Below are 1,049,311 nucleotides of genomic sequence, written 5' to 3'. Positions count from 1 at the left end.
ATGTATCTATTAAGCCAGATATGGCCATGATTTCTAAGGTCTTTAAGCCAAGAAGAGGGAAAGAGAAAGAATAAGATATATAATTAAATAAATACTAATTTAAAAAGTAAAATACAAAACTTAAATAATCGCACAAACTAAATAAATTCCATGGAGACGCCTAGTACCTGGTACATCCTTGTTAATAATGACTGCATTTAGAAAAAATCTCGTTTTTTGCATTTTTTCAATGCTATCATGGAACACTACAGTTCTCTACTAATTAAAGTTGAGAGAAATTTATTTTTTAAAAGCTTATTTGTTTTGTATTGCTTATTTGTTTATACTAAAGATGGCAATCGTGTAGCATACACTATTGTTCGTTGCCGTTCATCTGAAATGACGTGAACTCGAAGGACGATAGCCCAAAACCATGAGAATGAACGATTGCTGGATTTAGTTTAGTGAGAGCTGTAACGTGTGTCGGAAGTGTCTCGAGAGTAGCATAGTGTCGCGTTAGTATCACTTGCAACAATTTTCACTAGTACCAAGAAAACTAGCTGCTATTACTTTATTGATTGCGTGCAAAACCATCCTGCAGCCAGGCTTAATCATCGTTTAGTGGTGCAAACGGATACAACGCGAATGTCTATTGATCGCTATTGAAGTTATCAAATAATTGGTGATACTTTTATTTTTATGGCTTTTTTTATGCTTTCCATTCCTCCTTTGCTGCTGCATGCTGGTGAAAAAGTTCCTCCTCTCTGTGAAAAATCCATACCATACCCATGCCTTCCATGGCTGTAAAAGGTACCGAAAATGGGAGAGTTTGTCCTTTCTTCATCCTTACGTGTTCGGTGCTGCGGAGATACTCGGAGCTTTTTGGTTCGTGTTTTTTCTCGTTCGTGATATTTGATAATATTAGTGGTTTGATTTGGTGCGTATGCACGCAACTAAAGAGAGAAAATCAAGCTCGAGTTTTGCTTCGCCGTGTTTACTATGTACTACACACCCTATGAAAGCGCCGCCAGGCAAAGAGAGTTCGTTCAAACGGGAATGGCGATGAAAAAATGAGAAATGTTAGAGACGCGTACTAAAAATAGGGATATTGGAAAAGTTGGAGAGCCATACCGAATGTGGCAGGAGCGCAAGCTTCTGCCAATAATCAGTAACAGTTTGAACAGAGCCACTGTAGCTACTACGGTTGTGTGAGTATAGACACGAGAAAAGGAGCTGTAAAACAGAGCCACGGACACTCGTGCAAAACGAGATTACTGAGCAGCATGACGACATTTTTTGGGAAAATGTTATACTGAGAGCCACCTTTAAAGAGAAGTTTTCCCAACGGCGATTCTCTCCGGCTGAAAATCCTGACATGAAATAACGTTGCGTATTGCAGTGTAAAACTCTAGTGAAGAACGGGCTAGGCAAGACATCATTCCAGTTGACCATGGATAATCCCCCACATAGAATTAGTATTTCAATGGGCTAAAAATATTACAAGCTGCATTAAACCGAAAAGTTAAAAGTGTTTGACCGAATCTAGTGTTTGTGCACAACACACGAAATCGTAGATCAAATCGTGCGTTTACCATTGAAAGCGTTTTTTTTGTTGCAGTATTTTATTCATACGAGCTCCAGCACAGGTTTAGTTGGTTTTCATTATTGAAAGTATTTTTTTTTGTTTTCTGGAAAAGCATATCGCTCTTTATTTTCAACACGAAAATGCTGCGTAACGGTAGCATTGAGGAAAGGTTTCAGCTATCCTATCGATGAACAAATTGCTCAATGCGGCTGTAATATATTCGTATATTTTGTATAGTTCAATGGACAAAGGACGTGTGGTGAAGAAAGCTTAAAACACAAAGTGAATCCGATGTATGACATCACAATCGGATCCAGTGGTTCACACGATTAACGATTGAATCATAATGTTTCATGTATGCTCACAGCACCACCTTTGAAGAAATTATTCATGAAGCAGCAGCACCTATTGCGAATAGAGCAGCAAAAAAAAAGATGCATGGTGTTTAAATATGTGTACGTCTTCACGCTTATTGCAAGTTTAGTATTTAAAATCGTGTGCTACACGGTGGGTTTATCCCCACTTGCCAATCAGCTGCTGCACCCATTTACGGCATTGCAAACCTATTTTGTGTTCCTCTTTTTTGTTGCTTTAATTAATCCAACAACTGCCACAGGAGCTTGTCATGCTTTTTAAAATGATCAATGTGCGGTTAAAAGTGTGTGAAAAGTTTCAACACCATCAAAGTGTGATGGAAAGAAAGTGTCTAATGGCATAGTGTGTGCGAGAGTGTGTGTGTGTGTGCGCGTGATTTTTAATTTAATTTGTTTCCTGGCAGATCTCTGATCCATTAAACAAAAGCAAAATTTAATGCAAGTGTTCAGAGGCGAGCAACTAGATGCGGTAGTGTATGTGTGCGTGTGTGTGTGAGTGCCGCGTGCTGTTGTACATATAAAGTAAAAAGGTGGCCGAATAAATGCGTGAATCAATAGTTGGAAACGGCATGTTCAATACCATCGATTCGGTGAATTTTTTTTGATTGATATGTGGAGTAACATTTCCCATCGCTAAACGAGAAAGCCATAAGTGTTGTTGTATTGCCCGGAAAAAAATTGCTTAGTATTCCGACCATATTTATCACCGCTATTATCCGAAGCAGCAACTAGAAGAAAGACGACAGTGATAGCAGCAGCAGCAGCAGCAGCAATGCAAACTCAGCAGTAGCAACATTATTAGCATTACGATCAGCAGCACAAAGGCGTCAGAGGAATCGAATTAGTTCGGGCGCAACTATATAACCGCAGCAGCTGCAGCAAGCTTTTACAAATCAAAAAGCTTTTGATTGATACCGCTTTGCGCTACGAAAGAATTATATTACCGTGTTTTTGGAAAAAGCAGGCCAATTTCAAGGGTAATTGTTAAGTATAAGCGAAATTATTTACATATGTATCGTATATCCATTAACAACAATTGTGCTTTGTTTTGTGAATAGGAGGATACATTTTTGTATTGATTTTTTTTGTTCCTTTGTCTGTCAAGAACCTTTTTTCATGAGTGGTTTTTTTTATCTGTTTATGAAAACGGCTAGGCGCTGTTCAGTGGAAAAAAGTGTTTGCTTTAGTTATAGTTTACTGCCATACGAATATGTGCGACTGTTGCGAATTGTAAAATATTGTGGAAATGCTTACAAAGACGATTTTTTTACTTTTCTTCTACGAAAGTTATCGATTTTCTTTCGCCCGGAGAGTCATTTTATTCATTTCGACTACACTTCTAAGCTTCTGTTCGTTCTATGTATTGTACTTGCTTCCGATTTGGGTTCGGTTTGAAGTGCGACAGTCTATCGTTGATAGTAGTAGTACCATGCTGTTTTCCGGGAGTATGTGTTAGTCGGATACCAGAAACTCCATTTATACCGAAAAGCTCATCAGGACATGTGTCCTTATTGTTGGCAAGGTGGAGCTTTTTCGGATCCCTCTTGCGTTTTCGGTTTCCTCTCGAATGTGATTGCTGCTGTGGTATGCTAGCATGCGGTTGTGAGTCACACGAGCGCACGTTTTTTCATTGAATATTACATACGTTTCTCCCTTGCTTCATCCACATTGTCCCTTCGAACCTTGCGTTGGACCGTGAAGGGTCAGTGAGTTTTTCTTTCTATACAGTCCCAGTCCTATGCGGTATGCTCAACTGTCTGTTCCGTGTATTCCGTTATGCAGATCATTTCAGTATTTTGTACCACTTTTAGCATTTAAAAAAAGGAATGAACAAACAACAAGCAATGCATGAAATGCAGTATAAAATGCTCTTGACATTGTATTTGCCTGCCAAAATTGTACGAGTTGAGCTTTGCTGCAATTTATTTAATTGCCGAAAAATATATTATGTGGTTTGTAGTGTCACTACAGTTATCAGACTTGCAAACTCAATGCGATTATTTGTTAGCAATTGGTTACAAGAAGTTGGCATGCCAGCGATACTTAAAAAATAAATGCCTGTCATGATACACGCATCTGTGCCGCATGTTAGCTTCCGTACTCATATGCTTTCATGTGTCGCCGTTCATGTAACGTACTGTGCACTACAACTATTCAATAACACGCTAGTGGAAAGTAGCAATGACTGAAAAGAATAAATTAAAAAAAGAGAATAGAAAAAGGAACTTAAATAGACGCGATTAAGGACACGAGCATGTGATATCGATTTTAGTTGGCGCCTCTGAGGGCAGACATCAAACTGCAACAGAGCTGGTGCCACTATCTTGGACCATAGGTCATAAAATACCTAACTATGAAATGAATGAAACTAAAGGAGAAACTGTCTTTCATAGCCCGAGAGAGAGAGAGAGAAGAGAGAAGAGAAAGTTTGGTATCTAACCAACAGGACAGCCTAGAGAAATTACATTGAAGCCAGAGAAAATTGCGAAGATCGTTTCGGGTAAATGAATGTTGACTCGCGCAGCTATGGCATGTAAAGCACTGCAATCCACATAAGTAGTACTACAAGAAAGCTATAGAGCGGCACAACTTCCTGCTCAGAGAGCTCCTAGGAAGTGAATAGAGCAGAAACGCATCTTCGTAAAAAAACAGTTGCAAAAGGTACTGCAACCGGCATGGATGAACATAGCAGAAGTCTGGCAGCAATTTTTGGGATATAAAATTTTATTAATTTAATTAATAAAGAATTTGAACCAACCGGCGCTTCAACTGATTGGCCTAAGCTTAGAGCTCTCGCATAATTTTACATGAAAAGCGAATATATTTATTTTTGTGCGGTACCACAAACAAACAACTAACAATGAAATGTAACGTTTAGTAATATTGAGAATTTAGTATTTGATTGCATTTATACGCTTCTATGAAATCGAACGCAAAGTTTTATACGGAGATAAAAATATTAAAAAATACATTGTGGAAGGCTTAATAAGTTTGGTTGATATTAAAGTATAAACATAGCTGGTGGTATATATTATACATCATACATTTTTTATACTAATATGTTTTAAATTCGCGGGACTATTCCATAATACCCATCATTGAGATTCTGCTTCTATGAGACTCGATGTGCAGCATACCAAAACGTTATGTACGGAATAGTCGATTTTTGATAGGCCGTTACAAGTGCTTAAACATTTAATCTTCAAATACTTAATACACTTAAACACTTAAACACTTAAAAACACTAAAACACTTCAAAGTTTGAATCGATTAAACTTCATATTTATTGATAGTTTTAAATGTTCTCACATAACTGGTCCACTAATGCAATCGATCGTGTGAACCAATTTCCAGATCCAGATAGTATGTTTCTTCACGGATTATTGTGAGATCATTACGATATAGACATTGGTGGTGTTTTTTTCTTGTACTTCAACATATTTTATATTCCCATTATATTCACAGTTCAACACAGTAGTTCCAAGCAGTTGCGATAAAGAGTAATTACGAGTACTGGTTAGGCTGTAATTTTGTACTTTACAATAACAGTAACAGTGAAACTGTACAAAAAGGGGACTAATTGGTATTCCTGATTCATGATGTCCTTCTCGCGCTATACTCAACTGCTATATTATAAGTTAAGTAACAGATAGACAGGTCAGGATATAATCAAGATCAAGACATGACTTGCCATGGTCAATAATATAGTACAGTTACAGCTAATAATAGCAATAGAAGAAAGAGTAAGGTACCAACAACAGTTCAACAATTCTTCAAGAATCGTTATGTTCGTCACTTAAGTCTCTATTAAATGAATTGGCTCATTTTGAATAACTCTAGCATTAGCTGTATAATATTTTTATTTTGAAATTTATGTTATATGTAAATGACGTATGTAAAGTTCTCCGAGATTGAAACTGGAGAGAATGAAACTGGAGAGCCTCATATTAAAGAATGCCTGTTGCTGTTGAGATTACAGCCGCTAGAAGAATGGCAAAAAATTTCACAGACATAATACTAAAATTTAAACAGACAAAATACTAGAACCAATTGATCCACCATTACTATTTCACAACATCAATTTCTCACTACCTCGTTGAACATTTCCACTAAAAAGCAAGCTATACGAGATTATTCTAAATAATAGAAACTTTAAAAATACGTTGATAGTGAATTTGACACAGTACAAATAAGAAATGTTTGCAACATTATGCTCTCGTGAAACCTACGTGGGAGACAGAAAATTATTAAAAATAAAAAAAGATAAACAATTTATCTTGTGCACTCATAAGTGTCTCATCTCGTCAGAACCCCTTTAAATGCTAGTGGGTATAACGTAGTTTCAGTACCTTATAATTCAGTTGTTAGTACTTAAATATATGACTATAAATGGTATAACCATACAGAATTCTAAATCTTTACTGTTTGAATTCAAATAAAAACACGTTTCTATGTATTTCAAACATTTAACCAACTGTTATTGTGTTAACAAAGGGATTTTAACAATAATTACATATTTTTCTGAAAATGATAAATGGTTTGTTAACTTTATAGGGTCTTTGATTTTATTCCTGGTGCATATCTGCGCAATAAAAATATTAATATTAAAAATAATTAAATAAAAAAACGCAATATACAATATTAAGTATCAATCTACTAGATACCAAAAACTAGTAGATACCTAAAGTACGTTATACCATTTAGTGTCAGTAGTAAATTCATGTTTTCATGTTCATGTTTCATGATCATGTTTCATGTTCAATTCATGTTTTCTTTAGATGCAGTCAAAATGAATTTTTAGGTTATTTCTGTGTATGAAACCTATGACGTGTTACAGTTATTTTCCGTTATACATGATTCTCTCTATGCTAAAATATTTGTATATTTAGACAAACCAAGCAAATGATGCTATAATATGAATTAATGGAAAGGTCTATTTCCTTATTAGATCATATTACTTACAAATCCCTTCTTGCTATCCAATATGATTTACAGTCCAAAACTCTTGAACGAGTCTTTCACAATTTTATCTAAAGCTACTAAACTTTATTACAGCTCATGCTTAGGGAATTACTTTCAATCAGCAAAATGTAATAAGAAATATCCTTTTCTTATTTTTTGTATTTCATACAGATCCAAGCTAGCTGAAGCAAGGGCCATAAAATTTGAACTATGAAACAATCTTGAAAGGTTTTTTAGTTACATTCAGGTCACCAACTGAATGGTGTAATAAAACTGCAATCTACATGTGTATATAGATTTCGTTTCTATACTGCGATTCAAGATGTTTTCCTTTTAATTTATTTAGAAAACAATCCATGTTGGTTTATGTATGAACGATGAAATTGTGTCGTTGCATTTAAATAATTGAATGTACATTTCTTCATTCCCATTTCCAATCCATGTCTCAGACATTTTTTTTATTCGTGCTACGACTTATTGCTTACCAACATTTGTGACTTAAAATAGGATGCAATTCAAATTGGTAGGCGGGATTGGAGACAATTATTTCTCCGAACCGAAAAATGTACATTATATTACGGGTGTAAGCGGCCAATTTGTCTTATACTAATAATTGTAAAAGTAAATCGAAGTCAGTGACTTATTAACCTAGTGTTAGTGAGAAATTTAAAGGAAATACAAATGTCAATTGTGTACAGTTCTTGGTTTCGTACCAAGTCGTAATTGTGAGCTTTTAGAATAATTGTAATGTTTTCATGGTTTAAAACTATAAATTACAGTCTTTCATTTTGTTAAACGGGCTTATTTATATGTAATACCATTAAGCCTTTTAGGGAAAATTATAGGACAAATGTTTAGCCTGACATACAGGTGAATTAGATATTCGCTTAACACTTTCTTATGAACGGGATGTTTATAGTTTTTTAAATAAGGTCAGTGTAAATGTAAACAAATAATTTGTGAACAATTAATCTGCGAGTAAGAAGTATGAAACAAGCAAGCGAGTGAGTAGCATTGAAGTACTGGAAAGGTGATTAATTGCAATGGAAATTACATATTTTCCATCAGACATCAGACTAGTAGTAAATGCAAGAAAAGATAGTCTGTAACTAGCATGAGTTTTGTAGTCTGGTTACGTATTTATGTTTATGCTCTGCGCATGCGCAGTGCGTATGTTTTTGAAGTTTGTGTTTCTGTGTGTATCTAGTTAGCAATGAATAATGTAGCATACCATTGCTCTTTCCATTATTATGAAATCTTTGTTATTATACTTTTAGCAGCAGTTTTATTTCTTGAGCTTACCCTGTTGTCATGAACCTTCAAATTTAATGTAATAAATGTAATAATCATTAATGATTTGTTCTCATGATTTGATATCATTAATGATTTGATGATTATTTCTTTTATTTCTTATCGATCTTAAACAAACAAAGTTTAACATTTCGATTTTAATTTATTTTTGTCATTTAACATGATCTAACCACTAAAATTCTACGATCGAAAGTTTGTGGCATAGTTTTTAAAACATATTTATTTTTGATGTTGTAAAAATGGCAATTAAAACCTAGAGGTGATTATCATTTGTGTTCTTTTGTTTACCTGTTGGTATGCTTTATTGTGTTTACCGTTATTTTGACTTTAACTTTAAATTTAGCTTCATGCTTTTTACGATCGGTTGTCCTTAGCATAAGTAATTCAATGCGCATGTTTGGCCTGACGTCATGCTACAGAGATTGAAAATATTGCGGAATATGTCGCCTTGGAAACAAATGACCGTATCATACGTAAAGTTGACTCATTGGTTCGGTTTGCTTTAATTTTTATAATCATGCATAGACGAACCCTGGTGCATGGCCTCATTTTTATTTTACGGAGTGGCGACACTTTCAGTTCATCTGTTAACCTATACAGGACAGGTTGAAATCCATCGATGGGTTATAAAATTAGCTTATAATAGTTAGAGCACGTTTATATAAAATTAGATTCATAGGATGATGCGAGAGTTTTTGTGAATAGATGGAACAATTGTCATTCACATACATATATATCATTTCATATACTAAAACTAAAACTAGTCATCTAATTTTCTATCTAATAGTAGGTGTTTTTTCTGGAATTAGGAACGTGATGACCGAGAATGTTTCCTTCTGTGACCAAATGCAAAAATAAAAAATAAAAAATTGATATAGTTTTTAAGCTACGGAAGAAATAATAAAGAATAAAGACGAAAATTTAACGATCAGCAAATAATTGCGGAAACCTTCGCAAAGTAATCAAACGGTAAAAAAATCTATTGCAACACGTTTTCGAAATAGAAGAAACAATTTAATAATATTTAATCGTATATCAATCCTTTTCACTATCTTACTGTACAGTGTGCGAAAAGTAAATACGTCCAGAAAATCCAGCCACGACACTATGGTTTATCGGTTTTGATTACTTTTGAACCGCGCAGTACGTTTAGGATTTTGTTATGACACATACCATCCATGTGTCTTCTCAATGTGGTTGTTGTTTTTTGATTTTTGATTGTATGTGGTTTTTTTTAAAGATGCACACATTTCTTTAATTACTACCATGTTGAAGATATTTATTGTTTTGCTTTTTCATTTTTAGCGTTAATATTTTAGCGTTAATATTTACCAAAAAAAGAAGAAATAAATACTTGAAAACACTTATTGGGAAGTCGAAACAGTAAATGTCGAAATTCTTCTTATAGGTTTTTTTGTAAATGTTTTCCTTGCTGTGTAAAAATTCATACGATAGCATAAGCTGAAACATGATCACCTTCATGAAGAATAAACATTAAACAAATGCAAATTGGGAAAGTGACTAAATTAGTCCAAAAACCATGACATACTTCAAATTACATATGAACATCTAATTATGTAAATAAACTGAATTGACTCCTTCTTCTTCTTCTTTTGTGGCACTACAATCTCAAGAGGTCTGGGCCTGTCATTTCCTTGAGGCTTTATTTGAGGCTTTCCTTGAGTCTTTAATTACTTATAGCAGAATAGTAAGTCCTAAGCACGGGCGTACTGTCCGGATGGGATTTGATTCCCGATCCTGTCCATTAGAGAGCAGCGACGCTATCATCTCTACCTCTGAAGAATATTTCAATATTTCTTCTTACTGATTTTGATGAAGCTTTTCGGCAATCTATTCGATTCTACTATATTTCCGCTTGTTTTTGATCATAACAACTAGCTATTTGGTAATATGTGAATGATATTACACTATAATACAATTATCTAATCTAATATGTGAATATGTGTGAAGGAAAAACAATAAATTTGAAGGATTTAACAATATTTGTTCAAATAATATACAATTCACTAAGATGGCACTCTCCTGCTACATGTAAGAGACACTAAAAGTATAATGGACACTCTCTTTCATTTCAATGCAGGTTATAACTAGCAGTTTTACACAGCATCGATACCAAAGCCAACCATGACTGTTTATCCATACTGAGGAATAAGATCCAGCTACGGGTAAATGAATGTCAAAGAAAGGCCTCCAAGCTTGTACAGACACGACGAAGAAATAAGAAAAAGTACGATGAGTACGATGAATATAACGACAATCTAGCATTGTTTAACTATGAGCTTAAAGGTGTTGGTTTCTGTTTTAAATAACCTCGATAAAGCAAAGGATTATTGTTAGCATTGTTAGAGAGCTTAATTCTTCTTTCAGTTTAAACATAATTTAACCGTAAAGTTTATTATTGGATTGGCACCAATTGCAAGATCAACGTGCAATCTGAAATGGGATAGCATATAGTGCATGTATTTTGTCTGTATTTTATTCGAAATATTCATATGATAGAAATGAAAAAAAAATCAAATTTTTTATTTTTTAAATTAAACGTATTTACCAACGGGTCATGGATATCGGTCATGGAAGCGTTCATCAATCGATTTGAGAAATTTGTAATTTTTTATCTTTGTAAATTGTAATTTGCAAATTTTGATTTTAGATCTTGATCTTTGATCTTTTAACCTCTTGAATATGTGTAATCTTTTATTTATTGTTTCTGGGAGTAATTAAACCTTATACTCCTCATTGTTTTGCAATATAATGTAAACTGTTGAATTACGATGTGGATAAATGGCATACATTTCATGATCACGAGAATCTAATTTGTGTTACTACATATTCGATAAACTATTTTGCTGAGTCTTTAAATCATAGTTCATATTTCGTTTTCTTCTCTTTACAGACATTTCCCGATGAAATAAATGCGTCATTATCATTACAATGGCGCCGTATATATAACTGTGATCTGTGGAAAGAAATTCATGAGCCCCATGTAAGTACATCTCGATTGAACATTAAAAAAATGGCAGAAAATCGATTACTGCAAATCGTTTATATATGAATAAAAATGAACATTTTACATTATTGCAAAAGAAAAGCACCATATTCGGCTAAACCGTATTACTATTTTTAGGCCTTGGACATCAGAGGCTCTCATTGTTGGCCATATAGACAATGACCGAAGACTCCGATTCGATATCTGAGGAAGAACGTAGTTTGTTCCGTCCTTTCACTCGTGAATCATTACAAGCTATTGAAGCACGTATTGCAGATGAAGAAGCCAAACAGCGAGAATTGGAAAGAAAGCGAGCCGAGGGGGAGGTAAATACTGTTTCCCGGTTATGAGCATAATAGAACCTGCTGTGCTTTGATATCGCTTCAAGCTATCCTTCATTCATTTCCCTATACCTGAGAACAACTGTCATATTAGCCATCACTTGTTGCTCCACTACTTGTATTTCTAAAGTTGGTCCTATTGCTTTTAGGAACTATAACTTTCCTTTAAGTCGTATTCATACTGGAAAAAATGGTTCACTTTCTACAATAAGCGTTAATGTTGTATTATGTTTTTGTTTTCTTTTCCGCGCCTTCCATCTTATAGTACTATTTAATTCCCTCTGGAAACATTTCTTATGTATACCATTCAATGAATTGTATTTGTTTGATTTTGCAAGAATGTTTTTATGACTATAATTGTGTACATAACATACCACACTTTCAAGTCTGTAACTTGTAAAATATATGTTTATATGCTAAACATGTTATTATCGATATGTATCTTTTCTTTACGTATAACAATAGAGTAATGTTTTTATGTTTTGATATATTTTACATTGATTGGTTATTTTACTATTCATATACATAACATGGGAAACACGGAAATGTCCAAATAACTTATCAGAATTCATATCGTCAAATTACTCCTTTGCATAACGGGCAACCTAGTGTTGTTCGAAACCACAAATATCATATCGAAAGTAAACGGTTGTTGTGACTCACTCAATGTATGATGAGTTTGATTAATGTTTGTCTTTTATTTTGAAAATGTATTGCATATCAATGTGGCGCAAGAATTTTTAGGCCTGGAATTCTCTAGTAATTTGTTTCGTTGAAATTCATCAAATTTCTTGGAAACAGTTCTTGATATCATAACAAATTATTTTGAAAAAGTATCTCGACTTTCTGCTGATCTGGTACCGATAGAATCTTTAAAATGCATGAATGATTTTTTGTTGTTACGTATTATTTTGTGCTAATGGAGGATATTGTAAACTCATGATAAGCCATCGCTCGGTATAGAAGTTCATTAGAAGATATAGCTGAAACTCCATAGATATTATGTTTACAAACTGAGCTCAGTCTTGTGTTGATGTTACTACCGAACTGTAATCTAAATATATCATATAGTTGATAGCATTCGTGTTTAGTAATGGTGGAGCACACAACCTGTTCGGTTAAATCATATTGGTACATTTGATATAGTCACATGGAAATTCATCTTCTCATGCATCGAACCATATTGAGACAATTCTTCATGCAGTCTAATGAAAAGTTGCTTATGGGCTTGTAATGCACATTCTTATCAATCAAATCGAAAACAAAATTGAAAAATTGTTACAATCGGCAATAATTACGTATAACTCATAAAATATAACCCGCAAATATGTAATAACTTGGATTCCAAAAGATTTGCACGGCAAACCAATGCGCTAATACGGTGCCTCATGTTTCGTTCACGTTGAACTACACTAACACGTCAGCAATTCGCAAACAACATTAAATCCATTATCACTGCAAATGCGCTACCTTAAAACAAAACGTAGAGGTCAACGCTAGTAAATGATTTTATTAACATTTTAATACATACCACCTCCTTTACAGAGTGATTTTGGTCGGAAGAAAAAGAAAAAAGAAGTAAGATTCTAATTTCAACTATTCAGCAAGCAAAAGCATTTAATTTAATCTATATATATACATAATTTGAAAAAAATATATATAGATATAAAAATTATATATATACAAAGTTTATTTACGTTTTATAATAGTATTTTGTTATATATTTTAGCATTTCACATTTAGTACTGAAGAGTATATCAGTTGCAAGATTGGCTGCGATTCATTTGGAAAATTGCATCACACAATTCATTACACAACGTGTGAAAATCATGGCTTCTATCGAAATGTGTGCTTTTTATAGCTTCGATGCGTTGTATATTACATTTGTTGAATATTTTATTGCTGCTAGAACAAAACACAGCTTATGTTGTACAATTTAAAGTGTATAACTATTACCTATAAATTACCAATAAATAAAAATGGCACTAATGTCACGGTTGTCATATAAAAAATGCTCAATACACAAAATTACTTAACTAGTGCTGGAAATGGATTCATGCAATGTCTATGTTTGTATATTACAAAGTAATTGTGAACGGCATTTCACATCATATGCAGTTAATTTGTGTATAATGTAACCGTGTACATTTTTGAATTACCGTGACTTATTTGAATCTGATTTATATTAAAATGTGTTTAATTTTCCTGTTGCTTAAATGTGCTTATATGTTTTGTGTGTTTAATATGAAAGCTATCTATGGTTTATTTTGAATTGTGTTTAGAACTAATTGAAGTTTTATTAGTTTATTCTTTGTTCAAATAGATAACTTAGACGACTTTTCATATTGCACTTTTCTTATCCTATTTTTCTCTCTCTTTAATAATCTTTAACAATAATAATTCTAGTGTAGGCTAACAAATTATGTTTTTTGAAAAAAGTTTAAAATATGTAATCAATTATTTCTTCTAGCTATTCAATGTAAATATAACATGCTTTACGCATGAATTAATTTGTAAGTTAATCTTTGAGAACTTATAAGAGATAAGGTCAATAACTGAAAGTGTACAATGAAGTGTAATGCGGAGTAAGGTGGAACTTAGCACTATACTTTGCCATCATATAGCATATGCAACAGTATAGGGGAGCTACAATTAGGAAAATGTGTAAACATCATTTTGCAGAATTATAAGATAGATAGCCAAAACAGACGACAATTCTGGTAATATGTCTAGTGGTACAACTCGTCTGAATGATGATGTAATAAATAGGTAAATTAGTTTATTTGTTCTGGGAATTAAACGTGCTACGATATGAGCCAGTTAGAGCTAGCCGCTTGTGATATCGATCTTCATCCAAACGCGCGTTTGAACACACGAAGCCAATATAAGCCTGGTTGAAGGCTTGGCTGGTCACTCGGAGAAAATGATTGCATAATGATACACATTTGCCCATAAGGTTAGTGTTAGGTACGTTTACGACTGTGTGTATCCAAAAAGTGTATCACAACACAATATAAACATACTTTTTTTGCGAAAATTAACAAACCTTATTGATAGGTAAATAAACTAATTATGTGATTCTAGTACAAAATAATAGCAACTGATATTAGTCTGTCGCTTAGCGACATAATTCGGGCTGAATTATTTCTAATGTACATAACATTTTACTGCAAGGACGCATTTTTTAACTTTCTATTAACTTTTCATTTAAATTTTTGCAACAGTTTTGTCAGCATTGCACAAATCTGTTACAACATCATTGCTTGTTTTCTAAGAACTGTAAATGAAATTTCTGTTGCATGTTTGATGTTTCAATATATTCAAAATATTTTAATTTAAAAAGGTAATGCTTTATGAAGTTGCAGAGTATTGAGTGTTACAACTTACAGGCACTTATCTTATATACAAAATCAGCATATACGTAATACTAACTAGTTTTATATGTTTTTCTTCCTACCTTTCTTTTCATTTTTTACTTATCATCGGTAAAAAATTCTAACATTTGAATGGCGTGACTCACGATTATATACGTGACTTCAAAATACTCTTATGCAAATTGCTGGATGCGACCATCGTACAATTATAAATTTGCAGATACGCTACGATGACGAGGATGAGGATGAAGGTCCCCAACCGGACCCTACACTTGAACAGGGTGTACCTGTCCCAGTTCGAATGCAGGGCAATTTCCCTCCGGAGTTGGCCTCCACGCCTCTCGAGGATATTGACGGTTTTTATTCGAATCAAAGGGTAGGTAGCTAATATCTCATATCACTTTCATTAACGACGGTATTCTATTTGCAATAATATGACGATGTATATTTGTTACTTTCAAGTGTATTACACTTTAGAGAAATTTGTTTCACGAGTTATGCAAATTTTTGCAATTTAATAATCTTCCAGAGTGAAAAATAATTACACAATATTGCTTGGTTAAACCGAATAAAAGTACAATTGTAAATTTGTCCCAAATGAATACCGATCGCAATAATGAATTTTAAGATGTAATTCACCATTGTCTTAAACAACATAATGTTTTCTTTCCTTCTTTACAGACATTCGTAGTTGTTAGTAAAGGAAAAGACATTTTTCGTTTCTCCGCCACCAACGCATTATACGTACTTGATCCGTTTAACCCTATACGTCGCGTAGCTATTTATATTTTAGTACATCCACTGTTTTCACTTTTTATAATAACGACCATTCTTGTTAATTGTATATTGATGATTATGCCTACCACGCCGACAGTCGAATCTACCGAGTAAGTATTGATATGTTGCACTGGATGTAAATAACTGTACATCATTAGTATCCTTTATTTAACTATACCTAGAAATTGTATTGCCCTTATCTAATGTTTCATGATCAAAATTTCCAGGGACAATCTGATTTCGATTGTTCGAAGCATTGAAGTAATATTTACGAGTTTATAATCTTACTCAATATTTGTGGATGTGACGATAACTTCTTCCCTTCTCCAACTGCATTTTTGTTTTTACTAAACCAGTCCTTCAATTATTTTCTCAGTACATAACATTACTATGAATACTATTTAGCCTGTACTAATGTGCTGCACCAATAGCAATTTTATGGTTACAGGTAGTCAAAATAATTTCAAATTTCATGTTTTAGAAATGAGTAGATCTAAAACGGACCTTGCTGATATTTTCTTTGTTGTACTATTCAACTTTTTTTTGTGTGTCCCGAGTTTGTTTTAGACCTTGACACGAGAAAACTAAAAAAAATATTGTTTTTAGTTTTATGTTGTTTCGCTGGGATATATACTTATACTTATATCGTTAGAATATAGAATTAGTTGAGTTGAAAACCGATGTTATAACATATAATGTAACATCTAGCGATGTTTAGATTCTACACACACTTAGCTATTTTGTACAGGGATTACTTGTAATAATGGTAATTTTGTTTTATGGATTAAGAAATTTGAACATTATTGTTGCCTCAGAAAATGGTGTACAGTAGAAACCTTTCGATAAACAAAAATAGAACTCGAAACTCGCTTCAATGCGTATCTTGGGCATATCTTACCTTATGATGCGGTTCTAATAAATAATAAGTTTCTGCGCAGAAATTTGCCTATTTAAGTTTGTTGCTTTGCGTAAAAAGTAAAAGAAGTTTTACCGTCAAACTAAATGCTTACCTTGTTCAATTTCTTGAACTTTGATAATCTAACTAAATTCGAAAGTTCAAAAGTAAAATATATTTAAAAAAAATTCCATACATTTTCATCACATAATTCGCTCTAGCCTACCATATTTGGAAATATTAATCATGATATATGTATCAACAAATTAATTCGAAATTTAAAGCCCTGTGATTAAGAATTCATCTCCAATTTCGTTAAATCAAAATTGTTGTATGAGAGAAACCTTTGTATTGTAACCAACATTTCACAGATCGTACCATCACATTCTTCTCATACGAATCTGCTTTAATTATCGTCGTTTGCCATGTTTGCTATTGAAACTGAAAAAATACCCCTATTTCTTGTCTTGTGCTACTATCCACTACTACAGGGTGATATTCACCGGCATCTACACGTTCGAATCAGCTGTAAAAGTGATGGCGCGAGGTTTCATATTACAACCGTTTACTTATCTTAGAGATGCATGGAATTGGTTGGACTTCGTAGTAATAGCATTAGCGTGAGTTACAAAATATATTAGTCAACGGGTAAAAATAGAAACTAGCAAATAATAGGTGCCACCTGGTATCAAACCAACGTGGAAGTGTCGAGGAATGGATATATATTTGTTCTTTATTGGAAATCCGATTATTTTTACTTCTACATAAAATATATAACACTTCCACGGTGGAATAATAAAGTTTTACTTTGTCCCAAGTTTAGAAATTTAACTAGTGCATAGTATGTAGAACGTTCATTCCATTACTAGGTGTACTTCATTACACGCATATCTGTATTGGGGATTAGGACCGTTTGGCGAGTGAAATAAAAAAAAATTGGAATTGGAACAGTTTCTAAATTAAAAATAATGAAATAGTTGATTTGTGACAAATCACATTCAAATACAATCAATTTTTCAAAATTCAAGAACACAATGATCAACTTATTTCATGACCATTTTTCGAACCAGCTTAAATCAATCAATCAAAACTTTACAAACAACAGAGAAAAATCAAACTATTTATTTACTATTTTGAGGAACAATCAGTAGTTTTCCTGATTTGATATTAGACTGTTCACTAATAACTGTTTATTTCAATGTTTTCATTAAACGCTCTTCTCAATGTTTTATCAACACCATAGATATGTAACTATGGGTATAGATCTGGGTAATCTCGCTGCGTTGAGAACATTCAGGGTATTACGAGCTCTCAAAACAGTAGCCATCGTTCCGGGTGAGTATGAAGAATATATTTAGATCGATTATAGCTGCAATGCGCTCCTTGTGAAAGTATTAGACATATTATTTAACCTACACACACGTACCTTAAAACACATATATTTGTCAAAGAAAATACAAGAAAACCTTACAGTTTCATATATAAGAAGCAGAGTATTGAAATTGCAAATAAGAGCTTTTGTAAACGTTAAATACAACTGTTTGCTATTAATTACAGTTTTGTTGGACTAGCTATATTAGTTAAATATGTGTGTACAGAAACAAGAAATCAATTGCTAAAACCGTAAAAACGTTACTTGCTTACCGCTTCGATATTGATTTTACTACATACAATTAATACGCACTTGCTTACTTTGCAGGTTTAAAAACCATCGTCGGAGCTGTCATAGAATCCGTAAAGAATCTCAGAGATGTGATAATTTTAACAATGTTTTCGTTATCCGTGTTTGCTTTAATGGGTCTACAAATCTACATGGGAGTGCTAACACAAAAATGCATAAAAGAGTTCCCAATGGACGGTTCATGGGGTAATCTCACACATGAAAACTGGGAGCTGTTCAACAGCAATGAGAGTTAGTATCAATTCGATTAATATTACTGGTTATATCTCTGGTAACAACGTGCAATTCAAAATCAAATCCATTATTTTTGTAGCGAATTGGTTCTATTCCATTAGCGGTGACATTCCACTTTGTGGTAACTCATCTGGAGCTGGGTAAGTAAACATGGCTCTGCATTAGTACACAGTATTTGTGTGGTAGTAAGTTGAAAAGTAAACTTATATTCGACATAATTAATAATTTCTTCGTGTCTCGTTTTAGGCAATGTGATGAAGGTTACATTTGTTTACAAGGTTACGGCATAAATCCAAATTACGGGTATACAAGTTTTGATACATTCGGATGGGCATTCTTGTCTGCCTTTCGTCTAATGACTCAAGATTATTGGGAGAATTTATATCAACTGGTTGGTATCAATAAGTCACTAATAGGAGAAGTAAAATTTTGTTACTATTTTTTTTTATTTTTACTAATGTTTTCATTTATATTTCATAAATTTGTTCAAACGAGAAATTAAAAAAAATGTTCGCATGTATAATCAATGATTTTTGTTTTTTACTTGTTTAATTACGGATTAAAGCCTTATGTTCAATAGATTTGTTGTTGATAACAAAGCCATTTCTTATTTGTTTTTTTTTTCTTTTTTATTGCAACAAACATACAAACATTTGGTTGTTGCTCCGTAGAGTATGAAATATGAAAAGTTAACATTAGTAATCAGTTGTAATGATACAAAAAAATGATGAATTAAATTTTTCGTAAGGATACTCATAGCGTTGTATGTTTAGTTGTCTAATATTTTCATCCTTGTTCCTATTCAGTAGTAATTATTGTTTCATGTAATATTTAGAATTTTGTTCTATATTTTCTACTGTTATGCTTGTATAATTCAACTCCACCTTATTCAAACCTCCAATCCTTTTCTTCGATGGTGTGCAAAACAGGTGTTACGATCAGCTGGACCGTGGCACATGCTCTTCTTCATTGTGATTATCTTCTTGGGTTCGTTTTACCTTGTAAATTTAATCTTGGCCATTGTAGCCATGTCGTACGACGAACTCCAGAAGAAGGCCGAAGAGGAAGAGGCCGCCGAGGAAGAAGCACTTCGGGTGAGAACATTACCTCTAAGAAGAAAATGAACGTAAACTGCGTATGTTACGTAAATGTAACAATACGTTCCTTTTAGGCAATACGGTTTGGCCGGTGCTTTTTAGTTAAAAACAAAACAAAAAACAAAAACAAATACGTTCCTTTTCATTCTGAACTTGTTCGTTGTATTGATGTCAATTTCGTTCATTTTTGGTGTAGTATCTATCATTCGTGTTCATATTATGATTCTGAAACAATGCCAACCACATAAATAATGAAAATTATTAGAAATTTTCCTTTGGATAGCGAAAGATAAAGACAATTGTTTTGAAAAACTCCAAATTTCTTTATGGAAAAGTGGTTGAAACTTTTAATCCTCGTTGTAATTCATGTGACATTTGTATTATAAACAAGCTATACCATATCAGTAATTAGTAATGATAAAAAAATACATACAAACGACTAGCATCACATAATTTAACAATTGTGCAAATATTGTGTGTGTGTGTTGTATTATGTGCAAATATCCGTTAAAATAGATGATCGGAATTTGCAATTGTAAAAAGTTTTCGTACCGTTACTAATTTGTGTATTTTATTTTTACACGTGGGTTAAAAACATCGGCGTGTAACATACGTGTAACCTGCACTGATACAACAAACACAGGAAGCAGAAGAAGCTGCAGCAGCAAAAGCGGCAAAGCTGGAAGCACAACAAGCAGCTGCAGCAGCGGCAGCCAATCCAGAGATCGCTAAAAGCCCATCGGATTTCTCTTGTCACAGCTATGAGTTGTTTGTCGGACAAGAGAAGGGCAACGACGATAACAATAAGGAGAAGATGTCCATCAGAAGCGAAGGATTGGAGTCGGTGAGCGAAATCACAAGAACAACCGCACCAACAGCTACTGCAGCTGGCACTGCAAAAGCCCGTAAAGTGAGCGCGGTAAGTATGTTACCGCTATGTTGCACAGTCACTAAACTCGTTCTTCAAACTATTACTACTACTACTATTACTACTACTACTATTTCTACTATTACTGTTATATTTATGGAACTATCGGGATCTGTTAAGATCAAGATACACTCAAGATACCTGATCACTACATCTCTTCCTTCATCACTCAATTCATTTGCGATCTATGCGACACAGTTAACGGCACATCATTTTCAAGTTTAATTTTATTATTCAGCTCTTTTCTTGAGTGTTCCAAAATAGTCAGCTTTTTTATTTACTCACAGTTCGTCATTCGATGCGTTCTATACACAATATTGATAGAACAAATGAAATATGTGTTAAACTTAATTATTGCTGCATAAAAAAATGTGTTTTTCTTCATATTATGTTTTATCAGTCTGCTGTAGTTACACTTTGCATTTTACTAGGTTCAACAAATTATTCTTATATCAATGCACACATAAAACACCTATACACATACACATACATCACAGAACATCGTTTACAATGATCCTCTCTATTGTATCCTCTACGGGTAGATTTGAAATAGTGTGAACTTCTCCGGTCGTTGTCGTAACACTCAACTCAAATATGCCAGCTTCTTGTCGAATATGTATTGCATTGTTTTAAATAGCAAGTATCTTCTTTAGTGAATCATTGACATGTTTAGAGTCAAGTGCGATGAACTTACGTAGCAAATGCAAAGCAAGATTGTACTGTTTTACATTTCCATGTGCAACAGTTCTTTCATGGAAGCAAGCAAGCATGCACATGTCAATGTCTGCAAAACATACAACATAATTTTGGTATATTTATTTCGTTTTACTACTAAAGGTGTTATGTATCTCTTAAATATACGTATATTAAAAGCTAGGCGTCTTGTTTAGTAAAGAAACGACACTTGAACATTCACTCCACAATACACATTTGTTGGGATTCGAATGACTGTTTAAACAGTCTGTTGATGGTCCAGATAGCAAAATAATTTATGTGGTAAACTGATACATATCGAAAAAATAGCTTCTCGTTTATCGTGTTTATGGTTGAAGTTGCATTATTTCACAAATGTTCTCAATATTCAATCATTTGGATAAAAATTATTGATATTTAATGATTTAGTATTCGATACTTATTACTAGTTTTGAAAAAATAGCTTTTCTGTAGGGTGCATTTAAAACTATCTTAAATGGCTTTTTCTATTTTCCTATTCTAATGAATATAAGACAACATTCACAGTGAGGCACTAATAATTCCTGGTTGTAATATCATGCATTCACATATACGTGCTCCAGTATTCATAATTGGTTTTTTCATTTTCAACTGTTATGCTCATCTGTCAACCATACAAATCCACCGGTAACTCGTTTACACACAACCCTTGTACACGTTACATACATACAACATCCAACGAACATTACTATAATGTTGAAATACCTCAACTACAACCGACCACTGGGTCAGGGGGTCGCTACTATCCAAAAGGTAGGTTAATGGCTTTAGTTTTTTTGTTATAGGTTTTTTTTCATTTGCATCGTTATGTTTCGAGCGCGTCTGTCTTGATAAATAAAGGTTTTTGAAGAATAAACGAAACAGTTCTCTGTTCTGCTTTACTGCAATGTAAATTATGTAATGTTTGACTACTTTAATGCCAGAATTAACGGAGTATTCTATCAACATCATTCCAGTTTTGTACCGAATACGAATAAAGACTAGATATATTTTACTTAATTTCTTTCAAATAATTTCTAACAGCGTTTATCTAAATTGTCATTAATTTATTGTACGATGAAGCATTTTGAGGACAACCAGCAAATTGATATATTTTAATTTGCGTAGCTTTTCATATGGCTGTAAATAGCATGCTTGATTTATAGTAGTTTTATAACAATGCAGGTTTTTCTTTTGCGTTTTGACTTAACTTTCGATTTTAGCTCTATAATACACTTATTTAAATATACTGTTCATGTAGCTTCGGTAGTGAAAAGTCCCACCAATTTAATATTTTGAAACACAATTGATGCATATGTATAATTTTAAAACTTTTTTTATTTTAAGTTTTATTTATTCAATGATCACGAAAACACATATTGACTTATAGCAAACATATTCATACAACTTTATCTGGAAGGTTGATACGCAATTGAGTCAAATAACAGTCTTTAGCACATGATTGAATCATCGTTTTTGTTAAAGAATGGTATACAATGTACAATGTCTATGATTCAGTTTATAATATCTAAAACTCTAAAATACTAAACACTAAAAACTAAAATAATATTGTTACATCTAGGGGATATTTTTCATACATATACGGACTTGGATGTTTCAACAATATTACAAACTATTGTAAAAAAAACATACAAAATGCCACTAGTTCCTTTATTAGTGCAGTGCAGTGAAAAATGTTATTCTCAGACAAATGCAATCCTTGCAAATAACTTGCAACAGTAACACACTAACCAAATAAAACCTGTTACTTTTTAGGCTTCACTTTCATTACCCGGTTCACCATTTAATCTTCGTAGAGGATCTAGAGGATCACATCAGGTACAATCAAGTCGAAAAATGCACTGCCCCATATTTACTTTTTTGTTCCTTGTTGTCTTTTTCCCCATTTGTTTGTTATACACTACTATCTAACGATTGAATAGCATTTTATAGCATTTAAACAAAAAAAGGAAATTTTTATTTCTATATTTGAATAGTGCTTGTCCCAAACAAACGATAATTTGTTTCAAATAGTTTTCCGAATAGATTTCTTTTATTTCGTTTTGCTCCTCCTGCCTCCTCCCATTTAATACTCATACAATCTTTATCGAGTTTTCAATATTTTCTTTGTCTTTCTCTTTTCTCTCTGTGTTTTATTTTTTCGTCATGCACTAATTTAACATATTGGTTATCCCCATACTACTATCTTCCCGGCATAAACATACATGATTTACCGAAACCAACCTCATCTCAACACACTGTGATACACTGTTACAAACATTGGCATTAAATTATTTCCTGCTCCTGGTCAATCCTTTTTTCCATACATTTATTCCATAATTATCTTTCGAAATCCATTGCTTCCGTGGCGGACTTCATCAACCTGTGTGACCTATGCATCTGGCCAACATCATGGAATAATCTTCAGTTCACGATACGTAACGGTAGAGGACGTTTCGTTGGTGTACCTGGTAGCGATAGAAAACCATTGGTACTCTCAACATATCTTGATGCACAAGAACATTTGCCATATGCCGATGATTCCAACGCGGTAACGCCGATGTCGGAGGAAAATGGTGCAATCATCGTTCCAGTATACTATGCTAATTTAGGTACACTATAAAATATATTACTCCTTCAAATTCATAAGACATTGCTCCCTCCATATTATCTCTCTTTATCTCTCTCTCTCTCATTCTTCCGCTCTCTCATATTTTTCACATTTTAATTAACCATCATCAACTAGTAACTATTGTTGGTCGACTATTGTCGACCATCAGTTTTACTTCTTACCGACAGTAGTTTTACGTCATACTGAGTTAAAATATACATACTAACTGTTTATTTCTCTTTATTGTAGCAGTAGAATGGTTTCTCATCAGTAAATGCATAATGTGTTTAGAGAAGGATTGCCATACTATTTTCTTACATTTTTAGTTGACATAAAGCATTGCCAACAAATGTCACACAGTACTGTTAGCGCATCACAATAAAGGGTCATGTATTTTTAACATTAACAAAAGAAAAAACGAATACTAATGAGAGCGGCAGATCAAACATTCTAAGAGAGATATACACATACATAATTGGGCAATTGGGATTGGAATTGGTATAGGAAAATATTTTTATAGTGTCCAGAATACTAATTATATGTTCTAACTCGATTGTGTAGCGGTAAATGCTGAGTTCCAAATTGTACAATTGATCGAAGAATGGTTGGATTTAAGAACAAAAAAAATGCAATATCTAAACGAAAGCGTGCATACACCGTTCTAATACACGACCGAGCAAGATGATAGCTTTGGCAGTGCAACGTACAACATTCCTAGTTTGAAATACGTAGTACATTATTTATTGAAGCACAAATAACAGAAAATGCATTTTCATTCAGAAAATGAACAGTATTAAATGATACATGTAATTTGCAATTTTCAACATAAGCTTTTCACATTATAGTGAACGTTTACAAACTTGTTTATTATATTCGATTACGATTCAGTTCATCTATTGTCATATTTATTATCATGCATTTTTGGTTGCAAAAAAATCCATGTACGCACAATCGCTTTCACGCATAATAACTAACAACTAAACTTAAACTAATTAACAAATTTTTGTTCTATCGGTATCAATCAATTGTTGCTGTTGGAATGTATGTGGATCCCAACAGGTTCAAGGCATTCGTCGTATACTTCACACCAATCGCGTATTTCCTACACATCTCATGGTGATCTGCTCGGTGGCATGACGAAGGAGAGCCGTCTGCGTAATCGATCTGCGCGTAACACTAACCATTCAATTGTGCCCCCTCCGAACGCGACTAATCTATCTTACGCCGACACAAACCACAAAGGACAGCGAGATTTTGTAAGCTAATCAATCGGTAGCTTCGATTGCATAATTTAAATTAACTTCACGTGTTTCTCCTTGCAGGACATGACACAGGACTGTACGGATGATGCTGGCAAAATAAAACACAACGACAATCCTTTCATAGAACCTGCTCAAACCCAAACCGTGGTAGATATGAAAGGTAAGCAAAGGATCCGTATAAATGTGTGCAGAAAGAAGCAAAAGGTAAAAGTATGTTAATAATTTTTTTATCTATTTTAGACGTGATGGTGTTGAACGACATTATTGAGCAAGCTGCTGGTCGGCACAGTAGAGCTAGTGATCATGGAGGTAATGTCGAAAGCATTATGGTTGTATATTGGTCATAAAAATATGCAATGTACATTGTATTCACGATGATTTTGCATTGTATTTCTGTCATACATTATTGTGTACCATCTTTCTTCTCGATTTTTGTGTTCTTTTAACTAAATTTGCTTATATTTTTCGTGTTCACTTTGGCTAACAAACGTTTCGTTTTGAAACAATTGATTGTCCAACGGGAAGCGAATCATATAATTTGACTGCAAAATTTTAAGATCAAGTTTTTTTTCTGTTAATGTACTCGATGTGATTCACATAAGTTCGTTTGAAATCTCTATTGGCGCACGGTATTTTGAAAATTTTGTGAATGTATGTGAATGTGAATATTTCAATTTTTTCGACGATATTTTTGGAACTGCGTACCTCGCGGTTTGCTTGTCTTTCAAATAATCCTTAACGTTTATGGGATTTCCAAAGCGGATCAGTGATATGTAACGGTTTCCAGGACATTGGATTATGAGTGCCAATGGACATTGTACCGATTAGTTTGGAAATGACCATATAGTAAAGTATAAAAAAGCGTGAAATTATTTGGCAAAAAACTTCAGAATTATAACGTTAGCTATCATGCGGAGTATTCAAGTGTTTTGACTAAATGTAGTATTATATGTATCGGATTTGTTGTGCTAGATCATTTTTAATTCTTGACGTTAACTGTATGCAGTTTATAGAAGACCACAAATTGAATATACGAATCTTATTTTTAAATGGTCATTATGCGATATTAACAACATTGGTTGATGGCAAAATTGTATTGAAATACAGTATTTGGTTTTTGTAATAAAAACACGTGGAAGTGATATTTTATTGTCTGTTTTTACATTTGCTAGTCTTCGTTTGTGTCGTCATTTCTAACGATAAGAACCAATTTTGTAGATACATAAATGTTCCATTCCACTCACCTACTTCCTTTTTATGTCTTATTTTAGTTATGTATTATGACATCATTTTGTGTGCAAAAAAGCAAAACAAAAAAAAAACAAAACCATCTTGATACATACTAATCACTGTGTATTTAATCTGTTGCTAGCGTTAAAACTCCTAGTTGACTCCACTTTCTTGTGTTTTATTTATCTTTTTTGGAGCGATAATGAGATTTCTTTCCGTATGAATAATGCCTTCCATGGTAATGAATATCAAACGAAGTATGAAGTAAGAACCTAATCGTTAACATAAGTCAGAAGAGCTTATAAACATAAGACATCATTCCATAGGAGTATTTCACCAGTAGTCTTTGCACAGTTTCATTGTTCTAGTTTAGAAAGTAGTTCTATGATGTGTTTAGACATTTGTATAATACTTTCGTATGACTTATTATGTATTCGTGTTTCGTCTGTTTGATTTAACCTTATACTCTGAGTAGCAGAGTATCTCACGTAGAGCTTCAAATGATGTTAGCGAAATTGAATTTTATTGGATTGCACTAGAATGTAAAAGCGACTGGTATTACGTCTCCAGATTAAATTAATGCATCAGTACAATTATGTTTTTGTTATGTTTCTCATAAATTTTAACATGTGTTTATGTATCAGTTTGTATTTGAGTTTTATTTACAATAACCTCACCAAGAATCATGAACGTCTATAAAATTCAATGGTGAAGAGCTAGCCGAATAAATGTACAAAACATTTCGTAAGCTAGTGAAATGGATTGATCATTGCATTTTTACATCTTTAATGAATCAGACGAGCCTTTTAGCTTACGTTTACTTCCGAACTAAAGGCTTACATTGAAATTATCTATTCTCGTATTCCTCTATATAACATTTCAACCATGCATCAACAGTTCATGCGCACACTGTTCGAAACACATATTTTAAAATGATCATGCAAGAAGCTTTTGTAAGTCACCAAATGGACTACGCAGTTGAATGAGTAAATTTTATTGTGCAAAAATGCAAGTGTGAGCAGCTGAACTTTTTGGCTTATTTCGTATCGATCTGCACTAGCATCTAAGCGAATAATAGATACAACGTATTCGTGCAGGGTAGACGGTTTTGCTTTTACTGACCGAAATTAATAAAACATTTCACTGACTGATACATACAGGATACACACAATGCAGTTTGAAAAATCTTTCTAAGCAAAGTAGCAATTCATTAGCCAACAACCAGCTTACGCTTGACATGGAACAAGATCTTAGTGAAATGCGCTATGTAGCTGAATGCTTATCATTTCTGAATTTTATGCGAAATGGTGTAAGACTGGAACAATGTTATGGATGGAGAGCATTTTGCTTCTTACTTCTCAAACATGAAATTGTAATAATAAAATGTCAGAAGGATTTTTTGTTTCCTAGTACAATGTTCAGCAGTATGGAAATAAAAACAATAATTTCATAACAAACATGAAATGTAGCCAAAAAAAAATTGGTCATTGTTCCAGTCTCTTATCGATAAAATTCATAGCTAGCAATACATTCATATCTAATCAGCGTAATAGAATATTTTGAGACGTCTGCAGCAGAATACAAAGGTCATATTTCATGCTTGCTACTAGCTAGAACACTTATAGCAAAATAGAACATATTTTATGTGGGGAAAGTTGCAATAGCAAGCTCACCACATAAAATAAGCATTAAAGGCACATTCTATCGGCTAAAAGGATTTTCAATCTCGCAACATTCATAAAGCCAGTTAAAATTTGCTGCACTTACAAGTGAATTAAAAGTATACAACAAAAAAGACAAATACAACACAAATGGAAGTGAGTCAAAACCTTTCGCACTAATGCTCGCCTACGATGTTCAGTCTCTGTTTATTACTTCCCCACAGAGGACGACGACGAGGACGGGCCAACGTTCAAGGATAAAGCGATCGAGTTCCTGATGAAGATGATCGACATTTTCTGCGTCTGGGACTGTTGTTGGGTTTGGCTTAAATTTCAGGAAGGTGTTGCTTTTATTGTGTTCGACCCATTTGTGGAGCTATTCATTACGCTCTGCATTGTAGTAAATACGTTATTCATGGCGTTAGATCATCATGATATGGATCCCGATATGGAAAAGGCTCTGAAGAGTGGCAACTACGTAAGTTTCAAACAATTTTAATGAATACGCGTTTTGATTGATTTTTCAATGCAATTTAGTTGAATTATTTGTGTCAAAATGGGATAGCTTGACTTCATTCGAGGGATCATTCGTCTAAATTTCTGTTTAATGCGTTTTTTGATTCCAGTTCTTCACAGCAACGTTTGCTATCGAAGCAACAATGAAGCTTATTGCCATGAGCCCCAAATACTACTTTCAAGAGGGTTGGAATATCTTCGATTTTATTATTGTAGCACTGTCCCTACTAGAGTTGGGGCTTGAGGGTGTTCAAGGATTGTCAGTATTACGTTCATTCCGTTTGGTAAGTATTGGTCAGGGATGAGTCTTTGTACAGCTTTTGGGCAAACGGTCAATCAATACCACGCCAAGTCTTAATGGCGATAAAATGTATAATGCTGTTTCAATTCCATCGTATTAAATGTACATCACTTTGTAGCAGTGTTCAACAAATACAGCGCGGAAAACATTCAATTCTACCTGTGGACAAAGTCGCTATGTTCATTTGAATGTTCCGACTCATCTATGACTCGTTCGGTTATTTGCGTTCTATATTGTGTATTCTGAAATATTGATACGCTTGCAATTACAGCTAAGAGTGTTCAAACTGGCAAAATCCTGGCCTACATTAAATCTTCTTATTTCCATCATGGGCCGAACAGTTGGTGCCCTTGGCAATTTGACCTTCGTCTTATGCATCATCATTTTCATCTTCGCCGTGATGGGGATGCAACTTTTTGGCAAGAACTACACAGGTAGTGTGAGAAATGCCAACATGTGCTTGGGAGATTGGATATTTGGTTCAAGATCCTCGCTACACTTCTTAACTACTACATTTTCTCACTCTCTCTCTCTCTCTATCTCTCTCTATGTCTCTATTCCTCTCCGCTATATGCTGAACAATCGTTCAACAATGCATTTAGAGCTATTTTTTCTGTTTTTAATTTACCGTATAAAATCTAATCTATAATGAACTTTCTGACCTGCTACCGCTCTGTTCTTATTCTTACCAGACTTTCCAGCTCATGAGCTCACATTCAGTAAGCTGATTCATAAGCAAGCTTTTATTCATTACACATTTAAATCAAGATATCCAAAATTATAATGTGGACTCAACTAACAATATTTAATTTAGCTAATTTAACAAAGAACCGTTTGCTGAATGTGTAGCTTTTGCTAGCGCGAGGTCTGTTAAGGGTTTTCCACTAAATCTCTTTCCCTCGGTTAAGTATTGAACGCTGCGACATTTTTCTCTCAACTCTGCATACCTGTTATTAGCTGCTAGGCACTGATAAACTCTATTTTAGTATGAACACATCGGCATTAGCAGCATTAGCTATTTTGCAACAAGCGTACTAGAATTGCCAATATCGCGCTTATCTATGAAGTAGATAAAAGATCTTACGATGTAGTCGAAGACGAAGGGAATGGATCTATACGAATACTTGCATAAGCCATAGAAGTATTCGATTGCAATTAGTGGATGTATTTAGATGAAACAGCATGGTAGGGTTTACCACTGTACTGGATAAATACAATAATAAAAAAAAATACTACTCTCCCATGATCCCTAACACGAAGGAACATCACTGAAAGGAATATTGACTTGTTCTGATAGTTATAAGAAAACATACGGTTGATGAAAAAAATGCTTTCTATTACTTGCCAATTTTCTCTACTATCTCTCTTTTTCTCTCTTTCTTCTTTTTCATGGTTCTTTTCTTTCTCACATTAATCGTATGTAATTTATACACTTCTTGCGAAAAAATTAAAAAAAATGCAACAAACACATATACCATAACATGCATCAACAACATCGCTATCGTACGCATACTCAAAACCATTTCGCATTAAAAACTGTACAAATTAAAACTCATTTTATTTTGCGATCTGACGCATCATCATCTACCACAATAAAAACCTAAAACTTACGTTACACGCAAATCATTTGAAACAAAAAAAACAACAGCTTCGAGTCTTTAAGCTCGCCAAATCCTGGCCAACGCTGAATTTACTCATTTCCATCATGGGCAGAACGATGGGAGCGTTAGGTAATCTGACGTTCGTGCTCTGCATTATCATCTTCATCTTTGCCGTGATGGGAATGCAGCTGTTCGGAAAGAACTATGTCGGTAAGTAGCTAGCTCTGCAATGGCGCAAAACACTTTGTGATTGAAAGCATCGTACAAGACAACCATAAATCACAGCGGAAAAAACAAGGCAATCGTTACGTGCGCAAAATTCGTTCACTCCGAACCATTTTGTATAAATGTACACATTACACTACATACTAGTGAGATTTGGCAAGAGCATGGAAAATAGTTGATTGTGAATGGTATTTTCAACGGTGGCCAGTGCTTACCACTTCCATAGTACATAATAGTACAATAGCTGAAGGGTGCTTTTGCTATGCTTTTGCAAAATAATAGTTCTAATGTAGTTCAATGAAGCCCCTCAAATGGTTGTACATTCGTAAAAAGACTAGAAACATAATTCGAAAGACTAGAGATGAAACAATGAATAAGACTGAAGGTAGAGTATTTAGCGTACAATATCCATTGTTTCTTAAACATATTGCTTTATGTTCAAATATGCGCCTTGCAAATCAATTACAATTTATAACTTTTTATCATTTGTAAGAAAATCTATGACTGCTAATGTGTCACCTAAATTATTTACAATTGTGTCGTTATTTGTTATCTGATCACTAAACACAAAGGTTTAAGGTCGATGCATCCGTATAAATTTGTGTAAAACTACAATAATTTCATTTGAGTGCCAGAGACTTCAACGATCGTATTTAAATCAGTCGCTATTTTCTTGCATTTGGTATTTTGTTCTGATTTACAGCGAACATGTACTAGACTGTTCAATGTCCGCTGGTTACTGTCTTGCATACCATTGTTTGCTAAACAAAACAAAATAACAACAAATTAAACGACAAGCTTTTAGAACAACAAGAGCTCTAGAAACAGCTTACAAATGCCTCGATAATCTGCAATCTGCTAGCTTCTCCACGCGGATTATTTGTAAATCAAGTGCTTTCACATTTTTCTTAGAGTGCTGGTGAACGCCTAATCCTAATCGCGCATCGTTCGTATTTTTCTTCAATTCTATTCGAAATAAATTCTTCCAGATAATGTGCATCTGTTCCCAGACCAAGATCTGCCAAGATGGAATTTTACCGATTTCATGCATTCCTTTATGATTGTGTTCCGTGTGCTGTGCGGTGAATGGATCGAATCCATGTGGGACTGTATGCTTGTTGGCGATGTGTCATGCATACCATTTTTCCTGGCTACGGTAGTAATAGGAAATTTAGTCGTAAGTAACCTAGCATTTGCATAGTCGTGAGTGTTCACCCATAGTTCACCAATGACTCTATTTTGCAGGTTCTTAATCTTTTCTTAGCTTTGCTTTTGTCAAATTTCGGTTCTTCATCCCTGTCCGCACCAACGGCAGACAACGAGACCAACAAGATCGCTGAAGCGTTTAACAGAATATCACGCTTTTCTAATTGGATCAAGGCGAACATAGCAAATGCACTCAAGTTTGTGAAAAACAAATTAACGAGTCAAATAGCATCGGTGCAACCTACAGGTAAGCAAATACACCTTGCTTTGTAATAGGAAGAAGGTTACTATCCACTTACACTACCGCTACTAATATTAGCGCTAGTGTGCGATCAAACTTAAGTTTATTTTGTATTGCCCACCGTAGTGTAGATAGTTTCCAACCAGAATCCCACCAAAGGTTGCTGATTTGTGATAATTTCGGGGTTGTTTGACATCAATGTGCTATCGGATGCAATGAGTGAAGCGATCGATACATCTTTTGTAATTGGTTTAGATATAAAACGTATGACATTAAAGTTTAACAAAACTTAATAAACTGAATGTTACATTTCTATCTTAAAATTTACATAGTAGGTGCGCAACTTAATTTCCGTTTATTTGCAAATTTGTAACTATCCGAGCAAACGTAAAGTTTCTGGTAAACTAGACCTACAAACTTTTAAGATATCTAATTAATACAAATACCCAGTGATACGTTTAGCGGAAATCGCACATCGTAAATATTATGCAGCATATTTAACCGTAGCAGTTATATGTTTTCTGTTACGAGTAACACCAACTCGTAATAGTATCGTTAACTTCAAAATGCAGTGTTTTCCAAACATCCTGCCATCCTATTACCGTCATCAAAAAAGATCGAATTTCGAGATTTACGCAAGGTTTTAAAAATAGGCAGCTGGTTCACCATTTAATCTAAAAATGCATGAATTAAAAAAAAAGCAGGATAGTAGTTGCGCATCTACAATGTAATATAATATAATATAATATAAGAAACTTGCTTGAATTGGTGTGGCACAATCAGTGTCCAAAATTTAAAACCATGTCAAATATTCCCCGAAAGTGTGTTTCGTTTAGTGTTAGCAATTTTCCATTTGATTAGCATCGTTAAAAGTGGATTTTATCCTTCTACCGAAAGTAGTAATAGAGCTGTATACTATCTGTTGCTAGTTTGGTAGTAATTCATCATGTATTGTTAATACGTTTGTGTGTTATGAAGAAAAAAAAACTAAAAAAAGACGTAAAACCGAAAATTTTTCGAGCATATGTGTATCGTTGGTTAGTGTCTCGCTTAAGGTAATTCGATGTTTGATTGTGTCCTTGTAATATTACAAAATAGCTTCGGAATATTTGAAGCATTTTATAGAGAAAGATAATTATCTATTATGATTTTGAGTACACTACAACTTTTAAATAGCATGATAACGCAATTATTAAAAAAAAAATAAATAAACTTCCTACCCACTCACTCTTAAACAACATTGTTTTAAAAGAGAAAAAGAGTTTTAAAAAAGCAGTTTGCAATTTACTAAAGATATTATTAATTTGCGAACGTTTTGTCAGTCGTGTCAAAGCTACTTTCGCGGAATAGCTTGTAATCTTACCCTGTTTAACGGAGCAAGTTAAGCTAACTACTACCTATAGTACTACTAAGCTTTCTCATTCTTGTTGGTTGCACCAACAGTGACAGTGGCTATTAAGGATATAGCTCCAATTCCATTTGATTTATGAATAATTCTGGAATTTAAAGCTGTTTGATTTGAGGGAACATTAATTTACATACATAATAACGCAGGTTTTGATCGTGTTGATATTTTTACGCAAAATACCAATACCTACTACTTTCGATGATTTGTACAGTAAACTGTAAATGTATTGTTCGTGTTGTGTTTACCTACTGTTCTTCCCCAAAATAGTATGTGTTTTGCCACGCTTGTATTTTCTTTCCTGATTGTGGTACTTTCCTGATGATAGTAGACATCGTTGTCGTTGTCGTTGTTTGCATTGAAAAAGGTTGTTTGCATTTCTTTGTTGTATTTTGATGAAATGTCTATGTGTGTATGTGTGTGTGTGTGTGCTCTGATATTTAAAATATCCGTGTACCAACAAGCGATTCTTAATTCAAGTGTATCAATTTTTTCTCTCGATTTATCTACTTCTATATTATAAATGTTCCTATGCTAACTGCACATTGAAACAAACTGCGTAAAATGGAATACTATGCCATATGCCATTTGTGAAACTTCCGATGTTCTTCTCTTGCTCGACTTATTTTGGATTCCACCGATTGGAAATTATATTATACCAATGGTAATTTATTCCATTTGAAATCATAACGAAAACATAATATGGTACCACCGTATGAATATGTGAAAATTATGCACAACCGTCCATATGGAAACTGAATCATGACACACAAACAAACAAATATACAAACAAACAAAAAACACATGCATTAGGCAAAGGAGTATGTCCATGTATATCTGCAGAACATGGTGAAAATGAGCTGGAACTTACTCCAGATGACATACTGGCTGATGGGCTGCTGAAGAAAGGCATCAAGGAACACAACCAGCTGGAAGTAGCAATAGGAGATGGAATGGAATTTACCATTCACGGTGATCTGAAGAACAAGGCAAAGAAAAACAAGCAGATCATGAACAACTCAAAGGTACGTACTTCTTTCTATCGATACTTTCGCACTTTCGCATCCATTCATAGATTCTGTTTAGTATGGGTTTGAGATTTCCGTTTTGTCATATTGTTCATCAAAACTTCCTCACAGTTTACCCATTTCATTTTAACCACTACGGCACATGAACTCATTTTGTCTGCATCCTGACAGTTTTTATACACACACTCATTCACTTTACTACAAAAAAAACTTTAGCTGCTAAGCAAAACATTAATCTCATTATGTGTGTATTATGTCTTGATAATTAGGTGATAGGCAATTCTATTAGTAATCATCAAGATAATAAATTAGAACATGAACTGAATCATAGAGGCGTGTCCTTGCAGGACGATGATACTGCCAGTATCAAATCTTATGGCAGTCACAAAAATCGCCCATTCAAGGACGAAAGCCACAAAGGCAGCGCCGAAACGATGGAGGGCGAAGAAAAACGTGATGCCAGCAAGGAGGATTTAGGAATTGACGAAGGTATGTACCGACGTTCCCAGTGCGAATGAAAAGTCCTTCTTTCACACACTACAAATGTTCTGTTCACTTGTCCAGAGCTCGATGACGAAGGCGAAGGCGAAGAAGGTCCGCTAGATGGTGAGCTTATTATTCACGCCGAGGAGGATGAAGTGATCGAAGATTCACCGGCGGACTGCTGCCCGGATAATTGCTATAAAAAGTTCCCAGTGCTCGCTGGAGACGATGATGCTCCGTTTTGGCAGGGCTGGGCAAACCTACGTCTCAAAACGTTCCAGCTGATTGAGAACAAGTACTTCGAGACTGCTGTAATTACTATGATTTTGCTTAGTAGCTTAGCATTGGTAAGTGTGTCACGAGCAATTGACGATCGGACTTCCTGCTCTTCCAACGATTGATGAGATTAATTCCTCTGACTTTGCGTTTGATATGATCGTTTGTTCTGCTTCTTTCTGCAACCCTACAGGCTCTCGAAGATGTACATCTTCCACAACGCCCAATCCTGCAAGATATCCTTTATTATATGGACCGAATATTCACAGTGATATTTTTTTTAGAGATGTTAATCAAATGGTTAGCTTTAGGTTTTAAAGTATACTTTACGAATGCTTGGTGTTGGCTTGATTTTATTATCGTAATGGTGAGTATAATCGTCCTGTGCGTCGTGAAAACCATTGACTGGACCCTCATATAATTCTGTTATCTCCATATCATAATACATAGCAAAACAATCATAGTTAACAATAATTACTTTAGCCATAGTTTCTCACACAATCACACAAACAGCAATAGAGGGAAAACAATTACCTAAGCAAATTAGTCTTGTAACATATTAACCAATTATATATAATTAAGATAAGTAAACACACAATGTGTGATATATGTGTATCGGTTAAATTAAGATGATTGCGTTTAGTGCATCTTCCTGCTAATTATCTTTCGTTGATTTCCGTTTCATTGCGTATCTTTTCCTTCGTTCAATGATTTTTTCCCCTTAGCTATCGCTGATAAACCTTGCCGCTATCTGGGTGGGAGCGGCCGATATTCCAGCGTTCCGTTCGATGCGTACACTGCGCGCCTTACGCCCGCTTCGTGCCGTATCACGTTGGGAGGGTATGAGAGTAAGTACCAAGGCACTTGGTTCACTTGCGTACATTTTGATTGCTAAAGAGGCACTCTACCTCTCTGGGCTTTGATGGTGTACCACTTTGTGCAGTGACATTGTTCGTGGAAGCTATCTTGTTCTTCCTTCAATCTCCTACATTCTAACTGACGAAACACGACTGTTATCTACTATTTCTTCCTTGTAGTCTTCTCTATGTTTGTATAGACGTGTGCTGTATTTCTTCAAAAAGTTTGTCCAAAGAACCAATCTGTCAATCTATCTATCTTTTGTTCGCGTTGCTGGTTTATATGCGTTTAAGCAAAACGTTTAACGCAGCTTACAGTCTACAATGTGTAATATTCGATGTTTAGTATAACGGAACACTTTCTGTAACGGATTCTTCTTAAGTGTGAAAATGTACAACTTTCTAACATTTGTAAAACGTTCATGCAGAATCAGTGCGCCATAATTGTTTGCGTTTCTGACGAAAACGTTAATATAAACCCTAAATGATGTGGAACGTTTGAGAAACACTGTAAATGACAAACAACCAAACAAATTGATTATTTTTCGTTATAAAATAACCCATTTCCATTTCTATTTACCTGTACTTCTTCCGTTTTAGTATCCAGTATTTATGTTGCAAGAAATACCTCTATTGTTAGTCGTTGATAGACATTTGAGAAAAAAAAACAAAAGAACGTTTGCAAAAGCTTAGCATTGTATATCCTTTTTAATGAACTGAAAAATGTGAAATTTAATCGAAGCACATCATATTGTTTCAACATTTACACTCACAAATGATTTGTTTTGTACAGCATAATTTCAAACTTATAAAACAATATGAAAAGACGGCACTAATTACTGGTTTTACGATTTTATTTATGGCATAGTGAAAGGAAAAGATTGATTACCATCCTTTGGATTTTGAAACAGATGTTGTAACCATTTGTGTACAACAACGTAACAATTATTAATAAATACCAAGTTACTACCACAAATATCAAACATGATCAGCTAAGAGCAAACCTAGCAATACTACCGAGCCTAGTAAGGGCTTATGAAAATGTTGAAAATCACGCAGTCTGAGGTCGCAGTTGTAAATACATATGGATTGACTATAGATAAACCGATACAAGGAATGACATGTTGAATGTTGTGCGTGATGATCATGATCTAAGACACAAACAAAAACTCAATCTTCCTTCATAAACTTTGTGGTTAGACAAGATTAAATTGAAAGCAAACAAAATGACTTTTCGTGCCTTTTAGACGCTGCCGTACGTGTTATACATGTAGCTGATGCAAAACAGTCGCTTTAGTATGTGTCGATGTCAATTTTATGTATTGTGTACGTTCTTTTACTTATAATGGTTGTTTTCTTTCTTTTTCGTTGAACTTACGTTAATTTGCAAATACTTACAGTGACTTTAACTTAAACAGATGCCCATTCACTGGCGTTAAGTAATGATATCGTACGGTTAAATACAACTTTGATATTGTTGTTCACTATTTTAAATAAATATTACACAGTTTTGCTTAAGAAGTAACTCGGCCAATGAAAATTAGTCAATGTTTAGCTCCAGTGACGGAGCAAATCAATGCCAATTTAAATAAGAAATCGTTATGGAGTATTTGTACACTCTAACAAGCAACGTTTTCATCATTATTGATTGTTCATTGTTTGTTTTTATTATTATTACACAATTAAAACAACATGAATTTTATCAATACATTTAAAAATGATTATTTCATTGCGTTAACAAATTACATACACACTAAATACCTAGGAAGCGTCATTACAATTATGTTTATCAGTTTGAATGCAAATTAGAAATAAGAAAACAAAATTTCTTTACTTCACATGTTCTCGACACAATAATTCAATAACAAACACATAAAAAAAGAGTAGCTCAATCATATGGAGACAACAAAAGTTACGGGCGGTTACAGTTCAATTTTACGATCATCAACCATTAAATACTCACTCGATTTGACCCATGCTTTTCCTAGGTATCATTAATAAACTTCGTTGCTTCACTTTGTGGAGCGGGTGGTATTCAAGCATTCAAAACCATGCGAACTCTTAGAGCCCTGAGACCGCTACGTGCCATGTCCCGTATGCAGGGAATGAGGGTACGTAACTTCAAAGTATTTACTTTACTCTAATTAGTTTCGAAACCAAAAGCATCAAATAGAGCAAAACAGTCATTTTACATATCGATTTGCACTACTTACATTTGGTTTTAAGCATCAAACCAGTACGAAAACATCATCAACAACCAATCGCGCTATCCTTATACTACTCTTTCTAGATTATTCTTACATGGTGTTAGTTATTTTTGAATCATAACAACTGAAGTAGACTATGTTACTATAAATCAGATTCTATATACGTATATATACTTAGTTATATTTTTAGAGCTCTTTATGGCCATTACTTCATCACGCTGCATCTGAATATTTCATGAGTAGGAGTATTGTGATTGCGCTTACCAGTATTGTTTGCATTATCAACTGTTGCCTCATTTGATTACAGTTTTTTTTTGTAACACTGTCACACTTGCGGAATGATATGTGTTTTGCTTGTGTATCAAATGCGCTAAGTGTACTTTGGTGTCATAGCTATGCAGTACACATCATGTATATACAAACATAAACGTAGTATTTTAGATGGTTGTAGAACACGCAATATTGTAATAAAAGTGGAAAAAAATTGTTAGACCAGATTGGGTGTGAATTATATCATTAGCTTAAAATTTTCTGTAAAAATATTTCTCTTAGTACAATTTTTGTTTGCAACTGTATTCTCAAATACTATACACATCAGCTCATCAGCTAATAATGTTTTATGAAATGTGTTGCCTTTATGTTTCAATTTTTTCAATTGCCAAACAGTTTTGTTTGCGTTTAAGATTCTTTGTTTTTATGCTTTCCAACAGTTCGTTACCAACAGAACTGTTTTTTATGAGTTTTAAAATGGTAACTAACTGTGTGGTAATTGAAAAAATTGAAACTTTGTACCGCTTTATAAATAGATGTTCATGGCTGTATTGCGCTTATTCTGTTCACTGCATGGTCAACAAAGCTGGGCTATTCCCTTTTTCAAATGAAACGATCTAAGAATCATAGCAAGAGATTGGTTCGTTTACACGAATTTTATTAATGTTTTATTCTCTTTATTGTTTGAATCAACTGTACAATTGAATCAATCGTACGTGTATGTATAGGTCGTCGTGAATGCATTGGTTCAAGCTATACCGTCCATCTTCAACGTGCTGCTGGTTTGTTTGATATTCTGGCTGATATTTGCTATTATGGGAGTGCAATTATTTGCTGGAAAATACTTCAAGGTATTGCGACTGCTGTACTTCATCCCCATTAGAACAATATTCTCATGCTAATCCATTTGGTTTCGTTTCTTCGTATGATAGTGTGTGGATAAAAATAAAACAACATTACCTCACGAAATTATTCCGGATGTAAATGCGTGCAAAGCCGAAAATTATACATGGGAAAACTCACCGATGAACTTCGATCACGTCGGTAAAGCGTATTTGTGTCTATTTCAAGTAGCGACATTCAAAGGATGGATACAAATCATGAACGATGCCATTGATTCCCGTGACGTATGTGCTGTAGAGAGGTCGTTTTTTCTTTGTAAATGAGCTAATCCCATCGTTTGCTGTTACTTTACAGGTCGGCAAACAGCCTATACGGGAAACAAACATCTACATGTATCTGTACTTTGTGTTCTTCATTATCTTCGGATCGTTCTTCACACTGAATCTCTTCATCGGTGTGATTATTGATAACTTCAATGAACAGAAAAAGAAAGCCGGAGGATCACTGGAAATGTTCATGACGGAAGATCAGAAAAAGTACTACAATGCCATGAAGAAGATGGGATCGAAGAAACCACTCAAGGCAATCCCTCGACCAAGGGTAAGCAGTAAAGTACATGCTGCATTCCACGACGTAACACACTAATTCGCTCCATTTCATTACAGTGGCGCCCGCAAGCAATAGTGTTCGAAATAGTGACGAATAAAAAGTTCGACATGATCATCATGTTGTTCATCGGCTTCAATATGTTAACCATGACGCTGGATCACTACAAACAATCAGAAACGTTTAGCGCGGTGCTAGACTACTTGAATATGATATTCATCTGCATTTTCAGCAGTGAATGTTTGATGAAGATCTTCGCCCTACGATACCATTACTTTATCGAACCGTGGAATCTGTTTGATTTCGTTGTGGTCATTCTTTCCATTTTAGGTAAGTGCGGTCATTCACTAGTTTTTGCTACCTTCCTCGATGCGATGTTTTAATTACTCCGTATCGTCTCGTTGTGTTTTTACCCATACCAGGTCTTGTCTTAAGTGATCTTATTGAGAAATATTTTGTATCTCCAACGCTTCTGCGAGTCGTGCGAGTTGCAAAAGTGGGCCGTGTACTGCGTTTGGTGAAGGGTGCCAAGGGTATACGGACGTTGCTGTTTGCGTTAGCTATGTCGCTGCCTGCACTTTTTAACATCTGTCTGCTACTGTTTTTGGTGATGTTCATTTTTGCCATTTTTGGGATGTCATTCTTCATGCACGTCAAGGATAAGAGTGGCTTGGATGATGTGTACAACTTTAAAACCTTCGGCCAGAGTATGATCTTGCTGTTTCAGGTTAGACACTGTTTGCAAATATGCTCGTGAAAAAAAAAAACACACACACACACCTCATTCCCCCCTATATGTTCGGTATTTACACATTCCAGATGTCCACCTCAGCCGGTTGGGATGGTGTGCTAGATGGTATTATCAACGAAGAAGACTGTCTACCACCGGACAATGATAAAGGCTACCCGGGAAATTGTGGCTCATCAACGATCGGCATAACGTACCTATTGGCGTATCTAGTAATAAGTTTTCTTATCGTCATCAACATGTACATCGCTGTTATTCTCGAAAACTATTCCCAAGCAACGGAAGACGTGCAGGAGGGCTTGACGGACGACGACTACGATATGTACTACGAAATATGGCAACAGTTTGATCCGGACGGTACACAATACGTTCGGTACGATCAACTATCAGACTTTCTGGACGTGCTGGAACCGCCCCTCCAGATACATAAACCGAACCGTTACAAAATTATTTCGATGGATATTCCTATCTGCCGTGGCGATATGATGTTCTGTGTCGATATCCTGGACGCACTGACGAAAGACTTTTTCGCTCGGAAAGGAAATCCTATCGAAGAGACGGCAGAGTTGGGTGAGGTACAACAGCGTCCGGACGAAGTGGGTTACGAACCGGTGTCGTCCACGCTCTGGAGGCAACGCGAAGAATACTGTGCCCGTCTGATACAACACGCATGGAAACGCTACAAGCAGCGTCATGGCGGTGGAACTGACGGTTCCACCGGAGACGATCTTGAAATAGATGCCTGTGATAACGGAAACGATGGTGGCAATGGCAATGATAACGACGGTAGCGGTGGAGCTGCAATAGGTAGTGGAGACAATGGTAGCCAGATCGCCGGTGGCAGCATAGGCGGTGGCGTTGGCACCCCTGGTAGTGGTAAAAGTAAAGGAATTCTCGGCGGTTCTCAGGCGAACATAGGTGTAGTGGATCATAGTCTATCATCAAAGGAATCACCGGATAGTAACGGCGATCCTCAAGGCCGCCAGACGGCCGTTCTGGTGGAGAGTGACGGATTCGTGACGAAAAACGGTCACCGCGTCGTCATACACTCACGATCTCCCAGCATAACATCGCGAACGGCGGATGTCTGAGCCAGGTCTCGCCCCCCTCTCTCGGATTCAGATTCCGAAGCACGGCAGAAATAATAAATTCAAATAACATGGAATGTAAGATTGAAGTACACAACTAACATCGACAAATTCTCTCAAAAACACACGCAAGCTATCTTATGTACATGTACATATAGTCGTCAATCGAAAGACGCTACATCAAACTCCTCAATCAACAGAACAGTACAGAAGGATAATCGTAAGGAAATCAGAAGAGGTTGTTTTGCTGGTGCTGATAAGACTCTGGCACATTCAGTCAGGCAGTGGCCGTATCCTACTAATATAAACAGCGAATCTATCACAGGCACTAAATGAACAGGAAAAAAACGATCAAACAAGCCTTGGTATTGAAAGGTACATGTGTTCTTACATGGCGCATCGTAAGATTCATCACAGTGAAGAGCATTATGCTGAAACCGAACATACACCCAAACAAAAAAAAAACCAATCGTCATCGTTTATAGCAAACTCGAGATCGTATAACTAATTAATATAACTAATTTATTTTTTTAATTTTATCTAACCTTACGAATCTCCATGCCTAAACTTCGTGCTATTGTTTATACGTGTTTGTTTTAATATGGTTTAATTGTAATGCTTTTAATTACTCTCAATATCAGTATGCAGAACTAGCAACTGCATACTTTTTTTAAATTATGCTTCTATAAATTTTTATTTGTATTAACATAAGTTGTTCGGAAAGTAGTATAAGTACTTGAATTGACTGTTTCTGTAAGCTGCTTGCAAATTCAGTTTTAGTATTTTTTTCCATTTGTTTGTTTGAATACAAAACGACGGCAAATAAGAGAATCTCCGAATACGATCAACTCGAAATTTAACAAAAGAACAACCCCCTCCCTTTTTGCTTAATCACCTCATTTAAGTCGATTCAATTAAATCATAAAAAAACACAACGAGAAATACGGAAATGGCAAAAAACAGTAACGACATGAACTGTGGTTCTTTACCATTAACTGTCGATAATTGTTGATATACTTTTCATTTTTCAATGATCCAACGTCTCCTGAATGACGTTGAATCTACGTAAAGCGATAATGACGATGATGATGATGTTTTTTTTTCTAAGTCCGATTTTTTTGTTGTTCAATTACATGACTCCGTTGAACATACTAACAGGGCTATTATGAAACGCAAACATCTTTTCAAACGTCACACAAAGTTGCCTTTCGTATTATGACTTTCCGTTTGGCTCTCCGTTTGGCACATCAGACGTTTCAAAAATCAATGATAACTTGATGACAAACGGAAAGTAAAAAATTTGCATTACCTGTGCCAAACGGAAACCCCGTTAGAGAGAAAATTTTCCGTCAGCCGAAAGCAACGGAAAGTACAATTTTCTTGAGAATTGATTATTAAAAAGTGAATACGGAGGTGTCCACTTCTTTTGTAACTCATTATTCACACGAAATACAACAGTGGTGATGAGATTTGCGACTTCAAAACTCAAATTTTGTTAAAAAATCATACAGTTGCTTCTCTCGACGAACTGCTATTTTGAATTTTGTTTATGGTTTTCATCTTGACAGATTGATTGATCCAAGAAAAAAGTCGATGAAGCTTTCATAAACTCCAACGAGCAACCATAATGCAAATTTGCTTTCCGTTTGAATTGTGACTTTCCGTTTGTGAAATTTCCGTTTGCGTTTCATAATAGCCCTGTAAATCAAAGAAATTTCAACGCGTGTGTTTAAGCGTGTGAGAATGGCACGAAATGCTCTGAATGTGTAAAAAAAAATCCATGCAAAGCTAACCACAGAAAGGCCTGTGTGTGCTGCGTGTATTGTATTCATAGGTTAAAATGCTTGAACATTTGCAAGTAATCCAAGGCATACAGAGGATATTTCGGTGAGGACACACGTAGATACGATGAAGATATCCTTTAGCACAAGAGCACTAATTCTACAAGTATGCATGGATCCTGACAGTATTTATCAGTAAAACCTCTGCTACGTTATTCTTGCAACATGAACAAAAAAGGAAACAAAACAAAACTGCAAAGCGTACACTGAAATTGATCAGCATCCACAACTTACCATGGAAAACGCTACTTTACTAAAAACGTCAAACTAAATCTGTCAGCCACTAGCAAAGCAAAACCAAGCTTGGCCAATTTCATTACTAATATGTTTCTGCGTGCAATCAAAAAGCCATCAACAAAGAGGAATGAGAGATATAAATGATTTTGAAAAATGTTATAACAAAACAGCATAATCATTTGTATCGAAGTGCAAACAAAACACTAACAAAAATCAAATGCGAGGGGTCGGGGCGAGCCTTTAAATATAACGATAAAAAAACTTATTGAATTTAATAATAAGAAAATAAAATATACACACACGCTTACACACTAAACAAACAAAAAAAACACAATGACACAGGATCACCGATTCATAATCAAAAACCAAAAAAAAAGAGAGGAAAAACATTTCCAGTTCAAACACATACACACACACACACATGCAACGTACTAGAAATGCTTTTTAACATAAACGAATATTGCCAGCAATTTGAATATATGATGCTAGAGATCGCTGGCAGTAATGCGAAAATAGGTAAATTAAAGAAAAAAGAAACAACAAAAACCAGAAGTAAGAAAACTAGCTATAGTTTCAAAAGGCGAATTTCTTGCACATTTAGCGTATTACAAGGGTGAGGGTGTCTAAAAACGTTTTTGTTAAAAAAAAAGTCCTTTCAGTCAGTTTTGCGCCGGAAACTATTAATGTAGTATGTAAAAGGTTCGAAGTATTAAGAAGTGCTTCATATAACTGAAACGCTAACGAGTATCAAAGAAAACAGACAACAAATGTTAAAAACAAAACAAACAAAAAAATCTAGTGATGATCGGATCGACGAACGAGATGAAAACTAGAATAGAAGGCATCATAGAGACAGTAAAAGCTAATCAAAAATGGCTTAAATATCAATCATGTTCAGAACACAGAACGCTCTCTGGAAAACGAGAGGAAAAGAGAGGGCTCAAAACAAAAGAGCAGAAAAATGGAAGAAACATGCAAATTAACTGCAACAGAACAATTGATAAGCTTGATAAAAACAGTGGTCTATGCACGCGCGTATGCACCAATACACACACAAACCAAAAAAAAAGAAGAAATGGAAAGGATAAAAGTGTGGCAAACATTGCTATATCTTTAAAGAAAAAACGAACGTTTCTTTATAGGTTCCCTTTTTACCGATTGCTTCATAAAGAATGCTTTTGTGATATTAAATAAAAACTAAAACATACAAAAAAAAACAAACAACATAACAAAACAAAAATAACAAATGCTTTTGGCGGTGTCGTTTCCGACTAGGGTTCAGTATAACATAGAAGGACATAGCGGCAAGAGGGAGAAGAGGAACTGGATCTGTCGTTACCTTTTTTCTCCCCACTACACAACGCGCCGATGTAAAATATGAATCAGCAACAATATTAGGTTAGGGGTTTGGCAGCGGTGGGGCACATGTTCGGATGTGTGGAGGTGTTAACTCTGATCCATGTATTGACTATGTAGCCTAAGCCAGTTTTAAAACATTGGAAATCGCTCCACATTCTATCAACAGTCCACAAATTCACATGTAACTTGATACGTTTGTAAAAAACAAAACAAAAATGCGTATGGATCACTGCCACATACATGCATTCGCTCACTTTTACCAGTACCTATGAACGCTTTTCTCGCCCCCCCTTTTTCCCATAAAGCCAATCTCATTCGAATGTAGCGATAACACTTTAGTTTTAACATACTACAAACATTACCTTAATTTTTTCCTTACACATTTTCTTAGTAAACACATCTAGAAATGGCAACAGAAAACACAAAATACGCTCACTACATTGTGACCTATGACCTATACTGGTAAACGTTACAATGTTTCAACCGTTCTACTAAATGTGTAATGTGTTCCTTCACACACTCACTCACAAACACACAACCCACATACACACACACACACACACGCACGCATACTTTGATATCGGGTATTATTATGCTTTTACTTCATACTTATCGTAAACAATGTTTGAAAACAATGCAATGCTTACAAAAAACGAAAACAAACGGATAAATCTTGTAGATAGGTAGCACAACGCTCATTACAAATTGAAGGTTGGTGAGTTGCATCCATAGTAATACTTCATCCAGCACGTTAATTTTTACTTCCTAATATCGAGTAAATGTAATGAGAGGCGCCCACCAACACAGGTACTGCAAAACATGGGTCACAAAACAAAACAAAACAAATATATATACCAAAGATTTAAAATCAACCTCTTACAGTTCGTGCAAATTTAATGGTATGGCAAAGGGCAGGAAAGACAACAACAAACACACATATACGATTACTTTTACAACTGTTTTCGCTAAAAAAAGAAGTCATAAATGGTATAGGCAAACATCAGCTATTTAAATTTCAACATCGTCTAACGTATATGCAACATACACGCTCAAACGCAAGCATATAAAAACACATACAAAGAGACATACATACAACGGACACAACTCGTTGTTACACGAAGAATAATTTTATCCATCACACTAAAACATTACTAGCAAAAATCGTATTGCAAACTGGATGTTGCTTTCCACTAATGAAAGAGAAATAGAATGAATCGTTAAACATGTGTTTTTTTGGTTTCGTTCGTCTACCACCGTTGAAAACATTCGTTATAGCAACTTTTGTAGCAAGTATACCTACATAGTAAATGAGAACGAAGTTTTGGTTTGCCATTTGCTCTGCTAATTGATTAAACCCTTGCATACCGTTGTTTATACTGAATACAGTGTGGAAGGAAGAGGAAGATGAATTAACAGCCATTCATGTACAACCCCATCTCTCATGTGTTGAATGAAAATGTTCGCTTGAAGCGGTGGAGATAATCTCATACAAAATAAAAACAAAAAAACAAAACTATAGTATGATGAGAACGGGGGGAAACATCATCAAGTAGAGATGCAACTATTGCAAAAAAAAAACACAGACACAATACTTAGGGCGCATATATTGCTTGTGAAGATATTAAAAACAAAAAATGGAGTGATGAAACGTAGATCAAGCCAGTTTAGCTAGTGCCGATTAAAACGTGCAAACGTGTTTTTTGCGTACCCAGATGCGCTTGCTGTCCATTTGCTAATTGTCTATTTGCTAGCGTTAGTGCCAGCACAACATGCGTACATGGTCGTGCTTTTTCGTCATACATGCATTCATCCACTTGTCCGTCTTGCCAGCGCATTAGTATTCGAATGTCCGTACAACAATGCAGTATAAAAACACGTAAAATAACTCGTTTCCCGAAGGCGAGTACGAAACAGAACAGGGGAGATATAGATAGAACACAATGAGCAACCGTATGGGGATACTTACGCTACTTACGGTGTGTATCTTTAAATTTAACTAAATTAACTCAAATTGGCATGCCAGCGTAGAGACAGGAAGAGAAACAAAGGGAGAAGGAGAGAGTACCCCCAAAAAAAAACGAAACAAAAGAATGTTAAAGTCTATAAATATGAAAAAGAAAATTCACGCACTTAAGCAATGCACACATTTGAGTAAGTAAAGCATGAGCGTGAGCTGAAGCGAGCTAGCAATGAACCACGCCAAAAACTACAGTAATGTTTTCCTATCAACCGATGGGTGAATTATACTTTCTAAGATAGGAATAGCGGAAAACAAATGGACAGAAAGATGCCAGTAAACACAGTAAACGACACCAGTGAAAGGCGCGCTTTTGCAGCTCTGTACTAATTCACCTTTAATAATTCAGGTTTAAGTGTAGCGAGAACAGAACGCATAGCTGCATGCGCATGGCTTCTAGAACGTACGGCATCCAAAGGCAATAAAAAAAAACAAAAAAAAAAATATCGCAGCGCTCAAAAATGGGGAGAAAAACAACTAAGCTAAGGCGGAAAAAAATAATACAACCATATTAAAGACGCCCACAAACACACACACAACACAGAAATAATGTATTGAGGAAGGAAAGTTCCTCCCATGTCCAAAAAATAAACAACAATTTCAGTGCCTTTTTCAAAAATAAGTGTGCAAGAAAACCAAAAAAAAAAACAATGAAATTCCCAAAAGTTGAACACATGCTGCTGAACGCGCGTTTCGAATGATCACCACATTTGAAATGACGCAAGCCGGTCGATTTGAATCGAACGGACGACGGACAAGTAATCGCTTAGATCGAATAGAGCAAATGCAAGGCAAGTTTATTCGCTACCATGAAAAACATAACAACTCTCCAGTCAAAGAAACATAGTATGGAGAAATTTTAAATCGTGCATAGATCCACACAGATAGTAGTGGCAGCATATTTGAAACAACAAACAACAAAAAAGGCAAAACTTATATTAGGAATCTGTATAAATGATTCGTAGCATGCAAGAGCAAGAGTAACAAACATGAAGTATTTGTATTAACTAAAAAGTCTCCTTATCCGGTGCAAGTCGTGATGGATTGTTTTATTTTTATCTACACTTATCGTGCATCACAATTCGGCAAACGAATGCGATACGAAACCAGAAAACCAAAGAAGTACACTACAATTTTGTTTATCCTTCATGGTTTATATGTTTAGCTGTGTTTTCATGACTTCCACCATTGCTTTCCTAAGCACATGTTCGACCTTTTAATATAAGGATTTTTGTTCTTCGTTTCGTATGGTTTCCGGTATCATTTGTACCATATTGTACATTGCACCGCTTACAACAAAAAACCCAATCGGGATGTTCGTTCAAATCTCGATTGAGTTTCAAACAACAGCCCTAACGCTGGGCAACATTTTGCATGCCAGTTTTCCATGTTTTCATTTAGCCAAAAAAAAAGGTAGCGAGCATTCGTCATTAAAGTATTAAACAAGCCGTTCCAACCGAGATAATTTGCTAAGCAATCGCCACGGTTAGGAGCTACCCAGGTATAACATGACTTCGTCCATTACGGTCCGTGGATACGCAACGCAACGTAATTCTTTCTAGCTGTAGCACACCTTGGAAGGAATTGTATCTGCTTACGCCAGATGGATGCTAACAGCTGCGGCAGCTTCAAAACAGCTTCAAAGCATTATTGAAAATTAAAGCTTTGCTGATAGAGGGTAACCAAATTTGACGAAGTAATTAACAAGATGATAATCTACTCAATCGAACTCGACCAAGTTCACTCGATCTAACCATATAATGTACAATCAAGAGGAAACAGTGAACGCCACTTCAAGCGAACATTTATTGCAGGATGGAAGCAAACACAGGCACCCGTGTTGTTGTAAATTAGCCGATTGAATGCAATCGAACGATACACTAGAGGCGCGTAAAAGGACACACATGCAAAAAGGGGCAATGAATTGCCGGAAGGGAAATAAGAAAGAAAAGAAAATATAATAAGAGAAGAAGAAAACAAACCATACGCTGTATCGAAAGTTAAGTGACAAAACAAAAACAACAGAACAAAAAACAAACAAAAAAAGAACGAAAACGAAAGCACGAGAAGCGATAGAATGACCCGCAGCAACCAGGAGCGGCAGTGGAAGTAAGATAGAATTCATTCAAAAGATGCAACATTTCAAAATAACGCCGAAAGCCGAAAGCCGAACCGATTTTTGGGTTTTTTTGTTTTGGTTTTGTTTTCTTCTGTAGCGATAAAAACGATAAAACAAATTAGCAGCGAATCAGAGTACTTTTACAAGTAGCACCCCGGGAACCAACCAAAAGCAAAAGAACAGTTAGTAAAAAGCCCAGTTATAACTGACCGTACCATATATACTTAGATATATTTCTCAAAGAGCATCTACATTTGTTTGTTTGGTGGTAAGAGGATGGGCTTTTGGCTCAACTGTTATCGGCGTGTACATTTTCTTACATTACGAGTGCAGACAACCAACTAAAACAGTACACCCACACATACACACACATACAAAACACACACATACAGTTCTAGCAATCGCTTGAAAAGAACCAAAATGCGCTGCTCTTATTCATCACACTATTGCTACAATGTTACTCAGCCTGATTTCGATGCAAACCAGTCCATTAATTGCTTTATCACTCGAACAGCAGATCGCAATCGTCGTACGAGTCCATGCAAGGTGCATCTATAAATGCAGCTACAGTTACAACGGATAATAGGACAAGAATCAGATGATACACAGCTACTTCCCCAGCTGTTGCTATTAATACTTGGTTCTACCTAAACACTCTAAACACTGGTGGTAATAGTTTTTGCAATGTGTCCAACATTGCTTTCATCGTTCACTCCCGTATTGAAATCTTTTGTGCAAGTTCCGCACTGGCGGAACTTACTTAAAATACTAAGTAGCGCCGGATGTTGTGAAGCTCACTCAGTTTTTTTTAGTTGTTTTTATTGTGTTTTTATTGTCAAATATGAAACTTCAATTAGTTGCTAGAAATGGGTTTTCAAGTGTTCAGCAAACTTACTACAGCTGATTGCTACTGATGTAGCGGTACAGAATATTTCGTGAACTATTTTTTCTACTATCTAGTGCAAACTGTGTAACTGTGTGTAACACGTATGTATGAGAGTGGGTGTGTGTGTATGTATGGTTGTGTGTGGGTGTATGCCAGTAAAGAATAATCTGCTAACGTTGGGGCGTAGGGGCGTATTGTGTAAATGGTTTATATTTTTCTTTGTACTTTTGGCTGGAGATGTTTAAAAGTATACTGCATTCCCCACTTCTAAACATATCACAGTGAAAAGCAATGTCCCTTTTTCTTACATGAGAAAAGTTCTTAGAAATATCATTTTAGTAGACGCTGGTACTTACAAGGCAAGCAAGCACAAGACTGGTTGAAAAATGTTCACGAAACTGTTCTGTGCGGTCAAATTCTGTGTCTTCCCGATAGGATTTGGCCCACACAGCCGAAAGTGTCGCAAACCAAAGGTAAAAAGCAATTGCATTAAAGTTGAGTACAGCCATTTTATGTTACCATTACCTGCTTAATAAGTGATTTTTTTATACAATTTAAACGAAAAGAACTCATGATACCAGCAATCGGAAGCCAACATTCTGATGTAGTACATCAAACACTTTGGGTTGCGCTGAATTGTTTCTTTCGCTCGGTTGATGTTACACTTGTAAAGAATATTATCAAAACTCGACCAACAACTACAACTATTAAAAAAAAACAACAACAAAACATTAACATTATTGCACCTAAAGATTGCAAACAAATTCACCAAACAAATCGTTCAACATCCAACATCTTTGCCAACGAAATTAAGCTTCACTGGTCTACTGGTCTACGCTGGCAATTGTACTTCACATATTAATGTGACACAAATTACGTTCACGTTCATTGCCGATTTAAAAAAAGAAACAACATTCTGATTAATTTTGCCTATTTTTCAATGGTCAAAGCTAGCATAAAAATCAGAGCTAATGGCAATATTTGCTAAACCTAACAATATAAAACAAACATACACACAAAGGAACAAACAAAACAAATTCCTTATACACAAAACACTGAACAATATGTACTACCACACAAATCATAAATGTGCAAACATTTTTGGGAAAATAAGTAAGGCAAAAATGACCGCTAATGGAAAACGACGATGCAAAATGCATGAGCGAAGAAACAACAAACAAAAAGATTATAGATTTATTATTCATTATGATTATTGTAAAAGAAAAAAATTGTTGAAGTTTGTACAAATAAAATAAATGATAAAATATAGAACTTGACTGCTTTAGAAATTGTGTTCGGATTGGCTTAATTCAACGGTTCGGAAAATCGAAACAAAATGATGATACATGGTTTTTATCGTACTGTTTTAGTTGTTATTTTAATACTTGAATTCAACGGACCATCATAAGTGTTTTAATAATTTCTTTTCTACATTTAGTTATACATTTAACTAGTAATAGACCGCACTACACGTATACAATTAAGCAACACAGAGCGTGACAAGTCCAGCTCAAAACAATCACAAAAGGCGTTGAATTCACGGCACATACCAAGCAACGGATCAGAGAACGGATCTCGTCGAATAGAGATCTAGCATGGGGCGATCTGTATCAAAGTGTCACAGTATGTACTTCGTGAAGCTTTCCGTTTATTCCTATTTTGTTATGGTTTGGTAGTAGTGATTTGATCTGTAGTATACTGCAAAGTCGATTGATTCCAGTAGATGAAGTTAGACCTTAACTTTGGTTCTGAATATGATATTATCTATTCTGCAGATGAGTTTATTTAAATCTGTTTTTTTTATTCCAGGTAAGACGGCCTGGCCGTATTGATAGATTTAAATCTGTTGAAGATATGAAATTCTCGGAATAGCTGCAGTAATTGCAGGGTGCGGCCTACTCCGGGACACTGGAATGGGAAGGACAGGCGATAAGGCTGGTGCCTTGGACAAGCCGAACTGATCCAACTTTGGGAAGGAGGGAAAGAGGGAATATTGGTCGTTGAACAATCCGAATCGACCGAACTTTGGGGAGAAAGTTGGAAGGAAACCAGATAAAACAGCAAGATTTAAATCCCCCGGACAACGCCGGTGAATATCTGAAGTTTGCTACCTGCCAGGGACTCACAACAGATTCACAGGCTGAGCTTTTCATGGATATGCAAAATGAATTTCTGACTCCGAAATCAATTGAAGTTAAATCCTGTTTCTTTATTGAAAGGCTGGGTCTTCCCATTAGCCATAGCGCTTGGTAATGGTAGCGATGTAAAAGAATTTGATTTTGGTAGGCCCTTTAAATTAGCTATTGCCTTTTTTAAAGTTTCGAGGCTTTTAGCCAGAACACGGCACCTAGTATTTTCATTGTCTAACTCGTAGGCATCTTCTCCTTACTCCTACCATTTTGCCTAACTTGCATGTCGAATAGTAATTTCCAAGTTTAGTTGAAACGATGGTGCGTCTAGCTTTCCACGGGAGGCTCCGTTCTCGCAAGTGTATAAAATCATAACTATTTTCTCATTTCGCAGGGGACCACATTTGCTTTCCCGCTTAGGGCCCCGAGAAGCGTAAATCCGCCACAGGAAATAGGTAGTGCGAATAGTCGTGTAGTTGCAGAAAGCGAAGTTTATAAATCGAAGGATATGAAGCCGATGGCAATGTAAACATAGTGTTATGAGTAATGATCGTACACTCCCTCTCCTGAACTTACGCAAAGAAGCAGTTCTTATCGTCATCTGTGCTTCCCACACAAACATGTTCATAATGCTCAGGTCTAAGAACATTCCACAAATTCTCAACCTTCACATCCGGCCGGAAACCGATCACTCCTTTCCTGAATAGATTAATAAATGCCCAAAGATTATTTATCAAATCGCTTCCGAAATGTCTCCCTGTAGCAAGGACTGACGTCAGTGATGTCAAACTCATTTTGGCTCGCGGGCCGGTTGCAAACAAAAATTATCTTCCGGGCCAAGGTAAGTCGGAAGGGGAGGGAGAAGTTGCTAGGAAATAAAATTCAACAGTTGTATGGACTTCAAGAGAGATTTAAGAGCGTGTTACTTAAATGTAAACGAGTACACACACAACATATACAAATTATTTCTCAATTTTCCAAGCTAAATCTCACCCAAGCCAGGTATAATGATGTTCTCGTTCTTCCTTCGCGGGCCAGATTCAAAGACCTCATGACAACAATTACCGATTTTCTTCTATTTCGATCAGCATTAGGTTTGATTACGTTTTCTAGCACGAATAGCCAGAGCTCGAGTGAAATTGTTGCTCGGCAAAGATACATCGATTGAAGTTTTGAACTAGGCAGTATACAAAGCATTGATTTTGCTGTAAAATGTTGACGGATGAACAGTAAACAGATTGGTAAACAGTGAAAAAGACCTAACCAAAACATTTAAACTCTTGTTTTATCAAATTTTTAATCTCGTTCGTTTGTGATTTAAGCAAAATGTCGGCTCCTTCCGTTAAAAGATATAGGAGAGATTCTGAAAAAAGCGACGATGAGGAAGAAAACGGTAAATACGTCCCTTATGTACCGGTGCGGGAAAGAAAGAAGCAGCAGCTGCTTAAGATGGGTCGAATCGTTCAGCTAACTGCGGAAGCATCTGCGGTCGGAAAATCGTCCAGCGAAAACGAACACGAAGAGGAAAGCACGGAGGAATCTTGGGGCAGGAAATTCAACATAAGTCTGCTGGACCAACATACCGAGCTTAAGAAGATAGCGGAGGCTAAGAAAATTAGCGCCGTTGAGAAGCAGCTGAAGGAGGAGGAGAAAATTCTTGAAAGTGTTGCCGAAAAGAAAGCGCTTATGGGTGTGGCTGAGTTAGCTAAAGGTATACAATATGAAGATCCCATTAAAACCAGCTGGACTCCGCCAAGATACATCCTAGCCAAGCCAGACTCCCGTCACGAGAAGATTCGCGAAAAGCTTCGCATATTAACGGAGGGCGACAACGTACCACCACCATTACTTACTTTTCGCGAAATGAAGCTACCTAAAGCAGTGCTGGCAGCATTAGCGAAACGAAATATTAAAAAACCTTCTCCAATTCAAGTGCAAGGAATACCGGCCGTGCTAGCTGGACGAGACTTGATCGGAATCGCTTTCACTGGTTCCGGAAAAACGTTGGTGTTTGTATTGCCGATAATTATGTTCTGTTTGGAGCAGGAACTACGGCTACCCTTCATAAAACGGGAAGGTCCATATGGATTAATTATTTGTCCATCACGGGAGCTGGCGAAACAAACGCACGACATTATCCAATACTATTGCCGGCACCTGCAGGAAGCGGGTATGCCGGAAATTCGTACCGTACTTGCAATTGGAGGAGTTCCGGTTAATGATGCCATCGCGATCATTCAACAAGGGGCACATATCATGGTAGCTACTCCGGGTCGTCTGATGGACATGCTGGATAAGAAATTAGTCAATCTCGACGTGTGTCGCTACTTGTGCATGGATGAAGCTGATCGCATGATTGATATGGGCTTTGAGGAGGACGTACGTACAATATTTTCCTATTTCAAGGGACAACGTCAGACTTTACTGTTTTCTGCTACAATGCCGAAAAAGATTCAGAACTTTGCCAAATCTGCTCTTGTAAAACCGGTCACCATAAACGTCGGCCGGGCTGGTGCGGCTTCCATGAACGTTACACAGGATGTGGAATATGTGAAACAAGAGGCAAAGGTGGTGTACCTATTAGAATGTCTGCAGAAAACATCACCACCGGTGTTAATATTCGCTGAGAAAAAGCAGGACGTCGATGCGATTCACGAATATTTGTTACTAAAGGGCGTAGAAGCTGTGGCTATCCACGGCGGTAAGGATCAAGAGGAGCGGTATCGTTCGGTCGAATCGTTCAGAAATCAAGAAAAAGATGTCCTGGTCGCCACTGACGTCGCATCCAAGGGGTTGGATTTTCCTGACGTGCAACATGTAATAAATTATGATATGCCGGACGATATCGAGAACTATGTGCATCGCATCGGTCGTACGGGAAGATCCGGATCGAAAGGTTTAGCGACAACTTTTATCAACAAGGCAACGGAACAGTTTGTGCTGCTAGATTTGAAACATCTTCTGATCGAGGCTAAACAAAAAGTACCTCCGTTTTTGGGTGAACTTTGCTCAGAGACAGAGAAATATGCCGATCTGGGTGATGGTTGCAGTTACTGTGGTGGTTTAGGACATCGTATCACTGAGTGTCCCAAACTTGAAGCTGTACAAAGTAAGCAAGCTTCGAACATTGGTCGTAGGGATTATTTGTCGAATACGGCCGCTGATTATTAAAGTAAGTTGATAGCAGTTGTAGTATTAATATGTAGAGCTACCAACATTTAGTCGTGTACAATAAATTTAATATGGAATAAATATGACAAATGTGTTAATAAAGTTAACGATATTAACAATATGTACCATCATTTTATTACTTGAAAACATATTTTCTTAAGCTATTCAGTACTTCAATACATTTATTGAAGACAATTATTCAAGTTAAAAATTAGTACATTGCAACATTCTAATTGTTTATTGTATATTCCACTTTTGAAAAAAAACACGGAAGATTTGCTTATTCTAGGAATTATTGTAAATTAACAGCTATTTTAAATTGAATTTACAAAATTCGAAGTACGAAAAACCGAAATGTCAATCCAAAATGTCAAATCTGTAGAAAATGGTGAGCTTTGACCAGGGCTTCTGCAATCGTTTTGGTCAAAGTTGACATTTGCAATTTTCTTCGCCCGTGTTGTGATTGCAAGTGCAAAAGAAACTTCTGCGGTCGTCGAATCAAATCAAAATGAAGCTGCTAAACAATGTGCTGCTGAAACGCACGTCCACATACTTGGTCGGAATTGCGGGATGTGTATTTTTCTTCGAGCGCGGCTTCGATATGATTACCGATGTGGTGTTCGAATCCCATAACAAAGGGGTAAGTGCTCAATGCAGCATCGTTACCAACGAGGCGCGTTTATTATGTAATGCATACTGATCCTTTTTTGTTTCTCTTTACAGAAATTGTGGCAAGACATCAAGCACAAGTACGAGCAGTAAGGATTGAAAACTACATTACAATGAAACAGCTTATCGTTTATTGATGTAATAAACCGTAGCTCACTAAACCACCATGTAATTCTGTGTTGTGTTACTCTGTCACTTCCCATGGTTTTTCTGGTCTTTCCATATCCCACGAGTACGTTGGACGTATGCGTTCTGGTTCTTGTAATCGAATACCACTCTCTTCTACAGCACGAAGAAATGCGTCCACCTTTATACTGGTTGTTGGTTTCAGATCACATCGCATTTCGGTAAGTCCGGCGTCCAGACAGCGTGATGCGAAGGCTTTACCCAGCGTACTGTACGCTGTAAAGTCATTCCCTTTGTAAAGGTGGCGCTTTAAAGCCCATTCCGTAGTGCTACATTCGACTACGGTACCGTTTTCAAAATGCACCAATTTGGCTGTAACGTATTTGTTGCTTGCATTCAATTCCAACCTACAAACATTATCCTTCGATCAGTCCGGTTAGATCAATCAAAATGCAATCATAACATACCTGTGCCAAAAGTTTCGAACGGGTCTTTCCAGATGATAGCCGTCTGTTTTGTATGCCAATCGCAAACGTTCGAGATTTCTAGGGTTTCTGTTCACTACGTACAACGTTCCCTCTGCGATTTGATTTGTTTGGCGAATTTTGGAAAGAATTTTCTTTGCGCTCGCCGCCATGGTTCAGTCAGTTGTTCCTTTGGGATGTGTTTGCTGCAAATGACATTAACGAAATCAAAGAAACAAAAGTTTGAATCCAAGATTGAATTCTCGACTTCTTGCGAGTTGTTTCCGTCTAGCCACGGTTCGTCTGTAGACGATATGAAGATCGCTTGTTTTTGAAAATTTTGTAAATACCTAGTTTCCAATTATTTTTCTAAGAAATTACTAACATTACTTTTTTCTGCCAATTGTTTGACAAATGTGGTTAACTTATCCGTAATTTGATCTACGTATTTACACGCCTTGTACTATTCAATATACGTGCACAATTCGGATCCATTTTTCATAAACAAATGAATAGCAACTGAACTGAACAGTTGCAGTACCTTGAGTTGGCTTGTACCCAATGTACCGATGAACAAATAACATAAGAAATTATAAAATTAGTCAAGAAAAAGCTTGTTTCGCATTCGGTTAAAACAATTCTCTGCAACACACAACCCCGTTCAGTAGTATGAAGCATGATTCCTTGTATCGATAAGAATAGTGACATTATTTTTATTATTACCATTCATGCAAAAGTATTATCGTAGGTTTGATAGACTTTTATAATTCCAGGCTCATTACACAGTAAACGAATAAACGCTTCATATTTTATGTACCGGTTTAAGACCCAGAATATCGAAACATTTTCCCAGTACTCTCGATGTGGCCTCGCACAGTAAAATCCTGGATGCATAAACCTTCACGATTTCACCTGTTAAATACAGACCAATAATTAGTACAATCTCTGACACCGAATTCGGTTATTAATCAACCGAACGATCCTTACCTTGCTTGTTCTTTTCAATACAGTAGCAATTGTCATAAAATTCGCTAAACGTGGTGCAAACTTCATACACAAACTCGCACAGACAATGCAGCGAAAGATTTTTCATGATAACTAATACAACATCGGTAAATCGGAGCAAAACCTTGGCAAGCTTCCATTCTTTCTCGTGTTCCAGTTTGAGTTCCGTGCTTTCGATCACCTTTTGAATATTGTTTGCAAAGTCTCCTCCACAGTTTCGGGCGATAGAGCGAATGCGAGTGTAGGCATACAGCAAATAAACGGCAGTATTACCTTTGTCTTCCAGCATCTGTAAGATCAAATACATGCGATTGAAGTGGATCTTATAGAATAACGCACTGCTTAATATATTACCTTGTCGAAGGAAAACACATATTCGTTGTTACGGTTGTGGGACAGGTCCGCATATTTGATGCATCCGTACGCAACCGATTGTTGTGCGGCAATCAGCTCGTCCTCTGTGAGCACTAAGTTACGTTCTTTTTGTAGCAGCTTATCCATTGCTCGTTTCAGTCCCTCGTCCAACAGTTCTGCCAGCTTAACCGTATCGCCAGATCGGGTCTTAAATTTTTTACCATCTTCGCCAAGCACAACACCAAAACCAACGTGGTCCACACGATGTTTACTCTCGTCCAAGATTTTTGCCCGTTTTGCACAGGAAAAGATGATCTGGAAGTGAGTTGCTTGTCCGGCATCAGTTACATAAACGAGCCAATCTGCCTTTTCCTCATGCAAACGTTGTTTGATGGCTGCCATATCGGAAGTATCATACGTAAATCCACCGTCCGATTTGACGATAGTTAATGGAATTCCAGCACGCCCTTCACCCCACATAATGAGACGACCTTCGTCTTCCTCGAGAAATCCGCTTTGCTTTAGTTCGTCCACGACTTCTTTCATGCGACTTTGATAAAACGATTCACCACGTTCGATCAGCTTTACATCCAACCGATTATAGATGGTTTGGAACTCTTTGCGTGATACATCGCATATGAGGTTCCACGCTTTTAAGTAGCTTGCCTCTCCACTCTGAAGTTTGACTACACACTCATAAGCACGCTTCTTAAACACCTCGTCGCTATCAAACCGAACCTTGGACTCTTTGTAAAATGCTTGCAAATCACTTATCGGTGGTGAAACGGTTTGAAAGTTCGGAAATCGATCTTGCAGGTGTGCAATTAACATGCCGAACTGTGTTCCCCAGTCACCGATGTGGTTTATGCGCAATACATCATGGCCAACAAATTCCAGGAAACGACAAATCGAATCACCAATTATGGTCGAACGTAAATGGCCAACATGCATTTCTTTCGCCACATTGGGCGACGAGAAGTCTACCACCACACGTTTCTTTTCCATTGACGGTGCCCGAATTCCTTCCTTCAAGATGCTCATAATACGTTGTTCGCCATATGACCTGTCCAGGGTTAAAACAAAATAGGCGTGAAATGTTGGAATTAAATACAGTGACTGTAAAAATATACCTAGAAAGGAAAATGTTCACATAACCCGCTCCAGCAACCTCTAATTTTTCAACGCAAGCAATTGGGCTTTTCAATTCATCGATAAGCTTTTGGGCAACTTCGCGTGGTGATATTTTAACCGATTGTTGCTTCAGAAGTTGCACAATCTGCATGGCGCTATTGCACTGATAATCGCCAAACTTCGGTGAAGTGGAAATAGTTACCACTGCCGCAACTGATATTCCGGAGAATGCTTTACGAATCGCATCGGAGAAAATTCGTTGAAGTTCGCCGAGGATTGATTCGCTAGGTGGCGAGGAAGATTCGCTGGATCCGCTTTCCTTGGCGATTGCCTGAAAAGTGTATAAAATTTTATTCATTGGACAACATTTCCTTGAGCCTCGAAAGTTGACATCCTATATCTTAATCTTTACCGATTGTAAAATCTCCAACCGGTGTTTCAACCTTGTGTTTTCTTGCATCAGATTTTTAAGCTCAGCGCTATCCTCGTCCAACCCTTCGCCATTTCGAGTGTTGGCTATTTCCGATTGCAGAAGATGAATTTCTTTTTCCATATTCCTGATGCACTTGGTAGCGTTATCAAAATCAGCCATTCTAATGTACACTGTTTTGTTAAACACTTCACAGTAGAAATTTGATTCCTCAGTCTCTGTTTATGTACGACGTCCGCAAAACGTGCAAACCGCAAACGACGTACACGACGATATAAGACAATTGTCAAACTTCGGTTGGGTGAAATGTCATCATAATGCCGACTCCCAGTGAAAATGCTCACACAATCAAAAAGATCACAACAAAAGTTCCGTCATGTGGGAGCTCACCCACTAGAACAGTCGAACAAAAATATGCTACGTGAATGAGTTTATTAAAACAATATTTCTGCTCTTTATTCTTGTTTGTATATTGCACAACGTCATCAGTAGTGCACCGACAGGTGTTTTACAGTGAAATCACTTTTTACTAATGTGTTTAATGAAGTGTTTAATAATGAATCTTTTTTTATAGTAGAAAACGCAAATTTGTCGTTTATTTAAAATTTGAACTTGTTTATGGGCTGAAATAAATCGTTAGCTGAAATAAGAAATTCAGAATATATTCAAAATAAGAACAACGTTTATATTTGTGTTCTTTTAATAATCTTACCAGCAGAATCGTAACGAGTAATTATAACTAAACGACCCTATTCCCTATTCTTGTTAAGCTGTGGCAGACATTTCAACGAGAAAAACAACAAAAGTATATGTGTGTATATATGTGCGTGTGTTTGGCCGGATATATCAAGCCAATAAAATGTTTTGAGTCCAACCGTCCTTCTTTCTTCTTGGCTTTATCGACCTATTAGGTTAGACCTGCCCTAACCGTACAAAGGAACAGTACAGATGAGATGCGATCACTAGCCTTCGATGTTCGCTTCGAAACTAAACATTTTTGAGTAAGTTTAATTGCGTTGAATTGAGCTACACTGTATGTTTTCATTTCGGTTTAGACGACACATCTTGGGACAGGACAGGTACCAAACCTATTCGGATTGTTTCCCCGTAGCAAGTAATTGACCTACATGATGAAATTTAAATCCAATAGCCAGAAATGACACACATGATCTTAATATATCGTATAATATATCGTAATATATATCACCACAAAGAAGTTGAGAGATTTATTGTATCGACACATGAATCTAGATAAACATTCAACTGGACGTCGTATCTGAGTTCAAAATTCAGCATCAGCACCAATAAAAGTAAAAATAAACATAGTCGAGTGACCGAAAAATGACGAGCAACTTAATCATCACGTGCTGAACTAGCTTGTGGCCCATTCTCCTTCTCTAATTCGTGCTTACAAATATCACCAAAGATTGTCCGTAGCACCATCTTTGAAAATGAAACATTGACGCCCTCCAACAGTACTGTCTAATATTCGATGTTGTAAAGCACTACTGGACTTATCAGTCCCTAGATAGTAGAAGTATTGTGTTGATGGTATTGATGGTACTAGTAAAAATCCATAGTATTCCAAGCTACGGTCGTACCAAGAGAGCAGAACTCATCAACTACTAGGAGATCGCAACTGATAGTTGGTTTTCCAGGCGATCAGAGCCTCTAGCAAGGATGTACTTTGTCTTCGTTGCATTGATATTCAATTCAACCCCTTTTTGATCTACAATCCAGCCTAATCTTTTTGGCGACTGTACGCTTTGGACACTGCTTGTTGCTGGATATACTTCTACAACAGTTCAGGAACATTGTGGAACAAGTGACTATAGTGTCTTATAAATAAGAATAAATATTTTATTCCTCAAAGAAAACATCTTCCGGGGGCCACGTACCACCGGACCGGTGTATGTGACAATGGCTTCGATAAGTCTTGATAGTGCTTAGCTGTTTCCAAAACACAAAACAAATTAAAAATAAACGTTTTCTGTTTAGGATGTACTTCAACAACGTTCCAACTTTGATCTCAAAACACTATTACTGTCGCAGACGACAATGTAGGCCTAACGTCGTGTTGCTAGGTCAAAAATCAATTAAGTTATACCAGCTAATTATGCGTCAGATGCCAGCAATGCGCGCTGGTCAATAATTTTAAGAATAGGAACACATCGACGCGCGCTGGAACTATGAGGAAAACATAGAAAAATGTGCTAACCGACCATGATCAGCAGTTGTTAGTTGTATGTATTCGATTCTATCTTTCTCTTTCTCCTCTAAGGTCATGCCGGTCATTTCTGGCTTACTAGACTTGTTTGTACTGCGTTGCCAGATAGTCAGTCCTTGCAAGAGAAGGACAGTCCGGATGGGATTTGATCCCCGGTCCTATCGTGTGGAACTGGTCTCGATATGGTCTCGATTCTATTTGTCAAGAACCAGTAACAGTGCCCGCATAATGAATTTTTCGTTTGGTGAGCGTAACTCAAATACTGGACCGGATGAAATTCGTTGTAAGGTGGTGGTTGACTATAATTCCACATCGCGTATTGTAAAGCTACTTTAAACTAATACGAAAAGCCACAGTCAGTTTGACATCGATGTGGTGCAACTTTGACTAATATATGGTACGCATATTATTGTTTCCTTTTTAAACGTTTCCAAAATTCGTTTCAAACGACTGAAAAATGGGATAAAAACCAGTTCTTAAAATGATAAAATATTTTTATACATTTCCTGTTCATCATCCTGTTTTTTGCGTTCACTAGTTGATTATTTTTAATATTATCATATTGTATTACAAACGATACACATTACACATATTACAAAACGATAATATTCAATTTCAGTTCATTCTAGCGTTCGGTAATATTTATGCCATAGATTCATAAAGTATTAACTATCAAATATCAAGCAATAGAAGACTCTACTTTATAACAATTTGAAGATCCAAAGGATCGCCTTACTTGACATAGTAGTGAGTATGTCTAAATTTTGAGCCTAAGTTTTAAGTATGCTTAATGTACGATAGCTGATATGCGATGTATTAAGTCAAGGATGCTGCCAAGTCGACCTTTCGATTGCTTCTAATCCTTTTATTTTACCGTAACCTGCTGCCAACCGTTGCACTAATGTTATTTCTTCACTCTAGTGTGCGTAATTTCATGGCTTCGTAATTTAGGCGTCAACACCTAATGAGAAAGTATAATTAAGAGTTCAATTCGTCCGAAAAAACACATCTTCGTATACTATCAATACCATTAGATACTATTAGATTTTGGGAAAATAGAAATAGAATAAATTAAAAACACTACTTCATCAAACGTACTTATGTATCACGCACTAAAGCAAAAACTTACAAAATAATTATTACCGCTTGAATAAAAAATACAGACTTAGATTTAAAAAAGACTTTTAAATGCAGGCAGGTTTCACAGGATGTATGAATTGTTGTGAGCAAACATTCACCTCTTGTATTATTTTACGGTAAGTATTTCTAAACACTTGCAAAGAAAGTTAATTTGTTTTCAGACAGACACTACATTCACGCAAAGTAACATCGGAACATTTATGCAAATTCTAATTTAAATTTATTGTCACCGCTTGAATAAAAAAAATATGTTTCGGACAATCGATATGGCTGAAGTGCTTCCCCTCGTTGTGTACGAAAATCGTCCGAAGGAAATAAAAAGATACGAACAAATTGTTATTGATGGGACAAACACAGATTTATTGAGATGGCATTAACCGAATTTACTCTACCTTACTGAGCAGTTCAGGAAAATTGATAGTTCGCCAAGTTAGGTAACTGCCAGGTTTCTGAATATATTCTAATACATTTTTAAGTGGCAAAGATACTTGACCAGGTAAACCACCATTAAACTTAAAGTTATTTATGTTATGTAGTAGTATCGTCGTCATAGTAGTAGTGCATAACTATGTTACGTTGAAAATAACACACTAGTTAGTCACAGTTGATGTTATTGTGATTTAAATAGTTTCTTTAAAAATCGTTTTATAAATCCTATTGTAGTAATGTAATACTAAGAACATGTATACGTGTAACTCAAATCACTCTTTCGGTGCTTTCGATATGTTTAATTTGCTTCTCTCTTATTGAACTTCCTTCAGTTACCATTTACTACCATCAAGCAGCTTGCGATACATGGCCATTTCTTTTGCTGAGAGTATGGATTGGCTTATGCCTCTCAGTGTTTATTTTTCATCTGCACGCAGTCTGCCTGATTGGCAGACGATACGTATATTAAGCTGATTCGTTTCCGGTGCGCTGTTGAATTTCTTGTGCAGGGATTCTGCCGACAGCATAATCAATGTTGACTTTTATCGGAATATCGGACCAATTGCCCTAGAGGGTCGACTTAGTCAGTGAAACTTCAACTAATTGACTTCATAGTCAAATACAATTGTGCAAACGAATATCAATGAGGCAAGAAATAATCAACGGACATCAACGGAAACCAAATGACTTGGTGACTACCCACGTATTTCTAAGATTGTCTGATAAGATGTAGTTTATCTACTACTCGAAAAATAATGGTAAAAGAGAAGAAAAACGATATCGCATACAGCAAAATAAACTGTTTATAGTGTTTATAGTGATAAAAAATGGACAGTCCGGTGGTGTATGTGATAAATGGCGACGGTTTCACACGACAGAACCGAGTTTCAAATCCCATCTGTATGGTCCCTCCGTAGTAAGAACTGACTATCCGGTGACGTGGTAAAATAAGTTTAATAAGCCAGAAATGGCCGCCATGACCTTTCAGGGTCGTTAAGGAAACAAGAGTGAGAGAGAGAGAGAGAGAGAGAGAGAGAGAGAGAGAGAGAGTTTAATGGTTATGAACTAATCTAAATATAACAAATTAGCTTTTTAACCAATGTCGTAATTTATGAAAATAAACCTAGTGACAACTGTCGGGCATTTTCGCATAATAGATTTCATGGCACTTTTTATACTTCGTGCTCTTTCTGATATGAAGCTTTCTGAAGGTAGCTAAAGACGGACACTGTGGGAAAGATGGATACCTTTTATTTGGTAATTTGGTTACTACTTATATTCAGTTTTGTTGCGTCTTAAAGTACCAAGCACTCCTGGTGGAAAGCGATTATTATAACAACAAGAACAATTGTATTTTAAAAAAATATACACCAAAGTGGGAAAGACGGACACTTTGTTGAAGGGAATAATAGACACAGAATTTGTTATCAATTTTTGGTTAATAGATACCAACAATTTACATTCGCAAGTCCAAGGAAATTCCTTACACGACACTGCATAGACACCTCAAGAATCCCAATATTTTTCCAAGGTTTTTGCCAATTGCTCCTATTTTTATTAAAACCCAAGAAGAGGAACTAGTGCAACATCATTTAGACTTAGAAAAGAGGTTCTATGGGATTACTATGAATCGACGTTCGAAAGCTGGCGTATGAATTGGCGGAAAAAATGGCTTGCAGACTACATTTAACAAATCAACTGAACAGAAAATTGCTGGTGACGTAAAGAGAAATTCTAAGTTAACAGTTCGCATTTGAAATCGAAGCACAATACATTATGTTAAAACATACTCATCTTCTTCTCCAAGTTTAGCAGGCATGCCATTGACCAGCGTCACGTCGCAGATGATGGTGGATGAAAACTCTGAGGGCCTTCGTCAAGAAGATGATCTCCTAGTGCTAGAGATGACTTTGGGGTGGATGAAAATTCTGACGGCCTTCGTCAAGAAGATGATCTACTAGTGCTAGAGAGGACTTTGGGGACTAACTCCTATCCAGTTCTATGTATTAGTCAATGCAGATCCTGACATACGAAGGACGTCATTGATTAGAGTGGATGTTTATCAAAGGATCAGGCAGCAGGTGGAAAAACGGTTTGAAGATAAATGAGACAAAACTTTCTTTTAAAAAATATAAAATTCGAAAAAAAAACAGATAATTCCATCTATGTTGGGTCAGTACCGATGCTGGCTGCCGATGAAACTTTTCCACGACAATAGAATTTGGAACTATGCCTCCTCCTTCTTGGCTTAACGACCTCTAAGGTCACGCCGACCATTTCTAGCTTACTAGATTTGTTTTATCACATAACTGGATAATCAGTTCTTAATCTGGAACTATATAGAACCTATATAAATCTAATACGCATACACGCCTCTGGGATTCGTTGTTTAAACCCGACGAAACCATCTTAGTCGTGTTCGAGAGGAAAGTTCTCATAATGGCTAAAAAAATCCCCAGTTGATAAATACCAACGGTTCGATCACCTGAAAGCATGGGATCACGGACAAATGGACAGACCAGTGTAAATCCGAAGCCGAATTGAAGCCCAGGGTCATTGAATATTCACGGAGAGAAAATGCTATCAGCGGCCTTACCTTAATTACATCCTTACGCTAAAAGTAGTGAATTTTGAAACTCTCAATCAAAGTTGTAAAAATCTACGGTAGCGTTAAAGAATCAATTCCCATTACGATCATGTTGTGCTGGCCATGTTAGTAGAATGGTACCGGACGACCGAGCGCATCATGACCGTAAAGATTTCCGCAAGGACAAAAGTGGCGTTTTAGGTCCAAACTGAGGTGGAATGATGGCGTTGATGCGTACGCCAATAATGCCAGAAAAATAGGTAGCTGATGACGGCGCTTATAGCAACGAATAGTTAAGTAATAAAGATGTACTTATAGTTTGCATTGCATCGGCACATATTTCGATCGTGTTTTGTATACATGAGACTGCTTGTAGGATTTTATTGGTGGTTCACATTATGTTAGTATGTATTTTATGAATGTTCTTCATAATTTATCCACCCTTGAACTCCGCTGTTCAGAAGAATATGTGGTATCGTATTTTTTGAGAGATACATGGCTCAGTATTGTTAGAAGCTCTGGTGTTCCGCAGTAAATCGGAATCGCTGCAATCTGATGAAATGGTTGAACGAATAGAAATGATACCGTACAATCCTCTGTAAAGAAAAAGACATATGAGAGGTCGTTATCATATATTTATTTATAACTAATGATTACGGCTTCGACCGTATTGTCAGTTGGTTTGGTGCGATGTTCATGACGGTACTATTGCTTAGTTTGGTGGTGGTATGTTCACAACAGTGATCTGGCCTTTCGATTTATCCTCGAAGATGACTGTTTCCTCAACGGCTTGGTTAAGGCACTACAAAAAACATATATAGACGGATACAACACAACGGATAACAATAGGTGCAGGAGGAAGGGGAAGGAGGAAAAATTGGTATAGGATTCAAAGGATAAGACCATTGTCCCTGGCGAAGCGGAAGACAGGCCTCATGTACTTCAGGTCCCTGCAAGCCAAAACATCTCGGATCGGTGTATTCGGCTGTCTGCCGATGGCCTCAACTGCGCTTATCACAGAGTTTCGTCTGAGCCAGATTAATACGCTGTAGATGTGCATCCAGAGCGAAATGATTCGACATGAGTCGAGACATCATCCGAATGAATGCACGATCTACAGAGAGCCCACCGAACCAAGGCCGCATGGACACTTGCGGAGAGATCGAGAAAAGGAATCGCCCGAGTTCATCCGCCTCCCACATGCTCTGCCAGCGAGACAAGAAAAGTTGCTGTGGAAAGCGAAGGAACTCTTGGGCCAAGATTGGTCGGTCATAAAATGCGCCTTCTTTGACGCCTGCTTTGGTCAGTGAGTCTGCCTTCTCATTGCCGGGTATTCCACAATGAGAAGGGACCCAAATTAGCGAGATTCTGAACGCCTTGTCGAACATTGAGCCAAGCAGTTCAATGATTTTGGTATGGTATGGTAATCCTGACTCTTAATAGCCTTTGGGGATCGCAGTGATTCAATAGCACTAAGGCTATCTGTAAAAATGAAAAACTGATCCGGAGGACTTGCTGCTATCAGTAATAGTGCGTAAAAGATTGCGGCTAGCTCTGCGGTGTAAACACTACACGGCTAACGCAATTTGTAGAAAGCTTCGGTGGACTCGCTAAAGGCACTGAAGCCTGTGCCCTCCTCAGAGGATGATTCATCAGTGTAGTACTGGCTTATTTGGTCTAAATGGCCATACTTGTTCATGAAAATGCCCGTAATTACCCTCGGTTTAATGCCTGTGGAGCGCTAGGATGCATTTGTAGGGTAACAAAATCTTGGTAAATCTTCAAGATTTTGCTCTTAGAATCTGTCTCTAGAAGCATGTTATCAAATGTTAAGTATATTTCATGTAGATGTATCATATTCAACTCCTATTCTGTGACGTCCTGGATATATAAGGAATAGAAATAGATAAGGAAGGAGAATCGGTCGCTCAACATAGTTATGACGGCCTATTCTTACAGAAGCATAAGGTGCCTTGTGCACCGGTTCGGTCACGCTACCTTAGGTACACATATAGCCTATTTAAAACTTAGGATTTTTTATTTTTTGAAACTAACTGCTGCAGCAGGTTAAAATCATTTAAGCTGCTTACACCTGCAACATGCTGATGCAAATCGGACAGTACCCAGAGCGTGGTGCTTCCAGCTTAACTGGTCTTCCCTTCTGGAAGGTGGGTCCCTATGAAGGTTCTCCTCTCGGTTATCAACAAAAAAGCAGTTGTAGTGCTTAGATGGAGATTAAATACGTACGTAAGTGAATAGATAAGGCAAATTACTCTTATTGCACATGAGGGAATATGTGATCTTGTAAGTTACTTCACATTCTATTAAAATCGAATGGATATTTTGTGCTCATCTCACATATTCTTGTTGTACACATATGATTGTTATATTTAATAAATAGTTTTGATTACTTTATAAACGTTCTACATGCTTAGAAGACTATTGTTTGTAATGAAAGAATTTTTGGTCATTGTGACCAAATTGTGAACCAATTGTGAATTAATAATATAATATAATAAATAGTTACCCTGTTCTAATAGTTAGTTAATAGTGACAGTTACCAAGTTCCCCCACCCCTTCTCCAGTTTCCGTCAGGTTAGTACAGCTGTTATGCAAAAAACGAAAAAAAACCTATTATTGCTGATAAAGTGATGCTATTTCGGTCGATAAACTTTCGTAGTATCTTTCTGCATTCTCATTTTCGCGATTTAAATGCATTTTATGTGCAATAATCATGAAAATCTAAACATTGGGTTTGTTCCTGTTTTCGGCATAAATGTTCCAGACTCGATTGATTGGACGAAATCGAACATTTTTTAACACTCACTGAAAATTGCTAAATCTGAGAAAAAATTGATATAGATGCAGCGAAACTTCGTCTTTGGAGATTATCTATCTATAATATCTATTAAAATTGCGTTTGGGCTCTTTTTATAACGCATTTATGTATAATTTGACTTTAATTACACACCTGCCGAAAATAGGTACACTGCCGAAAACTTTAGCACTTACCCTATATGTTTAATTTTTGCATAGTAAATGTTTATGACCAGACCAGACCTAAACTGATTTACTATCTGTAACGTTAGTGCTTACCATAGAAGATTCGGTCTACATTAGCTGTAAACTAAACTACAGTACAGTACAACTAACGCATGACTTTGAGATTACATGAGGCCTCGCTATTTTTTTCGTCTGTCAGGTAAACCTACTAACGGAATACATTTTTACTGTCCAATTTCACGATTTCAGTCACAAAAAGTCATGTGTGCGAAGTTTACCGTTCTCATGATATTTCCATGCGGTTCTCGTTCCTTTGACATCATCTCGCATAACAAGTGCCCTTTCACCTTGATTGTGTGAAGGATATCTTGAATTTTTTATGCCATCTCGTGGAAGATCGTGGCGTTTAACGATTCATTTCTTAGCGTGCAAGGGTCGTGACCGGTGACGAGCGGGTTTACCTTTCTTTCTAATCTTCTCTACCGCACTTTCCGTGTGATTGGTCCGGCCCGGTGACACAGCTTACCGACATGGAAAATGATAAAACGATTGTCTCTGATGGAAGAATAATGCTTTTATGACTTACAGAGCATGTTTCATTCATGATCTTTTTATGAGCGCTTCCAGCGTGATGGCAGTGGCGCACCGAGTTTGTCGTGCATGATGTACTCAATCAGAGAAAAACCTGGGCAAAACTCAAGAAGCCCAAGTCTTTTTTCGGTACTGTAGTTGGTTGTAATTAATAATATATTTGTCACCAACGCTGTAAGTAGCCACAGCACGCAGCCTTGGTTGAACGAAAAATGGAAAACTGTTTCCTGATTTAGAAGTATCATCAGAATAGTATGTGAATTTTTGTTTTAAATTAATAACATTCTTGTTCATAATGTGCAGATAGTAGATTCGATGAAATATCATTAGTAGAAAGTTTATTCAAGATAAAAATGGTTTGTACATTGATTTGAAACCAATTTCCGCTGAATGCAAAACCAAGTGACTGAAAATACAAAAAAAAATCGATTCAAAATCAGTGTTATCACAGTGGGATCCGCTTCAAGCTGCTAGGTACGAAGTAGTAGAATAATGATTTTTAGCTTCTGGAAAGGACTTTTACACTCAGAGCACGTACACAAACGGCCAAAATTTGAGACGACACGTACGCGATGGCAGCATACAACATACTGGTCGAGGTAAATGCCTGAACCAGTCAAAAAGGCTGCTGCGCCAGAAACGGAGCCATTGAAACATGCCATGCCGTTCGGTTGTGTCGGGGAACGGAAATGCGTTACCATCGGCAGATGGGTTGAGAACGGGAAGCGTGATGGTATTAGATGATGGCAGCGACGTTAATATTTTGCGGCAGCGGCAGGTTGTAAACGCAGCGATGGAAGTGTTTCAGATGCTACAAACGTTTTCTAGCGCACAGATAATGAATTCAAGTCACACGATCTCGGCAGAACAATAAGACATAATCAAGTTTCGCTAGCAGCACTGGTCAGTAGCGGAGGCGTTGGAGGTGAAAAGTGGCCCTGTGCGATCGGGCAGGAATCGATGAAATCACGCATGGCCGTTGCTGGTGATAGAAAGGCGTGACCGAAATTTTGTACAACGCACGTATTTACGGATGTCAAAGGAAAGAAAGTGACTTTTACAAAGTCGGTACTAAGATACGTAACCAAACTTTAAGAATTGAATAATAGTTTCTACATAGCTTAGAAATCCAAAAAGCATAAAACCCTGATCTTTTTTATTGTTTTAAAACTAGTTTATTAAATACTCAAAAGTGTAAGAATTTAGGGGTTTCTTAGGGGATATAGCAATAAATACAACAAAGTTCACTTCTACGTTCGTCTTGTGCAACGTTCGTAAGATATTTCTCACAAGTACAATACATACATCTTGGTCTGAATGGTGGCGTATTGTTTTGATATCTTCTGATTATGCTATAAAAAAATAAAGACGACTTCAAATTGGTACCAACTATACTTGTGCCACATTCGTTGTGGAGAGGAATTGGATTTGTGAGCAAGAGCAAAAGACACCTGTACAAAATAATTACAGACTTGATGGGAAATTTGCACGAAATAACTATAATTAACGATCGAAATCATGCGAATACTATCATACGAATCATCGGTACCGAATCAATAATCATTGAAATTATTGATGCTCAGCATGATTTGGTTCATCCTTTCGTTTGTCCTCAATTCGTTTGAGGTAATCCAATAGAAAAAAAACAATTTCCGATTTGCGTGAATTTCATAAAATAATGAAAATAATTGTAAAACCATGCCAACAAAAAGTGGCGATATTACCTAAAAAAAATTTAAATTATTAAATAAATGGTTAGCTCATGCACCGTGTCAAGCAGTTATCAAGCAGTAGTAATATATTTTCCACATCGAATATACTTTAAACGTGAAGAAATTCTTCCTTGGATGAGAAGACGTGCAACTGTTATCAATACAAAAAAGAGATAGTAAAAAACTATATAGTATTTTGGGCTTTATGCCTGCTGCTGTTCGTTGGAATCCAATAAAAAAAAACTTTGCCCGAACTAACAATTCGCAATTCAACAACATTTAGTACGCCAGTACGGTACTTTTTGCATCAAAGAAACGTGTAATTTGAGCAATTCAATTTTGTTTTCTCCTCTGTCCTTGCTATTCGGTGCCCAGTGTTACCGAGGTAGGAATGGAATGGTCAAAAACGTGGCACCATAATTTCGCGCGTGTACGTGATTGGCGTAAGCAAAAGGGGGGGAAAAATAACCGTAGCTTTACTGGAAGGTGCACATGCTTGTGTGCAGGCTTAGTTAAAAATATATTGTACGTAATATAAAAATTTTGAGACTGCACAAAAACAAAACAATTGAATAATAAATAAGTAAATTTGATTATAAATTATGTAAATTATTCTTCATATAGCATTATAAAAGCAAAAATTGCTCAAACCATTTTAAAACGCTATTAATTGATTGAAACGATGACATCAATCTGCACCCGTTACCGAGCTCCAAATGCGTAGTGTCCGCCTAAATACTCTTTGGAGCTTCTTCATAAACTCGGCCCCTTCTTACAACCCTTTAAAAAAATTAATAGTTTTATTATGCACTCATTTCCAACCATTCCGATGGGATTAAAGCACTACGGTTAGATAGGCAGTATCTGCTTAAGATGCAGCCTCCGACTACACGACTTCGTCCTAAGGAATATCTTTCAATTAGTTCGTTTATTGAAAGTCCCTTTTCCAAAGGGTTGCAGCTAAGAAGCTGACAGTGTGCGGCGTAGAACCTCCGTTAAGGAGCTAACTACTCCCACAAGAATTATTTTCCGCACACCTTTCATGACCGTGCGAGACGACTTACCTCGGGTACCATCGGTGACATATGCATACGAGATAACCAACGCTTTAAAGTCGACCGTAGATGGGACGAATCGAGCTCTTCCATTATTGTTTTTGTTTCCATTAATTTGGGCTAGGTGTGGCAAGTGGATTGTCCCAAAATGTGGTTTTGTGACGGTAATTAAAACACTGATCTTATCCTGTAGGAATTCGCTGGTTTTTACGAACCGAGCGGTACAAACATTTATGTATATATATTTCATACATTCAGAGAGATATCACAGAATTAGTCCTTATCTTACAGTACATTTAGCCTCTGCCACTTACGTTCCTCGCTAGCAATAACCCAACGTAGTCAGTTAGATATGGGGTTTAGGTTAAGGATTCCACACATCCCACACTGGAAGGGACAGTCGTCGGCCTCGTGCAGCTTGAAATGGGTACGCAACTCCTTCTCCTCCCGGAAAGATTTGCTACAGATAACACATTTGTACCGACATCGTCCCTTTTCACGCACACTTTCCTCGGCACCGTGCAGCTCTCGCCGGTGGGCCACCAAGGTATCGGGCCGTTCAAAGACGCAGCCACATATATCGCAAGCGAGAGTTTTTGACGCACTAGCACTATCACCGTCTCGTGCCGCCACCACCACTGTACGGCGGGCACATGCGTGAGATTTGTGATGGAAGGTGAGATGACTCAGTTTGCTGAACTGTTTCCCACACTCCGCGCAGTGGTGTTGAGCTTCGTCCCGATGGATTTGTGTGTGCCGCTGGAACGAGTTCTTGTACGCGAAGGTGCGACCGCACTGGCCACAGCAGTACTTCTTCTCCTTGGTGTGCGTCATCAGGTGATCCTGATAGTGGGATTTGAAGCGAAACGTTTTCGAACAGGTCGTACACTGGTACGCGTGGTTTCCCGTGTGCAGTTTCTGGTGCGCCTTGAGGTTACAAGATTGTGTGAAGGATTTGCCACATTCGTCGCACTTGAAGGGCCGTAATCCGATGTGCACTTTTTCGTGCTTCTTGAAAGCAAACTTCGATTTGAACGCTTTCTTACACACCGGACACTCGTAGTCCCGCTGCTCCTTGTGCAATTCCCGGTGGACCGTTAGAGCACTGCCCTGGACGAACGTTTTGTAGCAAATGTCACAGCGGAACGGACGTTCGCCCGTATGGATGCGAAGATGCTGTCGTAGGTTAGATCGTAGTTTAAACGTTTTTTCACACACGCCACATTTGTTGCAGTTCTGGCCCGGATGCTTAGTAGCGTGGTGCTCCCGGAGGTGTTTTTTCATCGTAAATCGTTCGTCACAGATTTCACACTGGTAGCTTTTCGATTTGTTTTTTTCCTGTTTCCGTACATACTCTTTCGTTGGTAGAAGTTCGACAGATTTCAGTGCATTCAACGTGTCAGTGTTGGCACTTGCTTGATCATCGCTCGAATCTTCCGTATTGCTCAAACCTATTCCTTCGTCAAAACTGGAAGATGAATCTTCTAACACTATTTCACTACTGATAGGAACATATTCCGTTGCATTTATTTCGCAATCAAACACCTGACGATCATCGTTGCACTCCGATAAGCTGTCTTCCCGTCTGATTTGCAGAAAATTCGGATCCCTCGGGTGCTGTTAAGAAATGTGTGGATAAGTTGAATATTTCACATTTTAATTAGGCCTATTTATTAAACACAAACTTTCTCGGGCTATTTTACTTACCAATTTCCCTGAATTGTTTAGCAGCAGCAGATCGTCCTTCATGATATGTTGCATCAGTTTTTCCTGTGTTGCGTTTTTCAACATCGTTTCTGGTGGCATTGCTGCAATCGATTCGACATCCTCCTCGCTTTCCATTTCACTGAGAGAAACGGTCACATACTCCAGGGAGGAAAATTGTACTGCAGGTGTGTACTCGACCGTGTGCGGAACGTACACAATGACGAGCCTAAGTGGAGGAAAAATGATTAGCAAATTATGATTCGTAATATAACTGCTACAAATAGTAGAAAGTGATACAAAATATCTAAAAGTTGCATTTAATTATTTAAATACATTAAAAAACTGACGTTAGTTGTTATTCTTTGTGTTCTTTATGTTGATTGTTTAATGTTTTTTTAATATACCGAGCCACAGTAAATTAGTTAAGTAAACTAGCTTATTACAGACTCATTTTTTAATGATATTTTAGCAAATAGATTAATCTTCTTCTTGGCTTAACGACCTTACAGGTCACGCCGGCCATTTCTGGCTTACTAGACTTATTTTACCACGTAGCCGGATAGTCAGTCCTTGCTACGGGGGAACGGTCCGGATGGGATTTGAACCCGGTCCGGTCGTGTGGACTGGCGCCGTTTATCACATGCACCACCGGACCGCCCAAATAGATTAATGTAGATATTGAATTCTTACAATGTTCCTATTTTGTAGTTTCCATTATATCTTATAGAATCTTCGAAAGCCTTCCTTCCATAGCAGACATTTGTGAATCGCTTACGTATTTAGTCTAATCTGATAGTTTCAAAATTACGTACTATTCAATCTTATATGCAATTGTAGTGCCTATTTGCTTCACAACCCTAAAACGAATTGATAAACGAGGCATCATGATAAACAAAGTTATCGTTCTGTAAATGTTATATGTTGGTGTTTCAGTTTTGGAATATAATTACACTTTTAGTGCTTGAGGTATTTTTTTGGTTAGAACGGCCTGGCCGTATCAAGACTTATTTTACCACGTATAATGAACAAAGGTAGATAAGTTAATGTCTATTTAGGGGTTTAAAAAACCGAAATGATCGACCGCCATGTCGCTCATTTCTCTTCAAAAAAAAATAAACCATTCGGAATTGTTGGACAATATGTTTAGAAGACAATCATGTTTTGAACTTTTACCTTTATATCTTATGACAACGAAAAAAAAATTCGCTTAAAAAACTAGCCTTAATATATAATCCTATTTCATTCTACACTTTTAATGTTATTAGTGAAAAAAATAATTTTAGTAATCGCTCGCTGGAAAATATTTGTATAGTTTTGAAAAGCTGTATTATCATAGTCATGGGTACTGCTTTAAAGACGTAAACTTATCCTTTGTTACCGTTTTACTAAAACGCAACACGTTACTCGTTACATCATGCCGGCCGGTGTCACATATTGCAACACCGTTCACCATTTATCCCCCATCGTCAGATAATTAACCATCCCTGAATCCGAATCTGCCGTTATTTGTGAACTATTTTTTCCCCTTTCAATCGTTTTGGGGGTGACAATAATAGTTCTACATTCATTTTCCTCATTCGTTCCGAATGGTTCCGGGAAGCATTTTTCATCTTTCTGCAGAAAATGATTTATGGTCACCAAGAGTGCCGTTTATACGCGTTCCTTTGCGAATGAGACATAATTTACTGCTGTCAATATGGCATTAGACGCATGACATTGGACTTCTTGCTGGACGTGAAGCAGCTAGCATATCGGATTCTACGCAAGAAACGAAAAACGACACCGGTATGTGTACTTCATCTTGGACGCTCAGGGGCAGCGGGCCACTGTCACTGTAGCACGAGACATAGCTCAATCGGTGCTTTTTCAGCGCGTCTGAGGAGGGTTGTCGCACTACGGTATAATTTGTTTTGCTCAAATATTCGTTAACAAATACCAACATGCTGTTTATTGCGAAGGTGCAAAGGGCGAAAGAAACGTTGGGAAGGAATAAAAAAAAAAACACAGGACGAAAAAAACTGGTCAGAAACAAATTGTCTTTTTAACGCACTTAAGCTTCCCTTTTTGTCCTTTACATTCGGCATGCTGAGCATCTAAGAAGTGTTGAATCGTCGGTTACTTGCCACTACCATTTCGCGGATTAATTAATCGACCTTAGAATGGGTAAAGGTGTTGGGGGTTGGACGAAAAGCAAAAAAACTCAGAAACACGCACAAAATAAAACAAAACGAATCGACCGCGGCAAACGTTAAAAATTTACGCATTTTCATTAAAACGCTGCTTGTGAGGCGTGCGGCTGTAAAAATGTAAATTAGATTACATCGCAGCTCAAGAACCAAATTCCGCACGTAAACCAAAAACCCATTTCGTTGTTCAATCTTTGAAGGGGTGGCGAGAGGGAGGACGATTTGTAGAGGAAATGACAATAGTACTTGGACCGGGAAAGAATTTACCTTTTGCTCTTCAAAGTATATTTTGTAACACGTAACTGGTCTGATCCGATCGGAATGTATCAGAGGATCAAACAAAAAAGAAAAAAAGGTTACTGCTTCTTCCCTTTGCAGTCTATTGCACACCGGAATGTAGGTAATGCATTCAAATTGACATTACTATTTCTTTAGGTTTTCTTTTTTTTCTCCCTCTGCTACATTTTAGTCACGTGACCGAAATCAACTTGATTACTCGTGGATTCAATGAAGGAAATCAATCGGTATCATTTCACGATACCAGATCCAGGGACACGGTGGAGCATCTGCAAAACGATTGCTGCTGAAACATCGATACACACTGTACGTAATAGGCTACGACTATTGGGGTAATGACTACGCACTTCGACGGCCTGTTTTACATTTATTGTTGCACTGCAAAAAACCCAAACGTTTGCAACATCACTCTTTCCGCGTGCTGCTCGCTCACATTTTCCCAAACGCTCTACCCCATAAACGGTTTTCGAACTTTGCGCTAAGGGTAACATATGCAAAATAAACGAATATTAACTTGGGATTACAATAATTTTCTTCAATTGTGAGGAATAACTCCAACCCCTCCCCATCCTGCCTGTACACGGTGAAACACTTGTTAACAATGTTCTTCCAAACGACCAGACCGTTAACAAATTCAGCTTATCGCACGCGATAGAAACGGCAACTTTTGGGGCAACTCGAAAATGGGGTGCAACATCGGCTGCTAGATCATTTTTCTCTAGAAACTTTTTTTCCTTGGTCACAGTTTGTGCGTTTTTTTATTCTTCTACTCAAGCTTCTCGCAAGAATGGCAATCACTTCGCACCGACTGCGTAATGCTATTCGCGCGTTTTATTGCGCTAGATGGTTAAAAAAGAGTGAAACAATTTATGCTCGAAATAGTTCACAGATGCTTGCCGTGTACAAAAGGAATACAAAAAAAAACGCATCGTTTCTTTTTCTCTTGATTGCCTAAATAAACTGCCTTCTTTTGTAAGGGTGCTTCAACCTGCAACTGGGGAACACTTCCTATTTAAACGATGTAAAGCCAAAGGGTCGGACATCTTCTCCATACGTGTAATCGATTTAGAGTGACTGATTTGAATGTGACTAATGCGTCTGTATCAATTGTGCATCAGTCGTGTACGAGCGACAAGATGCCTGCTTCCGTTTGGGTTGACTTAACAAATATTAAATTTATGGTTGTTTGGAAGACACATGTACATAAGACAATAACGTTCGCGTTCAATCGTCTACGGGCGTAAGCAGTGCCGCATGCAGGAGTAATGTTGATGTTCCTACACACATTTCCTTGTTCTCGATTTGCTGGTATGATTGGATTTGAAATTAGCATATTTTTGCAAAACATTTTTATACTGTACTTCTCTTTTTTCTTGTGTTTTTAAATTGGCCATGTGTTTAACGGGTTGGAAGGAAAATTAAATTAGCATTTTTAATTTTCTGTAACGGACAGCAAGGAGACACTGTTGAGATTTTTCTTTAAATAATCAAAAGCAATGTAAATTTACTGTCTAGGTACATTTTAGAACATAGAAAACATTTTTTGCATTTCAGTGTATCGTTTTTTTTGTAATACTTCGAACTAACTTGTTTTTTTTCTTAGAGGTTTTATCCATAAAATCTGTTTCTACTAACTGAAACTAACTTATGAAAATGAGACTAATGTTTGGGCCCTTCTATTTCTGAGTTTTCTTAACTTCTAATTAGTCGCAGCGGGATAGTCCAAAGGATAATTTTTTTATTTTTTGTTTTCATTTCAAGCGTTTTGTTTGCAAAACAAACTTTTTAATAATATTCTATGAGTTTACCATAAATACTGTATAGAGGACTTAGACATTTAATAGGTGGTTTTGTTTACAAATACATCACATTTAATTGAAGCAAAATTGCATGATCCCTTTTGTTGCCCAAGGTATCACGGTACAGGTCTCTTAGTCTTAAAGAATTTTTTAATAGAGGCATAAAAGGCAATGACTTCAAGTAATCAAATAAATAAATAAATAAACATATATAAACAAAAACGGGGGCGGCCCGATGGTGCATGTGATAAATGGCGCCAGTCCACACGGCCGGACCGGGTTCAAAATCCCATCCGGACCGTCCCCCCGTAGCAAGGACTGACTATCCGGTTACGTGGTAAAAATAAGTCTAGTAAGCCAGAAATGGCCGGCGTGACCTGTAAGATCGTTAAAGCCAAGAAGAGAAACAAAAACTAAAAAAAAGCTTTTACACGACAGGATGATTGTTGATGTTTGAAATAGAGACACTTAGTTGTAATAAAACCATTGCAAAGTTTAATACCATAACATGAACTTAATTAAAAGCAGAATCGCACCGCATGTGTTCAGTAATATGGATAATAGTGCTGTCAATAGAACTACTCTTTTCTATTATTTTATTCTTATTAGTTCTAGTAACTAATAAGACTCAAAGATTTAAATATTACACATATTTTTGATAACCTACAAACATTCATAACGTAATTAAATGTAACCCTCTTATCACGCACATCTAGCCGATTCCAATCACCAACGCTAATATCAATTGTAATGAAGAAATAATTCCTACCTATTACTACGATGCTGCTTACCTGCATAAATAGCAATCCCATAAAATTGTCTCATTAATTTCTGTGCATGGGAAATGCCTTTGCAAGGGATTAATGCAACAAATGAAAGAGCGTGCTTAGCGCGCGTACAGGCTCTAAGTGACCTGGTGCAGTAAACGATGTTATGTGTTTTAGCAATGAAGGGTGCCACCTTTAGCCGAAAACGCCCCACATCTGTGGCCGAATCATTGTGCTGTATCGGTGTGTGGTATTTATTCGAGATTCCCTTATACCCGTGCATACCGTATACATGCAGTAGTAAGTAACCTGTTAGCAGCCCTGTTCCAACGGGTCGTGGCGAAAAATGGCTCACTCTTCGCTCATAACGTAATTACGGGAGTGGTATTACACAAATTGAGCATTTATGAAAATGAGCTTCACTTTTGGTTTGGTTGTTGGGGGGGTTTTATTTCCATGAATAGAGGGAGAATACATGGCACAAAATGGAACGTCGTATGGGTAGAAGCCGAGCGGAAGCTGTGGACCATGAATCGATTGTGTTTACGACGGAATGTCAAAGATTTCGTTAATGTCCGTGGTAAACCGTTGATGGGGAAAAAGTTTAGCGTTTCTCTCGGTACCCTGCACGTGTTTGGTTGTAGAAGCAAGCGTGAAGAAGCAATATGTAAGGGGTAGCGTTCTGCGGTCGCCCTCCTTGACAGGACATGAGAAGCCAATGTTCCAATCATAGCTGTATTGTAAATTGTACCATTGAACCGACCAAATAAACCGCCACAAGCTAACAATCAGTGATGGATTATTGAGCATAAAATAGGAATAAAGTTGCTCCTCTGCAACAAACGATGGGGAAGTGAAAGTGATGCGACGAGAATTGTCAGTTCATTCTTATTATTAAAACTGTCACCCACAGCAATATTGACGTTAGGGTTCGAAGCATCGATCATAATGAGAAGAAGAACGTTCAATATAAAGGCAATGATTTTGACCAATGTTATTCACGGTTAGTTGGATCGAGAAATCACTTACAGTTTGAGACGTGCTGCCAGTGTATCTGAACCAAACAGTAAATTCTAACAAGCTGCCGGGTGTAATAGGTGTTGAATTATTTTTAACGTAATTCTTCATCGCATTACATTGTTCGTATGTTTTTTTTTTACATCAACAACTAGGTATGTGAAAAACGGAAAACAATTCGATTCCCTGACAAAAGTTTACACTACATGCAATCCAATACGGCTCTGGTCGTAACGATGACTATATAGCATTACGATCATCAATTTTTCTTACATACAAAAAAAACCTGATTGCTTCGGGTTAACCGCATCATACAAACTTTCCTTCCTGTACCTTATGTATTGTAGTACTCGATTTTAAATTCCTGCGTTTTGTAGCGTTTTTTGTCATTTGCAGTTCAGCTTCTGGTGCATGCTGTGGCATGTCGTCTGGCGACTGACGTTATCGTGTGTTCTTTTTTTAAGTTCTCAATGCGCGCTATATTGCGCAAAACCTGTTGTTCGCTGACAGGCCAGACCGCCGCAAACGATCGCAACCAGACACGAAAATTGTGCTGTTCTTTTGCCGGTTTGCCCGATGATTGCTTGTACTGCGAAAATCTGTTCGATTCTTGTCTCGATATTCTTCATTTGATATTTCGTGATTGATTTCTGTAAAATCAATTATGTGCCGATTTAGCCAAAAACAGCACATTGTTTGCCTGCTAAAGTTTGCGAACGAATGATCATCACCACACGTCAAAGGGTGTTTGCGTTTTGTGTATAATTTTGAATTGTAATTATTGGCATATTTTTGAACGTGTCTCGTGATTTTTACTGTATAATTAAATATGGTATAGAGCTTTCGCTTAAGTTCGACGTTTATTAGGTTGTTTTTTTTAAACAGACAAATAATATTTTATTGAATCAAAATAGTTGAACCAAAACAGTTTTTCACTCAAACTTACGAATTCATTTTAGTAGCCCGATTTTTTTTTTTGCTGCGTGTATTCCCAAAAGCTCTGACTCTGAACGCTACTTTATTGAACGTTGAATGGTATTCACTGCACTCCAATAATCATAATATTGATAGATGTCTTGATTTTTAAACACTTCTTTCTTTTCCCGATAAGGAACTCGTAATTTTCACTACACAATTTTCATCACACAATTTGTCACTTTGCTACAAAATTGCATTCATATTCATGACATCAAAATAATTATGCTTTTTATTTTCCTCTCACACAAGAAACACTCTCAAAGTAAATGTACACTTGTAATGTTTGTAAAAACGATTCACTTTTCACTTCCATCCGGTTAGCACTATCAGCAACTCATACAGCACGCACATCCGCTGGCAACAGCGACCAGTGCCAGACTGGTCTTCATTGTTTATGCAGCACATGCCGCCACCGTATTCCGTACAATACCCGATTTTTCTTTCCCATTGCATTGCCCGATGCAAGATGCGTAAGAACGTGGAGCCACGCTACGGAAATGAGACGACGAGCTTCTATCTGGTCAACACCAGTTCCGCGGTAGATGAATAAGCGAGAAAAGCAATACATATTGGGAGGAACGTCTCACGGGAGACAACAGGGCGCATGTGCGGTATTTCTTGCTTTTTGCTGCATCCACTACAAATACGGCACCGACAGCGGAACAGGTAGAATGTTAAATACATACTTTTTGTTCGAACAGGAATTCCTTCACTGTATAGGAGATCTCATTTCAAGTTATGTGCAAGCGGTGCAAGGCAGCGCGAACATTATGGAAGTTTTTACGGAAAATTTATGTAAAAATATAAATTTACAAAAAAAATGTTTATTGACTAAATGGAATGTATATTTATCTTCGATTAAAATTATATGCTCTAATGGAATTATGTCCACTCTTTCGCCATTTAACGCTTCTTGAACACGAATTTTCAGCAAAAAAAGTAATAGTGAATGCAAATTTATATATTCGAATAATACGGGCGTGCAAGTTACAAGTGTACGAACTACGATTTCCCCAACTGTAAACATTTTACTGTGCAGCGGCTTCAACCAATCAGGGCATAGCAAACGAAGGGAAGTGTGATTCCGCTGCAGCCAATCAGAGCGATTGTTTCGGGTGAAGCAGCAAAAAACGGTTAGCAATAAGCATACGACAAGAATTTTTAAAATGTTTTGAATGGTACTTTAAATTGCAGTTTAATTTGTTCTCGTCGAAAATTTTTACTATAAAAAATGTCAATAAATGTTAAATGAGCAAAGCATATTTCGAATAAACATACACTTTCAAAATTACTTCAGAATTGTTGAAACAGATAGAAAATTTACTACATATCAGCTATTCTTCATTTAAAATCATATAGCTATAATTTATTTACCTCACAAATGTGTTTTTTTACAAATGTGAAGTAGGTATGTCAAATCCGAGCAATTTCATCGGATTTAGATGAGCTTGTAACGGGTTGTAACATTATAATATTAGATGAAAAAGTAAGTGCCATTAAGTAAACAAATCTATTAAAAGAAAAGCAAATCAGTTTCTTCGTATGTAGCATAGTTACCTTTTTGTGGCTTTCTTTGACTTTATTTATCCGTAACAGGATAGTCAGTTCTACGTACGAGAGTAAAGCTGTAGTAAGTAGCTGTTTAGGCAAGGTACTCGAAAAACTGATAGAATGCCGATTAGCTACTCGATACAGAAAAAGCGTTTGATTCCATTTGGCACCATGGACTTATATATAAACTCGTCAAATTAAACATCCCAGGATATTTAATTAATGTAATAGATTGATTTATTTCTAACCGGCATAACAAAATACTTATAGCTAATTCAACATCAAACATCGGCAGGCGTACCGCAAGTTAGCGTCTTGTAACCATTGTTAATCAACATATGTGCATACCTCCGATATTCCAATCATGAGAAAGTGCGAACAATATCTTTACGCTGATGATGTAGCATTATCTTCATCAGCAAAAAACCCAAATAAGGTGATCAAAACACTAAATACGGCTCTTAAAAAATATTTCAAATACTGCTAGAAATGGAAACTTAAACTTAACGGATCTGAATCTGAAGCCATTTTCTTTACCCGCTACACTAGCTCTCGTAAACTGCCTAGGGGAAAAAAAAAATTAACGGAAACAAAATTGCATGGAGAGTAGCCTTATTTCTAAATAAAAGATTGACGTATTAACCGCGAATAGAAAATATAACTATTAAATGCGAAAAAATATTCCGTATCTTGTACTGCTTCCTTAACAGGAAATTGAAACTAGACTTCAGCAACAAATTGCTATTTTACCAATCATTAGTTCGCCCAATCATAACGTATGCATCACCCGTCTGGTCAAGCTGGGCATTAACACACAAATTAAAAATACAGCGATCGCAAAACAAATTTCCGAAAACTATTCTTAAAGTTTCCCCTTGGTACAAAACGTCCTCACTGCACTCAGAATGTAACTTACCCATGATAGATGCCAAGTGCCTTACCAGCACATTAGAAATACTAAGAGAACTGGACTCTTAAGTTTTTAGGTTATAAGTGTGCCGCCCAAACAATTTTAAGTGTCTGTTTAGGTTAAGTGCTAGATGTAAGGATAAGATAGACAAGTAGATTAAGTTTTTTTTGCCAACCGTTTTTGTAGTCCAATTAATTTTTCCCTTATTTACACATCTAAACACACACCATCGTAAAAATTCACACCAGCCAAGTAGCTAAAAAGGAAATACAGTAATGAGGAGAGAACTAGAATTCGTACCCATTAATTATTAAGTACAGAACCACTAATATAAGTCTAAATATGTAAAAAATGAAAATAAACGTAACTAACTAAAAAAAAGTGTTTCGGGTTGAATGACAGCTATTTGTTTTTTGCATAGGTATGCTACGTTTCAATTGTGGAATAATGCTCGAATTACTGACAAAACAATTTCCTCTCAGGTGCAGGTAAATTTGTTTATCGATCCGGCCGGTCGAAATCGCCATCTTTCGATATACAGCAGGGGACAGGCATTTAATATGACGTAGCTCATCATTTGCGCGATAATTTTTAAATATTATAAATTTTACATATAAGGCTAATATGATCAAAACAACACTTTTAACATGCCTTGGGAAACATCCCGAACTGGTGAGAATGTTGAGCATGTTTAACTTTGACATACGGCTGTTATTATTTTCATACTAAGTCTGGTACGGGTTTATTTAGAAGAATTTCTTCTTCTTTTATGTCATTAAGTACAATCTCAAAAGGTATTGGGCCTACCATTTCTGCCTTTCGATACCGATGTTTTTAATGTTGTCACCAAAGCAGAAATTATCGCCCGGATTTTTGTAATCTGGACGTATTCTTCCCTCAGAAAGTATAAGAATTATAGGAGATTTTTTTCAATTAAAAATATAATAAACAATTTTCTCTACGTCGCTAATATTAATGTGGTTCTTAGTAAAAAAAATACCGGTCTGCCGTTTCTATAACAGAAACAAACATTCTTGTCGTTAATATATGTATGTTAGTGCCTCCGAGAAACATGATCCGGCACTGAGTTTATCATATTGGTGGTACAGATAAAACATCTCGTCCACATTGTTTTGCTACATAGGCGGGGTCCTAGGCGTACGTGTGGGGCCCTAAGCGGGAAAGCAAACGGGGACCCTGCGAAATGCTTGCATTGAGAAAATAGTTCTGATTTTATTACTTTCTTGTATTAACCAACATCGATTGGACAGAACTGACAATACGCACGCATGCATTGTGCCGTTCTTGGAGAGTCAAATTGTACCAATTCGCATGTTTGGCAATTGTTGCCGTCGATTCCATATTGTTTTATGATTTCAATGATTATCAATTACTTTACATAAGTGGAACAAATATTCAATAACATTCTTAATTAATCTATCCAAAAAGGTTTCATGAAAATGATAGTACATCTTGTTGCCAAACACATGTTCGCAGTATATCGTGTGAGTGTAAAACAAGGCAAAATCTAGTGTTCTGATAAAAAAGAACTTTGCAAGTTGATTTGGTAAAATAATCTAACGGTTTGAGTTTTGTCACAAAAAAAAAAAAAACAAAATAATATGTATAAGGTCTTCTTGCATTATTCATTCATTCATTCATTATTCATTCATTCATTATTCATAATAGTTGCGAATATGTCATGACTGCGAAAAGCTTTCATATTTCGTCATATATTTTCGGAAATTACGAACTAATGACGAATCTATTGGCGAACTCACCATACCTTTCATTTGGTATAAAGTTCACATCGAGTGGAAAGTGGAACACGAATAAAAAAGAAGCTCTCGGAAATCGGATAACGGGTACGTTACCAAACAGCGGTCCATAGGGCCTCATGTAAAACGATTTATTGGTTGAAATAGTGTTCTGGAATGAGTCAGGCGTGGACCATGAGAAATGGTGCAATGAGTGTAATATGAGAAAGTAATACGCATTTTCTCATTACATCTTACGCTCTAAAATGCTTGATAATGACTCAAGAGAGTTTTTTTAAAAAGCTCCTTCATTCACTTAAATAGTACATCCTATATAAGAAACATTGTGCCTCAGCGACACGATACATGTACATTCTAGCTTAGTTCAACAATTTAAGTAATATCCTGTATATACAAAAGCTTTGTCCGAACATTTAAGAATGAAATATTGCTGCAAGATTACGGAATACACTCTACCTGCTCAGCGATAACTTGCAGCATGGTGTAGAACGAATAACTGTGTTATCTAGATTTGACACGGCAGCCAAATAAGTTTGTCACACCATTAGAACGGGGAGTTTTTGTACGGATGGTTGGTGGAAATCAAACGAAGCGAGTTTCAAACCAGGTAGCTTTCTATCCGAAGGTAAATGAATACATCGTATAATTTAATCATAAAAGTGCAGCGCCACTGAAAACATGCAACATCCTTATCAGAAGGTCCCCGATCAACCAGTTGTCCGTTGACTTTGCTCATCCCTTTTCACGTCTTCACGCTCGTTTACAATTTATCTTTTGGTCGTAAATTTCCACCGTCCAACCTAGCGGCTCAGCGGATGCGAGACCTGCTTCACGTCCGTATTCCAGCGAATTCATAAAAATGTCACAAATATGAAGAAGCGATATGCCGTCAGGTAGAGCATAAACCGCTCATAATTCACCGTCTTGTCGTGGTGTCTTTGGGAGTTTCTTCACTTCTCTTCTGTTTTTTTTTCTGGCATCGTAATTTCATTTGAACTGTTTCTTGTCCCAAGAGTGACTCACAAACCATGATTGTTGTTGAGCCGAAAGCTGAAGAGGTAAGGACGTAAGATAATCATGTTGCCTTGAAGATGCAAATTATTTTTATTTTGATTTGGTTTTATAATAACACAATGTTTCTTCTTTTCCGACTAAAACCAATGAATCTAGTGGAGGGCTAAGCTTACGCCACAAAATTGTCTTTTTAAATTGTGCTAATATTTACCAACAAACAAATACAACTTCATGCCATTCATGATCTCTGCTTTCAAAACTGGCTGACACAAACAGCTTTTACTTTTGCTTGTCTCCGTTGTGTTGGATGACATATTTTATCATCACAATCCTCATCCTCTCGTTGGATTTGAAGGACAAAAATCGTGAGGACAGGGCGAACACTCCGGGAAACCGACCCTCACGGTGTGTAAATATGAAGGGTGTTCAACGAAGTGTTTTGCTTCTGTGAAACAATGAACAGGGACGAACGATGCTCTGCCCAGAGTCTCGGTGGCGTGAGATGAAATGCGTAAGAAAGGATCAACCCGGCAGCGAGTGTATCGTAATTGCCGTACATTTACAGATGATTAATTAACCGAGTTTTTGCATAAATAAACGTATCACTATCTGATTAGAGGGAACCGATCTACACTGGGTAGTAGGGAAGTAGGACATACCAAGATGATTAAATATGTAAGCTAAGACAATTATACTGTTGTTTGGAAAATAGGTTCAATCATTAGCCCTAAACGGGTGTGCTAATTTTGGGCTAATCGAATCACATTAATTTTATTAGTGAGGAAGGCTGGAGGGTTCCGCGATTAAGTTTAATTATCTTCAGAGAAGTATCTCAGGCAAATGACAAATAAATTTAGAAATAGCATGAAAAGAGCTGGGTTAGTAGAGTTGAAACCGTTACCATTCACAAGATTTCAATGATCTCCTCACAGTACACAGGAAAGCCAAGTTTACCTATGGCAACTGAATGAATGCAATAGGTGTAAGAGAAAGAAAGAATAAGAGGGAGGGAAAAAGAGAGAGAGAGAGAGAGAGAGATATACAAAGAGAGAAAATGCTGGATGTCAGTTAAGTTTTTATAAGATACTAAATCATTGAACAATACACTTCGTTATCAATTTATTGCTTGATTGTTGTTAAAGGTACACCTTCATCTGGTTGGTGAACTTCCTTGGCGCATCCTGTTTCATCGTACCATGTGGTACAATTGTTCGCATGAACGCCAATCATTGATTCCATCCTATAGATCATACATAAACATTTATGGTTTGTTTTATTTACCTTCGGGGGTTTGCCTCAGCATTTATTAATCCCTTACGAAGTGCCGACCCATTGGTTGACCGGTGACCAACTCCCTAGTGGTTTTGTCGTAAAGCAAACGGTCCGCAAGAGATCAGAGAACGTCGACCGGAAAAATGGTTTAGGTCAATACCGCCACAACCCCATTCCGAGTGGTGTTGGTGGTGAGATTCGAAGGTCGAAGTATATATGAATTAGAGCATGGTCAATTTAAGCTATTTGCTTACCATCTTAAGCTGCAACGTGAGTTCCGGAATTGGTTTGGTTGAGAATGGTTTACCTCTAGATGCGGGGCATTAGAGAAAGTAAAATCAAATTTTTAAACACTACATATTTTAGTACAATAAGAAGTTGTTTCATTGCACAATAAATCGTTTGTAAAATATTCTTAAAAAGGATGAACATTTATTATTACCATGGTTCACAAATGCTATCATCCGTTCATTATTCACTTTTGTTCTCTTTCTCTCTCTCTCTCTCTTTCTCTCTCTCTCTCTCTCTCTTTTTGATATATATTTTATTGAGCGTAATTTAGATTTAGCGAGGGTAGGTAATCCGTTGATCAATGTCTTACTCGGGGAATGCTTACGATAAAAATATGCTAATTTCTTTTCCTTCTTCCTGGTGCCATTTTTACTCTAGTTATGAGTTATCTTAAGACTTCAATAAGTTTCATACGCTCCGATGAAACGCAATAAAAGAGTAAAATTAAAGCATTTTTTTTTACTCATGTTTGTCTGCAGAAAACTAAATCTAAGGACAAATATTTAATGTTCGTCTAACGTTCGTTTTATTGTTCATAATTCGTAGAATCATGTTTGGTGAATTACTAAAATTACTAAATTAAAAATTGTATAATAAAACAAAACTGACGACGACAAGGATATTAAAAAATCTTGTTGTTACGCAGTAATTTACAAAATGAATTAATGAAAACATAGGTAAATGTTTAATGCTCAAAAAAACTATCTATAACAAAACAAAAGTCCATCGAAATACCAAACAAGGCTTTTCCTTATAGTTAATGTACCAGAATATTGTAACGGTATTCGAGGGATAGTAGTAGTACACACTCATCGATGTTACTACTAGGTAACTCCAAATCATTTCATGGGAAGCGTATTCGCGTGCCCAACGAGAATGTGCTTGTTTCGAGCTAATATGCAAATGAGTTGTTGGTGACAGAACTTAAAATAAATGCGACCTTGTCTACTCTATTTAACACCGCCACCGACATGATAACAGCATTAAGATTGTTTTGCACCATCTCAAGAAGCCACGCGTCGTCGTCATACGTACATTGATACTGCAAGATAAGTGCGAATTGAGAAATGAAGTGACTTCCTTTTTGCAGAGCGGAAATCAATGTAAATGTATTCATAAATCTTTCAAAATTTTGGTCGGAAAATCTTACGCCTTCTTACGTTAAGAGCGTAGTTGCCCTTGAGCTAAACGTAATTTGCATATTCATTGAAAGGTACAAAGATACATGCTGCCTAGAAGTTCTTTTATCCAATCACCTTGGGCTTGCACGGTGCACGGTGTCAATCGCTGCCGATAATGACAAACATTGGGAAAGTAGGTACACATAAAATTGGATATTACAGTGGTGAAGGTAAGATTTTCTATGAATTTATATAATCTTATTAAAAACAAAACCCGGTTTTTGATTAGATGAAAGCAAACTGTCGAAGTATGTTCAGCAAAGGCAACGGAAAAGGTTACGCCTATCCACATCATATTTTAAAACCACGTCCTGGAAAAACTAGAACCTAGGTTTAGAATAAGGTTATAATTCTTATCGTCAGAAGCATTTGTTAAAAATATTTTGTATGCCCTAAGCTTTGATGTTCTTGAATTTTTTTTCGGAACACAATAGTTATAGAGGAATTTTTTCCTGCTACAAGCACTTCTATTTCTGTTACCAATTGTCTGTAAAGTGTTGATTAAAATGCGATTGCATTGTATTGACCATCTGAAAGTAGCTATTTTAAAAACTTGGAGGAAGTGCAATTATTCTTATTTAATAATATGTCAAATGGGATTAGAGCAATTTTGGATTTGCGTTAAACGTGGATGTATAATTATTATGCCGGTCATGCCAGCCATTTCTGGCTTACTAGGCTTTTTTTAGTCTAGACGGGATAGTCATTCCATGCTACGGAGTAACGGTCAAGATAGGATTTGATACCTGGTACTGCCGTGTGAAACCAGCACCATTTATCACATGCACCATTCTAAACGGCAGAGTATGTGAAATGTACAAAACTACCAGTACTCGGGGTCAAAGTTATGTAAGCTTCAATATGTAGGTATCAACATTATCGGATGGTTTTCTTCGACTGTTTGCGCCTTTAACCGATGCTCAAACTGCTCATTTTTAAGGTTGTTACTGGGGTATTCTTTAGAGAACTTATTTTTGGACCAAAATCTAGATCAGTGTGTCTTCACAACGTCAAAGACAAAGAAAGTCTTCAAAAAAACATTACAAATGTTATACATCTTAAGCTATCTAGCTATAACAAAGTGATGTTTAACTCACAGATTGCAAGCTTAAACTAAATTTGTTCATTAATAATTCTTACACCTAAACCTAGCAATCCTTATCTATTTAAGTAACTCTACTATATGCGTTACATTTCGTGCTGGGTGTCAGCACTATGAGATAAAGAGAAATGTTGAGTATAAATCAGCTAGACATTCAATTATTTCTTCCATTCTTGACTGATTTGTGCCAGGACACGATTATTAGACAGAATGATAGAACCTAACTAGAAGAGAATTTGACATTTGCAATTGAAAAAATTTTTTAAGGAAGTATGTAAAAATTAGAAGCACTTTATAAATGATTTATATTGTCTCTCAAGAACTTTCAGGCATCGTATATGACTGAGCATATAATCCTCATCAGCAACAATCACAATCAGTAACATTTTAAACGTATCATTCTTAAAGAGCCGAATAAGAGAGCATATTATTTTTATCATACCAGTTACTGTAGAGTATGTACGGCTGTTTTAGCCCTTTCACTACAATGAAGCATATTGCTTTCTATCATGAGTGAAGTGCAATAACCTTAGTAAGGGTATAGTGCTGTTTTCAGAACATTACAGTGTGGATTAAACTCATAAATTCATACAAGTATGTGACTAAGCGGATTAGAGCAGTGCAAATTGAAGTGATGTAGGCTTTCTTTTGAAAAAAAACGCAATTCAGTGAAAAGGTTTTGTCCATTATCGAAAAAATTCTTTACAGCTTCGGATAAGACTGATTTATTGCGGAAACAAAAGTTTAAAGAGTTTACTAATTTATTTTAAGGTTTCAAGCCCCAGCATACGTACGTATGAAAACCCTTTTTGGTGTTTTTGAAAGAAAGTAATAGCATATTGTTATTGAATAACATTGAAGCCAGTGTCGTAAAGTTTTTGATGTTCTACAAAGAAAGGCCAAAATAACCTTTGGCACTTAGCCCTGCACAAAACAGTCCGAAAGGTATATTCGACTCCCTCAAGGGACGGTACACGCCGGGTTGTGGACGATGTTGAACAAAATCCCCTTCAATAGAATTGTGCGGACGTTGGGCAAATCGGCAGTGCATATCTTAATTTTGACACTGTGCGGAAATGCGATTCTACGTCTACTGTTGCTGGTGGATGGTGAGATAAAATGTGTACGGGCAACACAATTGCTCAGAATACAAATGTTATTTCAATTGTATTGATTTGACGAAAATTGTTCCGAATTGGACAAGTGCGACCCAGGTCGTGTCAATATAAGTGAAATAAATAATTCATTAGACTGATAATCCTGCTGACCTATCCCTGACCCGAAACGGACTATTTTCCGTACTGGTTGGTGCAAAAAGGACCGGTCATCATCCTCTTTTTTTCTCCAAAAACTATCCTCTTTGCCGTTGCCCCGATTGCATTTGTTTCCGCTTCGAGAGCAAAACCTCCAACATACAGATAAGAACTTCCGCACTGTCGTTGATTGCTGATCAAATTCCATTCTTTGCAATCGTCAAGAAGAAACGGACAAGCCAGCTGTCGATGTTTTGTGTGAAGAAATAATACAATTTATCGCATCTAGATACCCAACGCCATTTCAGATGCTATTTAACCGTTCTAGGATCAGGCAATATCTAACACACGGAGAAGAATAATAATCCTCTATCATCGATCTGTACAATGTTTTTGGGATGATGCTAACCACAGCATTATTTTAACCTTTAAATACAAACATTGACTTTTTTGTCTTTTTGGACCGTTTCCATCGATCGGTTACAAAACCTCCCACTTAACAAGCCTAATCTGGGTTGAATGATTTTTGAATTTGTTTCGTGACTTTGCAACTTCGGTCTTATGTTTTTTTTTTGCTTTTCTTGTTCGTTATCGGGCAGTACAACTTAATATACAGCTCATGTTTTCATACCCGTTCAAACATTATTGCATGATTCTAGTACATCTTAACATTTTTGCTTAATAGTAGTAAAAGTAGAAATGCAAGCGTAATCCCGGAAATGTATTGGTAATATGCAGATCAATTGTTGTCGTAGAAGAAATAGTTTCATCAATCGCATATTTTGAGTTTTATTTTTCGTTTTCCAAGTTCGTCTGAATCCTGAGATCGCCTGAATCGATTTCCTACTTAGTGGTTGATCTTGAAAAAATCGATCTTAAAATGTGTGGAGATTACCACAATTTAATTAAATTCAAAATATATCTTTAAATCGCAATTCAAAAATCCTGCATTTCGGTGCAAGTACCTTTTTTTTGCTCTTCCTTCCTGTTACTAACAGATCCTTTCCACATGATCTACGCATTTGTTTTATAAGGCACTCTCGCCTACTCTGTCATTTTAGTGGATACTGCCGGATTGTATTGTTTTGCTAGCCTTGTTCGCAACAATGACCATTTCACAGCAGTATAACGGTATCTGAATCGGTGTAGTATGCGACAACCATTTGAAGTAATTACTCATGAAATTCTTCGAAATTCGATTCGGCTTTGGCCAACGGGTTTAAACAACCAAGGAAATTTTACGCATTCGGACATACGGGGCTAAACGGTGGTGAATACGATAACCGTGGCTGGTTTAACCGGGTATCAAATCCTTTCCGGTCCGACTCCCAACAAAGGATTGACTATACCGTAACATGCTAAACCTAAGACTAGTAATCTAGAAATGGCCGGCTTTGTACTTTGAATGAGTAAGATCACACCAACCCACTTGAAAGTAGTTGATAGTTCTTATTTTAACATTGAAAAAATTTCAAATTATCCTTTTTTGTTCTCAATTATTGTTACCAAACATAATTTCAGTTATAATTGAATTCATGTATGTTTTTAACGGGGTTATGTTCCGTGTAGCAGTGTATCTGTGAATGATGGAAAAAAGTAATTTCAACAGGATTAGATCAACCCACCACATAATCTCCCTTCCAATACTTCTAAATTGTATCTCTCACCCCGTTCGAATGCTGTATGCAAATTTATGTAAATATATAGCATAAACCCTTTCTTCCAATGTTTGACGAACAATTTGAATAACACTAGCTTAATTACCTAGATCTGTGTGTATAGCATCTCGTTAAATTGATTGCCGCCTCATAGTATTACTTGTCAGAACAATCAGAAGCACACGCTGAACAATCCAGCCATACTACAGATACAATTGTAAAATAAGGAATGTTTGAACCAAATTAACATTTTGGTAAAGTACGTACCTGATTACCCGTCAATTACAGTGAGTTGGTTGGTTAAGTTGAAATTGATTTAATTGGCTTGAAATCAAAGCAAATTATTGATTCATTACAAACATGTGAATAACAACCTTCTTCTGTTCGATGGTTTAAAGACAAGGATGGAAGGCATGATTGCCATATCAATTTATTTAGATATATGTTTGGTTTGTTATTATTACTATTTATTATCCTCATTCTGTAGTTAGTGCCTCTGGATATTTCTTAAGGTACAACATGTAAAAAATATTTCAGCGATTTTATAATAATAATAATAATAGCCATAACATGTTTATATTCCGGAAAATTTAAACATAATGTATACGCGTACATACATAATGTATGTATGCGTTTATGTATACGCAAATATGGATTCAGAACCCAACCGGATAAAACGAAACACTTTTGTATAACGTCTATGCATAAACAGCCTGTCAGTCAACAGCTCTCAATGTGTTTAATGCAACGTTTGCCATCCCACGGCCATGTCACTATTGTGTTGAGACAAAAATTAGCTTTAGTTAGTCTTTTCAGTGCTCGTCGTCCATATCCGCAGGCGGTGTCAAATATTAACACCCTCAAATTACATTTCTAACTGTGTTCAACTTCCCATGCGATTGTACTCTATTTATAAATTTCACGGACAATCGACTATATATATGTCCCGCGGCATGTAAAATTATGCCCAAAAATAACTCAATTTCCTTCATCGTCCCATGACGCAGGTCAAGGCCTATAATATTTCAAGTAGCTGGAAGACTTTACGCTCATCGGAATTGTTCCTTCTTATTCTAATTATGTTGATAAGTATTCTAATGACGATCAATGCAAATATAAAATACAATTTCCTCTAATAATATTGAATACCCAAGAATTGAATTGAATACGCAAGAATAGTTTCGATTATGTCACAAACAGTTATTTAATAGTTGTGAAATATTTGTTTCAGGGAATATACACTCACGAGGTTGAAAAATAAATCTTTTTTCGAAAAATAAGTAATTCTTTAAAAGAAAAATTTCATTGTAAATTGAATGGCGAGTATATTTGAATGTATACCCATTCGGGGGCGGCTCGGTGGAGCATGTGACAAACGGCGCCAGTCCACACGGCCGGACCGGGTTCAAATCCCATCCGGACCGTCCCCCCGTAGCAAGGACTGACTATCCGGCTACGTGGTAAAATAAGTCTAGTAAGCCAGAAATGGCCGGCGTGACCTGTAAGGTCGTTAAGCCAAGAAGAAGAAGAAGACCCATTCGGACAAGCCTGTATATCTCTACTTAATTTAATTTAATATCTTTTCAATCAATGAACCGTGTCTTTTATGCACATTACAACAACATTCCACCTTACGCTGGACTTGCAAATGGTGTGTGAAGATTTGTTGATCTGTTTGTTTGATAACTTTTAATATTTAATTCTGCCCGATTTTTCATCTATGGATAAGTACCATTGGTTCCGTCAAACCATTCAATATTGCTACGCTAAAACTTAACTCACAACGTGGATTGTGCAAATGGCGTGGATTTCATTTTCAAATTTAAACTGCAGTAAAATTGTAATACCATGGGAACATTATGTTAGTCAAATGTTTAAAAAGCTATAAAATATGTCTACATTTTTCAGCAGATCAACCTACCTTACTTACTTCGCGGGGCAACCCTCTTGTCCTTAGAGAATTTTCCTTGATTTGTACAATATTTCATACAAACCGCGAAATAAGATGAGTTATGGGGACACATTCGAAATTTATTGTTTTATTGCAATCGATCAGATGGCACCGCCGTTGTATCTTGTACATTCTAACACCAACTAAGCATGAAAAAAAAACACGAAATTTTCACCATTCGTAGCGTGCAAAAGTGCAAAATATTGCGTTCTTGAATATTCAAAATCTGATTCCATTGCGGTGGGAATGTAAAATTTCCACATCAAACGGAAGCGGAACCCTACCGTTCCTTCGCAAAGAATACGACTTGTTGCACTGAGAAAGGAAATTTTGAAATATTCCTCCCTCCCAACGTACGGTAGCACAATCGTTGCCAGGAATTGATGTTGGCATATGCCCCTTAAAATGCTCACAGAACGACATCATCGATCCCCTCGTCCAGCGGTAACAACACAAAAAAAATGTGTAGAGGATTCAAGAAATATATTCAGCATTTGCCAGCTAACATGAAAAAGTATTTATTGACAATACGTTGAGGAATTTACAACGTCATGTTTAATGGTTGATTATTGATCATTTGCACGGTTGGAATAGTGAACAGGACTGGCGTACAATAAACCATACGATTGTTCACTGTGTACAATGGGTGTGGAATTTTTCATTTAAAAGTCTACAACTAGACTATTTTCCAGGCGGACGGACTAGATTTTGCATCCGTAAAAATCTGCTTTAGCTTTAAATAAAGACATGGGAAGAGGAGTAATAATCCATCAGAAATATGTAAGCATCCAATTCTGAGTAACATTTAGTCATTTTGTCTGCTTATATTAACTACTTCTTTTAGCAAATTGTAACTTCAAAAATTACTATTTAATGTACAGTGTCCTAAATGCAATCCTACAAATTAAACACATTATTCGTGCAATAAATTCATAGAAAATAAAATACCTAAAATAAAATATCATTTCCTATATATTGGCAAAACATTGAAAAAAGTCTTGTATCAGCCGCATAGATTTTGGCATTAGTGTTGTTTCAATAAAGGATATGGAATATTGTCAATTTCTCCTAGCAAATGAATCTTTTTTTCATCATAAATGCCTGATTCACCAATACATACCTTTATTTCAAAACAACAATGCAACTTATTACAATCACTCTCTTTTTTGACAAACAATCATTTGTGATTGTTCAACACTGTACGGTAAAAACCATTTGAAACTTTTTTTTTGATCGGCATAAGCATTAGCGATACTACCGTCTTGTAGCTTGTATTTTATGCCTCATGTTTTTATGATGTTAATATTACCATGACTTATTCTACAATTTCGATATTTTCATAAAGTTTTATGTTGTTGTGTATTGTGATTCAAGAACAATTCAATAAATGGGTTTTCTGCTTTCTGCTGGGGTTTGATTGTCAATAAAGTTTATTAATTCGATAAAGGGCCATTTCACTAACCGGGGTTAATGAAATGTCCAGCATATGTTGAAATAGTCCTGTACCGGATTGAAAAATGTTGTCAATACCTGAGGCTAGGAAATTATTTTTGGTATTTTTTTTATGAAGTATTGTATAGGGGTTGAATGAACGAAATTATAAAATTGTAAACATTAACTCTTTAAAAAGTCACAAAAAAGCATACAATTAGTGAAATTTCTAGGAATACCTTGGAGCCCAACGTGCTCTCTAAAAAATTATTTACTATGTTTGCCATTGAATCTTTTCCTTTGAAGTAGTACTTACTACCCAGTGAATCACTAGCTGTTTTACCTTGGTTCGCGAAGAAACATACCGATCCGTAGCCATTCATCTTTTGTCATTCAATTGTAAAGTAAAAGTAGTAGTATCGCATATTTCAAACATGCCACATTCCTTCGAACCTGAATATTTACCAGCTCGCAACGTGAAAGACGCATATATTGCAAGGTCACAGCGTGAAATTGGATGCAAATCGACTTGTCCGGATAATAAATGGTCAGTTTTACGTATGGTATGCCTACCGGTCGCATACTTTCCATCAAGACGATGCCACTGCAATGGCATGTAACATACTGCCTGAAACGTATTATCTCCATGCAGGAAGAAAAAAAGGAAACTTACAACCGAACCCGAATGCTTCATTTATCACAGGTTTATCTTAACGCAGCGTGCAAAAATTTATTCACAACACGCAACAAATATACCGTCCGATATGTATTTTGACTTTTGCTTCCCGAGAAAACTCATCAATTATTTGCTGCTTTTCACCCCAAGAATCCAGAATTTCCCAAACCGGGAGCTACTTTCATGCATTTCTTTTTCCCACCCGGGTTTCGTTTCTTGCCACTTTCGTCCGTCGGAACCCATTTCCGCTTGCAGTGCCAGTTTTGTCAGAATGTAGGACAAAATATGGGAAAACATTTATTGAACTTGTTTAGATTTTGCGATGATAACCCCCGTTCTACGCGTGTGTGTGTGTTTGTGGCGTATCCTTGCGTTTGGCCGGGTTTCGGTGGGTTTATGCGCTAGCTGATTGGAGGCGTCTTCCCACAAGGTGTGCACCGTCTGTCTTTTACAGCACTTGACACGACCAACATATGGCACATTACAGCATTAGAGCTGCTATTATCAGTGCGGTTTGAAACGGCTTCCAGCAGCTGCCCTGCGGACTTTTGCAAGCAAAAAGGGATGGTGTTTGAGACTTTTGCTTTTAAAATTCGATTTTGACCATAAATAAAAGGGACCCAGATTGTACCAATTAAAGTTTAATCCGGTAGTGAGCGAGCAGCTTAAGCAGAGGGTTTTTTCAAGAGATTCGCTATTTCCCCTTTTATTAGCCAGTAAAGGTAATGATGCATGTTCTCATATGTTGTGTAGAGGGTTCGTACGTGACGGCAGAATTATTGTGCAAGCGTTATTGATATATGTATACGCAGGCGAAAGCGTAGAATCAATATTTACTGCTAAGCATGTCGTTTTCTTTGAAACAAATGTTTAATTTCTAACATTCACACCGAATTGTATGATATAAAATTTCTAAAATACACCTTTTCTTTTTTTCCTTGTGGTTTCCTTTTGTTGTTTTAGCATATGTCAAGTTTTCCTTTTAGAAAAACATTTTAGAAATTAAAAATTGAAACGAAAGTTCTTTGATGTTTTCCCCTTTTTTCTTAGTTCATCACGCATAATCAATACCAGTTTATTGTTGGTACGAAACACGTCGAATTAATTTAAAGCTTATTTTAAAAAGAACACCAAAGACAAAAAAACACAAGATCCTGCAAGGATAAAACGAATCTGTCATTTTTTTTTTATTCTTTCGTTCTTTCTCAGCCCGCACTTGAACAATTTACACTCCTCGGTCATTGCAGTCAAGTGCGACAGTTTGAAGCCTTTGGAAGAAAATGTTTCCCCTGGTGAAAGGACAAATCATCATAAATTATTGGATTTGAACCCTCGGTTTCGGGAGCACGTGCTTAAAAGTGAAAGAAAATTCTAACACCCTGCCCTTTCGAAGGGCTCGTCTACTTTACTTGGCAAGACTCTGGCCAGACAAAAAGTGCAAAGGAGAGAAGTACAAAAAAAAACACGAGACAATGGCCAAAAATACGGACGGGAAGCGTAAAAAGAAAAATTCCTCCATAATTTCACGTCACAGCCCTTACCAGCTGGCTTTCTGGCAAAGGTCGCTACGGAAGAAGGGTGACACTGTCGGCTTTTCCCTCGGTCATATCGACATGCTAGTAAATTATGTATCATTCGTTCACACAAAATGACACTCTCGGCAATCGTAAATCATCTACGGCGCTAAGCATAACCCCTCGCATTGGATGTATCGTCATAAGCCATTCCCTTGTACGGTGACCCTTGGCCGAAAAAATATCCACCGCTAGCTGCCGTATTTCCGCATAGCAGGTTAATTACCGAGGGCCGGACATCGTCCCTAGCTGTTGGAATTTATCTCTCACTCTCTGTCTCTCTCTTTCTCCCATGTCAGGGAGGACGATTATGATGTACGAGAAACGTGTTGCTTGCATTTCAGTTCTTTCCGGGGAGTGATTTTCCCCAATTCGCTTAAACATGTTCTCTTCATCGTTTATCATAAATTGAAGATAAACGTTTTAAAATAAGATGGTGTTTCTTTTAAATTTCGAAATGCGACTTGAGCAATAGGGCGTTTTTGAATTTAAACTATTTGCAAAACCATTCCTTTTTATGTATAGTGGTGTGATTATATTCTGTATGATATTTAAACATATTTTGAAGTTTGAAATTTCGGATGTATGAATAAAAAATGCAAATCTACATGTTTACATTTTATCGAAACAAATATCATACACTTTTTGCTAGTTTGAACTCCAATGCTTATTGCTGGTGCTTACTAACAATGAGTTGATAAGGATGCTGTATGGGTATGAATTTTATTACCACAATAGATAGGGTTCGAAAGATAACCACAACTTTTACCACAAATTCTAACGCAAATTGTGGTGGAACAGCACAATTTATGATCGCAACATAAATTACTTGTTTAGGTGGCTTATTCTTATTGGAATGGTACAGGTACTTAAAGTGGATTGTAATAGTACTAATAGGTAGTGGTAGTAATAGAACCCTCACTTTCATTTGATTGAAATTATCTAACGATTTTCCACCTTTTCACAGCAGCGCAACGTGTCTCCTAACGGTTAATCGTTTTTCTAACGTACCGCCTAATTGTTTTACAAGTTATAAGTTAAGTAATGAAAACAACAGTTCTAAGAATGATAATAGTTTTGAGACTATTTTTTATAATCCTGTTAATGTAATTTGAACTCATTATTTGTATCAATCTATGTACTATCATACGCTATTTCATTAGTCGATTTAATGTTTTTGAATTTTATAAGCTTACCCGGCATACCTAGCTTTGCCCTTAAACATCCGTTTTGTTATTAAAGTTTTCTAGCAAACATTTTGGGTGTTCAATCTTGATTCGCCTAGCCAAAGGACACCTAGCGAAACGAAATGTAGCGGTACACCTATTCTCATACCGAACAAAATTTCATATAAATCGGTGCAGCCGTTTCGGAGGAGTTTGCACACTAACACCGCGACACGAGAATTTTATACATATTTAGATAGATTATTACATGACCAGGAGTAGTTCACAGTGAACACCAATGCTTTCTAATATACTGTAGCTGAAACCATAATAAGTTGTCTACCAAGTCATTTAAAGTTTTTAATGAAATAACTTTCGACTAAACGACTTTTATATGGCTCTACATACTGGAGCGTCTAACAACAGTGACAGCCAAAACACTAGATGCATTTCGATTTCAAGAACTCCATTTATGACCCTGTAGGTCACGCACAGAAGTAGCGAAAAGTGCTGAGACGAATTATCCTGTAATGCTGACTACTCAGCCGAAGATCGTAAAACGAAGCAGCTATATGCATTAACGTGCGAAATGAAAATCCACCCAAGACAGCAGTGGTCTGGTTGTTTGTTGGTAGCTTCGCTCTTCTCCACTCCATAAATGACTGAATTCATTCCGGTACAAGTGCCCCGGATAGAAAGAAGCAATAGCCATAACAATAAATGATGCTGGAATAGGAAAGCAACAAGAAATAGATCTTAAATCGAGCCTTTTTTCCTTTTTGGGTGCTCCTGGCCCTATCAAATCGGCAGGCGCTAAGCTTGAGCATACAGCATACATTCGAGGGATCACAGGGCACACTAAGATGGGATTCGTTCAATGGATTCGTTCCAATCGGCCGGTCGATTAGTCGTCACCCTTCTCGATTGTGGATAGAAAAATCGAACCATCGAACCGACGTTGACCAGCGGTCACCGGACGGAAATAACTGTGGGATTAATAAAGGCTAAAGGAATATTCCCTGAGGTAAATAAAACAAACCATAAATGTTTATGTATGATATATAGAAATGGAATCGAAAGAAACGCCTTCCGTGAACGTGTTTTCTAACAACACGACTTACCTGCAATAAGCTTTCTTAAACCGTACGGAACAATTCCAATTCCTAGTCCCACCCTCCGTCTCTTTCTCTCTCCCAGATCCAGCATAGAAATACATATATTTAGGAACAATTTTATGATCACTGATCTAAAATATGGTTCGATAAAATTACGTTACTATTTCGCTTAGATTGGATTTACAATTATTTGCATGAATTATTTCAAAGTAAACATTAATTTTTCATCCACCACTTGCGACAGTAAATGATAGTAATCAATGTACTTTTTGAATTACTTTTCAAATACCTTCAGTAGCTCCGAACTCTGTACATGTTGGTATACAGAAAGAAACTAACACAAACGTTAAACATATCCTACTTGTTGAAACTGCACTCCGCAGTTCGACGCCACGTTGAAGGTAATGTGTAAAATGTAATTTTCCCACAGCACATTTACTTTCATCGGTGCACGGTCCAGCTTCGCTACAACATCTCGATATGGCCTTAAGGCATTTTTAGAGGGGAAAAAACTCCCCCATTGTATGATTCGTTGATTCGATTATCACCCCCTAGTGCTCGCGAAAAATATGCTTCACATTGACTAATCCCACCCCACATACTAAAAAAAACACGTTGTTAGGAAACGAATAAAGAGCAGCACATTAGCCTCACATTGTGGCCGGTTCAAGCAATGGTTGAATGCGAATAAAAATGATTTTAATTTAATCAATGTTCACGCTTTAAGAAATTTGATGCTCTTGGGGACACTTCTCCATATGACCGTATACGTACTAAACCAGACAGTTGCGGTGAAAGAGCGTGGACAAATTATGGATTCATTGTGGCTAACATAACATAGTTTGAAGTCCTTAGAATTTGGTGCATCATTGAAATCACGATGTGTTTCAAAAATGCCTGTACTAATCACGATTGTTGTCACATGTTGCATATTTCTTGCAACACGTGCAATTCAATTCAATTTTAACTCTACTCTACTCTTTGTTGACTTCAAGAACCATTTTGGCAAACATATTTTACCGCATATTGCTATACACTGTACAGAAGGAACACAATTTCTGGAATTCTATATACACCTAAAATTAAATTATAATCATTAAACGTATTTTCCACCAGGATTTTTTTTTTTTTTTGTAAAGTTTGATGTTTGGAACACTTGTTCCCAAACGTTCTTTGGATGTTGAATCGCCCTTGCTGTTCCTTGCTGCCGGTTTTTTATGCGTAGCGTGAGGTACATGATCATAGTACTTATAGAAAATGCAGAACGTAGTGTTGTTTCATAGTACCTCATACTGCTACTGAAAACCTTCGTTGGAGCGTTGGAGAAAATAATTAGACATGACCATTGACATGACCATTTAAAGAGCACGCCAAACCAGGGCTACGATGACTAACAACTCTGCATTTTCCTATTCAACTCCTGTTCGGTTTGCGGTTTGGCTTGGAAGATTGGTAAGCTAACTCAGGATGTACTTAAGGGTTTGAGCGCAGGAGTAACCATACGACTACGGAAACCATTAGAAATTTTCGGGACGTATTCAACGATAACCCTGCTACGGTACCGCACTCTGTGTGTGTGTGCACTCTGCAAAGCTCCGGAGCCTTAATGCAATTGCATGACGTCCTAGCCACACTGAACATGGAACTCACAGCTCTACTGGTGACTCAACTAATAATACCGAATCCGGTGATTAGAGAGTGATGCGCATAACAGACATGACATCTACTGGACACCACCACAAGGTCGGAACGGGTTTCGCCGTAGTTCTCCGCCTGAAATTCGAGTTTATCGTGATAGTTCACTTATCACGATATCAGATTAGTTTTAGTTTTACGAATCGAAATCAACACCAACTAAGTCCTATCTACACTTTTTCGAAAAAAAATCTAATCTCTTGGGCAGTAAACCCTACAGGCTTAGAGAGCCATATCTTTGAAAGGTTGCCCATTTTCTATTCTGCGCAAAGTATTGGCGATTGCCATAAGGTATGAGGCAAGTATTGGCAGGCCTCAGCTACTAACTAAGTCAGCTACTAACCAGAGGTCCTCTGGTGAGTGGTTCAACATTTTGATGTTTTATTTAACGATTAGTTCAACTAGCAGCTACCACGTCGGAAAAACTCCAGATCTTACTGAATCGACGATCGATATCGGGCAATGCAGTAGCGGCATAGAACGCAGGCCTCATAGATCTAGTCAGCTACTAAGCAGATATTATCTCGTGAAGGGTTCAACATTTTGATGCTTTATCAAATGTCTCCATGTCCTAGCATGTCTCCATAGCTTACTAGGTACTAGCACTTAGCATTCAAGAAACCCGGAAATCAATCTGTCGACTTAAGAATAACAAGGTAACCGCAGCATAGCAGTCGAATTGCTTCTAGAATAGAGGTGCAGCACTAGAATATGAAATTAATCAAATTATTTTTAATTCGATGTCTTCCGCCCTAGATTCCCTAGATCTTCCACCACCAACAATATACTTTCTGTCGCATCAGAGAGACGATATCCTTTTATCTAATCAAGGGTCAGCTCCCTCCTTCCCCACTAACACCATATCTTAAGCCGTTTTCTTTCACATTGATCGACTTCCTCGATCCACTGGTATAGTCCAGGGGTCGGCAAAGTCCGGCCCGCGGGCCAAATCCGGCCTGCTAGACGATTTGATTTGGCTCGCAAGAAACCCTATTTCCACATGTTTCAAGATTGATTGAAAATATTTGGCCCGCAGTTTCAGGTTCATTTTTACTGTCTGGCCCTTTTGGTGAAAACTCTGCCGATCCCTGGTATAGTCAATCGATGACTTGTAACTGGAATCTTGGTACCAGGTACCTCATAGACAATTAGTCATTGAATAAATTTAGGAGACCCCTACTGCACCTGCTACTCGCCTACTCCAAACAACGCAGTCGATGGAAGGGGAGGGGAGGGGGGCTGCTCAGGGAAATACCGCTAGCCAAAACACAGTCGCAAACCTGTGCATATGGTTTTTAGAGAAAAACAAAACATTGATAATGCTGGGGCCTCGGCTGTCCATGTCATTCCTTGGAAAACGCTCGTTCTCGGTTTAAAGGGGCCCCAGGCTGCTCTGTAAGATTAAGCGAGAGGGTCTACAAATTCACAACCTCATCACCGCCTTTGTGCGCCAAACCACCGCCGAACCCGGATGGAAAAAAAAAATCGCATTCTCGTGATCTTGGGGCCCGGCTATCCATTTGATTCTTAGGAAAACGTTCGTTCAGGGTTTTAAAGGGGCCTCTAGTGTTCGAGTTCGAGCAGGTAGTCGATGGGGGAGAGGGGGTGGACTTCTGCTCGGGCTCCATTACGTATGGAATGCTCTGTCGTCTTTCGGGGCCCCTCCAACGACGCGGCCCTAGGCAGCCGCCTACTCCGCCCACCGCTAGATCCGCTACTGGATACGAAACTCTGGGACAAACAAATATCCAATACAATTTAAATCAGGTACTGGGTTATAAAAAACTATTTTTAATTTTTTTTCTCTCTTCTTGGCTTTTAACGACCTTACAGGTCACGCCGGTCATTTCTGGCTTACTAGACTTATTTAACCAAGTAGTCGGATAGTCAGTCCTTGCTACGGGGGAACGGTCCGAATGGGATTTGAACCCGGTCCTGCCGTGTGGACTGGGGCCGTTTATCAAATGCACCACCAGGACGTCCTAGTTTGATTTAATTTTTTTAATTTTTTAAATTACGAAAAACGATATTTTATTTTCAATAAATCCTTCCGTGGCGACGACAAAAGCAGGTCAAGTACAACAACAACAGTATAGATATGTAATTGAGAAACATTAAGAATATCCCACTGCACAGATGACACACAAACAGCTCGTGTAATACAATTAAGAAGTTTACATTTTAAAATGAAACAGAACAGATTGGGACAGATTTGTAATGCAAACAAAAAAAAAGTAATTTCATCATAAATGGTGTGTTTTATTCATTTGCCAAACCTTTTTAATTATTTTCAACGTACAATTCAAATTTCTGTAACATATCAACTGTCTCTGTGCGGCACATGTTTAGTTTTAACCCGATGGCTATAAACACATCTTTGTTGTTTTTATCTGCTGTCAACGAACATATGCTCTGTTGACAGTTCTGCACACAGAAAAAAAAGAATCTGTATTTATTTATTGTGCTGCGATTTTTCCAGTGAATTCATTTAAAGTCCAAACCAATGATCAATGTTATCTTCTATATTAACAGCCGGTTGTCTATCTCGGGGTTTTAATCGCCTAAAACTATTATCCGATACCAACCATGTGGAAAAGTTAGCTAATTTTCATCCTGTCGCGTCTTCAAAAACTGCGAACTGCCTCTATTCAACGATTGTCGGCGCGGACCGTTGGGAGGATGGCCTGCCCTCGGAATTCAGTAACACCCCACCGAAAGATGCACGAGTTGTCATTTGTGGAGGTGGTATCATGGGTGCTGCAGTAGCGCATCAATTAGCACAAAGAGGATGGGGCCAGCACACGGTTCTGATTGAAAGGGGACGAATTGGTGAAGGCAACCCGTTACATTTTAGCGGATTACTTGGCGAGTTAAAACCGACCCATTCCCAAGTGCTGCTTGCTCAAACTTCACTGGAATTAATACGGGATTTACATGCCAAAGGTCTTCCAACAGGATGGAAACAAACGGGATCGTTAAATCTAGCACGTACACGCGACCGCATGACGATGTTCCGTCGTATGAAATCGCAAAGCGTGTAAGTAGAACTTGACAAAAATGATGAGTGGCATAATGAAATGTTATTTTTCCATTTAAGGGCTTGGAATGTAGAGTGTGAAATTGTAACACCAGAAAAATGCAAAGAACTATGTCCATTAATAGACATTGGCGATGTAGTAGGTGGACTATGGATTCCCAACGATGGTGTCGGAAATCCTAATGCATTTTGTCACAGTTTGGTACAAGAATCTCTAGAAAAAGGCCTTACGGTTGCGGAAAACTGTTCAGTCACTAGAGTAATACAAAAAGATGGACGAATTAAAGCTGTCGAAACGAGTAAAGGAACGGTGGAATGTGTGTACTTTGTGAATTGTGCTGGATTCTGGGCCCGACAAGTAGGACAAATGTCTGAACCATACGTCAAAGTACCACTGCATGCGGCTGAACATTACTATCTTCATACCAAACCAATACCGGAGCTTGGTGAAAAATTTCCCGTTGTGCGTGACTTGGACGGACATATTTACTTCCGTGAAAATGACGGCTGTCTTCTGGCCGGTGGTTTTGAGGCAAAGGCCAAACCTGCGTATGAAGATGGCGAAATACCTATTTCAACGGCTGAACGAAAACTTCTACCAGATTGGGATCATTTTCATCCCTTGCTAGAGGAGCTCTTGCGTCGTTGCCCGTCACTAAAAGATGTGGCATTAGAAAGGCTTTCCAACTGTCCGGAAGCTTTTTCACCGGACTGTAAGTGGATTATTGGTGAAGCTCCAGAGGTTTGTGATTGTTTTTTCGTAAAATGCGTGTACGCACGTTAATATGTTCATTGTTTACAGATACAAAATTACCTGGTAGCTGCTGGTATGAAAACTGTTGGCATGTCTGCCGCTGGTGGTGTAGGTCGTGCAATAGCAGATATAATAACGCAAGGTGATTATATGAGTATGAATTTAATGGTTGCAAGTATGTTAATCGAAAGGTTTGATAACCTTCTTTTGAATAGTCTAAATTTATTGAAACAGAAATATTTTGTCTATATTTTTCATGTCGTGTATAACATACATTTCATGAACATGTATAATATGTTCATGTTCAATATTATAATATTTTTTTTATATACGTCGTGTAAAGATTTTCTCAAAATGAAAAAGTGTGTTTCATATTTTTTTATTCATGTAGAACGGCCTGGTCGTATTGTTATGTGTTTTATAGTTAATGATTGAAATATTATGCAAAGTAATATTGGTACTGATTTCAGTAATAAAATATAAACCCCTGCTTGGTTTCAGGTTATTCGACGGTAGATCTACACGAGCTTGATATATCCCGGTTTTTGGGCTTGCATAACAATCGAAAGTTCCTACGTGATCGTGTCCGCGAGGTTCCTGGATTGCATTACGATCTCAACTATCCCTTTCATGAATTTCGAACCGGCCGTAACCTACGAATGTCGCCAATTTTTCCGGCACTAAAAGAAGCCGGAGCTGTCTTCAGTCAGGTGATGGGCTACGAACGACCGGCGTGGTTTGATAAGAAAAATGCTACCGATGAAAAGGGCAGTCCAAAATTTCGTATTGCCACGACCAATGGCTTCGGTAAACCTCATTGGTTCGACCATGTACAGAGCGAGTACGAAAATTGCCGTGAAAGGATCGGAATGAGTGATTACAGCACGTTTACAAAGATCGATCTATGGTCCAAAGGAAATGAAGTGGTCGATTTGTTGCAGTATCTGTGTTCGAACGATGTGGATCAACCGGTTGGATCAATAATTCACACTGGTATGCACAACCGTCACGGTGGCTATGAGAACGATTGTTCATTAGCACGATTGTCGGAGAACCAGTAAGTATTTTACATATGTCTATCAAATATGTAAATCATTCATTTTCGTTCAATTTAAATTGGTAATACGTTATTAAATGTAAAACTGTTGATGATTGATTAGTCTATGCATTGTAAATTTTATATGTGCTTTGTAAAGAGCAAAAATTCCTTGCCTCACACGATTATTCGCACATAGTGTGTTGCAACCCGATTCAATTAAAATATGTTCTTTACTCCCAATCAGTTACATGATGATTGCACCGACGGTACAACAAGCACGATGCAAAGCTTGGATTGAACGACATCTGCCTCCTGGCGGACGGGTCAGTGTGTCAGATGTTACGTCGATGTACACCGCAATATGTATCATGGGACCATTCACACGCATCATGCTTTCTGAGCTCACGGATACAGACTTATCGCCCAAAAGTTTTCCGTTTTTCACTTGCAAGGTTGGTTATTCAAATTTTAACAAGTTTGTTTATACGTATAACTTAATCGATAATGGGTATCTTTTCTTCTAATAGGAGTTAGATGTTGGTCTGGCAAATGGAATTAGGGCATTGAACCTGACGCACACCGGAGAGCTCGGTTACGTGCTGTACATACCCAACGAATTTGCATTACACGTGTACACGAAGCTCATGGAAGCAGGTCAAAAGTATGGAATACGGCACTGTGGCTACTACGCTATGAGAACACTACGTGTAGAAAAGTTTTTTGCATTTTGGGGTCAGGATTTGGACACATTCACTACTCCATTAGAATGTGGACGAATGTGGCGCGTTAAGTTTGATGTAAGTACATTAATATTATGTGTGAATGAACAAGTGGCACTGTGCAAACATATCTTTTCATCTCTGTATCTTTATAGAAAAATGTTGATTTTATCGGAAAAGAAGCGTTGCTGCAACAAAGAGATAAAGGCGTGGAACGGATGTACATACAATTGCTGATCAACGATCACGATCCAGATCTCGATCTGTGGAGCTGGGGTGGTGAGCCGATATATCGCGATGGTCTATACTGTGGACAAACAACCACCACAGCCTATGGATTCACATTCAAAAAACAGGTACATGACGAACAGTTCATATGGAAAATGGTATAATATTAATATTCTTTCGTACGCCACAGATCTGCCTTGGTTTCGTTAAACACTTACAACCAAATGGACGGGCGCTTCCAGTAACGAATGATTATGTGTTAAGTGGAGATTACGAGGTGGAAATAGCCGGTATTCGTTATCCCGCAAAAGCTAACCTACACTCTCCCAACTTACCCACCAAGTACCCTGATCAGGAACGGGAAGCGTATAAAGCTACGCGCGATAAAGCGGACGAGTCGAACCTTTTGGCGTATCGGCCGAATAAGTAGTCATTTGCCAGACGAATTATGTTTTATTGTTGAGCATTTTTTCTTTGTTCGAATACTAATGAATTTTAGTGTAAAATAACGTTTTGATTGTTACTGAGTAGTGTTGAAATAAAGGGTTTTATTTATGCCATTTTAAATTGTATTCCCAGATATTATTTTCGAATCGAATCCATCCTAATTTAGCTTTATTGTAGCACTGATCAAGATTAATTTTCCTTTAAATGTTAGACGTTATTCATCGAACAGCTTATAAAACACTTGCAAATAAACAGCCATGAATGAATTGTAAAAAATTCAAATTTTAAAGAATTATTACCAGAATTATTCGAAGTCTACACTATGACTCTTCATTATTAATCAGTGGATGCCTCGAACTATATTTCTGAATACGAACTAGCTGAGCAGTTATCGAAATAGATATTCTAACGATGGCAAAGGACTGAAAAATATCATTTCTGGGACATGTTTTGAGGATAATGGAATGTTGTCTTTCTATGTAGTTGCTGTTTAACGAGTGTGAGTAACATTGACACAAGAGCCCGTTTGTTGGATCTATTGGAACTGAAGTTGCTTGATAGCGTTGGCTTAATTGGTGCACTACACATGCCCCAATATATGATGCACATGCCTTCAATGATATGATGGATTAAAAGTGAATATTTCAGTAAATAATGGTTCTTGTTCAATTTTTCAACAGATTCAATCTGATCCTTCCGATATGAAGTGAAATTTTCAACATTTAACTGGAAGCTTTAGAAGCTTATGCTTCTTCTCACATGAGTGCAAGGAAGATGGATAAGTTAATAAATCGAATCAAGTTCTGCCAGTAATAATTTTTGCTTCATGTACGGAAATCACCAGCATGAATTAATATGCATTTATAATACGTTGAAGTGTTTTACCCTAATCATTTCCACGATTCCATCAGCTGAAATCCGTACCTCAATGTCCTTAACGCATTCCATTAACATGTCCGCTTCTGCTATAATTACCATCACCGAACTCAAAGCGAAAGGCAATGCTACCTGCGGTTTTGATTGACGGCTCTATTATGAATTAAACGTTCAATTCTCACAATCAACCTAATCCCCTTGTCATTGGACCACTCGCAAAAGCTCGAGTGAGGTATCCAAACAGGACAGCTGTCCCCATAGGGTTAAAGCAACAAGCATGCAGATTACCATTTCAGTACGATTCCTCTAGCAAGCCCCATGGCATGGACACACAAATGGTGGAAGGCAAATGCTTTCCTGGTGGCATCAACACTGCGAGTTCTAGTCGGTGTACAGCCAGTTATTTTTGCCGAGCCAGCTTCATCATCGAACCGTGGCTGCAACAAGGAGGGAAGGTCTCTTCGCATCGGGGAACGATGGAGAAGAATTTCCAATTTCGCAACTGCAACCGAAGGTACTGCCCGTGGGCTTTTTACGATGATGGTCGTGCTACTATCGTCATGCGTCGGTTTCGGCACTTATTGGCATTGGTCTGATGAAATGGCTTTGACAAATGACATAATTGCATCGTCCAATTGCCACAACCAGAACTGTGCTAAATCAAAGCGGGCGCTCCGCATGGAAGTGATCGGTGGATTCGCATTGCCGCTGCTAGTGACCGTTTGCATTTATCTTTACCGCTGGAATAATCGAGCGATGATTCGGAGCCTGAATCGCAATTTCAAAACTATCTACCACAGTCAGCAAAACAGTCGGGATGACCAATGGGAAGGAGGTAGTGGCTGGGAGCAATACGGGCGGCTAGCCACCAAGCAGGTGTTTGAAGTGATGGCCTTGGGGGTTCTGTGGGTAAATCTCAAGCCCTTCAGTCACATAAAACACGACGGTGATACCAGGGATTATCATGTTGGCAAATTAATTTCATCGATGGTATCCATGCTTCCGGCCATCGTCTGCCTGCTGGTGTCAATCGAAATGGGCATTAATTTTTCATTATTGGCCCGCAGATTAAGCGCCTTAAATTTGTCCCTTGATTGTTTGGTCCATTGCATTTCAGTCAACGATTATATGAAGAGAGTTAATCATGAAGCTAATGCGGTGCAAGCACAGTACATGCAAGGAATCAATAACAGTTTATCGTGTAATACAAATAATAAGCGTAGTTATTTACGCAATCTAATTATACAGTTCGATGAAATCGGTCAATTTACGGTAGATATGATACAGTTTTATGCTCCAATGTTGTTACATATTATTGGAATGCATTTCGTACTCTTCACAATGCAGGTAAGATGCAGGCAAACATAATCATACTTTTTTACTTTTATAACAATTAAAGCTAAACTTTTTAATTGCATTTTGTGTTGCTAACACTGTTGGTTTTATTTAACATTTTTGCTGATTACTAGTTTGTTCATATATTTGCTTATTTGCATATCTTGCTTTTGATAGGGCAACTTTATCCTTTTTTATAATTTATAGTTTAAGTGTGCGCCATTTTCATTCGTTTAACAAATTTGTGTGACAATTTGTAGGTACGAAATAGATTTCATTTTACAGAAAGAACAACGACAATGCATGTTTAATCTGTTTAAACTGATGGTAAATTTTTTCGATGTTTGGAGTAATCTAAACAAAAACTGGAATATGTTTTAACCTCAAGCGCAAATTTCTTTATCTTGAAATAAACCGAAAGCTTTGGATCATATCTTATATAATTGTTTCCTTTTCTTAAAAAACATTTAATTTGAAAAAGAAGAAAGACTTTGTCACAATTTACAGGACAGAAATTTGTCTATTAGGTCATTATGCAACAATCTTACCTTAGTGTAATGGTATTAAAATAATTTTATATATATTTTAAGGCCATTGTGTAATTGAATCCGTCTCAGCCGCCTTGTAAGTTATTCTGTTTTGTTACATTGCGAAAGATCAATTTATTATACTAAAAAAATCAATACTTCTCTTATTATTTTCACAATCTCCATTAAAATATCTTATACTGTTTCCGTTGTACGTCGTTGTGTCTTTTTACATCTTATTTCATTTCATTTTTACATCATTCAAAACACGATACGTTCATTAAAAAATTGTAGTTGCTTTGTAATTATTGAGGCATTACCGAAATTACAAACAAATAACTGTAAAGATTAATAAAACAAGGTTCATACTAAAACATTCATTTTTATTTACCCGTTCCTACATTTTTTATCCATAACTACAATTCCACTAGCTGTTTTTGTGCTATCGGCAAATGTCGCGTACAACGAGCGATTCGGTGAACATTAATCAAATCGGTCAAACGCTATTACCCATGCTATCAGCCATTGCCAGTGCAGGACAGATTATGTTTCTCGTTGATATAGCGGCAGATTTCAATCGAAAAGTAAGTTAAATAAATTATCCAGAGCATTTTGTAACGATACAGTGACGTCTGGTATAAACTCTTAGCTCGACGATCATACAGTAACCGTTTTGGGACGTTTATCTGCAGCCGCCCATCGTAAGGATAGAAACATAATACATAAAACATATGACTCCAAGGAATTGGATAAATGTGTAAGCATTTGCCGCAGATAGAACAGAGATAAACCGTGATTTAATTTTCTTTTCCAATTTGTATAGATTACAACATTGTCTTTGATTGTGAACAGAATCCGTGATGAAACAAATTTGTACGGATACTTCGATTTAGACCGTAGTCTCGTTATGACGGTAAGCATTTGACACCAGTTTACGTTGACTTCAGGTATTGTACATCTCCCGCATTGTATTTGCCGTTCCAGATTATTGCTTCGACATGCTCATATTTAATCGTTTTAATTCAAGTGCTGTAAATTAAATACAATATCTCCAAACAACACATTGAGGATAAACATACAGTCGGTATGTTCGAAAAACATCCGAAGCATTCTGATTATGCTGCAGGAATATATGATTGAAAATTTAAAGTGAAGGCACATCGTAAACATTATTATTTACGGCATTGTCAATCATAAAAATAAAGCTAAAATTCTTGCAGGATTTTCTAGTTCCTACAAAAGCAGGAATTGTGATCTTGCCTAGGGTTGGGAGATTCTCGATATTTATCATACGAAAAAAAAATCCACATTGTTTATTAGCTATTATTGAAGGAATCGTGCTTATAACAATCATTTCTTGCATATTTAAATTAAACTTCAGTCAATACCTTTACAGCGAGAACGATCGAGGTTAAATGAAGTGAGTATGCTTTCCGATATTAATAGTATATTGAATATCCGATCAGTTTATTAGTATACTTTTTTTGAATTTCATTAAGCTATTTAACAAGTTAATGCACTTTGACTCGTCAAAAGAGAGATGACCTTATTAACATATACTATTGTAGATATCCAAAAATTGGTAACTATACTCAAAGCAACAGCAAACTATTTTACAGCTACTCCGATAATTTTATTTGCATTAGTAGTACGATAAAGCCTAGCGTCGATCCCACTATCTGTAACAGTTTAAAAATAAGCATTAGCATTTATTGACCGTTATACATCAAGTTAGTTATCCATCAAGTTCGTTACGTGCCACTTCTACTAACCTTAAATAAAAGAGAATTATTCAACGATATCACATGCGAAATATCAATCGATGAGATTTTGGGCATCATATGCATTGTCACTATTTCGTGCTATCATTGCGTGTAAATATAAAATTAAATAAAAATCTTCAAGTATGCTGCAAGATCTTGTGAAAAATGTAATATACATATTACCAATCTACCATAGTTGACCCCAGTCTGATCTGCTGATGGGATGCTCTGACAGATACTGCTGGCAAAGTGAATTTGCTATAAATAATAATAGTAAATGTTCAGCTATAAAGTATACGCCACTTTCTTTTGGCAATATTTCAATATTCGAATTAGCCTTGTATTCTTTAAAGGAAACTATTCATACCCTTTGATGAAATTTGTTAAATCCATAAATCATGGAATGGATGTTGGTACAACGAAGTAACAGCTTCAGGCTGCTGTGAAGCAATATTGTTCCCTCCAGTGCATGGCTGTGACGTATTGCATCGTGTACCTCCTTCAATCCAACGAACAGCTCATAACTCTGTCAAATCATTTAAATTACACGTTTGGTTTTACATCCATGGCATTCACGCAAATATTTCAATCAACAATCAAAACATACGAACATCGGAAACCGTTCCAAAAAAGTGATAAAACAACACAAACGCTATGACCGCATTCTGCAGGTCGATGGTTGCAACAACTAAGCAATTCAATTCGGCATCGTCTCGAACTATTTGAATGACTCGATCATAGTCATGACGCTGATTCAGTTTCAACATTTTGCTACTTAGATTTTGGTACAAACTGCGCTTGACATGGTCAACAGATAGCATGTAAAGTTCCAGCGCACGAACAAACGTGCAAAGTATGAACGATGAATAAAAAAAGGAAAATCTGTAGCTCACCGAGTGCAACGGATCGATCAACCATTGTTCAGGAATTGCATCGGTTACGATCGAGGCAAGCAGAAGCTGAAACAATACGATTATTGCCAGTCTGATTAGCCATCGACTCGCTACAGTTCGTGCAAAGTTCGTATGAGCTTCATTTTCCGACAGGATTCTTTCACTAATGTCGATTGTTTTGTTCAATAACTTCATTGTCGGCGCACGATGATGCAACAATACGAAATATGCTAAGAGAGCACAGCACCACTCAAGCAACAGCTCCAGCAGTGATATCCATTTGGTCAGGTCCAAACTATTAAGATCGTAGATTACAGCTAATAAAGGTGGTACTCCTGACAGAAACACCAGTACAGCGGAAACGAATGTTACTGTTATTCGAGTTACTGTTTGAGTGAATCGATATTTGTTGTCACAAAAAGACAATTCGACAGGTATGTACGGTAATGCGCAATATTGCACTATTTTAAGGACCCGCAGACCCATGTTGCACTTTCCATATGTAATCGTATACTGAATGGTACGTTGTGGTTGCCTCGGAAAGTAGAAACATTCTGAACTATTCAATTCAAACTTTTAATTGAATAGTCATTGCCAATTACCCTAATCGGATCGTTAATAGAACATGTGATTGAAGCATAATTGTATTACATTAAAGCAATTGCAATCGTTTCATTGTATTTTATCGTAAAACTACAATGATTATTATAACACAAACAATGACAAATGTTCACTCACATTCAACTACGCAACTATTCTGCTATGAGATACTCAAGTCCCAGGTAACTAAATCATTGAGCAAAATTGCCGGCTAAATCTGGCTAATATTGTAGGGTCAATCCATAGGGATGAATAATTAAAAAATCAATATGAGGGAAAACCTTTGAAAATTAGAAAACGAGAACGGGCGATATATTTTTTTTTTGTTTTATTATAACTTGTGTTATAGTTGGTGATATAGCGTCACAACTTAGACCTACTAAGGCATATCTGTCCATAGTTTTAGAATATTTTTTTTACTATACGTTTGTCCGATGTCTTATTCATGACGTGACTAGCCCATGACAGGAGAGCTCCATTCGCGCTTTCTAATTTGGTTGAGTTTCTGTGCTAAGAAGACAAACATTTCTTGTCGTTTTTATTGTGATAACAGTCTTTGTGACAAGCAAACTGGATCTTGATGAACGATTGCGACTTTTTGTTCTTCTAAATAACGAACTGTGACCTGGTTTATCATGTATGACCGTTATGAAATACAAATAAACCTCCAAGAAAAAAATCACTCGGGAAATAAACTGCTAATAAAACGGAATAGTATATTATTCATTTATTTATTTATTTATCGACGGACCTCAGTAGATAGTGCTGGTAACAACATGTTAACATTTTATTTTTAACATTATTACATAGTCATATTATTTTTAACATTATTACATAGAGGGGCGGCCCGGTGGTGCATGTGATAAACGGCGCCAGTCCACACGACCGGACCGGGTTCAAATCCCATCCGGATCGTCCCCCCGTAGCAAGGACTGACTATCCGGCTACGTGGTAAAAATAAGTCTAGTAAGCCAGAAATGGCCGGCGTGACCTGTAAGGTCGTTAAAGCCAAGAAGAGAGACATAGTCCTTAACCTATGTATGTATAAAGACGTTTTGCTAAAGTTCTTTGACCGCCAGCGACTTGTTGGATAAATGTGAATAAATAAATTAATTAATTAATTAATTGACACAAAACAGACTGTGACACTAACGGATTAAGCTATTGCACGAAAGAGGTTGATACGTTTCGTTAAATCCACCACCAGTCAACACATACGAATCGGCGGATCATTAGAGCCGAAGGATGTCCGCGACTTTGCAATTTCTAACATCACCTAAAATCCGAGCGTCCTGGCTGGTACGTAGAAATACACCGACGAAAGCAGCAATGGACAGTCGATGAATCCAGTGAAGCAGGCTACCACACGATGCTTGCGTACTCCATCAGCGAATACATTAACGAGCAATACAGCGTCTTAATACAAATATAGATCTCACAACAATGAACAGTCTCAATGCCAGAACATTCTTTGCTATGTGAAACCCTCAATGATCCTGTTCCTAAAAGTCTTGGTACTGATTTTATAGTTAAAATGGATTGCATACTAGCTGAATCGTCGCATCATTACACCCATCGGTATATTTGCACCATATCGCGTAAATGTCCAACTAGACTCCTGGAGCACTTTTTGTCGTGTTTCCAACGGGTGCATTTTCAAAAGCAATAGACGCATAATGAAGTGTGGAGGTAAAGTACCGATGTAAGATGAGCCTGTAAAACCAGGATATAAAGGATATCTGTGTGGAGGTGTAATACACAGGACATTATTCCCTCGAAGGATTCTCCATCACTTCAACAACACTGACTTTGACTGACTGAAATAGGGATCAATACAACTCAGTAATACTGGTTCAATTTTTGTCCTTAAACGTACATAAACGTTAAAAGCAGTTAAGCTACATGAAAGCATTACTGCACTAACTCGCGCTATGTTGCGATGCATATTTTGCATATGCTAAAACCCTCTGAGGAAAATTAATCTGATCTATCCGATACTTCTTTTAATAACAATAATTATATGGAAAACTATTTTTATGATTCCGGGCATGCTTTAGTGTTAATTAGCTCTATTCTTGGGTTGACGACCTGTAAAGTCATACTGATTATTTCTAGGCTCAGTAGACTTATTTTTACCACGTAGCTGGATAGTCAGCTCATTGGGGACGCTCCGTATAGGATTTAATACACGGTAATATCGTTTGGAACCGGCGCCGTTTATAACATACACCACCGGGCTGTCCCTGATGTGCTGTTTAGCTTTATAATAATAGAGTAAAATTCAAACAGTACCTTACAAATGCTTCAAACATTCAATTTGTCTTGAACACACGTTACACGATCGTATGCACTGTACAAGCATTATGTCGACGGACAAACAATCGTGTTGATATTTTCGGTCATCAAAACACACGCGACTGGGTCAGTGAAAAACTCTCAAGAGAACTAATGAAAACAGCTGCGTTGGGAGTTTTCTCACTTGGTGAATTTCAAACTCAATATTCCACACCAATACTAAAACTCCTCCTCAGAGTCTGTCCCGATCTCACTAAACCTGCTGTACACAACAGATCATCCTATATTCGGTCCGACAGCTAGAAAAAAGTAAATCGAATGTGTTCGATGTGCTGAGAAAACTCATTGCCAACCGTCTTCTACTCGTTACGGGACGCAACACATGTCCATCGGTGTCTTATGGGAATATACGTGCCCGAATGTGTTATAACGATCGTACGCGTCAGCTAGGAATATTTTCATAACACGAGGCGTATAATTCACAGCGTTCAGTGTACTGTTTGCTATTAGAGCGATTGGTGTGAGCCCCTACTGTGACATATTACTTTTAAGAAGATTCGCTTTTTGATTTGTAAAATAGTGCGGATTTAGCAAAATTTCATGGTAAATTGAATACAAATCGTACTGGTGTGTTCGTACTTCCACTGAAGAATCCAAAATCGTCTTATGCGTGATTTGGTGAAGCAAAAATACTTTGCACAATATGCGTCAAGTGAGAAATGGCTACGATTCGTGAGAGAATGTGAGCTGGAAGAGCAGGCAACAGTGTTGCCGGTATTGTGATTCTGTCAGTGTATTGGAAACATGCGCCAGAAATTACAGCATGCCCTAAGTAGTTTACACAAGTAGGGTTAGAAATTATGAAGTGAATTATACGCTATGTACCACAAATTATTCCCCTCTTTGTCTACACGTGTCTTGTATGCAGTGTTGTGATAATAAAGTTTCCGTCATAAGCTTCCCTACGCAAGAACTAATGTCTACATTAATGTCTACGTCCAAAAATAAGTTTTTTTTGTGATTAAAAATGTGTGTCAAACCGTAGATGTCTTGAAATCAATTTTGAAGTGAATATTTAATAACCCGAAACAGGTCGACACACAAAAAAAATCAAAAATTATCGAATGACAAACTAGCAAAATTATATGGCAGAATACTATTTCTAACATAATTGAGATCTTTTTTAAATATTAAGCTTAAGAGTTTGTTTAATTGATTGATAGTTAATGATTTTACTCGTTTTTCCGTCTAAAGTGTTCCATTTTATCAAAAGGGTTTTTTTTTAATTCTCGAAGGACGACGGGTCAGACCTAATGTTTCCGTATAGATTAAAGTGAAAACATTTGTATTAAAACCCATCACAAAACTTCTAAGCAAAATGTCCTCAAGACGCTCGGCACCTCCACCGATGCAACAACTGCAACCGCAAATGTCTATATCCTATGGCGAACCAGAAAAAAAGCAACGAAGCAAGTGCATGTCTTTCGTGTGTTGTATGTGGAAGGTGTTTACATGCATTTTTTCGCATGTCACTCTCGTCGCAACGGTAGTTGCATACTGTTTTTTGGGTGCATTTACATTTGAACATTTGGAGGCGGAAAATGAACGAAATGTGAGTAAAAATACTAACCCATTTTGATCATTCCATACCACTTTCTGCGCATCATCTAAACTGATATTTATTATATATTATTATATAAATAATGTTATAAATTTGTACCATGAATTAGTTTTTTGGATATTTAATTCAAATTCGCAAATGAGAATGTAACACAATACAACTTTAGATAAATTTTATATTTGCAAATTTACTAGTTTCAACATGCATTACAACATGCATGCACAATTTTAAAACATTGCCTACGAACTGAAATTTTAGTAATTTTTGATTACTAAAGTTATGCTTGGAAATAAAAGGATAGTGTACATAATGTCCAGAATGACACAATATTGTCCAGATGTAGTATATAATTCAATTATATCTGCGAGGAAGCTCTCCGAAAGATACTTCCTAGACTGGTGTTGTACCGTTGGGCAGTGGCGGATCAAGCTTCTGCTACATATACTTAAATCAGCAAGGTTCATTTTGCCTTGGTCCACTATACCTGATCGTTATTTAATGCACGACGCACTCCTCCTCCGCGACTCATAACTATGTATATCCATCAGTGCCGCTCAGCATCGACCATCGATGCAGGCGTTCAGGTCTATACAATTTATACGGATATCAATCCAGTGGATGTCCCATACGGACATACACAGTGTTCCGGATTCGTTGTTGCTCACCAAGCGTCATGCTCTTGATCTTGCGGGCCAAATGTTGAACATGATGCGGCTACCTCAGCGACCGTTCGTATTGTATGACAACACAATGCTTGTTCAGGAGTACCACAAGGAAGGAAACTTGGTCGGTTACCTGCTTTACGCGGACCGAGGAAAACCAGCTGCGTCTTCAGAATGTCCTGTGTGCGCTCCAGTCCTGATGTTATACAAATGTTATGGAGATTTGTGTCGAGAACTGTGTTGTCCTTCCTTTCGTCAGGAAGCGTACACTTACATCATAAACGGTACTGGCCTTGACCGGAAAAGCTGTGTCATAGATCTTTAAGTGTTTGACGATACGTTGAACTTCCATGACCAGCTGAAGCACATCGTGGCTAAGGGCAATCAACTAGCTGACATTGTTATAAAGGTTTCACGCGATCTAACCGACCCGGGCGCTTAAAACTTTGTTGAATGCATGTTATCTTTATTTGTAACAATCGCCCAAATTTACACGGTTTTTACTGGGTTGCTGGAGTGTCCACTCTGGGGCTGGAATGTATGACGGACGCTGCGCTTTACTTGGCCTGGCGTCGCTGTAACATGGGAATTGTAGCTACTTGACTACCGGATCAACTCGCCAGTGGTGCTCTTTGCAATTTACATTTATGCCGCAGCAAGATCGTTCTGTGACAGATTATCACTTGACATAGGCGAATGGCGTACTTGTGTTGGCGCATCTGATCCGTTCCTTGTTATGTGCCGTGAACGTCATTTGTGACCGGTTTGAACCGGTGAATAAATAATAAGTAACAAAGTATAGTACTCAACTTCCCCAAAACGGCTTGAAGTCCACACGGACACATTAGTAATCAATTAACGAGCCCATACACCTTGAGGAATTGCAATCCACTTGCGCTGCCATTGCTGGAACGGCATCTCCCTTTCTATTGCGCTTTTTTATTTTGAAATCGCTCCAGGTAAAAGAAGGATACAGACAGACGAGGTTTAATAGGGAGGATCAATCTCTTCATTTCAGTGCTGGAAGATAATTTCTACGTCAAATGATCAAAGGTTGTAAACCAAGGAGAAGGCATTTTAAGTGGTAAGAAGGATTGGTATGATAGGCTTGCAGCGAGCCTGGTCACCTTAAATATGAAACCTGACAAGCGGCCTATGTCTTCACTGTTTAGAAGACACTAAACAGAATATCTATATATAGATATTATTCAGGTTGGTTTCCGAAATTCAGAAAAGTCAATTACCCTTCGCAGCAACATATTCCACAGAAAGACGAAAATTTAGTTTATCGTCGAGTAACACGATTGAAATAGGTGCAGAAATTGGGTATGGTGTGTTCTGAATGCATTTCACTCTTCGTCAAACCAACTCTTCCTTAGTTTGGTAGCCCAACAATAGACCGCATAAGTATAATCCGGCATGTTTTTAAATTAAACATTCAAATAATTTGTTTGTCATAACGTGATTACGTATAGCTTTTCAGAAATAAATAGAGAGTCAATTCCCCTACATGCCTTCCTATAACACAGTGTGGTAACACAATTGAAGCAACAACTTCTGCGTGATGTAATGCATCTTCCCATAGTGCTACAAACACAATAGATTTCTCACAATGACCAACGAAATGGCCACGGTTTGGACTCGTGGCTATCGGCCTCGATGGTTGCATTGTAAAAAGTCCAATAAACTTACGACGATTTCGTAATACTATGCCGTCCTTCAAATTACATTTGGCGAAAGACTAAAACTTAATTCCCATAACAAATCATGTACATGAATGGAAAGCACTTTCATAACGCATTCTCAAATATGCAATGAAGAAAATAATGTTAAATTTTGTTTGAAATATTTAATGTTACTCTAACAGTTTATATAATTTATACAAAAACACAATGAAAAAGACAAAACCAAAATCCGGGAATCAAGAAAAGTTATTTTTAAAAGATAATTTAACATACTTATCAGTATATTAAATTTATTTTATTTTCATATAATGTTATGTTATGTTAACATATTATCTTATCCAAAAAAATACCTGTCTAGGTACACTGTGTTACAATTGTCGATTATAACTAATTCGTTTGTATGGTTTTCAGGTCAAAAAAGGGATCAGCTCTATTCGGGTCAACTTAACGGATGCTATCTGGAAAATGACCAACGATAGACCAGTTTTGCATCAGCAAAATTGGACCTCTGCTGCCATAATGCATCTTCAGGTTTGTTGTGATACAATTAATAAAACTTTTGCTGTATGCTGGAAAACTGGATTCAAAACAATACTATAAAGCATTCATGAATCGAATATGGAAAAAAATTATTTTACAAAATACACCATCAGTCCGCCAACTTTATATCATCTATGCTAGGGTTGGCGCTGACCAAAACAAATATTTTATTTTTTTTTTATTAAAAAATTTAACAAAAATGATTATACTCTTGAAAAATTACATTCGCTTCATGCTTCTACTTACCGATTTCTCATTTACATTCTTTCTGAAACTACAGTCTTTCGAGAAAGAAATACTCACTGCCATGAAGAAGGATGGTTGGGACGGCAACGAGGACGTGGATCAAATTCAATGGACATTTTTTGGAGCTCTGTTTTATTCCATCATCGTCATAACAACAATCGGTAAGTAATAATGTCTGCGTAGGAAAGCTATCAATAAAACAAAACAAAAAAACACAAGCGCTTTGGACTTTTGCTACAACAAAATACAACGAACAACTTCATCAAACAATCTCTGCAATACAATCCCAGCGGCGCTAAAGTGGTGCTTCAGGTTGCTCTTCTAGATCGATTTCTTTTCCACCTTCTTGGTTGCTTGACGAGTTTGGTCGAACTGTGGACCAAATTGAGAACCACCCGGGAATGAACCGAATGGTCTGGGCCCTATCGCACCTGGACCGAACGGTTGGGGAAAGTAGCCTCCCGAGGGATAGCCGCCGGGCGAAAAGAACCCACCACCAGGATGTCCATTGAATGGTGGATTTCCGAAACCTCCACCATAGGGATGCTGTCCATTCCCACCGGGATAGTATCCGTGCCCGCCGTACGGAAACCGGTTATAGGGACGTCCGATGATACCGGTTGGGCCTCCGGGGCCCACGAGAATTCCATTACCACCTGCTCCATGCCCCAGACCGCCGTATCCGCCCCCGAACTGCTGTTGACCGGGATAGTATCCACCGCCCAGTGCGTTTCCACCATGAAATGGGAAACCACCCACACCATGGTTAATTCCGTACGGGTTCGGTCCAAACTGCCCGTTAATAAGTCCCCCACCTCCAAACTTTTGATTGAATCTGGTAATTTGAAAAATGCGTGCAACAAAAGGAAAGAAACACGTAAACATACAACAGTTTGTTATTCTGAAGTTTTAACCTTATTAGCGTTTATCTGCATTCCTTACCCAAAATCATTGGGTTGATTTCCTTCGCCAAATTCGCCGGAAAAATCATCATTCTGGGGTCTCGAGAATGATGGTCGTTTGGTGGTAGTTTCTTTCACTTCATATCGACTTTGTCTGAAATTGGTATAACATTGTTATAGCTGAAAAATTAATCACTCACTACCACGAGCGTTACAAGCTGCAAAGGTTTGTTCTTTTGACTATCATACGATCCAAAGAATTGTTACATTTTTAACAAAAACAATGATTTAAACCTTGGTTGTAAATGCAAAGCTTCACAACGACTCTGGAATTAAGTGTCTCTTATTGCACAACGTCAATGACGATAAATGTCCTACTTACCGTTCTGAAAATGAATTTCTTTTGCCATTAGAAGTTGCTCCTGTTGATCCTGCACCCTGAAACTCTAATACATCGCTTCGTACGTTAAATCGGTCAGCATTGCCTTTTACATCGTTGTTTCGTTCGCTATCTCCACCACCTGACCAAGACCATCGCTCTTGGGCAGTTGCCGTGAAGAATATGGTGAATAGCACCAACGGCCGTATGAAATCTATATCAAAGTATAACAAACAAATCTCTCTTATACTATTGCACCTTTTCTTATCCACCACAGCCACACATCCTAAAGACGATTTTACGGATAAGGGACAACATTATTAACAATACTTACGCGTTACGATCATTGTAGAAGTTCAACCAACTTTACTAGACTGGTGTGCAGAATTTTATTGATGGAAATCCGTCGGTAGAGAAATCTATATTCGTTCTTCGTTTTCTAAGCAAACTTGAGAACAAAAATATTTTTCTTTATTCAGTGAGAGCAAGAGGTCGGCAATTGTTTTATTTTAGCAAGTCTTGCAAAACAACGGAAAAAAAGATGAATACAAGTGGATGGCGCAAAAAATTCAATTAATAAATCAATGTATGATTAATAATTAATGTATGAATTATTTGATTTTGATTTATTTTGATTTAAACCTCTCGCCATAAAAACAGTCAACCAACATTGAATAAACATAATATAAAACATGGGTATAAAAAATTTCTTTGTTCAAAACACAACAGCAATTCATGTTCAACGTACAAACAGTTGTATTAAGTTTCAGTAACGGTAATTAATAAACCATCAAATTCAAAGTTTTGTGCATAACGCCCAACGAAACAGCACGAAAATTTATTTGTGTGACAGTATTTGTAACTGAAACAAATTACTGGAAGTAAATTTGAGCAGCGGCGAATACAGCTTCCAGGAGGCCCTAAGTGAAATGGTAGTTTGGGCCTGTTGAAACTGTATCTAAGCACTAAGTTGTGCTGTTGCTTTTTTCAGTCTCAAAGTTGCCAAGAGGAGGTTCATGGACAAATTTAAAACAAACACTTTAGTTGCTGATTTCTAAAGTGCCGGAGGATGGGAGTAGCATTTCTTTGGAGGTCCCAGTAGCTACTTTTAGGTCTCTAAAATGAGCTGGGGATGGAGGGTAGCCGTGAAACAATTTCTAACAATTACATGCAGGGTTGCTTATTTTCAAATTACTGGCCGGGGGCTGAATGTGTATTTGAAGGCCTCAGACTAACAAGCTTGAGGGCCTCTGGAATTAGAAAGGGTTCTTTGATGGGCATTGCGCTCATTTTGGGGCGGGGGAGTTTCACAGACAACATTTCACAGGATCCCCAACCGGCCCTCTCTGCCCATAGCTTAATCCGCCACTGGTTATAGCGCATAAAGGAAGACTCTAGAATATATCAACTATGTTATGCATACAGTTTCTAATTTGTCACACTCGCGGATTGGGGTTGAGTTTAAGTATAATGTATTTTAATGTCGCTATTTTTTACTTGACACAGCTGTAGCTTTGATTCGAATCGTAGTAATAATCAAAAGTGTATTGCATTGATCTACGATGAAGTTTGTGCTTCTAAAGGAGTGAGATTATTTTTTTTTTCTTTTTATTGTCAATAATTCATTTGTGGTATGAATGAATTAATATCACCAAAAGGATAAAAGAACTGTTATTCTTTCACTTCCCTAATTTCATAACACACATAACGAGCTTCACACACATTTTAATACTACAACTTTGTCTCACAATAGCAGTAACCTAAAAACCCATATTGTTTGCATTTGTTATGTCAATCTTATTATTTTCCTTTTGCTAGACAATTTTCAACAGTTTGCCAATTTCACGACGCGTATTTTTCTTGAAAAAAGACACATAAAACGTATACAACCTATCGAAATTTACACATTGATTAACAAAATGGAAAGTTTTTTAAATGAATCGTTACAACTTTGCTGTTCCAAATTAACAAATTCCGTAAAACAATAAACTAAAGTTTGTCATTCACTTGCACACGATTCTTTAATGCAGGATGATGATCCACACTGTATAAATTATCACAATTTTACATACAAATAAGTTTTTAATGCGTTAGCAAATATCCACTACATTATGCACTGTGTTCCGCACTTAATTGGTTTAATTGAATCAAGTTGATCGCCTATATCAAATGTTGCTTATCCAACATACAACGTAACTGAACGCAAACAGAAGAGTACAAGTACACTGCTTTCTTCACCTTCACCTTAATTCCCATGCTAGGAGTATTCGGTTATGTCCAGCGAACGATCCGATGACAGTCGTGGCTGTCGCTCTACTAAACTACCGATTTTAAAAGTTTACAATTCTTATACCAAAAACTCATTCATAGCACCCCTTCCCCTTCTCCTTCGAATGCAAACAGACAGATACTACTATTACTACCACTCGTGACGCTATTCATCTAGGCAGTACGGTTTGTAAGCTCTTCATTGTCTGAGTTTACACGATGGCTTAAAGCTTCAGTCATCAACTTCACGCACTCTTTCGGTCCAAGTTCATGTAAATTTGTGAAGCCCCGCATCGTCTCCACTCCGGATCCGGTGACACGAAACAAAAGATTCCATGAAACGCATCACGCTGTCACGCCGGTCACTTGCAAGAGAAAGGAAACTGTCACACGATGGCGTGAATGCCAAACTAAATACAACAAAATCTCAAAGCAAACAAAAAGACAACTTCCAGCAGCCAATCAACGGCCGTCATCTTCTGCAGCCGGTGCATTTAAAGACACTTGGCTTTTCGCCGGCTTTGTCTGCTTCCCCCATGTGAAAATTCCCAGTAAACAAAACATGAGTTTTCAGTAGCAGGATGTTGCATAATTCACTGTAAAGATTCCGACTGGACACCTTGCAAATTGGGTAGATTTTTTTTTATTTTAAACCTACCATTGTATATATTTTTACTTCAAGAAAAAAAATGATTGTTAGACTACATGCAATTCAAACAAATAGTAAAATGAATCAATGCATGGCAAAAGATAGAAATTAGAAAATCTTTTTGTTTGTTTTGTCTTTTATTGGTTTATTTGATAGCCTATTAATAGACTTAATAATGATTAGCCTTTTACTATTTTTTCGAAAATTACAATTTCTTTAAACATTACATTACATTTGGTTGGCATCCATATAAGCATATTGTTTAATTATTTGTCATATGAGTTTATGAGATTATGCATATGAGTTTTGTTACATTTGTTTGTATGCATTTAACCACAGTTTACTAGAAAAAGTACTTAAGTAAATATAAACTGTTCTAATCTACTAAAATTTGCTAACACACATACTTGGTCAATGTGTATGCTGATTTTTCCTCCAATACCACCGATGCTGTATGATGCTGTGTCAGTAGTTATGAATGAAGCATTTGCTGCAACCTGTTTTGTAGCTGTGTTCGCAGTCTGCAGAGACATCCGGATGTAGGTGAAGGTCGACATTGCCAAATACGGTTTCACACCCACGGCAGCTGGATGAATGCATGACTCTGCTGGTGGTGCTTTAAACATTTGCCTGTTGGTGTGCAAAGACACTTCACTTCCTGTGGACCGTGCCTGAGTCTTTGTGACGCGTTTTCAAGTTCGTTCGTTAGGAATTTTTGTTTTCTACATGCTTCATTGCCGTCTGCTTTTGACCAAAAACCGGACGTTCTGTTTATACGCATAATACAAAGGTGGATGCTTTTATCTTCTAGCTCATATTCTCTGATTTGGTCCGTGTTTACCGAAACGATTACAATCAAGTGCTTTGCTTATCAACGAATTAAATTACTCATGCTGTTTGAGTGAAGTGAATTGAGTGAAGAATATCTGAAGCTTCTTTGAAAAATCCAAAAAGGCTGAAAACTCAAAACTTTTGTACAATTATACACTTTCGTAGTAAGAACGTACTAAATATATGAAGATAATGTACCGTACAACATACACAACTCTATCATGCAAGACAAGCTTAATTAACAATTAAATATTAACTACAAATAAAATGAATTGCACCACCAAACTAAGTGAAGATCCCATAGCACTGACTGAAGGTTACCAGTGAGTGCTAAAAGTAACTTTATATATTTTTCCTGTTCCATTTTTTATAATAATACGCGCTAGACGACTCACGGAGACACAAAGAACAATGATTTTGCAACAGTGCGGAAATTGTCAATGACATTATACAGCAATCGTTGGGCTTTACTGCTATAGCCTTACCAGAGAAAATCCTTCAACTTTCAGCCAGATGGTTACTTCCCCATTCATTACTTTTTTTATATAAACTCTTCATAAATAAACGCGCGGTAGATGATACAAACATATACACGCAGAAATCACATGTCTTGCAATGCTACATACTATGTTAAGTTTTATGAATCATCAAACGTAATAGAAAGATAGGATACATACTGGCAAACTAATAGAAACTCCAGTTCTAAACCCGTTTCATACAAATTGCAACTGCATCTCGCATGCATTTTTTAATAATTAAACCAAACGAGTTACATGCATGAAAGCTGAAGCATTGGTTTAACTTAATTACAATGTTTCCTTTTTTGGGTCTCCTGGTACTGTATCTACCAGTGTTAATTGCTGCACCATTAGTGAATCGGATTTTGCATTTCCGTTTGCTTCTCATTCATACATTTATAGGCCGGGGGGTTTTCAACGTCCTCTTTCTTTCGATACTGATGCTCTGTTTTGGAGCAAAGGTGTAAATTTTCGCACTAATTTAGTGCAAAAAAACTATAACAGTAAGCAGTTGTGTATGGTTCACAATTTCACAGTCACACATTTCATAACGAAGCTTGCAAGACATTGTCATTGCATTAATGGCACTAAAGAGGCGGAATTTCCTTGACTAAAACGAGAAGCCATCCGCACAGCAATTATAACTTGATGATCTTCCACGTGAAGCATATTCACACCGATTTCTATCATTAGTCTTTTAGGCGTAACGAAAAGAAGCTTGAGGTGTTGAAGCGTAATATTTGGTTGAAAGAAACATAATTTTATGTGGATTTTGCAACGTTAAATGAAGTGTTAACATGTTACATTTTCCCTTTTGCTATTCGCTATATACGTTGCCTTGTTATATAATAACTGCTAATCATACAATTTACAATTATCATTAAGAAAGATAATTGTATTACCATTTTTTGGCACATGGGATGTTGTGCAAACAAACTCCAAACCTGGAAATATACAGCTCAGGCACGAGCAAACGCCTGAAAGCTGTTAACAAAAAACATCTTTCAATTACTGCTACTATTTGCTATAAAAGCTTGCGTCATTACTTCATCCAACATTCAAGGTGTTGGGTCTTCTAAATGTCTCGCAGAAATTTCAAATAACAACATGATGTTCTTCTACTATCCACTCTTATGTTCTTAAGGTATTGGTTTTACATTGATTCAATACTTTGACTTTGGCATGATCTGCTGTAATACCCTGACCTTCCATCTATACTGTATGGGATATTGGGCATATACAGAAATTTTTCACCAGAATTATAATTCTTCAAGTCTTTGGTAATTTTTCGACTCAATATGACTACTATATCTGAACTCCCTGAAAGATCATTCTTCTTATGCCTAATCTTTATCCATGCTCTCATACCTACTAGCTTTTTATTTACACCGTCCGCTCCACTCTTAGACTTTCGCATTCTCTCCCTTTGAACTTCTACTCTCGTTCCTTCAGCTTTTTAATTATCCCTATTATGTGCATTAAAGAATGATTCTTCCAAGGTTTTGATTTAAACGTATCCTTGTTCTCCTCTAACCTTCTCCACAAGCTTTCAATTGAAAACAGACAACATAATTTTGTCTAGCAATTAATAATTCCATTATTGTAGCAATTGGTCATAAAAATTAGCATTTTTAAATCATTATTTTTACTGTGCTGGATACAGCCACAGTTTAAGCGATTTCAAAACTATTATACCAACGCATCAAATGATCAATGACATTTAAATATATTACACCTCTTACACCACGTGTATTTTATTTCCTTCAATTTACTTAGGTTACGGTCACATTGCTCCAAAAACGTATATGGGAAAAATATCAACTATCTTCTATGCTATTCTGGGCATTCCACTTATGCTGCTATGTTTATCCAACATTGGTGATATCATGGCTAGTTCCTTTAGGTAAACCATCTCACGATTGATAAAATGAAAGAGTGTAAAACGGGACGATATCTTTTAATAACATATTTTACATCTCCATCTCTCAGATTTCTCTATTGGCGCGTATGTTGCTACGTCTGTACAAGAGAACCTAAACGATCCAATTCTAGACGCAGCCGAAGTAGTCGTGGTACGGTAAGACAAGGGTAAGTACTTCGTAAGTCTATTCATTTCCACAATTTCTTAAATATTTTGAAACTATCTACAATAGAGATTACAATGTGTTTTAAAAACAGGTTTGATAATAACATCAATGCTTCCTTTTAACCCCATTTTATTGTTAATTGTTATTGTTGTTCCCTACTTGCATTTGGTAACGACTGGGACTTTGGATTTTTTTTATTTTTCCTGAATAATCAAGCTTTCAGGCGCTTACTGGTATCTCTATGTGAATGGTGGGATGCCTTATGTGTAGTCTTATATGAATGATTCTGATTAATATTGTGACTTGCGAATAGAATGTCTCCCAGTTTTCATACGTGCTTTCAGTATATATCGACATCTAACAAGAAAATCAATTGTGTAAAAAATGATATATTTAACAATAATTGAAAGGTCTACAAAAATAGTCTACAAAAATTCAAGCCTAAATGTATAATGTATGTGAAACATAATTGAAATTATTTTGTGACCTTAGAAACTTTTGTGTTGTTTATGGCATACGTCAACCTTGATGGTTAATTTTGATGGAAATTTATAATTTAAAATATAATAATTACTAAAAATTCACGTGATATGTGATAAGCGGAGCCGCTCCACACGACAGGACGGGGTTTCAAATCCCATCCGGACCGTCACCTCTTTGCAAGGACTGACTATCCTGCTACGTGGTAAAATAAGTCTTAATACGGCCAGGTCGTTCCAATCAAATAAAAAAAACATTCAAGTAACTGCATAGTTTCGAACCACGCGTGGAAAGGAAGGCAATCGTCCTATTACCTCTCATCGATTTTTTTTTCAATTAATATCTTAAACCTTATTTAGGAGGGTTCAGAAACTTTTCATCATTGTGATACCGTAGATCAAGTAATAAAAAATATCGCCATGTCTCTATTTTTGGTCCACCGTATAGTTCAGTTGGAAGTGGATTAAGGGTTTCGTATCTCGAGACGTTTTGTGTGTGTGTGTGTTCACAATTATTTCCGGCTTATGAATCTTTCCCTATGAATCTATGAATATCTCCCCAATTCTCCATGGAACACTGATTGAAAGCTATTTTAAACTCTGCAATATGCTTTCTACAGCCAATAGTTTAATAACTCACATTTAAATGGTACATACTCCGTATTTTAAGAATTAATAAGGACATACACATAACCAAGCATGTCTATTTTTTCACGCGGCTCTATAGAAGAAGCTCTGTACGATCTGGACAAGCAGCGGGAACGAATTTAAGACGTTCAGTGCGAAATTCACAACGTTCTGCAGATTCAGGATTCGACCCATACTATGAACCGGGCCTCTCTCATTCATATTCGGATACAGATTGTAGGTAGGCACTAGTGTGTTTTACCGTTGTGTACAGTGTTATTTAATTTTTTAGTAAAAACAGCGGATATTACATTACAGCTTAATGATCATTACCCCATTCCGACAGATACAATGCAGCCATGGATGATCCATACTATCCAGACAACGATCGGGGTATGCGACAACAAGCTAAATATGATAACTCGAACCCCAACAATTCTGGAGGCATGCGACCACAAATTAGAGGTCCACCTAATTCCGATGCATTCATGAACGAAGAATATATGGCAGGATCGCCACAAGTGAAACGACCTCCGGGTGGACATTCCCGTGCCGAATCGATAGGTCTTGATCAGTCGCAACGTTCACTGCAAAAACCTAGACAGAATGATGGACAGTACCGAAAACAGCAAGGTTCGTTACGTTACTTTCTTCATCCTTTATCTACATGCTCTATTAAACCCTCTACGAACAAAAAACTGGAAAAACACAACAAAAAAATATAAATATTTGTTTTAAAAACCGCTCACAGTTTTGATCCTCCATCATACCTTTACAACATTTATTTATTTCATTTCAACAGGAATGCGAGCACAATCGCTAGATCGTCGCATGTTTCGGCAGGACTCACAGATGATAGACATGGATGATGATTCACCATGTAAAACGCCAATACTATGCAATAAATATGCGCTCGACGACGTTGACGACCAAGACGGAAGACCGACGAGGCCTAATCCGCGCAGTCAATCGATGCCACGTCAGACCGGTCGGTACGGTGACCGTTTGATGCCCGACCGGATGCCCTACTACACGGAGGACAACGAGATGGCAGAAAATATGCATACCGTGCGCAAATCCGCTCCTCAGAGACGTCGCGAACCACGTCCCGGTTAGTGAATGTGCTGCCTCGTAGCAAGCGTGCCATAGATTGGCAACCTTCCCTAGACCACCAACATGCCACAAGACGATGATAAATGACGCTTTCATACGATTCTAGTCTGTGAACCACAGTCGCCGCGCTCCGTTTAGCACACATTGGTCAAAGCAAAGGGCAGAATTTTCTAAATTAATGAACGTGGTTCATCTTCTCCGCGTGGGTGAATGCAGCATGTGAATTATTTCCTAAGGATCAGCAGTTCTTCTAACTTTTAGAATTCACTGTGCATCAGTTACTAGTTTGAAACTGATTATTTGTCTATATATATACAAACTTCCATCCTTATTTCCTGTTGCCTGTTTCATGCGCCGTGCAGCATATGGTGCTCTAAGATTCATCATAAGTGTCACTCACACGAAAAGTAACATTTTATGCTCAGCTTTTTTCCTCACACATTTCATGCCATCAGCTTTGCAGCAGACCATAGTTTGGCGCCACCATTCCATCCCCGATTGCCACTTACCTGGCTACCCTTTGCATTTTTACACTCAATGCCAGCTGTTGACCACGAGCCAACACAACTTTATGATAGCCGTCTGAAGAAAGATCTGCTGCCCAAAATGAAACATAAACGAACATCCTCAAAAAAGCAAAAACCCACAAACATCAAACTGCCTCTACGCGTGGGTCATAATTTACCGTTAATTATATGTTTTTAATTAAAACTCTTTCTTTCTCTTTTCCCTCCCTGTACCGTTTTACACACACTTCGAATACAGTGCCAGCGCCATCGCCACGCATAATGTCACCGATGGGATTCGCAGTTCATCGTCAAGCCCGTCATTTACAGAATGTGATCGATGATAACTCGCTCTACGATGACGAATGGGACATCCACAGCGGCGAGCTGCCACCATCCTCCATCGTTCGCCCAGTACCGATCTGGTTGTGCGTTTTTCTAGTCGTTAGTTACATCATTGCCGGCGCATTTATGTTCTCAGAATGGGAAGAGTGGAGTTTTCTCGATTCCGCATACTTTTGTTTCATCACCCTCACTACTATCGGTAAGTCAGTGTTTTTTTCTTCTATTTTCACCCTGAGGTTATAAGTGGTTCTTGTACACCAAGACAGAATAAGGAAATTTGCTTAATAAAAGGTGCTCTAATTTCACATTTGGCCAATTTGAAATTTGCCGTATAAATTAATGAAGTTTGCTTAGGTTTTAGGTCAATATAAACAGCCATCGTCGCTAATATAGAGTATCTTGAACTATTGTGATATTTAACTACTGTCAAATCTTTCCTTGGATCTTTTAGGGTCTCTCATTCATTTTAGTTCGTTAAACGATTACAATTACAACTTTTAAAGTATCGTTTAACTTGTTTCAAACCATTTGTAAGAAAGGTTTGTGATATTAGGTGGAAGAAAAAGAAATCCGTTATTTTTCAACTGTAGTAGATGGCTGTTCTGAGTGATCGTTTTCTAGTAAGGTCATATTTAGTACTAAATCAGTGTTACAATTTTTACTTATTTTAATTTTTTTTAATTCAATTTATTTTAAATATAATTTTAGAATTCATGCAAAAATAACGAACAATTTATTTAATAAGGATTCTCAAGTTTAAATGAACTGTTAAAAAAATAAGCTTAAACTTACAAGTATAGAAACAGGTAAATGGTTGGACAAGCAGACAAGCAAGAGAAGCAGGAACATTGAACAAAGAATGTTCCAACCGTATAAAATTAATTGTATGCGATCTTATTACTTTTTTTATTTTTATTTTTATGAAGTTAAACCTTTCACTAGTTTCTATTTCTACATCGAACCTTTAAATAATTTTTCCCTTTCTTAGAGTTTGCATGTACACCGAAGGGAGTTGTGTAATCCAGCAATCTGACAAAAACTAACTAGCAGTTAAAACACAATAAAATTACCTCGGGACTGATACAAAGTACTTGTTAGGGCATAAAAAACTGAAGGAAATTTTCTAACAAAAAGCGCTAGCAAATCAGAAAATGGCTCAGCAGATCGATACGCCAAGAAGATAAATATTTACCCTTAGTGTACAGTAGAATAAAGCGACCTTCAACATTGAAATTCAAAGGTTCAAGCAAATATGTGATAAAATAATGTTTTAGTTGAAAATTAGAATGTTCAAAGCAGTTGAATGACGTTGTTTGTTAATATTAAATTATATACCAGTATTTTTTTGCTTATCCCACTCTCTTTGCAGGTTTTGGTGACTTTGTTCCGGCACAAGGCGTTAAAAATGATTCCGAAATTTCAATAGCACTCTGCTCGCTCTATCTTCTCTTCGGTATTGCACTCTTGGCTATGAGCTTCAATCTCGTACAGGAAGAAGTGATCTCAAACGTCAAAAGCGTTGCGCGCCGTCTTGGCATACTCAAGGAAGAAGAAATGGATGATTAGGTTACACCAGGTGCTTCATGTTTAACCAACTTTATAAGATCTATACATAGCTAGCATACCCCTTGTCATAGCAGCGATACTCGTAGGATACTGGCCGGAATAGTTTTAACCGTCATCTTATTCAAAGGTTTCAAAGGACTTAAAATACAATCAAATAATAAGTAATTTGTGTCAGTTTTTTTAATCATAATTTTTAAGAAAAACTGGTTTTGAACAGCAGTTTAAATAACATTGTACGAAGTGGAAAATACAAACATTTGTTTTACTTTATTTTGTTGATTTTTCAGGTATTTTATAATGTACCACTTTTTATTTGCTTTTAATTTTCTATTACTTTTCCGCTATCTACTTTATAAATCGAAATAAAATAAAGTTGAAACAATGTTAAAATATCATGAATCTTTGATTAAACCCTGTGTGTAACAACATGTTTTAGTTTGCGACACCTTTAATTTATGTTTTCGCTCATTATTACTTATATACTTTATTCAGCGTATTTGGCATCTGTTATTGTTTCAAATCATTTAGTTAACATATAAAGTTTCGTTATCGATTGGAATACGCTTATTGCGTTTTTGGGCGGCTATTATCAATCGCGTTTATTTTCACGCTCATCATGTTTCGTACTTCGCAACCAAACATTTGCTGATGACACGTATCCCATTTTCAATTTTGACATCCTATCAACCGTACGTTACCATTTTGGCTGCCCTGTCCCACCTTCATCAGCCACGCTCTGATTCTATAATTTGCATTCCACTCGGTTCCAAAACACAACGGGCACGCCTTTCATCCTGCTACTACTATCTTCTGGCTCATATGTGGTAGATCGATCGTGATCGAAAAAATTTTTCTAGTTTCCGTCATCATCATCATCATCATCATCATCACCATTTTATCAGAGCAATAGGTGCCAAAAATGTGCCGACTCTCACGTGCGTCTAATAACATTCGCATACCGACGACAATCTCTTGTGACGAACATATTGTCCTGCACTATTGCTACTCATTGCTTGTCAGTCACATTCGGATTCTGCTGGTAATGCTTAATTCGTGCGGTGTTCCGAATGTATGTGCAAGGTCTGATATTTTTAGATTGTCTTCGTGCAAATGCGGCGTGCGTCGTGTGAGTTTGGCCCGTTTGTTTTTTTACTACGCGTGTCACAAAATCTATGTCGCCAGCAGCACATGACAAAACACTACCGCAATGCCAACATGGAAACGTGTACACAATTGAAACGTTAAAGTCTCCACAAGTGTTTCTAGCATTACTCACTCTCGGAACATACTAGCGGTTCATATTTCGTGTCTGTCCTATACAACAGTGATATATTTTTTTGCTGTTTTGTTTAAAATCAATATTCTCAATTAATATTTAGATCAATCAAGCTAAAGTTCCAAATCCATCTTCTCAAACATATTAAATCCATTAGCCAGGATTTGATATCTTTCAGTCATTCATTGCAATTCCATATTCTACACATATACATTTTTATTATGTACCTAGTGTTTGGGATTTGGATTGTATGAATTTATTAAATTGTTTAATAGTGGCTTCTTCCCACCCTGTTTATAAACTTTTATCAGATATATGCGGTGTGACATTAAAACGTCGAATTTTATCGTAAAGACAACAAAATTCGCTTCGCGAGTTGGACATGTTGTAGAAGTAGAAGAAATATGTATACATATCTATCATTAGCAATACAACAAATGATTTATTTTTAAACAATTATATAGAAAAAAGTGACCTTAAGTTAAAATTTCACTATGTACATTTTTTCTTAAAATGGTTTAATCATAAATAGATTCACTACATCTACGTTTTTACACAGCACTATCGGAACAGTAAACTTTTCATAACGCACATCTGCTTTACATTATGGATCGACTGTCATTCAAAATATCAAATTTCACGGGGCTCATCGACATTACTGCCATCGTACCAGCGGACTAACGTGCAACCGCAAATGACACCGATGGCAAACGCATTCGCTTCACTAAGCCAAGCTGAGTACTTTTGAGGTGTCATAAATTTTCCTCAGCGACTATCTTAGACGACAACATCCAAATATCTCACAATGACGAATTGTTATTTACGGAAAAGTCTACCCAGGTAAACCGTGGCCAAAGGCAATAGGTACATTGCCTTCTGTAAAAACCGAACAGAAATACTCGGATCGCATGGGAGAAATGAACCCCCATTTTCGTTGTTTTTTCGTTTGTTTAATTATTTTTTGTCAAAGGACATGGCTTCAGCGGGGAGACACTTTTGGCCATCATCCATCGGACACGTTCGTTATTCTTTTTCACGTGAATAAACAGCACGAAGAGCCGTCGTTCTTTATGGTTTTATGGATGTTAGGTGTCGTTCCTGGGTTTTGGTTTTGTCTGTAGTATTTTACCACTCCTGTTTAAGAAGTTTTAATAATTACTGCTATAACATACAAGGAGTGGTCACATAGCCGGTGATGTTTGTAATAAGCTTCGCCGATTCCACAAGACAGGACCGGGTATCAAATCACATCCGGACGATCCGGCTAAGTGGTAAAAATAAGTCCAGTAAGCCAGAGATGACCGGTATGATCCTAGAGGTCGTTAAGTCGTTAAGGTCGTAAAGAGTCTATCTCTCTCTTTACATACTAACTTGAAATCAGACTTACATACATATTAAATAACTTCTGAAGATTATTTTTTCACAAATTCCAACTAAAACATTTAAATTAAACTTAATGTATTCCATTCCGGAAGACATATACGAAACGGATGCTAATGAGTTACTATTATCATCCATTAAATTCTAAATGGAAAAATAAAATAAATAACTTTACTTAAGTTTTTTTAAGATTAAAATTGTTTTACCATTAATTGTAGGACCGGTACAAAAATCTCTTTCAGATCATCCCCTATATCAACGATTGAGAATTCGGTTAGGTGGTAAAAATAAGCCTAGATTATAGCCTACGAATAAAAAGTAAAACGTTTATGCGAAGAACCTGTTTAAAAGTTATTTTCCGAGGGCTATGAAATTATCTTCAAATAAAAATATCTTGCATCTTCTTATTCTTTTACTTCATGGCGCAACAATCTAGTAGATCTGTGGGCTTGTGCCATTTCTAGACTTCCATTTACAATGTAACTAGATAGTTAGTACGTACTACGGAGTGAACGCTCCGAATGAGAATTGTTACCGGTCCTGTCGTGTAAACCCGCCGCCGCTACCAACTACACTATTGGACCGAATATTTTTTATACATGATCAATTACAAGTTAAAGGAAAACAAAAGACTTGCTACTAGCTATACCTTTTCTGATCTTACCATTAAAATAACACCGCAAAACCCAGCAATAACAAAACATTTAGGAAATGCAATGAAACAGAAGTCACGTGGTAAGTTCAACTATACATTGAATAATCAATAAAATATTCACCTGATTCTACAAAACTATCTTATTCGTTTTTGTTGTTTTACTTTTTTCTTTTCTTGGTTCAACATTCAAGGTAATCTTGTATTCCTTCTGTCGAATCCTCATTACGGTTGTTTCTGAGCAACAATTTTATATAGTATATAAACTTCAATCTTCCGGTGCATTATTTCAGCCGTATAATGTAGATTGTTGCAGCAAATATCAAAACCTTACAGCATACAGTGCTGCTATTCAACATATACACACATTCATTTATTACTGTCGTCGTAGTTGTCGTCGTCGTAACACTGCTTTTTCGGACGGCAGGAATTATATTCTTGTCTCCAAAGGATGGGCAGCAGATCAAGAGGGGAGAAAAATATGTTCTATTTTCATACCAGACAGCGTCAAACGTAAACACATAACGCAACGGCATCGGTCGTCGTGGTTTTAGCAGTACCTACCACCTATGTTTCTCCTCGCAATTTGCTTCTCCTGCCAACCGGTGAGAAGAAGGGAACACGACCTGTGTGAAAACGTTAACATACCGGTTTGCTGCAGTCACTACAATCATTCAATTTATTCGCATACAGAAAACGGCCTTTGCATAAAGGTTTCACGTTTGCAAAATCAAGCCACTACCGCCGTGAAGATAATTGAACATGACAAGTTTCTATGCAATTCTCTGCGGAGGACGAACCAAACAGCAATGGGTTTGAGACATTTATCAAGCAGCGAGAACGACACCACTCCGTGCGGGAGATGATCTTGATCGAACGTGTCATGTTTATTTTTGGACACTATTGCACGATACCACCCAACGACGACAGGAATCTCCGTGTTGGAAAACCGTGTCATTCGACTGAAAACGGATCGAACGCCGATTCGAAACTAAATTACGTGTAAAATCAATAAATCGGTCTACGATTCGGAGCCACTAGCGCGATATGAAGGAATGATTCATATTGACGAATAATTTCTCTCACGAAACCTGTTAAAAACGGTTGCATCTTGTGCGCTATCGAGGCTGTGAGAGTGAGCGAACGATAACGATCGTTCGCTCTGATGTCAAGCATAGGAAAATGAATATTCACCATTTTCGCTGCAGTGATCTCTGAACGAAAGATCGCACCACCACTACCATTTCATATGTACGACAGTCGAAACCTTCGCTCCGATTCACACACAGCTGCAGATCACCGTACTGTTTTGTAGTCAGGTCCGTGTATCACGCAACGTTATGGTTCTCTGCCCGCGGCTACGGGAAATATCTGGGAAAAGAATACGCGTATCGACAAAATAAAATCCTACTCATCTAACGCATGTAGTGGTTTCCACATTTTCTAGAGCTCTAGTCAGCTACCAGAGAGTTCGCTGCTCTGGTGCGATCATTGCTTTCACAGGCCAGTTTCGATGAAAAATTCGCGTAGTGAAGATCATGTTCCGATCATAAAGAAATCCATCACCCACAATGTGCGGAAAATCTGTATGTGCGTACTTCGCATTCGCTTCGTAACCTCGTGAGCAGCTTCGAGATCACTGGCGTTATTACGGTAGAGTCAAGTGAAATGTTGTGTTGCAATATGTACTATGGCTGGAAATTCCGAAATTTACCATAAACGAAACTTTGTTAATGATGCGAACGTTCGTGCTCATCTCAATATTCCCCGTTACAAAGTCACGTAAATGTAATCGCTTGGTACATGAACATTCTGAAGTGTTTTTATAGCCGTGCACCACAAGCTACATTCAGCATTTCCTTGCTGAATGCCTGAAAAATATTGATGTGGTTTTCAATGAGTGCAAATTACAACAATCGACTTGAATCTATTCATGCACAGTCTGTTGGCTATAAATATAAGTACGACCGACAATCTCTATCGCTAGCCTAGTTTGTCAGTGAATAAAACACAGGAACAGTTACAGTTTGGATCAAACAAGATCGGCATTAATAGCTCCCCGGTCAAAGGATTTCAAAACAAAGTGTGATACGATCAGTGCAAAGTGTGTTGCGCCATAAAATCCCATCATGAGCTGAGATTGTAGTTGCTTGAAACAAACAACTTAACTTATATATGCATGTGTGTATATATATACATATATATATGAATATATAATTTTCAAGTACTACAATGCTCGGTCTCAATGTCACAGTTATGAAGGCTACATTACGGATTACAATAGAATATCACATTAAGAAGTATTAGCTACATATGTTCTTAACGTTAATTGGTGTTCTAATGGTTTTTTTAGAATTGTATTGTTCTACAGTTTTCGGAGTTGCTAAAATCAATACACTATCAATGATGGGTCTATGATAAGCTATGTAACGTATGTTGTGTGCTACATTAAAAAAAGTGATGGATTTCAGCGGTTTTGCTGCTGTCACAAAGAGTCAGCCGTATCATAATTCCAACTATCTTAAACCACACCGGATATCTGAAAAATTGTAATCTTTATCAACATCCCGTGGCAGTGGTGGATTATAGAGAACATTACTCAAACATAATTTAAGGAAAGCAAACATCTCAACTTCTTCGTACCATGGAACGAAAGCGTTCAATAAGACGTCGTCAAAAGCCACCATTTGCTGAACGAGCGAAGGATCATTGCCGAAATTTCACGGCATTTATGTTCAGCAATGTGGGAATTATATTCCTCGTAGTGTTGTATATGATAGCAGGTAAGCCCCCCATTGTAAGATGCCTATGTAACTAAATTTTTGTAAATAAATGTAGAATTTTTCTACCTTTCTTGAGAAATTGCAAGTTGAAATCGATTTGCTCTAAAGCTGGTTCAACGTACTTACAATATTTTCCATTTGATATCAAAATTATTTGTAAATATAAACACACACACACACACACATAAATATACCGATTTATACACATAATTACTAAATGTCAACTTACTTACTTACTTACTTATCTTACGCTACAACCACTTCGCGGTATTGCCTTGCTGACGGAGTCCTCTAAACCGCTCACAGTCGAGCACGTTCGAATTCCAATCCAATATTCCTGCCTTTCCGACAAACGTGTCAACGTCATCATTCCATCTTAGTTTGGGGTTGGGGAATTAATTGAAGAATAAATGTAATACAAGCTAAAATTAATAAATGTGAAAAATGGAGGTTTTAAACATTTGTTTTCTTTTCTAGCAAAGTAGATTTTTTCTGTGTTTTACATATATTGTTACGTATTGGGAATCAATGGAAAGGACAAAATTTTCATTAATTCCCGTTGAATAGTATTTGAAGGGTAGGAAGGGCGTTTCCACACGACAAGACCGGGATTAAAATCACATCTGGTCCATCCCCTCTGAGGTCGTTAAGCCAAGACGATATGGAGAAAGTTTCTAAAACTTGTTTGAGGAAAATCTGAATAAATGCCTTTTTGTTTACTCAGAACTAGAACAGACAAAAAAATTGGAATTAAATTTTGTGTTCAAACGTGTTAATTATGCATGTTGACTAAAGTTCTGCAAAAATGCTCGTTTTTTACTAATTTTATGCTAGCGCTTAAATGGTTGAAGATTGTAATATCCTTGAATAGTATACTTTACTGACATTGATCTGCTAAACAGTTAAAATTTGTTACTTAATAATAAATGAATGGGTTTATATAATTTTAGGCAACGTTCATTTCATTTGAATTATCGTACAGAAAATGTATGTATGGAACAATGGAACAATGAACATATCTAGACGTCCATGAGTTACATTGACTTTAGTTTAGTATCTACATATAATAATGCAAATATTTTACACAGAAAAATAATATGTGTGCTTATTTGTTCTGCGTTATCCCACTATCATGCCTCCTCTGTGCATGTGGACGACATTTAAAAACTTTGTGAGCAAGTCTCTCCTGATGCCATTCGAATGATATGACTGGTGCCATTCGAATGACATGAGCCTGGCGGGTCAAATTCGTTGTACGATAGTAAGCTCGTCGTACAGCTCGATATACACATAGGTACATACTCGATATAAGCGGATTCGTTCAGTAACGTTTTATATCGAATATCGTGGAATATCTGTTATAAAATTCGTATTGCAAAAATATTTGTCTTTTGCAGTACAAAAAATAAAACGGTGCGCTCTTTCACACCAAATTAAAAATTATTCTTTTGATGCATTTTTTTTAATTAAATACCAATCTGTTTAATTTTATGTCATATGTGTCTTTCTTTAGATAGTTTAACTTTTCATTTTATGCTTCTTGAAGCCTGAAACATTACATTAGCTCATAATCTAAGCCAAGACTATTGTTAACTAAGTAGTTTGAGGAAATCTAAATAAATGGAATCGATATGAAATCTAAAAAGTCAAACAAATATTCCATACCAAACAAGAATACAAAACGCAAAATTTATAAAATCTTTATTTCCAAATTGTCAAACATCGTAATTAATTTTTAATCACATTGTAGAAAACACTTAATTTTGTGGAAGTGTTTACACTTGGCGTGCTGTCCGATGGCACGCGATTCCATATCAATTTTGGGCGATTCGCTATCGTATTGGGTGTTTCTATACCGATGGACGCGTATTTCATATTCCCTTGGGCCATTCCTTAAAGTGGGCCCCCGCACCCTATGCAAATGTCCCTGTAATTACTTACTTAGTAATAGAAAGTTTAAAAAATGTAAATTTCGTATAAAATTCATTCTATACTTCAGTAATTCCGAATTACGTAACATGTCGTATATATTGCGTATTAAGAGATTGTATATTTGAATGTTACAAAGAATTAGGAGTAAAATCTAATATTTTTATGTTTTTCCGACAATTTCCACAAAAATTTACCTCTTTTCAAATTAACTTTAATTTATACTCATTTTTATAGTAATAACAAAAACCGTATTTTGGTTATTTTTAAAATACTCAGGTATTACTTCTTTCAGCAAATATTATGCACTATAAAATTGCTTATCTCGAATCCGCTTATGCTGAAGTATTTGTTCCAACGCAGCGTATCGCAACGCAATGCGTGATCAATTTTTGTTTTTGATTGTTTTTTGCATTGGTGCTAGGAAAGATGGCACGAAAAAAACTACGATATGTTCTCATTATGGTTTACAGTTCTGAGAAGTGTTTGAAAGCGCGCGAAAAATGTTGCAAAACTCAGGTGTCAAAATGTGCAAAATGAACGACAGCTATTTTATATCGCGATACTAAACAAAAATGTACATGGAAGAGCAGTGCAATCAGTTCAAACTCGAAGCACACACAAAAGGCGAACCTTAACCTCAATTGGGGGTACAAGGGAGGACTATACAACATGCTATAGCACATAGGCTTATTCTCTTTTACTATGAAGCTATGTTCTATCTCATCCACTTTGTAATATACCTCCTAGCTATCTTCTAATGTTTCCTTCGTAGCTCCTTCTTTAGTACCAATTTTATGAAACTAATAAGCCTAATAAGAGACTAATAATAGACTAATAAGAGTTTACAAAAAGATGTCAAATTTGTGACAAGATGAAGTTTTTTTTAATTTTTTTGTTTGGATAAAGGCCTGGAAAACTGTCAAGTTGACGCAATGTTTGATGTTTAGTCAAAACTTAAATAAATTTCAACATATGTAAAATAAATCATTTCAAAGGTGATGAAATCGTTGGAAAAGAATTGATATAGGTATTCACTATTTGATCAATCTGCCATGTGACAAAATATAATCAATGAATATTTCCTTTGATCAAAGTGTAAAAACGTGCGCACGTCCACGGAAAAAGTTTTTTTTTGTCAATTGAGAAATTAGTAACATTTTTGTCAGCTCTCGTGGCCCAGCACCTATATAGAAGGAAATATTTTTTCGTAAAAGAATAAACAAAAAAAAAATAACCTCTGACAATTATTAAAATATTCGGTACGTAACGTATTCTTAATTGAAAACTTCACAACAAAACAAAACTAAGAGATAAACAAAAACACGCATAAACACATTGGATTTTATAGCCCAAAAGCATTAAGAGTTTCAATTCAGACGACATTCGCATTCAACACTGTTTAAAAATATATTTACTTCTTCTAAAAACTAAAATTTACTAAATTTAATGGTTATCAAGCGCCACAACACACAACGCTTGTTAAAACAAACCAAACATTCTCGTATTATGTTGGTTGTTAGTAATATTATAGTAATAGTATAGTCCTATAGCATTGTATACTGACACGTCCTGTTATTGACGATGATCTTTTTCCTCCATTGCATAGATTTTTTTTATGGTAGTGAGTGAGCAATTCCTCACTTTAATTCTCATCACCCTCTGAAAGCTCAATGCAAAGAAAACAAACAAAGCAAGAGAATACTTACCAGCATTATTACTCTATACACTTACTGGTATACGTACTGGCGAAGTATGTACTTTTTTTTAGTTTACAACGTTGTGAAACGAAGCAATATTAAGGGATTAGTATAACGTAAAAAGTATCTTATGTTAATGAATAAAAATGATTCGTGTTAATAACTACAACTTAAAACAACACATACGATCTGGTTCATGTACATAAACATATCTTCTATGCAACTGGGTTGCAATTGAAACAACCCAGAACTGTTGAAAAAATGCACATCATTCTCAAATGCGGAAGCTAGAATTTAACCTCATCTATTATGTACATTTCAATTACAGGTGCGTTCATGTTCATCGCGATAGAGGGCAATGAAGCACTGGAAAGGTTTGCTCAAATACCGTTTAAGAGGAACGAAACTGCTATGAGACTGTGGCAAATATCTTGCTGTGAAGTGAATGTGTTCAACAAAAGTGTCTTCGAGGAGAAGTAAGTAATGTAACTTGTTTTTTTTTTGGGTTGCTTCCTTCCCTTTTTGACTTGTTTTCTCCGGCTTCAAAGCATCTTCTTCAAGCTTCCCGACGATTGAATGAAGGGATGTCTGTTGATTGCAGACGACTATATGACGTTGATTCTAAACGGCTTCAAAGCCCGATGTAAGACGAGCACTGACTGTACTCTATGGGGTTACTGGGTTGTTTTATTTGTCTCTTTTGTCGATCCCACAATATCCCAAAGATAAGCAAACACTGGTCACGTTACACAATACATAGCACCACGCACTACGACCGCAATAACATAGACAGTATACAAATCCATCAACAAAATACTCCAAGAGATGCTTTTGTCCAGCAATAGTGCATAAAAATATGTGATTTCGTTCCTCTTTCGTTTTAGAGTAGGAAATGAGATACGTGCTTATCAAGAAAAAATAGTGCTCTGGGCACGGCGAGGTTGGCAGGGCAGCGACATCACACTGGAGAGTGAAACTCAATGGAGTTTTTCTGGAGCATTTCTTTACTCGCTAACAGTGATTACTACCATAGGTAAACAAAATACGTTCTTTGCATAATGTTCACTGTTCATTGTACATGATTCAAACATTTTACTACTTTACTTACCAGCTAGGGCATCCAAACAAGTCTAAAACATTATGTGAATAAATTATCATTCATATTTCTTTTAACCACAAATTGAATAAGTATGATTTTGCATTTGGATTATGATCAAAATTTTGCATCATAGATTGTAGTTATAATATTTTAATTTAACAGAAAAACTTATAACTTCAATAAAACTACCAACAAGCCGTATCATGTCGTAAGTTCCTAAAATATTCAGTATCACAAAACAGAGATTCTCAAATTGTATTGTACAATGTAATATACTAATAATTCCTTTTACTTGCAACTTTTTTTTTGCTCGGTTAGAACGGCCTGGTCGTATCAAGACTTATTTTACCACGTAGCAGGATAGTCAGTCCATGCTACGGGGGGACGGTCCGGATGGGATTTGAACTCGGTCCTGAAGTGTGGACGGGCGCCGTTTATCATATGCACCACCGGGCCGCCACCCCGGGTTACTTGCAACTTAACCATTAAACATTAAAAATTAGGTAAAAAAAATTACATAAACAAATTCAGCGCTATTAGTCAGGTTTTAATGACTGCTTGCTCATTAACGGAAATGTTTTAGCTAACCATTTAATTGCAATTTGGAATTTTCGAACCAGTGATAGAGTACTAGAACTTTGTTTTAGTAAGTAAGTTTTTTTATGTATACAACTCCAACGATAAGTTGAGGAAAACGCCAATTTATATGGGGTTCGGTTCTTTGTACTATTAATATGTGATCCTATGACCAATTAAATGAAATCCTTTGAATACACAAACAAATTTTCACGTCTTACTGCTTACGCTTCTTTCAGGATACGGTAATATCGTTCCTCGTACCGAATGGGGGAAAATAGCAACGATATTTTATACTATAATCGGGATGCCTTTGTTTCTGCTCTACCTCTCCAACATTGGTAAGACCGATATCAAATTCATATATATACACACAGTTAAGTAGACAATTATTGTAACATTTGCCTAATTAATGTTTTTCTTTACCAGGTGATATTTTGGCTAAATCATTTAAATGGATATATGCAAAGTTTTGTCTATGCCGTGTATGTCCTGGTGTCGCCAGAAGGAGGGCAATGCGAGCAAGACGAAGAGCACGTACGGAAGAGCGAGACTACTCAGTGAGTAAAAATATTCCATACAGGTAGCAAATCTCCTTTGTAGAATTACACTTGTTGCTAAAATGGTGTAAGGTGGAACTAATAATGTTATTAACATGCTGTCTATAGTATACCACATAACTTCATTTAAGTTTCAAGATAATTTGGTAAGATAATTTAGTAAACAAGAGCAGCATCTTTAAAGAAAAATGAAATGTTGCATTAAAAATTTAATTTTCAAAAATTTTGCAATACTTTAACCTACATAATATTTGTTTGTTTCAACAAGATATATTCCACGTGCAGTTTACTCTTCATACATTTTTGTATATCCTATGAGCAGATTTTTGCTTATTATTTTATGTCTTTTTTAATTTCTTAATCCCATGCCACATCCCAAAATGCTATTCCATGTTATTAACGTACAACGGCACAACATGTAATCACTGGTTTGGTGATACTAACGCAGTCGGAAATGGGTGATAATGGATTTGACAATAATACCATCACGACGTCCAATGTTGATGAAGAAATTGAGGAAGAAATCACTGCCGAGACGAATACCGTCACCGTTCCAATAACGATTTGTATTATGATAATGATAGGGTAAGTAAAAGAAATCAGCTGTCTATTATAGCGTGAATGCAACTGCACATTCCACGTAATGGTCGATATATCGTACTCGAAACGATGTTGTGATCGTATCATCCTTGCAGGTACATATTTTTTGGAGCTAGTCTTTTTGCCGATTGGGAAAGCTGGGACTTACTTGACGGCAGCTATTTCTGTTTTATCTCACTAAGCAGCATAGGTTTCGGTGATATCGTTCCTGGTGCATCGGTAAGCCGTTTGTTTTAAGTAGCAATAAGCAACATTTTAACTACTGGCTAAAGAAACTTCCTTAACACGATATGTCTATTGCAGATAAACTAATGTTTTGTTTGTTATTTATTTTTATCTTACAGCTACAAACCAAAGGTGATACCAAAATGGAAATCAGTTTCATTCTTTGTGCGGTTTACTTACTGCTCGGTATGGCGTTGATTGCAATGTGCTTCAATTTAATGCAGGTGGGTTACGGCGCTTGCGATTGCAGCTGAAGCTAAGGATAGTAATCCGCGAAATTTTTGGTCACACTTTTCTACAGGAACAAGTCATCTACAAAATACGGTCACTTAAAAAGTGTGTCAGGGGTTGCTTCCATTGTGCTAAAGCGGTGCCAGTACCAGTCGACGAGCCTGAAAGCTAGATCATTAATGAACGATCTACCGATTTTACCGACTATCGAAACAATAAACTATTCTGCAAGCTATCAAAGACATAATATATGACGATAAACAGTGCCCAGTTAAGACACGTTTGAGTAACAGTGCTATAATTAATTTACTGATTGCTTTTATTATGTAAAGCATAGGTATACGCCACATCCATACATTCCATTACCTTGCCAAAAAAAATCAATAAATCCGTAGACGTATGTCTACGTTCATGACAATCCTTATAAACAACAGGTAGTTTTATCAGTGTTTATCATCGAACTTGCCTTCAATCAACTAAGGATATTGGATAGATTGAGATCCTGTGATTGTGGTATTGATCCAATTGAAATAAGCAGCTACTCGTGTGTATAATCCAGGCAAACTTGAACCACACCCAATTCCAGTCGATATAACTCCTATCAAATATTCATCATCGTTCTGCCTAACTTGTAATGGTCCGCCAGAATCTCCTTGACACGCATCAACATATGAATAAACTTTCTCTACTAACGCTCCCTGTGCACAATACTGTTCATCGACTATTCCATCGCCGAGTGTATTGCCCAATATCCGATTCACTTTCCGATATTCTTCTCCGCACTTATTCTTCGGTACCGTCCGCACGGTCGCATACATCAGATGTTGCGATTCCTTATAATCTAGAACATAAAATGCATATTAAAAAGGATAAATCATTAATTGTATTGCCATTAGCTTTCCCACGATAATGTAAACATTTTCTATAAACAAATAAACGTACCTTCATCTCGACCCCATCCGGCAATAATCAGATCTTCCGTCTCTGGTAAATCATCCATTCTGGCATATGGACAAATTGGAAGTACGTGATCATTAAACTTTATATTGCTATTTAGCTCTACCAGGGCAATGTCGTGATATTTTGACGGTTTCTTGTACTCTGGGTGTGAAATGAAGTTCTGTAACGTAATTTGTAAATATTATCAGTATCACTTTGAAAGTTTCATCTGCAAAACTGTTTTACCTTTACAGTTATTTGTTGTTCACATATCAGTGGTTCAGTACAGCCAACTCCCGCAATGTCCGCCGTTTGAACACAATGAGCGGCGGATAGTAGAAAATTCACCGATATGATACTTGCACTGCATCTCCAAACAATTCCATCTTTATTTTCCCCCAACCGGGCAAGGTGAGGAAACATTCCTGGTTCCGCTTCAGTGCCGTGCGTGATATGAGTATTTTTACGAGTTTTACAAAAATCCAGAAAAGGTTGACAGCAATAAACTTTGTGGAACGCATTACGTTGGCACGCAGAAGTATGATCGTGATAGCGCAACGAATATAAAAAAGCCGGATCACATAATTCTACATTCATGCACTTTCCACTGTCCAATACGGGTGTACGACAACTTTTTCCTTCCGGAAATATTTCTTTATTGGGTCTTTTTACTACACCAAAAACGTTGCAAATATACAACATTTGCATCAGCACAAGTACGCGAACCACAACCATATTGCTCCAATGCTTTTGCTCTACTATTGCAAACCGATTTCGTATGGTGCTAATACACACACGCATGCTTCGGTTTTTGTTTTTGATAACCCTGGTTTCATGAGTTATCAGTAAACTCTTCAGTTAAGTTGCTTTATTGCTCCTGTGGTGGAATACGCATCTGGGGTGTGGTGGTACGCCATTTGACGCGACTGTAGTCTATTCAATGTTAATTCATACGATGCCCGCAGTGTAAAGGTGGACTATAACGGACGCTACACGTTACTTGGGCTGCAGTCGCTGAAACAACGGAATTGTTTTTTGTTTGCTTAAAGCGTAGAGATTGTACGACTGCTTGACTATTGGATCCGATCTTTGTTATGCGTTAAGAAATTATATCCGGTTTGTGATCGTTCCGTACCGGAAATGTCGTGTTCCGGGATTGTAAATTGCATTTGTGCTGCGCTGTCCGTTAACTGTTAAATGTAAAACTTTGTTATTTGTTAACAGAAATTCTTGTAAATAGCTTCAAGAGTGTAAGATATGTTCCATTGGCTAATCCATTTAGGTGGTACACAACAAACCACCATTACACTTGGTGTATTACACAATGTACTCATTTTACTTGGTTTACGCGTTCATCAAAATCAAGTTTACATGTATTGAAAATGTTTTTGTTATACGATAACATAACATTTCATTTTAATAAAGGACTATCCAACGGATACATCCTTCCCATGGACATGGAATATAGTCCTTTTTCAACAGTTAACACATTCCATCTTGTATAGCTTTATTGTTTCATAATGTTACATTCTTCTAAAAAATGTAAACAATAGTTTAAAAATTAACTAGTAATCAGTTTACGTTTCATTTCATTAAATTACTTAATTTTGCCATTGGTGAAATCCTAACGGTGTAATAAAAGTAATGTACTGTGGTGCGAGCCACTCTGTAGATTATAGCGTAACAAAGGTATGTATGTATTAGTATTAGATTTAAGTAATAGGTACAATAGTACGTACGATCGCACATCGCTCTCCCTTAGCTCATCACCAGGGTTCTGGCCACGTCGGGTCCGTTACACTGTTCCCGACATTCCCGACTATAACCCGATAAAAAGGAGACTGTAATGAAGTGTGCGAACGTGCCCTCCCAGCAAGCTACAGAGCTGTAAGTAAACGCTACGTAAGTAAAGCTCCGTAAGTAAACGTATGAGCGTACCCGAACCGTGAGCATACCCAAGAAGTATCAAACGTCCGCGAGAACCCCGCAGTTAAGTGTGCAAGCGTGTGAGTGGATCGAAATCACCTCTGCAAGGACAACGCTTCGATGTGCTCTGATAACACACCGTGCTGAAGTTCGTTTTGTTTTTCACCGGAAACAAAGCGATCACCGTGTTTCCGCCATCGCTAGAGAATCCCCATGATTCCGCCATCGGTAGAGAGTCACCATGAATCCGCCATTGCAGTCGCCCCACGAGGAGTCATGTACGCCATCACAAAGACGCCAGCGGAAAAGTCCTGTCCGCCATTGCTTTTAAGCCAAACTGACGCCATCAACCAAGTCATGTGGTAGTAGGAAGAAATCATCACGGCGACAATACTAGCAGCGATGACAGTACTATCGAGAGACAACAAACCGAGAGTGATACAAGCAGAGACAGCAGTAATACCAACGGCAGTGAAACAGTGACACAAATACGATCAGCGGCAGCAATAATAGCAGCAACAGCAGTTCTGCCAGCAATACTAACAGCGGTAACGCCACGTGCAGAAGCATGAAATATCCAGCGTCAGCAGCAGATGAACCGATAGCATTTGTAACACCAGCAGTGGCGAAGCAGTTCCAACACAAACAGCAGCGACAGAAACGGCGACAGCAACGGCAGAGGCTGCGTGGTAGCAGCAGCTAAAGAAAAAAAAGGTATGACCCGATCAGATCAGGTGAGTGAGCGTGGGTGTGCTTGTAAAATATGAAAAAAAATGTAAATCGTCATGCGCCAAGTTAAAGATTAGGAAATGTTGTGTGTGCGTTAACTATCATGTGTGCCAGTGCGGTAACGTAAAGCAAGCGTAATAACCGAAAAATGGAAAACCAAGATAATCTCGTCAAAAGAAATCCTTTCATAAGTTTCATTCTCCTTATAACTTTTACAATTTATTCCATGAATTTATTAATTGCGTGTTGTAATTTTTTTTTATTTGATCATTTTTGCTTTATACATTTTAATATCCATCATATAATATACATCAGGGGCGGCCCGGTGGTGCATGTGAAAAACGGCGCCCGTCCACACGGCAGGGACCGGGTTCAAATCCCATCCGGACCGTCTCCCCGTAGCATGGACTGACTATCCTGCTACGTGGTAAAATAAGTCTTGATACGGCCAGGCCGTTCTAACCAAGCAAAAAAAAATATATATATATATATATAATATACATCAATAATTGATACTATATATTTATGTATACTACAATAGACAAAATCGTGGATACTTCGGAAACCGCCCTTGGAATCGTCCACAAAACAGAAGTGCAAATAATTCCGATAGGAATTTTTATCAATCACGTCCAACTAGATCATTTTCAAACAGAAGAGGACGTCGACCATTCAGATCCAGGCCATACCACAACTCATACAATTCTCGATCAGGATACCAACGTGGACCCCAATCTGCAAATAACACCAACCATAATATAAATTTGGCTGATACTAACAACTCAGAAAATAATCCAACACCAGATAACTCAATTGTTTTTTTGGATATTCAAAATTTATTTTGCTGATTTAACAACAAATAATAGCGTTGAAGTCCCTATTACTATTTTTGGTAAAACTTTCGATCTGATTATTGATACAGGAGCAACATGTTGTATCTTCAACAAAGAGTACCTACCAAAAAATATACACATAAATGATTCAAAAATTCTTATAATGGTCTTAGTGGAAACACTCATTTAAATATTTCTTTTTCATCACAAGACTTTCCCATTATATTTCACATTATAAATACTCTTCCATCACATGTTGTAGGATTAATGGGATCATTTTTTTTACAAGATCATGGAGCAACTATGAAATATATAGTAAAGAAGGAAAATTAAATTTCATTTCATTGAATAATCATAATTCTTATATTATACAACCAAGAACAGAGACTATAGTATATAATTACGTATTATGTAATATTATACGGCTCAGTGCGACGGTTGAGCTCGACCTCTTTCTTCGTTAGCTCTTGTGCGAACACGTTGTTCATATTATCAAAGGTTAAATTGTTAGTTTTTTGGTTAGGTTTAGTTTAGGTTAGATGTAGAATAAGTTTAGTGTTTAATAAATATAATTATATGTTGCTTCAACGTTTACCGATACTTGTGTGGTACTAAACGAAGCAATCGAACCAAATTTATTTATAGCTAATACGATGGCAAATCCTTATAACGGTGCAATACCTGTTCGCATCGCAAACTTTCAAAACCGTCTATTCAATTTAAAACCCCTAAAACCTACGATTGCACCGGCCAGGAATTATTCTATTATTACAATAAATGCAGCTAAACGTAATTGCGCTCATGCTAATCAGTTACTAACCGAATTAGATTTATCCCATCTCTCAGAAAGTTGTAAAATTTCTATTTTAAAAATAAGTGTAAAATATAATGATATGTTTTGTCTTAAAAACGATAAACTAAGTTCAACTCATATCTATGAAGCAACTTTAAAAGCTCGCGACTACACTTTTCCTTGTATTCAAAACAATATAAACTACCTTATGCGAAAAGAGCTCAATTGAATAATGAAATCTCAAAAATGTTGGAAAATAATATAATCGAGGAAGCTAGTTCCGAATGGAACAGTCTAGTCTTATTAGTACTCAAGAAATCCTCAACCGATCAAAAGAAATGGAAACTCGTGATAGATTACAGAAAAGTAAATACAGTTTTGATGAAGATGATAAATTTCCACTCCCCAACATAGATGAAGTAATTGATTCCTTATCAGGTTCCAAATATTTTTCTCATTTAGACCTTTCTCAAGGATATTATCAGTTTCAACTAAAGAAGATAGACCAATTACTGCTTTCACTACGCCTACCGCCAATACCAAATAACTAAATTACCTATTGGTCCAAAAACAAGTCCATCTATATTTTCGCGCATGATGACTGTTGCGTTATCAGGTCTTAACCTTGGAACGTGCTTAGTGTATCTCGATAATATTATCGTCTTTGGCAAAACAATGGAAGAACACCATAAAAATCTAATCAGTGTTTTTGAGAGACTAAGAAACGTTAACTTATGACTCAATCCCAGCAAGTGTCATTTTTTGAAACAAGATTTAATATTTCTAGGACATTACATCTCAGCCGAAGGAGTTAATATCGATCCTCAGAAGGTACAATGTATTCAAAATTGGCCGATACCTACAACTGTAGAGGAGGTCAAACGTTTCGTTGCTTTTGCAAATTACTGTCGTAAACACATTAAGAATTTTGCAGAGATTTGTATGCCTTTGAATTACTTAACAAGGAAAAACATTCCATTTAAATGTAAAAATGGAAAATGTAATAGTCAAATATGGAGTGTCAGAAAGGATTTGTACCGACCGAGGAACTGAATTCATGTCATCATTGTTCACAGAAGTCTGTAAATTACTACGAATAGAAAAACTCAGCTCAACTGCTTATCATCACGAAACTATAGGAGCATTAGAAAATTCGCACAAAATGTTAGGAAACTACTTGAGAATATTTAGCAACAATAATTCTTTAGACTGGAATCAATGGGTCAAATTCTAGGAGTTTGCATATAACAACACAGTGCATACTTCAACTAATCATACACCATTCTATCTCGTCTATGGTAGACAAGCAATTGTACCGTCATACATGAGAAGAATAAGAATTGGTTTTGAGTAACAGTTCACTTTTATTCGGCCCGAAGTTCACGATGGATGGCTTAACACTGTTCTCTCGCGTCCTGCTGATTGTCTTTTTTAACTGCCATCAGGACGCCAGTACAGGGTGTTTACAAAATATAATATTTCCTTTTACATATTATTACTTTTTTTTAATTCTTTACATACAAACGAATCGAAACAGTCAAGAATCCAATAGGATTTAGACAATTATGTAACTCTTTTAAAAGCGAAACTTTGCGTTGTACATAATGTCGCTAGACAGAGAATAATGAAATGTAAAACGAACAGTAAAACGTTCTATGATAAAAAATGTAAATTTAAAGACATAAATCGAGGAGATCAAGTTTTGATTCGTAACGAAACCGCAATCAAATTAGATATGCAAAACAGAAGTCCATACGAAATAGTAAAATGCGAAGATGAAAATGTAATAGTCAAGATTAATAACAAAAATGATATAATACACCAAAATAGGACAAAATGATACGAAAAACAAACAAAAAAAGGTTAAGCGTGTGGTGCGAGCCACCCTGTAGATTATAGCATAATTGAGATATACATGTATTAGTATTAGATTTTAGTACTAGGTTAGTAAACAATAGTACGTACGATCGCACATCGCTCTCTCTTAGCTCACCACCAGGGTTCTGGTCACGTCGGGTCCGTTGCCGGCGAAATATGAAATAAAGTTACGTTATACGAACATAACAGTACTGTATTGTGCTGCTCACGGTCCAATGTTCCCATACCGATGACCTATGTGAACAATGATAAGACTACAATGACGTGTTTGTACTATATGTGTCTTAGGAGTAACTCTAGATACGGGAATGAACTTCAGTAAGTTAACCGCTGAAACAAATTTGTTGTACTTGGTTTTGTTTTACCGTAGAGTTTAGCGACCTAATATTAATAAAAACATATTTAGTAAGCCTGTCGAAATCTGTCCTGGAGAACAAATATTTAGTATGGTGCGGTAAACCAACTGATTCCTAAATCGATTCCTAAATTCCTCTCGCGATGTGTGGCGAAGAAAGCTAGCTGCGGGAACGTTAGCTAGAAAGAACTCGACCTGATGGTTTAGAGAAAGAGCTAGAGTAGAGAAGCGGCCGTTATAACCTAAGTGCGTAAACCACATGGATAGGATTCCAAAGTAAAAAGGTGCGAGATACCTAAAAATCTCAAATTCTCCCAACCTTTCATCCCCTCCTTCTTCCTCTTTTCTCTATCCATCTTCCCATCAGAGGCGAAAGTGACCCCCGTGGTCCAAAACCTCTTTAAACCTTTAACAACAACAACATGGATAGGAGCTGACTTAGGAAAAAGCTTTTTTAAACTCGGAAGCCAACGCGGAAGGTACGAAAAGAAAAACAAATCTTTGATTATCTAAAAATTCAAAGAGGTATTTCAAAGCCTTGTTGTTTTTTTTACTGTGGTAAGCGCCACACGATGGGTTCAGTGTTTTAATAAATTACCCAACTAACAGCTAGAGAGTTTACTAACAGATGATATTATGCTACTGCAACTTAGCATCGAAGAAACGCGAAAGACAATTCATCAGATCAAGAATAACAAGGCACAAGACATCGAAGGCATATTAGCCGAATTAATTAAAAACGAAGGTGCAGCACTAGAACAAGAAATTTATCAAATTATTCCCTAGATATGGGATAGTGAATCGATGTCTTGGCATCTTGACAGAATCTTGGCATCACCTATCCCATATACAAGAAGTTAAACAAGCTAGAGTACAACAATAAAGGGAGTATTATCGTCCCTGATAATACTAGATAGACTTATCCCACAGTCACAGTGGGTTCCAAAACGGAAAATCAACAACTGACGAGATCTTCACCATGCTGCAAATCTTGGAGAAGATGACGAAGCAATATTTCTATACCTTCCATTTCTTCATAAATGTCAATATGAAGCCGCATATGATAACATAACCAGGGTAAAACTGCTGGACTCAATCTGCAAAACTGCAGGTAAAAACAAAATTTATGGTGGCACCACCAGCGCCCCTGCTAACAAATCCTGGCTTGCACAGGGCCAACGTCAGCACTTTTGGAGTCATTCAAAACTTCACCTATTTTGGCTCATATGTAAACACCGACAACAGAAAGGCCGGGTTAAGAGATTGGCAGACGACGGAGCTCTAACGTGAGCGGTTGATAGGGCTCCTGCAGCAGGACGACTACAACAACTTACTAAATAATTAAACAAACGAGAATTTTATGAACAGCACTTAGACAATGCTAGAAGATGGTTTGTTAGGGAGACGCATTCACTGAACGATTTAATAAGAAAGAAAATTTTAACTTGGTCAGCATAACAGAGGAAAGCGTCTGATGGATGGATAGTATTGAGATCATTAGCAAAAAGTCCAAATAATAGAACACAAATAATAACACACGGAAGTACCGACATTGTTTCGCACGAAGGGCCCACGGCTTCGGACCAAAGGTCGAATCAGACCATTTTCTAGTTATGGTTAAGTTACGCCAGAAACTGTGCGTAGCCAATAAACTGCGCTATCAGGCCACCCTAAAAGATAAATATCGATCGGTTGAGGCAAGCTGATATGACGGGGGACTTCGTGACCACGCTTGATGAAGCGATAAAGGAGGACACCACCTTGAGGCGATATCCCTCAATGACCATTGGTGTATGATGGAGCAAGCCATCAGCAGCACGACCGACCGAACAATTGGCTGCGTAACGCTCAACCAGAGGGAGGAATAGTTTGATGATTCCTCCTGTGCAGGAGAGCACTATCCGAGAAGAATGCAGCCTGTATGCTCCTGCGCGAGACCACGCAGAACGTGTAAAATTATAGACGATGTATGCACTGATGTCCCAGTCGAGCTAAACTCATAAGTTCTACAGGATGTTGAATGTGTCACTAAGCGGTTTTACTCCCATGATCGCTATGTGCCACAACAACAACGAGAATTAAGATATCCTGTCGGACGAGCAAGAGGTGATCGACAGGTGGAAGTGCTACTTCGATAGGCACCTGAACGGAGCAGATGCAGGAGAGACTGAACCAGGTACAGGAAGCAGAGCAGAACAGTATTATGTCAGCCAGCAGGATGACGAAGTGCCCCCGCCATCCTTGGACGAAGTCATCAGTGCCATCAAACAGCTGAAATGCAACAAGGCAGCTGGCGGCGATGTTCTGGTGGCAGAGCTGTTCAAGATGAGCCCGGATAGGCTTGCCGCGATTATGCATCGGCTGATCATAAGGATTTGGAACCAGGAAGAACTACCGGGATAGTGGAAAGTGGATGTCATACACCCAATGTACAAAAAGGGCAACAGGCTAAACTGTGCTAATTTCCTGAAGGCCCTGAAGGCTGCCTACAAGATCCTGTCCCAAATGCTCTTCTGCAGACTTGCGCTCCTTGCTACAGATTTCGTCGGAAGCTACCAAGCTGGATTTGCAGGAGGCAAATTGACCGCCGACCAAATCTTTAGTCTACGGCAGATCCTCCAGAAGTGCCTAAAGCACCAAATCTTCACACATCACATGTTCATTGACTCCAAAACGGCCTACGACACCATAGATCGGACCGAACTATGGAACATCATGCAGCAGTACGGATTCGCAGGAAAGCTAGTAGGGTCACTATCGACGGGGTTGCAGTGCAAGGTGAGAGTGTCAAACATGCTGTCGGAATCGTTGGAATCTCGTCACATCTCTCTGTAAGGTGTCATGCGAAACACAGGTTTCGACACCTACGGAACGATTTTTACCCGTTCTCGCGAGGCCGATAGGATTGCATTGAGGACCAATGCGACGAAGTCGCAAATGTGCCTGCTTGCCGTAGGCTCTGATCGCGATAGAACCCGACTCGGAAGCAGAGTATCAGTTGACGGCGACGATCTCGAGGTGGTAGAGGAGTTCTGCTACCTAAGTACGACCGTAACTTCGGACAGCAACATGAACAGCGAAATCCAAAGGCGCATTGTTCGGGGAAATCGTACTTACTACGGGCTCCACAAACTCCTGCGATCCAGAAGGCTCCAGCAACACACAAAATTCACGATATATCGCACACTGATACGTCCGGTAGTGCTCTACGGGTACGAGTCCTGGACTATGCTAACAGAAGATAACAATGCACTAGCCATTTTGGAACGGCGAGCCATTATGATAGTTTAGGCACGTGTTCACAAAGCGTTAGAACGAAAAAAGAGTAGAGCGGAGACGCGTTTGAAACAAGGGCTCATACTATACAGGCCTACATACTATGTATGTGCTGTATATAGTAACGGCGATAGCATCAGACGCATACCTAAAAACCCGTAAATTGTGTATCGAGGTATCATACCGGTTTCTACGACGTACTCTTCTATATTCCTTCCTCAGATTCTGTAGAGGTCTTTCTATTCGACCTGCTCTTCTAAATTCCTTCCTCAGATTCTGTAGAGGTCTTTCTATCCGACCTGCTCTTCAAAAGTCCTTCCTCAGATTCTGTACAGATGTTTCTATACGAATCTATGGTAGTTAGATTATGATTTCGCAACTGCAGCGTCCACTGATAATCCGTCATCCAGGAACGACCGGTCAGTTTGTTGGATGATATGATATGATATGTTAGGGATGGAAATTGCGAATTCTAGATGATGATCGACGAGTCGAGTGAGAGGCATAGGCTCATCATTAAACATTTGCTGCTACAGCATTCGCGGAGATAATGCGGTCGGGCTAACGATCTCGGACATTTCATTTGCCATTTCATTTGCCATTGCACAGAAATGGTAGATGCTAGCCGAAACATGTTAACGATAATTAAGATTGCCAATCGCTTCGGGACCATTGCGCTGCGAGCTTTTGCTGTATACCCACTATTTGCATACATAACATATACTTAACCCGTAGAAAGGTTTAAAGCTTTTTCAAAGGAATCCACTCTTGCATTTTGCACGTTATTGTCTTGAAACCTATAAATTTGAGTGATCCTCCCAACGGCATATTTCTTCGAAGATAAGTTATCTACCTTCACGAGTACTATCTTGCCTTTGTCTACGTTAGCCCGTTTATGCACCGATTTCGTATGCGGTTATAGTCCTGGCTAGTATTCGTTTCCAAATCTTCTTCCAAATCTTCTGGATCTGTTAACATTGGTGTGAGTGGTCATGAGTTTAAGTAAGCTTTAATTCGATTTGGATGATTAGAGTATATTGTGCCAATTGTTTATTTCAAATTGTTAACGAATACAAACAGTCCGACCGAGATGGATACAAATCATCTCAGAGCTTGCGCTGTTTCTCCATAGAGGGCGGTAATGTCGTGTAAAGGATCCCGAAGGAACCCGAAGCAGCGTTGGAGCGATGACCGGTGAGATGGGTTGACGACCGGGCGACTTGTTTGATCACAACGCGTCGCGGCAACACAAGTGATTTTTTATCACCGCTACGAACAAAGACTGTTAAAAGAAATTGTGCCGCGTTCGCGTTTGAAAGTCTCTTTGAAACAAAGGCACCTGTTGCGAAGACCCAAAACAAATCTTATCTAAATATTGTGGTTGCTGCTTCAATAAACTTACAAAATTTGGTAATCGCGGGGGATGAATTTAAATTCGATTCCTTATTGATAGGCGATACCGGTGTTCAGGAATAATGATGATTAAGTGAACTTTCCCGCTGTCCAATCACCCATTATCCCGAAATGTAGCTATATGTGCCGATGGTACCCGTTTGGATTTCTTTGTTACGGATTAGGCGTTATTGAATTTGAGGTCTGCGAAAAATAATAGCAGTTTAGAAGCGGCACCGTATGGAAACAGTTGCAATGCAGAAGCGAAGCGAACAGGACGTCTAAGAGAAAATAAAAAAAACAAGTTTCACAACGTAGGGTCTCTGTTTTCCCACCTACTATTTTACAACCAGTACCATTACATAAAGAGGATTGTAAGTGGGTGTTTTGGGACCAGGATTCTGATATCCGAAAATCTGTCCGATACGAAGGATGCCAGCACCCAGTACGGGAACAAGTGTCTTTAGGCTGGACTTAGGCTTCACTGTTCCATTTCGTTTTATGCTAGCAATTTATTCAGCAACGGTTTCCGACTGTAATATTTCCGCTTGATTTCGACTTGTTGTTCGTGAATTAACAACTTTCCTTTTCGAGAAAGGCTATTAATTTCAACAACTCAAAAGGAAATTCATACAACTATTGTTAATGGTCATCATTACAATACGCTCTTCAAGTTTTTTGGCACGAAACAAAACATTCGGAAGATAAGTTAGCTCGATGATACCAGGTTTTGTAATACTTCAATTGTCCAGGACACGTTTCCCTTGAAATTTTTCTCTCCAGCCACATGAAACCACCTATTCTTGTCTGTCACGTGCTGAATCTTCGATACGCTATTAGTCATGGAAGGCTTCTATCGACAAAGATTCCCAGATGTTCAATGCAACATAATTGTTGAATCTAATCAAAATGTGCTTTTCATTTTGTGCTTTGTGCTGTTCTACAGTTTCTGTCACAAATGTATATATTTAGTAATCAGGCGTTAGAATCTTGGTAAGTTTGCTTGTTTCTGTCTCTTACCATTTTCAATAGATTTAATGGTTGACTCTTCCTTTCTAAGGCTTCTTCTTCTTCTTGGCTTAACGACCTTACAGGCCACGCCGGCCATTTCTGGCTTACTAGACTTATTTTACCACGTAGCCGGATAGTCAGTCCTTGCTACGGGGGGACGGTCCGGATGGGATCCTTTCTAAGGCTAGTGCTACTTAATTAGGGTTATTAGGGTTATTTTAATATTGTTATTTTGGTTAGTGATAGGATTATATTTAAGTTAAAGATTGTGGACTGTTAGCGAAAAAAGTAGACGAGGAATTAAATTGGCGATCGTTGGGTTTCGTTTCTATTACAATACTAATTTATTCTTAACTTCTATCTTAATTCTATTCCTAACCCGATACGCACTCGGGATCGCTCGTGAGCGGCGTCTATCCTTTCTGCTTGACTCCTTCAGTTCGATGCTCAATCCTCAATCCTTAACATCCTTAACAGTTCCTTTGGCTTGAAGATTTTGTATGGTTCCATCTCCGAAATATTATGAAAAATCCGACACACCGAATGGTGATCCTGTGTTCAGATGATACATATTTTCTCGATCACCTTCATGGTTGCACATGTCTGTTTCCATTTTTGCCTTCCAGGGTTGCCTGAGGCAGTGTACGTAACTCTAACACACGCTGCTTCAAAAATGTTGTATACGGCAATCAGGGTTGCCTGCCCTTGGACCCGAAGCAGTGAGTGCCGCTCTTAGGAGACAGTGATCGGTCTCCTAGTGATGCGTGCTAGATGGTCAGGGTGTGGGTCTTGTCTCGTCCTAGCCAGCAACCTAGCCGATCGTTATTGTATCGTCATTACCTTACTTTTTTCTGTATTTTAATTTAATAAACTAAGATTTTTTAAAAGAGCAAAAGATCCAACAGTGGCGACGAGGATTTTAATCTTGTTTTAACGTACAGACCATACGTGCATACGACAAATAATAATGCATAGTAACGAAGAAATTACTCAGCAGACAAGGAACGGTGGTGAAGGACCGCCATCGCGCAGCAGCCATCGAGGAAGCGTCGGTCGACCAGAATCTGAATTTGGTTGGATTCATGAACTTTTCAAACAACAGCAAATTACGATGCAGGAGCAACAACAAACTTTTATGAAACAGCAGGAAAAGTTCATATCAGAAATTTGGCAAACAGCACGCTGCAAGGATCCCGTGAATGTGGAACAGATTAGTGATGTGCTGGCGGGCCAGATCAAAGACTTTCGTTTCAATCCTGAAGAGAGTGTCACTTTCACAGGATGGTTTTCACGATATGAAGACCTTTTTGAGAAGGATGCGCATAAACTGGAAGACGATGGGAAGGTGCGATTGCCGCTGAGGAAGCTTGGTTTACCCGAGCACGAACGATACACGAGCTATGTGCATGATGCCCAGTAAGCCTAAGGATTTCAATTTTGCCGAGACGGTGAGTAAGTTGAAATCGCTTTTTGGTCCCCGTGAGTCGGAGGTGAGCAAACGGTTTAAGTGTCTTCAACTGCAAAAGACAAAGCTGGAGGAATATGTGGCATTTAGCTGCCGAGTAAATAAAAGTGTGGTGGAATCCGAACTCGCGGTGTTAACGGAAGAACAACTGAAGTGTTTTTTATTCGTGTGCGGGTTAAAGGACGATAGCGACGCCGAAGTAAGATTGCGATTGCTTAAGCAGATTAGAGGAAACGGATCAATCACATTGCCCCAGTTAGTCGAGGAATGTCAACAGATTGTTGATTTAAAGGGAGCCACCGTAATGATCGAGGGCGAGAACAAGGAGGTAAACGTCGTGAAAGACGGGAAACGAGAGCGAATTGCTCAAAAGTGGCAAAATAACCGCGTGGAACAAGGAGCACAGCGTAAAGCCAGTATACCCGTGATAAAGTGTTGGCTTTGCGGGGAACGACATTATGCTCGGAAGTGTGCTTATGGCGGTTACAGGTGCAAGCAATGTTACAAGTATGGCCACAAGGAAGGTCATTGTACTGTAGCCGAACGCTATAAGAAATCAAAATCGTATGGTAAAGTATCGAACGGTTGTAGTTAATAGGGTCATGAGCAAAGGCAAAAGTCATGTGAGCGTGATGCTAAATGGCGAATCCGTAAAGATGATGGTGGACACTGGTGCAGATATTTCAATAATTTCGAGAGACCAATGGCGAAAAATCGGCGAACCGCCATTGCGTCCACCATCCGTGAAAGCAAAGACGGCGTCGGGTAACACACTGTGTGTCATAGGTGAATTTTGTGCACAGTTAACTTTGAAGCAACAAACGGAAAATTGTGTAGTGCGAGTCACTGAAGAACAATTAATGTTGCTAGGTGCAGATATGATGGATGTTTTCGGGTTGTGGGATGTACCGCTGGCGTCGGTGCGTAATAGTGTGTGTGTAGCAACCCAGAGCATGGAGTCTATTAGAAAGGAGTTCGAAGGCCTATTTTCCCATGATTTGGGACATTGCAAGAAGGCGAAAGTGAGGATGGAGCTGAAAGAAGATGCTGTTCCCGTATTTCGGCCAAAACGACCAGTTTCTTCTGCGATGCGCCCGGCAATAGCAGAAGAATTAGATCGGCTGGAAAAAGTGCGCAAGGCTAATGGGAGTATACGCATATGTGGAGAATACTCCACAAGGTTAAATAATGCCCTCCAGCACCACCAGTACCCGTTTCCGTTGCCGGAAGAGATTTTCTCAACGTTGGCGAATTCATCGATGTTCAGTCAGATAGACCTCACCGATGCCTTTCTTCAGGTCGAAGTGGAACAAGAGTGCAGAGAACTGCTAACAGTAAACACACATCGAGGATTGTATGCCTACAATCGACTGCCGCCGGGGGTGAAGGTTGCACCAGGTGCCTTTCAGCAGTTAATGGAGACCATGCTGGCTGGACTAAAGGACGTTGCAGTGTATCTGAACGATATAGTCATCGGCGGAGCTGATGAACACACCCACTTGATGAACCTTCGTGCAGTGCTAGCGAAGCTGCGGGAGTATGGATTCAAAATCAGACCAGAGAAGTGTAATTTTATGCAAAAACAGATTAAATATCTTGGTCACATTTTAGATTGCGAAGGTCAACGCCCGGATCCCTCTAAGATAGAAGCGATCGTGAATATGCCCACACCGAAGAATCCATCCGAGGTACGTTCATTCTTAGGGGCGATAAACTATTACGAGAAGTTTGTGCCCCAGATGAGGAATCTGCGTTATCCGCTGGATGACTTGCTTAAGAAAGACGGACATTGGCAATGGAGTCCGGAATGTCAACAAGCCTTCGAAACGTTTAAGCGGATACTGAGTTCAGATCTTCTGTTGACATACTACGATCCGAGGAAGCCGAATATTGTAGCGGCCGATGCATCATCAGTGGGTATAGGAGCCACGATTAGCCACAAAATGTCGAACGGAACTATAAAAATAATTCAGCATGCATCCTGCGCCCTAACAAAAACGGAAATGGGTTACAGCCAACCAGATCGCGAAGGATTGGCGCTAATATATGCGGTTACTAAGTTCCACCGAATGATTTTCGGACGACGATTTACATTGCAAACCGATCTTCCACCCTTGCTGCGAATTTTTGCCTCGCGAATGAGAATACCAGTTTATACGGCGTGTCATGGAGCGTGACCACATGACGTCATGGGCTTAAACCATAGTTCATGAGTGCCGTGAGTGACAACTAAAACTAGAATAAAAAGGCTGCGCGATCAGCGATGGGGACATTAACGTTCCACAGTCGGCACAACAAACATTTCTTGTAACTTAACATGGCGATCCTGCCAGGAGCCCGATCGTAAGAAAGTGGATATAAGAGTCAAGAAAAGTGCAAGTACAAAAGCAGTTTTATTACACAGTGCACGGGTGTGAAGTAGGAAAAAGAAACCTAAATGGAAAGGCAGCTAAATCGCCCTAAACGCTATGCATTATCCCTGCTCCATTAGTGTAGTGCGGAAAACATAAACTGCATGATCATGCTCGAATAAATGCTGATCCGACTAGCATAAAAATCAGTGCAGTGGAACTAAAATCTTGGTTATGATGATCATGGACAAACGCTGAAACGACTAGAATAATAACCTGAACATCACGCTATAAAGTAAACCAATGAAATCAGGGTAGTGCAACTAAAATCTTGCTCGTAATGTTGCGTGAACAAATGCTGAAGCGACCAGAAAAATAACCCGAAGCTTACGCCTTGAAGCAAACGAACCGAATCAGTGCAGTGGGGGTACGGTGCAACAATATTCCTGTTTGTTCCTGAGAAAAAAAAATACTCCAACAACAACAACAACACACAAATTCGACGAGACAATACGAAGTACCGTCTTTTCAACGTCACGGATGCGGTATAGTTCCTGGAAAGGCGTCATAACCAGCCTGCTCTGTTTCAACAACGACTAGCTTTGATACAACGAGACAACGACAACGCCGAAACGAAGCTGCGCAGCTGGATGAAAAAAGTAAGCCGTAGCGCTGTGGACGAGCGGAAGAGCACGGTCAGCGGAAGAAAAAGGAAAACTGTACAAAGTAGGGTGAGTACAGAGTTGGTGTGCAGGACGGGTATAAGTTCTTGGGAATTGTTAAGGCAGGCTAGGGAAACCAAAAACTTACCTAAAAAAGATCCAATCATGGCGACACAAAAACTAGATCTAAATTTAGGAGTAAAAATCATAAAGCCATATGATGGCAACGCAAAACATCTGGCTAGCTATATTGAAAGTGTCGAACTATTCAAGGAATATTCTGAAGGCGTGGACGAAAGTCATTTTTTGAAATTTTTGCGGACCACGTTAACAGGCGTAGCCCACGGAGTTATTACTCCGGCAAAGACAGTTGAGGAAGCGCTTCAGCTATTGAAGGAAAAATTCGCGGTAAAAATGACACCTTTGGCGGTAGAACGCGAAATGGAAACAAAAAAACAAGGGAAGCGTGATATCTCAGAATATGGATCAGAAATAGAAGCTTTGTCAGCCAAATTAGCAGCAGCCCATGTTACTGCTGGGAATTTCACTTCGGAAGGTGCAGCAAAGACAATTGTAGAGACAACAACAATTAGGGCTTTCATTGGGGGATTGGCCGATCCAACTACAAAATTTTTTCTAAAAGCTCGAAATCCACCCACTTTGAGTAAGGCCATTTCCGATGCTTTGGAGTGTTCCACCGAATTCCAGAGTAAAGATGAAAACCACGAAGCAATGTGGCATAATCAAGTAAATTGGAATAGAAGACCATTTCTGCGAAGTCGAAGTGGGTATCGAAGACCGCTTGGCTATCAATACCAAAGAGGGAATTATAGAGGGAACGCTCGGACATTCCGTGGAAATCCGTCGTATATGTCTAATGAGCAAAACCCAAGCACCACAAAGCAGCACGAAAATTTTTCAGCTGATAATGGTGAAACAGACGAAATGGAAGACGTAAATGTGTTGGACTTATTTCGTTGACTTTGATATCGTTAGAACAGTAAAAATATTTGGCTACCTTTTTTCAAGAAAACTCCAATTTATTGTAGATAGCGGAGCATCGTGCTGTATTATTGCTCGCCGTTGTGTCCCTAACAATGTATATATAAATCCTCATACAAACTTTATTGTAAGAGGCCTTAATGGTAATTCCCATGCGATAGGATGGATCGATACAAAAATAACAATTGATAATGTTAATTACCCTATTCAGTTTCATCTATTAAACGATTTACCTAACGATATAACCGGATTGATTGGAACTAACTTCTTATTGGAATTTAAAGCTAAAGTTGATTTTTCTACTATGAATATTTCGTTTACTCCACCAAATTATTTTAACAATTTGCATATACCATCAAGAACTGAATTAATTACTTACATTGATACAGAAGCTACAGAAATGTGCGTAGTAATAAGTGAACAAATATCGAATCATGTTTTTGTTGCTAATAGTATTGCGAAACCTCTAAACGGAAAGTTACCGGTAAAGGTAATCAACTTCTCCAATAAACCAGCTTGCATAAATAATTTTCAGCCAACAGTTCAGCCCGCTGAGAAATATAATATAATAGAATTTAAACCACAGGAAATCAATTCAGAACGTGGCAAACAGCTTCTCCGAGAATTAAAATTGTCTCATCTAGCGGAGAATGAAAAACAAACGATTTCAAAAATTTGCTTGAAATACAACGATGTATTTTGTCTCAGTACGGACACACTTAAGGCATCTAGTTGCCTTGAAGCCTCTATAAAAACAAAACCTAACATGGCACCAAGCTATTCAAAACAGTATCGGTTACCATACTATCAGAAAAGTGAAACTGAAAGGCAAGTAAAGAAAATGTTAAAGGAAAACATAATTGAACCCGCACAATCCGAATGGAATAGCCCTATTCTCCTGGTGCCTAAAAAATCGTCAAATGATAAGAAAAAATGGCGGCTAGTAGTGGATTATCGGAAAGTTAATTCTGTCATCCAAGACGACAAATTTCCACTACCCAATATTGAAGAGGTAATTGACGCGTTGGCCGGTGCTAAATATTTTTCACACCTCGATCTGTCCCAGGGCTATTATCAAGTCCAGCTCAAAAAGGAAGATCGACCGATCACAGCATTTACCACAGCAACAGGTCAATTCCAAATGACAAGGTTGCCTATGGGATTAAAAATTAGCCCATCAACTTTTTCACGGCTAATGACAATTGCCTTATCAGGACTAAATCAAGAAAGATGTTTGGTTTACCTTGATGACATTATTGTTTTTGGGAAAAGCATTCATGAGCACAATCAGAATCTAATTGCTACCTTTACTAGATTGCAGTCCGTTAATCTCAAATTGAACCCTGAGAAATGCCATTTTTTGAAAAAAGAGTTAGTTTATCTGGGACATTATATTTCTAATGAAGGTATAAAACCTGACCCAGCAAAAGTTGATTCTATTAAAAATTGGCCAGTACCCACCAACGCAGACCAAGTAAAGAGATTTATTGCTTTTGCCAATTATTATAGAAAGCACATTCCCAACTTTGCTAAAACTTGTATGCCGCTTAACGTGCTCACTAGGAAAAATGTTCCTTTCGAATGGACTAAAGAGTGTGAGAAATCATTCAATTCACTTAAAATCCAATTTATGAATCCACCTCTTTTAGACTTTCCAGATTTTAGCGAAAGTAACCGATTTGTGTTACATACTGACGCGTCAGGAAGAGCCATTGGAGCGGTTTTGCAAAACAGCAATGGGAAACCCATAGCTTTTGCTAGCAGGGCTCTCAATAAGGCGGAATTAAATTATGGCACTATCGAAAAAGAATTACTGGCAATAGTGTGGGCGACGAAACATTTTCGACCTTACCTGTTTGGCAAAGCATTCGATATTTTCACTGACCATAGACCGTTGGTTTATTTATTTACTATGACTGATCCATCAAGCAGACTCACGAAATTTCGCCTCGCGTTGGAGGAGTTTGATTTCGTGATTCAGTATACCAAAGGAGCGGATAATGTGGTGGCTGATGCGCTTTCTCGAATGTCAAGTGACGAACTCAAAGGTCTCAACCATAATGTCATACTAGCCTCAACAAGATCCAAAACCATTAAGAGCCATGATAACAATTCCATAAAGAACATACCTATGTCTGGCGTGCCTGCACCCAAAACTGTATTTGTGGAGCTTGTAATTTGTCCTGAGATTAAAGAAGTTAAAACAACAGTTGAACAAATAAAAATCCCTCTAACACAAAGTATTATTCATCTACGGAGAATATTACAAGATATCTTAAACTTTAAAAAACAATTAGGGAAAGAGGTGATACTAGTAATGAGGAAAAATGATCACAAAACAAAAAATCTCCTTGAAAATATTAAACTGCTCAACATGAAGAATTTACCCAAAATAATAGTCATTGGAAAGGATATCAAAATTATAAAGGAAGATGAAAAAGAATTAAAAATATTAATAATGAACGATCATCATATCCTCCCTACAGCAGGACATGCAGGAATAAATAGGATGCTAAACACTATAAAGCAACGATACACTTGGAAGGGCATTGATTCAGATGTGCGAAACATGGTAAAACATTGTAAGGAGTGTCAGGTTAATAAAAAAATTGTCGAACCTAAAGTCCCTTTACAAATAACGTCAACTGCTAGCGAACCAATGCAAAAAATATATTTAGATCTAGTAGGGCCACTCGTAAAAGCGGAAGGGTATGAGTACATATTAACGACACAATGTGATCTCACGAAATTCATGACAGCGACAGCTATCACGGATAAGAAAACAGAAACGGTAGCAAAAGCGTTCACAAACAGTGTTCTACTTAAATATGGGATACCAGAGAGCATTTGCACGGATAGAGGGACTGAGTTCATGTCAAAGTTATTCGAAGAACTATGCAAATGTCTTCATATAAGAAAACTGAATTCCACCGCATACCACCACGAAAGCATAGGAGCTTTAGAGAACTCACACAAGATGTTAGGCAATTTTCTAAGGATCTATTGCAAGGGTAACCCACTAGCATGGAAGGAGTGGATTCAATTTTATGAATTCGCGTACAATAATACCGTACACTCAGCAACGGGATATACCCCATTCTTTCTCATGTATGGAAGAATACCTAACATACCGTCACATTATCTGAACGACCAAAAGCGGGAAATGCATTACGATTTCGACAACTATGTGAAGACTCTGCAAGCGAAATTGATAATCTCACACAAAGAGGTTAGAGACAGGCTTATAAATAATAAGCATAATGTGAAATTCAAATACGATCAATCTTGTAAAATTAAAACATTAGAGCCAGGAAGTTTATGTTTACTAAAAAATGAAACAGCCAATAAGTTAGGTCAACAATTCTCAGGACCCTTTACTGTTGTAAGAGATTGTGATCCAAACGTGGAATTAAAGATAGGAAGAACAACTGAACTGGTACATAAAAATAGAACTAAGAAATTTTGTAAATGAAAAAAAAAAAAAAAAATTTGATAGGGCGTGTCATGGAGCGTGACCACATGACGTCATGGGCTTAAACCATAGTTCATGAGTGCCGTGAGTGACAACTAAAACTAGAATAAAAAGGCTGCGCGATCAGCGATGGGGACATTAACGTTCCACAGTCGGCACAACAAACATTTCTTGTAACTTAACAGGCGAATAGATTGCAACGTTGGGCTTTAACACTGCTGATGTACGATTTTAAAATTGAATATGTGTCAACGGAGAAGTTCGGAAATGCCGACGTACTGTCTCGCTTGATAGCGAACCATCAGAAACCGGATCCGGAATACGTGATTGCGAGTGTCGAAACAGAAAGGGATGTGCGGGCCGTGATAGGCAGTATAACGCAAATAATGCCACTGACGTTTGGAGAAGTCTTGCGTGAAACTAACAAAGACCCTTTACTAAGAGAGGTACGAGACTTTGTGCTACACGGTTGGACAAAGAAGAAGGTAGAAAAGTTAGAGCTGCGAATATAATCCACTGGAGTGGGATTCACTCGAAGACGCGATATTTTTTAGAAGTTTTAAAGGAGACTGAAACGCGGATACGACCGTTCTTGTTGCGTTGTAACTTGTAAGTGCCTTTATTAAAATTTTCGTTTCTTATATACTAAAAATTAGTTGTGAGAAATGGAGGTAAGAGTGAGATGGGTAATTAGAAAGAGATAGTTTCCTTTTGGATAACGTTGTCCTAGATGCCTTATCCTGGCATATGTTTACATGAGTTCTGGGTAGGCATTCTAAGGCTGTACCAATATCTCACACGCATTTCGGTACATGTGGTATCACTTAAGTTGTGTACCCTTGTCTCGTTTTACTTTCCTCGGTTATAGTTTGACCGTATGCAGTTATGCTGCCTTTGCTTATTGCCGGGTAATATGTTTTTTTGTCAAGTGCTTCGTCCTTTTTGGACGTTTTATGATATTGCCTGAAACTATGATCATGTTACGTAACGTATGAAGTGGTGTAGCATGCTAATGCTAAACAGTTATCATCAATTTATCAAATCAGCAAAACCAAGACAGTACACAGGTCAGTGTCCATTACGCAACAACCAGACACAAATAAAATAATTAAAGCATGAATGTTGACCAATGAACGCAAGTAACCCATCACATAGCCAAGAACACAATATCAGCAGATTCCGCAGTTTTAATCGAGCGCGCGACAACAGACGCGAACACCTTTAGCGCCAACATGAAAACATATCAGCGCACGCTTCCAGCGTATGATGCAATGCAATGCAATATGATACCAATAAAAAACATGTACAGACAAGCTCATGCGAAAGCGCAAGTTCGGACAGGTAGCGCGGCAGTGTAACCGGACACAATTGTTTTCGACAAGAACCTTTAGTTCTTGTCTTCATACAGAGAGGTTATTATACGCAAATTTGTCAATTCAACATATTCATCAACCCAAGAAAAAACTTGTAGACGACTTGACCCAAATTGTAAATACTGAATAGAACAAATAACATAACAAAACCCAAATACCAATGTAATGAATAAAGCTGCCTCCGTTCCGATGAGAATCAGTTGATGGTCTATGATGGACATCAATGAAACTATAACCTGAGTTCGTTTGTCTTTACGCCGTTTCGGCGATTCATATCCCTTCCGTATATTACATGACGACCGATTACGTATATTACAGTGGGTAAGGATTTGGGATCTTTTTATGTTAACGTTGCATATGGTCCTTGAGATGCATCGGTATGTAATTGCGCTTACGTTTTCTCATAGAACATTATTTTGACCTGAAAGCTGAGATTACACACATGGCTTTTCTAGGATGTCAACATGTTAATGTTGGTAGAACATTATTTGACCTGAAAGCTGAGATTAACCACATGTCTTTTCTAGGATGTTAATACGTTTATATTGCGTAGCTATTTCAAATTCCCTTTCTTACGATAGTTCGAATTCTCACGCGTACGCTTTGAATTTTGTCGCATACGTAACAGTAGATATGAACCTAAGTTGGCCAGGCGATCCCGCGTAGCGTCCTGTTTATTTAGAACGGCGTACCATTCTTTATTCATTTTCCTTCTCGAACCTATTGCCTGTGCTACGTTCGTCTTGATCGACGTCGAGTCTAATCTATGGCTTGTAATTCTCTTAAATGATCATATAATAGTTTGAAATGTATTTGAAAAACGTGAATTAGAACGATTGACTGTTGCGTTCACAACAGCGAAACTTCCAAGTCAGAAGCGAGTCCTTGTCCACAGTAAACGGATGTTTACTTTTTGGTGAGAGGTTAGTGATTCCTGGACCTCAGAGGAAGAAATGCTTGCAGCAGTTACATGACGGTCATCCTGGCATGGATAAAATGAAGGCGCTTGCTAGAAGTTATGTATATTGGCCCGGAATAGACCGTGATGTCGAGGAAAATGTCCGAAGATGCCAACAATGTGCAGCAGTTGCTAAGACACCAGTTCATAGTAATTCAATCTCATTGCCAGAATCAACTGCTCCGTGGCAGCGAGTACATGTGGACTACGCTGGCCCTATCGACGGAACGTATTATTTGCTTATAATTGATTCGTTCTCTAAATGGCCGGAGATAGTGGCGACTACAACGATGACATCAAACGCAACCATTAAGATACTACGGGGTCTGTTCAGTCGTTTTGGAATGCCGAATGTATTAGTGAGCGACAATGGGTTGCAGTTTACCAGTGCGGATTTTGAAATGTTTTGTACAACCAACGGGATTGAGCATCTGCGCACGGCCCCCTACCATCCGCAGTCAAACGGACAGGCGGAAAGATTTGTAGATACGTTTAAGCGAGCGTTGAGGAAAATGGAGGAGGAAGGTAGGACAGAACAAGAAGCTTTAGATATCTTCCAAATGACATATCGTAGTACGCCACACAAGCAGTTGGATAGGAAACAATCTCCTGCGGAGTTGATGTTTGGTCGTAGAATGCGTACGTGTATGGAACTTTTGCGATCACCGATCAAATTAGGCAGATGTGCGAAAGACAGTAAATGCTTAAGGGAATACCAACAAAATGATAAAGTGTACGCGAAGCAATATTTACGTAATAAGTGGAAGTGGGTTCCCGGCACAGTAAAGAAACGATTAGGTACGGTGATGTATGAGATCATAACGGAAGGTAACCGATGGTTACGCGTTCATATTAACTAGCTGCGAACGCGAGTTCCTGATGATAGCCCGAGAAAGCCGAATGAAACGAATCGTTCGTTTCACATGTTGGACGTGTTGCTGGACGCTTGGGGCATAAATATAGATGGAGTAACACCAAACAGAAAAGAGACCGTCGAACGCAACACACAGGTAGCTGGATCACCTAAACTGGTATCGCTGTCGACGTCCTCAGTTTCATCATCTCCATCGTCGTCATCAGATTATTTATCATCGCCGTCCTCAACAGAACAACGATCGGCAATATCTCCAGGGTTTGCCACAGCCGACAGCGGATCGTCGACGCCGGTACAGCCTCTACGTCGTTCTACGAGGATTCGTAGACCGCCTCAGTGGATTAAGCCATACCGCCGATATTGAAAGGGGGAGATGTTGTATACGGCAATCAGGGTTGCCTGCCCCTGGACCCGAAGCAGTGAGTGCCGCTCTTAGGAGACAGTGATCGGTCTCCTAGTGATGCGTGCTAGATGGTCAGGGTGTGGGTCTTGTCTCGTCCTAGCCAGCAACCTAGCCGGTCGTTATTGTATCGTCATTACCTTGTACTGTTGTGTGTATTTTAATTTAATAAACTAAGATTTGTTAAAAGAGCAAAAGATCCAACAAAAAACTTTAATATTTCGTTATATTCAGCTAATGGCACACTTTGATGATGCGTTTCCTAGTATTTCCTTGCAGAACACTCCAGCCACTTGTATCGACACCAATTTTTTAAACCATTTTGATGGCTTGCTCGAAACCATTCAGCAACATGGTGAGATTTCTCAAAGTTTTCCCGCTTTGCCAAGGGCATTGCAAAAAGTTCCTCTAACTAGCGTCGCACTAATATCTTCTTTTTGTCGTATCGGCTCTCAAGCATCTACGGCTCATACGCATGGTTTCCAACGCTTCAATCAATTGAGCTTCTTGGACACGCGCATGAGATAGATGAATTTATCAATCTCTTATAAACTTGGTGCTAGTCAATCATGCTCACAAACGTTCACCAATTTGATTTGGGACGTGGCACTTCTAATAATTGCCTTACGTTAAGAGATGCTCACAAAGCCATTTCACTCCTTTTTAACACCATTGATAACTCAAAACGACGCTGCACAAAACGGTTGTCTTAAAACAGTTGTCAAATTATCGATAACTAGACGACTTTCGAAGGACCGATTTTAGCTGAGGGAAATCTTCTTCTTCTTTTCTGACGTCGCGTAGACATGACCTGGTCGCCAATCCGTTTCCAAGGAAACTCGGTCCAGGGCTGCAGTCCTCCATCCACGGCTGCATCCGATCTCCGACAGGTTTGACTCCACCTGATCCAGCCAAGCAAAGTCCAGGACTCGTACCCGTAGAGGGCTACCGGACGTATCAGTGTGCGATATATCGTGAATTTTGTATGTTGGTGGAGCCTTCTGGATCGCAGGAGTTTGTGGAGCCCGTAGTAGGCACGATACCCCTGAACAATGCGCCTTCGGATTTCGCTGCTCATGTTGTTGTCCGAAGTTAAGATCGTACAAAGGTAGCAGATGTCGACTGGCTTTCAATATTCCTTAAAATTTGTGTCAGTTACTGTTTACTATAGCAGTTTAAGAGTAGGTTTAAGTTTTTGTGATAAGACCATTATGCTCGGCCAATCACTTAAATTTATAATAAACAATACACCATTTATTATGACCAATTTATTATAACACGTAGTAGAACCAACTACCTTCACAGGATATGCTTATTACAGATCAACTAATGTTTTGTTTGTTGGTTTTTTTTATCCTACAGCTACAAATTAAAGGTGATAGCCAAATGGAAATCACTTTCAACTTATTACCTTTCTTTTCAATCACCTAAGGATATTGGATAGATTGAGATCCTGTGATTGTGGTATTGATCCAATTGAAATAAGCAGCTACACGCATGTATAATCCAGGCAAACTTGAACCACACCCAATTCCGGAAATTATAATTCCTATCAAATATTCATTATCGTTCTGCCTAACTTGTAATGGCCCGCCAGAATCTCCGTCACACCCGTCGATATGTTCATCATCTATCACTAACTTTCCCTGTGCACAGTACAGTTCATCGGTTATTCCATTAGGGAACGAGAAGCCTAACGAGTGATTATAGTTCCTATATGTTTTTTTGCATTCATCCTTTGGCAATGTCCGCACGATCGCATACATCAGATTTCCTGGAAGGTTACCATCTAGAACATAAAATGCATATTAAAGATGATCAATCATACAATTAGCCGTTAGGGATGACACTGTCCCCACAATAATATAAACATTTTCTATAAAAAAATTAGCTAAATACGTACCCTGGTCATAGCCCCATCCAGCAATAAGTAAATCTTGCGATTCAGGTAAATCATCCATTCCGACATATGGACAAATTGGAAGTACGTGATCATTAAACTTTATATGGCTATGCAGCTCCACCAAGGCAATGTCGTGATATTTTAATAAATTCCTATACTCTGGGTGTGAAATGAAGTTCTGTAACAAATTACATATTATCAGTGTCACTTCGAAAGTTTCATCTGCAAACTGTTTTACCTTTACATTTATTTGTTGTTCACATATCAGTGGTTCAGTACAGCCAACTCCCGCAATGTCCGCCGTTGGTTTACAATGAGCGGCGGATAGTAGAAAATTCACCGATATGATATTTGCACTGCATCTCCAAACAGTTCCATCTTGTGTATTTTCCGCCAACCGGGCAAGGTGAGGAAACATTCCTGGTTTCGCTTCAGTGCCGTGCGTGATTTGCTTGTAAGTACGGGTTTTACAAAAATCCAGAAAAGGCTGGCAACAAAAAACTGTGTGGAACGCATTTCGTTGGCACGCGGAAGTATGATCTTGATAGGGCAACGAATATAAAAAAGCCGGGTCACATAATTCTACATCCATGCACTTTCCATCGTCTATAAAGGGCGTACGACAACTTTTTCCTTCCAAATACATATGTGAGTCGGGTCTGTTTGCCGTATAACCAAAATTGTTGCAAATTAACAATACTATCATCACCACAAGTACGCGCACCTCACCCATGTTACTCGAATGCTTGTGAACTACTATTGCAAAACTAAGTTCAATGTTGCGCATACATACGTGCATGCACGCATGATAACCCTGGATTGATGAGTTATCAGTAAACCATTATTACGCTTGGTGCTTGATCATAATCCCATTGCACATTGGGAATTCAACTTTAATAAGCGGCAACCAAATACAATTATTATGTCCATGTGTACGATGGCGATATGGCGATCTTCCAATACAACCCCAAACAACCCATCATATGACTGCAGCAAACTCGTAGACTCTGTAGTAGTCTAACTCTTCCAGTGCGTAGCACTTAACCAAATAATTGTAATATGCATATATTAATCATAATATTTTTGGTTAGTCTACAACACTGAACCAAAGAAGTGTGCGCTTGCCATGTCTGCTTATCGACATATATCCCTCCCTAATGGAGATTATAAGCTTCTGTCCAGGATTACACCGTTTCTCGAGCTAGTTGGGATCAACCTCCGCTGAATTGGGATCACCATCAAGCGATTTGGGATTTTTCGCAGCGGATTTGGGATCTCGTGCTGCCGAAATGGGATAGCTCTCATGTTGTTGGGATCATCTTCACTTGAAATGGTCACTTTCTCATTCAAAATGGGCTAGTTTGACAGCGCGTCAAACTATGCTTATGCCGATGACATCTCCGTGGTGACTACCTTTCAAAAAAATCGAGCGGATCAGAGCGGCTATAGATGCTTTCGGTTTATGCTCCGGTTCTACACTCAAATTTGGAAAAACAAAAGCACTTAACGCTGGACATGTCAAGACACACAACACCATCACTACTCCTTAGTTGAAGACAGTAGAAAGGTTGCGAATGCATGGCATCCTTTTTACAAATAATGTTCGTGAAGCGGTGGGGCACAACTGAGAAATTGTCATCAACCAATTCCGACGTCTGGTCTTGCTTCATCGCATGAGGGATCTAAACCTCATGCAGAAGATAACCCTCCTGAATGGTTTTCTTCTGGCCAAGCTATGGTATGTGGCTTCTGTATGCGATACCAGAGTCAAAGGTTCAGCCAAGATGTCCCTTACTATTGGCTCATTCCTGTGACAAGAAACCGGAGGCATACGTGTGCCACTGAACCACCTAGCCTTAAACCGTGGGGGACTTCTTCTTCTTCTTCTTCTTGGCTTAACGACCTTACAGGTCACGCCGGCCATTTCTGGCTTACTAGACTTATTTTACCACGTAGCCGGATAGTCAGTCCTTGCTACGGGGGGACGGTCCGTGGGGGACTAAACCTCCATATTCCGGCTATCGCCACGCAGGCGCTGCTAACCAGCAGGTATGTCGCTGCCTGTCGAAGGCCAACAGATGCGCTGGAAACCCTCCCAACATAACATCCATTTCATCGACGTATCCATGTCTTAGAAAGGTTGTCATGCAACTAGCATACATCCCAGACACAATTCCCAACATTACCACCCGAGCACTTCGTCGGATATTAGATGAGTGGCTTCCTGACTCGAAGATAGAGCAGGAATTCCCAAAAATATACTGGCAACTAGTTTGGGCCAATATCAGCCGAGGATCATCTGCTTGGAGCACAGAGTTCTCCCAGGTGGATACACCGGAACACAAATTTACGTTGTCATCGGTCTGGAATACTCTGCTGCAAGCAATCCACAACATCGATCCCACCCTTACTCCTTCATGCCTGTCCCTCCGCTTCCTTATTCTATCGAATATTAGTAAAGGTAAGTGGATTCATATCCTACGTTTATTTGCAAACTACATCATCCACATTGTTGGAAGCAATAATGATGTGATAGGTGAAAACGTCCTTAAATGTTCATTGTAACCTGTTTTTTCTACCTTTTTCTATTGTATGGTAGTACATACAGGGTTTTTCTATTCAGTTTAGACTAGCCGCATACTTTTTCCTGCTGTGAGCATTTGATTTTTGACGCGGGTAGGCAAACAAACAGGCTGCTTGCTAAAAATCAAGTGCGCCGAGTAGGAAAAAGTATGCGGCTAGTCTAAACTGAATAGAAAAACCCTGTAAATTTATTTCTCGTTTTTTACTTTTAATAAAATATTTTATAAAAAAAACCTTACAACTTCTACATCAAACCCGGCTTTTGATTCAAACATCGAACGGGTAGTGTCCCTCACTTCCCGCATGTATTAACCAGCCGATGTGGGTGTTTAAAGCCACAGAGTGTAAATAAGCAAGATAGGTTTACGTCTACAATGATTATTATGCTAATTAAGAAGAAGATACTATGAACAACAGTAACATAACCACGCTTGATGCGAGATGATAAACTGTTTAAGTGTTTGTCAACCATATATTTTAGTTGAATTATGAACTCCTATGATTTGGAGAACTTTGAACTAATATTACCAAACAAATCTCCCTACTCATAGACAATTCGTATTCTGAAGCACTTTTTAAAACAAAAAATGTGGAGCATCTTAAAATGAGCAGCATGTGGAATCATAAAAACCCTCTCTGTTAACAATCGCTTGCTGTAAAGAGGCATGCGCATAAGAAGTTAGTGTCCGTTTCCACTTGTACCCTAGTTTTCTCAATGAAGCCTAGCAACATTTTTCCCTGGGACTCGGAGAGTGTATTGGAACATTTATTCAACATTAGGCATATTCCCATGCAAGCATACTCTTCACTGAGAAGCTCTCAATAATACAGCAGTTGGAGTGAATCTCCAGTGTCTGCAGCCTCCGTTCTCTTCTGTGTGGCATGGTTAGTAATACGCGAGACTCCAGTGTGTGGGAACAACGGTTTTCGTTCTATCTGCAGAAATAACATTTGACATACCTCCTTCGGGTCAGGTACACCCGACAGCATCCTGATCCTAAATGTAAACGTCACTAGTCACCGTCGATAGTTAGTGGTGGTATTGGTGCAAAATGGTGTCATTTGTGATTAAAGCGTTAGTTGAACAAATGCATGTGGTCGAATAATCGTTTGCATAGCAAAGCGAACCAAATTGCTGAGCTATCGTTTCGTGTGAAGGTGTGTAATAAGGCGTGCAAATCTGTCGCCACTCCACTATTGTGAATGTTCCATTTTGGCCTTTTAGTAATGTTTCAAGTATGTACATCACCAAAAAAAGTTATCGTGAATGCATTGCAGCGCCGTAATCTACTGAAAATCTCGCCAAATGGCACCTTCTCAAATGAAATGAAGCACCAACTGTTACGTGCATGGATGTGATAAAGCGTTAAATGATCCGTGAAAGGGTGAAACAATTTCCCTGTCCGTATACTACCGTGTGTTCGTGAGTCGCAACATTAACCGAGGTGGGTGTGGGCTTTAGTTAGGTTTATGGTTCTACAAGCCATCACTACCTATCAAGTACTGCAAGCTGTAACGAAACGTGTGTATGTGTGTTAAGCCTAATGCCTATAAGTGTAAACCGAGTTAAGCAATTCCATTAGCAACGGGTAATGTAAAATGCATTATTAAAATCTCAACAAACGCATATTCTATGTGTATGCGCAAGGTGTGGCTTTTCCAGAAATAGCACAAGTGATATGAAAATGAAATGATTTCAATTTGATTATTAGCGAATAGTGTACGGGAAAATAAAATCGATGAAATTTCATATTACCAGTGCGGGTGGCTAAATGTGAGATAAAACCGGGCAACATTTGGAACGCAGCATTGTAAAGAAAGAAGTGGAAATACCTCTCACAATATACGTGCTGCCCCATTTTACTCAACGTTTATTATCCTACGCGCAAGGAAGCCTTCACACCTCTCTCTCTCTCTCCCTCTCTCTCTCTCTTTCTCTCTCTTTCTTTTGCTCTCTTAGCAACTTCGATCTCTTTGCAAAACTATTCTGCTCAAATCAGAAACCCAATTTCCACAAAACCAAAATCGGATTATGCTACACGTCCCTGTTGTTGCCAACGTGGGAAGTTTGAGAGATTTGCCAGATATTTGCTATGTATGGTGTGTTTGTAAAGAGACAATAGATCACAAAGAACCTACCGTTAACCTATCGCCATCGAAAGGAAGCACAAGTTACAGAAGCCATACGGATTAGCTGTAGTGTGGGTATGTTACGTTCGTAAATGGTTTATTATTCGCTTACTACAAGCTCAATATTTTTAAAAAGTCTGTGATATTTTATTTATAAGTACAATTTCAATATGTACCAATGTCGAACATTTTATTGCTTCTTTCAACAACCATTATCATTTTTCACTTGTCATGTATATGTATGACTGCTATCGATAGCCGGAATATCGGTTCGTCTTATAAGTTGTGAATGTTACTTACCAGAGGAAACGATAGTTTGTATGCAAGACACTTTACTTTCATAAACCCGAGAAAAGCAATTAATTTGGAAAAACTGTTTCTTCGCGGCCACTTTGCTTTCACACTCTGTCATTTTTCTTTCACAAAAACAACATTTTTCAATAAACGAATTCACACAATAAACAACTTCCTGAGAAATGAACATCACTTTTTGGCACCAAAAAAAAAAACACTTTTTGCACAAAGGAAGGAATAAATTTATTCTATTTATGATTCATTATTACGACATTTAGCCGTATTGTCAGCCTCAAAATGCTGAAATATACAATTATCACAAGGCATTTCCTCGATCTCTTGGCAATACTTGCCTGATCGCGGGCATATTTTTTCCACAAATTTAATGAACAAATTTTATAAACTAGCCGAAGCTAGCACGGTGGTAACGAAAGAAAAAAACAAATACCACACGTTTCTGGCATGTTTTATGACCAACTTCATTGCCAAAATGCACTGCACAACACAATTGCAACTAAATTTGTAAGCTTCCGCGCATCGTACACACACTGATTGTGAATTTGCTTACTTGCACATTCGTCCAATCTGGCGCTAACGTAAATTAAAATGCGCCATCCACAATGATGACTTTAACATTGGAATAAGAACGCAAGAATGTACGGAAAAAATCTTTGTATCGGTTAACCACGATCACCACGACATAGTTAGACCCGAAACTGACCCGAAACTGCTCACTCATTAAATTCCAAAAGAGTTAATAACGATGCAAACACACTACCTAACTACTCCTTCTTCTATCTTTTAATTGTTCTTTTTTAATTTTATTTAAAATTACTTTTATTTAAAATTACTTTTCTAATTTCATTGTATATTTTACTGTGTTGCCTAATCGTTTTTCATCAGATGGGTTTAAAATGCAATGAGAGATGAAAACATTTTCTGCCTCTTTACTTTTACACAGTGGCATTCTTCTTTCACTTGCACACTTTACGCTTTAGTGTATAACACCACACAAAACACCACACTCTATCGAAATAAACAAATGGTGAAAACGAACAAGTATACGCTGGCAACAATTTGTAGACGTGCAAAACAAAATCTTCACTGTTCAACATCTCATCAACACACGAATTGATAAGCTAACTATTTCTTGTATGGAAAGGACATCACTTTTTGGGACCAAAAAACAACACTCGCCAAATTTTCTATGTACCGAAAGCATTTTTTTCATAACTCAAACGTATTGCTGTCCGATCGCTACTGATCACAATTTCTCCTTATCTCATTATCATTATCTCTATACACACCTATACAACTATAATTGGTGAAGCGGTCGCCCGATGCTTTCACACACACTTCGCTCCTTCTTGAGAGACGAATAAAAAAACAAATCAACAACAACTCTTCGCTCCTCTCGATCAAATCCGTTCTTACATTTGTGGCATGACAAATGTAGGCATATAAACACTTTTTAATAACACAAATCACAACACTGTTTGGCAAAAAGCACTGCACAACAAAATCTTCTCATTTGCAAGCATAGTACACACACTGACTGCAAATTTGCTCCCCTGACGTTAGTTCCGGCACTGATACTACTCCGCCTACCATTAGATCTGCAACTGTTATTAGTACATTACCACCATCACATATATTAGAATCACATTAACCTCATAAGACAGTATTAACAACATAGAACCTGTATAGAACACAGCTGTATTAGTGCTTCTATTATATATGGTAGATTTGTTAAAATAAAAAAAAACAGATGTAGGACTATCCAATGCTTGTAACGAACTGATTACGCTTACACATTTTGCGATTGTGTCGCTGCATTTCAAGAGGATTAAACCAATTGTGTGACGCCAACAATTGCTGACGAATATTATAATAATACTCGGACCGACGATTGGACACAAGTTGCGATTTCACGTGTTCAAACCATAATATATGTAACTGTATATTCATCTAGCCAATCAAACATATTAAACATTTCTGATACTTTACAATAATTCAGATTTTTTTTAACATTTCATACTGAATTTAAGTTGTAGTCTATTCCCGACTTACGCGGCACTCGAGTTATGCGAATTCGAGAAAAGCAAATTAAAAAATTGACCATTTATGAAGTTCTTTCATATCATATCTTAATTATCTACGTAATTTTAAAACTGACTATACATAAATAAAAACCCTAGCCGAAAAGTGTTAAAAGAGTTGTAAAAAATGATACTTAATATAGTAACTGCATACTTTGTGGCGTAATTGACACATTATTGTCTTTAATGTTATTCATTTTTTATACATACTAAAACAAAATCTATACTATACTAAATCAAAATAGCAGCATGAGTATATGTATGCATCAACTCCATGTTTATGATCGTATATTTGAAAGCTGTGAAGAACTACGATTAATCGTTTTCTATCCCAACTGTACAAGTATTTATGTAGTATGTTTGTTTGATTTTCTAATCGAGCTACATGAGACTAGAGTGGCTGCCAGCTAGACACGATTAAAAGAGACGATTTTTACTGTTCTTCGACAAGAAAAAGTGACCATCAGTATCTTCCGGCTAGTCATCAAACGCTTTAGAAGCTCCCTGGTTTAACGAGGTCTTTAACATTCTCAACAATTCGCTTGTGTTTAGCTTCTTACCCGGAAAGGAACAAATGCTTCCCGTGATTTCCCGTTTACGAGAGGATTTATCTTGATCGGCTACAGGGCTGGGTTTCAGAGCTAGACATCATTCGACTGGATCAATTTGATCCCAACCAGATCCCTTAACCGTTCACCAACTGCTAACGTGTAGACGTGGTGTGGAATGCAACAAGACCGATTCAAAGATCGCTGTTGCTCTGTTGAATGACGAAAAGGTGTTTGAAAATACATGGCACGAACAATTTGCACGATTTGCACTAAGAAGCAAAGTATGGCTTGCACTTCCACAGCAAGTATGGCTTGTTTTATTCAACACTACCACTGTTCTAGCGGATATTCCTCAAGGGAGCCTTCGAGCTCCTTTATTATACGTTTTGAACACGACAGATCCTGGGGATGGCCGGGTGTTTCTCCTCACAGATAAACGCGATAATCCATCGGAGTAAAGTGAAATTTAAAAACAGATTGCAAAGATGCTCTTCGAAGACACGTTGCGGACTGTAAGATCAAGATAATCATCGTCATCATCTAAAAAGGGCGCTCATTCCTCCAATTAGCTCTGGAATTATGGTTGCTTGTCCGGTGATCCTCTTCTATTAAATATCCAGGTCTTAAGTTAGACAACAACATGCTTTACCAGGGACAAACAGAAGTCACTTTAGAAATGGACTTCTCGCTAATTCAGAGCTTTTCCCAGACCTGATTCAGAATTAGATTAGCTCGTAATTTAAATAAATTCAAGCAATACGACCTAGCAATTCCTAATGATAAAAAATATATAATAACTAGCATCCTAACCGCACAGGAATACTGTCAATGCCAACACAAACAGTTTATACTAACGTCAACATTCGCCATCTGCTATCCTTCAAAGCGGTTTTGACAGAAAGGCTAAAAATCAGAATTAAACATGTTCTATTCGGATTTCAATTTTAAACTGCTAAATAATGCTGATTAGTTTTAACAGTTTCAACATCTCTCTGTTCTTGTCTTAACGACCTTAGAGGTCACGCCAGCCATTTGTGGCTAAACTAGATTTGTTTTACCACCTAGCCGGATAGTCAGTTCTTGTACGGTCCGAATGGGATTTGATATGCGGTTGTGCCGTGTGGAACAGGCGCCGTTTAACGGATACACCACCGGGCTGCAATTAAAAACCTGATCATTAAAACTAAATCAGTTCAAATCATAGTGTAAAAGTAATGTTAAGTGAGTTTTAATGTTTATTTACAGCATCAATCGATGACAAATGTTGATAGTATAAGAACTTTTTTGCAAAGTTGCAATAAAACCGATTTGATTGGGTACAAATGTGCTAAAAGTTTAATAAAACATGTGTATGACCAAAAAGTACAGGATGTTTCTTGGGTTTAAAAATTGGTCAGTCTAAACAAACATAAAATATAAATCCTTCAGGCCAAAAATGTTTTAAACTATTTAATGTATTTAACGAAACCAAAAACAAATAGAAGCAATATGTTTGACATCACATATACTTTACGTACCAGCAGATAAAAAACTTCTCTCAATGGTGTCAACTTTTGATTTATGCAGTGCCTCACAAACTAAATATCCCTACGGAATTTGTGTAATTTGACAGTGATGGAAGAATGGTAAAAGCATATAAATACTTTCTGTCCCTTCCCCATTCAGTCAGTTGCACCATTAAGCTTGAAACCGGATGATTTCTGATCAATACTTACAAGTTATGGTATTTAGTTTTTTTTAACAATGTTTCAATGTTTTAAACATTATATCTTCAATATATATAAAATTCCCGCGCTGTAGTGTTTGTTACCAAACTCCTTCGAAACGGTCGCACCGATTTGTATGATCTTTTTGCGGTAAGTTTGGTAGTTATGGCAATAGATGTTAAAGTGCTTGTCGTACCGCTAGATGATTTGTGGCCACTGCTCTTCGTTCTTTTCCATTTTGATGATATGTTGTGTATTGTGATTATCCGACCCGGTGGTTCATGTGGTCCTACAAGACAAAACGGAGTATCAAATCACATCCGGAACTTACTGCGTACGCAGTAAACACCTAAAAGCACTCATGTATTTTTGTATTAAATTATCGCAACACCTTTTTTTTATTCAGATAGAACGGCCTGGCCGTAGTGATGTCACACATTTGAATCGTTAAAAAAACCTCTCAGAGGTTATATAGGTACAGCAGAAACACTTTTCCTGAGATTTAACATTTAATTCTCATTTAAATTTTCTCCTAACAGCCACCTGTTTGACCACCTGCGTCTTTAGAATGCACTAAGTACGTTCCAGTCCTGGTGCTGTACGAATGGTTTGGAGATTTGCTTTGAGAAGTGCGTTGTCGTTTTATTCGCCAGGAAGCGTAATCCCCTAATTTACACGTACACCATAAACGGCACTGTCCTTGATCGGAAAAGCTGTGTCAGAGATCTTCGAGTGCTCCTTGACGATTGCCTTGCGTTGTTGGAGTGTCCAGGTGGACTATGATGGACGCTGCGCGTCACTTGGCCTGGTGTTGCTGAAACAGTGGAATTGTAACCCCCAAATACTTTTCGTCGCAGGACTACCTAACTATCGGATCGATTCGCCGGAGCTGCTCTCTGCGGTTTATATTTACGCCATAACAAGATCACTCCATGCTAGATCACTACTTGACCTAGGAGAATGTCGTACTCGCAATATCGTTTCATTTGTGATCGATTTGAACTGGACTGGCGTTCCTGATTTTTTTACGTATAGTGCGACCTATTCATTCCAATTATCACAGTGGGTGTCTTATAACTCACAGTTTCAAAATGCAAGATTGCAATGCACGCAATTCTAATATGTTCACACGCACGTTTCATTGTAATATGTTCTCTGGCGAGTCTGGTATCTTGAACTACAACACATATTTACATACATGCGATTAAAATTTATTGATGATTTCATGAATTTTAAATTAAAGGTCGGAAATAATATTCGAATCAAAACCCCAAGAGGCCTGGTCTTTCAGGGTTTCTTTGACGACTTGGATTTGATCCACGATCCTGTTGTATAGATACCGGTGCCGCTACTATCTCTACCACACGTAGAGAGACACGGGACAAGACAAACATCACGACACGAGAAATTTATCTGTACATAGATATTTGGTATTGAATATTGTTTAAATTATATACATACATATTTATTGCTTTTTCAAACTTTTTGAAACTTTTTGAAAGGCTATTATGATTTAATCGAGCTACATATACGTCGCTGAAAAAAATAGAAAAAAAAACATATCTTAATCTAGGAAAATCGTAAACTAAAACGGAATTACGGAAAACGGAAACGGAGAAAAACCTAAATGTGGATGATGATATTGCGAAATCGAAATGCTCCACGTTCAAATTAATGATACGGGACATTGAGTTTTCAGGATTATTTTGACCGAATTGTATGTTATTTCGAATTAATTATAGAAGCTCGCGGTGTCGAGATGCAGGTTTGGATACATGTACAATGCGCTTTTCTAAAAAAATATGTGGCATCATTTGCAGCATTCAGGAATCGTGTTATAATGGAAAACTTGACGCCTCCTTCTTCTAGTAGTTAGCGTCTCTAAGCATAATAAAAAACAAGATTGTTTTTTTCTTACATGGCCAAATAGTCAGTCCTTTCTACCAGCTTTACTAATATGGACTTCCGAGCAATATGGAATAAAAATATTTTTTTATTTTTTGTTTTTGTTTTATGATTAGAAATTTCGTCACAGCACATTATGAAAATGAGTAACTAGATAAGTTATGCTTATGGAATTTACTGCTAAAAAGTTACAGAAAAATAGCCGACAAAAGTTAGTGACAAAAAACGGTATTTCACATATTTTTTTCTTTTATTCATAAAGAACGGGTTGACCGTATTGCTGGTATTTAACATTGTATTAAGATTTAAAAAATAGCACACATTAATTATGACATATTTCCTTCTCCATTTAGGGTTCATGGAAATGCACTGTGTATAACGCAGCGTTACAGTTCAACGTATCATATGCATACGTGACTAAGATTTGCTAACCCGACGAACACATTAACATAAGAAAATCAGAGTCTCTGGACGCCATACACTCCACTCTCAGTATGAACACCAAACCACCACTTCAAGTTCCCAACTTTATTGGTAGTGGTTCAACATCTCGTCCACAAAGCCCATCACTGTGTTTCTCCACTACATCGTCGAAGGTAGATAAAAATGAACCTGTTACCCTGTGTGGCTGTCAGCAAGCACCAAAATCTCAATGCGCCTCTGCTCTAGGTATAGTATCATGCCACTTTCCAAGTCCAAAGGCATACTACGCAACACTATTATGCTCACGTTATTCTTCCGGAATTGTTCTTACAGGAGTACTCATACTGGTTCTAGCCTATACAGCTCTTGGATCAGTACTTTTTGTCACGCTGGAAGGAGATGGTGAAGATGGCGATATCATTGAGACATCTGTGGCGGCATCCAAACCATATCCTAGGCATGATCTAGTTAGTGCAGAAATGCGCCTTAAGTAAGTATCGAATTCCTATTAGAAAACTTCAAGCGATACGTTACAGAAGTATCATAACATACATATAACACGTACGATTTCTACGTAATCAATTCTCTTCGCCTCCAGGACTGTCGATCGATTGTGGTCCATTACTGAGGATTTAAACATACTCTATAAAGAGAACTGGACTCGTTTAGCTGCTCAAGAAATATTACACTTTCAGGTAATTACATTTACTCGATGCGAAATGAGAACTGATGAATATCCAGAACTTAAAAGCCGCAGAAGAACGACATAAAAACACACTAATCATCAGAAAACTGTCGTACGTCCCTTTTTTTTACATAGCTAATCAGTATTGTACCTCTCGTATCATTCTTAGGACACGATAATACGGGCAGTACGTGCATCTCGTACACAACAGGTGACCAATGTACAGCAAAACACACGGCCCTACAAGTGGACATTTGCTTCCGCTTTCCTGTATTCGTTAACATTGATAACAACAATAGGTAAGTATTGGTCCATTTCATTATGCAACGTTGTTCAATTATAAGATACCATAGTACCTATAATGCATCGTTTCATGAATATCAGATTTAAAGGTGACTAAGGATATTTAGCAGGAATATCAACCCTTTTTAGTAATTTTGCTGTAATGACTTCTTTTTGAGGAATAAATTTTTCATGATTTCATTTTACATAATAAACCCAATGTATGGTTTCGATGATTTACTTTCTCAAAGTGAGTAAACAGTAGTAAACACCACTAAACACTAGCGTGTAGAAATAACTAATAAACAAAATAATACTTTTGAATGCCCATAGTTTCAACTGAACGATTAATGTTCATGTGTTAAAACCTCAAAGGAACTCTAAAGTCGTACTCACAATGTGTCACCGGACGATGAAACCCGTTGATATTACCACAGAACCGCTAGGCCACTATCTCTCGAATTAGTTTCGAATATATAAACTAAACTAAAAATATGAGCCTTTTTAGTACTTGGCTAAGCGACCCAATTATGGCTATAGTACCAATTCTAAATTCACCACAGGCTTCTAAATCACAAATAGCATCACTTTTTATTGTCCACGAATTACTTTTAAAACAAAACAAAAATCTCTATGTTGGTGACGTATTATAGCCATAATTGGGTCGCTTACCCTAAGTATATTTTGACTAGTGATGAACCATGAATCATGTGCAAAGTATGATAAAAGCATAATCTGCACATTGTCCTGTGTCCATTGATAAAAGAAAAGCATTATAACATATGCATAATTTCCATATGCCTATATTATTTTATTTTGTTACAATGATACATTGTGCGATTAGCAGATACCGGAATTGAACCGGAAACCGTTATGAGTGGGGATTGAAAGATACGATTTCAGCTGGGATTTACTTTCGTCGTAATTTTTAATACTCTTGGACTGTTGTAGGTTTTAGCGGCATTTCCCCACGGACACAGTGGGGACGTGTAGCAGCACTGATTTATGCGCTTTTCGGAATACCCATCATACTGCTGTACCTTTCGGCGATCGGCGAAGGTCTATCGAGTGGTATGCGCTGTCTTTTTCGTCGTCTACGACCAAACCGTTCCTCTTCTGGGAGCACCAACAACAGCAACAGCAGCAATTCAAGCATTGGCAGTGTCAGCGTTCCCATGAGCAGTAAAGCAACGGTGGCCGAGATGCACAAACGGTCGCAGCAACCGAGCTACCATCAAACCTGGAACCACGGTGGCACTACCATTCACGATCCCTGTGCATACGCCCTCAACGCACACGGGTTGCGTGGCGGAATGGCGACAAGCAGCAAACTGCACTCCCAATCCGTAGTACCAATATCGGTCTGCATTATGATACTGATCTGCTACATTACACTAGGGGCGGTGCTGTTCCATAAGCTGCAACCTTGGGGAGTTTTGGAGAGCCTGTACTTTTGTTTCACTTCCCTCGGTACCATCGGGTTCGGCGATCTGATGCCGAAGGGAACCGTTGCACAATATGCCGCATCAGCATACATCATTATCGGTATGGCCGTCGTAGCGATGTGCTTCAGTCTCATCCAAACGGAACTTATTATCTGGCTGAAGAAGTTTACTATCCCCGAATCGCTACCCACATCTACCGAGGATGTTGCCCTGGTCTCGGTCGCAATGACACCGATAAAATCCTGACAACGGCCAAATGATCTCATTCCCAACGAGTACAACTCACTTCCGCGCCGTTCTAGCGCGTTTCATCGCAATACTCCAGCGCGGCGTTCCACCGGCATCATGGAGAATCACATGGAATATTTCGTACCTCGAAGCGTTAGCGAATTCAATCTGTCTGGCGTAGGCGATCTAGCGCTTCCTCCGGCTAAACGCAATCTGGTGACACAGCACGCAGCCAGCTCGACCATGCTTGCCGCACCAAAGCCACGCGAAAAGATGGTCACATTCGAGGACGAATCCAAATTTTTGCATGGCATGCCTACCACACCGAGAAAACCGACCCTGACCAACGATGTGTTCATGTGACGTGACGGTTCCCGTAATGGTGAAACGCCTACACCGAACCAGTATCCAAATGATGTGATCAAGGTTTGATAGGACTGGAGCACCTTCGCACTGAAAGCTTCCGGTGTGTTTCGCCAATAAATTTCCTACTGTTGACTTCGTATCAGTGACAGCGTGTGTAATATATATACATATAAGCTCAACCAATGACTAGTGAATTATGAATCACAACATGTGTATAGCGAAGGTGGAAGAAAAGTTTTAATAATCGGTATCAATAAAACCATGTTTTATGAGCTTCACTTTCTCTTCTCGCTCTCAACGAACAACCTTCATAACAAACTGTCAAATGTCCCAAGTGAAGCAATCACCCCCAATCATCCATCACCTCATCTAATACATTACAAATGAATGGATGTAGCTATTAAGCCAGTTTATCGGTTTGGTCAAAATCGTGCCAACTATTACGTACGATTTAGGTAGCAAATAAGTGAGTGAGATTAAAGCAACAATTTCCACGAATAGCGACATCGATGAAGTGCTCAAAAACATTGGAGCATAGAAATGTCGAATTGAGTTTAACTGTTACTATCGTCGATCAAAATTGTACATATTATTCTGTTGTAACATTGTGAGGCCAATAAAAACCAAAAATACATTAGACAGAAAGCGAAATACTCCAACGATAGTCTTTGCATGAGTATTTTCTGAATTCAGGATATCTTGCATTCTAAAGTGTATTTATTACTCTTGCTGCCCATCTTCTTCTTCTTGCCTTAACGACCGCTAAGTTCATACCGGCCATTTCTGGCTAACTAGACTTATTTTTACCATGTAGCTGGATAGTGAGTCCTTGCTACAATATCACTTCTATCTTTAATAGCACATATCACCTGTTCGATTTTGCCGTTAGTTTGCCCTAGTTTAAATCAAACTCTAAGTGCCTAATTTAGATAATAAGCATAATAATTTGGGCGGCCCGGTGGTGCATGTGATAAACGGCGCCAGTCCACATGGCCGGACCAGTTTCAAATCCTATCCGGACCGTTCCCCCGTAGCAAGGACTGACTATCCGGCTACGTGATAAAAATAAGTCTAGTAATCCAGAAATGGCCGGCGTGACCTGTAAGATCGTTAAAGCCAAGAAGAAGAAGAAGCATAATAATAATATAGTATATTTTATCCTCTGGTACCAAGCCAAGAGAACTCAAATCAAGACGACATTAAAATCTTCTTTCCTAAGCGATTGTGTTCGTCTCATAGCTTTCTCTAAATGGTGATGGTCGAATCCAATTTTACAGTGCCCAAATAAATGCTACGTAATCTTCTCGCGTTCTCATAATCCTTTGTTGTATAACTATACTCTTTTGTAGCCTCCAAACCGGACCGAATATGTTGAAAATTAGAGTGTTTATATCTACTCTAGGATCGAGTCGTTCATACAGCATATTTGTTATTTATTTGTTTGCTACTAATTTAGTTGAATTCAACGGACCATATGTTACCACCTAAAAGCGTTTTTTTGTTCATTTTTTTTAATTTTTTACATTAATTACATTATTCACGTTACATTTATGTTACAGTGTTTTACATTAAACAAATAATAGACCGCACTACACGTACACAATTCAGGAACGCAGAGCGCGTCAAGTTCGATTCAAAACGATTGCAAACGGCGTAGAATTCACGGCACATAGAAAGTAACGGATTAGAGGCGCCAAAACGAGTATGACACTCTCCTACGTCAAGTAGTGATCTAGCATGGAGTGATCTTGTTATGGCGTAAATGTAAACCGCAGAGAGCAGCTCCGGCGAATCGATCCGATAGTTAGGTAGTCCTGCGACGAAAAGTATTTGCGGGTTACAATTTCACTGTTTCAGCAACTCCAGGCCAAGTGACGCGCAGAGTCCATCATAGTCCATCACCTGGACACTCCAACAACGCAAGGCAATCGTCAAGAAGCCCTACTAGATCTCTGATAAGTTTTTCCGGTCAAGGACAGTACCGTTTAATGCAAATAAAGGGATTACGCTTTTTGGCGAAACTCTCCAAACCATTCGTACACCACCAGGACTGGAACGCAATCAGGGCATTCTAAAGACGCAGTTGGTGTTCCTGGTTGCTTATCGGAAGGTATAATTTCGCGTTATCCTTGTAAAATAGATCGCTACCAGGATGAAGCACACGTGTGACTTCCATTTTGGAAAATCACGAAGCGAAGCAGACCAAGGTTGCCTCTGGAAGCGTTGTTACGATAATAAGAGTTGTCCCCATTTGGCCCAGAAGACCAAGAACCTGAACCTTGGCGAGCAGCAACGAAAGCGGAACATTGTCAAATGCTGCCTTTATGTCCGTATAATGCGCATCGGCTTGCGCAAGGTCTGCATCGATGATCCTATGGCAGAGCGTGAGAAACTTATCCAGCTTAGAATTTAGAATCCAATTTAGAAGCATTAGATTTTTTTGATCTTGGGGCTCAGGCTATCCATCTAGTCTTCGAGTTCGAGCAGGCAGTCAATGGGGGGGGGGTGGTGGACTTCTGCTCGGGCTCCTTTACGTATGAATTGTTCTGTCGTCTTTCGGGGCCCCTCCAAGCGACGGGGCCCTAGGCGGTCGCCTACTCCGCCCACCGTTAGATCCGCTACTGGACCAGAGGTCTCGTCGCACTCATGCCCAAATATCCTTCATTGATGCATTTCTTCTCAATACATTTGATGATCCCACATTGCTTTCCTCCGTCAAGTTTCATGTTCCTTGCTATCGTCTTCGCCCTTGCCCTCTCCCCTTTGTATTGCAATAAGGCGTACGGCTATGCGTGAAATTGATCCCCTTCTTCGAGGCGTACACTCTGTCAATTTCTCGTCAAAACTCTTTGATTTTTCTCTCTCACTCTCGCTCTCATAATTTCGCCTTCGTCTTCTCACATCCTTCCTTCTGTTCCTTTCCTTCCTTGTGCTTTTTAACAAGCATCCGGTCTTTAAATTAGTAAGTCTGACTTTATATTATACTAGATTTTGATGAAAAAGGAAATATGATATAATGTTGTCAGGTTCAGGACTCAGGTTACACCATCTTCACGCAAGACAAAATAACGCCATCTGTCGAGCACTAGCGGATACATGTGTACGCTCACAAATATTACACCTTATACTGTGGTTATCGAACATTCCTTACGAATAATCCTTATATACTATGGTTTTCTTAAATTTTCGTTCCTTTACTGTTTGCTCTTGTAACTATGATCGTACCATGTTTACTGCCTTATACTTTGCAGTTTTTTGTTGTCTTATATATCTTCCGCATTATCTGGATTCTTTTATTGTTTCATGTACGCCTAATTCCTTTTTTTCATTCCAACATTTATTTCGTCTTTCGAGTTTTTCGTGTTTCACGACATGGCATCAATTATACAACTAATATTTATTCTTATTCTTATAACTTGATTCAAATAATCAATACGGCCAGGCCGTCCTACCTGAATAAAAAAAACTCGATTCAAATATCAAGCGAGGGATTGCTTCTTTACTCTCAATTACCACCTGGTAGGCTACAACTTATAATCTGCAGTCTTTCCAGTAATAGGAGTGCACTTTACACGAATTTCGTATAGGAAGGCACATCTTTAGTTCTTCAGCTTTGTCTCAGTACGAAAAGTAATGATAATCCTTTGATTAGAGACATTTTAGTCATTTAATTAGTCAATTGTCGAAAATTTGTTTTGACGAATGGTTTCTTTATGTGAGTTATTAACTAGATAACTTATTTTTAAAAGAAAATATTAACTTTTATCTTACCATTGCTTAGCTTAACGAATTGTTTAACTGGTGAATACAAAAACTTAGCAATATCTCTATAAAAAGTACCAGAACAAAATGTGAAGAACTGCACACTCAGGTCAACACTTTTCGTTTCTTTCCAGAAGAATGATAAATATTTACATCAAAATGCATAACACGACTTTTTTTTAATTGTTTCAGATTCGTTCAAGTAAGTTTCAATTACATTTAGATTATATTTGTGAAATTTACTAGTCAACATGGGTATTTACTTTCAGTGGTTCATCCTTGGTGTAAGAGATTCATAGTTGGTGTGTTGATTCAGTGATGGATTTAACTAGTAGGTGGAGTACGTGGCCGCCTAGGGCCCGTCGATCACGGGGGGCCGAAAACAAAAGTGTTTGAGAATGTTAGTATTAGAATGAATGAATGGTGGATACGTTGGAACACTCGCCAATACATTGATGCAGCATTCGTAGCTGCGTAGTGTTTTTGGTGTATCGAAGAGTGGCAGTTTAGGCGTAAAAAAATGACTCCGCAACGGTCGGCACTTTTGAAATCAGTTCACCGGTTAGTAATTTCGCCCTCCGCCATCGGTTGTGGTGGACCAATGAAAAATAAAGCTCCCTCATGTAAGTTTGTCGAGATGCGATCATCTTTCGTTTTGGGGCCCCAACTACGCTTCAGGTTTGCAAGGAGCTTGGATCCACCACTAATCAATAGATTAAATTACACGTTGGTCCAATACAAGCTGAAAGATTCTGCAGTGCTAAGCTGTATTTTGCTCTAACAGAAGGAAGAATTTCATATCCGACGTTATTCATTTGGTACAAATCTTTGGCAATATCGTAAGCTTCAACGAAATTCTGCAATTAAACAAACATTCTTAATACGGAGCCGTAAATCATTGTGTTTGTTATAGTCTTACCTCATTATCTTTGAATTCGCAATAAATAAAATTCAAGTCTTGTGCTAGCTGACGAACGCAGTTGAAAGTATTGTTCCAGGCATCTTGGCAGTGGCAGGCTGCATCTACAGTGCACAATTGAAGTCTATCCTGTGCGGACCATGGACACTGTGGATTATACGTTTCCAGTGTTCCTTCACCCCAGTATTCGATTAAAATTTGTCGTTCAATTACATCTTCCGGTTCGCTGTTCAGTGGCAATGGTCGACCATCTATAGCGGAAGGAAGATCCACATTGGCTAGTCGAAGTATGGTTGGCACGATGTCTATTAATGCGACCGCCGAATGTTGCACAGTTTTGGGACGGATTGAAGGGCCTCTCACAAATAAGGGAACCCTTATATCTGTCTCATACGGTTGTCGTTTATCGTATGCCTGAGAGAATTGTCCTAGAAGGTAATGAAACCAGTACGGTTAATGAAGACCATTATTGTGTTCAGAAAACTTTAGATATGCAAATTTACCTAAATGGAAACCATTGTCGGACGTGTAGAAAATAAAAGTTTTTTCTAGCAATTTCTTTTCCTCCAGAACGGTAACAATGTTTTCTACCATATCATCAACTGCCATCAGCGTTTGCCATCTTTTGCGGTAAATAGAGTCGATTTCATCCAATAACTCCAACGGTAAGGTGGACGGTTCCATAGTTAAAAGCCAATGTTTTTCTATTGTTTAAAGGAACAATTAAAAGTCTTTATGGAATGTGCAAATCATTGTGTTACTGAATAGGTTATATTACGCAATGGGCTGGATGATATGTTAAAATTTGGTGTTCGAACTGCCTTGGCATTAGGGAACAGATTTTGGTGTCTCTTCGCTGGGGTAAACGGTTCGTGCGGAGCAGGGGGTGCAATCATAGCCAAAAAAGGTCGTTCCGCATTCGCTTTTTGCAGAAAACTCATAGCCTTAGAACTCTAAAACAGTAAAACGGAATGTATTTAGGTATTAAAACTTTCAACGCTTTTGGATGCGCTGCATCAAACGACTCACCAGGTAATCAGTAAAATATTCATTAGAATAATTAGTCCGCTTGCCATTTTCGGTGATGGTGAAGTTATAGTATCGCGAATTTCCATGCAAGCCGTACCAGTCAGACCATCCCGGTGGAATAGTCTCCGAAAAGTATTCATTTAGATACTTCCCAGCGAAAAAGGTGTCATACCCAGCATTAGACAACAAAGCAGGGAGCGCAACCGGTTCAATTGTTTTCTGCCAAAACGGTCCATAGCATCCACCGGACAGGGAATTATTGAATGCTTTATGATTGTGAGCATATTTTCCCGTCAGAATTGAACTTCGTGAGGGACAGCAAATTGGGGATGTTGTAAACTACATAGAGGTCAACAAACATATAAAGACGTGTAAACAATAACACTTGTATTTCACAAAACAAATAACTTACGGCATTGGCAAAGGTTATTCCTTCATTAGCGATGTGGCTAAGAGTCTTTACCATCGGTGTCTAAAAGACAGGTAACAAGGGTTGGTTTGTTTTCATTTATGTTTAATCGCCATACGAAATAATACCTACCATACCGTGCAGCATTATATCTTGATCATCGGTAAGTATAATCACGAAATTATATTCACTCTTTGGAGCATCTGCTCTAATCCGCGAAGAACCACAACCCACAACCAACAAGAAGCATACAAGCTTGTAATACGCCATTATACAACAAGGATTTATTGTTAAAGTATTGTTACACTAATGTTCAATTGTCGTCCTCTAATGGGCCACTGATGGCATTAATTCCAGGCCGACGCATTCCTGAGCAAATCGCACACCAACGATGAACAGTGACGCGCTTTTCACAAGAGCCCTAAACAGGATAAACAAAACTCATGAGACATGTACAATACAAACAAGTGACAAATGCAACGAGCCGCCCGTTGCATGCATGCATACCATTTATACTCATCGTAGTATATATTTTTGAAGAATCCGACGAATCCCGAAGATTTTTGAACCATTTTGATACGATTCGCACTGAATCTGCTTCGTTTAAATCAGATTACCTAAATCGATTATCTCTAATTTGCACGCAATTCCCTTTTCGGCGCGTGGTAATGTTTGCTGCGATTAATTTCTATGACATTTTATGAACAGCCGACAAATGTCAGACAACAATGATTCATCGCATTTTGCTGCATAGGCGATACATTTTGCTGCATGGTTTACTTCCAATCATATGTATGCATTTTCGTATCTTGCGCTACCTCATTTACCGACGGATTATTGCGTGATAACGACAACCCACAGAAAATTATCCTCTATTAATATGAAGTTTTATTTCATTTCACACTACTATATACACCCTTTATTCTAACATGCTTACGAAAGCAATGCTTATTATGATTTCAAATTCAGCTGTAACAGCTTTTCTTTAATGATACCCTCTACATTTAGCATATATTTCAGACGAATTATCGTCTCTTTGGCGCCTTCCATGTCATTGGACTCGAATCGTCGTACAAGATTTGAATGAAGCTCATCGACTTCTACTGATAATTTTGATGCTATTTTCTGCAGCTCTTCCGTAGTTTGTGCGTCTTCCACAGATTCATTTACATCCATCATGTTAAAGAGAAATTCTTTATCAATGGAAGTATTTTCTTCCGATATGGTTACACCGCTTAGCGCAAGTAAATACTTGCCTCTTTCAATCGATTTTGAAAGAGTCCTATAAGCTTTGTTAACTAAAGAGCTCCATTCCAACGCGATCGCTTTTTCTTGTTCTGATTTCTGAGCAAACTTGTCCGGATGTATCATACTTTGAATATGACGATAATTCTGCACAAGTGTCGTGGAATCTATCTTAAATTCCTTGTTCACTTTTAACAATTTGAAGAAATCCTACAACGATAACTATGCTTGATAACGAAATTTTATAAGCCAAAAGCAAACATTTTACTCACTTGTTCCTTCGATGTTGCGCGTATTGTCCCACAGGAGCCACAGAAAAACATATTGGAGACTTCGGAACTGCTACATTTCCAGCACCGGTCCACTGCAGCGGCAATAGCTCGGCGGTGTATTGTTGACATCTGCAACCATTTTTCCAATCCTTTTTTGAAATGCGTTATTATCAACATTGCTTCCTGAAATTTAAAGCCACTTTAAATTATCGATACTACTGAAACATGTCTCTGAAATATTTGCGATGCAAATTACAATTATGATTTCCACTTACAATTCACCGTGTTTTTATAAAAATCAACAATACATTTTTGTAACTATTTCACATACCGGCAGGTTATCCACTTCGAGCTATTTGACAACTACAGGTCCAACATCATAAATCACGCTGAGATTTCGCCAAGACAATTATGAACAAATATTTCTTGGACGATTCGGACAAAAATTCGTTCAGTAAAGATTGTGAGCTTTTGTTTTTTTAAACCACGCAGTATTTGGCATAAATGATAGCTTCATTAGATGGTATATTAACAACATCATTTCAATAATTTACATCAACAGACGAAGCAAAATGTTCGACAATTGTACACAGAATAGTGAAAAGCGATATTGTTGTTTTAACAAGTTTTCAATATGTTTTGCTCTACATATTACCAATTTCGCAGTCATATTTATGAAAGTCATAATTGTACAGAAAATAAATATTTCATTGCACGAAATAATAACATGAGTAGGTATGCCGATTTTTTGCCCTGACAAGAAGAAGAACTTTGACATAATTCGCTAGCGTTCCATCTGCTGCATTCGAGGAACCTTGATACAACCGCACATTGTCGGGCGTCTCATATTGACGGATGTCACAAGTTTGTTTGGGCGCAAATTTCGGCTGTATCAAACTGCTTCGATTTTATCTACAAAAGTTCCGTAAAAAGATCTTAAGTCATTGGTTTGGACAACACATTTTCTTGTTATAACACCAGTTCATTCGGTATATTCATATTATATACTGGTCGCGCTTGCTTCGTTGTACTCAGAAGCAAACGTTTCAAACCCAGCAATCGCAGCAGGCTTCTAGCGTCGACAATTGCAATTGCAGTGCTACTTTTCTCGTACATCTCTGAAAGACATCGGATCTTGAATCTCAGATTCTGTTTTTGTCACGGACAGCAGCGTTGTGGTATTTTGCTGAAATCAGTTCACAATTGACGCCATCTTTCTACAGGCAATGAGTAACAAAAAGCTGAAACCCGAGGAACCGGTTGAAGAAGTAAATGAGTTTTCTGTGGAAAAAATTTTGGACAGCAGAGTCGTCAACGGAAAGGTAAAGTAATTATGAAACCTTCGTTTGAGTGATATATCAGCAGTAAGCATTTTCAATTCATGTGCAGGTAGAATATTTTCTAAAGTGGAAAGGTTACTCATCGGAAGAAAACACCTGGGAACCTGAAGAAAATCTCGATTGCGACGATCTAATCCAAGCTTTCAAGGAATCCCGAAAGAAGAAAGAAGGTAGGTGAATCTTAAAAGTATAAACAGACCTATTATGTATAACGACCACTCCTTTCTCGCCATCCACAGCTAAAGAAGAAAGTTCTGGAAGGAAGAGCAAACTGAAGGAAGCGTCGGAAGAATCGAAGATAGTTCCAGCTAAACGAAAAGCTACTGGAGAAAAGAAAATGGGATTTGAACGGGGTTTGGTCCCGGAAGAGATCATCGGTAAGTTATTAGTTTTCCTGCTATTACTGCTATTCTGTAATTGTATCTTTTAGTACAATTTTTGTTTTAGTTCGATTTTGTTTCTTGTATAAATTTGGTTATTTTAAATGAAGGTTTTGGGTAAATTAAAAAAAGGAGCAATGAGTTTTATTTGTAAAACCTATGTTCCGTTCTCTTGTATGCTGGGGAACAACATACGTACTGATGTCCAACGAACCAGCATGATTTTGTGACAATATAATCATCGATCCTTTTCCTACTTATCCATATAGAAGGCTTGCATCAGAAAAGTAGTACATTGTTCTTAGAAGGTATTAATCTACTGCAGTTCTCTGTGCAGCCGCATTATGACGAGAGCTGAAGTGTCACGATTATAATTGTGGCTTCTTGACCTATTTTGTGGCAATATTTTGTTCATGATTAGGTGGGTTCAGTTGATATCTGGTATATTTTGAGGAAATCTATCTATCTATCTATCTTCTATATATATAAAATTCTCGTGTCGCGGTGTTAGTGTGCAAACTCCTCCGAAACGGCTGAACCGATTTGTATGAAATTTTCGCTGAACGTTCGTTAGGTATGAGAATAGGTTTACCGCTACTTTTCGTTTCGCTAGGTGGCCTCTGGCCAATATTATGAGTTCTTTTCTGATTTTCATACGGTAGTTATCAAGTAGGCATAGCCATTTTTTCAACACGAATAATGTTGAACACTAAAAACACAAAAAAGTTCTAACGAATAAATCAATCAGAGTAGGTACACATGACGATTTATTTGTGCAATTTTATTCATTAAAGCGTAAAGTGGGTGATAAATAAGTAAAAAGCAAGTGTGTGAATAATTCTCTCTCTCTCTCTTCTTGGCTTTAACGACCTTACAGGTCATGTGGCCATTTCTGGCTTACTAGACTTATTTTTACCACGTAGCGGGATAGTCAGTCCTTGCTACGGGGGGACGGTCCGGATGAGATTTGAACCCGGTCCTGCGTGGGGACCGGCGCCGTTTATCACATGCACCATTGGCGGTGGATAATTGAAAAATGCTGTTTAGTAATTTGCGGCTCGGTGGTATATGTGGAATCGGCGCCTTACACGGAAGAACCTGGTATTAAATCCCAATCGTCTAGAAAGCTAGAAATGCCTCCTGAAGTAGCAAAAAAGAAGAAGAAGAGCCACAAAAAAGAAGAAAAATGGTTTTGATTGGGAGTATCATTTGGATTAAGAATGGCAATAATTTAAGAATTTTCAATTAATCAAAGATATTCTCTAATCGCTACTCTTAATAATACCACACGGGTTAACTAGCTTACCCGGCAAACGGCTAGGTTTGCCGGGTAAGCTAGTTTTTTATAGAAATTTAAACGGTACAACTTTTTGTAAATAGTTTAATCCTCTTCTTATTCTTGGCTTAACAATTTTACAGGTTACGCCGCCCATTTCTGGCTTACTAGACTTAGAGTACCACGTAGCTGGATAATTAATTAGTTTAATATAACTCATAAATAAGTGCTTGTAATAGAGAACACTCGGACCAACTGTGTTATTAGCAAAGCTTGATTACATCTTCCCGTGTATGCTAGGCTGGATATACGAAAACAGAATAATTCAGAAAAGAACAATTCAAGTCGCGTATTAGACGATTAGTTCCTATTCTTATGTTCAAATTATCCTATCCAGATTCTAACATCTCTTCCAAATTTCATCCTGATCGTACAAACGTATACGCAGGACTCTTTATAAGCGAGTAAATATGCTAAAGTTAAGCATCCAAAAATGGTAAGCTAATACCGAGAACGTGTTGCCATAATGAAGAACTAAGACCCCGTAATGAGAATTATGTGATACACATCCATGGGTCAGTAAAGTTAAGGATATGGGGTATGTTAATAGGACAATCAATGTATACTTTTTGTTCATTTAAATGCAGGAAAGTAGTTCAAGGACAATAATAACAGCCCTAAAACATAACATTCCGCTGGTTACATGCACAAAAAAATCTTCGTCTTCAAGGGTTTTGACATTTGAGTGATAAAAGGATCATTGCTCATTCATAGAATTTGCGATCGTTGGTAACTTATTGTTCACTTTACCAAGTATTAATCTTAGTAACCCCATATCAGTGTGGTGGTTTTCCCGCATAGATGCGTCAAGTCAAGTCAACAGCCATGTAGCGGTGATGTGTAACCGTAGTGGAATCGTGTATCCACTCCGATTCCGCGTATGAAAAATTGATTCCGACTCCGACCAAAAACCAAAATTGACGGATGAGTCCGGATGGGTACAGATGACCAACAGGTGTATCCAACGTTTCGTTTTAACTCACTCGCACGTTTTCGTTAAAACTCACTCATTTACTATTTTTGCATTCGACTTAGCGTAAAAACTCATGAGTGAGTAAGTAAAGAAAGAGCCGTTAAAACTCCCCGTGATAAATGGGTAGGTGAACAGGTATAAAATCTCATCCAGATCCTCCCTCTGAGCAAAAACTGAATATCCGGTTACGTGATGAAAAGTCTAGTAAGCCAGTAATGGTCTGCATGACCTTAGATTTCTCTAAGCCAAGAAGTATTGATTTGCGCTCCGGAGTGCACCCACGGCTCCGGAGCCGTTTTCGCATTGACGGTTCCGGAGCACATTCCACACCCACTCCTCCATAGTCTGTTCTGAATCAAAGGCTCCTGAACCTGCACCACAATCTTGTCCGAATTAACGGCGTCGGAGCCGACTTCAAACTAATTTCCCAGGGAACATATTGTCAAAATTATGTAGTATACTTGTAAAATTTTTGATAAATCTTCTAGGCAAATCAACATGCTTTTTCGCTTTGGAAGCACGGATTGTTGGTTAGGCAGGGCGAGAAAGCACGTTGAATTGGCTAGTCAATTATGAACCAAACAACATCACAATGAACCTGTCAATTATACCGTCGGTATCATCGATAGTAATGGGTCAAGTAGCTTTTTCGAATGAACGTAGCAAACTGCTCTTGCGAATTGCGCTCTATAAAGCGCATTGGACGTTATGCAAATAGCGCTCAAAAGAGCGACCTGCGCGCTGTTCATATCGCCATTAAAACTGCGATCGATATGCTCTTTTGAGCGGTAATTACACAGCGATCAGAACGCTCTTTGGAGCACTATTTGCACATTTCTCAGCACGCTATTTAGAATAATGATGGGTCATACGATTCATTTCATGGCTTGACCCGGAGTCGGGAGCAGTAAAATCGGAATCGACTCCTACCTGTGGGTATAGCGGGTTCGCGCCGACCAGTACATATAAGTAGGTTCAGTAGTTCCGATCCGAACTCGTTGCACTCACGGGTCGGAGTAGCGTATGGTAGCTTGCACCTACCAAAATCGTTGCGCTTGCTGGACCTACTTGTATATACGAGCCGACCCGAACTCTTTCGGGTCGCTTATGGATGGCTCCGATCCGGTAGGTTCGGTTCGACCGGCCTATCAATAATTTAGAGCGCTAAATGCATAGCGCTCTAAGCGCTTAAAAGAATTTAAATAAGACGCGCTCAGTTAAGTATGCGGAGCGATTGAAGTAGCTCTTTCGCTCACGACCCAATACTAATTGTAATTATGGCGGATTGTTAAAACAATTACATTTTTAATTGAGTTGTCATAGTTCACAGTATTGTTTGAAAATTAGAGTCCACACTTGCAATGAATCATACACAATCAAGCTCTTTCAATTATTATAAGATTGAATATAATCAATAATAACTATTGATAACTATTTATACTCCAAGATGTAAAGTATCAAGAATATGTCGCAGAGCAGAACATTTTTTAAATTTATTTAATATTTTAACATTATTTTAACATAGCATATTAATCTAGCAAAATAGCTGAATTTCACTCAGTTATAGCATGCCGCCACAGTCAGAGACAGAGGATAAAAGGAGTTACAGAGGCATGGTAAAACCGAGAGCAATTGAGCTATTTTGCCCGCAGGGACCTTTAAAATAATGCATTTCAATTTGTAGCTAAAGCTTATATTACGCTCTGCTGTTTTCGTAGGTGCAACCGATGACCATGGAAAGCTGATGTTTTTAATGAAATGGAAGAACGCAGCGAATGCCGACTTAGTACCCGCTGAGCAAGCAAACGTTAAATGCCCGCAAATTGTGATTAAATTTTATGAATCCAGGCTAACATGGCAGTCGCCCGAATCAAGAGCCGAGACGCGAGTGGACTAGGATTTAAAGTGCTCATAATTTATGTTTCATAACTTACCACTTTCAGTTTTAACATACTACCTGTTTTAATCAGTTATACTTTTCCATAGTACTCCAAAATTTTCATGGTCAGCCAATCATTTCTAATTACAATGCTTTATAGAATATTTCCAAAACACCCGGCAATTCTTTGACATCCCGAACATCACAACAATAATTTCGTGACACGTGGGATAGATAAGAAGGTTTTTCCATCTATGTAAACGAAAAACGAGAATGAATGTAATTAGTGTATAATAAAGATTCTGTCCTCATTAAATCCTATAATCTCTTTCAACAGCTACAACAAGCTTGTTGTACTTTACTGGTTGAAATTACTTTATTGAATGAATCTCAATATGAGTTAATGTGCAATTTATAGGTTACTCCTATAAATAGGAGTATCCCTTACTTATAGGGATTTATGTGCTGGTGCTGGCTCTTAATTTTCTGTTCTTCTTTTTCTGAAGATGTCCTTTGTTGGTCGTGATAGAACGATGAATACGATGCAAGCAAAAAGGAAGATCTACCTGTTCGACGAAACGAATTTTGTCAACTGGAGTTTCCGGGTAGCAGTGCATTTGGATTCATTGACGCCAGATTTCCGTGAGATTGACTCTCATTCTGCAGAGGTCAAGCAGCTGAAAGCAAAGGAACTTGCGATCTTGCTGATAAAAATATCACAGATTCTCGCTCGGAATATGTAAAACAGAAGCCGTATGCGTTGGATGTTTGGAAGGCTTTGCAGAATGCATTTGCACGAAAAGTAATTTCTGGACAATTTTTGATGTTAAAGAAATTCAAAGCTGTCAAAGAACAACGGAGGAGCATTTGTTGCTGTTCGATAAAACGGTTCGGGAGCTGGAATCAGCCGGCGTAAGGAGGAATGAGAGACTCATCCATTTTCTTGCAGTCCCTGCAGACGGATGCTATTGAAATCTCTTTCTATTCTACTATAGCCGTATATAAGTTTTTAAGCCGTTGATATTGTAAAACAAGCGTAAATTCACTCCAATCATCAGCTTTTGTTGCGAGCTTGGCTAGCAACCTAGTCCGGATATCTGCGTCCTTTGAAGATCGAAGTCCAGAGAAAATCTAACTTTTAAATTGGTCTGCGGAATCCTGGCCAAATTAGAATTCTTCGCAGTGCTTGTTTACTATTCCTGCAAATGTGACGAAATCGTCCGCTTCATTTTTCACGAGTTGGAAACATTCATATCGCTTGTTGAAAAGTGATATCCGCGTGCTGAAAAAATCTTTTAATTTCTGCACGATTTCCTCGAACGATTTTGTGTACGACCCTAACGGTGATGTTTAAAGGGTACACAATTTACGTACCGATCGAACGCATTTACACTGAGACTTCTCAAAAGTACTTTTTACTTTTGCGGCATCGTTCAATTTCGCACCATTCTTCAAGAAAAAATCCTCATATTTTCTGTACCATCAATCGAAAAACTCCCCGTTATCCGGATCGTAGTCGAATTCCTTTATGTTTGATGAGAGGGATTCGATGATCAATACGGGATTTCGTGAATGTATGTTTGTACTGGATTCTTCTTGAATGCCGAATCTTTCCAATAAGTTCATCAGCCTTGCGTTCTGCTCCATAATTTGCTGATTTTGTCGTGCAACCTGCTGCATGATATCATTCTCACCGGGTAGTGCCATTGTTCGAACAATTTCTTCTAGTACGCTGGATTCGTTTTTCCTCGTCGCCAAATGTTATACTTCATTTGTTGAAGTTAGTTTATTATTATTATTTTTTATTATTTATTTTTAGTTTATTCAATGAATCCTAACTGAGGTGATGTGCAATATATGTATAGCTTCCTCAGATGTATTTTCAAAGGATACTATCATATGATACTGGATACAATATAAGTTACTATGATACTGTGCTGAATACAACAATTGGTTTGTTGCAAAAGGAACAAAAGCGATAAACTTAACGTTATGTTAACCGGAACGGCCAGAAAGTCAAAAAGTCTACTGAAATTACTTTCTAAACTAGTGATGAGCGGAATGATGTTTTGCTCGGAACCGATTCCAGAGTGCTCTAAAATTTACGAAATCGATTCCGGATAGTAGGTTCGGAATTGGTTCCAAGATCGAAACCGAAATTGGTTCCGGAACTAGAAACGATTCCGCTGTTTGAGTGCCCATCACTAATCCAAACCCAACAATTTCAAAATAGTGCTTTAGCTTAAAAAACGAATAAGGAACGCATACTTCATACATGGTATAATATAATATCATAGTGCAAAATGGATTATATTACAGAGTTGAAATAACGATAACCTTTGAGAGTGACAAATTGTATGATCTTTCGCCACGTCATTTTATATTTTCGTCAACAAAATCACCAATCGTTGGAACTGTGCGTAACCAAGGAAACAAGCGACGGCTAAACAGCCAAACATATGAACTAGTTACGTGACGCTAACTTTTAGGTGAAACTATAACAAACATTTTGCTTCACAATATTCATGGAAGACGTGAATAATAACTCTTCCGTGCGATCCTACCCTGATCGTCCAGCGTCTAGAAGAGGTTTGGGACCTAGCACCAATTTATTAGCCTCAGCCAACTCTGCCACTTCGACAACACCAAGCCCTGTTGCTATCATACGACCCGGAACTGCAATGAAGTGAGTCGTTCGTGTTTGATCCTGTTTGCTTGAAGTATATCTAAAACTGATAACATTTATATACCGTATTACGCACTTTAAAGACCTCCTTCTGCCTTGCGAAGTGGAACTGCGAGTAGACTCCTGGCACATAATGGAGTTCCCATTAGTTCTTCAACATCTCAACGCATTGGGACAGCTTTGGGAAATGCTGGGAACGTAAGATTTTATGTTTATTTTATTACCGAGCAATTTAGTTATAACATATTTAATCTTTTTGTTAAAAGACATGAAAGGTTGAAAAATAATGCTCTCCAATTAATTGCAGAGAATGGCTGAACGACCGATAACACAACATGGCATTAGCGGTTTGTCCACATCTTATGGACGCCTGGGAACTGCTGCTAGTAGTAATCGTCAAATCAAAGATAAGCGATACTGGCATGCGGTATTGCAAAGCAAACTTCAAGAAATCAATCAAGAAACAAGCAAACTTTTGAAAGAGAAGAAGTTCCTGGATCGTGAACGATCTGCCCGGAAGCTTTATGAAAAACGAGTGAAAGAGGCTGCAAAGGAATTAACAAACCTACAATCTACCTTAACGTCTATGAATTTAGCTTTGGACAACTGTACCTCGGGTATGACAAGGCAGCACCTTTTGAACGAAACTGTAGCATTGCGGGAACGAAACGAACATATTCAGGAACAATTGGAGCTGATTTTCAAACAACGACAACAGAAAGACAACGATAATAAGGATCTTGAACGAGAAACGGATAAGGAAAAAAATAAAGTGATTGAAATGATCAACTCACTACCAGAGGAAGATCAGCACAAGTATCGGGAGTATCAAACTCTATCGGAAAACCTTCGTAAACAGAACGCCATCTACCACACCCAGATCAGTGAGATGGAGAAACAAAAGGAAAGATTGAATACTATGATTATGAATTCGCAAACCCGCTCCGAAGCGCATCGCCTTAAATCAAAGCTGAAAGAATTGCTCAACAAAAGGAATGCTTTGCGTGAGGAAGAAAATAATCGTCTTTCACCAGCGCAGGAACGCGAAAAGCTAATTAATGATGTCCGCTCCAACAACCAGGCGCTTGCCAGCATTGGCAAACAGTTGAAAATTGTTGAAGATCAATTGTTTGAAAAAAAAGAGACCCTTCAGCAGATAGACCAGGATCTTGAAGAAGGTAACTCTGAGCGACACGTAAAGTACAAGGAACTTAAAAAGCGAGATGAAGTAATGTCGGCATTCATGGACAGCTTTAAAAGTAATATGAACCAGGAACAACAAAGTAAGATAGTAATGCTCTTCTACTTACAGGTGCATCAATAGAACAAATCTATTTCTTTTGTTTGCTATTTTAGGCATAGATACTTTGAAAAACCAAATCACATATGCTATTGAACAAATTACGCTGCAAGGAATTAACATGAAAGCGATCGGGGGTGACAAGCTGGATGGCAATGGCTTTAATTCTAAGAACGACCTCAATTCCCACTCTGGATTGATGAAAGAGTATAAAAAACTCGGCATACAACTAAAGCAACTTCAAATATTGGAAAAGCGCACAATGCAACAAGTTAATTCTCTGAGGCAAGAGGAAACAGACGCACTTCAAAACATTCAAAAGTACGCTAACTTAGAAATACCACGTGCGGATGCAATTGTAAAGATGAACGATCTAACTTCAATATTACAAGAAATGGAAGATAAAAAGCGTGTCACAGAGAATGTGGTCGATGAGGCGCGAAATAGAAACCATGAGATAAAAGTCAGTCTCAAAAGTAACGATACGTACCGACAAATATCTCATCTCGAAGATAAGTTGGTCGATTTAATGAAAGAAAATAAAATATTTCAGGAAGCGGTCAACCAAATGCAACAGGTACACGGTGCTAAAATCCTTCGCTCATACAAAACAACTCAGTTGAATTAATGCTTTCATGTTTCGTTTTAGGAAAATAACTATACCAAAACGCGTATGGAAGTACATGAGATGGTTCACGAACATAACACACTATTGAGTAGTGAGTTAGAAAATATATCCGTTTGATATAGGAGCAGGATCCATATTGCACCATTATACAACATACATATTTTTGTTAAGTAACCAACGGAACCGTAATCGATTTGTAGGCATTTTTTATTGTTTAAAATACTGAAAGGAAAATAATAGAAAACAATTATCTGTAGGGCTATATTGATTTCGCAGAGGTAAATATCGCATTCAAACTAATCAGCAACGAGCATCCCAATAGCAAGGTCTATGTGTGTGTGTGTCTCTCTCTGTCTATGGCACAAATTGTTCTAGTATACTCTCTTCTATATAATATTTGTCTATTTGGAGAATATAATTTAATCAAAGTAATAATTTTTGCGTGACACTATTGTGATTTTTTCTACTTTTTCCGATGCATCTCAATAGAACATATGGTGACCAGCCAAATCTTCGTCGTCCACACTATCCGGATGGGATTTGATACCCAGCCTTGCCGTGTGGAACCGGTGCCGTTTAACACATCCACCACCGGGTCGCCCCTGTTCTACATAAATATTATTACATACATATTTTCACTGGGATCATGTTCATGACAGTTCAAAGAACATCGTGCGATGTTTTATTTCCAAAAGCTCCGAAGTGCGATGACTTTTCCCGAACTTTGACAGCTAATGGTTCAGTCCGTCAAGCTAGACGTGTGCGTGCGATTGAAAACTACAAAAATTGTGGAAAAAGTGAGTTTTTCTCATAATATTGTACCGCTAATTCACATTACGTTTTCTCTGAATTGTGCCTTATGTGTTCAACGAGTGTATCAAATACGGCTAATGATACATTCCCTTCATCTGTACCCATCAGTGTCGTGCGTGGCAGCTGCCTTAAGCGCCCTATGAACGAAGTTTCCTAACCTATAAAATATCCATTCTTGTCTTGATATCACTCCTATTTGTAAAACGTTTTGCTATTTCATCACATTTTATTGTTAACAAGAAAAGGTTCATATGAAATAAGTTAATGTTCGGGTGTAATTTTCACCTATTCATAGTCAAACTCCAGCTGGTGTTACGATGTCTCGTTTCTTCGCCGGTGGTTCGGATTCCGATTCCGATAGCTCCTCTGATAGTGAGCCAGTTCTTCGTCAGCAAGTAGCTCAGTTCACGGTAAGCTATTTTTTATCACCGTATGGAAGCTGGCGTGTCGTAAATGTGTTGTAAGGATTTATTAAATATATTCATTTCAATATTCTTTTTTGTGTATACAGTTCAGTGATGAGGAAGAGGACGTCAAGCGCGTTGTTCGGTCTAAGAAGGAGAAGCGCTATGAGGATCTGTCGAATATCATTAAAAGCATCCGCAACCATAAGAAGATCAAGGATATGTCAAGTGTATTGACCAGCTTTGAGGAGTTCATGCGCGCTTATACGAAGGCTTTGCCGGTGGTAATGAAGGAAGAACATGGAGTAACGCCTCGCATTGTTGTACGCGCGCTTGCCGAATTAGAAGACTTCGTTAATGAGAGCTGGGATGACAAAGACAGCCGCAAGAACCTGTCTAAAAACAACAACAAAGCGCTGGGTACGCTACGGCAGAAGTTCCGCAAGTACATCAAAGATTTTGAATCCGATATGAAGCGCTTCCGTGCCGCACCCGAAGAGTTTGCTGAAGAGGAAGACGATGATGAACGCGAAGAGGAGAAAGGATCGGACGATGAGCAGGAGAAGGTAGTGGTGCAACCGGATTTACCGAAAACGGTATCTTTCAAGAAGGAACCAGAGAAGTTCAAGCCCGTAAAACCTGCCGATGATTCGGATTCGTCTGACTGGGGCAGTGATTCCGACTCGGACAGCACTTCTTCGGATGAGGACGCAAAGTATACGAGCATTCGTGACCGGTTCTTGAAGAAACCCGAAAAGGGTACGGATGAGCAGACTACCGCTCCTTCCGGTGCTACCGGAGATGAAGCCTTCAAAAAAGAAAAAAAGAAAAAAACTGGTGAAGCGCTGAAGAAAAAGAAACCTAAGCAGGACGAAATGTTTGATGAGAACGAAGAGGAAGAAGAAGGATGGAAGGTGGTTAACGGAACACGGTCTGGTGCCTCGGAGCAACCGAAAATGTTTGCGAAGGACGCTGAAATTGACACAAAGCTGGTAGTAAACAAGCTGAACGAGGTGATGGCTGCTCGTGGCAAGAAACGAACTGATCGAAAGATGCAAATCGAATTCCTGCGAGAGTTGCGTACCGTGGCTGAGACGAATAACCTTGGTCCGGCAGTAGCGGCCAAGATTCGATTCAACATCGTTTCAGCAATCTTCGATTACAACCCAAAAGTGTCCGGTGCGATGAAACTAGAGCACTGGAGCAAATTGTTGGAAGAAATTCTGGAATTGCTGAAGTTGCTACTAGCGCACGAAGATGTACATCTGTCGGAGTCAATCTTGGATGAGCACGAGGAATATGACACGGCTCCGTTCAAGATTCGCGGCTGCATGTTGACGGCTGTTGAGCGTTTGGATGATGAGTTTATCAAACTGCTGAAGGAGTGCGACCCGCACAGTAATGAATACGTTGATCGCCTTAAGGACGAGGTACCAGTCACGAACATTATTGAGCAGGTCGTAACTTACGTAGAGCGGCTAGGAAATGAGATGGAAATCTGTCGCATCTATCTGCGCAAGATCGATCATTTGTACTACAAATTTGATCCAAACGTTTTGAAAAAGCGAAAGGGACAGTTGCCTCCCAATACCGTCACTTCGGTCGAAGATATGGATAAACTTTGCCGTTACATTTACGCCAAGGATCAGACAGATCGGTTACGTACGCGAGCCATCCTGTCACACATCTTCCATCACGCGTTGCACGATAACTGGTTCCAAGCACGTGATCTGGTGCTCATGTCACACCTTCAAGAAACGATCCATCATTCCGATCCCGCTACCCAGATTCTCTACAACCGAATGATGGCAAATCTAGGGTTGTGTGCTTTCCGCCACGGTAACATTAAAGATGCCCATCTTTGTTTGGTTGATTTGATGATGACGGGTAAGCCGAAGGAACTCCTCGCACAAGGGCTGGTGCCACAACGTCAGCACGAACGCTCGCTAGAGCAGGAGAAAATCGAAAAACAGCGCCAAATGCCGTTCCACATGCACATTAATCTGGAATTGCTTGAATGCGTGTATCTAGTATCGGCAATGCTGCTCGAGATACCGTACATGGCTGCACACGAGTTCGATGCACGCCGCCGCATGATAAGTAAAACATTCTACCAGCAACTCAGATCATCCGAACGACAGTCTTTGGTCGGACCACCGGAATCGATGCGCGAACACGTGGTTGCTGCTGCGAAAGCAATGCGACACGGTGATTGGAACGCTTGTGCCACCTTCATCGTGAACAAGAAGATGAACGTTAAAGTGTGGGATCTGTTTTACGAAGCAAATCGTGTGCGCGAGATGATGGTCAAGTTCATCAAGGAAGAATCACTGCGCACATATCTCTTCACATACTCGAACGTTTTCGCATCGATCAGCGTACCGCACTTAGCGGACATGTTCAAGCTGCCGAAAAGCAAAGTCCATTCGCTGATCAGCAAGATGATCATTAACGAGGAGCTAATGGCGTCACTTGACGATCCGACCGAAACGATCGTGATGCACCGCTCTGAACCATCGCGTCTGCAGGCTCTTTCGATGCAACTGGCCGATAAAGTGACCAACCTGGTAGATGCGAACGAGCGTATCTTTGAAATGAAGCAAGGTAACTTCTTCCAGCGTGGTGGAAACCAAGGATACAATCGAGATCGCCAGAACTATCGCAACCAGAATCAAAATCAAAACTGGAACAACAATCGCCGTCAGGATAATCGAAATCGTGGCAACCGCGGTAATCAAAATCGTGGCGAGGGACGTGAACAGCGTGATCACCATCGTGATCACCATCGTGAGCAGCGTGAACATCGAGAGCACCAACGGGAATTCAGAGAACAGCGCGAACAGATGCGCAACGTCGAATATCAGAACAAAGCCGAGTAATTCTTTAGCGATTTGCGCTGCGTGGCGTTGGCTAAACTATCATTCTGGCCGTAGCACAATTTTTCAAGCAGTCAATAATATCTTGGTGCAGTAAACTAATATCAGAAATTTTGCAAACCCAAATTTGCATGGAATCGTTAAAAGTACGGATGATTGTACTGTTGGAAAACAAGTCATTTTTCCGCTTTTTTAACATTCTAGGTTCTAGGAGGGCAGTATTCTATCGATTACATACTATGCAGAAAACGTTCATAAAATTACAGCTCCGAAGAAAACCCGGTTTATTATTCACAGAATTGAAAATTATACCCCCAATAAATGAGCGATACATGATTGCTATGCGTTGCGGACCAGCAACCAAAGTGTTGTGCTGCATCTGCAAACGTATAGCACGTTGTCTCGTAAACGGAGCAAAACGCCGACTGAATGCCGCATGATGTTCAGGAAAGAAAAATACGACCATGAAGAAACGGTTGAAAATAAGTGGAACAATAGGTAAGTGAAAAAATTACTTTGTTTTGTTTCTTTTTTGTATTTAAAACATGTTTTGCGCAGGCCGGATCCGGCCAGCGAGTTCTTTCAATTCGGCTTGCGAAGGAAGAACGAGAACATCGATAATTATTTAGCTTGGGTGTGGTTTAGCTTGGAAAATTGAGGAATAATTTGTATATGTTGTATGAACACTCTTTTACACTTAAGTAACACGTTATTGAATCCCTCTTGAAGTCGAAATAACTGTTGAATTTTATTTCCTTCCGATTTATCTTGGCCCGCAAGATAATATGAGCTTGTAGCTTGTTATCAGTTGAAAAAAAAACAAATTGGCAAACAAAGCAAATTTATTAGGCAGGCAATATTCTTTGTTTTATTTTCTTTATGATACTAGTTAATCTTCTAGATGGACGATTTACATAGTTTCACATTGTTATTGGTGGGGTTTTTGAGACTATAACAGTCAAACTTAATTAAGGTTTAATTGCAAATTGAAGTATAAATTGTGTGGTGCCAACTTTTATTGGATGCTGTGGTAGTTTGTCTTGGTATGGCAATGGTTCATTAACTGTAATATAGATAATAATAATGTTAATCAAATAAGTTATCAGGAATGTTAGGACATATGTATGTGTACAGTTCATTGCTAATATGTTTGTCATTATCATTTGTGGCGTGGCTTTTTAGTTACTATGCTATGCTATGCTATGCTTCATTAACGCCTTGCTGCTACTCCTTTCCTCTTCCGCGAAATTACAGCATGTTCTCGAAAGACATCTTCGTTTCAGTTGCTGTGGGATGGTTTTTTGTTTTTTTTTTTCATTTTTTAGTATCATGATGGACCCTACGTTTGGCTTTTGTTGCTTTATGTGTTTTTCTCCGTTCATCGGTGTACTGCATATTATATATTATGCGTTAGGTTAGGTCCAAATAAGCAGTAGTTCAAATTAGTTTGCATATAGAAATGGCAAAATATATGTTTAATTTCAAAATCAACAACCGAGCAGTGTGTTAATGCCATTTACCCCTTTTCCAAAAATTCGGGAAATGTACTAACATGCGAAACAGTTGCATTTCACACACTATTTGAGCAGCGTCCCATTATTATATAAATTATATTGTCTTTAGCATGCCACTACAGTTACATTGGTTAACACTACAGATTTTGTTGATTACGTGCTAGCAGATCCAAATGAGAGCATGGAATGATAGATGGCTATCGAACGCGCTTCCACTGTTTCTTTCTACTTTGTCCCCAACTATTTGTGCCGATTTAGTGTGCATTCAGTGAAACGTTCACTTAGTTCAAACAATTTTTTACGCAGTTCAATACACCGTTGTTTTTTCGTTCAATTACTTGGTTTGCAACAAATCGTTGTTCCCTTTTGTCTGATCACTGTTTCTTAAGCTACATCCTTTTCTCAATCACGCCTTACTTTGAGTATGATCCGTACATCTTGTGTCGCGTTGCACCTTGCTTCCATGTTTATTTATGCTTTAATTATTGTCAATTTGGAGCGCATCACTTGCTGGTGCTATTTGGGCAATAACTCACATTATTAAACATGCGTTTATGTCAACTTTTTTGAAAAAAAATGCAAAAGCGCTCATCCGTTCACATGGTAGGAGACCATACAAGCACGGTGGTCATACGTTCCTCCTTTGCCCTATGCTTGTCTCTATGGTGGTTCGGCATTTGCAATGTACGTATGTATATATTTTATGACTGTATATGTATATGTGTATATATTCATTTACGGTTTTTGTATATAGATATTTATGTATATTTTGTATAATTGTTTGTATACGCTTATATCTTGATCTAACCGTCTAGCTATTGCAAGATGGTACTTCATACCGTAGCTATCATAGCTTCCCTCTTCTTTACTCATTAACGGATGGTCCACAATTTATTTTATCCTCTCTCTTTCTCATCCGTACCATGCATGTATCCGGAGAGAAAGCTGTTACTTTTCAGGTTCTTCGTCCCGTTGGCGTTTATCTTTGTATTTAACTATACCTTGTAGTGTTGGCTTGTATTCTACTAAAATTGCAATCAACTTGAGCAAAAAAAAACCACGCATCTAACTGTTGAGCAATTATAGCAATGCCTAAAAATATGGAGCAGTACGTGCTAAACATATTTGTATTTCGGTCGGGGTTCGCACACGCTTTTTCGACCTTCTAAAACCTGCACAATGAGAGGTGGCAAACGAAACGTACATTGTGTTAGATAAATTGAAACACTGTTCATCATGAGGATGTATAGCGTTGTGCACATTTAATCATGAATAAAGCTTGCTGCCCTCTTGTCTCTACTGTAAGAAATATTGCAGGATTTGTCCGTTCCGGTGTGCTGCAACTTGCTAGCTGCCGTAACTTCTCTTTCTAAATGTGTTGCCTTCATTTTATTGCTGTTGTTATCGCCGGCGTTAAAGTTTGCTGTGGTCGCTTATTGCTTACTATCCTTTTCGTATTGGTTGATGAAGCAAAACGATATTTATAGCTTCTTGTACCAGTAGAGATAATGTTCTCCATCTTCTACTAACAGCTCATCAACTCCTGCAAAGAGCCAAATCGTTATTTAACACTTAAAGAAATTAGATTTATTTTTATTTTAAAAAAATAAAGCCAGAATCATCTTACCTAGCGGAGCTATTAATTGATTTCCTGGAGGATTTTTTGTATCCGGTCTTTCGGGTAAGCGATAAAGCAGCCAAAAGTGATAGCTGTAAGCAGAATATATACAATGCTCTATCACTGGCACTGTTAATAACGTTTAAAGTAGTACATACCTTTTCGGTTCTTCCTTCATTCCAGCCAGAGTATGGACATAGTGTCCGTTGGGCCATTCACGTGCTTCAAAGGAAAATCTGGAAGGAATATTAGCGCCAATTAATATTATTCTAGTTCAAATTAGTATCATATCAGTACCTTGGATCAATTTCTGCCGCTTGTTTCATGGCTCGGAAAAATGTAGTATTTTTCGGTGAAGTCAAATCGAGGAAATACTCTTCCGTTTCGTTCGTACCCACCCATAGGGTGTAGGTGTATGAAACATTTCTTGGTTCCATTTCTTCTATGGGCGATATACCGAGACCAACCGGTGCTGCTAGCTTGGGCTCTCCATTTTCGGATGGTTCGTTGGATTCACGCATCACATGGTCACATTGAAGAGCACGAACCGCTCCCAATCCTCGCCAACCGAGAGCAAGAACAATATCGGCCGTTAATCCAATGCCAATGCTAGGATCCTGTAAATCGAAATAATAATGATTGGTGCTAAAATTAGCAGCATTCGATTCGTTTTACTAACCTGTCCATCTTGCAAAGGTTCCTCTGTCCAGCCCCCGTCGGTACGTTGCTTTGCCAGTAGCCACTCAGACGCGGCAGTACGATTCCATTTGCCGGCTGGATCTGGTTCCAAATCTTGCAGGGCTTGCATAGCTAGCGCCGTGCTTCGAAGTGATCCAAAGCTACCCTGCGGTCCTTGCAAGCTGGCTAAACCACGAGCTGGACGGCGGACAAAGTGCTGCAAATGACGATGTCGATGATCGGTTACGATGCAGCGCAGGGCCAGTAATACCATGGCGATCGTGTCTGCAACAGAAAAACAAATCCATAATTCGCTAGACATTCTCATTACGGTTATCTTTCTTAATTCAATAATTATCAGAATCATCAAACCAGATCCTCGACATATGTGTAAACAACATGTTACATACCGACATCATTAACTTCACCGCTAGCTATATCCAACAGACGTCGTATCTGACGCTTTCGCACATGTGTTGCAGAACTGCATATGGCAAGTGCGGTCAAAGCGAATTCATATTCCTGCCCCTGATCATGCTCGTGATGTTCCAGAGCGGCCACCAAATCGTGGCCGTAAAAATGACGCGCATCCTTACAGAGGCCTCCCATAGCCAAGATATACTTGGCAATGTGATCCGTGTGAGGTAGCTTGGCCGTGGCATGATGCCGATCAAGCATCGTCAATACCTCAATGTCCATCTGCTTGATGGACAGCAAATTTTCCAGATCCGATACCGCCTGTATAGGGTTATCATTGTCCGATGGATCGCGGGCTCCGGACAGTTCTTTGGCCAGAATCACCATGTGCGTATCATTCCCCCAACTATAGTCGGGTAATCGTTTCTCCCTCAACCAGCACAGGGCCCGCTGTATGCCAACACTTTCAACCTGGTTAGGTCCTCCAGGACCAAGCTGCTTTTCCTCGATTTGCGTAACGTCCACGGGCATGCTGTCGATTAAATCTGGACGTACCGATGTTTGAGTTGTTGGAGCAAAGGAAACAGATGAGTTTGATATGTACAGCGGCGAAACTGGCGACGGTTGTGAAGGTATAATATCGCTAGTCGGGGTAGCGTATAACCCTACGACGGTAGCACTTGGTTGGGCAATCGTATAAGAACCCGTTTGTTCCGTAGGTAGAGTATTCAGCTGTGCAGTCGAGGTTGTATACACCTGATACTGATGCTGTTGAGTCGTATGTATTAGACCGGCCGTTGTGTTGACTGTATCGGGGATGCTTTGCATAGTTGGTGGTACGATGGAGGTGACATTTTCACCAACAACAGGAACACCGATTTTGAACAACAGGAACACCGTACTTAGTGCTGTTACAATTTGAATTCGATGTTCCATTTCGTGTCTGGATATGAGAAAGTGATTAGTTTTGATTAGTTTGTTTAAAAAAATAATTGTGTAAATTTTAAGAAACTGTCTAAGAAACTACAAAGCCGAAGAAGCATTGAAAAATTGCTGTAATCTAAGCAGTAACCTAAAAACTCTAAACTGACGATCAAATTAATCATGCTAAATAACCCTTACTGATATTTGCATCGAAAACGCGATCCACCGCACACTTCTCTGACATTGTTTGATGGTGATTCAGATAATCGGCTGAAACTGAATACCGCCAAGCTAGATGTATTGTATTACTAAGCTAATATAAAACAGATATACCAATCAGCAACGTATTGCTTCAAAGTAGAAGTTTGATTTAGTTTTAACAATTACAAATTCAATTGTTTCTATTATATGTGTATTTCTAACAATGATTATTTATAATGATACAATATTTCAATTTTTGATCGATTTGTTTTGAAACGTATATAGTTTTTTAGTAGTTATAATTGAAAAATACCTGAATACACTCAAACCTCCACTGGGATTCTATGCAGGAGGAAACGATAAGCATGCAAACAAATTCGGCAGACATTGACAGTGCTAGAGCAACGTAGACACGGTGACGCGGCCTAGACACCAATGCACACATTTAGTCATGTTATGGAGGCATGCTGTATGAGGTTGGCAAAATCAATACTCGCCAAGGGTGGCTTGTAAAATGATTCATCCTTTGCAATCAATGCGTGGAAAGTATCAGTGACCAGAGAGAATGCAAAGTTCGCAGACAAGGGAGCAAGGTAGAAAAAAAGAAGCCATTCATCGATTCTGGTCAACAAATCGCAAGAACTACTACAGCTATAGACATGGAATTTCACAATAATAATTCGTTTGGTAATAAACGAAGCAGTACAGTAATATTTGAAATATTTGAAAAAATTGGCTTATTAATAGTAACATTAGTTTCAATTGAGATTATATTACAACACGCTCTTACACACACTCTTCCAAGAATTGATTCTTAAAAATAAGAAACAAATAACGTAATATTGCCGGTAGGAATGATTTCCGTGACATAACAAAATAATTACTTTTTACTATTTTAAGTTCAGAAAAAGAAAACAATATACTACTTGTACAATGTACTACTTTTGTAGATGTGAGGGTTTTATATTTTAATTATGCGAACAACTACAAATTAGGTTGAAAAAAATCCTCTTGATAAAATGTTGGTGCCTATTGAATTCAAAGTAAAGTGCATTATTGTAGATTCATTTGCGACTGGTTTAGCGCGTTAAAACATGTACCACCACCTTTAAATCAAAACAATACATTCATCCAAAACTTTACGCATTCGCTAATTACCGACCGACTGATGGGCGTATGCTCCAGTCTATCTTCTAATATATGTGTGTGTCTGTTTGTGTGTGTTTTTAAAATTTGATGTTGCTTACCTTTGGAATATGATACCTTTAACGAATGGTGTTATAGAGGGTTTAGATTGAACAGCACATTATTTTTCCTTCACTAGTGTATTACGTCCACTAAGACGATAGTTTCACAAAGCCGAATTTCGCAAACAGTTTTACACAAATTATTCACTATAGCTTTGTGATGCAAATTGTAGATACCGATTGCATCCGTACGGCGAGGCTAAGAGGAAGCTTCAATACAAGGATATACACCTTCGTACCGTAAGACTACGGCTGCGAATCCATCTACCACAATTCAGCAAACGTTTTGTCGATTTGATTCCACCACCAATCTTACTAAACAATAGAGCAAATAACACAGATAATGGTGCTTCCGTTGGTGTAGGAAGTAGATACTAAACACACCCCAGTTTAGCAGAGTGCGAAAGCTTAAGGCAGAAAAGGTACAAAAAGTACTGTATTGCTTCGACAGATGGATGACATGCGCATTGCTCATTGAAACATTCTATGTTGGCAGCAGTATCTGTACGCAAAATGTTGATAATTGTGCGTCTTTTTGAAATATTTTGTTATTTTGCTGGTGTTGTTTTCAATTGTCAATTTTTGAATTATTTTCAAATTCTGCGTCGTATAAAATTTATAATGATTTAAAAAAACTCTTGCAATTGTATGGTAGTGTATGGCCTAGGTGTTTAGCTTAATTTAATTCAAAGTTATTTCAGCTAAGCTATCCATTAAGCAATGCCAATAGTAATGCTCGTGTTATAAAAAAAAACTTAGTAAATTTCGTAACAATTTCCTAATTAAATATTATATATAAAGTTTCAATATTTCGTTGTTCAGCACAATAATTATACGAATGCAGAAAGCAATTTCAAGAATAACTACTGTTCAATGCAGGAAACATAGAAATACAGCAATGTGTTTTAATTTTACAATAGCACCTAGTTAGTAAACGTAATTGTGCATTTTATTCAACGTTTTGTCGTTTAAACTTTATTTGAAATATTGCGAGAAGAACAAACTGAACAGTGGTATGTTGCTGATGTTGTATTTCTTGTTTGCTCTCGTGAAAAACTCCGGAAATGAAAAATACACAGTACTGGATAACAAACTCTAGACTCTGATGATAAAACGTTTCCTCCATTTTTCCTCACGTGGGTGAGCTGGATCAATTATTTAAAAGCTCTTTCACAACTCTTCACACCTATGATGAGCTAGGCCACCTGATAACGGATAACGAGTTACACCTTCTCTAATCCAGTGCAAACAGTTTGATTTAAAACCTGAACACGCCGGTTTGTGGGAAAGAACAGGTTGGGAAAAATAATCAACAACATGTACACTACTCTTGACTCAACTGCAAACCTATAAAAGGGGCTCTCTCAGATTTACAACGTATCATAGTGTACGGAAGAACGACTCCGATTTTCAGTTCCCACTTGGAGTTTTCGTGATCATGGAGATATCGGAACCAACTAAAGTAGTATTTTACGTTAGTCGTATATTTGGTCTTGCTCCTTACGTAGTTAAACGTATGTCTAATGGCCAAATAGTGGAAATCAAGCGGAACGTGTTACTGATCATTTACAGTGTGTGCCTTGTGTTTTGTTTAGGTAGAACACTCACATTATTCGTGAGCTACGCAGAGCTACTTTAATAATACAATTCTCCACATAACTTTGCTTTTCATTGCAATTGAACTCAATCCGTAAGCTGGCCTCACATACAAAGGAATATTTTTCGACGTTACTTCCAAAAAGCCAATACGGTAAGCGTCACTTTTTATGTGTGTGTGTGTGTTGTCCCATAATCTATAAAACAATAAAAATGTTAAAAAGCTTCGTTCTTAGAATGAAAACGGCAACATCGAAGGTCGTTACTATTTTGGACGTATCGGTAGTCGTCTCTGCTTGCATTTGTGGTACACTTAGTGGAATATGGGGACTGCATTTTGTGCGTGAGCTTAACCGACGCCTGATCGAGGTAAGGTGAATGTCATTGATAATAATTCTTTCATTGTTGATTAAAAAGTTAATCACTATTTTTGATTACTTTGCCAACGTGCTTCAAACTATTCCTCGAGGCTGATGAGATACTATCTTTGTATGTGAAAGAGTGTAACCGGAGCCTAAGGCAAAGGCGGAAAGGAATTCTCATGCTGGGTCTAGTCTGTTTCATCATCACTGGAGCACTTTGTAAGATTATTTTTGCAAGATGCTGACTTCACAGTAAATATGCAATCATGTTTTGCTAACATTTCACACCTAGCTCTGGATATATGGGTTTGGTATCGAATTGCTGACAAAATAAAGAAAGAAAACAGCAATTCAAGTAAGTCTCTTATTTCTTTCTAATATGGATGGATAACTGCTAACTTAAGCTGTTTCTTTTCAAGTATAGGTGCAAACGTGCTAGGTTACTTTCCATTTTACTGTCTGTACTACATACTGATGATGTTCCATGTACTGTTTGCTCAAGCAGCACTAGGGATTGGGAACCGATACCGCCATTTGAATGTGGCGCTGTATGAAATGTTTCCCGAATGTAATATCCTGATCCTATTTCTGCCACTTTTACTGCATTGCCTACACATTTATGGCCACCATTTCTTAACAGTTTACAGGACGCCCCACATCGAAATTTCATCCATCTCGTCCATCAATCTAGATCCGGAGAAAAATGTTTCAATCGATATTGATATAAGAAAATGTGTTGCCAACGTGACACATGGTAAGTATTTGATGCAAGTCGTATATTGCGTAGTATTGGTATGTGAAAAAATATAATTTAATGTGTCCTTAGGATTTCAAAGAAAACGGAACCCTACATCGAAGAAAATAATAGAAGATCTGGCCGAAATACATGCTTCTCTTTCATATTGCATAGTTCTCGTCTCAAAGTAAGCACTATGGCTTGATCATTTGCTACCGATATCCCGATCACTTATTACTTGCATTGTTTATCCATAAGGACGTTTGGAATTGCTTTGCTGGCCGTACTAGGCTCCTGTCTGTTGCATCTGGTGGCTACATCTTACTTTTTAATGGTGGAGTTGGTTGGAGACAAGGTTGTTTTTTTGCAAGATTTATGCTCGTATTAGAGATTCATTTTTTGTTTTTATTGTTTCCTTCAGGATGCAGTTTTCGCATGGATCCAGGCACTATGGCTGTTTATACATATTTTTCGATTTCTGCTTACAATTGAACCTTGTCACATAACGAACGTCGAGGTGCGTATTACAAACATTAGGAGAAAACGATTATGTCCATAATTCAACCATTTCAGTCAAATCGTACCATTACTATCATAAGTAATTTGAGAAGGTCATGCAAGGATGTCGAACTGATTGAAAGTGTATGTTAATACTTCAACTTACATTATCGTGTTACATTCCTGTTTTGCGTGTTTAAACATTTTGCTTTATTCTCTCTACAGATCAACATGTTTTGGCAACAGCTAGTAGCAAGTAATTTTTCTTTTACTGCATGTGGCCTATGCACAATAGACAGACGAATTATTACTTCGGTTTGTTTCCCATATGTGTATGTTTCTTCACAAACAGCCTTAAAGCAAATTATATTTCATTTTTCAGTATTGCGGAGCAATTGCCACTTATTTGGTAATTTTAATACAATTTAAAGAAGCAGATGACAATTTCGGGAAATTATCACATTAGGAAATTCAAAACTATCAACCGGTGATCACTAAATATGCCATGATTTTATATGGTCCAAAAACTACATAAATTAAAACTACATTTAGTGATATGCGGCAAAGCTGCATATACTAAGGAGGCGGATTGGTCAAAAAGAAGGGACAGACGAGAGCATGGAGAAGGTAGACTGAGAGACTGCATTATGGAATTCAAACGACATGTAATTGTAAAGACGCTTGCCAGAGGCAAGATTACCAAAAATCATATAGCTTCATATAGCAAGCTTAAAAAACATTTGCTCTCACTCGGTACGACTATTGAAGATTTTAGACAAAGGGGAACAGAACACTGAGCTCCAGAGAGCCAGAGAGTAAGAAAGAGTTTCGAAGCATGCAGGGTCAGCAAAATCACTGGTCACTTGTTTAAAAATTTAAAGGCTTTTGTGGGTCTTGCTTACAACGGAGTTAATTTAGCGACCGGAAGTGAGGTAATCGTCAAGGAACATAACCAGGTCCTTAATATCGTAAACAAGGTAGACTTGAAGTTGGCCGAACGAATAATGATATGGATATTACAATAGAAAAGTGCAGGAAAATTAAATAAAGTTACGCTAATAAGAAAGAATGTACATGTTAACGAAACACAAACAAGTGTATCGCCTGAATAATTTTTGAAAACATCATAGATATTAGACGACCAGGTTAGGCAAATTATCGTGTCAAAACAGTACTACCTAATATGGATAGAAATATGAAAGCTTTTCGTCGTATCAACAGACCCATTTATGTTAATGTACTCTCAATGTTCACGCACGTTTCATCCATGTATTTTGGTTTATACCGACTATTGCTAAAAAGTGTAAGTAAAAAAAATGGAGAACTATTGACTTCTTTGGAGTAAATCTTTATAGACGCTTTTTTAAACGTTTTTCTTTCTTCGAGAAAAAAACTGTAACTTCGTCTTACGACGTTTCCAGTGGAGAAGCTATGAGTATAACCATGAATATGCTATTACTAAAATAGTACATCGGGCTTTTCTGTTCTACGTTTGTAGAAATAATTGGTAATAATAATTCGTAACTACAGAATAATTTATTCAAAGAAATGTAATAAATGTAGACATTATATACGTTTTGGTTTCCAATTGCACTGCTTGTTTACGAAGCAAATCATCTGCCTTAGATTTCTTCATCCGACGACACACAAGGAGAGTTGCCGTTCGACATACACATTTGCAAACGTTCCAGTAAATCTGTTGCGACCGGTGCAAAATCTTCCCAAAAGTTGTCCGGTTCCTTTCCTTCGAACAAACTTTCCTCATCTGTAATGGATAATGGCACATTTATTACAAACAAATGCGGAATGATTTGTTTCATGTAACATAATTTGTTGTGAAACATGTGTATCTTGCTTACCTAACCCTTCAGCTAAGTCACCACAAATTAAGTCAATTTCCGTTTGTCCCAAAGTTGTCAAGATGTCTGTTGTATCTATCAAATAGTTCCATATAGCTTGGCATGCAATTCCAGCCATAATCCAATCCCGGTTACTAACACCCTTCTGTAGCAAACGTCTCAGTATGATGGGTCCATCAATTTCACGAAATGGAACCCTGCTCGACCAATCGCCAAGCATGTTCACCAAAACGCCGCAAGACGTCACCATTAGCTCGTCGTGCTTTGATGTTAAACATCTCTTCAGAATCTTCATTCCATTTTCCTCGCAGAACGTTTGACGTATCGTAGTGTTGCGAGTCATGTTGCCAAGCACACGGGCCACTTCCGAACGGGCAGGGTTATGATCGCTGTTCAGAATGACACACAATATCCCGCAGATATCCTTCATACGTTCCCCGATGCTTCCAGGATGCATGTGTCCTGTTCCTTCTGAATCGGCAGGGTCATAGTAGTACGATAGATTATGCAATGCACCCAACGTTGCAAACAGCAGTTCCTCCAGTTCTGTTGTCTGCATAAAAAAGACATTAGCAAAAATTGCAGTGATCTATTTGTTATACACTGTTTCAGAACTCTCCTGCAACATACCTTAGCATCCTTCACCTTCAATAGAATGTTCAAAAGAATTTCACCCAATGGTGACCGTTTGCTCATCCCGTAGCCAACATCGCCGTTCACACACATGTTTGCTACAATTCGAATTAACTTTGTCAAAACCTGCACGATCGAGTCGCCCATTTGATTCCTCATTGTGAAGCTCTTGTTTGCATAGTATTCCAATGTGGCTAATAATGCCTCACATGACACATCACAGCAGTAGAATTGGATACGCGCTGTGTCCCAGCGGGACATAACATTGCCCAGAATGTATCCCAAACGGTTACATGTGGCCAAACCTTTCTCCACCGTTTGACAAGTTTGCGTGATTGATCCAAGCAATATGCCCAAACGTGAAGCGGCAACAGCCAATCGTTCGCAACATTCTGCTCGTTCCGAAAGAACGCTCAGAGTACGAATTATGTTTGCTTGCACTTCAGGCTCTTTGATGCACATCTCGGCGGCGCGTACTAACAATGGTACAGCTTGTTCGATTTGTGCTATATCTTGATTTTCGTCCTCTTTAAGCGTCATATGATTTGTTCCCGAGTGATGTTGATCAGATAGCGGACAAACGCGCGAACCAACGATAGAACAATTTCCTGCTAATGTGCGCAATGCACCCGAGAGCTGAAACAGTGCGTGCAATGGTGATCCTGACAGTTGGTTGGTGGATGCTATTTCGTTGATCATTTTCAAATGTAACACCATCAGTTGGCATAATCCTTGTTTAGCCAATCGAACAGCTAACGATCGCTGCGGTAAGTTATCACCGACTTCGGTACCATTAATCGTCGCAGTATTGTTGGAACCGTTTGACGAACCAGTTAGAAATCTTACTGCGCCGTAACCATATATGCATGCCTCTGAATCGTCAATGGGCGACGCACGTCCAAGTCCATCAACTAGTAGTTCTGTAAGGAAAAAGAAAGGCATATAACATTGTTCATTCCAAAATCACACACATCACGTTGGAACACGCATACGTACCAGGCACATCACTGTCGACGAATAAATTATCGTTATTTTCATTACGAGCTATTTTGAACACAAGCTTACATGCACCAGTTAGGTTGCTTCCAGTGACATTCATCTAAAGTGAGAAACAAATTGTTGACAATTTTTGCATAAAACACTCTTCATAGTAAACAATACTATACAACTTACTGCCAAAACTATGCTAGCCACCAATAGCAAAATCTTCGACGATGCGGCTTCGACCAATCCATACAATGCTCCTAATACGGCACCACGCCAGCTGCCCTTAGAATCCTTCACTCTTACGTGTAGCTCGTGTAATATCTGTGAAATAAGTCAGCGTCACGTATATACGAACCATGCGAACTAAAACATGAAAAGGATTTACATACCGCACTTAAATGTGCCACTGTACTTTCATCGCATTCTTTTAATCCTGAATATGCTTTCAACATCTCCAGCAAAGATTCCGTTGATGATTGCAGAAGCAAATCATTACTTCTTCTGAGCAGCTTCGTTTGATCTTCAAGCGCATTCTATGGACAGTGCAAAGAATAAATACCGAAATTGGATTTAGAATTTTTGGATTCATGTAAAAGCTATTTTAGCACACTTACCTTACGATCGGATGGTACGGTGATTGAAATAGCTGTCGGTAATTTTTCATCAAACGATTGTACCTGACGCCTTTTCAAGGGATGATTCTTCACAATACTATTTACTGTGCTATGTGTTTGTGAAGATTCCACTGATTTCTTCAACTGCTTTAATGATTTGCCGTCCTGGATATCATAGTCGGTAACTAAGCAAGATAATATAAATTTTCACTAACAATTAGTACATAACGAAGTGTCATTGGAATTGGTTTACTGAAGGAATATTTTTAGAGTGGCGGACCAAGCTCCTTGGAGGCTCTAAGCGAAATGGTAGTTGATGCCTCAAAACTAAAGATGGTCACATCGTCGACAAATTAAAATGAGGGAGGTTTATTTTGCATTGATCCACTATGACCAATGGCGGTTGGCATAACTAAACGGTGAACTGATCTCATAAGTGCTGACCGGAGAGCTCTTGGCGTTCGTTCTAGTATGTAAATGTTCGGGTATAGAAACTTTGCATTGATCTGTATCTACGACTGATCTGTATCTACGACTGATGATCTGGTATCTGAAATCAATTCTCACTACGAAGACTTTGCCACCCGAAACATCAAGTAACACTACCAGATGCTCCTTCTATGTAGTAATACCGCACAAATATGGATATGGTTCCGAAGCCTCTCTAAGGATAATATAGTGCTCTCCGTACCCTGCTCCGACCCAATACGTCTACGGCGTACAGAAACGTGACAAATCTCTCAAGGAGATGGAGAATGGAGCAAGCTATCAGCAGCGCGGCCGATCGAACGATGGGAACGATCGATAACCAGAGGAATTAATGGTTTATTGATGTGTGCCGGTGAGCGCTATTCCTGAAAACCGCAGCGCGTACCTTTATGCTCCAACAACTATAGACGACTGAAAAAGCATCAGAGCCGACTCTTCCAGGACAAGAAGCGCCGCTTCGATGAGTCGGTTGAGCAATTGACGCAGGAGCTATTCCAGGCGGCTGAAATTCTCATGTCGCGTAGAGGGAGATATCCTGTTGGACGAGCGAGAGATGATCGACAGGTGGAAATGCGACAAACACGTGAGTGGAGAAGATGCAGGAGATACCGAACCAGGTGCAGAAAGCAGGGGAGAGCAATACTACGAAAGCCAGCATGATGATGACGAAGTGCCCCGTCATTCTTAGACGAACTCATCAGTGCCATCACTCAGTGTATAAAAAGGGAGACAGCGTAGATTCTGCTATCTTCCAAGCCATTACAGTCTTCACTGCTGCCTGTAAGATTCTGTCCCAAATAATCTTCTGCAGAGTGGGGTCACTTTCCACACATTTTGTCGGAAGCTACCAAGCTGTATTTGTTGGAGGCAAATCGACGATCGACCAAATCTTTACTCCAAGATAGATACTTCAAAAGTACCGGGAGTACTATGTACATCCCTGAGCACCAATTCTTCATTGCCAATAAAACAGACTACCATACCATAGATCGCACAGAACTATGGAACACCATGCAGCTGTCGGAATTATTCGAACCTCACCGGGGTTTGAGGCAAGTAGAGGCGTTTAGAGAAGGAGAATGAACCACGAGGTAACTGTGTTGTTCGGCATTCTGACGTGATGAGGATGTCAAACTAATGCCCCACCAGGAAGATGTTCGTCAGCAACCCGTTTGGCACGAGATGTCGAGAGCTAACTGCTTTGTTCGGCGGTACAGACATTCTGACGTGATAAGGATGTCCAACTGATGCCCACCAGGAGGATGTTCGTCAGCAATCCGTTTGGCACGAGACGTCGAGCACAGCGATTGGATACCTGGTCATATCTTCGCGACGTGCTCAACCCTGAGCAGAACAAGAAGAGAAAGAGAACACCAAGAGAACTTAGCCTCCCATTTTTCGCTTTCCTTGAGCTTTCCATTTCCCCTTTCACGATATTCAGTTCTAGGCACGGGTGTACTGTGTTGATGGGATTTGATATACGCTCCTGTAGTGTAGTGTAGCCACCGTTACTATCTACACCACCAGGCCCACAGTCTTTAAAACACATTGCACCAAAGCTATCACGTGGGGGTCAGACCAGATCTGACGGATATGATGACGAACATAGACAAGCAGTCGATTGATTCCAAAACCACCAATACCACTATTAACAGTTAACAGGATAAAACTGTACAATATAATGAGTTATATTTTATACCCGGTCAAGTTTGTGCAACACTTATTAAAATAACCTGGATAAACGTCATCTGCTCGGCAATTGTCATATTATCATATTTTTATTGCGAGACCACTCGCAATACGTATCATGACGGATAGATGTTTAAAGCTCCAGTAATAACATCAAAGCTCCGAGATAAAGACTTCTGGCCACTACAAAGATGTGTGCGATGACCTATTAAAATATCAATCCAGCTAATAAAGTACCCGTCCAATCGCCTCTTTTATACCGTCTACAAGGACAGAGACGGTCACGGTTGACAAGAACAGTTAACCACTAAAATTAAGATAGATGGATTATGTAACCATTGCGTGAGACAGGTCCTCCCTCCTTCTTGGCTTAACGACCTCTATGGTCACTTAAGGTCATTTCTGAATGACTTATATTCACAGTGCGGTCCGGATGGGGTTTGGTATCCGGCCCTGTCGTGTGGAACTGGCGCCGTTTAACACATACACCAAGGAGTCGCTCCGTAAGACTGTTATTGAGAGTATTTTGCTTTTAGAGAGTAATTGCTTTTATAAAAAAGATAGATTATTTGGATCTTATTTTGGAACATATTTCAAATATGCTTTCAAGCATATATAACCATTCTGTAGCTATGGAACCAATCGTTTATATCTGTAGAGTACGGCGTAATCCAGGAATGGGAAGAAGAAGGGATAAGGTTGGTCTTTGGGCAAGCCGAACTGACCGAAACTTTGCGGGAAGAAAGAAGGGAATAAGTTTCGTCGTTGGGCAAGTCGCACTGCCTGAATCTTGTGGGATGAATGTGGGATGAAGCCAGAAAAAACAACAAGATTTAAATGCACCGGAAAGCTCCTATGCGGGTCTATCTGTTCACTGGCCGTCAATGACTCACAGCAGATTCATATGGTAGGTGATTTACGGATATTGAAATGATTTTTTTATTCAGACGCTGTGTACTCACTTCCATTAGCCCGTACTTCAATATCGAACAATATCCATAGTCATAATATGCAAAACAATGAGAACGTTTTATGTGTTTTAGTTTGCCCGCATGAATCAATATGAAATGAAGTACAATGTATTATGTTTTAACGCAAACACGATTTGCATTAGAGGCAGTACTATTTTTACATTCACATTTGATATTCATCGATTAGGCCGCATCGCATTACAATGCACCATTCGCAGTGACATGTGCACACGCTCTGGTAAGGTTGAAGCCAAAAGAGGCCAATCGATGTCCATTTTGAAGTCACTGTTATTTACTAGCACAGTTTAAAATGATGTAATGAAACTGTTGTACACATTCTTGCATTTATCACTATTTTCAACTATATAAGTGAACCAGCTGCACGACATTTTAGATGAAAGCTGTTCCGTACATGAACGTTTTAAATTGTAATACTTACCGTTTTCTAATGATCCAGAAAACTTTTGCTGAATACTGACGAGGGCCGGAAGCTTTTCTCTGCCTACAAGCACAGCTGTACTATGTCCACCACCGTCACACCCTATGCTACTTATTCCCTCAACGGATTCCGACCGTGTGGAGATTGACGCTGCAGAACCATTCGGTTGTATCGGTTCTAGCGAGGGTAATGCATGGGTTCCCTGCTGTAAATACTTCAAATTTATTGCACTCGGTGGTCGTCCCGGCGGAGCAAGCCGACCGTATAGTTGCCTCCTCGGTTCACGTGGTGTTATTGGTCGGCGAGCTGACACCAACCGGGTACCTCCTGTACCGTAAAGAAATTGTAAACATTTTCACAGATATTTAAGAAAAACACGATACCGGAACAAATTGAAAAAGTAAACTACACTACATCTTTAGAACTCTCATTACCTCCAGCTAGCATGCTTTTAGCTTCACTCACTATTTCAGCACTAGTTTTACGTACTAAGCGGCCTGCACCTTTCGACCGCTGGTTAGTTAATGGGAGGCCACTGCTCTCCACATTTCCACACCCAGTGTAATCTATCTGCTGGCGCGAGTGTTCCATCACTATGTTGCGTATAATTTTCTATCCATATGCAGCAGCAGCACGTGTCTTCAAAGCATAAAGTTTCACTAATCAACCATTAACTTTTAGTTTACCGTACCGCTTTTGAATTGTGAATTCATTTACATTTTTTTTTAAATTGTTACTTATTTTTAATCACAATATCGTCTTGCCGGAACTATCCCACGCGTATCTTTGCTGCGGAAAAAATATGCACATTAACACGCGCCCCGACAAGCATGCGTCACTTTACTGTTTGGTTACTATGGCAATCGTATATCAACAAAAGCTTTAGCGGGTTCATTGTTCTGGATAAACAGCATGAAAGGATACATTTTTTAATCGCAACAGATTTTTTCTTCTTTTTTTAGTATTCTACCACAAATAGTTGTGGTGGTTGAGCAATTGAAAAATTCATTTCATTCAAGTAACGTATGTTACGTAGCTCTTTCGCGAACGTTGATTGTTTTATAGAAGCATTGAGCTGGATATCTCTCGCGAAAGGAATGATGGTTTCCCTCATTCATATCGCCCCATGACAGTCCTATTCGTTTTCTTCTTTGTATCATAATTAATATTACTCTATCAATCTCATATTGATTTTGTGTTTTATTGTTCAGTGATCAAACAATTGTTTGCGTTAAATCATTAATACTTCTTTAAGGTTATTATTCAAGCGACCTTCAATTAAAGTTGGTATCGCGAACGGTTGTGAAGTGATAGCGGAACATACAAAAGATATGGCACCATACTCCAACAAGACAGATAAATACATACATACAAACTCTCACAACCATCACCAAGCTCTACCTAGTTCTAGAGATGATCATTCGTGACTCAGACGCACTTGTTGATGATGAAATATGCGTAACAACAATGATGTTGAGATACGCGCTAGCCTTTTTTGTGGAGCGGAATAGTTTATTGTCTGCGTTTTGTTGGAATTAACAAAGAAAAATTCCTCACCTCTCTCCCCACAACGATGTCCCGCGAGTGTGTTTTTTGTTTTTATGTGGGCAGCTAAGGCAAATCGCAACAGTATGCTATTATAAACATTATAAGAAAATAAAAATAAGCCCCAGTCTGGGCAAATCAGAATTCTTACAAATTATATTCCTCTATCAGTAGGAACAGAGCTTCCACTCTCTGCATCTTTCAGCTTCCAACAGATCAGCGTACCGACAGGATCAACGCCCCGATGTAGCCTTTTCGCTAGCTCTGAAGAAGTCAGGCCACGGCCTCAACTCGCTGTACAGTGCTACTAGTGCTGCTGTCATTGCTAGCTGAGGACGCTTCCCGATTTCCGTCCAGCAGGCATTCGCGTAACCGCCGTGAGCAGCGCCGGATAAATCCATGACCGGAAATTTTCTTTTTTTTTATTTTCCCGGCAGCCGATGAGACCCTTACTTAACCACTCCTCGACCTGATCCGAAACCTACTGAAGCGCTGATGCGCGTAGTACTCCATGCAGGAACGTTTGGGGGATGCACCCATCCTGTTGACGCGCTGCTGCTTTTCAAGGCTGCTACTGCGTCATCCGTCCTAGTTGTCTCTGCTGCTGCTGCTGCTTCGTGCCTTCCTTCTGCTGCTGCTGCTCAAATCCGCCCGTCCGTAGCCGCTACTTCCGGTAGGGTGTTAGCTCCTGCTATTTCCGTTGTTGTCATCCTTTGGTGCGGTCACGGCGGTAGCTGTTGCTGTCCCGTTTGTTCCGTGTTCCGCCGTCGTTGTTGTCATCTCCGTCTGTTTGTAGGTGGACTTTCCTCATTCCATCTCACTTGGAGGTTTCTGAAGATGGTCCTTGCGGCGGTCCGGACTGCTCCCCAAGTCTTGCTGTTGGCACACATTTCCGCTGCCATATTGTCCATCGTCAAGCAGGTGTGGCTCTGCTGCTGCATCTCGTGTTTGGTTCGAGCAAACTGTGGACATTGGAACATTACGTGGTCGAAATCTTCCACTTCATGTTCACACACAGGGCAATTTGGCGAGCCGTCTAGGATGCCTTTTTCGACGAAGTAAATCCGGACAAACCCATGCCCTGTAAAGAGTTGAGAGAGATAAAAATCAATTTCTCCGTGCTTGCGATTTACCCAGGACATAATGTCCGGGATAAATCTCCTCGTCTTCATCCTCGGCGATCTCAGCTGCACCGCTCCGACTGTCCATTGTTGTTTCCGGCGTCCCATGGTCTCTTCCCTTTGCCGCTTTCGTCTGGTCCTGGACTTCCCTTCGCTACCTTTTCGTCGTGGTCGCGGATATCCTCCTCTAGTAGAAGGACTAACGATGTAGTACTTGCGACCACGCAAGCGGCATTTGAAAAGCACTGGCTACTCGAAGAACTCCTGTGCGATGCGTCCTCTGTACTGTGGTTGGTGCCGCGTAACGGACAATGCTATTCCCAATATTAACCAAGGATCTCCTTCTGCTGCTTTTTGGGCCACACTTATTCGGCATCAGAGCGGTCGAGGCATTCATGATACGTGATACCTTGTTGTAAACCTTCTCCAAATGCCGGCCGTGGTGCTGCGGCAAACCTCGACCCTCAGGTACTTGAGCGATTCCGTGGATACGATCGTGTGTCCCCCGCACGTAGTTGACCAATTTGCGGGTTGTAATGAGTGCAGAAGATCATGTAGGCGGTCTTTTGACGGGCCAACTTCAAACCCACTCCATCCATCCAACGCTCGATCTTCTCCAGGTTTCTCGTAGCAAGGTTGCTGATTTCCTGCGGGTCCCTCCCTATAAGGGTGAACGCCACATCATCAGCAAACCCTATAATGTCCGCACGCGTACCCAACAGCTCCGGACGAAGAAGGTCGTTGTACATAACATTCCACAGTGTTGGCCCTAGAACCGAACCCTGAGGAACGTCTGCCGATACTGGTAGCGAAACCATTCCTTCATCCGTCTCGTAGTAGAGCGTGCGATTCGTAAAGTAGTTCCGCAGCAACACCTGGAGGTACGGAGGCGTATTCCTTCGCTCCAGAGCTGCTCCGATCGCTGTCCAGTTGGCCGTGTTGAACGCGTTTTACACATTGATTGTCACCATCGCACACAGTCGATCGTCTTTGTGCTTCTTGTCGAGCGCAACCTTCCCGTTGGCAATCACCCTGTTGATGAATGCGGAATGCGTATTGGGCATCAGCGAGACCGCTCGTTGCGTCCAGATGCTCCGTGAGTCTGCGCTGTATGAGTCGTTCCAATACTATTACCAGAACACTCAGCAGGCAGATTGGCCGGTACGACGATGATTTCCCGGGTGGTTTTCCGGCCTTGGAGAACAGCACTAGCCGTTGCCTCTTCCAATCGACAGGGAAGTGGCCGGAATCGATGTAGTGCTGGAACGTTCTCCTAAAGGCCACGTTCGGAATGTTGTCGTCTCCAAGGGCACGCTGTGGATTGAGCGATTTTGCAATGCTTACCAGCTCACCGGATCCCTCGGTAACCGGATCCCGTTTCGTGTCCTCGTCCGTCAACCCTAATGTTGGGGCTTCGGCTGCTCACATCATTCCTTGGAAAACGCTCGTTCTCGGTTTAAAAGGGTCCCTGGCTGCTCTGTAGGATTAAGCGAGAGAGTCTACAAATTTACAACCTCATCACCGCCTTTGTGCGCCAAACCACCGCCGAACCTGGATGGAAAAATTGCATTGTCGTAAGGTTGTTTTTCCTTAAAAACCATATTTTTTTTTTTTTTTCAAGGAGAGATAAAATCTTCTTAGACACCACCAACGGTGACATGGGATTTTTACCCAGTAAAAAAACTCTCCTTGGCCACGTAGTGTTGCTGCCACCACCCACGGGATCACCTCGCGGTATAACTTCACGGGTGGGGCTCTACAATGGACTTAGTCCACACCTTAACTTAACACCATAGACTATTCACCGGAACGAGACGAACATTCAGGGTTCAGTTCAAGACTTGCAGTATCCACAAGTAATCACCGACACTCAAACACACACTGACACATAAAGCACATGAAGCAAAACACATCACACGTAACTCCCTTCATACTCGGCCAAGTCTTTGGTCCACCCTCCAGGCGTGTTGAAGTTTTGTGACGATCAATCGCATAGCTAATGCCACGGCATCCCACTTTCTGCAGTCCTCGATCATTAGCTCGACCAGGTTGCCTTTGTTGATTGTTGAACCACACTTTTCACTGGCTTCATGCCGTTCGTCGACAAATCTGGGGCAGTGGAAGAGCACGTGTTCGGCTGTTTCATCTACGGTCTAAAGAAATTCACTTCTCCATGCTTCCTATCAATCCATACCGCTAAGTTCGGGATTAGTGCATGTGTCCAACGTCCTTTGGTGGAGAACTCCCATTCTGCCTGCCACTTCGCCCTGGATATAGTCCTAGCGGAGGACCTGGACATTCTCGCTCCGATAATGCCGCTACCTCCGGAACACTCACAGTCTTCTGCCAAGATGATGCAAATAGGCATCATATTAGCCACCACACATGCCGCCGGGTACGAAGTTGTCCTATAGGCGCAGATCACTCTCAGCGCTAGCAACCGGTACACCCTATTTACAACACGCTGATTCGCCTTAACCGCCAGAATATGCGCCCAGTTTCCGGCATTGTATCTCAGGCGTGTAGTAGCTACATCGGCGAGAAGTCGTCTGCTACTACTCTTGGGACCACCAGTGTTTGGCATGATCGACATCAACGTATTTGCAGCCTTGGTGGCATTGCTGCAGGCGTACTCGAGATGCTTCCGGAAGGTAAGACGATCGTCGATGACCACTCCCAGGTACTTCAGTTGCCTTACGGATGCAATGAGCTCCGTGCCCACGCGAAAGCGCGCTGTTTTAATCACCTTATGACTGCTGATCAACAGGAACTCCGTCTTGTTATGCGCAATGCCTAGTTTAACGCTTCGCATCCATGACTCTACTCTACTTACAGAGTCGGAGGCGAGGAACTCGATCTCCTCTATAGATTCGCCAAGGACCGTTAAAGCGATATCATCGGCGAAACCAGTCAACTCCGCTCCTGGAGGTAGTTTGAGGCGCAGAACTCCGTCGTACATTACGTTCCACAAAGTTGGACCATATGCACAGGTTTGCGAGTGTGTGTGGCTAGCGGTATTTCCCTGAGCACCCCTCCCCCCTCCCCACGCTTTCGTCTGCGTTCTTGTAGGGGCCCCGAGCAGATGCAGTAGGGCCTCCCCCTGGTCAGAACTTTTGAAAACAGTTAACTCTCCGGTAAGTTTTTTTTTTCAAAATTCAGTTTATCGACAGTGCGACCATACTTTCGGGACATCAATTACCATTCCGCTTAGGGCCTCCGACAAGCTTGATCCGCCACTGTTTGGATGTCCAGTGACCCCATAATTTCAACGAACAAGTCCTTGTTGAAATACCGGGCCGCCCATCTGCTCTCCGATGCCTGCTGTGCGCTGTGTTCCAGGTTGTGCCGTGCCGTCGTCCTCCCGACCGAAAACTTGACGGTGTTGTGGTCGCTCGGATTTTCGTCGCAGACTCGCCAGCAGTTGTTCCCCAGAAGAGACGAGCTGCAAAAAGGAACATCGACAATGGAACTACGACCACTGTTACTGCTCCAGGTTGGCCGGTTGTCCCGATTCAACAAGACCAGCTCAAGCGATGCCATAGCATCCATTACCACTGCTCCCCTATGCACTCGTTCTCCATCGTTATGTCTGCGTTCCATTCCCCACGCTCCTGACCAGGCGTTGACATCCCCACCGGTCACGGTGTCCGGATTCCGCGGAATCACCGACGCAATTTCGGTCCATTTGCGACGATAATCCTCCATACACAAATCGGGCCCAACGGGGGGTAGATAAATGGAGCAGAAAACGATACCACGCATTTTGACCACGACGAAGCAATCCCACCGATTCTCGATGATGTGTTGGATGGGGTATCTTCCTGTTGATACTGCTGCAACTCTGCCTGTTGGATCCGCGACCCAGTTTCCGTTGTTCTCTGGAATAGGAATGGTATGGATCGGAGATCAACATTATGTCGTAGCCTTCCTTCCGAGCAGTCTGCATCAGCATGCCATCACGAGGCCGGTTGCTTACCCCTCCTCTTACATGCCGGCAGTTGCGCTGTCCCAACGAATGCCCGATTGCTTCCGGGCCCTTGCAGACGAGGCACTTCCGTTCCTTGGTGATTTCCGGTCCTTCGATGACATCTGCTTGACAGATCCTTCCCACGGCCAAACTCGTAGCACCGATAGCATTGGCGCTTTACCTCAACCTTTTTGAACCGGCAGCACTGGCTGAATCCAACAATATGTTGCTGAAGCAACACATCATCCGTTACTGCCACCTCCGGGCATCCGAAGAAAGCGACCAGCGTTCTGTAATTTGATTTTTCGGTGGTGATCTGGTCAGTGTAGATCGTGACGGCCAGGGCTGCGCTTAGATCCATGGCGATCTCCTCGTTGGTGCAGCTTTGTGGGACGTTCATGCAGGTGAGGCGAATTGTGGGGGTCCGTGGTCGGGCTTTCGCCTTGCCCTCCAATGCTTCGCACACTTTTCGCCACATCTCGACCGTCTCGGCGTGGCTCTTGCAGGACAATTCCAGAAGAATTTTTTCCCTGGAAATTCATCCGTACACGCTCCACTTTCGGATGATCCTACCCCAGCTTTTCCTTTAAGATTCGCATCATCTCGTCCTGTGTCGTGTCGCTCGTTGTTTCCAACTCCAACGCATCCGGGACGCGATATGCGCGCTGCTTCGGTGTTTTTGGTTGCTGCTGTAGTTGTTTCGCGTCAAGCCGCTGCTTCCTGCTTCCGCTGCTTCCTCTGCGCCCGTCGCTTTGCCTGCTTGCTTAGAACCTTTGTCCATTAGGCTGCTGGTTCTTGAGTCTTGTCCTGGTCCTGTCTGTTGTCCGTTGTCTTGCGTTTGTTTGGTTTGCGTTTGTTGGTCTTTTTGTCTGTTTTTGTGTTTGTGTGTTTCTCTCGTAGTGTTTTTGACTCATCGTTTGTCGGGGTCAAGGGTGTGTCCGTGGTCGTTGAGGTGTCTATTTAGGGTGTTTCGTGTGATTGTAGTCTGTTTGTCTGACAAACGACAAACGTCTGACAAATTGACAAACAAACAAATGTTTGTGTGGTGTCTTTGGTTTGTGGGTCATCTGATGTTTTGTTCGTCTGTGTCTGTCCTTGTGTATGTTCTTCTGTCTTCTGATGTACTTTGACCGGAAAGTACCTGTGACAGGTAAAATGTCACCTCTCTGTGTTCCCGCGATTGTCACGATCCAACATCCAGGATCTTGCGGTGCGTCCATCTGACATATTTGCTGGCACTCTCGGCGGCGGCATCCGCATCCCACGTCGACTGCCACTCGACGATGATCCGTTGCCGCTCCTCTCTTTGGATGTCTCCGCTGGATCCCGTCCCACGACGACTGTGGACCCGAGTGTCCTCTTCAATCGCTCTGCAGATTGGCACCGGTTCGCCCAACAGCACCGCAATCTTATACTTAACAGTCCGGATCGTTCGGGCCGCGCGAATCGCCAACATGCGATCGGAGTCCGAGACTGGCGCAAGCAGACGGGACTTCGACGTTTTGGGGCCCCGGTGGTTCGGCATTAGGCGAAGCATCGCCTTCTTCGTGATCGCTGTCACATGAGGCATCCATGAAAGGTGGTCATGCAACCGCATCCCCAAATATTTGAGGGAGCGCGAATGCGGCACTACCACGCCGCCGACAGTGTTGGTCAATCCCTTCCAAAGCCGCAGTGTTGGAGGCCGTTTAAGACTGGATATGACCGTCATCTCCGTCTTCGCGTGTGCCAGCTCTAACTGATGCTCACGCGACCACCTGTCCGCCGCTGACTCGGCTTCCTCCGCTGTAGTTGCAGCTGCTGCAGTCGTTGTGCCCGGGGCGAGAAGGACCAAATCATCACCATAGCCAATGATTTCAACCCCGAGCGATAGCTCAACGCTGAGAACCTCATCGTACATCACGTTCCACAGGGTCGGGCCACGACGAAAACCGTACTGTGCACAAGACAGCTGCGGTGAGTCGGGGTCCTCCAGATGTTGATTGAGGCGATTCAGCATGAGGCGCTCTAACACCTTATCCAATGCGTCGAGCATACATAACGGCCGATATGAGAAGCACTCACCTGGAGGTTTACTAGGCTTTGGCAGCAGTACCAGACGCTGCCTCTTCCACAGAGACGGGAACGTGCCGCGGGATAGACAGTCCTGATACAAGCGGCAGAAGACCTCCGAGTAACTCCTGATCGCAGCCCTCACCGCAGCGTTCGGAGTCCCGCGTCCAGACCAGGAGCCTTCTTCAAGTTCATGTCGGCGACAATGGCCAGTCACTCCCCAGGAGTCACGTCATCAACGGATTGCTCTCCCGGAGCTACACTGCCTACATCCGGCCATGAGACCAAAGGGTTAACAGGAAACAGATCGGATACTATTCGCTCCAACTGGACGCGATCGATCTCATAAGGCATGCGGCTGCCACGCAGCCGAGTCATTACCACACTGTACCCGACACCAAACTCATTGTCCTCGGCGATGTTAGTTAACTCCCGGAACTGCTGATGCTTGCTGCCTCGAATCGCCTTCTCCAAATTCTGCTTTGCTGTGCGATGGACTGCTGCTGCGAAGCTTCGAACACCCATCTTCCGTTATTTTCCGGTGGACTGTACATGTCGGACAGGATCAAGACATCAGCACGATGTTCTCGTGCCGCTTGCAACGCCTGGTCCTGTCCTGCCCGGCAATGGTCCACGTTGAGCTGAAGGACTTTTAGAGGGAACATCGCAACACAGGACGAACACAACTGCTATGGCCGACACGATGTGGAACACCGCATACGTTACACTTCACAGCTGCAGAGCAGGCTTTGACCAAATGGCCCTCTGCTGCAGAGCGAATACAGATTTTCTGTCGATCCACCGTCGAAGGCGCCTGTGCACCGCACCGCTCGGAAGGCGACCGCTTTGTGCCATCTGAAAGCTTCCACATGTTGACAGTCGTTATTCCTGCATTAGTCTGTAGCTCCCTGTCGAGCGTTGTCTTCAGTTCTTCATCATTAGCAAATGAATCTATATATATATGGACAACCAGAATTTCACCCATCTGTGTCACCACTCGCACAGCGCCTGCCTCGTCAATGATCTGTTGAACCTCCTGCAGCACTAGCGACGAATCGGCCGATCGGCTTAGTTCCATCCTGAGCAGAGCCATGTGCGTGCGTCAGCCGATGATGATGTGGCCATCCACGTCCTTGTGTTCCGGATCATAACGAATGGCGGCACGGACCATCAAGTACACGGATTCCCAGGTTTGCTTTTGCGCTGGCACCACCGCGATAAGATCCGCTTTGAGCCAGCTCTTGTTGGCTTGTAACCACCTCTAAGGTTACGCCGGCCATTTCTGGCTTGCTAGAATTATTTTTACCGCGTAGCCGAAGAGTCAGTCTTTGCCAGGGATGTCGGTCCGCATGGAACATGATCCCCGGTCCTGCCGTGTGGACCGGCGCCGTTTATCACATACAGCACTGGCCGCCCCTCAACAAGTTCTGTATATTACATAGGCCTTTTATATTAACATTCCCTCTCCAATTTTGGGAAGGTTGGGCACATTTACGTCAATACTTACATATATGCGCTACCTACGGCGCTCCACAGGGCAGCAACCTCGGATCCAGGTTGCTCCTCTGCTACTCTGCTACTTGTCAGTTTGTGCCCGCCAAAATGTGTCCGATGATGCTGGCCACTTAACCAATCATGAATATCATTTGGCTCCTCTAACCCGTTTCAGCAAATGTCCCGGAATTTCAAGTCGCCTGTGCTGCTGTCGAGCCGAGGAATTCGGTTGCTTAATTCATCGTCCGTGTCATCGCTTCATCGACGATCGAGCGTGATTGAAGCTTCGTTCTACGGTACTACTGTATATGTAATTTGTAACTTATAATCGGTATTGAGCATTCCTATCAGTTCGACGACCAAATGAACTACAATTAAAGTTCAAATATTGTATGCAAAGGACATGCTATCCCAGCTTGTTGCATGCTATAATTATTAAATGGCTAGTCTGGGAAGCACTTGACAGTGAAAATCTCGAGGTGATCGAGGATTTCTAATACCTTGGTACAATCGTTATTCGATTCGGATAACTAGCAGTGGCGAATTTACAATTCTGCAGTCCTATGCGCAATCGTGCATGCTATGTGCCGTACAAATTCATACGATCTAGCAAACTGCATCTAAATAATAAGGGCAACATTTATCACCGGGAGTCATCTATGGATTATGGAATTTTGAACAATGCTCTCAATTTTTTCGATCCCCTGGTGCTATGGTTGACTGGTATGAAGAAGTAGAATGAATCGCTGACTAATTGAGCTCGGCTCTGTAGCGCAGCCACTCTAAAGGTGGCCAAAATAGAAAAAGATACTGATGCTTGACGCACGTCATGAGGAGGAAAGAGTCATGTCCTCTCCTCATTACTCCTTATCCTTAATTTTTATTTACCCATAACTGGATGTTTACTATGGAAGAGCGGTCCGTATAGACGTTTGAATCTGTCTTGTAGTACGATCACCTCAGCATCGTGGACCCAATTTTAAATGGAAAATTGCAATAAAAAAACTAACAATAAAATACTGCTCTCCCTGCAACTGAAATTTTATCTATTCATAAAATAATCATATAACATCCTTCCAAATGTAAAAAAACACAGATTGTTTTTACTTTAAATTTCATTATTTATTTAGAGACGAACTTGCGTTTATTTATAGCGTAATAATTATGTACAACGTTAATGTTCTACAAAAAGTGTATCTCTTCTTCGAACCAAAACAATTACGACAAACAATCGTAACTAAATTAGCTAAAAATAAACATGATTTCGTTTGCTTTTCTTCCAATTTGGTTAAACTTAGTTTCAATTTTCTGTTACGTTTTCAATAAGCTTGTTATGCTGTTACACTGTGTTTTCGAGATGGAATGAAACCCGGTGGAAAAGAAGTTGGTCTCGTTGTCCATCAGCTTGCTGTAGAATTAACGATAGCTACAAGAGAACAAGAGTGTATCTAACCGAAAGCGAAAAGTTTTTACTAAACTGCACATTTTAAGCCTCTCGGATAAGTGCAAAAATTTAAAGATACACGACACATTACTTTTAATAATCATTAAACGAATACAAATAATTCAATGTAACTAATATTACTCCCCACCGCATATTTGCAATTTGAACAGACCACATTCACTCTGTTTCAAACAAAAGTGACAAATAAAGTCGACAGAACTTTAGGAAATACTGACGCCCTTGATGCATTAATACCTCAACAACACAAAACACATTGAATTGAAGAAATAGAACTCAAAACGCGATAAATGTTCCATAAAGACATTATCACAATGATGCTTTTGTCAATAAATGTAAACTTTCGATTAAATTTGTAACAATCACATTACATTGAATTCATCTCGATCTCTTAACACAGTGTTACGGAAAGTAAAAGTAAATGTACAGCTGTACAACACCCACTGGCAAAACGCGTGTTTCAGTTTAAGTTTAAAACGCACTAAGCCATTTGTTTTAAAAGGTCGAAATGTTTGGCAATGAAATATATAAAGACATAATTAGTTATAGCTTTACTACAGGGCGATTGATTTAAAAAACTGCAGCTTTCATACAATTAAAGCTACTGCCAAAATGGCAATAGTTTATATACTCAAACTATTAACAGACGCTCAGCGGCCACGGTATGTAAAGGCTTTAGTTGTGGATATACATAGCTTGTTACGAATAAAATCAAGAATTGTTTGTTTCCGAAAGTTTTGTTTTCGAACATTGAACTCTATGCACGGTAATAATAATTTGCGGTGTAGCTCTGCGAATCAACCCTGTACATAATGTACTCCTTTGTGGTGGTCGCTGGAACCTACGCAATTACACCAGTTAAGCAATGAAAGAAATAATTAGAGTGAGAGGAAAAAACCGATAATAAAAACGATAGAATGATGCACATGTAAGGGAAAGTTGCTAATCCCATGCTAGAGCCGTTTTAGATAAGATCTCGAAACCCGTTCGATAAGCTCTTGGATGTGCTCTCGTGTTTCCATTAAAATGTGCCTTTTGCTGCTTCTCATTGTTTCAAATTTGTCGTGATAAATATTTTTCTCTAGTTTTAGCTTTTACTTATTGCGCTACTATCTGCTATATATCGTAACTGCATCCAATACGGCAATTGCTTTCGATTAACTTCTGCTGATGGCAATTTTTTTGTTTTGCTTCATGGTTGTGCCCAAATGATGTTGAATGTGATTCTAAAATGATAAAAACATTGTTTGTGAGTACCAAAATTAGTTTTCTTTTCCATGCAATGTCTTCGGCCCGACTGAAAAGTACCTTTAGTTCTGTCTCGTTGAAGAACGCCTTATCACAGTGGGGGCATTTGTGACATTTCTGCTTTTTGTGACGCTGCTCGTGGATGTTTAGCTGATAATTGGAGCTGAACTTCTTCTCACACATGGAGCATTCGAAATTTTTCTACATATAAAATTAAACGAGTTAGCTGCAGTGCTGCAAATAGATACTTATGATATGGCAAATTCCTACCTCAAAGTGAGTCTGCCGATGACGGTACAGTATCGATTTCGATTTAAATTCTTTGTTACAAATGCTGCATGTAGGTATCTTGTTCACCTTCTTATAAGTAGAAAACGAATATCGGATTATTACGGCTTCAAATGAAAAATGTTCTGCCAAACTTAAAGCAAAGATAGATCGACTTACCTCGTGTGTTTTCATGTGCATTCGTAACATTCCCGGTCCACGAAAACTTTTATGGCAAATTTCACATTCTGGTTGCTTTTTACAGTTCGCCTTAAAAAAAACAAACGCCAAATTACGAACTAATGTTAGAACATTACTAACCTTGTTCACTCACCTTAATCCAATTCGTGTGAGATGACATGTGAAGGTGCAGCCATTTCGGTTGATTAAACTCCTTATGACACAAATTGCACACGTAGCGTCCAGGGCTTGGGCACGATGTTTGATACGTTAAGAACTCCGCTATGAAATTTTTTTTAACCAATTATCGTTAATTACTCGTACACATCCAATACCAACCTATCTCACTAACAGTTGGCAATGGTACACTTACCGATCTGTTTTTCTTCATCGTCCGACTCTTCACACTCTGTTTCGGCGTAGTATTCCATATCCGCTTCATCCATGCCACCACTCTCTTCAATGATTTCGTCCGTTTCAACCGTTTCGTCATCAGGTATTATATAGTCCACATCATCTTCCAGCTTTTCGTGCATTTGCGTTTCTGTTTCACTTTCCTCTAGTTCGGTGTGCTCCGTTTGCTCCATTGCCATGTGGTGATGCGCCTGCAATTGATGTGCATGCATTCCATCGGTAGGTAAAGCCGTCGTTGCTGTTGGAGCCGTCACCATCAACGGGACGGATGAAACTGTTACGAACGATAACAAGAAGAGGTTAGAATTCAAACGGCAGCAAATTTTATAAGGTGCTCCTAGTGTTACCATTCTCTAGATATTGTGCCTCAGAAAGATCCGGTTGCACTATTATCTCACAGCGATCGTCTGCAGTGCGTTGAATTTGCAGTACGTGTGCAGGGTGACCGTTCTGCGTAATCATTTGTACGGTGTTGTTTGGACCCTGTATAAACTGACCAATGGAGGCAGCTTGAAATTGTGGGGTAGTTTGGATGATCTGCTGACCAGTCGCCGTGGTGATTATGTGGCCCGTATTTATGATCTGTGCTCCGGCATTGATCAATTGTGCACTGGTCAGTATCATTGCAGGAGCTGCCATTGGAGCCTCAGTCTGAATGGCTTGCATATCCGACCGCTGGATATGTAATTCGTGTAACTGCGGTGGTAGCATCGCCGGGGCCACTTGTTGAAGTTTGGGTGGGCTTAGGTTCATTTTTGCTATTTCCGCTTGAACACAATCTTTATGATCCGGATCCACCGTTACCGTGATTCCTTTGATATATTGCCTCAGTGCTATGTCGGACCTCTCCACACGAGTCTTGAATGCATGGCAGCGGCTAACTTGGTGGATGCATTGTACACAAATTTTGTCTGGCCAACCGTCCATTTGCTCAATCTATAATTATGGTAAAATTACATATAGTACTAGCTACCGATCCGCTCAACACGCTTTGCATTGCTGACCATATTCACTAACCTGTATTTTGGCGATTTCCATCAACATTTCCGCGATCATCTCACCGAAAAGTGGGCGCATTTCTTTCTTCACCGCCAAACAAATGCGACAAATCTTGTCTAATTCGATGTTTCGTACTATTAGTTGCTCCATTATACTCAATGGTGCCTGCCGCCTCAAAATCTATCAATTATCAATTTCACTTCCTATTGCTTTTCGAAGAATTTGTTTCTATTCAGCAACTGCTTCGTCCAGTCGTCGCCCAACACACATACATCAAGCGCCTTGCTTACCAAGGCTTTTCAAACGATTTACGATGATCAGTCCTACCCCAACATTTAACCAGACGATAAACTGATTTCAACATGCGATATTAATCAACTATAACAAACCACACGTACAGTCAGAAAGCATTTATTCGACAATTTGTATCAACACTTCGATGTAAACAAAAGGAAAAACTTTTATCGGATGAAAATATGCAAACATGGCAGCGTCGTAAAATCGTTTTGACATATCGGATGACACACAGCTCTTTGACAATCCAAAAACGATAAGCTCAACTGTCATCAAAATTTCAAAATTTACCGTTACATATCTTTTGACAAAAAGCCGTTGCGTACAATTATTGAAAATTGTAAACATCGATTACTACACTAATATCACAGTTTTGAGCTTGCAATACTTCTTTAGAAAATTTGTTAACAAACAATACGTGTACCATTAATCTGAAAATGAATGGAACGCTAGGGATTTGACACCGTTTTGATAGCGAACGAAAAATCTTTTCGTTAATATTAAACCGTCGACCAGCTATTACAATAAAAATAATAAATATTGTTATATCATAGTAATAACTAAAATCATTTCTCTTCTCCGTAACGCATAAATTAATGCTTTAGACAAATGAAAGCACAACCATCTTTCCGAGAAAAAAAATCTGTCTGTCGGATGGGTTTAACAAAATTGTCTAAGGGGGTGAAAAGAGAGTGAAAAGAAATAGTAAGAAAGTTAACAGTTATACAAAAACACTCATGTAGATCGTAAGGATGAGCATTATCGTAGGCGTAAGCAAAACAACTAGCACGAGTTGTTGAAGGCCAGTAGTGTTTTAAATGCTGAATGCGATTTATGAGAAATAAGGAGATACTTCTCCTTATAGAGGTAGGAGATAATGATCATCAAGATCGTGAGAAAGTAGACTTATAATACAGTATGATCCATAGAGGGAATGTCTACTAAATTCAATACTATACAACACCGGGTACCATACAGAACACCTCGATGATATCCAGCAAAGAAATGACCATCCTAGTCAAACCTTGAGGAGGTCACACAATGAAGATCTCTAAGTTCTGGAGATAGATTCTTGATTGCCTTGAAGATTTGTTGGACTTTGGTAGAACTCTCAAGTCTATATACAAAAGTTATTCGACTTATGACGATGTCATAACGTGTTTAGCTGTACAGTATCTTATGAGATATCCCAAACAAAAGGACACAATATGAAGACAAAGTAAAACGAAAAATATTGTGACGAACTCACAGGAAGGTACATTTTGAGACCATGCACTTAGAACAGATAATCATCATGATGGGACATTAGAAACAAAATCATTCACAAAAATAAGAACGACTCGCTTGATGGCACACCCTTGAGGAACGCCATCAACAACATGTAATTAATTTTAGAACACGTCACACACAGTGCCACCGGCATTTCACGACCAACGGGAAGATCAGCAATCCAGCTCCTCACCGGATATGCAATGAGCGTGATCCCTTCAAGAGGAAGTAGAACCGAGAGCGTCACGACAAGGACAGTTCAACCAAGTTCCACCTATCTTGGCGTATTCATCCAGTTCCAAGCAGTCCAATGTTCGTAATCTACAGTGCTGCCATGTTGGTTCCTGAAATAGGATACAAGGAGCATCCCTACACTCGACAAACAAAGTCGCACCAGAAGACTTCCAGTACACGCACCCACGTCGCATCGTAGCGCGACGAACGCAGGCACGCCACCATCTACTGATTCTTTTCGTGAACCGAATCGACGAGAATCGCAACCAGTATGGTTCCTAGAAGAGGATCAATTACCATCATCACTGCTGCGTTTCAATGAAGGAGAAATTTGGGGGTGTGATAGAGGGTTTACGGATCACATCGCCATACAAAGGTGGTCCCGGATCCCTTATTATTGGATCGGATCAGATCTATTAGCCAATGATCAGATCAGATCAACTGAGCTACCTTCAAATTCACATCACTAGTACCGACAACGACGTCAAGTTGCGCGCATATCGTCCAGCTGTAGCTAGCCATAAGGAATCGCCGCCGCCATCGCGACTTTTATAGCTGATATCGGTGTTGACGACATCGTATGCGAGATCATTTCCACCGGATGGGCATCGCTTAAGTAAGTCTGTCAAACGAGCCGTCGCCTTTCCCTTCCGCCGCGTTGGACTTTGATTCCAGGGTTACTCCGACGAAGAGCCAGGGACAGATTTTTCAATCCGTAGACCCTTACCCGCTTACCCTTTCGCCGTGATGGACGCCGATACCTACGCTACGTTTTCATGGTCCTATCACCAGCCAGTCGTCAACGATGACCTAAAAACACATGACAACGATGTTCCTTTTCCATCGCACGAGTACCCACGGATTACCCAAGTACACACCCGCCTGATTTCCCATCTTGTATCGCCGCAACCTGCCGGAATCTATCGATTATTACTAGGCAACAACGCTCTAAAAGTGGAGTACTGTGGCGCCCCCTAGTAGGAAACCAAGTGCACACCAGGTAAAATGTTAAGAGCGAAGCACGACACAGGGACCAAAGGATCATGAGTAGGAGGATGATCTCAACGCACTCTCGAGTTTGTTTAGGTTTATACGTATTGCGCCATGACCTGCTTTATCTTGCTTATGATTGCTTAAGGTTCTCACTTACTCGTTGTATGATAATATGTGGTGTTCGCAACAAGTAGGGTTCTCAGACACAGATCAAACACAAATTATTCCTCAATTTTCCAAGCTACACCTCAATCCAAGCCAGATAGTAATCGATCTTCTCGTTATTACTTTGCGGCCCGGATTCAAACATCTGGGCCTTATGTCTGGTTTAGATGCTTCTACAAAAAACGAATCCGGCAATATATCATTTTCTAATTTGCAATTCTCCCACCAGAGTTAGGAAACTCCCATTTCCAACAACAAATTTACGTCAAATTCTGGTGCCCAATTCTTTGTAAGCGATTAAAAAAGCAACGATTGGATACTTCCAAGCGTTATCAAACCGAGACACAACCCATCTCCAATGATTTACTTATCCTATTCGAACTGCTATGTTTGCCACGCTCCATGAATAACCATGAATAATTTCTACAGTGCGAACTATACGCATTTCGCATGAATTTTCATACCGTCAAAGTATAGCTGCCTTCAGCAAGGTCAAGTTTATTTGAGCTATGCAAGAAGATAAACAGTGTATGAGTGTATCACATGATACGATGATGCCCCTGCCTCCTGAAGTGTTTGTGGCGCAACAACTGTACGAATCTGCAGATCGATCATGGACCTTCCTCTAACCGTCATCCATACTCAGCTTCCTGAAGGTAACGGGAACGCTCGAAACCGTACAGGGCTTTGATGTTTGCTGTCTAAACAAAGCGCTCGGTCAGCCTTGCCTAGCCTGCCAGTCCAAAACAAACACGGTACATATGTAGAAGCACTATTCTGCATCTTGCACCGATGGTAATGAATAATCCATCAATGGGTTCACTATTTTGCCCGTCACCTAATGCTAGTCATCTCGCCGGTGCCTCCCCACAGCATCATGGAAATGGGACCGCATTACAACTCACTTGCGCCGCTGTTTCGCTAGCAGTCACCAGCTAGAAGGCGCAGCGTGATAATCAACGCGCGAGGCACCGGCAGTAGTCGCTGCAAGATAAAGTTATTAATTCATAAATGACGATAAGTGTGACAACATCCGACCTTCCGTTTTCACTGACGGATGGAGGGCCGCAATACACGGCTTAGCTGACTTTTCGACTAACCCTGAAGGCTTTTCTTCCCCTCATTGTCTCTCATTTACTCGTGGCCATATCTACGCTAGCACCCTTTTTTGTTGTTGTAAAGCTACCAACTATCTTCTTTTCGCCCCTTTCCAAACCATTTCACACCAACCTGACTGAGATGAAGTCTTTGCCGTTGTTTAGCGTCGTGTTTTGAGGTTATAATAAAAAGCACCCACTAACGATCCTTCCCACTCGTGGGAATGGTTCAGTCAGTGTTTGGCAATGAAATGGTGCGCGCGTACATTATACTTATAAGTACCACCTTAGTCACAGTGTGTGAGTTTGTGTCGACTAAGTTGACAACGGTGTCAAACGATCATCATGGGACTTCGGCACGCGCCTTCTACCGTTCGTTGGATGATAATGGCTACAGCCCTACGCTGGCACTCATCCTGCAGGATTACATGCTGATCAACAGCACCGGTATCATAGCCTGGAGTAATCCAACTTTTGCCTACTACGATCAGCAGCTGATCGATGCCATTCAACAGCAACTAGAGGTGGAAAATGCACAAGATCCGTACGATCAGCACGAGCTGCAGGCAGATCACGTTTCATCCTTGCTACCACTGTACGGTGGACTGAAATTTCTCACCTACTACTGTGGCCCTGGAAATTGGTCCGTTGATGGAAGCACAGTACAAAATGCATACTTTTCCAGCATCGATCAGTGCTGCAAACAGCACGACGAATGTCCGGACACAATTGTTGAACGCAGGGATTATCAACGGTACGAGGATTTGCCGTACAAACCGCAAATTTTTACCAGGTATCTCAGACTCATCGGACAGCATCGAACAGCCGAAAAAGTACAAATTTTACATTGGTCGTGTTTTGTGTTTTTTTTTTCGTTTCTATTTACATCAAACAAGACTGCGGTGTAACTGTGATGTTGAGTTTCTGAGCTGCTTACAAAATATATCTACCTTCTTTTCCTACGCCGTAGCGTGGATCTACACGAAGTTTCAGCACAACTGCTTCGACTACGAACACCCTGTGATGGAATGCACCGCGAAGAAGTGAGACCAATTTCCTTTGTATCATTTAAACCGATCGTGGGACAGCGAGTACTCATCCTTCAAAACCGTAACTTATTGACCTTCATTGCAGAAATGATGGGTTGTTCACCGCAGATCGGTGTTTAACGTATATGGTGGACAATTCACATGTCAAACGATGGCAGTGGTTCGACATACCGTACCTGAGCTCGAATCTGTTGATTTTCCCCGAGGTGGAATACCGCTACGAGCTGGACTGGTTTAATATACTTTTCGATCGTAAAATTTCAAAGCCGTAACATCTTTACACTCGCAACTTCTAACAGATGTTAATAGGGGGCATTCATGTTTGATTTTGCTTTAAGTGCGTTAAGACATTTTTAAGGAAGATTACAACCACTGTAGAATAAAAAAACCAATCTTCTCTTGTATCAAAATATCAATATTCAGCATTAAGAAATAATGAGTAAGTCAAGAATGCAAAGTTATGCTTCGATAAGGATGGTGAAAAGAAATGGCGTATGGCGAAAAGAAATCGTGATTGATCGGATACCTCCACTAGAAATGTAGTTATTTTAAATATTATAGCAAATATTTCTCACGAAAAAAACACACACACTCTCACCAAATCACCCATTTTAATTGCAGGTTTTTATTTTCTACTAAATTCTGACTATTTGAAATGTAGCTCAAACTCATCTGTCGTCTATGCAAAATAGTGCCGGCATATGACACCTTTTCTATTCAACAGTGTTATTACATACTTTTACCTGAGAATGATCGTATATCAACCTTGCAGCATTGCAACCGATCTTGAAGATCAGCAACACCTGCTACTGCTAGTAGTCAGATTAGTAAGCTCACTCCATAAGGGGGTACGCACCACCGTCCAATTTAACAAATCTCTTTGGCTCATTGCTTGTACATGTCCAGTAGTGCTCCTTAAAACAGATCACCTTCGGTAGACATCAGTATCCTCGTGCGGACCACTTCTCATGCAGCGGACGACTACTTGTTGGACTTCTGCTGCATAATCGGGATGTACTTTTCGCTCGGCCGATACTTCCATCTCGAGCAAAGCTCGTCCGCTTCCGACTGATTGAAGCCCACTCTGGTTGTAAAGATACGACAACATCAAAACATATTAAGCTATGCAGTATGTACGGAAGGTGAAATGAAAGTAAAATGAAATTATCGACATCGACGGTATAACCTTACAGAACAAAAAGGAATAATTAACCACACACACACATACACACTCAGCTTATTCTACAAGACCCAAACTTTGCGCCAGTAAACCGTTTCATTCCACCACCTGAAGCATTAACCGAAGCTACCATTACCATCACTTTCCCAAAAAAGGTTGTACGGTTCAAATTCAAACTTCCTCGCACTCACCATTGTCCATGAGCTCTACTTTTGGTAGTGCACGATGCCGTTTCCGTCGTGCCAAGGCGTTACACTCTTCCGCTACAACGGCTTTCATTTTTCTGACATTAGATTTTCTACGTTCTTTTTCACATGGCTCTTTTGATGCAAATTAAACTGTGAGCAGTTGATTATCCGCATGGTACACAGTTTTTTTTCGTTTTGTTGTGTGCTTTTCACACACCAATATTCAAATGTTTTAAGCTACTACTAGTATCCGGGGTTTCCAGAAAAGTATACTGCGCTTACTGATGAATACTTGAATACGATTGAGTATTTATGACTATTCGCACATGTTGTAGCGATACTTATTACTCAACTCAATAATCAGTCTACTATATAAAATTCTATGTTTCTATGTACTGTTCTTCATGGAGACAGTTCAAACCCCGTCTGAGATTCTTACGATCGTACGATCCCAAGTTTTTAACGTTCAACCATAGACGATCGATTTTGCCGTAATCAAATAACGTGTGTACCCATTTAATGGGCGTACAAACAAATCTTTAAACAAATTCTGTGATATTAAACCTAACGAATCGAATTTTAACCGATTCCCATCGACAATATCGTTGCCGTTTCCTACATCAAATGATCTCGAGTTGCGCAGAGAAATGTGTTTGTTGTACGTGGCTCCATATGGCAAGCTGTATGTTCCAGAACGGTAGAACTGTATCGGACAGTCGTAGCCGGTGTAGCTGTCACTGAAAAGGTGGTAAATAGTTCGAACAAAAAGTGTTACTTTTGCTTATTTACTGTGTCAGTTATGATGTTTCTAATGTACAAATGTATCGTCTCTCTACGCCGTTAATCTTCTGCAGCTGCTGTAACGTGTTTGGGAACTGTTTCATACTTTCGTTTTTCCGCATTCAGTCACCATCGGCATCAATTACGGTTCACCCTGAATTTCGAACGTTGATACTTACAAACATTTTTCATTTTCTCCACCAAACCACTTGACGCCAGAGCCATCATACCTGCAGAGTCAAGGTCGGAAACCACCAGTTCACACATATCTCTCTTCATTCGCCCGCCCCGGGCCCTCATTCACCGATCCCTTGTTTGCTCTTATTACCAGTGAACCAGCAAACCTGTATTGCATCGTCACCCAGCCCAACGCTTTCGGTCCAGCGGATTGATTTCACACGATCGTAGACCTTTGCGATCTCAACACTACCGGTTACTTTTTAAGCAATGACCGAAAAACTAAACCGTTCAAAGCAACCAACCGAATGCCGTGTGCTGGTGCGCTCCTGCTCTTTAGTGCGTGGTCTGTGCGCGCTTTATCTTCAATACAGTCGTATTGGAACCGGACCGTTCGGCCATCCTCTTAAACGCATTCAAAAGCTGTGTCAACCATATCGAAACGCTGTTCGAAATACCCTTGAAAGTGCTATCCGCACCAAAACTGCGCCAGTTGGTGGCTCTTTGCTAATCATCATCAACTTGCCACGACCGTTAACTGGCCAGCGAAAGATTACTGTAGCTTCGGAAGAGGGTTACAACACCTGCTGCTCGCTGCTGCTGCTGATGCGGTCGGGTCAAGTATGAGCTGAATCCCGACGTCTTTTTTCGGAGGTTGTAAAGCGATCGCACTGATCGCGCACCAATCTTGCTTTCTTTCCCCGTTACCTTTACCCTATCAATCATTCCTGGCCGCATGTGCCGATCCGATCGCGGATGCGTTTGCGGCACAGCCGAACTGTTGTTGGTGTTCACTGGTAAATGGACTTTAACGGTACTAACCTTTGCCAAACCGAGCACGGTCTTCTCTCGCCGAAGCATGTCACCTGCACGACATTGAAGAATATAGCACCGAGTGTGTTGGCCGTCTCTGTGGAGTAGAAGAGACAACAAAATTGAAACAATAAAAAAGCAATAACATTCGGTCGATTAACTACCAATTCCATCGGAGCGGTTGCTTAATAAGACTTGCTAATCTGGCCATCTTTAAACTATACACCGTTTTTTCAGTACGTTTCAGCAAATCGGTTTTTCAAAAACTATTTTGAATGAAAATAAGCTCAAAATTGTATAATACAAATAAGTGAGGTATCACAAAATAACGTTTTTGTGCTGCTAGTGCATAATGTTAAGGTAGCATCTTTTTTGTGACACTACAACCTCAAGAGGTTTCTTCCATTGTTAGCTTTTATTGGCTTTATTTACCCGTAGCATGATAGTCGGGGGCGGCCCGATGGTGCATGTGATAAACGGCGCCAGTCCACACGAACGGACCGGGTTCAAATCCCATCCGGACCGTCCCCCCGTACCAAGGACTGACTATCCGGCTACGTGGTAAAAATAAGTCTAGTAAGCCAGAAATGGCCTGCGTGACCTATAAGGTCGTTAAAGCCAAGAAGAGAGAGAGCATGATAGTCAGTCCTGGTCCTAGTTTGGTCCGGATGGGATTTGAGCTTCGGTCCTGTCGTGTAGAGACCGGCGCCGCTATCATTTCTTCCACCGGGCCACTCCCGGCCAACAATCTTCAGCGTTTTATATTTAACGCTTTATAAGCTTATTCAATTTATTTAATTTTCAATGTTTAAACTATGTTAGGAGTAGGATGTTAAAGTTTCTAGCAATTCAATTTTGTTCCCCATTTATAGCAATTCATATTGAGAAATATCAAATGAAAATCTTGTATTGCTTTTACCGATCAAATCATTCTACGGTTAAGATTAAGCCTTCATCGAATAATAGAAAATTGGAAATTGGAGTTTGGAAATTGGTTTTAGGCGCTTTGAAGGGTCAGTCATCGATCCCGACCAGGGTATAGTCTACAGTTAAGGTGAATTAAAAGAACATTGCATACCTTCGACTCCTGCAAAATTTATAAATTACCCATCACTAATCGGACTCGATCGGACTTATCAGGATCCATCCGGACTTACCCCGAAATGAATCGGACCCATTCGTACTCGATCGAACTCAGAGTGGGCCGGACTCGACCGGACTCGACGGAGTCAATTTTGGTTTTTATTTTTACTTATTTTTTTTTTTTTTGCTCGCTTCGAACAGCGTGACCGACTTATTTTACCACGTAGCAATATGCTACGGGGGGACGGTCCGGATGGGATTTGAACCCGGTCCTGCCGTGTGGACGGGCGCCGTTTATCACATGCACCACCGGCATGTGGACGGGCGCCGTTTATCACATGCACCACCGGCCCCTTGTGACAAATAAAAATTAATAATTAGTAAATTTAAATTAATTAATAAATTGAAAATTAATTTAAATTTAAATTTTTTATTTAATTCCAAATATAAAATTTGTTATGATACTTGTGTCAGGCTAGTTATTTTAAACGAACCACCATTTACTTAGCCCCAATCAATTTTTCATACGCGGAGTCCGAGTTGATTCACGATTCCACTCCCGATTACACATCACTTGTTCAAAGTGATATAATTCTTGATATAATGGAATAATTTTTGACCGGTATAGTCGAGTTAGTGTCTATAGTGTCGAAAATGATTGTATAAATGATTGAATAAGCTCAATCAAAATTGTGCCTTGATTAAACCGTGTGCGGAAATCGCATTTCTCCCTCACCACCACCATTGTTTTTTCTTAGGACTGAAACAACTTTCATATACAATACGTACCCGTGTTTAAATTTTGCAAACACCTCCTGAACCGTGCATCGCAGTCACAGTGTGACCGGGTGAAGGTTCCACGATTGCATAGCCCACGGCGGCACTCACCCGGCAATAGTACATTCGGACACAAATCATGCTCTCGGCAGCATTGATCTTCTGCGGCATATCGTCCTACATCGGTATAGTTGGTCGCAATATTTCCTGCCAGAATGATAAAAGTACAAATCTTAATGCAATGCCGAAACATGTTTACCGTCCTTCCTAATTTGTATACTTCCGCCTAACCGATGAACGACCAGAATCCAATCTGCTCATTTCACTCATGAATGTCTAAATGTTTAAGGTTAATCAAATGTACGTTACATGAATGGCAAAAGAAGAAGGTGTAAAAAAACGTTTAGCTTGCAAATTAGATGTGCGGAAACAATTAGAATAAGGAAACAAAATGATTCGCGCCATACTTTTCAAGATGATTTTTTTGCTGTCACTCTTTACGAGTTACTCCCTGCGAGTGTTGTGTGTAACCTGAATTTGACTTAGTCTTTTTAACAGTTTTTTAATCTCTTGAAATGTGTAGTGCTGGCGCTTTAACCTTCTCAGTCGGAAGAGAAGATGCAGGAAATGGTAAAGATATAAATTGTTGAACAGTTTTTTTTACGCCGTATGATGAAATATCTTGCCTGTGTGTTATTTCCTGACTACCTTTTAAATTTGAGCAAATCATACATAACGCTAGTTTGTACGATCGTCAACGATCATACGGGGCTGTAAAATTTCGTTTACAAAAAAACTCACCCGGTCCGCACCATTTTGTGCCAGGATAGATAAATCCCAATCCTCCCTGCAGCTCTCCAGAGATATCACTAGCTTCGCCGCACACTTCCTCCAAAGCAATTACCGATTCGCGTGGTACTTGACGCACCTTCTTTGTGTCCGACGCTAACAACATTCGTTGGATGTCTCCACTTGAAACAGAAACAAATGGGTGTCGAAAATACACAATTACGATCTTTTTTTTACTAACAATTAACATGTAAACACATTCATATCTACACGACACAAATCGGTGCCTTGTTTCAATGTTTCAATCAACAGGTTATTATGGAGCATATCTGTGAAATACCGCTTCTTTGCAGCATGGCCTTGAACTTCTATGGCGGCGAGTACGTTCGGACTTTGGGTCACGGACCGGTTTTTGTTGTTGTCGTTGATTTCAATTTCCCTTTCATCATTCTTTACCCGCTTGATTCATAAGGATTCGAACAGCGGAGACAGGGTCAATTACCTGTAGTTGTTGAAGAGGAAGCGCTTACTTACCGATCGGAGTGAATCTTGCAGTAAGGAGGTCGACTGCTAAGCTCGACCATGCGGGTCATCCGGAAGTCGGCCACTAGGACAGAACTGCATGCAACTTGCGACCGATACATCAGGTTTGTCAGCAGCAAGAACCAACATGCCATCCCAAAACACCAACTGGCACTAGACATCATCAGCCGTTGCATCACGAAATGCTGTAAATACCACGGCGGATAATTAACTTTATCAATATATAAGACGGATTAGATTTACCTCTTTTTCAATATCATTAGAATTATAACATTGTAAAAGATAAGCAAAAATGGGGCATGTAGAGGGACACACGGTATAAAAATGCACATCCAAATTTTAAGACGAATTATAGTAAATTAGTAAATTTGACTTAGAAGGTTACCTAGTACTCAGTTCACAATATTTTTGATATGTTGTTCTATTGTCCTAAAATCGACCATTGTTGATAAATGATAATTGAAGAACTAAATTGTGTAGGCAAAATATGGAAATGTAAGCTGAGCTCTTTTGCAAACTATTTTTAAAAAAATATGTTTAATGGGATATAATTCTTACAAGAAACATATACATAGACTATCACTACCAATATTGATAGTCGCACAGAAGCAGACTACCAATATTAGTAATCTGACATCGATCACGTCTACTTTCCAGCGATTATAGACCAAATATTTGGCACCAAACTTCAGAAAACAAACAAATTAAGACGCGATTGCGACCTTAAAACACCTTTCCACCTTATCGAGTTTGGTAGTCTAGTACTAGTACTAATTCTTAACAAATACAGCCAGCTAGACTACAAAAATAGGCGCTTTGAGACTAGCGCTGGTGAATAAGCACCAGGACTTTAAATGCTTTCCATGCGACGGCTTTGAAATGGACACTGAAAAAAGCTTGCAGATTATGCGGTGATGCGGACGGAGTTGAGGAAATAAGTATTTATTATGGGTTGACGAGCACGACAGAAAGAAAAAAGAGAGATAAAGAGAGAGAACATTCACATAAGCTTACGAAGAGACAAATGGTCACCACAATCAAAAGATAGTAGAACATTTCTAAAAAATACTAAGAAAATCTTAATTACTCGGCTGTACAACTTCAAATCGATATTTTCGCTCCTAATGAATATATTAATTTTGGTCAGTGAAATTATATATTCGGCCATGTACAAGTCATTCCGTCATGGGCACAACAACACGCTCGATTTGAGTTCAAATCGAGAAAAGGTAGATAGAACAGGTTCAAATTTTGAATAAGTACTTTTTATTATATACATTAAATAACTAGTTGATTCTACATAGTCTAGTAGTACGTAGCCACAGGAAACGAACCAGACCCAAAATTAATCTGTTGAATTAAATTTGTTTTAATTTTCCTGTGAATGTCTGTTTATCGATACGATTGTGCTAATGAACATTATGATGGTATCGACCCATAAAATTATAAGAATTTAAATTACAATAATAATTACAATAATAATTATAATTATTATAATTATTTATAATACAAAACCAACAAAATTTATGTCTCAAACAACCACTAGTCCTTCAACGACAAATGAGTTAAATATTTAAGCCACTAAAGAATGCTGTTTGAAATTCCTACTTCCAAAAATCACAGCAATAGTAAAACTTTCCCCTCGGCAAACAAGAGACCCAGATTTTGATTACTACATTTTTGCACAATAATCTTTCATTGTTTTTTTTTGCACAACAAATACAGCCACATATACTTAAATTTGGACGCATTTATGCATCTGATCATTGCATCATACTCCCGACATTCACAAAACGCGATGAATATTAATGAGCTATGAGTTTCACATGATTTCAGAGTATGATGGAAACTTGCTTTTCCGGTTTTTTTTTTGTGTTTTGTATTTAGCTTCATCCGTGCCGAACCGTTTTATATGTTCGGTTTTTTTTTTGTTTCTACCCCTGCTTTGGTGACACTGACCTCCAACTGAGCTACGGCGAGGTGAGAAGAAGATGAGCGAAACCAAACGTCCATTGATCTTCGTGATCGTCGTGAAAGGTGCTTTTCCATTCCTCACCCCACCCAATCATTGCTAACCATTTTATGATAATCATAATGACCTTCAAATCTTCTCTCGATCACAACCTGTTGGCTTATTCTCGAATTCACAACCCTCCGGAGTCCAGTGTGCTACAAGTCTTTGGCGACGGAAAGATTTGCAACACTTTTAGCTGTTTTACAAGTTTTATAAGCAAATAAATACAACCATACACAGTACAACCATTGTTTGTTTGCCTATCAGCACTACAAATGTTCTGGCAAACAAAAGGGACAACAGGACAAAACGGCACACCTACAGTCATGCTAATGTGCGATACATCGTTCTACTCGTTAGAGGGTGCTTGTCGTTCAAACATTACATCACAAGATCAAATAAAGAAATTTTTCATGAGAAAATAAATAAATTCAAACAAATTCTTCAGAGTGGTAAACCACCTCCTCACCAGTACACTACATACTTTAATACCATGAGTAAGAGTGCAATGGGAATTCACCAACCGAAGCATCACCTCGTCGTACTGCTCTCCATTCCATGCTGCAAATGATTGTACACGAATACAGCAAAACGGCAATCGCATTCTTGGTCAATTAAATTAAATCAAATTATTCACTTGTGGTACATGTGCGCGCGATGGCGCAGAAGCTGAGCCTCTTAGGTTAGGTACGATGTATCGCACGACTGTCACAGGTTACCTAAATTCTGGGTCAATATAGATATAGACCGCCGTCGTGATTGAGTAAAACCCAAGAGCAAAACACAGTTCACAATCTTTGCACTCCCAAAATGGTGTTCCTTTCGGTACCAATCTCATTACACACCTACGACTATGATTACACTTTAGCACTTTCTCTCCACGCTTCTTATCACGGAGCAAAACCGTTCCCCTACATGTTTCCCTTAACTCAAACGCAAGCAAAATCTTTGCATTTTCCGATTCTAATCACTTCTTTCGTAACTCATCGCTCAAACGTTGCACATAATGTGTTACCTTTTCAAATCCAAAATTAAATTCTCCGTTCCCCGCCGTTCTGCTTCAAAGAGGAGAAAATAATATGTGCCGGGAAAATCACTAAAGAAAAGCTTGAAATGCACTGCACACTTTCACAACACAACTCGCCTAGAAATGCACGATCATCCGCGATCCCGACCCGTATCGTTTCGAAGTCAAATGTCAACTGATGCGCGAACCACGCGGACCGCACACTGATCACTGACCATGCCGCCAATTCCATGCGTGTGTATGGGTACGTTTCACCATCAGCAGTCGTCGAATGGTGCGATGGGTGTCCTAGCCAGCCAACGGTGAAGCTGCCGAAGCTGTGCCATTGAAGTTGTTTGTAGATTATCAATCAAAGATCTTAGACACCAGATTGTTCAATCGTGCTTCGTCGAATGTTGTTTGCTTCTTTCTTTGAATCACTCTATCACCACGACCAAGGTACCTCGATCAGACTGATCATTGGACTGTGATCATTGTGCAGGAAAGACGAAATCTTTGGGGTAAACTTTAAACATACAAATCGTAGCAACAAGCCAATTGTATTTTGGAGTAATAGCCAAGGCTTAGATTTTGTCCACGTTGTTCGTAATAGCCATCTCTAATAGCAATCATCCTCTAATCAGATACCTCTCTCTTCTTCACTCATCTTTATCAAATCGTTCGCCGGTTGATAAAGAGGTAGATCAACAAAAATAACGACAAATGTTACCCTTATCAAATTATAGTAATTCTTACTCATATTGGGATTATTCACAAGTCGTATTATTCTCAAGACAATACGAGCAGGATCGTCCGGTAGCATTTTAATGAGTTATATAACCTCTCAGTGCGTTCTGACGTTCTTTGATTGTAATCGTACTTGGCTAACCAGTTATGCATTAGGCGGAACGATCCGATTGGAATTTATACCAACACTATCGTATAAGAATCTCCTATGATGGTCTCCACAATTTCTAGCTCCAAAATCTTTGCATGGTCCTCTCTAGCGTTGAAGATAGCGTAGAGATAGCCGTGTCCATTTCTTTTCCGCAAAGCTTTAGCGGTGTACATTTTTAAAGATTTTTCATTAATTTTCTCATTCTTTTTATGTGTGACTTTGCCATGTTCCAGCATATTAAACACTCAACAAGTAAGCCGCACGTCACGGTAGTTTAACTGCTAGCATGTAAGCATGTCACATCTAAAACACATTTCATTTACCATTGGTAACAAGTTAAATGTACTTATTACTTGCACCTTTCAACAAAACTCGGTTATGTATACTGAAATACTGTTCATAAAACACAATAAGAAACACGACTAGATTTAATTTACATTTTCACTTTATTTTCTTTACTTCTTTGTTTGTTTACTTTTAGTTACGTGTTATCTCACTATCTACTCGGTCTTATATTCATATCATATCGGTTCATTTGTTTCTTTTCTCTCTATTCACTTCAGTTCGTACTTATATATTCACTGCATCAACTGCAAAGTTTACGACTGCTCCTATTACTTACTTTCGCGCCCGTGCAGTATTATTTGTATGGTTCCTATTATGTCCTTTTACAAGTTTATCATCCATTTATCATTCACTCAGCTGTATTCGTGTTTTTCTTACATATAAATTTGCAATATACCTCCCAGTGACCCTTCCTTTATTTAATGCATATTCTAATCATTTTTTCGTAATCTGTAAATTACTCGTTGGAAAATAAAATGAACAAATCGTAATCGATATAATGTGTAAACTAAGATCATTAAAGGAAAATTAACAAAGAACAGAACAGCCAGTTTTACGCAGACTTCAGCACAATTTACGTGTGTGTGTTTGGAGGCCGTTCTTCTGTCCTTTGTATTACTGTACATAGTGTGCTGTTCTCGTCTATTTGAGTAATATCCTTTCTAATAACGATTAGCTGCTACCCTTCTTCTTCTACTAATCAATTTTCTCCTGCTCTAACTTACTCCTCTTACTTTTTATCTGCACTCATTTCTTACATTTTCGCTTGTTCGGTGTCTTTTACATTCGCGACCTACTATACTGTTCAATTGCATCATTAAACGGGATTGGATAGTTGTATCGTTTCACTCCTGATTTTGTGTGCGATTGCCTTTTATGATAATCATAATGACCTTCAAATCTTCTCTCGATCACAACCTGTTGGCTTATTCTCGAATTCACAACCCTCCGGAGTCCAGTGTGCTACAAGTCTTTGGCGACGGAAAGATTTGCAACACTTTTAGCTGTTTTACAAGTTTTATAAGCAAATAAATACAACCATACACAGTACAACCATTGTTTGTTTGCCTATCAGCACTACAAATGTTCTGGCAAACAAAAGGGACAACAGGACAAAACGGCACACCTACAGTCATGCTAATGTGCGATACATCGTTCTACTCGTTAGAGGGTGCTTGTCGTTCAAACATTACATCACAAGATCAAATAAAGAAATTTTTCATGAGAAAATAAATAAATTCAAACAAATTCTTCAGAGTGGTAAACCACCTCCTCACCAGTACACTACATACTTTAATACCATGAGTAAGAGTGCAATGGGAATTCACCAACCGAAGCATCACCTCGTCGTACTGCTCTCCATTCCATGCTGCAAATGATTGTACACGAATACAGCAAAACGGCAATCGCATTCTTGGTCAATTAAATTAAATCAAATTATTCACTTGTGGTACATGTGCGCGCGATGGCGCAGAAGCTGAGCCTCTTAGGTTAGGTACGATGTATCGCACGACTGTCACAGGTTACCTAAATTCTGGGTCAATATAGATATAGACCGCCGTCGTGATTGAGTAAAACCCAAGAGCAAAACACAGTTCACAATCTTTGCACTCCCAAAATGGTGTTCCTTTCGGTACCAATCTCATTACACACCTACGACTATGATTACACTTTAGCACTTTCTCTCCACGCTTCTTATCACGGAGCAAAACCGTTCCCCTACATGTTTCCCTTAACTCAAACGCAAGCAAAATCTTTGCATTTTCCGATTCTAATCACTTCTTTCGTAACTCATCGCTCAAACGTTGCACATAATGTGTTACCTTTTCAAATCCAAAATTAAATTCTCCGTTCCCCGCCGTTCTGCTTCAAAGAGGAGAAAATAATATGTGCCGGGAAAATCACTAAAGAAAAGCTTGAAATGCACTGCACACTTTCACAACACAACTCGCCTAGAAATGCACGATCATCCGCGATCCCGACCCGTATCGTTTCGAAGTCAAATGTCAACTGATGCGCGAACCACGCGGACCGCACACTGATCACTGACCATGCCGCCAATTCCATGCGTGTGTATGGGTACGTTTCACCATCAGCAGTCGTCGAATGGTGCGATGGGTGTCCTAGCCAGCCAACGGTGAAGCTGCCGAAGCTGTGCCATTGAAGTTGTTTGTAGATTATCAATCAAAGATCTTAGACACCAGATTGTTCAATCGTGCTTCGTCGAATGTTGTTTGCTTCTTTCTTTGAATCACTCTATCACCACGACCAAGGTACCTCGATCAGACTGATCATTGGACTGTGATCATTGTGCAGGAAAGACGAAATCTTTGGGGTAAACTTTAAACATACAAATCGTAGCAACAAGCCAATTGTATTTTGGAGTAATAGCCAAGGCTTAGATTTTGTCCACGTTGTTCGTAATAGCCATCTCTAATAGCAATCATCCTCTAATCAGATACCTCTCTCTTCTTCACTCATCTTTATCAAATCGTTCGCCGGTTGATAAAGAGGTAGATCAACAAAAATAACGACAAATGTTACCCTTATCAAATTATAGTAATTCTTACTCATATTGGGATTATTCACAAGTCGTATTATTCTCAAGACAATACGAGCAGGATCGTCCGGTAGCATTTTAATGAGTTATATAACCTCTCAGTGCGTTCTGACGTTCTTTGATTGTAATCGTACTTGGCTAACCAGTTATGCATTAGGCGGAACGATCCGATTGGAATTTATACCAACACTATCGTATAAGAATCTCCTATGATGGTCTCCACAATTTCTAGCTCCAAAATCTTTGCATGGTCCTCTCTAGCGTTGAAGATAGCGTAGAGATAGCCGTGTCCATTTCTTTTCCGCAAAGCTTTAGCGGTGTACATTTTTAAAGATTTTTCATTAATTTTCTCATTCTTTTTATGTGTGACTTTGCCATGTTCCAGCATATTAAACACTCAACAAGTAAGCCGCACGTCACGGTAGTTTAACTGCTAGCATGTAAGCATGTCACATCTAAAACACATTTCATTTACCATTGGTAACAAGTTAAATGTACTTATTACTTGCACCTTTCAACAAAACTCGGTTATGTATACTGAAATACTGTTCATAAAACACAATAAGAAACACGACTAGATTTAATTTACATTTTCACTTTATTTTCTTTACTTCTTTGTTTGTTTACTTTTAGTTACGTGTTATCTCACTATCTACTCGGTCTTATATTCATATCATATCGGTTCATTTGTTTCTTTTCTCTCTATTCACTTCAGTTCGTACTTATATATTCACTGCATCAACTGCAAAGTTTACGACTGCTCCTATTACTTACTTTCGCGCCCGTGCAGTATTATTTGTATGGTTCCTATTATGTCCTTTTACAAGTTTATCATCCATTTATCATTCACTCAGCTGTATTCGTGTTTTTCTTACATATAAATTTGCAATATACCTCCCAGTGACCCTTCCTTTATTTAATGCATATTCTAATCATTTTTTCGTAATCTGTAAATTACTCGTTGGAAAATAAAATGAACAAATCGTAATCGATATAATGTGTAAACTAAGATCATTAAAGGAAAATTAACAAAGAACAGAACAGCCAGTTTTACGCAGACTTCAGCACAATTTACGTGTGTGTGTTTGGAGGCCGTTCTTCTGTCCTTTGTATTACTGTACATAGTGTGCTGTTCTCGTCTATTTGAGTAATATCCTTTCTAATAACGATTAGCTGCTACCCTTCTTCTTCTACTAATCAATTTTCTCCTGCTCTAACTTACTCCTCTTACTTTTTATCTGCACTCATTTCTTACATTTTCGCTTGTTCGGTGTCTTTTACATTCGCGACGTACTATACTGTTCAATTGCATCATTAAACGGGATTGAATAGTTGTATCATTTCACTCCTGATTATGTGTGCGATTGCCTTACTGTTTGTATAGGCCAATAATGGTTATACCACAATACAGCAATTACACATAAACTAAAACGATATATTCAATCATAGGGCAGTTTAGCATCGGCAAAAGCGTCTACATTGGATTTGGTGGTCAAGCAATGTAATTCAAACGCATGATAAAGCCATGATATTTCAAAACAGCAGTCAGCTCAGCTCAAAAAAGGTTTTTTCCTTTATTTCTGTACGCCCATTCGTTTTGCGGTCGAAGCGGCATGATTGGCCAATAAACAATTGCATTGTGAATATGTGTTTACAATCGTCGAATTCCGTCTCGTTGTGTTGGCAAACAAAAATGTACTTCCGATTGGGCGAATCCGATTCCGATCTCTACGAAAACCACGTGTCAATTTGTTCTATTTGTCGTTGCCTTATAATGTGTAATGTTACATCTCCGGTAAGTTACAACATTTCATTTGGGGAGTGTGTAATAATCATGCTTTTACTATCGGTTTTATTATGTTTTCGGAATTGTGTGTTATTGTGTGAGTGTACAAGCATCTATTTTGCTTGCAATTACTATATATCTTGCCATATCGTGACGCTCTTAACTTTTTCCGCTAACCTCACAATTTCATTTTCTCTCAAATGAGTCATTTTTTTTCCTGATTTGAATATTGTTCTTTTTTTACATCCATTTATGCTGTCGAAAAACAAAACATAAAAAAGTAAATTCACAAATTTACGTGGTTCCGAACATTGCCAATCGTCAAAAATGCTTTACAACGCTGTGCAATGTCATACAAAATAAATTGAACATTAGATACAAAATTGCATGACATGGAAAGCAGAAAACAAAAACACTTCATTTAAATCAATAAACTGGCGTTTGCTTATTAGTTTTTGTTTGTGGTCATTTTTAAATGTTATAAAGTTTTACAAAAGAATTTATAAAAAATATACAAAAGAATACGGAATATCGTAATACGTGAAGTACTGCATGCAACCAGTAGTACAAATCATATATCCTGTTTATCGATACTATAAGTAGGTACTAGCAAATAAATCCCTAATTGTTCGTAATCCTCGAAATTTTTCGATCGTCTATCACTATACTTTCGTACATGTTTTGTGTGTTTACTTTTTTCTTTAACTGCAGTTATTGCTTTCACCTTTGTCTAACGTATGGCGGATGAAATTGTTTAAGTTTGTATGTTGATTGGTTTGTTTGTTCTGCGATGTTTAACTCGTGTAACATTTTAGTCCTCCTCATTATCGACACTTTAAAGTTCTGCTCGTTTAAGGTTGGTACCACACGTTACTAAGCATATCATTTCAAGGTAATAGGAGAAGCAGTATATGAACCTTCCTTAAGACAAATTTTGTATTATTTCACATTTTACAGCCATCTGACCGTGCAAAATCGTACTTCACTTTAACCAATATATGTATGTTTGAACTATTTGCTTTCGGTCAACAATGTTTTAGTTGACATGCGATATAGAAACAAAAGAAAAACAAGCCTTCCATGTTTGCTTCATCATCGGGAACGGGTGGTTTTAGATACGACCAATGAGAACCTTCGAACGAGAAAACTGATTCGTTATTCATGCGAATTGTATCGAGCCAACACCACGAATATCCAATTTTGCAATACCATCTTTTTACACCGTCTTTCCTCACGTTTCTTCCTTAATCCTCATCACTGAGCGCTTCATACTGAGCAGATAGCAGTGGCTTCGGTTCTAAGGAAGAGGCAGTGTGACGATCATCTGTCAGCACACCACCAGGACCGCTAACCCCGCCAGCACTGTTCACTCCAATAGAATTATTTCCACCTACACCAGGACCGCTTCCGGTGAGAATCATACCAGAATTGATTGATTTCATACCGGTGACACTACTGTTTCCGTTACCTCCGGTTCCCATCGTTGTCGCTATAGAAGTTGTAGAAGATGCAGCTGAGGATGAAGGATGCCCAGAGGAAGAAGAACTGGGCGGTGCTCCACTGGCGACCGTAAGGGCACTAAACGGATACGCATACGTGGGAGGCGTAGTGAAGGTCGTTATAGGTTGCTGATGGTACGTATTGTGAACGATGGCCGGACTCGTTGTGGTAGTGCTAGATGTTGATAGTAAGGAAGATGGTGTAGAATGTTGTGGATATTGCTGGTTTTGTTTTTGTTCTTCAATCGAAGAATGAAGAGATTGCTGCTGTCCATCACTTCCTCCAGATGCCGGAGTGCCACTGCGATCCACCAAACCCATTTCCTTCACATGGTGGTGAGCTGAACCTGGTTGGGTGTGATGCGGTGAAAGGTTTTGAAAACTGCGCGGAGAAGATTGCTGCCGATCAACGTTTCGATTTCCACCACTGCCTCCATCAACCACTACCACCATCGACGCGTCGGACGCAGCACGTTTTTCATCCTCCGTACGCATTGCTTCGACTATACGATTCTTTACGTAAAAATCTAGGACAAAATTATCCCGACCGCCGGCTCCTGCATGAGGGCCTGCTGCGCCACCTACACGTCCCAAATGCGGTCCCGGATGAAAGAATTGTGACGCGTCAGGTGAAACGGATTCATGAAACTTATTTCTCGGTCCGGGCGATTGAGCCAAACGTATTATATGTCGATCTTCCGGTGTTACTCGACCAGGACCTTTTTGACCTTCGTGACCACCACCACCACGTTGCATTTGATCCTCCTTGCCTGACGTTGCTACCGACGTTGGCCGTCGATGCTTCCACTGATCGGCAGCTAGAATAGCTTCCGCACCGAGATTGCCTGCTGTTGCCGCGCCGTACGGTATCATTGGTGGACGTAGCGATAGAAACGGATTCGGGTTCGGTGAGTAATCCTTCGCTATGATCGATTCTGTCAACTCGCCAAGTGTTATGTTTTTCACACCACTAAGACTATTGCCACTCATGCCGCTAATTTCCCGTCGGTGGTGCGGATGCACGTTGTCCGAATCCAAATCAACGTTTATGACGTTTGGAGAATGAGATTTACTCCCATTATTTTCACTTATCACCTGCTGCATCGCCATAGAACGCTGATCGCGGGAAGCAAACTGTGAATGTCATGCAAAAAAAAGTATTTTGTTAAACTTATCATACATAAACCGTGATAATAGCATCAACGGCCAAAAAAACTATTTTTACTACATATTTCTCTTTCATTTTCTTTACTCTAAATTTTTCTACGATACACAAAAAGGCGTAGTTTTTCATACTTACGTAGGGTGTTCTGAGAGGATCGCGTATCGACGGCATTGGAGGTGGTTCGACAGCCGTTTGACTGATCTGATGTGTAATGATAGCATCGATTAAATTTGCTGCTGTTAGTGAACCGTCGGAAGTTGTCCGTGCACCCATTAATTCGATTGCCCTAAACATTAACAACGTAAACGGTAATTAACATTTTTGCCGAATAATTTATAAAATTTTAACACATGGCTTAAGGTAACTGCGCTAAAGACTTGCTTACCTGTCTCGTCGATCTGGTAGAAACCCATCATAATGTTGCTTTCTACGGCGTTCTTCTGCCTCTTGATGCCGATCGAGACGCTCGCGATCGCGATGAAGTTGTTCTCGTGCCTGTTGCTCACGTTCCAGCTCACGTCGTTCACGGTGATCGCGATCACGCTCCCGTTCTCGTTCACGTTCGCGTTCGCGTTCTCGCTCACGATCGCGTTCCCGTTCCCTTTCGCGATCTCGTTCGCGCTCCCGCTCACGGTCACGATGATCACGTTCGCGATCTCGTTCACGTTCCGCTCTTTCAACCATAATATTGCGTTCGAGTTCAACGCGTTCACGGAAATTCAGCTCATCACGGCGATCCCGCTGGTCAGCATGAGGATCCCGTTGATACGACGGAATAGGTCCCAGCTGTTGTAACGAAGGATGCAAAGGAGATTGCTGATGACGGCGCTGTAGGTCCTGTTACAAAAATATAAACCATGTCATTCGTATCGCAACTTGCAAATATAAGGGTAGAGTTGTATTATTCTTATTATTGTTATTATTAGTCAAATTGTCTGCCGCATGGGTTTCACAATGGTTTTTAAAAACTACGGTAGGAGGAAGAATGGGATATGGAATATGTTGTGAGAGGAAGCAAGATTGGTTATGAGGAAAAAGCGGAATTATTAAGGAGGCGAGTGCGAAAAATTCTGCCAGAGGGTACATCCATTGTATCCATTGTAAGGAAGATAAAAGGGAAGGAACATCGAAATCGGTGGAAAGGATTGCGCTTGCCAATGGCGGGATTCAATTTCTATTAAACCCAGCAAACGGCAGCGCAGAGAATAAGAGGATACAGGAACGGAGTAACCGTGAAGAAATCTACGTACTGCGAAGCGCGTAAATTTCTTCTGAACTCTCTCTAGTCTCTGCATAGCAGTACCTCCAGCTGGAGTCCACGCGATGCTGCCATAATCAAGAACGGACCGAACCCAGCAACTGCCTTAAGTCATAAAGGATCGCGAATTTCCGTAGACATGCGCATAATGAGGCCTAGTGCTCTGTTCACTTTATTGATCACATGGTTCATGTGGTTCATGTGTGGCGCGAACGAGAGACCCCCATCCAACCAAACCCCAAGATCTTTCACAGAGGATTCCCTGTTTATTTGGTTACCGCATAGATAATAATCCCGAGACCGCATAGATAATAGGTGGACAGAGCACCAATCCATTATACAAACACCACAGAGAGAAATGTTTACAAAACTCTGGAGATATCGACAATCGGAGGACGAGGACACGGGACGAAAGATTTTTATATCGTCAGCATAAAGGAGATGTCCATCAATTGGAAGAACATTGTTGCAGTCATAGATAAAAAGGGAGAAAAGGATAGGAGTAAGTGCACTTCCCTGAGGGACACCAGACAAGCCCACAAATAATGAATAGAAGGAGTTGTCCAATATAACTGTATAAGATCGATTTGAGAGAAAGGATCCCAGCCAAGATAGAATTGGACTTCCAAATCCAAGTTTCGCGACTTTTGCTAAAAGTAGAACATGAGGCAAACTATCGAAGGCTGTTTTAAAGTCGGTATAAATTACGTCTACTTGACTTTTAAGGACGATGTTGGACATCACAAAAGATACAAAACACATAAGATTTGTCGAAGTAGAACGTTTAGGCATAAAGCCATGCTGGTGAGGAGAAATGTACTTAGTCACTATAAGAAGGATATACGATTGGACGATGGATTCACAGAGTTTAGACATAGGACAGAGGATTGCGACACCATGAAAATTGGACGCGACTGAACGATCTCCCTTTTTAAAAATAGGACATATCCAGGAAGTTTTCCAAATAGATGGAAAACTACCCTTACGAAACGATCTTGAAAACAGATGAAGCAAAATTGCGGCAAAAAGGCACTACATTTCTTTAGGACACAGGATGGTATTCCATATGGTCCTGGTGCAAAAGAAAATTTGAGTTTTGTTAGGGCTTGTAGTACCACTTCTTCATTTAATTCAGCGGTGTTGCAACTAAAAACGTTGCTAGGTGTGAAGGACAAGCTTTCGGAGAGAGAGAGAGAGACACTGTAATGCAACATGCGGCATTGCTCCTGATCTAAAATTATCTAACATACCTGCTGTCGCAATTGTAAATGGTGCTGAGCGACGGCGGCTGCAGCTTGTTGCTGTTGATGATGCAGGTGATGCAGCTGCTGTTGCTTCTGTTGATGCTTCTGATGTTCTTGCTCATTGTCTTGATTTTCTTGCAGTGATTGCGCTGAGTGATGAGATTGCGGAGTGGACTGCAGTTGTTGACCCTGCTGTGACTGCGTTGGCTGACATTGCGATTGTTGTTTCGATTGCTGATGTTGGGAATGCGGCGGTTGTGGAGATTGTGCCGGTTGATGCTGCTGTTGCTGATTTTGCACTTGCTGATGAGCTTGGGATTGAGACTGCAGCTGTGAAGGGGTCGGCTGTGGTTGCGACTGTGACTGAGCTTTTGAGACTTCCAGTGACTGCAATTTATGCCCGTCCTGCTGTTGAGTTTTGGACTGTTCTTGGGCTTGCTGTGTGTGCTGTTGTTGAGATTGCAATTGGGATTGCTGCTGTGACTGCAGTTGCTGATGTAATTGTTGTTGGGATTGCTGTTGCGCTTGGTGTAACTGTTGCTGTTGTGATTGCTGTGAATGCGGCACCGATTGCGGTGTTTGTTTTGCCTGCTGCTGGTGATGCTGTTGATGATGAAAAGGGATCATGCTGGGATGTTGATATCGCATATCATGATGATGGGTCGATGAAATCGACAATCCTGCCGATATCGAGGGCGGTTGTTGTTGTTGTTGCTGATCCATTGCCGTTCGTTTTACATCGTCCTTATGGGGAACTGTCATCGGTGGCTGTTGCACTGCTAGATCAACAAACGAAGTAAATGCATCTGTAAATAAATAAAGGTATCACAAAGAAAACATACAATTATACGCAGCACAGTCAAAAGCATTGCTATACAAACGGTCCATACCTTGCAGGTAGTGATGAGGCGGCGGTGGAGGCTGCAAATGATAGCGCGGGGCTGGGCTTGGCGGTTTGGAAGAGGCACTACCGCCTCCAGCAACCATTGCTGAATTTGTATTTCCACTGTTACTACCTCCATTCCCAGAAGCATTACTGTTTCCGCTGTTGGCGCTAGTGTTGTGGCGCTGAATAACACCTTGTCGCTGTGGTGGCGGTGGAGTTCGATGAGGACTAGACGTGTTACTGTACACCGGAGAAATTCTACAAAAGAACACACACATTCGCAACGTTATCGGAATATTCTAAAATTGAATGAACTAATTGAATGCATTGTGAAAAAATTATTATTTCACATTACATCAAGAACCTATGCTATTCGAAAATGGTAAGAGCGGTTCAATTGAATGACCGGCCGCCAAGAAAAGAGCTCCTACCTGTTAACATGATCTGCAGCTGGTGAAGTTCTGCTTAGATAATCATTCTGAGCTTGTCGGCTGCTAACAATTCCCAACGGTGACGCACCAACCACATTACTTCCCACAAGACCATAAATCGATCCTGGCGGAATCGACAGTGGAGCGGGACCACCAACTACATTGCCACTAACACTTCGTGGCAATGGAGATTCTTTTCCAGAGCGTCCACCAGCACCCGCGTTCACAACCAATGGTACGACACCAGCAGAACCGACCGCTCCACTACCACCTGCACCACTAGTTCGACCTTGCATCTGTTGTGAAGTGATATAATCATTCATGATGATTTGCCTCGAGCTCAACTGCTGGGAAGTTGGTTCCAATGAAGGGTAAGCTGCAACGCCCGAAGCTCCATTACCATTTCCCCCACCAACGCCACGAACGCCAGCTCCATAGGGATTAAACTGAATTGGTAGGACATGTCCTCCACCAGGAACCACTATCGTTTGTGCCGGACTCTGACGCTTATAGTCATATGCTGAAGAGTTGGAACGTTTGTCAGGCAAAAGTCCTCCGCTACCACCATGCACAGGAGTTCCTTGGGTTATGGAGCCGATGAACTTGTCACTCATTATAACGGGCGATGAAGAAGCACCTGGGTGACCACTGGAACCAACCGATGATGGAGGAGTTTGACGAAGAAGATGGTTTTCATACCGCGGGCTTAATGTTGCCGACGATGACGATTGACCCTGAATGATTAACTGATTCTGCTGCTGCTGTTGTTGATTCACATTTACCGGAGTACCATGCGTTATAGAACCACCTTTGGGAACACCACCTACAGAACCACTGCTCGATAACTTGGGACTCAACTTGGGAGTGTTCTTTCCCTTTGGACCTCCACTACTAGACAATGGTGGAGGCGGTGTAAGGGAAGACAACGTTGACTGACGACCCGATCCGGTGGAAACTTGCAACCCACCACTCTGCCCCGGTCCCGTGCCTAACGGTATGGTAAGATACGTCGCTCCAGCACCAGATGGCGATTTTGTCAATGGTCGTCCCATCGCATCAGAAGCTCCCGACACAGGTGGATGATAGCTCACATACGGACCGCCTCCAGCAACAGCGGACGATGACGGAATGTTAGGTCCCGAAAACGCACCACCATCCGTCCGATAAACAGTAACAGACGCACCATGCGAGTTTGGCGGTCCTGGATGACCAAGATGAAATTTATTGTTAACGTTGTTGTTGCTTCCACTACTTGCCCCAGTACCGTTGCTTCCAGCAGTAGGACCGCTGTGGTGATTACTATTGCTGTGACTGTGGGCCGGTGGAGGTGGAAAGTTTCCTCCGGCGCCACTGTTGTTGCTAATCTCTATTGATTTTGTTGTCGCCGTAGATGCGGCGGCTACCGACTCCGTACGAGGTGTTTTTTTAATGCTGAGATCCAACGTCTGTGGCTCATCATTCGGTGTACGCACTACCGAAGAATTCAAGTTAGACGATGCTCCAAGATGAATAGAGTGTGGAATTGGTGTGATAGTAGCTGGAATTTGACCGCCCAATGCATGATGATGACTTAACTGTACATGACCACCGACAAGTGGTGGTGGTAAAGATGGATGAGACTGTTGACCTGGTGAAGCAATAATTTGTCCATGAGAATTCACCACCGTAATACCTAATGTAGACACTGGCATCGAATGCTGATTCGGTGGCTGCGCCGACTGAGACGACGATACAGTAGAAACACCGGAAATCGGCTGAGGAATGCCTGTTGCCGAGGTAAGCAGTACCTTCGTTCCATCGCGGTAGTCTCTAATCATCGATGATGTTGTAGACGAAGAGTTTGTTCCGGATGAAGACACAGACGACGCAGCACCAGGTACTGGTTGTATTTGCTGTCCAGAGGGAACAGGAGGAGTGACGCTCGGTCCAAATTGTAGGTCACGTAATCCTGGCGGTGGTGGTTTGCTGGCTGGCGTCAACGAATTATTCTTTAAGGATCTCTCGATCACGTTTAACATCACGTCTCGTACATTATGGAGTTCACTACCACTGCCACTGCCTCCTACACCACCACTTCCACCAATTCGATCGTTCGAGCGAGGACCATTTGATTGTTGCTGTGTACTGGTGATGGAGTTGTGCAACATCGCAAGTCCAGTGCTATGGTGCAATGGTGGCGGATAGTGCGAATGAGGTATAGGCGGATGTGAGAGAGAAACTTTAGGACTCTGTCTATTTGCCGGAGACGATTCGTTCTCTTCGTCAGCTGTTTCCGTCGCTGAACTATCATACTCTTCTGTATGACGCAATGGTTTCCTTGGCTGTGGTTGACCAGGTGGAAGTAAGCGATCATCCTCGTATGCTACGCCACTGCTCCCCGATGATGTCGATGAAGCCGACCCAGTGACTGTGGCGGTGGTTTTCGGTGGTGGAGCAAGAGAAATAGCCACTTCACTACCGCTACCGCCATTATTGTTGCTATTGCCAATAACGCCAGTTGTTACATTGCTGCCACCTAGCATAATTATTCCACCTTCGTCTAATTTCGCTGCTGTTACACCTTCCGAAAGAGATGTACCGTCACTAACGATACCACTGTTACCCTTCGCTCCAAGTGTCGTATTACCGATTGTAACACTATTTGCTCCTGCATTGCCGCTAGTTGGACTTTCGGCCGATGCTGTTGTGTCGCTGCCACCATCCCGTTCATCGGAGGACGACGATCCAGCACTAAGGTCGGACTCATCCCCATCCGTCATTACCGAACGACGATCCTCGCTGGGATGCAGCTTATAGTATTCATTTAGCGCTACATCAAGCCCATACTTCTTCTGATAGTGAAAGTAGCAACTCTTCAGTGCAAGAGCCGGTTTCGATAGGGATTCTGCAAACTGGTTCCATTTTGGCCCATGCTCTTGCAGTAACTTTTTCAACCGATTCACCTCATCATCCGTTAGACTCGTATTGCCGAGCAGGTGCGGACCCATCTTACGTCGAATACGCGTCAAACATGCCGAACAACATTTGCTTACATTTGGTGGTATTTGCAGCTCTTGCACGATCGGATCACGTATTTCGGGAGCCAATTCGAACAACCGAGGTGGAAGATTGCGGAAACGCTTCACGCGATCTTTAGGGTTCGGGCATGTTGGGAGTGGACAGTGTGTATAACGCGATTTCACCGATTTGCATTGACAGCTGTTGCATATTCTGGCTCCAGAAGGTATGTCTGTTTCCGATATACCGTATTGCGCGGCCCGGCTTCGCTCAATGGGTCGGGTTCGTGAACATAGCTCTGCTTTACAGATGAAACACGTGTGTAGCGCACCTGTAGCATTATTTGCTTTGTCTGAAAGTATAGCAAAACAACAAAAACATTAATTGAACGATCAACGACAAGCAAGAAACATAATGCGTGTATAGCTAAGTGAGTAAATATCCAACTAAGAATAATATTTTTTTTATGTTTAATGATTACGGCTTTAACCGTATGTACAATACGGCACAACTAAGAAAAATATTTGTTAGAATTATTTCGTTACGCTTTGGTAAAAGTTTTAATACAAATTGAAAATTAGTAAATATTAAATATGTGAATTGTGAAATTGCGCAAATTTGTCATTAGACCGCAAATCAAATAACAGCGCAAGGAGCAATGCTAATGTACAAATTGGAAAAGTGCAACGATTATCTCCATATTAACTTTATCACAATATACCGCAAAATCTTTATTTACCGACGAATTCAACATACAGATTACCTAAGCACATTTCACTGAGCAAAGTGTACGAAGGTTTGAGGTTTCAACTTCTGCTCCAAATTTAACCGAAATTATGTCTTATTCGATGCAAGGAACTCGCACGGCTCTTAACGGTTACTTTTCCAATATACGCCCTCGCTGAATCGACACATGCTAAACAAGCAAGACAAGCAAGAATCCGCTTGCCAAATTGCGCACCTAATTCTAACTTCAGCTCTCGTCAATTTTCCCATTTGGTGATACCCATCCAACTAATGGTACACATCACCTAACATCCATCTTTCTCTCCTCACACGCATATAACATCTACATCTTCATTACTAGATGACTTTTGGGATGGAAAAGGCAAATTGTTTAGGTTGATGATACTGTTTTTCCCGATGGTACCCACTTGAGCATATTATTTTATGTTTCGTGAGAAATGTACCGATGTTAATTTCATCTCGCGAACACCTAATCAACCGCTTTCGTTCGAAACATTACGAGTGAAGTAGGGTGACAGGTAGAAAATATGAAGTCGCACGGCATCTTTCCTACTCACCACCACCAAGGGTACACGAGCGCCGTCTTCGTAACCTAACCAAACGCCTCGAGGCCGTCCTCCACTAATCAAACTGAGCTGATAAAGGCGCTGACAGAAGGGAAATCGTTCAAATACTCTAAAGAACTAACTCTGGTGGTTGCACTGATTGCTTACTCGCTTTTTCGCTCTTTTAACCACTCACTCATTCATTTAATTAATTCAATTTAATTAGTGCGCGCGAATGACTCCCCCATCGGGGAAATGTAATGGAGTTTCAAAGTTTGTACTTCTTTTCTTTTCCCTGTACTCGTGTACTTTTGCCGTTTGCGAAACTTGTTCTACCGTTTGTAGAGAGAGAAAGAGAGGTGGCCGAAATATTTGCGGATTCATATTCTGCCGAAACATTTCTGCTAACAATACATTTATAAATGGTTGTTATGGTATGTATAACAAATGCTTCTACGCGACGCGTAGAACAGGATTTCACCCAATAATTTATTGTTATAACATTATTGATAACAAATATTCAACTATTCGGTTGATACTCTTGCAACATTCGCAGACAAATTTATGTACATTTGTGTAATATGATTGGTGTTTGAATGTTAAATCGTTTTTGAGAATACTTTTATTTATTTGACCGGTTTTTTATGTAACTCACAAGAATGTTCTTTTCACATGTTTTTTTTTTCTTTTATTTTATGATCGACTGTTGCAGTAAGGACTCAAACGGTTTGCATACTTGTGTAATGTATTTCCCTTTCTGGAGCATTGAAGATTCATCTCCGTGTGTTAGCTGGTCCTCTCCAACCTTTGTTCACATCGTTTGCGTGGTCCATTAGCCATGTGTTTGTATTATGGATGTCAATTATAATTTATTATTTAAATATAATTACAATCATTTCCATGATTATCGAAACGATCAATAATGTATGGTACACTGCGACTCCGTTGGACGCTATTGTAACGGCTGCATCAAGTAACGGCTAAGGGCTATTTACTAGTTCACTTTGCTATGTAGTGGAAAATAGTTCTAGTTGCTCCAGTAAACATGGCTCATTTTGAACGACATGATGAACAAATATATTGATTTGGGGATAGTGCGCATTCGTGCGTCTCATTGCATTCAAATGTAAAATTTAGCTAAACCACAGACACGTTTTTTACGCTCGCATTGCATTTTCCATTGATGGTAATGCATAAGTTAAACAATTGCTTCTGATTGTGTTTGTAGAAATAGCAGACAATGCAAAACCGTAAATTTCATCTCAAAATCTATTTTCTTAACATTTACAAGATACAATTATCGAATCCTATTGTAAGGTTTTGAAACAACATCACTACATACATTAACAATGGTTAATTACAAAAGTTTTTTTTTAAATAAACATTTTATAAACAAAAATAAAACAAACAAATCATCCCATCTTTTTCTTGCTATTGTACAAAAAATGCAAATCTTTCATAAACAGCACTGCGCTGTTAATAGTGGCAGTAAAATCAAAATCCCACGATACAGGTTTTAAAAACAGCACAAGAGCACTCACCAAAATGATACCGTCATCCATCCATCCATTCATCCATCCACCTCCAAAAGCCATTTGCCCATTTTACCCATTAGCTAACCGCCAACACATGTTAATATTTTCCACGAGTAATTGAATCAAAATATCGCCAAGATAAACAACCCGATTCAGGGATCGATGCGAGCATATGCAGAATTGACAGATACCGCGAAATTAAACGGAATGCCCACTACCCTTCATCTTTTCCGATAGCACCAATGAAAGAGAGCCCGCTTTCGCCAGGCCAGCTAGCGCCAGGTTTGTCAAATCCAAAAAGTGAATCACACGTACACTAACATGTACGTAACTCTAACCAAGTCAAGCGAAAACAGCCAAATCACAGCCTATAGTCACACAACAGTTGAAGGCACCTACCGATCAATAGAAGTATTACATTATCCGATTTTTCAACCACTTTGACACTACTGAAACATGAATTGTTAGTACTGTTCGCAACGTACACTCCAACGGCTGGGTGCATGCATGTGGTGCAAACATCATATCGATTAGCGCACGCCTCAAGCCCGCTCTCAACTGACCATACATTTCCACTAATCCGTTCCCACTGAATGACAAACAGGGATAGGAGATCAAAACCTGCGAAACGACGTAACTAACATTTATTTTACAACAACGGTTTACATCCACCCAAACCATCCGGTTCGCGGATGATCCTCCGCACATCGCGGAAGTGGAAGAAGGCACACAACAAACGGCGGACATCCCAATCGAAATTGGATCGTTTTGGATTGTTCAACCATTTTGCACCGGTTTCCTTCGTTTCCTCACACCGCACTCCGGCCAGTTTTACTTCCATAATCGTGTCCACCGCCGGCACCATTCTTTAGCCGATGATCTTGCCCATAGAGCAATCGGCTAGGGCGTTCTGTGTGATTAAACGCATCCGAGCTTTGTGTGTTACTATAGCTGTGCACAATTCGTCCGCAATGGACAGATGAATAATTAAATCATTTTCGTTGGAATTCCGATGGGACAGTGAAATTTACGCGACTCAATAACATGGTTTTTGGTTACGTATTCTGTTAGAAATAAACAAAAATATTGGGACCATCGCGTATCAACCTATCAGAGACAAGGGGGGCCGCCTTCTTTTACGATTTGATTAGTCCTATATTGTTTGAAAAATTAGCTCATTTTGTTAGTTATATTTGTTCTTATTTACACATGAAATCGCATATTGGAACAATTTATAATCTCCCACATAAATAAGCGGTAGTTCAATTGTTCCGTTTCGGTTAACAATTAAACATAAATTAAGTGTGCCATGAGCCAAAACGTAACGAGCTCTACTTTTCAATACATGTTCCTGAAGAAAGCCCGGTCCGTTTTGCTCCTAACATCATATTTTGATACAATAAAAAAGGACGTCAAGAATACCTAGTTAAAAAATCTTATACGATGAAATTATCAAGCGGAAAAATACACACACTCCATGCCCACCAACCAATTACCAAGCGTTAAAAAAAGTGCACAAAAACCGACAAACAGACACGGCGGATAGCATAGAGGAGGCCGGTGTATAAACTAACCGAGTACCGGAGCTACGAGCCGCAAGGAAAAATTCTTCATATAAAATCCACAAATTAGTATAATTGCATTAATTTTTAATATATTCACAAATACCAATATGAACAAAGAAGAGATGAGGGCGAAAGGACATTGGTATAAAAAATAGGATTGTCCTTTGCCGTTACTCTTGATCGCAGACCATCTCCACTTGCGTCTCTTGCCTATCCGCGTGCGCCTATATATCTATAGTTCGGTCTGTGTCCTCCTCCCCTCCCTGGTTCTGTTCCCTTCCCTGCTGCTTTCATTCTTTATATCTATCGCACCATTAATCTCTCCATCACTGTCCTTCTTTCGCTTCCTACTCAGACCCTACAAACTTTCAAAGATATTTCACCCTTTTTACCAACATCGTGCACAATTTTTCGCTTCTACCCTTCCGCCTTCTACTCTCTTTGGTGATGAGTGGCCATCGCTTTTTTTTTCAATTCACCAAAGGGAATTGATAATAAAAAGTGGTTTAAATCAACGAAACTAACAAACGTATGATGAACAATTACTATACAGAACCTACATCTTCATCGCACACTTCTTTACATACAGGAATGTACCAACGGAATACATGCACGAAAAAAAAAATGTATATACAGAGATTAAAAAATGTGTTCAATGTCTCGTTCAATTTAGTCGTTAGTCAATAGAAAAGAAGATATATCTCTATGAACGTCATTCGTATGTTCGATTTTAGATTATACGCTCGTTCTCTCTTGGGACATGGACAGAATTTAAGAAACAAGAAAACCAAATATATGTATGCGCTACATAAATCATCTATTGAGCACGTGTATTCAAAAACAAAATAGAACGTTTTGCATTTGAACGATTTTTCAACAACAACAAAAAATCATTCATGCGACTAACCGATGTTGAGAATAAGTTCATTTTTGTGTACGTGTTCACATTAGTTTCTATACAATTGAGAATGAAAAAATATCTGATTTATCTGATAAATTCATTTCAATTTCATTACACGGAAACACACGCTAAGCGAAACAACCGATCAACAAGTTTATTTTTCTGTCGCTACTCTCGCTTCCAAATAATCCATTTTTCCATTTCCAATAGTATACCTTACTAAATAAAACATTTGAGAAGCACATTGTGACAAAATTCTTCTCTCATTTCTGTAGTTTCATTCTTTTCAAAGAGAATACGCAGCACAAAAAAAACTCATAAAGGCACATAAAATTACACTCTGCCCGCGCAAACGAAACCACCTTCAAATATTTGCTGTCATTTTGGAAGATTTCAACCGTACTCGGTCGAAAGTTACCACACTGCCGATAAGTTAATACTGGTGATACCGTCCGTCGTCGTCGTCGTTTTCAGCACTGTGTCCTCTCTATCGCTTCTTCCCCTCTATGCATAACACTCTTTACACGAGCGGAAAGGAACGGAAGGCCAATTTTGCATACGCTTCGTTTTCTTATTTGCAAACCATTAACAAAAAATACCATTTTAAAAACGGCGAAACAACGGTACAAGGGTGCAATGGAACAAAATACGCGAACAAATTGCCTTTAGCACAACAAACGTTGAGTTTGTTATAAATCCGCCTCAATTCGTGAATAGGAAGCAGTAGCTGTGGTGGTTTTGATACTACACGGACAGATAACGTAGGAGGAGTAGGCGAGTTGGCACATTATAATCATATATGAAGCAAATCATATTTATTATGGAGGTTTTACAATTCATACTCCAAAGCTTATGACGACAGGATTTTAACCTATCTTAACATTAAAAAATTACTGACGCTTTTGTTTTCAACGATCGTGTAAGTGGCACTATTGCAAGGTTGACATTTAACAAGCTATTTTTTTTATTTAGAATTGTAATTCATTGTTTAACATATATTTAGCTCCTACAGTATTTATGGTTACATTCTTAAACTACAACATTTCATACAGCATTTTTTCGAAATTAGTATGGTTAGATGACTGTATATCAAGCCGTGAAGAACACGGATATTGTTTTACAACGAAAATGTTCATCAATACGAAATATCGTAGAATAGGTACATCACTGGATCGTGTTACATATCAAATATCTTGAATAATAATTAATTTTTAGAAGCAATATTTAGAAGCAAACATTTTTCATGCAAAGAACATTTGCCTGCTGTTTGTGTTTTGTGAAAGATCTATTGACTTATCTATACTAAGCAACAATTCAAACCTTTACATACTTGCCACGTAAATCAAATAAGCGTATGTATTCAAAAGTACTTTGAAAGGTACCACCAATTTAGCAAACCGCAACGGTGGGAATGCTGGAAAAAATAAATCTGAGGTTTCATTTATTTCCCAGCGGTACACAGCGGTTCTACTAAAGCTCACGACACGACGAAGTGCGATACAAACAGAAACGTTAAAAAAAAGAAACGAATACCCACCAGAACAGCAAAAATCATACATTTTCTCCCTTAGGCTAGGACTCGTTTTTTACCCTTACCACCGCTATCATCGTTTCCCCCTGCCGGAAAACACGATTGTTCCGGCATTTATCCTACCTTCCACGAATCTAAGTTCGCATTTTTCGAGGCACCGTCAAACGTTTTGGTCGCTGGTTGTGGTGGCGAATGCGGTTTCCCGCGTTCTCTCTGACAGTTATATCATATCGGCGAACGAGTCAGCGAAAAAATCATAGATGAAATTGTTAAACAAATACTCTCAACTTGATTCGATTTTTTTACTGCACCCCGAAGCCGTACCGCGTTCAGTCCCCTGCAGAGTTCTCTTTAGATTTGTCTGCACAAATGGCATCTCAGATACGCCCGCGATCGCTGCGAACCAAGCGCGGAAGGTCCGTTTTCTTTGCCATTTACTTAAAAAAGCACTGTTTGAAATCTCTCCACAGCGTCCAGTTTAGGATACGTTCTTCCGATATGCTTTTGTTTATCATTTCTATCATTGCCAACTGTATATTATATTTACACAATTTCATTTCGTTGTCGTTTTTAGTGCGTTTTGTGCTTTTTAATAACCTAAAGCAATCAAATTTAACAATGATTTCTTCTAAATGGAATTCATAAACTAAAAGTGAAACAAATAGAGCATTAGGAAAGACAACCAGCTCTATTTCAAATACAATTAAAAAACAGTGTGAATATGACACATTCAATTATTGAAGGAGTAAACATTGCTACTGATGATCCTTTTCGTGCTATTATTATCAATATTCTCGTCTCATCTCGCGTTAACATCCATCATTTGATATTCAACGTCCAACACACATTCCACTCAAGTGCGGTCTCTCTTCAATTTTCCTCTCAAGCATTCTCTAATGCTAACATTCTCTCTATTTCTTTCTCTATCTCACATCTGTTTGCAGCATTAGCTTTTCATTTAGTTCGTTCCCGTTTTCTCTTACTGTGTTAATCTCTCGTATGCGTTTTCCACGATCATCTCCTGCTGCACATAGCCTGTGAGAGTGGAACCATGTTCCTATGTACTCCTGTGTCGCTTATAATTAAATATGCGGAGCATCCGAAAGTGACTAAGGAAGCGTTCGTTCGAATTCAATTCATTGCCAACCGCCATCGAGGTAAGGTCGGAAAGTTCGAAACTCGCGGTCGTAAAAACTAGGTCGTGTAAATGTACGAATAAAAAATCGTTGTTCACTGTTCATAGGTGAAACATGTTTACAAACCAATATCATTACTTAAAACCTAACCAATTGAGTGCTCCGATTTAGTGGTTTGTGAATATGAAAATCGTTATACTCATTCGTATGTGAAATAGAACCGGAAGTAATCACCATCAAGTACACATGTTTGGCACCTGGGTCAATCCGAATGCACCGGATGTGATTCTGGAGGTAGGACCACATCCGTGCAGCACACGCTATGCAGCCCATACAGCACTGCTAGCCACACACAGTGGATATCTACGAGCAGCCCTTCGTACACTAGATCAACAACACACCAACGCAACGGGCCCGTTGCGGAGAGTAGTTTCGCATCATGCGGGAATTAGTACAACATCGGAAATATGTTCCCTTCCTGCCAGTACAAGCACTGCATCGTTGCTGTATCTACCGAATGTGACACCAGAGCAATTCACTCCTTTACTATCCTACATGTATACAGGCTATTTGGATCTTACGATGGATAACATTTTTGGAGTGCTGCTAGCGACCCATTTACTTCATATGCCACGAGCTCTGGAGCTTTGCCGAACGTATCTGTCGTCTTCTGCTAACACTACCAACACTGCTAGTTGCACTTCAATTTCTGGAGATCACTTACAGCGCAGTTATTTTCCACCAAAAACCGATACATCGCTGGCTACTGCCTTTTCAGTAACCAACAGCACAACAAGACTTGTACGTCCGATCGCTAGTAAAGCAATGGCCACGGTAGGGTTAAATTTTATAGCACCTCCTACTGCTTCTCAGATTAATCTTCTTCCCAGTGCACCATTCCGTAGTCTTGGTGCTACGCCTCAAGACATATCATGTGAACATCCACAAGAAGAATCACTGCACGAACCTCACTCTCCTTCACAAAGCCCCATTAGTGTAACGCGATATGAAGAGGAAGAAAGCATACCACCTTTAACACCGCAAAGCTCACCCCGTTTGGAAAGCGATGCCAAGGATAATGCTGTTGATCAGAATTGCGAAGAAAATAACGCGAATCCTGCCGATTCTAAGCGCATACAAGGTAGTATTTCGGATCTGACCTCTGCGACCGACGACGAGAATCGTACGAAAAATCAGCCAATAGCTTTCGCCAAGCGGCAGAAAATTCAGCAGCAAGACGTAAATAATGATGGTACAAACGGAGTGATCATTGATATTGCTAGCTGTGATGGACCTGTCCGTTTTCGACGAGTGTTGAACGTAATGTACGGGTGTAACAAAAATAACCGGACACCAGACTGTACTGAAACATCCAAAGAGGATGCATTCAATTTCGCAGATGCAGGAAGCAATGTAAAGAAAAGAATTTCCCGATCATTGCGTTACGCATCGTCATTCCACCAACAGGTAAGAACCGAATAAAAATAGGAACCATTTAACAGATAACGAATGCATATTGCAATTGCACATACTCAACGTACACTATGCACATCAGTTAGTTGATTGATTTGTAATATCCACCCAAAATCATACATCATACTTTTTGTTGAGTTTTGCTAACCGCCGTTGATGGCATTTCTACTACTCCTTCATAGATGGCGCGCAACATCAGCAACACTGGAAAGCTCGCATACGAAAGCTCGTCCTCATCATCAAACAGTAGTTGCCAAAAATATCAACACCAACAAACCCAGATGCAACCAGTTGTTGCTTCGCAATTTTTACTGTCACAGGATGAGGAACAGAAGGACGAAAACAGCCAAGAAGATATCGCGCCTTGTAACGCGGAGTCTACTACCGATGCTGAAGGAAATTCCAACTACACTTGTGTATATTGCAAACATACATTTAAATCCCACTACTGCTACCAAAAGCATGCTAAAAGACATTTAATACCTCTTTGCTTAGACAACAAACCAACAGCAACATACAGTGCGCCCACCGTTAAAAGTGTTTCTCACGCAGCTAGCCATCCACGAGCGTACGATGCACGTCGCCGATCTCAGCAAGGTTCCACCAACAACAATGGTAGTAGTAATATAATCAAGAGAGAAGTGAAACCCCTCGATATGAACGTGCAGTATTATCCGTGTAAAACGTGCGGTAGCAAGTTTCCTAGTTACTACTTTGTGCACAAGCATCGAAAACTTTGTCATACTGAGGACGAAGACGATACGACAAACCTCAGTACAAGTACGGCTTCCAATAGCACGTCTGTGGTCATTTCCAAGGAGAGTAACCACGAGACAAAAGCTTTTCAAGCGGAACATAGCGCTGATGCCGAAAAGCGGTCAGATTTTCTAGCGAATATAGACCATACCCCACCACTACGTGTAGAACAGCATTAATAATTATAACGAGCTTTTAGATGCTATTAGAACCATAACAACTACAAGCACCAACTCTTCATTGATCAATAACCACTTTAATATCACAACCTTAGAAAGAAAGAAAAATATCTAAATACAGCAAACTGAACCTCATCTCGGTAAAAGTGCTACATAATTTGGGGTAATGTTTCAATAGTTGTCCTCGGTGATATAAGTGAATACAGTCGTCCTTCAGAAAATTGTGTATGGATTCTTAAGTATTAAGTGTGTACGTAATATCACAATTAAAATTACATTCAGATAAGATAGCCCATAAACATAATAAATAGCATGAAAAGCAATACAAGACATTCAACATCTAGCGTTTTTGGCAAATCGCTTATACATATACAAAAATTAAATCAATTTTTGTTTTAAATTCAATCTAAAAGCAAAGTTTTGCCAATCACATTATGTTGTTCACTGTACGTGGAGATTAAACGAGGCTTGGATTACTATATTCTCTATGTTTAATGACTTCTCATGTCATCCCAGCTGACTTATTTTGCCACATAGCCGGATACTCAGTCCTTGCTACCGGGGAACGGTCCGGATGGGATTTGATGTGGACTCGGTCCTGTTGTATGGAACTGGCGCCGTTTATCACATACACCACCGGAGCCACAGAATACTGTATAAAAATATCATTTTTAAACACAACAACTAACCCCATCTTCCGTATTCAACTTCTTAGTTCCTCATACATCCTCTATTAAGTTCCTTTCACAAAATGTTGCTTTATCTTCTTATTAAGCACTAATTGTGAAACCGATGGTCCTCAAATTGGCTAAATTGAATATAAATATTAGATAATATAACAAACAAAAGCGGTCTTACCTTCCTGGTTGTCCGTGCAGCTTGATTCGTTGGTGTTTTCATCCTTCCGTTTATTCGATGAGTCACTATGGAAAGTATCGAAAGTTCAAATTATTATTAGGAATTGATTTAGCCATTTAATGAACGACATGGGATGAAGTGATGCTTACCTTGCATTAATTCCTTCTTTCAGTTGTTGTAGATCTTCTTTCACATTGCCCAGCTTACTACTGACAACGCTTGCTACCACCGATCCGAGTGTTAGCTCAACTGTCGACGGTAAAGACTGGTTCGCGTTGGAGTTTAATGACAATAAATCGGGTTTCACGTCGTTTATCGGAATGTTAGACAACGCTATTGTAGCGGATGGTATAACATACGATACTCCAATACTATTTTCCACCGATGATGCGACCGGCGGTTGCGCCGCTGTTTGATCGACCTTTCCAGACTGTGTTGCAGTGGAAGTGTTTCCTGTTCCACTTGCAGCTTTAACACTGCTTGAAGATTTAGACGATAGTACATCGACTCCAGGATCATTGTTCGCTGATACATCACCAGACGCAGCTACATTCGTTGCCGCATTTGTTACTGCAGAAGCTGTCCCTGCTGTTGTATGCGCCACTGCGCCCGTGGATGCGTTCAGTTCATTTTCATTCGTCTTCGTAGACGCCTCTGTAGAATCTCCACCAGTCGTACAGCTACTGTTACTAACATTACCTCCATTACTGTTGACATTTGACTCATTTGCGTTGCCCATAATAGTGGTACTGCTGTTAGTGCTGCCACTGCTGGCATTGTTATTATTGTTACCACAAGCAGATGGTCCGGTGGATGCAGTGATCGAGGCAGATACACTGTAACCACTGGGTGATAGGGACGAAGAATTGGTATTGCAACTACCGCTAATGCTGCCATTGTTACCAGTGCCAGTGACATCGTTGATCGCGTTAGTATTAGTAACACTATTATTACTACTGCTGTTGTTGATATTATTGCCGCTACAGCCATTATTACTGCTGGCGGGCACGGTATTTGATGACGGATTTGTAGTGACATTGACAACATTGGATGTCGCATTACTTCCTATCGTACTATTTGTTGAATTCGCGGCGCGATCACGGCCTACAGTCTTTTGTTGTTGTTCACGTTGTAGTCTAACCAAACAAGAAAAAAAACACAATGATTATTTGTTTGAACAACGTAAACAATGTCGCGCGTAACGCACACTCGCATAAAAATGCAACCTTTTTCGCTCTTTATCAAAACGATAAAGCAAATACTCACCTTGTCGTAACACCAGTAGTCATTGCATCCACAATTGATTGTGTTTGCTGCTGGTTGGATTTTTGAGGGTTTCTAGAGCTTCTTGTTCGCTGTCGGGACTTTCTTAACAACTGTTTATAATTTTCCGTCTTCTTACTGAGGTAGTAATATCGCACACAATCCTGAAAAGCAAATAATTGCCAAATAAAGGTAAGCAAAGCGTTTGCAATAATGTACCGATTCGCCGATTTATTTCAGTATTCTTACCTGCGCACTTTTCCTGTCCAAACTGGCTGCAATAGTGCCAAAATTTTTCGAATGCTGCAAAAACTTTTCCCGAAAAATTTCTTTTTCTCCCGATGTCCACACATTCAAACTTAACCGCTCCTAAAAAAGAAGTAGAAATTAAATCGTTTTGAATTTATTATTTTTACAATTGTTCCGTTCAGAATAATTCAGCAATGAAGAAAGCTAACTTACCTTAAATTCCGTTTCCATGTCTATCAGCGCTCCATTTTCATTATTAAACACTAGCCTTCTTTGTCTGGAGTCTAACATTAAAGGTGGAATCACAGCATATGAGCGCATTTTCTTATCCTCCATGGCCTAAAAGTAGATAAAACAAATGTATAACTAAATATCCCTTAAAACAGCCATCGTATTCAGATGGAACACCGCGTACCTGTTCTTGAAGACCATCCATGATCTCTTCAAGGTCGGCTTCGGATTTTATTCTAGAACCTACACGATTAAATCGCTCCTTATCTTCCCGCTGCTTTCGAAGCTCCGGGAAAACCTTTTCAAAGAACTCCCGATTCTTGGCTTCCTTTGCCTTACGCTTGGCGCTCGCCTCCAACTTATCGACGCGCTTGGTCCATTCCTGCGATAACTGGGCGTAACGCTCCGTTATCTCGCACTGCTTCGCCGCACGCTCTGTTTTGATCATCCGGAAGTACAACTGCAGTCGCTGTTTGAACATCCGATGGTGCTCCTGTACCTCTCGGCACAGCTCCGCATCTGACGGTTGATTATACAACGGGAGAGGATCAGCTCCGATTGAACAGAGCGTACTAAGGACGGCATGAGCTGCGGAGGCACGTTTGCGATTTTCCGCATAAATTTTCTGCGCTAGGTTACGGTGCTTAGGCTGTGCCTCCGAGGAGCTTTCTTCGATCGGCGGCTTAGCTGACGCTTCTTCCAGCGATTCCTGTTTCTTTTTCAGTGACGCAATCTTCTTTTCCGCTTTATCAATCTCGTTATCCACCTTGGCGATCTGCTGTAACAATTCGTCCTTTGTGGCTCGTAACTCTTCCATCGGATCACTGGGCAGTGTAGGGGAGATGGCCTCCACTTGCGGATGGTATGCTCCCGACGGCACCATAACAACCGGTGATTCCCGTGTGTCTACCTTCAGCAAAGTCGTTGCATTGTTGCCACCACCAGCTGTCAGTGGCACGGATCCCACAACCGGAGGCGGATGCTGCGAACCTACGACTTCATTTAATCGAATCTTTTTAAATGCGGGTGGTCCCGTGCTATCCGGTACGGTCGAGACCACCGATCGCGACGTTTGCAGATGGTAATCTGGGTTTGGATGTAGCAACGAAATGCGGGGCCTCGTGGACGTTTGTTGCGACACCTGTTGAGGAATCTGCTGCATCACAATCTGTGGCGGTTGGGGCGCTTGCTGTTGTTGCGGCACAGGTGCCACCATCATCTGGGCTCCTCCCCCAACTTGCTGAGAAGAAACCGAAGACGACTGCGATGGAATTGGAGGGGTTTGTTGTTGATGCTGCTGTTGTTGTTGTTGCTGCTGTTGTTGCTGTTGTTGTTGCTGCTGTTGTTGCTGCTGCTGGATGTGATGCGATGTCGAATGCAGCGGCACCACATCCATATTATTGACAATGCTGATAGATGAGGGAATTATGCTATTGGGCACTACGTTCGCTGTTCCAATAACCGAGGAAGGAACCACCTGCCGGTACTCAGCGACAACTTGCTGTACCTGAGAGACGCGGGTGAACGGACTCGCATCCCGTATGAAGGTTGGGACATACGAGTTATTTTGCACATATCGCAAGGGTGCCTCTCTCGCCGGAGCACCTCCAAATGACGGATACGTCGCGGCTCCAGCAGCTCCTGGACCAGGTCTAGGTGGTGACAATGGACTTGCCGCCGATCGAGGCACTGACTGCGACGGCGACGGCCCACCCTTGCTATAGCTCTGCGTCGTATCAGCCGTTCTAAAATGATAAATGAAGAAAAATAAAAACAAAAACATTAGTAAATTATTCAATAACATATCATTTATATATTTTGATGAAACCCATACCAATTGATTACATTTACATATACATTTACGATGCTGGTGTATAGTCCAACCTCATACACCATCACAAATTAGAGGAAGATGAAATTATCTTCAAAATATTTATAACTAACCGTTAAGCAGTCTCTGGATGCATTGTTGCATTCCTATGGTCAGTACAACAGACACCAATGTAGTTTCATAAAACTATAATCCGGAATAGGAGGACTTATTTTGTTTGATTGGCCTCGTACAGTACCAATGGCTGAATATCGCATTGCCCTCGACAAAATGCATGGCAATGCAGTGCTTCAATCAAATGCTTCAAATGCTTCAAAATCTATTTATTCCTAAATTATGTTGGTTCTTATACATATACATATCTTTCATATTATGTACTTAAATTATTTTTTTCTCAGTAGTTACTCTAAAATTTTAAAACTTATCAGCAAAATCATTATGACTGCCGTTGTACTCAACTGCGTCACATGGGACAACTAAATGCACAAATGATCCAAAGCGCACATGCCACAGTTTGTTTAACACAATCGACAAAATATTCAAAGTAATACTAATTGTTTTTTTATTGTTATACGATATTTTATTGTTGCGAAAAGATATGCCAAAGGAGAGTTTATTTGTTAAATTTATAACATAATTTATGAAAGCTGTTCCATAAAGCACCAGGACGCCTGAAATCATTATTCTTTGGAGATCGTTCAATACTTAATTAGCTTTTCTGATGTTTTAATACGGCAAAACAATCCAAATTCATTAATCCTAGCAATAAAAACAATAGCATAAACCATATTCTTATTCAACTTATGTTATGTAACTTTCAATTAAATTTTTAATAAATTTACAAACTTCTCTTTTTGTGTTATAAACCGATTGTCATTTTCACAATTGATGAACATCTTTCAAACTATTAGGCTCTCCCTTGATTATCTGTCTTCTTTTTTTTCAAATATTCCGAAGAAGCTTTACGTACGTAAGTAGGATATACATTTCGTAAATATGTATTTCAATTCAATATAAAAATAATTATTCCTAGCCCTCGATCAAGCACAACACAGATATTAGTTTAAATCTGATTTTGATCTATTTCTCCATAGTTACGATTGCATACAAGGCTAGGAGAAGAGAATATTGCATCATATAGGACAATATAATAAGGATCGATATGACGAAATGCAATTAAAGGTATGATTAAATTGATATTTAGATAGAAATAAATTATGTCCTTTCATCCTTTTCCTTCCTTTTCCAAATTGACTCTAAGCTCATTGTCTAAATCAAGGATTGACACACTAATCAAGAAAAGGACTAGATAGCTTAAACTGTGGGCCAGATATCGAAATATTTAAATAATAAATAATCCAAACTGTTGTTCTGTAATAATTAAGAAAGTAAAATAGCCGTCAGTGGTTTTAAAAACGTTATTTACTTGTCATGTTGTTTCAACGAATGTCGCCAGGATTCTGGCGATACATTCGTAAATTTCTGCTGTGTTCAAGACCAAGATATTGAATTAGGCACTACTTATATTGAATTTTTTTTCCTGGATTTTTAATTAGTAAGCTTATAAAACCCACCTAGAATTACCGTATTTTAAAATGCTTAGCACCACTCTATATTTTCCATATTTTATCCATAATTATATTTGCAAGATATAGTCCATATGGGCATGGCTAGTACTTAGGTGGGTGACCACTTGGGAAAACCATGTGTCGTTGGCATTTAAGGGGCGGTCCGGTGGTGCATGTGATAAACGGCGCCAGTCCACACGGCCGGACCGGGTTCAAATCCCATCCGAACCGTTCCCCCGTAGCAAGGACTGACTATCCGGCTATGTGGTAAAAACAAGTCTAGTAAGCCAGAAATGGCCGGCGTGACCTGTAAGGTCGTTAAGCCAAGAAGAAGAAGAAGTCCATATCTTGGAGGATTTTTTTTATTTAAATAAGGACGGCCAGGCCGTATGACTAAATCTTGGACGATATTATTATAAAATATAAAATATCAAATGGATAGGAGGAAATCTCTATGTATAACAAACCATCTCAACCTTTCTTTGTCAAATTGCAGATACAAAAACACGGGAAAATATGGAAATCGACTGAGAAAAAACAATCGAAAAATCTGGCTAAATCCATTAGCTACATGTGACAAAATTGCTGTTGGTGTTGATTTATAAGATAAATTACTTCGGTTGACGTATTACAAATTTTCGGTTCATAAAAATTTTTGAACTATCTCCGGCTAGGAAAATTTATTTATTTTTTTATTTATAAGGTGTACTTAACATCATTGACATTAACTTATTTAAATATGTTTTCTATGCCCATATTTGTGCATAGTTCATATCAACATGACGTGAATGATGATACAGGGGTTCCGATTCAGTTATATATAACTGTAAACGATACCATGTAGAAAGTTAAAAATGAACCGATCATCTCTGATATGTTGATATTAAATTTTGCTACCGACTGAAAAATGAAATTGAAATCAACTATTCGAACATTTCTATTATGGATGTAATGTAAAGGTAGGTATGGCACAAATTTATTCTCAATACATCTTTCTTATTTGTCCCTCTACCAGCCTCAAAGTGCAAAATAAAATGTTTTCGTCATTTTATTGCATTTTAATCATTGAACCAATCATTTAAACCAAGACCCTGTGCTGAAACAAACTTTATAATACTTTATTTGATCTAAGCTAATATTTTGTTCGTATGTGTGTGTGTCAAATCGATTACTCGTAGCATCATTGCATCGTCAGGTAGATGATTGATAATATATTTATAAGAAAACAACACGAACAAATGCTCGTTAAAAATGCATATTTCGCAGCATTTAAATCTCCTATTTATACGAAAAACTCCTTTAAGACGATACTCGTTATGGGTGGTTGAATGTATATGTTTTTCAATTGTAATTTTAATTTAGAAGTAACCAAAAACAACCATTCCTTTGAAAAAAAAACTCAAAAGCACGATGTTTAAATATTGATTCTTGAGTGGCAAAACGAGGGAGAAAATATTTGGTTACAAATAATAAATATTTCCGGCGGTTCGGCACCGGTTCCACGTGAGATGAACGGATATCAAATCCAATCAGGACCGTCCCCCAGTAGCAAGGACTGACTATCCGGCTACGTAATTAAAAAAAACATTAAGCAAAAAATTGCCGGTATGATCTTAGAGGTCGTTAAGCCAAGAGGAGAGAAAGAAACATTATATGTATTCAATAAACAAAAGGATTAGTTGTTATAAAATATGAATCAACAGATATTAGTTTAATATTTGTTGTCATAGAAATTTTTTTTTACAATTTATTTAAGAACTTTGTCGCTTAATAACTGTCATTGTAAAATAGAAAGAACATTGGCTTCTACATTATTGTTGTAATTTGTAATTTTGTAAAATTTGCACGAATTTTAAATACTTCCATTTATATCCGGCTTAATATTTATAAGCTCAGTATATTTTTTTCGATGAATGATGCAAATGTACAAATTCAATGTCAAATGTTCAAATTTCGCGAGAGTTTAAATCGATTTTTCATAGATTTTTACTATAAAATTTACTAACTTACCTAGTCATCTTTTGATTTTAATTTCACAAAAAAAGACTAATTCAAAATAAGTTTACAACCATTTTTTCCCTGATTGTCATTTCTGCTTCGATAGCTGGACAACGGCGTTTGACCGTGAGCAATTTAAATGACTCTTGCAGCAGGCTAAGACCAAGAAGAAGAAATTGCGCATGATAAGTAACTAATTTAAGGGGGCCCGGTGGTGTATGTGATACACGGCGCCGGTCCACACGGCAGGACCGTGGATCAAATCCCATCCGGACCGTCCCCAGTAGCAAGGACTGACTATCCCGCTACGTGGTTAAAATAAGCCTCGTAAGCCAGAAATGGCCGGCATGACCTCAGAGGTCGTTACGCCATGAAGAAGTAACTAATTTTGGGTTCTACGATACCTTCTACTAGTTTTTATATGGATTTTGGCGTTTGACGGCTTATTCGTTACTAGCTTTCCATGCCAACAGGATAACTTTTTCTGTTAAAATGACATAAGGCCCTGGGTTTGAGGATTTCCTCAGAATTGAAAAACCTCTGGAACTCAAGAGTGATTTTGAGTGTTTTGTGTTTTTTGGGAAAACCTGCCCGATCGACAAAAACTTCAAAAATTTTTCGAGACAATTTTTGAGGAATCGTTTTGATAGATCCAACGTCTCACCTGTTCAGAAGGCAAACATTTTTTTGTGTTTGCAATTTTTCAAATAAAAATACACTCTTCTTGTGCCATTGTTAATGTAAATACATATTGAAGCATCAAAACCAATGTTAATTTTAATTTACCATCTGAATTGGTGTTTTTTTGTTTCTGCAACTTTACCTTTATTCAACGTAGTTATCTATACGTTTTTATATTTTTTTTTTCCTTTAATTAACTAAATGTTTTTCAATCTTTATCTTTCAATTCTTTATCATTATCTTTCGTTTTTTAATCTTAATTTTATTGAAAATATGACGAAAACCTCAAACGGCAAAGGATTATTTGGTTTTCAAACGATTCTTGAGGCATTTGTTTGAGGAAGGAAGTTTGAGGAAAAGTCTCAACCGCCGTGGCCCCGCGTAATATTTTCTCCTATGCCAGGTTGTGTCATAAAACAGAGACATAACTGACAAATCCTAATAAAAGTTTCAATCAGCTACTCGACAAATGTCAAAATAAAGCTTTGTTTGCTAGCAGGCGTGAATCCGATTAGGCCATTAAATTAAGATTTAAAACAACAATGATATCACATAAGCTTAGCTATTTTAAGTTGTTGTAATAAAGTACAGTGCTGAACAACACTATCGAAGGAGTCTCCGAATAAATAGAAGCGCTCTCGAGCTTCCATATAGCAGGTAATAAAACAAGCTGGCACGTAATGGTTCCATTATTCTCCAAAACATAGCTTAACATTTCATAACATCGTAACATTAACATAACATCTCACATTTATATTTTTTTTTTGTCGACTTTTACGTTCCATGTTATTTTCAGGGAAATTCTTTATGAAATTGGAGATGATATTTCGCCCATGGCATCATAAAGGAAAACAACAGAGCATAGTTAGCTCTAGAACTTCATCTGAAATCGGATATGTCATTATTTTTAACATCGAGTTGAATTAACAATTTAACATTAGGAATTCAAATTTTTATATTCTTTGTTCTTACAAGCTATTCAGTTATTAAGTTCAATACGTTTGTGCGTTTGTTACGTTTTGTAATTGGGATCTGTAACACTTTTTTCTCTTTGTATGTAAATAAATGGAATTACACGAATTATAAGCTTTGACTCATGCAATGCAATCCTTGGAATTAAATTTAAACATTGCAAAAGAAAACAATATGCGTCTCATTCACAATATGCTTACATCTGCAACCAAAGTCTTCACAGCTGAAGAGCTAAATGTTGATCAAAGCTAAGCATTGATTGCTGTTCCGTAGAAGTGGTTCTACAAAATTGAAACATAATGTCGTTCTTTAGGCTGGTGGCACAGCTCCATCGCTCGGACCATTTTTTCGCATGGTCCTGTCAAAATTTTGTATGGGATATGACAGATCTCAAAAGCTTCCGATTCTATCGGAAGGTTGAAACAAACATTTTTGTTTCCATCGGAAGGTACCTTCCGATTTTATTTGTCAAACTGAACTCGCTCGTATAAAACTCTCGAATGATTCTTTTTGTCGAAATGACAATGGCAAATGTTTACATTTATTGTAAATAAACCATTAACCATGGCAAACGTGCGTTTGGACGAAGAAAATCCATCAAATCCATAGTGAAATCGTGCGGAAAAATCGGAAGAGCTGTGCCATACCTTGCGATTCGCATATGCGAAAAAATCGGAGCGATGGAGCTGTGCCACCAGCCTTATTTCAAAATGCTGGGTACTGTTATATTTCGCACGCCCCTTTTGGGATTTTTATTTTGTAATGAATGATATATCACAGTATGTATAATTACAGTCTTTTGCTGTATGTAATATGTGTAAATAGATAACTGATTATTTTTTGCGAGCAAATATTCTTAGTTCTTGAAAATGATTATGAGCCGAGTAAATGCCATATGGAGAAGTTGCTGTTTCTATTTGCAAACGGCAGAAATCGTGAGGAGAGACGAGAATTGAATTCTGTTCAGTAATCCAAAACACAAAAAATTATGAGGACCCCCGGTCACAGCTCGAACATCATCAAGCTCGTCCGAACATCCATAGTTCTCTACATCATCTATTACACACAAACAATTGTTGCGTTTAAGCCGAGCACTGCGTAAAAAACGGCCACAATACTCATAGCGGTTGTCGGACCGTGATTCTGCTGCATGACAACTAGTGGTGGGAACTCCGAAATGGATTCATTAATCCACTCCGATTCCGATGTATAAAACCGGATTCAACTACGGGAAAAAACGGTGTATACTCCGGAATCATTCTAAGATGACTTCGAATTACTCTGGAATTGATACCCGTTTGCTACGGAGCAAACTCCGGTGTTGCATCCAGAATTAACTCCGGAGTAATTTCCGATTTTAACTCCGGATTCAACTTCGGTTAGTGGGCGGGCGCAGTTAGTTTCAGTACACTCCGGAAAATTTACGCATATTGTAAATTGAGGATTTACCCATCATTAATAATAACGCTAGGCCACAGTTACGCAGCCTGTATAAAACTTCCTCAATAACCTCGAATGGGATACTCTAAGGCACCCGTCGTACTAACCGGATCGGGCACCATCGGATATTCATCTATTCCGATCCATAGCACTTGCAGTTCTGGTCGTACGAACAGTTCCAGAAATGGTTGGGTACCTAGATTGGGTCAAAGGAATTTTCCAGCATTTTTCCGAAAAGGAATCCATGATTTACCCGAAAGGCGGGCTTTGATTGACCTAGTTATTACAAATAAAAATACCACTATATCTAAAAAATATAAAAAAATGTCCGTTATTCACTTGCGAACCTAATATGTTCCAATTATGAGGTCTAATTATGACTAGTGATGGGCGCATCGATTAAAACCTACCGGGTCGGAACCATCAATAAGCGACCCGAACCGGTTCGGATCGACTCGTAGATACAAGTAAGCTACCATACGCGACTCCGACCTGTGGGTGCAACGAGATCGGGATCAACTCGGATCAATAGGTCCGTTAGATGCTATGATTCTGGTAGGTGCAAGCTACCATAAGTTACTTCGACCCTTGGGTGCAACGATTTCGGGTCGAAATCAGGTCGAAGTAGGTTCAGTAGGTCCAATAGGTGCAACGATTCCGGTAGGTGGATGCAGCGATTTCGGGCCGAAACTACTGAACTTATATTTAAACTTATATTTTAGGGCCGAAACTTATATTTAAGGGTCAGCCCGAACCCGCTGCACGGAGTCGATTCTGATTCTGCTGCACCCGACTCAGGGTCGAATCACGAAATGAATCGTATGACTAATCACTAATTGTATGTTTACATAACATGTTTTTTGTACGTAATTTGATCTCTGCATGTGTAACAACCCTGTAAAATATTCTAACCCATAGCTAGAAATGACCCTTCGAAGACTCTCTGTCTTTCTCTCTGCTTAGTTTACCGACCTGTAAGGTCATGCCGGCAATCTCTGCAATATTAGACTTATTTTTTCAACGTAGCCGGATAGTCAGTCCTTGCTAGGGGGGTACGGTACGGATGGGATTCCCCGGTCGCGGTCCTGTCTTTTGGAACTGGCGCCGTTTATCATATACACCAAAGGACCGTCCCGAGTTTCTATTGATGTTAAAATTTATCAGCAATTTAATCTTAACGATGAAACTAAAAAGGTCTCCACCATAACTCAATCTAGCACAACTCTTGGACATAAAATAGACACATATTTGAGTGTCGTTTGAAATATGAGGAAACCCATTTGAAGTTTGACATGTTTAAATTTTTTCCAGATTTTTCCGCATTTTTTCGAATTATCTTGCAACCTATAGCAATTATCTACCATGAAGAATCGACCCTTTTTTATATCTCAGCGTAAAAATGTTAATTATCATCATACGCCACGTGAATAATTCTGATTTTTTTTATTGATCAAAAACCTTAAGTCTGTTTTAGTCCTAGTTAGTCCTAGTTTTAGTACAGACACCTAGACAGAGCAACCAATAACAAATAGAAGGCATCATCAGCAGATGCTTTGACTGTTAAAGCATAATTGAAGATGATATTTTGGGGAAGTTTCACACGACAGGACCGGGTATCAGATCTCATCTGGGCCGTGTCCTCCCGTAGCAAAGGCTGACTATCCGGCTATGTGGTAAAACAAGTTTAGTAACCCAGAAATAGTCGGACTTAAAGGCATGACCTTAGAGGTCGTTAAACCGAGAAAGAAGAAGAATTTGGGGAAGATTGCGCAACTAACTATTGTTGACATCACTCACAATGTATGTAAGGATTTTTCAGGTTTCGGTCGTACGAAATCGTTTCCAGCGAGCCAAATTTTCCAGAATCGAGTCCGGACAGTAGGTTCGGAATTGGATCTGGAATCAGTTAATAAATATGTGCCGGAACCAGAACCGACTCCAAACACGAAATCGAATCCAAGTAGTTCTGATTCCGAGTGCCTGTCGCTAATAGATATGACGGTTAATAAATGTTGAAACAATTGAAGACAATTATATTGACAACCGCTAGATTATGCTTAAGTGTTGTACTGTTCGCCATTAGGTAGGCAAATTATGTCAGATAACGTCGCAGGTAGTACATCCACTTTAGTAATTACACAAGAACAAAAAACTGTCGGAATCTGATCCGATTCCCTACACGGAATCGGAACTACCTGTGCCAATCACTAGAAGGACGTAGTAGTACTTTGTATACGAGCGTATTCGAGTATATTGTAAAGGGCGGAAAATATGTTCTCCTAAAACCTTTTCTTCTTGGATGATCGTTAATCTAACTAGGTTATCTAGTTATAATCGAAAAGACAGTTCTGGGTGCGGTCCGAGGAAACACTTCTTTATCATTCCCATTATATTTTCACGATTATTAATTGAATGATTCCAGGATTTTTTAAGTATGCGTCTTGCGCAAGTGAGATATCTTTTTAGAGCTTTACCTATCAGTCTTCTTCCTTATGTTTTTTTTTTCTAAGTACTCGGGATCGTATTTTCATAACAGAAATTTTAATTCTCACTTTGCATAAAATGTGCATAACAAGTAGGTATATTTATAGGGTATTATGATCGATAAACAAAACACGCAAGATCTAGATACAAATTATTTGATATAATTATTGCTTAAATTGAAAGTTCTTGCTATCGTCGTTGATGTTGTCCGCATCACTTGATTATTTGCCTCACAAATCATTTTTTGTAAATAGCATAAATGACGACTTCGACGGTGGATTGGGGCCGACCTTTTGTACGACTGAACCGGTACCAATTCTACATAGGAGAAAATAATCAAGCAACTATAGATATTTACGAAACTAGTTCGTCAAGCAAGGCATTCTGGAAGAGTCGCCGGACTGCCAAGTGTACACCAAAGCCATAAAGCAGGAGTCGGCAAAGTCCGGCCCGCGGGCCAAATCCGGACCGCTAGGCGATTTGATTCGGCCCGTAAGAAACCCTATTTCCACATGTTTCAAGATTGATTTCAGATTTGATTGATTTATTTGGTTTCAGGTTCAGGTTAATTTTCGCTGCCAGACCCTTTTGCTGAAAACTCTGCCGACCCCTGCCGTAAAGGATGTGAGTTGTGTACTATTCAGGTATCCAAAATTTCCCCGAATCCAACAGGAGGATCAAAAGCAGCGAAAAAATTACAGCTCAGAGAGTTCGAATTTTTGTCACATCCTAAAACGCAACGTTATTCTCAGAATAACATTTTCCAAATCGCTACCCCTTCTTAATTTTTTTACAAAATTTACTATTGTTCTTGAATTTTATATTTCAATTGATTTATCTTTGTTTTATAGACAAATTTCTTTGCAAAAATCGAATTTAATGTTAAACATCCGACATTTTGTCATTAATTGAAAATTAAAAAATCTTACCTAAGCCTCAGATTTTAGTAACTTCTTTTAAAATTATTTCATTCCCATGGGTTCGACGAAACTGCAGTGAGTATCGCAAACCGTTTTTTACACAATCCGAAGAAACAGCTATAAATGCGTACGTTTTACGAGTTAAAAAAGGATTCTTGAACAAACTTATTTTTCATCCAATATGCTTCTTAGTCGTAGAGCTTCTTTTAGAACGTTTAAAATATAATAATATTGTTTGGAGGTTATACAAATATATGTTTTCTTCTTCTGTCTTGGCTTAACGACCACAAAGGCCAGACATGGCCGGGTCTGGCTTACTAGACTTGTTTTACCACATAGTCGGTTAGTCAGTCCTTGCTACGGGGGGACACGGTCTGTATGGGATTTGATACCCGGTCCTCTCTTATGGAACTGGCGTCGTTTAGCATATACGCCACAGGGCCGCCCCTGTATCTCCCCTAAATGTGTCTCCACTCTTCTTTCTTGTACGTGAAACAACACCAGCAGAAACAAGAGAACACAGCAGTTGCAGGAACAAGCGTGCATTACAAGATGGGTCGCAACTGAGGATCGATCGCAGGTGGGCAAGCATACACGCTCCTGCAATGGAGGACATTGTTCAACGGTCAAACTCTTAAAGTAATCAGTACCACTATTCCTGGTTTATTCACCTTCAGAAGTAGTGATATGCAAACTGAGTAAAAATGAATTATTGAATTATATCTTTCTTAAAAGTGAGTTAATTTGAAGCTCTACAAAGAGCTATTTTAATTCCTTTGCAAAGTAACACACTGAAAGAAATTTAAATAAAGAATAATAAAAAAACAATGTGAAAGAGTCATGAAAAAGTCATTTGACTCGTTAAAGTGTTTTTTGATTCTCCAAAGATTAATTACTTTTTATGGTCTGTCACACGTGCAATACAGTAAAAATTGGAGAAACCTTTTATTTATTTTACTCTGTTACTTGGATAATCTATGTATAATAAAAGATGTTGAAACCCATCGCATCAGATATTTTGTACAATGGGTAGATAACGACACATGATCCCAAAGTGTCGTGCTAAATATTTGGCTTACGTACATATAAATAGTATATGGCACGTACAGGATTCTAATCTGGGGGATCTTCCACCTTCACAAGAGCTAATTATTTGATTGAGCATTATTGTCGCTTGCTTATGCCTTCTCGTCAACTAATTGATAACTTAAATTTTACTCTTTAACAATACTCTTTTACAATTTTACTCTTTTTTAGGATTATCTGGTATTATATTTAAATCTGTACGTTTCATTAATGTTGAACAACGGGTAGTAAAACAATACATTCAACACTCGGATAACGACACAGGGGTTTAGATAACGATTTAAGCGAAATTTTAGCTTGTTCGACAAATTTAATTAAATTACGACGTTCATGCTTAGTCGAGTGAAGTAGTTTTACTACTTTGAACTAACGATTTTTTTTAATTAATCCCTTCTCTACCAAGTACGTCGCATTGCATTCATTCCTTCTATATAAAAAAGATTTTTTTTTTCAAATAGAACGGCCGTATTGATATAAAGAAAAGAATTTTATTATTAATGAAAAAAATGCTGATATTCCAGTTCTATTGCCATTTGCAATTTTCCTCGCCTCATTGATATTTTTCAAGGCCATATCGATTTTAGACATTTACTTCAACCCTTTTCTCTCTGAGTAAATCATGATTTTGTGCAATTGTTTCATTTTTGTCGAGATTATTTTAACTTTGTATTATGCTAGGCAATATTCTCAGCAAAATCTAATGGAAAAAAGAAAGTTAAAACAAATTAAACCAACTGTTTGGTTCATATTCAGGATCACAGCTGCCCGGTCTCAGTCCAGGAAATTTAGTTAAACGAATATTTGCTCTTCGTTTTGATCTTGAAATAATTCTTCTGTTTGATATTGTCCCGAAACCGTTATGTCCACCATATTTTTGCAATCTTGGAAGGAGTGGCGATCTACGGCAAAACCTTATAATCGACTATAATTAGTCTATAGACCACATACAGCACATTAGTTTTAAAATAAAATGAAGATACCTGCGCACTATGTATATACGTTAGTAATCGCGAATTCACAGAGGGCGTCTGCAGAAACAAACCCTTCAGGCAAGCAATTGCAGGAAGAGTGGAACAAGTGAATGATGAATCGTGCTGCTCCGAGTCATACACCAACAGGAAGCATCAGAAGGCCATCGATCACGCAAATCTGCCATTAGGTCCTAAATTCTTGAGGTGACAGTCATCCAAGAAACTGGGAACTGGATGGAGGAATAGAAGACGATGATCTTTTCCATCGATCATTTTTGCTTGCATGCATTATAAACCCCTTAAAATGCAAGAATTTTAGATGCATCTTACAGCCGGCTGGAAGAACTGTTGTACGGGTATAACAGCTTGTTACATTGCAATCATTTAGTTCATTAGGACAACAACTATGACCAATTATTTCCAACAACTATGCTTCGAAATAACGTATCTATTGTATTTCCTTTGTAACCTATCCCAGACGATCTCCAATGTACACTTGCGGAGTGCTGAACAAATTCATAAATTTAATGCGATAGTTACAAAATAACCTCATTTATTATTTTAAATCTATACACATCTTTTATTTTAAAAAAACTATTGTTTCAACTCATACTTGCCTTGCTTGTTCATGAATCTAGATTTAACTTTTACTACGTAGCGGAAAAATACTTATTAAAATGTAAAATGAAATTTCCGAAAAACAGTAAATTAGAATTCCCATCTTGCAACGCATTCGACAGAAGGCTTACAACAATATTCTGAGAACACTTCTGAGCATGGGTGGTAAAAATGCGACCCGCAAACCATGTGTGGGCCTCTCAGCTCAGTTTGGCAACCGTTCACACACACACAACCAACTTGTTCGAATTAAATGTACTAAATATGCAAAATTTATCAAATCATTTATTTGAGAATTTCTTCACTAAACCTGTAGCCATTTATTTTCTTGAAATTTGGCCCACAGAGTTCATTGTGCTTGACATTGCTGCTCTTGCAGGAATTGACTCATTGCCTGAAGTCATTTTTATTATTTTATGTTTTATTGCAATACCTACTTCCTGATTGAAGAAAAAAAATGTAGAATTATTTTCTGTAGAAAAATTCGTGTAATGGTTGAAACCACACCCTCAAAAACAAAACAAATTAAGATGAAAATTAAACACACATAAAAAGTACAACAATATGAATGCCAGCGTTACACAGTACATTTATTGCAGCAAAGAAATGAAAAATACACACGACAATATATAATATCTAGTAACAAATATAACGATTTTAAGTGAAAACTAAATTTAATACGATCGCACTGAAAACCTTGTACGACCTAAACTAATTATCCTTTTGCTTTAGCAATAGAAAGGTATAGTTAAAAACACAAGGTCCGGACCGTTTTCCGGAAACAACAGCCATGGCCAAGTTTTATAAAGCTAACATGATGCTGTTGGAGTATACAGCAATTTAAAGTTTTTCAATCCAACAGTAAAGTAGGATCCAATTATCACCAACAGTAGAATCTATCTGTGTTTTACAGTCGAATAAATCAATCCAGAATTACATCGAAACGTTATCACTGTACGTGTTTCAAAGTAGTACAATAAATATTAGGTTTGAAGTCAAGTGTCACGAAAATCCAGTGAAAACGATAGCGGGTGGCAAAATAAGTAGGCTGTGGGACGCCACTGTATCGATCTGTAAAATAAGATCACACCGTCACTACGTCACTTTATACCCCTATACTTTCTTCTACTACCGTAGGCCAAAACTAATCTTAGTGCTTAACTAATAAATAAGAAGAAGACTCCGACAGAACACAACGAGAAATGAGAACGCATGAAAGACAAAGGAGAAATGAGGGTGAGCGAGGACGTGCAGGCAATAAGACACACACCAAACTGGGGAGACTTAACTGTTTAACCAATACTACGCTATTTGCGACAGGCGCGTGGTGCCGCTAGCACTACACAGTAACACGACGAAAAGGAAAACAATGTTGACACGAAAATAAAAAAAGAAACACAAGCGCACGGCCTACTACGGCACAAACTTGGCAACAACGCTTACTCTGTTCGGTGGTTAGCCTCGCGCAACGTTGTGATTTGCTTTGCTGCTCTCTACCCCCATCGACACATCAAATAACCTAACCAATTCTCCCATGAGCAAAGGGAGTGCGTAATGGATGTGGTGGAAGGCAAGGAAAACGGACGGGGTGGTTCATTTGGCGCTTTTGAATTGCTCTTAGCTGTTTCGATGCGCTACAACACTAGATGGTAGCGCTCAAATCAACTGGAAGCACATCATTTTAACAGGCAAGTAGATGCAAAAAGCAACCATCGAACATACGCACATGACACGGTCTGTAACCCGGTTGTTTCTACTAAAGACAACGCAAGCAACTAACATCACATGTGGATTAATCAGTGGTATCAACGCATTCTTGTCACATGCAACACTGAATTATTATGTGTTATTCTTGAAGAAAAGGCAGATGCACATGTGAAGAGTTGAAACCATTTCCCGATAGAATTATAAAACTTGAATCAAACCCAATTTCAATAATTGATCCTACATTCGAATAATACTAATCTTACGGATACAAATTTACCGAGGAGAGGCCATTAAACATCTTTGTGTTTAATACACCTAACAGTTTATTACACAAAACATTCTATTAAAAATAAAATATCATCGTCTGTAGACTGTCTTAAATTTGCAAATAAATAAATGATTTCCCAGCATATGACTATAACCTCAATCTACAGGCACGGGGGTTCCTTTTACACGACTAGACCAAATCCCACACGGACAGTTCTCCCGTAGCAAAGCTTCGCTATGCAGTAATGTGGTAAAATAGGCCTAGTAAGACCGACATAGCCGACATGATCTAGCAGATCGCTACGCTACGTAGAAGTATACATAGGTATATCTTTTTTTACTCATACAGAACAGCACGACCGTTGGTTAAAAATATATTTTATTACTAAAAACAGGTTTATAAAAGTATATTAAATTCGCCAAGTAACGTTTTGGTTGACACCTTTATATTAATCCATTACGATCATGGTCTTCTGCTTCATGGTCTTTCTTTCAACTTTCTGCCAAGCCCAGTTATTGGCAATGGAAGTCCTAGTTGATAGCTTGACTAGTTATCAGAAGCTTCAAACGCACGAAATTCTTCCAGTTCCACCTAACATTTAATAAAACCATGTTGGTGGCTTATTCGGATTTCGCTATGTTCTGTGAAGATTCTTCGGTGTTCATACATGGTCATTTTCTTGTTGGATTCACATTCTTTACCCACTTATCATCGCTCGGGCGCTTAGCCCGATCATTATCGGGCGCTTTAGCAATGGATTAATTTTGTTAAATTTCAAAAAGCCTTTTGCAAATCGACACTCGATGCAGCCAATTTTTGAGTGACAATTGGTGTAGGGTGAATTTGGTTCAGATTCTTGAGTCTGAACGAAAGACTATGAATCTTTATTCTGAAGATGCATATATTTATGCATCATTGAATTTAATCTGGAAGGAAAAAGTCGCTACAAATCAAAATTCAGAATAATTGATCTACACAATCGAGTACTTGCAGTAGATACTTGGATGATGTTTTCTTGTTTTGTGGAACAAATGGTCCAGGTTTGCAACTATTTCTCCATCCACCTGCTGTTTTTAAGCCTTGACGTCGTAAGGTCCTTCAAAAACAACATTTTGATGTTCATTGAAATTTCGATGTTGTCGTTAATCGGCTTAACAAGACGCAATATGCTTAAGTTGAACTGTTTGAATAAATTGTTATCCTCTAGATATAGAGAAAGTATTTTGTCTCTCCGTAAGTAAAATAGCTTCACGTAAGCTTAGTTCTTCAGGAATATCGCCTTTTTAATGCTATGCATGTGTTACCAAAACACGCATAATAGCCGTCTTAAGTCCCAATTATAGTAGGAAGTTTTAGATAGAGTTCCAATAGTGTAATATATCGTATTCAATTTGACACATTTTTCCATGTGTAATTTGTCTCGTGATGGTTACCAGGCGGTCTACAATCATTCAATCAGTCTACAGTCATGATCAAAAAATCGTCAAAACGTATAGAAGAAATGATCGCTGACAACAAATTTTCAAAACTACACTCCCAACTTAATGTTTTCAGGGAAAATGTAAAATCCCAAAACTCACTATCAAAACTATCTAATGCAACTAGAGCTTTAGGACTAATTGAGCCGGAATTGTCACCTAGCAAACACGTAAAACAAATTTGACCTACATTCTATACCAATGCTAGAATTGGTAATACGACGATGTAGTCCCAAAAAGAAGCTTAAAATAAAACTACCTTAACAGACCTTTGGGATATATGTTGTTTCAACCAAAATATACTTCCGATGCAGAAGGAAGAGTACTATTTATATCTCGCAAACCCCTATCCGCTTTTACACACATTTTTTTAAAAGCTAGAATATGATTAAATTAATTTTGTGTTTCGTACTATAGAAGTTGGTTAGGCATTCACTTGGGAAGAATTTTTTGATCTGAAAAATTAATCCGTTAAGCAGAAACCAGACCAGTTAAAATCAATAACGGATTTACACTTCCCATGCGGAAAAGTAAATGGGACCCTTATAAATTGCTTCGATTGGGAAAATAGTTCCGATTTTATACAGTTGCGAGAGCACGGGGCTCCGGCGACCGCTTAGTCCGCTTAGATACCGTTAAACCCGCCGCTAGTTAAAATTACTACTGAGTAGTTGTAGTGTTACAGGGTTTTCGACGGTATAAGTGATATTTTCACCGAGATGAATATACATTTTTCGTCTATCGTTAATCGCTCCACGAAAAGTAAGTATACTTTGCGAAAGACGAAGAATCGATTATGCTAGATTTTTGCTTATTCTGTATATTCGTTACAAATATAAATCCAACCAAATATTAAATATTATTCCAAAAATATGATCAGGACAAGCAAATACGTTACGCAAGACTGCTTCGTCTCTTCGGGCACAACAAACTAAAAAAAGTATTGGCTTGCCATTGCTGGCTTTACTTGACTTTATTTACACGTAGCAGGACAGTCAATGCTGCGTTTGGTTAGTTCCACGTATCACGCGTTAGGGTTTGAAAAATCAAATAATGATATTTTTAAGTAATTTTGACTTAACATTATTTTAACGCTAGCGTTACCAACATATAAAAAAAACGCAAAAATGGCATTTTTTACCCATTGATCGAAAATTCAGATCTTCTCATTCAGCGTTAAGTCGGCATACCAATAACCTCGAGATAGCGGTTCCTCCGAGATTCGATCCGTCACTGCGTATTTCCCAAAGCATTTTTCCCACTGAAAAACATTGAAATACCATTTATCCGTTTTTATATACAAAAATTTGCAATAGATGCAAATGCAATAGATACGTATAAACCAAGTCAAATCATCACGATCAATCCTGGTTGTTTGCCTTTATAATCGCTGTACACGACTACAATCAATTGTATCTCAAAATAAAATATCACTAACTTCTTGGAGCGTACTTTACAACACGCATTACGTCTGGGCATTCGTATCTCAAGTTACAATCGATTCGTTGGATTATTTTTTTTTAGCAATTCTTAAAACCCCTCTGTGTCGAACGCCGTCGTCTGCCAATGCATTGCTTATTCCTCTTTTGGGGCACAACAATCCGGAATCTGGTCAGTCTAATTAGCTGTACGTTAGAGTTCATCGTATATCTTTATAGAACTCGTCGTTGTAGCAGATCCTAAACTGAATTTTTAGACATACGTTACCTAAAGTCCTCCTGATCCAAAGTTTATATCTCAGAGGCCTATATGAGTACCGGAAATATATAGGTTCTATACAATTCCAGCGCCGATCGTCACGACAGGTGTTTTGGATAAGTTTCCTCAAAGCGTAGAAAAATCTCTAGCGCGTATCTCAATAAAACGTTCTTGTAGGTTCTGACCTTTGATCCAAAATATGTCAACGACTTCAAAAGTGCGGTCCTATCTGTACGTTACCCCTGCGTACGTCAGGATTTGCTAGCAGGGCCAATGATGGTGCCACCACCAGTTTAGTTTTCACCTCGTTTATCTCCATTCGAGCATTCGACACAACCTCAATATTTTAGTTGAACATGCCAACGCCATCTTCTGTACAGTTCAATAACTCGTTCAATGGTGCAATTATATGATCAAGCAAAACAATTCGGTGAACATGTCCATTATAAAGTTTCGAAAACCCTGTAATATGGGTTGGGATTTTAGTTATTTATTCAGGTATTTGTCTTTCGTCTATTGACTAAAGAAGTTGATTCTTAACAAATATCTCCTTTATCTCCACAAACAAATCAATTAAATATAATCAGGCATCGGTTAACCTCCTTCAATATTCAAATCTAGTTGCCATAAACAGGTCATTTGTTTGGAGCCGATGGAAAGTTCCACTGCAGCACAAGGAATAATTATACTGCAACGTGAAAAAAAATTTACTTCAAGAGAAATTAAAATTAAAAAAAATCGTGTACCTTTGGCTGGTGGGAGCTAGTTAACGAATTTCCGTTCTCATATTGTTTAGATATCATTGCATTACTTTATGCCACACTAGCCCCTAGGAAGCTCATAAGTTCAAGAATTTTTCCTACAATTCAACCGTATAATCATCGACCGATCGATCGATCGATCGATCTTAAATCGTCCTTTGGTATGTCTCTTAACAGATAGAAACAATGAACTGCATGTTACAATGATTAATGAAAAATTGATTTACTGGAATAATTTACACTTGTCTGCGTACGAAATATGAACTTCTAGTATTTCTAGTTAAAATTCACATTTCAATTGAAAAACAAAAAATCCACCCCTTTAAAAAAAAACCATCCTATGCGTGAGTATTCTTACCGATGAATTTGAGCAGCGGTCGCAGTTTGGACGCGCTGCTGATACGACATTCCAGGCGGCGGCGGTTGAGGCGATGGGCCAGAGTCGGCCCGTTGTCCGGTAGGCCCGACCTGCTGCATTGAACGAATGGTGGCTGCTTCCATCTCATGCCGATAATATCTTCAGCGCATCGTTTCGATCTCGCTCGCAAAATTACTGCACCGGACGCAGCACATGCACACACACACGCACGCACACACACAAAACACACACACTCACTTACTCACTCACACTTATACGGGCAACCGCAACGGGGCTGGTGCTGGTGGTAACACACAAGATACACACGATTGCTTGTACTCTGCTGCTGTCGTCGAGACAGAAACCAGAAAACCTATCACGGGGTAGCGGGGAAGCGAAAACGGATAAAAGCGACGATTCCCTTCGCTCACAGCAGTGTGCAGCACGTTGTGGTCCTTCTTCACCTTCCCCCTTTTCACTTAGGATACGTATTACGATGTGTGTGTGTGTGCGTGTGCGGCCGTGCACAACCACCACTAATGCGGGTGAAAGGAAACACAATGCTCCTGCTGTTTGCTGCCACAGCTACTTGATTTTCTACCCGTACTTTTTTTTCTTCTTTCTGCTGCTCGGCTTACTATGCTCGACGATGCACTGCACATACAGAGGCTTCCTTCTTCTTAATATCTGCTCACTTAACATACCATCTTTTAGTAGAACAGTACACTAGTATGCGTTGCTATTTTTTTCTTCCTCTCGTTGCGCTCCATACCAAAACTACACTGCGGTGCGAAATTTGCTGAATTATAATACCGCGCTCCTTTTTACGGTGACACACTTAAACGATATCTTTTATTTTCCCTTCCCTGTACGCAAATTTCCGGCAAGCTAAACGCAATTTTTTTTACGTACACATCCACAAAGCTCTTTTTCAAAATTCACTCAGCTAGCAAAGCTAAGTAAAAAACACACTACCGCTTTAGTAAATTTAAGCTCTTCATAATAATACCACTAATGAACAAACAAAAAAAACACACATACACACTTACACATTTAGCTTCGAAACTATCGAGATGATCCCCCCCTATACTTTTACATTAGTAACAATGAAAAAAAATGTTAGTTGTTTTTCCGTAAATTTACGCATGACTGTAAGAAGAAGTTGACAACATATAAAATAATTAAACATACTTGCTACACTGACCACACAGTGAAACGCACAAACACACTATCGCGCCCAGAAAGACACATCACACGAGCATCAGTAAATAATTTCATGAACCGGCACAACACTTTTTGCTCCTGTATCCTTAGACTACGCCTACAGTGTTCAGGGTAATATTGCATTTAGTGAAGTACTGCAACTTAAATCCAGCATAAAAAAGCAACATTTTTTCTTATGCCGGAAACAATATCTAAAGCTACGGCTGTCTGCCGCCGTACGTATCGCTTCCTTTTCTTCAGTGATGCAATTTTTCTCTAGGTGTGCAAACTCTTATGCACATTTGTATTTTACGTGACGAAGGATATTAAACTGAACCCACAAAGTTCTATATTTAAAAAAAGTGTTACAATCACCGTACTTATCACCTCAATGAACGAGAGATAGAACAAATTATTCACTAAAAAGAATGTTTTTTCCCAACCGCTTGCACTACGACAATCAGTTGCACCTCTTCCTACTTCGGTATTAAAAAAAACTAAAATTTCATCATCAAATTAAATGGAACCATCATTCGCACATTTCGATCGGATCTGGGTGGTAAAGAAGAAAAAAAAAACAGAACGAATCGAGAGCAAGAGTAAAAGAGAGGCGCATTGGGAGAGAAAGACGGAGAGAATCAATTTTATGTTCAAAACCGTCTTGTACGATGAGCAAAGAAGAAGAGCAAAGATTAGAAAATATTGCTTGGAAAATGTGAGACACACCCTGCACCAGCCAGCGGTGGCTAAGTAGTTTGCGGAGCCACCCGCTCCATGGTCTAGGAATTATACAGGGATAAATATAAAAAATAGAGTAACATAGGGCTTCCTCCAGCACAGCCGAAGAAGACAGGCTCCACACGTTTGCTACATCACGTCGTCCAGAATAATCAATAAATGAACATTTGTGCCCGCAATCTCTATGACAAATAGGATAAAAGTATGTCGCTGTACATCATTTTACAGCATTACATCTCTTACTACTTCACTGGTTAGCTAAATCCACAGCATTAATGCCTTTGCGTAGTATAATTAAATGAACATGTCTCATAACGGAACACAAGACGGAAGAAGCTCATATAAGACGGGCCAGAGCACTATTTTTATAGCGATATAGAATGATCCCGAATATGCTTAGCTAACATTTCAAAAGTTCTAATGCATGTCATAAGCATAAAAAATCCAGGACAAACACACATTCACTAAACGCAATAAATGAACTAAACTGTAATTAAAAATATGCAAAATATCATCATAGGTACATCAGTATCAGACATCAACATATTCTTGGACGTTGGCTTTCCTTCGTCATTTATCGCACTGCCTACTTTTGGATGAAAACAATTCTATGTTAAACAAACTGAAAATCCCGGTAGCTTAGACTGGAGATGGAGCCCACACCTTGCATTCCAGAATGCAATGCATCACCATCGAAGTTACTTGACATCGTTAGCCTTGAAATTAGAAAACGCACATTCACTATTCACACATACACCTAGGCGCTAACACCAGAAGGAGCTTTCGATTTCTTCAAACAAACCCATTTTGGGCTACAGCAATAAGGTGGAAGGCACGTACACCGCTGGTTTCGTGAACTTTGAACGCGAACTACGGAAAGGGCGAAAGAAGCCTAACAGCCAATTTTTGCTGGGGCAATGCCCGTTCTTTCTCGGAACAAGCACATGTGTCGGGGTTACTCATTTATTGAATAACGCACTGCATTATTGCCGCAACATCTGGATGATTTAGCATCCGCCTCTACAGATTCACTCACGATAGCCACAACCACAACGCAAATAATAAACTAACGGGCCTTGGATACATGGAACCATTTGATGGACAGTGGGCCCGATTTCTTCAAGCACAGGATATGCCGCGATACGCTTTGCTGCGAATTCCTATCAGGGCTAGCGTTATTCTACTCTTTTGGGAGCTGGGCAATTTCAGGCACACACGATGGTTCGCACCATACGATGACGACGATTTCCACTTCAAACGAACGACGGACGGCCGCGGCGACGACACCGCGACGGTGACGGATGATGATGGTGATGATGATGATGACGATGGGATTCTACATTTTCATTCCTACTGTCTTTGCTAGCCACAACAGAGCCAATACAAAATTGTCCAATCAATCGAAACCCTTTAAGATACCGGAAGAGCACAAATGAATTCTCGAAAAAACTCTTTACCGCACGAAATTGAACGATTTATGCAGGAGCACTACAGAACTGGTGCTGCACACGCGACAGCGGCCATTTTCTTTTCCCGTGAAACACACTTGGCCGCACTCTCTCTCTCGCGTAACACATTACCCACACGCGCTCGGTTTCGTACATACCACTACCATTGCAGAGCATACCCGCACACACGTTTACACACTGCTGGAAATCTTCCTGCTGGGCTCGTGTATTCGCAACTGCTCTGTGAGCTATTCCGAAATTGTCCTCCTTTAGCTGCGAAAAAATTCACGCACCGTCCAAGACGTGCACGGTACCAATCCTGCCGTGTTGATCGCACCTTCTGCTCTTCCGGATCCTCTCGAATTGAAACGAAACAAAAAAAATACGTTACCGTTCCTATCTCTCTGCGTCCCATATGCGTACGTAAAGTTTCTTCTCTCTTCCAACTTCATCTTTAACCTGCGCCTTCAACGAAACTGCACACAAACGCACACACACACTACCAAACTATCCATTCGTCGTATTATACTTGTTTCCGATGTGTTGGTGCCGTTTCGATTCGACCTGTAAACGATTCCGCTGCTGCTGGTTCCACTGCTAAAATTGTACTTTGCTCGTTTATCCAAGCTCGATAAATGTTGTGCCTTGCAATTTTAACCATTTAAACCATTTACTATGTGTTTTTATAATTGCAACCAAAGCAACCATCGCCAAATGCGCACGGTACAGTTGAACAACACCACTCAGCCAACGAGCACACTTTTGGCCTGTGCAGCGTAAACGTCGACAATGCGAAATGGCTGATATTATGCTACATAATAAAACATGAAATTGAGCGGCCGCACTCATACCAATGCTGTTGGCTTACAAATTCGCGGTTCAGGGAAAAAAATCGCAGTAATGTACCATGGGAAATGTAGCAGCCCATAAGATGATGTTACCTTCGAGACACACGGTTTGTGCTCTGGGCACAAACCCCATGTAAATTTATCGAAGCAACGCAATGTTTTTCCTCCAAGAAAATGGCTACTGAATTTAGTTCCCAGGAATTAATTTAAACAGAGTAGAAAAGGCAAAATTCTGCATTTGTATCAATTTCTTTACCAATGTCCATTGTAGAGTAAGTATATTCCAATCGAACAAATCTTCTGGATCGTTTATTTTTCTGTTGTACGCGACATAATTTGTAATCTAATGGAGGAAGCATATTTCTTCTACAACCCATTCCTTGCAAGTGCGAGCGAGAGGCACACAACGTAAAACAGTTGTAATGTGACCCAACCGTTTCCACACTTTATGTAGGTGAAAATGGTGCAAACAGCAAAAAAAAAGTCTGCTGTGTTAGAGATGTACAAATTCAGGGACACGGGCCAGTAAGACAACAACCGGACAGCAGTGCCAGCAGCAGCAGCAGCAGCAGAAGCAGCGGGGTGAATGCCAAATATAAACAGCCATCCCTTCGCACCCCGTCACCTTTCCGCATGTTCTGCCGATACGCAATACGCAAATTTAATCACACCCCAAACCGTCCGCAGCTATATAACTTCATCCACATCCTTCACGCATGGCTCGCTTCGTACCCACTCGATGAGGGAGCAAATAGGAATAACAACAGCGCAAAAATCCCGGAACAGGGCGGGGGAACGGGCAAGCAAAACGTCACAACTTTAATCAGCTTTAAGATCGATTCGGCCGTAGACGCGCAGCGCCTGTATTTCAGTTTCATCACCCGATCGTCGCCATCTTTTGCAGGTCGTATATCGACTTTGTTGTCTTCTCTTGCTGACGCTACTGTTTCTTTCCTCTTCTAGCACGTTGTTCGTACAGTTTGTTTGTTGAACGAATATTGTTCCATTACGTGGCAATGACATGCGTAGGGCCGCGTCGTCCGGAGAATCGTTCCTTTGCCTCATCACACGTCCTCCCGGATGCTTTTCGTCATTAATGCTTTTGCTTGCTTTATTATTTCGCGGTTTCGTTGCGGGAACAACAAAATATCCTATATCGGGCATCGCGTGACCTTTCTTAACTGCTGTCTCGCTCTAGCCCCAGCGTATGTTCCATATCTGTCTCAACATCTCCCATCTTCCATCGCGATGGATTTCTTCTTCGTTGCGGATGCTGTTCTTCCGTTCGACGCGAAATTACTATTGCTTTTGTCTCGCTTACACATGTGCGTTGTTAGACTGCTATCTCGTTTCTTTATTCTGGTCTTCCGCGACTTGTGTTATCTGGCTGACACTGCGTCAGATGTCCAATGCTTCTTCGTAAAATCTTGCAAAATCGAACGTGTTATTGTGTTTTCTTTTTTAATTGAAAATACTTTAAACTTGTGTAAATAACAAAAGAAGAAAGACAATGCATTCATAGTTCAACAAGGGGTGGGCAATAGGTATAAAGTCATATTATTTGTTTTACATTATATTCAACAGTATGATTCAGACGTATATTTAATGCAAAACAATTGCAGTAAGGATACTAAACGAACTCATAATTAGACTATTATGTACTATTTGTATGCTATACACTGATACATAGGCAATATTAAAGTAAAAAAGAAAGAGTTAGAATTAGGATACGTACAATTGTCGTGCAGGAATACAATTTCCTTTATTTAGCACATTTCTCAAACTAACTGCTAACTACGTTTCGCTTTTAAATGTTATGTGCAAATGACGATACAAAAAAAATCTTCGTAACCCTTAAAGCTTAGCAGCATAACAGACACATATATTGCGGGTAGTATGTTCACAGGAAGAAATCAAATGTGTAATATTGATTTGTTCCCTCCCAGCCCAGCAGCAAGTGCATTAGTCATGGGGAATTGTAGTGCTGTGGGAAGTGCAAAAAAACTGCTGTGTCGTATCCCGCCCGGAGTCGATCAATTAAAGTCAGCTTTTATTTGAACCCCAAACAGGTGCAAAGGCTGCTGCTGTTGGTCGTCGTAACCGTCTACAAACAGCTCACGCCGTTGCTATCGAATGATTTCTACGCTACCATCATACACTTAGAGACAACTTGCATGAGCGACGAACAGTGCCAGCTTCACACGCACATGTCTCGAGCAACAAACTCGTCCCGTGGACTGTGAATATATTTTTAGCAAATTCCTCCGTGCGGCGGCTTGTTGGTACAGTTCTTGCTCTTTATTCCGTTCGCCGTTGTTGTTTTTTTTTGTTATGTCCATCGTTCTTGCGTGCGCTCAGCGACAGCAAGCGGTGTGCTTGTGTAGGTTTGTAAGTCGTAAATGTGAATGTATAAATGGTATAATGGACTAAAGAAAACCTGAAACCAACGCATCGTAGCAACCGAGCGCAGAAAAGAGCCGATAAGACAGGACGGACGACTATGTGAGCAACAGTGTGCGATGGTTGTATAGGCAAAAGCCGAAATCAGCAGGAGAAAGCGAGAAAGCGCAACGGCATATAGAGTAGCCTGGCCGAGAAATCACGGCAACGTTGCAATTGCAAAAGTGAGATGAAGGCAACTAATTTTCTTTCTCACTTGCTCACCAGTGTGTGTGGAGTGTACGATGGAAGCGACAGGGTATATAGAGTAAGCTTCCTTTCCCCCTTCGTAACGCTGCACTTTTGCGCTTCTCTTCCATCATTGTGTTGTCTGTATGGAAGAGGAACCAGAGAAACCGACCTAGCGCGGTATGGATGGGAGGAAATTCTACATTTTGTGTGCGTTTGATTGAAATTCCATCGAAAAAATGCTACGAAATGAAACTCTTGCCGATCGGTAACATGTGACGAAGAAGACGTCTGCTACCGTTATTTCTTTGTGCGCGGCATATCGTTTTCTGTTGTATGGTTTTAGCAAACTACTGCTGCGCGGAAATTATTTCTCTACGTGCAAGTTGAGTCGATCCGTCCGAATGATAAAGTTTTGTTTCTTTAATAAAATTGTTACAGTGTTCAGATTACTCGAATAAATAGCATTCGATTTAATTGATCTGTCTACTATCAGCGTTACTATGATGTGGCGCAGGGTATGCTGTTATCGTTTGTCTTAAATTTAAACTAAATCCGATGATACCACCCTAGTACTTCAAGTCTACAAATTCTTCCAATCGCTCTCGCGCCCTACTGTAGGATTTGATTAGTTCCTTTAGGGTGATGTTTTTCGTTTTTCGCGTACTAGTAAAGTAGCCATCATGAATAATCTTAGGCTGGTGCTGCCGTACCATTTGGAAGCGAATTTGTAACTTTCCAGACGATATTGTCTCGTTAGCGTATCGGTTTAATATTGCTGCTCCGGCCTACAGAAAAAAGCTCAGAATTAATTATATCACAAAAATATCATGAGATAAAACAAGGAATGCACCTCTCTTACCTTCCCGTAAAATGATGGCAGATTCACCTGTCGACGGTTGCCCACGAGAAACCTTTCCATGCTATCAGTTACTGCACCGGAATTAGTCAGCTGCACAAAGTTGATTTTAGTTTCTTGTATTTGACGTCGTAATGGTATGGAGAGATGCGAGTGGCTGGAATTGATTAACTTAATTATGAACTGCTGAAATCTTGGCGATAGACGTACAGCGGAGTTGGAAAAAACTCTACTAGGAGGTTGTCATTCACGAATAAAAATCATTCATTAGCAGAGCGTTGAGTCACCTACCCTAAATATCGCTCGCGGCACCAATCGTCGATAGAGATGGCTTCAAAGTAAACTTCCAAGCTGTGTTCAAATTCTTTCGTGTCCGGTAGCTTTAGTAGCAGTTCGTGGCAATGTGCAAAATGCCAACAATCATTGAGCTGTTTTGAAGCATGTGTACTACCTGATAGTTGACTGTCCTTATTTATCATCTTTACATCCGGCGGAAGCTCAACACGATAACGTACATGAATTCCGTCGTACTTGAAATCTGATGCGCTCACTATTTCCAACAGCAATAGCAAATTGCGGTGCAATTGTTTCGGCATTTCAAAGCGTTCCTTATGATCTGCCGGTTGCGACCGAATAGCTTGCGTGGTGCCTACGAGAGCGAACTGATTCGATGGCTTTGGTAGTAATGATTTTCCCGAAAGGCATCTTTCCAGTGCGTAGTGATACATGTGCAAGTTGGACTCACGCATTTCGTGATAGAAAGGATTGGTGGTTATATGGTTGAAATCGGGAAATACTGTCAATATTCCTTCATCAGGACAAAAAGAAATGCTGAATAACAGCACTTCATGCCCTAAATCGGCCATAAGGTACATTGATTGGGTTTTGGAGGGCATATCCTGTGCCTGGTGTTGCTGCTGCCGCCTATGGTTTTGGTTGTCCCGGTCATCCGGATAGTAGTTGTCTTCATCAACATACGTGAACAGCAGCTGCGGTGTATGAGATTCTGATTTTAGCATTTGATAGTATTTCTTATGATAATCCGTTTTGCAGTTCTCCTTTATGCGATAATAGTCCTTTTCGTAGTGACTAAATATTTTCTCCTGCCAGCAAATAGTTCGTGTTTCGTTTGTTCCATTTTCAACCGCATCTCTATTTTCGTGGCTTTTGTCAAGTCCTTCCAAAATGGGGACGTCGATTAGGGAATGAATTTTTCGGATGGTTAATCTGAGGAACATAAACACATTAAGGAATCACATATGCGGCGCTTGTGAAAGTAGAAACAAACCTGCAACGGAAGTTCGATATGGAGCCATTGATACGATAAACTCCTGTTTTGTATTGTTTTTGGATTGAGAACATAACTTAGTAGGTACGAAATTCTTCCCTGTGTGTTCACTATCGACTACCAAACAGAATTGATCGTTCTATAGTTTTGTTTCATTTGAGCCGGAATGGTTGTATTTTTAATGTTGCCATGGAAACTGTATGTATCTAGTTGAATTACACGCCATGAAGCTTTCTTAATAAAATCATTTCATTGTATAGGCAACCCAAACGGGCTTTGGGTGATAAAATTGTACATCAGATTACACATGGAGGTGCCGCGAATAGCGTTGTTTGCAAATTATGAAATTAAGTTTAATAATTCGCTCATGGTTGGTTAGTCTTATTTGTTAAAGGGGCATTCGACCTCGTGTATATATTGTACCGTAGACCAAGTTGCAGGTGGACATGTACATATATGCCAAGTGAAGAACCATCATAAGGGTTAAAATGAAATAAATTTGGACCTAGAGCGTACACACATTTCCAACTGTGCCGATTTGCTCGAAACGGTAAGACATGTGCTAGAAAACAATATTTATCTAGCAGTCGTAATATTCGTGCTGTCAAATTCGCGAAAGCGCAGAAAACAGCGGAAAAATGTTTTGACACGATATGAAGTTTGTTTTGACACCAATTCTAACAGGTTTTCTCATTAGAAAAGCATGCGAATTGTGTGACGAATTGTTTTCGGCGGGTTGTTTTTCTTTTACCAGTGTTTCTAGGAACGAACGTACTAAAGGTTTGCTGAAGTAATTTTATAAAATAAAAAGGATCTTGCGTGTACCAACTTTTAACCGCTGCTTACGCAAGTTTGAGTGTCTAGTGTATAATCAAGATATCTAAGCTATACAGGTGAAAAAAGAGACACTTAGACCGATACAACAATGAACAGCTTCCGTACGACGTTTCCATTTGTTTCTCGTGAACTGCTGAACTGGTTCCCAGGTCATATGGGGAAAGGTATGAAACAGATGCAGCAAAAGCTGAAGCAGATTGACTGCGTCATAGAAGTACATGATGCTCGAATACCGCTCACCGGTCGTAATACAGAATTTAAACACACAATTAGTGGCATCAAGCCCCATATATTGGTACTGAATAAGTGTGACCTTATAGAAAAGCAGTTTGAAAGCAAAATTATTGATCACCTTCAGCAGGAAAACCACGATCCAACGAACGTTTTGTTTACAAATTGCAAGAACCAGTAAGTACTATAATTTGTTAGAATTACCATCGTTTTACCCTTACCCTTTTTCCCGTTCTAGAAGTTGCAGGGGACTTCGAAAATTGATGCCGTTGGCACAGGATCTAATAAACAATTCAGATCGGTATAATCGTTCCAGTCAACGAGAATTTTGCATTATGATTATTGGTGTGCCAAATGTGGGAAAATCGTCGCTCATAAACGTTCTACGAAACCGGCACCTTAATAAGAAGGGCGCCAGCCAGGTGGGTGCTGTTGCGGGAGTTACTAGAAGCGTGCTGAACCGTATAAAAATATGCGAAGATCCTCCCATTTATCTGCTGGATACACCTGGAATACTAGAGCCAAATATCGCCGATACTGAAACAGGGTTACGGCTGGCATTGGTTTCATGTCTGCAGGATCATCTGGTTGGCGAAGAGCTGATTGCCGATTACCTTTTGTTCCTACTAAACAAGCAGCAAAATTTCCGCTATGTTAAGGTAATGAGTTTGCCTGAGCCAACCGATTCGATTGCCAGTGTCCTGATGTCAAATGCAATCCATTTAAACAAAATGATTCGTACCAAACAGCTGGATGGTACAAGTGTACTTCGTCCGGATATTAATATGGCAGCAAAGTTAATGCTGAAATCTTTTCGAACAGGAGCATTTGGAAAGATTTTGCTAGACGAAGATAAAATTAAGTACGGTATGAGTAGTATTAAACTAAAACACTATTGAATCAGGCATTCTGTTATGGTTTACTGACTACTGGGAAATGTTCTGTTATAGGAGGGTTTAGTCAAAAATTCATCGAATGTAATAAATAGGAAGCTTTTTAAAGAAAAAATTATGTATGTCGCTTCAATATCATCGTTGTTTTCTCATTTTCTCTCAGCTAAACGTCGTATTGTCGTTGTTACAAGTGTAGAGGTCATGTTAGAACCATAATACTCATTACGAACCTAATTTATACTTGGTTACATTCATAGAACACTGTTACTGTGCTGGAATTTTCAAAACATTACTTTTCTGTTTGAGTAATCAGATAAATATCACTTTTGCTGTCTGTACCGTCAACGTATTCTGAATTATTCAGAAAGAAATGTTTTCTAAAAAAAGAATTTGGAAGAATTGAAAGCCGACGTATCGCCGACTTTCCCACATATGCAACAAACAAATTGAATTGTTCAAATTTGTTTACTTTCATAAAATTTCTGACAGAAACAGGGTGAAATAACTATGCGACATCATCATTTGGTCAAAAAGTGCCATCACTGTTGACAGATGTCAGTTTCGGCTATCAAACGAAAGCAAACATTTTGATCTCAGTGTGACGAAGGAAATGACTCACTGTGCGTGAATGTTTGGAATTAGTTGAGCAAATAACTAAGAGGTGGAAAAGCGGGTTGCCCGCATTTGGTATTGGGAAAGTAGAAAGCTATCCAAGGAAGGATATTGTCGGGAAACTGCTTTCCACGTACATTCCATTTGTTAACATCCGTTCCAGACGTAGCTCAGTATTTCGTTCAGTATTCAGTTTGTTTAAGATGGACCGTTGTGAGCAACATGTACAAGCGATTCCATTACAACGCCTTAATACACGTGAAGAGAACCAGAGGCGGCAACAGCTACGGCATCTCTTTGATAAGGTGATAATTAATCTGCCGAATTTGAACATTATTGACGTTAAAATGAACGGATTTTACTAATCGTAAATTTTTCTTTCTAGTATGATACGGATTCCGATGGTTATCTGAACGTAACCGAGATGAAGAGCCTTATTAAAGAGAAAAAGTGCCCAGACATGCCAAAAGAGTTGGCAATTCATCTGTTGAAATCGTCCGACTTAAACAATGATGGCCGTCTGGATTTCGCTGAGTTTTACAAGCTCAGTACCGAGCATCCGATCTTTCTGTGTGAAATGTATCTAAAGTATTGTAAAGCGGTAGTGCCTAGACGAAACGTGGCGGAAGAAGGCGATGTATTAGGTAAAATTATCATATAAAGTTTGATCATACATTCTTTACATTACGTAAGTTTTAGGAACCAGATAGAGATACACGTTCCGTAGCGATATATCCACTACAGATCAGCAAATTGATAACGTAGTGTGATAAACCTTATTCAGTAGCCTTGTAGATTATGTTTCTCATACGATTCCAATCAAATTAGTTTATCATGCACTAAATGTTTGTCACACACTAAATGTGTGAACATACATATGTGTATGATTTTCACTCAAAGCTGCTGTTATTTCAGATGGCGAATACGAGCAAAGCATGAAACTATGGCCTCCCCCACTGATGATGATAATTTTTTCGATATTGGAAGTAATTTTCTTCATCGTGGATATCGTCAAAACGCAAGAGTAAGTTATCTCGCGATCATAAGGACTAAATTGATTAATACATATTTCATCCTATCGTTATCTAGTCAAAATGGTACTAGTACGAGTGGCCCGATGGCGACCTTGTTTATCTACAATCCACACCTCAGACACGAGGTGTGGCGTTTCCTAACGTACATGTTTGTACATATCGGGTGAGTCAAACTCTTCCGGACCTACGACGGTGTATCAACGCGAACTTTATTATCACTGAAATGTTTATTACCGTATCCATAGATTCATGCATCTGATAATGAATTTACTTGTGCAAATCTTGCTGGGCACTGTGCTGGAATTGGTGCACTGCTGGTGGCGTGTGGCGCTGGTATACCTCGCAGGAGTGATTGCGGGCTCCATGGGTACTTCGTTGTTCACGCCACGTGTGTTTCTCGCAGGTGCTTCTGGTGGTGTTTACGCGCTCATCACAGCTCACATTGCAACGATTATCATGGTAGAGCTAACAATTGCCAAATAGTCACTATTGGCACCGTGTATTTATTTATGCTATTTTTCTTTTTCCTTTTTATTATATTTTAACGCACAGAACTGGAAACAAATGGAATACGCCATCGTTCAGCTGTTCGTATTTTTGGTGTTTTGCGTTACTGATTTGGGAGTTTCAATTTACAACAGTATTAACGACCCGTTCGATAAGGTGGGGTATATTGCCCACGCCAGTGGTGCCTTGGCAGGGTTTCTTGTTGGAATCGGCGTGTTGCGAAATCTTAAGATTGAATCCTGGGAGCGTAAGCTGTGGTGGTGTGCAGTAACGATTTACATCCTATTGATGATTGGCGGCATAATGTACCACTTTTTGGATCCTTCCCATTTTTACTAACCCGTTAAGAGACCGTCTCAATCGTATGTTTGTATGCTCAAGATTTCAACAGTATACTGTCGGTGTTTTTTTTTTGGGTGATAGCCAAAAATATGTTACAAAGCATTGTACAAAGTGCAAGCACTGCTCATGATACTGCTTAAGTGCCTTAGCTTTAGTGCCTCATAAAGCCAAACGACCGATCATTTCCGATTTAAAAATAAGACAATCGTGCCTTTATACTTTTTCTTATTGCTTAAAAATATGGAACAAATTTCGTTTAAAAGCAAACAGCACAATTGCATAGTTTATTCATATTGTACTTATCGTACTTATTATATTACGAAGAATAAAACTCGTTTACACTTTAAAGGTTTTTACGCGTTTTAGGCTATATTCTAATACTTCGACTTCTTAAAATCGACATCTTCATCACCTCCCGATTTTGCCTTCCGTTTTTGAATTATGTTCTGAATTTGCTGCCATTCGCGGTCCAATTCTGCTTTCTCATTTTTCTCGGTTTTGTGTTTGCGTGTCTTGCGACCATCTTGCATTTTTACACCATACTGGAAGGCAGCCTTCGGCAGCGCCTCCTTGCTACTCATGTAATCTGAATATTCTTCCTGTGTGTCAAAATCCCAGCGTCCAATCGGACCTTTCTTGTTCCCGAGATCCATCTTGGTGTAATCAACCTCGTCATCCGAATCATCTATTGCATCGTTCATCTCCTGCAACCCGGGATAGCATTCTGCGTAACCTTCCGGCTCCGCTGTAAGCTTAGTGATCAGCTGGGCCGACAGCTTGGGTGGTGCCGGGATGGGCGGTATGGCAGCAGAGTCACGGGCAGCGGCAGCATCGTCGTTGTATTTATCGAAATAGCTATGACGACCAGTATTTCCTTCCAGCTTCGATGATCCAGCTACGTCTTCATACCGCCGATTTGGTTGGTAATCCCCAATCTCACCGTAGATCGAATCGTCTACCATGCCTTTGCTACCTGGTTCATCGCTTAGCTTGAAAAGTGGTTTATCCTTATCTCGACGTTTGTTTTTCTTGCCCCTTCCTCCCTGTCGCAAATACGAGAGTATTTGTGCCAGCTTATTGATAACGATATCGTTCGTAGTAAGCGTTTGTGTATCCCCGACATCCAAGGGCACTTCTGCCTTCGAACGAATGACGGTAGTCGGGATGTCAGAGTCGACATTTTCATCTTCCAACTCAATGTGGTACGCCATTCGTCCCGGTGCAAACATTTCATTGCGTTCTATCATTCTTGATCGTTGCTTTTCCAAGGTACGGTAAATGTTTTGTCCCAGCACGGTGCGAAATTCTAAATCATCCTGAGGTTCTTTATCAACATTACTCGCTCCACTGCCTCGCTGTGTTGGTACTGTAGGCCCCGATGATGCAATTGGAACTTCCGCAGATGGTTCAATGTCGACAAGCTTTTCCATCTCTTCTTCCTGCTCGTGCTCTTTGGCAATGATTTCACTACGAACTTTTTGAAGAAGCGCATAATCCAGACCCTTTACCAAGTGGGTGTGCTCCATGTCACCGCCCAAGAATTTAGACTCCTGTATCTGCTGCCTACGACGTTCAGCCGCGTTTAAACCTGATTTCACATCTGGTGCTACCGCACGATAAGCACTCGTGGAACTAGACGAGTCCAAATTCTGGTAGTCGGGATTTGCACCGTCCCGTCTTTCTCTGGCTCGGTCGCGGTACTTTTCAGCCAGTTCCGCCAGCTTGTTGTCTTCCTGTTTTTTTAACTGAGCATAAAAGTTTTTCTTTTTACGCCGAGCTTCGTGTCGTTCAGACGACGGTGGCTTCATAGACGATGATGACGATGCCGGTGTCCCTGACGCTCCAGCAGAAGATGCAGATGACGCCTTGGACATTGCATCACGTATTGATCCAGCGCCATGTCCTGATCCGGGAGGGGCTCTGGGTGTCATAAGGAGCTTCCGGAAATCATCGTTCGTCAATCGTTGGGTGGCCGGAGTTTCCGGTTCATGGTGATCGTTGTCCGCAGGCATGTCGTCTCGTAGTAATTTTACTACTTTCCGTTACGAACGACAAACAAGTGTCCGTCTGTAATATAATGCTCCTTTGTGGGACACTATCGGATAAATCACTACACTTACAGGTATAGTTATTTTCCTCTTTTCGTATGAAAGAAAATCAATAATTTTTGGTGGATTACCAAAGAATGTTTTGATGTGATTGCAAGCAAAAGATAAACAAGACAATCTCATACTTAGGCGTCCGTTGGGCATCGTAGTTGACAGTTGGTAAATATAAAACTTTTAATTTATTTGGAGTTTTGAAAGCACACTCTGGATTGAATAAAAGGTGCGAATTGAAGTACGAACCAACTTATTTTATTGCTGAAATTTTTTTACAAATTATTGTTCACAAATATTTTAGACACTTGGATCCAAAATTCATATTTACTGTGGTAAAATTCCATACTGTGGCACATGTCCATAAGCACCTTGTTTATTTTTATGGCACGTTTTAACCTCAAAAATGTCAGCTGTCAAATGTTCTTGCCCGGCGTGTTTGATAATACAAACCGCGTGTTCGCTACAATTGAACGGATCTTCTGCGAATCTGGACATAGTTTTGCTTGCTGTAAAGGAATCACAAACCTTTCGTAATCATGGAAGTGGGTAAGTAGTGTATTAGCTAGGATTGATATCATTTTCGTTTAACCAAAGATGAGTTATATTAATGTGTTTTCTCGCTCAAAGATATTCCGTCGTCGCCAATCAAGAAGGAGAAGAAAAAGAAGAAAATCAAGGAAGAACCGGACGCGGAGATTGAAAATTTGGGCGAGCTTCAGAAGTCTGGCGATTTCCAGTTGAAACCTTCGTCCGCCATCGCTACTTTAGACACGTCTAAATGGCCCCTGTTGTTGAAAAACTTCGACCGCTTGAACGTGCGCACCAACCATTACACGCCACTTCCGTTCGGTTCGTCCCCGTTGAACCGCAAGATAAATGACTATGTAGCGGCCGGTTTTATCAACCTGGACAAACCTTCTAATCCTAGCTCGCACGAAGTAGTAGCATGGATCAAACGAATACTGAAGGTAAACAAAACAGGCCATTCGGGAACGCTGGATCCGAAGGTAACGGGTTGCTTGATCGTGTGCATTAATCGGGCCACACGTTTGGTGAAGAGCCAACAGAGTGCGGGTAAGGAATATGTGGCCGTCTTTAAGTTGCACTCCGCCGTGGAGAAGATTGCTAAAGTAACGCAGGGGTTGGAGAAACTTCGTGGTGCCCTGTTCCAGCGTCCTCCGCTGATTTCGGCCGTTAAGCGACAGTTGCGCGTGCGAACGGTGTATGATTCGAAGCTGCTGGATTTCAACGACCAGCATAATATTGGTGTATTTTGGGTAAGTTGCGAAGCTGGTTCCTACATTCGTACGATGTGCGTCCACTTGGGTCTTGTGCTCGGTGTTGGCGGACAGATGCTCGAACTTCGCCGCGTCCGTTCCGGCATTCAGTCGGAAAAGGACGGCATGGTGACGATGCACGATGTGCTCGATGCACAGTATCTGTACGATAATCACAAGGACGAGTCAATGTTACGCCGTGTGATTAAACCATTGGAAGGTTTGCTCGTTGGCCACAAGCGCATCATCATGAAAGACAGCTCGGTGAATGCGGTGTGCTATGGGGCGAAAATTTTGCTACCCGGCGTATTGCGCTACGAGGATGGGATCGAGATCGATCAAGAAATCGCGATCGTGACTACCAAGGGCGAAGCAATTGCATTAGGCATTGCTCTAATGACGACGGCCACCATGGCTGGATGCGATCATGGAGTCGTTGCAAAAATTAAACGCGTCATCATGGAACGCGACACCTACCCACGCAAATGGGGCCTTGGGCCTAAGGCTTCGATGAAGAAGCAGTTGATAGCTTCGGGAAAGCTGGATAAGTACGGCAAACCGAATGAAAACACACCGAAAGATTGGCTCAACAACTACACCGATTTTAACCAGTCCGCAAAGCAAACGAATGGAAGTTCGGCAGCGGATGATTTAGCCGGCGGCAAACGCAAACTCAGCATTGGTGAATCCAACGCGGAAGATTTATCGGCTTCAGTGGTTGGCGATGGAGAAGGGAAGAAAAAGAAAAAGAAGAAGCATAGGAAAGATGCTGAAGATGCCACAGAAGGAGACGGAGGAGACGAACAGCCGATGGACCAGACGGAAGGCGTTGAAGATGGAAAGGAGAAAAAGAAAAAGAAAAAGAAAGACAAGAATGTCTCCGCGGAAGAAGCGGCAGAGTAATGAATGGTCGGATTACATTGCACTAGATGTATAGACAGTAAGCATTTGTATCAATGGAAATAATTGGTAAATGATTTTATTCAAAGGAACAATTTGTATTTGTATGACAAGATTTTCGGCCTTTGTTTGTTCCATTTTCCATCCATTACAAACAAACACAGATGCAAGTTTTTAAATGATCCAACAGAGCTATCGGTTTATGGCAACTTCACGAATCCGTTTGTTTGTGGACTTTGTCCATCAGTAATTATTTGCTCTGGTACCAAGCAAAGAGGAAAGCAAGAAAATGCATTCATCATAGCGTTTCTTTCTTCTTCAAGTTGCAAATAGACTTAATAGACGGAAGAGAAGAGGGTCATATTCTTAGAAACGGAATATGTGTAATTTTGTTTATAGAATTCTCTCACCTAAATACAGCAAACATGTTTATCAAGAATTAGTACTTTAAGCTTAAGGAATAAAAAAAATGAAATCAAAGCTAAAATGCGCTTTCGAACGTTAAGCAAATCAAACGTGCACCTGATATTTGAGAAATCCTCTACTTTTCATAGTGAATGGCCCAAGGAACCATCCAACCCGCATGGTCAATTTTTGGCTAACATCTGCAATTTGCAAGTTGAGCCAATCGAACTATCATATTTTTTCTTTTAGGAGCTCAACCGAATTAATTAAATACGCACAAACCAGAAATAGAGCTTGCAGATATAGGCAGATTATTCAAAGCGTAGAAGCATTTCCTCCAAACTCATTTACGATGCTTATTTCTTGATGAGCTCTAGCAATAGATAGGCAAGCAAACAGCCATCACGTGGTTTGTGAAGGTGAAATTAACACCAACAGAAGTCACAGATGTCGAATACAGTATGTGCATTGGATTATTCAATCCAAGCGGATAGTATGCACAGCATTTGCGTTATATTCTGGCCTAAACACAACGAAAGGAAAAAATAGTATCTTAATGGAAGTTTTTAGACGGAACGAAAGCTGTTGTTTATTCAGTAAAATGGCCACAAGTTTCTACATAAAATGGTAAAACACAGAACTGTGGCACGATGTTTGGCCTTATACTCCGGTGTTATCACGGATCCATTGACGGTATTGCGAAACTCGCGTGTATCCAGTTGGTGTCGTAGCATCGCACGAAGCAGTGATGAGTGAAGCAACTCCAACCAGTGTGTCTATGCGTCGCTCTGAAACGACGAAGCCAGCTCCAAGATCTCCATTGCATACATTAGAACGTTGGATAACATCTTCTGCGCAGAAGTGGTTCGGGATCGTAATTTGATAAACACCGACGCAACGCGAATCGCTGATCACGCGCTGGTAACCCACCTTCAGGAAGTCAGATCGGGTTTGTCCTATGTAAAAGGTATGTATGAAAATTAGTTAGTTTTGCTCATTCAAATCAAATTCGTTTTCAGGCTTTTACCTCCGACCGTGTTGAAACCAAAGCCTACGACCATGCCTTCTTCATTTTCGTACGGTAGATTGCGTCCCTGAAGTGGGAGCTGGATTGGGCTAATAAGTGCAGTGAAGGTGACTGGTTGAGGCAGAACGATAAATCCAACATCATTCGCCCGGTTGGCCATGTTGAAGCTTGGATGGGCAACGGCCTGAGTAGACACTTGCATGTTTAGCTGCCCGAACACGGTGCTGCCTAGTCCAACTTCCCAACGAACGAAACCTGCGATATTCTGTGCCGCTGTCAGGACGTGTCGATCGGAGATTAACGATCCTCCACCATAGAACCCAGAGTTGCCTGAGTTTAGATATAGCACATAGACGTTGAAGGGTGTATTGGGAGCATTAAGTCCGTTAACAATACGAGGACTGCGGTCCGGTTGTATCTGATTAAGAAGGTACACGTTAATTTATTAAGCACTAAACTAAGAAAACAGGCAAAAATGAAAGTTGGGTAAACTCACTTCTAGAGCCGACACGCTACATAGCGTAGCTGCAAGAAGTAATCCAACGTATCCTTTCATGCTGCACGACGGTTGTATGTTCGGAATGGGCAAACTAGCAAAGCACCAGAACCACTCTGTTTGGAGGTCAATCGGGAAACGGTGCCTTATATACAGAACTGGCATTTGATGGCGTTTCGTTGTCGATCGGTTTGGGGTTTTCATGTGATAAGTGTTTGGTAAAACTGTCTATAACGGTCCATTCCGTTTTATCAATCATGTTTCCGCCCAAATGTGTAACAATTCGATATTGTCGCTGTCGAATGTGTAGGATGTTGATAAGAGATCAATCATAAAGCAGCACAACACCTGAGTCTTGCGATATTTGCTAGGTAGACATGTCTTGGCACGAATGCACTTTCCAACTCAATCTAATGCATTTTCATTCATTTTTAACTTTCATTCAACGCATTGTACGCACTGTTTATTGCACAGAGGATGATCGTGAAACAGAACATAGTTTGGATTTATGTATTAATTGTTACTCACTAGAAATTGATACTTCCTAGAAGATTGACGAAAGCACCCTGCCCTCTTTTTTCTGGATCAATAGTACAATTATTGTATATCTCTACTATTATGAGCAGTTTCGTTTTACATTTTTATCAAACTGTGACATCATTAATAGGCTTAGCTGCTGGAGTGAAGCAATAGCTTACAATTAAGGTGTGACCGTAAATCCATTGCAATCAATGATCGATCGTTATGATTGGAGATGGCGCCTTTAGCAGAGATTTGGATGACTAAGTAGCTTAATGATTGATGATTATGAAACAATCAATGTTTAGCCAATGTTCTGCGTAACGACAGTGTTCTGCTAAATCGGATGAGTAATATGTTGTCGTGAAATAAGTTCCGAAAGTGCTGTGTTATTCTTTGCGAAAGCTATACATTCATGTCACGCAGAATTGTATCAATTGTTGTCTGTGCAAATATCAAGATTCTAAACCAATTTAAAGACACAGTTGCTCGTATAATATCATAATTGTTAAAAAGGTACTTTATTCCATTTTTGTTGTTATATACAGTCCACATCTTAGCGAGGTGGATCACCTTTTCGTATGACATGCAAATCAAGCAGCAAGTCTAAACCAAATCCAAGACGAAACGTTGAAGAAATCATTGAAAATCTGAATGTTCTGATCTAAATGAAGCTGTTCGGATCTCAGCCTTCAGCAAACAGGGTCTGTTAACTTGTGGCCAATAGTTTAGAAGGAAAATGGAAGCAGTGGCGAGTTTAACGGTAAGCGAACTAAGGCACCGCGCTCGCTAGTGTATAAAACTATTTTCTTTATTCAATGATTTCGTAAGAGCCTTGCTTGCTTTCCCGCTTAGGGTCCCCAGCACTGAAAAATCCGCCACTGTATGGAAGACAAACAAAAGTGAAAAGAGATACGTCCCTAAATTTAATCTACAAGTTATTCTTCTGTTTGATTTTCAACACACTTCTGGAAGATCTCATACGGGGCTCAAGCTACTACATCCGGAGGACGACGTTTAGTCGTTTTTTTTATAATAACTTGACTTCATGGAAAATATAGACAACATCAAACGTACAACGGAAGCAGTGTCTGAAGGTAGCAATGAACATGATTGCAAGAGTTCGAATATTAGATTGTGGACCAATGTGACCTGCTTTAGATTCTGACCACGATAGGATTCGGACATATGATACTGGTATAATCTCTTTTGGCAAGATTCTCGAGTGTCCCTTCCTGTAAGATGGACTGACAAGAAGGGGAGGGGCTTTGCTAGTAATCCCAAGTTCAGATAAACTGGTCGCAGGTTTTTTGCAGCCGTAAAAATATTGTTTCTTTGCGTGGTAATTGATTTAATTGCGTTCCAACGTACAATAGGTGAATTATATTTATCGATCCTCTCCATGTGCGTTCAGTGGCGGTGGCAAAGCGAGTGTCGGTTGATATACTAAAACTTCTGATCAGTTCCATTTCAGTGTGAAACGTTCTACCATTGCCTTGTAGACCAATATCAAAACAGGGGCTAGAGTAGGGTGCTTCTTATAGTCGTTATTGCAGGAATCGGTGGTGTTGCTAGGATGGTGGCGGTGATTGAGCATTGAACAGAGAAAAAAATCCTATCTAGCTCACGACAGATGCAAAGGCACGAAGGCCTGTGGTTTTTGCTATCCAGCTTAGATAATTAACGGTACGAATGTATCCGGATGGATCGCCGGTACTACAACCCCGGCTGGACACGAATGATACAATGCCTATCTGTACCCAGCTACTGTCGTCCTGTTGCATTACCATCGGGCCGCCAGAGTCTCCTTGACAGACGTTTTGATATGACCGTTCCCAACCCACTGCACAGAGTGTGGAGTTACGTATGATAGAAGCACCGTAGACGGTCGTACATTCAGCATTTGAAATGATGCGCATACGCTCGTACTTTAGTATCGTCGATATAGATTGGAGAGCTGAGACATGCAATAACTACATGTTAGTGATCGAGAAAATGTAGTATCATGTATTGAAAAGAATGACAGCCTACCGTCAGATGTTCGTCCAAATCCGGATACCGTAACCTGGCGGCCAACGTACAAATCTGTCGGTGATAAATGTATCGGTAACTTGATCGGATAGATCTCTAAACTGTAAGGCACTAATGATGGTAACCGGATGAGAGCTACATCGTTCGTAAGCTTCCACGGATCGAACTCAGGATGCACGAACTTGCTGACCGTGGACATTGTTAGCCGCGCCATGTTCAAATGGATCGATCCCAGCCCAATCTGGAAGACGTTATAATCGTTGGCACAGTGGGCAGCTGTTAGAATCCATTGGGCATCAATCAGGGAACCCCCACAGACCGTTACTGAACGACCGAGTGCTGCCCGAATTGAAACTTGCCAAGGAAACTGTCCCATCTGTGCTGATTGCCCGTTGACGACTTTGGCCAGCAGTTCGCGTGTTGTCGATCGGGCATTGTTCCTGGGGATAGGAATGGCAGTGAGCTGTTCTTGAAAATGTTGATAGCACTATATAGATCACGCATCGAAAAGTTCAGCGGCGCGCTAGCTGCACGTTAGCATGGTTGATCGTACCTTTCCGGCCGTTCCGTTACTACACGCTACTTTGTCGATGGCGGTTATACAGACGCACAGTACCGCTAGAATCACGGATAATTGAGACCACTGTTTCTGCTTCATTGATTTTAGTACGGTATACCATCGTGCCTTCCGATCTTGAACCATTCTGCTAAATAATGTGACGCGTAGCGTTGGAGCAAGTAAGCACGAAACAGCAGGTTTACCGAACGAAAATGGTGTACCACTTGGGAGAACATTCTTATATGTCTGTCCACACCGCTGTAGGTCTGCATTCGATTAGATCGCAAATAGGACCTCAGCCATTGGGACAGGTTGCAGCAAGTGGAAAAAGTTGTTGTGCGAGCAATCTCATCGCCCAGGACCGATGTTATCGGCACATATGGACAATGGAATACACTCATCGTACACGCACGGGAGGTAAAGTAACGTTCGAGATGAATTAGCTGCTCGATTGTTTTCGACATGCCGTGTGCATGAAGATGAAGTCTGTCCACATTAGTCACGGTACACCTTCGGATGCAGTGTAAGTTTCCTTCAATGCGAGAAGGACAAATAATCGTAGCATAATTTGAACGTTTGTCATCCACTTATGATGGTTATACGACAAATATGCCATACCTATGCATATGTGCCATTGTCCAACAAACATAGCAGATCGCGATATATTATCGCACTATGGTGTGCACTATCACTTATCGCTCTGTATGTCCGATACGAACGATGCTATCTTTCCAAGCGCTATGGCTGTGCAGTTGGTGATTCTGATATTTTTTTAAGTATAACATTTACACACAGGAAGTGTTGGAGCCATTTCTTAGTATACATAATCTTCTTCTTCTTGGCTAAACGACCTTACAGGTCACGCCGGCCATTTCTGGCTTACTAGACTTATTTTACCACGTAGCCGGATAGTCAGTCCTTCCTACGGGGGACGGTCCGGATTTGATTGGAACCCGGTCCGGCCGTGTGGACTGGCGCCATTTATCATATGCACCACCGAGCCGCCCGGTATACATAATATACGAGGCATACATAATCATAATTGTTTATTCGTCAATGGACCAATAAGTCCACTTGGCAGCGTTTAGAACATATAGATAAACAGATACTATTTCGCACGCTGGTTGTTTATGCTGTCGATCAATGGCGCATTTGTCTTGGTTGGCTCAAACGCATCACAGACACTAAAAAAATACGGCACATTATTCCACAGCTAGCAAGGATCCAACGTCGATTTTCCACAGCTAGGAAGGATCGCACCCGTAGAGCACGGGCAGGCAGGACGTAAAGGTTGATGGCCGAGACTAGCGTAGAAGAATCAACGTGGCCATTTATTAACCAGGAGATTGTTAATAAATTAGATTATTAACAATTTCCTGGTGTTCAACAAACTTTCCTCGAGTGGCGATAGTCCAAGCAGCAAACACGTGGTTCGATAGTCTAATCAGCGTTCCCAGGAACTCAGAGCGAAGAGCGAAAATTTCGCTTAGATTCATCATGCGGAACACTTAGTAAAGGTTTAGCGCATTCATGTTTTACAAAACAAAGCACAATAGCATTAAGATTCTTGGGTAGTATTTTTATGTTAAACAAAAAATAACAACAGTTCCCGTTAAGAAGTACATTTTATATAAAGCATTTTTTATTGCAATCCCTTCCCGAACCAAAACAAAGGAAAAATCTCATAGACCTAATCTAACAACAAAATAACACCGAAACTATCAACAGCTACTGATTTGACGATACGTGGGTTTTAATTAAAATGATAGACACCTTGCAATAGTGGAGCTAAGCTCCAGGTGATGTAGCAGGTTTCAACGTTTTATCGAATGCAGTTCTCACAGAGCACGATGCAAAGGTGATTTAATCGTACCGGTATCGTATTACCGGACGATACGCAACCGGAACAAACAAATCAATCAAAAAAAGCTTGATTGTGATGACTGTGTGTAAGCTAATTTGTAAAAAAAAACTAGTACGTTATAACAGATGCTGAACACATATCGTTAAATTACAGCTTCATTAGTATTTTTTTTCGTATCAGCTTTCATTTGTCTGACTACAAAGGACATAAGTAACGATTCTAAGGCATATTATGTTGTTTTACATCTCATTCCAAGGTTAGCAGCAAGTCTTCTCCCTCCAGCTTCATGCCGCTGCTAATGTCTAGTGTTTTCACGACACCAGCTCGGGGTGATTGGACAACCATTTCCATCTTCATTGCCGACAGTACTACCAGTGGTTGGCCCTTCTCGACGTGGTCTCCAACTTTCACCTTAATTTCTGTGGAATTGAGTTAGTAGAGACAGAAAGATGTATAAGAAACAGTTTGTGCCGTATGTTACTATCAAATGCTAACCAATAACAGAGCCAGGCATAGGTGCTCCAACTTCATTCTTGTTGCCCTTAGTTGCCTTGGGGTGAATATGCAATTCCTTGACTGCTTCCTTGTCGCGGATTAGTACGGAGCGCAATTGGCCATTAAGTTCGAAGAATACTTCGCGTTCACCGTTAGCGGTGAGATCTTCGGCCATAGCTAGCGTCTTGAAACCAAGCGTTTTACCTTTCTCGATCGTGACCTCAAACTCTTCGCCCACCTTCGGACCGGTGAGGAAGACACGAGTGTTTAGCTTGTCTACCGGACCGAACGTGTCACGGAAGTTAAGGAAATCGTTCGTAACTTGAGGATATAGGGCTGCCGACATGACATCACGATCCTTCACGTCGGGATGAGATTCCTGAAGCGATTTTTTGAGTGAATCGAAGTCGAGAGGCGCAAGCTGTGCACCAGGGCGTCCCTCTATGCGTGGCATATCCTTAAGCACTCGGGATCGCAGTGGCTCCGGGAAACCACCGTGCGGTGTGCCGATAGCTCCTTGTAGGAACTCGACAACCGACTTGGGGAAGGAAAGTTCCTCTGCCCGATCTAGTACTTGTTCGGCGGTCAAATGGTTCTGCACCATAAACTGGGCCAAGTCACCAACGACCTTTGATGAAGGCGTAACCTTAATTATATCACCCAGCAACAGATTTGCCTCGCGGTATGCCTTTTTGACGTCTTCAAAGAAATCACCCAATCCGAGTGAGTAGGCTTGGAACTGCAGATTTGTGTACTGTCCGCCAGGAATTTCGTTCATGTAAACGTCGGCATTACCCGATTTCATAGTAGTTGTGCACTCGAACGGAGCGTACAGTGTACGAGTTTGCTCCCAGTAAGCAGAATATTCACTAATATCTGGTAATCCCAGACCAGTATCGAGATTGGTGCCCTGCAGTGACGCAACTACAGCTCCCATACTGGGTTGAGATGTCATTCCTGACATAGAATCGACCGCGACGTCAACTACATCTGCCCCAGCCTCTGCACATGCTAGCATCGAAGCTACACCTGCTCCGGAGGTGTCATGAGTGTGAATATGAATTGGAACATCCGGGTGTTTTTCTCGAATAGCCGAAATGAGCAAGCTGTACAAATAAGCAGAAAATTTTGTTATTACATAGAAAACATCGAAGTGAAATTAACAGAAATTTTTCTTACCTTGCTGCCTGTGGTTTCAGCAATCCGGCCATATCTTTGATACAGAGGACGTGTGTACCGGCTTTGACTAACTCATCGGCAAGGTTGGTGTAATATTTCAAGTCGTACTTTGTTTTTTTCGGATCACTGACATCTCCAGTGTACGAGATGGCGGCTTCAACCACACCTCCAGCATTACCGGCCGCTTCCATACCGAGGATCAAGTTTGGCAGATAGTTCAACGAATCGAACACTCGGAAAATATCCATTCCACATTGTACCTGCAGATGCAACAAGCAAACTCATATGAAAAATATTCAAACAGCGAACGCGGGCCCTTTACTAAACGCATAGGAATATTTATTAGCTTTAGTACTTACCGATAGTTCACAGAATTTGTAAACCACATTATCGGGATAGTTCGTGTATCCAACGGCGTTCGCGCCACGCAACAGCATTTGGAAGGGGATGTTGGGAATCTGCTTGCGCATTTCCTCCAACCGTTCCCACGGACACTCGTGTAGGAATCGGAGTGCTACGTCGAAGGTGGCACCACCCCAGTTTTCTAGCGCGTACAGGTTGTTAAATTTATGCGCCACAAACGGGGAAATCTTTAACAGATCATGTGTTCGTACACGGGTTGCCAGAAGGGATTGATGGGCGTCACGGAACGTTGTATCCATCAGCAGTAGACTCTTTTGTTTCCGTACCGCTTTCGCAAAACCTTCCGGGCCTTGCTCTTGCAGAATTTGTTTGAAACCACGCGGTGGCTCTGTAACTGTTTGTATATAATTAATATATGTGCCTAAGCCCCAGAAAAGCGAAATGTTCGAGTTCATGGTGAAAATGGGGATTAAAAAAGAAGAAATATATCATGCTGTTTGTATAGTGTAAATCTGTGGGTATTGGAGTATGTACGTTGAAACAATAGTTTCATGAAAAAGAAATTATTTAATTGAAGAAGCTATATTAAGCCTAAAGGATAATTATTCTTAATCATTAAGAGTGACCTCTTAGTAGAGTACATGTTTTCATCATTTCATCACTTTTTACATAATGAAAAACATTCAGAAAAGTTGCCGAAGTGCATTGTGCAGTTAGTTTTCAATCATTTCGTACTAGAATCTCTAATTTGTTAATTTGTGTGCTGTAGTTTGAAGCACTACATGTAAATAAAATACAAACACTTATTGATGTTGCTTTAAGGACATATGTTCAACTAGCACCGGAAAAAGATTAGTAATACAGGTTAATTAGTACCGAAGAGGTTAAAAAAGGTTGTTTCAGAATAGTTATAGGGGTTTTTTAAATCTTTTTTACCAAAGAACTGTTATCATATTTTAGGAATGTAATTCTTGGCATATTTACTGTATAAAAATAAGACATACTATCGTTTGTCAAAACTATAGAACAATCCACATTTTTCAGTTTTTTTTTTAAATATTGAAATAATTTGTTGCACTATGCAATATTCATTGAATGTAGAAGTTTTGCAATATTTAAAACAAAACAAAACAAAAAACACATAATATCTGGGATGGTACTATAGTTTTGAATATATGTAACTGCACATCATATTGCCACATGCGTTGCATTAATGTTGTACGTAATGTGTTGTGTTTGGAAAGAGTTGTTGTTGTTTTATATAATTTTGGTAGTTGTGTTAAATGTTAGAGCGTGTTTTGGTTCGTATGTATGTAAGATGCTAACCTCACATCCTAATGCTGTATGTAAGGGTCTTTGTGTTGCATAGTGTTGTCATGTTAATAGGCAATTAGCATCTTTTTATGAAGGTAGGTTTTTTTTACATTCAACGAGAGAGAAAGAGAGAGAGACAATGTACCTTTTCTTGTACCCTCTTCTTCCTCGGCCAGTGCCTCCGGTGAGAGATCTATAAGGATATTTCATGTTGCGCCAATAGTGCGTTTGGTTCGCGAGAGCGTGATTTTAAATATGCGGCGTGTACGTATTGCACGCGAAAGGGATTGTGTTTAGATGGGAATTGCAAAGCAGCACACCGATCGTCATCATAGAGTGGTTGTTGTGGTCATCGTCGTCGTTGTCGTACGTTGCAAAGGCCGATCATTGAATTATAATCGAAGTCGTTAATCAACACACAAAGAAAACCAACAGCACACGTACGTTTTAACAAGAAATTAGGACAAAAAAAGAAAATATAAATAAAGGAAACACTTCTCTTAAACGATTAGCAAAAAATATACAAAATAAGTCACAACACACACAAATATCAACAAATATACACCGCGATCATCTTGACGATTAGGTACTTTGTGTTAAATGCTTGAGAGCATGTTTAACTTACCCAATGGCAGTTGAGGTACGTGTGGTTGCACTTCAGCGGGCTTTAGTTTCGTGGCTAATGGCGTTGTTGGACCATTTACCAACACCTCCCCAAGGTAGTTAAGCAGCTTCTGGGCACGGTTTTTCGATTTGGCAAATCGGAACAGTTGCGGATGTTCATCGATAAAGTAGGTGTCAAGGACGCCATTTAAGAATTTTTGATTTTCAAGCACATTGAGCAAGAACGGAATGTTTGTTTTAACACCACGGATACGGAACTCTCGCAAAGCACGATTCATTTTCGCTGCAGACGACTGTAGATCGGAGGCATGCGATATGACTTTGACCAGAAGAGAATCGTAGTACGGTGAAATGATGGCACCAGCGTACGCTGAAGCACTATCCAACCGAATACCCATACCTTCACCGGAACGGAACACTTCCAAACGTCCCGTATTGGGTTGGAAATCATTCGCTGGATCTTCCGTCGTAACACGGCACTGAATGGCGTATCCTTGTGGTTTGATGTTTTCCTGCGTGTAGCCCAATTCCGGTAGAGTCATACCTTCGGCAACACGAATCTGTGACTGTACCAGATCAATGCCGGTAATCTCCTCGGTAACGGTGTGCTCAACTTGCAGTCGGGCATTAACTTCGATGAAGTAAAAGTTACCCGATTCGTCGCACAGAAATTCGACCGTGCCGGCATTTTCATAGCCCACGTGACGCGCCAAACGTACAGCGTACTCGGTCATTTTGTCCCGCACTTCGATAGGTAGACGGGGTGCAGGGGCGATCTCTACAACTTTCTGGTGGCGTCTTTGTACGGAACAATCACGCTCGTATAGATGGACGACATTACCTGCTTTGTCACCAAGCAGCTGTACCTCGATATGACGCGGGCGCTCAATGAACTTTTCGATGAACATTGCTCCGTTGCCGAAGGCGGCCTTGGCCTCCGAGCTGGCGCGCAAAAAATTGTCTTCCACTTCATCCATTTTACGTACAACGCGCATACCACGGCCACCTCCACCGTAAGCAGCTTTGAAAATGACAGGCAGACCATGTTTGCGGCAAAATTCCACTGCCTCGTCTTTAGTAGTTACCGGCCCGTCTGTGCCGGGTACGATAGGAACTCCGGCTTCAATCGCTGCTTTACGCGCCGCCACCTTGTCTCCCATCTGTTGTACCACCTTGGGCGAGGGTCCAATGAATCGTAATCCTGCATCGATTACGGCTTGGGCAAAGTCAGATCGTTCTGATAAAAATCCATAACTGAAACACACAAATTAAACAAATAGCTATAAACTTACAACGTTCTGAATTGGCGTAAGCATTATTTTTAGAATTAATACCCGGGATGGACCGCATCTACATCATTTTCCTTGCACACTCGAATAATTTCCGGAATGTTCAGGTATGCTTCAACCGGGGCCAGCCCTTTTCCTACTATGTAAGATTCGTCTGCCTTCTGGCGGTGCATGTGCATTTTGTCCTGTTCAGAGTAAACTGCTACGGAGCGGATGCCCAGTTCCGTACAAGCACGAAACACTCGAATAGCAATTTCACCTCGATTCGCAACCAGCACGGATCGTATGGGTTTGTACTCGACTTGGCTTGCAAAGCCATTTTTGCTGATGGCCCACAGTCGAGCCCGATTTGATCGGCGTAGCCCTGCCACGGCGAGTTGGGCACTAAACAGCTGCATCTTGACTGTTAACGGCTAATCAATCTGTTGACGATGGACGGTGGTTTTCAAATCACTATTCCGCTAAATAAGAAGATAAAAACAAAGTGTTTTGAGAAATGTTTGCTGACAAATTTCATACGCCTTCTATGATGGTTTAGGTTAAATTGAAATATTTGATCGATTGTTGTCAATTATTTTGAATCATTTCTGATACAACCGTTAAATATTCTGAGGAGTACTTCCCCATAGTTGAAGCTTGATTGACAACTTTACGCACGTAGATATTACTTGGACATATTTGTTCGAAACGAAATTACGATACGTTCGATTGATTGATTTAAATACGTAATATGTTCTATATTTTTAAAACAATAAGGAGATAATTAGGTGTGAAGAGCGTCACATTCAAATGCATCAACCCATCCATACGTTATTCAGCCAATAAAATAAGCAGGACAGAGATAACCAAACATATAGTCATTCACACAACAGGATCAGTACCCATGCGGATCTTTTTCCCGTACGCAGGATTAACTAGTTAGCTAGTAATTAATAAATGTTACAGAATCACCGAAATGGCAGGTCAAAATATTGGAGGATTTAAAAAAGGTATTAAAAAGACTATTAAAAAGATTTTTGGAACAAGTTCACGCGTGTAAATGTAACAATTGATTATTTGTACCGATGAACCATTTATTCATTCTTAATAATCCAACTGCACTTGCAAATGAAGGAAGAAGAGGAGTACATATGCACATCCTCTAGGAATTAGCTAACTGTTCGTTTCCAAAGTTCCAAAGTGCAAATGGTATTTGTTTTAGTGTTGGTGTTGTTGATAACCTAGGGCAGTCTAGGTAATCAATACTGTGCTGCTTTAAAAACAATATTGCTAATTTGTAAGCTGCCATCTGCAAATACATTTTAGAACAGCAAAATTAATGTTGCTGGAAATTAATATTTGGTGCCAGCAGAAGGATACATGCAGAATTGTACTTTACAGATCTTGTACAGAAATTAAAATTATCCAAGTCCAGGGCAGTATAAGTTGCAACTCATGTTCAGCGCGAGAATGGAAATCAGACATCTTTTTGGCGCGAACGTGTTGATAGCTGCAAAGAGCGCCGGAGATTCAAGTTGACCAACACTTAGTTCCTAAATGATTGATCAAAACGTATGAATGAAGTACAGTTTGCAGTTTGGACAAAAAGTGCACAACTTATGTATAAGAATCACGACTGAACTAGAGAGTCGTAGGACAATTTTGTAACTTTGTAGTTTTGAAGTTATTTGATTATGCTTAATTCCCGACGAATTCCTCCTATATTCCAGGAGGGTTAAGCATTGTCACTTTATCATTATAAACACTGCAAATGACTGCAACTAAAAACTGTTTTGTTGGATCATTCTTCACTCAAGCTGTATGTAAATACACTGCACTTAACATAGCGTTAAGCGGCAAACATTAGTGGGGATTATTCTTTCCGAACATGTGTTTTGCTGCTCTGTGCTACTAACTGTTAGTGGTATAAACGATAAACGAAAAAAAACTACAAGATTATGTCCGTGTGTTGCCATTATCACCACAAGCACGTTGTATCATTGATCGGATCGAGTCTACGATTGGTGATAACGATTGTGGACCGTGTTACACTTTTATAAATAAATAGCATTAATGCCTTGAAAATATCAGTTGAAATTGATTAGTTATGATTAAACAAGGCGGTCAACTCATTGCCACAAGCACAGAGAGGCACTAGGCAGCAACAGCGGCACCAGCGGTATTGACTGGACAGTAGAAAAATAGATTGAAATCCGAATTGAAAAACAGTTACGGATTTCAATCGTTATCAATAGCTGACACAAAATGTACATTGGACACTGGTTGTTCTCATCATCTATGAGTGGCTGGGAATGTTGTACATATACGAATCGTTGCGACTCATGTGGCCATGTTGCTTGTACTCCTCGTATGTTACTGTGCTGCCGAAACCTTATAACCTTCATTTGCCCGTTGATACTCATAAAAGCTCCAAATTTTATTGGCGTTTTATTACTTTCCATTTTCCATAGTGTCAGCTTGCTTTGATTAGATTGAATTTGTTTGAATCGCACTGTCATATTTTTTTCTACAAAATTTAGCCATCGTCAGCAATTTTTAGTACCTAGGTACAGGCAAACGTATTAGAGCTATCCCATCGATACACAAGAAATAATGCCATTTCATTAATCTTTTTTAGCCTTTACTTTCAGATTAATTTCATACGAATGAGACAACACTACCGGTCAGAGGAGAAACATCAACACGCGGTAGTATTGTGTGGTAAGTTGCATTTCAACATGACTAAATTTCTCTTCAAAATGTTCCATGTCACCACTTTCTGCGTATTAACTGCCTAGTTCACGATTAGCTACATGTTATCTGCACAGCACGCATCACAAATCACATCACCATGTAGAAACCTGTTAGTCTCGTACTTTACTGCGCGACGTGGACGTTGAACTCAACACGAACGGTGCTGGTGGTAGTGGAAGTGGTGTGAAATTTAAAAAATAACCTTATATTTGACAACCGTTTCATCGAAGGTCATCTCCTCCGATAGATGTATGGCAAACCTTAATGCGGAGAAGTAAACAAAGCTAAACACATACACCAGAAGTTGTTGAATAATTACAGTCCGCGTTCGCTAAAACCGTATGCTTGTTGCAGCTCTTACTATGTCGATTGAACTGCTAGGCGTCTCTGTACCGAGCGTATTATCAGGGCAAATGTTTACACGGATCACATAGAAACGCGTATTGCTGCACGGGGGAGAAAGGTGGACAAAAATATTGTGCCTCTCTCCGAGTGCGACATTGAAATGCAGAAGAATTGAGGTCAACTGGTTTCTTTTGCTGCTTGTTGGACGCCACCTGCATCCAACACTTAATGAGCCGCCAACAGCACTAGAGCGTTACTGCTACGATCCCCTCGCTCCGCACGTCTCTGTGGGTAAAACGTGATGAAGCACAGAAAAATTTGTTCGCGGTCTGTGGTGCGAAACCCTTTGACTGTCGTGCGATTTCCACTCATCGGCTAGCACTAACACCAGCAGCAGTAGTTTTTCTCCCGACTGTATCTTACAAGACATGGTGCGGTGCTAGTTTGATCGGGCAACCCGGTCCCGAATAAAGACGGATGGCTTCATGCGTGTTACGCAATATATTGAAGAATCGTTCAGTCGGCATTGATAATTGGTCCCAAAGGAAATATCATGCTAAATGCAACAAGTCACAGCACACTGAGATGCGTTAGTCTGTGAACCTGACAAAGTAGTTCGTACCACGTTACACCGGCATGCCAACTAGATGTTGACAATGTTTGTGCATTAAAATCATAACAGTACGCATCGTTTGCTTGCACTTCTTGCCGAACGATTCTATTAGCACAAAAAGCTTTTAACACATTTTTCATTAAATTTCGTGTTTCTGTACAGTGTTTTACCATAAGGAAAGGACGGTGCGCTGAACAGTCCGACGAGGCACAGAACTGATGTTTATCTCTTCCCTACAACGTTTACGAACACCGAATCCACCGTCACCGTCCTACGAACTGAACGCCAAACACAACGCAGCGGCTCCATATGTCCGCGAGGCAGCTGATTTCATAGCGTGCGTATTGTATGTACGATTGTGTGTGTATGTTGTATCGAATCAGAGTCATAAACGGCAGGGCTGTCCAACCTTTAATGTGGGGGCTGGATGACGAGAAAGTTTGGTCACAGCTTGTGGGATGTTTTGACATCTTGAAACAGTATGCGAATTAAGATTTTGTACATTCTTTCATTTTTTTTTATTTAGATAGAACGGCCGTACTGATACATTCTTTTATATTGATAAACAATAATAACTAAGTGCTTATTAAATCGTACTCCCAGCTTTTTTGAAAACTGTTTTGTGCGGAAGCGAATATGATTTTCACTTTAATTAAATACCATCGTTAAGATAAGAAGCATTTTTCGGTACATTTATGTTGGGGAAAGCCAAATATATTCAATGCAAACGTTACGTCCACAAGAAACACCTTTGCGAAGGGCATTCGGTATACGTTGACCATTTTTAGCTCAACGTAAACTTACGATCAGCGTGTTGAAAATGGTTTGATTTGGCTATATGCCATCAATTTACAAATGCGACATGCGAGAGTTTCAGTAGGTAGATCGGATTTTTTTTGCGCTGGTTATTCCAGCGTATTGCACTAAACTATTTTTTTCTTTTGGTGTTTCAAAACGAAATAGTTTTTTTCTAGCTTAAAGGTGTTGAAAATATTATATGTGTCATATCCGTTTACTAGCTGTTAGTACGACATGACCATGTATCAAAATGTAAAGTAGATGAATGATTTGGGAAGCATCGAAATCTACACTGCTAAAAAATACTGCGTCAAAAACGAGAGGAAGATGCTCAAAACGATTTTTGCCCCCGTATGTGTGAAACGACTTCATTTCTATAGGAATTCGTTGGAAGATGGACATTGAATTTGTCAACTCCGATCTGTGCCTGTGTAAAGTAGTAGAAGCTACTAAAATTGTCTGACAGTTGGCAGAGAATTTCAAAAACCGAACTGAAAATGACATCAAACCATGAAGTTCGAGAAAACCCTTTTAGTCTTGTTCTTTACTTCTCTTTATCTCTCTCTCTCTCTCTCTCTCTCTCTCTCTCTCTCTCTCTCTCTCTCTCTCTCTCTCTTTCTCTCTCGATCTCTCTGTATCTCCCTTTTTCTCTCTGACTTTTGGTTTATCCATCTACCATTAAAGGCCGTCAAGACTTATTTTTGTGACGAATCATACTAATATAGTTAATCATACTAATTTTCGCTCTATCTCTCGTATAATGTAACTTGCAATGATCATTCTTGATCACAACTACGTACATACTTGAAGTTTCAGAAATTAGAAACAGATATAAAAGAAGTTCCACGAACATAAAAAATAAGGGAAAAAAATTGACAATTAAAGAAAAATGGGTATTAGATTCAATCTTTTTTTTTAATGGGTAGCAAGAGTCAATAGACAATCGCCTTTTTAATACGAAGTGCACTATTATTGGCTCATGATAGTCGAAACAAGTGAAGATTTATGTACATAGAATACAACTATCAATTCATATTTCACTGGTTAGTTCTAGTTTTAAACTAAAAATGCTTCAATATTAAAACTAAGAACTAGAGATAAAAAATGTGCCACAGTTAATTAGTAATAGTTTAACAGTTAATTATTTAATTATCAACATAACCGATGTAATGAAAATGAATTGCCATAATAGAACTGATTAATATGTCTCCAAAAGGAAGCGTTGGATTGACTTAGAAGTAGCCGTTGAAACGAACAAATAAGACAAAGAAAACATAGGTATTAGCAGAGCTTTTTCCCACGTTAGAACCTGTGGGGTAGTTATGTTATACGCATCATTCAAATCGGTCTGCTCAATGTCATGGTGTGTTATTTGAGATTCAATGACCTAGGCAAAAGTTGTTATAAATTCACACGCCATATTGTTTCCAATGTGAAATGTATAAATCAAATGTATTTCGTTTGAGTCTTACAACCTTTTGATAACTTCTTTTCAAAATGTAGCAAAAACTGAAACAGTTTAGGAAAACATCATTTATTGGGTTTATGTTTGCAAATGTTTCAACATTAATGTAGAAAGAACATTCTTGTACTACGCATCAACGAGTTTGTACAACTAAAGCTTTACAACTTTAGTACCATCAAATCCGAGCTCGCTAACAATTAGAAGATATTAATTTTCGTGATTTTGTCCAGTGATAAACGGATTTAACGGTTTGAAGACTTTGCTGAGTTCGTTTCCCATTTATACTTTCAAGTTCTGGTACATTTTATAGCACCATGAAGATCATGCTACGAGCTGGGCAAGAAAAAACGCTATACCGTTGCAGACGAACGACGGTAGACAGGATGAGGGCACAATAAAACGCGATAATAAGAGTAAATGAGTGGGCCCACATTGGGAAAAAGAAGAGGAAGAATAGCTGTTGCCCTGATCTACCGCTTCCAGAGCAGCAAACCACCCGTGAAAGATAGGGAAGATGGAGCAGATCGTCGAAAAACGGCGTGTAAAATGGATGAAAAAAAAATACGCATAAAAGCTACGCAAAATGTTGGGTTAATGAAGAAAAGAATGAGATACAGTAAAGAAACAAAAAACAAAAAACAAAAAAAGCGTGGCAACAAAAAGGTCTGCAAAACAGTTGAACGTAGCTCATTTCATTGGCAGCCCGTTTATCGCAACGATAGCACGTGCTTCGACGCGCTGAAGCTGCCCATTGCTGTATAGTTTAAGCGTTTGGCTAGGTGCTTCATTTCTGAAGATGGTACGAGCACTACGGGTATGCTAAAAGCTTTTGCTTGGATAATTAAGAGTGATGATGCCAAACCCGGAAAACTCGTGTGTACCCTGCTTTGAGTGATCCGAAACCAAGTGATCGATCAACAGGTTGCGTTTAACGATCGGGTCAGACAGAGTGTTTGAAATATCGTGTACGTTAAATGAACAAAATATACACAATGCAGTTCATCGAGTGAGTATATAAAAAAATTGTATTTATATTGAACATCAATCGAATGGTGCTTTGAAACTTTGTGTAACTCTGGAGCTTACCAATGTGAACTAAAAACAGTGCTTGTATCACTGTGATACTGTGAAAAATGTTAAACTGTGTCTTAAAACCCGAAATGCTTTCGTATCGCCTGTCGTTGCACTCCGTTGACCACAACACGGCACAAGCATAAATAACAAATACTGAAAGATCATTGACTGACCATGTACTTGGATACAGGGCTTAAGAATGTTCTGGATGGTGCACATATTAGTGATATTTTACGCGCTTATGCTACATAATTGTTTATGCTTTTTTCACTTCCTCCTTGCCAATTACTTTGGTTGTGCAGATCGGGTAAAGACTGGTAATTTGCATATCCGTTGCGTTATTATTTTAAACTGTCGTACGAGCGATATGGAGTTGCCAATCAAGATTACGTGCCTTACGCGCACAAGCAGAGTTGTTAAGTTCAGAAACAAGATTTACAAAATGTCAGAATACAATACTTTACGGTTGCGATTTAATGTTGTTAAAATGAAATCGCCCTTCCAGTATCCGAGCAATACCACCGTTTTTGGTATACAAAATGCACTATTATGGTGTGCGTCATCAGTTACACATTTCGGACCGATATGTTAATAAGCGATGTACTCAAGATGATTTATTTGCATATCTTTTTGAGCATGCATATATTTCATGTAAATATTTCTCACTGTGACCATTTAACAACCGTTCTTTCACTACAGTTGTTGTGTTTGGGTGTTTATTTGTATCATAATATGGTTTACACTCACTTTGCACTTTAGCAATTCATACATAGGAGATTTTTTTTGCAGAAAGTATACGAAAAGTGCAGTTAATATTTGTTTGTTCAGATGGTCAACGCAATTTTTACGGTTAATGTGAGATAAACATAAGAACTGTGATGTGCCTTTACAAAATAAGAAATGTTTTTTTTGGAAGTGAAACAATAAACAATATTAACCATTTTGTACTTCTAGCCTACGCTTGTTATGGGTGCCTCTTTACCTTATGAGTATAGTTCAACAGATTACGGGACAGTTTAAAATTGTTAATCTCAACACTGCTAATCTTACCAACCCATCTAACGGAACCGCCAGAGGTGTAAACTTTGTACAGATTAAACCAATCGTGATAGCAACGGGTTCTGTACACACCGAACTGTCCACCAAGTCAATGAACGAGTCGTCTAGAGCGCTGCAACAAGAGAAATTGCCAGCCATGATGGTCGAAAACAGATTCATAAAGTTATCCATCGTCAACTCTACGACTATTGGCAACAAAACACGTGAAAGAAAGATTCAACAAGCGATTACGAATGCGCGCCAAAACGAACTACCATCTGAAGTCTGGAGTAAAACTCATCGGCCATTGACAAATACAAAATTTGCTTCGGTTGTTGGTTACGCAAAGAAAAGTAAAATACGCTCTGCGACGCAAACGGAACCGGATCCACCGAAGACGTCCGCGCCCGAATCTTCCAAGATGCGGCGGAATAAGTATCGAAATTTTAAATCACGATGCCGTTGCGAACGTATATGGAACTGTGTTAGGATACAAATATCTGTGGCACGTTGTGCACCTGATTTTTTTATGTGCTGTTTTTGAAAAAAAATCTCATCGCAAAACGAAATCAATAAATAGATCTATAACGAAAATGTTGTTCATTTGTCTACATCTCAAAGTGGTATTTTTTTAAATTGTTTATTTATTTATATTTAATTATTACGATATTTAGCCGTATTGTCAGCCTCAAAATGCTGAAATGTACAATAATCACAAGGCATTTTCTCCTTGTACTTTGCCTTATCCCGGGCATATTCGATTATTTTTTAAATTGTTAACAGGAAAAAAACCTATTTGTTTATTTTTTATTTTATTAGTGCTTTAGAAGTAATGCCTTCTAAAGAAGAAATGACATTGTGAAATGGGCTACAGAATATCACAGGGAAAGGATACCAGAGATATTCATTTAACTATTTACTAAAAAAAAATATCATAAAGATTGAAAATGCATGTTATGCCATGGATGAACATAGTAATCTGTTCGGTATCGGCATCGAAAGGCGATAGTTTGTAGCTGCCATTTCTAGATAATAACATAATAGATAACAATAGATAATAACAACGTGCATCCGAAGTAATTTCTCACAACCAAAGCATATCGCACATAACTACATATGTCAAGCAATTAGAATCCGGACGGCAGTTCAACAACTTCTAAGTATCTACGTTTTACGTGTTACGTTACGGTATAGTCGTTCAATAAAAAAGAAAAGAAAATAAATATCTAAATAGTTTAATAAATCTACACGTAAAAAGTTTTATCTTGTACATCTACTAGCCAAAGGTAGAGCGTTGGTCTAAATTAGATTAGAACCTACAACCCTGTGTTGTATTGCAATGCCGTTCTTGAATCCGGTCTTAGTCAAAGCAGGGCGGTTGGAACAGGGTATGCGGGCCGCTAAGAACAACATATTTTCACTTCAACATGAATTAGACGAAGAGCTCATCAACATTCCGGGTTTCAGCGTATTCGTCGGTATAAAGGAATGCGAGAAACAATCGCTAAGACGTAGTTTGGAGAGCGCGGACGGTGCACTTTGAGGGGGAGCGCGGTGATGAACGGTTCCTCTCACTGCTCACTGCTCAGTCGTCCATCCACTGCTGCATCCGAGCGATCTCTGACAGGTTTGACTCCACCTGATCCAGCCAACGAGCTCGCTGTGCTCCTCTCCTTCTCGTGCCGAACGGGTCGCTGACGAGCACCTTCCTAGTGGGGCATGAGTCCAGCATCCTCTTCAAATGCCCCGGTCATCGTATCCTTCCGGCTTTGACCACCGTCGGGATATCTGCACCGCCAAACAGCTCAGCTAGCTCGTGGTTCATTCTCCTTCTCCACACGCCCTGCTCGAATACACCGCCAGATAGTCCTTAGCACTCGCCGTTCGAAAATGGTGAGATCATTGGCGTCCTCCGTTAGCATAGTTCAGGACTCGTATGCGTAGGAGACTACCGGATGTATCAGTGTGCGATGTATCCTATATTTCGTGTTTTGCTAGCGTCTCCTAGCGAACGGGAGGCAGAATGCCGTTTCCGGGCTCTCCAGGAGCTTGACGTCGAAGTTGCCGGACCTCTCTGAAGCAACTCCAGCCATTCCCGAAACGAGGACAGCCGAATAACACGTGGCCCACGGACTGCACCGACACCGTGCAGCTGGGACAGTCGGGGGACAAAGCAAACCCACAGACGTGCACGTACTGGTGGAAATATCCATGTCCCGTGAGTACCTTCGAGAGATGGAAGTCCACCTACCCCTGCTTCTATACCGTCCACAGACGTACGTCTGGCATCATCAGGTGAACATTTTTGCTGGTGCTGATATCGGCCATCCACCGACTGTGGCACCTTGCGTCCTCTCGTACAATATGGCGAAGGGGAAGTTCTCCGGCCAGAATCAACGCCACGTCGTACTTCACTGAGAGGAAGGAGCTCTTTATGCCCTGGGTCAAGGGTCGTTGAATACCTGCCAGCATTCGCTTGCACTGCTCAGATGGGTGCACCGTAGCGAATAACTGATGTGGCTACTCAGGCGAGCAGCTTTCTCTTCTTTACCTGAGGGCCACTGTGGTTGAGTATGACAGCATGGACGCCCTTGACCACACGGAGGGCCTTGGTCACGGCCATCTCAACGTATAATCGCCACAGCCGATGGTCATGCAGCATGACCCCCGGGTAGCGGATGGACAGTTTCGAGGGTTCACGGGTATAGGGCGGATGACCTCGCCGCAAGCTCGAGATCATGACGATCTCCGTCTTCTCCCGAGCCAGCTCCAGATGATGGCGCACCATCCAGCCATTCACCGCCGCCACAGCTTCCTCGGCCAGAGCTGAAGCGTGCTCCGGGGTCGTTCCAGCAGCAAGGATCCAGAGGCACCCTCTTCAAGCTCAACAGTTAACACGCCGTCGTACATAATGTTCCACAGGCCGATGCACTGCCAGCTGGTCGTGTTGAAGGCGTTGCGGACGTCAAGGGTTACAACCATGATGCAGCGACGGTCACCGCGACGGGATCGCCCTCGCCGAAACCCGAAACTCCAGTTGCTCCCTCAGGGCTACCATGAGGGCCGCATTTGGTATGCCATCCAGGCGCGGTGCCATCCTCGGGTGTATGTCGCTCGCTATCTTCTTCAGCTCGTCGACTGTGACCTTACGAAGCGGCGCCTCGTTGCCAACCTCGATGGCTGGACACTCCACCGGTGGATGATCCGAAAACAACGCAGCCACAATTCGCCCAAGGATGGCAGGATCCCGCTCTGGTTACTTACGCGCTTCCTGGAGACGATACTGTTGAAGGCTGCGTCCTTCCTGGCACGGTTGGACGCCTTCAGCTGGTGTTTGGCTGACCCCAACAGCTCCAACAGCTGCATACCCTGCCGGTTCGCCAAGAGATGGAGATTATTGATTAGCACCTAAATCACGAGAGTCTACCAGTAGGGTGGCCGACCGGTATGGTCCTGCGCCGGAAAGCATGACCTCATCACATGCGTCCGACAGTAACTCGACCAGACTCTCGACGCTGTCTTGTCTTCTAGCGCTTCCGGTCAAACGTGTTGGGAAAGGGGGGGGGGGGGGGGGGGGGGCGATCCTAGTCATGTAGCAAGATGTTGTCGTGATACTGTATGCAGTGGCTGCTCTCCAACCACAAATCGGATGTAGCGATGCCTATCGAGCACGCGTCAGCCTTTTGCGTGGTCCATGCGCAAATCGTTGCGGCTAATATGTACATGTGCTCGCGAAAGTGACATACTGTCTGCTTGGCCATAACACGGACTCCTCGGTGCCTGGAATGCGCGTAAAAGTTGGTGTATCCCCGGTATTAAGCAGCTCCAGCCCCAGTAAATCCGCGAATAGGAGAACGCCTCCTCTTTTGGGCAAGTCGTGCTGCTACCGCAGTCGTGGTGTCTCGGGTTGAAATCCTCTGTCAGCACAACGCGAGGGCATCCTCGAACGTTGATGTCGATACGTTCGAGCACATCTCCGAACTCCGGAACACATAATCCCGAACGATCTTCTCCATTGCAATCCGCTGACACGTCCAGGCACCGGAAGCAGCGAATGGCACTCCGTGGCTGCTTCGGAGCCCCCACACCAGACATACGGTGTAGCAAACCGTAATGCGCTTGCGCTACAGCGCGTTGACATTATTCCGCGCCAGCTTGACCAGGGCGCGTTTTAAACCATCAAGGCGCTCCTACATCGAAATCTTGGGCGCCACGGATATGCGCTCCAGAGCCTGGCACAGCCCTTTCCGCACACCCTCCTCCTAAGCTAGCATGTCGATGCTGGAGACGAGGATTTCAGCCATCTCTGTGACAATGCGGGTCACATTCTGCTGTCTCCCAGCGCCTGCTGCACTGATGAGAGCCTCTGCGTGATCTGGGAGTCATACGGTGCCATAAGCGGGCTTAATCGTACCTTACTATACAATTGTTTTAATTTTATTGTTTTTACGTTCTGTTGTCAGTGTATGTAGCAGTACCGCATTGATATAGGTATTGATCCGAAGCCTGTAGAAGGATAATATAGACACTCAATTAGTGATGGGTTCTCGGAATCGCACCCAAGGCTCCGAACCGCTTCCGAGCATAGCAACTCCGGCTCCGATTCTGGCTAGGTTAAAACCACGATTCCGCCTGGAGCCGTCCGGAGCCATTGAAGCCGCTAGTTGACAACGATATAACCTAGATTAGTGCTCTATCAGCAAATTTTATATAATCTAATAAAAATAACGCGTTGAAGAGTATGCGGGACAGGATGTTATAGGCAGCATTCAGGGCTGTGATGGCTCGGAAGTTAGCACAGTTCAGTCTGTTGCCCTTTTTGTACATTGGGTGTATGACATCCAGTTTCCACTCGTTCGGTAGTTCTTCCTGGTCCCAAATCTTTACGATCGGCCGATGCATAATCGCGACAAGCCTCTCCGGGCCCATCTTGAACAGCTCTGCCACCAGACCATCGCTGCCAGCTGCCTTGTTGCATTTCAGCTGTTTGATGGCACTGATGACTTCGTCCAAGGATGGCGGGGGCACTTCGTCATCCTGCTGGCTGTCGCAATACTGCTCTCCTCAGGATTCTGCGCCTGGTTCAGTCTCTCCTGCATCTGCTCCGTTCAGGTGCGTGTCGAAGTAGCACTTCCACCTGTCAATCACCTCTCGCTCGTCCGACAGGATATCCCTCTCCTCGTTGCGGCACATGGCGGTCATGGGAGTGAAATCACCTCGTGCCACATTCAACTTCCTGTAGAACTTATGAGTTTCCCCCGACTGGGAGAGCTGCTCCATTAGTTGCTCATCCGATTGTTCGAAGCTGCGCTTCTTATCCTGGAAGAGTCGAATCTGCTACCTTCTCAGTCGTCTGTAGTCTTCCACTGCCTGGTCTCGCGCTGGAGCATTCGGGTACGTGCTGCATTCTTCTCGGATAGTGCTCTCCTGCACAGAAGGAATCATCAAACAATTTCCCCCTCTGGTTGCGTGTTACACGGCTAATTGTTCAATCGGCCGTGCTGCTGATGGCTTGCTCCATCACACGCCAATGATCATTGAGAAACATCGCCTCGAAGATGTATAGCCGCGGAGTATGCCCATTGATAATACTCAGGTTGTAGAACCTTCTACAAATCCTCAACCTGCACAATCGTCACCATCAGATCATTCGCTTTCCTTTGATCAGGAACGCCATATCAAGTTGATACCTTTCACCACTGCGCTGGTAGATCATGCAATCACTGTTATAGGAGCGTTACTCCTTTCCAACACACCTCCTGAACTGGTACTATTTCGAAGCCGCGAGCCCTCACCTCGTCCGAAAGAATGCGGGTACTACCGGTGCCGTGAGGATTCTGTAGTTCCATGTCCCGAGATTGCAATTGTCGTCCTTGTTGTCCGTTGTTTCGTTGCGTGGGTCCATATTTAAACCAATTATAATCGCCAATAAACTGGGCTTTCCTGCCCACAAAGTTTGCTTTAGGCCATTCACGTAGACAAAGAAGGCGTGATACATCCAAACTTAAGTAATATTATGGTTTAAAGTTAACACGAATCAGAACTACTGTATTAATGTATTGGAGCTGGACAATCAACAGGTTATAGGACTCTGGTAGCCAGTGTGACCAGAACTACCGATTTATCTATATTCCTACCGATTTTTGATAAGCCTGTTGATTCACAGACGAGGAACCTTAAACCACCGATTTTTCATGCTACCTACCGAAAAGCACAGATTTTTCTTCATGTTGGTAAAGAAGTCATAAATGCATGTTCCAATCTATTATTCATGGCAATATCTATTATATGCAAACCACATGTTCTTGTATACGGTGCCAACCGACAGTCAAAGACTGGGTATTTCTCCTGAGTTCTTTTTGTACCGGAAAGAACGAGGAAATTCACAACATTTCAACATTTTCATTTTCCCAACGATTATAAAAGCAAAAAAAAATGTCACGATCAGTCAAATCAAACCGTCAGTTTCAGCTAGATAATCGCTGAAGAATGCAGCGTAAACGATTACCTCTCGCAGCTGCGATGTATACAAATATTGACGGCTAGTTTTCGCATTTAATCAAGGAGCGCTCGTACGGTCAGCCGCTAGTATCGATCAGCGGCAATAGAAGACGGTGGGCAAATTTGCGCTGAACATCGTGAAACGGTAAGTGAATATGATTACTCATTTGAATGAAATTATAGATTATTTTGATCGTCCAGTTACAACTGTGGGGAAAAAATTGGACAATTCATTTAAAGTGATCCTTTGCTGGAACAAGTTAAGCACTTGATCTTCTGTACGTCGTAATTTCAGTGTTCAAGTTCACCCGCAAACCAAAAGCAAAGAAACGCACGGAACGACGGCCACAAGACGAGATGACCGCTGCGTTATGGGTCGTGCTTATCTTGGGTCTATCAATGACCCATTATTCAGGGGCTTCTTACGAGTATCAGATTAAAACGATCGACGTCCCAATCGACCATTTTACGTACACAAGCGAAGCTACTTTCCAACTGCGGTAAGTATAGATTATTACGCGAGATTTAATCACACATTGCTAGCTACAATATTAGCATTTTTAACAATATGATCGGTAATCGTGACATTTATTTATGCAGCTATCTGATCAATGACACCTATGGCCAAAACACCAACGACCCCTACCGACCGATTTTATTCTACGCTGGAAATGAAGGTGACATCGAATTGTTCGCGCAAAACACTGGTTTCATGTGGGAACTGGCACCAAAGCTGAAGGCAACCCTTTTGTTCATAGAACATCGGTTCTACGGTCATTCGCTTCCTTTCGGGAACGCGTCGTTCGATTCTCCAAAGAATTTAGGCTACCTTAATTCTGAACAGGCTCTGGCTGATTTTGCACTGGTGCTGCGAACGCTTAACCCGATTAATGGTACAAACCGGGCCCGACCTGTCATCGCATTCGGAGGATCTTACGGTGGTATGCTGGCTGCCTGGATTCGTATCAAGTATCCACATCTAGTAGCGGGTGCAATAGCCGCATCTGCCCCCATACGTCAGTTCCAGGGCGTGACACAATGCGGTATCTTCAACCAAATTCTTACATCGGTGTACCAGGTCTCATATAACGCCGAGTGTGCATCCAATATACGCCGCTCGTGGAGCATGCTGCAAAACTATTCGACCACTGGTGAAGGGCTGCGTGTGTTAAACGAAAAGTTTAAATTTTGCACCAACCTTACTAAAGCTACGGATGTAACGGAGACATTTTTTGACTATCTCACCGATGTGTACGGGAACCTAGCAATGATAAACTATCCGTACGAATCGAGTTTCCTAGCACCCGTACCCGCTTATCCGGTGCGAGAATTTTGTGGCCGTCTGGACAAAAATTACACCGGTGCCGAGTTGCTAGATCACCTGCAGTCTGCATTGTCTATTTACACCAACTACGACGGGAAGGCAACCTGTCTCAATATCAACTCTTCATACGATGGTAGCGGTATCGGCGATCGTGGCTGGGACTTTCAAGCTTGCACGGAAATGGTAATGCCGATGTGTGCTGACGGTGTACATGATATGTTTCCGCCACAGCAATGGAATCTGCAAAGTTATTCGGATAAATGCTTCAAGAAATACGGCGTCCATCCGCGACCCTCTAACGCACTCCTGAACTACGGTGGCGAGTTTCTCGAGTAAGTAGCAAACCTCTTATATCAGATTTGCGTAGCATTTTATTTTATAACTTATTCACACACCAGTCTTCAACAAAAGTATTTAGGTTATTTATCGTTATTTAATGTTCATGCTGTAAGAAGCTTGTACCAAAATTTAAATTTGTTAACAACTCGAACGCTTCTTCGATTAACCGTGCTCTATTTCAGAGGGAGCATCACCAATATCGTTTTCAGCAATGGGCTACTAGATCCTTGGTCCGGAGGCGGTGTATTGCGGTCAACGAATGACAATGTCAAGATCGTGCTAATCCCCGAGGGTGCCCATCATATTGATTTGCGTGCGTCGAACCCGAATGACCCATCCTCAGTAACACGCGCGCGTGCCGTACACGTTCAAAACATACAAAAGTGGTTGACTGAATATAGGAAGCAGCAAAAAGTGTATTAGAAAAAGTTTGCATGATTATCGCCGACAAAAGGGGGCGGATTCTTGTGGTTTGATTACCTGATTAAATTATCTTTGAACCATATAGTGGCGATTGTTTCACGAAGTCATCCAGCTTTGTCTTAAAAATGTCCGACGTGACAGGAGTCCCGATAGTCCACAGGGGATTTCGTACGACATACTCAACCCATATCTGATGTTACAAATGCAGTTAATAAATAAAATATGGAAAGAACAACGCACCTCTTCTGTAAAAGTGTTATACCTTCGTGTAAATGTTCTGTAGAAACTCCCGTATCCCGGTCGATGTGTTATCTGTGTTCAGAACGAATTTCAACCCAGAAGGAACCTCGAGATAGTGTAATGCATACTTGTTGGTCTTATAGTACAGGAAGCCTTCCCTCGGTTCGATGGGGGATATTTTACTGACAAACGATTTGATCGAAAACAGCATGCCGTACATAAGCTTCGCTTCCTGAAATATACATTCTGTGTTATTAAAATGAACCTGACCGATCCGCCATATCGTTTAATCCATTGTGCTGGTACTTTTCTTGGAACTTACCTCATCTTTTGTGATTCCCGACTGCTTCAGACGGTTCCATTCCCCGTAGTACAACAAAGTGCCAAGTTTATCGAAAATGTATAAATTGTATATCGTCATTATATGGCGAGTGTTTCTCTAAATGATCTTCTCGCTACGGAACTGCTTCAAAATATGCACGTAAATGAATACAATCACTTTATTGCTCCAGCTTGTATTACACACAACCACTTTCGGACCATCCGATTCAGCCGCTGTTCGGGCACGTAAAATAAACACGACCAACACACTGTCAAACAGCGAACTGCCACTGGCAAGCAAACTTTGACAGCACGCGAATGGACTGAAAACATCTGCGATCACACATCAACTCGCCGGCTGCTCTGTTATTGCGAATTTGTTTTTCCGAAACACGGCACAGAACATGTTGGGCAACGTTGCAAAAATGTTCGGAAGCTCGTCACTTTGCACCACACAATCGGTGCTGCTGCAATCGTCGAGGGTAAGTGACGGTCATCCTGCTGTAATGGGCATAATGGATGATTATGCAACTGCATCGTACTAATGTTCCAGACGTTCCCTTTTCTCGCCTCTTTCAGAATACATTCGTGCTGAAGCGTCGCTTTCCACCGAATCTGTACAAGAAAAACCAAAAGCCTGGAAAGTTACGTGGACGCCACTACGTGTACGATTTGGTTGAGGATACAACGATAAAGAAAAAGCCAAACCTGGAAGTCGTACTTACCGCCTTTGTGGAAGGCGTTGGATCGCGAGGAGATGTAGTTTCGCTAAAGCCAAATGTAGCATACAATAAGCTTTTGCTGCCGGGATTGGCCGTTTACAAAACACCCGAAAGTGTTGCAAAATATGCCACCGAGAAGGATGAAAAGGAGGCAGAAGTACACAGTTCAGCATATGCACAAAGGGTAAAGATGAGCGTTCTTTATGTTACGGGTAATCGCTGACATGATTGATTTTCTTAACCGTAGACTGTAAACAAACTGGAAAGCCTCATACTGGCGGTTGTAATGAACAAGGATCATGCTTGGGTAATCGAACCGTGGCATATTAAAACCTCGCTCCGAAAAGCCGGATATTATGTACCGGAACATGCCATCACCCTCCCAGAAACGCCCATCACAGGACCGGATCTGTTGAAACAAAACAAAGAGTTTTACTGCACGGTCACAATCAACAACCTGGAGAAGGCTCGGGTACGCTGTAGAATCCATCACTGGAGTACGGAACCAAGTGAAAGATTGCCGTATGTGTTTGAACATTGGAAATTGGATGCGGAGCCATTATTCGGAAAAGATGTGTAAAAACACACAGCACTAGAAGCTCGACAGAAATAATAATATACTAATAAGTTGTGCTGCAACATTTGAAAAAAAATAGAAACATACGACGCTCCAAACGTAAATCCACGATCAAGTTGAACAAATGTCTATCTTTGGTTGTAATTTGTACGCGCTACGTATTATTGTTCAATCTTTATTCATACGCGCACTATACGCGAATAAAGTACCGTATTGTCGTGTGCATTACAATTCCTCTTTCATTTAAAATTTCCCAAAATTAAGAAGGGGACGTATAGCATATCGTATGCACTGGTGTAGTAACCATTTGACTACCCTGCTACTTTAGTATATTTTTATAGTAAATGTAGTAACCTGTCACGGAAACTTAGCATTTCGACATTGCAGCTCAAAATCGATAATGATTGTAGAGCAAAATAGAATGATTCCAAAGATTTAATAAACAAGGTTCTCATTTACAATATGTTTTGTCTTCTACAAATACAGTTGTTGAACGAAGTTCGTAATGCACTGCGTATGAGACAAGTTATAAGCTATGAAGCTGCAGCGAGCATCACATGTATCGCTAAGGAGCAGTGAAGTTCCAGCACATGTTGTGTTTGTGTGAAAAGATTATGAAGGTAATAGTAGGTATTCAGTTATAATCAAAATTGGAAGCTAAAATTTAAAAAAAATAGTTCAAGTGGGCAAATGATTTTTCTTTCGAATAATGATAACTAGAATCTATACTATAGATATAGTATTTTTACCGGGGCAAAAAATGACACTTCAAAAAATTAGACGATGGCAGGATCAGCACCGCTTTTGTCAGACGTCAAATTACGTGGCTACGACAACAAGTCCGGATTAATAACAAAATGAAATTTTTACTAAATCTTCTCACCATTTTCCTCGTCCAGTGTGTTGTACACATAAATGGCTACTTCATTACCGTGGATCCACACTCGGAAGAATGCTTTTTCGACCGAGCAGAAGCAGGCACGAAACTAGGTAGGTGAAATTGGAGATGGACACCCCACGGGTGTATTCGGCACTTTCTGCACAATCCGCATTGAGCTGCTGTATTTTGGAATTTGTTCCAGGACTTATGTTTGAAACAGTTGAGGGTGGTTTCCTCGACATTGAAGTACGCATTAGTGGCCCGGACCAAAAAGTGATATACCAAGGCGAAAAAGAATCTTCTGGGAAGTATACATTCTCCGCATATGAAACCGGAATCTATCACTATTGCTTCAGTAACAAAATGTCTACGCTCACGCCGAAGGTAAGAAGGGAAAACCTAGTAAATATATAGCGTGCTACAAAACATCATCCTTTTACTGACTATCATCACGGTGCGATCATTATCGTATGCTTATTAGGTGGTCATGTTTTCCATGGAGATCGGAGAGGCCCCTAAAGGTACTGTAGGAGCAGTGAATGAAGGCGAAGCCGGTCATACCAAACTAGAAGATATGATACGCGAACTTTCCGGAACGCTGACCAGTATTAAGCATGAACAAGACTATATGCATGTAAGTACGCTATTAGCAAATTGCATGTGATGAGCGCCGTATTTAATGAATGAAATTCTGGTTTATCTTTCAGGTGCGCGACCGTATCCATCGATCGATCAATGAAAGTACAAACTCTCGTGTCGTGATGTGGTCTTTCTTCGAAGCGATTGTACTCATAGTTATGACTGTGGGACAAGTGTATTATCTCAAGCGGTTCTTCGAAGTGAAGAGAGTTGTTTAAATGAAGAAATATAACTCGAAATATCAAACTAAAACGTTCTCTACTTTCGTTGTTCAAGATGTGCTATCATGAAGGAGCATACATTACGAAACGAAAAGAAAATTATTATCGGTTTTAGATGAAATACAAAACGTGTCAAAAAGCGGTGAAATTGTGCTGAACCGATAAATGGTCCAAAATCGTTTCAAGTTCCTGTGTTACGAGCCCTTCTTTGGAAAGTTCAATAGATTCTCTTTACTTTTATCATTTTGATGTTCCTAACCATTTGGGATGTTATAATTCACATGTTATATAAGTTCCATACACCCTTATGTAACTATTAAGTTATTTCAAGATGTTTTTTGTGACAAAGTTTTGTGTAAAAATAATTATTTTCAACATACATAATAGGAATTTAAATCATCATCACGGAGCAAAATGTGCTCACGAGTCAAGGTATTTATATTGTCGGTGCATGTTGAGTATCTTGACATTTTGGTAGCTGTTGACGTACAGATTTTTTTCTCTGTATGTGCTATTGTCAAACCCTTCTAAATGTACCTCTTTCCCAACTCCATTCACTTTGCTTGCTACGGAAGATTGCGGATGAACGAGCTACTGCTGTTCTAGGTAAAAATCCTTTGGAGAGCTTATAGTGCGCGTCCTTTATCCGTCTTTATCGCCGCCGTATTTTCGCAATGGCTTCTATTCTTCGACGATCGAGCCTTCTGCTGGCCGAAATCGCAAGCAAATCTTCCCCAAAGGTATGTATGTGCCAGATACGATTGAATCATCTACGACAGTGCGAAAAGTACGGAGGGAGTAAGTTTTTTCTACGGTAGAATTCGCACCGGAGTGAAATTTTATGTAACGAATGCTGACCGTGAAACCGTTGAGCGTCTTAAGCAGGACAGAACATTGTAAAAGATATCATGGATATAAATAGAACGATTAGGAGGGTATTAGAAAGTTTCTACGCCATTTGTGATTGTGTTCCGTGGGGCACAAACGCAGCAAAAAGTGTTATACTGCAATGGATTATGCAATGTTTTCGTTAAGAGATCCTACGTTACACTACTGGGATATGGCAGAAACTAGTTTGATTGCTGCCACTATATCGCGGAAGGAACAAGTTGTATTTTGCCGACCAGATGTTTAGCTGTACGAACATGACGTCACTAATCATGTGTTCAAGTGAACTTAATTAAACGAAGGTGTCCATCGAAAGATGCAATTGAAGTTAATAAAACGTTTCGTTCTTTTAGGTGCTTGCAGCTGGGTGCCAGAAGCGTCACCTAAACGTACAGGAACACGTATCATACTCCTTCCTAAATGAAGCGGGAATTCCAACGCCCAAGTAAGTAAACCGGTATGTGAATGCTCAACTAGATTCTGAAGTAACGATGCATTTTGTATGTAAATAATTTCTCGTCGCACAACAAATCACTAGGGCATCGGTGGTATGTGGCTGATAGTAGTAGAAACTGTTCAGCTGATTGTGTTCTTATCGCATGCTGTAGCTTACAGCGGGCGGGTTATGTCGAATTGTAAACAAAACCCGCATCTAGTTATCACCTTTGTTCTTCCTATGTTGCAAGCGTTTACTACGAGCTCATTATTCACCGTTAACCCCTGTCGTATCAGCGACTTACGATATTTTTTCCCTATTTGGCGTACATAAGTTCAAAGTACATTTAAACTATTGTGTATAATTTCCCTTTACTTGCCAGATTCGGCGTAGCAACGTCCGGAGCGGAAGCTAAAAAAATTGCCTCTGATCTTAATACGAAAAATCTGGTGTTGAAGGCCCAGGTACTGGCAGGTGGTCGTGGTAAGGGTAGCTTCAAGAATGGTTTGAAGGGAGGAGTGCGAGTGGTGTTTTCGTAAGTATGATGATGATTCCATTCATCGCCAGCAACGATATGCCGAATGCATAGTTATGTTTTATAATTTTAGACCACAGGAAGCAGAAGATATTTCTAGCAAAATGGTAAATCAATTGCTCGTCACGAAGCAAACGGGTGCAGCGGGACGTATTTGCAACTCAGTGATGGTTGCCGAACGCAAATTTCCACGGCGCGAGTTCTACTTTGCTGTTATGATGGAGCGCGCATTCAACGTATGTTGCGTTACACTCACGATTATTACTCTGTCGTAGGCGGTGTGATTAAATGCAAAAGTTCACTGTTGTTATCTAGGGTCCTGTTCTGATTGCTTCGTCCCAAGGAGGTGTTAATATTGAAGAGGTAGCCGCAGAAAATCCAGATGCCATCGTATACGAACCCATTGACATAAACAAAGGTTTGCAAAAGGATCAGGCCGTTCAGGTAAGGCGCATCAATATTTTAAAATGCAAACACAGCCAACGGTAACCCAACATTCTTCTGTATGCTTGCAGGTGGCTAAGAAAGTTGGGCTAAATGACAAGCTGGAGGAAACTGCTAAAATGCTACTCAATATGTACGATTTGTTCGTAAAGAAAGATGCCTTGCTGATTGAAATTAATCCTTATGCCGAGGATGCTGCTGAAACGTGTAAGTATTACTATTTTTTGTCGTATAACTTCAAAAACGAAATACTGTTGTATAGTACATGGAATGGAAGAAGAAAAAATGTATTGAAATTGAAAATTTAAAAGTATATACACCAATGCCAAATTATTTAATAGAGACACATGCCATTGCTGCTGCCGTTCCTTACGAATAAAAAAAAAACAATTATTGCTCATATACAATGGTTTACTTTAACAGTATTGGCTTGCAATGTAATCATTTCTAGACCTAGTAAAGTTTCATGTAATAATTCTTTCTTTTGTTCAGAGTAAATTGATCTTTTATAATAATCATAAAATCAATCTATTGGAAAGTGTATCAAAAATGTCAAAAATCAATGCATGGTGTGATAATATACAGTATTTTTAACATAATTTGATTTGCTGCTGTATTTTTCATACAGCTTGATTTCCCCGTCCAAATCGGGACTTCCAAAAACAACGGTTTGATTATCCTTTTTGATTGATTATAAGATGGAGAAACTCAGCTTATTGTACAGGTTTATTTAAAAAAATGAACCAGTCTCAATGTATACCTATTATGTTTGGATTATTGAAGTGCGCTAATCATTTGAGCCTTTCAAGGAGTATGAAATATTTTTAATTGACTCTGTTTATATCATAACTCTTTTCCAACCAATAACACCATACACATACCAATAAACGTATCACCAACTTACCATTTCATCACACACCGATAGGTGAAGAGTGTAAGTAACAAACTTCAAATACCATACAGTATATTGCATGCATTTGAAAAGCTTCATCTTCAAATATTATTTTCTATTTTCATAAATTTTGGCTAAGTATTTTTGGGTTGCTAAATAATTATCACTTAAGCTTAATTAAATGATCAATACAATGATCGCCCACCATATATTGAGTTTGCAGTATGGTACAGTGTATGGTAGTGTAATGCTTTGAAATACTAATGTACAAATTTGTGAACAACTTTTAAGTTTCTTTCGTATTGGGTGGTTTGTTTATTGATTGTCGCTCATGCTTTATAATATGCCAAGTTGTATTGAATTTTATATTATTATTTCATGCTTTCTGGTAATAGCCAATTCAAACAGTCTATTTGGAATTTGTTACTGCTTATAGAATCATTTAAAACGCGATTCTTTTAAACTAAATGTTAAACATATTAGAAAAACAGTTTGACTAACTGCTCTGCCTTATGTATACACACGTCTTTAAATTGTTTCTATTTGCCCGCTAATGAAAATCAAAATAATTAATTTTTTCATATATTATCCTCCTTTATAAGATTTTGCTCTCGATGCCAAAATGCGTTTCGACGACAATGCCGAATTCCGCCAGAAGGATCTGTTTGCCAAGCGTGATCTGTCGCAGGAAGATAAAAAAGAGGTTGAAGCATCCAAGTTCGACCTCAATTACATCGCTCTCGATGGTTCAATTGGATGTCTCGTAAACGGAGCTGGTCTAGCCATGGCCACGATGGACATTATCAAACTGCATGGTGGTGATCCAGCCAACTTCCTGGACGTTGGCGGCGGCGCAAGCGTAAAGGCGGTGAAGGAAGCGTTCAAAATCATCACTTCTGACCCGAAAGTGCATGCCATTCTGGTGAACATTTTCGGCGGTATTATGCGTTGCGATGTAATTGCAGAGGGCATCATCCAAGCGACCAAGGAGCTCAATATCAAAATGCCTATCATCGTTCGGCTGCAGGGCACCAACGTGAACGAGGCAAAGGACCTCATCAAGAAGTCGAAACTGCGAATTCTTCCAAAGGACGATCTGGATGAGGCTGCCATGCTGTCAGTGCACTTGGCACAAATTGTACACCTTGCTCGCGAGGCACACCTGGACGTGAGCTTCGAGTTGCCTGACACCTATGTTGTTTAAATTGTATATGATATAACGCTTATTGCCGCGAGTCCCGCATATTGCGTACTTCAAATGAACCACTGGAAAACTCTATGTCGTTGAGATATGTTTGTCACCTGTACCAACACAACGCCCTGCGTGTATTTATTGCTATTCCGAACGCGTTCGAATTAATGACGTCATATTCTTATTCGCTGCATGCACCACAAATGCAACTCAATCGCACTCGATGTCCGAAGATTGGTACTGTACTAATCCTTAAGTGCTCGTACAACTGTGTTTGCTGTTACCATCAATAAAATTGACTACAAAATTGAGCGCTCTAGATGAGTAATTGTACTATATCGATGTGTACGACATACATGATATACAACATAGTGGTAACTGATGTTTTTTTAGAATAACTTTAAACCCAGATGACGGATCGCCATGACTGTTTTTACGTAGATCCAGTATCATTTCTACGAAGAACTTTTCAATACCTCAGCAACGTGAGAAAATGGCAAAACATAATTTCACCGACAAAGCGCGGGTTCAGTGTAAATTACTATGATCGGAATAGAATTACCCCCGACGGAAATTCAGATTTGGGAAACAAAATGTAATGCCAGAGAATCTTTACCCACCCAAATTTAACGACATAAGCTCGTACCACAGGACGTATGAAAATAAAACAGTATAAAGATCTGATAACATCGTTGCACATGTCATGGGTATGTGCAACAACCTTTTGAATACTACTGACACGTACGATATCAACAGTTACTGGTGTGTCATCTTGTAAAGAATTTGCTTTTCATATTAATTCAATCAATGCCATTTTAATCGTTTTATCCACACAAATGTCGTACTGTGTTTTCTAATTGCTCTACACCAATCAATATACCATATTCTGATGTTACTACTCTTACTTACGCCGTAACGACTCACTAGCAGTTGGCGGTGGCGGTGGTCCACGCTTATGCAGTTCTTCCAAATGAGCCAAAACCATTTGCGTGCGTTCGCTCGCTATATGATGTAGAATCAGATAGCGACGATCATTGCGCAAAATGTCTTCCACTTCGCGCAGATGATTTACATTTTCACGGTACAGCTCGAAGCTTTTGTGTGTAATAAACTTACATTCCTGAAGCAGTTCTCGAAACGCAAGCTTGGCATTAGCTGTTTTGTCTTTGATGTAGTCTCGAAATTCACGTTCGCCCTGTAGTATTGACAAAAAGGAAATATTGGCTTTAGTTGTACTAACATAATGATATTCTTACATACCCTTTCGCTGCTGTTATATTTTAAGTATCGTGGATCGTCACGGATAATTTTTTTAATTTCCTTCCACTGCGATGTCAGCTCGAGAGAAGGAATTTCATCCAACATCTCGCGAAATTTATCACGTTTCTTGCGAACCAAATTAGCAATATGCTCATTAAACAATCTGTTAATATAAAGTATGTCATTAAGATGCGGGTGTTACTAGTTGGGATACCTTTCATTAGTTTTGCGTACCTTTCCCGATCGTCTCGATCAAGCATGGAAATTAATTCCCAACGATGATCTTTTTTCAGCAACTTTTTTACCTCCTTCCATGTAAGATCTGCATTGCGGACTAGATCTGCTAATAGCGCATTAAAATGACGCATTGCTTCATCCCTCTGATGGTGTTGCCGTTCCTTGTCGCGATCGCGCAAATGAGTGGCCAGCGTTCGCTGAACCTCTTTCTCTCGTTCCTTAATACTGGCTTCAGCTCGCGCCTTGCGGTCCCGTTCTTTTTGTTGTCTCTCAATTTCATCCTCATCCGACGTGTTGCAATCCTCGCCTTCGTCTTCGTCATTGTTGTTATCATTTGCAGGGCCATCATCGTTGCTGGTGCTTTTAGCCGTTTGACTCGCCTCTCGTTCATTGGAGCGACTTCGTCGATCACGCGAACGATCCCTAGATCTCTGCGAACCGCGCTGCTCACTACGGTTATTGCGTTCTTTTAAATCTTTTTCCTTTTCCTTTTCTTTTGCTTTCCGTTTCTCTTCCTTTAACGCCTTGATATATTCCTCAAACAGTTCTTCCCGCTGGGAGTGCTCTACGATTGCTTTGTAGCGACTATCACTTTCAATTTTTTTGCGTACGTCACTGAACCGCGTGTGACGATTAATATCACTTCTTTCGCGAAGCATCGCAAGAAAGTCTTTTTTCATCTGGAAGAAGAATTTCCATCGTGTGAGGAGAACCATGAATAAAACAATTGATATATGCTATTTCTTACCTGTTCCTTTCGATGTTGCTTCTCTTCTTTTTCGCGCTTCCTTACCTCCACAATGTACTCATTAAACAAGCTTTCTCGTTCGCGGATCTTTTCGATTACTTTGAATCGTTCATCCTTACCATATTTCTGGGCAAATTCGCTAAATGAAGATCTGTGGAATTATATAAAAACAAAAAATACAATATAGCGTTCGGACTACAAAGTGGGATCTTTAACTTACTTTCCATGCAAGTGAGCTGCTTCCATGAGGGCACGGAAATCATCACGCTTTTGGCGCATTTTGTTTCGCTTCTCCCGCCGTTCTTCGTCTGCACGGTCTTTCACGTATTTTTCAAACACTTGCTTGCGTTCTTTGGAAGTTAGAAGCAGATAGCGTGCATCGTACACGATTTTATGTAGCTCTTTTTCCCAAGTACTGAATGCAGATACATCCAACTCACGGAGCATTTCACGGAACGACTTCATACGCACATCTAGCGGTATAAGAGTCCGCTCGCGAGCTGCCCTTGCCTCAGCTTCCATTGCTATAGCTTCCTTTTCCGGATCATTTCCGGAACGGTTAGTGCTAGCGGAGTTTGTTGATTTCATAACTGCTTCCAAGTCGGATTTCAATTTCTTGCTTGGCTGTTCGCCATCCTCTTCTCCGCTCGATTCCGTGTCCGTTGGAGCAGTTCTAGGTTCATTGGTATTATTACTGTTAGCGTTGTTACCACCATCGCTTTCAGCAGCTGTATTACTAGTGGCAATGGCTGTTCCTGCCACTGTCTGCACTTTACTACCGATGTTTTCATTCTCCTTTGTCGCCACGGTACCAAGCAACTGTTGCGGAGGAACAAGCACTGCTTTGTCCACATCGGCGCGCTCTTTCAACTCTTCCGGTCTTTCCCACACGGAAGTGCGAGTTGAAGGATTGTAAAAGAAAACACGCCCGTCTCCAGTCCATACTACACACCAGGGCGTACCGCTGATTGGAGTGCTAGAAATTGGGCGACTTTTATCTTGCGGCTTATTTGCTTTAGCCTTTTCTTCGTCCTCCTTACGCTTCTTTTCTTGCTCCAACTTTCGCTTTCGCTCTTCCTCCGCGACGGCCTTATCATTTTTCGCCATAAATGTAATCGGATCGAAAACGACACCCCCAGCCACAGGCATCTGCTGAAGCCGCACACCGGCAGCGGGCAGTGCTCCAATAGTCGAGCATGCGGCTGTAGTAAGTGGAGAAGGAAACTGTTGTATCTTCAGTCCTGCAGAGGGCGGTGTTTGCATTGAGGACATGATCGGCATCTGAGGTGGAATCGGTGGAGCTAAGAAGGGTGGAACCGATGGAGGTACTTTAGCTTTGTTCTGCTTTGCACTCCATACAGCCAGCTTTGCTTCTGTAAAAGGAACATCGTATGAACATGTGCATGCATAGATACATATATTAAAAATAAGCTTATACTACGTACTTTCCAAATCACGCAACGCTTGTGGCTTTTCCCATACGCTTTCTCCCTTGGAAGCGTTATAATAGAACATACGACCATCCGGTGCATTGTGTTCACTCCAAACCGTAGCCTTGGCAACGATCGAGGGATCAATTTCATTCAGCTTAATCTCGCTAAGGGCTTGCTTGGTAGCATCGTAGGGAAGAGTTTGACCAAGCGGCCAATTTTGCCCACTGTTAACCGCTGGCGGATTCCACGGTGGAAAGCTGGTAAAATTAGGCGGAGGCATACCGAATGGAGACATCCCAAACGAAGGAGGAGGCCCTGTGAAACGCGTCATTGCAGTGTGGAGTGGAATAACAGCGGGTATTGAAGAAGAACTAACCGGCACAGCTGATGATGCGCTAGTTGCCATAGCCTCCGCGACTTTTTGTTCAGCAGACTTTGGTTGTTGTAACTGTTGTTTATTGAGTGCTTCCACTTCCACCTGTGTCATTACGTTAACGTTAGGACCTTCTGGGCGGGTCCAAGTTGTTTCACGACTTACGGCGTGATAATAATATGATTTCCCGTCCGCAGTTTTCGTTTCCACCCACAAATCCTACGATGTGAGGTGAAATCATTTGAAGATTAGAGGAAGCTCACCGGAGATTAGAATATATAGATCCTGGTTAGACCATACTCACAGTAACAACTGCATTTGTCGGTTTTGCCGGAGCTGAACCGAGAAGACCGGCACCATTTTTGGTGGGGGATGGTTTTCTGTCTTCCGCTTTGGAATCTACTTCCAATGGAGATGTTTGATGCTCCGATGCCGAATCCACCGCTGGTTCGCTGCCTGAAACAGCATTATCTGTGTCTTCCACATTCTCCGTTTCGTTTGGCAATGCTTTATCAACTTCCACACTCATGGTAACACAAGTTCTATGGTTAAGCAAAGGGCTAAAATACACACAATACTTGAAATTGCTGAAGATTCGTCTACTGCCGAAGCTAGAACATTTTTTCTGCTTGGTATCAACAAATTGACATATCGAACGCTTTACCAGAAGTCTCCCCTTGTCAGATTAAGCAGTGTTTACACGTGCCCTAAAATGAGGAAAACGCTCTAACGATTGTTCACGAAAAATAGGCTCAATAAATCAGCTCATTCGGAACTCCAAAGTAGAGTAAATTGATATCGGATTCTTTCGTGGAGACAAGCTGAATGTTCCAATTTCATGTGAAATAGTACGAAACGGAAATAAATGTGATTGAAATTCTTTCGCAGAGTAGTCGGTATATTCGATTGTCAGAAAATGTGTGCTGCAACCACCTTGGCTTGTCGGCAAATTGCGTGTATGTATATGTACATTTTATACTTTGATCGATATGCGAGCTGCTCAAGAGTTTCGAAATAAATTGCTGAAATAATTACGTTCTACGATTTGTTTGCTTTTTTACGATTAGTGATATTTACACGGTCTCTTGCTCCAACTACATAAGCCAGATAATTTTTTTTCGTGAAACGTCAACCGGTTAGTTTGTGATCTTCGTTTTGTCATTTTGACACATTCTTTCTCAAAAGAAACTCCAAACATTGATACCGCAACAATTTAGATACAGCAAGAAAAGTAAAATTTAATTTAGTTACACAACTTCAAGATCAACAGAATGGTTAGTAAACCTGACAATAATGAAACGGTCACCGATAAGAAACGCCGCAAGACGAGCAGTTCCAACGCCACGGATAATTCTGCATCGAGTGCAAAAACTTCGAAGGAAGATGTTTACATGGTATGATGCTACTCCTTTTTCTGGTCATATTGGCAATGTGAAATAACAAAAAACGTATTTTCGTTTGCCCTACTCAATAGAACACGATCGCCTTTGAAGAACAGGAAGCCAGCAAACGTTCGCCGGTTAAAGATGCCAATCTTTTCCACGCAACGTGCGACGAACTGCGAACGATATTTGGGGACATAGCTAAACTGAAGGCAGATAATTCGGAAGATGCCAAGACGAAAATTGCAGATAAAAGGATCGAAGGGTCGTTGGCGTTCGTGCTATTGAAAAAATTGAATCGTCTCGACAAAGTGCGCATTCGTGAGGGTCGTGATGCGTTGCACAAAGAGAAACTGCGTGTCGACAGCAATCGGTTGCAGCTGCAAAACTTATTGTATGAAGCCGAGCATTTAAAACGTGAAGTACAGCGGTGCTATATGTTCAAGAGTCAAGACGAAGAGATCGAGCTTGTGCCGGTGGAAGAGTTTTACCAACAAGCTCCAGAATCAGTGTCTCGGCCAGAAACCACGAAGACAGACGAACATGCGCGCCGCATTGCCAGGTTGGAATGGGAACTGCAGCAACGGAAAGAACTGGATGCCCATTTAAAAGAACTATTAACTTTAAAACAAGCCGTCGAAAAAGATATTATCGCCAAAACTGCGCGACTGGATTCATTGGGACCACGGCTAAGAGATTTACTGATCGCAACCAGGCCACTGCAGGAAGCACTCGAAATGCCTGTTGAAAAAGGCTGGAAGATACGCAAAACGGTGCGATTATTGCCACAGCCGTTGTATCTTCTTTATGCGAATGTCACTGCTTATGGAGAAGCTTGTGGTAATTTCCTTACATTTCCAGATACCTGATAAATAGTAATATTTTTCCTTATTTACTTTTCCAGATAATTTTCTCGTAACATCGATACAAGGTGACGAAGAGGAAGCAAAACAAATGGCTGCCGCTATTAACTCGTATGAATCGGAAACCCACTGTGGCAGTGATTCTGGTAACAATTCACGCGATCGTGCTGATTCGGACAATGACGAAAACGAGCATGAAGTACACCGTGGCATGAAAAAACGTCATCATCGAGGGCACATCAAGACAAATCTGGATGAACAGCGGCGTGAGAAACTGTTGAAACCACATCCGCTTAGCGTAACGATAACGATCCGCGCAAAGGATTGTCCTACGGAGTTGTCCACCGATCATCTGTCTGGACCAGGGCTTTCACTAACCTTCACGTACTTGCCAAACATGCAGGTGGTAACAGTGAACATTGCACTGGTAGATTTGCATTCATCAGGTGTAGCAGCCGGCGACGTACTATCTACCGAAAGCGTTCTGAACGAATTGTTTCGTGGTGACAAAGGTGAAGAATGTCCCAATCCGAAGATAAAATATCAGTTGCAAGATCTGTCAATCGAAATCAATCAATTGGCGCGCATTTTGAAGGAAAAGGAGCTGGGTAAGCCGTTCCTTTGGGCACAAAAGCTTTGCGGACTGGAGCACACCTCAACAGTTTACACATCCGTTCGCATCGGCCCTGATGCTCTCGGAAATGAGCCGCTTGAAGTAACTGATAAGCTACATGAAACGATCCCCAGCATCGTACGTTCCGTCCGAGCACGGTGGGAGGCCCGGTTAAAGCTGTACAAACAGATTCACGATCTAGAGACCAAAATGATAGACACATCGATCAATGATGAACGCGGCCATCCAATACGCATCTCCAGTACCGTGCTGCAGTGGAGTTCGATATCTTTTGAGGATTATGTCTCGTCTGGGGTAGCAAAACTGTTCCTGGAGGACGGGATGGCCACCGCTAGTGACCTCTATTTTCGAGCGATAGTCATTCGTGGCTCGGCTAAACTTGAATGCTACATTTGTGTACCTTGTCGTTTCCCTGACAATTCACCGTTGTGGTCTTTCTCCTTAAACTGGAATGGAAAACATACATCATCGTGCAACAGCTCAGTAAGGGTATGTATGGCGATGAAGCAGAAATAATGTTTTCCGTTAAAAATTCATTAAAATATATTGTTTTGATTTTCCCATCACAGGAAATGGAATATTGGAGCAACAGTTTGGCAGCAGCGGAACATTCGTTTGATATATTGCCGAAGCAGTTGAAACGCGCGATGTCTTGTTTAGACATTTACCTTGAAACTGAGGGGCCCTACTACACCCCAGCCGAGTTTACACAAGACAAAAGCTTTCTTAAACCGTTCCGCGGACGTACCAGAGCTCAACCTTTCCGAATTGCACCGAACGGGAGCAGTTCTTTGTTTACTCAAATTTAAAACATATCCTTGTGTACAAGTTTACATTATGTTCAGTAATGTTCGGATAAAGGCATTTTCTTTCTATATTCCGTTTATAATGGTCCATTTGTTCCGAACCATTGATTGATAGTAGTGACATCGGAAATGATGGTTTGCAGATTAGTAATTATTGATATAGGAGAATATAAAATAATTACAGAATACTAGCTTATCGGCTAATGTAAATAATCGGTGCACTAATTTCAATACCTGAAAGAAAAAAATCGAACACATTTATTTTCCTAATTGTTGTGCCCGACCTTCCAGGTACGTCTTTTATTCCTCCAGACAGAGCTATCAGAACTAGATCCGAAACTTTGAACCAAACAGGGATAATTCGTTGTAGAAATTAAAGAAATTCCACAAACAGCACACGAGAAGTAAAAATTTGAATAGAGAATGCCGATCGTTCGTTTCAAGCAAAACTCAAGAAAGAACACACAACTACAGAACTACACAAATGAAATAAAAAATCATGTGGCATTGATTAAAATGTGACATTACCTTGGTTTAAGGATACTTAAAGACTAAAGATCTTCGATTGTTGAATACGTTTAAGCTAGAACGCTCTCTTCCAGATTTGTTTCGACTTTCAGCTGAATACCCAAATTTTTGAACGCGCTCGCAATATCGGAAGCTTTGTCCGGATGGCAAACGATGGCAGTGCACGTGTCGGTAGTAGAAAACAAATTTCTCACATAGCGATTTCCCACACGCTGTAAATCATCTTTCGTCACCTTGCCAACTTGGCACACTAATGATTGGTTATATCCTACCGGCACTCCCTTGAAGCTGGCCAGCATCGATGTGTTGACCACCTTTTCGATGCTGTTTTCCCGTGCAATGATTTCGAAAATCAAGGAACTTCTCGCCGATTCCAACAACGTGGCATCCCATTCTGCTGTTTCGGTGACTTGTTTCTCCTGTGAATTAAAATAATTACAGAACTTACACGTTTGTCGTTCTCTTCTCTTCCTGCTTCCTTCCTTCTCTTCCCAATTCTTACCATAATCGATACTGCTTCCTGGTATGCAGCAACTACATTTGACGCACGATACAGTGTAAAGTAGAGCATTCCTTCGTTAGGCCGGGGTACTATATTGTACCCGTAAGCGAATCCTTGGCCCCGAATTTGTTTCCACAGTGGTCCTTCGAGTTGTGTCATATATTGCAAAAACAGCAACAGCGGTACAAGATCCGCATCGTTAAAATCGGTTATTCCTTGACATGTTCGAAACAGGAACGCGCTCTCGACACTACCGAGCCCAACGATCACACCAGTGTATGGTTTGAGGGCATCGTTATTCTTTTCCATATGTTCCCAATCTTGCATGTTGGTAAACCTAACGAAGAAATAAAAAGAAAACAAAAACTCTAAAAATATAAGGGAAATGACGCAAAAGAAAATGAAACTAGCAACAAACCTTTGAGTCAAGTTCTGCGTCTGGATCGGTTGTACTAGTCGTTTCCAGGGAGCGATCAAATCAATCCCAAGATCTTTCATCACATTCCAATCGGCAGCCATGTGAATGGCTATGTTTTCTGGCTGCGTGATGATCGCACGGGTCTTGTTAAGATTTTCAATGACTGTATTTGCTGACTCTGGTTTTTCCAGCATCTCTAACAAAGAGGTAAGGAACTTCGATTGCTTCAGCAGTGAACTGATGCGCACATTACTCTCCTTGCGATAACACATGGCTTTCAGAATATCCTTAGCGATGGAATTTCCTTCCCGCTTTGCTTGGGCTACTTCATTAATGAGTTTCGTAGCGCACACTTTGATACGTTCTGCCGTAAATTCTGTCTTGTGCAAAAGTTCCGTAATTAACTCAATGCCGGTTGTATACTTTTCCCGTACGACTTGCATGTAAAGTGTAGCCGTGCTCGAGTATGCACCCACGCTGAAGCGACTCGACGAACTGAACCCTAAATCAGTCATTGTTTCAACCGTGTTGGACTCGAGCGTTGACACGACCTCCTCGTACGGTATCAATGTATCGCCCCTGCGGATGGGCGATTCGGTCAATAATTCCAACAGCAGAACGAGGTACGATCGCAACTCCACACTTAACGGTTCCGTGTTCATTGTAACTTTAAGCTGAAAGAGCAAGCGATACATGCATTACACAATTAATGCTACACAGGCTTCCCATCCATTTGTACTTACGTAGCAAAAATTCGTATGCAAATCGTACGCTTCGGCATAAACTGGCAAATCGGTCATTTTCAATCCCGGGGGATTTTTATCCGCACTGGACGAATAAACTTCGACCGGATAGAATTTAATACCTTCGGTAGAGGGAACAGGTATGGAGGTAATCATCTCATCCGGTGGTGCTATTTCGTTGGATGCCATCGCATAGGATAGCATTTTCTCCTTCTCTTTTAGGCCACTGTCCCCGAGTGCTTCTCGCTGCTTTTCTAGCCGTTCCTGTTCAACAGTGGCCGTACGTACATTTTCTTTGATGCTGGGAACTGCTCGCACAACGACATGTTTATTCTGGATGAAACAGAAAGCAAAGATTATCATTCAGAGTTACATTGTGTCCTGCACATTGCGATTTGTGCGATTGTGCCCTGCACGTAAGCTTCTTACATTTATAATGTAATCCTTTAGTAATGTTAGCCAAAAGCTGTCTTCCTTAGATTTCAACGACTGCAAACACCGATTAACATTCAGTCGGTTGTCGAACTGTGGTAAAAAGAAAGTATGTTAAAAAAATGTATAAAAACGATCACCATATTGTAAGCATTGCAAAACCTGCCTCATTTTCATCGGACCCGTACAGCACATCTCCGATGACATGAAAAGCGATATCGTCATGCGGATTCGATTCTAAACTACTAAGAGCCTCCAATCTGTTACGCTCGATAACATTCCTCATGCGTTGCATGTCCAACTTTTCCTTACCATCCGCAATGTTTGCCAGCAGTTGGCAAAGCTTAGAAAATATGTGATCCTCCTTACCCAGTGGAACATTTTCAAACGATATATACAGCAATGAAACCGAATTCTCCACTATATTGTAGCCCACACGACTTGCGTACGGATCTTCAATTTCGACAAACTCTCGTTGGACCGGACTGGCGGAAGTGTCGGTAAGATAGCGCAGCAGTACCGCGCAGGCAGTAAGCGTATCGTACTCCGTGGTAGCTTTCGGGCCTCTCCATGCTACGTTAAATAGTCCACAATCTTCCTCGTCGGCTGGGTACTCTATTTTAATATTAGTTGACTCTTTCAGTGGTTCTACCGGTGTTTGCCACGGACGCTCGAAAGGTGGAAGCGCTCCCTTGGACACAATTTTCTCCTCGATCGGTTCCAGTGCTTTGAAGATATCGTCCGGCTTGATTTGCCCAGTGATAATGACGTGCAAATTATCCGGACGATAAAACGCAGCATGATATGCACGAACCTTTTCGTTCGTGGTGCTTGTACGAAGGTTGCTTAAGATTCCGCCCGTTTCGGCGCTGTAGCCGCTGTCCGGATATACCGCACGTAACATTTCCAGATTTATCCTCGATTCGCCGGTATTTTCGCGTCCCTGCATTTCACAGTACACCACACCACCGTCCTCGCCTTGCCCGGTAATGTGATGAACCTCGGTAGTGAAACCAGAATCGGTTAGAGTTGGGTAAAGTATGTGATCCAAGTACACAGGCAGCAGCGAAAGAAAGCCTTCACTACCAGCCGTAGTCATTGTATAGCACGTGTGATCCCGATCAGTCCATGCATTGGTGCCGGATGCCAAACAACGGTTGGCCACCAAATCGAGAATGCCTTTGTACGGATACTTTTCGGAACCAAGGAAAATCAGATGTTCCAGCGTATGCGGTAAGCCGTCGTCATCATGCGCTTCGGTTGCAAGCGTAAAGTACCCATTTACCACCGGACCTTCAACCTCACCGACAATCACGGTTAATCCGGTGCGCTCCGAGCGGTACTTATGAACCGGAATAACTTCATTTGCTTTCACCGTGATTAGATGCTTGAACCCCATTGCTGTTGCAATTACACGTGATTGAATGACCAGACGTGGTTTGTTGAACTTTAATACACGAACAAAAGCACTGGATCAGACTTTGGATAGCAGTATGCAAAGCCGACGGACGTCAAACGGGTGCGAAAAAAGCCGACAGAATGATCACAATAGGTACATGAAGCAAATACATGACATGACAAAAATATGTGCGTAAATGTCAAAACGCACTGCTACGAATCACAAAGCGTACTTTGTAATTTTGTGACACGGAAACCATGGATAGGTACGATGGGCTTTGAATATTGTTTTCTTTCGCTTTTACCTGCAGACATGCAACAAATCGAAACAGTAGTTTGATTTACACCATGCACATATTGCTACTGGAAGTAAATTAAACGAGGAACGCACCGAAATACGCGTCAGCACACACCATTCGATGCGTAAAACTAATCTTTATTTAAAAGCTATATGCAACTGCTGTTTCATTCACTGTGTCTGAGCAGTCCTACTGTTCGATTAAAACCGATGCTGTAAATAAAGAGAATAAAAATGTATGTAGGTAGTGCTTGATTGCACGCGAATCAATCTTTATGGGAACACGCGTTGCTTACCTATCCGTATGGCCACGCAAAGTGTCACAAAGGCGAACAGATTTTGCTGCACAGCTTGTCGCACTTTCCGCTTCTCCTCGGCCGCATCGGTTGGTGGAAGTCCTTGCATGCGAAACATTTTGCTTTACACACCGAATTATGTTCAATTGTATGCTGAACAGCTAACAACGATAATACCGAATGTTTTTCAGCTGATAATTAGCAACTTGTTTCTAGGAGTGTTCTTTGTTGTATTCCGGAACATCAAACAAAAGGCATATAGACGAAAGGTGTGCTTTTTAACCAAAACAATTGTTACATAAATTTTCCCTCATTTGTACGATATTGCAAAGAATTTACATAGTATATTGTTGTAAATGTAATGTTTTGCTATTGTAATGCACAAGCATGACCAAAGTTTGTTTTATTAAATGTCATTGTAACGTGCCGGAGCGTGCAACCGTGTGCCATTAATGTAATTTGAGTACGTGAGTTCAAACACGTCGCAGCTGTGTGCGTGTTTGTTTAGTGCATTTCGTCGTTTTAAAAGTTCAACATAAGAATCTCGGAAAGGTGAATATTCCAATTTGTCGGCTAATTCCACCAAGTTCTTCCGAGCAATTGTCTACCTTGCCAAGCAAAAAGTGTGCAATGATTTTAAAGATTCTTCGTAGCAGTGGTACCCGGCTTATCGCACGGCAAATGCACGGTAAAGTTGGTACCAGTACCAGTATGAAGACATCTGTGATAAGGTAAGCATGACGACTGATACCACCTATCCCCAATTAAACGTAATGATGGGAAACCATTTCAGGTTAATTGGAGGTGCCGTATGCATTGGTGGAACTACCGCCGCTCTAGCATACCATTGGCTGTACCGGCATGAGGTCCAAATGGCAGCCATTGGGTCCAGTGGCAAATTTGCCAGCGTTTCCCGATATATGGCCGAACCGATCACCAACCGGCAGGTGCTTGATGCGAACCGAAACGACATGAAGTGTCGCATGGAAGAGCTAGTGATGCGGATACAGCACAACTTTTGCCGTTCCCTAGAAGCGGAAGAAAACTTCGGCAAGAAATTTCTCGTCGATCGCTGGGAACGAAAAGAGGGTGGCGGTGGTATTACCTGTGTCCTGCAGGATGGAGATGTGTTCGAAAAAGCCGGTGTAAATATATCTGTGGTTCACGGCAATTTGCCAAAGGGCGCCATTCAGCAAATGCGCTCCCGCGGAAAACAGCTGGCGGATGGAGAGCTTCCATTTTTCGCCGTGGGCGTAAGCGCTGTAATACATCCGCGTAATCCGATGGTTCCGACGATCCATTTCAACTACCGATACTTCGAAGTCACTGACTCTGCTGGTCAGAAACAGTGGTGGTTTGGAGGTGGTACGGATCTCACACCATACTATCTAAACGAGACAGATGCAGAGCACTTTCACCGCACACTGAAGGAAGCGTGTGATCCCCATGACCCCACGTACTACCCACGGTTCAAGGAGTGGTGCGACAAATATTTCTTTATACCGCATCGTAACGAGAGCCGCGGTGTCGGTGGCATTTTCTTCGACGATTTGGACGGGCCGGATGCTGAACGAGCGTTCGATTTTGTATCCTCCTGCGCACATTCCGTAGTGCCTTCGTACCTGCCGTTGGTTCGACAACACAAAAATGACTCGTATGGCGATCGCCACCGGCAGTGGCAGCTATTGCGACGTGGTCGTTATGTTGAGTTTAATCTCATATACGATCGTGGAACTAAATTTGGTTTGTACACGCCTGGCGCCAGATACGAAAGCATTCTAATGTCGTTGCCACTGAATGCGGTAAGTTTATTGCGTTTGATACAATGCGTCAATAGTTGAGTAAAGCATAATGTTGATTTTTGTCGGTTTTTTTTTAGAAATGGGAGTACATGCATATTCCCGAAAAAGGTACGGAAGAAGCGGCTATTATTGAGGTCCTTCAGAAACCTAAGAATTGGCTTAAGCTGTAAAACTGGCCCAAAAAACACCTGATGAGAACAGAATAGAAAACAAGTTCAAACTCGATGGAAGCTGTGGCATACACTGAGAAACAGTTAAATTTGTGAGATATATAGTTGAAGGCGTACATTGTGTACCACATCGAAGTTAGGAACAAAATGTTATTTTTTTATATGCAAATCGTGAGTGTTGTATTATTGATTGTTATATCACAATAGTAACGCACCGTTGTTTGTTCGACAATATAGAAGGAAGATGAGCTTGACAAATATATCACTACATTTATCGTTTCGATACGCCAACATTGCAATCCGAAATTTTACATCCGAATAGCGATTCGGTCCAATTACTTGGTAAACAAAATTTCAACGATGGGGACAAATGTGCTAGTCAGGCGAGAGAGCGGCAAAACGAAGGCACCAATGAACCAAGAACAGACACGTGTAACGCCCCATACCGCTGCTGCAGCTGGATGGAACAAGTTATCTGCCGTAAGCCGATTCGGATACTTGTATCTAGCAATAATTTTGGAAACCCATTTTGCGTTTGTTTTTATGGATAATATTATATTCACGAATAAATCCTGATAATTGAAGTATACGCACGTTGGAAGCGTGTCCGTGTGTTTACATTCAACAGTTCAAATTGAGGTTTCGAAATCATCAACATTGTGTGTGATTACGTTTTATTCTGCTATTAATAAATAAAATACGTGTAAATCGACACTACGAAACCATTCCAATCGACTCGAACACAACACACATACGCTTTGCTAGAAATGAAGCCGTTACAAAACATGCAGATGCTTTCTGCCACCCTACACTAACGCGTGCGCTCATGTTATCGTTTGTTTTCCGGTTCAACGCGATTAACAGCCACTTGCTGCTGAGCGAAACGCGTACCAAGGCTTCAGTGCACAGTTTAGTTTTTGGGTTTGATTTGATGGTGTATTATTCTGAACCATTGCTCTAACAGCTTGGCCCTTGCAGCTTCCTGCCGGATGGGATGGATACTGCACTGGAACGTTGGAGGAGCATTTCAATGCAATTGTCTACCATCAGCACTGTTCCGCATGATAAATCAATCTACCGATAAGTAATGATTTGTTTCTTGTGTAATTATTTTGCGTCTAAGTTTACCAAGGATGGTACACAGCGCTGTATTTGTATGCTTACGGTGACTTCACAAACTTTCTCTGCACTGCGCCTTCTAAAACGTGCCTATGTTGCAATGGGTGGTAAAATCAGACAGAAGCAAAGTATGAAGATCATATGCAGACTTGCTGGAGATTAGTTACCAGATGGAGAAGGGGAAATGCGTGCTTTTTTATACTCAGGTTTTCCCGTGTGCGATAAGATATTTTACTATAGTCTAACGATCATAGATCATACATCAAGAACAATCGTCTGTCTGTTGTGAAGAACGAACATCGTACTAGCGATCAGAGCCTAAAGAAGTTGTGCTGTTGATTTTTTTGTATTTTAACTTCCAATATCGTTTATCTTCACGATCCCACTAATGAAATTCAATTTAAAAACCTTCGCAACGTAAACTAATGACACGCAAATCGTAGCTAAAATTAGATTGCGTGAATTCCATTCATCGGCTGGATATCTCCGAAAGAAAAAACATATTTTGATCCGATTATACTGCATTTTAACCATTTATCGAGTACCTATTTTTTTTTTTGAGGACGCATACTAGTCAATTAGCTTTAGCGAAACACAGCAATATTGTGTAGATTTTTTGTTTCTTTTGTTAAAACTATTCCCAAAACCCAAACTGCCTAACAACGGTAAACTTTTTTTTTGAAAACAGTTAGAAGAGTTAATTGTTCGAATATATGTTTTGAAAATGTTACTGATGTGGAATATTGTTATCAGCAGAACCGGCGCGAATTTACTATTCTGTGCATTCAGGATTTGCACACGTTTGATTCTAGTAAGGGAGTAAATAAGTATTGGATGAAATAATTATATTAAATTACAGTTCTCTACAATACAATTGTCTAATCTGAGTGTATGAGGCGCAACCAAATATCGCAATATTGCATACTGATAAACGTTTTGCTTTTTTTCAATATTTTAATCATTCAATCACACCTTGGTAAGAGCGAATTGATCACACAATGTTCTTATAAAAAATCAGTTGAGCGAAACGGCACTGCGCCGCATCATCCCATCGTCGTTATTCAAATCAATATTTTCTTTTCTCACATCAATGCTACTCTTCGCCGTGCACTATCGAATTTAATAAAAAGCAAAATAGGAAAACCCTACCATTACACTTCTCTCGCGTTACTAATATTCATGGATAATTTTTCAGTTCGAAAGTGGCAACACATGAGACATATTCCGTGCCCTGGTGTAAAAGTTGCTAAAACACAAAGGTATACGACTCTAAAAACCAAAGAAAGGTTGCAGAATACTCTGATCCGAAAATTAAAATTGGGGCGAATGTGTTGCATAAATTGTTCTCTGCGCTAATGGCGCTTGTGGTGATACTAAAAGATTTTAATCTTCTTCATCGTCATCTTCGTCTTCCGCTTCTGCCAACCATGTAAGCCATTGATTGACTTGAAACAGTGCCTTGCCCTTGCCTGGATATATATCGGTGACGTCTTCCTTGTATCGCAGGAATGCCTCTTCCTCGATGACGCTCAATTCGTACATCTCTTGGAACCACCGTAACAGAACACCTATGTGAGCAACAATGAAACCAAATGAAGTGTGAATTACGAAATTGTAACATTCGGGCGTACATTTTTGGGGGTGTTGGATGGGGGTATATACATACCTTTTGGATAGCCAATGCTATACCAGTAAACTTGAATTGCATACACAGCAGTCAGCTGTAGATCGTTATTGCCATTAAGGAAAGCGTTCAGTACGGGGCAATACTTGGTTAAAATTTCCTTTTCTTTCTCGATGCGCTTCTTATCTTCCTTCAAATTTTCCGATTCCTGACAAAAGAACAAAAAGGAAAGATATTGTTCACATGAGTACACAATTCAACACGTTGCTGATCATCGTTGCCTCGCACACTTCCACGTACCTGATAAATGTATTTAAGCAAAACCGTCATAATGGCCACGATAAAACCCTGTTCTGCGTAGCAAGACGGTTCGACATTCTCTTTGATCCATTTGTAGAACTGTTGAGGATTCGCGTCCGATTGAATCTGCTTCCATAGTTCGGCTTGCACGCGCAGCAACGGATACAGGAAGTTCAAGTTGCGATCTTCCAAGATTTCAGCCATGCGATCCTTCGTACGATCGCATTCCGGCAGGCTGGACATTAAATTCACTTTGCTTTTATTGAACAGCTCTTGTAGTGGTTGCTTGCCAAGCTGCTTGTGTAAGTGCTGCAACACGAGCAGAAACAGCGGATAATGCTGCCCATTTTCGGCAAAGTTTGCAATATCGGACAGATTGCACAGATTACCGGCGACGGCTCGCGCCAACAGCGATCCAATGATGGTCGTAATTTTCGGAATGGTTTTCTCTTTTTCGTTCATTCCGTTAACAATCGATTTAAATGATTCAAGAGCAGCACTGAGAGAAAGTTTCGTTTCTTTGTTAAGAATCTGTAGAAATTCAATCGTCTTTGCGTGGTATGCATCATCCCGATCCAGCACTTGATTTAAAATTGCAATCATGGCTTCACGCATAAACTTTTCCGGAATCTTCAGGTCGCCGAATGCGTTAACTAACTCTTCCATCAGTGAAGTTTTTTTCAATATCTGTTTTTCATCCAATAATTCTGTCAATTCTGGACTAGCGACCGACATAGAAGAGCCTTTTGTTTCTTCCTGAGGCTTCATCACTTCGTCGGAGGTAGTATCGACCTCAGTTGAAGGCTCCTGTTCCTGTTGTTGTTCGCTTTCCAACGCTGTCGAATCATTCTCATCCTTCTGCGTTTCCGAACCAACGTCCAACTTCTCCTCCCCTCGAAGAATGTCGACGGCTCGGTTTTCATCTTCCTCAAGTTTCTTTTCCTTCTCCACAAGGTCGTCTTCTTCTGTTGTCAACTTCTGTTCGATGAGTTCCGCATTTTCAATCAACGGTGTTTTCACAACGGCAGGTGCGACCTGTGGCTCGTCGTTTTCATTCGGCTCATCCGTTAGTGATGGTGTTACTACGGTTTCAATTTTTTCTTCGTTGTTATCAACAACTTCGACAACCACTTCCGTCACCGATGCACCTTTTGGTTCGTTCAGGTTCTTTTCGTCATTCTCTTCTTCGTTTACTTTTTGTTCATCTTCCTCGATTTGCTGTTTGATGTTCTCCAGCATAACTTCGCTGACGAATGTTGCGATACGCTTCATATGATCCTCCTTACTCAAACCCTTTTCTTTCTTTTTCTTTTCGTTTTTATCCGAAGAAGCTTGCTTGACCACTTGTTCCTTCGGAATCATTTTGCTGCCGTTCATCAAGAGCAAAGTGTTATTTGTGTTACTACTATTGCCCATACCTGCCGCGTTCGGTAAGCCTGAATTTAGCGGTTCATTAGTCTGACGATGCGGTGCTTCGTGATGACTATTATTCATCCTGCTGTTGTCGCCGTTCATGTCACGACCGCCATGATGATGGTGTTCGGCAACTTGCACGTGTGGGCCTTGTTGGTTTTGTTGGTAATGATGGTGATGTTGATTCAGTTCCGAATGAAGTTTATTCAGGTGCATGTTTCCGCCTTCGGAGGCACCCATCGGTCGCGGATTCATTCCTTGTGACATGTGCTGCTGATGGCGATGATTCATCACGTTCGGAGCGTTGCTTTGGTTGGAAGTTTGTTGCGAACTTCCTGTATTTCTGCCCGCGCCCATGTTTGCACCATTGTCGGCTTGTATGCCTCCGCGTGGAGTAACTGTGGTCGAGGAGGATGACGCTGAGTTACTGGATCCACCAAAGTTTCCATTGCCACCCATACTGTTACTGCCTCCTGTAAAGGCACTACTGTTGATTTGTCCAGCATTGCGCTGCTCACTAAGCAGCGTACGAGTTGTTAACGGCGATGGGAATTCGTTCAGTGGTGGTCCGTTGAAGTTGGCCTTTGCATTGCCACTGGTGCCTCCTCCGATTGTAGAAGAAATTGGCATCTGGGGTTTGATGTTCATATTGGCTTTAAACAACAAACTGTTAGGAGTCGGACGCATCTGCAGTTCCTCGACAGGATTTTGAGGTGGGGTCATCAAATTGCGTTTGAATCGGGGAGCTAAGTCTTTGTTAATCATCATGCCCGTATTTCCGCCATAAGCCGATGTATGAGAACCATTGCCGCCACCATCTCTCATGCCGCCTCCACCGCCGCCCTGATGATGATGGTTGTTGTGTTTGTTGTAGCGCATATTGTTGTTGCCATAGTTATTCTGGTTGTTGCGGTTATTATGCATGCGATAGTTGCCGCCGCCTCCACCACCACCTCCATTATCACGATGGTCGCGATTTCCGTAACCGTTGGACGATTGATTATAGCTAACGAGGAAAGACAATGTGTTTCATTAGTTTAAAACAAGTACAAGGTCTAATTAGCGTTAGTTTCCTTTGTATCACATATAAATATATACGTAGTAGACATTCGTTTCGATTTATTTTGACTATAATGAACCTAATCTTACCTAAACCTAAACAAATACCCACCAATAACTATTTTTTCTTACTATTTGAGAATAAATCGGAAAATGTGTTCCATTATTATTCAGAACGAACGTATTATTTTAAATATAAATGAAAACTACGTACGGAATTTGCACAGCTCAATTTTAATACAATGATATTATCATATAATATAACAAAGCGGTCCGAACAACCAACAGTTCACCAACCAAAACTGATTCACTGACTGACGAATAACCTATGAGGTTCTAAAATACAATATAAACACAAATCATACAAGATCTGTATGCATTGTTAGATTTCTTTGTATGTCTAAACAGGGCTGAACCTTAATGGTGATGAAAAAACTAATGAAAACAATTTAATGACACAATTTTAGCATGAATCCTGTGTTTTATAAACCATCTAGAAAAATGCATCGGCACCATCATATTGGCCGCTCCCGGGTGTATGAAAATGTTTCGGCAATAATTTTTCTATGCAACAGATTGCGGTGGTCTATGACCTAAAATCATACCTAAATGGAACATAGAAACATCAACATCAACAACAGTAATGCCAAGATGTTGTCGTAACATTTCTATAGACCCGGGCCTAAACAAAGCGCATCTTGTTTAAGTACTTTAAATGCGCGTCTAAAACAATATTACTGATTGACACTATGGTCCTTCATAAGATATATAATAGAATATTATATAGAATTTCGTAGAATAACTTCATACTTCAACAGAAACGGCTATTGGCATAATGGCTGTCATCAATTAGCTGTTTACGTAGTTAAAATTTTGTCTATGTACAATAGCTACACAAGAGGAAACAATGCTGAATGAACCGCTAGGTGGCAGGAAACTTGTATGAAACAATTACAAAAATCAGTACATTTCTTTAAATGGATATGTTATTAGATTATAAAATGCAAACTTCGACATCTTGTTGTTTTCATACAAACAACAGCCCATCAAAGTGAACAACTTAAAAATAATATAAAATTTTGATTTAACTTACCTTGACGGAAGCAACGGAGATGGACTGGATACGCTTAATAAATTGAAACCATCGTTCAGATTATGCAAATTAAACGAAAATTTGCCTATCCAATCGCGTTGCTCACTGCGATCGTTGTTGCGATAGTCGCGGTCCCGATTTCGCAAGTGATTTAGTCCTGGCGGAAGAACATCATCGTCATGATTTAGTTCCTGAATCGGGGCAGGGCCCTCGACCAAAGCCACCTTCCGCGGTGTCCAGTTGTTCTTGCGCAATTCAATCAGATCGCGCAGCATGAACCGGATGCGCGGCGGAAACATCGATTGCGATTGCGAATACTTTTCCATCCGTTCGAAGTACTGATCCATCAGCTGTTTTCCCAACTCTGTATCCAGATTCTTTCCGCATGTCCGAATGAGCTGGGCCAAACATTCCATGTCCTCGCAGTTCTTCTCCGTCGATGAGCTGGACTTGTTGGTAAACAGCGAGCGAAGCATCTTGTGCAGGTGAGCCTCGACCAGCATGCCGAGCTTGTAGAGCTCGCCAATAAACTTGACATTGCCCAATATCTTTTGTTTAGCGACATTTTTCTTCTCCTCCAAATCATCCGTTAGTGTGCTTTCAGAATTGATGATCTTCTCACTGTACTGGACGCGATTCTCGAACTTATCGCGACAAACGTTCAGCAGAATTTGCAGGAAGGTGCTGGATTTGCTCTTGTCGATATCGGTTTCTAGCTCTTTTTGTATACGCTTGCACAGCTGTGCGTACATAGACGAGTACTTCGGTTCATCTAAAGCCTTGTCGAAGATCAGCAGAATAACACCATTCAAAATTTTCGACGAGTTCAGATCTAGTTTAAGCAGTTCATCACTAAGCTTCTGGAATTTCTCTGGTGTAAGTTTGTTTAGAATACCACGAACCTAGAAAGAGTAATAACAACAAAGAAAATTATTATAAGAAGTCAAAAGTTTCTAACGAAAGAGGGAATGTGTTTTATAATTACTTTTCGAAAAATCGAATCAATTCTGGCCTCTTCAGTGAGTCCATGTTGCGGTCTCAGGGATGGAGGGACCCAGCGTCGGCTAGCGGGAGGGACTGGATTTTCCCTACCCGTGGCGCGAGACTCTGTCCCCGTTTGCCTCGGGTCTTCCGTCTTGAAGGTTGGCAAAGCACCAGCAGTAGGATATGCACTCCGCAACCCGACCGACGGCGGAACCGCTATTTTTTCTATTTTTCCCGGAATGTTGGAAGAAGAAAATTGACTACCGTTGCAATGCAGAGGATGCTGCGATCCCGTTACTTCGTAGTATTGGCGGTTGTGGTAGTGATGAGACGGTGAAGCTTTCGCTAGGGACCGAATTTTAATCACGTATAGATGCGCTTGACAGCGCGATCACACACGGTGCAGAATAAAGTTCGTATATAGCAAGAAAAGCACACCACTACTGATTTCTGCTTTAAAACCTAAACGAGGTAGGCGGCGCGCGATTTTCTATTTGTTTATCTTCCGAAATAACAGTCAAGTCACTTCTGGAGCGTATAAGAAACAGAGTGTGTGTATATGTGTTTAGTGTAGCTTCCGGTGCGAGCACTTTCCCGTTCTTAATTCTTTGTAGCGTCCACCGTTGTATTAGTATGTAGTGAAAGATTTACACTTACAATACGCCTAATGACGCGCGGGACATACACGACGCGAAACGTACAAACACACACTCAACCTTTGGAATGAACACACCACTACGCCACGTAGCCCTTGTACGTTTCTTCTCTCCTTTACTTCCTTCTTTCTGGTCCAAACCAAACCAATTCGTGTTCGATCGTTAGATCACACAACCACGACCGGTTTCGTTTTCCAAGCACACGCGTTACACCGAGAATAGTTTTACCATAAGCTGGAAAACAATATGCCTGAAATTAAGTAAAACAAGAAATAAGTCGCAATCCGATATTTAGCATAGTGGAACGTAAAAGAACGTTACAATCTATCTTCCCAAGCCACAGTTAACTTCACCTACAACAAAACAGTTAATTACTATCCGCTACATCCCACATTTTATCTTTCTTCGTTCTGTTTCTGCGTACGCGCGTGTTATCCCCCCCCTTCCCCGAATGCGCTTATGTTGGGATTCTTCATTCCCTCATTCCTTCAATTCAGTCGTAGCGGTCGTTGACTCGCACCGGCGCAACAAATCATAAAAAAGCTTTTTCTCTTGCCTTGAGAACATGGCTTCCATGGTCGCGGGCCATTGATCTTAGAGAGGGTTACTTACTGCTTTCGAAGAAACGAACAGCAAAAGTAAGTCTTCGGCATTGGAAAATCACTGACATGAGATGCGCGGTGAGGTTGGTCCGCTTGAACCAACTAAACGAGCCAAAAAAGAAAAAGAAAAATACATTAAAACAATAACGATGGTGGGAATGGAAACAACAAGAAGTGACTCCTTTCTCCACCACTAACCAATAACAATCTACGCTTCACTGTTCACAGTGGTGGAGCAACGACAGGACGTTCCACCGTGTAACTGTTAACTTCGAAGTATATCTAGGGGTAAGTAAGCGGCCTTTCACGATACGGGTTTGGCAAGTTGAAGGACACGAACTGTTCAAGATCAAGGAACTTGTAAATAGTGTGCAAGTACGAGACCTTCACAGAAAGATTAATAAGTTATATTGGTTTGAGGTTAGACAATACTGCTAAATGTCGTAATAATTAAATATAAATAAAAATAACATTGGTTTGAGGCGAAATTTATTATTAAAAAAAATCGCTATGCATGATTGATATTGTTTGCATGATGCTTTATTTTTTTTTTTCATTTTTTACATTAGAAAAAATATAATACTCATAATGTATTAATAAGAATTATTTCCCATCGGTTAATTGGATACATTAATGCACAGTGCTATCCATGTTCATGTTTGCAGTTCTATGATTTTCAAATTTTGCTGCAACCATATAATGTGATAGCAAGTGTTGATACCATCGTAAGTCTCGCTACTGCATGTAATGTAAATAAAAAACTGCCATCGCATCGCTATGACCTAGATACCTCAACTAAATGAGGTCACCAAGCATTGCTTGAATTGTGGCAACCATTTAAAGTTTTTTTTTCTTTACATCAACTTCCACTCAAGTAACCATCCTCGATATACATAATCGGTCTGTGGTACGAAATAGTGAATACAAGAGTTAAGGTGCTTTTGAAAGAATGCACCTTTTTCCAGCATCGGTAACTTTTACAAACTGTCAAAAAAGTTGCATAGATGAGCAATATTATACCATATTACCAGCCAAGCAATAATTACTAATAATTACCAGCCCGGCATGGTAAGGGAAATTTTAGTTGCACTAAGAAAGTTGTTGCAATTTCACAGTGATCTCTCGCTATCTTCTTGGCTTAACGACCTCTAAGGTCATGCATGCCACATCTGGCTTATTAAACTTATTTTTACCACGTAGACGGATACTCGTCTTTGCTACGAAGGGACACGACGGATTGATTTGATACGCGGTCCTGTCGTGTGAAACTGGCATCGTTTATCACATACACCAGACCGGGGCCGTCCCCACCGTGTTATGTTTGTATTTTATTTTTCATTTTTGATGGAACAAAACATTTACACAGTTTCATTCTGCATTTGGTAAAATGAATCAATTGTGTGTGCAATCAATTTTTGTTTGTTAAATAGTTACAAAAATTATCATTAAAAGTTGTATGTGTTTCGCGTCTGTTAATCGATAAACGTTACGAAAGCGATAATTTCCTTTTGCCATCAATCCCAGATTCACAAACATTGATACCTCAAACTTAACCATGATTCATCCCGATTCCGGAAAAAGCCTGTAAGACGATGTGTGAATCACAAAGAACTATAAGAAACCCGAGACAACAAAGACGTACCATATTGGGTCGAATGACGCAAACGAGGTCAACAACAACAAAAAATAGAGGTTTGCGTAAAATTCTGAAGAATATGCTGCAGTTTTTGAAAACCTTTTAATAAGATCCCTTCTTTTCGGGCAAAGAAGATATACACAGCATAAAGCAGTCAATTGTTTGCTGTGCAAATTCCCCATAAAAGCTTGCTACCTACTCCAAATGTATTTCGTATTTCAAAGCACCATACTACACCTTTCTCTTTCTGTCGCAATTGAATGTCTAGCACAACACACACACACACATGCACACGTGTATACACGTGCAATCTTCAAGCCAACTGAACTGGAATCAGAATCCCACCACTACATGTATAGCATTGTATGATGTAGAAAAAGAGGAGAAAGCTGCAAGTAGCACAGATTATCTGCTTCCTACATGCGTGGAGGAAACACTTTTGCTCCCGAATTGCACATGCTGACGATTTACTACAAATGGCATGACATTGATAGCAGAGGGAGGCACATGATGTTATTCGCGTCGAAAGCAAATACGTCAAATAGGTATATCGAGATTCCAATGTCGCGCGAATGAGTTAAAAATACACCTTTCTAAAGCACTATTTCCTTCCTTTCGAGGATCAAGCTGAGCTAGAAGACAATGATAAATTGCAACTACTACACCCATCTACTATTTCCTTCAAAACACACACACAGGTATACATATATACCACTCTTTAGTCGCTAAAAACGCAATCCCCCATGCTCTACTTAACAAATCACGCAATATTTAACTTCCGTACTGTTCATGATAGTGTCAGTTCTATTATTTCGCATCACGCATTTGACATAGGTTATTATCACGTAACAAATCTCACAGAAAGCAAATAAACGCTAGAACTAAAATGGTTGTTCAACCTTTAAAAAATTATAGTTCACGCACATACACAACCATATCGATTCCACCATTTTTCACGAGTGCAAAAATGTCCTTCGCGACACACTCAGATGGCGTTATATAGCAAATCTCGTTATCTACGATGCAGAAGACAAAGCAAACGAAAATGGTGTAACTGAATACGGGAATACTGCGCACGATTTAACCCATTTATCAACAGTTAATACGCCATAAGGCAAAATGTTGTCAATCAATAAAGTTGCACCGAAGAATTATCGCCAACTTCGTGAGTCATGCAGAATGCTGCGTACGCAGTATGTTGAGACATCTATTTAAACTTCATTCGCTATCGCCAACACGCTGCATCACCTACTTATCTTTCAATATCACTGAAATTGTTTTATTCCTGTGTTTCCTCGCTTACCTGCAGTGCTATTGTCACCAACAGTAATATCTGTACGATCCTTACGAACTTTGAAATAAGTCCGCAAAGATTTCCTTGCTTTATACTACTCTCTAGTTCTCTCCACTCTAGTTTTGTGGGCCTTTATCTTCCAGCAAAAGAAAAAAATATATCACACGAACCGCGAGCTGCATCCACTCGTGGTCTGGAACGAACAATCGCTCGAGGTTGCTGCTTTCTGTTCTCGAGCTTTCTTGGTTCGCATCTCCCATTTTGCTTCTGTGTGTGAGTTATTATTTATCTCACAACTACTACCCTGCTATCTTTCAACTCACACACCCAATTTCATCACATTTCCTGTCTTTATAGTGTCACTCTTTCCTTTACCCACTGCATTCAACGCATCGTTCTGATTACTTTCGAACGTAACTCAAAAACATGTGTGCCACATTATAAACGGACTCCGGATGTTTCCGAATTATAGCCAGCTACAAACGAAAAAGTAGCGCATTTTTCGTCGCCATGCTTGGAACAATGTAAATCCAACAAGTTCGTCATAATATTGGTGTAATCTTACACACCATATACAAACATACACGCACACACTCTTTCTCTCTCTCAACTAAGCCAATACAGAAATATCATAGTAGGTATACGGGCATGCGTATACATGTAAACGACAAAGGCAACCACAAAATTCAGAAGAAAGGTTTGTACCCTGAATTCGTGATCCTACACAAAATGTTAGCACCTTACTTCGTGAATATCACTTTTCAGTTAAGGAACTTTTGCACTGCACTGATACCATGAAAATGTTCATAATTCTAGACACACACTCTGCCGTTTTAACCTTGTACACTATTCAACACCAATTAAACACTTAATCTTAACCTTAGCTGTACGCAAGTGGATTTTTCCCACCACGAACTCATTAAATCATGGGTTAAATAAGCGAAGTCGGCCAATTTTTCACAAAAGACGCTTCTCATTATCCTTACTGGAGAAATTCGTTCATTATTCGCACAATTTAACCATAATGGACGATGCACATGGCATCACCGAAGGATGGCAGGTACAATCAATAAAAAAAACCTTAACCCACAGGAATCGGTGATCACTTGAATCAGATACTAAATAGCCAATGCGTGGAGAGGGACAAACTAGATGATTGTGTGATAAATAAAGCACCTGTGTAATATAAATCGATATAGAAAATGTATGCAAGAAAGCACTTACGATGCCCACGATGCTCAGAATTAATATGTCACGCCACACATACAAAAATATATTTGTCGGGAAGATTTTTTTTGTGAGCAAGGTGCATACACACAATGAAACCTAAATTGTAAATTATGGTCGGGTACATCGTTTTACTCGCCCATAGTTTTTGTGGTCCATTTCGTTTGACTTCCGGTTCATAGAGGTCTTGTTGAGATCTTACGAATAGTCAATTAAACGTTCAATTTACGATACATGTGCCATTTTTTGGTCAATACACAATTTCTCAGCTGTAAATCGAAAGCCATACTCTACTATCGCAATTATTGATGCTTTGGGCAACTGAAATATGGAAACGAATTTCGAAATGCATCGAACGGGTTTCGCTGAATGCGTTTCGAACTGTCGCTGAATTGACAGTTGATTTGTGTACGTTTATTATCGACAATTATTCAAATTTGAAAAGTTTGTTGCTTTGCACTGAATTTGTTCCTACAAACTTACACGGTAGAGGGAAACATTCTTAGTATACCCAAGCAAATATTAGGCTGGAGTCACGGTTGCGTCGCATACGATTTCGTCGCAATGCGAATCGCAAGTGCAGTCACTGTTCATGCGATTCGCATTACGATTTTTGTATGAGTTTGACAAGTGAAAAAAACAAAACAAACAAATGGATTGCAAAATAAAACTCATTGAAGCACAAATTTCTTCATAGAGTGGTTAAATATAATCTGCTAGTTAATAAACCATGCTGGTTTATGTTATTTGTGACCTCTTTAGTAAAAATACGATGAGTTTAAAATAAATTCAAATTGACAGATCTCGTCGCATGCGACGATCCGACGGAATCAAAAATTTTTGATTCCATCGTACGACGAAATCGTACGTCCGACGTTATCCGTCAAATCCCATACAAAATTTTGACAGCACGTCCGATTAAATCGCATGCGACGCAACCGTGACTCCAGCCTTAGTGCGGTATTTACCAATATTTATCGAGATGGTTGAGTAAAAAGCAAACTATTTCGAGCCTTTTTTCAAAATGGCGTCTGCCATGGAAAGATCGCAACTCACTTCCACCATATCGGTCACGTTGTCTTCTTCTAGGCTTAGAGACGCTTGCGAACAGACGCAGAAATGCCCAAGCAATCTTCCTCGCTGGAGTGCTTTGTGGAAACATTGATGCACCAGCAATACTCCAGAAGATAAGCATCAATGTACATAGACAAACGACGCGCCATAGATGCTTTCTGCGATCAAAATTTAGAAATACCAGATATGGATCACATGAACCGATAACAGCTATCTCAAGAGTGTTAACGAACTGTACGATTATTTTAAATTCCACGAAGGCATCAGCATATTTAGAGAAAAATTACGGTTTGTAGAATAAATCGGCATCTCTGTTTAGTGTTTTTCAGTGTTTTAAGCTTAGTTTAGAGTTACTTGGTTTAGTTTAGATTTAAGAAACGAGTGAAGCCAATGTTCGGCGGACTCGTGTAAATAATAAATTACAAATTACAACGCAGGATCTGGGATCAAGAAGGTTGGCTAGCTTTTGTACTCTTAAGCCTAGCGCTAGAGTGAGCCATTCGTTACCTGTGATTAAAATTTGTTGAATAATATTTTATAAATCAATCCAGATTACAAGGATCGATGTACAAATTTGATGTTCATAAGTTCTATAGTTCTAAACCAGCAAGAAGAACATGTTCATGTCAATTTATTACACCCAAACTCTTGTTATGCAAGTGTATTCGTTGTTAATTGCTTATTAGGTTTTTTTTAAAATAATTTTGGTAATCTGGTTCTTTTCATAGGGATCGTAGATGTGTAGGTGTGTGGTGTAGTGTATGATAGTGATGGGAAAATAGGAAAAAATAGAAACGGAACAGAACTAGGTTCTTTTTGAAAAGGAATGGAACGGAACTGGTAAGTTAATTGGACGAACTGGAATGGGGAAATCGCAAAACGCTGCCTCAATTGGATTTTGAAGCCATTTTCAACGCATTTAAATTATAACATTTTTTTATCGAAACCTTTTCGGATGATGTCACGCTGCCTCTACAACTCAGTAGCAAAACATACAGCCTGTAGAAGAAAATAGTTCAAATGGGTATTTTAACAAATCGTTTTATGCTGGGCGTTGCTTGATTGTGTGGCCGGCAGATTGAGGCTGTGCTACTTGTTCCGACGTAGCATATCGCATCACGTTGTGCAAGGATTGTACGTAAGTAGCACCCTCTGAGAAGTGATATCAGTTCAGAGCCAACGGCTATTTGGGTCATTGTTATTTGGGAATAGTTTTGTCATTATTTCATCAAGTACGTAGACCCCTGGTGGCATATCAATGTACACCCTATGTCCTATATCAAACCCACAGTGCGAATGCACATTAACGTCAATAGTCGATTTTGGCAGCTCATCTGACAGTTTCTGATGAACGTGAAAGTCGTGGTGTAAAATTTTCAGACTTCCTACGCTATATTTCTTGTGAAAGTAAGTTCCCACGGGCGTAAAGTGTTCTGTTTCTACTTGTTTTCGGCGAAGATCTTCGGTCCATGGATTCAGGAATGCAAAAAAGCGCATACTAGGCAAAGGAGATGTGAAAGACGAGAGTAAATCACTCCGTGTAGAAAACGATTTCGACGTAGTCACTGAATGGGCTGGCAAGTGTAACGAGAAAGGACGAGAAGGAGTGATATAAAAAAGAAAAGACAAGATTTACTAATGTCACTCGTTTCACCGTTGACCGTCCGCCCTGTCTCGCACGCGCTAAATATGGGTCTGTGCGAAAAAATGCATCTGCAGCAACGAGAATCACTCGGTTGCCCAGTGCACGCTGTCGTCCCGTTGTCTCGCAACACACCGTGAATTTAGCAAATCGCGTGTGCGTGTGAGTGCAAGGGCGATGGGTGTTGTGTCATTTGCGACGGCCACTGCTGCTGTTCCCACTTGGCAATCAATAAGACGGCAAAATTGTATTTCGTAAATTAATTAAGAAGCGCACAGCATGTCTGACTAACGCTCTCTGTATTCGGGTTGGTTGTGTTCTCCATGCAGAAGATGTCCAACACAACACATCGGAACCGGTACAAAAATGCTGGTCTGGACTCCACAGAAATGCGGCGCCGGCGGGAGGAAGAAGGCATTCAGTTGCGAAAGCAAAAACGCGAACAACAGCTGATTAAGCGTCGTAACGTCAACGTGGCCGATGAGATCGATCAGGAAGCAATTCTTTCGGTAAGAGTGGACCAGCAATGCCGTTTTGGGTACAATATACGCAATTGGGTACAAAGCGTTTTCGCTTTGACAGGTTTGAACAAAGCACAGTTTGGGTTCGATCGTTAGTTAGGGAAAACAGCGAAAAAGCATGCTGATTTGTGAAATTGAGAAGCCTGTTAGTGTTTATTAATCGTTGTGCATGTCCGTGATTTCCTACCTATGCAGGATGAGACGACATCGACCGATAACCAGTCGCTCATACCGCAGGCCGTTATCCAAGCATTGTACAGTGAAAACGTCGAGGAACAGCTGATTTCCACACAGAAGTTCCGTCGGTTGCTCTCCAAAGAGCCAAACCCTCCCATTGATATGGTGATCAAACAGAACATCGTTCCACGATTGGTGCAATTTTTGGGAAATTCGCAAAACTCTACGCTACAGGTATGGGACAAAATAGTCTGCTAAACAGCATGTTGTAATTCGATTTTTACGCACATTTGTTCACCTACAGTTCGAAGCGGCCTGGGCACTCACAAACATTGCTTCCGGTACGTCAGAACAAACAAGCGTGGTGATAGCAGCTGGCGCGGTGCCAATCTTTGTCGATCTTATGAAAAGCCCACACGAGGATGTGCAGGAGCAAGCAATTTGGGCGTTGGGTAACATTGCCGGTGATTCACCCGAGTGTCGGGATTGCGTGTTGGATCACGATGTGCTGGAACCTTTGCTACAGTAAGTTGTCCGTATGAGCGTAGTGCATTTGGAAGCAAGTAACAACAAAATGTGCGATAATTGCTGATGTGATAATTTCCAGTGTATTGGGTACCTCTCGCCGGCTAACACTAACGCGCAATGCTGTATGGGCGCTGTCCAATATGTGCCGAGGTAAGAATCCACCGCCCGATTTTACGAAGGTCGAGAAATGCCTTCCCATCCTTTCCCAACTAATGTTCCACAACGATGTGGAGGTGCTGGGTGATGCCGTGTGGGCTGTCAGCTATTTGTCCGACGGTTCTAACGACAACATCCAGGCCGTTATCGATGCTGGGTGCTGTCGGCGTTTGATCGAGCTTCTATCGTAAGTATGACAATAACCAACATACGCCGTTTTCGTTAGGCTTTAAGATAGCTGCTCTTGTTATCGGATGTTGATAATACGTGAAGCAGTTGTGGTATAGGAATGCGCACTGCAATGTTCAATTTCGGTTTGCCATCGTTTCGATTCACAGGCATAGCCACAACAATGTGGTGTCCGCGGCGTTGCGCGCTGTTGGCAATATCGTCACCGGCAACGACACCCAAACGCAGCTGATCCTGAACTGCAATGCCTTACCCTCGATTCTGCAGCTGCTCAGCTCGACGAAAGAGGCGGTCCGCAAGGAAGCATGCTGGACCATCTCGAACATTGCGGCTGGCAACCGGAATCAGATCCAGGCAGTGATCGATGCCAACATCTTCCCCAGCATCATCGATCTGCTGCAGAAGGCAGACTTCAAAACCCGAAAAGAGGCCGCCTGGGCTATCACGAACGCAACGAGCGGTGGTACTGTTCAACAAATCAAGTATCTAGTAAGTGTATCACCAGAGGCTGTTCTCGTGTGGTGAACGAAGGTGGCATAATAACCATCGTTACTACGTGTTACAGGTTGATATCGGTTGCATACCGCCCATGTGCGAGCTGTTGACCGTAATGGATGTCAAAATAGTTACCGTGGCACTAAACGGGTTGGAGAACATTCTGAAGGTGGGCGAAGAACAGCGAACCAAACCGAACCCATACGCGGTAATGATCGAAGAATGTTACGGTAGGTGGATTGTGGGAAATGATTGGTTTGTATCACTGATATATTTTTCAACACAACATATTTTCCTCTTCGATCGTAGGTCTCGACAAGCTGGAGTTCTTGCAATCACACCATAACAATGATATTTACGAGAAGGCATTTAGCATAATCCAAAAGTACTTTAGCAACGACGACGAGGATCTGGCGGTGGCACCGAGCACGGATAACAATCAGTTTCAGTTCAATGCAGACCAATCGGTGCCAATGGATGGGTTCCAGTTTTAAAACTACCACCCCTCTCCTCTATCTCTCTCCCTCAACAAGTCTACCCCTAACAAGCTCTACGTTATTCGGATTCCCAGATGGTGTTGCTGGTGGGGCTTATACCTTCCCGGCACACATTCCGCGGCTATATTAACATTCATCAACCAGGGCTACACAGAGGATGGCAGAGAATAATTAGGCGGGCCATCGTGAATGTAGTAGAGAATTTCGGAGAAACAAAGTGTGATTAATCCATTAGATGAAGGAACATCCCGGCACATATACATACAAAACACTCCCCTTCATTTTACTTGTCAAGAATTGCGCATGGGAGCAGTTTGTAGTTTACAAATTATAAATATAATCATGTAAAATGAAAATTTACGTTTAACGGACACCGAATTCCGGAAGCTAGGGATTTTGAAATGCTATCAATATGATGATATGAAGAAGCTTATCTAATTTATTGTACCTCCAGGCCTTAACCTTGTTGCATCCCCTCCCTTAACCCTCTTGTACATCCGACGTTTACAAAGAAATAACTTCCGTAACAATATGCCGTGACCGCCCCACATACACTGACACACACACACATACACACACATTTATCGAACAACAAATAGAAGAATATAACAAATGCAGTAGGTAGAATGCTAAGAACAATAGGACATTTTCCAAATGATGTGCAGAAACATTGCTAAAATAATATGTATATACACATCAATTTACATGTTTTTTAACTGAACTTAACTCGTTTCCTGCTAATCAAACGTCCTTTTCTGTAATGATTTTATTTGGCATAACGATCTAGTACAAAGTGGCGACCGCGCGCTTCTTTACTAGAAATTATGTTTATCATGAAGACGGAAAGTCAGTTCTTGTTACTACCGAAGCTAGTCGGAGTCTGGGTTAGGACAGTGGCACAACACTGTGGAACCGTTCCGGCAACTTGCTTTGCTTGTGTAAGCTTGTAACATGCTCTAACAAATGTGTGACGTGGAAAACGCATTTCCACCACTAGTCCTATATCCTTTACATACCCTTTGCTGGACAAACGTTCTGCTCAGTTTGCAAATACCTACAACCTTCCGCACAATAGACGCCCTCTTAAACCAGTGAGAACCAGGGAACAGAGGAATGGCGTTCGTAACAGTATAACAAATTGAAATTCCAACCTCACATCAAACCAAGGGTCCCGGTGGTGGTCTATGTTGTGTCAGACTACCGCATATGTCGATGGTTCGCAAAAACAAAAAACAACTAAACCTAAATTAACAATAAAATATTCACCATTTATCTCTTGGAAGACGAAATCGTGTTTTTATTAAGCAGTTTTCTATGAAAAAAAAATGACGATGAGAGGTCATCTAAGACTGTTATCTCTTTTCCAATAGGATTCTCTTGCGCGTTGTATGTTTGTTCTGGCATTAAAGGTTTTAACTACCTTTACCTCTACTTGGCAATTTCTGTTTTTTGCTTATAGTCCCTGACGCCTGTTTGTCACTTTATCCTTTTTTTCTTCTGAAGTGTTCTAGGTTTTGTAAAATTATGAGCCATGTTTTTGTGATACTTTATTTCCAGCTCTATACTGCGGAGAAGTACGCTGCCTGACGATTGTCTTGGTTTGTAAAGATTATGAGAAAGTTGAACGACCATTTGGGGCTGCGGAATGATCTTCAACTCCCTTTAAATTTATGTTGTGCGTATTTGCGAATGTGCAAACATTTCTGCCGATGAAGTTAGCCGATGGTTTTTATGGTCATGCAGCTCTTCTTCTATTATGTACGAACATTTCCTGTACCAACATTAACCAATTGAGGATAGGTAATTTGACATTTATTCCTCGAACATGATATGATATGATCGACTTGTTAGCAGCCGGTGTGCTTTGTAAATTTTTCTTCAACTTATCAGAGTCCTAACCAATTGCGAAATCAGTTCTTCGGATAGTAAGATTTGGGTAGATTCGATTCCAATTCGATTAAAACTATCTTATCTTTAAGTGGATACATAAAAATAAATTGCTATCAATACACAGGTGAATGCACTAGTTGAATGTTTTTCGGGGCTGTTACTCTAAAGGAGCAAATTTCTCCTCATCGTTTCAACGCTCGCTGGCTTTGCTAACAGAAGTCTATACCAGACAACAAATTTACTGTTATACTGTGGATTTCGTCGAACATGTCTAATTGCTTACTCATAAAACAAATGTTTTAACATTATATGCGAAGAATATTTTTGCCCGATGACGATATCGATATGCAATGATCAATGATCGATGGTTGATGACCGTTGGTTTATAATTTATCTAATTTATATTCCAAGAGTATCTGGCAGATACTTCTTTTTCTGCAGGGTGATATTAATAGCGTCACGGCCTCTACGGCATTGTGAATGGCTGAAACAAAAAGAATAGAGAAAAAAGTTGTTCGTACCCGATATGTTGAATTCTCGTGTATCTTAAGTAGTCCTTCACAATTTGAATATTGAATTAATTATTAGGCTACAGAAAGCAGAAAATGTTGCGTAAAATACATGAGTTTATTTCACATACTTGACTTAACTTATAGAAAAACTTACTTAACTTAATTCCTAGATTTTTTCCTTATTGGCGAAAAACTAGGGCAATCGAATTTAACAAACTGCATCGTAATTTCTTATCACCCTGCGAGTTTTGCAATGTTGTTGCAGTTGGCCTGATGTTGTTCTCTTTGTTAGTCGGTCGGCAGTCGATTACTAGCTTCAAGGTGTTAAGTTGTTGACAATAGAGCTCTGAAATTGGTGTTTGGCCGTATGGAAACAAAATATAACAAATTATTTCCTTTCAAGACCACCAAATACATAGCAGAAGCTTCCTGGGCATTAATCCTGGTATGGCCATCATTTGTGCTACTTTACAACGCTTTTACCACGACCTTTTTCGTACAATGTTGGTCGTGTGTGACCCATTTTCTATATTACCTTGTTAGAAATTCCGAATATGTTGTAATATTGCTTTATTACAATAGGGCTATAATTTTTAGTATTGTCTGATTGTTTTTGTTGCGCATTTTCTACAAGTGAACTTGAAACAGCGTAAATAGACTGATCTTGAATCAGTAAACCACGGAGAGGTGTGAGTTGTGTGCCAAGATATAGATCGCATTGCCTAGCTAGCCGCAATCTTTTACGCACTATTATTGAGAGCAGCGAGTTCTCCGGATCAGTATTTCATTTCTACAGATAGCTTTAGTGCTATTGAATCACTGAGATCCCCAAAGGCTATTAAGAGTCAAGAATACCTTACCATCCTGACCATTAAGAGTCAGGATTACCTTACAAGGCGTTTAGAATCTCGCTAACATGGGTTCATTCTCATTGCAAATTCTCAGGCAGATTCATTGGCCAAAACAGATGTCAGAGAGGGCGCATTTTACGACCGACCCATCTTATCCCAAGAGTTCCTTCGTTCCCCACAGTAACTTTTCCTGTTTCATGTGAGAAGCGGACGAATCTGACTCAGACGAAAGTCTGTGGCTGCGGCATTGGATTCCACAATGTTAATCACCTTCTGTGGTCCTGCGTGGAATTTGAAGCCGCGAGGCCCTGCTTGATAAGGGCAGTTGAAGCCATCGGCATACAGTCGGATATACCGATCCATGATGTTTCTTTCTTACAGGGACCTGAAGTACATAAGGCTTATCTTCCACTTCGCCAGGGACAACGGTCCTTATCCTTTGAATCCTTTGAATTCCTATGCTATTCTACAATTATTGTTAGCCGTTGTGTTGTATCCGTCTTTACATGTTTTTTGTTGTAGTGCCTTAGCCAAGCCGTTGAGGAAACAGTCGCCTTCGAGGATAACACCAGAGACGCAAAAAGGGAGGCAGACCGGGTGTTTTGTGTTGTCCGCAAAATTCTAATTGTTGTTTGTTTGTTACAGCCCCGATCAGTCACGAACAACGTACGACAGTTCACTACTCGTTCACTCCATCAACCGTGTAGATCGGAACATCGAGAGACCAGATCACTGTTGCTAACATACCTCCACCAAAACCAAGCTATAGTACCATTATGGACATTGCATCACAATGAAACAATAGAAGTGCAAGCACACAATAAAATAGGACACCAACACTTAACAATAACAGTACCAATAACTACAACCACAACAAAAGTCATCTACAACCGAGTGTATGCCCAGGATTAGGCAAAGGACAAGAAAGAAATGCCTTTTGAAAATTTTAATCACTTTAGCCCTCTGTGGTTGACAAAACGGCCAAAGCCGTAATGATGGAAATGTAAATAAAAAATAAAAATAACCTAGCTACGTATAAATATAAATACATAAATACACAATGTTCGTCGTTATTAGTAAAATAAAAGGCAATGAATGTTGATTTGATGGCAGTACAATAACAAAATGATTGTTGACAGCGATGTAAAACGTAGATAATATTTAAGAATTAAAAATAAATATTTACTTAGTACAGTTTTTGTGTTTCGAATTGAAATTAAAACCCAACCTACACAAAACGCATTCTAGAAGGAGTTTTACCGCTTTATTACATTACACAATATGCATCTTCGTCAATATGTAAGCATAACAGGACATCTCTTTTAGCCAGATTAGATTTTCGCAATGTACAGCATAATTTACTAGGACTATTTTTAGTCGTTTCAATGTACAGAAAGGCCACAGAGGTTGGTTGTATTTTGTTTCTCGTGTTAAATCACTATACGCAACACCACTTGCTAGCTTTGCCACACTGGTCAAGTTAAATAAAAGATTAAATAAATTAAATTGCAACGGTGTATCGAAGATTGTAAATAGTGTATTTTTTAATTAACATTTTCTTTCCATTTGCAAAGAAAAGAAATAAATATAAGAAAAAGCTATTTGTAACGGTTCTTTGTGTGTCTGTGTCCGTGTACAAATACGTGCATAGTTGTAATATTCTGTTGTTTAAAGCCTTACCACTTACTTAGAGCTTTAAATCTTTCTATCTTTAAATGGTTCACTAATGGTTAGTTTGCCTGCAGGATAACATTGTTAAAGGTGTCGCTGTATAAATTAAGTTTGTTTCACCTGCACCTGGTACCAGACTTAAGCATCGGCAGGGCGATACGTGAGTACATATACACATGTTCACGGATCAATAGAGAGCGAGAGAGAGAGAGAGAGACAAAGAGAAAGGGAGATTGAATGTTGTTTGGTTGTATTGTTTTATTCGTTTTTTTGTTTGTTTGCTTGTCTGTTTTGTCGTTTAAGATTTTATTTAAAGATTTATTTATTAGATTAAACCGTATGTGTGATTTCTATTTCGATTCCGCACTGTTATGTATATGAATATGATGTTACTAAGATGCGCGCTTAGATGACTGCATGTGGACCGCATTGTGTTGTTTTTTTTTTCTTCTTCTTCCGTGGTTAACGAATAAATAATTTAAAAACGATCACGGCACACAGCCGCGGCGGCAGGCGGCAACAACGAGCTGGAAAATATTTCCCTTTTTCCCTTTTCCTCTTTCTGCCTCTGTCCTTTCCTTCCCACTAATGTACACAAAGATATATTATGAATCATCTCTCTTTAAATGGACATGGCGACATAGTGTATAATAAGTTGGTTAATTGCACCGCGTACATTGTGATTTTGTGTCCCAATTTGTTACCCCTTTTTGTTCAATTCTGCTCTTCGACGTGTCGTCATTTCCGTTGCTTCGTCACGTCCTTTATACTGGCTATCAATTTTTTTTTACATATTTATTTTCCTGTTTAATGTCTCACCAGGACTCGTACACACGGTTTTGTTTTACCTGTTTCGTGTGTATCCATTGTTCGTTGAAATATTTTCCACTTCTTAACTTTCGCTAAAAGGTAAACTCAATACAGGGTATAACACACTAGAAAGCGCTAGGGATGCGGTTTCGTTCCAGAGTAACGTCGACGGGAAAACGGTAACATTAGCTTTTGGAAGCAAACACAGTTTCTTGTTTCACGATAAAATGACTAAACGCGATGCGAGCGCGATCTCGTTCTGTGCCCAACGCTTTTTCTGCCTTACGCGGTCTAAACATTAATATAGTTTCGTTTGCTCTAGCTGCGTTAAACAAAAAAACACAAACAATAGTCACGCATTCATTTGCCCGCAGCTGTGTGTAGGTATGGGGGGATTATTATTTGATAGTAAAAAGGCATCTTCAGTGAATATAGGCCGTTCGCTACGCTACACTACTGACACAAGTTGTCCTTTCGCGTTTCTTCCCTATTCCTCCTCACCTTCCCCATGTTGAACTTGCTTTTCTTTCGTTTTTCTTCTCTACATACATCCAACTCATATACACACATACACACACACAAACACACCCGTTCTTACGTACTTTCCATTCAATTGTTTCCTTGTCGCAATATTTTTCTTTTTGTTTTTTTGCTTTCTAACTACATCGTTATCTTACTACGCTCTGCAGGCTTGTAAATATGCTTAATGGCAAAGTACACCCAAAACGACAGATCGAGGGCACACATATCGCACAGGTTCGGGAAAACACAGATGAGGAAAACAAAAAACGAAAAGGCAAAACAACTAAACACACATTGCGCAAGTTCGTATCATGATGGCTCTATTAGTATAACAAAATATCGAATACTTATTTGCTGTATTTGCAACAGGAAACATAAATCCAAAGATATAAAGGGACACGAGGGAGTAAAAAAAAAACGACAACGTAAGGACAGAATACTTAATACAACAGACAAAAAAGGACAGGCGCATACATAAACGAAGAGCATAAAAACAGCAACCAACAGGGCGGGTGCGCTGTACAGATAAATAATTTATACGATCGATGATCATCATCTCGTGTGAATGGCGCTGGTGATGAACAAATGGATGAAAGCTTCTTCCTGCTGATTGCTACGTATGCGTAAGTTATGTCCATTCTTTTGTTTTTGCGCTACCAACAACTAGGCGGAGTTTCTTTCCGTGTGTAACGTGTGATCCTCCCGGGAACCTTCCACTGATGGTGGCGATGAAAATAATGATGACGATGATTACGCCGTACAGGGGGTTAGCTATGGCGTCGCGTTTACATCAGCTTCTGCTTAGCGCACTCCGGACAGATGACATCCTGCTCGTCGGTGATGAAACCGCGCCCAACCAGCGACGTTTTGCACATGGCACAGATGAAGCAATCGTTGTGCCAGTGACGATCCTCGAACGAGATGAAGCGCGTACCGCCAATGCCTGTGAACGATGGTGGTAGCAATAGAAAACACACAGTAAATAAGGGTCACTTTAGTGCGATCTGCGTCCGATGGTGCGCGTAACCTACCAGTGATGGGCTTAGTACAGGAGGTGCATCTCTTCGCGAACAGTTCACCGAAACATTCGGCACAGTAGGGCTTCTCGTCGCGGCTTGTGAAGCGCTGGCCAGCAAGCGATACCTGGCAGTGCGTACACGTGAAACACTCACGATGCCACGGTTCGTTCTTGTACGTTACACCACCGCTTGTGATGATCTGAATGCAAGGATCGACACCACAACAATAAGAAATGTTAATAGTTGCGCGAATACTTCATTCATATCAGACAATAGACCGACTTACCTTCTTGCATTTGATGCATCGGGTGGCGTACTTCTCCTCGTAGCAGCCGGCACAGTAGATTTCCTGCTCGCGAGGAATAAACGACTTTGTGCCAATGGCGGTTTTGCACACGCAGCAGCAGAAGCACTTCTCGTGCCACTGTCTGGTTTTGTACTCCATCTTCTTCGTGCCTGGTGAAGAAAGAAATTAAAAACAGAGGGAGAACAATTGAAATTAATAATTACAGCAAACCAATGAGCGTAAACAACAGGTAGAACCTGGAAAACAAAAATGCATCAACTCTTTAAACTCAACCATTCCGGACTCTTAACGCTGTTATTGCCACACCTGTTCCACGTGAATCAAATAAATGGACACTTCAAACAGGCATATCGCCCAAACAAATACTTCAACAGAGAACTCACACCACATTCGAACGACCTTGTTAGTTAACCGGTGGACTTTCAACGATGAAAGATCGATTACAAAGACACGTGTTGCGCACCCATCCCGAAACGGAGCTTATCGTCATCCCATTACCGATGAGGCGAGGTAAACATAAATACCTACATACTGCTTATTATGTCAATAGTACAGACACAAACACCCGGCTTATCTTGTGTGGCCGGGCGCCTCCATTAATCCACTAAACATTGGCTTTTGTTTACTATTTACCTGCCACACTCAAAGAGCGTTGCATACAATGTTAATGGATGCATAAATAGGCTTCTATCAAATAGTTAAACCGCTTGGTGTTATTTTTTCCACAAATACATATAAATAATGTTATCAATCAAGATGTTTCGGTAGCCGGTAGCGTTAGTTTTAAGCAGAAATAATTCTTCCTAACATTTCATTCGTTGACAATTTCGTTGATCGAGGCCTTAGCCTCTAGAAACGGACAGTTTCATCATTTTGAATAGCAAGATCATATCCACGAATGAGGTAACACTACTCCTGATCTCCCATACCGCGATATGAGTATTACATAGGGGTGTGTGTTCCTTCCTTGGATGGCCTCATTGATCATGAGTGGACTATAACACATTATTATCAAACACGAGAGAGTTTTTGATAGCGTAGGTATGCTGAATGAAGATATCTCCACCAAGGATGTCCTGCATTTCTCTATCTCTATTTATTCTTTCAAAAATTGACGAACGAAAATCATGATCAGTGAAGAGATGTGAAATTGGAACAGCAGGATAAAATATAAAAGTTAATGGATCTTCTATATGGATGACTTCTTGATACCATGCTAACTCATCGGTAGCTATTATATCTGCGACACGTAACTCACGATCAATTCCGCATGTTAAGCGCACGAGCATGTTTAGTAGCTCATAACACAAAGTATGGATACAAACTACCCGAAAAGGAAATTCTTCTGGAAAGGGAAAACGCCGAAGTCTGCAATATATTGCATTCGGATGTTTGTGTAGCGTCCACCAAGCATGAGTGAGAAGAGCCGATTGATTATGATTCATCTTCGCTTCCTTCCGTAAAAGGAGCTATAAGAATTGCGGTTAGCGCCAGTTCCATTCCCGTAACCGCACATCTTTTTCATCACGATAGGGCGGGGATGGGCCTAATAAATAATTGCCATGCTCCATGGGAGAAGGTTAAACAGTTGATCAATTCGATGTTTGCTCACGGGGGTACGCGTCGTACTTGGGAACTACTTTTTTTCTTGTTTTGGCAACACTCATGTTTTGCGACACGAACAAGAAACCCAGTAGTGGGCGGTTTGCGAGGGTTACTCGCCAAACATGCGCTACACCGGTGTCCCCGGAACGCGAACGAGGGTGGCACATGTCCATTTCCGTCAGCAACAAACAGCGACAGCAACTGTTGCTCTGATGCTGGGAAAGCGAGAACCAGGGCCTTTTACGGTTGAAAGTAAAACCCGGTGGCGTTTTACTAACGGGGAAAGCGAGGAACCGAAAGGGCGACCATGGGGTAGTAGCAGATTAATCGGTTTGTGTGGGGGCGAACGCTTGCTAACTTCCTTTCCGGAGCAGGCATAAACAGGTGATGGTTTGCTCGGTGGAGAGTTTGAACGATGAAGGCCATCCGATGGAAAAGGCGGTTAAATAAAGCAATATATTGATCTTATCCCAAGGGAGTACACCGAGGATCGGTCCGTCACAATTATGTGTCAATAAATTATTCTCCCGTTTGACAGACTAATCATTGTGGCGGTGATATTTACCCTCCATACTAATGTTGTAAGATGGGTGTATATTTTAATTTATTTTCAAATGTGCCTTTTTGGGCGTTTATGTCGAATATTTCACACTCTCCTTGCGACTCTTTCTCACACTATCTCGTATAATATATATTTAAAATTCTTAGCGCCCTCAACAATACCTTCGTAATATTTATGTTCGTATCAAAAATAAAAACATTTTAATTGTCCAATTGTTCTCCCATTGCTCCACCGTGCGATCGTTCAATGTTCGACACAGTCACCAACGGCTTTGAGAGGTCTCTGCTGATTTGTTTTGTTTTTCTTTCTTGCGTTCCTGTTGCCTTCGCTATGCGCGGAAAAAGATTAATTAGGTCTATTGCATATTCAATCGATCAATCGACCAGGCAGCCGGCACGGGCTAAAAAAGGCGGCAAGGCAAGAAACACCTTTGCGAGGAAACACATGTAGGCGAGTTTGTCACCAGTTTAAGCGTTGATTTATACGTGCTACCATCCATCAAACGCTCCATCCGGACGAACCGGGTTTTTATCACCGTCCCGAGGATGGTTAACAACATGTTTCGATGGCACGTTTTTTGGTTAGTCAATTAGAGGAATGTTGGCAAGTGTTGGACAAAATAAACAACATTTGAATCAAGTTGTTAAACGCAAGTCGTTAATATTTGTTTCTGCACATTTATTTCCGCACCGGAGGATGTGTGTGTGAAAGAGAGAGAGAGAGAAAAAAAACTGGCAATAAATTATAATGTACATGTTGCTGGTAAAGAGAAAACGGAACGAAAGAAGTGGAGCTGATCGAAAACATGTAGGAGGTATGCAGTCAAACAAGATGTTGTGCATGTTTTTTTATGAACGATCCTTTCTCTGTTTCTCTCTGTATATCACCAAAATGCCAAAGAAGTAATACAAGCACAATATGCCATTATTCTTTCGCGAACGGCCCATAGCATAATGAGGCAATTGGTGTAAACATTTAAACGACATCTGGAAACTGGGAAACGATAAATAATTCTAAGCTCCCCTTATCGACTCCGTAAACTATTTGCTAAAATAGGAAAAAAGTCACAGGAGGACAAGTTCGAACAGAAGGTTTAAAAATTAATTAATACAACAACGCCATACTTCCTGTACTAGAGGAGGTTTGTGGGAATGTGGGCACCGAATTAGCATCGACTCTATTGGTCTGTTGTTGTGATAAATGTGCATCCATTATTGGGACCGTGAGGACCAAGTCAAGTCATGCGTCGGATGTGGGAGAACTGTAGCATTCCATTCTAATGAGCGATACGAACTGAAATTGTGAGCCTTCCGATACAATGGAACGATTATTTGCATCCATTCTGTGGTTTGGTTGTGTTGGATCCAATCGCTCGGTTGATCAATAATCGAAACGCGATCAAATTGATGACACAAATTCGAGCAAATATCGGTCTATAAATATTTTATTTTATTTCTTCGCCATGAGCGAGCCACATGCCAGCAACAAATTGGCACATTAACGCATTCAATGTGCTGTAGCCAAACGTTAACGTCCAAATTTTGTCATTTTATTGATTCGATTATCACATAAACGACACGATTGAGAGATGGAACATGAGAGAAAATAAGCAACAACAAAAAATCTATCGAAAAAGGTTAGAGAAATATGAGATGAGCTTCTTGAGAAGCTGTTCACCGAAAATAGATTGGTAACATTTTTTATTTCAGTTCTGTGCATCATGGAAAGGCATACATGGGACATGTTGAGATAAGAATATTTCCGAAATATATTAATAGTTACAAGGTTAAAAAAATGGTGTCTCTAATAATGGTATTAAATAAAAAGCAGGAAAAAATGAAAATTCTATGGCTTTGCAATGGAGAAATAAATATTTCCAAAACATACATGCATTAATAATATCAGCAATTATTATATATTTGCTCTTTAATTAAAATCTTCACTCGGTAATGCATCGCACATTAATTTTAAATGTCAACTGGAGCAAAACAAACAAATCAAATGTGCAAAATACACATTTGATGCTTGTACTGTAAATATATCCAGTTTTGTTTGTACAATCATTTCAATCATCCTTCAAAGTGTCTCTCATTTGACAATCCCGAAAGCAATACCAATTTGCCAACAGCCAAAAAAGAACGAATATTTCCTACTTGCTTTTCAATCTCAGATGAATGTATCTCCCATCGATTGAAGCCGTTGGGTTGCTGCTTCAATGGGACACTATAAATCTCCATGTGCTTTTCCCATCCGCCAATGCACGATGACCCCGGAATGCCTCCCACGTGCGAAAGCTTCGACGACTAGCAACAATTTCCGATCGCCACGACGTTTATCGAGACATCTACTCGCGGGGCAACATTTACACCCACGCGGTAAAGAGGACTTTGAAAGTTTGTTGTACTTTTTTTTCTTCACACCAGCAATATGTTTCAACTGGCAACGAAAACCCGCACATGCAGATTAAACCTGCCGCAAAAACGGCACAAACCAAAATCAAATTTACCTCGATGGGATTAATGGACATGATTTTTTTATGGCCCCGTTATGGGGAGAGGATGAAGATGTGTGTTGTAGAAAAATAAATAACAAGTAACAAAAAAAAACAAACTTCTTCACAGCACCTTGCAAAATCGTTTCTCACCAACAGCCGTGGTGGAATTTTTTTGCATAAATTTTGCCGTATGTCTGATGTACATAGACCAACACATAAGCGTTTGTCAAAATTGTGCATGATTTATATTTTTTTTAGGACGAGAAGCTTTACGTTACTTGACCCTGTGATTGAGTGTAGAAGAAGTGCACTTGAGATTGCAATGTAGCGCAGAGCTGAGACAGATCAACAGTGTGGTGAGATCACGGTATTTTCAAAAAGCCCACAAAGAAGAAGCTTCCTGAATGAAACACGTAATGAAGGTAAATTGTTTTTTACAATGCTAACGACACTTTCGCCCGCTATTTTCTTTGCGGGAATATGAAAAGTAGTTATAGACTTATATGAAAATTTTATCCTTTTACTAGTGGACCATGTTTATGCTGAATCAATTAAACACTTTACCGATTCAGCTTTCCTACTAATAAGGGAAATAAAGGAACCGCACATAACACACATAGGCTCCAAAAATAAATAGCTCCAATAAATTTCACATTTGCATTAATGGCCCGCTTTTATGCGCAGTTCATCGAGTATACTAAAACCAAATGGCATTCTTCTTCAAAGATCGATCTTTGAATATGGCGTCAATAAATGGTCCGTGCAGTATGTATGTTGCCCAGGGAAAATATAGAACACGTATCATACGCATTAAAGAGGAAAACCAATCCAGTTCTGAGGCTGCAATGAGAAAAGAGGGGCAGAAGAGGTGCTGCAGACTCGCTACTATGTCTCGATTGCTTTAATGGCGACATTAACCCTGTCTATCGATCAAACGGCAAGCCCTTGGCGATGGCCAACCGATGTCAACACTAGCAGTATCGGATCGCGGAGACCAGAAAAACACACAAAACCAAACCCAACGATCCGCGGCTGGTATGGGTGCGTTTCGCTTTTTCACACCCACCATGGTTCCCTGTACGAGTGACAACGAGCGCAACGTCAAGAGCTTTGGCGGCAATTATCGCGCGCCCGTTAATTGGACCTAAATGGACACGGTGAACAGCTCACTTTTCTCGTCGACACGATGATGAGCCTGTTTACCTCTGACCGTAGATGGCAACGGAAGCGGAACACTGTTGCATACACACACACACACACACACACACGCGGGGACCGTGGTGATAATCGAAAGGAGTTACGTACTAATTCAAACTCATTTGCCCATGCCGTGGACATATTTGTTTTAGTGTATGATTTTGCTGTTGTAAGAGACGCCGGAAAGATGTACCTGGCGTTGTATCGCGACAGTCACCGACCCGGCAATCCATGCCGAGATGACAGCGGAATTTTTCCTGCTCTTTTGCAGCAGTTGCACCCGGGAGAAACATGCTAAGGATGGCAATATCCTCATTATTGTCCTTAGCCCGTTTGATCCGTTCGCCACCGATCGTTTTCGTCTTCAGCCGCAACCGGGAATCGAAATCGGACGATAGAATATCCATGGCCATCGTCTATTGCTTTTTTTTGTTTGTTGAGATTTTTTGTTCAGGCACTTTACCACACAAAATAGGCAAAATAGTTCGGATGTCACCAAAAATTGCCAATTTCAACACGAAACTTTACACAACTTCTTTTTGCAGTAGAATCAACGAAAAACAATCACTCTGTTCACGGATCAATCAATCTGGCTATATACGTTTCGCACTCTGGCTTTGATACTGCACTCTGATACACATACGCGCACCGATCGGGCTCACTATCTCTACCGATGTGCACTGGTCAAACGTTCATTCATAACTGAACTCACGCCTCGAACCGGCTTCGGGGTAGTAGTACTTATTGCGTGAGTAGTCACCCCCGAAGTAGTCGGTAGGGGTTGGTTTGCTGCCAGCCATACGGAGGAACTGAGCAGAGGGTTGAAGCGATTTTTTCTCCATCGGTACTGCGTGGTGAGTCGGCAAGCCTGTCCCCTTCGTCATCCACAATTGCCATTCCATGGTTCTTTTGTTTTCTCGCACCCATAACACAAACGTCCCCGCAAAGTCAAAGTCTTTCGTAGACGGCTGTCGTCATCTTCGAGAGTTTTGCGGTATTCACTCACCTCAGGACCCCCACCACCACCCTCTTCCGTCCCCTTCGCATCTCGCTTTAGAGAAAAAGGTTCTACCCTTTCTTTCTTTCCTTACCAAAGGGATACGCCACGAGCGGGGTTAAATCAATCGTTCTTTGCGGCGTTTGGCATTGAGTCACAATTTTACAAATTTATTTCCTTTTGCATGGTTCGCGCGGTTGGGGCTACAGCCAAGTTCTAGGGTGTACTTCTGTTTGATGACTCTGATCGCATCCATCACGATACTTGTCGCCGGAAGGTGGATAAGCAAAGAGCAATAATAAACCAGTGATGGTTTTTTTTGCGATCGAATAGTAAAAAGCAGCTAACATTTCTTCGTGATGTCTTTTGTGAAGAAAGTAACTCTACCACCGCCAGGGAAGGAAAGGGAAATTTACTAGCCAAAATTGATTTTGACATGCAAACATTCTATTCGGCCAATGAAAAGGAAGCGAAAGAAAAGCTCGCGTGTCACAAAGCTTTCTCGCCTATAATGTGAGAACAATTTGCTATCAGTGGCGATGGGAAACACTTTGTTATTCCTTACGGTAGGTCTCGTTGTTATTTACGACACATATGTGTAGCAATATGATAAATATAAAAAAAAACAACAACTTCGGAATGTGTAAATCCTAATATCAACCAGTTTCTGCTAGAAATCGAATCGACCATTTTGCCTGTGGTAAGGTTAACTTAATGTTGTTGCAACTGGCTTAAAAAAGTGTGGTGCACATTTGCATGCCCGTCTTATTATCGTCACCGGTGCAGCCAAGAAGTGGTAGATAAGCGAACTGAACTCAATTTGTGTGGAGCTCATCCATTTGCCTTGTCACGCTGCGAGTCAACTTGAAAATTTCATAAATGTGGGAAGAAGGAAGTAACGTTTAATTTTAAAAGAAAAAAAAATCACACACACTAAACCCACAAACACTGTGCGACACTCAAAGTTAACCACTTTTGTGTCTACGGATTAGTGCGTGGTCTCACGTAGGCAAAGATAATAAAACCGGGGCAGGTTGTGTCGTGATATGTCCCCCTGCTTTATTCCGACCAAGTGGGTATATGTTGAAGGATTCTACCGATGAAAGAAACACAGCACAAAAAAGGGTAAAGTAGGGTGTGAAGAAAATCAAATAAACCCTTCGTTCATGGACGAAAACATACCAATGGCGTGGAAAACAACACAAAAGAAAAAGGGTTAAAAAAGCAGATCCAGTTTATACGATCACTAGTGGTCAATTGTTCACCTACTCTAATAGATTCAGTAAACGATCTTTCATTCGGTTCGTCAGACAAAACTTCTTGGAATGCAATTTATCAACCCAGTTTTTTCATCCATTATTTTCCAGGAATGGTTAGTGACAATTTGGCGGCCATTCTTTTGGCAAATAGTAACTGCTGATGATGGTGGGTCCACATATAATCTGACACGCTTTTGTCCACCGTAGATTAAGAGCAATTACGTTTCGAGAATTATCGTTTCGGAGTAAATCATCCCAAGGGTGTCTTTTCTGTGCAAAAGATCTTTGTTTTGCTTTGTTTCTGACCTTAAGCTTGGTTACGAAGTCATGGGACGAAGGCATAATACTGTCAGCATTGTGTTCTTCACTGCCTACACACAACACAATGCTTTATTGTAAAAGTTACCTAATACGGTAAAGGGTTCTAAAAGGGCTGTAAAACGATGCGACAACTGGGAAGGCAGAAAAGAATATGCCACCCACATTGTGACGGACTATTTCACACATAATTCAAACTTAAATTATTGGACAGTGAGTTGACTTTGTACATGCGAACGCAAGTGCTTTCGCGAACAAAACCCCTAGATCGGTTTAATTCCACAAAAACTTCCTATTAATGTACGACAATGCCATTGGAAGCCCCTGGCAGATGTGCGCTAATAATCAGTTTTGTCAAAATAACAATCAATTTCCGTTTACCTCTTTTTAAACGTTTTAAAGCAATCGTGTGCTTGACGATCGTTTAACCGATTAATAATTTAAAACTTTTAAATGAGGTTGGCCATTTGTTTCATTCAGTGTTCTGTCTATTGCTTACACTCTTCCTGCTTTGCGACGTTTGACAAATCAATACAAAATTGTGGCAGAAATTAATTGGTCTTCTTTGCGATTAAGCAGCTGAATAAATTACACGCTATAGTTGGTTTTATTTAACAATGAGCTTTAGCTAGACAGCTAAGGAAAATAAATAATGAAAACTCCAACCTCACTGTCAAGGCTTTTGCAGAGGAAGTTTCCTCCTCGTGTAAACAAGCCACAAACATTATACGTGAATCAAGTTAAGGAAATCATCAAGCGTTCTTTCAAACGTTACGAAGGTTTGTTCTTCCACGAGCTTGAAGCACACTGCTATAGTAAAGAGATAATGCGCACATGATGCATTTGTGATGCAAATGTGCAGCCCACCACCCTCCGTAGAGAAGGTTCATGATGCAGTCCACCCAACCCATTTAATCTTCTCTGCTGGCTGTAGACTTAGATGTCTCCATCCGTGCTAAGGCCTCAAAGGGTTATTGCGCCCGTCTGGCAGGCGTTGGTGATGGGTGAACTGATGTAGATGATGCGTATGAGATGATGTATCAGTTTCACGTCGAACCCGCACATCGCTAATCTGATTCCGTCATTCAACCACAACTGATTCGACCCGGTGAAGTGAAATGAGAGGAATTATGTATCTTCCTTTACGTTCATATTCTTCTCAGTTAGTGATTCATGCACATTTATGCCGCGCGAGCACGTCGCTTCCGGTTGTTCGTAAAGCAAATTTAGCAAGGCAAGGCGATCACCAAAGCAAAACATAACCTAACATGTGCTAGTGGACATGGAAGTCGTCGTTAATACAGCATAAAACAAACATTCTCAACAAACCGATATCCATCATATGCGAGAAAGAACTATTTGCCACTTCTGTCTACCTACAGTATTCGTTGGCGTGAGGTGTCCCCAACTTTGGTAGAATCTAGAATGGACAATGACACAATCGAATTGACCCGGACAGCCGATACACCACACACAGCGTTTTGGACCACATCTCTACTAGTTTTCGATCGCTAATACATTATCCGAAAGGAAACTCCCACACGTGGAGACCAAAGAGTGTCAGGAAAAGAGGCCTCCTCGAACTGTCTGCTTATGGGTGGTTCGTTGAGAGTGTCAAGTTTTACGATATTGAAACTGCCCATAGATGTCGTATTCTGGAGCACGATGATCGTTTACGCTCGATCGTTGTTGATCGTATACAAGACCCATTAGGAAATGGTCTATGTTTTACGAATCTCCATTTACTGACACGAAATGCCGCAGCGGTAAGAAGACGTCTCTCCTCCAACAACAAAAATCTTTTGTCCAGCGAAGGTCAGTAAGCAATTCACTGCCTAAAATAGTCGAAACGAGTTACTGACATCTCACATTAGCATAGTTGTCTACAAATTTGTAGCGTTGAATCCCAACTTTAAACTTCACTTATTATGAAATAAATCGGGCCCAATAAACCGGGGCCAATTTCAATGGAAACTCTACGAATCCCGCCTGCAGCGTAAAATTTACCAGCACAAGGTGGGAGCAAATAAAGCAATATTATTACCCTACCGTACCATTTCTGACAACTCGACAAAAAGGCACTGCAATAAAGTTCGATTGTTCCACCTCATGCCGCCACATCAACAGGACACGAGTGATAACTCCCGAAATCCGACGGAATTGGCCTCCTACCGAGTGAAAAAAGTGATGAAAATTATGCCCACGTTTTGTACCACCATGACCGACCATGATGTCGGTGCAAGGAGTGAAAGCGAAGTCCGCACGAATGCTAGTCTTTAGACACTATCCAGAGAAGCTACAGGGAGACGAAATGAGGAAAATATCGCCCACACGCGCACTTGGCTTACAATATGCCGAGGGTCACCATCTTCAATTATAACAACCATGCCGAGTAATCGCCGTGTCTGTACACTTCCCGGGTGTTTTCACCTTGTAATCGAAGCAATAATGAATGCCCCCCGGGAGATTGTGTCCGATTGTTGGAGATCGGCGAGCGTCAAGGCTGGTGCGCGAAAGGTGTGATCTCTTTATTTGACTAATTTATGTGTCTTTCAGCGAACCTTACTGGGTTAAAGTAGTGTTAACCCAAAAAAAGAAAACACCCCAGTAAATGACGTGAGGCTTTGCTTGAGGAGAGCGCATCACATTGCTTAGGTCATGTCCAGATTCTGGAGCAAACAAGCGATGAAAGATGAGAACATCACGACGTTACCGTGTGTGTGAGCATGCAAGTGTTTTTTGTAGGTCACATGAAACGAATAGCATCTCACGTCCAACAGTAAGACGGAGGATTTGTTTAGTCCAATTGAATTTAATTGTTCCGGCGGTCGCTTTCTGGACGTACCGAGGGTCAGCTTTGTGCGACTGTCTCAGATTGGATTACAAAACCAAAGGCACGGCGACATTGAGACAAGCTCCAAAAGAAAGACCACAAAACACGACGGCGAGACACAACGACGTGTCACTTGTTCATATGTACGCGTATCCTATACAACGCTTCGTACCTCCAGCTTGATGACAACTCCTCAATGTGATCAATTCATCATCGTTTTACAACGAGGGAATTTGTGTACGATGTAGTTTTGAAAGTTATCCTCTTTATGTCACTGCCGCACGGTGGCCATAATTTATTGTTTCACAAACAAGAACACCGCCGACAATATTGGAACGGAATAGTACTTGACTTTTTACTTCATCGTGTGCGAGGTGCGTCATCCTCGTGTGTATGAAGATAAAAATTTTCGTTTCGCGCTGAGTTATTATCGAAAGCGAATACTAGTCCGGGAGAAAGAGCACATCAACATAATTTAAACGTAACAATTCAATCCATTTAATCCCTCTTGAGTCGATCTATAAGTCTGCCGCCTCATTTTTCATGTGCGTGACCTCTAATATAAATAAACCTTCTGGTTCACTGTGGTTCACATCCAACACGCAACAACACAAGTCCGAATTGGAGGGAAAACCAGATGGCTTTTTTCGGTTTCGATTAGACGGAATCAATCGCAGCGCAATTAGTCCGCCTCTGTGTATGAGGGCAGTCCCGTTCTGCTAAACGGGCGCTGCTTTGAATAATCATCACGAGCGTCAGTGCCTTACTGCCTATAAACTAACTAGCAGACATATTATTTGGTTGATGGAAATCGATCAGTTTAGTCGAACTTGATGGAGGATCGAAATTAACTTCTTGATAAGAAATAGAGCACTGTTCGGCGGAATAACAACCACTGTGACACACTTACCTGCACGGAAGATTTCACCGCAACCATCGCAGCGAGACGCAAACTGGGCATCGTAACAGTTGCCACAGTAGATCTTGTCCGCCTTCGAGCCAAACTGTTTGTCTACCAGCGAGATGCGACATTTGTTGCACAGGAAACAGGCCTCGTGCCAGTGCTTATCCTTGTACGAGAGATCCTGCGGGTGATAACAACGGGAAGAAAATTACAATGAAGGTCAATCCAAGTTGTGGAGGTGGAAGGAAGGAAGCATTCGTGTTCTACCTTCGAGTCGATGCCGATGGTCTTGTTGCATTCCTCACACACGTTGGCGAACACGTTCTCGTAGCATTTGATGCAGTACGGATGCTCGTCCCGCAGCACGTACCGTTGGCCGGTTAGGCTTTCGTCACACTGCCAGCAGCAGAAGTGACCTGAATGCCAGTCCTTCGACATAGCTTTGGTGTACTCGCCACTGAAAATAAGCTTTAAGTAAAATTTTGATTTTTGTTAGAACGTTTTAGGTAGGATGATCAAAACAAATTATTCTGTAAGACCATGGGGTTGTAAATAATATTAACTAATAGTAAAATTAAACTTGCAATATTTTCAAAATTTTCGTTTCTTATTCGTTAATATGTGTTTGTTTATTCTAAATAAAAATAAAAGTTAAACCTACTCAAAGTTGTAATCGTTTCAATTTATCGTAATAATCTTACATAATACACGTTCACTTATAGATTAGGTCAATGTCACATAATAAAAAAGAGCAAAAACAAAATATCTTCAGTAAAACCATGTAATACCTTTCAATTAGAGCAGGGATAACGAAAAGGCTAGAATGGTGTATATCGGTGCGTTGTTACGGTCACTGGAATCATCATTAATCACAATCGCCCACGATCAAACATTCCAAATTTAACCCCGCAAAAAAACTACTGTTCCATCCCCTTTTCCACGCACGAATCGGCCTAAAAGCAGCATAACATTTTCACTGCTTGGTTCGCGGGCAGAGTTTTGTTTTGAATCACCCAGAGACTCAGCGAATCGTGTTACACGTTTCCACTCGTCCACCCACAAGCGAGATGCAGTTCTATGGCCTTTGCCGTCATCTTACGAGGTCCCACACCCCGTTGTGGGAAGAATAACTAAAAATAGCGGCCCCGATATTATAGTGGGGCCGGTCGGTTGGTGCGCAACCGAAATTCGGTCATGTGTGCGGGCCGAGTGCAAAACCGCCAATATCTCGTGCGGGATGAACATTTTCCATTTCCTTTTTTATTTCCTATCGCTCGTACGGCGAATTTCTTACAAAGCAAACATTACGATACACGCTACTACGGAAGAAAGTTTTGGACAGCAGCAGTGCTTCGATATGGCGCATTTCGGACAGATGCACAAAGGCTCTATACGTTTCGTTTTGTCTCTTATTCCTCTCCGTCGGCATATATTGTAACAACATGCATAAACTTTGTCTAAAATGTATCATCAGCAAACTTTACGCTGGATGGAATTCACACTTTGATATTGTTTATTTTTAGCAAACGTTGGCAAATTGTCTTTCTGCCGTCTGGTAAGTCACGAATGCAAATTATTCGCACCTCGTCTGGATGTCATAGTGCGGTAGATGAAATGAATTTAATTTCCATTTCAATTCCATTAGCACGAACGGACGTTTTTTTTAAAAATACATAAACACATCGACCCGGTGTGAAATGTGGATCGTTTCGTTGGATCACTTAACGTCTACAACATCCACCAGCACAGATCAAGCTGCCAAGCGTATTTTCACGCTGCCTTTTTATTTTGCCAAAAAGGCAAAGGGAATGCAAAGGATGATGTGAAACATAAGTGAAACATTTGGCATGTATAATATGCTTCCAATTTGGTATGTTTAATACTTTTGCCATGAAACGTATCAACTGGCCCCGTATTCGTACGTATAAATTATTCGTTACAATTAATATTTGAACGTTCTTAAAAGTTTGTAAAATTATTTTCGTAAATCGCGACATTTAAAAATTAGTTAATTTTTTTTAATGAAAAAAAAAACAAATTGCAATAAATTTGAGATCAAAAAATCTATAATATTACGCTTCCTTTATAGACCTTTATGTATGCAATTACGAGACAAGAAACAAACGATCGAACAGGAAGCAAAAAAGATTACCTCTAGAGGTTAACATTCATATATCGCCCTCAATTTATTCGTTTGTCCATCAACCTTGTACGATGGGGCGCTGGAGTAAAATAATATTTTATCTTTCGAATGCATCTTCGGCATGGCGGATAGGACCGCGAGTGAAAAGCCATGTTCGCGAGTGTAATCGCTATCTGATGAGGTCAAGATATTGGACGGTATTCCAAGTGTATCGACAACGATCGTGCTCAAACTCATAACTCATGTCAGTATGCGTACTTTACGAGCCTGACCTGACGCGCCTAATTTAGTCATTAACGTCCGAATGCTCCGGACGGGCAAAATAAAACACGGGTGCGAGAATCATGCCAACCACATCATACACCCAGTCATTGGTTTAAAGCTATCGATTACATTACACACTTCGGTAATCCGATTAACCTCTCACGCTTTTGCTCGCTTTATAAGGGAGTCACCCAGGATGGAGGGATGGCATACAGTTCCAATCTTACACAACACAAAGCAACGCGATCCCTTAGTCGCAAGGACGATCGTGATGATGATGAGCCTGATTTCCAGCCGTGCCGACCACCGATAGACCCAATACCATTCCCTTGTCGGCGCTCTTTTTCGTTACCCCTGCTTGTCCTCCAGCGCATTCTGGTTCTGGTTGACGAACTCCGACTGCTCCATCTCGGTGATGGTCACCTCGCCGGTCTGATCAGACGACTCGCGGCGCTTGGTGGTGGTGGTCTTTTTCACTTTACGCGTCTTCTTCACCTCGACCGTCTGCGTACGCATTACATCAACGTCGGCCATTGTAATCGGTTTCTATTTATCGGCCCGATAGAATGTTCGGAAGTTACAGCAAATCCCTAAAACAATTGTTGCTCCGCAAACAAAACAGTCAGCGCACACTAGAACCAGGGAACACAATCACGTGTAAATGTCACTTTCTCAGGCTTAAAACCAGTATCGAATGAACAGATTTGGTTGAACTTTTTTTGCGTTTTATATGGGGAGGAAAAACAAAACACTCGGTAGGAAAAAAAGGGCAGTAAGCACTTGTTCTCCACGAGAAGAACCTTTCGTTACTATGTTTAAGCTAAGCTGGTCGCGAACTGTGTGAACCGTGCGTGTTCTGCTCACGCCAGACTGCCTTCGTCGGGGTGCAAACGGGTTCCCTTCCGCAGCAACACACCCTCATCGCAATCCTCCTCTCAGACTTAACGGAAAACGGACCCCACACTTTCCTTCTTCAATGCGAAGTTCGCCGTTAGGGACAGTATCGAACAGCGAGCAGAGTGAGTACGCCTGCTAATTTTCAATACATTTTTTCCGTTTGAATTTTGCGCACGTTTTACTGGGCTAAGGTAAAAGAACGGTGATCCTTTTTACACCCGGTTCGGATCGACATTTTCTGGCCGTTAGTGAGTACATCAGCGGAAAAATTTACTTCCCCGTTCTTCACCCGTTAAAAGGCACCGTAACGGAGACGATGCCATGTATTGGTGGCGTTTGGGTTGCGCAAGAGTTTGCGCAGATGCGTGTACGATCGTTGCGATCTTTAGGACGTGCCATACAGCAACGCTATTAGGACCATTTGCCCGGAGTTCCAGCGTGTTAGAGCGCGAGCAAGAATGGGAGCGACTATGGCGAAGAGTAGCGCAATGTTCGTGTAGGATTTAGTTTGACTCTGATTAAATTCGTTCGCTACAACATTACTAAGCCGTTTAATATATAGCAGAACCAGGCAAAAATGTTATGATGGAAGAATCTTTAGAAAATATATATATATATATATCTATATATATAAAATTCTCGTGTCGCGGTGTTAGTGTGCAAACTCCTCCGAAACGGCAGAACCGATTTGTATGAAATTTTCGCTAAACGTTCGTTAGGTATGAGAATAGGTTTAGCGCTATAGTTTGTTTCGCTAGGTGGCCTCTGGCCATTATTATGAGTTCTTTTCTGTTTTTTCTACGGGAGTTATCAAGTAGGCATAGCCATTTTTTCAACACAAATAATGTTGAACGCTACTGAGACAAAAAAGTTCTAACGAATAAATCAATCAAAGTAGGTACACATGACGATTTATTAGTGCAATTTTATTCATTAAAGCGTAAAGTGAGTGATAAATAAGTATAAAGCAAGTGTGTGAATAATTAAAAAATGCTATTTAGTGAATTGCGGCTCGGTGGTACATGTGGAATCGGCACCTTACACGGAAGTATCTGAGTCAAATCCCAATCGTCATGGAAAGCCAGAAATGCCCCCTGAAGTAGCAGATGAAAATCAGCCACAAAAAAAGAAGAAAAATTGCTTTGACTGGGAATATCATTTGGATTAAGAATGGCAATAATTTGAGAAATTTCAATTAATTAACGATATTCTCTAATCGCCACTCTAATAATGCCACACGAATCAAGATTGAACACTCAAAATGTTTGCTTTAATTACAAAACGCATGTTTAAGGGCAAAGCTAGGTTTGCCGGGTAAGCTAGTATATATATATATATATATATATATATATATATATATATATATATATACTAGCTTACCCGGCAAACCTAGTTTTGCCCTTAACACGTTGACTGCCACATTACCCATTTCGTGGGTGATACAAACACTTCCCACATCACCCAATTTCTGGGTGATGACAAATGCACTCAACGTACCGCGTACGAAGTACACTAATATCATTCCGTGTTTGCAAAATATTCTGATAAATACGGTAGGTAAAAATTAGTTGCACCCTGATAACCATGTCGAAGACTTGTGAATAATGTAACATTATTCAACGTTTTTAAGGCGTATTTGTTTGTTACGGCTACCAAAATTTCAAAGATATTTTTTTTTTTTTTTTTTTTTTTTGCTCGGTTAGAACGGCCTGGCCGTATCAAGACTTATTTTACCACGTAGCAGGATAGTCAGTCCATGCTACGGGGGGACGGTCCGGATGGGATTTGAACCCGGTCCCTGCCGTGTGGACGGGCGCCGTTTTTCACATGCACCACCGGGCCGCCCCATTTCAAAGATATCCTCGTAGATTAATTATCAAAGCTATAAAGTGTTTCGGAGTCATATGTAAAAGCGGCTTAGCAAAGCAGATTTCTTCCACAAAAACATTTTTTTTGTTGACCGATAAATTCACTTCATGCAGTTGGGGTTGGATTATTGAGGTGAGCTTTCGGGTTTTCTCTCTTTGTCTAAGTCATATTATCTAAAAATATCTGGAGAGCAAATTCATCACATACACTATCATTAACATCGTAATTATCAGACTCAGAATCAGAAGACAGAAGAAGTTTTCAAGAAATTAGCTAAACAAACGACATCATAAAACCGGTTCAAAGAGCGATTTGGTTGCCAGTCAAAGTGTTAAACATGCGTTTTATAATTAAAGTTTTCTAGCAAACAGTTTAAGAGTTCAATTTTGATTCGTGTGGCATTATTAGAGTGGCGATTAGAGAAAATCGTTGATCAATAGAAAATTCTTAAATTATTGTCATTCTTAATCCAAATGATATTCCCAATGAAAGCAATTTTTCTTCTTTTGTGGCTCTTCTTCTTCTTTCCTGCTACTTCAGAAGGTATTTCTGGCTTTCCTTGACGATTGGGATTTAATACCAGGTCCTTCCGTGTAAGGTGTCGATTCCACATGTACCACCGAGCCGCAAATCACTAAACAGCAGTTTTTTTTTAATTATTCACACACTTGCTTTTTACTGACTTAACACTCACACATACACTTTAATTAATAAAATTACACAAATAAATCGTCATGTGTATCTACTCTGATTGATTTGTTCGTTAGAAACTTTTAGTCTTAGTAGCATTTAACATTATTTGTGTTGCAAAAAAGGCTATGCCTACTTGATAACTCCCGTAGGAAAAACAGAAAAGAACTCATAATAATGGCCAGAGGCCACCTAGCGAAACGAACTATAGCGCTAAACCTATTCTCATACCTAACGAACGTTTAGCGAAAATTTCATACAAATCGGTTCTGCCGTTTCGGAGGAGTTTGCACACTAACACCGCGACACGAGAATTTTATATATATAGATATATCTATAAACGTTGATAGTATTAGGTATCGATACTCTTGTACTATAGTATGTTTGGTGTAGAGCCACATTGATTAAAAAAAGTTTTGCATTTACATTAAAGCTATCCAAAATATATCGACTCCATAGCTGAGATAGCTAAGAACTGGCAGTGAAGATATGTTAAATTTTCCGGATATCCTACCATGCCAGTAAAAATGGAAAACATAACAACGTGAGTCAGAACATATCAACAACACTACATTATTTAATCGATTGCCGTTCCCAATGTTGCGTGCGTGGAAAAACGCAGTAGAATCAACTTTGATCACGCGAGCAAACGAACGCACGAACGGGAGCCAAAACAAAACCGGATCCCGGGTCACACTTCACACGGATTTCCCCTCAACGGAGAACAGCAAAACATACGCCCGTTGCGTTATTTTTAGGTGCCAAAACATACGAGTACGGGCAACGCTATGGCTCTGTTCGGAACGTGGCACGCGCCGTTTAACGGATTTACGCCCGTTACTTTCAAAATTATGATGCTGCTGCGCATCGAACGTTCTGACCGAGCGGGTCACAGCAGATTCTCGCATTCGCTCTCATTTTCTCGATGTTTTTAATGAATGAAAATTCACCTCATATCTCGCTTCCGCACTCTAGCATCATTTCTTTCTAGCACTCTTAGTCGTGGACATGTCGTTAGTCGACGGCGAGTGGTGCGAACTTTCCAACTGACAAGCGAGAAGGAAGAGGTTTTCGTCAGCCGGTGGCAATAATTTCGTGACTGCACACGACCCGAACAAAACTCTTTACCCGGTTGCGGAGTACCCATTGCCTTAACCCCAGGTTTCAGCTGTGTTTTCTTGCGTTTTACAGCAGGAGAGATGAAACTTGTTTTTTTTCCCTATCGTACCGTGTGCTCGGGTGTGGCTACTGGGACAATGATTTTGGGGGCCGTCGAGCGACAAGAGGTCAAAGAAACAATTGGCCCTAGTGCTGATGTAGGGAAAGCAGAGAAAAGAGAGAGAAAAAAAATCTCAACAACAAAACTGTGAACTGATTTTTCCTTCAACACGCTGTGCGCGCACGCCTGATCATATATGTATGTGTGTTCCATTTTCCTTTTTGACCGCCCTCATCATTTCGAGTCCGCTTCAAGGGGGTGTAACAGGACTGGGTGGGAGACTTGGTATTTAAAACGTTACGTTTGTCGGGGTATGTTGCTTTGTAAATAAAAAGTATCCGGCATAATTAGACGTCCGGCATGAGCGTTTGCGGACCGTTGCAGAAGGCATATAGAAAAAAAAACGAAACAAGTTTAATGACCGCTTATCATGTGGTGTTTGTAAAGGATGTTTGACAGCATCGGGTATTAGGCGGCATAAATCGCAGTTTGGGACCTTTGATGTGGTTTTGCACCGAATGAAAAAGAGTGAATGTCAGAAGTAATTTTTCAATTATAATCGCCCAAATATTTTTGGGGATAAAGAAAATGATAATACATTAGAGAAAATATGATATGATCTCAATCAATGATTCAAAAACGTATTTAAAGAATAGAAAGTAGTAAGTCATTTAAGTGAAGATAGCAAACACAAACACATATAGTGTACCTTCACCAAAACATGGAATGTACGACGGTAGGACATTTAGCAAAATCCGCAGAACAGAGTTAAGGTCAAAAAGTGGCCCCCAGCCTTACGATGTCGCCCACCTGTTCGCGCGTGTCTGGTGCCCTTGGAGTGTCGCTGTTGGATTGCCACCTCGGACAGTAACGACGACAAACGTACTAGAATGAGCAGGTACGGTGGAGTACCCCCCCCCCCCCTTCTGCACTTGCTTGCAAGCATTCCTCAGTGGTCCGTTGCGACCCTTCCGGGCGCAACGCAAATATGTAAAAGCAACTTGCTTGTAACGTGTCGACATGTCTTACCATTTTTCAATAATTAGAGATACGCGCCCAAAACGGGAGGTGAAAACATTGCCGATAGCGAGAAGCAACAGCATTTGCGGTAATGTGTGGGATTGGAGAACGAGGAGACAAAAAAACAAGAACCTGTGTAATGAAACACCCCGTAGGCTGATGTTTCTGATGGGTGCCGGCTGCCGGGAGCGTGATTTGGCATCATTTTTCAAGTGCAATCGCAGGCCGTCATCATCCGGCGTTGTCGATGGTTGTCATCTGCACAAATTCTTTTGCCCGGTGTAACGCAAAACATCTAGCTGGTGGTTTATGTTAAAACCACGAATATTTATACACGGAGTTCTTACGAATGGACAGTTTGTTACCGAAGTTCAAGATGTTTAGATTTCAAAACGTATTACATAGATTTCTTTATTTTACGATTTAGTTTAGAGGACGTTTTTTTGAGAGCTTTTTCGTATCACTAAAAAAAATACTCTCAAACTATTACAGAAAATTTGACATTTTTGTTTATTTCCTTTTTCCTGAATTGGTTCTTTGTGTATGTTTTGTCGAAGGTATCAAGTAGATTGCCGCAATGAAGCTTAACAGAAGTTCGATGCCATATCTTGCACAACCGATCACATCGAAACAAAACTATTTTGTAGCCAGGTCTTTAAGCAAGCTATAAAGGTTTTATAAAAGGTTTCTATTATTCTTGCAAAGTTTATACTTTAAGTTACTGAACTTAGAGTGATGCAGATTTACCAAACAGGAGTTACTGTTCATAGTCCTTTGTTTCGACACTCCAATCCAATTCGTTCATTATTTTTTAAGCTGAGTTGAGCTCAGAATAAATTTGGGGTTTTCGGAGATCTTCACCACTACCTACTACTTCAAACTATCAACTCAAAGTTTGCGATTTCAGCACTGTATAGAAAGTGAAAATTGGAAACTGTTGAAAAATATAATAGAATAGAGTTTATAGAGTAGAGTAATTCAAGACATGATAATACGGTTGGTCTTGGTACAAAAGGCCACAGGATTCAATTGTCCTCGTGTATGCACAGTGTATCACTTCTGGTCTAAGCTAGCTAGCCATGGACCACGTCTTCATAAGTCATAAAGCTCGTGAGTTATGCTCCCCACAAATATGCTTCCATACACATAAGGGGTCGGTTGACGGTTCGCATTATCTTCCTCGGATAAGAAGGCCTAAATAAGATTTTCTTTGTTTTTTCCACCACAACCTCGGGGTTCACTTTTCTGCCTTCCTGCTTACAGGAAAACGATCCTATTGGAATTAATTGGGAAGAAATTGGCGCCACTGTATATGCTTACTTTGGGAGAAAATATAAGCTTGCATTACAACTAACATTTCTGAACGTAATTCGATACACACCAAAATCCCAAACACCTACAAAAAAGCAACATATTTCATTTATTCCAATTTGACAGCATCACGAAAGATCACTCATTTCAAAACAGATTGATGTCTCTGCGGTAGTAAAACAGTTTAAACTTACTTGAAAAATCAATTAAACCAAATCACTTTACTTTACGATCAGTAAGGATGCGTTTGGTTGATCAAGCACACCACCTTCATGATACGATTAGCATTAAACGCAGCATCTATTCGGTTTTACGTCATAGAACGCTTACCATTCATTGTGTTTTGCACGGCGTTATCTGCGTCAAAAATTTAACAATGAGTTGCCCGAACCAAAAATACATTTTGAGCAATACAAAAAAACAAAACCTAACAAATACAAAATAGCCAACAATCGTCACCATTATATCGGTTGCTTGTGTTCGCGATTGATATCAATTCTCCGCATAGCCTTACAAAAAAAAAAGGAAGAACGGATAAAAACTTCCTCCTCCACAGCGTAAGATAACGTCATGGCACGCAAAACTTCGACAACTCGAATGGAATTGTTCTGTTTTTCCTCCACCCGATTTTTTAAAGGCTACCCCAAAGAAAAAAAGACGTTTGGTGGAGGCGCATGGTGCTAACTGTTGTCAGTGGGGTTGTTTTTACTAACCACCGTTAACGGTTAAGGTCACTTTTGCGCTCGTTACACATCAAAACGACTTCACACGTCGTTGGGAGAAATGGTAGAAAACAAGAGTTTGTAACACGAAAACAGTAACAAGCGTCGTGTATCTATCTATCGGGAGGACGGAAAAAGAAACACGTATTTGCGCCCCCGTCTGATTCATGGTGTTTCGAAGGGAATTGATAATTTTTCACACGTCACCCATCATCGGTGACGAGAAAAAAAACATAAAAAAGGAATCGGACACATCGATATGTTTACTTAGAACAGCGCTTTGATTCATGTTAGAAAGTGAGATGATCAATTGATTGAAATTATTGAATCATATATAATAAAAATCAAATGTGTACAAAAAAACTTTACATAGCTATTTTGTACAGCAACCAACCATTGAAATTCGGAAAATAATTACGACATTGACGACTTAACGGAAGCATTCCACCATCCGAAACACGCTCAACACTGATCCTCGTAATCATGCTTAATTACCGAGCGTCTGTTTTCTTTGTTTAACTACCATTTCCGAAATTTGTCATACGCTCAAAAGTGTGAAAAATGTTAATCCCGAAGGACGGATAATTTATTGAAGGCAAACGATCAACACTATGCTAAAGCTACAAGTTATCCTCATCGCGGGTGGATAAATAAATAATCTGCTACACCGGGCTCATAAACCGAATGGCATAAATATTATCCCATCCGTTCTGGCGGTTCGATTTTCATTCAGACGACGAATTATCACTTGTTTTGTGTGGCGGAAGTGAGGCCGACTTTATCTGCTCTACGATCCATCGGTTGGTTTCGTGGCCAGCCGCTAGCGGATGAGGGTTTTTAAGCCAAATAAAAATAAACGCCACTAGTAGAAACTGAGCAAAATAAAACGACTACAAAACCATTCGGTGGCGCGCAAATCGAATCGAAGTAAAAAGACGAGTTTTTTTTACGATGTTGCGTTACAGACTTTCATCAAGTTTTTTTACGTACCCCAGACGATCAGCAGTCACGGGGTTTGATGCGTTTTTACGAGCAACCATAAATCAATGGACACTTGTGGTTTTGTGTGTGCTGCTTGCGGAGGGGATAGAAAAAGACGCCTCTTTAAAGATGATAAAAATTGAAGTCGCAACAAATCCTCTAAACACGCAACACGGTAAGAGAGGGTTTATAAAAAATAGATATTATTTTTCGACTTGTTTGTAAGTGAAGAAGCTTGTTAGCGGCATCATCACGCAAAGTGTGAGCTCAAGAAAGGACTCCAAGACGTTACAGGAAAATCGTGCGCACTGCCCAGTGGTACAATACACCAAACAATACACCAGTCTGTTTGCTGCCGTGTTGGAGCATCACAATCTTCTTGGGACAGTGTCGGTAGGTGAATCGGAAATAGATTTGACGGAAGCAGCGCGTTGACAGATGTGGGTCGAATGTCGCGATACACGCGAAGCGGTTCGGAAAAAACCGGGAAGAAAGTTAGTTAGGCAACTGGTCATTCGGTTACAGCGTTGTTACCTTTGAGTTTTGTTTGGTCGTTTGTTTCGTCACCTATTGAGAATGGGTGGAGCTGTTCTTTATTTGTGGCTTACCTGTGAAAGAGAAAATAAAAACAAAACAACATGAGTGTTTGTGTGTAATTTGGCTATTGATTAACAGATATAGAGACGTCCGAATGGACATGATAAATGGAAATTGTAACGTACGACACGATGTACTGTGTAACAAAGCGTTAGCTGTTTAACAACATGCATTAATTCGATTAAATCAAGCTGTAACGAGTTATTTATGTTGCTGTTGAGTAACTTCTTTTTTAAGTATGTTTTTACTTTACATACAAAAACAGAGACTTCCTACACTGTAAATATTTAAACTCAATTTGAAACAATTTATTTTGCTCGTTTTTTCTCCGCCTGTCAACGGTGTACGAAGGGATTAGTGATGGGACATACATTTCATGATTCGACCCGCAGTCGGGTGCAGCAGAATTAGTGTAGCGGGTTCGGGCTGACCCGCAAATATAAGTATGTTCAGTAGTTCCGATCCGAACTTGCAGCACACACGAGTCGAAATTAAAAGTAGCTTGCGCCTACCGGAATCGTTGCACTTTCTGAATCTGACCGAATAGTTTCGGATCGACCCGTCCATCACTAGTCCGCATGGGATTTGATACCCGGTGTAGTGTGGAACTGGTGCCGTTTATCACATACACCACAGGCTCGCCCCTGTGTATCCCGGATGTAGATTTTTTAAATTTCCCTTAAAATGTTTTAGAAATTGCTACCACAATTGCTCTTTCTTAACACTGCTGTTATCATCGATTGTCATTATCAAAATTAAACCTTGAAAAACACACAACAATAAATAAAATATTAAAATGATCTATTAATGACTTTGAAAATTTAAAAAAAAATACTACAAAGATAATACTACTACATAAAACAAAATTCCCGTGAGTTTTTTCTTCCCGTGAGTTTTTTCTGTAACCAATTTTTCTCACATTACCACTCTCAAAACAAAAAACGAAAAATAATTAATGCACGGTAAATGCTAAGAAATAATCCTCAATCAATGCGGAAAGATGAATAAGTCGAAACCATTACAAAGAAAAAAACAATTTGTACTCTGTTATACAACATCCAATTATAGTAATCCAATAAAGAAGAACTTAACTAACTAACTAACATAAAACAAATAATATAAAATTATAAAATATTCCCAACAAATTCGCTTTCTGGTTTTTTTTTATACTATTGCTATTGTTTCTTTGTGTTATTTAATTTCTCCACAGTCAAATGTGCAATTGAACGTGTACGTTACAAAAAATTAAAACAGAGCTTCTTGTTTACGGTTGTGATTTAATCACCCATACTAACAGTTGCGCAATTGAAAATTGCATTTTTGTAAAGCAACTCCTTTCCCTCCTATCGCGCCCTTTGCTTTCTTTTCCTCTTGCAGCGCGGCAGGATTAGTTTACTGTAAGTATAAAGGTTGGTGATTTCGTTTTCCAAACATTAACCCAAATGTAAGTCAGAGCGCACGAGAGCTAATAATGATAAAAAAGGGGTAATAGCTTGGCTTGGTAGTAAATGCCACAGGCCTTGGCCTGTAAGGTGTTGTACCGTGCACAACAAAGCGAGAATCTTGGGAGAAAAACAATTTCAATGGCGTGTTTATACGAAATCCAACGACGATGCGTTTTGGTCTACAACTATACCTTACAAACACATAGACACAAACCCGAGGGGTCAGTATGTACAAAGGAGTCGATGAGAGGGAACGCGGTAAGTAGGCATATGGAACAACACTTTCAACATTACCATCGCCTTGCTCTGGCAGGTTCGAGCAGTTCACCGTGATGTGTGCTACCCTAGCCGCCACAGGGAACCTGTGCGGCACATTTCCGAAACAATAAATCAACCAAATTTTTAACCTCCGAAATACGCCCAGCGTTACAAGGGGGCGATTTTTCACCGAGCAGCTTTTTCGCGATGGATGGATAACGACATAGCACACACATGGGCCACATGGCCGCATTTCCAACAAATACCAGCGAAAGTGCATTGGTGAGCAGGTGCGGTTACACGAGTGGATCTGGTACGGTTCTCTCTTCCTTGCCGATTGGTGATCGGGGAACGAGCGCGTTTTCATATTATGCACCCGGCACGATCACAAAATCTTTCCGGAGGCGTCTTTTTCCTATCTGGCCCGTGCTAAATTGATGAACATGCCATGCCATCTGCGTGTGCGACAAAAACCTGAACAGAAATTGCCATAAAAAACGATGGAAAATGGTACCTCACCAAAATCGAATCGAATCGGTGGTGGCGTGCGCGACTGAAAACAGATTCGACCACGCATCCGAACGTATTTCTTCGACCCAACATCCGAACGATCCCGGACACTCTCCATAGAATGGTAGAATTTTGAAAGTTTAATATTACATTTTCCATCGTCCACCGATGGGGCAGTTATAAAGGCCAACCGAAACCAATGCTCGATCATGAGCCAGTAGCCAAGAGGTTATTAGTGGGGGAAAAAAACTTGACGTCCTAACCTCTTGACTCGAACCCGGCCGGCCTGTGTAGGTAGCGGAGTTGAAGGGAAGAACACTAATATTTTTAAACGGATATAAACACCCATCGATATTTTGTTCTTTTTCTCACATATGTTCCGTCGATGAATGCTCATTAAACACGAAAATTTATACCTCTCGTAACAGCAGCAAATTGATGGAAATGCCACAGATTACGTATTAGATCGGATTAAGAATACCGCTTCAAGTGCGGGAGCTAATTTACGATCGCCGGTTAATCCGTACCGATTGATCTAGCACAACAGCACAATATCCTTGTTTTGTTTTGAATTAACAAAGATAGTCAGAAAAATAATTTCCCAGTACGCGATGAGATGTGAAAAATGGACACGAGTGAGGTGTGTGTGTGTGAGGGTGTACCCTTCTTCCAGTGATGACCTGACTAGTAGTGACCGTCATGTGGGTAAAATTAGAATTATAGAGAGGAATGAAAAAATAACCAAAGCGTATTAGGTTCATCATATGGTGGACGCTATTTTTATTCACCTGCTGCGCAAAGTGGAAAACATTCCACTTCCCATCAAACTATCAATAAACATGAGGCGAGCACATTGCACTTGTGGCGTTAAGCTATTTTCCATGCTCTGCTACTTCCGGTTGACATTTTGTTTTGAGAACTAACCGTTGTTTTCTTCCCGTTAGGTCTGTTCCATCATTTGCGATAATGTTCTCATCGACACATGAAATTTGCGCCTTCGTAGAGTTGTTTTGCTTGCGCTTCGAGAAACTATTCGCTATAGAATCTGTGAGCTACTCTGCGTGTTGTACGTACCATAGTGCAGTTCGCGTTTGATTTATAGATCAATTAACTTCCACCCACAGTTCAAACAGTTGCAGGTAGATATGGGTTGATTCACGATTTATTTATACATTAGCGAACCTTTTCCTCTGGTGAAATGTTGGCGTAGCTGAAGAGCTGAAGAGCTGAAGATCTATTTTATTTGTTCTGTGGAATTCAGAACGCGCCAACGAAATGGCCCGAACTGAGTCGCCTTTGCCAATTATCGAGTCACTGAAAGAAACTGAGAACGAATCTTCCAACAAAATTGTACATCGGCCAGCTGTTCACGGTGCGTTGTGGTCAAATTCATCCGAACAGATGTAGGTTGTGCAGTGATGGACAGTTCAAATTTACGCGAAGCGCAGGCATTTACCGTTGGTGTGATGCAATCGTAAACCTAGCAAATAATTTACATGGTTGAACTCTATTAATGTTAGTGAGATCGATATATTTTTACAGCTTTTAATTGTGTTTATCATTTTCATAGAAAAGTTCAAAATAACTGATATTTTATTGATCGTTACCATGTTCCCATGACAGTTTATTCACAAACTCAGAATGCGCAAATTCAAATAGATAATAATTTCTCCTTGTTTTCAATTATCTTCGATCCGTTAGATTTATATTTTTGTTAATATTTGTATGTATGTTTGAATGTTTTTAAAGTATTATTTAACAATCAAACATTTGAAAGTATCTTGATACGGCCAGGCCGTTCTAACCGAGCAAAAAAAAAAAACATTTGAAAGTTTTATAAAAAAATAGCCTAAAAAACCATCAAGTGTACAAATAATTTATAATTCAAACTTTTACATAAACATTCATTCCTTCTATTATTGCTATTAGGTAGAATATTTTCATTGCGCATAGACGAAAGATAAACAAGCGATCTGCGTTGTTAAGCTGCTGCTAAAAGATCATTGCTGTCCAACAATTTTGACGACTGTATAAATCACCATCAGACCCCCACCGTCAACAATCAACGTGCCAACGAGCGTACAAAAGAGCGCAATAATTGTTGCAAAATCATCCGCTTTTCTCGCTTAATCTATGCCTCCCACACTCACTGTCTCTGTGTCTACCGACAACAATATGCTGCACCTTGCACATAGTTACGACCAGCACACACCCAACCCTAATCACAAACCACCTCCTTGCACAGTTCTGCACAGTATCTATTTGTGGATGGGCAGGCATTAGGATCGTTACGGTTGATCTGCTGTACTGATGAAGCGTAAAATGTTTGGCTAGTGTCCCAAGCTACCACGGGCGAAGCTCAGCGGTTCACGCTACTTCAGTTCGTTAATTAAATTGTCAACAATCATCCCGACGAAAGCCTTTCGAGGTTTTGCCAAATGTCTAGCAAGAGTTACACACGCAAACAAACATAACACTCCATTCTCAATACTTATCGGTAGAATTATACTTGCACACCGTTTAGTGAAATTGCTACAATTACGGTTAGTTTTCGGTCTATTTGGTACAGTTTCTTTCTTAGTAACTCTGTTTTATTGTAAAAAAACACACAACCCACTACAAAAAGCGAAACATGGTCACAGAGAAACAGGTATCAATTGCAAAAGGGAACATACGTTGAAGGCATCTAAGACATTAGTGTAGTGCTTCAGTATCTGTTCTTCGATACGAAGCTGCAGATGTTTCCAGTCCCGAGTCTGTGAGAGGTTGGTGTAGACGAGTGTTTATCGTGGTGTATTTTGTATCGTTATTCGTTATTTCGTGTTTTCGTTGTGTATCGCTGAATGTGCTGTAGCGTTTTGCTGCTCGTTCGCTTCCCATGAGGTAGGCGATAACGAGACAGAAGAGTCTAACGATGGGTGAGGTGTGAGAGGCATTGGTGAAACACTGCGACTTGGCGGGCTCAGGATTAAGCCACCCATATTGCCTATATCGAAGGCTAACTCATCTGGACTGAGCAACGGCGGTTGTTCGTTACGGCTCAGTGTCCGTAATGGCGTTGGTTCGCGACTTTTCGCTTCAAAGATCAATCCATCAAGATGGCCGATTTCAAACACAAGTTCCTCTGGCGATATGTCTAGCGGTAGAGGTGACACCGATGGTGTACGGGATGTAACGACCGGGACGATGAGGCTTGGTCGCAGGTGTGTATTAGTCTGTGGTAACGGTTGTGGTGATTGTAATGGTGAAAGCTGTGAGTTACTTTCGTTTGATTGTTCGCTCAGTGAGGGAATCGGTGTGAAATGGTGCTCGGACGAAATATTGTGGGAGCTGTTCAATAGCGGTGATCCAAGTGCAAACGAAGAAGACAAGGTCTGGGATGATTGGGTAACTTGCGAGGATTGGGAGGAGAGATCCGATAGGTCTGATATAAGCGACACCGGTGAAGGAGTAGCGTACGCCGGAGTCACATTAACCGGAAACTCGTTACGCTCATTGTTTGATGCATTCATTGCTCTTGAACCTCCATTCTCGGGTGTCATTGGAAGTTCCGGCTTCGAAGGTTGCGGTGAACTACCAGCCGATTTAGGCACATCAGTGGGAAACAATGTCGATTTGTCGCCCTCGGCTTGTCGGATAATATTTTCAACCTCCTCGTCGTCGCTATCAAAGTCCTCCAGTCCCAAGTGACTCGTTTGATTGTCGGGAAACTTTTTGATCCATTCGACGTAGCTCACCCTGTGGTTGAGTGTGACGCCTTCGTGTGGATGGCTCTGTCCGTAGAAAGACTTCGAAGACATTTCATCATGAAACTGAGCGTCAGTTCCAAGCTCGTCGGTCAATAGCAGGCTGGGAAGCTCTGTAGTGTATATGTAGGGCGGTTTCACCAGCGGTGGAGGCACGAAATTAATCTCTTCCATACTGTTGATGTAGTCTTCAAGCTCGGATGGCGATACGGCGAGTCGCTGCTCAGTGAAACTATCCATAAACGTCTGATCGTAATCAATCGGTGTAAGACTTCGGGCAACGCGTTTACGTTCCTTGTACTTGCGTCTGGGTGACTGCGACGACGAGGAGCCTGAAGACTTGGAACGTGCCGACGAGGCACCTCTTAATCTTGGCACCGACAGTAGCTGATCGGTCTCGCCCTCCGTATCACCTTCTGTGCCGGCATCCACTTCGAGAGCGGCCAACGGTGAAAGCATCCGACCGCCATCGTTCACCGGAGTCACTCCTCGAACCGACGCGGATGCGCTGCCGGGCGGGAGATCTCCCTAGAATTCGAGATAAACGAGTTTTAGAACAATTTTCACCCGTACGGGAAGTTCCGGAGTGATGATCCGGACCGGCGATACATCGTTCCCTCGACCAGTACTCACAGCGAACGAACGTGCTGACGATGTGGATGGTGATGATGATAGGGGTGATGCTGATCCTGGCACCTGTAGCTGTTCTTGCTGCTCCGGGTGCGGTGAAATGGAAGTTTCGCGTGAAGCAAAACCATTCGAGATCTTTTCCGGGGATGAAGGTAGGGAGGTTGGGGTTGATTCGCGGGAAGAACCGGGCTCGTCGTAGGGTGTCGGTGACCGGGGACGGGAAGGATAGGATACGGATGCAATAGGAACAAGCGGTACAAGCCGGTTCGAGATGTCTGCGAGCGGCTGCCGCTCGTGCGCAACGTAACTTTGGCCGTCTGCGTACGGCGAAGGGGATTTGGATTGCATGAACTGTGGTATAGTACGGGTGCCATCGTCAGAGTCAGAGTCCTCCTCCACTGTTTCATCGTCTTGCACAATGATTTCGGTCGTCCAGGGACGACTACTACTTGCCTTGCTCTCTGATGCTCCTTGCTGCAGCAGGATCGTCAAGTCGGCTTCCTTCGTTGTGCGTCGTAGTGTCGGACCTTCTGCCCGATCCCGATCGGGTGAGTTTGAGTGGGAGCTTAGATTGGACGGTGCTGATTCACTCACGTGCAGCTGAACCGCTGGTGGCTCAATATCTTCCTCTTCGATTGACATTGATCGGGCCGGACGCAACACAGCTTTCTCCTTCATCTCTTCCAGCTTGATATCACCCCACGGTCGTGTAATGTTGGCAGCAAGTGTTGGTTCAGGTGATCGTTCCGGCACCCATTGTCGTTCGTCGTCTTCGTGATGATGACAGCTCTCTGGGATTGGGCTGATGTTATGCCGCCGGTTCGTCGGATCAAGCTCATCGCGGCTATATACGATCGGGATGTAATCGTCCATCTGTGCGCACTCTTCATCCTCCAACTGGCTCAACCGTTCCAGTTCCTCTGTGCGATCTTCCAACGATGTTGTCGACGTCACGGAGCGCCGCTTCACTGACCTACGCAACCCATCGTCCCGTCGTATCGGACGGAACTTGCTCGAACTTGGCCGTGGTTCATCAGCACTACCACCACTATCGTTCGGTTCGTTCAGCACGATTTGAGGCACAACATCGCCTGGCGACAGGTTCGTTCGATATGTACCCGAAGGTTCAACGCTATGCGCTCGGCTAACCGAGCGCGAACGAAGCTCCTCAATGATGAGGCTCTGCTCGGCCGTATTCCGCTCTAGCTCACTCATCTGCACGCTCATTTGCTCCAGCTGATGTTCCTTTTCCTGGCTCTGTCGTTCGAGAACGCGCAACTTCTCAATCAATACGTCCAGCTGCGCGGCACCTTCGGCCGGTTCCAGTCTATATCCATCCTTATAAGGAACACCATCCTGTGCATACGTTACACCATCAATGGTGCTCCGTGGTGCTGCTTTAATTTGCTGCTTTATGTTTTCCCGATACTGCTCTAGGCCTTGTTCCATGCTGCCGTGTTGTTTACCGGGAACATCCTCGATGGCGTTGGGGACCTCTTCACCCGTGACCTGATTGGAGACGTACGCCAGGCAGTAAATCAGATCCATCGCACCCACTCCTGCCACTAGAACCGATAGCATCACACCCATGGTTGTGCGTTAATTGTAACTTTCTTTTCGCAAACTGATGTTAACTTAACGAAACTAAGCGAGAAGCGACCAGTTTTCTTCACTAAATTTGATTACGCAACAGCAACGGTTACGCAACCGCAGTGCACATACACAATTAGTGGCAGTTTAGGGTTGGTTTGATGCATTCACCGCAGCACTGCTATGATCTGCACACACATTCTACCCTTTAGCATTCCTCTCGCAAGTGTCCTGGGCAATAAAACGCACGGAATGGAAAACAAAAACTGTCACTCGTGGATATCCGCACTTTCCCTAAGAGCGAGGGACAGAGAGTGTAGTTTCGAACCCGTTCGATAGGACGGCAGGTTTGCTTGATCAATCGATCGTACAGCGATTGTTTAATTACCGAATCCAACTGACAGCCGGAATCAAACTGAAGCGGTCGACAAACGTTCGATGCGCTCTGCTTAGATCAATCGCATTTACCAATGACAGGCAAATCACCTCAAATACGATCACGAACCGAGCTTTTGATGCGGTGATACAAAAGACATCGGTACAATTCAAATCAATGATTCGGGCTTTCTCTTAATTGGATTTGTCAACGCGACTTGGCTCAAAACGAGGCACGAGTCATCGTACCGATCGGTCGAGTAATCATTTTTCTTCACTGAACGTACGGCACGGTTGTAAACAGGCGGATTGTTCGATTGGTATTGTTGTACCATGTCTACAGGTAGGAAAACTACAAGATGGCTGATTAGGAAGCGTGTATCGAAAATAACCCCAACGGGCACCGGGTGAGGCGAGATATTTCTACTACGAGTTGTAATCGGTGAGACTATGTAAAAGGAATGTGTTTTAGGTACAAAGGTTTGTACGGATGCGGAGTAGCATGGCACAGTTGATGCAAAACATGACTAGGGCACGAAGATAAAGTGTTTGGCATATTAGTGTGAATTATTATTTTACTATCAATCATAGCTAAGTAAAACGAAAAGTGCGCACAGAAGAACGATGCGGGTGAGGACATTTATTACGTGTTTTTGTTGCCTTAACCAATCTTTCAAGAGCAAATGCATATTTTACACTCGAGAAACAGGTCGAAATTTAATGCACGTTGTTGACATTGTTGTTTTAATCTCTTCGTGGTAGCAGTAGTATCATATCGTTCGTAATGAAACTGCTTACTTGCAGAGGCACAAAACTGTGACCATTTGTTCGGTGCACTCACGTACTTATCATTTTACAGTTTACAATAAGAACGATTTAATCGTTACTGTGTTCGGTGATAGCACAGTTTGTAAAACAATCAACAAACCAAACCCATCAACAGAAACCGAATTTTTCCTTCAAACCTTTTACTTGTTTTTGAAAGTAAGAATCCACGAACCAACATAAAAAACACGTATATTTATCACACAAAAAAAACATACCAAGCGTCACCCATTGCGTCAACAGACTGCAGATTGCATTTGCATCGAAATGCAGCCCAGTTCTGTTTACATGCGCGAGCTCATCACACTGAGCGTTGAATTTGAAATAGATCGAGAGTGATCGTATCGACACCACATGGTCGCGTTTCGGTGAGAAAGTATGAGAGATGTTTTTTTTTGTATAAATAAAACTTCAACCGTCGATCGTTTGATGCGTCACGGTAAGCGTAGATGCATTAGATTGACAGGGCAAATCCTTCCCACTGATCCCGCACTCGTATTTCGACCTTCGACTACGATCGCGTCGCTGAACCTGACCGCAAACGGGGCACCCTAGGTCACCCGTTTATGGTACAAATCCCGACATTTACGCTCATGGCCAAATGCCACAACATGTCATAAATATCAACACAGTGGTTCAGTTGATTCGTTCCTTTTCTTGAGAATAATCTGCCAAATATTATAGTGACGATGTTACGCGATCGCAGCCCAATTATAATCAAATTCAAGCAAATATTTCCGGTCGGTTGAAAATTAAAACACTAATTACTAACACTAATTGCCTACGATATAATTTATTTCCGTTCGTCACATCAACACATCAAAATTTGGCTTAAAATAGGAGAAAACGGTTGAACAAATCGTTGCTTTATCTTCTTTTCTAAAATACATAAAATAAAACAACTGAAAAAGGTTTACAATTTTAAACAAAAATCAAAACCTATTTAATTTACTAAAGTACAGAATCAACATTATTATAGTTAATTTTGATATTGTTTTAGAAGCATTTTGTAATGATACCGTCCCTCAAGAATTGTGCATCAAAAACGCTTTAGTACAAAGTTTTTCACATGCTTTTCTTGTTGTTTAGTACATTTTCCTACAGATGGCGCTACTTCACACTGAGGAGAAATGTTAACGGAAGCTTGCTTACAACTTGAATCATCCCAGTTACCGTATCAACTTCCCCTAAACGCTCCCTGCTTGTATTACACATTCACAGAAACATGAAAATTCATTCATCCCAATATTGACCCCATCGCCACCCACCGTTGCGACAATACCCCATAAAGCGATGGGTGGTGAGTAACTCCGCATGTGTCTACTTAGTTGATGCTCTTGATGGGAATTTTATTGATGCCTGACTAGATAGGATGTCCCCCTCCCTGACTAGAGGGGTGGTCGCGTTTTCCCCTATTAGGTGGTAAAGTTCCCGTCAACCGGTGGGCTTGCCGAACAGAGTGGTTGACCATGAATTGGCTGCAGTTATACCGGTTTGACGGTTGGTTTCATTTCTCTCTTGCTTATTTTCTTGTTACCTATTGCATTCTCCCCTTCTGTTGGTCAGGTTGGTCTGACATATGACCTTCGAAACTGGCACTAAATCTACAATGTTTTTGGTGGACGGGGGAGCAAAAATAATAAAATGGCAAGCGCGTTCGTCAGTCAATCAAACGATGATAGCTGATAATGGGTGATGATCACGCAAAACAGCGCTTGTATATTTTGTCACAGAGCGGAAATAGAAGGTGGTCTGGAAGCATTTAAAAACGAACGCTACCATTTCTTTACAATATGATGCCTTTACATGGTATAATCCTGTCTCTTTCACTGCACAAATTGCCCTCAGAAAGCAAAACCCTTACGGTGTACCGGGCGCCTCCATCTGATCGACAGCATTCGTATGCCAAACCACCAAAACCGCCAACCCGTAACATATGTAAGCCATAGCAGCAGCGGTATTATACACTTAGCACACAAAGTATGAAACGCGGAAACAATTGCTGACACATCGGAACATTTACAACAGAATGAGCGCAGAAGAGGTGCGGCAATATCGAGCTGCCCTCGGCAAAATTCTTGTGCCATTTTCATTTTTCCTTTTTTTGTATTCTTTACGTGTGTCTCGAACGATGCCCGTACCAAATGTCATCTCGTACGTTTGGCCCTTCAGGAAACTCGGCAACGGATGATGCCGACAACCGCATGGCAATGGGCAAAGAGGTTTGAAGCTGACTAAAGTTCAGCTGTTATTAAATTAAATTAAATCTTTTCGTGCTTGTGTGAGATAGGTTGGCAACAAACGGGGAAAAAGTCGTATGCGGCACGGCAGGCAAGTGCCCGGAACCAGAACCAACGGATGATGAGCTTTGTTCTGGACCATTTCACTCAATCTTCATTATGATAATAACACGCTATCTCTCAGTAGTTGAGCAAAATTAAGTTATACTAAAAAAATATCAACGTTGCTAGACAGACACAGAACAGAATGTTAGTTTGTGTTCGAATTGACAATCTAAACACTACAAACATCCTAATTGTTGCTAAAATTTTTCACTATTGTTTTGGAAGTTAGACAAAGAAAATAATTAGTTTGGCTTTAAGTTGATGGACCGTGAAGACCGTTATTAGTTTTTTTAGGTTACTGTTTCATCGAAAATGAATCCAAAACGTTGATAATGTTTAGATCTTTTAATTAGAGAAGTATCTCTTTAACGAGTTACACTCACAAAGCGATCAAAGCGTACCATTATTTTTGCAAGTTTGCTTTGAAAAACTCGAAGGAACTGCCTGTTTCCACTTGCATTATGAATGTTTATTCCTTCCGGATATTTGTCTCGTTTTCGAGTGTATTTCCCCAACGCAAACAAGTGCTCCTGTTCCAACTGGCAGCGAAGAAGCACTGCAGTTGCTAAACGGCTAGTAGCATAAGTTCTGCATAAAGGAACAGATCAAAACTGCCAGTTAACTACCATGAATAAGTGCCACAAAAAAAAAAACAAAAAAAAATATATAAATATATATTTCACTAAAACTCACTAAAACGAGTTAAATTTGTGTAGTGATAATAATTATTTAATAACAACTAATAATTACCTAACAAAAAAAAGTATTCTCAGAATACTATTTTTTACTGTTCTATAAAACTACAGCCGTTAGACAGTAACGAGTAAAGAGTAAAACGGAAAGAGTATCATGCTTAACGGCGTGTCAGATGACTTATGGTTGTCTCAAACTGTCTGACTGGTGACGAGCCGGACTGGATTTATACAGCCAAGCGTTTCATTTGCGAAATGTTATCGCCTTAGGCTCTCTCGAGTGTGATGGCAATGGGTACATATGCCAAACCGCTTTAGGAAGAGATGCACATGTTAACGAGAGAAGGACACATTATTTTTTCCTCGCTTTGGGCTAAGTGGACCATCAAGGAAACGGATCCTACCAGCACAAACGAACGATTCAGGGTGTGGGAAGACAATTTTACGATGCACCCCTTTTGCCCTGAACGTATCACCCAATTCGATGACCAATCTCACAAATGTATGCATTGGCTCATCCTTTCGAATTACCATTGCCAGGGCCTGATTTGGAAAAAAACAACGAAAGATTTTCACCCGATAGGATGGGGAAGGAAAGGTGCCTGAGAATTCTTTTTTTTTTTTTTTGGCTGCCAATATACTTATTTTACACACACAGAAAAACACAGTGAAAGCGTTTTCGGCTTAGATTTATGCCTCACAAACCGAACAGGGTCCGGGAGAGCTAACGGACCACACAGTGGCGGAACGAAATGCCTTTCAACGTAAAACAAAAACCCTTGTTCCCATTTGATGATTCGCAGACGGAAGCAAAACCCCATCTTTAACCGTAGCCTTCGAAGACTCCATGACATTTAAATGTCATTGAGCATTGGCAGTGCCGGGAGTGAGGTTTCTATGGCCATGATTCTGTTTTGGCAGCATGTTCATCCCATGCAAGCATATTGTTACATTCCGTTGTTCGCTTTCGAGGCGGAATATCGATAATCAGCGTTCGGGGCTGGAAGGTGGCCCGAGAATGAGCCTTATCTAAATACCAACCTCGTGCTTCCGTTCTGCGCTGATAAAGCGTTCACGAAGTTCGTGGTGAAACATTCCTTCGGATAGGGCTATTCTATATGAAGGAATTTCAAGACTATCCAAGAATCTAGTCCGGTCCACGATACCCGATAGATGAACTCCAACCACGGTTGTCTGTAGCAGGTGGCTTTTTAATTAAACTAATTGCATCTAAACGCGACTTAAGCATACTGCCCTCCAACCATTATTGGCTCGAGACGATCATAGAGCCGTGTTACGGCCAGAAGCTTCCAGGCACGTGCTCTTACGATTGCGATTGCAGTACAGTTTATGATTCTTTAGCTTGGTAAGCATGTGGTTTGTCATCAAATGGATGTGCACAAGTTTTCTCTTGTAACTAACTAAAGCTAAAAACACATAAATCCTTAAAGAATAATGCTTTCTACACAAATAAAATCAATCAATTTCATGGTGGCATGCATTCATCCTGTATGTATACAGGATCAATATAATGCCTCAGCAATTACTCAATAGTTGAAATTAAAAACCAAGCCCGTTTAACGTAGGAATTCCCGTTATTTGACGGAACTAAAGTGTGCTTGATAACTAACATAATTCAAAGCACGGGGTGGCCAGGTGTTATATGTGGTATCGATGCCGGTTTATACACGACCAGGAACAGGTATCAAATCCCATTCGGATAAAGTCCAGGAAAGCCAGAAATCCAAGACCTGTCTTGAGGTTGTCTTGTGCCATATAAGAGCAAATATACGATATTTCGTTTCTTATGCACTTTTTTAACAATGTTTAGCAATGTACGATCAATCGCAAAACATAGATAGAAAAATGTATTGAAATGTTGGCTGCCGACAAACAAACTCTATAACATTATTCAAAAGTTTATAGCTTTTTCAGTTCAATCTGAAGGTGAAAAGGACAAGAAATGCCCATTCTAATGTTCATTAGTTTAGTGCATCGTTGAGTTATCGGTTGATCACAATTTTTCAATCATTTGTACCCTTCATCAATGCGGCCGAAGACCGAGATGGTGAAGACAAGTAGACATGGATTTACCTTGTAATGATTTAGGGTTCAAAAACCCGCGAGCCGCCAATTGTCGTTTTTGGTTCTGGTCAGGGTTCCAGCTTTTGGAAACCAATACACACACACATGTATACGCCCAAAAGTTGTCAATACGGTCGTTAAGGGTGGGATGGGATCCAATATTTGCTTTTAAACACCGGCATCTACCGGAGTGAATTGAGAGTGCTGTACGACTTGACGCACTTGCGCCACCGCTAACACACTTGTATAGCTTACAGTACGAGAAAGGGAAGTGAACCTACGCCTGCGTCAATTACGCACGATCAGACGTCGCATCGATCGATAATCTTCGATCTGTTTAGAGTTCGGCGTGTCTCCTACTCGTTCCAGAGGAGGGAACAAACAGTCGTGTAAAGTAGATGTAGAAATGAAACAGGTTTTCTAGCCGCACGGTCGCGCAATACGGTGTGCGTATTAGTGCAACAACATGGTTTCAGTTTTGGTGGTTAGCCGTATTTGGTTTCGATTGCCACTTTAGGCTACGGGGCCCACTGATCGAATGTTTGGCTCGAGGGCACACAGTTCAAATGGTGCGTTGTGAAATTAATTACCAAAATAGTGCGTGCGGTTTTAATTGCTGGTTGGAAGCGCATGTATAACGTTAAAAACGATCGTTCTCAGATGCCAGCGCTGTCTTGCGTTATGCGTGCTGTACACCGTTTACGAAATTCATCTTGTTGCTCTTTCATTCTTACAATCACTCTCGTTTGCGTCAACAAAATTAAACCGCATCGCGCGGAAGTATGCTACCAACTGCAGTGGAATACGTTAAATCGCACAACATTGTCACCACCTGTCACTCTGACGTACGTTAAATCAGGCGCAAATTGGAACTCGTTTCTTATGCGCAATAATAATCGCTTCATTTCCACGCAAATAGCAAGGTACGGTTTTATGTTCACTTCATCAATCAATCACTAACGAACATGGCATCCCTTAAAGTATCTTTCAAGATGACTTTCTGTTTTGAACGAGAAAATCTTTCCATTTATGATATACTCTTCAGAAGATTTTAAACAGTCAAAGAATCACCAAGTAAGAAACTTATTCAACTCTCATACAGCAAACCCAAGATAATCACCGAACACGGATTGAAATAAGCACGATTTTCCACTTCGTAACGCTCCGTAACGCGGCAATCGCACCTGTCACGTTTATAACGGTTACAAAAGTAGGGCAACTGAGAACATCAACAACGCACTCTCACCGGCGAAGAATTTGCTGTAGGTAAATAAAACAACGAACACGTTTTCCGTTGCGAAGGGACACTTGGACACGTTTGAACGATGGACCCGTTTTGGTCCTCACAAACACGCGGCACACGAGGAAATAAAACAAACAGACTAGCCTAGTAGCGCCTCAGCCGTGGCTACTAGCAACCAGATGGGTGCGCATACACGCTCGCGTTGAATTTTCTCATTCAAACAATATTAAGAAGCAAAAACACTGCGACCACTCACCGATTGACAGCCGACCGCGAACGAACGGGACACTCGTTCCGTAACGGACCGTTGGATGGATAAAACTTCTGCTGCAAAAATTTAGTGTGCTTGTTTGGCTTAGTACACCGGGTAGGTCTGTTCTGACCGAGCAACTATCGTGAAAGTTTCCCTTCGATTGACTCACTCACTGTCGAACGAACGAGAGAACCGTACGTAGCCTATCGCTCTTGCCTTCTCTTCACGAGCAAAGCCTCAGTTAGAGGAGCAACCAAAGCACTTCCAAACTCCAAGACGAAGCCAGCTTCAACCGTATCGTCATGCTGTGAAGCCTTTGCTCAAACAAAAATACACTTCCCTCTTGGTTTCACACAAGCGCTCTCTTTTGACCAATCTCATGAACTACTCCGTGAGATTGCTCTCTTGATGCTCCCCGACTCGGGCGTAGCAAATGGATGCAACCGAGGCAGAACTAATCCATCATCCAAAGACGTCGGCCGAGCACCGTTTGCTGTTTGGGTCAAGTGCACGCCTGGCACACTCTACTCTGTCCACAACTGCTAGCCAATGAAATGTCAACAGTTGCTAGTTGAATTTTACTAACGTCTCAGCCATAACGATGATCCATTTAGCGTATTTAAAGTTTGTGCAAATGTCCCCCACCCCAAAACGAACTCAGGGTTTAAACATGGCATCCGGAAATATTTGTTACTTGATCTATACGCATCACTGTTTGGAGGTTTTTGGTCACAAGTGATTGTTCGTATATTTTAGTTTCAAATCATTTATTATGACATGATCCTTCATTTATTTTGGGAACAGTGTGAAAAGTTAATGATCCAAAGAGTTTTCATAGCCCGTTACGAAATGCTGTTGGCAATGAACATATGAAACGATTAAAATTCGACGCTGAGTTTTTCCTCATTTCATTAATTTGTTTATTTTAGTACATTTCACGCTATAACAATATTTCTCGTTACTAAAATTATGTTCCACCACGCTGCCAAAAAGGACAACGTGTACATACTGCCAATTAGTAAAGAGCGTATAAACTTTAGATGCATTCATTTACCAACCCGTTTTTTTATTAGTAAAGCAATATTTTTATCCGCAATACCGTCGGCTGCAGCTACCAATTGGAGAGAAATGTTAAAAGTCGACCCCACTGGCCAAGAAAAAGTGCATCCTAAGCAAAAGCTGTAACGGTTTGCCGTTCATTCGTTAGTGTAGCAGTGTGTTCTCGTTAGTAAGCGAGAAACTGACCGTTCTGGCACAAATTCAACACGATTCCGTTCGATCTGAAATAACAACAAATGTAAAACTGTTTCCCAACCAATTCGAGATCGAGGTCATTTCGTTGATGAGCAAGTGAATGCAAAAACTGTTTCTAAAAGATTATTCGAAAACATATTACACGTTATATTTTTTAATCGAAGCAAAATCAATTTATTTTTATAATTCAATTTCACCTAATGAATTATAAAACCTTGCTGAATGAATATACATAAATTCAAAAGGGAAGAAAATCAATTATCAAAAGTTGTTTTATGCATGTGAAGAGTGTGAAGGCACAGCGCCTCATGCTCATCAATCTATATATTATTCCGAGACGATCCTACCTTCATCCGAGTCATTCACACAGCCCTATTTGTGTCAATTTGTATTACAATATTTCTTACTTTTACTTTTTCCCCTATTTTATGATAATGATACTTCTCTTTTGACGCCCTTCGGGAGTGCCGTTTAGATGGCTTTAAAAAAGGAACAACCACTCACTAACGATTCGTCTGTACGGAGCCGACCCGGAAGCTCCATGGGTCGTTCCATTTGATTTTGGTGACGCGGTCAGTAACTGTGTGCAGCAGCAGCAGCATGTGCCATAAATATGAACGCGCCTTTTTCCGTCTTTGCATGGCACACTGCACGTGGAAGGGTGTGGACCACGTTCAATCGGGAAATGGAACCACCGGCAGGGCGGAAGCATACCAACCAACAACATCCGCAGGAACGGTCAAGAAGTTAGTGAGGTGTGAAAATGAAGCCACGGATCACTCGTGGAGCGGTTGAGGTTTTCTGCTTGCTTTTATCGTCAGCACCGCGTCAGTGGTAATGGTAATATAACGATGAGCCGTTCCGTTTCCGCTTCCGAGGTTAGCTCTGCCGTCGGAAGGACAGACAAACAATTATGTTAATAAACTGGCACGATTTCGCTCCCGTGCTTTAACTGCTCAAATGATCCGTTAAGCTTAAGGTTGCTTTCGGTTCATCCTTCAAGGTGCAAGGAATGGATTTTTTGTTTTTTCATCCAGCCTCTTTTTTGTTACTTACAACGCTTTATTAGTTGTACATAAACAAGCAGTAATCATTTTTAATCCTTATAGCACACTTAAGACATTCGCAAAAAAATCATTTAAACCATTTATAATCATGATAAGGAAATCACTATAAATGTCAGCGATCTCTTTTAAAGGACATCAACCGTTAGAATTTATGTGTGCTGTATACTTATTACTTCGATTTAGTCATTTCGAACAGAAAACACATCACTGATCTCGTTCCATTCGTTATTCATATTGCAATTACAGTAACACACGCTCATCGTTGCTCGCCGGGCAAGAAACATATATTCTTTAGGCAACCAACGTACGTCCGTAAATCAAATATTGGCACATTTCTCGATTTTATTGGCAATGTATCGTATGACGCGCGTTTATGTTTACGGTATGCCTGCGCTATGGGTCACCGGCGTTGCCTCATGTGCCGGACAAACAGTGCGCCAGCTACAAGCAATATAAAGTGTCACAATCTACTCAGGATGGGAAATGGGACATTTAGTTAACGTGGATCCGTCTCCCCTTCCAGTTGCGAACGGGCGAAAGCTAATGCAGCGTTTCAATAAATCACTGTACACGGCATGGTGTTACCTTCACACGAGGGTGGTCCCGTTTTTTCTTCCCGCATCAAATGCTAGTGGTCGTTCAATTAAAAAGTTATGTGACCGAGCCTGCCAAAGACGCGCTGTTTATTACATTTGTTTAATCGGTCATCAGAGGCGTCCCCGACGATGACACGCTAACCGTTTGGCTATGAGATGTGGAACATGTTTTGTCACGAGGTACCTACCTCGTCACAGGCACTGCATCGTGGCTTCAGCATTTCCGCGTAATGTCGCTCACAGTAGATCTGGTCATCGTGCACACAGTAAGTCAGATCGACCAGCAGCTCATCACAGGTCGTACACTTGAAACAACGCGGGTGCCAAAGCGTTTGCTCGCGGAACTTCGGTGCAGTCACAGCCATTTCACCCTGGTTGAGCGCATCGCTGCAACCGGCACATTTTGTTGCCTGTGGCGTATCTTTCACATAGCCTGCAAATAAAAATGAACACATGTTAATTTTATTTCTTTATCACTTACGGTTAATCGCATGTTATGTATATCAATTAACGATCGTCAAAGAACGTTTTGAGCACTATTCATTTTCTACCATAAATGTGAAGCATAAAAAATATCATTATAAAATTTTATTTTAAATGACACAAGCTCAAAAATAATAAACAAAAGTATCAACAACAATCAACAACAACACAGTTAGTGTTAACAGTAAAGTATAGTGGTATGACTTGTGATTTCTTTGAGCAATTAGTATTAAGACTGTATTGCATTTTGAAATTGCCGTTAACAGAACAAACCTTTACAGTGCCTGAACGAATGCATGATTATATGCACACGCCTGTAAACTTTTACTCTTTCTAAACAGCTAAACCGATCGCAATTTTTTCACACGATACACTTACCAATATCCAGTGCAATCTCATTTCTGGCCGCAACAAAATCTTCGTACGAGCTACGATTCTGGTCCTCCACGTGCTTGCAGTAGTCGAGAGCAAGGTCCTGCTTTGGCAACTGATACACCAACTGCTTATCACGGAATCTTTCACCTTGTGTGCCTATTTTGGGCACCTTCTCCGGTGGTATCACATCAAAGTATCGCTGTATCTTTAAACCAATGCAGAGAGATGGAAAGAAACCGCTTTAGTTATGTCAGTTCACTCTGTGCTATTGCTGGATATGGTATATTACCTTGGCTGATGTTAGAATGCCTGGCGGTACCCAAGTGTAGCCCATCTGGCGCGGATCCACCCTAGACGTGTTTGTGTCATGCTTAAAGCCGAGCCGTTCCCTCACCGTAGTCAACTGTTCATGATACACAGCGTGTGTTTCCCGCGGGCACTTGCACTCCTGGCACGTTTTCCTGCGAATGAAAAGACGCGTCGTTGTTGCATTAGTAACGGTCGCTAGCGCCCACTAGATGACAGCACCAGCGCGTGACAGCGCTGATGTTTTGGCTCGCTTCAATCGCGCTGGGAAGCGTTGTGTGAAACACCATGCGACTCCATCGTGCCGAGACAACGTTTAAGCAACACGATGGATTCGAGAGACAGCAGAAAAGTGTAGAGAGAATACAACCAACAGATGAGAGATACAAACAACCACATAAAAAAGACCACAAACACAAACAGCTTCCCCGCATAAGCCACCCTACTTTGGCAATGGTCCACCATCGGAATTGTCGGAGTATGTCTCTACGGTACGATTTAACAAGAGTGTGTGGTTGCACCGAGCGGCTCATTAGACGTGTTGAGATTTTTGCTCTCACCGTCTGACCGGTCGTACCGGCGTACGTATAAGCATACACCGGTTACGGACCATTCTACGCTCTTTCGCTCACTGTGGGGGATCATAAAATTTAATTGAATTAGCCCGTAATGGAGATCATTCGAAATCAAGGAGAGGTAAATGGTTTGAGGAAGATAGGGTTGTAGCCGTGTTGTGATGGAAACGACAGTACCACTTCCGATCAAAAGCGATGGTGATGCATAGGTACGTATTGTTTGAAGAATGTGGGACCATGGTAATCAGAGTGTTTTTTATTAATGTATAGTTTTTATTTTTAATTGTTTTCAAAAATGAATTAAGTGAAAAATCTTAAAAATTAAAAGCGATGTTAATATTAATTATATTAATTTCAAATATTTTTTTAAGAATTATAAAATAAATAAAAAATGTTTCCTCAGACGTGATAGATTCAATTCAAAAAATTGGATATTTATCGATCAATCTTCGCGATGTATGACAAGATACTAATCTACTTCTTCGCTACTATTTGTAACGCACACCTCAATCCAACTGAGCGCAGCTAATGAGCTTGTTAATTTGTAAAATTTTTGTCAGAATTGCATGCCGTGCGCCATCGTTAGCGTATGCTAATTTTCCGCCAAGAAACGCTAACGTTTGTAAAATTTGAAGCGACACGGCTGCGGCGGCTTATATTACCCGTTCTGACAAGCTGTGTCTCGGTAGAAGTCTCAGTCGTACGCGAGTGGATCAGCTTAAGGTTAAAAATATGCCATTCATCACAACAATCAAGCAGCAACCGTCATCGTAACCGTCTGTCGGGTGGGTCGGAAAAGTCAAGTTCAATGACAAACTCAAGCCCTTAGTGAGCGGCATCTGAACAAAATCAAATATATTAAAATCATGAGTAGTTAGAGAAAACTCTACTCTTTCATAGTCTAATACTCTTCATACTTATACTTTTAGAGACCTTCATACTCTAAATGGGTATTAATCCGATCCAAAAATTCTTGTTAAAATAGTGTCAACTTTCATGTTCTAAAAAACAATCTCTTTTGCTTTAACCGATAAATTCCTTCCTGTACCATCTTTTTTTTTGTTATATGCACGTTGGGTATATTCATTAAGGTTAGTGCAGCTATAATTATCTACTGTAAACATCATCATCACCAGCAACACTGACACTTTAAGTGCTTAGATCATCACTCCCGTTCCTTCTTTCTATAATGGCAGCTTATGGCAGCACGAGTTGAAACATAATAAACATTTATTTTATCGGTTGTTGGATAGAATGAAGTCACTATCGATTCGTAGATTTATTACGGCAGTCTTTTTATGGACAGTGTTTATTATGCTGCACAAGGGGGGAAGAGAGCATCGATTGTTTGCGCAACAGTGTCAATCTAATTTAACGCGTTTGTTCAATGCTTACGACGCGAATGATAGAACAATCAAACAAACATTCGTTAGCATGATGTTTAGGTTAATGTTTTACAATTTCCCGTTTTTCCTTTGATTTATAATTTCAGTACTTTAGCAGAGCAAATAAACCTAGTATTTTATAAAGCTGAGGAACTAGATAACGAAAATAAAACAACCAGATAATAAGTGTAAAACATTTTGTAACACACCTGAGCACAAGATCATAAAATAGTAAAACGTAAATATAATATCAAAAAAGGGACCAAAAATCTCCAAACGTTTCTCTTATTTTGTAGCACTATAATTTCTCTCTTGGTATGCCATTACTGGCTTTCTTTGACTTTATTCACCCATAGTAAGATAATCAGCAGGATCCCCGGAGTACGGAGATAGGTCTGGATGGGATTTCACACCCGGTCCTGTCGTGCTGTAGCTAAACAGTAGTTTAGCTGAAAGAGAGTTGATCCCCTAGTTTAGTGCCTCAACATTTAGTCTAATACACCAAACATCATGGTAAGGATAACATCTTCGTATGGCTCCTATAGCAAGAACTGGCCAATATATTTCATGGGGATCTCTCCTTTTGATGAGAATCTATGGCCTTCGCTAGAATAAAACATAAAATTAAAAAGATGATTCATTTCACCGTAAATTTTAGACATGTTTTTGATGTTGTCAGAACTAGATCGCTTGTTGACTAATTAAACTGAAATTTAGCCCCAGAATCACCTTTAGATTTTACACTTTTACTTGTCATTTCTCATCAATTCATCAACGCAAGTTCACGAAGCAAACACTTCACGGCCGGATTCGAAAAGCCGAGTTTGACTACGAGGAGCAGAATCCAGTGCTTCAGTTTACTCTCGAGTGCTCTGGAGAGTTCCTAAGTTGGATCAATCTGACCCAGGTTAAATATCAATTTTAGCTATCATTACATGCAATTTAGTCCGCAAAAACAATTTTACCTGCAAAAGGACCTCGACGCAAAATAAATTTGACATCACATATTTAAAAAAAACGTTTCAATACAGCCAGCCATTCTATTTTCTAAATTATATACTTATTGATTTAATTGAATAAATGCATTACATCAAAAAGAACGAACAAGCTATTTTAATATTACATTATATTGATCTTTCACACAACTGATGTACATGTCAATAACCATTGCGAACTGGACCCCGTTTACCTTACTATCAGATCGTAGAGTTCCTGTTTGTCGAACACTTTACAGTAGGCGTGCAGGACCTTCACACAGGCGTATCGCATCCCTGGCCAAGGAACCACCGGACTGGCGAGGGCGTCCCACAACGGGCAGTCCGCATGTCGCTGGAGGTCAAGCATAGTTGGGCAGTTGAGGGGGTTTGTACTATTTTTATACTTCCACTCGGCACCCGATCATATGCGAAAGGTTATACAGTATTATAGATTCTCGATCAACAATCACTTGCCCCTCTTGCTTCATTGGGTTGAGATAAAAGGGCAAACAGGATTGGACACCCAACAGACATTACACTTCTTTGCCAGCGATCGCAAGGTACATTGAGGTTGTGTCGTATATCACTGCACTCATATCACACTACATTTTTGGTTACGTTTATTTGTTTTCACACTGTTTCGATGATTGCTACTTGCACGAAAGATTGCTCAGTCTATTAACACCATTATCAAATCACATCAAGCAAGCACACCATTTGCAGATGATTCCAGTTGTTTTCTTCTTTAGCCTAAAAAAGCGGAAGGCGTTAATATTTCTTCCCAAACGATCGGCTCATATTGTGCGCTTCTACATATTGAAGGTGATGCACGACGTGTGCGTCAGAATGTAACCCATTTGCCGGTCGGAATTTTAATCGGAACAGCTCGATATAAAACGAAACAAATTATCCGGATGTATGGTGAAAATGCAGCACTCGCTGTTTCTATAGCTAGTTTATTTTTCACACATTTGCGTTAAGCCCTTAGAAACATAATCCTATAGTTTGGGTTGTTCACTATGGAGCAAACTGCTTTCATATGAATATCACACACACGCATGGGCAGTTGGTAGCAAACCGGGACGATAGAACAGGTGCAACTCATTTTGAAGGTTTGGCGAATTTATGAAAATTAGGAAAACCATCACCACACAACAGCTCCTACGGCAGAGCGGTGTATTACCGCCATAAACATCATGATCGTTCGAAGAATTTTCAACCTAGCTTGGGGTGTCGTTTATCATGTTCAAAATTTCCGATACGAGAAATAAACATTTTTTTGAATGTATTATGGGTATGATAAAAAGCATTTAAAAATTGTTTACTTATCTACGAGAAAAAATACATTTATGAGAACTTAACATTCTATTTGGTGACATTGGGTTTTTTTTTATCATGTTTTAAAAAATTAAATAATTCAATATTAGCTATTTATTGATTTTGGCGACTTGTCCTTTATTTACCTGCATGAAAACATATGTAGTTTACTTTATGAATAATGCAATACCATCTGACTATTACTGTACTCTTTTACGCCATGGAAAAGTCAGCAGATAGTGACGATTAAACGAATTAACGATGCTTAGCGTTCGGTTCTGACAAAAAGAAAACAAAACAACAACTTAATCTTCATTTGAGAGAAGTGTGAAAAATATAATAAAACCAAAAAAGAAACAGTCACACCCTCCAGCGCTGCGTTGCAGATAGAAAAGATCGTAAGCGAAAATCAAACACAACCGGTGCGAACGATCAACGACGCGAACGATTAGAACGAAGATTTGCAAGAAAAATGGCACAGAATTTGTTTTCGAGCTGGTTGAAATATTTTTCAACACGACCACACAATCGGATACGCGTACAGGGAATCCCGCCAGAGACAAGGCCAACCCGTTACACCGTTTTCAACCACCAACCAGCTGTTTGCGTCGTCATCTTCATCATCGACGTGTACCAGCATGATCGATCGTTCGGTGTCCTCACACTAATGGCAAGACAAACATTGAGTTTTGGCGGTCCTGGCAGTCACAGTACGTCCGGTGGATGATTTTTTTTCGGCTGATCAAACTGGGTAATTTTTCTTTTTCTCCAAAGTATCCGGTTTTCCTCATCCAACTGCTAACGGGGTTGTTTGGTCGTAGAAAAACTAGGCGTGTGAAAGGAAACTTTTTTCTGTTCTTCCACGAACGTAAACAAAAGACGGTTGCTTTCCGTTCGTCATCGCAGCGTAGTGAAGAGTTTTGATCTTTACATGATTTTTCTTCTTAATAGTGATTTTTTTCCTTCTCCTGTAAATCGCTCGCTTCGAACAGGTGCTCATTAGTCTGCTCGTGGATCGCAGGATGGCATATAAAAAGAAATAAAATATCACGTACACCGAAACGATCGTACTCTTCCTCCATTATGATCGGTTGTAAGGGATTAAAAGTATGTAAGATTTTCCGAAAATCAGCAAAAAAAAATTTTTTGGTTGGTGGTCAATTCACTCACACCCGGAACGCGTGTGGTAATGTACGCGTGGTGGTATATATTTAACGCTTCTGCTTCCTGTTATAATGACCGGAATGTAAAGCATAAAAGTATAATATTTTCAGCTATAGTTTATCGCACACAACCCCTCTCGTTTATCGGCTCTCTCGCCGGTATCTCGTAGTAAACCGTAAAGTCTAAATAGGATCACGCGTCCCCATCATCAGCCGGCGGTTGATTTAGATATTTCTTCCAAAAATAGCCACCAAACGTCATAAAAACCCATCCAATGGAGAAAGGGAGGTCGAAACGTTTCAGACGCTTTTTACAGAGTCTTTTTCTAGAACTTTTTTTGTTTTTTGCTTGCTTGCTAATTCTAGTAGCCGTGGTTGAGATTTACAAAAATAGCGCAAAATCGCGCCCAAACCCTGCACCGAAAATGAACCGAATGGGTGTACGATACGGACGATAAGAAGTTATTACGCCCTTTATCTACGGTTCAATAACAGGACCTCGTTAGCCCGCCTTCTCGTGTGAGGACAACGGTCGTCCGGCATTGTTCAGGCGCGTCCCGATGCGTTCCCTGCGATGTGCACCGTAGAAAAAAAATGTCGCACGATTACCATCAACGGTCACTGTCCATTATCACCCTCCCAACTGGCGTATCATAGCCACTTTCTTTGTGGGTTTGTTTTTTTTTTGTTGCCGTTATTTTCGCGTTTTGACCCTTATGTTGTGCCTCCGCAAGAAGTGAACGCATAACAGAACGAATAATATCCTTTCTAAGGATGTGCGGAACACCGGACAAACGTTCGTTAGGCGTTGATAGTTCATAAATTTAATTAAATCAACCTTTCGCACGAAGACACCCGCCAACGGTGCTTCGCTAAGGTGCTGCTTGCTTGCACCTTACCCTTCTGCTCGAGGGTTTACATAGCGGTGTCACGGATAACGTTCGGTTCATTTCCTTAACTAACTGTCCAACCCTAAAATTGATCTTTTCGTGTTGAAAGGAAAAACAGGGATATCTAAAACAGAACCATCAAAACGGGACACGGTAGTGATTGAACCCAATACAGGCCGAATGTCATTGCCATTTGGAAGATTAGTGGTTACGGTTGGACTGTACGCTGTATTGATTGGCCACTATTGTACGGACAAATAGCTAACGAGTCTTCTAGGTTACTCATATTAAGTCGAAAAATTATGTTTAACCAACCATTAAGTGTAATGTTTGATGTTTGATATTACTTAGAACCATAACGATGTACTCTAAGACAGGTAGGTAGTCATCTACTATGTACGTGTAAAAATCGGATCGGTAAAAATATCACTCCAAAAACCAGTTATAAATGCTCATTACAATATTGGATCCTATTACACTACACTTCCTATTTTTGTGTATTTTGTAAAGCTTCATAACATATCACGGTAAATATTTTTACAGCCGTTTTTTTAATCACAAACATCACCGATGCAATGTTTATCTTATCTTTCATCTTTAAAGCGGAGAATGAAAATTTATCACGATTTGTGTATGTTTTTTTTCTATCAACATACACACACACGCACCTTCACAATGCCGTCCATTCAAATGCAAACACGAAATGATCGACATAAATCGCAAAACGTTGGATCAAAAGATCTTGCGGACTGTGAAAAGACCTGCTCGGGAACGAGCACCTGGCCTGGGCGAGGGTGATGAAAAACGAGGAATTATAAATCTATTTTCAAACCACAACCAAAAAGAAGCGAATCTGATTCGAAGCCGACCCACCCCATCGTGTGGAGACATTTTTTCCACCACCACGCTTATCCACCTTTCCGTATGTACGGTAGTGATGCCCTGTGCCGTGTTTGGTTGGGCCAATATCTTTTCATGATGAGTTCTAAATTTGCACCCGTGACGTGTGTCTACTACTACCCAGAAACGGTGGAACATAGGTTTAGCAACCATCACACATTGCAGTGGCACACATGCAGCATCATGCTAGCGATGTTGTGTGACGTCACGTCTTTCGATTCGTAGTTGGTAGCGGGTTGGTGCAAGGTCAAAGTGTCCGACCGGTGATCAAGATGCGATGCCCCCTAACGGTTTCGCAATGGGTGTGAGAAAACAAGTGGCAACGAAAGAGGAAAAGGGTGGGATGAAACGCACTCCTGACATATGGCCGAAAGAGAAGTGTGTTTATCCACGTGAAAGGTACCAGAACAGAGGAGTGATGGTGCTGAGAGGAAAGCAAACGCCTAACTTCCACTGTCAGCTGTCATCGAGCCAATTTTTGTACGAACGACAACATCACCGCAAAATGCGCTACTCTACGAATGAAGAAGAAGATGGGAGATCTTCTCAATCGAGTCGATACACACAAGGCGCGTGTGCGTGAACTTACACCGAGTCTATACAATTTAGCTACAGTTACAGATCAGGTACTAACACTTAATGGTAATAAGCAATTTAAATCAAATTGTGACGTTTATACAAAATAGAATCAAACGGTAACGACGTAAATTCATTTATTTTAATTTTCATTTTATAGAATTTAAAGTAATTCACATTTTCCACAAACTACACATACCAACGGCACATATTCAAAAATACAAACTCACAATCCAAGAAACAAGAAAAAATACATATAGTCGGTTTGATTAAATTTTTCTCTGATCAAAGAATTTTGTAATTAAAAAAACATTTAAACCTTTTTTTACCGCTTTCTTTAGAAAAAATAAAACCAAAAAGTTATTGAAAGAACACGTTAATGAATCACAAAAACCTAACCTTTTTGTTTGGAGCCTTTATTTCCTTAATTTTTTTTGCTCGGTTAGAACGGCATGGCCATATCAAGTAAATTTAAAATTTAAAGGCAATGTCAAATAAAAAATTTGAACTGGTCTTGCATTTCCCTACAGAGCTGTTGTTTTTCGCCGCATAACTTAGGATACATTGTGCAGTATGATTACGAATTATTGTTTCATGCCTTGGAAGAAGCAGGGGAAGAATATAACACTGAGCTTGTATAATTTGTCCTATCTTAACAACTATGAACTGATTGAGTAAAATTATCATTAAGCCCTTAGTCCACATGGTTGCGGCACCGGTATTCACACGACCGGACAAGTAAAAAATCTCATCTTTCACGACCAATGATTAAAGCTTGACAAACCGCTTCCGACAGGCTAGTGCGGATGGGTAGGATAAACTGCCATTACAAAAAAACCCTTGATGTTCGGAATATTTCACCATTAATTTACAACTCTAAACAACCGGATAACGATTGACCATTTCCGATCACACTACGAGGTTTCGCGGTTCGACAACACCACCGCCCAGCAAATGTCACGGTACGGTGCGGTCGATTTTCGTCCGAAATGTAGCTCATAATCTTCTCAGCGCCCTGCCCCCCTTGGTCTGTTGGTTTTGATGCGTTAAGCGAATGAAAATAAACGAAACTGCTCTGCACCACCAAATGTTGACAAATTCTAACGAGCTTAGCAAGTGCCACTCGAACCATGGCGCCACACGACATTAGATCTGTGGTAGTGTGAATATTCAAAATCTCTTTGGGGGCAAAGTGAGATACAACAGCATGTCAGTGTTTTAGTGAGTTGTATTGACGATCTTCTGTTACTTTTCTGTGACAAACGTACAAATATATTTCCGTCAAGATTATAACTTGAAAGAGCAGTCAAACAAAAGAAAAAAAGTTCATCCTATTTCCTTCAATGAAAATTTTACTAAAACAAGAGAAAATACACCTTTCCTTCCACTAACTCTTAACACACATGACATTTTGTGGCTATTGTTTATGTACACTAAGATAGACATCGAAACAAATTTAGAGAAGATTTATTTACAAAACGGTGTTATTTTTAAATGAGAAAAGCTATCTCCCAACAGAGGATCAGCATCCGGAAAAGTTATTTCGAACTAAAACCAAGCCAATTGCACACAACAATGTTTGTTGATCTTTGGTCACTAAATATGCTATTACATCAATATACAAAAACAAACGTTGACGGTCCGAAGCAAAGCAAATGGGTTTAAATATCATACCAAAGCGCATTTCAAGCCAGTGCATTGATTGTAAAATGTACAGGAGACATAGCTTTGTGCCGCTTTGTAAACACATTTCCACATTCGGAGCTAATGGGACCAACCCGAACAAACGGGAAATGTTATTATTTCTATTCTTCCTCTACTTTTCTTCTTGATCCCTAATGCGAGTACATTAGTAAGGCTGAAAATTTCATTTCATCTTCATGCGTCCCAAAAAACTTGGCACTAAAGATACTGCTAACTACAGTGCGTCCCCTTGGTTTGTGTCGATCATTGAGGTCAGTAAAGCGGACGAAAACCTATTATTATTATTGCCATCCAGCCAAGGGCATACGGGACACCGTACCGCGGTAAAGCATTTTCTTGGACGCGCTTAATCTTTCAACAGCTTTCGGAACACGTCTGAATATGCGACCTATGATGATTTTTAATAAGCCACTGTAGGCAACATACCTTGACCCGTGTGTGATGTTTACAACTTATAATCTCATACAGCACGTGACCATAAACGATACGGACATGTAGAAAAAATACAATTGAAAATATTTTGAAACCTTCACCTACAGACGATAAAATAAACCCATTACAGAGGACATCCAATAACTATTTGATGTGTTCTCTTACTCGTACTAAAAACTTTACCTTTCTTTAACCTTTTCACTTTTTAGCTTGCTTGACGCACGTAATGGTAAAGCTTGTGATCAAACGGAGGTGACTCTACCATCTGTTTCTCGTTCAACAACCGATCTCTAGTGATCTGTGACGATCGTTATAAAACAGCATAAACAATTTTCCGCAATCTGCACCCTTCGGGGATCACTTTTCAACACACATTCCTTACACAGTTCTATCGATTCTAACCAGAAACTTCCGTATTTGTAGCTCGAATATTTACGTTTTAGAATTTCTTTTCTATCTAGTCCATTTCACAAGCATACGTAAAATAGCATTTTGTTAAACAAACATGCTCATTCTCAGTAACAAACGGGAAACTTTCCGTCACAAACACTCTAACCAAACGGGAAGCAAATTTGCATTCCGCACACCCGTTAGAGTGGATGAAAGCTTCATCGACTTTTTTCTTGGATCAATCAATCTGTCAAGATGAAAACCATAAACAAAATTCAAAATAGCAGTTCGTTGAGAGAAGCAACTGTATGATTTTTTAACAAAATTTGAGTTTTGAAGTCGCAAATCTCATCACCACTGTTGTATTTCGTGTGAATAATGAGTTACAAAAGAAGTGGACACCTCCGTATTCACTTTTTTATAATCAATTCTCAAGAAAATAGTACTTTCCGTTGCTTTCGGCTGACGGAAGATTTTCTCTCTAACGGGGTTTCCGTTTGGCACAGGTAATGCAAATTTTTTACTTTCCGTTGAACATCAAGTTATCATTGATTTTTGAAACGTCTGAATGTGCCAAACGGAGAGCCAAACGGAAAGTCATAATACCAAAATGACATTTTCGTGACGTTTGAGAAGACGTTTGTTACTGAGAATGAGCATGAAAGCCCTGTCGATGAAGCTGCCAATCAAACCATTATTGATTTTATCTTTTCCAACTACTCAATGACTCATTTTCCTTTCACATTATTTGTTTGCGTTTATTTTCTTCTATTATTTCCCCGAGAGATAGTGACAGTAAAATTTCGTTGGGAAAAGAAAGACGACATAAATCAAACTGATTAGGCGCCTCCATTGGGAAATCGTTTTTTCGCACGATCAATTTTTTTTTGCCCGGTTAGAACGTCCTGGCCGTATCAAGACTTATTTTACCACGTAGCAGGATAGTCAGTCCACGCTACGGGGGGACGGTCCGGATGGGATTTAAACCCGGTCCTGCCGTGGGAACGGGCGCCGTTACACGATCAAATATGTACATTTTTACAATAAATAATTTTTCAAGCCCAAAACTGTTCCCATTAATTATTGCGATAGTTTTTTGTTTATAGCGATATAAACAATATTTATAAGAGAACAGACGCTTAAAAGCAAATGAAATTAACTACAGTTTAAAACTCAAAACGAGAAATAATAATTAAGCGCATGTATGTGGAACTAATATACCACCTAGTAAATGGAAAACAAATCATAGTAATATCATATTTTGCGAGTAAACTACAACGCCTAGTATTTACTATCGGAAAAAGCACGCATCGGACCGGTATACGGTAAACGTAAGCACAAAATGAACATTTCGAGAATACCCGCTACTGTGCACTATCATACGTAAGCAATAAAATAAATTAAAATTATCCCTTTACGATGTACAATGTTTACGGTTCTATGTACGTTTCACCCATCAAAACGAGTGCATCGGTTTTATAGAGTGAGAGAGAAAAACAGAAACAAATACACGTGGAAAAATGGAAAGAAAATGTAGTGTTTTGTTGTTGGGGATGTAATTTACGAGCGTCGTGCAATGTAACCAAAGGTTCAATTTCTTCCTTTCGATAAACTCAGTAATTAGTCAGCCTGATCTGCCTGTTATATTTCGCAAAACGCGTTAATCAAACTTTGGTCGCACATTGTTAGCGTGATTTTCTTTTCGCTGTGGGTTTCGGATTGACAAAATCAAATCGCTCCATTTATTCAGGTAAAAAGTAGCGCTAAAATTGTTTGATAAAAGGTTGGCATGCATCCAGTAATGCCTTTGTTTTCTTTTTGCACTGTAACAATCTCGCTTCCAAAATGTTTCACAGCGAAGTATCAAAGTTTTGGATTTGATTGGATTGTTGGAATGATAAATGTGCGATTCTAAAGAGTTCCTTATTCGTTCGTTAACCATATTATTAATTTCGACATAGAAAAACTGTAATGTCATTAGCATTCGGTATAACGGATTAAATCGTATTTGTTGGTTTAATGTAAGCGTATAAACGTTTGGTTATATTTGAAATTCATTCTAATTTGTCTCAATTGTAAACTTTTTCCTGTACACATTGTCACGTAAGCTGGCTTAAGCTACCCAGCAAAAGTTATGTATGTAGTTGCCAAAAGCAACACATTGCAACACACCGATGGCGTTAACTGACGACAGGTGCTTGTAACATGCTATCTGTATTATTCTTTCTTGCACCAAACCACGCACAGCGGTACAAACAAAACCGCCACACATGATGGTGCTCCGATTGTTAACCGTTGCAACAACGGAGGTCGGCACCGTTCTGCGAGGCGACACTCGAAAATCACTGCCATCGCTTCAAAATACGATTGTCGCGACAAACGGTCGGCACTGGTCGGCACATACAATTTTTTCAAAAAATAAATAAATAAAACATAACAAACACACAAAACCGCACACAAGCAATGTCGCTGAACACTTTCTCAAAGTGATCGTAAGGTTGTCGCGACACACCGTACACCATACGATCCATATTCAAGCCTTCTTCCAAGTGCGAACATAAACACACACTAAAACACTCGGAACTGGTGTACCGGTATGCACTGAGGTCGTTGGGGACCTTTGCTAGTGTGGCGAGGGCCAAGAGCGGAACGGAAAATTAGTTCAGCATTTATCACCTACACTCACTTTCCGACTCACTCAACTAGGTAGTAGGTGGAACGGTGTCGGACTGGTGTTGTAGATGTTGTCATTGCGAAACACCTTACATGTTTTGGGGTAGAGCACCGGCTGCACCGGCATGTGTGACGCGAACACACAGACCGCATAGCCGATGCTGCCCGTCGATTCCCTTTCACGGACCGGACCCTTGGTACAGGTTTAATTGATTAAAACACACACCTCGGGCAAATGCAGTGGACGAATAGTCTTAGAATGGAGCTCGTGATTAGTGATTCAATTTGACGCCAGTGTCTAATAAACTCCGGCGCAAAGTGCGTCCAATAATGCATCGACCGTTGTACAGCGTTTGGTAGAAGGAAGGTAGAGGGAGTAACGTGCAAAACGGAGATGTTTGTAGCTGAATCACGACCAATCATTCCTCTAGCTTGTCTCTCCGCAGAACGGAAGCAAGAGCCCGTCACTTCAATGACGCCATCTCAGCGAACCTCGTAATGCAGCTGATCGGGAAGTGCATTTTTGCATTCGTATTGTTTGTCCATGGAAGGAGAGAAAGGGATGAAGCAAAACGATTTGAGCCCATCGCTTCACATCGGTTGTATTAAATTTTTAAAGCATTCTCAACCTGAAACCTTCGACGGTTCCCCATGCAACATTCCTCTAATCTCCCTCGACGAATGTGCAGCTGCATCTGAAGGGTTTTTTTTATAAACTTCAGTAGATAAACACTGTACTTCCTTAGACTAGACCCTCGATAAAGTGTTGCAATGAAAAAGCGAACAATACCAGTCATACTTTAATTGCAAGCAGTTCTCCCCACTACACGCAGAAGCACGGAATGTGATAAACAAATGTTTCGTCCCATTATCATTGACCGTGCGTCGCCTTTGAGACATGTTTCTCTGCTACGACGTGACTACACCGAACGGAGGATGGATACAGAGAGTTGAAATGGTGGGAAAGAAGCTGCTTAAAGTAATGCAACGGCTTGATTACATTTGTTTGCTACTCAATAAACACGCAGAATTGTACCAATTATTTGCCCTCACTTCCGAAAACGTACACAAACACACTCAACATATGCGTTGCACTTGACATCGTGTGATCAAGCGAAAGTGCAACTGCTCAGAAAAAACACTGACCGCGCTCGGTGGCACGTGGTTTGGCTACTTTAGCTTTTATGATTTTTTTTTGTTTTGATTTACGCTTACAAACACAGCTCACTCGCTTAAACTGAAGACAAGTAGTAAGATTAAGAACAATACGCAAGAAATGCACACGTACATAAAACAAACGATATTAGCACATGTGAGAACCATAAGATTGGTAACGATCTTTAACGAACACTTGCTAAAGGAAAGAGTAGGCAAATGGGTTTAAACTGACGCACGCACGCTGTTGAACATTAAGAAACAATGTTGATTTAAGTATAACGAACACTAAAAATTTGCTTGTTTCTAAATGGAACCGCTTAACAACAATTCTCCACCGTCACCGTATGAACATACAAAAAGCACAGAAAGATAACGCGTTGAATGCCAATCTCAAAAGGTGGCCTTAGCTCGATAAGCAATGCGCGAACGGTACACAGACACTTGAGTCACATTCAGCAGGATCTACGCTGAAAGAGCAACCAAATCCTCTAAAAAAACCACACAAATACACAGCACAAATGTTTGTGACACGAGTCCTTTCCTGCACGGCCGAGGGTGCAACTAAAGCTGGTAGCTACTACCCGGAACACACGCGACGGCCAAGTTGCTGCGCCGTTCATGCGACGACTAACGAGCGACTAGCGCGCGCTACGGCCTGTCACCGGCCTATCGTTCGGGTGTGCGCTGGTTGGGGCCACACGTGAACGGAAAAATCTGCACATTTGCGACACTCTCCCAGTCTTGCTCACTCTCTCTCTCGCGCGCTTTGAACGATGCGAGAGCATGGCCATTGCACGCATTACAAGCACAATAGTCAAACAAAACAAACAAGCAGAATTAGAAAAAAACGGTGGTCGGTGAAAACTGCGGGACAATTCTTGGAATGTTGAATCATTTCCCTATACCCCACCGAAAGCACATTCTTTATGTTATTCTCTCGTTCGTTTCATCGCACACTCAAGTCGTTCGTCCAACATCGGAATCAATTATGCGGATTTTACGCGGTTAAAATAAAAAAAACACCTTCTTCAGCCAATTAACACCTTAAATGCCATTGATAGCCTACCAGGTTTATCACGTGCCTTCTTCAACGTCTTATCACTTTATCAACAAGCATTATCTAGCTAAGTTTCTTCCTATAGAGTTATGCTGATAAGTTACGGATACAGTGCAAGTTCAAAAGCTTACCAAAATTCATTTTGTAAACAAAACGAATATGTGGTGAATACCCTTAGACTTATAGCAGATAAATATAAGTTTAGTTATGGTTTATGCTTATCAAAAAAAGGTTTTGATTGTTTAGCAAACAATATGTAAAATAAATGTGCTTTGTTTAAGAAACTATATTTGGAACTTTTTCTTTTACTTTTTGATCGCTTATAGTTTGGCTTAGAATAATGTTCATTTGGTATTCATGTTTCAAGATAAAGAAATTAGGTTTTTGTGTTCAATGGGGACATAAATACATAAAGACCTTTATTACTATAATACAACTGAACACTACAACTACACTTCGGCCTTTCAATACCACTTACAATATGGCTAAATTCCGTAATAATTAAATATAAAAAAATAAATAAAAATGAATTTTGCATTTGATAAACAAAACTTCATAACTCGCAATCAACTAGATCCGTACTTGAAATTGTTGTTTCTCGCATTGGCGCGAAAACGAATGCCTGACAAGCGAGAGCATCATTTACCTCATTCACTGAGAGCGATCTACCGTACGAGAGTTCGGTAAAACCCGAACAACCACATGGCCAACCATTTTCTCTCATTCTCAACATTTGCCATTTGCCTATTCGGTAGATTTTCCAACCGGACAGAAAAAGCCGGTCGTTATAAGGTGTAGCATCATGTTCAGTTTTCTCACTGCAAATCATATGTGTGAGACCCATCGTGAATGATACATAACGACCCCACGCATCCAACAGAGTTTATGGGTAAAGGGTTGCTGCTAATAAGATTCACGTCACGTGTCAAATTTTGTAGATGCTTGATGTTTATGGTGTGTGCGATGCAGAATCGTGCTCAATCGCTGCAGTATGTTGTCGACGGTGAGCTTCGCTCACTGCTAATCATTGCTCATTAAAGCAATTAAGCTTTGCAAAATGTACTATGCTCGAAGATCATTTCAACGTAACGCACTTCTTAAGACACGGTGTCTCTACTCTTTCAATAGAGATTGCAATTCCAGTGACCTTCCCATGGTCCACCGAGTATGGAAGGTTACGCTCGTAGTGTCGTAGGCTTATTGAGAAAAACGCCCATTGCCCAACGTTCGTTCGTGGTATGTTCCTTACTTTGCGGTACCGTACATGGATTGCACGATGACGGGTGCTCGCATGCACACCGGTCCTTAAAAAAAGATCTACGACAGATGTTTGATGTTAGGACAATTTGTTATCTCTACTATTCGCTACACTATCGGTCTCATACGCCTGTCCGAATGTCGATTAATCGACACAGTCTTGTGCAAACGTTTGGTTTGACTCATAAAACTATCATAAACACCACTGCTAGATCGGCTCGAACCTAGTAACATGGTTCTTTTGCCATACATAATCGATATTATGATGAAATCTATCACCCGTCCATCCAAGTGACATGCACCGGTGGTGTACACACCTTCCCAAATCAAATATTGGTCTAATGTGCGGTTTAATGATTAAGATCGGATTACGCCTCTCGTCTGTTGTTGTGTTTATCCTACCAGTCCGTGTAGAATCCTTTTTATGGTTGTCGTGGTTGGTCCCAGAAATGAGCTGTCCTTCGCTGTTCAAACTTACCTAAAAATAGAAAGAGATAAAAAGGAGAATTTTAATCACGTGATTGTGAGTAGGCACAAAAGTCGTAAGCATGCAAAATATTTATTAAATAAAAAGCTATACTCAAATAATTCATAAAGAATAATTATAATATTTTTAGCAAAAGCAAATACTACATACAACCGCTGTATTTGGGTATGAAACGCATAGAACTGATAAAATTTATTTAAATTTAAATAGCTCTATACGCTTACTCAGTATTCTTCATTATTATTTCATGAAGCAATTGACAACAATGATTAAATTGTAAACAATCAGATCAGTTGGAATCTGATTACATTACATTAACATTACACTACAAAACATTAGAACAAATAAAAGGTAATAAAGTTGTAAAGATACTAATAAAATCGTATGTACGTTAAGTATGCTTTTATGGTATTGTATACATTTATAACGCATTCCTTTGGAAGTAATTACTACATTAACCTTTCATTAGAAAAAGTAATTTACTCTCTCGATGGTAATTATCGCTTCTAATCATCGATTTTTTCCCACCAGTTAGTGCTTTCCAATGAGTACGCCGTATAGGTTAATTGGGTGCTAACCCGAACAGAGTTGAACCATGAAATAGAAATCTGATTGGGTAATTTAAACTCTTCATATCCTTCGTCTAACAAACACAAACTTAAGAAAATTTTCCACTCCAACGAGTAAAATCGAGTAGTTATTCCAATTTGTTTGCCCAATGAGTTCATAAAAAAAAACACTTCCACCCACGGGAAACTATTTCAACCTCAAACTCGAGCAAAGACACACCTCACGGGAGAAATTTATGTGTGAAAAAATTTTACACGCTATTCTCATTTAATCGTGCCGAATGGTTGTGTGGTTTAATTTACGCCTTACGCTTTTCTTTTTCCTTCCACAAGGGTACATACGTCACGACAACCTTTTACAAAATGTTGGCATTTTCGATTTTTACAAGGCTTATAAGTTTGGTTTTGAGTCATCCATCAAAAGAGGCAGGGCAGGATGACGCAAGTGAATGGATTAATTTCATTCGTTCCGGAATGGGGACGCTTTTTCCTGTTTCGGTAGGGAAACATTCCCGACGCAGTGTCCTTTTCTTCGATCACGACACACTTCGTGATAAGCTTTCTCCCCCACTTGGCAACAAGTATTTTAGAAACTCAATTTTACATGTATGCAATGAAAAACGTCATGCTAGACAGGCAGGCTGTGTTGAGGAGGTAGAGAAGGAGTCGAAATGAAGGTAAGGTCATCAATTCTATCTATATCCTGGCGCTCCTTCTTGATGGCTCGATGGCTAGTTGAGGGCCATAAACGGTAAGGAAATGATGCAACACCATAACGCTAATGGATGAGTTTGATGGGCGTTTCTTGTTCGTTTGTTTGCATGCGTATGCATCTTTTCCACCATAGCATGAGACAGCTTTTATAAAAGGATTTCTTCGCTAGTGATGTTTGCAATTCTTTAATTTTATAAGGAGACTTGTTTCTCCCTCTCCCTCTCTCTCTCTTAAGAAAAGTTCCTTTACCTTACCCTGATGTCTTCTTCTAACATAAACGTAATCGTTAGTACTGTTACAACGTTTTATCGGCTTTTGTTCCGGTCATAAATTTTATGAGCATTTGCACATTTCCTACTCTTCTGCACCCTCGTCCTAAGGATACATTTTTTTCTCTCGAAACTCTTCATTTTCTTCATGCTTTTAGGTAAAAAATCACACTGCGATGATCACACTAATACGCTTACAGTGCAGTACAGTTCTATGTTGTGCATGGTCGAGTTGGATGCAATTCTACCCGTCCCAAGCATTAATCGTTCACAGGAAAACGGAGCATTCTGGGGTTGTACGAACGACACTCATTGTGACGCATCATGTCTTGGTCTATCATATCACCCATTTGCCATTTGCACCATCTCCGAATCTGTACAACCTTCTACCCGTTTATTCCAAGGTAGAAAAGAGTACTAAAAAATAACATATCTTCCTCAAAGCAACACCCACTGTCAGCAGGTACAGCCCAGCTATGTCCTTGCCGTAAAATATTCTATCGCAGGGCGGACTAGTGAAGCAGTGACTGTCCGGGTACCGTTCCGGTTCCGTGGGCAAGTAAGCGTACGTGCATCGACATTTTATGGCTTATCCTTCAGGGACAAACCCTGGAAAATATCACCATTCCAAGCACTACTACCCGTACCAACAAGCTAGCGATATAAAAATGCAGGCTAAGAACAGTAGCAAGAAGAGAAAAAAACGTTTTGGGACGAGTCATGGTTATGATTATGATTATCATGACCGTTTGCTGGACGGAAATGCTGACGAAGGAGCCATCTTCGAATCGGGCTAACGCTGAAAAGCAAAAGCTTTGGTCAATAAGGGTTTTGCGTACCGTACGGTTGACCAATCATTCTTCCTGTTGTCCTTACGCGCCCTGTAGGAAATAACCTACTAGTTCCACTCGAACCTCCTATTTATGTGATTTACTGGCCTCAACACCTTAGCAGGGGATTTGTCTTTAGAGCGGTGTTTTGCGCCTCATGACAAGGAGTCTATTATGTGGATTGAGTAACAATCATTTATGGGGTTTGCGTTGGGACTAGACCGAACCAACCATGCGGTTGAAAACAGCATAATCATAATTTGTGTTTGCCATTTTCGGAACTTGATCCTACAAAACCAATCAAATTAAGACAATTCCAATTTGAGAAAATTGTGGTATAATGCCGTATTTTACGACTTAAAAGTACATTCGCAAAAAAAATTTGCAAAATTTTTTTTTGCTCGGTTCGAACGGCCTGGCCGTATCAAGACTTGTTTTACCACGTAGCAGGATAGTCAGTCCTTACTAAGGGGGACGGTTCGGATGAGATTTGAAAGCCGGTCCTGTCGTGTGGACCAGCGCCGTTTATCACATACACCACCAGGCCGCCCCTTTTAAATAATATTAAGTTTATTGATAAAATAAAACAAAAGTACGTTTAAAACGGGTTGTTTGGAGAGTCCTATGGGATCCTAATGCACGGTAACTCGGCGTTCGGTTCGATTTGTTAATTTATTGGTTGAACTCAACGGACCATATGTGGCCACTTGAAACTTTTTCCTTTGTTTTTACATTTACAGTTTTGCATTGAACAAGTAATAAACCGCACAAAAGCGCAATCACAAGTACAATATTCCCCTACGTCAAGAAGAGATCTAGCACGGAGGAATATAGCTGTGGGTAAACGAGAGCAGCGCCTCGATTCGATTCGATAATCAAGCAGTCCTGCGACGAAAGTCTTTTCGCTTTATAATTCCGATCTTTCAGCAACTCCAGACTAAGTAATGCGCAGCGACCAGCATAGTCCACCTGAACATTCCAGCAATGCAATGCAATCGTCAAGGAGCACTCCAAGATCTCTGACACAGCTTTTCCGGTCAAGGGCAGTACCGTTCAATGCAAATGAGGGGATTACGCTTCAGGGAATTCTGAAGACTCTCGCGTCATCCGCATAAAGCAGGTGGGTGCCAGGATGAACCACACGAGTGACGTTGTTAAAGGACATAGATCACGAAGAGAAGCGGACTAAGGTTGCTCCTTTGAAGTACTTCTGAAGAAGCGTTGATACAAAAGGTTTTCAGTGTGGTGCCCCATACGAATACGAAAGGTAGGATCACATCCAGTTCAGTATTTGGCACGGAGGCAGCAACGAATGCAGAACACTATCAAAAGCTGCCTTGATATCCATATAAATCGGATCGACATGAAGGCGTACATCGATGGTCATGTAGAAATATATAGGAGGCTAACTATCAAGCCGCCAGGAGGATTTGGTGTAAAAAACTTGATACCCTTTGCAACCACAAAGGACGTGCAATTACTATGTAATTTCGTTAGTTTCCTTCAACCCTGTACTAGAGTATGTCAAACATACTCAGCACGAATGAACCGTACATCCGATAATATGACCAGAAAAACAGGTGTGATGCGGCCCGGAAGAATATTGTTTTAATGTCATGTGAGAGAGTGTTCGGAGTTGCGGTCTCTTGGATGAAAAATTTCGAGGATCGACTTGCATTAAACAATCATATTCCTCTGATACGGTGAAGATATAATAATTGTAAGATTAGATCTCCCATAAAAATAAAAATTAATCACACCTTCGAATTTCTCTTCACAAGTAATCACTGTGTTGGGAGTTTTGTAGCAAAACGTCGCTTATATACAATACACTCAAAATATTCAAGGCCTGCAGAACAGTAACAGCTAAGCAAATATTAGGCTGACAATAAAGAAAGAGGAGATTTAGCCCACACTGAGATGGAGTGATGAACCTGGGTCAAAACATAAAGCGCTGGCTACGTAAGCATATGGCAGATATCTTATAAATAATCCTGAGAAATTTTAATGTTATGAAAATTATGTAAATGAATTATGTCAATGTAAATAAAAATGTACCGAACTGTACATGAATTTATTAGATTTTTTATCCGAAAGTATTGAAATATCATCCTTAGAAGTAATAGCACAATCAGTCATATGAAATATCTTAGCTTGTACGAGCTAAAGTTGTTGAAGCTTAATGGTCAAAGCATTTTTGAAGCAGACAAGCACGCACGTTATAAGCTAACAGTGAATATTATAGAAAGCTACATTTTCGTTTTTATTGAATGATATTCCCTGTAACGAATCGCGCTAATGAGTCTGATGTGCTTCGTACGCAGTTGAATTCCTTTGAGCAATGGCATGAGATCAAGAGATGAATTACACCCGCTAATTGAAATGTGCGCTCCCTTACTTGCTGAGACGCCGACCGCTCGTAACCGACAGCGGTGAGCCTGGACAGGAAGGTGCCAGTTCAATCAGCTCCGGTGGTGGCACGCGGTTTTTACGCCTGATCGCTAGATGACGCTCACGGGACGGAAATTTGGGTGTCTTCCGGATCATCACCGGCTGTACCTCGATAGTGGCCTGCTGTTCAACCACGGCGTCACCATTAGCATCGATCGTGTCTTGTCCAGCTACTCCTGATCCCGTTGCTGGTGCAGATGCTCTCAAACTGGCCGATCCACTCATGGCGTCCGATAAACGTGATCGAAGGCTCCCGAAGAGACTGCTTCCACGGGCAAAGTCCGCTGGTTTTGGTTCGTTTGGTAGGCGCATTCTCTAGTTTCCTCCGCTAACACCTCCAACTGCAACAACGGATTGTCAAATCGTCGTTGATGCGGTAAACACGGCTTGCACACACGTCGAACGTAAACAAACTACACCACTATAGCTGCTGACGGGAAAGGCCTGCTTCGTTTGTAGGTGCCTATAGCAGGGAAGCGTCTGGATAGATGTAGCAGCTTTCTTTGGCTCGTTCGAGACGTGATGGTCAACTGCAACTGATACTCAATGATGGAAGGCACTTCACAATTCAAGTGGAACGGATGACACTCGTCATGTGTTTTGTTTGCCCGTTCTTGGATGCACCACACGCACGCACTTGAAGCGGCACAATTCTAACCGAACACAATACAGCACATACAACGAAACACACGCACACACCAAAACAGACAGTAAACACACGCACACTACTGTCTCATATTTCAACGTGCTTCTTTTCTTCTCCAACGCACGGCTTGCTGCAGCGAGGCACCGAAAATGTGCGATAAGAAGACACACGCGTGGCTGAAACTGAAATGGTACACCTAATAAACAGGCACAGCTTTGTTTCGAGAACACATGGCCAAAACCGTGACGACGAGCGAGGTAAAAAAAACCACTCACATCGAACAATGTCACTTCAGTGGGAAAATGCACCCATTCGAATGCGCTTACCCTGGAGACACTTTTTATGTAACCGTGATGTTGAATACCATCGACCGTTTTCTCTCTTTCCTTCGAATGGTTATTGGCGAAGATTTGATGCCACGGAATATGCCTCAGAAATAACGATTTCAGGCCTTTGCCGGTTAGCCTTGTTGTTCTGGTGAGAATAAACAATTAGCTTCAAACAAACCACGAGTTGCCTTTATTAAAGACACGTTTTGCAGGTTGTAAATCGTTTAGAGTAAACTATTGGGCATAAAACAATGATCACATCATGGCACAACGCACAGGAATCTTTGCAATCACACGCGTCACATATTGTTAAACTTTTTGCAATCAAATTGCAAACAAAGTATAGAGTAATGGGGTAAAAGTACTAAATTTTGTTGGCAGCATATAAACGGGACGGAACGAAATGTACGGATGGACGAACGACTGCCAGCGACAAAATCCACACGAAAGACGTAACGATCGAACGTGGTGGAAAGGGTTGTGCAAAGCAGAAGCGCACAATGTAAGCGGGACTCAAACCACTTTGTCCAAAATAATCCCTCAACAATTGCTACTGTTTTATATTACCAACTCGCATAATCGAGTTTCGGTATGTAATGAAATCGTTAAACGAATTAAGCACATATTATGAAAACTGGTATTAGTTCACTGAATACAAATTTGTAAATTAAATCTGATTGTTTTTGTACTATCGCCCTAACCCACTGTGCTTGTTGCTGCGTCGACATAGCAGGCGAATTGAAAAATCAAAACAGAAACACAAATAATATAATAGTGGGGTCTATGATACCTTCCACAAGTTTTTTTATATGGACTTTGACGTTTCGCGGCTTATTTGCTGCATGTTTTCCATACAAACCGCTCAGCAAAATAAGCCTGCGTATTTCAGATTAGAGAATCTTTCTAATGTTAGTTTCGATCAGCTGCTCGACAAATGTCAAAACAAGGCATTTTTCTAGCAGGTCTGAAACAGGTTAGGCCATATTTGATTCGGCTGAATGTTGATTGAATTTGGATTTAAAACAACAATGAAATTACATGAGTTTAATTATGTTCAGCTTTTTATGAAAAATAATACAAATTTTTACTTGTGCTATGCCTTTATTTCGAACTACATTTCGACGCTGTAATTCCTGTTTCGTCAAAACGCGGTTCTACAAAACTGCAGCCTAATGTGATTCTTTATGTCAAAATGCTAGGTCCTTGAGGAATCCTTGCATGATGATATTACCTGTCAACAATTTCCCGCTCGATTCTGCTCGATGTTTTGACAGATCCGGGCTAAAAATTTTAGCTTTCTAACTTAAGGTATCATAGACCCCAGTGTTGGTGAAACGGCGCGAACGTGATCGCATGCAGAAAAAATCGCGTGTATCCAACTCTTTCCTTCTTCAACGTAGAGATTTACTCTTTTCTTATCGCTTTTATGACGTAATACATTTGGCTAGAAATGCTATTTCGATGAAAAAGGTGATGTACAAAAAATGTTAACGTTTTAAATTATATTTTGATTATCCTGTTTGGTAGGTAAAGTAATTAATGCTCATTACGCACTATTTAGCTCACATGAGGAAGGTCATTTTACGGAATTGCGTTTTCAATACCAAAAATATACCAAATATACCAAAAATTAGAAATTTCAATGCGAAGAATTTGAACACATAGAATGAAAGGAACATATCAAATAAAAAGGAAAGATTTCAATGCTGGTTCAAGAAAAACTAGGAGCAAAATTCAAAAATACAAACAAAAGATGAAAATTTCGTATCAAAATCCGTCTCAAATTGATCATGAATATGTAGTTAAATTCACTAATATATCTAATTTAATGTCTATCCAGTGGTAGATTTTTTCAAGCTGAAGAGAAAATAATTTGTTTGGATGGTTTATATTGATCATAATTTAGAAGTAAAAAAAAACTCATTCAAATTTTTATCCGTTACAGCTGTTGGCTAATTATTTGTGGACGAAATTATCATTGAACTGACTTTGGGGACTGATCTTTGGATGTAGGCCATTTAATTCCAATGTCGATGCAGCGTGTTCTTGTCACTCCCGGATTAATAAAAAAGGCTAGTTTTTAACTGAAGAGGACCGTTGTTATTTCCGGTGATAAAAATTATCTATATTGCTACGAGTAATGTAGCGAGTAGATGCCGGATTCTACCCATCGTTATGCAATTACTATACATCTGCATTCTGTGTTTGAAATTAATCACATTTAATCGTTGGCCATCACATTTCGTTGATTATATTATTGTTCGTTTGAAGTATTACTAACCAAAGTATTGCATTACATAATTTTCACAATAATTCAATAGGATACGGAGTAAGAATTAACAAAATAAGCTTCCGCAACATTTATTAAAAAAGTTTCAAAACACTTCACATTTTGGTTTGCTAATCTTCTCGACAATACATGAGAACTATTTTTCTGGATCTGGATCTTACTAATGTATTGGATCTTACTAATACATCGAACGCATCATTTGAAAGAAATTTTTATGAATAAACTTATTCTTTTCTTCCGAGCACGTTTAGTTAATTCATCGATAGGAAAAGTTTTCCCGATATGCTGATCAATCAATAGATTTATGTTTGGAACGCGTCATTAGCTTTTACATTAAATTAAAAAGAAAAATATAAAACGTTATCGTGCTGTTAAAATTCTTAAGCAAAAATGCTGATAATTAGCTTATGTATTATTTGATCGTTTTGCTATGATTATGTTTGTCCATAACAGGTGCTAACCGTTTCGGGCTATTCGAACCCAATGCAGCCATTGAAGTCATCCTAAAAAAAAGTAATAATAATCAATTTATTCGATAATATGTGTTACAGTAAAAGTAACACAATCACTTAACGAAATGTATGTTATCACATGCGAAATGATCGAAAATACGCACCTAAATTAGTAACGGTTTGGAGGTTTGTTGCCTCTCGCTTTCGGTTTGTAAATACTATCGGGATGATGCGTTTTCTGCCTGCAGACGGAACGTAAATGTCCGGGTTGAAAGCAAATGCTGCATGTTTGATGACGATGATAGCAACGTGCACCAGTGTGCCCTTCGTGTCCGCAAACGTTGCATTCCGCCTTATCGGATTTGTTGCGTTCCACTTTTTTGTTGTTGTTTTCCAATTTTTTTTGCTGATGGGCATATGCCGGTTGCATCCGTTGTGGTTTTTGTTGCGTTGATCCGTTTGGCTTGCGTCGATTACTCTCCATTCGATGGTTTTGTGAATTTGTCTGAGGGTTTCGTTTATTATCCTTTGGATAAGATGTTTGGGTTTGTTGTTTTGATTTTCCGGTACCCATGGTTGAAGTAAATCGAAGCGCACATTCAATTACAGCAAATCATCCGTCTGCAAGCACGGTCAGGACTGAACTGTGTGTGAGTGGCGTATGGCAAAGTTGAGAGCTTAAACGCTGTTGTTCAGACGGTGCAGTGTTTCTTCAACGTAAATGGCGTACTATGTGGTTAGTAACAAATATTCTTTCATTCTCTGCATAATGCCAGGGGATCATTCGTTGTGAACTTGTTTATGTCAATTAATACGTTCAGCTAGTGGGTGTTAAAAACCCATATTCTAAAACGATGCCTTGACATCAGATTTCATATGTATATTTTTGAGAGCCACTGGAACACTACCATCTGCACGCATACAAACGAATAATCGTCGAATGCACATTCAGCAGCGCATATTAGACCATTATTAAACGCACACTTGACACATATCTTACTAGCGCGAAACCGATGCGCGGGAATGAGAAAAAAAATATAAACAACATTACAACCTCATACAGTCCATACAATTTTCAAAGCAAATATACTCGCACGGTGATATCTTCATTGGTGTGCGTTTGTGATGCTATAACGTCGATGCGCATGATTCATACGCTTATCTACCGTAGTTGAGGTATTTTGTTCATGAAGCATCGACTAATTGCAATATGTGCAATGTTTAACTCATTCATTATTGTGCCAAGCTTATAATAAGTGGCATTATGTAAGCGAGAGTGGAAGTGACGCGATTCTTAATGTTGACCTGTTGAGAGCCTGTTCCTTGTTTTGATGGGTAATATTATCTTTAATCTGGGCAATCTGGTGCAAATTACGGTTTACACAATATATGAGTGATCACAACGGGATCTAAATATAGACCAGGCACTCACAAATGATCAAACGAAAAAGTAACAAAATTGTTATAGTCTAAAAAAATGCAAAGTTTGGAATTACGAACTCGGACAGGGCCTGAACCTAATTTAAGGACCCCTCAACAAATATCCCGGAAAGTACTGAAATGTAATACTTGCGAAGAAATGACTCGACTGAATGCTGCCGGTATTTTATGAGATTATGCTTTCACTGTCGCGAAGCAGGGCATATTGTTTGCATCTGTCCAAAACTGAAACATGCCAACAAGGGGATTAGAATACTTACAGGTGCGAACTCACAAGCGGAAGGGTAAGCTAAAGAACGTAAAGCAGACGCATAACGCATAACAAATTGGCTAGAAGATAAACCGCGAAATGGCTTTGGAAGTCCATAATGGAATGGCACATTAGTTTTGTATTTTGGCAAATCTTCATAAAAAGTACTTGAGGGATGCACAATCAATGTCTGCGGACATACAGTGGTGTAGAAAAAAGACATAGGTATACTGGTGGTGTGCTCGACATGCCTTCTGTGGGAGCAACATCTCAGTAGAATGTATCCAAATGTTCGTATCAAATATCTTCTTCTTCTTCTTCTTGGCTTAACGACCTTACAGGTCACGCCGGCCATTTCTGGCTTACTAGACTTATTTTAACCACGTAGCCGGATAGTCAGTCCTTGCTACGGGGGGACGGTCCGGATGGGATTTGAACCCGGTCCGGCCGTGTGGACTGGCGCCGTTTATCACATGCACCACCGGGCCGCCCCGGTCGTATCAAATATATACTACTCAAATATATACGTACTCAAATATATGGTCAGATAATAACAACGCACAGAGTAAGTTTGCCGTGAAAGAAGAGAAGGGCACCTGGAATACACTGGATTACAAAAAATAAAAATAGTGGCAAAACATGCCCTATCGACAAACTGCTCGCCTGAGAGTGAATTTCGAGTAAAATTCACGGCTTCACAAGCGGCTTCACAAAAGCTTCACAGCAGATCTTGTGAAGCCGTTTTTTGAGAGTGTGTGCGTGAGATTCATTATTTCATGAGCGCGTTTTCGTAAGGTTCATTTTTACGCTGTAAGTTCATTTTCAATCGTTCTTTCCACACCGTTGATTTCCAACGGTGCAATGAAAACATTTTTTGTTTTTAACAAATATAATATTATTTTTTTATTTTTCCTAATTTTATGGCAAGCGTAAAAAGATAACAATTAACATGTACTGATTTAGACCCGTAACAATATCTTTCATCTTACGCTTCATACCTTTTTTCCATTCTTATTATCTACATAGTTTTAGACCATACCCCAGAAAAAATCCAGCATCCATCCAGACAGCGTACAATTTTCAACGCTCGTATTCTGCGCCAGCTTAGCCATGGGTTTCTAGTCCTGGTCCACACTATTCTGCCCACGATTTGTTACCGTTTTCATAATCACGCGGTCTGTTTCGATCGGTGCAGCATAAACAATACATCATCGTGGACATTTTCCCCTTTCCAAGATCAAGTTTCGAAGAGATTCATATCCTGTATCAATCAAATAGGTCCAGGCGAAAACTTTCAATGGAATTTTCAGCGTGTTTCGAAACAAACTAACATCGTGTCTTTGAGTTTGGCATAGGGTACGATCTGGATTTTATTTTGACCGCATTACCACGTGATTTTTTGCACTCCATTTTGTATCTGCAAATGGAATCTAAGACCGATATGGAAGAGATAAAAATACGTATGTTAGTTAAGCATTAACAAACGTTTTATTTAGGCATACTTACGTATAACAAACGGCGAAAAACAAGGTTCCAACCAATAATAATCTCGTAACGAGTGGCGATTCCTGTACATGTGCAAGAAGAAATAAGATTATTGATTATTTTCTCTACAATTTTTTCAAAGTATAACATATTACTTACCTTAGTTAGTTTATGATTCGACCGACCTTCAACTTTGGCGCAGTATAGTATCCTAGACGAAGGATAGCTTTATCGGTCACGGTTTGTAGAGGTGCTAGGTGCAGATAGAACATTGTCTCCTTCGAATTTGAGGCGTAATTCTTACGGAAATCAGATGTGTACGGAGGACTGAAGGTGTGTTGCCTGAAAAAGTATGCTTCATTAGATATACATACGAAAAACAATACAACAATCGTCCATAAGAATGGACAATACTTACCTGAAGGGAATGTTAGTTGACTGATAGATTGCCACAATAAATCAAGGTCACGCACTGTGAGCAGAGCGAAGAAAAATCCAATCCAGCGCCTATGTAGAGTGTCAACAAGAGCGGTTTCCACTATCCTGATTGTTGAGCAATGAAAATAAGGAAGATTAGGACACTGACACTTCGTCGAGAATCGTTAGTTACGATACAAACCGATTTAGAACCGATCAGCAGCAAAAACAACCAATGCCTAAGGTTGGCTTGTCTTTCACTTCCATTGGCAGGTGCATCATAGAACTGGATAATCACGACCATGTCCAATAATTTGTTCCTTTCAAATGATGCGAAAAAGATGTGGCCGTCAATTCATACGCCGTATTCGAGGGCGACCAACAAGAAGTATGAGTCAGCTGCAAGAGGAAGAGGATGCAGAATGTTCAAACGACCGCGTTAGACCCCATGGCATTGATTGTAGAGGGTAGCCTACCTTTGAAGCAGTAGGCCAAAGGGACGTGTGGGCACAGTTGTAAGAAAACACGCGCTTTTCTCCTTTGACGAAGTATTTCACACTACGGCACTTGAATCCAGCTTCTTGATCCTTCCTGCTTCCTGATTTTTGTACACAAAAGCCTCTACTAGATATGAGGACCGGCAACTGTGGTCCTATGTCTCCACGCGTTGCTTTCAAAAAACACCAAACAACTTGTCCTGCTTCTGCATCGTCGTATTCAGCCGAAAGCAGCGCCAGCAGGTCATCACGCTGGCGGTACAACTTACCAGTGCCGGCACAGGAACATCCTTTTAGAACTAGAACTGGAACAACTTGGCAAACACTATTCCACAATCGAATACACAATCCACGAACTGACGCAATCCACAATTCACTAACTATTTCCGTATGAAAATGTACAGCGACCGAGCGAAAACAGAAAGACAGATTTTTAGCCTACTACGACCATTTTGCACATTCATTCGACACACGCCGAACTCTATCGCGATACAGCGAGCCACGCACACACTCTCATTTTGGGGTGATTCGAGCAAAATTTTCACCCCCTTTTCAAAAAATTCATCCATCGATGAACACTTTGTCGATAGGGTGGTGACAAAATATGCTTTACTATTTTCGATAATAATAATTGTCGAGCGAACGACATGTCATGGTAGCTTGAAAACACTTAAGAAGCACTGGAGCAATCTAGCTTGCACGAATACAAACGAAATATTAAAAATGCATTCCTAGCTACTAATACCTATAAGCCCACTACTGCTTTTAGTTCACGTTAGTAAGAGGAAAAACAAAGGAACCAATTGAATAACAATACACCCGAAAAAGGCAACATTACTGCAGTTTGCGGATAACTAATTTGGCAAAACATTTTTGTAATACGATTTTCGCACAGATGTGTGCTAGCAATGGATGTGCGTGATTCATATTGCTATCAAGAGTGAGGCTAAATTTTGGGGAAAAAGCTAGGACCGAACGCGTTAATTACTTTCTTCCTGGTTTTATAAAGCGACTTTAAGCTTCCTCTTTTCCTACTGATATCGCTAAGCGTTCTTCCAATGGTCCACAGTTCCAGACAGGTACTAGAATACAGTTATCACTACACGCATTAAATATACATTGCGCACCAGTGGTTCAGCAAAAACCAATCTCTATGTTTGTGTGCGAGAAATGTATCGTATGTTGGTACGAAAGTTTCGCGCTTGGTCCGCGTTTGCAATCAGTTCAGTTTATTTGTGTGCCTTGGAACGAATAGAAGGTGCGTGCGTATTACGATGGGAAACTTTTTTTCGAGTAATAATCAAACTACCTCCAACAATCGCGGATCAAAACGACGGAATGTATCAGCCACCCGGTCTGCCCATGCAGCAGCATGTAGCGTCTGTGGTGAATCGGATCATTCGTCCGATCGTTGTCGATATTTGACCCGGCTGTGTTTCCACTGTCGCAAGGAAGGACACATAGTCAAAACATGCCCGGTTAGGCAACGGGAACAGCAGCACAAGAAAACCGTTAGGCAAAAGCGAAATTAATTGTCCATTGTGAGTTTATTTTCGTTTAGTAAGTTCTTCTCTTCTTTCGAATGTGCGAATTCTGCACAAACGTTTAGTATGTTCTCTTGAACGCTGAACGTAAACATTGGCTACGGTTGTGTTAGTAAAAAGCCAATGGGATTGACGCGTACATGTGTGTGTGTTAGTGAGATCGAACGCGGCGAGATAGAACGATGATCGCAGGCGTGATTTAGAAATGAAAGTGAAGTTCTCAGAACGGTCCGTTGGTGATGCTTGTACTGTGTTTCGTTCGAAATAAATTTCTGATTGCTATGTCCTGGAGAAAGAAGTGGTGATAAGTTAACACGATGGGAAATCTGCTGTGCTGTGGCAGCAAGAAAGCAAGTTTGAGCAAAAATTGTGGACAGAAGTTTGAATGTGAAACGTATCACCACTGCAAACCCAAATATCGCACCGAAAATGCTCTACCAAACCGCGGACAACAAACCACGACAAGGAATCTGGTGTCATCGAAGAAAGTTCGCTCTGATCCAAATACGCAAACGAAGTCAAGACGCAGGACAGCCACCAAATCAGCCAGCGGCCGTAAAATAAACGGCGTACATTCGAGTTGGAGTTACAAGAAGCCTCGACAAGTTTGCCAAAGTGCGCCGAATAATAGGCAAATATGTCATGCTTGTGGAGATATTGGTCATTCAACGACAAGTTGCCGGTATTTCACAAGAAATTGTTTCTACTGTCGCGAGGAAGGACATATTATTCGTATCTGCCCGAAACTGAAACGTTCCAGCGCGGGAAACCGGAAGCGCCACTATGGAACCACTTTCCATGTGACTTCTCGGAAACACAATGTGGATTTGCACCACGTGCCACGGAAAAGGAACACCGCAACAAGTGCACCAAAGCGGAAGCCAGTAAAGGAATATGTGTGTCACCTACCTCCAGATGTGCGGCGTGAATCCTGGGCACCGGTCGGGACAATTGTCACACTCGGCACCATCGAAGATTTCGCTGATGATGACTCCCTGGAAAAGAAGAGTGGATGTGACGATGTAATATACCTTCTTATGTGCTGCCTTTAAGCGGTCTTGATTTGTTTACGATAAATTTTGTCGAATAATCTTTCTTGTGCTGTTGTGTCACACATGTTTATGCTAGGTATAAGGAGCGAATGTTGATATTTGTTGATCTTTCTTTTTCACGCCACACTCACCGAACCCATGACAATGGTTACTTTGTTCTGAGATTATGTGAAGACGCGGAAGCACTTGAAATCATTGAAGTAACCCCCTGCAGTACTGTTTATGTCTACCAGACGAGATGAAATGAGAGCCTCAATTAATGTATTAATGTATGTGCAAGGCTTGGAGTTAGGAAAAGGAAACGTTGTCTGGTTTCTTACATCTTTCGAGTTAAAGAAAACAACATTCGAAACAGCAGTGGCGTAATTTGTGAACTTAACTCTTTCTCTTTATATTTACATATTCTCATGCGTCGTCACATGTATAGAACAATAAAAGAAGCTTTCGGATTTACCATCACGTGAACTTTCCGTTGTTTAGATGAAACAAAGAGAAACAGACCGATATACCTAGCATGCTGGGCAAAAATACTATTTATTGTCATGATCGAAGCGAAAGGAAAAAAACAAGCGGTAGCACGTGCATCTCTGGATATTCGGAGATCCTTAGATGGGCACAAAGAAACTCTGCTGGACCGATACTTCGGACGCGCTGTCATCCATCTTTTTGAAGGATTTTTGGAACTGCTGGAATCGGCTGCGACGCTGCTGCAGATCGGTTCCAAACGTGTACTTCGGCAATTCGGTCTGCGATTCTTTGCGCGCGGCTAATGGTGATGGTGGTGATGGTGGCACGTCCACTGGACGTATCGCACTCATCCGAGGACTAGCGATTCCAACTGGTTTGTTGGGCTGTGTCTGCTGCAGGTGCTGCTGCCGTTCGTACTCATCCTTCAGCGTTTGATACGTATCCCGACGTGCCGAGTACCGTGTTGCCGATGTATTATCATGGCTGTAGCGCCGATCTCGAATGTTATTGACCGATCTGTCCTCTTCTGCATCGCGGCCCGATCGCCATAGATGATCACTTTCAGACTTTGTTTTCCCACGTACGGGCGTTGGCTGTTTTGCGGTATTTGAGGTCTCAAGGTAAAATGGCGGCTGCTTTTTATTTACCACACTGTAACCCATTTCGATTTCCTTTTGTTTGCTTTTCAGGAAGCTACTTTCAGTCGGTTGGTAAAGTGTTGAACGACTCCCGGTTACGGCGGGCAGGGGCGAGGTACTATCCCTACCTTTGTTGTAACTGTTTGCATCCTCCTTCAGCGGTTGCACCGACATGGAAGGCGAGGATCGACGATCGTACGTGCCCGTGGTGAAAAATCTTTGCTTGCCAGGTGATAAACTGCGCTCTCGGTAGCTGAAAAGTGAATCACGTGAGTTTTGGCGCGATTGCTTGATCGCTTCTAGCTTTGCTTTAAACTTTTCCTCCTCATCCAGCTTGCAGTTGATACCGACGTCACGGAAGCGGGGTGCGGGAACGATTGTCGTTTCCGACGCGGTGGAACCTTTTCGCGAACCGTTTCGTTTGGAATCACTTCCATTATTACCACCTTTGTTGAAAAGTGTTCTTTCGAATCGTTTTATGAAGCTTTCCACCTTCTGTACCGGCTTGGAAGATTTGAACGACTTTTTGCGGTAAGTGCGCGAATCTACCACCGCCGGTAATTTTTCCTGAGAGTGTAACATAATGTTCTTCGCATACAGCGGCTCAAACACATCTGTCGTCGGTGCCAGGATTTCTACAAGGATAAAACGAATAAACGATTAGCTGGAGGTTTTGGTACTGGATTTACGTCCACTTACTTGCCGGTCTGGTGTAGGTACCTGTGTTGATCGGCTCTTCGTTCGTCTCGTTGATTGTAAACGTATCACTTCGAGTGATTGCATGCCGCACACGTTCCGGTTCCTCATCATGGCGTGTGAATGTGTTCGTTCGCAGGATGCTGATCGGTTGCTTCTTCCCGCTTGGTTGCTTATCGAGGTAAACAACGATCGGCGCCGGATTTTCTTTCCCGTAGCGACCTGACGATGACGATGCACTGTGCTTCATTCCACCACGGTTTTGCATCGTACCAACACTGTTACTGCTACTTCGCCGGCCTGCATTGAACTGCCGGTCAGGTTCTTCTGTGATCGTTCGACTAGACGTGGAATTCTTCCTACTGCCACTGGAAGTCGCTTTTACCGGAGTAGTTACAGCCTGCTTCGAAGGCGCACCAGTGCGCATCGTTTCACGTTCAGCACCGTTCGAAGGTGGTGGAGCGGTGCTTAGTATCAGACTCGGACGAAACGTTCGTAGAAAGGACATCGCAACACCCAAATTCTTGGAAGAAAGTTTTCAAATTGAAAAACACAATAAAACAAAAAAATGCGTCATACGCAATCTGCACAAGGAGAAAGGATGTCTGAGACACGCGAGATGTTGCTGTCGATTGATCGTCACTACCGGCAACCGTTGCTGTTCAACTGTTTGATCGGTTTGAATCATGTATCTTGTGCTCTTCAAAGGCACGGTTTTTGCAAATGAGATCAATTAATTTACAATGCAAATTTCACGTGCGTCGGTTTATAAGGGCATTGTACGCGATAAACACGGTAACCCGTAACCCTGGTAACACAATCTGAACAGGTTTAACAAAACGCACGCAAAACCATCGATCTTTGCAAGAGCAAGGTCTACCTTGATAAATCATACTACTGGCATGCCACCTGTAATTTGTTTTACGCACAAGTAACTCGCGGTTCTGCTGATGTTGGACTGCGACACAGCCTTGTTGTGCACTAGTCCACAGCTAACTCCAAGAACTGTAATTTTATTTTATTTTTAGAACACACGGATCATCCTTAGTGGATAACAAGATCAACGGGCACGTTCAACCAACATATCTAATGGAATGGCTCATTATAAATGTTTGCCAAAAGATGGGATTGCCAATCTGCTTGGCAACAGTATCCGAAAAGACAAGGTCCAGCTCACGAACTACGAATGTGAAAACCTGTTTTCATATTTATGATGTTGCTCTCAACCGAAACGGCGACCCGAATCGTGTTCATATGCCGGTAGCTACCAGTTGATAGCGGCTTTGCGCTAGGGGGTAACTGGTTTGCATCTCGTGTTAATCTCAAGACTCCTTTCTACCTGCGTGTACTTCTTGCGATCACGTTAATTGCAACACCCAAAAAACACACACCTTTTATACGCTGGAACTCACTTTGAACGTCACGCTTAAGAGAAACGTTTCAGTTGTACGGTGCTACCTGCGTTGTGTAGATTCTTCTCTACATGTTCTAGTGTGACTTCCGACTTCCGGAAATTCGTCCACTCCACTTCAGTGAGTCACGTGTTGCTACCGTGAGTGAACCGGATTTCACACGTTTGAAACAAACACCATCAATCCGTGTGCCCCGATGCGCTTGCGAACCACACGCCGGTCGAGATGCAAAATAGCGACTGCGCGGATGCGGGATTCGAATCTCGGCCGCTGATCGAACGCGACCTTCCGCACCATCCACCGGTGTCTGCACCTACGCGTGCCACTACTGCCTACACTACCACAACGTTGAGCAGCGCTGAGTAAACCATACAGCGGGGCAAAATTAGGTAGAAAACCTTTGCTGGAGAAATACACGTTGGTACACGCTTTTGGACTATACACTGCGGAGAGCAAAACCAGATCGACCGGGCGTGGGCTTTCAGTGTGTGGGCACCGCGCATTGTGTGTGCGCTGTAGGTTGGAGCTTTTTCGTTTCCTTCGCCTTGCAGCGACGGAAACGGAACCATTTACGAGCGATGCTTTACGGTAAAGCAGAAAGAGACAGCGCGAAGACCAATCTTGTAGGGAAATAAGGTTGTCGCAAAGTGTTCTACACAGTTACCCGTGTATATGTGTTCCGGTATGATCTCATGCATTGGTTCGTACTGTTTAATTTCAGGTTAGCTTCCGCAGAGACTCCCGGAACCGTGTTGACTAAAACGAACGATAATCTGTAAAACTATCCACACTGTGTACGTTTGTAACTGTGTTTTTGGTGTCTGTCAGTACAAAATTGCGGTCAGACCATACCAAATCAGGGTGCTAAATCGCATCTCAATTGAGCGCGTCTCCGGTGATTGATTTCCACCTTTTGGAGTTCCACCTTTTTGAGTACGGGGAAAACCCCATGTTGATTACCATGAGTCTGCAAAAGATTCCGCGTTGTGGTTTGACACAGGATACACGCTGTTTATCGAATGGTTGTATATTTTTATTAACATGCAAATGGCCATGCCGGTAGTCACTCAAGTGCCAGAAAGGTGTGCAACAAACAAACGCATCCTATTCGAGGTCATGGTAGTGAATATAGCGTGCTGAGAGATGGGGAATGTTTGCACATTGCCGACCGTGCAATATTCGTAAGTAGGCCCCTGTACAGAGTTTGCCTATGATTTTTGGGGGTGAAATTTTACACAGATAATGGTAGATGGAGGTATTTATAGTGAAAGAAGGATTTAAGGGGTTTGATGAAATTAGTTATTTTGTTATCCAATAAAAGAACGGGTTTTCACATAATCTTTTAGATGGCCGGAAAAAAGTCTGATTGCACAAGTTTGACACTGATCGCATGTTCATATCTTTTGATTACTTTCGTGTCTGCTGTTTTATAAAGGAAACATAGATACGATGATGATGTACATACATATCGGCTGAAAAATATAAAATTCACATAAAACAACAAACAACGGTGGTGAAAGGCCTAGCTAGACACTCGATAGCGATCTTTATCCGCTGTGATGCGGAACCACACGATACAATTGTGGTATAAGATGATGAATAGTAGATTAATTGCCCATTTCGCGATTACCGCACTTAACGATGATTGCAAACAAGGCCCCGGAAAAGGCAGACAAAATAATGAACCGTCTCCCATTTCCGAGAGCCACCGCTCGTAACACTTTCATCCGTTAGTGTTAACGAATAAAGTTTGCTTAGACGTAGCTTCGGGGTGAGCTTGAACATCCTCCAGGGTGGCCTCAATAGTAACAGAACGCGATTGTGCTCAAGCAGAAAAGCGACGCCGTGAAGCACGTTTCGCATGGAACCAGTTTGTAGCGTTTTGCTTATTTGCGATACGTCTAAACATGCGCATTTATTTGGAAGTTTAAAACTGGAGATGTTAAACAGCAGGTCCGAAGAGTTAGAAGGTAAATATGTCGTTTGGTTTCTTGTTAATTCTAACCGATCCATGCACACATGGATGAGGTCATCGTTTCTTAAATCACACTATAGGTAGTCCAAAAGCGAAACGCAAAAGAGAATCACACTCCACCAGTCCGGTAAACTTCCTCGCGAACGCGACCATTCGAAGATCATTGGAAATGCCCAACGCGAAACCTGCTCTGTAGCGAACCAGTTGGCTTTAATTGGGCATCCAAACTCATCCCCACCATGCCGGCCTCGTATCTTTATTGCCGGCAGTTTCTGCAGTTTCGTCTCCACTAATTACACAGGTTTGCATGTGAATATGTGTACCTGATGGATCTGGGACTTATACCGGTCGGGTTTGATGAGGGCAGGCTTTCTTTCGCTGGGGGGCCGCATCTTGGAGGCGTTGAATATAAATAGCTAAGTGTCGGATGATGAGGCGAAGGGGCATCCTCGGCAATGATGTGTGCTAGAAACTTGAACTTTGAATCATGCTTTCAGCGCGGGAGGTACTTTCGAAGTTGCCAACACCTACGCTCGGTGTCTTTACTAAGGACGGTGACGTTACGGAAAAATAGGTGTAATTGTTCAGTTTTCAATCCATTTACCAACCTATTTGTCCACCAAAAGAGGAAGAATGAGCGGGAAGCCATTTATTTTAAAGTGATAATTATTCAAATGTGTGTTAAACAAGATCTACGTATTCTACATCGAAGATGTGCATAATCCCATGAGTTATCATGACTTATGTTGCGATTTCTTTGCTAAAGATCACTTGATGAATTGTCTATCTTAAAAATATTAAAAAATGATAACCGTCAGCCCTTAAACTCCGACAAAAGCTTAAGTCAAATGAGATGATGGATGCTAACATTACACACTCCAGTTATATGCTTTATGATTAAATTATACCGATGTTGATGCTGTTGATCGTAAACGTTGCATAAAGCATGTAACCTGCTGTACCAGCACAATTATCACAGAAGTAATATATTTTTGAATGCTTTCTCACCAGAGTTCCTGGCTACCCCATTCTCTCAGTTGATCATTTGCCGTACCACATAAGAAGGAAGAGATGGTTTGAAGTGGCTCCAAGATTGGAAGCTGGAACGGTGGGCGCGGTGTAAACGACCTTCGCGTGTCTGACGTGCCACAACAGGGTCGCTACCTGTCAGACATCGTTGCCCCGAGGGCAAACAATTTCTGCACGTATATTTTAAAGCTTTGGCATTTTTTTCTTCTTCATCACAGCTTATCACCTTCTCGCGTTTACTTTTCTTCTGCAGCTCGCTGGTATAATAAAGGAATGTAGTCCAGACACACATTGTTTTGCGTCCAGATGCATGCACCCGGTTGCCATTATTAACCTTTTTCCCTAGCCATCTATCGCTGAACGTCCTCTGTATGTTGATTTTATTGGGCACAACGTGTGGATGGCGTTGAAAACGGTGTCTGTGGCATATTTGCATGGCTCGTGGCATACAATGGGATAGTGCACAAGCAAACCAGATGGTGTGTCTGTTTGGAAACTGTTTAGTTGCGGGAAAATAGTGCTCCAAAGTTGTACAATATTGCAAATGTTTATACGTTTTAGAGCTTGGATAATAATAGTTTATTTTGGAAAAATACATGATCGTGATATTTTTTTGTTGCTCGCTTAGAACGGCCTGGCCGTATCAAGACTTATTTTACCTCGTAGCAGGATAGTCAGTCCTTCCTGGGGGGGGGGGGGGAGGGGGGGGAAGGGGGGGGGGGGGAGGGGACGGTCCAGATGGGATTTGAACCCGGTCCTGCCGTGTGGACGGCCGTCGTTTATCACATGAACCACCGGGCCACCTCTATTTTTGTCGTTTTTTGTTGTAAGATAAATGATTCTAAAAAACTAACTACTTTATTACAAATAGACGCATGGATACCATCATTTCTCGAGTTACACGAATAATTGCCCAACATTTACTCCGAAATTTACTCCGAACTTACTTATATCGGAATATCGTAACTTATTGGAATATTTTAAAATTCACAGATGAAAAATTGAATTGCACGAGTACCATGTAACTCGGTAATAGATTGTATGTAAAATTTGATCAATCGCTTTTTCATCTTCAAACCCAAATAAATTATAAGTTAAAAGGTTACAAATTAAAGTCCAGCAAATAAAATTCACAAAACAGATAATTGCTTCATAGTGGCCAAGGATAGTTGGGATATAATTAATTCGTGTTGTTTTATTAGCATGTTCATTTGCAACCTACCTACTCTACAAACTGTTTGGTTGCGAAAACCCATCTGGCACCGGTGTGATAATGTTACACGTTGCAGTAACTTCATCACTAACTGGTGCTGCACTCGGCACCACCCAAACGATACACGTAACCTCGAGTCACGTGTGGTCTGGTCATCCCAGTCGATCGATATCGGTTCTGATGCACCCCAGCTACGAACGTCACCATTTGGCACCCAAAATGTATGGGATGCTCCAGGCACACTGGTTCAAACATGTGTTTTTATTCGAATTTATTGACCAATATTGTATGTGGTTCGTTTATTTATTTTGACTGGGCAACGGAAAGGGGCAAGAACTTGAACACACGGACGGACCGAGTGTGCATCTGATGTACATCTTTGAATAGCATTCAGGTAAGGAAAGTGCAATGAATTCCCATGGCATGCCGGAAATAAAATGGTTCTCAAGGTTGGATGCGGATGTTGGGTATAGGGATTCTAAAATACGCGTATCCTCAATCCTGTTTCGAATTTCGTATCGCATCTCGCTTAAATTTGGTTCGTTCTTGGGGCTGATTGGTCTGTTGCTCGCTCGCCGACTGTCTGGATGGAGTGCCACGGAAATGATGTATTAATTTGGAAATTATCCTTAGTTTTACCCGTCCGGAGGCCGGACGTGAAAGCCCTCGTCTGTTCCCTTCTGGCACATTTGTTTTCCACAATGTTCGACTATGGTTTTATTTTGCTTTCTTTTTTGTTTATTGTACGGTTGGTTTGCTGATTCTTCATACCTACCCTCGAGAAAGATCGTGCGTTTCGTAGTGGGTGAAACGAAAGAAAATAAACGGGGAAACGGTGTGAATACATAAATAGCGGCTAGTGCTTCCAAACGGCTGGCGATCGAATAAGAGTTTGCATATAATTCTCGTTTGGAGTTCACATAAAATTGATCCAACTAACAAACGCCCGGAGAGTTTGGATATGTGCGCTAAAACACTAAACAAAGCTACGAAACTTTGTTGCTCCCCTCGATATGCAGAAATCACCGGCAAACATCATTCGTTTATGGCGTTCATATTATTGCTGACGATCGTTTCGTTTTGCCGGGATCGTACTTGTATTTTGCATGTGCATGTTTGTCTTATCGAAGGTAGGTAGTTTTCCGAGAATAATAATAAAAAAAACTTCATATTATTCCGGCCGGGAGGCGTTTTTTGCGTCCCTTACCAAACAATCTAGCTTGTGAGCAACAGCTCCAACATTTTCTGTTGCCATGTATTTCGATTCGGTTGGGTCGTCCAAAATGTTACGATGGAAATGCGACTCTTTAGTCATGTCTGTTTGAAATTGAAACTATTAAATTTTACATTGACGTGACGGTGGTTTAACATATGTTGTAGTGGAGCCATTTCTTCACCACAAGAACGTATGTTGATAAACGAATTCCATTCGGCAATGTAATAAGAGAAAATCCCTTACTAATTAGTTATGAAGTACTGAAGCTGTGGTCCTGGCATATGTATCACGATATATCAATTGTGAGCTTTCAGGTAGAAGCATCTCTACAATACCTTCTTCTTCTTGACGTAATGACCTCTGAAGTCAAGCAGGCCATTTCTGGCTTACGAGACTCAGTTTACCACGTAGCCGGATAGTCAGTCCTTGCTACTGGGAGAATGGATCGGGTCCGGATGGAATTTGAGCCCTGGTTCTTGCCGTGTGGACCGGCGCAATTTAAGGCAGATGGCGCGATATTCGAATGGCACGGAAACAGGTGTATCACATACACCACCGGGCCTATACAATTACATCCACCGATTCTAAGTTTATTTCGTTAATTATGTTCTTGTCGGTGGTTGGTTTAATTGAAGTTAAAGGTAGTCATATGGGTAACACAAGACGATGGTCTTGGCCACTCTCTGTATCAGAGGGAAAGTCTGGCACGCTAGTATACTTTTTTCCGAACCGAGAAAACACAAATACTTACGTCACCACGAAACCAGAAATGTTTTTCTTTTTAATCAACGATCATATCTTGATCCTTTGATGATTTTTGAAGAAATTTGTGTTTTTATTTTCAACGCACAAATCGATTCCGAAATCTGTTTGAAAAATCATTTCTTTGTTCCGTACCGGCAGTATAGCGGGTATTATGCGATTGATTATCGATACAATGCAACTGGGTGAGAGCATGGTAGAATTTGGAAAATCATATTTCAGTTAGTTGTATTTGTCCTTGAGTGATCTTATTTCAATCTGGTCAACTTATTTTTAATTACTACTTTTACGACAACCCCATCGAACTTTATTCTTTCTCTAATCTTATGAACCTACTCCCCAGTTAAGTGAGTCATTCTTAATCCGCTGAATTGCATTGCGACAGGGCAAGGGTTGTACCGCCAGAGAACTGAATCTTAGTGCATTTAGTTATTGTTTATATTCATCGCACAGTGATTGTGTTTATCGTATAGCAAGTGGTGACTTAGATCATCCTTACGTAGATTCCATAGTTTGGGTTCGATTGTAAATTGAGTAGACGATATTAGAGGGTGTTGATAATGCATGTTTTATTGATCTAATGCTTGCTGATTGATCTTAATCATAGTTTGTAGGCTCTATTTAGGGTGTCATAGTTCTTCTTGGCTTTTACGACCTAGTTGGCTTTAACGACCTTACAGGTTACGCCGGCCATTTCTGGCTTGCTAGACTTGTTTTACCACGTAACCTGATAGTCAGTCCTTGCTACGGGGGGAACGGTCCGAATGGGATTTGAACCCGGTCCTGCCGTGTGGACCGGAGCCGTTTATCACATGCACTACCGGGCCGGGCCGCCCCAGGGTGTCATAGTATGTGCAACTAATATGCCGATTCAAATGACACCCAAACGGCAGGTTTCCCCTTTTTCTGATAACGACCTACTACGTCATGCCTGTTATTTCTGGCTTACCAAACTTATTTGTTCTTCGTATCCGGATAGTCAGTCCTTGCTGCAAGTGACTTTATTATCGGTCGTGTAATGCGAAAGACCAGCCATGCTGCCACCTATATCAAGGCCTGTGGTATTTCAAGCTGAATGCATCGAAACTTTCTATGTTTATTGATTTTTATCCTGACGGAAAAAAGGAGAATTTTACATGAATTGAATATGATTATCATAAACACATGTTTTATTTTTATTTTTGTGTATTTTTATTTCACACAAAACTTGACGTACATTTGGTTCTGTAACGCAAAATGTAAATTTCAAAAAAAAAACCATCATGAAAATTCCTTCACATTCCCATCTGAATGTAACCTGGCACGAACGTAAATTTTCTCGCATTGAACTGTTTACGATCTTCCTTTTATGGAAGCTGAAATACGATGTTTATTTATTCGAGTGTGTGACTCACAGCTTTATGCACTTAAAGTCGCGACAAGCTGACGATGGTTGCGCGTAAAACCCGGGACTGCAAAAACAAAAAGTGTATCATAATTAATTAGCCCATTCTGCTGCCCTATTGAATTGTTGTTACATATATGGTTAATATTGCTCCATTATACACACACGGGGCACAGCAATGCTCCGCCAGTATGTATCGCGCTATCTCTCGGTGAACACTGATTGTGCTTTCCAGCCCTTTTTTCAACGACCGAACTACTGGGTGATCGAGTGCAACGCCGTACAGGTTTCAAACCCGGCAGCAGCTCAATGTCATCGGGCAGGTCCCGAGGCCCCGATGTGTCAGCATCGTTCGCTTTGTTCTGCATAGCCTTCGGTGCGGGCTATGGTGGTGCCATTTGTTAAAGTGCAATGCTGATGCAGAGAACTTTAAAACAAGTGTCCAACGTTTCTTGCAGTGGCAGAGTCTGCCGCGGGTACGTCACGGTTAAAAGTCAATGCAGGTGGCAAAGGGAGATGGTTGTCCTCGGTTACTTTTGCGTACCGTGCACGTCCACAATGTATTCCCCGTGGTCTTGAACAGTTTCAGACAGCACATTTACGCATCCAGAAGCAATGTGGGTTTTGCACTTTGTACATTGGCCTTTGATCTGATCGATCCCAGCAGATAGGCTGGGATTTTTCCTTTTTTTTGCATCATTATCTTGTGTAATTAATTTAAGCATTTGTAACGGTCGTAATAATAGCATCGATTGCGCTATCGAAGAGGAGTGATCTGTTTTGATTCTCAAACTATTGTGAGATTGTCTCATTTTGTTTTGATAATGCTATATTCTCTTAATGTCGATCACAAAACTATTCTCATGAAATTGGAGAATGAATTTTAATTACACTCATTTGGGGAGAGCAAAGTGCAGCATAGCACAACGATTAAATTAATGGACGCATAAATTATATTTTAACATCATGGTGATCTAACCGAGACGATTGCTGTCACCGACAGCTTCTTGTCGTGCATTTTACATTGACGATTTTTTTTTACGTTGGTGATGTTTTCTTAATTTTTCTCCCAAATCATTTTGCTATTGCTGTAATTCGATAACAGCTTGGTGGTGCGTATTTTGACAAGCGCTCGGAGGTACAAAATCTTTTTAAGGGGATATTGCTAGCGGGCAGGGAAGCAGATAGCGAATACGAAACATGAAACACGTACCCATTGCGCTAAGTGATACAAGTCAAAATAAAAGAAAAAGCTATCTCACGAGGCGAACTGTGGTGATTGGTGATTGACAGTGAAATATAGTGATAAGAAGCAAAAGTAACACAACCACACAAATGTTTTGTTCGATAATTATTTCTTCAATTAAAATTTGTTCACCTGCTTTCCCTTTCCGTTGCTGTCTTACCTCTCAAGCAACCATTCTATAGTTTTGTGACGGGTCTAAAGATTGTATCGCAAACATAGTCGCTCTCCACCTTGAAGCGATCTAATACGATTGATTGACCGCCAAACTGCGGGTACACTAAATGGGATCGTTAAGACTGATAAATGTGTGCCGATTTATATGAATGATGGAGAGAAAAAAGCAGCTAAATGACAACCTGTCACACAGGAACATCTCGTTTTACTTTGTTTAACATTTTATTTGCGGAAGTATTGTGGGGATGACACGTCATGCTTGGTCACCAAGCGGCTAAAACGTGCCCCGCGATGAAGAATGTGTGTAGCGCGTAAAAATATTTGTGAATACAAAAAAAGAAGGAAAACACGTCTACCATTGCATCAATGGGGTAGAAAAAATGACGTCATATTTGCATATGAAGTGCTCATTCCATTTTGGGGTTGCGTGTATGCACGAAGCGTACAGAAAATCTACACTAGCGTTCAAGCGCCAGTCCAAATGCGGATGCGGCATGTGCTGGTGTTTGTTAGAGCGGTAGTGAATTGTGTTACAAATCAAATTATTAGTCTATTTTGTACGCTCTCCCCTATCTCGATCGCTTCACGATAAGAAACCGCGTGGGACACAAATGTCCCAAGTTGCAACGATTCCGGATCGTGCGCATATCTAATAAACCGGGTCGCACTAACCTACAAAATCGGGCAACAACGCACATGGGTTGTATGTGCATACCCGCGATCGCTACTAATTGCACAGCACCAACCACGGCGGAGCATCTTCTGGCCCGGTTCAGTCTGTTTGCGGTTCGTGTAGGTGGGTTTGTTGTTGTTTACAAACGCGTGGCCCGGTATGTTCATTATCTTCGTGGTCGTGGTGCGGCAAGTTGACAAAACGGCACCACAGCCCGCCGATTAATTGGGTTTCACTCCATCCACAGCATCACCGCGCACGCTAATAATCTCACTTGACGCTTTATGAGATCACTAGCACGGTGGCGAAAAGAGTGCAAAATAAAACAAAACCAAGCAATGCTGAAAAGTGGGTGATGACAGTAACAGTTGATGTAGATCTTCATATTCCTTCAGCCGTATCAATCACAATTGAGTCAGATGTTCCACGTCCAGTATGACAGATGCGAGATCATACGATCAAGATCGCGCTTGAATGATGGAAGCTTTTAAGTATTTCTGATGGATGATTTGAGTGGTTAGCTCAACATCCAACACAAACAATAGTAAGTCAATCATGTACATACAGCACACCGGAATGCAAACGAAGCTAACTTACCTTGTCCGAAAACTGATCGCGTGGTGTGCGCGAGATAGTCAACGCTCCAAGTGACTTCGCTAGATCATCTCCACTGTGCGATAGGGTCAGCATGTTTGCTGTCTGTCGATGGTCTGTGCCTTTGCTTTTCCCCGGTTGGAACTTGAAACTAGACACACCGCTTACGTCCAAAAACACGCACTCACACTTACAACAACCGAACTCTGTTCGATACTGACCTGACCACCGCGGGACAGGTGAATCGAAAGGTACGAAAGGAATTATTGGGCGGAACGTCCGCGATAAATGCTCGAGAATGTTGTTCACCCTTGGTTTACACACAGCAACGTACACACGCAACCATTCATGCACACACGCAAGTCGAATATCTTTTTGGACAGTTCATGAGTCGTGTGTACAGGCCGAGATTACTGAGACATTTCACTAGAACTGACCGTTACTGCACCACTCGAAGAATGGACTAACCGTTACACAGCACACGCACACACACACACGAACACTTGCACGATACTTGGGGGAACTTAATTTGAATTCCGATCGAACGAAATCAGCATCAAACAATGTGACACACGGTTTCCGGTGCGCAAGTATGCGAGACGCGATTTCTGGACAACAGGCGCAGAGAGTGTGCGATCTTTTTGTTATGTTTTTGTTTCGACAATTTCGGATATTTCCTCCGACTGACTCGCAACCACGTGGAACGAATGGTAAGAACTTGCGCAACTACCCCGAAAATAGCAGACACATCCGCTTCGCTGGAACGATCTAGGAGAAATGTCGCTTTGCGCATATACGCGCAAATGCTTCACCCGTGAACGGAGAGTGAGCAAGGAAATAGACACACACCCAGGGTGGACGACGGGTTGTGTTGGTGAAGCGGAAGCAAGGAGCTGGTACACAGTCTGCAACACTTAACGCAAAAACGCGACCGGCGGGCAGGTTCGCGGTGTTTGCGCTTACACGCGTGCGGTGACGCGAGTGTATAATGAATAGCGGTTTGACAGACGGGCAGACACCCTCGAACTCAAAAATCACTGCACCCAGATATGGCGGATCGGTGCAAGGCCACAATCGCAAAGGACCCGAGGCACCGTTTTGCTGTAACACCTTTCCGGACGTGCACGCTCCGGAATCCGGTCTGGAAGAGTGACAGATGGTCAACTAGGCCCTGTTTGCTGCTGGCTCCAAACCAAACAGGGAAGGGTTGGCTGGCAGGCTTTGTACCGTGAGGAATCTAGCTAGACACGCAAGACGGAATGCTCTCTGGTGGCTCGCGCAAAGGCTACAAGACCACAACAGAGAGCGAGAGTCCGATCGGGCACAGCAGCAAGCCCGTGAGCCAGCGATGTGCGCGTTGCGTGGGAACCGGTTTGGGCCAACGCCGGTGAGAGCGTAAGGGCCTAAAGGTAGAGAATGCCGTGGGCTTTTCTCCCCTCGTTTTGGGTATTGGTAGGCGTATGGCGTGTGCTTTGAGGGGTCGTTGCAGCGGGATGATCTGATCCGGCTCATTTTTGGGCTCATGGGGTAGGCGTCTCGATCGGGCTGCAAGGTAGGCTGCATGAGTTGGTGAGCGTGAGAGTCATGCGCACCGTCATGCGAATGGTTTAATCTCGGGCTGGAGGCTGTTGCTCTACGCGCAGCTGGCACCGTCGGAGCGGTGGATTAAGCAGGCGAGTTTCGCGTAAAACGTGCGTGCCGTTTGCTGTTGTATCTGTATTTGTTGGTACACACGTCGAGGGCAACAGAAGGAGAAAGAGAAAGAGTTCAAACGTTTACGTAGTAATGGAGTGTAGAAAAAAATCGTTCCCTTTTCGTATTAGATGTACAGATGCGTAACCAGCGTATGTATGTCTATCGAAAACTGATACAAACCCATTAATAATAAACTGCAATTTAACGATTTGAACAATTTTTAAACTTTTTGTTCAATCCAATTTTCCATATTTCATATACATTCAGTGTGAGTTAGTTCAGAAGATTTGATGAAGAATAAAAAAAATATTGATAAATAAAGTTAGTAAAAATACAGGTCTGAGCTATTTGCACAATTTTACACAAATTGTACAACAAACTAAAGCTAATAAAATAACCGCTAAAAATATTCAACGGAGCTTTTGCCAACTTGCTTGCAATAATGCATCTTGGGCGCAACTTGCAAGCAAGCTAATGAACGTGAATGAGACGCTTGAGCAATACAGTGATTAGCAAACGAAACGCAGCATTTTGAAAACGGATACCATAGTAGCAAAATTCTACTTTTTTGTATTTAAACCGCGTGCCAATTTGGGATACTTTTGTAAGAACTATACAACCATTGCACGTTGGGCATTTGCCGGGATGAAAAAAAATAATCAAATTTCAATTAGTGGCAATATAGTTATTTCATCTATAGGATTAAACAAAGAAAAATAAAAAAAATCAAATCTCTCATTAATCTGGTTTCTGAGAACGAGGATGTCAAAATCAAGATTTGAAAACATGTGAAAAAAATTCATGTTTTTTTTTGCAAACTGTAAATCAACGAAATTTATTAAATACTCGACTAATTTTGATGTTTTTGTGATTTTGAAAGGAAGTTTAATATTCTTTATGCATATCTTCTTCTTCTTCTTGGCTTAACGACCTTACCGGTCACGCCGGCCATTTCTGGCTTACTAGACTTATTTTATCACGTAGCCGGATAGTCAGTCCTTGCTACGGGGGAACGGTCCGGATGGGATTTGAACCCGGTCCGGCCGTGTGGACTGGCGCCGTTTATCACATGCACCACCGGACCGCCCACTCTTTATGCATATGTGCATGTTAAATTACCCTTCATATATTGAAAATGTTTGCAAAAAGCTCATGAAAAATATCATGTTTTTAAACATTGACTTGAAACCATTCTGGGTGTTTTGTTGAGTTGCGTCGTCGCATTAGTATCACATAATAGTGTTACATGTATACTTTCATGCGGTGAAGAGATATTCTGCAAAAGTTTGCGAAGACGATTTTTATGACGGTTTTTGTCAAACTAACTTGTTTTAGGAACGGATGTATAGAGCACTGGGTGTCCCCATAAGCCATTGATTTTCATACAGCGATTTGATCAGAATCAGTTTTATCAGATGACCAGATTTATTATTCATTTATAACAACCTCATAAAAACAATTCAAAGGTACTTGTAATCTCTTTTTGCTTTCCTGTATAGACCCTTCTACAGGTGAAGATCATCACATCAAGAGCCTGAAGCAATATTGAACTAGGTAAATTTGGTTTTTGGTGATCTGTGTCCGACGATTTAAAACTACCTATAGTTGTCGTATGGAAAAGCCCAAAATGAGGGTAGAATCAACTTTATACCCTTCAAAATGAATAAAAAAGCAAACGATTACTATTCAATAAAGTAATAAAAACAAAAAAACTGAACTAGAATCCCTTAGAGTTGAAACATTTATTAGTGTCATAAGGAAACTCATGAAAAACATCCGAAAACTCCAATTTATTGAGCTGGTGATTTGGGTCTGAACTCTGAACTAAACCAAAAATTTTTTTTTTTCGTTAGTATCCATGATAACATAACATACAATAACAACTTAAAATATCTTAAAACATTCCATTGTGTATTGGTACGATAAACTGGGTTTTAGATATAAAGTGTCACATCTTTGGTATGGTACGAAGAATAATTACTACCAGTTGTAATCCATTATGCCCATCTGTCGACCTAGAGAGCCACCCGTTAAGTGTACCGTTACCAAAAGCTACATTTTAGACACAATTTAGATTTAGATCGGAAAATCAAAGACTGACCAGATCATCACCATCCGGTAAATCTTGGAGATGAAGACAACTCCACTCCTCTCATCTCTTCATATTGAACGTTTCTACGAAAGACAGTAACCAACACCACAGGACAGGTAATGGTGGATGAAAAACTCACAGGATCCTGGGTCTGCGCCAAGGAGATGAGGTAGATTGTCTACACTTCAACCTAGCGATAGCGAGGGTCATTTCCGTGGAGTAGCTTCATTGTGTGCCGTCTTCGATGTTTTGGAGCTGACTATTCAGTAGTCACTACTAGACGCATCTACGAGTTAAAAAAACTCCACACAACACGGTTTCATGAGAAATTGCTCTACCAGACCAAATTTGGTGCGATTAGGTTCTGAGTGTGTGTGCTACATAACTTCAAGGCAGCTTTCGGCAATATATCTCACGATATACTACAAAAGGCTTGAGCTTACACAACAAAGCAAGGCTCCGCTTATCCTTGTCGTCCGTTAATACCTCTAATAAAAGCTTTATTGGAGGTTACACAGGTAATAACTGCCCTCAGCTTAATTGGAAACTTAGTATCTAGGTATTTGGTAACTTAGTCACCAATGCATTAGTTGCATATTGTTCTGCATGTGACAGTTTAGAGCAAGGCATCTAGTCATGGTCTTTATAAACCACTGGAAAGGTAAGTTTTCTCATCATAATTTGATGATCATTCGATCATCGTTATTTGATTTGAAGATAACGATTTGATCACGTAGCAGGAGGATGTATAAACTTGCTGCGAAAGCAAACACCAAAACTATGCTTTGTTAGGATCTAAATTTATTGTATTTTAAATTCCAAAACTTTTTACAAATTTCTTTGTCGTTCTAATTGCTTCTGCCTTCTATTTCATCCTACATCCTAATGATTCATGCGTTAGAATAGTACTTCCCTTTTAGGGCATATCTTGACCACGTTACGATATGCAACGATCCTCTGCATACGAGCGAGGCACGTTGACCTATCGTGTCGAGCCCTGCGACGTTGAAATTTGCGCGCGCTCTCTTCGGTGCGATGTTTATCCTTACCGCTGATCGATTAATTGTTGATCGATCAGCGCACCTTTCTTCTGTTTACCTTTCCTATCTGACACTTTGATTTCCGTGTCAACACCAGCTGTAAGCATTTGTAAACCATCGATTTACTGTGAACAGCGCAGGATTCCCCGGTCCTTTGTTTCTAGGTGGAAAAGGAACCAACAGTCGGTGCGATCTCCCCAAAACCACTGAGAAACAACAAACAACCACTTCTTTCGAAGATTCGTAAAAAAGACAGACGTCACACCGGAGCGAAGAAGTTTTACATGGTGAAGTGTCCTTTGTGATCGCCGAATTTATGCAATACGGTATTGGTTATATCTTCGCCCATTTGAAGAAAGGTTAGAGTGTCGAACCGAAGCCTAGTTTTAGTCATACAACGACATAAGCTACCATAAAGAGCTGCAGATATTCAAGAACAAGATCGAGAAAAAAGAGATCGCCCCGCTCCCCCGGGAGCAACCTACCAATTGGTGAAGAAGTCCATGGATAAAATGGACAATGTTATGCAAAGATAAGTATTAAGGTAAGTGGAGTAGATATGCATAGCTAATAACTACTCTTTTAAGCTTAATCGACACTTATTACTTGCGAATTTGGTAACAGTTACATGTTCTAAACGCCCACCCTTTCACCGTTACCTAGAGTAACTGAAATGTGTTAAGCTAGTATAGGTAATATTTGCGTACATATTATATTACCTCCAGGTAATGCATCAGTTGCATATTGTTTTGCTTCAGGCAGACGAGGGCAAGGCATCTTTTTATGGTCGTCTTTATAAACCACACGAAAGGTAAGTTTTCTCATCATCACGATTTGCACGCCTTAAGTATTAACATTTGAAATTCTTCAATAGTTTGTGATTTGCCGTTAGTACACCAAAAGCAGTAATCGACGATGGAGAACAGCATCCAATATACTGCAGCCCAACGAGAATCGTATTCAACACGTCTGTTGGAGTTGAACAGGGTGTTTCAACACCGTTATGCAAACCGTCTTAAGGAAGTAATGCTGGAACAACAACAGCGACAGCAGAATCTGCAACAGCAACAGTGGGACCAGCAACACGCAATGTGCTTAGCGACCGTAGCAGCTCCTCCTTTAGCTCGTACAAGTGTTATCGAGGATCAGGGAAGGATTGGTTCCACATCCGAGCAACTGCCATCAGCTGAATGGAAAGCATTGACCCAGAAACGCCATCACCGTGTGAAAATACGCTTCAATCCTTACCAACTACAACATCGTCCGAATCATTTATCAGCGGTCTTGGCAAAAGATCCAATAGAGGTGGAACTATGGCACAACGAGAAAATGGTTCGCAGTCACAGTCTATCATCGAATGATCGTACACCTCAGCAGATGGAGAAGCTGGAACGAAACGCTTACATGTCACGTATTAGCAAAGCAAAATCACGAGCACTAGAGACATTGCTGAGAACAGAACATGAAGAAGCAGCCGACCAGAATCGTACCCAAAAGCTGCTAGTATCACAAAAGCGTGTATATGTCAATGAATTATATCATTTATTGGGTTTACCTCGACGGAACCTGTCTGTGTATGGTGGAAGTACGAATCCTTGATGCAGGGAAAAAATCGTTATACATACATAGAACTGACAAATAATTATACAATCAAATTATATAAATTAGGTATATAACATCGAGTCGTTATGGTTTAATCTCTTTTTTTTAATTTATATTTTTGGTAATATTGTTGGGGATTGTGTAACATGCTTCAATAATTGACACTTTTTACAGTAATAACTATTTTAAATAAGATATTTTTATAATTTGAATTTCTTAACAATCCGTGAAATTGAGAAAAGAGCCCTGCAATGTGGGTGCGTTACGAGTCTCTGCTTCACCATAACTGCTAGTAACGCTTCCGTACAACCCTTCGAGAACTTTCTGCATCCGAGCATACCTATTGACTTTATTTTATTATTTTTACAGTTTTATTGTACTTTTACAATTGCACACAATGAACATGCTTTTGAAGTCTTTGGTTTGCGATAAACATCAATAGATCAATAGAAATATTAAGAGTTGAATTTGCTGTCGTTGCGAAAACTGCACACTTACACATTCACCCCAGAGGCTGTCGTACACCTTGGTAACATCTGCGTGCAACACAACAATCTGTGATCCACGCGACAAGATCTATGACGTCAGAGGAAACAGCTGATGGATGATTAATTTTGTTTGAATGCAATAATCATAGTGCATGATTTTTTTTCTAATCAGTTGTTTAATGTGGCAATGGATCGCAATCGAAACATGATTTGCTTTGGCATTGATTAGTTGTACGTACTAAAATTATCAAACTAAATGTGGATTCGAACACTCCAACAAAAGGTATGGGAAATGTAATCTTAAGGTGAACGTTTATGTAACTTCACTTAAGCCTGTTGTAAAACAGTATGTGTTTTTTTCCTTTTAACATTGAACGGAATCAGATGCAATGAATGTTTAAGGTTGAACATTTCTTTTTTTCGATAAATTTTAAATGATTGTACATTCTATTAGCGTGTTTTTAATCAATATTAAAACTTACAAATTTGTGATTGAAAATCAGAAAACCATTGTTTTATTTACGGTGCAAATTTTTCTATTATTAATTTTATTTCTCATAAAGTACGGCGGAACTTTAACATCAACCTAATAGTAGTATCGCGCAACATAACGACGCGTTTGCCCCTTGCACGCGTTATTGTTTCACATTGTTTGTGTTATTCGTATTTCGTTCGCTGCCGTTGACGGTCGACTGTGAATTCGTTTACTTTCTTTCATCTCACTCGGCCGGTCTCTTTCGCTCTCTGGTCGTAAAGTATCGAGACGAGTGTTGCAGTTTTTAGTTTAGTAGTGACGCTATTTAGCTGCATCATTGCCTAAATATTGAACCCAAGTATTTCCGTGCTATCAGGTGAGTGTTATTAAACTAATCAACAAAGCAAATAGTTTGACTGCACAAAAATCACCAATCGCATACAGAGCACCGTCTGCGGTATTCATCGTATCTCTATAGCTCCCGGTGCGCACGCTTACTACTTACTTCAGATGTGCGTATGTGTGTGTATGTGTGTGGTTGCGTGCGTTTTTCGTGATATCGCGTGAATTATGCGTGCGTACATGGCATAGAAACAGTGAGCGAGTGAGCGATTACTCTGCTCGGAGCTTCTAAAGCAAAAAGTCCCGCGTGGTCTTGTGCAACCAAATCAATCTGTCACTTGTTTATTTTTTGCGAACAAACGAAAGCAAAATTATTTTTTTCCCCCATCTTCCAACGTAGTATATTGTGTGTTCTACCTGCACGTGGAAAGTGACAGCAAGGTATGTTTTTTTTGCGGAAACCGAGATGCTTTGTGTGAAATCATTTTCAAAAGGTGTAAAACACTGAGAAAGAGTCAGGTGCCCCGTGAAGAAAAAGCAAAGGAATGACTGTGGGTCGTTTGTCGGCTTTATGAAAAGGAAGTGTGTGATGAGAGGACTCTTTTCTTCTCATGTTTCTCTTCTCTTTTTATCGCAATTATCGACAATTTTTTACTATTTATATTCGTAAAGAACTGACCACACGCACCCAGCGCCCTTCTGCAGTGTCCGTCCTTCAGCATGTTCCGTCCCTCGCAGGACGTCAAGGTCTTTTCACAGTCCACCGTTTTCGTTGTGTATGTGAGCAGTGCGTGTCTGACCTAGAAAGATAAACGTTCTTTTGTACTTTTGTACAGTCCCGTTTCTTCGTGCTTCCGTATATTGCATTTGGTGTTTTTTTTTGTTGGTTTGTTGATGCTGTCAACGTAAATCTTCCCAAGGTATTGTTAACGGTGAAGAAGCAAAATGGGAGTTGCGGTGCATCGATCGCGCTGCAACTTATCAGCTGTTCAAACTGACAGTTAACACACGCCGTTCGTTTCTCCAGCACTCTCTCGCCGGGCTTTGTTGTTCATTCATCTCGATCAGCCGGTTACGATCATTATTGGTGGTGCAAGGTGCCGATCGACAGTGCGTCAAAACTGTGCAACGCAATTAAAATTATCAGCAGCACGATTCCCGCCCCCTTTTCTTACACACTGTTAACCGTTTCCTGTCTTTGGTGAAAAGAAAGATTTCTTTCTTTTACAGTTTACAAAAGTTGACGACTGGGGAAGGAAGTCAGTGGCCCGTTGCTATGGTGATATAATGTAAATTCACAATTTTTATGACTAGATCCGTACTGCCTTTACTCAAGCCATGGTTGTACCAAACCCGTGCGATGTTAAGAAACAAGTAAAATAGCTCGTCTTGCACTAAAACCCCCGCTTAGCCGGCAACGAAGCGTAGTGCAGAGACAAAACGGCGGATGGAAATTTCCACTGGCCTGTGCGTTGCACACCAACACACCCTTCGGTCTCGGTCACGCGTCTATGTGGTAGGGTGTGCGTTAAAGTAGCGCCGGGTTTTTTTGTGCAGACGAAAACCGTTTCTGCATCGCTGTTCTTTTCTTGTAGTGGTTGCTTTTTAAGATCGTTTTTCGTTGCCGATCGTTTGCGATCATGTAGCAGATTACATTCTTCTCTCGTCTCTACCTAAATTGATCATGGACGAATTAAGAAGTCAATTGATTTATCAAACTATTTAATTGTTTATTTTTACAAATCTTATGTTATTTTTAAACCATGTTTGACCTCCAATTAATGAGTTGTTTTGGAGAAATAATTTCATGAGTATGTTTAATTTAATCTTTTTTTAAATTTGTTCTAGTATCATACGATCGCTCCTCAACATTCTTCTCCGCTGTCACTCTCGGCCTGTCGTTTGAATTGACTCGTACCAAGAAATAGGAGATACGATGCAGTCGTGATTTCAACTAGTACCAGGCGAACTACACAGGAACTACAGTATCTTTTTTTTTAAATCTTTAGTAGGTTGAGTTATCTAAATTGAAACAAACAAAACACAATTTTAATCGTCTTCGGCTTACCAACTGTATATGGTATACAAAATAATGATTTTATAACTTAAATTTGTACAAAAGCACTAAATAAATAGTCTGATTTTTTCAGACAGTTTGGAGAAATGTGTTAAGCCGCTTTAATAAAGCACTACGAATTAAGAACATTTTTTTTAGTTGAAGCCATTCTGTTGATTGTACAACAATGGCATCCGTACAACATATATCGCTACCATAATTTACGATCTTCATTCACCGTGCGGGAATGCTTTTTATTAAAATTAATAAACGCGATGTAAACATTTAATTGATTGCTGCTAGCCAACGAGGGTCAAGCGTTGAGGAATGAAAACAATTTCATTCCCGTACCGCCCGGTTTGTTGGTTTCAATTCGGACAAATTTGTTCTCTTAAGTGGTGCATGGCTTAAGTCTGCCTTCTAGCAGTTTGTGTTCTGTAATCGAATGCCGATCGCTGCAACGTTAGCTATTCGTTTTTGATAATGACATTGCACCGTTGAATCTGTGAGGATGATAACCGCTTAGGAACTAATCTCGCGACAGCATTCATGCGGAACGATGACGCGTAGCCGCGAGCAAAAGGGAAAAAAGGAGTAGATCATTACATCGCTCAAACTCAGCACAATCTCGTTTCGTCTATCGCTAATAGAAACGTCAGCGTTTAAATTTCGCAGCAGAAAGCAACACGACTACCAAAGGTTGTTACGGCCGTTCTCTCGCTTGCATAACACAGAACTCACATTCTAAGCCCACACGTTGGTTTGTTAAGTTTCGGGTTTTACTTTGGATGTTTTTTTTTGCTGTTTCTCTACCTATGTGTGGTATGCTTTACGATTTTGTGATGCAATAGGCACGTGTTTGTAGAAGCTTTTGGAGGCACGACAGCAATTGGTAGTTTTCGGCATCACTGAGCTTGTTCGCACACTTGGCGAATTGGCGATCGATGTGTGTCTGTGTTTTTTTGTGTCTCTTGTTCGCGAATATTCCAATCAGTCGGAATGGTTTATGCATATGCGAAACAAAAAAAAAACCTGTTCTCTTTTATGATGTTAGGCGCCAGGACTAGTCTAGTGCCGTTTTTATTCAACAGAAGAAGATTGATGGATAGATCTTTAAACGCGCAGGCATTTAAAGATCGATAAACGGGTATTGTATAAGAGGCACTGCAGATAAAAGTAGATCTTCATCATTTAAAATAATAGTATAGAACATTTTTCATCTGTCGTAAAAGAATATTCCTTACTCAATCAAGATGAAATCAAAAGTCTAAATACAAACCGCAAATCCAGCTTACAAAGAGTTCGAAATGTCTGCTGACTTAAGCGCATGATGCTCGTTTATTAAGTTCTGCACGTGGTCCTGATAAAGAGTTGTCCAACCGATCATGTTTTGTTGGTCGGTCAGTCAGGAAGTGGACGCGTCCCTTATCATTTTACTCTATCAGCGCAACCTTCTAATTTGCACGATTTTTTATTTTATTTCTTTATACCATTCACCATTATCTGTTCGATGCGGATTCGGAGCCACTCTTTCAAAGGGTCATCGTCATTTTGATGTTGTTTTGGAGGCTATACGATTCGGTTTCGACCATTGCTGATAACGTGATCATAACTGGGCATGAAGAAATTGAGGAGTACAAATAATAAAAACTAAACCTCCAATCAATTCCTTGAGAACGTTCTTTTTCGTTCGTGACTAGGTATGGGGTTAATGATGCACATAGCAAAAACAAAAAAATCGCAACCTGAGTACACCGGAGTTCAATTTATGACGATGACCCAGCAGTGTACGGGAATATTGCGTAGTAGTAGCAAATCGCGATGGTATAAGCTAGCAGATAGCGGAGAGATAAATTAGCGCAATAATTCAACGAATGTCCGGCTCGTGATAATGTTCATTTCCTTGGTGTTGTGTGTGTGTTTTTTTTTGGTCAGATACAGGAACATGTGATTAGAATCAGTGCGATGCCGTAATAAGTGGAAGTATTGTATTGAGGGCAATATGGATAGAGACGGCAAAAAACGATCTACTCTGCCACTTAAGTAAAAATGGTTTTTTTCTGCTTTAAAAAAAGATAGTTTACTACACGAGATATTGTTAAATAATATTGTTAAATTTCGATCTTGTTTGATCACAAAAAAGCGGCACTAAAAATAGACCGCAACTTGTATGACACATTCATAATTATGATTGATCTGAATTTAATGATATCATATGCAGTAAGTAGGTTAAGTTTGTACGGGCGCAATGTAAATGCACATTTTACTTAATCGGTAGTCCTTCAACATTGTCTAGACAGGTTGTTGCAATGGAGAAAATAACCGTTCGATCGCATTGGTGATATACAACCTCTTCCCTACTTGCGTCACCAGATAAGCTTATCGCGTTGGTTTAGGGTTGCGTTTATGACAGTGACTTTCCCAGCTATGGACACGCAGATCTTGCCAATATTACTGCATTTGAGCACCCTAGTATTGCTGACCTTTGAAATCCCTCCGTGCAATTAACCCATACTGCGTGGTGTCGTGCTATAATAATGCTACAGGCAAGGCTTACCAACGGCACCATTTGATATCGTCGTGCGAAACGCAATGCTGAACCGCGTAGGCGATTGGTGCTAGATGGCCAACCTAGTTGCAGAAGAAAATTAGTCCGTTTATAGGTATGCACTCATGCTGAAAGAAACCACTAAAGGATGTGTGTGTGTCTGTATTTGAGAGGAAGTGCATAAGCATAAGAACGAAAAGCTCTAACTCCCGAGAATGCATAATGCCACTATTTTACGTCCAACGTTGGCGAAGTACACCCGAATTAGCATAATATTTCATTTTCCGTGAAGGAAGAAATATAAAGAAACACGCGATCTTTTGGTGATGTAATCGTAGAACTGTCATTTTTTACGAAGGAAAATTGGAATTTTCTTCTTTTGGGACCACTTACCATACCATACCATGTGGTGTAGTTTTTGGACGAATTGTACTGTAAGCTTGTCCGGCATGGCCTTTTATGTAACGTGATGGTTAAGCTGGCGTGTGGTGGACGTTAATTGGATGAACGATTCGGAATGGAAGAGGAATGGGGAATTCTAGAAGCTAACGTAGACATGTCTACATGAAAAGTGATTCAGAATCTTTTTACATAGCCTAGCAGTTTGTTACACCATGAAGAAGGAGAAATAGCAGATTTGCATTAAATTAGTATTTAGTTGCTTACACACAATTATTCTGCAATGTCTCAAAAACCTTTGTCTAGAAATGTCTCAAAACCATTTACGGTTGAGTATCATTCTTTATCCTTTAGCTCTTTCGTCCCTGGCCCGGTGCTATCAGCAATTGAACGAGACATCCCAGGTAAACAAGACAAGAAAACCCCCATGTGATCATGGGAGGTGCTTCATCTAGTCTTGGAGAATGGGATTCTGTGATTTGATCGTTCATCGGATCAATTCGGATTTAATCTAAAATGTAGAATCGTTTGGGGCTAAAGGATCAAAACAAGAGTCCAGAACTGGATTCTTCAAGGATCTGGATGTGTCATGATCGGAATCCGGAATTGGGTTCTAAAAAAGAATCGATTATCATGTACATAAAAATGAGAAAATCTAGATTGTTATGGTGCTGGAATTATAAGAAAGAACAAGCAGAAGTTTTTATGTCCTATATTCTTATGTATAATAACATAAATCATTCCATGAACGCATAACATTTTAATTCTATCGGTGGGATATATTTAATAATATTCTATATTATATCCTCTAATAATAAGAGGGGGGGGGGGGGGAGTTTTGATGGACTAGTGAACTGAAGTTTGTCTTGAGGAGTTTGTAATAACATATCCAAATAAGTGTTATGCGAGACTCAGGCTTTTACATTTGGGCTTTGATTTTAACAAGCTTTCTCCAATTGCGATAGAGAATCATTGGTGGCTAAAGGTGAAGAAGCTTCTCTAACTGGATGCTTTGGGTGTGGTGCGACTGACCATTCTAGTAACGTTAGGCATTATTCTAGCAGATGGTGTATAATAAGAGTTGCTGCATTAACTCATATAAACATACAACATCATTAGTCACGCAGTTCTTCTAAGTCAATCCTTGTCTAGAGCAATGCTGGTGGAAGACGCAAATACTATTGCCATTTTTAAGGGACAGTGTGTTCAACATGTTACTATTTAACTGCAATTTGTTTGCAGCAATTTCTATTCCAAGCACCAATAATGTACCAATCATCAAAAAACACCCGACTAGCAGAGTATGATTACACTGGGTCGCCTTTCTTCCTGATGCAAATTGACTGCGTGCCGCTGACCATTCAAATGCACGCGCACAAATTTTGAATATCATGCGCCATCAGCAATTGCACCGCGTGCGCTGATCAATTTGGTAGCAATTTCCGCTCAATTGTGTTCCGGCGTCACAATTTAAACCTACCAATTACTGTACACCCGGGTGATATGTAGATGATTTGCCGCAAACTCGCCACCTCGGGCCAGTTGTTCTGCCAGATAGATCTATAAATGCAATGCGCATTACTTTCACGCTTTTGAAGGTTGGACCCTGCCCCAAAGCACAGCGTGCGTCAGTATGTTGTGGCTAGAAATAGAAAGAGATTGAAGTGTTCGGCAAAAAAAAAACAGTGGCATGAAGATCGCTGGCAAACGAACTACGGGACAAATCAGTCCTGCGGGAAGAAAATAAAAGTGCGACCATGCGCAACTGCTGCCCGGTGCAAGAAATCTTCCCCGAACGGACGGCATAAGCGATTGATACTGTTTCTTGTGTTGTGGCATTGTCGAAGAGGGCACATTTACCCCGGTCCATGGTGGAACTGGAGCGAACCGGCGCAAACTGAACTGAAACGTAATGGTGGACGCACCATACGGAGTTTGGTGCTTGATACTGTGGTTCAGTACTATGAGCCTTCGTTCATTCAGTATGAATTTATTAATATTGACGTACGTATGGAAGGGGCCTCACCATAAGCTTAGTTGACAATTTTTTGTTAACATCTAACGGCCTTTAACGCCGTTGACACTATTAATTGGGTGAAAAAAGATACAGCTGTGTTTCAATGTTTAATTTTACACATACGTTACTTTTTATTTTGGAAGAAATAATTCATATTAATAAACTCATTTTGACAGAAATATTGTATTATATGAAATTATTGTTCTGATCAATACTCTTTCTGTGAGTTTTTATCAACTTGCGATCATCTTGTTTGCGTGAATGTTTAATCGTTTAGTTAAATGTTCTCAACATAATTTTCACGGTGCACTGGATAATATGGACCGGTGGTGGAGATCGTAGTGGCGCCGATCTCTACATCACAGGCGCGGGTATTAAACCCCATTTGGAACGGTTCCCTTGTACGGCAGGACTGACTATCCGAATATTACGGGTAAAAACTAAGTCAAAGAAAGTCAGTAATGACAGGCCAAAAGACAGTCGTAGTGCCACAAAAATGAAGAAAATACGTCTGTTTGTTAAAGCTCATTTTTGACAAACATCATTTTAAAGTTTTATGCAAATATCACACTACTGATTAAACTGTTGCCATTGTTGTTGTGCTTTGTTTCTAAAATTGTGGTTGTTGTTTTTTGATTTAGTTTTTTTTCATAATTATACTGTTTATGTTTCTTGGTGTATAAGTTTTGTTTAATGTAAATGTTCACTCTGAATTATAGATACACTGAGCATTTGCCAAATGACCAAAGCTTTTTTTGATAAAAAAATTAAATCGAGCTGCATTGTGCTATGATAGAAATTGTCTTTCTTTGTCTTTAAAATATTGTGTCCTAAATTAATTTTTTGAATGAGTTTGTGCACTCTGTAAATCCCCGCTACTTATCGGCGCGATTTGTGTATCTGGCTAGTGATATCTTTTGTTTGTTTGTGCCATTTTTTAACTGTAGCATATCTGCTAAACATTAAAATAACCAACATATTGGAAATATCAAATAACACATAAAAATTCAAAGTATAGAATCGGTTAACAAAATCGCGTTGGTCCTTTCCTATTTTCTCCTATTCTCATTCTGACACTTGACATAAAACACATGGCTAGGGTTTTTACGTCCTTTCTAAACACATCTGTTTTGTCCCTTTCAAGTACCTAAAAAAAAGACATAATCGAAGACCATTCATTACGTTGCATATGCAATACTTTCTCACGATGTGAATTGCACTTGAAAAGGTTATCTAAGTTTCCATTCCGTACCCGCCTTCGCAAAGACCAACTCGACGCATGATTTATAGGCTAATGCGCATCAACCGAAAATTACAGAAATGCATTAGGAATTATTACAAGCAAATAGAAACACAGAAATAGAAACATTCGATACATAAGCCGTTATGTAAAAACCATGTACACCTACACAACTCAGAGTATAAAATAAACTAAAATTGTTAGAACGCGGTCAGTCTCCAGAGATCGATCGTGAGTTGACAGTTGTCAAGGATCAGATTCAAAACTGGGATTCCAAACCAAATTTTTCGTGTTATTATTTCAAGAGCATCGAGAGTCCCCCTACCCAAGGTAAGGCCTCGATGACTCCAACGATTAAGAAAGAAACTTTACAGTGTAAGTAAAGTAAATTACAGTGTAAAGTCGAAGTCCGCTAAGTGGGTAAAAGAAAACTAACTTTGTATATTACATGGCGACCGTGACCTCAATCGGCAATCTTTGAGAGGAAAATAAGTGAACGTGAAAAGTGAAAACCAGTAGACTCAAGAAGAAAAGTGTTGTGCTAAAATTCGGTGACAGTAAACACACGTGATTATTTTGAAAAAAAGTGTTTTAAATAAAATGTGAATTATCACAAAAAAGCAATAATAAGAAAAACGCGTATTCTCGGCTATGCGAAACAGCATACGAATTATACAAAGTAATCCAAAGTTAATGGCAGTGCAAAATACAACTTTGCGTTTAATGGACGAAAATAATTCGGTTCATAATTGAGTTCCCGGAACCAACAGTAGGAGCAATTTATGAGGAAAGAATTCACGAGCTGGTGCGCGAAGCTATAACATTTAGAAGCGCGAACATAAACAATTCAGTAATGATCAGTGGTTTACGTCAAGTTTTAACACGGTGGATGGATTTCTTAAATAGTGAAAGTGAGAACATCCAGAGCCTCAGATGGTTTAAAGGTGAAGTGGAAGAGTAAGAACACAAAAAAAAAACAAAAAACTATAAGACATGATAACAGTTTTATCATCTAAAATAAATGAAAGTGCAAGTGAAAATAAGAGCAGAAAAAAAAAAACAAAAAAATTAAGATAAAAAAAAACAACAAGTGAAAAAGTGAAAAAAGCGAAATAAATAATGAACAAGTAAAAAAAAAAAAAAAACAAAGAACAATAAGTGAAAAAAAAACAACAAGGAAGGCGAGACCACGGTTCATATCTTTGACCGGCGGGATCCAAAGGAACAGGAGTTCCCAACCTGAAGAGACTACAAGTACCAGCGTCGCAGAATGCAGGTTAAATTTATTTCAAGCATGAGATGGAACCCAATGTAAAAATATCATTTGAATTAGGTAAACTAAAACAAATACAAAACATAGTTAACATAGATAAACCAATTAGAGATCACGTACTAGAATACTACCAGAGAGATCTTTTAAAAATACGTGAAAATTTAGATCAAATTATTAAAACGCAAAAATTCGCAGAGGCACACATAATTGAAATTGAAGAAAGTTACAATTCAAGCTACAATACTATAGTACAGGCAATTAATACCCATCTGGAAATTAATAAAAAGCTCAAGTTAGAAGAAACAAAAACATCAACAAAACACCATAGAATTCAAGAAATAGCAAAAATGGCTGTATTCGATTTTAAAACTGCAAATTGTTTAGTATCCACATACGATGGTTCGGCTGAACATTATAACGCTTTTGAAGATTCAGTCCAAATATTAAAAGAAATAACCACACCAGATCAGGAGCAAATGTTAGTAAAATTCTTAAAATCAAAACTAACAGGTAAAGCTAGGGCCGGACTGCCAAATAATATAACATCCGTTAAAGATCTAATTGACAATATAAAAGGCAGATGTCAGGAAAGAGTTGATGCTAACAAAATTACAGCAGAACTCAAGGCTATAAAAGCGAAAAATACTAAATCACTTTGCCAGGAAGTAGAACTCTTAACGGCAAAACTAAAAGTAATTTACTTGGAACAGCAGATACCAGAAAAAGTAGCAAATGACATGATTGTAAAACTAGGAATAGACACAATCATAGAAAAGGTCAACAACAGGGAAACGAAAACACTATTAAAAGCTGGCAAATTTAATAATATAGCGGAAGCCACTCAAAAAGTTGTCGAAAATGATAACACGACCGACACTCAAATCTTAACAATACACAGACATAATAACAACAATTACAAAAACAATTACCAAAAACCAAATTACAACCGCAACTACAATTATCAAGCACATAACCCACCCAAAAACCCACCCTTCAGGACCACTGGACAATACAATAATAATCAAGGATATCAAAACAGAAATTTACGAGAATATCCTCAAAGAAATAACAACAATTATACCCAACAGAACAACTCTTACAGAAATGAAAGACCTAGAATGGTAAATAGAAATCCGACATGGAGAGCTATTGGCAACAGAAATGTTCGTCTAGCTACAACAACAAATGATCAGGAAAGCAATTTTTTAGACCAAACAACAACTCAAAACGACACATATACACAATAAACCTTTCAGGTGCAGACTATGTAAAAATTAAATTACAAATTACAGACAATGAATATTGCACATTATTAGTTGATACAGGCGCTTCTGTATCTTTAATTAAAGCATGTAAAATAAAACAAAATACTAACATCAATACTAACAATTTAATTACATTAAGAGGAATTGCTAACAATCCAATTAGTACACTAGGTTCAACATATTCTCAAATTTACTTCAACAACACCACTATTAACCATAAATTTCACTTAGTCTCAAACGAAATAGATTTACATGTAGATGGAATATTAGGAAGAGATTTCTTCAAAACTTATAATTGCGATATATTATACCGAATGGAATCACTTTACCTAGTTCACAATGGCATAGAAGTATATCATCCGTTGGAAGATGGAGATATAGATGGAATCATCTTACCCGCACGAAGCGAGGTAATACGAAAAGTAAAACTATGTGAAATCACAGAAGATTCAATTGTTTTAGCTCAAGAAATCAAACCAGGAGTATTTTGTGGTAACACCATATTAAACAAAAACAATCAAGTATTAAAATTTATCAACACAAATGAAACAACAGAAATCATAAAACATAATGATTTTTATCCAAAAATTGAATTATTAAGAGACTATGAGGTACTAAAACACAATAAAAAACAAAACGAAAACAAACAAAGAATCGACAATCTCTTAAGCAAAATTAATATCGAAAACGGCACTCTTTCAGATCAGGAAAAATTGAAACAAATTATTGCAGAATATAATGATTTATTTTGTTTAGAAAACGATCATGTTACGACAAATAATTTTTATACACAAAATATAGAATTAAAAGATAACATACCTACTTACATACCCAATTACAAACAAATTCACTCACAAACTGAAGAAATTAAAAACCAAGTAGAGAAAATGATTGAAAATGATATAATTGAACCATCAGTGTCATCTTATAATTCACCAATATTATTGGTACCGAAAAAATCAACAGATAGCACAAAGAAATGGAGATTAGTAGTTGACTTTAGACAACTAAACAAGAAAATACTACCCGACAAATTCCCATTACCAAGAATTGATACAATTCTAGACCAATTAGGGAGAGCAAAATATTTCAGTACATTGGATTTAATGGCAGGTTTTCATCAAATCCCGCTTGAACAAAATTCAAGGAAATATACTGCATTTTCTACTTCTACAGGGCATTATCAATATAAACGGATGCCTTTTGGACTAAATATTAGTCCCAATAGCTTTCAAAGAATGATGGCTATTGCTATGGCAGGTTTAACACCTGAACTAGCATTTGTATATATAGACGATATAATTGTTACTGGATGCAGTGCACAGCATCATATCAGTAACATGAAAAAAGTCTTTAATAGGTTAAGAAAATATAATCTTAAACTAAACCCGGAAAAATGTCATTTTTTCAAAACAGAAGTAACATATTTAGGGCATAAAATTACTGATAAAGGAATTTATCCAGATGATTCAAAATATGAATCAATAAAGAAATTCCCAATACCAACAAATGCAGACGAATCTCGACGGTTTGTGGCATTTTGCAATTATTATAGAAAATTCATAAAAGATTTTGCTAAAATAGCAAAACCGTTGAATAATTTAATTAAAAAGAATGTAAAATTCGAATGGACAAAAGAATGTCAAAATGCATTCGAAACGTTAAAACAAAATCTACTATCACCAACCATATTAAAATTTCCGGATTTTACAAAGCAATTTATAATAACCACAGATGCTTCAGATATGGCTTGTGGAGCAGTATTATCACAAATAACAGATGGTAATGACCACCCAATAGCATTTGCCAGCAAAAGTTTCACTCCAGGTGAAAAGAACAAGCCAATAATCGAAAAAGAATTAACAGCAATACATTGGGCGATTGACTATTTCAAACCTTATGTATATGGCAGAAAATTCTTAGTACGTACAGATCATAGACCTTTAGTCTATCTGTTCGGTATGAAAAACCCAACTTCTAAACTGACAAGGATGAGACTAGATTTGGAAGAATTCGATTTTGACATTGAATTCCTAGCTGGAAAAGCAAATGTAACCGCTGATGCATTGTCACGAATAGTGATTAGCTCAGATAAACTAAAAGCATCAGTACCGAAACTAAAAACGGAAACAATACTTATGGTAAATACAAGAGCAATGACAAGAAACCAAGTATTGCAAAAGAAACAAGAAAAACAGACTGGGATTGATCACCCCACAGTCTGGGAAGCAAATAAAGCTTCAGAAGTGAAAAAACTTCTTAAAATAAAATCGGCCGTAACAAACAAAACTATTGAGCTCGTGGTATATAACCACAATTATAATAAAGCGCTAGGAATGACAAATATTCCATTAAATGAACATGCGAAGTCAAGCCAAACACTAGAGTTTGCGCTGCATCAAGTATGCCTAATCGCAAAGAAATATAACAGAAACAAGCTAGCTCTATCAACAAATGATAGCATATTCAAGTATTATTCCCTGCAGACAATCAAAGAAATAGCAAATAAAGCTATATCCGATAGTGAAATTGTCGTATATACTCCACCCAGGTGGATAGAATCGCAGGATGAGCAACTAAAGATAATCACAGATTATCATGTGACCCCTTCGGGAGGACACATAGGCCAATATAGATTATATGGCAAGTTAAAGGAAAAATATAACTGGAAACACATGAAGACGGATATCCGCAAATTTATAACAAAATGTAAGGCATGCATAACAAACAAAACAACAAGACACACAAAAGAAGAAACAGTTGTGACGACAACTCCTTCAAAACCTTTCGACATAATATCAATTGACACTGTAGGACCACTTCCAAAAACTAACAAAAATAATAGATACGCAATAACAATTCAATGCGATTTAACAAAATATGTAGTAATAATACCAATATACAATAAAGAAGCTAACACAATAGCAAGAGCATTAATAGAAAACTTTATATTAACATTTGGAACATTCATTGAACTAAAATCTGATCAAGGACTAGAATACAATAATGAAATATTACATAAAATAGCAGAAATTTTAAAAATAAAACAAACATTTAGTACAGCTTATCACCCACAAACTATAGGATCATTAGAACGAAACCATAGAAGCTTAAATGAATACTTACGAAGCTATACAAACGAACACCACAATGACTGGGACGAATGGACAAAATTCTACGAATTTGTGTATAATACAACAGATCATACAGACACAAACTTCACACCATATGAATTAGTATTTGGAAGAAAAGCAACTTTACCACAAGACTTATACAAGGCTAAACCAGATCCAGTTTACAACATCGAACAATATTATAATGAAATGAAATTCAAAATACAAAAATCAAATAACATTGCGAAACAAAATTTAATTAATTCAAAAATAAAACGTCAACAAATATTAAATAAAAATACCAATCCAATTAATATACAAATAGGTGATCAAATATTCTTGACAAACGAAAACAGGAAAAAGTTAGATCCACTTTATATAGGACCATTTACAGTAATAGAAATTAAGGAACCAAACTGTGTTATACAACATAACGCAACAAACAAAATAACTACAGTTCACAAAAACAGAGTAAAACCATTTAAATGAATAATGTCACGATTTCTTATCTAACATTATTCAAAAAGGAAGGAGGTGTAGCATAAATGCTAAACAGTAAATTTTTTTTCCCCTTTTCTCAAGAATAATATTAATCATTCGCTACACACACTCATTCATAATATTATTCTCCTAAACGGCGAAGGTGTAGCATATCTGCTAAACATTAAAATAACCAACATATTGGAAATATCAAATAACACATAAAAATTCAAAGTATAGAATCGGTTAACAAAATCGCGTTGGTCCTTTCCTATTTTCTCCTATTCTCATTCTGACACTTGACATAAAACACATGGCTAGGGTTTTTACGTCCTTTCTAAACACATCTGTTTTGTCCCTTTCAAGTACCTAAAAAAAAGACATAATCGAAGACCATTCATTACGTTGCATATGCAATACTTTCTCACGATGTGAATTGCACTTGAAAAGGTTATCTAAGTTTCCATTCCGTACCCGCCTTCGCAAAGACCAACTCGACGCATGATTTATAGGCTAATGCGCATCAACCGAAAATTACAGAAATGCATTAGGAATTATTACAAGCAAATAGAAACACAGAAATAGAAACATTCGATACATAAGCCGTTATGTAAAAACCATGTACACCTACACAACTCAGAGTATAAAATAAACTAAAATTGTTAGAACGCGGTCAGTCTCCAGAGATCGATCGTGAGTTGACAGTTGTCAAGGATCAGATTCAAAACTGGGATTCCAAACCAAATTTTTCGTGTTATTATTTCAAGAGCATCGAGAGTCCCCCTACCCAAGGTAAGGCCTCGATGACTCCAACGATTAAGAAAGAAACTTTACAGTGTAAGTAAAGTAAATTACAGTGTAAAGTCGAAGTCCGCTAAGTGGGTAAAAGAAAACTAACTTTGTATATTACATAACGAATAAAACAAAGGTAGGTTTAGACATGGTGAGGTGCATGATGATAAAGCAAAACTTCAACGATATATGCAGCACGAGCGGATATTGTGTGATAAAAGTGCATTCTACACTATATCACGGACAATGCCAACACCACGTGTTCGGTTCATAGCGTTGTCGATGAACAATGTGGAGATGTGAGACAACGCGTGACACGAAGTCATTCAGTTACATGGTGATAAAAGTCGCTACAGCAATTACAACCTTTATTGGTGACTGTCCTCGAATGTAGGTATGGAAATTGTTCTATTGCAATTTGTTCGACGTTCAGTTGCTTGAAGATGAAAGGATTAGAAGAATATACGCTGAATTTGTCAGACAAAGCAAGTAATTGATTGTGAACTAAATCTAATGCAATAGTAACTATTTGTTTTGTGAAATTGTGTTACGTTCAAAGCTCGGCACGAAATCCACAGTCTGGCTCATACTAGCCTGGTTTTGAAGTCTCCCCTCTGAATCCGTACTGGGGAACAAAATACACGGTCGACAGATAGAGGGCTATTGCCGCTAATACTAAATGACACTTTCATTGACAATTTGGCATTTGCTTGATCGCCATCGGTCAACCTAACTGGGATGTAATCGGTAACTGATAGCTCACATCCCAGCAGTTTCCCTGGCCGAAACAGACACAGCCGATAGGGATCGGGGATGGTTTGGCGCTAAGAAGTGTCCACATTGAAACAGTTGACTCAGCCCCGTTGGCCGAATAATTGCACCGGGGTGGTGGAAGAGCGTTTCCGTACGATGGATGATAAGAGAACTCACTACCTCACCCGGCGTGATAGGGAGATAGAAGGAGCCAACGGGAAAATGGAAGATTCATCGAATCTCTCCCACAGTACCGTGCCGACTCGGCTCAGTTGTATTCGGGACGTAGTGCAATGTAGAGCGAAAACTGTGAGTTGACCGTTGTGTTGTGGATTGTTGTTGCGCCATCATTGAGACGGCTGCATCAGAATCCTTACAGTCAGTGTAAGTCATTATATTTGTGATAAAAGTGATACAATTTCCTATGACCAGTGTCCTAAATAAATAATTCCCAAAACGTGCATTTGTCGCTGTAAAGTCGCTTCCCCATCCAATCGTAGTTACTTATCATCCTTAGCGTATCTACCGGGATGAGCCGATAAGACAATTCCATTTACCTTGAAAAAAGTTCGCGCTCACCTGTAATTGCATGTGGGAATTTTGGTCACATTTGTGCAACCGTATTATCTTATCCTTTATTTGCCAAGCTGGGCAAGGTGGCTTGATTTGTTTCTGTGAAATAAACTCTAGGGAAAGGATTAGGGAGATTGTGATGATTCGCTTGCCCAGAAGTGTAATCTACTATGCGATAAGGTATGCCGCATAGGTTCTCATAGGTGAAAGGGTTTCAATGGTCGTATCAGACGATCAGTCTGTTATGGTTTTGTGCGTTAAGGTTGTTTCGTTTCGTTTTAGGATACTTTAAGTTTTAGCATGCAGTTTTAGCATGCATGCATTTTACCTGTATCGCCCCAAAGCATGCAAATGCCATTTTTTTCAATCACTTTTTGTAGCAAAAAAAGCGTGTAGATGTCTATTTTTTCATGTTTTGATATTTGTGTGAATCGCATCGCAATCGAATTTAAGGAAGACAACTTTGTTATTCAACACTTGTGGAGGATTATTTTTACTTGATATAGACACGAATGGCACTAACATTGATCGATTGCCATCACATCTGTCCTAAATTCTAAATTCGGACATACATACGTGTCTCGTCTTCGAGACGCCAGCTGATGGTCCTAATTTACCCTCCAGCTTCTCCTGGGAATTACCGAACGGTCTACGACCTACAACAACCAAAAAAGCTCCCGTCCTTGGACGCTTAAACATCAAAGACGTCACTGTGCCGGGGATGATACAATCAGACGAGACCGGCCGGAACCAAGCATTACTGGTTTACAGAGTGTTTTTGCTGGTCGTGGGTACATGTTTGTTTCCTTTTTTCTTCCTAATAATCTGAAAGTATCATATTTTTAATCTATTTCTAATTATTGAAGCTGGCGAGTGGCCATTATTTGGTGTGTGTCAACAAGTTGTGACGTCTGAGGAGAGGTTTATGTAATTTGTTGAAATGTTGTTTTTCCACTGAATGCTGCTTTAACACTAGAACTACCAAGCGTTTTAAGCGTTTTTCGTTTGTGGTTAATTTTTAAACAATTTCGAAGAGTTGGAGTATATTTTATTGTTTATTGCAGATCGTACTATAGAATATATATGTGAAACTCATGTTTGAACTACCTTAGAATTGTTTAACCCTAAAAAATTATGTGATGAAAATGAAGCGTTCCAGTCAAAATGACTGGTCCGGTAGTTCTAGTGTTAAAACAGGTCAGTTATTAAATGTGAAGGAATACTTGCACAAAATTGTAAATGTTTTCAGATCATATTTTTCCATCCGAAACAATGAGCTGCCATCGAGAGTTGAAAGGGAACACATTTTCGTTTCTGCCAACAACGGTCAGGGTTAAGGTTTAGGTCGTTTTATTCGTTTGTTTGCCTTTCAATGCACAAAACACAAACGTTGACAGTTTTTTTTTTAATTAAATTTATCACTCCCTCCGTATATGATGGCATTTTTTCTACCCGTTCGTGCAATATATCATTCCCCCTGTTTCCCGATTTCTTACGCGATCGAAGGTTACTTAAGTACTCCACAGCCTGCGATTCTATGTGTGTGTGTATGAAGTGTTTTTTTTTCTTCCTCATTTACTTTTCCCTACTACATTAAACCATCATCATCTGATCTCTATGGTTGTTGCTATATTTATACTTTCAGATATTGCCATACCCCACAACAACGCCCAGTACAACGAACGTCCCGTTCGCCCTGCTTCATTCACGTGTGGCGCAACGTTTGGTGGTAGTAAAGTGTCCGGTATTTCGGTAAAGTAGTGTTCGAGCAAAAAGTACAAAAAATCTGATTACTCAACAATATCCGCTGTAAGCGAAAGTCTGTGACCGTTATTGTTTTTGCGAGTGTTTTAGTGTCCTTCCCGAACGGTCTCAGGTTGGCCGATGCTCTAGGTGCAAGAACGAGAAAGATCGAAGGCGTGAAAATAAACTTTACAGCATAAGGGATTCATATTTTGTGGCAGTTGTTCCAACCGAACGTTACCTTGACATTCAGTCGTTTAGCGTGTGCCGGAAAGCCTTAATCATCTTCTGTTTGCAAAATGTGGTCCGGTTTTGCAGACTACGTAACAGAAGCCTGACACGATACGCACGTGCGTCTTCTTAGGGTGATTTCGCCGCAAAGCAAAAAGAGCAAGGAGTTTTAACACCCAATCGTAGCGATTCGATCGCACAATCGTCCGGCATAAGTACACCCCCGTATATCATCTTTGGACCGGCTTGATGAGAACGCACTCGGTACTGGGAGGAACGAGAAACGCTAGGAGCGACCAATTCAACGCACTGCTAGCAACACTTATGCATTATATTCGGGAAAACGCGAGCACCGAATCCGCCACCTACTGTCTCCGGTATATGCCCAAAGATCCCCGGCTTAGATCGACAGGAAGACCCGATCCTCGTGGGATACCATTAAGCCGCAGCAGCACCACCATCACCGCCTGCAGCAATAGTACTAGTAGAAGTAGCAGTAAGAGTACAAGCACTACCACCACTATTGCAAACGTACGCTTCCGCCGTGCTGTGTTGTGTGCCAGTGGCAAAAAGAACATCCGTAGTAATATCCGTCCTATCGTCGGCGACGCCACCAGCGTCAAAGTGCGGTTGTTTCGGTCAACGCCGATTGCAAAGCAACGGAACGATCAGCAACGTAGCAACAGTGACACCTTGACCTGCCTTTCCGAACAGCTGCTTAACGGCGTTTAGTATTCATCGTATTAGTAGACGCTGTGTAATACCACAACAATACTGCCCTACATTTTCGATCAGCATTACGCACGTTTACACTGCTCGATTAACGAGTATAAAACATTGAAAAAATCGTTCAACTTAGTTTGTGTGTGTGTGTGTGTGCATTTGTTTGTTGCTGAATGAAAAGTTTCCCTTCCGTGCGTAACAAAACTCAACCACTTTGGGAAGGCTCAAAAGCAACTGCTCGAAAATGGTGCTCGAAATACGCGTAACCGATCCGTCGGAGAAATCGCTCACACCGGAACGGGTGAAATCGTTGACGGAAGAGCAGGAAGATCGTAGAAATAACAACAGCCGCCACTCGCCAGGTCGTACACCGATGCGTATTGGACGAGATGAACTAGAAGCGATCAAGACCAATCTGCTCAACACGAATGAAGTTACGTTCAGTACCGTGCTGGATACAGATCTTTGTCCGCCTGGTTCACCAGGTTCGGGGCGAGGAAATTATGGCAAGAACTTGAGTATGGCTCAGTTAAAGGTGCCAGGTGTTGTTGGTGGTGCTGCTGGTGATGATGGTGATGGTGATCGTACACGTCGAACGCGCCTGATTTCGGAACTATCGGAAGCGGATTCGATTCTATCTTCGTACCATGAGCCGGAGAAGAAGAAACCACCCAAAATTCCCGACGGCGGGTATGGATGGGTGATCGTGTTCTCATCCTTCATGATCTCGCTTATCATGGACGGGGTGTCGTTCTCGTTTGGTCTGATCTACACCGAGCTGCTCGATTACTTTGGAGAATCTAAATCAAAGACGGCCTGGATCGGGTCGCTGTTTATCGCCGTACCTTTGCTATCTGGACCGATCATGTCCAATCTGGTGGATCGCTACGGTTGTCGCAAGATGACCATGCTTGGTGGATTCATTGGAGGAATGGGTTTTGTGTTGGCTTCCTTCTGCCAATCAGTAGAGCAGCTTTATTTCACCTTCGGCATACTGTCCGGCGTTGGGCTTGGGTTCGGGTACGTGACCGTAGTCGTCTGTGTGGCGTTCTGGTTCGATAAGCGTCGCACGTTTGCTACAGGTATCGGTGCCTCAGGTACCGGCATTGGCACGTTCGTGTACGCTCCACTCTGCCAGTGGTTGATAAACAACTTCGGATGGCGTGGGGCAACACTTATCCTTGCCGGTACACTCTTCAATATGGTAGCCATGGGTGCGCTGATGCGCGACCCAGAGTGGATGATCGAGGAAAGCAAGCTCGAAAGCCGAGCCCAAAGCATCCAAACGTTCTCGAACTCAAGTGTTTATCTAGATGAGATCAAGAAGCTCATCGAGACAGGGATCCCGAAGGAGCACGTGCTGGATACGCTCGTTACGAATGTCAACACGGAAGCGAACCAGGTCATACCACCGGAAGATCCGGCTATTAATAAAAAGTATCAGAGCTTGGTTGCACTGCCAACTTTCTTTAGCGAGCAGGAACAGCTCGGCAGTGGTGCACGTGCCAATGGCATTCTGCACGCTAGTAATAGATCCCTACGCCACAACGTTCTGACGAAGGAAGCGTTCAAGCGCAGCGGTAGATTGGTTCAAGCAAAGGCACGTCTGGCCAGCACGGAGACACTTAACTCGTACGAGAAACTTTCCGACGAGGAGAACGATGAAGCACATGACCAGGAGCATCTGGATGGCATTAGCCTTGGAATTCGTGCTTCACTGAAAACACTTAGCGTAGCTTCGTTGGAGGATGGCTATCTGAGCGTTAAACGCCAGCAAGAGCTACACGAAAAGGCGGGTGGAAGTACGTGGTCTTTGGATGAGGTCGCTCTTGCTGGATCCCTTGTCGTTCCTGTGCCGCACGGTGATGCTGCGGTCGGTGCTGATGGTAGTCGTGCAGAGAAATGTCGCAGCTTTCGAGGCAATTCGCTCGATGTGGTGTACGAGAACGAGATCTTTAATCCAAACGTGGACACCAACGTAACGCTAGTTGTGCCGAAGCAGACAAAGCTGCTGCACCAACGTTCAGTTGCGCCGCGCGGTGGAGGTCTCAAGAAACAACATTCGCTTGGTCGTCAGCATTCGATGCGTTACTCGAACTTTTACAAGGATATGCGGCTGCATCGGAACTCTATTCACTACCGGGGTGCGTTACTTAACACACATCGATATCGATTGAAGGCGTCCTCATGTCCAAACATTTATCGCAATTCGATGACAACGATTGCCAAGGAGCAGGATGAGGTAAGCTCATGAACATTTATACTCTCTACTATTGCATATTGGTTTTCTCTCCTCATGCTCTTTTAATCTTGAAGATGCACCACTTTTTGTTTTTTCGGCAATGTTGTTTTTGCTACTAAATGATTGATTTGACAATAAAGTTGCTCTATGTAAAAAAAAGTTCTAATAAAACGCTAATTAAAAATGCTTCAACAATAACTCACAAGCAAAACCCATTTGAATACGATAAAGTTTTTTTTTCTCAAATAATAACATCTCTTGCATGAAGCGGTCGATGTGTAAATACCGGTGTATTCCAATGTTGTTCCTCTGTTAACACAGCCACGTGTTTGTGTGTAAAGCAACCATGCGCCTCCATTCATTCGAGGAACATCGCTAATGTGTTAACAGACATTTGTAACGCGTTTTTTTATTTTGGTTGATCAATAACGTTTTTTGGATTTGAAATTTTATACCCACTTTTCAATCGCTATATTTCATACCCTGTTACATTTTTAATTAATTTACATTTTTCCAAAATTTGTTTAGCCATGGTACGGTAGCTTCATCGATACGCTGAAATCAATATTCGATTTTTCGCTCTTTTTCGAGTTTCGCTTCGGTATGCTCGCCATCTCCACACTGCTTCTGTTCGTTTGGTAAGTAACACCTTCTCCCACAGGATTAGCTTGTGGCTTACGGTAGAAATGAGGTTCAAGCTCTAGTATATTGCCTTTTACAGGTACATCATTCCCTATTTCTACATCCCTGAGTATGTGCTGAACTACAATTACAGTGAACAGGATGGAGCGAATCTTATCTCTGTGATCGGTATCACCAACACGATCGGTATGGTTGGTCTTGGTTGGCTCGGCGATCGGCCTTGGGTGAATGTGTCTAAGACGTACGCGGTGTGCCTGGCACGTAAGTTATCCTTAATGGTTCTTTTTTTAAGTTCCCGTAGCGTCCTAACATACTGGTTTTTTTTGTTATCCCAGTATGCGGTGCATCGATCTTTGTCATGCCGTGGGTGATCTCGAGCTACGCAGCGATGGTGGTCCTGTGTATTATATTTGGCTTTACCTTCGCAAGCACGTTCTCTTTTACGCCAATCATTATGGTGCGGTTGGTGAGCTTGGATGATTTTACCGTTGCGTATGGACTGGTGCTACTGGTTCAGGGCATTGGCAGCCTGATCGGACCACCGATTGCTGGCTTCCTGTACGATGTGACCAATCGGTGGGACGATTCATTCTACGCAGCCGGATTCTTCATCTTTCTCTCAGGGGTTTGTGCTTGGGCGATTGGTTCACTGGAACCGTCACCGGACAGTCAGGACGACGACGGAGAGAAGGAAAGTGATGCTCTCAGCTCGACAGTTACGGCGTAAGCAGAGCGAAGCGAGGAGAAAGTGTTTGCCAGCTGCTGTACAACTGAGGTGCCTTTTGTACTTATTCAACGAGTGTGTTCGTTCTCAAGAAGAAAGCAAACCATAGAAATAGTAAGATTTTCGTTTCATGTCTTGTGTTCAGGCGTTGCAGCATGGTATTCCCACTTCCCTTTTTTGTTTAACCATCCCTAAAAACTAACGAACGGACTACCTCGAAACAAGTAATTCGCAATCAATGGTGTAATTTTTTGGTCATGTTAGATAATCTTTTTGTTTTACGTTTCAACGTTGTTAACTTGGAAATTTTAATGTTAGCCATGTCTAGCTTGCGAAAAACAAATTACATAATTAAACAACGATACTACACCATAATTAGCGCTATAGGTCAACGAACGTCAATCGAATGCCTTACAGTAAATTATGCCTAGATAGAGTAGTTAAAAATCACCATTTAAAAAGTGAAACTTAAGACATCCTCGTGTTCTAATATTCGAAAGAGAGAGAGAGAGAGAAGAACAAACGAAAATAGATACAATCTATTAGGAGTTCCAGAAGTAATTAGATAACAAATATAACTAGGCAAAGAATATAAAAAGATAGCTTACGATCCCGCTTCATTAGTATCAGGGCAGTAGTTAGGAAGTTTTCCTCCCGATTTGCGAACTTTTTCAAAAGCATATTGTATGAGGGAAGCTTCCGGGACCAATGTCCTCACTTTGTTTCATAGGCACATTAGGCTAGCATAGAGTTCTTCTCAAAACACATCCTTCTCTCCCACAGCACTGGGACCATAATCATTTATCATAAAAATGGAATTGTATTTTTGAAATCGTGAAATTGTGTTGCTACACGACGGTAGGTTAACGGTATGCACGTAGGTACTATACATTTTAGGCTGTCCCAGTAAGTTACTATAAGTAGACACACTTAAAAAACAAACAGGGCTCTTGTGATTGTATTGTGTACTTGTAAAACAATTTTTTATCGTTCGTGGTTTTCTCTCTCTGGTGTTTATATACACTTGTTCTTTATTTTAATGTATTTTAGAAATTATTTAGAAAAAAAACAACAACATACAAATAGATAAATCAATGAAAGCGTGTGTGGTAGCATAGAATAGCACGACATTTGTTTTTGTTTTCTATCCGTACTTACCAGCAAGATGTCTTTTATATCTAGACAGAATAAAACTCCCCAACCGGTTCACAAGTTACATCTATTAGTCGATAACTTTTCGGTATTGTGTGTTTGTTCCGAAAGCAGAAAGTAAGTAAGCTTCTGAAATGTATAACTGGGCAGTCTTCTGGCAAAATTGATAAACATTTTCTGAAAAAGTCTCTTCCTACGATTCTCTGAAGCTAATTGCAGGACGTTGCGGTAATTATCTCTGTCTCTCTTGTTGGATTAACAACCATGCCGGCCATTTCTGGCGTATTAGACTTATTTTGCCACGTAACCGGATAGGCAGTCGTTATTAGAAAGGGCGATCATTCACTATCGCACATTAAATATCGTTTGCTTGGGTTAACCTCTAATTTGGAAATCATGTTGTGTGTTTTGTGAGAAAATGGCCTTATTCATTTATCATTTTACTATCCTCAGGAGTTCCCAAGATGCCCGATGTACTTATGAGTTGTTCTAAGATTAAACAAAGCGTTACAAATTTTAATTTGCTTCTTTTACATCTTAAAACATTGTATGGATGAAAGGTTTCTTTTTATATCCACGCACAGAGCTTGGGAAAGACATGTACGGAGAGCTTATACGTTAATCATACGTGGTCGTCAGATTCATACCCATAGAGGTATAGCATCAATGTTGTTAATAAAACATACCAAACATTGTTGTTAACTATTTCAAATTACGGGTAAGTTAGTGATATTTACACGTTTAGAAAGATATATTAAAATATAGATTGTACATGCTGTCGAATTTATATTGTTTATGATCACACCTTTCAAACGAAACAATCAAATGGCACACACATTAAAGTGGAATTCAGCTGGTTTCAGTTCCGTTGCCTTTGTTGTTGTTGTTTGTTTGATTTATTTATTTCTGTACTGTTATCTATACCATAGGCAGTTAATCTCTTCCGACGTTTTGTCGGCCGAGATGCTCCGTAGGTTCGTGTCCTTATTTGCCATCACTCGATCATTACAATTATCCATAATATATGTGTGTATGTGTTTTTCTGTGTGCCAATTTGCAGTACAAATGGGTTTCTTTATTGCAATCATTAATTGTTTGCTGAAAATTTAAATCTATTATCTTATCGCTTGTAATAGTTCAGTTGTGTTTAATGTATCATTAATAGGCAATCGAAGAGGGGGGAGGGAAGGTTTAAAAAGATGTTTTACTCGCGGCATAGGCGCGTAATAAAAGTATGAATGAGAAGAGAACTATTCAAGTTTATAAATTAAAGTGACTAACTTATAACGTTAACACGGAGTTTGGACGATAAAGGTGTATAATTTTCTTCTGTAAAAAAAGCTTGAAACACATTCATCTGAACGTTGTTACGTTCCCGGGAAGGATATTAAATCTTTGCTAAAGTAAACATTATGAGATTTTATGGGAAGATCTTCGATAATGCGGGATTAAATGTGCCACAGTAACGAATAGACTGGCTGGCCAAGAAGTTGGACTAACATACTAAATATTACATATGTTTTGCAACATGCTGATAACTCCTTATGGTACTTTATTTCATTCAATGACATTAGCGCAAACCCAACTAAAAACCGAAGATAAGCTCCCCAAAGACGCAGATGTGAAAGTCTTCAGACGGAACGAAGCGACTATTCAGCATTTCAACGAATCGTACGTAATAACCAAACTTACAGAAGGATGGTATATGAAGTGCATTGCATAAAGCTTCAAAAGACACAAAAGAAGTGATTCGACCAGTTAGTGAAAATTAAATTAACAACCAAGAGCAACATAAACGCAATGAGCTTTTCCAGCTGAAGCCAGTATGCCAATATTACTGTGCAATGGATGCGTGTTTTCCGAGAGTTTCCCTATCCGGATTGCGGGTCTCGTTAGGTGGAGCCCTTCAAAAGCTGCTGCTCGAGAAATGTTAGTGTATAGTGTTGTCAAGAGTAAAAATATGTACGTTACTAGTTACAGCCGCCATCCACCCAAAATAGTACACCGCGTTCGTTATATTGCGCCCCAGATGGGCTTAGGGCCAGGCGATCATCAGCTCCCGTCCCGGATGTCCAAGAATTTGCTGCTCCTTGCTCTGCTTTTGTCCCTCAGCTGGAGGCTTCGTCTTTCAGGGATGCATTTCTGTTCGCTGTTGTCTTTTGGTTGTTTTGTCTTTTATCTCGTTTTTATTGTTCATTTTCGCATTGTTTTTTCCTCTTTTCCCTTTTGGTTACTTTTCACACGTACACTTACACACATATTCCCCATCACAAGATTGGAATTGGTTTGGTTTAGTTTAGTTTTTAGTGTTTCCCTTTCTATTACGCTCTAATGCTGCACTCTTTCCCATGCGTCTATGCACTTGCATCGGCGGTCATTCCTGGGTCATATCAGCTTTGTAATGTAGTTTATCATCTATCCACCGATTTTCATGCCCATTCAAGCAAAGATCGCATTTACATCCCATAAGCTGATCTTTCATTACTGCCTATGATGCATTATGCACTTTCTCGCTTTACCGTGTTATTGTATTTTTCTTTTCAATTGTTTTGCGTGTTTCTGTGAAGGGAAAGAAAATGCAGCCTCAACTGTTCTCCATCTGTTTGATCGCCTTGTTGCGTTTCTAGCGTTCGAACATCGGGTCCCTTTCCTTCAGCACTTGCTAGCGGCCCCAGATGGTTTGGTGTGGTACACAATTGCCAGCCAAATTTGAATAGCAAAAGGAAGAAACGCTAAGACACGACCGATAGAACGCTAAAACACGCAAACCTCCCGTTATTCCAATCCAGTTGTTAGACCCAATTACTTAATTTCATCCCAACTTCGGCCCAGCGGTGGACCTTCGTCGGGTACGGCATTGCACATCATGATCGTCGGTGGCTGGCGGCACGACGCTTAGCAGCATCCACTGCTAGCCGGTCCACCTGGGCTATTACCACTACCCAACGACGGGCTCGTCGGGGAGTGCTGCTGCCCAATCTTTATGCCGTTAGCCTACAATACAAGAAATGTATCAATACATATCGCAACTGCGGATGGAGAAGCAAACCTAGCAAACCATACCTCATTATTGATATCAAAGACACCTTCCTGAATCTTTTCGTAGATTTCCTTCGCGGTGTTGATGAACGCTTCCTCGACGTTGGCCGCAGTACGAGCGGACGTTTCCATGAACACCAGTCCGTGTTCGCGTGCAAAGGCTTCCCCTTCTTCCTTCTTTACCTCCCTGCGTGAATCAAGATCACTGTAACAAAATAAAGTCGATTAATGTTTGACTAATCGTCAACGTGTCTTTTCCACTAAGTACCTCTTATTGCCGATCAGCATGATGACCATGTTCGAGTTTGAGTGTTGCCGAGCGTCTTCCAGCCAGGTGGTCAGGTGGTTGAATGTTTCGCGGCGTGTAATATCGTACACGAGCAGGGCACCAGCAGCACCCCGATAGTATGAACGCGTGATAGACCGGAATGCTTCCTGTCCGGCCGTATCCCAGATCTGTAGCTTAATTTGCTTGCCATCGATGGTGATCATGCGTGCTCCGAATTCAACTCCGATCGTCAAATCGTGCACCGGTTGGAAACGTTTGTCGGTAAACTGCAGCAACAGACAAGACTTGCCCACACCTGGAAGAGGGGAAGAAAAATATTGAAAATATTCATATCATGCTATTTATCTATGTAACACCAGGAACCATTTTTCGTACATCGACAATCTAATTTATCTTATTTATCTAATAATCTAATTTATCATTGTGTTCTACACTTGGCTCACATGCTTTTTGTGTTTATTTATTTCTTTTAATATGTGAAAATGTTTCAAATTTTGTAGACAATAAATATCGTGCTCATATTTTCAATTTTAGACAATAGACAATTTTATATTCACAAATATTTATTTTAGACAAATTAGACAAAGACAAAAAATAAAAAAGTATTTTTTAATCTTATAAAATGAGAAAATCATGTTAAACGCATGATTGAATGCACTAAGTAATTCAACAATATAATACACGATAAACTTGTTTTTCTTGCATGCACTTTCGTCGTACATGATTCATATTTTCTCTTTTTTTCTCCCGATATTAATCGTTTTCACTACTCAAACGAACTCCAAGGGGACGCAACAAGCAAAACAAGTCCAAATGCATTTGTGCTGCGTTACTGCAACATCCATCCGCATGATTCATGCTTCCGGTAAACATAAACAAAAGCAAACATTAAACTATTGAGCACAATTTTATTCCTCCCCTTATGATGTGGACACCTCATCGGGCATTTCGCTTTCTTTTATCTCGGTACAGGGGTTTGCAAACCAAGACGAAAATTGATGTCTAGACTAAGGTACAAACATACTTAATATTTGCATTGTAAACCCTGCTTCGCGCTCTCCCATTTTAATTCTTATCTTTTACCTAGTAGATTTTTGCTTTCTTTTCGACCTACCATTCCGGAGACTAACATCATTTCCTCGTTCGAACTAAAGGCCACTGGGGCTACATCGTAACGGATTCGTCTATTTAGTTCGTACCGGAATGAAAGCACAAAATATTGCGCATCAAACTCATGGGTTGCTGTTTGGCTGCGAAACAATTGATTGCATACTGTACGAGCAATCTTCAATGAATCAGTACTACAACACTGGCTGCTTCGTCTGGTCTATGCAATGGAAGCTAGGGGAGGGAGTTCGAAAGTTTGATTTCATGTCTCAGCGACAGTTAACAACAATCGACGGAACAATGTTCGTGCGTTATTATTTTCTGTGACTCCTTCTTGTGAAACCGCAATAGTGACCTAGACGGTGGAGCCACAGCAAACAAAGAGCTCGCGAGGAAACACGCATCCATCCGTTGCTATTAGTGTCCGTGTGACCCGGTTTCAGCGTTCAGCAATAGTAGTAGTGGTTGACGCTACTCAAATTATAAATATTTTTCTTCTTGAGCTGTGATAATTCTCTCCGTCATCAGCGCCCTTCTTCTAGAAACGTGTATGCTATGTGCAATGGAACGTGAACGGTGGATGCAAAATAGAAACTCGATCTATTTTGCTGGAAAAGTTCTACCATATGGTCTGGGAAGGTAACGACTGCTTGTGTTCAACGCACACCAGTCAATTTCTTCCATATCCTTCCGCTTATGCTCTAGCATGGTGCGATAAAGAAGCAGAGGGTTGATGACGAAAAATTATCGATTTTATTCTTTGCCGCTGCTGCTGTTGTCAGCCGATGGCGTTGGCGTCGCCGACTATGGTTGGGCTTCCTTTCACGCTACCGTTCTGAGTTAAAAGATGCGGGTTTTCCCAGTTCTTCCCTCACGAAAACCTTGCTTAATCATGCTTTTCTCATCATGCCTTCGCGTTTCCCGTGTGGTACCTAATGGTATGTTTTCTTCCTGTTTATTCCTTTTCCAGTCCAACAGCTGCTGTATGGTTGTGTTGGTTACACCCGCACAATAGCGCCTACGCAAAGTGCAAATTAAATCACACCCAAAAAAGCCCTGCAGGTCGTTTAGCGTTGCAAGGGAAAAACATCATCAGTTGACCGGAAAAGAGGCACATGCTGCCGTATGTTTACGAGGCGTAGAAACCTGCTCTATCGCGTATATTACTCAACCTTGGTGCTCCACCGTTTCATTTACCTGTGTCTCCTATGATGATGTATTTGAACAAGTAAGCGTACGACATTTTTGCGTAGAAACTACGATGCGGTTGGTGAGGGAGGATATACTTTTGGCTACACGTTAGCTCGCACGCGTACTCAAAAAGGAATTACGTGGAATTCGCGAAATCTGTTATCACACACGATGGGGGCACCTTCTACCTTCACTCTATGTTGCTTCTTCAGACTCACACTCACGCACACGAGCGAGGGGGAAGAGATCACTGTTGTGACTAGAGTTTCACTGCGTACTTGGCTCGCACTGCAAAATACGCAAAACACAAAACGATTTATTCGCACACAATTGATGAAATATTGTGCGCACCACACCGCAGATCAAACACCACGCACAGGCAATGCAGTTGTATGGCTTAAATTCGGCACACTTTATCCGCAATTCAGAGATGTTTATCTCTTTGTTAAAGGTTTCAGCTTAGCAGAAAAACACTTCGAGAAAAAGGCAACTGTGCTGTAGAGGGCAGGTTAGACCATTACGTCCTTTCGTTTGACAGGTTGGCGATGAAGGATGTTTTGACAGTTTTGTTATTTCGAAATAACATTTTAAAAACTTCCACTTCAAGTAAAATCATTGGAAAAATGTTTGCAAATAAATGGGGGGAAAGTTAAGCTTGTTGTGACAATTACAGCATACTTGTAGGTAAAAAGTGTCGAAGAAAATGGCATTAAGTTTGGTCAATTACACTGTGCTTGCGTTTGTTTTGATTCCGATTTTCCTCAACTCGCGCATTCCGAATGACGTTACGGGTTTGCGTATAGAACGAAAATAAACGCGAAAACAAAATTCGTCTTCGTTGCGTGCTCGGCGGGGGCTTGGGCTTGCTGCGTAATCTTTTCTGCTAGAATGAACCTGTGATTTGCTCTGTTCCGGTTTTGGTGCGTTGTTTAATTTAACGATATCGCTTTCGCTCAGAGGGCAGCCGTGTTTGCCGTTTCAATTCACCAGCAGCAGCTACAGATTCATATCACCACACTGGCCATGATACGGTATCGAATGGTTGCACTTGTCTTAATTTTCCTGTTAATTTATTTCTTTCGGCTTATTTTCGCTTCCGGTGGTGATCGGAGTCAGTTTTATCAGAACTGCTTAAAGTTCTGTACGCTTGACAATTGTACACAGTGTAAGTATACGGATGCGGGATCGTAAGGAATGCAATTATCATATGTTGCCTTTCCATTTTAGCTGGTTTATCGTACAAAAAGGAGCTGGTGTGGAAGCATGATCCAATCAATAAACTATTGCTGTGGACATGCTATGATGAGTGCGGTTACGATTGCATGTGGAGGACAACGTCAGCTTTCCACAACCGTAACTGGACTACGCCACAGTTTTACGGCAAAGTAAAGCATTTGACGTCGAGGTTTCCAATTTAAATTTATTAAATTGTTTTTTTTTCTACCATATTTCTATCCATCCAGTGGCCGTTTGTTCGATTCCTCGGAATGCAGGAACCGGCATCGGTGCTATTTTCCGTAGCTAACTTTGTCACACACTATAAAATGCTGCAACGGTTCAAGCGTGAGGTGCGCACCGACAGTCCCATGTACGGCACGTGGCGAGTGTTTTCCTACATCTGTTTGAACGCGTGGATTTGGTCGGCACTTTTCCATACGCGCGACTTTCCCATCACCGAGCTGCTTGACTACACGTTCGCCTACTCGATGGTGCTGGCTTCGTTCTATTGCATGGTGATGCGCATGATACACCGAATGTCCATCTTTGTGCGAGGCTCGTTCAGTTTTCTATGCGTGCTATTTTTTATCAACCACTTTTCCTATCTGAGTATTGGACGATTCGATTATTCGTACAATATGAAAGCGAACATCGTGACAGGTAGGCGCGATTGTACGGTTACTGGAAGGTATGATTGGTTTAATGAGTACTCTTGTTTGGTTTCGCACATTTGCAGGAATGAGTGGTGCGCTTGGGTGGATACTGTGGTGTTTCCTCCAGCGCCGAAAGCGGCGCTACGTTTGGAAGTGCTTTATCTTTATCGTACTGGCGACATCATCCTTGTTACTGGAAATAAACGACTTCCCACCGATCCTGTGGACGTTCGATGCACATTCAATATGGCATTTAGTAACAGCACCACTAACAATACTATTCTATAGGTAAATATGTTTTATCGGTAAGTGCTCACTATATAACACGGTTTCATAATTGGAATGTTTTGTTCTAGTTTTATCATTGAAGACTGTAAAACGCTGCGCAAAGAGCTGGCGGAAGTGGAAGATGATGAGAATCGCAAACTGCTATAAGGTTTTTCAAAATTAAACAAAGAATAATATGTTAAAAGTTACCGAAAGAACGGTTCCATTGCTATACCCTTGAGGACAATAATACAAGAAGCAACACATTAAGCAGAACAAGTAATATGGCAAAAGGGTAAATATTTAAAATGTAAGGGAGAACAAGGGCATATTTGGCTAACTAAAATAACTTTACCTTGGTATGCATTTTTGGCCGCTAGTTTTATAGCATGCGAGAGTTTCATCACATTCTTTCGATGGTTCACATTTTGAATGTAATTTGTTCATGCACGAAACCGTTTGTTCGGTTCCATTCAACAGTTAATCGTGATAAGCTAGCAAGAAACAAGGACATATAATTAGCTAAAACGGTAACGATTCAAAATTATGCCAAAAATTAATTACATTCTGCCATTAAATTCGACAGTGTTTACCTTAGATTGTGAGCCAAACAGGTATGCAACGGCTCTGGGTGTCGTTTATTCAGCTGCTAGATATTGTACAAGAAATACGTCAATTTATGGAGAGCAGACGAAGGCTATTCCCCCTGTTTTTTGGAATCACATATTTATCCGCGAACGCACGTAATTCTAGTCAACAAGCAATATTCGCTGGATGGTAGTACAACCGTAGCCTACAGGCGCGTTCAGTGAGAATTCCATTTGGTAGCGAGAAATTGCGTTAAGAGATAGGTCAGTTTTTTAAAACTCTTTGGGATCCCCCTCTTGTAGAACAGAAACAATGTTTATTATCGTGTGTATTCCAGAATTACTCATAAGACATATTGTATAGTGCATATTACACTACATACAGTAAAAGAAGACCAGCTCGTAAGTATTAGTGTTATGAAAAAGTAAAATGACAAAAAAAACCTTTCGGATTCCAGATTTGAACCTATAGTAGCTGAGCGCTGAGGTTGCATTACAAAAATATACTACTTCTATCACTTAATTCTTCGCATTTTACTACAGATGGTGTTCGAAATTTATACAGGTTCGTAGTAAAAAAAAGGGTTCTAGTTAATTCTACCATCTACAAAAGGATCAGTTTGTTTCATAAAACAAACTGCATTTTTGAAACGTGGATTGGGAACTTACCCATTTTCAACACCATGATGATCATCCCTAACAAAATGAAATCCATTCTTGTGCGTTGGAACTAGTAGTTATACAATGGTTTATTTCTCAGCTCTTACTTGTATTCAATCCGACACAATAGTGATTAATGTTCCTTTACAGTGTATTCATTAAAAGAAGATGAGAGAGAGAGAGAAAGACAGACAAAACAAACAAACAAACAAAAATAATGCAGCAAATATGTTTTACCTGCATAAGCAAATCGCTATAACGTTATGTAGCAGAGTGCCTCTAAAACATCATATCTCTCGTAGCTTTAGAAGCTATCTTCCAGATTGTTGCTCTCTTTCGTATCTTAGCTTATTAAGAACCACCCGAAATTACACACCACGTTTCGTTCGTTTCCTCTTTTACGCCATACTCCCAATGGAATTATTGTTATTGTGTTAAAAAAGCAAAGCACGGCTCCCTCCGGCTTCCTACTCTTAAACCACTATTAACTTGCGCACCTGACCGCTACTAAACCGTCGCAAACAAATCAGTCCTAAAGTAGAAACATTTACTCCTCTCGCTTTTTTTTTTAATTTATTGGTTTTGTTTGCTACTTTTTTGAAGCAGAACCTGGAAGCGTCCTTGGTGTGAGTACAAGTTAGTAAACGATTTACGGATATACGGGGGAGCGGGTGCCACTGTTTCTTTTTTTTCTTTAAATGTTAGTAGATTAAACATTACAACTGGTTTTCGTATCGCCTTCTGGTCCTATACTAATGCTGCTCTATAACTCTATAATATAGTATTACGCGCGAGCACGGGCAGAATGTGCTGTAATTTTACGTGTTTGCTGTATAGTTTTGAGTTAGTGTTTCTGTGTAAGGGGGTGTGTATGTATAACGCTGTACGTTGTAACATTCAGATCACAAATTTAATTTACCATTTCGTGCCTGTCTTTGCTTCTCACTTCACGTGGTGTATATGTTGTCTGTTGGATTGACGGTGCCATTGTTTCTGCTGCTTTTCAGCACAGCTAAGATCAACCCGTAAGATGGATCCTTTCTCTATATCAGCAATTTGCCGCTTTAGGTAGGATGTACATGCGCTGGTACCCACTACTTAAGGACTTCGGTAAGCATTGCGCCTTGCGTATGCCGCGAACCGTACGTAATCATTGATCTGTGTCAATTGGTTCCAGTACTGATTGCTCCACAGGGCGTACGTCCGATGGTAGAGTGCGGTTGCGTGAGCATCACTGCGCATCGGTTGTGTGGTGCCAGCAGCACCAGTAGTTGCCGCAGCAGAAGCCACAGTTGGATGAAATGGTGGTAACATATTTTCCATGCGTGTCATGAACGCAGGCGATCGAGGAGATCGCTCCTCGTCAATGATGGGTGGAGCTGCCGGAGGATTGCCGGCCCCGACAACTGTGCTGGTGGTCACCACCGGTGGGATTATACCATTGACAAGCAGTGGCGGTGTCGGGATGCTAGGAACGGCAAACAGATGCGGTGAAGCGGCTACCGACACCGAATTTGAGGGTACGGCACCGATCTGTTCCAAGCTGCCGGTTGGACCACCGACTGCACCTGTCACCATGAGTGGGTCAGTTGACGTGAGCGCATCGTTCTCTTTGGGTGTTGATTTAGCCGATGCGACGGACACACGATCGACATCATCGAAGAAGGATGAATTCGAGGCATCGCTATCGTACGATGAATAGGAACTCGCATCGTCCATCATATCGTCGACGTCATGAGCGGCACATTCCGGACCGATCGGACCGATCGGATCGGCCTCGATTGGATTGATGATGGGAAGCGATTGCTGATCCAGCATTTCGGGCGGTTCAGGCGTTGAGCCGACATTTGAACCAACTGTGTTCGAGTTTACCTCCAGCGAATCTTGCTGCTGAAAGCGGATCCGGTTCGGTAGGTTCGCCTGTATAACGTCCTCCACTTCTTCTTCGAACAGTGAGCCACGGTTCGAACCACACGTATTGGAGTTTAGCTCGATTTCCTCTCCCTCCTCACCATTTTCGCCGATCTCCTCTGCAAGTGCACCTCGGTTACCACCGTGCAGGCGGGAAGAGTCGAGCGAAATACCGCACGGTACTACATCCGGCACAGAACATTTGCGCGTCAGTCCTCGATCGCTGATGGTATCGTCGTGCACCTCCAGACTGCAACCGTCGATGGAATGCAGCTGTACCTGATGCTCCGGGTGTTCCACGCCCAACTCCTTCTGCTCCATAATCTTCGCAAACAGTGCATCGTTGTTTGCCTCGAATGGAGGACATTCGCCACCATTGGCCTCACTGTCCGAGCTGTGATCAATATCGGAACAGTCGACCGAACCGATTTGTCGGAATCGTGGATCCGGTATCTGATTAAGCCGGGACATCTGCGCATTAAAGTCCGAACCTACCTCCACCTTCTCGGTCACATTCGTGCTAAGCGAGGAGCTACTTTCGAGGTCCGATTCGTCACCACCGTTCCTGGTGACGATAGTCGTGATGGTGCCGCCCTTCAGCAGCAATAGCTGCGTTCCATCCATATCCGGGACGGGAGTCGAAAGGCTCCCTCTTATGGTAGCGGGCGCTGGAACGGTTTTTACACTACTCTTCGAAGGTCCCGGTTTGGGAGAATCATCATCATCATCATCATCCTCATCATCATTGTCGTCGTTGTTTTCGTCATCATAGTTTTCCTCCAGCATTGCGTTGCTCCGTTCGTTGCCATCCGGTTTCTTTTGGTTTCCATTCAGCGAATCGAGACGCATTGTTTTTGCACCCCGATCACCGTTTGATTGTAGGCCACGATCAAGACTGAGCTTCTCCATCGATATCGACAACCCGTCCATGGCTACAGTGCATGACGATTGTTCCGGTTTGCTCGGCGACACATTCCCATTCAGCTCTGTGGCATGGCCGTTCGTTGGCTTTCCTTTGGGTTGTGTAACACCTGCCAGTTTCGTCATGGCGTTCGGTGCCTCTAGTTCAACCACGGTCTCTTCGTCTGACGTTGACTTCTCCAGACTATCATCCAGCTTCACATCATCGTTGTTATTGCTTCGCGACGATTCACCATTGCCATTCTTCATTTCACCGATCATTTTCATCGCCTTCAGAAACATATGGTCGGCATCTTTGTCGCGGATTTCCTGTACCATCTGCGATGCGAACAGTTTCTCATACCGATCACCATATCGTTCAAACTGCCACAAATCATCCAATTGGCCTTGGGGTAGCTTAAGTACAAACATTTCATTTCCACCGATATCGTGCAGGATACGCCGAAACCGTTCCATATCTTTCACGCCCGACACGAGCGTCACTGCGATCCCTTTCGTACCGAAACGCCCAGCCCGTCCTATTCGATGCAGGTAGGTGGCATTATCCTTCGGTACGTCCGCATTGATCACAAGATTAACGTTTTCCACATCAATACCCCGGGCAATCAGATTCGTTGCGATCAGCACACGGGCCCGAAACGATCGGAAATCTTCTATCGCTTTTAAGCGGAACCTTTGCTCCATGCTACTGTTAATTACTTCTGCCGGCCAGCCCGCTTTCTTAAGGTACGTGCAATACGTTTCCGCCTTAGCGATCGTGTTCGCAAACACTACACACTGGGAAAAGTTTATCTGCTGGAAGATCTCGTTTAGTACGCCCACCTTTGCCATCAGATCCTTCACGTTGTCGGTTTCCGCCGGTAGCTCCCGCACGAATTGCTTTATGCCGAAGAGCAGTGGCACCTCTCGCTTTGGCGTTACACCGATAAACTTCGCGTTCATGTACCGTAACAACTCCCGGTCCCGGTTGTTGTAGAACGTGGCGCTGCAAACGATCGTTTGTCGCTTCTCGGGCAATGTGCACACAATTTTGTCGATATCACCAAGCATACTCGCCTGCAACAGTGTGTCCGCCTCATCCATTACTAGCGTGCGGATGTAAGACGTGTTAAGCACATTGCTCTTGATGAGATGCAATATTCTTCCCGGCGTACCGACGACAGCCGAGCAGTTCTGAAGGTTCTTACGGTCGACGCTTATTTCCATGCCGCCTATAAAGGAACGTGCCTTAAAGTTGCCCAATTCGCTACCGATGCGGTTCAATACCGCTTCTACCTGCACAGCAATTTCCCTGGTTGGCACGATCGTGAGTGATTGTGGGAATGCGACCTCCGGGTCATGCCTTTCGGCGATAGTGATAGCGAAAACGAGCGTCTTTCCCGTGCCCGATTTTGCTTGCACTAAAAGATCTGTTGAAGAGAACGAATGTTAAACATTAATGAGGTGCTTGTATAATAGGGTGAAAAGTATTGATTATTTTGTGTCCTTCTTACCGAAATCGCATCGGGCCAGTGGAACAGCCCGGGCTTGAATTGGCGATGGATGTATGAAATTGTTTCGAGCTAGTGCCTGCTTCACTGGTTCCGACAATGACATCCGCTCGAACAGCAGATTGCGTTCCACCATGACGTCGACAGTGCGCACTTTGTCATCGTTAAGACTGTGACCAGCCATTTTTGCAGTCTGATTCAAACGAGACGGACCCTGCAACTGGATAGGTGTACACAACGTGTCGCTTAGAATAGCCTGCACACGTATCCGATGCACCGTCGATCGGAACGCGGTGAAAAACTAGATAACCCTCCCCAGAAACTCAAACGTGACCGCTTTCGTGTGTGTTTTGATGGCGGGATTTGTTTACAGTAGGTCAATGCGAACCTAGTCTAGTGAAATCCATTCACTTGCGTTCGGAACAAACAGATTGCAGTTTATTTCACCGTTTCCGTGCGTCGTCTACATTAGGCCCGACGTTTAGAGAGAATTACTAATCACAGGATACGAAAGAAAAGTGGTTTTAGTCCTAATACCTAGTTTTCACTTTTGCTGTTGCTGTAAAAAATCACGAAACCTGTTTTCGTTTTGTTCACACAATGACAGTTAGCGTAGAGGATGACAGTAACAATTAGAGCTCCATCTAGGGCATCCTGATGGTACTGATATCAAGGTCAGTAGAAAGTGCGCCTCATTCAAATTGGCAGCTTCACAACGAAATAAAAATAACGCTTTGTGAAAGAGGGCAATTTATCAGTTTGACCGTGGTTTAAAGGTAAAGTACGACTGTTTAATGCATTTGAAATTGAAATTTTATTCACAAAACCAGTGCTAGATCGCAAGCTTAAGAACTCCTTTGAAAGCCAAAAAAATAAGTTCGCCAACCCTGAACAAAACCTAAGAACAGGAAACTCCTGATTACCGCAATAGATGGAAATATGAAACATAAATTATCGTTTTTAAGGATTTAAAAAAAGTCAAATTGGTCAATTCGAATGAATACATCTACTGCTAATATTTAAAGAAATTTAAAAAAAATTATCACTCAACGTAAATAAAATTAAAAAAAAAATTTTGCATATTACTCAGCGTAAATAAAATAAAATGTTTTTTTTGCATATTACTCAGCGTAAATTCAAATGGTATAATGCAATGCAATAAACGAAAAAGATTATGATCCTTCTCCAACTATTCTTTCAATATACGGAAAGTTAAATCTGTTTTATGAACCTGGTACGACCGGGAAAAGTAATGATGATTCCTCCGCCACCCCTGCATTGGATCGCAATGGTCAAGCAAGGAACGTGGTTTGTAATAATACATAACGAAAGATAGGGCGGCTCCATGATGTTGTGCTTCGGTATTCAGTATTCGATTTAATACACTGAAAGTTAATCACAAAACTTTTTTGTACTATGTAAATTGATCATCGTAACATCGTAACAATCTGCATCACAAAACGTACCAACCGTAGATTTCATAGACGTTCTCAGTAGTTAGGCTTTGGGAAGGGAATTAATGCGTTTATGATAAAAACGTTCAACTATAGCTAGAAATGAATATTGGCTGTTTGTACTTGGCAAGAAGCAGTACTCAAACTTGGCCCTGATACTGAAATTGTGTCAGAAGCACTAGGCCCAACGGAAGGTCCCGTCGCAGTCCGCAACAAAGAGGAACCTGTTAGTTTTAGCAAAATATGGTAAATGTCGGATGGCGGTCTAAGGAAAGGTCTAAGAATAGTGAACATTCGCCCACTGGCCTAGGCGAGTGGTCCAAGGTATTCTAAAGCAGGCACTATGCTTGCGACCGCAACGGTTGTTCTTCAACCGTAACAATGCGAATCGGGACAAGTTTTTGATGTTGTGCATTTAAATTTAACCAGTCCACTTGATGGTTTGGCAAATTATGCTGCTAGGCCGTCTCCACCACGTTCTGCATTCAGCAAAGGGGACTTATTTTCGGTGCACTTGATCCAAGGTGGTAGCCGAGGGTCCCTATGGGGAGAACCGTTAATCGGTGTCAGTAGATGCGCCTCATTGCAAACACAAAGCAAGAAACGCAGCAAAGCTGCAGTCGGTAATACAACTGCTGCAAAAAGGCCACATTGTGATACATGAGCCATGGTATTAGATGTATGGTGTCTTCACCATTCCGAGCGAGTGCGTTTCCTTGCGGATGGGCGGATATGGTGTAGCATAAGCATCGAAAAGGCACCAGTGCCATTTCTCCAATAATACCACAGCGCGGAACAGATATGTATAACTATGTAAGAGGTTTTTAGTATTAGCAAATGATGTTCATCAGCGGTTGCATGGGAAGCAGAAGCTGATGGAAGAGCTGTCGCCGATGACACAGGACCCACAGACTAACTCTTTCCCGTACCAGCGCTTTGTCTTTGTCACATCGTCTACATACACTCCAGTTGCGGTGCAGTTGGTTCTGTCGATTTCTGCACAACTTCTGCAGCAGTGGTAGTAGTTTATTATTAACTCATTTTAATGAGCAATGTTTTTTTGGTAGCGCACTGCTGCACGCTGCGTTGACACTTGGTCTGGCAATCTGGACGATCTTGCGACGGTTGCACACACGATCAAGGACAACGACGCGTGCCCTGCAAAACCTGTGTTACGGCTGGGGCTAATGGTGATGGCTTCCGATAGCAATGGACTAGCAGAATGGTTGATGGCTGTACAGCAGCTGCTAGTGCCACATCTTTACGAAGTACAACACCATATTTAGCACGTATGTCACGGAGGAAGTGCGTAATGATTTAGCAATGCGTATTTTATAGCTCTTTCGATCGGTAGCTGGCTATTTTCCATTTCATCCATTATTACTTACCCAAGTAGCTAGCAATAAAGGAATAGAACTCGTTTTCTGTTTCAAGTTGCTTAAAGAGATATTGTACTTTGATAAAGTTTTCTAGTTATTTAAGAAAAAGATTTCACGATACGTATTTGATACAATTTAAGAGTTAAACATCAGAGCACTTTTAAACATTATGATATTATGAGTTTTAGAATTACAATTGGGGTGGCCCGGTGGTGTATGTGGTAAAGGGCCGGTTTCACTCGATAGGACTGGTTATCAAATCGCATCCGGACCGTCTTCCCGTAAAAAGGACTGACTACCCGAGAGAGTGAGGTGGAGTGAGAGTAAATAAAAGGTACTAGATCATCAGAACCAAACTTAGCCAATATGTGTAATAATTAATCTTAACTAGATAGGGTTCTCTCTTTTCTCGGACTAAAATCCTGTTAGGTTACGCCTGCTAGAACTGGTGTTAACTACACATCATTTCGACATCTGCGCGGGTAGACAATCTTGGTATTGGTAAATCTGGTATTGTCATGTGAGAGACCTTCACCGTTACAAGCTACACCACCGGAACTTGCGAGTGAATAAAAGACGTTTCTTTTCTGTGTTATTTAGTCTAGGGTTATTTTTGGATTTAGATTTAATTTACATATAAGTACATATAAGAGCTCAAATTGATGTCATCAATAAGATAAGATCAATAAATAAGATCTTAATGATAAGATCAATAAATGAGATCTTAATGATAAGATCAATAAGATCAATCACACGCCAGGACCGGGTTCAAATCCCATCCGGACCGTCCCCCGTAGTATGGACTGACTAGCCTGCTACGTGGTAAAATAAGTCTTGATACGGCCAGGCCGTTCTAACCGAGCAAAAAAAAAAACAAATTTCTGTATTTTCTTTTGTATTGGCCTGGTAGTAGAGAGAGAAAATAATTTCCTTATGGCGATACGCCTGCTCGTAAGCTCATGTGATGGAAACACTATGAAGCGGTCTATAACCCTCACATATAACGCTGTACATAGTTTCCTTGTAATTCTGCACCGGAACGGTATGTAGGTACATGTTGTGCATGCATAATCCAATGCATGCATCATTGGAACGCGTTTTTTTCTGCTGTTTTTGTGTGCGAATTTCCCCGAGCGGAAGTAAACATTTGTTGTAACGTATATTTAAATGAATTGCTGGCCTCGCCTTGTCCAGGAGCAATGTCCTAATGAGAAGAAATAACAAACACAAACAATAGTTGTTAAAAAGAAACGTTTGTTACGGTAAATAAGTATAAGATAAATTTGAAACTCATTCCGATGTTGCTAATGAAATATGTTATTTTCCATATTGCGTAGCTGGTCGATCGTACAAGGATGTTGGAATACATTAAAAAAAAAAGATATTTATCCGAAGAAAGGTAAATTTCTTACAGCCAATTTTGTTGAGCTTTTGATTCCAAAATAAATCTGTCAATTTTAATCAGTAAAGGAATCCATATGGATTTTTTTTACAACGTACGACAAATCCATAACCACCTAACAAGAATCACACTGTCTAGAACAAAAAAAAAACGGCCACCGAGAGTGCGTTCGGTTAGCAGATAGTTTATCTTATTCTCATCCAAATCAAAACCCGTGTTTCCGAGGATTTCCAACTTGAAAACAAACATAATTTCAACACGCCTTACCCGTCGCGGCGGTTCGTGGTGGGATTTTTTTCCTCCTGCGGGGTGCAACAAACTTCCACGGTGTGTGTTTGGTTTTAAAAAAGATCTTGAATCCACGATCCAGTAAACCGAAACCGAATAGCTACCGGAACGGAAGAAACCACTTTGAGACGAAGCGACGTAACAAATCGCAGGACCCACGTTTTGACGGGGAACACAGTTCACTAACCTGTACCGGAAAAGTTTTGGTTCCCTCCTTCGAAATCAAACCTTGCTCGAGCTCTGTGGTTTCATTCCGGTTCGGTTTTTGGGAATGGACATATTTTACTGCTTCCTGTAAAGAACCTAAAAAACCGAGAAGGAGGAAACTCAAATGGAAAGACAATATTTATGTAGAAGGCTTCATTCCGCTATTTGGGATTTGTTTTTGAGAACGTTTTTGGCCACATGTGCTAATGTACGGAACACTTCAACAAGTGCATATTGCTGATGATTTGATGTGCTGCAAACGGAAATGGGTTGGGACAAAAAATCAGTTTTAACCGTGAAAGGATTGGCACGCGCCCACTGGAAGTAGCATTGCATGGCCAAATGGTAAACGGCGAGATAATTTTCCTTGTTACGACCTTTTCTTGTTCGTATTGTGAGCATATGGTATAGATAATAACTAAGAAAAATCGGCTTAATGCTACATTGATGATACCTACATTGTAAAAGTGAAGTGTTTGTTTAATTAGCAGACCACAACTTAGGTTTGTGTTATACGAATGTCTTAACAACCGATCTGGATCTTCTAATAAACGATCGGTTAACTCCGGTGAGAGTACGGTCGTCTAGTCATGGCATTAGAATGATATCGTACGATTAAGCCCGTACGTCTATTTTAATTGTCGGCATGAATATTATATATATAAAGACTGCGATGAAGCAGATGCATCGAGCAGAACATATCCTTTGTTAAAATATATGCAATATTTTTTTTGTGTTAACACATGTTTAAATCAACTTATATATTTTTTTAAATATATTGAAATCCAATGTTCCTATTATAATGATAAGTACAGTCAATATATAAAGCTTATCAAACATAAACTATATTAAATAGCATAATAAATCTTGAAAAATGGAAGGTTGGAATATTGTATGTTAAAGGTTATCCAATTGCAAAGTTAATAATTTTTTTGAAATGCTGTTTAAATATTTTCACTTCCATTCCTTAAACATATTTCCCCATCATAAGTACAGCAAAAAAATGTGTTCTTTTTTCCGGATCTTTTCCATCAACAGCACTGCAAAAGATGGAATCAATCATCTCCCGCGCTCGAAGTCAACCTCGAAGGCTTCCGTTCCGTTTCGTGCGTTCCTCGCGTGGCACAATTAATCTTTCCCTCTTTCCAGTGAGTGATCCACCCTTGGTACCATCGAAGAAAAACGTACTTCATGAACTTAATAAATAAATTGCTGGTTTTCTTCGTTTGCGTTTGAGAGGGAAATGAAAACGTACATGAACGATCTGTGTAAGGATCAGTTATCTCTTCACCGTGCCTTTCGCCCTTTTCTTAAGATCGAATATCACACACTCATCCATGCACACAGATACACAGAGATGTGTACGATCCTGTAGCGTAGAAAGGGGACAGTTTTCCTGGAGGGTGTAAAACAACTCGTGACGGGTGTAAGAAGAGGCGACCAGGAAAAAAACAGGAACCATTCGAAGAGGTGTAAGTTGAGGTGCAAGCGTAGATGTTTATGCTAAAACATGCTAAGCAGACGCCTTGTACGAACAAAAAAAATGTTTTCAGTGCCGGGTTTAACGTACTCGAATACCATTTTGTTTACGCAAAGGTGTCAACCAGAAGCTGCAAAAGACAAATGCAATGTGTGCAATCGGAAAGGTAACGTAAAGGGTGAACTACTCCTAAAGCTATACGTTGCTCGTGCCTTCTTGAACGTTTTTATTTTGCACCTGCCGTGCACGTGCACTTTACAAAAGGGATGTTGCTCTATGTAAAGGGGTGTCCTGTCTGTCGCTAAATATGGCATCCTGCCTCACACGTCGACTGAGCATGCGAAGATCCTATTATTTGCACCTGCATAAGTACACAGCTTTGCTGCATCCAAGCTGTAACGCAGCTGTGCACAAAACTGATAAGCGTCTAGCCACGCTCGCGTGACCTCATTTTCGAACGATTTCTTTTTTTGGTAAGAAAAAAAACTGCCGTAAAAAGTACCGGTATCGACCACCCAGATTGACGAAGGAAGAAAAAAAAAGAAAGCAATGTTTGTCGAAAGTTCACTTAAAGGTGTTCCTAATGCTGTTTGGTACAGCGCTCCAGCCTATATAAGAGCATTTATTTATGTTATATTATACGTTACACATATCCACCATTTATTTGTTTGTTATTTGTTTTGGATTGGTCATGTTGTTACCGCCCACTTATTAAAAGTATTTAAATTTATTCTGCTTCTTAATGCTATATGGTAAATAATTATACAACTAAACAGTCAATGCCATCTTCGAAAGTAAACTGAGGTTCGAATATGTTTTTAATTTCAAAAACTTTTAGGGCTTGGTGCCGACCACTGGTGTATGTGATAAACGGTGCCGGTCCACACGACAGGACTGGCTACCAAATCACAGGCGGACCGTGTCGCCCCGCAGCAAGGAATGACTATCCTGCTACATGGTAAAATAAGTCTTGATCCGGCCTGCCCGTTCTTAAGAAGTAAAAAAAAAACTTTAATTTATGGGAATACATATAACGACAATACGGCTAAATGCCGTAATAATTAAGCATAAATAATATAGGAATATAGTCGTGCATCAAGCAATAGAAAAAAAAGACTTAATCATTTTATTGCTGATTAAATTTCTAAAGTCTTTAAAATTGTTACTATAAAAAATTAGCCTACGCCTTGGTATAAAAATACACACCTATGAAACTGGATTTGTGGTCACATAGAAATTATTATTATTTAGTTTGAAAGTAGCTAGAGAAAGAAATTTCAATCTTCAGTCAACATTAATTTTAATTAATATTATCTAGGTTCAGCCTAGGTCGCATTTGTGCTAAATATAAACATTATTAAATTGTATCAATGTTTTTATTTCTCCAATAAACAGTTTCAACAATATACACTTTTAGTCACATTGTTAAGTTGAACATTTATAATCTACCACCGGCGGTTTCTATACCGAATGAATCATTCACAAATTTACTAAGCCACTCTACTTAACATCAAATGCATGAGGCAATGTATGTGTGTGTGCTAAACTTGGGAAAATCTTATCCGACCACGCTAAGCATATAATCATTTCCCTTGATGCATGTACTATTTATGTTACCAACGGTCCAAAGAGAAAGAGATATTCGCATTTAAATAGGATAGTGCAGCTGTCATGAAATAGTTAATTGCAACTGCATAGCCTATACTTGTGCCAATCTTACTCGATACCACATGCATCATTCTTTGTGTGTGTGTGTGTGATATACTAATTTTCATAAAAGGAAGAAAATATCTGTGTCGCGCGTTCATGCGTTTTTGCGCTATAAACGGTATGAGGATGTATTATTTAAGAACACGTGTTTTGCTTGCACCAGTGTAAGCCCCAATTGAAAGCAAAGGAAATTCAACTTAAACTGCACCTCATCACCCTAAAGCGGATACGTTTTCCTTTTCTTCCCATTGCTTCAGGAAAGTGATGAAAAGAGAGACAGGCATGCATATAACTGTACCTAAACAAATGTGACAAAGGATGATACAATATGCCAAAACAGAGCAAGAACAAAAAGAATTACAAAACGGTTCCAATGGAAGAGCAACGGAAGAGAGATAAGATGCTTGAAAGATGTAAAGCTATTTTTTACCTTTTACGAGAAGTTTGCTAAACATCTGGTAAAGTATGCATTATTTGATGGCGTATGCGTCAGACAGCAGCTGCTAAACGCAATAAAATGTAGTTGCAGATGTTTTTAACACTAGGTGAAAAGAGAAAACATCGTAGAAAATGCTCTGAAATAGTTTTTGGTTAATGTTGTAATGAATTGTTTAGGTGTTTTTGTTCTAAATTTATTAATTAAATCATTGTGTTGATTCCTTACTGCTTGGCTGTGTGTCTTATTGACTTAATTGCTGGTTATGTTTTTTGTTTGTCTCGATTTTTTTTGTTATACATTTTTCTATCCATTATTGTATTAATTCATTTGTGTTAAAATATTTAACTGTTTTATTTTCATTTCATTTAATGCAATAAGTAAGACAGCAGTAATAAATTAAAAACAAATAAAATTAGAAATTATACGATTTCTACATACTGTAGAATGAGTAATAATTATGCACTTAATAAGAATCAATAATCAGCAGTGTAATACATAGAAATGTAAGTTGTAGCATAAGGGATCCTAAACAATCCAAGAGACTGGTATAGCATGTACGTTGGTAAGAATTTCTGACAAAAGAAAAACAAAGCATCATATTTATTTTTATTAACAAAAAGAAAATTGAACAACATTACACTGCGTTCTATAATGCCTCACCATGTTTTTTTCTTTCTGTGGCCAAGCTGGTTTCTCAACCATCAGCAGCGTACTTTTCATCAGGAAAACGCTCCAGCTTACGCAAACTAAAAAAACAAGACCCTACATAATACTATCGGTAGTAAACAAAATGGCTTGGTCAGCTGTTCCAAAAAGACGCTAGTTGCTTATCCATTGCTTATCCTTTGTGAATACTAGTTCGTAAAGTATATGAAGATGACCTATGACATGAGACCATACAGAAGATTAAAGTTGCAATCAATTCGAATTAGCATTCGTTCTCTATTTGGAAAAACACACTTTGAAAAAACAAAAAATGTAGGCCTAAACTACTTTTTGAAGCAATAAATTATAAGAACATATCTTTTATTTACGGAATAAAATTTTATTTACTATATATGGAACAACTATATAATTTGGAGTTTCATAAACTATGTTTGTTTAGTCGAAATTCTATTTAAAACTAAAGTTATACTATCATTTTCGGTCATTAAACATGTATTTGCTTATGGTCATTTTTGCTTGGTTTTTAAAACTCTTTTTTAAAATGAAAAGTATGCATGGTAAACACAAAAGTAGCTGTTGCATTATTGATAAACATCCGTAAGTTTATCTTGGGCACAGATAGAAAAAAAAACAGATAGAGTCTATCATTTTGGACCGAAGTATATCATCAGTACGCATCTCAGTACTTCAAAAATATAATTACAAATATTGAATATTATTTTAAAAATAAAAGTAATAATCATAAATACTATTTCAAGTGCTGCTTAAATATACTTTAAGCACTGATGGAGTTGGTACTCTAAGTTAATTGTATAAGTATAATCTCAATTGTTTTTTTTGTGATAGATGATACATAATGATATTTATCTTAGCGTGTATCTACCACATTTAGGAAACAAAATGTAAAATATTTTAGAACTCCCAGAATGATTTCTGTGTTTCAATAGATATTGAAATTATTGGAAGTAAGACATAAGGCCTGACCGTTCTAACGGAAATAAAAAAAGGATTATTTGGAAATATAATGTTCTAAAGGAATGCTATTGATCCGGCTGCATTCGAGGTCATACCGATGGTCAATTGTAATCAAATTACATTTCTTACAATTGTGTGCAGCGATAAATCATTCGGATGATTCGTCAGTAACACGTACGGCAATAATTCTCAACTCAACCCAAGATCGAAATTCGAATGGACTCTTTGCAAGCTCCTCTTTCTTCATGCCTTTGCATTCCTCTACTAGTTTCAAACATAAAGATCGTCTCATAGTGCTTCGGTTGCATGGCTACGCTTTGATTTATGCATTCCACGCCTAACGATCGTTGCTGCACAAAACTGCGTGGCAATGAAGAGGTCGTTTGCATCCTATAAAACGATAATTTGAAGGGCTGATGGGATGAGCAACTATCCCAAAAATACGTTCACGTGCACACATGCAAACATGCGCCAGAAGATGGGCTGGGATGCTAATTTCGAGAACATTTTGGCCAACTGTCAGTTGACGGTAAAGGTCAGAATGATGGCAGGTTAATGACGCCCATGACGGATCGTATGCTAAGAGTCGGTTATGCTGCACCCGGGCTAGAAGCGAACCTGTTTTGGAAGAAAGTTAGGTGGTGGAATACTTACCACTTTCTTCAATTAGTAGCGTAAGGACGCGTGGGCCACACACGGTGCCAGTAGATTCGTAGAATTAGATTGAAACTCCCGCTCAAACGGGGTCGGGTTGATTTACGCGCGAGCGAAGCTTCTGCCACCGCGTGTTTGAAGAATTGGCTTGAAGGTTGTCCTTTAGGGACGTTGACATGTGGGTGATTCGTTGACGTTTTATGATGGTTCATCATTGCCATATTTTGGAGTTGAAATACAGCTATCCAGCATCCGCTACAATAACCGTTGCATACTACTCCTCAGCTAGTCAACGTGTAAGAGCTCGAAATAGCTCTGGCTCAGTTTAATGACATTTTCTTTTGTTTCATTCTCTATCGAATGCTGTGAAGAAAGGCAATTAAATAAAAATATTAAATCTGCAATAAACCGTCTCGATCGTCCAATGTATGGTGCATTTGAATACAGCGTTGGGCGACAGTAAAGAAACATTTGGACCAACAGGCTCATGAATAAAGCAAGGGTACTCATGGTATGTAGGTTTATGGCCATGTTTACACAAGTACAGAGCACTATCCTTATATCAACCATTATTGCATTAAGTTTTAGGGGAAACCAAATTCAACTCCCAGACCACATGTGAAACAACATGCACCACAGGGAACGATTAGCTGAAGGGAGTATTGAAATCTGGTTCCTTGGGTACAGTGGTCTTTGTTGGCACGCGACAACTTCATCCAGCTGTTATTCTTGGAATTCGTCTGCGTACACCTCCAGAAGGTTGGCGGATAGCAATCTTTTAAATCGTTGTTCATTGTCATGTCTCCTTTGCAAGTTAAAAGTTCTTCTTTATAAAAAAATGGCGCTCTATGCTGAGTCAGTGGTAGTCTACGTGTTTCTCCATTTTGTATGACGTGTGCCTGGGAGCAAAACAAAACACATAATACTACAACAACAGCTCGAAGCTCGAATAAGTAGAGTTTTAAATTTATTTTCGTACAATCACATCGGAATTTAACACGCTCTGCTTCGTTTCAGGATCAGGCCCATATTTGAGCAGCAGACCTATGAATGATCGCCAACGGTTTCGTACCATTAGTGATCAACCCGTAGTCTGTATGGGGGGAAATATTTCGTTCACACCAACCAACACATTCCAACGTGCCCAACGGCACACATCGTCTGGATTCGCAAGAGTGGTTGGCTTAGTAAGGTTAGGATTTATTTTTTGCTCTTCTCACACTCTAATTGCCAAATACTGCGTACTGTCACCATTCCCTGTCTTGGATTGCCACGTGGTTGCGTGACACGGTTCGATGAATTGATCCGTGAAAATGCATGCTCCGTTAGTCAGTCCAAGTGTGATATTCTATAACGTACGCGGAATGGCATGGTGGATTAAAACTGTTGGGAAAATATACTAAAAAAAAATTGGTCCGAATCGATCAGCGCCATCTGTCACTGTCATCTGGAATGGGGCAGACGAATGATTTATTCGAGATTTGAGGTTAAGCGAAAGGCGTTGCTGATAATTTTTACGATGGGGGATTTGGGAATTTGTGAGTTATCTTCTATCGCGGATGGCCAGAATGGTAGGAAGATGATCGACTGTTCTAATCTCCTCGACCATGTGCTCTCACTTTTTTTTTTTTTTATTCATAAAGAACGGCCTGGCCGTATTGCTATGTGCTCTCACTTAAGTGCAACAGATTTTGAAAGAAGCGAGTTTGCTGTAGCTTATTTAATTCTTCGCATTAAGCATTGTAATAGGTTACGTTGTGTTGAACTGAACTGTTGTGTGATTTTTTTCTTTTCATCCACTTGTTTCTAGAAGTGACTTCTCCATTTATTCATCACTTTACTGCTGGGGCATATGCTGGTGCAAAATAGATTATTCTCTGGACCTCCTGGGTGCGCATATGAAACCGTCCTGTTGCGACTGCATTGTGTAACCGGAAAAGATGCGTGAAAATACTGCCACAGAAAATACCACCATCAGTGCTGGTTTCCCGCACACCCTGGACCTCGGCAACCTTCCCAATACTCCGGAAAAGATGCATCAACTGGCCCATTATGTGTGCCGCTTTCCAGATGCGCCTTCGCGATGACACACCACCGATGCATGCCGATGGTTGCAACCTATAGCCCCGCGTTATGGTGTGATGTACGGATTTATCTCCACGTTGGCCTTCAAAATGCTAGCGGCACGATGGGACGTTTGCCACCGGGCGCGACCCTTGCTCGTGACCGGGGGAGGTCGTCCAAGACATCGTCTTCGACGGTTGATTCCTCGCCGGTTGCTAAGTTTCGTCTCTGCTGATGCTTCAAGGTGATCTATTATTTGCTTCACGATCTTTATTGGTCACATTGTCGGGACCCTTGCCTTGGTGCGGTATTAAGCACGCGTCTGGCAGAAAAGGGGATCTTTTTGGGACTGGAATTTTAGAACTACGGTTCCTCGTTTTCCGGTGCCGGTTTGCATGCGTTTGCCTTTCTTCATTCAAAGTGCTTCTAATTTTAGTGTTGCCGAAAATGTGTTTGAGACACAACAGGGTACCGTGTTACGCCGAGAAGTTGAGAAGATGAAAACAATAAAGGAAATTGGGCTGAGAGGGGTGCAGGTTCCCGGGTGCAGGTCTACCGGCAACATGTCATGGTGTGGAGAACATGGGTTTGAATTCTTGAGAATTTAAAGGAAAGGGAAAGCGCCAAAGTCTGACTTTTGCAATTCCATAAATAACACCTAATTAGAAGTCGATGCGTACGTTGATGGGAAGATGATTCAGAATTTGCATTTTGCGAAGGAAAAACGCTCAAACGGTTACCGCTAACCGTATCATCATGGCTGATCAAAAAAATAATTTAGATGCCGGCAAAGTTTGTCCGATTGTTTTTCGCGTGTAAAAGTTAAGTGTTGTAATAATTAGGTTATCTTACAATAGCATGCAGTAATAGAATTCTTATCCCGTCATTAGTTCGCCGTACCTATTGGCTCAACACTACTTTCGATCTGGATAGCATCTTCTGGTGTTGTATTACAACCTCGCCGGTCTTGGTCTTGGCCATTCATGGGTTTCATTTACCCGCTATTTCATCCCTAGCAGGATGGACAGTCCTGCATACGGAGGAACAATCCATGAATAATTTGTTACCGGCTCTGCCATGTTACAGACATTAGTCGCTACCATTGTATCACCGAGCTGCGTATAAGGACATCTAACTTTTATGCATATATTTTTAAATCCAGTAAGAATCGCGTAAGAAGAATAATCCATTAAGAAATTCCAGTAAGGTGGTACATACAATAAATGTACTATATCGTACTTTTTGGTGTACGATGATTCAGATGATTTTATCACATGGTTAAGAAATCGTATTCTTTTTCATTAGTTAGTTGTCCAAAGTAAATTTTTTACTAAATCTTTCAGTATTCTCCGTCGGTCTATTTCGCGATCAGATCCTATGGCACGACTGGATAATTCGTTTTTCTATCTATTTCTTTACGAAAGCAAAGATAGTGCGAAATTGGGAGAGATTAGTTGATAAGCAAGCATATATTCATATACATATATTCGAAGAAAGTGGCCAATACCTGTTGAAGTGGGAGTACCACAACAGCAAAAGATCTACTACTTATTTGCTTTCTTGTAGCTAAATGTTCCTATGTGTGGTGAATCCACACATCCTGGCCGAAATAATTTGGGAAACTGCAGCTAAGACCATACCTTGCAACCACTTTTTCCCGAACCTTTCTTTAGTCAATCTGAGCATAGAATAGCGGAGGCAGTTGGCAGTTTGTTGTCCGTTAATGCGTTCAAACTTTTCCAACCTCCTTCATCAACTGGCAACTGTACCGCAACAATGTCAAACATCCATTCCGCTGCATATTTGCATCTGGTGCATCCGTTGAAACTACGATATCTGAAAGGGTTAGGTTGGAGCGGTTGGAATTCGTCATCAGACAACGGTGTCAGCACAGGAACCATAACCTTACTGGCACTTAACAAACGCAGCTCATTGGGCCCATTGAACGGAATTATCTTACGGAAGGGCAAGAAAGCAAACCGTTGAATGATCGGTGAGGTTGGTTATGATTGATGACAACTGGTACCTCGTTGGGACGTTGTTTTTCACCATTTGTGGAAATGTACGCAAATGACGATACTGACAAATTGCTTTGACGTTTGGTACAAAAAAAATCATATTCATTCAGCTCCATCAAAGACAACAAAATGCACAGAAATACTTCCCAAAACGAGTCTGCTTTTCCTGACGCAGGAAAATCTGGTAAGCATAATTCCCTTTCGTGTTAACTGCAACAAAGTTAATGGCGATCTAATGCAATCACTCTTGTTCATTGTGAAAAGTAGATCGTTTGCTTTTACTTTCGTCAAATGAACGTCAGTGTGCATTGATCGCACCGAAGACAGACGTTCTAAATGAGTGGGAGAAAGTGCTGGATGGAGGAAATGTAATTTTACGCATCCTTGCTGGGGGAATGTGTCCACAAGAAGGTGAATCCCTGGGTGATTGATCTTGTAGCCGGTCGATGACAAGATTTTTCAATATGTCAACAATTTTTAATGAGATGTTCCACCCCCTTTGTGCGACCCTTACTACCCCTCGGTCTCGGTCTATCGGTTGGCCATCGGAAAATGCGAACCGTGTAATACGAGCTGTTTCCTGGATGCACCGGCTAATGGACAGCTTTACAAGTGTTGCCTTTCATCGTCGACCCGGTCGCTACTTTATGGTTTGTTTTGCTAGCAAACAAGCGACAATGTAAACGATTCGTCCCGGTGGTGGCCAGAATGTGTCGATCCGCACTGCTTAATAAATGGATGTATAATGATTGAACGGATGTGCAAACCAGGCAGATAGTCGTTTTTTTTAGCAGTCAAACCCTTTTTACGATCTGTTGCCCACGTAGCAAACAGGCGTTGACGGAGGAAGGTTGAATTAAAATGGAATTAAATCAATAAATGACTTTAAATGAGGATTTCTCTGCAATATTCCGGGCATGAGCACCGTGAGTGTACTAGGAGTGTGTGGAATTCATTCACCGGTGTCTTTGTGGGTGCTTATTTTTAGAGCAACCGGATACTGAAACAACCTAACAAAGGAGGGAACCCATTCCAAAAGGGGACACGGTTCGGTTGCGCTTCTGGCAGCTTCTTCTGGTGTGTACCACACGAGAAAACTACGTTAGAACCACCAGAGGAGCTACGACATCTACTCCCTCTCTGCCGGTGGTGGATTCTACCGGAATACCCTTGGAGTCACGATCGATAAACAACAACGAGTCCAACGAAGCTGACAGCAGCTGTTCACGATTGGTGTTGGCTGGAGTTTGGCGATCAGGGTACGGAACGTCAACCTTACCGGCTTGGCCACATCTGTACTGCCTCGGAACGTAGACCGCCGTTCGTCGTGCGTCGAGTTCCTAGGTAATGAACTCATAAAATAGGGCCCTCTGCTGACTAGATGGCGCACGATGGCAGCGCTTCGACGTCGTGCAGTGACTCGACACAGCTTCAACAGGCAGCCATGATGTTTCCGCCATGATCGATAGTGAAAGTTATAGCTGGCGTGTTCTGGTTCCCTGAGTACGTTTTACGGTGTCTCGCCAACGTTGGGCGCCGTACACCCGGTGAAAGGTATAAAATATGACAAGTACGGTGGAAGAACTAAAAATAAGTACACCTCTGTAAACGTACCGCGGTTTGAAACAGTGTTGGATGAAGTGTTCGACTGCCAAAACCCCAAAGGACGTCGACGTTGATTGAAGGTACGGTCCCGCTCGCGTTCTGTCCGTGGCACGTTATCTGGGTTCTGGGCGTGAGGAAGCACAAACCCAAGAGCTTCATAGTGCGTGCAGGTTTTTGACCTTGCTACGTAAACGCAACATACCGATGTTGGAACCACGTCAGGAACCACGCTAGTCGTCTGGAACTATCGAACTGTGAGTCGACGTTCGTAATCCAGGCTTGATGTTTATTTTTGGAACTGACTACCGACTTTTAAGGTGGCTTTGCAGCACGTGCCACGAATCGACTATTCTTGAGCGGTTCAATAATTTCTGTTTTCCTCTGCTGGCATCCACGGGGAACACTTCGGGTTTGCAACCTCCGCTGCGCTTCCGGGCAATCTATCTTATCCAGCCGTGGGGCACTATTTTTGGTTTTCCAACTATTCGTCGGAGGCCATTGGCACCGAAGTGCTGAGCATTCCACTGACACCGACTCGAGTCCCAAGTGGCCGGAATCGATCCCGAATCCGCCGGTTGCTGTTTTTCTCCAGCCGTAACGCAGGCGAGTATTTGGTTCTGAGACAGGAAGCGAATGCGTGACGGGATTCAGCTAAATGGTGCAGCCTGGAAAAAATGATAATCTAAACAATACACTCGTGCTCGTGAAAGGAAAACCAGGGGTTCTACTGATCGGCAGAGCATAGCAGCACGTGCACAAAGCGTGTGTTTTCTTCCCGAAGCTTACCTCTGCTTAGAACAGAAGCTGCGTACGCAATGGTTACGTAGCAACCGGTGCAATGAACTGCAAAGACGTGCCTTGGATCGTGTCTGGATGAGCGTGCATGCGTGTATATATATGGCGGGAAATGCGCTTACTTGATCTATGGTTTGTTGATCGTTACTTGCTTTTCCTATATCACAGTTCTTTTTTTTCTTGCTCCAGTTCATTAGCGGCAGCCGGGTTTCTGGCGAAGTGTTTAAACAGAGGAAAAAAGGGTTTGCATTGAGCGGTTTAGAATAGAACCACCACCAGCGAGTGTGTTTGGATGGATTTTCTTCTCGGAGGACACTTCGATGGTTGAAGATTGAACACACTCCGAGGGATCGATTTTCGCACGTTGTTTGTTACGTTGGAATCTGAATTTCCACAGTCGTCAAAGTGCGAATGATCGTACTGCAATGCAGCAGGCGCATGGATGTGTTTGATTTTTTGTACGCTTCGTAGGTTTTGTAATTTGACTTTGCGACCCATGGAACTAAGGGGAACACTTTATGTTAGAGTGGTTATTTGGTAAGTTGTGCAGAGCACCTCGATCCTGACAGCACCATTGTATCCACCATTGGAATGAAACGTTTGTACGCGGGCTTCACTATTGTCCGGCTATCGATCATGGGCCACTCGTTGCCACTACACATCGGTGCAGTTACTCGCATATCCAGCATAACAGCGATCGGTTACTTACGCAACGCGCACGCACTATTACGGTTCATTGGAACACGGTGGAAATCTGCCTGTAACCTTTTCCCCCTTATACAGCACGGTGTGCATGTGCGGCGTACGGTGGGTTCTAAAAATACCGTCCCGGTTGGCGCGGTGCGGTTTGTCCATGGGTGGAAACGCATCAGTTTTCCTGTGGACCTGTGGAGTTGTCTTGCTCTCATCTTCGAAGGCGATCCCGGGCATGAAGCGGCACGGTTGTCAGTCTTCCTAACGGGAATAGTGCACCGTGAAGTTCATTGAACCGAAGCAACACTCCTGGTCATGGCACCAGCGCTTACCTTTCCCCTTTTGGAACGGTTGCACGGTGGAATCTGCTCCATTGCCGGTCCATTCCTTGCAGCGGATGGCTAGCATAGTTGGATGAAATTTGTTGCAAATTGCAACGGCATGCTGGCGGTTTTTGTTGATAGCTTTATTTAGTGGGCTATTTAGTGTTCGGTTGACTGACAGACTCTGCCCTCCTGACATGCCCACCATGTTGTGTTGCGTGTTGTCTAGTTGGTGACAGACAAACAGTTGGTTTTAGCCAGTTGACTGTACAAGCACGAAAACATAATGGGTTCAGTAACGACAATGTAAATGCTTATTGGAAAGGACATTTTAACGTACAATACAAATTACATTCAAATATCATACAAATAGATAAGTAGCTCCAAACATTAATAAATACAGCATCATCCTTCTCGTCCGGTATCGGATTTCCCATTCAGCCAGCAAATCTCTACTGTTTGCCACTTCCTGTCGGTACGATCCTGTCGGGCGATCGTTGTGCAAAAAATTCAATGTCACATTGCTCGTGTAAAAGCAGTAAATTTCCCTTTTCATCATAAAACCTGCAATCCATTCGTTACACTGGACATGACACTAATTTCCTTCCGGCCATTCCCACGGTATCTCTTATCCCTGCTCCCCCACCAACCACCAAAGACGGCTCGTTTGCGAGGCAAATGATTTACGTTTTGTTGTGATTTGCTTCACGCGCTTCCCATCGCCACTGGTGATGTCGCATTCAAAACAAAGAATTAAAATGTAAAACACGCCCAGAAAGTCACCACGATCGGATATCGGGTGAAGAGTACGGGAGGTGGGATTGGTGGTGCAGGTCGCGTGCGCAACAGCGTGCGGGTGTTGAGTGTGTATGCTCGCAAACAGACGAGCAGAAAGAATTGGGGAATGATTTATAAACATCGGTACGGCGTGCGGCATATCATACGCATGCTCGTCATCTTCGCTAATGGTGGCGCGATGCAGCGACCACATTGTGTCCGGAAGTATATTCGGGAATGTGTGCGTGTGCATGAGTTTTTTTTTTTTTTTTTTTTTGCTCGGTTAGAACGGTCTGGCCGTATCAAGACTTATTTTACCACGTAGCAGGATAGTCAGTCCATGCTACGGGGAGACGGTCTGGGTGGGATTTGAACCCGGTCCCTGCCGTGTAGACGGGCGCCGTTTTTCACATGCACCACCGGGCCGCCCCATGTGCATGAGTTGTTTAGAAGTATTTTTTCCGTTTAGAGAATTACCTTCGTACAAAACATGTGTTGTATGATACAAAATGACGTACTCTCTTTATTAAATGTTTTTAACAATTTTGTGTAATTGATTTATTTGATATAAAGTTCTCCATACATAGTGTAAAATAACCATTTGAAAAACAGTTGTGGAATAATTTATTAATCATTTTTAAATTCTATTTTATACTAACTATAACAAGCCAAGCTTATGTTTTCATGTACATACAAATTCATTTACATACGGTTAAGGACGGACCGTTGGTGTATATGGTAGCGACGCCAATCTTTCACCGAAAAAGGTCAGTACCAAGTCTTGTTAGGACCGATCCCCGTTACGTAAGTCTAGGAAAATAACATATATAAATATAAAATATATTATAAAAATATATTTATTTTTTTCCTACACTTTACTGATACTTCGACGGTTGCAGATTGAACCATCCATTTACGTTGCCATATTTTACTGGTTAAAGGATTCGAATAACATTCTAATTATGAAGACAGCGAATAAGCCAGTTTTGTGAAAGTCAGTAAAATATAGCAATAATTTGTCGTTGGTTATGTTGTAAAAATGACAACCAAGCCAAGCGAAGTGTGCGCCCAGTACTTTACAGCTTGTACATAATGGCCGATTAATATCCAATCGATTCTTTTTACAAAAAGAAATCCTGTTCTATACTTTCTCTCATGTTATTTTTTACTTTTCCTTTATCCCCATTGGGGGTTCTTTCTTCACTTGACTCTGTCTTGAGTGTATGCTTCCTGTTTGTCTATCCAATCGAAATTCATGAATGCGATGTATTTCTTCTGAAGATCCAGTCTTATGACAGTCCAGACCACCGGCGCTTTGATACGGCCACCATCTGGCGGAAAATAAGCTGTCCCACTTTTGTTTTTGTTTTTCCGATCTCCACTGCTACGGGTTTTCATGTGCCGTTGTGCATTTTTGTTTTTCATCGTTTTTTTACGTTTTCCATGCATTGGACATAATGTGAAAGATCGGTCGATTTGCGTGCAAGATCTCCGTGTAGAACAAAGAGATTTTTGCGCCGTTTTTTTCAAAAGCGTACGCTAAAAAGTGCTATCGGGAGGTTGAAAACGAATGCGGGATAATGGGATAAAGATGCACACCCACACACCCTCACTTACTAACACATGCACAGCATGAAGATCGAAAGTGGAACGCCGATCGGACAGTCGGGTGTTAAAATTTGGACTCGAACGGAAGTTGTGACATCGTCGGCGGGTTGTTCTCTTTGTTCTTTTGGCCACTCTGTTGATTTGGTCCCTAGAGAACGAGCCAGGAAACTGATGCTGACAAACAAATCCACCTGTCGTCGATCGACGCTACTGTTACGCTGAAAGGAGCACGCGCAGCCGATCATTGTAAACCGACACTTGTGGGGCCTTATGCGTGCGTGCCATGATTGCAAACGGAGCATGATTTAGTGTCCTTTGTTGGCCGACGATCGGTAAACTTCCTGCAGACGGATGCCATTATGGCTACAGCTGGTACTCCAGCAAACGGCACCAACAGGCAGCTGTTGAAAGACTTGCAACGAACACGAGATCGGTGGTTATATTGCTGGGGAGTCAAAATTACGCATCACGCTATTCGGTCCTTCGGTTTGGTCATGATCAATATTTTGCAAGTGTCTGCGAATCACGTCGGGTGAAACTGAAATTCGTTCAGTCTGCGTGCTTTTTTAAGTAACACCACCAATGATCTACATTCCGTGTAATGTGTCAAAACGGAAGAGTGGAGGATATTTTCATGAATAAAAAAAAATTACATCGAAAACAAAACGAAATCATGCGTGTTCCGCCGAACCAGCCGGCATTTTTGGCAGTGAATCACTCCATCCCAGACGAAACATGTGGTTCCCCATGGTTTTCATTGCCTCGTGCATCATTATGAATGATGTCAAACTAAGCGAAATGAGTACAGAAAGAGAGAGAATGTAAGAATGTTCTTAATTATGTCTAGTTTTTTTTAATTCTTTGTGCATATTCAAGTTAATTGTTGATTAGATTCAGATTTTCTGTCCATTTTTCATTAATTTTAACATTTTATTAATTTGAATGTGTGACAAGCATTAGGTACTAAGCAATATATCCATTTGGTGATGATGGTTTCGCTTGTTTGGCTACGTAAACTGGGGGCGGATTCAATACTTTTGAAAGCATGGCACATGCTTGTAAACTACATCGTCCGTTATTTTAGCTACTGTAGTAGTAGTAGTAGTAGCTATTTTAGCTACTTTTATATGTTAGCTACTGTGTATTTATCTGTTCATGTTTTTGTGGCCGGTGGTTGAGATGATAGTCTCTACACGAAAGGACTGGGGATCAAATCCCATCCAGGGCAAACTCGTGTACGCAGGATTGACTATCATGCTACGGGTATATAAAGCCAAGGAAAGACAGTAATAGCAGGGCCAGGACCACCTTTTGATGGTAGTGACTGAAATGAGAGATAGGTCTTATAAATTTGTTTTTTTAAATTTCCAAAAATTCCTATTCCATTTTCTATGCCTATAACATTTCCAGCTTGTATTGTTGTTATAGTAAAAATTGTAAAAAAAAAACAAAAAAGGATTTGTTAGCAGGTCTGCTCGCGATGCCACCATTAATTTGGTTTTTGTCTTGTTATTCTCCTTCGCGAGGTTTTCTACGGCCTAGTCGATCCTTTGATAGGCGTCTGTCACATAGTATCCGCAAATCAATGACGATAACCACAATCCGTAAATCAATGAAGGATTGACTTATAAAAGACGTCTGAGTCGCCTTTTGGTAAACTTGCCACATTTAATTGTTCCTTAGCTTTTAACACTTATTATGCACGGCCTAGAAATAGATTGAAGGATGGTAACAGTAAGCTATATTCTTCAAGATCTGCCGCATGGTAATGATCTGATCAGTGGTTGTTTCTCGTTTCGAATTCTTCTCTGATCATCTGACCATATCTTCTAACAATTGGGCAGTTCGATCTTGTTGTATTAGCGAGTATATCTTGTAGGCGACCGTAACACCGGAACACCGTAATATTCCAATAACTTTTGCGCTCTGGCATAGCTCCTTTTTTCTACATGGATTAGATGATCCAAACAAAAGGCATCGTTGGAACGATTTAACGACTAGCCGACTCGATGAAGCAGTTCCAGAGACGCCGATTTCTCAGACGACATGACCCATCTAAGAGGATGATGATAAGGATTGATTAACTATTAACCAAAAATAAATTCGTTTGTTACCCTACTTAATCTGCTATGTTGAGCCATTGAGCCATTACATTTCTTTTTGAAGGACTTTCGTAAATTTTAACTGCGTAAGATATGTCTGGTCATTGAAACGAGAATGAGAAAAAAACTTTACTTAATGTTTTAGCTTATATTTCTTATAATTAATAGATATACATTTTTTCAAACTTTTATAATATTGTACTATCCACAAATTAATTCCACTCTAGGCTAATATTACTTCCTAATCGTCTAATTGGCAATTACCACCCACTTTCTCGAAGCATTTTGGCTGCCTCTCAAAGCGATCTCATAAAGCAACAGTTATACTCATTTTAAATTATGTAGTTTAAATGGCGCCCAACCAAAACCTGTGTATTGGGGATTAGTGAAACTGGTTCGAGACGATGAGTGAAAAATCGTTTATTATTCCACATTTTCATTCCTTGTTTACGATCGACAAGGCAATTTAAACGAGAGTATTACTACACGCGTAACATGGGTCAAAAGCTACTCGAATAAAAAAGATGTTCAAACTCGATCAATAAACTATTCAACATTGTAACGAATTATTGATCGTCGATCAACCATACTTTTCTCTTTACCATGGATATGGAAATTCTTTATTCGTCAACCACTTTGCATCGGATCCCTTTACGCTGACGTCCATTAAACGCTTAGAACCACCTGGTATACCCGGCTGTTGACGGAAGTGACCACCAGTGCATGTCTACGGTGCGCTCAAAACACCAAATTTCACAAACACGCGCCATTTGGTCATCGTACCGTGTGCCCGAAATAGTGTAGCGTTCGAATGGACACAGCCAACAAATCGTACACCCCGTTAAAAGAAGCCGTTCTGCACTTAATCGAGCGCGTTTTATGACCATCCATAAATCAGTCATAAAATCGCCAGACTCGCCGACCGTCCCATTCCTTCGCCAGTTGTATGCTTCCTCCTAAATAGCTCCGAAAAAAGCGAATTTATTCACCACACGATCAAAAGTTGTCGACCAACTGGCTGGGCCGGGATGATGATCGTGATCGTGCAGCGTCTAAAAAGTGAATTGCATTTGCAAACCACAACTGACCATGGTGGCGAATGCAGCGCAAACCCAAAAACAAAAAAACGGGAAAACGTTTCGTTCTCTTGGCACCGAACGCATTTTCATTTTCGCGGTCAAGAATATTTTGGTCTGGGATCGCCAAGCGGGTGGTTGTTTTTTCTTGCCTTTTTTCTGGTATCCTATAGCTTGTGGGTTTCCATTGCTATGAAAAAAGGGGTTAAAGGAGTGAACGGGTCGGAACTGTTTTGTACCAGCTGGATTCATACAACCGGGCCACCAGATCGACGACGTCAGTAGCGGCTATAGTAGTGTGAGCTAGTAACAGGTGCTACCGTTCCGTTTGCCAAAAAATCATCGTAGCTACCCCTTACCAAGCCGTGTGTCGGCCTCGGCAGCCTGGGGAAGGGTGTTTAGCGTGTTACCCAGTTGGCGTTAGAGAACATATGATGCCTCCTCCGTGCTTCGACCCTTTCCGCTTGCTTTCCTGCCGTACGCTTCTTGGTGGCCAAACCGTTGCGATTATTCACGGGTAGTCCCTCTTTCCCGCTTTCTATCTCTCTCCCTGGCTTAGCCTAATCATATCCAAGCGGTGGTCGATTATCCTTCACTTTTTGACATGTTTTTTTCCCTCACATTTCGCTCTCTGACGCATTGATATGTTGACGTGCTTTCCACTCTATCTGTTCCCTAGTCTGTCCGTCCGTCTCACAGGTTCTGTTCACTTGTTGACTCTTCTAACATACTTAAAGGACACGGAACCGTTTGCCACACGCGCAAGATGAAACCGCGGGAGGGCTTCACAGAGAAACACATCTTACGTTGGTTTTCTTCATCAAGCATCACTGAAAAGGCAGCAAATGGTGTTTGATTTATTTATAAGAGAAGCACAAATGCTACATGGCATGAACAGACGAATGGTGCGAGTAGGGATAACAAAAGACCAGGCTAACCTAAACGAAACTTGGTAACTGTCTGTCTCTTGGGGGCTACTGTTTTGCGAAGGAATTTTATGCGTCTTTTTTTAATTTTATCTAATTTATTTCAACCAAAACCTGAACTACAAAGGCGTTCTTTACGCGTCGTGGGGGATTGTATGACATTTCACGACTATTTTTTGTTTATGCTATGTGTGTGTGTGTGTGGTTATGAGTTGTTTTTTTTCTTATTCACCTTCTATATGTTATGAGTGATGGATTTTGTCACACTGACAGTGACACTGAGGATTTTAAAAACGTTTGCTGCCTCACTTTTGCTTCCTACACGATGAATCAAGTTCAGGCGACTAGCAGCAACGTGTTGCTGACCGCCAAAAATTTCCCACCACGATTGTGCGAGGAAAACTAGAAGCAAGATTTAGCATGCTGTCGTTCATTTGTTTGATTTTTGCACTCTCACATTTCGCCGAACAGAAAATGGTCATTATTTTTGTTGTACACATTCATATATCATCTTAGTCGGTGGTTTTCATTTTTGTTGTTGTTGTTTGGGCTGCTTCCTGTCTATTTTTTGGCAATGTTTGCTTTTTCCGTACGATAAATATTCATTTTCGTCCATTCTCTTCCGGTTTACTATTTTCCATCATAACTCACTTGCTCTTCTCTCTCTCTCTGTATGTTTGTTTCGGGTTTGTTTTTTTATTGCTGACTCGCAACACGTTTTACGTAAAATTTGGTGAGAAGTGATTTTCCCGAAAGCGGACGCCCAGTCATCGACCACATGGGCTAGTAATTTCGTGGAAACATTGCGAACGAGCAGCGAAACTTTGGATCAGCGTTGCGAAATGTTTTTTCCCCAACTGTCACGCGATCGATAGTTGCATCGAAAGCGTTTGTTTAGATTGCAGACGTGTGTTTGAACGTGACGATGAATCATGCTACATGGAGGCTTTCCTTTTAGTCAATCGGAAATGTATGGCATTATTTTTGAAGATCGTTTAATGTTTCTCAGTATCTCGCAGAACAAAATTTTATCAGATTGAATTAAATGAGTTTAAAATCTTTTATAATGGCTAAGCATCATGGAGTTTCGCATACATTTGGCAAACATAACATTTCGATTGTGAACCCCAACCCAGATCAGAACAAAACAAACATGCACCGCACACACACAACAAACACACACACACACGCTGCTACTACCAAGATCTGTGCCCGTGGCGGCTCCATGCCTCTTCTTCATAAGAAACCAAAAAATATGCTAAAGCAGCATAACGCTTGGTTTTTTTAATGCAGTTTTTTATCTTTTGCTGCCTCTTCAAGTGTTCTGTTAGTCTTGGGGGTTTTTTGTTGTTGACGGTATGTTTTTTTCTCTTCACATTAAGCATAACGGCGTTCGCTTGTAGTCACTGCACGAGACCATCCTCGCTATGTGGCGCACGCGCTGCAGGAGTACCGAACGCGTCGCGGTTTTCAACTTCATTTTTTGTGTTGTTCTTCGCGCTATGTTTCTTATGTTTTCATACTTTGCACGTGTTCTTACAATTTTGTATGTATGTTTGAGCTGTGCAAAACAGGATGATCATATTTGAGTTTGTTGAAGAGTTTTCTTTCCAACTTTTTTAAATAGTAACAATAGAGCATACTTTTCCGGAATTTCCTTTTGGCAAGGAAAAATATTTCTCAAAATTCACAATAAAAAAAAATTAAATCATTTAATCCGTTTTCATTCACCGACCCTCATCCGGTACTTCTACAACCAGTATCCAATAACCGATCGTATTTTCCTCTTAGCAGCCGGCTTTCCCGTCGCATGTTTACGTGTGTTGTGGATTTGTTTATTTTGCTTCAATTCTCTATTCCGTCACATGCCGCGTGGCCACACGGGAGTGAACGTTCGCAGCATCGCACGAGACCAGCCGATGCAGCTGCAGCAGAATGCACCAGCAAAGGGTGAGTAGTACATAATGCGCCACATTAAGGATTATCTATGTGTGCGAGTGTGTGTGTGTGCGTGTGTGTGCGCGCGTTGGAGTTGTTTCACGCGATCATATGGCACGGCGTTCGCTGACGGTCTCTCCATTGCTATTGCTTTCTCTCTTTCTCTCTGTAGGATCATTCCGATCTTCCCGCTGAGAAAAATCGTTTTTCCGCCGATGCGCAGTGTATTTCGCGTGAGCAAGAGACAAACGGAACGATATGTGGTTATTTACATCTTTGGGGTCCTGCGCGATCTAGAGCGATCCTTGGTCACAAGCCGATAAGTCGATGCCGGTTAACTAGTAAGCGTCAGAATATCACGGGCAGCTCCCGGAGATGGTTTAAAGTTTAGTTGTCGTCTGGTTCTGGCAGTGAACGTTTGCGTGCTGGAAAACTGGAAGTGAATTTTCCCTGTTAGTGAAGGTGTTTAAACGCGAGCTAGAATTTTAGTGTTAGCGGCTAAAGTGTAGTATAAGTATAGCTGAGTGGAGGATTTTAATTGAATTTATGGAACAATAATTTAAAATCATTGTTCATCAATGTTGTGTTTTGTAAAGAAAACATCTAATGAAAAACTAATGAGAAAATGCTTCGCATTGAAAACAGTATGTAATCAATTTGCTTTATTGAAATCAACAAAAAATATACATATGAGCGACCAATTCCGTTCAGCGTGTGATGAGGCAGTTTTCTAACAGACAAAAGTGTATTCTCCGATAAATGAAAACCACCACTAACTAGGAACTCGTGCCTAGAAAAACAGATCCTCTCACCGGTCATCGGATCTGACTGTAGTTGGGCGGTCCTATAAGAGTGCCGACAGTGACAAATAGAAGCTGCGAGCGTTTAAAATTACTGCGTGAAATATTTCGCAGAACAGTGAAACGACCGTTAGTCAGAAAGGTGGCGTTGTAATAGGACGATCTTGCTGCTAGTGTTGCATTTAGTTACTTGTATAATTTTTACCCCCAGCCGTAAGGGCTGGACGTTTTCTTGTGTTTTTTTTCGGCGCTATTGAAGAAAACAGTACAAAAAAGAAACACTCTGTTTGAAAACAGAAAAAAGTTCACCATCTTACGAGGTGAACGGACCGGTGTTAAGTTTCGGGACGTGTCTCGTGCTCCGTAGTGTACTCCACATTGTGCGGTCGTTAAACGGCGGCTGTTCGGATGGTAGTCGGAAGAAGCGGTAAGTGTGTGGGCAGCAAATTTCCCACCAGCCTTCCTTTGACGCTTTGCATACCTTGGGGACGCTGATCAGGGGTGGGAGATGTTTGAGGCCTGGTTGGGGGGAATACTTTTCATTTCAACAAATTAGTTGACAACTGACAAGCATGCCAACTTGGGAAAGTGGAGCTCCATCACAGTCCGGTGTCTTTCGTTCGGGGAAAGCGAATGGCCCAGGTGACTTAATGGGATGTTGATTTACGCTTTTCCCATGCTGTGAGCAAGTTTTGTCATGTTTTCAAAAACGGTAATGAACCTTGATTCTAATGTCAATGGAAATAGAATTTCCCCTCAATGGAAATGGAATTTCCCTTTTTTCGAGTTTTTAGCCAAATAAAGTCTTTTATGGAGCGTTTTCTGATAAGCAATTAATATTTAAAATGTTTCAGTTTAATGTTATGTGATATCTGAAACTTTTGAAAAAAAAAATGATTCAGTTTAATCATATAAGATATCTGAAACATAAAAAGTTAGTAATTGTACCAATTATTAAACAGGAAATATAAATACGTTGGCCTAAGAAGGACGAACCATGCTGAGAAATAGGCAGAAGTTAATTTCATAGGGACGTCTTTCATCTTGAAATCGGCTTGCACTTTTATCGGTTTTGTTTGATAAGCTCAGGCAATTAATGTAATTTAAGCTTAATTGTTTAAGCTTAATGTTTTACCGGTTCATTAAAAGAAAAAGGCAAACTTTAATTTGTTTTGCACAATTTTTTTTAAATGTATTATTTTCCACTGTTTTGAAAAATGTGTTTATTCTAACCTTTTTGATGTGAAAAACAATAATTTTCATTTTGAAAAGGATTATCTTGTTGGCTTAACGACCCTTAAGGTCCTGCCGACCATTTCTGGCTTCCTAGATTTATTTTACCAGGTAGCCGGATAGCCAGGGCGGACTGTCCAGATAGGATTTGAAAACCGATCCTGCTATGTGGAACCAGTGCTGTTTTTCATATACACCAACACAGTGCAGTGATGAGCCCCTTTCAAAAGGATTGCAAGTTTCGAATCCACCCCTTTAGATACAGCAAGTGCATGTATTTCCCCTATCGTAAATTCGTTTATCGCGTCGGTCTCTAATGGGACGTTTTAACATACTGGACAGTACATCGGACAGTTCATTGCTTTGCTCGAGATAGTCCAATCAGCACGATCAAGGTGTACGCCTGAGAGGAGAATTTATGAACCAAGGTGATTGCTTTCGCGGTAGATGATTTCTCAGAGCAACGCCGATGGCCGGTGGTCGGTGTGCGAATGGGTTGAAATAATATCGAACGTCGATATGGCGCCCTGTCGGAGGGCCGTTGTACTAAAAATAGTAACTCGATACACACGGTCCATACTGTCCATCTTCCAGCCGGATGCGATTGGACGTAAGCACTTAATCCAAGGTATAACCACTACTCCACTACGGTTCGATGCGATGTGGTTGGACTATCTTTCGATTCCGTTGCTTGGTTACGTCCTTGTGCCGATTGAGTGAAAGAAAGGCCAGGCAGAACAATTCCACCATCAGTCCCGGTGCTGGAATGCACTCAGTGGCCACTTCCAAAGTAGATCAACGACATCGTATAGATCTTTCCTCGAGTGAGAAATGACGTTCAAGTTTTGAGCAGAGTTCAAGTTAACTTACGCAGCGTTCCAGCTGATCGGGTTTAAGTGCAGAATATGGATCTTATTTTCCAGCAAATACGCAATAGCAAGATAATAAACTGCAAATATTTTGTACATTGTATGGGAACATAATCCCATAGGAATTGATCGTCCGGTATAAAAGTTGTTTAGAAACATAATTTATAAGGCCAAGGAATTTCACATTTTTTGTAAAATATTGAACCGAGTGGATAAAAGCTTTTTAATTTTTATTTTTGTTTACCATGTAACTTGAACGCAAAGGTTTAAACGTTAAGTGGCCAGGAGGTATACCTTCAAAACACGCAATAAAATTCGTGACGTTGAACGGCATAAGCACGATTTAAATTCTATTGCGTCCACAGAACATATTGGCGTCAGCGGTTTGGGAAAAGAGTTCTTTCTTGTTCAATTTTTAAATATAAATTTCTATTTATTGCGGCTCGCATACAAGAAAATACAGATAAACACATGTTGGTATAACACGTCATGTGAACATACATAGATAAACCAAGTAGCTGCTTAGTGTAAAGTAATGTGACGGAATGGTCATAACTCGTCCGATTTCCCTTGCCGATGGACATTTTAAAATGCTTTTTCCTTCTCCTATGGCCAGTCCGGGAAACAGCTGATCGATCGTTTCGATTAGCAATCTCATCTTCATCAATCAAACTACTCTCAAAACTCCCAATCGATTCCTAAACCACAACAACAATAAAAAAAAATCATGTAACCGAATTTAATTTCACCACGATCAATCATTATTGCACGTGGGGAGGGATGAATGCTCTACCCACACGATGGAAAATCCACTGACCACTCACGGTAGTAAAGCAATAACAAACGAACAAAAAAAGGAAAGGACAACCTCTGTGTAGGGCATCCTCATTTTGGTTGATCGCTTGAAACGGCAAAAAAAAGATTAACCCCTCAGTCATGTGCGCCGACAGACGACCGCCAGGAATAAGGAAGTGTGCGCGCACGCGGAGAAAATAAACTTCAACAAGTGGATGATCTAATACGCGGCCCGTCAGCACTCGGCTGTGGGAAATCTGGCGTGAAAAGTGCCGGACTGGCCGTCCCAGCCGAAAAGGTGAAACAACCTGCTGCTTCACGTGGATCTGTGCAGGGACTGGTTTTTGGCAAGGGGTTTTCCATTCGCACGTTGATGTTTATTTCGCCCAACCGCTTTTCTGCGTTTGCGTTTTCATCAGGCGGAAGGGACAAGTTTGGGGATCAGTCTGGGGAACCATTTTCGCACATAACCTTACGCTCGTAGTCAAAATGCGTCATTCGTGTGAGGAACACAGTATTTTTACTTTTTCGGCCTAATACCGAACTTGGAGACGCGAACGGACGCGAGTTACCTGTTACATGTTTGTATTCTGAACCTTAGAGCGTAGTTGTTGATACGTAAATGCGACGCGCTGAGCTCTCCAGACTGAGCGCGAAGATTGTGTCGATCGTATTAGAATTTTTCCTTTTTCCGTAAACCCTCCCCATTTGTGGAGGCGATTGACGAACGAGAAAATGTTTACAAACCGGGTTGGAACTGGTCCAAGAGCGTCGTCAGATGACAGAAAAGCCCGAGACCGTTTGCCTCCCGGTCAGCTGTTTCCACCCGGTGGCCGAAAGCGCTTGTCACCTTGATCGGTCGGTGTCGATGGTCAAGCTACCGAAACGATGCAGTCCGTTTGAACAGGGAATCTGCTGGAAAGCGCACGGTTTCACACCTCGCAAGCGTTTGGTAAGATGGTGATGTGCGAGGTTAATGAAGCTATAATCATCTACGATCACAAATAAATTGGTCACCCTGTGAATTAACACTAAACAGATCTCGACCCCGAGCATCATCATCATTGCCAATTATTGACCCGGATGGGAAGGTAATGATCTGAAGCATTTTTTCTGTGTGTCTGTGCAACCATTTCTAGTCTGTTTATGCAAGCAGAGTGTGAGAACGATCGTAATAGATTATGTGATAAATCAAAATTATTCAAACGCTTGTCGAAGTTGAGCGCGTAACTGCATTTTTAAATCACCATTGACAGTTACGATAGGCAGAACGCAAGGATTTCCATCCACCCGATTGGAGGTACGTTCACCTCGACCCGATTTTCTGCTCCCTAGCGTATGCGCGGGGTCGAAACGAATATACTTAAGCGCAAAGCAAACACTCCTTTGGCAGGTTTGGAAGGAAGATTGATTGATGAAAAATGCTAACCCATAAAATGCGCTTCCCGCGAACGAACAGTGGAATAAAAACAAAATCGTAATCGAATTTCCCTTCGCACATGTTGCTTCGACGCGGCCAATCGTAGTAAGTGTGCAATGCGTAGTAGTATTTGAATCTTTTTTTTTGTGTGTGTGCTGCTCATAATGCGCAGGTCGCTTGGGTTGTGTCCAACGCTGTGTTGTTGGTGTACTAAGATCAATGGTCTAAGTTTCAAAACAAACAAACGTTGTGAACCACGCTCGAAAACGACATGACGGGTGTTTGTGTTTTAGTGTTGTTTGGTACCTACTGCTTCTAGCTGTAGAGCTTGGAAGCAAAGAAAAGAGACGATTGTTGTTGATACAATTACACATAAAAAACAGAAGAACATGACTAAAATTCATGTAAAAAACTGTTCTATTACACTCCCTGCCCATTTGCGCATTAATGCTTTCGAAGAAAAAACAAACGGTAAGATTTCTAGTTCGAAATTCTTCCCCGATTGGATACTTTTCTTTGGTTCCCCTTCGGACCAAACGCTTTGTAAATGTTCTCTTAAGTGGTTTCCGTGTAGACCGTTTTTTTCTGTGGCCTCATCTTTGTATTTTTATTGAATAAAAAAAGAAGTTTCAATCTAGAAACAATACAGAAGCGGCAGAGGCTAAAGCTAATTTTATACAACCACTCTTTTTACTATCATAAATCAGATCGTATACCGGAAAATTGAAAAACACTAGACTAGCCACGCTTTGCTGTTCGAAAACGTCATAAGCCGTGTCGTAAATTGCAGATCATAATTCCTGGTACAGCAAGGGAGAAAAAATAACTCCCCTAATCAATAAGGAAAATGTAGATGGTAAGGTTCCATTTACATTGGTTTACTGATTACGTTTCCGTTCGAGAACAGCTGTACAGTGAAGTCCTCGTAGAAAATAAATCTAAAATTAGAATGTTGTATTTTTTATTAAAACGGAAATAATAATAAAATAAGATTTAAAAACATATTTTTTTTGTGAAATCATTCGCTTTGACTCATTATGAATATTTTTGCGTTTGCTCTTTACTGTTCTAGACCCACTCACGATGGTGCAGGAACTTCCGTACAACGTACCTGAAGAGCTTTACAATCTTACCCAGCTGGCCGACGTATCGATAGCGGCGGGTAAGCTGAACACAGACACCAACCGTTACAGCCCATCGGTTTCACATGACACATACTACCTTCATCAAGGAACGACCAAGCTATACAGTCCTATTAAATACAACATCCTACGTCACTGTGACTCATCCGCAAAAATGATCACGAACGCAACGCCGCTAGCTTCTGCAGGCTTTACATCCTCCTCTTATCACACGTTGCGACGAAACGAAACAGCACATGCAATCTTTTTCGAAGATGTAGATAAGGGCTACGTCACAAAACAACACCTCTACCCGGTAGGAGAACCGATGGATTTGCATACACTATCGTCATCCGACGACACACTGATGGCAGCAGTACCGGCAAAAAAGAAATGGACCAAAAAGTGGGAAATAATCCATGGTTCGGTAAGTCCGAGCGGTCCGTTCGTTAATCAGCTACAGCAACAACCGGACGAACCCCTGTACGTCGTTCGATCGCTCCAGGTAGAGCAACATCCAGCCACACATGTTGCACCGTTGGTACCGAGTGTGTCCGTTGCTGTTGGAGATAATGAACGGTCGGGTCTAATCTATTACGCTCCGACGATAAAGCGCGTTGATGATGCAGATGATACGGATTGCCGGAAGAAAGGTGATAATGAGTTGCAGCTGTACACTATAATAGGATGTCCTGAGCTTCCAGAAACCGTCAGTTGCTTCGGCAACGGCCAACAGCAAGCTGCAGCGCTCACACATTCATTCAGTGGTTCATCTTCGTCGGAGGAATCGCAAGATTCGGCACCGACGGTGGAAGGCTATTCTCATAAAGTGTTTGATCGCAAAAAATCACGCAAGATACGTACGGTATCGTCTAGAAGCAGTGGCAGTACGGTGAGTGCAGCCCCGAGTGTGCCTGAAACAGACGTTATGTCTCAGGAACTGATGCTTGTGCCATTGGAGGAATCATACGTAACGGCAGCCCGAAGTAATAGTGAGCTTGAGGAACCGCAGGATGCTAGTAACGATGTTGATGATCACGATATCAAGAGCAGCGAGGAAACTACAACTTCTCGCCCGGAGGATGTTCATGTATGTCCCGAGTGTAACAAACGCTACTCTACGTCATCAAACTTGGCAAGGCATCGTCAAACACATCGGTAAGTTAGTATGATTCCTCTTAATGAATATAGCTTCGAATAATGCGTTTCATCCTTTCCAACGTGCAGCTCTCTGGAAGATCAGAAAGCTCGGCGATGTCCATACTGCTCCAAAGTGTATGTTTCGATGCCGGCGTACTCGATGCACGTAAGGACACACGATCAAGGCAGCAAGTGTCCTACTTGTGATAAGCGCTTCTCCCGGCCATGGTTACTACAGGGTCACATTCGCACCCATACAGGCGAGAAGCCTTTCAAGTGTAACGTGTGCAACAAGGCATTCGCGGACAAGTCTAATCTCCGCGCGCACGTACAAACACATTCTAACACCAAACCGTACCAATGTGGACGCTGTGGTAAATCATTCGCATTGAAATCGTATCTCTGCAAGCACGAAGATTCATCCTGTCTAAAAAATGATAAGCCGCAGAAAGTACGTAAGCCCACGAGCGGTGGCCGCATTCGACGTAAACCCTCCAGGAGTGATCATACGGAAATGATCACTTCATCTGCAGTATCGGAGGAAAGATCGTGTACCACTCCGGGGACTAGTAGTGTAACCTCGAGTGCTATGGAACAACAGGTGATACTATCGTCCGATAGTCGGTATAGCTACCCTTCCAATGTACCCTTCAAAGATGTGCTACGAGCCAAGATCCGGGAGGTAGTTGAGGACAATTGTAAGCGGACGGCTCGGCTTCGGGCAGCCACCAATGCTTCGCAATCAAGTAATCCTGCACGTGAAGCCACTCCGCAGAGCAATCGCATCAGTGTGATACGTATTGCAGGTTCTCCGGGAGGATACACACTGGATGGGCCAAAGACGTCTTCAAGCGGCAGTCCGGATAGCTATGCCGTGATTGCGTAGAACGAAGCGAAATCTCTTGCGTATTTTGTGTTGATCTCCTGTGAAACTAAGTATTTCCCTATTTTGCTCTTGTGGGCAACTGACACCGATCACCTACAGTACAGTTGCCGGTAAGAGAAGAAATATTTATTTAGATACGATATTTTTAATTGTTGTAGTATAGTTTAAGCTTTGATTAGATTCTCTATCAAGTAAGACTTTCGTTTAGGCTCCTTAGCGTTAGTGTATGGGACTAGCGTGTAAGATTATTTCTAAGTTAAATTAAGCTGATTACAAAATTTCAGACACAGCTACAATCCAAAGCAGTAGGGTTAGGTTCACTGCATATGTCAGGCGAGCTCCAACAAAATGGTTCTTGCAAAACTGTTATGCATTTCGGACAAACTTCGTCTAAACGAAACGACCTCCAGTAATATTCCGGCTGTCGATTAGGATAAGTTCAAATCACGTAGTATAGAGAAAGCACAACGTGTGTGTGTGTGTTTAGGTTTATAGCACATAGATGTTTGACAACATTTTATGAACAGGACGAGAATGTTCTAGTCTGATTTTGTTTTACTTTTGCCCATCTTTTGCTTACTGTTGCTGACTGCTTATCTTCGCTTTTGGGCTGGATAGATTCACTACATAATGCAATTCATAATTAAGTTTTCCTAGGAATAGTTTTTTTAATTTGCATATTTTAGCAGGTATACTTTATTTATTTTTCTTCACATCATCAATGCATATTATGTTCGTATGGTTCATCACATCCATAGAATTACATGTTACAAATTATTGTATTTTTATAACGAAAGCTGAAGAGGTGGTGCTAGAAAGTAAGGTGGTGTATGTTTTTCAATAAACACTGTTAGCCAGTGTTTATTGGTTTTAAAAACACTACATGTTTCAGATGCTGGGAAAGCTGCAATGATTTTCATCAACTAAAATAGAATTAAGCCCTTAAATTGCAAATCATATGAAGGATAAAAACATTTTGAATTTATTTTCAAAAAATCTTCTACGAAGTGATAGAACTGCTAGCAATGTAAGATTTACAAGACATTTACATTATAAGTGAATAAAAGTTGTACGATTTGTAAAAAAACATTATGCAATTTTGTTTTATTTTTTAACGTTCGAAAATATTGATGGTTTGTCCATTAATGGTTTATCATTCCGTTTTTGAAATGTTAATAAAATCTTAAAAAAAAATTCATTTTTATTCCTCTATTAAAGAACTTACATTAATACTATTTTACAAAACTATATTTTTGCCGTTAATACATATACTAATGCCACGTTTAACCAGTCAAAGAACGAAGTTCGTTTTCGTTGAATGTCTCCGCCAAAGATATACAAATTAAATTGTTCTATTGGTAGCTAAGGGAACTTGTGGGAAGGTATATTTTCCTTGCTAGGATGCACTACCCTTGAACCCGAACTCGAATGACCATGCGGCTAAGACTAGTATTCTCCTCAAGCGATCTGCAATCATCATTACGGTAGTAGATCATCAAGATTAATTTCATCATAATAGCTAAGCCTCAATACTTTAGAAACTCAACCGGGGAATTTAAGATGGAAATGAAACTAACAAATGCTTTGAAAATATTACTAGCATTAGTGATTTGTAATACAACTTTCCTCCCATTAATAATTATTTTTCCTATGCATAGTCTGTTGAAGCTATTCTGCTGAGCATAGAGCAAAAGTTTGGATAACGTTATCACCACATTGCGAAAATGTCTACACATCAGCAAAAGCATACCATGCGAAGTATATTACGTTCTCCAGGATCTACCCCGGAGCAAAGAAGTTTTTTTTTATCGTATAAGGCACGTAAGGCGAACAGACTCTATTTTGTCGAGTTTCGAAGCACTATGTCATGGTCTCGATGGATGACGAGACCAAGCTAACACTGAATGTCAACGACAGTGGTATGAAACACTTTATGTAATGTACGTGCGATGTATTTTTACGGAAGAAGTTTTTTATTTGATCTGGGCTTGCCAAGAAACCGCTTACACTCTTTCAATATCCTTGGGCTATGATTGATATAACTTTTTTGGGCAAACTTTAAACGTCTACTCCAATAATTTCTAATCGTGAAGATCACGAAATAGGTGAACCAAATAACAGCAACCAAATAGTAACATTTATTGAAGGTACCATTGAAGGTTTTCTGGAACATCGATTTTGATTAATTCCGAACGAAAGCTGTGATTATTTTTAAAGCTATGCTTTAATCGAGCATCTTTACATTTCTCTCGGTGTTTCATTTCTTAATAACTTTTTAACTTTTTCAAAACATGATCTACATCATCAGATTGTGCGAAGAGCTTATTCAAAAACAAACCAAATTCGTTTTAAAATGAAACCCACAACCAAAAGGTTGTAACTGAAGAGGTTTTTGGTAACGATTTAATGTGCTTCCTTATGCGATGCGAAATAGCACTATAAAGTAAGCAAGAGTAATAAAAACATTATACGCTAACAAACAGCGGTTTGTGGTACGAATAACCTTGAGATCAAATAACGACTTAGCTAAAAAAAGACAAACAAGAGTGGCAAACAAATGATCTTCCTTAAAACAAAGCTATAAACATGAGATTAATTTAATTGCATCTGATAAACTACACCAGGCAGTCAAACGAAGCTTAGATGTCAGGGTCTATGATGTCGCTGGCTGTAAGTTTCGCGAACCGGTTGGAAGCACATCGACCACACGAGCGAACGAGAGAGACGAACCAGCGTTGAGTTCAAGTACACATATCATTGGCGCTTTACCGACTCCGAGCGGCCAAAGCGAAAAGCGAACAAGAGGGGCTAAGCAAAAATCAGCGAAGCAATAAGCCTTTTTGTGTTTGTGCTTAGGCTGATGCACCGTTGGTCCATTAGAAAGTGAAAGCGAGTGCAGTGCAATTGCATCGACCGTGCAGCTAATGCAATGTCCGAATGCTCTTTTTAGTCTTCAGTTTTCTATTGGCTGCCATCGTGATGGCTTCTGCTACGATCCACATCAAGCAGCTGTCGGTGGACAAGTGTCCTTCTCAGTACGAGGCAAACGATCTTGGTGTCACACTATCGGAAATGCACCGTGCGATCGCACTACAGGAACTAGACGAAACGGAAGTGCGCCGGGAGGAGTCGTTGCGATTGTTTCGCGAATGGATAGCTACCCATCCGCACATACGCAGATGTCGCACGGACGCACTGTTTCTGTTACGTTTTCTGCGTGCCCGGGCGTACAATTTGCAAGCGGCCCAGACCACTCTTGAGCGCTATCTAACGATGCGTCAGCTGTTTCGGATATGGTACGAAAATCTGGATCCAACCGATCGTTACATGCGTGAGTTGGTTGAGAATGTGCAGGGCTGCCTGCCACTTGGTCTGGACGCTAGTGGACGTATGGTGGCGCTGGTGAAAGTACGCAGCTATGATGTTACACGTTTCAATTGCTACCATCTGGGGCGACTGCAACACATGCTGTTCGAGGCGTTCTTCGACGATGTGGCGGTACAGATTGCGGGCGGTGTCGCGATCGTGGACTGTGAAGGTGCTACCATGGGACACTTTGTATGCTTCAAGCTTTCGGACATCAGGAATTTTATGGACTGCCTTGCCCATGCACTCCCGTTGCGTGTGAAAGAGGTGCACATTGTACGTTTACCCCGCATTGGTCAGGCCCTAGGGAATTTGGTGTTAAGCTTCGCAGCCGAGGAACTACGTAAGCGTATTTTTGTGAGTATAATTTGCCCCAACACGCAAGAAAGTCAAAATTAGAGTAACGTGTACCTTTTCGTGTTTTTTTGTTGTTTCCGGATAATGTTTAGTTTCACGCTAGCATGGATGAGGTTTTGAAATACGTCGATCGGGACCTGCTGCCGATAGAGTACGGAGGTAAGACGTGCCCAGAGGAAATCACCAACAGCTTGAAACAGCGGTTATCAAACAAACGTGACACGCTTCTGTTGCTTGATCGTATGGAGATCGATGTTGAGCCTTACGCACACCTTTGGCGTCAAACGGACGAAAGTGACGTGGAGTTCGGTATGGAGATTGACTAACCTGAGGAAAACCGTACAAACCTACTGTGCTACGTTAATACTCTAGAGCAAATGTAAACGTTAGCTGAGATTGATGGAAAGATGATCAGTTGCATAATTCAACATGCTTTAATATACGGGATACGTCAGTACTACATCGAATTAATTACAGTAAGCCCTTCATGCACGAGATATTAATCACACATAATACAAGTGTATGATTGTATCGCACACGAATTGCGTAATTTGCTTTGTTGTTACCGATAACCCTAACCTATCACACCCATCCCACATACGGTTGACGAACCCGGAACACTTTAATCTCGACTTTTGTCCAGACAAGGATTGAAAACAGTGGAGAGTTTTTTTCCCAAAACAATTTTACCACGTAAGCCGGTGAAATCAACACTGTAGGTGAGGTTAACAGCACTTTCAGCTCGTCTATAAGAGAATTATATTCTATCACTTTTTGTTTTATTTATTCGATTTCCATCTATGTATGTGGTGTATTAGCTTAGGTGCGCAATATTATCATACAAACAGAGAACACACGATCACTTGCAATTGAATCTGTGCCCGAAAAACCTCCATCTTCCATGGAGACTGTCGTTGCTCTAGCATCTGTGTACACAAACGTTAACAACAAGTTCTATTTAGATTTGACGTGCAATTCTAGAGCTCTCTACACCAGATATATTCGACTCTCCCTGCATCGGAATCCAGATGAATCCAGATGTAATATTATAATCGCCGAACACTTTAATTAGATCTTTAACAAATTTCTCCAGCGCCGTTTGCGTGTGGGAATGTTTGGTGCATATGCATGAAAAACGCACGCGATCGCATTGCGGTCATAGATTATCTACCCAGATCGATTAAACCTTTCCCTTGAGGCGTAATGCACAAACAGCAAGGGCCTACAATGACCGTCGTTGCAATGTCAGTGTCTCGTGGCCTAGACAACCGACCCAATAGAACCCGTCCCCTGGGAGGACGTGTGAGTAATAACATTGATCATTCTCTCTTTAAAGCTTAAGCTGAGGCTCGATCGTGCTCCATCGTGTGCGTATCGTCGTACTCAGCAGTAATCTAATAAAGTTTGTAGAAGCGAATATGATGGTGTTGTTGCCTTCTTTCTTTCTCGCATAATCATTCTCCGATTAATGCAATAGTAAAGGACGGACTAATGGTTTTGAGAGTTCGTTTACGATGTGCATGCTGTAATAAACCGTGTTGGATGGAGTACGGTTTTAGTATCCATTTAGAGCGCAAAGCGAATACAACCTAGTGAGGATGACATCACCAGCGACATCGACTAACCATTCCATCGAAAAGCGTCCAGCAAGTTACGATCAGTACGAGTTTACCTTGTCCGATCTGTATCGCAACATTGCTAAAGAGGAACTTCGGGAGGATGATGAGATTCGGGAGCAGTCGTTAGTGCAAATGCGTGAATGGATTGCCAAACATCCGTACATTCGCAAGTGTCGTACGGATGCATCGTTTCTGTTGCGTTTTCTGCGCTTTAGAAAGTACTCAGTGCCGATGGCTTGTGAAGCATTGGAGCGATACCTTGCGATGCGTGAAACGTTTCCCACATGGTTCAAAAAGTTAGACTGTAATGAGCCTGTGATGCGAGAGTTGCTCGAAAGTGGTGTGTTTGCAAAGCTTGGCCAAGATTCGGAAGGCCGTATGGTGATAATGTTCCGCGTGAGTCTTCTAAATGTGGACAAGTTTGGACCGTTAGAGCAAGGTCGTTTGGTGGCACTACTGATCGAAACATTGCTCGAATGGGAAGAGCTACAGATCGGTGGATTTCGTGTGATGGTCGATTTTACCGATACTGTTATGAAGCATTACGGTTTGTGGGGCGTTACGGATATGAAGATCTTCATGGATGCGATCAACCGATCGTATCCAATACGGTTTCGCGAGATAAATGGTGCGAAATTTCCTAAATTTGCCGTTTCCATCCTGAATCTGCTGCTTACGTTCGCAAGCCCCAAGTTGAAGGAGAGAATTATTGTAAGTGAATTTGTTGTAAGTACACATAAATTTTGATCTAATTGGTGTATGTCTTGTTGTATTCACAGTGTCACAATACGGTATTGGAGATGAAGGGAAAATTCGTACCTTCATTACTGCCAAAATCATACGGTGGAGATCTCGATACAGACGATTTGGGACGTAAATTTATCAAACATCTAGAAGATCGTCGAAATGTAATACTAGCGCTGGATGACATGGAAATCGATGTAGCACACTACTCTTCGCTCTGGCATCAGTCTAATTTGGTGGAAAACGAAGTCGAAAGTGGTGTGGCTGGTAGTTTTCGTAAGCTTAATGTAGACTAAATAATTTGAATATGATAATAAATATAATTAAAAATTCTTCTGTAAATAAGGTAAACATGTGTTAATATGACTTGAGATTTATTCAATATAATAAAATAATACTCAATACCGGGATAAGTGAACTTAATATGACTGAGATTGGCCACGAACAGACTCCAAAGTATGAATGTCACAGTTGAATCATGCGTGTTGCCAATTTCAAATGCTTGACAAAACAGCTTCCAATGTGACAAATCTTCATTTTCAGACAAATCTTCAGTTTTGCTTTCCGTTTGGCCGCTAAAGTCTAACTTAAAAGCCCCGTTCTTCTCTCATGAGCATTTATTTTGGTCACTTGAGTAAATAGGGGGTTTTATGTGTTAAAGTGGTTCCATGGTATAAGTGATAAATAACGTTACTGCTCGTTCCACACGACATGACCGAGTATCAAATCCCATCTGGAACGTCCCGTCATATCAAGGTCTGATTATCCGGCTACTTGGTAAAAGTAAGTTTTCTGAACCAGAAATGGCCGGCATGACTTGTAAGCTGCAATCTGCTTCCAGGAAACTCGGTATAGGGCTGTAGTCCTCCATCCACGGCTGCATCCGATCTCCACCTTCACTATCTCCATCCAACGAGCTCACTGCGCTCCTCCACGTCTCGTGCCGAAACGGTCGCTGATAAGCGCCTTCGTGGTGGGGTATGAGTCCGGAATCCTCATCACGTGCCCCAGCCATCGTATCGTTTTGGCTTTAACAACCGTCAGGATATCTGCACCGCCCAACAGCTCAGCTAGCTCGGGACGCATTTTCTTTCTCCAAACGCCCTGCTCGGAAACACCGCCAAAGATAGTCTTTTGCACCCAGCGTTCTAAAACGGCAAGTACATTCGCGTCCTCCGTTAGCATAGTCTTAGGACTCGTACCCGCAGAAGACGACCGGACGAACCAGTGTGCGATATATCGCACATTTCGTCTCTATGTCTTACTCCAACTCAATACGTCCACGGCGTACATAACGGTAACATAACTGTCCAAATATATGAGCTTGGGTATACGAGAAAATCCAACCCTTTGGGAAGATAGGTCATATGGCTACATTAATCATTACAGGTCATTACAGCCAGCGATTGGTTTCTATATTAGGAGCGACTGTCCCTTATGTCCTGGCATCCTACGGGACATCTTTCCATCCACCTTCCTTCGACCTTGGTTACATTTTGAGATCATCAGAGCAGACATATTCCCAGATTGACCACGTTCTCATCAACGGAAGGCACTTCTCGAATATTATCGACTTACGTACATATAGGGGAGCAAACGTCGACCCAGACCATTTCCTGGTTATGTTTAAGTAATGCCACAAACTATGCGTAACCAATAAGCTCGTGGAACTTACAACTGAAATAAGAGACGTTGGGGTAATACTAGACCGGAAACTTTGTTTCACGGAACCTCACGAAGGAATCATAAGACGTGATAATAGAACACTAAGGTTAATATTTAAAATCACTCGGGACTTTGACTATACAACATGTATAAAGTCACTGTATTGTGCACTAGTCAGGCCGATATTAGAATATAACGCAATCTGTGTGCTGTCCATATGCAGAAAATGGAAACACAGAATAAAATCTGTGTTCGAAAGGAAAATTCAATAGGTCCGCTATACGTAAATTACTCTGGAGTGTCCGTAATAATTTACCGCTTTACCGGTCACTTTACATTTTGCTTGGGTTAGAGTCTCTAATTAATAGGGGAAGAAATCGTCAAGCGTTATTTGTAAAAGGCAAACTTCGCGGGACAATAGATACCTGAGAGATCTTATGTTTATGTTTTATCTAAACATAAACAATTTATACAGCTGGAATTCAGAAATACGTAGTATAAACAACTGATCGATTTCCTCCATGTCCAGAGCATTTTATATCTTATTGAAATATTTCAACTTAAACAAAAATTTTGGCAACATTGAGGGAGCGATCACATTATCTTCGATAGCGTATCTAGTATCTTTTGTACATTACGCCGGTTAACGGCAGATTTGAAATTCTTGCTAAATTATCAATTATAAATTATCAGCCCACCCCGACACTCAACATAGATTGGTTGAGGCAAGCTGATGTGGCGAGGGACTTCGTGACCACGCTTGGAGAAGCACTGCAGGAGGACACCACCTTCGAGGCGATGTCCCTCAATGACGTCTGCCTCATTGACGTGGAGAACTATAGACGACTGAGAAGGCAGCAGACCCGACTCTTCCAGGAAGAAGAAGAGCAGCTTCGAAGGCGGATGAACATCTGCAGCAAAAGGTATCACAATCCGGGGAAATTCGCAAGTTCTACAGGATGTTCAATGCGACACGAGGCGGTTTCACTTCCATGACCACTTTGTGCCGCAACGAGTTGGAAGATATCCTGTGGAACCGACGAGAGGTGATCGACAGGTACGACTTGTAGGAGATAGCGAACCAGGTACAGGTAGCAGAGTAGAGCCGTACAACGGCAGGCAGCATGACGATGACGAAGTTCGTCCGTCATCCTTGGATGAAGTTATCAGCTGTTAGTGCTGTGAAACGGCTGAAATGCAACAAGTCAGCTGTAGTGATGTGTAATCTGGAGTGGAATTGTGTGGTCCACTCCGACTCTGGGTATGAAAAATTGATTTCGACTCCGACTAAAAACCATAATTGACTCTGGCAAGACCGGTTCAGTCCGTTCAAATCCAAATGGGTCCGATCGATTTCGGATGAGTCCAGATGGGTCCAGATGAGTCCGATCGAATCCGACTAGTGATGTGTAAATTATAAATTCGATTCGATTCGAAGAGTCAATCCACACAAACCTACCCCCCCCCCCCCCCCCCCCCCCCCCCCCTTCACATCTGCCGGAGTCATTCCGACTCCAACTCCAGCTGGCGGCGGAATCGGACCGATCCAACTCCGGCAAAATTTATAATTTACCCATCACTAGTCAGCTGACAGCGATGGTTTGGTTGGCTGAACTGTTCAAGATGGGTCCGGAGAGTCTTGCCGCCATTATACATCGGCTGATCGTAAGGATTTGGAAACAGGAAGAACTACCAGACGAGTAGTTCTCCCAGGAAACCCAGGAAACCCCATTCACCCAGGAAACTCATACACCCAGTACTCAAAAAGGGCGAAATACTAAACTGTGCTAACTTCCGACCCATCACAGTTCTGAATGCTGCTTATAAGATTCTGTCCTCTACGCCCCACCTATTCTTCGACTTCAAGGCTGCTTACGATGTTTTATATAGAACCCAACTGTGGAACACCATGCAGCAGTACGGATTCCCAGGGAAGCTGGTACGCCTGTTGAGGACCACAATGGACAGGGTGCAGTGCAAGGTGAGAGTGTCGAACATGCTGTCGAAATTGGTAACGGACTTTTCTGATTGTACTGTTATTAACATCGCTCTAGAAGGTATCATGCGAAGCGCGGGCTACGACATCCGAGGCACGATTTTTAACCGTTCTTTTTAGTTTATCGGCTTTGCGAATGACATCGACATCATCGGACGAACATCTGCGGCGGTGTGCGAGGCATACTCCCGACTGAAACGCGAGGCCGAAAGGATTGGATCATTGGACGATCAATGCGACTAAGGCCAAGTATCTGACCGTGACAGAGCCAGACTCGGAAGCAGAGTATCAGTTGACGGCGACGATGTCGAGGTGGTAGAGAAGTTCTTAACGATCGTAACTTCGGACAACAACATAAGTAGCGAAATCTGAAGGCACATTGTTCAGGGAAGTCGTGCCTACTGCGGGCCCCCCAAGCTTCTGCTATCCGTTATAATGTACGATATATCGCACACTGATTTGTCGCCACTGATTAACTTCCCACTTTTGAACGGCGGGTGCTAAGGACTATTTATAAGGGCAAGTTCCGAACCTTTACGATTTTATAAAGTTAATCTCTAACTCCATAGCCATACGACCGCCATTCTACATGAATAAAAAACATGCGAAATCTTAAACTCCATCTCCAACTCTACTCGCTTTACGTTTGTTTACCATCTCTCCTAGATCTATCAGATCATTCTATTTGCAGCAATATACAGGCTCATTAACATAAAACAAGCGTATTTTTGTGGTTCTTCCTTTCGCGCTCTATTCACACACTGTAGACGATTCGTTCGGCTAGACTATATGAACATTAATTTTAATTATCGTGTGAATAACCGGTTTACGGATGATGCCAACAAACAAGGTAGCTGTTAGGCCTCTGATTCAGTCACGATTCAGCTAGCGGTAAAGTAACACAATGGCTTCTGGTAGTATGAAAACACAATATTCGGTAGAGAAGTGTCCGTCGAAGTATGACCAGTACGAGTTTACCTTGTCTGATCTGTACCGTAACATTGCTAAAGAGGAGCTTCGGGAGGATGATGAGATTCGGGAGCAGTCGTTAGTGCAAATGCGTGAATGGATTGCCAAACATCCGTATATTCGCAAGTGTCGTACGGATGCATCATTTCTGCTGCGTTTCCTGCGCTTTAGGAAGTACTCAGTGCCGATGGCTTGTGAAGCTCTAGAAAGATACTTGGCCATGCGTCAAACCTTCCCGCAGTGGTTTAAAAATCTTGACTGTAATGAATCAGCTATGCGAGAAATGCTAAAAGATGGTGTGTTTACAAGGCTTGGCGAAGATTCGGACGGTCGAACGATGATTTTGTTTCGCTTTGTAAGATTTAATGTGGAAAAGTTTAGCGCGTTACAGGAGGGGCGATTTACGGCGTTGCTTATCGAGACGTTACTAGAGTGGGAAGAGCTACAGATCGGTGGATTTCGTGTGCTGATCGACTTTACCGACACCGTGTTGAAGCATTACGGCATTTGGGGTATATCTGATATGAAGATCTTCATGGACGCGATTAACCGATCGTACCCTATACGATTCCGTGAAATTCATGGAGCCAAATTTCCAAAGTTTGCTTTATCGCTGCTCAACTTACTTTTGTCGTTCGCGAGCCCTAAACTCAAGGATCGCATTGTGGTGAGTGTACTAGAATGGTTGATAGTTTATCAATTGACTAAATAAAAAAATACATTTTGTCAGTGTCACAACAACGTCGAGGAATTGGCAAAACAATGTGAATCATCATTACGGCCGAACGATTGGGGCGGTGAATGTGATCTATTGGAGTTAAATGAACGATTTATGAACCACCTGAAGGATCGGCGTGAGGTTATACTAGCTCTGGATGAAATGGACATCGATACGGCGCATTATACTTCACTCTGGAAGCAAACGTCAGCATCCGATAACGAAATCGATAGCGGAACGATGGGAAGCTTTCGAAAGCTTAATGTTGATTAAGTCTGTATTAATCAAGGTAGATTAAATTATAGTTTTTATTCGTTCAAGGGTGCTTGCTTAAGGGTGTGTACACGCCATACATAATTATACTATGATTATGACAGTTTCCGTTTCCAGTTTAAAATATAGGTTTAAGTGAAGTTTTAATCATGGTTTGCAATATCAGGTAGAAATATTTAATCTTACTAGTGCGTACTATCTGCGCTATTGTTGGTTTAGTTAACATGCTACTCTAAAATGTGAAAAAAGGTAAGGAATGAATGGCGTACCACACTGAACACCACACTGAACGGCCACATAACACGACCATAAAATAAAAAAAAAAAACACTCACACATTTAAAGTTACATCATTGTATTCTTTTGATAATATTGGGAAAATGTTATGGGGTTTTATGAAAAAAAACAACATACTTTTTCTGGGTCATAATGCACCCAAAATACTAAAGTTAAATTTTAATAAATAATTTACAATCTTAAATTAATTTAAATGATTTTTTATTTTATCGATAGGTATTAGTTCTAAAATTAATTGACCAAGCTTGAAAAATTGTTGGTTCTTGTCGATGGATTCGCATAGTATCACATCTTTTTAATATAATTAAAAATCTTCTCTATCCCTTCGTTTAAGTCACCATAACATGTATCCTCTTTCACCTTTTGAAATACAAAGTTGTTCATGCAGTTGATCCCTTTCCGCATGTTATCGTTAATCATCCCTGTGGATATTATACTGTTAGCTATTACTATCACATTGTTATCACGTTATCATGTCGAGTAAGTTGGAAAGAATGCTTTGTCTTATCTTATCTTCTATATTTCTTCCGGACACGGATGAAATACAGACAAATGTACGGACACGGTTTTAGAAACGGCGCCGGTTCCTCATGACATGGCCGGGTATCAGATCCCATCTGAAGCGTCCGTTGCAAACATTAATATGCTTGCTTTGATATGGTAATAATTGTCAAAAACCCCGTAGAAAGAGCAGAAAAGAACGAATAGCAGTGGCCACAGGTCACCTAGCGAAACGAAAAGTACATGAAAGCCTATTCTGTATACCTAACGAACGTTCAGCGAAAATATAAATCGGCTCAGCCGTTTAAGAGGAGTTTGCACACTATCACCGCGACAGGAGAATTTTTATATATTTAGATAGACGAGATTAGGCGATTAGCGCCGACAAAGTGATCTTCGTTTTAAACTCGTTTTCATCTTTCGATTGATTACACAAACTAATAAACGATTTTATTTACCTAACTAATAAAGATTCCGATGCATGAGGATGCATGGCATATTCAAAAACAGAAGATGCCACTTGAAGGCCGTTTAGAATGTTTGTTCCTTATTATATATATATTCTTTAATAACGGGTTGTCTATCCTACTTGTTAATATGTTTTATTAGCAATATTAAATCCACTTCCAAAAATGTACAATTTTTTCAGTATCGTTTGACAGTAATCCTTTTTCCACACAAGACGGTTTTTTTATGTATATTTACTCTCTAGCTAGGCAATCAAGGGTGATCAAGAGTGTAGTTTGAGACCCTTTGATTTTTTGGTGTTTATTTAATTTTTTACCCATAGTAAGTCCGTGGTAAGAACCATCAGTCAGGATGAGATTTGATAAACGTCCTTGTCGTGTACGAACAGCCGTTACCTCAAACCACCACAAAAAAAACATCCTTCTCACCATGTGCCCACTCGTAGGCTCGAGATTTAAACAGAACACTCTTACCATAATCTTACAGTTTTTGACAAAAGCTTGCCTGTTTGAACGAATTTACATGTGCAAAATTAATAAAAATGCTTAATTCCTGGCCTGCTCGTGGTCGAGCACGTCGCGTAGACATGGCCTGGTCGCCAATCCGTTTCCAGGAAACTCGGTCCAGTGCTGCAGTCCTCCATCCACGGCTGCATCCGATCTCCGACAGGTTTGACTCCACCTGATCCAGCCAACGAGCTCGCTGTGCTCCTCTCCGCCTCGTGCCGAACGGATCGCTGACGAACACCTTCTTGGTGTGGCATGAGTCCGGCATCCTCGTCACGTGCCCCAGCCATCGTATCCTTCCGGCTTTGACCACCGTCAGGATATCTGCACCGCCAAACAGCTCAGCTAGCTCGTGGTTCATTCTCCTTCTCCACACGCCCTGCTCGCACACACCGCCAAAGATAGTCCTTAGCACCCGCCGTTCGAAAATAGCGAGTGCATTGGCATCCTCCGTTAGCAGAGTCCAGGACTCGTACCCGTAGAGGACTAGCGGACGTATCAGTGTGCGATATATTGTGCATTTCGTGTGTTGCTGGAGCCTTCTGGATCGCAGGAGCTTGTGGAGCCCGTAGTAGGCACGATTTCCCTGAACAATGCGCCTTCGGATTTCGCTGCTCATGTTGTTGTCCGAAGTTACGTTCGTACCAAGGTAGCAGAACTCCTCTACCACCTCGAGATCATCGCCGTCAACTGATACTCTGCTCCCGAGTCGGGCTCTATCACGGTCAGAGCCCCCGGCAAGCAGGTACTTTGTCTTCGTCGCATTGATCCTCAATCCAATTCTGTCGGCCTCGCGTTTCAGTCGGGTGTACGCGTCGCACACCGCCGCAGATGTCCGTCCGATGATGTCGATGTCATATGCTACGATGCTACATTTAGTAATTTTGCACATGTGAATTCGTTCAAACAGGCAAGTTGATCTAGACATGATAATGCACTGTAAACTATAGAAAACTTTAATTTTATGTCATCATCATCCCCAGTCTAAGAGAAAAACATAGCTTTCAGGACAGCTCATCAAGTATCTCAGCGTTTATAATAAACATGTTGGCGTTCGCCGATCAAAATCAAAATTTACCACCACCAAGAAGGGAAAGTATAAGTCTCGGTTCAATTTTTTTTCACTTATGGTTGAGGCACTTATAGTCATTGTTCGAGTAACTGGCAAAATACTATATCCATTTTCAGACGGTAGCAGCATGTACTCATATCTTTCACATTCTATTTCCTCTGAACGATAAAATCCCCTCACTTTTATAATAGACGATTCCGGATGGATTAATCCTTCCTCCTCGAAATATATGCCATCTTTAGTTTGATTCGCAAAGAAACGCCCATTTTCCGAAAGCGTATTTGCGTGGTAAATATCTGTATCCGCGATTGTTGCTGTAAGAACAGTCGTTACAACCAGCAACACTGCCACAGCTAAAATCCAGTAAAGCGATCTCAAGTACTTAAATGATAAAAGAGAGAAATCACACGTATGTAAACTTTCCTTTGATAAGCAGCAATGGTTCTTACCATTGTTTTCCAGAAGTTTCTCGGTACGCTACACAGCAACGACGATTTAAGACTAAAACCAAACCAAACCAATTTTCGTCAGCGAGACAATCCCCAAATAAATACATCCATGATAACTGGTTTATATCGATAAAGTGTTTGATTCCACGTGAAAAGTAATAATAGAAAGAGGAAAACTAAAGATGAGAATTCGCATATAAAACAGACTCACGTGCCTAACGCCGGTTCTTTTAACCTTAAACATTCCGTCTTCACTCAGTTCATACACTCAAAACCGGAACACTTTTGTTTTCGAAAACCGGTAAAGTCGCCATCTCGAGATAGTATCGATAAGCTGCTTTGGATGGAGTCTACTGTCCGGTACAGTATGTGGTAGATGAAAACAGGTTGCAAGTGGCAACCACTGGGTGCTCATCCATCCGGTGACGATCGTAATCCGCGTTAATAACTACACGCGGCTCCACTCCGCTTGATAATCTCTTTCGTTTTGGATTATTAGACAGGACAGGAAGGAGTTGATAGATACGTAAATTTACAAAAATAATAAAACGAACTTAACGGTTTTCATCTGAAGAAAGCTACACCGTTTACGTCAGATTATATAAAAATGAAATTGTTTTACAGTTAATTTTGCTTGAAGTTTCCACTGTCTATTCAATTTATTTCTTTTCAGAAGTTAAGAATTATATTTCAACACTTATTAGTAAATATCTAATACACTTTTGATTGTTTTTTGTTTGCCTCGTGTCGAATTCATCGCTTTATGCCAACAAAAGTCTTTCGGTTTCGGTTAACATCTAAACAAAGTTAATGTTTGAATTTTCAATGCTAGATGGCACTATGGGTTAATGTTTTGTCACTGTTACTAGCTGGAAGTTAAAATAGTAGTTACAATGTGGTACAACTATAAAAAACTTTCCTTTTATGAATATAAATTAATACTGAAATTATGTTTAAAATAAACACTTGATAAATCAAATCATTCAAACTTACGATTTTCGTTTTGTGGAATAATACGTCTTCTTGCAATAAAACGGTTCAGAGAATCAAGCAATGTTAAATTAATCTTTAATTTTAATTAATCTTTAAATTAAGTCCACCACCACCAATGAGGGAATGTATCAGTTTTGGTTCAATTTCTTCCTCTTCCTCAGGCTCAGCTTGTGGTGCATAATACATACTGACCAATCTTCACGATGCGATATTCTTTTTTATCTTTGATAAGAAAGTACTACTACATTTAACTGTCAGTGCCCTCAAAAAGATAAAAGCCCGTCACTACTAAGAAGCCCATCGGATCGTTATATGCATGCTCTTCCCGGTAGATTCCATCTTTAGTTTGATTCGCTATTCCTTTAGTTTGATTCCATTTTCCAAAAGCGTATTTTCGTAGTAGAAATCACCATTTGGTACCGACGCTGTAAAGACTGTCGTTACAACCAGCAACACTGCCGTAGCTAAAATCCAGTAAGGCGATCTCAAGTCCTTCTATGATAAAATAAAGAAATCATACGTACATATGTAAACTTTCCTTTGATTAGCAGCAATGGTTCTTACCATTTCTTTCCTCGGTCCACTGCACTAAAATGACAATTTAAGACTGGCACCATTCAACGGTCAGCGTATTTTCTTTCGCATTCGTCAGTGAATAAAAACTGAACGTCCACGATAACTGGTTTATATCGATAAAGTGTTTGTTTCCACACGCATTTCATTCATAAAAATCCAAACTAAACATACATAAACCACGTCATAGTTTTAATCTATTTATTTATCCACGTACATATACCGAATTCTCGTGTCGTGGTGTTAGTGTGCAAACTCATCTTAGACGGCTGCATCGATTCGTATGAAATTTTCGCTGTAGATTCGGCAGTTACCTGAATAGGTTCGTAAATTCTTTTCGTTTCGCCAGGTGACCAGTGGCTAAAATTAGATATGGGTTCTTTTCTGCTTGTCTTACGGGGGTTTCGACAGTTATTAGCATATCAAGTAGGCAGAGCCATTATCCAATACGAATAATGTTAAACACTACTGAAGCGAAAAAGTTTTAACGAATAAATCAATCAAAGAAGGTACACATGACGATTTATGATCATCGTTATGATTATGATGATCAGCGAAATTCCGTTAGCCAAAACACACTCGCAAACCTGTGCATATGATTTTTAGGGAAAAACAACCCATTGATAATGCTAGGGCCTCGGCTGTCCATATCATTCCTTGGAAAACGTTCGTTCTCGGTTTAAAGGGGTCCCTGGCTGCTCTGCTTAAGCGAGAGGGTGTACAAATTCACAACCTTGTCACCGCATTTGTGCGCCAAACCACTGCCGAGCCAGGATAGCCAAGTAAAAAAAACATCGCATTGCCGTAATCTTGGGGCCCCGGCTAGCCATATGATTCCTTGGAAAACGTTCGTTCACAGTTTTAAAGGGGCCTCTGATGTTCGAGTTGTAGGCAGTAGATGAAGGGGGGGGGGGGGGGGGGAGGTGGTGAATTTCTGCTCGGACTCCGTTACGTATGAAATGTTGTGTCGTCTTTCGGGGCCCCTTCAAGCGACGGGGATCTAGGCGGCCGCCTACTCCCCCCATCGTTAGATCCGCTACTGCCTAGCAGCCACCAGAGGGCGCGTGTGTAATGATCTTCTGTTAGGAGAAAATGTTACGCACTCTTAAGAGTGCGTGAGGGCAAAGGACCAATCGCACATAAGCGATTGGAGACAAAAATGTGACATTATATGGGCAGGAATGGGGAACGTGCCGAGGGTGCATGCGTGCAGATAAAGAAGGCCGGTCGGATTAACTTTCGGACCGTGCGAAAATACTCTAGTACTTTCACGTCGCAAAAAGATCGATAGTTGCAGATAAGTATTCACGACATCCGAAAACTAACAAAAGCATTACTCGTACTACGAGTAATAAGTAGAATATAGATATCTATATACATATAAAATAGATAGATAGATTGTAAAACTCCTTTGGGCTATGTCCACTCTGTTAATAATTACTTATTACACTTTATAGAGAAACTAAAAAATAGAGAAACTTAAAACGAATCACGGGTGCAGTGTGATTGGGTTTACATAATCCATTGTAACAAATTTACATTCAATGTACCTAGGCAGTACTCATATGGAGCAGTTACGCTCATGATTTATCCACCGGTTAGATCATGCTATAATTACTGATTATCAATGAGAAGGTCGTGTGCGTGGGAAACGTGTGCTATAATAAACCATTTACGTATTAGCAAACATACGACGTTTCTTGTTGTGTTGCTTACATCAAACGATTAGATAGAATTGATCAAAAGAAATACATTTCATGAAAAAATTAAAGGTTTAATTATAAAACGAAACATTATAAATTCACAAAAATCATGATGATAAATTGTGGGAATTTATTTTGAGAACAATGTTCATACCTTCCCTTAAACCGATGGCGTCTCGGCCGCTAATGCAGCATTTTGCTCATCCCAAATCGGTGCATAGTAGTCGTAATCGATCTCCATGCGATCCAGACCAAGAATGACATCCCGCTGCTGTTCGATGCGTTTCCACATTGCTGGATTAACGTCGCCATCCAGATCAACAGTCCCACCATAGCCTTTCGGTGCCATCGTAGGTTCGAAATGTTTCTCCATCTCGGACACGTTTGCGTAGCACTGTAAAAGAGGAAAAGTGTAACAACGTCGCCCTTGTTCGTAAAGCGATCTCACCACTAACATTGATGCGCTCCCTTATCTTCGGGTTAGTGAAGGAAAGAATTTTCTCTATAATAGGCAGCGCTTTCTTCGGGAGCTTGGCAGCGTGCGTATCGTTGTACCGCATGGGGTACCAGCGCGAGTAAGCTTCCATGATCAGCCTCAGCTCTGAAGAACCCCACTTTTCGAATAGCTTCAGATCCATATCGGTGTAATCCACCATCACCTGTAAACCACCGATTTGTACTTCCTCCCATTCGAGCATGGCTTCTATCAGCAGGGCAATGAATATACCGCCAGTTGGTGGTTCAAACATCTCCGGCACAAAGCGTGCGATACGAAACAATACCACCGTGCGACCTTTGCTGTCCTGACCGACAATTGAGGTAGCACCTCCCATGAATAGTTCCTTCATTTTCTCACTGCTAGCGTCCAAGTTCTTGAACCAGCTCGGATACATTTCACGCATCGTCAGATAGCGCTCCAGTGCCTCACAAGCCATTGGTACCGAGAATTGACGGAATCGTAGAAATCGCAATAGGAACTTCGAATCCATACGGCACTTAAGGATGTGAGGATTGTTCACGATCCAGTGGCGCATTTCCGTCAAAGCTTTCTCCCGCACAATAGCATCCTCACGGAGTTCCTCCTTGGCCACCTCACGATACAGCTCAGGTAGAGTGAACTTATACTCGTCGTACTGCTTCACGTTTTTATCCACGGAATATGCCGCAAACTTCGACATGTTTGAAGGTATTGCTTGGCCTTAGTACGATGCTACTCGTGTGGTGCCCGAAACGAAACTGAACCAAAATTCATGCTGCACCTGTGTCTTACATTAATTTGGCATGGCACCCAGAATTCGTCTAGTTTCTGACACAACTTGACCCATTGACCAGGGTGCGAGAGTGCGATTACAACCATGCGAAATGATTGCAAGTGCATTACCGAGGTCAACAATCTCACTTATCAATGTTGGTGAAATTGTTTTTTTCTAGGTATTTCTTTTTTTCGAATTTTCACTTTTGTTCGAATGAATGCACTTTTGTTGGAAATCGGTTCGTAACAACAACATGTGGCACAAACGTCCGGTTTTTAATATGTTTTTCTTCTTTCTTGGCTTAACGACCGCTAAAGGTCACGCCGGCCATTTCTGGCTTCATAGATTTGTTTCACCACGAAATACACCACCGGGCCACCCCCGGTAATAATATATTCTTTTTATATATGATATTACACATTATTTCATACAAGAATGTATGGCTACAATTGATTAGGGTAGTTGACTGCTCTTTCGGTACTGATAGTGCTGTTTGATATTCTTGGAACTCGTAGAACACAATAGCATCAAACGAATAAACATTCATTTGTTTTCTTACTTTATCTCTTCATTGATAAGTTGTGCACTTTGTACATGCAACCGAACGGCCGTGCTTTGGTTTGAGTCTCAAATCTGCATGACCAATCACCTAAATATCGTCAACGCGTTCTACGAGTCGACAGTTTCAATCGTCCATTGATCGTGTTCACTTGTTTCGAAAGCATGGCATCGAAGCAGCTTCCCTACCCGGTTGATAAGAGTTCTAAGTTGCACGATGAGTACAAGTTCACTCTACCGGAGGTGTATCGTGAGGTGGCCAAGGAGGAACTCCGTGAGGATGATGCCGTACGTGAAAAAGCTTTGTCGGAAATGCGCCATTGGATTGCGGAAAACCCGTACATCTTCAAGTGCCGTACGGATGCGAAGTTCTTGTTGCGATTTCTACGCTACCGTCAGTTCTCAGTTCCCATGGCATGTGAGGCACTGGAGCGTTATCTAACCGTCCGGGAGCTGTATCCGAGCTGGTTTAAGAACCTGGACTGTACTGATTCTATCATGAAGGAAATATTGGACTACGAACCATTCACCTACCTCGGCCAGGATGGATCAGGCCGTTCCGCATTTCTAATACGATATGGACGGTTCAATGGTGAAAAGCACAGCCCACTGCAAGACGCTCGTTATATGGCACTGGTACTGGAAACGGTGCTCGAGTGGGAAGAGTTCCAGATTGGTGGGTGTCAAGCTTTTATTGACTATCGCGATACCACCGTTAATAACTTTGAAAAATGGAGCTTAAGCGAGCTGAAAACCATTATGGATGTGTACAGTCGATCGTACCCTTTGCGCTACGGGGATATTCATGCAGCAAAGATGCCAAAGTTTGCTCTCCCTGTTGTAGAAACGCTTCTTTCATTCGCAAATCCGAAGTTTCGCGAAAAAATCAGAGTACGTTTTGTTTTTGCTTAACAAAATTTGTGTCATCATATTCATTGAATAGTTCTTAAACATTTCAGTGCTACTCGTCGATATCGGATTTGGAGAAACATATGGAAGATTCATGGAAACCGACAACGTACGGTGGAACGGTTGATTTTGATGAACTTAATCGAAAATTCCGTAAACGTATCGAAGATCAACGTCAGATTGTTCTGGGACTGGATGACATGGAGATCGATGTAGAGCACTACGCGTCCCTGTGGGATTCGGAGCATGTTTTGGCTGAGGAAGCAGTGGCTGGGGCAATGCTGGAGCAATTGAACATACAATGAAACATTTTTAGAAGGATCAAGTGAAATGATGATTGACTGTGCGCATCAAATAGTGCTTAGTACTCTCCGGCCAATTAAGGTGCCTATCTATCTTATTTTTATGAAACAATAAAATTTTTGGACTTTTTATTCATTTGTTAATACAACACTGCGTTACCGTAAGGATTGTGAGAAATTTCTCCCTGTTTTTTCCTCGAATCTTGGCATGAGAGTACCATATCAGTCTTTTCGAGAGTTGTGGAACAATTAAAAAGAGTAATTTTTATACGTTTATCCTTGACGATTATACCTTTTGCCTTTATTGTTTACTAAATTTTATACACTTTATTCTGTGAGGTGGTTTTAATTTTCTTCTTGCTCAGGATTTTGTTATACACCCGCTCCTATATGCCTTAAGGCGATTGTAAAGCTACGACTAGCTTAAGATATAGAGTGACATCACCAACAACGATTCTTAAGTCAATTGAGAAGAAGTGCTGACTATTGTTACTATAATCAATTATGTTTACCGCGTAATCGGTTAGTCAATCTTTACTTGGGATTTTTTTCTTTAGGTGGAATGGTCTGGATGGTGTTCAGAACCCTGTCATGGAACCAGCATCGCATTCACATATACTACCAGGCCGCCCCACAATAAATTAGTTAGGGACTGATCCGGCTATGTTGTAAAAATTAGTCCAAAAATGAGAACTTGTTCGTAAAACAAAAATTAAAAAAATAGTAAAAACGATTACAGGGTCTATGAATATATTTACCAAGCATCCTTGTTATTTACTTCGTCTCTTGAGAGTGCTATCAATTTTTGAATTTTTGTTGTTTTTTTCTGATACAGAAAATTATTTGAAAAGTAGCCACAATACGCAACTTTCATAATACACACATTTCGACTTTTCTTCTATCTACGTCTGCGTAAAGCGACTAAAGTGCATCGACCTTCATACGGGATTTGAAAGGCAGTAACATAATGATAGTGTTTTAATTGACTTGGAACAACATCGCTCCAAAGGCATATAGCTAAACCGTTAATAATATATAATACTATATTAATTATTGCCGTTGTATGGATCAATTGTAACATGTAAGCACATTTTAGAGTAAATTTATTATTTCAAAAATTCACTGTAATATTGACATCACTTTATTTGTAGCCTGTTTTGCCTTTTTCGTGTATTTGTGGACAGCAACGCTGATAAGCTCCAAAATGATCGCATTTGCAATTATCATATCATATGTTCGAATATGAGGTCAAACTGATAACTTCTTTTTAAATCGTTCCATACGGTATATTGTGGAATAAAAACTTACAGTTTCCTTTGGACCTTGGTCAGATTGTGCGTACCGCTTACAGAGTGAAAATGGCTCCGCTACTCACTTCTTATTCGGTGGACAAAAGTCCCAAAGTTTACGATGAGTACAAGTTCACTCTACCGGAGTTGTATCGTGAGATGGCCAAGGAGGAACTCCGTGAAGATGATGCCGTACGTGAAAAAGCTTTGTCGGAAATGCGCCATTGGATTGCAGAAAACCCGTACATCTTCAAGTGCCGTACGGATGCGAAGTTCTTGTTGCGATTTCTACGCTACCGTCAGTTCTCAGTTCCCATGGCATGTGAGGCACTGGAGCGTTATCTGACCGTCAGGGAGCTGTATCCGAGCTGGTTTAAGAACCTGGACTATACCGATGACGTGATGAAGCAAATTTTCCACAACGGTCCATTTACCTTGCTCGGTTGGGATACTACTGGCCGGATGGTGGGACTTTCGCGCTTCAGTAGGTTCGATGGTGATAACCATAGTCCCTCGCAAGACGCTCGCTTTATGGCGTTGGTTATGGAGACGATGCTCGAGAGCGAAGAGTTCCAGATAGGTGGTTGTAACATTCTGCTCGACTTTCAAGATAGTACCGTGAACAACTTTGAAAAATGGAGTACGTCGGATTTGAAAATCATGATGGAAGCGTATAGTCACGCATACCCATTGAGATATGGAGACATTCATTCGGCAGCGCTACCAAAATATGGCGTTCCCGTCATCGATACATTTTTGTCATTCGCCAATCCGAAGATGCGTGAAAAAATCAGTGTAAGTGTTTGATGGAAATGATGTCATTTATCCTTTCGCTTTCCCTATATTCGATTAGTAGTAACTATTTTTTTTCATCTAGTGCTATTCAACCGTTGATGAGATGGAAAAATATTTCGAATCACCATTAAAACCTGCGATGTACGGTGGAACGCTGAATTTGGAAGAAGCGAATCGGTCTTTGTGGAAACGTTTTGAGGAATATCACGACGTAGTGGTCGGACTCGATCGCATGGAGATCGATATGGATTATTATTCGTCCCGCTGGAACTTTGAAGGAGCCACACCGGACGAGATTGCAGCCGGAGCCATGTTCAAGCGGTTGCGTATGTGCTAAACGGTCTTTGGTTACAATTCATTTACTGTCACATGTTTTGAACATACAATAAATTTATACATCAATTTTTTTTTTTTTCATGTGAGCATAAATATTGTTTCGATTTGTGCATATAACTGAATTAAACTGAAACTAAACAGCTCCTCTAGTGGATCGCCTTGCGTTTACACGCTGTCTGTAGATGTGTAGAGAACTTACGAAGGCCAGTGTTGCTGATTCTATTACACAATGGTAGTGCGTGGCCGTGTAATTAGTACCAAGGCGATCGTATCAGTATCTGTTCGACGCTTTTAGCGATAGGTTGCAGTATATTCGTACCCTGCTTCCAGTGCTAAATCGTACCAAAACATGGCGACCATACAGGATGTGGACAAATGTCCAGAAAAGTACCAGCTGTATCAACCCGTAAGTTCAGAGCTGCACCGCCGAATTGCACGAGATGAGCTACGCGAGGATCAAGCTATCGTCGAACAGGCGTTACAGCAGATGCGTGAGTGGATTGCTAAAAATCCGGCCATTCTGACATGTCGCACAGATGCCAGCTTTCTGTTGCGTTTCCTGCGTGTGCGCAAATTTTCGCACATGGCTGCATGTGAAACGCTGGAGCGTTACCTTGCATCGCGACAACGGTTCCCGGCTTGGTACAGCAAACTAGACACGGCCGATCCATGGGTGAAGGTTATGATCGACAGTGAGTTTGTGGTACCGCTTGGTCGTGATGATTTGGGACGGATTGTGTATCTCGTGCGGTATGCTAACCTGGATATCGACAGGTTCGAAGTGACCGAACAAATTCGTTTCTTTACGATGGTGTTTGAGACCATTTTTGCCAATGAGTTGAACCAGATAGCCGGCATTGTGTGCATCTTCGACGATACCAACATTCCGATGCGAGCGTTCGCCCAATGGTCATTGACCGAGATTAAGAACTACATCGATTGTGTGACGAAGGCGTTTCCAATCCGTGTGAAGGAGGTGCACGTGATTAATTTACCGCTGTTCGGTGCAACCGTTGGCGAATGGATTATGAGCTGCTGCAGTGAAAAGCTGCGAAGTCGTTTGAAGGTAAGCGAAATGGATTCAGGAAGGTGTCTCACTAAGGATCGATTGTAAATTTGAATCCCCCTAGTGTTACCGATCGTTGGACGAGTTTGTCACCAAGACCAACCTAATGTCACTGATGCCAAAGGAATACGGCGGCAAACAGGAGCCAGAGGACCTAAAACGGCAGCTTAGAGAAACGCTGGATCATTACAGGAACGTCATACTGGCATTAGACGACATGAAGATGGATGAGAAACGGACTGCAACGTTGAAAAATCAAAATAATACAACTGATGCAGGAATGATAGGCAGTTTCCGTAAATTGGAGGTCGATTAGTTGTAGTTGAAAATCTTTTGTATACAATAAACGGGGATAAAAAGTATTTTCCAACGTACAGGTTTGCTGTGGATTTGTAGTAGAAATATATCAGCTCCACCTTGAAACTTCTTAACTTGATTTGTTGTTGACCTGTAAGATTACGCTGATGCGCTCGCGCATATCAAGGACACATGGTTAGCGGCATTAAGTAAACAGGTTTTGTGCACTGCACGCAACGAAGGTAGTGTAGAATTAGTGCAACCGGGACATGATCGAGAATAATAATTGTTAGTTTTTCAGTCTCACACTCAACCGGTAGAACAAAATTTCATGTACTTGTAATTGTCGTACAGTGTTAATACGCTATGAACAAAACGTTGAAACAACATTTACAATAGGTTAATTACGGCAATTAAACAAACACACAAGAAACCATAAAATTAACTATATAGCAAAATCAAGATCATTTTTATTTATTAAGGAGTTTAACTTCAATCAAAGAAATTAAATTCCTGTACGGTCATCTCTTTCATAAAATTTTGAGTGTTATAATTATACAGGCTTTGGACCTTTTCGCGCTTTGTAACCACATGTGTTTGCTAATTTTGTCAATAGCATTGCGGTGGTACCATTTAGTTGTTTTGCTTGATTTCCTGCACCGCATTCGACTGTGTGAGTGTATTATCCTCGTACGTTTCTAGCACATCTGCCAAATGTTCGTTGTCCCGCGGCTTCTTAAACTGACGCTTCTTATTGGCCAGCTTTTTACGCTTCGGTAGCAATGGTTTCTTCGGACCATGGTCTTGCATCGACCGAATGCCCTGTTTCTCCAGATACTCGTCGATCTTCGCATCGTCCATAGCATCCACCGTGACAGCACGCCACAACTTTTGAAAATCTTCATCCACCTGGAAGTTCGCGGTACGGTCATTGTAGAAGAGAATTTTCTTCTTATCGTTTGGTCGGGTTATGAAGATAATTTCCGATGCTCTATTTTTCAGCACTTTATCACAGTGAGGCAACGATTCCTGCACATCATCCAGCAACACCCCACCCAATCCCTTCAGATCGTGTTGTTTCAGTAAGCGCATAAGAGTCTTGCCATCTTTGATTTTAAATACAGATTTAAACAAATATCGCCCGTCTGGGGTAAGTTCGATTTTGGGATTGTTGCGTAGTGCTTCTCCTTGCAGCCACTATATTGTAAATAAACAGAAAATAAATTATATATGAGGACAACAAATGTATTATTATTATTATTATTATTAACTTTTTATTTGATTGCCAAATGGTTTTACAATTATATTACTTAACTTATGATGCGGAGAGTTAGGAGTAATTGCGAAGACCGGAGCGGAATTGCAAACGGAGATTCCAAAACAAACAAGTGATAAGTGTCATTAAAGACCGAGAAAGCTTTTAAAAAACGGATCGTTCTTACTATGACTTGCTTGTCGTGTTAGTATTAGGAGAGGTGGGCTACCGCACAAACGTGGGGAGGGACATAGAGAGGAATTGAAGATAAAAGTACGGGAGCTTCATTATGAGATAGGAGACAAGCAATGAAATAAAATTGGGTATTAGAGATCAAGAAGACGTCGACGATGGGCGCCAGAGTGAACCGCGCCAGTGTACACGTGAAGGAGACGGCGAACAGCAAAGCGGGAAAACGTACGCCGTTTTCTACAGCGTATCCAAACTGTTGAAGCATATTCGAGAATTGAGCGAACCCAGCAGTAATACACTGCCTTGAGGCAAAGAGGATCACGAATCTTAGAGGACAAACGGACAATGATACCGAATGTCTTGGTTATCGTGTTATTCACATGGTAATGAAATGATAGTTTCTCATTTAGCCACACCCCAAGGTATTTAGTAGAAATTATTCTGACTAGTTGAGTTCCATCCATGGAGTAATTTCATAGGATCCTTATAGACGAGCGACCGAAAACATCCATCAAGACGTAACACAAGTCCATTAGAACTGCACCATACACAGAAGGAATTTTGGACGTTTTGAAGACGCAAACAATTGTCTGAAGTAGACACCGGAGTGAATCATCTGCCGATCATCTGCCTACAACAAACAACCATCTGGAGGAATAAAATTTACACAATCGTTTACAAACACAGAAAAAAGTAGAGGACTTAGTACACTACCTTTATATACATTGCACATGGCTTCAAACTACTCGAAGAGAGGGGTTTGGACTCTCTAAGTCCTATCGTTGAGGTCAGATTTGAACCAAATTCGGAATGGTTCGTCAAAGCCAAGTTTGTCGAGTTTCATATACATGAGATCCACGTCCACGTCCGCTTGCCATATTGCTGAATATGAACGAAGGTTTGTTATGGGATTTGTTGAGGTAGATCTTTTTAGAATGAAGCCGTGTTAGTGTTCAGAGATTGAATGTACTACGTGGGGCATCGTTAAAGAATAGACGATGGGCTCAAGAAATTTGGAAGGCGTACAAAGTATTGCAATGCCACGAAATTTTGCACTCAAAAAAGGTGGTTCATATTGTGGATTGGAATCAGCCAATCTATTCTCCATAATACAGGAAAGACACATTCGTGACCAAGGATCTGTTGAAGATGCGATACTAGGGGCGAATATCGTTTCACATTTTTTCGACACAGAGGAAGGAATCTCATCGATGCAGGGAAAAATGAGGATTTTAGTTTGGACATAACAGTACACATTGATAGGGACATTGTTACACGTAATAACATCAGAGGGAGTATAAATGTGACGATTGGAAGCAGGAGCTGCAGTGTTGCTGGAATCTACAAAAACGCTCCAAAAGTGCTTAAAAAAGTCCACATTTGCCTGAAGGAGAAGAAGCGGAGTCGTCATTCAAGTATATAATGGAGGGAATGCCATGTTGTTTCTGCCGCGCTTTACAAAATCGCCAGAAAGACTGCGGATTCGTCGAGAAATTGGATTGAACACGAGCCATGTACGACGTCTATTACGGCGATAAGCTTGGTGTGTACGATTTAAATCGGCCTCTAAAACCCTCAGCAAGAAATACGGCCAAGCCGTTCTACATGAATAAAAACAAAGATCCTCAGCAACTTCTTTGAGCATGGAGGTTGAGCGGGAGGATGAAGACGATAACACATATGAACTCAACACATTTATAAGTTTTTGAGGCTTTAACAAACTAATATGAAGAGATCTTTGTAATGAAGGTAATGCTCTACTTACTGACTTCACAGAGGATCCGATATCGAGTTGATTTGTTTCATCAAGTATTTCGTCCAACGTTAAAGGATGGTCGTCTCCTTCCTGGTGCCGGGTACGCATATGTTTCACGATCTTTGCCAGCACCCCGAAGCGATACTGGGAACTACCGGTCATTGTTTTATAACTGAAAAAAGAGAACCCATTTCATTGGTACAAAATTGTTGTTCAATGTTGGTTCCATTCCGAGCATACTTAGTGGCATCGATTTTCGGTGCAGCACTTGCGGGCCTCGGTTTTTTCATGTCCTTGGGTGCCGTAAAAGTGCTTTCAGTTTTTGCCTTCTTCTCAACGCTAAAACATAAAAATTAACACAAGTTAGGTAAATGATCATGATGTCGCATACATCACCATAGAAAAAAAAACATCAACTTACGTTGGCGTTGCCAGCGCCCGCCGTTTAAAGGCTTCCCGTTCACGCAACAAGGCTGGATCCATCTTGGCACGGTTTTCAACACTTGTAATTGTAAGACTAACAATATTATAATACAGTACTTTGCAAAACGCACTATTAAAATGAGTTTTTCTTTAGATCGTATTGCTACGTGTAGTGAAAACGTAAACAAAGCAGGAAAGAACTTTAGCTGTCAAAAAGCGACAGCTTGAAGGCTGTCAGTTGCGACGCGCTCTACGAAACATTTGCTCTCATCTCTTTCTCCGCTCTCACAAGCACTCTCGCAGTAGGAAACAAAACTCGAAAACAAATTCATTCTTTTTCGTTGTTCTTGCTATTTTTCATCCATATTCTGGATTAACTTTTTTTATACAATTTAAACCGGCTTTCTTGTACATTTCTTCTACAAAATATCCCAGTTATCGTTGACGAAATAAAACGTTAGCTACATTTCCGATCTAAACACATAACAAATCTCTCTTTCTCCCAAGCTCTGTCATCTCTTCTAACTTTTTCATAAACAATCTCATTGTTTGCAAAAGTCGTGCCCCCGTAAAATTACTGCATTGCGTGAGCAACGCAGCTGGCGTTGTTTATTTTGTACCGTTGTTTTTCTTTTAATGTGTTTTGTGCTTCCCATCTGTATCCACCAGTTATCGGTTCATTTTGTCTCGAAAGTGCCAGAATACATCCAACAAGGAGATAGAGAAAAAATGAAATAATCAGGACATTACCCGTTGCATACTCAGACCGAACCGGTTTTTGGTGTGTACTGCGGGTACGTAATCGACAAAATAAGCCGAACCAGCCATCGAACATCGTCGCTCCCTAGGGAAGAAAGTAGGAATGATACGGTTGGTAAAAAGAAGACTGTCCCAATAAAAATCAGTTCCCCAGATTGACTCCCACATCATTCGCCAACAGCGCTGGAAATCAGCAGCATACGGTGCAAGCAACGTAGAGAGTAATTCCAACTGTTTAAGGTTCGTCAACCAAACGGGGCACCACAACTAGTCTTTAGCAGTTTCTACCAACAGTTAAGGAGGGAGTGATTGAGAAGTGAAAGTTTGTGATTTAGTTCCGCCCTTTACTTGTCCGCAGTCTATTTTGCTCAAGGCTACTGCCTATGTACTAAAACGAATTAGTTTGCAAATCGCTTCCTTGCCGATACGATCAACAATAAATCTTTCATCTCATCTGCATTCCTTTCAGCTTTCAGCGCATCAAGAGAAGCACAATGAATCCGGTACGATTCATTGCGATCACCCTGATAGGACTGTTTTGCTACATCGAAGCGGTCCACTGCCAAACGTAAGTAGTTTATGGGCTGACAGTATGTAGAATTCCACGCTGCTTCATACCGTATAGCTGGTAACACTGCTCTATAATGCAATTAAAAGGATTAGAAGCAGACACTTACCACAAACGGCGGTTTTGGCCTGTTACAATCACTTGAAAAGCTGATAGTACTGTGCTGCTATCAGAACATTGAAGTCCCATTATTTTGCCAACGTTGTGTAAGATATGAATTTTGCTCAGAAATGGTTTCTGATAGGCACGCTATTGTTAGGAGTTGCTATCATTGTGGCCGTTACGCTTGCATTACCGAAACGATCAATCTCCCGGGAAAGGTATACCGTGAGGAAGAATGAGAACATATTTCCATATTTATTGTTTTTTTTTGCTTTCTATCTTTCCTCTACAGCCAAGCCGTTTGGGGCTATGAGTGTGTGAACGATCGATGCGTTAAAAAGGCAATATCTGAATCGTCCTTTCCACCGGAGAAAGCCATCAGTCTTCCGGCCTGTCGTCTTTTCTGCGGTAACGGTGCAGGGTTGCTGTGGCCACAGCCCTCGGGCGAACTACAGGTAGGCAACGAGCTAGCTCACATCGACCCAGACCAAGTGTGGTTCGAATGGGATGAAAAGTTCCACGACCTGGTTAATCTCTGGGAGACAAACAAGGAACGGTTCCGGAAGCAGCTGAAAACGAGAGCACAGGATAATGCGCTTAAAAGTGGTGGAAAAGCAGTGCGTATCAAAATTAACGTGGCACATGATTCACTCACGCTAAACTACAAAACTGATGAAAGCTACAAGCTAACGATTGGGTCGGGCACGAATGGCGAGCTGTTGGCAACTATAGTGGCGAACACATTCTTCGGTGCAAGACATGGTCTGGAAACATTGTCTCAGTTTGTACTGTACGATAACATACGAAATGAGCTGCAGATGGTTACCACGGCGAACGTATCCGATGCTCCGGCATTTCCTCATCGTGGACTGGCGCTCGATACTTCCCGGAACTTTATCGATCTGTTGTCGCTCCGTCGGACGATCGATGGTATGGCCATGGTAAAGCTAAACGTGTTCCACTGGCATATAACGGACTCGCAAAGTTTTCCACTAGTAATAACGTCGCGTCCATCGTTACACAGCTACGGAGCGTACAGTTCGCGTGATGTGTACACGGCGGAAGATGTGCAGCAACTGGTGCAATATGCACTCGAGCGCGGGATCCGTGTTATACCGGAACTCGATGCACCGGCACATGTGGGCGAGGGTTGGGAGAAGCTCGGTGTGACGGCATGCTTCAACTATCAGCCTTGGGAGAATTACTGCGTTGAGCCACCGTGTGGTCAGCTAGATCCTACCCAGGACGCCCTGTACAACATCCTGGAGGATGTTTACCGTGAGATGAACCTCATGTTTAACCGTTCCGATGTGTTCCACATGGGAGGTGATGAAGTTTCGATTCGTTGCTGGAACGCTACGACACGCATTCAGAACTGGATGAATGAGCAGGAATGGGGTCTACAGGAGGCAGACTTTATGAAGCTGTGGAATTACTTCCAAACGGAGGCGTTGAACCGGCTGGATAAAACGCTACCCGAAGGTGATAAGCGACCGATCATCATGTGGACGAGCAAGCTTACCGAATCGCCCTACCTCGAGCAGTATCTTAACAAGGACCGATACATCATACAGGTGTGGACCACGGGCAATGATAGCAAGGTGAGCAATCTGCTAGAGAAAGGCTACCGTTTGATCATGTCGAACTATGACGCACTCTATCTGGACTGTGGCTTTGCCGGATGGGTTACGGATGGTAGCAACTGGTGTGCCCCATACATCGGCTGGCAGAAGGTGTACAACAACGATTTGATGGCTATTGGTGGACCTTACGCACAGCAGATACTCGGTGGAGAAGCCGCGCTCTGGACGGAACAATCGGACAGCCATACGTTAGATAATCGTTTGTGGCCCAGGCTAAGCGCTCACGCAGAACGGCTCTGGAGTAATCCGCGATCCAGCTGGCAAATGGCGGAATCGCGCATGCTCTTACATCGTGAACGATTGATCGAGGAAGGAATTGCAGCAAACAGCATTCAGCCGAAATGGTGCCTACAAAATGAAGGCAACTGTCCGATCGGTGGCGATGGTGGTCGTTCATAAGGGACAAGCGGTGAACGTGTTGCTAGCGCCCACATCCGAACCAAACAGAGCGATTCATCGACAGAAATGGTAGATCCATTTATTACACGTTCGAATTTCAGCTTCCATAGGCTTTAACCGCTGTTGATTTGTTATTTTCGAATTAATATGTTAATAAAACGAACGGTTGGTTTGAGTATATATATAAATAAATGATACTTGTTTATTGTTTACACTTATTTGTTCGGGTAGATTAGTTTGGGGGAAGGGGAATATATTTTTTTTACATAAAAGAGCGACTCATCATTTTTATTTTCTTTTTGTGTAGCATTCTCTCGCTGCAGCTCCACTCCGGCCGGGATCACACAAATCAGCACGTACGATTCGTACGATTGCTTTCTAGCGATAAGACATTCGAGGACATACTTATCATGAAGCTGCTTTAAAACGTAATCAAAACATCGGTCTTTGTCTTACCATGTCAAATGTAAGCCATGTCGGAACTATGCGGTCGAAACAGTTTTAATTCGAAATCACCATTAAATTACGCCGACCGTTGGAGGTTTTAAGGGGATCATTAAGTAAAATACGGTTTACCCAGTCGTTGATGGTATGATGAATTACGAATATAGTACTAAGAGCGGTCCGAACATAGGCCACCCTAGTAGCCATTTAGATATTCGTTCTCCGACGGTGGACCAAACTTGTAAATCAAGGACGATAAGAAAATGAAAATATTGTGCATGAGAAGTACGTATCCCGGGTATTTGTCGGTCTGTGATTCGTTGACCGCAAACTCGGCAATCATGATCCAGATGGCAGCAATGATCGAGGTAAAGCCGAGCACAAATCCAGCGAACAGAAATACTTTAATGCCACTATTGCCCAGCACACCGCCAGTATAAGCCCCTTCGGCGTGTAGCTAATGAGGAAAGTAAAAAAACAAAAACAATTCGTAATAATGATCGTATGCTTAACGCGAGCAATAGGGGCACATACCATATCGTTTGATATAGCATTCACCATGATGAAGCTTATCGTCGCTAGTATACCGCAGATGTAGTAGGAAAAGTTGAACGATTTCGGATAAACTGATGCCGTATCGATGATGATCCACCATCCGGAGAAGAACTGTTTGTTGGAAGAATGGTAGCAGCGGTGTCAGTATTAATCGAATTATGATAATGTGTCATTCACAGCAGGAAAAACTTACCAGCAGGGATGCCACCACCGTCGCAAGGATGGTTCTCCGTGGAATAGTTTCGAACCAGTAGGACTGCCGAAAACGATCCAGTATCGACATTGTGCCGAGTTTTGTTTCAGTTGGTGTCTGCTGATAAAAGTGAAGTGTGCGATAATACTCTTCTCACCGTAATAAGCCGTATGGGGACTTGATTATAAACCAAACGGCGATGGAATTAAGGAAGCGTGCAGACCAAACTTTTCGAGAAATTGTTATGTTTTCTGTGGTTTTTGTTCTTTCTTTTCAGCTTCGATGATTTATGTTTTATTGACAAGTAAATAAGCCAATTATAAAAGACAGCTGTCAGAGTGCATACGAGTTTGACCAGTTTAGCCGATCGTTTTCCCGTTGTCTAAAGGAGAAATTAAAAATAGGAGGATTCTGTTTCATAAAAATCGGGTTTTTACATGAAAGCTTGTGTATAAGTACAACAACCTGAACAGCAACCGTAAGTTACGAAAATGCTTGTAAGCCCTTTGTAGTTGTAACAGAAAGTGAAGTTAAAAAACCTACAAACCAAAAGAGCAGTTGTCCATCAAACATCCTAGTGAAAATACTATATAATTCGTCAGAAAGAAACATGTATTTAAGAAAAAAATAAAACATTAGGTATGATGTGTATTAACTCCGATCTAACTTTAATATAAAATTTTATAAACACCAACTTTAAATTAAAATTATCACATTGTATATACTTGTTTCTAGTTTAAACCAACTCGACTAGTTTCATATTTGGCGCATTCGTCTTGCTGCTAAACGTATTTGTCAAAACATGGTGAACCACGTGCGGAATAATGTTTACAAGGCCAAGAAACACAGCGTAAGGAAGCGCAGGAGTGTTACTGTCCTGAAACGGTGATTTAATCCATATCCCTCGCCTTGTTGCATCGCGTAAATGATGAGTACTTAAAGCGATAAATACCATAGCGATAAAAAGGGTTAATTTAATGTCTGCAAAGCGCTTGGCAAGTATTAACAACAAAAAAGTAGCTAGACATATGGCAGAATTATGTAGAAATGGTCTTCGATCAAGATGGGTAGCATCCTAAAAATAAAATAGAAAGAAAGAATTACTCTGCAGGTTGATAAGAGATCATTGCCTGCAATCTAGTCCTAATTACCTGTAAGCTGAACGATCTTGCCTCGATAAAATGATCCAGATCAATAAATGACGATACAATGAGAGCAACAAAGAGCAACAAACAGTATTCTTGGTGAGAAACTTGGTATTTCAAACTATGAAGAGTGATTTCTGCAACAACACAGCCGATGAAAGCATGCGTGGCGTTGTCAATGCAAGCCCGTAAAAGTGCCGATTTCTGCACATATTCCGTAAGTTTATCACCGAAGACGCAAACACAACACAAAATTACATGCTTAAAAAACAACAAAGCTTTAAAATTCATTGGAAGTAATAGTTTTCGAGCAAAATAGCGGAATGCTTTTTAGAAGTTGCAACAGCTCTGGTGCACATTGATTCAACGCGGTTGCATATGTTTACCAATAAATGATCACCACAGATGCCTACCAGGACTGCAGATCGTGACATTTTGTGAAAGTGATATTCTTATAGTTTGTTAAATAAATTAAAAAATTGATAATTTGATAACTCTTATAGAACTAATAAGCAAATATTTTACCAATTTATCAGCATTATTTTAAAATATAAAGTGAATATTTTTCCCCTTCAGAAACGTTTCACCATCAACGTCAAGCGCATCACAGTGGGTATTCTTCAATTAAATATTGGTCAAATATATATCCGCGCATTTTTTGTGTTTTGAACCAACAGTTACACCTTGCCGATTTTTTATTGTGTGTATGATTGTTTATTTAAATGTATTGATCATTAATTAAGATAGAATTTCCACAAAATTTTTAACGATTAGGTGTTATCAGGGGATGTTGGAATAGATTTTCCTCAACTTTGGAGCTAAACCTTCGATTTGTGCGATTCAGTATTAACCAAATCAATGCTGGTTTATTCAGCTGTTAATCGCTTGTAATTTGTACGTTGTTTAAAATAAGATTTTCCCTTACTTCACATGCCGCATTTCATCGGTAACCAAAAATAAACACGCTGCAATCGTGTCTCAAGCTGATGACGAACTAAAAATAGTTGCCCGATCGGTCAGGGAGGCAATAAACCCTTCGCCCCTGTTATCCGTTTCAACAGTGTGAATCCATACCGAAAACGTCTTCCCTTCGTTTGTGAAGGGTCTGAAAATCGATGAATCCACTCTACAAAGCGTATACACATCCTGGTCTGTTTTCGGTTTGGCGCGAAATCTACGATCGTCAGTTTCATCAATGATCTACGCAGGTCTCACACAAAACTTAGCAGTTGTTGCACATCAGCATCTCGGTCATGGGATGTCGAGCACACCGTACCTGCTGTTTGCCACGAAATAAGTAGTTAAAAATCAATTTAACGGCAGTCGGCCGTTGCCATCGAACTCCAACGGTCGGGTGTGGGTCGTGGCCATGGAGCAACCTTGATGCGGGACTCGTTCAGAAATACACTTGTTTACGACGACAATTTCCTTTGGTGTATCATTATCTTGTTGATGTTCGGTTGGTGGGACCATCGCGAAGAAAGGCCGATAGTGATCGACACACATTCCCACATTTTCCGTTTTTCCAAACTTTTCACTGTTTTGGTTCAGCTCTTGGATAGTGGGGGACATTCTGCGACTTACTAATCTATGCTAATGGTCTCTATGGTAAAGATGAAGGTAACCTGTTAGGAGTTGCGGGTAGGAGAGAACATCTTTTTCATTTATGGTCTGTTGAAAGGATAGATGAACCATTTGGTTAAAAATGAAATTCCAAACCAAGCTGAGGAGGGAAGTAAAGCAGAAAGTGGCAAGGGGTAATTAATTATTTATGAATACCATGTGTGTAATATTTTACCAAGCAAATTCGGGAGGGAAGAAATTATTGTTGGGTAATCTGTAGCTCGAACAAACGGTTCGAGAACAGTGCAAAAAACCAGGAGAGCGAATTTATACATTTTTAGCAAACTGTGTATCAGATTCTATGTAACATGTTTGTCTTAGTACGATGTACGAGTAAACGTAGCTTTTTTATGATTAAGCGGTAGATGTTGTAATAACTGTGTTAATTAATACTATTTGTTAAGCACGTCGCCTTCTCAGTATAAGTGCAAAATTTAAAAAAAAAATCAATTTTTTAAAAAATTGATCAAAAGTTATTTCAAAAGTTCAAAAGTTTGTTGAACATTAAACAAAACATAATAACAAAATCAGTAAATGGCTTAAAATTACAAGTAAGAAACAAACTATTTACATCACAATTATAAAAATAACTACCTCAGATTTAAACAAAAATAAAAGAAGGGATAACGATGAGAGGAAACAATAAGTAATATGAGGAGTAAAACAGAAGGAATAACCATGCGCGTTAATAACAATAAAGAGATGTTGTTTATTTTCAAAACGCTTTGGATTCTTGTTACATTTGATTCTGAAAAAGGGGAGTCTCTGCACCAATTTTGACTTCTGGTATCTTATGCTGGAATACGACACCAGCATCAGCAAGAGTTTAAAGAGGCTTAAGTATACTAGCATTCGTATCATCGAGGCGTTGATATGCTCGGCTTAAACGCTGAGCTATCTAGACTGCAGTGGAGACAGCGCGAGTCCTCCAATGTGTGTCCAACGCGTTTCCTAGCGTCTCACATGATTCGTGCTGCTTGGATACAGGGATGATGCCGCTGTATCTCATGATACTTGAGGATGCGCGGTGCAATCATCGATGCCGAGAGTAAGGCTGCGAATATCGGTCTGCAAATAAAATGAAAGGTGAACTTTCGCTTCAACTATGGCAACAAGAGTGGGAAGAATCCGTATCGCAAGAGTAGAAACTTCGATACTGATTAGAACTGGGCTGGATGCTCAACGACAAACTGGGGAACCGCTTCATTACAACTCGTGGTCTCATTAGCCCTGTCACTAGCTAGTTGTGATTTGAAGCTAAGACTCCTGATTACCTTAACTGAGTTCTCATAGCGAGAGTTTGCTGGTTACCTGCTCCTCAGACAAGTGAAACGTTCGCGATCCCCTGTAGGCTTTCTTCAGAGATGATGCTACGGAGTTTTAAATCTATTTGGGAGAACAGAGTAATATCTATGCTGGAACTGCCATAATGGCACCAGTAGTAGGTTGCATCTATGTAGGCTCATCTTCGAGTTTAGTTCTAAATGAGACAAATCACGGGTCTTCACTCAAAACCTGTTTCAATCTGGGCCAAATGCTTAAATGGAATTTTGAGATCGTATAAGTTCGCGATCGCACACTGCAGTGGAATCATCGAGTTTGTAAGAGTCTGTTAAGTCAGTCGTACTCATTAATTCTTTAATTTGTTGTTCCAAGTTACGATCATTTGAAGATGCGCTTTCGTCGAATTGCAATCAATTATGCACTATTTTTTATTAAAAATAGACCATTAAAACGCGTCCTTTTGTGTTTTCTTGTGCATCATGTAGTTGGCATCGATTTCTAGGAAATGCTTGATCGTGTAACAGAACCAACTAACCAAAGAATCGCTTTCATTACTCTTACCGATCGTTGTTCGTTATCGTAGTCCCTTCGAGAGTGAGATTGATTAATTTCCTTGGCGCCCTTTGAAATCGCAAACAATATCTCCCTGCTTTTTGGCAGCTTGTGTCTCGCGCCAGTTTCTAATTCCTTTTGCATTTTCTCACGATCGCAACGACGATAACAATAGGTAGTAGCACAAGGCGCCACTTTTGTTTTCGCTAAGAGCGAAGAAAAGTATTGTTGCTATGCAAGGAAGTTAATGTGTCTGCGTGTGATGGTCAGCACAGATGATATCCCTATGCACAGCAGCGAAGCTGACCGACATTTGTTCGTGGTAAATAGCGAATTGGTTTCTCTGCCTTTGCTTGTCATTCGACTTGAGGGGATTGGAATGTGTGTGTGTGTGTGTATGATGGTTATATATTGATTTGTTCGTTTTTTACAAAAAAAAACAAAACAATAAGAACGGACAACGACAGCGTTTGGTGACGATGCCATATTGTCACGAGCTTCATCACCTTGCCGTGCCGTATCCGCTTTTATGTCTCGGTTCATTTTGCACTTGCTGTCACGTTACTGAAAAGCCTCAGGTACAAATAATCCACACGTTAAACTGCTTGTTAACATTTCCTAGTTTTCCCTTTTTTCCACTTTGTCATGCCGCAAAATGGCACTCGAATGTCAGCCGCGCTCTGTTTTGAGGGGCGTATTTGCGTTTTCCAATCGGATGCTCTCTTCCTATTCAAACTGTCAACATCCGTCTGCCAGCACGCGAACTGATCGGCGGCAAAAGACTCTGTCGAGAGAGAGAGAGAAAAAAAAGTTCTGTGACCGTCAAACATTTCAAACATTATTTTCCCGCGTTTAGGAAATGTTTAATAATAATGCGCGAGCACCAGTTACGAACCGACCACAATAGACATTCGAACCGTTGTTGTTGAGCGGCCACCAAGTACGATGCTGGTAGTGGTACCGAGTTTCGAGGCAATCGTTTCCAATTTTTTGAACCGATTTTCACGGTTTCGAAGACAACCGGCTTCACTGTTGTTCACCGTGCCACGGGAGCCATATCGATCGGGAATCGTTCGGGAAGCGTAAGGAAAGATCATTCTTCGATCGTGTAATTGATCTTTATCGTCGCACCAAGTGTAAAGTGTGCCAGAAACGTGTTTAAGAGTGTGGGCAAAATTTTGCGATCGTGTCATTAGTTGCTGTACGTGAACTTTTCCACAAAGATTTAAAAACAGCATCATTCAATACGGCGCATCAAGGAAACAGTACACCGAATGAAGTAATATGCTTATTATAAGAATGGAGCTATATGTATGCGATTGAAAAGTGGTGAAAATATTATCATCCGAATGATTCAGTGTGTTTCTGTAATATTAATACAGCTTCTAATACCATAGTGCTTTACCTTCACAGGCATCAATCCATCCAACGGTGTGATGAAATGTAACAAATAACAATAAAGTAAACATTTCATATAAATTGCATTCTAGGTATGCAATACAATAGTTTTGTAACGAGACTTCAACGTGCGTAAAACGTGCGTAAACTTCAATGTGTGTTATTCGCACTTAACAAGTGTCAATTCAAAAAGCATTTTACATATTCATCCTGCACTATAACTATATAGCAACAAATATCACTTATGCCATTCTTTTCTTTTATTCGTTTGTGTTATTGCATTGAAAGATGTGCATGAATTATACAGTAAATAATCGAATAAGTGTGAAGTTTGTTACAATAGACCATTCACGCATGTCCTGTTTTTATTCCTGGTGCATCGTTTAGTTGGCATCAATTGCTACACTTGATCGTATTGATCGTCTACCAAAAATAAATGACAAACAACAATCGCTTGCATTACTATTACCCACCAAAGTTCGTTTTCAAAGTCCAATCGAGAGTGAGATCAATCCACTTTCTTAGTGCCCTTTGAAGTCACAAAAAAACTTTGCTTTAGCATCCCAAATATTTGTATTATTATCAATACAACAACCTATATTAATATTAACACCAATGTCTTTAGATAATAGCAGGTTTTTGTTTGCGCAACTGAAACTGCATGAAATCGATATCAATTTCATGTCTGTTCTCCGTTCCATTGTCGTGTTCACTATGCTGGGCATATTTAGTTTTTTAATGTAACACGATATTATATTTACTGTAGCTATGTTTTTAGGAAACTTTTGCAAATTTGCCATTTGTTGTAAAAAAAACCAAGCAAACTTCATCGAAATCTAAAATGTCTCTGAGTGAATATACTAATATTAAATACTTATCCTGCCGGATTTTGACATTTTTAAATCATGCAAAATGGTGGACGTTTAAATTTAATCGAGCAAATTTTAAATTAAAAATTTGAGAAAGAAACAAAATTCGACTTAAAAACTCTAGTTACAATAACTAATAAGGAATAATCATTTAAAAGTTTCTGAATATGAGTTCATAAGTTTTTAATGTAATCCTGAGTACCGATTTGCAAGACGTTGTTTTCGAAGAATCCTGAGTACCGATTTGGAAGACGTAATTTTCGAAGAAATCATTAAACTCTTTGGGCTGTGGATTTCTAAATTTGAGGGATTTTATTTTGAAATTTCCGCCTATTATTCTCGAAAACTTAACCTTTAAGAACATACCAATTATTTTGTTGACAGTTAGCTCTCTTTAGTCTATGCAATCGTTGAGGAAAATTATTGTATAAACAACAAAGAGATATAAGATTAGATATTGTTTATTCCAAAAATAAACCACTTCTAGAAAAAATAAAATTCATTCTAAAATAAAAAAAAAACTCTTAACCATTAACAACTAACATAAACACTTCAATTTTAATGCTTCGGTATATATCAGTATCTCTTAATAAAGGTGTAAATATTTTTGCACTACAAAAGAAATACTATATTCAGCGTGTGCAAACTACACCTTGCATCGTGCGTCCATTTCCATGATATAGGAGCACGAAAAGTATGTGGAAAATGTTTTTCCACCATCTTGCTCCGACAACTTCAAAGGCATGAATTCCACAACAAATGTCACATTGCAGAATTGATTTACTTTTTGGTTGTAACTTTTTGGTCACAAGGTACGTCCGACTTTGTCCACTAGAAACACAGCGGCGGAAATGAACGTTTACCGGCTGAACGATGAAAGAGGACATTTGACGAGTTTGTGGGCGAAAAAAAAATCTTTCTTTTACGGAACACACTCACATATAAAAATAAAAATATTAAATTTGAACCAGGTGAAATACTCGTCTTCTTCGTGAGGACAGATGTATATAAGGCAGTACAGTAATATCATTTTGCATTGAGCTTGAGGTTTTGGGATTATCAACAGGAACAGTTTTTCCTGATGGAATTTATATCTTCAGGAGATTTAATTTTTGTTTGTTAAAACAATGCCATTGGAAAAGGGTTAAAAAACCTTTTAAATTAGAATTGGTTTGTAGAAAAGCATGGTATACGGTTCATTCATCAGGTTTATTTTTCACTCCCCTTCTTTAGTTAAGCAAACTTATCATTTCAAATATTCATACAAAACAGTATAATTATTTTATAAAGATTTTTATATTTTGTTTCATAATTTATTCTTTCACAACAATAAAATTTTCATAGCTCAGTTTAGTGTTGTGTCACAGTTGTGTCACATAGGTTAGTAACGACCGGCATCGTAGCGGAAGCATGCTAATCTCACTTTGTCCTCAACACACAGACACATTCATATAGATAATCACGTAGCACCTGTACTTGCACATTAGTTTGAGTGACAAACACCGATCCTGCCGGTGGGCAAACACGTTTAGCAAGCATCCGAACCGTTCGCATCTCTTTCGTGCACTCGAATTTCTTTTTTGGGCTATTCTTAGAAGGTCAGTCAAACGATGGTCTAAACGACAAGTGGGAAAACGGGAAACAGTGGCCACCCTTGCCCCGAGGCGTACCAAAACACACTACGTACCGTACCGTTCGGCACACTCGTGTGCGTGCCGTAGTAGTCGCACCCTCCCAGCATCCCACGGGGGAAAAAAATTCAACGCGATTTCTCGGGATATCCGGACCGAAACGAGTCCGAGTGAGCCCTAATCGTTCCGGGCCTGTCGAGGTAGGCGGGAAATTGGGAAAATGTCAGTTGTTTGACGAGTGATACGCGAAGCAGAAGCCGTTTTGAACCGTAATCGGTATCGGTGCCGATACGCGTGCCAGCACACCAGTACCGTACCGTGTTTGCTAGTGATCGTGCGATCATATTCTCACCGGTGCGTTTTATCTGCACCAGCGAAACAACATCCCATCTCTTCGGCCACCCGGTGACAGACGCGATGAAAACGATCCGCGACACCGAGTTTTTGATTGCGTGAAATTTGTGGCGTCTGGGCGAAAGTTTAAACATAAAAAAATAACCTCGTGTCTGCATCGTATCAAAGTGATGGTAAAAGTCGAAAAATAAAACCACCCCACGTATTCTAGTGGTCACCGGTTGGCAGCTCGTATGCCTTTGTTAGGGACATACGGCAGGGACGAACCACTGACTAGCTAAACCGTTGCGAGGAGCTTCATGCGTAAAAATTCGTGCATCATCGTGTACTTTGAAGGCTCGCAGAGCGTAGACCGTTCGAAGCAGTGTTACGGAAAGCCTTGAATCGTACGGTGGGTTTGTCTTAACGGCGCGCGATTGAATTTTAAACAGTAACTATCGTTTGGAAGACGATAACACTTCGTTAAGTGTGGTGAATTGAGAAGTAGCTTTATCTTACTTACGATCTTTTTTACACTGTCCATGGAGGTCGTGTACGTGTTAACCTGGCAGGTTGGTTGCTAGTATCAGTGCAGGGCGCGTGCGCGATCGTTTGAAGTGACATTTTGTGTGAGTTTAGAAACAGTTTAACTGCCGCACAGGTGTTGCAGTTCGTCGGAAAACGTTCCTAGTGATTTATGCTAAAGGAAATGAACAACAAAGAAGAATAGACATAATGCTTATAAAGGTCTGACTCACAGTACCTTCTTGATGGTGAAAATTCAATAGTGTGAAAGTGTACGTGTGTTAATGTAAAGAAAGAATAAGAAAAGGAAAAAGAACAGAACAGAAACACAAAAATAATTTATTAGTTTTCTATCTAATTATCGTGATCGAATGAGTGGATTCTACAGTCAAATTAAGGTAAAGTTGTTTACAACGATGCCATTTATTTACATGTTATGCTGTGTGAAATTAATTTAAATATTACAAAACAAATCATACATCCCCTAGTGAATGGAGCAATGTTTCTGAATGACATTATTACGACATTTTGGTTTGGGGAAAATCTAATAGATCGTTCATTCAACTGTACAAAGGTGCATTTTATGGCGCGCCCAGCTGTTGAAATTACGCTATTTCTTCGTTTGCGTCCCGGATCGGTTATTGATGCGATTTATAGTTCTGGCCTTTTGCTTTTACTGAACAGCTGCTCCAACTGCCACTTTAATGTGGTAAAGTACATGTGTGAATGACTGAGAGGAATTTAATTTTTCATGTTTCGTAGCCGTCGAAAAATGAGAAGATAGTTTTCTTTTTTATGTGAGGATAGTTATGAAGAGACGTTGATTTTGTAATCAATTTAAAAAAACTAACGAAATCAATCTAATAATGCGCAGATTACTTGCAAATTTCTAGTCCCCAGTTACCAATCCTGCTAATAACTTCAAATGGTAATGCGCAAAAGTGATTCTGATTCACACTACAGTTCAGCCTTATAACCTGAATTTATCAAAACCATTGCGAAATAAACAAAGGAGCGAGTTTGTGTCGCATGAACAGGAATTGTTTTAATCCACTCATGTCCGCTGACGGTACGAAAAAACGTTTGAAAAAAATAGAACAAAACTTGCAAGAAAAAGCGCGAGATAAAAACTAAAAGTCAAAAACGGTTCTTCGTCTTAAGAGAGGCAGGAAAACCGCGTGATACTGTCCGATCGCAACGATCAGCTGTAAACAATAACAACCGCGTTGCTTTGCGCGAGAGGGGAACAAACGGCGCACGGGGCTAACAAGAGAGCTAAAGATACTCGCGACTTACTATTATTAGCAGCATAGTTTACACCACACTTCCACCTACGAAACTATTGCCTTCCTTAGTCCGCCATACATTTGAGAGTGTATTGGGTGGGAAAATAAGGAATTAGTTTATGTATGCGATACTCACTACGAGCCGTCCGTTGCGCGTTGAGTAGGTTAGTTGAGACGAGACGCTTCACTTCCTCGAACTTGATCGTTTCTTTTTTCACGCCATTACAGCTGTGTATTTGCAACAAGTGCAAATGCAATGGTTCAGATTGCATTCGCCACCATGTTGCGGTTCTAAGGAACGGTTCAAAAATAACATCATCAGCAGGTTTGGCCACCGGTTTCGGCGCTACAAGCAGTTTCAATTTTTTATTAACACAAAGCAGGTCAAATATTTTTGATGCAATTATGATGCATCGTTTTTATCCAATTTTTCAACTGCGTTCTATTATCAAGTCGTCGCATTTCATATTTAAATGTTTTGCATTTTTTTAGTATTAGGTTTACATTAATTTGTTTCGTTTTTAACGTTTGGTAAATAATATTTGTTTAACGGTTTCGTATTAAATATTTGATTTTTAATACAAGATTTTCTGTATTTTGCTTCAATAATCTGATTGCAGATCTGATCTGATTTACATATCTGATAATTTTAATTAATTGTTATAAATAATTTTATTATACATTTTTATTTTGACTATATTTATACATTAAACATTTATTAAAAAAGAATTGCAAAATAAAATTAATAAATAAACTTAATTCATGAACTGATCAAAATTGTAACCAACCGTATGCAACAAGTGACACCAACAGATTACTGTTCCTTTCCTTCATCACCACTCCCGCCAAGAGTATTTCAATTTCACTCTCAACCGATGAGAAGAGTAAAAACCAAAAAAAAACAATCGCTAAATGTGTGACCTACCTTTTTCTCAGCGCACAATCCTCTGCACCACCACCAAAGCATCCCTCTACGACACTCAGTGACACTTCTTTTCGCTTGAGCGGGCTGCTATTTTTGGGCAGGGCCAGAAGGATCACCATCTAGTGAACGGGTGAGATGCCGGTTCCACTTACTGTAACGCTTCGTAACGGTTCCGTGCGGCCTGTGTATCGACCCATTCGGGATGGGTTATGAATCTGTTTTCCATCCGATGAGACTCGTCGAAGGATGGGCGAAAGTGAAGGTGGGAAAGCGTTCGTTGTACGCGACGGCATGCACCCGAATGCATTGACAACACTGCCCGGTCGATGGGCGGCGTGGGCTGGGCCCCGTGTCACAAACCAGTGTCATCTTTCGTGCGGGCTTGATCGGGTGATCGTGTGCCTAAGTGGACGCTGCCATTTTCTTGATATCTTTTCCGTTTATTTTTGTTTGTTGCTGTTTGTTTTTTTATTATCGTTTGTACGGATAATTGGTTAACGATCGTTCGGTTTGAAGTTTTACCGTACCGTCTAAATACCGTACGCGAGCGTTTAGTGTGGTGATATTTCAATTTTTCACGTGTGTTAATTGGCGAATAAATTTTTGAATAGTTTTTTCATCCCACTTGCTCAGACCGCGGGAAATCATGAGTGATTTCAGTGAGATAGAAGATGCTGCAAAGGTGAGAGAGCGTATGCACATTCATTGGGTGCTGTGAATCAACAATGAATGTACCACTGAGTTATTTTTATCTACTTAAGCACAAGCAAAAGAATGTGGATTCAACGTTATATGCCAAAAATGTGTTATAAGTAAATAAAAAGAAGATAAAATATTTCCGTTAAAACATTCCTTAATAAAATGTGATGTGGAAAACTCTTTTTTTTGTTTTGTTAAATGCAACACAACTGTTCCAAGTGTACAATCAGCAATAGTTGATAACGATACTGTGAAAGTTAAATCACCAAAGGGCATAACGATCGTTTGAAAGTTAAAGTTTCGTAGATGTTCGGAGTGTTTCTTTGCAATTAAATTTTGCTGCTACTGCTGAGAAGCAAACTAAACCGGACCTAACGTCGACTACTAGTTATCGATGTACAATTACGTTCTGCCGGCAGCTATCACGTGCCGTACAACATTCAACGAATAGAATGGGGAAAAAACTTTGATAAAACTTTAAGAAATCCTCACTCTGAGTTTTGCTTCTTTTTCCAAGGAATAATATTTTACTAAAAGGGATCGATATTTTGAAGCTTTTTGCTTGAAGATAGCATTTGTCTGTCGCTATCTAGTGAAAGATGTATACTATCGTGGCGTTCCAACTATTCTAGATGCACTGTAGCGTCATCCTTGGTGAATACTTTCCTTTTCCGTATACTACAACTAACAGGCACCAAAACCGAACAGAGAAGGTTAATTGTATAAGTGCGCTAAGTTCAAGGAAGTCGTAAATAACCCTTTCCGCTCAGTGCCATAGCGAAACAGTTGCAAGTAGTGAATTATCTTTCTTTCACGTTCCTATCGTGTGTCTATCCTTTTTCGATAGTTCCATTCGAGCGGTTCCGTTTGTGGACGGTGCAAACCGGAAACAAACCAGAAATGGCAATGGCCTCGTGAATCATGAACGCCACCAGGCGCCTCCATCGGTTTTCGTCATCACCATTAGAGGGGAGCGCAAACCACAGGCAAACGTTGCCATTGCCAGTTGCACATTAATCTTTGTAAACTAATTATACCCAGCACTGTTTTCTTCTCACTTCCGAAGCAATACATTCCAATCATGTCAGTTAGGAATGAAATACGATTAAACTATTACTCTTGCCACGCGAATGGGTCGTCAGTTTATTATGCTTAATTACGTTGCTGATAGCTCAACTGGTGCTAAAGTGTTACCGGAAGCAGTTCCATGGTCAAAAGGGAAACATTATTGAGACACGACACGGTGGTTGAATATTGCCAAAATGTATTACAATTGCATCGTGAATCTGTAAATTACACTAATAAATGATGCATATTATTAACAACATTTTAACAATATTCTTTTTATATTCATTCCCTCACAGATGCTGGGCGCTGCAATCATAGGACGGCGTAAAGTAAGTAACCAACCTAAGCCATAGAAACGTTCGCCTCTTTTATTAACCTTTCGCTTGTGATACATCCTCCATCTCAAGGAGTGCATCACCTTACCGGCAACAATGTAGTTGAAAGGTTGATTTACTTCCTTGCCATACTAGCGCTAACTGATCCTTCTCTTGCTCTTTTCCTTTTCTACCCCGCACGCCCAGAGCTCAGTTGCTAAAGGAAAAACTTTCACCGAGGAGGAAATCAAGGGTAAGTACAATGAGAACGGAAACTACCACCATCGATTGGATCACCAGTTGGATCGATTTCAACTCGCCTCCGTCGTGTATCGAACGCCAACGTGAAGCACATTTCGTGCTAATGGCTCTCGGTGTCATCCAATCGGCGAGACACTGCTGGGTGTCGCCGTCGCGCTCGGAACATCATCATCATCATCATCGTCGTCATTACACGCGACGGGAAAAGGTCGTTTATGCGCTTTTAGTTGTTATTTCTGTCATTATATTTATTGTTTTATGCACCATCATGTGACCACAATAACACTAAACGTTAAAATGTATCGAAGTATTGCTTAATTTTAAGTAGCGAACCACACACGTGTGCTCATTGTTGCTCCTTTACTAAAGTGTACTATACAGGGAAAGCATACTAAATGTTTAAAACTGTTTAAGCAGAAAGCATCTGTTAAAATGTCTCTTAAAATGCTGATGGTTTAATCCACAAAACCAAATATTCCTTAAAAGACCTCTATTAAAAGGACAATGTCCCAATGCGACGAGTAAATTGTTTTATTTTTATTAGTTTTGTAACACACGAACCTACCTTGACTCTACGGTCAAGGAATGTCAGCTATGTGTATTATTTTGGTCAAAATTGACCGACGAAGACGATCTTTCAGAACACTCCTGTCAATCAATCTCATTGTGGCGGTTGATAGGTTGTATGCATGAGTATCCCGTTGCGGTCAAGGTTACACCAAAAGCGTTTCAATTTCGAAACACTAATACCACAAGTTCTTCTTATGGGTGTGGCTTCCTTCATGGTTGGTGGCATTAAAATAAAAAAAAAAAACAATTTTTGAAAAGTATTACATATTGTAGTTTTCTTACACAGTTCATTTGATTTACGAATTTTTAAAATGTACTGTTGATTAAGACAAAGGAACAACGTTAAACTTCCATAGCTCATTTTCAACCGTTTTGCTCAAATAGGCTGGGTTTATTCTACCTTCCGCCTTTTTGGCAACATCTCCACATCACTTAGCTAACACAAACAGTAAATGGCAATCAAGAAATAAGTTTACGAGAACGATCCAACTGCAGTCTCGTGATGCAGCGGTTGCACATCTTGACACAGCGCTTGTTAAGCATTGACAAAACGGATTGCATTTTATCCGGCCAATGTTCCGGATGGTTTGCAGGTGTCCCATTTCCGTCGGTTCGGTCGGTTATTTTTTGGCAATCGCAGCACACTCTCATCACCGCAGCTTTGCAACCAACGAAGACAGGGACTAGGCGAATTTGTTTGCACATTTTATTTCACGGTCAACGGCCCCAGACGGTAACGACCAAACGACCCGTTGTCGACCAGCACGAAGTCTGGTGAGGAAAATCTGCCGTCAGTACGACTGATTGCCGTTTCATCGCCGGTTTATGACAAGTTTGCCACGAGTGAAGCCTGATTAATTAGCATTATCGTTTCCCTTACACGGTACTTGGGTCTTGTAAAGACAGTTTAGTTGATTGCAACATCGTCTTGCGCGGGAATATATGAAACCCAATACATTCCAATACAACTAATTTCCCCGAAGGATAAAGCGCGAGGTGTCACCGAATGCAAGGTGATGAAAGGTATCGAGGAACATTGGACTGTTGATGTTGATGTTGATTTCGGTCTGTTCGCCTTGGTTTGCATAATTGATAATATTTGCCAGGCGTGCTGACAGTGACAACGCCATTTCTATGTTAATTTCTTCGGTGAGGTGTGATGAAAATTGCGCTCAAAATTCATTACACCAAGTTTATGGCGGATGGGTGAGCTATGGCAGTGTTCCGAGAGCATCCCGCGGAACCGCGGAAGATGTGTTGATGTGTTGAAGATTTGGGTTTTATTATTTACACCAGTTTAGTGCCGCTGCGATAATTGATTTTAAGTACATTACACGATCCTTATGTAAGGTTGAGCAAGTGCCGTATTACATGTGCAAGTTTTTACATGGTCTTGTTTTGTGCACACTGTTAAATTAAACATATCTTACCAAATTATGCTAACCTAACATTTATAATCTTGCGAAATTATTCTATTACGGCTTTAAAATACCCGTACAATTAATATTCCAAACTATCAAACCCACAACTACTTCCTTCCATTAGCAATAACTCAATATGTGGTTGGCTGTACTAATTTTACTTGATGTACACTAAATCTACATGACGGCTACTTCTGATCCATACTGTTGCAGACGGTAGGTAAGATAAGACATTTAATTTATTCATGTACCAGATGCGAAACTAACGATTTTCGGTCTGCATTATTGATGATTCCGGCAAAACTATTTCCTCATCGAACACCAGTTCCATTAGCCCAGGGTTATATTTTGTCTGCGACACAAAGAATGGGTTCGGTAGTATCAAGCCAAAACAGTTGCAGAAAGATACGATATAGCTTTACATGACCTTTATGTGTAAAAAAGTAGTACCTGGTATGTGTATGTAAGAGGTAAATTACAACAGTGTGACTAAATGGATATTTTATTATTCCTATATTTATTCCTTAATAACATATAGCACTGACAAAAACAATCTGCGAAAAGAGACGCCAAAGGTCTGCGTAGTTATCAAATAAACTATTGAAGTTGGACAAAAGGTTGCAAACATTACAGAGGAAACAAACATTCTTACACACATTAATTTTATTATTTTGTTTCAATAACGGGAAGCAAGTAAATTTTTTTCGATGTCGTATTTCTACATTTTGTTTTCAGTTTAACCAAAACATGTTTGTATTCATGTTTAATTGTGTTACCTTGTAAAGATTGATGAATTTTATGTAAAAAAATAAAAGGTCCTTTATACCATTTTACAATAATTTTCAAGAATCTTTAAGAATCTATAAGAATGTATAATTGAATTTTGGGGAAGCCCGGTGGTATATGTGTTAAACGGCGCCAACTCCACACGACAGGATCGGGTATCAAATCGCATCTTGACCTTCCACCGTAGCAAAGACTGACTATCCGGCTAAGTGGTAAACCAAGTAAAGTAAGCCAACAAGTCTAGTAGTCTAGTAAATGGCCAGCGTGACATAAGAGGTTAAGCTAGCATAAGGAGCAGCCAAGGAGGAATAAAGCCTTTCTTTAAGTTTACGTATTTTTATTAGTAAAACGGTTTGTCAGTACGTGAAAAACGAAGGTAATGGAAGGAAGAATGTCCCATCGTATTGGTTACTATTTGATTTTCACCGATTTGGTTTCGAAGGTGCGAGCATTGACGTGTTGCAGAATTACATTGTCAAGCTAAGCTGGTCATTTTTATTCAATAACTCATAGTAGTTTATAGCGATCTGTTCCCACCAGTTTAAAATGTTGCTTTTTAATGCAACGAATTTTTTATGTTTTCAATGTGCCGTACTTAAGAAATAGATATTACCCATATTGATGTGTAATTTGTAATGTATATTTTTGCCACAATTTGATTTCTGCCCTTTTGGATAGGCCAAAATGAAACGCCTTTTTATAACATGCCTTTCTCTTACATGTTTTTTCAAAAGATTATCCTACCCTGGTAGCTGCTGGTTCTATTTGCAATCACATTTTATGTACTGCGCCAAACACTCAAACACGTACACTCTTAAAAATGACAGGTTCTCGTGTAAGATCGTTACAGGTTAAGCTGGTAACTTAAATCACGTACTGACGAGTCTTTTGCAACGTGCCTAGTGTGATAGAGCCGTTGCGGACTGTCGCAGCAGCAACAGGCAACTCGTTGAAAGGCTACAGTTCGCTACGGAAGATTGGAAAATACCCCTGTGACTCGTGAAGCGGTCGTAAAACGATAATCTCTTGCGAAAGTCAAGGAAGCGAGAAGGTCAACACGGTGGAGCACCCCAACAATACGATTCGATAGTGCTACAAAATTTCAATCTAGCCGGCATCTACTTGGACTTGCGGCGGAACTGAACTTCTGTAGATGCCGTTTACCGTATTTGGTGTTACGCTTGCTCCTTACACTTTTGATTTATGGTGAAACGTGCTGCGAGCTTGTAAGGATTATTGTGAACACTCGCTAGCTTGATACAAAAAAACAGACATATAGCAAACAAATACTGCTTGTGCGAAGAAAGTTACGGCATGAACATTGCCCTCTTTGGAGACCACATCTCGTGCAATGTACGATTGCTCTTGACCTTTACCAGTGTGTGCAAAGTGTCACATCGTACAAACACAGAAGTGCCTCTGCCGGTGGGGAAACAGCTTTCAGCAAACGGCTTCCGTTGGTGTATACTGTTTCGATAATGTAATCACGTGTTCGGTTGCGCATGTAATGTACACGAGGCTGCAGACGAGTGAAAGCTTTCCCCTAAAGTGAAAGACGATCGAGCATTTTTGGGATGCAAGCGTTCAGCAAATGGTTCCGTTTATTGATAGCCATTACGGCAATTCAGTTATGTGGAGTTTTTACGAACGAAAGCTCATTTTATTGACTTTCGTTTACCGATGTGCAGACGCTCCTGCAGGCACAACAATGACACCAATGCGAGAAATAGTAAGTAGAAGTAAAAACTAATAAAAACTACATGAAATTGAATATGTAAGTTCGTTTTCGAAATAGAGCATGGGTTGATATACTGTATACAAAAAAGTTCCCATTAATTTGAAGAAGAAAAATAGGACATTTTATACTACTCTTTTGCTTAAATAATTTCAAAAAAGTTAAATTTGGATAAGATTAGTCTTGCTGAATCGCAATACTATTCGTGTTTTAGTCTGCGGCTTTGCTTATTCTTGAGTTTCATTTTTGTACAGAGAGACTATTATTGACACTAGAAAAAATAAATAAAAAACTATCATAGACATTTATCGTGATTTGCTTGAAGCATCATATTTGTGTTCGTAACATCATCCTTTCCATTTATCTCCTCTCTAATGCTACAGCATTTCAAGCAGAAGGCTTGACCATCGAAATGGATTTTTCTACTGCTATTGGCATTTATCCTTTTCCACCGAACCTTTGTTGTTCTTCCGGATCATTGGAATGCCGTTGGCGGGTACGGTAAGCGAAAAAGGGAACCAAAAATCCTTACGCTCCCAGTGATTGCATCCCGAAACCGGAGATATGGAAAAGGGCAAAAATCACTCATCACCACCAATGAGATCGTGTCCAGTGGGATTGGTATGGCGCTTGCCAGCCTTTCCGGTTCCTTACATTCCTACCAACCAGTATGCCATGCTGTTGAGTTCGAGTACCGCGCGTACCATTTATCAGAGTGATTTATGAGAGTTGATTTGATTTGATATTTATGAGCTGCCGTTGGCCATTGGTCGAGTGATCAGAATCAGATAGAAAACCCATAGCTAGCATGGTTTTTGTATATTTTTTGTCGATTTCTACGTTGCGGTTTGCTACGGCCATGCGACGTGTGTTATTAGCTGGACATTTTCGCTCTATGAAGAGCTATCCTTTTTTCACCATCGAACAGAAGAGAGGTATTAATCATGTTCGTTTGCGTAGCACATAAAATGATTCCTAATGATTGTGTTGAAAGATAGTGGAAAGGAACGTTTATTGTACAACAATACTGACCCTATAAGGACGTTCATGTCATGTATCACGATTGATATTTCCACTATGCTAATGACGTTGAAGTAATTCTTCAGCAAAAGTAATGCCTGAAGTGAATTCAACTTCGAGGTATTGAAAAACAAAAAGAAATTCTCTACCCTGCTAGTCGTTAAACCGCTTCTGCAGTTTCTTTTAAAAATGCAAAAACAAAAACAAAGAGAAACATTGCAGAATGGAAGCTCATTTCTGCCGATGCGGATAAGGATTCCTTCATTTCCGGCCAACGTTCGTTTTGTTCCAGTGCACTTTCTTTCGCTTAAGAACGGTCGAGATATTGTTCCAGTGCTATTGAGTATGAAAATTGGTGAAGCAAACTATGCTTTGAATCTATTTTTCTTTATCAAAATAAGGATCGTTAGTTGGCCCCAAGGTTGAAAGAAACAACTAACAAGAAAAAAACAAGGCTATGCCAAACTACAATAGCAATTATTTTCTCCTTTTTTATCGTTTATACTACATTGGACTGCATCTGATGTTGAACTAGCTTTTTCGTTTTTTATCAATTGTGTATCGTTTTGAAAGTACATCACCTGAAAATAACAATTTAGAGTGGTTTTTATTATACTCTTTTCTTGGAGCTTATCGTTAAGTAGTAAAATCAATTCATAAACTGATTCCAATCAAAACAACACTTTAATTTCAAATTAAAAATGTAATTATATCTTCGCCGGCCATTCCAGCAACTCACTTCTTCTTCTTCTTGGCTTAACGACCTTACAGGTCACGCCGGCCATTTCTGGCTTACTAGACTTATTTTACCACGTAGCCGGATAGTCAGTCCTTGCTACGGGGGAACGGTCCGGATTGGATTTGAACCCGGTCCGGCCGTGTGGACTGGCGCCGTTTATCACATGCACCACCGGACCGCCCCAGCAACTCACTATCAGGTCTATAAACAAAAAACCTATAATCAATGATGAACATACTGTTTATATGTATGTAATCTATATATTTGTATACAATTACGGTGGATTAGACAATTCCAAACTAATGATTTTGAAGTGAGAATCAAAGGCTACGACCGATAAATGTTTGAAGATTTAAACAGAATTTTTTTTGCATAAATACTTGAACGGTGGAAATGTTGTGTGGCTAGCCTGGTCCTTGGCCTTACCTTGAAAGTTTAAATGGGTAACGATCTCTGCACAATAAACTTTTAAAACTGCCTCAAAAACTGTTTCATGTACGTGGATGATAACCTGGTTTCATATAACGCTGTAAATATTGATGATACAGTTTGTCTAACGATAACATCTTTTCTTTCACACAATTCGTGAACGAAAGAAATACATTTAAAAAGTTTATTAACTATATTGTACGGTACCAACATTGTTTTTAACAGCATTATAAGAAGTTAATTTGGTATACACTAACCTTCCGCTTTTCCACACTCGAACGAAGTGTCAATAGTTGAGCTTGGTTCACATGTGAAAGGTTGCCTCATGGGACTAGTAACGTACATCAAATGATTGCACAGCATGTTCAAAAATCGATTGCGGGGAATCCCTTTCATGCTACCACCGCACCATAAACCAAACCCTGTTGGCGATCAATCACTCTGCGGACGGATGTGTGAGTGTAGGCGTATCGTGGCAAGGTAACATAACAAATATCAACCGATTTCCCAACCGCTAAAACTACAGCCCAAACATCAACAGCACGTAACGGATGTTGTGCTAACGTGTATGAATGCATCTGCAGTGCACTAAAATTATCATATCTCTTACCTTAATCATCGGTGCATCCCCTCCGGTTATGTTCTTTTCCTTACTTCCGGTTCCTTTGCTTATCTTTCAACTTTCAGGTTAGTTTAGTGAACTGCTTGCTACGTACGATTTACCTGATAAGCGTTCCCATATCGACCGTCGTGTGCCGGACGAAGCTGCATAAGGTCATGTGCTATTGAAGAATTTACCCTTGTCCAAACGTACCTATACAAGCATCGATTTCTGAAGAATTGCTTGCTTTTCGGTACCAGAACCTTGTTGTTTGCCGGCCGTTGTTCCTTATCGTCTGTTTATCGGAGTGTCTTGCAATGTGCTGGGACTAACAGGGTGATAAGATGATTTGCAGATGAACTGTGAGAGGTTGATAGCCCAAAGAAGGTAAAGTCATAAAGTGCTACCATCGCTGGACGGGAAGATGGTTTGATGTGTTGTATCTACATATCGTTGCTATTTGCACTACTTGCCTCAGCACCAGCGCCTTACGAGATTTCGTTTTCGTAGCTGGTGATAGCGTACTCTGGAGGGTGATTTCACGGTCCCTGGTGATGCTGTCTCCGTCGGGCTGAAGGTCGTCAACGCTGTACGCCAAGCCGAGTCACAGTCGGAGTTCTTTTGATTCTTCCACGTTTGGTCGTACATTCCCCGGTCGGTCGGTACAGTGAAATCATATTAATCAACAAGATAAGGAAACCCCTGACAAAGATCTCAGCGGGGAACGTCGGGCCCTCTCGAGTGCCAGTACTCGAGTACAGCCCACACACCGACAGGTGGCAGAAGTGGGACAGCGAGATATGAGTAGTTGCTCGCCAACAATGGGCGCAGAGGGAAAAATGGCAAGTGCTAGCAGTATGGGGCACCATGTGGAGGTCGCTGACAGCCACTCGGTACAGCTGTTGGAAGCGATAGAGACGTCGCCATCGTCGTTGTCGTCGTCGTCGTCGTTACCTGCTGAAGTCAATTTCAGTGGAAAGGAGCACAGTGTAGACAGTAATTTCCTGACACCGCGTGCGGCACGTGAAGGAACGCCGCCACGGGCGGATGCACAGATCGAAATAGGTTTACCACCGCGAGCGCCCCCGACCGGATGTGCTAGTGGTGATAGTGGTGAAAGCAACAATACCAACAGCAGCAGCGGATCCAGCATCGGTGGAGCGCAACCGACAGCAGAGAACAGCCAGCCAAAAAAGAAGGTCATTCGGCGCATCGTAAAGGTCCGGCGCGTCGTCAAGAAGATGAAGAAAAAAGACGAAAAGTTCTGTGAGTGATCATTCCTTCCTACCCTTCAAGCGCTGTAGCTCCTGCTGCCTTGCCACTTTTTATCTACATTATCCATGTACGACCGTGTCGCAACATGACGTTAACAGCATCGCCCAGGACCTCTTGGCGGTGGTACTTTATCACCACGAAACTTCGTACGACCAGGACAGAAGAATGAGCGTCGCATAAGAGCGCGACGTACCGACATCCTCGATGCGAAGACCATGACCTTCGACCGGAAGTCACCCTTAACGAGACCGACGCGCTCGACGCGCTTCACCGAAACGAAACGCTTCATCAACTTTGACAGTCTGCAAGTTTGTAGTGACAAGTTCTTGCCCATCGCGCGCATAAAAAGTTCGTACGAACGCGAATGTTTTGCACCGGGCATCGTACTAAGCAGGTGACATTCCATTCATCGAACGATGGCAATCGACTGTGGCGCTATAAAGATGACGCTTTTCATCAGCACACAATGTCGGTTACGATAAGATATCTCGCAAGACCTAAAAAGAACACTGACTGGACTTCGCACCAGCGAGGTTTGGTTTAGTTTTTTGTGCCGACAGCAAAACCGCACATGGTTGCAAACACTGTACACAGGTTCGGCTTCCACTTGATAAGCGACTTGATTGGTGTTGATAATCGACAATCAATTGTGTTTTCGTTCCATCGCCGACCACTTCATTAGCTACGCTAATCAATTAACGGTGTACCTTATCAGATAGACGTTATCGTTGCTTTTGGTTTATTCATGTGTGGATTGTTAGTGTTTGTTACAAACATAATTTTCAAAGTTTGCTTGTGACAAATACTCAATCATTTGATGCCAGTTTTACAAATGATTTAAATTTTATTTTCCTAATCATAGGTAATGTTTTTCGTTGATGTCTGTTTGTATAATTTCATTTGTGATTTTTTTCGAATATTACAACCTATTTTTTTATTATACACGATTGCATTAGAGGTCTCTTGAGAATACACAACGGCTATGTGCTAGTGGCAGGTCAACGCATCCGCTACGACTGCCTACATAAATGATTGGAATTCAATTCATTTGAACTCAAGATTTTTTGTTATTCTCAAACTACATTCAGGAAAATGATTTTTTATGAAAGTTTCAAAGTCTCTCGTTTAACTTTTTACTGTTTTTAAACTGATTTGGTAATAGTTTCTTAAAAAAAACTGTGTTCCACAGGCTACACACATACTCCTATATATTGAGGATATTCATTACTTTCGCAGTCTCAGTCTGTCATTCCAATATCGCGTCCTTTCTGGTAGACGAGTCAAAGCCATTTTTCCGTATCAGATTGCGATCCCCACGCTTCGTCGTCCTCGATAGAGACTTTACTGATTGAGTTATCAGTTTTTCGAATAAATTGACTGGCCAACCAGAGCCTGGCGAGTCTTATTCGCTGTACGGTAGTGAGTTCATCGTACAACTCATAGAGTTGGTCATTTGACCGGTTCCTCCATTGTCTTTCGGGTTTCGTCAGCTTTGGACAAAGTCTATGTTGAACTATTGGTATATTTATTTAATTTATTTTTGAATAATTGAAGTTTTGTCGTCAATTTTAAAGTCTCATTTTAATTTGTGTAAAATGATATTTTTTTCCCTTTATTTTAATTGTTTTTTTTTTAAATTTTTTATAATTAAACAAATGAGGCAATAGGCCACCAATACAGAAATGTGATTGGTTCTTGATTATTGTTACGAACAAGGCTAGCAGCGAGAGCAATACACCAGAAAGAATTCAATCTGACAGTTTAGGCTAACAACTAGAGTAAGAAAAGGTGCGTAGGCCACACGGAAAGGAGCTGTCAGCACCTACAGGAAGGAGTTAGGAAAAAGTGCCCTTTTAAGTTTGGAAGGCGATACGCAAGGTACGGAGAAAATACAAGATCTTTGATTTGTTGACAAAAAAAATCCAAAGAAGTTTTTTCAAGTATTATTTTTTATAATCGCTACAATTATCCTCCATCTTTTATAAATACTTGTCTGCTTTCTAATTCTCTTAATTTTGTGAAAAACACAAATGTGTTAGCAATTTTAGTTCGATTTGTGGGGCTTTATGTTGAATATTTCCATAACTAGAAATACTAACACTGTATTGTTAAAAGCTTCTTAAAGCACTTCACCTTGTTGGTCGGATACAAAATTTAATAAAGAGTAATAAAATTTCTCATTCGCCTCAGGAAACAACAAGCACGATAATCATAGCTTGCAAAGCAAATTCTCAATATGTATAACAACAAACAACAACAAAAAAAGCTCCAAACGTGATAAAAGCTTGACACGCTCGAAGTGAGAAGGCAAACTTTGTTTGGGACCCCTCCGGGGAGGGAATTATTTCCTAATCGCACGCAGCCGAATTATCATGCCTGCGCTAATGCCTTCGCACACTTTACCAAGTTACCCAAAAAACCCCCTAGGGTTTTACTGTATTCCCTGATTGGACAGTAGACGGCACGGTGGAGAAGGCTAATTTCTGTGATTTCTCCGAAATACCGATTTAATAATTCATGCACCAATCCCCTGCTGCCCCATTAACGGGAAGGTGGATTTTGGGGCAGCGATTTTGTTTCGGTCATCCGTCCGGGCCCGTCACGACCTGATGCGGTCGCGTTCCATTTTGCGTTGCTGCTATACCTATACCCCATAGGTGCCCATAATGGATACAGGGCTCTTTCGACTTCCCGTCGACACCCGGTGGGGCTGCAACTGGTCACGAAACCGAACCGGAAAGCCGGAAAATTTGTGTCCTCCCTTCGTTCGGGCAGCATTCTGAACAACTTGCCGGTGTGTTGTCGGTTGGTTGTGGATTTCGTTCAATCGAACCGGAGCTGCTCGATGTCAACGATGTAAGGCTATGGTAGTGGACAAACATATACACACATACCCACACGCTTCAACTAGTCACCGGACACCGAAAACAAGCCGAAACGGGGCAGTGTAGAGCGTGTCAGCACTTTGCGCTGTTTGTTGAGCTTTGGTCGCCATGAATAATTTATGAAGCGGCAGCACCAGCAACCAAACATGGCGACGGACCATTACGAGGCGTGTGCATGTGACTGTGTACCAGTCAAGGGGTTGAGTTGTGATTGCTGACCCGGGGTTCGTCAATCTTTCCCCCGTTTTTGTTTCATCAAACACCTCCAAACACCTTTACGTTCCGGGGGCCGTAAATTCCGTTGCACACATCCGGCCCAACCGGACTTATGCGACGAAGTCACGAAGGATCACCGGCAATCACAATAACAATAATGATAATCGGCGTAATCATTTATTACCATCACAAGTGTACGATAACGGGTAATGCTCGTGAGGTTTCGGGGGATTACTTTTGATGATGTGGTACTGTTTTTTTTATTAAAGTGAGTAAATTAAAATTGTAGGAAATGCATGCAACACCATCGGATTTGGTGGTCTATGCAGATTTGCCATGGTAAGCCTACTGTGCTTTGGTATATGTTATTATGTTTTATATTGAAATTGAAATTGTTCTATTAATCGTTAGTTTAATATTTACAACTTTCAATTTATACTAGGTACACCGATTACTAGAAAAAGAAATGTTGAAAGTGATGTAAAGATAGGGATAAAATGATTCAAGATGGGAAGGATGAAATGACAAGGATGATTCTGTGAGGGGTTTGGAATTAAACTATGATTTTCTATGTTTAAATTGTGTTTTTTTCTTCTTCTTAGTAGACCGAGTTAAAAAAACAGAAATAATGTTGTTGGACAACACAAAACGAAAGGAATTGATTGTTATGAGGTTCTGTTATCAGTATTTTATGTACAATTTGTACAATTCATCATTATCATTATGTAAAGAAGTTGAAGTTCAAACTGCGAAAAGAAGTAAACACTCTGTGCCAGTAATCGCTCATATAATGATCACCACGAAGACGAAAGAAGTAAACTAACCGGTTGAATAAAGCTTCATTTTTCTAAACACGAACCACAACCACTCCCCGGCTCTATTCCTGTCGATTTCGCCATATATTTGCTAGATTAACCTACACTAGTTTCAATAATTGGCACACAGCGTTTCTTTGGTGATAGTAAAAACTCACGATAAGGTTTAGGAACACACTCGCAGCACATAACATACATATATTTACGTTGGAAAAGAATCAGCAATGGACGAACTTCATTTTTGCGCCAAATGTCTCAAAAAAGAGAAACTTACGGGACGAGAATAATGATCGCGTAACTAAATAATATTACTAATATTAACTAGTAAAATAGTTAATAATATTACTAGATTTTACGAGACTTGCGATACAACAGCCATTATAGACTTTCGTAAAGTTTAAGATGTTTTATGCTCTTGTAATAAATCCTCACGTTCGGGTAATATTGCAAGAAAGGATATGTACAGCACAACAAACGCCCTTTTTTAATACTTAGCACTGTTCAATCTTTCCAACGGCATTCAAACTAAGCAATTAGCATCAATTGTAGCCCTCGTGCGTAACGCTCATAACACAAACGAAAACGTGTCCCGACGAAGGAAAAAATCTGAGATTTTACCGCCGCTCATACAAAAACTGCAAAGAGAGCGTTCGTGCAGACCACGCGGTTCACACGATTGCTCGATCAATCATCGGTCAGCGGTGCGTGAGCTGGACACGAATCGCGCGAGCAGTAAACGATTGGTCGTTGTTTATTGTTACATTGTGGTACGCTAGATGAATTTATTTTACCGCTTTGAACTAACTGTTTGGTAAAAGGGGCATTGGTTCACTTTCGTGCATTCGTGGTGCGAAGTCAAAAGAGTTTATGATTTATAATTGATTTTTACTTTTTACTTGTTTACTTTTCGAACGCGTAAGCGAGATTATTAGATGAAACGATCGCACTTTTTCCACTGTGCGTGATGTAATTTTTTGAAGCAAATTTCACTTCCACCAAAAATACACAATTTAACATGCGGAATCGTATGAAGTATGGTCTGATGGTTGCTAAACGCAACACTGTGTTCATTTTGAGAACAGTCAATGGAACACAAAATTCAATGTGACACATTCTACGCCAACATTGCCATAGGTTTCACGTACGGTTTTATTGCTCCCTGGTAATCAAAATTCCATTTCGAATTCGTTTGGCCACACCTCGGTACGCGGAGTGTCGGTGCGCAACAAATGATTCTTCAACCTGGTGAATGTGAAAAGATAAAAAAACAACATCATCTGCTGTTTTCCCTTTACGCTGCCTGACGCTTTCTCTAGAAGCAACAAGACTAACAACCATCCTTCGAACCGTTCCACTTCACCGAATCGCTTTGTGTACTATTTGTTTTTTCTCCTTTTTCCAATGACCGATTGTCAGAGCAAACAGCATTAAGTCGAACGCACAGCTGTTGACAATAATTTTTGCCACAACCGTTCCATGGCAAAGATCTGCGGTAAATTGAACTGCATTCTAGATGAAGCACTGTTATCCGTTTGAAAGTGGAATCCTAGCGGAGCGGACCGAAACAGTGACGGGACCATGTTTTTAGAGCTGATCTTTCACCGATGTCTTCTGGTTTGGCATGCGGCCAGCATCCGGCCATTTGTATACGTGTGTACATGCCCCTCCGTGATGGCTCTTTGTATCCGTAAAACTGTATTGGTAAAGGTTATGCAAGCGAAAAGAAAACAGACTTCTAGAAAGTACACTGGAAAACGCCGTCAACGAATACACGAAATACATCGATGTGTGACTTTTGGACGAGCAACAAATATTTTATGTTGGAATATAAAAATGACACGTTGCCATTTCCTTACACTTCACATATTTGATTAAAAAACGAACGCCATCATGGTGCGCGACATTTGAAGTTACTGCATCAGAATATGAATTTTCCCAAGCGTTGAAAGCGCTACATACTGCATCATGGAGACGCCCAGTACTTCGTAACGATGCGTAAAACACGTTACGTAATTTGTGCTTTCGGTTGCATTCTGCAAGTGGACATTACGTAACAGACTAAGCTTAAATTTCGCTACGATAGTTTCATTTACCAACCAATGCTTTCATACAACTAAAGGGATCAATTCATTATCATCCCGTGAGCTATCAAAGCATATTCAAAGCTGCTAAGATTTAAACACAGCAATGCACTTACAAAGGATCATTCAACAACCCGCACCACCAATGAATGTTTCATCACTTGACCCTTTTCAAACAACAACCATACTGATTGCCTTTCTGTTTTCTTCTCTATCCTTCCTTTTCCTTTTAGGTAAGTAACGATTCCTGTCAAATGGAAAGTGACTGGCATTGTGATAATGGCGTGAGTAACGATTAACGGATAATTTCTGTAAATGATACATTGTTTGCCATTTCTCTTAATTGATTGAAGGTACCCTTTTCTGTCTGTGTGTGTATGTGTGTGTAGAATTGGTGAATCAAAATATCGTAAAGCGAACTGTTGAAACGTTTCGAAACTTTTCCACTTCTTTCCTCTTCGTACTACCCTTCCAAAATGTCCCTGCCGGTCGAGGTAAGGAATTTTCGTCGGTTGGATCTGGTTTGTGTCGCTATTCGTTTAAGGAGATTAGCAACGAACCCTCGGTCGTTCCCCAACCTGACCGTGGTAAAAAGGTTTTTTTTTCTACGTCTACCTCCAGACAATGGAAAATAACTCAGGCAGACGGTTGCTATTTTGCCAGGACGCTACACTAGAGCACTATATGCGCTATTCCGGTGCGTATCATTGTATCCTTTCGATGGCGACCTTTCTTGGAAAATGTGTGAAAATAATGCGACCGGCAGGCAAGCGCAACACCGACAGGCGTGAGTAAGCGTGAAAAGCCCAACAACCGCTTTGCCCAACCGTTGTCAACCTTTGTTGGTCGAACGTCTACCCAAAACTCCTTCTCTTTTGCCTTCCCTTTCCTGCTCCCTTACCCTTGCTGGGTGGATCGTTTCCCGCGTGTAAAAAGCTTCCCTTGAAGCTGTTGCAAGCTTGCGCCTCGGGACCACTAGCATGTTTCTCTTTCATGCTTCCACCAACTTGGAGCAAGGTCCGCTCGAACGTTTTGCCTCGTTTCACCTAGCTCACACTTTCCGCACACAATCGCAAACCAATTTTTATTCCCCATCACTTAATATTTCTGCCCATTTCTCTCGCACGCTGCGGTGAAGTTGATACTATTCCGCACCATACAAAACTGTGTTTCCCACGGACGCTTTATCCCGGTTTCTTTGTTCTGTTTGATGTTTCATGCTGTGTTTTTGTCTCCATTTCTTCCTTCCACTCCTCCCACTACATTCTTTCTCCATGTGACGGTATGTTTTTGTTTTGCCCCTGTGTGTGTGTGTGTGCACATTTTTTTGGTTGTTGTTTAGAGCAGGAAGCAAAGAAACGTAACATAATAGTCGCTTTATTTATGCATAAAGGTGGGAAGAAACGGTTTAGGATAAGGGTCCTACCGCCCCCAGGGTGTTCGTGTACGACAATTCGGGTAACTCCTGTGTGCCGGTGTTGAACAACACGATTAGCCTTTAAATGAAACGATGTTTAAAGGTGAGAGATAAAAAAACGCTGAACTTGCGTGACGGTTCGGTGAATGGCCTCATTTTTTTCTTCATGCCGGTTTTCTACATGTTCGCATGTTCGAGGACGAACACGAAAAGTTGATTGCTGCAATACACTGCTCGAGTGGATCGTTCCATTTTTATTTGTAAACCGTTTACGACTAAGCTCGCTCAACGCTATATGTGTGCAATTGTTCGTTAAGGCGTACGATTGGGGGTTGATTAGATTCCTTCTCATCTTTATACAGCTTGTTGTGTAAAATTATCGTACAAACATTTCTCGTTTTTCTTTTATTTCGCTTCAAAAGCTATCTCTAGAGGAGTTATTTAGGTACCGGAATTGTTTTACGTACCGTCATTTGATAGCATACAATGAATAGTAATATATGTGATTTAGTGCTGTGAATGAACACATTACCTCAGATCGGTGCTCCATTCCCACAGGAAACTCACGTAACATTTCTCCTTGACCTAGCAAAGCGGAACAAGCGATGTGAAAGGAATGGAAAACCATCAAGCGTATTGCGCATTGCACACTCCAAACAAACGCCGAACGCATTATTCATGTTTCTACCGCGAGGTGGTTATTGGTTTTTTTCTTTTATTTTTTTTTCTTATAACCAGCTAGAATATTTGTTTCTCTTTCTCACCAATTGTAAATTTTTCCTCACTTGGTGTCACTGGTCAGTTGTCCTTGTCTGGCTTGAAACTTATTTTGAAATCGGTTTCTTGTTGTTTCTTCGTCACTCGAGCACTCCTAACTTCGTTTTCTACGATCATGAGTAACGTATATCATATTTTACTACTGGAGGGCTGCTCTGGTCTTTGCCACATTCATTGCTCGCTCTCTCTCTCTCTATCGCTCTTAAAACAGATTCGAATTCTTGTTCTCTCTTTGATTGTTTGTATCAAAGCACTACGAACAACTGAAGCAATACGAACTCGGCTAGATAGAGAGAGAGAGGCACACGATTGAGCGTGTTTTCCCGAGCGCTTCTTAGGTTGATGATTTTCTGCGAGAGTTTCGCACGGCAACTCCGATGGTAGTGCGACCTCGCTAATGCGAACGGCGAGTCAGTTTTTCACTAGATCTTGACAAATGTAGGTCACCCGATATATCCACCAATACCGGTTTACGGAGTAGTAGTGTGTGCATATGTAAGGCCCGAAATTGTGCCGATTTTCCTACTTCCCTTATCCCATAACACACACGCGCATCCAGTGTACCATTTTCCCTGTGTCTGTCTGAATATGAAAAGTACACCCCGTACACAGTCGGCATCATCGTTGGATAATCGGTGAACTGGAAGGTTTGTTAACAATTACCACGCTACCTCATCTACCAGCTGTGTGATTTGAGCCAAGCTGGAAAAGCTGCGACGTCGTGTTCAGAGTGGAATCTGTGTAAAGCGCATTTCAAATTAAATCCTTTTTGAGTGTTCGTAACTGTTTGTTACTCAACAATACTCCTCAAAAAACGTTTGTGGATTGTTAGCAAACTTTACACAGTGACACAAATTGTGGTGTTGTGCGTGCTAAAACATTCCACATCGGAACTAATCTCTACAAAATGTGGGCCATTCCGAGACACAACCGATTAAGTGTTTCCTGCTGCAACGTTTCCTTAGGACGTTCGGTTTCACAATCGGATAATGGCACTAGCGTCGCCAAAAACCGTAGTCGGGAATATTCCCTAACGAGCAGCAACAGTGAGGCCACGTGGTCGATGAAAAAAGCTTTCACTCGCTCCCATTGCTAAACGCTCCATCCTGGCGACGTGGCACGTGAACCGTTCCAGGACATCATTACACGGCGGCACGTTTCATGCTACAGTTCCTCTCACCAGACGTTTCCGAGGCGTTCATGCCAAAACAAAAACAAACGCACCAAACACGGCGGCCCGTGTGTGTGTGTGGGTGGGCATGTTATTCATGCCTCACTAGTGGTAATGGTGAGGGAGCTTTTGTGAAAGCAACCTGCAGTGCTTACTGTGTGCGAATGCGCAACGAGTGTGAGTGTTTATAATGCGTTAGAAGGGAAGCCAATCGCAAAGTGAATGTGAAATGGAAACCTAATTCAGCATCTTATGTCCTGTGTTGTGTCAGTGTGCGTTTGTGTGTAAGCGCGAGTGTTTCGATTCCACGGTAGTCCGTTTGTTTTTGTTTATATACAACTTACCAAGCGATGGCGGAACGCTTTCAGCTGTCATTCTTTTCTCGGTGTTTTTCTCACTGTAAAAGGAACATAATTTATGTAGGGCTTAGTCCACTGTACACGAATAATCTTGTCCTTTTGTTAGGACGGGGTTAAACGAATACTTCCACATTCAAGTGTTTGCTTACATTTGAATGATTTTACCTTACTGTCTGTTTTAAGCACAATTTATACGACTGCTACTTAGTTTTGTTAGGAAGTAAACATTCGCTCAAAAGCCTAACCCAACAAAACACTTCAAGAAAGAAGTTTTGCCTCAAAACAGTAGTACCATTTGTGTCGGTTTTTGTTTACGTATTATTTACACTTTACAGTATTTCTTCCCCAGAAATGCTTTCCAATCTTTCTCTTCCTTCCCCATTCCTTAATCGTCCTCTCTCGGTAGGCTTACACTTTGTAAGGAATCTGTAAATGAGTGAGATAAAGCATAATAAAACACTTAAAGCAAACCCGTGCAAAACCCTTACCCCCCCCCCCCCCCCCCCCCCTCCCCATTCGCACTGGGATGGATGTGGTGAAGCTGTGCTAGATTGTGTAGAATTTTGTTTTCTTTCGTGTAGTCCTCGAATCCTCACGTTCGAGAGGATGCTGCTGGATGGTTCCTCATCGGCATCCCTTCGAAATTCCCGCGGCTTTCCGTAGTGATAGTGGTTAGTGGTTCGCATAGCAAAAGTGTTGTCCTTCCCGCCGATAAACTCCCCTCGCATCCTTCCGTGGGTGGTAGAAAGTGTCAAGTGCTTCCGAGGCCTACTTCAACATCACCCTTTACATCGTCGATCTCGAGAAGGCTTACTGGGACGTAAAAATTTGCTTTTTGAGCTCTGCAACACCCTGTGGAAACTTTCCCCGTCTGTTTCTTTTTTGTTTTGCCACACCGGAAACAAGCGACAAGGACTCTGCACGTCCGGAAAAGGGAGCTCACGTGAACGGACTGTCGGCTGTTGCGTGACCCGCAACACAAAAGAATACTTCCTGTTGCTCTGGAGCACCGTTGCCCGCGTGCCTCTGTGCGTCTGTGTGGATCTGTTCATTTATGTGTATATTTTGTAGCGAGCAGTGAACACAATGAGTCAAAATTTCATCAACCTTTCGGAGATCCGAGGTGAGTGTGTGTGTGTGTTTTTTTTGCCTTTATACATTTTTGTGCGTACATATGTGCGTGTAGATTTAGAGGAATAATTGAAGTGTCCGACAAAAAAAAGCGTATGAAATCTGTTTCCTCTAACGCATCAACAGCGAACGATGGATGTTTGTGCGAAAAGGTTCTCCTCGTACACGGTTTTTAGTGTTCCCAAGCGAGTACGTGTTGATGGATGAGATCATTTCGTGTCAGTGAATCAAACGGGGAAAAAACCGTACACACCGCACTTACAGGTGTGAAAATGGTCCTCTTTCACACTCTCGAAAAGATAGTCGAATTTTGTTGGTAGAAGAGTGTTGAAAGGCTGTGACTAGGTTTTGTTAGATTTTTTATGTTCACGTTCTTCACCCCTTTTAACACTGTACTCCAGATTGTAAAGTTGGGAACAGAGATTTACATACGCATGTTTTAGAATGGAAAATAGCTTGTGAAGGTTTTGCTTTGGGTCATGCCAGATGGGGAATACTATCGTTTATCGCACACGGTAAAACCCGACCGTACAGATGCATTCGAACGTGCATAAGCTGGATTACGTAACGTAAACCGTTTCTTAGCAACCGCGTTGTGTAACGCCAATGGAGGCGCCTGGTTAGCGGTAGCCAACTCACCACAATGGTTGTTAGAACGCATTCAATATACATATGAGAGGTGCATTGGTGTTTATTAAAACAGAGAAAAATATTCTGAATAACCATTATTTATCTAGGAAAATATTTTTTTAAGATTTATGCAAAACGAAAACATTGGCCATTATGGTTCCTTTTACGGAAAACACATTCCCACGACCTAGATTAAGCTTAGAAGAAGAAGAAGGTACCTATCAATGATACCAACAGTTAATATCCTTTTCATGACCATTGCCACGAAGCCTCAAGGCAAAACGCAATCTGCCGCATAAATTAGCTTTTAATGTGGTACCATGAAGGGTTTCTGCCCTCTATCCCGTATCATCTTCATCACAGCCCGAGGCAAACCGTATACTGGAGACACCTTAATCTTTCGGGGACCGTTCGCCTTAACGATGTTTGGCCATACCAAACGAAACGTGTCGGATTGCGTGATTCAGTTCAATTTGAGCGGGGAAGCCTTTTTGTTTTTGCTCTTTCTTGTCCTTCTAGCTTCAACCGCAGTGTGCCGCTTGAGCCCAATCGCCGAGCGTCTGTTACAATGAAATCGTTGCGCAGCGTGGGAAGGAATATTAATTTGATTTTCCATATCTCCCAGCCTTGCTGGGAGTTGCTTGCTGTTGATTACAAGAGCTTGTCATATCTACACCCACCGACATCCGAAGGCCACGGTCGCAAATTACATTGAAAATCAAGTCGCTGTTCTCCTGTGTCACTGATGTACCGTCCATATTTTGATATGATAACAAAAACCGGATAAAAAAAACTTTGCTGCTATCCGACTATGCCGTCCGGCAACTCCCCGGGAGCTGTTCTGGTGTTGATAGTCCCCGGATGGATGCGACCCGAGACGGCGGAATTAAACAAAATTAAAACCAACCGAACCATGATGGGTTCGGTTTAAATGATGTCGGTTGGAAAATTGGCGGACAGTGAAGTTTCGCTTGCGAAGCGCTACCAGCATTCAAAAACCATCAATAATGTGTACATAACCTCGAAGACACACACATACAACTGGATGAACAACGGTCCGAAGACACTGCGAAGACCGGGATGAGAATGGCAAAGTAGTCGCTCAAGAAATTTCACCTCAAACTTTCCATTAGCAGCGAAACGAGCATTATCTCGAGGCCAAGGGTTAACTTCACAATACAGTCAACGCTTCTGCCGGTTTTCCCACTGCTGCTTGGCAGCGTCATTTCCGGTACATTGCATGCGAAGGCACTTTATCCGCTCGCTGCTCCATCCACTGCAACGGATTGTGAATGGTTTTATATAACTTCTGTCCAGACGGGGCGTTTGCGCAGCTGCTTCTGTGCAATTCGCCAGCTAAAACCTCTTCTCTCGGGCGCGATGAGTCAAGCGAAACCGTCCCTCTCGATCGTCCGGGAAGATTGTATACGAAATGAACATAATAATATTTTTTTCACCGAACAAACAGAAAACTTTCCCATCCCTTTGAGCCAGTCCGTGAATCGGATACGTTTCACTTCACATTCCCGAAGGGCTGATCCGTTTAGCCGTGTGGTTTGATATGCAACGGGGAAAACTTTTCAAGCCATTCATTCTTTATAGTATCAGTATAAAAGTTTAATGTTTATCGAAACGAGATTAGAAACTATGCTAAAGATTTTTTTGTAAAAATCCACACTTTCGTATTGGGATTTTTTTCCAACGAACATATTTTTCAATTTTAAAGTGAACGCCTTGTTATTAAGAAAATGTGGAAAATGCCTTAAAAAAGGGGTTTAAAAGTGCCTGTTTATTTAAAAATTCAATTGGGCATTAAAAACTATTCAACCACAAGGAAAGAAATTGTGTTGTTTTAATGCGATTTTCTTGTGCACTTATGAAAGCTGCAATCTATTTATCTTGGCTCTATTTGCTCACCCATGCCATGTAATCATTTATCACCGGTCGGTTAGAATTCACAATTTATGCGAATGGGTCCAACGTTGTTGTTGCAGTGGTAATACATTTTAAGTGTAAGCGATTGAAAATGCTTCATCTATGGCATACCAGCGTTCAAAGGCGGGAAAGAATGGACAAGGAAAGTGCAGCGAGCTAACTACATGTTTACACGGGCATGATTTGATTAATTGTATTTGCGAATTTATTTTATCACTCTTCCCTTGTAGGATTGGGCAAAAGCAAATTCTAGAAGATTTATTTTACATGTTTTGCATGTTGTGTTATAAACAATTTTAATTGTTTTGAATTCAGATAAAAAATGTTTTTAACTATTTTCACAACAATTGTGAGTTGACGCTTATGTTCGTCTTACATCATTTTTTTTGTACAATTATTGAAATCTTCCAGAGTATTCCAATAACTTTATCTTTACACAATGCGCTTTCTTCCCTTCTCGAATAACAGCGTACAATAGCAAAAAAAACTGCATTCAATTCAATTGAAATCCATTTCTCTGACGGTGGTGAAGAGCTCCTTTATTGTGCATGCAGAGTTCCCCGAATTGCGTACCGGAAGCCGATACGATGCAATGCAATATCGGTATTGATCTCTTCTGAAGTGCAAAGAAGCAGCAGCACACAACGCTGAGCCTCGTGGCAAACATCAAACCAATTGACGCTAGACAATACGACGCTTTTCCATTTTGTCACGTTTCCGTACGGACCAGGTTTTGCATGGTGCACAATGCCAGTACAATGCGGGACACTAGGTGTGTCCCTAGTGGCAGGAATAGTTGTGCCGATAGTAAAAACCACGGGCAAAAGTTTTTCTGTCTTCTTGGTTAGCGTGTTATGCAACGAACAGCAATGTTTTGCTACAAACTATAAATGCAATTTATTTTGCATTTATTTATTAATGCATTTATTTTTTTATATGTTTAAAGTTATGTATCGATTTCATTAATATTTGTAACTTTCAGCATAACAACATTGTAGTTATTTTAGTTGAATAGGGTTAAGCATTTGGGGCGGCCCGGTAGTGCATGTGATAAACGGCGGCAGTCCACACGGCAGGACCGGGTTCAAATCCCATCCGGACCGTTCCCCCGTAGCAAGGACAGACTATCCAGCTACGTGGTAAAATAAGTCTTTTTTTTTTTTTTTTTTGTTAACGGGGAGGGAACCTTCAAAAGGTACCCACCTCGAAGGGCGGCTTGCGGCTACAAACCAATCCCTCCGAGATGGGTTATGTGGGATTCATCGTGACGCTGGGCCCGTGAAGCGGACCCGGCAGCCGATGGGACCCTAACTAAACCACTCCTCGACCTGATCCGAACCCTGCCGATGCGCTTGATGTGCGTAGTACTTCATGCAGCGGGTGGTAAAATAAGTCTAGTAAGCCAGAAATGGCCGGCGTGACCTGTAAGGTCGTTAAAAGCCAAGAAGAGAGAGAAGGTTAAACATGTTATTTTTTATAAATAAAATTTATTTAATTGATTTATTCAAAGTCATTAGTTTTTCGTCGTATCGTCGATTTAAATTAATTTTAAGGTATATTTATGTGAAATTAAATTACTACCGATCTAAACAATTATACTTGAATATGGTTTGAGATCACTACATTTGAAAATATGTGATCACTATTTAAGGTTTGCTTTCGTATGATTAAAAAAAAATTACCTTAATTTTTAATATAGCATATAAACAGTTTTTTAGTAGTGGTATTATACTCTTTACTTCTATTATTCTTCTGATCTGTTGAATACCATTCCTAAATTCATACAAATTATTGCAATTTTACAATGAATTAAGGGTAATAACCATTCTGTACCATTCATATCATATTAAGCGTTTGAATCGTTATAGAGATTCAGCTATATATTTTATGTGACATTTCCGCACAATAATGATGCCCATGATATTAAATCTCTGTTATAAAATTTAAAATTTAAATATCATATTTCTTTCTTCTTGTTTGGTTAGCTTCAACAGCGATTTTCAGGGCCATCTTTCACTGCTATTCCTTGATAAACTTATATCGGGCAAACTATGCGCCCAATTTTTTTCCAATCTACACGGTTGCTCGGTAAAATTAAGTCATAAACGTGTTTAAGCGACCATCCTAACCTATCAGCCATAGTCTTGCAACGTAAAGACAAGACAGACAAAACAAGTACATTAGATTGTTCCACTTGGCTTTTTTTCACTGTTGCTTGAAACTATGAACGGCAAGGACCTGTGCCCGAAAGAGTGCCTCTTTATGGTGTGCCAATGGTAACACTGTCCATGCTGAAAATCCCTCTTTCATGAATGCCATAAAATTGGTACACCATTACGCTTAAATCATTCACCTAGCGGCAGGATGACCTTTACGCGCAAGAAGCTTTCCCCGAGCCATGACAACAACAACAATAACGTCGTCATTTTCCAAGCACTTTCCCATCCAAACAACACTCAACTCAAAAGCTCGCTTTGCTCTTACCCACATACAAACGCCATCCAGCTAACCAACCCTCGCGTGACCTTTGACCGATCGATTTTCGACGGCACGATACTTTCATTGGATATTAAGCCAGCCGGGACTCATTCGGGAAACGGTTGTAGTGTCTGAAATGGTAGCTTCGTAGCTTGCCACTCACCGAAGCCATGGGTTGATCTATTCATACCGGAACGGTCCGAATGGCGTTCAGTGTTCCAATTGCTCATTTAGCAATGCAAACGTGTGTGGGCAGCACGTCTCCATGCAGACTCGAGTGCTTAGTGCAGATGCTAAGAGAAAACTTGGTCTGTTCAGAGCACCGGTGGGTCCGTCGGACGGCAATCATCCATTCCGGTAATCCCGTTTGCTGAGCCATTGCTCGTTTTGTTTTGTTTTGTTTTTCTTCTTCACTCTAGCGTCTCGTTATCGTTACGCCATCGTTAAAAGCTCCGCCTACCCAGTATCCTGAGTGTACTACTGTACGAAGTACAGCTCGAAAATATTCCGCATCGAATTTTATTCTCCAAGTCGAATGACCTCCTCTTGCAAGGACTGAGCTTTGGGGGAAATGCGCAATCCTTGTGGCCCTCTAGTGTGAATGGTTTTATCGCATGTACCGTCTTGGACGGCAAGAAAGTGGTTTTCTTCTACTCCATGAAGTATTTTCGTAGGCTCCATGGGTAACGCGCACCGACAAATTAGCGTGTCCGATGGGCTTGCCGGTGACAGGATCAATAAAGATGATAAATTATAATCGAAATAAATTACATTTTTCGCAAAGCTACGCTGCAAGACGAAGCATTTAATGACCGCTCTCGGTTGAAGAAAGTAATTTGTACAAATTGTACCCGCCAGTGATAATAATTGTGATAAATAGTGCGAAATGGTACGGTAAGATGGCCAACTATGTCACTGTTATATTGAAGCATTTAAAAGCATAATGAAGACGTGTCCTTCATGAACTGCTTGTGTTAAAAAATGTTTATTTTCTCGTAAACAAGCGCCAGGTCGAATATTTTTATGTTTATCACATGGCTTGAAAATCATTCTTTACTAGGAGAGAAAGGTCCGATGGGAGGGTGTGATACCGACACCGCTACCACATATAACACAGGGTAGCCCCTAAATATGAATTTGTACGACTTAAGACGTGTATTAGCAATAGTAAGAATCTTTCCGGGACATTGGTTGATTCGTTCTAGATCGCAAACGAAACCATGTCGATTAATGTGCCGTGAATGTCTGATAGAAATTAATAAAGCGTTACTACGTGCATAAATACCATTCAGGATGAAGCTTTTGCGCAAAGAACATGCTGGTTGTATAGAATTTTCCTAATATAAATCTAAGTATCTATATGACAAAAATATGTCTTTAGCTTTAATCACATGGCAAGGATAAAAAAAAAGATCTGATGATGAAAGATGGCTTGTAGAATTTTAATGTCAGACAAGACATACGTGTTCAAAATTTCAAGACGGAAAGGCAAAAGGATAGTCATCACAAAAAATATGTGTGCTCATGCCAAAGCGAATAAGGAACACATTTTTAATGAAATCGTCCATTGTCCAACTGTACATTAATTTACCAAAGAATGCACTAGTAGCTCTTATTTGTTTAAATCCCATCTTCATAAAATCACTTTCAACGCACCAACAGGGCTTTGTGTGATTGTGGCACACATTGCCTCGTATTATCCGACACACAAATCGTTAGTGTGTTCGCAGAACTTCCCGAAAATGCAATTATAACCCATAATTTATTGCACAATCATACGTTCAATCGAAGCTAATTCTCATTCCACTGCCACTTCCGGCAGTTCGCGTACGTGGTGAACAACTCAACTGCTTGCCAAAGCCATAATGAACTGTCATACGGGAATGGTGCGTACTATCAGCTCGCCTATATTTGCAATCCACTTCAAAGCTAGCTGGGGCAGCTTTGCATATTTGTATCGTTACTGATATGTTTTACGAGTGGCGTGAGGTGAGGATGATGATATTAGTTCGAAAGCGGACAGAGGTTCACGATTGTTTTAATTAACCACTGACAACTGGTTCCATTACTAGCAACCCAAAAATGGTTTTATTCTATGTAGTGTTATAATGAGGCTTCTTTTCATTGTTTGCCTTTGTCACAGAACCACATTCAAACTCCGACGCCAGTATCCTCCGACGCAGATGGTCACTCCTGTGGTCAGCCAAGGTGTTACTTTTTACTTGTGTTTCGTTAATCCAGTGTTGAGACACGGAATTTATTTTCTTCCCATTCCCAAATCACCAGTCGCGTCGTACGCGAGCGGGTGGGTGACCATGGCGATAAAATGTCGCCCCGTTTTCTTAATGAGAACATGCTACAACACCGCACAGTTGGAGATTATAAATTATGTTCTGCGAATAACACGGGCAGGAAATGTTGTTCGTGCCGGGTTTCGAAACCGTGGGCCGCAGGGCCAAACACATGGAAGCAAACACCGCTCGAAGGACACGGCAAGGTCTCCAGTATCCCGTGCCGCTAAATATTTTTCAACTCAGCCCACCCAAATACCGAACCGCCAAAGTAAACTTCCGACCGATATGGTTTGCGGAATAACTGTTTCATTTGTGCCATTTTTCCCCCTGCGTTGGAAGGTATGTAGTTGTTTTGAAATGTTTCATACTGCGATCAACACACTTCCCGAGGACAATCTTTTCCTTCTGCGCGATTTGGGTCGGTGTGTGTGTGTGGGAGTTGGCACGAGTTTGTAGATGAAAAACCATTTCCGTAGTACATCCCGCGTTGCGAAGGTGATTAATTTGCCTAACGCTGAAATAAAGAATAAACCAGGCGTGATCACGACTATGACCGGAAAGAGGACGGTAGATTATACAAGAAAAAACACAAATCACGTTTTTTCCTCTGTTGCATATCTCATTGGGAATCCAAAAGAATCTTCACCCGCTTGCCAACGCTTCCGTCCGGCCAGCCCCAAATGATTTCAAACATGGAGCAGGTGGAAGATGGACGCAAGTTTGCAGATGCAGAGAAAAAAACGAAACACAGAACACGCAAATAAAGTTGCCACTGTGCAAAATGGCCCGGAATGCTGTGGTGGTTTCCTCTCCAAGCAATATATATTTATAATTTGCGACCGAGCTGCGGGTGAATGGTTGGTTTTTTTATTCTCATTCGCGCTTTTTCACAGAAACGTGTTTCCATCGGTTTTGGGTATGGATGTATCTCGCGTAGCATTCCAGTGTGACAGCGAGCAATATTTTGCTTTTGCAAAAAAATCTGTTTCATTTTGTTACAATGATGCAAGCGGCATACGTGAAGCACAATTGTAGAGGGGGAAATACATGAAGACAAAGCTTTCGGTTTGTGGTTTCACCTTTTTGGGGCTGTGTTTGCTCCCACTGGTTTTCAACATTGAGGCGTGTATGACATAGTCGTATTTTGGCATTTAAATCACAGCGGTTATGAAACATTCTTAAAATCAAATACACTGGAAGGTGTCATTTAACTATTAGTTGACCGTTTTGTCACAAGCATCAGCTCTCTGTTCTACAACTATACTTTCATTCTTCATCTCAAACTGTAAAAGAAGTTAAATCTGTCTTGCTTTATTCATGCCAGATTATTAATCACACTTCACACGGAACATTGCCGGAACCTAAACAAACTCTTTTCCGTAACTAATGGATGTGATTTCTCACGCTGTTCTGCCCACACTTGGACCGCAGAACAGCGACAGCCGTCTAGCAAGTGTCTCGTGCGAAGGTCAAACGGTGCACATGCTTGCTGGTTGGCCAGGGAATTTTATCTTTTAGTTTTATATTCATTGTTGTCTTCTCTGCTTCACTGTCTCCTTACGCAACATCTTAATGGGGTACCAGAGTGTGCGTTCGCGCCAATTCATCCTCGACCAGGAGCGATAGGGTGAGAACAATTTATTGGCTGTCAAAAATTAAACCAAAAATATAGCTATGGCAGGAACACGATCCTGCAATTGCTTTTTTGTGTCCTTGTTCTGAAACGTTCGGTGACAAGTGTTGAAAATGTTCACTCTTATGTTGTGTAGGGCGTGTCGAAAAACAACGTCCATCAAATACTTCATTTGTTGTAGGTTGTTGCCATACGCTCACTGCTGTTTGTTTTTCCTATTAGCGAATTCCACAACTGGCCATCAAAGCAGAAAGCGACCAGCGTTTTAAATTTGACAACTTAATTGAAGAAATGGTCCGACGATTGATCGACCGAACCGTTACTGTTGTTCACCGAAGCTAATGGTGTGAAATGGTTTATGGTTAAAATAAATGTAATAGTGAAATTGTTTCATTAAGATTTGATAAAAAATAAAAGTTTTCACAAACTTCTACCATACCGAATTGAAAGTATTATTTCCCTTTTATTGCGAATATGTTTTTAAAAAACTGATCTGATTAAACTGGAATTGATCTCTCAGCATAACCTCTCAGTTATCTCTCAGCAAAGCTATATTCTGCATCTTTTTAATCATTTTTATGATCGATTTAGAAAAAGCAACCATCTGCTTCTTATTATCTTACAACGGATGTCACGTGCTGTTATTGCATTACATCGATAGACATTTTCATGTGAACTGTTTAAAGTCTTTCATTACATTTAAACTATCCTCACGATTATTATCACGTTTACAATTTGCAACTCTCATCTGCTATGCTACACCACATTATAGACACATTTTCATTCGAGATTCAAAAATATGTTAATAATTTGCTTCATAATCTAATAGATATTTCACCACCTACACCAACACACAACATATAACACACGAAGTAAATATAAATCCGAGTTCTATTTTGGAAGCCATTTCACAGATGTTTTTCAGTTTTAGTTTCTTATTCTCCGTATTGCATTAGAGTGGAACATCGTTTTAAACCTGAATAATGTGGGTATCATTTCATTAAGTATTGACTTATGATACTGACAAATCGAACATAAAATTATTGTATCTTTCCCGAAAACTAAACCGTTAAATGCCAGTGAAATGTTTTTTTTTCGATTAAATATTATTTAAGTTCAGAGTCACAACAGAAACAAGATTCAATTTAATTTTTTTAGTCCTTCAGTAAATGCATAAATCCACAACCTATTGTTGCTAAAACTTGTGTCGAAGCTTTCACAAAATTATTTTAGAAAAACTATAAACGCTGTGGCGAACGGATTGCTTTCTACTATCCCTGCAGCTTTATATCAATTCTTTGCATTTAGCACAACCTTGCAAAGACAACAGAGCAGATGCATTAGTTTCTGTCTTCAGGCTGATGAATTCCACGGAAATCTCTCTATGGAGCGGCAACCAACTCGGAGCATTTTGTTTGCATTTAATTATTAAAATTGCACATGGTGCACTTTTGGTACGTACTACAACAAAGCACCTGTGCTAGTTGCCGAGCTACAACTTCAATCTCAACACACAGCCCCGTGGCCCGGAAGGAACGGATGCGCAGTGCTAATTGGCGACATTCCCAACCAGTTGGGTGAGTGTCGTCGCTCCAAAGGGTCTGTTGACAATTGTCGTACTCGCCTGTTTGGAAGCATCCAAGGGCATCGGAAACTACGTCCCTGGCAAAAGTGTGCGAGAAGGGTTTCGAAATGAAAATAATGCAACCATTTTCCAATGTTGATCTGGCAAAAGGGGTTGGAAATTTAATTTAAGCCCAGTCCAATTGAAATTCCCTCGCCTTGTGGAAACGTTTTGAATTAAAGCCGTTTCAATATTGACTCAAACTCGCAAATAGAAAAGGGGCCAATGATAAATGTCAACAACCGAAATTGTCTTCCAAAACTTCCACATCAACTCTCTGTTCTTGGAAAATTCAAATGAAAGGACATTTCTGTTGAAAAGGTGAATTCAATTTTCTCTAAATGATTTGCCAATTTAATCACCCGCAGAAAGAACTTTGAATATAGTGACTTTTTCTGCAAAAAAAGGATGGTATAGACGGTGTAGAGATGCAGAAGACCAAACGAAGCATCTAAAGGCGTTTAAATCAAAGAAAACTTTAATATATAATCTCAATCTGCACGAAATTCTACAAAAGAGCTCACTCAAAGGATATTGATTGCATGTTCTTTCCCCACGCGCCAACTCACCAAGGGCATTAACAAACCACATTAGGGAATTTTGCAAAAAAAAATATTTAGATATTAAAATCATTTTCAAATTTACCAGCGACTATCAACTTCATGGAGTACCATAATAAAAAAATCCTTTCCAAAATTTCCAAGTAAAAACTCAGAGAAGCTAACCTACTCCGATTAACGTGACCAGAGCAACAGCGAGAAAACGAGTTGCTTCCGCCGTTTTGACAGTTGATGAGAATTTTAAATGAGATTTTGTAAATCACTTTTTCCACCGATCCAAACCGTGACAAAATCGTCAGCCTTCTTTACCATCCATGCATCAGTGTTTGTTTGTGGTTTGCTGTTGTTTTTTTTACACTAAAGCTGTTTATTTTTTAACGCACTTTTTATTACTTCCCGTTGCTGGTTGCTTACGCCACTTTCGAGGCAACTTTCTTTTATCCCATCCGTGCTAACCGATCCGTAAGCTTATAAGACAGTTTTTCATCCGTATCCTTCCCCTTCTGGGTAGTGCTGCGGTACGTTTAACACACATTCCTGTGTCCTAACCTGTCAAAGCACGTTGAGACATAATTATTGGATGAAGCACCCTGGCCTTCTGGGTGATGGAAAAAGTTGAATCGGAAAAGTTGAAAGAGGTGCATCCCCTGTTACTTCCGGCTGTCGGTGATGGATAAGTACCTAAGTGCCATCTTGTTTGGGCACGTGACGTGGAGCTTTACCACACGAACTTGGAAAACTTTTGTTAGAGTACTGATCTGGTGCGAATTAGCAACGTACAACACTGCACTGGCAATTTTCAGCTATAATTTAAAACAAATGAATATTTAGAATGATATTTTATATTTAATTCTATAGCATAAAATATTTTCGAAAAATAAGAATATGTCAGCACATGAAATAAACAAAAATTTAAACTTAAATGTTGTATGAATATTGTTTAATATGGTGTGCAAATCTTTGTAGTTTACTTACGCTCTTCAGAATGATCTGGAAAGTAGATTAATAATGCTATTCGAGAAAAACAACCAAACATAAAATTTATTTGTGCTTTTTTCGCATCCATTTGCAAATATAACTGCATCCGTTGTTACTCGTCACGCGACGATTGATTGATTGGAGTTGATTAAAACCGAGTTTTGATTAACATATCTCTTGAATGTTTTTATTCGATTACGTTCATTGTCATTGCATGTCACACTGGCATCGTTCTGCACCGATAGCTTTCTACGACTAATGTCTGTCGACACACCGGATGGCACACCGGATCAGATCGATGCCGGCAGTTGTCTCTACCTCACCACCGGTTTGCAGCCGCAGCCTGTTTCGTGATTGATTGATTTAATTTTCATCTCACCAGAACGTAGGAAATTCAATAAACCTCCAGCAATCCAAGCACCGGTCTCCACAGGCCATTGCCATCGAGCCGCATTTCACAAGATGTACGGTGCACTAAAAATAAAGATCTACCCTGACCTTGTGGTGATGCAGCTGCATGAACACGATACATTCATCATCAACTTTCAGAATACGATGGTCGAGGCGGTGTCTTTAATCATTGGAGGAATAAAGAATCGTGTACAAATGTTTCAATATTTACTACCTACCATAGAATACTTCAGAGCAAAACAAAAAACGACAAAACGAAATCTTTTTTGAAATGGTAAATGCAACAAACCGTTCCGGTCTCATATTTTCTTGCTGCTTTTGCTTTACAGCGAAAGTTACGGTATTAATCATTGTGACTTTGAAGAAACGACTTGTTTATATTAGTTCACTACCGTGGCAAACAGTAGCTGCTGTGGGTTGATTAGAGAGCGAACGAGAGTAGAAAAGATAAAAAAAAAACAATTACACCCACGTTTAGCAAGGCCACAAACAAACTGAACCAAATGCGATTTGTTCGATGCTTCATTGCACGATCGGTTTACCAACTGTGCTGTTGGGCAAAATGTTTGTTTATTGTCCCGAAGTGCACTAATTGCCAGCAATTAATCAATGGAGCGTTCTTTGGATTTGGCCATGCCCGTCCCACGATTCGACTAGAGACGTCGAGTTAACAAACTTATCCAGCGTGCGTGTGTAGGTACAGGGAAGTGTACAGGGAGCACCATTTCACTCTACTTGCGAGCCAAAACAATAAGTAAAATGGCAAAGGGATTTTTGGGCATAACTTGCAAAAAAGGCGAAAAAACGCAAGAACGTAGCAAAACTTTGAATTTTAGGGTCGGTGCCTAGCCTCGTTTCGCGTAGCTGTGTGATGCTATCGGTTATCGGTCGTTCGCGTTTATGCTCGAAAAGGGCTTATGTAAATGGCAAAAGCTCTAAGCGATCTTTAAACATTCCCTCGGGTTCTATAAACCGTCCTTTGATTCCTTTTACCCAAATCCCAAACAGTGCGTTGCAAAACATTGTGCACATGTTTGTTTTCCGTATTTGTAATAAAATTGAGGAAAATCGACTGTCCCTTAAATTAGCGAATTAAATTAAATTTGTAAAATAAGAAAAAATCATTTTAACAACCTAAACCAGCTCGACATGTTTACATTTTATTAATATGAACAAGTACAATGCATTCCGTGCATTTCACAGAATTGCATGAAACTCGAATTTAATTTTAATTAGACAATAATTAATTTTTATATAACATTAATATTAATATAATATACGCTTATAATTCATATTAGGGATGGAACAAAGAACATTTTATGCTTAAAATTCTTCGTTCATTTCGACATTTCGCAAATTTGATACATAAATGTTAAATTAAATTTTCTTATGGCGCACTCGTGATACAAAAATCAAATCAATAATAAGCCAAAGATAACACGACACAGACTTACGGACAACATGTTTTTGTTTACCTGATATGCAAATTATAAATTCATACAAATACAATCTACTAAAGATCAGTCTTCTTCAGAAATATTCAACCATAAAAAATTAAAGGCGAATCTGTGGCTCGTGGATTTAACTAAACTGGTTTATTATTAATGGCTAAAGCTACAATATTTATTATTAATGGTTTATGATTAATGGCTACCAATTAAAGTGAATCTTTCATTAAAAAAATCTTTAAAATGTATAGAATTGATTGACAATTTTACTTGAAATGAATAAAAAACAATGCTATTAAATATATACATAATAAACAGAAATTTCGGTTCCTTATCTGATGATAGACACTTTTGTGATTCATATTTTTATAAGTTAAACCATATCAAATTTAATTATAAAAAATAGTTTTTTATGACAAAACAAAATCAATTTATAACACAACGTTTACAACACGTCTATCTACCCTGGGAGTTTTTCGAAGAATCGAAGAAATGAAAACATAGATGGGCCAATGAAAGTTTTACGTATTTTCCCTCAAGAAACGACTCAAATAATGGCGCTAAAAAAACTTCTCAACACCATTCTTATGCTAATGCAAGCGAGTATCAGTAGAAAGCTTCTTACACGGAATCACTTTTCCTACAACCGAGTTAAGACGTGTTGTATTTGCCTGTGTAAAGGGAGCGCATAATGCTCGCTGACTATCGAACATCGAGACGAAAAAGTTGGATCTCGAAAAAGTTGGAGTAATGAAATCCCTAGTCACTGCCAGGCGTACACACTTGCCATGGATTAAGAAATCCACCCATTTTAGAATTCACCAACGTTCGCAAATGCAAACGCGATGCTACGAGCCCAAACTTTCAACCACAGTCTAGTCTGTTCCTTCGTTTTGTGACTCGATAACTCGACAAACAAACTGAACTGCTTGCCATGCTACGCCTTCCACTGTGCGTACCTTATCCGTTCGATGAATCTTTAATTTAATCGACACTTCCTTCAACATTCAACAACCACCTTTCGGATCGGTCGGACCGTTGCATTTTCACTCACACAATCGTGCAGGCTAGCACCGAAAGCACATTCCGCAACGAATGCCGACCGGTATCGCCTTTGAAGCAATATGTTTGCTAATGGTAAACCCATTTGGCACAAGCATTAGAGCTCTGAAAACTCGAACACAATTTTATACACGACAACGGAAATGGCACAAAAAAAAGAAGAAACATTGCTAACCAAACCTCTGTTGATGACATCTGCCGGCATTAGATTTTTCTTGCTGTTCGTTATAATCTTACCTTACTTCATTCGTTATTCGCTTTTGCAGATCTGCGAACAGCATTTGACCTGCTCGACCGTGACCAGGATGGGCACGTGACACCAGAAGAGCTGCAGTTCATGCTGCGAAACCTCGGCATACACGTGCGGGACGAACTGATCGACGATCTGCTGCGGGAAGCCAGTCGGACAGGTATGCTTTAAAGGGGGTTTCTTTATTTGCTTTCGCTATAATTGCAAGAAAATATAGATAGCATAAAAATTTGGAGGAATTTAAATGAAAACTAAACTACTTTATATATTACTTATTTCATTCTGTGTAAATAAACTTACACTTAACTCACTTTTGTTAAGGGTTTTTAGAAATGTTTTAAGAAGATTTTACTACTCTCAGAAAACCTTCAACTTAATTCATAATAAAGAGAATGTTTTAAACACATAAACTTCAATATCATCACAATAAACGCAAAGCGTGAGTCATTCAAATAGCTGCTGGATTTGAGCACCCATTATGTAAATGATTTTAAAAAGCTCCCAGTCATTTAAATATTCTTTATCAGCCCCAACTGAGTCGAAATACACTCACTTTTCAATAATGAAAGAGACAGATATGCAGCCGAATCAGATCCTTGGCCGTCCTTCCACACCTTGGTCTACCCGTAAAACACTAAACTAAACCAGCAGAACAATAAGATTTTAAGCTTTCCTTGCAGACGGAGCTACATCGTTGAACCATTCTTTGGAACATAATTTCTCGGCGTAATCGAGCGAAAGACTATTTCGGCATCCCTTATCGAAGCAAAATCGGACAAATACAAACTTTTTCACACAGACCAACACACATACACACCAAGTAAATGCTATCCGAGCGGAAACGGAAAGCGAACTGAACACAGTTGGGTACAATAGAGTGCCAGCTGCAGGTCACGTGCAGGACGCTCTAGCATTCTCAGGGCTTTAGAGGTAGTTTATCGGATCACACGAAATGGAACGAGCGAACGAGAAAGTATGGTTCACTGGGCTGTCGGTGCTGAAGAAAATGAGAATTTTCCATCTGACGGAATTTACCGTTCAAGGACAACTGCTCCAGAACATGAACCTATACTTTGGTACTTCGATAATGTTTTCCTATCAATCGTTGTGGATGGATTGAAGAGTAAGAAGTTACTCGTCTCAGATAGAACTCTGTTTGCTTTCCTCAGCATCGGTATTAACTTTGCCTGCTGATCACTCCTTTCGAAAACACAACCCACTCATAATTCGCTGGAGTTTGTCGCAGGTCGATGTATATCATTCAATCCCAATACCCGACCTGGTTAGTTCACTTCTCTCGAATGTTTACCATGCAGGTACACCGAAATGTGTGTAACCGAGTCACCTTGAGGATTTGGCCTAACGCGTGGTGGGAGTTTTTCGATCTCCAAAAAATGGATGCCTTCGGTTGCACCCTTTGGCAGACAGTCAACACCGTCGCGGTGCATAATCATCAGCCATGAGCGGCAATCGTTTTCACTGCCAAAAACGTGCACCGTGAATGGATGGTTGGCGCCCTTCCATGTCGGTGAGTTTCCATTAGTTGCTGCCAATCGCATAAATGCTTCTCCGGGAATGTCAAAGCGGTTTGGTAGTATATTTTGAGTAGAAAAAAGTGCACTTGTTACGCAGAAAACGTAATTTTCGAAGCACTTTTCAAAGAATTTTTATCCAAGCAAGACGTGGGCAACTGGTCGTTTAAAATCAATAGATCAATTTCAGAAGCTAGTTTTCTTTAAGACTTTTCATATAATCATGGAGCAGTTGCTACGCTATTTCTCATAAAAGATATTATTATTTCAATGTTGACCCAAAGGCAACCAGAGCAACCGTTTCCTGCACGTGATCTAACCGCTTGAGGTGGTGGATTTCAATTGTATATTCGAGGAAATCTGGAGCGTATAAGATTGATTTTTTCCATAGAGATACTGTCTCTTAACTACACTGAATTGTAGAATCATCTTTGTTTTTCATTCTGGAGCATTCTTTTCGGTTTTTATCCAGCAAACAATGGTAGCTGAAATAGAAAAATGACGATCATAAGAGCTTTAGAAAAGGTTGTTATGCCCTTGGATTCATCCAGTTACTCTAACTAGCGTCCAACGGGAAGTTCGAGCTAAAAGTTCGAGGACAGTGCAAAAGCTTTTATGCAAGAGATGTGCAGTATTTGTGCTACCATCATTCCATCGTGGCATTGTTACATTCAACCGTGGGATTATGACTTAAACTAAACCCCATTTTACTCTGTGAAAGCATGTCCATTTACAAGGATTATAAAGGAAGAGCATGAGGAGCTAATGCACAATGTACAATGAGATATGCTGCATACATTTAAAGTAGTTAACCAATTATTGTTTTTGAAATCAATAACGAGCTAAACAAACAGCTTTGATATTTTTCGATAAAAGAAAATTAATATAAATTATTCAATTAACATAATACAACATGCAAAACATTTAAGAGGAAAAATGGCATTTCATTAAATGTATTTTCTCGAGTACTAAAAATTAAATAAATACTTAATTAAATCGCTTAATTCTTGTGTGACTACTTTGAAGTGTCCTTAGGATGTCTTTAGAGGATGTACTTGTAGCCAATTTTTGCAGCTCAATTAAATCCTATAATGTCGATCTTGATATTTCAGTATTAATTATCAATATCATTGTTTTAAATTATAATGTAACATTTTTAATATTACTTTGTTCATACTCTTTATTGGTTGTCGTCCATAGTGCAGATGCAGCGTTAAACATAGCGTTATAGTTTTCAGTTAAGTTCAAAGTTAACAAATCATACTATATTGAGATCACCATTGGAACATTGTCCGCTAGAACTTTGAATTTCTATTTCTTTATTTTTATAGTAACTTGCAAATAACAAAACTCAGAAAATCATAATGGAAAATAAATAAATCAATAAATAAACATTTAGTTTATTTAATCGGGAATTTTGAATTTTCTTAAATACATCTTAAAACTAAACATACCTTCACCACAAGAACTCGTCTTTCTGTAATGATGGAATAACCTCATCATAATGTGGAAGGAATTTAGAACATTTTTTTAACTATGTTTGGCATCTCTTTAAGATAAAGCAGTTTGAGCTTCGTGTGAACTCTAACAAATAAACACAAACATTCAAGTATTACAATTCTTATGGATTTTTTCCATAAGGCAATTCTTATAGTTATGAATTTCATGTACATTTACCATTAACCTTTAAATACTCTCGAAAATAGGTCTGATAGATCAATCTGCCTAATATATTTTTACTTAAGCAGGAATATCAAATCCGTAAGCTTCTTAACACAAGTTTGTTACCTACGTTCTTTGAGCCAAACTCAAGGTCTGTCGTCCTCATAAAGATAAAACACAAGCGCATCACACCTTGCTTGTTCTGTAGACGACGTCTGTTTCTTTTATACGTGGAATTCATCGTCGTCGAAGGTCAGCAGACACCCACCATCGATCGATACGTAAGCCAACACACCCAGATATTTGCCTTCTCGTTCCATGTAGTGCATTCATCAAGGAAAGATAAGAAACGATAAAAACTACCCAAAACGATACTTTGAACGTACTCGTCTTGTGATGAGGTAACGTTCCAAAAAAAAACATATCTCACCTTACCATAAATGTGCTGAATCGGCGCACTATGAACTTTTGATACGCTCTTACCTTAACACAAACAGTAGTCGTTTCCTGCTCGGGTCTAATCATCAAAATCCAATCGTCTTAATACGCCCGATAGAACCGGATATATTTGCACCACGGGAAGGAGGTGAGCAAAACGGAAGAAGAAAAAAAAATGTCATGTTCTCTTAACTGCGCACCTCCCGCCGGGACGACATTTACTCGCAAAGCATGATAAATGAGATCGAATGACCCTGGTTTTAGTCCCTGCGAAGGCCATCACACTTTCGCGTACACTGCTGTGTAAGGAGGCAAAACATAACAGCGAAGCATCCGTGATGGCAATCGAGCTGGTTTGTCCGATTCACCCAACCGCTATCGTATTCGTTTGCGAGCAGTACCAATCCCTGTCACGGTAAATACGCTCGTAAAATATTGCATTTATTGGCGTGCTACGTGGCTCTGTACGTGATTGGAAAGATGCGTCGTCCCCGGGATTCACGCAACGGCGGCGCACAGTTGTTTTCCAAATCCCTGGAAGCTTGCAGCGCAATCCTCAGCCATGAAGATGTTCGCAAAACCAAGCGTTTCGAGAAGAGAGTGGTAGATGGGGCGGGCAAAATTGATTTGAGAAGCGAGATTTAGAAGCGATGGAAATTCTTGCCAGTGGAAGGTATTTTACCGCAGGTTGCAATTTTCTTCTTCACGGGTAAATATTTGCACAGGATGGCTCATCCTTCTTAATGGCACCCATGGTTGAAGTTATCAAGCCCTCACATACCGTAGAATGAATACATTAGTGTAAGCTGTTTCCATGGATCGGCTTCATTCCGACGAAATGGGCAGAGTGTGGAGTAGTGGAGAAATATTCAAAGCATTTTTTGCCGTTGTCGGTGTCATGCAGTGTAGATTGATGGAAATTCTTCGAAGTTAGGCTTCGTACCATATATTCCATTACCGTGCCAATGGTATAAGTATAACGAGATATTCCATATATTTACATTTAACCGTTGGCTACAGCAAATAAAGTGCCTAAAAGTTTGAGGATGTAAAATAGAGAAATATTTTTGTAACCATTTTTCTCGTCACAGTAGAAAGCGCACTATTTATTCGGAACATTATACACTTTGTGATAGTATTAAACCTTTTCAATAGTAAAAATAGTTAAATGCTTATAATAAATGAAAAACATGTGAAACCTTTCTCATCAAAGTACAAACAGATTTCTGGAGATGCTATTTCGGTGAAATGTTTACAAACAACCAGGCGTCTCCATTGCTATAGCAACTTAAGCGCTGTTCGTATGTTAACCCGACACAACTACCACTTTCATACAGATATTTTCAATTCGAAACACTTGTAGCAAAAGAGTCTCCAGAGACATCATGAACAAAATGAATGATATTCTCTGAACACGAGCATCATTTTGCCCGGTGAAATCGAAACCAGCGCCCAAAAGGGTCACATGCCAATTCTTTACTCGATTAGGAAACGTGATCGAGGAAAGCAGGTCAACAACACAGAACCATACCACAGAATCATCTCGCCCATCTAATGTGGTCCCTTCGTTTGTGACTGCTTTCTCTCTCTCTCTCTTGTTGTGAAAGTAAAATATTGGTTACAGTTGACGCTTGCCATACTTTTATTGTCTGTCTACTTCCACCACGGGAGCCAACTCACCAAGACGCACATCAAAATCTTATCATCCTACGGGATGATGCGCCATCAAATAAATAGGCCCCATCAAATGGTCTGTTTCATCAGCAGAATGTAGACACCCCATGTGTGTGTTCGTGTTTTTGGTTGCTACCCATCGAAATGTTTATATCTGTAAGTCGTACGTGAAAATCCTTTTCGGACGATTGCGACCAGATGACCGTAAACGATTCTGCTTGATGGAGAAATGTGATTACTAAGCATACTTTTGCAAGCCGATGTCCACAATCCTGGAATGTGTCCCGGACGACAACCTTTCATGTTGTCGGTGAACGGTACAAGGATCGGACTTGCCGCAAATCGGGAAAATGAACGGCAAAGAGAAATAAAGGTCGAATGTGCTGAATGATTTGGCAATTGGAACAACCATAAACCAACGCATTTGTATTTGCAAATATAGCTTCACATTAAGTAGACGTTCAAGTCAGCCGTTTTTTGTTTTTGGTTAGAATGTAGCTACCAAAGATGTATTTTATCCGAAGGAAAAATGAAAACACTTCTGATGGCTTGGAAGCAAAATCATACTTTAAATCAGATTGGTTTATGTTTTCGTCGTTTTTATAGAAATACACGGAGCAATGGTAGGAATCATCAATCATTTTATGCTCCAATTCATGTAAATGGTAAAGATAAGCGGATCGTGCGTTAATCTAGCTTCTCTACGGTCCTTTCCATTTTCCATATTAACAACACACAAAACTGCCGAAATATTTACTCTTTCATAGAAAAAAGTCAATTTGCCATTTTTTTCTTTGTACACAGTAAGGAACACACTTCAACTACCTGGTTCCACGCAATTGAAACATACGCTTGATTGCTATCGGTGACGATAAATTATTCCAAAAAACAACCACTTATTCGCCCAGTTAATCGCTCGTTTGCCCGAGAATTGCAATTTAATTTGAATTTATATCCGGCTGTGATCGAAAATGAAAGGCTCCAAGGTTCCCGCAAACGGCCACCAAGCATCCAAAACCACACACACACACCCACACCAAACTAATCGATTGTGGGAGAATTCACCCTGTTCCTGCATGCAACACGCATTTGGCCGGAGTCTTAGCGTTCAGTTATTTATGCACAGTTTTTCTTCTCGGAGGATGGCTTTTGCGATATTGCTGTGGTGGCGCTTTCATGTGAATGGTGGTGGTTCATTCATCTACGATTGCCATACACATCATGAGCCAATTTTCTCCCGAATGGAACGGTCTTTTGTGTATTTTTCCTCACCGTCGTGATACCTCATACCCATCATCTGCTTCGACGCTTGGCCCAATAGTGAAGGATTTTCAATTCATCTCGAAGCGCAGTATAGCGAAAGGAAAACAATCATAAATTTAACATCAAAGATTTATTGCGCCACACGCGCCGTAAAGCTTCGATCGATACCCGTTGCTATGTTCAACATGTTAGCTTTTCACTCCAAAACGCCCAGTCATTCTTTTTTCTGTGTTTTTTTGTTGTTGTTCTATTCATGCTTCGAAGCTATAGCCCCACGTATAGCACGATTGCATTCATAGTAATGACTGAAAAATGATGAACCCAATGGCTGCAACTCACGAATAGAAGCGTTCGCTACAACAAAAGCGATTTAAAAAAAATAACATGAGTATGTTGTGTAAAAGAAACAATAAAAACAGGCTAGCAGTATAAACAACTACACGCACTACAGAGGATCGACAGCTCCATTGAACCTCGTCTACCTCGGCAAACATGGTGCCGGAGTAGACGCTACCAGATGAACCTGCGTGTATGTGAGGAAAAAGTAAACTCCGGTACAAGATTTTCCCAAGCGTACCATGAATTCGTTAAAACTTTGTAGCCCGTTGACAGCGTAACATGGTGTGATAAATCAAATAGAAAAGTTTTTTTTTCTAGAGAGAGGCTACATTATCTTTTGTAACGAACAAACAAGCACGTGCTCAAACTATGATGGATAAAGCTTAGCATAAAGCGAAAAAATACCTAAAATACCTAATAGTGAATTGATCTAAGCGATATTGAACAACATTGGATTTATATTGACAGATTTTTATGAACATTAATCTCTTCATTTAGAGATAAAATTAATAAGCAGATTTAATTGTAACTGCTTTTTATACAATTTTCCATCAGTAACATCACAAATTCGAGCTAAACATTACAAAGATGCATTTTTTCTAATTGCCTGATATTGATCATCAACTAAGTGCTTAATTTATAATTTCATCCCAAAGTGGTATTGACAGCCTTTAAATCTAAAACAACATAATCCACCAATTTGAGTGATAAACATCAGGTACCTGATTGCTTCTTGTTTGGCCTTCATTTTGTAGCGCGTCCGTTCGATCAAACACAATAACAACCCGAGAGGCTTGTATAATACTAACGAGCTTTGCTAACTAATGAGCCCTCTGCCTACCAATTGGACTTTGTTCCGTCTATCACCTCATCATCACCTAACATGGGCCAAATTAATTGGAAATCAATGAACAAAAAAATACATACACACACGCACAACTCCCCTGATTGCTAACATGTTACATCGAAATCAATTGACACTAATTGCCAAATGTTAACGCCTATTCATTCGTATACCAATGGGAACCGGTGAGGCTGTATTAATTGTTGAACCTCCAATAACTTTCACTACCACACTTAGCACACTGATTACCGTAGGAAAAGTCTCAGCGAATAGAAAAGTCTAAGAGCGCTCCCTTTTTGATGGTTTGTTTTCAATCACGAAACAACGAAACAGCAAATGCAATCAGCTAGATGTAATCCATTCGATTTGGTCGTTCTTTTTTGGAAACACATGAGCTACCATTACTCCCACCGTCGTCTCCGTCTGTGGCACAGATTTGTCTACCATGCGTACACATGGTGCAGGTAAAAGCCGGCATTTCAACAACAGCGATAGAATTTCCGCTATCGAATCCTTCTGTCCGGTATTGCAGAACGATCGATTGATTTCGATTCCGGCAGGAAATACAATCCAACCGAATCGTTCCCAAAACTCTCATCCTCCAAGGCAAAATAAAATGAAAGAAAATGTTGTTGCCCTTTGTTTTGGAAAGCTTGCCAAAATCTCTACTTCATTCTCATCGCTTGAACCATAATATTGCACACGTAATAAAAATTGTTGTGGGATTTCCTTCGAACGATTGAGTTTGATTCGCAGAACATCCTTCTTTTCCTGATTGTTTTAGCATCATTAAAGGTAGAGTGTTTCTGTGTGTCTGTGTTTGAAGACTGGTTGTTTAAATTTTAAAGCCTCAAAGGATCTTTTTTGTATTAAGATTTATTTTTATAGAAACATCTATGAGGTTAATGTTGTTGAAAATGAAAACATACATCGAGCAGATATTTAATGTATGTGAAAATGTATAAATGTAGTTAATCAATGGAACAAAAACAATTGAGAGCGAATATTTCGAATTGAATCGAGCGAATTGAAGTTATATGCATTTAAACATTGAACGAAAAATATTTAACTTTAATAATTGCTTTGCTAACGTATAATTGCTAACTGATAACTTTAATAATAATATTTGTTTAATACCTTGGACTATTTGAAAATAATTGTAAATTATATATGTGAACCGTGCTGTTAATTTCATTTAAGGCACGAATTTATTTATTTGTTAATCAAATTCAAATATCAAATCATAAATATTATTCAAATATTGTGCCGTTAATTTCATTTAAGGCACGAATTTATTTATTTGTTAATCAAATTCAAATATCAAATCATAAATATTATTCAAAAATTAATCAATACGCCCAAGCCTTTCTCCGCGAATAAAAAAATCAAATTAAATGGGACCGCCTTAAAGCATTATAGTTTACATGACTTTTAATATACAGAACATTATAAAAAAAAGTTTTATAATGATCAAGGTCCTAGTTATAAATACTTGCAAAGTGTGCAATATTCTAATGTTTTATAACCATGCTTAGTTATTTACGCCTACGCCACATTATTGAACTAAAAAAGACACACACCAAATTACTTTAACAAAATTTGTTTGCACAAATACACCCAAAATTGCAAGGAATTAATATTAATGACAGCTTTTGAACTTCGAAGCGAAAAGAAACGAAGGATCGATACTAATAGGCACCGCGGGTTTTTTTTGCGAAGGAAGTCATTAAACATATTTTGTCCCGAAACTAAGCCCAAACTTGCTATGGTCTGTTTGTTTTCGGTTTCTCAACTGTTTTCGGACACTGAAAGGGACTTTTTAACTGAACCCAAACCATGCGTTGAAACCTTGCAAACAGCCCAATAGACATTCAACTGTTGATCCAAGGAATTAAATCAACGACAGTTAGATCCTTTGCCCAAACAACGAAGATGCGTACCTTTTGCTCGATTGATTGAGTAATGTTTTCGATCCCAACCCTCTGTCTCTCGAGATTGCCGTTGTCCCTTTAGCTTTTCTTTGCATGGTTTTTATTTTATGCTACCGTTTGCAATGTCGCGTCTGAAAAGGGGAAAGTTTTTCAAAGTTTTCCTTCGCTGCTCAATCACCCTTCTGCTCCGGAACCGTAATGGCCACATGGAACGAAATGCCAACTAAGACATCTAGCCCTATCGGCATCCATTTGCTTTCCTTTGTCTTGATGTTTACCGTTCTTACGGGCAAAGTTGAAACCAGCCGTACCGGGTGGAATCGTGCCGTTATCGATAAAACATTGCCACAAAGTTGGTGGCTTTAAAGCTGCCTTTTGTGTCGGTAGCAGGGGAAACTTTGTCCACCAGTCGAACCAGTCTACACCCCAGACCAGACCACTACCACCAACAAGAAACGGGGGGAGGGGGTTGAATCATAATGGCGCAGTTTCGCGGTTTGCGTTCGAGTGAACTGTTTGATGAAATTGTCGTTTTAATTACCCGACACGCTATCAGTGGTAAGCGCATTTTTATTATCCCGAGGCTATCGAGGGACGGGCATTAAGCATTTGCAACCACTAATGTGTAGACGTCGGTAAGAATTGCTTCGAGTTTATAAAAAAATAATCTCACCAAAAACAAAACTGTCAAGCATCAGGATTTCATTACCCAACGGCAGCATGATGGGTTGACGAAGTTACTCTTTTGGTAAAAGTTTAGAAATTATCCAACTGCCATTTGTTCGATGCCGGTTAACTCACAAGGACGCTTTTTTGTCTTCTGCTGTTAACGAGATAACTTCCATTTTTTTACTAACGCAGCAATAATTTTAATTTTAATATCCATGGTACTAAGATGCGGACAATTTCCCTAAGTTCGGCAACAATCTTTACTAAACTTTCTTTTTCTTTTGCTCATCATCATTAGAGTTTAAAAAATGGACGCCTTACCCCAAGCATAAACACACGCGGTAGGCGAAGAAAAAAAGGCGTCAACCTTCACCGTTACGAAAAGCTCCGGCTAGCGAACCAAAGCTCTGGTACTTTAACTTCAAAAGGAAAATTTTGTCTAATGAAGCAAAGCCCAATTCGCTCGGAGGGTTATATTATTATGGGGTCGTTTTTGTTATTGCCATTTTTTCATTTTTCTCGGTACCCTCTATCGGTGTTCTGGTGTCGGTGGATCGTTAATGTATGCAGGTCGAAAGAAAGCCGAACTTGCACGCCACCATTACACAGCAAACTGATGGTAGCACAAAACACAAAAAAAGCTACACAAACAATTTTCAACTTCAATCCCAGCTAATCTACTCGTCGTTCGCCTTGCTTTACTTTACATTTTAATGCCATTTCTCATGCCGGGTTTCTCTCTTTTTTTCTCTCTCCCTTTCTTGCATTCCTTCCTGCGTACAGGCAGCGGGCTGATAGACGAAACAGAGTTCCTGCAGTGGGTGGCGAGAATACAGGCCCTAAAAGACGACAGCAACACCAGTAGCAGCAGTAGCAGTAGCAACAATCCCGCCCAGTCCGCCGACGACGATCTAACGCAGGATCTAGTGGCAGCGTTCCGGTGAGTGGGATGAATACCGTGGCACCCTGTTTGCTTTTGGTTTTTTGGGACCGGTGGGCAGTCCTTTGGCTGCCCAAAAGCGGCTTACGTGCTAAGCCAAGCAGAAAGAGAATTTGCGCGTAGAGAAGCTTGATAAAGTGTCGTACAAAACGTTTACTTCATGGCGTAAAAGTCAATAGTATTTCTTACTATGGATTGATATCATAAATTAAGCACAATTACATGTGAGGGTAAAATTAAAGAAAGATTATTTAATTGCTGACATATTATTTAATTGTTCTATACAATACATGTACTTGTTGGATTGGATATGAGGATTTTTATACAATTATGTATTGTAATGCTTTTTTCAAGATTGAAAAAAACTTTTACTAAACCATGATCATCAAAGCATTAAAATTTCAAATCGACCAATCACTGTGAAATACAGAAAATATCTAGGGAAATAATTAAAAATACTTAGTTGCCTTTCTTTGACGATTCAATATAGTCGAAGTGCATCAAAAGTGCTCGAAAAGAACCAAAACTAAGCACCTCTCAGTAAAACTCCAACCGAATGTGATTCAGTGCACTTGAATGTTTTTGTTTTGTGTTGTTTTTTGTTTTGTTTTATGCAGAGTATTCGATCGTGATGGTAATGGGTACATTACGCGAGACGAGCTAAAATCCGCCATGGATATGATCGGCGAGAATGTGACCGAGTATCAGCTGAACGAAATGCTGGAGCTTGCCGACGCCGACAAGGACGGCCGAATCAACTACGAAGGTAAGTGTCCATTGTGTACCAGAGGCAAATCAAGTGCCATTTCATAATTCAACATCATTTGTACTTTGCCATTGCCGCCTTGCTGAGAGCATACTTGCACCGTACGGAGCTTTCCCATCTGTACGTTTCCCACCAATCGAATCCTGAATCCTTTCCATGTCCATAGTCTATTTGGGGAATGGTGTATTAAATGAAAGCATCTATGAAAAGCTACAATCATACTCATTTCAACCCCGTCACTTTATATGCGCATTGTTATTGTCAAGTGCATGGGCAGGTTTCATTTGTGGAGTGCATATGGGTTTACGTCTTTTTTAGGATAGAAAATTCAACAAATACATATCATATCATCCAACGATAAATATATTTGATTTTATGTTTATAATTAAATAATGTATGTATGTACTTTTGGGGTATTTTTTCCATGCAAGTGAATGAGATTTAGCGTGTAAATAACTAAAAAAGATCTGCATAAAAAAACTTCAAAAAATTTCGATGAAAATTCCAAACACTTTCTGTGCGAGGTAATGCTTCAACCGACGATAATGATCAGTATTTTTCAAATGTCAAATAAATGTAATGGTTTTCGCTTACTCGCATTTCGTTTCGGCCATTCGGAACTTGCATGCAGCCAGTATCTTTATTTCGCTACACTACAAGCACTGATTTGATTGGCGAGTCGTTTCTACCGTTCTGCCAAACAGACTCGTTACTGTTGATGGCCAGTAGTAAACCGCATCCGATCGCCGTCAGTGATGTCTATCGCTGCTTCCACCATTATCCGGCAGTTTGGAATTCGAGTTGAGTCACTTTTCCGGCCGTAAATTGCAAAACACCGTTCGCTTAATGTGTTCATTATCGAACAACAGCAGCTACGGTCACTAAATCAGTTGGACTTTCAACCCCGAAACTTCCTCACCGACGGAGACACGTGGTTACGGGTGGATTATATGCTTGCGGTTAACACGTTCCACCACCAAATGCTTCTCTCTTCTTCTCGCCTCAAACTCGAACCACTTCCCAAGCGCATTATCTACCTTGGCCTTGAGCCTGCCTGTTGGAAATGGTAACCGTGCGTCGGTTCGTTCTTCTTACACCCTTCAAAGGACACAATAATCTTGCGTCACCTACACCGCTCCGGCCTGTCCACTTCCTGCCATCGATGGCCATCGATAATGCGAGAGATGGTGTTAATTTAATTAAACCCAACGGCATGACAATCCTAGTACTGTTACCACTTTAGTACATTTCGCTCCGGTCGTCCGTCTTCGACCATAACCACAGTTTGGCGGGTTTGGCTAAGGCTCCGTTCCACACCATAAGCCACAAAGGGCACTTTTTGGAGGCTTGTAAAGGGTCTTGCAAAGGGTGTGAAGTTTATTGTGCACTAAAATTAATAGGCGTCCAATTAAACCATTAAAGCGAACAACGCAGCGAACCGATGTGTGGTGCGCAGCTGTTAAACGTGGTTGGGTTGGTATCAGTGGAAGTTGCAGCGAAACGATTTATATCTAAAGTAGATGAAACCGCGCAATGAAATATTTTGTGGTAAAAGCGTTTGCTGGCGCTTAACCACAGTTTCGGTTTTTTGTTGTTGAATTCTATTCTATTCTAAAGTATTCCCCAACTTAAAGATCTTGAAGATGATGTTATTGCTGTCTTTTCAAAGATCATCTTTTTTGCAACAGAATTTATATTGATTAAAAAACACTTACCGATAGTCATATCGTAAGGAATTTTCATCTTTACTGTCTGCAAACAAACATATATGATAAATAAATTTTTATTTCAAGTGAAATTTATATGAACGATTTATATAAACAATAGTTAGTTTAAATGAGGCGACCCGGTGGTGCCACGCCGGGACCGGGTTCAAATCCCATCCGGACCGTCCTCCCGTAGCAAGGACTGACTATACGACTGCGTGGTAAAAATAAGTCTAGTAAGCCAGAAATGGCCGGCGTGACCTGTAAGGTCGTTAAAGCCAAAAAGAGAGAGAAAGAGTTAGTTTAAATATCTTACGAATAAATATTTCTCTATTGTAAAATGAAACAAAATATTTTCCAAATCAATTGCCGGAATCGTGTAACTCAAAAGTTTTGGCTTTCTATTTGACACGCGGAAGAACTGTGTGTTTCTAAAATAAAAACATTCAAAATTTTCATTGCATGAGCAATTCGAACGTTTGGGTAAAGTTATCGTGATCATACAAACGAGCTTATATTTTTGAAATACTTTTTTTACTATCAAGATCACTGTAACAGAAGCTTTGAACGAAGCAAAATTCTGTAGTTTAACAACGGTTTATACTAGGTACCATATACTGTATGTTTTTTTTCAAAATTACTGTTAGTTTGAGCTTTTTGATTTTTACAGTTATAACAGAACTCTAGACAAGACAAGCTATAGGGTGAAAATTAAAATAAAATACTAAACATTGTGTATGATCATTAGCAACTCAAAACTCGGTAAAATTGGTAGTTATTCATTTATGCCACTGTCATAGACTTCCATGGAACAATAACCACAATCAGGAGTAAAGACTACTTGTATAATAAATATCTTTTTGAACCGTCTTCGCCGTATTACTAGAATACGGTTTGTCAAAATGATTCAACCAATGCTATTAAGTGATGTAAAAAGATAGAAATAGTCTGTTAACTTAACTGCACCGGCGCGGTATTTACATGCAAATTGCACATTGCATGTTGTATTAAGGCCCAAAAAAAGTACCAGCATATGAAATAATCTTTATTTTGTATATAACCGTGTGTTCGCGTGTACTTGTGTGTATGTGTGTGTGTGTGTGTGCGTGTGTTTGTCAAATAGAAATGCATTTAAAAACGTTGACCTCGTCAACTGCATTCGCTCGTGATGCTGCATCTTGATAAAATCGTTTGTTTTTTTAAACTTGCACAATCCACATTTTTTTTGTGTGGTAAATGTTTCATTTTCTGCTCAGCTCATAGTGTTTGGCGTGAGGTTTAGTTTTTTTTTTATTTTGGTTATGGTGCTCGCTGATGTGTTTCATCAAAAAGAAAAGTGTTTTCATTACTGCGTGTGTACTGCTGATAATGCATTCTCACGCCTAACGCAGCAAACATTCATGCCATTGTATGTCTGTATATTTCCTGTCAGTTTCCCGTTGCGGGGTGCTTTAAATTAGCAAAAACGTGCGAACACTATTAAAGCCTCCGAACGAACTGTTCTTATTTTCTTTTTGCAGACTTTCAAAACTTTTTCCTTAACAATTTCGATGCGCTGGTGCAACCTCCGAAGAAGTAAGGCAAATTGGGACCGACTTCTCGTCAACCCTTGAATGTGTATGGGTGTGTGTGTGTATGGTAGTGCGTATTGCGTGCAGTGAACTGTGCGCGAAGTGATCCTGCTGAGGTGATCGAAGTGATCTTCAACGAGCATAAAAAAAAACAAATATAGAAACCTGCAGTGGGTCGCAAATATGGACGACCCTCTTACGGGCATCACACATACGCACATGTATCACGGCGTTCATTCGTATACTGATAAATTAGGATGTACATTTCTTTTAGAGCACTTAGTGCTGTTACTTAAGCAAATATTACACAACACGCGCGTTACGATTGATAGTGTATATTAATTCGAAGTATTAATGTTCTCTGGATAGATAGATCCGTTTGCTTCCTACGCAACCCGGTAGAAGCATGAAACTTTTGTGACTAGATTGTAGAGAAACGAGATCATACAACAATTAAACGAAACAGGAAATCATTAGCTGTACTTTGTGACCTAATAAAATGAGAGTAAATTAAAACCTACAAAAACAGATCGGCATTCCTTGGTAGAGATTCTCTCTCTCTCTCTTTCTCTTTGTTTATTTGCAACCGAATTCTGTTGAAAAAAAGGCTTCGTTAAGTACACGCAGGTATCTTGTTAATTGTCATCCTTGAAGTCGAACCATGATGATTTCCTGGGATTGCCAAAAATGGATTTCTCGTCCCTCGTGGCAGTTGTTTGTTTCGAGTGATCAACAAATAAATAGTCACTTCAACTTCCAACCACATTATTACGCGAATCCACGAAACGGGACTGTGTGTCTGTGCTGCCGTTTGCCCGACGGATATGTTTCATTTTTCGATTAAATCATCCCAAAATGAGAACGAAAATTGACTTCCCACCCACCTTTACCCGCCTTCATTCCCAGCAATTCCTCTTACTATGTATGGTAATTTCCACGTCAACCTTTTCCAACACACTAGCGTGTGTTTTTCGTCGCTCAGTCAAATAGTAATAATAATGTTTTCTTTTATTTTATTTTCATTAATTTTTTTCACTTTTTTGCTCTGCCCTGTATGGGAATTAAATTGCTTCGTTTTCCACCCGCAGAATTTGCCCGGTTGCTGCTGTAAAATGGCTGTGCACAGGATGTAGGATTCCTTCAATCGTCATCGGAAAATAAAATCCACAACCCAAACCATCCAATCAGCACAATGTTCTACAAGCAACGGTCCTGTCCGCCATTTCAACCCAACTAACAACTGATCGTAAATATTTACCAAAAATGCTTTAACTTTTTAATTGGACATTGTATCCAAATCTACGATTTGTGCTTTTAGTATCCAACGTTTTGAGGTGACAAAGTTTTTCACCGAAATATGTTCTCCTTACAAAATGATATTACCATCCTCTTCAAGACGGATTAAAATTGTTCATTGTGTGTGTGTTTTTAAGTCTAAATTCATCTCATTTATTTTCATTTATCTCATAAATCGAATTGAGAAAAGGCAGAAAAGTATAAGCCTGATTTGCTAAACATGTAAGATATGTTTCGTTTTGTTAAACTTTAATGTGATTCGTTCAAAATTTACGTTTTTACAGCAAAGTAAAAAAAATCGTCATCATGCAAAAGCATACAAAAACGTGTTAGAAGCAAAAGTTTTTCTTTACAAGAAGTAATTTCACCGTTTAGGGAATTACTATTTGCCATCAGTAAAAGACAAACCTAGTTGGCAAGCGATATGTAAAGAAGAAAAGAGTGGAGAACAACAACAACAAACAAACAAAAAACAAATGCATATATAAAATTTAATCTCATTGTTAATTAACGTCTGCTGCTGCAAAAACATGAAAATCCTTTTTTTTAACGCTCGAATATAGCAATGGGTTTTGCGTTTTAATTTTCACGCAAATATGAGTTTGTTTGATTGTTGTCTTTAAACGTAGAAGGAGAAATTTACACAAAATATATTATACATATTTATACATATATAAATATAAATTCTAAAGCAGATGTATAATAAATAAATTAAAAATCTGTGCTCTGGTAACACACATGAAGGATGCGAGAGTATATGTGGATGATATAGTACATCCTAACATCTGCTGGCTATCGATATCAATAATCCTCTCCCCCCTTCCCCCCAAAAAGTAATGTTGTAATTATCCATGTACACTCTCATGCTTATACCGTGTTTTCAAAATAATCCTTCTATCCAACATTTAAATATTGCATTGCTTCGCTCTAAACGCTAAACACGGAACAAATATCACCCGACAAAGAAAGGGATATGCTTGGGTTATAGTTTGGAGATAGAACAGAAGCATAACCAAAACAAGTAAAGAAAAGAACAAACCTAAATTAGTATGTAAGCGATGTAACCGGCAAGAGGTGTAGCGCTTGTACGTGTTTTTTGTGAGGAGCTTTAGGGACATTTTTTTGAATGAGCCAAACATTCGGTACAGGAATTGATGGTGCGGTGATTTAGCGATGAGTTCCTGCTCGGGTATGAATGTGTGATGAATGTGGCGTTCGAAAGGAGCATGATGTAACTTATATATTGTAAGAATGTAAGTAAAGTGAAAAACCAAAACTATGCAAAACTAATGGTTTAACAACCAAAAACACAAATCCAAAAATAAAAGGTGGGAAAAGCATCTACGTTTAACGCTACGAAACATTGATTCAGCTGTTGCGCTGAATCGAGACAGGGGTCACAACCCGCTTTGTGAATAGAAAATGGACTCTCGGATCGGATGAGTCGTGGTTTTAGTTCTTTCCTTTTTTTGTTCTGCGTTGATTTTCCCTATTTTATTTTATATGTGTGTGAGTGTGTGCGATTGTGTCTGTTATCAGCGTATAGTGGATTATTTTAGTACAATTAAAGCTTATACACTGTTAATGTTAAGAATGGAAGGAAGGAATTTGTTTTCAGGGGCACACTGCCCTATATACAATTGTATTACGATTATATTATCCATACAAATGTAAGACACATCCTTAGCTGGGGCTACATATACATGTGGAAACACAGAAACGTATCGTTGTGTAGAAAATAACAAACCAATACGCACAATTATGTTTCGGTTTTGTAGCCTGTTTGTTTTACCCGTTCATATACTAATCTCAATCAATCTAATCAAGACAACACCTAGACATTAAGGGACACAATATGAGAAGATGTGCAGCTTTCCTAACTGACTTTCACACCGATAATTGTTCGTTTCGTTTTGCTGCACATATGAAGCCATTCGTAATGAACGGTTGTTGATGAACGATCGTTTACATTTTCTAACAATAAAAATTAAACACTTAATACTACCGCTGTAAACAAAAGGGCATATGTGACGCCCCAGCAAATGCCTAAATGTGTTTGCTGCACATTGCTGCTAAGGACACAACAGTGCGCCAAAAGGGGGTTTGGCAACCCCAAAAACGCATTGCATAAAGTCAACAACAGGCAACAATATATGCTCTAATCGTTATGCAGTTGTTGTTACTTATTGTTAAACAAAATTTAATCAACCACCCATGTGGCTATGTGGATGTGCTAAAAGTCCGTTTGCACACATAAGTAGTAATAATTATTAAAAGTGCATCGCCATAATTTAACACATTTGTTACAGCATGTGTGTATCGCAAAGCAGGGATGTTTGTCTTGCTTTTAAAGAAAGACAAAAAAAATCCCCCAAAAACTTACTGGTATTATGTTGGGGGAACACGGGGAAGAAACAGAACGCCGAAAATGATTGAGATCAAAAGAGGGTCAAAAAAAAGGGAATTGAAGGCATTAGTGGAAGAATAGCAAAACGGACACAAAGAGCATAATAAAAGTCGTGTGACTGATTTTTACACCAAGTGCGAAACATGAAATCGCACCCCAGTACTGTAACAGGCGTGTGTGTGTGTCTTTTTGTTCGTTTTTTTTTTGCTTTATTTTGAGCAGCCTTTTTTCCAAACAAGATGCCATAACTGTTTGCCGCCGAATGAAATGTAACGTTGCACAATAAAACTAAATTGTAAATATTAAAAGGGAGAAATATTGAAGAAAACCATGTTGTTAATGCATACACGAGACCACGGGGTGTTGGATTTTTAGAACATTTTTAGAACAAGCGACATATTTTTGACATGTGGCGGCTTTGCCATTTTTCGGAAGCCCGCCAAGTATTTGAAAAAAAACGGCAGGTGTAAAATAAAACACGATGATTACCATCCGAAAGCTAATTTGCCCTTTTTGTCTTTTTTTGTTTTGTTTTTCGTTCCATTCCATTCCTCCTCCTTGCAGCCAATCTCATTATTTCGGATGGCTGGCTGAAAAATACGTGGAGGATGACTCCCAAATGACACGGCCCTGGTGCGCTAAAGCTTCCCACTAAAGTCCAAACCCACTAAACCCAAAAACTTGAATGCTTTTTTTACCTTCAGCTAATGCTGTTCCTTCGACCCCAATTGGTACCAACCTCAAGTGTGAAGAATGAGTGCGTATTCACGAAGAACGATCAGTTTCGAAAAACACTCCATTCCCGACCCTAAGTAGCTAAACGGCACATGTTTGTCGTGTGTGTGTGTATGTGTATTTGTGTGTGTGTGTGTTTGCGAATGTAAGTAACAGCCCACATAAACGGTAGGCTAATAAGCTAAAGAAAAACGGTCTTCAAAGTTAAACACCAACGTTTAAAACCATCAGCAAGCCGAGAGATGCGCTTCGTTTTTTTCTTTTTTGTTGTTGTCTCCTCCGAATTCTCCCTTCTATTTTGTTTTTGTTGTTTTGGGGACATTCGATAGGAGTACGATTTGTTGTTGTGTATTTTTTTCCACGATTTCCTTACATTTCCTTCCTCAGATGATCACACCGAATCATAATTTTTTTTATGCAAACGATGCCGTTGTACTAAAAAAATATTTAAAAAACACACACACTAATATGTTTGCGGTGTATTTTAAACAAACCGGTAGCACCGGTGACACAAAACCAGTCAGCAGTCGAAAATTATGTAAAAAAACACACACAAGGCGATATAAATTGCCACCGAATTGAAACGATAAACGAAGCAAAATTAGCTATTTTTGGAGGTACTTTTTTAAGTCTTGCTCTGATCTGTATGCATGCACAGCAGAACGCAAGCTGTGTGCGCAAAACGTAAAGCATTGTAGTTTATCGGTAGTTTAGCAACTAATGATAACTGTGCACCAGTGTGGGCTAAATAAGAGGCGTGCGTGATAAAATGTTAAACCTGTTACACTACTCTATGCTTACCCTCGTGGGCTTACGTCGTTACTGAACGTTACTAATTCTTCCGTTTCGGCTTATATTGTACGTCTAGATGTGCGTGAAACATGAAGCTTTTTTTTCACTAGAAGCGTAAGCACTAGCTGCACACATTGTCACACATGCGACAGCATTCAAATAAGCATCCTATTGTGGAACTAATAATGTCTAAGAAAACACATTTTACATACTAACTAATGGCTGTAGGGTTCCATATAAACGAAACTAAAACAAAACAAAAATCCCTTTCTATTACCCTAAGGGAAATCGTGTTAGCTGTAGTACCAAACAGTAAAAGGTATGATAACGAATGGATTGTTCCACCATTTTTCCTTGTCAAACGTTCTACTACTTCTTACACGTGCAAGTAACGGCGAGGTAACGTGGGGCTGGCTGTAGATCCGCCATACTGCGAAAGAGCAGAACATAAGATGTCCTGTTTCTCGCAGTGTGTAGAAAGCTGTGTGTTTTTTTTTTGTTGAACCACGAATATACATCTACCGATTAGTTCCTGTCGTATCAACAACAGATAGCTTTCGTACTGTCAATTAGCAATCAACGTCACACTTCAATCTTGATTTGGTTTGATTATTACATGTTGCTGCTGATTGTGACCGATAATTCAGTTTAACGTTCGTTCCATTAGCACCAAACAAGTGCTTATGAAACCTTAAATCCATGGTTCCATGCTGTTGCTGTATATCTGGTGGGACCAACCCCGGATTGTCTATTATGACACTAGGCAAAACCATCACAGCCCACACAAGTGGCATTAGCAAACGAATGGCTTCATGTTGCCCAACTGCTGTTGTGAATCTCGCAGGATAAACCTGCTGGGAAATCGGTGCTTTCCTGGTGAGTTTTCAGACCTGTTTGCTGCAAAACATTGTTATTTAGTTAGTGAAAAACTGTCTGAAATTGCTCTGTTAGCTCGGTATTATACAGACTTCACTTTTTCTCTTAATTCTTAACGGAAGTAGCCATAAACTGGATGAATAATTGAATCATACGAAAACATTAAATCCATTAAATTTTTTAATCATTAAATTCAACAAAGCAACAAAAGCTTGAATACGAAGCTCACCAATGATTCAACTACTATAGCAAATATTTGTTTATACTGATTTGATGAACATTTTTATAAATACGACCGAAACTATTCGGTAGATCTAATAATGTACCAAATTTGTTATCAACTGCTTTTGACTGGTCGGTTTAAAGATTCTTAACGCTTAAAGCTTTTAATGGAAAAAAATGTCCCCTACAACAACTAATATAAAGTGGCAATCTTAGTAGATTTACTTAAATTATGTTTCATATCTTTTAAAACAACGGCCGTACGTGGTCTTTTATTATTCTTTGTTTTGGTACACATTACGGCTGTTAGTTAGGTTCTTGTTAGTGGAACTCCACTGTACGTTTCACAATATACCTGTCCAACCAAAAGCTACAGTTAAAATCCACCAACACCATCAAGACGCAAGGCTAACCCAAAATTTCAATCCCAAGCCAAAACCCACTCAAATGTGTCCAAGCAAAAAAGTGTTCTCGAGTGCGTCCTTCAGCAAAAAAGCCCCATTGAAAATAAACTAAGCCAAAAGACAAAAAAAATGCCAGCATATATTTTACAGCATGAGCAGTAAAAAAAACATAGCAAACAAACAAACAAAATGTTAAAGAGCAAAAAAAGAACAAGAGCGAAAAATATATTGTGGCCTTTTTGAGTAAACTACGAAGAAAGCAAAAACCCAACCAACAGACAGGTTGCATACAAAGAAGTTTAACACAAGCGCAAACAGAATGTTAAATTACAGTGCGTATAGCAAACATTATTGTCGTGATTTTATTTCGGTGCGTTTTGGTGTGCATAACAGCCGAAGCACGAAGCAAAAAGGTGGTGAAAGATAGCAAAACAAACACATTGCACTAATTTTGGCAATGATTAGGCAGCAGTGTTCTTGTTGCTGTTTAGGTTAGGGTTGCATCTTTATGTTTTGGTTTTGCTTGAGAAACATTTACTTACCACCATATCAGGACGTGGCTAAAGATGGAAGGAAAACCGATGTTGAACGCTTGAAATGTGGAAGATTCATCCACAAGATGGGCGATTGAACGAAAGTTAATAATAAACAAACAAAAGAAAATCATACAATAAAAAAACCAACAGTGTGTACTGATTTTAAAATATATAGTAATGAATATTTTATATACGTTGGCGAATGACGTTTTCCCTAATTTTACCATGAACCATGAATAGGGAAGGAAAACGGACGTGACAACAACATCGTCCAAAGAAAAATGTATTTGCAAAATGAAGCAGATATACATGGAAGTAGCGAAACAAGAGAAGATCCCAAACACACTTTTTGTGTTTCTGTATGATTCTTTCTCTTGTAAATTAATTATAGAAAAAAAACCACACACATTAACTAACCAACATTCAAGACAGAAAATAACGATGTGAATTTGTTGAAAATATGCAACAATGTTGGGGGCATCTTCTAGTTAAAGGAAGGTATGCTGAATGGGTTTTATTTAACATTAAGATAACTATTTAAAAAAACTGCAAATCAAAACATTATACTAAAAAATGCGTTACCACAAATACTGTACTGCTTCAATGCATATGCTCGGTGAAGTGATCAGCGAGCAAAAGGAGAGAATAGCAGAGCAAGACCTAAGGAATGAATTAGAACGATTGGATACATTTGTTATTAAAGTGTGACCGATGGCACGATTGATGGAATAAGAGATGAATAATAAACGTAAAAGTTGTTTTCAAACAAACACGTTTGTGTAGTGGTAATTATTTATCTAGAAAGAAATGGATTTTGACGCTTAACCGAATTTCTCCGATGTAAGTATGATCATTTATTATAACTTTCATTATTTCCACACATCAAACAAAAATTACGATGACGTGGTGATGATATTTAAAACATTTGATACACGATTTTCAACCACCCAAGACACCAACGTTTTATGCCATCGGCGATATAGGGGATGAAGTGGTGCAAACTGCATACCTTCACAATATGCGTCAGTGCAGCTGAACTTATCGTGCTGATAGTTGACAAATAGATGACGCTAGCAGATTTGAGCAACACGAAATAATATGGTGCTGACGATAGAATAATTAATGATGCTTCTGAATCAAGGTGGCGCTCGTGATAATAGTTGACATGTAGGTGACGCTAGTATCACCAACGAATATCCCATAGATGACGCTAGGAGCATTGATTTAATATTATGAGATCAATTTAGTAAATTAAATGACCCGTAGATGGCGCTAGCAGTTTTAATTAGATCATTTTAATTAGACAATGCATTCAAGATACGCCGGATTGCTTTGCTTTGACGAATTCTTTCTTGTACAGGTCAGAATGGCATTGGCAATGACAATGATTTTATGACGTCAGAGAGACTTTACTAAACTGGTAAATTTAAACATAATTGAAGTGGCTGTTTTCGACGTATATTAGCTACTTTTCGAAAATTTTCGTTATTTTTTCTCCCTTCTCTGCCAGTATCTCTTCAATGTTTCGCTTTCCGTTCAAGTCGGTAAACCAGTTTAGATTGTCCGCTATCAGATGGTGGTTGCTGCAACCATCACACGTCACTATTACGACCCCTTTTTCATATGCTTGCTTGGAAATCATTTTCATGTTCCGGTGGTTACACACCTTGCATGTAAATATAAGGCTCATCTTGCGCGCCTGTATCCGGCCTATTTCATCTGTCGGATTATGTTGTGCACTATCAGCTACTGGAACAGTTGTACAGAACGCTAGAAGAGAAAACATGTTCGGTTTATCCTGATGATGCAATAATGTTTGGCAAACTCACATGAGCGAAAAATAGAGTTACATCCTATGCTGGAGATTTGTGAGATAGCTTTTGCAGGCACGGAACTCTTCGCCACCTGTAGTACGCATCGTCTACAAATGAACCTGAATGCAGTCCTCGCTAGAGCCATTTAAGCTACAGGAATAATGCGATTCTATCGTCCAGAAAACCGCGCACCGTACTGAATTTTGTCACAACAAAACATGTTTTTATTTTGCTGTCAAAAGACACGCAGTCCATTGACATTCCTGCATTTGCGTTCTATTTCCATTTTGGCATCCAGGTGACCGTCGAAGGTTGCTACACCACAGTCGAAATCTGTCATTGGTGCTGTTATCGATCGCGGCCAATTCTGACAAACTACATTGAAAACGAGGAGATTGCATGTGTTTTTTGCTCAGCCAGAACTTACAACCATAGAAAGAAAAAGATTGTTGTACGGTGTTGCTGTCTTGAGTACGCCGGTTTCACATAATACACACTTTGTGCAATTAAACAAATTACCACAACGCAGTGAGCAGTGACAAAGGTGCAAGTTGCGGGTAGACAAACAGCTCACTTCACTGCACTCCCATCTGCCTCACAGTCCGAATGGATTCCGACCCGGAGGTGGTGCTGGTGGAAAAAATTGAAGAGGACGAAATTTCTACAGATAAAGACAGCGGTATGGAATCGGCCACCGGCAGCAAGGATGAAACACCGGAACGCAAACCCTCGACCGTATGTATTATTAGTGCACGGCCGATTCCCTTCTGTGTGCGTTGTGTAGGTTCTGGCACAGCAATGTTGTATAGCATTCCCGGGGCTTTAGTGTAAAACCAGTGCATTAATCTGTATTCGTTGTGGAAAAGGACACCAGAAAGAGTTGTTTTGGTTTCGCATCACATTGTACCTAACTCTAGCCCACCAAAGAAACAGAAGTGCGCTGCTGTTTTGTTGCGCAACAATCATTTAATTCATGTCCCATTTTTTGTATGTTTTGTGTGCCTACTCAGCCTGAAGAAGAGCCCAAACAATCCGAACCCGTGAAACCGGCTGCTATGCCGGAGGCAGCACCTGTCGCTGCAGCATCCTCCTCATCATCATCAGCAACCCCAGCACCGCCAGCTGCAGCATCGCCACCATCCGGACCTTCCTCTTCCCGGCCTTCCGCATCCACCCCGCCGCAACCGACAAAGACAGTGGCACGCACAAGTGCAAACGATTACGATGACGTAAGTGACAAAGTTATCACAAAAACTAGCACGCACGAAAGGGCGCAATAAACAACATGCACACTTGTCTTACATTGCAGGAACCAGACGAGAGCCTGGGTGAACGACTTTGGGGTTTGACGGAGATGTTTCCGGAACCGGTGCGCCAGTTTTCCGGCGCCGTATCGGATCTTACCGTGCGGAGTGTTAAGGGGCTGTATTCGCTCACCTGTAATGTGTCATGGATTTTCTTTACAAGTTCCATGATTCTGTTGGCACCGGTTGTGTTCGAAGTTGAGCGTGCCCAGATGGAGGAGATGCAAAAGTCACAACAGAAGCAGGTCCTGCTTGGACCAGGCACGGCCGTTGGTGGTGGTGCACCCGGTGGCATGCCGGCGTTACCACCCATGGCAGCGGCTCGATAAACGTTATTCACAGTAGCAGCATCCAATTTACCAGTGTTAGTGTTTTAGTGCCGCGAGTACGCCTTTTTACGTTTTTCTTTTCGCTTCTTGGCATCTTCATAGGATTTGATTTGCAATATATCGTTTTCCCAGTTAATACACAAAAAAACCGCAAAACGAAAATTTGCCAACGATTACGTGGCCCATCACACACGTGCATGAATTAAACAAGCAGCTAGTTGCCTAATAGAACATCCGGCCTTATCAAACAACCAAGCGGAAAGCCATGTGTTTCTTAGTCGAATACTACTTAAGATGTTTGCAATTCCTTTATAATCTTAGTAGATGGGGCATCATGGGCATATTTTCCTTGTTCCCGATTTCGCCACTGGCTTCTGGTCGTGCTGTTAATTCGCATCTCAAACAAAAGGTTTGTTTCAAGTCATTTTGTTGCATTTCGTAGAGAATGGTGTTCCATTTCTACCGACACAGCAGGAGTACATTATACATACATTATATCGCTTCGTTTAAATAAGGAATGTAGCTCTACGAGGAAAGAAAGCCAGACAAACCAATAAACACACAGTCAGTGAGGTATAGTGAAACAATATTGAAATTGTCATTTATTTAAATCGAATGACAAATTAATTTTTATGGTAAACACCTACCATCAGCCATACCTACACACTCAAGCATCGCCCATTTCTTCATCCTCCAGCACTAAATCGTCCAACATTTCCTCAAGCGTGATCCGTGGTACGGACGGATCGTCCATATCGTTCGTATCTACCGGTATCTGTTTGTTTTTGTCCTTAAAAATGTTCACATTTTGCCGCAGCTCCGGATCCTCTTCCAGGTCCTCTAGGAACTCATTGTACTCGTTTTCGATATCCGTGTCGACCGCCACGTCTTCGTTCAGGTGCTTCAGCTTCCAGTTGCGAGTCTGCTTGCGTACCGTCTTATCATACGATTTTTTTATCAACAACACATCGGGCACAAGGTCAGCATTCAGCTTCTCAAAATCGGAATTATTTACGTTTGCCTCTCGCAAATCATATCCCAGCACCGAATCACCCGGTTTCAGCAAATTTCCCAGATGGGACTTGATGTGAATGGTGTTATCGTTAATGCCCAGCTCGGAAGCCTTCACCACCCAAACGTCTGCCAAAGAGTGACGGTGCGATACTGGACCCTGGCCTGGAAACATTTTTCGTTCGCTCTCCCGAATGATTTCCACATCCATCACGACAAATTCGATCATCTGTTTAGGATTGCAGATTGCTTCAAAGGGCGTCTTCCAAAATGCCATATTCTGCACTTCCGCCACTGAAATTAAACCATAAGTTTAGACATATTTTCACAACGTTACGATCTTTGGGTTGCGCTTACTCTGTGCCGTTTGGGGATCGATAAGGTGGATCGAGTTAGCCACTTTGGAAACCAAACAGATCGGCGCTATGTGACCCATCTGTTGCATTAATTTCTTGCTCAAACACACCAAACTACCCTTCGACACCGGTACGATATCGATGGCGTACGAGTACTTGTAGTTGTACGAATTGCTGTGTATATCGTGCGAAATGAGCTTTTTAGAGTTGGTCACCTTTACTGGAAGAACTGCTTGCAAGAAATCAACCATCTTTCTGGCGTGGGCATCGGTCGCGTAAAAGAAATCTAAACCACCGGCGTTTGGCTTGATGCCAAGCGTGTTTTCATGCGCCTTATGCTTCAGTATCATTTGCTCGAGGTAGAACAGCGTCTTCCTGTTAACCGCTTTCTGACGCACCGTAACCATACATCGCCAGAAGTCCTTCGCCTCGATTCGGTGACAATCATCACACATCTGGTTATTCACCGTAAACTCCACCACGAATACCTGCTGCAGGACGACATCACTCATCACCTCTCCATGTACGGTTAACTTTACCTTGATGCGCTTCGAGTGAGGCTCCGTCCAAACGAAACCCGCATCAACCAGTTTCACTTGTCGCAAACCTTGCAAGCGCTTAAGGCAAAGGCTCAACAGTTCCTTCGATTCCAGACTGCACTGTACCCATTCATTCGGTGGATTTAAGTAGCGCTCGCAGTTCCGACAGAAGAAAATGACCGCCTGCTTCGGAATGTTTTCCGTGATGTCGACGTGCGAACGAAGGCAAGGAACGCACATATTCGATGCGTTCGGTTCGATCGGCACACCACATTCGCAGCAAAGGATTTTATTCACCGCTCCGGAAGCCGACGGAATTGCCCCATTCGTAGCATTGTTGATGTACTCCATGTTTTACAGCACCTATTTCTTTCCCAGTACGAAATGCACAACATGTGCGCGATCATACGTCAACAATTTAAGCAATAACTGACAAATCGTTCAACGCCATGCCATAGATTTAAATGATCAGATTGAAAGATTGAACTTTTCCAAGGTGTATTATTTAGCAGGTGAATTTTTATCAATTTTGCTGGGCGCCATTGCTTAGAGGACTTATGTCAAAAACATATGTGGGAATGTTTGTAAACAATATCTGCTGGGATGCATGCCTACGTACAGCACGCCGATATGTATCGGGAAACTGAGAGAAAACAACCTTGCCAAGTGTAGAAGTGTAAAACTGTCTGAAATTTATTATAAAGGAAAGTATCGACGAATAGGTTCGTTGCTTTAATATACCCAGTTCAATTTTGTTGTCGCTATAACTTGGTAGAATTTGTGAATGATTGCGTGACAACGTATGAGTCTTAACAGCAGATTGTATTGCAGTGCGTGAAATCCGACCTCAAGACTGCGGAACCTACAGATTCAGGATCCACCAGTTGAGCTGAATGCTTGTTAAGTCACGATGAAAAAAAATTGTGTATGTTCCTCCATCTACATTCCACCCTCTTGTCCGCTCTTCCTCTGAATACCTCTAGAAGCGTTCTGTCAAGTGGCGAAATGTCAATTTGCTCTAGACGACTTTACCTTCTATAATGTATATACCTTGGAACTTTTCGGTGTTTTTTTTTCAAAATTGTCAGTACGTTGGTGTGTGATCACATTCCGAATGTGATGTAATATTTCAATATCATTTATTTACATTCTTTGTACTGAGTTTTCCAATCGCATTGTAATTTAAGAATTAATGCTAGATGAGAGAGATACTTTAGAAAAAACTAACAAAAACAATCCTTTCATTACGCTTTTTTCGACGCACCGCATGTATCACCGGTGTAATCTGTTCAACACATGCATACAAAAATCGTAATACTATTCAATAAACAAACCAAATTTTATGATGCCTGTGAATCAAAAACCACATTTCTCGCCAAATACTAAATCGTACCTCTAACACTGATAACTTGCTTACTTGCAGCATTGTCTTTCTGTATTGTAGTAAAACTTTGAACAACTACATTCGTATATACGCGTATTGATCATAAGCGTACTGCTTTAGTTTTCTATACAAAGCAATATCATCCATTCAAGTGGATTGTATATTTTAAAACATTTTGAATTCTGTCTTCAACACGTTTTTATTATGAATAGTTTTGGGAAAGTCAACAATGATGAGTTGAAATAATGAATCAAAACAAACAATTCATAGGCTCTTCGAAATCGACTTAGCATAACATAAAGATTTTAATAACTTTTATAGTAAAATAGTCAGAAGTCTAGTAAAATAAACCGGATGATAGTAACTAACGATTTCCATGTTCAACGTTCTCTTTTACGGTTATTTCATTCTTACTCAAGCATATCGATTACAATATCTTACGCTAAACGATGCTTTTTGAACTTGATTGAATGTTGCATGATTGAAAGCATAAAACCTTCCGCCGACACTATTTCTATGGTAGGAAACTTTTCTTTATACTTCACCCATGAAGCACTATCCGCTGAATCGGAGATGACAAACATTTTATTCGTATCTTTTGGTGGTTGACTGTAATGCTTTGATATTTTCGCTCCGGCGCACGAAAGTATTACTGTTCGAAAGATGTATAAAGTATATGAAGATATTATATTTTCAATAAAGACCTGTAATTTAGCTCGTTATTTTATCGTGCATACTTACAGCACAGTTCCGATGGTGGTGGTTGTGTACTCGAAGTAACAAAAACGGTATAATCCTGAAATAACTTATGCTGCTTTGCCTTCAACAATGTATCACGTAGACGAAATTCGTACCGCTTCTCCTTTACGGGATCGGATAGGATATGGTCCCACGGGTCAATCTGTTCCTTTCCATCGGAATTTTGTAACGCATCCAGATATGACTGACCAACGATAGGTATTCCCTTCGCCACACTGCACAGAAATTTGTACGTTCGAATAATGCGGTCCGTCACGAGGATGGTTGCTAGCTCCGGTATGTCTACTATCTTGCCACCTGGAATTTGTAAAATAAAACATCATTAAGCTTGCTTTTGCCATGCAGGTTGTTTTGACAACACAATATTATGCATTGTTCAATTGAATGAAAAATGCCAATACAGAAACGTGAATTATGAATGTATGAAATATTCGTGTAATCCCAAAATGAAGCATGCCATTATTAAAAGCAAGCTAAATAAAAATATAGGTATGCATTTACAATAACAAAGATACGGAAAACTTTTGTCACCATTAAAGCATGTGTAATAATTAAAACTCGGTATTGTTTGCCTACGAATATGTGATCAAGAGAAAGTTTTCGAAAACATTTCTTAGTTGGATCTACATTCATTTTAGCTATCTAAAGCTTACTACGCGCGTCATTGCCAAATAATGTGTACAGGATTGCTACCCAGTAGGAGGTTTGTAGCAATATGTTGCGTTCTTTACTACGACGAACCGGTGATTAAAATGTTCTAATTTAGTATTCTGATTTTAAGAGTTAGCTGTTTGATTAGATCAGCTAATGTTAGATAAATAGGCATAACCTGGTAGTCATTCTAATGTGTAATAAAAGCAAAATGTGTCCATACTTAACAGCTAGATGTATTTTGTGATGTGCAAAATGAATAGTGTTATTGCCAAAAAAGGCTCCAAGACAACTTCATGCAGCTTCATGTTTCTATACATCTACGCAGAACTCAACATACCAGCGCGAGCTATACACTTTCTGTAGGGCTCTGGGTTCATTTTGGTGAAAATTAATCGCAGACGATTAGATCGTGTTGCCGACACAGTTGAGACATCACTTCCTGTGCTGCTAGTGGCACTATCGTACCCCAGGACTCCACTATTTATCCCTGACGTTTTGCCCTGTTCCACAAACAAATCAGAAGAAGTACCCACTACCTTTTTGATGCGGCTGGTTGCTCGCCGTGATCGCTCTTTTACTTCCACTTCCTGTACAACAGCAGTGGCTCTTTGGCCTGGCTTTTGTCGCTTTAGTTCGACACCTGCCGATTTACGACTTCCTTCGCGATCCGATGACGATTGCTCCTTGCGTTTTCGACTACCACGTGTTGACATTTGCGCTGTAGACAATTTCTTTGTTGATTCTGATAAATAATCTACCGATTCATTGAGCATTCGTTTCTTGTACGTTTCTACACGGCTGCGCGTCGATACACGTATAGGAAGAGCATCAGTTGATCTGCTCCGATCGGTAGATCGTTCATCCGATGATTTAGGTTCCTTTTTAGTATCGCTCTCATTGTAACTTTGTTTACTGGGTTCGGCTATCTTATTCTTGATCTCTGTTCGAATCGCCTTTATTTTCGATTCTGATGATTTCTCGATATCCTTCGTTTCTTTACGCCTAGTAGATATTTTTCGAAAATCTGCCTGATTTTTCCCAATTTCTTCCACCTCTTTTTGTTGTACATTTCTGGTAGCCATTCTCTTGCTTCCCCCTTCATCTCGCCCCTTCGCTGGTTCGGCTAACAATTCATCTTTGTCGTCCTTTTTAGGTTGCACAATCCTTTTTCTCACCAATTTACTATCCAATTTTCCACAATCGGTAAGTCCTTTTTGTTTTTCCAACCTTCCAACTTCTCGCACATTTTCCAACTCTTTCTCCAACGCAACACTTACATTCGTTTTTTTAAACAACTGTCGATCGCTAGCGCCATCATCATCGCTGCTGCTACTACTGCTATCGTTAAAATGGTACTTTGGTTTGACCTTGGCGGCAAGTGCAGCAGTAGAGTTTTTCTCGCGCATTCGTTCCGATACTGAGAGGATGCAATCGGCTTTCGGTAAATACAACAACGGATGTTCCGGCGTAAGAAATTCAGTTATATCCGAATTACTTCGTTTCCTGCTTCTCATATTTTTGGGAGTGGCTAGTGTTTCTGGTTTTTTCAGCGGTATTTTAAACTGTCTTGTCGACACTCCTTCATCACCCTTCTCTACACATTCCGTCGTATGTTTGTGCGGGAATAGAGTACCGATCGGAATAGTTGATGCCAAACACAATTCATCATCCGTATCGTACGAATCATTTTTTTCATCTGCTTCTTTCGTACTATTTTCCTTATTAGATGATGATGGAGACATTTCTCTGCACGGTTCCACATGCTGCTGTCCTTCTAGTTGTTCGTTAAGTGACAGATGCGTAGTACTATTAATTTCTGGATTAAATTGAGATACTTCTTCCTCTGGCAATGTGCCATTTTCCAGGAGTTTCAGTTTGCCAAGATCGTATACATTTTCATCTATATCACTAACTATATCCATCGAATTAGGATCAATTGGAACCGACAAGTGACATGTTTTAATATCTACTAACTTCAGGACAGGTTTTTTCTTTACCAATATTCCGTCTTTCATTTGCATGTGCAAGTTTAAAGGTTGCGTGTCCAAATCATATGCTTTACATTCTGTTGAAGTGCTGGCTACGTTGTTACCATTACGATACAAAACGGGAGTATCCATCAGCTCTTTTGGAGGACTTAACGGCTGGGTTAGCAGATCATCATCATGTATCATTATTGCCGAAGTAGACAGAGGCTCCTTAATGTTATCTTCAGGTTCAACAGTAGGTTGATACAGTAATTCTGGAGGAGTGAATAATTGTGTTGGCTGATTTGCATAATCAATTTCTGGCGATTGATTGCATTTACTTTGCTTTTCAGGCGATGGTTTTCGTTTGCAGTCAGCTAATGGCGATTCATTCCCTGCTACCGAAGCGTTTGCATCGCACTTTTCTGTAACATTCGTCCCACTGTTATATGATCCCATTGGTGGGTTTAGTAACTCTATAGGAGTAAATTGTTGCGTTGGCATATTTGCATAATCGATTTCTGGTGTATGGTTAGATTTGCGTTGTAATACGGGGTTAGTTGGTTTGACAAAAGGTGAAATCTCGGAAAGCTTGCTGGCACAAGGCTTTTCTACGGCTAATGGCTGTGTGCTTAGCTCGTATGGGTCTTCCAATTGCAATTTCTGTGTCGATCCAAAAGATTTTGATTTTTTCTCCAGCCTATGAAGAGGCTGTGTCAACAGTTCGTATGGATCATCTACGTCAAAAGCCTGAGTTTCCATATCATACGGATTTGCTTCTTGCGAATTATTATTCAATTTGACAGAAGGAGTGCGATGCGACCTCAGATTATTGCAATCTTCTTGGTTCAGTGAAATTTCATACTCATCGGCTTCATATTCCATTTCATCGAAGCACCATTCGGGTGTCTTTGACGAACGATTCGCCTGTTCCGGTGGCTGATTGTTTGCTGTGGTTTTTAAGTTATTTTCCTGTTCAACTAATGTTTGATTTCCGTTTGTTTCAACTGGAGGATCATCATCAAAATTAAGTTCCGGCGTGATAGATCTATCATCACCTCCCTCAGAAATTATGCGCTCTTTTTCGTGAGATTCTCCTCGTTCTTCTGGTTGCTGTACTTCTTCAACGATCTTGGATTGTTCGTGATCTTTTTTACTTTCATTCCACTCGATACGACTCATTTCCATCGTTGTATTACGGTGTTCCTGGAACGATATCGAATCAACGGAGCGCTCCGGCAATACGGAAACCCTAGGTATAACAGCACCATTGTACGATGTATCTAGTTGTTGCATCAAGTTTTGAGATTGCTCGACATACTTGTTGTTGAACATCGCATCATTGCTGTTATTGTCGTTCTCAACTGTCATTTGGAAATATTCGTCTTCTGTCGCAGGCTGTTCCGTTTCCTGTATTTCGGGAAGAATTGGCTCGATCTCGTCTGACGGACAGTTATGTTCATCTTCCGGCTGCTGTGTTTCCGGAATGAAAAAAAATTCTTCATCATCGTCATCCCTTTCTGAACACTTATCACCATTGGAAACGAGCGTTTCATTTGGCTTTGCTTTCGTTGTACTGCTATCGAGTTGCTGAGTTTCGGGAACCAGGAAACTAGTTCCTTGCCCTACTGTAGAAGAACAGGGAGGTACGTGTACAGTAGCTTTTGTTTCAACCAACGAAGATCTTCTTCCGAAAGTACTCAATACACTAACAGTGTTGTGTGCATTTTTTCTAATGCTCTGGAGAGGTTGTGTTTCCTGTAAAGATATGACACGTTAATTATTCAATGTTGCACCTGTGGTGTGAGTTTATCGTACATACCTCGAGACTGCAGTCAATAAAATCCGTTGAATTTTCATCGAACAAGAACGAAACTTCCCCCTGCTTGTTCTTACTGTCTATTTCAACGGAAGCAATCACGCCGCCCAAATGTAATCGACTTAGTGTGGTGATTTCGGTCCAAGTTAGCGGAGCGATGGGTTTCTGATCAACAGTTACCCCATGTATGGAGCAAAGATCCAAAATTTGAAGTTTATCTGTGGTAGTATCAAGCCGAAGACTTGCATGTTTGGGACAAATACTCTGTAATGAAAGTATAGCAAAATAGTGAAGTTGAGTTATTTGAACCTACGTTATGTTTTTTCTTATTTCTTTGTGCGAATCCAAATCAGTTATGTTAACTTTTCGCGATGTAACAACAGCTAGATTTTGCCTAGTTTATTAAACTTTGCATTCAAGTTCACCACATTAAACTCTTTTCTTTGTAGGCCTAGAGCAGCCTGACCGTATTGTTGTTACATGGATGTATAGCAAATTCCATACATCACCAGTTTTTGTTTGACACGTCGAATTTAATAAACAAACGATATTAGCTAGTACAATGAAATAGGTCACATTCCACACATCGACCAGTTGGTGTAGGACAATCGCTTGCATTAAATTAAAAGGCATTTTATACATTCTTAATATGATTGAAGTTTCATTTTCATCTTTGAAACCTGTGTTTTTAATTACATATTTTATTGTTATTAACGCCACAAGCCAGAAGCTTTCGAATGTAGTGAACATCAAAAATGGTCCAATTGTTGGTGAAAAACGTGGAGAATATTACTCGTTCGAGGGCATTCGCTACGCAAAGATGCCGTTGGGTAGATACCGTTTTGCTCCGTCGGAACTGAACGATGAACGCTGGACTAAACCACTTTATGTTATCCAACCTGGAGCAAGGTGTCTCCAATGGACTCATTTTAATAAAACCAAAGAAAAATTGATAGGCGCTGAAGACTGTCTCTTCCTGAATGTGTACACAAGATCGACTGATCGTACATTACATCTGCCTACAATTGTATTTATACATGGTGGTGCATTCATGTTTGGAGCAGGTAGTAATTATAGACCAGATCATATTATTCACCAAAAAGTCGTTTTGGTTACTTTCAACTATCGGCTTGGACCACTCGGATTTCTCAGCACGGAGGATGATGTGATACCCGGGAACTATGGATTAAAAGATCAGGTGACCGCTTTACGATGGATTCGAGAAAATATTCAATCATTCGGTGGAGATCCCAACACCGTCAGCATAGTGGGCTATTCAGCTGGTTCCGCTAGCGTGCATCTCCATTATCTATCTCCTCTTTCGAACGGCTTATTTAACTCTGGCATTGGACATAGCGGTTCCGCACTTAGTCCATGGGTAATTACTGAGCGATCGATAGAAAAAGCCATTCGGATCGGAGCTGTGCTAGGTTGTCCAACAAGAAAAACACAAGCGCTTCTAGACTGTTTGCGGAAAGTTCCGGCAGAGGACATCGTGCGACAAGTGCCCCATTTTCTCGACTTCTTGTACAATCCCTTCTCCCCATTCGGAGTAGTCGTGGAAAAAGAAGGACCACTTAATACTCATCCTTTTCTAACGGACACGCCACGTTCGCTGATGAAGATTGGTAATATCACCAAGGTGCCACTGATTCTTTCAGTTACACAAGCCGAAGGTCTATACCCGGGGGCAGAGTTTATAAGTGATCAAACATATCTGCAACAGATTGATTCTCGATGGAACGAGCTAATGCCAAGCATTCTGGACTACAAAACCGCCGTGCCCGATCCCCAAAAGCGTAATTATCTGTCGGAAACAATTCGAAACCACTACTTTAAAGCAGATGAACGATTATCTTTGGAAAATTTTAATGTACTCATTCGGGTAAGATTGTCAATTGAATATAAAATATTTGAGCTTAATTAAATTGAATTATCAAAGGGGATCTTTCCATTATTCATTCTTGCAGATTATTTCTAATCGGCTGTATTTTGCTGGTGTGACAGAATCAATCAAACTATTGCAACCACACATCAAGTTATATGCATACGTGGATTATTTCAAAATAAGGTATGGTATCGCTGAAAAGCTATCACGGTGCCCAGAATCAAGGATCCACGAAGTATCCCATGGTGAAGATGTCGATTTGATATTCCACAGCATTGCGCGGGAGCATTTGCCTTATACGAAAAAAGAAAGGGCAGTTATTAGTCGATTTGTAGCCATGTACAAACAGTTTGCCAAAGGGGAAATCCCTCGATTTGGCCCCTATGTGATACCTGCGCAAGATAATCCTGACATGATCATGTACTTGAAGTTAAACTACCCCTATAGCAAAGTGATTCATGCTGAGGGTTTAAGTGATGAACCTTTTTGGAACAGTCTTGACTTTAATGATGCGCCGTACGAATAATATTTAGTTTACAATCCTTAGTCTAATGTTCTAATTAAATATCTATCAAACGCCAGGCATCAAATTGCAAAGTATGTCACAACATGCAATATCAAAAATATATTTTTTTAAAGGTTTAGTCTTCTGCGCATATTGCCGTTCTTACGAAAACAAACACAATCATAACATAATTATGGCCAAAAACAAATTAGCAATACCCACGTATTCTTCATTTAATTACAACAATAATGTGTTTCTAAATATGTTTAATACAATCCTGTGTACTTTACAATGGGGCCCCGTTCATACAGTGATAATTTTAATAGCTAGGGTCCGGTCGTTTCGGAAAATATAAAGAAAAGCAACTCTCTCTCGGTTTTGATATCAGTACTGAATTTAATATTTGACCCTCCCCCCTTTACCCCTCTCCTCCTGGTTTTCAGGGCCCCATTCACAACCATTCCGATTGGCAATCCGAGAACCTTGATCCGCCACTGCATTGTAGTTAAAATGCATTCGACTACAACAGATCGCGTGCTTCCTACTTTTCATTATGCAGCAAATTACTAATCATACACAAAGATCTTCGAGAGTTGTTCTTATTCCCACAGTTTTTTCTTCTCCACAATCAGAGTAACGCTGTTGCGATAAGGTGGAACGCGATCCTCTCGCTCACCCTTCCATGCGTAATCAAATTTACATTTAAAACCAATGAGGAGACACATTTGTGCAAGGAATTCGCTCAAAATTAGTCTCGCAGCAGCTGTTGGTGTGTAAAAAGCTACAAAAAACCGATAGTTATGATTCTGGTCATTTGCTTGATTATCCCATGGCTAACTACTGTAATAAGTGGTAGAGATACGACTGTGAACATAAAAAATGGACCGATTATTGGTGAAAAGCGTGGAGAATACTTCGCGTTCGAAGGTATTCCATTTGCGAAACCTCCGTTCGGTAAATTCCGTTTCGCACCATCGGAATTAAATGATGAACGTTGGATTGCGCCCCGGAATACGACAAAGCGAGGCCCTGTGTGCATGCAGTGGAATCATCTAAATCCAAACAATGATAAACTGGAGGGTGCTGAAGATTGTCTCTTCCTGAATGTGTACACAAGATCAATCGACCCAACAGCACAGTTACCTACGGTTGCGTTTATACATGGTGGTGCATTCATGTTCGGTACGGGGAACTTCTATGAACCGGACCATATTATGCGCCGAAAGTTAATCTTGGTTACTTTCAACTATCGACTTGGACCACTCGGATTTCTCAGCACGGAGGATGATGTGATTCCCGGGAACTATGGATTAAAAGATCAGGTGACCGCTTTACGATGGATTCGAGAAAATATTCAATCATTCGGTGGAGATCCCAACACCGTCAGCATAGTGGGCTATTCAGCTGGTTCCGCTAGCGTGCATCTCCATTATCTATCTCCTCTTTCGAACGGCTTATTTAACTCTGGCATTGGACATAGCGGTTCCGCACTTAGTCCATGGGTAATTACTGAGCGATCGATAGAAAAAGCCATTCGGATCGGAGCTGTGCTAGGTTGTCCAACAAGAAAAACACAAGCGCTTCTAGACTGTTTGCGGAAAGTTCCGGCAGAGGACATCGTGCGACAAGTGCCCCATTTTCTCGACTTCTTGTACAATCCCTTCTCCCCATTCGGAGTAGTCGTGGAAAAAGAAGGACCACTTAATACTCATCCTTTTCTAACGGACACGCCACGTTCGCTGATGAAGATTGGTAATATCACCAAGGTGCCACTGATTCTTTCAGTTACACAAGCGGAAGGTCTATACCCGGGGGCAGAGTTTATAAGTGATCAAACATATCTGCAACAGATTGATTCTCGATGGAACGAGCTTATGCCAAGCATTCTGGACTACAAAACCGCCATGCCCGACCCCAAAAAGCGTGATAGACTGTCAGAAACAATGCGAAACCACTACTTTAAAGCAGACGAACGATTATCTTTGGAAAATTTTAATGTACTTATTGAGGTACGTGTTTGAGGTTACGAACAAAAAGAAATTTCAATCTATGTTTACCAATAATCATTTTCGGTTTCCTTTTCTTTGCAGATAATTTCCAACCGACTCTACTTCATAGGAGTTACCGAGTCAGCCAAGCTGATGCATCCCTTCACTAATGTATATGTTTATTACGATCTCTACAAAAGCAAGTACGGTGTTGGCGAAGCACTATCCCATCACCACGAACCGGGATTTCTAGGAGTTGCGCATGGCGATGATGTGCTGCTTATATTCCCTAGTGTTCTGCGAGAAGAGATACCGTACACGGAGGAAGAAATGCAAGTGGTAGATCGATTTGTCGCTATGTACGAATCGTTTTTCAAAGGAGACACGCCCCGATTTGGTTCTTATGAATTGCCATTACAAGATTCTGACGACATGTTAGTGTTTTTAAAACTTAACTACCCAAACAGTGAAATTGTACGTGCCGAGGGAATGAGCGATGAAACGTTTTGGAAAAATCTTGATTTTAATGATGGACCCTATTCATCATCTCCTGAGCACATGCATACAGAGCTGTAGGTTTTGGAAAAGTGTTTTTTAATAGAATTATATAAATAAACGAACGATAAATCGGCCTGGTAAAACTTAAAAAACAACTCGTAAATCATGAATAGCAACTAGATTCTATAAAATTTCAGGTACAATAAATAATTCGTTGCAAATCAAGCATTTGGATAGTTTAACCTAATTATGAAGGAATGGTCAGCTGTGATGAGGAAACATGTTCTGCCAATATACTTTTAGCGTCTCCCTACGAAATGTACCCTACGGATAAGGTTGCCTTCGTGTGCTCCGACCTTTACATGTAGGTCCATAATTACCTGTAGCACATAACGTTGGAAATATTCTCTCCATCTTTCGACAAATAAAGTTCCGTATGGCAGATACCGGTAAAAGCAACATCTGCGAAAATGAACCAGCGAGTACCTAGATTAGATTACAGCATGGGAGCGTATACCCGTACAAACCTACCGAGAGCCTAAAAATCTACCAACAAACGAGACACGACAGAGCAAAAGCAAAATCCAAGGTAGCAGAACAACCAGTTTAGGTGGAAACGTCGTACTAAACGTTTGCCACAAGGGATAGCATTATAGCAACCAGTTGTTGATAAGATTATATTCGACCTTTCCGAAAAGTGCACTGTGTTTATGTAGGTTTCGTCCCACAGACAGAATGACACAGCATTGTCCATTCAGCGTTATGCAATTGGCATTAGCACTCTGCTTTTTCCGTGGGCTATTAGCTTTTGCAGATCCGGTAGTAAACATAGAAAATGGTCCTATTTTCGGTGAGAATCGTGGAGAGTACTATGCGTTCGAAGGTATTCCCTACGCGAAACCTCCCATCGGTGACCGTCGGTTTGCTGCGTCGGTGCTTAATGACGAAACATGGAGTGAGCCACTAAACGCTACCAGCCTTGGACCATACTGCATGCAATGGAGCCATACGATCGCGGGAAAGGATAAGCTGTTCGGAGAGGAAGACTGTCTGTATTTAAACATCTACACTACCTCGCTAAACGAAACGAATGGCTTGTCAACACTGTTTTACATTCATGGTGGTGCATTTATGTTCGGTGGTGGAGGATTCTTTTCACCAGAGCATGTCCTGCGCAAATCGATGATCATGGTCACGTTTAACTATCGCGTCGGTCCGCTCGGGTTTCTCAGCACCGAAGACGATGTTATACCGGGCAATTTTGGACTGAAAGACCAGGTAACGGCATTACAGTGGGTAAAGCGTAACGTTCATCATTTCGGTGGCGATCCAAACCGAATTACCCTGGCAGGGTTTTCAGCTGGTGGTGCAAGCGTACATCTGCATTACCTGTCCCCAATGTCGCGTGGGCTGTTCCAAAATGGAATTGCACACAGTGGTACCGCTCTGAATCCATGGGTAATGGCTGAAGATTCCACTCGCAAAGCCCACCAAATTGCCAAGAATATCGGTTGTCCGGTAGAACAATCGAGTCAATCCATACTTTCATGTTTGCGTGACCGTGCGGCTGAAGACATTGTCCGGCAGGTGCCTTTCTTGTTGGATTATTTATACAATCCTTTCTCACCGCTCGGGGTAGTGATCGAGAAACAAAGCAAGCTCAATCGTCGCCCTTTTCTAGTAGAACACCCGGCTGTATTATCGAGAAAGGGAAAGTTAACTAAAGTCCCGCTGATATTGTCCGTCACGCAAGGCGAAGGTTTATATCCTGGTGCGGAGTTTATAAGCCAGCCAGGATATCTTCAAGACATTGACTCGCGCTGGTATGACTTATTGCCGAGTATTTTGGATTACAAAACAGCTGTTCCTGACGTCAAAAAGCGAGACGAGTTATCTAAAGCAATTAGCGAGCGTTACTTCGGCAAAGAACGAAAGCTTTCGTTAGATAATTTTCGTGATTTTGTGTCGGTAAGAATGCTTTTACAGTACATAACAAAACTGATGAAACTGATTAAAATTGTACACATTTGTTTGCAGATTCTATCGAATCGTTTATTCTTTGCGGGCGTCACCAAAACGGCAAAACTTCTGCAACCTCACCTTCCAGTTTACTTTTATTATTTCAACTTTAAGGCAGCGTACGGTATCGGAGAGCTTTTATCGGAATCAAACCAAAACTACGGTGTCGCGCATGGTGAAGACGTATTTCTTGTATTCCCATCCAGCATCCGGGAAAAGCACCCGCTGAATAAAGATGAGCTGCGAGTGGTGTCCAACTTTGTAAACCTCTACTACACCTTCTCGCAAGGACGGAAGCCCAAATATGGTGCCTATGTACTTCCACTTCAAAACATTACTGACAAACTCCAGTACATGGAAGTGAAAGAAGCGGATTGCGAAATATGTGGTCTACCGAAAACGGCATATGGTGTAAGCGATGAACAATTTTGGGACACATTGGACTTTAACGATGAACCACCTCGCAAAATGGTTCATCATGAGCCTCACAATGAGCTGTGATGGGTCATTACATCATCCGCTTTGGAACATAGAACGCATAGAACATCCATACGTTCTAGAACTAAGAAACGTCTTTGGCGATAACGTTGACATACGGATGCATAGGATCCGTGATGCATAGGATGAAGACACTGAAGTAACGACCATCTTCTTATCAAATAAAAACACATCAATGGTGGCTGCAAATGTTTAGATGTGATAATTTTCGTTTACTGATTTTGGAAACGACCCTGGTTAGATTTTACGCATATTATTCATTGCGTCTTTGTTTAACGATGATGTCGTTCGTTTCATATACGGCGTTTGCGCTCGTGCTGATTTTTATTCTACCTGATTTTTCTTCCGCAACTGAGGTGAAAGTGACTATTAAAAATGGCCCAATAGTAGGCCAACAACGCGAAGGACATTTCGCATTCGAGGGAATACCGTACGCAAAGCCTCCCATAGGTAACCGTCGCTTTGCCGCATCCGAATTAATCGAAGAGCGTTGGCATGAGCCAAAAAACACCACCCGTGTTGGGCCAGTTTGTTTGCAGTGGTCTCACCTTAAATCCGGTGATAATAAAATGGAAGGCGAAGAGGACTGCCTATTTCTGAACGTGTACACAACAAACCTTTCGGCGGATGCCCTTCTACCGACGATCGTCCATCTTCACGGTGGTGCATTCATGTACGGTGGCGGTGGTTACTTTAGGCCTGATTTTTTACTCCAACGCCAGCTAATTCTGGTAACAGTAAACTATCGCCTCGGTCCGCTTGGTTTTCTCAGCACGGAAGATGATGTGATCGCCGGCAACTTTGGACTCAAAGATCAGGTGACGGCGTTGCAGTGGGTGCAAAAAAATATAAAATACTTTGGCGGTGATGCAAACAAGGTTACACTATCTGGCTTCTCGGCCGGTTCTGCCAGTGTTCATTTGCATTACCTTTCTCCCCTTTCACGAGGACTTTTTCATCGCGCCATCGGTCATAGCGGTTCGGCACTGAATCCTTGGGTTATGGTAGAACAATCTGCCGAAAAAGCCAAACTTATAGCTGCCGGAGCGGGCTGCCCGTTTGACGAGAATAGCAAAGAGCTTTTGCAGTGCTTAAGGCAGCTTCCGGCAGAAAAAATAGTTCGCCAAGTGCCGAAATTGCAAGATTTTCTGTACAATCCCTATTCACCGTTAGGCGTTGTGATTGAAAAACGAGGCAAGTACAACTCCCAACCGTTTCTTTCGGAAGATCCACGCGATTTAACACGCGCCGGAAGGGTAGCCAAGATACCATTGCTACTTTCCGTAACCGAAGCGGAAGGTTTGTATCCAGCAGCGGAATTTTTTAGCAACGTAAGCTACCTTCAGCATATCAACGACCACTGGAACGACGTATTGCCAAGCATTCTAGACTATAAGTATGCCGTCCGAGATAGTCACCAGCGAGACGCCCTGTCCCAAGTGATTAGAGCGCACTATTTAGGGACGCATAAGCTAAACGAAAGTGTTTTTCATCGGTTTGTGCGGGTAAGTTACAAAAAAAAACAACTACTATTTAACGAACACTGAACGAAAGTAATTATAAACTAATCTTACAGCTAGTGTCGAATCGATTGTTCTTTGCTGGCGTTACGGAAGCGGCAAAATTGATGCAGCCTCACATTCCTGTCTACTTTTACTACGACCAATACAAAACAACATACGGCCTTTCGGAAGCACTCTCCGGATCCAACCAGTTCCTGGGTGTGCCGCATGGCGAAGATATATTGTTAATTCTTCCCAGCAGTCTACGCGAAAATAATCCTTACACGATGCAAGAGCTGAGCATGGCTACGAAATTTTGCGATTTGTACGAATCGTTTGCACACGGCTATCAACCAAGATTTGGCAACCTGGTGCTACCAGCACAGCAAGATCACACCCGGTTAACCTATCTGTTGATCAATTACCCCGATAGCTCCATCGTAACAGCCGATTTCTTAAGCGATGAGCCCTTTTGGGACATTTTGAAATTCAATGAAAGTTCTATCGTACATACAGATTGAAGCAATCTACCCACTACACCAAACAATGAAGATACACAATAACTAGGTATATGGTAAAATAAAAGCAAACCTCACCCTGTCCTGCAAAAGTATTGTATTGTAGCGTTCATTTTGTACAGAACCGATCAAACTGATTCCCGGTCGGATGGGATGCTTCGTTCCTTGGATATTCAAATGCATCTAAACGGTCTTAAATGGACAAGAACAGACAAGGAAAACTGTGAATCAAAAGAAAAGGAAAGCTTTTGAGTGTGCAGAATGGCTTACGTTGTAAATCTCAGGCCTGCTCTAACGAAATACACTTAAAACGCTACACAATAACGAGTATTTTTACGAAAGTACAGCGAAATTATATGAACAACAACACACGACTGGATTGTTTTGCGTCGTCTGGAATTTTTGACGTTTCAGTTCCCGCTGTTTTCGCTCACGGATGTCTAAGTTTGGCAGGCAGTGATTCTCAACTAGTTCCTCCAATTATGAAATGCTGCAAATAGTAACTTTTTCAATACAATGGAATCTTTAGATTGAAAAAAATGCTCTATGCATCGGAAATATCTCAAATAGATAGGAAAATATTTTCAATATACCTACTCAACCCAAAGCACAATAAGATTAACAACGCCGTAGGCAGTGCAGGTAAAGCAGAGACCATCACCCCTCTACATGGAATACCATTTGACTTTGCTGTCAAAAGCAAAACGTGGTGGATGACATTTTGCGCACATGCTTTTTCCTCGGCAGCAAAATTAAAATGAAAGGCCTTGGCTAGCCTGTACGCTGGGTGAAAAATTATTCCTCGTGTAGTCTTCGTGGTGTGAGGTGCTGTCCGGTTCTTTTCTTCTGTTCAAAATGGCTGCCCTCAGTGATGCTGTTCTCGATGCGTTGGTATTTGAGCATTTATCGAAAAAAGACAAAACGTTCGCGGCTGTTTTTCAAAAAAAGTTCCAATCGGTATGTAAATCTCATTGTATATAGTGTTATTTGGTGCAAAGTGTGCATTATTGGTGGATTATTCAGCCTTTTCACGTTCCACCACCCGGCATGCGGATCCACGTGTTTTTAGAATGTGTGACGCAGTTATGGCATTTATGCCCTAAGTTATGATTTTACTTCTAACGATTGATTAAATTAAGTCAAATATACTTTAACACTAATATTATGTTCACATTATTATAATTATTCAACCGCTTGTCGTTGAATGCTCCGGATTATAGGCGGCACATTGGTGTGACGCCTTTTGTTGGCAACCATGCGGTTTTCTTCCAAGTTGTTACCCCGCGCACCCATTCGTTGTCGTTGGCGGTAAGAAGAGCAGCATGGTGGCGAAGACCTTGAATGTGATTCGGTTTTGGTTGCCCATCTTTCGAACGCTTCCGGGTTGGTTAGGAGTATGTTCAGGAGGATTTGGAGGTTATGTTTTCTCTTCTCCAAGTTCGTAATATCTACTCCAAGATCATTATTCTGTCGGAATCACGCCTTCGTTAGGGATTGATGATTTAATTGATATTATCACCTGTTTTGGCAACGATTCCACACATTTGAACATCAATATGTAGCTACCAATATGTGGAAATAGGAAAGTGAAATAAACTAATCGAATACCTTTTGCCTTGTATTCATGTTATGTTTGGTTTTTATTAATCCGCAGCCCAAATTACCGAAAGGAGCACCGAAGTTGGATGAAATAGTGAAACACTATCAGTCCACGAAAAAGAAGCTTTTGACTAACAACAAACAGGAGGAACATGAATCCGATTCGGATGAAGAAGAAGAAGAGTCCGACGAGGAGGAGGAGGAAAAAACCCCTGCACCAGCGACAAATGGTAAAGCGATGAATGGTAAAAAGGGCACAAATGGCACAGCAGCTGTGAAAAAAACACAAGGAGAATCTGATGAAGATGAAGACGATGATGATGACGAGGAGGATGATGAAGATGATGAGGAGGATGACAGTGAAGAAGAAGAGCCGGCTCCAAAATCCGCAGCCCTAAAGGCGTCCCCAGCGAAGGGGACACCGAAGGTGACGCCTCTCCTGAAGAAACAACAACAGGAAGAATCTGAAGACGAAGATGAAGATGATTCGGAGGAGGAAGAGGACGAAGAGGAGGAATCCGTCGCACCGAAGCAACAGCAGCAAAAGTCGGGTCTAGCCGGACAGAAACGTAAGGCAGGTGATGAAGAGGAAAACGATGACGATGATGAGGATGAGGATGAGGATGACGATGACGAGGACGACGAGGAGGAAGAGGACGAATCACCCGTGAAAGCTAATAACAGCCAGAAAATGCAAAATAATCAAAAGGTAAGCAATGATCTCTATATGTTTTTATAATTTATTGTTAATATTTGTTGGCAAGATACACTTTTGACTCTCACATATCGTTAGAGTATGCCCTAGAGGCTTGTGGGATTCGGTGAGCATCTTCCTCACCCTGGGTTGCACTCACAAATAGTAGAATCATAGTGTTGTTGATGTTTGCTTACTTTTATTCAGCAAAAATCATGCAATGTGTGCATATATCGACATTATTAAAAATTTTAAAGTTCTGGATAATACTGTTGCAAAGTTGTCAATGCTTGCCATACCTAGATGATAGAATGATAGAAATAGAGAAAATGCACTCATTAATACCTTTCAAGGGTAACAGAACGTTAAACATTTGTTGAGTTAAACATTTAGGAAGACGAAGTAAAACACGAATTTAGGATTGTTTTGCATTTTTGGAAATACGCCCAGGGAACCTTTTCGTTTCCTTACTTTCAAGAAGATTCTGATGTGATCCAGCATCAGATTATTTTTATCTATCATATTATATTATATCACAATCCTTGTGCTATAACGGTTAGATTGTGAAGTGCTAATACATTTTCTCTATTTCTTTCCTTTCTATTTTCATTGCGTCGCTCATGCCTGATGGTATCTCTCCGACACAGAATGACAGAAAGTCATTTGGCGGCTTTGACAATCGCAACGGAGGCGGCTTTAAAAAACAAGAAGGCGAGAAGCCAGCATTTGAAGCGCGCCCTGGAGACTGGACTTGTGACGCTTGCGGTCAGAGTAACTTCCGGTCACGAAACACATGCTTCAGGTGTCCAAATAAGAACCCAAATCCAGAACCTACATGGAGCTGTCCGAGTTGTCAGTTTGAAAATTATCCTAGCCGTTGGAGTTGCTTCAAGTGTCAAACTAAAAATCCAGACGGTGATGGCAACAGAAGCTTCGGCGAGGGTGGTGGTCGTGGTGGCCGTGGCGGTCGTGGCGGTCGTGGCGGTCGTGGCGGCGGCTTCCGTGGCGATGCTGGTGGACGTGGTGGTGGCGGCAGAGGAGGTGGCGGTTTCCGTGGCCGTGGTGGTCGTGGTGGGGGTGGTCGTGGAGGACGGGGAGGTTTTGGAGGTAATCGAAGTTTCGATTCTAGCGGAGCACCACCAAACAAAAAGATGTCCTTTGGTGGAGATGAATGAACGAATTACGTTCAAGAATTAATTTCGATTCATAATCATCTATATTGAGCGAGGAAAAATATAGTTTATGTTCTTCGTTTTAAGTCAGATACAATTTTTTCAATGCAAATATCGTTCGATTTTTGTTTATCGAACCCATAAATACAATTCCCCCCACCCTACTCCAAGCCCCGAAGCTTAGTTTCTAAGAGAGGACAATTTTCTTAGGGTATATATGTGGCATTTACATCAGGATTAGATACACTTAAGAAGAAACGTCACAGTTCGATTCTTTGCAGTAGATTTAATCTATCGCATGTACTGCAATCAAAACTACAATTTATATAAGGTATCTTGTTTCTTATTACAACTTGAACAGAAATTAAATGCCGAGTAAACGGCGTCAGAACAGAACATCTAACTTACACGAAAATGTAGAAAAGATACCAGCAAAACCTTGGTATTAATACTTCATCTGTATCTTAGCCTTGATGTTGGCATCGTATTTTTTCTTATTTTGTGGTACAAATAAATCATCATCTCGATAACAAAAACATTGATCTACTATTTGTGTAAACTTAGAAATTACGGTACATTCCTATCTGATTCTATGTTATATTAATATTATATTATGGAAAAAAAACTTTAATGCTAAATTTAATCTAATCGAAACATACAATATGTTACCTTTTTCTATTTAAATCAGGCTACCCCAAATGGGAAACCTCTGCCAAACGGTAAACCCTTAATGAATGGAAATAGTGCCAAAGAAGGTTCTAAAATTTCTACGAAACAGATTGCAAAGTCGGCAACTGTTGTGGAAACACCCGCAAAGGCATTTACTACCGCCAAGAAGGTGGAATCGTCTGATGATAGCTCTGATAGTTCAGAGGAGGATTCGAAACCAACGGCTAAGAAACCTGTTCAAGCCGCAACTCCGAAAGCAGTACCCGCCAAAACGGCAGCAAAGCCTAGTACACCAGCAGTTGCTAATAAGCAACAAGAGGAATCCAGCAGCGATGATTCTTCAGAGGAGGAAGAAACAGCCAAGAAACCGGCAGTTGCTGCTTCAAAGACACCTGCAAAGGCGGCGGCTAATGTAAAAACACCTGCCAAACTGATCGCTTCTGCAGCAAAGAAGGCATCATCATCTGATGATAGCTCTGACGATAGTTCAGAAGACGATTCGAAACCAACGGCTAAGAAACCTGCTCAAGCAGTAACACCGAAAGCAGTACCCGCCAAAACGGCAGCAAAGACCAGTACACCAGCAGTTGCTAATAAGCAACAAGAGGAATCCAGCAGCGATGATTCTTCAGAGGAGGAAGAAACAGCCAAGAAACCGGCAGTTGCTGCTTCAAAGACACCTGCAAAGGCGGTGGGTGATGTAAAAACACCTGCCAAAGTGATCGCTTCTGCAGCAAAGAAGGCATCATCATCTGATGATAGCTCTGACGATAGTTCAGAAGACGATTCGAAACCAACGGCTAAGAAACCTGCTCAAGCAGTAACACCGAAAGCAGTACCCGCCAAAACGGCAGCAAAGACCAGTACACCAGCAGTTGCTAATAAGCAACAAGAGGAATCCAGCAGCGATGATTCTTCAGAGGAGGAAGAAACAGCCAAGAAACCGGCAGTTGCTGCTTCAAAGACACCTGCAAAGGCGGCGGCTAATGTAAAAACACCTGCCAAACTGATCGCTTCTGCAGCAAAGAAGGCATCATCATCTGATGATAGCTCTGACGATAGTTCAGAAGAGGATTCGAAACCAACGGCTAAGAAACCTGCTCAAGCAGTAACACCGAAAGCAGTAGCCGCCAAAACGGCAGCAAAGACCAGTACACCAGCAGTTGCTAATAAGCAACAAGAGGAATCCAGCAGCGATGATTCTTCAGAGGAGGAAGAAACAGCCAAGAAACCGGCAGTTGCTGCTTCAAAGACACCTGCAAAGGCGGTGGCTCCTGTAAAAACACCCGCCAAAGTGATCGCTTCTGCAGCAAAGAAGGCATCATCATCTGATGATAGCTCTGACGATAGTTCAGAAGACGATTCGAAACCAACGGCTAAGAAACCTGCTCAAGCAGTAACACCGAAAGCAGTACCCGCTAAGATGTCAGCAAAGACCAGTACACCAGCAGTTGCTAATAAGCAACAAGAGGAATCCAGCAGCGATGATTCTTCAGAGGAGGAAGAAACAGCCAAGAAACCGGCAGTTGCTGCTTCAAAGACACCTGCAAAGGGGGTGGGTGATGTAAAAACACCTGCCAAAGTGATCGCTTCTGCAGCAAAGAAGGCATCATCATCTGATGATAGCTCTGACGATAGTTCAGAAGAGGATTCGAAGCCAACGGCTAAAAAACCTGCTCAAGTAGCAACACCGAAAGCAGTACCCGCCAAAACGGCAGCAAAGACCAGTACACCAGCAGTTGCTAATAAGCAACAAGAGGAATCCAGCAGCGATGATTCTTCAGAGGAGGAAGAAACAGCCAAGAAACCGACAGTTGCTGCTTCAAAGACACCTGCAAAGGCGGCGGCTAATGTAAAAACACCTGCCAAACTGATCGCTTCTGCAGCAAAGAAGGCATCATCATCTGATGATAGCTCTGACGATAGTTCAGAAGAGGATTCGAAGCCAACGACTAAGAAACCTGCTCAAGCTGCAACACCAAAAGCAGTACCCGCTAAGACGTCAGCAAAGACCAGTACACCAGCAGTTCCTAATAAGCAACAAGAGGAATCCAGCAGCGATGATTCTTCAGAGGAGGAAGAAACAGCCAAGAAACCGACAGTTGCTGCTTCAAAGACACCTGCAAAGGGGGTGTCTGATGTAAAAACACCTGCCAAAGTGATCGCTTCTGCAGCAAAGAAGGCATCATCATCTGATGATAGCTCTGACGATAGTTCAGAAGACGATTCGAAACCAACGGCTAAGAAACCTGCTCAAGCAGTAACACCGAAAGCAGTACCCGCCAAAACGGCAGCAAAGACTAGTACACCAGCAGTTGCTAATAAGCAACAAGAGGAATCCAGCAGCGATGATTCTTCAGAGGAGGAAGAAACAGCCAAGAAACCGGCAGTTGCTGCTTCAAAGACACCTGCAAAGGGGGTGTCTGATGTAAAAACACCTGCCAAGGTGATCGCTTCTGCAGCAAAGAAGGCATCATCATCTGATGATAGCTCTGACGATAGTTCAGAAGAGGATTCGAAGCCAACGACTAAGAAACCTGCTCAAGCTGCAACACCAAAAGCAGTACCCGGTAAGACGTCAGCAAAGACCAGTACACCAGCAGTTGCTAATAAGCAACAAGAGGAATCCAGCAGCGATGATTCTTCAGAGGAGGAAGAAACAGCCAAGAAACCGGCAGTTGCTGCTTCAAAGACACCTGCAAAGGGGGTGTCTGATGTAAAAACACCCGCCAAAGTGATCGCTTCTGCAGCAAAGAAGGCATCATCATCTGATGATAGCTCTGACGATAGTTCAGAAGACGATTCGAAACCAACGGCTAAGAAACCTGCTCAAGCAGTAACACCGAAAGCAGTACCCGGTAAGACGTCAGCAAAGACCAGTACACCAGCAGTTGCTAATAAGCAACAAGAGGAATCCAGCAGCGATGATTCTTCAGAGGAGGAAGAAACAGCCAAGAAACCGGCAGTTGCTGCTTCAAAGACACCTGCAAAGGGGGTGTCTGATGTAAAAACACCCGCCAAAGTGATCGCTTCTGCAGCAAAGAAGGCATCATCATCTGATGATAGCTCTGACGATAGTTCAGAAGACGATTCGAAACCAACGGCTAAGAAACCTGCTCAAGCAGTAACACCGAAAGCAGTACCCGCCAAAACGGCAGCAAAGACTAGTACACCAGCAGTTGCTAATAAGCAACAAGAGGAATCCAGCAACGATGATTCTTCAGAGGAGGAAGAAACAACTAAAAAACAAATTGCGGTAAGCAAATCGGTGATGTCAAATGGTGGCAAACGAAAAGCAGAATCATCTGATGATTCAGATAGCTCTGAGGATGAAGGAACGAAGTCAGCAACAACTTTGAAACCTGCAGCGAAAACAGTAAAGAAAGCTTCTTCAGATTCGGAAGAAGATAGGTTTACAGAAGAAAAGAAACAATCAAATAATCAAGTGGGACAAAAAAGAAAAATGAATGATCAACCAGTCCAGAGCAGTCCACCAGCCAAGAAAGTAAATCCGTACAGCAATTTCGTTAAATCCAGCGAACAACTAGATCTCTCTAAGAGCAACAAGGTATGTAGGTGAATTGAATATACCCATCTGTATGCTAAACAAATCTGTAACACGTTTGAAAGTCATGTTAAACCAAAGCGGTTACCAACTAAGGACACTAACTATCAAATTTTTCCGTGTATAAAAATTAACTTTTTCCAAAATTTGAGCCCCGAACCCAGGTTCTTCTACGTGACAAAATTACAGTTGGGATATTTCATCTTCATTTAACAGTAGTTATTTTAGATGGTATCCTAACTTAATATTTAACCATGTCCAATGAGCCTTTTTGAGAGGGAAATTAAAATATAACTTTAATATAAACTTTAAGGGAGAAAGATACGATTTTTTACATTACAATATTTGAACTATTGAAAAATTCAAGTTGCGCATGCGAAAACCCAATGTAAAATGTGATACTAATAATTATTTTTTATCTTCAGATTGAAACTCCACCGAACAAAACGAATTTCAAACATCAAAATGGAAGCGGCAGCAGTGGTTTCGGTAGCGGACACAAGTCGTTTACCAACAGCGACGAAAAACGTGGTGTAAATCGATTCCGGCGTGTGCGGGAAGAGGACATTGATATTGATGAACGGCTTATGGATAATTCTTACGAAGCTAAGGTATGTATAACAAATAGAAGATAAACAGAATAACAAATAGTTGAAATATATAGGGACTGAAACGTACATAAATGGAGAGACGAGATAATCATAATTTGCGATCAATCACCGTTTCCTCTTACATATGCTTGATTATACAATGGCTCATGTAGAAAATGTTGTAATTTTTTTTATTCAGATAGAACGGCCTGGGTGTATTGATTATGTTGTAATTTAAAAGGATTGAATTTGAGATGTTAGAAGGCTGACAAAGTTTATGCCAATGTTTCGTGACTACTTTCTGTAATAGGCATAAGTTGTTGAATATAGTTTTGTTGGTCACTACCGTTTTTACGCTCCTACTTCTAACAGGCGTTATAAAATATGGACACGGAATGTGAGAGATCGTAGATTATGATATTTTCACGCTCTCCATTCCGTTGTCACGTAAAAACGTATGAAGGAACGAATATGATTTGTTACTTACTATAAAAAATCCTAATGTTTACGCATGTATATGTTGATGCCAGCCAAAGGAGATGAACCCTGTAACACAAAACACTCAAAAAACGAATTTAAAACCGGATGCAAATCAACCCAATGAACGTCGTGGCCAGTGGAAATGTAGTGAATGTTCTGCCGTTAATAATGGAGTGCGCCGAATATGTAGTACTTGTAGAGTAGCACGTACCACCTGGAAATGTAAGGAGTGTTACGAACAGAATGTGGTGAAGGATCTTGATAAGGATGCTTGCAAGGTTTGCAATACTGTCGCACCGTACGTTACTGGTCGGAATCTAAATGAGCTCACGGGTAAATGGACTTGTTTAGCATGTAACGCGACGAACAAGGAGCAGTTTGATGAATGTTTCTGTGCCAGGCGATCAACTACAGTAGATCCTGTTGGTGGGAAACTAAAACGAATTAAATATCCGGTATTGCCGGGTGATTGGAAATGTGTGGATTGTGAAAAACATAACTTTGCCAAATATTTGAAATGCGTTCTATGTAATGCTCTGAAGCCGATGGATCTCTCACAAGGGAAATGAACGATGATCGCAAATTTGATTGATTGTCCAAGATCGTACGTAGCTATTATATTCATTTATTAATGCATGATTTGTGTTACAATGGGGATAATTGTAATATTTTTGTTTCGTTCTATTTTATCTTGTAGCAAAATGCGCATGGTGCGTTTGGTGAACGAGCAAACAGGATTTTAAAGCACACGAAAGGCAAATCGTTCCGCCACGAAAAGACAAAAAAGAAGCGTGCTGGATACCAAGGTGGATTTATCGATACATCTGTAAATTCTATCAAGTTTGATAACTAGAGTGATGCAAATAGGCGGCATAATAGGATTTTTATAACAATTGTTTATGTTATTTCCATGAAAATCAGTTATCACTTTCCTCACTGCGAAAGTAAATACGAAAGAAAAATAAATAAGGTTCCATTTCCTGATGCTATCATACCGCTGTGGAAGGTATGTGATATTCCGCTAGGAGCATTAACAATGTTTAAATTGTTATGATCAGTTCAGATGTGTCTTGTTTATTTTTGTTCATGAATATGTGCATAGCGCCATTTTGCGTAGGCGTTCAAATAGATCCATCAGCAATGTGCGGATGTACACTGTTCAGTATCAACCTCTATATGTATGCTCTTTACATTCACATGCCAGTAAGTAAGCATAAGTCAAAAGTAAATGATTATATTTTATTCAAATTAAACAAATATGTATTTCATTGTACAGATATCAGAAGATCTTTTATAATGCTTATTGCTCTCAAAAACGAAAGGCATCTGAAAGGATCTAATTTGTATCGTCTTGTTCCGTTACAATAATTTATGCTGTATTAATAAACGATAATGATCTTGTTAGAAATTATCAAATAAGGCATGACAGAAATGCGTTATAATGGGTTTTCTTACAAATAATAAAATGAGATATAAAATATAAAACAAATAAATAATGCACAAGCATATTATTGCAATACACGATCGTATTCGTATCTGCCTAAAAATACATGTTACTCGAGTATTGTTGTCATAAATAAAACGGTAAGTTGTAAAACTCTTGTAAAAACAGATGCATTAAAGTGTGTTAGCCATACCAAGCACAACAGTAACTTTCCCACATCTGCGCATTGTAGTAAAGATGAGAGGTATTGGAGCGCCCTTTACGTGTTTTAACAGTGCTGAATCCGTACCAAAAATCTCGAAGAATTTTTCCTCAGTGTTCTGCTACAGTAAATACTAAATGCTCTTTGGACCTAAATCGTCATAGAATTAGGTTGCGTAAAAAAATCTTTTTTTTTTTGCTCGGTTAGAACGGCCTGGCCGTATCAAGACTTATTTTACCACGTAGCAGCATAGTCAGTCCATGCTACGGGGAGACGGTCCGGATGGTATTTGAACCCGGTCCCTGCCGTGTGGACGGGCGCCGTTTTTCACATGCACCACCGGGCCGCCCCTAACGTAAAAAAAAATCTGTAACGGTATAATTTTACACATGATATATTATGGTTATTTGTTAAACATATTTGCATTAGGTTAATTTTTTTCCTAAGACTATAATAGTATTAGTAGTAATAGATATTATTATAACTAGTTTGTTAATCTTTACGAAACAATGCATTGAATTAGCTACATGACTCCACACATAATCTAAATCAATATAAAAGCGCTGTCCGACGATTATTTGACGGTCGACATCGTCTTTTGGAACACATGAACCACGAATAGCTTGTGGTACAAAAACAAATCCGGCTCATCTTGGTGAATTTCTTCAAGGTTTCATTTGTGAATGGGTATTCTACCATGAACAGCTCGTAGCTTTATTTTCTCTCTTTTAGCATTCGCTTACTTTACCGAACATCCCTAGAGCGGACTCTCAAACAAGCACTCACTATGTTCATCACCGTTTCCCGTCTCTCGATTCATCGGCCGAGTTCGCGTTCGTCGCTGATCCATCGTTCAATTCTTTCTCGATCGTCGTCTCGTGTGGACGGCTCTCTAAAGTATCGTCTGTCCGTTCGGAACTTGCCGTGCAGGTAAAAACTGTGGTGAATCAACAGTTTGTGCACCTTGCACCCCAGATACCTGTCTGACGACGCCACTCATCATCGCCTCTGTTCAACCGAAACCATAGCTACCGGCATACCGATACGTTGTCTTTTGGAACATAAACGGGTCGCATTCCTAGCACTACTGCCAGCTGCTGATCCACATGCTAGAGAACATAAGAATTTCTAGCTACAAAGTGTTCTAAAGTCCTTTTCCAAGAAGTTTACCTCAGGCGCAGATGTTTGTGAGTGATTTTTTTGTTGTGCTACCTGTATCAATGAAGTAAACATACAGTACATGGATCCTTCTACAACAGGACGGCATACAGTGAATGTGGAAAGGAAAGAAAACGATTGAATTGATTAAAGCGGAACTAAAGCTGCATAGCACATTCGAGAGAAGAAAAATCGCATCCCAGCAATCGTTGGAAAACTTGGTCGGTCAAAATAGTTGCATCTGACAACGATTACCGCTGACAGCGAAATTCTTTAAACGCACTCCTTCTTCCTTCCGAACCAGGGTAATTGACCCGGCATTGTGCTGACAGCAAGAAACCGAAGCGTATGCGAAGATCTTGCTTCAGGTCCACAATCTTCCTGCTCAGTGCGTGTGTTTGTGTACATGTGCGCAAGCGTATAAGTGTGTGCTGTTTCCCGTGCGAGAAGAAAGATCGCGCGTGCGCGCACGAGAACGTTAACCAGCTCCGGCTTTAATTGGCCAATGTGTATTGCTGAAATTGTACGCAGAAACTACCCGATCCTTGCCATCTTCCTTTAGCATCGTTCGCGATAGTTTCGTTCAAGCAGCTTCCACGAGTGCGTATCGCAAGCGGTAACAGCATCAACAGGCACCAGCAACAGCAGCAGCAGCAGCAGCAGCAACATCAACATGGAACAGCGGTGGATTTGCTATTTGGCACAAGTAAGTACCGAGCATAGCGATAAGCACCAGACCACATGGTCTGCGGGTGAGGGTTAATTTGTTTCAGTGCCTCTAAAACCATCCACCGGGCTCACCCTCTTCACAGCAATGTTGCGAATCCCACAAGATCGCTTTTTCGGACCGTTTGGTCTTCAGGGCAGGTTTTGTTGTTGAAACTTTTCGTTCGGTGATGTTTCCGTTGCACTCAGCACAATTACTTTTTGGAGCTTTTTGGTGGGTATTGGGTACCAGAAATTGGGAACATGAGCAAGGGTGTGGAGTAAAGATTGAAATAAAAAAAAACCGCAACTGAATACCATACCATAGCAAATATAGCAACATCCTCTCCGTCCGACCAGGCTATTTCAAACCAAGAGGGAAGCACAATCAAGCTTTCTCATTTGTTTAGGTTTTCTGCAGTTTTTCCACTCATTCTCAGCATTGCATTTGTCATTTAATTTCACATATTTCAGTTGCTTAAAAAAACACACGAGTATTCGTTTAATGTTTTTAATTTTTCAATTTTTTTATCGACATTTTCAAAAAAACTAAAACTTTACTGTACGAAATTCGATACTTGCAAATTTGTACATACAAAATTGTTTTTTTTGGGGTTTCGTCATCAGAATAACATTTTTCTGTATTTTTTATATTTTTAATAATAATAATTTAATAATTAATTAATAATGCAGTTCGGGCAAGTTTTCATGAATTAAAAATTAAAAGTATTAAATTGTTTGTGGATGAAAATTATTTCAAATTGGGTTACTGTCCTTTTTCCATAAATAAGCATATTTATATTGTATGTGTTAGTATGATTTCTTTACGGTGATTCTTTAACATCATTATTTGTCTTGTAAACAATGCTTCAGCAATTTTTATTACCAACTTTCTTTTCATTACCGTTTTCTTTTATTTTTTATAAAATGACCTTGAAATGAAATTAAAAATTCAATATTAATATTCAACATTTTTATGATTTGTTTTCATGTAAATGGGATCTCTTATCCGCCCTGTGATGGTAAGCGTGATGCACATTGAAATTTATTGCACACTAATTATAAAATACTCTTTCCCATCGGACAAAGGACAATTCCAAAGAGCTGATTCATACCACAGCCTGGGATTCCGGGGGCATACTTCAAAGCTTTAGATGTGTTTAATTTAAGCGACCAGCACAAAACTTTTTCTTCCACCAAATGGTGTAGAAATAAAGAAAAAGAATCAACACTATCATTCGCCAGTGTGCCGTATGATGTGATTCAACACGCCATGATGGTGAACCAACGTCACAAACGCTGTGTTTCTTATTATTCGAAAGCTTTCTCTTAGTGAAGTTTGACCACTGGCGAGTGGCATCATGTTGCTTTTTGAGCAGGGAAAACCGACTACCACCGCCTATTTGAAGCACAGTTTTCACCACTCCAGATTAGCGAGGTACTTGAGGGAAGCATCACAATGAAGGGCTAATGAGACTAATGTCTACATTTTGTGCAGAAAAAAAACTAATAAATTCGGGTTTTAAAACAATCGAAGGAGTGGTCTCTCGAAAGGCATTGCAATTGGTTCGAATGAAAGTAAAAGATTCTGCAAAAGTAAATTATATAATAAACCCTTTGCTGTGAAAAAACCTTTGCATATTTATATGGTTTATTTATTTTAAGTACGTATTTCCTTTTGCATTTCATTTTACGCTCTGGAAACATAATTACAATTCATTCAACTGACGTTAATTCGGCCGAATTATCCCAATGCTGGACCGTGTATACTTTCTCCAGATTTTGGTTTTGAGGAAACCCATAATTTCATAACCCTTCCATTCCATTGTTCCTGTAGGGAAATGATTTACAAACGTAATGGCTGACACGTACCAACCGCAACCTTTCAATACAACTCGATTCCAAAACACGACTCCACTGCCCTCTGACATGAGATATGCGTTGTGTGTAGGTTTGGATGTGATTTGCATACAAAAAGCCAAACCGATTGCGATAGGACACATACTGCTTTGGGCTTAAAAGTTTGTTACTTGTTGCCTGCAGCACGCACCTTCTTTATGGTGAATTGTTGTTCCATCGACAAGAGAAAACAGAACACTGATTGTTCTTGCGATGGAATTGCCTCAATCGGGCTCATTCATAGCTCAATCCACGCCACAGAAGGATCTGTTGTTGTATGCTTCAAGTGGCATTGCTGAAAAAGACGGGTTGGGAAGCTTCTCGCTGTGGTTGACAAACTTGTTTCGTATATTCGACTGACGTATCTATACGTACTGCTGGCGAGACACCGTTCAAGTTCAAGATTGCGCTCCTACCATACATTGCCAACTGGTCTGTGAACTTGTACCTTGTATCGAAACCATACCTTCTGTGGGATACGCGTGGAATTTTTCACATTTTTGAGCAAAGTTGTTGCAAAAAAACATATTACGAACATGTAAATATTGTTTTGTGTCTGATGAAATAATGTGCATCAGATTTATAAAAGAATATCAATTAAAACTTTACCAAGGTCATTTATTGGACATCTTGACAAAATATTTTCAATATAATGTCCTAATATAACACTACAGTGAATCTGTTTGGAAAATAAAACAGCTATTTTTCATACCATTACAGAAAAGAAATCGCGCAAACGTGTGTTTCGTTTCTTTGCCTTCTTGCAACTCCAGCAGGAAAAACGTTGCCGAACAACTTTGGCATCGACTTGACCAACACCCGACAACCTTCAAAAAGCAAGCACAGTGTAATGTATTTCTGCTTTACACAGAAATACAGAATACATCTCTTTTTCTTAGCCATTCATGCGTTTTTCTCTCGACACCAACAAAAGTCGTACGCACTGTGATACTACCAGAGTTTGTCTGCGTGTGGAGTTTGGACACCTAGAAAGGAATAATAGCGTCTAATAATGGGCAAATTCACATGATATCTCATCCCATCTTTTACCAAGACAAACATAACCATTGCTATGCCCAGCTAAGCAACTTCTTCAGTTACGTGGCTGTGTTGTCTATATGCACTGTGTGGTTAAAATGATGGCTGAGATAATATTACCAGGAGCGTTATTCGCCGAACTACAGTTTGTGCAGCCATCTCTTGGTCGATCCTTTTTTTCATTCTCTACAACCTGTTCTTGTGCGATTCGTTACGAATGTAGGTGCTAAAACCACGACCACGAAGGAAAACCATTAAAAGTTAATGCGGCGGAAAGCGAAGCAATACAATCCGGAAGAAAAATGTAAAACTTTAACGAAGTGATACACTTTGTACGGTTGCCACTTCCCTGCCGCATCGGTTTTGTGGTTATTTAGTTAGCTTATTCGTAGGATGAATGGTTTAGACTTTTTTAATTTATATTTTAATCCTGCATGAAGCATGCACTAGCGCCCTTGATAGTCCCTTAATAGCCCTTGATGTTATTTTATGAGTGAAATGGGTAATGTGATATTATACTGTATCGATGTAGTTTTTCGATAGATATAACTTTGTAGACAAATCAGTTTACTTGTATCCTTTCAAGTACACAACAAGTTAATATACAACTTGATTCTTTTAGCCATGCTTAAATATTGTTCATTTCACGAATAAAACACTTAACAAAGTTGTTGAAGTAGGGCATCATTTCCCAACCTGAAACCCTGTTTCGGACGGGCATTCACTTTCGCAAGGCAAACGCGCCATGTGGTGCATGGCGCCCAATATATGGCACTCTTCCTACCATTTCACCAGCTGGAAAGCATGGGTGGCGAAAGCAAACCGAAATGTAGCCGAAGAATCGTCATTGGATCACGTTCCGAATGGTTTGCTAGCAGGCGGAATTGGTACGCTTTAAACATTTATAATCGATTACAACGCTAACCAGGGAGGGTCGGTACGATGGGTGGTTTTCCTTTCGATTGACCCAAACTTGTGCCGGTTGAAAGTTTGTTCTATCGTGGTGTGCTAAAATGGAAGGAGAGATTCAAACCGTGCCTTTAGGGCGTTGAACGAGCGAAAGTAAAATTTAACAACTATACCGCATGCAAACGATGTGTTTCTATTTGGTTCTTTTACTTTAGATAGTCAGAAATTGTATTTTTTTCTGATTTATACTATTTTACACATTTATAAGTTGAAGCTATCATTTCTGCGCTGCATAATAGAATCAAACCTTGGTGCTTTTATATTTCTGTTAATAATAAATTTAAATAAATACATCGTTAAATATTATTAGTATATTACTAATGTAAACATTAAATTTCCTTCCCCATACATTGCCAAATAGATATAGACCATTGTGCAAGCTTAATGGCTAAATTAAAAATAAAACAATATGATTCCCTTCGTCATCTTTCACTTGAGTGCAAATGATACAAATGAATGTTCATAAATTGAGCTTCATTTGCGACTAAACACGAATCTGGTAGCTATGTATACCATTTTATTCCAAACCATTCACAATAGCGATCCCGAATGAAGTGATACTGTTTGGCTATTTTCTTCATTATACGGTCATTTACCACATCATTCGAACGCGCCAACTTTCTACTCACAGTGACTCCCGGCTGAATGCATGGTTCCCCATTTTTTGATTCGACCAACCAGCAAGTCGGTGGGTCCGGGTGGTGGTGGCGCATTTATTTTAAAAGATCACTTTGTTTTCTCAATCCAAACTGATCGCTTCGGTTCGCGCTTAATCTGCGCAAAATGCTACCATCAGGCCGATGATCATTTTCCCCACAATAGTACGGGCAGGTCGGGGAAATATAGCAAAGAGAACCCCATAAAAACATAAAACAATTCCACTCGGTTCGGCTTCAACTCTCGCCGGCCAAGCGAACTTCGACTTTGACGGTTACGAACCATGCAAGGTTGAAAATTGGCCACGGTCAAGTTCAAGCTATGTTGTGCCGTTCCAACCCGGCGAGACCTACAAGGTGTCAAGGCGATGTGCGACCACCATCGAGCCATCACGGTTTCAAGGTTGCGAATCGATCAAACGATGCGTACCACAAAACAGTGTGACGAGTGGAAAACATGACTGGTGAGAAAAGATGTGCAGATAGTAATAATGGTGAAATAAAAGATGGCCACCCCAACAAGATAAGCTTACACACTAATAAGCAAATTGATACCATCATCGGCCACTGAATGTACCGGTTTTTGATAGATTGATTTATTTTTCTACGAAGGTTCGTTGCCGTTGCTGTCGCACAAATCTTTCGTGTTTGAATTGATAGAAATTCATCCTCTAAATCGCGCTGTCTGTTTAATGTGCTTCCGTTTGCTAGACACAAACGCGTAATTGCATAAAACGGTGCTGAAGTGTGTTCGGTTCGTTTCGTTCGTCTGGCTTTTTGTTAATGGCGAAAAGCACTGAAGTAAGGTAAATAATTAGCACCGGCCACTGGAATTTGGGTCAGAGGATGGCAGTTTGGCTATCTCAGTCACACTGGTGAATCAATGTTTGGCCACGAAATCTATTGTACCTGTACGATTGCTTCTCGATAGCAGTAGACGCGTTTAGTATACCGTTACCTAAATTGCTTTAACGTCCATTTTGTCACGTTGGGATACAACTTTATTGTGATTTTTTTTATTTGGACTACGTGTTGAAAATGTTTCATTCCATTTATTGTATCGTTTGACGAGTAAGAGATGATGAAGAATTTGCTATTTCAACGTTAAATGTTTACAGTACTTAATTTAATTTAAGGGGAGATCTGCACTCACAAGCTCAAAAAATAGGTAGAAATAGGTATATAGAAAAATAAAATTTTCGTGTATTTGAAATTTGGTTTTTTGAATTAGGGATATTTGCTTGAAAAAGTTAAGAAGAAGATTTAATATTCTACAACAAAAAATTATATACATCTATGCAATTGCTGGCAGTACTTTTACAGACATATCGTTGCTGGAGTGTTGCTCTGTAGTATGGGCCCCGACTTGCAAGGATTCATATTGAGCGCATTGAACGGGTGCAGAGATCCTTCACCAGGTTTGCAGTTCGCAAATTTCTGGGTAGTTCCCCTGCTGCCCTGCCCAATTATGAGTCCAGATGTCGGCTGCTCGGTAGCGACTCCCTCGAGAATCGCCGCTCTCAGGCCCAATCTTTATTTGTTGCTTCCCTCTTGCTCGATTGCATCGATTCACCAATGTTGCTTTCCTCGATCCCTCTCTATGTTCCTAACCGTTCACTCCGTATTCGTCCTCCCTTAAATATCCCCAGACGTCGCACCGCAGCAGGTCGTTCTGACCCATTGTTGCTTGCTCTGCTCGTTTAACTCCTCTTCCCACTTATTTGATTTCCACTTCCCTTTATCCTCCTTTCGTTACCGTCTTAGATTTCCCTTTTAGCCTCCTTATCATACTCAATGAGCTTCGGTTATTTTCATGAACTTCCTTTGTCTGAGTTTTAGTTTTAGTTTAGATTTTAAGTATATATTATGATTTAAGAAGTATTCTATGTGTAGCCTCACGGCAGACATATCATAATAATAATAAATTAAATTGAAATAAATTAAATATTTATCAGATTCACATCGGTATCGCTTCAGAAGTTAAAAGCGGTACATATACATACAAAACATGCAGAAACTGGGGAATAGAAATGTTCAAATGGATTTTTTTTAGTTTACATATTCATTATTCTTTATGAATTCATAGACATTCAAAAGTGAATGAGAAAAAAAGAAGAAATATCATATTAGGTATCTGCCATTTTTCACAACGGCTCTCTTTTGAGCGTTGTAAAATAAGCTAAGTACAAGTGGTTTTATACTTGACATAGCCGATTTAGAAAAAAAATCTTTTGACAAAATGACGAAATGACAACATTTGATGAAAATTGTGTGTCGGTATATCGATTATAAAACAAAATAATTTAAGAATAATATTGAACATTAATGTATCTTTAATAAGGTGTAATGTTGCAAATGTCATTGGTTGTTAGCTTTTCAATACATTTAATCTGTCAGCTGCACATTTCGCGTCTTTCGTTTGGATGTACATGACATCCGAAAGGAAGCGCCGTTAAGCGCGTACCTCAGTCAGCACCTCCAGTTGCTATTAACATAGAAAACGGCCAACGGCAATAGCATCTCCGGGACGATACCGTTAAATTTATCTCCGCTCTTAACGCGCAATCCGTAGACGGTGTTGGTCCAGGTTGAAACGATCATGCTACATCTGGCCGGGATGTAGGAATTAGGGGAGCATGGTACGGTACCGGTTTTTCCTCCACATTGCGCCACGTTCCAGTGTTCGGCCCTTGAGAATTACGAAGCACTGTTAACAGTGGCACACACTCGCGACGTAAATAAATGTGTTCATTTGCAAGCGCAAATCACACGGCACCGTCACAGTGTTGGCAAATTTTGTGCAGCCAAAGATACCAAAGAATGACCCCGTTTTGGACGCTTCATGACACACCAGGATATGATGTGCGTTTTTGAACCGCGTGCTTTTCCACCCCAAGAAGTCACTGTACGACAACACCAACGCATGAATGCTTTTTAGCACACGCTACAAAATGACATGATTTGAATAATCTAGCCCGCAGCATCCATTCTGAAGAAGGGAACAATCGCCATCTGGCTCCAGATCCGGATTTTATAAGAGCGATAGGAGGATTTTGTCACTGACCCAAATATTGAGTAAGATATTTTCTTCTGTCCCCACGCGCGCACGCTCCATTCATTCTGGGCCCGTGTTTTGTTTTGTTTCCTTTTCCCCTTTCCTTCTACCAATCCTCCACCTGACTTATCATCCATATGGTGTGGGTTTGGAAAGTTTTACGACATTCACGCAGTACAACATTTTGGAGAGTGAGACAGAGAGCAAGAAAACAGAGGGAGCACAAATCATCTACAGCTCCTAAAGATGGAAGGTGGAAGTGTATGAAAATGGGTCAAGCAATGGTTGTTGCGTGTGCCTTGCACGGGGCGAAGAATGAAACATGTGGACGAAGAAATGAAAGCCACCCCAAGCTGGTTGTGCGGTGAGCGCCGGAAACTTCTTGAGATAAACGTTACTTCATACCCATCCCGTGGACGATTGCGGCGGGATCTAGATGGTGTTAAGATCAATTCACCAAACAGGCCACGGTTGGAAGAAGTGGAACAAAAGAACGGTCCGGCTTCATTAGCATAGTGGCGTGCGGTCAGATCGGTTTTTACAGGTGCGTCATAAAACAAAACACATCTCGCCGTTCTGACCCCATTCTGAGAGGCGTGAGCGATAATGTGTTCACAGGTTTGCGTTGCCGTGAACATCTATTTATTTTGAGGATATGAAACCTTGATTTGAAGTTGAAGAAAATATTAAACCATACCTATGGATTTGGATGATTATTGGAGTCTATTGAAGTATTATAAATTTTGATTGAATTTTAATACAAAAACAACTGTTCCACGTTGGTACGTTGGTGAGAAAAACAGAAATGTGTAAACGATCGAAAAATTAATCCGATCTATTAAACGACAGTATTGGTACGAAATCTCATCGGGATGTACGTCATGTGGCAAGAACTGATGTTAAGGCGACGTAATCCAGAAATGGTCGGCATGATGTTAGATGTAGCTAAGCTTAGAAAAGAGAGAGAGATAGAGAGTTTGGACAATATATTGTACTAGGTTTTTTAAATATTCTCTTATCTATCTAATCATAAGAATTAAATTTTAGTAGAAGATATTGCATAAATGGTGAATGTTTCCACCAAACCAATCAACATTAACACATAGCTTTTAAAAAAAGGCAATCAAACCAAAGAAAGCAAAAGGAACAGAAATTTCCCTTTCAGCTGCAACTGGTCGCACAAAACACAAAATGCATACTAGCAAATTGCATGTGGCGAAGGTGTTACGAAAAAAACTGTACATACCGTGCCATGTTTTCTCTTTCGATGAGCAGATTCCACCCGCGGCTCACTATCACTGACTGCTGCCTTTCCCAATTTCCCATCGATCGGTGTCAACTTTCTTTCCTATGATTACTAGCGGCAAGGGATTGTCGATGTTGAAAGTTTTGCTTTTTGTTTTGTTTTATATGGCTTTGTTTGCGGAAGCCGGCGGGTGTAGAACCATACCTTCCTATTTGCATATACATCCCCCGGTTCGGAATGCATTGGAAAATTATGTTGCGCCGGGAGCATTCTCGCGCATGTTTGCCTATGCAATATTGAAGTTTCCCGATCAAATGCAACGACACGGCACAATAAATGCACCCTACTCACGTGAACAATCAACTGCGAGGTTAATCTTGCAATTGTTTCTTATGATTTCTTGTGCTCGCGAGTTAACAGCTTAATGGCCACCTACGGCAGCTGCGAGCTACGTCCACTGCATTGACGAACCGATGCAAAGAGGAAAACAAATTGAGGTCGCGCCCATAGAGTCAGGCATGGTGAAGAGATTGCAGAAAAATTTTCCACCATTTGAGTTCCACCAATTCCGGGGTCGAGAGCAGTTGGAGAGGATAAGAGATAGTGAGGATGAGGGAAAGCGTGTATATCTTACGAGTGTGGAGTGGAATTTCCATTGAAATTGAAAACCACCAATCAAGGTGGCGGATAAAGGAATCAAGAGACGTGTTAGCACTCATGCGCTCCGATCGAATGGTGCTGAAGTGCAAAACGATCCTCGTGCTTCCGATCATCTCTGTATGCAACAAATGCAAGAGAAAATCGAACGAGTATGGCACACGGCGTTAAACTGGCCGTGGTTCGATGCTACTGGTTGGAGTATGTTTTCCTTCTTCTTCCGGAACAACTTTTACCCTGTTAGCTGCTAACTTGCAGTACAATTCCTATTGTGCTACTGGGAATAGGATGCACTTGGTTGGTGACATACGGAACAACTGCCTACCTAACTGCTGGCAGGCCATCGTTCGTTTGCTGAGCGCTTCGTGCTGGGAATTGGAACACGTTGTTTACGAAGGCACGTCAAACCATATGGTGATTGTGTGAAGGAGCTAACTTTATTGGTAAAATACCAAACAGAAAATGATAGTCAGGAATCTATTTTGTTTGGTGCATTTCCATTCCATTTTGCCTGAGATCAGTTGTGAGAGAATTAACGCAATTCAATCAAGATAATCAGAAATTACTTAATAAAAAAGTTTGAAATATGGCAAGAATCTTGAATCTATCTGTGTTTTTTTTCTTATACAATGTAAAAATTTCATTTAAAAATATTATGTATGTAATATTCATTAAAAATTTTGCCAAATACATTTAAGGATATGCATTTTTTGCAGTTTTCATCGATGCATATTTCACAATTTTTTTTCATATTTCAAGATGATTGTTTGCTGTCTAATGTCCTAAAATAATGAAACGTTCATTTGTTCTATTCAAGAATCAATGGTGCCACAATCTGTACATCCAGATATGAAATATGAGGGCATATTCGTTCGTTCGTTTATGTTTTATGTTACTTTAACACTAGAACTACGGCGGTGTTTGAGGATTTTTTTTATTTGTGCTTACTTTATAAATTTGTTATAAAGCTAGATGATATTTTAATCTTTCTTGTGATGAAAATAATGCGTGCCAAGATGACTGATCAGATAATTCTAATGTTAACAATTTTATTGAACCCAAATTGATACGGTATACGATTTAAACCGTTTATGTATTGCGACCATAACAGAGCTTACTAAAGCTCTACTACTACCATAAGGCTACTACTTATTTAACGCAAATTTACAATTAGTATACAAACATATGAAATACAGAACAGTAGTTTAAACTGGTGTAAATTTGATTCTACAGATTTAAGGAAAATTATTAACACTAGAAGTATCAAGCTTTTTAAGTGTTTTTCGATCGAGGTTAATTTTTAAACAATTTCAAAGCGTTGGAGTATATTTTATTGTTTATTGGAGATCGTACTATAGAATATCTATGCAAAATTCATGGTTCAACTACGAATGGGTTGTTTAACCTCAAAAACTATTGTGATGAAAATGAAGCCTTCCAGTCAAAATGACTGGTCCGGTAGTTCTAGTTATTATTATATTATAAAAATATTATTATTATTATAATAATTATAAAATATTATACAATTATCTTCTTCTTCTATATATATAAAATTCTCGTGTCGCGGTTTTAGTGTGCAAAATCCTCTTAAACGGCTGAACCGATTTGTTTGAAATTTTCGCTTAACGTTCGTTAGGTATGAGAATAGGTTTACCGCTATTTTTCGTTTCGCTAGGTGGCCTCTGGCCAATATTATGAGCTCTTTTCTGTTTTTCCTACGGGAATTTTAAAGTAGGCATAGCCATTTTTCCAACTCGAATAATGTTGAACACTAGGTACTGAAAAAAAGTTCTAACGAATATATTAATCAAACTAGGTACACATGACGATTTATTTGTGCAATTGTATTCATTAAAGGGTAAAGTGAGTGATAAATAAGTAAAAAGGAAGTGTTGGAATAATTATAAAATGCAATTTAGTGATTTGCGGCTCAGTGGTACATGTGGAATCGGCGCCTTACTCGGAAGGACATGGTATGAAATCTCAATCGTCAAAGAAAGCCTGAAATGCCTTCTGAAGTAGCATAAAAGAAGAAGAAAAGCCACAAAAAAAGAAGAAAAATTGCTTTGATTGGGAATATGAATTGGATTAAGAATGGCAATTATTTAAGAATTTTCAATCAATCAACGATATTCTATAATCGCCACTCTAATAATACCACAAGAATCAAGATTGAACACTAAAAATGTTTGCTTTAATTACAAAAGGTATGTTTAAGGGCCAAGCTAGGTTTGCCGGGTAAGCTAGTTATATTATAAAAATATTATAATATTAATATGTTGATATTTTTTCAATAAAGGAGGAGTTTTTTCCGTTTTTCAATAAACACGCATTGTTGTTCATGCGACACATACCGCCTCTCAATATCCGATCGGGGACGTTGCCTTTTCTTTTGTTACTTGAGAGCACGTTCCACAGAACTGATGCAGCGCGGTGAAACTTTCAATCAATCCCCGATGTATGCCATTCTTCGCATATATAAAACTTTTTTACCGCAACTTAGCATAAACACATTTTTGCATTTTTCTCACACCAACATGAAGAACGAATGAAGCAATGGGAGTTGTTATAGATCATCACGATCGCAAAGAGCGTTACTACCACTCGTGCACCTTAAGATGTGAAGTAAAAGAGCAATAAAGTGCATGGAGAAAGATATAAAGTATTGTAACGCACGTGACGAGTAACCGTGTACAACGTTACATGAAAATAATCGCCCACAACTGGGAAGGATAGAAGAAAACACTTTAAATGACCATATCGCGTGCACGTGCACGCACGTATGGTGGAAAAGTCTCACTCAATTCTAGTGTCAGGTTGGAAAAATGGTCACAAAAAGAAATTTAGGAGCAAGGGGAAGGAAAAGTTCCATTGGCCTCAAAAATGCACTCACGATGTACCTGGGGATGTTGATCGTCTGATTTGAACGGGACACTTTTATCGCCTAATTAAGGGTAATATGTTAGGGCTGCACGTTGATCAACGGTTACCTTTTAGAGCTCGATCTGCAAAAGCATTTAGGAAGCAGTACTTAAAATCTGGATACATACTACCTTACACAAAACTATTAGGCAATATAATAGAGAAATTAGGGCGTCATTGTATTTTTTTTTCAAACAGAATGACGCTGGAAACATATTTTAAATTGATGTAAGCTAATATCATGTGAGGCACTGTTATTTTCATTAACTTAAACCATAATATTTTAAATTAACATTTAAAATTTAAATTAACAGAAAACCATAATAAGTAAAAACTCAGAACTTTTCCAAATTTGTAAGAGCGCTAAACAATGAAAATAAAAAAAATATTTGCTCTTTGAAGTAAATGAATAATAGTAAAATACAGTGTCTGGGGCAGTTTGCTGGGGGAGATGTTAGTGGTGCCGGTCTCTGCACAATTCGGCTGGATATCAAATCTCATCCGGGCCAAACCCCCGTGTGCAGGACTGACTATCCTAATGCGGCTAAATAATGTCAAGGAAAGCCAGTAATGGCAGGGTGGCGCAGAGGTTATAGTGCCACAAAACAAGAAATTTCAGTGTTGTGCTTAATGCATCGTTTAAAAAGAGCCAATAACTTTAAAAATCTGTGCAGAATTATTTACATGAATCTTCTGTCAATCATGAGTTGATTCTCAAATAAATTTTGAATCTTTGAGCGTTAACTCTTTTATGTTTTGACCTCTGCAATAAGACCTTTCATACAGCAAAATTAAACCAAAAACTTAGCACGTTATAGTTAGTAGGTATTCTGCTTTAAAATTGGTAGATAATGCATTTACTGTATATAATTAATATTACTTACGGTTGTCATTAGAAAGAAAACTGTTATATCCGTACCGGCATTTGAATATTAAAATGTATAGTTAAGTTGATTTGCAAAGAGAAGCGTTCTTATTTACTTAATAAATAATGAAAATTACTCCAAAATATAATTGCTTCCATCATAAATTTATCAAGGGATTAAAAACAAAATTAACGTCCAAACTACCGAAATGAAACACCCGTTCCTATGTTTCTGCTAATCATAGTAACGAAACTGACTAACATATATACTGTTATCTGCAATAATGAACTGATTAATGACTGCTGCTTCATTATCTGGGCGCAGTAGTAATGATACGGATCGCCAGGTGTGAAGCATTTTGCATCAACAATTCTCTTCCGTGCTGCTTGTATATCGTTCCGTGGATCAAATAAGTAAAACGCAGACGAGTCAGTTCCAAAAATTGCGGATATTCCGAGGTTGCAAATTATTACGGCATTCGACGAAAACTTGGTGTTTTCAATAGTAATGGAAAGATAAGGAAAGACATTATCGAACAGAACAATAGAGGAAGCAAATTAATGGGGCGAGAAAAACAACTCGCCCACCATACACGCAACATTAGTGGGCCACTTTTCCCACTGCAGACATCTCGTGTAATCGGATCACGATGGTTCTTAACCTATTTTTGGTATAAAAAAGGCTAATCATAAAAAAAAACACATCCAAACAAAACAAAACGAAACGGTTCTTCCCAAACCAACCGGTTCGGCTTAGAAACGCCTTGATGGATAAGAAACACACTCATCATGTCCAGCTGCAGAAGAAAAGGTGTTGAATCGGTTACTAATTTCCTCCGTCTTTCTCAATGGAATCGGAGTTCCCTCCTTCCGTTTGTTTCCTTAATTTTACACCCAAAAGGGAAAGATTATTGGCGTATTGTTTCGGTAATTTAACAAAAGGCTTCCAAGCAGGTGTAGCTCCCATGCCGAACTCATCGCCAGCATCATTATGCGTTCAGTGGTTTGGACCATGATCTTTCAACGTCACTGGATAAGGGCAAAACGGAAAATTCAATGTAGGACTCCCACTTTTAACCTACATGAATAGTTCACCTTTCCATGCGCATGAAATAAAAGGAATGTTTGCAAGTTTTTAAAATGTAACGTTGTGCCCTTCATTCACCGGATCGGAAATAGCCTCGACGTTGGACGTGGGATTATATTTTTGCCGAGTATGCAATGTGAGCTCGTTGGTCCCATTTCTAGCCCAATCCAACGCGCCGGAATGGTGTTGGGCAATATTAGGCCACATATTAGGTGCGTCTGGGCCGGTTGCTCGACGTCAGCTGAAACGTTTGTCTGGCACGCAGTTCCGGTTCGGTTTCGTTTGGAGAAAGGGTGGTAAAAGCTCAACTTCGGAGTTGGATGGGAGTGGTGAGTTATTTTATGTTTAGGGATGAATGCACTTCATTCCCATTCTGTTGAGGGCTAATATGGAGCTAATTAACCACGTGTGAATTAGCGCATGTTGGGCCCCAATTTGTAGGAGCAATTTGCGTGAGTGCACCTGGAGGATTAATGAGGGAACACGGGGATCACGAGAGATAGAGAGCTTAGAGCGACTTGAAGAGGGTCTGTAACCTTTGTAAAACGGGAACACATAACCAACATAGTAGATATAAGTTTTTCTATATTTATTCATATGCTCTCTTATCTAAATGATATTAACCAATATTCTTTTCTTGTTGTTTCTTTGCTTACAGTTGATTACGCTATTGCTTTTGCCCGCGTACGGTCCACAGTTCGCTCACAGTAGCTCTTCAGCCCGAGCGCACACCCTTTGGTCGGACGGACCATCGACGGCTGGAACAAGTGTGGAAAAGTGTTCTTCCAGTGGTAACCTCAAGTATTTGTCTGGGGATGCACTCACAGACAGCCCTAACTGTCTTGGACCTAACAACGCTCCGTACCCGGCGAATCTGGTGGCACGAACGTTTTCCAACTGGACACCGGGCGGTTCGTCGCGTCGCGGTCGTATGAGTCAGTTGCCGACGCTTGATCCCAAGCTGACGCAACGCGCCCTTCTGCAGGCCTACGGTGATGCAAATGAAGCGGCCACACTCGAGAGTGCTCACACGAGATACAGTAAGTAAAATGTGTCATGCGAATTTGATTGTTGGTTTGATAGTTTGAAACAATTTTTAAAATTAACAACAACTATGATAAGCAATATTAGCAGATCGTTAATTCTGCATGAACAGTGAAATGCGCTCTTTTAGTTTGTACTATAATACATATAATGAGAATATTATCATGGAGTTGGTCATAGTTTAGGCAAGTAGTATAGTGCAACCGTTGCGATTTTTACCAGTGTGATTTTTATTTTTAACAGTTTGTTGTTAAACATATTATTTTAAAGTGTTTTAAGACAAATTGGTTGTTTTGTAATGCTTAATAACACGTAAAATAAGATGAATATACACAAAGAACATAAACATATTGCATAGAGAATATGCTAAGATCGTACGAGAACAATGACGCGATTCTGTGTCATTTTCCTAAGTTATTAGTAGTTATTACCTAGTAAACAGGAATTGATATAGAACAAATCATTCTGGAGTCATTGAGAACTTACTTGACGCTGTGTAAAGCAGCATTTAAATTGATAGTTTCTTACCTACCGATTTGCTTTAATAAGTTGTAAGATTTTCCAATCCTGTGTTGATGATTTACACTTACGTTTGCTTGGCATGTAGTAAACCAAGCATAACACAAGAAACCCTCAGAAGTAAATGCAAAACTAATAATTACCTCTTCATAGTGCAATTTACTTGAACCTCTTGAGTAAAGCGAACGCGTTAGAAATGTTTTTTTTTACTTTTTTTTTGTTCGAGCTCTGAATTCCTGCCTAAAAGTGTTGTTTATTCGAGTAGTGAAACTCGGTTATGTTTTTCTCATCCAGTGGTCCATTTCACTGGAATTTTTCACCAATATCACATTCAACAACAACAACAACAACAACAAAATCCAATTTTTGCCAAAAACAATTCAATTTAGAAATTTACCGTATCACTCAAGTGTGCTACCTAACTAACGCCGGCTAAATGAGTGTAACACACTCGATATGCGTGAGCTCCAGTGGCAACTTTTCCGGTCTCGCCCCATCTGTTGTCCATGGCTAATAAAATTGAAAGCAAACGCGTAGCAGAGAAAAATAAAATCGGTGCCAACCTAAAAGAAATTCCGCCGAATACCGTATCAGTAAATCGCCACAATTTACCACACGCACCAAACGCCACTCCAAACGTGTAGACCGCCGTTGCCGGAAGCGAAGCTACGGTTCCGTAGCCTACACGCCCACACTCCAACTCGAGTGGCGAGAACTGGACGAATAAAATGAACAAAAAAAAGCAGCGGTAGGGAAGGGGCGAAAAAACAACAACAGCACTTCACTTTCTTCCCGTCACGGCCGCTGGGAAAAAGCGAAACTAACGGACAACCGTTTTCACAGTTCTTGCCTTCCGTTAGCGACGTGCGGCTTCTCCCCGCTTCATTTTGCACAAAAACGAACGACACGGAACACGGAAGAAAGTGTCGAAAGTGTCAACATTTTCAGGTTCAGGGCCAAGTGGGAGGAGACACTTTCCGCAATACTTCCATGGGCTGGTTTGGGAGGTAGCGGTTTCTTTTCTTTTTCTCTCGCTCAGAGCCACGAATCGGACAGCGTGGAAATGACCTTTTTTTGGAGTGATTAGTTTATGGTGCCTGGGAAGATGTTGACCCGTGTCGTGACCGAAAGGTTTTGCGCAAATGGACATTCTGAACGAGGCGTCTTGGCTTATGGAATTTCATTTCGATTTTCTCCTGCTTTTGGGGAAAGGTTACATTAAACAGTTTGACCCAGCGGTGACAAAGGCAGGATGTAAGAGAATATTTCACTATTTGTAAGCGCGATAAACCTCATACCAGGGAAAGGGTCCACCTTTTCATTGTTTGGCCACCAGTAAGATAGGTCGTAATGGGTGTGAAATTTCATAAATTTTCAACGGATGTTTGGAATTAGATAGCAACCGTGATGATTTGCATTACTGATGCAACGATTTGTTATATATACTACTTGTGCCTATAAAGGCCATCATGTTTGGTGTCGGATCAGCATCAATATCGAATCTTTTTTATAAGTAAATCTATTGTTAAAACATCATATAAAGTATGAAAGAAAACATCTATCTTTTATACACTTTCAACTTTGCTGTTTCTGCTTAAAATTTCTGCCTTAAAATTAAAAATTAATTATTTAACTTTATCATGTACACCACCTTACTTCCCATTACCGCCAGGAATTTGAAACCCCTCGCTATGGAAACGAAACAAGTGCCAACAAACGAACCCACCCTAAAGCATTTGCATATTGTCGCATCAACATGGTACATTAACGGAGGTGCTTTTTCCTTCGCCTTAAACCCCTTTCTAAGCGCTCGGTTCTCAAGCCCCATCTAAACATCGGCATCGAAGAGCGGCCAATACGTATCTATAGCTACGGGCTTGTATAGTTACTGTTACTTCAGGGCAATGTACGGATATCGTGTGTAACGGTTTTAGGAGACGGTAAAATGGACCTGACGACACACGTCAGAATGTCCGGTGATGGTGATGATTGGAACAGATGATGTGATGGTGATGATGATGATGATAGTGGTCTGGGAGAGGAATGATGATGCATTCCAAATTTCCACCATGTCATCCAACAGCATCAACCGGCGCATTGGAAACAAGCTGGACAACCCGCGCTAGGTTTATTGCAGCTTTTGCTCAACACTTATTCTTAACTACAAGACGACAAGTTCTCTTGGGAGATGGAGCTTCATGAAGCGTGAAATGAAGTGGCACTTTCCGTTGCCGGGAGAATCATACAATTTACCTGACAAATGTACGAATGTTTTACAACCGCGTTTGGAAGTATTTTATGCTTCGCCTTTGAAAGTATTTCCCCATTCCGGCAGACACTATTGCTTAATATCTTCATTAAAGTCAGCTAAAGAACTTTTGCTAAAATTGTGAGAATAATCAAAATTTCTTCAAATTGAAATTCTTCTACCGATTTAGTGTATACATTGTCGGGTTTAGCCTACCATACGGAACTATTCAAAGATCCATAAAATCAAAAATTTTCATTCAATGTTTCTGTTTACTTTGATCAGATTTCCTATGTACGTGAGAACTCGGGTAATCTATAGTTTAGCTTAGTTTATTGATTCATAAAGGCTGGCCAGACATGGGAAAATCACTGTATTAAAATAACTTTATTAACTACATATAAAAAGCGGCGCGATAAATAGGGAGATCAACGCATTGTACAAAGAGTAAAAACAAACCTAGTTAAAATGAACACGTTGGTGACAGTCAAAAAACGCGTAACGTAAATGCGTAGTGGCAGATCAAGCTTCTCGGAAGCCCTAAGCGGAATGGTAGTTTTGGCCCCAACATTACATTTGGTCGCACTGTAGACATACTTAAATCAGTTTATTTTGCATTGGTCTGCATATGTTCCCGATCGCGGGGAGCCAAATCTCGAAAGGACTGACCACTTGGGGCTTCCCCATACATAAACACGACGACGACGCGATGAATTGGGGGGGCGCTTCTGAAATGTTCTATCTGCTCGATGGAGGGGTACGTTGCTTGACGCATGGGCGTATGAATTTTATAGAGATAGTGCCCTTTTGAGTTCTACTTTCATTCACGGGGTTCCCTAAGTTCTCTAAGCGTACGCCTACTCCACCTACCGTTATATCCGTCACTGCGTAAGGCAAACTAAATCTGAAAGTCATTGCCTTGTTAGGGTCATTCTCGCTATATGTACGTCTCAGATGAGGAGCTCAGACATAAGGATGCACTGGGCGTTATCAGTTCTCCTAGCGAGTGAATCTAAACCAAATAACAGACAACGAGTATGGTATCGAAGAACGAAAAGCGTTATTCTTGTTTGGACAGATTCCAATCTGTTAGTGCAAACACTAGACGCAAGACATCAAACAACTGAACTGAACTTAAGCACGGAACTATAATATATTCTTTATACTCCTAATTTCGGCCATCTCGAAAGATATGTTGAGTGGAGAAGTTTCTTCAGGCTCCACCAAACCCAAAAGTACTGGCTCAGACCAGAAGGCTGCCTGCTAGATTGAAAAAGCCAGTTATCATCGCGTTAATCTTAAAATTGTGCGATCCATTGATAAGCGTCTGGTACATATAAAAATCTTAATAATATCTACATCATCAGGAAATTGCAATAGCTCCATCGTCCAGTTTAGGAAATTCCTCTCAAAAGTAAGATTAAAGAGCTCGTTTCGTTAGCTCCTTGTTAGTATTAAATTTGTATGGGAGTTTTCACCTTACCTTGGGCCAAATTCCAAATCAGAGGCTGCTGAAGATTTGATGAATGATTTCATTGCTGTATTAAAGAGAGAAGTGAAATTTGGAAGATTAGGCAATGCACATTACACTAACGTAAAACAACTAAAGTCGCTGGACTTCAACTAATTATGACAACAAGATCACCATCGATAGTCATCAGTTTACCAATTACCATTCCTCACTAACAAGTTCATTATTTAGTGGTTATTATTTCATAGGTGTAATTAAGGTACCAAAGTTTTGAGGTACTTTCAATTATATTTAGATAACTATTTATAGTTCTTAGTAGTAAGACTTGTATTTGTATAGTTAGGTAAGCAAACCAGGTTCTTCACTGAACTTTGGGACAACACCTAGTCCATAAGCGATCATGGAAATGAAAACACATTATTGCTTCAATGTCATCCATGCTCGTTAGTTAGTATTCAAGATGGCACTCCTTTTCTATCCTGCACCATAAAACTACTGGAAGTTTGAAACACCCGAAATTAATGATATTTGTACGAAGTCCGGAAGCATTTAACCACACACGCCCAAATATCGTCCAAAACGCTAATCCAAATTGTTTGCTTCTTTCCTTTTGCGGTTTCTTCAAAGGTCGCTCGCTGGACAGTAGCCAATGCCGGGATACGCCGTCACGCCTCTGCAAAACACGCTACAACACCACGGCACCGATGTACGGCGTCAGCTTAACTTCCGGCCAGCCGGTCACGATCGTGCAGAAGTTTCCCGATCTGCTGCAGCAGGTTGTCTTCGAAGTTTGCGAGTAAGTATCGAACAAAGCACTGCGAATTTCTAATACTGTGCTCCACATAAGTCAGGATTGTATTTTTAGCTGAAACAAGCCACAAATCAATTGTGTTTTGTTTCACGAGTTGCAAATCCATATAAATATACCAATAAATAAGTTTGCTCATCCTTTTTTTCTCGCGCAAACGCTAGCGATGCGGCCAACAAACCGGCACGACGATGCAGCGCGTGATCGATCGAAAGTTAGTCGAAATCGATACTGTGTGTGCAAGCACTTCCTTCTGTGCCATTATTTATGCAAACAGCGACGTGAGCCATTTTCCACTGTTGGACACAATAACGAAATTTCGCTCGTTCATTCCCTTGCTGTCTTGCTGCCCACTTCTTGCCTTGCAATTTCGATTTATTTATTTATGTTTTAAGCTTCCAGTTTTGCTGCGGTTTCGGTCCAGAGGCACCGAACGTACATATATTATTTTTCCTTCTTCCGATCGTTCATTTGTCCCCTGTGTTGTACTGCGGGTGGACGATGCGAAAGTTTAACTTTTACTTGACGCCCCACATAACCGCGACGACGTCTGATAAGGAATGGAAAAACATTAGCATCGACTCTTCTCGCCACTCGCCTGCGTGCATGTGTGTTTGTGTTTGTGGTTGTTTGAGTGCGATATTAACATATCACACGATGGAATTTAATCGAGTCCAGCTTTACGATTGGCCTTTAAACTTGACCGATTTTCTCTTTCGCTGAACGAACGGAGCAGAGAAAGTCGTCAAAAAGGAAGCTCTTACTTTACTGTCTTAACATCGGACTCGTAGATAAAACAAAGCAGAATTAGCAGATGAAAAGCAAAAGCTCATCCATTTCCTGAATCCGATACACATACTAATTTACATACGTCCTATTTCTACAGATCTTCCGAATGTGATGTGGTGCGGGGCGAATGTACGCAAACCTACGTTCCCTACCTGTTTCTGGTGATCCCGCTTGGTCCGGTAACGCTCACCGGACAGGATTATGTGCTGGTCGAGAGTGGCTGCGTCTGCAAACCGAAGTACGCGACCGAAAAACCGCGCGAAACAGGTGGCAATTTTATCCCGTAAAAATCAGCGATCGAAAACGTACGATCATGCGAGGAGAAGGATGCTAGCATGCATATTGAAAATTGGAATTGTAATGTAATTTGAAAGAACAAAGTAAACCCGTTTGTAGGAGGGCATTTTGCGCAGTTGAGAAAAATGTGATTGAAACACGGACAGTGGAAGATAAATGCTACCGGGTTGATAATGTGTGGTGATCTGGCTGTTAACACCGTGCGACACTAAATAGGCATTTGACTTTAAATTATTCGACAACTTTGTTTTTCGCCGTTCCACCGACAGTCGGTAGAAGTTCTGTTGGTTTACAGTACAATGGCTTCGGTACCGGTCCGGATGGAATGGGAATATATAGAGATGGACCAATAGGCTGCGGAACGCATCGTAGGAGCTAGGGACGGTTTAATGTGAGTTATCTGAAGTTCGTTCTTGCGACGACTATCATCAACTATAGGAATAGGGAACAACAAGCCGTGTGTGAGGGCGCATTTAGCATACTTTTGTAAATACAAATACATATTTCTATGCGATTTAACAAATGTGTTGTGTCTAAAGTATTTATTATTGATTGGTCCGATCAGATTGATCGGGAAAGTGGTACCTGGCTAAGGACAACGAAAACAGTGTCTCAGCCATTTTGTCAGTGGAAACGCGTATTACAAATAAAAACTTCATCATTATTGCAGCTTTTGGGCCTTGCATCGGCCTGTACTCTACCGTCTACTAAGATACGTAATCAAGAAATTAGCTAGTGTTTCTAACTTGCACAAGCTTTCACAGGAGAAGGATGATCTCACTGTAACGCAAGTTTACCGATAACTTTGATGAATCCGCATTCTCAGATGTGCGTTTCCCTGTGAGGCTGATCTAAATGTTGTGGTAATTAACAGTTAACTGTGATATACCTGCGTTCACAGACGGTTTATTACGTTGCAAGGCTTTTGTCTAAATCTTCCATTGAGAGAATGTTTATAAATTCTAGGATTCGCTCATTCCCCGCCAACTTCTTCCTGTATGAGGTTAAATTAGGTAAGGGGAGCTCACAATGTAGGGGTTGATCATAGTAGTTGAGTGTACAATTATCACTTAACAGTCACCAATTGTGTGATTATAAATATTTACACATATCTACAAGTAATATAGTCAAAGAATGTCTTCAATAACATGATCAAATCATCGCAGTAGCCTTTGTTTTATAAATAATGTATGTACATATGTATGTGTACCCATGTAATGACGACCTGAGAAAAGTGTTTATGTATCGAAGCGCTGCTAACATTTGGTCAAATGTTGTTAACGTTCTACGTGCTGCACTCGTTTACAATTCTAAAATTTCACCACATTCGGTTCTTTCAATTACATTGTTTTTTTGAGAATGTAGTTGATGTGCATACAAAATGGGATTATATACAGTTTTAGAAATATTTTCTATGATTATTCTTTATTTGTGTTTCGCTTTGATGAATTCTGTGTTTCTACAACTTTCCAATAATAATGTTTTGTTTTTTCACACGCTTCGAATAAGATTTAAGAGTTGGTTGATTTTTCCCCTTCTTGCAGCAACGGTTCTCCAATCCGTTAGGATTGTTAAACATTTCGAAAGTCGTTAGCATAATTTACTTCAATCTAGTTTAAACTGTTTTCCCCCTTCTTTAGCTTCTGCTCACAGAATCCATTTTACCGGGTTACTAGTGTATGCTTTGACATCTTTCCATGCCGGATGTCACATTCGTGGCGTGTCAGTTGTTGATGATGCTATTCCGCTACGCCTTATTCGCCGCAAGAAAAGCGAGGAAAAGGAGAAACATGGAGGGATAAAAGAATTGCATTAATTTATTACTTTTTCTTAACGGGTATGCGCACGTACTAGTCTAATTTGGTTACTTAAATCTTACTCTGCTTGTTTCATAGTTATATGTTTGCCTCATCATTACATACGCCCAACAGTTTCCCGATTGGAATACTGGTTGGTTAAAATTGCAAGAGAACAATACATCTCCATAGCGAGAGACACGGACAGAGAGAGGGGTGGCCAGAATTTTCATGACGGCGTACGCCATAGATGTGGTGACGAACGAACGAAGAGAAAGCTTACTATACACACCATCGTCGTTGTCATCGTCGTCGTCATGGCAACATCAAGTGGGTGAATCCTGAAAAACCTTTCGTCACCAGTGTTAAAACTGACTTTGTTTAATTATAAATGTAACACATGTTTTAAAACTTTGCTAGCAAGATTCTCTCCCTGTCTAGATTAGTGTAACTACTTAAAGCAAAAGTACAAAACGTTTGCTTTAAAATCGTTGCACAATCTAGCATGATCAACCCCGACACCTAATCTCTTGTCTATTTCATCCCAAATCCTACCGCTCTCTCTTGTTCGCTATCTCTGCTTTGCTCTAATCATAAAGTGAACCCTCATATTAGGTGTTTTTGTCATACGTGAAAAGTGCTTTTCCACACACAAACATATCCACCCCGAAAGATTCCCCCTCCCCATAATAATCTAAGTAGTAATGTTTGCAAGAGTAAATCGATACGATTAGAAAAACCGTACCCTCAAGACCCACTAACTATCTTTGCTCTATTATGTCGCTGTATCGTCGATAAAATGGTGTGGAAATAGAGAAAAGCACTTGCAATTACGTGTTTGCATTGATCCGAATTCGATCGACAAAGATGATCGACAACCCTTAGCCGATGTTTGAAATCTGTGTGTTCGAATCATTCGCAATCTGCTTTCTGCGATCGACCACTATAGCCTATCTATACAATCCATTGATCCATGCATGATCCATTTCCTTGCAACCGTTGTCTTCAGTCGGAAATGCTTTGCTGCTTTTTCATCGACTTAAGGGCCCGTTCGCGCAATTGCTTTTCCAGATCATCGTTGATCACCGTGCCGACGCCACCGGCACCGATCGCTAGGATACTCTTTTTGGAACGCACCGGTGCACCAACATCCTCCTCGTCCGAGGAGGACGAAGAGCTATTGCGATGATACTTGCCGCTTGCTTTGCTGCTCTTCTTATGCTTCTTGTGTTTCTTATGTTTTTTCGCGTGTTTACGATGCTTCTTGTGCTTCTTACTGCGCTTGCTACCGGACGAAGCACTAGCATCGTCGGGTGACACATTCCGCTGACGCTTTTTCTCCTTGCGCCGTTTCTTCCGTTGCCGCTCCGATACACGATCATCTGAGTCATCGCTCGAAGAGGACGAACGGTTGATGGGTTCGACCACCGTTGCCACTTTGGTGACGGATTTGCCCTTGGCGGAGGAGGATGACGAGGACACATTGTTGTTGTTTGTGCAGCTGATCGCAGCTTTCGAGACGGGCATCTTCGTAGCGGTCGATTCTTCAGGATGCATAGGTACCCTAGAATTGCTCTCGGAAGTGGAATGCTTTCGTTTCTTGCCACCTCCACCACTTTGCTGCTGTTCGACCGAAGACGTACTGTCCCGATGCATCTTACGGTTGTCCCCTTCCTTAAGCTGCATTGCATGGACAGGCTGCTGTTTACGGCGGTGCTCATGCTCCACAGATGGCACCATGTTCACCGCCCCTTTACCCGAACCAGACGCTTTCTTTGGTTCTCGACGATCCTTTGCACGAGATTTACGTTTATTTTCTTCACCGGATGACTGATCCTCCTCGTCGATGTCTTGATCGTCGTCCTCATCATCCCCACTGCTCGACGACGAAGATGACGAAGAGCGACGATGGTGTTGTTGTTTGCTGCGCTTTTTCGACTCTTGCTTTCGTTTTAATTTCCGTTTTTTGTGACCAACCGTGGCTTTTTTGTCATTTTCGTCCTTCTCCTCTTCCATGTTACCTTCGACGTTACGCCTGCTAGATGCTGGCTTTTTCTGCTGCTTTCCTTCTTGTGATTCATCACTCTCGCTGCCAGAACTATCGTCGTCGTCGCTTTCCGAGCTCGCACGCTTCTTTTGCCTGCTGCTCTTAATTAACTTTTGCTGCGGTTGTTGTTGCTGCTGCTGCTGTTGATGCTGTTGCTTTCTCTGATCCGCAGAAATAGCTGAAGAGCCACTCGTGCCAAAAGTGTTGCATGTGTTAACGTGCAAGCTAGCGGCTGCTTCGCGTTCATGCGGTTTCAGGAAGGGAGATGGAGTTCTCGACAGAGTGCTCCTGTATCCCCTTTCGGACCGCGAGCTGTTGGTCTGTGAAGATGAAGACTTTGCGGGCTTTCTACTCTCGTCGTGCTGTTTGGTTGCTTCGCGAACCGTCGGTGTTTGTTGATCATTTGATCTTCGCGTAGTCGCTGTGGCTGCTGCAACGACTGGAGGATCTGTTTGCTGCTTGCGAGTACCACTAGAGCCCGATGAATTTATCGCACGTAGTTTTTCTTCCTTTTCGGTGCTATCTTCTCTGAGCGATGCTTTATCCGATCGTATACGCTCGGCAGAATTATGGTGACGCTCCAATGACACACCTCCACCACTACCCCTACCATTACCAGCATCGTCAAACAGTTCAGTAGAATCTCTCGCGTTGGATGTTCTCGTCGCCGAGCGTCGACTACCGCTGGATTCAGCAGGACTCTGAGAAGCATTCCTATTGTCACCTCGAGCCGGACCTCCCTGGTTACCTTTGAACCGATCTTGCGGTTCCGTGCTGTTGCTGCGCCGACCAACTGTAGAGCGATTGCCACCCGCTTCGCGGTGGTTTCGCTCACGATCATCATACCGGTTCGATGCCGGTGGACCCATCTCCTGCCGATGTCGTTGAGGTTCACCTCTCTGCGGTTCATCGGAACGACGCCATTTGTGAGAAGTGTTGTTGGCACCGGTGTGAGCAGACGAGGATGTGTCACGTCCTCTTGCGCCACCATCGCCCGGCCCTCGTTCACGATCGCGCTCTCGGGAAGAACCGCGACGACCCGGTCCATTACCGCCTGTGTAGCGTTGCTGCTGATTGCGCTCGCGGTCACGTTCCCGCTCTCGTTCACGGTCTCTCTCTCTTTCGCGAACGTCTCGGTCTGCCCCCCTGCCGGGACCACCTGGACGTGATGTGGGTGGAGAACGACGGCGACCATAATTACTGTCGCTGAAATTTTAATAAATGGTATAAATATTACTAACGCGATGCACATTTAAATCATGTTTCAAACTAATTTAGAATGCAACTGGATGTGATATGAACCAAAAATGTATGTAGCTGGACAGCTTTATTTTTTAATAAACAAAACTTACCGCACATTTCCACGTCCACCCGGGCGACCAGGCGATCGAGATCGTCTCCTTGGCGATCGAGATCGATTGCGCGACCGCGAACGGGATCGATTTCTTGAGCGAGAGCTTGAACGACCACCACGCCCACGGCCTGGTCCATCATCACGAGCGCGACCGCGCGACAGCGATCGTCGTTCGCGATTCCTATTGTCTCGGCCACCAAATCTTCCGCCTCCATTACCATCACCCGGACGGCGACGCGAGGCAGCGGAACCTTTGGCTGTCGAGTTACGACCACCATCGGCTTCCGAGTCGGTTGAATCCTTGTTCGAACGGTAGTGACGCTTCTTTTGGACACTATTTTCCTTCTTCTGGATCTCGAAATCATCCTTCTTTCGGCCACGCGATGACGATGACCGGCTGCTACCAGATCGGCTTCTCGATGTATCACGGCGATTGTGGCTGTGGCTTCGACTACGACTGCGACTGTTCCGTCCGTTACGCTTTTTACCAGTCGTGTTTGAAGAGCCTACGGTGGCTTTTGGTTTCTTATCGTCCTCGCTATCGCTGGACGACGATGAACCGGATGAATTTGAATTCGAGCTGTGAGATCGGGAGCTAGGGTTACCCTTTTTCGCTTTTCTCGATCTTCAAGTAAATAAAGAAATATAAAAACAATAAACGATATCAAAGTGATACCAAAAATAGTAGCGCTTGCACTAACCTTGATTTAGATGGGGATCGAGAACGACTAGCACTCTTCTTGCGGTTACCCTCTTTAGTGGCAGATCCAGACCTGCTGCGAGATCTCGAATCTGCTGACGAGTGGCTAGGACTTTTTTTGTTTGTCGCTGATTTTTTTCCTTCCGCCATGTTCATCAGCTTAGATTGCACCTTAGATAATGCGGCAGAGTTTCCATTACCTGAAAAAATCATTATTCTTACGTTGGTTGGCAGGAACAAATATGTCGAATCATTCCACGTAGATGCTTTAGCCTTGGTTTATCATATGCAGCGGCATTTTCGAAGATGATTCGTAATACAGTTCTCATTTTCTAAAGGATAAAATATCCATAACCGGTTAGGATTAAAACATATATTAAGGAACACCCTCATGTGCCGAAAAAAACCGTGCAAATAGAAACAATTGCAAATTTTTCCAGAGCACAAATAACAATTGATTTTAAATAATTTTATGTTGCTGCATTGAACTGTATTAAATTGAATTGAATTTTTCACCAACTTACTGTTCTTGTTTTCTTTTCTCGCAAGAGAGCTACTTCGCGAACGCCGTCTATCGCGATCGTTCGTCCGTTTATCCCTTGGCGATCGACTAGAACGTTTGCGCGATCGATCTACAGAACGCCGAGGTGAACGGGACCGCCGACGGTCTCTAGAAGACCGTCTTTCGCGGGAGGATCCTCTACGATCGCGTGACGCTGCCCGCCGATCATTACGGGATCGTGAGCGATCGCGAGATTTTCTTCGTGCTCTCGAATCGCTGTTACGTTCGCTGGATTTTGCGCGTTCCGTCGATTTACGGCGCGTAGACGAGTGATCCTTTAAACTTTTCTCCGGCACATCCGTAAGTTTATTTTCACTTTTTGTCATTTCCTCTGGAGACACGGTAGCAACCGGTAGGGCGGATGTCGGTTGAGCCTTTTTTGATTCCTTCGGAACCTCGGCTTCGACGAACTCTTCGATCATTTTTTCTTCCTCATCGATGTAGTCCTCCGGTTCGGGTTTGTACATTTGCCGAGGAGCGCTTTTGTTGGGCTTTGTCTTCACGCCACCGTCGTCCTTATCGCGAGTGTGACTTCTCGAACGGTGTCCGCGACCACCGTCCTCCTGAAACCGAGCTTCCTCTTCGCGCTTTAAAATTTCCTCCTTTTTCGCCTGTATAAACTCCGCCGGTATGCCCGTTTCTGAGTCCTGCGCTGATAACAGCAGCGACCATAGATCCTCCATGAATAGCCGAGCATTTTTTCCGTTGAGGAAACCGGTCAGATTGATTTGCATCTTCTTCGGGCAGGGAAACTTTTCCTCTTCGAGCTGGTTGTACACAAACTCCACGATAACGTCGTCATCGATGTTGAGCATGTCGGTGATCTTTTGGCTAATCCATGGTCGCAATACGTCCAGCTTCACTTTGGACATATCGACCCGTTTGTTGAGATTGTCACTGAACTTCATTTGCTTCAGCAGTTTCTTCTCCTTGTCGGAGAACCGGGAATCCTGCTGCTGATTCGTACCCTATGCGAGAAAAATACACAACCGTAAACAGGTGAAAAAAAATCCGTGAAATAGCACCACAAATGCGTGCGAAAGTTTCGTAACACCGAAACAGGTGTGTTTTTGGGGGGCAACAGGAAGGAACCCAGCGCACATTGCACAATTCATAAACGTCCTTCGATGCTCCTGCTGCTAGAGGAAGGGAAAGAGGACACTTACAGTGAACATCATCCTGAGGCCGTTTATTCAGTTCGGTTGACTGAACTCAAACTGCAGCACGTTCCGCCTTTACGGTCGGAGTATCTTTTGCGGCGCGGTAACACTGGGAAAACACCAGAGCACTAGAATCGTCCGAAAAATCACCACTTTTTTCACCCTCTTTGCGTCCGCCAACTATTTCGTCGGCCCCGGCAAAACGTTCGATCAAAGGGCGGCCCGGACTAGCCGTGGTTGAGGTGGAGCACGGACCGTTTTCTGTGCACTGGAAGCACCACTTATTTCCCTAGGATAAACACATCGTTAAGTGTTTGAATTCGGGATGGTGTGCCTGTAATTTTCACACTGCGGTAGCAAGTTTTTCACTCGCAAACATAAAGTGTACGCGCGGCCTTTGCAAAATGGCGTTCTCGGCAAGCAGGCAAAGAGAGAAAAAATACGACAAAAAAAGCACAGACAACCTGTCAAGTTGGTGCTGTCAGCTGGATCCAAAAACGGAAAGACCATCGGGCGCTCGGAAAATATTCGCATATTTTTATTTGAGTCGGTACATAATTTTCCATCACAAAGTGTTAGTATTGTTTTCAATAAGGCTTTCGTATGAATTGATCATTAGTTCAAACTTTTTACGTAAATTAAAATGTCTTATCACGATGAGTAAAAGTTGAAATGGATGTCGTCAATTCCTTCAATTAAAGAATTAAAGATAATTGTCACAATGTATTTACATAGGTAACATATTTTAAAATAACCATGAATACCTATTGTATAAATTTTAATTTAAAATTAACTTTCAAATCTTTGGTGGTTTTTCGTCAATCACTGTGCCATGCTGTGAATTTGCTGTGAGTTTGGTCTGTCAATCGCGATACTGTCAAAACAATTACCCGTGCTGGTGTGTGGCGATACAAAACCGCGTGCTATCCCGTCTTGAACCGATCCATTATTAACTTGTTTTCCGTGCAATCCAGTACAATGAAATTAATGCAAAAAGATAAAGCCGGTGCCACTGGTAAAGAGACGAAAAATTTGAAAAAGAAACTGAAACCGGGAAGGAAACAGAAAGGTAAACAAAAGCCGAAACCCAAAGACTCAGACGAGTCGGAGGATGAAGGTAAACCGCTAAAGGAAACACGCATCTCTGATGAGCCGATTCCAAGAAAGGTACGTTTTGTAGCGTGTTGTAATGTAGGGAATCATATTATACTGCCTGCGAACATGTACCGACCATAATGTGCTGAACCAATTTTACAGAGCAAATGGACCAACAAACAGCGTGTTTTGGTACTGTGCGCTCGAGGCATCAACCATCGGGACCGCCACTTGATGCGAGATTTAAGAACGCTAATGCCACACCATCGCGCAGAACCGAAGATGGAACGCTGGAAGACACTGCATGTGGTGAACGAAATGAGCGAGATGAAGCACTGTAACAAGGTGATGCTGTTTGAAGGTCGCCGCAAGCTTGATCTGTACATGTGGCTGGCCAACGTTAGTGTAGGTCCCACGGTGAAATTTCTCATCGAAAATATCCACACAATGGGCGAGATGAAACTCACCGGCAACTGTTTGCGCGGTTCGCGCCCACTGCTTTCCTTTAGCGAAGAGTTCACCAAGCATGCGCATCTGCTACTGATTAAGGAACTGTTGGTGCAGATTTTCGGCGTACCGAATCACCATCCGAAGAGTCAACCCTTTGTTGATCGCGTGATCAGTTTCACCTACCTAGATAATCGAATCTGGTACCGGCACTTCCAGATCCTTTCGGAAGACGGTGGTTTGACGGAGGTTGGGCCACGATTTGTGATGAATCCCATCAAAATATTTAGCGGCTCGTTCGGCGGCGACCCAATCTGGGAGAATGCCAACTATCAAAGCCCAGCCAAGCACCGGCAGATGCTGCGCAAGGCCGCAAGCGATAAATATTTGCAAAAGACCAAACAAAAGGTCAACCGCGAGGTGAACGCACCGAAGGACACCCATAAGCTAACGCCGTATGGCGATATCTTCAAGGATAGTGTAGAGACACGCGTAAAGGAAGTGCTGAAGCAAGAGAAACGACAACCGAAGGAGAATAAGGAACGTGAACGGATCGAAAAGAGACAGAAGCTTATGAAGGATCGGGACGCGATGCGGAAGCTGAAACTAGCCACCGGTAAGGCAGCGACTGCTAAGAAAGTCAACGCGAGAAATGCAATGCGCAACGGAAGGGATGCACCTAAGAAGGCGAGCAAGGGTGTGAAAAAAGGGATTCAGGAATACGGTGGCAAAAAGAAGACCAACAAAAAAGGCAGCGATGTATAAATGTAACTATACACAATTATAAACACATCGCAAAGATTCAATAAAGCGTACAAAATATTGTACAAAAACCAATGGTATCATGAACTCAACATTTTCATTTGACACTTACTTTTACTTTAATAAAGGATATTTCACAAAAAGTGACCCCGACTCCACTCTTGCACCAGCTGATAAATACATTATGATGTGAGGTTTTATTTTGTTTTCACCAGCCACGCTTCGATTATATCAGAATTACACACCCTACGGGTAAAATAGTTTAGATCTGTTTACCATCTATCAGAGCAGGAAAATATTCCTGATATTTGGTTGAAAAATCCTTCACCTTGAAGGGGACACCATTCATTTTCGTCTCTTGCTTTACCGTCACCTATCAGTTGACCATGTATCAATAGTAAGTTTTCATATTATCATTTATACGAATGTAATGGATGCGTTTCTTCCCGCCATTCTACCCCTTTCTCCTAAATCTGGTCTTCGTTTTCAGTTCAATTTTTGGATTTATAGTACTAAATATCTGGAATCGTTGCAGTAGTACACGCTTCCATTTTTCTGTCACAAATGCACAAAACAAAATTTGCCCATGTGTTACTATCTCCAGCCATATGTTAATAGTACTACGGGTGAATATTTATATGCGTAAAAAGTAGGATCAATTGTTCTCTCTTCTTGTATTTTTATGGAGCATTAGATTAGTCCAAACGAATAGAGCACAGGGTAAGCTAAAATGGCGAATATGAAAGATTTGACACACGCACACGAAGAAGGTTTGATTAAAGCAGGCAAATAATAAACAATTAAACGCAAAACCCTGCACTGGTTCAACGTAGAAAAGTAGCTTACCATAAACTACACAGCGCCTACTTAATAGCCTGTCCTTTTTATGTGAAAACATAATCGGTTTCGGATGGAATTTCCCACGGTGACTGAAAGAATTCCTCTGGAAGCGGTGTGCAGTGTGTCGATTTGAAGTCCAACAAGTATTTTTTAATCTGTGAAGAACAAACAACATCCCTTTAATTCTACCCGCGGTATGGAAATGGAATACAAGTAAAATATCATACCAGAAATTTAACCATAGAGTTACGTTGCTCGGTTGTATATTCGGCACCAATTTCTATGGGATAGCTTCGGCTGGTACCATTATTGCCATTGTCGCTAAGGTAGGACATCAGCAGTGAGATACAATACTCTTCCGGCACTGTGAAAACCGGCAAATAGAAAGATACTCATTACGTACTCATTACGTTACATTTGCTCTTCAACGCTACCTACCATTCTTGATGAAATCAACCGGTTTCGATAGTAACTCTCTCGCGAGCGCTTCCTGTTCCGGCTTGAAGATGTTCGGAAAACGATACTTAAGCATACTGATGAGCAGGAAATTTCCCCGATTTGTACCAAGGTTAGAATCTCTGGGAATTAAGAAAAACAAAAAGAAATATCACCAAAGGTGCGTGTTTTAATCGCTCATAACTGCGGAATCTCTTTCTTCTTGTTGTAGCGGTTACTTACTCTGAGCAAATAATTTCATCTTCCGTTCGTCGTATCAACAGCACCGGTCCATTGTATCGAACGATCAGTTCCGTGTTGTTTAAATTAACGTAATCTCGGATGGCTATTTTGACAATGTTTGAAATACGTTCCGGCATACGGGGCAAAGCTAGCTGCAGTACATCATCGAATGTTGCGTCCAAAATTACTCCCTTCACCTCCGGATACTGGGACGCTGCATAAAGCGTTGAGTAACCGCCGATGCTCCATCCATACAGTATAATATTTTCCGGCTTAAAGCCAAGTTCCCGAATGGCAAACTGCAGTACAGCATCGATCGCATTTTGATCCTGATCCGGGTAAGGACGTCCCTGAAGATGTAAATTAATTACACTATATAGTACGAGGATTTTTTATTTTTGTTTGCCCAAACCACTATCGCTTGGTAACTTACGCTACTTCCGGCGAATCCGGGATGATTCCAACCCAGCACGGAATATTTTAAATCCAACGGTGTAGACATGATGCCAATCTCGTAGAAGCTAGCATTTCCCTCCGAGCAAATGACGAGCGTTTTACCGTTTGCACTTTTGTGCCTATTATCAACTACGATCGTATCTATTTCGTTCCCGTCGGCGGTTTTTACTTTGTTCCGCTGTCCGTTGCACTGCGTTACCAGCTTCGTCCGGCCTTCGATCAGCATCGGTTCTACAGAAAACGCAACTTGCATTAAGTTTTCGTTCGAAAAGAATATTCATGTCCCATCAGTGTTCGCTTACCAACATAGCTTTGCAGTAATCGCACCGAGCCAGGATAGATCATACGAATGCCAAACGTGTGTATAGCTACGTAAGCTGCAATCTGGCACGGGAGCGATGAAATCCAGAAGTTCTTATTACGCTGAGCTGTTGTTTTACGGCTGTAAATGGCATCAAACGCTTAGTATATCGTGTATGGACACCAGTTTCGGCTCTTTTTTGTCATACCTTCCACCCTTAACGATGTAATCGATTGGCCATTGATGAAAATCAAAGTCGTATCGTCGGAGGGCCGTTTTTGCATCACCGCAGCGATCACTGTTACGACGTGCATTTTCGAGCGTTTCCGCAAACCGAACGTACACCATATTCATCGACCGTCCCAGACCTCGCATACACAGTGACACGGCCACCAACAGCCCAATACCGGTCGTCACCTTCGCAAACGTACCAACGGATTCTGCGACGAAATAACCGCGTCGATAGAGGATGGACACGAGGATAGGCGAGGTGTAGTAGCTGAAACTCCACATCAGATTAAGCTGTAGTGGGGGAGAATGATTGGAATGTTTGATACAATTAGTTTTGTATGTTTCCTTCTTCCTGCTAGCAGCAGCTCTGTGCGAACAAACTAACAGCTGTCAGTAGCTGATCTCCATATTTTTCCAACGTTCCCGGTTCGTAATTGTCCTGGTGCGCAAAAAAAATCCGTCGCCAACCAAAATAGAGAAGAGAAAGTTAAGCAACACGATAGAGATGTACAGAACTTTAATCCAATAACCAGACGTATATGTTAAGGAAATACTAACCCGGGATCCATCGTATTCTTTCAACAGTCTCGGTGTAAAAATGTACTTATGGAATGGCATGTTTTCCACGGTGGCGGACTCGGTGTTTATTTAGTTGTGCTTGCTGTTTGCTGCTTCGTCACTTGACCCGTAAGACGTCGTTCGTGGGAGGACGTATGCGCACAACTGCTTTCTCACCCGTTTAACTTTCACACTGCTGCCGCAAGGATATGCTGGAATGGGGTACAAATATTTTGCTACGCCACTGATGCTAATTTGCCTTGGCGAGTGTTCGCTTCCTTGCTGTAGTAGGAATTATTCGAGGTTTTGGAATCCAATCGTTCGGTGGTGGACTGGTCGGAATCGTTGTCTAATCACCAATCTATGCATATCCACTGAGTAAAAGACCAATTATCTAACATAACATCATCTCCCCGTGAAACGAGGCGACAACACAAAAGTGGAAAGCAAAATGCAAGGTGTATTGGTGTGTTTTTTTCCTGTAATTCCTTTTTTTGTGTAACCTTTTTGTTGTTGTTTTTCGTTTGAATGACGTTTGTCGAAAATAACACAACACCAAGATAAATATAGCTGCACGTTCGAAAAAACAAATTATTTTCTTTTGTTTAATTCTTTTTCTCCTGCATTTCAATTTAAATATTTTCAGCTAAATCAAGCTTTATTTTATTATTGAATGAAAATAATTCAAATTTGTAGTTTTTTTTTCAAATTATAATGAATTATATATTTCGAAAATATAATTCAGAGCATTCGTAATAATGGACGAACCTGGGCAGCTGCCAGATTGTCAAACATTCAAACAACTGCAACCGCCAAAACATCTCAACGAGCCAAGTGGCGTTGATGTGTATTTCTTTTAACTCCCGTGAAATTTGTCACCTTGGATTTCAACGTTTGGCTTTGTAACATACCATATAACAATGGGTTCGTTAAATAGCAAAGTTTCGCCATCTGCTGAAAGTACATCAGCGCAGGATCACGAACCATATCTTGATCCACGTTCACCAACACTCTACATCAACAGAAGCCCTACCAGCCAGGAGGTATAATATCCCTTTCGTTGCTCCTACATTGTATTGTTTGATTTTTAATACAATTTGAAATGCATCATTTATTAAGCAGACTGATGTTTCACGTACATCGATTACTAAAGCGAAAGATCTTACATCTGTGCTTACGGAACCATGTGCATATGCCCTCCAGACGCCGAGCAACCTGTTACCAAAGCGGTTCCAATCCATCATTGACCCACGATCGCCGAGCACATTTAACAGAACTCCGCTAGTTTTAGCACCGGAAGATGCTGGTGATTGCTCTTTGACTAACGTGGTATCTTCACTAAGCTATGAAGAGTGTAACAGCGCAATGGTAGAAGACAATAAGGATGCATCGTTCAAAGATTGCATCCCTCAAATGCCCGATTTATGCAATCTTCAAATCGAGTACGACGAAACGGCACCGATTATTGAAACAATGACGGACGTAAGAGAAATAACCATATTCGAGGATGCTGAGGTTATACCCTTCACAGGTAACGATCCCCGTTCGCCGTCCATTGCGATTGCCCGTACCCCAATGGTGCTGGCTAAGCAGGACAATGATGAACAAGCAAAGAATCAGGCCCATGGACTGCAGGTAGCGGATCTACAAGCACTCGAAGGTGACTTAAAGGCGGAGGTTGAAAAACAACAACACACCCCACAGCAGGGTATGCAGGACAACCATAACCGGGGAGAGCAAACGCCGAAAAAGGATAAATTAACACCGAGGACGGGCAACCGTACGCCCTTAGGATGTGTGACCAACATTGGTACGGTATCGAACAACATACGCAAGATGGCTCTCATTGGACAGACAAAGCAGATCATGGTTGCCGACGATCAAAAATTGCTACCCCGCAGTGGAAACATGGGCAGTGCGGAATTGAACGCATCGTCCAAACAAAACAATCGCTCTCGAATCCCCAAATTAAGGATGTCGTAAGCAAAGAAACAATTCCTTTTCATTTACTATTTTATGTGTGCTTATTGTAAGGAACTCGAGTTGCGGTTTTGATGAATAGAACTAAATGAATAAACGAATGAATAATAAAACAATCAACGAACTACCTAAATGAAATTACAGAGAACTTATGTATAATTTTCACCGGGATTCGATGAAACGTCATCGAATCGCGCATATATTCCACGTAAAAACATTACAGTAGGCACCGGCAACAAAACAGTCAACATCGCTAACTTCTTTCGGTCTCGCTGTTGGTGACTCTGCGTTCTACTGCGTATAATGGCATATCGTAATCGTAGCAAAATCGTCCCAAAAGAGCCAAACGCCTGGAATGTGCCCATACAACCAAAGCCCGACCATGTCGGTGGAAAGACCCGCAAATCATCTACAGGCAGTACTTCCAAGTTAGCGCCACCCTCCGGAACACCGGAACAAAACGTTAGCGGGTCGAAAATCCCTTTACCTACCGCGTCGTCGAGTATGTTGAAAAAATCGCAGGACAAGTTTAACCAGGTGCAACGTCAGCACGCAGAAACGGCAAAAAAGTATGCCGTTGAGTACGTGTCGAGCGACGATGACGAGGAGCAGGACGAAACCAACGGGGAAGATGGTGATGTGGCCACCCGAAATATACTTGGTGATGTACTGAAAAATTATCACGGTATCGACGCGGATGTGGGCAAAACGCAAGAATATTTGCAAAATCTGCTCGAATCCCGCAATGCCGTGTGCCTGATCTGCATCGAGACGGTGAAACGAGCGGACAGGGTAGGTTGGCTGGCAACGCTGGGAAATTGTGTAACGTACTCCAGCATGCGGTGCTTCGATGTGGTTCTATTTTCAGATCTGGTCCTGCAGCGCGTGCTACACGTTCTTTCACCTCATGTGCATTCAGCGATGGGCTAATGATAGCATGTCCATGAAGCGCATTACCCACGAGCAGCAGGAGGGCTACTACAACAACCGCGGCGAATACATTCCGAAGCCAGCACTTAACGTGCAGTGGGACTGCCCGAAGTGTCGTCGGGAGTATTTGCCGGAGGAAATACCACGCCACTATGAGTGCTTCTGCGGTAAGGAGCGAGACCCAAGTGCGCACCCCTGGATGATACCGCACTCGTGCGGAGAACCGTGCGAAAAGAAGCTCGCTCCAGCCTGTGGTCACACGTGTCGGCTACTATGCCATCCAGGACCGTGTCCACCGTGCCCGCAGACGATTAATGTTTCATGTCGTTGCGGGTGTTCGCCGGTGAAAACAATTCGATGCGCACAAAAATCGTGGATATGTACCAAAAAGGTGAGTTGACGTGAAGGGCTTCAAGTAAGAATGAATACTTATTGTTTAAGAAAAATCTTCGCGCTCTGCTGTCAGAGAACTACCGAGGCGCATTACACAACTTTTCGCCAGTAGTCTTCGAATCGGTGATCCGTCCATTTTTACTATTTTCCACTCCTGAATTAGCCTAAACACTTCAATGCTTAGTTTGATAGACTTCCATAGATGGAATCATCTATTACCAAAACTTCAAACGATCATCATAAATGATGTTGATGTTATTCTTTGGTACGCCCCGTGGTGTAAATGTTAGCAGTGCCGGTCTTGGAAGGTAGGAACAGGTAACAAATCCCAATCGGACCACACACCCGTACACAGGAGTTGAGATCTCGCTACGGGTAGTTTAAGTCAAGAAAACCCAGAAATTTATATAGAGTATTTTAGGTCAAGGAAAGCTTCAGGCTATACTGTCACAAAAGAAGAAATTCTTCTTTATAGTAAACAACATTAGGGCAACCACTGTCGCCTTTGACTTTACAGTCTGGATCACCAAACTGTAGCAAATTCAGCGCTACTTCTTCAAATACTCGTAGACTGCTTTGTTGTATTTTTCACATTCACGCCCGTAGGACCATCGATATGCAGTAGCGGATGTAACAGTGGGCAGAGTAGGCGGCATCGGTAGGGTGGCCCCGAAATACAATCGGTTGTGGGGCCCCCGAAAAACGACACAACATTTGATACGCAAAGGGTCGAGCAAAAGCTACCTACTCCTCCCAGCCCGCGGTAATTATGCCTGCAACTCAAATAGTAGGGCTCCCTTTAAAACCAAGAAGAAACGCTTTCCAAGGAATTATATGGATAGCCGGGGCCCCGATATTTTTTTTTATCCTTTAGTTTCTTCAACATTTGACTTTCTATGGATCAATGTAAAATAAACCTCTTTCATTTAAGTTTATCGACAGTGTAACCATCTTCAGTTTTGGGGCCCCAATTACCATTCGACTTAGGGCCTCTGAGAAGCTTGATCCGTCATTGTCCATATGAGCTCCTAGGGATAGCATCTGTACAGGAGCGACCTTCCGTGACAAAAATACTGTGTTCATTTCAGATTTGGGTTCAAATCTTCTTTGTATTTTCGTCTAAGTTCCATGCGCCGCGTCTAATCGCGCCTAAGTTTAACTGTTTCGGCCATAATGTTTTGTTTCTTGTTTGTCTCCGTAACTTCGATCACTTCTCCGATCTATTCAACTACAACATATTTATCCCTTCACCTGAGGCAGCTCGGTTGTGTATGTGATAAACGTCGTCGGTTCCACAAGACAGGACCGGTTATCAAATCCCATCCGGGTATGTTCTCCACGTAGCAAAGATTGGCTATATTAATTCTCTTCGCTAGTTCATTTAATTTTTACTCTTTCCTGGTCATTGCGTTGTTAGCAATAAAAATATATCACTAACTTAAAAAATATTCTTGCAGTGTAAACGGACGTTGAGCTGCGGAATACATGAATGTGGCACCCAATGTCACGATCCCGGCAGCTGTCCACCGTGTCAGAACCGTAGCGACCAACCGTGTCTTTGTGGGGCACTTACCAAAGAAGTCAACTGTCACGAATCACGCTGGCAGTGTGGTACAGTATGTAATAGACCATTATCATGTGGCCTACATCATTGCGAACGTGTTTGTCATGCTGATCCTTGTGGTGACTGCCCACTGGGATTGCCACGGTCATGCCCGTGCGGTAAATCGGAAACTAGAGCCGCATCCTGCGCCGAACGTATCGGAACATGTGGTGATACGTGCGAGAAGCTACTTGTCTGTGAACAACACCGCTGTCCGGAACGATGCCATCAAGGACCGTGTGGAAACTGCTTGGAGCTCGTCCCAAAAGTTTGCCGTTGCGGTTCAACAAAGAAGCCGATCGCATGTCACCGGGAGGCTATTTGCGAGGGCCGATGCAAGCGGATGCGTAACTGTGGAAAGCACCAGTGCAATCGGAAATGCTGCGATGGACAGTGTCAGCTATGTGATAGAGTGTGCGGTAAGACATTACCCTGCGGAAAGCATAAATGCAGTTCACTTTGTCATCAAGGTCCGTGTTATCCGTGTAATCAAAAATCGAGCGTAAAATGTCGGTAAGTATTCTAGTTTTTGGGATTGTTTCTAGATTCTTTTTAACACATATCGGATTAATTCACCTCTTCAGTTGTGGCGGTACTACAGTCGAAGTGGCGTGTGGCCGTGAAAGAAAAGCGAATGCTCCTAAATGCAACCTACCTTGCCGGGTGGCTTCTAAGTGTCATCATCCTAATACCCACTCCTGCCACACTGGAGAATGCCCAGCTTGCACGCAGCCTTGCGGTGAGCGGAATGATACAACCAACTGTGAACATCCTTGCCGGGCAAAATGCCACGATGCCGTTAGGGTGGTGACACGGGACAAAAATTTTAAACCTGTTGGTCCATGGGATGTGCCGAAAGAGATTGTTGAAGTGAAAACTTTGCCACATCCAGCCTGTACCGAGAAGATCCCGGTCATGTGCCTTGGTGGTCATGAAACGGTGGATTGGCCGTGCTCCAACTCCAAACCTTCGTCTTGTGGTAGGCCATGCGATCGATTGCTCAAATGCGGCGTACATCGTTGTCCACTGCCTTGTCACAAAGTAACGCATCGTGCCAGTACAACGCAGGATTCACGCTGTGAGGCCTGCTCCGCCGGATGTACGCTTACCCGTCCGGCAGGATGCACTCATTCATGCACGCTTCCCTGTCATAAACCTCCATGCAATCCGTGCCTGGTGTCGATCAAAGCGCATTGCTATTGTGGTATCACGCAGGTGTTTTACAAATGTCATGAGTTTTATCCGTCCGGCATGGAGGACAAAGGATCGCAAGAGTTGGCCGAGCTGGATCGTCGTCGTGAATCTTTTCTGAGCTGTGGCCAAAAATGTATCAAAAATGTTAGTATTTGTTTTTGCAAAACATCTATTTTATCAATATTAGCTGCTTTTATCTTATTTGGAATGTATTTTCTTGTTACGACCAATAGTTTCCTTGCGGGCATCGCTGCTTTTCTATCTGTCATCCGGGAAGATGTCCCAATCCGGAGCTGTGTTCCAAGAAGGTTAAGATAAGCTGCAAATGTACCCATCGTAAGGCAGAAGTAAGTTGTAAGATGGCGCGTAGCAATCCGACGCTCGACTGTGACCAGCAGTGTGAAGCCATCAGAGCTCAGAAGCAGGAGGAGCAGGACCGCAAGGAACGAGAGGCAAGGGCCCAGCAGGAGCTCGAGAATCAGCGCGAATTGGACGAGTACGAACGTAAATTTAACAAACGAAAATATCGTGAACGAAAGCGTCATCAGGTGCAGCAGGAGGAAACAGGAAGACATTGGGCTGTATACGTGCTGCCGGTTGTTGCTGTGTTGATAGGTGTAGCTGCATATATTTTGTTTACGGAATAAATTGTACATTTTGTTTTGCCTTTTCTGTTTAAACTAGCATCTTTTACTTGGGTGTATTGTGGCACCGAGTCCATAAGATGACACACAAGCGCCCAAGGAAAATTCATTTTGCGGCATGGTTAATTTTGATGACGATTTTTTTATAAACAAATAATAATTATTAATAAACTTATGTATTTACATTGTTACTATATTTTTTGTGTTGGACAAGCACAATTAGATAACAAGTTATACATTTTTAAATAAATAAAAAAAAAATTACACGTGCTTGCGTACACAATAAATTAGACTAACAATATCATACAAAGTCTTTAAAGAAGGATTAGATCGGCAGGCTCGGGTGGGAAGTCATAATGGGTCGTCCAATGTACGAGTGAGGCAATGAACGTGATTACAGTCATTACATACAAGAACTCTGGTCGATTCCTGTGGATATAAAACAACAATAATTAAATATTCCAGTTTCTTCCAGTATTATAGTTTCAGCAAGTGAAGCAACTTACTCGTGCGGTGTGCCACAAATCGTATACCAATATGCTCCATCGTTCGGTGGTTTTGAGACGCAATGAAAATCATAATAACTCGTATTTAACGTTTCTAAACAGAGTTCTGTGCTTGAGGAAGTATTATTGTAACAATTGCCCATCGGTTGATGCCTCCCAGGCGACACGGAGTGTAGGGGATTGAGAGCTATCGCCAGTCCCAGGTAAAGTAGAAAGTGTCCCACAATGTATCCGTTCAGTATGTGATCCATAAACGTTTGGCTACACGTTGTGAGTGATTAATTAAAATTTAGAAAAAAAACCAAAAAATTAAGTCCTTACCTGGGCGAGGAACTTCGATTGCTTTTTCGATCAAACTTCCAGAAGATGGTCAATACGGAAATGAACACACCGGCGACGACGATGCTGTGCGGAATGCCGAGTATGGTGTGTAGCGAATAATTGATTCCCAGGAACAAAGCGGATCCGACAGATAGTGAAAGACTGGCGGCCCCCACTGATACCACCAGTTCCGTCCGAATCGGTCCAGATGCCCAACGGTTATGCGTTGAATGGTCCATCCATGTGCGTAGATTGTGAAAAAAGTAGGAAAATGTAAACGTAGTAATGGCAAAGAACAGTAACAGTGTCCAGGGGACGGAGTAGATCCTTTCGTTTAGCATCGGTTCTGTTTCGTGCAGTGTCCAGTGTAGAAACTTGATGCTTATCATGTCGAAGGGCATATCAAACAGCGCTACCAGCATCCCGACGGCGATGTGCTCAGACCAGCGACACTTAAGCCGCAGCTTTGAAACCGCCCAAAAAGCTTGATAGTAGAAAAATGGATCTGTGAATGAAAGAAGAAGAGCATTTACGCATCTACGCTTTCTTGCAAACAGTCAATCCATATGGTTATTGATACTGACATACGAAAAATATAAAGATGGGTATCCTTTGGCCAAACAGATCAATCGCGGTTGGGCTGAACCAGATTGTTTCACCGTACGGCGAAAAGTACAAACTACCTTCGATCAACATTCCACTGAGAACACTGCCTAGCCACAGAAACGGCCATCGTCCACGCCGGTATAATGCGTGTCCTAAGCACAAAAGTGCGCCAACGATGCAAAACACTTGACTGATGATATAAGACGGTTGCAGCATCAAGAGCTCCACAGGATTGCGCACATTAATCAACCATTGAGGAAAATCCTAAAACATCAACCGTTAAAACAATGGACTGGGAAAAGTAGGGTTGTTTTGCAAATAAATACCTGCCGGAATTGCTCGCGAGTGCGTACCGTCCATAGGGAATCCATTTGTAAGTCGTGCAGCCACGAAAGCAGCTTGATTAGGTGATATCGTTACCGTTTGCTTACTTTTCCTGTTACGATACGCACACTTTTACCCTCTGGTGGAATGTATTCCTCCGCACCATAGCACGGGGTTATCTACTCTCAACGCGCTCCTTGACTGCATTAGTGATATTCTCACCCTGAAGCCTACCGGTTTGCTCGATGCCATTGACGATTTCAACAAGCCTTCCCTAAGCCTGGCCAACAGCTGATTGTTCTTGTCTGAGTGCATGTGTAATCAATGCTACCTTTGTTGATGGATTCAAGTTCAATGGATTGGTACAACTAAATCGGATAAATTATACACCTGGTTTTTAATATTCTTTTCGCTTATAAAGATAACAAAATTTTTGATAATAAAGCGCTACCAAGCAGGCACGCAATGCACCATTACCCGCCCTTATCGTCTTAATCGTCTATGTACCGTAGCTACAACTGACTACGGATACGGAAATTACAATTAAAAAAGTCAAACCAATTTATGCAGACGACCTTCTTCTGTTACTTTTACAATAGAAAAAAAAACAAGTTCTCACACACTCCGAAGTATAACACATAGAAAGCAGTTAAGCCTAGCCCTAGCGTCATTTTGAAGCGCCTCGAAAAGACAGATAAGTGTACCAGGGTTGTAATGTTATAAAATTTAGTGTATCGTGCATACTAAGGTTGTATAAAAAACTAATCCCCAAACTCGAAAAAGGCAACCTTCCTTGGCCTGTATTTAACCGTAGCAGGATAACCAGCAATGCTTTCCGGGGATGAGATTTGGTTCCGGTTCTGTCGTATAAAATCAACGCATTTGCCATTATTACCAGTAATACCTGGAAAAGGACAGGACGGTTAGCCAGGTTAGGTCTGCGATACAGATAAGTCCTGTGAAAAAGTCGATCAAATAAAGAGATCTTTTTCTATTTGAAATCAACGCACGAATTGATCAACAACAGCCACTGTACCACTGGGCAACCGAATAAAACCCGATGAAAATCGGTTGAAAACCACTTGTAAACTATACATTGCAAATTGTTTAGCTATGAAAGATAATTGATACAGAAAATATACTGTAAGAAGTAAATTTCTGGATAACCCCCGGTAAAGAATTGTTACAATGCCAATGGTATCTTTAGGAGGAATATTAGTTTTTTTTAAATCTTATGGACATGGATAACATGAACACATGGCTAAAAACGGATTTCGTGTACTGATCCGTCATAGCTCTTTTGATGGGGATTATAATATTGTTATAATCAAATAATGGCTTGAGTAAGTGTTACTCGTACTCGGCATCTTCACCTTTCAGCGTTAAATATTGTTTTCGCCCGTTCAAAAGTGGTCGAGCGACACAATTGATGCACAAAACAGTGGACGCTCGAATGAGGGATTTTCAATAGGAAATATAAAACAAAAATCCATTGGATAACCATAAAACAGCATTTATCAAGATAGCAGAAGCTCTTGCTCTTGCGAACGAACATATTCAAACATGCATAAACTTTGCGCAATGTGGGAGCAGCGTTAGCCCACAATCGAATAAAAATATCAAGGAGGACGGCGAAACTACACTCCAGATCTGGGACTATTTTTCCAAGATTTCAATCACAATTGCGTCGATTCACTATCGATGCACTAGACATGAAGAAAGTCATATCATAAATATAATATTCTATACCATTATACCTGTGTTTGATCTGTTTGATTTATTTTACACAGGCAAGTACTAAGCCCCTTGTGTACAGGTGGTTAATAACTTCAAACAATTTCTTGAAAAGTTTGATGGAATTGATAAGATACTTTTCGAGTATTTATGATCTCCCCATTCAGGTACTTTAGCCTTATCATTATAACAGTTTTTTGCTGGTTCCTTTAGTAGCTGCACTTTGACGAACAGGCAAATCATAATGAATCGTCCAATATACAAGTGAGGCAACGAGCGTGATTACAATCATTACATACAAGAACTCTGGTCGATTCCTGTGGATATAAAACAACAATAATTAAATATTCCAGTTTCTTCCAGTATTATAGTTTCAGCAAGTGAAGCAACTTACTCGTGCGATGTGCCACAAATCGTATACCAATATGCTCCATCGTTCGGTGGTTTTGAGACGCAATGAAAATCATAATAACTCGTATTTAACGTTTCTAAACAGAGTTCTGTGCTTGAGGAAGTATTATTGTAACAATTGCCCATCGGTTGATGTCTCCCAGGCGACACGGAGTGTAGGGGATTGAGAGCTATCGCCAGTCCCAGGTAAAGTAGAAAGTGTCCCACAATGTATCCGTTCAGTATGTGATCCATAAACGTTTGGCTACACGTTGTGAGTGATTAATTAAAATTTAGAAGAAAACAAAAAATTAAGTCCTTACCTGGGCGAGGAACTTCGATTGCTTTTTCGATCAAACTTCCAGAAGATGGTCAATACGGAAATGAACACACCGGCGACGACGATGCTGTGCGGAATGCCGAGTATGGTGTGTAGCGAATAATTGATTCCCAGGAACAAAGCCGATCCGACAGATAGTGAAAGACTGGCGGCCCCCACCGATACCGCCAGTTCCGTCCGAATCGGTCCAGATGCCCAACGGTTATGCGTTGAATGGTCCATCCATGTGCGTAGATTGTGAAAAAAGTAAGAAAATGTAAACGTAGTAATGGCAAAGAACAGTAACAGTGTCCAGGGGACGGAGTAGATCCTTTCGTTTAGCATCGGTTCTGTTTCGTGCAGTGTCCAGTGTAGAAACTTGATGCTTATCATGTCGAAGGGCATATCAAACAGCACTACCAGCATCCCGACGGCGATGTGCTCAGACCAGCGACACTTAAGCCGCAGCTTTGAAACCGCCCAAAAGGCTTGATAGTAGAAAAATGGATCTGTAAATGAAAGAAGGAGAGCATTTACGCATCTACGCTTTCTTGCAAACAGTCAATCCATATGGTTATTGATACTGACATACGAAAAATATAAAGATGGGTATCCTTTGGCCAAACAGATCAATCGCGGTTGGGCTGAACCAGATTGTTTCACCGTACGGCGAAAAGTACAAACTACCTTCGATCAACATTCCACTGAGAACACTGCCTAGCCACAGAAACGGCCATCGTCCACGCCGGTATAATGCGTGGCCTAAGCACAAAAGTGCGCCAACGATGCAAAACACTTGACTGATGATATAAGACGGTTGCAGCATCAAGAGCTCCACAGGTTTGCGCACATTAATCAACCATTGAGGAAAATCCTAAAACATCAACCGTTAAATCAATGGACTGGGAAAAGTAGGGTTGTTTTGCAAATAAATACCTGCCGGAATTGTTCGCGAGTGCGTACCGTCCATAGGGAATCCATTTGTAAGTCGTGCAGCCACGAAAGCAGCTTGATTAATTGGCGACGTTAACAGCGTCAGCGTATCATTTATCGCTTGCCAGTGACAAGCATTTAAACATTCCGAGCAAATCCGATTATCATTGAAATTTGGAACGAGCACACGTATACAAACGCAAATTGCCATAAACACGCAGTTCAAAAAAAAAATGTTAACCGTAATGCTGCCAAACTTTCAAAGATTATTCACAGATGAGCATTTAAATTTCGGTTCAACAAGGGAATCACGTTTGATTTAAGTTGTTGTTTGTTCAGCATTTGCTTTATTGATCGTAGCTTTTAAAGTCATGTCAGATCTCGTTCAACTGTTCGCTATTTTATTAAAATAATTAATAAGTTCGAAAATTGTTTTAAAAAAAAACTTCTCATTATCTCAAGAGAAGATGCGCCTCTAATCGCGATTATTTTTATAAGCTTTCGTAGAATCCCGGGGGTGGGGACATTCTCTCTAGTCAGGTGCATTGATTGTAAGCGTATTACGGTGATGTTCGTTAAGAAATAAAATAAAATTAACCGAAAAAAAAGACTCAAGGCAATACGTGCGCAAATAGGTTGTTATGATGCTTTTTGATGCTGCAGAAGCGTTAATCCTTCTTTGTTTTTTTGTAGTACCAAGCGGCCAACAGTACGGAGGTGCTCAGCACGGTAGATATACCGAAGTTGGCCAGCAACATTTTGTCACCCGAGTCCAACATGATCGTATAGATGCGGGCTGTTTTTGAAAACAAAAAAAAAACAATCAATGACGAACATCTTAAAGTACTAGAACGTGCGTAAAAATCTTACTCGAGTTAGTAAACGCCGAAATGCCCCACGTGATCAAGCTAACCGATTGTGAATCCTTCGAACGCAGTATAGCGATCAGCTGCATTACCTTGCTTGTGGCTCCTACTGGGGTGGTAAAAGGCTGTTTGAGAAATAAATAAAGCGTTCCTTGAGCAACTGAAACGTCGAGTGCAGATAGAAGCCTGAATGATCTTACCACAAGCATCATCAGCAGGGAGGAAGGTATGATTGTGGTGGCAAAACCAATAAATAATGCCACATAGATCGCTGCCCACTGGTATGCGCGCTTGCCAAGCAGCGACTCATAACGCAGTACGTAGTACACGAGCACGTACTCTTGGACAAGCAGGATTGGATATTCCAGGTAGGACAGGAACGCGTACCCGTTGGTGTAATTGTACAGCATCGTGACGGTGTAGCTGCTCAGTTCCATTAGCAGTCCGTTCACGCTCAGCCCTTTGGCGGACTGCAGCTGCCGGACGGTTTGTATCTGCGGCACCTTCGACACAAGGCATGATGCGATGGTAACGATCGAAAGCACATCCGCTATTACGTACAGGATTCCACTCTCGTCCAGCAAACCCATTTCAACGCGTTTTACTAAAGACTAAAGGAAAGGATGGTTCTGCTTGACGCTACTCTTTGGTTGTTCACTTCGTGCTGAAGTTCTTCGGCAATTGATGCCCCTTCACATTACCTGCGTAGAGAGTGAGGTCAAAAAAGCTGCTATTATTACGGTAGAACTAAAAATAGAGAAGAAAATTCAAGTAGTGATTGTTGTGACAAAACACAACGCGGTAAAAACGCGGGTTGGAGCGTTGTATGGCGTGGAGTGGGTAATTGGGCGATGCATTTTAACCTCACCCAAATCGCATGCACACTTTAATAACGATTACTAACCATCACGAGGATACTGCCGTGCGCTGTTGTATGTTGGCGGTCGCCGCCAAATCCGATGTGTATTTGGAATGATTTTGAATCTTTGGTTTCACTCAGATGCCGGACTATACACCACATTTGTGCGTACACGTTTGGCTTGCAAGCGTAATTATCGGGCACACGGCATTATTAGCGATAACACGAATGATGCGGGAAGTCGGCGGCGAAGAAAAATAGGGGTGTAAAACCCATTGGAGGAACATCTCACCACCGACAGCTGTTCACGGTCGGTTTGGTGCAGTGCTGTTACCAATACTGATGCATATGGTGAACATTATATTTGTTTACGTACGGATGGACTGCGGCTATTATTTTGACAATTGGCCCTGTCGGTGCGTATATGCACCAATGTAAGCATGCGCAAGCATTAGAATAATTCAAATCATGATTTGAAACAAACGGACGGAACAAACGTGCGTATGAGTTGTTTTATTCCATTTCATTGAGACGAACAGTTTCATTGAAGAAATAGACTTTTCTGATTGTCTAGTGATCGTCACGGCGTCCTTAATTGCGGTGCTCCTATGTTATGATCAAGCACTTTAGTTTGAATAGGTTCCTCAATGACCATTGGCGTATGATGGAGCAAGCCATCAGCAGCACAGCCGATCGAACTATTGGCCGCGTTACACGTAACCAGAGGAAGGAATGGTTTGATGATGAGTGCAGGCGAGCACGCTCCAGCGCGAGACCAGCCGAAACGTGGAAAACTACAGACGACTGAGAGTCAGCTGGCAGTGATGGTCTGGTGGCCGAGCTGTTCAAGCTGTGCCCGGAGAGGCTTGGCGCGATTATGCATCGGCTGATTGTAAGAATTTGGGACCAGGAAGAACTACCGGACGAGTGGAAGCTGGGTGTCATACACCCAGTGTATAAAAAGGGCGACAGTCTGGACTGTGCTAACTTCCGAGCCATTCTGAATGCTGCGCCATTGGTAATGCTGCAAGCAGTTCTGAATGCTGCTTAAAAGATTCTGTCCCGAATACTCTTCTGTGGATTTGCGCCTTGTGCCATAGATTTCGTCGGAAGCTACCAATCTAGATTTGTTGGAGGCAAATCGACCGCCGACCAAAACTTTACTCTACGGCAGATCCTCCAGAAGTGCCGAGAGCATCAGATCCCTACGCACCACCAAAGTCCATTGACTTTAAGGCGACCTACAATACTATAGATCGGACCGAACTATGGAACACCATGCAGTAGCACGATTTTCACGCATTGAGGATGAATACGACGAAGACAAAGTACCTGCTTGCCGGAGAACATGAGAACTGATAGAGCCCGACTCGGGAGCAGAGTATCAGTTGACGGCGACGATCTGGAGGTGGTAGAGGAGTTCTGCTACCTTGGTACGACCGTAACTTCGGACAACAACATGAGCAGCGAAATCCGAAGGCGCATTGTTCAGGGAAATCGTGCCTACTACGGGCTCTACAAACTCCTGCGATCCAGAAGGCTCCAGCAACACACAAAATGCACGATATATCGCACACTGATACGTGCGGTAGTCCTCTACGGGTACGAGTCCTGGACTCTGCTAACGGAGGACGCCAATGCACTCGCTATTTTCGAACGGCGGGTGCTAAGGACTATGTTTGGCGGTGTGTGCGAGCAGGGCGTGTGAAGAAGGAGAATGTACCACGAGGTAGTTGAGCTGTTTGGCAGTGCAGATATCCTGACGGTGGTCAAAGCCGGAAGGATACGATGGCTGGGGCACGTGATGAGGATGCCGGACTCATGCCATTCCAGGAAGGTGCTCGTCAGCGATCCGTTCGGCACGAGGCGGAGCTCGTTGGCTGGATCAGGTGGAGTCAAACCTGTCGGAGATCGGATGCAGCCGTGGATGGAGGACTGCAGCAATGGACCGAGTTTCCTGGAAACGGATTGGCGATCAGGCCATGTCTACGCGACGTGCTCGACCGTGAGCAGGCCAGAAAAGAAGAAGAAGAAGTTTGAATAGGTGGAAGAACATTGTCGTAACATTTCCGCAGAACAAGGTATTACAAACTCCTGGCGAGGGATGGGATGGCGGCTGGTATATTTGTGTGTACGAATTTTTAGCAGCATTTGTTTGCTATTTCAATCTTTTCCTAATAACTCACTCCCGATCAAATCCTCTATTATTATATTGCCTTCCATAGACACGATCGTCTCGGGTATTTTTCCCGTTTTTTTTGTTGTTGACTACACTACAAACTAACGTTACATAAAAATAAAGCATTATCCACGAATTGTTGTTGTTTACTATCATGAGTGTTATCAGTTAGTGTTAGTGTGTCAAACCTGTCGGAGATCGGATGCAGCCGTGGATGGAGGACTGCAGCAATGGACCGAGTGTCCTGGAAACGGATTGGCGATCAGGCCATGTCTACGCGACGTGCTCGACCGTGAGCAGGCCAGAAAAGAAGAAGAAGAAGTTTGAATAGGTGGAAGAACATTGTCGTAACATTTCCGCAGAACAAGGTATTGTCTGAGTATTGTGAAGTTAAGCGCTGAAGTAGAGTAAGACAAATCTTAAAGCCTTCTGTTAAAATTTTACGACTAAAGTCATTGTTGTCCATCATTAAGGCCATTCTCTTCATTGCTGGGATAATGATTAAGACAGTCTATTTCGGATATACTTTAGCTGCTCGTTAAGCAGTTTGAAAATAATAAGAAAATGTCCCCTTCATTTACATTTTTCACTAAGGGCTTCTTGTGTTGTGTTATTGAATTTCTTTATCGTTCTGAGTTTTGCTTGGAATACGTGTTTCGGTTTTTAGCTACGATAACTAAAGCACATTCACACCTTCGTAATAGATACCTCTTCCTCTACTAATAGAACAGAAAACAAAACATGGAAAGTAGCAAATTACCGTTATTACTACAAATACGAACAAACATAATAGAAAGAAAGACCGAACGTTCAGATTAACTAAAATTGTACATTAAACATCGTTTCATTAAATAGAAACACACTGTAATAGAAACGACGGTAAAGGGAAAGAAAACTTTGAATTACGATAACCAAATAATAGATAATGGAACAAACAGTGGAATAACATTTAGAAAAAAAAGTTCTATATCGTCCTGGCAGTCCTGTCGGTTGAGAGAGAACACGTAAATGGAGCCAAGAAGTTTACATTTTCACTTCAGGTTGTTACTTGCTAAATCCCTTCCTATTTCTTTTTTGTATCATTCTCTCTCTCTTTTTTTACTTTTTTATTCTCCTTGTCGATTGGTGTACGGGACGTGTTATTTCTTTTTTATCGGTTATACTATATCGTTATCTGACCACGTGTCCTTACGCACTAGAATTAATGTTTCTGTTTATTCCGCAGTTCCTTAATTGGGATGGCGGCTGGTATATTTGTGTGTACGAATTTTTAGCAGCATTTGTTTGCTATTTCAATCTTTTCCTAATAACTCACTCCCGATCAAATCCTCTATTATTATATTGCCTTCCATAGACACGATCGTCTCGGGTATTTTTCCCGTTTTTTTGTTGTTGACTACACTACAAACTAACGTTACATAAAAATAAAGCATTATCCACGAATTGTTGTTGTTTACTATCATGAGTGTTATCTGTTTCCCATTCTTTTGCAACCCTTTGTATATCTCTTTGTATGTTGCGATCCACCGCTGACTGTTCCGGTTGTTCAGTGTGGAAAATTTATACAGTTCCAAATGTTTCCGCTATAAAGACACGCGTTAAGATCATGTGTTCGCGATAAATAGTTTCAAAACTGTAGAATATATTCAGCAACTAACGGATGGAAAGCATAAGAGACATATTGTAACTTCGTTCGACGGAGAATGACTTACTTATTCCTTCATATAAAGCAATTATGTTCACCGTAGAGACAACCATATAGGGGAAGACAATAATAACGACAAACATTTGCCGTTCTACATTGAAACAAAACATTAACAGTTGACAAAAAACACGAGGGTTAAGGAAACAAATAGAATATAAACGTAAAACAGATCGTATAAACAGGAATACTCATAAACCAACGACCTTGTTTTGCAAAGTTTAACAAGACCCACAATCCAACAAAACAAACACCAACCCGGTTGAATGGTGCATATGTTTAATAGAGATTAAAACAATTATCAAGATTAATAAATTCACCGCGTCGTTTGAAACTTGGTTGTTCCTAAAGTGAATAGTACGGATGGTAAATGAACATATTGCTTTAATGACTTGCAAGTAGAACGATGTTACAATATTATACCTTTCTTATCGATCCGGCACTGAAACACATCACTGTATTTTGGAAGAAAACATATCCATTTTGTGCTCAGAAATTGATGTGTACAATTAGAGCACACGTTCTTCGGTATCGTTGCAGTGCCATGATTCCTGCATATATCCACAATTTTTATACTATTTATTTGCTCCGGATTCTGACTTTCATCTTATTTCCTCATTATCAAATTATTGATTAACCTCTCGAAAGTTATTGAAAGCCATTATTGGCGAACTGGAAATGGCAAAACAGAAGGCTTGAAATGAAGGACGATTTCTGTGCTGTGTGTGTTCTTAAATATGTTATCCTACGGCATGGTATCGAGGGTTGCTTTACGGGATGTGGTGTGTGTGAGTGAGTACAGTTTTGCAAAGGGGACAGTGTGCAACTGTCTTAAACATGAGCTAAGCAGTTAGCGGCAGAAACAGCAGCTGAGTGGTAGCGGTGTAGAGTAGAAGTCATCTTAAAATTATGAGCATTTCAAACAGGCACCTTCCACGTCGAAATCGAGTACCATGAGTTTGGTTTCCTCTGTACCATTGCGTGACCCAACGGCACAGATAAGTTTTGTATCGTTCGCACTGTAGGAAGATGAGTGAAGAAATTTTAAATTAAACACAATATTTCATCGAATAATATTAAATCATTTGCGTTTTTAGGGCGAAAGCAAAATCTTACCGAATACGCCAAACAACTCCACCGGAACCGCCCGATTCTAGTGCCACTAGATTGCGGATAAATTCACCAGTCTTTACATCCCACAGCTTTACGGTACCATCGTCGGAACTGGTAATGACGAATCGGGAATTGAACTGCAGACACGTGACAGCCGATTGATGCTTGTTGGGTCCTGTATAAATAAAAAAACATAATTACCTATTTGCATACTAGACTTATGCACTGTTAGATACACGACGATGGTCTTAATACAAGTAGCACGGCAGGATCACATGTTGGAATTTTCTAAGCCTATTTGTACATCCTTAGCCGTCTGATGATAAAAATACATCAACGGAAATGTGCACATTCACTTATGGTAAACAGTAATCCATTTTAAGAAAACTAACAGCAAAACACAAATGATGGCGTGCATTACATTAAGGAAACGGGCAAGCGAATATGAATGAATATATGAATATGTATGAAGATTGATTTGGAAATGCCCAATACGTTAGCGAATCACCCAAATTTGATACAGAATCGCGTGCTATTGATATTGTTCGCGATCGATCCCTACGTTGTGTTTTTTAGTTTTCTTTCGGAACGGTGAAAAATTAATCTGGAGCGCGGTTTCTCGCTTAACCGTTCGGCGTACGTATTTTATTACAAGTGCAGTGATTTTTCGCAATGGTTCTTAGCCCTAACGGTCCTTACACTAACACAACTAACCTCTGCGTTCGTAACGCTACCCCGGTGAAAACAATCATGCATTAATCGGAATAATAAATTTCAACTGTCAAATGAGTGTAACGCATACGAAACGTAAACAGATATGAAAGGTCAAATGAGCGTGCTGTTTACTTATGGGAGGATTGAAGGGTTGAGATATAAAATAAGTTCTTGGACGAAATTTTAAACAATTTTTTTTCCAAAATAGAAATTAAAAATTATTATTAACAATAATAAATCGCAATTAGTTTAGTTTTGGTCAAATTGGAGCTGAAAATTTTAAAAACTAACAGAGTAACGAACAAAAACACAACAACAACAATCTAATGAATCCGACATTCTATATCGATCGTCGCGTATTTCATATTTGCGATTCCTTAAAGTGGACTCCCTATCATTTACGTTTTCCTGTAAAGCACCTGTCGCGAGCTTTAAACAAGCTACTTATCTTTGGGTAGGCTTGTAATCTTGATAGAATTTAAATAAGGATGTTTGCCTAATCTACTCATCGAATTGTCTTTGGATTAATTTCGGACAGAAACGCTGTGGCCAAGTGATGGTAAGGTTTGTCGTTGTAAGATTTCGCCTAACGTAAGAATGGATGTTTGCGTGATCTGTTCAGTGCATTGATTTTCTTGGAAGCAATCTTTTGAGAGACATATCCCTGATAAATCTCGAAGAAAAGGTCACGGCTTGCGATAAACTCTGCGGCCCATATACTTTCGTACCGTAGGTTACATACCTGAAAGGGTCTGCAGACATTGACCGGTAATGATGTCCCAAACTTTCACAGTGGAATCGGCATTACCGGACACAAGAATGTTCTGTCGCAACTCCATTCCCGATGTGAGGCTCTGGTGTCCCATTAGAGCGTGTTTGCAGGAGCCAGTTTCAGCATCCCATACGCGTATCGAGGTGTCCAACGATCCGGAAACAACATGAATACCGTCAAACTGGAAGACAATGTGAGGAAATATTAGGTAATTTTTGATCAAATTTAAATTAAGCATCCATCGTGCATTTACCTGCAGCGAGTACACACGGTTTGTGTGTCCCTGCAACGTGTGCAGACACTCCTGACGCTCTGGGTTCCATACTTTCACCATGTAGTCGTAGGCACCGGAAACGATCAGCTTGCCGTCATACTGAACACAACGCACAGCAGCCAGATGACCTACCAGCATGTGTAAACATGTACCCAAATTAACATCCCAGACACGCAATGTTGCATCTCTCGAACCACTGACGACTCTGTGTACGTAAAGTAAATAACATAATTAGTGGATTAAATTTAAGCAAAAAGCGATGTATTTCAATGCTATTCCACTAAATGTTTCTTCAAACATTGCTGTTACACTCACTTGTTGCCATGTAGGTGCATACAGCGGACAGTCGAGGTGTGACCATGAAGTATGTGCATGCATTGTCCGCTATCGGCCTTCCAGACGCGTAACGTGCGATCAGTACTGCCGGAGATAATGATGTTGCCCGACATTTGTGATGACCACACACCTCCCGTATGACCAGTAAGCGTTCGAAGGCACTGAAAAAAGTTGATAACAAAGATTATTCATATGTGCATGGTTTACATTTTTACGCAAATGCCTTTATTTACCTTCCCTGTGATGGCGGACCAAACTTTGAGCGTATTGTCGTCGGATCCGGACACGATACGATTGCCGCAAAATTGAAGGCACGTGATGACATGATCGTCATGACCCTTCAGCACCTTCGCCGTTCGGATTGGTCGCGAGCGCCAATTCATTTCGATGATGTGCTGGCGCATGTAGGCCGCTTTCCAGGGCGATGATATCGGTGGCATATTACCGGTGCGACCTCGCTTTGGACGATCGGTTGATGGTTCGATACCAATGCCGCTTTCTTTACACTTTTCCTTCCACAGCAGGTTGTCATCTGCCAGGAAGCGCCAACTCCGACAAGTTTGGGCAGCCCGCAGGAGATCCTTCGGCTCCAGATAGGACAGTACCTGTAGCGCTAACTCCTTTGGCAGAAGCGAGATGAAGTCTCGTTGGAACTGCGGCTCGATAACCTTCATCATGTGGCGCACCTGTGTCGGTTCGCAATGTTCGATCAAACGATCCACAGCTAACAATCGCTCAACGTGGGTCCATCTCTATTAAAGGCAAGAAAGATCATCAAGCATAAGACATTGCAGTAAGTATAGGGAAGTAACAATAAAATATAACTATATATAGAATCTTACCTGGAACTGCATCAACCATTCATTTAGCTCAGGAGGAGGATTATCTTTGGTCGGTATAATGGTTCTTGGTGTTTTACGCTCTCCCAATGTGGATGATGTTGGTGTTGTTATAATCTGTAATTTAATACAAAAAAATATAAGCCACTTTACATTAAAGAACTGTGAACGTTTCTTAACAAGTAAACTTACGTTCATTGGGCTTCGAAGGGACGATCGCGGTGTTGTGGATACACCGCCATTGGACAAAGGAGTTACACCAGTCGATGCTGCCGTTGCGTTTGCTGTTGCTGATGTTGCTGATCCCGGTGACCCACCACCATTAGCTGTAGCACTAGACGATCCGGTTGCTGTAATGGTCGATCCATCGAGTGCTAGGCGCTTGCGGCTACTGTAGTTCAACGATTCGGTCGATGGGCTATTGCTATCTCCGAACAGTATTGTTCGATTTTCCGTCAACTTCCGTTTCCGATGAAGCCGAGGTGTTTGTGCATCATGCAACAGATCGTCCGATATTGTGTCTAGATGCGTATAACTGGAGAGATCGACATCTCGCGATGGCAACTCGTCCTCACTACTAGCAAATCCGTCCTCGTCTGTGTAATCTCGACAGGTACACACCTCTTCATCCGTGCCTTCCTCGCAGTCCGCCCAGTCCTCTTCGTCGATCTCAGGTTCGCTGGATTCGGGAGAATTGGACGTGTTTGTGCTGGCATCGCGCTGTTGATGGAAGGACGGAGCTACCACAACCTCCGGCACGGGATTAGACTCTCGTGATGTAACAACAGTTCCTCCAGTTTGTACCGACCCATTCGCTGTTACTACGCGAGATGAGGAAGATGTGGATGAAGCAGCGATCGTTCCATTACCTGCTCCAGCGGCTCGGTGATTATGATGATGAAACTGACGCCGATGGTGATGTGGAGCGTGCTGGTGAGGCTGATGCTCTGTGCCATTGCCACGAGCTTTCGATGTGACATCTTGCTCTTCCTGTTGCGCATTTCCATTGGAAGAAGTTGATGGTAGCAAATGTTTATTCCCATCTGCAGTTGATATTCTTCCATCCTCCTTGGGAAAAGCACAGCTGAAAGATAGTTTACCGTTCGTATCAAGAGAGTCCTCCTTGGTGCTTCGTCCGGAACAGCTAGAAGGCGCGGACGTTGAAGATTTTTCCGCTAATGTTACTTTCGTTGCGGTAACCTTCGCTTCTTGATCTTCTTCATCATAGTCTCCATCGCACAAATGTTTACTATTCGCGGAGGTGGTTTCCTCGTGAGTAGAAGAAACCGATGAGGAGGCCGAATGCGATGCAGTCGGGGGCAGTACCGAAGAGGAGCAAATGACCATCGGTACGTCGTCGTTGTGCGGTGCCGTCGTTGTATGTGAAGGGGTCGGCGAAGAAGAGGACGAGTACGATGCGGTCGAGGATGTGGTAGAGCAAGGATCGTGATGCGTATGAGTATCCTCCTTTGTTTGCACATCGGACACAGTTAATGTAGTTTCCTCTTCCGTGGCATGAACGCCAAAGAGTGACCGATCCGATGATACGCTATCGTTTGAATTTGCATTTAAAAAGGCATCGGCAAGCTCCGGTTTACATTCTCTGCTGATTGGTGCATCTGCAGTTAGAGTTGGAACATCTTCAGCTCCTGGTCCAGCAGCAGATGCAGAGCACAGTGAATAGTTTGAAGAGGAGGAGGAAGAAGAAGCAGACGAGGAGGAGGTGGCAAATGAGGACGCGATGGGTGACGTAGTGCTAGATCCGGTAACGGCATCCTGCGGCTCATGCTTTTTATCGTTGCAATTAGCTAGACTAGCGGAGAGGTTCCTCGTAAGCTTATTAACTGCGAACTTGGTTGTACTATTGTTCTCGGTTTCCCTATTATAACTACTACTAAAGCTATCGCTACCAGTGCTGCTTACAACCGCTTTACCAACGGTTTTACCATCTCGAGGATGTTGATGGTGTTGGTTGTGGTGATGATGGTGATGGTGATGGTGAGGATCATGCTTGTGCTGATATCTACTGCTCGTTGGTGTGGTCGTATGTTGCGTGCCCGTTCTTGTGTTCACCGCTGTGCACGCCGATGCGGAGGAGCAGGAAGAAGACGTTGGAATAACTTCGACAGCTGCAGTGTTTGAGGATGCACATAATGCTGGGGTGACTCCAACTGATGATCCATTCTCCGATGATGGTGGTTTTTCTGGTTGCGTGCGTTCGGTCGACGGAGGACGGGGATTCGTGTTATTTAAAAATTCTAAATTCAGTCTATCGCCAGATATCAGTGATCTGTTTCTTATCAAAAAACCACCCTCCTGTTCGAAATCGCGCCGTTCGATCGCGTCCATCGATTGCACATCGTCCAGTAGAAGTTCTTCATCGTCATCGTCGACTGCAGCGTGCTGCTGCTGCTGCTGCTGATGTTCTAGCGGAGCATCGACGGTGTTTTCGATTGCACGAAAAACCGACATCTTTGGCTCCACTGGATTTGTAGCATTGCGGGACACCGGCAGCAGTTCCTCATCCTTTGAACCGGAAGGATGTATGCTGGACAGGCCACCGTTTCGCAACACACTTTCGTTAATCCTTTCTTCGCGTACATCATCTTCATCAGATTGTTTCCGTTTCCCGCAGCAGGTGATGCTGAGATTTTTTATTTCACTCAGACTTGCCTGAGCCTCGCTATCTACCATCGTATTCCGATCGGGTGCGTTCCTTCCGTTCGATTTCGTTTCCTCCTCTTCACGCTCCTCGTCGTCTTCATCTTCCTCGTCGTCGTTATCGTCGTCCGCCGAGAAGAATTCGTCGCTGAGGCGCTTTGGTTTTACCGTTGCCAATTTGTCGCTGATTGTCGCCAACTTACTGGCACCGATCCTTCCATCGCTGATGGTATCGGTGCTCGGCATTCTTGCTGCACCGTCACTGATCTCCACACGCTCAAGTGCAGGCGTTTCCAGCAGGATGGAACAATCCAATTGCTGCCGATCCGGCTCATGTCGTAGACTGCCATCGATATCATCGCTGCCATTGCTATCCATGCGTAACAAATGATGCTGCTGCTGTTGATGTTGTGTCCTATGTTCTTCGGTGGAGGAAAACAACCAATAAGGCTTCTTTACGCCATCGTTGTCATCCCCAGCTAGTGACAGCGGTGTCACACCGCTGCTTGGAGTAGTGGAACGATGATCGCAGGTTGTTCTTGGTGTACTAGCCCCATCGTTACTACGATCGTTACTACCGTCGTCCACCGGCGTGCGTTGCTTCTTGTCGTCTGCGTTGGTCGTCGCAGTGTTGACCGCTGTTGCCCCAACGCACGAGGGCGATTTGATACTGCTTAGAGGGCTGGCTGGATGGCTAGCGTCATGGGAAGTGGCGGGTTGCTCTTGTTGCTGCTTGCTATCTTCAATGCTGACGGTACATTGTTCTGCCATTCTTCGGCGACACGGCGACAAAGACAACGTAACGCGTTCGCATGCACTGTGTGTTTGGGGTACTATGGACTAAAAAGAGACAAAGAAAACGAACAAACAAAATGCATCATTATTACTGTTGAACATCAACAATGCGGATTGGAATTTCTTCTTCTTCTTATGTGGCACTACAAGCTTTGGGAGAGGTCTAGGCCTGACATTTTTGGATCTGATTTACGCGTAGCCGGATAGTCAGTCCTGCGTACGGCGATATGGTCCGAAAGGAATTTGATCTCAGGTCCTGTCTTTTAGAGATCGGCGCCGCTACCACAACATGATAGGGCCGCCCGGATTGGAATTTACTTTAGTATTATAACAATTTACTTCATTACACTGTACATGTCGCAATAATATGACAAGTTAATAATAAAAATGTTCTTTAAAGCCTTTTTCTTCCAAAACGATCATAAACCAGAAAGATAATTCAGCTTGTATATTAGAACGTAAAAATAGAGAAACTTGTTTTATGTGATACATAATTTATCCGCAGTTCTTACGTCCTTCCTAGCATTCAGACTTAGCAGAACTTTGCTTGAACACGGCATCATAGAGACATCACACAGCCACATAGGGGGTGGTTACTATCCCTTGTTGTTGCTGCTGACACAGTGAGAAGAATCAAACAGTACATTACAGTTTTCGGAGTGCATCAGCTCATTCGTTGGCATATATGTGCAACATCATCAACCTCGTCATCACACTCATCACGGTAAGGCATGTGTTGGTCCATCGGTATAGTGCAGGGTGGTCTAAAATTAAACTCAAACGACGCAGAACGCCAAATGGCTGATTTGGTACTTTTTGCCTCACAATGCTGCCAGGCTATAGCCGCCCTAGCTGACCGTGGAGGTCAAAAGAAAGGCGGAAAAGGCTACAATCAGTAAAAGCAAACAGGTTGCAGAATGGACTCGACAGTAACAGAAGAGAACTAAAAATTATTCAAACGAAAAAAAAACATTATCACACAAATACACACTCATGCATAACTGCTTCATCGCATATACGACGTCACATCGCATTTGGAGACGCACCATACGTCGTAGTCGACACCATACGCATCTTTCGCCGTGGCGATTAATGCGTAGTTGCTGTTGTTTCTTTGTGAAGGAAAAAAAAGAACCATAGCTGTGAAGAAACAATTGCCACGTCATTGTGAATGGCGACGGACGGATCATATTAAGGAGACATGATGCCATTCGCGATGCGTATTGACTAATTCAACAAATTGTAGATTGGACGTTGGCGAATTTTAATTATGTAAAAAATCAATGTTTGTGTTTTTGATGGCCTAACCTAACGCTTGTCAATCAGGACCGTATCCTTCATGAATATATCGATGTCTTTGAAGTTGATCATGATTTTAAAAGGATAATTTTGACGACATAAAATGACAACCACGCCAAAACCTCCTTTAAAAAAAGGAGAGCAAATTTCTAGTTACCCTTTACTTTAAAGTCGTTCATTATCACCACCCAAGGAGAGCAAGAAGGGTGGTTCTTTTTTTGTGGGTTCGTTGATTATCATCAGGAAAAACGAGTTTTATTCCTCTTCTTCTTCACACCATCTGTCGGGTTCTTGTTTAATTCATAATACGTACATACGGCATTGCCGCTCTTGCCATTGGTGGGTGCCATTTTGCTCAACATTGCGTTGTGTATAATAAACTTTAAAAAATATCCACAACAATCAATTTAAGAAAAAAAAACACGATATTATCAGACGACTAACTAAAGAGAAACCTTATACTGCAACCACAACAACCACAGACAGTCTCACATTTCGTCTATAAGAAAAAAGTTCCGACGATCGGATCGGATTGGATCAGATTCGTTTCTAATGTTAAACGGTAGACGAAGATATTGAGGGCCGTCTCGATACGAAACACAATGAAACAATAATTTAATGAATGAATTATCTTTCACGATGCCTGGTTTCGTTGTGAAATGGTTTCCTAATGAACACCTTTTTACATTAAATAATCTTATCTGTGTGACCACAGATGTGAGGGGTTTTCAAAATTTCAAAAATATTGCACAAACTGTTCAAGTTTTAATAAATACATTACATTATGCCAACCTTGAACAAAAACGAGTTCATTGATTTTGTATGATCGTTTCGTATAAAGAATGCATTTCTTAAGGCTGAACCGTGCTATTGGGAAGCGTACGGGTGTGATCAATTTGCATGGCAGCAAGAAAATGCAAAACGATGTCTGGAGCCCCCGCGGGTAGAACAAAAATATAGGCAGCAAAAAATCTGTAATTATCCTCATCGTAAATGCATATCAGCAATGCATCGCCGGTTCGGGGTCGGTAATGATTACGGTGTGTGTGATGACGACCATCGATTGAGCACACGCCCGGTAAAGCTACATATCTGCAACCTGCCGGCGTGTCGAGTGTCCGAGATAACCACCAGTCAGTCATTCGATCGAATGAATTGTGCCTCATGTTCATGGCGGCCCTGTAGCCATTTGTCGAATGAAGCGTTTATAAGGATGTGTTTTTTTATGTGCACAAAAAAGGACATTCCGGGTTGGAGGAAGCTGCTTTTGAATAAAGAGGAAAAACGGGAATAAGTCGCAGCTGATTATTGGGAAGGTAAGACTGCCGCTGCTCGATGGTCCCGGATGGCATAAGAAACAGCACTTCGACAGCTGCAGTAACATCCAGACATGGCACAGCTGATGAGGATGGATGCTGCCAGAAGCAGTGAAAACATCAACGGAAAGAAGACAAATCGTTCCACACTACATTGCACCGGATGTTCAGTCCGGTCGCATCTCATCTCATCCTGCCCGGATTCTTTCTTTTTTTTTTGTTCGACGAGTTCCTTTTTTTTGTACTGCAATAACCCATAACCTTCTTCATCGGCCGGGTGTTGGGGTTTTGCGTGCCGAAAAGCGGAAAAGCGAGAAGAATAGTTGAGTTTTTGCCACCATTGAAAAGAAATGGAAGGCTTCACGAACCTGAGCGCAGGTTAAAATGTGTAAAGGAATTTTATGCGCAGTATGTCTTTTTTATCATCTTCTTCTTGCTTCTCCATTTCTTTCCATTGCAAATGAGCGATTTCCTCTTTGGAAAGAATCATGCTGGTAGAAATTTTGCAGTGTCCAATCCAGGATAATAGTGCCAGCCCCTTTTGCAACCTTCTTTTACCATACTCTTCTACTCCATGCAATTCGTCCGACGGGAGTAAACCAAACAAAAAGCAACAACACAAAATCTGCCCTTTTAAGACTTATGCAGGATTTTGGCTCTTATGCTGCTTTTGTTTTAACCTCCAATATTTGCCCCTTCTCAGGTCCAGGTGCATCACAAGCGGGCTTGGATTTGGCACGCACACAATTTATGATGAGGTCGACTTCCACCATTGGGTCCCTCCATTGGGCTATGGTTGTAGGATGAATTTCTTCGTTCGTTCGGATTTCTAACCATTCGCTTGCGTATCAGTCCCACAGAAGCTGTGCATATCGGGTCATTGGCTTATGTAAATATGTTCAGCTCCTCGGACGCGTTTGTTTCACCAGCATAGCACCTGTTTTTCGGAGGTACATAATCGAACCATTTCTCTCTCGGGCACATCACGTGGCCTTTCGGTCAGTCGTTTGGGGGGAGCTTGGAGTCCGTAAACCTCCACCATCTGGCGTGAAGGAATGGAAGGCAAAACCGGACACGAAAATAAAACTTTGAGTGTGCGTTTGCGTGTATTTTATTCTCTTTTCTCCGCTATAGAACATGGAGTATACAGAGTAGATAAAAAATAGCCCAAAGAGACGCATCGGTAAGTAAAGTGGATCATCATCATCTATTTATTTTTTTTCTTCTCTTCTTCGTAGGTGCGTTGCCGAATGTAAGATTATGTTTGGTCGGAGGCTTTTAGAATTCCCATTCCGCATACACGTTGAGGTCTACTAGTTAAAAGGCAATATTTACAATAGAAGTAGCAGAAAAAAAGGAAACAACCGCATGATAGGAAAATGCATACACAGAAGGAAAGTGGGTTCCTCTATAGCTGTGCTTATCATCATGCAAATGGGGATAATCGGCTTAGGACGAGGGTTATATGCGTATGCACAGACAGGCGGTGCTTTTTATGTAAAAACAAAAAAACACTATTCCTAAAGTAAAGATGATAATAATGTGCGCATGCGTAAGAGAATCAGAAAGCAATCCGTGCGATTAAAATATACAAATTCCAAGCTAGCGAGATAGAAATATAGGAGAAAAATGTGTGCTCACTGTTGGCTGGAGAAAAATATCACTATGCATTGTAATACTTCATTTGCTGATTATAGAATACGGTGTGTGTGTGTACAAAGAACGGAAAAGCAAATAGTGAATAAATTATTTGTTTTCAAAGGTGGTTGGCAAAATTTTGGCTCTTGTACTACTTACAACAGCTCAAATAAAAAAAAACGTGTCAGTATTAAAGGTATTACAGCTAAATTTAATATAAAAATAAACAAAAAAATCGTAATACGGCCGTTCTTAGACAAACAACAAAACAGAAAAATATATTTTGCTATAAGAACTGTTTCAACATCGCCAGTCTTTGTTCAAACTGTTCATTTCTAAAGATTTGTAATATATTAAACAAGAACAAAAAGATTCTTCCAATCATTAGCTGTACAATTTACAGTTTATCTGCATGTTTTGGTGGCTTGAGATGTATTTCCATTTCGGTCAAGTATTTCTATACCATTCAGAATGAATTTCCATTTATTATATATGCTTTTTGACCTAGTTTTTATTCGAGTTAAAAAGTGCATCACATATTGACCAGAAAAAACGTTCCTTTCGCCGAAAAGAAATGAAAAAATAATTTATATAGAAACTCTTATTGAGTGATTTAAATCCAAATAAAGTAACAAAATGCCTTCTCACTCTTATTGAAGGATTTCAAATGCAAAAGAGTGAGTTGCAGCACAAAAGATTGAGTCGCTAGTCAACGCCACTCAATGCAAAACAAACGCAAAACAGTGAGTAAAAGAATCGTAAAAACTCTTTAAGCTGAATTGAAACCATAAAGTCACATTGAGAATTAAACTCACTCACTAACTCTTACTCAGTGTGCACATCTCTAGGTGACATGCAACGCCACGAACATTAAACCTGTTTCCACAGAAATGAAGTTGTTGAAATATATTTTTATCGAAATGAAAAAAAAATATCGACATTTAAAAATGAGTTGTAAGAACATTTAATGCTGTATTTGTCTTTATATCAATACGCACAAGCATAATTTTAGGGTTATTAATATTTACAGAGCACGTTAGCTCACCGCACCGTTTGTGAATCGTACCGATAAAACGATCACACGAATGCCCAAATGGAATTGAAACCATGGCTGGACAAGTTCAAAACTATAAACGAAACGTTGTGGCGGTTTCTTGCGGTTTGTGAGCAACCTCTTCACAGAATGTTACCACATTGCTAAACAAACCAACGGCATACCATAATAATATTATGTGCGTGTGTTGTGAACTGATGGGAAAGCACAAGATCCAATACAGCAGGAATCGTTCGGAATCACTGAACTACGAAACAGAGAAGACGCAGCAAAAAGGGCAACAAAAGAAGAAAAAAATCCCGCGTCTGCAACACAGGCGCAGACGGTAATGGGTATCGGTGGTTTGGTAGTGCTGGAGGAAAAATCTCACGTTACCCATATTTTTCTCACGATCAAAAATCAAACACAGCGGACAAACGCGGTACGAACGAACGAACGTAGGAAAAAAAGGAAAAGAAAAGCAAAAGAATAATCCAAAGGGTCCAAAGGATGGTCCATGAGAGTGTCAGACAAGCGACAAGAGGACGTATATATGTATAGTAACAGATGTAACGATCGACAATCGAAGAGATAGCAACTGGTGGTGCTGTTGGAAGCGCAAGATCGCGAAGAAGGTATCGGTGTGCCAGCGTATCCAAAGAGACGTAGTAAGACGCTGTACGGGTTTCTATCGTGATTTACACACACACTCTTATACACTGGTGGCGCGAACGAACCATGAGATAACCGGCGAACAAAACATACTACAACCCGCTTCACCCGGAGGGTGGCCAAACGAGAAGTCGTTGCTTCTCACGGAGCAGAACGGAAACGGAGAAACTACACATAATAAGACGAAACAAATATGAAGAAGAACAAGGGGCGGAAGCACGGAAGGGTGACGTGAGATGGAATATCACGGAGGGATAAAAGAAGAACTTATAAAATAATAAATTATTCTTACACACAAACGAACTTATCTTTCACTCCGGTTTCACAGCTATTATGTTGCGAAGGTATTTTGTTCTTCATTTTAGCGTCCCTTTAAAAAAATGATTCAAATAGAAACGAGCAATAAACACATTTGATCATCGTATGGCTCAAACTTGCGTGAAACGAAACGTGTCGTGTAGCTTCAGAGAACGATCTTTATCAATACAAATCCCACAAAAAAGATGATTCCCTTCAATTAACACAGCCAACGCACAACGATCAATCATATTCGGTTGGAGAATGATAAAAATCTGATTGCCGATCTCCCATTATGCTTAATCGTCCCTTATTGATCGATCATTTGCAACCAGTATTTAATTAATGGTCAATTTATCTTCCTTCAGAATGTAAATTGGGACATCCGGTAGTTTTGGCCAAAGAGCAGCAGCTCGCAAAAGATAATTACTATAGACTACCAGAGCAAGCACTTATTATCCTTTGTCACCGTCTGTATATGTGAAAAGAGCTTACACATAGGGAAAAAAGCAACGAGTCTGAGTTTGAGTCGAATTGCGCGAAGGAGAAATTAAATCAACCTTTACATTTCCGACGAATGTGCAACAAGTTTGCCGCTTCCTGCAGGTTGATTCATTTTTTTTTTCGATCGCCCAATCGTTCTGTATTCTTTCTTCCTTCCTTTAGCACCGGAAGTCCATGCCCGTGACTAGCAATCAGATACAGTGGAAGACCATTACAGGTCTGATGCATGAGATACATATGAAAAACAGTGTAGGACCATAACTTATCTGATTTTTGGTCCCACCGAAACGATTACGATCGTGATGATCACTGTGATTTTTATAATGACACGATATGTTGGTAGCAATTTCGCTGTCAAAAAGCAAAACAACAACACACAAAAAACTCGAACGATCGAAAAGGAATGTTGTTTCGAATCCCTTAAAATGTCTCCCTTCATCATGTCATATCACCGTTCTCATCGAGGACGCTTGCAGGACCGGTATAATTCATGTGAGAAATTCTTCAACATTGGAATTGAAAATGGCATTCGAAACAGTCTTCGTTTAATACACCTTTTGGTTGGTTCGGGCCTGTGGCTGCAGTTTTGGGCGCACCCGGCTGAAAGGATGGGATAAACAGGGCAAAAGACACAAGGATTGCGATCGTTGTCTTATCTGTCGATCCTTCTTCACGTTCCTCGGATATTTTGATCAGTCTCGGCGACTTATGATTATATACCTCTTTATTTTACCTTCTACCTTGGGATCATTAACTTAATTTATAACCCATGGTACCCGACGGATACGGTGACGACGACATAATGGCGTGATTTTTTTTTTGTATGATTTTGTGTTATTTTGAAATGCCTTAAATGTCCTTGTCAAGGAACATTGTAGCTGGAACGGAAAATCGAACACGATTGCACGCATACGATATGATCGATTAGTTGCGCTTTTTTATATGACATTGACATGTATAATTCGACCATTTAAGCCGATGATACTTATACATGGAAATATTTTAAGAAAAGTTACTTATGCTTTCTATTGAAATTTCTTTTCATCGTTTTTTGTTGTCGTTTACAACCCTTCTACGGCTTCCGTTAGACACGCTTGATGCGCTTGGTACACATACTTAAATAGCCATTTGTTGGCTCTAATGACTGGTCGATTGTTTGACCTTCCATGCTGACTCGACGCTGCACACATGTTGCTGTCTATATTCCCACGCTCGCTTCCACCTCGGACATCGATGGCGTATAACTCGCGGCTCGGTAACCTAGGTCAAGAAGAAGGTACGGGAAAGCTTTCCGTAGCCCTATCGGAATGGCATTGAATTGAATCTTCTGGGCACGCAGAACAGTACCATCGCCACATACCGGGATGTCCATCACGATTTAGGTATCCTAAGCTCATGACGCTTTTAACCTTAACGTGTCCCGTGGTTGATCTTGAATGCATTCACACGCACCGCATTAAATATAACCTCGAGCCTGGAGGATGAAAAAAAAGCTCACAAACATATGTGATAATATCACATCGACGGCTTTATGAAGCTATTTGGCGTCTCGTAACCAATTGTTTCATTGCGCTCACTACTTCATGACTTTCCACAACCAAATTTGGACGTACAGTGTTTTAGACTGCCGCTGTGCCCATCGCAAACGGACATAACTATATGTTTGCTATATTTCGTTTCCTTTCTTTACCGTCTCTCGAATGTCTGAGGATCATCAATCACAAGACACCCGGGAGAACGGCTGTGAGAAACCATTTCAACAGGTTCGGGGAATGCTTTGTAGAGCCGTTGACAACGAAACTTGACTGAGCTGAACGGCGGGGATTGCATTTTTCAGTACACCGTAGCATGGGCTTTAAAAAAAATCTGACATCTAACTTCACCCATATAAGTCTGCGCCCGCGTTACTGGACGGAAAGGACTTGTTCTATTGTGGAATTTCTTCCATCATTTTTTCTCCATTACACATTTTTTTATCCTCCTCTTGGCAGCTATTCTATACCGTTTCACGGGATTTCATCTTAACGATCGTAGAAAATATACGTACAAACGCATGGAAGCAGACCAAGCGTAAAGCATCACCTCACGGGATGGTGATGTGGCCGATCAGACCAGACCAGACCAAGCGGTAAGCGGTGAACTTGTGTGAGCATTTAAGAAGAAACAGAAAAAAGGAGAAACGATCAAACTGCGGGAAGTCGGCACGACGTCGAGCTATGGGGAAGGTTTTCGTCTGGGAACTGTTGCTATGGTTGGTGTTCTTTTTCTCTGCCTCAGAATCGGAGCCTGTAGCTTGGCGTGTAGCACAAAAATATACGTAGACGTACACCCATATATTGGAAAGATCGTTCCCTTGGAGGTGTGTCTTTGAAGTGCGCATCTGAAGTGGGCACAAACGGCCGTAGAAGAGAATCACTGCCGGAAAGATTTACGTCTGAGTGAGCTGTGGTTATAGCCGGATAGGTGATCCTAACAAAAGCTGGACGGAACGAGACAGAGCGGGACGACATGAAAGGAAGAACAGGGAAGAGTCTTCAATAGAAAACAGTCGGAATCTCCCACCGACATTCCAGGGATCTCACGACGGCAAATGCGCGATAAGCAGTTAAGAGAGTGGTCTGATCTTGAGAAGGTCGTCGCTGTCGAGGGTCAGCGCTTCTAACACTTGTGAGAGATTCAACCGTGGACTTGAGCGATGCCGTAAGACAGGTTGATGTGGAGAGTTTTGGCTGGTAACAAATTCACGTTACATGTGAGAAATGCTTGCTCCTTAGTTCTAATAGACTTCACTAGAAAAAGCTCATTCTAGATGTAAGCTCAAAGTGATGAGAATGGGTCACCGCGTTACTGTGTTGATCTTCGGTCCATCCTACCATTGCCGGTTATACATACGAGAGATCAAATAAAGCTCTCAGATCTTTATGGAATCCATTGATTCCAATGTGAAAAAGCAAAATAGAAATGTAGATATGTCCAGCATGAAGCGTTTCATATTTTTCCCACTTTTGCTACATCCTCTAGTATAACAACTCGGGTATAAAATCTAAAAAATGTGGTAGACAACCGGTAGAAGTCGACAAGGGTTTAATACTGCCCTGGGGTGACCGTTACCAATACAGGCGACGAAAGCCAGAAATCCATATCCAAACTTGTGAGAGTTGTTTATAAATCGGGCAGCATGTCGTTTATCTTTTTAGTAGCGATAACCTTGTGGGAAAAAAGCCATGATTACGATCTGAAACATTTTTGAAATATTTGAATATTTAATTAAAATAAACAACACTAAACCCATTTGCTTTACGACGCGAGCGCGTTTCGTAAAAATTAGGAAAAAGAAACGAAAGTATCACAAAGCTTCTTTAGCTTCTTTGTACGCTAACATCATCAAACGAATCAACCTATACAGGATTAACTCTTTGTATTTCGGTTGCTTCCCAAATTCATCTTCACACACCGACCGAAAGCTTTACCAGAGCTGATCGCCTTACGTATTTTATCCCGACGAACGAACGGAAGCTAACGAGAATTTGTTACAGAAAGGGGTCACACATCAAACGCTCCCACAAATTATCGAAAGACTCCTTGTTCCCATCGTTTCTTCAGAAGGGCGTGGGATTGATGAACGGCGTGGGAAATGTGATCTGTCGCGATCTAAAACGGACTCCGTCTCCTTTCTTAGACGATCGGACAGCGGTTTGAAATCCTTGAAAAAGAACCAAAATCACAAACGTTTCACACGCAATTTGAAACGGAACATCTGGAACCATGTTCAGAAAAGTTTTGCGGTTGCTTGCCCAAAAAGTATGCTACTGAAATAAGTTCCGAACATCAGATAGTGCAGAACATCGTCAACATACAGAAGGAAGAGAACATCCACGAAATGTGCAGTGAAATTCATATACGAAACCGAAAGTCACGAACTAAAATTCACATCGCCACGTAGGAAACCGCGTGTTTGAACTAACGTTTCGAAGAGATTTTATGGTGGGAGTTGGTTTTTTTTGTTCGTTGCAAAATAATGTGTTGTTAATGAGCTCTTCCCAGACCCACACATACACACACTAGGTTAGACTTCACAGAGATCCCACGCAACGGTGGATGATCATTCCTTTAACGAACAAACACCTATTAGCCTGCTCCGTTCTCTTCCTTCGGCATCTTTCCTGAACGACCAAGACCTTCAACGAATCAAAAAAAAAAAAAACTGTTGCAGACAGAAAGATGAAAAAGAAAACAATTCCTCTACAATCTTTCCCTTCTCCTTTCCTCCATACAGTTTAGCCATCCTTTTGCCGAGTCGCGCAGGTCGTGGGAGTTTCAAAGGTGCACACAGCAGATTGATCTTCGACTCAGGGATGGGTCGGGATCGCGAAGCACACAGTCCAAACCAGAACCGGTCAAAGTATTAAGCGTGCAAGCACAGCACAACACAGACGAGAATCGAAACTTTGGATGAAAGGCTTAAGAATATCTTCCCACGCACCCTTGTCCCTCCAAAACGCGCAGCCAAATCTCGGGAGACACGTACAACCGCAACGATTCCCACATGTATCGGTCTCAGAACATCAGAGGGATTTGGCAACGAGCCGAGGAGTAGCAGTAAGTGTATGAAAAAAAGGATCCAGTACCGAAAAAAGACCTCTTCTCCTAAATTCTTGGGCTATCGCTTCGTCACGACCTCTTTGAGGCCGTGTTTTCCCTATTTTCGAGATGTTGCAAATTATAATAACGATTATGATTAAGGAAGAAAAAAAAACACAACTTTACAACAAACACCGAATGATGATGGTCGTTGTTGGACGATTTCGTGGAATCCCAAAGAGCGCTTTAACTTTGATCTTGAGACATTTTCCTTTCTTGTCTACATCATATGGTTTTAAAGGTAGAAAGACAATCTTTCATTGATATCGATATTTCATCAGTTACAAAAATAGATTTTCAATAAGTTTAAAGTTATCCAAGTTAAGAAATCGATTTATAAAATCTTTAGAATAAAAAAAAGTAATTAAACTTCTTCCAAACAAGTATTAACTGTTGTTTGTGAGTGAGAATAAAAAAAAATAAAAAGATTGGAATGAAAAATGATCTCCCATAACGTTGGGAAAAATTTAAATAACTTTAAAAATTGCAAAACCATTTCGTAAGATACAAATCAATACACCAGAAAGAGTACGAAAAAAAAAGTTCGATGGGTCGATTATGATAACTAAACAAGGCGCAGCTCCCTGCATGGTAACAGAAAAACTCATCAGCAAACAACGCCCGGCATTTTTTACCTTCTCAACTCATTTCCATTCTAGAATACATCACCGGTAGCAGCCCCGGTGTATCATTAAAGTTGCGAAACCATGGAAAAGGACATTAATGCATTCTCAAGCGATAAAAACAAATCGCCATCAGCTTCTGTCGAGAGGATGCAAAACACAGAAACGTGCTTTGGGAGTAGCACGAACAGTATCCGAAAGGGTGCAAACATAACATCCCCAGAACCACCAACAACACGCCCCAAGCATATCTTGTCTCTTTTTACAAACGTTCGCGACACTGTGTAGTACAACAATAAAACTAGCTAGTCGGCATTGTAAACCACTAATTGGCGCACCACATAAAGCTGCTGCCTATTTGCTGAACCCGCCATGTTTGGTCGAGTGTGCCACATGTTGCACTGTTGGTTCACCTTCAAATTAAAGCATTTTTTTAGTTTTTCATTACGGTACATAGAAATGATCATGCAAACAGAGCAAAAACTGTAACATTACTGTTTCTATAACTCATTTTTAAAGCTAATAGACCCTGGAGAGGTAATTAAACGTTAATGGTATTCCACTGTCTGCCTGATTGTTTCTGTCCATTACAGGTAATTGTTTGTCTCAACATTGTAATACGATCGAAATGCTTATAGGTGGTATTGCTACTTGTCTTGTCTTGTCTAGCAATTGTACGACTTATATTTTTAATTTCAGCCACCTTCAAACCTTCAAAAGTTTACAAACACAAAAATTTAAATTTCATTAAATTATACAATATAAATGACTATTGTATAAAAAAGTCATCCTTTTGCAGTTTACCCATTTCTAGTTGATGGATTATATTTTAATTTGAAGATTGTTGATGGTAAAATACATTCTTTTGAAACTATTACAGGGGTACAACATCTCAACTCAAAAGAATGAAACCTTGTAGTACAAGTCAAAACTGTTTATTCTCATAAAAATCAATTGTAACAACAGTTTTCATTAATTTTTATCAATTATTCTTATCGAAATCAGCAACAAAGAGTGTATGTAGTAGGACATTCAGACACATATCTTCTTATATCAATGTGTGTGCTTACTTTGTGCTCTGTTACCGCATTAGTTGTGACATCAAATTTGAAAGTTTGGTTGAACTTGTGCTAATTTCACAATCATTGACAATTTATTGTGGCCTTTGTTATTTGCCGTCATCGGTGTTCGGTGTTCCACTATAACAATATGTTATTGGTTTCGTTATTTTTATTTTTAACGAATCAGATTTCGTTTTATTGCTTGCCTTTAATGGTTTTGAAACAAATTAAAGCAACACAGAATACTTTAAAAAGCAAAATATTAAAAAAAAATGATTGTTACTTGCGTGGTTCCACTTTATACGAACTTTGCAGACAGCAAAATTGCAAAAAAATGGTAAAAAATAATAGTTAAAGTGATACTTTCACGAAAAGCATTCTTCAACTGTCATCTGGCACCATTTCCAATACATTGGACACTTTACTTTGATAAAAAAGCAATATTTTTGCGTATAACATTTCATACGCTGCTATATAATGGGTTGATAAAGCATCATATACATAAAAACAAACAAATAGAAGAAATTATTGCAGAAAAAGTAGAATAAATACTTAGAACAATTTGCCATTCAAAGGTAGCATACTTACTTAATCTAAAGCTGCAGGACACCATCAATCTAAAATGAAAAAAAAATCAAGAACATAGAAAAATTATTTATAAGAACAGAATGCAACAGTAAAACAGCACAAGATGAGCACATAAAGCAAGAACTTAATGAATGGATTCAAAATAGCCGTGTCCATACACAGCTTTTTTAAATAAAAGAACGGAAACATCGAAACTAGTGCATATCCTCTATAGAACGTAAAGTGAAAATGCCTTTGTGTGTGAAAAGAAAATGTAAATAGAAATGTGCTTTCTCTATCACAGCGAACGGTAGGGAATGAAAAATCGTTCATCACAGCTGCAAAATGGTTCGTTCGTTGGGAAAAGCAAAGACATTACGACTAAAGACGGCACACGGTATCTCTGATTGTCAAAGGAAGTTCTGGAATTCAGAGGACACTTTCCTTCTTCTGCGTGACAGCGGCCACCATCAAAGACACATACAAACATGCAGCAGCAGCAATACACTAGCCCATCTGGACTGAAAATGTGAAAGGAAGACAATTTACAAAGCATTATAGGGACGGAACACACCACCACAGTGCATAAATGGCGATAGACGCAGCAAAATTTTACATCATGATGACTAGCTGAAACTGTCAGGAAAATGGCAAAGCTCAGCAAAGCATCGCTGGAAGAAAGGCCAAGCCTTGAAAACGAAGAAGCATGCCAGCACAGCATAGAACGGAAAAAAGACACAAACTCAGCAGGATATGTAGGAACTGGGCAATAGAAGCGTACCTATATCTCGGTTAGCAACGGGTAGAAGAAGATAAGTACTAAATCAGCAAACCAACTTCGGATTGAAACAGAATTTTTATGCCGAATGAGTCTTTCTAGGACACTTGCCGACAGGAATCGCATAGCTATACATAAATGTGGGTATGTATGTACAGTCGAGTTTTGTCCTTGTTCAATCGGCAAGGATAAAAGTACAGCATTGTGCAACGAGAACGAAAAGAAGAACAGGCTTCAATAGAAAAGGAGGAATGAAATTGTTAATGGTTCTGTGGCAAACGGAATGTGTTGAAAAGAGACAATTCCGGGAAGTACCTAGATACATTACAATAATGTCGTTTTGTGTTAGAATACATAAATTCTAAAAAATCAACCTAAACTTATAGCATTGAATGCTTCCTGAACATGTTTTAAATGTATTTGAAACTTTCCAAGTTTGAGCATTTATGTTCAAAAAAGCAAGTGACAACTATTTCTTTAATTATTATAAGCTGCGAAAAATCCGAAAAAAAACTTAATTCCAAATTAAAACAGAGAATTTTATGTGAAAAAAGAAACTTGATCAAAACATATTCATTGCATTGCGATGCATAAAGACCTAGACGCCATGCGTCTTTAAATACGCAGTTTTCATTTTATTCACCCGCAGTAATCGAACGAGATTTTATACACTTCACAAACACTGTTTAATAGTGAGTGATGAAAAGGTTTGATGAAAGACGAAGAAAAACAATAAAGGATACGTGCAATCGGCCATGGTTTCGAATGAACGAATGCATCTCACCACCGAAAGCCTAGCGTTTGGAACGTTCGGCTGTATTTTATGTACATAAAAAATACCAATACACGGCCACAAGCAGACGGAGGGGTGCAAAAAGAACCAAGGTACACCCTGGAGCGAATTTGAGGCTTACACAAAATGGAGGATACATGATCAGGAGTTCTATTTTATGCTACCTGGTTATGATCCTCTAATTCTTCACAAACTACATGACTTTCTTCTTTTTGGCAGGCCATTTTTGGCTTATTAGACTTATTTTTACCAAGCAGCATACGTTAAAACAAATAAAAATGACTTGTACATTTTTTTTGTTAAAAAAATAGAAACCCCTTTTTGTATGTCGATAAAGCATCGTGCAGCAGCCTCTCCCACAATTAATGCTCACACGTAGTAAAGATAATTGTGTTTTGAAAAGACTTTCTCTTTTTTTTGTGTAAGGATACCAATTTTTTGTATGGAAACGTGTAAAACCCCCCAAACTATTTAACGTGGCTTTTAGTTCGTTTCTGCAAAAATTTACTTTCCCCAAAAACAGAACTGGTTCGTTTCGTAAATGCAAAAAGAATTTAACCTCATTTCTGTCCATTTTCTCATCAGTTTATGGCTTCGAGCCGACACGAAAATAAAAAGGGCAGACGTGCGTTTTCACTGAAAGCCCTACAACGACATTGCAGACACGCATAAAAACATACGGCAAAAGTGTTTCGGGTTGTTTCTGACAAAAAAAGAAGGATAAAATATTTATTGATTGGATTGCGCGAATGAAGACAGCAATGGAGAATGGAACAAAGGGATACAGAGAGTAATAGTAGTAGTTGTTGATAGCGAACAGAAAAAGTACGATACGAAAGCTCTTTATCTTTCGATGTTTCAACAAAACCGAAAACAATACAGCGAGGAAAATTTAAACCAGACGCAATGTATGTGGACAGCGTGAATAAAAAAAAAACCAAACAAAAGATGAACAAAACCGCCAAGGAGTGGATCATTTTATCCTGCTGCACACTACACACACACACACACAAGGGGGAAGAAATAAGGCGTATAAAAAAGATGCACATAAATTGCGAAATAATGGGGCATATGCGTGGAGAAGAAATTGCCCGTTTAATATAAGCGCGACGTCGTGATGGGCCATAAAGTAAGTGAAAACAATGACGAGAGCAGCGTGTAAAGGACGCAACATTTCAGGTCGATCGTGCAATTGCGGTTGCAAATTGTGGACTATTTACGCATGCTTTGAGGACGGAGAAGTACGTTGTAAAATTCGCATAATTATTGCATCGGTGCATCGGTGCAGTGGTACATTAACCTGCTGGACTTTTGCAAAATAAAACCCAGCATGTTCAAAAATTTTATTTTCAAATTCAATGTAATTATTTAGAACAAACATTGCATTAGATAGTAATGTGAATATCACATATTGCAACATTTTGAAGTATTATGGCAAAGATGTTATTCATTAAGCGTGACAAACCGCACAGGATAAAACAAATATCGAGATAGGTACTTCTCATTTCCAAATCCGGCTCAAATCCAGTTGCCCTCCAGTAGTCTGAAGGAAGATCACAGTTTGGTGGATCAGTTTGTCATCCTTCTTTTCCTGGTCGGTCCTCCATTTATTTCCTTCATCTGTTTCGCATTTAAAAAAAAGTTTTTGCTGTTTCGTTTGCTCTCCTCCTATATTTCCAGCGTAAAAAAGCTGTCCTGATATATGCCCTGGGATGCAGGCGCATCCCACATTTTAAACATTCCCGGTGAACACATAATATGCGAAACCATCGCCATAGAAGAAATACAGATTGTTCCAGCAATCTCACAGCTTTCCCATTTTGAAGCTTCAAACTCGTTTATTTTCTCATTCAGAAAACGGATCGCAAAGACAACCCTGAATGGGACACAATTCGCCACATACACGCGGCTGTACGCGATCCTTCCGGATCCTCCATCATGTTTAACCGATATATGAAGAAGTTATACACGATATTACATCCCTCACCACAACCGGATGTCAATAGCCGATCGAGACGAAATACCAGACCTAAGGGGCTCATCCTTTAATTGTCACGAGAGAGTGAAGAAAAAAAACGCAAGAAAACAACAAACAGATACCTTAAAAAAAGAAAATGAAGCTTCCTTTCTCAGGACAGACAGTAACGGTTGCCCTCTGTGGGACCTCCGACAAGAAAAAAAACTATCAATAAACAAGTTTGTTTTTCTTTTCCCCATTTGCTGCTTCTGTCTTTTAGAAGTAGAAGCATTAAAAGGGAAGAAAATATTTGTCGGTTACGAGACACTTTCTCACAGCAAACCTAGGCATACACAAAGACAACACAGAACATTTTTTCTTCCATTCCCATGGAATATGTAAACAGTTGTACATGGTGCTGCTTTGCATTTCCGGTTTTCCTTTCTAGTTGTGTGACGACAGCGGTGTATTTTTGTGACCTTTAACTTTTTTTTAACGAAAGGATTATACTGTGATACGTGATTGGTTAACTGCTCAAGAATTGTGGTACCACTCATAAAATGTCTCATTTTTAATTAAGTAAAACGTATATTTACGCTTGAAAATTCATCATGTAAGTTAGTAGAACACGTATTAATTAGTAATACATGGTAAAACAAATGGTGATGATAATGCAAAATTTCACTTCAAACAGCAACACAGATTTAAGAAGGATAACATTTTCTTAAAGAAAACTTTAACTCTACCAAACATGTTGGCGTCCACTTATGCATTTCTTGAGCCTCATGTGAAGTAATCACACGCCCAAGATTGTAATGCATTTTTTAAAGTAAAGAAAACAGTTCATTCAGCATGTTGTGTGTATCAACGCGAAGAGTAAAAACTAAAAGTAAGAAAAAAGATACATTTTAAGTTATTAAACATGGTATCAATAAAATCTTACCCGGTAAATTCGCTGTCGAAAGGCTTAATTTTCACACCTTTGCTAGCAAACACTCGACCTTGGACAAATTCACTGCGATGCTTCCTTGTCCTTCGGGCTCGTGCTCAAACCGTCCTTCAGGTTTTCGGGTGCCACGGGGTATGTGGAAGAGGCCAACGAATAAGACAGTACCGTTGGATGACGTTTCTTCCACCTGGAACAGTTCCGTTGGTAGTCGTTAACGTTGTGCTGCAGCAGCCCCGCGTTGCAACAGCTGCCTCTCCTGCACGCTTCAGCAATATGCCTTTTCCATCCTGATGCCGTCGTGTAATAGCTATTACCGGTAGGCTTTCCTGTTTGCCTTAAAATTTTCACAGTGCCGATTCCCTTTATCTTGCTTACACTATGCACTTCTTGGCACCAATCTTGTACTTCACACGAATGGAGATTTTTATTTTTGCTTTTCAACACAGCACCTTAACCCACAAAAATACTGCCCGCTTCACCAACACATCCACAAATAGCTATTGAAACACACACACACACACTTGCACACTGTGAAAATAACATATGACACCAAACAAAAACGCGGACACTGAAAACGGGAAAAATGAGAAAAATCGCACTTTAGACAATTTTAGGGAAAAATTGCACTCACAGTGCTGCGTTCCAGCACTAACACAAGAGCACGCTCGGGGTTTAGCGTTGGCCACGCAATGCTCTGGTCTATACGAAGGAGGGGGACCCTATTCATCCACCTACTTTACACGAGGTTTGCGCCCAGCTTCACGGCCATCTACTACTGCTCTGCATAACTTTCCACGGAAAACTGCTTTGCGAAGAGAACGGGGGTCGAAGACAGAGCGAAGGGAGAGATACCCTTAAGGAGAGGGGAGTATCGAACGTATGCGTATGTTACAGGGAACACAAATACAACCAGCACCACTGCCCTTCTCCAACACACTGCCATTAAAACAACACCTTTCGGGAAGAAAAGGCATGGGAAAATGAAGCTTGCTGCATAACGCCAGGCGAGCAGCATGACCTGCTGTTGCGTACACCGCACGGGATAAAGATACGACGTTTTCTGTAGCGTATTTTCTTAGTGCATGGCAAGCTGGATGTGGACGGAATACGACCTCAGCTTATCTGCACACTTTCCACCACCTACCACATCGTCTTTAGTAGCGCAATAAAGCATCCTCGCTCACAAACACACGCACCAACAAGCTGGGGATCCGCTGAGAGCATCCGTCGTCTTGCCGCGCCTGTATCGTTTTCGATGACGTTTGGTTTTCGTAAGCTTTTGTGCAAAACCAGACGTTTTCCTTTGAGGGCACCACTTTCGAACTAGGCTGCTCTGATTTTTACGCAAAGCATGGCGTACTGCAATGTTCAATAAAAATTCAGATATCGGAAGAAAGAATGGGAGAAGAAACGCAATGACACAATGCCTCTACACTCACACAACTGTGCGAAAGCTACTGCGTGCAAAGAAAAAAAACGAGAACACGAATCTTGTGCACCGTAGAAGTAAGCAGTGGTACTTTTCGATAGATGGTATGCGAAATATTCACAAAATGATTACTTTAAATGCACGCTACTAAAAACACACGCGTCTCGAATGTTGTTGGTTCACCAATTTCACGAACGCACCGTCACATGCAAGACTGGAAAAATGTGCTTTGCTTGGAGTTGATGGCGGCGCGATGGCGTTTGCGTTTGCCAGAATGCGTCGTCAACACACGTTTGTGAGCTTTTCACCGCGATAGAAATACTACGGGCACTATCTGAATTAACACTCAGTTGGTAGAAGGTGGCGTAGTGAATTCAGACATTGCCAACCTTTTCGTAGGGAATCGATCAATTTGCTAGGAGCGATTCGACAGCATCAAGTTGCGTTTGTAGTTTTGTTTTGTAGTGATGGGCGCTCCTTCTTCTCTCGTAGCCCAGGGCCTAATGAAGTCGAGGTATTTTCATCCAGCACAATAGATCACCATGTTGGAATGTTTGACAGTTTCGTTTGACAGAACCAACTAGCGTTTTAACGAGTTGTATTCGTAGTTTTGGTTGATACGGGTCGGGAGTCTTGAAAGAATATGATTTTATGGACAATTTCTAATATTTCAAAAGATAAAATTATGTATCGAATAGAGAAGAAACTGAAAACCACCATCCAATTACAAATTCCTTTCAACGTAATAACAGAAGGTGTACCGTAGTTGACAACCTTTGCGTATATGCGAGGGACAAAATGTAGCGATGGTTCGAAATGCCGAAATATGACGTGGAACGTATAATCCGCTCCAACCAAGATTTATATTTCACTCAATGGGAATTTCGTGTTTTGAATTATACGTAATTGAATGGAAAGAACAAATTATTGAAAGTTTTATTTCTTTTTCGCGCAAAAATCAACTCATCAACTAAAATAAGAAATATAATAAGGTATTTGTAAAGGTTTTCCGTGGACGAATGTTACGAAACCAATGAAGAAGCCCATTGTGCATCCTTGACGATTGTGCTGTCAGAAAAATACCAAACAGCTTTGACATATGTTTATTTACCCGCTCAAAACCGCACTAATATCGCTGGTCTGCTGCAAGAAACTCCAAGAGGTAAGCAGGTGTTCATTTAAATCCCATTTTCTTGCAAGTAATTTTCATGCGACATACTTAACAATGATGACGTTAGTAAAAGGTTTGATTCAAAGTTGAGCCTGTGCAGTTCTTTGCGCTTGTTGTTCCTTGGACGAATGACGAAGAATTTTGGACTGAAAGTTAAGCATGTTGATTGACAATATAGCAAGAAGATTTGAGTAATGATAATTTGTGATAGTTGATTGATAACGTTGTTTTTTCGATTAACTTTCAGGTGTGAATATATTTGTCTTCTACGCTGGGACAGTGTCAACGAAAACAGCTCTGTGATAGGTGGCGGGGGCCCTGAGCGGGAATATAAACGGGGCACCTGTGAAATGCTTGTATTGAGAAAATAGTTCTGACTTTATATGCTTGCGAGCACAAGGCCCCCGCGGTCGCTTAATCCACCGTTACGTCCGCCACTGTCCATGATTGTACATGATCAAATCCACATCCAGTCATGCTTACTAAAGACCTCCTAGACTTCTTTTTAGAACCCACGCGAACAGTCGGTCCGTGACATGGAATTTACGGAAATTGAATTTACTCGGGGCGGGGCGGGGCGGTCCGGTGGTGCATGTGATAAACGGCGCCAGTCCACACCGCCGGACCGGGTTCAAATCGCATCCGGACCGTTCCCCCGTAGCAAGGACTGACTATCCGACTACGTGGTAAAATAAGTCTAGTAAGCCAAAAAAGGCCGGCGTGACCTGTAAGGTCGTTAAGCCAAGAAGAAGAAGAGAAGAAGAATTTACTCACCAGTATTCCACAGTTCCACATGATAAGACCGCTTACCAAATCCCATAATGGTCTGCAGGACCCCCGTAGCAAGGACTGACTATCCGGGTACGTGGTAAAACAAGTCTAGTAAACCGGAAATAGCCGGCATTTCCTGAAATGTCCATTAAGTCAAGGGTCTGCAAACTTTTTAGATGGCGGGCCGCTTTGAGTGGAATAACCACAGCTTAGGGCCAATCTCGGGATCTCTCAGGAGAAGCCGTAGTTTGGAGACGCTTGGCTTAACGCAGGGAGCCAAGAAGAACTACCCGATAAGATTGGGTACTGCTTCAGTCGTGTGAAGTCCGGTACCGCCATCACCAATAGCACCGGCATCAGAACTATTTTCTTCTACTGATCAGTATAAGACCAGGCTGGTACATGAATATGCAAGAGAGCATCATGTATATGATGCTATATGATATATCATATATATGATATGAGAGCAACAATGTATATGTTTTCGCTTATTTAGTAACAAAAATCCATAACATGCTTCGAATCTAAGATTTGCTAGAATTGTTTAATATTTGGTACAGCGCTGACCATATTATTGAAATGGTTTTTAAAGGTACTTTTTAGATTGTGCGATAAGATAATTAAAACACGTATTCCTACGATTTCGGATTAAAGAATCAAAACAATAATATGATTGCTAACAGTCTTATACATCAGTAGCCGCTCCGCTTGGAACGGGTTTATTACATCGGGATTGATTAACAAGATACGACGGGCGCACGTGTGGTGCATTCCGTTCAATGAATATTGTATTGGTGATAGTTTTATTCGCACGGACTCGCCGCCCGATACGAGACACTTGCAAGGTCCCACTGTGGGTAGTTAATCCATTAAAACACAGTCTACACATTTACTCATTACACACCGAAAAACACACATCCTTCTGGGATGTATTTTCGTGAGTGTGTCCGTTCCTTTTCATGCCAGTTAAAATTATCTACTTCGTCTCACAGACAAGCTCTGGCATCCCGCAGGAGGTATTTGCCTTCGGACGTAAGTACGCGTTTTTGGGTGGCCTATCATTCAAACCGTGCGGCCGGTATCTGAATCATCGTTCGTTCGGTTATGACTATTTAAACGCTATATCATCATCACAGCTATTCATGTGTGTCGAGAATGGCAATTTAAAACTGCGGAAAACACGGACATACATACATAAAGACATGCATATACACACATACGGACAGTTATTCACCGGTCTCTACCCAAGGTCGATGGTGGATCATTTTTTTGTAAAAGGAAATTAAACGTAACCAAAAGGAACTAGTTCTTCCATGCTTTCGATCTAGAGCTATCGGCAAGGAGAAGACATAGTGTGTAATGCGTTTTTTCTTTCCATTCGCAAACATCGTTAACGACACAGTCACATGAACAGGAACGATGGTGATCAAAAGGACAAAGGGACGATAAGGACATGGATAAGAAAGTTCTTTGTACAGTTCCTTCCAACTACGGCCTGCTTCCTTTTCGTAGTATTCTTTCGAATGACTTTGACTGTTTGCATGCATGTTAGTCATCGAACGGAACGCAATCGTAGGAAGAAAATTCAACGACAAATAAAACAAAATGAAAAGAAAAAAATAAAATGCAATGTTGGTCCACCATCGTTCGGGAACTGTGTTGCATTATTGAAGCACAGTGCACCCATACGCTCTCGCCTAGCAGTTGATTTCTATTGTTCCCATAGAATCGTATTGGTTTTCCATCCACAAGGATGCATGCCTGGGTTCATTCTGCCTTTGGGTTTCTGTGTTTGTGTGTGTATTTTTCTGCTTTCTTCCTCTGCTCAATTTTGCCATTTCAACTCTGCACCGGTATACCCACTTATTATATTAGAATCTTTCGCTTTAGAAACGACGGACCGTGGGCCACCAGTTTGATATTTAAGTTTCATTGTTACAGCTTCGGGTTTTGTTCATGCACTGCCTCACAAAAATGCTCCAATATTCAATATCTATTTAAGTTACAGTTTAACAATCACACGGTGTTTTTGTTAATCTTCCTCTGGTTGGTTCTACTACGAGTAAACGCTTTGCCAGCGACCTACAAATATACTTCCATCAATGTGTATAGTGTATACTGTATATAGTATGTATATACAAAAAAATACGCTTATAACTGTGTATATGCATTTTAAAATAGTGAGTTCTCCCCTATTTTTTACCTGCTGCCCTCTAGATGCCCCCCGAACATTACTATCAGCTTCGTGCAAAGTAGTAGTCTTTGGTAGTGATCGAGTGCACTAGCTCCGGTACAGCAAAATAAAAAGCTACTACACACTTGCCACTCACATGCTGTATCTTCATCCAGCACCCGGGGACGCAAATCACGTTTTGTATAGTTTATTGTATGCTTTTCTTTCCCACACCCTCCCCACGTGTGTGCCCTCTGGTCGGTTACAAGTTGTTTTTTTTGTGCTTTCCAATTTCTACTAAGCGGATTATGTTTCTTTTTTTCTCTTTTCATTTTAAATTGTTAAAAACTGCTCCAGAACATTATGCAGCTAACTGTCGTGGGCGTGTTGCATTGTTCATTGTACTTCTATCAAACGTGCTAAACTCTTGGTCTGCATTACACTTTTCAGTCAGGTGCACGCTTTCCCTTTCGTGTGTGTGTGTGTCTGTTAAATAGCACAATTCCTTCTACTTATCGGTTCCTTCCAATTCAATGGTAGAGTGAGGGGGTGGGCACATGATGCGGGACATATTGTGGAGAATGTCGCCCGGTTATTGGTAACCTAACATACAGTCACGATTATACATCAAGTCTATGGGGGTTCGTTCCACAGCCCCAAACCGCAGAACGTAGACGACGTACCATCTAAATCGGATTATGATAAGTGTACGTTTATTTGCTTTAATTTGTGTGCTCTCTTTTCCAACGTGCTGTCCATTTACTATACGAGCGTGGTTAACATGATGTTTTCATTCCTTAGCTTTTTTGTAGTTGTTGTGTTAAACAAATGCATTCCACTTGCACAACACTAGGTGTATAGTTTGTCTTTTGTGACTACATATTTGCTGGTCAGAACAATAAGAATAAATAGTCAACACAAAACAGCAATTATTAGCACATTTATGTAACAAGCTTTTTATAAGAAGGAACATTTAAGGATAGTACTGGTGGTAGTAGTAGTAGTAGTAGTAGTAGTAGTAGTAGTAGTTCTGGTAGTAGATTTATGCTTATAGTAGCTGTACTTGCAATGTCTAAGTATAACAGATGCAGCAAAAATAAATTGTATATTTATTTCTGTGAGCAATAGATAAGCATTCATTGGACATTGTGACTATGCCCGTAAGGATTAGGCCCTCATCGTGTATGATATAGCGCTTGGCGTGTATGATAAATAATATGAAGAATGTTTTTTTATATTGTTTCTCATTTGGTAATCTCTTTCGCTGTAGATTCAGAAGGATGTTTACAAAATAATTTGGATGAATTTTCGAAGGTCAACTTTCTATTTGTTTAAAGTGAGGAAATCTCTGTTTCCGATCGAAACTAAAGTATTAGCAGTTAATAATCTTAAAGTAAAGGACACGACGTCCCAAACACTACGGCATCGGATAATACATAATAATAGTTTTGCTACGAAAGCACGTGTGAGTGTAGCCAGCTGTGGATGGTGTGGAAAATCCGTACGTTAAATCGTCTGTCTCCACCCATCTTTCCAAAAACTACTGATCTCTCTATACGGGTTTATTCCAAACCCTATCGGGGGCTGAGAAGCGATAAGAAAGTAACCGCCCATCAGCACAGCTGCCGATGGTCTCACGCGTTCCAGTCACCCGTACTAAAGTAATCCTTGAATCGAGCAAAAACCCGGCCAGTATGCACGCACGAAATGGAACGAAAATTGTGAACCCACAGTGAACGGGATCACCGGTACGTGTTGGTCGTTTTAAATTAATCGACCCGCGCAGCTCGCACTGTGGGACGGAGCGGTGCGGTTCGATTAATTTAGCTACGTTTCCGATCATAACTCATGACAGTCGCGCTTTCCCCAGTGTCCATGGCAGTTGCCGGACCGTTGCGGGCTAGTGTACGAGTACATGTTGTACCCTGGTATGATGTGGACGCGCACGTCCGCCGTGGGCCGATTGCCATCCGCCCGCTGACGTCTCGAGACGGCCACCGTCGTCTTGCAGCAGCAGTAGTTGAACAGGCTGATGTAGGCGCTCCGGAAGTGGCGATTGGTCAGACAGTAGATAACGTTGTGAAAGCAGGATTTCGATAACCCGATCCAGACGGTCGTGTAGAAGACACGGTTCGAGACGAACCGTGCCGTACCGTAGGCGAAGATGATGCAGAACGGTAGCCAAAAGACGACGAAGATCAGGAAGCTGTAGAAGTTTGTCCGTGCCAGCGACAGGTCCCAGGTGTAGGCGAGGCTCGGTTTAAAGTTCGGCAGTGCCATCGTACGCTTCACGTCCACGATGATGCGAATGTGTGTGATTAAGGTGAGCAGCAGTGGCAGCAGCACGATCAGCCCGACCACACCAGCTTCGTGCGGAATTGCCTGGTGGACGCGCCAGTTGCAGTAGTCGAACCGGATGTCGTACACGAACTGCATGCCCGACGAGATGCAGGCCACCGCCCAGATCAGCAGCAGGATTGCGGTCGTGTTGGTCTTGTTGAACCAACCGCGCTCGTTCTGGAACGTGCACAGCCGCAGGTAGTTCTCAACCGCCATCATCTGTTTCAGTCGATAGAAAAGCAAGTGAGGTGAAGATAGTGATGGGAAAATAAAGTGATTAGTCGCGGATTGGTAATGCACGGCACGTACCCGGTTACCGGGGCAGTTTTGGTTGCAGCAGCAATTCCGCTTCACCACCATCACACGTTGGTAAAAAAAATACAAAGGGCAAGTAGGGCGTGGTGGTTGTACCGTTTCAAGGATAGGAAAGCAAACATATACATCGATACGTAATAACAACATAAAGCAAACCATGGCTTTTGCTGACTTCCGGCATTTACTTCCGGTTCCGGGTTCTCTGTTTTCACAATGTGCTTCGGTACGCTGATGAATTACTCTTACCTGATTGTATGTGGCCAGGTTGACCTTTACTTGTTAGCAAGATTTCATCGCCTGCAGTGGAAAGGGAACTATCCAATTTGGTCCACCTCCCCACCGAAGGGCAGGTTTACTTTTGCAACGATACCGGGTCTGTACTACGGCAACAATGGGCTACTAACCTACTTTTGGGCCACGTCCTGGGTAACAGTTTCATTGCACGTGCAGAAGGATAGAAGGATTGAGCATATTGCAGGACGAACGAACGGGGGCGTGTAGTGGAACAAAAGCACACTCATCAATTGGGGAGGGAAACAATGGGATCTAGCTCGCCTAATTAGGTTGGTGAGATAATTTAGAAGGAATTGCATGATTCTACAAGATCGTAATCTCGAGTGTAATACGAAGTTGCTTTTGTACTGTTACTTTTCATTGGCAATGATTAAAATATCGTTATATCAAGTAGAACGTTAATGTACTTATGGAGTTACTAAAGCCACTATATACTAGTCTTGAACTATGCACAAATTTGCTCTAGAGGACTCCTTGCAGTACGTCGAACATGCGAAATCGGATAAGTAAATTAGTTGTAAAAATATAATAAATTAAGATAAACGAAAGGTTTTACATTAGAAGCCATTATCAATCGATTTTTTTCTTTTTCTTTATTAAATTTTGTACAAGAAAGGTAATTTGTTTTTTGAAAAATTCGCATATATCAGTGTATTTCGTGAACTATCTGTTGTTTGTAGAGTTAGCATAGATATTGAAAACGATCATGCGGAATTAAACAAAATCTCTCTACCGGTTTGAAAGGGGATAGATACACTTACAGCAATCAAATTTACACTCAAAGTACTGTAGAATAGACAGATTTGGCATGCTAAGCCTGATCACGCGTTCGTAAAGCAAGCTTAAAGACTAGACTTACACAGCAAATGAACGACACAGCAGAAAACACAAAACGGATAGTATTGAATGCGTATCAATCATACTTACGGCTAATGTTAAAATGCTAACCAAAAACGAGCAAGCAGCTAAGAACCAGTGAAATTGGCATACTTCCGTGTCGGAATTATCGATACCAGCCAGTAGGACGATGGTGGACGCTGGCATCACTACACTAGTGATAAGTAAATCTGCGAGCGCTATGTTCACTATGAATGCATTGCCTGTAAATAGTATCGGTAAGTGGTAGCATACAGCCATTGTCTCTATAGTAATGTAACTGGATCGGGAATGGTACCAGGGAGTTTATAAAGGAGGGCATTTGAAAAGAGGAAACATATGTGCCTCCGCATGCTTACATTGCCATGTGATGTGGGAAATGTTTGAATAATGGTTAAATACGATCATCGTTTCAGTACGTCAGCTAAGTTAAGTTTTGTATTTTATTAAGCGATAGAAAAATGTAGAAAATGAAATATTTGCTGCATAATTTGATGTAAATTTTGCTTCCAAAATCACTATAAAACAAGCGACTTATTAAAATGGTACTAAAACCTAATATAGAAAAATAGGAGAAAAGACTAGGAAAAAACAAATCTGCTAACGAATTGTACAATCTGAGCATTTGCTACGAAAAATCAATAGTGGACGAGTTCTACAAGTTCTACTGTTAGCAAAATTGGTTGCTAACAAAAACCTAGCAGCCGACACTACTGAAATGCTGTAAAACTAGTTTTTATTGATACGCAATGAAAGAAAATAGTGGAAAAAGTAGCAACTGTTTGAAGGGTTTTTTTGTCAGATATTTTGATTGACGATTCCTTTTTAGTGTTACAAATGGAAACAAAAAGATTGCAAACGAAATTCCAACTCGAGAGATGCAATTCATTGCTACCGACGCTTTTTATTTTTTTTTTATTTTTTTTGTGCTTGTCATAGGCAAACTGAACGAAGGTTCTAATGATAACAGCAATCGGGGAAAAAACTAGTTTCATTAGAAGAAAATAGCAAAAAGGTAAAAGCGTACCATAGAGAACTGTTAGAGGAGCAAGAACTAGCAGATAAACTATTTCTTCGGCGTAAGGTAAAAGTTAAACTTTCAAGCGAAATCACGCTCGACATGTCGTTTTGCGTTTTGCGAGTTCGGGCGGACTTTACTTCGGTTGGTTGTTTTACTCCGACGGGTGGCCCGAAATGTGAAACCCGTTTTTTGAGCGAACCGAGTGAGCTTTACGGATTGGTGTGAGCGGATTGACATTTTTGTTTGATTCGTCCAGTTGTGGGTGTTTGTTGCAATTCCACTTAACGGTTATGGCTGAGAAAGTTTGATACGACAGCTTAAGTTAAAGGAAAGTTAAAAACATTTTAACTCATTTTGTAACTTTCTCCATTTCACTTCGGTGTGCAGTTTCAAATGTATTTAGGTACAAGGGTGACAATATTAGGTAAGTTGAGTGATTCAGTTTGTTTTGATTGGCACATGAGTGTAATCACATAAAATACTCTCATATAACCTTTGTCCATCGAGTCATGTACAAAATATATTACTTCAATCCTATTTGAATAATTTTCATTTTTTCATATGCCAAATTTTATATTTTAAAAGTACATAAGGTATGCATTAAAAAAGATTTTTCATGCAACTGGCTAACTGGCCAACCTATCAGTAGTCAATGTATACTAGTTGTCTGTATAGTATGAACATTTGAAAGCTCTCTATCACTTTATTTTCGGCTGATATGGCTGGAAAAGTGAAAGAACATTGCTTTGGAATTTGTTAAAATCGCCTGCCCCATTCAGGTCAACAACAAAATCAGCTATTGTGGCACACTTCATGACGACTAGACATGGTCGCAAAAACTTTTCAAAGATTCTGGCACGTCTGAAGATCGGAAAATCCATCACAGGTCTGGTTCCGGTTGTGTTAAGTGACCGGAGGAATCACCAGAGGATGGAGAACTGATGCCAATATGGACACCTACTTGGTGTGATGGATACTTTTTTCGTAAGGTGGATGTACGGTGGGACGAAAGGTTCAATGTAATTTTTTGCCAAAAAAGGATCTTCGCATACGTTAGCGTCAATCCAAGCCGGCCCAAAAAAGCCGATTTTCAATTGACCACAGCACAACCCGACCGAAAAACAATGTGCGAATTTACAGTGGAGAATATATTTTAAAAAATTTATTACAAAATCGATAATTGATTTGATGAAAAATGTGATTGGAACTGGAAAATATGCTTTCAAACTTGTTTTATATCTATCCCAAAAGTTACGTTTAATAGGTGGAATGGAAAGTGTCTGATGTTTGTTTTTCAATTTTTCATTTCTTTTGTAAAAAAAATTGTAGCTTAGTTTGATAAAATATAATTTCAAGTTTTTTCTTACTATTCATTTTAAAAAACCGTTTTCAATGCGCACGTTAGTATTTGAAAGTAAGTATACAATTATATCCAGCTGCACAATCCTCTGCTGGTGTGCGTGTGATAGCGATAGATGCGACAGTCTGTTCATCTGATCGAGTTAGAGCAGGGAGATCATATCGGTATCAACATTCAAACGATCAACAAGCATTGATAACGAAAAAGCTGTGGTTTCATTTACCTAACTATACATTTTCACAATTCCGTTTTGATTATTACAAGAATAGTGCATTGAAAATGGTAGCAAATTCCAATCATCTGTTCTGTTGTAGCTTAATTTGTCTCTGCTATATCAACTTAATTACTAACAACAGTTGATTTCTTAATAAACTAACACAGATAAGTTCTTAATACGATTATTCCTAGCTTTTTCTTTCTCGTTCGAATGGGATTTAATACCAGTCCTGTACCTAGACTTATACTAATGGGTGCAACACGGAACTGGTGGACAAAAAATATGTATACTGTTCTTAACATATTAGTGGCAGCATTGGTACAACAAGAAGTCTTGGTGTATGTTTCTTCATCTAATATAATCGTCTCAACGTGTATAATTGCTACAAAGCACAATATGAACAACTTCAACCAATCTGGGTGAAATCTCGACTAAATCAATTGAAAAGAATAGACAAACATCTTTGCGTAGGTTGTAAGCTGTGTTTATCGGTTTCGTATAACAAGCTAATGGTATTTGATAAATAATAAAATTTATATCCGTTCTCCGACTCCCAATACTCGATCAGTTCGGAACTATTGAATGACAGTTGCCGGAATGCCAGCTTTATTTTATGCCTTCGTAGAGCATAATTCACTTTAAAATCTCCACCCTGTCTCACCAGTAAGCAGTAAGACAACATCGTCTCTGGGCCGATGCTGGGAAAAATAGTTACGAATTTGGATGATTTCATTCAATAAACTTTTCTCTCTCCCTGGGTAAATTAACTTTTCAAACTGTCGCTAAAGACAAGCTGTCCCCTTTAGCCGAACTTGGTGTTCCACTGACATTTTCATCCGCCATACAACATCCGTAATGCTCACGTTTTGCTAAAGTAATCGGAGGGAAACGTAATAACCTAATTGAAAATCATGGCTGACAGGGATCAACTGGTGGACTAGAAATATACTAGAAAATACAACACAAACAAACGCATAGGTACACATTCGCACACAAACCCACCTGCTTTCTTCAGATGGTCCTCTATCATAACGGACGATATCATGAAGACGTTGCCGATGCTGCCGACAACCGAGAGACAGGCGAGCAGTAGCAGCCGGGCGAGACGGGGCCATTCCGTTGAGAGTGTTACGGGCGATACCTCTCCGGTACCGCCGCCGCTGCCATCCGTCCCACCGCTGTTCCCCGTGGTCGAGTGGTGCAGCTGCTGTTGGAGCTGTTGTTGATGCTGTTGCTGTTGTTGCTGATGCTGCTGCGAGCGTGAGGAGAGGGCTAACGAGGTTACGAACCATAAATTAGGCTCGGTCCCGTTCGCTTCCACCAGCCCGGCCGGGGAGACTGACGCCGTTGTTGGTTTCGGGTCGTAGTAATGGTAGTCGCGGTCGTCCGTAGTCGGTGGTGTTGGTGGTGTCCGGGCACTACTTGTTGCTGCCGTAACGAGCTGGACCAGCAGCGTTGACATGACGGCGCCAGCCAGCTGGCCGGCTGTCACCGGACCCACGAAACCATCCGTCGGCGGGCTGGCGGTGAAGTTTGACAGCTCGGCCGTTAGGTTGTCCATGTTTGTGTTTGCCGTGCCGTGATGATCGGTCGTGCCGCGCTAGGCAATGCCCTTTTTTGGGTGGGTGGATGTCTTTTTTTTCTTCTTTCGGTGCGTTTGTTTTGCTCGTACCGTTGACCGCTATTTATTGGTGGTCGATTTTGGAAGGGAGGCTCAGACACGGACTCGACATAGGGGATGGGCAAGAATGGTTCACTTAAAGGTTCGTTTTAACGTGTCCACGTCGTGTCCTGTTTGTGGCGGTATGGTGGTGTATGGTAGGACACGTAACAGTGTTAGCGTGTTGGTCTTTTCCGCATCCTAGCCTTGGTGTTGCGATCGTCCCTTGGGTAGGTCTGTGCGAAGAAGATGAAATAATTTTAAACCTTATTAGATCGATTAGGGCACTGCGATGTGGCTGCCATGTGTTGGGAACCTTCAATGGTAGCTCACAGAATGGTCCACCTAACGGAAGTAGTTGATGGTAAGTTAATTTTATTCTTACGATACGCTACCTAACCGTGACGGATATAAACAAACGACAAGCGATGAAGAAGGTAAATGTGAACGGAAATAATTTAAGTGGGGAAAGGAAGCGAGGAAGATTATTTTCATCGATGGAAGTATTTCTAGGACGAACTGGAAGATGACCGCATTGCTAAATGGAAGGTGAAATGGTCGGCACGTCGGCTTGTTAGTGAGGTGTCAATTAAGTTTCTCCTGCAAGAACCAATATCTGGCGAAAACGGTTATCGCTTTGAAGGGGAAATTGTTTTATGCGAAAGAGTTTTTAATAATGATCACTACACTTTAGACTTTGTTAAACTTTCCAGAGTTGTTATAACGAAACGAGTTGCTAAAAAAGTGATAAAAATAGATATTATACGTAGGCTGCTATTTATATTTCTGGCCTGATTATGAAAATGCAAATATTTATCATCAAAAATGGTTTTATTGTTTTTCAAAGTATTCTCCATTATGATCAATACACTTTTGCATGCGCTCAAACCAATTGATGAAGCACTTTTTCCACTCCAATTGAGACACCTCCAAAACATGGGTTTTGAACGCTTCAACAGCATCTTCTGGCGACAAAAATCGTTGACCACGCATTTTTTTCTTAATGTGCGCAAATAAAAAGAAGTCATTGGGTGCCAAGTCAGGGCTGTAGGGCGGATGACCCATCAACTCGACGATCAACTCAACTCCTTGCACCAATCGACGCGAGCCTTTTTTTGAAGGATTGTCAAATTGTGCGGGATCCAACGACAGCAAACCTTTTTTACGCCCAGGTGTTTGTGCAAAATAGTGTTTATGTTGGTGGAAGAAATGCCCAAAGATACCTCTATCTCACGGTATGTCACATGACGATCTTGTGCAAGTAGTTTTCTAATGGCATCAATGTTCTCAGGCACAACGGCCGTTTTTGGACGACCTTCACGAAATTCGTCACTGAGCGAGCTTCGGCCACGACTAAATTCATTATACCAGTTTTTAACAGTCGTATAGGATGTTGCTTTATCGCCATACAAAAATTTGAGTTCATCAAAACAGTCTTGCCTAGATAGTGCACGTCGAAAGTTGTGAAAAATGATCGCACGAAAATGTTCACGGGTCAACTCCATTCTTTTGCCAAACGGATTTTTTTCAAGTCAATGTAAACATCACAAATGATGGTCGTACGTCAAAACGTTGTGAGCGTGATTATGCTCCAAAATGTCAAACTTTCGTATAAAAATGTCAGATTCGATCAGGCCACCCTTCTTGTGGCCTAGGCCAGAAATATATGTAGTACCCCTCGTAATAGAACTGAAATGAAACAACTAATTGTTTCAATTTATATGAATTAACGGAAAACAGTAAAAAGTAAAACACCATCTGTGTGCTGCTTCAGGCCAATTTAAAAGAAAACTAATAATTAAGAAATAGTTATAGTACTACTAAAAACATACAGTGCTAAATGTAAATTAAAAATAGCTAACTCAATATCCAAATAATACCAAATAGAAATCTCGAAGGTAAGTTTGAAAAATACATTAAATTAATTGCAACAAAAATACAATTTTCTATAAAGTAAACCATTAATTGGCATAAAGATGATTTTATTTATAAACAAATTAATTTTTTTACAGCCTTAACAACTTGATTTCTTCTCGTAGAAAAATAAAAACTTACACAACAAAACATCGCCTTTCCAAAACGAAAACTTTCATAATAACAATAAACAAATATGAAATATTGAAAAGGCAGTAAACAATAAATTTAACCAACATTAGTATTCCCAAATCGTAGGAAGTTTCCTCTGTACACAAGAATTAACGTTTCCAAGCTTTTATTGATTTGCACTGTATCCTCTTTCTAGTCCCCATTCTGTATCTGGCCGTTTCCAGTGTTACATCGCTTTTAGTGTCTATTTGAAAACTGTTTTTGTAGTATGTTTCCTCAATCTCTCTTCAACTAATGGTGAATGGCGTTTGTTCATTTTCGCGGCACTGACACTGGTATGCCATACGTGGATAAGAATGTGTTTGTTCTTTGCGCTGGCACAAAGTGCAAGACGTGATGAGCATACGCAAGTGCTGTCGCATGTATCATTCCTCAATTCTTATCTTATCACGTTTCACGCCTGTGGCATTTGATTGTGTAGTGGGTTTCCCTGGAATGGAACACCGGGTGGAGCACAATTTCGGAAACTTTTATGCCCCATTTTGAAGTTCAGCTCAGTTATAAAGAAAAGGGGGGGAGGAAGCATGGGTGGGCATATTGGTTTGTTGTAATGCAGGACGTTTATTTGTTTGCAACGTACATGTAATAATTTTAATTTTAATCTTCACAGACTATTTATAGCATACTCAAACATGCCAATTTAATCGTATGAGAATATAAGCTGTACGCAAAACAATTTAATTGTATGGCTTCAAAACCCGAAGGAAATGGATATAAATGTTAATGGAAAAACGACACGGTGTACCGCACCCTTAACTGGGGCGCCCGACCCAAAACGTATTTACCGCAAACATTTTCCGGCACTAAATGACCTCATTCGGATAGGTAATTAGAGTGATTATTTTTCTTTATTTCTACACTTTGCGGTAAGTTTTCTTTTTGCTCACCACCATTTCCCCTACCGGCTGGGTTTAGAGTGAAATTAGTGTATGGATTAAAGCGTTGCGGATCAACACTCGAAACACTCTTAGCGCTGAGTAGAGTGTGTGCAGACACCAGTAGCATGGGGAAAGTTTTTTTCCGACCCCATAGTGAATGAGTTGGGTGAGCTGCGTGGAGGAAATAAACCCGAACCGAAACTAGATTCCACATTTCTTTTCGTTTTGTGCCGCAATTTCTTTGGCGTTCGGTGCTTTGCTGCGTTAACAGTACAAACCACCAGGCGCCTCCATTTGGTGCTTGGTGGAATTTTCTGTTGATTTCCGCCACTATTCATTCAGTTTACTGGTGCTGGTATTTGCTTCGCTGTTGGTTGGTGAAGGAACAAAGTTTTTTCATTAAATTTCCATAGCTCCCTTTACCAGTTGCACCAACCATCAGGTGATTGTCATTAATACACGGTATACGAAGAAGGATTTCCAAACAATCAGTTGAACGGTGCAGAATGGTGCAGTTATGGGATGTATTTTATGTGTATGTCCATGCCCGACGGGCATTTCTAAATCAACGCACAACCCACATCTCATTCACTCCTAACCTATTAAGTATCTGTGGGAAGGAAAGGGTGGATTCCGTGCGGTTTTCGATCAGACATCCGGCCCTCATCATCTCGATAAGACGCACAAGTGCTTTATCGTTGAGCGAATTTAATTATTTTCTCACTCACCACCCGATCGGTGTACCCGTTGCAATCTGGCGGTACTGGCGCCGGTCAAACGACACAAACAGATATCTTTGCGAGCGTGTAGTGGGGAGCACTTGTGAGCAGGATCAAGAGCACAAAGCGTAATCATAATAAGCGACCCCATTTACGGATGGCACCGTCTATCGAATGTACCACGCCAGAAGGTTCAACACCGAAGATGGCGCCACTTGTTGGGTAGGATGATTGAACGGCTTACCGCCACGTTTGTTTGGCACTCCGCAATTTCGCGGGTCGGCAGGGATTGATAAAACGGATAGAATTGATCGGAAAATGGATGGATCGGTTGGATAATTTTATTTTCATTTTTTTATTGCATTTATCTGTAATTCCTTTCTTTTTTGTTGTGTCCACTTTCTTTTGGCTTATAAGGTATAAGAAAAGAACAAAACGTTCACCGTTAGAATCATTCTAAGGGTATTCTTTTAATCGAACCAACGAAAATCCCACGCCCGAGGAAAGGTCGACTATTTGTTTAATGTCGAGTTTGTGGTGGTGAAAAAAATGCTACCTTTCTAAACGGGGTTGAAATTGATGTGATGACGGTCGAGAACTAAAAATACTAGAAAGTTTTAGATTTCTGCTGTACCGATCAACACAAAAAAGGTAGTTTTTTTTAGGTGTTCTTTCGTACGTTGATATGGGGTTTTCGACAAAGTTATAGGTATCTAAGAAACACATAAAACGATACTCCAATCATTGATTAAAGCGACTATTAAACTATTAATCCATTTACCTATACGACATTACCGTATTTTCAACCAAATTTAATGTATCACTTAAATAAAAAATAAATTAACAAAATTTACATATATAAAAACGCCGAATATTTTTATTCATATAGAACGGATACCCGTTGGTAGAGTTTTCTACACGACAGGACCGACAATCAAATCCCATCTGAGCCAAACCCCCGTACGCTGGGCTGATCATCTTGTTAAGGATTGCAGTGCCACAAAAGAAGAAGTAGCAGGCCGTATTGCAATTTATAAACCAAAAATTAAACGAAATTAAACAAAAAAAATCCAACAAGAAAAAAGCATACTAAATAAACGAAATTTTATGCCTTTCGGTCACATCTGCTGCCGACTTGAAAAATGCCGATAAACACAAATTAAGAGATAAAATATCAACCTGAAGAATCATAACAACATCCTCACTCGTAGCGGATGACTGTTGCGCACTTGATGTTCGATGCTATCGGCGTAACAATACGGCAGCTTACGTTACGCTTTAATGCATATTCAGCATTACCTATTGTTCGTTCGCGGAGCCAAGTATTAGCCACTTTCTGTGCCTCCGGTGTGTTAGCGGTGAACTAAAAAAAAGCATGATTTATTTCGACGATGACATCCCACTCCCATACCCATTGCCAGGCTCATTTTTACCCATCCGGAAGTGGAAAGGCGTTGTAAACGAAATGTTTTATTCATACGATAAGCTATTAACGGGATTGTTATGGGATTTTTTGTTCGCTACTTGTTGTGCACATATCCAAACACATACCCACACACACACACACACACACACACATACAATCATGCTGGGGAAAGTTGTCTAGGCGTAATATTATGGGGTTCCATAGAGTTGATGCATGTTGATGAGAACAGCTAGTGACATCAGCTCAATGTTGCAATATCGAAAACGAAAAAGTATATAATTGTACCGATAAGCAGCAACAGCGCCCCCGAGGAACTATGTTAGTGTGCTTTTGGGTTTTTGTTGTTGTTGTTAATATAGGGGTGGTGATGATAAAAAAGTGTGACCGTGTCGTGCAGTGCAGGTGAGGGTTTGGTTTTTTTTTGTTTTCATTACGACGCGCTGGATAGAATTCTTCGATAGAGGCCGTTTTTTTGTGCGTATGTGAGTACCGTTGCTGTGGTATCTAATTTATGCCATAATTTCAATAGGTAATAGTAGCAGTATGGTTAACGAATGGTAGAAACAAACGAATCCCTTGACATCATTAAACCATAGTTCCCCTAATGACTGCGTTCAGGGCGTGGGTAGGAAAAGCTTTTATGGTCCGTAATCTGTTTTGCATATTGTTACGTATAACTTGTATTGCCAAAGTTTGAGCAGCTACTATTACGAGTGAGCATTATCTTGTTGATGAAATCAAACGTAAAGTTTTTTTTTGTTAATTTTGATATTTTAATTATCGCTTGAGACAACCACGATGATTATGTCCAGCATACCAACCTATTGTGGTTTATCCAGTTAATGTAATGGAAAGACCATAAGTGATTGTTTTGTAACAAATTGTTTAAAGGTGTTTGCTAACAGTATCATTTGTTCAACTTGGGAAGGAAGCAATCTTCAAAGTTTTTAATTATGCTCAGTTATAGGATCCTTAATGAAATGTCACACAGATTTTTTCACTGTCAGTGAAGAATATACCTCAAATACACGCAAACAAGATGAAAAATGGAAGCGTTCTTAGTGGTTTAGTGTACACACGACAAATTTTATCTGAACCTTTCTTACGAAGCAACTATCAGGGTACGCGGTAAAAAGAAATCAGTTGTTCAGTTCGCATTACTTCAAAACCATCATGTCAAGGAAAGGAAACTACAAAATAAAGTGAAAACATTGCATGAAACTTAAAGCTTTAAGATGACTCTTTGTCACCTGCACTCGAAATATATGCACGACCGAAACGAAGCTGTACATCATCACATAAACTTATTTTAATTTAAGCTGTATTATACGGAATTCTTCCAAGTGTGCAGTACAAGCCAAAAGCACAACAAACCGTTATCTAAATTTGGTCCTTAAAAGGTGAAGCTCACTCCATCCTATGGAGTTCCCAATTACTGTTAGCGTGCTGGCACGAAAAACAACAGATAGCACGAAACAAAAAGGTGAACATTATGACATCAAGACAGTTTCAAAAGAAGCACAGCTCCGGTAAACATAAACCTGTGATGCGAAAAGCTGAAAAGTAGAACACCGATACATACCCTAAGCGACAACAAGTTTGGCTGGTCGCCTGTCCACTTGCCTGCGGTCGTTGGCGAGCTTTGGTATAGTTTTAACGGTGCACAATTTAACAACGTCTTGATCGCATTCGGTGCGGAAGAAGAGCAATTAAGACAGCGAAACGAAGTTTGAACCCGTTACGTTTCACGTTTGAAATAGCTGTCCACCATTGAAAAGTGTTACAATTTATTACGAAAAATTACTACAGAGTGTGGTGAAAGTTAACGGCATAGCATTTGGGTTCAAAAGCAGTTTTTACTATTTAGAAAATATCTCTTTTCATGTGCATTTTCATTTGCATTTCAAGCACAGATTGAAAATGCTTATAATGAAGAGTTACACTGTTCCTTTATCTTCCTTTTATGATGCTATAGCCTTGTAGGTCATAGCAATACACAAGAAACGTTTTTCTTTAAAAAAAAAACTTCAGAGTTCTTTGCCAGCCATTTTAATGATTCCTTGTCATTCTTTGTCTTTTATGTACTCATGCCTGGTTTCTAGGTACTACACATGGGACATAGGATATGAACCTTCGTGCCAACATTCATCAATAATTACCGAACCGGAAATATCACTGTTTCGCACATTAATTTATGATAGTACCATGTAATTGAAGATAGCTTCTACCTGCGTCTGGAGGTAGTCGGATATGCTTCTCGGCGAACAAATCTCCAAACTTTATCCGAAAATGCTTCAACAATGTAATACGTTTTCTTCGAAGCAATTATGGGGTTCCAGCCGAAAGGACAAGCTTCTTCGAGTGTTTGAAGCCATCAACAGCGCAAAGCAATTGCTGATATCCCAGCTTTCTGACGACTGTTGCTATTCCAAGAAGCGATCTGAATCTTTTATACGCCTTAGCGGTCTTCAACCCCTCCTGGTTGAACAGTTCGACACTCTTGCTTCCAGGATTTTGTGGCGCTTCGGAAAGACCGAAACATGGCGATGGACAAAAGCCATAGTCGTCGGTTTCGATTGGCTATGAAAGTTTGTGACCCAATCTTTCCGCCCTATCTTAGAACAACCATACCAGTTGTACCCTTTTAGCTGTGTGTCAGTTGTTCGTGCTGGAAACCATTGTCGTTGCTTAGCGATTTCGATAGCGAGATTGTGCTCAAGCAAGCGTAATGGCGCTGGACCGATTTTACACTTCTTACATTATGCAGTCGATTGCGCATGAAAAGATTGTCGTCACAAGTCGATGGCTTTTTGATAGCGCGAATGTAGCTCGGAATGTTCGTGTTTTTTTAATTTTTGTTGTTGTATTATGTTCCATGTGCCATTCTGGATGTTACATTGATAACGCGTTAAGACTATGAAGGTAAATAGTTTAACGATGATCATTTTGTGGTGATCTTTTTTTAAAATCTTAGGTAATGCATTTTGTTTTTCATCAAAAAATCTATCAGTGCTAGGATGTGGAGCGTTACAATTCAATTACAATAATTTAGTTTAATTCCACACGGAGACTTCAAATTTATAGCTTACAAATCATCAAAATTTAACTAAAATTATTTATTATATTGTTTTATCATAAATTTTTTTAAAGAAAGTAGTAAAATAAATGTAATACGTGAATAAACGTAAACAGGATAATCTATCGTATAAAAGTAGTACCTTGTACGGATCAGATTTGTTTTCATGTTCTCAGTGAATGATAAAAATAACACTTACATATAAAAAACAAACAAGTGCAAAAATCGGTTCGAGGTGTTAGTGAGACAAGTTTTCACAATCACTTACATAAATCGAATCCCTAAGAAAAAAATCCAATTGCCATCTCTTTGAATGATGTTAACATTCACGACGTTTCGGTGTATGTAATGAACAGTGAGCAATTATAGAACATGAGCCAAATACATGAGCAATTATAGAATAGTTGTGTCTGTCATCGAAGGTGTACGCAATGCAGCATTCCTATGTGCTGGACTACGGAATGGATAATAATAAATAGACTCCAAAGCTTTCGTTTGTATTTATAAACGCAGATGTAGCGCTTGCTACGTACCGATGACAACAAATGTTTAATACGTATGCAAGTATTACTAAAGCACATGAAACACAAATATAGAATACACCAACACCACTACTACAGCCAAAGAAGATCTGCGCTCCATGTACATCTAAACAGACAACCAGCAGTAGAAAAGATGATATCTCCACCACGCATAGCGACACGGAACACACAAGATAGTCGCAATTGCTGTTACAAACAGCAAGACTATCAGAAGTAAAAGTCAACAGTCTGGATTGGGACATCCGACGTAGATAATAAAAAAGATGGGAATAAAAGAAGAATAGAAATAGAAATAAACATTACCAACCTCCATTACCAAGGACAAAAAGAAGTTTTCATTGCCCAAAAATTCGATTAAGATATTATTTGAATACAAGAGATTAATGAAAACTCTCTTAACTGCCTCAGAAATTAGAACATAACTAATAATAATGAAAGAGAATGAGAGACAGGTATTACTGTGTGAGAGGAGATAAACATTAGACACATCGAAAAAAGTTTAGATGGGAAGAAAGGAAAAGCACAATTCTTTCATCACACATTAGCAAATTATTTCAGATTTCCTTATAAATAGCTGTAGTATAATTGTTGAAAATTTCAATTGCGTGATAAACAAAATAGATGGCTTAGGAAGATCTAATTTTAGTAATGCATTGTGAAATGGAATATATCTTATACAGTCCGGCCATTTTATGCGTTTAATGTAGTTATATTTTTGAATCTTGTCATACGGAGTATGAGAAATTAATAGAATTAAATTAGTATAAATATCAATTCTGTAAACTCAAGAAGCTATGTTAGATGTGATACGCAAATTCGACGTCTTTTTTTAGGAATATTCTCTACGTCCATATGCTGTATGTCTTCTTCTTCTTCTTGACTCAACGACCTGTAAGGTCATGAAGATGATGAAAAATGCCTACCATTTCTGGCTTACCAGACTTATGTGTACCGCGTAGCCGGATATTCAGTACTTACTAGGGATGTCGTGGGATTGCATGGGATTTGATACTGTCGTGTAGAACTGGCGCCGTTTAATACATATACCACCAGACCGTCAGAAGAAGATTACTATCTTTAAAACTCCATTTAGTCAACGAATGAAACTAGCACTGCCATGTTGTAGATCGTAACCATAAAGTAACATAGGTTAGGACTAGGAACTAGGAAAATTAGGAAAACCGGAAAAGAAGGCATAAAGGCTGGCAAATGGTTTGCGTATGTTAATTAGCCACACATTTTGTACATACTTTTATGGGCGATTGCAAGAGTTGCTGTCTGCTAATGATTCACGGCAACACGGCAGAGCTTCTGCACCGTCCTTAAAAAATCCAGTACTTCCCTGACAAACTGACCGTACGTCCTGTATTCTAAACGATTCTATTAACACACTTTCCTCCTGTACTATGAAAAAGAAAGAGAAAATAAAAAAGTGGTGTGGAAAGTTCGAGTTATTCAGCAAAAAGGGAGAATTTTAAGTTAAAAATTGTTCCAGAAATTCTTCATCGGTCTCCATTTGGGTGCAAAGTTTTGCACGTGGACGATTCAAACCATTTCACAGGTTTTTGCTGGTATAATTTTCACATATTCATCATGGTTGAGATTGGTTTTTTCAAGGACATACAATGCAGGCCACTCGTAACGACACGACGGAAAGGTAGTACCGAATACCGTAATAAATCTTTGCAACACATTTTCCAAACCGCCTAACCGAGTGATGGCCATAAATTTCATTCCGATAAACCCTTTTTTCAGCATCAACCGCTTTCTAGGGAAGGGAAATTGTTATGCTTTCGAAAGAAGCGAAATGGAATTTGGTTCCGAAAGTATGCGGAAAGTTATTTCCTATATTAGGTTGTGTGCAATAGTTTGCCTATTCAGACAGAGTGAAAGAGTTTCAACTTTGATGTTAGAGAGTAATTTAGGTAAAAAAATTTACAAAAAAAAAGTTAATTTACGTAACTATGCTTGTAAAAAATGTACTACGGCCTAACGGGCACTGCAAAATAGCATCATTATGTTTTATTGTTGTTTTAACAACAGTCATAACAATTAGCTCCTCAATTACGCAGCGTAGAGGCAGCTTTTTGCAGTTCCAACTGATTATTATTATTAGTATAATTATTATTATTGTGCCAACCTTGGTGCTCCCTGTTTGATGGTATGGATTTCCCGGTCGTGAAACGCGGCAAGATTGCAAATTACGCATTTTACTTTAGAAGAATTATGAACCATCGCAGGTTGCTTTTGAACGGCTCCGCTTTGCATTCCATAAAAAAAACACGAATGCCGTAAAATGTGATACGCTTATAAAACATTATTCACTGGTTCCAACAATGAAAGGTGAAACTTCTTTATCTTACTGATGCCAGAAATGGACGTACCAGCCATTTTGACCACAACCGAGGGGTCCGGTTTCATTTTGATAAACGTTTCGTCCGAGACGAAAGATCATCAAAGAACTGTTTGCTTAAGAAATCTAGCGTTAGCGTCGACTCTGGTTTCATTTGTTACCTGCATTTTTTTTTACATCCCCAACAGAGGAGCGGATCATTGCGTCAACGGGAATCTACGATTAATAATGATGTTCTGTGCTTTATTTTGCCTGCTCGGTGATGATGCAATAAATCCACCACGGAAAGGAAATGTGTGTGTGTGTGTAAAATATGAAAGATTTTCTGTTTTGATTATATTTTCCTATCCTTGTGTTGTGTTATGTTTTCTGGTGTTTGGTTTAATGAAATAAGACATATTTGTAGAGCACGAAAAAGCAATTACTTTTTTCTCTTTTTTCTCTTCGGCTCTTTTTCTTATGAGAATAAGAATTTTAATAAGAAGAATAAGAAGAATAAGAATATAAAGATAAGAGAATAAGAACAAATAAGAACATTTTCCTTTTCCTTCTCCTTCTCCTTCTCCTTTTCCTCTTCCTTTTCCTCTTCCTTTTCCTTTTCCTTTTCCTTTTCCTTTTCCTTTTCCTTTTCCGTTTTCCGTTTTCCGTTTTCCGTTTTCCGTTTTCCGTTTTCCGTTTTCCGTTTTCCGTTTTCCTAAATAGCTTTAAATATTACTGAACTGCTATTACAAAAATCTTACTACTATACCACACAATCATTATATGTAAACCTTAAACCAAAAATGAGACAAAAGTAGAAGGTTAAACTGATTGATATTTGAAAAAAAACCTACCAAATCAATCACATACAATAGTTCAATGTTGGAAATAAAATCACAAATTTGATCACAAAATTCAATAACAAACAATCTCACAAAGCTTTGATGCTGTTAACCTGTTTAATAATGGTATATTATTCTTTTTAGTATAAAATGATTACCATCATCATCATACGAACCGGTACTGGGCTAGCACTACCGAACAATAGTCTCCAGTACGGAGATTTATACAGTTTCCTATACGCTAACGGCAACGTCAAGTTCGAAAAAAAAATCCCATCGAAAGCGGAGGTGGTGAACTCTTGTGCTTTGATTTGCATATTTTATGCATTATTCTTGTTTGCCATCGTTAGCTTCCAATTCGCTAGCGTACGAGGTTCTTTTGCTACATGGTGAAGATTTTCAGTTAGCATCCTTCCATTCCCTTATGTGGCTCATTGTCCGACGTCATACCTTGTCCGGGTGGATTGTTTCATTTCCTTCCACCTTTGCGTTGCGGACACACGAACCGATGATGGTGCTGTCGATATTGCAGGGCGTTTCACCGGTACACAATCGAGCATTAAGCTCAGCTCCTGACCGAATGTATTACCTTTTCTTTCAGGTTCGTATCCGCCGGATCATCGAGTGAGCTTGACTTTAGCCATACATTTTCTACCGGTGGAAAACCGAACATTCATCTTAGGATTCATGCAACGAGTTGCAATGAATTATTATTGCATTCCCTGGTTTCCCGGGCCACACGTGGTCGTCGGGAGGGACGTTGTAAAAATAGACTTTCATCCAAACCTGGGTTATGGCTGAAGCTCAACGTGATGGAAGATAATAAATGTAGGTAGGATGGTGGCTTGTTCACTGTTACCGATATGAATAATACGCGTAGGGAGTTTTACCCAATTTCACACAACGTTGCGTACCCTATTATATGGGTTTCCGTTGCAAAAACAGCCAAAAGGAGGATTTTGAAACATGAAATGATTAAGTAAGTTATCAGTTATTAAAAATAAACAACAGTAACAGCTTAATGTTATGCTTGATTTTGTGTTAATTTTCGTAGATCTTGCTAGATCTTTTAAATTATCAGAATATTTTAGTTTAATTCTTTTCTGTATTAGATATGTATATATTTTTAATTAAAGGTTTGACTTAAAATAACACTCTAAATATGATATATAGAGTATAAAAATTTACAGGATTTTTTTTTGTTTTTAATCATGTTTGCGATGCCACAAAATTATGTCGGTGTGTAAAATATAAATAAATTATTGTTTAGTCCTGCTCTCCACAACAAGATTGGTTATGGATTTCAATCCAGTTTTGGTTTGTTTCGCTTTGAACTTTACACATAGTTTCACACTTTACACATAAAATAAATTAATATCTACTTTAACATCAAAACATGTAAATACCTGATTCAAATAGAGCTCCAAATGGTTGTTTAACCATACATCGTTTTACATCGTTTGTACATCGTTTAAGTGACGATGTTGACGGTTGCTTTAATATCCATCGACCAGTACACTTATGCAATAGGATTTCAGTTTTATGTATCTGTAGTTTTTAATTAACATGTAGTTTTATAATTTCATTATAACGAGATAAAAAGACAAAGATACTAATTGGTTTTTTTAATTGCGTTGAACTTTTATAGATTAATTAAATAAACTAACGATATAAACCTTTAAACACCTACAGCCCTAGAGAAATGATAACCTCCAGTTGGGTTCAAACTGATGTACGTCATGTTACGAATACAAGAAAAAAAAAACAATAATTAATTTAAATCAGCTGTTTGCATCAACAACCCTTTTGCTTCCATCTGTTCGTTCGGTCTCCATCAATCCTTATACACTTGATTAACGGCTTTCTCTCGAATAGCCCCAGCGTAAAGGGGAGCAGGCTAGGATGTGTAATAAAAATTTTAATTATCATTCATTAATGGTCGTTCGTCCATATCTTGTATGTAGCTATGGAAAGATTCTGTCGCCTTGAACGATCGTATAGATCCGATGTGCAAATGAATCGTGAAGGTATTAAATCATTTTCAACATTTATAATCAATGACTGATGAATAGTTTCAGATCATTTATGGTGGTTTGCGGTTAAGAATTGGGTTGAGAATTTTTGATAACTTTTGCGGAAATTGTTTGATACTCTCATGATGGCTTTTCAGAGTGGTTGAAGTAGAAAATTAAAAAAAACAATCTAATTAGCTGCATTCATATGTGAGATTTTTTTTTGTCTAATTTTCAGAAATTTTCCTGGTTTTAGAAATTAAATACATTCAAAATTAGGGAATGGATTAAATAATAAAATAGTATCATTTGAGATTTGTAGTAAGAAATGAAAGTCGCACTGTTGTATATACACGTACGAAATGTTCGAAACAGCACTAGAAAAGCATTCCCAGCTAGTCGCGGTAAGTATGTAATAAACATTTCCACACCATACACGAAGACGACGGGTTTTTGCGCCAGAAGGATTTTATTGCTGTTATACGAATATCGCATTTTTACGATCAATTTCGCACGGAGCATTGTCCTGCATTAGGATTGCAATATAAGCTTTAGCTGGAGGAAGAAGCAGTAATATCAAAACTAAACCACCTTCAAGGTTTGGAGGATGTGCGTTGTGGTTTTGCGTTCCGCTGTGCGTCATAAATCGTACGGATTCATGGGGTCGCATAATTGTAATTCACAAGAATCGTATCTTTTCAACATGACGTTCACATGAAGGATACCTAAAAACTTTAAAAAAATTAAGCTAGTTGCCACTAGGCGAGTTTTCATCACATTCCGAAGATTCAGCTGTACGGATTCACAAGTTGCGGTGTGAATTAATTCGATATGTTTCGTGAGCATGATCATAACGAAATGCAGTAGCATATATAATAAAAATCGTTTGCTTGGTTAGCTGGAAGTTATGCTAATGGTGATTATATATGATGCAAACCCGTTGTTGCACAACGCTATGGTTGGTGTACAAGGGCAAATGATGCAAATATATCAAAGGATTATTATAGGAGCAATGGTGGAAGATCAGTGCTAAACTTTATAACCTCATAACGCTCAAGGGAACAAAACGCAACGAGGCTTGCAAGGTATCCCGTTGCAAATGCCTCCCAAATATCGCATAAAACAAGGGAGCATAAAATTTTATTCCATGTTGTCAGTGAAAATGGTTGTCGAAACGATAGATAGTATTCGACCAAATTGGATGTAGTAAAAGCATATGTCTAGCAACGTGTTTTAGTACAAATTATTGATCTACCTTATTGGTAGATTAGCATATTTGTTTTACAAAAAATAAAATTAATTTAAATATTAAAAGTTATATTTTCTTAACATTCCATCGATTTCTGGTGTTTGCATAAAAATAAAGTAAATATACTTAAACGTCTACTTGTTAAACACTTTATTTTGTACATATTCTTAAAAATAACAAAACAATAAATTTCATACATCCTGAACATATAATCATTCCTTCGAACTCCGCTCAAATATTCAGAAAGAAATCCGAAATGCCACAAATTCCAACAATGGTGACATCCACCATGCTGCAACGATGCATGAAAATTGTCACACTCGTCCGTCTCTACACACACACACACATACACACACACACAGACACACCAACATAAGGGATAACGTGCAACAAAACGATGTGATCGCCATATTTCCCATCTCCACAACGGAAGCAACCGTGCGTATCTACATCAGAATGTCATACAAAAATGTGCCTCCCTCTCGTAGGATTTGGACCGCATTTCAATTCCATCCGATCGTGTCCGTTGTTGAATGCCATCCAATTTGTAATGCGCCGCGTACATTGTGCGATGTACCTCTGTTCTGGTTACGTTTGTTACACTTTGCACAATGATGGTCAACTAAGTCATATCACAGACGAAGGGATAGACGGCTGGCTCCATTCGAAAGGTCAACCATATTCAACGGTACTGTTCACCAGCAAACCACTGTTGACATGGTCGTTAGTTTTAGCAGATACGCAGAATACGCAGACGGCATGGTTAGTACTGGTGAATGAATTTCAGCCGTCGGGTCTGCGAAACAAAAAGCGCCGACGGCGCGTTATCGGCTCTGATTGGTGTACAACATTCCGGCTGCACATAACAATCATGCGTATCAGTGCAAATTCCCTATACATTCAGGGTGAAAATGTAGAATGACGCATAAAGCATTTTTATTTCTTTTTTTTGTATTTGTGCAAATAAATAAATATGTTAAAAGCAAACAATATATCATACAATCGTTGCCAGAATGTGGTAGATTTTTATTATTTTAATTTAAGAAATGTTTCTTTTAATCTGTTGTACAAAATTATAAACTCCATGGGATTCAATAAGGGAATAGTAGACGTCGTACAAAATAGACGTCATACAGAAATAAAATCATACGTTCAGTCAGACAAGGTGACCCATTAATTCAACACCAGTAAATCGAAATCAATTGACATTGGTATATGTGGGAAGAATAGAATCAACGTAGACTGGTTAGATAACAAGTACAATATCAAAACACTTGGAATAATTTTCACGAACTGCTTAAAGTTAACAATTAAAATGAACTGGAAAGCAACATCAAATAAATTTGCACAGACAATTAGGCATCATATGGCCAGAGATTTGTATTTACATCAAAAACCATCTAACATTTAATTAACGTCCAAAGTGTGGTATGTTGGCTCACTTCTGTCAATCAACAACAAAATCTTGGGCAGCATAACATCCAAACTAGGAGCATTTATATGGTCAAAAGGGGAAGAATTGCATTAAATCAATTAGCTCAATCCAATGAAAACGGAGGTCTTAATCTCTTAGTCGCTGAACAGAAATAAAATCTTTACTTATAAACCGACACTTAGAAGAAATCCCAATCATTCCACACAGCAAATAGTTAATAATAAATGTTGAAAATCCGCCAAATATTGTAGACAGTTCACCATCCAATCCCTGCATGAAAATGATAAAAATTGAAAAGGCATATCTATCAAAAAAAAAAATTAATTGAAAACTCAAGCTCTAAAAAAATACACGAAGCCGAGGCAATAAATTCGTTAGCTAAACCACACATAATGGAAAAGCATCCATCCATTCAATGGAACAAAATTATGAGGAATAAAAACGAGAAACAACTAAATTCAAATCACAGAAGCTTTTTGGATAAGATAGTTACTGAAAGGGTTTATACTCAGGCAATCAAGTATAAATATAAACTAGCACAGCATCCTAACTGTGAACAATGTTAAAGAGTAGAAACTCTTGAACACAAAAACAAAGATTGCATTGATACGAGAACACAATGGAAACATTTTTCGCGAAATAGTAAGAGAACTCCAAATCAAAATGCCATCCTTCAATGACCTAGTTAGGCCAGAACTTAGATTTATATGCAGGAACAAACGAATAACTTTACTATCGATATTTTGCAATTACGCAAAAAACAAAAAAAATAGTACTTGTTTTTACTTTGCAAAATGTGTCATTATTGGTATTGGCATTACTTTTAAGTAAATTAAATCTCTGTCGCTTTTGTTAATATTTAGTACACTTCTGTTGAAGGGATACAGTTTTCATCCGATTTTAAATGCAAAATGCCGATAAACGTTTCAAAATTTAAAGGCACAATTGCTTCAGCAAACTCACGACCCTCACGATTTGCAGTCTCTCCGGCAATGATTAATGAAAGATTGCAACCGAAACGAACAATGATAAACTGATGGATAAATAAATTCTCTTTATCCCCTATCAGCACGAAATATTGGTGTCATAATTCATCGGTGTCTTTGTCCGAGGCTTTGAAGCTTTCTTCGATCGTTCAGCGAGGATTGTATGTAGGTTTTCTTTTATGTTTCTTAGTTTTGCAGTATGACAAGCGTAACACGTAGAATAAAAAAAAGGGTGGAAATGAAAACAAAAGAGTCTGTGAAGAAATTAATGTTGGTTTCCTTGAGCTGTGAAACAAATAAAAGGCCAAATCATTTGCCAATGTGTTGTGTGCAACGCTTTCATATCATCTCACTAACCCAGGCGTTTTGGTTTCTTTTATCTACTTTTTTGCAAATATGAACGATTTGAACATTGAATTCCCAAGGCATTGTTGCAGTTGTTTTTTTTCTACTTTGACTGTTGTTTTCCCAGGTGCAAACACTTGTAGTGTGTGCGTGAAGCAGCCATTATGTTGAACCTCTTTGATGCTGTGGAGCTTTTCTATCTTTTGTTACCTGCATTGTTGACAAGAAGACTCGCTGTTCAAGCTCTAATTTCATTTACATCGTTAAGTATTCGTTGGGTTAAACAGACCGTATCTTGTTGGAAGCGTTTCACAGACATAGGGCTTCAAAAGGTTAGTGTTCGAAATACTCACTAAACATGAAAGCCAACTAAAGGTGTGACTACATATGTATAGGTTACAAAAGAGGTTGTCCTCGATCAGTGTTGTATGAAATAATTTGTTACAATTAAATCGCTGCTGTATGACATATGAGCTTATCTATTTAATTAAATGCAGATTATTTCATTTATTAAATTTATTATTAACTTTTATTTTCAAATAAGTACCGTCAAGTCCTTTCTGATGCCACCTCTTACTGATGTCTTTTATTAACATCAATTTTAAACACGTGTGTTAGTGTTTCAATATCTTAACAATAATTTCGCTTTTCTGAAACTTACGCTGAAGTATGAGGTGGGGTTCATCATCATTATCAACACTTTAACAAAGATTATCAAATCAACCACTAGTGTAAAGGAACTGTTCAACATTGCAGAACTGCAGGCAAAGTGTTCGTACAAATTATTGCAGTTTCGTTTCAAATTTAAGTTGAGGGTGTAGTTGAATATTAACAAAGCAAAAGTAGTAAGGTGGTCTAGAGGAATTTAGCTTATTTTTGTATTTTTTTACAAATCCAGTACAATATATTTAGATATTTTTCGAAATAAATTATATTCAACAATAGCATATACATTAATGGCTCTTGCTTTCACAGTTTACTTATTGTCTTTACGTTCATATACAACTGCCTTTGATAATAAAATTAATTTATTGTACGTGACGCACCAAGCGTAAGAAGCTTGTTGAATCGGTCTCTCAACAAAACCAACAAAACCACACTCCATCGACTATTGTTTCCAACTCCAAAGGCACAGGGCACGAACCGTTCGCCTTGTAATCTTCTCAAGCCATCTCAACAACGAATTGGTGCGTGGGTAGTTAAAGGAACCACACCAAAATCCGGCATCCGGTAGGGATAATAATCGTAAAATATGACCTCGGGCATAAGCAGCTGGATATCCTTCCGGTGTTGGTGAACCAGCGCTCCCATACCCATTGTCCCAGCGCCTAGCGTCGACTGTACCGCCTGACTTTTGCCAGGCGCATCCGATCTGTGTTGAGTGTTGGAGTCGCACACTCGCACCACAGTTTGTGACGGGATCGGTTCCTTCCGTCAACGTCCGTAGTTTCGTATCGTTAGCGGAACTGGAATGCTACTGACTTCACGTGCCCTTCCTCATTTTCAGCAGCTAGTAAATTTATTTGTTCACGTCCGTACGAATCCATAAGGGAGTGTGTTACGTTTTTTGAAGGACAGTGTTTCTATAGGAAGAGATAATAGGTACGAATCGTACGCTCGTAGCTATGACGCTTGATGGCTTTATTTTGTCAAATATTTATTGGCGTTTTTTTGTTTAGTTTTAATGGCATCATTCGAAGTATTTGTACCGGACGTTGTCGACAGCTTCGAGCAGTCATTTGTGTGCATGATACACATATAAATTTAAAATTAGATGATGAAAATTAATACAAATAATATAGGATAGATTTCACCACTTCATACGATTTGAAATAATGGCCAATAACTGCCATGCATGTAATGCCATTTCAACACCTTCAACGCACTCCGTAATTGAGCTTTGATGTGTACTTTGCTATAAATTACGTATTCTATTAACTTCCACAGCTAATGATGGAGGTTAAGAAACAAAGCGACCTTCTTCTACCCATCCATCCATGTGAAGGCCATCCTACGTGAGGCAGAAACACATGTTTCAGTTCGTTTAATTGCGCACAAAACAAAGACCGGCGTGAGGTTATTTTTAGTGTCGATAAATACACACACACACTCGACCGTCTCGAGAAACCTGGCCCACCCAGCCAAGGAAAGGATTCGTGCACTGTTGAAAGCAATTTTCTTTCCACCCTAACCACCCCTGGCCGCCCGATCTTCTTTCCCAATAATCGATAAAAACAATTTTACCATCAAAGTAAAGATGTCTGCGCCGCGCTTACACGAGCTTGCACGAGAAAGGTAAAGGGTTTTTGCGTGCTTTGGAGAAATTAATACACCATAACATGATACTGTGCTCTTCGCCCACCATTGCACATCAATTGCGTGTGGCAAGATGGGATGGAGGATAAAGGAGGTTTCGGTGTTTTTTTTTGTATTGTTCTGTAGTGGAATTATTTTTCGTTGCCGACTGGATCCTGGAAAGGTTTTCCACAAGTTAAGAAGCTTTGGGCGGGAAGTCACGAGGCTAAAATGTGTGGCCTTTCGGAACGCTCATGAGAGGCTGGAAATGGCTTTTATGATTATTGGCGGTTACGATTCGATATGGTACGGTTCCTTGCTTTTCCGCAAAACTAGTCAATGTGAGACCGTTAGAGGGATGCCTGACCATTCCCACATAGCAATTAGTGGTAGCGATTGGAATGACATTTGAGATAATTTAAACAATCACACACGCAAAAAGGGTTTCAGTGGAAGTGAGTGTAATTGATAGTGGAAGCTTTGAAATATGATAGATTTTAAAAATAACTTTCCAATGAATTGGGATTCAAATTTATTGGAAAACAATATTCAACATGGGGGCGGCCCGGTGGTGCATGTGATAACGGCGCCCGTCCACACGCCAGGACCGGGTTCAAATCCCATCCGGACCGTCCCCCCGTAGCTTAAATTGACTATCTTACTACTTACTACTTACTTGTTCTAGTTTAAAAAAGCACAAATAGGCTTTTTCTTGGCTTTCTCTATAATCGGATCTGGAAACTGGCTCATTTTTCAAGCATTAGCATTATTAGCAAACCATATACATCATCATTGACTGCGATGAATTATTAAGGTTCCTGTCCAATCATTCTTTCGAAAGTTATTAGTACTTCTGGAATTCTTCTATTCTGATTTAAACTTGTCTAAGATAACGTGCTTGCAGATTAGCATTGAACATACGAATAAAAATAAAGTCTAAAAATCTTTTCATACACAGAAAAAGTGTAATTAGAAATAAGTTCTGTTGCAAAAAGCTTTTTTTTTAATCGCAAAGAACGGCCCGGCACTATTGTCGTTGAAAATCGTTCATTGTATGTAATATGATCTGAAGAAAAAAAATCTACTATTTGAAAGATTTTGAAAATTATTATTAGCTTTAATAAATAATATCAATAGTTACCGCGTTAAAGCGGTATATAATATACGCTACTAAGACATAATTTCTATCAATTAAATTTTGAAGTTTGGTAGATTTTTTTCTTGGTTCAAATTCTAATTTAAATTGATTTGAAACACTAGGAATCGTTGCATAAAAATATAATAAATAGTATATTTTACTATATTTAATAGTTAATTGAGTCTCTTATAAGTTATATGCTTATGTTTCCCATATTTTTTTATCGGACTCAATAAAATGTTAAGCACTTTTGCAATACGTCACGTATTCTTAACGTGCATGCTGATTTCCTTTCCTTCCTGATGCAATCATAATGTAGCAACGACAACATTTGACCGTCAACACACACACACCAAAACGTGTGCCACAGCCGATATCCTCGTTCATCGATAAACGACGCTTGACGAGCGTAAACGATGATAAATAATTTCATTCCATTCCACCGCAACCCGCGATCACGTGCTTTATTTTTCTGTCTCATCCACGAACACGCTTTCTCTGTCGAATCCCCACATTGCACGGGTGCAATCAATTTAAATTGGAAAATTTTTGCTTATGGTGAACAGCGGATAAGCGACAAATGGTTCAAAAATAATCATCACTCATATGTCTGTTTGCTGTATTTTCGATATTGTACTTTTGAGGTTTTCCGACACGAACTCAACACGGTTCGTGATGTGCGATTGATATTGGGATAATGCACTTAGGTCAACTTTTTACTACATTAAAAAATGTTTAAACCCCGCTTGAAAGAAGTCAATACAGTAATGCTGATGAGAACATGTATGTAAAAATAAAAAAAGAGAATATTATTTTGTATGTACTCTAAACATAGTTGGGCGTATAAAAGTGAACGTAGTGAATCGATGCAATTCGAAACTGGTCATTCCGTTCGATTGATGACCCCGTTGTTCGTCGCTTCCTGTCATTTGTACCACGCGAATGGGTATTCCAGTTTTGCGAACTATTCCCTATTGACCACTACCGCATCACCGTCTCGTGCATGGGCTGTACGAATGATGTTTGTCCTGCTTATGAAGCAACCGTCGTAGTTGAGCAGTAACATTTCCCTTTCTCTCACGACTAATATCTTCATTTCCTTCCGGAAAACCCCCCTGGTCGTGCTTCCTGTACTGTTAAAATATACACATACACACGTATATAGAACAAAATGTCCCGTCAGACGGAGGTTTAGGGCTTAAAGATATAATGCCAGGACACGGGAGCACGCACACTAGTACGCAAGAGTGTGCTATTGTTGCTGCGATTTGCAGTGAAAGAAGATAAGGGGATGTGGATGGGAGGAGAAAGATAAGGTGGACGAAGGGAGCAATAATATCGAGTGGTTTATCCTTTCCTTTCACGCAGTTGGGGTCGAATGTCGGTGTAATGGTATCGGGGTGTTCTTGTGTCCTAGCGATATATTTTTTCTGTAACATTTTCCTTACGCCGCCAACGAATGTCTGTGTATGTTTTGAAAGGCATTCGTTTCCACACGATGGTTTGGCAGCCGAACACACGGCCGCCTGCACACCACGGTATGTGTTAGTGCTGTCCCGTGGTGCGCTTTTCGCTCGCACGCATCAAAAACTACTTGCCCGTCGGACGGGACACGAGCCAGACAAGGTGTGTTCGGCTTTTCCTTCCTACATATATGCACGCTCACGCATTTGCTTTCGTTTCCGAATCTGCTGAACGGCTGCTTATTATTTTCACATCACGTAATTGAATTTGTTCGAGAGATCGATCAGAAAGCACTTGTTAACACTAGACCACCATCAAACGGCCTATGAACGTGTTGGGCCAGCTTGGTGTCGCGTGCAGAACGAACGCAACCCAACCGGTGGCTGTGAGATGGGTTAAATGGACTACAGATGGAGTGACGGCGGAAGGATTCATACGAAAAGGAGAAACGGTAAAATCAGGCCGGAAGGGATTGACGCGGCAAAAATGATGCTCCGGATATATGTAGTTGCATTGCCTTGCGTTGACTGCCGGTGAGTGGTTGAAAGCAAAAGGAAATTAATAGCTTAAAGCTCAATGACCTACAAAGCTCGTTTGAATCGTGGCAATAGTGCTGCTTCCACACGCTTGAAAATGCAAATGATGAGCATCGTTTGTGTCGCTGTGTCAGACACAGGCGTCTACTAAGATCCTTACGTCCGGCAGGTCTACAACCTTTCCCCGCTTCGTATTACTCAAACAGGGCGTTGATTTATTTATATACCAATAACAAAGGAACCACCTTCCCTTGGTGTATACGTGCTATCCTGGGATTACTGGTTCCCCTAGCAACGAAGCTTCAACGAATGGGGTAATATAAAAAACACAGACAAGACAAATCAAGTTTACGTTGCAACTCACATTAAATTAAAGTGCTTCAATTGCTTGCATTGTGATTTCATTTCCTTGCACAGCTCACAGTTAATGTACCGAACCGGAACACAGAATGCTTCTTCACGCTTCGATGACGCACTACATTTTACATGGCCACACTGCTTATGCGTACACAAGTTGCACACACTGCATAAATCACCGCCACCGAAAATCACTTCACAGTAGATCGTCAAACCAATCAATCAGAAGCACCCATTATTGGGCATGGTAGCTGTGGTCGATGAGCTTTGGAGCAGCTGACACAATCCAACTGGTGGTCGCTTACGAGTGGTAAACCGTGGAACGGTATTTCAAAGCTAATTGGTCACACAGGAAGTCGATAGCTGTATGTAGAGGAAACCCGGGAAAAAGAGGAAGCTAGGATACGTCTGTCACGAAGGACCGTAAGCTAAGGACTAACGAGGAAGGACTATGCTGTGAGCCGCTGTAGCTGATGGGTAACGAATTGGTGAGCAGCGTACCTATTCGGGTTAGGTTTTATCATTAACCAGGAGAGAATCGTGACTGAACGCTCTTTTCAAGCCTCAACGAACTTGCGAAATAGAGAGATACCGTTTGCATACTTTGTGAGTTGGTGAAAGCTTTTGCATTGTTTTATACGTTCCACGAACATATGATAAAATGCCAGCTGTTGTATTGTGATTTCTCCGCTTTAAGCACATGTAAATTATGTAGAATGTTTTAATGTATACGTGTTTGTTACATTGTCCATGTTTTGAGAGAGGAATATATTTTCTTAAAATATTTGATACACATTTTACATCTACCTTCTAGAGAGACGAACGTCTGGAGAGCCGAAAGCTCAGAGAGCCAAATGTTTACATTAAGAATGACTTTCAACAGGTTTCGTTCGTTGTGGGGGGCTTAATTTTTGTAGCTTTCGGCGGTCCTTTCGAGATGTAATATATAATTTAAAATAACTATTTTTACTATACTTTTTAATTTAAAGTGTTGGAAATAATTGTCATGAGATATTTAAAAGTTTGTGTTACTATTTCATTTTTTTGTTTTTTTGACTTTGAATCCATGATGTCCGAGGCTCTGAAATATTGTTACATTTCGATTGAATGAATTTATTTGTTACCTTATATCTTAATACATTGTACAAAATTGGATTGAAAATTACAAGCTTTTCTTTTCCAAAGCTTTCTAGCGCCATCTATCGCAAGATTGTGTGTAAAGGAAAATTAATAATAAAAGCTTTATTGCTCCCTTGCCGTTCATTCTTTTCTTTTGCTGCATTTTTCCCCCTCTGTAATTCTAGAGCACCTTCACTTCATCTTTGTCCCTTGCATGGCTCGTTGCGTTCTAAAATATCCAAGGAATGGCAATCCCTAATGCATAGCCTGGTGTTATGAGTATAAGCACAAAAGGCATGAACGAACTGAAAATTAATTTCGTCTCTGCATGCTGCATGCTACCTTCGTCCCCGACTTTGTTGACCTTCGCTTTAGATCTGTCCTCTTGGTGTGCTGTAAAGTGTTTCCGGGTTGTCGATTCATGCAACCAACCGTTTCAAGGGCTTCACTGGACGGTCTTTTACAGATGAAATGAAGATCAATTGAAGGAACATCTCAGACGGATGCAACGGACTGGAAGCAGTGGATGACGTTTCCCATTCTTGGACGCGGATGTTTGAAGAATGAACCTACGTTTCGTTTTGCGACACAGAGAGCTTTGGTGTCGCTTTAGAATATACTTACGGTTGTATGTACATATAGATTACATGAACGAAATACATTTACATTTAAATTGAATAAAAATAATGATGCTGTAAAACTGTATTACTCTGACACCTGGCCATTCCAAACGCTTTAGATAAAATGTTACTTTTATTGTGTCGATCAATCAAGAAAACTGAGTTCAAATGAGATTTACACTTTCAAATATATTTCATTTTATAGTAACATGGTTAAATGCTTAATTTACTAACATCATTATATTTAACTTATTCTCTATAAAATGATTTTTTTTTTGAATAAATAGATTGTATAACAAAAAAATCATGTGTATTATGCAATTGAATATGAAAAAAATAATCATTTATAAAACATGTCATCGATTATGCTAAAAAAGAAGCAAATAAAACACACACACAACAAACGCTTATTTCACATCGATCTTCAAATATGAATATGTACGCAAATACGCTTTATTTGGTTATCGTTCATTAGAATGCGGCGATAGTAGTGCATCGGTTAGTGATTGATTGCAAAAATACAGGAAATCTGTTTGCCGTGTGGGAATCTCCCGTACCCTGTACCGGCCCAGGGTGGACAAATATACTTACACTAGCACAAACTCTTTGTGTTACTCTTGCCTATATTATTGGTGAAACCATCGAAAGGAGACGGGAAGGGCCATTGGATAGCTTCTCTCCAAAGTGTATGTACAGTGTTTGCTGCTTACGTGTGTTGCTTGCCTTTCTTTGCCTTCTACGACTTTTCAACGTTCTAATCTTGATTCCACAGTTGTTGATGGCTAGCATTGGTTGATTGCAGTGTTAGTTGATTGGTGTGTTAGCTGTAGCGGGATTGTACTGTGGATGGGGGTTGTCTATGAGTTCTAGCAAGCCTGTGAGCTATGTTTGCATTAATCGGTATATGTTGGCCACAGGAACTGTCACTTTTATGCTTCTATTGCTTCTAAGAACCCCACCCGGGTGCACCAACAGTGTACATTGTACAACCGTATCTTAACTCAGCGGGTTTCACATTGTTTTTCTCAACTTCTGTTCCCCTGATCAAGTCTTGTTACAATTACCTCCCTCCTAGTATGTTTCACCTGCTTAAGAAAGTATGTCTAAGAGTTCTGTTTCGTTTACACCATTTTCATTCTCCCATTTGCTTCTCTCTGTTTACGTTGATTGTGGTTTTGTATGTGTGTTTGTGTGTGGTTGAGTCGAAGTAAGTAAAGACCGGCCTGGTCAGCGCACGTTTCGCTGACCTACTGCTGACTCCTTCCCTTCGGTTCTCTTCCCTCAATTGTACTGATACAGTGCTTTGGCTTCCAGCTAGCAGTTTCGCTGTCTGTGGGCAACAATGCCATTGAAACCGAAACTCGTAAAACACGCTGAAACCGATAAATTCGTTACGCAACAACTGTACCGTGTGTGTATGAGTATGAAGAACCCAAAGCAAGCAATAAGAGGATGCAAAGTCTCTGCCAATGCTTGTCTAGCCGCTTTCAATCTCGTACACACATGAAACAGTGATGATGTTGATGGTTAGGAAGTGACGACTCAAAGGCATGATTGGTGATGATGGTGGTCTTCTAGAGTACATATGTATATGCTCGATTTTGTGGTTATTGGGGACCTTACGAGTAAAAGGTTTGCTTTTCTAAACATAATATCTGTTTGGACCATAACCAAAAGCAAGAAGGATTGAACTGTTATAAAAAGGAAAATTGTTAAAATTACTTTCAATTATGGCAATGCGAATGCGAAACAGTTTATAACTCACAACTGGTTTGTCAATGTAAATTCAGCATTGCTCGTTCAAACTGGTTTCTTATCTCGGAGTCTATTTTCTTAAGTATTTAAAGGGATATAGTAAATTGTTATGGTTATTTTAATAAATTTATTGTTCAACCATCCAAGTGAATAAAACACCAAGGCAAGAAAAAGATTATATTGGTTTACAAACATTGAAACACACTTAGGCATAGAATGAGAGCTTGCCGACACACATCGGACAACATCGAGGACAATCAAAAGGCATCGAAGAAAGGACATCTAAACATTAGTATTAGTTCCGCATTAGATATACTTAACACTACCAAGCTGCGACCGTGCACCCTGCTTACCGGGGCACCGGTCGTACCGTTTTCTTATCTAAATTGCTTCGACGGATGTGTCACAGCTTTCCGTGCGCGTCTGTACAACACTGACCAGTGTCAGTGGGCATTGAAAAGACGAAATTGACACAAACAGCCCTTGAAAGTCGATGAGCTTTTGTGGATCGAAGGTCGCCATCCTTTTGGTCACCGGCCAGGAAGGACCTATCGATCCGAGTAGAAGGAAACATTCTCCGGATGGAGACGCCTAGCTGCTTACAATATAACAATGGCTGCGTACCGCAACATGCAACTTAATCGGTCAATCCTATACTAGCGGGGAATGAAAACTTTATACAATTGGCCAGGAAACGGGTCCCAGCTCGGTGAACAACAATACATATTTATCACTATCAGCAGCAAAGAGCGGGGACGTGTCAACGCAAGTTCCGAACACCGGTGGAGACGCCTGGTCGTCCACAGTATCGGTTAGGCTGCGTTCCGCACCGTATCCCGGATTGTCGGGCAAAATGGCAAAATCAACGTAACCCTGTTTCGAATCCAAAGGCATTGTATCAACTGTACCGAGACAATCGATAAGTTCTCGTAGCAAGGCATCGTTTTTCGCACGATCGTCATCAGCCTTGCCGGACGATCGTCGGCTACCGACCGCCGACACGTCTGGCTGGGCCGATAAAGGTTCCAGTCGGTCATTTGTAAGCGTGTCCTTTACCTTCAACGTGCAATTCCCTGTTAGACCGTTCATTATTGATGAGCATCGGCTGGCCCTGGTTGAGCTGTGAAGCTTTACGGCAAGAACATCGGCAAAATTCCACCAACCATCGTGAGCAAAAATCTTCACCAGGACACGTTTGACGACTCCTGCCGCAGAGATTCGTTTCTTCCGCTGACCTATCAATCGAATCGTTCCTTTGAGTCGTGTCCAGCTCGAACTGGGGAACGACTTTTTGACCAGCACAACTCTTCGCTGTTCCTCGTCGACCACATCCGGAGGCATTTCGTACTGTGGTGTTGCCGGAGGCGTATTGAGAAAACATTCCACAAATGGTGGCCATGCCGGCACTAGCGTTGCTGTACTATCGGTCACGAACTCATCGGTTGGTGTTGTGGACGAGTTTCGTTCCATTCCTGTCGCGCTGCATGTATCGTTGCCGGCAGAAACTGCCACCGGACAAAACACGTCACTGGACCGGAGTGTTGAATCATCCCGTAGGTGAGGTAAGTTTTGTGCCGGAATATTATGGTCACTTTCTTTGACCAGCATTGAGATGGCATCGCTGGTGGATGTTTCGTCTCCATCGTCGCTGTCTGGAATAATAATCGGTTTCATTTCCGATCGCCACTCGGTGTGTTCGTCCGCCTGGAAGGTAGGCTGACCGGATACATCGGCGCTCAAATGCCAACGAAGTGACCGTTTCGCACTAGCGGACATTGATTTGTATGCGGCTGAGTTTGTCTGAAAGGTTGTAAAAAGTGGTGAAAGAGAAGAGAATATGAAAAACATCGAATGAGTGGAAGTGGAAAGGAATTTGTTTCAATCACGCTGGAAAAGTACACGTAGAATAGAAAATGATGGTGTTTCTTTTTTAGATATTTATTGGTGTGTAGAGTGCGATGACAGCTTTTGTAGAACTTTTAAAGTTTTCGCAGTACTTAAAGTATTTCAATTGCATTTTGTTAAAATTTTTGGAAGAAGCCATTTATGGACTTCATCCAAGTCGAATAGTTAATTACCTATAGGTATATTGAAATTATTTTATTTTTTCTGATTTAGGTTAATTTAAGTAACAAAAACTTGCTTAAATAATTCTTTTAAATTTCTCTTATTATATGTTATAATATTAATTTTATAATAATATAATATTTCTTAGTTTATAGGAAAAATCAATTATTGCATTAACACGATAATTCCTAACTTGTTAGCATAGGAATAATTTAGTGAACGGCGTTTGGTTTTAAATCATATTTGTGTAGCTGTTTTTGCAGACAAACAAATAAATAATAAGAAAGAAATTATAGAAAGAGTTGAAGGTGTTAAAAAAATAATTATTACTGTTTTGAATGGGGCAAATTTGGTTTTGTTAAAATCATCCTTATTGAATTAACATAGAAAAATATGGCCCGATTATGACATCCACAAGAACTCAGGTGGCTTGTTTGAAACAGTTGCCTGATTATGGTGATTTGGCGTAGAAAAAACATCATTTATGTGCGGCTGAAAATGTATAACGAGCAAAAAAAAAAACACGAAACTTTGTTTTCCCGATTGCAATCAATTTTTTCCCTATGCAAATCTCACAACGCGATATTCATTTCCTATTCCAAATTAATCTTCACTACTACATAACTTTTCTCCAGATTTCTCCCTGTTAAGGGTTGGACCAGGCTTGCGGTGGCTGCTTTATTTGTCCCATAATTTACTATTTGCCCAATGAAAGAAGAAAAATCTTTCCAATTTACTTCCGAATGTAGGCGTTTTAGATTTTCTGCTTTTCGCTTCAAACTTCTTCATTCAAACTAAAGCAAACTGGCTGAAAACACTTGGCTCACATTTGTGGCTGTGGGGAGTGTTGTTGGTCATAAATTTTCCGAAAAACTTTTCCATCTCTAGCGAACAAACCATGCATCCTGCTGGGGCCCTGAAGCTGCACATCTTTGCATAACAAATTGTAGTGACACTTTTCACCTTCTTCGTTCATAACGGGGGAAAACACGAGAAACAAATAAAAACCTAAAGTACAAGAATTACATTAAAAGGAGTGCAACTGTGGCATGAAGTTTAAATTCCTTCTTTTTTGTTAACCGTCCGCGGCAGTGAAGCATTTATGGGGCACATGAATATTTATGTGCGTAGCAAAGCAACGGATGCATCCGTACGTGGCAGTATCGTAGAACCGTGGTCCAGAGGGTCACGTGAAATGGGTTGCGAATGTAAAGCTGGGCAGTAAAAGCACCCCATACGGTACACCATTGCACGCAAGGTCAGGGCTTTGCATTGCGGTCGATCCTACCACATCAAGTGACGGTTAAGAGCGTCCATTGTTTCGGTTGGCTTTTTTCCTGTCCTGTCTGCCATCTTGCCAACCTGCAGCAAAGTAACTATAGTGAACGATAAGTGTACTCCGTTTTTAACTATCCTTAAGAGGACACTTATCGAGAAGGTTGCACTAGTAAGAACGATGGTGTAGAACGATGTTAGAACCAGTTGAATCCCCGATGGATCGAACGAGTGAAGTGTCGTGTCAATAGTCGATCTGCATCGAGTGCACAAATGTTTTGCTATTGACGGGTGCTTCCGGTTTGACGATGACGCTCGAGTGTGACAAGGTTGATGAGTGTAATGAGTGCAATGTGCAATGCAATGTTCACTCTAATTATCATTGTCCTTGATGAAAGAAAGTGCGCAGACACTTTAAATTGGTTTTCAGTACAACGAGCCATATCGGCACAACTTGGTAAATTGACAAATGTTTACGAAAGAAAGGAGTGACATACAAGTTACTCATCGTAATAATGTTAGCTTAGAAATTTCAGGCATATATTTTTTTCTTGTGAGTATTCAGCAGCATTGTGTGCCAAACCTGAACTTGCTGGTAGTCGCATCAGCGCCATTATTCTGTTTTAATTTGGACCTACCACAACTCTTCAGTCCATGTGGACCAAAAGAATTAATTTTATAGAAATATTTTGCATAGTTACCTAGCTATAGTCTTGCCCGAGTAATATCAGGTTTCAAAAGCACATAAAAGAAAAATCCCTAAATAATCCCATCGTATATGTAGAAGAAATCATTTTCGAATACTTTCTCCTTTATCATACTTCTAAGAATGCTTTCGTTCGAAATGTTTTACGCAAAAATTTCCCTCTCCGAATGCCGAATGCGATTTGATACCCGGTCCTGTCGTGTGGAACCGGCGCCATTTAACTCATAAAGCACCGGGCTGCCCGTGGTAAAAATAAATAAAAAATGATTAAAATTTCTTCCAGAATACTCATTTCCTTTGTTATTCACTACCAACTTATTCTCCCGATTTGTTTCTGTATTTTATTTAAACTTTTTTTTTATTGGACCCTCCCATCGAGACTCGGCCCCTGCGGGATAAGCGAATATCACGGATAATAGACACACCTTTTTTTATTGATAAATAATAGTGTGTAATAGGTGGATTTTTTTCTAAAGCTAGATGTTAATTTGTTTAGGTGCACTTTGCAAAACAAATCTGTTCTATTTGGTGAAACTTTTTTTTGGAGTCAATTGTATCATTTCCTATTGAGGTTTTTATTTCTTGCCATCACCGGTTTGCAGTTAATGTGTCAATTCTCCTTTGGAACTGTCATTTCCGAGCTGCACGGATAATGAGACAGACAGCTCTCCACTGTATTTATTTATTTACACACACAATTCACAGGTCCATTGCTACATCGATCAAGACCCTTGTAAAATTAAAATTCTTGTTTAAACTTGTACCCTTGTTTAAACTTGTAATTGTAATGTACTTTATTAATTTTTTTGTGAAAAGTTTATATGCTAAGAATTAATACAATTCGTATTATGGAGCTCTAGAGACAAAAATTGAAAAAAATAATAAAAACAATAAAACTAATAAAAATAATTTTGTTTTTTAGTCAAATTAAATCTTCTTACGCCAATAAGATTTAATTGATAACTAAATATGACTATTCGTTCCATAGTTATTGCAAAAGTCACTAATTCTGACATACGAACCATTTTCACTAATCTCAATATTTTCAATTACACGTAAGTCCGTTGGACAAAATGTGAATAAATTATAATTTTTCAGCTTTTATGTGTATAACAATAACAATAAAAGTCTCACTAAGTCTCACTAACAATTTTTGAAATGTACATAATTAAAGATAAATGAAAATTCACAAAACTGTTGCTATTCATCTTCGATACTTTATTAACGATTTTACGCACTTGATTAACAATCGAAACCCAAATAATCGATGCATGTGTAAAATCGATCCAGTTGATCTAATGTGTGGTTTAAGCTATTCGGGTGCGAAAAAAGAAAACAGTAAGGAAGTGTAGCAGATAATATCTAATCTGCTATACAGCTAGTATTAAAGTAACAGCTATTACAGAAATCAGACTTTGGGATCGGTATTTAAGAAATAGACAACACAAGTATGCAACCCAAATTTATAATGACCCACATAAAGTAAATGAGTCCAATGCAAGTAGGCTACATACATGTGCTGCGTAAGCATTGGCCACAACCATTGGAAACGTCAACAGGTAGAACCCGGATGATTATTTAATAACACCAAATCAAAAATCAAAACTGACCCGCGCAGCGAAGCCCAAAATTGTTTACGAGGCAAAACATGTCCACGCTATGACAAAAGCGTTTAAGCGCAAGAAAGTAGGTCAACCCGCGAGGCTCCGCCCAAGAACGACAAAGGCGTCAAACTTAAGCATACTTTTAGAATGATATATAATAAAGTACCGGGCCAAAGTAAGACAGACTTAATCTGGACTTGGCATAGAACGTAACCAATCTGTGTCCGTTTATTTCCAGACCATTGAGTAACGTCTCAATGTGTCCAACGTTCGTAAAGTCAGTAAGATATATCCGCGCTTCACTAATTTCCACCAAGTGATGGAACGGGAAGAAAGTCCGATGATAAGATAGGTGACAAAACAGGTAAAGTCAAAGCCTGTTACAGAAGCTTCCACCAACCAGTTACTTGTTCGCACTCGGGGCAAATAATTCGTTTCTGGGAACGAAAGTACTAACATGGTTGCATCATATAACAAGCGCTGCTACCCTTATTTTGAGCACAAAATGTATACTATATGTTACAACGGCCTATTGCAATTCAGTGCACCAGCCGCTGATTGAGTGGATGACAATAGAGGCAGTAGCAGGGTACTGTTACGTTCAAGTACCGTGAAACTATCCTCACCTGTCGAGGCATAGTAGCAAAATACTTTTGTACGTTCGGTTCTTTATCCCGAGGGGACATCACTTGATCCGGTCGAGGTTGAAAGGTTCGATCCTATCTGTTGGGTGTTCGCGTAACCCATCCCGATAGCGGAACGCACTACTACATCGATATGATGGTAACATAAGCCACTGATGCAATACTCAAATGCAACAACCTTACACCGCCCAACTTTGGGAGGTAAATCCAGCTTCTAATTACATTCTTCGACGTACGCCAGTCAATGTAAATGGAGTGTATGGGACTAGGGGACTGCAAACTTATTCCACGCAGTACTCGACGGAACTATTTGGGAAGATTTTTGGAATCCAACCAAGGGTGTGTGCTGCCCGGGTACACTTACCGTTTGGGGCTTTGCTTCCTGCTGGTCCTGTTGATCTTCCAAGGGTGGAGTTGCATCTGTGCCGCAACGGTACGCTTGTATAAATTTCAAGCATAACTCCTCCAGATCGGGTCGTTTGGGAAGTATTCGAAGAAGAGTACTGTAGGATAAAGGGATAACATTGGTACACATAAGCACATGAGCATAATATTAGAAGTTTTGTGAAGAGTTATAACGATCAGATAATGCTTCTATTGTCATTGTTATAGAATGTTTAAAATTCAAAAGAATTTCGAACACAACCCAAACCCAAGGGTACTTTTCGTTTAGTATACACACATCTTCAATCCATTAGGTACAATGCGTTCTATCCTATGAATACCACTCAGCTATCAGCACAAAGCTTTTAGCCCTATAAAACATGATTTAAATTATGTTCCACAGAACCGGAACCGGTTTGAGTGAATTGAATTCCGTTCACTACTGCAAAACGGAAAAGTTCAAACATATCAAACGAATCACGAAATTGAAACGTATCGATTCTTGGTTTTATTGTATGTATTTCAAAGTTTTTGTCTTATGATAAATTTGTACCCATGCGCAAAAAGTGCAACCGAGCGAAATGGTAAGCGTTTTTAGTAGTAAAAATGGCTCACAAATTCAATCCAATTTCTTTTAGCCATTTCTTTCTGTGCTTCCATTTGGCACCACATTCCGACCCTGACACTCATTTCCTGCTCAACTTTCCAAGCCAAACAAAAAACCCGGGGGGGATTTCTTTCGGTTGGATTATGGGAATTCACAGTGTTCTCATTCTCTTGCGCAGCGAAAACCCGACACATGACAATCTTTCTTCATTAGCCTGTCCCAATCGTCTGTCTAAAATCCGTTCCGGAATTCGATAGGATTCCCGCCGTTTCCGATAGGAGTGAGGAGGACTGTTGAAATGAACAGTGGGACGATTACTTACCGGGTCGTCACATTGTTTCGTTTCGCATCCGTTGGCGCCACACCTGTAGTAGTGTCGATGCGGGATTTCATCGCGACGATTGGGAAGATGCGTCGGAGCAGTGCATCCCTCGGGCAAATGGAACGTGGAAAATCGTACGGCAGTTGCGTAAGTGCAACTGCATCGATACTTGCCCACTCGTCCGGTTCATCCACGCTGGCCCTTCCCGTCCAGTACAGTGACTTCCACTTGGCGTAGCAAAGTATCAGCCGACCGTACGTTTCCACATCGTTTGATCGATAAATGGTCAGCCCGGTGGGACCGATTGCTTTGACGATGCACGATGTTGCTGCTGCCGTACCAAGAAAGGCTTCGAAGACTGGCCCAAGCAGATTGATGGAGGATGGGTAGGGTTTCACGCGCAGCAGCGTCAGTTCGATGAAATCGGCCCGGTTGCGAAATATCAATCGTAAGCTCTCGATGATGGAATGTACTTCCTGCTGGAGGCACTGGTTCGGAATGGGGGAACGGGCTGGGTGGGTGGATATCATGTCCGGTGGCGTCGGAAAGGCTCGAACCCAAAGCTGACTCTTTCGTTCGATCAGTTCTGCCAGTAGCGATACGTTGATGTAATTGCTTCTGATTTCCATCGAATGCTGCTTTTTATTAATTTTTTCAATGATATGTGTGTGTATGAGTGTGAGAGAGGAGGTATGATGAAAGCCAATGTAATCCGGCAATGCAAACGGGCTCCGGAATCCCACACCAAGATTTTACACATCCGGCATGGAAGGCGTCAGGTTAGTTCGAACATTTCCGAGAACCGGATGAACAACATCATCAGGGAAAGGTAGCGAATGATTGTTGATTGGTGCCACATGCCGAAGAATAATCGAGTGGGACACGGAGGAAAAAGAGAAGGAGAGACAGAAAAAAACGCACAAACGAAGCAATTAATTGAAACATCAAAAACATGAGTTAAACGAAGATGGCTATTGGCATTTGTTTTTTTTCTTTTTGCTTCTATTTTTGTGTTGGTCGATGTTTATTTGCTTTCGGCCACAGTGCTACCGGATAGGTAAGCAATCATTCAATAAAAAAAGATTAAAAAAGAATTTGTAACGTTCCATAATGAAACGATCAGCAAAAGTGACGGAATAGTTTGAAACCGTTTTGTGGTCGATCGAAAAACCGTATCTTTTATCTATCGTTCTGTAAATGGTTTTAAAGAGAGAGATTTTTTTAAAAGTTCTGCTTAAATGCACGAAGCTGAAGCGATTATAACGACTCGTATTTTAATGAAGCATTTGTGGAAATAAGTATTTTGCGTGACCCTGCGGTTTCGTTAATCGATTATAATGTTCCGCGTGGATGGCATTTTGAAGGGAATGTTTGTCCATTCCGATGCATGGTATGTTTGCTTGGGTCAGAAATGATGTCCAGTATCGATTTGAGTCAATGTAAACTTCGCTAATTGGTTTTCCACCGGCAGCACAGTTCCTTTACGATCCGTTTAACCTGCTTCGGGAAGTAAAAACAGGATGCTTTGTGGATTTTACGATGTAGTTTGAAGCAAACAATTGTGGAAAGGACACATTACTGCTTACAAATATGTTCTTGTAGTTAGTAAGTATAAGCGAGAGCAAGATTAATTTGATTTGTTTTTTGCTATAATTACTATTTGGTTTAACGAAGTTGGTTAACTAAAGTTATGGTATAAACTTTTGAACGTTTGTAATGTGTTAATGTTTTAATAAACCTTTGTTTTTGAGTTATTTGTTATTAACACTAGAGCTTCTATTTTAATATTTTTGTTATAAAATTATTTTATAAACAATTTCGAATAACTAGATTATATTTTAATGTTTATTAGAGATCATACTATACAACAAAAGTGTAAAAATCATCAATAAAATACTTTAGAAGGTCTCACTCGTAACACTAATGTGATTAAAAACTAAGCGTTCTGATCAAAATGACTAGTTGCGGTCATGTAATGCTGCAGGCGTCCTCTAAACGGTTTGGAAAACAAAACTAAAAGTAGCTTTTGTTTACAGTGCCATTGCCCAAGTACACTATGCAGGGGAATTGTTAAACAGCCTCAAAACCACTCAAATGAAATACTCTAAATTTGTAACCAATCACGTATGAAAATTGTACAACTTATCGATAGAAATAATTGAACACAAACCACACACACACGGCACGATCATCATCAGAATTTCAACAAACTAATTACTTACGCATAGCGTCGTAATCGCAACCAGTGTCGCAATTCAGTTGATTGTAGAGAATAGGATGAGTGTGGTCGCGTCCACACCTGGTTTGATTGATGAAGTACACTCGACGAAACTCAACTAGTTGATTGAAGCGGATTTGCATGTTTCGGTTTGTTCGGGTAAAGGGAAGGGGGAAGAAATGTGCCCACACTAACCGTGTGCCGTTGCAAGCTTCTAAAAGGTAAAGGAAGAGTGTGTGTTTGTGTGGCAATAAATCGTCCACAATTCAGTAGCCACTCGTCACAGCCCAGACGTCAAACGCCTTTCATCGTTTTGATACCAAAAGGGAATCATTTTGCGGAACGGAATATTGTTAGACGACCTCTTTTGGGTGACAGTTGGGAACGGTTCCTAGATACACTCACCTACAGTCCCGCGGCTGTGATTGTATTCCAAACACATTCCAATCAATGGAATTGTATCGTTCTGGCAAGCGCTAAACGATACTTTGCCGGACACGTGTCATCCGGAAATTAGTTCCGTTTGCACAAATACACACCCGGCCATCCCGCCATCGCAATCGGTACGGGATGCGTGATCCAATGTTATGGTGGTTACACTCATTAGGCAAAAGATTAGCCTAATGGCATCAATCAGCAATCAAGCGAGAAATGGGTTCGTTTTCGCCTGGTACACAACCAAATGTTAGCACTGGAAAATCATCAACCTCATTTATTTCATCGATAAAACTACAGTATAGTAATTGCCCAACAGACACGAATCGGTGGTTTCATTTTGGGCCGGTTTTGTCCCCGCATCGCATCACGCTTTATACACTTGAAAGCGGTACTTGACAAAAATAATTAATAAAATATTTAATTGCAATATATTACAAACATCAGCGAACCGTGCAACTGATTGAAATTAATTTGGCATGTCGGCTGCCACTGGTTGGCATATTCAAAAAGAGAGTGTTTATGTCAATGGCTATCATCCAATCGAACCAAAAACCCAGCATAAGTGGATGGAAAATCGTTGTTTAATGAAATAGTAAACCAACGGAACCACACTTCGAGGATAGTGAATTTATCGTTCAGTGGGATTGATAGCGTTGGTATACATTTTTAATGAACAACTTTCGGCTAATGGACGCTAGTTAGTTTTTGGGAATGGTATCTATTTTTGTGACCGTAGAAAACTTTGAATTTGAGTTAGTTACACTGAAATTGGAAAAACCTGTATGTGGCAACCGAATTCGGTAGAAATATTCATATATTTCTATCACTAGAGCCCATTTAATTCAATAAATATCCATTCAATTTCCGGCGGCTAAGGATAATCCCATTTGATGCATGACTGATGGGTAAATAATTTCCCCTTAAAACCAGCAAAACGAAAACAACAAATCAGTTTTTGACAAAAAGGCTCAACGAAGGCTGAAAATGGATGCATGGATGAAGGTGACGTATTAGCGAATTGTCACACAGTATTAAATGTCTAAGCCCTCCAGCGAAAGGGTGGAATTGAATCAAAAGTTAATTAAAACCCAACTACATTGTCACAGACAAACAAAACACAATTTTCTGTGCAGTATGGTGCCCATACCGTTCGTTACTTGTTGAAATAGTAAGATCAAAAAGCATTCATGTGCTGTAATAAATTGGAATTGTTTTTAATTTTGATTGGATTTTTCTTTTACAATTTTGCAATGAACTGGAAAAGTAACCAATTAATAATAGTTTTTAAATAAATAAATCTTTCGCTGAAAGTGTCCCTCCCTAGTGTAGCAGTGCTAATAAACCATTCGGATTGTAAAATTACTCAAAGACCTTTGCTTTACGACACACACACACACACACATAATGATGAAACTCTATTTTACACTCATATTCATATATCTTTTGCGATGTACTTACTAGTTTTAGCGTCTATTTGGCAGTGATAGAGCTAGTCGAAGGTTTGATAGAATAGAGTTGTAAGCACCAGCATCACATCAGCCGGTTTTCCCATTACCATTACGTTGAACACATTGTTTTGGGACGAAATTTGGTATCGTGAACATTTCACTTCCTTTTTTTTGGCAATAGTAGCACAGACAGCCGGAACAGGAACGAGTACCCGGGGTTCGGGAGGAGATTATTTATGGTTTCGCGGTTCGTTCGTTAACCGTTTACCCATGCATGTGTTTTACGCTTTGGTAACGGATAAAATGTATCGCGATATGTATATAGTATATGTATAAAAAAATAAAATATCTTTCTCTGCAAAAACTGCACACGTCAAGCGATAAATACAGCGCGCAGTACACGTTTTGTGTGCGCATAATTTACAAGCAACAATCGCCTACCCTAACTTATGCTGATAGGTGTTATGGTTGATATGGTGGTTCTCATACACTCGTGTGTACTATACAATACAATTCCAACGAGAGAAATTTACTAAAACCCTCCCACAGTGTACTGATGTCGAGCAGATCGATCGATAGTCGACATATCAAGTATTTTTGAGTTTTTATGTCAACTTTCACACTGCACAGCATATTGAACAGATCATCGTAACTGCTCATGATGGGAGGGATGCAATCTGGCGCACTGTGCCGTCAGAGAACTATCAGCAAAAGGGAGGAAATAAATACTCGCGTTCAGAAGATTCTCCGATCAAAAGTGACAGATCGTGTTCACAGTGTTGCTATGGCTTATCGTCATACCCCGTACATACGGTCAGTGATTATTGTTCCCAGCTGTATCCATTCCCGGCCAGGAAGCTAAAGTGTGACAGGTACGCTACGATTGGCGCGTTTGTGCGTTACAAAAGCGAACGGGCCCTCAGGCGCAGGGTCGCTCATCAACCGAGAAGATGTCATTCCGCGAACCAAACTGATGGAGGATTAACTTATCGATTGATGATGTCATCGGGTTTTGCAGTGTTTACCGCTGGAATGGGAACGCAATCAACAGCAACACACTCACCAGACGTCGCTGACGGTTGGAATTGTTGTCGCGTTGCTTCGGCGCGGATTCGTCCACCGACGGGCCAGTAACTGTACGGCGATGGTGTCGAAGGTACTGTGCGATGCAGTGCTCCAAACTGAACAGATCGTTAACCAGCAGGTAGCTGTAACGAATGGCGAAAAACCAGTGTACAGAAGTTGATTGATCTGACAGGTTGCGCTTCGTAACGCAGCCGGAACTTACCGCGTTTCGATGACGCGCTGACCAGTTGGTACGGGTGGCAGTAACCTCAGGAAGGGCAGATCGGAAGCGTGCTGAACCGTTGGACAGCGTCCAGGGAGCAGCTGGACGGCATTTGAATCGATGGAAGCTTTCTCTGCCCGTCCGCTTACCAGTGACTTCCAGCGTTTGAAGCAAAGCAGCATCCGGACGTAGCCAGGTATGGTGTCGCAGTCGCTGTGGCACGTTGCGCTGGTAAGAATGTGCTCAAACACGGGATATAGGAGCAGTGTGTGTGTCGCCCGGTCTGGGATGATACGAAGCAGGACCAGCGTCATCAGCTCCATGCTACCGTCGAAGATCACAAACATGCTGCCAACGATACGGTTACATTCCTTCAGCAGTGCCTCAGGTCGGATGGGCGGATGTAACCGTGCTACCGATTCGCACCGGAACCGGATGTAGTCCGCCAGTATATCGATCACTGTCAGCTGGTAGTGGCGGGTTTGTCGCGCTTTCTCACGATTGCAGCAAACGGCAGAAAGATGGCCGCCAGGTTGCTGATGGTGTTTTGCGGATAGGTAGGAAGCATTATGCCGCCCCATAATACCCACCACAAAAAGCAAAGGTGACCGATGATCCAAGCATTTCGAGCAGAATCCGTCACACAGATGCATTCGCACGACATTATTGCGCAGTGCAAATGGAAGCGACCATTTGAAAAAACCGAAAACGGGAAAGAGATGATGGAAAGAAAAAAAAGGTTATTACTAAACCGTAAATGCATGTAATAATTATGATTAATGATGGTACACTTGCAGGCAGGCGTTTGTGTGCTACAAGGCGTCGGGATGAATTTGTAAAATGATAGATAACGACTAAGCTGAGATTTCTGAATCATTTACAGTTGCATCTCGAGCCGGAAGCCGGTAAGAAAATCCCTGTCAGGATAATTTTGTATCCATTTCTCATGCGATCTGATACGTCTGGCGATTATTACATTCGTCTGAACTGGAGCGTATCCGAGTAAAACCTTCTGCTATCTTTGTGATAATGTATTTACCATTCCGTTTGCCACCGGAATGTGAGTACGTTATTAATTGCTGCACTACAACAGCAGCATGTGCGAGCAGCAAGTGCATGCAATGTTGATGGGACAAGTGGGAAAAAGGCAACTGCATTTGCATAAGAATGTGCAGGATATCGAAACTATCTTTTATCCATGTTGCCACAATAGAGACACTTGCCCATGGAATGGTTGTCGTAAAAGGGTATATTTATGTCTAGTTTAAAAAATGAATGATGTGACAACACAATGTAAACACTTGTTTTTTGTTTAACCAGTCATCAATTAACACGTCACATCACGGGCTTCTCAAAGCAGGCCTCACGTCTGACCGTGGCAGACGTTTGCAATATTATTATTATCAAATAGTACCCTTTATGATGCTACCGGGTAGCATTAATTAGCAGAAATCAACACAATTCTACTGAGGTGAAGCAATACGATGCCTCTTAATTGGCATTTCGTGCCGTGAATGTAAACTTTGAGAACGCGTGAATGGTAATTATGTAAATCTGGACATGGACAGAGAGATGGAGAGAAAGGAAGATACAATCCATTCTCACACACACACATACACAGGCGATGAGGAAAATTTTGCATTTTCGTTGATGAATGCATTCCTTGTGCTTTGGTAAACGGAGTCAGAATTACGCCGTTGGATTGAATAAGTCAAATGCCGAGATTAATTATCGCATATCATTCTAGACATTGTTCCGAATTGTTCCGAGAATATGGTACACACAAACATTTCAAACATATTTTTCATGTTAAGCATGCATTAAACTTACAGTAACATACCTGCTATATAGCTTAACTTCGATACGGAAAAAAGTTCTTAACCACATTATATCAAGCAATATACCAAAGTACAACTTCAAAAATTGAACAGATCAACCGAGAATCGATGACCAAATTTCGATCGATGACCCACATTTTGGGAAAACCTTAAAAGAAATAAATAGCATAAAATAAAATAGCAATAAACCTAAAACATGAGCAACCTGAGTCTAACGGATCAGCGCTGCATGGCGTAAGTTTCTATCGATATAACAATGATATGCATTTTTCGATTCAGTTCAACAACCAGGGCAATTGCTCTTTTTTAGTTTATAAAACAGAATCCGCATAAACGGCGCCGTTTCCACACGACAGGCCCGGGGATCAAATCACATTCGCATCGTCCCCCGTAGCAAGGACTTACTATCCGACTATGTGGTAAAAACAAGTAAACGGCCTGACCATTCTTAAGAAAAAAAAAAAGCAAAAAAAAATCAGCAGAACCATGGAGAGACAGGTTGAAACATAAAGAAAATGAACGAACTGTGCACAATCGATTGGAATATCATAAACTAGACATAGTTTACCACAAACTTTTCAAACATTCCGCCTTTTTTGAAATACTTTTTGTTTGCAGACACAGACATGGTAAATAATCTTTAGTTTCAAATCCAGGCGCCATGAAATAGAATTGTTGGTTTATGTGACGGTTAAAAATTTCAACATTGTTTTACAATGCTTTTGAAAATTTTCGTTTAGTTAACTTTGATGTTTGTCCTAAAATTATGTAATAGAAGAAAGATTTTTCGAGATACGAGATAGGAAGTTCCACTAAATTTCACACCAAGAAATATTCTCATAATATTAGCAACACGTTTAAAAAAGTAAGTAAAGAACAAAGCATTTAAGAAACTAAACTAGATAGATATAAAAATAACCTTTTTAGTAGAAAACAGATAAATTTTTTTCAGACAGATTTCAGAGTTCCGACAAAGCTCCGAGGAACGGGATTAATTAATTCAAGGATTGTAGACGAAACACTCGTTCTTGGAATTTAATAAACCACAACGCAAAAAGACATTTTGACCTCTGGCACGTCTCTGTTTTTTAAAAGCGAACGAGAATTGATTTGGTAAATATAGTTAAACTAGAAAAAAAAACTTAAAATGAAATAAACAGATTTTTACAAATAGCTGTGACCAATACGTGCATTTCTTGTATTGTTATGGTAACATCTTTTGTCACTACCACGTGTCACGTAAAACCAAACCACAAATTCATTTTTTTATTCACAGAAACATATGCCAAGAAAGAATTGGTCAAGGATAAATATTTCTAAACCGAAATATGGATTGGATGTCAGATTTTTTTGTTTCCATTTCCACCTCTTGATAATCGATTTTTGCACAAATTTTGTTTAAGAGAATACACCGTGAGAACACCGTCCCTCTTCATTCAGACAACATAAAAATTAAACACAAAAATGAACAATTTTTCATGTTTCATGTTGCCCGGGATTGCGTTTACATATGTGGCGCTGTATGCATGAAGATCAGCTTGAAAACGTTTTCCCCGCCTAGAATATGTAAGTGCATATGCATCATCTTGTTCACATGCATATGATCGTAGCTATCGATATAACCTTCAACGTTTGCTTTCCCGTCCCGACACCACCGAGTGTACTACATGTTCACCTATTCGAAAGTGCTTTTTTCCGTTGCCAAAGGCAACCCACAAAAGCCTACTTTGCTAGTCTGGCACTATGTACCTTCTGCACTAACAAGCAAGAAATAATGTACAACGGTGCCCGACTACAGGAGGAACCGGTATGATTTATCCTTGCACAGCCGCAACTTGTAGAAGTTCTTACGTGATGGTTTTTGCTTCGAACTTTTGTGTTCCGGGTTCGGTAGATTTTATGCTGCTGCTCCCGGAACATCGTCTCGTACCGTCACTAATTACGGCGCAACGAGAGCAGGATGCCACGCAAAACGGGAACAATTCACCGTAGCGAGAGAGAGAGAAATAGTACGCGGTGGAAAGCTTTGAGCCGGGTCCATATTTTGCATATTCTAATTCGCTCTCATCCCTGAGGGGCTTTCGCGAGGTCTTAGTCGGTATAAGGGGAACCACAGAACCGTTGTGCAAAGGACTGTGTCACGATTTTCCTAGCTGAGTTATTCATTTTCATGCCATCGCGTACAATCCGGATTTACGTTTTGGTACACATTTGTCCAGAGTGGAGTACATCGTCAGATAGGCAGGCGAAAAAAAAGATGAACCGTGAACCATTCCATGCAGGCAGCGATTTTTGTGTGCGATCCAACATACATATGGTGTAGGTCATGCACGGCCTTTGGTGCGGTAGGCAGATTCGTTGTTGAATTACGACCGATATGAGCAGTGGACTATTCTTCCTACTAACAACGGTTAGGGTGTAGATCACTGACGCTACTAGCCAGGCAAAATTTCGTCGCATCGCCTGTGGCTACAATTCACCCACACAAGCACACAGACACACTATGCCAAAACATTTGCCGGCACACTTGTCGCTGGCCGTCCCCTTGGGTCGTTTCCAACACGGTTTCTACGACCCTTCTGCCGCTCTACAACAGATCTGTGACTCAACCGACATGGACGATAAATTTTTAATTTTATTTCAACTTGAGATTCATTGCGAATCTTACGGTTCGTGCTGCTGATATATCGCTTACCTTACCAGCACTGGAACCAGGAAGCGATCTTACTGATACCGTAAAAAAGCAACGTAAGGCTAGTTCCACCACTACCCAAAAAACTCGATAAATGGCAAAAAGTTGTAATTCATTAGCAGATGCCCGAGTACGGAATGATTCCGGACCACTTTGCTTGCCTGCTCTTGCATACGAAACACCCGAAACGAAAGGTGGATAAAACGAGACATTTACGATCGATTCAGTTTAGAAAATTGTGGTCAACGTCAAAGTGCTTCTTGAAGAGTGTGTAGCATGCGTACCAGAAGGTAGGATCGATGTTTACATAGCAAATGAAGATGGAACACATTTTCATCCAATTACTCTGGTTGCTGGTATCAAGTGTCGTTACGAGTAAATTCTCATTATTTATCAAAAACATACGTGCATGGTTAAGACAATGTTTCGTAATCTGTTTACTTAATTAGAGATACATGGTTGGGTCGGTTTCTTACAAAACTGCTTTCCTTCGACAGAAGGCAGCGCATTCGCAAGCTGATGGATGTGATGGTACACATTTTTCGAAGTAAATGTGGAATACCGCACGAAATAAATTATACTCAGCGTTGATAAATCAACAATTTAATTGCAGCATAATAGTTTGTCTAGCTTGGCAGATTCCCGATATATGGCCAAAGAAGGACCGATGCACATATTGTACATCCTTCTCAAGGTTGAGTGTGTTTGTTTGTATGCAGGGGTAAAATATTCATCATTCCATTGCATGGAAACGCCTAACGGGTTAGAAAGCTTCTTTGCACCGAGTGCAACCCAACGTCCCCTCTAGGCAATTAGATAAGGAAACGGCAATTAGAACGCAGTATGCGCCTTACACACTTTCAAGTACCGTGCATGTTGCCAGTATGGGGATGTGTACCCGTATGTGCGATCGCACCACATTTGGGGGGAAATTTATTTACCGGGAAAACGGTTACGGATCTTGAGGCACTGTTCTAATAGTTCCCGATCACAATGCCAGTTTTCCGCCTGGTTGAATATGTTCTTAATGGAAGAGAAAAGATGCTGCCGGAAGGCGAAGAAATTCCATGCGCTTACTGCTTGGAGTGTTGTACATCGAGCTTGGAACGAGGTAATAAATATGAAAAAGGAATTGTACATTAAATCAATCAAGAAGAAATTGATTACATTTTTTAAAGTGAATGGAATTATTAAAATTTTACTACAGCATTGTCATGTTTTCAACTACTGTGAGAAATATGTTATGAATAATGATTTATTAAAAATTGATGCAACAAATCCAACATGTACATGAACAGATGAAACCATGTAGAATTTCTTATTCAAAAACATCATGCTGGTTGTGTTATTAGCACAATAGACAGCACATGCATGATTATTAATGCTCCCTTCGATCGTGTACGGTTATGTGAATTTTTAAATCCGTTTTCTTCCATCTCTGTTCAACTCTGTTATGCAGATGAATGTGATTTCATCCTCATTCATTTACAATTATGAATAACATTAAATTGGAATTAAATGCAACAACCTAGCACAAACGGAAAGATGGAAAATTTGGCCACAATTACGAGATTAAAAGATTACATTTCAGGTGCTTGAATCAATGCAGAATGGTTACATTAGTAACGTGAAGGCTTGTATTCAAATACATTTATCATTTCAGTTCAAAACCTTTTTGTTTTGTTTTTGCGCGTCCCAATGCAACATTACAAATGCATGAGGTGATATGCATCATTTTTCGAAATTGAGCAGATACAAACGGTAAGTTTCGTAAGACTGAGAGCGACATTTGCGTGTGTACAGAATAAACACAGTTACAGCACACGACAAAGCATGGAACTGAATGGAATGTGGTACATTTTTGGCTGAATATCGTGCGAGAAAGCAGCTTATGATGCGGTACCATTCGCTTTCATTCGCCCATTCATTATATAGACAAAGTTTACTCGAAACTTTACTCGGAGAATGGAAATCGACTAGAAACTCGAACCCATACGTTCCTAGTGGGTCAGAAAAGATGGAGGTAGGACAGGGGGGAAAAAAAACTTCCAAACATCCGACTCTACGAAACTGTCAAGCTCGATGCTCGAGTGACACTCCTTCCTCTCGGTATCGTTTTTCCTTTGCAGCAAGTAAGATTTAGAGATCAATTATAACTGTATGCGAAAGATACCTTCGTCAGCGTGGTGTGTGTGTACAACAACATCAAGACCAACAAATAATTGGAAACAGACACGATAAATCCGAAAGCATTGAGACTGCATCCACTTCACGGACGGAACCACTGCAGAAGTTTTCCATTCATTTTCATGCCAAGGGAAATCTCGCTCTTGACGCTTATTCTGCTAACAACGGCTGTCAGTTCACACCAACAACCGTGCTCACTTCTGGCTGGATACCTGTATTTTCCCCCTGCCTTTCAACTGCCATGCAGTTACACCCAGCCGCTCATAAGCAATAGCAAATCGACATGTACGGTAAATGCAATTTGTTTATTACTTAACACCATTCCAGCGGACACCCACAAGGGAGTCTTTTCTTAATTCGCTTTTGAGTTTCCGGTGCACGATTCCTTTGCAATCCGCTCACCCATACCGTAATCTGGTTAATTGAAAGGTTTTCTTCCCTTTTTTTTATCTTCGACTCCATTGTTGCGTAAGGAGTTTGTTTTTCTTTGCCGTCGAGAAAAACTCTTTCTTCCCTCGGATCGCATTAGTTGTGTTGCGCAAACGTGATACACTCGATGCAGGATTGAAGTGAAGCGAAAGCGAACAAGCTAACGAGCAATAAGCATAGCAAAATTTGTAAATAGTTCCAGGAAAAAGAAAATAGTTCTGTTTCCTCACACCCCTGTCCATTTTCCATCCCTAGCCTTTTTGAGGGGAGTACGGTCTGTTTTCTGCATGTATAAACAACTTTTGTGCATGACAACTTCACACTTTACCATTTTCTTTAATGCAAAAGGCGTTGACCAATCGTGTTACCCGAGGCAGCATAATGGAATTTGCCACGGGCTCTGGCGCATCGGCAAGTCCTGTCCGTACATCATTAAAATTTTAAGCTCCAATTCATGACAATCAATTAAGCGTAATTCATCTCGTTTGGACCGAAGAAGTTTGCTACTGTGGATGCATGGAAGGTGAGGATGCAGGTATGTGGCTTAGTGTATGCTCTGCGTCGTGTTTTCTTCGCACCGTAGTGGCTTTGTTGTACAGCTCGGTTGCACTCGGTTCGATGCTACTTGAAAGGAGCGAGGGGATTAAATATAATCAATTTGTTCACGGCACTGTGATTTCCAAACGCTTGTATGTGAAGCATCCAGCTCTTGGGGAACAGTCCCATATCGAATCAAACTAATGGAAGCAACTAATGCTACAATTGTTTGAGACGAAGGATTCCGTTCGTCAAATGACAAGTGTTTCAACACAGCTTCCTTGTGCGCCTGTTGTTGATTGTCTACTGAAAGGTTGCAAATTGTGCAAACATTTTGCAACGTAGGAATAGTGATTTAGTTGCGTTTGTTTTTTTCTTTTTATCTTGTGTTTTTTGCTAATAATTGAATTTCTTTTAGTAGCGGATAGTGAAAGTTTAATGAAGTTGAGATTTATCAATATTAATATGAAAAAAACTTAACTTATTGATTTGATACACTTGGTAATAAAAATATTCAATTTACAATTCGTTATTCAAACACAACACAAAAGAATTTTTTTTCTTAAGGACATAAAAATACCTACATTGTATCACATTCGTTTTTATTATTTACTCTTTTTTTTTATTGTAAAATATTTTGTTTAACTATCTAAGGTTATAATAATTGATTGTACAAATAAGTTAATGTAAAAATGGATCTAAAAAAGGGTTAAATATAAAACTGATAATTGATCTTAGGCTTTCGGATGAGCAGCTATAAACATTAAAAAAAATCTCTTCCGCCTTTAATGATCTCTGTACTGTTTCTGCGCTAATAGCAGCACTTCTAGTATTTCCGTCAATTAATCATTTTTGTAGACCATTGCGATTTTGGCATTTCACCTTCTGTCTTCTGTTCTCAACTATCATCCTCTGTTATTCACTACCGACTTTCGCCTGATTTCCCCCTCTATTTTAAATTCTTCCTCTGACTATATTGTGTTTTTAAACCTCTTCCATAGTTGTCTATCCTGGCAAAACGCTCAGGTTTCTTCGAGTACTGTGTCTATTTCAGATTTTTATAGTCTATAGTAAGGGTCAACAGAGTTTTCATCAAAAATGGCCAGACAAAAAAATTAACCTGAAACTGCGGGTCAAATACTTGAAACAAATCTTGAAACATTTGGATACAGGGTTTACTGCCCAAGAGATTATAAGTTTTTTTTCTAAAAAAATGTGGTTAGATACGACATAATTGATGTTGATTTGGATTCGTAGGACTAAAAATAATCTAATATCGTCATAATTAGACTTTGTGTTCTTCGTGACCCCTTCAACATTTTTCTCGCAGGCCGGATCAAATCGTCGAGCACATTGTTCCCCAAACTTTTTAGTACCGCGGACCACTTTTTATTCGACATAAGTATATCGCGGCCCACATATGCCGTCTATGAACGGACTCGTAATGTATGTATACCGCCGGTAAGGCGATGTTTTAAATAAAACATTAGCAAAAACTGTTATTGTCCACAATCTGACATATCGAGAAGCGTAGAATGGTTTCGTCTCGTAAAAACGCTTGAAATCGTAAACAAAAAGGGTTAAAATGATCGGTCCAACGACCGAAAATTTCTTCTGCGGGCCACTTCTACTAAAGCCACGGACCATAGATTGCGGACCACTGGTCTACCGGGCCGGATTTGGTCTGCGGGCCAGACTTTGCCTACGATAAGGGACGATAAGGTTAAATCAAACTTAAACCTAAGAGATTGTAATGGATTGTAAAGCTCGAGAGGCAAACAATGTTTAGAATAAACCAATATGTTTTAATAATATTATAGTAAGTCAATGTTATAATAAGTTACATAAAGTGGGTAGTCTTGTCTAGTATTTCGGAGTTTTATTAATAAAAGAGTGTAATCCCAACATGATCGTCGGCACCACATCTAGTACTTTACTGAGGTTTTGAGAATATTTTGGTTGTTGTTGGTAAAAAAAAACATTTAAAGTTATTGTTAAATCAATTTAGTATAAAATTCGATTATAGCAAGTTTATTACGAAAAAAAAAGAAATAAATGTGTAAAATCTATTTTTTTTTGTTACCTCTTTGGTAATGCTGTACTATAATGCTACAAATGTGTTTGATTAACATAACTAAAAAGATCCTTTTTTTATACTGCTATTATTGATTGGTCTAACGAAGCAAAGACTTAACTCTTCTAAAATAAAAAGAAAACTACTTACGTTACCGAGTAAAATGAGTTGCTTTATTCAAATAGAGCTGATGAATTACCTCTTTCAGACACACTCAACGACCTACCGAGCGGATTGAATACATTACCAACGAGTATTTTGTTCTCATTTTAATTAACAATATAGAAAATGTATGAAGCAACTTTTCTGCTCAAAAAAAAGCGAAAAGAGCAGTCTTGTACAAGGATTATCCAGAAAGTCACATGTGCTTCGTATTCTCACTTGTGAGTGTGAATTTTCATCCTTCCTCAACACACCGACGTTACCATTCTCGGGTTTCCGAGCGTGCAATGTTAAAACGATTACGCGCCAACGACGTACAACTATTTCATTTATCCTAATGGAACTCCACTTCACTTCCGTATGTGGTGTAGGTTTAAGAGCAACATAAGCTGGTAGTTGAAAGTTAACAACGAAAAAAAGAAGGTAAACCGCATCCATTTCCCTTTTTTCACCCCAATACAGTGTAACGGATCTGTTAGTCAGACTAGCAAGCCAGATACTGGGAAGGGTAACTAATTAAAACTTTCCCTGAATTTTACTTTACGGAGAGGCATAACAATCCATTGGAACTGAGGTTAGTTAAATTCAATGAATGTTTGGCATCATACTGCAACACTTAACGATACGAATGGCACAAGCACATAATCCTTGCACCATTACGAAGACAACGTATGCTTACCTTCGATTTGTGGTCGGTACGCGACCGCCTCACATCGGCAATTGGCTGCTTATCGTCCCCTTGAAGGTGCTTATCACATCCTGGATCATCGTCGCCGTTAGCCGGGGTTTCCGTTAGCCCAACCGTTCGAAGAAGAACTAAAAATCTTACCACTTGTCGCCATCCTTCGGTGCGTGCTGCTAGCGTGGTATCGTAACGCTGAAACTCTGCTACAAGTGATCGAACGCGCTGTGCTAGTGAGTGGAAAGGAAAATCTGTCCCCGATTTTCCCGCCCATTCTCCAAAATACAAATCGGAGCTCAGCCAACGTAGTCCGTCCAATAGCTTTCCCAGTGGAGTGTTGTTGCTGAGGATGGTGGAATCATTTTTTCTTCCTCTTTGTGCTGCGCCCGAGTAGTGCGCCAAATGGAATGGAAATGGAAAAATAGAAAGATATTAGACAAAAAAAAAACGACAACACTGCTTACGGCACTCAAAACACACTCGAACTATCGGTAGAAACAGGGTAGATCTCGACACATCCGTCGCATGTATCGCTTTAGCCTCGTAATCGTTTCGATTGAGGATAAAAAATAGGATAAACCTTTGCATGCATAAATGAATGCATGTGTCCCCGGAGGAATAAAAGACAAACTGTGGATTTTCCATCACCAAACGAGAGCCACATAGAGGAGAGCCTTTCACTAACACGAGGTTGGAAATATGTGAATATAGCTTTGTGACCGTAAATCGGGTGAACTTTAAAATGTGAGTTTTTCAGTTCTCTTTACGCTGCTCACGCTAGCATTAGTCCATGCAAAACGTTTCCCCTTTACAACAACGCAAAAGCTTCTTCAAACATAGTACCATTTGCATGGGAACGGAGTGCGTGTTGAAAACAGTCGTTTTTTTCTGAAATGTTCTTTTAGCGCGGTCGATTATCCGGTAGTACGAAAGCAAACAAACAAGAGTGCTTGAGTTTTTCTTTCTATTTGCTAGAAATGCAGCAAGAAATTATGGAACGTTTTATGTGGTGTAGCACGATTGTAGAGTGTTTTGCATGAATTTATACTTTAGAAATAAATATGTTTTTTTGAATGAAAAATTCCATTTCAAGCGGTATGTTGGAATAATTTTCCGAAATGGTAGAATTTGAATTGTAAATATTTTTTCATGCACTTTCATTAATAGCAAAAATTAATTTAACTTTAAGCAAAACGTTGACACGCACTCCTTGCAGTTCACAAATTAAATTTCATTTTAATACAGGTTTGTAGATATTTATAAGTTTATATTTTTAGGTTTATTGATTTTGATGTAGATTTTTAATTGGATACACTTTTTAATAAGAATAAATAATACAAACAAGTTCTAAAATTTTAAAACATTTAGCATTTTTACGCATGAAAAATTGTAAATTAGTTGGTTCATAAATTTTACATATCTATGCCATAGCACGCAATCACTCAAAACTAAGATTGATAAGCTCAATCTTATCTATTAAAAGCGTGACCAAAAAAGTTGAAATGTAGCATTTTTGCATTTCAAACGTAAAGATTGTGATCAGATATAAGTAAAAAACCAGCACAGACACCGAAAACAAGTACTTCGAAAAGAAGGAAGCAAAAATAGCAAAACAAATATTAGATAAAAATTTTATCTCTAAAAGGTCTTTTGTTGGGCAAGCACTTACAAAATGTAAGTGAAAATGAAAAAAAAAAACCTTCAGAACAATTGACTAAGAACGCTGTGCAAAACTAAATAGGCGGAATCAAACTTAATTTTAGAGCATACGATTATATCAAGTAAAAATCATAATAGTAGGATTTCAAAATGATGTTAATAAGATGTAAATAACAATTCTTGATAATACATGTATAATTCAAGACGAGAATTCAAACTTCAGTTGATATGTTGGAAAACGTACTAATGTGTAATTACTTCCTTCAAGAGGAAAAATTGTAGAAATTTTGTGGAAAGCAAAGTTATTTATTACCATGCTGTAACGAAAAGGAAAATCTAGCCTAACCTCACTAACAAGCATACAGCTAAGAGTTGAAATACTATGTAAAAGAAAAATGAAACCAAAAGAAACATTTACAGATCAAAGCCTTTCAATTAACTATGGATTTTTTCCATCAAGGATTGAAGTGGATTGCACTAATGTACAGAATCGTCCGGTCAGATATTGCAACAAACTATTTGAAAGCAAAGCGAACTAAAGGTGGAAATTTTCATTTGGTCACGATGCACTACACTAGAATTATTGAGTAGTTTGCATGATGAAACAAAATATTTCCTGGAGGCATTCCAAGCTTGACAGCAAACTACCAAACAAACTCGGCCGTCAAGGTGACAACTACAAAGGACAGGACCGGAAATCCTTAGGCTTCCAACCGACGGCTTCCAACACTTCAACGTAGCGAAGCAGGTTCGTGCATGTCTGTGACATAACTAAGTGTCCACGACATCGATAGCTGGTGGTACTGTATCGGTTTGAAGTACACGTTTCCGAACAAGACACCCTGTGGGCATGTTGCGCCATAATCGTCGACCTGCTGTCAACTTGCCGGACGGCCGAATCCCTGAGGATGAGAAATCCAACGCATGCACCGTTGTGGTAAAATGTATTCCGACTGTACTAGCTTTCGATGCCACAACAACCAGTGCGTAAACGGCACTTCTTCCGCTTCACAGACAAGCTCCTGTTTACATGTGAAACCATCAGTATACAGATTCTGCTGGTGTATGTTGTGGGCACAAACCATACATGATAGTGTCCCGAGGGTGCATGGTATGCCGGTATCGAGTTGCAGTGGTACAAATAACGCATTCACGCATCATCGCTATGATGCATCCAATTTGATGAACACCGGCAGCGGTATGCGACTACACATCCCACACTGCCTAAGGTTTGTTAGTTACCGCAGTTGGTAGGGATTTTAATGAGCTTACTGGGTGGTTCTGACAGTATCTCCAAGCGTGGTATTTGTGCCTTTGACGCAAGATCAATTCAAACTTACGAACCAGAAGGATTAACGCTGTTGCTCGCGAACATTCAATGCACATTTTCCTTTATAACGGAGGGAGTTTATTAACGGATACAATGCTACTAACCCTTGGAATTAGTACAGTGAGATATCGACCAGATGTCACTCTGGAGTGTGAAGATTGCCAATGCATTTAATTAATGTGCAATCAATCGTTACACCTTGCAACTGTCTTTGAATGGATTGAAGTAATACACAGAAATTGATTCAATGTCATATGCTTTTGTTAAGAGTCAAACTATCAATAGACTTTCAAACTGTATCATCATATTGCGACACTATACAAATATGATTGTTTATTATTGGTAATGTTCACTGTACCATACATACCAAAACGTTCTTAAGCAAATGTTAATTTAAATACATATTAGAATTTGTTTACGGCTCAGCAACACCTTTTGCCGCACTGAGCAATAATGAACTCGAGCAAATATACGCTCAATGTTGCCAGCGGGAAGGAAATAATTTTCTACAACTCAACCATCAAATAACAGTAAGGTAGATTTCCATTTCTACCTGTATGTGTGTGCGTGTGTAATTTTTATTAAAATCAAATCCCTTTACGAAACAGTTGCAAACCCGTACATGATGCACAAATGATGTACCGTCTGCAATACGGTTTGCCGGGACACGTTTGAATGCTTTTTCATAAATATGTGCACGAGATCGTTGTTCGTTTGCATTGAATGTGCAATCTTTAACCTTGATGAAAGTTATTAAATTTCAAACGAAGTCATTTGTGTAGTCATGCTTCCAACGATACCATTTGAAATTGATATGCATTTGAAGAAAAAGAACGCATATTGTATCGTACCATCATATGCATTGCCAGTTATATTTTGTTATTTATTGTATTCTTCCTGTCAAAAATCAGTTGTTCCATAAGTTTTGTTTGACAGTTTAAATTAAATTTGAAGTCATTTGTTATATCTTATTTAAGTCGTTCTAACTTAAAAATTACCTATTTTTCGGACTTTCAATAAATATTGTTGTTTCAATGGATCGTAATGTATTGATATTCAAATGGAAAAAGCATATTAAATCTCTTGCTATAATTAAATAGACATTGATATTTTAAATGGTATGTATTTTATACCTTTTAACCAAAAATCGGCACACAATTACTGGTGCATTAGAAAGACCTTTGAGATTTGGATTTTTCTATTTCGTAACGTAACGGAATGTAACGTCGTAACGTCGAAAAATCGCCCCTCTTTTATGATTCTAAAACGCTTAAATTGTCTTAATACCACTAGACTGAAACCTCCGCCACTAGACAGAAAAAATCCCCATTTGTAAGCAATAAGCGGTGCCGTTGTTTTCCATTTTTATCTCTGATGGTTTAGCACATATTTCACGAATAAATTATACCGCAAAAGAGCTTTGTGGTTGATTTAAAATCTCACAAAGCAGGAAATCTAATCCAGCTCTAGTGCACCACAGCATGCAACGAATATGTTGTCAATGAGCGTCTGCAAACGAATCGCTCTTTGCTCGTATTTTAAGACACGCTGCATCCAATCATGCCACTTTACAAGACAGACAATATAGCTTACCCATCCTTTCGCCGGTGTTGTGCTGTGTAGGTAGTATGTGGTGTAGTAACACAACAACAGTGAAACGTGAGCCTGGGTCCCCGTTGGGTCGCTGTTGTTTGCTCATCGAATTAGAAGCACCTGCCGAAGTGAAAGACGTCTTCTTGCCGCTATTTCTTATGCACGGAAGAAACATAACCCCTAAACTTTGCCCATTTTCACACCCGGAAGAGTAGGATTTCGATGCAAACCGGCATACTGGCAACTGTTGGCTGCACTCAAAACAATGTTTGAGCAGCAAGATAAACTCCATGGAATAAGGATAAGAACATACACCACCTTCTTCGGCAGGCCCTGGAGTATTTTCTTCGCGTTTTTTCGACCCCTTTTTCAAGCTAGTGGAGCATTTATACGTAAATCTCAAAATAAAGTTAACATAATCCCGAGCTCGATGCAGTGCATTTCACTTGTTTGTAGGAAGAACGTGCAGCAGAGTGCGCTTTGGGTGCATAGTTCACAGGGCGGATGAGATTGAATTGAGAAAATATTGAATATTATTGTAACAAGCTTTCGGTTGTGTTCGAGGTAAAGAATGTGTGAGTAAAGTTAAATTTAATTTACGATTTTTTCTAGGGCTATATTTCTTTCATTTGACATGAAAAGGGAAATAAATTTTGATGAGGGATTAGTATTGATTATGGATCATATAATGTTATAGCACTATACATAAATTAAAAAACGATTTTTCTGTTTATTTATTGTTTACCATTGCCATAACAAATTACCAACATATGAACATACTTTATTGATCTGTAAACTTCAATTGTATTAAATTGTAATTTAGAAAATAACGGGCCGTAGTGTAAACATATTTTTTTATTGCTTTGTCTTGCTATCTTGCTATGGATCATTCATCATCAGTGAAAAAATTTCAATTAATAACCATATTCAAGAACGAGCTTACACCATTATTCTAGGTACACAATCAAGTAATACCAAGAGTGTTGTGTTTTTTACGACGTTCAACGTGCAGGAAAATTCTGGATGGATACCATTAGTTTTTTGTTTTTCAAACAAAACGTGCATGTACATACATATCTAGCCAGAAGCTATGTTCATCGGGAATTCACAACTGTTGCGGTAAAATCGACAACGGTGCGTGTGAGTGCTACTACTATTGCTCGTACCGTGAACATGGTTCAAAACGGTAGAATTCTGTTGATAGATTCACTACGATCCGCATAAACCGCATCAGCTCACGTCGCTCCTTCGACGCCCAACAGTAGCTGTCGGAACGTACCAAAATCTTGTGTGAAATTCTGTTGTATTTCATGTTGGCCATACAGCAAACAAACAACAGCTCGACGACCCGATGAAGTGAGAACCAATGGGGGAACATTTTCAATCAATGTATCGCGAAAAGCTGTTTCATTTTTTAAACATGCGTACCGATTTTCCATACGTTTCCTTTGGCCATAATTATGGGCCATGGCGTGCGGGATACATCAGTTGTGGATACTATTATAATTTTTTATGCATGTGTATTTTATGCTACAGCTCTTCGCCAGTGTACCGTTGTCCACAGCCTTACTTACATGTAGCAACGATATGACCCGATGCAATGGTTCGGAAAAGCATCATAATTCAGCGCCACACAATGCAGTGCTATTGGAGGCCTGATTTAAATGCACTGACAAAGAAAATTTATCTACATGATGCAACAATAGAGGAGCAAAATTGTGCGTTGCCACAGTACAATTGGGAGACTGCACATTAATTAAATTAATTGAAGTTTCTTCACAGTAAACTCCTGCTGGGCCCGTATGCTGCGTGGGGTCTAAATCCAATCTAAAGAGTCCACCAGGAATTGTTCGGCTCATGAATTATAGGACATTTTGGCACGGGGATGGTGTTATCATAACAAAAATAGTAGTTTCAATTTCGATAGCAAGCAGTTAATTAAATCAGTATGGTTGGTTTGGTGATTTGTTATATTAAAGATCTATTTAAATTTTGCTTTGTTCAAATTATTGTTTTCTATGTATGCATTTAATCTGTATTTTACTTCATTTCACGATTTATTTGTCTATGTTTGTGTTCAAAACATATTCATGAAAACATAAATACATTTGTCTAGCAATATTTTTGTAATAGCTAGAAGGCATAAAATTTAATATTAAATAGCGTAAAAAAAATTTCGGGGATCAAATCCCATCCGGACCGTCCCCCCGTAGCAAGGAATGACTGTCCAGCTACGTGATAATATAACTCATGATAAAAAATAAACAAAACAAAAAAAAAATAAACTATGATTAGTTAATAATTATTATAAAAATTAAAAACAAATATGTTTGGATTATACCTTTATGCGCTACAATTTGCTATAACAATGATCCTAAGTCTCACCTCTTACACTATGAACGGTTTAGTAAAATTTCGGAATATTCTTCAAAACACTTTTGTAATGGGTGGTGCATGTGAAAAACGGCGCCCGTCCACACGGCAGGGACCGGGTTCAAATCCCATCCGGACCGTCTCCCCGTAGCATGGACTGACTATCCTGCTACGTAGTAAAATAAGTCTTGATACGGCCAGGCCGTTCTAACCGAGCAAAAAAAAAAAAAAAAAAAAACTTTTGTAATTTTTAAATGAAAAGTCGATCCGGTGATTATTTCCACAAACGCACATATTTCGAAATACATAGAATTATTAACTTTTGGCCCATTCCACAGCAATAGTTTTGTCTACGTTAACATCTTGAATGTTTGTTTGAATATCAGTGAACATACATTAAAAGTGCAGCCTATTGAAAGTATCTGGAAGATGGTGTTATTGAAAGCTGAAAAGTGCAAGTTGAAAAACCCAAACAAATTGGTCCGTCATCTATTCAACCAGCTCATTTGAATAACATTCATTGTAGAGACTGAAAGTAGATACAATTTATTCCCGCTTTATCGACATTATTCGCATATTATTATTGTCCCCAGAGCATCCATCGGCAAGTGTCAAAATTCTTCCTGATTTTACGAGTGTCTCAACTTCATTAGAAAGTTGCCAGTGTCGGATCAGGAAGAACTTTCGCACTTACACAGCCACCACCAACCACCAATTGGTTGAACTGGTCTGGTTTGCAACATAAAGCTGCACTTTCAGAAACATTTGTCAGCAGTTCCTTTGGAAAAAAGTGTTAAACGAATTTTTTTTCCCGGAGAAAAAAACGTTCTCACAATTGTACTTCTACATTTAATTGCAAGTCGCGCATCCGCGACTCCATAAACGACCTCAAACTTTTCATTTCCATAAACATTCGCTTTTCCGACTGACAAACTATGCAACCGTTTTCAGTGCAACGCAATTTTCAATTACGGCACTTTTTAACGGACCGCTGCACACCGGTGAAAATTAGTTTAACTCACAAACTTTTCGTTCACCGTTCAACGGAATGGTGCGTTGGGATGGGCGGATGGGGATTGATTTTGTTAAAAGGCACTTCGGTGGAAACCAGTAACAGAACAAAAGACGATGGTGGCGAGGCACTTTCTGTTTGGTGAAAATTCGGCACGTCAAGCGAATTATCATTTGTCACAGCTTTCTGACAATCGTACGATGTTAATTTGTATCCCACCTTTTTTTTGTACGGCATTCTCCCCGCTGAGAGAAAAGATGGATAGTATATGCGAGAAAAATGGCGCTTATAGCGCATCTGACGTGGGAAAAATGTTATTAACGATGATGGTTCAGCGTGCATCGAGGTAGCGACAACAATAGCAAAACTGCAGCAGCATAAACCAAATATGTTTGCTGGTTTTGAATAGGAGAAATATGATGTAATGTTGTTTTTTTGTCGTTATGACATTGAAGTACATGTTGGTTCTTTTGTGTTGATTGCCATTTTTTATTTATGAAGAAAGGCCTGGTCGAATAGCAAGGAAAATTACTGGATTTGAATCGAATTGTGTGTTCAAGATTTTTTTTCATATGTAAGAATTCTTGGAAAGTATGAAGTATTTTATTCATTTCACCGAGTTGATAAATTTTACATTTGAAAATAAGAAATATGTCGGATATTGTTTTGCATATGGAATCATAAATATAGAAATATTGTTTAAATTGTTTTTTTGAATGGTACATCTTGCGCTACGAGAAAAAATATACAAAAGAACTATAAAGAGTTACGAACAATATTGCACATAACTGACAAAAAAAACTGCAGTGAAGAACGTGAAAACCATGAAATTAATATTTATCATTTGTAAACCACAGATGAACAATTTTGTTACCGAGTTGAAGATTAAAAATGTTCCGAATAATCATTTGACCTTGTTCAAATAAAATATTTTTTGATGGAATCATCCAATGCTTTAAATATCATTATTCGATTTTCCCGATAACAACGTAAATTCATTCACAGTCTTTATCCAGATATTAAAATTGTTATAAAGCTTTGTTAACAAATATTTTACTATTTGTTAATAAACATAACATAACATTTCATAATCCGAAATTATCTAGCATTGTAATTTCAAAATGCAAACGGATAATAAATTTGATTTTATCACGTGCTTGTGAATTTGAAATTGTTGATTGTAAAATTGAATGGAGACGATTAATCCATCGGATGTTCAAATAGTTCTTTTCCGAAATGAAAAATGTTGTTAACATTAAAACACTGTATACAAGGGACTGCCTCATACACGGAACAATACGATAGTACATCATACCAAGAGAAAAAGAATGTACGAAATCAAATTTATGTTTCGATCACTTTATACAAGTTATAATTAATTACAATTTGTTGAACTCCCCCCAAAGTCGTTAGGGTTTTATAATGAGCTTCAAACAAACAAAATGTAACAAAAAGAAATAAAAAAAACCAACCGAAATCGGATTACCTCAGGACGTTCAGTAGACCTCCGTCCTGCTACGTAAGGCACACACACACAATGTGAAAACGAGTGAAGAAAAGTCATTAATTTTGTAAAACCAACCTCAAACAATACGGGCTTAAAATGCATCGTGCCAAGAGCATGGAATCGAAAAAATGCAGCAAATCGTATGGTTGGGTCGAGGGGACTGTGCTTTTTTTGTTTGTATGACCGTAAATGTAAAGCAAGCGCACTTGTTTTGTTCTCTTACACATTCGTTTGTTTCACTGCACTGCACAAATGAAATCCATTGCCAATGTACATATTGTTACATTCGCTTATCGTTAATCATACAACATTGCCTTTCCCATCAAGCGGTGACTAGTGTATCACATTTGCTTCCGTCACATTTGTTACGACAAAAAAAATGCTTCCGAGTGTAGCAAGATAACTGATACCTCTTTTATCCATTGAGTAGGGAATAAATACTTTTCACGGAAAATCACAAATCGTCCTACGAAAAAATAAGGACGCAACAATACATTCAACCAGAACCAACATACATTTTGAAGGTGAAAGAAAAAAACATTGTTATAAAAAAGGTAAAAGCACAGCTCTCGATACTTGCCAAATAATGCCCAGAGGGTGAGGAAAATCGAAGGAAAATGTCACTCGAAAACGGAGAATCAAAATCGAAGTTGATATCGCATTCGTAGAAGGATACAAATGAGAGAATGTTTCGTTCTTTCGAAAGATGTTTTGCGACGTGTTGTGCTCTGTCTCTGTGTGTGTGTTTGTTGATGTTTTTTTTAGTGGTACTTTACCACCGGAATCGAATCAAAGTTCCGGTAAGCTTTGTCGGAAATAGACTAAACAAGCGACAATACCTACTGACGAACAAACGTACAAAACGGACTGTAGCCAAGAAGAACAAGATCCCTTTTCGCCATCCGGGACTGCTGAAGGACCAATGCCGAATGCCATAAGCAACTGCAGCACAGATGCAGCTTTTGGCTGCCCGCATACCAAAGAAATAGCACAAAAAAAGAACCATTCCTGACAAGCACACGTCCAAAAGACGCCAGTGGTGGGTGTTGATGGTGGTATTTTTGGGTGTGTGTGCTTTTTTTCGTGTTTGTGTATAAGTTTGTTCCCTTAGTTCTATACCATTTTTACCGGAACGGAATCGTGCTAATGCATTTTCCAATTTCAGATTATGATCATCATTCCGGGTGTCCGCACTCACGTTTCCGTTCTTTAGCTGCACCGTGAAATGAGTTTCTTTTATAATGTGTTCCTACTTATTTGTTCCTACATATGTGGTATACATTCGCCTGCAGGACTCGATCGCGTCGAAACGGGGTGTGTGTGTGTGGGTCGAGATGCTTTTGATGGGTGGTAATAAATTTGATTTCATTGTTGCTCGAATTTGTGTGATGAACGACATGTACCCGAACAGCAAAACACGGACGGCTAGCAATGCTTACCAGCAAGAAAGCTCAAACTAAAGGAGCACGCCTTTGAACAATCACAACACGGAAACGATTACTACCGTTTTAGATTGATGGATGTAAGTTTGGGTCTCGATAAAGCGTACCGCAGATGAACTTTTACCCCCCTCTCAAACACTAGGCTGAGAGTGTTTAGTTGCGAAACAGTTCAAGTGCATTTATGTGATAAAATTAATTGAACACATCAAAATGTCAATTAATTATACTTGCTTCATGGAACATTGAAAAGGGTAGATTTTATGGATGAAAGATGGGCAAAAAGTGCAGATAGCAGTATAATGGCTTTACAGTTACATTGCGGAGGTAGATCATTAAATATCACACTGTTTCATTTTTATTCATCACAAATTTCATCCAAAATGAAGAGCCTTCTCGAAAAATTTAATTAATATAATTTTATTTCCCCGTAAGCTATAATTGTGGGTCTCGTTATGGTGCACATAAAATGGTTCAAAATTATACCTTGTCCGTGTATGTAGGCTCAAACGAAAACAGCTCGCAAAATGGTTGGTAATCCTCGTAATATCCCCTTATTGACTGCAATTAGTGTTCCGATGAAAAAGCTTTTTTCTTATTGAATTATATTCATATTCATTCTGTTATATATAGAAGCAAACAGTGACCAGAAAATGCATTAAAGAGCTCTCACACACACACGCACAGTGTAGCGGCAAACTGCAAAACAATTAGGCCAATCTGATGCTATTAACACAAAAAAGGTATGTTTAAATTTAGAATTGACGGGGTTTTTTTCTTCTGTAAGCAGCTTTCGGATCAAATGCTTCAAAGAAAGTTTTAAAATCCATCCAATAACCATCCAGCAGTGGGGGATGCAATGGATTTACATCGTGCCATACATGGAAAACGGTCCTACATGAGGCGTTGCTACGGTTTTGGTACAGAAACCATACATAATCCTAACCAGCGGCAATGTTATTGGACCGCTCGAAATAATATTACGGATCGCTTTTGCCAGAAATGGTAACAGATTTGGTGTTGGAGAAGAAACCACCACAAAGCGGACGGAGAGCACTATTGATGCAATTTTAATATTATCCTCAAACATGAACACGTTGCTGTTGCTAACCGAGCTGTCAGATGCAGCGCTGTCGTGGTTATGCTCTTTTTTGTACGCTTCTGTACATACGCCTGCCAAATAAGCTTTGTCGCACGAGAGGAAATGATTGATTTATTTGTCAAAAAGCCATCTTTAGTTTTCGGAGGAAAGAAGGACAAAAAACCACCGATTCAGCAGGTGTGGTTTGGAAGGGAGTATGAACATCCACACACATACATCCACACATGTATGGAGACATAATCCACCTAGTTGGAGACTGGACGTCATTGAGATTTTGGAGACGAACGACGAACGACCAGCACAGCGGAGAGATTTATAATGCTTGAGCATTACATTCCAACCACACACTGACAGCACTGTAAACGGTTTGAACTGGTACTAAACTGGAAGGTGGAAGGAAAAGAGCGAAGGCAGCCGAAACTCAAGTAGCTTCAAACAGTGCCCGACTGAGAGTGTACGCCGATCACCAAACCCAATTCTGTCACGGCAAGATGGATAGATAAAGTGATCTATAGAACGATAGATAGATGTAGAAAAACTGCTATCTGGTTTATGAGGGAAAAGAGACCAAGTAAAGAGTAAAAAAAGTACTGTTTGTGAAATTTAGCATTTCCGTTAAAAAAAAACTTTAAAGAGGGGAAAAAGAATTTCCTCATGGATTTTCATGGATTCGTCATGGATTTTATTAGATAAAGGACACACGGTAACCCTGTAGTCGCGAATGCCGTGGGACACTGTACAAAAGTGTCTGACGATAAAACTTATTTAAGAAGCCATTTTTGTTATCAACACAAAGAATTTTTTGTAATGTTCATTAGAGAGCAAGTAGTAAGTCAGACAAACCGGCATGACCCCTTAATGGTTGTTAAGCCATGAAGAGGGAATGAGTTAAGGTTATTGTTGATTTCCACAATATACAGAAGTGATAATTGTTTGGGAAGCAAGGATTTTCTTACAGGTTTGTTGTTGTGAACAATACAAAAGATAGATAATGTACAGGAGCTTATAACAGCTGCCTCTGGGTGAAATCCAAATTAATTCTAACGATAATAATGAGTATTAACAGACGCTTCATCATCATTGACCCGGTCATGGTTGAGCTCATCGCACTAACATGGGATTATGTCCTCCATTTCCGGCTGCATCCGATCTCCAACAGGTTCAACTCCACCTGATCTAGCCAACGAGCTCGTTGTGCTTCTCTATGCCGTATGCCAAACGGATCGCCAACTAGCACCTTCTTGGTATGGCATCATCTTCTCGTGTCCTATGACCCTACCTGGTCATAGTCCATAATATGCTACATTTCTTACCTTGATAAAGTTTTCGGGATCTTAGGAGTTTTTGGAGTTCTGCTCATTAGGCACAATTCCATGTAACAATGGGCATGTTTTTATTATTTGAAGTTACGATCATACCTAGGTAGTAGCTTCACCCTGAATCTAATCCTTAAGACCTCGTGTCTTAGTCGGGTGTACGCTTTGGGATCGTTTGCTTCTTGTAAAGCTTTCGAGTTTCCCCCAATTAAGCAAATTGCTGCAACACTTGTTGTCCAACTCTTCAAGGTGGCGCTTCTTGTCCTGGAAGAGTCTACCATACCCTACTGGTTGTTTAGGGATTGGGTAGTCAGTTCGCTTTACGAGTGAGCTGACATCATAGTTTTTTTTTTAGCAGAAATGCGCTTCTGGCGATGTTGCATCATAACCGGGAAATAGTCTGATTCGACATTAACCCCTCTTTAGGTTCGTATGTCGATGACATTCGAAAAGAGTCTTCCATCGATAAGAACGTGGTCAATCTGGGAAAATGTGTGTTGCAGTGATCGCCAGGTGTAGCTGAAACGTAGTGCATTCTGGGAGAAGGTACTACAGATGATCATGTGGTTGGAGGAGCCTCTCAATTACAATCGATAGGTTGTATGCTTCCTCTCGTCCGATCTGAGCAATTCTGTTGTTTATTTTGACGTCGTATGGTGAGCAATCGAGAAAGTATTCTGCAAATAAAAGTTGTCCTTCACTTCTTTGGTGCCTCCCAGGTGCAGACAATGCACATTGATAATGCTCAGGATGAAGAATCTGCTACTAATCCTCAACTTCCACATCTGCTCATTGATCAGCCACCAACTGATCGCTCATTTCCGTATGTCGCCTTTTACTAGGAATGCCTTACGGAACTCATTGTTGTCTCCACCATTTTGGTAGATCATGCAGTAGCTGCGGCAGGGGTGGTCTAGGACGCCCTTCCTGCGCACCATTTGAAGTGCTAGCCTTCAAGTAATGTGAAGGACCTTCAGTTCAATGTTCCAAGTTACCCATCGTTAGCCTAGTTCTATTTCAAAGGGAAAATCAAAGAAATCCGGTTCGATTTTTCTTTTTGGTTTCCATTCGTTGCATTCGTATTGGGAGTGGCTTCTTGAAAGGACCCTCCCCAGGAGCTTATAACAGCTGCTTTGAAGTTTCTACATTTTTTCACCACTTCATACAGATATTGACCGAAGAAAAACAAAAAGAAAATGAAAAATACAACAAAGCAGAACTTTTTAAATTCAGTTTCCAGTTAAAATACATCGTAAATTCGATATTTCTAACTTAAACATTTCTTTCTTCGTCTTTCGAAAGATGACCTTCAGACGATCGATAGCGGATCCGAATTTGGATTTACCACAGTTTCTAGCGAAAGAACAGATTCTACTAGTACCAAAAACTTAAGCGTACTGAGCCGAACTTCCCCTTTGAATGTCAAGTTAACGTGAAACTTTAGTTGAAAAACTTTCTCCACGGGAGACGTTTTGCGTCCTGGTCGATTGTAGTCTTTTATATGTACAAAAACTTGTACCACTTTATGTATCGATCCACAAGCTGGAGAAACTCTTCATTTGCAAAGTCCTCAATAGTTGGAGAATGTCTGGGTGTGGTGAAAAGTGTTCTATCCCTTCTAATATCGATGGCCACTATAAGTTCTTTGTTGTAAGCACCAGAATGGCAAGACATCAGATTCAATTAATGCTAAATAGTTTGATTGCTACACAAGCTATGGACTACTTCATGCCTTTTGTAAGGTGCTGCTTCAATAAATGGGTTATGAAGAAATGTGTAAGCAAAAAATAAATGCTTACGCTAGTTTTTAAAAATATTCAAGAGCAATTACGTATGACCTAAAACGTAATACTAAAAATAAAGTATTATTCATGCATAGTTCGATACTACTACCCTTCCTAAAGAATCATCAGCAAACAAGAGCTGTACAATCAAACTTCACCTACCCTAAAGTTCAAAGTAACCGGCCGGAAGGTAAGCCAACAAAACAGCTGCCCAACAAAAATACAGAAAAATTCCATCCAATTTATCTAACCTTGTGAACCATGTCGAGGCATTTCTGTAGCGATGCAGCACCATCAAAGCACCTTTTGATTGCACTGGAAAGCTGGATGAGATGAAAACATATTTCCATGGTGAAAAGAAATAAACATCTAGGTACCCCTAAACTACTCCAATAGCTAGCAGTCTGTCAGTCGTGAAAAGATCTCTGACAGCAGACCAGAAAAGTAAAAAATTAAATATATAGGTAAGTATACACATAAAACCAGTATGAAATGTGTCAAAAGTCGAGGAAGATGTAGGTGAATACATACACATACCCAAACACCCAAGGTAATATGGAAATTCAGATGATGAGAATGGCGAGACTTTGCCTTTCAAATCCGTAACAGGCGGATCGGCTCGAGCCGGATGTTCCGCCGTCTGAGCGAATGTTAATTAAATTTCAAATGAAACGTGTCAACATGTTTATGGTACCGGCGCCGTAGTGTTTATCGCAGCGAAAAGTGCATTCAAGCGACAGTGTGGCCCGTTGTAAGTGAGGTTGTTGCTGTTAAAAAACATCCCAACCATCGTCAGCCTCGTGTCTGTGTTGTTTTGCTTTTCAAGCTCAAAAGCATTTGCGAATGTATTGTAGTTAGTTAGAAAAGTGGAATAATAATACTACCCGGCAGTCGGGCGTTGGTGATGATGGGGACACTATTTTCGCTCTCACGGTCCGTGAGATAAGTTGCACGACTTTGGTAAACCCTTGGTAGAAGATCAACCCCACAATATGGCATCACGTCAAGGGCAATTTCAAATGCTTTGTCGCCAAGAAAGCTGAAGCATTCGAGCATAAATTAAGCATTGAATGCATTACTAACCATTAGTGAAATTAAGTGCAACTTTGATCTTCATTAATGCTTTATAATCCGGTTGTAAATACCAAGAATTACGGCCATTCTCTCCCTTTCGTTTGCTCGCTCCGCTTCTGCTTGAGATGGTTTATCGATCCTTTCAAAAATCGTTTTCCTGCCGCAAGGGTTAAAACAGTAGCTTCATTATTTTAATTGCTTCCATCTGCAGTGTATCGGATATTATTATCCCTGCAATGTGCAGACAGCTTGCAGCAGGAAACTATGCAGAAGGGATTGAATGCTTTAGAAAAGTGTTGTGTGCATTTGTGGGTTATCTCACATACGACAATGATTGTTGATTTATCTGGATTTGCCATGGAAACGGATACAGGAACAGAGACAGGTACGACATTTTATTTCGATCCATATCAACTGATTGCTCCCTGCAGCGTTTGCATTCCACGCACAATATGTTCAGCGAACAGAATTATAGTAAGGATGCTCATAGTAAGGAACTCATAGGTCAGAAAAATGCAAATTGACTTTTCATCACGAGAAATTTGTCCTTCTAAAGTGAATTTATATCAATAGTAGATGATTATTCACGCAAAAAAAACAAATATAAAATCAGTTGATCTCTGATCTGCAATGATTTTTCCAAATTAGAATTTTTTATGAAATGAATATAAAATTATTCGTGTTACACTGCTGTAACAAGTTCACTAAATCAATAGAATAGTTCAAGAAGTAGAGGAGAGCAGTACTACGACAGCCAGCATGACGATGACGAAGTGCCCTCGCCATCCTTGGACGAAGTCATTAGTACCGTCAAACAGCTGAAATGCAACAAGTCAGCCTTCAGCAGCGGTCTGATGGCCGAGCTGTTCATGATGGGTCCGGAGATGCTTGCCGCCATTATGCATCGGCTGATAGTAAGGATTTGGGAGCAGGAAGAACTACCGGACGAGTGGAAGCTGGGTGTCATACACTATGGAACACCATGCAGTAGTACGTATTTCCAGGAAAGCTGGTACGGCTGTTGCAGGCCTCTATACACGGGGTGCAGTGAAAGGTGAGAGTATCGAGCATACTGTCGGAATCGTTCGAATCTCACCTGGGGTCTGAGGCAAGGGAACAGATTCTCCTGTTAGCTGTTTAACTTCGCTCTGGAAGGTGCCTTGAGGAGCGAGGGCTTCGACATCCGGGGCACGATTTTCACCAGTTCTCTCCTATTTCTCGGCTTCGCGAATGACATCGGATCAATACGACGAAGACAAAGTACCTGCTTGCCGGAGGCTCTGACCGTGATAGAGCCCGACTCGGGAGCAGAGTATCAGTTGACGGAGACGATCTCGAGGTGGTAGAGGAGTTCTGCTACCTTGGTACGATCGTAACTTCGGACAACAACATGAGCAGCGAAATCCGAAGGCACATTGTTCAGGGAAATCGTGCCTACTACGGGCTCTACAAACTCCTGCGATCCAGAAGGCTCCAGCAACAAACGAAATGCACGATATATCGCACACTGATACATCCGATAGTCTTTTACGGGTACGCGTCCTGGATTCTGCTAACAGAGGATGCCAATGCACTCGCTATTTTCGAACGGCGGGTGCTAAGGACTGTCTTTGGCGATGCTGCGAGCAGGATATGATGAGGAGGAGAACGAACCGCGAGATAGCTGATATCCTGGTCACCTATTGTCAAAACCGGAAGGATACGATGACCGGGGCACTTGAAGAGGATGCCGGACTCATGCCTCACCAGGAAGGTGCTGTTCAGCGACACGTTCGGCACGAGACGTAGAGGAGCACAGCGAGCTCGTTGGCTGGATCAGGTGAAGTCGAACCTGTTGGAGATCGGATGCAGCCGTGGATGGAGGACTGCAGCCTCAGACCGAGATTCAAGGATACGGATTGGAATCCTGAGCATGTCATCACACAATCATTTCTGGCTTACTAGACTTATTTTACCACATAGCCGTATAACTAATCCTTGATACGGGACGGCCCGCATAGGATTCGATACCCAGTCCTGTTGTGTGAAACCGACGCCGTTTATCAGATATACCAACGGGCCGTCACCCATATTAAAATAGGCTATTTTTCGATTCTGCTGTACAATTCATTCTGCAGTTAGTGAGCTACCAGGCGCCTCCTCTCATTCTATCACACTATCACCAATTTCGCAGCATTTAAATTTTTTTTCCAAAAACGAAAATCGTGCGATTTTGAAAAACTGTCATCAAAGCTTTAGTGCAAAAGCGAAATTAACAAATTAATTGCACTTTATACAATTTAAACAAAAAGCGAACGCACCACATAATACTATCACCTCAAAATATAAGCATAAAAAACTACTCATAACAATTGATCGCCTTATTTTATAGAATCTCGAATCGATTCAAATCTGTCTCCCTGGTCGACGTGCGTTCGATGATGATTATGATTATGGTAATGAGTTTAGGAACAGCTTAATTTCAAAACATTGCACCCAAAGCCAACGTTGCTGGAAGGGAACGATAATTGTGTGATGCATCACACACTATTTGTTCGAATCCGGTGAGCAGAGAACCGCCACAATTGAAGGTGTACAGAGTCCTTCGGTAAAGTCATGACACCGAAACTCATAACTTAGCGATGAAGAAATTTATTATCACGTACGGTAATGCTTACGACCTATGTGCCGGCCCCAATGGTAGCTGCATGGTCGTGTATGTTTCGAAGGCATGAAGAAGGATTGTTTTTCCGCTGTGAGAGAGGGAGTGGAAAAACACTTTACGAGCTCGTTTCATCTCTGTCCATCTGCTGTCGGGTGTGAGCACCATAAATAACGCACGGATGCGGCATGCTCTTGCACAATTTCTGTGGTCGATGCAATTGTGTGTCGTTTGGTTCGTGACGAGCGGACCAGAAACCAGACCCCACCACATACTGGCCGAAAGAGATGCCCAAAGATGCGGTTTTTGAACAGCACTGTAACACGCTTGACTACCGCTGCAAGTAGTCAAGCACAGGGAGCGTGTAAGCAGTTACATAAAGTGTGTCACAAAGTCGAAACAACGGCATGAAAACAGGATGGAATGGACCTTTTCCTCATTGTGGCAAATGTCAAATAAAAATGTGGCCGACAACACAAAAAACATCCTCTCGAAACAGAGGTCATAAAAGTAATGGTTTTTGAAACAATGAGCACCCACACGAACAGAGGTCCTATGTGGTTGAAAAAAAAGTAATTTCACTAAAAAGCTTTACCTTTACCACAATGTGTTGCCGACAGCACTCTTGTTAACATTTCTTAATTGAGTAGAGATTTATTTAAAAATCATAAACCCTACCAGAATGCTAAATAACGAAAAAGAAGATAAAAACAGTTAATTAGTTTACGAACCCACCGGCTTCTCAGGACCATACAAAAAACTACGTAATTTTTATCCATTGCAAAACGAACTAAGAAAGAAATAAAAACTTTCTTTAATGGAAAACTTTATCACGAAGGAAGCTTCAACATAAGAAAACCCTCGCATCACTGTTCCAAACACGCAACACTGTATTTCTTTGCCGTTCTGGTGGCGCGTAAAACTGTTGAACGAACTTCTCGCTGTACAAAATAATAAGCAAAAAATTATACAAAATAAAACAGCGCCACAAGAAGGATGAAAGTTTCCGGTGGTTTGTCCCAAGATGCAAACGACTGTAAAATAGGGAGATTGGCGTAAGAAAAACAAGTAATAGATTTTGGTGTTACACGCTCGAATGGGCATTCAGGTAGTAGTTAATCAAACTTCATCACGCTGAACGCGGAACTGATCACGTGATCACGCCGGCTAAACTATCCATTTTACGATGGTTTACCAAGTGCAGAATACTCAATTCCCTTTCTCGCAAGATATCTTTTTTTGTTTCCATTATTGTAATTTTCATGCTGCTTCGCTTACGCCAACTCAACAGCTAGATGGACACAGTTTTGAGCGCTTCGATCATCGAACGATATGCCTTCCGCTATGACTTCCGCTTACGGTTAAGTGAAATTTGTGTAATTATTATAATCTCGTTAGCCTCGTCTGGGAAGCGGCGATGCTGGCTGGCTTGTTTGTTGAACTAGTTTACAGCGCACTGTTTGGATTGGTTTCGTGCACGGAACCATGGCATCCCATGGGAAGGACCTTAGCTAAAGATGCACTCGCTTGCACAAACGATCAACGATTAAAGCTGACCGTCCCGTCGTGTGTTGGCTGGGCAGGAAGTTAAATGTAACGCACTATCGTATCGTGCGAATCCGATTAGGTGCATTGAAGTGCATCGAAACACGATAAGCGAGATGCGGACGCATCGGTCCTATTTTAAATGCACCAACACAACGGTACTGTTTTTTTGTATCGACCTGGTTCATGAATGTTTGCTGTGCTATTCCGAAATAGCACTATGGTACGATTTATCTTTTTTTTTTTGTTTCGTTTTGTTATTATTATCTGCCCCATGGCGCTGCTTGCCTGCCCTGTTTTGTGATTGCTGGAACTGATGTTCGGTAAGCCAAGACTCGGGGCGTAATGTGCCAGCATGACAGCCTGACACCTGGCATGTACCTGCTGCAATAGTTGACAAGTGCAAATGCAAATGGCATGCAATTGGAATTTATAAAAAGGTCGCACCTTTCCCTACCTTCCTCGGGACACGCGTCTAAACCGGGTTTCATCTTGTCGCCGTATGCATACATTATGAGGGTGAGAACAATACATTTGAGTGTGAACAGTGCTGGTGGTGATGTTAAAATAGCCCATTGCTCTAAATACAAAATAATGGCACAATGGTAAACGGAAAAGTATCTGGTATGAGGATATTATACGGGGAAAACAACACGTAATAGTTTTAAAAGAAACTATTAACGGTAATTAATATTTGAGACCGGTTAGTAGCAATTGAAATGAAACCGTATAACAAACAGAATAATAAACATAGAACATATGAAAATAGTGATCACCTTTTCAATCTGCTTATAACTTTATTCTAAATTTCTACAATAAATAATTCTTTAAACAGTATACTATAAAAAAATATTTTTCTTTAATTCTCATAACTCCGTTCGCTTAAGGTTAAGCGAAACGGTAAATGTGTGAGGTTTATTTTATATTTAAGCATTCTATCGTAAAGCTGGATTTTGAACCTTTCTCCATTCGTAACCGCATCGTACCATAAGGAAAGAAAGTGCAAGATCGTATTTCAGATTGCAACCAACCCACAACATTCCGGTGGCCAGATGCATTGCTATTTGCACACCTTCAGGGCGGTTTAGCACTGGGCTTAACAGCTGCTTCGAACTCGGATGGTAGAAACACGGTAAAAAGCTCACTATACGAATAGGTGGTAAAGGGAAAAAAAACGAAACAGAAGTCATTTTCATCTCGACTTCTTGAACCATTGGCCGCTGTACCACTTTCACTACCCCGGAAACAATCTACTGGCCCTATTACCATCGCCGAGTGGCTTTCACGTTGTTGTCGTTAGGGTTGTAGACGTAGACTGGGAACACAATTGAAACATAACGACCAAACCAACAGTCGTTGGCTGTCGTTTTAACGGCCCGGTAAATAGCCCTCACTTCCACACGGTGGAGATTATAATTTTCCTTCATTTACTGTATTAGTGTACGTCATTTTTCGGAGTATTGAGAACATTATTCTACCTCATTAGCCATCACCAATGTGCGGAAGGGGTACGGAAGTGAAGCGGAAAATTAGTAGCAAAGTGTATAATCTAGCATTACATGCGGATAAACTAAGGTATGATTATAATTATGGAGTTGTAACATTTTCACAACGAAAAAGTAAAAAGCAAATTTGTGAATGCTGTAAGTGGAAGAAATAAATCGGTTATGCAATTTTCTTTGATTGATTTTGTTTTGCTTTAGGAAATGTTTTTTGTAGTTAGGAAATGAATGCATTCTGATATGCCAAAATATCTTCAGTGAATGGATCATTAGGACACACATAGAAGTAGGTATGGCCGTATTTGTAATTTGTAATTTATTGGCTTTTGGAAAACTTTGACTTTACCCGTTTTATTTAATCTAGACTAAGTTTATAACATTGATCTTATTCTTCAAAACGTAATATTTCCCTAAATGTGCTAATGTTTTCAATAAATTCAAAATAGTCATACAGTTCATTTAACACTCTTGACATTGCTGTTATCGATTCATACGTTCCATAACTCAAAAAATATCTATGACTTTGAATACTGATGCCTATTTGCTGCTTGTGCTTGGACATTTCTTCGTCTATTAACAAGAAGTTCGAAGCCCAGAAGCAGACAACGTCATCGATCATGGTGGTAGTGAGTTACGATCGTTCTATGGTAGTCGCCGAAGTGCGTAACGTGTACATTCCTTTTGTATAGATTGACTAAGGCACAATACAAATATTTGCGACACAATGTATCATCGAATAATAAATATAATTCAATATTAAACCTTGGCTTCTATTACGTTGAATAATCTCATCATAATGTCGTCGGATTTAGTATTTAGATTACGATTTAGGATTTAGATAAACATAATTTATCGTCAAGTGTAACACTTAGGTGGCAAATTTCACGTTTACGTTTTGCTACCCGGCCGTAAATTTGGCCCGACAAGTCACTGATAATAAATTGTTTAAACAATATCATAAGGCATCCATCGCTCGCATTCGGAAATAGATGTTTTAAAACAAATGTTTCTGTGTCCTTCTGTTCATGGTTTTATCATAAATTATCTACTACACGATCCTCTAATAAACCTAACTGCAACCTAAAGAATTGATGGTTACTTTAATCTTGGTATGTTAATCCAGTTTATCAGATGCTAGAATAGTTGGATATAAAATCACTCCTTTGGGGCGGCCCGGTGGTGCATGTGATAAACGGCGCCAGTCCACACGGCCGGACCGGGTTCAAATCCCATCCGGACCGTCCCCCCGTAGCAAGGACTGACTATCCGGCTACGTGGTTAAAATAAGTCTAGTAAGCCAGAAATGGCCGGCGTGACCTGTAAGGTCGTTAAGCCAAGAAGAAGAAGAAGAAGAAGAAGAAAATCACTCCATCAGAACAAGTAGCATCTCAAAACCATTCCTGAATCCTTTCCACTACAAACGTAGGAGGACAAAGATGACGGAGTTATATAAAAAAAAGATCTTGGAGGAAAAGGGCGGTTGTTGCATTTATGAGGATATTAGCAAGGATTTATCAGGGTTCTCCTTCAATGTTCGCCGAAAGATTTCAGGGCAGTGTTAAAATTCAATCACTCCATTCCAAAAGTTTAGCACGGTATTGAACACATTAGAGATTTTGTTTGCAATCGCATTTCATCGCTTCAATGAATTCGTTTACTCTGTCCCTACATTTTCCTCATATCCGGTCAAGTGATTACACAAAAGTTTTGTTTTAGTTTTTGAATGCATTCATCCCTCATTCAGTCACTCGTGAAATGAGATAAACGCACCGTTTAAGAAACCAAATTCTATATCAGTAGTAATGGTAGTAGGTCGATCGATGGTCAGCTGAAAATTATGGTCCGCATCATGGTAAGCATGAATCGCATGGTGCAAGTGTGTAGGGCACCACTTTCGAAACGTTCCATCCCAGTCCAAATAGGACACAACAAATGCCGCATCGGACTGTTGACATTCTAAAAACCACAAAACGCTTCCCCCTATAAACCACAAAGCCACCGGAAACTCTTGGCAAGGTGGAGGCCCAAAGCCACAAAGCCTCGCACTGCATTTACCCGACTGGCCAGCAGATTATCATCAGAGCGGAGAGGATTGTCTGCACTTGAAAAATGAACATGCGGCTACAGCAAGCCCCCTTCGGGCACATTACATCTCTGGGCCAGTTGGTAGGGCCCCGGTGTGCGTTTAATGAAAGGCAAATATTGCACAAATATCGTGTTATCTCTGTCCGTACCTTTCATCAAGATACAAATCCATTTGATGAAGTATGATGGCACTCTAACGGGTACAGGGCAACTAAGGGTTTTGATTTGGATCGTTTTTATGAAGACTACGGACACCCATTAGCTAAAGCCAATGATCAGGACGTAGCTGAGAAAACTGACAAACAAAATAAACTTTGAAAGTTTTCCATTTTTTTTTACTGAGTGAAAGCTGTGCCATTCTCCACTTACACACAAATATGGTTCTTAACGATGAGACTAGACTCTACTAGAGGCGATATTTATTCAGAGATTCACTCTACCAAGTTATGTATTTCGATAATCTTGGTTTTAGTTAACAGTCGGATTTTAACATCTGAGTACTTCCTGCTAATTTCTGTATTGGCAATAATTACATCCCACAAACCCTACCAACCACAGACGGGTAGTTAAATTTGTAATTTGCCAGAGGCAAAAAAAATTTCATCCATCTCAAATGCACTAGCTGATAATGAAATACCGCGGTTTGGTCTTTCTGTTTATGTAGTTTTCCTTTTTAACTTAACACAGGAGAACGCTCTATTTCATGTAGCCGGTCACAGTCACATATCTTTGTCTAGGGTTTTCTCACAGCGGTATGGTTTTAATAGTGCCTTCGAGGAAGATAACTACATCTCCTGGAATGTGACCGGAAAGCCGATTACTCTTCTCCACTCAGCTGGACGTGCGATGGCATTGTCAAGCATAGAAAGGATAGAAAGGCAAGGATGTTGCAGCGAATAATAAGAGAGGATTAATACATAAGACCGAATGGATAGCGTGAAAGAAAAAACTGTCTTTAAGAGCACAAACGAAGGAAGTAGCGAGATATAGCAGTAATTGTATTGGGATGAATCACTACAGAGAAAAAGTAGTAAATCGAGTGCCCGATAACACAGCCGCAAGGGTATAGGTATACATAGTAGACACACAGCAAGGAAATATTTTTTGATGCAACCGGAAACTATTTAGCTGACATTGGAACCCATTTATTGTAGTTGTAGTTGTAGTCGCAAACGGTCATCCCGGAAATGTACCCGTAACCGACTGCCGGCAGGCATATTTTCATCCCAATCCTCATTGCCATTATGTATTTCGGCTTGTTCGTAAAATCACCCAACGGTTATCATTTGCAGAGAGGGAAAGAGAGACAAAAATAAAACAATAAAGAGAAAAATTAAACCATTAAAAGGTTGCGGAAAAAAGGATATTAAAAAGGACGTCTCCTATTAACTATTTAACCGGAAACTGATTGCACCGGGTCAGGTACGAAATGGGATCTCCGATGAGTTCGTTCGTTTGTTCGTACTAAAGCGCGCTGTTATACCGGGGCAGATTGTATTTTTCGAGAATTTGTTGCACTGAAACACTGCGCCACTCTACCACGTTGTTGAACGTGTCACGCGAACCCGGAAAACAATAAAAAATACGCCATGCTATTGACATTTTTGCACGACCGGTTGGTCGCTTTGCCATCCACTTTGAACGCGAGATTGCATATTGTTGTTTTATTTCTTCTGTTTAGTTGTGTTTTTTTCTCTGTTTTCCGCAAACGATCGTTCGTGCTTACAATAGAAAATTTGATTTCGTCGCACAGCACAGCAGCTTTAATCGTCCGCTGTTTGTGAATTCATTGACAGGCATTTTGTGTCGCGTGATTGTTGAATGTATTGCTAAAACTTCTGAACTTGTGTGCTAAAGCATCGGGAGCTACGAATGCCGATCCTGTCTAAATTCATTCTACTCAACTAAATTAGCTGGTTAAATTTCAAGATTTCGTTAAAATTCTTCATAGTTTGAAGGGTTCCTAATAGTTCACAATACGGACTATGATTTTTATGGACTCGCACTCATTTCATAAAGAACAGGAGCTTTGAGGCTACTAAAAGATGCACTAGCCATACTAAACATAGACCTCGTAGCTGTACATGAGATTCTATGACTGGGGAGTGGTGTGTACAAGAGGTGTGACAGCATCCGCTACATCATCTACAATAGCTACCACGACCGCCACTACATACTCGGAACAGGTTTCAGCGTAGGTCTACGGCTGAAATACGAAATCATTGGCTTCAGGACTATAGGTGATACTTCATGGACCTTGCACATGCGAGGAATTCTTTAACATCACCCTAATTAACTTTCACGCTCCTATATCATCACCTAACGAACCTATCGACGGATCAACATCGATTCCGATCACTATCTGGTTGACCTAGTGATACGTTGCAGAATCGCTCGCCTCCGCGCAAACGGGGTAAAGTAAACCCGCAGGTTTGACTCTAAACAGACTCCCTAAATAATAGCCATCTCCAACAATAATTTGCTACCATCAGGCTCTACTACCAGAAAGAAATTATAATATTATACGAAAGGTAGAACGCTCTAAAACCGAACATCATCTACTGTGTCAAAGCCGCAATCCCACAACATCCGAGCAACAAAAGATCTGACTGACTATACGAAGATTGTAGAGAAGTGAACGACTGTAAGAACTTGACATACCGCACAATGCAGCAGCGCCATAGAGCGCGGGCATGCGAAACAACACTGGGTGGAGGGAGTGCGGGGACTTCAAGAAATCAGATTGCGATACAGACCCGGGAGAACGTTTTACCAAGATATATGTAGCTGATCACCGAAAAACCTGAACCCAACACCGAATCTGCTGTCGAAATAAGGGTGGGGATCTGGTCACAAGCCACAGGTCCTCTAGCGAATTATTAAACGATCAGTTCAACAAACAAGTCCACTAACAGATGATATCATGTTACTGCCACCTAGCATTGGAGAACAAGGCACCAGACACCGACGGAATAGTATATAGTATAAACTGATCAAGAATGGAGGTGAAGCACTATAACTAGAAATTCATCAAATTATAACTGACTTATGAGATATTGAATCGAAGTCTTGAAATCATCTACCCCATATACAAGAAGGGAGACAAGCAAGAGTGCAGCAATTACGGGCAATTATTAAGGTGTTGAATACTGCCTACTAGATATTCTCGCTAATACTACAAGATCCGCAACTATTAGAGAAGGTAATAACCTGAACAAAAAACAGCCACTGATCAGTTCTTCACCAGCAACAGCTCCATTGCTTCCGTCTCTTCATAAATTACAAGACCGCGTATGTTAGTCTGGCTGTGTATCAAGAAGAAAGTTTAAACTTAAAGATTTCAACCAATTACCCAATTTAGATGCTATAGATATGTCGCAAAACAAAATTGCGTCAATCCATTTGAATGAGAGTTTATATCAACAAGAATTGGGCAGATTAGGTTTAAAAATATATAATAATTCGAAGTAAACAATAAACAGATGCACATACAAAATACAACCGATGCACTTCCAAGGGTATTTAGCAGTCATCTTTGAGCAGTCAGCGTTGAGAGCCCCTGGTAGCCATTAGCGTTAATGCAAATAGAATATAACATATTAACGACCTTTTAACACATTTTCAAACAATGGAAAAAAGAACTGTAATTGTAATTTTCTGTTATGTCGTCTTTTTAATGTTACAGTCATTAACATTTCTGTCAAAACATCAACTGGCTATAAAAGATCGACTACAGTTTATAATATTTAGTACTTACTGTAGTTTCACGGTTTAAGCTGAGTTGGAGCACCCATTTATAGCCGAATGATGTCACGTTACATGATTCATTTGTGGTATTCAACGTCCAAAAGAGTGATAATAATGCAATAGTTTGCATTAATTTCTATGTGTTCACATTGCAGTGTTTTTACCATCGCCGGTCTGTTCGGACGTATTGAGAGTTTCAAGTTTGATTGTAAAAAAACCCAGGGGGATTCGTGTAAGCTTGACAACTGGAACCCGTCCGAGGAAGGATACTTTATGCTACAATTCGCACTTGCCAATAGTTCTAGTGTTACATTAAGTAACTTACAAGCATCGACACTTGATGGGCGATTTTGTACCGAGATGGGAAAGCTTTTTGCATTGTTTAGAGTTTTTGAATCACCCGCGTTAAAAAAGGCATCATTTAGCAACGATTGCAATGTAAGGGGTTTTGAGATTTTTAAATCGTCAATATATCGGCTTACTTTCGAACAAAACACTGTTATGCGCTATTTTAGTATAAAATATAGTCCAATGCGCAGTATTCCACCTACGGTGAGCAACTTACTCAATGTGAGGGAAATCATTATACGAATAGGCAAAATTGAAAGTGTTGATTTGAATTTGTTCTGCACATTAAGCAGGCTTGAAATCTTAGATTTGGGTCAGAACAAAATTACCTACATTCATACACCATCCAACAGTTCATGCATGCCAAATTTGGTAATAATGTACTTGGATTACAATAGGTTAAAACGAATCAATTTCGAAGTGTTTTGGCCTTTGCTGATGCTGTTCGAAATTGATTTGCGTAGTAATATGATTGAAACACTTACTGGAGAGCTGAAGAATTTCAACTTAACAAACTTACTGCTGACACGCAATCGTATAAAAGTGCTGGATTTCTGCAATTGGGACGGAACCAAAGTATCAAATTTAAATTTATCGCACAATAATCTTACTCGTGTTCCTCGCTGCCTGTACAAAATATTACCACAGGATTCCGAATCATTTGTTCTGACTGTGAATCAAATAGAACGTTTCGAACTAAAAGACTTCGAGCAGTTACCCAATTTAGAAGTGATAGATTTGTCGTACAACAAAATTGCGTCAATCCCTTTGAACGAGAGCTTATATCCTCCTATGTTGAAGGCATTGAATTTGTATGAAAATTCAATAGTAAGCGTACCGAATGGAACATTTGAGAGAATCCGCATAAGCTTTGGAGAAGCTCCGGAGGTAATAGGATACTTGTAATTTAATATGAGGATAATACGTTTCCCATAACAATCATCAACTTTCCTGTTTCGGTGTTTCATCAACTTTCAAAAAAAAAATTTAAATACATTATTTTTTGGTTGAATAAATCAAAGGCCAGTGTGAATTTGAACGATTTGGTTTGAATCTTATTAATTGTAGATGAGTTTTAAGAAATATAATTACGTAGAACAAGAGACACGTGTAGCAGCTGCATGATCGAATCGGCCTGACTAGGATGAAAATTATTGTGTAACTCGTAGCAGACAATAAACACATACAAATTATTGATAATTGGTAAAGTGGTGTAAAGTTTACATCCGGCTTTAGATTTGTCTCAGTGATTGTCGTTAAAAAAAAGTTAGCAATCGGAACTTTCTTCGGTCTTACAAGCATTTCAGGCTGCAAGTCGAAGTTTGTTATCCATTGCGAAGAGTAGCGGATTCAATAATAAGTGAACTACGCGATCGCAGGGACCCGATCCTGCAATTGTATAAAATCACAACAGTTATTACATTCCACTCTTTTCTTCAGAAACCAATTCTTCTTTCCAACTTAAAGCACCACAAGTCCGCTTAGGGTCGCTAAAAGTATGAATTCGCCAGTGTGTGCAGCAGATGGACTAGCTTGCCTACTCTTCAACGTACCGGTCGAGAGGTCCATCCGCGACTCAAAGGTGGAAATTTTGGGGATCGTCTTCTATAAGAGAATCCGGATCCAGGTGACGCAGACATCACTGGTTTACGGCTCTCCTATGTGCAAACGCCTATCAAAGGATCGAGTAGGCGGCAGAAAATTTTGGGTTGGAGATTAAAGAGGAGATTAATTACGCCGTGTTGGCATAAAGATAGGCGAACGCACTTTTAATGTCGTTCAAATCTTCACTTATCTAGGGTCAAAAGTCTGCATCGACAACAACATTGATGTTGAGATAAGCATTGGGTAGCTACGCCTCTGAGACATGGACTTTGTCCCAAACTGACGTAATCCGCTTTGCCGTGTTCTCAGAACGATTTTCGATCCCGAATGTGTGGAAGGATAATAGAGGAGCCGTTACAACGACGAGCTCTACGAGTTATGCGGTGAACTCATTATCGTACAGCGAATTAGAGTTACTGTCATGCGAATTCACGTCATGCGAATGGCACCGGACGACTCAACCCATAAAATTCTTTTATTTCGTCCACATGGACAGAGGAGGTTTGGTTGGTCCACATTGAGATGGAACGATGGCGTTGATGCATACGTGAGCGTTTTAGAAGAGTCCAACAGCAGGCCAAGCAAAGCGGTTGTAAGTTTCACATTTCAGTAATTAAAAGTCGAAGAATCTGCCGAAGTCAAAGAATTACCTTAATTGCAGGAGCAAATTTGATGTATTAGTACATCTTTAAAATCATCAATTTAAGACAACATCCCACCATGCTCATTATGCACTAGGCATAGATGCCACTCCAAAATAGATTACGACTTCAAACATACTATAAGTCTTGGAGGAGAAAAAGATGCTTGAAATTCTGCTTAACTATGTGACTTGACTAATGTGCAGTCCGATAGAATTGCATTACTTCAGATGGCGTAGGTAAGGTCATAACTTTGACACTTGACACCGTAACATACCAATCTCATTTTAGGCATATCCGACTTTGCGATCCGCATATGCCCTACTGAACAAGCGTGCTTGTCATTTTCCTCCCTAGCTAGGTAATTTCTTCCCGAGAATGTTAGAGGTTTGATACTTTATGATGATATCCTACTGAACACCCAACTAAACAACCTTAATCTTTTTAGACAGTACCGACCAAGATGTCTTGTTTGGTGTAAGAAGCAGGACTTTTGAAAGCAGATACAACTTTATCAAAGTGTGTCGCTTAACCAAAATACGTCTTGGGCAGTTGTTTGATTATCCTAGCTTTTGTAAAACTTTTTCTAACACATAAAAACTATCTCTTTATATTGGAGTACTTTAATGGATTGAATAATAACACTTCAAACACTTAAATTGTAATGATGATGGTTCAGAAAATTAAAAAAAAAATAGGTTAGCTATAACATGTGCTCGATAAAAAAGGGTAATCAAACTAACTACAATGAAGCGCCATTCAAATCAAGCGCAGTGCCCATCACGCTAATATGTCTCCTTTGTTTATGGTAATGGTTTATGTGTGATGTAATGTAAATACCCTTAAAAATGAATTTCAATAAATAGTGTCCAACTACCAGACGCCTCTTCGTTGCAAACCGACGCAATCAAAGTGATGAATGGTAAACAGCCAAATGCACAACGTCATTGCATATGAAAGCAAACCACCAAACCGGTGAAGCGTTTCTTACCATTCGTACATCTATATATATAAATACAAACTCGTTCTCTTTTTTCTTGTTGTCAGTAGCCCCAAATTCACCGCACTTTAATTATCGTTTGTTGAACTTTCAACCTTTCTCCTAGTGAGGGCAGGGCAGGAGGGGAACGATTGCTCGGTGAAGAAAAACGAGCTTTGATAAATGATTTTACCATTAATGTATGCACAATTACTTCGTCCCGCGACTCTTTGACGAGCATAGAGCTAAGCGGTGGCCAAATCAGCTACAGACTTTTGCTTTGAATGTGCAACAAAATAAAAAATAAAAGAAAAAAATACATTAAACGGGAAAACGGGAAGGGTGGCGATAGAAAAAAAAAGATCCCAAAACCGACTTGCCCTCCTCGATGATTTATTTGTATCACACATTAATTCTGCACGAACTGATGGCAGATACAGAACAACAGCAAAAAACCATCCTTTCACCCGGTTTGTGTGACGATCGTTAGCATTGATTCTGTCCGCTATTGGGAAAGCAGAGAAAAAAGGCATCAGGAAAAGGAAAAAAAAACGCTCCATTCTCCTAGCTAGCTTGTGGTCGAAGAGAAAAAAAAATAACAAAAAATGCTGACTATTCCAAAAACTGCATCCACTCGGTGGTAAACGCGAAAAGGAAAAGGATCGGACGGGTAAGTTGTGCAGCGCTTCGAAAATGCATTCGACAAGCCATTAATATTTAATATCGTCCAGAAAGCAGGTCAGCATAGTATGATCCTAGAGCGTCCAACCCTTGTATAGGGCTACGGATAATGTGTTAGGTTGAACGTAAACTTGTCCATAAATCACCAACTCACAAGACACTGCTGTCAAAAAGAGATGTGGTAGGAGACAGGGAGGGTTCCCTGTAATACCTGCTCACCGCTATTGCCTCCTGCGGGTCTATTCCCGATCAAAATCAGAATCGTCACTCAGTAAGGTAGATCGGTGATGGCGGTGAATGCAAGAATGCGCTCCTTAGAAGGGGACAAGTAGCAGTCGCATGAGAAAGCGCACAATCATTGCCATCGACCACCGGAAATATCTATCACGCTAGAATGGAAACCAATGATCCTAGAATGATGCGCTGCCGAACGAGCGAATGCGTTCCGGTGTGTCCCCATGTCCCATTGGTTGGTACTACAAAAGCTAAGCTGAAAAAAGTCTCGACCACACTGTTGAAACCAAAGGTCTTTGTTGTCTCTTTTCCCTCTCTTCACTCAGCACCGGAAGTGAAAGGATCTACATTTACCTACCGACCCCAAACCCTGTTTGGAAACAGTATTAGAAGCCACCGGGAGGAATGTTATCTTAATGACGATGAGGTGGGAAAATCAAAATGCAACTCATCAACCATTGCCGTCACTATTTACACTCGTGTGACAGCTGAGTGCAAAGCTCGTTACGACGCTTTTTATGTTAGAACGCTCCATCCTGGCCACACCCGCCAAAAACCTAATTCCTGGCGGGGGGAGGGTGGCGGACACATTAGATGATGGAGGCTATTAAAACAACTACACCAGTGGGAACGAAGCTCAACAAACTTGACTGCAAAATTGCATCGGTGCCTAAAAGCATCCTAAAGATCACTCGTTCCTTCTCACCCTCTTTTGGGACAATGGAAGGATACCCTTCAATCCGGCGTCTCATCATTGTGTTTGTGTGTGTGTGTGTCAGCCGTCAACCGGTCCGGTGCTGATGCTGATTTATGTTGCATGACCGTGCACAATTGGCCGCTGCACCAATCAAGCAGTATCTGAAAGCCCAGCTAACTACTACCCCTTCCCAATGTGCAACGGTGCACTGAGCTGGTATGGTAGCAAGCATAAAAACTTCCGGTCTCTCTCACAATCAATTTCAGTTTTCTTCGACTGACGGGAATGACATTTCTATGCTGGAAGAAACGAAGAGGAAAGAAGTTTTCAGCACGATGCGCCACAACAGGAACACAATTGATAAGATTATTGTATTATGGTGCATTTATTTTTTTTATTGCGCTTTTCATTTTAGTTTGCGCTATTTGTAAGGATGGCTTACAAAAAGAATGTAAAAAATGTATCTCAATGGCTTTTTTCGTTACAAGAACCGTGGGTTATCATACAGGCAACATTTCATTTTAGCTGTAGTATTTTCTGTTCTGAATGCGCCACTTAAAATATTGAAAGAGATCAGAAAAAAGAAATATAATACCAACGCATTTTATAGTGTGGATTTTAAAATGTGTATGTACGGCAAAATGGAAGATGCGGCTTGTGTAGGGTATTACAATGCAATTATAGGAGCAAGTTCTGTCGGGTGAGAAAATCAATATACCACCAAGTACCTCTGGTGGTATTATTCGCCATATATAGCAACATATGTCCACAAATATAGTGCAGTTAGGGTTCTAATAATATCTTCCAAAATAATCTCTCTTTAAACACACGCTCGTGTTTTCTGCACAGTTGTTATCACCTGTTTCTGAATGTCAGTAGTTCATAATATATAACCTTTTACTGATCCCATCGCATACGCTAAAGTATCAACTTCTTTCTATATATTTCTAAATCAATAAAAACATGCTTTAAGAATGTTTGTTTTCATTTGTTTACTGCTATTCTTTTATTAGTATACGAATGTTTAATTAACTATAAAACAGAACATTCCGCAGTATTAGTAAACGATAATCCGAAAGTAAGTATTAGTTTTTATGAACCATTGAGAACAACTGCTAACCATGACAAAATAATAATTCAAAGGACCTACTTAACCATGTTTTTTTAATCCTTTACCTATTTAACAAACGAATGATAAAAGTATTTGTTGTGTGTAACTATTTTAGCTCGTGTTAATGTAGCGGCAAGTTTCATTATTTTAATATGTAATTTAATATACTAAGCTTTAAATAAAACTTTTGCTCGCATCTTCTCATTCTCACTCAAACAACGAACATTTCCTGCAACATAGACATCGTCTCCAATATGGGGATAAGAGCTTGATTTAAAACTACCGTCGCATAACGTCCTTGCTCGCAGGTGTCAAGGTGTTTGAAATCGTTGTATAAAACTCGGTCATAAACCGTTCTTAAACGGCAGTTTGCCGATATCGACACGCCAACATGCTTTCTTCCCACCTTAGACGCAGCATTAACACAAAGAGTTATTAGAGTTCTAGAGTAGAGAGTTCTTAGAGTAGAGTTCTTGTCCACTTATCATGTTGCATTTGGTCGGAAAAATCACCGTTGATTGTAGGCGAAACATGCGCGTCTGGGTTTCTCTGCCCTATGTAACAGTGGTTTAAATCGTGTACTAGTAACTGACGTTATCGCATAAAAACGCAACATCCAGGGAGTTTTGGAGTTTTTCTGTCGTTCCGCAAAAGTAATACTTGTTTCGTTTTGTTAGCTTTCTAAGTTAGTTTTCAAATAAATGATAAGGGCGATTTGTTCACCCATCATCTAATATGTCAACAAATAAACAACAAAAAAACAATAGAAAATACTATTAAAGTACAAGCTATGAACTCAAATACTGCAAGTTAAAACAAAAAGCTTCTCAAAGAAAATCCCATAAGTTGTCTAGCTGCTTGCTAGTCTGCATAACATCTTCAAAGTTAATACCCTCACACACGTGCAGCATGAAACCACCAATGCAATATCAGGCAATAATTCCTGGCAGCCTAAATTCAGCCACCCCGTACCGGAAGCTGGTACGCCGAAACGTCGTCTTTAGAATTCCCAAGTGGAACATAATATTTGTAGCGTCCTTCCCCAGAAACAGATGATTGCGCTTCGTTTGGGTAGAGGGGCGTTGCAAACTTTCCCGCTTCCAAAATGCAGCCGAAGGAAATTGTAATTGACAACGGTTCCTTCTCCTTCCCAGCGGAGGGTTTCCTTCAGTACTGTCTGGGTGGAATACGTACAGCTCTGCATCGCCGATTCCGGCTGCTGCTGCTGCTGCTTGGTTGATACTTTGAGGTTATGTAAGCAGACACAGAAGACATGCCGTACGCGAACACAACGTGTGGCGTGACAGCACCGGGACAGCTTCCTTTTTCGAAAATAGACTGTTGACACAGGAAGCGCAAAAGGAAGGAAGCGAATGGGAGAAAAACCAAGGCAGGGAGAAAATTCTATTGTCGTTTAAAGTTGCATCAGGCTGCATGGTGGGATCGGGCGACGAGCTTTCGGTTAAAGTGTGTGGCGCCTCCATCGCGACACGCTGGCGTCGTAACATAATCGCGTGCAAGCTGACGGGATCCCGGACGTTCCGTGTGTCCCTGTGTAGCATAGGTGTGTCCCAGTGCGCGAAAACTACGTAGTGTGAAGGTCATACGCAAGTAGCGAAAATGCACGCATGGTTGGAAAGATCGAAGAGTGTCGAAAACGTTAAAACCCCTTGAGATGGCGCAACGTGCAGAATCAAATGGTAATTGAATTTGTTGCAGCCATACATTACATTTATTACTTTTATTATTTGATGGTGTACGGATAGTTTATAGCGTTGTACAAAATACTATGCGTTATAAAAATGTAAAAGAAAAGTGATAACGTCTTTTAAACTATCGAATTTGCCCGTATTTTTGTAAATAAATATATATAAAATCACCATTTTATGTACAGTATTTGTACATATATATTAGTGCAAATAATATTATCATAATATTATCATGTCAAAAATTATTATTTGATAAAAGTATAAGTAAAAATTTAGCAATACGGCCAGGCCGTTCTTTATGAATAAAAAAAAATAAGTAAAAATTTGAGGCATTACACCTTCGATGCACAACCGCATCTTATAAAATTATATATTTGGTTCATTAAATTTTGTATGCTGCTTCTTTCGGTAGTTTAATAAACTGCATCACTTAAAGGTTATTTTCATTCATTCACACCAACGTAGATCGAAGCTCAAGAGGTAAAGAATGAATCAAAAATCTTCGTTTTATTTTTTTGTCTCCCTTTTTGGTGGAAGAAAAGCAAAAGAAAAGCCAGCAGCAAAGCCTCATCATTATGTAAAATCGATGGTAAGGAAAAATAGAACAATGTAAAAATCGATGTAATCGTCAATGAGGTAGCTATAATGTAAAGTCGATCAAGTGCAAAAATGGGATGCTGTCAAAATCGATGTAATCATTAATGACTATTTTTACCGTGCCCTTTTCGTTATCAGTTATAGTAATTCATGCTACACAGCCCGTTTCAAGTTCGTTCTATTGGCTTAAATATTTCGAACAATTTGTATAAAGTATGATTTTATCTGAAGCACGAGTATTTTCAATTATAAACTTATATTTCCATTGATTCAAATCCCTGTAGCGTGTATTGGATAAAACGACCAGGCTGCTCCATTTCAATTAAAAAGAACAATAACCTTAGGCAAACAATGCGAAATGTCCCTTTTTTAGTCATTTATATTGGCATATTAAAAACAAAATTAAACGAATACAATATCGATGGTTTTAAAAACAAAATAAACTGTAGTTGGAATTTTGAAAGCGTTTTGAAAATGTTTATAAAACAGAATTACTAACATTTTTTTAAAGAAGAAGGGTCTGTAGATTAATTAAGTTTAGTTTAGTTGGATTGACTTGAAGGATTATAATTAGCAATACTAGCAGTAAATAAAAAAAATCAAAATTGATATTTGTTTTAAGGCGCACATCTTTGTAAATGATTTCTTCTTGTGCTAAAATCAAAGTGCATTTTCTTTTCTTGTTCCCTATCTTGAAGAAAGTATCTGTTGCAATGCACCTAATGCTGCATGTAGTAGTTTCACAAGGTTAGAAAAAAAGCACGCCATAAGAGCGTGAATAACGCCAGCATGTACTCACATCACGATCACTTACCTCTGCGCCGCTGGCGCCAATTTCTTCCCCCGTGTCGTCCAAGTGCAGCACGTGCATTGAGTGCACTTCTGGCCGAAGGAGGAACCGCCTCATCTTCGTCATCGTCATCTGAATCGATGCATATGACATCATCACCCATCGTGGGCTACGAGTAAGGTTGTTGTGCTGTTGTGCGTTTGGCGATGAATGAACTAACCAGTTCTTACCGGCAGCCCTACCCTACGATCGGTTTTACGAGGTTGCAGGCGTGCTAAGTAATGGCCACTCTCTTAGTGCTGCGGGAAGGAAACGCACACTATGGCACACCTCCAGCTGCATCTCATCGCCAGCAGCTCAGCGGAACGTGACTAATATAACGGCAAAGGGATTTTATCTCGATTCAGCATAGTGTGTGGGCATTATCAGTGTTCGGATGAAACTATTTCCCCACCATGGTCTCGAGTGTCACTCGGAGGGTGTGAAAAGCATAGTCAACATTTGTGTTTTTGCACCGGTGCAATCCACAACAAGCTTTAGCGTTAGTGTTTAAAACATTTGCCAAAATATTTACCACATTCCTTCTGTAGATTAGCAAAAAAGCGTTTGAGTGACATTGCACACACATATATGTATTAAGTGGCTGGTGTCTTGCCTTTTCTTGTATTTCATTCAGTGCATGAAAGTTGCTTAAATCTTTGCCGTGGATATCCCACAGAAATCTACATTAAATTGCTATCATTTGGTCATATTTTCACCAGCGAAACGATCTCCACTGCCAGCCGACCCAATTGTTACGACCGATCTGTTCGTACTGCGGTTTTTTGGGAAGTAAATTTTTACACTCAAAACAAACCACTTCACGTGTTCCAATAATGCACAAGGTGTACCTTCTTCGCCCTGGCTACATACGCTGTAGATGTACAACGAGTAGCTGGTATGGTCCTACCGGAAATGAAAAAAAATCCAGTCCAGTTCTCTATGCAAAACTTTAACGCATGTAACGCTCCATCCGGTTTGTCTGCCTCGTTAGTTGCACTCTATTGGCAAAAGCAACCCAGTGCATTGGGGTCGGTGCACAACTTCTTCACTTCCACTTGCTGCCGCTCCTTTGAGTTGTTTGGTTTTTTGCTCTTCTTTGCTGGTTTTAACTCAACTTCACATTCACGGTGTCGCTTGTCGCTAGTCGGAACCGGATACGGCTTGCCAGATCGTCTCACCGCAAAGGATGAACTATATGCACATTCACACTCACTTGTGCGCACCACGCACACACACACTCACACAAAGTAAAATGTAACGGAGCTCATGGCAATGTTAGGATATGGCGTATGGTTTTTCACGACGATGGTGAAAAGCTCCGCGCAGTGAATCATTTCAAGCATCGTCCAGGATCTGCCGAAAAAGAGAACGAGAACAAAGATAAAGGTAAAGAAAAGACAATAAAGAGGTTAAATTTATGTATCATTAGTGCGAACAATAGTTTTGCTTCCGCTTTTGGGTTGACTTTAGTGCAGGAAAATTTGCTGCCTTGTTTTTGCTTCACGGTTTTTCTTGCGGTTTCTTTCACCGTAACATATTTTTGGTAAGACTCTTATGGGGTAAAATTTTGTATCTGCAGGTAATTATGCAATTGTTGAACAATATTTGATATTATTAAAAGTTATATGTATGCATGCAAAGTAAATTTGAAATTATTAAACAATTTTACTAAAGTTATTCCGTTTTATAAGATTAATTGTGATTTTTAACATTTTAGTTGTAAGCATGGACGGTTAATTGTTAGTCAACAACTATTTTATCACATTGCTCAAATATTTTATTTTGTTAGCTTTTAAGCTTAAATAATATTCCATTCACAACTTTATGTTGTTAATTAATTGTTGCGCTTCTTCTTCTTTTTGGCTTAACGACCTTACAGTCACGCCGGCCATTTCTGGCCTACTAGACTTATTTTACCACGTAGCCGGATAGCCAGTCCTTGCTACGGGGGAACGGTCCGGATGGGATTTGAACCCGGTCCGGCCGTGTGGACTGGCGCCGTTTATCACATGCACCACCGGACCGCCCCCAATTGTTGCGCTACATCGTCCAAATAATAGATTTGTTAATTTACTACATACAAATGTCACGTTTTACCCTCATTCGAAAGTTCAGAAATAGTTTCGCGTTGTAAAACATCTGACATAAATGATCGTATAATATCATGTCTCATCATGTCTATAATATCATGTGTCTCCTATATATTCCCCAGTGCATGAAAAACGATCGTTTCAATTTTGCTTGCATACTTTCAGGCGCATAGAGCGCAGAACGTTTTGTGGTATGATAAATAATACATCCCGGTCTAGCTGCCCTTTGCAAAATCACTGCCTACTTATCATGCTTCATCTTTTCTTCGACATGAGAGGGTGAAAATGAGCTTTTTTTTAATGAAATCCGGAAGCATTCATTAACCTGCTCGTACTGCTGACAAATGCCAGGCCAATTGGCAGACTGATGTACACTTACACGCAACCTATCCAGCAGATGGAAAGCTAATGATGCTAAAAAGTAAACTTCCGTTTGAAATTTATTCCCTTCATTAGTGGATCCGGCACCAAAGTGCACTGTGTGGCAAAGAAGCACGCCAGCACGCGAACATGTGCTGCCCAAAGACACACACACACACAAGCCGCCCGTAAATTATCCAACTCCCGAGCGTCCACAAGCCAAACTGTTGTAAAGTCTTCCACCCACGTGGTATCTATCCGGACGTATGGCCATCCCAACCTTCCAATGGGTGAAAAATATAGCAACACACCACAGCCAGTCTCCCGGTAGGATGGCAAAACGGTTCATGAATTTTAAATCTATCCAATTGACCCATCACGAGCGTGCACCGCTGCACCGAAAGAGTGTATGCCAACCGATGTACGAAAGTTCTGATTGGGTTGCCATACAGTTTCGTATTAAATGTTAAGCCCCTGTGTGGCTCCTCTGCGTACGTTAATTCAATCAGGCTTCTCAGTGTGCAGTGCAGTGCTTATTTACTGCTTTTCACTTTTGCTTTTCCTGCACCACTGTATCGTGATCCGTTTTGTTTTATTTTTACTTCTGGATTAGCTTACAACGGCCGGCAATATGCGCTTTATCGCTATCGTGCCACGTGCTGGTTTTTTGCAGTTAAACGCAGACCATTAATCCAAACCCTACCTGAGCCGTTGATATAGGGCACGATGTGGTTGAAGATGATGCTATACAGCAATTGCACCAAATCCATTTCCTCAGACAACACACGCACAGAACACATTCACACACTCATATCCGCGAGGCGAACACGTCCTGCACGGCCACTGTGCAACTAGCACGCGGCTGCACAAGTTGCAACACTGCATTACAAAGTAGAACTGACTGGCAGTGCGCTTACTGCACATCGTTTATATATGTATGTACAGCTTTCCGATTCCATTCCAGCTACAACGCCCCAAACCATCCATCGCTCCCTTGCTCCCTCACGTTCTCCTCCTATCCGGCGAGAAATGACCGTGAGGAGCATCTAACAGTAGAAAGCGATGGTACGCCAGGATGCGCAAGCAAAAGGACGAAGTATCCCGGCGCTGCACGTGGAAATCGGACGGGTTATCGGGTACGAAACAAACCCGACCCGACCGACCATGGGTTTCCATGTTCGGATGATGGACGTTTTACCATTGCATGCACTTGCGTTCGTCCCGTGCCGGTACCGGGTGAAGGGGCTAAGTCAGTATGAAGAGAAACCAGTGACCATCCCATCGGTAGAGCGAACTATGTCCATCGGTCACGATGTGCAATGTTGAGCGGTGATGCTCGAGCAGGATGGAACGATGCCGTGCGACTGATGCACAGCTGCATTGTGCAGTTGTAAATGTGTGCGAGGTTTGGAAAGGCCATGCAGAATGAGGTTGTTTTCGTAAAAGCCATGTAAAACGTTCGCCTTGCCGAAGGAAAAGCTCCAGTGAGAAAGCTCGCGACCAACGTACGAAGTGTAGGGGGCTGCACAAGATTCGGTGCACTTTCGATTATTCGGTTTTTATGAGCGAAACGTAAAATTTATGTCAGGGTTCAATTAAAATGTGGAATGCAACAAATTGTTTTTACATTATTCTTGTAATATGTTATATCACATTATTTGTAATTGATTTAGTACTTGTACTAAATGTATTAGTACTACTTACTTGATGTAAGTAGCTATTGAGCTGCAAATGTAAATTACAAAATGCAATAAGAACCGTTTTGTTGCGATTTACATTGCAGAAAGCAGTACATTACAAATTTACAACATTTTAGATCACATTCAGTGACAGCTGACAGTGCAATGGCGCAATTTCTGTTTCATGATTCTTTAGATTCATAATTTTAAGTTTAACTTTTTTCTGAAGAACACTCTGCTAAACATTTTGTCAACACGTTAATGTTCATGGTAAAAATTATTAGCGCTTTTATTAAAATATTTAAAACTAATTTCAATTTTTATATATGTTACATTTTAGATCATTTTGCAAAATATAATATTAAGCTAGGTGTTTTATTTAAAACACAATATTTGGGGTAATTTGTGAGTTTGAAGTAACAGTAAAAAAGTATTTAGTTTAATTTTCAGAATATTTATAAAAAAGTTTATGAAACTGTCAAACGTTTTGACCCTAGCTGACACTGCAAACATCAAACGTAAACAACAACAAAACACTTCGCTCAACTAAACAATTACAGATCTCTTGCGAGTTTGGTTTAGCTTGAGGTGTGCATCGTGCTGAAGATACAAATTCAATAAATCCTCCCCGGGCTGTGTGAATTCAACCCCAATACCATGGAGGACGAGTACGGTGTAACAGATTCACCCCGGAAAGGGCCCACCCTCTCAACGTCAACCTCTAGCTTCGAACCGTTCGACGCCCACGATCCGAATCTTTCGCGATTAGCAACGAAAATGTTCCAGAAGACAGGGGAATACATTACGCACGAACTAGTTTCCACGGTGGATGATTACAAGCTAATCGAAAACATGAATCGCGCAATGATGAGGAAGGTTACGGATATGCGACAAATGTCGCAGTCGATTGCAGCGAAAAACACAGAACTGAATCAAAAGTATGAGGAACTGGTACGTAACCGTATAGTATTGTTTCGGCATCGTATAACAGACCGAGTATCGTAACGTTTCTTTCCTGTGTCGCTGCAGAAACCGCTGTTGCAAAGGATCGACGACATTGAAACAACGGTGGACAAGCTTGAAGCAGCTGCCTATCAACTGGATTCGTACTCTATTCGTTTAGAGAACAAATTCAAGTCACTAAAGACAAAACAGTAAAAACAGAATCCGCGTTAGATGATATATTTATTCATACAGCAATACACAAAGTTGAACGGCGCGTGGTCGTCAGCCAAGAATTAATTTAAACATTATTGCTATTATGTTAAGGAATATTAAAGGAACTGTAAATAAAGACGAACAAGTACGTAAATACATTACACGTATGTTAGTCAAACTGGACTCGAATAAATACTCACTTTTGGCTACGGTTCGTATGGACCGGACGAGCAACAATATCTGTGCTTTGGTTGACGTGGGTTCTCCGAATCCTTGCACTTGCGCTGACATACCCCATCCATCTGGGAAAGACAAATACCGTCACAATTTCTGTGTCCAAACTGTTAAACCTACGCACGGCTGCTTGTTGTTAACATACATTTGGACAGGAATCTCTCCTCGCTTAAAACACATACAGCGTTCAGGAAAAGTAATGAAGCTTCTACCAATGACCACAAGGTGAACATGGTTGTCTCTTAAGTATAAAAATTTAACCCAACAATCTACTGATCGTAAGTAAATGCAAAATTCAACTCACTAAGTTGACCCAACTCGATTCGCCAGGCGATATGTTTTGATCTGTGTTGACAGTTTGCGTAAACGTCATCGGGATACATAAGCTCTAAATTCAGCACTGTAAACGTTATCTAAAATGACATCGGTTGCTATTACAAAACAAATCAACTGAATGAGACGATCGTTATTTGAACGATCCATACTTCGGACTGACCTACATGATGCGGATAATATTTACGGCAAATATACCATACACGGGACATTTTAAAAAGGAATCGGAAGAAATAGCGATTATATCATAATATCACATCATACAATCAAAACCATGCGTGTGCTGCAGCGGTCTGCAAGAAACCAGCTTGCAAACCACGATGAGTTTGACAACACCGACTTAAGCCATAAAAAACCTATTTAACTAACCTTTGCCTCGCGGGCTAAATAGCTCAATTGCTCTCGGTTTTAGCATGCCCTAATACTCCTAATAGTAAGAGTAACGGAGGCGGCGTGTTAAAACCGAATGAAATTCAGCTATTTTGTCCGTAGGATGAAAGCTTCTGAGCCAACTTGGAAAAGTTATTAAGCCACTCAACATAACAGCCTCAACAGCCAGATAACATGAATATCATAACAATAAACAACTCTAAACACTAGTTATGAGCAATAGTTTTATTATAAATGTTAACGTGTCTGCTATAAACATTACCTTCACGGCTTTCTTGGCGAATCATGTTGATCTCTAATGTAACCATACCTACCCACGGGAGATATAATTCCGTTTAGCTGATTATAATTTGCTTTTCATGTTTGAACTCCGGCATGTTGTTACATTTTGGCAATGGTTATAGCACTAGTCTTAAATGCTATCGAATATATATACCCGCAAATAACCCACAACTCAACCATGATAGTTACAAAATTCAAATCATTTAACAGTGAGTGTGAAAATGTGAACAAATATAATGAATTGATTGATATAACGCAGTATCAGCACATCGGGTGTGCTAAAGCAGACCTCATTTAACAAACGTCATCAAAAATGGGAAAATAGTAACTATCGCATTAACAGTAAATTAATTTCAACTTATTGTTTTGTTGAAATGTGAAACACAACACACACATGATACAATTCAATTTTGGGATAAGTTTGTAGTTGAACCAGATTAGGTTCTCTTGCTTTTTGCAGTAACAGGAGGTACGGTGCGGATGGAATTTGACACCGGTCCTATCGTGCTAAAGTCCGGCGCCGTTACCACTTACACCACCACCAAGTACTTGCAAAAGTTGTTTAGATTGTCAAAAATTATAAACATTATGTATGTTTGCGCACTATTCTTAATATTGCAAAAAATTGACATTTCTGTTCATGGAACCTCCATTACCATAAGATCTATTAACTGTTCATTCTTGTAGTTATAGTTCCCCAAAAACCTGATTAATTCTACTTTACCGTAGCTAAAAGCAGTCTTTTGCCTTCGGTGTGCACCCGTCGTTCCATAGTATGCTTTCGTATGTATACAGATGTGTGGGTATGTGTACGTGGCTATGTTCAATAGTTTAATGCATTTCATCGATCGATTGATCGACGCAACAAATGTGTTAACCTTACTGCCACAGAATTCCTCGGCCGTTGCGACGTAATTGAAGAAAGTGTCTAGAGTAATGTGTTTTTTGAGGAAAATTATCCGCGGAATCCTAGTGGTGCCGCTGTGTTATGTCGGGTACAACAAATAATCACTCTAAATGTGACATATAAAGTATACCCTCCAGGGAATTTCCAAATATCATTTCTCTGTTTCTTTTTGTTTCCTGCAATGGAGATAGAGAGAAAGAGAGTGAGAGTGAGTGAGAAGTGGAACGAGACGAACAATCGAAATCTCTTCGAAAAGTAACATATTTTCCTAAAAAAAGATCTAAATAAACAATATTGATAATAGCATGCTATAATTATGTTCCTGTTCTGTGCATGTATCTTTTCTTTGTTTGTTTGATGAGAGTTTGCAATCAATACGCCGAAATGTATCCGTTAAAGGGTACCAGCTTATGGTATATGTAACAATAAACTTGCACGTAAAACATAACATACTTGTAACGATAACTTCAAGTTTTGAACTAAATCAGCAACAGCCATAACAACAACATCAAAGGAATTAATAAAATGTACATATTAAATTACAACACAAAAAAAAAACTATCACAATTCTACAAAACATTAGTCTACCGGTATTGCTTAGGCGCCTAACACTGATTTCGCCTGGTCTGGCCCTAGAAAACTGACTATGTGAAGAAAGAACTTATTCTGTGCATCAAACTAAATTACTCAGTTGTAGCAGTAGAGAACAGCTGATCGTGTGGGGTTTGTTTCATTTAACAACATGTTTCAATTCAACCAAAATTCGCTGTTATCGCAAGGCTGTTTTATGTCGTATTTTATATAGTATCAGGTTATTTCCAAAAGCTTCTGGAGCAGGATAAAAACCTGTATGTGTTTGCCCTATATAATTAACATCTTATCATATTTGTAAACGATCGCCAATCATTTAACTAGCGTGCATTTTGTTAGGTTCTTTAATGTTTTCTGTTTTCTGTTTATGTGTTCTTGTGGGTGTGTCGGCTGACTCAATTGGAAAACGTATCTCCACTCACCATAATTCACAGAGGCTGCTATGTTCCCGTCGCACAATGCCTTGTCTCTTCCAATGCGCGTTCACAATGCGGTTGAACAAGCAAAATGCTGCAGGAAAAAAGCAAAAGCCGTCTTCTCATCGTCCATTAGTGCAGCCAGTTGCCAGCATTCACGCACGCTTAGCGAAGGTCCGATGCAATGCTAACCTCTGTTCAGCATTTAAGCAAAGCGTAGTTAAATGATAAAAGCTACCCATTGCAACTGTGTTTTTTGTGATAAATGTTGCTCAAATCAACATTATTTGTTGATCAACATTATTCAATCAGTGAAGCAGCAATCCGGTACAAAAGACGTTTTAGCATTTATGATCAACCATACGCACTACGCTAACACACTAATCGATCGCTTCTTTCGCATTGTTATTTCGAGCGTTGGTATTCTAAAACGAAAAAGAAGAAACATAAAACATGAATAAGAGAGCGACCAAACTAATGCTTGGATTAAAATATGTTCTTACTTTTCGCTTCTCCTTGGTTTGCTCTTCAGGGCATCCTAAGCATTTTATCCTTTACCATGTTAATGGTAAAGAGTATGTCTTCCATGTATCTTTGTTCTTGAACCAACAATAAAACGTAAAAATGCAATTCCTAGCGGTAATGGTCATAGGTACCGAACAATAAAAGCAGCTTTCTTTCTCCCAAAGCATATAATATAACAACTATGCAACCATTACACCATATATGTTTTTTATACAATTTTTCTTCTAGATTAAACAAAAATAATAGACACGTATCTACTGTATACTGCCTAATATATGTGTTTGTCCTTCGTCTCTATGTTTCGTTCTTCTCGTAATCTTTCCGTTTTACTTCCAGTTTCAATGTTATTCTCTTTACTTGGTTTTGTTCACAATTCTAAATATTTTATCATATTATTCTCACCATAGATTTCTCATTCTTATCGTGCCTCTGGTTTTATACGTGTCGCTGGTTTTATAAAACATTTCTACATTTTTTCTGCTACTGTTAAAAGATAGGGGTCGATAGAAAAGGAAAAGGGATAAAAAATAAACTATTCAATATAATATATCTAGAAAAAACATGGACCATATATATATATAATAATGTATAATTATATATACTCGATCTTTCGTTCACTCACATCATACTCGTATCTCAAATCTGAGCTCACAACTTTTTCTGTAGTGTTGCATAATCTGTTTCATTGTTGTTATTTTTGTCACAATGTTCCATACTCCTAAATTTTATACGTGTGGTTAATTTTCCCCTACAGAGCTGTGCATAGAATGATTACATTCACAACACTCGCTTGTTAGCGGTACAATTTTTTCAGTGTAATTTAGAAATATTCAGAATCCACGTTTCTTGCATTGGTTAGAAAACATATTTATCTTTGCTTCGGACAGACCATTATATCTTCATCCTTTCGATAGAGTTAATCAGAAACAAAAATGATTCTAATTCTGTGGCATTCCTTGCTTGTTTTATATATCTTCATATAAGTGTTCAACAAAAGGGAAACTTAGCACACAAACATAAATCTTGTAATTGCGATAAATTTTCATTGTGGTATATCGGTTTAAACTTGCTCGTTGTTTTAATTATTAAAATTAATTTGATGCACAAACCCTTTCTCTTTTTTCCATGCAGGCAAACATTCTATCTCGAAACAGAACGATTAAGACAAAGGTTGAACACTTTTTACGGCCACAAAAATGGTGGTATAAAAGTAAGTGCTAAACAATATCTCGCTGGGGTTTCTATCCTGTCTAGTTCGTTTTTGCACCATAACAACGTAAGGATCAATCCTGTACAAATCATGCAGGATTAAATGTGCTATTATCAATTACTCAGAACGAATGAAACGATCCGACGCGTGTTTTTCAAAAGTTCGATTCATCGTTGTCGACAGTTCGTGTTTTTTGCCGGGCATAACCTATCGAAAATCTGTTTGCCTACTGTTTAAAAACAATCTATATGATTTAATTAAAATGCCTAGGTGTGTAAATCGGAACAGTAGTTAGGTCTGCAAGGATGAAATGTATGCAGTGTACGTGGTGTAGATGGAAAATTATACTAAGAAGGGAAAAAATAACATACTAAAACACTATCTTAACACATTAGCATTTACAATATTTTTTTTCTATTTCCTTCATGCCGCTAGCAGAATGGATTCCAATTTGTTACAACAAAGACAATCCTCCACATGCGTTGCACTAGCCGAAGGTAACAAAATTAACTTCTTTCTTTTGAACTAATTCTCACACCAACGATTATCGAACGGTGGAGCATTGTTTTTCCAAATTGAGATTCTTGCCTCACATAGCAGCAACGTACGTAAAAAATTGGTACCCTGAAGATGCATGTGAATAAATAAGGTGAAAGCATCTCGAACATACCATTGCATTCCTTACTCGGTATAGAATTAGATTAAACGCATCAACGATCATGAGGATGCGTGTTTCGAATTGCAATACGTTGGAATATGTCGTGGTGTTAGTGAGTTGATCTGTTGAACTTTATCTTTTTCTCTAACGTTCCTGATTTTAGAAGCTGTCCCTAATAAATTTATCAAATCTTTCCACAGCAGGCTGTAGAGTGGGAAAAATTAAAAAGAAAAAAACATTATGAGGAAAAGCTAACTTCACGTCGCAGGTTATCCACAAAATGTAAATTCTTTAAACCGCATTTCGATTCAGAAATTCGATACATCGAAACAACTGTAAAACGACACTATAAAATCATCACCGTTCGTTACGCTGTGTTGTGAACCACAATAATACGAGCGATCGTACGTACATATGTATAGACGAACTGCTCATATCATCGACATGTTTGTTAGTTATGCTTAGGGGATCAGCTTAATAAGACATTTTGATTACTTCTGCCTATATGTAGGAATGATTTTTCCTTGGCCTAATACACGTTTCAGTTGCTTCCACCAACCAAATCGTTACTGTCTCCGTTTCCTCCCTGTTTCTTTGTTTCTTTTCATCCTTTTTCGATTTTTCTGTGCTTTCTATGTCAACATTCTGACTACGGCATTGATGCATCTTCTCGACACCGGTAAACATTGAATTACATTTGTTTGGTGTAAAGATATACGCACAGAACGCTGAAACAAACACCGGCTGCAATGGAAAACAGTAATAACCTGCGCTTTTTCGGTGATCCCTTGCTTTCCACCTCTTTCCGCTTGCGTTTGATCTCGCGTATTTTCTCCTCCATGGCTGATTGACGCTCGATACGCTTCCGACGTCGCAGTTCGGCGCTCGGTGATCTATAGAAGGATTTGAAAACGAAAAATGAAATAACTTAATTGTGCTTAAGTATTCAACGACGTAGGAATCTTTTTCCCAACATTGGTGTTAGATGCCCTTAGCTTTACTAGTAGAATGTTGAGGATATGTGTAAAATATTTTTTAATAGCACTTTTTTTTTTACTTACAATTCGCGCTCCGGGCTGGAGATCGCGTCCTCGCCATCATCCAGTGCCCCATTCGGTAGCGGTGGTAGGCTCGAGTTAGCGTTAAACACTTGATCGTTTGATTTTGAGTCGCCTCGTTTCGACTCTAACGTGGAATTGTTCGATCCAATCGCACTAGCCGTGGTGGACGACGTGGTAGATACCGACGTCGAGGTGGATATGCCCGTCGATGTACCACCACTACTGGAGGTGGTGCTGGTCGTCGTTGTTGTCGCTGTTGTCGTGCTGCTGCTTTCATCCAGCAAAGAGCTTTTAATGTTATCACTGTTATCGGACGGAACGTCTCGGCCTATGGCGCCGCGGTTCTTCTCCTCCAGCTCTTCTTCATCGTAATCTTCTTCACCAATATCGCTATCATTCTCCTCGATCAGTTCATCTTCGCTGCTCATCGCGTTGGAATCGCTGGCGTCACTGCCACTGCTACCATCCCCGTTTCCACCACCGCCATCACTATCATGTTCATTCACTTTGTACAGTGCGCTATCCCGCACTATTGGCGGCAATGGCCGATTACTGTACGAATGGTGATGATGGTTATTGTGGTTGTTGCTGTCATTTCGCTTATGATGATGATTGTTGTGATGATGGTGGTGATGGTTTTCGTCACTCATCTCAAATTGCTTGCTCTTTTCCAGATTTACTAGATTGTTCACCTTATCGCGGTCTCCACCATTACTGCTACCGAGAAGGAAATCCTCGTGCACGCTCTCGCTGGTTGGAATGACCGGTAATGGCTTGGCCGTGAGCGAATGTGTACGAGGGGGCGGTAAAGGTGGTGGCGTATCCTCGTTATCTTCCTGGTCACTGTTCTGCTGACTGGATGAGGACACAACGGACAGCTCTTCAAACTCCTCGAACGACTGTGGGACAGAAAGGTACGAACCATTATATTTCAGTATTGCAATGCACCTTGAAAGAATATCTTAAAATATTAGCAGCATTGGCTATTCAACTTACGGAGTTGTTCATACGCTTCATTCCTTCGATGATGGCCTGGTACGAGAAGTACAGCTGATCCGGGGTTTGAATTAGACCCATTCGATACTGTCGCAACTCTAGCAGCACATCCTGAACAGAAACCCGATCCTCTCCCTCCTTATCAACCTGAATGAACAAAAAGAGTTGAAAACATTAGCAGATACAATTTTAACTGTGAAAACATATCATCCTACCAGCACGAGACAGCAATCCACCAAACAAAACGTTCCGGAACGACCGATACCGGCGCTGCAGTGAATTATCGGTGGGCCAACGTCACGATCAAGCGCTCCGGAGTCGCGTACTTCCTTCAAAAATTGCAAAAATGCTACCGGAGAGCTGGGGATACCAAAATCCGGCCAAGTCGTGTAGTGAAATTGTATCACTTCGCGGCTTTTGCCTGTCTCCAGGTCCGTCAGTCTGTGTATAAAAGGGATTAACAGTTAGCAACATATCACAAACGTTACGTAATCATTAGCTGTTCAATGTTACAAATCAAACAATTACCTGAAAGTTCTTTTGCAGAAGTTTTTATACTCCACACACTTCAGATGTACTACCGAAAGCTGAACATCGGTCAGCTCGAGCCGGTGCTGCTCGCCAATCTTTGCTGGCCAGTACTGGTGACATTTGACGGTCGTTTGTTCGATCAACTTATTTAACATTAGAATGGCGCGTGAATCATGTTCCCACACCATCACCCAAAAGTGGCCTACCGTAAGTGGAAGCGGTCCCTGGCAAAGAATGTACTTCCGACCAGCTCGTTCCATCTGTGGCGAAATAAAAAAAAACATTGATTTAACAAAGCTATAACCAGGCTCCGGATCATTGTGCTGCCTACCTTCACCAGGTTCGCATTGATGTAGTCACCGTCGCCACGTTTCAGGGCTACTCGGGAGTGATCGTACGGTAGTACATCCCGATATCGATTCAGTCGCCGGTTGTCTAACTTTTTCGATTCGTCGGTGGAAAACTTTTTCGCCCGCGCCTGAATATCGCTTCTCTCGCGAATATCCTGCAAAGATTAGGAATGATGAAACGTTTCTCAGTGTGTGTAAAATAACTTCTTCTCAACATAAATTTTAAAGTTTTTATCGAGAATGAACGGCAAGAATGGTTCTTCCGTGAATAGACAAAAATTGATTGACTGATAGATCGATATCAGCGTAGAGTGAAAGAACGGTTTTTTCCAGAAATAAAATTACCAACAAAGATTGCCGTGGTAGTGTACCAACACACGCCAAACTCAATACATTTGGACAGTAGATTATGAGCTAAATATTGAAAACATCTCATCTTCGTATTTTGTTACCACCGTCTAATATTTTTTGTTAAAATTTGAACCAAATGCAAACCTATTCTTTAACAGAATGAGGAGTATAATTTATTCGCAATTAACATTCAACGATTACCTTCCGGTTTGGAGGTTTATTAAAAACAATAATTGTGTCGCAACAGCATTTGCTAAACAAATCTAACAAATTTTACTGCAAAATGGTAGTTAAATCACTGTACAGATAACCCCTCAACCTCCATCAACAACACGGGCACATGATACAAATGTTATTATTTTCTGCATTTCTGTTGAAAAAGAATTTCACAACGTGGCGCTAGTTAATTAGTTTAGTTTTACTCCGATTCATAGCAAAGTTTTGCCGCGATTGTTAACGGGCCGCGGTATGGAGGAATGCGAGGAAATTGTAAGAGGTGCAAAAATGTCAAACTTCATCCATCAGAACCAATTGGCATCCCTGCTGTTGCGGTTTGCTGCTAACTATTTCTACGTATTTCAACGGAGAGTCGAAAACTTCGGTCAGGTTTCCGAGCTGCAACACCGTAAAATTCAATCACCTTAACAGTATTTAAAACGAGTTACAAAACTATGTTGAAAAGGTATTAGGTGTAAAATATTAGTAACAAGTGCTACATAACCGTAAAAAAACTGTGACATTTGAAATTTAGAAACATCTAACAGTGAACTGTTTCAATTATACATTACGAATAAAATTTTAATGAGTTTGCTCATGTACTATTTTGCGTACTGTCGAAAAACCTTTATTAAATTTTACACAAAAGTCAAGTCACACACAAGTCTTGAGTGTGGCAAACATTTCATCTTTAAACCGAACCGCACTTGGTGCTATTGCTCTTAATTAGAGCGATCTATTTTTTTATTAATTCCTTATTTGCTATTCACATACATCAACCGTACCCTAACATAGACATTCCTGGTATATGATGTCAAATGTACATTATTAACAATTTCAAACGGTTGAACGATACTTTATTAGTTAATTAGACAAATTTTCCGCCTGATCGGTTGACCAAAGTTCAAATGATAAACATAAAAAAGGGTTCCTGTACGCAGCGTTACATGTATTCGAGGGGTTTCCATCAAAAAACAACAACAAAACTATCAAAAACATAGATCGACGAAAAGTAGGGTTATAGGCTAGGTTTTTGTATGAACAGCCAAAAAGTCCACTGTGCAATGATTGGAGTTAAATGTTATCTAACAAACATTCTATATTGTACATCTGTGATTTTACATTGTAGATCATTTCATTTTGACTCCACAACGGTTTAAAAAAGTTTTAGCCTGCCTGTTCTTTGATTGATTTCTGTGGATTTTAAATTGTAATGCGTGAATTCGATTCAAATGTGAGACGATTGAAACATTCGACAATTATAATCATATTTTGTAATGTTCCATCTAACCCAAAGCAACAGTCTCAAAACTATTATTAATAGTAAATATTAATTGGAGACTAAATTCAATCACTAATCATCTACGGGTCAAATTAACTAATAAATCATCACTTTGTTTCCTTTTGTGTAAAAGAGATTGCACGGAAAACCTTGGACTTTTTCACGGCAAGAAACTCATCTCATCCATATTCAGTGTCCTGCTGTTTTTCTGCTTATAAGCTCTGCAGCAAATAACTCAGAGGCAATTTCTGAATCTGACGCTTCCTTCACATTTTTGACACTAACGAATAGTGTGTCATTGCCAACTTAATCGCACCACGACTAATGATCGGAATTGTGGCTTTCGACTTCCTTTAGGAAACGCAACGTACATAAAAAAATAATCAAATTGCAATAGTTGCACTGCAAGCGAAATCGTCATGCCTACATATATGCGTGCAACTTGAAACCAAACTTCCGCAAACGTGGGATTTCGCGGGCCAACTACGAGGACAATTGCCTGTTCAGCATAATGAAAAATGTCGCTTCTTCCTTTCGCTTCACACGAAACTAACGGTAGTGTGTGCAAAATCGACAACCAGTTAAGCCTCAATCTTCTACACCGTGACCTACTGTGGAGGACCTAGTTAAATTGAATAAAAGATTTAAAAAAACGTAATAAGCGATAGCTTACGAAAACAAACAAACAAAACTATGCAACCCGCAACAGGTGCGTCTGAATTCCGATTCGCACACTTCCGTTCGCTTTTCGGAAATGGCTTCCGATAACTAACCAAACCACAAGCGGCAAACGATCGCGATCGTACGGTGATCGTGACGGCTTGCATGAAAACGATTGGGAAAGAATGCAGTTTAATTATTTCGTTCGTTAAGCACGCTTCGTTGGTGTCCTACAAATGTAGCTATGTTTAATGCGCATATCACTATCAAAACCATGCACACCAGGTGATAATTGATGGATAATGTATTGGGAAAAGTTTCATCTTGCTTGATAGGAAATTAGTTTCACGTCTTCTATTTCTATCACGTTACGGAAAGCGGGTGGAAAGGAAAATGTTAAATTAAATTTCACATTTTTCAATGCTTTTTAACTGATATTTCACTACTGCTATAAATGTTCACAACTCGAGAAATAATTACAATTGAGAAAGAGTAAATATTATGATATTTTCAATATCAGCATGCTAGGCAATGGTATCGGCCAGGATTACAGCAAACTAGCAAACTAAACTAAAATGTATGTTATATGATAAAAGCGTACATTAAATTTCGTACGGCAAGTTTAAAACTTTAAACCGTAATAAAATAAATACAGGTAGTCCCCGAGATACACGATACCTTTTATAGAAGGATAAGGAAGTTCACGAAATTACACCGCGATTCGACATACTTCGAACATGAGGTACTTCGAGATGCGTGAAAACTTGCGGAGATTTTCGGTCCGCTATAATGGTGTATGTCGTGGAGTAGCTGTAATTATTAATAACATTCGTATTGCCTTAAAACCAATTTTTTTTAACCAAAAACACCATAATCAAACATTCTGTTAGTTAATGTACAGCTAGTCCCTGAGATGCAGTACTGTCATTATTCGAGATACGCCGTTAATGAGTTAATGAGAGAATTCCGCGTATCTCGAATATTCGCGTAACTCGAAATTCCTTTAAAACATCGTTTATATGTCGTAGCGAACACTTTTTACCACGTTACCATGTTTTTTTTGTGCTACTAAGAACGGGCCGGTCGTATCAAGGCTTATTTTACCACGTAGCGACATAGGCAGTCCTTGCTACGGGGGACGGTCCGGATGCGATTAGATTACGCTTGTACTCACTCAAATTAAATAAAATAAAAAAAAAATAAAAAAATAAAGTGAAATTAAAAATTAAATTTAATCAAATGCGGTCTTTTTAATCCAAAAACATTAACAAAACACTTACTTCTATTGAGTGTTCTAAACCCACAAAGAATAACAAAACACTTACTCACTCTTATTGCGTGAGTTGAAATGCAAAAGAGTGAGTCATTAGTCGACAGAGAGAGTGAGTAAGTAAAAACTCTAAGGAGTAATTAAAGGATTAGTTTAGATTAATATTTTTATGACTCTAAAAAGAGTGAGTAAAAGTTTCAAATCCTTATAACCACTATTTCATTTTGTTTCAACTCTCTGAAAAGAGTGAGTATTCTCATCTCTAGCCCGGTGGTGGATTTGAAAAACAGTGCGCAATTCTACACGACAGGACCGAATATCAAAATCCCGTTAGTTTGTAATAAGCAGAAAAAAAAACAAGTGAAATATGCAATCGTCAAATTTATACACATTTTTGGTTTCACGTATAATGAAAGATGAATCAATGATAGAAAATTTTGTCTCCTGAGGACAATTCCAAAGCACGTAGGTGGACCGGATTTTACCCACACGATCCGCAACTTAATGGATGTCTGTTTGTAGCGGATGCGATGCACCGAACTGAAACCTGAAATTAAAGAGCAATGTTTTTTTGGCATAACAAGCTACTACTGGATGCCGTGCCCACCTGCCACACTGGCTTCCTGGACGTGTTTTTTTTCCACGTACACCAGATATTTAATCTTTGGGGAAATGGTTGCCTTTGGGTTAAATTCTAACCCACCCTTAAGGAGCCCTATTGATCAAACATCTATGTTCGGTGGTATGTAGTCATCACCCGCAATAAAAGTGGGAAGTAAATGATTTAAATAACTTTACAGTGCAGCAGATAAAAAAATTGTCTTTTATCTTTTTTCCGAGGAAAATCATCACACGATAATTTTAGCGAAAACAGTGCTTACTCACAAAAGCCTTCCGGGGATCAAAGCGTGCAAAACTTTCTTCTTCTTAAATTGTGAAAATACTCGTTTTGTCATCCCGGGGGTGACAGCGCTTTAGCGACGCGCATTACAAACATGAGGGGGTTTACTGATTCGCCCCCGTCCACTAGTCAGCGTGTGATTGAATCATGTACAAAAGATACCAGAGGACAGCGTACAGGTGAAACACGTTGACGGAATCACAATCCATCCTTCAGTGCATACGTAATCTTTTCCCTCACGATAAGATCGCGTGTATGTGAAAATATGAATAGGACAAACGGAACAATTCATTTTCTTACATTTCTTGGAAATAATCAACAAATACGACAATGCTAATAATGACGAGTGGCCTGCAGCAGAAGCCAAATACTCGGCGCGGGTGGATAGAATTCGCAGAAATGTTGTACGATTCGACTTCCAATATGTTTCGCTGCAAAACCGCACACACTTTTTTTTGGCCCAATTCTACAACCAACGAGGTGATGCGGTGCTGTTTCGCACAAAGTTAAACCCAGAGCGAATGTGCTGTTAACGCACTTGATATATTACGTAAACAAAGTTGAAAATTGCTCATCGCAAACGTAGATACAGCGGGGGAAAAAATGTGCTATTCTGTAACAGTATCCATACCAAATACACGACCGAACACCGACGTCATGTTATGTGTGTCGATGACATCCGAACGTCAACCTTCCACCAGCAAGGGGAACGTCCTTCCATTTCCCGACCGTTTGCTGTTTCATTCTGCGTTTCTCCCACCGAACAACGGTCATTAGACATCGATCATACCACAGGAGTGGAAACATTCTTCCCAAAAGGCGAGGTGAGTTTTGTGGCCACTTTGACGGAACTCAAGCTTACTAGCTCGGGCCGGACCAAAGGAAAAAAAAGAACCGACCAGCTCTGCACAGTTCTCGCTCGTGAATCGCTCTGCTCTGCGTGAGTCAATTTTTGCGTTTTGTTTCTTTCTTCTGCTTGCTAATTTAATTATTTCCTCGAAATTGTGCGCTTCAGGGAACATCGTCTTACACATGCCGGCAAGGAAAAAAAACACACACACACATTCGAACGCAAATAGGAGGGATCTTGTGCAGTGTAAAGCACGGTAGTTGGGAGAGTCAAGGTAAGTAAAAGAGGAAATTGTTAGTATGATCATATGTAATATTAGACTTTTTTTTTTTATTTTATGAAAGAACGACCTGGCTATATTGCTTAATATTTGACATGTTATTTTGTAATTAATTTGAAGTAAAGTTTAATGATACTTTAAGGTTAGATTAATGATAGGTTGGAGGGAAAGAATGTAATATTTTTCAGTGAAATTCTTAGTTTCATTTCATTGGTTGTTTTCGATTGTCTGATTTGAATAAATTATGCACTGTTTTCTCATATAAAATGTAGCTTCATAATGACCATCTGATAGAAGCCTTGTTGCTTATTGGCAAACAATTGAACAATTTCATCAAACCTTTATTGTTTTCGCAAAACATTGTTATACTTAACCCAATTATCATCCCCACATATCATTCGTTTTAATTTCGTTTTCGTTTTGAAATCAATTTTACGCAACTTATTGAAAATGATTTTGAATGGTCGATTTTTAGCGCCTAGACTACGACTAATAACATCCCGGACAAAACCAATTATTTCCTAAATGGTTCCCTTTTTTGCCAAACAAATATGATTTAGCGAGCTGCGTACTAATCAAATAAGTACCAAAACATTCTTCAGCCATTTACACCAACAAGTTTATTGCATGATTTATCATTTTGTTTTACCAAATAAATATAAGACAAACCAAGTAGAATATGCAAGGATTGTTATCGTGGTCGCGGTACTATGATAAGCCAAGTAAATATTTTTTCCTTCGGGTGGGTGCGCAGCTTGTAATCATAAATATGTTTTTTAATTCGTTTTTTCTAAATCTTACCCAGAAACTGTTTGACTGGAAAAAAATGAATTATCGAATTGAAACTCTTACAATGACAAAGTGCAATAAATAGGTGTACAATTAAAAAAGTTTTAATTCATCAATCGCCAAGCTGCACATGGAAAGTCTACTTCAAAATTACTGCAATAAAACAGATCGTTAAAGATCTTTAAACGAACCATAGGCACCATTAGCCGCTTTCTGCTTTCGCTGTGTCATTGTTGCCACTGTCTATCCCTAGCAACACACAAATATTTGTCCACCATTTGTCTCTTTAATCTTCTTTCCCTTCCCACCGTACCGTTCCCTTCACCATTTGCAAACCACACGTGATGCGGGGAACGATCGAAAATTTTTACATCGAACAAAAAAGCAGATTGTAAACGATCAGCCCCGTTCGTGGAAGCAATGACAAAGTGAGAGCAGATGAAGGCCAAACATATAACATATACACACAAACTGCCTTCTACGTTTCTGTCTGCTACCACCCCCGGGCGGACGCGATCGATACCCATTCTTTCCGCTATCGTGCTCCACACACTTAGAAACAATGGCGAGCAGAATTTAAAAACCACACAGCACAGCGGCACAAAGCCAGGTTCATTGCTGTTCTCGCAGCGGTTACTGCTCTAGATTCCGGCGCAAACAAAACGAAGAAAAAGGCTGAAGTATGCCGCCCCAGACACACCGTCGTCTGCATCGATTTATGACGGACAAACCTTCGATGAAGACACGTTCCGTTTTGTGACGTCAGCCAAAAGTTTACGAATAAGACGGAAACCCTTTGCGATAAGCGAAGAATAGCAAAAAACAGATAAATTTAAACCGCCAAAAACCGTTCTTCCAGAAATCGATAGGGTAAAGCCCGATTCTGTTCGGGCTAGTACAGAGTACATTGATGGGCGGGCTTAGAATTACGTTAAATTTGCTTAAAAAAAATAAACCAATGACTTTAGACGAAGGTTGCGGAATTGTTTTTCAAATATCTTGGAAATCATTTCTCCTAATCAATCACCGGGATAGTTTTGCTACATTCGGACATATATTGTGCTTACCGGGTAGGTAATAATCCCCAAATGAAAAAAATAATTCTTTTACACCAAAAGGCACGTGCGAAGAAAATGAGAAGGTGAGTGTTGTGTTCATTCTAGCATTCGCCAAGCGGTAATACCCCATTCCTGATAACGGTTCCGGGAAGACATTAATAATCACAGATGCCATGTCGCAGCAACATAATAAATGCGTACTAACGATAAACAAACTCGGCTACCTTCAGGGAAGCAACACAGGGAGCGGTAACCCAATGTAAGGGTGTGCCTTTTTTCTGGAGAATTAGCTTTACGCTGATAACGCCATCGCATGGAAATTACATAAAGTGTATGATGTAACATAAACATATGGATCATATTAATCAAAACTCTTTATCAGTTGGATAGGAGAAGAATAGTCTTTAAACATTCGAAAGCAATACATTGTGTGTTCAACAAGAATAGAGTTAAAAAACTTGTTTTACCTATCTTGCAGGTGTACATCGTCGTTTTAACTTGGACTGAGGTGCATTATTCACCATGCATAACTATCATGTTTTTCAGTTCAAGCAGATTTTATAAAGTATTTCAATTTATACGAACTGTTATGTTACATGCAAATGACTACACTTATTCAGCTTAAGCTAATTTCGTTACAGGCATAAATTAGTTTAACCAAATATATGTCTAATTTTAGAAAATCTTAGAACGCTCTCCAATTAACAAACCTTTCTAAGAAATTTACGATATATAAAACCAGTTGAAGAAGAAAATAATTACAAAACTGTTGATTGAAGTCATAGCATGAGTAAGATAATTTCCTCCGTTGTAAAATGGTATGAACGAAACAATACACTTTCGAATACAGCGGAAAATCTATTCCCAGAAGATGGTTACAGAAATCTTCACCGAACGGTAAAAATGGCAATGAATCATCCGGTTCGGAGGGCGTCACGTAATACGAAACAACAGCAAACCCAAGACGGGCCCTTTTTTGTATCTGTTGTTTATCGACTAATCTACGAGACCGGATAAAACCAATTCTAGCGTTTTATTACATATTACATATGCTGAATCGGTTCGATGAAAACCATACTGGGCTGGACTGTTGCTATTATGCGTTGAACGGTGACTCTGTCATTGTCGGACTCTTTTGGATACAAACTTATTTTGATATATGTGCGAGTTATCGAAACTGTACTAAACAGTTGATTGTTGTCATTAGAAAACGTGAAAATGTCTAATATGATTCATCTTCTCGGTGTAACGATCTACTCGGTAACGCTTGCCAATTCGGGCTTATCAAATATATTTTTACACCAAAGCTGGCGGGCCAGTCCGGATGAAATGGTCGTGAAAACCCGTTGAGTTTGTCTCTGGATTTTATAACATTTACAAGAATGGTTTTACAACAATTTGCCACAGCTATGTTGAGATCAACCGATCGATTGAAGCACAAGTAGCGTACGTAAAAACCTAATCCAGCAGTATATGTTTGTGTTGTCGAGAAGAATTAATAATAACATACATGTTCTGCGAAATGATTGTAATGAAACCACACTTGCAACAAACCGCTGCGACGCTGCTAAGCAAAATTTCGAAATAAACTTAATTTCCTCGAATGTAAGAAAATTCTCTGTAATCCATGTTTCCCCGCTGTCAACCGGAAGACGAATGCTAGTGAATTTTCTGTCCAACCCACATTCATCGATCGATCTGTTCTGTTCATGGAAAGGCACATACGGAACGAATCTTTCCAACGTATCCTGGTACCGGTTGATCCTAAAACAAGACGAAATACAAGCATGACCTAAGCCAACGGGGAAACTCATTTGCACCCATTTCGGGGAACGTTCGTCACCTGCGGTGCCATTTAGTTGGATCGGGTAGCCAAAACCAGCATACATACCCTACAAAAAAAACCCGAAAGAACAAACCAATTGCTCCTACGTATACGCGGGACATTTGGTTCGGTAATCACATTCATGCCTGTTATAAAAAAAAGCGCAACGAGACAGAGGGAGAGATAGAAAGAGATAAAGAGAAAGAGACAACATAAAAATGGGTGTGAAGAGAAACGCTTTCGGACGGAAAAAGAAACAAACCATCGATGCAAACATGCAAGCCAACCAACCTACCTGGAATACCATCGGCCAACCTCGCCGGGATACGATTTCGTTGTATTCAACTTCTATGCTGCTCCCGCTGCTTCCACTGCCACCTCCTCCTCCTCCTAGGCCGCCGCCGCCACCACCACCACCGCCCCCGCTGTTAACATCATTCCCAGCGTTGGTCGTTGTGCTGTTGGTACTCATCGTTGCTTTCCGTCGCCCTTGTTCTGTCACCTATCACAATACCGTTCGCTTCCTTCGGACGCAACGGGGTTTTTCCCGTCTAACGTAACTTTCGGCCCCGTTAAAGCAGCTGCTTTGTCGCAAAATCGAACACTGGTTTTTTCGGGAATATTTCCGATCGATAATGTGCCCCTTTCTACCCTTTAGCTTGCTCCACCGAATGCGAACAAAAGCTACACCAGTGGGACGTGAACGTGAGTTGTCAGCACACGGGTTGGCGGATATTTAAATGCTGTCGCCTGTATTTATGTATGCCTTTCGGTTCTGCTGCTTGCCTCTACCTGTAGCGGAGTTTAAGCAAAGTCGGACGGCTGTTGCTGGCTAGCGCAGAGACGTTTTGCATTCCACGGTATGCTGCGTTGCTTTACGTTGTTGTTGTTTTTCTCATTTCTTTCTCCACTTTCAAGCACACTCGCTCCCTACGGGGGCAGCGCACACACAAACACTACGGCAAGCTGGCAACCACTTACACCCCGACGTTGTCGCGCGAGACAAGCGGGATCTGAAAACTGAAAGGGCCAGTGTCACACAAAGCCAACCCACCACCGACTGATTTCACAGCCCACTCACACACACACACACGCGCGCGTTTGCACGGTTCTGCGGTTACTAGACCAACAATGAAGTACAATTTTCGCTAGCTACCATACCGCTCCATGTTGGTCTCGTTTCAATGCGATGTAACAATAACAAAAGCACAACACTTCTTCTTCTCGTTGACTAGAGATAAAAAAGATGAATAACTGGTACTTAACACATGCAAAATTGTATAGAATCACTCGGGCGATGGATTTTCGTTTTCGGTGCAAATTTGTTTGCTGTTAAACCATTCAAATCACTAAACTGTTTCGATTTTTTGGAACACAAATGCCATGGATCAACAACGAAGTGACGCACGTTTACACACACACAAAGGCAGACGGGTTGCCTTTTGCCGTCAATGAATGGGATGATGTTTCGCCGACATTTTCTTTCGCTCGACCAAACCCATGCCACCACACGGTCAAATCACGAGTAGCTTACACCAACTGCATCAAACGCAACACACGATGCGTTTGCAAAAATGGGAAGAAATGGAATGCCACTCTGCACTAACGCTCACTCCATTTTTAATACACCGTTCTAACCTCGAACAGAGACGGTGCGGAAGAGAAACACGAGATGGTCACGGAAACCGAATCGGTGGAAATGGAAAATTGATGTTTCCGCGAGCCGCCTGCACTGTGATGATGCCGCTAGACACGAAAAAAACACACACACGTACGCACAAAGGTGCGCGTTTCGCGATGAAAGTTAAATGGGGACACAGGTAAAAACGAGGAATCCGGTCGCAGAACTAGCCTTTACCTTTCAGGCACCACTTTCTAGTGACGGCTGCAGCAAAGAGAATTCTTTTCGTGTTCTTGCTTTTGGTTCTGCTTGCGCTGCTTCTACCTCTTCTGATTTTTGCGAGCTAGAATAAATCCCACTGCGTGCAAGGTATTTCAACAAGACCAGGCTACGTAACAACGAGCTTCAAAGCTGTCATGAAAATGGAGTCTTGTGTCATTTAACATAAACTAAATATGGCATTTAAATTAAATGAGTAATAAATGTTCCATTATTGCACACACGAAAATTTCACGAAATTCCTATATATCAGATTTGTAAAAAAAAATCCAAAAAACATGACTCAAAAGGGTTTTCTTCCTTTTTGACAATATTTAGATTATTGTAGGGATTCCCTGACCTGGCCAACACAGAACACCTGACAACTGACATCGCAACTGTTGTCAAAACATACGTTTGACATTATATTTTTATATTATCTTCATATGTTTATGCTATGGAAAGAGATTATGCTGCAAAATGAAAGGCACAGCTATTGCCCATCGTCTGCCCGGTGCTCGGTGAAAATGTTTTTCTTCATAAAACAGAAGCGCGTATTGCTGAGTACAAAGAAATAAACTCCGTGCAGTGTAAACTGCTGGCTTCATGTTTGTTATTCTTGTATACAACATTCCGTGCAGGTTTGTGGTAAAACGTCAAACGAAAAGGAAAGCAAAAGAGTAGAAGCAGATTAAGCCACTAGTTTCGGGTTGCATTTTTGTGATTATCCATCGGTATAATTGGTTCCTATATCATATCAAGGGTGTGATTCAGTTCTTCCTTCGCGGCGAAAGTAGCAGAACATACATTACCACTTGCAGGGAACAACGATGAGCCGCAATGGAAGGTAAAAATCTCGTCTCTTTGCTTCCATCTTGTGACCCATCCCGGATGTGTGTTTGCAGTGGTGTTTGCAGCTTTTCTGGTCTAATTTCGCAAACCTAGTTTTCCAAAATACATAAACTTTACCCTAATCCCACGCTAGGTCATTAAGGTTAGGACAGGTCAATTAATTGTCATTATTTCCCATTTGCTCTGATAGGCGTCGTAGTCGCAGTAGAAGTCCTCGGGGACGGGGTGGAATGGTGGGAAATCGGTATGAAATCGGTAAACTGCAGACGCTCAGACCGGTGCAGTGGTCTCAGCTAAAGTTGGAAACGATCGTACGTGAACCGTATCGTTCTAAAGCATCCTACCGGCGTTCCGAGCGTGAGATTTCCGAGTGGCGTCGATCGAAGGAAATAACGACGAAAGGTCATGATATCCCCGATCCCATATTTACCTTCGAAGAGTCTGGTTTTCCGGCAGAAATTATTGACGAGTTGCGGTATGCTGGGTTTACCTCGCCAACGCCAATACAAGCCCAGGGTTGGCCGATTGCATTGTCTGGACGAGACATGGTCGGTATTGCGAAGACGGGATCGGGTAAAACGCTATCCTACCTGATACCCGCCTTGATACACATCGATCAACAGCCGCGACTCCGGCGAGGTGACGGACCAATTGCGCTAATTCTCGCACCAACGCGCGAACTGGCACAGCAAATCAAACAAGTGGCTGATGACTTTGGACGTGCGCTAAAGTACAAGAACACCTGCCTATTTGGAGGTGGGAAGAAGCGAAAGCAGCAGGATGATTTGGAGTACGGAGTGGAAATTGTAATTGCTACACCGGGTCGGTTAATCGACTTTCTGTCAAGTAATCAGACGAATCTGCGACGCTGCTCATACTTGGTGTTGGATGAAGCCGATCGCATGCTGGACATGGGATTTGAACCGCAGATACGCACTATTATCGAGCAGATCCGCCCTGACCGCCAGACACTGATGTGGTCTGCAACGTGGCCAGATATAGTCGCCCGGCTTGTGAAGGATTATCTGAAGGATTACGCACAGATAAACGTCGGATCCTTGAAGCTGGCAGCGAATCATAACATCCTGCAAATCATCGATGTGTGCCAGGAGTATGAGAAAGAATCGAAATTAAGCATTCTATTGCGCGAAATTATGGCGGAAAAGGAATGCAAAACGATTATCTTTATCGAGACAAAGAAGCGCGTGGATGATATAACGCGAAAGGTGAAGCGCGATGGTTGGCCGGCTCGGTGTATTCATGGAGACAAATCACAAACCGAACGTGATGCAACATTGAACTGTATGTGTCGTACTTCCTTCTGTACATGCAGCGGTGCAGTGGTGTAACAACTGTTTTTCATTTTTTGTTCTCCTCTCTTGTAGCATTCCGTTCCGGCAGGACGCCGATATTGATTGCCACTGATGTGGCAGCTCGTGGTCTTGGTGAGTATCTTGGGTTGATCTGTTTCGGCGGGAGCCTCGAGCTAAATGGGACATTGTTTGTAAATGAACCAGAACGATGTTATTCGTTGTGGCAACAAAATGACGCAAGTGTCACGATTTACTTTTTATCGTTTTGAATATGGCCTAAGTGAAATTGTAACGTCACGTTAAGCATATGCAGACTTAAGTGCATGATCTTGAAGTATTAAATGTAGCACTACAAGGAAATTGAATGGTAATGTTAAACATTTAGTTAAATAGTATTCAACGTTCCAACGTTTTACAATCGATTTAAAAAATTTCATAAATGTACAAGTTGAGTGCTGTAAGCAGTTAACATTTGCTTTTGAGTTCAATGGATTACATCTTTCATTTTCAATTTATTCAACATCTCTCCTACAAAATCATGCATTTAACGATAGTGCAATTTAATGTCTGTGCAACTTATTCGCTACTTTTATTCCCGAGTACCCGAAGAAGCGCTAACAAGTAAAACCCGGCCTCCCATTCTATCCTTCCAGAGGCACACACTCACGTCTGCCTTGAAGAGAAGCATACGGCCGTTCCGTACCCGGCCGTAGCGCACGGGAGCAGAACAGGCGCCGGTTTTTGTTGGGGAAGGATAGCGAGTCAAGCCAATGCTTAACCACGGTGCCAGACATCGGTTGCGCTCGTTGCAGGTGTTTGTGGATGCGATCGTGCCGAATGTGTCACCTCTGTTTTTCCGGATCAAGCGGACGATCAGAGAATACGCATGCGTGTACGCGCATCATCGCATCTCCGTTCCATCTCGTCCAAATACGTTACGTGCCCTAATGCCTGGATTGTGTAGCCCTTGGCATATGTGGGCACGTCGACGAGGCGTGCAAGCAGACTCAAAAGGATCGGCGGCTGTAGAGGAAGCCCTGGGAGAGATTGATCGACAAACCCGGCAAACAATCGGCTCTGATGCGGTGTCTGCGCTTCGGAGGAGTTGTGTCGGCGTGATGATGGTCAATGTCGGTGGACTCGATCGGTCTTTCCGGGCGTAATCGCTGTTGCTGTTGGCCCTGTCGCTGCTGCTGCCACTACTGCTACTGCTGTTTCACCTGTTACCTGCACCTTCTTCTGCTGCTACGGCTACTGAACATCTTATCATTCACCATTTAGCTCATGGTTCCCGTTCTTTTGTGGAATAGATAAGATTTGGAGGAAGGTTTCGTCGTACAACAAGGAGTAACTTAACCACAGTTACTTTCACATTAACCAGCCGCCGAAGGAACTGATCGAAATTGGAAGAAGTTTTACATACGCAAGCAGTGAGTGGTAGCGGCGACAGTCAGGCCAATGGTGCGGCCATTTCTCCACGTCAGGAATCCCGTCCCAACCAGCAAACTTCTCGTCTTTTCCGGCGTTGGATCCACATTGCCAACCATTGTTCGCCTTGGCGGAATGATGGCGGTAAACGTGGTGGTGTTGGCGTTCGCAGTTCCTGCGGCGGCGACGAAGCAGATGACGGCGAATACAACGACAGGGTGACAGCGTCCCTGGTGGTGGATGTAGCTGTAACAGCTCGCGCTGGCTACGAATCTACCACCCTGGATATAAGAGCACCACCAGCAGACGAAGAGTGAGAGAATGCTTGAGAGAAAATTAGAACAATCAGCGTGGTTCACTTGATCAAGGTTGATCGATAAATTTTTTTAACAAACAGACAAGGGACAGATTCCCCATACAATCATTTCAAAACTCCGTACCTCAAAACTATAACTTTATAATCATTTTCTGTAAAACATTTATGTTTGTTTCGTCGGGTTTTATCCTAGGCTGATTTTTTTTGTTAGTATCTTGTTAGCTCATACATCTGCACAATTCCGCGCGTCGATTTCCTAAGTTACAATCCTTTATCGACGCGGCTGTAGTCCTTCCTTGAAATGAACAGTTGAAACTTAATGTCTCGCTCGTGTTCAATCGTTTTGTGTTATGATAACGATAGGGCTTAAGCGTGTTTCTGTTTGTTATTCCAATTGCACCTGGCAAACTAATAAGTGCCTTTTCTCTCCCTTTTCTATTTATCCTTCTTACACAAACCAACAGATGTGGATGATGTTAAGTTTGTCATAAACTTTGATTTTCCCACCACATCGGAAGATTATATACATCGTATTGGGCGCACGGGACGGTGCAATAACACTGGTACAGCGTACACGTTCTTTACTCCCAACAATGCGTCTAAAGCGCGCGATCTGATAGATGTTTTGAAGGAAGCAAAACAGGTGATCAATCCAAAGCTGGTCGAATTGGCGAACATGAAGATCAAATCTAGAGGTACGTTTCAAATAAAAAAGGCGTTGAATTCACTCACATACTGATGTAATTTTCTCGTTGTTTAAGGTAATCGACACATGACGTCACGTTATCCACGGGAACGACGATCTCGTACCCGTTCCAAATCGAAATCACGTTCTCCCATACGCAATCGCAGACCTGCAGTGCCGGATAGGCGTCGTTCACACACGCGTTCCCGATCGCGGTCACGAACGCCTATCCGGCGCACTTCGTTGGTTCGACGGGATATTCGTCCCAGAGGGTCACCCGGACGACGCAGCATATCGCGCAGCCCGCGACGTAGCGGAAGCGTTAACCGCCGTCGATTGATTCCGGTAACGCGTAAAGCTTCCCGTTCACCACCTCCAAGCCGCAGCCCAGTGATAGGCCGCAGAGCCAACGGGCGCGAACTTAAAAATGGACGCTCGTTGAGTCGTGAACGAGACCGGGATCGCGATCGAGAAAGGGATAGAGACCGGGAACGCGATCGCGATCGCATTCGGGAACGGGAGCGAGACCGTCGCCGGCGCAGTCGAAGTCGCAGCAGAAGTCGCAACGGCAATGGTAGAGCATCGTCATACGACCGCTATTAGAAGCACAACGAGCAATGATCATCATCGAACAACAAATTGAACAACAATTGGCAATCATTTTGCTTTGAAAGCTAGTGGTACAAAAGAAACAAAAAAAACAACAAAACGAGTTAATGGGGCAAGATATTGAATTTTCATCCATTATCGAACTAAACTCCCCTTAGGGGTGTTGCAAATGGTTTTCCTCAAGCCGACTGACAATCGTCGGAACATAATCAATCACTCATCAGTGAGCAGAAGTATTATGGATCGTCCATATTGTAAATCCCATTAAGGTTAGGTTCTTCGCCTAACGTAACACAACATATGCCCAAATGGTGTTCTCATTTTTTATGGCATATTTTGACACAGAAGGGTTAAAAAACGCTCTTTGGGTACAAATTTAGTTGCCAAAATGCATTTTTGTTTGCCTTTGTTAGCATATGTTAGGCGTTAGGCGGGCATACACCAATGGACAAAGAACATTGAACAATCGGAATAATTCCTAACCGAGATAGAAATTCTCACAAAACGAGGAATAAAATGTTTGACAAACAATCCTCGCCTTTAGAAGTAAAGTATGATTTAACATTATAGAAGAGAAAGCGATAAAAGAAAGGAAGGAAAGCACATTACAAATTACAACAATGCCCGGTGGCGGAGCAACATCCTCCGAAATATACTCTTCTTTTTAAAACGGCAGATGTTGAGAGATAGAAATGCATTTTGTAGTTACGTTTTAGTTTTACACCACAAAATCGTTGAAAGTTGGGAAGATGGTAGGTAGGTGCAGGTTATAGGCGAAGTTTTTAAGTTATGTACTAGTGAACTTTATGCAATAGGAAATTCATAAAGAACTTGAAACAGACGTTGTTTTAATTGCAGTGAGATACATAGTAAGTGGAATATAGTAAGATGGTAGGAAACATGGAAACATCGTAATCAAGGGCCATACGCAGCCGTTGCAGCGATGCAAACGGTTGGTCAAATAGTACATAGTCGATAGTGTACTGCGTAACAACACGTCCGGTCTGGGCTACAGTCTTGGGAGATTGTATCTCTCATAAGAATCCCTGATTATTCGGCTCTACGTAACTCAAAGTTACAGATAGCCAGCCATGAGGCAACGCAGGCCAAGCGACCTAATACGTTTGTTGAGCCAAATAAGGCGGAGAAAAGATATAAAAAAGATATAACCAGGTATTTGTAACTATACCCCATTCCTATGCTTACTTATGTATATTATATGAAAAGAACTCTATGTAAAACATGCTGTATTGCTATTACTTATTTCTTCAAAAATTAGAAAACCCGCTAGAATTTGCTAATTTGCCGAAATCTAGCCAAAATACGTAAATTGGTCGATAATGCTAGGAATCTGGGGTCGGTAAATTGTTCACAAAAAAGGCTAGATAGTAAACAAATCTGGAACTGACGGCAAGGCATTAAATTTTTCTCGGGTCGAATAAATTTGGCCCGCAGGTCTGACTTTACCATCTTCTGTTTTAGGGGAAACAATAATGTATGAGCCAAGCATTAGTTACTTACGTACAGCATTTGTTTTAGTTGCCTTCATAGAAATCGAAAATGGCTTACTTTCATCACTTAATCAGAGCTAATTTAGTATGGCTCATCTATTATCAAATTGATGCAAACGCGCACTGAGGACAGAAGCAGATTGCATTTTTGACTAATGTGGTGTGTGTACAATTTTGTCTAACAAAAGTTTTGATATGAATAAAAGTGTACGTATATGTAAACGCAAGGTAGTTTCTCAAAGTATACAAATATAAGACAAAACTGTTAGTTTTAAGGTTAGATTTATTTTCTAAAGTCACTTAATTTCGCACAATGTTTCACAATTATTGCTGCTGGCGTTGAATGGACGGCCATTGGGCACCGTCGCTTTCGTTCGTTGTTAATTCTATTAATGTTTTTTTTTTCAATTTGCGTCGTTTATTTCGCTGAAGCTGTGCGATGAAAAGCTTATCCCTAAGCTGAGTTTCTAAATTTCACTAACATCATTTCTTTGTTTCTCCGTTATTGTAAGCGTAGCCATCGCGAAAGGCTTTTGTGAAACATTCGAAACGGCCCTGATCCTATTCTGGCCCTTGCTCGTCCACTGTGCACCTCCAGTCAGTTCTTTGCGCGCAATTAAACAGTAATTAGACTAGCATAATCTTATCTTACTGCGGCTAGAGCTGCGTATGCATTAGCGCAACTTTGCCGATGATCTCGTGTCGATGATCCTTCCTGAATTCTGAATTCCGTTACTTTTTTCTGTACTGTTTAATTGTCCGCTCGCTTTTACATTGCCATTTGGATTTAGTCCGTTTTTTCCCTTAGACCTCCCAAATAGCAAGTAAACGAAATTGTTCTCCTGTTGAGCACATTAAAAATTTGTAACTCTTTGCTTACCTTTACTTCTGCCTACGCGTGCTGCTATTAGTATCATCAAGCCGTTCTTATTAGTATCTAATTTGTTCATCGTTCAATTTTGCGGTATTAGCAAAAGTGAGTTTGTTCGTTTCATATAAAATTACAAAACCAGAAAAAGCGCTTCTAAAAAAATGAAACATTCCGCAAGTTATCCTTGTTTCGCGGAGGTTTCTACTCAATTTGTTTTTTTTTTCGTTGTGGTCTGTCGCTGTATCAAATATTTACAACTTGTAAGCCAGATTCTAAAACCAGTCGTCCGGGATATCACTTTTTTTTCCTTCACGTGATATGTTGTCTCCAGTGCAACGAGTGTGGCCACGGTCGGCGACGACCAAAATGGAAGTAATGACGAAACGTGCGTGAAACACTTCCACTTCAGCCCGCCGAGCACGGCCCGTAACGATTGCAGCAGTTTGGTTCCGGTGTGTGCGAGAGAGATCATGCTCACCGCGTGAGAAATCGATAACTTTCAATGGCGTACGATCTCCAGAACGATCGAGAAGAGAGCAAATAGTACGGCGAGTTGCCACGACAAATCCTTCCTCCGTGACCCACTGCTAACGTCCTCGAAGGTGTCCTCTTCGTGTCGGGTAATCACTTCCCGGAATACGATCGTTTCCTCGACCTTAGCACTTTCGTTGTCGATTGAGGGAATGGTAGTTTCTGGTTGTTCCACATCCGTTGTCCGTGCTGGCACATTGTGAATGCTTTCGAACACATTTCCTGCACGGCTGTTACGGGCAAGCTTCTGGTTGGTGAGCTTCAACTGACGAATTTTTTGATCAATCTCCGACACGGTGTCTGTAGTGGGTGAGACACAAATAAAAATGATGGATGAGTACGGCAACAGACTGAATTCAGGTACGCCCTGATAACGATCACTTACTTTGATCCGCATTTTCATCGTAGTTCACCTTGATGAAGGTGGTCATTGTGACTTCGTACACCTTGTTCGGGTCAGCCGGTGCCACGCTAATCTCACGTTTACGGCGCCCAAAAGCAGTCTGACCGTTGCTGCAGATCACACCCTTGCACCGATCGACGCAAACGTTTACCGTACCCCGGAACTGGACGTACGTCGATTCGGGAAACTTGAAGGCCCGGAACTTTGCCGCCAACAGGTCACCGTCGACGGTGTTGAAATTTTCGAACAGATACGGATCAACCGAGCAGCTGCAAGACAGACAGGATGACGAAAGAAGCCCCAACGTTAACCACTGTAACCTTTCGTGGTGGAGTATGGCAAAGGTGAGGGTCACCGGCACAACTTACCCATTGAAAATAATCGTTTCCTCCTGGTATTTGGTGTCGGTGACGAGCATGTAGTTTACGCCCAGGCCGTAAATCGGTGCCGAACGGTTGTCGAGGAAAATTTCCATCTGAAGGTGAGCCCCCGGGCTAACGTTAAGGTCGCCCGATACCAGCTTGTCTCCCTGGCGGATGGCAATGCCCAGCGACGGTTCTGGGGCATTCTCCGTAATGGAGGTCGTTATTTCGAGATCCCTGCAAACGAAACGCAATGTGCAGAGTTAGGATTTATAATTCTTTTTAGGTTTTAGATGGCCGTGCGGTGTACATAATAGTTCATAGTTCTACTTACTCTGGTTCCTGAAAGCCTGCCGGCAGCACATCTCGCTTGACAATACCGTGTGTAACATTGTAGCTGGGACCCGTGGTGATGCATTTCACGCTCACGATCTCCTTACCGGTCTCCGGACCTGCCTCAACGATGATACGATGATAGAATACTTTCTTCCCCTGCAAAATGGAATAAACGCGTTACAAAACATGGCGCACAAAATTGATCACTTATCACTTATGCAAACACGTACAGTAATTTGATTGATCACACGCGTTACGCCACAATCGTAGATGTTGGTTAGCGAAAGCTCAAAAACTGCCAGATTTTCCCGTATGGTTGGTTTACATTTCGGATCCGGATATCCCTTCATACCATCCAGATAAACGGAATCGCCAGAAAAATTATTCGCCGGCAGTGCCACATCGACCCGCATCGTTTCGTCCGCACATGTTACCTTGTGGGTGGCTGAAAAGAAAGGTGATCAAGAGGAAAGAAACTCTTTGGTAAAACAGGCGCATAATTAAAATGCGAATTATTTTGTTTGTAAATCCGTTCCGTGACTCCGATAGGGGTAGAGAGTGTGTACGTAACAAGGGGTCCTAATTTCAAGTGTGTACTGCAAACCACAGGTGCAGTAACGGAAGCTAAGTACTGTTTTGTTCCCATGATCGCCGGAGGCTACCCGGCAACACACGAATGTTGGCGCCCTTCACATGAACATCATCATTTTATCAACCAGTCAGCCAATCAATCTAAACAGCTACTGCTGATATTGATCGTTCGGCCAATTACGGGGGGACACTGCGGATGGTGCATCCACGTACCATCGAATGTGTTCTTCCGTGTCACGATTCTTTGCTGCTCAACAAACCGGTTAGAAACGTTGCGGCACAACAATTGCTTGCATGTTCTTAACGAGTTGGTGGAGTTTTTTTTCTCTCTTCGGTTTATTGTAAATGCAGATTAATACAATACGGTATTGTAGCAACAGAAATGTGATTATTAAAGATGGTTCGTTGAGTAAAATTTTATTATAAATTTATTTGTGGAGATGGAAAATGTTGAAAATGTTCTATGTACGATTATGTTTGAACTGAATGTTTCAATTATGTTTGAAATTGAAATCGTTTATATTGAATGCAAGGAAATTGTTACGATACTATTCATATTTTGCCCTCCGGACTTACGCCTAATTTATTTTATTTTTGCGCTTTCATCCATCCTAATCAATTTCGTTTGTTTGAACCTGAGTGCTAGTGTGGTAGTCGTGTGAATTAGCAAATAAGTTGAATATCTTGCATATGGCGGTTGGTTGAGCCCTGCTCGCGTATTCACTATTGGTATTTGGGAGACATAGCGTGTTTCTAGTTCTAAGAGCATGTTCAAGTGCGTAAGTTTTTTTTTTAAATTCGTATTATGCATCTATTTAATTAGAAAATAACTTGACAATAAATGAACTTTGAGCAACCAGTCGTCCGTGGTAGAAGGACGTCTGTAAACCTAATAAGAAATTGCGCTTCTAATAGCTTAGATTGACCCACGGCAGGTTCAATCCTAACATTCGATTGACCTTGTCTGTCACAGATCGGTAGTGGTCAACCTTATGGTTCTAAGGCTAAAGCTCCAACGTCCTGAATGACGTTATTATAATAGCGTATACGAGCCAGCTAATGTTTGTCAATAAGATATGCTTATACTGTTTTGGATAAGCTTTCGTGGATGGATTGACATACTTTCGGAGGTATATGTTGTACGAACCGTACCCTTGTACATAGAACTGACTATTCTGTAAGTGTTAACATTGGCAGATATGCGCAGATGCCCGAGTTTAGATAGACGCAATTGGTGATTTATAGAGTCAAACACATATCTTTAAAATCTCTCTAGATCGTGTCAACCTAACTACTCTACATCAATAGCCTTAACACACTCCGAACTGGATAAGATTTGAGGACATTCAATGCTTGGGAACTCTGGTCACGCTAATGGTTCGTGTATGATAAAAACAGCTCGCTATGAAAAATCATTTCTGAAACCTTAGTACTGACACGTAGAAAAGTTATCCTTCCATAGTTATTTATAACGCTCTTTGGTTCTTTTTGAACCACAGATTGGATGAATCAGTGACATTCACGTACAGACATTTGTATCAAATGCATGAGAGGCATGCAAAGGACTGCTTCACAGTTTATGCACGCAGATGATCGTTTTTTATTCGAAAAACTCATGCTACGGTATTATTCGAAATAATTTCATTTAACATTCCACTTAACGAGATGCTGTGAAAAAATGTTGTATGATACATTACCGGTCGACCAGTGCAAGTATGGCCTGATCGTTTACTCTTCATCTGTTTATTATTTAGCGAGTTGTCACGATGTCATCCGTTATTAGCTTCAATTGCATGCTAACCCATGATTGGTAGGCTTTCGAACACAAACAAGAAAAAGAAAGAACGATTGACAGAGAGAAGTACCAACGGGAGTAGAGATTTGTAATTATGATGTTGATCGCTTGATTCTTTCTTCCGCTCATGGAAATGCTTCACTGTGATCGAAACAAGCAGCATGGTAGGTGCATGATAATCTAGAATCTTTAAGCACTTTTAAAGATGAGGCACCACATTTAACTGTGTGAAGCTCAGGTGCTAATAGGAAGTCATCTCAAGGCGCTTATTATCGTGTAATGCCAGATTATGGGTCAGTATCGTCTCGTTTACAGATAGATGACGATTGCTGTGTTTGATCTCCACGCATTGGAATCCAGTGCAGTGGGTGTGAATGCGTACCGGACCGCAACAGGAGTCTCGCATCGTCCAGTAAGGTAACGTCGTCGAAAGGATAAAGCATAAACGAGCAACTAATCGTATAACATCTGTCGGGTCGGTTTAGATTTATGCGCGATTGTGGCGCTGAAAACGACCCGCATTAGTGGGATTTAAGAATGGATGCTCCAAAAATGGCTTCTTCCCCGGTGCTGTCATGCTGTGAAATGCTGTGATCTAGATTTATTGTTGAAAACAGAAACCGACAAGCTGCGAGCGAGAAAGCTCACATACTTTGTATATTTTCAATTCCCGCCAGTGTAGGAGTGGATATCGATGTGCAGGACAACACCACGGAGATCTAAGATAATCCGACATGGTGAAACTATGGATAGCTTGTAATAGAGATAGGCAAAATGATTGATGATTTTTAGAAGTTATTGAAATAATTTTCCTTTGTTTTCAAATGGTTTATTGTGTATAGTTAACCACTAAAATGCTCCCAAATGTTATTAAACTTAAATTGTATTGAAATTGGATTTAAATTACACTTTCTTAGAACTGCTATTACCCAAAATATATATTTATTTGTTTATTTCGAAAAACGAACCCTTTTACCACAAACATAAAGTTGTTAAAGTAATGTCATTTTTCGGCTTGTACATTATTTTGCATCGGACCAAAACGTGAACTGAAACATGTTATGCTATTTTAGGAAAGTTGCTTATCACCCGATCCGACGGCATTTACGGTTTTATTTTCCTTTCACAACCGGTCCAACATTCTTGCTCAGGGTCACAAAATCAATCGATCATTGCGAATGAGGGCGAGATCTTGATGTTCTGGAGTGGTTATGTGATCTCCACAACAATCATTTTTGTATCGAATGAAAGGAATGGAAACTACTCCAAAAATGGATCGAGGTTCCTCGTTTGTTTTTTTCCTCTTGGAAAAATACTGGACAACAATTACATGCCCCAGATGGGAAAATTGATCCAGGTTGCTATAAACGGTAATCCGGTACGCTTCAATCAATTGCCGTCCCAGAAACGGTGCGTGCGCTATGTTCCCTGCTCCGTCCGAAAGAGGGCTGCTGGTGATTACACCTAGCCAAGACCACCGCACTTCTACAACAGACAAACACGCATCGCAAAGCCCACCATGAGACGCAACACCCGCACCCCGACCCGGTGACTGGTGAATTTTCATTTTTCTTAATTTTATTTTCTAGTCCACCCGGTCGTTTCTGATCGATCGATAATTGCTCCAGAAAAATAAATTAGATCAATTTCGGGGCGGCTTCACTTTACCCTGACTGATCGACGCTCAATTTCGATGTACTTGTTTTCGGTTGTATTGTTTTGCAGTGAAAGCAGAACAAAAAAAAAAGTATAACACCTTACGAAACACCTACCCAAAAAAGGGCGAAGCAGAGATCTATCTAAAACTCGTCGGTCACGCTGATATTACGTTCACTGTCTGGAACATACTTGAATCGAGTAAAAAGTGATATTTTCTGTCTGCAGAATAAAGTGCAACTAAAATTCCGAAAACTCAAGACGAACTACAACATGTGTTTAGTGTGTTGAGTAACAGTGTGGCAAGCAATGCGGCCACCTGACCGTTCTGTCGGGTTTTCCCTTGTACTTGTAACGCTTATCGCACTAATTAGGTGAAGCCAATGAAAACAAGCCATAAAAACTTATCGAGCGCTTGTTCCGTACTATTAAAAAAAACTGGGAAATTAGGTTAGAAGTCCGAATTGTTGCATCGTTGGCTTGAGTGTTCCAATGCGAACACCTTCAAACCCGGTAGGAAAAAGGGAAAGGGAAAAGCGGCAATTAGATCAAACTAATTTTCCAACCAATCCAGCCGAATCGATCCTTACGGGTGTTGCGTTCAATTCGTTTTCATTCTTCAATTCCACGCAGCACTACGTTTTCGTTCGGCGGGAGGACTTTTCGAAGGCAGGTTTGGGGTAGGCTGACTTCGTTGAAAGTTCGTTTTGTTGCTGCACTTGTATTGGGATATACTACAAATCATGGCCTTCATAGTAGGGGGTGGTTTGCACGAGATCAAAACATTTCTACCGGCACTGGTTGCACACGTTCGGAATTAATGGTGTGGTATAATGCGATCATATAGATAAAATCTTTTCTGAGAATATTATGAGAAAAAAATAATAATAATAAGCTCTATTATAATATCTTCAATAACAATTAAATTAGTAAAATATATCACGCACATATCTCAAAATAAGTCAACCATTCCTGTAATATCTAATCTCGTACTCGTCTTTTTTTTCCTTTTAACGCACAGCTTGTGGTATGTAGCTTCATGGGAAAGTGAACTTTGGATGTGAGATTCGTTAATAGACCCCCTTCTGGAAAACACTTTCAAACAAATACAATAGTTAACTTCCCGTTGCGATTCATAATCAGAATCCACCCGCATTGGTGGATGGTGGCCGGTTGGTGTAGCGTCTTCACACCTCCGACACTCTTCTATCTTTGCCGTTGCTTAGACTTTAGACTATCCCGCATAGATTCTCTCCTTGGGTTTCGTGCTTTTTTCACACTCACTCCGAAATGCGGGAGATCTCGTTAATCAAATCGCCGAGCGGATGAACCTGGCCGCTAACCCTGACTAATGAGTTTTCCTTACTTTTTTTTTAAATATTTTTTTTGTTTGTGCTTTGTTAGTTGCAATCGGTTTCCTTCAGTAGTGGTTGGTACGAGCGTGACCTACGGTGGTGATATCGTACTGCCAACAACTGCCCGACACATGTCGGTTCGCCAGAGATCAATTCACTGCTGGATCAATCGAACGCTGGAGTTAGGCGTGAGCATAATGTGCAGTTTCTGACCGCGTGCTACTTTATGGAGGGCAAACAAAATGGGGTGGATTTATTTGGATGTATGCTTGTAGCTTTGTTTCGTTCCCGATAATAGCTGTCTGCCACAGCAACCATGGTGGCATTAAACGGGCACGTTTTGGACCGGAGCCACAAATTACGATCGATTATCGTTTGAGGTCAGCCGCCTATTTCATCCAACACGTACTGCCTTTGTCGTTTAGCTTGTCATTGAGCTTTTCCCCCAAAAGTAGGGAGGTGAACGGTCGGAAGTGAAATTTGGGATGCAATGGGACAACAGTCCGGATGCAATCGTTTCCTTCTACTCATTTGCGATTAACTACGTTAATTCCTGGCCAGACGGTAAGACGAGGAAATGAACATGAAATTAAGATGCTTAGGCAGGTGACGCAGGCCTTCCTGATCCACTCTGGGAGGTAAACTGTCTTAAGTAATCGGAGACGATTTACAAAATTTTTCAGGTCGATAGGTGCTGATCTATCGAATGGCCCATATATATGGCGGAATGCCGTGAAAAATGAAAACAGAAAAGCGAAACTGGGATACGGCGATTAGTGCAGCATACTCCCCAAAGTTTTGAGGGCCAGTCCCGAACGATGGTCAATTTAGTTGCTGCTTTCTTGGGCGTAGCAAAACAGCTGATGCATTTAAGTAACATTGTAACATTGCATTTAAGTAACAGATTGATCGGCTCGCAAAAAAACAACAATTTTTTGGGAAAATATCCCAAGAAACAAATTTTGTTAAATACATTAGTAATGATTTTCTGCTTTTTTTAAAGTATATATACAATATTAAAACTCTGACGGAAGCAATGATGAAAAATTTAAACATTAAATCGTTTAAGCTTAGGTTCGTTGCTTATTATTGAAGTCTTTTGTTGAAGCTTTAACAAAATAATTGGTTTGTAAAATGGAATTGTCTTTGCAATTGTAAACTAAACTAAACTAAACACAAACTTATAGAGTAAAATATAAAAAAAAACAATATCGCATACAAATCAGCATCAAGAAGGAGTGTGAGCGATCGATCGATCTTTCGTCAGAGCCAACAATTTCACCTTTAACGCTACCTTCTGGGTCATGAATCCACAGAGTGTGAGGAATCGATTAGACGATCAGTAAAAAAGGTCATATCTGGCAAACGAGCGTGCGCCACTGACCCCGACCCGATCATTTCTCCCTGTCCGGGCGCTATATGGATGCAAGCACGGTGTGTTTCACGGCTGCGAGGAAAACAGATGCTCATTTGTATGCTAATGCCGATTTTGTATTTCATTTAAACTGCAAGCAGCTTCATCGTTTACGCCTGATTGCTATGTTTTGTGCTCTATGATACATGATTGTATATTGTACAGATTTTTTTGTTTTATGCAGAAAAATGAAACTTCAATTCTAATGATGCCATTTAAAGAGATACAAATGCAAAAAAAGAAACCAATTCTCACTAGCTTTGGTGCTACTTCTTCATACTGTTTTTTTTACATGTGCACAATTTCTCGATGCAATTATCTTTTCGTACATTTTCATCCACTTTTTATTCTCATAGTTATGCAAAATTTACCCCGGACCCGCAACGGATGGCGCTCTAGTGGAATTAATGAGTGCTAAAGGTGTGGTACGGTATCGACACACCATTAACACCGGTCATTACGGTACGCAACGTTTCATGACTAGTAATGAGCTATTGAAGTGCAGCATACACGTACCAGATTCACAGGTAGATGCGCACAGATTCTTAACATGAGCGAAGAAACGAGTCGGCCTTGGGCAAAACAAGGCACCCCTAGGGGTGTCCTGAGCGGTGGTTCAGTGGAAAATTTATCAATTACACCTTTACAAGCTGATAAGATGAACGACGCTTGGTTAACACATCGACAGCATCCTCACATTGACCACGGTGAGTAAAACGACGGTAATTTATACGATGCGTAAGCGGCCAGGTAAGGCACCTTGATTATGGCACTAGACAGAGCACACCTTCAGGTGGTTTAGTACAGTAGGCCAAACCATGCAAAACATTAATTAACTGGCACTGCTTGCTCGGTCGTTGGTTTCTACATATATGATCCCAGTCATGATTCGTTTCCGAACCGTTCGACGATACGGCCAATGAAGTGATTTTAATCGTGTGGAAACATTTATAATGCTCGTGATTAGAATATTAATTGCAGATAATTTAATGAGCATTCTTATGCCCGCCTATTAGATTTCAGATTTGTTTGAGATAATAATCTATTGTTTGCCGTTTTTTAAATGGTTCTGCAAGCAAGTGGATGGATGTTAAGTGGCATCGATCGCTCGGGATGTTTTACAGATTGGACACCACACGATGCCAGTTCGCTCTACCCGCTTCAAAAGGTAGTATTTCCGTTTCCGCAAAGGGGAATGAGAATTTATGAATCTAACGAAATCTATTTTGCTTACATTGACCCGCGAACACCGCACATTTCGAAATGTTTGAACCACCTTCATTGATCGTTCTTTATGTGTATGCTTTTACCTTCTGTAAAGTATATTTCGCGTTTCTTTTGCTCTGCCTGGAATCACTAGCGTATCAAGCAGATATCATTGGCAAATGAAAGCCACAAGATGCCCCTTTGTATCGCATGGAAAACCGTACGGTTGAGTATAATTCCATCTACAGCTAGGTGATTTTTATTAGCTTGTCTATAATTGAAAATTACCCACCAACTGAACAATGGCTTACCAACGGCATCGGCCGCGAGATAATCAATCCAATCGTCCGATGGTTAGCTAAGCCTTATCCAACCAAACTCCATGGTGAGCTCTTGTTCCTGCTTTTCCGTGTACAGCATATGCAAACGAAACAGTGATAGATCCAAACTGTAGCTTCGGATTAACCGCACCGAGAAACAACCTGAACAGCTGCGTATCGAGCGAAATAAAATGGGCAAGTTGCGAAACCGATCGAGGGATCATGTATTCCGGCTGTAACCTGTGTTGATACTGTGCAATGGGAAGGCACATCCGAACCGCGGATCCCTTGCGATGCTAGTGAGACAAAAATGGCCGCTGGTCAATGACCAACGATGATGGTGCCGTCGATGGATTTTTCCGACAAGCTCAACCACACTAAGCATTGTGTTCTAGAGCATTTTTCTATCTATCTGTTGAAAGCATTCAGTCCCAGAATCTAATTGTGTTTGGTAAAAAGAAATCTACCCATGTGGGGGAAAAATCATTCCCCAACGGAATGGTGGCAGGTGTTGAAAAAGAGAATATATTTTCCATTTTTATTTGTCGTGCCTAGTGTGCCCTGTTGTATGCATAGTTGAAGAATATCTTAACTCGAAGAGATTATTTTTTTCTCGTTGATATTGGGGTTAAGGGGTACCTTAGCTCCCGCGAATGAGCAGGAATTATAGGGTACTTGTTCTTGTTTACGATTTTAGTAGTGCTTTTGAAGCCCGGTGAAAGCGTAAAGATTTTACAACATCTCTTAAAACACATTGATATGATCTTGTATTTAGCTGTAAAGGATCGTGAAGAGTTTAAACAACGTGAAGCAAAATTTAACAAATAAATATACACGATCGCCCCTCACAAAACACATGGAATCTTAAAACAAAGGAAGAGAGAGTGAAGAAACGGTTGTTAATGGTTTTGTTTTCATTGGTTGAGGTAACAAAAAAAAATCTTACTGCGTATTCTTTCGCTCGCGAGCCACAAGATCGTTTTATGCTCGCTATGGAAATTGCTGAGAATTTTCCCATGGCAGTGGGGTGTTCCTTAACATGCTTGGTGTGCTTAGGCTGTGAATGGATACCTTGTTTTTATTATTATTTTGCCTAGAATTTATTTGTGCGATTCTGCTGCTTGCTCTGGCGTAAACAAAAATGTTGAACTTTCTCTCAAAGCCTCAGCGTCGGTAAGTAGGTGGAACACAATATAGACAGCTAGACATAGCCTTGAAAGCGGTTGGAATTTTGCTTATTCTAAGTTTGAATGCGTATGAGAACGATTATGAAAGCTTTCTCTAGAGACCGGTAGTGGCTCGTAATCGTTTGCGTTAGATGAAGCACCGGTCGTAACAAATTGCTGCAACGCCCGTTATCAACCATAATTGGACGCATATGTGTTGCAATACAGGAAAATATTGCGCAAGATGTTAGCATTATTTCTGCAGGTAAATAATTCAAACCTAAATGTTACAAACATTTTTAAAATCTAAAAAAGTTGTCTTATTAGAAACTTGAGATTTTTATTGTTGCTTTTAGTGATGATGATTGGAAGCCTTTTTTAAATATTTTTTATTTAAACTATTAATTATAACAATCCCATTTCTTGATGCATAAAAAACAAAAACAATATTTAAAATGGTAGTTGCATGAAAACAATTGTTTGCCATTTTTATTGTTACATTTTAAAACAAAACTGATCATAGTAAAAAATGTATGTATGCAATAACGCTACGGTGCATGAAAGAACCCTCCTTCAGTATTTCTTCGGTTTGATTATCAATATTCATCGTTGCTGCAATCGATTGCAGCTGTCGTAAGCATCCGGCAGTCCGGGAAGTTATGTACCTCGACAGTACACAAAACATACCAAAGACATAAAACACCGGCATCGGCAAAAAGGTTTGCAAAACGTGTACACGAACCACGCTTACAATCGAAACAATTGCCCATTAAAACCGTTCAAGTCGAAAGTGATTAGCTTCAAGCACATCGATCGATCGAGCACCTTCCCAACCAAACGGGCACGAAAGAAATCGCACAATTTCAGCGGCCAATCGACATGTTCGTGAGCGGTTCGTCTTCTTCCGTGCCTGTTTTGCATTAGAACGTTTCAAACGAAGAGAACTGTTCTGCGCGAGTGGTAAATCCCGTAAGAACTAAGCGCACCAACCTGCGCCCATCCCGATAGGTGGTCGATCGTGGAACACAGACGCCGTGTGACGCTCGCGATGATGTTGATGATGATGCGAGATTCTCCACCTTTACGGTTATGGGGGATTGTTCTCTCGCATAGAATCGATCGCCCATCGGGGGAAGGGAAATCGGAAACATTCGGTAAGGGAACAAGGGAACAGGCGGGGTACGATTTGTTTGCAAATGACACGACCCATCGTTTGGCTGGAAGTTCGGGCAGGTTTGCGAACGAAAAAGGTGCGAAAGGTGTTCAGAACAAATTGAACAACATGATTCCACGAGAAGTGTTTCCGAGTGTCGTTTTAACGGTTCTTACGTCCGTTGACCGCATCAGTCCTCCAGTAATGGCAAGGGAGTTGGTTGCATGGCAAATGAGCAGTTCGATTCCACCACCCATGGTGACGTGTGTCATTTCATAGGTGATGTTTTACTGTGTGGCTAACCTTACCCGTTTCAGTCGATTTATTTTTTTGGGATGTTAAACTATAATTTGAAGAAATAAAATCCTACCATTATGCATAAAGAAAGTGTTATGGATCCGTAGTGGCCATTACAATGATCATCGATTTCTATTTGTCTGCCATTTGTGGATATTAAATTTATGAAACACATATTCGCAAATTGTTTTATTCCATTTTGTTCCCATAAAAAAGAAATTGTGTGGAAGTCGTGAGATGATCGGGTAAAACACAATGTAAGCTTTGTTTCGCTGCAGATTATTACACGTTCAGCACAACTACAAAGCACTTACACGTTAAACTGCACAATACGCTCAGAACATATTTTACATCACGGGTATTCATTAGTTTTTTCCCATCGGAAGAAAAAAAGAACATTTCTCTTCAAAAATAAGGGCATTTAGCTTACAATCCACCCACCAACAAATGCGTCTTGTCTTGTGGCGGTAGCCAAGAGATAACACCTAGAACTACAAATGCCACCGTAATGCTGCTGCATTGCGTGTTACCTTCTTTGCTTATGTTACCGTTTAGACTGTTTGTTGTTTGCTCTGGCTTTATTTTTTTAATAAAAGAACCAACTGCTATTATCTGTACAGTGGCAAAGGTTGATGTACCTTGGATACATTCGATGCTACATGACTTGTGTTCTCCATTTCTGTTCCACTAACGTTTCAAATTGTTTGCTGTGTGTGTGTGTGTTTTTTTGTTTTGTTTGCAAAACCAAATGCAATGCCCGCCTCAAACATCGGTACGTCACGTTTGTATAATATTTTTCAATTCGTAGTAACCACTAATCATGCGCAAATGATCCATGCAGGTTTGTCTGGCCAAAACTGAAACCTATCATTATTAGTCTGAATTCTTTGCGATTTAATTGTTATCCGCATTGTTGCTTACTACAATTGCGATCATTCTTGGAGTAAGGATAAAAGTGGAGTAAGCAATCACTAGCCATAAAGAGTTCTTCTTTTCATGCAACAGTATTTGCGGATTTGTTTCGTGAGTCGAATTTACACTAAATTTACGATTAGTTTTATCCTTTTTAAGTTTATGGATAAAACTACTCTTTTTTTAACTAAGGTGACTTTAAACAAAACAAATAATATTATATTTTCATAATAATATTTTAGCATGCCATAAGTGCATTGTATCAGGAATATTTGATCATTTTACACTCGAAATAGATAGCTATATGATACTGATACAGCAGTACCACTATCATACTGCAATAAACGATCTTCGTCACGATTCGTGCATTCGTTTATAAATCGAATGCCCAACGATTCCATCTTAGAATGGAGAAAACAAAAGAACAAACCGTCGGAAATTCACATCAGATCGACGAGCGTGCGGCAGTTGAACCATGCCGGCATAGAATAATCAATCAATTTCCCTTCGAATGGATGACTATTGATAGTAATGCCAGCGAACGGCTTGGCAAGAATGGTATATTTATGCAATCGAATGTGTGCATTTCCTTCGTGACCGGCGTGCTCCATTGTGTTGCGAATGAACGAGGAAGATTATCATTCGCAGCATTATTGCATTGTTCTCGTGCAATCGTTCTATTTGGTTTGTTTTTTTTTATCAAATGGATTAGGTTTTGAGCATTTTGAGCACGTTTCATGGGTTTAAATCTGTGACAAGCGATATAATTCATGAAACCATCTCGCCACTCGTGCATGGTAAACGTTTTGCATGGAATTCTTTTTTAATGATTATGAAATGTAATGCTTGAAGGATTCTTTACGACAATTATAAACTACATATCAAAAAATAACGTTAAAAAATCTTTTCAAAGATTCGCTGTTTCATAAATCTACGCAGGACAAAAATTCTTCATAATGATCATCATCATTGAGCCGATTAACACCCTTGATTAATCTTTTCCTTAAGCTTTTTCCCCTTCATTTCTAGCTAATGATAGAAGCGTGTGAAAAACAAAAAAATATATATAGCTCAAGCACGCACCACGACCGCGAAACATCAATTGGCACGGTGAGTAGCGTTTAATTTTCCGTTCCCTTTTCTTGAATGATTGCGAACCGCGTGCTCGATGTTGCGGTTGGTATGCAGTGTGCTGTATCGGCATTAATTACCCGTGACCACGAAGACGATGACGATGACAATTACGCCGGCGACGGGACGACGATCGGTAGGAAGATTATAGCGTAACAGATAAACCATCGATCGGTGTTTGCTGAAATCGGCCATTCGACCATTGATTCTGTACCGAATGGGAACAAGGGTAGAGGAAAAGGTACATTGCTAACCCAGTAATGTACAGCGTGAGTGTACCGATCGGTACATACGTTCCTTTGATCGGGATGCTCCTTGCACCGGTAAGCTTTATTCCGCACGTTAGTATTAAAACACACGGTCAACCTGTATTATGGGGCAAAATGTGAAAATTTTTGTTCCGTCATTGCCTCTAACAATAAGTGTCCAAATTAGCCGTAGTAATCGCCTGTGAGCGTTGAAAGCGGTAGATGGAACTGTTAATGGGTGCTTTAAGGGGTTTTAGCTTAGGTTTGAAATGTGTTTCAATGGTAAAAAATGACTCATTTTAATAACTTATTATGTTTGTATATATACCTTGGAACTAGTTATTAAAAATAACCGACGTTGAGCTATGTTATATGGTTGAATTGTTTATATCAAAACTTGTGAAAGGATTATAAAAGTCAAATGCTATACAACATTAGTATGCGCGGTCAATCTAATGATTTAATTTTTTTACGTCAGGAAACTAACAAAAAAATGTAAACCATGTAACAATAAAATATGTTCATTTAAGGATAAGAAAAGGTACATATGACCAAATATATAACAGTAACTATACTGCTTTGTACACTATCGATTAAAAAAGAACGGTAGCTAGAACCTCTTAACCTGTCTGAACTGGCTAACTGTTAATCTTCCACATCTCCAACTGCTTCGCCCGAAAGCTAACAGCACCGGAGATGAAATAAACGAAAGGGAAAGTCCAAATCGTGACAACGATTTGCCCTGGATTGTATCCGTGCCCCTTTTCTTTCAGAACCTTGTAAGCCAGTAAGCTGTGGGGTGACCGTTACAAGGCATAAAAGGCTTTTATTCTACTGGCAATGTTCTTTAAAGTTCATTCAGCAGTTAAAACGGCAAAGTCCAGTAAAGGTTACGAAGTCACTTGGGTCTGGTCTGGTGATTGAATTACTCGAACGTCGCGGTGGGTTCGTCGCTTGCCGACTCTTTACAAGAAACTCGCGCATAGAAGTCGCTCGTTTTTTGGTCCGCTTGTGAACCTTTTTAACGAGATACAAGGTTCTAGTTAATTCTCTTTCTGGAGCTTCCTGTATGTTTTGCTTTAAATCGTTACGTTGTCGCCTTGGCCACAATAAATGGGTGGCCTTTCAGTCAGTGAGGAAAGGCAGAGGTAAAATTGCGCCGTTAAAACACGATTAGATTTACTTCAGAGTGGGTAGCAACGGTTCAATACTAAAAAAAACAGATCGCCCTGTTAATAAGGTATTTAAGCACTTTGGAAAAAGGAAACCCAACCTCTTCCGTTGAATGTTTTCCGCGAAATGTTACACGGTTCGACTTGGTTCACCTGCTGGGAGCAATGAAATTGTCGTTTAATTACGTTCACTTTATTACGCGTGACGCGTGTACTGCTGCAACCTGCTGTCTCTAGCCGATTGGTCATGTATGGTGCAAAAGCATCGGCTTAGACGGAAATCCAGCTACTAAGGCCAAACGAGTCAAGTGTGAATGCATTTTTTTCGTTAAAAGATGCTCCGTTCTTGGCAGACATGCCATATTTGAAAAGGAAATCATATCAATGCACGGTGGAAGCTGCCGACAACGATGGGCCGAGATTAGGAGCGCTTGAGTGTTAAGTTTAGTTTGGGTTTGCGCTGGTTTCCTGCTGCCGGAGTCATCTCACTGTCGCCGTGCCGTAAAGTATGAGATAATGGTTTGCTAGTGGCACGGTTTCTCGACTTGTTGCCATTTGTGGCATTCCGTTTAAATAGCAAACCTGTTGTCTACAATTGACCCAGACCACGGAGCACGTTAATAAGTTCACTCATTAGTTTATTTGAGTAAATGCGAAACAGTTGCTTTTACGTTTCCCGATCAGAAGCATAACTACCGAGAACCGTTAAACCGGGTGCGGGAAATGTGAATTCAAAAATTTCAAACATTGATATTTTCATATCAGCGTAGCTGGATATTGAAAGAAGCAAAAACATATATATAACCGCAATTAAAATAGATCATTCACTTATACGAAGCACATGATAGCTTTCATTTGGCTAACAACACCAAATGTAGCACTTTTTTATTCGGACACAAGAGCCTTAAAGTCGCTCCTTCAATTGCTCTTATTCGCATAACATTTACCGTTCGCCAGTGTGGCAACCTTCGGCCTGGAGTAGTAACAACTTCATTAAACAACTTGCTTTTTATATCTCTATTTATTTCGATTTGACCGTTTGCTTGCGCTGCCCGTATGAAGCAGGGCCACACGAGGGAAGAGCAAAACTCAGAACGGTTTGTTGGTTGGTCGTGTGTATCTACATACATCGCTACGGGCTCACGGATGGATGCTGTTAATCTGTTTTAGTTTACTTTTTTCAAATCTCTTTTCTTTCCTGCCCACAAAACTCCTTGCAAAAGGAAGCAAACATATGTATCTTGTAGCCCACTTCCATGCAGTTGGTTCTTCGTTTGTCATTTGGACGATGTTTATTTACCATCCAGACAGAGCTCTAGCCCTTGCAGATCTGTTCTAGGCTAAATGCAGCTGCAGCGTGGTAGTTTATGTTTATCTCAGCACCGGTCCACTGTTCACAATAGGGCGAGAAAGGAGGAGGCTGGTAAAAGATTAAGTGTGGCCCGTTCAGTGCGAGTTAATGGTGTTGAAAGTATTTTATTAGTTCCATCCAGATCCGTCCGTCTCAGTGGCTTATTGCCAATGTTGCTGAAAGCTTCTCTAGTGGAAGGATCTGAGAGGGCTTGATGTCGATGTACAACTCTCGTATGAAGTGAGCCCTTGAGCTCAAGAATGATTGCGTACTCCGTTGGAGGGTGAGCTTAGAATGTGTTCCTGTTAGATGGATCTGAGTTGGACATCAATTGAGCCAAAGGAACGTTACACTCTCGAAATGATCAATTTAATTCTCAGCACTAGCAGTTAGAGAATGTTGTTGCAGCCAATAAGTTTATGGATGTAACGGTGTTCGAAATAGGTGAAAAAAAATCTACAAAAGATCTAAAACAACTTTAAATAAATAAAAAAATAAATATAAAAAATGTTTATCAAATTAATACAATTATAAAAAGCTTTTTTTTTTAATTCTTCAGGCTATAGTTTGCTCCAATCGAATAGAAATGGTTGTTCAATCAGTTTTGTTTTTTTTGCCCCATAAATAAAAAATAAGACAAAAATTAAAACCACACCTAATCGAAGGTTGTTCTGATGACAGGATAAGTTGTTATACGAAACCACAAAGCGGTAAGTGAATGGTTTCCGACAAATCATCGATTTCGTCTTTGGAAGTGTGTCGTATTTACGAACTATTAACGAATACGACGCAAACGAAACATGCTTTTAGCTAAAATCACTCAACGTTATCCGATGTTTCAATAACATTTTTTCTGACCCCTGAGGAATGTTCAAACGTTATTTACCCATGATGGATAATGTATCGTCCATTGAACGGTTTGAAGAGGAATTTTATCACCTCCATACCATCAGCTAACGAGCCCTTTTCATGCTGTTTCCGTGCAGCAAACTCATCACTAGGTCAGTCGTGTCGCGTAATGAGCGCACTTGTGTCTGGCGACTTGCGTAACAGGTAGAACCACCGTGCCCGTCGCAACGTAGAATAGACAAAACTCACCAAACAGGCGACGGACGGCACTGACCGTTGGGCAGCGCCTGGTAAAACAAAACGAAGCCCTATTTCGCCTTGCCCGGAGAGCCGGTTTAGCTGAAGGGATAACTGTTCCTAACGCCAGAACGGACGATAAAGCGCAAACGGACGATTGCGTTTGCTTTCCCGGGGGGTGCTTCCCATTTTTTCCAGCTGGAAATCCCGCACTAGGCAAAAGGGTCCGGAATGTGTGAGGCGAAAGTGGTACGGAAGATGTCCTCGTTTCTGGGTGTGGACAGAAGGTACGCCCGGTAGAATCGTCCCGCTAGCAAAAAAGGGTTCGAACGAAAGCTACGCAATTGGCGAACACAACTGCAACGGCGGAACTTGATTTACGGCACAGTGCCTAAGTTAATGTGGCCATAAGCGCGTTCGTGAGCACGCGTGCCCGCTCACACACAGGCACAGGAGTGTGAAAATGGCGCAAATGTGTGTTATGTTTTTCTTTGTAATGCTTTGTTTACCAAGTTTGGCTCCAAGAGGGGCCGATTGTTGTGTGCTAGATTTGTGCTGCTAAAAGGGCCGTATATGTATATGAGGAAGGCTTTTACAACCATTCGAACGGTGGTTTATGGATATGTATGAAGTATTGTTTGGATTGGTTTCAAAGAGTTGTAGGAAGTCACATTTTTGCATCACTTTAAATGCAGGATATCGAATAAACCATTGATAGTTTATTAGACATCTTATTTTATATTCCCTTGTTTACAGTATTGTAGGTTATATTGAGGCGCTAAGATTCAGTTTTAGAGTTGATAATAATGTTTAGGAAACTGATTCGTTAACCTTCATCTTCTAATTTGAGTTGTTAAACATAACACGTTACACTAGTCTCCAAACATGACATGGCAATACAATAATTGCCAGGAAGAGAATCTGCTGATCATCTAAGCACTAACGCTAGAAAAAGGTTAAACTAATGTTTGGTCACTTTACGGAAAACAATAATTCAAAGTCAGCCAACATCCTGGATGTTATTGTTTTACAATTTTTTGTAGTCTTGTTTTACAACACTTTGTTGACAGTGAGCACTGTTTGTTGACAGTGAGCACTGTTTGTTGACAGTGAATACATTATTTCTTATAAAATGGCCCCACAGCGCACATAAAGAACAGCGAAATGAAAAGTTGCTATTGTTACGCTTCAATGCTGAAGACCCACGGAGGACAGTTCTTGCAACCATGCGACCATGCCTGGCTACGTCTGTTAAGTGAAACCAATAAGTATTTACAATTACGTCATTAGTTGGAAGACGATGGACGATTTTGAGCTTTCTGTTCAGTTCGCTTGCAGACTAGTCACGTAAATCAGCTCCCGCTGTGCCCGTTACAACGTTCCTGTATCTACCAGTGTCGTCCGGTGCAATGTCTGACCCTAGCACGTCAAGGTTACGGCTGGGGATGCGCGACGCGTCGAAAGTAATTTACTAAAGGAAATTTTTGCCACAACCTTCGCCTCGTTCACTTTCCAGCAGTCCAGATGTCACGATCTCAGCTGCAACTCAAATTGCGTAAATGCAATTTAAACAGCTACTAATGGCGCAATTCATTACTACTGCACAACTGCTCTCGCTCGCATCTCGGATATGGATATCCTTTGGTAAGAATAATCGTTTTCTCATTCATTTATTTAGTTCACGGTCACAACCTTCAGACGGACAGCGTGAAGCTAGAACGGGACGGTTTTCTTTTCTGTTTGCCGGTAAGAAATCTCTACATGGCGGATTGCTTTCACTAGTGAACGAAGGTGAACGCATCGTACTTGTGCGGCCATATTGGGCCGGTTGCTTCTCGCGGCATTGCACCGGCACAATGTTGACTTTTCTTGGACACCATACAAGAACGAGCACCAAGCTATCTTATTAAGCTTTTTTTTCTTCTTTCCGCTGTACAAAGCTATTTCCACCACGCTATTATCGCCCCGGTAATCGTTATCATTATTCTGCAACATTCATCATTACAAACATCAGTGGAAATGCTATAATCATGAGAATACGTGCAAATAGTTGAAAGCAATTTATACCTTCATTGGATTGGTACATATCGTAGCAGGGCAAAAATTAAGTCCTGTTCAACGGATAATTTGTGTTCTGAAGAAACGGCAGCATACGTGGTTTTATAAATCCAATAACATGAAGTAAGATGGACATAATTGTGGCAAAAAGAAAATCAAATTTTAAACCCACACGTACAGCATCTTAAACATTCCTTAATTGATTTTTAGCATCGAAACATAACTGATTGTGACATTAAATTATTACACACATTTTGTGTGTAGAATTGTGATTGAATTTCTTTAATCATTACTTCACGTTCGTTCGTTCGTGTCTATGCCAAAGGGAATGATTTACCACATTAAGTAGTCACACCACCCGAGGGGATGAACTGGTCAAAACGGAACATAAACTCTGTTTGTGAAATGTTTATGAACATATCGCTGGGGTAAATAGTATGTCCCATACAACCAAACACGCAATACGCAAAGATGACAATATGCATGCTTATAGAATGTTAAATATTACGCCGTAAATTTTAATTTTCAAAAGACTGCTTTTCAGAAAGTATCAGTCCATTATATGCTTCAAGTTCGATTTGAATTCATGCGTTTATATTTCATCTCGATATGCAGCATAACTGGAATCATCATTTTGCACCGGATTTTGCAGCCAAACCGGGAATGTTGGGCAGCCGCAGGTAACGATTTAAATTGCCTATATGCAAACGGCAATCGATGCCACAATGCCACATGCCAGCGGCACACTTTGTCGAGGAACGATGCTGCCTTTTTCCATCCAAGTTCTTGCGCGTGGAATGTTTCTGTCAATGGCCCTGTGTGTGTGTTTGCACCGCAAATAGCCGGCGATGCAATTACGTCGCCACGCTTGCATAATGCTGTGGCAAACGTCAACCACAACCATCCGGCATGCAGATTTGTCCGATTCGATCACATCTCGCATCTTGTGGTCACCGCAGACACACAACGGGTGAGCAACTGGTGGGAAAGATCGATCCGAAAGCCGATCGTGATTTGATCACAGCGTTGATCTACGCCTCAGGGTGAACCGGTATGTTGCGTTTTGTGAAGTGAATTTGCCGTCATTGGGACGGTGCGGTTGTGGTTGGTTAGGTGATGGGATGGAATTATGTATTAAATGGAAATTTATTTTGATACTGTGCTGAGCATAAAAATCTTCACATTAGAGACAAAAAAAAACTCATACACCCCCACGTACCGAGCAGGGTATGCAAATTTGCCGTAAGCGTGGTCGCATTTCCAAATCGTGCAGTTCGTACCGGTTCTGTGAGGTGCGACTGATGTTCCTGTTTGTTCGGCTGTATCTGGGTGATCTGAGCGATCATTTGGCCCATAGACCTCGAGCACTTGATTTTGATTGATTTCCTAAATTGCGTCGGTAGAAAGCATCATTTCCTTGCACACTAACCCAGTTCTTGCGTGGGTTCCAAAGTCCCATGCAGGGGGGAAAACCAGAGTCATGAAACTTCCGGTCGGTGCGCCGGCACACAACCTTCGCTGGGAAGTTCTGAGCCGTCGGCGTAACGGAACGTAGGCAATTGAATTTTATTTTTAAGACCCATAGTCGGCCTAGTGCTCGGAGGCTACCGCCCGTGCCCTTGGGTGTTGCAAATGTGGCTTACTCTTGCTTAATCCAGCCCGGGAACCTAACCACGAACAACAAAAGTCGGGCGATGTTAATGTGGCTCTTCTACGCTTCGTTCCATCTCTTCCCATTCGCGATGCAATCATCGTGTGGTATGATCGATCGTAGGTCCGCATGCACACGAGCACACGCAGCATTGGCCTACTGAGATGACGGCGGTCATGATTGCACGCGTTGCTCTCCATGGCTTGAATTAGGCCCTCGCTCATCCGCCACCAAACTTCTCCTGCGGATGTTGCCGTTCTCGGCCCGAAACGCTCGTTAGGGGTTATGCACCCCGTCCACTAGGCGGGAAGATTGCACTTTTAACATAATTTTACATTTTTTCAACATAATTTTCATTGCGTCGACCGACATCCGCAGAGTGGTGCCGGTGCTCGAGTGAAATTTAATTTAGCGTGAAAGTTCTTTCACCAAGCGTTACCGTGAATCCATGACCTTTCGTTACCGGTTGCGTTGCGTTATACCGGCAAGTTATGTTTTGTTGTGGCAGAAATGAAGCGATCATAAATTGTGGTGATGAGCGGTGGCGAGATACGCGGATGAGTTGGATTAAAATTGGTCTGCCAGAAAGTGTCGACTTTTCGACGCGGTTGCTTTCGTTTGATTCATGAAGGGCGTGCTGTTGAAAAGCGTTGGGAAAAAGTGACGTATAAATTTAACGATTTATGTGCTCTAAATGACTCTACTTTTTGTAAGAAAAAAAAAATACCGACAGAAGTTTTGGGACATACTGGTCACGACAATTATGCTTTCGAGATGATTTTTTTTCTACTTCAAAAATGCAAGCGGAAAAAAATATTCGTTATGATAAAAAGTAGAACGATAGTAAATATTTTGTTATAGTTAAATAAATTAACTAGTTTAACTGTTAAATTCGGTCAAAGAAATAATTATTCCGACAATTAGTGCATAACAAATCCAACAAAATATTTGATAAAATATTTCACGTGTGCGATCATTTCTATATGCACAGCAATATTACCAGAAGCTTTCTCCAGAAATATGTTAAAATGTTTAAATAACGATGCCAATTTGATACGCTATTAATAGCTTTATCGTGGTCAATCTGCGTAAGCAGCGTAACATCACAGTACAGAAGCAGATCTGTGATCATATCACAACAAAGAAGCCCACACGCCAAATGACCGAATTGTATGCTGCTCCCGATCGGTTGTGAGCCAGCAGTCGGTCAGTTGACCGTAACCCGTGCGCGATCATAATGTTGCGCTTGTTCGTTCGTTCGGGATGATTATTTTAATAGCGTTTCATTATGCTACCCTCCGTCCCATACTGGTCCATCGCCTGCGACCATGGACGGTGTAGCATGATCCGCCTCAAGACAAGCCTTTTCCGTACCAGTTGTACCCGTTACGCTGCGTCGAGTTTCCATCACACTATACTGGGTGCGGCAAGAGGGCGAGTGTATGTTGTATGTGCTGGTTGGTGGCAAACCATTGCTGGAATCGTGCTATGTGCACGGTGGTCGAATAGCTTCCGGATCCGAAAACGGCCAAACGGGACCACGCACTACTAAGGTTGGTGGGTTACTCCATTTTGACGTGTTACTTGTTCGATGGGGGCATTGGGTGGCAGCTCTTTTTAGCAAGTGGATGACCAGGAACGGTGCGTAACGGTGCTGTCAAATGGTTTGCCAACGGATGTCACGCACAGTCTGGTAGACCCCTGCGGAGAACGGAGCGATCGCGAGAGCTCAACGCTCTAGGCCGTCGACAGATTGCCGAGTGGATTGCAACAGTTCGCTTCTTTGATTTCGCTCTGTGCAGCACAGACCACACATTGCTGGCCAATATCCTGCCAACACCCATCACAGTAGCGCAGAAAACAATCACACCGATGACACTCCTGTGGCGCTCCATTGCCCAAACACACCGCACACCGGTTGGTGCGTGCCCATCTGAACCAGTCTGGATGATGCAAGCCAAGACGATCCCAAAATGGAAGCACTTTTGATGACGTTTTGTTCGTCAGTTGCAAGGTGCGCCCAGTGAGTATCTTTTTTAAACTGTGCGTTTGTCGCAGGACACGATTGTAGAGGAAAATGGTTCGCATCTCCTCACGTCCAGGGTAGAAAAAAGAGCAGATCAGACGGCGTGCACGCTGTACGTAGGCTTCCGTAATGATCAGCAGCAATAAAAGACCGAACAGTCCATAAATGCTAGCGATGGTCCATACGGAAAGACTGACTGGTCGTGGTAGACACTGTTCGTTAGAGGCACGGAAATCCAACCGCTCATTTGTGCGAAATCCTTCAGCAGTGTTGCGAATTAGTTCGGCGAGAGCTCCTGTTCCGGTAACCTGTAGATATAATCAAAATCTTGACTGTTATGAACAAAGATTTAAACTCTCCACCCAAACGCACCGTAACATTAACGCCATGGAATCCTTGCTGATGATACTCAATTTTCGAATGTCGACGAACTATATCCAAAGTTTCGTACAGTAGTGTATCCATAAGCAGCAACACCGTTGTCGAGAGACAATGCAACAGTATCGTGGCAAAGGATCCAATAACATGGCGAAGTTCGAGCCTATTCCATATTCCTGCTCGTGTGTCGATCAATTCGGAATTCTGGATTGCCCGTAAAGGTAATATTGGGGAACAATTTTTCAATACACGACGAGCATCGAGTTGTCGGAAGTGTTCAGTGAGGTAGAAGTTATTGAAATTTATCTGCCACAGGTACGAGTTGTGATATCGTACCGAACTGTAGATCACGCGAAGAAAGATGAATGCAAACACTTTTCGTACCAGATACATAACCAGACGGAGAAAGTGTTTCTTTTCGTCAAGTTCTTTTCCCATTTGTTTGGACGCATTCTTGATTGTGCTGGACAAAAGTGACAAGATAACGCGATGCTAAATGATAATGGGAAAATCAACCTCGTCGACTTACATGTATCCCGAATTGTTGCGCAAATCTGGGACTTGATAGTCGATCTGGATGTCAGCCATACCGCCTGTTAGCTGTTGTTCGGTAAGCTTGAGCAGTCGATAGTTTTCACCAAAATCTTCATTTAACACATCTTCCATCCGGCACACCGTGCCAACTCCGAACAGTTCGGCTGAACTGCAGGCAAAATCAATTTTCATCGGCCAACAGAGCAACGTGTTGACAAGGGGTGGCAGACTTTCACTACACTCGTCGTAGGTGCGCTCGAACGCGGCCTTACATCGATCGATCCCAGTCTCTAGCTGTGCTAAGCATCGTTCATTAAGCTTTGCCACGTACATCTGCTGATAATCGGCGGCAGACTGAATATGTGACGTTGCATCATCACTTTGTCCACCCTTGTTATCAATATCCTCTTCACTATCTTCATCACTACTCGCGTACTCAACTTCTCGTACGATCGGTTCAACGATTGAAACGATTTCGGAAAATTCTTTCTTCAACTCTGGCAACCGATCTCGTCCCTGAAGCAGAGCATTTTGGAAGGGTTTCGTCATAAGATCAATTCGCATCAAGGTTAGATTGAAGCCCAGTTCTGCTGAGCAGGTCAGCACGCGGATTACTTCCCTCCCGTTTAGCGTCATATTTTCGATCGGGCCGGTTAGTATGAGCGTAATGGTGATGGTTTTCAGCAAGTTGCGCCCCGCCTTGCCGAAAAATCCCATCCAGCACAGGGCACAAATACAACGTACTTGTGTAGAAAAACCACATCCTATTGCTAAGCGGAAGATGAGGTGGCGTTTAATATACGTTTTAAATTGTATGTAAATTAGGCCACCTTACCAAGTGCGATCGACACGGTGAGGCCGAAGTAGAAGAGCACAGTGTCGGGAAGGTCAAGGTTAACTAGAAGAAACCGATAGAACAGAAAGCCTACAAGAAGACCGTACAGTGCTAGTAAAAGCACCCTTATAAGTAGAAGATCGTTTCGCTTTTCGCCCACGAGCAATTTATACGCTATGGGGTAGTTTTTCTGAAAGTTTACGAAGAAGTTGTTCACAAACAAATGCATTTCAGAAACTGCGTCGTTCGGTGTTCCTTTTTAACGAAGAAAGCTTCCTAGACTACTACGACGGTATTGTCAGGAATGATTTTGTTACCTCTCTGCTTACTCCAATGCAATGGGATGTAAATTCCAACAATTGAAATTATCGCTCACCTGTGAGAAAAAAAAGAGAAGCAAACGATACCAATTAGGAAAATGATACGGAAATTTCTCGCCCTTACGCTAATGAATGGAAACAGCGCATACAACGCAACTACCTACTACAATCAGCTTATCACGAGTACAAGAATTCATTCCTTTTTAATTGATTGCAATATGCCGCCTCCTGCCATGAGTTGGAAGGTGTATAACATATGGCTACAATTGATAGACAATTGTGATAAACGAAAAAAAACTAGCGCAAAAGTGCATTATACCGGCTCTGAAGGACAAAGAATAAAAAAAAAGTTCGTACCGGTAATGGCCAGCTCATGGGTAAAGGGGATATACATATTTCTTCCCACAGCTACAATGTTCTTCGTATATCTTCAAGGTACGTTCTTTGTAACGCACCGGTAAAACCACAAGAATCGTCTTCATTCGCACCCATCAGCAACGATGTAGCTCAAACGGAATCATTCGTCTTCTCCGCATGGGACCACATTTTATGCTACGGGGAAATGTGCAAGAAAAGCGAGGAAAAGAATCCATCCATACCGGCAACTCCCACCACCGTTCCAAAACCGCTCGTGGTTCTAATTACAAGATTTTATCGTCTGTAAATAATGAAAACGAAAAGAGAACGGTAGGGCATGGCCCTGGTGGACCTGGTCGGAAGAACACCAGAAACGCATCGTGGCGTGACGACGTGCGTCGGCCTTTTCTGTTTGTCTGCCGCTAGTTAAGCGCTCGGGGTTGGTATCTACCGAGGGAAGTTCACACTCGGCCGAAGGTGGCTGACCACAGGGCCACTGTACCAAACGGAGCCATGTACAGATTTGTCCTGTGTATCGTAGCGAAAACGAGCTTCAAAGCCGGCTGCAAAGAACTGTCCGAGCGGAAGGTGGAAGATCGTCGACATACCATGCTGGGTACGCTTTTCCGTAGGTTGCATCTTATCGTTCATTCCTGGGGCCGCGTCATGCGGCGCAAGTAGTGAGCCTTGTTCGGCTCATAAATTCGCACACTCGCCGGATCGATGGGATGTGTGGCTGTGGTGGGTGGTGATGGTGGTGGTGGTGTTAACTTACCACTCGCATGCACAACAGACGCCGTATCGTGATGGGTTCACGCATCGTGCCGCGGCGTATAGTGAGCACAACTGCATACGTAGCAACAACCGATAGCGTAACGAAACGAACAAACGGGTGCTCATACACACGTGATAGAATGGAACTGACCGTAACTGACCGGCCCGACATTTGTGGCATGTGACTCCCGTTTGACAGTACCGATTCTGAAAACCTTTGCAGGATCACAGAACTTCTAGTATCACCGAATCACACCAAAAGGCCTTCCCCATCATTATGCACTTTTTCTCACATTTTCACTCCATCGATTAGTGTTTGTTTTAGGAAGCGGACCGCACAATCATATTATCAAGATGTGTGCACGTGGGAAACGAAATGATAATAACGTCACAAGGGGCAAATCTTCCCGCGCAAGCCTTCACAGAGACACATTAATTCTTCGCCGGAAACTCTACCCAGAACGGCGACGATGGTTGGGGTGCAGAAAATGAAGACATTAGTCACTCAGGCGGTAGATAGATAGATCATTCTGCCAAGCGCACATGTGGATTTGTGGACGGACCATGTATCATTCGCGAAGGGTTTCGGAGCGGAAAAAAACCCTGGGTAGCAGTTATGCAATAAGAGGAGTTTTTATGCACGATTCAGCAATTAAGTTATTCCACCGTATTCGTCTCATTACCGCTGGGGATGGAATAAAGACTATTTAGTTGGTGGTGAAGATCATCCGGATTGATCTAGCTGTTTTTTTGTTGTTGCTATGAACTTGCCGTAGAGGTCACTGTCCACTGTCAGGCTCCGCCAGTATTCCCACAACGGGTAAAGGTCGATATGGCGCTGCGATTGAAGGTGATCTGTAATGTGTTTCGCTAATGTAGGTGACGAATCATCTGGAAGGATCATCCCGTTATGTTATGCTGCAACTGAGCATTTGATGAACTGCCGTTGTACTTCGTAACGTTGTTCAATGGAACCATTCGCATACGGACATATGGACAGACAGAAGATTAGAAAGGCTGTTACATGCCTTTGGCCGATTCGACGCTTGGTACAATGTTTAGCTGCACATTTTAATGCATGTTTTCATGCACTCTGGGGTGGTCAGAAAGGCCAAGCAGAAAGCCTTACACTAGACAGCCAAAGTCTGCAAAGTCCGTGACTAACACCTGGTCAACTATCAGAACGCATCATCACATGGCGAGCCGTGTTTCGTAGCGGACAACTTTTCAGGTTCCATAAAATGGTGAACATAGAACCTAAAATCTAACACGAAGACGCATTTCGCATACAATGTACAGTTAGGATTGGGAAAATTTATTGAACCACTGCTTTCCGAACGAATGCAATATATTGGGAAGGGATTATTTTTTATTGATTCCTAATATGAGACGCCATGTTTTTAATCCAAACTATCAGTAAACAAGATGAAAAAACACGCCGGATCATGCGAATATTCCAAACCACTTTGAACTTTATGGAGCAGCGTGTCAAAGACATTTTCCGAATTTATGGCTTATGCTTTCGCCTTAACAGATGTCTTGAACAAGGACTCGAAGATTGTGAAAAAACTGATATGCATGAAAAACATTCTTATTTTGGATGGTTGAAGAACTTCTTCAGAAGCAATGCTTGGTACGCTTAAGCAACATTGTATTAATTCTGCGAGATTTGCAAACAACGCATCCCTCCAGCATAGAAGCAGGGTGGTAACGAAGCCACGTGTGTCTAGAGCTGTAGTTTTCTGCACAGTCGGATATGTCCGCGGGCACAATCGCACGATCGTGCCCACCCGCAGGATAGACAATCGGTTGGGGTGCGATGTAATAAACATAAATCATAAAACGCAAATACATATTTATTGGCCGTCTTTTGCGCTGACCTCAATAGGGTGAGAGCGGGAGTATAGAATTGGAAAGAATGCTCCAAAGCAGGATGGAAAGGCATAATGTATTATAAAAGGAGGAATCAATGTTTGGAATTGATAAGCGCAGGGAATGATGTAGCTCGATTGATAAAAAAACTGTTCAAGAATAAAATAATTTAAGTGAAACAAAACTGATTTATGATTCTAGAAACCAATAAAAAAAATTTAAACATACGTATCTAGTTAGGATATCTAACAAATTAAATAAATTTTTTTGTCTCTCTTTCTCTTGGATTAACGACCTCTAAGGCCATGCTGGTCATTTCTGCCTTACCCAACTTATTTTTTTGATCACGTAGCCGGATGGTCAGTCTTTGCTACGGTTCGCATGAGATTTGATTCTCGGTCCTTTCGTATGGAACCGGCGTCATTTACCACATTTTGGGCATTTTTGCGCAACGAAAACCTTTATTGGAAACGGGTACTGGAAAGTTTATGTCACTTCCTAAATATACTATCTTTACTGTCAACATCTAGGTTTAAGTTTCTGCATATATGTAAGGGACTTTATCATAAATTGTACTTTAGAAGATCGACTTAAGAAGGTGTAGGAATTGAATACTCTATATTTTGAAGCACTGACCAACTGGTTACTGTTAAATATAAAATATATTTTTTCTATATTTTTATTTCGTATTAAAATGATCTGATGTTCGCATTAAATTTGATCGTACCGTACGCGTTTTTCCAATGAGATAAGTTATGTTCTACGAATCCCAATACCACTGTTGCATACCGTTCCCGCAGCAAAGAAAATATGTCCCTTTCTCCAGCACGTGACTTGGCGCAACCGATCCAATATCGATGTGGGAAGAGGAAAAATAATATACCATTCCGTACGGTGAACTGATCACGAATTCATTAGCATTCAATTGGTCCACAAATTGAATGGTTTGCTTACAAGTAGTAGAAAAGCAAAACGATCTCAACCATTGGCCATTGGGCCGTTGCTGTCGTGTTGTCGTAATGGGATCATATGTTTTGTTTGCCTACGTTTGTGCTTTCGTTACTGGAATCGCGATGAAAGTTGCCGAAGAAGATCGGAAGGTATCTCACGAAGAATAAACACCATTGCCGCACGAGACGATCGGTAGAACAGAAAGGGGAGCACATTGTTTGTACCATCATCACCTGGTTCAACAAAAAATGGTAGGAAACGGAATGTTATGAATTATACATGCGACAGTATTCGCGCTGTTGAACGAAATCGGTCGATTTAATTGTGTTTCAATCTAAAGCATCCACATCCCAAATGGTGGCACAGTGCTGGACGCTACAGAAGTTACTGCAAAATAACAAACACAACACAACAAAAAACGGTGCTTCTCGATGTTGTCAGCCTAATGACGCCCGTAGGCTATTGGAATTACTTAATTTTATCGCAATTCTGGTTCACTGCTGATTATGGGAGCGCCATATTGTGTTACAGACAAAGTGGACAGTTGTGCCCATTTGTGCGCAGAACGATCGGGGAAAGCAAAAGACAAATACAGCGGACATCAGTGATGCTGAGTGTGCGAATGGAACTGAAGGATACGGAACCAAGCATCATAAAAATGTTACACACCGTAAGTTGCAAGATTGACGGCTATATAATGTTATCGAATCGTGTGTGTACGCTTATATAGCATTATAAATGAAGACAAGATAGCTGTTATGCTATGTTGATTGCATATATAAGATGTCGTTGCGTATTTCAATACATTTTAAAACAAATTTGCTGTGTAAAATGAAGAATTTTGCAACGGAAACAAAACTTGGAGAGAGAAATATGATTTCTTAGCTATTTGAAACAACCACTACTCATACTGCTTTTTTCTACTGCATTAATTCATTTCTCATTGCTCGAGAAGACCTTCAAAGTTGTTTTACAAAATCAGATAACCCAGCATGCGTTGCGCAGCGCCTACGGATGATGTGGGACCGGAACACGGTAGGAACGAAAAGCCTTCTAGCTGCGACACTGTGACATTACTCTGGCCATGGAATGCAACCCGTGGGAATAAACGGTCTGCTGTGCTGGGAAATGGGCATCTGACTATCCAACGATCACAGATCGTACAAGGCGATCGCGATCATATCCGAACAATGATTTAAGGTTTAGAAAATGAAACGTTACGAAACCGGACCGCACAGTGTAGTAGTTGTAGCAGTAGATAATACCATAAATCAACTGCAACTCCTGTGTTTTGCTGCGCGCATTTTTTTGCGATGTTTCATTTTATTTCGCACACCAAAAACGTGATTAAGACGTTGCGCAATGTAGCTGGAAGATGATCGCATCACACGATACCGGAATTGATAATGAGGTGAAATATAAATAGTAGCCTTAGAGTAATGGTCAGTTTGCTGATGGTTTAAGGTTTTGAAAAGGTAGGATTTTATTTGATTTAACTCTAAACCCATTTTATGGATCAATAGTTTGAATGTAACGATTGTAAGTGGTATGGTAAAATGAATATTCCAGTCATCGATCAGCGCTGGAGGAAGCTTCATAAGCTAGGCAAACTGAAATACAATGTATCGTAAAAGAAAGAATCGATCATCTGAATCACGAAAGTCGTGCCTAATCGACACTGGATTCATTAAATGATCACTCGATTGGTTAAACAAGTAGGTGAAAGGATCAGTTCGCTCTGTTACGAGCCTGTTGCCGATATTGTTCCATTGTTCCAGAAACGGGATAGGAGAAGCGTTACTAATACCATTACATCACAAAGAACATTGTACGAAACCCGAAACCTGCAAGGAGCAATCCGTATTGATCGTAAACCTTCCTACCTATCCCAGTGACCTAAATACCACGCAGAAAATTTAGCTAAAGATAAACAGGCGAACCCATTAGTAAACGGCAATGGCGCATGTTAGCCATTGCAGGAAACGATGCAACCATCCGGAGGGAGAGAGAGAGATTGTGTAAATGTTGGATTGTAATTAATTCATTCTTTTCCCATAAAACAACCACCTCGAAGTTGGTCAACTTGGTTGGTAGCTCTTTGCTACAAAAAAGGGGACAGTATGGTTGAACTGGGAAAAAATGCAAGAGGCAATTGAAGACACTGGCAGCAGATGGGTATATTTAGGCGAAACCATCGTCTAATTGGAAACAATAGACACGCTGCATCTCTGGGGTTTTGCCTTTGGCACCGTCCAATAGATTGGCTATGGGATGTCAACACGCGGTGTGACGATGTCGGAATGCATTGTCGGGGACGGCACTTCTTGGCGCTCCCGGAGTTGGTTAGATGATTAAATGCGCCGTGGCGATGTCTAGCTTGTACTATACCTTATACGGGTATTGAATTTCTGGTATCCCACCGCAACCGTCCGGCATCTTGTGGACGCATCCGGACGTTTAGTAAGACACAAACCACTGACTCAAACTATGGGAGTTGGTCAAATGGGTTCTTGGGGTGAAAACCAGGGGGGGGAGGGGTTCGGGAAAACTCATCATGCGATGCTGGGAAGGTAGGCGACAACTTTCCACCGATGTTGTTACCGCTCATTACGACAGATTCGGGGACGCTTTGTGACGTTTTGTGGCGATCGCGACAAGCCCGGGATGCTGTCGGGTTGTAAATGTTCCGGAAGCCGGTCCCATCCCTTTCTCACTTTCTCAGGCATACATTAGTGTCAAGTTCCGTGTAATTGAGTAGGATGATTGAAGCAGAACCATCGGTCGGTGAATGGTGCGTTGGTTGGATAAAATTCCACAAAGCATTGTCGCTTGTTGCCGGCACCGATAAAGGAATGTGAGCGGGTCAGCCATAATGTTGACGCCGCACCCATTTGTAGCTTTGGGGATTTTTTTAGCCGGGTACCGTTCAGTGTCTTATGAATTCTACCATAAAGGGTACTATTGAGATGCCTGTTTATGGTATCGCTGGGTTTTTTTCGTTTTACAGAAATATAGAAGGGATGAGTTCCGTAGCAGTGTGCGATGCTTTACAGTTCTATCGAACTGTTGTTTCACAAGAAAGGCTTTCATGCTCCAAAGATAATTCACTGAATGACCACTAATGGAAAGTTGAACAAATTGCTTCATTGCTTTGAACCGAGTGCATCACACAGTAACAATGTTCGGGTCTTGTTAATCAGCTTCCCTAAACAAACCAAAGATACGAATTTGAAGATTAGTTTCGTTTGGCGCAATTAAAGAGTTTATTGTTTACCTCATCGCTTATCGAGTACGCATTGATGGATGCCTTGGTCGTTCTGTAGAGAGTTTCATTTAATTATCATCTCTTTCCATCCTCCATGAGGAAGGAGCCGCTTGTTTTGATATGCCACACTTTAATGATGCTTTGTTTGAAATTGAGGATCAATAAAAAAAACCTGACTCTACATAATTATCGCCACAGTACATCTATGCTTTCGTTCTACTGATGGTGGTACAAATGCTCGAAAGAAAATTCTCTTATATTCTCTACATGCATTTTTGAGGATTAGAATAGCCATCGATTTATAGTTGATGTCCGTTGCTAATCAATAAATAGATTCACTGGTAGCAGGCTCACGGGACACAGTGAAGCAATCGGTAGCCAAAAACAAGGTTGGATTCTAAAGTAATTATTGCACCTCTCGTGTTCGAATGGGAAAGAGATAAACAAAAAAAACACACCATTTCGTTCCGCTTTCGGTTATTTAGTATTGTAAGCTTCTGACAGCGGAGAGAAAGACAGTAAAATATTAAGAATCTATTTAACAGTTCTACCGTGAACGGTATACACGGCCCCGGATGAGGCTCATTAGCGCATGATCGAGGAAGGGTTTTTGGACGTGCGGGTTCTACCATGCTTCACCGGAACGTAGATTTAAACAGGTGCAACAAATCATTCGAAATAAATCTTGTCTCGATTTAGTTGAATCACACGCCGGAGGCTCGTCTCAGGCGCATTGTGATGGATTATGATTGTTTCAGTTTCAATGCAAAGCAAAGCAACACACCAACCATCGCACGTAATGGCGATCGATTAGTAATGGCGCTCATTAGCACCCCGGATTTTGGAATGGGGTGCGGTTTTTTTTTGGGGCGGACGAATGGAAGGTAATTCTAACGGTGCTACAACTGTGCGCCACTGCACACGCAGAAGAATTGCCGGTCATGTTGATACGATTTGATTAAATTACTACCAACAATAAAAATACATAATCGATCGCATGTGTAAGACTGAAGGCAGAGAGAACGATTGCGGACGTTAATGCTCCAACAGCAGAAGGTGGCACACCTTGCGATCGTATTATGAGTGATCATTTATGATGCTTCATCCGGATGGAGTGATTCGGGGGGATACAAACGTACAGTTACACAACAGTTCGATTGCTCAATTTTTTGGAAGGTTCAACCATTGCACCTATCGCATTCTGTACCACAGGGTCTTTCGTTCGAGCAGCGTCTGGTTCGTCGATGGATTGTGCTATAGTTTGTGTTCATTAATCTTTACAAAGATTGAAACGATAGCGAATAGTTTGCTGATTAGATTTTTGAACCATCATTCAACCAACATTATGTTATGTTCTTCAATGCGATTTAAAATTTCTGCCTTCAGGGCAACAAACTCATTTGTTTGCTTCTGAGGGAATGCACTGACCACAGAAGTGCTTGTAGCCATCGAAGCATAAAATCGTTTAATTGTTATTGCCAATAATCTGCATCACCATCTGTTTACGTTCGAAAGCGTACGCTGGTTGCGGTAGATATTCATTTCGTTGCTAAACCACATTCGTTCTACTTAAAATTGCCATACCATACGATCTCGAATGCAATTGGTACTGGATTGGAGATGTATAAGAAATATAAGACGGGACAAACCTTCTTCTCACGTTAAGCTTCTGTGGCAGAAACCTATTGATAACTGGGCAGGCAGAACAAAACGAGAAACAAAAAAACTCTCCGATCCGGGTAAGATTGACAACGTCGGTGAATATCTCGAGATGCGCATCCCCGATCCAGAAAACCGGTCCTGTGTGTTGTGGACATTTGCTAAAGTCTTCTCTTCCATTCGGCAACAATCGACCCAGCAGGCGTATGGAGTTTAGCCATCCATTTCGTTGCCTCGCTCCCGTACATTTCCCGGCCGGGTACAACTTTAAAAGTGGTCCGCGTATTAAGTGGTTTGACAAGTATGGGGCGATAACATGGGCATGGGTTCCATTTAGTGCTGCCGGTATCTAATGAAGATTGCACCGGAGTGGATGTGGATGTTCCTGTGATCCGTAATGCAATAACGATGTTATGGAATTGGGCAAGTTTCTAGATCTGGGTACGGGGAAGATGATGCGCCTAGGTGCGTTTGAAAGCAGTGATAGCTTAATTTGTGTGCTCTCGTTTTCGAACAAACCCTTGAAACAAAACTTTTTACCATTTAATTTGACGATAACGATCACACGATAAGAACCGTACGCATACACTTATCGTAAAGGGTTTGCTGGAAACGGTGGCGTTTGGGTTGTGCTTTTAATTGAGTAAGAGGGTGATCGCTCTTCAACTGTAACCCTTTTTTGAATGACGAACGCCAACGTTGGGTGCGTCATTAAAAATGGTGACTTTGAAGTAATATGCTTGTGATGTGCGATAGAGTGAAAAAAATACTTTTTTTTTGAAAAGAAAGCAACACTATAAATCACACGCTGTTCGTCAGTGTTCAGCGTGAAAAGAGTAGAAATTTGCATACCATTCCGGCGCTTAAGGTTATCATCCAATGTATAACACATTCCCACCGGTCTACCGAATTGTGGATTGAATTGTAGATGCCTCAATACAAACGACGCCGACAATGGAATGACTCGTGCGGGCAATTGTATAATAAATCCCGCTCTGGCTTACCATACCTGGGACCGGATTTCTTCCAGCACCTTTTCAAGTAGTTAGGCGAATTGGCGCTGCTGGAGTGTGCCAAAATTTGTGCTAGATTTCAGCAGACGCTGACACCGAAAGCTACCATCACTGCTACCATAGAGTTGGCGAAAATTTTCTAATCTTCATCCGCATCACCACCCAAGCCACACACCCAGGCTGTGGATCGATGGATTGTTCCCGGTGTAAGAAGCTCCTACGGCTCGGGTGATCAGTAAAATTGCTTCCTCGAAAACCAAGCCTCCAACGTTTTTCGCTGCTCAGAGGAAAATCCTAACTGAAAACAAAACAAAAAAATCACCCACAACCAAAGGAAAGCGAACTGGTTTCATTTTGAGAAGAAAATTCACCGCTCTCTCTCTCTCTGCGAGAAAAACAGCACCCAAAAAAGTGCCGAAAATCTAAAAAACGTTGGCGCTTTAATTGAATCAAAATTATAGAGCGCACCACTCTGCCGGGTGCCGCACGCGTAGGAGATGACTATTTGGAGCACTTTACGGTTTTACGGGTTTTTGGAATGGATTTTCACACCAGTTCTCCTGTTCTCGGATGCATCGAGTGTTTTTTTCGTTGCAAATTGAACGTCCTCCACTCACTTGCCGTGGGTTTGTTTTAAGGGAGCATATTGTGCCGGTTACCACTTTTCCCAAACCGCCAAAATGGTCCGAAACGTTGACTGACGCTGTGTCAGACGAATGGGGTTTTCCAACCGACTGTAATGTGGTAATGGAGGGGGCCAAAGAGCGCGTGCGTCTTTTTTTCTTTCATCTTATTTGAGTTGCGGTTTATTGGCCAAGGTTATGCGAGGTGTTTACGGAAGGTCTTTGTCTTGCTTTCTTTGAGTTTATTCTACGGTTACGAATGGTGACAATCATTGCAATTGCCATTGTCAGCGTCTTATTACAGTGATTTCAATTTTCTTGGTCTTTTATCACATATTTCGTCAATATTTATTTATATTGCTTTTTTATTATAATATTCTATGTTCTCTTCTGAATTTGTTACTTTAAATATTTGCTTCTTTTATTTTGTTTTATCTCATTTTATGTTGTCTTTCAATTTGTTGCTTCGTCTTTTTTTATTTATGCTTTGCTTTTTAGCTTTGTTTCAAACAATTTTATTTAATACTATATAACTTAAATTAGGTCACCATTCAATGCACAAACACACGCACACAAGTATAAAGCTTACCGCTCGTTACAGCTAGCAGAACTAATTGATTTTCCCTGCGATAGAAAAAATGGCAAACAGATCACATTAATTGGAACATGAAGCGAACATACGGTTGAGCTCCATCCAGGATGTACGTATTCCCGCAGGAACTGGTTGGCTTTTTTGTTAGCTTCGTCTTCCGGATTCCAACGTAACGAACCCGGAAGTGTGGGCGATCAATTTGGCAAACAGTTCGTGGCAGCGGTTCCCCGGCGCGAAAAACCGTACAATTTCGTACGCTCGATAGGCATAAGCGAAAACAAATGCATCTCAGTGTAACAGATCTTAAGCAGTTCTGGTGAGTTTTTAAAATTGTTTTACTTTCGGACGATTTTTTTTCTAGATTAATTGCAGACGGTTTGCGTAAGGAAGTGGCATTCTGTTAAACCTAGGTTTTAAAGGTTTAGTAAGAAGGCATTTTCTTCCTGGTGCACTATTTAAAGCTAGATATCAGATGCTTTTTTTACCCATATTGATATAGTGATAGATAAAATGGTTTTTGGATAAATTAATAGCACCATATTTGAGGCAACCAACAAGCAGCAGTGTATAAAATATGGTATTAATTACATTACAATCCGATAATCTGCGAATAAATGTAAATTAAGCTTCGTACAGTTTTGCCAGATTGCAGACCACCGATAAAGGCGACTTCAATTAAGCATGTTTTAATAGTACACCTGCCACACAAGATCTCGATAATCCATCCCTGGGATCCAGTTTCGTTTCCTAATTAGGAAATGAGTGAAAGAAAAATGCTACTCCCTTACAACCAACGTAATCTTTCCGCAAACTTTAACGATCAATAGCCCTAAACACCCGTCTGAAAATCCCAGTTTCTCTCCGGGCAACGGAACGAAACCAGTTACAATCTGCACCGATTGCCCTGTGACATGAGTTTGACTCGAAAGTTAGGAGAGACCTTCTGCGGGATCGAAGCACTGATCGAACCACCAGGGAATACGCATTCTTTACCCTCGGCAAAGGGACACACACCGCCTTGACGGTAGTTCTGGAAAACTTTGTAGCTGCATACAGCAGACACGGCCAGTACGGTGTGTCACCGTTCAGAATGACCTGCCCTGGGAGTGCAGGAAGCAACATGCTGTTGGCATTAATTTATTCGCATCGTAATCACGCGCATTGGCGAATGGTGCAATGTACTGTGAGTGAGAAAATCAAAATGTTAAACTAATATGTGTAGCCAATGTAGCGTTTCCCACTTTGTGCCATCCACACACTGCTGCTGCTGTGGGATGTTGTTGGATGTTGATTTATTCCCGCATCGTTCTGTCGTACGATTTGCGTGTTTTATTTATATCACGTTGTTGGCAGGAACTTGTTTATAAAACTGGCTGGTAAGTTTTAGTAGGCGATAATAGCATTATTTTACTTTTCCCGTTTTGAACAAGTCCGAGGAATGTCGTAATGGATTTGGTTTTAGTGCAAGCCATGAAAAAGAGTTATTGCTTTGCTGCTAAGGTGAATGCTTTGTTACTAAGGTTTTTACGTTCCAATATGAAACCTTGTCTTTTTTCAAATATACAACATTTAGCAAATAATGGGTTGAGTATTGATGTAATATTTTCGCTACGAACATTTGCAAACATTAATCTTGAGTGTACCAATGTTAGACATCGATGACGATCCTTTGCGATGATATTTGATGTTGACGATCAAACGCTTAATGTCAGAATCATTATCCGATGGCTACGATAATCTCACAGCCGTCAATTTGGAGCGAGAAGGCACCATTTGGGACCCGATTCTTCATAATCGTTTACTCCGTGTAAAGTATTTTTGCAGCATGGTTCCTGGTTCCTGGAGGCAAACAGATACAAATCCCTCCTGCTAGATCTGGATCTGCAGTAAGCGGTCATGCCGTTGGTAATTTCAAACCACTCTCCATATTGATCGACCGAGTGGATTGTAGAACATTTTTAATCGCAAAATCGATTCAAACGCTGCGAATTGCACAAATCCCTGTCGGAACAGCAGACAGCAGTACCGCTGAGCAGCGATAATTTACACATCTCCTCTGCAACAAGCGTTCGATCATCGTGTCTGGCCGGTTGCGGACAGATGCAGACATCGGAAATGCTTCAGTGGCCGCGGTAAGTACATTACTTACACTTAGCTTTGTTTATGCTAGCGTTCTACACGTTCCTGCAGCGAACGGATGGGGAGCCGTAGAACAGAACGCTTGCATCGTAACGTTCGCAACTGTCTGAAGGCGATAAATCGTAATGATCATGAGGCGATGCTGATGTCGATCATTATTCAACGCGATCTCATACTAGCGTTGCTGAACGATGCATCAGTTACAGTAGGAGCCTGCGTATCGACGTGGAACCTAGTATTGATTCCAGCAGTTACTTGTGGAGTAGTGTTGGGAATGGATACTGCCTTTATTTATGTTCTTATTCTCAATCTTGGATAAAATATTGATTTTCGTAATTGAAGATTAAGTTTAATTTGTGTATTAAAAAAACGTCGATTTAATAGATTTCTTTTATACATTTTCTTTGTTGTCTAATATAAAGCTACCGTCTCACCGTTTTCTCAAAATTTCTATTCGACCAGATAGGCTACTATAATGTGTCTAACATCTGTATCATCAGCAACGTCATCCTTCACTTTAGCACAACTTAAAGAAGATCGCCCCTGGGGATGCTTATCAGATTCAGTTTGGACCACTACCAAAGGATTCCATAAGGTACTACGCCAATCATGGCCGCCAATGGGATCGTAAATTCCCATGAGTTGGCAAGTTTACCATCCACTGCTTTGGTCGGTTTCCGTAAAGCATGGGAAGAGTGTGGCTAGATTGCATTATGAAACCAAACCACCCTGCATTGAATTGTTATGCGCGATAATTGCAGTCCATTGCCAGTGGATCCCAGGTTTGTGGGTGAGCTTTACCGCAGTCTCTTTGGGCTACGGTGTGCAATGGTCGGGTCCGATGCACCTTCCTCTTGGAACCGTACCTTGTTTTGCAATCGTCGTGCAACCGTGGTTTATGTGCAGCAGTGTTGCATACAAAATTCGCATGCATTGCATTGAATAGAGTAAAAGATTATATGAATAAAGACTAGTATATAAATATTTCTTTGGAACCACGTTTCCTTCCTTGAACATCCAGTGCATTTATTCCATTTTGTATCACTGCTTTACAAACAGTTTTATTCTCATTAAAAATAAATTGACAACAAAAAATAAATTTTAATAACAAAGTGATGTTTCTTTGAAGCTCTAGCTACATTACAAAACTGCATTCACGGTCATCCAATCGACAGTGTATCTTCAAATGATGACAGTTCGAAAGTTGGAAATGAACAAAAAAAAACTTATAAGGAAGCTTGCCATTGACACCTTTTCCTGGCGCAGTCCAACTCTACTCCTACACGGTATCCAATAAACGTCCGGCATGTAACTCGCGATACAGCTGTGTGGATCCACAAGGCCACTTAGCTTGTCTTGGTTGAAACACACCGAAGGTAATGACAGCCAAACAGCATCCTACTACTCGTCACCCTACGCCGATCAGTCGAATGAGTTGGCCGGGTTCATCGCTGCCTTGCTGCACAGCGTTGAAATCACCGCCGAACATGGTGCGAAGAGTTCTAACCGTGTGGGAGCTCTTCTACGTATGCGTCACAAAAGCCGAAGGGCGGTTGAAAATGAATTGCTTCTGACAAGCCCACGTCGCATCCCTCTAACCCCGTTGCTATTGCAGACACCGATCGGTGCATTAATCGCATTATCCGTTAATATTGAGTACCTTTGCGGGTTTGAAAAAATAAAGCTACACAAAGAAGGATGGCTGTCAGTATTGTTTACTCGTCGGAATGGTGCTTGTTCAGTGTCAAACCATCTTTAGCAAATCTAGATAGACAAAGAAAGCACTGAGAAAGAGTGGAATTCATCAAACATCTATAAGGGTTACTATACTAAAGACTGTTTAATTTAAATTATTACTCTGGAACAGCGAGTATTGAAGAAAACACCACATATTTGGTGCTGAGTAACAATACAATTACAAATGGTGGCCACCAATTGTTATAATGAGGCTGCTGTGTTTCTTGCTAATATGTTTGTAGCTCGTGAAATTACAGTCGTCTAAAACACGATCCATTGCATGTCTAATTGACAAATTGAAATGGTTATAAAGTTTGGCGCCAAATAGTTTCCTTCATTCCTGAGATCACGTTTCTCATTGCTCCTTACATGGAGGTACATGTTGACACTGCTGACCCTTTTTCTCCGGGTCCTAGTGGCTTTATGGTATCCTGGTTTTAGGTCGAGTTGACCATAAAACGTGTGCAGCTGTGATCACCTCTGTGATCAACTCTGCATTAGATGACAAACTAATCCTGGCTGGAGGCTGTCATCACTTCGAATGACGCACGATAGGATGAGAACGTTTCAAAACACACGGTTTTAGACGCTGGAATTAATAGTCAGCTTACCCGTCATGGTGACGTTCGTCTATATTCCCAACATAAGAGCAACAATTGCACCCTAGGGTGTGTTGTCAGCCATGGCATCTTCGTGTAGCTGGTGAAAGTTTTGCATGAGACATAACGCTGCGCGATAGTTTCGTGCTGAATGTAAGAAGAACCATATGCTTGCTGAAAAGACATTTCAACACTCTTCACAACACCATGAAATGGGCGCACTAGCGGCTTTTTTGTGATGTCATTCGATACCGAACAAAAAGCCCTTCCGATACTCCATAGCGAAATGGTACAGAATAATTGGTGCCGTTATTGGTACGCTCAGCGTTAGAAATGAGTCAAAACCAAAGCCATTCGAATTGCTCATTAGTGCGGCAGCATTTAGGAATTGTTTGCTGTTAGCAGCCAACGACAGATCACATCTTGGGTGTAGGAAATGAAAGACGTCCGTGAAAAGGAAGAGTCAGCAGACGTGAAAGAAAGAGTCTTTTCGTATATGCTGTAGCCTGCCTCGGGCTGCAGTGAAAGTAGTGCAGGAACTGAGGGAAGAAATCGGGCATTGTCGCTTGTAAGGAAGATTTCTTACACCTCGCGTTAGCGAAAGTGAGTTATAGAAACCGAGCTGAGTTTGTGTCCGGTATAGATAGAAATGGCAGAAGCCATACGAACTTCCACCATCACTATGGATCGTACCGGTTTCGAATCAAATCGGATGAAACTTTCATTTATGGGGTGCGGTAGACAAAAAGTTGGTCAAAAAGTATATAATTATCATATTTCTATCATATTTCATATAATTATCATATAAAAAATATGAGTATATTTTTATCATATAATTATCATATTAATATGCGATTTTACCCGCATTTTAGCCATTAGAAGCTGCTCTATATGCAACATTAGTACAGATGTTTGCAGAATTGCTACTAAATGGAATAAACGACTACAACAGTTGAATAAACGAGAAAAAATTGTAATGAGAAGTTTAGCAATCTTTCATTCAAATGTTTGATTTCAGAAGACAGCATGTTACCTACTCAGCTGTCTTAACGTTTCTCTAAGTATTTTGAAAAGATCTTCTAACGATGAGAAGATTGTGCGCAATAGATCCAGCTATTCCGTTAACATGGTAGTTGGAATAATGAGTTTAAAAGTTGCGTGAAAATGACACTTCGGGATAAATTATTGCTACTCTCTGCTGGAAGACAAATTGTCACACGTTTTTACACTGTTCTCTATACTATCATAAACGAAAAATCTAGAATAAGCGACATCAAACAGCATCAAGCATCCATTAGCAAGATGGGCGGATTGTTTATAGTAAACATGGCCTTTAAACATATGGTGCTTCTACCGCCAGGAAAGAATGTTGCAGATGATCTATCTACGGGAGAATTATAATTAACAAAACATACTACACAATCGTGTCATTGTCGTTGATGGTAGCGTCACAATCGACAGAAGTCTCGAAACTATAATTACGTACACTGTCCGACTCGTGATGAGTAAGAAGTTCGATGCATTTTAGCAAGAAAAAAAAAGTTTCTCAAGCGTCGTACCACCTTGAGACGTGTAACGACAGCACAGAAGCGAATGAGAATTTCCCTTTTAGTTTACCAATATGATCGTCGCATCTTTAGGCACATGAGAAAAGGTAAAAAATGCACACATATTGCAATGAAGGTACACAAGAACCACTCCCAATTATGCTGTATAGTTTCCTTTATTCACAGCAATTTTGTTTCCAGCAAAGAAGCTGAGAAGAAAACTCTCCTGATGAGTGTGCTGACCGTCAGAAAGAATGTTCTGTTCCGACTAATGGTCGCGAATGGATGCAATGGTATGGCGGATCGTACTACAGTGCGAAAAAAGGAAAATAAAAACTGCGTTTCCCAAACGTTCGGAAAGCGGTACCGAAAAGGAAGCGATAATGCGCCAGCCTGTATAAATCATGCTGCCATATTTCCGCTCCGTGCGGTGATACGATACGTGACGATGGCTATGCATCCGGCGATGACCACAACGGTGATGACGGCTCGACGCACTGCAGATAGCTGCCTTCGGGACGACCGACGGCCCCGACCAGGTGAGTATGGAATCTAGAAGCCATAAATCAACTCAAACTGATGATGCACCGTGCAAAAGCCAGACCCATGCAATGTGAATGTTTGGAATGAAATGTTGTAGACTGGAATGCCGGTGGTCTACGGTTGCATGCATTGGTTGGTTGTGGAATTTGTGACAAATGCAGGAAAACACTTTCCAACAGTGCTTGAAATACATTTCCTAACGTCAAAGCAGGGTTAGGGATTAAAACATGCTGCCATCAATTGTTTGTTATGATGGTTAGACATAAAACTTTTGTTGAAATTTTATTTCACAAATATACCTTATCTAAATAAAGATAACCCCTATCTGCGGAGTCATTTCAATGACATCACATCAGCTCAATTATCCACAATTCCAGAATGAACTGAGAGTTATGATCGTAAGATTTTACGATGACAAATGATCTATACAATATTTTTAAATGTTATATTGTATCATTGGAAAAATAATTTAATTTTATATGAAAAATGTGTTACAAAACTAAGCCTAGCTATTAAGCTAAATTTGAATATGCAATTCGATGTCCAGTATTGAGAAATTTGCAACTCAACTAATATTATACGCTAACTTGAGAGAAATATCAGCTCATCCATGAGGCAGTCTTTACAAAGAGAAATCAAACAAGTGAAAAGAAAACGAATAAATTATTTGAGTGAAGACACTGAGCTTTCGGTTCCGGGACTGCATTCATTTCCGCTAGATGATGTCACAGGCAATGTCAACATCGTTCACCATCATCAAACAGTTGGACCCGTGTGTGCAATAGACACGCAGCAACAAATATGAGACGCAGCAACTGGACAACCTGAAGAACCCACCCTAGTTGAGCTTTGGTGTTGGTGAGTGCAGTTTCGATCGATGTTTTCGACCTCCAACGGCACAAACCAACCGAAGTAGATGACGCCATCCCCGCTGAGCTTTATTTAATCTCCGCCAGACACCTTTCCGCTGCTATCCGGCCACTTTTCCACCCGGTAAATGTGGCGGTGGCGAACATTTGTCGCGCTTAGCAGTATCGCCTCCTCACTTCGGTACTTGCACACGAACCGGTTCACGAACGCGGCATGAACGCGGTTTTAGTACGTTGTTTCAAGCGCCCGAGATTAACCGGGGACACCGAATTTCATTCACGGACAAACGACACCCCGTACATGGACGTGACGTTTGCGATGTTGTTTATGGCAGTGTCTTTCGTGGCGCAATGAGTCAATATTTGTGCCCAACGCTTGCGTTCCCGACCACAAGGTAGTACAGAGGCTTAGCTTGCCTAAGGAATAAGACTTCAACGGGAGATGTGTGAGTGTGCATATGTGTGTTGAATGGGCCAGTTTCCTTTTTTGGCCCGATTATGGTAATGAGACAATCGGCGTGCGGAATGGTTGCAGAATGCTTACGACCTAGTAGATTCTTACAGCTGGTGACAAATTGTTAAACTTTGAATAATTCTTAATAAGAGAGAATAGGCCAAACGGTGAACAAAATGTGAACTTTGTGTAGTTTTTAACGCAGACATTTCAGATGTATCCATATAATCATGAGCAACGTTAGCAAAAGAAATTGAGTCGTTGAAGTGTTATGTTTGTTTCCCGTAATGGTGTTGTCCTCGACCTTTACGAGCACCAAAAACTGGACATTCACAAAAAAAAAAATCATGGCCCACACTTCAGCACTCCTACGCTCGCCGGTAACTCGTTTGTAATGCGGCTCACCATCAGCAGAAGTCTGACCACGAAGGTTGACTGCTTGTGGTCGAGAAGAGAGACATTTTATTTTTGCAAAGCTTACCTTTCGCTTCACAGCTGGCCACGGTCAGCACTATGCAGGCTAGCGCGTACAACAACTTTAGCTTCATCATCGCGACGTTTAGGGTGGTATTTTTTACCACTGCGCCACTTAGGTCGATCACCAGTCTGGGAGCTGTTTCGTTGCAAAATTTGGGATTTGGGCACAATCGAATGCACGACACTAACCGAGCACTGGTTCACTCGAATACGGTACGCGGCACCTTCACCACCATAACATAACGCCAGCACCGCGACTGTGTCGGTATACACTACCAATTCTCGATCGAACGATTTCAATGCCCGGCCAAGTGACGAACCCTTTGAAAGAGCCGTATAACTGAACTAGGCAGGGCAAGCTTGAGTTATGCAACGACACGCTTTGAGACACTGGGCTGATTTAAAGGCCTTTAACGTAAGTGCACCAACAACTGGAGATACCCAGACACGGCGAAACGGGCAGTTAGAAAGGGGACACAACTGAGTACTGTACTACAGGCGGCAGCCTCGGGGTGGCAATTTTCGTTTGCTTACTTCGCATTCACTCACTGCACTTATTTTGAAGAATGGACTGAAAAATAGGGGGAATTTTCAACTTCAGTTTGTGAAGAGGCGGATTATGTGATCGATGTTGTGAATTAATTTGCATGTTCCTTGTTTTAAGTCAAGTGGTAGCTTCCCTGTGCGGGAGTTTGCATGTTTATATTTGCTATGCAATGATTCGGATTATATGCATAAGCATATCACAACAATGGCATTTTCTAAATAAAATTAACAATCAATCTGATGTATAATCGAAAACTAAGCGAAATCTTGTAAAAGCAGAAAATATTTCAAATTATTATATGATGCCAATTTAGTTACCATCTTTAGGGTGAACTGCAACTTCAATGTACTATGCTAAGAGAAACCACCAACATAGATATTGTAACGCGATTCCCGAGGGAAAACTTTCTAATAACTCAGCGCACCGCAAACCACGATTGTAAGAAGGGAAAAGCATTGGTTGTGATGGGACATTCAGCTTCCCGACTTGTTGCATACTAATACCGAAATATTGTTAAGGGTAAAACTAAAAAAGTTAAAAATAAAATAGCATATTACGAATATTGCAACCATATTTCCATCACTGCACTAGGCTACTACTAGCTGATGTAAGCTGATTCTGTATTGTTCTTTGGCATGAAAAATGATCAAAAACCTATAACATCCCCCAGGTGCCATAAATACCATCAACACGTAGCACACACTAGCACAGACAGATCTTTACGATAATTTGTGTTTGCGGTGCGAACAGGTTCCCATAAAGCCACTCAAACTGCAAACAATCGTCTCCGAGAAACACCAACAAACTCCACATGTGCGCTGGAGCGCTTTAGATCACGATGGGGACGATCGTACTGATAAATTCAAACGGTCGCGGAATCTGCCATCTTAAAAAAAAAAACAAAAAGAGTAAATTCACAGCGACCTTCGTATTTGCTCTCTGCACGATGTTCTTTTTTTTTCTTTTTTTTTGGTACACAGTTTGCACATAGTGATAACACCACTACACACAGCCAAAAGCGAATTAACGCTCACTTGCCCCTCACGAACGATGATAGCAGCCACGGAAACACAATAAACTTAAACGCCTTCACTGACGGCAAACCACAAAAGGTACCTTTACTCTCTCAGCATCAATATGCAACCCACTAACAAACACGGAATCACATCGAATGGGGTACACACCTTACGGTGGAACAGCAACGTGCAACGGCCTCTCGGTGTAACGACTCAAGCTGTACTGATTTTCGTGAAAGACGCCAATGTGTGTTCGCGCGGCTTACGATCGCGATCGCGAGAAGCGGAGAATGAAGATCGTAAAATGTACGCACCGCGGTTGCAAAGCATGCTGCTAGACAGAGCGAATGGTGCAGGTTTCGAAAGTATATTGGTCATGGGAAGAGAGGAAACAAAGAGTGATCAAAATAAATAAGAGAGAGATATATAAAAAAGGGAAAGAGAGACATAAAAGGCGAGCAAAAGAACCACTTGATCTGGTGTCCAGTTTCGGCCACGGGATAATAAAGGATCTTCCGTTTTTTTTGTTTTATCCGCTGGGTCTTATTTTACCATTTTACTTTTAGAGGTAACTCTTAAGTACCCGATGGAATAATTTATTAAATAATCAATTATTGAAAAACTTATACTTCAAAAGTTTAACATTACGTATAAATTATCAATTTATAATAAATTGTCTAATATACATGAATAAACACAAAAATTAATTCTAATCAAATTGTGGTATATAAATGTATAAATATGCCAATGTGTAATTAAACAGAATAATTGTGCTAGAAAAAGGCTAAAGTAATCGATAAAACGAACAACGTTCGAGCTAGTTTTTATTTTGCAACCACCAGCTGAAAAAATCATTATCTATGCAAGCACATCACCAAACCTTAAGGGTTAATGAACCCCAGGAGATGACTTTTACAATGGCTTCCACCGACGACTGCACATTTTTCTTTCCAAGGAGCCGGTTACAGCTGGAGAATGAGAATTGGCAAATAAAAAATTGAACTACGTTGAATTCACGATCGAGCTTAAGAATGAATTTATGGTTGATATCGAGAAACGTAGCTTAACTTGGACTTGGTTCGATCGCACAACAGAGAAGTGCAAAATGGGGCATCAAAGGATACTGTGGATACCAGCTGTCTCCTTTTGGTGAGATCGAATGGATCAGCAGATGTGTACGGCGCTGAAAACAGGTTCCTACAATACACAAGCATGTGGTATAGTGATTTGTGTAGAATTGTAAAAGATTTTTTTATTAAGATCAAGAACAAAAGCATCATATTATAGCACAAGCAAGACAAGTATTATTTCGACTTTAAAAATATTTAAAAAAAAAACACACGCTATCACATTAAATCTTGATGTTACAGTATGGTATAAAGAGAAGTAGCAACATAATAACTCAACTCGTAATCAGTGAAGCTTGTCTTATTTGATTACGACTACGATTACGATGCGATTAGTAAAGAATCACTATTTTCAACTATAATTCTAACATCTGCCCAGCTTTACAATGCATTGAGTAATGACGGAGTAGCGTTCATGCACTCTCATGGTTAGTTACCCTCGACTCTCCGAGGCTCAGAAGCAATCCAGAGTAATGAATCTTCATAAGACTAAAACAAATAAACCGTCACAACATACGATGATACATGAGTCGCTAAAACTCGGCAAAGGCTAAGTGAGATGGGGTAGATATCATTCTGCTTAAAACCCAGATAAAATCAGCGACTAGAACAGGTCCAAGGGTCTATGCATGATTTTAGTACAACACAGCTGTGTCATCCCGGCAATCACCTTTACCGTTCTTTGGACGAGACAGTTACAAATACAGACATCCTCTAGCCGCAACATGCAAGCAAAACAGTAGGTTAAACAAGGTTCACCATCGAAATGGGCTTTCTCATGGGCCGGGTAAGATGTTTGGCTTAATCTTGCGTCGCGTATCGTACACCACCGTTTGCGGATGGATCCGGATGATCCGCTAGAACATAAACGGTTAACATATTCACATGCACAGCGAAAAGTGCACGTCACAAGAATGAACTCCACGGGCGTCGTCGGTGGTACGAGCCGAAAAGACCGGATAGACCTACATTCGGTAGCACGGAGTACACTATTAACACAGTTACTAGATGCTCATGCGCATCACACATACAAACTCTTCCTCCCGTTTCGTCTGTGCGTTAGCCTCAGAACTTAGGAATTGATCTTGAGAGCAAGTTCATTTAGGCGTAATTGTGCACGATAAAAGTATGTGTATTATTATGCTCTTCTTCGTTCTTGGTTCGTCTTGAATGTTGGCCCTGCTTGTGGATGCTGTTGCGATCAGGGGAAGGCAGTAATTAACGTGCATACTGTGTAGGTCAGTGAAAATTAAACTTCTTCCTAACGGTAGTAAAAAACGTTTAGAATCAAGTGTTTGCTTAAAATTTGGTAAAAAGCACATTATTCTGAGACAAAGCTAATGGATTTGATCTTGCTGTATCTGGTCTAGGTCAGGAGTGTGTTTAGCTTAAGATTTACTTGCGAATGGTCTTTCCATCATCTGGCAAATCTTCGTGAGCAAGTTTTATTTCAATTGTAGCTTAGTGAGCAAGTTGATCTATTGCTGTGCTTCTCATTCTATAAGAGAATTTTTTTTGCTTATCAGCACAAAATCAAACTACTTGCTAATGTAGGTAAATAGCAAACAGAAGCTACATAATCTCACTTTACCTTATTGTGTTGCGGTACGACCCTCTGGCTTGTGGTTGGCCACAAACATTGCGCTAGGTATTGTTGGCAGTAATATGATTAATGAATTTATCTGTGCTCCACACACCATTGACATGCAGAAGATGAATTTGTGAAATAAAAACGTGATTGACCAAGCTGGTGATGTAATTCCTATTTTTTCGTGTGGAAGAGATCTATAATGTCATGTACCGGTTTTTTCTCTAATAATATTTAGCCTTTGAACCATTCTCGCAAATAGAACCTGGGGATTTATTAAATGATTTAAAAAGAAACATTAAGTTTGATCACTGATCGTGCAGTGTATAATTTAATTTTCCAACGTTTGCTTTGGGTAACGTAACGTGTCATCGTTGCTAAAAATCCCCTTTATAGTAACACGTTGCACAGCATGGTTGGCATAAATTATATCATGTGCTCCAAGTCCACCACACTGTGGGCATTCTTGAGTGACCATTCCCAATTTGCCAGACTGTTGTGCATTGCGTTCCGCTTGGTGATCGTTTGGGTGTATTCTGCTAACCACCACAACGGCTTGTGGTAGAATTTATTTTTCATTTCCTTTTTTTTATTCCTCCACTGTTGCTTCCAGTTCCTGTTTTATTTACTCTTATGTTCGTTTTTTTTGTTTATTTAATCTCTTGAGTATGTGAATTTCAGTTCTTGTTCTGCTTCAAGACTGAACCACTCCTTATAAATAAATCGGAACTTTTGGGAGAAATTCGCAAACGAAAACGGAGAGAAATTCATTAGCAGACAAACGTGGCAAGATAAAACACCCCCAGATGGAATGGAAATCAAACTAGAATGGCTTTAGGTACTACCATACCTGTACCCGTTCGTCACCATCACGTGTGGGACGTGGTATAAGGCGTGATCTAAGTTCCTCGACTTCGGTTCTGCTTTTGCGCGGACAATATTTTTTGGGAAGGCCATTGAACTGTTTGTGAAGGATAGTACATTATGTTTTGAAGTTAACGGTTTGTTTGCATTTTGTGTGAACGGTGTCCTCTGCCACAGACAGTGACGTAGCTTACAACAAAACAACGAATAACTTGTGGAAATTTTCACAAAACCTATATAGAATTGAAGCTGTGCCTGGAGTAGATTAGCTTGGCAGCAACATATCTTGTTACTAATATCTGGTAGAATACATAATAACGATGATAATTAGGAATTCATCATTCCTATTGTATTATGTTACTGTTAGTATCTCAATACACATTTACAGGTAGTAAAGATCATGATGTGCAATAGAAAATATCTTATCGTGGCTCCAAGTCATCCACGCTACTGTTTGAAGTCTACACAAAAATCTGAACTTCTCAACTAGGTGTTATTTACTCGAAACAGCTGTTGGTTAGCGAATTTAAATTTTTGACGTGTGATTGTGACTGTCTTAAATTCATAACAAACAACACCATAATTTCGGACGCCGTCTCGAAAAGATGGATTTTGAATCAGTGTTTTGTCTTTTGTGTTATAAACCTGAAAATTCCGTCAATGCTGTAAGCTGTGACGAAGAACCGAAAGTTGTTACTATTTTGTGTCGTCAGTTTTGGTTTGCTCCGGAAGAAATTCAGCGAAAGTATGTGTGCGGCATCTGTTGGACGTATGTGGACGATTTTAACAATTTCTATGAGCAAATAAAAATGATACACGATGCAGAACAGCAAGAGGAAATAGTGCTAGAGGACGATCCAATCCATTACCAAGATAGCGATTTGAATGAAACAGAAATTTTGCTCGAAGGGGAATCACCTATGTTAGAAGACGAAATTGGTTTCGACGAGAGTCACGAATCTGATCCTCTGCTGAACCATCAGACAAAAGTGAAAACTATTGTAATTGAATCAATTGATATTGAAGAGACGTTCAATGAAACCCCTACCAAAACCATTGACGAATTTACAGAAGAAATCGAAGAAGGATCCTGTAAACAGCAAGAAGCAAGAACAATGCAAAATTTTAAAAATATTATATCTTCGGAGAGCCATTCGATTGAAAATGAAACAAAACAACAGACGGAAAGGTATGCTTGTGATGAGTGTCATTTGGTACTTCCTACAGAAGCTTTAATGGACGAGCATCGGAAGCAACATCCAACATACAGTTTACAACACACTTGTGAAGAGTGTGGCAAATCGTACGTAACGCATCAAATAATTGAAATATATCAAATATATGTAGAACATTTAAATGAATAGTATTCTTTTTTTAAGATATTCTACTGAACGTCGTCTGCAGCAACATCACAAAAGAGATCATGGCCCGGGACTGATGTGTGACATATGTTCAAAATGGTTTAAAACTGGGGACGGTTTGCGTAATCATCAGAAAAATTGCCATTACCCGCAACCAACAGAGCGTGTAGAATGTTCAATATGCAAAAGATGGTAAGTTCATAGCGAAACGTGGTTTAGTTCCTAAAACTAATAATACATCTCAATTGTTAGGTTGAAAAATATCGGAAGCCTGAACAAGCACATGGTTAGACACAAAACGAGTGGTAAACCTAATATATGTGAAATTTGTGGTAAAGTGGCTCCCACGTATACAGCATTAAAAAGTCACAAATTGTTTGTGCACGAGATGCAACGAACATTCCGTTGTCTAGTTTGTAAAAAAGCTTTTAAGCGAGCGTTTACGTTAAAGGTAAAGTTAAGGAAAATGGATTCGTCGCTGTTTGTTCGATTATCATTAATCAGTTGGTTTACTTGCAGGAACACATGTCTACCCACACCGGCAGCTCGCTGTACAATTGTCCACACTGCACGAGAACTTTCAATTCCTCTGCTAATTTACACGCACACAAGAAAAAGAAGCATCCGAAAGAGTGGGAAAAAAGCCGTAACGAATATGAAAAGCGGTTTACGGGGAAACATTAGTAACTTTGTTTTTCTGTGTGGCACTAGACTTCCTGATTGTCTGCAATTCCTGGCGTGCACGATAGCCAATCAAGGGCACGGAAGAAAGATGTGAATGTTGTAAACAACTATTAGCGTAGTTTAAACTAGTATTTAAGGAAATTAAGAAATGACTCACATAAAATATAAGCACAAAAGTAATAAACTTACGGAATTCGGTTGAATTTTGTTTTCCGGAAGAACTGTTGACAAACATCTGTTATTCAAACTGTAATGTCATACGACGGTAAACGTCAACCCTTGAGTGATACACATTTCGCGACTTTCATCGTGTTTTGCATTCAATGAACTAAAACAAATTTATTAAAACGTTCGTAAAATGTTAAAAGCAATTTCGTTGTATGTTATAAAGTCAGTCATATGTTTTGTGCATTTACAACACAATTTAATGATCGACCTTATGGTTCTGCTGCATCAGAGCTAGTTATGCTAAACGTCATCCCAATCTGACAGGACGTAAACAAACGGCATACATCCACGTATTGGTCCGGGATGGGAAAATAATCCATGAGAAAAATAGCTCTCTTGTTCAACAGTATGCAAAAGCGATGTTATCGCCGAATTAAGTGTAATGGAAACGAGTTTATACCGCACCGTGTGAATGCGTAGTTTGCAGACTGCGTGTGAGCTTGTGTTCCGCGTTTCATTCTAAACTATTCCAATGCTCAATTGCGATGGCAGGTTACGGACATGTAGCGATAGTGGCCAGTTGCGGAGGTAATTCGGTGTGTAGCGATATCGCGTAGAAGGCAATTGTATTTAGGGTCGTGATAGCGTAACAGCACAATTTCGCGCGGTATTGTGTGCGGAAAGCGAACAACAGGCACTTGCCTGTGCAACCGAACGTTTGGAAACAGGTTTCAGTTTTTCTAACAGTCGTGTTTTTGCTGTGCTCGCGTGGTTGCGGTCGGCACGCTAGTTGAAATATATTTTAAAATTTCTAGCGTGTGATAACGGAGTCATGCGGCCACGTAAGACAATTTTACTCGTTGGTGTACTGGTCATCTGGGTGCTGATGACTTATCTCGCGTTTATGCGCTCCGTTCGGGTGACGGATGGCTCGCGGCCCAGACCCGCAGTCGCCAACAAACTGATGCTGGAAAAGGTGCAGTATTTTGAGCAGAATCTGAAGGTTTTTTCGGAGAACCGACAGAATCTGTACCGCGATATTATAAACATCTTGAGGCGAGAGGACAAAGTGCCAAGCGCTCCAGCACAGGTCATTCCCACTGTACCATCCCAAGAATCTCCGGGATCCGTAGTTGACAATGATGCCAAGGCAAAAGAGAGAAATGCGGAGTTCGAAGAAGATGCAAAAGGTGTCCTCGGTGTACCTGCTCCACTGGCACCGATACCAGAGGCGGAAGACGGGCGACCAGAAGTAGAACGGGTTCTGAGCAAGTTTCAACAACGTTATCTCAACAATGATCCAGCTTTTCCGGTGATCCCAGTAGTTGTGTTTGCTTGTAACCGCATCTCAGTCAACAAGTGTTTGGACGATCTGATACGCTATCGGCCAAGCGCAGAACAGTTCCCCATTATTGTTTCGCAAGATTGTGATGATGAAGCGACTAGGAACACGATCCTATCGTACCGCGACGAGGTGACGCTTATACAGCAACCGGATCAGTCGGACATTCCCGTGCCACCGAAAGAGAAAAAGTACAAGGGTTATTACAAAATTTCGCGCCACTACGGTTGGGCGCTGCGGGCAGTGTTTGGGCAAGGGTTTGATTCGGTTATACTCGTCGAAGACGATCTCAGTGTGGCACCGGACTTTTACGAATATTTCCTCGGCACCTATCCAATTTTGAAGCGCGACAAATCATTATGGTGTGTATCGGCATGGAACGACAATGGAAAGGAAGGTTTAATCGATAGCACGGCACACGATCTCCTATACCGGTCCGACTTCTTCCCCGGGCTGGGCTGGATGATGACGAAGGATCTGTGGGACGAGTTGGAACCCAAGTGGCCGAAAGCGTGAGTTGTTAGATTGAGAGAAAAAATCTACTTCCTTACCAAAATAAACCAATAACGGCATTTGCATTACATTTCAGATTTTGGGATGATTGGATTCGGCAGCCGGAACAGCGCAAAGAACGGGCCTGTATACGACCCGAACTGCCACGAACGAGAACGTTCGGCAAGATAGGTGTATCCAAGTAAGTTGAATAAAGAAATGTACAATTTACTTTGGCTTTTAAAGAAACCATCAGTTTGCTAATACAATTTCTATTGATTTTATTACAGTGGTCTCTTTTTCGACAAACATCTGAAGTATATCAAGCTAAGCGAAGAATTTGTCAGCTTCACCAAAAGCAATCTATCCTACTTAGTGAAGGTAAGGTGGTTGACAAACGACTTATCAACCCAACGGAATATTTAATTTTCTTTATTCTTCTTTATTTTTTGGCGTAACCATGCTAGTCTGCTTACGATGACGCGTTCTCAAAAACCGTCTACCAAAGTCCGGTGGTAACATTGGATGAACTGAAGCGTGGTATGGTAATGATCCGAGAACCGATCCGCATAGCCTACCAGACCAAAGAACAATATAAACGAGCCACCAAGAACCTCGGTCTAATGGACGATTTTAAGGCAAGTATCAGTCACTAGTGTGTAATGCAATTAATTAAAACGCATTGTTTACAACGGTTTACAGAGCGGCGTACCACGAACGGCTTACCGAGGTATAGTTTCGTTTTTCTACAACGGGCAGCGGGTTTACCTAGCGCCCAGTAGGAATTGGAAGGGGTATGATCTCACCTGGAGTTAACAGAGCGCTCCACTGCCCAGCTTGATCTAGCGGCGCAGCATTGTTTTCGTTTTGCTGCGCAACCTGTTTCGAGGTGCATTTGCTTCCGTGAAGAACTGACTTTTCTCTTACACACTCGCGGGAGAAGTGAAACACATAATTTGGTGGCATTTGTTTTATTTTGTTTTAGCGTAAATGTTGAGGTACGATTAATTTTTGTCATAGATTTCAAAGCTCCACGGCACAGGTGCATTTGCGTAGTTTTAACCAACGTTTAGCTGTTTTTTGTTTGACGATTGCTACAACACCGATTCAATTGGCATCACAATTGGTTCCTTGTTATGGTAATCATTTTAGGTGCATTTTTAGCGAAACAGGAAAACACGTGTGAATCATTCCTATGCTCTAAGTACTTGCAGATAATTTAGTTATTTGAAAAATGGTCTCCAAATAAAAATCGGCACAATCCCAATCCACAACATTGTGAAGCTGAAGTAGGAAATGATGAAGATGATGAGATTGAAATAATCGATTCGATCGATCGATACAGTTAAGTTGCTTGAGTTAAGAAAATCAAAATGCAATTTTACTAATTTGTTTCAATGAAACGACCTTACGAAAACATTTCAAAAGTAATTATTTTCAAGAGTTTTAAATATTTATAGTACCAAGTTAAACCACATAACTGTAATGCCTACGTTCTTCTGTTAACTAACACACTATCAAACACAGTTCCTCGCTACTGCTTCTATCTATGTTCCTTTTACGTGCAAAGTCTTGCAACTTCTGTAACACAAAGTCTTTTGTTTCTTGTTACTCTGTCGAATCGCTAAACAGTAATTTGTGATGCAGTCTAGGACAACCAATAGATTGTAAGAAGGTACATACGAAGTACACACATACTGCATGTGCGCTGCAGCAGCTAGTCAAATGATTGTTTGTGTAAATGTGATTATGTGGGGAACAATGGCCCACACAATGGTCGCCGTAGTGCAGCTCAAACAAAAAAAAAAGGTAGAGCAAGGTAAGATCGAACACAAAATTTGCGTCACAAAAAAAAAATCGAAAAAGCAATACATTTCGGCTCCTTCGTTTAGAAAATGTGTGTGAGGTTTTCAGAAAAATCATAAATTAAAGCAAGAAACGAAAAATTCATGACGTAAATATGATAATAGAAGCTAACATTAGTCACTGGTGTATGTTGCTAGAGGAGTAAAGGACAGCAATGCATGAATGATCATTATAATGCTATAAGGGATAACAATCTCGATGTTCGATGGTGATACTAACGTCACCCACTGCATGCTACGCGTTTGGCGTGGTTTCTGTAAATAAGCAAATTGATCTAAAGTAGCATTTTTAAATATTAGTAAAAATAAAATCAAACACCGGAACTGTACGTGTCAAATAGCACTCGATTTGAGTAAGGAGTAAATCATTTATTTGAAACAATGATCGCAACAATCATTAGTAAAGGAGCACGAATTAAAAAGAAAATACCCAAACGAAATGTGTTTCTGTCCACTGAACTAAATGGAGACATCAGACCGCCGACACTCTGAGAAACACATCAACTGTGTCAAACATTGTAAATAAATTAGCTCTTTGTAGCTCTTGTGTTACCGTATTTTGGGTGGGATTGTTAATGTAACAAAATTGCTTATCAGGTAATTTATTGAGTGTTATATGTTGGATCATTTTTCTAAGGTGTTTTGCATGTACGCTTTCTGAAGACATGTGCAGCATTCACTTGCGACTGTGACTATAACTTGTATACACTTTACACTCTTTAATGGGATACTTTACCGGACATTTACATTTTAATATATGGAGGATTATTGGCAGTCTATTGTGTCTAACCTCAATAGTGTTCCTTCGGATTCATCATATTTTCCTATGAAGAAGCATTTTAATGCGACTCTTCATCAGCATGCAGGGAACCGTATCAAATACATATATTGTCTGTTTTGTCATGCATGTCATAACATGTATTCTAATCATTTCTGAATCTCAAACATTACTGTGGAAAGCATCCAGGTGGATAGTTTAGTAGTAGTCATCCTGATTTTCGGGAGCTCGATATACTGATACTCTATGATAGATTCTTACCTATCTCGTGCGTTAGGCAGCTACGGGTAGCGTTTAAAATTGCAAAAAAATATAATCCAAACATTTACAGAAGCCCCATTTGCTTTCCCGCACAAAAGAAAATCTGCTGCTGCTTTTATGACTTTGGTATTTACTTGAGAACTGTTGTATTCAGAATCATATTGGAATGCGAGTAACCTTTGACTAGCACATCAGAGTAACCTATAAATTGCACAGCAATTCATAATGAATATTCATTCAATAAAGTAACTTCAACCAGAGAAGTACAACATTGGCTACGAGGAAAAGCGAATCCAGCGTACTAGAAGCAATTAATCGAACAATGGCGCTACCCGGAGAGAATGATATCATGCAGCAGCTTGCGCGACAAAATCAGCAATTGATGGAGCATAACGCAAGGCTGATGGACATGTTGGAAAGATTCGGCATTCGAGAAGATTCAAGTTCAAACATACATTCACGAAATCCCGAATTTATCATCGAATCCCTCTCGTCCAACATAAAGAAATTCGAATACGATCCGGATAACGGGGAGGTTTTTGATCAATGGTACAGACAATATGAAGATGTTTTCTTGAAGGATGGTGCGAAATTGGACGATGCCGCAAAAATACGTTTACTTTTGAGAAGTCTCAGTGTAAATACGTACAACCAGTACTTAAATTTATCCTTCCCTAAAAATCCGCATGATTTTTCGTTCGAGGAAACCGTGAACAAATTAAAAGATCAGTTCAGCACGCACAAATCACTTTTGAACAAGCGATATGAATGTTTCCAACTCGTGAAAAATGAAGCGGACGATTTCGTCAGATTCGCTGGAATCGTAAACAAGCACTGCGAAGAATTCCAATTTGGCAACTTTACCGCGGATCAATTTAAAAATTTGATTTTCATTTCTGGACTTCGTTCTGCAAAAGACGCATATATTCGGACTAGGTTGGTATCCAAGCTCGAAACAAATGCCGATGATTGGAGCAAATTTGAAACGCTTATCGAAGAATGCCAACGTCTTAAAAACTTATATCGTGACTCGGCAATGGTGGAACTGAAGCAAATCGAACAGAAGAACCCTACATCGACATCTGTATATGCAAAATCAAAACCAAGTGGCAATGTTTTTAAGAAAACACCAAAGACACCATGTTGGCAGTGTGGAGGTGTACATTTTGTACATGAATGTGGATTCACGAATCACACGTGCAGGGACTGCAAGAAAATCGGGCATAAAGAAGGCTACGGGGGTTGTTATACAGGTTCAAAGGAAAATACCATAATCAATATTGTGTGTTCCGTTAATCAAGTTAGCAGTCAATCGAAACGGAAATATGTAACTGTAAGCATCGGTGGCAATGAAATAACTTTGCAGTTCAGCACAACATCAGATATCACTATCATTTCTGAGAAGAATTTTATCGAGAAGCTTGCATTACATTTTTTATATCGTACTACTCGAACTGCAACAACAGCGGATGGTGCATCACTCAAACTGTTTGGTGAAGTTCAAGGCACAGTCAAGTGTGGAAGTTTTTAACTAAAACAGGAAAATTCTATGTGACCAAGCACAATTTAAATCTATTCGGTCTTGAATGGATCGAATTGTTCGATTTATGGAATGTGTCATTATCAACGATCTGTAATCAAGTTCCTTCGAAACCTGCCTGAACGAATGAAGCCAAGAGGCCAAAGTCTCTATAATCACAAAAAAAAGATTCAATAAAGTAACAACAACCAGTGAATTACGACAGAAACAAAATGCCAAAAACGATAAAAAATAAGAGTGCACTGACTGCGTACAATTGTAGTTGTTTAAATAAATCATTAATTGCCTTAGCTAAGCAGCAGATTTTGTTAAATAAGGTTTTAATTGGTAATCCAAAGGTTCTAATGCTAGTTATATTAGTTTCCAATTATATGAAAAGTACACTATTCCAAGTGTGAATTGTTACAAAATGTACTGTTTTGGATGGCCCTCATGTCAGGAATATATGAAATGTAACACTTTTTTTACTTTAGATTGAAAATTTACAAAAAATTCATTGGAATTGCTGACTTAAACTCTTGGCGAAGAAATTTTACATTTTGGCCACTTCGGATATAGCCGATATGACATTTCTAATTTTCATCTTCGCAAACGGAAGATTCACGGTGCCGGTCTTTATCACGATTAATAAAAAATCATATCCAGAGTCCGGATCGTTTGACCGGAGCAAACTTCGGTTACGTAGTAAATATAAGTCTAGTAAGCTTGCTATGCCAGTCATGATCTAGTAGGACGTCAAGCAAAGAAAAAAAATTGAAAAATTGAAAAACTTACCTTATCGTTCCCTCGGGAGGTCAGAACCATCGTCCAACCTTGGAAGAAGTACATGGACAAGCTAGATATTGTTGTACGAAAGTGTTAGTTTATCCCTTTCCCGCCAGACCATTGTAGATGCCAGTAAAAATGTAAGTGTGATTTTTGGGAAGATTTGGCATCTGGTACCTAACTATCCTCCGCAATTTACAGCAAAACCACAAATCGAGTATCTTCTTCGATAGTTTTGAGATCAAAACAAATGGATAGACGACCTCTAAGGCCACGAAAACGTTGAACCAAATGATAACATTTAATTTTTTATCAGCCTTTGTTTACATGGCGAAAGGCCGCTTATGGGCATCGATATATTAGAAGATATAGAAAATGAAACGAAATAAAATTTCTATCAATCATTTCATTGTTTTAATGTTAAATCCATGCGATGCAGCATCTTGCGCTAATTTTGAATTTAAAAAGTAAAGATGAAATTTATATTTTCATTTTCTGCCTGGTGTTACAATCCAAACATCGAGTGGCGCAGCATCCACTCTTTTATGCACGATCGTTGGACACGCCCTCTTTTTGCATATCATGAGCTGATGGCCAAAAATAGAGATTCAATATGAATATTAGTTATATGAATATACTCTATAAATTACGAAAAGTTTTTTTTGTAATTAAATAGTTTCAACAATTACGTGACTTAATGACATTAAGAAATCATTTTCTTTTCATTGTACACGAGATATTATATATGCACTTTAACGAAATATAAATACAATCAATAAAATTTTCCAAATTTTATTTTATGATCTTTTTACATATTAGCTTCTTAGACACTTATAACACGAAATTGACGTCGTTAATTTTCGATTTCAAATATCGGTCGGTTTTTTCCGAACTTGAGAGATTATTTTCAAAGCATTGTGTCGTCCTCAATTTCCTCACAATCAATTTCACTGGACGAATCCAGCTCACTGCCGGGCAAACCATCCTTACTCGTACATTCGTTGTTATTGATCATATCCGTGCCTTTTCTACCGCCGGTACGTGTGCTACAAATGATCGAAGATTCAGCTGCATTGGACGTGGTTAAACTATCGATCATATTGCTGGGATTGCCAAATGCTCGTTCGAGATCGGCTATACCCGAGCTGTTGTTATCCGTTGCCAGCAGTCCTCCGTTCACTAGTTCACTTGAGTTAAACTTTGGACCTGCTATTCCAGCACCAGAGTAGTATGCTCCTTCGATAAGATCCCCCGAAGAGAGTGGTCTTAAACCAAGTGGTTGTGCTAGCCGAGTTTGCGGCGAAGGTGAAGGAATTTTGTGAAGAAAAGCGCCCGGTCCAGCTGAATTCATTGAGGTGATATAAGCTCCTGGAGTTATACCTGGACGTGTGGCGAAATTGGGAGCCGCGGTCATAGGAATGGAACCAGCAAGTCCCGGGTATGGTCTAATTGCGGCTGGATGTTGCATGCCGAGTGCTGCATGATGAGGCGATGCACTTGATGCGCTGGGTTGAGGACCATTTAAAAGAAGCGATTGCACAGGTGTTGGCCCATTTGGTGTTTGGCTGAACAGCCACAACCGATCCCCGACGACCATCGGACGGGCAAAGCTACCAATACCAAGCTGGGAGTAGTAATGTGAAGCCAGTGACTCTACATCGGCTGTATATTTGCGTTTCCACTTGGTGCGCCGGTTTTGGAACCAGATCTTTATCTGTGTTTCGGTTAGATGCAGCTGCTTAGCTAGTGCCGTTCGTTTGGCGACAGACAGGTACTTCCCGCGCTCAAATTCCGTCTCCAGTGCTTTAATCTGTGCCGCTGAGAATGCGGTTCGTGGACGTTTCTTTCGATCGTCGTGAGTTGTAAGTCCACCTACGAATGAAGACATGAGAGAAAAAATATTTAAAAAAATATAGGAAATTTTTTAAATTTATTTTACATGGTCACGGCTTTAGCCGTATTGTCATAAGGAAAATTGTTCAACATAAAAAATCCTATTAGTAGTATAGATGACATGAAACTATGTTGAAAAATATGAGAATAGGAGAAAATTATTTAATGTATCCTCGATATTGGGAGTAAAAGTCATCAAAATCCTCACTAATAAATACATTTTTAAAATTGTCAAACACTCAGACAACTTCCACTAAACCACATGCGTCATTGTGGGTGTAGGAAAAGCCTGCCTTCTACACCTACTCTTCCACAGTGATTGGGACCAATGGGACCGTTGATCGACATACGGTGACAATTAAGTGGCGTATTTGGAGGCAATTAGAAAACGATTAAATGCCCCTTTGCTGATGATTGATGAGTAGTACGACAGGTTTGTTAGTTTTCCGGACTTTATTCTTAGGCGAACGGTTGTGTTACGGGACGAACCGATGATTAGTGTGAAATTGGTGGCAAAAACAGACGAAGGAAGAGCCTTCCGCGGCAAAGATCTTCTGACTTCGGACAGCGAGAAGTAAGGGGAGTTCGTATGCGATAAGTTATTGAGAGAAGTATTTAAAAATGTCGCTAAAAATATTCAATCGTCTTGAGTCGAAGTCTGATGGCCGCGGGCATCAATCAGTAGCTTGTACCGTATTCTTTATTTTTAGGTTTTGAAACATATTGAAATGTTCAAATAACATATTGAACACAAATTCAAATAGCTATGCAACCCGATTAGACAATAAATAGTTTAACCATTATTTGTTCCAAGCATGACGGTCCATATTTTTTTTCAAGAAAGAACGGTCTGGCCATATTGCTGGGTTTATCTATATTTAAACGGTAAAAATTAGATGAATTAATAAAAATTCATATTTTTCACAATTGATTCATACTTATTCGAAAATTTAATATCAGTACTGTTGAAGTGAACTTACAACTATTATTATAACATCGTTCCATGATTCGATAATGCAACGATATAGTTTCATTAAAAAAAATCTTTAAAAAAATTATTTTGCAACTTGATTTTTTAATAATTGAAGCCATTACCCTTACAAAATCAGCATGTAGTTTAATATTAATAACAATCTTATCTACTTTCGTTTCTTCGGAACTTTCGGAAAATATTGTAATCGTTTATATCCCCTTCATAAATTTATCAATAAAAGAATTATTTCCAATAACAATAATATGTAATTTCAACAACAATAATGTTTGTTTCTGCTGTAAAACTGAGTAGAAGTAGAACAACATTTATAAAATTCTATTCAAAAAAACTCTTGACAAAAATTTTCAAAGCGGATATGTTCGGGATAAGACAAACTACAAGTGGGTTATGCCTTGTACCTACATATCCCACAAAATTCAGCAAAAGCAATTTTACGATAAGGTAACAAAATAAAATATACTTTCCATTCAACATCGCACTGTTTGATATCGTCTCTTTGTCGCATGGCCGCTTAAGTTAAGTAACATTAACAGCTTACTTAATAAATTCGTTTGAAAACATGTTTAATCAGGCGGCCCGACGACATGGTTAAAAAAACTGTTCAATTTTTTTTAATTTAAAAAAAATGCATTTATATGTTTTACCGTTGGCAGTTTAGTAATTGATAGGAGCACCGATCTTCGTCCGGCAGGAATGGTAGAGAATCTCATCAGTATCATCTCTCGTAGTAAGGGCTGACGATAGGTACATGATTTCAATAAGTCCGGATGCGATTTGATCGAAGGTCCTGTCATATAGAGACTGACGCCTTTACCATCAACACCAACGGACTGCCACGCTTAAGTACAAATAAGTACACTTAACTACATTTACCTCCAGCGCTTCCTTCGGAAGCAATCTCCGAACAGTTATCCATTGTGTCATCGTTGCAGCTAGATTCGGGTGAGGAAGATTCCGCCCGTTCCGACGGTGGTCGATCGTCGAATGAGCTAACGTTTGGTTCTGATTTACTAACACCCAAAAAATCAGCCGCAGAAGAACTTCGTGTTACCATTGTCTGATAAACCATTCCATTAGACACGGTGGGAATGGGGGCAGAAAAGGATACAGCAAGACGATCATCCAATCCGCGATAACAGCCGCCGGAAGAGGATGATGCACTAGCTCGATCCGGTTTGGCGAGCAGATGCTCGATCGAGAAACTATGTTTTGCACGATTAGTTGATACAGAATGATCGACATGGTGATGCACAGTGGTGGGTGTTGAAGTTGCAAAAGTGGATGCCATCGCTGTTGTAATGGTTGATGTCACAAGCGGTTTACCGAGTGAAGGATGGTTCATAGTACAGTAGTAATTAGTAACACAGCACTGCTTTTAAACGAATATGGCACCACGCGTTTAAATGTACCACATTTCCTGATATTCGCTCAAGTACACACTCATTCAAGCACTTTTCAGAAGCATACAGAACCGTTTCGAAACTACTTCTATTGAACTGATAAACATTTGTTAAACTTCACAAAATATATAACAGCGGGTTACGTACGACACGATCTCGAGCACTTTCCTACGTCCGTTTCGATGAGTTTTCCACGGCCGACTGTGAGATGGAATAGTGAAACGTTTTGCTTGAATGCAGCAGAACGCTTTTTTGTCGTACGATCACCGACGATCGAGGATGTTCGTGTGTTGCGAAAGGTCCTGAAGAGAATTTGAATATGGGAAGACGTAGAGCACAAAACCACTTGATGAAACGCCTTCCGAGCGATTTGAGCTTGCGGTTTAGACCAGGGTATGTCAAACGCATTATTACAACCGAGAGCGACAATATTGGTTGAACATAGTTCCATTTGTGTTTGCAATTTAAATTTTGTTCATTTATATTGTTAAAAGAGTAAAACCCAATTTTGTTGGAATTAACAAAAAGTAACTCTGTGCCATGATTTCTAAACCCTGTTTTCAGCACCTCATCTTGAGATTTGAGAAAGAAGGCGTGTCCATTGATCGTGCGTAAAAGATCATTTCCTATGAGTGGATGCTGCGCCAAGTTAGTGAACAAGCAGCCTCTATAAATCATTGCCTAATTATCCGGGCCGAAAGGAATTTTCCGAAGAGTAATCACGGAGAACGCACGAACCACAGAACACCGAAAAACAGAAACGTTTTCATTGAAAATGTAGGCAGATTCGGTACTTACGGCTTGGAGCAAATGTTGTGGCAGAGGGAATGAGCACAAACATTATCAACGCATCATTTCATCGTTAGTATCTCATCTGTTCGGTGTTATAGCGGCGATATTTACTTCGATACGTCACAGTGAATTGGGCGAGTCTTGGGACAGGAGAAAAATAAAATAAATTGGTAAATAAATCTGTTTATTGAATCATCAGGAAGACATAGGAATTTTAACTACGGCAAAGGAAAAGCGAGACATTCAAAGACGGTACGCGGAACATGGACAAGTTGCGATTTAATGGCACTCTTAGTTGAGATCTAATTAAGCTATGATCATGTACTGCGTGTTCGTTCATGCGCGAAGCTGATGATGGAATATTAGAAAATAATAATTATATTCATGTTTGTTATAGTTACCGACTTTGTTGAACACTTATTAAGTTTCAGAGACAGTATTTTCACAACGTATTTAATTCATTTCGTTCATCATCATCCGGCTTAAAGGATGTTTTATCATAAGAAAGTTAAGATAATGAAAACTATTTTAATATTTCTAAATAAATTTTCTTGAATTGATTTTATCCCATGCAACAACCGTCTATTGCTAAGCATTCCTTCAAATTAGCAAACGGTCATAGACAAGTTCATGCTGGTAACATAAATTAGTCACCTGACGAACGATCGACTGCCATTGACGTGTCTTGTCCCGCTGTAACTGAATGGGGAATTGAAGAAAGACAAATTATTCCAACAATTTTCCACCACGAAGAAAAAGGGTACATTTGCTCGTAGATGGAGAGCAACATTGCATTCATGGTATAAATTTTTGTTTGCTCTATACGCCACATTTCCTGCCGCTTTGCACCCGAACGTGTGAGACGGAGTGTTTGACTTCTGTACGGGGATGAGGGCTGCTTGCGAGAAGATAAATTAACCGCAAGATTTATTTTTAATTTCCAACAAAGTTCTGACGATCGTTTCCACCTCGAAGGCGTATCCGACCCGATGATGATGGCGTGATGTTTGCATGCAGTTTCCGTGCGCTTCTGTCGCGCGTACTTCGGTTGGCGGAGGTAACGTGGAACGCTTGGTTTTCTCGTTTTCCATCGGTGGATGGTCGCGGTTGCACACCCAAACGGCACACACATTAATCAACGCCGGAAAGCATCAACTCAGCCAGAGGCGTTAATTGTTCGGTAATTGGAGCATAATTGATTGCATTCGTCGACTTTTGGCTAAGTGGCTTATTTTTGGGGGCTCCGTATCGTTTGTGAATCGCGCGGAGTGTGTGGTTTTTTAGTAGTGGAGACGTAGTTGTCTTTGTCAATGAACCTTGCATGAATGAGTAGTGGTAAGGGTAGAGATAGTGTTACGGATGTATTTAATTTTAAGTAAATGGTAGTGTTTTGACACTTGACAGCTTTGTTGTCAACAACAAATCAATTATATGCACCAACATTGTTAACCCGAGCAAAGGGAGTAAAGTTATGATTTTTATTTTCAAAATATCACGTTCTTATGCGTAAATTTGTTAGTTATTAAATTAAAACATACGTTAAATGCTTAAATGAAGAAAAGCAAAGAACATTTCTTCAATATCAAAATTTTATGTTGTTGTGAATGCACCTTTATATAAAATTTTTAATTTGTTTAATTTTTAATAATAAAAAAACTAAAAACGAAAACGTATGAAAAGATATTTTCAATTTATTTACACGAATGGAAGCCCTATTTTATTTATTATCAGATTAGATATGCGATTCTGTGATTTCCTCGAACTGGAAGACGTCGTGAGGAATAAAATCTCATTAAAACCATAATTAGAAAGCAGAATGCACATGATGAACAAATAACCAAAACAAGGCTGCCATCAGATTCTAACTAACCAAAGTGATGTCATCGTAACCACAAATGAAGCATTACTTCCGATCCGTTTGGACGATGACAAATGTGTTCGCTCGATATTCGGGACTAATGGAAATATTTGTAGCTCATCAAGGCGCTTCGAGCGCGTGATCTTTAGGAACCGGGTGTAGTAAATGTTAGGACGTTTTTTTTACGAATAATAGAAATGTTGAAATGAGTACATATATGTATGATATTGTTTCCTACGTTTCTGTTCGCCAAATATTTAAAAACTGCACGCTTCATCACAAATGAGCTGTTGTACGGCAAGCAGCACGAAACGAAACCGCTGTTTGACATTTAATGATTTGTTGAGTCAGTAATTAACGAATCCTAAATACACGGTGGGTGCATTCTTTCTCACAGGGCTTCCTCGTGCGTTGTGCAAGTGTCGTTCCGATCCTCCATCACAAGCTCCAACATCATAAGCCACTGGCGTGGAATGTGTGAAATGTACGGATCATTGAAATTTTCGAAAACAATCTGGCGCCATTTGTGGTTTACGGTGAACCTTCGGGTCTCATTCCTTCAAGGGGCTAAGGAAGACCAGGCTTCGAATTTGAAAGCATATGGGAATGAGTGATCACTGAAATGGTTGGTTTTGTGTTTTTCGGTGGTTAAAGGGAGCATTTCCCACAGAGATGATTTTTGCTCGATTCTATTTTAATGAAACTTTGTGAAAATAAATCAAAGAGTAATAATCACTAGTGGGACTCTTTAGGGGTAGTTTGGTTGTGATATTCAATACAACAGCTAAATTATTCTATTCGATTAGAGTTTTCTTTTTTTCAAGGGATTTTTTATGTTTCCGATTTTTCTGGACTTAAGCATTAAATTGTTGTAAAATGTTTTATTTAAATTCAGCCTTCTCTACAGTTCAGCTGTAAAGTTTATGTCGGTTTAAACATCCAAACCCATGCGATGCATAACATATTACAGCAATCAAACATACGTCAACACTTGCCGGTTAGGAATCGTTCATGCTTTGATCCGGTAATGCACTCCCCCATTAGATAATTAATTCACCCCCAGCAATGCATATTTTTCCACTAAACACACATTTAACGCATCCCCATCGGCCAATCATTCATGTCAAATAACTGTCCAAATATAACAAACTTGCCGCCATCGGAACGATAATGTTCGTTCAAACGCTGTTGTACCACAGCGGTCCGCTACCTACCGGGGTATGGTGCATTGTCAGTTAGTAGTCATTTTTCAAATCCCAAAACGCATGCTCGATGCATCCCGCCGTAGTGTGTAATTGGAGAACATGAGCGGTTACAACGGAAAGCATGTTCTGTCGCAATGCCTGTTGCCGCCGTGTTGTAGCGCCGGTAAGTAATGTGTGCCGCTGTTCGGAGTTTTCTTGGTTTTCTTTCGAAGCTGTTTGCTCTGTATAATGAGGAACGGTAGTTGCTATATGAATGGAACTTTTGCTGGAAAAATATGGTTGGAATATTGTGATACCATTTTAGCTTAAAATTCGATTAAAACATCCAAAAACATTGTATGGATCAAAGAATGTGACTTAATTATTAATATTCAACATTTATTAAAATTAATGACGATTTAAAAAAATCGGATAATCAATATTGAAGCGTTGCAATTGTTAAATGATTAAAAATACAGTTTTAACAATATGATAAGAAAAAATAGACAGTTTTTTTATGTTCACTTTAATTAATATGTATTAAAAATGAAAACGGGGCTGGGTGTATTTGATAAACGGCGCCGGCCCACACGGCAGGGCTGGGGATCAAATCCCATCCGGACCGTCTCCCCGTAGCATGGATTGACTATCCTGCTACGTGGTAAAATAAGTCTTGATACGGATAGGCCGTTCTAACCGAGCAAAAAAAAATGAAAATTTAAAAAAATTCAACATGTGAAAGTAAAACGGCACTCACTGTAGCTAAGTTCCTTTAGCCGCTGTATCCGTATCTATCTGTGTTGCTCAGCATCATTGTTATTTGATTTATTATTATCATAAATCGTAATAGTGGAAGCTGGTGTCGGTGAGATGTAGAAATGAATCGCTTGGGTCATTTCTTTTGACGAACCTGCTGACTTTATAAACGATGGGACGCATTAGAAAAACCTGAACTGTGTTTACTTTTGTAAACAAACAATTCAAACACAATGCCAAATATTCGAAATTAGTTGCATATTCGAAGTGAATCGAAAAAAAAATTCTTCTGGCAAAATGATCATTTTATTTCCTTCACTCTACTCGAAAGCTATCTTCAAACGCGTGTTCAAACTTTCATGCTTGTTACGAAACCGTAGGAAAGTAAAAGATTGTTAAAATAATTAAAGAATTGGACATCATGTACGTTTTTACGTAAATGAAGCGTTACGGAAGGGATTACATTATTCGTTCGCTACAAGCACTAAACTCCAAATACCAGCCGGTCTGCCACATGCGACACTAATCGATCTGATTTATTGGAGGACGTTCGGAGAAAAACAACCATTCGAGCAAGGGTTTTCCGGCCGAAGGCGTGAAAGTGATCTGCAACAATCCATCGCCATGTTACGGTAAAGTTAGTATGTTACGCCTTAAATTTTGAACCTGTGGTCCTGCATAATTAGGGCGCGCGCATTCGCGTTCACTTGGTTTGATGGTGGTTCTTCTGATTCCTCTGAAGACCGACCGCCGAAATAAGAGTTTTGCCTGGTGCTCGTATGTCATCGTTTCATTAGTGGTGTTTAATTACAAACATGAGGATCGTTGTTTGTGGTTTGTGGAACGTTGCTTAGCCAAAACACAACAACCCTTCGAGCGAATGTGTTCTGGTAAATAAAGAGGAGTCGAGAGAGAAAGAGAGAGAGAGAGAGAGAGAGAGATAGAGCGAGAAAGAGAGTTTTTATTTTCCTTTGTTTTCAATTCTTTATTAGTCTACTTGGCGCCACTATAATGGTTTCCATTCTTAGAATATTTGTACATTTCATCAAAAAACTTATATAAACTTATATAAAATCTATTGTACGTGAAGTAACATGGTGTGATTTGATAGAGTTCAACAGAACGATAAAAAAACGTAAATACGCTTTACTTAGAGTTAGACAACAATGTACACATTTATGGCAAAATTAAGGATGACACAAATAACATGTTAAATATCAATTCTTTGTATGTTGTGATTTAATTAAAGTAATATTTACTTCCACATTTTAAACAAATCATATTATGATTGAATTTCATTTTTTTATTTACACCCACGATCTTGCCTATTGTGCGGTTTCACGTATGTTTCATCAGTCATACAAAATTAACATTTATTACAAAAACGTGGTGCTATACTTAATTTACCGAAATATGCATTATGTCACTTTGGGATGCGTAAATCCAATTATATAATTATGATCAGTGTGCTCAACACCTACTTCTGCTCCAATTAGGGCCCAATTCTTCGAAAACGGCTGAATAATTATGAAAAACAACAGTAAACGATAAAAAAACATGCATGAATTTGATGCATCAAAACGCATCCTTCTGCGTTCGGGTGCATAATTTATGTTGCTGTGGCTGCTTACGCAGACGGTGCTGTAACTGGATCATGCTGGAACCTGCACCTTATGCCTGCGGGTGAGTGTCCTCTATCTAATAGATGTATTTACACTTTTTTCACCATGCTTTTCTCTTACAAACTCGGTGTACTTTACACCGGATTTGGTTGATTTCATTTTGTACCAATAATTTATCTGCACCCTGCACGTTCCTTGATACCTCAACACTGGTGCCGTAGTTAGATTCTGAGGAAATCATAAGCACATTTTCCTTTGCTTAACATTCCTAAATATTTCTCCACGATCACCATGACTGTCAACATGTGGCATGATCGTTGCTGGCTCTGCTAAGTTCAACATACAACAAAAAATATAAATTGACCAAATCATGCACACGCTTGCTCTGAAATAGAAGGAAACAAACAGAAAAATAGTGATGATTTCTGATTTGAATAGAACTCTTTCGCAAACTTTCTAAGCGCCGTTGTCGTGGGGGAAACAGTTCAGTTCCAGTTCTATAAACATAATTAGAATGCTCTGAGAAGGGAAGAGGGGATTCATTAATTAAAATATTTTCAAGGAAGTTTAATTATACCAATTGACTTGCTTATAGTTGAAGAAAAGTATTGGAAAATTGTAACCATTTTAATTCTTATATGGTTTTATGATTTGCATATGAAAATATGCAAAATACTTCCAATATTTTCCAAGACTATGATTAATGATCAAATACAATCGTTCAACTAAAATGATAGTGGAGTGATGTAATACTTTTCATAAGTATTAGAATACTTTATTTTAATTGAATGTTTGGGATGTTTGACTTAATCATAATTCATTAATGGAATTTTATCAATGAAATATACGCCCAAGTGATTTGCCTGAATTTGTTTTTTTTTCATTTTTTATAATGAAATGCATAATTCATAATAATGCATAAATAATGCATAACACAGTATCATCTGTACATGCAGTAATTCTGTGCAACAGTGTTCTTACCCTGAAATGGCGCACATTAAAGCAATTATGCAAATATTTTAACGAAACCGTTCTTCTCATTTGCGCATTGTACCATTCCTTCCTTTGCCAGGATGTTCAAGGTGGACATAAGCGAATGAGTATCGTTTTGATTAACTGGGTGACAATTTATGTTGAGCTCGTGGATTTGTAACTCTCGCGCACCATGTACTATGCGGCTGCACACCGAGCGTTACAGCGTAATGGGGCAGGATGTTTGACAATTTATATCGTTCGCATAAATCATCAAGTCTTTTGAGAGCAAAACAACTTCGACTCAGTTCACCACCGTAGTACACCGGTAGGGCCAATGTGAGGGGAACTGCTTCTACTTAGGTTTTCTACCGGTGAAGGAGAAATTCGCAGAAATGAAGTAATTACCCGCACACCTAATGGTTGCCCAGGATTGCATTGTTGGTCGACCGATCGACGAAACGCATCATAAGTGCAACGGTCGTTTCGCTACTCATTCGCATCTTACTCGTTACTGCCAGTGGTGATGGCAGTGATATCTTCATTAGACGTACCTAATATCCTAATTAAATGTCTAAAACGTGCTAATACATCATGGGGCGGATGCATAAATTATCGCTAATTAAATCATACCCCAGTCATGTACGTTGGTCAGTACGGGTTTCGGGGCAGTTGTTCAGTTGGTGATGTAAAATAATTTATAAACGTCAACGAATTTTCTACATTAATGTCGTACCCAAAGTGTTTCAGCTACCTTTTTGCTGTGCTACACGAGGAACATTTAATGGATTGATTATTGCAAAAACTAATGCTCGAAAATTCGCCGTTATATTTTCAGTGTAACTACTGTTTGAGCGTCAAGATTGTTGGAATAACAATGTTTTAATCTTTAAGTAAATAGGGCATCCTTGGAGGAATGCCGAAAAACTGACGGGTTTCCTAATTTGAGAAAATTAGTATCCATAATCGTGGCGCTAGCTCGTTTCAATATTTTCTAAAAACTGTATGGAAGCATCGCTATTGGTCAGAGTCCAAAAGAGCTCGGTGAAACATGCCGAAGCGTAAAATGATGATTGGTTCTGTCCTGTAAGATGATGGTAACGATCTTTCGTTTCAGGCCTAACGTTAGCAATGAGGAGAGAACAACATTTTTGGCAACAGTTTCGTTGATTGACATCAGAAAATTGTCTTTATTAATTTCGTCCCGCCAGAACACTTTGGGGGAGGGTGCAGCTGTGTAGCAGGTTAACCATATTTTATATTCAGGTCCACCAACAATAGGCAGATGTGAAAAATAAAATGGAACAGTATATTTGTTTTTAAATTTGAAAAAGTATAGTTGTTATCATTTATAATATGTAAATGCTTCATTAGCATTTATCATAAAAGTTCTGACATGCATTTAATTTAACAACATGTTATATAGTATAAACTATCACACTTGCACAGAAACTGTATCGAACTTTATATTGCATTTATATGCAAACGAATACTAACCATTACGTAAAATAAAACAATGCGTCTTTGGTATATGGAAATTCAACAATAAACAAAAATAATGGGCTTCAAATATGTTATGTACATACGTACACACATCGGGATAAAGGTGATCACATACAGCAATACTAAATGTGAGTTGTTTTTTGTATGTTATATTTAGAAATTCGATTTATTCTAAAGTAAAAGCTTGTTCAAAGACTTATCCACCAGTCCCTATTGTTGTGAACGGTATGCAATTCGCAGCACACATTGCAGTACATTCAGGCGCTTTGTAGAAAATATTTTGTTACAGCGGTTCTTTTTGTACAGCGGTATAATTTCAATATTGAAGTTTGTAAACACACATATGTTATCTGTGTAAATTTTTGTATCTTTATCTTCCTTCTGTTTATACTGAATATATTATAACTCATTTAAAAGTCTTTTGTACGAAAAGTCGCATATTGTTTATAGAAATATAATTTTCTTGTTAAATTATATGGATGGATATGCACTGTTTGGAATGTCTAATTGCTTATAGGAATTACACTCATTTCCTGGCTATTTGCAATTGTTATGTGTTGTTGAACATCATAGTTAAAGTAAATATTTTGGCGCCGTTTATCACATGCACCACCGGACCGCCCCATTATTCATAATTGTAAAGTCTATAATTCTTTTAAAAAAAATTACGAAAAAGCTATACTAATTAATATGTTTTATGCATCTTTATATGGAGTGAAATATCCATTACAAATTGTATTTTTTTCGAGAAGTGGACCGACGAAAAAAAAACGGAACTACATCCGTATAACTTGCAGCAATAAAAATACATTACCGAACCAAATTCGTGAAACTATTTGCTGTATGGCAGCATAAATTTATAAAAAAGAAACATTATCTCGTAGCTTATAAGACTACGAAATAATTTTTACAATTGCATACAAAAACCATATCATTTCTCCTTCGGGAAGCTTAATCCACTCCTACAACACACTGTACTGTACGTAGTTTGATTGTACCCCGAAAAATTCCTCACCAGATTCGTATTTGTCGCGTTTATTCAGTTTAGTAGCATTTACTTCGTTCCCTCGAATCTATGCCTGTTTTTTTCTTTCTCGCTACTTTATCACCCTGTGTACATTTTTGACGGCCACAATCAAGGTGAACGGATTTATCGTCTAACTAGAGCGAAATGGTGCTTGTGTGTATGGTTACGCATGTTTGCTGGAATAATATTTACCACCCTTCTCGTAAACAGTGAACCAACGCGTGATTTGATGTTTGATGTCTAGTCGCACGTGAGCCAGTGGGTTCTGGCGCAGAGTTGAAAATGGGTTGAACTTTAATGCTATTATTATTCATGGCGATTATATCATGAGAAGTGACTGTGTCTTCTTGAAAGCTAACAAGTAGGAAATAAACGATCTTCCTAGTGGAGTGTTCTAGAGACATGCCACATTCGTTCAATGATCATTGACGATCCTTGAAGCACCCTTCACAGGCTCTTAGCTCGAACAGGACCTCAGAGCAGTGGCTCTGTTTTGAAACCTATCATAAGTGTCGCTGTCGAAGGTGAGGAGCACTCTTTTCGGAAACCGGACATGTACAACAACGGAAGGAAGCTCGAACCCGAATGGATACAAAACACAATCACGCCGCCAATCCGGTTGACCTTTACGTGCCGGCATCCCTACCGTAGTTTATGCGTGTGTATGTGTGTTCACCTTTTTATTTACTGACGCCACTATTTTGCCAAATATAGTCATGTATCTGTTTACTATATATTGTACTGTTTTGTCTCGCCCAAGGCTATCGATGGTTATTATTCGGTATGATACGCGGTTTTCTTAAAAGTCCTCTTGCAATGCATCGTATTGCTAGGTTACAAGAAAACATGTAACAATTGTATTTCTTATATAAATTTTGTGTAAAATTGTGTCTAGCTTCAAGCTGCCAACAAACATTTGATACCTTCACTCGATCGATATTTTACCGTTCTGTGATTAGTAAATAATAAATTAACACATCTTCATCACATCGAACAAAGCCGTAGCAATGAACTCAGGCTTCTCTCAGACTTGAGGGACGTTGTCATCCCGAACCTATCCTACCGAAGGACCACCCTGATCGTCAAAAACACTTGGTGTTGTATATTTTCTACTGTAAGGCCATCGGTGTTTGCTGTTTCTTTTTCAAGACCAGACCCCTCTGGCAGTACTATTTATATGATTTATATGTACCACCCTACCTGCGGCCTCCGGGATGAATCGTTCTACAGTGGGAGGGAATCTTCTACTCCCGTTAGATCAACCGGGTGACGGTGTCGAGCATTATGGTGTGGCAGCGTTCCGTACATTTGACGGGCGAAGGTCATCATCAGTCATAAATCTTCAGTCATGATGCCGTGGATGTACACTAGCAATCCAAAAGATCGTGAGCATGCCTGTGACCGCGGTAGACAGCTCAAGGGATGTTCTTTTGATTAGTTCGCAACTCCAAGATTCATTGGCATTTTTGAGTGCTTCAATACGTTGGAAGAAAACAACGGATCTCGTCCAGAACGCAAAAGCGGTGAGTACATTCCGAATGTTTCAAGAGATCATCGATCGATCATGGTGTAGAACAGTTGCTCATCCAAGGAAAACATGTTGCATTACTTTTACGTTTCTCTCTTTCCTTTCTATTTCTTTCAATGTTTACTTTTATTTGCTACCAGGAATTGAACCTCGCAGACAAGTGTCCCGTCGGTTGTCATGTTGGCATTTTGTCAGTGAGTGACATTCAGCCTCAAAGACGGACAGTAGTATGGTGAGGCGGGAAATGATGGGAAAGGGTGAGACTATTTTGAGACTATGCGGACGCACCCTCTGGTTAAATTTTGGATGAAGGACACCTTACAGAATCCGCGTTAATCTGCGTCCCTTCCTACTGGTCCGCCGAATGTACAGAACGATCCTTCATCTGGCGGATGACGCGATCCCAGAATGTAGGTCAATGGGGCTGTGGAGCAGTACGGCGTTACCATCCTATTCTCGTAATAAACTGACTTTTGTGATTTACGAGTGTTTTAAAGGTTGTGGAAAAAGAGGCGCTGCGGATTATAGATACAATTTCTCTCCCAGTAATAGGCATGCGTAGTTAATCGTTTTGTTTAAATGGGATTTAGAAAATTTATTCAATTAGTACCGGATTAGTGTTGTTAAGACACTTCCGAGGCCAGTGGCTGAAAAAGGGTTGCCAACATTCTGGAATGGAAGCAGTGTTCAACGTTGTGTTACAAATAGGTTAAAACTGGACTGTTGTAAATTGATGCTTCCTACAACTAGTGTTACATAAATAGTTGTTAAAGAATAGGTATTTTTCGTCATGTAAAACTTTTTATATTGTGTTCACCATAAACGTGTACAGTATATGACCTCCCGTAGGCAGTTGCCTTCCTGCTTCCGATGTGTGTCAAGGTTTTCGCGTGGCTTTATTTCCTCGTCACTCAACAAGCAAAAAGAAATATTTTTAGAAGTAGTGTTTGGTCAATGGCCTTGCTTTGAAAGCGCAAGGAATACTACTGTCACCATGGGAATATAATCTTTTTTTAATACTCTTGGATGATAAACCTCCGAGGACAAAAACGTACATATCTTCTAAAGTGTATGAAATTTTTCAAAAGAGAATTTTTTTCCGGACGATTTTGGTTATAAAGCACAGTGGCGATAGTGTTTTTTCGGATCTAAAATAATTCCCAATGTCATCAAAGTGAAGGGAAAAAAATAGCTGAAAGTTTCTTTCGTGTCAACTTTTGAATTGGTTCTATGATTGATTAAATACACCATTACATACACATGTATAAAATACTTTCTTTCCTGTATTTCTGCCTGTTTCATTGCTTTTCCAGTACACCGTTTTATCATCTAAGAGCTAAGATGCGAGACACCCGTTGCCGTGTGAACTAACCGCCACACAAACAGCCGCGTGTTACCGCGATCGCCGACATAAAACCGTTCTTAAAATTAGACAAATAATACACGCGTTTGCTCGTCTCGCGCCGCACGCAAACCATTGCACCTTTGCTGCCGTACGCATAAATATGTCTAGCTCAAGCGCGGCACCACTCTAGAAAACTGTGTCCGTTCCTATCGGCGCTTGCCATGCGTGGCCGTTACTGGATACAGTATCGTAGTTATTGCATTGCACATACACTTAGCTTCTTTTGCTGCCTGTCTGTTGTTGCTTAACGTTATTATTGAGGAAATATTTAACCAAAACAAAAAAAAAACGATGATTATTACAATTATCATAACAGAACGAATCGAAGGGAACAGGGGATAAGGGTGAGGGAAAGGAAAAGGAAGGGAAGGGACACGAGAGATGTCTCCATAATTAATATAATTAATAAAGTACTTATAAGATAATCCGTTTTTCCTACTCTGTCTATTTCGTTTTACCAGTGAAATTTCGATCCACTAGCAGATCGAAAACTATGAATATGTCCTCCTCCCGGATCATATCCAATGCCAATGCAGACACTATTTTCATATTTCGTGACATACAACTGACGATGAAGTTGATAACAGGGGAGTAGTTTATGTTGCATTCTTCCCAGCGCCTGTATTGTTTGTGTATTGTCTATTTCTATTCGTCTATTTATGCATGATTGATAAGCGATTTAAAAGTGGAAACAAACGTTATTTAAGCAGAACGAAAATCATGATTACTATACTCATTACGAGACCATACTAAACTAACTGTCATAGCAGCCACTTTTAAACGTTAATGCCTTTACACTGCAACAGCACGAAAAGTGTGATTCTTATCCATTCACGAACGTGACCCTACCGAACGATCGATCCGTGACGAAATATCGTGTCACTTGAAGTTTGCCGTGATCTTGAACACGACGATGCTACGAACGGTGATAACGTGGAGCTGCTTACTTCCTGCCGGAAGCCAGGATGAAGCAATACATCCTTGCTGTGTTACTACGGAACCAACCATCATAAGTCGTTTTGTGCAATACTCAGTCGACCCCATATCGGACATGCAACTCCGACAATAGTCAGCCAAACACGGTAAGTAAACCCGCGTGTAGCGCATTACTGGTAGTAATTATTATTGGACAGGTTTGCCTTAACTTCCACGCTAGATAATACTCCTGCATGAAATCGGGGTGCTTGCCCTTCCACACGAAGGCTCCCAAGTGTTACACACCCGCTAATGAGAAACAGTTGCTAGTAACGAACTTCATCAAACTACCCTCTATTCCATTCCTGAAACGCTTTTGAACCGCAATCATCCATCAAAATGAGGGCTGCGCCTTGGTTTACAGCTGTCATACGTGAGCTTGTGAAAAGTATGAAAGCAAATGTAGATGAGGTAGCCAGCCACAATTGCCAGTGGCTCTTTAGGGCTCCTAATCCACTGTCAAAACCTAAACCTAAGCCTGCGGAACATCAAACAGATCCATTGTTCCGAATGCTTAAGCTACTAAACAGTGGAATATCGAGACTTCCTCCATTTTTCTTCCGTGCCAATGCGTCGATCGGCTGGCTAGTGAAATGCGGTCGTTAATCTTTGTTTTTTTTTGTGTTCGTGTTGTATACCTGTTCACCACCGCTACTAACACAATTGCTTAGTGTTGTTGCTTTACAACGTCTAACAAAACTCATCGGCCGAAACCATCCGCGAGTTGATAATTTCACTTCCTATAGCCCGGGTCTGGGCACTTGGCTTCTTTCTGCATTTATGGTGAACTGGTAGACTTTGTTTTCTTCCATCTTTTTCTGTGTGTGTGTGTGTATATATGTGTGAAGGCACATTTTCCACACCATCGAATACGGAGCAATGAAAATCAAAACCTAACGAACCGTTGTCATGAAGTTGTCCGGTCGTCTAGAAATCCCAAGAGGGAGGCTAATGCGCTCGTGGACCGGAAATTAAGTCTACCGAGACGGCGCTGCACAAAATTGAGAAGGAATTGGGTAGAAGGCAAGAAAGAAAAAAATATGAAACATTTGTATCACGTTACCCGTTACCGCACACCGGGTAGTATGTGCAATTTATCAAACTTACGGGGAGAAAACGAATCCATTTAGGAATTGGGAAGTGTGTGGAAGCTTTTCATTTTGCTGGCGATCGTGGAGGCGCAACTAATGTCAAGTCATGCTTTCATTTCGGTTAATGCCATTATTTCCCATCGACACCTAGTGAGATAAGGTTTGGGATAATTATACACCTAATTTGACACATGTATGGTTTCCAGCAGCTTGTGTCACTCATCAATATCCAATATGGTGGCATCAATTAGTACCACTTCTAAGGAATTATGTGAAAGCTCCACAGTAAAACGGTGGCAAATGAACGCTTGTGAGTGTGAGTGAGGTTTGGGCAAGATGAAAATAAATCATGCACCTTATCCACCAACGGCTCACCTGCTCGACACACCGAAATCTCAAGTAGGTCAAGGTCCACGAACTACCAGTTCATCCGATCTCCGTTCATCGTTGTTTATTGAAAACCCATTCAATACCGAAGACATTCAGCACGACAACTCCAAGGAGCGTGAGAACTTATACTGGTGGTATAGTCGCCGAAGCAGAACTTGACCTATCCAACCAGGTGGCCAGGATCCATTTCTTCATTACGTTCGGCATCGCCACAACCCGTTTGCTTGGCGATTCAATTCGCTCACGTCGTTCGTTCGGTTCAACTGGTCTGCTCGGTACTTTTTTTTTCTTCAATGCAAAATGGTGCAAAGCTACTAAAACTAAATCTTATCTGCTACTTTCTGCCTAGGACTAGCACTAAGCCATTCTATTCTTAGCCTTTGAATTAAATTTCTAATCCGACGGACTATTGTTCACATTTTGATCGCTTTTGATCGGGAAATGTAAGACAAGTTTCTCGATCATACTGTACTAAAACAAACTTAAGCTCTAAATCTTACAACCAACAAAAAGGGAAACCAAAAAAAAGAAGGATAACTTACTAACGCTAACACAAAATACAGTGAATAAATAAAACCTTTCGACAAGCATTCGCAAAACAATCCTTCTGGGCAAAATTGGCGTGAGACAAGGTCATGTAGACGATTGAATATCTTGTGATCGTCGTTTGGGTCGCAAAGTAAACAAAATATCTTTTGTGGCCTGGGATAGGTAGGAATAGCTTGAATGGAAACCTTATCGCAGCCACTCAGGGAGGGAGAGGTCAGGTGAGATTGTATGTAGCGACCGAAAATTATTAGTGTGTCGCGGCTAAGTAGCAAAAAGTGAAGGTATTGATGACGCATGCCTTGAACAAGAGAGGTTAAGTTCTTGTTTAAATCACCGGCACGCGATCCTTAAAATAAGTTCAATGAAATCTTTCTCTATTCTAAGCCACCCTTTTGCTTCGCGAGGGCTTGTCGGGTATGAAACGATCGCAATATGAACAATTTGTGTGTAAACGATCGACACCAATACCATGGTGTGTTGCTGATCATGAAGCTACTGCGCCTTCGGTCTTGCCTGAAATGTGGAGAACGTGAGATGAAACTCTCGCCATGAGCGTCTGTGAGCGGTCTGTGGTTGCGGAACTTTGCAAAAAAAAAAAAACGCTGCACAAACACTATGTAAAGCTGTGTCGGTCGTCAGTTTGTCTGCGCACGTTTCTGTCTGACGCTCGGCCGATACAACTCACGAGTCGTCTGACAACTCCACGTACGCATTTACTCGCCGCAGCAATCGCTCTTGCTTGTTGACTCTCTTCCCTGCACGCCCCTAGGAGCTTGCGCAATACTACATCGCATGTTTCACACCGTGGCGCTGAACTTGCTGCGAATGAGACGCAGTGCGCAGTGAGAGAGTGAACGAGAGAAAAATCTGGTTTGCAAATGCAATCCTACCATGGTGCGCTAATCTAGGCCAACAGCTGGCGTAAGTGAAAGTGATTCGAATAGAGCCCGCACAGAAGTTTGTTCTGGACCCCTACGCACCTCGCTTTTTGAATGAAGGGAGGAGATGCTGAACTGTCGAAATGTCACACTGAACCTAACCCTAACGAGTGATGATCACACAGTATTCCTCCGAGAGAAGCCTAACAGAAACTATGAACCAACGATGTGTGAAGATTGACGACATTCGAGGTTGATGAATCAGAATACTGCATAAAGGAAAGCGATGCTATCGAGCATACTCTTAAGCTGGTGGCACAATCTGTCCGATGCGGCGAGTGCGTGTACCAAATCCCTTGCTGCCATCTGGTCCGATTGGAGTGCGTACCACGGCTTCATTGGCAGATGTCGGCAGAGCCGTGTTGCCCGCATTGACGTGGTTGCACATGATGCTACCGGCGCGCGATCTTGGGCCGGAACACTCGGAGCCGATCGAGATGCGACGATCGTAGCCGGAATCTGTCGATATCTTGCGGCCATTGTAGTACTGATCCGAACCGTTGGACAGCTTGCGCAGAGGATCAAATCCTCCGGACGAGTATTTGCGCGGCGAGATGTTTGGGCTTCCGTCTGTGTGGTAGCCCGTGATCGAGCCGGACGAAAACTTCCGATCGTAGCCACCGGTCGAGTCCATGGAGATGCGACGCTGTAGTAGATGGCCCTGCTGCTGTTGCTGAAGAAGTTCTGGTGAGTTGGCGTACTTACGATCGTAGTTAGAGCCGACCGAATACTTGCGAGGTGCTGAGTGCACCGGGCCACCGTGCTCCGTTGAGCACTGGGACATTCGACGATACATTAGATCGCTGGAACACTGCGAGATGCGACGTGTATTGCACGAGCAAAAGTCTGAACAGTTCGATGAGCGTCGTGACGATGGCACTTCCGAGCAGGCGGACGTTCGCCGAGACATGCCTTCCGCAGGCACGGACGAGCAAGCGGACGTACGGCGCGACATTTCACCGCAGCTCGAGTAACCTTCCGAGCAGTTGGAGAACTTTCGTGAAGCTTCCGACCCTAGGGAATAGGCACTGGATCGGCGTTGCTGCTGTTGCGTTAACTGTGGCTGATAGCACTCGTAGGTTTCGTTGCCAAAGGAATACTTGCGTGGTTGGGGCGAGTGTGCCACCACATACGGCATCGGAGGCGAATGCTGTTGGTGCTGGTGAGGGTCCTGCTGTAGTGGAGCTTGCATCGGCTGGCTTATCATTGGCAGCATTTGATGATGATGGTGATGGTGGTGATGGGGAGCTACCTGTTGTTGCTGTTGATAGATCGTACCAACCATCATGTCCGACTTAGGATAGAAGCCAGATCCGCGGCGCATTCGGAAGCGATCGAAGCCCTCACCACCACGGCTTCTCTCAATGTCATGTCGAGCGGCTATCTTGTAGCTTTCGACAAATTTCGTAACGTTGGTGGCCTTCTTGCCGGTCTTCTTTTTCGGTGCTACCAGCTCCAGCACAACGAATTCCGTCATTGCTTGAGCCCGGCGGGCCGACGCGGATTCGGTGAACTCGACAAGAGCGCATTCATTCTGCTGTAGCTCTGGATGTTTGTTGATAAACTGGCGAACATCAGCTGGAATGGGACCACCCGGACGGAGTACGCGGATAAGCGATATTTCACCGCACTTCGAAAATAACTCCGACACCTTCTCTACGGTGTACTTGTCGTATGGCAGCCCCGTAGCGACAACAGTGCGCGACGGCGTTGTTTCATCGTGCTCGGGCAACGGAACCAGGCGACGAATCTTTGTGCCCAGATCGTTTACCTCGATCTTGACACTCTTGCGCTTGATCGCGTCTCCAACCACACGCCAGTCCTTCGTCAGCTGACGGACGCGCTTAAAGCTAGACACCAGCTTCAAACTGACAAAGCCTTCCTTGTTGCGGCGCACGTGTTTCAACAAAAAAGCGTCCTTAAGGATGTTATCGTTGGAGAAGTAGAACTCCACTTGTTCAATAATTCGCTCACACATTTCATCGTCCGGGATCTCGAACGCCCCGTCCTCGGTGTCTTCCTGCGTACCGGCATCATTAGCACCCTCGCCGGATGACTTTTTCGTGATTTCGCAGCCCGAATCTTTCGCCGCATCATCTGACGAACCGGCACCGGCATCTTCCGAGTGCTGCCTGATTTGCTGCTGATGTTGCGGCAGCTCACTGGAACTGCGCCGATCGTAGGATAATGACACGTCGCTGTCGATCGAACTGATTGATTCTTTCGTGTCGGAGTGCTTCATGTTGCGGTCCTGATCGTCTTGATCGCGCATAAACATCTCATCCTCATCATCAATATCTTCATCGTCATCGTCCTCATCATCGTCTTCCTGTTCGTCGTCATCGTAGATACCGTAATCGTGCACCTCCTCTGCGCCATGGTGATGATGGTGGTGATGGAAGTGCTGTTGGGGACTACTACTTCCCGGCTCATCTAACCGTAGATGTTCTTCTGCCAGGGGATCCTCGCGCATCAGTTCCTGATGCTGTAAGAACGTATGATTGTCCGTCATGAGAGGAGACAGCGTGTCCGGTTCTTCTTCGGCTTCTACCGCTTCCTTAACAGCGGCAACTTCCAACTCGATTATCGCATTCGGCTGCGGCTTCACTTCTATCGGGGTGAGGACTTCTTGTTGAGCAGCAGTTTCCGTCAAAGACTGAGCCTCCGGTACGGAACTTTCACTTTCTTTCTGCTCCGCGGCGTCAGTCATCGTAGCTGTTTCGATCATCGTTCTCACGGCCGGTGTGGTCTCCGTTTTCGTCGGAGTGGCCTGTTCGCTGCTGGGACCGTTGTCACTGTTGGTGACGGTTTGCGTTGCCATTTCCGTCACCACTACTGGAATTGGCGGCACTGGATTCGTTACTTCACTGGACGTTGCCGTCGTCGTCGTCGTCGTCGTCGTCTTTGTGTCGGCCATACTTAGTTAGTTTCGGCGCCCGGTACTGCTTTCTTTCTTCTCCACTAATATGGCTAATATGGCTTCCTCTTGTACGTTGTAGAGGCGAGTTTTGTCACTGTACGTTGCTTTCGTAAGGTTTTCAAATAGTTTCGGCGTTACACTCCCGGATGAAGGCACTGTTTTGTTTTGTTTTCCCCTAGTGTTGCTCCAGTTCGTTTTGGTTTTCCTATCGTTCGGTGCACTTGGTGCCGTCACCTGTTTCGATTTCTGCTAATCCAGTCTTATACGGAGGGAAGTTCGGAGTGAGTTAGTTCCGTTCGACGGTGACTCACTTGATATTTACAGTAAATTTACAAAACGCGCACGCCTACACCGCGTAATAGATTGTACAATTTTTGTTTGTTACACAGCCTGTTTTACAGTTATCACCGCTCAGTCTGTAGGTTGTTGATTGCTTCAACAAAGTAGTTCCGAAACCAGCAGATTCTTTGTCAAAGTTGTTTTGTTTTTTTCTTATTTTTAGTGAGTTCGCGATGGGGGGATGGTTTCCGTTTCTGACAAAACAATAGCTTAGCTAATCACACAAATGTACTCGTAAGCACACACACACACACTCGCATATAAATTTCCGAGGTATGTCCTGCGATGTATAATGTTCGTACCTAAATGATTTGTTGGCTTTGCTATGTCCTTGCTACACACACTGTCTGTGTATGATGTGATTTTCTCTTTTCACAGTCTTCTGTACACGCACATGCACTCACTACACCGCTACTCCAATGGCGCGTTCCCTTTCACTGTGGCGCTACCAAGATTTCACGCCCGACGATCGCCCGTTGGCCGTCTCGTGAATACCGCGTTAGACTTTCTGCAGGCACTCTTTCACTGATGGTTGTTTCCACCGGAATTCAAGTACTTTCACAATTGCCGCACACGCTGGCATGCCCTGCGTGCATGCACTCGTCTCGGGTATTGAAGTTGGGAACGATTTAAGTCCACGATTAGAGCAAACTCTAGTGCATGGAGACGGTAGGTACGGCAAGGGCAAGGGCGATTAGCGCACTGCAGAGAGAAATGGCGCTACGGTTCGTGGTTTCGCGAAACTTGAAGGCGATGGAAAATGTTACTTCCTTTGCTAAGATTTTTTTCCACACGGTTGCGAGAAATTTAAGGGCTTGTACGTGCGCCGAAGAATTCCAGCACTAATTTTTGTGTTTTTTTCAAACAATTTTAGACCAATATCTGTTCCAAAAAAGATCACTTCTTCCGGGTAGTAAACGACTCGTTAAGAATGTTCTGATATCTCCGAAAATTGAGATTTGTCGCGGTTGCTGTTCGTTTGGACGTATGAGGTCCTATAGTAACAGGTAATTTCTCTGGATGCTAAGCTACTGCCACCTTCAGTACTATGCGCACATGAAGGACCTAGCTTTCTCCGTACCACACCGTATGTGAGGGCTTCTCCTTCTTCCTAGCGTTAGTTGCAATGTTCATTGACGGTGGCTTACGGCGTGCCGGAAAATTTGCTTCTCTTCAATAATCAACACTTGATCGTGCACAGAGTTCGATAGTTCGTACGTACTGGGTGCAGTTACACTAGTGCACAACTGCGTGACACTCGCGAACTCGTGACTGGACACACACTGGTTGCCTCAGCTGTTGCTATCGCACACAAACTCCACTGAATGTCACCGATTCGCTGCTCCATCAATTTGGGCTGTTAACGTTATGCTGCAGACTCACACCGCAAACAGTTTGCTGCACGTGGGGCGCTCTGGTTTTGCGCTAGGGTAGTGTTCAACTTTTACGCACTATACGCACGCACACACTTCACCGAATACTAACACATTCGTGGGGGATCGTGGGATATTTAATGGTTGGGTTTCTTTAATCCCTGCACACTGCTTTCGGAGCAGTTTAAACTTCCTCCCAGATACACCCAGCTGGTTAACGTTTCGATACTGAAAGCACTACTGTCTCCCACGTGCACACATACACACCCATTAAGCGAACAGACACTGTCGAGTAGATCGAAACCAGATAGACTTGCACGGTGGAGCGTGGTGGTTCCCTTTTGCTGTTCTCGTCTTCGAAAGGTGTTGCTACGACAAGTGTTGTTGAAAGACTGAAATAAAGCTACGAATTGACGCCGGTTTTATATCGTCTCTCCTACTCTCTTCCGCCGCGCACGCATGCATGCAACCACCCGGGCAAGTTGAATGCGTGCGCTTGGTTCGGCTTTAAGTTCGTGCCTTACTTCCGTTCGATGTCGGCGCTCGGAACTTGAATTCGTGCTCAGCTCGGCTCCCCAGATGGGGGTACGAGCCGGCCCGCACACTCTCCTTTTCTCAGACGGAGAGCCCTTACACTATCTTTAAACCAACCTGACCGTGGCTCCCCACAGGAACCAATGCACCGACTGCCGCATGCGTTGGTGTGTGTGTTTGTCGATCGATTCGCGCTGATCAAGCTGCGTTTCTTTTGCCACAGCAATGCATTTCACCCGCGTCGCCGAGAGCGGTTGGTGACTTGAGCGGACGGGGTGCGGGTTGGAGAAAACCTCGTCGAAAAATGTCGCCTACTCTTGCCTACTACTACTACTACCTGCCCCTAAGTGTAGCATGGCAAGGTAGAGGGATTTATTTGTGATTTGGTTTTATTTATCATTTTCTCGAACAAACTACACATAAACGCATTACGCACCGTACGAACAAGCGATCGGAAGAAGTGTGAGCCATCGATTGTTGCTTACCTCCGATGTTTGGTGGTTAGGTGTGAGGGCTGTCATTAAGCGGCGATTTCCGTTCTGGCACCGGCTTTGCAAACTAAAGCATATGATATTATTGCATCGTCGAATGAGAGCAAGTGCAGCTCACCTTCAATTACTGTGTTTTTTTATTTACAGATTAATTCTGTACGGTTTTGTGGGTTTGTGGCTTTTTATGTTAATTTACAATATGTTAAATTATAATGCTATGTTAAAATTTCATTTAAAAATGTCTTATTCATATATATTTTTAAGTTTTCCATTATTATTAGCGACCAAATAAAGCAACAAAGTTGTAACAACCTTTTCTGAAAAATAAATAGCTTGTCGTAAGCAATACTTACGAAATAATCACATTTTGGTCTGGAAGTACTTATCGGGCAGTTGTTGCCAAACAATGACCGATTTTGCTCACGCAACCAAAATAGTTACATCCAGACGCTTCCACTCCCGTTAACGGACTCACGACCCATCCTGCAAAATGGTAATGGTGAAGGCTTAATCCAATAAGTGGAGCAGAAGGCTGTTAGGTCAAACTGTGGTCTAGAGTAACTTGGTGATGTGTGTCCTCTGTGCAGGACACAGGAACTAGTAAACGGATCGTTGTACTTTCGCATCGGTGTTATGTGATGATAGGCGTTGTACAACTAATAGCTTATGAGCAATGCTGTAAGTGACAGTATGTGACAAGCTAATGAGTTAATAAAAAATGTATTGAGAAAAAACAATATCAATATCGAAATGCTTTTCTTCAACTTTTTCAAATAGCCTGCAAATTGTTGCCCTTGAAAACCAAATTCTGTTTTAGGGCTACTTAGCGGTGAGCCGTAGATGTATTTATGGCACACACATTAACACATCAGCGTGAATTGGCCTGTTTTGCTTTCGGCCATAGCTTAAACCTGCCCTTTATAACATTTATCCAATTTTGGGTTTTCATGTTATAATATGAAGCTTTGATTTTTTATTCCCCTGATAGAAGCGCTTGTTTCCTTCGCCCTCAGTAAGGTGTGGATAATTTAGTTGTTTTAGAAGCTAACATAAATCCCACATGGTTAACTTAGGCACACGTTTGGAATTGCGCGAAGGAATGGGTTTGTTCGACGACGACGACGAATGCTACTGGAACCCGGTGCCCGGTGCTGGAGTTCAAGTGTACGCCGGGAGCGCTCAGTCAAGGTGATCAGCTAGGCGTGGAAGAGATTATGTACACATGATTCCAGTTCCATGCCACCCAACAGCGATATGATCTTTTGTTTTGTTCATCCATAAGCTGATAGGAGCGAGCAGCGTCCCAATGTTAAGCGAGAGTGCATAGTGCCAGTACTTACCCTTGCACTCTCTCCGTCGCGTAGAAGCATAAAAAACGATCACAACAAAGCGAACATAAAAGAAAATTGAAAGACACGGTAAGTAAATGCGGTACTGTAAGTGGTGTGCGGCAGTCACTTGTATGAGAGGGAATAGTCGGGAATACATAGAGCGCTCCGTTGCTTGGGTGGTAATCAGTTTCGCCTTCAAAATCGAAGCATGATGCAATGCTATTTCCGCACCAGTTCCCTTTTATGGCAAATGCTGTACCATGCACCGTGTCGACGCAATGTCGGTAGTATGGAAGCATAAGTGATGATAGTGAACATCGAGACTGGTTCAGTCGGCGAGTCAGAATAGTGTAACCGGTCGAGAACATTGCGCCTGTCGGAGCGGAAGCGAAAACCCATTTTATGTTCTACCCTGCTTTATTAAGGTTCACGAGGGCCGTCGCTGTCGTCCGTTGAAAGTCTTCCGCAGCGTTTATGTTTTGTTTGTTGTTTTTGTGATTCATCTTACCATGCTTTGCCTATTGGGGTCCAATGGTCGATTTCAAGGGTTGAATTCAAGGTCAAATTCACATTTGCGAATGCTACAACTTTCCGTTCTTGCAAAAACAAAAAAACAAAAAAGCATTATGCTATTTACTTCACCACAATCTCACATTCACCGACGAAAGCATTAAAGGGTGTACGTTGTGGTAGCATAATTGTTCCTTCCGAGAGCGATTGGTTGAAATTTCAAGGTTAACTTCCTTGGCGACCTTCACCGATAGAGTTGTGATGGTAAAGAAAGACTAGCACGGGAAGAAAAGGAGTTGACATTAATGGGATACATTAATACAGCTATCGTGATTTCTTATCATCAACGAGTGAAGCTATAAAAAGAAAGGCATGTGTGAAGTTGGTCATGTAGAGGATAAATTATGTGTTAATAGGACCTCCAGCCATGTGTTTATTGAGTAGCGTATGTAATTTAATACATAGTTATTTGATACAACAATTATAACATTGATGAATGAAGAGTAATATTTAACATGAGGCAATTTAATGTTTGAAAATTAAATGATTATATACATAACTAAAAACACTAATGTAACAAATTATAAACCAAACCATTCCAAAAAATTGTAATACAATTCTTAAGCTGAGCAGCCCATTTTGTAAAACATGTGTATCATACCGTAACATCATGTGTCCAAATAATTTCCTCTTCGGCGGTTATGCAAATGATCTTGCTGATAGGACAGGAAGAAAAAAATATAAATAAAACATCGTTCAAAAAATGTAAACATTCGTCCAACGCGTCAACGTAGTTCTCAAACCCGGTGTCATTGATCCTCATGGTCAGTGGTGGCCAAATCAAATAAAAGCAAAAACAAAACAAAAAATAAAAACCCCAGGCGTGCGCACGATCACCCTGCTGATGGGGCGAGCAGAAACCGCCCCAGCACGGTTGGTTGCGAGGAGCATAGATAGAGCAACAGAGAGCGCACCAGAGCGGAGCGAAAGAAAGGCCAATAGCATGACCCATTGCAACATGGAGCCGTACAGGGGGGGGAATTTTTTCTTCCCTGCCTTGTGTGTTTGGTTATTTCCGAAAGATGAGTGTCTTCATCAGCAACACTTCAGCGTTATGTGGAGGGTCTCCTCTCGGTCTTGATCTCGGACGTTTTTGACCAAGAGAAGGGTGTTTTTTTGCAACGGCGAATGGGGGTCAGTAGTGGCAAAAGCGTCAATTTCGGGACCTATTCGGATGTGAATCCACACAGCGGTCAAGGTGATTCGATGGGGCAGTGTTAGAAGATTAAACATTGTTGCTCAGTGTAAACTTTGTATACTTCTCTTGTATTCGTTCGGTTGTCGTGTGACATCTAGCCAGTGATCGTACCAACTTTCCGCATACGGAATCCTAAATTCTATGTTGAAAGGAATTCGATTCGATTCGCATTACAATCAACCGATTCGTCTTTTGTGATCTTCGCTCCAAATGCCTTGAGGATGACAATCGGCGAGAGGATCAGCTCACCGCATTAAGCATCACGCAAGATCGCCCCGAAGTACAATGAATTTGAAAGGGCCTCATGTGTTGCTGGATCGATTGCACTGGCTCCGAAGACACGCCGATTGTCTGCGCAAGATTTATGACGAATCGTTTTAAACAAACGACTGTTCAAGTAGTTCACTACCGATTGAGGTTTGGGTCTTACATCGTAGAATTGTTTAAGAGATTTGCGATTAGAAAGGTGTTTGGCTGAAGCATAGAGCTGCCCTGCGAAGGTTTGCTCGCAGGTACATTTTTTTTTACATTTATTTCGCATGATATTGTCGGGGCGGTAGAAGGTCAATGATTTCGGCGTGTCATTGAATAACCGTGCGATCTGTTGTGCGATTGCGGATTTAACGATTTGGTGCTTTTGGGGTGCTTTTATGGGGAGTTTTAGTGATCTGTCCTACCTGTCAGCACGGGTTGTAGAGTGTATTGGGATTTTCCAACGCGGATGGAAATATCCTCGCGACACGTAAATGAAAAGAGTTAATGTGACCATTTTCCAAGGGCAATGAGAAATAAATAGCATACGGGTACGAAGTTGTTAAAGGTTTTATTTATTTAAATATAAATTTGTTTGTTCCAAGTCCAACAAAATGGGAATAAAAAAATATTCATAAATTCTATATTTAAAAATCTGTAATTAACAATGTGTGTAAAATATTTTTATTGCTTTGAAAGCCTATTAACTTCAAAAGTAATTTAAAGGAAAAACCTTCAGCTACCATGCCGGTTAGAATAAAATTAAGATAATTAACAAAGAAAACAAAAGGAATGAAAAAATAGGCTATAGGAAATCACAAACCCAAAACGAAATGTAATTAATCCCAAAGGTAAATTGCACATCGCAATCTTCCGAGCTGAAACTCTTCGTCAGCCTCTTCTTTCACGTATCAAACAACCGCGTGCACTTCACTGAATACTGTCCAAAACTCAGCTCACCTAATACTAAGCTAGGGGGTGAAAAAGAAAACAAAACCACCCCTCCTTCTCAACCCGGTGCAGTTTATCGCCCACTTGATCAGCGATGCATGACCACAATGTATATAGGGTCTTGGCCAAACCTCCGGCACCATACTAGCCATCGGGAAACCGTGCGGTTTGCGTGAATTTGCCGGTTTCTCGCTGAAACGTGTCTTAATTGCTTTCTTCGGGAGGTATGTATCTTCAACAGAGCAGCCCAATTGAACGGAACTGCACTCGTTCCGCTGTGCGATGAAAGAAGAAATGGAATACTCGTTCGCTGAAATAGCGCTAAGGCCCAACCGAGTTGGTTTCGTCCACGGCCGAGCGGGTTCGGGTTCATTCCACATCATCATCAGCGGGTGAAAAACCTTGAACCAATGATTCCCGAGGAACCCGTTGGCCAATGTTTCTTGTGTTGCCCTCTTGCTAAGGAGCGATGACTACTGCTAACTCAGAAGTGATTGTTGTAGACAACATGATGTCAACCTTTGCTGCTTCTGATCATAACTTTATAAGCCTGATATTTGATCCCTTCGTACTAGGGGTAAGTTTACGTGATCACTGGAAACATTTTTAGCACCAACGCACCCAGCCGAAGTGTAATTGCTGCATTGCCTTCGAATTGTGAACCATTCCCGACAGTGAGCGTCAGCTTCAAAACAGATCTTAACCCATTCAGATCTGCGGATGTTAAAAACACGTCTAGCGATTCAACAAAGAGTAATGTCAGAGTCAGATTGTAAGGGAAGAGAACCATTGGAGAATGGCCTAGCTCAAATGCAAATAAGGAAACTGATACGTGATCTCTCGAAGCAGGACGGGACACCCACTCAAGAGATGGGAGAGACACGTGAGATGCGTGCTGTTCACGAGACTTTTGTCTGCTTGTTCGGTAATTGAGTTGTACGAGGTTTGATTTCTTGCACAAGATAAGAAAAGCCGCAACTTTGACACTCCAGTCACCATTTTGGGTAATTGAACGGTAAAATATCATCACCGTAGATTGATGAAGATGAACAGACGATTTGCAAGGATCCGTTAAATGTGTTTTTTTACTTTAAGGAGGTAAAGTTAAATTTATAAAATTGACAATAAATTAGTATGTATTTCATATAAATATAGGAGCCGCTACAATGACGAATCTCTATGAGTCACTACAATGATGACGATGACCTTAATATCGTATAGCGAATTAGGCTCGTCAGGCTCTGGTTGGCGGAACATGTCATTAGAATGGCCCTGGACTACCTAGCCCGAAAAGTCCTTTTAGTTCGTCCTCATGGATAGAGGAAAGGGGTACCGTGAGCGTTTTAGAAGAATTCTGCAAAAGACCAACACCGAGAAATGGTTGTAGCGTCGGATAGATACACTAGGGCTATTGCCTTGAATCTATAAGTTTTACACTTTTTGCCAAATTAATTCTTCATTTAAAAATATAACGATTCTTCAAGCAGTGCATTAAGATTGAAAAAAAAACAAATACTGCATCGTGGAAGATATTGAATAATTCTTTTAACTTGTAATCTATTTTAAGTATGCATTTTCCAAAACTGATGCAGTGAAATGAGGGAATTAATTCCTTTATATGCTGTTAAAGGTTAAACACCATCCAACCGAGAGTTAATACTATGACTCATCTCTCTTCTTGGCTTTAACGACCTTACAGGTCTCGCCGGCCATTTCTGGCTTACTAGACTTCTTTTTACCTCCTCAAGGAAAAGCTGGGGGATGATCGGCAGAAAGTGGAGCGTGTAAGGATGAATTTCCAGGTGAATATTCTTCTGGAACTGTCCTGCAAGAGCCACGACGAGACGCTTGAGATGTGGCGGAAAGTGTCCGAAGCACTGGAGGGCAAAGCGAAAGCCCGACCACGGACCCCCACAACTCGCCTCACCTGCACGAACATTCCACCAAGCTGCACCAACGAGGAAATTGCAACGGACCTAAGCACAGCCCTGGGAGTTACGATCTACGCGGACCAGATCAGTACCGTTAAATCCAATTACGGAACGCTGGTCGCATTTTTCGGATGCCCAGAGGTGGCAGTAACGGACGACGTGTTACTAAAACAGCATGTTGTCGGATTCAGCCAGTGCTGCCGGTTCAAGAAGGTTGAGGTGAAGCGCCAATGCTATCGGTGCTACGAGTTTGGCCACATTGCCACTCACTGCCGTGGGAAGGATCGGTCAAGCAAGTGTCATCGATGTGCGGAGACTAAGCACCCAGGACCGTGCACCAAGGAACGGAAGTGCCTCGTCTGCAAAGGCCCGGAAGCAATCGGGCACTCATTCGGACAGCGCAACTGCCGCCAAGTAGGAGAAGGGGTAAAAAACCGGCCTCGTCATGATTAATGTCCTTCAACAGAACCTTAATCACAGCCAGCTGGCCCAGGACCTGCTGATGCAGACTGCTCGGAACGAAGGCTGCGACATAGTGTTGATCGCCGATCCATACCGGATTCCGGAGAACAACGGTAACTGGGTCGCGGATCCGACGGGCAGAGTTGCAGCAGTATCGACAGGAAGATACCCTATCCAACGCATAATCGAGAATCGGCGGGATTGCTTCGTCGTGGTCGAAATGCGTGGTATCGTTTTCTGCTCCGTGTATCTACCTCCTGTGGGGTCCGATTTGTCAGTGGAGGATTATCGACGCAAATGGACCGAAATTGCGTCGGTGATTCCGCGGAATCGGGACACCGTGATCGGCGGGGACGTCAACGCCTGGTCAGGAGCGTGGGGGATGGAACGCAGACACAACGATGGAGAACAAGTTCATAGGGGAGCAGTGGTGATGGATGCTATGGCATCACTTGAGCTAGTCTTGTTGAACCGGGGCAACCGGCCAACCTGGAGCAACAACAGTGGCCGTAGTTCCATTATCGACGTTTCCTTCTGCAGCTCGTCTCTTCTGGGGGAAAATAACTGGCGAGTCTGCGACGAAAATCCAAGTGACCACAATACCATCAAGTTTGCGGTCGGGAGGACGACGACGCAGCGTAACCTGGGACACAGTGCACAGCAGGCTTCGGAGAGCAGATGGGCAACCCGGTATTTCAACAAGGACTTGTTCGTTGAAATTTTGGGGTCACTGGACATCTACAATCGCACCCTCTTGGCGGACGAGTTGACGCAGGTAATGTCAACTGCCTGCGACGCGACGATGCCGAGATTGCCAGCAGCACGGGGAGGACGACGATCGGTGTACTGGTGGAATAACGAGATTTCCCAGTTACGTCGCACTTACATCGGGATGCGGAGAAGACTCAGGCGAGCCCGAACGGAAGAGCAGCGACAGGATCGCCGTCCGGCGTACACAGCAGCGAGAGCAGCACTGGAGCAAGCGGTCAAGCGGAGCAAGAAGGAGCAGGGCGATCAACTTCCGGAACAGCTGGGGCCCCACGGATTCGGGCCAGGCTACAAAATCCGGAGGCAGATGTGGCAAGGAGCTCGAGTACCGATGGAACGGGATCCAGCCAAGCTGCAGCACATCGTCGGCGAACTTTTTCCGGTGCAACCGCCCATGGAATGGCCCACGGCAACAGGATTGACGGACGAGGACACGGCACGGGATGCCGTTACCGAGGGTGAGCTGGTGAGCATTGCAAAATCGCTCAATCCCCAGCGTGCCCCAGGAGACGACAACATTCCGAACGTGGCCCTGATTGCGGCGATGACGGCGTTTCCACGCGTCTTCATGAGAACGTTCCAGCATTACATCGATTCCGGCCACTTCCCCGTCGAATGGAAGAGGCAACGGCTAGTGCTGTTCTCGAAGGCCGGGAAACCACCCGGAGAATCATCGTCGTACCGGCCAATCTGCCTGCTGAGTGTTCTGGGAAAAGTATTGGAGCGACTCATACAGCGCAGACTTACGGAGCATCTGGATGCAACGGGCGGTCTCGCTGATGCCCAATACGGATTCAGGAAAGGACGCTCAACCATGGATGCCATCAACAGGGTGATTGCCAACGGAAAGGTTGCGCTCGACAAGAAGCGCAGGGGCGATCGACTGTGTGCGATGGTGACAATCGACGTGAAGAGCGCCTTCAACACGGCCAACTGGACAGCGATCGGAGCAGCTCTGCAGCGAAGGAACACGCCACCGTACCTCCAGGCGTTGCTGCGGAACTACTTCACGAATCGCACGCTCCACTACGAAACGGATGAAGGAATGGTCTCGTTACCAGTATCGGCAGGTGTCCCGCAGGGTTCGGTTCTAGGACCAACACTGTGGAATGTTATGTACGATGACCTTCTTCGTTTGGAGCTGTTCGGAAAGCGTGCGGACATTATAGGGTTTGCTGATGATGTGGCGTTCACCCTTATAGGGAGGGACCCGCAGGAAATCAGCAACCTTGCTACGAGGAATCTGGAGATGATCGAGCGTTGGATGGATGGAGTGGGATTGAAGCTGGCCCATCAAAAGACCGGCTACATGATCTTCTGCACTCATCACAACCCGCAGGTAGGTCAACTACGTGCGGGGGGACACACGATCGTATCCACGGAATCGCTCAAGTACCTGGGGGTCGAGCTTTGCCGCAAACAGCACCACGGTCGGCATTTGGAGAAGGTTTGCAGCAAGGCATCACATATCACGAATGTCTTGACCGCTCTGATGCCGAATAAGTGTGGCCCAAAAAGCAGCAGAAGGAGACCCTTGGTTAACGTTGGGAATAGCATTGTCCGTTACGCGGCAGCATCGTGGGGACGGACGCTTCTTCAGAAGGACGTTCACCGGACCACGGTTCAGAGGACGCACCGCACAGGAGTTCTTCGAGTGGCCAGTGCCTTCCAAACGGTCTCCTACGATGCCGCTTGCGTGGTCGCAAGCACTATCCCGTTAGTCCTTCTCCTAGAGGAGGACATCCGCTGCCACGACGAAAAGGTAGCGAGGGGAAGTCCAGGACCAGACATACGAAAGCGGCAAAGGGAAGAGACCATGGGACGCTGGCAACAACAATGGACAGCCGGAGCGGGGCAGTCGAGATCGCCGGGGATGAGGACGAGGAGAATTATCCCGGACATTATGTCCTGGGTAAATCGCAAGCACGGAGAAATTGATTTTTATCTCTCTCAACTCTTTACAGGGCATGGGTTTCTCCGGAGCTACTTCGTCGAAAAAGGCATCCTCGACGGCTCGCCAAACTGCCCGGTGTGTGAACACCAAGTGGAAGATGTCGACCACGTAATGTTCCACTGTCCACGGTTTGCTCGAACCCAACACGAGATGCAGCAGCAGAGCCACACCCGCTTGACGATAGAAAATCTTGCAGCGGAAATGTGTGCCAACAGCAACACATGGGAAGCAGTCCGGACCGCCGCAAGGACCATCTTCAGAAACCTCCAAGTGAGATGGAATGAGGAAAGTCCACCTACGGCCAGACGGAGACGACAACAACGTCGGCGGAACACGGAACAAACGGGACAGCAACAACTATCGCCGTGACCGCACCAAAGGATGACGACAACGGAAGCAGCAGCAACGAGTAACCAGAGCAGCAGCAGGAGCTAGACCCCACCGGAAGTAGCGGCTACGGACGGGCGGAATTAAGCAGCAGCAGCGGAAGGAAGGCACGAAGCAGCAGCAGCAGCTGAGACAACTAGGACGGATGACGCAGTGGCAGCATTGGAAAGCAGCAGCGCGTCAACAGGATGGGTGCATCGCACAAACGTTCCTGCATGGAGTACTACGCACATCAAGCGTATCGGCAGGGTTCGGATCAGGTCGAGGAGTGGTTTAGTTAGGGTCCCATCGGCTGCCAGGTCCGCTTCACGGGCCCAGCGTCACGATGAATCCCACATAACCCATCTCGGAGGGATTGGTTTGTAGCCGCAAGCCGCCCTTCGAGGTGGGTACCTTTTGAAGGATCCCTCCCCGTTAACAAAAAAAAAAAAAAGACTTCTTTTTACCACATAGCCGGATAGTCAGTCCTTGCTACAGGCGGGTCGGTCCAGATGGGATTTGAACTCGGTCCTGCTGTTTGGACTGGCGCCGTTTATCACATGCACCACCGGGCCGCCCCACTATGACTCATATACGATGTATTATTTACTCAAACTTTCAAAGCCATCTAGAATTATCTTACTCAATTCCTTGAAGAGAATACTAAATTAGAATTGGCAAGTGGGTTTTTGTTCCAAGATGGATTTTGGATACATCTATTATTTAGACAAAGCTGTTTAGTGTCAATTAGGCAGATGTAATATTGTAATAATGTCACTCCGGTCGTATTGCATTTCCCACAATAAAAAAACGTGACCATGACCAAGACATTTTGCACAGTCAGTACGGTGGCAATGAGATTTGCATACGAACAGAATCCGTTTTATTGCCACTACCTGGCCACCCGTTTGATGGTTTGCTTCGGAAAAGGCCAACCCGACATTGCCGTAGGCAATGCAGTTTGTAGCAGATGAGCAAAGTGTGATGGATTTTGCTGAAGAAGCCTCATCTCAACAGGGTTGCAAGCTGTTATCGTCGAAGGAAGTGTGTGTTACCTTCCAATCATTTCCTTGCTCCGGTTGTGATACGTTTCGATTCTTTCGAGGGCCAACGAGTTCGGTGTGCACTATCTGGTAGCGAAAGGTTTGGCTTCGCTTCCGAAAGTGGGCTTCTCGGCTTTATATGCCTTCCTGTGGTGCTTTTCGACCGCTGGTCGTTAACCTTGCCCACGGGTACGAAAGGCTACATTCGAATATCCGTTCCGTTCCCTTTTGATCACTGGCTGTTTGTGGTTTTGTGCGTCTAACACAGCGTTTTTGGCGAGCTCGTTCACTCGATTTTTCATTCCTTTAGCACAGCATCAGATACCGATTCCGATAATGAACGCAGCCATCTGATCTGATCGAATAGGTATTGGCAGCCATGAAATTATGCTGCCAGCAAGTGTTCGTTTGTTGCCGAGGAAATGAAAAACAATCTTCAATAAAGTGTAAAAGGCAAAAAAGACAAATATTCGTAACATATGCTTACCACAGCTAATTAACAGCAGGTGTCGATGCTGGGACGAACGAGAAAAATGAGTCATGTGACCTACAAATCGACCATACTAGCCCCAAAAAAACTAGCTCCTAGCCGAAACTAATTTAAATATTTCCCTGTTCAGCAGCAGGGAGAAGGAATCGTGCGGTCAAATCAGTGTTTTGTAATGGCCATTTTTGCTTCCAAAACGTACCACCGGAAGTTAAACGGTGCAGCACCTTTTGCGGAGTCTTAGGAAGTGAAGGAAAAGGTCGCGGCGTCGATTACATAAATTAACAACAGTCGTGCACCACCCGGTTCTTCCGTGGTGTCTCGTACTTTAGCATCACCGTCCAGCAGCGTCGCAGCTACTCGATTAGTACAGCGATCGATCACAGCTATAAGCAGTTAACAAAGTACGCAACCCCTACTTAGCGCATCATTTTGTGCTTGAGCTCTTACCCTTTTTACTCACTTTTATTCCACACTGTACGGCGTGTGCTTATAGATCTCTGGGCATTCGAAGCGCTTTAAATCACACGATGAGCGTTGAGTATCTAACGCATGCTAAACGACTCACGCGATGTACTTCCTTAAACGGCAGAAACAGGGTTTAGTCGTGTCGGTGACATTGGGTGGACAATTGTCTGGATCTGTTCAATAGTAGTAGGTCTATGGGTATGTTGGCTTGCAGATTGTAACGAATTCCAATGTCCAATGCGATCTTCAATCGATCATGTACCAAAAAAGAAGCGACACAATGCAAAATTGATAGTTCCAACTTTTGTCCAACTTTCGAACGATGTCTAAAATATACTTGAGTTTGTTCTAAAGGAATCGATTTTGATTTTTTATGTAATAAAGTAAGGCAAAACCAGAAATTTGTTCTTCACTTTCTCTAGTAAAGTTTTATTACCTAACTTGCTATAGATATATTAGAAGCTATGAATTATTTATTTAATTACCATTGATCCTAATGAATTGTGCATTTGTCTTATAAAAATTAAAGATATATTCCCAGGAAGACATTCTGCAAATGTAATTTACATATTTGCAACAAATATCATGTCATTCAACGGGAGCAAAAGGCTATCGGATGGCATTTTTCCGGCTCTCGCACATAACTAAATTAGCAAATGAATGTAACAAACACTCGTCGTATGATGCAACACCGGCAACACAGATACCGTGTAAAGCTATGACGCACACGCAGCGCATTATTTTTGACCGGCTAATGTGCGCTTGTAAGTGTTTTGCTCTGTTACCATCCATTGTGCGTTCGTTGTCCTTCGGATGATAGGTAATACCTTTTGAAGGCAGTGCCCAATGTAACAATGTCCCGCTGGCAAGAATGTGTAAGTGATAAGGCTCGTACCAAAACCAAACGAAGTGGTATCGAGTACATTTCCGCATCAGTGAAATGGGTATAGATTTACATCCAATTTAACGGCATTTGTCACCATTTAGCTTCGACAATCGAGGCACGTATGATGCAATATTTATACTTCGTCGTAAGGCGTCTGCAATGGAAAAAAGATAGGAAGTAAAAAAAAAAGGAAAACATTGACAAGTTCGCATTGAGCATCGCATGAAGTATAATATAGCAACAAGCGGTATTGTAGAAGTCCTAAAGTCATTTACATATTCTTCCCGTACTTCATTTAATCCTTACGAAATGAATCAACAAATTTACCGTGGCCTAGAAATTGATTTGACACGTTCTTTACCAACAGCCCAATAATCACGTGGCCCATTTCACGGCATAATGTATCGCAAAAACGTTCGCATGATTCACGCATACATACGCACACTTTAGCTCCAATCGAAACCATTCACTTTCTGCCAAACATAAGGTCAAAGTCAACCGGACCACGGTAACTTGTTGGCTGGGTGTATCGACTTTCTGTACGATGCTGCCCGTATTATTGTTTCATTTTGTTAACATTTTATCTTTTGTTGCCAGCCCTTTAAACCCCCCTGCTGTACAGATTCGGTTTGATTCAGACTCTATTCTATGCTCCATTGACACACTCTTCAGTGATCAAGGTACGAAGCAAGGGATAGATGTGTAAGACGGGTGCTCTGTTTGTGAGACTTTTCACAGTGGATGTAGTGAACATATTGATACACGTTTGCTGCGTATTGTACAAGTTTATCGACGATCCGACATTATACATCTGGCTGGGTTGTCCTATAATGATTAATGCTTCGATTTTGTATCAAATTGTATGTATTTGTTATATTATAAAACCGCCGTTCGATCTACAGTGAATAAGTAAATGTCCCAGCATTTATTGTTTAATTCTACTGGTATAGTTCTTCTTTAAAGTTCTGTTCTTTAAGTTAGTCTTTTTAAGTTCTATTAAATTTACAATTCGTGTTTAAAACACGTTTTGATTGTAATGACAGAAACTCTCATAAAGGAATAATAAATTATTGTACTTTAATTACACCTCTAGAAAAAAAAACATCACAACGATCTAATCTTTGTTTAACAAGCAGCCTATCAATTGTGTTTACGAGTCACAGATTAAAAAAAAACACAATATTGAATTTTGTTTTAGGGGTGACAAACAGTTCACACGTTTTTCAAATCTCAGTTTGCAAATATCACGTGCGACTCGTGAGCTTGTTTGAGTTTGACTGCCAAGCGGAAATTTGCACCTATAAGTCATAAATTACTACGTACCTACTGATCTGCTGCTGAACGGAAGCAATTGCTGTTTGGTGGAAGAATTGCAGGTTAGCGTGAACCTAATTAATGGTTTCATGAAAACGATCCTTTTAAGATGAGCCTTACGAACATAGACAAATGTTTTTATGATGTGTTCTAATCGTATGCGCACCATGTATGGTGGAATCATCTTCATCTTAACAGAAACTGTTCCTTCCTTTAAACGCCGAAATCTCGACAAATGCGACAGAAGGTCAGAGTTTGCAGTACAAAAAAATCGTTTTCCTTGCCAACTTACTGCCCAATAAAAACAAACGATAGTCTCTGTTTGTCGTCTGCCATGTAGTTCCTACCAAAAAGGCTCACTGAACTTTCCAGGGTCAGCTGGGTGAAGTGATTGCTTTCAGTGTCACTCGGTGTAGCCTGTTCCGAAACTGGAAGGGGTTCGTACTGTAGGGCTCTCCATGTCTCGGGTGGAACAATAACAGTAAGAACATACATAAGATCAGATCTTTCGCAGGAACTGTTGTTACTCGGTGGTTTAATGTAAGTATCACAAACGGACGTTCAAACAGTATAAGGCAGCATTAGTGGATCTTCAAACTATATTGCAAATAGAGAATTAATGAAATCGGAAAACAGGTATATCAGCTCATTTGTAAAAAGAAACTGAACTAAAGACCAGAATTTGCAAGAAGCAGAACTCCAACCATCAAGGCTTACTGGCGTGGATCGTCTACGAACTGATCGGTACAATTTTGTAGTTTGTCATACATGTCCCGGAGGAGTTAAAGGATCATACAATCTGTTAAACTTTATAGTTCTCAAGCATGCCAAAGAATAAATCGGGTCCGCAATGTTCACCAAACGATGCAAACCACAACGGATGCGGATACCAGTCAAGTGAATTGACACACTGACCTTCAATAGTCTCCTTATAGAGTTCCCCTCTGTAGTATCTGTCTGGTACGACGCAGCACAGTTGTTGGAGAATGATCACGTTAAAAAAAAACTATAGACGAACAAAACTGGAGGTGCAATCCTCGTAGCTCCTCTCTGGCACGCCTTTGCTTTGCGGACCTTACGAAACCTTCCGTGTATTATGGCGATTGTTAAAGGTTTCTGGTTTTCTGGTCACGAAGCTAAGGGATGGCAACGTGTACGAAATTAATAGTACGCACACGTTTGCTCACAAGAAGCCGTTGATGATCATGAACCCAACCGGTCTCTTGATGACCAAGACTGTTAGTGATTAAGGAAAAAAGGATGAATTAGTGTATTTTCCTCTCTTTTATCCTTAGGGCGAAATTATAGAGGAAAGATAGAAGCAAAAAGAAAACTGCAGCACCTAGAAGGTATACTGGGGATGATTCAATCTTGCTGTACGTGGAAAAAAGCGAAAGGCATCGCATCCCAGAACCTACCACTAGACTAGCAGCTCTAGAACCTACAAACCACTTTTCTCTTGTTGCTGATCTTACCAACGGCTGTTCATTTAAATTCGGCTTGTCCTGACCGGACGACCTTTCGATCAATAATATTTGTAGATTGTATTTTACGCTGATACTATCCTTGGCATTTGATCTTGTGTAGTTTTTACTTGCAACTAATAGTAAGTTGACGTTCGTAGTGTACTATTCTTTGGAATGAATTCATAGAAAAGAGTTTATTAGTAAATTATGTTGATGCATTTAAAATATAACAAGAATTACATAGCAACACATTTATTTTATTGTAGAACAATATATACATTTTTAGAAGTATAACTTTTCTTCATAAGTCATACAGCGTGACCGTCCTTATTGAAATAAAAAAAGAAGAATAACTTTTGTTATTCAAAATCAGAACATTTTATCAATATTGGAAATCAAGCGTTTGTCATTATTGATCATAGTTCTATTCAATAGCTCGTAAATAACTCAACTAATGTTACAAAAGATTAGATATCAATCTTGTTTATCGAGCATCTACGTGAAGTACAACCCAATGCCAATGGTATAAGATGCCTTTGGATATGAGGAATAGCCATAACCTCTGAGCTGTCATCTGGTTGTTACACTTAATCGTTCCATCGATGAGATACATCGATTTGTTAACACTAACAGTTACATAAGATGTAAAATAACAAAAAACTAGATTAAATAAAAACAAGCCAGGCGAAGCCTTCAACCTTCAGCTAATTGACACAGTTTCATGGAACAATGCTATATCCCAAGCAGTCTGCTAATTTAATGCGCACCAAACATTCTTTTAACGAACTTCCACATTAGCATTTAAATCTTGCGTTTTTTTCTCTTTCTTTTCACTAAACTAAGTTGTCATTTCGTGCTGGATGGAGTTTTTTGTATGTTAGTTTTGCACTTCTCAAATCAGCGCAACAGATACCGGTAAAGGTTAATGCTTGAACGTTGCACGTCTAACCACCATTAGGCTCGCATGCCAGTCACGCACGCATGTGCCAAGTTCAAGTGCAAACGTTTCATCAATCAGGGCAAAAGGCAAGTAAGGGGAAGAGAGAGAGAGAGAGAGAGAGAGAGAGAGGTAAAAAAATCAAAACTTTAAAACCACTGTACGGTGAATGGCGGTCACGTGTGACTTCGTGACGGCCCACCAGCTGTCAAAGAATCACTTCCGTTAGTAAGCGCACCGTGTTGCCTCCTAATCGACTGACCCCGTTTTTGTATCGGGCCCGGGAAGGACTTCCTCCACTTCCGGTATTGGTTGATATGGAAAGATAGATAGATTGCTAATCAGCCGGAGAGGTATTAAATGCACAATATTATAAGAACGTTCACAAACAACGCACGACGTAATGGTGCGTGGAGACACCTCCAGGAAAAGCCTTTAGGAGGCCAATGTCAAACTCCAGTCGATGGTGCTTGGTGGTGGAAGAAAAGGACAGGGAGCCAAGCAAACGGTTCACATTCTCGGCGATGACTACCGCGGTGACTATTCGATGGTGAATTAATCCATCCATCCATTGCCACCGCTCGAGGACAGCCGGAATTTGCGGCGTGCATATTGCGTGTGCATTTTTTTATCTCCCATGGGGCGGGTAGAGATGCACACAGACGTGCGTAAGGGCGCCCATTTGACGTATTCATTATGTCGTCTAGGGGTAAGCGACAACCGCATGCCGGTACACTTGACCGCATTCGAGTCCTTGGAGTAAGTGAGAAGTGAAAGAGAAAGAACCAGCGGAGGGAAGAAAGATCTCTCCACTAGCATCAGTCAAAGAAAAGTGAGTTGAAAGTGTTTATTTATAGTACAAAATCAAAGAGCAAAAAAGCGTATCACTCATACGGCTCAAGAGAATAAGATCTGCGAGGGCAATTTGATAGTTAAAAGAAGGGAAAAAACGCACATACAACCGAGTAGTACAAGATCGCACCAACATACCAGCTGCGAACAGATGTTGATCGAGGCAACTACTTCTCTCACGTGTTGCGATCTTTGTGATGCAAACTGTTGAGTCTCGTATGTACTATTGCTTCCCATCCTCAAAGGTTGCTCGCCAAAGCACTCAAGTGACAGCTGTCAAGTGATGCACAAGTAGATGAATGCTTGGTGAGCAATGCCCCATATTAAGTTCTACTCCGGGGGTGGTCTCGTCATCATCACGATCCTCATCGATCGCTGCAAACCTTCATTCGGTGCAACATCATTTATCGTTCACGCTCGAATTAGTTTGCAAATCGATTGTGGCCGCGATGAACACCCGCTGTCGTCACCACCAGCCCACCGTGGTTTGTTGAGATCTCAACAACGGATCCAATCCCCTGGTAAGCGGGCGAATGATGATTTATTTACATATCGTGCCAAGATTTAGACGACGAGTTGGGAAACGGGCGCGGACTGTCGTCGTGCAGTGCGTTTGGTGTGATGTGTAAGGTTAGGACGCGGTTAGCTACATTTAGCCACCTGATTACTGCAGTAAAACGCATAAGTAAATATTTACCAACTTGGTTCCTTGGCGTGCAGTTCCGTCGTGTGGGAGCTTCTCGCACTGCTTTTACTGTGTGAATGTGTTTTACGCTGTTGGCCCAGATCGTGGGCATTGTGCGCCAGCACTGTAGGGGCAAATGAGATGCATCACCGTCGATCATCACCACTAAAGCTGTGCGCTGATACCAGACACGCGGAGGTAGGTGACGGTAATTGCCATTTGATGACAGCATTAGTGACATAAATAAATAATTTTGAAGCACCTTGCACTTGTACTTGCTCGCATCTTGAGCTTCCCTTTCGGCAACACTGTATACTAAGTGAGTGGCACACGAACTGGGAGGTCTTACTCTAGTAAAGTACTGTATTGCGGTTCCCTTTTAGATTTGGCCCATTGGGCTCGATTGGGTTGGTTCAGCCTTGTGCCATATTTATCTCATATGTTTTTACAGCGTGTCCTTGCAGACGATAGGGATGTAAAGTCGTGCTAGGTGCTTCCTGTACCCGACAAAGCAAACGTATTTGAAGGTATCGTGTGTACATAATACAAAATCAATATAATATTTTAAGGAAGATGTTTATAGTTTTATATTTTTTTACATATGTACATTATAAGACATTTTTATTTTGTGAGTAAGTAAAAAAAATAATAATCATTGTTCTATTGCTTTTTTTGCAATATCTGTCGAATAATAATTTATACAGTTGTACAAATGCACAGTACAGTACAAATGCAAGTTAATGATTAAATAACATCTGTTATAAATTATACTCAATCCATCAATTTACTAGAAACAGATGTCACAACATTATATAGAACTTGTCAGAAATTCTAAATCATAACACCACAGCTCCTCTTAACCTCATCTCTCGCAAGCTTACCGCCGTCGTAGAAGTTCAAGGTAAGCGAGCCGGGAAGCTTAGTAAACTGGTCAGTTCCAACGTTTTCATACCGATTAGCTCCGAACCAGACGTAAAAGTAGTCACAAACGAAAAAGCTAGCGAACGAGTATACGGTGGAGAAGGTTACAGAGATGCGGGTTGGCTTCGCGCAAGATGCGATGTTGTCATGCAATCGGTGTGCGGAAGCGACCCGCGAACGCCATCGTGCGACTTCATCTCGCCGAGACAATACTTACCCGAACGGGGCTCATTGCCATCGGTGAGAATCTAAACACTCCCAGTTGGTCAACGCGGGCTGGTTAGCTTCCCACCACCGCCGATAAGCTGCTAGTGTGACGAGTTTAACGTCCGCAACGGTAACTGTTGCCTGGCAGTTGAGGCATTCGTGGGTCCAGAGCAAGTCGTCCTCCAGCTGACCGTCGGCCAGCTGTGGGTGGCCGGAAAAGTGGGAAAGATATTTTTTAGCATAAATCGTTCATTCGCATCGTTTTGCCTTGAACTTACGCATCAGAGAGCGAGTTTTCGAGCGCTTGATGGAAGCAGGAAGTAGGCAAACCGGTGTCTAAAGATGGACGAAGGTTTTGGCAATCTGTCTTAGCCTCAAACTAATCCAGAAGTTATGCAATTAGGTATGGCATTTTGACGATATAATGTTGAGATTTATCTGAATTAATTAAAATTAAGTTGAAATATTTCACGGATATTTACATGCAATATAGACCTTAGCTAAAAACTGCACTAGAGAAGTAATTATGACAACCGATCGAGGGCAATGATTAATGAACTATTAGGATTAGGAAATGAACTCGATGTAAATGAACTTAAGGACAAATGAATACACAGTAGCTAACTGATCATCGCGCGCGTTACACGTATTAAAAGGAATCCGGAAAGATTTTGCGAAAGAAACAATCTCGCACGACTGGTTTCGTGAGGTTTCTCACATTTTTGGTCCTTCGAACCGGATAGATACGGATTAGTGTGTGAATTGTTTCTTTCTTCGCTCTGCATCAAGAGCATCAGTATATTCGGTACGCTCCGCATCACGAGCAAGGTGCAAATCATCTTACGCGCCATTCCGAATTCGCGCGTGAAAGTTCATTCGCCCTACGGAAAGGGCAACGGTCGAAATTGCGCCATCGTTCAAATTTGTGTCATCGTGTTTTTCGGTCCTTTTCGGTCGTAGTTATTTTTCATGAATCATCAGTCAGTGAAAGTGACTAAAATGGACAAAAAGATCAAAACTGCCCAGCATCAAAAACTAATCGCGTTGGAGAACATTAAATCGCTGGAGCGGTTTACACAGGCGTTCAGCAGCGACGATGCAAGCCAAATTCCGGAGGCTTTGGAGGGGCTGGAGCAGTACAAGCAGGAGTTTTTCACCGCAGTGGCGAAACTGGAGGAATGCGACGACAGCAGTGAGGCGATACAATCCTGTATCAACGACAGGATCGATATGGAAGAACGGTGCCGGCGGCTGAAATCATTTCTCAGAGAGAACCAACGGAAGGACGCCAACCCGCTAAACGAATCCACTCTTTTGGCAAATTCAACGCTTGCGTTTGGACGGCCAAACGCACCCAATCTTCGGTTGCCAAAAATCGAACTGCCGACGTTCGATGGGGATTCAACAAAGTGGTTGTCATTCCGCGATCGTTTTGTCGCTATGATCGACGCTTCACCCGACTTACCACACATTGCAAAATTACAATATTTGCTTTCTTCGTTGAAGGGCGACGCAGCGGTGCCCTTTGAACATGTGGCTTTGACTACCGAGAACTACGCTGTGACGTGGGCGTCACTTCTTAAGCGTTACGACAATACACGGATGCTGATTCGCGATTATTGGCGGAAGCTTCATTTCCTTCCGGGAATAGAAGCAGAAAGTGTCGACGGTTTGACATCGTTGGTGGATGAATTCACGCGGCATGTGAATGGATTGGTGAAACTACAAGAACCAGTCGATTCGTGGGACACACCTCTGTCCAACATGCTTCTAATGAAGATGGACAACGAAACCATCTTAGCGTGGGAAAAACACTCCGTGCAGTTTAAAAGGGATAAGTACAATGAGCTGATTGAATTCCTGCAGGATCGTGTTCAAATATTGAAATCGAGTAAGAGCTTTGCATGCGCAAAGATTGCACCGACCAAGGTGGCCGGCGCACATCGTCTTCCTGCATCACGGAAGTCGATCACGAGCGCAGCTGCAATGCAGAAGAACGCATCCATGTCTACTTCACCACAACTACAGAGATGTCCGTTGCAGTGTCCGGAACCTCATCTACTACGCAATTGTCCGGAATTCATCAACAAGGAGATACAACAACGACGTGACATCGTCAAAACAAAGGGTCTATGTTGGAACTGTCTCAGCAGCTCACACCAAGTGAAATCTTGTAGATCAGACTACTCGTGCCGATCATGCCGTGAACGTCATCATAGCCTACTTCATCACGCTTCGCATTCATCCGTAACTGTTCAACCGAAAGTTACTCTGGCGGCTCAATCCGACGATGAAATGGTGTTTCTCGAGACGGCAATGGTTTACATCGTAGACGATTATGGAATTAAGCACGAGGCTAGAGCGCTTCTTGATTCGGGATCGATGTTAAACTTTATATCGGAATCATTGGCTCAGAAACTCCTCACCCCTCGTACGAAGGTGAATGTGTGCGTTACTGGCATCGGGTCAGCAAGGCAGCAGGTGAAAGGTTCAATCACCGCTAGTGTTAGATCTAAGGACCTACACTTCACCACACCGATGGAGTTTTTCATCCTTGACACACCAATCGCAGCCATTCCTACCAAACCGGTAGACGTTTCTTCATGGAATATGCCGAACGTGACCCTCGCTGATCCCACTTATCACGTTCCTGGTAAGGTGGATCTCATCATCGGCAGTGATCCATTCTGGGAGGTTCATACTGGACGTAAGCGATCATTGGGCGCAGGCAAGCCGTGGCTAGTGGAGACCCGATTTGGATGGGCTGTTTCCGGAAATACAGTGCAGTCATCACCAGCTCCACGTGTATGTCATGTTGCAACGAGCGAATGTCCTTTGGAGGCAATCATGACACGTTTCTGGGAGAGCGAAACCATCTCCGATGAACCCGCTCTATCTGTGGAAGAAGACATCTGTGAAAATCATTTCATCGCTAATACAACTCGGGATGGTTCAGGAAGGTATGTCGTTAGCTTGCCACACAAGTCTAATCCCAATATCATTTTAGGAGCCTCAAGGCAGATAGCAGATCGTCGTTTGCTAGCGGTAGAACGGCGACTGAAGGCTAATCCTGAAATGAGGGAAGCATATTCGTCATTCATGCGAGAGTATGAACATTTGGGACACATGATAAGGCTCGAGGAGCCAATTGATGAATCATGTCCACATTACTACCTACCGCACCATGCTGTTGTAAAAGAATCCAGCACATCGACAAAGGTTCGTGTAGTATTCGATGCTTCGTGTAAGACGACGTCAGGTTATTCCTTAAACGATTCCCTGCTGGTTGGACCTGTCGTTCAGCAAGATCTGTACACTATTATGCTTCGATTTCGGTCACATGCTATTGCGCTCACAGCTGACGTTGAAAAGATGTACCGTCAAATCCGACATCACCCTGCAGATAAAAACTTTCTTCGAATCCGGTACAGAAAGGATCCGTCAGAACCAATAGCAACCTACGAGTTACAAACCGTAACGTATGGTACCGCATCTGCGCCATTCTTAGCCACACGGACATTGAAGCAAACTGCATACGATCATCAGGAACAGTATCCTCGAGCAGTCGTTCCGGTGCTTCGAGATTTCTACGTTGATGATCTGTTGACGGGGACAGATGAAATATCAGACGCGATCGAGATGCAGAAACAAATCTCATCCATGTTGCAGTCAGCTGGATTCGCGCTGAAAAAGTGGGCATCGAACAATCCTAAGGCGCTTCACGGGATCCCTCAGGAGGATTTGGCATTGCAAACATGCCATGAATGGAACAAATCGCAATTTGTGTCCACTTTGGGATTGATCTGGGAGCCAGCAGCAGACGTTATTCGGTTTCGCATCGAACTACCGCCTTCTGCATCAGTGTTAACAAAGCGCTTGGTTTTATCGTATATCGCTAAAATATTCGACATCCTCGGAGTACTCGGCCCAACGATAGTTATTGCCAAACTATTTATGCAGCAGTTGTGGTCGCTTAAGGAAAATGGTGTTGCACTGGGTTGGGACAGTGAGCTACCATTGCATCTTCAACAAGAGTGGAACAGGTTTCACTCATCGCTACATTCTCTTCGTGAGTTGCACATTCCACGGTTCATATCGCTTCCGAATGCAACTACCACTCAATTGCATGTCTTCGCGGATGCTTCTCAAGCAGCATACGGAGCATGTTGCTATTTCCGAGCAGAAAATCATCACGGGATTTCTGTGAACCTGTTGATCGCAAAGTCAAAGGTTGTTTCGCTAACTAACACTCACTCGATCGCCAGACTCGAGCTCTGCGCTGCACGATTGGCCATACAATTGGTTAAGAGAATCAGTACGTCACTCAACACTCCCATCATCATCTTCTGTTGGACTGATTCGATGACGGTGTTATATTGGCTGAAGTCACCGCCACGTCGCTGGAAGCCATTTGTCGCCAACAGAGTGGCACAGATCCAACAGGAAACTCGGATCAAATGCTGGAGACACGTTCCTGGGGTGGACAATCCAGCAGATGATATATCTCGTGGGCTGCTTCCAGACAAGCTACTATCTTCTCATCGCTGGTGGCATGGGCCACATTGGTTAAGTAGCAAGGAGGCAGATTGGCCACATAACCCTACCACAGAAGAAATCGTTTGCAATGACGAGGAGAGAGCTACACAATTGGTTGCTGCAACATCTACAACGAACGATTTTGGCAGCAAATATTTCGCACGGTTTTCTGGCTACCTGAAACTTCTTCGAACGACGGCCTACGCCTTGCGCTATCTTCGATGCTTAAAGGATAGCGTATCTTCGGTAACAGCAGTTAGCAGAAAAAATACAACAGTTGCAGAACTTATCGCATTGATCTCAGCACTATCCAAGGATGAACTACATCGCGCTGAGATTTGCTTGTGTAAACTTGCGCAACAAGATTCGTTTCCGGAGGAGCTTCATGCGATAAGGAGTGGTAACGAGATACCACGACACTCACGGCTAAAATGGTTGTCACCTTTCGTTGATCATGATGGAATCTTGCGTGTTGGTGGCCGGCTTCGAAACGCGCAGATTACAGACGCCACGAAACATCCGATTGTGCTATCGTCGAAACACCCGCTCGCATCATTACTGGTTTGCTGGTATCATCGCAAACTGTTGCATGCTGGACCGCAACTTTTGCTAGCTTCACTTCGCCAGCGATTTTGGATAATCGGAGGCCGCAGTTTAGTGAAGTCAATTTTTCATCGATGCCACAGATGTTTTAAGAGTAAACCTTCGTTGGTGAGACAAGCTGCCGCCGATTTGCCTACATCTAGAGTGTCACCGACAAGGCCGTTTGCAGTGTGCGGGGTTGATTATTGCGGACCCGTAATGATCAAGTCAGCTATCCGCAATCGAAGCGCAACCAAAGCATACATCGCGATCTTCGTATGCTTTTCGACGAGAGCGGTGCACATAGAATTGGTCAACGATCTAACCACTTTTGCATTTTTAGCCGCACTCCGAAGATTCATCGCTCGCAGAGGTCTGGTTACGGAAATTCACTCCGACAACGCGACTACATTTAAGGGGGCTGCACACGAGCTGCATCGTCTGTACCAGATGCTGAAGTGCAGGAACACGGAACGGGCGGAAATTTTCAATTGGTGCGCGATCAACGAAATCCGGTGGAAGTTCATTCCGCCACGGGCGCCTCATTTCGGTGGACTGTGGGAGGCTGCGGTACGGTCCGCAAAACATCACATTATACGGACGATTGGAACGGCGAGCCTCACCCAAGAAGGCTGGTTGACATTGTTGGCCCAGGTTGAGCAATGTCTTAATTCTCGACCATTAGTTCCGTTAACCAGCGAGCCCACTGATATGGAGCCGTTGACACCGGGTCATTTCTTAGTAGGGTCAAACATGTTAGCACCACCACAGGTTGATTGTACGAACACTCCGTCAAATCGGTTGAAAGAATACGAGCTCGTTCAAAAACACCTTCAGTGTATATGGGCACGGTGGTACCCAGAATATTTGCAACAGCTACAGGCCCGTGCAAAGCATATTTCATCAAAACCGGTAGATCTGAAAGAGGGACAACTAGTTATTATCAAGGAAGACAACACACCACCTACCTTATGGCCAATGGGCAGAATAACGAAATTACACCCAGGGAGAGATAATACGGTTCGAGTTGTCACTTTGAGAACAGGTGCAGGAAAGGAAATAGTACGTGCAGCAGCTAGATTAGCTATTCTTCCGAATCCAAATCTTTTTGAAGATAAGTAGCCACGAGGGATCATTCGGTTTCGATCAAATGTCATAAACAAAACAAGTGTCATACACATACACATACACATACACTTCACTTGGCATGAGATCACACATGATAGGTTTAGAACAGTGAATTGCATGTAATCATTATAGATAAGCCAATATTGAACTTCGTAGATTAGTTAAAGAAATACTTTCTTTGGTGGCCGGAATGTTGAGATTTATCTGAATTAATTAAAATTAAGTTGAAATATTTCACGGATATTTACATGCAATATAGACCTTAGCTAAAAACTGCACTAGAGAAGTAATTATGACAACCGATCGAGGGCAATGATTAATGAACTATTAGGATTAGGAAATGAACTCGATGTAAATGAACTTAAGGACAAATGAATACACAGTAGCTAACTGATCATCGCGCGCGTTACACGTATTAAAAGGAATCCGGAAAGATTTTGCGAAAGAAACAATCTCGCACGACTGGTTTCGTGAGGTTTCTCACACAGTTAGATGAAGCCTCGATTATTGTTAAAAAATACGAAAACATGTGCTGTACGTAAAAGAAGTCAAAAACATATAATAAGTGAGTTTGTCCTGGCGATTAGAAAGGAATTAATATTCAAACTGTAATAAATTTCACATACTGAACATGCTTTTTCTCAAATCATTGTACAATACAATACACACTCTGTATGAGTCCTCTTGTCTGCGGTATGTAATTTATTTTCAATGCAGTTCTACTTCGAACAAAGCCGACACTAATTGTTTCTGACAGGTGTTGGTCAGCGAGCGTGTCGGGGTGTAGCGTGGGTTTTCCCGCATTTCCATTCTGATCTGATCTCACTCGGTCAATGCCATGGTCATTCCCGTAAGCAAGTGCACGTGTTTCTTTCTATGTTAGAAGCATCCTTCATCTATGAATGAGTATGATCACGTCCTTTCCCTTGTTTGGTATGATTTACTCCTGGTTGCTGCTGGATAATACACACACGGTTCTCCCGTACCAGAAAAGAAAGGGGTGTCCTGTACGATGCACCCCCTTGACATAGATCTCCAATGGCAACCGCCTCATACATCTCATCCACCCCTTTCACGGTGGCAAGTGAGCTTAACGTTCACTATCATTTTCGCACACAGGGAGAACATCGTGTGCTGGAGGTGAGTCATTTTATTGCCCATCGTAAATCAAATGGTGCGCAAACACTGCACATTCGCCGACAGGTCTTCGCGCAAAGGTCTTTCTCTAAGGTGTCACACATCAGGCGCCATTGTGAATTGTTAGGCAAGGTTGTAAATTTCCCATTCTCCAGGTCCCCGTGACGTGGTGGTGTATTTCAAGAGAAAGGACAACAGTACAACGTCTTTCAGCTGCTCTTCTTTGTTGAGGCTTGAGGTCAGGGTGAGTCCTGTAGATCTCCGAAATAACGTAACTTGAACACGTAAATTCGTCTCGTAGTGTGGTAGATTGAAAACGGGTCAAATTTTCAGAGCACGTCAGGCCCTTTAGATATATCTACTTCCGAGTTCGCAAGGTTGGACAATCTTTTTAGCACTAGCATGTTGATAAACCTCCAAAGCCAGATTCCCTTCGGAGGCCATTATTTGGTTATGGTGATAAAATTTAAAAAATAACATGCATTTCGCTGTTCCGATAAGCCACCGAACGCACATTCAGTCAGGTTTAGGAAAGGTAAACGGTGGCTAGGAGACAGGTTCTGGAGGTTGCTACCCTGCTGCTACAAACACATCACCTGTTGCGATCGATTAGAGGGTTGGTAGAACCTTGGCCAGGGTTACTCACGTGGTGCAGGGGTGACATAAGCGCGGTTCGTGTGTGCATCGTGCCACTAACTAAGCCGATAGCGGACTGAATCGTTTGGGTGTGCTCTCGGGGTACGATGTTTCATTATACACACGCTTTTGTATAACAGACGTTAGAGAACTGCATTGCATGAGAAGCCGCCTGTTTTCATCGCTTTCCTTTTATGGACATATATTGAATGCAGGTCTGTACCGGATATTCTTCCTCGAGAAGGTTGCTCGAGTTACATTTCAAGACCAAACACGTGATAAATTATTATTAGCTTTCACACCTTTGCTAAGACTTTCTAGTCACACATAAAATGCATGGTAGTGTGGTATGATATTGCAAGACGCGTATGAAGCAATTTAAACCACTTGTATTTCTTTATTTCGAGAAGTAAGCTTATATAAACGATACTGATAATATTAAGCCATATCTGGAGTATCCAATATAAACAATCACTAAAATTGTAGCATAAGTTATGTATACATGGTGGACAAGGTCGAAAAACATGACATACATCATAATTGTAATGATTAGATCGTACACCGTGAATGCAAATCAATCAATAAGCGAACTATAGTGACTGTCCATCGTCCTCGACATTCACAAGCATGGTGTTGGATCGTGACAAAACGTCCAGCGTTTGTACCCAAAACAGCTCTCAAGTCCTCTGGATTTTTTTCAAGAAAATTTCAATCAACAATTGTTTCGTATATCAGACGCTAAGTACACTCCAAACGGACGGACTGCTTAACGCCATAAAGCATGAGAAACCAACGAAGCTACAGCTAGAAAAAAACAACAAATTTAGTGCTAAAAACTATATGAAAATAAAACAAAATAAAACTGTAACATATTGTACAAAAAATAACATTTTGATTACAAATGTTTTATTTTATATTTTCATTTTGATCCATAAGTGACTGTTATACTATCAAAATAAGAGCATTAAGATTGATTGTATCTTATCTTGAAAACATCTTTTACATCTTCTTTAAAATAAAACACGAATGACAATATCTTATCTCCCCCACAACAATCGTTCAGGTGTATGAAATTTAAAAATAGACTGACACACATTAGAACCTAACTTGTTATACACGCACAAAGATGAAAAACGAAACCGGTTTCATCTAGCACCGGATCCAGCGGGACGGAATAACCGAGCTCCCGTGGAGAGGCAGAAGTCAAGCGAGGGGGTTGTTTTTGTTTACAATGTTGTCACCCCCACGGAATCTCCACGTGGCCGGACCATGGCACACGCGTAATCAGCTGTATACGGAAAAGGTAACCCTAAAACGGATGCGAAGGCGCCAAATTTTTTGGAGGTTTTTGAGTGTGTGCTTGAACCAATCATGTGTGTATTTTTGTGTATTGTTTCTTCAACTAGAAACATTCTTCACCAATGGTGCATGCCTGGGGGCGAATTATCTCACCAAGATTCTATGGCGCAGCAGGAAGTTACTGCATGTTTGGTGTACATCGATCAGGCATGATGTTTGACCATGGCGCTTAGTTTTTTTTGTTCCGTTTGCCAATGTATTTGGCGTTGGGAGTTGGGTTTAGTTGTTTTTGTTACCATTGATTTTCGGCAAAACGTGACTCACCTTGTCTGAGGGAAGATGTTACTTCCTTTGTAAAGGGTGAGACTGAATGGGGTTACAAGTGGATAAGGGTTCCTGTACGTTTTATTCTTTATAATTTGCTTCCCACAAACGTGTAAACAAGTTGAAGAGTAAAAAAACAGTAAAGTTGTTTTCGTGCGGTTTCACGTGGCAGTATACGAAGCGTGAAAAAGAGTTGTTTACGGAGCAAAGGCCTGAGCTAGATACGGTGTGAAAGATAGACGAATACTAGTAGTTTGGATAGGATTTTTTTTGTAAAACGGTGTTCTCAGTTGAATATAAAATCCTCGGTTGTGTTTCAACTGTTTCAATATTTATCGTTTCAAATAATCGAAGTTTAATTGAAATAAGCTTTCCTGGCTTCTGTTTAACGTAGAGTGATTGCGTACCATATGTGTGTACTTTGTTGTTGTTAACATTGTTGGTGCTATTGTTGAGGTAGGTTTTAGGCGTCCTGTTGTTTCATATGTTTTTTTCTCGATCTGATGTTGTTGTTATGGTTTTTTGCAATCCTCCTATGGAATTTTTTCAAGCACTTTAACTAGACACCTATGAGAATATTTATCTACAAACACAACAGATATTACAGTACGTAGTACATGAGGTTACAATAGAAAAACGCTAACATAGAAAAAAGTAGAAGTAGGTTTTATAGGAGTAGATTGATATTATAGGCGAAGTTAGATGTCCCTAATGCCGATGCCCTCGAATGCACTTAGCTAGAAGTGTCTAGTGGGTTTGCATGCCACCCATGATCGTAGAAGATGATAGTGGAGTGCAATGATCCAACACTTTTCATTTTCACTTTCTACTCAGACAGATTAATATGATGTGGACGAAGGGACCCACCGAATCAAGTATTGGCCAAGTGAGTCTGTCTTTTGCATTGTTGGGTTGAGTTTGTGAAAAAAAAATGAAAGATTATTACTTTTGATCATTCAGCAATCACCAATCAGCAGAAGGATTGCATGCTAAAAATTAGCCTGGAAATGAACCAACCAAGGCATACAAAAAAGTCGTTGATTCATACGTTTTCCCCATAACATAAAACATAAATCTTAAATTCAAATATTCTTTTAATCCTGTTTTCTCAATTTCGCAAAGAGAAAATATTACAAGTCAAGATTTAAGTTATTTGAATTTAAAATGATTCTTAAAATATTTACACTTCTTGGACAAATAATTATTGTTCTCCCTAAAATCTCACTACATCTAGGATTTAGCTGTTATAGTGAAAAAGTAGTAATTTTACTTGTGAAAATATGTAGATCATCATATTACTTTTTACACAATGCAGCTTACTTGAACATCACTCATATGAAACTCTTCAAGAATTTATATTAGTAATTTTCCTCAGTTATAATTCTCAATTAAATCTCTTTCTTACAATATATAAAAAGTTAACGGTAGCACGCTGCCTATGCCGCATTTTGAAGAATATTAACATTCACTTACCCAGTAACTTTTTTATTAGGATTAGAAGTACAAAATATATTATTATTTTGGTTTCCTTGTGATCACCGCACGATGATCAATGCTATTTTCCTTTTCCCAATTATTGCAGATAATTTATTCTTTCGTAGCTGCTTTGTGCCAGCGATCTGTTTCCCTTGTGTGAGCTCCCTTTAAAGAAAAACGTCGAACAGTTTTGATGTTCCGTTTTGCTTCTGTACTTGCAATGCGCATCTATATGCAGTCATTGTGTTCCCCGGTACAGTGGGGTGATTTGAGTGAGATTGCCAGCGATAATCTCGGTAAAGCTTTTTCGCGATCACCACCATACCATATACACATTCAATTTGATGCAACGTTGCGCTTTTTTTGTCTACTTTGTCCAAACTTGGGAATTCCACACAAAAATTGGCCTAATTGATTTTAACGTGTATCGCATCGCATTGCACGGTTTCGTTCAACGTTAACTGAAACAATCAAGTAACTAAAATAAAAATGAACATTGCAAAGAAAGATAAACAGGTAGAGAGCAAGAAATACAGCAAAGTAACCTGCTGCTGTTATGGATGGGGATACACATTTCCACGACTCCACCACGGGTCTGAATCATAGCTTTTCCACGCTGAAGAATTTTTTATGGCTGCCCCGGTAGCACATTGGTGCCATTGACCTCAGCATTTACTGGAAGTTTGACAACCATTGGTAGGAGATGGCGGCGATCGAGGGGTTAGTGCGTTGTTTTTCGCTCAGCTGACTTTTCACGATCTAGCCACGCGATTTCGGGGTACGATGGTATTTACCCATACAGACACTCACACACCAACACTCGTTTTTCCATCCATCTTCCTATGCAGCACCGTAATCCGAGCTTCTCGAGTGATCGGTCGCGAGCATGTTAGGAAAGTTTGACTTATTTTCTCTCAGCTGACTGAACTGGGGAAAGGTTCGTTTCTTCCGGATGGTTGCACACCACAAACAAACACCAGCAGAAACCGTTGACTGACTGACTGCGTTTGGGTGGCCTCTTTCTCGATTCGAACGGGCGGATTTTTCGGTGGTAGTGCTTTACGATCGCAATCAATGCGCTTTTCTATTTTTTTTTCAAAAAAAATCGATTTTTCTTGATTATTATTCATTTTTGGTTAGTTTTTCAAATTCTGTTTTCAACGAACGAAAAGCCTACGGTTATCGATTTAATCGAACCAGTTTCTTTCTTTTGTTGATCAAGCATTTATTTTGCGTTTCATTTTTGGATGCAGCTGTCATCTGCATTACTAATGGTTTCCAGAAAATTTCATGAAGTTTTTTGGATGAATTTTGTAAACATGCTATAAGTAGGTTAGGATTGGAGTTGCCAGTAAAGCTGATATGGTTCGAGGTTATTGTACGTTGTTTTATCAGTTATTTAACTTAGACAAGCGATGAGTGAGTTATCTTTGCCATCGTGTTTGGACATTTGTGATAAATTGTGTCCAACATTTCTTGTAAGCGAAGCATAACCACTATAATGTATTTAATTTGTCATTTTTATTCTACATAAAATAAGCGCATCAGGAACTTATTAAACTTCCCTAACATTAATAATTGTTTTATTAAAAAAATAAGTATTATTATTTGTTCCATCGGCGACAAGTTTTGCGAAACTCAACAAGAAATCATTCAATTACTGTAACACGGAATGCATATAATAGGAACGTTACATGTATAACATGTTAAAAATTTACTTATTTTGTACTTTTATCCCTTTTATTGCGTATTACACAATGACGGATTAGCTGCAAGCTAAGAGCAAGCAAAGCAAATTAATGTTTGTGTGAGTAAATTAAATTGTGATACATTTTTAAACGCGCAGATATAACAAAATTTACACAACAATGGAAAAACCATTGCATCAGCGAACTTTACTAACCAAACGCAACCGATCGATAAATCACCATAAGTACGCACTAGTTCTGTTTTCGGTAACGATCAAAGCTATACACTTCCTTCCTTGTCTACGTTACCCACATTATTACAGCTGGCGTTTGGTCAACTCCATTTGGTGGGTCATCCGAATGCTTTACCACTGCATTGTCAACTCTCCCATCGCCTTTGAGCACAGTGACATTATGCAAAAATAAACCGATTCAGGGCAAAGTGTAACAAACAAAATCTAGTCGTAAGTCACTTTTTCTAGGGCTTCCCATCCTGAGTGGCCTGACCGAGGCCTAAACCAATCGGAACATCGATAGCACACGCCGCCAAGTGCTAGCACATGCCTATTAGGGAGCTGGGCTCCTTGGCCGGCACTGTTGCACAAGAGACCGATGCGGATTAGGGACTCCGAAGCGTGATCGATCGACTCGGCTGGCACCACATCATCAAGCACGGGCGAGTGGGCCCGTCCCGGTTGTTAGAGTGTTGCGTACGGTCAGGTGATTTTCTGCAGTACCTCGCGTTGACCATAAATGGACATTGACCGGGCGACGCCTGCTGGACACAGTGGATAAGCTCACTGCGTGAAAAAGCACCCTTCTTGTTCCACGCTTTTCCCGCGATGAGTAATCACTGTGTTGACGCAGTGCTCGATCGCATGCAAGGAGCACCATAACGTTAAAAATAAATACATTTGAATTGTACTTCCTTACCATTAACAACAAAACGTTGCGACGTGTAACGTTCAATGTTCACACGGCCTTGGTGGAATATTTTCGCCACCATACAGCTATATTTTCATACGCAAACATGCGTTGGAAAATAGGCACGGGGTGGATATTTTACATGGATTTATGCAATGAGTAATGTATGACACACTGGAATAAACAATACAGTACATGTCGAAATGATTTAGAATTAATATTTAGAAGAATAATACAATGATGGTTGATGGTTCAGATGATTCTCTCCTTGCATTGCATTGCATGGTTAAAAACTCGATCGTTAATGTATTGTTTTGTGAAGTTATCATCATATTTCATCTTGAAACGAGTAATGCAACTGAAACATATGCAGTATTACAATAAAAAACCAATGCACATCGAGTAAAAACATTATTCTGAAAGCCTCCATCTGCGGCATAAGCAGTCGTTCCAGTGTTGATGTAACGTTTTTAGAAATTAAAATTATATTTTCGCTGGCTGCCGGCAGCGTTTCTTGTCTATTATTATTAATTTTTCGGCCATTTCTGGCTTCCTAGATTTATTTTTCCACGTAGCCGGATAGTTAGTCCTTGGACGGCTCGGATGGGATTTGATCCTCGGTCCTGTCGTACATACACATACACCACTATACTGCCCCCGCTTATTAAGAATTTTAACAATGGCAATAAACACGGTTTAAACCAGACATGTCAAACATACGTCCCGCGGGCCGGAGGTCTTTGAATCTGGCCCGCGAAGGAAGAACGAGAACATCGATTATACCTGGTTTGGGTGAGACTTAGCTTGGAAAATTGAGATATAATTTATATATGTTGCGTGTATACTCGTTTACACTTAAGTAACACGCTCTTGAATCCCTCTTGAAGTCCAAACAACTGTTGAATTTTATTTCCTAGCTCCAACTCCAACTTCTCCCTCCCCTTCCGATTTACCTTGGCCCGCAAGATAATTTTTGTTTGAAAACCGGCCCGCGAGCCAAAACGGGTTTGACATCACTGGTTTAAACGATTTTATATACTAACTTTGTATTTTGTGCTACTATTTGAATTATTTTATATTTTGCGAACACATTAGATTACAGAAATACAATTCAAATGAAGTGTTTCAATTTAACAATGACAAATTAAGGCATAGTAAAAGTTTTTTACACTTGTAGGAAATTATCACTGATCGTGAGAGGAAAGGGAATTTTGTTATATTAGCATTTAGTTAAGTGTTCAAAATCCCCTAAAAATTCAGCAACTCTTTTTGATACGTAACGAAAGCTCACATTGCAATTCGAAACGAGCGAAGTGTTATTTTTTTGTTACACAAATCTGACAGATTGTACTTGTTTTGTTCACTACTTTATATTTTTCAGACAAATAACCAACCGACTAGCTTCAAATAAAAGTGTTTTATTTTTCCACATCATCTCAAATGCCCCCTTTAAACGAAAACATTGTCATCGAACAGTTTTGATCCGTTATTTGAAGGACAAAAGGTAGATGGCTTTGCTAACCGTATGCCATAGCGAGGGATGATTAGCTACCACCGGTAGGTATTTTACCACCACCAAACAAACCATCATCAGCCATCAGTTGATTGACCTGTCCGGTAAAGGGCAAGGGCTCGCGATCGCGCACAAGGCTAGATTTCATGGCGATTTCATTTCGCGTCGGCAGTGTCACTCGAGACGCACTTAGTGGCGTTGTAGCACGCTCCAGTAGGCGAATGAATGAATGATGTTTACGGAACTGGGCAGCAAGGAAAACTAATTGTCTCTGATCGGGGTACCGTTTTGATCGCAGCTAAAGCATGGTCGATTGTTATTGTCGAGAGTTTTGTGTGCAACTGTATACACTCACTGCTTAATGGTTTACAACAAATTAAATAAGTTTTGGTATATTTTTGTTTGTTTTCGTATTTATATGCATTTTTAAATTAGTGGAAACAATTGAATAGCTAACTTTATTTGATAGTTCGATTGATTTATTTACTTTTCGTTGTTTAATTTGCTCATACTTCATCCTGGTTTGTTGTAGTCTTCTAATCAAAATAAGTTACGATAGAATGTGTAGCAACGATAATCTGAACTGAAGCCAAACTCTTCCGGCTTTAGCTTTGCCACTTTCGTGGTAAATATAGCTTCTAACCACTTCCTACGTATTAATTTAACCTTATCCCTTATCCAGCCTACCACGATTCAATCACGACCGATCAATGCACCCTCGCTAACTAGGCGTCGCGTGCCGTTTTTTAAATAGGCCCATGCAACGTATAGAATCGCTTGTGTGTAGCTGCTGCCTGTAAAAATAGCAACTGCATGCAAAGATGCTTAGAGATATTAGTTAGGAATTTCAAAATATAATTGAACATGTTTTGCAAGTCTTTAAATTAATCTGTGTTTTTTTATATGTTTAGTAAAATAAACTAGTAACTTCATCACGCTCATGCTTAAGCTTAAAAATAATTACAATAAAAGTTGTACTTACACGAGTCCCACCGATAAAGTGAACTGCCGTACTCCACAGATCGCGAAGCATGACAACAAGCGTTTACACACATGTGGATTTATTATAATTACCGTTGCAATTGCACGATCCGGCCGTTGTATTAGCTCGGATCAGGAAGTAATCGTGGAGTGTGCACAAATCTCACGGCACTATGCATTCCGGCATGGAATGCAATCTGAAACCGTGAAACTAACTGTGAAACTAGTGTTATGAGTGCCAGATGTAATGGTGCGGTAGCAAACGGTGGATGGAAGTTCACATATCACAATATGTGTACATATGTGTGGCATGCATGCTGGAGGCACACTGGTGGCCTCACGGAGATCGCTGACATTGAATTTTTTCCACCATCTGAACTTGAAGTCGGCACCGAAAGCGGCTCCACCACTCGAGATGCAAATCTTGACTGGCAGTTTTTCCACCTCATTTTCTTCGGTCATCCATTCAGTAACCCTAGAGCCGGGGTATCTGGAGCTCTCCACTACCTGGCAGCAATAGCCACAGAGAGGAGGCGCTGCCGAGTGGCGGAAGTTTGCGGAGATTAGTGTCTGACGAGGAGTCGATTGGTGTGATTGTCCAGCTTCATGGTCAAATCTACCGTTACCGATCGAACAGGTAGCCGACCGAACCACGTGCAATATGGCGCTTGTCGGCGCTACCACAAAACGTAATTATTGGCATTTGGCAGTTTGATTGAAGATTATAAGAGATACAGTTAACATGAAGATAAATCGGTTGCTCGTTGCTGTAAACAAGTGATTAGAACGAACTTTATGGATAAACCCAATATTATTATTAAAAGTCATTAAGAAAATTAAAAAGTTTACAGATGATGAAGCGATTATGAATGAACACAAACTGTTTTTTTTGCCAAACCATGAAAATATATTCTATATTTCGCTGTTTCTGTAATGACATTTTATATTTCAACAATGCTTACTCTTACTCTCTATTTTATTTTATTTTATACTAGTTTACCCGCCAAACCTAGTTTTGCCCTTAAACATGTCTTTTGTATTTGAAGCAAAAATTTTGAGTGTTCCATCTTGATTCGTGTGGTATTATTAGAGTGGCGATTAGAGAATATCGATGATTAATTGAAAATTCTTAAATTATGACCATTCGTAATCCAAATCACATTCCCAATCAAAGCAATTTTTCTCCTTTCTTGTGGCTCTTTTTCCTCTTTTCTGCTACTTCAGAAGGCATTTCAGGCTTTCCTTGACGATTGGGATTCAATACCGGCTACTTCCGTGCAAGGCGCCGATTCCACATGTACCACCGAGCCGCAAATCACTAAATAGCATTTTTTTAATTATTCACACACTTGCTTTTTATTTACTTATCACTCACTTTACGCTTTAATGAATACAATTGCACAACTTTATCGTCACGTGTACCTACTTTGATTGATTTACTCGTTAGAACTTTTTTGTTTCAATAGTGTTCAACATTGTTCGTGTTGAAAAAATGGCTATGCCTACTTGATAACTCCCGTACGAAAATTAGAAAAGAACTCATAATATTGGCCAGAGGCCACCTAGCGAAACGAAAAGTAGCGGTAAACCTATTCTCATAGCTACCGAACGTTTAGCGAAAATTTCATACAAATCGGTTCAACCGTTTAAGAGGAGTTTGCACACTAACACCGCGACACGAGAATTTTATATATATAGATTATATAAATAAAAAATAAAATAAACGATAAAGGAAAAACTTTTCTTAAATAAAGATGAGGCATCGGTTTTCCGTGGCCAATTGATTTTGTAAATTAAAACAAATATTGCATGATATTTTTTTTTAGGATAGAGAATGCAATAAAACAATATTCAAAAGAAACATTTTAATCTTTGAAGAACTCCCTTGATACGGGCTGGCCGTTCTTAAGAGGCAAAAATATAAATGAATAAAACAAAATAAACACAAATTATTAGACTACAATCTTGAAGACTAATACTAACATTGCCCGACAGTTCTAGTGTTAAAAACATATAAAACTAACGAAGCTGATGGAAAATGGATATAAATATATTTAAACATTTATGAAACTAACACCAAAGGTAATAGCATTGAGGCTTTCTTAAATTTAATTTGATAACTAATTTCGTTTGTGTTTTGGATTTAATGTTTATATTAAGTTTGCATTGTGCAATGCGATTAGAAAGCTATAATAATGACAATTTAAATATATTCCATATTATGTTCCCTCCACATTTTAGCTCTTATCGCAGTTAACACACGCTCCACACTGTACGATGCAATTATTCGCCACGCGTAGAAATAATATTAAATTAAAAAAAAATGAGAAAACTTTACCCCCAACAAATAGCTCCCGATCAAGTAATTACCGAACGTGATCGTTAATTGTGCATGGAAGTGTGCGTTTTTTTTCTCTAGCTCACCCCTATCGCGTTTCCATGGAAATGATAATGTATGGTGGTTGTCTGGCCACAACGAGCGAAAACAAACGGTACATGTGTATCGCTGCCCTTTTTGCAAGTGGAGCCCTACAATGCAATGCCAAATGCTTGTATTAACCGAAAACTGCAAAATAACTACACGAACCCGAAAAAATCGGAAGCACGCAAAACACAACCATCGACGCGTAACGAGTGAAAAGCCAGGGCCGGGAGTTTCGTTTTCATTTACCTCCCTCGGGTGAAGTATTTGGGGGGCCCTCTTTTTGCAATGGAGCCGGGGTTTTATTATTTTGCATTCCCAACCCGCACAGCGACTTGGGCTTTTTGGACGACGGTCTGGGAAGAGTGTGTGCTTTTTTGTTTTGTTTTCTGCTGCTCGCTTTGTTGCTAGTCGTTTGCAAAGTTTCCAAAGCCACCGACGAAGAAGAAAGTGTTCGACTAGTAAAGCCGACGTAACACAGGAAAAACTTAAACCAACCTACCTTCTCCTGTAGTGGGTCTGGCTTTTCTGTTAATGCGCCGATATATCTTTCCTCCTTTGGCCACCAATCTAACTGAGGATCGACGGGTTGTCCTTTCATTTGTACACATGCATGCGCTACGCACTAAACAGCTCGGCCTTCCCTAAAAGAAAAATAAAACAACTAACATTATAGAGCGCCAGAGCAATGGAGAGTAATGGCCCAGCCCGGCCCGGTAATGAACCATTTCGCGCTTCGCTTCGGTTTCGGATTTTCTCGTTCTGTTCCGGTGATTTGTTAGTTAAAACACTAAGCTATATCATGACGGTGATCAGGCGGTTCGGGGTGTTGAATGAATCGGCCGAATTGATGTGTGTTTCGCGCTATTCGACGAGCGGAATTGGCAGTAAAATTAAGAAAGGAAGAAAGTTGAGTACAAACTAGCACACCAAATGTAAGAAGAGAAAAAAACGAACGATTGCAGGAAACGGTTCGTCGCTTCTGATGCTAGCAACGTGGCGCATTTCCTATGTCGACGTGTGTGCCCTAACGTTGGGTTTTATGTTTAACTTTCGCTACTTGCTACGTTATGCAATCGTCAGCCAGAACTGCCGCATCAAAGTTAATGATCATCAGTCGGCATTTGAACGGATGATGGATTTATCCCACATTTATCAAACAGTTGCTGTTTGGCGTCCGTAAATGAAAACCCCCTTATGACGGGTGCACCGGTAATATGTGTTGAGTGGAACATTACTTGCGAAATTGCAAGATGCGAACGGCAGTCACATTTAAGCTACAATGCACCAAGCAACGCAACATACGGGATCATAAAATAGATAGGTTGATGCTTGTTTCGGTATAATAGGTATAACGGTTCGTATGGGTTGATACTCCTGTTTACAACCACGTTTATTGTGGTGACATTCTTTCATTGATAAGTGAGACATGCCTATGGTGTACCATTCGAAGTATAATTTTAGGTATAATAGTTTATTATACAGAATAAAGGAATGGAGTGTTTTTTAACCATGAACTGAGTTAATTCTTCATATTAGCATTTGTAGATTTTTAAAAGATGCCGTAATGGAATGATACATTAAGCCATTAAAGCCCAGTTGTACTTGATCTTGATTCAAACGAAATGGAACTTTCTAATCAATCTAGAAATGTTTCAAATCGTGGGACAAACGCTTTGTTTTATAATTGGCCATCTTTGGAATTTGAAATGTTTGTCGCATAAAATCAAATTTGGTGCGAAAGTTTCTTGTGATACACATTAAACCTGTACAAAATTATTGAAAAATCAAGCATTTGAAATGTTTGCAGTTGATTTTTTCTGTTTCAATTTAACCCAAACTTTGGACTTTATAAAACACAAAATATTTTGTTGTCAAATGGCTGATTAGTCTTTGATTTGATGGAAAGTCCAGCGCATACGGAACGGCAAGGTTCAATCGAGATGAAAAGTTGAACAATGATTGGAGACCAAATCATTAAGAGAAACGCATTTAAAATATATAGGTTATTGATTAATCCAAAAGCAAGAATGCGCACATGACATACTTGGAGATCAGCATGATCTCTAACTTTTGCAACTTGCAAAACCCCTTGGTACACATTAAGAAAGTATCTAAAGGACTATCTCTCTCTCTAGCGCTTCTTCTTACTAGACTTACTTTACGGTCCGGATGGGATTTGATCCCCGATCGTGTCTTTTGGAACTTGTGCCGCTTATCACATAAACCACCGTAATCAGAAGGATTACAGAGGCTCAATATTAGCACAAGAATGACATAAATTTCAGTGAATGAACGCAAATGAAGCAGTGAAAAGACGGAATTTTCGAACAGCAGTTGCTTCTTTTATCTAACAATCGATGAGTCGGTAACGATAGAGGGAATAAGGGTTGTTGTATTACTTAAGTTTGTCTTCACCTTATATGAACAGAAGTGAAAGAATGTGAACAGAACAGAAAGTGAAATAAATAAAAAAAATGAAAGAACTGAAACCTACCGTGGAGTGAATTTTGCCATTCCCCTAAAAAATTGTTTCAAGTATGTTGCATATTTTATAACATGTAAAACAACAAGAAAGTTTTCAAATATTGTTATAAACAAGCAGCCGAACCAAAAAACAAAAAAAATAGTAATGTTACTCCTTCCTTCGTATCCAAATGGCAAGCTAGCATGAAGCAAGGACGCATCTAATCACTAAAAAGGGTAACAACAACAAAAAAGACGGTTGGAACTTTGAGGAAGATTTATGATTTCTTGTCTCCCACAGTAAATTATAGTTATAAATGCAATGTGAATAGCAAAAACTTCAACTCGCTCAACAACGACAGCACAACCACAGCGATCGTCTAG

The 1,049,311-nt window shown here is 40.4% G+C and overlaps 99 protein-coding genes and 2 long non-coding RNA genes across 224 annotated transcripts; 53 read left to right on the top strand and 48 right to left on the bottom strand.

The window, feature by feature from the left end:
* Positions 1–687: 687 nt before the first annotated feature.
* LOC125769886 (sodium channel protein para) lies at positions 688–51,669 on the top strand. Of its 50 annotated transcripts, none has more exons than XM_049438883.1 (34): positions 688–2,915; positions 11,126–11,215; positions 11,357–11,544; positions 13,105–13,137; positions 15,154–15,309; positions 15,615–15,820; positions 17,097–17,225; positions 17,849–17,940; positions 18,305–18,517; positions 18,600–18,660; positions 18,767–18,911; positions 19,450–19,614; positions 20,261–20,461; positions 23,033–23,095; positions 23,685–23,832; positions 24,927–25,123; positions 25,190–25,289; positions 25,370–25,438; positions 28,221–28,498; positions 28,647–28,820; positions 29,109–29,271; positions 31,653–31,840; positions 31,909–32,116; positions 34,329–34,540; positions 34,813–35,032; positions 35,108–35,373; positions 35,496–35,669; positions 38,148–38,270; positions 39,365–39,487; positions 39,569–39,763; positions 39,834–40,079; positions 40,145–40,415; positions 40,508–40,812; positions 40,905–51,669. In XM_049438883.1, exons 3-34 carry the CDS (start codon positions 11,398–11,400, stop codon positions 41,922–41,924), a joined length of 6,291 nt encoding a protein of 2,096 aa, XP_049294840.1. In that variant the 5' UTR covers positions 688–2,915; positions 11,126–11,215; positions 11,357–11,397; the 3' UTR covers positions 41,925–51,669. The 50 variants fall into 50 exon arrangements, with proteins under 50 accessions (XP_049294840.1, XP_049294821.1, XP_049294863.1 ...); XM_049438864.1 differs by having other exon boundaries at positions 20,261–20,536; positions 28,245–28,498; XM_049438906.1 differs by lacking the exon at positions 38,148–38,270 and adding an exon at positions 36,028–36,150 and having other exon boundaries at positions 20,261–20,536; positions 23,685–23,868; positions 28,245–28,498; positions 34,359–34,540.
* A 1,549-nt stretch (positions 51,670–53,218) lies between these two features.
* On the top strand, positions 53,219–55,801 carry LOC125769893 (ATP-dependent RNA helicase abstrakt). The gene has a single exon (XM_049438917.1). The coding sequence runs from the start codon at positions 53,836–53,838 to the stop codon at positions 55,678–55,680; it is 1,845 nt and encodes a 614-aa protein (XP_049294874.1). The 5' UTR covers positions 53,219–53,835; the 3' UTR covers positions 55,681–55,801.
* A 299-nt stretch (positions 55,802–56,100) lies between these two features.
* On the top strand, positions 56,101–56,521 carry LOC125769897 (cytochrome b-c1 complex subunit 9). Its single transcript, XM_049438923.1, has 2 exons — positions 56,101–56,320; positions 56,404–56,521. Exons 1-2 carry the CDS (start codon positions 56,189–56,191, stop codon positions 56,440–56,442), a joined length of 171 nt encoding a protein of 56 aa, XP_049294880.1. The 5' UTR covers positions 56,101–56,188; the 3' UTR covers positions 56,443–56,521.
* Positions 56,116–57,145, bottom strand: LOC125769896 (39S ribosomal protein L18, mitochondrial). Its single transcript, XM_049438922.1, has 2 exons — positions 56,943–57,145; positions 56,116–56,882 (listed from the first exon to the last, which is right to left on the bottom strand). The coding sequence occupies exons 1-2, from the start codon at positions 57,110–57,112 to the stop codon at positions 56,534–56,536; spliced, it is 519 nt and encodes a 172-aa protein (XP_049294879.1). The 5' UTR covers positions 57,113–57,145; the 3' UTR covers positions 56,116–56,533.
* A 474-nt stretch (positions 57,146–57,619) lies between these two features.
* On the bottom strand, positions 57,620–60,162 carry LOC125769892 (probable arginine--tRNA ligase, cytoplasmic). The gene is made up of 5 exons (XM_049438916.1): positions 59,842–60,162; positions 59,429–59,760; positions 58,299–59,361; positions 57,927–58,233; positions 57,620–57,851 (listed from the first exon to the last, which is right to left on the bottom strand). The coding sequence occupies exons 1-5, from the start codon at positions 60,019–60,021 to the stop codon at positions 57,742–57,744; spliced, it is 1,992 nt and encodes a 663-aa protein (XP_049294873.1). The 5' UTR covers positions 60,022–60,162; the 3' UTR covers positions 57,620–57,741.
* A 12,623-nt stretch (positions 60,163–72,785) lies between these two features.
* LOC125768715 (zinc finger protein ZFP2-like) lies at positions 72,786–82,696 on the bottom strand. The gene is made up of 3 exons (XM_049436753.1): positions 81,323–82,696; positions 74,311–74,536; positions 72,786–74,220 (listed from the first exon to the last, which is right to left on the bottom strand). Exons 1-3 carry the CDS (start codon positions 81,328–81,330, stop codon positions 72,946–72,948), a joined length of 1,509 nt encoding a protein of 502 aa, XP_049292710.1. The 5' UTR covers positions 81,331–82,696; the 3' UTR covers positions 72,786–72,945.
* Positions 82,697–105,383: 22,687 nt separating this feature from the next.
* LOC125768705 (pyruvate dehydrogenase phosphatase regulatory subunit, mitochondrial) lies at positions 105,384–109,316 on the top strand. Its single transcript, XM_049436738.1, has 8 exons — positions 105,384–106,009; positions 106,070–106,751; positions 106,812–106,905; positions 107,265–107,820; positions 108,047–108,254; positions 108,330–108,599; positions 108,677–108,877; positions 108,940–109,316. Exons 1-8 carry the CDS (start codon positions 105,483–105,485, stop codon positions 109,177–109,179), a joined length of 2,778 nt encoding a protein of 925 aa, XP_049292695.1. The 5' UTR covers positions 105,384–105,482; the 3' UTR covers positions 109,180–109,316.
* A 558-nt stretch (positions 109,317–109,874) lies between these two features.
* LOC125769414 (uncharacterized) lies at positions 109,875–113,822 on the top strand. Its single transcript, XM_049438133.1, has 2 exons — positions 109,875–111,419; positions 112,366–113,822. The coding sequence occupies exons 1-2, from the start codon at positions 110,391–110,393 to the stop codon at positions 112,525–112,527; spliced, it is 1,191 nt and encodes a 396-aa protein (XP_049294090.1). The 5' UTR covers positions 109,875–110,390; the 3' UTR covers positions 112,528–113,822.
* Positions 113,823–117,597: 3,775 nt separating this feature from the next.
* On the top strand, positions 117,598–134,674 carry LOC125768708 (uncharacterized). 5 transcript variants are annotated; one of them, XM_049436743.1, is made up of 11 exons: positions 117,598–117,794; positions 118,740–119,097; positions 121,865–121,984; positions 122,274–122,400; positions 129,563–129,689; positions 129,776–129,874; positions 131,080–131,220; positions 131,326–131,612; positions 131,782–132,090; positions 132,858–133,142; positions 134,313–134,674. In XM_049436743.1, the coding sequence occupies exons 2-11, from the start codon at positions 118,864–118,866 to the stop codon at positions 134,507–134,509; spliced, it is 1,926 nt and encodes a 641-aa protein (XP_049292700.1). In that variant the 5' UTR covers positions 117,598–117,794; positions 118,740–118,863; the 3' UTR covers positions 134,510–134,674. The 5 variants fall into 5 exon arrangements, with proteins under 5 accessions (XP_049292700.1, XP_049292699.1, XP_049292701.1 ...); XM_049436742.1 differs by lacking the exon at positions 117,598–117,794 and adding an exon at positions 117,824–118,088; XM_049436744.1 differs by lacking the exon at positions 117,598–117,794 and adding an exon at positions 117,826–118,003 and having other exon boundaries at positions 118,781–119,097.
* On the bottom strand, positions 122,396–125,887 carry LOC125768729 (ATP-dependent RNA helicase A-like). Of its 2 annotated transcripts, none has more exons than XM_049436775.1 (5): positions 125,759–125,887; positions 123,855–123,968; positions 123,524–123,734; positions 123,182–123,295; positions 122,396–123,074 (listed from the first exon to the last, which is right to left on the bottom strand). In XM_049436775.1, the coding sequence occupies exons 2-5, from the start codon at positions 123,865–123,867 to the stop codon at positions 122,561–122,563; spliced, it is 852 nt and encodes a 283-aa protein (XP_049292732.1). In that variant the 5' UTR covers positions 123,868–123,968; positions 125,759–125,887; the 3' UTR covers positions 122,396–122,560. The 2 variants fall into 2 exon arrangements, with proteins under 2 accessions (XP_049292732.1, XP_049292733.1); XM_049436776.1 differs by having other exon boundaries at positions 125,765–125,887.
* Positions 134,675–138,800: 4,126 nt separating the features above from the next.
* On the top strand, positions 138,801–147,806 carry LOC125768721 (potassium channel subfamily K member 18). 4 transcript variants are annotated; one of them, XM_049436765.1, is made up of 10 exons: positions 138,801–139,136; positions 140,171–140,600; positions 144,558–144,705; positions 145,114–145,262; positions 146,144–146,245; positions 146,334–146,464; positions 146,913–147,049; positions 147,160–147,283; positions 147,409–147,513; positions 147,591–147,806. In XM_049436765.1, the coding sequence occupies exons 2-10, from the start codon at positions 140,462–140,464 to the stop codon at positions 147,690–147,692; spliced, it is 1,137 nt and encodes a 378-aa protein (XP_049292722.1). In that variant the 5' UTR covers positions 138,801–139,136; positions 140,171–140,461; the 3' UTR covers positions 147,693–147,806. The 4 variants fall into 4 exon arrangements, with proteins under 4 accessions (XP_049292722.1, XP_049292721.1, XP_049292719.1 ...); XM_049436764.1 differs by lacking the exon at positions 138,801–139,136 and adding an exon at positions 139,149–139,470 and having other exon boundaries at positions 140,189–140,600; XM_049436762.1 differs by lacking the exon at positions 138,801–139,136 and adding an exon at positions 139,149–139,470.
* A 15-nt stretch (positions 147,807–147,821) lies between these two features.
* Positions 147,822–176,714, bottom strand: LOC125768722 (serine protease persephone-like). 3 transcript variants are annotated; one of them, XM_049436766.1, is made up of 3 exons: positions 175,351–176,714; positions 148,463–148,640; positions 147,822–148,361 (listed from the first exon to the last, which is right to left on the bottom strand). In XM_049436766.1, the coding sequence occupies exons 1-3, from the start codon at positions 175,909–175,911 to the stop codon at positions 147,997–147,999; spliced, it is 1,104 nt and encodes a 367-aa protein (XP_049292723.1). In that variant the 5' UTR covers positions 175,912–176,714; the 3' UTR covers positions 147,822–147,996. The 3 variants fall into 3 exon arrangements, with proteins under 3 accessions (XP_049292723.1, XP_049292725.1, XP_049292724.1); XM_049436768.1 differs by lacking the exon at positions 175,351–176,714 and adding an exon at positions 148,706–150,014; XM_049436767.1 differs by lacking the exons at positions 147,822–148,361; positions 148,463–148,640 and adding exons at positions 174,463–174,998; positions 175,113–175,290.
* On the top strand, positions 161,794–173,605 carry LOC125768709 (uncharacterized protein K02A2.6-like). The gene is made up of 2 exons (XM_049436746.1): positions 161,794–164,276; positions 169,790–173,605. The coding sequence occupies exons 1-2, from the start codon at positions 162,684–162,686 to the stop codon at positions 170,114–170,116; spliced, it is 1,920 nt and encodes a 639-aa protein (XP_049292703.1). The 5' UTR covers positions 161,794–162,683; the 3' UTR covers positions 170,117–173,605.
* A 2,576-nt stretch (positions 176,715–179,290) lies between the features above and the next one.
* Positions 179,291–190,504, top strand: LOC125768719 (potassium channel subfamily K member 10-like). Its single transcript, XM_049436759.1, has 6 exons — positions 179,291–179,900; positions 186,734–187,049; positions 187,137–187,293; positions 187,402–187,498; positions 187,658–187,787; positions 188,722–190,504. The coding sequence occupies exons 2-6, from the start codon at positions 186,875–186,877 to the stop codon at positions 189,459–189,461; spliced, it is 1,299 nt and encodes a 432-aa protein (XP_049292716.1). The 5' UTR covers positions 179,291–179,900; positions 186,734–186,874; the 3' UTR covers positions 189,462–190,504.
* Positions 190,505–193,725: 3,221 nt separating this feature from the next.
* On the bottom strand, positions 193,726–196,198 carry LOC125768716 (N-acetylglucosamine-6-sulfatase-like). The gene is made up of 7 exons (XM_049436754.1): positions 196,061–196,198; positions 195,932–195,991; positions 195,520–195,858; positions 195,269–195,443; positions 194,994–195,194; positions 194,491–194,918; positions 193,726–194,428 (listed from the first exon to the last, which is right to left on the bottom strand). Exons 1-7 carry the CDS (start codon positions 196,196–196,198, stop codon positions 194,279–194,281), a joined length of 1,491 nt encoding a protein of 496 aa, XP_049292711.1. The 3' UTR covers positions 193,726–194,278.
* Positions 196,191–196,693, bottom strand: LOC125768732 (uncharacterized). The gene is made up of 2 exons (XM_049436779.1): positions 196,436–196,693; positions 196,191–196,349 (listed from the first exon to the last, which is right to left on the bottom strand). Exons 1-2 carry the CDS (start codon positions 196,498–196,500, stop codon positions 196,256–196,258), a joined length of 159 nt encoding a protein of 52 aa, XP_049292736.1. The 5' UTR covers positions 196,501–196,693; the 3' UTR covers positions 196,191–196,255.
* A 100-nt stretch (positions 196,694–196,793) lies between these two features.
* LOC125768730 (iron-sulfur cluster co-chaperone protein HscB) lies at positions 196,794–197,988 on the bottom strand. Its single transcript, XM_049436777.1, has 3 exons — positions 197,721–197,988; positions 197,446–197,628; positions 196,794–197,383 (listed from the first exon to the last, which is right to left on the bottom strand). Exons 2-3 carry the CDS (start codon positions 197,620–197,622, stop codon positions 196,880–196,882), a joined length of 681 nt encoding a protein of 226 aa, XP_049292734.1. The 5' UTR covers positions 197,623–197,628; positions 197,721–197,988; the 3' UTR covers positions 196,794–196,879.
* Positions 197,989–198,279: 291 nt separating this feature from the next.
* LOC125768731 (chromobox protein homolog 1-like) lies at positions 198,280–203,669 on the top strand. Its single transcript, XM_049436778.1, has 4 exons — positions 198,280–198,767; positions 198,835–198,955; positions 199,025–199,162; positions 203,193–203,669. The coding sequence occupies exons 1-4, from the start codon at positions 198,672–198,674 to the stop codon at positions 203,369–203,371; spliced, it is 534 nt and encodes a 177-aa protein (XP_049292735.1). The 5' UTR covers positions 198,280–198,671; the 3' UTR covers positions 203,372–203,669.
* A 1,444-nt stretch (positions 203,670–205,113) lies between these two features.
* LOC125768710 (intraflagellar transport protein 74 homolog) lies at positions 205,114–208,402 on the top strand. Its single transcript, XM_049436747.1, has 5 exons — positions 205,114–206,039; positions 206,123–206,237; positions 206,347–207,322; positions 207,396–207,916; positions 207,989–208,402. The coding sequence occupies exons 1-5, from the start codon at positions 205,879–205,881 to the stop codon at positions 208,082–208,084; spliced, it is 1,869 nt and encodes a 622-aa protein (XP_049292704.1). The 5' UTR covers positions 205,114–205,878; the 3' UTR covers positions 208,085–208,402.
* A 262-nt stretch (positions 208,403–208,664) lies between these two features.
* On the top strand, positions 208,665–212,479 carry LOC125768704 (eukaryotic translation initiation factor 3 subunit C). The gene is made up of 3 exons (XM_049436736.1): positions 208,665–208,764; positions 209,076–209,190; positions 209,292–212,479. Exons 2-3 carry the CDS (start codon positions 209,098–209,100, stop codon positions 212,061–212,063), a joined length of 2,865 nt encoding a protein of 954 aa, XP_049292693.1. The 5' UTR covers positions 208,665–208,764; positions 209,076–209,097; the 3' UTR covers positions 212,064–212,479.
* A 422-nt stretch (positions 212,480–212,901) lies between these two features.
* Positions 212,902–219,175, bottom strand: LOC125768711 (uncharacterized protein CG3556). The gene is made up of 7 exons (XM_049436748.1): positions 218,660–219,175; positions 216,281–217,230; positions 215,872–216,155; positions 215,490–215,809; positions 215,351–215,428; positions 215,202–215,284; positions 212,902–215,117 (listed from the first exon to the last, which is right to left on the bottom strand). The coding sequence occupies exons 2-7, from the start codon at positions 217,221–217,223 to the stop codon at positions 215,056–215,058; spliced, it is 1,770 nt and encodes a 589-aa protein (XP_049292705.1). The 5' UTR covers positions 217,224–217,230; positions 218,660–219,175; the 3' UTR covers positions 212,902–215,055.
* An 894-nt stretch (positions 219,176–220,069) lies between these two features.
* LOC125768717 (gustatory receptor for sugar taste 43a) lies at positions 220,070–223,261 on the top strand. 3 transcript variants are annotated; one of them, XM_049436757.1, is made up of 13 exons: positions 220,072–220,254; positions 220,355–220,409; positions 220,492–220,624; positions 220,725–220,836; positions 220,910–220,972; positions 221,042–221,185; positions 221,258–221,371; positions 221,444–221,540; positions 221,612–221,708; positions 221,775–221,870; positions 221,927–221,995; positions 222,077–222,166; positions 222,234–223,261. In XM_049436757.1, the coding sequence occupies exons 1-13, from the start codon at positions 220,098–220,100 to the stop codon at positions 222,315–222,317; spliced, it is 1,311 nt and encodes a 436-aa protein (XP_049292714.1). In that variant the 5' UTR covers positions 220,072–220,097; the 3' UTR covers positions 222,318–223,261. The 3 variants fall into 3 exon arrangements, with proteins under 3 accessions (XP_049292712.1, XP_049292713.1, XP_049292714.1); XM_049436756.1 differs by having other exon boundaries at positions 220,071–220,254; positions 222,077–223,261; XM_049436755.1 differs by having other exon boundaries at positions 220,070–220,254; positions 221,042–221,371; positions 222,077–223,261.
* LOC125768706 (armadillo repeat-containing protein 2) lies at positions 223,238–232,427 on the bottom strand. Its single transcript, XM_049436739.1, has 9 exons — positions 229,967–232,427; positions 229,533–229,859; positions 225,945–226,129; positions 225,720–225,863; positions 225,517–225,651; positions 225,340–225,442; positions 224,341–225,263; positions 223,711–224,263; positions 223,238–223,616 (listed from the first exon to the last, which is right to left on the bottom strand). The coding sequence occupies exons 1-9, from the start codon at positions 230,121–230,123 to the stop codon at positions 223,474–223,476; spliced, it is 2,670 nt and encodes an 889-aa protein (XP_049292696.1). The 5' UTR covers positions 230,124–232,427; the 3' UTR covers positions 223,238–223,473.
* A 2,836-nt stretch (positions 232,428–235,263) lies between these two features.
* On the bottom strand, positions 235,264–238,763 carry LOC125768720 (uncharacterized). 2 transcript variants are annotated; one of them, XM_049436760.1, is made up of 2 exons: positions 236,175–238,763; positions 235,264–236,076 (listed from the first exon to the last, which is right to left on the bottom strand). In XM_049436760.1, the coding sequence occupies exons 1-2, from the start codon at positions 236,641–236,643 to the stop codon at positions 235,406–235,408; spliced, it is 1,140 nt and encodes a 379-aa protein (XP_049292717.1). In that variant the 5' UTR covers positions 236,644–238,763; the 3' UTR covers positions 235,264–235,405. The 2 variants fall into 2 exon arrangements, with proteins under 2 accessions (XP_049292717.1, XP_049292718.1); XM_049436761.1 differs by having other exon boundaries at positions 236,175–238,448.
* Positions 238,764–239,091: 328 nt separating this feature from the next.
* LOC125768714 (zinc finger protein 420) lies at positions 239,092–244,799 on the bottom strand. 2 transcript variants are annotated; one of them, XM_049436752.1, is made up of 8 exons: positions 244,300–244,799; positions 243,630–244,218; positions 243,242–243,556; positions 243,023–243,150; positions 242,869–242,958; positions 242,692–242,778; positions 242,482–242,622; positions 239,092–242,399 (listed from the first exon to the last, which is right to left on the bottom strand). In XM_049436752.1, exons 1-8 carry the CDS (start codon positions 244,429–244,431, stop codon positions 242,331–242,333), a joined length of 1,551 nt encoding a protein of 516 aa, XP_049292709.1. In that variant the 5' UTR covers positions 244,432–244,799; the 3' UTR covers positions 239,092–242,330. The 2 variants fall into 2 exon arrangements, with proteins under 2 accessions (XP_049292709.1, XP_049292708.1); XM_049436751.1 differs by having other exon boundaries at positions 239,094–242,399; positions 242,692–242,781; positions 244,300–244,798.
* A 3,259-nt stretch (positions 244,800–248,058) lies between these two features.
* Positions 248,059–249,884, top strand: LOC125768728 (uncharacterized). The gene is made up of 3 exons (XM_049436774.1): positions 248,059–249,126; positions 249,230–249,376; positions 249,468–249,884. Exons 1-3 carry the CDS (start codon positions 248,558–248,560, stop codon positions 249,652–249,654), a joined length of 903 nt encoding a protein of 300 aa, XP_049292731.1. The 5' UTR covers positions 248,059–248,557; the 3' UTR covers positions 249,655–249,884.
* A 100-nt stretch (positions 249,885–249,984) lies between these two features.
* LOC125768727 (group 3 secretory phospholipase A2-like) lies at positions 249,985–261,918 on the bottom strand. 3 transcript variants are annotated; one of them, XR_007418955.1, is made up of 7 exons: positions 261,799–261,918; positions 255,704–255,897; positions 255,182–255,351; positions 254,393–254,587; positions 252,530–252,617; positions 250,754–251,487; positions 250,361–250,466 (listed from the first exon to the last, which is right to left on the bottom strand). XR_007418955.1 is itself a non-coding variant. In XM_049436773.1 (6 exons), exons 2-6 carry the CDS (start codon positions 255,886–255,888, stop codon positions 250,364–250,366), a joined length of 741 nt encoding a protein of 246 aa, XP_049292730.1. In that variant the 5' UTR covers positions 255,889–255,897; positions 258,742–258,946; the 3' UTR covers positions 249,985–250,363. The 3 variants fall into 3 exon arrangements, 1 of the variants encoding a protein (XP_049292730.1); XR_007418954.1 differs by lacking the exon at positions 261,799–261,918 and adding an exon at positions 258,742–258,956 and having other exon boundaries at positions 250,362–250,466; XM_049436773.1 differs by lacking the exons at positions 250,754–251,487; positions 261,799–261,918 and adding an exon at positions 258,742–258,946 and having other exon boundaries at positions 249,985–250,466.
* LOC125768702 (uncharacterized) lies at positions 260,058–311,500 on the bottom strand. 12 transcript variants are annotated; one of them, XM_049436728.1, is made up of 15 exons: positions 311,008–311,124; positions 308,659–308,758; positions 307,610–308,391; positions 286,955–288,515; positions 286,753–286,878; positions 286,540–286,659; positions 286,294–286,454; positions 285,177–286,163; positions 285,028–285,092; positions 270,805–274,153; positions 270,378–270,631; positions 269,494–270,293; positions 267,371–267,822; positions 267,121–267,271; positions 260,058–266,954 (listed from the first exon to the last, which is right to left on the bottom strand). In XM_049436728.1, exons 3-15 carry the CDS (start codon positions 307,750–307,752, stop codon positions 265,566–265,568), a joined length of 9,558 nt encoding a protein of 3,185 aa, XP_049292685.1. In that variant the 5' UTR covers positions 307,753–308,391; positions 308,659–308,758; positions 311,008–311,124; the 3' UTR covers positions 260,058–265,565. The 12 variants fall into 12 exon arrangements, with proteins under 12 accessions (XP_049292685.1, XP_049292688.1, XP_049292687.1 ...); XM_049436731.1 differs by lacking the exon at positions 311,008–311,124 and adding an exon at positions 310,530–310,772; XM_049436730.1 differs by lacking the exons at positions 308,659–308,758; positions 311,008–311,124 and adding an exon at positions 311,390–311,500.
* On the top strand, positions 274,208–284,549 carry LOC125768707 (uncharacterized). The gene is made up of 2 exons (XM_049436740.1): positions 274,208–283,228; positions 283,417–284,549. The coding sequence occupies exons 1-2, from the start codon at positions 282,008–282,010 to the stop codon at positions 284,167–284,169; spliced, it is 1,974 nt and encodes a 657-aa protein (XP_049292697.1). The 5' UTR covers positions 274,208–282,007; the 3' UTR covers positions 284,170–284,549.
* Positions 311,501–314,917: 3,417 nt separating the features above from the next.
* On the bottom strand, positions 314,918–316,731 carry LOC125768718 (Meckel syndrome type 1 protein homolog). Its single transcript, XM_049436758.1, has 4 exons — positions 316,622–316,731; positions 315,625–316,560; positions 315,337–315,490; positions 314,918–315,262 (listed from the first exon to the last, which is right to left on the bottom strand). Exons 1-4 carry the CDS (start codon positions 316,693–316,695, stop codon positions 315,044–315,046), a joined length of 1,383 nt encoding a protein of 460 aa, XP_049292715.1. The 5' UTR covers positions 316,696–316,731; the 3' UTR covers positions 314,918–315,043.
* A 644-nt stretch (positions 316,732–317,375) lies between these two features.
* On the top strand, positions 317,376–318,697 carry LOC125768725 (mitochondrial GTPase 1). The gene is made up of 2 exons (XM_049436770.1): positions 317,376–317,866; positions 317,928–318,697. The coding sequence occupies exons 1-2, from the start codon at positions 317,547–317,549 to the stop codon at positions 318,586–318,588; spliced, it is 981 nt and encodes a 326-aa protein (XP_049292727.1). The 5' UTR covers positions 317,376–317,546; the 3' UTR covers positions 318,589–318,697.
* A 431-nt stretch (positions 318,698–319,128) lies between these two features.
* LOC125768724 (protein rhomboid) lies at positions 319,129–321,425 on the top strand. Its single transcript, XM_049436769.1, has 6 exons — positions 319,129–319,499; positions 319,580–319,838; positions 320,110–320,218; positions 320,284–320,391; positions 320,474–320,687; positions 320,781–321,425. Exons 1-6 carry the CDS (start codon positions 319,398–319,400, stop codon positions 321,072–321,074), a joined length of 1,086 nt encoding a protein of 361 aa, XP_049292726.1. The 5' UTR covers positions 319,129–319,397; the 3' UTR covers positions 321,075–321,425.
* Positions 321,403–323,266, bottom strand: LOC125768712 (protein Red). Its single transcript, XM_049436749.1, has one exon. The coding sequence runs from the start codon at positions 323,087–323,089 to the stop codon at positions 321,452–321,454; it is 1,638 nt and encodes a 545-aa protein (XP_049292706.1). The 5' UTR covers positions 323,090–323,266; the 3' UTR covers positions 321,403–321,451.
* A 320-nt stretch (positions 323,267–323,586) lies between these two features.
* LOC125768713 (H/ACA ribonucleoprotein complex subunit 4) lies at positions 323,587–325,841 on the top strand. Its single transcript, XM_049436750.1, has 2 exons — positions 323,587–323,725; positions 323,807–325,841. Exons 1-2 carry the CDS (start codon positions 323,716–323,718, stop codon positions 325,357–325,359), a joined length of 1,563 nt encoding a protein of 520 aa, XP_049292707.1. The 5' UTR covers positions 323,587–323,715; the 3' UTR covers positions 325,360–325,841.
* Positions 325,842–326,113: 272 nt separating this feature from the next.
* LOC125768726 (chymotrypsin BI-like) lies at positions 326,114–331,726 on the bottom strand. 2 transcript variants are annotated; one of them, XM_049436771.1, is made up of 4 exons: positions 330,388–331,726; positions 329,835–330,297; positions 327,285–329,760; positions 327,114–327,206 (listed from the first exon to the last, which is right to left on the bottom strand). In XM_049436771.1, exons 1-3 carry the CDS (start codon positions 330,535–330,537, stop codon positions 329,423–329,425), a joined length of 951 nt encoding a protein of 316 aa, XP_049292728.1. In that variant the 5' UTR covers positions 330,538–331,726; the 3' UTR covers positions 327,114–327,206; positions 327,285–329,422. The 2 variants fall into 2 exon arrangements, with proteins under 2 accessions (XP_049292729.1, XP_049292728.1); XM_049436772.1 differs by lacking the exons at positions 329,835–330,297; positions 330,388–331,726 and adding an exon at positions 326,114–326,717 and having other exon boundaries at positions 326,789–327,206; positions 327,285–329,419.
* A 287-nt stretch (positions 331,727–332,013) lies between these two features.
* Positions 332,014–341,499, bottom strand: LOC125771603 (pyruvate carboxylase, mitochondrial). 3 transcript variants are annotated; one of them, XM_049442377.1, is made up of 8 exons: positions 341,383–341,499; positions 337,567–337,982; positions 336,234–337,486; positions 335,754–335,801; positions 334,291–334,688; positions 333,932–334,191; positions 332,753–333,858; positions 332,014–332,676 (listed from the first exon to the last, which is right to left on the bottom strand). In XM_049442377.1, the coding sequence occupies exons 2-8, from the start codon at positions 337,917–337,919 to the stop codon at positions 332,504–332,506; spliced, it is 3,591 nt and encodes a 1,196-aa protein (XP_049298334.1). In that variant the 5' UTR covers positions 337,920–337,982; positions 341,383–341,499; the 3' UTR covers positions 332,014–332,503. The 3 variants fall into 3 exon arrangements, with proteins under 3 accessions (XP_049298334.1, XP_049298335.1, XP_049298336.1); XM_049442378.1 differs by lacking the exon at positions 341,383–341,499 and adding an exon at positions 340,457–340,562; XM_049442379.1 differs by lacking the exon at positions 335,754–335,801.
* LOC125771604 (uncharacterized) lies at positions 341,429–346,770 on the top strand. Its single transcript, XM_049442380.1, has 2 exons — positions 341,429–341,549; positions 345,504–346,770. Exons 1-2 carry the CDS (start codon positions 341,431–341,433, stop codon positions 346,129–346,131), a joined length of 747 nt encoding a protein of 248 aa, XP_049298337.1. The 5' UTR covers positions 341,429–341,430; the 3' UTR covers positions 346,132–346,770.
* A 5,184-nt stretch (positions 346,771–351,954) lies between these two features.
* LOC125769591 (lysosomal Pro-X carboxypeptidase) lies at positions 351,955–354,413 on the top strand. Of its 3 annotated transcripts, none has more exons than XM_049438336.1 (4): positions 351,955–352,233; positions 352,349–352,588; positions 352,689–353,744; positions 353,934–354,413. In XM_049438336.1, the coding sequence occupies exons 2-4, from the start codon at positions 352,446–352,448 to the stop codon at positions 354,172–354,174; spliced, it is 1,440 nt and encodes a 479-aa protein (XP_049294293.1). In that variant the 5' UTR covers positions 351,955–352,233; positions 352,349–352,445; the 3' UTR covers positions 354,175–354,413. The 3 variants fall into 3 exon arrangements, with proteins under 3 accessions (XP_049294293.1, XP_049294292.1, XP_049294291.1); XM_049438335.1 differs by having other exon boundaries at positions 352,290–352,588; XM_049438334.1 differs by having other exon boundaries at positions 351,956–352,233; positions 352,384–352,588.
* On the bottom strand, positions 353,761–354,993 carry LOC125769596 (trafficking protein particle complex subunit 1). The gene is made up of 4 exons (XM_049438341.1): positions 354,737–354,993; positions 354,437–354,646; positions 354,232–354,364; positions 353,761–354,142 (listed from the first exon to the last, which is right to left on the bottom strand). Exons 1-3 carry the CDS (start codon positions 354,833–354,835, stop codon positions 354,236–354,238), a joined length of 438 nt encoding a protein of 145 aa, XP_049294298.1. The 5' UTR covers positions 354,836–354,993; the 3' UTR covers positions 353,761–354,142; positions 354,232–354,235.
* Positions 354,994–355,025: 32 nt separating this feature from the next.
* Positions 355,026–356,265, top strand: LOC125769594 (39S ribosomal protein L9, mitochondrial). The gene is made up of 3 exons (XM_049438339.1): positions 355,026–355,217; positions 355,315–355,641; positions 355,705–356,265. The coding sequence occupies exons 1-3, from the start codon at positions 355,140–355,142 to the stop codon at positions 356,035–356,037; spliced, it is 738 nt and encodes a 245-aa protein (XP_049294296.1). The 5' UTR covers positions 355,026–355,139; the 3' UTR covers positions 356,038–356,265.
* A 558-nt stretch (positions 356,266–356,823) lies between these two features.
* On the top strand, positions 356,824–357,805 carry LOC125769595 (transmembrane emp24 domain-containing protein 2). Its single transcript, XM_049438340.1, has 4 exons — positions 356,824–357,024; positions 357,117–357,298; positions 357,396–357,548; positions 357,622–357,805. The coding sequence occupies exons 1-4, from the start codon at positions 356,892–356,894 to the stop codon at positions 357,769–357,771; spliced, it is 618 nt and encodes a 205-aa protein (XP_049294297.1). The 5' UTR covers positions 356,824–356,891; the 3' UTR covers positions 357,772–357,805.
* A 496-nt stretch (positions 357,806–358,301) lies between these two features.
* Positions 358,302–362,472, top strand: LOC125769592 (succinate--CoA ligase [ADP-forming] subunit beta, mitochondrial). The gene is made up of 7 exons (XM_049438337.1): positions 358,302–358,514; positions 359,016–359,107; positions 359,481–359,633; positions 359,707–359,869; positions 359,949–360,077; positions 360,149–360,284; positions 361,572–362,472. The coding sequence occupies exons 1-7, from the start codon at positions 358,449–358,451 to the stop codon at positions 362,171–362,173; spliced, it is 1,341 nt and encodes a 446-aa protein (XP_049294294.1). The 5' UTR covers positions 358,302–358,448; the 3' UTR covers positions 362,174–362,472.
* Positions 362,473–362,960: 488 nt separating this feature from the next.
* Positions 362,961–367,053, bottom strand: LOC125769585 (transcription elongation regulator 1). The gene is made up of 7 exons (XM_049438317.1): positions 366,517–367,053; positions 365,852–366,431; positions 364,627–365,779; positions 364,407–364,557; positions 363,656–364,338; positions 363,422–363,584; positions 362,961–363,356 (listed from the first exon to the last, which is right to left on the bottom strand). The coding sequence occupies exons 1-7, from the start codon at positions 366,739–366,741 to the stop codon at positions 363,063–363,065; spliced, it is 3,249 nt and encodes a 1,082-aa protein (XP_049294274.1). The 5' UTR covers positions 366,742–367,053; the 3' UTR covers positions 362,961–363,062.
* Positions 367,054–367,164: 111 nt separating this feature from the next.
* Positions 367,165–370,110, top strand: LOC125769588 (THO complex subunit 5 homolog). Its single transcript, XM_049438328.1, has 4 exons — positions 367,165–367,606; positions 367,687–368,434; positions 368,499–369,580; positions 369,661–370,110. Exons 1-4 carry the CDS (start codon positions 367,484–367,486, stop codon positions 369,898–369,900), a joined length of 2,193 nt encoding a protein of 730 aa, XP_049294285.1. The 5' UTR covers positions 367,165–367,483; the 3' UTR covers positions 369,901–370,110.
* On the bottom strand, positions 370,028–374,106 carry LOC125769587 (uncharacterized protein C05D11.1-like). The gene is made up of 6 exons (XM_049438327.1): positions 372,687–374,106; positions 372,518–372,613; positions 372,089–372,421; positions 371,346–372,019; positions 370,928–371,264; positions 370,028–370,844 (listed from the first exon to the last, which is right to left on the bottom strand). Exons 1-6 carry the CDS (start codon positions 373,917–373,919, stop codon positions 370,476–370,478), a joined length of 3,042 nt encoding a protein of 1,013 aa, XP_049294284.1. The 5' UTR covers positions 373,920–374,106; the 3' UTR covers positions 370,028–370,475.
* An 870-nt stretch (positions 374,107–374,976) lies between these two features.
* On the top strand, positions 374,977–376,653 carry LOC125769593 (oxygen-dependent coproporphyrinogen-III oxidase). The gene is made up of 3 exons (XM_049438338.1): positions 374,977–375,243; positions 375,306–376,314; positions 376,392–376,653. Exons 1-3 carry the CDS (start codon positions 375,143–375,145, stop codon positions 376,482–376,484), a joined length of 1,203 nt encoding a protein of 400 aa, XP_049294295.1. The 5' UTR covers positions 374,977–375,142; the 3' UTR covers positions 376,485–376,653.
* A 358-nt stretch (positions 376,654–377,011) lies between these two features.
* On the bottom strand, positions 377,012–384,467 carry LOC125769584 (uncharacterized protein DDB_G0283357). Its single transcript, XM_049438316.1, has 5 exons — positions 384,078–384,467; positions 383,093–383,994; positions 379,528–381,946; positions 379,270–379,435; positions 377,012–379,171 (listed from the first exon to the last, which is right to left on the bottom strand). The coding sequence occupies exons 2-5, from the start codon at positions 383,842–383,844 to the stop codon at positions 378,987–378,989; spliced, it is 3,522 nt and encodes a 1,173-aa protein (XP_049294273.1). The 5' UTR covers positions 383,845–383,994; positions 384,078–384,467; the 3' UTR covers positions 377,012–378,986.
* Positions 384,468–391,841: 7,374 nt separating this feature from the next.
* LOC125769590 (importin subunit alpha-7) lies at positions 391,842–396,059 on the top strand. 2 transcript variants are annotated; one of them, XM_049438332.1, is made up of 8 exons: positions 391,842–391,972; positions 392,537–392,716; positions 392,924–393,139; positions 393,210–393,430; positions 393,513–393,776; positions 393,928–394,267; positions 394,344–394,503; positions 394,583–396,059. In XM_049438332.1, the coding sequence occupies exons 2-8, from the start codon at positions 392,540–392,542 to the stop codon at positions 394,765–394,767; spliced, it is 1,563 nt and encodes a 520-aa protein (XP_049294289.1). In that variant the 5' UTR covers positions 391,842–391,972; positions 392,537–392,539; the 3' UTR covers positions 394,768–396,059. The 2 variants fall into 2 exon arrangements, with proteins under 2 accessions (XP_049294289.1, XP_049294290.1); XM_049438333.1 differs by lacking the exon at positions 391,842–391,972 and adding an exon at positions 391,979–392,142.
* Positions 396,060–399,265: 3,206 nt separating this feature from the next.
* Positions 399,266–492,949, bottom strand: LOC125769586 (four and a half LIM domains protein 2). Of its 9 annotated transcripts, none has more exons than XM_049438322.1 (10): positions 491,972–492,949; positions 478,346–478,431; positions 446,296–446,467; positions 446,010–446,211; positions 445,337–445,581; positions 414,789–414,989; positions 414,528–414,702; positions 402,332–402,501; positions 402,058–402,244; positions 399,266–401,969 (listed from the first exon to the last, which is right to left on the bottom strand). In XM_049438322.1, exons 1-10 carry the CDS (start codon positions 492,062–492,064, stop codon positions 401,812–401,814), a joined length of 1,689 nt encoding a protein of 562 aa, XP_049294279.1. In that variant the 5' UTR covers positions 492,065–492,949; the 3' UTR covers positions 399,266–401,811. The 9 variants fall into 9 exon arrangements, with proteins under 9 accessions (XP_049294279.1, XP_049294280.1, XP_049294278.1 ...); XM_049438323.1 differs by lacking the exons at positions 478,346–478,431; positions 491,972–492,949 and adding exons at positions 449,462–449,999; positions 460,807–461,057; XM_049438321.1 differs by lacking the exons at positions 478,346–478,431; positions 491,972–492,949 and adding an exon at positions 468,034–469,473.
* Positions 471,398–473,553, bottom strand: LOC125769597 (uncharacterized). Its single transcript, XR_007419061.1, has 2 exons — positions 471,968–473,553; positions 471,398–471,854 (listed from the first exon to the last, which is right to left on the bottom strand). It is a non-coding gene; the product is annotated as an uncharacterized LOC125769597 (long non-coding RNA).
* LOC125769598 (uncharacterized) lies at positions 474,135–476,481 on the bottom strand. The gene is made up of 5 exons (XR_007419062.1): positions 475,872–476,481; positions 475,397–475,794; positions 475,138–475,320; positions 475,000–475,061; positions 474,135–474,923 (listed from the first exon to the last, which is right to left on the bottom strand). It is a non-coding gene; the product is annotated as an uncharacterized LOC125769598 (long non-coding RNA).
* LOC125769589 (uncharacterized) lies at positions 479,004–481,954 on the bottom strand. Of its 3 annotated transcripts, none has more exons than XM_049438329.1 (3): positions 481,682–481,954; positions 480,294–480,813; positions 479,004–480,229 (listed from the first exon to the last, which is right to left on the bottom strand). In XM_049438329.1, the coding sequence occupies exons 2-3, from the start codon at positions 480,796–480,798 to the stop codon at positions 479,094–479,096; spliced, it is 1,641 nt and encodes a 546-aa protein (XP_049294286.1). In that variant the 5' UTR covers positions 480,799–480,813; positions 481,682–481,954; the 3' UTR covers positions 479,004–479,093. The 3 variants fall into 3 exon arrangements, with proteins under 3 accessions (XP_049294286.1, XP_049294288.1, XP_049294287.1); XM_049438331.1 differs by having other exon boundaries at positions 480,315–480,813; XM_049438330.1 differs by lacking the exon at positions 481,682–481,954 and having other exon boundaries at positions 480,294–481,415.
* A 3,910-nt stretch (positions 492,950–496,859) lies between the features above and the next one.
* Positions 496,860–523,732, top strand: LOC125770807 (uncharacterized). 4 transcript variants are annotated; one of them, XM_049440804.1, is made up of 5 exons: positions 496,860–497,339; positions 517,857–521,150; positions 521,679–521,788; positions 521,872–522,053; positions 522,128–523,732. In XM_049440804.1, exons 2-5 carry the CDS (start codon positions 519,153–519,155, stop codon positions 522,517–522,519), a joined length of 2,682 nt encoding a protein of 893 aa, XP_049296761.1. In that variant the 5' UTR covers positions 496,860–497,339; positions 517,857–519,152; the 3' UTR covers positions 522,520–523,732. The 4 variants fall into 4 exon arrangements, with proteins under 4 accessions (XP_049296761.1, XP_049296758.1, XP_049296760.1 ...); XM_049440801.1 differs by lacking the exon at positions 496,860–497,339 and adding an exon at positions 499,527–499,736; XM_049440803.1 differs by lacking the exon at positions 496,860–497,339 and adding an exon at positions 499,781–500,143.
* A 698-nt stretch (positions 523,733–524,430) lies between these two features.
* On the bottom strand, positions 524,431–529,784 carry LOC125770809 (ras-related protein Rab-2A). Its single transcript, XM_049440806.1, has 5 exons — positions 529,672–529,784; positions 529,301–529,582; positions 526,976–527,291; positions 526,732–526,912; positions 524,431–526,662 (listed from the first exon to the last, which is right to left on the bottom strand). The coding sequence occupies exons 2-5, from the start codon at positions 529,344–529,346 to the stop codon at positions 526,564–526,566; spliced, it is 642 nt and encodes a 213-aa protein (XP_049296763.1). The 5' UTR covers positions 529,347–529,582; positions 529,672–529,784; the 3' UTR covers positions 524,431–526,563.
* Positions 529,785–529,828: 44 nt separating this feature from the next.
* Positions 529,829–532,542, top strand: LOC125770808 (post-GPI attachment to proteins factor 3). The gene is made up of 5 exons (XM_049440805.1): positions 529,829–530,459; positions 530,522–530,679; positions 530,758–531,172; positions 531,249–531,453; positions 531,522–532,542. The coding sequence occupies exons 1-5, from the start codon at positions 530,318–530,320 to the stop codon at positions 531,598–531,600; spliced, it is 999 nt and encodes a 332-aa protein (XP_049296762.1). The 5' UTR covers positions 529,829–530,317; the 3' UTR covers positions 531,601–532,542.
* A 208-nt stretch (positions 532,543–532,750) lies between these two features.
* On the bottom strand, positions 532,751–538,022 carry LOC125770805 (probable ATP-dependent RNA helicase DDX20). Its single transcript, XM_049440799.1, has 2 exons — positions 537,005–538,022; positions 532,751–536,920 (listed from the first exon to the last, which is right to left on the bottom strand). The coding sequence occupies exons 1-2, from the start codon at positions 537,183–537,185 to the stop codon at positions 533,778–533,780; spliced, it is 3,324 nt and encodes a 1,107-aa protein (XP_049296756.1). The 5' UTR covers positions 537,186–538,022; the 3' UTR covers positions 532,751–533,777.
* A 25,780-nt stretch (positions 538,023–563,802) lies between these two features.
* LOC125769234 (uncharacterized) lies at positions 563,803–573,261 on the top strand. Its single transcript, XM_049437819.1, has 3 exons — positions 563,803–564,807; positions 569,770–570,976; positions 571,046–573,261. Exons 1-3 carry the CDS (start codon positions 564,789–564,791, stop codon positions 571,842–571,844), a joined length of 2,025 nt encoding a protein of 674 aa, XP_049293776.1. The 5' UTR covers positions 563,803–564,788; the 3' UTR covers positions 571,845–573,261.
* A 725-nt stretch (positions 573,262–573,986) lies between these two features.
* LOC125769235 (retinaldehyde-binding protein 1-like) lies at positions 573,987–576,984 on the top strand. Its single transcript, XM_049437820.1, has 2 exons — positions 573,987–575,567; positions 575,660–576,984. Exons 1-2 carry the CDS (start codon positions 574,782–574,784, stop codon positions 575,891–575,893), a joined length of 1,020 nt encoding a protein of 339 aa, XP_049293777.1. The 5' UTR covers positions 573,987–574,781; the 3' UTR covers positions 575,894–576,984.
* Positions 576,985–577,026: 42 nt separating this feature from the next.
* Positions 577,027–578,281, top strand: LOC125769237 (clavesin-2-like). Its single transcript, XM_049437822.1, has 2 exons — positions 577,027–577,897; positions 577,966–578,281. The coding sequence occupies exons 1-2, from the start codon at positions 577,166–577,168 to the stop codon at positions 578,224–578,226; spliced, it is 993 nt and encodes a 330-aa protein (XP_049293779.1). The 5' UTR covers positions 577,027–577,165; the 3' UTR covers positions 578,227–578,281.
* A 2,891-nt stretch (positions 578,282–581,172) lies between these two features.
* On the top strand, positions 581,173–584,263 carry LOC125769236 (retinaldehyde-binding protein 1-like). The gene is made up of 2 exons (XM_049437821.1): positions 581,173–583,227; positions 583,291–584,263. The coding sequence occupies exons 1-2, from the start codon at positions 582,496–582,498 to the stop codon at positions 583,549–583,551; spliced, it is 993 nt and encodes a 330-aa protein (XP_049293778.1). The 5' UTR covers positions 581,173–582,495; the 3' UTR covers positions 583,552–584,263.
* Positions 584,264–590,222: 5,959 nt separating this feature from the next.
* On the bottom strand, positions 590,223–591,432 carry LOC125769225 (alpha-tocopherol transfer protein-like). Its single transcript, XM_049437806.1, has 2 exons — positions 590,568–591,432; positions 590,223–590,506 (listed from the first exon to the last, which is right to left on the bottom strand). Exons 1-2 carry the CDS (start codon positions 591,288–591,290, stop codon positions 590,273–590,275), a joined length of 957 nt encoding a protein of 318 aa, XP_049293763.1. The 5' UTR covers positions 591,291–591,432; the 3' UTR covers positions 590,223–590,272.
* A 371-nt stretch (positions 591,433–591,803) lies between these two features.
* LOC125769221 (retinaldehyde-binding protein 1-like) lies at positions 591,804–593,266 on the top strand. The gene is made up of 2 exons (XM_049437796.1): positions 591,804–592,814; positions 592,883–593,266. Exons 1-2 carry the CDS (start codon positions 592,089–592,091, stop codon positions 593,135–593,137), a joined length of 981 nt encoding a protein of 326 aa, XP_049293753.1. The 5' UTR covers positions 591,804–592,088; the 3' UTR covers positions 593,138–593,266.
* A 1,191-nt stretch (positions 593,267–594,457) lies between these two features.
* Positions 594,458–595,702, top strand: LOC125769220 (retinaldehyde-binding protein 1-like). The gene is made up of 2 exons (XM_049437795.1): positions 594,458–595,218; positions 595,301–595,702. Exons 1-2 carry the CDS (start codon positions 594,493–594,495, stop codon positions 595,553–595,555), a joined length of 981 nt encoding a protein of 326 aa, XP_049293752.1. The 5' UTR covers positions 594,458–594,492; the 3' UTR covers positions 595,556–595,702.
* A 98-nt stretch (positions 595,703–595,800) lies between these two features.
* On the top strand, positions 595,801–597,043 carry LOC125769224 (clavesin-2-like). The gene is made up of 2 exons (XM_049437805.1): positions 595,801–596,620; positions 596,685–597,043. The coding sequence occupies exons 1-2, from the start codon at positions 595,904–595,906 to the stop codon at positions 596,934–596,936; spliced, it is 969 nt and encodes a 322-aa protein (XP_049293762.1). The 5' UTR covers positions 595,801–595,903; the 3' UTR covers positions 596,937–597,043.
* Positions 597,044–597,358: 315 nt separating this feature from the next.
* On the bottom strand, positions 597,359–600,773 carry LOC125769226 (general transcription factor IIE subunit 2). The gene is made up of 4 exons (XM_049437807.1): positions 600,542–600,773; positions 600,361–600,459; positions 600,130–600,292; positions 597,359–598,114 (listed from the first exon to the last, which is right to left on the bottom strand). Exons 1-4 carry the CDS (start codon positions 600,601–600,603, stop codon positions 597,551–597,553), a joined length of 888 nt encoding a protein of 295 aa, XP_049293764.1. The 5' UTR covers positions 600,604–600,773; the 3' UTR covers positions 597,359–597,550.
* A 57-nt stretch (positions 600,774–600,830) lies between these two features.
* LOC125769209 (chitooligosaccharidolytic beta-N-acetylglucosaminidase) lies at positions 600,831–604,206 on the top strand. 5 transcript variants are annotated; one of them, XM_049437778.1, is made up of 4 exons: positions 600,831–601,417; positions 601,484–601,542; positions 601,772–601,870; positions 602,265–604,206. In XM_049437778.1, the coding sequence occupies exons 1-4, from the start codon at positions 601,406–601,408 to the stop codon at positions 604,012–604,014; spliced, it is 1,920 nt and encodes a 639-aa protein (XP_049293735.1). In that variant the 5' UTR covers positions 600,831–601,405; the 3' UTR covers positions 604,015–604,206. The 5 variants fall into 5 exon arrangements, with proteins under 5 accessions (XP_049293735.1, XP_049293736.1, XP_049293738.1 ...); XM_049437781.1 differs by having other exon boundaries at positions 600,832–601,413; XM_049437779.1 differs by lacking the exon at positions 601,484–601,542 and having other exon boundaries at positions 600,831–601,413.
* On the bottom strand, positions 604,185–605,532 carry LOC125769232 (transmembrane protein 50A). Its single transcript, XM_049437816.1, has 3 exons — positions 605,207–605,532; positions 604,993–605,124; positions 604,185–604,915 (listed from the first exon to the last, which is right to left on the bottom strand). The coding sequence occupies exons 1-3, from the start codon at positions 605,294–605,296 to the stop codon at positions 604,655–604,657; spliced, it is 483 nt and encodes a 160-aa protein (XP_049293773.1). The 5' UTR covers positions 605,297–605,532; the 3' UTR covers positions 604,185–604,654.
* Positions 605,533–605,800: 268 nt separating this feature from the next.
* On the bottom strand, positions 605,801–607,187 carry LOC125769231 (transmembrane protein 267). The gene is made up of 2 exons (XM_049437815.1): positions 606,358–607,187; positions 605,801–606,281 (listed from the first exon to the last, which is right to left on the bottom strand). Exons 1-2 carry the CDS (start codon positions 606,640–606,642, stop codon positions 605,943–605,945), a joined length of 624 nt encoding a protein of 207 aa, XP_049293772.1. The 5' UTR covers positions 606,643–607,187; the 3' UTR covers positions 605,801–605,942.
* A 3,691-nt stretch (positions 607,188–610,878) lies between these two features.
* Positions 610,879–677,223, top strand: LOC125769222 (calcium-binding protein E63-1). Of its 7 annotated transcripts, none has more exons than XM_049437801.1 (7): positions 610,879–611,089; positions 618,841–618,873; positions 619,066–619,111; positions 653,867–654,010; positions 664,986–665,142; positions 665,760–665,908; positions 669,135–669,713. In XM_049437801.1, the coding sequence occupies exons 2-7, from the start codon at positions 618,841–618,843 to the stop codon at positions 669,191–669,193; spliced, it is 588 nt and encodes a 195-aa protein (XP_049293758.1). In that variant the 5' UTR covers positions 610,879–611,089; the 3' UTR covers positions 669,194–669,713. The 7 variants fall into 7 exon arrangements, with proteins under 7 accessions (XP_049293758.1, XP_049293757.1, XP_049293756.1 ...); XM_049437800.1 differs by lacking the exon at positions 610,879–611,089 and adding an exon at positions 614,077–614,964; XM_049437799.1 differs by lacking the exon at positions 610,879–611,089 and adding an exon at positions 617,115–617,459.
* A 615-nt stretch (positions 677,224–677,838) lies between these two features.
* On the bottom strand, positions 677,839–678,515 carry LOC125769233 (DNL-type zinc finger protein-like). The gene is made up of 2 exons (XM_049437817.1): positions 678,283–678,515; positions 677,839–678,223 (listed from the first exon to the last, which is right to left on the bottom strand). Exons 1-2 carry the CDS (start codon positions 678,410–678,412, stop codon positions 677,919–677,921), a joined length of 435 nt encoding a protein of 144 aa, XP_049293774.1. The 5' UTR covers positions 678,413–678,515; the 3' UTR covers positions 677,839–677,918.
* Positions 678,516–678,611: 96 nt separating this feature from the next.
* LOC125769228 (mitochondrial import receptor subunit TOM22 homolog) lies at positions 678,612–680,487 on the top strand. Its single transcript, XM_049437811.1, has 3 exons — positions 678,612–679,002; positions 679,278–679,496; positions 679,577–680,487. The coding sequence occupies exons 1-3, from the start codon at positions 678,874–678,876 to the stop codon at positions 679,898–679,900; spliced, it is 672 nt and encodes a 223-aa protein (XP_049293768.1). The 5' UTR covers positions 678,612–678,873; the 3' UTR covers positions 679,901–680,487.
* LOC125769215 (60S ribosomal export protein NMD3) lies at positions 680,470–682,226 on the bottom strand. The gene is made up of 2 exons (XM_049437789.1): positions 681,269–682,226; positions 680,470–681,205 (listed from the first exon to the last, which is right to left on the bottom strand). Exons 1-2 carry the CDS (start codon positions 682,155–682,157, stop codon positions 680,568–680,570), a joined length of 1,527 nt encoding a protein of 508 aa, XP_049293746.1. The 5' UTR covers positions 682,158–682,226; the 3' UTR covers positions 680,470–680,567.
* A 672-nt stretch (positions 682,227–682,898) lies between these two features.
* Positions 682,899–698,232, bottom strand: LOC125769206 (mediator of DNA damage checkpoint protein 1-like). Of its 3 annotated transcripts, none has more exons than XM_049437772.1 (6): positions 698,076–698,232; positions 697,884–697,997; positions 688,393–688,653; positions 684,941–688,328; positions 683,932–684,246; positions 682,899–683,842 (listed from the first exon to the last, which is right to left on the bottom strand). In XM_049437772.1, exons 2-6 carry the CDS (start codon positions 697,986–697,988, stop codon positions 683,628–683,630), a joined length of 4,284 nt encoding a protein of 1,427 aa, XP_049293729.1. In that variant the 5' UTR covers positions 697,989–697,997; positions 698,076–698,232; the 3' UTR covers positions 682,899–683,627. The 3 variants fall into 3 exon arrangements, with proteins under 3 accessions (XP_049293729.1, XP_049293730.1, XP_049293731.1); XM_049437773.1 differs by having other exon boundaries at positions 697,884–697,988; XM_049437774.1 differs by lacking the exon at positions 682,899–683,842 and having other exon boundaries at positions 684,104–684,246; positions 685,140–688,328.
* Positions 689,024–690,921, top strand: LOC125769213 (venom carboxylesterase-6-like). Its single transcript, XM_049437786.1, has 2 exons — positions 689,024–690,274; positions 690,360–690,921. Exons 1-2 carry the CDS (start codon positions 689,039–689,041, stop codon positions 690,801–690,803), a joined length of 1,680 nt encoding a protein of 559 aa, XP_049293743.1. The 5' UTR covers positions 689,024–689,038; the 3' UTR covers positions 690,804–690,921.
* Positions 691,533–693,493, top strand: LOC125769212 (venom carboxylesterase-6-like). Its single transcript, XM_049437785.1, has 2 exons — positions 691,533–692,791; positions 692,873–693,493. The coding sequence occupies exons 1-2, from the start codon at positions 691,583–691,585 to the stop codon at positions 693,344–693,346; spliced, it is 1,683 nt and encodes a 560-aa protein (XP_049293742.1). The 5' UTR covers positions 691,533–691,582; the 3' UTR covers positions 693,347–693,493.
* On the top strand, positions 693,610–695,974 carry LOC125769210 (esterase-5B-like). Its single transcript, XM_049437783.1, has 2 exons — positions 693,610–695,236; positions 695,306–695,974. Exons 1-2 carry the CDS (start codon positions 694,004–694,006, stop codon positions 695,786–695,788), a joined length of 1,716 nt encoding a protein of 571 aa, XP_049293740.1. The 5' UTR covers positions 693,610–694,003; the 3' UTR covers positions 695,789–695,974.
* Positions 695,974–697,897, top strand: LOC125769211 (venom carboxylesterase-6-like). Its single transcript, XM_049437784.1, has 2 exons — positions 695,974–697,290; positions 697,362–697,897. Exons 1-2 carry the CDS (start codon positions 695,974–695,976, stop codon positions 697,806–697,808), a joined length of 1,764 nt encoding a protein of 587 aa, XP_049293741.1. The 3' UTR covers positions 697,809–697,897.
* A 335-nt stretch (positions 698,233–698,567) lies between the features above and the next one.
* Positions 698,568–707,491, top strand: LOC125769205 (nucleolar protein dao-5-like). 4 transcript variants are annotated; one of them, XM_049437768.1, is made up of 7 exons: positions 698,568–698,762; positions 699,460–700,113; positions 701,959–703,483; positions 703,772–705,507; positions 705,930–706,115; positions 706,625–707,178; positions 707,272–707,491. In XM_049437768.1, the coding sequence occupies exons 1-6, from the start codon at positions 698,661–698,663 to the stop codon at positions 707,141–707,143; spliced, it is 4,722 nt and encodes a 1,573-aa protein (XP_049293725.1). In that variant the 5' UTR covers positions 698,568–698,660; the 3' UTR covers positions 707,144–707,178; positions 707,272–707,491. The 4 variants fall into 4 exon arrangements, with proteins under 4 accessions (XP_049293725.1, XP_049293728.1, XP_049293726.1 ...); XM_049437771.1 differs by having other exon boundaries at positions 698,569–698,762; positions 701,959–702,748; positions 703,901–705,507; XM_049437769.1 differs by having other exon boundaries at positions 698,569–698,762; positions 701,959–703,195.
* A 731-nt stretch (positions 707,492–708,222) lies between these two features.
* On the top strand, positions 708,223–732,176 carry LOC125769227 (uncharacterized). The gene is made up of 4 exons (XM_049437808.1): positions 708,223–710,084; positions 725,136–725,517; positions 730,387–730,555; positions 731,454–732,176. The coding sequence occupies exons 1-4, from the start codon at positions 710,052–710,054 to the stop codon at positions 731,641–731,643; spliced, it is 774 nt and encodes a 257-aa protein (XP_049293765.1). The 5' UTR covers positions 708,223–710,051; the 3' UTR covers positions 731,644–732,176.
* Positions 732,177–733,059: 883 nt separating this feature from the next.
* LOC125769207 (serine/arginine repetitive matrix protein 1) lies at positions 733,060–739,740 on the bottom strand. The gene is made up of 5 exons (XM_049437775.1): positions 739,279–739,740; positions 738,075–739,080; positions 737,552–737,750; positions 736,849–737,475; positions 733,060–736,702 (listed from the first exon to the last, which is right to left on the bottom strand). The coding sequence occupies exons 1-5, from the start codon at positions 739,288–739,290 to the stop codon at positions 734,455–734,457; spliced, it is 4,092 nt and encodes a 1,363-aa protein (XP_049293732.1). The 5' UTR covers positions 739,291–739,740; the 3' UTR covers positions 733,060–734,454.
* A 418-nt stretch (positions 739,741–740,158) lies between these two features.
* Positions 740,159–741,647, top strand: LOC125769216 (ribosome biogenesis protein BRX1 homolog). The gene is made up of 2 exons (XM_049437790.1): positions 740,159–740,439; positions 740,530–741,647. Exons 1-2 carry the CDS (start codon positions 740,251–740,253, stop codon positions 741,577–741,579), a joined length of 1,239 nt encoding a protein of 412 aa, XP_049293747.1. The 5' UTR covers positions 740,159–740,250; the 3' UTR covers positions 741,580–741,647.
* A 90-nt stretch (positions 741,648–741,737) lies between these two features.
* On the bottom strand, positions 741,738–745,197 carry LOC125769214 (phosphatidylserine lipase ABHD16A). 2 transcript variants are annotated; one of them, XM_049437788.1, is made up of 10 exons: positions 744,641–745,197; positions 744,468–744,521; positions 744,060–744,373; positions 743,853–743,992; positions 743,528–743,781; positions 743,095–743,444; positions 742,855–742,994; positions 742,644–742,780; positions 742,423–742,571; positions 741,738–742,301 (listed from the first exon to the last, which is right to left on the bottom strand). In XM_049437788.1, the coding sequence occupies exons 1-9, from the start codon at positions 744,698–744,700 to the stop codon at positions 742,461–742,463; spliced, it is 1,560 nt and encodes a 519-aa protein (XP_049293745.1). In that variant the 5' UTR covers positions 744,701–745,197; the 3' UTR covers positions 741,738–742,301; positions 742,423–742,460. The 2 variants fall into 2 exon arrangements, with proteins under 2 accessions (XP_049293745.1, XP_049293744.1); XM_049437787.1 differs by having other exon boundaries at positions 741,738–742,571.
* A 219-nt stretch (positions 745,198–745,416) lies between these two features.
* LOC125769219 (uncharacterized) lies at positions 745,417–746,747 on the top strand. Of its 2 annotated transcripts, none has more exons than XM_049437793.1 (2): positions 745,417–745,683; positions 745,760–746,747. In XM_049437793.1, exons 1-2 carry the CDS (start codon positions 745,561–745,563, stop codon positions 746,621–746,623), a joined length of 987 nt encoding a protein of 328 aa, XP_049293750.1. In that variant the 5' UTR covers positions 745,417–745,560; the 3' UTR covers positions 746,624–746,747. The 2 variants fall into 2 exon arrangements, with proteins under 2 accessions (XP_049293750.1, XP_049293751.1); XM_049437794.1 differs by having other exon boundaries at positions 745,418–745,683; positions 745,763–746,747.
* Positions 746,748–746,811: 64 nt separating this feature from the next.
* On the top strand, positions 746,812–751,420 carry LOC125769208 (NF-X1-type zinc finger protein NFXL1). Its single transcript, XM_049437777.1, has 5 exons — positions 746,812–747,412; positions 747,489–747,941; positions 749,401–750,059; positions 750,131–750,884; positions 750,974–751,420. The coding sequence occupies exons 1-5, from the start codon at positions 746,924–746,926 to the stop codon at positions 751,385–751,387; spliced, it is 2,769 nt and encodes a 922-aa protein (XP_049293734.1). The 5' UTR covers positions 746,812–746,923; the 3' UTR covers positions 751,388–751,420.
* Positions 751,338–753,779, bottom strand: LOC125769218 (uncharacterized). The gene is made up of 5 exons (XM_049437792.1): positions 753,144–753,779; positions 752,796–753,081; positions 752,212–752,716; positions 751,891–752,151; positions 751,338–751,813 (listed from the first exon to the last, which is right to left on the bottom strand). Exons 1-5 carry the CDS (start codon positions 753,186–753,188, stop codon positions 751,699–751,701), a joined length of 1,212 nt encoding a protein of 403 aa, XP_049293749.1. The 5' UTR covers positions 753,189–753,779; the 3' UTR covers positions 751,338–751,698.
* A 1,020-nt stretch (positions 753,780–754,799) lies between these two features.
* On the bottom strand, positions 754,800–756,680 carry LOC125769217 (uncharacterized). Its single transcript, XM_049437791.1, has 5 exons — positions 756,521–756,680; positions 756,173–756,458; positions 755,589–756,093; positions 755,270–755,530; positions 754,800–755,192 (listed from the first exon to the last, which is right to left on the bottom strand). The coding sequence occupies exons 1-5, from the start codon at positions 756,563–756,565 to the stop codon at positions 755,060–755,062; spliced, it is 1,230 nt and encodes a 409-aa protein (XP_049293748.1). The 5' UTR covers positions 756,566–756,680; the 3' UTR covers positions 754,800–755,059.
* A 161-nt stretch (positions 756,681–756,841) lies between these two features.
* On the bottom strand, positions 756,842–758,605 carry LOC125769229 (solute carrier family 66 member 3). Of its 3 annotated transcripts, none has more exons than XM_049437814.1 (4): positions 758,252–758,605; positions 757,584–758,084; positions 757,388–757,508; positions 756,842–757,313 (listed from the first exon to the last, which is right to left on the bottom strand). In XM_049437814.1, the coding sequence occupies exons 2-4, from the start codon at positions 757,971–757,973 to the stop codon at positions 757,186–757,188; spliced, it is 639 nt and encodes a 212-aa protein (XP_049293771.1). In that variant the 5' UTR covers positions 757,974–758,084; positions 758,252–758,605; the 3' UTR covers positions 756,842–757,185. The 3 variants fall into 3 exon arrangements, with proteins under 3 accessions (XP_049293771.1, XP_049293769.1, XP_049293770.1); XM_049437812.1 differs by having other exon boundaries at positions 757,584–758,130; positions 758,288–758,605; XM_049437813.1 differs by having other exon boundaries at positions 758,288–758,605.
* Positions 758,606–760,997: 2,392 nt separating this feature from the next.
* Positions 760,998–789,700, bottom strand: LOC125769174 (F-box/WD repeat-containing protein 7). Of its 6 annotated transcripts, none has more exons than XM_049437721.1 (11): positions 789,574–789,700; positions 787,750–788,323; positions 783,300–783,328; positions 766,364–769,672; positions 766,175–766,288; positions 765,566–766,084; positions 765,312–765,493; positions 764,976–765,201; positions 764,693–764,903; positions 763,240–763,411; positions 760,998–763,142 (listed from the first exon to the last, which is right to left on the bottom strand). In XM_049437721.1, exons 4-11 carry the CDS (start codon positions 769,601–769,603, stop codon positions 763,031–763,033), a joined length of 4,776 nt encoding a protein of 1,591 aa, XP_049293678.1. In that variant the 5' UTR covers positions 769,604–769,672; positions 783,300–783,328; positions 787,750–788,323; positions 789,574–789,700; the 3' UTR covers positions 760,998–763,030. The 6 variants fall into 6 exon arrangements, with proteins under 6 accessions (XP_049293678.1, XP_049293679.1, XP_049293680.1 ...); XM_049437722.1 differs by lacking the exon at positions 789,574–789,700 and adding an exon at positions 789,317–789,558; XM_049437723.1 differs by lacking the exon at positions 789,574–789,700 and adding an exon at positions 789,385–789,558.
* Positions 789,701–791,811: 2,111 nt separating this feature from the next.
* On the bottom strand, positions 791,812–825,542 carry LOC125769191 (melatonin receptor type 1B-A-like). Its single transcript, XM_049437751.1, has 4 exons — positions 825,128–825,542; positions 800,725–801,618; positions 797,176–797,348; positions 791,812–795,858 (listed from the first exon to the last, which is right to left on the bottom strand). Exons 2-4 carry the CDS (start codon positions 801,281–801,283, stop codon positions 795,139–795,141), a joined length of 1,452 nt encoding a protein of 483 aa, XP_049293708.1. The 5' UTR covers positions 801,284–801,618; positions 825,128–825,542; the 3' UTR covers positions 791,812–795,138.
* Positions 825,543–827,266: 1,724 nt separating this feature from the next.
* On the bottom strand, positions 827,267–892,733 carry LOC125769177 (uncharacterized). The gene is made up of 8 exons (XM_049437728.1): positions 892,513–892,733; positions 889,342–890,712; positions 852,214–852,596; positions 841,616–842,151; positions 841,391–841,535; positions 836,224–836,858; positions 835,275–835,413; positions 827,267–830,414 (listed from the first exon to the last, which is right to left on the bottom strand). The coding sequence occupies exons 2-8, from the start codon at positions 889,478–889,480 to the stop codon at positions 829,290–829,292; spliced, it is 3,102 nt and encodes a 1,033-aa protein (XP_049293685.1). The 5' UTR covers positions 889,481–890,712; positions 892,513–892,733; the 3' UTR covers positions 827,267–829,289.
* Positions 892,734–893,982: 1,249 nt separating this feature from the next.
* LOC125769200 (biogenesis of lysosome-related organelles complex 1 subunit 2) lies at positions 893,983–894,807 on the top strand. The gene is made up of 2 exons (XM_049437764.1): positions 893,983–894,439; positions 894,518–894,807. The coding sequence occupies exons 1-2, from the start codon at positions 894,146–894,148 to the stop codon at positions 894,644–894,646; spliced, it is 423 nt and encodes a 140-aa protein (XP_049293721.1). The 5' UTR covers positions 893,983–894,145; the 3' UTR covers positions 894,647–894,807.
* Positions 894,655–895,504, bottom strand: LOC125769202 (immediate early response 3-interacting protein 1). Its single transcript, XM_049437766.1, has 3 exons — positions 895,026–895,504; positions 894,847–894,948; positions 894,655–894,771 (listed from the first exon to the last, which is right to left on the bottom strand). The coding sequence occupies exons 1-3, from the start codon at positions 895,111–895,113 to the stop codon at positions 894,716–894,718; spliced, it is 246 nt and encodes an 81-aa protein (XP_049293723.1). The 5' UTR covers positions 895,114–895,504; the 3' UTR covers positions 894,655–894,715.
* A 305-nt stretch (positions 895,505–895,809) lies between these two features.
* On the bottom strand, positions 895,810–914,588 carry LOC125769182 (tyrosine-protein phosphatase non-receptor type 61F). 3 transcript variants are annotated; one of them, XR_007419033.1, is made up of 8 exons: positions 912,908–914,587; positions 903,112–903,285; positions 902,778–903,040; positions 902,465–902,690; positions 902,250–902,396; positions 901,254–902,152; positions 897,806–901,085; positions 895,810–896,968 (listed from the first exon to the last, which is right to left on the bottom strand). XR_007419033.1 is itself a non-coding variant. In XM_049437741.1 (8 exons), exons 1-8 carry the CDS (start codon positions 913,082–913,084, stop codon positions 896,944–896,946), a joined length of 2,037 nt encoding a protein of 678 aa, XP_049293698.1. In that variant the 5' UTR covers positions 913,085–914,588; the 3' UTR covers positions 895,810–896,943. The 3 variants fall into 3 exon arrangements, 2 of the variants coding, with proteins under 2 accessions (XP_049293698.1, XP_049293697.1); XM_049437741.1 differs by having other exon boundaries at positions 900,960–901,085; positions 912,908–914,588; XM_049437740.1 differs by lacking the exon at positions 895,810–896,968 and having other exon boundaries at positions 898,515–901,085; positions 912,908–913,843; positions 914,471–914,588.
* A 360-nt stretch (positions 914,589–914,948) lies between these two features.
* Positions 914,949–921,432, top strand: LOC125769183 (uncharacterized). Its single transcript, XM_049437743.1, has 5 exons — positions 914,949–915,338; positions 915,534–916,645; positions 916,729–916,788; positions 918,865–919,095; positions 919,162–921,432. The coding sequence occupies exons 1-5, from the start codon at positions 915,322–915,324 to the stop codon at positions 919,686–919,688; spliced, it is 1,947 nt and encodes a 648-aa protein (XP_049293700.1). The 5' UTR covers positions 914,949–915,321; the 3' UTR covers positions 919,689–921,432.
* Positions 921,433–921,470: 38 nt separating this feature from the next.
* LOC125769194 (uncharacterized) lies at positions 921,471–969,790 on the bottom strand. 3 transcript variants are annotated; one of them, XM_049437755.1, is made up of 7 exons: positions 969,498–969,790; positions 967,839–968,405; positions 923,939–924,153; positions 923,707–923,864; positions 923,379–923,609; positions 922,993–923,279; positions 921,471–922,907 (listed from the first exon to the last, which is right to left on the bottom strand). In XM_049437755.1, the coding sequence occupies exons 2-7, from the start codon at positions 967,906–967,908 to the stop codon at positions 922,576–922,578; spliced, it is 1,293 nt and encodes a 430-aa protein (XP_049293712.1). In that variant the 5' UTR covers positions 967,909–968,405; positions 969,498–969,790; the 3' UTR covers positions 921,471–922,575. The 3 variants fall into 3 exon arrangements, with proteins under 3 accessions (XP_049293712.1, XP_049293713.1, XP_049293714.1); XM_049437756.1 differs by having other exon boundaries at positions 969,566–969,790; XM_049437757.1 differs by lacking the exon at positions 969,498–969,790 and adding an exon at positions 969,065–969,258.
* A 3,723-nt stretch (positions 969,791–973,513) lies between these two features.
* On the top strand, positions 973,514–975,209 carry LOC125769195 (transcription factor grauzone-like). Its single transcript, XM_049437758.1, has 4 exons — positions 973,514–974,279; positions 974,356–974,529; positions 974,590–974,788; positions 974,857–975,209. Exons 1-4 carry the CDS (start codon positions 973,582–973,584, stop codon positions 975,019–975,021), a joined length of 1,236 nt encoding a protein of 411 aa, XP_049293715.1. The 5' UTR covers positions 973,514–973,581; the 3' UTR covers positions 975,022–975,209.
* A 263-nt stretch (positions 975,210–975,472) lies between these two features.
* On the top strand, positions 975,473–979,428 carry LOC125769186 (alpha-1,3-mannosyl-glycoprotein 2-beta-N-acetylglucosaminyltransferase). The gene is made up of 5 exons (XM_049437747.1): positions 975,473–977,043; positions 977,121–977,225; positions 977,314–977,404; positions 977,491–977,661; positions 977,726–979,428. Exons 1-5 carry the CDS (start codon positions 976,022–976,024, stop codon positions 977,837–977,839), a joined length of 1,503 nt encoding a protein of 500 aa, XP_049293704.1. The 5' UTR covers positions 975,473–976,021; the 3' UTR covers positions 977,840–979,428.
* A 3,504-nt stretch (positions 979,429–982,932) lies between these two features.
* On the bottom strand, positions 982,933–986,860 carry LOC125769192 (ventral anterior homeobox 2). Its single transcript, XM_049437752.1, has 2 exons — positions 985,993–986,860; positions 982,933–984,104 (listed from the first exon to the last, which is right to left on the bottom strand). The coding sequence occupies exons 1-2, from the start codon at positions 986,459–986,461 to the stop codon at positions 983,140–983,142; spliced, it is 1,434 nt and encodes a 477-aa protein (XP_049293709.1). The 5' UTR covers positions 986,462–986,860; the 3' UTR covers positions 982,933–983,139.
* Positions 986,861–999,016: 12,156 nt separating this feature from the next.
* LOC125769178 (uncharacterized) lies at positions 999,017–1,007,067 on the bottom strand. Its single transcript, XM_049437729.1, has one exon. It carries the CDS (start codon positions 1,006,024–1,006,026, stop codon positions 1,003,354–1,003,356), a length of 2,673 nt encoding a protein of 890 aa, XP_049293686.1. The 5' UTR covers positions 1,006,027–1,007,067; the 3' UTR covers positions 999,017–1,003,353.
* Positions 1,007,068–1,017,300: 10,233 nt separating this feature from the next.
* On the top strand, positions 1,017,301–1,018,921 carry LOC125769201 (uncharacterized). Its single transcript, XM_049437765.1, has 2 exons — positions 1,017,301–1,017,568; positions 1,018,194–1,018,921. The coding sequence occupies exons 1-2, from the start codon at positions 1,017,344–1,017,346 to the stop codon at positions 1,018,293–1,018,295; spliced, it is 327 nt and encodes a 108-aa protein (XP_049293722.1). The 5' UTR covers positions 1,017,301–1,017,343; the 3' UTR covers positions 1,018,296–1,018,921.
* A 9,322-nt stretch (positions 1,018,922–1,028,243) lies between these two features.
* LOC125767520 (uncharacterized) lies at positions 1,028,244–1,035,507 on the top strand. The gene is made up of 2 exons (XM_049434160.1): positions 1,028,244–1,033,711; positions 1,035,500–1,035,507. The coding sequence occupies exons 1-2, from the start codon at positions 1,028,785–1,028,787 to the stop codon at positions 1,035,505–1,035,507; spliced, it is 4,935 nt and encodes a 1,644-aa protein (XP_049290117.1). The 5' UTR covers positions 1,028,244–1,028,784.
* Positions 1,035,508–1,049,311: the final 13,804 nt, after the last annotated feature.

The sequence above is a fragment of the Anopheles funestus genome, chromosome 3RL (assembly GCF_943734845.2).
Source record: "Anopheles funestus chromosome 3RL, idAnoFuneDA-416_04, whole genome shotgun sequence".
Lineage (NCBI taxonomy): Eukaryota > Metazoa > Arthropoda > Insecta > Diptera > Culicidae > Anopheles > Anopheles funestus.
Note: the sequence above shows the minus strand (reverse complement) of the source record. Positions and strands in the feature narration are given on the sequence as shown.

What these genes read in the sequence shown, in the direction of transcription:
- LOC125769217 (XM_049437791.1), bottom strand. Translation starts at nt 756,565, where the DNA reads ATGGATTCCCTATGGACGGTACGCACTCGCGAACAATTCCGGCAG. An exon ending in AATCGAAGTTCCTCGCCCAG is followed by an intron (nt 755,531 to 755,588) that starts GTAAGGACTTAA and finishes CACAACGTGTAG; the next exon opens with CCAAACGTTTATGGATCACA. An exon ending in ATTTGTGGCACATCGCACGA is followed by an intron (nt 755,193 to 755,269) that starts GTAAGTTGCTTC and finishes TTATATCCACAG; the next exon opens with GAATCGACCAGAGTTCTTGT.
- LOC125769202 (XM_049437766.1), bottom strand. Translation starts at nt 895,113, where the DNA reads ATGTTCACCTTGTGGTCATTGGTAGAAGCTTCATTACTTTTCCTGAAC. An exon ending in GGAGAGATTCCTGTCCAAAT is followed by an intron (nt 894,949 to 895,025) that starts GTATGTTAACAA and finishes TGTCTTTCCCAG; the next exon opens with ATGGATGGGGTATGTCAGCG. An exon ending in CATACGAACCGTAGCCAAAA is followed by an intron (nt 894,772 to 894,846) that starts GTGAGTATTTAT and finishes CTTTATTTACAG; the next exon opens with TTCCTTTAATATTCCTTAAC.
- LOC125769584 (XM_049438316.1), bottom strand. Translation starts at nt 383,844, where the DNA reads ATGTACGCACAGCTGTGCAAGCGTATACAAAAAGAGCTAGAAACCGAT. An exon ending in TCTCCGTTGCTTCCGTCAAG is followed by an intron (nt 381,947 to 383,092) that starts GTAAGTTAAATC and finishes TTTCCTCGTTAG; the next exon opens with CTATAATCAATCGTCCAACG. An exon ending in TGCTTAAATACATTTATCAG is followed by an intron (nt 379,436 to 379,527) that starts GTACGTGGAAGT and finishes TTCTTTTGTCAG; the next exon opens with GAATCGGAAAATTTGAAGGA.
- LOC125769897 (XM_049438923.1), top strand. Translation starts at nt 56,189, where the DNA reads ATGAAGCTGCTAAACAATGTGCTGCTGAAACGCACGTCCACATACTTG. An exon ending in TCGAATCCCATAACAAAGGG is followed by an intron (nt 56,321 to 56,403) that starts GTAAGTGCTCAA and finishes TTCTCTTTACAG; the next exon opens with AAATTGTGGCAAGACATCAA.
- LOC125768708 (XM_049436743.1), top strand. Translation starts at nt 118,864, where the DNA reads ATGTCCTCAAGACGCTCGGCACCTCCACCGATGCAACAACTGCAACCG. An exon ending in CTGCCATAATGCATCTTCAG is followed by an intron (nt 121,985 to 122,273) that starts GTTTGTTGTGAT and finishes CTGAAACTACAG; the next exon opens with TCTTTCGAGAAAGAAATACT. An exon ending in CATCGTCATAACAACAATCG is followed by an intron (nt 122,401 to 129,562) that starts GTAAGTAATAAT and finishes CAATTTACTTAG; the next exon opens with GTTACGGTCACATTGCTCCA.
- LOC125769216 (XM_049437790.1), top strand. Translation starts at nt 740,251, where the DNA reads ATGAAATTAATGCAAAAAGATAAAGCCGGTGCCACTGGTAAAGAGACG. An exon ending in ATGAGCCGATTCCAAGAAAG is followed by an intron (nt 740,440 to 740,529) that starts GTACGTTTTGTA and finishes CCAATTTTACAG; the next exon opens with AGCAAATGGACCAACAAACA.
- LOC125768730 (XM_049436777.1), bottom strand. Translation starts at nt 197,622, where the DNA reads ATGTTGATAATAACGCATTTCAAAAAAGGATTGGAAAAATGGTTGCAG. An exon ending in GCGCAACATCGAAGGAACAA is followed by an intron (nt 197,384 to 197,445) that starts GTGAGTAAAATG and finishes TTATCGTTGTAG; the next exon opens with GATTTCTTCAAATTGTTAAA.
- LOC125769215 (XM_049437789.1), bottom strand. Translation starts at nt 682,157, where the DNA reads ATGGAGTACATCAACAATGCTACGAATGGGGCAATTCCGTCGGCTTCC. An exon ending in CGATCCCCAAACGGCACAGA is followed by an intron (nt 681,206 to 681,268) that starts GTAAGCGCAACC and finishes GTTTAATTTCAG; the next exon opens with TGGCGGAAGTGCAGAATATG.
- LOC125768728 (XM_049436774.1), top strand. Translation starts at nt 248,558, where the DNA reads ATGGTTCAGTCAGTGTTTGGCAATGAAATGGTGCGCGCGTACATTATA. An exon ending in AAACCGCAAATTTTTACCAG is followed by an intron (nt 249,127 to 249,229) that starts GTATCTCAGACT and finishes ACATCAAACAAG; the next exon opens with ACTGCGGTGTAACTGTGATG. An exon ending in ATGGAATGCACCGCGAAGAA is followed by an intron (nt 249,377 to 249,467) that starts GTGAGACCAATT and finishes CCTTCATTGCAG; the next exon opens with AAATGATGGGTTGTTCACCG.
- LOC125769218 (XM_049437792.1), bottom strand. Translation starts at nt 753,188, where the DNA reads ATGGATTCCCTATGGACGGTACGCACTCGCGAGCAATTCCGGCAG. An exon ending in AATCGAAGTTCCTCGCCCAG is followed by an intron (nt 752,152 to 752,211) that starts GTAAGGACTTAA and finishes CACAACGTGTAG; the next exon opens with CCAAACGTTTATGGATCACA. An exon ending in ATTTGTGGCACACCGCACGA is followed by an intron (nt 751,814 to 751,890) that starts GTAAGTTGCTTC and finishes TTATATCCACAG; the next exon opens with GAATCGACCAGAGTTCTTGT.
- LOC125768704 (XM_049436736.1), top strand. Translation starts at nt 209,098, where the DNA reads ATGTCTCGTTTCTTCGCCGGTGGTTCGGATTCCGATTCCGATAGCTCC. An exon ending in AGCAAGTAGCTCAGTTCACG is followed by an intron (nt 209,191 to 209,291) that starts GTAAGCTATTTT and finishes TTGTGTATACAG; the next exon opens with TTCAGTGATGAGGAAGAGGA.
- LOC125769178 (XM_049437729.1), bottom strand. Translation starts at nt 1,006,026, where the DNA reads ATGGCCGACACAAAGACGACGACGACGACGACGACGACGGCAACGTCC.
- LOC125769586 (XM_049438318.1), bottom strand. Translation starts at nt 434,413, where the DNA reads ATGGGTGTGATGCTATCGGTTCTAGTGGCAGGAGTGGGTGCGATGGAT. An exon ending in CGTCAGCACGTTCGTTCGCT is followed by an intron (nt 432,722 to 432,826) that starts GTGAGTACTGGT and finishes CTCGAATTCTAG; the next exon opens with GGAGATCTCCCGCCCGGCAG.
- LOC125769209 (XM_049437778.1), top strand. An exon ending in AGTAATTCCAACTGTTTAAG is followed by an intron (nt 601,543 to 601,771) that starts GTTCGTCAACCA and finishes CATTCCTTTCAG; the next exon opens with CTTTCAGCGCATCAAGAGAA. An exon ending in GAAGCGGTCCACTGCCAAAC is followed by an intron (nt 601,871 to 602,264) that starts GTAAGTAGTTTA and finishes TTTCCTCTACAG; the next exon opens with CCAAGCCGTTTGGGGCTATG.
- LOC125769235 (XM_049437820.1), top strand. Translation starts at nt 574,782, where the DNA reads ATGCTCTTTTTAGTCTTCAGTTTTCTATTGGCTGCCATCGTGATGGCT. An exon ending in AACTACGTAAGCGTATTTTT is followed by an intron (nt 575,568 to 575,659) that starts GTGAGTATAATT and finishes GATAATGTTTAG; the next exon opens with TTTCACGCTAGCATGGATGA.
- LOC125768714 (XM_049436751.1), bottom strand. Translation starts at nt 244,431, where the DNA reads ATGGAGCAACTAATAGTACGAAACATCGAATTAGACAAGATTTGTCGC. An exon ending in ATCGGCAGACTCACTTTGAG is followed by an intron (nt 242,623 to 242,691) that starts GTAGGAATTTGC and finishes TTTTATATGTAG; the next exon opens with AAAAATTTCGAATGCTCCAT. An exon ending in TCAACGAGACAGAACTAAAG is followed by an intron (nt 242,400 to 242,481) that starts GTACTTTTCAGT and finishes TTATCATTTTAG; the next exon opens with AATCACATTCAACATCATTT.
- LOC125769194 (XM_049437755.1), bottom strand. Translation starts at nt 967,908, where the DNA reads ATGATGAAGCTAAAGTTGTTGTACGCGCTAGCCTGCATAGTGCTGACC. An exon ending in GAAACGATTATTTTCAATGG is followed by an intron (nt 923,280 to 923,378) that starts GTAAGTTGTGCC and finishes TCTGTCTTGCAG; the next exon opens with CTGCTCGGTTGATCCGTATC. An exon ending in CGATGAAAATGCGGATCAAA is followed by an intron (nt 922,908 to 922,992) that starts GTAAGTGATCGT and finishes CACCCACTACAG; the next exon opens with ACACCGTGTCGGAGATTGAT.
- LOC125771604 (XM_049442380.1), top strand. Translation starts at nt 341,431, where the DNA reads ATGTTTATCTCTTCCCTACAACGTTTACGAACACCGAATCCACCGTCA. An exon ending in GAGGCAGCTGATTTCATAGC is followed by an intron (nt 341,550 to 345,503) that starts GTGCGTATTGTA and finishes TTGTACTTCTAG; the next exon opens with CCTACGCTTGTTATGGGTGC.
- LOC125769893 (XM_049438917.1), top strand. Translation starts at nt 53,836, where the DNA reads ATGTCGGCTCCTTCCGTTAAAAGATATAGGAGAGATTCTGAAAAAAGC.
- LOC125769201 (XM_049437765.1), top strand. Translation starts at nt 1,017,344, where the DNA reads ATGTACGATGACCTTCTTCGTTTGGAGCTGTTCGGAAAGCGTGCGGAC. An exon ending in GCACTCATCACAACCCGCAG is followed by an intron (nt 1,017,569 to 1,018,193) that starts GTAGGTCAACTA and finishes AACTCTTTACAG; the next exon opens with GGCATGGGTTTCTCCGGAGC.
- LOC125768718 (XM_049436758.1), bottom strand. Translation starts at nt 316,695, where the DNA reads ATGTTCTCAATCCAAAAACAATACAAAACAGGAGTTTATCGTATCAAT. An exon ending in ATATCGAACTTCCGTTGCAG is followed by an intron (nt 316,561 to 316,621) that starts GTTTGTTTCTAC and finishes TATGTTCCTCAG; the next exon opens with ATTAACCATCCGAAAAATTC. An exon ending in TGCCATCATTTTACGGGAAG is followed by an intron (nt 315,263 to 315,336) that starts GTAAGAGAGGTG and finishes TTTTTTCTGTAG; the next exon opens with GCCGGAGCAGCAATATTAAA.
- LOC125769596 (XM_049438341.1), bottom strand. Translation starts at nt 354,835, where the DNA reads ATGACGATATACAATTTATACATTTTCGATAAACTTGGCACTTTGTTG. An exon ending in CGGGAATCACAAAAGATGAG is followed by an intron (nt 354,647 to 354,736) that starts GTAAGTTCCAAG and finishes TGTATATTTCAG; the next exon opens with GAAGCGAAGCTTATGTACGG. An exon ending in TACAGAACATTTACACGAAG is followed by an intron (nt 354,365 to 354,436) that starts GTATAACACTTT and finishes TTGTAACATCAG; the next exon opens with ATATGGGTTGAGTATGTCGT.
- LOC125768732 (XM_049436779.1), bottom strand. Translation starts at nt 196,500, where the DNA reads ATGGTTCAAAAATCTTCGGGATTCGTCGGATTCTTCAAAAATATATAC. An exon ending in TACTACGATGAGTATAAATG is followed by an intron (nt 196,350 to 196,435) that starts GTATGCATGCAT and finishes TATCCTGTTTAG; the next exon opens with GGCTCTTGTGAAAAGCGCGT.
- LOC125769182 (XM_049437740.1), bottom strand. Translation starts at nt 913,084, where the DNA reads ATGAGTACCAACAGCACAACGACCAACGCTGGGAATGATGTTAACAGC. An exon ending in TGAAGCGTATGAACAACTCC is followed by an intron (nt 902,153 to 902,249) that starts GTAAGTTGAATA and finishes TCTGTCCCACAG; the next exon opens with TCGTTCGAGGAGTTTGAAGA. An exon ending in TCCAGCCCGGAGCGCGAATT is followed by an intron (nt 901,086 to 901,253) that starts GTAAGTAAAAAA and finishes ATCCTTCTATAG; the next exon opens with ATCACCGAGCGCCGAACTGC.
- LOC125769210 (XM_049437783.1), top strand. Translation starts at nt 694,004, where the DNA reads ATGACACAGCATTGTCCATTCAGCGTTATGCAATTGGCATTAGCACTC. An exon ending in ATTTTCGTGATTTTGTGTCG is followed by an intron (nt 695,237 to 695,305) that starts GTAAGAATGCTT and finishes ATTTGTTTGCAG; the next exon opens with ATTCTATCGAATCGTTTATT.
- LOC125769219 (XM_049437793.1), top strand. Translation starts at nt 745,561, where the DNA reads ATGGGTTCGTTAAATAGCAAAGTTTCGCCATCTGCTGAAAGTACATCA. An exon ending in GAAGCCCTACCAGCCAGGAG is followed by an intron (nt 745,684 to 745,759) that starts GTATAATATCCC and finishes TCATTTATTAAG; the next exon opens with CAGACTGATGTTTCACGTAC.
- LOC125769225 (XM_049437806.1), bottom strand. Translation starts at nt 591,290, where the DNA reads ATGTCGAAGTTTGCGGCATATTCCGTGGATAAAAACGTGAAGCAGTAC. An exon ending in AGATAAGGGAGCGCATCAAT is followed by an intron (nt 590,507 to 590,567) that starts GTTAGTGGTGAG and finishes CCTCTTTTACAG; the next exon opens with TGCTACGCAAACGTGTCCGA.
- LOC125769589 (XM_049438329.1), bottom strand. Translation starts at nt 480,798, where the DNA reads ATGTCCTTTCTACGAACGTTTCGTCCGAGTCTGATACTAAGCACCGCT. An exon ending in TACCTACACCAGACCGGCAA is followed by an intron (nt 480,230 to 480,293) that starts GTAAGTGGACGT and finishes TTATCCTTGTAG; the next exon opens with AAATCCTGGCACCGACGACA.
- LOC125769192 (XM_049437752.1), bottom strand. Translation starts at nt 986,461, where the DNA reads ATGAACCATCCTTCACTCGGTAAACCGCTTGTGACATCAACCATTACA. An exon ending in TTCCGAAGGAAGCGCTGGAG is followed by an intron (nt 984,105 to 985,992) that starts GTAAATGTAGTT and finishes CTTCATTCGTAG; the next exon opens with GTGGACTTACAACTCACGAC.
- LOC125769214 (XM_049437787.1), bottom strand. Translation starts at nt 744,700, where the DNA reads ATGCCATTCCATAAGTACATTTTTACACCGAGACTGTTGAAAGAATAC. An exon ending in TACATCGTTAAGGGTGGAAG is followed by an intron (nt 743,993 to 744,059) that starts GTATGACAAAAA and finishes TGCCATTTACAG; the next exon opens with CCGTAAAACAACAGCTCAGC. An exon ending in CCGGATTCGCCGGAAGTAGC is followed by an intron (nt 743,445 to 743,527) that starts GTAAGTTACCAA and finishes TTACATCTTCAG; the next exon opens with GGACGTCCTTACCCGGATCA.
- LOC125769207 (XM_049437775.1), bottom strand. An exon ending in GAGAAAAGAAAACAAGAACA is followed by an intron (nt 737,751 to 738,074) that starts GTAAGTTGGTGA and finishes TGATTTTTTCAG; the next exon opens with GTAATGGAAACTCTGCCGCA. An exon ending in GGTGGACGTGGAAATGTGCG is followed by an intron (nt 736,703 to 736,848) that starts GTAAGTTTTGTT and finishes TTAAAATTTCAG; the next exon opens with CGACAGTAATTATGGTCGCC.
- LOC125770809 (XM_049440806.1), bottom strand. Translation starts at nt 529,346, where the DNA reads ATGTCGTACGCTTACTTGTTCAAATACATCATCATAGGAGACACAG. An exon ending in ATGCTGATCGGCAATAAGAG is followed by an intron (nt 526,913 to 526,975) that starts GTACTTAGTGGA and finishes ATTTTGTTACAG; the next exon opens with TGATCTTGATTCACGCAGGG. An exon ending in TCTTTGATATCAATAATGAG is followed by an intron (nt 526,663 to 526,731) that starts GTATGGTTTGCT and finishes CTTGTATTGTAG; the next exon opens with GCTAACGGCATAAAGATTGG.
- LOC125769221 (XM_049437796.1), top strand. Translation starts at nt 592,089, where the DNA reads ATGGCATCGAAGCAGCTTCCCTACCCGGTTGATAAGAGTTCTAAGTTG. An exon ending in AGTTTCGCGAAAAAATCAGA is followed by an intron (nt 592,815 to 592,882) that starts GTACGTTTTGTT and finishes TAAACATTTCAG; the next exon opens with TGCTACTCGTCGATATCGGA.
- LOC125769224 (XM_049437805.1), top strand. Translation starts at nt 595,904, where the DNA reads ATGGCGACCATACAGGATGTGGACAAATGTCCAGAAAAGTACCAGCTG. An exon ending in AGCTGCGAAGTCGTTTGAAG is followed by an intron (nt 596,621 to 596,684) that starts GTAAGCGAAATG and finishes GAATCCCCCTAG; the next exon opens with TGTTACCGATCGTTGGACGA.
- LOC125768725 (XM_049436770.1), top strand. Translation starts at nt 317,547, where the DNA reads ATGAACAGCTTCCGTACGACGTTTCCATTTGTTTCTCGTGAACTGCTG. An exon ending in TTTACAAATTGCAAGAACCA is followed by an intron (nt 317,867 to 317,927) that starts GTAAGTACTATA and finishes TTCCCGTTCTAG; the next exon opens with AAGTTGCAGGGGACTTCGAA.
- LOC125769587 (XM_049438327.1), bottom strand. Translation starts at nt 373,919, where the DNA reads ATGGGGTTCAAGCATCTAATCACGGTGAAAGCAAATGAAGTTATTCCG. An exon ending in TAAAGGATTACATTATAAAT is followed by an intron (nt 372,422 to 372,517) that starts GTAAGAAGCTTA and finishes TGTTTCATCCAG; the next exon opens with AATAAACATGTCGTTGTGCG. An exon ending in AGGAAGCAGTATCGATTATG is followed by an intron (nt 370,845 to 370,927) that starts GTAAGAATTGGG and finishes TTTAATTCACAG; the next exon opens with GAGAAACAAGTCACCGAAAC.
- LOC125768721 (XM_049436765.1), top strand. Translation starts at nt 140,462, where the DNA reads ATGGAACGAAAGCGTTCAATAAGACGTCGTCAAAAGCCACCATTTGCT. An exon ending in AAAAGTGTCTTCGAGGAGAA is followed by an intron (nt 144,706 to 145,113) that starts GTAAGTAATGTA and finishes CTTTCGTTTTAG; the next exon opens with AGTAGGAAATGAGATACGTG. An exon ending in TGTGCTTCAATTTAATGCAG is followed by an intron (nt 147,514 to 147,590) that starts GTGGGTTACGGC and finishes ACTTTTCTACAG; the next exon opens with GAACAAGTCATCTACAAAAT.
- LOC125768702 (XM_049436730.1), bottom strand. Translation starts at nt 307,752, where the DNA reads ATGGAAGCAGCCACCATTCGTTCAATGCAGCAGGTCGGGCCTACCGGA. An exon ending in ACCGCTGCTCAAATTCATCG is followed by an intron (nt 288,516 to 307,609) that starts GTAAGAATACTC and finishes TTATCATTTTAG; the next exon opens with AACGGCTGATACGACGCAGA. An exon ending in ATCCTCTCAGAACACCCTAC is followed by an intron (nt 266,955 to 267,120) that starts GTAAGTATGAAA and finishes TGACATTCACAG; the next exon opens with TTTGCTTCCCGCGATCAGCG.
- LOC125769228 (XM_049437811.1), top strand. Translation starts at nt 678,874, where the DNA reads ATGGATTCCGACCCGGAGGTGGTGCTGGTGGAAAAAATTGAAGAGGAC. An exon ending in CGGAACGCAAACCCTCGACC is followed by an intron (nt 679,003 to 679,277) that starts GTATGTATTATT and finishes GTGCCTACTCAG; the next exon opens with CCTGAAGAAGAGCCCAAACA. An exon ending in GTGCAAACGATTACGATGAC is followed by an intron (nt 679,497 to 679,576) that starts GTAAGTGACAAA and finishes CTTACATTGCAG; the next exon opens with GAACCAGACGAGAGCCTGGG.
- LOC125770808 (XM_049440805.1), top strand. Translation starts at nt 530,318, where the DNA reads ATGATACGGTATCGAATGGTTGCACTTGTCTTAATTTTCCTGTTAATT. An exon ending in GAAAGCGAACATCGTGACAG is followed by an intron (nt 531,173 to 531,248) that starts GTAGGCGCGATT and finishes GCACATTTGCAG; the next exon opens with GAATGAGTGGTGCGCTTGGG. An exon ending in CTAACAATACTATTCTATAG is followed by an intron (nt 531,454 to 531,521) that starts GTAAATATGTTT and finishes GTTTTGTTCTAG; the next exon opens with TTTTATCATTGAAGACTGTA.
- LOC125769234 (XM_049437819.1), top strand. An exon ending in AGGCATCGTCAAACACATCG is followed by an intron (nt 570,977 to 571,045) that starts GTAAGTTAGTAT and finishes TCCAACGTGCAG; the next exon opens with CTCTCTGGAAGATCAGAAAG.
- LOC125769886 (XM_049438853.1), top strand. Translation starts at nt 11,398, where the DNA reads ATGACCGAAGACTCCGATTCGATATCTGAGGAAGAACGTAGTTTGTTC. An exon ending in CCGACAGTCGAATCTACCGA is followed by an intron (nt 15,821 to 17,096) that starts GTAAGTATTGAT and finishes CCACTACTACAG; the next exon opens with GGTGATATTCACCGGCATCT. An exon ending in AACCGTGGTAGATATGAAAG is followed by an intron (nt 25,290 to 25,369) that starts GTAAGCAAAGGA and finishes TATCTATTTTAG; the next exon opens with ACGTGATGGTGTTGAACGAC.
- LOC125768727 (XM_049436773.1), bottom strand. Translation starts at nt 255,888, where the DNA reads ATGCAACGGCTGATGATGTCTAGTGCCAGTTGGTGTTTTGGGATGGCA. An exon ending in CACAAAATGGTGCGGACCGG is followed by an intron (nt 254,588 to 255,181) that starts GTGAGTTTTTTT and finishes TCATTCTGGCAG; the next exon opens with GAAATATTGCGACCAACTAT. An exon ending in CCGTGCTCGGTTTGGCAAAG is followed by an intron (nt 250,467 to 252,529) that starts GTTAGTACCGTT and finishes CTTTACAACCAG; the next exon opens with AGTGGGCTTCAATCAGTCGG.
- LOC125769592 (XM_049438337.1), top strand. Translation starts at nt 358,449, where the DNA reads ATGGCTTCTATTCTTCGACGATCGAGCCTTCTGCTGGCCGAAATCGCA. An exon ending in GGAGTGCGAGTGGTGTTTTC is followed by an intron (nt 359,634 to 359,706) that starts GTAAGTATGATG and finishes TTATAATTTTAG; the next exon opens with ACCACAGGAAGCAGAAGATA. An exon ending in CGAGGATGCTGCTGAAACGT is followed by an intron (nt 360,285 to 361,571) that starts GTAAGTATTACT and finishes CTCCTTTATAAG; the next exon opens with ATTTTGCTCTCGATGCCAAA.
- LOC125768710 (XM_049436747.1), top strand. Translation starts at nt 205,879, where the DNA reads ATGGAAGACGTGAATAATAACTCTTCCGTGCGATCCTACCCTGATCGT. An exon ending in CGACCCGGAACTGCAATGAA is followed by an intron (nt 206,040 to 206,122) that starts GTGAGTCGTTCG and finishes CGCACTTTAAAG; the next exon opens with ACCTCCTTCTGCCTTGCGAA. An exon ending in CTTTGGGAAATGCTGGGAAC is followed by an intron (nt 206,238 to 206,346) that starts GTAAGATTTTAT and finishes AATTAATTGCAG; the next exon opens with AGAATGGCTGAACGACCGAT.
- LOC125768712 (XM_049436749.1), bottom strand. Translation starts at nt 323,089, where the DNA reads ATGCCTGCGGACAACGATCACCATGAACCGGAAACTCCGGCCACCCAA.
- LOC125768707 (XM_049436740.1), top strand. Translation starts at nt 282,008, where the DNA reads ATGTTTGGCACCTGGGTCAATCCGAATGCACCGGATGTGATTCTGGAG. An exon ending in CATCGTCATTCCACCAACAG is followed by an intron (nt 283,229 to 283,416) that starts GTAAGAACCGAA and finishes ACTCCTTCATAG; the next exon opens with ATGGCGCGCAACATCAGCAA.
- LOC125768705 (XM_049436738.1), top strand. Translation starts at nt 105,483, where the DNA reads ATGTTATCTTCTATATTAACAGCCGGTTGTCTATCTCGGGGTTTTAAT. An exon ending in AGCAGATATAATAACGCAAG is followed by an intron (nt 106,906 to 107,264) that starts GTGATTATATGA and finishes GCTTGGTTTCAG; the next exon opens with GTTATTCGACGGTAGATCTA. An exon ending in TTCCGTTTTTCACTTGCAAG is followed by an intron (nt 108,255 to 108,329) that starts GTTGGTTATTCA and finishes TTCTTCTAATAG; the next exon opens with GAGTTAGATGTTGGTCTGGC.
- LOC125769195 (XM_049437758.1), top strand. Translation starts at nt 973,582, where the DNA reads ATGGATTTTGAATCAGTGTTTTGTCTTTTGTGTTATAAACCTGAAAAT. An exon ending in TGTTCAATATGCAAAAGATG is followed by an intron (nt 974,530 to 974,589) that starts GTAAGTTCATAG and finishes CTCAATTGTTAG; the next exon opens with GTTGAAAAATATCGGAAGCC. An exon ending in AGCGAGCGTTTACGTTAAAG is followed by an intron (nt 974,789 to 974,856) that starts GTAAAGTTAAGG and finishes GTTTACTTGCAG; the next exon opens with GAACACATGTCTACCCACAC.
- LOC125769227 (XM_049437808.1), top strand. Translation starts at nt 710,052, where the DNA reads ATGGAACAGCGGTGGATTTGCTATTTGGCACAA. An exon ending in GAGTGCTCACACGAGATACA is followed by an intron (nt 725,518 to 730,386) that starts GTAAGTAAAATG and finishes GTTTCTTCAAAG; the next exon opens with GTCGCTCGCTGGACAGTAGC. An exon ending in GTTGTCTTCGAAGTTTGCGA is followed by an intron (nt 730,556 to 731,453) that starts GTAAGTATCGAA and finishes CTATTTCTACAG; the next exon opens with ATCTTCCGAATGTGATGTGG.
- LOC125769236 (XM_049437821.1), top strand. Translation starts at nt 582,496, where the DNA reads ATGGCTTCTGGTAGTATGAAAACACAATATTCGGTAGAGAAGTGTCCG. An exon ending in AACTCAAGGATCGCATTGTG is followed by an intron (nt 583,228 to 583,290) that starts GTGAGTGTACTA and finishes ACATTTTGTCAG; the next exon opens with TGTCACAACAACGTCGAGGA.
- LOC125769591 (XM_049438336.1), top strand. Translation starts at nt 352,446, where the DNA reads ATGACCGCTGCGTTATGGGTCGTGCTTATCTTGGGTCTATCAATGACC. An exon ending in GAAGCTACTTTCCAACTGCG is followed by an intron (nt 352,589 to 352,688) that starts GTAAGTATAGAT and finishes TTATTTATGCAG; the next exon opens with CTATCTGATCAATGACACCT. An exon ending in TACGGTGGCGAGTTTCTCGA is followed by an intron (nt 353,745 to 353,933) that starts GTAAGTAGCAAA and finishes GCTCTATTTCAG; the next exon opens with AGGGAGCATCACCAATATCG.
- LOC125767520 (XM_049434160.1), top strand. Translation starts at nt 1,028,785, where the DNA reads ATGAATCATCAGTCAGTGAAAGTGACTAAAATGGACAAAAAGATCAAA.
- LOC125768706 (XM_049436739.1), bottom strand. Translation starts at nt 230,123, where the DNA reads ATGGAACACTCGCGCCAGCAGATAGATTACACTGGGTGTGGAAATGTG. An exon ending in CAGTGGCACATTTAAGTGCG is followed by an intron (nt 225,652 to 225,719) that starts GTATGTAAATCC and finishes CTTATTTCACAG; the next exon opens with ATATTACACGAGCTACACGT. An exon ending in TGAAGGTGAAGGATGCTAAG is followed by an intron (nt 224,264 to 224,340) that starts GTATGTTGCAGG and finishes TTTTTTATGCAG; the next exon opens with ACAACAGAACTGGAGGAACT.
- LOC125769174 (XM_049437721.1), bottom strand. Translation starts at nt 769,603, where the DNA reads ATGGCAGAACAATGTACCGTCAGCATTGAAGATAGCAAGCAGCAACAA. An exon ending in CCCTTCGAAGCCCAATGAAC is followed by an intron (nt 766,289 to 766,363) that starts GTAAGTTTACTT and finishes ATTAAATTACAG; the next exon opens with ATTATAACAACACCAACATC. An exon ending in ATGTCTGCAGACCCTTTCAG is followed by an intron (nt 763,412 to 764,692) that starts GTATGTAACCTA and finishes TTATTTATACAG; the next exon opens with GACCCAACAAGCATCAATCG.
- LOC125768726 (XM_049436771.1), bottom strand. Translation starts at nt 330,537, where the DNA reads ATGGTTCAAGATCGGAAGGCACGATGGTATACCGTACTAAAATCAATG. An exon ending in GTAACGGAACGGCCGGAAAG is followed by an intron (nt 330,298 to 330,387) that starts GTACGATCAACC and finishes TTTCAAGAACAG; the next exon opens with CTCACTGCCATTCCTATCCC. An exon ending in ATTTGGACGAACATCTGACG is followed by an intron (nt 329,761 to 329,834) that starts GTAGGCTGTCAT and finishes TGCATGTCTCAG; the next exon opens with CTCTCCAATCTATATCGACG.
- LOC125769191 (XM_049437751.1), bottom strand. Translation starts at nt 801,283, where the DNA reads ATGGACAACCTAACGGCCGAGCTGTCAAACTTCACCGCCAGCCCGCCG. An exon ending in GGACCATCTGAAGAAAGCAG is followed by an intron (nt 797,349 to 800,724) that starts GTGGGTTTGTGT and finishes TACTATTTACAG; the next exon opens with GCAATGCATTCATAGTGAAC. An exon ending in TTAGCATTTTAACATTAGCC is followed by an intron (nt 795,859 to 797,175) that starts GTAAGTATGATT and finishes CGACTGAAACAG; the next exon opens with ATGATGGCGGTTGAGAACTA.
- LOC125769186 (XM_049437747.1), top strand. Translation starts at nt 976,022, where the DNA reads ATGCGGCCACGTAAGACAATTTTACTCGTTGGTGTACTGGTCATCTGG. An exon ending in GAACCCAAGTGGCCGAAAGC is followed by an intron (nt 977,044 to 977,120) that starts GTGAGTTGTTAG and finishes ATTACATTTCAG; the next exon opens with ATTTTGGGATGATTGGATTC. An exon ending in GTCTAATGGACGATTTTAAG is followed by an intron (nt 977,662 to 977,725) that starts GCAAGTATCAGT and finishes AACGGTTTACAG; the next exon opens with AGCGGCGTACCACGAACGGC.
- LOC125768719 (XM_049436759.1), top strand. Translation starts at nt 186,875, where the DNA reads ATGAACACCAAACCACCACTTCAAGTTCCCAACTTTATTGGTAGTGGT. An exon ending in TCAATGCGCCTCTGCTCTAG is followed by an intron (nt 187,050 to 187,136) that starts GTATAGTATCAT and finishes TTGTTCTTACAG; the next exon opens with GAGTACTCATACTGGTTCTA. An exon ending in AACATTGATAACAACAATAG is followed by an intron (nt 187,788 to 188,721) that starts GTAAGTATTGGT and finishes GGACTGTTGTAG; the next exon opens with GTTTTAGCGGCATTTCCCCA.
- LOC125769233 (XM_049437817.1), bottom strand. Translation starts at nt 678,412, where the DNA reads ATGGCTCTAGCGAGGACTGCATTCAGGTTCATTTGTAGACGATGCGTA. An exon ending in TAACTCTATTTTTCGCTCAT is followed by an intron (nt 678,224 to 678,282) that starts GTGAGTTTGCCA and finishes TTTCTCTTCTAG; the next exon opens with CGTTCTGTACAACTGTTCCA.
- LOC125769892 (XM_049438916.1), bottom strand. Translation starts at nt 60,021, where the DNA reads ATGGCTGATTTTGATAACGCTACCAAGTGCATCAGGAATATGGAAAAA. An exon ending in GTGAACATTTTCCTTTCTAG is followed by an intron (nt 59,362 to 59,428) that starts GTATATTTTTAC and finishes AACCCTGGACAG; the next exon opens with GTCATATGGCGAACAACGTA. An exon ending in TATTGAAAAGAACAAGCAAG is followed by an intron (nt 57,852 to 57,926) that starts GTAAGGATCGTT and finishes TGTATTTAACAG; the next exon opens with GTGAAATCGTGAAGGTTTAT.
- LOC125769177 (XM_049437728.1), bottom strand. Translation starts at nt 889,480, where the DNA reads ATGGGTGATGATGTCATATGCATCGATTCAGATGACGATGACGAAGAT. An exon ending in GTACCGACCACAAATCGAAG is followed by an intron (nt 842,152 to 852,213) that starts GTAAGCATACGT and finishes AAACACCATCAG; the next exon opens with CAACCTGGCGGCCATCTTTC. An exon ending in CAGCGCGTCATCGAAACGCG is followed by an intron (nt 841,536 to 841,615) that starts GTAAGTTCCGGC and finishes CATTCGTTACAG; the next exon opens with CTACCTGCTGGTTAACGATC.
- LOC125769222 (XM_049437797.1), top strand. Translation starts at nt 627,221, where the DNA reads ATGAGTAGTTGCTCGCCAACAATGGGCGCAGAGGGAAAAATGGCAAGT. An exon ending in GAAAAAAGACGAAAAGTTCT is followed by an intron (nt 627,687 to 653,866) that starts GTGAGTGATCAT and finishes TCGCTTTTGCAG; the next exon opens with ATCTGCGAACAGCATTTGAC. An exon ending in GATCTAGTGGCAGCGTTCCG is followed by an intron (nt 665,143 to 665,759) that starts GTGAGTGGGATG and finishes TGTTTTATGCAG; the next exon opens with AGTATTCGATCGTGATGGTA.
- LOC125769232 (XM_049437816.1), bottom strand. Translation starts at nt 605,296, where the DNA reads ATGTCGATACTGGATCGTTTTCGGCAGTCCTACTGGTTCGAAACTATT. An exon ending in CGGTGGTGGCATCCCTGCTG is followed by an intron (nt 605,125 to 605,206) that starts GTAAGTTTTTCC and finishes TCCAACAAACAG; the next exon opens with TTCTTCTCCGGATGGTGGAT. An exon ending in ATGCTATATCAAACGATATG is followed by an intron (nt 604,916 to 604,992) that starts GTATGTGCCCCT and finishes TTTCCTCATTAG; the next exon opens with CTACACGCCGAAGGGGCTTA.
- LOC125769229 (XM_049437814.1), bottom strand. Translation starts at nt 757,973, where the DNA reads ATGGGTTTGCTGGACGAGAGTGGAATCCTGTACGTAATAGCGGATGTG. An exon ending in CCCTGCTGATGATGCTTGTG is followed by an intron (nt 757,509 to 757,583) that starts GTAAGATCATTC and finishes TTTCTCAAACAG; the next exon opens with CCTTTTACCACCCCAGTAGG. An exon ending in TTCGGCGTTTACTAACTCGA is followed by an intron (nt 757,314 to 757,387) that starts GTAAGATTTTTA and finishes TTTCAAAAACAG; the next exon opens with CCCGCATCTATACGATCATG.
- LOC125769595 (XM_049438340.1), top strand. Translation starts at nt 356,892, where the DNA reads ATGAAATTTTTACTAAATCTTCTCACCATTTTCCTCGTCCAGTGTGTT. An exon ending in AGAAGCAGGCACGAAACTAG is followed by an intron (nt 357,025 to 357,116) that starts GTAGGTGAAATT and finishes AATTTGTTCCAG; the next exon opens with GACTTATGTTTGAAACAGTT. An exon ending in TGTCTACGCTCACGCCGAAG is followed by an intron (nt 357,299 to 357,395) that starts GTAAGAAGGGAA and finishes TATGCTTATTAG; the next exon opens with GTGGTCATGTTTTCCATGGA.
- LOC125770807 (XM_049440804.1), top strand. Translation starts at nt 519,153, where the DNA reads ATGGTGCTCGAAATACGCGTAACCGATCCGTCGGAGAAATCGCTCACA. An exon ending in ACACTGCTTCTGTTCGTTTG is followed by an intron (nt 521,789 to 521,871) that starts GTAAGTAACACC and finishes TGCCTTTTACAG; the next exon opens with GTACATCATTCCCTATTTCT. An exon ending in GTACGCGGTGTGCCTGGCAC is followed by an intron (nt 522,054 to 522,127) that starts GTAAGTTATCCT and finishes TTGTTATCCCAG; the next exon opens with TATGCGGTGCATCGATCTTT.
- LOC125769593 (XM_049438338.1), top strand. Translation starts at nt 375,143, where the DNA reads ATGATTTTAAAGATTCTTCGTAGCAGTGGTACCCGGCTTATCGCACGG. An exon ending in ATGAAGACATCTGTGATAAG is followed by an intron (nt 375,244 to 375,305) that starts GTAAGCATGACG and finishes AAACCATTTCAG; the next exon opens with GTTAATTGGAGGTGCCGTAT. An exon ending in TGTCGTTGCCACTGAATGCG is followed by an intron (nt 376,315 to 376,391) that starts GTAAGTTTATTG and finishes GTTTTTTTTTAG; the next exon opens with AAATGGGAGTACATGCATAT.
- LOC125770805 (XM_049440799.1), bottom strand. Translation starts at nt 537,185, where the DNA reads ATGGCTGGTCACAGTCTTAACGATGACAAAGTGCGCACTGTCGACGTC. An exon ending in ACTGGCCCGATGCGATTTCG is followed by an intron (nt 536,921 to 537,004) that starts GTAAGAAGGACA and finishes TCTCTTCAACAG; the next exon opens with ATCTTTTAGTGCAAGCAAAA.
- LOC125768729 (XM_049436775.1), bottom strand. An exon ending in AGAAATTCATTTTCAGAACG is followed by an intron (nt 123,296 to 123,523) that starts GTAAGTAGGACA and finishes TACCAATTTCAG; the next exon opens with ACAAAGTCGATATGAAGTGA. An exon ending in AATCAACCCAATGATTTTGG is followed by an intron (nt 123,075 to 123,181) that starts GTAAGGAATGCA and finishes TCAAATTACCAG; the next exon opens with ATTCAATCAAAAGTTTGGAG.
- LOC125769896 (XM_049438922.1), bottom strand. Translation starts at nt 57,112, where the DNA reads ATGGCGGCGAGCGCAAAGAAAATTCTTTCCAAAATTCGCCAAACAAAT. An exon ending in GTTCGAAACTTTTGGCACAG is followed by an intron (nt 56,883 to 56,942) that starts GTATGTTATGAT and finishes TAATGTTTGTAG; the next exon opens with GTTGGAATTGAATGCAAGCA.
- LOC125769220 (XM_049437795.1), top strand. Translation starts at nt 594,493, where the DNA reads ATGGCTCCGCTACTCACTTCTTATTCGGTGGACAAAAGTCCCAAAGTT. An exon ending in AGATGCGTGAAAAAATCAGT is followed by an intron (nt 595,219 to 595,300) that starts GTAAGTGTTTGA and finishes TTTTTCATCTAG; the next exon opens with TGCTATTCAACCGTTGATGA.
- LOC125768717 (XM_049436755.1), top strand. Translation starts at nt 220,098, where the DNA reads ATGGAGATATCGGAACCAACTAAAGTAGTATTTTACGTTAGTCGTATA. An exon ending in CATCATCACTGGAGCACTTT is followed by an intron (nt 220,837 to 220,909) that starts GTAAGATTATTT and finishes TTTCACACCTAG; the next exon opens with CTCTGGATATATGGGTTTGG. An exon ending in TGCATAGTTCTCGTCTCAAA is followed by an intron (nt 221,541 to 221,611) that starts GTAAGCACTATG and finishes TTTATCCATAAG; the next exon opens with GACGTTTGGAATTGCTTTGC.
- LOC125768716 (XM_049436754.1), bottom strand. Translation starts at nt 196,198, where the DNA reads ATGGCGTATTACAAGCTTGTATGCTTCTTGTTGGTTGTGGGTTGTGGT. An exon ending in ATATAATGCTGCACGGTATG is followed by an intron (nt 195,992 to 196,060) that starts GTAGGTATTATT and finishes CCTGTCTTTTAG; the next exon opens with ACACCGATGGTAAAGACTCT. An exon ending in AATATTTTACTGATTACCTG is followed by an intron (nt 195,444 to 195,519) that starts GTGAGTCGTTTG and finishes TTACTGTTTTAG; the next exon opens with AGTTCTAAGGCTATGAGTTT.
- LOC125769213 (XM_049437786.1), top strand. Translation starts at nt 689,039, where the DNA reads ATGATTGAAGTTTCATTTTCATCTTTGAAACCTGTGTTTTTAATTACA. An exon ending in ATTTTAATGTACTCATTCGG is followed by an intron (nt 690,275 to 690,359) that starts GTAAGATTGTCA and finishes TCATTCTTGCAG; the next exon opens with ATTATTTCTAATCGGCTGTA.
- LOC125769588 (XM_049438328.1), top strand. Translation starts at nt 367,484, where the DNA reads ATGGTTAGTAAACCTGACAATAATGAAACGGTCACCGATAAGAAACGC. An exon ending in CGAAGGAAGATGTTTACATG is followed by an intron (nt 367,607 to 367,686) that starts GTATGATGCTAC and finishes CCTACTCAATAG; the next exon opens with AACACGATCGCCTTTGAAGA. An exon ending in CGTGCAACAGCTCAGTAAGG is followed by an intron (nt 369,581 to 369,660) that starts GTATGTATGGCG and finishes TTCCCATCACAG; the next exon opens with GAAATGGAATATTGGAGCAA.
- LOC125769183 (XM_049437743.1), top strand. An exon ending in TGTGGCAGCTCGTGGTCTTG is followed by an intron (nt 916,789 to 918,864) that starts GTGAGTATCTTG and finishes ACAAACCAACAG; the next exon opens with ATGTGGATGATGTTAAGTTT. An exon ending in CATGAAGATCAAATCTAGAG is followed by an intron (nt 919,096 to 919,161) that starts GTACGTTTCAAA and finishes TCGTTGTTTAAG; the next exon opens with GTAATCGACACATGACGTCA.
- LOC125771603 (XM_049442377.1), bottom strand. Translation starts at nt 337,919, where the DNA reads ATGCAGCTGTTTAGTGCCCAACTCGCCGTGGCAGGGCTACGCCGATCA. An exon ending in CTGAAACCACAGGCAGCAAG is followed by an intron (nt 333,859 to 333,931) that starts GTAAGAAAAATT and finishes TTATTTGTACAG; the next exon opens with CTTGCTCATTTCGGCTATTC. An exon ending in TATGCCTGGCTCTGTTATTG is followed by an intron (nt 332,677 to 332,752) that starts GTTAGCATTTGA and finishes TCAATTCCACAG; the next exon opens with AAATTAAGGTGAAAGTTGGA.
- LOC125769594 (XM_049438339.1), top strand. Translation starts at nt 355,140, where the DNA reads ATGTTGGGCAACGTTGCAAAAATGTTCGGAAGCTCGTCACTTTGCACC. An exon ending in TGCTGCTGCAATCGTCGAGG is followed by an intron (nt 355,218 to 355,314) that starts GTAAGTGACGGT and finishes CGCCTCTTTCAG; the next exon opens with AATACATTCGTGCTGAAGCG. An exon ending in GTTCAGCATATGCACAAAGG is followed by an intron (nt 355,642 to 355,704) that starts GTAAAGATGAGC and finishes TCTTAACCGTAG; the next exon opens with ACTGTAAACAAACTGGAAAG.
- LOC125768722 (XM_049436766.1), bottom strand. Translation starts at nt 175,911, where the DNA reads ATGCACGTATGTATGCGCAACATTGAACTTAGTTTTGCAATAGTAGTT. An exon ending in AACAACAAATAAATGTAAAG is followed by an intron (nt 148,641 to 175,350) that starts GTAAAACAGTTT and finishes ATTACGTTACAG; the next exon opens with AACTTCATTTCACACCCAGA. An exon ending in CGGATGGGGTCGAGATGAAG is followed by an intron (nt 148,362 to 148,462) that starts GTACGTTTATTT and finishes TTTATGTTCTAG; the next exon opens with ATTATAAGGAATCGCAACAT.
- LOC125769206 (XM_049437772.1), bottom strand. Translation starts at nt 697,988, where the DNA reads ATGCATTTGAATATCCAAGGAACGAAGCATCCCATCCGACCGGGAATC. An exon ending in CAATACTTTTGCAGGACAGG is followed by an intron (nt 688,654 to 697,883) that starts GTGAGGTTTGCT and finishes CTTTCATTACAG; the next exon opens with AGTATTTGTCCCAAACATGC. An exon ending in TTATTGACTGCAGTCTCGAG is followed by an intron (nt 688,329 to 688,392) that starts GTATGTACGATA and finishes ATATCTTTACAG; the next exon opens with GAAACACAACCTCTCCAGAG.
- LOC125769212 (XM_049437785.1), top strand. Translation starts at nt 691,583, where the DNA reads ATGATTCTGGTCATTTGCTTGATTATCCCATGGCTAACTACTGTAATA. An exon ending in ATTTTAATGTACTTATTGAG is followed by an intron (nt 692,792 to 692,872) that starts GTACGTGTTTGA and finishes TTTTCTTTGCAG; the next exon opens with ATAATTTCCAACCGACTCTA.
- LOC125769211 (XM_049437784.1), top strand. Translation starts at nt 695,974, where the DNA reads ATGTTTAGATGTGATAATTTTCGTTTACTGATTTTGGAAACGACCCTG. An exon ending in TTTTTCATCGGTTTGTGCGG is followed by an intron (nt 697,291 to 697,361) that starts GTAAGTTACAAA and finishes CTAATCTTACAG; the next exon opens with CTAGTGTCGAATCGATTGTT.
- LOC125768731 (XM_049436778.1), top strand. Translation starts at nt 198,672, where the DNA reads ATGAGTAACAAAAAGCTGAAACCCGAGGAACCGGTTGAAGAAGTAAAT. An exon ending in ATCCCGAAAGAAGAAAGAAG is followed by an intron (nt 198,956 to 199,024) that starts GTAGGTGAATCT and finishes CGCCATCCACAG; the next exon opens with CTAAAGAAGAAAGTTCTGGA. An exon ending in GGTCCCGGAAGAGATCATCG is followed by an intron (nt 199,163 to 203,192) that starts GTAAGTTATTAG and finishes CTGTTTTCGTAG; the next exon opens with GTGCAACCGATGACCATGGA.
- LOC125768724 (XM_049436769.1), top strand. Translation starts at nt 319,398, where the DNA reads ATGGACCGTTGTGAGCAACATGTACAAGCGATTCCATTACAACGCCTT. An exon ending in GGAAGAAGGCGATGTATTAG is followed by an intron (nt 319,839 to 320,109) that starts GTAAAATTATCA and finishes CTGTTATTTCAG; the next exon opens with ATGGCGAATACGAGCAAAGC. An exon ending in ACATTGCAACGATTATCATG is followed by an intron (nt 320,688 to 320,780) that starts GTAGAGCTAACA and finishes TTTAACGCACAG; the next exon opens with AACTGGAAACAAATGGAATA.
- LOC125769231 (XM_049437815.1), bottom strand. Translation starts at nt 606,642, where the DNA reads ATGAATTTTAAAGCTTTGTTGTTTTTTAAGCATGTAATTTTGTGTTGT. An exon ending in CAAGATCGTTCAGCTTACAG is followed by an intron (nt 606,282 to 606,357) that starts GTAATTAGGACT and finishes TTTTATTTTTAG; the next exon opens with GATGCTACCCATCTTGATCG.
- LOC125769237 (XM_049437822.1), top strand. Translation starts at nt 577,166, where the DNA reads ATGACATCACCAGCGACATCGACTAACCATTCCATCGAAAAGCGTCCA. An exon ending in AGTTGAAGGAGAGAATTATT is followed by an intron (nt 577,898 to 577,965) that starts GTAAGTGAATTT and finishes TTGTATTCACAG; the next exon opens with TGTCACAATACGGTATTGGA.
- LOC125768720 (XM_049436760.1), bottom strand. Translation starts at nt 236,643, where the DNA reads ATGTGGCGAAAAGTGTGCGAAGCATTGGAGGGCAAGGCGAAAGCCCGA. An exon ending in GCCGGCATGTAAGAGGAGGG is followed by an intron (nt 236,077 to 236,174) that starts GTAAGCAACCGG and finishes TTCCTATTCCAG; the next exon opens with AGAACAACGGAAACTGGGTC.
- LOC125769585 (XM_049438317.1), bottom strand. Translation starts at nt 366,741, where the DNA reads ATGAGTGTGGAAGTTGATAAAGCATTGCCAAACGAAACGGAGAATGTG. An exon ending in GCAGCTCACTTGCATGGAAA is followed by an intron (nt 364,558 to 364,626) that starts GTAAGTTAAAGA and finishes ATAATTCCACAG; the next exon opens with ATCTTCATTTAGCGAATTTG. An exon ending in AGCAACATCGAAAGGAACAG is followed by an intron (nt 364,339 to 364,406) that starts GTAAGAAATAGC and finishes TTCTTCTTCCAG; the next exon opens with ATGAAAAAAGACTTTCTTGC.
- LOC125768711 (XM_049436748.1), bottom strand. Translation starts at nt 217,223, where the DNA reads ATGGAACATCGAATTCAAATTGTAACAGCACTAAGTACGGTGTTCCTG. An exon ending in CGGTGAAGTTAATGATGTCG is followed by an intron (nt 216,156 to 216,280) that starts GTATGTAACATG and finishes TTTCTGTTGCAG; the next exon opens with ACACGATCGCCATGGTATTA. An exon ending in TCAATTAATAGCTCCGCTAG is followed by an intron (nt 215,118 to 215,201) that starts GTAAGATGATTC and finishes GGCTCTTTGCAG; the next exon opens with GAGTTGATGAGCTGTTAGTA.
- LOC125769414 (XM_049438133.1), top strand. Translation starts at nt 110,391, where the DNA reads ATGGCATGGACACACAAATGGTGGAAGGCAAATGCTTTCCTGGTGGCA. An exon ending in TCGTACTCTTCACAATGCAG is followed by an intron (nt 111,420 to 112,365) that starts GTAAGATGCAGG and finishes CAATTCCACTAG; the next exon opens with CTGTTTTTGTGCTATCGGCA.
- LOC125769226 (XM_049437807.1), bottom strand. Translation starts at nt 600,603, where the DNA reads ATGGATCCAGCCTTGTTGCGTGAACGGGAAGCCTTTAAACGGCGGGCG. An exon ending in CGGGCGCTGGCAACGCCAAC is followed by an intron (nt 600,460 to 600,541) that starts GTAAGTTGATGT and finishes TTTATGTTTTAG; the next exon opens with CGTTGAGAAGAAGGCAAAAA. An exon ending in CCGAAAATCGATGCCACTAA is followed by an intron (nt 600,293 to 600,360) that starts GTATGCTCGGAA and finishes CTCTTTTTTCAG; the next exon opens with TTATAAAACAATGACCGGTA.
- LOC125769205 (XM_049437768.1), top strand. Translation starts at nt 698,661, where the DNA reads ATGGCTGCCCTCAGTGATGCTGTTCTCGATGCGTTGGTATTTGAGCAT. An exon ending in ATCTCTCTAAGAGCAACAAG is followed by an intron (nt 705,508 to 705,929) that starts GTATGTAGGTGA and finishes TTTTATCTTCAG; the next exon opens with ATTGAAACTCCACCGAACAA. An exon ending in ATAATTCTTACGAAGCTAAG is followed by an intron (nt 706,116 to 706,624) that starts GTATGTATAACA and finishes TGTTGATGCCAG; the next exon opens with CCAAAGGAGATGAACCCTGT.
- LOC125768715 (XM_049436753.1), bottom strand. An exon ending in TAAACAATTCAGGGAAATTG is followed by an intron (nt 74,221 to 74,310) that starts GTAAGTAAAATA and finishes ATTTCTTAACAG; the next exon opens with CACCCGAGGGATCCGAATTT.
- LOC125769208 (XM_049437777.1), top strand. Translation starts at nt 746,924, where the DNA reads ATGGCATATCGTAATCGTAGCAAAATCGTCCCAAAAGAGCCAAACGCC. An exon ending in CGGTGAAACGAGCGGACAGG is followed by an intron (nt 747,413 to 747,488) that starts GTAGGTTGGCTG and finishes TTCTATTTTCAG; the next exon opens with ATCTGGTCCTGCAGCGCGTG. An exon ending in AAATCGAGCGTAAAATGTCG is followed by an intron (nt 750,060 to 750,130) that starts GTAAGTATTCTA and finishes TCACCTCTTCAG; the next exon opens with TTGTGGCGGTACTACAGTCG.
- LOC125768709 (XM_049436746.1), top strand. Translation starts at nt 162,684, where the DNA reads ATGGTAAAGTATCGAACGGTTGTAGTTAATAGGGTCATGAGCAAAGGC. An exon ending in TGAGAATACCAGTTTATACG is followed by an intron (nt 164,277 to 169,789) that starts GCGTGTCATGGA and finishes GTAACTTAACAG; the next exon opens with GCGAATAGATTGCAACGTTG.
- LOC125769590 (XM_049438332.1), top strand. Translation starts at nt 392,540, where the DNA reads ATGTCCAACACAACACATCGGAACCGGTACAAAAATGCTGGTCTGGAC. An exon ending in CGCAAAACTCTACGCTACAG is followed by an intron (nt 393,140 to 393,209) that starts GTATGGGACAAA and finishes GTTCACCTACAG; the next exon opens with TTCGAAGCGGCCTGGGCACT. An exon ending in CGTTTGATCGAGCTTCTATC is followed by an intron (nt 393,777 to 393,927) that starts GTAAGTATGACA and finishes TTCGATTCACAG; the next exon opens with GCATAGCCACAACAATGTGG.
- LOC125769200 (XM_049437764.1), top strand. Translation starts at nt 894,146, where the DNA reads ATGGAGGACGAGTACGGTGTAACAGATTCACCCCGGAAAGGGCCCACC. An exon ending in ATCAAAAGTATGAGGAACTG is followed by an intron (nt 894,440 to 894,517) that starts GTACGTAACCGT and finishes GTGTCGCTGCAG; the next exon opens with AAACCGCTGTTGCAAAGGAT.